General features: G+C 41.4%; 4 protein-coding genes across 16 annotated transcripts; 2 read left to right on the top strand and 2 right to left on the bottom strand.

The window, feature by feature from the left end:
* The first annotated feature begins 182,203 nt into the window (after nt 1-182,203).
* CELF4 (CUGBP Elav-like family member 4) lies at nt 182,204-893,083 on the top strand. Of its 10 annotated transcripts, XR_015261394.1 has the most exons (14): nt 182,204-182,571; nt 274,856-274,938; nt 585,185-585,233; nt 786,221-786,349; nt 791,178-791,257; nt 807,642-807,785; nt 820,186-820,333; nt 825,652-825,801; nt 837,472-837,537; nt 839,267-839,347; nt 844,936-845,079; nt 867,474-867,640; nt 888,955-889,042; nt 890,911-893,083. XR_015261394.1 is itself a non-coding variant. In XM_086769886.1 (13 exons), exons 1-12 carry the CDS (start codon nt 182,292-182,294, stop codon nt 867,599-867,601), a joined length of 1,482 nt encoding a protein of 493 aa, XP_086626012.1. In that variant the 5' UTR covers nt 182,204-182,291; the 3' UTR covers nt 867,602-867,640; nt 890,911-893,083. The 10 variants fall into 10 exon arrangements, 9 of the variants coding, with proteins under 9 accessions (XP_086626012.1, XP_086626013.1, XP_086626017.1 ...); XM_086769886.1 differs by lacking the exon at nt 888,955-889,042; XM_086769887.1 differs by lacking the exon at nt 888,955-889,042 and having other exon boundaries at nt 891,056-893,083.
* A 45,341-nt stretch (nt 893,084-938,424) lies between these two features.
* KIAA1328 (KIAA1328 ortholog) lies at nt 938,425-1,116,965 on the bottom strand. 3 transcript variants are annotated; one of them, XM_086771022.1, is made up of 11 exons: nt 1,116,892-1,116,965; nt 1,113,941-1,113,976; nt 1,112,137-1,112,276; nt 1,107,704-1,107,798; nt 1,099,068-1,099,183; nt 1,046,747-1,046,874; nt 1,001,397-1,002,082; nt 998,451-998,546; nt 976,214-976,398; nt 969,075-969,183; nt 938,425-941,771 (listed from the first exon to the last, which is right to left on the bottom strand). In XM_086771022.1, exons 1-11 carry the CDS (start codon nt 1,116,941-1,116,943, stop codon nt 941,558-941,560), a joined length of 1,857 nt encoding a protein of 618 aa, XP_086627148.1. In that variant the 5' UTR covers nt 1,116,944-1,116,965; the 3' UTR covers nt 938,425-941,557. The 3 variants fall into 3 exon arrangements, 2 of the variants coding, with proteins under 2 accessions (XP_086627148.1, XP_086627149.1); XR_015261477.1 differs by lacking the exon at nt 938,425-941,771 and adding an exon at nt 974,811-974,914 and having other exon boundaries at nt 969,115-969,183; XM_086771023.1 differs by lacking the exons at nt 1,113,941-1,113,976; nt 1,116,892-1,116,965 and adding an exon at nt 1,115,704-1,115,739.
* Nucleotides 1,116,966-1,117,126: 161 nt separating this feature from the next.
* TPGS2 (tubulin polyglutamylase complex subunit 2) lies at nt 1,117,127-1,138,684 on the top strand. Of its 2 annotated transcripts, XR_015261491.1 has the most exons (8): nt 1,117,127-1,117,426; nt 1,121,879-1,121,958; nt 1,129,761-1,129,848; nt 1,131,533-1,131,664; nt 1,133,322-1,133,435; nt 1,134,935-1,135,095; nt 1,137,062-1,138,184; nt 1,138,274-1,138,684. XR_015261491.1 is itself a non-coding variant. In XM_086771086.1 (7 exons), exons 1-7 carry the CDS (start codon nt 1,117,354-1,117,356, stop codon nt 1,137,287-1,137,289), a joined length of 876 nt encoding a protein of 291 aa, XP_086627212.1. In that variant the 5' UTR covers nt 1,117,127-1,117,353; the 3' UTR covers nt 1,137,290-1,138,684. The 2 variants fall into 2 exon arrangements, 1 of the variants encoding a protein (XP_086627212.1); XM_086771086.1 differs by having other exon boundaries at nt 1,137,062-1,138,684.
* Nucleotides 1,138,685-1,140,378: 1,694 nt separating this feature from the next.
* LOC104476371 (aquaporin-7) lies at nt 1,140,379-1,152,789 on the bottom strand. Its single transcript, XM_010116137.2, has 7 exons — nt 1,152,708-1,152,789; nt 1,149,146-1,149,272; nt 1,145,924-1,146,050; nt 1,143,748-1,143,885; nt 1,142,664-1,142,782; nt 1,141,489-1,141,706; nt 1,140,379-1,140,598 (listed from the first exon to the last, which is right to left on the bottom strand). The coding sequence occupies exons 2-7, from the start codon at nt 1,149,233-1,149,235 to the stop codon at nt 1,140,439-1,140,441; spliced, it is 852 nt and encodes a 283-aa protein (XP_010114439.2). The 5' UTR covers nt 1,149,236-1,149,272; nt 1,152,708-1,152,789; the 3' UTR covers nt 1,140,379-1,140,438.
* Nucleotides 1,152,790-1,153,433: the final 644 nt, after the last annotated feature.

The raw sequence follows: 1,153,433 nt of genomic DNA on the forward strand, positions 1-1,153,433 counted from the left end.
GTTCCTAGGACACAAAATGTGAATAAATAAGTTTGAGCGAGAATGCTGGTTTTGCTCTAAATGGACAGTTGCACCAGCAACTAAACTGTTGGGAACCACAAAAGACAGTTTTTATGGGGGAGTGGAAGCTGCCATTTGTGTCCTATCAAGAAGTGCAATGAGGTTTAAAAGTTGGATCTTTGACTGGCAAACACAGGAGCTAGTCTCGTGTTTACAAAGCATCTTAGCTGACCTTAGAGCAGTAATTTGGAGCAAAGCTCATTGTTTTATTCAATGTTTGCACAATGCCTATAACAAGACGGTCCTGGCCCATAAGTATTATTCCTTGAGTCTAGGTGATAATATACATACATCCCTTTAAAACTAGTCTACTCAGAAACTACATCTTCCCTTTTTACAAGCACAAATGGAAGAGCATGATGAAAGAAGAGCTATTCTCTTGCTTGAAAGACTAATCTCCATCTCAGACTGGTGGCAGTGATGAAGCTCTTTCTCCCCTGCTTCATCTGAGAGCAAATGACAAGTAGGTGTCAGGGTCCTGAGGCATCCACAAGCCTTACTACATGTCCCTAACTAGCCTCCCCTGGATGACCTAGAAAGAGTGATCTAGATTACTTCTGAAAGGTCAAATTATGGCAGAAGTTATGAACAACCATTCTTCTGCCACACTTCCAGCTCTTTTGCTTACATCACTCAGCGTGACTTGCTACAGCATTAATTTTATGCATGATTTAAGTCAGCATAAGCTACTGCTTCCATAAAGAAGACCCATTGCATGGTCACCCAGCCCCTCCTTGCATCTCCTGTAGCATATTCTCCCCATCCTGTGCTAAAACAAACCTTTGTGGGGCCACACTGGGAATCAAGTCAAGGAGCTGTTTGTTTGGTTGGTTTTTTTTTTGTGTAAGGTAAGCAAGCAATATATATATATTTCATCTAGCAGATCTATGTCTCCATAGCGCTATAGGAATGTTTTCTCCATAGCTAAAGAGGGGAAGACAAGGGCACAGGAAAGAAAATCTTAGAAGAACATGTCTGCTTTTTTTTCCATGTCAATGTTGTCCTGACAGTATCTTAAATTATATATGAACCTGCAGCTTAACTCAGCCCTGGTGTCCACATACAGCTAACAGCAGCTTCATGTGTGACCAAATAGACAACCACATTCCTATAGACCAGCGGTATGTCTGTCAAAGCTGTGGCCAACAAAAATTTGCTGAAGCCACCGGGGAAAACATAATCGTATTTGTCAGCTAGTTCCACCAGAAAAATAGAATGGCAAATGGCTGTACTGGATGCAGTATTTGGAGGTAGAAAGTGACAACAGATAATAAGATCCAATGCAAAGTTTACTAGAAATAATAAGGTGTCTTTCCACATGTCTCTGTTGGCTTTTTTGATTGTGAGCAAGCGTATCCCCTGTGTATTAACTGTTCTTTTCTAACTAGCACATAGCTGCACAGATCAGCTCACAGATGAGTTCATTTTCTGGGTCTTGGCAGCAGGTACAGTATTTCTGGGTACCAGTCACCTGGTTCCTGCAGACAAAGAGTTCAGATGTTAAGGCTGTAGAGGAAAATGTCATCAGTTTCAGGCTCCTCACGAGTTGCCACAAGTGCAAAAAAGAGAGACTCAGAAAAAAAAAAATACTTGCAGTGTGGGAGATTTCCTAGCATTGGTGGGAAAGCTCTCGCTTCGGGCCATTGTAGACCGATAAACAGTTCATTTTTTTCATTGTTCTAATTAATTTAATTAAGTTAACTTCCAAGGTGTGTTAAGAAGCAATACCTTGGGTGATTAACTGTTCCCATATCAAGGTGTTTTCACAAACACATTTACCTTGATTAGTGTACACATTATTATGTAATTAAATACCTCACACAGAGGAATTTATTAGTGCCTCCTTGTCTCCTAACAAATAAAGCAGCCCTTGAAATTCTCTCTGAAAAGAGCTCTCCTAAGCTAGGTGAGAAGGACAAGCAGAAATGTGTGGAGAGAAAGATAATCATGGATTCATCATGCAAGCAGGTCCCTCATTGTCTCAGCAAGACTCTGCATCTCTGTTGTTGCAAGGACTGTGAATGTCTGCCTGTATCTCCTGGCAACTTGCTGGCTAATTAAAATACTTTTACAGATCTAATGTACATTTCTTTGGCCAGCAGAACCTCCTAATCACTTGCCTATCATCGTTGTCCCAGTTCTGTGGGGCGAATTTTCTATTCGAAACTTAATTCAGTTAAATGGAAAACCTTGATTTAAAACATATACCTAAGAACATTTCAAATCTGAAAAACTTTCTCTGCAAGGGAGACTTAAACAGTGTTTAACAGCACTTGCTATCGGGCTTGGGAAAAGGACTGAACAGGGCCACCTTGTTCAGTTTCACTGAGAGTTTGTTCCTGCTTTCTTTCTTTTGTAGCTTGCAGTAACTCTAGCTACAGTTCTTGACTTAAGTATGTGCTTAAATATTTTGTTGAACTGAGGCCAAAGTTACTCCCATTGGCTTCAGCGAAGATTAGTGCATGAAGCTGAGATTAGTCTTTGCCCCTATCTGCAGACTGTACCTGCTATTTTATTAGGCGTGACCACAATATTTCAGCATTCTCTGCTGGGTTTGTCAGTAGATCATAAATTGCACTCACCATCTGATGAAGCAATAAGATTTGCTTTATGCCTCATTGGTCACTTTCCCAAGCATTAAAGCTTAGGATGAACAAAACTGGGATGGTTCGGAGGTTCAGTTTAGAGACTTGCCCAAAATTTACATAGATGTATTTCAAAACTTTTGTGTCTGTAAGGGTAAACCAGAGTTTTTCATTTAGTTTTGGTATTACTAATTATTAATTCCAGATCAGCAAAGCAGGTGGAACAAAAATTCTTCTAGACAAGTGAAATGTGATTACGAAGTTCCCTGTGGACCAGGAATTTAGTGCCAGAGTAACAAGGTGCAAATTAACCATCATTACACCAGTTTATCTGTGAGAAGGGAGTTTCAGGCCTATATGAACAGCCCACACAATTTTCCCATACTATGAAAGTGCCACTTGAGATAAATTTTGAAGGTTATGTTGCTGCCATTATATTCCTTAGATGAATTTCATGTAGAGTGAGTAAGATCTCTTTAGTCCTGGCCCTCTCTGCCTAAAAAAAAAATATAAATTCTAGCTCCATTTCAGTGTGTCTTACTCCAAGAAATGAAAGCAGTAAAATTTGGTTTTCTTCCAGTGCCTAAATGGTCGAATTGTTTATTATTAATTGGACTTATTCCCCATCTTTCCTTTAGATATTAAAGGAAAATAAAAGGAATTTCCACTTTGTGGCAAGTGGAAGAAATGGAAGAAACAAGGTTAAACATCTAGCCAACTGTTCGGTAAGTGAAGGAAAGAAGAGTTTGGATGACTGTCTATAAAAAAGCCATTGCTTTGCACTTGCAGCAGTGTTTTTCAAGTTGTTAAGACCTCTCACCCATCCCACATCCTCTTGCAAAATCCCCTTCTAAACACATGAATTTGTCAGTCTTGGTTACACAGTAACTCAACTGTGGGCACTGTCATTTCGTGATCCAACATAGGCTGTGCCTCAAATAAGTCATCCATCCTTCCTCTCCATCCCCATTTCTGACCTCATGTCAGATTTAGTACATTGGTGACTACAAGGTGAGATTCATCAGTTTGCTTCTTTGACTAAAAACCAAACATTTAGGTGTTGGGTTTTTTTTGTTTGTTTGATTGTTTTTTATTATTTATTGAATTCATTTTCAGCCAGAGCAGTGAACTGCATCATCTCACTCCACGGTTGCATGATTTCTAGAACTCATGTAAGATAGCAGCAGGAGATCACAGTCAGGAGCAGGGGCTGGTTGAGATAACTCTTGTAGCCTGTAGCACAAAGTTAGATCAGTTCAGGCCAAGTGGAAAGCCACATTTGAGGAGAGGAATGTAACCTCCTGAAGCACCGCGTGCACTGGTGATTGAGACTGGGTTTTGTGATGGAGGACATGCGAGTCTCTACTCCCCACAGCATGGCAGAAACACTGAAAAAAGTATTGCATTTTCTGGAAAAGTGCTCTCCTTAGCAGGTTTTGAGTACCAGCTCTGCTCCTAATGAGAAAAATATGATGCAAATTCCTAATTATTGCAGCATTTCTAAACTCCAAATACGACCTTTCAAGAGGTCCCAAATTATAGTAAGAACCTATGCAGAAGAGGGCACTGTAAATGCACTCCTCTCTTTCACATATAATTAGCTAGTTACATATTCTGGTGCTTGGGAGTTGTCTATTCTGACTCCCTGTCTAGGACTAAGAATAATTTAAGGGTTAAAAAAACCCCCACAAAACTAAACTTATTTTTTTTTCCTTTGTCCAACAAGTACAGAAACTACACTTCTGAGTCAGCACTCCAAATTCCTGTAATTCAGTGAGCTTACTTATCTTCATGTTTTTCAGAATATTTTGGCGCAGGGAAAAAAAAAAAAACATTGAATCGAAAAGTTGGAGTATAAGCTTCAAGCAGGTAAGGCCCAGCTTTCTTTTTGTCGTTAGCACAAGTCCCAGATCCAACGGTGTCATAGTCCAGAAGGATACCTTTGAGTTGCCGTTGGAATACAAATAATAAGGCTTACTGATTAACTTACCTGGTGACAAATACAAAAAGCCCGACTGAGTTAAAAATACTCAAAAGCTTTTAATAGCCCTCCCTGTGTGTCTACCATTCACTTTTTTTTCAAATCACAGGCAAAAAAAAAAGGCAATATGGGAACCAGGATCTTGTTTTCCATTCGGGTCTTAAAGTATAATATACTACTTGGTAAACAAGTATTAGGATACTCTGACATACAAACATCACCACCTGTTTTAGAGAGGATGAATTAGGTGACATTTTCTGGGAATCTGGAAAATACTCCTGAATGCCAAGTGAATCAATGTTAAAATAGGAACAAATACACTCCCTACAAATGGGACAAGAGCCATCAGGTCTGTGGCAGTGAGAGAGAATTATGTTTGCCTGGGACCAGCTCCTCAGAGAATGAAGATTGATTCTTTATGATTGATGATTCGGCACTTGAATGCCAAGTCATCAGTTCCCTGTGTTCATGGGATTGACTGCATCAAGATAACTTTTCCCTCATGCCTAAGCATGGATATTATGGTCCTTACCTGGAGTGTAGCCTAAGAAAACTCAGGTACAGGACTTGAATTAGTTGCTTTAAATAAGAGACAGACACAAACTCCAAGTGTCTGGCTACAAGGAACAGATAAGACTGAAAAATAAAGTGGGAATAGTCCATGGAAGGCTTGCTTTCCCCTTTGCTGTAACAGGTCCGGATGACATATCCTAAAATGAATGGGCTTACATTATGCAGTTATGTACTCTGAAATACAAAATAAGTATTTTTGATTTTGTTAATTGTATGTTGTCAAGCCTTTGTTTGGGAGAACTGGATGAGATCTCAACACTCACGTCGCTGTGTAAGGTGTGCAGCTTGAAGTGGCAATCAAAAATATGTACCTTAATATGTATGTCTGGTGGGGTGTTGTTTAAATGCACTTGTCATAGAATCATAGAATAGTTTGAGTTGGAAGGGACGTTTAAATGTCATCTAGTCCAACCCCCCTGCAAGAAGCAGGGACTTGTCCTGTGGGTCTTGACAAGTACTGACAGGATCTGAAAAATATACACAAAATAACCGATTGCTGATAAAGGAGAGACTTAATTTTATTGTCAAAAATAATATAAAAAAGAAACAGCATGAAAACCACACTTCACATCTGGAAGAAGTCCATTCCTTGTCCCATTTGCTCTGTCTCTAAAGCCCAAGCACATAAGTTAGGTTTTCCAAGCAAAACTTAGGACAGACTTGATTAACCCCTGTTTTCTAATTGCTCTAGCATTTTAAAGGATGTCTCCAGCTGCTTTAAACTGACCATTAAGGATTTCCCCATCAGGGAAGAATCCCCAATTGATGTGAAGCAGCCCCAGGCAGAACTACATGTCAATGGTGTAGAAGGGAGGAGGAATTTGAGCAGGACTGTGATGCCTTTCAGGTGACATCAGATCAACAGAAATATTCAATCAGCATACGTTAGAGGAACTAGGCGGCTGTTGTCTCACAGGCTGCAAAACGTTTAAGCACGGATAAGTCTCTAACAGTGGAAGGGAAAGCAGAATTCTGCTGTAAAGTCATCTCTCAATCTCTTTTCAGGAGGAACCATCTCACTTTTTTGCTGTTCGGTTTTTTTTGGGTTTTTTTTTCCTTGTTTGTTTTGGTTTGGTTTTTTTGACTTGCCTGCCTTTAATCCTGAAGAAACATAATGCGTTTTTACAAGGTGCATGGAAACTATTGTTTTTTTTTTAAATAACATAGAGAGTTTGCTGAACTCAGACTTTGAAAACACTTATTTCAAGTTCAATTTTAGTTCCACAAATGATAACATGAAAAAATAGGAAAACATCTTTATTCAGAACAGTCTTCCATCACTCTTCCATTCTGCACTTCTAGCAGGACTAATATATGAGGCCTTTAAAGAAGGTGTTAAAATTTTGCAAGAAATAGCTACGAACTTCTAATCCTCACAAATCTTACTAGTATTTTTTTTTTTAATTTTGCTCTAACAATGCAGAATTTAAGCAGAAAAGCAAATTCTCACTTCCACTTCCCCCAACTAAAATTAGGAAAAAAAGCTTCCAGAATGCCCAGTAATGCAAGCCGGTCAGAGAGGCAGAGAAATAGTAGTAATAATAGATAAAAATGGTGCAAATTCCAGCTCTAGCCACATGTGAGAACACGTTGTTCCTTCCCATGTTCACTAACACTCCATGATCACTATTGCTTAATGTTTATCTAGTGATTCCTCTTCCTTGATTAACATTTAACAATGCTGATGTCAAAACCAGTTACAAGGGAGCATTTGTAATGCCAGTTTATAAATGTTTTGGGACATACAATATTACAATCATCCTTTTAATCACATCACATTGCATTTGTCCTATTCAAAAGCAAGGAGTTATTTCACACCTCTTGCTAAAGTCTTTTTGACTCAGAGGTTATGTGTTGTAAGCAAAAAGGTCTATCTATAGAGATAGATGTGGGCTGTTTTCAGCCTTCCATCAAGCCTAGGCTGTTTGATTTCTTCTCCTTGCTTATAAATATATGATGTATCGTACGTTTAAGTTGCTTTCAAACTTGTTTTTAAGTCGCAAATACTTGAGGATGAAAGGATGAGAGTTACTCAACATGTTTCCCTCTACAGTGGAATAAAGGGGTGATACCTTTTGAAGGTTGTGAAACTGCTGCTAATGGTTTTCCATGAACTTTTGTTGATGTAATCATAGAAGGGAAAAAAATATAACATTGTACTAAGAAAAGATGACCTGGTTCAGAAGAACTGCAGCCAGAAAACCAAATCTCGTCTATAGTCATCCATAGCCTGGCCTTGCATACTAACCAAACCCTGTCCAATTCCTTATTAAATGTACTAATTCCATAGTTTCCATGGGTAGGACCACTGCTGCAAATAAATCACCACAGATTTTTTATTGAATTACACTATTTTACAGAGTCTCTAAAAGACTTTGAGATCTTGGGGTTCCACCAATCGAGCTGACCCTGCCCATCAGAACTTTTACATACTGTAGAAGGTGATAAAGAGGAAGCTAGGAGAAAGACAGACAGAATAATTGACCCAAACTGGCCAAAGAGAGTATTCCATGGGCAGCATATGAAGGAGTTCATGCCGCTTCAGAGGTGGTTGGTACTGAAGCACAGCTTCAGATTTTTTATTGAATTACACTATTTTAAAGAGCCTCTTAAAGACTTTGAGATCCCTTTTGCTACCATTGCATGAATGTAATTTCTATCTTATACATAACACAATGTTGATTTTACACATCAGGTCTTGTGTTTTCTGAAGTGAGCCATGTATATAACGAGCTTTGTGTGGGTAGACAGAGATATGGAGGTGTTTAGATATACACACATGCATTTCAAGCCCAGAGAAAGTTCAATTCCTTTGTAGGTATAAAAGTATCCAGAAGTTTTAGAAGCTTGGACACCTGCAAAAAGTCTTGATCAGCGAGTGCTGAAATTGTGTATTGCCAGGGGAAGCAAAGCAAAGAGGCAAAGCATCACTCTGTGCTTGCCTGACTTCTTATACACTTTCACAAAACAGATGGTGTTGGCCTGAGATAGATTTAATGTTTTAGGCTAACAGGACCTTTAGCTTGACCCAGTATATGGGAAATTTCCTAAGGAAAAGGTCGTCCTTGAAAGGAGGCAACACTTCAGCTAGTGGCCTTAGTGTATGCACAGATGTTCCCAGCTCCAGATTGCTAGCAGTTTTAGTACAAGTCACAAAGAGTCTTTGTCAATTTGTTGACAACTTTAATTACAACAAGACCTGATTATAACTACTTTGCAGACTCTATTCAGCGCTTCTCTTCATTAACATCTTATCAGCAGTATAATTGCAGGCAGGAGTGAACTCACATTACTTTTTACCTTCTTCAAAGCTTCATTCAAAATGTGGAGGCAAATTTCAGTTTGTACCCTTGTGATGCTAAAGGAAATATATTCCTTCAAATATTTCTTCAATCTGTTGTCAAAGCAACAAAATCAAAGCAAGCACCCTTTGAACTGCCAAGACTATATAAGAATTGTACTGGTGAAAGCACTGCCTTGATTTAAAGAATGAGAACTTTTCCAGCTCTTTAGCAACTGTATTTGCAAAGGGAAATGAGACTGGGTTCTCTGTTTCCTAAAAAATGACACAATTCAAAATTTTACTGTTCCAGTTAGGGTGGAGGCCAAATAGAGGAAAATTTTACAAATCAAAAAGTTCTCTTTTTTTTTTTCTGAAAATTAATAAGAATTTTTAAAAATACTAATTTTTATTACTATTTTAATGGACCAGTCTGCTCCTTTTTTTTTTCCATTTAAAATAAATTATTTCGTTCTTCATGACAATATGTATTACCCTGGTGTCCCTGGAGAAAACACCTCTTGTTCTTCTAAACTACATTGGACAATACCAAGCCTTGTTCCGAGTGCATAGGACAGGACTGAGTCTCACAAGCACAATCCTTCTCTGAATGCTGTGATGGTTAGTGAAAGAATAATCTGTAGCCCTTTTATGTAACTACTGTGGTGGAAACATCTTTTCTCCAGATGTCTGGAGTGGTGTGCTATCCTGAAGAATGTCAAAGAAGACAGTCCTTTTAGTTTCTATCAGCCGCATGGAAGGTCCCAGGGAGAGAAGGAAATAAGTGGATCTCCCCTGTCACAGCTTCGCTGAGAACAGATACACATTGATGAGTACCCAGATACTGTCTCAATAGAGTTCACCCTAGTTGACTAACAGGGAGATGCTGTGATAATGACAATTTAACAATAAATAGTGAAGTTATGACCTGGGATTCTTCTATTCAAATACAAAGAGTTCTAGTTAGAGCAGAAGAAGCCAAGCCACACTCTCCCTTTTCCTTCATTGTTTCAACCATTTTGTCTACCCAGGTCTGCTATTCCTTTACCAAGAAGTGAGGTTATGGTTCAGAATATTTATTCATCATATAGTAATTAAGTATATGCCTAGCTTACTGCACTTTAGGTCACTTATGAGCAATTTCATTACAAAAGAAAGTTAATCAGAATTACACAGGCTCTCCCAAGCTTTTTTTTACTTTTCTATTTTTTTTTTTACTGAAATCATTTTTCCTCTGTTGTCAAAATTAATTAGTGCTAGTAAAAAAGGCACTGGATTGACACCACAGTCTGTTATTCATCCTCTATTCATTGAAAAGACACAGGTATGAGCAAGGCAGACTTTTTCACCCAGGCATTCACTGTTTCCCACATTCTTTTTGGAAGTTTATTTGTAAAGATCTATTTTATGTGTGCATATTTTCAGGCCATTAGATGTTGTTGTGCTTATCCACACCGCTCCCAGATTCAGGACTATGAATACCAAAACTCAGCCCTTACTCCTGGAAAATAATGAAATACATTCAAAATTGTGAGGGTGCGCTGACAAACACGTTATTGGTTCTCTCTGGTTGACTTGAGGGTTGTTTAGGATTCTTCTCATTTCATGTCCATAATTTTAATTTGGAGGCCACAGAGACTGCTAATTACTTTCTTAAGAGATAGAAATAAAACCATACATCCTCCAGAAAGTAGATGTTTAAGAAAAAAAAAAAAATGAAAACAAACTGAAATCATGGGAGTTAGCAAACAATTTGCAAAGTACAGCCAGAGGAACTTCACCCAGTAATTCATGTACAACACCCAATAACCTGTGGTAAACATGTCTTCTGAGACAAATGCCTTATTCTGTCTGAACAGCGAGTTTGCCCAGAGATAAATCCGCTGGAATCCATAGCCCTGATTCACACCAGTACGGAATGAGGGGAACAGACCTTTCAGATCACTGCCATTTTTCACAGCTTCTGGGATTGTTGCTGAGGGTGCCAGTCAGGAAAGGATTTGTGTCTTGTTTCTGCTTGGGATGCCTTCTCCTGTGGAAGGACAGGCACTGGCACTCTGTTTTCACACAGGTGCCCCTTTTAAAGACAAAATTTCCCAGCAAGGTTCTTCTGTTTTCTGATTCGTACAGGAATTTTTGTTTATTTATTTTTTTTAACAGCTATCTTAAATTTATGCCAAATTTCACATGTTAATTCACAGACATTTAAATAACTTTTTGTTGTTGTTGTTGTTTTTATTTTTGTTTTGTTTTGTTTTGTTTTGTTTTGTTTTCCCCTGGATAGGAAGGATGTAAAAATACTGGTGAAAATCCGTGTAGAAAGTCTTTTTTCCCTCCTCCCCAGAAAGCTACTCTAAGTCTTTTCCTCCACTACAGAGCATTGCTTGTGAAGGTGAGAAAACACCACTTTTAAGTCAGCCCTCCAGGGCACTTTTGTCCTTTATATTCGAACAATAAAAACATAGAAGAAGCAAAATAGAGGAAAAGCAAAGATGAATAAGAAAAAAAAAAAAAAACGATACAGTGCACTTAGAAAACACTCTCTAAAAAGCCTTTAAATTGTATAAGGAACCTCTATTTGAGGTAAGCTGTTTTGACTGCACCGCAAAGTCACTGGTAGCTTTTGAACACCTCACCTTTCTGAAGCAGATAAATTGTTCTGGTCAATATTGTCAGACTTGTCAATTATTTGGGTAAGAAAATAACTGACCAGTTTTCGCATTTACATTTTTCACTAATACACAAGCTTCACCGGTTCTTGCTTCCCTATTAGTCAGATAATAGTATTGTAAACATCCTTAATAATTACACCATTATAGCAATTCTGAATACAATAGCTAAGGGAAAAAAAAAATCTAATAAAAGGAAGGACAAGGGAAAGGGAAATTTGAGGATGGTGAGCACTGGCACAGGTTGCCCAGAGAGGCAGTGGATGTCCCATCCCTGGAGATGTTCAAGGTCAGATTGGATGAGGCTCTGAGCAGCCTGATCTGGTTGGAGGTGTCCCTGCTCACTGCAGGGGTGTTGAACTAAATGACCTTTAAAGGTCTTTTCCAACCCAAACTATTCTATGATTCGATAACAAAAAAAAAAGACAGTTGCCAAATCCTGAACTATGACTGTGTGCTGCGCATTTGAAACTTCATCAAAAAGCAGCAGGCACAGATGCAGGAAAAAAAAAAAGTATAAAAGCTATAAGAAATACCTTTGTTGGTGGAAGATTTTTCATTGTATCTTGACATTACAGAAGGCAGGATGGTGATCAGTAAAAATGAGTACAAGTATGAAACAAATAGAAAAGTCAATGAACACATAGAATGCATCAGGTGTATTCAATAGATCATCAGCAAAGGAAATCAAAATGCGTTCCAGAGTATTTTCAACTCTCTGTCAGTCCATTTATGTATATGTCTATTTATCCAAATATTATTCAACCAGAACAGGGAGGTCAAGAAGCCCAATACATTTAAAATGAAACCTGTTGGATGTACAAGCTGCATTAGTCGTAGAATCATAGAATCATGGAGCAGGGACATCTCCAACCAGATCGGGTTGCTTAGAGCCCCATCCAACCTGGCCTTGGATGTTTCCAGGGATGGGGCATCCACCACCTCTCTGGGCAACCTGTTCCAGAGTTCCACCACCCTCATTGTAAAAAATTTTTTCCTAATGTCCAGTCTGAATCTGCTTCCTTCTATTTTAAAGCCATTACCCCTCATCCTATCACAACAGGCCCTGCTAAAGAGTTTCTTACCGGCGTTCCTGTAGTCACGTATATGTTGGCAATTGTGGACAGATAGACCCAATGACTCAGTTGGTCCCTTCATCAACTTTATCTTTGTTTCCCATGGCACATATAAGATCCTAAGGAATGCCTGGTAACACTAAACTCATTTTGCTCAAGACATCCAAATGCATTAGTCCATATCAGGATGCAGCATCCAATCACTACTAGCAATAATGAGTTTCTTAGACTATAGGCTCTTAAATGATCAAACACATCATTGATTGTAGAATTAACCAAAGGGGTAAAATCCCAATGAATTCCCAAATGTTTCAAAATAAAAATGTTTTGAAGTAGAAAAAAAAAAAAAAATTTCCGATTTATGGGAAAGCTGGAAAAACAGATCTGTACACTAAACAAAAGTCATCAGATCCCCAAAATTAAGGTTGATTTTTGGCAGACTAACTATTTTACATTGCGAAATGTTTCATTACAAGTCTTACAGTTTGCTCTTTTGTATGTGTACCACAGACAGCATAACAAATGGAATTGGGTCTTAACTGACAAACAAGGGGGAAAAAAATCTCCTGAGATAGCCATTCACTTCTGAAAGACATTCATAACGGTCAATGTCTGTGAAGTGCACTCTAAGGGGAAAATCACTCATTTAATCTCCAGCTCTGCTTTATTGATGGCAACAACAGAGAGATAGTAAGGAAAACTGAAACACATGGAGAACTTGAAAGTTCTTTGCAAGGTTCCTCAAATGTTTGTTACATTACTTTGTGTTATTCTTTGCTTATTACTACACAACTGGTAAAAAGGGAAAAGCATATTTTATTATATAGATTTCCCTTTCCACTATGAAAATGTCCTGTTCTTATGCTAGAGGAGATAACATGTAAGTATAATCTGCAGTAATAAATATATCAATTCAAGTCACCAATGAGGTTGAGTCTGTCCTTCACTGAAGAAGCGTCTTCACCTGTTTCTCTGCTGCCCTTGTTAACCATTTCTTTGTGTGGGCTTGAATTTTCTGCTACAGTTTCCTAGGTCAGTTAAATCCAAGTTGTCTGCATGGGATTTAAGAGTTCAAACCATTGTCCATGTACTCTTCTCCCCTTCTACTTGATGTCCCTTGCCTGGAAAGCCTTCATTTCCTTGATTCCCAATTGATATCAGAGCTGAAGCAGAACAATGTGTCTTCAGACACCGTCAGTCAGCCCTGGTTAAAGCTGCAATCTTGACATTACTGACCATGGGATTTTTTCCTTATTATCCTGTTAGCTTACTATAGAGAGTATGGCTTAAGCTTTTCTGCTGCTGGTTGCTTGTTTTTGTCCTCCTGCAACACCAGGGAGCTTTTCCTACCAACCTATCTCTCAAAAATGATTGCAAATAGAAAAGCATCAGGATACATATGACACAAAGAATGCCATACAGTGGTGTATGCTCTTCAAGCCATTCAGCATCCCAGTCAGAGATCATTGTGAGAGGGTGGGTATGCTAGTTATCATTGTTTCCAACAGCAAGGAATGAACCAAGTACCATCCAACCTGAGATTAAGGTGTCTTGACAGCTGGAGTAAAAGAAGCAGTCACTTGACATGGCGAGGCATACATAACACCTGCTGCAGAATAGGAAATCCAAGTAAAAGCCACAGTATGATGCTAGGGCATGAGAAAAAAAAAAAAAAAAGAAAAGAAAACAGGTTAAACAAACCAAGTTGTCTGATTTGATAAATCGTGAAAAAATGTTTTCTTTCCAAAGCTTTCCAAGTATATTTATCTAAGAGATCATTAATAATTTAATGAACTCTCCCATCTCACTGCTGACTCATGTCAAAATTTCAGGTTTTACAATCAGCATAGTTCTGGTCAGCTTAAAATTACCCATCAGTTGGAGAGTCTTACACCTCCAGACAAAAAACAGCATCACTTTATAGTCACCTTTAAAGAAACAAACCGCATACATACCAAGCTTTCCTCTTTCACTTTCCTGTGAATGAGCAGCAGCAAATTAATAATCTTCTTTAATTTTTAGACTACTCCAGCTTCAATCTAGTGATTTGTACCATTTTTTCCCAATATACCAAGACTTCCTTAGGAGACTCAGTAGTGATGTCTGTAACCAGAAACTTTATTGACCATGTCTGGACTGTATGAGAATTCACAAAACATTAAATAAACTACTCTAGATCTTTGCTAACACACATCGGTCAATGAAAAGTCTTGAATAGCTTTTGAAAAGTGGTCTTCTGGAAGGTTATTGTACTTCCAGTTTTGGCCAGAGACTTAGGAGAGTTATTTCGGTTATATTATTTTGAGAGTATTTGGTACCAATACTTAATATTGCTATTTTAATATATATTTTATTAGTGGATGTTGTATTCAGTTCGTTATAAGTGTTACAGAAAAATAAATCATGCTCCATCCAATAGCTGAAGAGACGTGCGGCTACTACAGATCCTCATCCCCTGCTCCAACCAGTAGCAAGGGTAAGGATGCTTTCCCAGTGGGCACACACTCATAGAGCTTACACATAGACCACATATACATATAGACATATGTGTCTGGCCACACAGATCACAGGCAGACACTCAGAGCACTCCCACAAACATAGACAGCACCAACAGCCTCATCCTCCTCTCCTCTGTGGCTGAGGAGAATGGAGGTCCACCAGTGAGGACATACTTACATGTATATGTACATAAGAAGGACATGGACCAGTTGAAGAAGGTCCAGAGGAGGGCCATGAAGATGATAAGAGGGCTGGAGCACCTTTCCTATGAGAACAGGCTGAGAGAGAAGGGGCTGTTCAGCCTGGAGAAGAGGAGGCTCTGGGGAGACCTGATAGCGATCTTCCAGTACCTCAAGGGGGCCTACAAGAAAGATGGGGAGAAGCTGTTCAGTATGGCCTGTTGTGACAGGACAAGAGGTAATGGTTTTAAAATAGAGGGAGGTAGATTTAGATTGGATATTAGGAAAAAAATTTTTACAATGCGAGTTGCAGAGCACTGGAACAGGTTTCCCAGAGAGGTGGTGGATTCCCCATCCCTGGAAACCTTCAAGGTCAGGCTAGATGAGGCTCTGAGAAACCTGATCTAGCCGGGGATGACCCTGCTTCTTGCAGGGGGGTTGGACTAGATGACCTTTGAAGGTCCCTTCCAACTCTAACCGTTCTATGATTTTATGTAGAGGGTGGATCTCTCCATCAATGGCCTCAGACACTCAATCTGCCCAGTAGTTGTTCCTGGATCCCAGTCTCCCCAATTGCTGGCACCTGGACCTATGAGCATCTGAGGCCACAGCCCTACTCAATATGCTGATGCAGACCATCACACACACAGAGCCGTCTGGGATTCACCTCGTCCCATATCCAACTCCCCTATGCAACTTCTTCTTCTCACTGTCCCATCCACTTTGATCCTCTCTGGCATTCACACCCTCACCCACACACCCACACTTCCTCCAGTTGCTGTCAAATGGACAGAGAAGCCCTCCCATGGTCTGACTCCAGTTGCTGAACTAAAATCGTATACACATGTGTCTACACAGAATAGACAGCCTTCACCCGGGAAAGATAAAATAATTTAACAGGAAGACAGGACAGATCCTACTGCAGGCACAGGGCACAGGCAGACAAGTGCACTGACCAGCAGATTATGTACATATGACAGACCATTTTTAGCCTCTTATCTATCTATTTTCCCACACTTTTTTCTTTCCAAATCACCTAGATCCTTCCCTTTTCTTTCCTTTGGTTCCTTCCCTAAATATCTCATTTTAAGTCCAGTGCAATTCCAGAATTATTTTCCTCTGCATCCTATAACATGTCCCATACTGCTGGGGAGGAACTCCCCATTCGCCCGAAAGGTGATCCCAAGAGCTGCTCCTCATAGCTTGGGGTGGTGGGTGTCACACCTGTATGGGGAGGTCAAGGTTTTGCTGGACACCTCAGGGTTGGAGAAGGCAGATAGGGTCTTGGTTTCTTGTAAGTTCTTGATTTGGGTCCCTGTCTGGCGTCATGCCCCTGCACTCCTCTGGGTTTGTGGATATTTGTCTTTGACTAGTTGATGGCCCTGACAATGGGCATGGAAGTAACTTGGTGGTGTATTATTTGGGCTTTCCCATCTGCTATTGTCTTTCTGTGCTCCTATGCGGGTGTACAAACAAGCTTTTATCATGTAACCTAACAATAACTGCTGAATTTAAGCTTCTGTAACTGAAATAGTTCCAGAGTGTCTGCCTCAAGTTGTGAGTGAGTTTTTTTTTCTGCATTTTTGAAGTCAGCCAACAGGGTTCGTTATTCCGTGAATGAAGACAAGAAACAAAAATACCACGTTGTGGTTTTTTTGTTTTGTTTTTTTTTCCCTAAATGATAAGTTGATCTATTTTGGAAACGATTAAATGCCTCCACGCTTTAGTAAAAGTCTGGCCAGAATTTGGTGGTCACAAAATATCCACGTAACACTGATGTGTCTTCTTCTGGACTGCAAAAACTTCCCCAATGTGGCAAATTCATATGCTTTTGAAAACATCGGTTTGTATGGCTTACATGGGAATAGATTCTCACTGCTAAATACCTTGATCATTTTCTTTTTCTGTTGGGCATAGTCTAGTCTGAACCTGAGATGCATTCTACTTTTTGTGGTCTGAAGTTAGGTTTGGATATGTGATCCAACCAGGGAAATAGTTTGTCGTTGCCTCTCAGTGACTTTATTGCTGTTTTCAAGCACTGCATAGAAATAGTTCAACTCTGGTTTAATTCAGAGTAAAGTAGACCCAGAAGTGGGTGATACATTTTGGTAAACAGAATGAATGGGATAAATTTGAACCAACTTTTGAATACGAGGTTGGTAGGGAGTGTGAACTGATAGGGCACAACATCCTTTTACATGGACTGGGACCAAGAATGAGGCAGATGAAGATTACAAAAGCTTTAGCATGGCTGAAGAAAACAAAGGAAACAAGTGATAGGTGATGTGAGTTGTAAAAAGATACAGCAGGAATGCAGATGAAACAGAAGAAAGGGCCACATACAAAAAAAAAATAGAGCTGCGGGGACATGGAAAACACAACTATACTGTCATTTCTACTTGTGTCTGAGTTTGTGCTGGATTCACCTCAGGTTTTTTCTTCTCAGAAACTTGCCCACCCTCAGCTGTGAGCTTCAGGATGGGACAGTTTGAGCCTGTGGGCAAAAGAGAAAACCAACGAGTTGACAGAATTGCAGGAGCCACAGATATGCTTATGCAATACCTGACAGAAGAAGGGAAGTTGACATTCTTTTTATCTTTTTTTTTTTTTTTTTTTTTTTTTTCAGTTTAAAAAGTCTGCATGGTCATCCTGCAAATGCCAAGGGAGAGAATTTCTCTTTGGTTTGAGGCCTTAGGAATCTCTGCTTCATTTTGTTCAGAAGGATGGATATATCCTCATGGTTAGACAGGATTGCGATATAAATAATAAAAAAAAACACCTGTCCTCATCTGCTGTAAAAGGATGTATGGAGTTAAAAGACAAGATGCTGACCTGTTCTGGAGATCAAGATAATACCTTGTGTGTGCTGTAAATGAAGATTTGAACTTCTCAGGTGTGGTCACTAATGACTTCTTCCTCATTTTCTGGTGCCTGACTTTGGGCCCTGGGGTCTGATTTGTGAGGGTGTGTGCTGGGTCATAGCAGTAATGAAAGGAAAGAAGGACTCTGCGCTCAGCATGTAAAGTGTTACCTGAAGTAGTCTAAAAAAGGAAGTCCTGGGTGAGAGAGTTATTTGGTTCACTCAACTTTAAGCACAGAATACATCCCCATACCCTCTCTCATGAGCCAGTGGAGAATTGTTCTCTGGAGAAGACTCCCCTTCCATTGATTATTGATGGCATGAGGTTAGATAGGCTCTGCTAGCAGACACTAGTATTGGAAGCTGGGTGATGTGAACACTCTTGCCTGCAGTGTGAATGTGGTACAGGAATCACTCAGATGGTGTTATAGGGACCATCAGTTTACCCATAGGGCTGATAATCTCTCTTTGTCTGGAACTTAAAGAGTATGTGCTAGATAACAGCTGGGGTCACATCCATTGGGATGCATCAACAGTGCAGAGGGCTCTGTCTGAGCTAGTCAAAGTCTCTTTATAGTCAAAGGAGAGGAGTGCTTCTCCTTAGGGGGTGATTCATTTGACTCTAAAACACACATTTAAAATGGGTCAGCTCTTAAAATGCCTCTTTCTTCCCCCTCTTTAGAGAGGGAGCCTGGAGCAGCTAGCTCAGCCATAAACGTCTACTTGTGGAATATCTGTAAGGAAGTGAGGGGAATCCCATGGTTGGTAATCAATGGTGGGAAAGCACGTACAGGATCATTATGTGCAAAATGAGGCCTGTTCAACCTGAGTGTTGAATGAGGCAGGACACCCATGGAGTGAACAACATGTCTTCATGTAATTAAAAGTGGCTTTATAATCAACAGCTGCAATGAAAAAAAAAGGCAAATAGCACTGGCAGCCTTATTTCTGATGTTTACTAATGCCTGAGTGCTTGACTTTACAAATTCAATAAGCAGTGTCTAGGTGTACATGTATATGTATGTAAATAGATGCAAATATTTGAAATTTTTGCTCAGCTTTTTCTCTGCATTTATCATGAGCCAGACCTTTCGCTGGTGTGAACAAGGGTAGTACTATTTTCTTCCATACATTTGTGATTGTTTCCCCTGACTGAAGATCTGGCCTAGTTTATGCTCTATGTCTTCCTTTTTTAAATACCACAGGCATATGAAGTGAATCAATATTTCCAGTTAGGCTGATGCACCTCTACTTATAATTGCTGACAAGATCCAAAACTACGTGGCAATCTCCTGGTGAATTAGATGTTTTTTATTTCTGGTTTGCCTAAGCTTCTCTTGCCTGTGTGGCTTAAAAATAAGCATAGACTGAGTATACTAAAACCAACTCTCACTTGTCTTGAAGAGCTGACTGACTAAGCAGTGCAACTTCTGGATAGGAGACATGGTAGTAATACTATTTTGGGAGGAAGGAAGGAATTTTCTTGCCAAAGGACTAAGAGAGTTGGATACCACTATGAAACAACTGTTTGGTACATCTGTCGTGCTGAGTTTTAGAAAGTAAAAAACTGAAAGTTCTTTAAAGCCCCCCAAAAATGAAGGAATGTTATTTAATGCTTCCAAGCAGCCTTAGGCAGAAAAGAGAGTTGAGCACTTAAATCTTTCCCTGGAGGACATTATGTGATGTATTTTACATGCTATTTCTCAGAGTCATTAATCTCATGGACCTAGGGACAGACTTTTTGGTTCCTATCTTTCATTAGACTTCTGCACTCAGAGGACTACACAGTACCAATATATATTACTTTTTGGTGGCTTCATTTAGTATGTTCTTGTACTTTTGAATGTGACAGGGAACAGGCCTTAGTCTAAAAGAGGGACACTATCCTGCCCTGCAGCTACAGATTGTGACTTTATGATCTTGTTCTTAATTTCATCTCCAATATTTTTTTTTAAAGAGGGGGTTAGAATCATAGAATCATAGAATGGTTAGGGTTGGAAGGGACCTTCAAAGGTCATCTAGTCCAACCCCCCTGCAAGGAGCAGGGACATCCCTGACTAGGTCAGGTTGCTCAGAGCCTCATCCAGCCTGGCCTTAAACGTTTCCAGGGATGGGGCCTCCACCACCTTTCTGGGCAACCTGTTCCAGGGTTCTATAACTCGCATCGTAAAAAATTTTTTCCTAATTTCCAATCTAAATCTACCCCCCTCTATTTTAAAACCATTACCTCTCGACCTATCGCAACAGGCCCTACTAAACAGCCTCTCCCCATCTTTCTTGTAGGCCCCCTTGAGGTACTGGAAGACCACTATCAGGTCTCCCCGGAGCCTCCTCTTCTGCAGGCTGAACAGCCCCAACTCTCTCAGCCTGTCCTCATAAGAGAGGTGCTACAGCCCTTTTATCATCCTCGTGGCCCTCCTCTGGACCTTCTCCAACTGGTCCATGTCCTTCTTGTGTTGGGGGCTCCAGAACTGGACACAGTACTCCAGGTGGGGTCTCATCAGGGCAGAGTAGAGGGGGAGAATCACCTCCCTCGACCTGCTGGCCACGCTTCTCTTGATGCAGCCCAGGATGCGGTTGGCCTTCTGGGCCGCAAGGGCGCATTGCCAGCTCATGTTAAGCTTCTCATCCACCAGCACTCCCAAGTCCTTCTCCTCAGGGCTGCTCTCAATCCATTCTCCTCCCAGCCTGTATTTGTGCCTGGGATTGCCGTGACCCAGGTGCAGGACCTGGGTTACTAATTTCAGCCCAAAGTCTAAACATTGTCATTGCTCAAGGGCGCTACACAAACAAATTAATACTGGAGATTTCTTTGAAAGCTTCTGGCTGTAGAAAAATAAAAGTGCTAGCAGAACTAGGTCATGCCACTGGTAACAGACACATCCTGACTTTGTGTGGGTGAATGTCTAAAAATGGACGAGAGAGACAGGGAATACTGTCTCCCTTTCACATCCCAAAGGTGGTTCCCAGCGAAAGGATAATGACAGACAGTGTTGCCAGTGACTAGATTAAAGAGCAAGCCTGACTCCCAGTGAAGCTCCGGTCTTCCATTTCCAATCACAAGGCAATACGCTTCATAAAGGATATGGTAAGAGGATGCTCAACTTGGAGCAGAATGGGGGCATAGTAGCAGTAATGGCAGTCAGGGAGTACTTTGCTTTCTCCAGTTCACACCAAGAAGGGAAGTCAAATGTTTAATAATACTTGAAATACACTGTCAACATTCATGAGCACTGTTTGTAGAAAACAGCAACAAGATGCTGTTGGAAATGGTACGTAACCTCACTCTGCCTCTTCCACATGTGAAACAGACCCTTGGAAGACAAAACCCCTTACAAGCCAGCCTGGCCATGCTGTTTTTAATCACTGAAGTATTCCAATCAATTCAGTTCAGAGAGCTTCCCTTTTGAAGAATCAGCGTGATTCTGTCCACCAGCATCACATCTGCTGCAATATGAAATTGCACTCCTCCAAGTACAGCCTTTAAAGGCAACTCTCAGCTCTCCTCCTGCTCAGAGATCCTGCTAGTGCTGTATAAGACAAAAACTCTTGTAGCTTCTTGGTCCAGTGCCAACATACTTCAAAGTGCCAGTTTATTTCTTACAATCATCCTGTCCATTCAGCAGGTCTTTGCCTTGTGTTCCAAACAATTTCTCCAAATCCTCTATTATGATTTATTTTCCATTTAAAAAACTCTAAAAAACAGAAAAAGAAAATACAAAAAAAAAAGCTTTCTCAGAGGCTCCATTGAAGTTATACTTCCAAACGCACTTTTCCTTTTTTTTTTTTTTCCCCTAACAAAAATAAGTTTTTTGGCTTTGATCTGAAGATTTAGCCCTTTTAGCTTCTCCTGGGAAACTTTCTGCTGTGCTGGGAAAGTGCTGAGAATTAATGATGAATTCTAGGTTCAGTTTTGTTAAATATCGTCACACCTAGGTCTGTCTTACTCTGTACAAGAAAGAATTGGAAAACAGGAAGTTTAGGGGCATTTGTAAAGGATGCTGTAATAGATCTGTGTTTCTTCGTCTGGACTCTTCCTTCTCTGACAAATGGTGGGTTATTTAGAGAAAGGGGCAAGAAAATCCGCAGTAGTAAGGCAAGGAAAGAAAAGTTCCCTAACAACCTTCAGAGTTTAAGTTTAAAAAAGATAGTCTGATCATTTGCTCTTCTTTCCACTTTCATTCTTGCTGGAATTGCTGGCAGTGTATATCTATGGTATCTCATTAATGGAAATGAAAAATGACAAGTTTTGATCCCCGTAAGGTCCAGGGGAAAACCATTCATCTAATTCAATTAGCTCAGGAATTCAAGTTACACCTTTTGAGTATGAAATCCAAAACTATCTTTTGCTCTGAATATAGAGTTCTTAACAAAGCACCATCTGGGTGAGTGAGGACAGGAGAAAATAAGCTTCACGCTGCCTATTTTGAAAGTGATAGGTTAAATCCTCAAAGATGCTGCACACCTACGACTCCCATTGAGGTCTCCATAGCAAAAAAGTTACCCTACTAAATGCTTAGCTTCTTCTAGTTTGCAGGGTTTGGACCTTTCCTTCTATTTTAGAGAAATCTGTGCTGGTAATGTTAGCTTTAATTCTATTGAAAGGAAGGAGGACACTGTTTAAGCCTAGAGTCCTGAATACAAGATGTTTTTCTATGCCCCTGTGTATGCAAAATAAGGGTGATAATATCTGTGAGATGATGTGAAGATGGGTGAATCTGAGATTGATGTATACAAATGTTATGAAATGGGATCAGTATACACTCAGATCCCTTTCATTTTGTCTAATTTGTTTATCATATGCATCTTTGTATGTTTTTAGCTACATCCAGTCTAATATACATTTACCAATGGATTTTTTTTTTTTAATTTCCACTGGGAGATTTAACATCAAGTGCTGTGTTGGATACATATTGGTATTATGGTTTTCACTGAAATTTTCTTAATTCTTACTGTGATCAGGTGTAGGCTTTGCCCAGAAAGAATTTATCTGAAGCACTTTTCAGTGATTCACTCTCATATTCTATATCAGCAGTTTATCCAGTTTCCAGAAATGTTGGGCAGAGAAGTGGAACCATGAAAATTCACTAGTGGACAATTTGTTGCTGTTGCTGTTGTTATTTTTGCCTAAGATCCTATTAGAGTTAAATTTGCTATGACAGCTGGAGGTCTAATCTTTCGGCTAGAAACTGCCAGATTTGAATATAACTACTGTAAAGAGGGAGAGGAAAATACAAATCTGAGGGTTAAATCTCTGATAGTATATCTTATCTCAGTGGCTGAATGCATCTATAGTAGCCTTGTGAAAATTGTTTCACTTTCCTTGTTAATCAAAAAACAAAGAAAAGAAAAACAGTGATGATGGGGAATTGAATGCTGAGATGATTACCGTATAAAATAATAATACAAAAAAATTACGGAAAAAGCTCCCAAGCTCCTATTAAAATCACAAGTTCAAAACAATACTAGGATTTCATCAAGACAATCATATCTGAAATTACAGTTTGTGACTGCCATGCTGATGTGAAAAACTCACTCTTGAATGGATCTTCCTATTCTTAAGTTCTACATGCTTAATTACAAAGGTCCACCCCAGTGCCTAAAGACTCTTGTTGATTTATAAAATATTTTCACTGATGAATGTCCAGTAGAGTTATTAAGTTCTTTCTCAGGAGAACTTAAAGCAGAGAATATAGTGTCAGCATCGCATGCTTTTCAAGGAATTTGCATTGCTGTTTTTAGATAGCCACCCTGGCTAAACACTGGCATTAAGTATGATAAGAGGAAAAAAGAAAGAAAAAAAAAAGTATTCTTTCCCTCTGTCCTTTTCCTTAAGGGTCTGGATAGACCACAGCAGTAACTTTCCCCCTCTACTTATTCATGACAGTGCAAGGATGGAGGGACCTTTAAATCCTTCAGCTCCTGGAAGAAAAGAAGATAGTCAAACAATAAGGTAAGTAGAAGCCACCTAAGCTAAAATGTGAACAGACTTATTTTTTTTTAATTAGACTTACCAAAGTTTATATTAGAAGGGTAACTGATGGATTGAAATTCGTAGTATTTTATACAACGATACATCAAACTATTTAGGATGTGTGAGGTCATTAAACATAACTAGTTTTAGTGAAGTCAATTGAACTCTTCAGATAGTCCTGCTAGTTCAGATAGTGCAAAATACGTGCCACATTGTTTTGTGAGACTGAGTGGTGCATGTCATGATAAATGGAAGAAAATGTCTAGAGAGAGGAAGACATCAAATAAGCCATAAATTGCAGATATATTAAAAAAAATAGAATATATATGTGTATTTTAATTCTATCTGAGTTCAAATCTTCCTCTGTGGTTTTAGGCAGTAATTTCATTTACCCTACCTTGCATGTGAAAAGAGGGATAATAATTTTCCTATAATCTTAAAATGTTATTAGGATAAAATCCCTTGAAGTCCAGATGTCATGTCAATAAGAGGCCACGTCTCTATTGTATTTGTGATTTTCTTTTCACCTGACAATGTTCTCTTTCATTTTGTTTTTCCATTTACAGTGAAACATTCCCAAAACAGTCAACATTACCTCATATATGTTTCATTTTGACATTTCTAAAGTTCTTTAAACTCTGAGTTTTGTATGACTCAAAAAAAAAAAATATTCGCTTCATTTTCTTTGTAAAATCCTTCCCTTTGCATCATGTTCCAAATATAATGAATGGTGCATTCTGAGTTTCAAAGGTTCTGCTTTTAAATGTAGTACTTTAGGTTAGTAATCAGAGTCTATTTTGAATATGTGGTGCCTACAGTACATATGAATATGCTAATCAGCTAAACTTAATAGTTCTCATTTGTATTAATGCAAATTAGGTGGCTGTACTTTCCACCAAATATTTTCCTCGGTATTTATTAGAGAAATCAAAATCTCTTTCCGTCCATAATAAGTTCTAATATTTCATCTTAACACTTTAAAGGGCGTGTTTTATTTTAGCTTAATCTAATTTCATTGAACAAAATTGCATCTAAAGGCAATATAAAGTTACAATTTGTTCCATGTCAAATAATAAAAATGGCTTTTAAATTTTACATGAATTTGACCTTTTGGTTTGTGCATTTCAATTAAACTTCCCTCATAATCCAAATGGTATAATGTACTTTGTGTGCATTTAGCCTTGTATAGAGGTAGCCAGCTGTATTCCTGTTGCCTCCTTCCATGTAGCCATTGACCTTTCTTGATCCTCAGTTTCATCTACTCTTGTTAAGAAAAGCTGGGAATTTTTCTGCTTACTAAAACAAGTCTGCTATGCATCTTGCACTAACTGGAGTCAGAAACAAAACTGTCTGGGATTGGATGTGTTCAGCTTTTCAAAAAGAGTAAGGAATAGCAAACACTCCAAAAAATCTGAGCTTGTTCTTTGCAAAGTGGCCTGTGGACCCTGAGTTCATAGCTGTTAATCCTTCGAGTTGAAGACCAGGAGAGCCCTAGAGTTGAGGTGAAGCCCAAAAAGGCAAATTCATAAGAACTGTGCAAGAGCAACCATGTCTTTTCTTCTGAGCACAGCAGCATGTCAGATAATGCCAAGATCTTCTATGATCTTTGGCCATACAAATTATATTTATTATTAATAGCAAAAATATTTTTGGGGTTAGTAACTTTCATTTCTTCATGGAAGAACTATAGGAAGCCATCTTACAATATCATCCTTCAGAATTATATTCATTTTATTTCAGGATCTCACCCCAGCCATTCTCTTCTGAAGCAGAAAAGTAAAAGGAACTTCACTATCCAATAAGCAGCATGTTTCCAGCATACTAATACCCTGTATGATGAAGGGGAGGACCTGAGTTGACAGTAGCTACCCCATCCTGAACACAGATGAGATACTTTGATGGGGATACCACCACTGCTACATCCGACTCCACATTTTCCAGCCACTCCCCACCCTCATACGTGACTTGTCTGATAAAACTAAAAGGCTTTCCAGTCCCACTGCCAGTGCCAGGATCAGCTAGTATTCGGTGTTTATTCAGTGCCTAATTGCACAGTGGACCCCCATACCTGATGGGCCCATAGACACTGTTGTAATTAACATGTTTAGTAATATACATTCTGTAGAGAAATAGCTGAGAGTAATTTCCAAGTCTTGAAGCCTTGAACTTCTTTTGCAGCTTTAAATGTACTTTCAGACTCAATAGCTTGAAAACTATGCATTCTGTGATCAGCAGAACTAATGAAGCCTGGTTTTTGCTGGCTTTGTGTCTCCTGGCTAGACTGTGCTGTGTCAAGGAGGTACAAACCTTGATCCTGTGGATGGGGTGTTCAAAACTGTGTTCTTCTGCCTAGGTTCTTTTGCGTCTCATGAGAGTGGGCTCATGCTGCTGCCGTGCTCATAAAGCGTTTCTCTGCTGCTCAGATGCCTCTTCTCTGAAGCTCGTGGTAATTTAATATCCTTGACACCTCCAACCCTCAGCTAAATTTGATTGAAATGAGCTGATCAGTCTGTAAAGTGAGACAGACAGACAGATAGGCAGAGGCGCATGTGCTCTTTGACCATGACAAGCCTCATTTCCTTCAGAAACCCAGGTGAAAAGGAATAAAATCCATGGTGCTTTTGGTTTAATTTTCCTTTGTTTTTCCCAGGGCAAACTAACCCCAGCATTAAAAGAGGAGCGACCCCCAAGTAAGACTTCAGGAAAAAGAGAGAGGCAAAGGTAAAAATAACGAAAGGGGATTTTGTTCTGGTTTCTTTTTCTTTTCTTTTTTATTTCTTTCCTTTTTTTTTTTTTAACTGTGGTAGATATCAAACTCCAGAGCTTTAATAGAAAAATCTTACATTTTTCTGGGAAGAAGGAGAAGATGGGAGAGAGGAGGGGAAAAAAAAAAAAATAATAAAAAAAGCTAAGCGACTGTCAGATCAGCTCAGGATCTCCATTAGAATGCAGAGTGCTCCAGAGTAATTACAAAACAGCTGTAATGGAAAATTGGTAGTCAAACCCATTTTCCACCAACTAGAACGGTGAATGGGCTCCATTATGTTCCTAATTCTCATTAACTTAATTTGCATAGGAAACAATGAAGGAATACCTAATGAGTCAGACTCGGCTAGCAGCAGATCGATACCCCTGTGAGCAGGGGTTCGACCCGTAATTACAGGACATGTGGCAAAGCCAGGATGTTTCTCCCCTTACATGGGGGAGATAGAAAGGTTGGCCTTGATGTTGTTATTTATTTAAAGGCTGGAAATACGATGCCTACAGAGGTGGGAATTTGTTGCTGTTTGGTGCTGGTGGGGGAGGGAGGGTTATTTTTTTTTAATTCCTTTCACACTTTGTTCTGTGGCTTTTAGGCAGAAATGCATTATTCGATTTTCTTTTCTACCTTAAAGAAGCACATTTTTAAGAGCTGTTCTCGTGGCCAATGTCTAAGATTCAGGATGTGCGGATGCTATCCGCTGAGGGCTGCAGCAGGTGCTATCACTGCATATATTCTGGGCCAACTAAACCCTGTATAAATAAAAACACGTCATGTGTCAGCCTGCCCCAGCCTTCCAGCCCAGCCAAGAGGCACAGCCTGTTCACCCGTGCTCAGCTCTGTGCAAACACAATCACATGGCATTAGAGGACCAAGAGATGTAAACATCTCTGGCTCAGAGTGCGCATGTCTTTCTTTGTGGTGTAATCCGGGGAAGGTCTGGGTTCAATTCCCCTTTTTGGCAGCAAGACTGTATTTGCAGGCTTGGACGTGTGCTTTTGGTTCTCCGGCCTTTAACTCCTGCGGAACAAGGCTAGTAAATCTCTGCTCTGGTTTAGACCCTAAGATTTCTTGGGAAGGGTCTGGATGATCAGAGAATTAAGGTAATCTGAGCAAGGAATGCTTTCCCTAACAAGCAAAGACTGTGAGCAAGGTAGGATGCCACTGCTTCTGTGAGTAAGGACAATTTTTTCAGTTTTTCCTGATTTGCCAATAGGGTACAGCTGTAGCTAGATCATGCATATAGATATCAATATAGTTACTTGAAGTGGTTGAATCTCTCCCAATGGTCTCGCAGTTTAATTTAGTCTCTGTTGTTCTTTCTAAGTGAAATTACCCCTGTGAAGAAGACTTCCAAAAAAAAAAAAAGAGAAAATCCAAAACCAGCATTATGTGAGTCCTCAAAAGAGTTTTAAATTAAAGTTACCATATTTTTGTATGTACTGCCACTGTGCAGTCCTCACAATGCCAAAGGGAGCATGCTGTGGCAGATTCTGTAAGAATTGCCTAACAAGAAATAGCGCCTGCCTTAATGACCTCTCAACCCACCCAGATCAGGCAAATAGAGGAAATATTCTTATCCCCCTTTTACAGATAGGGACCTGAGTGACTGCATCATCCAGTGACAAGCCCAATGTCACACGAGCAACCTGTGGCAAGGCTAGGCCATACAGAGGAGGTAGATCAAACCCAGGCTGATGCATTTATTACTGGAACATCATTCATACATTACATAAGCAACATTTAAAGGATGCCTAGATTTTGATGTCCCACTGTGCTAGTTTTTTTTTCCATATGACATAAGAAGAGATGATACTAGGAAGGTATGTCCTATCTGCGGAAAGCTCTAGCAGACATTGCGTTCATCGGAGCTAAAGAAATCTTTAAGCTCGTGTCAAGACAGTAAGTAGACGTTGGGTGTTGGAATAGGCTTTTAGATTAAAAGGCATTTGCAGCACAGAGCAGGTGAATGATTGTACAGTTGTGATGTCTTAGGGAAAGATGATAAGTGGGAATAACTGGGAAAACAGCTGCCTTAGGGAATATGTTACATTATGGGAGGGGTAACAGGTTTGCCCTCAACATGGTGGGGAGCATTTGCAGACCTAAAGGAACAATGAGGAGACCAGTGGGTTTTACTTTTTTTCCCATGGCAGGGGTCAGCAGATGGCACTCACACACAGCCTCAGGAGTTGACAACACCACTGGAGTAGTGGCAAGTTTCTCTTTTTAGAAACGCTGCATCATCCTCAGGTCTTTGCTGCAGTTCCTTTGTGGGGAGCTGTGGCAAGCAGCTCAGGAAGGTGGTTTGGTTTTTTTTTTTTCCATCATAGGGTTTCTAACTTAACACAGAACTGCACTCAGGGAAGTGGACTGAAGTTTCTGAAAGCGGGATTGTCCAAATTCTGCTTTGATGAGTTCTGTTAAACTACTAACATGTATAATATCAATACATTATACGAGCTCAATCTTTACATGGATGGAGGCATGGATTTCTCCTTCAGCAGAAGACTTATTGCAAGACCAAGATATCTGCCTGCAAGGAGAAAAGATGTGGCACTGTTCAATGTTAATCAATCCCTTTTAAAATTTCCTGTGAATTTTTTTTTGCAAATACATATTATTGTGCAATTTCTCAGCTATTTAAAAATAGAGAATCCTCTTGGAAGTCAACAGTATTTTTTTTTTCCCCAGTTGATTAGCTGATTATTTTAAGTTTTTAGCTTTGTCAAGAGGGTACAACACTACTCTAGGCATCTAGAGAACTGAGGTCCATCTCCTGTGTAACTGACTTAGTGACTCCTTGGCCAACTTATTCTGTCATTCTTTGCGCCCTTTCCTCTTTCATATTGTTTTTTTTCTTCTCTGTTCAGATATCTCTGCTTCATGTTTTCATTAAACCTTACTTCATCTGATTTCACCACTGCAAATAGAAAAATAATGATAATCTAAAATACATTATACTAGGTTTTAACTCAGGACAAAATCTTTTGTTCAGCTTCAGACTGTTATCTTTGATTTGAAGAAACTCCAAGCAATCACTTCTGCCAAAAAGTTTGTGGAAACAGAAAGACCAATCTTTCTGCAAAACTAAGCCTCAAATTCACCCTTCACTGGTTAAACTGAAGTCAGGATCAGTGGCCAGTACTTGAGAATTTTGTTCCAAATAAACATTGCTTTGTATGACTAGCTGCATTTGTTTAATTAAAGTAACACATCTGTACAGTAAATAGCCTATGATCGGGCAGTAACATAATACTGTACAAGCACAGCAGTAATTGGATAATGTAATGAAATGCATGGTGGGTTTTTTAAAGAAAACATAATGAGATTTCATCATTTTATACACACAGGTAATTAGTTCTTAGAAAGAGTGAATTATCTGCAGATTTGGACTATCAGCAAATATTTTAAATGACACAGCTGAAGAGGTAAAAATGTTCTAGTTTAAATCTCTTGAAATTCAAACCAAAATGAGACTGGTATGAAATTAAGGTACTAGTGAGAATTGAAAGAATTTTTGGAAGTTAAGATCACCAGACCATCTGCCATAATGAGTGCCAAGCTTACTGGTGAGTCTGTGCAGGTGAAAGTGTCTTTTCCACTGCCTGAGCAGCACTGACTAGGACTGCAATCCAGCGCCCATCCAGATCACTGTGTACAAGCTGTGCACAAGCTTCCTTTGCTTTAGACCTTCGAGATTATCCTCTTTTTAAGCCTATAAGCAGATTTTTCAAAACCTACAATACATGGCAATATGAACACAGTGGAAGAGTACAACTACCTAAAGTGCTTGTGTTACATGATCACAGGTTTACCTGTGTGTTATCTAACACATGACATCTAAGCAAAGCTGTGTAATTAGAGTAGGTAAACGGGAGAGCTCCTTATCACAGGGTGTCATGGAAGTCAGAAGTTCACATATGTTCTAGGAAAAACAAGTTCATGGAAAATAAATCTATTAAGAGTTACTAAATACATAGAAAACAATTTACTTTCGGGATGTCATTCAGAAGGCTAGGAGACTACAGAAGACATTTATATATGTATACACTTATTATTTTCTTACATTTACCTCTAGGCACCCATTATTGGCAGCACTTAGAATTCAGGGGTGAAGGATTTTAACTCTGATCCAGTAAGCTGTTATTTTTAAGACTAGTTAGGTAAAGTCTCCCAGTTCAGACTGATTAGAGTTTGCTTCCTGGCTTTGATACGGCTTTCCTTTGCCACACAGCAAAGGCAGGATCTTCAGCAACTGTCAGGCCATTTCATTTCTGCTCACTAAGACTTATTTTGTGTGTCTCCCTTCTCCTTTGTGCAAAACAGCTGACAGCTCAGGTGGAAACTGCAGAAGAAAGGTACCAGATTCTGGGGCTGGAGCTGCAGTCAACTCCAGTCCACTTCTGAAATAATACTGAATCCTGTTCCTCACTTTTGGAAAAATGAATGTTGTTCCCTTTATGTGTCACATTCATGTCCTCATAGGAAGGAAGGGAAGACACGTTAGCATGGGTCAACATGGGTTAACATTCAGAGGGCTAAGTAGCCAGCAACAGATATGCAACTGCCTGCATTGTGTCCTGAAAACAATCTGTCTCCCTGCTCAGACTCTCCTGATGTTTAATTGATATATATTTCCACCTTCCCCTTCATTGTTAGTATTTAAGCAGGTGAGCATAGTGGGCAATGGGCTGCTTGCAGTAGCCAGGTGGCCCTGCCAGCCAAACACCTCCCCTGAAATTTGCATCGCTTTTGTTCTTCTCCTCTGAATGTGCACAAACAGCCACAATTTGAAAATGCAAACAAAAAAACATACGTCTAAACTTTCTCTGAAGAAAGCCTAACCCCCTTGAAGAAAGTTCCCCAGAGCCATCACTAGCTTCTTTTATTCTTCATACTTTTTTTTTCCCGTCGTCTTTTTGTTTGGCTTTCCCTCTTATTCTCAGTGTTGCTTTCTTTCCTTTGTACTTTGATGTTTCTTTGGGGACTTGAGGAAGAAAAGCAACAACAAAACAAAAAACAGCAACAAAAATGAACAAACTCTAAGGCATTTACAGTTTATTTTTGCATGGACTAGACCTGCCAACAAGCACAGGGAAGTGTGGAAAATGAGGGGAAGAAATATAACCAAGAAATCTGGAGACAGGGAGACCGGGGCACAGGGAAGCATTATCCTTCCCTTGGGCCTCTGCCCTGGGAACACAGCTTTCCAGTTTATCCAGAGTGAAAGACTCCCTGCCTGATTTAGTGCTGGGATCATTTTCTTTCCCCTGTCCCACCCTGGCTCTCTTCCAGAGCAACAGCCAAGTTTGCAGGCAACTGATGTTTTTGCTCTTCTCTAAGGGATGGCTGGTTCAGGCTGAGAGCCTCCAGCTCCCAATGGTCAGCTGCTTGGTGCAGAGTTAGATTAACGAAAGGAGTTGGTGGTTAGTCTTTGTCCAGTTATCACTTAATTCTTCTGGGTCCAAATTTGCTGTTGTACGACACTTAGGCCCATAGGTTAAGAATCTGTCCTACGCTTATCTCCTAGGACTGTAGCCCAACCGCATGGCTTTGAGCACTCTGAACAGGCTTGAGCGCAAGTTCTCTGCTAGAATTTTTTTCATTTTGTGCAGATTTTATTTTTTTTTTAATATTCAAGGGACTAAGCAGGTACCAAAAATAGCAGTGGGACTACACTTTATCTAGGGAATTTCGTTGCTGTATCTTCTTTCCCACCCTAGAAAAAATAAAAACACTGGCCTGAAGCTTTCTCAGACCATTGAACTTTCTCAGCTCCGTCATGAACACCTCTGAGAAATTCTGGGCACAAATATAACATTTCCATGCATGAAACAGTGTATTGTCTTGAAGCTGGTGCAGTCATCCAGAGCTGAGGAGGTCTGAATTTAAATTACTGTAAACACAGAGGGAAGCTGAACTGTGATCCATCTACTGAGATGACGGTAAACTTATCGTTACCGACTAGGCTAGACTTGAAAGAGCATTGGTGGCTATGAATGCCAACTAGCAATTGGTAGTCATTCTGACAACCCAGAATTAGGCACCTGTCTTCATGAGAAGGACAACTTAGAGTCTACTGACTAGTTTACGTGTGTCCTGCTCTGAGAACATGAACTCAAATATTCATCTTTCTTCACATACTCATTTAAACTTCTTAAACTCCATAACCTCAATGTATGCTGCAGTTTCCAGTAAAAGCTGTGTCCTGCTGTGCTTATTGCTCCAGGATTCCAGGATTGTATTCTTTGAAAGTCCAGAGCACTGCAAAAAGCTAGAATTAGTTTTAAAGAGTCCTAGAGCCTGAAATCTCCTGGTATGAGGGCAAGGATCATCCAAAGACCAGAGGATACCCTTTGTTGCAGACAGCTAGGTCTATTTCCTGTTCTGCTGTGATATATCAAGTATCCTGGTGAGTTCTTACCCTGAATTGTCTGTTAATGTGAAAGTTGTTATCCTTACAAGTCTAGTGGTTGGAGTGGTTTTTTTTGTGATGGCATATGGCTTATTATTTAGCAAAACAGGTCTCAGTGTTCCTGTCCTTGTTCGATACAAGACACAGTTAGTGCCATATTGTTGTACCTAATTCTGAGAACCTACTAGGAAATAAAGGCAGTTACACTCACCCATTTCTTGTTTGTCATGATCTGCATGCCAGATCATGACAAAGATGTTCCCATGAGTGTATGAAAGTACACAAAGCTAGATCAACAAAAATGTGTGATGTTCTGTCTTGAAACAATATCAACTGGATAAATCCCAAGTTTTAATCCCTACAGAATTTCTCTGCTTTTTGACACAGAGCTCATACTGTTGAGAAGTTGGGCAGTACTAGCAGAGGCACCCTGACCTCTGTGGTTCCCTTGATGGAGTCACAGGTAGTTGAGAAGCAGATGGAAAGGGGCAGGAATTAGCAACCTCTTGGTGGGAGGGCGGACAGGAGTGGGATAAAGGAGTGTCCATCTGTGATGATGAGCTTGAGAAAGTAACTTTCAGAAAAGACAGTTGATCAACCCCTTTACACACAGCCCAATAGTTTTTGAATTTTCGTAAGAAAACTGGAAACATTTGGGATGAGAAATTGGAAACATTTCTATGAAAAGCAGACACCATCTAACTAAGAATGTCTACTGAACTGAACATTCCCAACCTTCTTACAAATTAGTCAGTGACGACAACTGCCTTTCAGGCCCTTCAGTACAACAATCATTATGATTTTAGGTGTTTGCTGTGCTTTTACCAAAGAGCTGCACACCCAAAACTGAAAACATGACTTTCACCACAGATCCAGTTTGCAAATCAAGCACTGGACAGTCAAAGGTTCATTTGCATTCACTTTGTTGCATCTTTTCCATTCTGTAGTTCTTTGTATGATGGCAATTTTGCCTGCACTGTGTGCTTTGTCTGCAATGAAACGTCTTCCCCCATTCTTATATTGGGCTACAGAAGGAGTTTTAATAGCCCCATTTCATCCACAAATGAAGAAAAGAAATAATAAGCAGCAAGTGATTTATTTATACAGACAAAATGATTTGATGTTGTTCCTTGCTGACAGACTGATCTGGCCAGAATTGCATTGTATTGATAAAACTGTGAAGGAATGCCATTCATCGACCACAAGAACTTAAGGGGTGGGGGAAAATGAATTTGTCCATAGAATTTTCTTTCCCAAGCTGTCAGTTGTTTCTAGAGATTTGAACAATCTCATGCTCACAGTTGCATTCACATCCATTTTATCTTTATTTATTTAACCATTTTGTTCTTGCTGGCACATATTTCTGTAAATGTAACAAAATTTGAACAGGTTTTTTTAGCAGTTAGCAACCAAGATCTAATATTTGAGATTTTTATCTCTGTGGGTCTCCAGAATATTTTGCACTTTCTCTGTTGATAAGTAGGTAAATATAGCAGTGATTTTTTAAAACTATACAAGCTTTCATTTTTCATACACTACAATATATACTTTAAAGACTTCTCCTGACCAGTTACTTCTACAATAGATTCCTTCCATGCATACCATCATTCTACATATCTCCTGTGATCCTTATAGTTACTTTTCTGTTCTTCAAAGTAGACTGAAAGGTAAAAGACATTCTCGTACAGAACAAAAGGGATAGATGCATTTCAAAATGGTAGGAAACTCAAACAAGGCTTAGTATCTGAAATCATTCACTACATCTGTCTGTTCCTTTTCCCTACTTTTCTCTTGGGCCTTGTTCATGATCCTTCAGTATCACCTTTAGTCTCACAAACACACACTCAGGGACCTGTCATCTTTAAATATGAAGTCCACAGGGAAAGGAAAGTAGTTTTAATTTAGATCTGTCTTAACCAGAATTAAACCAAGCTTTAGATCCCATGTGGTGGTGTAAGTTTGACATTTGCTTCTTGCTTTTTTTCCAAGCTAGTGAGCACAAATGTGCTTCCTCTATAAAGTGACAGAAAAACTAAGATTGAATATAATTAAAATAAAATACAACAATATTAAAATAATATTAAAGGAAGGAAATGTAGTGCATAAACTAGTCATTAACCCCAGCATCCTCAATAGATTTAAATTTAAGTAACTGCTCGTTGATTTGCCTGCTTATAATTCCCACTCTAGTTTTAGCTGGATATTATATTATTTTTCATTCATTAAGGCTTTGCAGCTGCTTCCCACTCCAGTGAGGGGTGCACTGTCATGCTGAAGGGAATGATTCCTAGACAGAAAGAAGTTTTCAGTCCTTTGGGAATTTCTACATTGATTCCAAAGGGGCCAGGATTTTACCCATAGGCTCATATCTATGCTATAGATTAACCTAGTATGTTGCATCTAAATTCTCCTGAATCCTAATGAAGTCAATTAAGTGAACTGTTAGTGTAAATAAGTCCACAGAGTATCAGAATACCCTGAAGCTGGATCTTTTACAGCTGTGACCCAAATTTGGATCCAAACACTTCGTTCCTGGACTTTCTTCTGTTTCTCACTGTGTTTGTAAATAAATGTATACACGTGTGTGTATGTATACATATTGCCCAGCAGGACATCCTAAAATGTTTTAGGGTTAAAGGTTCTGGATAACATGTAGTCATAAAATCTTATTTATGCAGTTTCCTTGGAGGAAGATTAATTGGGCTGAGGTACGTAAACTAATGCATGAGTCAGCTGTGGTACCATCACTGCAGATACATGGCTGATTCAGACGGTTTAAAATACACAGCAATACTACAAAGCAGCTCAGGACGGGAAGTTAAGAATGATATCAAAGCCAGCAGATATTGCAGGAGAAATCTGAACTGGTAGAATATAATTAACCCAGTCAGCATATGGTTCAGAAAAGTGAATGAATATTCTCCTTTGTTTGTGAGGGCCAGAGGCTTCTTTCAAATATCCATAACTCCAAGTTTAGACGTGATTATGAGGGTACTTTGGATTTAATATTGATTTATGGAGCACAAGATACTTGATGGAGTCCTGGAAAGTAAATCTAAGGATCTGAGAATCGTGGTGAATGCTCTAGTCACCTGAATGAGCTCAGAAATCTAGTCCTAAAGCTGCCCTCCTGGTTTGTAGGCTGTGCACCAGCAGCTATGGCATTTGCCACAGATACAGCACTTCCAGAAACAAATCTGTAGCCCATCAGTCTCCAGAGGCTCAAGGATAGGGCCCCATAAGACCTGTGAGACCCCACTATCTCTTACTATAAAAACTGTACAATGTAACAGACAAGGTGGAGAAGGAATTTGCTGCCCTGCCTTGAAGAACAAAGGTCGCACAAAGGGACCATACAGAGTTGTCTGCGACCTGGAAACATCTGGATTCATCAGCCACTGGTAGAGCAGAGAGACTCAGAGCTCCTGAGTCCCCAGTGGTTTAGTCTTAAAAATGTCCTTCTTCCCTGGCTTAATTGAGGAGTACATTTAATGAATCCAAGCTGAAAATCCCCTCACACAAGTTTACAGTTTGAATAGATAGGACAAACCACCATGGGAGAAGGAGGGACAGAGGCACAGGAAGAGAGGGTAGTTTGCACATGGGGGCAAAGTTTCTCAAGGACACCAAAGCCCAGCTGGAGGATCCAGTCCTCTCAGCTGCTTGACCTGTAAAGTTGTTGCATTCCTTTTATTTATTCCTTTAGTTAACGAGAAGGCATCCATACTCTTCTCCCTTCCCATCACACACATTGCTGCCAGCCCTTTCTTGCTTCATTTCGTACCCAATCAATATTATTTGACAACATACAGATCAGCAATGATGGCAGTTATATCAGCAGCATAGAAATTACAAAAGAAGCTATTGTTTATCTTGAAATTAAGGGCTACTGAAATCAATAGTACATTTGAAAATTGATATCGATCACTCTGAGTAGGTGTGTGTTTGTATGTGTGGTTTTTTGTGTGTGTGTGCACGTGTATTTGCATGTTTATGTACAAGAAGAATTTGAGGGGTTAAGTCCTCTTTCAGCTACATAATTTCTGTTTCTTTTTGACAAAGACAATGAAATCAACCTAAAAATTATATACATATGAATCTTTTTGAAGCAGTTGAAAGGAGAACAATATTGACATCTCATAATTGGATTTCCCCACTTACAACAGTAACAGCCACTGTTTTTGTGATTATTTTCCAGGGCTTGGATGTTGGTTTATTGTTCTCAAGGTTTGCTCTGGGTTTTGTTTTATTTATTTAAAGGTTTCTATTCAAGTCATATCAAGGAGAGGGGAGGAATAATGTCTGCAAATGCCATTTGGATCAAACAAGCCAAGAATCATAATAGTTATTGTTTGGCATGTTTGAGAGCTATTGTGTGACAAATAGATTTGGAGTCATCATTTGTTTAAAAAGGCAGTAAATGAAACTTTATGAGATGGGGACAGAGTAACGACAAAAAATTACCCATCCAGAACTTCTGATGGTGATCAGTAAAATGAAATAGATTAACTGTTTGTTTTTCCCCCCTCCAAGACACCAAGAAAATAAGATGCAATCAAAAATATTTGTTATACTTGACCCACAGTGAACCAAAAAATTGCATGGTAGTGGCTCATGACAGTGGAGTTTGATGGCTAATGACTAGATAACCAGAAGCAGATGACAATGTATCAAAAGTCTACCCAAGTATTGTCACAGTCGGAACAACAAGGGTTTTTTGGGGGTGAGAAAAATGATACTAGCAGAAGGTATGGCAGTTGTTTCCTGCCATGGAATCCAATGCTTCATGGTTTCTTCTCACTACCTGAACCGACAAGGATTTTTCCCTTCATCTTTTTCTCCACCCTTGCCTTGATTAATAATTTAGGCTGTCCACCTTCTGTGAACATCAGCTACAAATCACCCGTGAGCATTTTTATGAAGCTGGTGGAAGGTGCTGAAGTACCTCTTGGTTGGTTTACTCTTCTTACGACAGAGACAATGAACAGAACTTGTGTACTTTCACTAGTGCGTCAAATATTGCACTGTGTCATGCAAAGGATCTGGAGACAGATTCTTTACAGGGAAGATTATGGCAAATCAAGGAGTTGCCCCTTGTTTTTTTTTCAGTCCGTGTATTTTCTTTTTATTTTCTCTGCTTTGCGTATATTAATTTTCACAATTCAATGGAATTTCTAGAACTTGGTTATTTCTCCTGGAAATTCCACAAATGCCACTTTCTAACAGTTATCCTCTGCCCCCCCAAATAAAGCTACATTTTCATTAATACTGGTACAATTGATGTGTTAAACCTGACGTATGAGAAATGTGTCTACTTTTATCTTAATTACCAAGGCAATTCTTTTCACAGATGTTGTAAATATTGTTATTTATTGATTACATAGCATGTATTACCAAGAAGCACTTTTCCAGAGTTATAAACTACCTGGCCAAATTTTGATCTCTCTTACACCTTGATGTCACAGATTCCCAGATGGAAGACACTATAAAAAGAGTGCTAAGTTTGAAGAATATTCATTTGAACATTGACAGACAGCAAAAAGACTCTTTTCCAGGCCGTGGGCCAAACTATGCTATGAGACTTACTGCTCCAAATCTAGTGTAACTCCCCTGAGTCATCAGCACTCTCAACGTTTTGAGTCTGGAGTTTTTCCCTGCAGGTCTATCTGCTGCTTTTTGCCTAATGAATCCTTTTCTAGCTTTTCATTGCCTTCCTTGATAATCCCAAATCCTCATCCTTTCCCTTCAGGTTAAAAGAAAACCACAAAAAATATTATCTAATCTCAAGAAACATCCCCCTCCCCCTAAAGATTAGATCCTCATTTAGTTATATGATTCTAATAATTTCCTTTCACCAAAACTGGTGTAACTATACCAATTTGCACCAATAAGAAAACTAGCCCATAAATTAATTTAATAATGCTGAAAATCAGTTTTACTGAACCACCAAGGGAATAATGGTTTAGTTATCTACTTCAAATATGTTTATGTATCATATGGGCCTGCTTAATTTAGCAGTTCAGAGTTTGCATCTTTTTCTACTCCTATATATTTCTTTCTACAGAACAACTCGGTTCACCTTGAAATTACACATTTATTCTAAAATTTCTGTTGAAAGCCACGTGGACATTCCTAAACTCTTATTTTTAGATAAATTGTGATTGAAAAGCAAAGATATACCAATCATCATAAATTTTGAATATTAAGTAGGACATCAATTCTAAGAAAAAAAAATTGTAAGTCTTTATTTTTCCCCCCTATTTGCAACCTCCTTTTCTATTCAGGACCTGTTGGGCTGTTTGAAGAAGATTGAATCTACATCTTGGAATATGGGACCACAATATTCAACCTTTCCCCTCTCAAAGCCTTGACCTAGCAGATTTAGGAACCTGGCACTCCTGATGTGACTTAGGAATACATTTGTCTACTCCAACATTTGCAGTCTGAAAGTTGGACCTCTATTCTGAGCTTATTGTCTAAGTCCTCCTGGTTAACAGTGAGAAATGACAAGCTCTTCTTTTTTAGTGTCCTTCCTTTGGACCACACAGTGGAGGCAGGGATCTCCCAAGATGTGCTGTACAGTCAGAGTGATCAGCTGAGAACTGGTATCCACATACCACCCAGCTGGGCCAGCTGGATTAAGTAAATCCCACATCTAGGGCTTTCTATGGCATATAACAAGGGAATCCTGTCTTTTGGATTTGCAATCGTAACTTCTGACAGAAACATTTTCCTGCTGTATTCTGAAGAAATGTATTTTCCTTAATAGGAGATGCAACCTCCTTACATGAATTTAATATATATTTTGCCCTCTGGATTTTAATGTAAGTAAAAATTAATATTACATTAATGTTCATTATGACCCATTTCATTTAATATTGTATCCCAGACAGTGGCTTGGGGAAGGCTGATCACCTTAAAAAGTATATCTGAATAACATCTGGAAAAATCAAAAAGAAAGATCAAGACACATAATGGAGACAGTCTAGGATTTTTTGGTAGATTGTTCTTTTTTAAATAATTATTTTATTATTGTTACTATTTTATTTTCTTTCAGCTTGAAGAATTCAAGCTACAGAAAAATAGTGGAACATGATCCAATTTCCAAATAATAATAATAATGATAAAAATAAAAATTACGTGGGAGAAGTGGAGAACAAAACTGTTCAGCAGAAATGAGCGAGCAGCAGATTGAAAGTATGAACAAACCTGTCCAATGTTGTAGCATGCCAATTTCTTGAAGATGACAGATGGTAGAATTTTCTTTTACTGCACTCTACAGAAATACACAATAAAGCAAAACACACCTCCTTCTCCTCCATCCTCTAGCAGATCATTACCAGATTTCTTGAGACATTACACCCATCCTCCCTTAGTTTTCCTTGAATTATTTCGTTTTACATCATTTCTCTTATGAATGATTCTGTATTTCTTTTTTCTCCTCTTTCTTTTAATGCCAAAATGTAGATGTTTTTATTCTATTCCCTCTTGTTAGAGTTTTTTTTTCCAGTATTCCAAAAATATTAGTTTTTTAATTAAAACTTTCATGACAATGGTGAATGTCAACAGCTAAAGGAAAGTGTTTCAATTTTTAATGTGGTCCATACTAATATTTTCATATTCCAGAGGCTACAGATTCTTTGTGGAGATAACTACCTTAGTCACATCCCCATACTACCAATCTTTTATTATTTTTCTTCTCAGATGGTTTTACTCATATACATTTAATAAAACTCACCTCTGTGCTAATGCTCTTTCACTGGCCATCAAGCATCTCCTCTGAGGGGACAGATAGGGAACGACTACGTTAATGAATAAAACACTGTCTGGGAACATTCACGGGCACTAGAACATTATTACTGGCACTACGAAATAGTTAAACAAGTTCCTCATATGGTTTCAGCTTATGACAATTATCAATCTCCAAAGCTATTCCTTGGCATGGTTTGAGCACCTAGCATGAGTCAGGGACCATTCCTAATAGGCAATTAAAATCTTGTTTTGAAAGCTAAGGAAGTGCTATAGAATGGACGAGGGCCATCTCACGACATTCAGAGTATCAAGGAATGGACCAAAAAAAATGTTTTATTTCTTATATTGATATAGCCAGTCTTCTAATGTGATCGACTAAGAAGAGTTCTGGAGCACCTCTCACAGAAAGCTGTGTGATATACCTACAAACACACAGAAGCAAGAGCAGAGAACGAGGATACAGTTGCACGTGTGTTCAGAACCAGCTCGTATCTTCAAATGACTGATACTGATTGTGTTGAGTGGAAAAGACACTTTATTTTTGCTCTTCATGTATTTTCTCAATTTTGTCTATTTTCAACCTTCAAAAAGTAGGTTGTTCAGGTCAGGGGCTGTCTTTCACTATGTTTATGACTGACTCTTAGCACAAAGTATCATACCTCTACTGTGGTTAATGGAGCTGTGACAACTCCCATTAACTTACAGACCTTGATTTGATTTCTCATTGCCAAAATAATGCAAGTACTAATACAAATAAAATGATCCTTCTGAATATATTTATATAAATCTTTACATTAAGACTCATCTTATTATTCTTCAGTCTTTTTAGCAAGAAAACACAACACTTTTCTGTGGTGGTTTAGCGCGGATCACCTCATAGTTTCTTACTCACCCTCGCCCTACCCAGTGGGACGGGGGAGAGAAATTGGGAAGAAAGAAGAACTTGTGGGTTGAGAGGGGGTGCAAGCTAGCAAGGTAGAGGGAACGATGCCAGCAAGCAAGAGAGAACAAAAGGATGCCAAGGTGCCCACACAGACACCCGAAAAGAATGCCCGAAAAGAATGCCCGAAAAGAATGTCCGAAAAGAATGCTCCCTCCCATGGGCAACCTCCACTTATATACTGAGCATGACATTTATGGCATGGAATACTCTTTTTGACCAGTTTGGATCAATTATTCTGTCTGTCTTTTGCCCAGCTTCCCGCATCTGCACGTTAACGAGACTTTAACGAGACTTGGAAAGCCAGACAGTGTCCTTGGTCTCATTAACAACAACTCGTATCATCAGAATGTTTTTATCAACATTCTTCACACACGAAATCCAAAACACACTGGCTACTGAGAGGAAAATTAACTCCATCCCTGCTGAAACCAGGACACTCTCAAAAATATTTGTTGAATTATACACAATGACTAATTTGAAGAGCTCTGTAACTCCTAATAACGTAGTAGCTCTTAGAGATGGATTGCCAGTTGCGTCTTTCAGTTAAATAACAAGTGCCTAACAAAAATTCAGAGAAAAAGGAGAGAGAGAACACTTTTTGCTGAAGGATTTCCAAGAATATAATGCTGGTAAACTGGTATTGGGAGAACGAATGAAACATAGTGGTACAAAAAAAAAAAAACCACATTAAAAAGTTGTCACATAAACAGAGATATTTTTTATTTGTTTGTTTCTCTCCTTCTTGTGTCATCCATGGCCTGACTGGAGGCAAAGAGACTGACACTTGTAATATCCTCCCTCTCAAGCCGTCTGTCGGCTGGGAAATAATGAAGGGAATTGAGCTTGTTTCAGCAGAGATCAAGATTTCTAATGGGAAACTGGTGACGGAGATTGTCTGAGTGCTTGTGCCCTGAGCATGGAAGAGTTAGTCAGTGTCAAAACATAAACCATCGCTCAGGGAATGTGGATAAGCCTGTTTGGTTCCACAGCTGCATGCTGTGTTGGGAAAACTCCATCTTGCCCTATGTTTTTATTATTATTATTATTATTTATTTTTAAATGCACCATTTTCTTTTGTAAATGTGTAGTGAGAAAAAACTTTCATGCTAGGTATAGAAACCTTTGTCATATTTACTTTGAACTAGTGTTGCTGGGGGAGGGAGAGCACAGTTCAACCCTCTGCTGTCAGCATGGCACCAGTGCGAGCACCAAGTATCCAGAAGCCAGGGAAGGGTCGCAGGTATGTGCAAATGAACTTAAACTGCAGTGCAAAAGAACTCCTGTCGCTCCAGCCAGCAAGTTGTCTTTGCTCAGGGCCCAGCTGAAGTGTCTCTATACCAATGCACGCAGCATGGGAAATAAACAGGAAGAGGAAATAAACAGGAAGAGCTGAAGATGCGTGCACACAAGTAGGACTACAACTTTGTTGGCGTCACGGAGACATGGTGGGACGACTCATATGACTGGAGCGTCAACATGGAGGGGTACAGGCTTTTTAGAAAGGACAGGAAGGGGAGATGAGGAGGGGGTGTTGATCTCTACATCAGCAACCGGCGGGAGGGCATGGAGCTCCACCTGCGGATGGAGGAGGAGCTGACAGAGAGCTTATGGGTCAAGATTAGAGGATGGGGATGGACAGGGGACGTTGCGGTGGGGGTCTGTTACAGGCCGCCTGGCCAGGAGGACAGAGCAGACGAAGCGCGCTATAGCCAGATAGAAACAGCCTCACAGTCACAAGCCCTGGTCCTCATGGGGGATTTCAACCACCCTGCCGTCTGTTGGAGAGACAACAGGGCAGGGCACAGGCAGTCCAGGAGGTTCCTGGAATGCGTGGATGATAACTTCCTCCTGCAGGCGATAGAGGAGCCGACAAGGAGGGGTGCCATGCTCAACCTTGTGCTCACCAACAGGGAGGGGCTGGTGGGGGATGTGAAACTAAAGGACAGCCTTGGCTGCAGCGACCATGACATGGTGGAGTTTAAGATCCACGGGGCAGCGAGGAAACTACATGGAAAGCTCTCTGCCCTAGATTTCAGGAAGGCGGACTTGGGCCTCTTCAGGGACCTGATGGGCCAAGTGCCATGGGAGGCGGCCCTGGAGGGAAGAGGGGCCCAGGAAAGTTGGTCCACATTCAAGGAGCACCTCCTCCAAGCTCAGCAGAGGTGAATCCCAATGAAGAACAAGTCAGGCAAAAAAGGCCAGGAGGCCTGCATGGATGAGCAAGGAGCTCCTGGACCAACTGAAAGTGAAGAGGAAAGCCTATAGAGGGTGGAAGAGGAGTCAGGTAGCCTGGGAGGACTACAAAGAGGCTGTGTGAGTGGCCAGGGAACTAGTGGGGAAGGCTAAAGCCCTGGTGGAATTGAATCTGGCCAGGGATATAAAAAGCAACAAGAAAAGCTTCTATAGCTATGTAGGGGACAAAAGAAAGCCCAAGGAAAATGTAGGCCCCCTCCGGAAGGAAAGTGGTGTCCTGGTTACCTGGGACATGGCGAAGGCTGAGGTACGCAATTACTTTTTTGCCTCAGTCTTCACAGATAAGGGCTCTGTAGAAGGCACAAGCAGGGACTGCAAGGATGAAGAGCTGCCCACTGTACTCGAAGAGCAGGTTCGGGATCATCTGAGGAACCTGAAGGTGCACAAGTCCACGGGACCTGATGAGACCCATCTGGGGGTCCTCAGGCAACTGGCGGATGAAGTTGCCAAGCCACTGGCCATTGTATTTGAGAAGCCGTGGCGGTCTGGTGAGGTCCCCGATGACTGGAAGAGAGGGAACATAACCCCAATTTTAAAAAGGGGAACAAGGAGGACTCGGGCAACTACAGGCCGGTCAGGCTCACCTCTGTGCCTGGCAAGGTCATGGAGCAGATTCTCCTGGAAACCATGCTAAGGCACATGGAGAACAAGGAGGTGGTTGATGACAGCCAACATGGCTTCACCAAGGGCAGATCGTGCCTGACCCATTTGGTGGCCTTCTATGACGGGGTGACAGCATCGGTGGACAAGGGACGGGCAACTGATATCAGCTACCTGGACTTGTGCAAAACTTTTGATACTGTCCCCCACAACATCCTTCTCTCTAAACTAGGGAGACATGGGTTTGATGGACGGACCACTTGGTGGATAAGGAGTTGGCTGGATGGCCGCACTGAGAGAGTGGTTGTCAATGGCTCAATGTCCAAGTGGAGACTGGTCACAAGTAGCGTCCCTCAGGGGTCTATGTTGGGCCCGGCCCTGTTGAACATCTTGGTCAGCAATATGGACAGTGGGATACAGTGCACCCTCACCAAGTTCGCTAATGACAACACCAAGCTGTGTGGTGCCATCGACACGCTGGAAGTGAGGGATGCCATCCAGAGGGACCTTGACAGGCTGGAGAGGTGGGCCCGTGCCAACCTCATGAAGTTCAACCAGGCCAAGTGCAGCATCCTGCACCTGGGTCATGGCAATCCCAGGCACAAATACAGGCTGGGCGGGGAATGGATTGAGAGCAGCCCTGAGGAGAAGGACTTGGGAGTGATGGTCGACAAGAAACTCAACGTGAGCTGGCAATGCGCCCTCACGGCCCAGAAGGCCAACCGCATCCTGGGCTGCATCAAGAGAAGCGTTGCTAGCAGGTTGAGGGAGGTGATTCTGCCCCTCTACTCTGTCCTGGTGAGACACCACCTGGAGTACTGTGTCCAGTTCTGGAGCCCCCAACACAAGGAGGACATGGACCAGTTGGAGAAGGTCCAGAGGAGGACCACGAAGATAATAAGAGGGCTGGAGCACCTTTCCTATGATGACAGGCTGAGAGAGTTGGGGCTGTTCAGCTTGGAGAAGAGGAAGCTCCGGGTATACCTGATAGTGGTCTTCCAGTACCTCAAGGGGGCCTACAAGAAAGATGGGGAGAAGCTGTTCAGTAGGGCTTGTTGTGACAGGACGAGGGGTAATGGTTTTAAAATAGAGGTGGGTAGACTTAGATTGGATATTAGGAAAAAATTTTTTACAATGCGAGTTGTAGAACACTGGAACAGGTTGCCCAGAGAGGTGGTGGATGCCCCATCCCTGGAAACCTTCAAGGCCAGGCTGGATGAGGCTCTGAGCAACCTGATCTAGTCAGGGATGTCTCTGCTTCTTGCAGGGGGGTTGGACTAGATGACCTTTGAAGGTCCCTTCCAACTCTAACCATTCTATGATTCTATGATTCAATGATCTTTTTGAGATGTGAAATATCTGGTTTATAGAGGAGTCCCATAAAGGTTTTTTCTCTTTTCTACATATTCTTTGTGCAGTGTGTAGTGCCTTTTTCTTAACTCCACTTGTGGTCAACTGGAGGTTTCTTATCAGCTTTAAGAAAAGATGGATGACACTAATGCTAAAAAGTTGGAAATTCCATATGAAATAAGCATGACAGCATTTTTTTTTTCTCTTTCTCTTGTCTGCATTGTCTACTGAGACTAAAAACTGCTTGAAACTGGAATTGCTGCTTCTTAAGAGTTTTCACAGTGTCAGCAAGTGAGACTAATCTGACTTGTACTTTCCAGATTCTGGTGTAATATATGTAAGTACATGGTTTGCAATACATCACTGGTCATTACTGAGAACAAGAGATAGACAATCTTCTCTTGCAAATGGCTTAAGTAGTTGATCCTGCCTTGGGGAAAGAACTACATGGATTATACACCCTCTTAAGACCCTTTGCAATGCTGTTTTTCTGTGATTGTATCTAATACCTACTCTGCTGGCATTAAGCCTTTTGAAATCTAAAGTAGGTCTCCTTCAGCATACAGGGAAGTGATGCCTGGTCCATGTGAAAAACAAAACAAAACAAAACAAAACAAACCCACAAACCTCTGTTTCTAGATTGGTTTAATGACAACAAAAAAAAAAAAAAGAAAAGAAAAAAGAAAAAAAAAAGAAGAAGAAAAAAGTTCCTGAGTTGTTCAGAAGTAGCCTTTTGGATTCGTTTTGTTTCCAATTGTACATTCGTTGTTCTTTATTCCATAGAATATATTTCAGATACAAAACCCACTTGCTGTGCATTTGGGTAGGAAGGCATGTGTCAGAAAGAAAGGCACATGGGAAGCACACTCATGTTTTGAAGGGAGTAATAATGCCTAAAATATTCTGTAAGTCACTAACGTCACTGTCATAGTTACAGAGATGATTTTTGACTGTGTTCTCTGTCTGGTCTCCTCACACGCTTTGCTTAAGTGTACTGCACATGTTCTGTAGTTTCCAGGTGGCATTTTGTGTTTCTCCAGCTTCAGATCAAGCTGAAGACAGAATATTTGATCTAAAACAGCTACTCGTTGCTTTCCAGTTCTATGTGAAAGTCAATACGTTTTCTTTTAAATTATCTGATCAGAGTTATATAGTGATGAACAGACATCTTGTTAACAATCTGAAGGGAGAACTAGAAAAATAAATATAAGAACTTACAAGTATGTCTAAATCTACTTAAGCTTTAGATGATTTAAAGACCTCCACTTTTAAGTTATAGTAAAAAGAAACAGGTGTCTTTCTCTATTTCTTGGAAAAATACAGGAGATATTGTGTGCCAGCCTTCCAGAGAGCATGCTCCATCCTCAGCATCACACTCCTAGAAGATAATTTCTCTCAAAGCACCATCCACCATTTCTTAGCTTCCATTACCCTGCATAACAACAAAAGGCTTTGTTGCAAATCAAAGTTGTGAAATTTGCTTTTTGCCTAGGACATTGTGTTGTGCTGGTCAGATTATGCTATGACCTTGCATTGTCTTGGGTCATTACTCTGAGCTGTTTAGTATCTGAACTCCATCTCTCCTACTGGATAGTGAGCTCTGATTCTGCATCTGCAGATATAGCATCTCTCTTATCTTTGCTCTAGCTCAGAAAACTTGCATAACAGAGCACACTATGAACGATGGTTATTCATTCAGTACACCTGCATCTTTGTGACCAGGCACTTCTCTGTCCTCCAGAAGAGATAGAGGACACCTCCTATAGAAAACAGAAGTATACCTTGTGAAATTATCAGATGCTAATCATCTTCTCCAGATACTGATCTGTATTCTGGATTATTATACCAGCTACTATATTTATTTTTTTTTATCAGCCCTGCCCCGGTGCGACCTTTTCAGTAAAAAGTCCAGCAATGTATGAGGTCTTTATATTTATTTCTTTATTTTCCATGTCCATTTAGCAGACACTCTTCCTAAGTACAGTTCTTCTCTGTCAGGGACTTCTCACTGCACAGGGGTCTGAAAGTTCAACCACAACCCCTCCAGGATAAGGCTTACATCCTCTTCTGTGCTTTGTGAATTGCTGTAAACTCTCTCATCCTTCATCTAATAATAAATAATTGCAATAATTAGTATTATTAATAATGTAAGATCTCAGAGGGCATAAGCACTGGTAAAACAGAGCATCCAAAAGATTTCTGTGAGCATACAGATACCCCCCCAAGGAAATAAAATAATCAGAGGGAAATATCTTGAAACCAATGTAACTTCGGGAGAAATGTGGTGTTTCTAATACACTTTTGGTACTCTATGGAACAACAACAACAAAAAAAATTACCTTTAATTGTTATAATTATTGATTATTTGTTAGGCAATAAAACTACAGTCAGGGTAATTAATGATTTTTAATTTTCAAAGCTTTAGGATACCTAGGTGAAAAGAGTTTAGTGGATTTCAGTCAGCCTCAGACTGGAGAGGTCACAGACGCAGCACAGTGAACGCTTCGGTCACAGACGCAGCACAGTGAACGCTTCTTTCCACCGAGCTATCTATAAAATGTAGACCAAATAAGAATGAGCAATTAATTTTCTCTGTTTTGTTGCCTGCCAGGAATACTTCAGCATGGAACTCATTCTGTCCAGAATATCACTGTCCAGACTATTTTGAGCATCTAAGCATAATTGGCAAGTTTGGGGCATCTCTTCCTTGAATAGATTGCATTTCATCCAATAGAAATACATACAAAATTTTGCTTTCAAGGTCAAACCAACTATTTTCAGAAAACATTCCAGAAGAAAAATACCTTGTTGCTCTAGAGATTTCCATGAAGTTCGTGTTCATATGGCTGTGTAAGCCTTTCCAGTGGTCACAGCTCTTCACTACTGTTTGTAATCTTGTACATAGAATAAAACCTACCCCAAAGGGGAAAGCAGATATTAGACCTAAGTAGATATAACGGAGAGACTATAGGCTCACAAAGGACTACCACAGATTATCTTTAGTCTCATGAACACATGGGAAGACAGAGAGAGTCAGAGGCCCTGTGAACATCTTGGAGCATAAGATAGCACTGGAAGGAAGGGCAAGGGAAGCAGCAATCCTCTGGATTTTGGTGAGGAGCACAAGCTTGTTTCTTCTGTGGAAGAAGTTACCATCATGGCTGACAAATCAAGGCTGGAATCAGGAAATCTCCACAGCAAATGAAACTCCTGTCTTTTGAGGTATATATCCCAATTTCCTTAGGTACTTCTTGAAGCTAAGGGGGTGACTTTATTGTCACCTTTCAATACTTCAAGGGCCTTATAAGAAAGATAGGGACAAACTTTTTACTAGGGGCTGTTGTGATAGGACAAGAGTAATGGTTTTAAACTAAAAGAGTGTAGATATAGATTAGACATAAAGAAGAATTTTTTTTAAAATGAGGGTAGTGGAACACTGATACAGGTTGCCCAGAGAGGCAGTGGATGCCCCATCCCTGGAAACATTCAAGGCCAGGTTGGATGGGGTTCTGAGCAACCTGGTCTGGTTGGAGATGTCCCTGCTTCTTGCATGGACTGGATGGCCTTTAAAGATCCCTTCCAACCTAAGACATTCTATGATTTTACTCTATGATTCTATGATTCTAATTGCCTGCCACTCTCTTCTGAACAGCACAAGGAGAATATTTTCATACACAAACATGCATTTTCTGTTCAGTGAATAATTGTACCCTTAGTACCCTGGTCTCTTTATGCTTTGATCTCATGCTGCATCCATAAATCCTAATCCATGCTGCTTCTCCCCTCCTCTGGCCTCCTGAGAAGAGCTTTTTTACAGTATAAACTCCTGTTCCAACTGGCAAAGTGGTAACACTGGTCCTGATTGTCAGCCTTTATGGGCTGCTAAGGTTTTTATGAAATTAGACATATTTGTCTTGATGTTTAGTAGAGAGCATGAAATTCAAATCTGTGTGTTTGGCATTCCGCAGGCCAGCGCTTTAATATTCAATGACATAACTTCATTGCGGTTTTGACAACACTATATAGGAGTTGTGCTTACCATTGAAAATTAAAGCCACTGAAAGAGTTGACAACAGCAGAATTGTGAATGCTTCCAGGCTCCTGAAGTGATTGTTATTCCAGTTTGTCTAGAAGTGCTTATTGTGTTTGTAATACCGTCAGTTCCACTTAAGGGCTACCTGAAGTCAATGCAATACAGGTAGGTATTACAGAAATCTTTCCTTCTTCCTGAACATTTGTATCTCTGTGGCTCATTTGCATTTTCATTTGTCCATATATTTATTGATTAGATTATTTCTTAAAATCTTATCCACAGTTAGTGTTTATATCTGTCTATCCTATCTACCAAGATTCTTATCTGGTCTTTTTCTCCCTCATCCCTCATATTTTAGCACCTCAGAATCACTCACAGGCTTTTATCTTCAGCTCCGAGGGAGGGAAGTGCTGTCTGTGTTCCAGAAATTGGAGATTTGTATGCAAGCCGACGAATTATGAGAACTCTCTATCCTAATTTCCTGTACATGATAGTTACACAGACTGATCTTGCTATGGTTTCTGTAGTGAAAAGGGATTGTGTGCCACGCATCCAAGCTCTGGTCTAAAATGCATATCAGTTGAAAACATAAAAAAAATTCAACCTCCAAATCTTAATAAAGTCAAAGTAATGCAACTATAGAGCTACAAAATTGATATATGTAAAAGTCACGGAATTAAGAATTTTGCTTTTCTCAGTGACTTTAACATGCACATCACAACACAAAATTGTTTGCTCAGATCTACTTTGCTGATCTTATTTCTTCATATTGTATCATGTAAGGTCTCTGCATTCATATGTAGGACCAAGCTTAAATTTATTCTTAACCAATTTGAGGCATGTGAAACACCCCACCTTATGTCCATCATACCTTGGAGTTCAATGCAAAGCTTTCCTGATAGAGCTTATTTATTAAGAGTGGCATTAAGACATAACCCCTGATCCTTTGAGTCATACAAGGCCAAAACTTTTTAAAAATTAATCTGCAACCTGATTTTCTTATTTTCATTAAATCTTCCTCCTGCAGACCTGGAGATCCTCAAGGACAATGGTCAGATGGCCAGAGTAGGATAGTTATCCGGACCATGCTATTAGGAAAGGTGGGACTTCCTGTTGTCTTGATAGCCCCGATGGCTTGTACACACGGAGGCTCCTGACTTAGAATGCTGAAGTTCTCCTTAAATTCATTTAAACTCTGTAAAAACTCAGTGAAAATTTTTGCTTCAGTTAATGTAATATGGTACTCTGCCTGACTTGGTCACAGTTGTATAAACATTTAAACAGTGAAAAAAAACCAATATGTAACAAATATTCACACTAATGAAGAAAAAAAAAAAAAGGATTAATTCCCATAAGATGTGTGAAACACATTGAAATAAATTTATACGAACCAAATTCTGCTTGCACTATCATTGCCACAAGAAAGCAGGGACATTCTGGTTACAAAATACAGGCACTATCTCAGAAAACTGCTTTCATTATATATTGAATTGAAAGAGAATTAGGTTTCTTTTTCCTGATTCTCATATTACAAAGTTGGAAGATCCATGTTCTGAACATGAATTAAAAATATTTTTTTTTTTAAGTTAGGAGTTTTCTTGCCCTTTCCATCCCGTATTTACTTATTGCCAATTTACCTCCAAATACTCTTGTGTCAGCATCATCCCTTAACCTAATAACTTCTTCTTTCTCCCTGGTGCTTATTTCCCTTTCCTTTCACTTCCTGGCATTCCAGAAAGCAGCTAGAGTTCTTATCACCTTCCAATATGAAGTAACTCTTGGTTATACACTTACACAAGTTTTGGGGTAGATTTTATGTCACTAGTGATTTAGTCTGTGCTAATCACTTTAAGAAGTTGTGATATCCATGGAAGGAACAGGACAAGGGCAATAAAGTATTCTGTCTAGGCTGACACCGCTGTCCAGGATTGAAACTATAAGTCACTGCCTACATCCCTCTACTGAGTACTGGCAGAACCTAGGTGGGCCATCTTAGAGATGGTATTTAAATGTGAAAAGGCTAGATGACCTGAATCCAACTCTGAAAATATGCCCTATTCCACCTGTAGAACACAGTTGATTATACATGCTTTTCCATGCATTGACTTTATTTGGATGATCCATAACATATAATAGAGGAACACAGGACCCACTCTACCGGGTCAGAACAAGAATTAATGGGTTCAGTGTCCTGTCTCCTATAACAAGAAGCTTGCCTGCCTCAAAGAAAAAACTTGAACATCAATAAAAGACAGGAAAAAAAAACCAAACCCAACTAAACAAAAAACTGAACAAAAAGAAACCCAAACCCGAATAAAAAAGGCTGTTGCATGTTACTGAATAATGTGCCAGGAAGAAAATATTCTTTGTTAAACCCTCAAAGATAGTAGTTGGCAAATACTTATTATAATTCTTGGTATTCATCTTGTCGGAGTATGTGTCTCATCCTTTGAATCATGACATCCTCTAGGAGAAACAGGCTATCCAGCCCTGTGGTCTTAATATTTCCATTTTTGTTATTTCTAGTCCTTTTATTCCTTTCCTTAGGAAGCTAGTCTCTTTCTCCTCACCGCAGATGATCTGAATGCCAACTTTTTGCTTTCCCAAACATTGAATTATTTGTGCACAAGCAAAGCATCTGAAATGGTCTTCAGGCATGAAAAGCATTTGCAATTCCCCAACCACAGATAACTAAAATCTAGAGATTTTAAAGCATTTTGTGGGGAAAAAAAATCTATTCAGCTCAGAAAGTGAGATGCATTTCAGCCTAGAGAAATCTTTTCCATCCCTGAAAGTTTTTTAAATTACTAAAGGTGCTAAGGCTACCCTATAAGGGTCTTATTCAGAGTTTAGCCAGACAATACTCTTATAAAAGGCACCAGAGCTCTCTGCAGCAAATGATCAAACTCAGTGCAGCTGAACTCTAGGCTTACTACTCACGATCATTCCTCTGCAGACTTCAAAAATCTGGAAGCCTCAAAAATCTTGTGTTTTCAATCAACTTCCTTACAAAAACGTTATAACAGAAAGTGGACACTATTTCCCCTTGTTGTTGTAAGCTCACATGGCTTCCACTTTTTTTTTTCTCTCTCAGTCTCTTCGCAATGGTTCTACTGAATTATTATAAAACATCCTGATAAAAGCCTATGAAATCTTGCTCCACAGTTGGGTTTACTTTTTTTTTTTTAACGTTTTCAGAGACCTAATGTGGTTCTAGTGCAGAAGAAGGAAGAAGGCTCACATCTGGAGTGCTAAGTCCAGTTCTGGTAGAATCTTAAATCTTTTCAAAGACCTTGAAAATCATCAAGTCCAACCATCAACCTAACACCATCATACCTACTAAACCATAACCTGAGATATGGACGTACCGGAGCAAGTCTAGAAAAGGCCACAAAGGCCTTTTGATCAGGAGTCTGGCGCATTTGGTGTACGAAGAGAAGCTGAGAAAGCTGGGAATATTCAGCCTGGAGAAAGGGAATGCTCAGAGACAACTTAAATCAGTGTGTATAAATACCTTAGAAAGAGTAGTAAAGAATGCGCTGTGACAAGACAAGAGACAATGGGCACAAATGGAAACACAGGAAATTCTATTTAAACACAAGAAGACATTTTTTAACTGCAAGGGTAGTCATACACTGCAACAAGTTGTCTGGAGAGGTTGCAGTGTTTCCATCCTTGAAGATGCTCCAGTCCCAAATGGTCCAGACCATGGACATGGTCCTGAGCAACCTGCTCAAAATGACTCTGCTCTGAGCTGAGGGTTTGACTAGAGGAACTCCAGGGGTGCCTTCCAATCTCATCTGTTCTATGACTTTGTGATCCTTCTCTGCTTTGAATCTTTAACACAATGCAAAGTGGAAATATGTTTCAATCTACTTTTCTTTCCTGACATCATGCTATTATTGCTCCAGAATGTTTGATTTTGTCCTTGGACATTCATCCCTGTGCCCATACGGTTCAGAAATATGGTGGCTCCCAGCTGTCATATCCCAGCTATTTAACTTTTCCTTCTGTGACTTTGCTGACAGTTTTTCTTTCTCAAAATCAGTGTCAACACATCTTTCCTGGTTTTTTCTTTGGGTTTTTAATTTTTCTCTCCATCAGTTTTAGATCCTACTAATGCTATCAGGATTTTAGTCTTAGTACTTCTGTAGGGCTTGATCCTATCTGTTGCCTTTAATCCTGTGAGTCATTCTCTCAGCATTAATGATTCCTCCTCATTAGTTTATGCAAGGTATGTGGGATTCGGCTCAATTTGAAACTCAGAAATAACCCCTGAATTATTCAGGAAAAAGTCCTATGAATTAGCAGAATGTATTTCATGAGTAAAGGCTGAGTAAATGTTTAGTGAATATATGAGAAGTCTTCCAGGAATGTCTGAGTAGTCTTACTGGTTTCAGACTGTTCTCACAGGACCTACTTGTCATGAATTCTAGTCAGCAAGATTGCTTTTGTATTTCATGTTGGTACTTGCGTGGTGCTTATGGAAGAAAAAGATCCCTCTTCTGACACCAATCTCCAAGGCTTTGGTTTCCTGTCCAAATGCTGACATGTTGACAGATATAAAGCTCCCCATTTCTCAGGCAATATTGTTCTGATCATGATGGTTTTGATGAAATTCCAGCTTTATCCCCAATCCATTTTATTTTTTATCATGGCGATCGCTTCCTAGTTTCCCTCAGATTACTTAGTAGCTCAGCATCAATACACAGTGGTACTAAAGGGAATACACTTTAGTGCTTGTACAAAGACCATCCATCATGGAGAGATGGATTTGGGTGTTTTTATATGATTCTCCTCCATGGTTGGCTGAGTGCTGTTCTGCTGCTGTCTAACATGGAGGGATTATAGGTCTCTCACTGTTGTACCTGCTGCTTTCATATTGCAAAGCAGGGTGGTTATTAATAGCGGTTGTTTTCAGTCGGAGCTTTTAAAGCTTGTAATACCAAGACATAGGCTTGAAAGTTATTAAATGAACTGCCAGTTCTGCAGGAGAGATGACAGTGTCTAGCTCTGGGCACTTTTTTTTTTTTTTTTGCCTCAGTTTCTTCTTTTTTTTTTCCTGGGTAAGCAGACTTTATGTTGAATGTTTTTTCACCGTAGTGCTCTCCTTTAGCAGATTGCTTTCTAGACATATCATTCCAAACAATGCTAATCTTTCTTTAATTCCTTTTTTAACCTTTCTCCATCTTTTATTCTCTGACAATTTTTACTCTTGACATCAGACTCTTCATCATCTTTCAGCTCACTCAGCCTTTCTTGTAGATACCAGCTTTCTATGAGGGTTTTCACCCTGAACCTCTTGCCTACGATTGTTATCTGAAGGTATTACTATAATCTAGAACTCTTTGTCCCTTGTTTTCCTTTTTCCTCATATAAAGAACTCAGTCCTAGGTTTCACTGATGAACATGGGAACAGAAATCTTCACTTTATTTACACCATGGTAGGCCCAGAACTGTTTAGAAACAAGGTCTTGGGATGATAAAAGATAGTGCTAAGAAAATACCAGCATTTTCATAATTAAATTTAGGAATGTAAGAGAGAGAAAAGCACTGCAAGTCTGCAGTGCCCCTGCACAAAATGCTGTGTGCAGTTCTACCTTTCCTCATCTCTTAAAGAAAGTAAGAGAACTGAAGAAGATATAGAAAAAAGGAAACAAGAAATATCATAGGTATAAAATAGTATCTTTGCATGAAACTCTGAAGTCTAAAAAAAAGAGATGACTGAGAGACGATATGATAAAGGTCTATGAAAATATTGTTCACTGGATCTTTCAAAATATGAACTAAGGCATGAAATGAAAGTGGCGGATGGGAATTTATAAATTAACAAAAGGCAGTACTTCTTGGAACTCCTTGCCACAGGATGTTGTGTATGCTAAAATTCCTATGGGTTTAAAAAAGAGATGGAATGAAATAAAAATCCATTCAGAGTTATTATGCCCAAAGATACTTCCTTTAGACCAGTAACAGCCTGAAACAATAAATCCTTGGGGAATATTCTGGAGAAACAGCACTACATGCTTATCCTCTTCTCATGCAACATTTCTCACCCTCTAGCTCTTCAATGGAACTGGTCAGAAAAAATGTTTAAAACTGATTTCCATCAGAAATATTATTTCAATAAAAATAGTCTCTGTATGTATGTGTGTACATCTCTATGAAATACTGCTGAAGATTTTTGCTTGAAACACAGTAGGAGAAAGTTTGAGCATTATATGTTCTGTTTTATCATCTTAATGGAATATTTAAATTTAACATTTCAAGATATAGTTGAACAAAGAAAATTATTTCATATGAAATTCATAAATGTGCACATAAACAGAATTTTATAGGTATATATATTTTTAAAACAAAATGTTTTGACAGATTTGAAGAAAGTATATTTATGGATATTTGTAGGGGACACTCCTAAATGTTTTTTCATTGGTCTTGTATTTATATCTTATGGCAGTGTTTATCCGCTATGACATTTTGTACAGTAAAGACTTTGGCTTGTTTCTGCATCAAAAAATATTATTACCATATAATCTTAGCAGGCAGAGATCATAAGGACCTCACATTATTAAAATATTCCATTTCTCTCCCAGGGTAGGATTATTATGCACACTTACATTGTTTAGTGATTTTCTTCTATCTCTAGTTTTAAAAATCCAAGCAAATGGGTTTACTGAAAAAAAAAAATATAAGACATACAACTGCTCAAACTATTTTTGTGTAACTTTTTTTTTCTGCTTGAAAATGCCATTTAAGCAAAACAAAAATGTTTCTAGAATGTGCTAATTTTGATAAAATTCTCCATAGAAATTTTTCTAAACAGTTCCAGGTGGTAGTGATAGCTGTGTTTACTGTGCTTCTGACATTTCCCTCTGCTCTTCTGCATGAAATTCCAGGCTATGTTTTGTTCTAAATTAAAACTAAAAAAAAAAAAAAGAAGCTATTTAAGAATTTGAATCTTTCTGAAAACTCTCTTTTCTGGCCAGCTCTATATATCACTTAAAAAATAAAGGATATTTATTGGTGCTTTCCTTTTCCTTGATTATAAAGCCTGGTGAGAAGATGAAATGCTCAACTGGTACAAATATGGCTAGCATCTCCACTTGATATAATGAAAATTCCTTTCCAGAAGGTTTCATTCTTCTTATCATTTCCAACTCTGTGTAGAAGCCAAATTCTTTCTTATTTTATTTATATTTTTGTTCTTATTCTTTTGAAGCAGATCCATTCCACCATTGTCATTCACGCAATTTGCCATGGTGTGGTCCAAGTTTGCTGGGAGTGTGGGGCTGTGCTGAGCCAGAATCTACTGCAGGTTAGAGGACATTACTCGGTGGGGTTCCCAGCATCTCTCTGACCTCTGAGCCTTGAATATAAATATTCCTGTACTCAAGAGAGATCAGGAAGAAAAAATAGAGTGTCACAGATTATGTGGGTAGAAACTTATAGATTGTGCTAGGAGAGGGGATGCAGTCGTGGACTAAGACCCCAGAGTGCCTGGCTTGACATTGACTGTGCTGTGTGAGAGGGATACCTCCAGATGAACAGAGAATAAGCAAGCCTATAAAGCGAGGTGGCTCTTTCTCTGCTCCTCTGTGGAATTCCGTGGGAATTAAATCTCTCTCCTTTCAGGGTAGGGAAAAAAAGTTAAAAAAAAAAAAAAAAAAAGTACTGCAAGTTAAAGCTTAAACAAAGATGTAGCTGCAGCTACAGAATCAGAGAACGTAGACCTAGCTGCACCAAAGGGAGGATGAGCAATGCAGTCTGGCACTGGCACTGTCTAATCTCTTCTTAAAAAGCTCTAGAGCAACAAAGTTTCACAACATTACATCTCCATCACAATAAGTAATGACCTGACATTCACTGAATGATTGTATCCCCATTCCCTTTCCCTTCTGATCCTTCATGTGAGATGGGGAAATGCTGTTAGCCTTGCTCTAGAGGAGGCACTGAAAAAAATAAATGTCGTGGCCAACGTCACATAGGAAGGCAGAGCAGAAAGCAGAAGTCATTTTGCCTAAGTCCCACCCTCTGATCCCCTGGTCCCTTCACTGGTCTCTTTGCCTCTGAAACAAGACAATTATTATGATATTTTCTTCTTCCCTGCTGTTATCAGTCACTGCCATGAAAGTGGGCATTTCATTCTTTTCCATTTGGGCATCCTCACCACATCCTAATGTGAGAGCCCAATGCCATGGCCCAACGGGACCCAGCATTCCGGAGGCTCAGTCCTGTGATCATCTGAGAGGCACCAGCCACACAAAAACAGCATCAGGTCTCAGGCAACAGCTTCAGAATTGACTCTAATTCCTCTCCAACCTTCAGCTGAGGAATTCAAAAAGAGATGAAGTATTGGGGCAGAAGGAGGGGAAAGGTGAGGCATTTTGTCATTAACAATATAGCCCTACTTATCACTTACAACTGGAAGTGCAGATAGCAGTTATTAAAAGATGTAACATTAGTAGAAAAGCTCATTACCATGCTGTAATCCTTGTAAGCATTTGTGACTGATACCAATGGAATTGGCAGTGTGTAGAGCTTTCTCTTTTTCTTTTTTTTTCCCCCTCTTTTTTTTTTGTTAAATATATCTGAGACTGAAAAAGGAAGCAGAGATTCAGCAATTGAAATATGCTCAGAGAAAATCCCAGTTTCAATCTAATTAAAATGGATGTTTATGTGTCTATAAAAGGGCTGAAGAATCATGTGTGAACATTTTTCCTGATCCCCTAAAAAATGGGACTGAATTCCCCTTTCTAATAAGAGGTAGTATCACCTAGAATGGTGTTTGTCAGGGTTTTTTTTGTTTGTTTGTTTATATTTGACTTAATTTCTCCAATCACTTTTGTCTTTCCCTTAGGTCCAAATTCTTTTCTCTTCCTACCTGTTGCAATGACACTTTCCCTTCAGCCATTGCCCCACATTTTCTCTCCTCATCTGAAACAGAGATTTCTGGCTTGAAGAATAATTCCCAGTACAGAGTCACACAGTCTTCTAGACATTCAAGATAATACTGGAAACTGCTAGTCTACTATGTAGACCACTGAACCATTCCTCATCTGACCTATCATTTATTTCCAGTCACACCACTAACCCGCATTTTAGCTGTTGGCAAATTATTTTGTTTTTTTCTGTGTGTTTCAGTGCCTCAGGAAAGCCAAGATAAGAACCTTTCCTTTTTTTTTTTATGAAGTTCTCTAAGAAATATACAAGAAAAAGAGCTGTAAAAAGGTCAGTAGCACTACTGGTAGTAATAATAATAATAATAATAATAATCATAATGGAGCTAAAACTAGCCTGTGTTCCAAACTTTGAGGGTTTCTTTTTTTTTCCTTGAAAATATCATTACAGAAATAGAAGGAGAAATAACAACAGAAAGAAAGATGGGAAAACAGCATGGAAGTGCGTGATTCCCTCTCCTAATGCAGAAAAAAATAGATCTACATGAGATTGGCTGCCTAAGGTAATATTTTGTTCAGTCCAAGAGAGTGGCAGTTAGTAGGTGGTAGTTATGCTCAGTATTCAGATGCCCAGATTTAGGTGTTACAAAATAGGGTTTATATCTGAGCTGGGTGAATATGCTTCTATCCTTGCACTTAACAGACCCTAGAGAATGCTTCAGCTCACACCAAACTAACAAAAATTTGGCCAATTCAGTTTTCCAAATACAGGCACTGACTGCCATTTGAGATGCCATAGGGTATTCTGCGAGGCCTCCAGTAACCAATCCAAAATTGTACAGATTTCCAGTAAGTATGACATGATGATGTCCAAGCCAAACACACCTCTCAAACACCCTGAAGGTTCTCCACTGTCTCTAGACATCTATATTTAACCTGCTGGACTGAACCCTTGGCTGCATGTAATCTCCTGCACTGAGGAAATCTGCATCTAGGTGCTTCAACCCAGAGTCAAGAGCCGGCACCCTTGTCAGATTGCGGTCCAGCTGCCTCACAGCTTTATCAGGGCAGTTACCTATAATGACAAGCAATGACTGCAGTGTTTATGAACTCTCAGTGCCAATTCTCAGCTTGCTGAGAGGATGCAACTCTGCCAGGCACTGTGAAAAGAAGATCGCAAGGCTGCCTTGAAAGAAACATCTTACAGGCGAATTTTATCCACACATAAAGCAGAAAGAAAATAGAGACCTCTTGGTTTCAAGGATTCCTCTGCACTGCAATTTAAGATCAATGGGTCAATTGAGTAAAATCACCTTGACTCAGGATGAAAAAAATGCAGATTTTTTTCCATTGTGACGCCACAGATAGGACTGTATGTTGGATATACAATTGCTTGCTGCTGGTTTTTCTCCTGTCTTCATGGGAAAAAAAAAAAAAAAAAGCATTTTCTTGGTTATACACAAATCAACTCCAAGGGAATATTTAATTCATATAACCTTAATGGTTGAAACACTCTTTACGGGCTTGAATTTCAAACAAAGGGTCAAGAGTGCAAGGCTGCCAACACCTGACTGAAAGGCTGAAAGGCCACCACAGGTGAATTTTGGATGCAGATATAAATCCCATTAAATGTATTGATGTATTAAAGCTAATGCTTTGACCAAAAAATATCTGTCAGGCTCAGCAAAAAGAGGAAACAAGCTGTTCTTTGCAGTATAACACCTGGATTGTGTCAAAGCCCTGAAACTAGAGTACTTGGCAGGTTAGGAATATGTAAGATGGAGACTTCCCTGTAGGCAAAGTGTACCAAGAGATGCACTCTATGGCACTCCTGAAACAGAAAGAAATAAGCCAAGAGGCTGTGCAAGTAAGCCCAAGAACAGGCAGAAAAAAAAGGTGCTTTTTTGCACAGGGATCTTCCGAGAATGTTGGATATACAGTTTTCATTAAGGCAACTGACCTTTATTTTTGTCCCTATACTGCTCTAGGAAAGCCTGTGGGTATTGCATGTAAATAGTCTGCTCCAAGAGTTTCTCTGGCTTGGATCCCTGAGATCTCAGCTCAGCCTTGAAGGGCACTGCAAGGCCTCCAAGGCTTTCTCATCCTGGAGGCAGGGTATGAGAGGTGAGACATGTGCCCTGCTCTGATGTGGCCCTGACTGGCAGTAATGAGAGATTCACCATGGAGATGGACCCACCATGGGGAAAAGACTCCAGTGCTCCAATGACATCAGTCGTGGTCATCGCTGAAGGAAAATAAATGGCTTCACAAGAGACATCATTGAGCAAGGATTCAAATACCCTTTGACAGAGGGCAAAGCCCAGGGCCATTGTATGTCCCTCATCTCCCAGCCTGGTAGGTGCCCTCACAGATCCCCAAGAACTGTCATGTAGCATCCTACCTTCCCAATGGCTCAGCAGCTCTTTCTGCCTTATCATCAGATCCTGCAGCTCACACTTCCTATAATTCTTACGAGAATCCTTCTCTTTCCCTCCCCTCAGTCTTTCCCCTCCTCCCCTCATTCCTCTGAATGATTCATGTTGAAGTTAGAAGGATTAAACAATATGTTATCTCAAATGCTGGTAACAGCTTCAGGTTAAAACCATGCAGTCTGCAAGAGGCACTTTGTTGCTTAAGTTATGCAGAGACCAGAGGCTGCAGAGCAATAGAATCTTTTTGCAGACTTTTATCATGCCCACTCCTATAATGTATTATAAATCATTACCTTCCCACTCAGTATCCTGGAGCCACCAATATTCAACAGCATGCTTTGCGTTTCCCAAAAATGAATTAATATATATTAAAAAAAAAAAAAAAAAGCTGCGTGAATTTTCTCCTAAGAAAAGTGAGCATCTGAGAAATGGTGTGAATGAACGTTGTGTGAATTCACACACACAGCTCTGCTACCTGCTGCAGCCCAACTTCTTTACTGTTTCTTGCTGTTGGACTCTATGTCATTCACCCCAGTACTGCTTTTTTCTTTATTATTCTGCTCTTTTTCATCCTTTCCCTGCAGCCCCGTCAAAGCACTTGAACTCAAAGTCTGATTTGAAGCCCACTGAAGCTATTAGCAGTTTTTCCACTAACTTCAGTGGAGTTTTGATGAGGTCTTCAGTGCTGATTCCCCTAACTATCTTGCCAGAACCTTCTGTAACCTGTTTGCTTATACCTAAAGCTCCTTATCTCCTAGGAGCTACCACAGCTTTTGGAGTGGTAATGAAGCCTGTTCCCTATTGTTGTTTCCAGTTTTCATTTTTGTTAGTTCTTGATGAATCTACCACTCATGGAATCTGGACAACATCTATTTATGTTTTTGTTATTAACTTAAATACTTAATAATTTTGCAAAAAGCAAGAACTCTTTAGATTGATCTTTTTAAATAAGAAAAAGAAACCCCAAAATTTATTGTTTTTAATTCAATCTCATGATAATTTGAAGTTTACTGCCTAGCATTCCAATATAAAAGTTTACTAGTGGTTTTTGGTTTTTTTTTTTTGTCGTATAGGTCCAATTAGTTTTGAGATTTTTGGGTGCTTCAAATATATTAGGTCATATTAGGTCAAAGTTTCTTCTTTTTTTTTCCATACTTCTTTTGTCAGACCTGAAAGAGAAATAATGGTAACACACAAGGAAAATAAATCTTAAAAACATATATTCCTAGATAAATTTCAAAACTCTTGAAAATCTCATGAGGTAGTACTGTCATTAAACTGCCAAAATTCGGTCCAGGTAAAGACAGTTGAGCAAGTTTGGATACAGACTGCTTAATTAACCCAAACTGTGAGACATTTTGAGCACACACATACACACATAGAGTCTTTGATATTTTGACTAGCATTTAGTGGTCCACGATCAGTTTTTCTACCTGCAATGGTCAGAGATGAAAGACATTTGTAGTGGACACACTGAAAGTGCTTTACTAAGCGTTAGTGAAAGAGCCAGGAATTGGAGGTTTTCTGTCCACTGGTGTGTGGGCTATCACAAAAGTATTTTGGCTGTTGGGGCAGGTTAGAAGACTCTCTGAGCTGGTCCTGTTTATTCTAGACAAATTCAGCGTATAAGGACTGTTTAACAAGCCCCAGACAACACAAAGAACAGCATTTCTTAACAATTCCTCAGTGAAAATCAATTGTTTCCAATATGTAAGACAGGTGTCTATATGAGGCATAAACGTAGCTCTACCTGTTTTAAACTGCTTCAAGATTCCTTTACACAAAGAGGGTTTCCAGCCCCTTGCTATGTCCCAAGACCTAGTTACATTACTGGGTTTTATTATTTCTCAGTTACAACATAGAAGAGGAGAAAGTAAGAGGAGGCAAACAGATGTAACTGAAAAATGAATTAGGTTCTACTCCACTGACCCTATCCAGACTGATAAACTGTGCCATAATTTGAGGGTTATCACAGTTTTCCTTTTTAGTGTTAAATAATACCCTTAGGCCTACCTCATTCTGTTTAATTCTAGATCTTTATCTTCTTTAGGTGATTAACTACCCTATCTCTCCCCAAACCTAACACAGAGAGAAACCTCTTTGGCGTTTCTGCGGACCACCATTCTGTGGTCCCCAATGTTTGCTCCAGTGTTTTATATTTTTTTAAGTGCTGTTGCATGCAATGCTGAGAATGGATTATTCCTTGTTATGTATTTATACAGTGCCCTAAGGATCCCTTGATTTATACCGTAGAGCATCTCATGAATAGATCTCAGCTGAGACCTGAGAGCCATGAAGTGATACTGAGCAGCTCACTCTCTTCCAGATGAACTGTGAGCAGGAGACTCCAGTGATGCACAGAGAAGAAGGCTCACTGCTGAGGGAGAAGACTTGCAAGAGTCACTTCTTAAGAGACCAGTCAATAAAGTGTTCAAGTAATGATGTGCATTTCTAACCTTTTCCTTTGAGCAGGTAACACCCCCCAAAAATACATCATTCTCTGCAAATTAGCCTGTACATTTAAGGGAATAAAGACCTACTGCAGCAAGCTCAAATGATAGTCAGCCATTCCCATTCCATACATAGGTGCTCACCAGCATATAGCCAAGGAGTATGGCTGGGTAGGTGCCCTCACAGATCAGGAGATGAGGCAACAGTTGATAGCAGAGACTTAAATCTGCTTCCTGCCCATGTGACAAAAGAATAAACCCATTCTGCCTACTGACTGCAAGCTAGCAAACCCTGACAATAAAGATTATCTATTTGGTCTCTGTCACACAAAGCTGAAGCTCCACAGCTTCCGAATACAAACTACTGGAAGTTTATTCTCTGAAGACATGCCCTAAGTGCTATGTAGAAAAACAGTGTTGCACTGGCAAGTCAGGCGAGTGAGGAGTTCTTCTTACTGCGTCTGCTCTATGTGTAACATTCTGTCCTTATTTACTCTCTTCTCCACTGCCTAACCGGTCTCTCAACTCTTGAGGACACACGCTGTCTCTGCCTCACAGCTAAGTTCAGTTGTCTTCTTTGGATATTGATTTTCCTGGAGGCATTCCCTGCTCGCATCTCACAGAGAAATGGAGATGCAGAAGGCCAAAGCTGGTATAAAATCCCCTGGAAAATGACTTTTTAGTGAGACTGAAGTCATGCTTTCTTCGGCAGCTACTAGGTAGCAGAGGGAAGGCAGTGGCACCTCTCAGAGAAGTGTTCCTAGCTATGGATTTTATTACTTTAGAAAAACTGTGATGTAGGTGGACACACTGTAATCACCACTCCCGAGTGCAAAAAAACTTTGCTAGTAAAATGACCGGGTTAACCAGGACAGATAGTAGAATTTAGGGATTTTAAAATTTGTTTGTTTGATTTTTTGGCTGTTTGTTTACGTCATTTTTAATTATAGTAGCAGCTTCTGCCAGCACTTGGAGGGAGATCCTATTTCATCACACTGGTGGTCAGAGTGGCTGGAGTAGTCCAAGTTCCCTCCTTCTCCAGGGAGAAAGGGATTAACAAAGTAGGCTGGAGAAAAAGCAAGAAAATTATTTCAAGTATTTAATATTTCAGACGCCACCAGCCTATGCAATACCAATCCCACTGCATGGAAACGTAAATGGGAAGTGTCCCTCTAAAATATGGCAAAAGGGTAACCCAGGGATTCTGCTTCTGAAAGGGCTTTTGATTAATGCCAGGGAGCTTAAAAAGAAGGAGGGAAAAATCATCTCGGTGACACATTAGAATCAGAGTGTCAGGCCCATGTGTTGCATATATTCTGGCACAACTATTATCCTCACTAATGATGTTTCCATGAAAACATAAAGATCAAGGAAAGGAAAAGGAATAACAACAACATCTTTCATTGTGTTGCTGTGTGTCTGATAGAGTCATTAGGGAAAACAAGAAAATGGCTTTTTGATGTTGATGCTGCATAAACATCTTTTCTGAAGGAAAATGTTTTCACATTATCCTAAGAGGTGGGAAAAAAAAGGAGAGATTAAATACCCAGGCCTCCCACACTGAGGGGTGGTTTCCCTTAGCCCCATTGAAGAGGGGCAAATGGCTTGGTTAAATGACAACAGAGGTGGATAAAGGAGTGAAATAATCCTCTCTGTCTGATGTATGGAACAGGAAGGGAAATGACTCATGAAGGCTGGGGAAAAGCAGAGTTTGAGGAAGGAGCTACAGTGAATCTAGATAGCTGAGCATTTCACCTGGAGATTACTTGAACAAGAAAGATTGTCTTATTGTCCTGAGGCTACTACATCAGAGAACTTGCTTCCATTCCTGAGACTCACACAAAGATGCCTATAGTCCTCTGCTGGGAAAGGCTGGGTTCTAGTCCAGACTTTCTGTTTTCCATAGGACCTCCATGCAGACATGGGCTGAGGCCAAGGCCTGCAGTCCCCGTGTTAGCGAGCATCCAAGAATGTTTTGTGCTCTCAAACCGAGCTCTCAGAAGACACACTGGCTGAGCAGAAAAGATGCAGTCAGGACCAAGAATGGAGCCCATCCTTTCTGTGCATATCCTGATTGCAAACCTTTTCAGGCATGTTTTGTGCTTTGAGCTCCAGCTACAGACACAAACTAGTAGTGGGAAGACCAAGTGTCCCAGCAATCAGGGTGCTAAAGGACACTACTGAGACAACTGTTCTACGTGAGACCAATATTTAATGTTATATAGACTCCCTCTAGCTTTGTTTATCTGATCTTTTGCCGTTCTGTAGCAGAAACCAGTATCATGGCCTCTGGAATGTGGAATGAATTTGATGAACAGTTACTGTGTACAGTTTTTTTCTGTGGGACTGCTGTTTCCTCCATGTACTACAAAACGGTACCTTGACACAGCTCCATGCAATGTGGTCATCCCTGTTTTGACTCCATAGCTTGTGTATTCGATGTATGATAGACATAATAGTTGAATCCTGTAACACTGAAGCTGTCTTTTACATACAGGAATTAGATCATTCCATATTGGGAAACAGATATATTACTTCTCATTCTGTGTCTACTTTGCGAAGAGCTCCCTTGGAGAATCTTTGGACCTCACTAGGAATAATGGGAGTTCACACTAAGAAAGCTGATCGATTTAAAAGTTTTGCTATTTATAGACATTTATTACGAAACTTAAATTTTCAATAGCAATTAAAAAGCACATATGCCACTCCCTCCAAAATAAAACAAAAAAAAATGAATGAAAATTGGCCTTCATGTTTCAACAAGTTGGCCTAATTCTGCTGCAGTGAGTAACCCCAAGGGCAAAGAAAAAACCCTGGCTATCAAAGCATTGGTTGCCAATTAAACTCAACCAGACACTTTTTGTTTGGCTCCAAGAATGAGATGTGGATGGGGTGAGGTTGAAGGAACTCTTTTAGGGGATCCTAAAAGAGCTGATCTCATTAACTTTTCCATGGGGGACAGAAGTTTTCTGTGTTATGTTATCTGATGCCCACAGTCCATGCCAGAAGTAACCTCTTTGCCACCTGCAGGTAGCAGGCTGTTTAGATCTTTGAAGGCACAAATTAGCTCTGCCACATTATAGGGGGCTCTAGGAACAACTTTTCTTTAAAGGCATTTTACTTTTTACTTTTTTTTTCTTTTTTTTTTTCCCAAATCAAGCCTCACTTTCTTCTCTTCCTGTTTTTCCTTCATCTTTAACTCCTTTTCTTTGCTTCTTTTTTTTTTTTTTTCCTTCAACCTCATTTCGAAGGTCTGTCAGCTCAGATCTGTAATGGGTTTTCCTGCTGGACAGCTTTATAATTGGGACTGCAGAGTTCTGAAAGCATGCCAGATGTGTCGTCATCAAACAGCAAAGCCCTCATTAGAGCTCAAGTTGTAAGCGCATGTGTATGTTTTCAGAGGAATTTTCCCATTAATGGCTAGTAGGTGTCCAGGAGCAAAGATCATTGTCTCTTTTGTAGCTGTTCTTTAAATAAAGGATTTTTCCTAGTGAAGCGAAATATTTTCCTTTGTCCCACTGTTTTCCATTGTAATAGAGATTTTATATCATTTGGCTTCTGAAGTGGTGCTTGATACGACAAGAAACCACTCTCCAAATGCTAATTGTCCTTGGATTGCATTATTTATGCAGGAGAAGAAAAGTGGGATGTTCCATTTCATTTTTTTTTCCTCATAAGTGTTGCTTTAGTTTTTGTATGTGACAGAGTAACCACTCCCTTCATACTGCACATGGCTGAGCTGTAACATTTATCCACAAAATATGAATTTTCTCTTATTTTATTTTTTAAAAAGAGAAGGAGGGGTGCCTAAGAGTGTCTAATGTGGCAATATCTCAATCTGGATTCTGCATCAAACTCAAGTTTCATTTTTGCAAATAATTTAAAATCTCTATATCATAGCATGTGTGTGGGAAAATACAAACAGCTATATTAGACTACCCTTTTGAGCTGTTTTGAAAATAAAACTTCGTAAGTTAAAAATCCCTGTATGAAAAAATATTCTTTAGGTCAAAAGTAATTAAATCTTTCTGTGGAAGAATCATAGTAGATAAGTCCCTAAAGAGGACCCAAGTGAACTGATTAGCTACTTTTTTTTTGTAGGATTGGGGTTTTTTTTGTGTGTGTGAGGTTTTGTTTTGGTTTGGTTTGGTTTTTTTTGTCTCTTTCAATATAATACAGAGGTTTTAAAATAAAGCTAGCAGGATGTCCTCTACCAACCTTTTTTTTTCTTTCAGAAAATGCTTGTCAAAACTGCATGCTTGTCTGAAAATCTATCAATTCTAATAAAATTTCATTATGAAGAAACCTGAGAAGATTGTTCTGATGAGCTTGTAATGGAACAGAATGTTCAGATGTTTCCATTTCAGTACAACCTTTTTTTGTATCACTTTAAAGCTGCTTATAGTGTATAAAATCAAACATGAGCATTGAAATGAATCGTTTAACTTCCTTTGAAAAAGCAAGTTTCAAATATAAATCATTATTATTTTATTTCAGACTCTCATTCCTGAGTAAATTTCACATTTATTTTATTATTACTCTCTAGTTAAAAACAGTGAAAACCATGGAAATAATGCAATTTCCTGTGAAACAGAAAATACATTTGCAGCCAGGCTCTACTTTTAAAAGTAGAATCATAGAATCATAGAATGGTTAGGGTTGGAAGGGACCTTCAAAGGTCATCTAGTCCAACCCCCCTGCAAGGAGCAGGGACATCCCTGACTAGGTCAGGTTGCTCAGAGCCTCATCCAGCCTGGCCTTAAACGTTTCCAGAGATGGGGCCTCCACCACCTTTCTGGGCAACCTGTTCCAGGGTTCTATAACTCGCACAGTGAAAATTTTTTTTCCTAATTTCTAATCTAAATCTACCCCCCTCTATTTTAAAACCATTACCTCTCGTCCTAACCATTACCTCTCGTCCTAACCATTACCTCTCGTCCTAGAGTGGTAAATTGGTCAAAACATGAGTGGACAATTTTGCAGACACATGAAGTGGGATTCATGTCTTCTACTGTTAGGCATGTATTGTTGAAGAAAATATATAGACTATCTCTGTGATCCATGGAGACATATTTAATTTTACCATTTAATACATATTAAATACTAATGAAAATATCCTTCCTGTCCTCAGCCAACAGAGCAGTTAGAAAAAGAAAGTGTCTCAGTGTACAAAAAAAACGTGTATCATTCAGTCCTCCCACATGATCCAGATTCTGACAGCAGCTGTAATAATACAAAACTGCTTTGTAATGGATTTTGGATTCACACAATAGCAAACAGGATGAGAAAATAGTCTATATTTGTTACTAAAAGCATATGTATAATTTGCAACAGTGGAAGATATGGTCCATTGCTTTGGTTGTCATTGTTATTTCTCTCTTTTCTTCTCTCTTCTGTCCTTTCTCTCTCCTCTGTCTCTTCCTCAATCTAGTTGTGATTTACATCGTTATAATTACATGTTGTCTACTGGCTACTAATAATTCCAATAACCTGTCCAGTAATACAACAAAATTATTAGCTGTAAGATGTTGTTCAATACAAGGAGAAACATACTTTATTTTTGAATACTCTCTTGGTAATGACATCTTTGCCTCATCCCCTGAAGAAACTAACAAAAAAAAAAAAAGAAGAAAAAAAAATGTCGACACAAAGGAGGAATGAAAATACAGAGAGGAAATCTATACTGTGTATTAACTCACAAAAAGAGACAGTGAGTAAAGTGCTGGGCTTATCATTGACTGGAATGAAAAAAAGGTTACCCAACAAATCTATCCCTTCTGTTGATGCAGAGCTTTTAGTAGACTTGCATCAGAAATTAATTTGGACATACAAAATTATTTGTATAAAAGCAACACTAACAGGAAAACCAACAAAACATTAGACCTACGTAAATACCAAGATTAAACTTCTTGCATCATATATGTTATAAGAAGTAGCACTTTTTACCTTTCCGTTCTGTTGAGAAGTTCAGATTTTAATGATGGGAGAAGTGTCCAAAAAACACCCCAAATTTCATTATTCTTAGAAAAGCAGGTCCTTTTAGTAAGTAGGAAGTATTTTTGCAAATTAGGCCCATAGTGCCATAATGGATTGATCCACAGGTCTTTGGTTTGTAATATCAAAGTATGAGAAATTTTCTAAAATGACTGAGAGCTAAATCCCAACTCTATAAAAAATAATGGCAAATCTCCCAGTCATTTCAGATATATTGCCCGAAACACCTTAGAAGCTTGCATCAGAGCTCTGTGTGACAATATTTTGGCACATTGGAATTCACCAAACTAAGCATCCTCTCTCTAATACTGACAATTTGTGGATGCCCAGGTAAAGTAAACATGTAGTGGCATTTTGTCAGAATGCTCTTTTGGTCTCAAATGCTAACTGCAATTAGCAGTGCAGAAATTTCTAAGATAAAGGATGGCATTTTTGTATGTTACCCTTGATGACTTTTTCTTTCATAAAGGGCTTTTTATGAACCTATGCAGATATTTAATCTCTAAATTTTCTGGCAGCAAGGGGTTCAACAACTCATCAAGTTTTTAGTCTTTACAATCAGAAGAATACCCTAAATTTGTTAGATTTGTATTTGCCTTTTGCTGATTAAATTTGATGCCCTCTATTTTTTGTGTTGAAAAAAAAGGTCGTCAAATGTAATTCATAGAGCATAAGTCTGAAAATCTTCTTGTTGACCTCCATGTCCTTTGGATCAAGCTCACAATAATTTCTGCTATAGTATCTCAGAAGAGGTCCAGCATTAATATACAAGAGAAAGCTCAGTACTTGTCATTTATTGTTTCTAAGACTGACTCTTCAGTTAGGAAATGGTAGACACTAGCTGACAAATAGTACTATGGTTAAACAAGTGAAGCCTGGGGATAGACTGACTGTAATGACTATAAGATGGTGGAGTTCAGGACTGCGAGAGAAGGTAACAAAGCAACAAGTAGGATCACAAGCCTGGACTTCAGGTCAGCAGAATTTGACATGTTCAGGGACTTACTTAGAAGAATCCCACGGGATACAGCACTGGAGAGAATATAGATCAGGAGAGTTGGTGGATTTTTGGAAAACACCTCCTCCAAGCACTAGAATACTCCAATGGCAATTAGCAGGAAATCAATCAAAGGTGTCAGAAGGCCTGCATCGATGGACAAGAACCTTCTGACAAAAATCAAATATGAAAAGCAAGTATACAAGAGGTTGATGCAGGATCAGATGACCTGGAGTGAATATAGAGGCTGAGAGTGTAGTGATAATGGTAGGAAAGCTTACCTGGAGTTGATTTTGGCAAGAGACATGAAGGGCAACAAGGAGGCTTTTTTCATCAACAGAAGGAAAACTTATAGAAGATTAGGCCTGCTTCTGAATGAAGCAGGGGACTTACAACACGGTAAAGGCTGAGGTACTCAATGCTTTATTTGCCTTGGTCTTTACTGGTGAGATTTAACATCAGGAATCCCAAGTCTCTTGAGGAATCCCCAGGAGTAGTAGGAAAGTCTGGCCAAGAAAGATTTACTTGGCTGGTGGGACAATGCACCATCAGCAAGTTTGCACATGATAGGCAACGGGCACAAATGGAAATACAGGAAATGCTATTGAAACATAAGAAGAAACTTTTTAACTGTGAGGATGGTCAAACACTGTAATGGGTTGCCCAGAGAGGCTGCATAGTCTCCATCCATCGATATACTCAAAATCTCTCTGGACAGGTTTCTAAGAAACTTGCTATAGGAGACTCTCATTTGATCAGGGGGGTTAGACTGGGCAATTTCTAGAGATCCCTTCCAACCTCAGCTATTTTGTGATTCAGTTAAGTTTCCAAGTGAGTAGGGGCTTGTGCTACCAATTTTTTTTCTACGTATCTCAGACACAGGTTAAGGGGCTGGGCAGGGGATAAACAGGCCACATAATATGCTCTGGAGTGTTATTAATCCCCAGTTCATAAATGTTAATGACTTTCCTGCTCATGGCTAATCCAGACAGAGAAAAGTGATTCTGAGATTAGAAGATAAATCCTTACCTTCATGGCAAGCCCAAAGGACTCTGAAGCATTTGGGAAAATGACATGTTAGCATCAACACCAATTCTGCATCAGGATGCATCAGCACAGATTTATGTTCCTGAGAGGCATCCCATTTGTAACATTATCTGTACTGCAAGATCCCACTTTGGACAGGTTTTTCCACAAAAGTTCAAGCCATGTTAAGGTTGAGAATGTAAAGAGGAAATATATCAAGAGACACTCTGTAAGGTAAAATGGCAGACACCTCCTATATTTGTTCTCTCACCAACCATTTCAAGTCCTTTCACTTGTTACTTTGCCAATGGGGACTGCATTCTTGCAGTCCCTCAGACAGCCTTTCATATGGATCAGGGCGGTTTGGAAGACATCCAGGTTTTAGAGTCTTCCCTGAGCAATCTGAGAAGCATAAATAGTGCAAGTTCATTCAGAAAAACAGATGCTTATCTTTTCATATCTGAATATACAGTTAAGCAATAAGTAATTAGCAGTAATTTTAATCAAGAAAAGTTAAAATTTCCCAGTAGTTCAGGCAGAAAGAGGGAGAGAAAAAGAGAGATATCAGACTGACACACATTCAATCTGTACTTATTTATATGTATGTACATATTTTTGTGTATATCGAATCATAGAATGGTTAGAGTTGGAAGGGACCTTCAAAGGTCATCTAGTCCAACCCCCCTGCAAGGAGCAGGGACATCCATGACTAGATTAGGTTGCTCAGAGCCTCATCCAGCCTGGCCTTGAACGCATCCACCACCTCTCTGGGCAACCTGTTCCAGTATATATATATGTGTATATATATATATATGGATACATACAGATACTTATAAATATGCACATGTATGCACATAAGGAAAGAAGAAATACATTTATTTCATAAGGAAAGAAGAAATAACATTTCAAAGTATTATAATGAATGCCTGTTCTAACTACTACTTACGTGGTTTTGTGCACGTTTAAGTACAGTACTTTCGTATTTTACTTTCTCTCACCTCTGTCAAAAAGTTGAACTTTTCACTGGAACAAAGAAAGAAGTGTGAGAAATTACCACAGCAAAATAAAGACATCCCAAACACTTTAAATGCTGAGACCCAAGAACTAGTAACACAAGACAGGCTTTGGTTTGCCACACTGTAATTTTAGGGAAAGATATTGCGATAATAAGAGGGTTCAAGTTCTCGTGCAAGTGGCCATATCTTCAACATGTTTATCAATACAATGTTCATGCAATGTTCAGAGTTGTTTCTGCTTTTAGGCTGCTAGCTAATGCCAATATTTCCTTTTTTTTTCATTATTTATACATGAGCCTCAAGGGAAGCAGGGTTGATAATGAGTCAGGATCATGTAGGGATCTGGAGATGTTTCCTATTTAATCAAAATGACTTAGCATCTAGGATAGAAACTGAGACTAATTTCTGCAAAATGCCATGAGTAGGTTACAGGTTTCCAGATAGCCTTACAAATGGCTGTTTGCAGTAACCCAAGCACACTGCACCCCATCAGTAAATGTTAATTCCCCGAATCTTTTGTCTTAAGCAGGAAAAAAATGCCAGGTGAAAGGTTGATCAAAAGTAGAAATAAAAATAGGATTGCTAACCATAAAAAATCTATGCAATTTTTTTTTTATTTTAGAACATGTTTTGCATTATAGAAGCATCACAGTCAAAACCCCAACTATTTTCCATGTTACAACATTTATTCAAAGTGATATATTAGCAAATGAAAAGCTTGAAAGTGGTATGTCTAGAATGGCTCAGTCTTGGAGACATTCCCAGTGGTTGTAGAAAACTGAAGTTCGTGTGAACTAGGTACAGCTGACATTGACAGTATGTTAACTGAATATCCCAATTATCAGCATTCTGATTTGTCTGGAACAGAAAGTAAAATGTCAAGAAAATTTGTAAAGACCTCAAGGAAAATTTATGTTGTTTGCAGGGCTCAGAAAATAAAATAGATGATTTTTCAAGAGTAGTAGAGGTAAAAGAGATCCTAAGAGTGGAGTATTTCCATTCCTAAATGGTCATAGACAAAATGATAATAAGGAAGCACAAAAAAAAAAAGACATTTTCTGTGTGAAGTTATCTTTCATATTTGAAAAAGGCAATATGAAGCACTTGTAGCAGATTAGGTCAATGAAGTACTTTTCAGTCCAGTAGTAACTAATAAAGATAGAGAAATATTATTTCTAGGCACAGACATTTACGAATCAGGGGGGCTGAAATTCTCATTTCAAGAACTTGAGCATGGGCCTTAAGTGCCCATCTCCCTGTTAATGTGAATTTGAAATAGTTTTTTGTGGAAAAAAAAAAAGTATTCTAGAAAGATAACACTGTTGTTCTATTATTTAAAAAAAAAAAATATATATATATGTCAGTTCTAGGTAAGACAATGGAAAATTTTACAAAACACTCAGCAAATAGAAAATTAATGTAGGAGAATATAACCAATAATAATAATAATTTTTAAAAATGTTTTATGGAAAATAGGTCCCATAAAGCAGACCTTGTTTTATATTTGGAGTTGCTTACAAGTGGCTTGGTAAAAGTAGTTTTGCTATTATGCTATATGTTATAGTATTCCTAATTTTAGCACACCATTTTGATTAAAACTAAGTAGTTCTGAGTATCAGTAAAGCACAGAGTTTTTTCTACTAGCTTGAGAGAAGGTTGAGTGACAGCTGACAAAAAAAAATTTTATCAACAGAGAATCATCAGTGAATACTAGAAGTTTAGTGCTCATCAACATTTTAAACAGGGAGCTGAAAGGAAATATAAAATCATTACTGATAAAATTTGCAGATGACACAATATTTATCCTTCCATTAGCTAGTAGAGGGATAAATAATAACGATATCCAAGCAGCCATACAAAGATATCTGGGTTGCTCGGTGAACTGGTCTCTGCCACTCATGGTATTTAGTTTTGCTGTGTTTGGTTCTCTAAATGTGGTTATATATATATGTATGGGTACAACATATGCACTCCAGTCACAGAATGAAGCACAGGATGCTGGAAACTGAAGATGTTGAAAAGGATAAGTGTAATGATGGTTTTAAGAGACGCACTGATAGAATAAAAGCTTGTGTGATCCTGGGATGCATAAACAGAGAAGAAGGGGGAAGGAGTGAAGAAAATATTTTATTTCAGCATTCAGCATTCATAGGACTGATAGTAGAATATAATTGCGGCATCTGCATGGATAAAAATACGGAGTTTATTAAAAAAAAAAATTATCTGGGTGCAGAAAAGAGCCATGGAAATGATTTCAGGTCCAGAGAAAATGCTTCACAGAGAGAGACTTAGAGAGTTCAATCTGTTTAGCCTATTAAAATGAAGACTGAGAGGTGACTGCAGTACAGCGTATCAGTACCTTCACAGGGGAAGAACACTGGGTATTAATGGGCTCTTTAATCTAGCGGGGAAAGGCACATCAAGAACTAATGACTGGGAGCTGAAGCCAGACAAATTCAAATTAGAAATTACGCACAACGAAGGAGATGATTAACCAGTGGCACAAACTACTGAGGGAAACAGTGTTTTCTTCATCTCTTGATATCTTCAAAATCAGAAAAGACTTTTTTTTACAGATGTGTTTTGGCTGAAGGTTTGCTTCTTAAGGAAAAGGCATGGCTCAGGTTTGTGCATGGTCGAGGTGGTACGGGTGGGTGGGAAATCTCACTTGACATGCACTGAAGAGACCAGAAGCTGAGTAAATGCAGTTAGCACAGTGACAACCGAGCTAATGAATCTGGCCCTTTTATTACCGGTTCAGTCTCAATAGCCTCATTTTTGTGCTTTCCAGTTGGCACAAGGAAATGTAGCTTGTCTTTTTTTCCTGTGAAGCACCCTACAGAAATACTCTTTCCTGTAAATGAGGAGATTTTTATGCCCCTGAAGAGATACAGTATTAACATAACTTTGCCCTGATACAACATCAGAAATTTTGTTTCAGGATTTACAGTTCACAGAGCTCAGCCTGCCAATTTTACGGGGCAAATATTCTATTTTTAAGATATACATATATGTCCGTGGCATGAAGTAATTAAACTCTAGATCTCTTTTCCGAGGTTTTTTTGTTTGCTTTGTGTTGTTTTTCTTGGGTTTTTGTTGTTTTTTTTTTTTAATTAAATTCAGAAAAAAACTGGGAGACAAAACACAAAGGAACTAGAAAATGAAAGTGTTACAGGTGAATGTTTATTAAAATCCATCAAAGACCATAACAGACAGAACTGCCTCTTTTGTGAAAAGCTTGACTAGATGAATAAATGGTTAGCTGTGTTGCTAGAGTTTTGGATTTGTGAATCCTAGCATCATTTAGACATCCTGAATAAAAAGACTATCGTCATTGTCTCAACTAGTTGTTCTTTAGGAAACTAATATAGTCCCATGCACAAGCGTGGCATGAGTTTTAATACGCTGCGAAACACCTACTACATTTTTCTTAACAAGCAGACATTTTGTGGAAGCTAAGACATGTACTTAGCATACCAGCATGGAAGCTATCAGAGATGATGGTAACCTACAGACTATGTCAGATGTAAGGTTAACCAGGAGTTGAGGAGAACGTCAATTCAACATAAATGACATAGTGAACTCAGCAGTCACATCTGTTTATTGTTAACAAATGAACTGCAGATGCAGTTACTTCCTTTAAAATGAGGGTCTGTACGGCCTGCATCTTGTGAGGTTTTGTAGGTGCTGTAGTTATCCAATGTAATGTCTCCTCCTTCAAGTATTTGCAGGTGGTTGTTATTTTTTTTCTTAAAACGATTATGGTGATGAAGGTATTTATCATGCCAAATAAGTCCATGTACCAAGCACTGCATACCTGTCTTTTGGAAAAAGCCCCTTATTCCAGAAATCCTGCAACTGGTAGTGGAAAACAACAAGTTATTACAACAAAGTTAAATGCACAGAAGGACCCAAGATGATTATTTTTATTAATGTAACCAAAACTGGGAAAACATTGTTTGGCTTTTGTTTACACAATTGCAAATGTAGTATGTGTTTTTTCTTTTTTTCATTTCTTTTTTTTTTTTAAGCACAGCTCCCTTCCTAGTATTTGGATTTGATATTTCTAGAATTGATCACTGTGCTACATCTTCCAGTAGATTTGATTATTTTTAAAAAAAGACAATATAAAGAAGTAGAAATAAGCAAACATATTGTTCTGGTTTTGTTTAGCAAAAGAGGGGCTGCGGTGGCTGCTTCTGGAGGAAGCTGCTAGAAGTTGCTCCCCTTTGTTCAGTGGACTCAGCTGGGCCTAGGGCGGTCCCGCTGCTGGCCAAGGCCAAGCCAATTGGTAGCAGAATGTTCCGTGATAAGGCCTCTGTGATAACATATTTAAAGAGGGGAAAACAGAAAAAAAAAAACCAAAACAAAAAAGGAAGAGATGATGTGAAGAAGATGAGCAGGGGCAGAGAGGGGGTGCGAGCCTTGTGGGCCTTGCAGCCCAGCCCTCTTCCCTCTGGCCTCCCTCCTAGGCGGCCATCTCGGCCCAGCTCAGCTGCAAGAAGTGGAAAGGAGATGAGATGGATGATATGAAGAGATCCTGAGAGGTGTCTGCCTGCCTGTTGTGAAGAATTTCTTGAGAGGAATGGCTGCAGACACCAAGGTCAGTGAAGAAGGAGGGGGAGGAGTAATGCGGCTCCTGGCCAAGATTCCCCTGCAGCCTGTGGTGATGACCATGGTGGAGCAGGTTGTCCCCCTGCAGCCCATGGAGGCCCACGGAGCAGCAGAGATCCCCCTGCAACCCAGGGAGGACCCCACGTCGGGGCATGTGGATGCCTGAAGGAGGCTGTGGCCCGTGGAGGGCCCGCGCTAAGTCAGCTGTTCTGGAGGGACTGCACCCCGAAGAAGAGATGACCTACACTGGAGCAGTTCATGAAGGACTGCAGCCTGTGGGACGGACCCCATGCTGGAGCAGGGGAGGAATGTGAGGTGTTCTTCCCCTGACGATGAAACAACAGCATAAAATAACATGTGATGGACTGACTGTAACCCCCTTTCCCTCTTCCCCCCTATGCCGCTTGGGGAGGGGAAGGTAGTAGAGATAATGTTAAGCCTGGGAAGAGGGAGGGGTGGGGGAAGGTTATCTTGTTCTCTGTTTCACTGTCTACTGTGTTTTTAGCAATAAATGAATAGTTTTCCCCAAGTTGAGTCTGTTTTGCCCATTACAGTAACTTTAAGGATTTTCTCCCTGTTCTTATCTCAAACCTCAAGCCTTTTTTCTTATATTATCTCTCCCTGTTCTCTTGGAGGGTGGGAGAAGTGAGAGAGAGACTGCGTACTCTGGTCCCGATCGGGGCTGAACTACAACACATATACTTCAAGTTTACTTGTATTTCTCTGTGCAAATTTAAAGCGGAAAGGTACTCCAGTTTGAAAGTTGCTTAAGAATTCATCTGGTGTATTTGTGATTTAGTCCAGCTTTTAATTAGTTTTTTTAGAAGTGTTCACTGTTTATAGTTACTATTTCAATGGTAGTATTTATTACATTTCAGATTTGTGGACAACCAAAGTGTAAATGAATTTGACCTCTTCTTTCGACTCTCACTACATTAGAAGAGATCCTGTTTGCAGAATGGTCTTTTAAGATCAATAATGTGTTTTCCTCACTTTTTCTGGTATTCATGGTAAGCCATTTGAAAAAAAAAAATGATGTCAAGGTTATAAAGAAACAGTAAACATCAAATCATGATGGGAAAATGATTAAGTCTGGATTCCCCAGTTTGGTTTCAGTCTCCTCTGAGCTATACCCAGAAAAACACATAATGCAGTGGTGGCACCAAAGAGTTTACAGCTGAAACATAATTTACTATTGTTAGACCTTATCCAAAGGCCAGCAGTTTCTACAGGAACAAATCTTGGATATCAAAGTGTTTGGATGAGGATTTCAATAAGAATTTATAATTACAGGCTTTACTTTTGTGAAAAGAAAAGTCTTTGTGCTATGTGGAGCCTCAAGAACATATTTTCAGGGACTAAAGCTTAAATTGAAGAGTATGGGGGGAAAAAAAAGATCATAAATGTTATCAACATTTTTTTATTCATTTTCATATAGATGTCTAAGGATTTTCAGTAGCACTAGAAGACACTTGAATCAGTTTCTCCTTATTTCTAACCAGTTTCGCTTTATAAGACCTCAGGGGGTAAATTTTCCAAGGACTAAGGTGCATTGAATGTATTCCTGAAAAAAATGAACTACTGGTATAAATCTGAGAACTTCTTATTACCTGTGCTGCACCATCTGATGTAAAGCCCTTTGAATTGCCCTAAAGAGAAGGTGATGAAATAATATACACTTCAGTAAAAATTTGCCCAGAATGTTCATTTTTACATGCTTTCCGATCGCGTAAAATAAAGTCTTATAATAGTATTACTGTTTTACTTTTTATTTGTTTCATTTTATTTTAACACATCATTCACTGTGTAGAAAGCAAGAGCATCAAGAATAATCTGTATAGGGGATTGTGGAACTACTTAGGTTAACTTTAAATTTAATTTTTAAAAAATTAGAAGACATTAACAAAATAAATGAATTACATACAACATGTTGACAAACTTTCTTTTACAAAGATGGCCTTTTATTGTCAGTAGCAGATATTATAACACGCAGAACAGCTGCAAGGTGCATCCTGGGCAGTTCAGGCTGGACAACGGGAAAATGTCCCCTGCTGGGGATTGTGCAGACCTGGAGCAGATCACCCAGTCAATTGAAGGAGTCTCCATCTTTGGAGACCGTGTAGTTAAGTCATTGCCTGGCCTAATACATTAGTCATTGCCTGACCTAATACAATGATGGCAACTTTGAATAGGCAGCTGAATTAGAGACCTTAAAAGATGTCTCCCAACAAATATTTTTATGATTTTATAAGTAGCTAAGTTGTTACAACATGTAATGGATCACTTCTTTTATAAAACTAAATCTGTTAATCAAGGCCCACTAAGTGATCCAAAATGTTATGTAGGAACTCTATAATTTGTATATTAAAGACTTAAGTCCTTTCAGTTTAATACTCCACCTCTTCATACAAAGCTTCATAATTTTTCTGAACAATTACTGAAAAGTCTAGATGCATAAGGAATTTCCAAGACCAGTAAAAAAAACTTTTTACATGTCTTTGTTTTATTTTCTTTTGATTTTACAAAAAAAAAAACAACAACAAACAAATGTAGTCTGAATAAAAATAAAGTTTTAGTGTCAATTTTATTATGATACCACATTTTGACATATTTGAGAATGAAACGTTATAGCTTTCCATTTCCAAAATATCATTTTCTGTAATTCCCTCCAAAGATTAATCCTCTCCTTCCTGCTGTGTTTTCAAATGAACAAAAAAGTTTAACTTTTTTTTATTTGAATATTTTCTTCAGTCTTCAGTTTGTGGTTCTCTACATTTTGTGTATGTATATATGACTGAGAATAAATGAAAATAATGAAAACAGTTTCACACTAATACTTTATCCTCCTTTCCAATTCTGTAGTTTTCCATTTCGTCCTTCAAGTAAAAACAAATAAAGAATAATGGGTATTTTTGCTCTTTTACCAATCAGTTACTGATTGCATTAATCCAAAATACTACTATTTGACCTAGATTGCACAAAGGCGATTTTCTTTACCAGGCTAACTTGGAATGTGACCATAAAGCATCTGTATCCATCTTTAAAAAAAAAAAAAAAGCTGGTACTTTCCCAGCACAGTCTTTCAAAATTTATAGGTATAGAATGCTTAACAGTATATAGAGTTATTTCTAACTTATATCAGTAAGACTCTCCTAAACACAGTGCTTTTTTTTTTTTTTTTTTCCTGTGGTTTACACCACTGTTGCAGAGCTCAGAGCCACAACCATGTCTATATTTATGGTTTACACAGTCCCTGTGGATGTATGTAATTTTTACAGTTGAATAAAAATAGCAGATCCCTACTTAAAGGGTCTTATAATCACAGATCCTTAATTACAGCTATGTTAAAGTAACCTCCATGGTGGCCCATGAGCCAAAGTAACAATAAATAAAAGGGACTGTAAAGTGAGTAGCTCCTTCCAAAGGGAAATGTCAACCTGCACGTGGAAATGTCACCAGCCCAAGAACATTTCCTGCTGCAGCACAGGGCACTGAGCAGGAACCAAGGAGAAAGAAGAGCTGGTGTCTTTGTGAAGGATGTGCTTATGAGACGCTATGGACAGACAGAGCTGTCTGTCCTCTACGACAAGTAGGAGAAGCTGCCAGGGGTGGGGTTGATCAGAGATACTCGTGGAGGAACTGGACTTCCAGAATGAGAAAAAAACTGCAAACCCTGGGCTTGACTGCTGGAATAAGGCTATTGCACAGCTTTGACACCAATGGAGTTTCAGGAGCTGTTTATTTTAGTTTAGACCCTGCACACTCGTCTTTGGAAGCAGGAGAGCTTTCCTTTCCCCGGACGAGTTTCTGTTTCTGCAGCAGTTGCCTCAGTACTGTCAATCAAAAGCGAGTGGACTTGCAAGAACTTCACATCCCTCTGTCTTCTGGTTTAGGTGGTCTCAGGTGGTTTTGTCTGGTAGGATGAGAACACAGCAGCAGAAAACAGATATCCTGCAGTAGAAGCCTTGTATGGAAGAAAAAAAAAAAAAAAAGGAGCAGGAAACCTCATTTTCCTGCAGGCAGTGAGTGTATCTGCAGTAGTTTGTTTCTTTCCAAAACCCTGTTTGCATTCTCCTATAAACTCTAAACCATGGCTTTGATTTTGCTGTGGACCCAGTTTGATTTTGCCCAGCCTCCAGCCACACAACCCTTTGCTCCTGGGTTTGCAGTGGAAGAATCCCCTGGGCCAGCAAGCTGCCACCTTTTGCCTCTTATGCATCCACTTCTCTGGACTTTAGACCTCTAATCCCTTGTTACTTTCATTGCGGAAAGAGGTCTTCTTGCCTCATTTGTTGAATCTGAAAGACCATGCCTAATGTAGTGTCTGGCTTTAATGAACTTGGTGATTATCTTTGATCTGACAGCAGCTGTAAGAGCTCTTGGCATAGTAATACCAATGTACAGACCACTCAAACCTCGAAGAAGAAGGGAATCTGCTGATTCTAAGCATTTGTTTAACTTAGTACCAGTAAAAAGCAGTAATATGGCAGGTGAAATTTAGGGAAACGTGCTCAACTACAATCCTAGAAGTGTCTGTTTGTTTAGGCAGCATGGGTGAGTGGGGCTTAGGCAGGGATTTCCAGGCTGAAGATATGAATCTGCATAGTGAAACCTAACCGTATTGCATTATACACTACATGTAAATGACAAATAGCACACCCCAACCTCTGATCAACTGCATAAGGCATATGATTACCTCTGCAGATGGCTTTAGCAACAAGTGTGAAAAGGTTTGCAAGGCCTTTGTTTTTCCTCTTCCTCTTCCTCTTCCTCTTCCTCTTCCTCTTCCTCTCCCTCTCCCTCTCCCTCTCCCTGTCCCTCTGCCTCTCCCTCTCTGTTTCCCTCTCCCTTTCCCTATCCCTATCCCTATCCCTTTCCCTCCACATGCTGAACCATTTCAAAGGTGCAGTGAGAATCATCCCTGTGCTTAAGGGAAAATCAAAGGGGAAATCAAACCCAGCAAATGCCTCTGGCCCTACCCCTCCAGTCTGTGCCATGTCATATTACTAAAAGATCTCATGTTATATCTGAGAAGAACTAACCTTCTGATGTTTCTCACAGATGGTGTCTGCTACCAATGTCCATTACCAATTTTCCCTGCCAGAGTCCTAACCCAGAAAAAAAGGGGTTCATTTTCCCAGCAGAGGTGAATTTTTTTTCTTCTGCCTCCCCCCGCCCCCAAGCCACTTTGCATCTTTTCAATTTGCAAAATGCTTTGGGATCATTCTAGGAAGAAAAGCTCCATGCAGTATAACCATATCAGCTTGTAAAGCAAACACAGAAAAAAAAAAATGGCTTGTTGGTCATAAACAAGCTGTCTGCAGATTTGTCATATGCAATCTGTGCACTGGATCTTATTTGGGACTGCACGATGTGGTGGTTTGTTTTATTCCGATGGGCACTGTTGCCAGAGATTCTATCCCAATATTGATGTTTGTAATACATGTCGTGTGTCAGTCTCTTCAGTCAGTTGTTGGTAATAGAGTTTGAAAGGCATATAGTGAGAGTATAAATGCATATGGTATATCTGAGCATTTTGTTAGAAGGCTGATGGGTCCCGGCTGCTTAGGATGCTACATGGATTCCCAGGCAACCTGCGTTTGTACCAACACTGTCTCCCAAACTGGAAACAGAGACTAGCCGTACTGGTCTCCCTTTATTGTCAGCTGAGAGAAATCCAGAAGGCAATACATCTGACCTGGCTTTGACCTTTATCTTAGAATGAGATGAACTTCTCTCTGTATTTTTCTCCACTGACTGTGAAAACAAGCCACAGGCCATTAGCTTAAGACTTGGAGCTCAATTCAGTTGTTCAAACATAGGCCCAGGGCTATTCTGGCTGACCTCTAGCTTCTGGGTATAGCATCCCTTTGATCGTGTGTGGTATCTGCCAGCCATTTTTAACTGTCTCAGATAGTCTAGAACATCTCAAGTGGCACTAGATACTTCTGCATGGGCAGCTGAAAGTCCTAGGACTCATCTTGGCTAAGCTCAGTGGCTGGGAAACCTTTTCACTAGACCGTGAACAGGCAATTAGTGTCATTTGAACTGTGGTAGAGCATGACATCTGGCCTCCAGTGGCAGATGCAAAAAAAAACCAGGCATCTCCCTAAAGGCCTCTGCCACGTGAACCAGTTCTGAGTGGATATCTCCAAGACGCAAGGACACTTCAAGTGTTGTCAGACTTCTATTTTCAGACAACAGACTCAAGCCACTATATGTCTAAATTTAGATGTTTACATATGAGCTAGGTGTCTAAGCTTGGAGAGCTATTTGTTGACTAGATATAGACATTTGTTTCATCTCTTTCTAAACCACTAATTGTATTGACTTAGATCTCTGCTCTCTATAATGGGAACTTGGGCATTTATCTCACATGCGGGCATCTAAAATTAGATGTCTCAATCCCTGAGCCAAATCACACCACTAACTTTTAGATTACTAATTAGGATAAATTAATTGAAAACTACAGGACCTTTGTATCACTTCTGAGCCTTCTTACACTTTAATCTGCCCAAAGTTGGAACGAGTAGATCACCATACTGCTTTCTTCTGCCCAGAACTTTGGTGAATTGCAGGAACTATTAAAAAAAAAAAAAAAAATCAGGAGCTGTTTCTGGGCTTCCTTGGAAAAATAGCAGTTTCATGTACATGGAGATTTACTTTGTCGCTCTGAGTGGTCATGAAATACCAATCATAACTTCAAAAGGTAGATTGTTCTGTTTCCTCATCAACGGTGGCTAAATGACAGAAGTATTAAGAGATAACTGCAGAATAAGTAGCAATGGTGGCGCATTTGCTCCACCCAACTAACAGTACTGGCCAGATCTAGTTGAGTACTTGCATAACCTTACTACCAGAGGTTCATGCTAACACTTAGAAAGCCTGCTAAGCTTGAGCAATAGCATCTAAATCAGATCTGCTTTGGCTGATATGGCATGGAGGGTGAGCGACTGTAATTTTCAGCTCTCTGCAGTGACCTGTGTGGACTTCATCTTGTTGAAAATGTTTGGTAATGCTTTTTAGTTTTCGTGTTGTTTTTATTTTGGTTTGTTTTGGGGTTTGTTTGGTTGGTTGTTATTTTTTTTTTAAGAAATACTAGGACAAAACTATTTGTTTTCTTATTAAATAAAATAGAAGCAAAGAGCTTATTACCAGCTACAGATGTCTGGTGAAACTGAAAGACTGTAACCACAACATGAATACTATGTAATACTATGAATACTATAAATATACTGGAAGCAGAACATTCCTGGGACAAGATAGGATAGAAGTGGCAAAAAGTTTTCAAAAGATTGTATAAGAAATGAAAATGCTAATTCTTGCCTAATTTGAGGTAAATTCTGTGTCTCTCCAGAAAAAAAAGAAGTTATCTGAAAATATAGTGTTTATGTAGGTAATTGCTTATGTTCTCAAAAGTATGGGATTTGGTTTCTTCAAAGTGTCATATATTTTCCATTTCAGCAGCTATGGAAGGTAGTGAAAGTACGTCTGTTTCCATTTTACATTAAAGAAACTGAGACAGAGAGGGCCAAACCAAAAAGGCCTTTAACTTCTTACTTCCTTTTGAAATCATCATATAGCAATATCTTTGGAAAGATAGCTATAAAATTTAAAAGCAAGACTCAAAGTACTCACTTTCACATCATAATGGCCAAAAATCAATTTCATTGATTCTATACTGGTGGTTGAGCAGGGAGAGCTCCTTATTCTTATGTCACAGGCACTGTAGGAACTATTCAAGAGCCACCTGTAGATATTTTTGAGAATATGCCTGCATTGTAAAAATGGCTCACTCCTTGCACTGGGAGCTAACCCCCCATTCATCATACTGAGTATATGATAGCATGGTCCTGTCTGGAGAGGGATGAAAATTCTATCTCCAAGATGTCAAAACCATTGTTAAGAAGACAATCCTAGTTCTTGAAAGCATAGTGATGCTGAACCCTCTGAAACCTCTAGGTTTCATTTCAAGTGATAAACTTAATGGCCACAACCAGATCTCTCCAGAAAACACAGGCACAAGACAGTCTGTACCAATTAGTTGAGGGCCTGGTTTTGTTGCGTTTTTTTTTCCCTTGATATGGTTAATAACTACTTTGCATTGAATATTCATATTCAACTACATTCAATAATGAATAGATGAGAGATATTTCATGTTTCGAAGTTGTTGGATGAAGTCTATGTATGTGATGGGCCTGACTGTACTATAATGCCTCAGGCCAGGCAACTCATGATTGTCCTGTATTTTCTGAGCTCAGGCATCATGGAAATTTGCAGTGAGATTTGTGTGGCTCTAAGCTTAGACAATCCCTTGAAAACAGCTTCCTGAAATTTAAGGTTTTAAGTTCATTCAAAGCCCCATTTGGACACTGAAATAAACACTCTGGACCACATCTCAAGTGCTTTGCTCAAGGTCATCTGAGAAGAGTTCAGTGCAGCTTGGAAATAAGCCCAGATCTCTGCTTAACTCTAGCGATAGATCCATCCATTTTCTTTCAATAGCATAATAGGGATTTGGAAAACTATTCTAAAACCTTGAAAACTGAATAGATATCAAAATCCTTCCGTATATATTTGGAACCATCCCACAGATCTCAGTGGAAGAATGTATTATTTCTTATAACAAATTGAATTGTTAAAAACCTATAGAAATCTCTTATTACTTGTTAAAGTAAGCACAGCTTTCTCATAAATATTGTAGAGATACACACAGAAGGGTTAAAAGCGACAGCTCAGTGGTCTGGAATTAAATCTGTTGCAGGTGTATAATTTAGTGTGACATTAATTGGGTAGTGGGGAAGCATAAATGAGGAACACAATGCGTATACATTGGAATTTTTTGTTAAAGAAGGAACACTGCAAATGCTAACCTCAGCAACCCAAAACCAAAGAAGGCAGGGAGGAGGGGGAGGAAGGGGAAAAAAAAAAAAAAAAAACAACAACAAAAAACCTCCACAACAACACACAAAACAGAAGATAACCGAGCAACTATGTCTCATTTCTTCAGGAAGAAGTTTAAATTAGTTACCAGGGATTAAGATTTTCAGCTGAAAGGGATCAGCTTAGCTTTGGAGTTGTAGGTTTTCCTGGTTCTAAGTTGCTGCAGATCAGCTCGTCTTTATAACTCTGTGTGCTCTCCTGATCTGGGGAAAGTAGAAGGCATTTATGAAATTTATGTGCGTTGGTTGTGGGCTTCTGCTACTCACCAGCCAAAGTATGTGACTGTGGGAAAACGTGCAGACTGGTTGGTACTTGCATGAGGTAGGCAAGGGAGTCCACACAATCAGTATTCAGATAAATACTCCAGCCTATAGTGATGCTTCAAGGAACAAATAGTGACGCACTGTGTGTGGCCTATTGTCAGTGTGATTTTATTATCAAAAACTACACAATGTGCTAAAATATCTCATAATCTGTTACAAATAAGCAATGATACAGATTGCAAACACACAAGGTATGATTTTCATGCCATCTCAGGGGAGCCCAGACCCTCCTCTCCTTTACTGATTGCATACTGTATGTCATCCTTTGGGGATGTTAGGTCAGGGTCTTTATTTCCATTTCCATGCCCCTATTCCCATCAGGCATCCCTTATAGGCTATGGAATGCTAACTTGAGCTACTTCATTCCGTCCAGGCTTGATCAGGATTGCCCCAGACAGAAAGCCTTCATTTCATATTTCCTCTTTTTGTTGCAGTCTTCAAGTTTACTCAATTTTGGGTTTATTACCAATGAATTCGTTAAAATGCAAGTAACTATTTCTTGTGAAAAGATCAGTTTCTTTTTCTTAGCTTGTTGCCCACTATCTCTCTGTTCAGGCTGTTTTCTGGGCCCAGAAATGCCTCCCACTGGTTAGGCAAAGTCCATTGCAACACATGTTAAGCTGCAAAAATAGCACAGTGAAGCTCAGGTTTTTGTGCAAGACTGCATCGCTGATTCGTATCTACTTTCATTTGCTATACAGTAAGCTCACGTGGCAACAATCAGTTATTGAAGTTTAGACATCATGTGGTTAAGTCTTAGCATTTTGACCATGTGACTGAAACTACTGGTGCTCAACATCAGTTAACAGAGCTGTCTGTGCCAATTCACAGTCGCTGAGAGTCCAGATACACCTTATATGACTCAGTGAGTTTTGCTGGTGTGCCAGGAACATCTCTCATCATATTCAGCAATCAGTACTCTTGAGTTTTCCCATTCTCTGTTTCACATTCACTGGCCAACCAATATTATCTTGCAGTAAGTAAGTGATGCACAGCTAGCAGAATGGGTGAGATCTTATGGGAATTGGTCAGCGAGAACACAGTAACTGGGGAGCACAGGCCACAAGATGACCAGGAGAGACATATACTTCAGTCCCCTCTTGTCTCAGCAAACCTTGTTTTAGCCTCTTACATCACAAAAATTACAAAACATCTACTTCAGATGGAAAAAAAATGTACAAAAGCATTCCTGCCATTCTACAACATCCTTGTCTAGCTAACTGGATCCCTGCACCACAAGAAACCAACAGCTACAAACCGTGGAATTTGGCACTGGAAAAGAGCAGAAGATATTAAGAATATTGCCAGTGCCGTAAGTCTCTTCTTCCCTAATTGCATGTTATTCCCGGCTTAGGATAGGTCTTGCTGTGCTGTTTGTTTTCTCTCTCTCTCTTTCTCTCTTACTCTGTTTTTTTAAGGTGTAAGAAGGAGAATCATAGAATGGTTTGGGTTGGAAGGGACCTTCAAAGGTCATCTAGTCCAACCCCCCTGCAAGGAGCAGGGACATCTCCAACCAGATCAGGTTGCTCAGAGCCCCGTCCAACCTGGCCTTGAATGTTTCCAGGGATGGGGCCTCCACCACCTCTCTGGGCAACATGTGCCGATGTTTTTCCACTCCTGTCATAAAAATTCCTTCCTTACACCTAGTCTGTATCTACGCTCTTTTAGTTTAAAACCATTACCCCTTGTCCTATGACTACAGACTCTGCTAAGAAGTTTGTCCCTATCTTTCTTATAGGCCTCCTTCAAGTACTTTAAGTAAGAATGCTGTGGTTTGAGTATTCAGCCACCGACCTGGATAATTAAGTCATTACACCTGTCTGCTATGCCTCTGGGTTCTCTCTTGACTGTTATGTTTGGGGCAGGGTCTGTCTCATGCATGTAATAGCTACTGATATGGGGACCTTGGTCTCTGCTAGGGTTATTAAATACTGCTAGAATACAGGCATTAAATGTGCCTGCAGTTAGGCATGGATAATCTTACACTGAAAAGTAGGGAAAAGAATAAATTCAATGCCCTACCATATTAATTTGCACAGTTGCAGTTTTAGAGATTAGTCTTAAATTATTTTGAATTGCAATTCCAACTCTACTGTAATTATGATTATGACCTCTACTTTGTGGCACACAGTTCAATCTATACAACCCCAGTCTATGGTAAATCACTATAATGGTGCTGTAGATGATGCACCATAACACAGAGCCTTGCCCTATATCTGTAGACAAAGACATGCATGCACATACACATTTTGACTTGCAACAACCTCCTAATAATACAGGTTTGTTCTCCTTTAGTTTTGCTTTCTTTGGCTTCCCTTCTCTCTCCAGATCGGGTAGCAAGGACTCAGTGACTTGCTGGAAAAAAATCTGTAGAGTATGTTAATTTCTTTGGAACTTAGGCGGCCTCATAAGTCTTAGAGATTAATAAGAATCTGGGAAGTATCTATCTTCTGGTGATGCTCTCATTTGCGCAGTAATAAAGCTCGCCTTTCTTGTTTAATAAAAACAATGAGGAAACAAATGGGTGTGCAGGCATTGGAACTTTTGAAGAATTAATTCAAAAGCACGAAGGAAAGTTTTTTATCATGCTGTAAGCACCAGGAAGGTGAAAATTACTCTTCCTTGGAGCTTTTACCCTCTGTGTCCCTTATCTCTAAGTTACACCAAAGTTAAGGCAAAATCCTGAGAAGGTGCTAAGTGTCTCTTGGAAAGTGCTGATCATTATCCTGAAAGGTGATGGGCACATTTCACTGAGACCATCAGGAGCTTGGGAGAGTTCTGCATGATTCATTTTCTTCCTTGCCCATTGGAATGATTTCCTTGTTGAACATGCTCTCTTCATCCAAATGAAATTTCTGTGAAATTTTCAACTTCAGTGACAATTTTTATGGCTTTTCTTTCCTTTCTTTTAAAAAAAAAAATCTTTTTTTTTTTTGTTTGGAGACATGGCAGTGATTTTCTCTAGCTGTTCCCTTTACCCTCTCTCCCAGAAGATACTTGTTAATTTAACTTTCAGTGTGCAGACAGGCAATTGACAAAAGCGGCAGCCTCACAGCAGGCAGGGGGCCAGGGGCTGAGCACCCAGCTCCCACCCTGCTCACAGCCTCCCTACATCTCCAGCTGCCAGGGAGGCACAAGCCCAAGTTACTTAGCATCCCCACATCTCCTGCAGCTCTGGCTGCCAGAGAGCCGGAGCAGAGTGAGAACTTGTAAAAGCAATTTTTTTACCCCTAAAAAAAAAAGAACTTTAGTAGTTAGCACAGTTTGATTTCATTTAGGCATCAGAATTTAGAAAAAAAAAACCTATTTCTAAACTTTGTTTTCCCTAGATATACATTAATGCACTCATTATTTAAAAATGCCTTTTATTACTCAGTCTACAGAGAAGAGGAATGTGACACAGATCTTCATTCAATAGTAGAGTATCTTTATACCTAGCCATCTACAGGCTCCATTCTCAAATTTTTTGTCTTCAGTCGATGTGTTCCTATGGCTTGTAATAAGGACTGTACAGCTCTGACAGCTGGGGATGTGCATTAACAGACAGTCCTCTACCTGTGGCCAAGAATCACCCAAGTCTTCTCTCCAGCCACCAAGCTCAGTTTCAGGATGAACACAGTCGCCTATAGTGGCCACATACAGAGCCAACAATGAGGATATGGTGCAGCAGATGCCTCCTGAAGCTCCTGAGACTCCTTGTATTGCTGCAGTGATACTCGGTGGCCTCAGCAAATGCACTTGGTCTTGAGTTTCTGCAGGGCAATTTCTGCCAGAGAGTACTGACCAATCTGATATTTACCCTGCTTCAAGCAGTCCTTTGTTTTGACCTGTTACAATCCACATAGATGGGACTATAATATGCAGAAGGTTGTTGCTTGATTTGTGCTGTTGCTTGAAATTTGTGTAAGTGGCAGTATAAATTCCCATTTATCTTGCTGTGGGTAACACTTTGGCAACCTGAGAAATAAATTAATTGGGATGTTATTCTTTCCTGCCGCAGCTTCATCCAGCCTTGCTCTGTATACCTGCAAAGATTATCTGATGGCCAGGCCTGTCCTGCGAGTTGCTGAGGTTTGTTCTCATTTCTTTGTTTTTGCAGCTGGATCCTGTATTACTTGCAGTATTTATCCTCTGTGTAATTCCTGTTTAAGGATGATTCAGCTCTGTCTGGGTGGAGAACATGCAGAAGTCTTTACATTGATAGGAACACAATTCCTGCTTGCAATCACAAAGCGTCATCTTTGCTTCTGTTTTGGACTCGATACTACTGCACAGGTCTGGGTCAGGATATTATGTTTGTAAGCGTATTGCAGTGGGTCTGTTTTGGCCCTGACTTTAACCTTCGCTTAATAAAAATGTGTTCTAGCCACAGGCAATGAGTTCTCATGACTAGTAAAGGTAGGGACCTTTGCAATGCAATAAAAGAGTGAGGAAATATTGTGATAGATAGCACAGTTTCTACTCTCCCCCTCCCATCTTCTTGCACCCTGAAGTGAAACCCTTGTTTTAGAAATAAACACTCTGGAATTTAAATCAGTTTTTCTTTAATCAATGCCACTTTTTAAATATTTTTAAATAAAATACTACTTAAAATGGGTAATTTTATATGAAGTGGGAGAGAGATAGTGCAAGAACCTACAGTATATCAGACTGAATTGGTTTTTCATGCTACGAGATGTAAACAAATCTATTTAATTAGAACACCTTGTTCTTATTGCATCCAGAGTCATTTTTTATACAGGCAGAAAGGAGAAAAAAAAAAAAGTTTTGGCAGCAAATTTCCACAATACTACAAAAAAAAAAAAAAATCTGAACTCCATGTTTCCCTCAGTAAAATTGACCTTTTTTTTTTTTCTCAATTTTATTGGTTTTTGAATTGAGATCTCAAAATCAAGCCCTCCATCACAAAGATGATCCCTGAGCTAAGTACACACATTCCCAGAGATCAGCTTTGGTTTGAAACCCTTCCTTTCTACTTCATCAGTGGAGACAACAGATATGTAGTCATGCAGGGGGAGGCTGGTCCATGAAGTAACTTTTTGAGATCATGCATACCAAGAGGAGTACTCTACCCCCAGCATCTCTTGCCTACACCAAGGCCATGAGATCCCCATACTCGCTCACCTCTGGTGCAGTCTGTCAAAGTTTCACCATTGTCCCATATGTGTAACCCAGAGACATCAGTGAATTTCATCTCTTTGCTGTTGTTTTATCTCCTTTATAAGGTAAAATGAAATCTGGAGCAGCAACAGGAGGAAAAAGTGAGGCTGTGTGCTCAAGGGCTTTGTTCAGTCCCATAAACTCTAAGATCACCTTTCTCTTTCCTCTCTAGTAGCCGTGCAAGGAGCCCACTTGGCTGTACAGGCTCATTAGTCACAATAGAAAGGCAGCACAAGGTCCCACAGTGACAAGCTGCCACCTAAATCTAGGTAATGTGCCGTGCTAAAATGCTATACACTGGCTTGCAGCAAGATCTCAGCTCCTTGCTAAGGTGATGTTTCCATTTATTTCTGAATTCTAGACCTGGATTTACCACCTTTGTGGCTCATGCCTTCCTGGATTTGCATTTTAAAATGTATAGCTTCCTGGCCACACATACCCAAAACCTCAAATGGGCAGCAGAGGCACACAAACGGTATCTGAGGACATTATCTGTAGTGCCAGACCTCCAGATCCTGTTACCACACGGAGACCCTCAGGCCAATGTTCAGGCAGACTGAGCTATTAAACACCAGTGTGGGTGTCTTTCCTCTCTTCTGTACATAGTAACTAGTTCTGTCCTACCAGACTACTGTTAAGAGAAAGATTCCTTAACCATGCTGAACTGGAAAGGTCTTCAGATGGGATCTGGGCAAAGAAAAGGGAGAGATTCACTTCCTGAGAACAGGATCTCCAAAACAGTGTTTGTCTGAGAGTGTCCTTGAGCTGCATGAATGGCAGCTGTAAGCATGACTTTGGGCTGTTCCTGAGACAATCTTATGTTTTCTATGACAATTCAGCTGCCCAGTAAAGACCCCAGATGCTGCACACTGTCGCTCTGATTAGTGTCAGGCAGCATTAACATTTTTCAAGAGGGCAGATGATAATTCTGAATTCAGACAAGAGTTCTTGAGGTGGTGTCTCACCTTGGTAAATAAAGTGCAACCAGAACAGACCAGTGAAATAAACTTTTTCACTGGAACTGCCCAGGGCTACAGGAACTGTCTTGTCATTTTAATCAGATCCCTCAGGGCCTTCTTATGCCCTACATCTTCACACAAAGCATGCAATTTTTCCCAGTCCTACCCTCTCACATGAAGACAGTACAAACTTACCCACTACCAGAGGAGCCCGAAGAAAAGAAGTAATCTGACCGAGTGTCTGTATGGGGATGCACAATGCAGTGAAGGAAGCACGTCTTCATCCCATAATGCAGTCCTGACTTTTCCCTACTACTCTAGACAGTCGTGCTACAGCCTAATGCCAGAAGTCTGTGGAAGTACATTAAATGGCAGTTTAGCAATCAGGAGGTTTGCATATTGTTCCTCTCTTGGCCAGAGACCTGCTGTGCCTCCTGGAACAAATCTCTTCTCTGTGTTTCTTTTTTCTCCTCCCATCTTTCTTTTGCCCTGCCCATTTATATGACCAGCTCTTCAAGGCCGTCTGTTTTGTTCCATCCTGATCACCAATGGACCCCAATCTCATTTGAGCTGTCTAGACATAATCGTTGCCGAAATAATAATAATCACACTGAAAGCAAAATGCCAATATTTTTGTACCGATGCGATGCCTGTTTTGTATTCCTCTGGCTTTGTCGCCTGCATTAGTGATGCTTAGAGGAAAAACAAAAAGCTGATCATCTTACCACCATTAAATGTTATTAATGACTTTTAAACAATTGTCAGTGAACTTAAGTGCTTGTGTAAGTGAGGGATTAATAGTGCCGACCTAGTAAATATCTCAGATGCTGGCACACCACTTATGGGCAAACTGTCAGTGGCGCCTGGCCTCAGAAGTCTCCATCTGGAGAAGCAGCCAAGCAGCACACAATGACACTCCTGTCAGAGCCACCCTCCCCACTCCCGCCCAGGACCCACAGCTCACTTTGTCAGTCTTCCAGTCTACTCTCTGTAATGCAGCCTTCTCTCCTCCCCCATTCTGACCCTGCTAATGTTTTTCTCCTTGTTGCCTCATACGCCTCCTGAAATATGCTGTCTGTGTCCTGCCTAACACCTGCCCCTTTTTTCCTGTCTCCTCCATCAGATACATCTTCCAGGGAGCACAACCACAGTGCTGCTTTCATGGATCAAGGACAGAAGAGACTTACAGGATCAGCGTGGTATGGTCAAACAGCACATAATGCCCAACTACAGTCCTTATAGAAACAGAAAACAGTGTGAGCTTATGGTGAAATCTGGGGCATGAACAGCACACTCTTAATAAAGTGACCCAGCATAATAAGAAAATGACATCAGCAGAAAAATTATAAAATCATAGAATCATAGAATGGTTAGTGTTGGAAGGGACCTTTAAAGGTCATCTAGTCCAACCTCGCCCCTGCAAGAAGAAGGGACATCTCAACCAGATCAGGTTGCTCAGAGCCTCATCCAGCCTGGCCTTGAATGTTTCCAGGGATGGGGCATCCGTCACATCTCTGGGCAACCTGTTCCAGTGCTATGCAACCCTCAGTGTAAAAAATTTTTCCCTAATGTCTAATCTAAATCTACCTCCCTCTATTTTAAAACCATTACCCCTCGTCCTGTTGCAACAGGTCCTACTGAACAATCTCTCCCCATCCTCCCTGTAGGCCCCCTTGAGGTACTGGAAGACCACTATCAGGTCTCCCTGGAGCCTCCTCTTCTCCAGGCTGAACAGCCCCAACTCTCTCAGCCTGTCCTCATAAGAGAGGTGCTCCAGCCCTCTTATCATCTTTGTGGTCCTCCTCTGGACTCTCTACAACAGCTCCAGGTCCTTCTTATGTTGGGGGCTCCAGAACTGGACACAGTACTCCAGGTGGGGTCTCACCAGAGCAGAGTAGAGGGGGAGAATCAAAAGACACGGTTGGCCTTCTGGGCCGCAAGGGCGCATTGCCGGCTCACATTGAGCTTCTCGTCCACCAGCACTCCCAAGTCCTTCTCCTCAGGGCTGCTCCCGATCCATTCTCCACCCAGCCTGTATTTGTGCCTGGGATTGCCATGACCCAGGTGCAGGACCTTGCACTTGGCCTGGTTGAACTTCATGAGGTTGGCACGGACCCACCTCTCCAGCCTGTCAAGGTCCCTCTGGATGGCATCCCTCACTTCCAGTGTGTTGACAGCACCACACAGCTTGGTGTTGTTGGTGAACTTACTGAGGGTGCACTCTATCCCACTGTCCATGTCACTGACAAAGATGTTGAACAGGGCTGGGCCCAACACAGACCTCCAAGGGACACCACTTGTGATCAGTCTCCACTTGGACATTGAGCTGTTGACCACCACTCTCTGAGTCTGGCCATCCTGTCAACTCCTTATCCACCAAGTGGTCTGTCCATCAAACCCATGTCTCTCTAGTTTAGTGAGAAGGGTGTTGTGTGGGACAATGTCAAATGCTTTGCACAAGTCCAGGTAGATGATATCCATTCCTCGTCCCTTGTCCACCGATGCTGTCACCCTGTCATAGAAGGCCATCAAATTAGTCAGGCACGATCTGCCCTTGGTGAAGCCATGGTGGCTGTCACCAACAACCTCCTTGCTCTCCATATGCCTTAGCATGGTTTCCAGGAGAATCTGCTCCATGACCTTGCCAGGCACAGAGGTGAGGCTGACCAGCCTGTAGTTGCCCAGGTCCTCCTTGTTCCCCTTTTTAAAAATAGGGGTTATGTTCCCTCTCTTCCAGTCATCAGGGATCTCACCAGACCACCACGACTTCTCAAATACAGTAGCCAGTGGCTTGGCAACTTCATCCACCAGTTCCCTCAGGACCCGTGGATGGATCTCATCAGGTCCCATGAGCTTCTGCACCTTCAGGTTCCTCAGATGTTCCTGAACCTGCTCTTCGAGTACACTGGGCAGTTCTTCATCCTCCCAGTCCTTGCTTGTGTCTTTCACAGCTTGGGTGGTGAGACAAGATCCAATTATGCCCCTATATCAGATTCTTCATGTTTGTGTGCCCTTTCTAAGCCCTGGAAAGGTAAATGAGTGTTGTTGCATACATTTAATAGGTTTCCATCTGAGAAACTTTGGTGTAGGAAGGTTGAGCTATTTTATCCAGATTTATAAAAGATGCTTATAATAAAACAGAGACAGTAATTCAGGTCTTTTTGCATTTTGATAATTGGTCTTTATTTCCTCTCTCTCTGTGATTGCTAGTCTCTAAATTTTCATTAATTCCCAAGAGGTAAATTTTTTGTGAGATAAAAGCTCGGTGCCTTTACTGGCTGCGTGAGGAACATGGTTTAACCAGATATCTTCAAAACAAATCCCAAGTGCCTTCCAGAGACTTATTACCTTTTTTATGGTCTTATTTCTGAGTATTTACCTCAGAAGAGACACTCATTTACTTTTCTCACTAGTATCCTCAATCCTTGCTCCACACTGCCCTTTCTGCTTGGACAACATCTCTGAAACCTTCCTGTTGTCCCTGAACTATCTACCCATACAAACAATGAACTCACTTCTGCGTTACCCCCAAGGAAGAAAATTTCGTTTCTTATAAGCACAGCAAGAAATAAAACCTAAATCTGAACAAAAACAATGGCCCTTTCCTACTGTGATGTGCAAAATACTTTCCCGAGGCTGGTATCAGCTCCCCCCATTTAAGCGAAGCTCATTTGCAGGCACTCGTCTGGATGGGCAGCGAGCAGAGTCAGGGCTGCCGGTCAGGAAGATGAATAGACAGATGGCAACGGCAAAAATGGTCACATTTGGTCCGAGCCAGGGGTGCCATATTTAAGGTCAGGCCTTCATCTTGCAGTGGCCAGGAGGAGGCCTGTGATGATGGTGATGACAGTGCATTTGGAATGATACTGCTATTTGTTTATCATGGTTTTTGCACAGGAGGTACCAATTTTAGTAAACACAGGAGGAAAGCAATTGAGTTAGCCCTGCAGCAGCATCTGAGGATCTTCTTGTCTGCATGGATGACTCTTTTTTTACCCACTGCACATCAGAGTTTAGACAGTGAAACGAAAGCTGTTTTCTTTCCTGGGGAAACAATCAGTGCTTCTTAGTCATCACTGAATTTCTTTCCATCTCTCGTTAGAAAGAAGAGCTATCTGTAACTCCATCAGAGATTTACCTGCAAGTTTCAGCCATGCATTAATCAGAATGGCTGAATGCTTCCCTGGTGCTTATCCCAGTGTCACAGATTTTTCACGGAAGTTGATTTTTTTTTTTGGAAGTTTGGCAAGCATCACTATCCTTAGATGATTAGACTTAGTTTTCCCTGGTTAAGCTGAACACATAAAAAAATGGCCTCCTTCCTCTTCCCATTGGCTGTCTTGTGCAGACAGATGCTAGACCACTGACACATTCTTCAAGTGGTGAAAGTTGATGCATTCTCAAAACAGGAACATGATGTATTGGTTTACCTTGAGTTGAGACTCTGAGTGTAAACAAGTTTTAAACATCTCGAGCAAGTGCAAACACCAGAACATAAATAGATTTCACTTTATCAACAACCCTGGAACAGGGCATTGGTGTTCAATGCGTTTTCCTTACTAATTGGAGACTAAAACTTGACTTGAACCAGAAAAAAAAATATTTACAAGTTGGAAATATACTTTAAATAGGAAATTAAAAGCAGATAGCTGTACAATATTATTAGAATAAATGAAGGGGAAGGCTGATAAAAAAGAGAGAAATAAACATTTTTCTTGCAGCTGTGTTTCACATATGACCTCTTCAGAATGTGATTAAGAAATAAAAACAAACAAAAAACCTATCCTTCTGGTATATATAGTATACTTCTACCATAAATAAAGAATAATTTGGATTACTGCTACATTAACCCATTGCAAAATGCAATTCTGTGTGCATGTGTGTTTGGTTTTGAATATCAGAAGCCAAGTTCAGCAATGTGATGTCAGGAAAAGGGTCCCTTTCCAGAGTGGGAAATAGATCAAGTTGTTGTGGTTCTGATGTGATGGTGGTGCTATGGCAGCATAGAACTTGAGACTGGAAAGAATCAAAAGGTTGTGTGACCTGTTATACCTTGTAACACAGGGTAAAGGAAAATAAAACATACTGCCTCTACCTCATTGTCTGCATATGCATCCCAAGGACTTGTTTGACTAGGCAGGTACTACAGTCTCTCTGTTTGTTACAACTGAAACAGGAACACCAGCCTGCTGGGGTAATACTTCTTACTGTTCCAGGGCTCTTTTCTGGAGTTCGTAGGAAGTGCTTTACAAGGAAGGACACACTTACTGTGCCTTATGGGTGATCTGGGATTCATTTCCTCATTCCACTGCAGACACAAAGTGTAAAGAGGAGAGAAGACTGAGTCCATCTCTGCCTCTTGCACATGGAGCATGGAGATCCAATTCCTTTCCTCTAGCACACGTCTATTCTCTTTGGTTGCAAGCTCCTTCTCATGAGAACTCCCTTTACCTGCGCCATACTGTGTTGAGCCCAATGGACAGATGCTGATGGAAATCAAGAGTGACAGGGAGCAGGGGCGCCCCCTCATTGTTTAACTATTTTCTTCCCAAATCATTAGATGTTGCATTTCCTTCCTTTCACTCTTACTCTCTACTGAATGCCTTCTCTCAGTGAGTTCCACTACAGGTCTTGCTATGGTTTTGGGCTGCGTAGGGCATCACAACAGTTTCTCCAAGGCAGGATGAGACCCTCTGGCTGTGTGGTGCCATGATAATGGGTGGAACAACTCAAGGAGGCCATTGCCTCAGCCCTGGTTGCTAAGGAAAGGATGGTGTCACCAGCGAGGTCAGCCTCACCTGATTCCTGGTGGGACCCATCCCCATGTACATCTTGGCTACCACCTCCTGGTGCGAAAATGTTTTTATACGGAGCATAAACTGCTTCCTGGGGAGAGCATTATTGTCTTGTTGGACAGAGTCCAGTACCAGAGGAGGCTGCAGTTTATCAGCTCTGTCCTCACCACTCCACTCAAAGTGTCTGTGCCGTCAGGGGGATTGATGGAGTTGGGAAAGCCCCCAAAACCGTATAACTTGACATTAAAGAGAGGCTGTGAAGCTCTTACAACCAAGAGTACCTCTCAGGGAGACATGCAGAGAAAACGGCTCTGTCTCTTTGGTGGATGACTTTTGTCGTGAAGCTGCACAAAGCCATTATGGAAGAAAGGCACAAATTTGCTGAAGCTTGGAGGGGGAAGGAAAGGGAAAAGAACAAACAACAATAAAAATAAGACATGTGCTGCACTCTTTTCTCTTCAGAGGTTTTTGGAGAATCTCCTGAGGACCGGAGGCAGCTGCAGAGGTGTGAGAAAGGGACAGTCCAGAGGGCCCAGAGTGAGCACTCTAACGGTCAGTGCTCCTGGGGCAGGACTACACATCCCACTCTGATAAATTCACCTGAATGTCTCTTCCATGAGTTCCTATGTTAGAAAACAGTTTGTTCTGCAAGGCTTAGGACAGATAGCAAGGAGTGGGGACAGCTGGGATCTCATGGCAACTCAGCTGGTAAGCTCCAGCATGGACTCCCCTCCGGCCTTCAAAATTGTAAACAAAGCAGAGCAGTGAACAGCTCTCACTGCAAAGGTGACTGGAGTAGCATGGACAGAGCTGTACTGGTGGTCGAGGTTGTCGCTTGATGAGGTTGTTACTGATGCGGCTGGCTTGCTAACAGTGTTGGAGCTTGCAGCCTGCTCAAGTGTACCTACGTGGGATGGCTGCCGCTGTGGCAGGTGGGTCTGGTGGCTTTGTACAGCACCCTGCACCCTGGGCAGACTCAGATGGAAGCACTCACTGTCATTAACATTGTGGTGCAGTGGCGGAGATGAGTAAGGGGGACTGAAGGATTTCTTTCTTTTTTTTTTCTCAACCGCTGCATAAATAGAATCAAGGAAAATATAATGCAATATAAATAAAAACAAATGGCTCAGTCAACTCATCTTTAATGCTGTGCAGCATGACATCTATTTTGTCTAATGGAATACGACTTTCATACACCAACTGGAAATTTAACCTTGGCCAAAAGTTATGATGTACATTACAATACACTTTTATTATGTTACACTGTATTGTTGTTGTTTTTTTAATCTATTGCTAAGCCCCTAACAGTATGTCTGTGTCGATGAAACCCATCTGTCAAAAGCACAGTAGGGACATTATTATGTAAATGTAGCTTGGTCTTCCTTTTGTGGAATTGGGGGCGGGAATTTAATATACTGTCCTAATATTGCAACCAGAGGAAAAAAAAATGTTTCTGAAAAATCTTTTTTTTTAAGTATGGGGAAAAAAAGTCTAGCTGAATTTGGCTTTTTAAAAGTCAGATTTTTCTCCTCACCCTTCCTAGTAAGATCTTTTAGAGCTAACGATACAATTTCTAATAAAAAATATAATAAAATACATGAGAGACTTTTTTAAGTGCACCAGGACACAGACAGGTCATTAATATCAGCACTGCTATCTTTTCCATATTGCACTCATATTTCAATAACTTACAATTTGGGGTTATTCTTTTTTTTTAACAGGTGCCATTTTGCATTATTTCTTTATTAGGGTTTGTTATAAAATATGCATAAAGGTATGCAGATTTTGGGGAGAGGCGTGCTTGAGGAGATTATTTGTTACAGTTCTTAAACATCAGCCAAAATCTATCTATTTAAATTGTCTTACCTTTGATGTATCCTGCCATTATTTGTAAAATTAAGTCATGTATCCCTGTGCAGGAAAAGGGCTAAAACTGAAATAGCCATTGTGTGAAATGAAGTATCTACGTAGTCCTCCCTTGGGCAAACTCCCAACCTGAGGAACAGGCACCAGGAGGTTTGTCCCAATGTGATGCATGAAATGAAGTGTGTATAGCTCTCCAAATCCAGATTACCAGCTGATTTCCTCCCCTAAATTCCAAGGCACCATCTGTTGAAATTACAAAGGCCTCCACTATCAGGCTCTCTGAGATGGGAAAGTGGTGTCATCCCCATCTCTGCAGATGGGGTGCTGAGGAGCAGAACAGCTGAGGGTGTGTTTGCACAAAAAAAAATTAAGGTATATCCACAGCATAAGGAAAGGCACACACATGCTGGCTATGTTTCCTTAGCACAGGTAATGGCAACAAGGAACGTAAGACAGTGGAAAGTTTAGCATGGGCAACAGGTATCTACGGTCCCCTCACAGTCTGGATCATCCTTTGGATACTGAGTCTTTCCTGCTGTTTCAGTGAGGTTTGGTGAAAGCTCTACCTGTTTGGGAATCCTTTCTAATTTTTTTTTTTAAAAGGAAACCATGCAAATAGCATGGCTTGGTTGAGACACCTTACCAAAGCACATAGATATAATTGTGGGCCAGTAAGTTTCTAAGGAAGTAACAGCCAGTACCCATAACAGACCTGGGTATGTCCCATAGGACTTACAAGGAATTTGGATGTTTAATTCCAAAATTGCCACCAAAATAGCGTGACTCCACAGTATCTTTGTTGTGCAAACTGTTAGCTTGTTTGATGAGAAAGTTTTCAAAGTATGTGAGGAAAAGCCTTTTGTTTGGTGCATTCACATGGGTAGTGGGAAACACCAAGTTTTCTTCATCCAGAGGGGACTCAAGCTCTCAGCTACCACTCAAGGCAAAACTGCCCTTATCCCAAGGCAAACTCAGTGGAGAAAACATCCACTTCTGGTCCCATATGGGTCACTCCACAAAAAGGTGTGTAACATACACAGGAGATGTTAGTACCTATTGCCATCTTTGGCAGAAAAGGGAAAACATTTAACTTTGGAAACACTTCTCTCAGTCCTGGAGATCTTGGAGGTCTTGGAAGGATCCATTTTGCTGATATAAAGGGCCACTGGATACCTATATATGTTCCTAGACGTGGCCCAAACTGTCTAGGTCCCAAGGGTACTAAACAGCTGAGTGTCTGTTTCACATCTAAGTCACGTTCAGTAGAGATCCTCAAAACATTTGACAAATTCCCATGCTAGAGAAAGGTGTCTTTAATCCAGAAGTTCTGAAAAGAAAGTGTTCACACCTCTTTTTGAGGTGATTTGAAAAAATTTCTTTTCCTTCCCTGAAGCCTGCACTAGCACAGGGTAACTTGAGATAAACGGGATACCTGGTGTCCATGGTGGAAATATTCTGTACTCTAGGGACCAAGAAAATAATTGAGAAAAATAGAAACTCCACTTCATAGCTCCTGCCCCCATTTATTAAGTTATTGTATGGGCAGGGATTTTATCTCAGTATTTGCATATTGTGGTATGCAGAAATGGCAAATCCATTAAATCTGGTTGGCTATGCCCAGGTGTCAGGTCTTGAATGTACTTTTGGCCTTTCTCTGATTTAAAACGTGTTACGGTGAGGCAGCCTTCAGGTGAGTGGCAACTAACACCTAGTTTTCCCCATGTTGACCATGCTTGCTAGCCTGACTATCTGATAGAGAACATCAAAGTTCTGGTTTAGACATATGAGATCATAGAGTCATTGAATGGTTTGGGCTGGAAGAGGTTAAAGGTCCAACAAGATACCAGCAAGGTGTTTCCTACAGAATAGGTTTTCAAAGCATTATCAGCCAGTCCTCTCTGCTAGGCACTTCTGCTGCATGTCATACTCTGCCGAGGGAAAGTGAAGCATAGTGCTGAACTAGGATAAACATAATGACTGGGCTTAATTGGGCAGCATACAGTGGAGACAAACATAGTGACTTTTCCTCATCCGTAGCTAAGTCTCACTGCAGTCAGCCAGTAACATACTCTACTTGGTTTGTACATTAGCAGAGCTAATTTTCATTAGCTGATTGAGCAGACTTACTGCATCCTCCAGCTTCTACTTCTCCCAGCTCCCTGCTGAACGGCGTGCACTGTGTACAGGTCCCATCTGAGAAGGTTCAGCTCAGAGAGGAGCTGTGTCAAGAAAAGGGAAGACAACCAGTGTGTTTCTTGTGCATGCCTTTTTCTCCTGCTTTCCACAGACACTTGCTTCTGCAGATATTTCTTAATTTAATGTTTAATCAAAATTTCTTTTATCATCTAAGCCCTTATGTGACATTAATATCTCTAAAGAGTAAAATCCAGATCTGTAGATAGCTCCAAGTCTAAAAATACTTACCCATTGTTAGTCCAAAAAGTTAAGTAACTATTAATTCTCCTTCAGGGCCAAGTATTAAACAAGGCTGTAGAGATGCATTGCATGAAAGAGGATGTGAAACGCTGGCTCCTGCTACTAATGGGCATGGCACAAAAGAGACAAAATAAAGCACATTGTTTAGTAGTGGGAAGACTCCTGATGCACTCTCTCGGGAGGTATGCTGTCTCCCAGGGGCTCATATCAGGGATGTTGCCGAGAGAATACCTAGCCTCATATGGCCCGCAGATATTATCCGCTACTGGTGTTTCATGTGGGTGCCAGCGATACAGCCGGCAGCAGCCTGAGAAACATCAAAAGGGATTTCAGGGCCCTGGGTACAACAGTCAAAGACTCTGGGGTGCAGGTGGTTTTCTCGTCAATCCTCCCGGTCGAAGGGCAGGGACCTGAAAGGGCCAGACGTATCTGGCAGGTTAACTCGTGGCTCAGGGAGTGGTGCTACAGCCAGGGCTTTGGGTATCTAGACCACAGGGCGTGCTTTGAGAAGCCTGGTCTACGAGGGGCAGATGGTGTGCACCTAACTGAGAAAGGGAAGAGTGTGCTTGGACAAAGGCTTGCCAGACTTGTCCGGAGGGCTTTAAACTAGCTGGGGGGCGGGGAGCACAGTTTAGCCCACTGCTGTCAGCACGGCGCCAGTGCCAGCAGCGAGGGTCCAGAAGCTGAGGAAGGATCTCGGGTATGTGCAAATGAACTTAAACTGCGGTGCAAAAGAACTCCTGTAGCTCCAGCCAGCAAGTCGGCTTTGTCAGGGGCCCAGCTGAAGTGTCTCTATACCAACGCATGCAGCATGGGAAATAAACAGGAAGAGCTCGAGATGTGTGCACACGAGCAGGGCTATGACCTTGTTGGCATCACTGAGACGTGGTGGGATGATTTATACGACTGGAGGGGTTTAGGCTTCTTAGAAAGGACAGGAAGGGGAGACGAGGAGAGGGTATTGCTCTCTATGTCAGCAACCAGCTGGAGTGCTTGGAGCTCCACCTGGGGATGGAGGAGGAGCTGACAGAGAGCTTATGGGTCAAGATTAGAGGACGGGGATGGACAGGGGACGTTACGGTGGGGGTCTGTTACAGGCCGCCTGGCCAGGAGGACAGAGCAGACGAAGCGCTCTATAGCCGGATAGAAACAGCCTCACGGTCACAAGCCCTGGTCCTCATGGGGGACTTCAACCACCCTGACATCTGTTGGAGAGACAACACGGCATGGCACAGGCAGTCTAGGAGGTTCCTGGAATGCGTGGATGATAACTTCCTCCTGCAGGCGATAGAGGAGCTGACAAGGAGGGGTGCCATGCTCGACCTTGTGCTTACCAACAGGGAGGGGCTGCTGGGGGATGTGAAACTGAAGGACAGCCTTGGCTGCAGCAACCACGACATGGTGGAGTTCAAGATCCACGGGGCAGCAAGGAAACTACATGGAAAGCTCTCTGCCCTAGACTTCAGGAGGGCAGACTTGGGCCTCTTCAGGGACCTGATGGGCCAAGTGCCATGGGAGGCAGCCCTGGAGGGAAGAGGGGCCCAGGAAAGTTGGTCCACATTCAAGGAGCGCCTCCTCCAAGCTTAGCAGAGGTGCATCCCGATGAAGAACAAGTCAGGCAAAAAAGGCAGGAGGCCTGTATGGATGAGAAAGGAGCTCCTGGACGAACTGAAAATGAAGAGCAAAGCCTATAGAAGGTGGAAGCGGAGTCAGGTAGCCTGGGAGGACTACAAAGAGGCTGTGTGAGTGGCCAGGCATCAGGTGAGGAAGACCAAAGCTCTGACGGAATTGAAACTGGCCAGGGATATAAAAAGCAACAAGAAAAGCTTCTATAGCTATGCAGGGGACAAAAGAAAGTCCAGGGAAAATGTAGGCCCCATCCGGAAGGAAACCAGTGTGCTGGTTACCCGGGACATGGAGAAGACTGAGGTAATCAATGACTTTTTTGCCTCAGTCTTCACAGATAAGGGCTCTGTAGAAGGCACAAGCAGGGACTACGAGGATGAAAAACCGCCGACTGTACTCGAAGAGCAGGTTCAGGAACATCTGAGGAACTTGAAGGTGCACAAGTCCATGGGACCTGATGAGATCCATCTGGGGGTCCTCAGGGAACTGACGGATGAAGTTGCCAAGCTACTAGCCATTGTATTTGAGAAGACGTGGCAGTCCGGTGAGGTCCCCAATGACTGGAAGAGAGGGAACATAACCCCTATTTTTAAAAAGGGGAACAAGGAGGACCCGGACAACTACAGGCTGGTCAGCCTCACCTCTGTGCCTGGCAAGGTCATGGAGCAGATTCTCCTGGAAATCATACTAAGGCACATGGAGAGCAAGGAGGTTGTTGGTGACAGCCAACATGGCTTCACCAAGGGCAGATCGTGCTTGACCAATTTGGTGGCCTTCTATGACAGGGTGACAGCATTCGTGGACAAGGGACAAGCAATGGATATCATCTACCTGGACTTGTGCAAAGCTTTTGACACTGTCTCGCATGACATCCTTCTCTCTAAACTAGAGAGGCATGGGTTTGATGGACAGACCACTTGGTGGATAAGGAGTTGGCTCGGTGGCCGCACTCAGAAAGTGGTGGTCAATGGCTCAATGTCCAAGTGGAGATCGGTCACGAGTGGCGTCGCTCAGGGGTCCGTGCTGGGCCCGGCCCTGTTCAACGTCTTTGTCGGCGACGTGGACAGTGGGATAGAGTGCACCCTCAGCAAGTTCACCAACAACACCAAGCTGTGTGGTGCTGTCAACACATTGGAAGGGAGGGATGCCATGCAGAGGGACCTTGACAGGCTGGAGAGGTGGGCCCGTGCCAACCTCATGAAGTTCAACCAGGCCAAGTGCAAGGTCCTGCACCTGGGTCATGGCAATCCCAGGCACAAATACAGGCTGGGCGGGGAATGGATCGGGAGCAGCCCTGAGGAGAAGGACTTGGGAGTGCTGGTGGACGAGAAGCTCAATGTGAGCTGGCAATGCGCCCTTGCGGCCCAGAAGGCCAACCGCATCCTGGGCTGCATCAAGAGGAGCATGGCCAGCAGGTCGAGGGAGGTGATTCTCCCCCTCTACTCTGCCCTGCTGAGACCCCACCTGGAGTACTGTGTCCAGTTCTGGAGCCCCCAACATAAGAAGGGCATGGACCAGTTGGAGAAGGTCCAGAGGAGGGCCACGAAGATGATAAGAGGGCTGGAGCACCTTTCCTATGAGGACAGGGTGAGAGAGTTGGGGCTGTTCAGCCTGCAGAAGAGGAGGCTCCAGGGAGACCTGATAGTGGTCTTCCAGTACCTCAAGGGGGCCTACAAGAAAGATGGGGAGAGGCTGTTCGGTAGGGCCTGTTGTGATAGGACAAGGGGTAATGGTTTTAAAATAGAGGGAGGTAGATTTAGATTGGATATTAGGAAAAAAATTTTTGCAATGATGGTTGTATAGCACTGGAAGAAGTTCCCCAGAGATGTGATGGATGCCCCATCTCTGGAAACTTTCAATGCCAGGCTGGATGAGGCTCTGAGAAACCTGATCTGTTTGGAGATGTCCCTGCTTCTTGCAGAGGGTTTGGACTAGATGACCTTTGAAGGTCCCTTCCAACTCTATCCATTCTATGATTCTATAATTCTATGATTCTATGACTCTGAACATTGGCTTGTGCATCATTTTAAACTCCCTGATAAGCAATTGGGTCCCATTTCATAGGTGACAGTGAAAGAAATGGCAGAGATGGCAGGATCCCTTTGCTACCAAAGCTGGTAAGAAAAATACATTATATGCTGGGGTTTGTGGTTTTGTTTTGTTAGGGTTTTTTTTTTTCTGAAAAAGTTTTATAACTTTTTAAAAATAAAGATTTGATATATTTCGATTCAGAATGTCCCCTGGGTCTTTCATGGCAGGCACAGGTTTCATAGGTTCTATCGGACGTTTTTTGTGTTCACTGTTCTTCGTTGGCTGAATTATCTAGTTGAATTACATTTCCCAATGCACCTTAAAGTTTCTGCAAGTTGAAAGAGGAGATACTAGAGCAAAAGACTCTCTGAATACAGCTAACTATGGCAGACACAGTCCAATGCCATCCTATGGCAACTAGTGACGACTCCCCGGTAGCGATTGGTGGGGAGGGATCATAGAGAGGTTTCATCCTGCAGCGTAAGAAGTTTTCTGGGCTGCAAAGGGTGCCTCAAGCACTTTCATGTTTACACGTGCTGTTTCAATCTGGGAAGATGGGACAGCTGCTCTGGGTTGGCAGAGGAGAGATGGCAGATTGAGAGGCGGGTCAGTCTGTGGAGGAAGGAGTGCCTCTCCAGTGGTCCTGCATTTTGGGCCTTTGAAGACTTTGCCATACCTGAGTGAGCGGCAGCAGCCAGCCCCTGCTGAGCACCCCGGCAGCCTCCTGTCAGAGGAGATCCTGACGACAGCACTCACATGTCTTTTTAAGCACTTCTGAGGCACGTAGGCTGTAAGGAGGTGGTACAGGGACAGAGCTAGAAGCAGAGATCAGCTTTCATAAGGTCAGCTGTGCTCCATGATTGGCAGCCCAGCAGTTTCTGATCAATAGCTGCAAGGGGTTATTGATTCAGCCACCAATCTGAACTCTTAATTACTGATATTAAATGTCAGAAACTTTCAGAGTTTAAGCCATATGACTGTAATCTCTTATTCCAGAAGCTCTGCAGTGGCAAACTCTCATCAAACTTCATATGACAAGGGTCTGCTCTTGACTTGGCTGCTGTACACCAGGAATGATGTGGCTGGCTTTGGTCTGTCTACTCTGGATTTGCTTGGGGGAGAAAGATTGCAGTCCAGCTTGTTGCATCTTTCTCCTGCATGTCACTCAAAACTAAAGAAGAATAAAAAAAGAAGAGTCTTCCACTCCCATTAGCAGAAGCTGGAATTCTCTATAAACAGACAGGTACATGTGTGTCTTTGCATAAGTTAAATGCATATAAGTGCTCTGCAGACACGACTACAGTCTCTAGTAACACAACTTTACTAAATTGTGTTTCTGATGCTTAATAAAAGTTTGAATCTCTTTCCTGATCATATTTCTTACCCTCTAGGTCCAATACTCTGAGAAACACTGATGCCCGTTTTCCACTCTCCATCTGTACAGTGACTGCCTTATTAGAAGGCAGAAAACCAAAAGTTTTTCCACAGGTCTTACAATTTCTAGACACCCTTCTCTTTCCTTTTTCTATTTACTACATCCTTTCTTAGCCTGGAGTGGAGAGGAGGCAGAAATGTACTCAGAACATAGGTGCACTTTATATTGATAATAGCATGATGATGTTTTCTCTTTTAGTTACATTTCTTAACTCTGCTGAGCAATAGCCTGAGTTCTAGTTGTACTTTCTACTGTGCTTCCCCGAGATTGCTTTCCTGAGAGAAGATAGCCTAACACAGCATCTGTATTGTTAGGGATTTTCTCCCCTTTTTCACTACTTTGCCAATTTAATGGCATTGAATTTCACCTGCTATTTTGTTGCCTGACCATTCAGTATCATGAGATCTGTGCTTCTGGTTGTCAGATTTGTTTTTATGACCCTGACTACCTCAATGCCATCAATAGATTTTTGCCTCCATTGCAACAGAAAGGATCCCTGTGGGACTCCCATGGTCACCTCCCTCCAATAAGAAAATGGACCATTTTTTCCTAAACTTCACATCAAGTTCTTTAAGAAGTTATTAACTCAGGAAAAGTCTTTCTTATTTCTTTCCGCAACACCCTAGTTTCTTTACAAGACTTTAGTAAGGGACTTCTCAAAAATCCAAGTGCACTTTTATCCATATGCTTGCTGACTCTTTAAAAGCACTCTAATAAATTTTGTAAGGGATAACTACCTCCTATAAAAGTTGTGTTTCACATTACATTATATCCATCTACTTTTCTGCCAGTTCTGTTCTTGATTACAGTTCCTTCCAATTTGCTTGATATTGTGTCACACATGCTCGTTTGCAGCTCCCCGTTTCTCAGACTGAAAAGGAATCTGTGATAAAAAGAGCTCCTGTTTAGCAAGATACAATAATCAAATTAAAGATGAACATGAAGTACTTTTGATTACTAATAATACTGTAAGGCTAGAAGGAGTTATTTCAAGTTAATAATAATGCTATAAGGCTAGAAGGAGTTATTTCATGTTACTAAGTGCCATTTTATTTTATTTAAAAACTTGCAGGCTATTTATAATAGAAAGTATGAAAGGTGGAAGCTAAATCTTAATATCTGGTGCTCTGGATGGTGAATCAGGGTTGATTCTCTTCATTTAGTGTCTTGAACTGGGTTCTTTAGTACGTTATAATTAAAGGCAAAAAAAAAAAAAGAAGAAATTGATTATTCTTTGCTATGATCATCTTGTTCTCAGAAAATGGACCTAAATTAAAAGCAAAACAGGACACAAACAGTGAATACTTCGATCTCCTGCATATTTATCTGTAAAGAGATTTTGAAAGATATTACACCTTGGAGAGTCAGCTGACTCTTGAGGGAACCAAGTGCTCTATTCTCAAAATTAGTAGCAGATGAGTAATACTGTATTGCAGGTAATTAAAATAATTTCTAGATGGGCAAAATTCATTAAAGAGTTGGTGAATCCTATTTGGTATATCATGGATATTCTAAGCAATTTATAAGTGGGTAAATGTGACTAATCTTAAATAAATGCTATGAAACCAAAGAAAGCTTTTAAGTCAGTTAATCAAAAGAACTCAGTCAAGCAGTTGTCTTGAGACAGGCAAATCAATGAATATCAAGAACCTTAAGTCTGTATTAAATCCCATTACTTATCTTTGTTTACCAAATTTTAGCCTCAATGTCCTCTGCAGGAATATATATTCTGAAAAAGCTGCAGTTCAAGTGTAGAAGCCCTCAGCATTTACATGACAATACCACTTCAACAGTCTCGTAAAATTGCTTAAAGATAATTTAAATTGAGTTCTGTGGCAACGCTCCTCAGCTGCACATCACCTCTTCTAATGTCATCTCAATGATGTCATCATATGGTAGGAATAATACTGAGTTATTGAACACTGCTGTTTTATGTTAGTTTGTATTGTCTTTTGTTCTCGGTTCTTCATCTTAGGCCTCTGTTTGCTGCAGAGTCCCAGGAGTGAATTGGAAGAGCTATTGGCCGTACTATAAGTTGAGCAGAAGAAGAGATGCCTCTGTATTTCAGAGGATTTTTATAACCTTCTCTTTTACTTTAGGCAAGGAGGAATGTGCATCTCTTTCAGACCTTGCTGGATTCAAAGTTAGCTCTTCTCAATCTCTCCTTAACACATCCATGGCCTTAGAAATGTGGCTCAGGACTGTAGTTGATTTAATGTGCATGTAATACATTTCTAATTGACTTTTTTTTTTGTGTGTATGGGTATTTGGTAAGAATTACTCAGAGTTCCTTTCAAGACAAGGTTTTAAGGTTTTGCATTTATTAAGGCCACTTAGTTTCATAAGGCTTAATGCAAACTGAAATTCTGCTTCAAGTAAATTGCAGTGGACTTCCCCTTTGTCAAACAGGTAGCTGCAGAAGACTATGCTCTGGTTGGTTTCATTTGATATGCCACATATCTTAAATGACAAACATCACAAGGGATGAAAGCATCAGCATTCCTGTATTCACTACAGGAGGAGCCTATAAGGCTAGTTTAGATTAGACTCATTTCTGCTAGGTAATAAAATGTGATAAAAGAATCACACTTTTCTTTTACGACAACACCCTCAGTTACTGCTGCAGGTTAGGCTTGTATCATGTAAAAACTAAAATCTAATATTTACAGATAGATACCTCAGAAGAATTTTACTATTTCATGGTTATCAGGAGATCAAAACAAAAAGCAACTATAAGATTAACAGAAAACATGAGTAGTACAGGACTAATCATCTTCTCCTCTAGAGCATTTTTGAGCCATAAATATATGTTTCCTCCAGTTCAATAGCTTAGAGCACTTTTAGAATAAAATGTGTTCGATAAGAAATCATCAGGAAGTTTTGATTTTATTTCAACAAGAAGTTTTTTTTAGAGTGTGGAATGAGAGCTGTTTATAATATATTCTCTTAACATACCCCTACATTCCTCTTTGCTCTTTACATTTTTGAAAGTCAGGATTCTTTCTAAAGCATATTTTATAAAATCTGTTTTTGTGAGATTATGATAATGTCTATACCAGCTGGATGTCTAGTACAAGGAGTCTTGTTCTTTGAGGAGACATTCATGCTAGTTGCTTGATTTTTGACCAAATGGTTCCTAGCTTTACAATTGCATTGCATTTACAACTTTCCAATTACAAGCTATTATAAAATACTCTATACAAAGCACAAAAATGTAATAGTTATATCATTTCTAGTTTAAGCTCTAGTTTAAATCTACTAAAAAGATGTTAATGATTTTCTTATTGAAAATGTTTTCTTCCATAAGTGCTATAAAATATTCAATGTTTATAAATATATTACCAAGTATAGCTGAAGACAGTGAAAGCTAAAACATGTTATAATTACAAAAGCTGATTTTTAGACTTCTTATAATACTGGCTGTTCTATAGCCTGTGGTATTATCTACTTTAACATGTACAGCTGATTCTTGGATGAAAGAAATAGGACCAGTGTGGACTATTTTTAATTAGCTTGAATATTTGAGTAGCCTGAATATTTTAATAAAATACACACTCAGATACTTTTAAATTTTAAACATAGGAGATTTAAAACAATTACAAAGCTGTCTTAAAATTTCCCAGCAAGCTACTAACCACCCAGAGTAAATTCTGCCAGGAATATGTTCCAATGCTATCTACGGGCATCCAAGGATCAGCACTGATTGCACACCGCTCCTAGCACGATCCTCTAGGCTCATCTGTGTCAATGCTCTTTAGTATTGGTTTCAAATTCATTAGGCACAGCTGGAAAAACAAAATACAAGGAGAGAAATTACTTACCAAGTGGAAACCAGAGGTAAACCCAGAAATTTCCTGAAGGCTACCCCAATGTCTTGATGAAAAAGCTAGATGAAACAATTTGTACGGGATCACAAAAGAAGTTCACAGCGGCTATAGATGTTACAGTGCAGGTCTGTAGAAACACAGAAGCAGTAGTTCAACAACACAGCTGCCAGTTTCCCCAGCGCTGAGTAAGGAACTGGAAGAGTCCTTCAGGGTGGTGCAACAGCAATGAAACAATGTCTCCCAGAGTGTAGAATCTAGAAATTTACTTATTTAAATATCTATTAAAAGGCAAGAAAAAGTTACATTTTATATTTCCTAACAGTTCAAAATTTTCATGTATTCCTCCTTTTGAATGGAATTAAACATATACTAAAAGTAAGAGTACCTTGGACATGTAAAGGTGACGATTTTGTTTCTGGGGAGAAAGATGGAATTACGGTAGCTAGTGAGGAGGAAGAATTCTAAAACTTTTTGTTTGTTTGTTTAAAAAAAGATTGTCATTTCAAAAAATATGTATATTTTTAAATATTTTTAGTGTTGCCTCAATGAAAGAACCACCAGTGCATATGGAACTTAAACAGATATGCCACCAATAATGATATTCCTAGAAATACCTTTTCCTCTTGTGTATATGTACCTGATGTTATCTGAAGCATCCAAAAATGTGTTTGTGTACAGCAGCACTATAATAGGATTTTGTGAATTGTTCTTATCTAAGTGTTATATATGCATCCACAGGGAAAACTTTATTTTAACCAGGTACATTATCAGAAAATAACAATCTGGGGCATAAACATCCCAAGTGTGGACCTTTTTTATTATGTCAAACAGAGCAAACAACACACATATTTTCCCATTATTTTACGTTTGATTTTTTTCATTATTATTATTGTGTTAAGCTGCCTGTGTTGGATTTGTAAATGGGCTACGACTGTTACATTATGGCATCTGCTTATCCAAACAAGTCTTTCCTGATAATGGTGCCTGGCACTGCAGGCCAGGCAGTGGCGATGGGAGATGAAACAAAGGCTGTATCTCTGCCACTGCCCACAGATTTCACCTCTGACAGATTTACATGAATATAATAAGCAATTTAGGATAGAATATTTTTTTTATAAGCTGTTTCCAATAGAGACAAAGAATACAATCCCCTAAACTCTCCAAAATTAAGATCAGAGAGAAGATTTTAAAGGCAAGGGTTCCTTCTGTTAAGATTCACAGACCTGTGAGAGCAAGGCACTGGAAAAGAGAAGAAACAGGAATCAGTGATGAGAGTAGTCAAAGGTAACATTCTTCATATTCTTGCTATGTTCAGGAAATTATTTTTTTAACTCTGATTTCAGTGCTTCTTCACTGCAGTGTTACGTGTATATTCCCAGCTGTAGAAGACAAGCAGTTGAGACAAGCTGAGCAAATTTTCATCAAAAGATAGTTTGCAGGACTGCAGTTGCAAAGGACAGAAAAATGATTCTAACTACTAAGATGAGAGGGAAAGAGGGGTTTTTTTTTTGAGAATTTATAGATAAGCTATTACCATTTTCTTCAAAACAATGTCTGCATGTATCCACTTTCTATCTGATCTTGGATTAGAGGCAGACTAGTCAACAGTGTACCTTGAGAACTGTTTTAAAAAGTTATTTCTGTGAGTTCTAGTAACCAGATGCTGGAATCTACTTGATCCAGATGGTGACAGAAAAGAGATATAGAGAGTAGCGGATGGTTGAAAGTGGAAAGAAGTTCCTCAAGATCTTGATAAACATTGCTTTTCATTTAACACTCTTGCTACAAAAACCTTATGCTTGTCTTAAGCCATATCTGGCAGAGCCCCACTGTGGCATTTCTTCTCATTATTTGTACAAGCAAGTTCCCCACTTTTCAAACTGAACATAGGTTGAACCCTTGTGCAAATCCAAGGTGTAAATTAGGTGTAAGAAATAAAATAAAGATTTTTCATGTTTGAGAAAGCATCTTTTTTTTTTTTTCCAGCTAGCTGAAGCAAGAAGTACAGTAGAATAAGCAGAGACTCCATGTCACATCCTCAAAAAGTACCTGTTTCACTGCATGACAACAATGTTTCTAGTCATTCACTCTTTTTACTCATGAAAATTAACAAGTGTTGCTGGAAAATTCTGCAGTCCAGCCTCTTCTGAATTTGCAGAAAACCACACAAGATAAAGATTGGCTACTTGGATTGAATATTTTTTTTTCTCTGCCAAAGAATACTTCTGCATATGACTACCACTAGGTTAAGTGCATGGACATTTGCAGTGTAATGCTACGTGGGAAATGACTTAGGCAGTGTCATCAGCTATGAATAGCAACTTTATAATAGCCTGATTTTCAAAGATGTTGAGCTAACTTCACTTTTATTGAAGTTGATTTTCATTATGGCAATTAAAAACCTTCTAAAATCAGCTACAATAAGATATAAGCAGAAGATATAACCAACAGATTATTCCTAGAATCTAAGTATTGGTAAAACAATCATGATAATTAAAGTCTAGTTGATGAAGCTGCCATTTTTTTTCTATCTTTTCCTTTTATTGTTTGTTTTTGTTTGATTTATTTTTTTTTGTTAGTTTTTACTTCTGAAATACTCTAAAAATGAAGTCAGTTCATTAAGGCAACCTTTAATTTCTTGTCCAACTCGCTGTACAACCACAGTTGCAGCTGGTGTTTCCTTCAGAGTCCACTTAGCACAGCAAGTTCCTGGTAAACTCATCACCTTATCACAGCAGTTCGCATGCTAGGAAGCATCACTTGGGAGAAGATGCTTAGTATTCCTCCCCTCCCTTTCCAGTGAAACATTTGGGAAGCACCATGAAGCAGCTGCATATGGACCAGTGAGTAGTAATTTGCCACCTTCGCACAAAAACATGAAACACTATGCAAATGCAAAGGTAGCCTGGTTCTTCAAGCCCCCATGATTGTTCAGTCCTGAAGCTGATGAAAAACATGAAAGTAATTTATTATTTCTCACTGCTTACTTTTTCCTGTAGGGGAACTTTTACTCCCACGCACTACTTTTAGGTACCTACCACTTCTCACTGTCCAAAAGAGGAGTTAAAACTTATTGTGTGGTGCTATTCAAAAATGAAATCCTTTGCATCTGATGAGATGGACTGCAGTTGAACAGCACTCAAAGCATGATGATAATACCTGGCATGAATCATTAGCTCTGCAGAGTAGAACCACCTTGAGAGCTTCCACTGCATGTTAATAAGTCCTCTGGAGTCAGTAAAGTAGTTTGGCTACCACAGATTTTGATTCCACAACCCACATCCATGGCACGGTAGCATCGATGCCTCTGTCCATTGACTTCAGCAATGCTACTTTCCCAAGTAATTGTTATCCAAGCTGTATGAAATCTGCAGAATGTGATCAGTGGTTTGTGAAGCTACTAAGTGCTTTGCAGTGAAGTTTTAATATAGCTAAGACAAATGATGTAACAAAGATTTCTATTTATATTTAAAAGTGATACTGTAAATGCATTGCAAAGTTAGGTAACATGGAAAACAACCTGATAAAAGGCAGGCTTTCAGATCCATTAACTGTGTTTGAATACTGCATCCTAAATGTCCATCTCTATTACAGGATTTTATGTGATAGCACAAATATATAGGACTTAAAAAAACCCTACACTGAACAAAAATACAGTAATAAAATGGAAGCTTACTGAGTTTCTTCTTTGACTACTCTTTCTTCTTCCTTTTAATCTTTATTTGACACTTTATTAAAAGTCCAGAGCTCATAATTTGAACCCCTGGTTAATCACCACTTAATCACTTGGCATATGCTAAATACACATCTCTGCTGCATTGGTTTTCCCCCTATAATACTCTCCTGATTAAGCATCAGGCATTACTGATCATTAACATTGGATAAATTGGTTCTTTGAGAGCTGTCCCAATAAGGCATCTATCCTGACTTTAGAACATCTCAGTTAAGTGAAGAATAGTCCATTACAAAACCTGCTTTACAAAGAAGCCATAGGAAACTTCTTTGGGGGACAACAATTACTCCACAGTCCAGATACTGAAAAGAGCACTGCTTTATTTCCATCGTGAATGAGAACACTTTTTGTTTCTAAGTTCCTAGATCTTTTGATGTAAATCAGCATCTTTTCTACTTGATGTCTCTTCTGCTCTGCCTTTTCCCAATCATTCCTCTGACTTAGATGTGGTCAATCCACCTTCTAAAACAATGCCAAGCATAGAAAAAGAACATGGAAACATGAGTCACCCTTGAAACAGAAGTCACCCTAACCTCTTTTGTGTGCTCCAAAGCACAGCAAGGATCATGGACAACTCAGTGTCTAATCTTGCTCACAGCATCACTACATGGGTAAAAGGCTAACCTTTCAGGAGCTACTTGACTGGTGACTTAGCTGGAGAAACTGTGAAGCTGTGTGAGACTATGTAGTGTTTCAAAACCAGATAATTACCTCTTGGAGTAATTGTTCAGTGTTATGCACATACAGCACTGCAGAAGTAGTGCTGGAACTAGTTTTCCTTTCACCTCACTTTTATTGCCTTGTCTACACAGTACTTCTTCCTCCTGTGAATTACAGAATTAATCACAGCAGTGATATGCAGGCAGGCATGTACGAAATCTTTGAGCCAAGATGGATGCTTGACATAACGAGTCATACAGCGACACTGTGCAACTCGTCAACTGTGATCATCGCCTGGGCGCTGAGAGCAGCCTGAGAGTTTGGGATATTTTCTGTAAACACACACATCTTTATTTTTCCATGTGTTTTGCAAACCCGTATGGTGGAAGGCTTTTCACACTTTTAGCCTGCAGACTTTTATTGACTGTGGAAGCAGAGTTTATAAATAAGCCTTCTTCTCTTTTTTTTTTTTCCCTTTAATGCCATTTAGATCTCATTTTAGCAGAGTTTGTAAACAAGATACATTTGTTCTTTTTATTGGCTAAAGAGGGCAGCTGTCTATCAACTGTTCCTGTTTACACCATCTTCCATGGTAAGCCATGTTTAGAGACCTTCTGTGGGTTATCAGTAGCTGTTATATAAATAACAGAGTATTGGATAAAATCTGTGATATTATTTCATGTGCATTTTCTTTCCCTGCACTGAAGTTCTCTTGTAGGCAGTCATCCAGAACAAGATCCATTCACCTCTAAAATGTCTCCCAAGTCCTCTTTGAAGGCCCTATGTTAGATCCTGGCAGACAGTGCCCTGGGGTTACACAGATCATATGCTGGCAATCTGTAGAGCGCTACATTTCAGCCATAATGAATTAAGTTATTTCTTTCTTCAAAAAAACAGGAGACATTTGACAGAAAATCTAAGAAACATAGTGCCAAAGAGGGAGGTCTGTGCTGTCAAGAGGTGTCAAACTGACAGAGTTGAAGACCTAAACCTTCTGTTCCCCAACAGGGAAAAACAGATTTCAAACCACGTCACACACTAGAAGCACTGGCAGTGGAAGCATTTATGTATGTTAGCCACGGTATAGAGGCACCAGATGTAGAGACGTGAGGAGATTTTAGCTGCCATCCAAATTCCAGCCTCAACTTTAGAGGCCTGGAAATTAGTTCCCCAGAACTTTGTCCAAGACTTCACCATTTATTTGTGCAACACTCCACAACACTCATCCCCAGTGCTCATTCAAGTACAAAATTTTAGTTCTAAAGGAGTTGAAGATTCACCTTTCATTTGTCCAAACATCCCCCAGTTATGCAAATGAAGGAAAGCTTTCAGCACATGTTTAACTCCATCTTTCAGAAGCTATAAATGCTCAAGTTCTCATGCGCACAGTTCAGGTTAAGCATATGTTTAACCAATGTCCTGACTCAGTAGTTGTCCTGCACGTGGGTGCTCAATGGAAAATCAAAAAAAAAAAAAGAAATCTTGAATGTAATCCTGACTTTGGGCCAGGATTTTGTTGCAATATGTATAAATAAAGATGTGATGGCATTTAATTATTTAAGAAACAAACTGGTTGTGGAAATTTCACAGATAAGTAAGGTCCTTGGACTTCTACAAGAGATTAACTTGGCCACTTTCCTATGACTAATATATATAGTACAGTAAAAGAGAAGGGTGAAAGAAAATACATTTTCTTTCATAACAGGAACATACAATATTAAGGAAACTGAAAGCTACATTTCTAAAATTGTTTCCATTTCAGAGTCCTTCTGCCTATGGAGAATCAATATGCCAGAAGAGCATAGCCTTAAACGTTAATATTACAGAATAAAATTTGTTTTTGATGGATTGATGGGCACATTTTCTTAAGGCCAAGAAATAATGAATACAAACTTTTTTTTTTTTCCCTGATAGTCTATCTTTCTCCTTTCTCTGCACAGAGAATATAGAGAATAATAGGATACCACCTGACTGTATATAGAAACATCCATTATTAGGCACCAAGAGGTTTCACTAGGACATGTGTCCTCACCCCCATATATCCATTTCTAACAGGAAGGGGAAATTAGAATACAGGAAAATGCAGTTGTTTGCTCTGCTGCAGCCTAAGAAACTCAGTCAATTAAGAAAAGGTTGGCTGATGTGATGTTGGCTAATAATTCCCAGTGATTTTACTCTGCCCTAACTACACAGTCCCCAAGCATGCTGAGCTTAAAAGCAAACCCATGTACACCCTAATTTCAACATGCAGTTTTACATCATGTCACACTTGCTTTTCTTTCTAAATCAGCAATAACTAGTAAGTGCTTCCCCAGTAATTCTAATGTTAGATATGGATTGAGTTTGAAAAATAATAATTTAGTTATTGTCCTGACAGTCAATGATTCTTTGCAGGGAGGAAACATGGGTCAATTTTCTGAGGCATCTCTAAATTCCTATGGCTCTAAGAGAGGCTTCCAAGATCACAGGATAAGTATTTAAGGTGAATTTCAAATTGAGTGTGTTTCACTGTTAGATACTTTTTTATTCCCTTTTATACTTCCAGAGGGGTAATCCTGATTCTAGAAATTCCCCCTTTTCCTTCTGGGTCTCTTTCCACTTAACGACGATGTATTTGGTACCTGAAGTAAAATCTCAGTACCCTTTAGAGGGAGAAACCACCCAGGACCTACATAAAAAGAGTTTGTCTTGAGGTTGTTTTCCTATTAAAAATATTTGTAGAGAAGGGATTGGTTATGTGGAAAAACAGTTGTGCTCTATTTTGGATAAGCCAAGTATGTGAAAGACATGGTGTCTGTATGCTTGATCATACACAGTTTTACTCTGTCATGACACAGTTTATGTAGAATTTAGAGAAAAGATTGACTTTTCATTGAATGTCACATAGTCACAACTCACAGTTCAGCCTAACCAGATTTTTAAATGAGGGGCAGGGAAGACTGGTGGAGGGACTGCATGCATGCAGAAGACAATGAAACCTGACTTATAATTGTCTTGGGCAGAGTTAAAGATAGTGTTATGCTACTGCTGAAAAGCCCTAGCTTTTGGCGAACTCCAGTGCTCTGGCTTGTGCATACAGCAGGGAAAGAACTTACCCCTACATCGCAAAGAGCTTATGACCTAAAGCTTCCTTAAGGAGCCTACAAGCTAAAACTTCATGCTACAGTATTACATGTTGATTTGCAATAATATCAGTATTTGCACATTGTAATATGACTTAGGGATATGTTATTGATTTTCTATCCTAACCATCCAGTGATCAACATTTCTACTAAGACTCCTCCATCTTCCATATAATGTATGGCAAGGTATTGTGCCTCTATAGAACTAGTCCTTTCTTATTTATTTTTTAGGTTATTGCAGCCCTCAGACTGTGCCAGGTGCTTCCCAAAGAACAAAGCTTAGGAAATAGCTTTGAGATCTGTATAAAAGCTCATTATCATTATATTTTTTTCATTCTTCTTTATATTGAACTGAGTCTTTCAACTAGTGTGAATCAGCAGAGTTAGCATCTTACACCAAAGACTAGTCCTTTTCAAAACTTTTCAAGCTTTTTTTTTTCTACTTGTTTTGAGTGGAGGGGGATAGAAGTTCATTGGTTGATTGGTTAATGAAATTCTCTTCATTCTTCTTTTTTTTTCTTCCTCAAGAAGAAACACATGCCTTTGTAGCTAAAAATATAGTGTAACACACCTCTAGTCAAAGTCTTCTGAAACATACTTGTTCTTATTTATTTTTCTGTACAATGATAAAGATCCCAAATGCTTTACAGGAATCACAGCTCACTTACACTTGGAAAAAAGCAATGAAATTTAACTGGATGTCTTCATAGGTCTTTTTATTTCTATCTGTTTCAACTTTGAAGTCTTGAAACTCAAAACTGTCTCCTACTCTCTATGAGCTGCTTCCTTTGGGCCCTTTATTCCCAGATCTTTTAGCTAATGGCTATTTATGTTCATGAAAGAATAAATTTTGCTTTCAATTTGTCTTAGACCAAACAGTTTATCTATTTTCAGCAATTGTTCCTTTCCCGTCTGGTTCATCATATATTTCCTGCATCCTATAAGACCACTACACACCAAAATGCAGGTAACCATCAAAGTGGAGTTTCTTATTACCTTGAAAATTAATTGAAAGATAAATTATAATATTTTTCTTTCTTGTGCACAAACACAGAAGACCAGAGTACATCTTAATAAAAAATTTTTTTCAACTTGGTACATTCCCACTGTTAGCCAGTTAGCTTGGATGGGGTTAAAGCAGAAGAGAAGTTTCTACTTTGGAAACTCCAAGATCTTATATATCTATACATACGGTTATTTATGTATTCCTATATTTCTAAGATTCTTTGTATGCGCACATATTTCTTATGATGGAAAATGTTAATCTTACGTTTAAAAAAAAGGGCTAGAAATCATTTAATCTAGCTTCTGTGATCAGGATTTATTCTATGACATTTAATAAATCACTTCTTGATGGCTCAGTTTTCCTATCTGTGAGATTTTGATTAATAATGACCCTTCATAACACTTCTGTAGTTTAGAGAAGGGTGGTGAAAGTGAGGACCTAGTACTGACCACTTTTACTCCAGCAGGTAACACTTACTCCGGAGAGTAATTTTATCCACCTCAGTAGAATTACTCATTTGTGAAGTTTATATATTAAGGGTGACTTATTTAATATCTGTAAGGCTTTTCAATTCTTGAGGTTTAAGGTGACATTTAAGTGAAAATTGTTTTTTCTTTATGAAGGTCTCATTTTAGCCCAGACCGCTTCTTACCAACCCAAATAATTAAGCACCCTCTACAAGGACGGAAGAGCTGTGAAAGTTTGATACTACTTGGCTACAGCTTAGGTATTTTTTAATTTGTAGTTGGGATGAGGAAGGGCTTGTTGTATATATGTCATTTTTGCCAGCATGTGTTTACACCTTCAGGCAAAGACTCAAGTTGACTGATGACATTCTTACCTAAGGTGAACAGCAAAAGCCTCTCCAAAATCTAGCTCCTGTATAGTCAGATACACGCAATATGATTCATTCTTTATTGTAGCGGTGCAATATTGTAGTGCAATAATGTTACAAGGGCTATGGCAGCATCCCAAACAAAGAATATACTCCAAATGAATTCCTCAGTGAGTGCAAAACACAATTATGGCAAAAATCAAAAAGTCTGAGAAACATTCTTACCATCTCCTGACTGTCTTCAGGACTTCAGAAGATATTCCCTCTCACATCAGAAACCCAAGATGTCTGCTTTAATATCTGAACAATGACACACATTTCTGCTTTGAAAAAAGCATATTTGCTTTATCAAAATGCACAGAAGACAAATTTTGATGCAGGTTCCTTCTATGGATTAAGGACACCTCCTGTGGATAACTCTATTGGTAATTCAGAGAAAACTCTTGATTTACTAATGCCACAAATCTGTTTTTCTCTATCTTTGCATAGATACTGAAAGCTGTATTAGGTGTAATGCAGTGAGGATCCAAGCTATGAATCTCTCCACTACTTTCTTTTGACAAGCCCACAGCGCTTACTGTGCTCATAAAATTATCTAGAACTTGCCTAATTATTATTTTGTAGTACTTGGTCTATTATTTCAGTGTAATTTTCAGCTGGGTCTAGGAAGTGATAACTACCATGATAATTCTTTTTCTTTTTTTTTCTTTTAAAAAATCAATATTATACTCATTTTCCTCCCTTTCTGTTACGTCCTCACATTTTCAATTACTTTTCCAAAGTATTTTTAATGGATAAAATTAAACAAATTACTGCTGATCTTGACAAGTAATGACACATTTCCTATGAACTAGTGGTTCTTTTTGTGCTCTGAAAGCAGTCCTTCACGAGCAACTGTGTTTAATTCTTCTTTTAATACTTCTTTCTCCAGGAAATAGTAAACTTATCTACCATGCCTTTCGATATGCCAGAAACCTCTTATTCTGCCGAGCTTTCAGTATGACTTTCTATCAGATTGTGTTCATTACTATTAGAATATACTACTATATTTTTCAAATTCTGCAAAATTTGTTTTCCTAAAATTATTTATCCAGCAATAATCGTAAGCACTTCTTTAACTTAAATCATAGACATACTAGTAATACTATCTCACAGACTTTGTTTGTTTATTTGTTTTTTCTTTTTCAGTAAGGAAAAGAAAAATCTTTTGGGGTCTACAAGTCAAGTGAAAAATCAATTAGTTACACAGGTCTGTCTATTTTTTAGGATCAGCTATCCAACAATGCATGCATTTTGGTAGGTTTTTTTCCACTTAATAGGACATAACATGGGCTGCAATACCATTGGATTTTTTTTACAACTCTCCACTCAAGGTAGCATTTTTAGCACAACTCTTCAAGATGCAGCCAAAAAAAAAAAAAAAAAGAAAAGACAGGAAAAGAAAAAGTAAGTTAATCTACATTTAAAAAATATATGTATAGCTTTGGAGAGAAGAAAAAAAAAAAAGGTGATTTGAAGATAATCCTACAAAATTCAGGACACAGAGTTCTTTTTACATGAAAACTCAAAGTGAGATTCCATTTGACCCCCTCATTTAACGAAATTCCTTTTGGTCACTATCAAATTCAACTGCTCACATCTAAGTTGAAATGTTGTTTTTTTTTTTTTTTTCCCTGACAAGAAGCTAATTAGAGGCTAAGGAATATAATATTGTCTCTAGACAGGGCTTGGCTAAGCATTAAGTATGATCTTTTTCTGTCCTTCTTTTTCTAGTAGCTAAAAATTCCTTCTCAAAACTCATTTGTTTTTTTTTTCAAGATACTTCTAAACTGCAGCCTGTTAAATATTTTAGTGTCCATTCAAGTAACCACTAAACAAGGAATTAGTCTCACTTACATATATGAGTTTGCTAGGTGAAATAGTAATATCTTGTGGTCAAACCATCAGCTGTTTTGAAGTAGTACAGCTCCAATGAGTCCAGTGTGTTTCTGCTGATAATAGAGAAGATCCTGATCCAAAATCTTCCCTGTTGAAAGGCAATCAAGGGAAAAAAAAAAAAAAAAGATAAAAAAATGCATATTCAAGAGTAGCCTAAAGAAAACAGCTTATAGGTTTAAAAAAAATCATCTCACTACTGCCACCTGAGCTGTTCACTATGGAAAAATAACAACTGATGCACAGGGAAGTTAGTAAGGAAGATAGGAAAACACATCTTCTTATGAATGCAGCCTTGGACTAGTTAATATTCATCAGCAAAGGTCAAGGCTTTAAACAGAAAATGTATTTCAGGAAATTGTACGGAATACCAAGAAACAGAATAGCTCAGAAGTGCTGAACTTGGAATTCAAGGGTTGAGTTTTCCAACACCTGAAATTCTGTATGTGACTGGATGATCAGGTGTTAGATTGTTTTCTAATAGCTTTAAATTTTCTTTTTTTTTTTTTTTAATCTGTGCACATAATCCTAAGAAGTTGCATGTCTGAAATATTATTAATTACCAGGAATCCAATGTATTATTAATTTATTTAAAGCTAATTGTCTGAATTGTGTGATGGGTAAAGACAGTCAAATAGCAGAGATTGGCAGGAATAAACCAGCTTCCCTAACTAGGGACAGGAAGGATTTTACTCAAGAAAATGGCAGTGAAACCCATCCTAATAAATAACTGAGCTTAGTTGACTTAAGCACTTATAATGCCAGTGTCTGTGATAAGCAATGGAAACATTAATATAAAATGCTTCACCATAAATGAATACAGCAGAGTTCAGAATGATATATTGCAGCACAGCCATCCCTAGCATGGCATGCTTTTAAAGTGGTGTTTATAATCATTATTATTTTGGTAACAATAGGGGGAAAAAAAAAGAACAGAACAGCAAAAATTGTTATCTGCTAAAAAGGAACTGCAGTAGAAAAGTTTCCTGATAAGAACCTACATAAGGATTTAGCCACAGTGAGAGAACAACTGTGCTCAGATACAAATGTGGTAACTAAGAATGTGGTTGTAGTTTTTTCATTTCTAATTCTAGCTGTATGTTACAGTCAGATGGTGAAAGCAGTCATTTTATGAAATAACTGAAAATTCCAGACATTTTGTGAAATGACCAGCATTATGGCTGTTCTATTACCCTCTTTGACTGTTTCACTCCGTCATTAAGTTAAATGACTGGTGTTATTGTGAGAGTTACATTGATGCGATTTTTATCCCCCACATTTAGGCACCTGATCTTAGACATACAGGTCAGTTTAGGCTTCCACAGTCATTGAGGTAAAGATAGCATGTCCAGATGTCAATCCAGCTGATCTACCATAGCTACCTGGTTTTGGATGAGATGAACCATTCTTTGGACATACTGATATCTCTTTCCCTTAATAATAAAAGGAGTCTAAAGTGATAGGTTCAGATAAAGATGCTTACTCACTGATTAATCCTCTTGACTTTTACTTACTGCGTTGTTCACAATTGCTACGAAAATTATTTATATGATGACATACTCTTAGAGACATTCACCTTCTATGCTCTGGGCTCTTTGTCACAGGACACCTAAATACATTGGAGCCATTTGCTCCCTCCTTTTAGCTTACATTTCCCTTTCCCAGTGTGCCATGTGGCCTACAGGGTAGAATTAGTATTATATTAATTTTTTTTGTTTGTTTTGATCAAAACTAATAACTTGACACATCTTTCTTTGCCCAGTCTGGGACATTTATTAAACCTCTCCACAGTCAGAGCTTTCCTAAATTCCCTAGACATAAAAATTTGCCCATGCTGTGACAGTTAAATTCTAGTGACAGATGACCATGTTAAATGCCTTTACTGCCTTGAAGAAATTCTGTCTCATATTCTTGGTAAATGCAGCATTTGTTGGTCCTTCCCCTTCCAGGCCAGAAAAGACTAAGAGCCTGTCTTTATAACTGCCTCCCTGGGAAGTAAAAAGTTCTATCTTCAGACAGCCATGATAAAGTGGTATCATTCACAGGGAAGACAATATTAGTTGAAGTATGGATATGGTGAATGTCCATGAAGCTATATGACAGGTTCACTCTTTCCTAACGAGAATCCGAAAGGTGCCAAGGGATTCTGCACATCAGATTAGGATGTACCAATGCAGTTCTGATAGAACTGAAAGGCTGAAAACTACATCTCAAAACAAGTTCCCTGGCTGTGAGTACATATGATAGCAGGGGAGGTGCAGTTGTGGACTTTTCTGGGTCCTAGAAGGAAGGCAAAGCGGGCAGCTGCAAGACAAAGGAGATCGTGTATCTCCAAGAGACTTACCACACTCTCTGAAACTGTAAAAAAAAAAAAAAAGCTGTCCACATGTCAGGGAAAAGCATAATTTAAACGGATAGGCTTGAAGTTCTGCATGGGGTTAAAGATCATTTGCCAGTCTTAGTCTTTCAGCCTTTCTAGGCTGTGATATATGGATAGGGTAAACATTAGTTCCTACTTCATCTGCATATAAAACCCAGAGCAGGTCAAAAGACACTGACCTTCACATCTGTTCACATAACTGGATGCTCTGAATTTCTTAGAAACAAGCTTTTCAATATGTACTCCTTTCTGTTCTTTTGTCTCTAGGATATTACACAGAAGAACAGTTAAGATAAGCAGGACTCCATTGTTGAGATCTATTGCCCTCACTATATAAAATTTTATCATAAAGTCATAGTCCAGAGGGGAGTGGGGAAGAGCTGTAATGGCATAATGAAAGCCTAGATTATATTATTAGGGCAATTCGTGACTTCTTAATGGAAACTCTGGACACTGAAACCTAGGAAATACTGTTCACTGAGAGTCAATGCTTCCCATTCACCTTACTTCACATTCTGCTTTGCAAGCGGTAGGTTGTTATCATGAATATGTTCAGATGTCTCAGAACATTTTTGGACTGCTGGAGTATGTATCCATGTCAGCAAATGTTATACAAGCAGTAGAGATCAGCAACCAAATAGTCCCACTGAACACAGTGCCCACTAGAAGTGCAGAAACAATTCAAAAAGTCGCCTGACAGAAGTCATATAATTCTTAGGTAAAAAACACAACCCCTTTGTGCTCTTTCCTGATCCTGGTCCCATAAATCCTCAGAGGGTCCCCCTTTCCATGATCAAAGAAATGTAAAAAGAAATTTCCTTCTAATCTGGGTCTTTTTTTTTTTTTTAGAGTCTACCTTGAGACACAAATTATCAGCTGAAACATCCTTTACAGGCTGTGTAGCTATGAAGCTGTAGACAGACTTGCCCACAACTCCTGCAAAACTAGACACTAGAGAGAAGCTGAATTGCTGGAGAGGAAATAGAAATGTGGTCCCAGACATGAAAAACAAATTCTTTTCCTTGGTTTGCTCCTAAGGAGGTGAGAAACATTAGTTACTTGGGCTTGGTTTTGTTGTTGGTTTTGCTTTCAGATGTCATCCAGAGTTATTTTCAAAACATATATGCCTTCTAAGTCTTTTTTTTCACTTGAGTTTTCTACTATTTTTTTAAAAGCTCAATTAGTTTATTTACAAATCAGCTCATTTACAGATTAAACTGCAAATTGCATAGGCTGTTTTTTTATTTATTTAATGTAATATTTAAAATATTCTTCCTGAAAGGTTTGTTTGTTGGTTTGGTTTTTGTTTTAAAGGAAAAGTTATTTCATTATTTATTTTCTCTTTCATGTTGTTTGTTTGACTGTTGCTTTAATTTGTCTTCTGATGTGGACAGAATTTAATTATATGTGGTTTATGGTTATTTCTATGGTTATGTTTTTCAGGAGAGTACCTACAACTAGACCTTTGAGTCACTACCTGTGAGGCCAGATAACATGATTTCTGAGCTCCAGCTTCCCACATGCATGGTTGCAGAATCATAGAGTAACCTTGGTTGTGAGGGAGTCCTGGAGGGTCAGCATGGCTCAAAGCTAGACCTATTTAAGAGCCCATTCAGTTTAGCCCCTTGTTCATTCAAGTTTTGAGTGTCTCCAGGAACAGACATTGGAACTCCAATCTGGGACCTTACTTTAATGTTAAACCACCATGATTATGAGATATCTTTTTCCTAATTTCTAATCAGAATTTCACTTTCTCTAACCTGTGTCCATTTCATCTTACCCTTTCTTTATCTATCTCCAGCAACAGTCTGTCTCTTTAACTACCTAGTAAGTATTTAATTACATTTACTTAATCTACTTATCTTAAAACTGAATATACCAAACTCTCTCAGTTTCTCCCTGTATGTCTTATGCTCTTGTCACCCATAGATCTTGGTAGCTCTCTGTCAGACAAGCTTGAGTTTTTCAATATCTTTACCATACAGGGTAGATGCAATACTCCAAATCTGGTTTCACTGAAGTTGAATGGAGTATAATAATCACTTCCCTCAACCTCCTGCCAATGCATTTACCAATGTAGCCCAGTATGTGGTTAGCCATCATCTTCACAAGGGTGCATTGCTGGCTCATGTTCAACTTAGTGACCCCCAGGTAGTCAGTGCCCAGCTGGCAGGACAATGCAGAAGGGCCTGCACTTTCATTGTTAACAGTCACTAGGATCAGAAAGCTCTTGACCTACCCAAAACCACTAGTCTTGACAACATTCCATGTCCCCGTACATCAAAGTCCAGAAACACCATGCAAATATAAATGTGTACTCCTCTTTCAACCCAACAAGCCACGCACATCCACCAGATTGGGGACCAAGACAAGGCAGTGCAAGTTGTATTCCTTCAAGGTACAGCTGTCTCAGGATGAGATTAACTGAAGATGGAAATTTTCTATGCAAGAATTTAAGGCTTTTATATTGAGCTTCGCTTACAATGGGAGAGGCAGAGATTCAGTGAACTGGGATCTGGAGAGTGATTTGCCTCAAAATTGATTTGTCTGAAAGTCTGACAAAACAGTTGTGTATTTCCAGATGGTAATGAAATGCAATTATATGTTTGAACTGAACAGATGTATTATATAGGAGTTGTTTTAAAACTATTAGAAATGATTCAAAGTAGTAAGAGTATCTTAAGCTCCAGCTTGTTTTGCCCAAGTGCTCAATAGCAACATCACTAGAAACCTCAGCTATACTTAGATATATTCCTCAGTGAGTGGAAAAATAAATCTTCACTAGCAGGTAGTCAAATTGTCTTGGGTGATAATTCCAGAAGCAGGACATATCTGGTTTATGAATGTTGGCGTAATCTTGCCAATTTCTAAATAACCCAGGAGTTCTATGCTAACACTCTCTGCAGCTAAACTTATCACCTTCAATACTGATCCAAAACCAAAATAAATCACTAGAAATCTTTAAAACATGCGATAAGGATCTTGTATTCTTTGTAATAAAGCTTAAAGCCTAGACAAGGTTTTAAATTAGGAGACTAGATGGTCTAAGTTCCACCGAAAGTGAACACAGAGAGATCTGAAGAGATCTGACCCTCTCCAGAGGGGATCTAACCTTGTATCAGACCACTGAATAGTGGTCTTGGGCTTGCTCGAGCAGTTAGTGACAGACTCTCTAACTGAGACATGTAACTTAACACGCAGTAATGTCAACTGAAGTAAAATCTTAGCTTCTGTGGCTGGCAGAAACAGGACATATTGAGTATGCATTATGACTACATCTGGTCAGAAATATGTTGACAAATTGTATAAAGTGAGGGTACAGAGTTCCACTGAAATCGAAAAGCTTTAGGAAATAGGATGGATTTAATTTACAGTTCAATCAAATATGGGAAGAATTCTCATGACATTGTAATGGCTCTTTTCAGTATTTGTGGAACAAACACTTGATAAATGTGTTGTAATATGATTTTTATGTTGCTACAACATCTTGTCTTCTAATATATAGACAAGTCTTTAACTACTTCAATAAAGATGGAACTCCATTATTTTGTTAAAGTATTTTGAGATGAACATTATTTTCTTTTGATTAACTTAAACATTTTTTGGTATATTTTACCCAGTTCAGGAAAAAGCCAAACTTCATCATCTCAGAAAATGTTGATGAAATGGAATTTCCTTCTTTTTCACACCTTTATGTTATTATCCATTTATTGCACTATTTTTCACTCAGCATCTGGTACTCATTTTCAGTTGAAACTTTCATTGTTGCAATGGTTGAGTACTCATACCAATTATTGCTGTTATTCTGGTTGTATTCCATTTGAGAGAATAGGCATAGCAAGCAAATGCATTATTACCTATTACAAAATTTATTATGATAATTTATATGTATAGGGAATATATGCAGATCATTATTCATATAGTAGTTCTATGGTTCCAGAATCTTGAAATTTGGTATCTTTAATATCAGGCTACACCAGTTTCCTCATTTTATATATTAGAGATGGAAAGAAATAATGATTAAAAATCTTGCCCATGGTTAGGGAGAGAAAATGAGTTGGAGCAGGGACACAAAGTCTTCTGGCTGTAATTGTTTCTAGAGTGATATATTTCATTGGATTAACAAGACTAAACAGAACTAAGAGTAGTAGAAGAAAAAAAGTCCCAATGGTAGAAATTTGGCTTACTTCTGCAGCCATGTCACAAAAATAGATTGTTTTCCAGGTCACCAGAGTCAATTTAGGTAATATTTGTCTGAAATTCAGAAAGCCTGGATACAGCAATAAATACAGAATCAGCCAGCTCTCATGGAAGTCAACAGGAGCTTACTAAACAGTTTGTTTGGGTTGGAAGGTTGGTGATTGCTTTTTCTCTTCAACTAAATTAAAATGGTTGAAACTAAGGGCAATGAAAGAGACTTGCCATTATTGAAGATGAGGGGGAAAGATTGTGTAAACCATAGGAATGGTTTTCAGAAGAAACTTCTCGTATTATCTTAATAGTCTAGCATCCATATGTCACCATGAAAGCACAGGGGATTGATGGGATAGTCATGCCATCATATGTTAAACATTGGAGTGAAGTAAGGAGTGTAAGCTCCATCTGTAGCTGGTGCAAAGAGGAGTTACAACTCTCAGAATGTAAGAAAGACAACATCCTCCAGAATGTAACTCAGTCCATACAACTTAGGCTCCTTTTTGGTCCCTTGAAAGTGCTTCTGTCTCTTCTCTAAATCAAAGATTGGGTTTAACTTTTAACAGGTTAAGTTAAGAGAAATGGATCTTGCCCTACAGTTTAGTTCCAGGCCCCAAGGCTATAAACAGGTCACCAAAGGTGAAAGAAATTAAGACTTCGAGCCGGGTGAAATCAAGTTTAGGGACAGTAAAGACCAAATATCTAACATATGTAGAACATACTATGTATAGTAAACTGAGATGTAATATGAAGCTGCAAACAAAGAAGGAAGAGCAAGGTGCATAAGGATGTTAGAAAATACAAAAATAGCTCATGTCAATCGCCCCAAAAAGGAGGAAGAAAGAAGAAACCACATTAACATAATCCTTTTCCCACTGGAGAACTTGGAACACTGATGACTTGGTCCAAATATTACCTTGCTTGAGGAAGACTGGTGTCGTAGGATCCAGAGGGATAGTGGAAGGATGACTATAATGCTCTTAAAAGGGATAGGTACTACCATGTGTATAAAAATTATAACTGCTTTGCTATATTATTGAGATATTTTCTTGGTAAAAAAAAAAAGTATTCTTTATGTTCTTTTTCTGTAATACATAAATCTGAGCAAATAATATTTGTCTAGCTATACTGTTAAGATTTCAATTTTAGTAATAATAAATTCTTGACTTATCCAGGCACAAATACAGGCTGGGTGGAGAATGGATGGAGACCAGAGGAGAAAGACTTGGGAGTGCTGGTGGACGAGAAGCTCAACATGAGCAGGCAATGCGCCCTTGTGACCCAGAAGGCCAACCGCATCCTGGGCTGCATCAAGAGGAGCGTGGCCAGCAGGTCGAGGGAAGTGATTCTCCCCCTCTACTCTGCCCTGCTGGGACCCCACCTGGAGTACTGTGTCCAGTTCTGGAGCCCCCAACATAAGAAGGACATGGACCAGCTGGAGAAGGTCCAGAGGAGGGCCACAAGGATGATAGAGGGCTGGAGCACCTTTCCTATGAGGACAGGCTGAGAGAGTTGAGGCTGTTCAGCCTGGAGAAGAGGAGGCTCCAGGGAGACCTGATAGCAGTCTTCCAGTACCTACAAGAAAGATGGGGAGAGGCTGTTCAGTAGGGCCTGTTGTGATAGGACAAGGGGTAACGGTTTTAAAATAGAGGGAGGTAGATTTAGATTGGATATTAGGAAAAAATTTTTTACAATGCGAGTTGTAGAACACTGGAAGAGGTTGCCCAGAAAGGTGGTGGATACCCCATCCCTGGAAATTTTCAAGGCCAGGCTGGACGGGGCTCTGAGCAACCTGATCTAGTCAGGGATGTCCCTGCTTTTTGCAGGGGGGTTCGACTAGATGACCTTTGAATGTTCCTTCCAACTCTAACTATTTTATGATTCTATGATTCTATGATTCTATGACTTCATGTATTTGCTACATTTCCCTTTAGCTCTTAATAAGATTTAAGCATAATAAAAGGCTTAAAATTTTAACATAAAAGCAAGTTCCTGATTGACTAGCTTTCATACAAAAGCTTCAAGAATCAGCTACAACTAGTAATGTTTGTTTTGCCTCATTTTTATTTCTTAGTGGAATTTACGCTAGGTAGCAAGAAGAGTTTCTGATCGTAGTCAGTTACTCTGAAAAATATGTTTTATTACTTTAAAAAAACCCCTCCATTTAAATTAAGACAATTTTAAAATATTTTTTACAGTAGTCTTTGGATAATAAATAGCCAGGTCTTAAATACCAGCAGATACCTTAAATATAACCTGAGTTTATCTTGTTGAGATGGATCAGAATGCTGTAATCAACCAATCAGTTTACCCATAAAATGACTTAATCATACATATGTATTCTCTTCAAAATCAAGTTGTAACATTTGCACGTAACCTTGCAACTTACTGGGTTGCAAGGTTAGTCCAAGCCTGTGTTCAATATTATCTGACATTTTATTGGCTACTACACAAACCTTTTGCCTAATACAGTCATTTTACTTAGAAAAGTTAATTGAAAGGTTGCCTGTAATAAAGTATTTTTTTTTAATATAGAAAAAGTAATGTAAAAGTACCTGATGCAGAGACAGTAAAATGTGAGAGAGAGTGAAGGAAAAAAAAGGAAACACTCGGTTTAATGAGAAATGGAGTTGGAAGAGGAAGTTTCATAAGTGTGAATTCATTCCCTAAGGGAGCTCAGTTTGCATTGGGTGCCTGGATCAGTACATCTTTCTAGATGAAAAGTATAAATCATATAGTTATGCAATGGATAATGTTTATTTAGAATGAGGCTTGTTAAAGAGGTGCTTACCAGGAAACAGGCATCTTCTTTCAAGGAATGAGGTCTTGATGAAGCATTTAGAGAGCATAGAAGGGAATGCAGGAAGTCTTGGACTGGTAGGGGAAAAACTCAGCACAGTGGAAAAAGGGCCATCCTCAATTCATGAGTACCTGGGCTTTGACAGAGGAATATGACAGCTACAGAGAGGTCTCCACAAGAGGTTTCAGGCAGGAGGTAGATCTAGTTTACATGTGGAATATATATCGACCATTTCAAAGGAAATTTTACTTTCTGAAAACTAAAATAAAAGTTTTAGTCTGCCTGAAGCTGCTTAAAAATCGAATGATGTGCTGACTGCTGGACATGCAAGAAAGAACAATCTAAATAGAAAAATAATAACTGAAACCCATGTTTCCTTATGTATGTGCACTTCAAATTTTTTTTTCTTCTCATATCTTAAAGATCTATCACTCAATTGAAGAAACCTTTATAAAGACTTATTTTTAGAAAGATTTTTCTATCTATTCCCAGTTATACATCTAACATAGAAAGGAGCCACACTTGCTTCCTAGTTCTGAAAACAAAAAAAAACCCCGTTATCTGAATCTACCTCATATTTGACATTGAATGCATATGCTAATACATGTATATGCTAGTAAAATCTTGTGAAAAACAAACTAAAGAATGTATAAGCATTGAAAGTATTGTTAAAGTTAGATCCCTGTACCTCAGGTGACCCTTAAATTTATTATTAGGCAGCTAACATAGAGCAGTAATAAATTAAAACAAACAAAAAAAAAAAGAAAAAAAAAAAAGCCTGACATCTAGAAGTGCTGCATCCTCATTATTGCTCATTGGAAACTCCCTGAGGAATGTTATTCCCTCAAGAGGTGATTATTCATAGAAACATAAATGTTTTGTGACAGCTGTTGAATGTTGACAGAGTTCTGTTGGAACCTATGACTGAGTTCCATTTTAAAAAGTTGTCTTCTCTCTGGTCAGTGCCCGCCTCCATTTTCTCCACTAGTTGGCTATGGGGATTGCTGGGATCCCACTGTGCCTCTTTACATGGAAGGAGAGATGAAAGCTTGGAGCTTCAGTTGCTAAACACCCTGGCCCCTCTTCATTTTGCTCCTCATCAAAGTGGCTTCCCATTCTAATGAGCAGGATAAGAGAAACAGAAAATTTGTGGAACCTTTTTGCAGCCACCCTCCCAAGAGCTTCCAGTATTCACACCTTCAGGATGGCTCTTCTGGTAGGTTTCCCGAGGAACATGACATTTTTTCTTTTACACAAAGAATTTGAAATGTGAGGTTCTCCTTCAGTTCATAACAAAGTCAGCTATTCTGAAATATCAAAGCCCTTTGTGAATTGGAATGACCTTTCCCTGGTTAGCTCCTGCCCTTTAGCAATGGGTGTTGCTGGTTGCTCGAAATTCACATACATGGCCACTTTTTGCAAAAAAGCTATGAGAGGGCAAACTTTCTCCAAAAAGTCTTTAACCTAAAAAAGTCAACCCCAGGCATGAAAAAAAGAGAACAAGTTCTGCAGGCCATTCACCTCTTGGCCTCTTTACTGAAATTGCCAACAAGGAGAGGAGCTGCAATGAAGACTATTCATTTATCTCTGAAAATAATGTTGAATATCTGTCACTGCTTTGGGAAATGATTGACCTGATAATGATAGGTTTTATATCAGCAGGTCCTCAAGTGCCATTCTGAAAGTCACTATATGGTGTTTAAAAATTGACTTCTTAATGGTGACAATCCTATGGAACGGAAAGGAATTGCACTGCAGATAAATTTTGTGATGCAAGTGCATTGTTTTTCCTCTACTTAAACCAATGCCCATGTGCTAAGTATGTTGCCAAGAGAAAAACTTAAGGGAATTATAGTACTATGCCATTACATTGAGCCATGTACTTTCTGTGTCATGTTATAATTTACTCTTAAACTTTTTTTTTTATGATGGTGAATATGACTATCACTGCAAAAACCCTATGCTTACAGTAGAGTTATATTTAAACATATGAGTATATAGCTTGGCCTTAAGAGAAAAAACAACTTAATTTGGCCCTTGTTTTCAAGTTTCATTACAGTCAAAGTTTCCTTCCAGAGAAGCTTCTCACAAAGGTCAATAGAAATTATTGGAGATTAAGAATGGAATTTTCAAAAGTGATTACTGCTGGCCTAAGTCTGATTTCACGAGCTTCAATGAACTACCATTGACTTTAGTGAGAACAGAGCTAGTAAAATGTCAAGAGCTTTTTGGAAACTCAGTATGAGCAATGCAGTTATTCAACCGACAGTGAGACAAGAACAGGATACAGGACCTTCAAACTGGGTTATTTCCCTCTCTTGTCCTCTTTCCTTTCTATGAAGTGTAGATATTAATTTATTGGAAACATATAAATGAAATCGTACCAAACAAATAAGCAAATATGGAAGGAGGGGAAAAAACAAAATGAATGAAATTGAATGACTAAGAAAAAAAGGGGTTAACAAGGATAAATATAGATAAAAGTAAACAAATACAAATCCAATGAGATATTCCTTTGGAAAATTGCTACCTAATTTATTTCCTCATTAGCATTTTTGAAACTTAACTAGGCCCAATTTCATAGTAAACAAGAAAAATGAATTGCAGATCCCAACCCTGTTTATGTTCAATTTCTGTGCTGTGTTTTGTTCCCCCTGAATTAAAGAAAAAAAATCTCTTGTTTGTTCTTGGATTAATATTATAATTAATGCAACTTTCCATGGTGTTTGCAGTTTGTCACTATTATTTATTAGATACAGTATGATAACACCTAAAGAACAACCAAGAGAGGTATTCCATTATGACAGGCAAGACAGAGACACTACCCATTCCCAATTTTCCCTGTTTAAATAGATCATTTTTAATGAGCAAAGCAGGAAATAGACTTAGGTGAGAAGAATACCTATAACATGCAAGTTAAAAAATCAATGTTATTATTTGTAGACATCAAAATATTCTTACATTTTTTGGCAACTTTGAGAGATAGCTTCAGTTTTTCAGCAATTTTCTAAGGAATTCAGTGCTTATGATTACAAAGCCTAAGTGTCAGATTTTGAATCTCTGTGTCAGTAGTTTTTTAATCCATTCGCCAATTTCAACCAATTTTGCCAGAGGGATAGAACAAAAAGTACTAAGTTTCTGGACACTTAAATTGTTAGCCCAAATACAAGAAAGAGGCATTTCAAGTGAAAACTTAGTAACACCACCTCTCATTAAACACCAGCGAATGCACACGAGGCAAGATGCAGAAGCAGCAGCCCTTATCTTGAAACAGATTTAGTTGACCAATGTATTTGTTCAGTTATGGCAATTTAAAAAAATACAAACCTTTTCAGTCAATGACTTTATCACATATCACATATTGCATGGAGATTTAATAGAAATTAAGGTGTGACTTACCCATGGACGGGTAGATACCTTCATCTCTGTAGGTCACAGGACCTCACTACACTGTCAATGCGCAGATGCAGCACCTATAGGATGTTCCTAACATTTAAAATATGACAAAGCATTCACATCCTCAGCATTCTGCTCTCTATTGGCTATACAGCTGTTCAGATGAGTAGTTCAGATGAAGAAGCCTATATTGTAGACACTAGAAGTTCAGTGAAATAAATTGCATTTGCCCGTTTGGTTTTTTTTTTTTTTTTTGTCCTACAAAGCAGAGTTAGTATATGAACTTAATGGGACTGGTTATACTAATACATGGTGTTGTAAAAAAAAAAAAAAAAAGTATTATTTATTTTTAGCACGTATGCATTATGTTGGCAGAATGTGCAGTTGTCTTTGTGCAGTGAGCTGGGTAGAAGACTGACATCAGGAACTCCCTGCAAGAGAGAATCAACTCAGCAATCCAAATGGGAAAACTCAGGCCATGCTTTGTACATGTCCCAGATCTGTTTTGTTCCCGCATCAGCTGTATAGCCGTATACGTTTTTCATTTAGGTGGATACTTTACTTATGTGCTATGGGGTGCAAACTGAAGTTTGCATGATACAGGTGATCCTACCACAGCTGGACTTCATGTTCTAGTTAGGACAATATGTACGTATGAGCCTGTTCTTAAACAGATGCTTGAGTCTATTACACTTACTCGTGTTCTGGCTTTAGGTCACAGTCCTACATAGGTAAGTACATATCTATACATGTAAATTAGTAAATTAAGTTACATAGCCTGATTAAATCAGTTACATCAGCTCCTGATGCACAAACTCCAGCACCTATCACATCTTTTCAGTATCAAATCTTTGGGCTGAGATTCACCAGCTACGCTGCAAACAAGTCTCAGTAGGTGGCTGCTTTTCTCTGACAGCTGTGGATGTTTTCTAGGATAACTACACTGCTAGCATGGGTACCTTAGTGCCTAACACAGGACAGTGTGACACTGCTCTAGAGAGAATATTGTGTGTTAAATCAGTGTAGACTTCTGTGTATGTTTTGTTTGGTTCTTTGAGTCCAAGATATACTCCCCCTCCCCTACAGCTAATCTGTTTCTCCTGTCAAGATATATTTTTTCTCCAATCAAATCCACTAGACCAAACTTACTATAGGCACTGTAAAAATATGTTTCCTTTAAAAAAAAAAATCAAAATAGGTTCATAATCTTTTTGCTGAACTGTTGCACATTAAATGTAAAGTAAGTCATTTCCATAACAATGACTTTTACTAAATATAAATGAAATTCTGTTCCAGAGATTTCAAAGTAAATGCATTTGGTTGGAATTTTTTTTTGCATAACACAAACATTTATTCTCCCAAATATAGGACAGTGCTTACAAGCACTCATATCCTATATGATTCACTTACACTGGTATTAGCCTGTCTAGAGACTGTCATCCAAACATGCTAAAGTACTGAAAAATATCAGGTAATGACTTATAATTGCTACTGCTCACCAGCTATGGATTTTGTATGATTAATTTTGTTCCTCCTTACCAATCTCACCTCTTTATTAGGACACTTTTGTTATACATTTTCTTCCAGGCTGCAAATTCTGCAGAATAGAAATTGTACCATTTGATTTATTTTTACACCATCTAACATAATATAATTCTAAATATTTTTTGTATATAATCAGTGCTATATCAGCATTAATAATAAATAATAAAATCCCTGTGACATTATTATCAACTACTCAGGTAAAGAAACATTGAAATAAGTAAGAAAGCAACTACCTTAGGATCCTCTACCAATCAAGGCCAGAAACAACCTTCCAAACCAAAGTAGATTATGATTCACTTTCAAGGCATGACAGAAGGGATCTGTTTCTTTGAAAGCACTATTGAAAGGTTGACATCATTGCACATGTGCAACAGAGGGTGGGTTTCATAACAGATAACTTCAGTTGTCTGAAAAGTTAGGGGTATAATTTTCATTTATGGTGAAGATTGGGCAATATTGACCACCCAAAGAAACTTCCTCCCAGCTTTCTCTTCCTGCTGGCTCCAGAGGGAACCAAGACAGCTCAGATATTTCTGGACATTTAGGGCTCAGCTCAGTTACACATACTGGCAACTGGCTTTCGAAGGCATTGACACTGAGCTGACAGATAGCATACAGGACTGCCAAGTGCCTTCTGTCCTGCAAGATGAGCTTAGAACTTAGGATCCTTTTCCAGCTACAGATACTATATTTTGGAATAGATAGAATCATAGAATCATAGAATCATAGAATCATAGAATCATAGAATCATAGAATGTTGATCTGCCTGAAGGAGGCACAGCATTTGATCAGAGGAATCCCTCTGTAGAGTCCCACAATTGCAGCAACTAGAGCTCAGAAAACTCATATGTAGATGCTTACCCTGCAGATAACTAAAAGTTGGTGAGATTAGTCTGAAATTAATAATTTTAAAGGCCTATAGTTATTAAGTGCAAATGAGCCACTGAGCTGGGATCTGCAGTTAATTCCTGATCAAAGATTCCAGAGTTGGGCTGGAAGATGATTCCTGCTAAAGTTCAGGAACACAAGAGTTCAGGCTATAAGAGGAGACTGGGGACTTCACAGAGGACTTAAAATAATACAAGAAGACACTTCCAACAGATGTGCTTCGAATCTACGTGAAGGAAAATATTTGGGGAGAATGAAAACTTTATGCTAACACCAGGATTATGCAAACATGACTGGTTGATATTTTGCATATTTTCAGCTTTTTTTTTTTGAGAACTGTATATCAGATTTCCACCCTTGCAAACGCTTTTACTAATCGTAGAAAGGAACTCTCTGTACTTAAAAATCAGATATATTCGTTGCTCCAAAGAGCATAAGGCAGAGATCTGGATCAAGAAATACTTAAAGAGGTTATTTTTAAAGAAGACTGAGAAGACTGTCAGGCTGACAGGCCCTTGCATGTGTTCCATCTGTATGGAATAAAGTATTGAGCAGCAAAAAATATAATATGCATACATCAGAAAAAAAGGTACAAATAATAAAAAGACATAATGAGGAGCACTAGAAAGAGCCATGGTGCCATTCAGAATGCTAGTCTAATGCAAACAAAGAGGGGAGGAAGACAGCATTTGGATATGCCTCAAGGAAGAAAGATTTTTCTTTAAGCCAGTTGCCTGTCAGCAAAAATATTGTTTTCTGTTAAAGCTGGCTGAAAAATGCTTAAACACTGTTCACAAGTAATTTAAAATATTGGGAGGGAAGTTGTTTTTTTTTTTATTTTTTCACTTTAAGCAATATTAAGGTTAAATTGTTGAGTGTACATTTGCAAGTAATGAGTTTCAGCAAATTAAAAAAAATAAATAAACAAAACCGCAGACATTTCTGAAAAAAAAAAATCAAGGTCATTTTCATGCAAAAATATTTATGGGGTTTTCTTTTCCAAATAAAATTTGTCTAGATCTCCTAAGCACAAGAAATAGTGACTACCTGTAAATGACCTAGATTTCTGATTTCGACACAAAAAATAAGAACTCCTGTATTTCTCCTGTATTATTCACTCTGACCGTGAATACCTTGAAAAAGAACAATTACTTGTTCAGCAGCCTCACGGTCACAGGCCCTGGTCCTCATGGGGGACTTCAACCACCCTGACATCTGTTGGAGAGACAACACGGCAGGACACAGGCAGTCCAGGAGGTTCCTGGAATGCGTGGATGACAACTTCCTCCTGCAGGCGATAGAGGAGCTGACAAGGAGGGGTGCCATGCTCGACCTTGTGCTCACCAACAGGGAGGGGCTGCTGGGGGATGTGAAACTAAGGACAGCCTTGGCTGCAGCGACCATGACATGGTGGAGTTCAAGATCCACGGGGCAGCAAGGAAAATACACGGCAAGCTCTCTGCCCTAGACTTCAGGAAGGCGGACTTGGGCCTCTTCAGGGACCTGATGGGCCAAGTGCCATGGGAGGCGGCCCTGGAAGGAAGAGGGGCCCAGGAAAGTTGGTCCATATTCAAGGAGCACCTCCTCCAAGCTCAGCAGAGGTGCATCCCGATAAAAAACAAGTCAGGTAAAAAGGCCAGGAGGCCGGCGTGGATGAGCAAGGAACTCCTGGACCAACTGAAAGTGAAAAAGGAAGCCTATAGAGGGTGGAAGTGGGGACAGGTAGCCTGGGAGGACTACAAAGAGGCTGCGCGAGTGGCCAGGGATAAGGTAAGGGAGGCCAAAGCCCTGGCAGAACTGAATATGGCCAGGGATATAAAATGTAACAGGAAGAGCTTTTATAGGTATGTAGGGGACAAAAGAAAGTCCAGGGTAAATGTAGGCCCCCTCCAGAAGGGACCTGGTGTCCTGGTTACCCAGGACATGGAGAAGGCTAAGGTTTTCAATGACTTTTTTGCCTCAGTCTTCACCGACAAGAGTTCCTGTCCCACCACCCAAGCTGTAGAAGGTGCAAGCAGGGACTGCGAGAATGAAGAACTGCCCATTGTACTCAAAGAGCAGGTTTGGGATCATCTAAGGAACCTGAAGGTGCACAAGTCCATGGGTCCTGATGAGATCCATCCGCGGGTCCTGAGGGAACTGGCGGATGAAGTTGCCAAGCCACTGGCTATCGTATTTGAGAAGTCGTGGCAGTCTGGTGAGGTCCCCGATGACTGGAAGAGAGGGAACATAACCCCAATTTTTAAAAAGGGGAATAAGGAAGACCCAGGTAACTACAGGCCGGTCAGCCTCCCCTCTGTGCCTGGCAAGGTCATGGAGCAGATTCTCCTGGAAACCATGCTAAGGCACATGGAGAACAAGGAGGTGGTTGGTGACAGCCAACATGGCTTCACCTAGGGCAGATCATGCCTGACCAATTTGGTGGCCTTCTATGACAGGGTGACGGCATCGGTGGACAAGGGACAAGCAACTGACATCATCTACCTGGACTTGTGCAAAGCTTCTGACACTGTCCCGCACGACATCCTTCTCTCTAAACTAGGGACACATGGGTTTGATGGACGGACCACTCGGTGGATAAGGAGTTGGCTGGATGGCCGCACTGAGAGAGTGGTTGTCAACGGCTCAATGTCCATGTGGAGACCGGTCACGAGTGGTGTCCCTCAGGGGTCCGTGTTGGGCCCGGCCCTGTTCAACATCTTTGTCGGCGACATGGACAGTGGGATAGAGTGAACCCACAGCAAGTTCACCGACGACACCAAGTTGTGTGGTGCCATCGACACGCTGGAAGGGAGGGATGCCATCCAGAGGGACCTTGACAGGCTGGAGAGGTGGGCCCGTGCCAACCTCATGAAGTTCAACCAGGCCAAGTGCAAGGTCCTGCACCTGGGTCATGGCAATCCCAGGCACAAATACAGGCTGGGCGGGGAATGGATTAAGAGCAGCCCTGAGGAAAAGGACTTGGGAGTGCTGGTGGATGAGAAGCTTAACATGAGCCGGCAATGCGCCCTTGCGGCCCAGAAGGCCAACCGCATCCTGGGCTGCATCAAGAGGAGCGTGGCCAGCAGGTCGAGGGAGGTGATTCTCCCCCTCTACTCTGCCCTGCTGAGACCCCACCTGGAGTACTGTGTCCAGTTCTGGAGCCCCCAACACAAGAAGGACATGGACCAGTTGGAGGAGGTCCAGAGGAGGGCCACAAGGATGATAAAAGGGCTGGAGCACCTCTCTTATGAGGACAGGCTGAGAGAGTTGGGGCTGTTCAGCCTGGAGAAGAGGAGGCTCCGGGGAGACCTGATAGCGGTCTTCCAGTACCTCAAGGGGGCCTACAAGTAAGATGGGGAAAGGCTGTTTAATAGGGCCTGTTGCAATAGGACGAGAGGTAATGGTTTTAAAATAGAGCGGGGTAGGTTTAGATTAGAAATTAGGAAAAAATTTTTTACGATGCGAGTTACAGAACATTGGAACAGGTTGCCCAGAAAGGTGGTGGAGGCCCCATCTCTGGAAACGTTCAAGGCCAGGCTGGATGAGGCTCTGAACAACCCGACCTAGTCAGGGATGTCCCTGCTTCTTGCAGGGGGGTTGGACTAGATGACCTTTGAAGGTCCCTTCCAACCCTAACCATTCTATGATTCTATGATTCTACTTTCAAGAAAGCCATAAAAGCCACAGGTCTAGGCTTCTTACTTATGCAAATCACTGTGACACTTACTGACTGTAGTGGAATTATGGCAATCAATATCAGCTGAAGATTTGGCTAAACTGAATTTACAGTACATCTGCTTGGTAATCCAAAGATGTGTCTGTCTTTCTTGGCATGTAAAGTTAAACAGTTTTTTTTCTAAAAAGGATTACTAGAGGCTCTGAAACCTAGTCCAAACCTAGATAACTAAATATTTCAATGGATAGTCTACTGGAGACGTCTGCTCTTGTTATTCAACGTCAATAAAGTAGTTGCCTATAACTGGTAATGCTAAACTGACTAATATCATACCTTGGGGTTACAGAAAAAATATACATCTATAGGTAAACTTCTCCAGATATTTCCAAAATACAGACAGTAGGAAACTGCATTATATGCAATAACTACTACATTTGGCCCCGTGTGCTGTGACTGCTGCTATACATATTAAAAAAAAAAAAAGGCAAATGAGAGATGAGATGAAGTCATAAGAACAGATGTAGTCAAAAAAGGGAGACATTTCACAAGTCTTAATTATAGTTAAAAATATTTCTATCATCCCTGAGTGAAGAATTTCTGCATCACTAAGACATAATTTTAGTCATCTTATACCTACATTAACAGAATAGCAGTTCCTGACTATCTAAAGGTAGCAGAAGCCATGTTTTCCTAATCCCGGGGTTGTTTTTTCCCCCAACAAATGCAGTTGAAATAATAACAAAGCAGCCTCATTCCATCCCTACAACCCAACAGCAAATATAAATCCATCAGGGTGACAATAGGATTAAACTGTGGGCACTGTTTGCTTGTTAGTCTTCTCCCTTAAATAACTTCCATGTGAGATGGGAAATTAATGTTGCAGTAACTTGGTTCCTGTTGTGGACCCAACAATAGAGCCAGCAATCCTCTTACTGTGGAGCATTACTTTTGCCTGTATGTCGGCTGGCTAAACTGTTCAGTCACCTTTTTTCTCCATAGGAGTACAATGTGCTTGTTGATTTGCCAAGTCCTAAATCCTACATTTAATACAATGCCTTGATGTCATATGAAAAATAAAAAGTATGACTCTAGCTGAATACCATTAAGAAAATTGAAGCAGAGAGGGGGAAAAATAGGGGCTGAAGGTGTTGTACAGAGATTTCCACATGCAAATCCCAGACAAAGACCGAAGCTGTGAGGAAGGAGGCATGAACAAAAGTTAATGTATTAATTGCACCATCTCAGAGTAGGTCTAAGTTATCATGGCTCACCTTCTTCCACTGCTTTTTGCTTGCTTTAATGTAAGGCCATCTATTTGCTGCTGAGCTACATCAGGTCTGAAGGCCAGTGGAGAAAGAAGACAGAGTCAAGAATATATATTTTCCTAACTAAAAAGATATTCCTACACCTAAACCCAATTGTATGGGGTTTTACTTGTTCCTCGCTGTTGAATCCAAGCCTGAGTACATCCAACACATTGACTAAGGGCTGCCTATCCTAAGTCTTCACGAAGCAAAGGGCCATTACTGACAGAGTAGCCTAGAGTCTTCACTGTGACTTGTGCAACCATGTTGGTCTTCACTTGGTGGGCCAAACCAGTGGTAATTGTGGAGTTCACATGGGCTGCACGTGTCTACCAGATCTGACGGATGCCTGTGTGGCAACAGAAGCTTGTACTATTATAGATTTATTTCTGCCAGTGTGACCAGAGGAGACTGGAGAGTCAGAACTGAAGGTCCTCGATTGCTCTTTGGAGGTGTCTTTTTCTCTCTCTTTCTCACTGTTAACCACAGAAGCCCACAGTAACTGCACTCCTAGTTTAGATGCCTTGAATTGGGTAGAGCGTTTCAGAGCCAGAGTCACTGCCATTTAAAGCTATTCAAAGCAATGCTGTCAGCATGATTGCCTGGTGATGAAGATAATAATTTCAAAATGCCTAAAATTGCATTGTTTTCAAGCAAATTTTGTGTGAGGAAGAAAACAAATGAAACACCATGATGAGGACAAAGTATTCTGTAGCAACACTTTCCACATTGGATACTTCCTTTAAAATTTCAAAATAGCTTAAAAAATCATTGGTTTAGTGCATTAAAAAGTTGTATATAGTTTTATTCTGAGTGAAATGTTCTGAATTTATCACAGCAAAATATTTGGACTGACCTTCACCTCCTTCAACTTTTTTTTCCTCCAGGGAATTTCACTTTGCAGCAAGATGTTTATTTGTTTGTTCTCAGACCTTGTTTATATTTTACAAATGGACAAAGGAAAATCACAGCTTTAGACTTTCCTATAACACAGGAAAATCTGTGTCCTCTCTCTCCAGGTCTATCACCATCTCACAGCATTTTTGTAAGAAATTAATTTGGTACCCTCAGTTTGGTTCCCATAGGACAAAAGTAATGCTGAGAACTGTTCCAGCATGCAACAATGAGGAAAGGTGTCATTTTCAATTGTGTAATTGTGGGCCCTGCCTATGTACCAAAACAGTCCTTGAAATCCCTATAGCCATAACTGAGCTCCGTGGGTATGTTAGTGTTCACACAGGTTAGAAAAATTCCCCTGAATTTACAGCCTAGAGGCCAAACAGAAAAGAATAGGGCAGGTGTGCAAGGCAGGAGCAAGGGTAAGTGAGAAAAAAGTCACACTTAGCTGGAAAATGGTGAGCTTTTATTGATGATTGCATGACCAGTAGAGTTACAGATACTGCGTCCTCATCTGAGGACATCCCTTTAAGCTAGAGCTCATGGGACCGGAGGGAATCTTGGGCTTCCACTGCCTCATGCTAGAGATAAATACATGAGTTCAACTACCAGGGTTGTCAATCTGCTGCATCTCATCAACACTAAATTTACTTTAAAAAGAGAGAAAAAAAAAATTGCATGTGATTTATTATACAGAAGGGGTGAGGAATGTAAGTGGCATGAATTTCATCCCAAAGTGCAGGAGATAATTTCCAATGTGAATAAACAGAAGGTTTTTGAAGCGGAGGTGCATTCTCAAAGTGACTTTATAAAAGCTTTCTCCTCACTCCAGCCTTCTCCCCTGCTCAGCAGCCTCCTTGAGATCTCATGTATCATTGTTTTGTGCACACCGCTTTCCATGAGATGAGTTTAATAGCATTATAAAAGTCACATTGTGCACAAATTGGGAACTTCAGCGCCTCGGTAACTGCTCTGATGCATACACACTTGCAAAGTTTTCAAAGCAGAAATGTTGAAGGCACTTCAAGGCACAAAAACATCCTTGGGTAAATTACTTCCTATTAGTATGTCACATATATCTTATATATGACTCTGGTTTCATGAAGTGACAGCCGCGCTTGACAATAAAACTTTGCGCTCTTTTTTATTTATATTTTTCCTGATTTTTTTTTTATTTCTTCCAAGTATATGATGTCTGGTGCTAAACCACTCATCTTCCTGCTACCAGTGAGACCAATGCTGCCTTCTTTGCTTACCAATAAGCTAGAGCATTTCCACCCCACACCTCTGTCTAAAATATTAAGCAATTCTAATCACTGCTGGTTATCTGAGGCAACAGAAGGTAGCATGAATAGTTTTAAAAGGTGGGTAGGTTTTAAGACCTGTGACCTATTTAACATTAAAGGGTAAGAACATGAAAGTAAAGCTGAGTATCTGAAAAAGAGATGACTCCTTGTCTGGATAAATTCCACCTTAGATCACAGAATCTCAGCCTTTTTCCAATATTATGAAGCTATATAGCAAGAACAAAAATTATCAAGCCTTCTCTCTCACCTATAAAGAGGAAAGGATAAGCATAGCTTCCCCCTGTCTGAATCCCCCAAGCTGTCTGTAACCTTCCCCTTTTCCAGATAGTGACTCCAGTGTGAGTAATTTGCCTCTCAATTTTTTTTTAATGAAGAACCTGATCTGCTTTTTTGTTGTTGTTGTTGTTGTTGTGCTTTATTCTTCTACATAATGGAACATTGAAACTGGAAAACAAGTTTCAATTCAGGTTTACAATCTATTTCACTTCCCCAATTCCAATTACAATTTTGAAATATTTTGATGTTTGCATTTAAGACATCATATGGAGATATTTAACACTTTGGATCTAGTAGGTTAAATGACACTTTTCATGTACTGTTAGGAAAATTTAGAAATACATAAAAAACACAGAAAAAAAATCCATTTTTTTCCATTTTTCTGGCTCACACCCCATTTACATATCACTTTGAAATCACATCACCTAACAAGTTCTGATCATTTTGAGAGTTCTGTTTCACTTCTGCTAGAATCTATTTCTCAGATTTTACGGCTGAGACAAACCAGATTAGGTATATCTAAATTACAGAAAATGGCAAGTGTATCAAACCTACATATTAATCCTGAATTAAATTTACAGTGCCCAACTAACTGAGCTACAAACATTGTCTTTTACAACTACGGAAAAGGTTTTCTAAATGGATCTGTTTCCAGCTAAACTTCTAAAAATGGTCACATCTGGGCAGAGGAGAGTATGGGATGGGAAGCTCAGTACTTAGTAAGTTTTTTGAAAATATAGCTGTAAAAATCTTGTCTTTCAGATCTTCAGAAAAGCATTTGAGTTTGAATCTAGGACCGAACTTCACAATTATGTTTCACTTCTAACTGTACCTTTTCTATAAAAATCTGTAATCTTAATCTGGATCTCACTCAAAAACTCATACTAATTCACATTAATCCTAAAAAAAAAAAAAAAAAAATCACCACCTTCAATATAATGGAAATTGTAATGACATTTATTTTAGGCACAAAATGCTTCATGTTTATATAGGCCAAAGAATAAGTAAAGTATATTATTTATGTGTTTTATATTTTGAATGGACAGTTTTAATATTTTAAAATACTAACAAAATTAAAGACCATGAGTAGTCCTTCAAATAAATATTTCCATTTAGAATTAATGAGTTACAATGGTTTGAACTATTAGCTTATTTTATTTGTTTAAAAATATCTTCTTTTTTTTTTTTTTCAGGAAGTAGACAGCTATTCAGTTCCAGATCTTGACCTGTTGGAGTTTTATTTTTTCAAGATTACATGATATCATAAATCATATATAAACCAAATATCTGAAGCATAAAATCTCTTGTTAGACATACTGGACAATAAAAAGTCCTTCATTTAAGGTTTGAAGATTTAATCATTACTCTTTTACCAGAATTTTAATTCTCATTTAGATAGTGGCTGTCTGAACAAATCTTCCATAAATTGTTCGAAAAATCTTAGTTTGAAGGAAGGTAGGAAGAAAGAAAGGAAGAAAAGAAAGAAAGAAAGAGAGGGACAATAACAGAAAGAAAGAAGGAAAGAAGGAAAGAAGGAAGGAAGGAAGGAAGGAAGGAAGGAAGGAAAGAAAGAAGAAAAGAAAGAAAGAAAAAAAAAGAAGAAAAGAAAGAAAGAAAGAAGAAAAAAAGAAGAAAAGAAAGAAAGAATCTCAGAGTCAAGGCTGAATCCAGGGGGATTGCAGTGAACTATAAGGCTAAACCTCATTAGAGAAAGCTTTATTCCCAATGGGAATTGCATTGAAAGGGAATAATTGACTACAGAATAGAAAGAACAGATTCATATTCTTTGAAGACAAACCAAATTCCTCATCTTGAAAACTTCCTTTCACAGATTAAGGGCTAAGTTTTCTTCTGCATTCTGTGAAATATAATAAATTACCCCGGCATGAATGAGAGGAAAACCTGTCTACAGGCATTTAATTCTTAAATCAAGGAAGTGGAATATTTTTATATACATTGATTATTCTGCTCACCATTTCACTGTAGCAACTCTCTATACGGCAATTCTTAATACCTACTTTTCAGCATATTTATACTTACATCCCCTCAAAAGCATTTTTTCTCATTCCAGTAGCATCTCAATGAATGCAACCACTGGGGTTAGCTATGTCTAGGTCTTTCTTATTCTCTTCTGATAAGAAAATTCAATTTTTTTTTAAGTGGACTATCTTATGTAAAGGCAGTGCGAGTGGTTTGTAAGAACAGCAGAAGGAATCCGGACACTTGACACTCAGAGTGAAAAGTGTTATGATTTATACAATTACTCTTTCTTCTTACAGAAATTTGTTCCAAAATCACAGTGTGGTTTTGAAAAGAAAGTTCTGTCTTCAGTACTATAAACACCTCACAGTATGAAATTTCAGTCTTGACTAAGGACAGTTCCTTCTTTCACAAGGAGAGAAGCTTTTTCACTAAATGGATCAGGGTCTGTATTAGTCCCCAGTTTACCTTTCCATAATTTATGAAGTAAGGTTCAAGACTCTGAAGTTGACTCTAATGTGTGTAAGAAAGCAGAGTGAAGAAGAAAGGATGGAATAGATTTGGTTCCAGCAGCAAAGGGACAGATAGGGGCATGGTGATAATCCTTCTCTATGAATGAAGGTTGTAAATATCAGAAAGGAATTGGTTATATATTCTTGAAACAAGGTAGAGTATTGCCCAGTTTAATCTGGCACAATTTCCTGCACTGACTTCACTTAGGCATCCCATGATATGGGACATTGCTCTGTGCAAGCATGTCAAAATCTGGGCCAACACATCACAAGGAAAGACTTGGGAGGCCGTTGTCTTTGAGTAAAACCAGAACAACATTGCCAAGCTCCAGTCTTTAGGAAATTCAGTCCTTTTCCTACTGTTTGTGTGGCCTTTGATGATACAAGCTCACCTTTGCAAAAGACATTTTGCAGCAGACACTTCAGATCTCTGTCCTTTAAATCCAGACATTACAACCAGCTGGAAGTCTGCAGTGACCTCCTCCATGGCAGAGCAGAATAAATCAGTGACAAAGTGCTAGAATCATTGCAAGAACAAAAGCCATCCCTCCCTCCTGGAGCCTACGAGTATTTTAACCTCTTTAGAGGAGATTCTTGTTTCCTTATGTGATCCTTTAAAAGTTAGACATCTAAGTCTCAGCTAGCCATTCAGGATTCCTTAAGAGACCACAGAAAGAAACACACACCTCCAAAAGAGCAGTTCACCTCATCCTAAAATAGGCTTCTGGAATGACTCAGCGGTACTGTCCTCTGCATTACCCATATCTGTCCTTTGACTATAATGTACGGTTAGGGCATCTCATACCTTTGAATCTTAGACACTGAATATGAGGACTTCCCCTTTATTTATGGTATTCCAATTTTAATTCCTGCAAAATTGTGCATCAAAGAGAGGGAACGATGAAGGCCACATATTCAAGTCTTACCTCTTGTGAGTACTTGGCTAGGTAACATAATCACAACACAAGTTGAGGACTGATTTGAATGGAAAAAAAGACTTATGTTGGTCACCTTAGTTATTATGGAAAAAATATACCATAAACATAAAGCAATAATATCAATCTCACTTTTATGTTCACACACACACACACAGAGGAAGAAAAGGAAACAAGGTAAATTTGGTCTCAATTTACGTAGATGGATAATAAGACTTTCAATTATTGTTGCATTATTTGTTAGTATGTGGATGAAAGATTAGGTGACAATATGCGAAATATATTTTCTGCATATTATAATATTTAGTAATGTCATTTGATTTTTTATATGTTTCATTAAATTGTTTTGTGGCTTTATTATCTACCCAGATGCACAGCTCAGAAATACAATTATTCAGATTTAGAAGCAATAAAATTTGGCATGCATTTACTTGTATTCAGAATTCCTGCATGTTAAAGAGAAATTACTGCATTCTCCCCACATAGCTCTGTTCTCATGCCTTCGCTGAACCATTCATTAGACGGAGCACATTATAGAAAATACACCATTTATGTTAAGGAAACCTCTGATAACAGATGTGTTTGTACAAAGCAAATATTTCAATATATCATGGCCTTTTGATCATGACTATAATAGAACCAAACCTATACACATTTTCTGTAATGCATATCTCTGTTAGATGGTTATTGGGGGGGGAGGGGAATGAGTACTATAGATTATATGTTGTAAGAAAAGGTACCTGTAGACAGAGGTTGACAATCCTTTGAAAACATTATTGAATACAATACAAATTGTTCCATTTTTAATAAATGTTTTGAGGTTGCATTTAAATGCATGTCTCCTAGCTGAAGCCCAGGGAGTTTTCCTATGGACAAGTTGTTCCAGCTTTGGTTTGCCTTTGCTATGTTTCATAAATCAAGCACTCAAATATATGACACAATGTCCCAAAGTCATCCTCTGTCCCCTGTAGTTGTGACTGAGTCTGTTGCTGATGGATAGCAGAGCAGAGAGGAAGTCAGCGGTCATGTCCTAACAGGAGAGGTTTCAGCAACGATGTCTGCTGACCTCTGTGAGGCCACCCACAGGACCTTGGGTCTCTGTTTGGGCAACGATCCTGGGCAAAAGCATCCCAGATTGTGTAATACAGACCTACTGGGCTGAACTGACCCCTAAATACTTATGAATGTACAAGTAAATACACTAAGGGAAACACATTTTTGTTCCATATGCATCCCTTTCCTTTCACTCCACCTTCCTTCCTGCAGGAACTGCAATACCACTGTTAAGTGCTTTCCTTCACCAGTGCATTGCTCCTCACAACATTCCCAGAACCTGGCAAAAGAGCGTTAGTGATCTCTCATTTGCTGCCCAAGACTTGGCTTTTGGGATGCCTCTCCACTACCACAGTCCCTTACCATTAGCTCTACACTGGATCAGGTCACGCTGCCTGCTCTCTGCTCACTCTCAGTGGTCAGCTCCACCCTGAGGAGAAAAAAAAACATTTTGCATTTTAAGGATTCCTCAAAGGCACTCTTGCGGGCTACACTGAGGAGCCTCAGGTCTTTGGTCCTTTCCTTATTCTAGCAGTACTCTATCATGACTGGTGCTACTGCAGATTAATGCCTTGAAGTTTTGTGTCTCTCATGGATTCAGCTGTCTCCCATCTCTATGTACTCATTGCATACAAAGGCAAACTACATATACAAGGGTAGAGACAATGATAACCTGTGCAAGTGTAATTTCAGCTTCAGGCAACTGAGGCACAACATGGCCATCCCCAAGAGATTATCCTTAGTGACATAAGAAGCCTACAGAGCATCAGCAACTGAGGATACAGGAACTGTTCATTTTTCTACCACTTCTTCCTAAAAGAAGAAGGTCCTGCAAATAACAAAATTGGTCTGAATATCTCTGCTTTGCAAAAGTCACAGAGCTGGTCCTTCCTTTTCTTTTTCTGCTGGAATTATTAAAATGTAGAACAGCACTTTTTTTTTTTTAAATGAATAACGTCTGCTTCAAGGTTTCTGATTAGGGTACAAGAGCTTTACTACATGAATGAAATAAGTACAATCTTTTTTTGCCTAAATTTACACACATAATACAGATCACTTTAATTCCTATTTCTGCAGAGGTATAGAATTTTTATTCCTTTATCCTAATGGATAGAATTTCAGGCAATTATGTTGTTTATGTTTCATAGGCCAAACTCTGTTTATTTTTTTATGTTAATTTTGAATATCTCTATTGACTTCAACACAGTTATACTGCATTTACATTGCTACAAATGGCAGTACATATTGGTCCTTAAATTACTATGGGGATTTTGGATTACCCAATGGATTTGGAAAACCACACTCAATAATTCTGCTAAAAATGTCTTTATTCCTGAGGCCATTTAATATTTATGCACTTGTTTCAAGCTTGTTTCTTCGGAGTACAATGATTTATTATGAACCAACTCTTACACAATAAACTATAATAAAGAAGCTATTTAGGTTTGCTCATGTTTACCACAGAATCAGTTCAAGGCATCTGAGAATCTTCCTTGGTTAAAATCCAGTATGTCCAATGCAATGAAGAAATCTGACTTGATGTAACCCTCAGGCTTGCAGAACTGACAGCAAGTTGCCCTGGGTTGACAGATGCCAGTGGATATTCTTTGCCCATCATATTTTCCCTCCTTAGGACTTCCCCTTTCCTCTTCTCCCTCCAAATACATTATCTTTTGAAACTAGGGATAAGTCTTACCAACAGTGAAGGGGAAGTGATCTCTTTCTGTCTTCCTTGGCACACTGCTGAGTTACTTTACTGAAGAGGGAATGTTCTGGGCGTTTCTAAATTGTGAAAGAAACAGATGCCTGTCATTTTCATAAGCTTTTCAGTTTGTACATTATAGTCTTTTCTTTACTAATTAAAAAAGAAAAATTCTGAATAGCTCTCAACTTCTTCAAACCATGAATCACCTCTTTCAATGTCTCTGCAGCTTTTCTTGGGCAAGTACTTGGTCTCAAGAGAGAAGAAGCTTTGCTTTTCACACAGGCATTGACCCTCGCCTTACGTCATCAAACATTCTCCCATTTGCACTGGATGACTGAGTGAAGGTTGAGTGAGACTCTTAACATAGAGACTAGAAAGTTTTAGAAATCTTTTTATTTTATTTTATTTTTTAAAGAATACTCTGAACCTAAATTCTATAGAATCAGAAAAATATCATATTGATGCTTGACATTTAAACTGAAGACACTAAAATCCAAGAGCTCCCTAATTCACAATGTCTTTCCCTACTGATGAATGCTGTCTTTCAGTAACCACAGATGCCTTTGATTTAACTTTTCACTATGTTTTATCTGCCTTATTTTGTTCTCCATTAAGAAAGAAATGTTAGTCATCAGTCTATCAACAACAGAAAAAAAAAAGGGCTAAAATAAATAGAGGCCTTGATATATATCAACTGGTGTTGTTCTAGTTGCAAGTCAAAAGAATACCATTTCCACAAGTTTGCTCAGACTCATATTATAACATCTCATACTCAGAGATACAGCTGGGGTTTTCAAAGCCACATCATGGCATAAGCCCTGCCACTGCCACGAGAGGAGAAACAAAGCACAAATCATTGGCACCTGCATCATGTATACTCGCTTCCCTCTCCCTGGTTAAAACTGGTTCAACTTTCAGAAAGAAGTGGTGTAGTTCAGCTGTAAGTATTTGAGCCAGGTAGAGCAACCACAAGGAAAAACTCTCCAGCTTCAGGCTACGCAACAAGGCCACATGGCCAGAACCAAGTTTGTAGCTTATATACATAAAAATTACTATTTCTGGATTTCTATACTGCTGAGGGGGAAGAATTAGCAGGCACTTATATGTATGGTTAACCCACAGGGCTTGCAAGGTTCTTATTTCCCATTATTGATATATACCTGTGTGAACTACAGTTTTTGTTTTCCACCGTGTAAGCATTTAACAGAATCATAGAATGTTAAGGCTGGAAGAGATCATCAAGTCCAGCCATCAACCCAAACCACCATGCCTACTAAACCATGTCCTGAAGTGCCATGTCCACACGATCTTTGAACACCTTCAGGGATGGTGACTCCACCACTTCCTTGGGCAGCCTGTTCCAGTGCCTGAACACTCTTTCAGTAAAGAAATTCTTCCTAATATCCAATATAAACCTCCACTGGCACAACTTGAGGCCATTTCCTCTCATCCTTGGGAGAAGAGACCAACACCCGCTTCCCTACATCATCCTTTCAGGCAGTTGTAGAGAGCAATGAGGTCTCCCCTCAGCCTTTTCTTCTCCAGACAAAACAATCCCAGTTCCCTCAGCTGCTCTCCATAAGACTTGAGCTCCAGATCCCTCACCTTGCCCTTCTCTGGACACACTCCAGCAACCCAACGTCCTTCTTGTACTGAGGGGCCCAAAACTAAACACAGTATTCAAGGTGCAGCCCTCGCCAGTACCAAGTACAAGGGTACAGTCACTTCCCTACTCCTGCTGGCCACCGTGTTCCTAATTCAAGTAAGAATGCTGTTGGCCTTCTTTGCCACTTGGGCACACTCCTGGTTCACGTTCAGCCATCTGTCTACCAGCACTCCCAGGTCCCTTTCTGTCGGGCAGCTTTCTAGCCACTCTTTCCCAAGCCTGTAGCGTTGCATGGCATTGTTGTGACTGAAGTGTGGGACCTGGCACTGAGCCTTGTTGAACCTCACACAGTTCATCTCAGTCCATTGGTCTAGTGTGTCCATGTCCCTCTGATTTACAACAATCAAGTAGAAAAAAAAAAAAACTAAAAAAAATATTAATTGCTTTATCCTTTCTTCAAAGTTTTCTGCTTTCCATGAAGTCACACAAGCAATAGATTTATAATTTAGCAGAAATCCCTGATATATGGCAATTTTCATCTCCACAGGAAAAAAAAAAAAGTATTTGTTATTTGGCTTAAAATTCAACAAGACTTTAAAGTCATCAAGAAAGTACATACAGCACAGAAGTAGGGGACTGAAACGTCTTTGTAATTAAATGAAAGGACATATAAGTTTCCAGGACACAGCTGAACTTCGTGGCCACTATAGTCCTCAGAAAACAAAGCTTTTTGTTAAAGAGCAGGCTAAAAGAAGAGCTGAGGCAGCCTCATTGCCTTGAGACTTCTCAGGAGAGTAAAGGGTCAAATGGGGATACTGAGGAGAGCAAAATGTTTCCTATTTATCGGTCCTTCCAAACTGAACAGAAATGCAAAAACAAAATGTCTTCTACTGTCCATAAAGAGAAAAATAACAGTGGTTATTGTCGAAGTTTAATATTTTCTGCTTGAGTAGTCACAAGTTTGGTGTGTTCCTGCCATAAATCTCTGCATATGCAGGATATATTCTTGGAGGCATCATTCCCACAGTATTCCATTTAGGTTGGTTCCAACACCTGACCAAGCTCCTTACAAACAAGCCACACTATGGACAGCAGAGAGGTCTGCATAGCTGACAGTGGTAGCTCTGGGATGGGACACTAGAACAGCGTAACTAAAGAGTCTGGGCAGCCTCAAAAGATTGTGAATACACAAAAAAAAAAAAAACCCTCATATAATTTGATTCAACATGGTGTTTAAGTCAATCGTGTAAGCCATCACTACTCAATCTGCTGCAAAAGAAAGGGAAAAAGCATAGATGAGCAATACAGGAAAGTAGCTACCAGTCTAAATATCCAAACCAGTGACAGGCAGAGATGCCCCCTGGATGCAAATCTCTGTATACAGAACTGCAGACACAGCACATTCATTCAAAAGGGCCCAGCCATAAAGTGCTATTACAGTAACTGTAAAATGCTGTTGCTTAGGGAGGACACCTCTTAGTGCAAGCTAAAACCAAACTCCACAGACAGCTAAAATTTCAGTCCCTCTCTCTGGGACATCTACTGGAAGTGCAAAGGAGTACAGTGCAGAGTTTTTCTCTGAGTTTATTCTTTGATTTAGCACAAACAAATATCTGACAAAATTCTTACTGTACTCACTAAAGTAACAACTTAGAAAGAGAAGCTGCACATCAGGGGAGGTACATCAAAATATCCCAGTCCTGAGGATTCAGTACCAGGGTTACCAGGGTGGCTGAGATGCCTGGTGATGAGCATGCAGGATAAGATTAACCAGACCAGACTGCTTCCCATCCCTCCCAGTTCATGGCTGCACCCAGACATTGCAACTAATTCTGGGAATCTACTAAGGCCAGTTAAGGACTGAAAAATCTAAGAAAAAAAACCAAAGCACTGTAAAAAAAAGTGTGCTAGACAAATATAAATTGACATTTAAGAAATTGTCAAGGCTTGCTATACACGCCAAAAATATAAGCCCAGTCCAAGTTAAAAAAAATCCCAATGTCAGTGACTCAGGGAAAAAAAAAAAATAAAGGCTCTTTGGAGCAAAGCCGACATAGGTCTGATTATGCTGACAGGAAAAAAAATGTACTTGTTCTAGAATATTATTCTCACTTCTCTGAGAGCTTACTAGGAGACACTATGGCTAAACAGGTAATCAGGCATGCCAAATCTATTTTTGCTAAATATAGTACACCTGCCATCATAAAGTCTGACAGTGGGCTACACTTTAGTAATTTACTGATGGGGATTAGTTGTCTCAAACATTAAAGACGCTCCAAGCGTCCATCCTGTGGTTTAATGAAGCTGCCACCTTGGGAAGACTGAGCAGGAGACATTTTCAGACAAAGGGGACAGGGGCCGGGGTTGGAATAAAAGATAAAATTTTGACAAAGAAGGTACCACACAAGCACTAAGCAGCAAAGCAATGTGAACCCAAAGAAGGAAGCTTTCCCCAGGGAGCTGGATCAGATACCTCTCCGCAGCAACAGTACATGTTAAGGTAGTTAGTCCTAGACATGCGGGAGGCTGGCAAAAATAGCACTAGTGAACAAACACAATTTCTAACTCCTGATGAGAGTCCCAATAGCACTGGTATCTCAGGAGAAACTCAGTAATTTAAGTAACTAGAGAGGAATCAATTAATTTAAGATTGCTAATGAACTGAATATTATGGTTACAGATACTTGTGACTGCATGTCATGTGTGTACCTTTTATAAAGTTATTCTTATTTTTTTTGGCTCGGAAGGGAAAGCAGAACAAGTGCAGGGAGCTGTACCTTTCAATGGCATTCACGGGGATTGATTTCTAGCACCACAGTTGCCTAAAATTAGAGTAAAAATCTAAATGAGTCAAACAAGATCCCTTTCTTGTTACTAGAGAGAAAGAGCCACCTGCACAGGCTGCTTGGTCACACCTCTGTCAGGAACCTAAGCCTTGGCAAAGTTTTTTCCCTCCCTTGAGGTCTCTGTCTCCCCACAAGCTACACGGGGAATGCAGATGGGAAGTCGTACTTAGGTGTCTGACTATATGACATTTAGAGTCAGGGGCACTGAGTCCTGTCATCAGCTTCAAGGAGGAAGCTCCACTAACAGTACCCATAGTAGAGGGCTGCTTTCAGTGATCTTAGACCAGGCCTTCCATAAGAAAGCTTTTTATCACTTCACCAAGGACTCCTACAGGCTGCAGGAGTCTGCTCCATCACCCTCCTGCAATATTGGATCTATTTCCCTGACACTCTCTACTAAACTTAGTTTCAAGGTTCCAAGTTAGTTTTCTTGCTACTTTGATTCCCACAGCCCTTAGAGTCCTTCTTTGCAGCAAACCAAAACCGAGAGAACAAAAGCAGGAACAGGACATCTGCATTTCCCTTGGGTTTCATCTGTTCCCTCATGCATGTGGCTATTGGCTACAACTCTGTGCATATGAGATCAGATTGCTTTACATAGTGTCTACCTCAGCATTAACACTCAGATCTGCGGCTTTCATGTCCTCCGAAATGCTAACATCAGGGCATTCTTGAAAGGCAACTAGGTGGCTGCCAGGACTGGCAGTAACAGCCTTGATTTCTGCATCCAATTTTGAATCTAGTCCACTGTAGAGAGCAAACAAGCATTGCTACCATCTGATGGTTGCTTGGGGAAGTGAGTTTAGATGCTGCAAATGTTCATCTCAAAAAAAAACACCACTCCCATTGCATCAAGAAGCATCGTGCTGGCAGTTTTCTGGCTTGCAGCAGAGAAGCATCACAGGCTTAGATTTTATTTCTAGCTCCTCTCACATGATCTAAGGAAAACAGGCAATATATAGGAGTAGAACTGAAAACTGGAATCTTTTATATAATTAAATACTTGTGTGAAGGACAGGGGTGTATTTTTAACTTAGATATTTTTCTCCTAGAGAATAAAAAAAAAAAATTAAATTTTTTTTTAATAACAGAGTTAAAAGATTATTATTTTCATAAAGCATCTTAATTGGGAAAAAAAAACCTCACAAAAAAAATCCCATTTCTTTCTTTTAAAAAGTTTTTTAAAAATTACCTCCCTTTTCAGTGCACGGGTAGAACAGGATTTACTTTACAACTTTTCAGTGTTTTGATTGTGTGTCTTTCATAGTGAGAAACTGAGGCACTGAGATATTAAAACTGTAAAATCACAGGTATTGTATGGAGACAGCCAGTACCTGACCTTTCAGTATGGCTTACTTTATACTGCTTTATATATTGTTTAAAATCCAGCTATAGTGAGTTCATCTGTCACTGAAGACTCAGCATTTTCATCAATTAAAATAATTGCCCTCCTTGCATATATTCTCTGCCTGCAATGGTTTCTGCCCCCAGCATAGCATCCATCCTCACACTCCTGTTGTCCTCACATCCTATGCCTCTATTTTTTAAAAATAAGATTCATCTTCCTACTTCGTTCAACTGTCCAGTCCAGTTCATTTTCAGTTGCTGCTCTTTCCCTCCCATCAGCACGTAATAGCAATTTGTTTTTCCTTTTTCACTCCTCCTCCTCTCTTCCTCCTTCCTTAAAAATTCCTTGTCCTGAGCTGTTTCCAGCATTCTCAAGGTAAATCTTCTCTTTCCCACATTTGCACCAAGCAATTTCCTCATCTTCTCCTGTGAGACCCACCTGAAGAGAAAAGAGGGATACCAGGGAAAGGATAGAGGAGACATTGCATTCAGATACTGAAACAGTGGAAGTGTTGCAGCCCAGGAATCCGAACTGTAGTGGGAGCTAAAATTGAATTTAGCAGTTGAAATTTAAGATATCTCTCAGAGCTTGTGAATTTCAAAGGCCTGTACATCAGTCAAGTCCTGGTCACAGCAAAGGGCACATCTCCAAAGCAAAGACCACCTTCTGAGATCTTGAATCTTTACTGGAGCTTATCAGGACTTTATAGTAGAGCTTAATTGACAGTATTACCAGAAATCTGTTGATAGGACAAGCAATGTATTTTTTTCTCTAGTCTTGTTCTCCAGAAAAGCTAGTTGTTCAGGTTTTTGGGGTTTTATGTTGGCTTATGTTGGGATTTTTCTAACAAATACAAGCAACCACCCAAGATGACAAAGCTGTAAGAAACTGGATAGTGGGCCTTATAATGGGAAGTGTCATGAACCATAGGAGGAAACAGAACAATCAGAGCTGCTTATCTGGGAGGAAATGACCTATTTTTTAGAGGTGACAAGATCCAGTGACATCTAATTAATCCATTATCTGGGACTATTATCTGCTTTACAAAATGCCAAACTCTCCATTTAAGGAACACTTAAAGTTGCAAATTGCCATCGTTTGCATAGTTTATAAATCACATAGTTTAAAAATCGTGCCTATTGAAAGTGCTGAGACTTCCACACTGCCCACAAGATAGACAAATGCATGAGTCACGTTAGTTATCAAGAAATGGACATTTAAAGTGGTGCCACAACAACAACTCTTTTTTGTTTGTTTCTAATTCTGATTTTCATACCTAAGTATACTCTTTACAAAAAAAAAAAAAAAAAAAAATGTGTCCAGTATAAATTTATCATAAGATTAATATGTATGTGAAATCTCATTAAAGTAAACTGGCATGTATTTTTTATATATATAATGATTTGTTCCTGGAGCAAATGCATTTGTTTATGAGTTAAATTGTAAAAGGGATATTCCTTGTAATGTATTCCTTTCCTTTTGTATATCTAGATCTTTGTGCATAGTGTGAAAGGTGTCACTGCTTCACAGTTCGTTACAGACTGGTTGTTCTTGCCATAGTGATACTTACGCATCCTATAATTTTTTTAGTACCATTATACAGATATAAATTCTCTTCTTCTTATGAGATCAATAAACCTTTTCCCCCATGTTAAAGACAGAGGAAATGTAGATAAGAGAAAACTTAATGACTTACCCACAGTCATACAGGTCTCACAGAACCTAGACGAATAGGATTTTCTTCATAATGTCTTGATGATGACATGGACAATAGTTGTTCTCTGCTACGTAAATCCTAGAAATAAAATCTCTGTCCACTGCCAGGGCTCTACACTTTTCAGGGATGCAGAGATGTCCTCACTTACTGGATGTCATATCTTGGGTTCTTAGACTGCAGTTCTGTTATGGAAAGGCTCCAGTCACTTTGCTGAAACCTACAATTATTACACATAGACTAAAGCACAGCTCTTAAAGTCATTATATTTGCTAATACTGGAGTTACAGAAAGAGTCATCACTACACATGTCCTGTAGTGTCTTCTCTAAATGATGGTCAGATGGTAGAAAGTGATAGACAGAATTACAGGCAATCAAGGACAAATACAAAACCGTTCCTATTTACATTGATGTGTGAACAAGAACTAACAAAAATATGGTTGAACTGAGAAAACAACAGAATGAAGTATTAAAAACAGAGCCATGGACACAAATCTGTTGCTACATTGTTAAGCTATACCTGTCCTTTTTGTCTGCAAAAGAAAGACTGAAGGAACTGGTGCAGTTTGTCTAGAAAAGAGAAGACTGGTATGAGGCAAGGTAATGGTTCTTCAGTTCAAGAACTGCCAAGACAAGCATGATGAATTATTCCTCACTGTGGATAGGAAAAAAAGGCATGGACTTAAATTGCAGCAGAGGTTTAAATTAGACACCAGGAAAATGTTCTTCTGATGGAGAACAGCTAAGTGGCTGAGTAAACTGTTTGGAAAGTGTGTAACATTTCCACTGCTGGAGGTTTTTTAAAACACAGTGAATAACTATGAGGCCTGCAACAGGCAGAAAATCTGCCTTAGAAGGACAAAGGAACAGATTATTTAATGATTCTATATTCACCACACTTTAATCCTGAGTTACTCCCATGTATTACTAACTAAAGACAACTTTTTGGTTTTTCTTCAACAGAAACTCTCCATAACATATAAAAACGGGAGATAAATGTATTCCAGAAACGAGAAAGGCTGGCTGCTTTTCATCAAACAGTAGCTAGTTGCTTGATTGTTCTGCCTCCAAGCTGTTCTCCAAAGTAAGGACCAGCAAAAAGAATAAAACAGCCAGTTACGAGTAATAAAATGATCTAGTAAACTGAAGACCTAATTTGGAAAATATTCATAAGATATCAAGGCTAGGATATCTGAGGTAAAAATAGAACCATTCTCCTCAATGATTTATAAGATTGCTTTAGAGAGACAGAGTAGAACATACACAGTGATGTAGTGAGTGAACACATAAGTAATTGTTGACATGTTGCATTTTAAAGAGTAGTGGCACCATTTGCCCTTCTGAATTTTGTATCAGTACTTCCATGAGCACTTCTGATCAGCACAGATGTGACTTTGGTGGGCATGGAAAAGGCATGACCTCCGTTCTTCCCTTGACCTAGAAATGTCAGGGTTAATCTGATCTTCCACTTAATATCTAGGTTGCCTGCCCTCCTTCCTGGGAGAACAGCTTTGAAGACAAGCACTAAGCAACTGTGATCTAACCACTAAGCTTTCAATTCAAAACTCTCATCTGCTGCCTTATCCTCTATTTGCCAAACTCATGAGTTTTTTATGAATGTAAGTCTTACTTTGATTTTTGCCTACTGCATCAAGCCCCTCAAATTAAGGGTTACTATTTCATGAGACTAAAATAGCTCCACAGGAGATAGGTCTCCAGTAACATAGCACAATCAAAATGGCAACCCTTTTCCACATATCCAGAAGAAGAAACAGAGTTGCCTGGGTACATTACTGTAAGATGATTATGAACTAGTAGGTAATAAAATTATATAAGGCCTCATGCTACCTAAAGCAATTCTAAAAGTTTTGATATTTTTATCCGCAACTAATGATCCTAACTTCCACCTAAGATGCTCCTTTGTCATTTGAACAGTAGTTTGGTATTATCCCAGTTGAGAACACAAGTGTTACTGGAAGTCCATAGCCTTGTGTTTTGAAAGCAATTGGAACCATTTGAATATTCGAACAACTAGTAATTAAATTTCCTCATTATAGATGCACAGAGAAGACCTCTGAGATTTCTGAAACTCTTTGCTAAAGGAAGGAGTCCCCCTTTTTGGGAGGACTTTAGATGAGCTGTAAGTGGAATAATGTGGGAATATTTCTTCCATAGCTCCCAGTAACATTAAAAGAAGCAATATAGTCCCTGTTTCAAATTTAGGATCAAACAGGTCTTCTGCCTAATGTTACTTGCACTGGTTTGAAAAGCAAGACTGGAAGAACATGGTTTCTGCTAGTTCTACTTCCCAACATTTCACATTTCTTGTCCAGCTTATTTTCTCTACAAAAATCTACTTACTGACTTTCTAAGAGTCAGAACAGACATATTTCTAACTGGATGTTTGAAAGAATTGTTGGTGAGGACTAGGAAGGAGCGGAACATCAGGGGATGTTTGGTTACTTCTTATAAATGTTAAAATTCTGTACCAGCTGGGACTTTGCAGCACCCAGAGCCTCACATCCTTTGCCTATTTTTCTTCAGTGGCCAGTTAGCTGTGTTGTTCTTTTACCCTTCTTTATTATTCCCTGAACTTTGTCACTTGCCCTACATGACCCCTACAGTAGTATCCAGAACCTCAGACAGCTCAACAACTTTGGAAACTTTGTCTCATGCTCCCCCTCCAGCACTCACACACCTGTCTTTGGTCAGCAGTTCTCCACTATCTAATTCCATCTTTTCTCGTTTTCTACAACCTTATAATTCATCAAATAATTTTTATTCCTTTCACTGTTGTGGTAGGGTTCAACAAAGAGAAGAATTTCACTGAGCTCTGTGAATAGTGTAGGAGAGTTTCTGTTGCTGAAAAAGTTTATAGTCGACAAGAGACAAATAGTGGGGGAAACAGTATTTTGTCATATTTTACTGAGGTTGAGTGGGAACATCAAACTATTGCCTTCTGTTCACACACACACACAAAAATCTCTGGTATATTTAAAATACTCTGAGTCTCTGCCTAGACTCTAAAAGCACCTTCCATTTCATCAAGGTTTTGTATTATGCAAATTACACATATTTAGAAGACACTCATATTTTAGAAGTTCCATTTCATTCCCAACCTTTAACTTTAAACAGATTTAGTTGGGTGTTTTTTCCACTTTCCAAAATGGTTTGCTTTGATTTCATATTGTCAAAAAAAAAAAAAAAAAGAAAGAAAGAAAAAAAAATCCATAATCACCTTTGCATAACAATCGGCATGAGCTCTTAATTTGACTGTATTCTTTGAGCTTTGGCCACTAGAGGGTAGCACAAACAGCCTCCTGAAGAGAAGGTCCAAGTGCCCCCACACACCCCATAGCCTATGGGGGACAGATGAGGCATAGCAGGGTGGCAAAGCAGCCATGTGGGGCTGTGAATAAAAGATCAAAGTTCAGTCCTTACCTCTGCTCCACTCAACAGTGAAGCCACCTATGAACCGACGGGATGCAGATATGGATGATCACGCTCATTAGCCAGGCACAAGTGTGGTTTGGGGGTGGGGGGGGGCTAAAGAAGGTTACATATACGTTTACATTAATAATTTGCAGCAGAGGTTGGTTAAATGAGCAACTGTATGTGTTTAAACTTTTGAGCAGCATACATGTGGACCTGCATGAGAGTGCACAGAACCCCAGTGCTAATGTTTACAGAACTGACTCTGGATAAATTAAAAAGATGGTGGAATTACTCAATGGTATACTGAAAAACAAAACAAAACAAAACAAAAAACAACCACATGAAGAAAGTAAGTGTAATAAGACTGTGCCTCTGTAAATTCAGGTGTGCAATAGCCTGGATCCTCTGAATTGTTTAGCAATCTTACTCCCAGCGATAACCCTTTGGCTTATAAGTCACATAACTGCCACTTGACTTTGCCTTGAGAAATTTGTTATATTTCAGTCCAAGAGTTTCACTGTGAAAGGTTTACTAGCCTACCTAATCTAGGCCTGGAGTATAACCCAAGAATAAGAAGAAAGTCAGGAGATAGATGCTCTGTAGATAGAGTAACTTTCATGTGCAGATGCTAAGAAATAGGTCAGATGTGGTGTAATAATTCCCTACCTCCTAATGAAAATGAAAAGCAATAAACTGTAATATCCAAGCTAGGATTCTAGCTACATTGGCTTTCCAGAGCAGAAAAAAAAGGGTGGAGAAGCCAAGTCAAAGAGGGTGAAAACACAGCAGAGCTATTGTGCACACTGACTTCCAAGTAACACGTAAACTGTCACTGCTGTACAGAAGTACAGAAGGCAGTAGCAAAATAGTTAAGAAGTGATCCAGTACAGAACAGGATGTAAGAGCTGAGGAAGTCTTATTATAAAGCAATTTTCGTAAAGTCTCTACAGTAGGCCAAGGAACTGGAAAAAAAAAATAAGAACGACAGACGGGAAAATTATATAACAGGTTGTAGATCATCAGTGATTTTTTTTTTTTTTCTCAGCAGCAATGAATCTGGTAGTAAAATCAGCAGAAAAGCAGTGTACAGGTCCACTGATGGCAGGAATAAAGCAGACCCAGGGGAAAGCCTAAATGGACAATAATTGCAAGTTATTATATACTGTGCTACAGCACAGTAGAAAGTTGGTCAGCTATTAGTAAGGTTGGAAAGAATAATCAAGAGGGCAGAGAAGAAAGTTTGTAATCCTTCAGATACACCAAGGTAGAGGCAAGGGTCTGGAGCTAAGGGATGGCAAAATAAACCAATGAAATGGAGAGAGAATAATATTATACACCAGTGTTGTAACTCCACTGGCAAGGAAGGAATTTATTGAAGTTCCTAAACTTTTTTTTTTTAAGCCATTCTGGCCTGCACAGCTGTAACCGAGCTGGGGTACCTACTTTGGGTGAAGAGGTGTTCTAGGCTGATGGAGGCAGCACCTCAGGAGAGGAATTAGATCTGAATCGCTGACTGGGACTTTCTACCTCTCTCCATTGACTTTACAGGGAGCTCACAGCAACTAACCTATGAATTGAAATTCCTTAAGACCTGCAGTCATAGAATCATAGAATCATAGAATGGTTAGGGTTGGAAGGGACCTTCAAAGGTCATCTAGTCCAACCCCACTGCAAGGAGCAGGGACATTCCTGACTAGATCAGGTTGCTCAGAGCCTCGTCCAGCCTGGCCTTGAACGTTTCCAGGGATGGGGCCTCCACCACCTTTCTGGGCAACCTGTTCCAGTGTTCTAGAACTCGCATCGTAAAAAATTTTTTCCTAATTTCTAATCTAAATCTACCCACCTCTATTTTAAAACCATTACCTCTCGTCCTATTGCAACAGGGCCTACTAAACAGCCTTTCCCCATCTTTCTTGTAGGCCCCCTTGAGGTACTGGAAGATGAGGGAGATGTTCAAATCCTAGAGCAATGAGGGCCATGGATACACCTACAGGGAGACTAAGATGATGACATGCTCAGGAAATGTTGGTAAGTAGCACCTCCATGGCATTTCCAGGGATGATCTAGATTTTTGTACATGGTATCTTTGCTATCTATTAACAGAGCTGCAAGATCACCTGTACTTTCATCAGCATGGTAAAACCTGCTCAGGGACAAAGCTGACATGCACACCCAGAGCTGCCATCAGTCTGAGAACAGAGGTATAGAACACACTTCCTTCAAGGTTAGTCAGGAAATGTCACAGCCCTAACAGCCCATTAAAAAATCACATCACGTAACACAGTGTTACCCTTTTAATCTTTTACCTGCTCTTATTCCTAGATAAACTATAGTTAATAAACAGTCAGGTGAAACTGAAAGCTGAAAGAAGAGTAGAAACAGAACAGGAAAGGTCCCTTTGAGGCTCAACACACTTTTCAAGGTAGCCATGATATTCTCTCAGCAGAAGTCTTCAACTAGGTGTTTCTATATCTAATAGAGTTTCACTTTTTAACTCCTAAACAACTTTCACTGATGTTGTCCCGGAGGACAAATTTATTTACCTATATTAAACAGTTCAAGCAAAACTTCAGTTGTTTCAACACAGACTTCACCTGTCATGGAAGGAACTGTGGGACATCCCACTGTGTCCTGGAAGAGTTGTGTCACACCTGTCTACCCCAAGCACATGTCTTAGCTTCTGTAGGGCATTTGAGAGTTCACTGGATACCTGTGTTCAGACAACTGCATCCCATCCCTAGGAACATAGTTGCTATGGGTTCAACGGAAAATGATAAACAGTCCCTGAAGGTGACTCACATGTTCACCAGGCTGAATCACCTTCTGCAGATGTCCATCCTTCTGCTTCAACTTTTTATATCCTTGAATAACTAAACTTCTTGGTTTCTTCAGACAGATGTCAGAGTTAAGTGGGATGAATCTGGACGTGAATGTCTCTCAGTCCTCAACATATTTATCCTACCAACGTTCCTGTGAAGGAAAGAGATGCTATAATTCTTCCCTGACATATGGGCAACAGAAAGAGTCACACAGAGAGTTTGTGCTTGAGGAGGAAATTGACTCTCCATCTCCTAGATTGTAGTTGTTCAATTGTCCCCTCTTATGTTGTTAGAATTGCCTGCCTCCACAACAGCCAAAAGTTTAAAAACAATATTACTATTAATTTGATTCTGCTACATTCATTTAGTTTAGCACTGTAGCTTACTTGTAACTTTTTAAAATTGCATCTTTATCAAGTCCCTTATTTTTCCTTGGCATGTCTTGATTCAGTTATGACATTAGGGGAAAAATAAAAAAAGGGAGACAAGAGCTCAACTTTTCTGCTGATTATTTCAACTCCCACTACACAGCAGATGACTGAGAAATCCTAAAGATGAGTCAGAGGGTGAAATAGGAAGCTTGGAGAGATCGTCTTAAATAATAGAGTCACTGAAAATATATCAGAAAAAAAAATACATTCACAATTTTAGATAAATTGTCTTTAAAGGCTTCATCAGTAAAAGAATCAGTATATCTTAATGGCAATTAAAAAAAAAAGTTAGAAAGTGTTTTTTTCTTTGGATGAATTTGACCCCAAAATTGGAGAAATAATTCAACCACTAAAGAGGAATGCAGGATAAATTTACATTATAAGGTATCACAATTCAGTTTTAATTATGGCATTGCCAGCAATGCAACCTTAGAATAATGCTTAGTTGGAGACCTGCAAGGGAAACCCGAGTGACTCAGGAAATTGGAATGAGTCAGTAAAAGACCTCTTCCTTTTTCCACTTCATGCCAGTTACCAAGAAGGGCTCTGCTGAGGTCATGAAGGATATTGTGATCTTGCAGATGCCTTCCTTCAAACAAGATATCAAATCCAGTCCTGCCTACAGATAGCTATTGAAGGTCTCAAAGCCTGTTCTACCCAAAGTCCAAACAGAATAATCATGTTGATACTCTATGTATTGACACTGTGTTATCAGTGAAGGAGAGATTTTTCCTTCTTTGCGTGATTGCTAGGTGTTATTAAATAGACACTGTTCTCAACAATCTCTGGCCTCTTAGGACAACAATTTTATATCTCATCTGCGAAAGAAATGTCTAACATTGCAGGGCCATCTAACACACTTCTGGGCTATTGATTCAACAGAGAGAACGGTTGAGAAGATTTTTCCAAAGGGCCTGGCATGCGAAAGGTGGTGTTTTGCATACAAAATTCAAACATTTTATGATGTTCCTTTTAGGTAATCAGGAATAATAGTTGAGTCCAAAATTTTAGTCCAGACTCAGATGCACACAAAAATGGATGATGGTGGATAAGAAACATTATATTGTTCATGGGAAACAGGGATAAAGCAGGTAGTTTGCCAAAATGGTCTCTGCCAAGAGTGTTTTTCATCAGTGAGTACCTGGAAGAGTCTAGGAGAGACTATGAAGTGGGCAAGTATAGAAATACACTGCTGCCAGTTGTAGGAGTAGTGGAGGATTTTGTTGGCTATGTAGTGTGATGTTATAGAGTAAAGTCTCAGTGATCTTACTCCCAGGTGATTGCTTGTTCCGTGGCTTGGGAGGAATCATTTCGCCTACCTGGCCTCTGAGGAGAATCACTGTCCTGAGCTGTTTTACATGGATGTTTTCAAAGTCTTCTTTCAGAATTGCCTTGCCACATGCCTTGAGTTTTTTAATTATCCACTCCAAAGAAGACAGAAGCGCCTTTCTCTTGTCTGCTACTGGATTCAAAGGAGTTTTGCTTGGGTGAGAGATGGAAAGATAAGCTGATAAAAAGACTAGATAACTAGATTAGTGCAAATAGGATATAGCTGATAATGACAGTGAGTGAGAAGGCTGGCAACTGGGCAGGGATAACAGGATTTATTGGGGAAGTTAAATGTGCATTGGAATGTTTTTTGGCTACCAAATGAGCTGAAAAAATAAAACAAGGGACACCAAACTAGTCCTTCAGACAACCGAACTCCTGGGCCTGAGATTACAGAAGAGAGGAGAAAGAGAAGAAGAAACTATTGTAAACAGATGTAGCAAAACAGAGAAAAAAATAAAGGAAAAATTCAAACCAAAACAAACCTACACCTTAGCAGGGGAGCAGGAAGATGAGATGAAATGATGAATGCTGAGCAGGAAAGGAAGAAGTGGAGCAAATCCTTTTGCTTGGGTTTGAGGCCAGGCTGTGGGAAACAGGTAAACACCACATTGCTTAAACTGGTGATGCTTCATTATCTGCATTTTTTCTTGACCACAGCCATGTTGAAAGTGAGGGACGTGTGTCAGAATACTATTCATGTATTTGTTTAATGGAAACCCAAAGAGTAAAATCTAGCTTTCTTCTTCAGCTCTGCACAAGTGATTCTTCTTTGCAGGTCACCTGAGTCCACTAGCTCTGGAGCAAGAACAGCTGATGTCAGCTTCCCCAGCACAGAAGAAGAAGATGGCAGGCTGCAACATGTGCTTTGTATGTGTTTGTCATTTTGTAGGCTGAGAAAGGAAAAGCTCATTTTCTCATAGAGTGGTTTACAGAGGTGAGCATTGCTTGTTTCTTCTTCCAGAAGTGCAATACATTATGACAGTACTGTTTTTGTAATGAGAATGATTTAAGCACAGGAGTAAGGTGAGTTGGAGTAGAAAGCAGATAGATCTTTTTATTACTCCAGCCATATTGCTAAGGAAAACAAAACAAAATACCTAACAATAGATACTTCCTCACTCATCAGTTTTCTTCAAGGTCTTCTTCAAGCCCATGCAATTGAGTTTCTTCGTTTTGGGTTTTGGTGTTTGGTTTGTGTTTTTTTTCTTCCAGCTGCATCTGTTTGTCTAATATAACTTCCTCTGATTATAACGTTACAGGGAAGACCACAAAAGTGGAATCCAAAATGAGTCACCACATTCAGAGGGAGACTTTTCATACTCTATGTGGGGGCATAGGATCACAGTCTAGAGACAATTGATGATATTCCATGGGCAAGTATTGGGCCTTGAAAAAGACAATGGTTTTCCATTAAGTTTCTTTGAAAAACTCTGTGTCTGAGAACAAGCTAAGGGGGGGGGGGGGAAGCTATTCCAATTTTAGAGCTCATGAAACACAAAGCAAAGTGGCCACAGCAATGCCAGAGATCAGAACCAAGGAGTCAGTCCAAATCATCAGACTCCAGGTGTGAGACAACAGGCTGTATTGCCTTGTCCTTTTACTGAGACTGTTTCTCTGGCATCTGTCACCAGTGCTAAATGCATAAGGAGAAGGATAATAAAGAGCCTAAGAGGAGACAAATAATGAAGAGTTGTGAGGTTTTGTTCAGTTGTAACAATATCTCACATGTTTATTAATAGAAAGTCGCCATGTATAAATATATAATTTTAGTTGGATATGGGCAGCATCTCCTTAATTATCTGAAGAAAGAGGGTACTCATTATGTAGATAGTACAGGAACATCATTCAGCAGAAAAGCAATAGAAAATTTCAAGCAAAGAAAGACATGAACTGGTGTTTTTTCCCGCCTCCTCCTTTTCATTATGAGTCATTTCTGCAGAGTCTGTGTGTGCATGTATGTATGTGTGTGTATATATTTTTACACATAGACATATAATATCTGTATGACTTACATAAAATCATGTATGTGCTTCTTCAGTGACTCTGAAGGCAAGTGGGAGCTGTAAATTCTGAAAAAAAAAAAAAAAAGAAGTGAAATGAATATAGAGCTGACCCGGCTCAGTGTGCAGCAACTGAGGGTAGAATAGAATTTGGTTTCACAAATTGAACTTCCTTTCATAGCCAACGTGTCCCAAAGTGCTTTACATACAGTACAATGAGAGTGATGTCGGGAGTGGAGGCAAACACAGCAGTCATTGTAGGCACAAAAATAGCTCACATGTAGCCTTCTATATTAGAATCTGTTTCAGCAGGAGAATGCTGGCCTTGGGAACATTATTAACTCTATATTCATCTGTTTCTTTGTTGCCAAGGGATGCTGAACTTCCCTCTGGACAGCCTCTGAGAGGATGGTTTCAAGAGCAGTATACCTTCCATCCTGTTTAGAAAACCTTATTATTATCCTGTCCAAACTCTCATATTGCACAATACATTTCTGACTGTATCATTCTTTTCTTTCTTTTCCTCCATCTTGGACCTTGGCTGATTGAGTGTGTATTGAATTCCAGACTGTTTTTCAATCAGAAAACTGGATAAGGGCCAACAACAGCATTATGCTCAGCCCTTTCCACTTGTTGTATCTACAAGCATTGAGTCATATTGCAGAGGAGCGTATCATTGTTGCTAAGATTCCCCAGCACCTCAGCCTGTCATCATGCAAATTATCTCCCAGGAAATCATTTTGTCCAGAGAAACTACTACGTGTCATACGGTATTTATGCACCACAGTGACCTTTCCTTTTGCACTAATGGACCACTTATGAACATAGGACTAAAGCTTTCCCACCCAGTTTTAGGAGTTCACTTCAGTTAGCGACTAGTTGTGAGCCTTGCCATGTTACACTCTGCATTTGTTGAGTAGACAAAAGCATCTCCATCAGCTAATTTCAAGTAGTCAAGAATGAAAAAGTCATCCAGATTCAGTTGGAGGTTCACCTGTTGGAGGTTCCTGTTTTCTGGGGTCTTGGATAAGCCAAAGTCTAAATTTGTCAATATTAAAAACACAGAATAACTCTTCATGACTGAGTCCATTACTCAGGACAAATGGGAAACTGGAGGTCAGCATAGATACATGGTGTTCCTACTGAGAGCAGCGTTAGACTCAGGAGTGAAATTCAGTTCTCATCCCTCACTCAGTTCACACTCCTTACCTCCAGCACAATGCAAATGTGGGGAACCTTGGAAAGTCTACTGAGTGCTTTAGGGTTCAGATTAGGCCAACATACGTAAAGACTGTGTCCAAACTGACCAGCAAATCTTCATTGTTCTAATCCCCTGATTGCCCAAACCAAAAGGATCTGAAAAAAGCACTGGATAGTTCCCATCCAGATTGTATGTCTCACTTTTCTTTCCATGGAAACCATGGCACAGGAGCCTTGATACGATCCTGAATCTCATCTTGATATAAGCTCAGGGACACAGAAATACTGCTGGGACTACAAGCTGTTCTGCACTAAGTTTGGGAACTAACACTGCTCAGCCTGGCCTCAGCTCATGTGTAAATCCGTTGATCAGAGTGTTTTCCAGTTTACACAAGCTTAAGTACAGTAAGAATATGATCCTACTAATGTCACAATAGAAATTGGAAGTTGTATGTGGCAGACATGTCCCGGAATATTAAAGTCAATATTAGGGTGCATGGTGAGATTATTCAGATGATGAATTCGTTTATCAGAAGGTACCTTCTCCTCCCAAGCTCACCTGACATTATTGAGTTCTGACTTTCAAACTTTCAATATGCTGTATGGCAAGTAGAGCAAAATCAATGAGATATGATAACTGGGGATGATTCGGTACATAATCTGCTGCTGACCAATTTGAGTGTTTTGAAAGAAGGGAAAGGGGATATGACAGCTGAAAGAGTTCTTTAAAAATGTATACTTATATATTTGAAGTGTATATTTGAGAGGTAATAATAAAGAATTCCTTGCAACTTTCAAAGCTTAGAAAGACTTGAGATGAATCCTAATGTTTTGAAACAGAGGTGCATGCTGGGGGCTACGGTGGCTTTGGGTCTTATGTGCTTAGGCAGAGGTTTTCCCCTAACACTGTTCTTATTTTCATAAAAAATAGAATAGAGGAATCGAATAATAGCAATGTTTCTTACTGAATTGTTTGGCATGAAAGAGTAGATCCTTATCCAGTACAGACAAAGATATTTTATACCAGCCATTGAGACAGAATTCACATTTGCTTGAAAGAGCTCTTGCTTCCAGATTAAAAAGATGAGATTTTTCTGGGATGGGCTGTGAAACCTGATCTAGGTTTTCCATAAAGCTCAGGAGAGACAAAGATAGAGGGAACTGACTAACTTTGGACAGCAGCACTTGCTCCCTTGAGAAAAATATTCTCTGCAGAATATAGTCACCAAAAATTGTACCTACACCTTCAGTTAAGCATGAGCTCCTATGTGTTCTGAAACCAAGAGCAATCCACTTTCTGTAATGGAAACTAACAAGCCACCGTGAAGGCTCTTGCCTTAATTTGACCTCTTGAGGTGATTGTGAAGACAACCAAGCTTTCAGGCTTTTTACAATTTGACTGGATCACATGTTGGTAGGACAAACTTCCTCAGGCATGAGGCTCACAAGCCATATGGAGTTACAGAAGTTCAACTGATTCAGTTGTGTGGAAGGAAAAATGATCACCTAGACACAGACATCTCTTTGCTAAAAATGTTCAATTTCATAACAATTGAACCCCAAAGATACTGAATATGTTGATATGTGCAGGGGTGTAACCTCATTATATAATGTTTTTCAGCCATGTAAAACCTTTAAGCTAACTGATTTCCCCATGGCCTGATCCTGGTTGTTCAAGGGAGCAGAATTTTCTCTCTCAAGTGCATTGCTAAGGAAGCCTTTCTCCCCATTGATTACATAGGCAATAATAATAGCATGCGTGGCTGCCATTTGGTATGCACTTCTGTCTCTGATGGAAGAATGGTATAGCCTTACTTTCATGTCCCACTCTGTGGGGTCTTCCTTCTGTTCAAGTTGCATTGCAAGCAAATAGACACCGTGCACTCCTTTGATTAGTCAGCTGGACATTTCCTGCAGTTAAAACCAAGAAGAAAGATAATATTTTCTTTCCTCTGCACAGATTGCGAAGAAGACCAGGCTTTTCTGTTCAAAATCAATTGCCTCTGCAAAGCAAGGTCTGACTCTGTCAGTCTGGGACTTAGCAGGGTTCTCCTAGGTCTCTTCTTAGTGCTTCTCTGGCTGTGCACCAGCAGAAGCACAGCATGAGCCAACACATGGAAGAACTACAGGACAGGAACTCTGCTGTTTTGACCCTGAGCCTTAAACTGATCCTATTCTGAATACCAGTATTTCATTTGACTTCTTCCATGTGCTTGAGATGACTTGTTGTTTATATTGACAGATCTTCCAGTCAGTCCAGTGGGAGGATGTTTGAACTCATATTTAATCTTGCTCCACGATTTCACACACACACAAAAAGAAAGCTGACTTTCAACTGTATATGAAACTAATATGGGCATATCCTAAGTTTAAATGTTAAAATGTGTATGTAAATGCATGTACAAATTTGTCTGTTCATCTTATGTACTCTTTTTTTTTTTTTTTTTGGTGTATATAAATTCACAAAGGTCATGACATCTTTAGACTCATTGCATTATTTCCTGTCACAACAAGACAGCTGGTAGTGATAGAAGGTTTTCATGAGGAGCCACTGTGGATGGAGCTGGAATATTTTGTCAGTCTCCCAGACTGACAAGTATGGGAAGATTCAGAGACATCTTATTCCATTACAGGCTCTGGAAGAGCAATTTCTCTCTGTCCCCTTTTCCAGTCCCTTTTTTGATCTTCTCTAAGCATTTTCTCATCTGCTGCCACCTAGAGATATGGCACTTCTGCATTCTCAATTCGAATCTACCATTTCCTCTTCAGCTAAAGGTCTGGAGGGATGAACAGCCCTCGATAACACGTATCTCTAAGCATCAACTACAAAGGTAACTGGGGCTCCTAAATTAAATGGATACATGCAGAAATCACAAAGGGTGAAAAATTGTCTGTTCTCATTTCAAGCCCAGCACAACACACCGGTTGAAAATACAGGAAAAGACCTCTTCACCTTCCTATTGCAGTCAGTGGAATAAGTGGAGTCTGAATCTTTGTATTATGCTGTCACTTGTACTATAACTATTACTTTAAGATCACAGGGAGGTACATGCAATGCATAGTTTTTCTGAAATGCTGGAAGGGTGTCTGAGGTGAAAACAGCACCCAGGTGGAAAAGTCGTTATGGAGTGACCAATACCCTAAACTTTCCTAGACAAAGTATATTCCTAGAGAATACACACTTGTGTGCACGTACAGCCGCCAGACAATCACTCGCATTTGTTCCATAAGCTTATTAACGTCAGGTTGGCTAAACGGTTAACTAGAACCATGAGTATTCTTTCCCTTTACTGTTGAAGCCCTGGACAGTTTGTATATCCTTGCTCATTTCTTTCAGAGCCTTCATCTGCATGTCTGGCCCTTAGAAGAAAGACCATGGCATAGCTGATTTACTATCCTGGAGAGAAACAGACAAAAATAATAAGAAATACAAGCTTAAAAAGGTATAAGACCAGTTCTAAAGTTTATTACAGTCATAAATTCTAAGATGGATTTAGAAAATTGACCATTAAGGAAACAGCCTATTTGCCACACCAGTAACAAATAATGCAGGTAGAGAGATCATCTATCTGACAGCAAATAACTGATAGATTTGTAGATACATCGATAGATGGATAGAAAGACAGTGAAATAGGCAGGAAGATAGACAGATAGAGGAGGTAATAGAAAAAAAAAAGTTAGTTAAAGACACCCTGAAGTTCTAACAAAAAGGTGATAAGGAACATTTTTGCACATTTGGCTGTAGATTATTCTTCTCTGTCTACAGTATTTCCATACCTGTGTATGTGTGGATGCAAATATACATGCATGCACCCCCCGCACCTCCCCCCGCTGTCAACACTTGGTCATCTGCCATGCATCTGCACTAGAATGAGGTATGTGAAATCAGCAGCATTGATGCTGGACCCTGACTGACATTCCCTTCAGCTACTTGGAGAATAAAACAGGAGCAAGAATGGGTTTTGTAAAACAAGTATTCATTCATGCAAACAAATCCAATATTGAGACTATGCCTACAACATGCATCGTTCAACGTGAGACCGGGCACAGCTTCAGAAGTAAAACATGCCATGGGATATCAGGTTGTTCTGAATCTGAGCACTGACTTTGCCATTGTTTCCCCTGAGGCTGCAAAGCTCCACTTGAAAAGTGGCCACTGACTTGGGATGCTAACATCACACACCCAATCTCCATGCTTGGTTCTCTCTAAAGTTCAGCAAACAGCTGGGTGCCCAACTATGAATTAGCTGCTTAAAGTCCTTTTCAGAGTTAGACCTGATTTTCAAGAATATGTGCTGAATGTGACTACAGTTCTGGGGGGATAACACTCTAAAACAGCTGGTTTAAAATCCATCTTTAACCTAAATTAAGTTAAAGTCCCCACATCCTGAACTGGAGACACACACACACACAAAAAAAAAAAGTTAATTTTTTCCTTACAGCTCTTTGCCTCATGTTCATCTTAATTAATAAATATAATTGTAAATACACATACACACATACATGCATGCAAGCACACACACACACATACGCATGCATGCAAGCCCTAATTAAAAGGAAATTATTCTGGTTGCAGAGACAAGCACTTAAATATTAAGAGCCCCCAGAATTGAGGTTATTTGCACAACCTGGATTTTCCTTTGTGGTACAGATGCATTCTAATTCAGCCCTTAATTACATGATCACTCACAGCGGAGATGGCATGTGCAGTGCTGTTAGTTGACTGCAGAGGACCAGGGGATTCTGTCTCCCATTTCAAGCACATAGGACAGTCAGCTTTGTGGGGCAAAAATTCTCCTCCAGGCAAGACCTGTTCTTGTTCTTTCAACTTATCCCTGTCTCAGGTCTCTCCATTCCTACTCTATATTCCCCCTCCCAGTTCCAGTCCCTTATCTCATTTCACTTTTTTGTCTTTTTCTCAGTCTGTCTCTTTTTCCTGCCTTAGCTTTCCAGTGCCCTGTCCCTGAGTTTACCAGCCCCACAAGTTCTCAGATACTCTATGCTTTTCCACAGTTTATTTTCCAGTGTTTCCTTACATAGCATTCTGTATACTAATCCCTCCCTTTCCCTATTGTTCTACCACAGATGGTTCCCCATTAGATTTATCGCCCCTCCTATTTCTCTCTGTTTTCCCAGATTCTTCCTACTGAGCAGCAGACTGCTGTGTCTCAGCACAACCTTTCCTCCCAAGCTCTACACGGCTGACTGGGTGAACACAAACAAAGAATGGGAGAATTCTTTAACTCTAGGTGCAAGTGGCATGGCACCACATACCCATATGGCTGAACTCTCTTTCCTCAAAAAAACCCTGCATTATCCTTGTTTGTAGTGCCTATTGGAAACACCCAACTGGTCTGCAATGACCTCCCAACTGCACCCAGGTGTTCAGGAGGCCGATATGGGCCACACTCATGTCAAAGACTGTGCTAAGATTAAAGCAATTATTAAACATTTATTAAACCTGTGCTCTGGACATGGTTCATTTGCTACTACAGATACCACCTTTGAGTCTGAACCCCAGTCTGTTCCCCATTTGTGTGTCTTCTCGATCCATCCCAGTGTTCTCCAACCTCCTTTGTCTTCCCAGCTTTTCCCGAACTCCCCCCAGCTGTCTCTTTTCAGTTTCTGCTCAGAAACTGACTCAGGTATCCAGACTCCAATTTTTTGCGGCCTGTCCCAGGCCAGTGCTGTGATGACAGGAATGACTCTTGTCTCAGATGAGAGCTGAGTCACTGGGGAATCTGGTTTTGGAAATCTGCATCTCTAGTGAGCATGTGAGAACTGCTGTTTTCCCAAGGCTTTTAATTGGCCACTTTGGGGCAGATTTTTCCTGAGATAGCAAAAAGACTTGAGAAAGAGCTTCACCTCCTGTCAGCTCTTAGTACCATACTTGTAAAGCATAGGGACAGGAGAGTTTTACAAAGCGTCTCATTTGACTCAGTTCAAACCAGCCCAGTTCTCCTCTGGGTTGTTCTCAGGGACCAACAAGTAGCTCCGGCTGAAATTCTCCAGAAATTATTAAAGAATTCGAACAGAATGCAGGCGCCCAACTTAGGGTTTCAGTCAAAAAGTGTGCAGTTTATCAAAGCTAAACAGGATTTTATTATAGGAAGTCTCGAGCAACCTTTATAATTGGCGGTGCTACCGGATCCTATTAAACCGAAATCTCCCTTCCTCACAGGGGCGCTGTGAGCACTAATTTGTTAATGACTGCACAATGATTTAATGATGAAAAGGACTATAATAACATGAAGCATTATTGTTCCTACAATACAAGCTTGCCTGCTTCCATTACTCATTGTGTATAGGGACACACATCTTATGGAACGGGGATGGGGAGACAATAAACTTGATATTCTTTCCAAAGGACTGATACAACGTGTTCACACTGTTCACGGCATGGGTAATAGAAATATTCTGGAGAGCTCTATTTATGCAGCAGAATCCACTGCGTGGAGTGTAATGATGTGTATGTACGTGTCTGCACAAATCCTGTGTCTAAACGTATACGTGAACACACACATACATGTTCTCTTCTATTTTTCTGTCCTCTGTTAACCCTCGGTTTCTACGCTGCCTTCACTCTATCCTCTGAAACTCACCGGTGCTACTTTAATAACAAAAGGCCTCCATAAACAAAGCTCCCTTTTTACTACAGTGATACCTTTTGTTGCCTACATTGACTACAATCCTGTGCTAAGCTCCTTTGGATGCAAATAGTTTTTCATTTCTCTCCTCAATCAACATTCTTGATTCTAACTAAAGCAGAAGGGGAAAAAAAATTTCAAAAAAGGCAGAAAAAAAATCCAACCCACATTGATTCATGCATTAATTCAGGGACCAATCTTGCAAATGTTCACATGAGTAATCCTTCCTCAAATGAATAATCCCTCTGACCACAGCAGACTGATTAACAACAATGCAGATTAAGGTTTTCAGGATCGGGCCTGTATCCTGATGCTTGAGTTCTCACCCAGAGTTTAGCGGACCAGGGTCCCTCACCTTTTGTTAGAGGCATTCAAGGCCCACACGCAGCTCTCAATTATTTTTTTCCATAGCTACTAGTCCCTGATTCTGTCAGCGCTCCCTAGAAAGCCGCACAAGCTGAAGCAAACAATCCCAGCCGAGTTAGACGATTTGGCAGGATCAGGCCCTTTAATAGTAGCTGAAAGCTGTATCTTTGAATTGTGGTTGGAAAGTGTATTTTTGCTATTAACAGTCTCATGTTTTATTTGGAGAATCTCAACAAAATAAGCCAGCAGAGAGTATATGGGAGTATATGGGCTGATTTAGCTGCCTAGGTCTAAAGAAGGATAAATTATTGTTTAAAAACAAAATTCACACGTATTTTTTATTTATAGGGAACAAAACTTGCCTGCAATTTATTTTATCTATTTAAAAACAAAATGCACACATATTGTTTATTTATTTGGAACAAAACTCACCAGCGATTTATTCTATATCATTCAGTGAACGATGGTTCTGTGTGCTAGAGATCCAGGGTTTTGAAGTTCAGGGGAAGAATCCCCCTCCAGCAACCTTTTGGCCTATTCCTGCCTTTCTTCTTTACGTGCTCATTTCCTGGGGAATGAAGATATTCAGGACTGATGTATTGCTACTCCCCCCCCCCCGCTTCCCCTTCCCTGCACCAAACGCTGTTCATTAAAAACTTGCTGCTAGCGAGGGCCTGATCCAGTCCTCCTGGAAGTCATCGGAAAGCTGTCTGTTGACGTCATAGGGACGAGGAGCATACTAATGCATGCAAGTACCTTTACTAATGCGGGCAGTCCTGTTAACAACACTGAAGTTGTTCGCAGGATTAACAGCAATCAATCAAACCCTGCAAAAGGTCCGCTGAAAGCCAGAGCCTGGTGCTACAAACCCTTTCGCACACGAGGTGTGCCTGTACCTCTGCTCCTGGCCTAGCAGCATCCCCGCATTTTTCCAGCTGTACTGGTGTGGGGTGAAAATTGATGGCAGTCTACTCCAAAATAAACAGCGTTTTTGTTCCACACCCCCCCCCCCAAAAAAAAAAAGACATTAATTGGCGAGGAGTAGGAGCAAATGAGATTGTAAATAGGCTTGGAAGGGGCTTCCTTTTTTTTTTTTCCCCTGAAGGTAGACAAACAGGGAAAAAAAAAAAAAAAAAAAGGAGAAAAAAAGAGGAAAAAAATTTAAAGAGCTTTATTTTGGTTCCAAGTAGATAAATAATTTTTACTCTCTGGGAGAATCTGGCACCTGCTACAAAAGACCTTATTATAAAATTTCTGTGGACTCCCGTGCTTATGGATTGCTGAACTGGACCCACTGTGATTACATTGGGAACATTTCTCGCTTGGGAACTGTTCAGTGGAGGCTGGTTTATAGATAACAATTTCACTCCTCCTTTGCCTGAATCTGTTTAAAATCCAATGCAGCCCCTTGTACATGTGTAAAGGTGCTTATGGGGGTATAAACGTATTTCCATCCACAGCAGCAGCTGTGTTCATCCCGCAGCCCTCTTAGCAGTATTTGCATCCCTGTTATTTCATCCCGCCACCCCTCACAGGCTGTGCCTGTGCACCAGGGGGCTGCACTCGAACAGCATCCATTTCCGAAGGGCTCTACTCACAGCTCTGAGAAAACGGGGCGTGGGCCGGCTGGAAGTTTAAAAAAAAATACATGTTGTTATAAAAGGGACGCCCTCGCTGAGTGGTAAAAGGACTCTTTTCGCTGCCCCGTTCTTTTAATTGGATTTCATTTGGGATGAGCCGTGATTGCAGGCAGAGCGGCCTGCTCAGGGACAAGGTGTTGACAGAGCTGTCCCTGGGATGGATGCGAGCCGGGTGCTGTTTCACTTTTCCCTGTACCAGATATTCCTTCTCTAAAAAAGATTTAACAAGTCTTTCAGTGAGCCTTTCCAACTCTATCATGGGTGCGGTTTGAAGGTTCAGAAGGAGCACAGATATTAAGATTTTTCACGTGCTGGTTCAGGGCAGGGAGGCAGGGGGGTGCCAGAAGATTTTGTTTCATGCGGGTTTTGTTGTGGTTGTCATTCTTTTATGGCAGTTCGAGGCACAAGGCAGGGTTTGAAAGCAGGTGAGTCACGGGGCTGGGAATTTGGGAGAGGGGCTGTCTAAGGGTTTTACCCACCCGCAGCTCCTGCGCTGGCAGATCTCCATGCCTTCAGCCGTTCAGTGTGTCCTCGGAATAGGAAGACAGACAGATCCCCCCCCCTCCTTGGACCCCAATAAATAAATCCCTGGTCAGACAATGCCCGGTGCCCGCCACCAGCCCGGCTTCGGGCGTCTGACAGCCGCTACCCCCCCGTTACCGGCGGAGGAGATCTAAAGAGCCGCAAAAGGCACCGTGGTCTGGGGTCCCCAGGTGCGAGCCCCGGGGAAAAGGGAGTAGAGGGGGGGGAACCGGTGGCTCCCCGGAACCGGGCCGGTCCCCGCCCCACGCTCACCGCGCTCCCCTTCCCACTCCCCCCCCGTCCCCCCGGGAACCGGTGCTCGCCCAGGGGAGGGTCACAGCCCCTCGCGCCCCCCAGGAGCTCCCCGCCCATCCCCAGGATCGGGTCTCTCCGCGCTCGCCTGCTGGCAGGGGCGCTCGCCGGAGGCACCGGAGGACTTGCAGCCGCCGGAGTAGTTGTGATAGCTGAGCCACCTGCAGTGCTTTTTTGGTGGTGTTTTTTGTTGTTGTTGTTGTTTGGTTTTTTTTAATTATTTTTCTTTTTTAAGGCGGGAGGTGGGGGGGGCGGCGGAAGGGTAGGGCACCGCCTCGCTGCTCTGTGCTTAAAACAAAAGCCAAATAAAGTGAAAACTGCTACGAAGGTGTTGTGGTGCTGTTCCTTGTTTGTTTGTTTTTCAAACAGAAATAAAAATAAATTCCGGTCAATAAAACACTCAGGAACGTTGCAAATTTAAACTAATCACCTCCCTCCTCCGAGGCTGCCCCTTCCGTTCACAGCCACACGTGTTCCCGGCACTCCCAGGGGACGGTCAGCCCGGGGGGATGGGAGGGGGGGTCCCACTCCCAGCCCGTGCCCCCCCCCCCCCCCTCCGTGGCCGCCTCCGCCGCGGGGAGCAGCCGCCGGCGCCGGGAACAATGGCCGGGAGCCACCGCCGTGCCTGGGGGCGGCTTGGGCTGGGCACGGTGGGGCTGCGAGCCCCCCCCGCCTCCCCGGGGTAGGGTAGGTGGTGGTCGGGAGCCGTGTGGGTACAGCCCGGGGGGTTTTGGGGAGGGTTCAGGGCAGGTAACTCGCAGGCTGCTGCGAGCTCGCATGTTTCTCCCAGCTTCATCCTCGCACAGCTTGCCGGGGAACCGAAGAAAAGGGAAAAGGAAGAAAAATAATAATAAAAAAGGGGGAAAATTGCTCTGAGCACACGCAGAGCCATGTTTTGTTACTGTCCGGATTACAGTTATTATTATTTGGGGGAGAAGGGGGAGTTGTGTCCTTAATCCGCGGCTCCCTTCCCTCCCCACCCCCAGATGCTTCTGTGAAAGGAGAGCTGATTTCACTTCCACCATACAGTACACTTTGTCTAGAGAGCATTGTTCGGACAAGCAACTCCCGATCCCTGATGACTACAAAATACGATTTATGTTTCCATCAGAGAGAGACAGAATATCCTGATGGCTTGAAAGTCGGGCAAGAAAATCTTATCTAATCAATCCCTTTCCAATACGCACACACACCCCACACGCAGCTAGTATAGGAGATAACGCCCGCAGTGATTGCACGTAAAATGAATATCGGCAGCATGAAAATTACAATAGTCATCTCGATATTTTTCGTCTCCCTCCAAAGAGCTACGATAACAACAGTTTGCGCCTTTCCTAGCTTGATGTCATCATCAGCAGCATAATTTAAAAAAAAAAAGAGCTTAAAGAGCATGCATTTTCTTTAGATGCAACAAGAACAGATATAGTAGAGAGCTTGTAACATCACAAACACAACAACAGCAAAAGCAACCTCTGAGCCCGAGGATTCGTCCGTATCTGAACTGCTTTTATTATCAATTGAGAAATCATAATAAGAGTAAATAATAAATAAGAGACATCATCATTAATAGGAAGAAGTCAGAACACCTTGGGTTTTTTTTTTTCCCCTCTCAAATAAAAAGGCAGATTTCCCGATGATCACTGAAATTATAACGACAGCGATTGATCGAAGGGCTTGCAAAGGAAAATTAAAAAAAAAAAAAAGAAAGAAAATCATCATTGGTCCTAAAAACGCAACCGTTCCCCTTTGCTCACTTGGCACAATAGAAATTGACTGCCTCTCAAAGAGCCATGCGCCTAGTGCTATTTATAGCCAGGGGCTGTGTTGGAAGATACCATTGAGCTTTTCCCGGGCAGGCAGACAGGGGGGTGGTTGGATGGGAGGAGGGGGTTTAGCCAGAGTAGAGGCAAAAGCGATCCCCCACCCCCAGCCTCCCTTCCCCGCACACACACACATCCACACACTCACACCCCACCCCCTAGTCTGGCTGGGAATTTGAACCGATCCAGCCTGTTTAAACGGAAAGGACACAGATCTTCAATGTAAAAAAAAAAAATCAGATCAGACCAGAGAGAGAGAGAGAGAGAGAGGGAGGGGGGAGAGAGAGAGAGAGAGAGAGAGAGAGACGGAGAGGGAGGAGTGTGTGTGTGAGTGTGTGTGTGTGTGTGTGTGTGAAAGAGGGAGAGGGAGCGAGAGAGCGAGAGAGAGGGAGAGAGAGAGGAAGAGAGAGGGAGGGAGAGAGAAAAGAAGAGGGGGAAAAAAAGGAAAGAAGATTTTCTCTATGTATATAAAGATGGCCACGTTAGCAAACGGACAACCAGACAATACCAGCCTGAGTAGCAATCACAGCAACCCCAGCACCAACGGGCATATGAACGGATTAAACCATAGTCCCGGAAACCCATCCACCATCCCAATGAAGGACCACGATGCCATTAAGCTCTTTATTGGGCAGATCCCCCGTAACCTGGACGAGAAAGATCTCAAACCGCTCTTCGAGGAGTTCGGGAAGATCTACGAACTGACGGTGCTGAAGGACAGGTTCACTGGCATGCACAAAGGTGAGTTACCTCCTGAACTTTCCCGGGAGAGATCGGGAGAAGAAGGCAGGCTCTCTCTCCCTCCCTGGGTCTCTCTTTCTCTCTTTCCTTTCGATTTCATTTCGCTTTATTTCATTTTTGGTTGGCCCGGGGGTGGAGGCGGCAGGCTGAAGGGGGTGGTGGGGGGGGGTTAGGGAAAGAAATAATAGACCCTCCTGGAAAGAGAAGAGAGAGAGGCAAGGAAGAGAGTCAGCCCCGTTTCGTTTATTTATTAGTATTTTTATTTCCTTTCCCCCCCTTTTTTGAGGGGGTAGCCCCTCGCGAAAGCCGGGTGGGCAGGCAGCTGTCCGCGCGCCGTGGTGCTGAAACGAGGGAGCGGGTTTTTTTTATTTATCTTCGGGAGCCGAACATTTTCCACCCAGGGGTGGGTGTCTGTCCGTCTGTCTGTCTGTGTGCCTGCGCGGAGCTGAGAAACCCCTTTTTTTACAACTGTTGTGTAGCCGGCACCGGCGCCTTTTCTTTTTTTTTTTTCTTTTTTTCTTTTTTTTTTTTTTATTTTTATTTTTACTGCTGTTGCAATTATTTGTAGTCCGCTCCAAAGCCAGAGGCGGAGAAGAGTGAGTTGCCCCGGGGAGAGTATTTAATTTTGGTTTTGTTCAGCCAGGGAACAGCGTTATAAACAACAATAAAAAAGCCTATCTTTCTCAAGCGGGGCGGGGGGCAGGTGTACAAATTCACGATATGTGTGTGTGTGTTTCGGAGAGGGCAAGCCAGCAGGGACCGGTGGCAGTTTAGCTCCAGAAAGGAGAACTCTCCAAGCAGGCATATTCCAAGCACTACTTTAATGTGCCCAAAGTCCATCCCGGGAACTTTTTAGGTTTTCTTTAAAGGCAGTGAAAATATACTCCCCATGCAATACCTCTCTCGCTCCATCTCTGCCTGCTCTTTTCACTGCTTAGCTTAGGCTCTCCAGAGGTGCATTTCAGATTAGATGATGCTACGTTTTGGGGATGGAGAACAGTGTGTGTAGTTGGGGAGAGATGCTTGGATCCTCGGATAGGAAAGTAGGACTCGCAGGGAAGAAGTTGAAGATAATTTGCACGGTAGCCCCGCTTAGGAGCAGGATAGACCCAGGAGCAAAGCGAGCCACTTTATTAACTCAGTTTCTGTATATATGTGTATGTGTGTTTATTTCATTAGATACATAGTTATTAAAAAAAAAAAAAAAAGGGAAAAGAAAGAGATCAGACCAGAAGTGATTGGGGTGTGACTCCAGATCTAGTGCAGGAGAAGAAAGGCTTTTGCAGGGGACCACGGGGGTAGTGGACATTGCATCTGTTACAGGAGAGGTTCAGTAGCAGTGTCTACTCCAGCCTGGTGGACTCCTGGCAGGAATAGTCACTGGTAATGGCATTACTGGCTTCCCAGCTTTCCAGATGCCTTGGCAAGTTGTAAATCTTGAACTTAACAGCATGTTTAGCAGGCATCTCTTACCCCTTCCCACTCACTCTCCTCCTCTCTTCTACTGTCAGGAAATGCGAATGAAAATATACCCTGACAGTACAAAGTACTAGTTTCACACAGACTAGAGAAAATGTTCAGCGCTTGGAGACCAGAGACTCGGTCCAAGTTATACGATATTTCTTCCTTCCTTTCTTGCCGGTCGCTCCAAACACTCTGCTCATATTTACAATGATCAGTGTAGCCCCTTCGAACCTTGCTTTCTTTTCAGACTAGGTTCCTAGAAGCCACATCAAGGTCTGATGAGCATTATTTAAACATGACATTTGTACTATAATAATTATTAATAATAACAATAAAAATAATAGTAAGAAGCACAGGGGAAGAAAGGTCCTGGGAGGTTTCATCTAATAGATGAGGCATAGTGAGAGTAGCCGCTGAGCTTATGTGTGCGCGCATGTGTTGGCAAAAATTATCTGAGCTTTCAGTAAAATAAAAATAACAACAGTAAAAGCTACGCTAAACAAAATCACTCAGCATAGTATAGAGGAAATCTTTGAGCTAATACCTCGATAAAGGATTTTTGCAGTGGGAGGAGGCTATTTTGATTTGTTGATGAGATTTTATTCTTTTGTTATCTTCTATCTTAAACCTGTAACTAATCAATCTATGTGTTAATTTATATTTCATAGATGTGAATTCTTCCTCTTTCTGTTCAGTTTTGCTTTTACTGTATTCACAGAGACAAACTCAGGAGGGGGGGAGGGAGGGAGAGAGAGAGAGAGAGGGATCATTTATCTTGCTTGGATGTGTTTAACACATATTCCTGAATTAAGCAAGATACTAACTTCATTTCCCTTCATTTCATTTCTGTTCTAAAGCTGCAACCTAGGAAAAAAGCCAGGTGGAAAATCTTGTCACCTCATCAAACCAAATTGCATGAGTTCATCTTGAAAGAAACAGTCATTTTTAACCTCCTAGAAGTTTTGGACTTTGGAAGGAAAAATGATGATGATGATTGTTATTTCACAGGCTAGGGTTTGAGTGAAGCTTCAATAGACACCGAGTTGCCAGCGTTTCAGAGATCGGTTTTATTTAGTATATCTGAAAAGAGTTTGAACTCCTTTCTAGCGATGCCGCTGATTTATTAGCTAATCCTGATAAAAATGTGCCTCTGGCTACCTGAAAAAAAAATTACTTTCTTGCCAGTAGTGATTAATTACTATTAAGTCAAAAAGCATGATGGGGCTTTGAAGGATGAGGATTGTGTTTGGCTTTTTTTTTATTATTTTATTTAATTTTAGTTGTTTTTATATCTATTTTTCTCTTTTTCCTTCTCTAAATGCAGTCATGTGAAGCATAGTATTCAGTCATATCTCCTTATTTTGGCTTTGCTTTACAGGCATAGGTGAAGAATTGCATAAAGATAGACCAACTTGGCTCTGAGGGGTAGGATGGCAATACGAAACCCCAGGATGCTTTCCATAAGTGATGCATAATGCTTATACATTAATTGATCGATCACTCTCAGTTGATTTCATTCCTAATCCAGGGGATGAGGCTGTGGTAGTGGTATACCTTGAAGGGTTAATAGTCCGCTGTAGTTTATTTAAGTGTATAGAGGGCAAACCTTGGGTGTGGAGGGGAAGAATGTGGGTTTGTATTGGGAGGAGGAAAGAGACAGGAATTAACTTAAAGTAAAAGCGTAGAAATGGGAGTAATTTCAGGTGTAAATCCATTGAAATGAGAGCACAGGATGTGCATTCTTGAAAATAGTACTAAGAGATCCTATTGAGGTGCTCCTGTATAGCAGGAGGAAATTGAAAATTAAGAACCTGAAGATAAAGTACATGACTATGCCCATCTCCCCCCCCCCCCAAAAAAAAAACTATCACAAAAGGAGAGTGAAGTCCCAGGTTCTCTCACCATCAGCTCCAGCTAATACTAGGGAAGAAGCAGGGGAACACAATTCCCTTGCAGACATGTGAAGAGAGAAAAGAGTACGGGGGAAGCAGCGTGTGAGGGAAGGCGGGAAAATCTTGCCAGGTCCCCGAGAAAACAAGCTTTCATGGCATGAACGTGGCTGCTGCATATTTCCCCCCATCCTCACTTCTCTCACATGGGGCAGGAACAGGCTCCTACTGTAGTACTTTGCTCCAGGGTTGAGAAGAGGCTGTGTGCTGAGATCCTCGGGTAGAAATCTACCGGGACTGAGCTGACCCACCCACACGCCCGCACATACACACACGCGCGGAGTTAACTAATCACACTTGAACAATTTAGCAAGCCATTCATTCATAACTTCCCCCCTTCTTATCTAGCAGTGGAGTATGCTTAAGGGCTGAGTTACTGGGAGACATAAAGGTTAGTGCTCTCAGGACAGCCATATTATAATGCATTATCTTTGAAGTCATTTAAGGCCAATTTAAGTGGTATTTAGTATAATATTTATGAATTAATGTAATCTAAATATAGGACTGTCCCCATAGGTTTAAACAGCCTTTTCTATCGAAGCTTGCTTGTACCCAAGGCCTGAAATGTGTTTTAATTTAAAACACACAGGTCTCCATAATATTCTATTTAGGAAGTCAGAGGAAATCAGCATTCCACACTTAACTGAGATTTACTGAAATGCACGCTGGTGAATGCACTTAAAGAGTGGAGACAGTGTGCAGTGGGAAATCAAGAGTCTTGACTTGAGAGGTAGAAAATTCTTTCAAACCTTATCTAGAGGTGAAAAAAACCTACAAAACCCCCCAAACCTCCTTGAAATCCAGCATTGCAATCCTGTGGTTAGGGCAATGGTCCTACCTGACCCGAACCTCACTCAGTAAGCATTCAATGCAGCTAGAAATATGCAATATGAAAAAAATAGTTTTGTTCTTTTGCTGCTTTACCTTCACAAAAGTATAAATAATCTTGAAATTTAAGACACCTTGGAGATAGATAAACAAGGCTTCCATTCATTCTATTCTGTTCTGTTTGATTACAAAGATAGATGACAGAAAAATTAAAACCTTGTTAAGTCTAAGGATATTTATGAAGGTTTTGGATATCTCAGAAATTAAAAGGTGCAATGAAAATGAGCATTCAGTTAAGATTCTATATTTGTATATATGTATAAATGTATAGATTTGTGTGTGTGTGTACATACCGAAAAAAAAAAGACGTGTACACATTTATGCATATAGCCTTTGGGAAATGGAAATTTAGTTGAAAAGAAGCACAACGCAATACAGGTGCTGAATAAACTCCTCCATAATTGAAACATAAGGCTTGCCTGGCTGAAAGCAACACATATAGCATTTAGTACGGTAGTAAACCAAACAAGTTTTAGGGAGGTAAATGCACAAATAAACTGGAATGAAACAGGAGGCTTTACGCCTTAGGTCTAAAGAACAACCCCTTAAAACAATCAAAATGCAATTGGATAGCTTGATGGAAAAGAAAGGAAAAAAACAACCCCCTGGACATTATAATCTCCTGTACAGATGAGCGCATATGTTTTGATAATGTCAAATAGATAGCTCAGATTGCTTCATAAATTAGAAGGCTATATGTTAACTCTTTTTTCAGGGGTCTGGACATGGATTCTGGTTTCTAAAAGCAGCTGCAGCCAGTTATGATGCTGTTGTTACGGTTGTGTCAGCATTTCCAATACAAACTCCAATTTTCTGGGATCTCTCGCTTGGCTGTTAAGTTTTGCACTGAAAGCTGTTCTTCAGCTAGCCCCACTACCATATCAACTAATCATCCTTACAAGAATGGATTTGTTTTAAAGTTACATAATGTGGAGGAAAGAGAGAAATTAAAGTTTGTGTTTCTAGAGCTTTTCTTTCTTCTCTTACCTTTCTCCAGGTTAGACTTACATTTTCTACACATTTACGGATTACGAGTGGTGTCTATATATACTGGTGCCTTTGGGCGTTATAGGGAAGGAGAAAAAAGTACTTCTTTTTTTCTTTAAAAAAAATAGCAACAACAACCAAATTTCATGGTATTTACTTGGCCAAACCAAGGTTTTAATTAAAAAGTGAGTCAGGAACTTATTAATTTCTCAAATATAACGATAGAAATAGGGAACAGTTTGTTTTTGCTTGGTTTTGCTTTTTTTCCCCTTTTTCCTGTATTCAGCCAGAAGAGATTGGGCACATCAGCACTGAAATAGGGGGAAAAATTGAGGATCCTTGTCACCTTGGATGAAAAGCGTGGTTCATCTGGTCCGGCATCCTGCTTCGGCCAGTGACCAGTGCCACTGACAGGGCTTTCTTTAGCAGAGGATTCAAATTGCACAGTATAATAAAAGCCAGGCAGCTGATGGAATAGTCTTTTGAAGGAAGTTGTCAGAGAGTATCTGCAAATTTTGCCTGGGTAAAGAGTGAGTGAGACTGTGGAAAGTGTCTTGTGCTCAACCAAAAAGTAGATTGCACCTGCCAGGGAGGGCGGACAGAAGACCGTCGGTGCACGGTGGTCAAGAGCAAGGGGCAGCAGGGGCTGGATGATCGAGGAGGGCCACCTCTAGCCTTAAGAGCTGGAAACACACAGCCACATTTTTCAGCAGGACGTCAGGGTGTTTTTTATCATGCATACCCTGTGCGCATACATACCAGCCGCACTGACCCGACAGACCATAACGACACTAAAGGAGCTGTTACCGTCCCTCCCGTCAATCAAGTGTGAACTGAGGCGGGTTTATACGACAGGCAGTAATGGTTCCAAGGGAGAAAAAGTGGGGGAGATGATCTCAGCCGTTGATCTGCTTGCCTAAATTTAAAATAGAGAATAAGCATCAGATGCCCGAAGACTCACGTAGGTGCTGGCTATAGCCATAAAATAATCTTGCATAACAGCAGGAGGCTGCAGAGCTCAACACGACCTGTCCACTAAGAGCTGAGGGGTTTTTGCCCCGTAGGAGTTTGCACCAAGCAGGTGAGATATCGAGTGAGCTAAGTCGAATCCCAGCCTTAACAGATAGGCTGGTGTTTCATTAATCCCAGCATCATCCTTACTTAGGGAGCAAAGGGCTGTTGCCTGCTTGCTGGGCAGAAGTCAGTGAGATTTTTGCCATCACTTCAGTGGGTTCACATTTGGAAATCCTGCTGCAGGCTTGTGCTTACTCAGTGTTTCACATTCTTTTTAAAACTCTGGATTGTGGATTCATGTAGCAAACCACAACACTTGCACTTAACGTTACCAGCTCCTATGCTTGCTGGCTTGTCCCTTAACTTAGCTTTCCTTCTGTAAGTGAAACTAAAACTAGAACAAAGCTGAGGAACTGAAAAAAGCCTGACCCCTGCCACATTTCTCACTCACTTAACTGCTCCACCTGTGCCCATATGACTGTTGCTGGGGTTTGTCATGGCGGAGTGACCCTTATGTATTAAAATCTGCAGCTGAAAAAGAGAAAAATAATAACCATGGTGAGTTAAAGTTATGGCTTTTCTTCCACCGTCGCTTCACTGGTTCAGCTGTGGTATACATTATAGGGGCCTCTCTCTCCGTAACTCTTTGAAATGCATTGTCGCATTTTGGGGATTGCAGGATCTATTGAATCACTTTGTCCATGCTGCATCGCTTGGCGTGGGCTGGAGTCAGGATGTCACCGCAGATATTGCATTTGTTTGCTTTTGTCACCATGAGCCACAGCCTGAATGCACACACAGGTGAAGGCAGCTTTTAATGTGCATTCATTATATCCAACTGACATCCCCTTGAAGGAAGAGAGGGCTTATTATCGTCGCTCCTTAAAATAAAGATGGATGAGAGCTCTAAACCTCTCAAATAAAGTACCTGACCATACATAGCAGCTAAAAATAAATCATATATGGCCATCTATTCCATGTAAATGAATGGCAAGACATATAGATATAGACATTGTGTTAAGTTTGTCAAGCAGAAGCAGCCAAAAATATCGATTAAGGCGAGGGGGAAAAATTGATAATGAACTGGACTCCAAGAAGACTTTAATTGACAGTGACTTCTGTGAACCAGCTTTGGACAGTATATATAAACTGACCACGATGTAACTTTATTGCAACACACTCTCCTTTAATTAATTGTCACCTTTGTTAAGACTGGCTACAGATCAAAGGTTTAAAGATACTTAACAGGTTCTTAGTAACAAACCGTTCAAATGCATTAGAAATATCCGACAGCTCAGCCAATGAGGCATGCAGATTTCGATCTACCTCACTCTTATCTGTTTATTTCTCCCTCCTTTGTTGAACATGGACAACCATTGCTTAACATTAACTATTTCATAGATGGCTTTGTTGTCAATGTTGATGCCTCCAGAGAAATTCAGTTGCTGGTGAGAGAAGCCTTTGCCGTTAGGTTTGTCAAAGTATTTTGCCACCAGAAAGTTGCTTATGGTTTGATAGACCAAGATGCAGTATAGACACAGTCTATAACTCAGGCTATTCTTTCTTCTTAACATCACTGATGTCTGTAACTTCCTTATTTAAATATGAAAAATATGAAAAGACATAGTTTGATGAAAGGTGCAGCCAAGAATTAACTTTTACATGAAAAGTGAATGTGCAGAGAGATACAAGTGTGCCTGCCATGTCTGCATATTACACATATGTGCAACCATTTCTTAGATGTGCATGTTAATGAAAACATGCATTCAGTACAGACAGGCTGATATACGTCTGTAAATAATTCCTTTCTAAAAGACAGTGTAGACATCATACTCTTGCACTGAAAGTGGCAGGTGACTTAACAGGCTCTCTTGGAATTATATGCAGAGTTTAATATGATACATAGCTGTTTGTTCATTATACTAATTTAATGATACAGTCACACTTAATTAATCCATGTCTGGTTTATTTGTACATTTTGTCAGAGTCTCCAAAATATTTTAGAGGCAACTTGACTGACTTCCCAGTGCGCTGGGGCAGATAACTCTGGACGTGAAGCTTCTTCAAACAGAGTGAAAATGGAACTTTGCAGACAGAGTTGGTCTGATGAGATCTGACTGCATATTTGGCCTGTTTCTAATTCAAATGCCTGTGTATATAATACACAGAGACTGTATGCATGCACGTTTCGAAAGGGCAGACTTGCATTTCCACATAGTTGCTCTCCTTTTCAGTCCCTAAGGACAGATTCGCATCACATAATATGCATCATTCACTGCAAACGCACACAAATATCTTTGTCAGATTCGGTAGCTTCTTGCAGGTAGATGTATAAAGCAGCATCAGCCTAATAATATCCCTATAAAACAGTGCTTCCTTCCTAGGATCCAGAGGGATGAAGGTTGTCAGAAGATCAAAAGATATATCACAGTGTGCTTGTAGAAATCCCCTGATTATGTTTCCTCTCTATAATGCTCTAATTCACTATTTGATCAATTGTAAAAGGACCAATGCGTTAGGAGGGGGGAAAAAAAAGTATTAGGTTACTAGATGCTTGAGGGTGAGTGAAAATCACACCTAAAATTATATGTAGCAATCCAGTAATGAGCTTATCAATACTTCTTTAAGGAATCTGACAGCCCTATAGGAGAGATTCAGTTCTGTGAGCAAAGGTCACAATACAGATATTGCTTATTAAGACTATCGATAGCCTGGTTGACCAGTCTAACCAGAAACTGTATAATGTACCTGCCGTTAACAGGCAGGGAGGAGAACTATGAAGAATTTACAGAATTGCCCACATGTAATATTAATAATATTGATTGATTCTAATAATATAATAAGGTAAAGATGCACTTCTTTGAAATGGTGCAAGAGAGAGAGGAGGGGGGAGAGAGAGGAAACCTCTCAGCAAACCTGCCTTTGCTGAGTAGGTTGAACCGGCTTGCGCCTCTTTGAAAGCTAATCCAGAGAAAACTCAGTTTTCTTGCCTGTTACAGGTAGGGCTCTGTTTCTTGCCCATTGTTACACCTGACCCAGACAGAAATGAGACACTTCTTTCTCTACGATTGAGTCTTTCCCTAGCAGCCGCAGAGAAGTGAGGGGCCTGAGAAACTCAGAGCAACCAGGACCATTTTGGTCAGGCCGTTTAGCCCCTGTCAGAACAGGATTAATCCCAGGGAGCTTTTTCAACAGAGTAATGCAATGCAAGTGCTTGATTGATTTTATTTTTTTCACACCTTAAGAAGCATTTCAGAAATGGGGCGGGGGGGAAGAGGGTGGAAGTAACATATATTTTGTGATGTTCATAATCTATAACTGACGGGAAAGGACTTTGCAGAACAGCTACAGATCTGCTCCAAAGCCTGCTGAAGACTTCAGGAAAGCTCTACCTTGCCTGCAGCAGTGTCTGGATCGGGCCCTAAGTTACGGGCAGTTCTGCAAGATACGGTGGGTTGAAGCAGGAGTGACAGATAATATGCAATGCGATCGCCTTAAGGTTGTTACTCATCAAAATCCAGATACAGAGACCTAGTTGCTTCTGAATTTCTTCACTACTCCCTCTCTAGCAACAGACTGCCTTATCTAGGTAGGCTGGTTCACTCCTTTCGCTATACCATTCAGCTTGAAGTGTCTCGTTCCACTTTCTGTATGGCAGTTTGCATTTCATTATGTCTTCTCTCAGTTTACAGGGCAAGTGTTTTTCTCTTGTGAGCATTTAATTGCTTTTAAAAGCTATTTATTTGATCGTATTCCATCTTCAATAATACATGGAGAAGGATGCAATTTTTCACCCTCTTTTATAAAGATACATTGTTATCCAGTTATACTGCGGGTTTTGTTCTGTTTTGTGCATTTGAAGGGAGTCTGGTCATTTTTTTGCTTTGTTTTCCTTTTTTCCTATCTTTTTGACTAGGAATTTTTTTTTCATTTATTTTCTTTTAAGAAAAAGAAATCTCATTCAAGATACTGGCAATAAATTAGAAAAGTAGGAGTGGAACTGAGGAATGGGCAAGACAACCAACAAAAATCCTTTGGCAAAGTCTTTAAAAGCATACCACTGCTGCATGTTTATTTGCAAGAGTCTGGATCCAGCCAATTTTGATACCAAAGAAAAGAGTATCTTACAAATTATTTAACTCCAAGTTTAGTCATTGACAGAGAAGGAAAAAAAAAACAAACTAACCCATAGAAACACGCGAAGGAAATGCACATAAAAAGCTTGCAGGAGATAAAAGTGATAGAGCAGTGCTAGGTTTTACATTCTACTGTTAGTTAGCAAAAGTTAATAATACGTTGAACAAACAAATAAATAAGCAAGAAAAGGAAACATTGCCATTTCTTCTGGATGATTTTTTAGTGGCTAATACACCTCAGAGCTGCCTGTGCCTGCAGCTTCATTCAGAGGAAGGGCATTATCTGGTGGGTGAGGGCGAGCAGTGAGGATGCCTGGGTTCTAATCACTGCGTGGATAATTACTCACCAGCACTCTCTGATGGAGTCACTTAAGCTCAGTGCCTTCAGGCCTGATCTGAAACCTGTTGAATCAATGGAAAGATTCCCATTGGCTCCAGTGAGCTATTGATCTTTCATTTCCTCATCTGCAATATTAGTCCAGTCAGATTTTATTTTATTTTATTTTATTTTATTTTATTTTATTTTATTTTATTTTATTTGAGGGAGAAGTTAATAGCATAAATCTGACATTTCTTTTTTTTCTCAGTAAAGGTTGTGGTACATCTCTGATGACAAATGTGTTACATCAGAGCCCCTTTCAGTGCAGATCAGGAAAACATGCTTTCAAACAACACGCGGTGGGAGGTGGAAAATTATCTTTACTCATTTCACTTGTAAACACATATTTGTCCCTGCTTTGCCAACAAAGGGTCAATGGCAATTTTGCCAGGTTTTTTTTTTTGTGTGTGTGTAAGCAAGATTCAGCCTTCGTAATTTCTCTGTCTACAGGAATATCATCATTCACTGATTCAGGATCTTGATTTTTTTTCCTTTCTTTTAGTGAATCATATATATACTCTTCATTGTTATGGCAACTGAGGGAGCTGCAAAGCTCAAGGATCTGATGAAAGGCTGCATCCCACCTTTCTTCTCTAAGGGCCTGATCCAAACCTATTGTTTGCAATACAATTTGGATCAAGCCGGATGTATCTGCCTTCACCGGGTCAATAAAAAGAGCAAGTTCCCTCTAGACAAGTGTACTCCTGCCCTCAGTATGGGCAGATGGAATTGGCAGTCGTCGTCCATTTGCTGAGGACAGACCCCACACTCTCTGAAGTCAATAGTTAGACTCTGACCCAGCCTCACAAACAACAGACGGACACCATGTGAATCCCTAAGCAGAGATGTGAAAATCCCTGACTTTGTGAGAGCAAGGTAGTCCAGAAGAGTTTTCACTGCTGCTACTCAAGAAGTACCTTGTTGTGGGGAATAAACAAAATTCCAGTGACCTTGAGTATCCATCCACAACAAAATTAATTTAGAAACCTTTTCATTTAAAAGGAGGGTTTCAGGTGATCTCCTACAGTGAAGATCTGACAAGTAAATGACTCAGGTTCCTTGTTTTTTTAATTTTATTATTTCAATTGCAGCTTTAGTTAGTTCATCAATAGCAACATACATAGGGGTTTTTTTGTGTGTGTTTCCATCCCATCTGTGCTTATGTCTTTTACAAAACAAACGGAGGAGCTGAACTGTGTGTATGTGTGTGTGTGTGTGTGTGTGTGTGTAGAGTCGATTATCTAACCCCTAGTCTATTTGAAATCATCACAGTGCACTCAAGTCAATGTTATTCTGTCAAAGGTGGAGAGGAAGTGTGCGTGCAGTGTGAGTGTGTGAACGTGATGCTGTTTGATTGCCTGAAATCCAACTAAGTCTCAGTTTCAAAGGCCTGGGGGCAGCAGGGAAAGTATTTGTTTGTTTAATTATTTATATATTTACTCAGCTTTACTGACAGTGTTTGCAGACGGGGAAAAAAAATTGATGGAGGAATGTCGGGTTCTTGTTTGGAGGGGAACGTGTGTTGTATTAGCCTCAATATGTTCTCCTATATAATGGCTGCTTTGTGCTGTTAAATGATCATTTGTTACTGACTGGCTCATTGAAAAAGGCCAGAGAGGTGCTGGTAGAATTAGATTTTACAAGTTTATTCATAAAAGGAGTTGCACAATAGGTGTGTCATTCCCCTGTCGTCTCCTCTATGCTGATCCAGGGACAGGACTTCTGGCAGCAGCTTCTTAATGCAAAAAGAAATAGCTCATCCACCAGTGAACCCAGTGATGCTGCTCCGTGCTAGCTGGCAAAAGACACCAGTCGGATTGCTGGGCAAACAGCTCGCTCCCCAGGCTCAGCTCTCCACCCCTGGCCCCTGTGTTTGCTTTCCGAGTGCTGAACCTGGGCTCTTGCTGGCCGAGTTTATGTCTAAGACCAGTCCCTCATCCTCCCTTCCCAAGCTTCCTCCCCTGGTTGCAGGGGACCACAGGTGTAGACCTCTCCCTAGGGTCAGGTCCCTTCCCTAGGTGCCACTACAGGTTCACTGCCCGTTTCCCACCATGTCCTCCTCAGCTGACCTGTGCTCGTGGGCTGCTTAATTTCTGTAGCCAGCCTCTGCCACTACAGACCCGTTTCCCCGGCTCTCACCATTGCTGTTCACACTCCCCTTCCCTAGGTTCAGCTCCGCACCAGTGTTTTGCCCTCTTGCTGTTGCTGGCTCTCACCCCTGTAGAGCACTTCACCAGTTCATCTTGCGAGTCACCACTCTGATTCCCTCAGACTGTGTTAACTATCTCTTTTTTCCTTTCTCAGCTTTTCCCTGAACAGGGTTTGGGAAAAGGGAGCCACACTGACCAAGTATTTTCTAAAAGAAAAAAGCCACGGTAGTGACAGAAAGATCCACACCCACAAACCATGCATACATAGGTACACAAACGTACATATTTTGGTACGTAAACTACTGAGACAGCACAGAGAACAGGTGGGTTTTTTTTTCTTCTGAGGTTTGAAGCTTGATGTCATCTTTCAAAGATGAGAAAAAACCACAGTGCAGTAAGTCTATAATTTCACCAAGGCAATTGCACCTTTTTTTTTTTTAACTTTTCTTGTTTCATTAAATCAGCAGCAGATTTCTCACACCTGAACAAAAATCTTGCATACATTTTCCTTTCAATTTTTAAAATCGTGATCTTATTCCTCACTATTCCTGGCAGCTCCTTCTGGGACTACAGTTTCTTGCAAAAATATTTTTCCTTGCTGTTTTGAAACATAACTACCCCTCAGCTCCAGGACCCTTCTTTAGCAACCCTGAATTAAAGCAAGACGGCAAACCAAGCCTTTGGTGTAAAGCTGCATCAGGGTCTTCTTCATTCAGAGGGAGGTAGGAAGGAATTAGGAACCTATTTCTGGCCCGATCCTCTTCTGTGTCTTGCCAGATCCCGGTCCTAGACTTTGCTCTCGCTCAGTTTGCTATGCGTAAAGAGGAATTTACCATATCTAGCTTCGCAAAGCATTTTGTGCATATTTAAGGTAGAAGTCATGCTGTAGCTTTGGCAGTGATGGTCTAAGGTTATAAATGAGACAACATTTGTAAGGAGAGGTAATATCTTTTATTAGTCCAGCTGATATAGCTGAGAAGAAAATGACAGACTTCCTTTGGTGCCTGAAAGCTTGTCTATTTTTTTCCAACTATATCAGTTGGTCTAATAAAAGATATTACCTCTGATGGCAAGCCTTGTCTTATTTGAGGTGTAAAGCATGAAGGCTGATTATTTAGGCCGGGTTTTTGTCTGTGTTGAGGAATTAGGCATTTCCTCACCCAGGTGGCCAGGGGAAAAGCATCCCAGGTTGGTGTCCCCTTCTCTCACCTTCTGTGATCAGCAGCATTGTCCATCTCACAGGTGCAGAGAAACTCTGACAGCCTCTATTTTCCGATCCCGAAGATGTCCTTTCTTTTTTTGCCGTTCTGCTCCCGTACGAAGCACCGCATGCCCTCTCCTCACCCCTGTGACTGTGATTTATTTATAAAATTGCCACCCGTATGTGTGTGTGCGCGCATGTGTGGGCAACCACACAAACATCCCCAAGCTGCCAAGCAAGCTGATGAGCATTTTCTAATGTATTTAGCAAGCAATAACGCAAACCGCAGGCGAAAAGTACAGCGAGGAGAACGGGTGAAATACTTAAGCCAGGAAAGACTTTGGAAGGATGGGAATTTTTTCCTCAGCTGTAAATAAATTGCAGCCCCCATCATGTCTAGAAGAATCATTTTGGGGTGGGTTTTTTTTTTTTTTGTTTGGTTTCATAAAATGCGGCTGAAAGTACCAAGCAGCTGAAAAGAATCCAGAAGCAGGTAGCAGGTTTTCAGACATGGCAAAATCCTGCTTGTATGCATAAGGCAGCAGTAGTCAGAGGACAGCTATTACTTACGCCTGGCTTTACTACCAGGGAAAGTGTCGGATCATCTATTCAGATCAGGATAGTCAGCTATGCCAAAGGTTTAATCAAATATTAAACATGGTCAGTAAACTTAAACCAATGTTGGATGTGCAGGAGTTCTGCTCATTTTCAAGCAAGCACTCTAAGAGAAGAAAGTTTTCTCCTGTCTCTCTGTGATTGGGATTTTTGGGGGCTGGAGGGATCATTTTTTCAGACAGGGACCCACACTGGTGTATGTCTAGGTAAATATATGTGCGCGTGGGGGTTTGTATGTGTGTCTTTTACCCTGTCGGGTAGAGACAGAGTTGTTTTTTCCCTGCAAGTTTGCATCTTTCTTGTTCAGGTAATTTCCTGTACGCTTCTACTTGTTTACCCCATACGCTTCCCTGTGTCCATCTGTCCCTCTCCAAACACAATGCTTTCTTTCTTGTGCTCCATTTCATCACCTGTTCAACAGAGTTAGAAAGGTGCATGCATGTAGATGTGCATGTGTGTGCATTTGCAAACCCGCGCAGGTAGACGCGCATATCTGGCTGCTTATTGATAAATAACACTCGTACAAAGCCACATCTGCCTCCTTCCTACATCCGTTTGGGCTGTATTTACACCCTCCAGCCCTTATTTATTCTGACTAGGAGCACTCAGAGGTAGAACATTTTGCAGGGAGTTATGGTTTACGATGTTACCTCTCCCTTCTATTATTCATTCTCTCTGATTTTTATCTAATCTCTCTTTGATTGTCCCGGTGCAGCTTAAGAGACAAAGTGAATTTTTATTACATCATCAATATAATCTCCAGCTAATCAGCATCTGTGTGCATTACCATGCCCCCTTTGGCTTTTTGTCTGTGTCCATAAATAATAAGAATAATAATCGGGGCCTTTTTTGTGTATGTGCGTGTGTTTGTCTGTGTGTTGGTATCAGGCATAGTCACAGCTGCACTTTTTCATTTCAGCCTGCTTGTTTTAGCAACACTGGACCCAGCTTTCTGCAGATTGACTATTGCCCAGATTAATTTCCTGGTACCTAAGACTTAAATCATGGAAACAATTAAAGCGGATGAAACCATACAAATCTTTTCGCAGCGACTGAACTTTGCTGTTAACCTGCACACACATTTCCACGGTCTTACAGGTGACATGCTCAGCACCTCCCGTATGGGTTTTTAACCTCTAAATTTTCAGTGTGTACTTCCTACTCTTTCTTGGGTAGGAGGACAGTACATCTTTGAATGGGAAGCTCGGAGACCAGATTTTTGGCTTTTGACTGCTGATATTTTTTCACAGCTTGCGGTGTAGCACTTAGCCTGCCACTCAGGTCTGTAAATTTTGCAGAGTTGAGCTCCTATACATTTTTTCTGCTCCCTTTCCAGCTCTGGAAGAACAATGACAAGAATACTTCCCAATAAAGTAAGACTTCTGCCGTACCTTGAAATTCCCATCCTTTGTACAGATGTCTTGTGCATTTTAAACAGAATCATTTTGCTTTCTCTTTAAAATACCCTGATTTGGTAGAACAAGGCAATGGCAGTGCCTCTCTTTTAAGCAGGCAGACCTCAGATTGGCTTCCCAGTGACTTCAGGTGATACTCACATCTGACAAGCAAACTGTAACGCTCGTGTCCCATCCTGCAGTGCCAGGATTAGTCCTTTTCGAGTCGCCCAAGACTGATCACAGACAGTGTGCCAGAGTTCGATCAGTTATGACAAAAGCTTCAATAAAAAAGGCACATACACTCACGGACAAATTTTAGACCGATGTACCAAACAGTAGCGAACCCCTGGGGAAAGGGCCTGTATCTCTTCCAGATGAAATGTAGTTATGGTACAGAGCCGTCTGTCCAGCAAAGTGTGCGCTTAATTCATATTGTGGAAAGCCTCCCTGAAAGCAATAGGTTCTTAAAAGTTGAGCAGGTGCTTAAATGCTTTGCTGGATCTGTGGAAATCTGCAGTTCAGATGAAATAATTAAGCGTAGGGGTGTTACAGAAGCCAAGTGAAAAGCATAATTCTGTGACTCAGAAATAACACTCCTTCATAGCTATGGCAGAACACTGAAATAATGAAAGAAATACCGTGTACCTTGAGCACCTTGCAGCACGGATCGGCCTGAGACCCTTCCTATATTTCAAAATATTTCCTCCTGATCTTTTTTATTCTGATTAGGCCTGGGAAGGGGATTTGCTCTGAGCAAAGAGAAACACAGAATATTTTCAGTTCTCATCTTCAGTTTTCTTTTTTTATACCAAACCCTGGCCCCTACAGCTCCACTCCCTATTTTGACAAACCAGCTCATTTATCAGATGTGAAAAGAGGAAGGGGGGAATGAGAATATTTTTGGTTTCTTCTGTTTTGCATGATATAATCCCCCTCTCTGCTTAGCACTTCCGTAAATAGGAGCTCCGATCTGAAATTGGTCACAGCTTATCGCACTCAGGACTAGACCAGATTGGGTCCTGAGTCTCTGTCAACCATGTAATAGAGAGACCAGAGTTTTACACTTTACACAGATAAAGTTGACACTTTGTGTAGCATCTCTTTATTTCCCTGGATACATTTTTTTTTTTTTTGCATTTTAATTTTGGAAGTCTATTTGCATGTGTATTGCTAGGCCTCTCTTTATTGTTTCCACTTTTTATTTATGCCCTCTTGCCTCTCGCTACACCCCTTCTTGTCCAGCTTGCCCAAATCCAGCAGCTAAATCCCCTGGGCATGTATGAAACCAACATCATTCCCAGATAAAAATCTACCTTGAAGGATGAAGAGCATCCCCCGTTTGTAACTGGAAGGCATGAAAAAGAACACATCACTTATCTGAATTTGCTGTTCATCCAAGCACTGTTTATGGAGATTTACAGTACCTTGCCTATGCAAAGAGCTCTATTGCATGGTGCCTGCTGGAGGATTTTAGGTGGCGGTATTAGCTGCAGTATTAAAAATGCATCGGAAGGCACGGGGTGGGAGATTAGTTGGATAGAAAGACCCATGAATGAAGGGTTAATTACATTCAAAGAGGCCATCATATGGAGCAGAAGAGGCAATAGGTTTCTTTTCTTCAAAATTTACTAAATAGCTGGAAACACGATTTAATGAATTTTAATGGGATCTTTCTGAATCCTATGCATATTGCATCTGCTGACTGTAGGAAGTCAAAGTATTGTTGAAAGGGAGAGTATTGCCCTACTTTAGGTTTCACAGTTCAGTATTTAAAAAAATATTCTGCAACAAGCACTTTATTCAATATATATTTTTCTCCTTATTTAATTCCCCCCTCACCCCCCCACCTTGCAAGTGGAAAAGACTTTCAGGATCTGTAAGCCCTCAATACCATAGATTATTCTACTGTTATATAACATGTGCTTTACATTTATTGAGCCATCTTGCGCCGTCAAGATAAAGGAGGCCTTAGTAATTTTCTCTGCTTAAGAGCCATCTATGAAGGCGTGGTGATGAATTCTGCTCCCAGTTATACCCATGTAAATCCAGAGGAACTGACTCCCATGAATTTCTTCCAGGATTACTGAGATACAAATGAAATCAGGATGTGGCCCAGTCTGGTGGGAGGATGAAGGGAGAGAAAGAGTCAGAGTTCTCTTTTTTTCCTTTGCAGTGTGCATGGGCTGGGATGGGATCGTAGGCTGCATAACACCTTTCAGTGTGGGCTCGAGCAGGGGCAGCAGAAAAGCTGATCTATTTGTCTCTGATGCAACGCAAACGAGATATCTGCACTTTAGAGAGAGCAGGTCATTTAGCAGCACATCAGAAATCTTGACTGCAACATCTTCATCATGCTGATTTGTGGTGTGCCAGCATCATCTCCCACCTCGAAATCAAAGGGGAACTGAGGCAGGAAGGTTACATAGGGCAAGTATGAGCCTATATGTCTGTGTCTGGCTCCTGTCTGTGTTTTTAAATCTACCTTCATGATGTTGAGGTTGCCCATTGCCTTGATAACTTGAATTTTCTCTGTCGCTCTTTCTCAAAATGCCAGGTACCCTCTCAGACAGCTGATAGTAGAAGGCTGCCCTACTTTTCATCAACCTGGGGCCCAGTTCTCCTTCAGGGTGCAGAAAATGTTGCTGAGTCCCTGTTAAAAGAGGCTTTGAGGTTCCCTCGAAGCCTGCAGGAACTGACAGGGCTTAACACTTTGCAGGACTCTGTTTAGGTCTGTTGAAGGGGAAAAACTGCACTGTTTTAAGTTCAGCAGCATCAGGATGACAAAACTCAGAGGCATAACAATACCTGTATAGAAATGGTTACACTGACATAAATACACAAAAGTACACACAAACAGCAGAAGGAAAGTAAAAGCATACTGGCATCAGGTGTTTTTACACTGGCTGTGCACACCCTCCACGATCTGCTGGGACAATGCTTTCTGTAACAAGGTGATGTTAGGCTGGTGCAGGGCTGCAGACCCAGAGGGTGTCCCAGCGCAGGAGCTTCCTTAGAGCAGAGATAACCTGAGATCTGGGTCTGGAGCAAGACTATCCAGACTGAGAACAGCAGGACGACTTTGCACCTGGACTTTTGTACAGAAGACAGGTATTTAAATGCAGTTCTGCAGGACTCAAGTTTGCACCTCTCCGCATTGTGGAGTTGTCGTTGCTTTTCCCCCTTCTCTCCCCATTCCTCCCTTGTGTGTTTCGGATCTTTCTCTCCTTATGAGCTGACAATGTAATGTCTGCTTGAATGGCACAGATAAGTTAGCCATGCAACTCCGAGTGCCAGCCCTAAATCACCTAGTTTCTCTTTGATCTGAAATAAAAATAAGAGACGCTGGCATCGAAACAATCCTTTGCCAGGTAATGGTTACTTTGTGCGCTTTGCCTTAATTCAGCTGCAAGGAGCTCTCGTCTCTTTGTATCATGCCCAGATCTGCACTCATCTTAATACTTTATCAATGTGCCAGCAAGCTGCTTGTATCATGGATACAGCTGTGCAGAAGCTGTCAGTGTTTTTAAGTAAAGCGTTAAACAATACTTCAGGTGACAGCAAATTGTTATTTCCTTACCCCCCCTCCAATTCTCTTCCCCTCCCTCATCAAGCCCAGACGCTGAAGCTCTTATTTTTATGTCAGTTTCGTGCTCAAATTATACAACCCAAATGCATTTTCTGGTTGTTTTTTTTTTTTTTTTTCCCTGATGGGAGCCATTCTCTCTCCAAGGGGTGGAGAAAGAGAGGCACAGAAATCCTTTCGAGGAGCTGCAGATAAAAATGAACCTCGTGAGCAAGTGGCCTGTCTTGGTGGCTCATTCCCTCTCTGTTTCAGGTGAGCTGCTGGGATGAGCCCAGAAAAGACACCCACCTTGCCTGGGTCCTGCTAAGAGGACACTCTTTGATTCGCAGCCCTGTCTGGACTTTTAACGCACCATTACGGTGTTGTTGAGAGCTGGGAGTTAGGAGAGATGGCTTTTTTTTTTTTTTTTATCCTAGCTCAGCTGTGGGTTTACTCCATAGACGCTGAGCAAGTCATTTCTAGAGAAAAATTAAAACTGACTGTCACTTTTTTTAGTGCCTTTTGTATGCTCCTTGTGTACGTGCTTTGGGAAGGGGGTCCCTACTGCAATTGGCATTTCAAGCTGGATGCTTATAAAATAGGGATTGATTTTAAAAACTCAGATATTTAACATGTCAGTATTGTGTTTCTGATCCTTGCTCTACAAAACTGGATAAATAATTCTTCCCCATTAAGAACTTTGAGATCTTCCAGAAAGTTAACAAATTGACATTCACTTTGTATCAGGGATCAGACCTTGTTGGACTTGCACATCCTGTGTTAACAGATATTTCCTAACAGGCAGAGCTTTGCCAGATTCTTGCTCAAGGGAATCCAGCCTGTTTTGGTGAATAATAATCAAGCCACTTCAATTTATTTCTCCTTTTTCCTCTTCTCCAGAAAGGGATACTTACTGAGGCATCAGTACCTGAGAACAAACTTTACTCCTCGTGTGTCTCCTTCAACACTGACCCTCTCCTAATAAATCAGCTGGGATGTGATGTAGGCAGGACCAAGGTCAGCCTGGCTTGACTCTTGCTGTCTCTCCAACTCACCAGATACAATGCTGCCACATCGTGGCTCCTTCCCATCTCTTCTGCCTCGTACACTGGCCTAGTGCTCCGATCTTGCAAGAGAACATCCTGGCTTTCTCTCCAAGTAGGGCTCCTGGCACTCCAACTCACGTACTGGGCAGGTGGGGATCCCACCCAGCCTCACTTTCCTCCACAACAGGCAGAAATCAAAAAAGACCCCCTTGCCAGTGGCCATAAATTACTAGCCCCCTGCACATTCCCCTGTTTTGTCTTGTATGGCTGCCGGTGCTTCCTACAAAGACGTTCTGACTTGGAAGGGAGGGTGTAGCAATGCCAAACATAATTTCTCTGATAGACACCACCTGCTTTATGTTTTACCCTCCACTCCAGATCCTTATGAAAGTGGCTGATCCTTTTGATGGAAGGAAAAAATACTTACGGAAATGTGGGCATGATCAGGCTGCTCTTTTCCTAAACAATCCTTCTCTTTATTGGCTGTCAAGTTCTCGATTCTCTTTCTTTTTTCTCCCATTGCTTTTTTTTTCATTTCCTTCCTTTGGGGAAAAGAAAAACACACATACACAAAAACACAGCAGGGCAGGAAATTAAACCTTTCCACAAAGATGCTTGGGTAAGATGCTGGCTTTTCAATCATTTATTTTGTACTGATTATTTTTTATAGGGGAGAAAGGAAGGAGTGAGAGTGAGGGATGTGACAGAGAGGGCAACTGAGTAGAGGAAAGGAAGTCCTTCAGTTTCTTTGGAGTGCTCTGTCATTGGTTGTTGTTGTTTTTTCCCCACACACACAAGAAAACCAGAAGAACTTTAAACACATCGATAACACTCACAAGTTAAATGCCAGGTGGAACTGCTCCCATTTTCCTGGATACAATAAGGATAATGGCCTCCTCCTGGCATGATTCTCCTCATTTTGTCCTGGTTAGGCAAGTACTGCAACACCATTTGGCATTCAAAGACTCCTTTTAATTCAGGAAATGAATTAATTGCTTTACACTAAAAGATTTTTTCAAAGTAAGGCCATAACATCCCCTCAAAACCCTCTTCTCTTTTAGGATGATATGAACCATTACAGCCAGGCAGCACTGGATGTCTCTGGTTCTCCATCCGTCCTCAGTGTTCCCCAGATGGCGTGGTTTGCCTCCGTGCAGTGAACCCTGAGAGAGGATCTGGCTCTTGGGGATACTGAAATTCAAAGAGTAGGAAGGCAGTGTCGCAAGTTTAGGAACTTACACTTTAAAAAAAAAAAATGCAGGAATACCAAAGATAGTCACTATTTCTGGGGAAAACGTACCCAGACAAGAAGAATCTAGTGCTCATCTATGAAAGTGTCTTATCCTTCCAGGAAGCAGGCTTAGATTTTGAGGCTGGCTTTTCATGTTCAAGTGCGGTAACACACAGCTGTGCCTGAATGCCTGCAAACTCCAACTGCCAACTGCAGGCAGGGAATTTCCCCACACCTCATGCGCAGCATGGGGTAGCCCCAGAATAAGAATGGGGAAAAGTCTCGGTCATTTCTCCATCTCTTCGTGGTGGCTGTTCGTGAAGGACACACCTGCAGTCCTCATGCTGTGCAAACACTGCCAGACACCTAATGGTGTATCTGGTACAAGGTTTAAACAGCTTCTTATTCAGAAAGACTCCACAACCCAGAAAACAGTGTGCTCTCTGTAGTTGCTTACTTTTGTGTTCTTATTGACATAAAATCACATGAAGGACCACACATTGCCTGCTTATACTGAGGGAGAGGGACAAATTCAGAGTGTTGTTAGAAGAACAAACCCAGTGAGGAGCAAGAGGAGGTGGCAGAAAAGAGTAACCAGAGGAGTGGAACCAGGACTCCCATCCCCAGAGACCTAGTTAAAGTCAAAATACTTGTAACTCTGACTGAAACAAGGGGAGTGAGAGTCTGTTCCAGGGCAGCATTTATTGGGATATTTTGCTATTTCAAGACCTAAATGCTTATTTATGTATCTTTTGTTTAGAGCAAAATTATGTGACTCAGTTTTCCGAACTACAAAGTAAGCAAGTCAATAACACCATGTCTGGAAGGGTAGGATGCAAATCCTAAGTCACACTTGTGAAATACTTGAAATGTTTTGAGGAAGACTTGCTAGAAGGGCTGAATAATTTAAAAGGCCACAGGAGATCAATGCACAGCAAAAGACATGGGGTTTGCTAATAATTTTTAAAGCGCAAGAGAACATTCAAAAATAGACTGTAATATTAAGGTCCTTATATAATTTTCTTGCAGTTTAGATTTCAATATTGGTTTTGGAGTTGTTTTGGTTTTTTGTTTGGTTTTTTTTTTTGTAATTGTGATGACATTTGTATTACATTTTTCCAGCAACAGCTGAGATCAGAACCCCACTGTGCTAGATGCTGCACAGGCACATACAGACCTACCATACTCCAAACGGACACAAACAAGCACACATCCAGTGGGACAAGAGAAGTACCAGATCGTGATCTAATAGGTTAGGTTCCTAACCCTGAGCTGCACTGAGATTAAGACTCAGATCCTTAAAGGCACTTAGAGCCCAACTCCCATTGAAATCAATGGGTGTTAGATACCTAAACAGCTTTATGGATCTGAGCATAAGTGACTTATCCAAGGGCAAAGCAGCAATCTACAGCTGGGTTGGGAATTAAACACAGATTACACAAGTCCCAGCCTGATTTCTTAATCACAAAATCATCTTTCCTCTCCATATTTTGTGCAATAAATCCCTTGCATTCACATCACAACATGGATACATAATGCTTATCCCATAAAATCACTGGAAACCTGCAGTGACAAAAACGGTTTTCTTCAGACCAACTCCAGCTACAGACACACCAGTACACTTTGCACTTGGAGTTGGCCTCTGCTGTCCCTTACACCATGGAAACTGCTATAGGCTTCAGAGCTCCCTCCCTAGGTTTACATCCAGGTGACAGGGAGCAGAAGCCAACCCCAGTGCTACAAGTTCAAACATTTTTCACCTGGCTCTAGGGAGGGGATGGATTAGACAAACTGAACTTTCTGAAAAGATCAATATGGAACATCTCTTTCAATTACTCTCCAAGGTACTAAGCCTGTGAAGTTGGTTATGGTGCATTTATAAATCTTTCCAGGAGAGGCTGTCTGACATTCTCCTCTTCCACCTTTACTCCTTGCAATCCCTTATTGCCTGGGACGGTCTGGTAGGGCAGTGTTACAGCGACTGGCAGGGAATGATCAGGCCTGAGCTTCTTGGAATCAGGACAGATGGGGACCTTTTTGATCTGCCTTCCCTAGACACTAACATTCATGTAATCACGAGGTGCAGCTACAGAACAACAGGAAGGGCCAGATCCAAACCTTGTAAAAGCTACTGCAAAGTCACCAGGGCCAGAAGACATTTTAGAAGTTGAACATTTTTGTTATACACTCCAAACAACCACAGCCCTGATGAACATCTAGTTTAGATGCAGTTATACAGGGGTATGGGGTGGGGGAGCCCTTATGCCGATACAGCTCCTTCGATTCACAGAACAGATTTAAAGCCTACCCAAAAAATTATGCTGAATATGTTGATTTAAGTTCAGTCATCTCCTACAAGCCTGCTGGCTCCTCTCTGATACTGCGGGATTGAAGTGAGGATTTGGAGCACGCAGGGAGAGTTTTCTAGAGGAGCTATGTTTTTTTGTGCATTTACCCACCGGGACGATAGGAAATCTGCCAGTTAAAAGAGCACCAGGGACACCTGAGGTGTAATCTGTGCCCTTAACTCTCCCTGTCTGAACACCTTTGCTTAAGATCAGGATGTCCAAAGTTTTATTGTTTTATTTTGTTTTCTGTCTTGGTATCTGGTTAGGACCTTCTCCAGAGCCATTAGCTGAAAGGCTTGGGCAGCAAGGCTGTGAGTGTTTAATACACACAAGATATTTAGACGTTGCTTCAGCAAGGCTGCAGGATTAATGTGTGTTAATTCCCATCTTCCAAATCCTACTGAGGACCAGACCTAAAAACACCACTGCTGGGGGAAATGGCTCCACTTCTGCGAGGCTGTGTCTTTCCCACAGGGTGCAGTCAGCCAGATTTTGGGGTGCACCTCAATACCCAGGATGAGCCCACGGCTCCTCTTATGGTGACAGAAAATCCACCTGACAGTGTAAAGAGAACAAGTCAAGTCAGGGCAGTTCAGCCTCCTTTTTGCATTAAACGCACTCTCCTGCTTCACACTGAGCGGTTGCATCTTGCGGTTGCCTCGGCTCAGGGCTGGAGCTGTCCCCCGTGTCACCTCTGACAGGGCCATGAGCCCCCCTGTGCTATGTGCTGCACAGATGGGGGACAAAAAGACACCTTCCTTCCTCAAGGTTCTGGGATGCCGAGCAGGGGATGAGAGACGGCAGATGGATACTGGCAGACGGGGGAAGTGTGAGGAGACGCTGAGACGTTATTTGGCAATGTGGCTGGCAGCCATCTCAGCGGTCCAGCCTCTCCAGGTGCCCGGGCAAGAGCCAGGGGTGAGGGGGAGGCTCAGTGGCAGCTGGGGGAACGGCTTTTGGTCTTGGCTGATTAATTCAGCAAACGTGACAGCCATCCTCGGATGTGTCCCAGCAGGTCCCTTCATGCCCTTACCCCAACCTAAGAAAGGGCAGGAGGGAGGGATGTCCTTGTGCCTTGGCCATTCTGACAGGATCATCGGGGAGGGTCTGCTTTACCCATGTGTCTTCACGCAGCAAACCCCTTTGCAGCCCACTGCCCTTACTTTTAAGGAATCAGGAGCTGCAAATGTTCACTGACAGGACGGGGCAGGGAAGAAGAGGGAGCTGGCAGTCTGTGAGAAATGTTGCAAACACAGTTGGGGAAAGTGTTTTTCTCCATTTATTTGCTTTGAGATGACCAAACCCTCAGCAGGTAGAAGGGTGAAACTCTCGATTTTTCACCCACTGAGGATGTGGCCCCATGAGTGTGGCCAGAAAGGACATTTAGGAACTGGTGTGACATCCTTTCCCCACCAAGCCTGGAAGCTGTGGCAGCCCAGAAGACCTCAGTGCCGCCGGGTGGAAATGCTGCAGCAGGGCGGCAGAGGAGAAGACGCTTCAGGAGCAGCTGCTGATTACGGCGAGTATTACAGAGAGTAAAACTGCCCATAATGTGATCCTAACTGCAGGATCAGGCTGCAGCGAGGGCGAAAAAGATCTGGCATCCCCGGTGACAGCATTTGGCACAAGCACCAGCCATATTTTAACCCAAACTTTGCTATTAATGAGGGGATGGATAAGCACCCAGGAATATTTGCATGCAGTGAATGCATAAGGATTGAATCTTTTGGAGTGAAATTCCTAGTGTGAGACAGCCTTGGTATATGTTATGAAGAATTAATATTTATAGACAATCTTAGCTGGGAATTTCTGTACAGAGGTACATTTGCATTTTTGGAAAATAACTTTTTAAGAACTTTTTTGTTTCTCACTAAGTAGAAATAACTTGTTGATATACAGCATATAATATGAAGGGGTGATTACTGCCACATTTACAGATATTTGAGCAAAGTGCACATAATACATGTATTTTTACATTGTAGTGGTTATATTATCTGGGAAAAAACCAAACGTGCACATGACTACATTAAAGATTTAGGGCTCTATCCTGCACCTTTTAAGTCAATGGGAGTTTGTCACTGATTTTAATGGAACCTAGATAGGGGCTTATATGCCAATGTAATGCAGCTGCAAAGGAATAAATATCGACACAAATGGGTCAATATATTGGTGTCTTTTAAGTGCTAAAACTGTACTTTGTGACACCTATTGCAATTTTTTTCTGCATGTTCATTGTAACTGCAGTGCAGCCATCCTGCTGCTGAAGAGCTGGACGTGGTGGGTACCAGGATTCATTGTGTAGCAGTGACACCTTCAGGTCACTACCAAAACCAATCCCCTCTGTGCAGGGGACTCTCTTTAGTGAGAGATTTGATGACTTGACCAAGGACACAGGGCACATCAGTGATGGAGGTGGCAGTGGAAGCTAGTGACTGCAGCTCCAGGGAGAAATCAGAACTACAGACCTTCAAACAGTTAATGAAGTCTGACTTGGGAGATTTGGGATGTTTTTTAACAGTTGGAAAGAAAATTAAAAAAAAAAAAGAAAAAAAATGAATTTAGGTTAAGCTAAAAATTTAATTTGTTTTCTTTTCTAAGTCAAAGAAAAATATTCCAAAGTATTTTGCTTTTGAGCATTTTCATGTTGGGGCACCTTGCATCGATACTTTTCTTAAAAAATAATAAAAAGAACAGGCCCTGTCTATTTAGGAAGATAAATTATTCCCACACATAAACTTTTTTTTTTTTTTAGATAATCAAAGAAAATGTTTTGACTTTATCCTTTTTATGTCATGCTTGAAACAACTTGCCAAATTTCCTCCAAATCTGCGAACAGCTTTCCTTCCTGCTAAGCTATTTTTCCTCCACAAATATCAGCTGACAAAAAAACCATGCAAGTCTAGTCATCAAGCTAACGGTCTGCTCTCAGTCTCTCCAAACCAAGCAAAAAGTAGACAAAATAAAAAAGAAATCAGGAAAGAGCCAAGAGGGCCAGAACAAAAGCAAAAAAAATATTTCTTCTCTTAAAGCGGCAGCCTGGAGTATGGAGATATTACTCCGAGATGCACAAGAACCACTAGAAACAGCCACCTCCATATGAACAGAGAGAGTGCTGTACTCTGCCTCCATCTAATACGTGAGATTTATAAGTGCTTCAGCTCCCCAGAGGCACTCAGGCATATTGCTATATATAGGACTGTTCCCAGATTACAGAATGCCTTCCCTTGACTGTAGTGTTATCAGACCACAGGGATTTTTTTTTTCCTTCCTTTTTTTTTTTTTATAAACCAGCTCACTCCAAGCTATTTCCCTTTGTTTGCTCTGCCACCCGCGTTAATCATTGCATGGAAATGGGTTCAATGTCCAGTTCAAAAGCAATCCTAGGCAAATATAGATAAATAGCTCCTCCTGGGAAGCGGCAGTATTTGTGCGACACATAACGTGGACAATAGATTTGTTTTCTGAGTGAGTTAGCTGGGAAATCAGTTAAGGCCTTGCCTGGCATTGAGCTGTGGCTCCAGTGGGGACGCGGCTGGGCACCAGCAGGGGCTGTGGATGCCGAGCTTGGAGCTGATGGAGGTCCCCACGGATGGCCAGCATCACCCACGGCTTGGGATACACTGCATGTCATGTGTCCTGTCCACACTAGATTAGTGGACAACGTGAGTCTGTCATGGCTCCCAGATGCCACTCAGGCTGTTTAGCTCAGGAAGTCATTCTTTTAATCCAAAGCATTCCCCAGGACAGCAACCATCACCCCAGCAGGAACAGTGAAGAGGGGAAGTGAGCATGGCCTGCTACTGCTCACATATAGGATGCGGGTTTACACCTTCTGGGGAAGGCAAGGACAGATTCTGCAAGGGTGCTGAGTCCCCTTGGTGCAGAGCTGGTTTCACTTTCCCATTGACCTATTAGGAAATTAGGGTTTTTGCCCTCCCGCATCCTTAGACGGGTGAGTGATTTTGTATGTCTCTGCTTCAATGATCACTGGCCCCTCCTCCATTTCTTACATTTTTTTCATGCTTTCCTTCCCCGTCATTATTTTTGTCCAACAGCTATTTGTTCAGTAATCTCCCCCAAGAGATTAGCACACTAATAGGCAGTCAACAAAACAAGAAAGAAAGAAAGACACAGTACTTAAAGGATGAATACTTGGGAGAGAGCATCAGTCTTTTGATGTCCTGATTCCAGTCGGGGTTATTTGCTATATATATGTCTATAATAACTATACATCTTCATACAGCTGTCCTACCACTCAAACAGAGATATCTGACTGCCTTGCAAACCTTATACTTCTCCACTTGCGTTGAGGAGGAAAGCGACAGTGTTCCCAGCACCCAAAGGGGTACCCAAAGGGCACAGAGCAACCTGCATATTTTGGGCAGTAGGATGGCTTAGCTGCAGAGCCTGTCCACCCATTATGCATGTTTTCCTGCCCTCTATGCCAGCAGCCCCCACCCTGAAAACATCTCCACACCTTCCACTCCAACGTCAGGGTTGTTCCTGTTCAAGGCAACAGGAGTCTGCGTCTCCTGATGGCTGGATAAATAACAGTGCAGAACTGGGGCCCCATCTCCAAACAGAGATGCTGTATTTCGCTCAGTCACGGCTGGCTAAAAGAATATCATCCGATCTTTAGTGACCCTACTGCGCTGAGTGGATAACAGCCAGGCATTTAATACACAGGCAGAAAAAGGCAGGGGAACGCAAGGAGGAAAAGATGGCTGTAACTGCATCACATTTTGCAGCGTGGTCTGGCAATGGCTGCAAGTATGCTTTCTAAAGAAAGTTTGGTTTTGCAGGTATGCTCCTTCTTTGGTGGCAGCTTTTGCTTTGTTTTTCCTCAGACAAATTCTTCTTTTAAACTGGCAGCAAAGACTTACTTAGGACTGCATAGGGGCTCTTGAAAACACCCTTTTTCTTCTTCCCTGGAAATTGATACCACACACTTCGGCGATTTTATTTTTTTTAACAGATTGGTAGGCATTCTTTTCATTTCCCCCTTGTGATTTTATACAGAACACTTTTCAGGCAGATCTTTTCGCACCCCTCCAAAGCAGTAAATGAAACCATTCGCGTGCATACAATTAAGCACAAAGAAGGGGGAAAAAAAAAAAAAAAGCTACAACAGCCTAATAATTTAATCTGAAAATCCTCCAGATTGTTAATATTCTGAAGTAACAAATGCTTTTGAGCAGAATTTCAAAAAGTTGTGCATGCCTCTAACAGTCACTTTCAATACCCACAAATTTGGGAACATATGGAAGCTAATAACTTTAATAAGAACATCATGCATTCTGCCCCCAATTCGGTCCTGATCCCGCACAGTTGAAGCCGGTAGGAGCTTTCTGATTTACTTTGCTGAGCATATGATGAGGTACATAATGGGGTGCAGCTTCACTCAAGTGAAATGGATTGCATGCGTGTAGCAGAATTTGCCCTTGTATTTCTGATAATTTGTAGCACAAAAAATACGTAGTGGACTCCAATACCCAGCATCCATAGAGGGACAATAGGAGAACCTGTACTTGGGAAGTGAAAATGCAGGAGGGTGGATCAGCAGGAGTAAACCTCAAATCTTCACAGTAATACAGGTATCTTAGGTATCCAGCATCCTAGGACTCCTCCCAAAAGAACAGGGTAGCATTGTTATATCCTGTGATTCCCAGTGTACACAGAAGAGGGAGTTACTATTAGAGTTTTGAAGGCCGTGAAGTTGCTACTTTGGATCTCAAGGAAAACAAACAAAAAAAAGTAGTTTAAAGGTTAATAGCACTTTATTCCCAGCTCTACTGCATTCATAAAAATGGAAGAGACCCTCCAAATTACAATGTTGGATTAAAAATATTGAGATAAAAGACATTCAATCATTTTATCTGAAAACAGTACATTTTGAGATTTCTAATTGTTGTTTTGCCGTATTTCAATCTTTAAGATTCAGATTTTCTCAGTTAACACGCAGTCTGGAAAATATACTTAAAAAAAAAAAAAGTTGAGATTCTCATACGTTCTCATACATTCTGGAGCTGGTTGTGAGGAAGCACAGCAAAGCACACCAGGCTTGTAGAAACTGGAAGAGATTGCAATACCAAAAAAAAAGAAGGGCAAATTGGTATTTTGAGTATGCACAAAGTGTATTTAGTTATTTTGAGGTTCAGGTCTCAAAATTATCCTTTAAGTTTTGCTTTACTTGCTATTCATTCCCATTGACCTTCTTCTGGAGTCCAGTAAACACAGGTACCAGCTTTACAATCAAAGCTGACATCCTTGAGGGCTGCTTAGAGAAGCTTTTAAGCATTAAACATGAAAAGAGAAAAAGAAACAAAATGGGAAGAAAAAATATTGCTTTCTTAAGAATGTAAGTACAGCCATGCTGATACAGAGGTATGGAGTACACAAGGCCACTCTGCACCCAGCAGTGGCCATAAGCAGATGCCCAGGGAACTTTAAGAACAGGGCAAGTATATACAAAGCTATCCTCAAACATTCTCCTAGCCTCTCACCATTTTCAACCCAGGGGATTTCCAAAGTCTGATGTGGTTCATTTCTTCATGTAATAAAATGTAATGAACAATTTAATCATTGTGGGGATCTGATCCACAATTCTTGAAAACTTCGTACCATACGCGCACTGCATCTTCCACCTAAGTCCCTGCACCTGGTCAATAGAGAGGAGAAAAGTAATTCAGAGTGCACCACAAAGCCTTGAACAAAGTCTTTTGGAAGCACCCCCCAAAAAATACCAGTTCAGAGGCCTAGCTGTAAGATACAAAATTTGAATATGTCTTTTAGGACTGGCCATAAGGATATATACCCCTAGTACAAGAAAAAAACTATAGCCTAATTATTTGGAGAAAATACATCTGGAACCAGATCAAATGCCTGCAATAAAACCTGAATCCATGTAAAATTCACCCCCACTTTACATTTCACTCTAAGCTTCAGGCTCAGCTAGATTAGATTTAAAGTCCATCCAAGCTTTCAGATGAATCTGGAATTTGAGAGAAACAGAGAGGACTTTTGCTTCTGCAGCATTATTCTGTGGATGAAACATTGGTGAGTCTTTCACTTGGAAACAGCTATCAGTGCTCAAAATAAAGCTTGAGTAAGTGTGACCAGAGAGAAAGGAAAAATATTTATTTTGTTCATATTTTTATCATGTCTGTACTTTTCCCAAATGAAAGGTTGGGGTATAACAAGTAGTGACAAAATTTACCAGCACTTCTGTAACAAGATCTTTACACCATCCAGCATCCTACAAGGAAAGATGCATTTCTATTGTCACCTTCTACAAACTGCTTGTTTAAAAGTTTAATTCCCACTTTGTGCCTGTGAACGATGCAATAACGTCCCTTTGCTATTTGTGTTTTCTGGCCCAGGCCAACATCAAAGGCAGCAGCAGGAAACTAAGGAGTGCTTTGGATTTCTATTCAAACCGCTTTGTATTCCAAACCCAAGCCCCTACCTCTCCTTGTCCCAGGTAGACATTTGCATCCTTTAAATGATCTTGTTTATTCTATGTGTCGGAATATAGTTATCTGAATATTAATTATGGTTTTAGTGAAGTTCATCGGTTGAGTGCAGGAATTGAGAATTCTTCCTTCAGTCGCAGCCACCTGCTTAGATTTCTGTGTTTATCTGCTTCACTGAGTTTAAATCAGTTTCTGTAAGTGAAAGTCTGTTGCTTTGAGCAGATGTTAATGCTCAGAAATAGTGTACAGTCTGCCATTAGCATATGTAGCATAATGCTAATAAATAGAGGCATGTACCACCCTTGAAGGTGATTCTGGTTTCGATGGAAAATCTCCCCCCCACCCTTTCCTTAGGGAAGCCTCTGGCGTATACAGCTGTTGTAAGTGAGGGACCTTCCTCCCACCCCCGGCAAGACCTTAGCAAATGGTCCGTTCTGTTTATGCTACATTTGGATGATTAATGATATTGTATATTGTAACTAAATTGTACTGCTATTATCATCAGGTCACTGCTGGCAACTAGATATATCATCTCTGGGGTTCATATAAAGATAATAATTTTAACTATGTGTATAAGTAAAGGCTTGATGGTGTCCTAATGCTAATGCAAATATTACCACATATTGGGGATTGCATTACACAACAGCAGCCATCGGGTAACTGAAGCTGGTGTGATTGTTGCAACAGTGGTTTTCTACTTTATCCTCCTTGTTAATCTTTTTCCCCTCCCTAAGGATTCAGAATAATCCATCTGTAAAACACGACAACTATTTAGGCACAAAGGGACCCAGCAGCTTTCAAGCAAAACTCTAATCAAACTGATTTGGGATGTCTTGGGTGTTGGGAGGGGGGAGTTCAGTTGCTTCCGTGCTCTCCTGGCTCCCTGCTCAATGTGGTGCTCAAAGCTCTAGCACTAAACCAGAGTCACTGGAAGAAAAATTGTTGTTAGAGTGTGACCAGCTTAGCCAAGACCAGGAGAGCCGGAAATCTGAGAAAGCCAAGTTGTGTAAGTGTCTTCACTTTTTGTCTAGAGGGAAGCTCAGTGCTCCTAATCCTGACAGCTGCAGATAACAATTTGAGAGAGACATCACATTGAGTCAAGATGAAAAATTTGAGAAAGCACTTATTGCAGAAATGCAACATTACAGCACGTGGCTAAAGTTGAGAGTATATTGAAAAGGTTTGGAGCAGCAAGAATTCAAATTGAATGAAGGCTCTGCCCCTTTTACTATTTATGCATCGATAACTGGCACATGTCATGTTAGGGCTCAGATTAGAAATTAATTATTCTCGCTAATATTGAGGAATCCTACTGCACCAACACTTATCTTCGTAAATCTCAATATATAGCAAGAGCAAAGAACGTGGAAGTCATTGCAATAATACCAGCAGAAAACTGCAGCATGATAAGAATCAGCTTCACAGGCCTTGCATTTCCATGAGGCTGATTCCCATTTCTTAGGGGGGAAAACATAGCAATCTGCACTCAAAAAGAGAAGAGAATAGCTGGATCAAAGCCCCCAACTGATTTATACTCACAATTTCCTTCTGAGATAGCAGCGGCAAATGTGAAAAGCCAAGTCTACCAATAATTCTATTCTCCCACCAGTGTGCAAAGGGGAAGATTTTCCTAAAACCAAGAAATAACTACAGTCAGATTTCATTGGACAGTGCTTATTTTTAAGTGGTTTGAGCTCTCTATTTCTGTCATTTCAGGCAGGTGATGTTTTTTATTTTCCACAGAGAAAGGCGTTAAAAAGGAGAAAGTGTTTGCACAGAAATAAAGGTACAAGTTCTCAGCTCTGTAATTATAGGACACCTTGTCTGTCAATTAGATTTTGGTACAAAAAAAAAAAAAAAAAAGAAACAAAACCAAATGGAGCAATAAAAAAATGTAAGGCAATGGCAGTTCATCAGTTCATCTTCTTAGAGGTCTGAATTCATGCTGCAGGAGCAGATCTCTTGTTGGTAGATTTTTACAGATACTCAGAACCTGAAAAACAACCCAAAGCAGATCCCAAAGTACCCAGGACTGGGTAGTGGCAAATGGAGCCCTGTGAGATCAGCTCCTTGCTGATCATCACAGACCAGTGCACCATTTCACTTAACAGCCTGCACCTCCTGGGCAAGGGATTCATCTTCAAGACAGCATTTGTATCTCTGAGCAGCATCACCCAATACCTGTGGGTCTCAGAGTAAAAAAAAAAACAGAATTGCTCCCTCCACTCCCAGCACACCTCTGCTGTAAAATCAGCCCATTCAACTATTTAAGAGATGTAAAACAGGGACTGAGCCATATCAACTCATTTTTATTCCACTGATGTTCCCTTGCCCACTGTTTGCACTTATTGATCCGCAACTAAGGGAAAAGGCCAGAAACAGGAAAGGATAAAGGTAAGCCCGAAAAGTGCTGCTGTTCTAGAGCAACATAAAATACAACTTGAAGCTGGAGGGCAGAGGAGGGACAAGGAAGCAGAGCAGCAAGAGAAAAGGAGAATAGAGAAAGGAAGAGAGAATTAGAGACAGAGCAAACAAGATTAGGTTTCATCTGAGTTATTGGATGTACACTCAGAAAGCAAAAGGCAGGGAGAGGAAGGGCAGAGGGAGAGAACATGAACTGCAGCAAGTTCTGTCCTGAGGCTCCATGCAGTGGTTTTGTCAGAGACTCTCTGAGGCTGGTGCCACTTCATATGATGTGTAGCTTTAATGAAAGAAGGAGGGGGGCAGGAGTGGAGGGAAAAAGAAAAAGCGACTGAGACTCTCTGTCTCTTCTTCAGTCTCCGTTTGCAGAGACCTATTGGCCATAACTCTTGCAGGGCAAATAACAAGCGTTCCCCATCCAAATGTAAGCACATTGGCACTTAATCCTATTTTATAAAGGTTATAGTTTTACATAAATCACTCGCTTTAAATGCACTTTAGTCATTCTCCTCGTGTTAAGTTTCCCTTTAAGCCTAACTAGGCAAGGAGGATTTCTCCCACTGGCCCTCTGGACATGACGCCACCAAGATTGAACTATGCTCTCCATCTTTATTATCCCTGGAGGGATTCATCTATAATGATGTCAGGGGCTAAGCATATTCCCTTGCCAGGGCGGGGGAATTAAATCCGTCCTTCCCCTGTCTCACTCAGGTCCAGCAGAGCTAAAAACAAGTTGTTCGGAGAGCAGAGAAAACTGGTGATGCTTCACTTTTGAAGTCTTGCCCTCCATGCAGATTCCCTAATGTCTACTCAAGGGTGAGCTTAGTAGTCTTTTCTTCAGTGATTTCACTATCAGTCATCCCATTAATGAAGTTTATAATAGTCTCTGAGACCTCTCCTCTCTATCATATTGTGCTGAATTTGTCCAGTGAGTTTCAGGGTTACATGGGAAGGACAGACTGACATACAGAACCACTCCTAAGTAGGAAGACAGCATAAGTGCTTGAAAAAACATATTTCCTAAAGAAATCAACTTAAAAGGTACCCACTGGTATGATTGCTGCAGGGCATCTTTTGCCCTTTTTCATGCAGATGCATCCCTGATGAGGAAGGCACATTCCAGCTCCTGTACATTTGCTTAACGAGTTCAGTGGGTTTTTTTCCTAGCAAGGTATGGGAGACATTGAATTATCAAGCATCCAAGGAACTTCATGAGCTTGGACCAAGTTAGATACAATGGTTTCAGGAACCTCAGAGCAGAGGTACACTGCTCCAGCTGCTGCCTTTGCTTTTGTAGAGAGTCCATCAGGATGAAGTGCCCTGACAGACATGGGCGCTTCAGTTGGTAATCTGGAGTCAAAGGAAGATTTGAAAACAATAGTCATGAGAGAGTCACCCAAGAGCACCAAACTAGATCATTTCTTCTTCCTTGGTGCTCTTGGTATGAAATGCCTCACTAAAAGCATTCCTTCCACAGGTGCCACTTGAGACAGTCAAATGGGCTGGGAAACACAGAAAACCTGAAAGGTTTCTTTGATTAAATAGAACTTCAGTTCTTTCAGCTAATATGGTTGAGCCATCCCTGTGGTCTCTATCTAGGGTATCTTTAAGTGTCTCTTCTCTACTCAGACAATAATTTTCATAAAATTTCTTTGAGTTTCGTCACTAGATTTTTGACCTAGTCAAGTTATCTCAGGTTGGATAATAGGTTCTGAAATCACTGAAGCGGAGAAGTGGAGAGTTAGAGGCAGTGACAACACCATCACATAGGTCTTGTCTTCTGAAAACTAAGCTAAAAATACACTCTCCTTCCTCTTCTCACCATGGAGAGAAGGTGAGTAACACCAGCTGGAAGGCAGGTTTCCCCACTCAAGCTGTGTGATCCTTCTCCACAGAACAGTTTCTGGTAGTCTGCAAGCATACACAGTACCCTGATTTTCCTATGAGCAATCCAGAAAGCTTTTTTTAGTTTTGCACTAGCCCAGAGTTAATCTATTCTTTGGGTTTAAGACATGATTAGAGAGATCTGGGTCTAAATGAGTGCCTCCGTCTAGAATTAGAAGAGAAGCTGATATGCAAAGGGAAGCAGGTCTTTTGGTTTTTCTGGCCTTATAGCAGGCAGGAAACACTATGTGACTTCCAGTCAACTGATGCAAAACCAAGAGTCACTGAATTAAATTCCTAGTATCTGATTCAGGACGCTTCTGTAAATAGAAGATGCTCCACTGAAATCAATGTTGTTTAACTCTTCACACCAACCCTGATTCTAGCTCCAAAATCCAGATGATTTGAAGAGATGTCCAACATCACCAACACATACCCCATCTTAGAGGAAAGCTAACAGCAGATAGGAGATGAAAAGCTTGGACTCCTCTGTAGAGAGTAATTGCACACCTATGCAATCCTTAAGCCCTCTGCATCAGCCTCAGCTTAAATAGCTATATAAGCCTAAACAGAGAGGAATTAATTTCACCCACAAACAAGCACAAAGGAAAATTCTACTTTGCTAGTCAGTGACAATTCATGCATTAGCAAATTCAAGGGAAGTTCAAAGCTCCCTAGTTCTGTCACCAGCTTTGCACAGCTGGGAGAAACTCCATTTCCTTGCAATAGTAATGACATTCTACTACAAGAGTAAGAATAAATTTGTTTTCTATCAGACAACCAATAGAAATAATTCATAAGTTTGCCTTATGCGATATGGTTGTGTTTGGGAAGCTCAGCTGCAATCAGTGCCCCACAGTGTAAGATGCTGTTCATACTTTAACAAAAATGCAAACCAAAAGAGGCAGAAGAGAGGAAGTCATACACTCAAGGCCAAGTAGCATCCTAGCAGCCAAAGGAAAAGTGAACTTAAGTTTTTTGACAATCAGCCCAGTATCCTTATGCTGCACCATGCACTGTGCCATCAGTGAAGTCAGCAAGAGTTTTATATACTGATATGCTTTCCATCATCATGCAAGAGCACCCCACAACATATATTCTTATCTTGTCCCTAGAAAGTAAAAGCTACTTCTTTTCCCAGTTACATAAGAGGAATTGAGATATAGGAAAAAGCTGGAGCTACAGCCACAAATAAATAAATAAATAAAGATGGCTAGACCATAATTTGTGGTGCTTATGTCCCAGCCTCAAATGCCATGCTCAGTTTTTCTTCAACCTCAAAAGTACCTGTTCCATCAGCATAAATACGCCTTCTCTAACAAATCCATATTTTGGAACAGGGCCCAGATCTGAGGTCTCCTCTGAGGCAAATAAATGCCCTTACCAGAGCATCGTGCTCTCAAACTCTCTCTGGCCCAGAACTAAGATACAACAAGCAAAACATCTTTATCCCCTGCTAATGCAGCATCCCAAACACACCATCTTGATTCTTTTTCGTGCACACCAATTGCTTTGGGAACATGAGTAGCTGTCACGTCAAATCATTACCATGTACTCGGTGGCATACTCACTCACCTGTATCGGTCCAGAGAGCCATCTCCAGCACCAGCATCCCCTAATTAGGCTTAGCACACCCAGGTCAGCTGCCTGCCCTCCTCTGTACCCGAGATCCCCAACCAAAACCACTCTCTCTCCACATATGTACATGAGACAAACGTTCACCTGAAATATTTAGGGCATTGGGGTTTTTGAGGATTTTCTGTTAAAATCTCCTTAGCAGTAAAAACCAAGCTAGGTCATAGAAATACAAAGCTTGTAGTTTCTCTAACATTTGACAGAACAAACATTGCTTCTTTGCAGAGAAAAACAGGCTGGGGTCAAGGACAGAGAATCAAGGTGCTATTTTCTAAAACATTGATTTGAACCTGCCTTACAGTTAAAGCAAAAAAAAAAAAGACAATAAATCCTAAGAAGGAATCAGAAAAAAAAACCACATCCATCATCTTAAAACTTACAGACTTTTACAGGAAATCTAAACTGCTCACATTAATGTCCTCCTGCTGAACCAGCCTAGAAGAACTTTTCTCCTCAAGGACATGACAGAGTCACCAAGGTTAGTTTATCCCCCTCCTGCAAACATCTCTGGAAGACAGAGAGGGAAGGTTGACTTAGATTTGAGACAGACACACATGCTGGACTGCTCATGCAAGAGACCCCATGCAGTTATATTGACATGTCACACCTGCTTCATCTTTGCGTGCGCAAGTCCCAGGCTGCATCTGAGCCACATGGAGCCACTTCCATGTTCTGCTCCTCTGTTTGACTGCACAGCCATAGCTCAGAGCCATGAGGCAGGGCAAAGCAGTACATACGCTGTTTGGAAAACAAAGCAACAAAAACCCAGTGTCATCAGTGAAAAGCAGGAGATTCTTCAACACTGCTGAAAGGTGAGTGGCAAGAGTCTTCTTCTTCCTTCCCTCTGTACCACAACAGCACTGGTGCTCTCCACGGCCATCACAGCAACACAAGAACAGGGAATATCAGTTTTATGCAGTCTCAGAACAAACACCAGATTTTGAAAACATTGTCCACATGCTGTCAACAAATGTTTCATGTCCATGCTTTTTAACACTAAACACTTGCATAGGCCACTTCCATCAGATATCTCCATCAAGCCACGTTTACCCAACATTTAGAGTCAACTCCTTTCTTATATATTTCCCCCCCCTTTTTTTTTTTTTTTTTTTTTTTTTAATCTCCTGGTAAACTCATCTCACTTCTAGGAAGGTATTAGCTAGGCAATTGCTGTCATTTCTACCCAAGCACTTTCTACTGTTTCCCATAAAAACATCAAGTTATTTCCTGAAAATCAGGATTACCTAAAGAAAGAGTAGCAGTACAATGTTAGGACAAAAGGGATTTCTTACACATAGTTAGGAGAGGGGACACATGTTTTGCTCAGAAATGAAGGTGGACCTTGCCAGGCTCCTTTGCAAAGTTCTGCTGCTGCCTCTGATGCCTCTCCCTGCTGAGGTGGTCCCACCCAGGAGCAGGAGCTTGTTGCAAGATCAGAGCTGGCTCCCACTCACTACATTTGTTATGCAGGTTCCCAGCTGGTGTAAATTAGCACTACTTTACTGAAGTCAATAAAACTACACAGATGTCCTACAGCTGAGGGGTTAGTTTTAAGGCCATTTTCTTTTTCCTGGGCTTTTCTACATGAATGGGTAGAACACAAAATAAAAGAGATGTAGACTTGCATCTATAAATTTACATAGATTGTAAATCTGCTATTGAAATTTCTTTGGAGATATGTACCTGACTCTAGTTTTGGATTTAGCTCTTAGTCACCAAGAAGTGAGTACCTCCTGTGTCTTTGTTTCCAAGGTTGCCTTAGAAAGATAGAGCTATTAGGTAGTGTTCTTTTAACTGCTAAGGGATAAGCATAAGCTTTGAAATTCACTTTCCACAGAAGCAAACAAGACATCAGAAAAGTTAGCAAGTGGAAAATATATTTGCTATTTTACTGGCAGTAGTGTTTAAAAAGTCTGATTTCTAGAGTAGCCGCTACCTACTTATAATCCTTTAACTCTATGTAAGAAGCTAGTAAAAGTTTTAGAAAACCCTACCAAACAAGCTATTGTAGTAAGCCGTGCTCATAAGCTTAACAGTCTTGCTTGTTCTTTGAGTCTTTTTTAGCTTTGTCACTACTGAAGTATCTATTTGAATTTCACTGAAAAAAAATAAATTTTTAGCAAGGCCCAATTTGGAAAAAAAAAAACCAACCTCAAACCCTCTCCCTGCATTTATTTTATTAGAAATAATAGCAATCATAGCAAATGCCTACTGAGAACCCTTAAAAATAATCTTTCCAATACTTATTAATTGTTTATATTTAATTTCCCCTAAAGGCACTTGGAAAAGCAATTTGCTCAAAAAGCAGGAGCACACAAGTTCAGGACTACCCCAGAAGCATCACATAATAGCATCCAAACAAGCCCCCAATGTCCTCTCTTTTTATCATTTCCTTCCCTCAAGCTGTGTTTTGTTAGTTTTCCTTCAATGGGAGCACTTTCTAGTCTGCTTTTTTTTGGGGGGTATGACCCTTTAAAATGAGGGGCAGAAGCATTGCAAAGGCCCTAAAGGGTCCATTTTGCAGTAGGCAGAAGACTGCTAAATCTCTGTTCCAGATGGTGAGGATCCTTAATTCTTGTTTGTGAGCTTCGAGTTGGATTGTGTGTTCTCAAACAAAGCTAGTCATGTCTCTTTTCCCCCTTCTTTAAAGCTTAGAAGTTCTGTTTTTCTTTCCTAGAAGAATTTTTTTTTTCCTTGAAAATTGTTCCAACCCACCTCCCTAACAAATCATCTCTGAGCAGACTTCAAATGTGGAGATTTTTTTTTGTTTTCTGAGAGCTATAGATAGACGTGTTCTTGCACAGTCGCTTGAAAGTAATTCCCATTAATACAATATGTTAAATCCTGATCTTTGGAAGACTTTGATGTGTGGGCTTAGGAGCTCTTTGGGATGGGATCTATCCATTAAGAAGGGCCTGCCTGGGACAATGAGTCTGTGTATTAGGGCCCAGAACTGTTAGTTTAAACACAAGTAATTAGGTGAGGTTATTCCTGTAAGTCTAAATATAGGACCACATTTCCAGGCTTATGCTTTTACCTGTGTAACTGTTTTCCTCCCAAATCCCTATGCCCCACTCCAGCACAGTTCTGGGGCGCTGTTTTATCCCTCTAGGATGTTAATAAGCCTCACTGGAAAGGAACAGAGCATTAGTCTTTGATGGGTAGGTAGATTAAATATGCACGCATAATAGTAAATATTTATTTAGGTACCTGAGCTATTCTGATTAATGGCTGCATTTTTCTTTTAAACGATTTGAGTACTTTTTAATGGCAATTAATTAGTATTTATGGCATGATTATTTAATTTATTTCACTCTTCTGCTGCTACTACTGTCAGAGAAGCTGGAAACTCCAGGTTTTTACAGTTTTTTTCAGGTTGGTAAATATTAGAGTTTGCTTCTGTCTTCTGTGTGCCTGGGGATGCACAAACCAGCATGTCTCTGCTCTATTTCCTGGCACTTATTTACCAGCAGGAGAACTACCATCCAGGGAAATAGGACTCTGATCCTGCAAGCACTTCATGAAGTTTTTTAACTTTAAGTACACAAATAAACTTGTTGTGGTCAGCAGTGGCATCAGGATTACATGCATAAGTTTCCAGAATTGGGACCTCTAGGTCTCTCTAGTGACCTGCTTAGTTTGCAGGAATAACGGGGCAGCTCTCGATGGGCTACGCATAGAAACACCTAATGCCACAATCTGGCTTTGTAGGCCCTGTGTAAGTAGTGGCAATGAGACTTATTTTTGCCCCTAGTTGTTGAAGTGCAGGGAAATTAAACAAGACTTTCATGAAAAAGGAAACAAAAAAACCCCTCTGTATCAGCTGTGGTAGGTGTGTCCACTGCAGATAATATGGGCAAAGAGGATATAGCAATATATCCTTTATGATTCTATGATTCTATAATATATGTTCCTTTTTTTTTGGCCTGAAAAGTCAGCTGTGATGGCCGCAAGCCTTCCTCTCTTTGTCCTGCCATCATTGTGCAGGGATCTTGTCTTGACTGTTGGGCCTGAAAAGAATCTCTAGTGTTGTTATCCTCACAAAAAACTACTGAGTTCAAAAAACATTATCATTTCTACATTGGGTGGGGATCTGGAAGTCAGATGGGATTTGCTGTTAGTCACATCAGCAGTTTGAGTTCTCCCTTGGCTTGAGGCATGCCATGCATTGGCAGCCTGATTTTTCTTTTTTTTTTTTTTTTTTTTTTTTTTTTTCCCCTGAGGCATGTGGGTTTGTAAATGAGACCAATAGAGTAGGAAGTAAAAAATTTGGAGAGCCCAGTCCTGTTCCAGATTTGGCTGAGGTAACTTCAGAGATGTAGGGCTCCTGAGCTGATCTGGTTACAGAAACTGCTAGCAGCTGTCAGAAGACTTTCTCTCCCTATGAACAGTATGGAGGGGCGCAGCACCTCACCTGGATCAGGCAGAGTTGAAGGCTATCAACTGGAAATGAGTTGAAGGGAAAGGCCCTAATGAAGGAGTGGGCGAGACAATTAGTGCCACAGGATAAATCTTACACAGACAGATCTCTGATTCTCTCATCCCCTAAACTCCCCCTCCCTCAACAGCCCCGAGTCAAAGCAAAGCAAACAGATGGGGAAAAATACGATTAGTTGCAGAGCCACCAGAAATCCAAACAATATTCCATCACGGGTTCTAGGCCAGCACACTAATTTATCGAGTGCGCGGTGCTGTTGGACGTGGCCCGGTGTGCTAACTCGGCAATAGATCATGATAAAAAATGTAAGTGATCCGTTATCACCAGGTTAATGCGCTTTACTATGCAACTCTGCCAGCTCGACAGAAACATCATTACATAATGAGAATGATGCTCCACAAACAGAAGCCAGAGGAGGGGGAGGAGGGAATGAGACCTCAGGATCCAGGATATTGCAGAAATTCCCGGGCAAAAGGGGCTGAGATTTCATTCATTTAAAAATAAAAATAGGAAACTGAAGCAAGTCAAGTCTTGAAAAGCAAAGATGTTAAGGAATCATTAGTTCAAAGTAATGAATGTTTTGATTTTTTTTTTTCCAGTTCATCTGCCTGATTAGGAGTGTTGATAACCATGAAATTCACCAGATACTTGCTATTGTTTCATTTCTCAAGAGCTGACAGGGCTGTTCAGATCTGGATGCACTTTGCTGATAATGTGGATAAATCAAAAAAAACAGTCTTCCTGCCTGGCACATGGGCTCTTGCAAGCTTGGAAGAGACTGATGTCGGCAGGGAGGAGGAAGGGAGAGGAAAAGCAAATTGCACGCAGAGCTGAGGCCATGGATGTAGGGGGAATGCACCAGCATGTAGAGACGCGAGAGGCAGAGTCAGGCAGTGTGTTGGACACAGAGAGAGTGACAAAAATGAGGAGAGAGGCAAAAACGGAGTACGGGAGCATGGCACTGGTAGAGCTGAGGATGAGTGAGAACGCATAAGCAGTCCCTGGGGTGAGATGAAACACCTCTGCGCAGAGTCCCCATGAACAGGGATGAATACGTGTGTGACAACAAGCAAGCACACCACCTGCTCCAGGGGACCATGCAGGCATGGTGCAGCACGTGGCGTGGGTGATGCTCACATGAGAGGTGGCACAACTGTGGCGCTAGGGGAAGGGAGTGCGAAAAATAGTTGCATAAGCATAGGCCAAGAGGGAAATTCTCCTGCCTTCTCCTTTAATAGGCCCTGGGTGCAGGGTAGGGACCCAGGTCTCTCATAAACTGCATTGCTTTGCCCTTGTCTTGCTTTGCATCTTTCAGGTGTGACATGTTTGTCTCTGGCACTGTGGAAAGCTCTTGCAGTTGGTATGCTCGCCTGGGTATTTTTAGCAGGTGCTTTGCATTATAAATCCTGCCACCTTTAACATTGCTGGGTAGACGTGGTATAATTTACCTTTGGTTTAACAAGAAATAGGAGCTGACTCAGGGATTAAGGTGTGTCAAGTCAACACAAATAAAAAATAAAGCAGGGGAGGATTAGTCAGAGACGAATTCAACACAAGAGCTGAGTGTTAATTGTGAGAATGGTGGAGGGGAAGAAGAAACAAGACCTCCTTTATTTGCCTCTTCCTTCTCAGAAGACACAGCCTCTCTTGGGGTCAGCATTGGCAACATGTCCTGTTGATACCTCTCTGTATAGGGGTTGCAGCCCTTCCCACAGAGCTCACCTTCTTTATAGCTCAGGTTTTGGAGTTGCATCTTTTAGCTCAGGAAGTTCCTGCTTTGGTTCCTAGACGGCAGGCAAGGTGGCAGCCCTCAACCGCATCTCGCGGTGTGCAGCTGCTGTGCGGTGTGGCTGTGAAAAGAGGCTGGCTGCTGACAGGATGAATTGGGAGGTGCCTTATTTGACAGAGATTTCCCTCTCCAGCAGCAGGATTTCCCTAGCAGGCTCAAAGCAACTTTACCTGTACTGGGAAGTGGAGTTTCTGGAGCACTAAAACCCTCCATGCAAGCCTGTCGTGGGAGGGAGGATGCTGTTGAGTAAGCTTAGATGCTTTTTAAATATAAGCTCCTGTGACTTTAGTGAAAGGCAAGTAGTGGTTGCTGCAAGGCAATAGTGACATGGCAGCACTGAAAAATCTATGGAAAAATGGGCTGGTCTTCCCTAGCCAATCCCTACTCATTTTTTTGGGGGATTAAGAGACCCTGAAGGTTTCACCACCTGAACAAATTATAAATATTCTGTCTTCCCTGAGGTTGAAGGGGATTATTCTGTTCAAACTGCTAGTGTTCATGCTTTTGCTATATAGTAAAGGCTCAGCTTTTTAATCCTTCAATGAGTGGAGGGTAAGCTACCTTGCATTATTGCCTCCCGTTCAGCACAACTGTCCACACACACTCATGGACTCCATGGTGAAGTCCCTATCACACACTTCATGCTTTCATGTTGCCCTGTTCATACCCCACATTTCATGGACAGGGTCAGGCTTTGGCCAGAAGATAGCAGAAGCAAAGACGGCTCAGTGTTTTCTAATCTTTTTGTTCCTGCTCTACCTGTGCCCTGCCCTTGTCAGGAATAAACAGTTACAACAGGCCTTGAAACAATAAATTTCATAGCATCAGGTTGGTTTCTTTTGAGTTATTGTCCTCATTGAAAAACTCTTTATATTTCCCTTCAATTCCTTTTTTTTTCTACTGACAAGAAGATGCGAGGACTAATTTAGAAGGAGATAATGAGAGCAGTTGTATGTGCACATGGACATGTACACATTCTCTCTCAAGGTAGAGTAAAAATTGTGATTAGTTGTTTAGATTAGTTATGCTTCAAATTCCCAATCAAAATTAGATGTTTGTTGTGCTAGTCACAGCAATTTCACATAACAAACGCTGTTCCTGCCACTGTTGTCTGGCAGCAGCCTCTGATAAGGAGAGTGGAGGAAGGAAAGGGCTGAGGGGTGCAAAATGCATTAAAGTCAGCACAGGGCAGTTGGGTTGGACGCTTCACTGCAAGTGTTGTGCTGCAACCCAGGAATGGCATTGTCTCACACTGCACATGCAGAGTCCTAGTGAGCAACAGGGTGGAAATGAAGAAAGATCATGTTGCTGGACTTGTGAACTTCGGTGAATACAGAGGCATGAGATGCTGTGTACCAGGTTACATGATGGAGTGGGTATCTGTGGGTTGGTATTGTGTGCCTATAGGGCAGGAACAGGCAGGATACCACTCTGAAATACTGTTTCCATCAGAGCTGGGCTTCTGAATTCCCTGTGCTGTGTACCTAAGTGGGGTGACACTGTCCAGATCTGAGGTGCCCTCACAGCGTTAAGGACAGCTGGCATCCTGTCTATTCATTTAATTCTTCTCCTGGGTTAAATCCAACTCTACTGTGTTGAACCATCTCCTCTGGTAATATATGTGAGCCTAAGGGAAGGCATTGCTAAGATGCCTTCAGAGAGTATGTTTTTTAAAAAATTCATTTGCTGCAAGAAGAGCAAATAAAGAGTGGAAACACTTGAATTTTTTTTCCCCACCATAGTGTCATGAAGAGGAGATAGGAGGAGGGGTGATCCTGGTGTCAATGGAATATGAAGCCCCTATCATTGTGCTTGAAGACTAAACCAATGAAAATCTCAGTCATACAAAATGCTTTATATCTGATCTTTCACTGTAAATGTCATATAAAGAAAGGATCTCTCTGATATTTCAAGGAGCAGCAAAGTCTGTGATGACATGCTGGTATCAAGATTTGCATATTTATTATAGATAAGCTGTCAAAATGTATGTTGTCAATTTTACCTTACACTCGGAATTTAATGATGCACATAAAGGACAGAAAATCTTTAATATTAATATTAATATGATTTTAGATTATAAGACTTCATTGTGGATATCAATCACCTAACCCTTAAGGATATGTCACTCAAATTGATACAGTTTATAGAAAATTAATGTAATCCATTCTGTATGATCTACTGCAGGATCGGGGTGCTCAGGAGGTGGTAAGGGGGTGGGCCATTATTAGTTTGCAACAATTCCTTAGACACATTAAGTTCCTAGAGTAGATTAACTCTCACTGACCTGGGGCTTGTTTGCTGTCTTTCATGTAACTTGAGGCATTTTGCAACCTCTAACCTGAAGGAGAGTTTTCAGCTTTGCTGATGGCCCTGTGTTGTGCTAGCGTTTGCATAAGCAGATTATATTTTATCAACAAGACGTACTCTTGGATAAATATTTTGCTTCCTCTCCCTACTTAATAGCTTTAAAGGAGGTGGACGTTACCGCTTCCAAGTATCTACAGAGGAAGAGAATGCAGAAAAGTAACTATGATTGATAACGGCTGGAGGCAGCTTGCAGAGATGATAGCTGGAAAAAAAGAGGGCTGAGGCTATCAAGTTTCTTAAACTTGACTGTTGCTGTATTATGGAAAAATCACCCTGATATTTGGAGAAAAGCTTGAAAAAGCAGTTATAGGCCTTCTCTTTGTTCATATCTTCTTCCTCATGTTAAAAGACTTGTTCATTCAAAACAATAACAAATCAGCCTCCTTACCTCCTTTGCATGGGCAGAAGTTGCTAGGTAATATTCAGAGATGATGATCAAGGTTTGGATCTCTTACTAGTATGTGGAGTGTTTGCAGTCCATTACTGCAGTTGACACCAGCAGCTCCAGCGGAGTTCACATTTAGGACCCTTAGAAAAAGGGTCCTTAGAGAAAGAAAAACTTGGACCAGGCTGCAGCGACTAGATCTATTTTCCTTTGAGCAGGGAGACTGAACAGGGTCATAGCAAGATTTCCCTTGCAACTCTTCCGTAACTAGAAGAAATAATTTGTGGGAGAGCAGATGTAGGACCTGTTTCGAGCTCTGTCACAGACAGGGTAGAAGTCAAATACCGTAACAACAGTGTTCCTCCTTGTGAGCAGCTCTGCTGTTCTGCCCTTTCTTTTCAAGCCTTGTATTCAGACTGTGACTGTGCTGGGACAGGGCTATCTTTCATTGCAAGTGCACACAACACCTAGCTGTAGCCACTTGATCTTATTTTAACTTGCTAGTGATGTGTAGTATGTCTGATCATATCCCTGACCCTCATATCCCTTGACATTGGTTCACAGGGAGGAAAGTGTTAAGCCTGCCGATGAAGTAATGTCTTCAGCTTGTTTTAGTGCTGCTCAGTCAATTTTTCTATGGGCCAAGAAGAAGCCATCCAATATTAAAAATGTTTGGATTTCTGTTTTGAATTATGTAACTGATGTCAACTGTTTTTGCGACTTTAGGAAGCAAAATACCTACCACCTACCTTTTGCGTTATCTCATGAGCTGCAAGTTCTCTGAGGGACACCTACATTTGTAGAGGGCATCTGGGCTCTGACATCACAGTGGGATGGGGGAGAAAGAACTGGGAACTACCATGCTAATATTCCCACCAGCAGGGAATCACAATGTGAAAGTTCAAGCATGAAATGGAGAAGACGTGGATCTCTTTCCTTTTTCCACTTCATAATACCTGCAGCAGACAGGTAGGGGAGCTCTTATATTTAGCAGGTGAAAATACCATGAAACCCTGGCAATGAGGACTGGATCGATGTAGTTAGTTACTGCTGGAGTTTATACACGTACGTACTCCTCTTATCTCTGGAAAAGACAGTACGCACTGGCTCAATAAATAAAAAATTAAAAAAAGGGCAAGTGGGAATGAGGAGGGGGCAAGGATAGCCTGAAAGAACTGTAGTGGCAGTGCTTTAAAAACACCTTCCTTTCATCATGGCTTTTAATGGAGCTGAGTTTCCACAGATCTTGTGTTAGCAGCTTGGCTTCTGTCGATACTGGGGTGGGGATGGAGGGATTGCATTGCATCTTGTTTGTATAAATTAGTTGATGGATGAACACCCAGAGCATGTTTCCTTTTTTTTTAAATAGTACCAAAGCTTCAGCAGTACAACTTTCTCTGCAAGCTGGCAAAACGCTGAGTAGGGAGATCTTTCTCGACATGTACATGCCTCGAGAGCAACTGTGAAAACAAAAATTTCCAAATTCTGTCCTATTTTGACTGCTGTTTACCGCTTCTTTCTTTTTCTTTTTCCCCCCCTCCCCTTCCTTCTCCCTACCTCTTTCTCCTGCTTTCATATTTAGAACACTTACTCATCTGTCTAACTGTCTCATCTATTTCCTGCAGGCCTCCTGCATAGTAGTATAAGCAGTGAAATAACCTAATCAGCCAAACACGTGTGCTCTTTCTTGCCTTGTGCATTTTCTCCTAGTTGTATCTGTTTATCTACTTGTCTCCAATATCTGCTTTTATCTATTAGTATGTCTTCTTTCCCATGTTTTATCTGTTAATACCTCTTGTTCAGCTGAGGATAAACTCAGTAATAATTGCACTATAAAATGAAGAGTACACTACATGTCTCTTATTGCTCAGGGGTCTGTTAATTGGAATTTATAAAGTTCAATAAACAGTAATCCAATAAGACCTAAACTCTTATTCATTTATCTTAGAGGTAATATCCAGGCTGCCAGCAGCAAGCTGGAAGTGGCTGAGCCACAAGCCTCGGTCGCACACGCAGAGTGGATTTGTCTTTTTACCTCTCTGTAGTAGGTATCTGCAACTGTGAGTCTCCCAGCAACTATGTCACCTCGGTGGAGCCTGATAGTGGGAAATGTTTTTTTCTCCGTCTGGGAGGCTTTGAAGGAACATAGTAATAAGCAACCCATGCAAAGCAGAAGTTAATGTTTTCCCTTACGTCTGGGCCTAGCTAGCAGATCCACGCAGAGGCAGTCAGTCCTGTCACTCCTTGCGTTTTCCCTTTTTTTTCAGTTGGACACCGCTAACTTAGAGCTTATTTAAAACACTATTTTATTTCCCCTCTCTGAATTCTGCCTTTCAAATGTTAGCCATCCAGGAGCGGTATCTGCTCTCCTCCTTCACTCTGGCCTAAAGCACTGTTTATGAATCGCACTGGGCATCACTGTCTGGTTTTCATCTCGGCCTATGTTTTGATGAACAGTGAGGACATCGAGCAGCTCTGTGGTATTTTTTTCGGTACTGTGCCGTGAGCTCTGCACATACAAGTACCGGGTTTTCTGCAGTCCACTGCAGTTGCATCCAGTGCTGGAGTCCAGAAGACATTGATCAGGTACTGTCCCTAAAGCTGTCTGGGAAAGCTATTCCAATATGAGGTGAGATCAGGTCATGTTTCAAGGCCTCCTGTTGACTAGCATGAGGCAGATTGAATAGCCTTGCATTTGGTAGCAAACAATCAAGTGTTCTGTAACACAATCCCTGCGGATGTTGTACCAAATATATCTTGATGATGATGCAACTTAAATAGTAATGTATTGACTGGGCTGGCTAAACAGATAACATGATATCCGATTATTGGATCAGTGCACCAGTTTGAGAGCAAAAAGTGGTAGGACCTGAAAGTGTTTCACACAGGATGCTGGGAATTGTAGGCAGCATACAGAAGGTACCCAGCTGATTCACTATGAGCCTTTTGAAGAGTTCTACAACTGTGTGTTTGCTGCTAGCTGACAGACAGACTGCGGAAAAATTATTTGTCAAACAAGCTTTTCTGAAAGTATTCTGTGTGTGCTTGTTTTTTTGTTTTTCTTTTTTCCTTATAATAATTTTGGTCTTTTCAGCTGAGTTTACAAAGTTAAACATACTGCTTAGAAAACACCTTTGAAAACAGCATTTCAGTAACTCAAAGTGTTTCCCAGGAAGCCACACAGAAACCTTTCCAGCATTCAGCAGTGTCTTTGTTTCCAATAAAGAGTTGCTCTAGAACTGACAGAAGATGCCTGGGCTGGGTACTACACAGCTGAGCTGAGGGTCAGGATTCTCATTGTTTCCTAACTCTTCTGCAGCTTGAAGCAAGACATTTTGTCAGCCCCTCTCCACCAAAAGGAAACTGATGCTGCTGGCTTCTCTTATAAGAAGTACCTATAGTGCTTCTGCATTTTTGGGTTACCTGGATGCTCAAAAAGTGGATTGGTCTTGGTTCTCTGGCATTTCTACCTCTGCTTCCAGGGGCTGGAGTTCCCCTGGACTTTTCTACTGATGTCTACTTGTATCTTGCAATAGGATAAGAGCATGCTCCTGAATTTCTGAAGCAGTGATATTATGGCAGTGGTTTCTGCATGATTGCCTACGCACTGATGAAATTGGGACAAGCTCCCCAACTCAAAGTGACTAGGCAAATGTTTAGATAACTCCACTCAACAGTTTTTTAGTCTAAGGTTGCTACCTTGGGGTCAACAAGTCTTTGAGATGGGGACAGCAGAGGTTAAGAGCGTATACTAGGGAAAGAGCACACATATTTGTGCTGTTCTTGTGCTTTTTCACTTAATAGCCATTACTGACCACTACCAGAGGCAGGATACTAGGATAAATGGACACTGGGGCTGACCCAGCAGGCTGTGGTTATGAACAGCCCTCCTGAGACCTCCCTCTCTACATTCACTGGCTGCATAAATAACTTTGGGCCATCACACTCTATTCTGAGAATATCTAAAGTGAGGAGGGAGGAATCTCTGTCTCTGGGCCTATTCCAGTCAAGTAAAAACTAAAACCATAATGGTGAATGGCAAATGCTCTCCAAAGCCCAGAAGTGATGCTGGGCAATGGAATATATTTGGTGCTCTTTTTCTTTGCCCACTTTTGGTAATGAAAACCATTTCCTGAAGAAAACTGGACTTGTACAAACCGTTAGTTCATCAGCGTGGCAACTGCAGCAATGTATTTGATCCTTTCATATTTCAGTGTTGTAACAGCTTAATATTAGGTATTAGAACAACATATGTCCTTGATTTAAGGATTTTTTTTAGGGCTGTGGAAAAAATACAGGCTCTTTGGTGATGAGAGAAAAGGGACCTCAATTTTAGCAGCTTTAGTACAGAAATGGACAAAAATCCTACCCTTGATTCAAAACTTCAAAGGTGTAAAGTGAAGGCTCATTATGACCTGTTCTGTCAAATGAAGCACGGTAGTTGTTCAGAGGTAATATCCTCATATATTATCATGCTTAAAAACAGGCAATATCATAAACTTTTGAAAGCACTTAACATACTATAGAAGCTGTGCAGGCTGGTAAAGTCACTAGTTAACACCTCTAAGTCATGTAAAGCTGCCAGTGCTATATTCTTTTCTGATGTGTTCAAGGTGACCTGCCATTCTCAATATAAATTGGATTTATTTTTGGGTTGGGTTTTGGGGTTTTTTTTGTTTTTTTTGTTTTTTGTTTGTTTGTTTTTTTGTTTTTTTTTTTAAGAAAGGAAATGCATCTACTCTAGGTGGTGCATAACAGCTTTTTAACCATATTGGGGCACTGTTCCTTAGCTAGTAGCTAAGGACATGTGGCCTGACCAGACCAAAGGACTGAAGAACTTCTTGTTGACCATCATCACAATACTGACATCTTTTTTTTAGTAATCCAGGCAGTGGCCTTTGTTTCCACATCCCTTCATACCTATGAAACATTGGTTCAACCTGAACACAGGTAGGCCCACGGTATCCTCTTCCTGGAGAGTTTTTGCTACTCTTGTGGGGAGGGCAATAAGATCTGAAATGCCAGGGGCAACGCTTGGCCCCTTGTGGGCTTCACATCTTTTCTTATAGTGCTTCCAAGAACAGAGGATGAGATTTCTGTGACTTATTTTTAAATAGATGCCTAAAGTTAGACTTTTAAGGCTATATATAGGCACCTAAGTGTGTGGCCTAGCTTTCAGAGATATCAAATACACAGCGGATCCCACTGAAATCAATGGAGGCATCTCTGTGCTCAGCAGTTCTGAAAAATCATGCCATTGTTTTATAGTGGAAACATTGATTTCTAGTTCCCATAATGTATCATGGTAAGATATACCTAGGCCAGGGCTGTATAGAGCTCAGTGTTTTGAACAGGAGCGTCTTGCCTTCTTGTTTTACTCTGAACATGCTGTGGTTTGCACCAATCCATGCCCCAAACCTCCCTTCCTCCGTCCCTCTCTGGATTGCAGTACTGCTTTGCTGACCATGTCAAAGGTTCACTTTGTTCCTATAGAAGTCTTTTACAGCCTGGTTAATGTCATTCAGTGTTTGGCCACAGTGTTTGTTTTGAATCGGATTAATTAGGTTTTCCATGACTCATGTTTTAAGAGCTTCTTGATACATGTGTTCTGTATATTGTCTCCCAATGTGTTTTGTGGACAGTCTTTAGAAATGTTTGTGCTGTGGTGGTGTTTGTTGCTAATTGCCGTGATTTGTTGAGGCATAGGACAGCTGACTGATTTCACTGTGAGTTAGGGCAGGCAGGAAAATAGTAAATTTTATTCTGAGGGGAGGAAAAAAAACATAGGAAACAAATGCATTGCAAGTTCTAATGAGATTTTCTGTGTTAAGTAACAAATAATTATTTTGAAAGGCAACTAAATAAAAGGAACTTTTTGAAAACCAAACAAAAATCATGTCATGTTTTAGAAAAAAAATAAAAGAACTTACCAAAGAAACATCTTTGTTCAACATCTTTGTCGGCAACATGGGCAGTGGGATAGAGTGCACCCTCACCAAGTTTGCCAATGACATCAAGCTGTGTCGTGCGGTCGATAGGCTGGAGGGAAGGGATGCCATCCAGAGGGACCTTGACAGGCTGGAGAGGTGGGCCCGTGCCAACCTCATGAAGTTCAACCAGGCCAAGTGCAAGGTCCTGCACATGGTTCTGGGCAATCCCAGGCACAAATATAGGTTGACTGGAGAATGGATCAAGAGCAGCCCTGAGGAGAAGGAATTGGGTGTGCTAGTAGACGAGAAGCTCAACATGAGCTGGCAATGTGTGCTCACAGCCCACAAAGCCAACCGCATCCTGAGCTGCATAAAAAGAAGTGTAGCCAGCAAGTCGAAGGAGGTGATTCTGCCCCTCTACTCTGCTCTCGTGAGACCCCACCTACAGTACTGCATCCAATTTTGAAGCCCCCAACATAAGAAGGAGGTGGACCTGTTGGAGAGGGTCCAGAGGAGGCCACAAAAATGATCAGAGGGCTGGAGCACCTCTCCTATGAAGACAGGCTGAGACAGTTGGGGCTGTTCAGCCTGGAGAGGAAAAGGCTCCAGGGAGACCTTATAGTGGTCTTCCAGTACCTAAAGGGGGCTTATAAGAAAGATAAGGAGAAACATTTTAGGAGAACCTGTTGTTAAACTAGAAGGAGGTAGATTCAGACTGGATATAAGGAAGGTTTTTTTTACAATGAGTGTGGTGGAACACTGGAACAGGTTGCCCAGAGACGTGGTGGATGCCCCATCCCTGGAAACATTCAAGGCCAGGTTGGACAGGGCTCTGAGCAACCTGATCTGTTTGGAGATGTCCCCTACTCCCTGCAAGGGGATTGGACTAGATGGCATTTGAAGGTCCCTTCCAACCTGAACCATTCTATGATTCTATGAAACACAGTTGTTCCCTGCAGCTATGTTACAGATGAAGAGTGCCTTTACAGGGAACTTTGAATACTTAATATATGTGTCCAGTGTTTGACAATGCTATTGTCTTCCAAAATCCCTTAACAAAAAAAATCTTGTTGATAATTCATTTTTTACCAAGTGCCACATAATTTCTAAAAACCCTGTTTACTTCTAAAACTGTAGCTAAAAATACAGATTATGGCATCCCTGTTGTCCTCTGTTGAATTTAAACGAATCTGTGAGAAGTCGCCTTTTCTTTCTCCTACTGAGAATGTCTTTCCTTAAAGGTCCTACATGTGTTTAGTGATGACTTTTCCTTTTACTGATCAGACTGTCAAAACTGTGCTTGAAGCTGAGTTTTATCTACAAAACTGTTTATTTCTATCAGTGAGAGGGATCTGGTTCTCTGACATGTTTTCTCTCCATGGATCAGTATTCTCCTTAATATCTGAAATCTGATGGCTTCTTTCTGAGGATTTGGGATATAATCTGGATTATAATGCAGAGAAATTGGTAGGGAAAGTGCCATTTGTGGAGCACTGGGATAAAGAGTGAGGCTTTCTTCCAAATATCAAGGAAAGCAAGCCTTGTATGTTCCAGCTGCTGATAGTCATCGAGATCATGTTCATGATATAATAGATACAGACATGGAGTTGGATATCCAAAGAGTCCAGAATTTCAATTTGGTAGATTGCTATGTATTAGTAGCTTTTTAATTTTGGTCATATTGTTATCTGCTTGATGTATGTAAATTTGATAGCGTGCATCGTTCACACTCTCTGCTACCTCAGGGCTCATGCCAGTGTGGTCAGGGTGATATACTGCAGTGATGTTCTGGGATGGACGCTATTGTGGAGTTGGTGCTTTTTTAGCTCGTCAGCAATTCTTGGGGTTCTTGGTCTTGGCTCCTTGCCTAGGCTCTATCTTTTTGACTGCTGAAGTATCAGCTTTGTTCAGAGACATGTTCATACACCAGCCATTGTCTGGAGACTGTTTTTGTCTGAATTGTGTTGCATGAAAGCTGTTCAATTTTGAGCAAGCATAAACTGTTTTGTGGGTGTCACTTCTCACAATGTGAAAGAGGCTTTTCTCTTCCCTTTGGTGGCAAGAACAAAAGATGTTTAATGGTTAGGGACTTTCACATCAGCTAGTATGCATCAAGAGATGGAATCAGAAGCAGAAATCCTGTCTGTTACATGAACAGGCTTTTTGCCATATTGCAAAAGTTACACTAGCTTGCAGATTTACCACTTTCAACAAAAATGTAACTGCTCTTCCTCCTCCTCTTCTTCATGCTCCCTCTAGTGTTACCAGATACATATGGCATATACCGTCCACGGCTCAGGTAAGGGTTGTTACACTGGAATAAGAGGTAAATGTCACCAGTGCTTTGTGGGGTTTTGTCTCTGGAAGAAATTCCAATGGTGGGATTTGCAAGTGTGCTGGGAATACGGTGCCAGCCCCCTTTCCCTTGCCTTTGCTGCACACCTGCGTGAAACTCACCCTACCCATACCCAGATAATCTGCAACTCAAATCTCTTTTGTGTATCTGGAACAAATTGTGCTGGCCGTTTGCCATGCAGTGAAATCACACAGTTTTTCATTACACTCTCAGAAGCCTTAATTAGTGAATAAGGCAGCTGTATGCTCTCAAAAATACATCTATCAGTACAAACTGCTGCCTGATGGTCCAAAATAAAACGTGCCAAAATTTCTTTCATGCTTTCTGTTCCCTTAGAGCTCATGGACAGGTAATTGGAAGGGGAGGGAGAGCGACGAGGATTTTGTTACCTTTGTGATTTATGTTCATTACCAATAAAGAAGAAAAGACAAAATGCATCTTTAAATTGTCTGTCTGATTAGAATGATCTGTGTCTGTATGAAATTACACTCCTTTCTATCTCATCTAGTTATTCAACTGGTACCTTGGAACTCCTGGTTCCATGGGCCCTGCCTGTTTAAAGGAAAAGTTTTCTAGTCTTCACCCATAAGTTCCACAGTGCTATTTGTCAGTGAAGTGGAAAAAGAATGCTTGTCTTGAGATATGTCTGAAGACAGTGAGGCTCTAGGGTGTCTTAGGGAAAGAGAAAGTGCTGTTTTTCTAAAAAGGGACTTTTTTTTTTTTTTTAAGTGCTGGTATGTCTTCAGATGGCTCTTGGTCTTTTTTTTTTTAATTAATCGGCCTGGGAGGAGACACACAGGCAATAATGTCTCTTTGCTTGGGAAGCTAGCTGGAATTTTTCCTTCTCTTTTACAGCAACCTTAGAAATGAGCATGTGGAATTTTTCTACTACTTTTGGGGGTAAAATAACTCCCCTCCCCCTGTTCCAAAGTATGTATAATAGAAAATTTCTACCAGTTTTGAATCTGAGCCACTGAAACATCACTGGGGTTTCATCCTCCCAAATTCCTTGTGGAGTAATGAAATGCAAAGCTTGTTTTACAGAGGGAAAAATAAAACCCACCTGTCACCTCAGAAGCTTCTGGTGAAGACGGGAATTGAACCCATATCTTCCACATCAGCAGGCAGCATGGCATTGATCTTCTTGTGCAGCATTTGACTGGCACAGCTTCAAGGAGGCAGAGGATTGGTTTAGGATGGCATTAAGGGGATGCAAATTCACATCTATTCCTCTCATCTGCCTTTGCCAGGAAAACCACATAATGATATGAACTCACAGAAAGTGGCAGAAAACCCAAGGGAGAGGTCTGGAATTGGGAGAAATATTTCCAGGTTTTATATAAAGAACTGGAAGGGTGGGGAGACATCAGTCATATTATATTTTGTCTTGTTTGTTCTCTTTTCTCCAGCAAAGGCTGAAACATACTGCTTGAGAGGAAGGGGAGAATGTAGTTTCCTTGGGAAATGGAGTGATATGTGGTGGAATGATGGAGTCTGATCTTTCTGCCTGTCTGCATCTAGCATGTGCTTGTTCACTATCTTTCTTTCTCCCCTCTGCACCTTCAGGAAATTCATGTTTGTCTGCCTCCTTGCTCATCCAGATCATTTCTGATCCATCTTCAACAAAGTTCTGTTACAAATCTTGGCCTCCTGTGACAGTCTTGATGTAAGATTCAGGGACGAGGCTGAGATCCATCTGGACACTGTCTGGGTCATCTGGAGAAGACTCAGGGTTTAGCCTATGAGTCTTGCTAGCCTGAGCTAGTGGTATATCTCTTAGCTAGTCTACACTTCAAATTTCCTGCTCCTTTTGGAGATTTGTAGTTGGAAAAATGTTCACTGAGAGAGTGCTAATAACAAAAGAAAAGTCAGCCTTTTTTATTTATTTGCACCTGTATTAAGTGTATATTTCCAGCAACTTCTACCTCTCAGTTGCAGATCCTGCGAAATCTAATGTTCTCTCATAGTACAGTGCAGGTAGAAAGACATCAAATATTTTCAGGTGAACAATACAGCCAAACAAGACTAGACCTTGACTTTTAACTTTTTTTCCCCCCCTGTTTCATGTCTCATCTTTCTGCTTTCTGGCCAGTACTGTGAGGTTTTATCTGTGGTTGTACAATGTGAACAAAGAGCACAAAGAGCTTTGGTAGTCAACAGGGCTGATAGAGGACACTGCTAATTGTAATGTTCTTACCATTACATTAAATGAACTGAATAATTTGAACTTCTAACTGCAAAAGAAATACAGCCTTCTGCTCTGGTTTTCTGTCCCTTGACAGACTGGTAGCCTCTCTCAGATGTTATGTTCCTGCTCAGGGGTCCTCAGTGCTGCCAGGAGGAGATATGCAAGTAGACTTTTCAGACTTTAATTTTGTCTGCAAGTTTGATCCTCCTCATGCCTGAAAAAGAGGCAGTGTATAAAATCAGGGTTACTCACCATGGCAGTAATACTATTAATTACTGCCTTAATAGCCTAGGGTAAATGAGAGTGAGTTTGTATCTTACTATTTATGGTGAGCAGAGGGACACCTTGAAGAAGCCTTTGACAACTCCAGTGATTTCTACAGTTTGTGTTGTCCATAGTGTGTTCATCTGACCTCAAAATACACTTTGGCTGGGGTAAGAGCTGAAGGAAATGTGTTGCTTTTTATAATGGAGGTGATGGGTGGGCAAGCTGGACAGACAGCTGACCCTGAGGGAGGTGGATTGCATACACAGCTTTGATACACCTCTCTTGATTGCCCTTGAGCAAGTCACTCCACATTCCTTCAAGCCTCTGTCTTCTCATTGACAAATGGAGTAAAGGTACAGACCTTTTTACATGCTCTGAGATTTACCCGTGAAAAATCCTTCCAAGAGCACAGTAGGATTAACGTGGTAGGTGGAGAGCTGTGGCCTCTTGTACCCCTTTTCTGGATAAATAGGATGTCATTCTCTCAGGTTGTCAATCCAGTAGTTGTCACTTGTCAGAAGCACTAAATTCAGATGCAAAATGTATAATTGTAGAAAAAGTTAAATGTACCAGGGTCAAAAGAAGGGGGTGGTGGGAAAACGAGAGAAGTTGTTTACGTGGAGAGGGAAGGCGTGTGTGCGGGGAAAAGTGTTTGGTGAACTTCATAGTCCACTTCTTCCCTATTTCTCAGGGATGGAATTGCTTTGCATGAAGATTTCAACTGCTAGCTCCTAGCAAAAAGCATTAACAAGAGAAGAAAAAACATACATTATGGAGCAGCACTTTCTGTAATTTTTTTTTGAGGCATACATTTGTAAACACATCTAAAATTAGAGTTCAGCATCAGAACAATGAGTACTAGCTCTTCACATTCTCTGCTCTCAGAGATTTTGATGGTTTTTTTCCCCTCTCCGGATTATAATATAAGTATGTGTGTATATAATTTATTTATATTTTTAAAAGGAACTTTCTATATTTCCATCTGTTCCAATTAAACTGAATGGTACAGCTTTTGTAAGTAAATGGAGGGAGGGGAGAAAGAGAAGGGAGTAAAAAGGATCAAATGGCTTAAAACAAACCTTGAATGGAAGAGAAGGAAACATTTGTTGCTTAGCACCAACATGAAAAATATTATATTCTCTATACTAAAATCAGGAGGCAAAATTCTTTTTTCCTCCACCTTTCTTTCTCCCTTAAAGCACTTCCAACCATTAGCAAGGAATTTGAGTTAAGAGACCTGAGTACACAGTGTCATGTAGGACCTGAACATAGCATTGCTTCTGTGGCAGACCTCATTTTCCTAAATGGAGAATATCTTTGGAGCTAGAGCAGACCCTACATTGCCTCTCCATGTTTTCAGTGAGCTGATACAGACCAAAGAGAGGGTAGATCTTGGTCATCTCGGACAAGATGACCTGCAGAGATCCTTTCCAACCTCAAGTATCCTGTGATTCTGTGAAGATGGTCATCAGCATGCGCACTTCTTTGGTTTTGAGAGGGTTTAGTTTTGCTTCCTGTCTTGATGACTTGTTGAGTACCCTCTGCCCTGTGGAAATTCCTGGCCAGAAATTCTACTTTTATGGCGAAGCATCTAAAAATCAGTCAGTCCACTTGGCTTGCTAAGCGATGACGAGAGCAGGCTAACAGTACTCTGAAAGGAAGTCTGGTTTTTTTGTGATTTTTTTTTTTTTTCTAAATGAATGCTTTTGAGTAGTTCTGATTAGAAACCCTTCTTTGTCTCCAGGCCTTTGGGCTGCTTTGTAGCTCCACTTGCAGGTGAATTGAGGTTTCTAGAGCTGGTAGCAGCTGCTCTGCATTTGTCCCTCTTTACTCTTTGTTTGAGAGCCTCAACAGAAAGCTGAGCAATGAGCACGGGTGGAGATTGCTCTCATTCTGTTTCTTACCTGGGGTCCTGCCTGGCAGTGTGGCACTCCAAAGATGCACCCATGCTAGATCCATCATTCAACTAAGGGAGACGCTATTCAAGCCCTTGTCACTCCAGGAGAATGACCGGAGCCTCTTTAATGACTGGGAGTTGTATGTAGGTGGGAACCTGTGTGTTTTTCAGGTCCCTAACCCTCTCCTTCCTCTTCCCCTCCTCTTCCCATGTCAGTGTTTTGTTGCCATGGAGACAGTAATTACTCCAGGAGGTTTCTAGACTCTGCTGAAGCGCCCATCAGTCTCGCCTACCACCTGGGGAGCTTCTGACATTGAGTTAAAGGTCAAGTCCTCATGTAAATGTTTTCCTTTCCAAAATGAAATATTTTACCTATTTTGGATGACTGTGGCGGCAGTACAGAAAACAATTTGTCAAATCACTTACAAAGCCAGAGCTGGGACACTTAAATTCTATTCCCTTCAGGTACGTGGGAGTAGGGGTGGAAATGAACAGCCTCGTAAGTCGTATTTTAGTCCAAGTCAAACGCTTGCTTTCCCCGCACCAAACATCACGCGTGTGCTTTGTCGTTCTCTTCCATCCCGCCTCCTTCCAGCTTTTCAGAGCTGCTTGTTCTCATTAGTTTGTTGTTTGCTCTTCTGCCTACATGGAAAAGCTGGGATGAAATAATTTTTATTGATGTTAGTCATAGGCTGACACAGCCCTAGAAAGGACCTCCTGGGTCACTGAGTCTGCCCCCCTGCTGTTGCAGGGGACCACGTCATTTAATTCCTTTCATAAACTACCTGTTAAAAGCCAGAACAGTCTCTTTTTAAGTGATTGTAAAGAAGGAAAGGGAGGGAAAAAAACCCTCAACCCCTGGTATTTCTTTATACAGAGTGCAAAGAAATGGAGATGTGTTGTCAGAGCACTTAGAATAAGAAGCTGGAAGATGGGGCGCGCTCGATCTCCTTTCCTCAATTAACCTGTGCAGTCACCTGCTTGGACCTGTTATCCATGTGTGCTAGACCACACAGGATCAAACAGAGAACATCTGGTGCTGAAACACCAGTCCAAGAGAAGGCCAGTGTATACACTAAGATGGTGCACTGAGATTCATGTGACCAAGTTCTTCTTCTGGCTTTGTCCTGGGCTTTTCCTGAGTAACCCCAGACAAATAATTTTCTTGTCAAGGTCTACACTGTTGGTTTGTCTACACTGCAGATCACCTACAGCTTTTCAGGGAGGGTAAGGCAGAAAGCAGCGAGTTTGCAGTGACTCCTTCAGAAGGAAAAGTTTTGTCGAGCAGTCCTCCATCCAAGCTGCTGCCTGCGCTCTGCGCCACTGGCACGAGTGACACTGAGGTCAACTGTGTTCTCATCAGAGGCAGACTGGAAAGCAGCAAGTGTAATTTATGGAGGCTTGGCATGCGGTTAAGTGTAAAGTGATGGAAAGTGTGGTGGATCACTGCACTGGTGCACTTGACTTGTGCATCAGGCACATATCTATGCAAGTTCACGTCCAGTTCAAAGCCGGTCCTGAAAGCATAAAAAATGGCAGCACTCCCAGCTACAGCATTGTCAGTGTCAGATGATGCCATGGGGTTTTGCTCTTGATACCTTTCAAAGCTTCTCAGCAAAGCACACAACTGTAATTAGTTGACGAGCTGGATGTGAGGAAACTCCAGGCTTTTATACTACCCTTGTGTTTCACTGACACCTTTGATCCTGAAGTGCTTTACAAAACCGTTCAGGCACACAGAGGAAACCTTTAGAAACCTTTAGCCTTGGCACAGACACTCAGCTACTGCTGGGGCGATGTGTGGGAGGTGGGCAATCGAACAGCAGTGCTGCCCAGCAGTTGTAGTGGGTGCTGGGGAATGAAGCAGCGATGCACTGATGTAGCAGAAGGGTTTCAGGGAGGCAGCTCAGGTGAGTTTTCAGTGAATGCCCATCACGCAGAAAAACTGGAAGGGGCTCTCAAAGTGTTTTAGTGCATTGTTTCTAAACCAGTGTGTTGAGCTAGGAAGCTTATGATCAGGAAAGGTGATTCTGGAGGATCAAGTGTACTTGGCTAGTTTCTTTGAGACAGTGACTCAAAGAATGGAGAGATTTTGTTAACAACTAAAGCTTAGGATACTGTGTAAGCTCAGCTGGTGAAGCTGAGCTGCTGGAGAAAACAACAGTCTGCAAGTAGATTTAGGCTGGGATGTATAGACAGTCAGCACCTTTAGCACTGGCTGAGTTGAGACTGTGTAGGACTGGACCTCTGAAAGGGCAGCTGTTTAAGTTTATTTTTTTTTGTGAGACTATGCCCCATTTGCTGTCTCTTTTAGCATAAGGCCAAAACTGTGTTTGATAGGATTGTGTGGTAGAGTATGTTGAGTTTTTAATTTTCATTTTGGTTGCAGCTCACCTCTCTAAACAGAACCTCCTCATAGGGGAGTGTTTGCCCTGGAACACAGCAGCTTTCAAAATGGTTGTGACCAGTTTAGACTTATATTCATAGAATCATAGAATGGTTTGGGTTGGAAGGGACCCTTAAAAGCCATCCAGTTCAACCCCCCTGCAAGAAGCAGGGACACCTCCAACCAGATCAGGTGCTCAGAGTCCCATCCAACCTGGCCTTGAATGTTTCCAGGGATGGGGCATCCACCACCTCTCTGGGCAACCAGTTCCAGCGTTCCACCACCCTCAGTGTAAAAATTATTTTCCTTGTATCCACTCTAAATCTGCTTCCTTCTAGTTTAAAATCATTATCCCTAGTCGTGTCACAACAGGCCCTGCTAAAGAGTTTCTCCCCGTCTTTCCTGTAGGCCCCCTTTAGGTAGTGGAAGGCCTCTATAAGGTCTGTCTGGAGCCCCCCCTTCTCCAGGCTGAAGAACTCCAACTCTCTCAACCTGTCTTCTTAGAAGAGGTGCTCCATCTTTCTTATAATCTTCATGGCCTTCCTCTGATCTGGTCTACAGATAACCTGCTGTCAAGAAGAGGTTGTATTGCCAGACATCAGGGTTTGCTGGTCCAGTCAAGCAGCCTTCGTCCTTAGCAGTCAAGGACAAACTATCTGACCTCAGGCTTTTGATTTTCTCCCTAGTTTTTTAAGATCTTTGAGCTATCAAAGTAGGACATAGATGCAGTAGTTACAGATTCACATCCCCACAACCTCAGTCTCTTGTGTGATCTTCCGTGAACTTTCTGATGAACACCATACCTTGGTTTCCCCATTTAGTAAACTAAGATAACCTCTTGTCTTGCCAGCATGCTGTGCGGAAATAAAAAGGACCTTAGATATGAACAAATGTTTCCATTGATTTGTATTGCTGATGGAGAGCATCCTTTAGCTCTGTTGAGAAGGCCTGCATTTTGAAGCAGAGAGATGAGTTTAGTCCTTGAAAGCTGAGCCACAGCATTAGTTAAAGGCTGAGCAGTGCTGCTGCAGAGTAATTCCACTTATTCGTATGTAGATGTGCCCATTTTGGGGAGGTGGGCACTGAGGTAGACTGTAACTCTTCTGAATCTGGAGGATGTAATCAGCAGCATTGCTGGCTTAGAGATTTTTGCACTCTTGGTCTCTCCCTAAACACAGCATAAAGTCATTGGACTGGACACAATATTAAACTCTTCTGCTTCACAAACCGTGATCTTCTCTGTGGTGTGGAGCCACAGTGCACCACAGCAGCAGGCTGCTGTTTAGTAAATTCATTGTGTATTGTGCAAGGGACCATTAGTTAGCTTATTATTAATACATGTGTGGGCTTTAATATACCGGTACTGTATCTGTCAGCATCTCTACCAGGTTTGCTTTTGTCCTTTGTGTTTTCCCCAAACAAGCTTATACAATTAGTTTCTTCTTGTTTCCTAAATTATTTTTGCTGCTCCTAATTATTTCACACTCCATATAAAAGAATTATTGGGGTGGATAATGGGAGACGAGGGATCATGTCGCCATTGCACTGCAGGCAGTGTGACATTAAAGCAATTTGGATTTGTTTTTGTACTTGTTTATATTTGGTTGGCTGCTTAAGAAATAGAGGATATTTAGGATCTGATTTTGGAGGTCAAGGTGTGTGCTTTTCAGTAGAGAACTAGAATTCTATCAAGTTCCTATTGGTCTTTATGCCCAAGGAGGACATTAGTTGAAATAGACTTAGACTAAATAATTGGCAATTCATTCAGAGATTAGTGTTCTTACCTAAGAATATGGAGTTATTGGTTATTTCCCTAATTTCTAATTTCTATAGACCATCCTGCTCTCCTCCCATCTTTAGATATGTGTAAGTAGCTTCTCCAAACATCATCGGACAGATGATCAATTCATCACAGACAGAAGAAAAGATAGGCTTCTGTTGAAATTTATCTTCTTAGCCTCATGCAGATAGTTAGTGAAGAAGAAACCTGTGAGGAGTATGTGGGTAGGATGACATTCACAGCTGGGCAGTTAAAATGCATGTGTGTTCCTGGGTGCTGAGAAGACAGTCAGACCCTCAAATACTTGTTGACAGAATTTGTATGGGCCAAATATTTCTTAATTCTCAGATGCTGATGCATCCATCAGCTATCCTGGTTAGGATTCAGTGTGCAGACCAGCAATGGAGAGTGTCTGGAGAGCTTCTATACAGAGTGCACTGCTGAATTTGAGACAGTGTCTCTTGCCCATCTAAGACAGTAATCCCTGCCTTTCACCAGGCATACCTGTGCTTGGAGATTTCTACTAGAACTGGAGAAGCAGCTGCACTGTCCAAAGCTCTAGGGTAAACAAGGCCTCTAGTATATTCATTGCCAAGTCATGCTTGGATTGCGGTGGTTAAATGCTCAAACACCATCTGCTTATATACTCTTGCTGCCTTCCACAGAGCAGCACCCTTGCTAACGTTTGCTTTCTGCTAGAGATAAAGCTATGAAGTGCAGTATGTTTGCCTGTTCTTCCCGGGTTGAGCTAGATCAAATACATCCATTTCTTTTCCAACAGCCATTGCCATCACAAAGATCCTTGCTTAAAATTTGGAGGGTGGTTCTTCTCTCAGTGGACTCTTCCCTTCCAGTTATCACATCCTGTCTTCCTCCTGTCTAACCTTATGTAGCAAGACCTTTGATAAAATCTAGTTACTGAGAAGTGGGTTCTGAACTGGGGTTCATAAAGAACTGGGGATAAAACTAAACAGGGGATGTGATGAACATTATAGAGATCAGGGAGAACTTACTAATTAAATATAATAAATGTATTTATCTTAGGAAGAAAACATGGCAAGACTTTTTTTTTTTTTGTGGCTGTTGGGGAGGTCTTGAAAAGGGGGGATGTAGTTTAGCTGACTGTTCATACCCCAATTGAGGGTTGCGGGGAACAATTCCCCATGAGCAGGGAGGTGGTTTGTGCTGGGTGGCAGGCCTCTTCCTCAAATGTTAATAAAACTCTTGTGTCCCCAGTGTGAATGAGCCCTTGCTGAGGGGGAAGGGAACACCACAGCAAAAACAAGGGCATAAGCAGCCAAAAGCTCTCTAAATAGAATATTTGTCAGTTTTCCATGAGGCACTGGTGGGTTTTTAAGCTCTTCCAAGCTTTGAACAAATTAAGACTGAGTGTAAAGTGTAGATATATTTATATTTGTTCTATCTCTTTTGGGTAAGCTGAGGGGCTGGAGGAAGATTCATCAATTCAATGCGTGTTCCATTAGAAAGTTCTTGGGATTAGATCAGGTTAATGAAAGGAATAAATAGGGCTTTGACATGTTGTTTGGTTTTACAGGACTGTATTGTTTTATGATGTTTTATGAGAGGCGCTTACACTACTCTTCAAGTGAGAGATTATTGCACCTTTTATAAAAATTGAAAGAAACTCCACTTCTCTTTCTTTTTCTTTCTGTTGCTAAGTAGATGCCGTGTTTGTTTGCAGTTGTCATTTCCCAGTAGAAATGCTGTGTTCTGGAGCACTGCCTAGACAGAAATGGCTTCGGAGCACAGATTTCAGATGCAAAAGTGGTGATGGAGTGGGAGGTACCCAAATCATGAACACCCAACAAAATCTTGGAGTAAATAAGTTGTCTTGTAGAGGTAATGAATGAGCAGAGTTCTAGAGGAATACACCCAAACCCCCCCAAAAAAGGCCTCTCAGATCCCTTTCTGATATATTGCTCTGATAATACTTTCTGCTTCTTTAGAAGTCTAGTATCTCAACAAACAATTGAAAACGTTATTCTAGCACCAAACCTCTGGCCCTGCAAAGAACATCTGTAGTGATGTCAGTGTTAAATTTGAATAGGTTGAGCTTCAGCGCTGAAAGGTTATAATGCCCACTTTCAGAGCTGGTCCTTTAGTCTTTCAGTATCCTGGTTAAAGTAGTTCATCTTTTGATTTGTTTTAAGGATTTGGAGATTTTCATCCCAGATCAACAGGGGGTACTTTTTAAGCTGCTTTGCCTCTGACATCGTACTGTTCTGTTAGGGTTTTAATCTTTTCTGTTAGGATTTTAAATGAAAACACAGTAAAAGTGTAAAACAGCATCCTAAGCCCCATCCTTTCTTGCTACATTACTCTCCAGCTCAGCTGCTACATCCCAGTTTTCGTGCACAATGACACCAGCATTTTAGATAGTGTCATTTCCTCTTGTAACATACTTTCCCTTGCCCCATAATGACAATCCTCAAGCATTTGGTTTAACTTGCTAATCCTTCCAGCACTGTGGAGATGCACGGGAGTTACTACTCCCTTGCAAATGGGAGGCAGAGCTAAAGAAACAGAGCACACACAGCTTGGGGGATGCACAGAGCTGAACAGGGTCCTCTCATAATCTCAGCTTTATCTGAGGCTCTAGGTCGTACTTGCAGACTGGTTTTGTGATATGGACAAATGTCTGTTAGGCCTGTGTGACCCACTTATGCTTGTAACCTAATGAAGCTTTGAGTACAGACCTTTCCTCGGAGGCAAAAGGCCAATGCACTCGCCCATGAAGTCTCTTCTCATTCTCCCGTTCACCTTTAATATTTTGTTGTTAATGGATCATGCTAAAAAGGATTAGCCATTTCAATTTACATTCTGCTGCTTTCTGCATTTAACATTCTCATTGTAAGTGATGAATTATTGACTATTTAAATGTGACTACAAACAGCCTGAAAGAAAAGGTCTGCTTTACTGTCTGCAATGCTGATCTCATACAGCATAGGTCAAGGTTTTCCTTTCTCTTTTTAGTTACCTATTGAAGGGCTGCCTTCCTGGCTTTCACCTCCTATCCCAGCACCCTGGGCTGGTGTACTGCCTGGTGTTTAACGGCCCAAGAAGAGGCCCCAGGGTTAAATATTGTTAAGCATGTGAAATTTAACCTATATTATTGATATTGGGATCAGACCAAAGTGTCTGCAAAGTGGCTTAAAAGGAAGAGTTCATTATGGAATAAAGCACTTTGGCAGAAGACCAGATCCACATGCCCTTAAAATTGCTCTTGATTCCCCCGTCATATTTAAATGTACGTAATTACAGAATCTGCCACTATTTGGAAACCAAGATCTCTCTTCTGAAAATAAGTCAGAACAGATGTAGGTGCAAGACGGGGCACCATTATTTAGGACTTGACACACTGTCTCCTGAGCAGCTATAGTAATGCAGTAGGGCTCAGAGACAGTTGTTTCTCTGGGGCTAGAGTAGTCTTGTAGTCACACAGAGACTACTCATGAAAGCAATGGTGAGTGCACAGGCTTCAGGCAACGGTTTTTATAGACTAGAGAGGTTCCAGATTTCCCCTGGAGAAGCAAAGGAGTCATCCTTACCTTGCTCTCTGCAAATCTCCTGTATGAGACACAAGTTAACTCTCCGTGGCCACCTCAGACTTTAGAGGAGAATCATGCAACTCCAAGGTGGAAACTAGGACATTTGTTTCGGCTTGTGTGTTGGATTTTTTAAGGATGGGGAGGGATACCTGGATTTGGTTTCCAGGTTACCAGAGGCAAGAAACAGTAAAACTTCCTAATAACTGTCCTGTTCTTACCTGTAAATGGAGAGGATGGGCAACTTCGTCTTCTTGTGGATATATAATGTCTCTAACATGTGATAAACAGTTTTTCTTCAATGTGGGTAACTGTAGCATGTTTCTTCAGCGATGATGGGTAGAGAAGAGGGACAATCTTTCAAGTAATCAAATTGAGAAAGCTCTAAATTCTCTTTTATCAAGCTACTTGAAATAAAATTTTTGCCTTCCCCAGTTCTACTCCCATAATTGTCCTCTAGGCTCTGTACCATGGGAGACTGCCTGTATCTGGAAAGCAGCCACTGAGAGGAAGCCCCAACTCAGGCAGGCAAAAAAACTGAAACATTTTTATAAAATAAGCTGCAGAAGCCCCAAGGTAACAGTAAGAGGCAGGCATGTGTTGGTGGTGTAGGCAAGTTTTACCCTCCAGTGTATTTTGCCATTTAAAAGTAAAACAACTTTCCTGGAGCTAATCCCTGTGTCGCATTATGGCACTTGTGCATCTGCTGCTTTTGGAAGATCTGTGTAAGGGATGGGTAGAGCATGGAGAGAAAGCACACATCAGTATGTTAAATCAACTTGTTTTTTCACTTATTCACAGCCTCAGAAAAGGAGCACTGCATAAGTACATGCTTCAATTTTACATTGGTTTTATAAGGCCCCTTCTGACTGAATTGGGCAGGTTGGGGATGTGAAAATAGAGAGAAGGAGGAAAAATATTCATGTTGGTCAGAAGAGCACAAAATGGTTAGGTAATTGGTAAACTCTTTAAGTACTCACCCTTGTCTGTTCTCATCCTCACACATGTGCTTGAGAAACAAAAACGCCTGGTTAGAGAAAGTGGTGGCTGGTGACTGGTGTGGACACAAACATACTCGTCCTATGGTGGAATATGACCTAGCAGTTAGGACCAAGAATCGGACTTTTGGCTCCTCTTTCTGCCTCTGAGGCTTCCTTTAGCTTTGGAGAGTTTTTTGAAGTTTTTGACTAAAAGGCACTATGTAAGTGCTAAGCATTTAGCGGTTTTGTGCAATGTTGCATAAACGTGTTTCTGCACACATTCATATGCCTGGAGAGTCATGCTTATAAATTCACAAGCATACAATACTACATGGTACTGTTAATAATTACACAGGGTCTTTTGTCTAAGGAGATCAAAACACTTAAAGCTTCTCTCAGGCACATAGAAAAGTTGACATAGGAAGTTATAAAGGTGTTGTCAGAGTTTGAGATCACTGGATGGCATCTCTGGCAAGGTGTCTTTTAAAATAAAGAAATAATCTCCAATGCAAGCTAAGAACATTTCTTGAAACCCAGGTGAAATCAGGTGTACTGAATACATCAAATATAGGGGAAGATTTGAGAAAGTGTGCTTTTGTGTTTGGATTTTTTTTTAGTGTTTTAACTTATCACTTGATGTTTTAGTGCACTATCTGAAATCGGTGGGCCTATTGTACTAGCTACTAAACAAAATTCTATAAACAGAAGAGATGAGGAAAGATTGGTCAGAGACATTGCTCAAAATGTAAAGTTACATGAAAGTGCTTATGGTAATAGATTAATGGCAGAAACTTCTCTTGTTGCTGCACATTTGTGTTTCATCCCAACTGTAAGAAGCAATGGTTAAAAATGAGGGTGAGAATTGTCTACATGGATACACTTTCTTTCTATAAGAGGAAGTAGATCTGCAGGAGGAGGGAGATTATTTTCAAGAAACATGCTGGCAGAAATGACTCAGTTCTGTAAATTTCCCTTTATTTCTTGCTTTTGAAAAATCTAAGTTCTTTTAGTAATGGGGAACTTATTTTAAGAATTTTTACAGTTGTGAGAAAGGAAAAATGACAGACCTTCAAATCATTTTGGGCCTCTCAGAATATGAAGCGTGATTTTTTAGCATATGGCTACAGGAAGAGGGTCTGGATGTGCTCTGGAAAATAATTTTCCACGAGCGATTGCCAACTCTGCAGAAGGACTTCCTGAACGGAGACAGAAAAGATGCTTCTGATTCCACTCAGGGTGTTCTCTTTAATGGAAATGTCTAGCTTGCTGCAGAAAACCTTGAAGGCCTCATGAAAAAATCATGGAGGAGGGAGAAGATCTTAAGGACTTGCATAGTGCTGCAGGAAGAGACTGGCACTGAGGCTAGGTGACATGAGAAGTCCTGTGGTTCTGCCAGGTGGTGTCCTGGAAATAGCAAGGAGTCCAACTCCAGTTCTTGAGCACTGCTGAGTTGGGAGTGAAGTATTGCAGATGAGCCCAACCAGGCCTTGTAACTTAACTGCCTTCTATTTCTTTCAGCCTTGGCTACTGCCTTGCGCTAGTGATGAGGCAATGATGAGCGGAAGTCTGACCGCTGATGTGAATAGTTTCTTCACCTTTTGGAAGGAAGACAGACAAAATGAAGGCAGGCTGAAAGAGCTGGGGCTGTTCTGCCTGGAGAAGAGAAGGCTCTGGGGAGACCTTATAGTGGCTTTGCAGTACCTAAAGGGGGCCTACAGGAAAGCTGGAGAGGGACTTTTGACAAGGGCATGTAGTGATCGGACAAAGGATAATGGCTTCAAACCGACAAAGGGTAGATTTAGATTAGATGTAAGGAAGAAATCCTTTATTGTGAGGGTGATGAAGGATGGGAACAGGTTGCCCAGGGAAGTTGTGTATGCCCCATCCTTGGAAATGTTCAAGGCGAGGTTGGATGGGCATTTCAGCAATCTGATCTAGTGGAAGGTTTCCCTGCCCAGGGCAGGGGGTTGGAATGAGATGATCTTCAAGGTCCCTTCCAACCCAAAGCATTCCATGATTCTATGAAAGTACTTCCTGGCTTCTAACCACAGACAGTTCCTGTGCCTTGGAAGGGTACTTGTCTTCCCTCTCTTCTGGATGAAAACTCAGTTCTGGATGGGCATTCAGTGGACTTTACTCATTATGGAGGTGAAGGAGAGAGAGACCTTTCTATTGGAGGATAAGACAGGCAGTAGCTGGATGTAGCTGTCTTCTCCCCTATGCAGAGTGACTATAGGTTGCTCTTTTTCTTAGGAAGGGAGTCTTGAAAGCAAAGTAATGATGCTGCAAGGCTCACTGGGTAATGGTATGCAAATTACAATAAGTCAATAAAATTGCTAGGGTAGCAATTTGAGCAGTATGACCCTTACGTTAAGGAATTTACCTTTAAAACTTAACCTAAGGAAAATAAATTTAATTGTCAGAGGAGGAGTGGAGTGAGATTAGAAAATAAGTTTAAAATAAGTAAAATATTTGCCTTACATGTTCATTTACAGGCAGTTATGGGGGCTGTGTAGGGCTTGCTTAGCACCGACAGAGTTGGTGTGGACACTGGCATCCAGAAGCAGGAGGAGACAGGTTTCATTTGTGGTTCTGGAACATGAGAAGTTAAGAACATCCCTGAGGTCCAGTGACTGACATCATCAAATGCACTTGCTGTTCCTAAGCTCTTGTCTGTTTCAGGCCTGTTTGACAGCAAAGCCAAAGGTCAGAGAGAAATTAATCTGCTGTAAATGAAACTATATGGATTGCAGGGTGCTGTTTGTGACAAGAGCAAGTGGTGGAAGACTTCAGCATGCAAAGGGCTGCAATTTAGACCTTGCCAGTGGACTGGGTCATTCATCTTTCCCATGTAAAATGAGATGAACCTAATCCTTCCAAGAAAACAAGGATAACAAGCAAGAAGGGTGTTTTTAGCAGTTTAACCCTAGGGCAGCTACTGTCTAAATAACTAACTATTAATATGTCTCTCCTGCCCCCTACCAAAAGGAAGAAGACTAGTAATGCTCATATGAAAAACAAAAGAAAGTTAATTGTTGTCATTCTAGATGTCTCGGTTCTAACTGAACCCCTGGTAATCTATTCTTTGTTCTTTGAAAAGATTAGTGCTTGAGTGGCAGTAATGGCTGAGGGGTACTGTGGACCAGTGCTGGGTGATGGAAAATCCAGGTGCTCTTCCCTGATGGATGACTTTGGGTGAGGCATCCTGATTCTCTCATAGCATTACAGGACTTGGTGCAGGGACCCCTTAACTCTTTGGCCATGGTCTGAGGTCATATCCAGCTTGATTCCATCCTTCTGGAGTACCGAGTGCTTCTTACTTGCTGTTTCCCTCTTCAGTATTTTATTTGGTACTCTGAAAAGCCATTGAGACAGACATAGATATAAGAAAAATCTTTGTGTTCAGCTTGTCTGAATGTGGTCCTGGCTATGCATATGACTCTTAACATGAAGAAAGTATTGAATATGGTTGAGATTTCTAGGTATTAGAAGGTATAAGTAAGCTCCTCTTGCAATGAAGTGAAATAAATGGATGTACTTGTAGGAAAGCTGGCTCTCTATTGAGAAGCGTATAATGATCCTGGCTTCTGCGGCAGCTGAGCCAAAATGTGTGTGTATATAAATGAATGTATACCTCAGTGCTTAGATACTCGCATGATGGATGCTCAGGGAGAAGGTAAACTAGCCAGAAAGGTGTGAATAAATGTCTTGCTGGTGCCTATCAATAGGCAGCGAGTGCTGCTGACATGCTGTGTCTCAGTGGGCAAACTGTAAGGGCTTTAAGTAAAAACAATTATTGAATGTATGATGTCTAAGTCTATTAGTTGTATACTATTATTGACTGACGTTAGATTAAAAAGCATGTCCTTATTACTCTCTCCTGTCATTAACTTGCCAGGAAAGGTCAGTCAAGAAGTATATTATTACTAAATTGTAGACTCACACATTTGTAGCTGCAGGAGGAATAAAGCCATGGAGGAGCAGAGCCAAACTTTGAGCAGGCCCAGAGCCTAGTTTTCTTCTCTCTCCCCACACTTTGTAACAAGGCCAATTGCTCCCCATTCAGATCCATTGTTGCTTTGTCGGTATTTTGTGCTGGAAGCAAGGGGATTTGTCTTACTATAGCTTTTCCTCAAATGCCTCAGGATACTTCTGCACTGTGTAAGGAAGCTGGATCTAAGCCTGCACTCGAGTCCCAACCTGCTGGCCATCATACAAGGCATATGCAAGCCCACAGTGTGCTTGATCTAAGGGACAGAGGGAAAAGAGAGGGAATAAAGGCTTTGTGCTCTAAGTGCATATTTACCTGTGTCATGGAGGGGACCAGTCTGCTGTGTCTGGCCTGTCTCTTTCTGTTATTTAACGTTTCCCGCAGCCATGCTGGTTGATCAACACCAAAGAGCGGAGAAGATGCTGCCAAATCCTCCCTGAAAGAGCCCGACATCTGCTGCAAAGCAGACGGGATCTGTGAGCCACCTGTCCTAAAGCGAATCTCTGTCAGTGGACATCAGGAGTCAAAGCCCCAAGCAACACCATGGAAGAGAAGAGAGCAGGCAGGGCAGGAGTTGACTATCAACCTTTTTGCTGACCCAGACATCATCAAGACAAAACCATAATTTCAGTGATAGAAGATCCTTGTATCTTCACTGATTTCAGTGGGAGTAGTCTAAAAAGCTTAAATTTAAGTGCACAAACTCCTTTCACAGAAGCGGTGTTGGACTACATAGCACGCCACTGTGCAGTGACTGAAGTATTTTGGAAGTCTTTACTTGATGTTTCGTGTAATTGGCAGAAAATCATAAGATTGGGGGTGGGTTGGACTCCATTTATTCCTTTTGTAGAGGTTTCTTGGAATAGTCCTTCAGCTGTTCTAAACTTAACACTAAGATTTCAGCAGAAATCAAGACATGAAAATGGGAATTTTTCTTTGTCTCACCATTGCGGACTTACAGATGCAGCAGCAAGTTACTGACACAGACAGAAAAACAACTCACACTGAAATGAAGCTTTGTTTAGAGGATTTTAGTCCCTCTGCCTCCTACCTTGAACAAAAATATTCATCAGTCTTTTGATTCAGAACAAAACTCCTTATAAACTTCAAATTTGAGCCTTTTCTTTCAGGAATGATGTCATAGTTCTGGCCTTGCTCCTTCTTCCTTCTCTTTCCACATTCCCAAACAACCTCCCTGAAATTGTCTGGATTAGCATACATTTTTTATGCTTTGACCCTCACGTGCCTAAGGGAGTTGAGTCACAAATGGCTTATGTTCACAAAATTGGTGGAATAGAGCCCAAGCTTTAAAGATGCAACTTGGCAGCCTTTAAAAGGGGGTAAGTAAAGGAATAAAACATTGGGTGAAGTTTCCAGAGTGATTTGAAAAAGTGATTCCTAAGTGAGTTAGGAGAATTTAAAGAAGATTCTGACATTCATTGTTCATTTCTTAAAGATACAGAATGATGAACTGTTACGCAGACATTTAAGCAGCTTTTGTAAGTGTGCTTCAGAATATATGTTATTCTGCTCCTGCAAGAAGCAGGCGGGAGGAAAGTGTGATTCCGGAACAGGCTCATCTGTAAAGCGTATCTCAGGAGTATTGTGTGGCAGAAGTAAGAGGGAGCCGGGAAAAGACTTTGACATTGCAGTGGGAGGGAAGGAGGGAGCTGTTTGCCCTTCATGAAGAGATTTAAATGTTCAAGAACCATTTAGGTATTTAGAAGTATCAGCCCTGCTCCACAGGTCAAAATTAGCTCAATCAAGTCTCTCTGCTGAATGAGGGATGGTTGTACATCCTGAAAGTGAGCTGAAGGACAGGTTTTACAGAGGAACCCCTTCCTCTTAATGTATGATACCAAAGCAGAGGAGACAAGATGGGAAGATGTTCGTATCTGCCACTGGATCCTTCTAGCTCCATTGCATCCTTCCTGCTGCCTGTGCTTCTCTCCAACACATCTGTATTTCTTTCGGTCTCCAAACTGATCTTCCTAACAACTTTGGAAGAGTTAAGTTTTTGAAGCTGCTCTTAAGGATTTTTATCTCTTTTAAATATCCTATCTTTAGCCTGCTGTGTTTGGGAAGTGTCGCACCAAAACCTGAAGCGAAGAGTGAGAACACCAAGCCCTGCATAATGCAGGTGCCCAGGAGAGCAGTAGGCAGGCTGGTTGCTATAACAGCTTGTAGTTGTAGAACATCTTCCATTCCAGAAAAGATCCCAAATCTCTTTATGGACTAAGTTGAGAGAAGGTAAAATGCACTATGGACAAGTTGGGAAAAGCTGAAAGAGGCAAAATACTGGTTTTAACTTGGTATCTAGGATAAACAGCCCTGACCTACTAAGTACTTTGTATGCATAGGTGGGAAAGGTAGTCAGAGTTTTTCTGCTGTTCTTTTAAATATTTTTTCAACATCTGTGAAATAGGGATAGCAATTCCTCTCTGTTCTGTAGCAATAGTTCAGAAGGGAAATTAAAATTGCAAAAGACTCCTGCAACGTGACTAAAAAACCCTGTGGTTTAGGAAGTTTAGTACACTGTACTCATTGCATTTCTGTATAGAGGACAGTTATGCTAAGTGAAGGCAGAGATGAGAACTGATACCCTGGACCGTGTCTGTGCAGCCTGGTTTCCTTCTGGTAATGACAGAAATGGAGAGATCTGTCCCAGTGGCTTTAATAGCCACGATTGCAGTGGTCTAATTCAGGAAACATTTAAGTGTTAGAGTGGTCAGGCAAAAACCCACTGTGAATTGTTTGGCGAATCTAAGATACCCTTAAGATTTCTTAAGAGTCCAGAGGTACTTGCTCTATGTTCTTATCAGAAACAATTTACCTTGCAGTGTGAGACTGCTTTGCATATCAAGATTGAATCGTTCCTGGGAACTTTATCGATTATCTTAAGGAAAAAAATAATGGCTAATATCAAGACTACTCTTGGGGTAATCCTGGGACAGCTTTAACTTTGCAGAAGTACAGCATAAGGTTTTTTATTGAAAAAGGAAGAATGGTTATATTCTAAATCTCCTCCATCTGCGACCTTAATGCTCAATAGGATTCAGACTGAGGCAATGTGTATTACAGTATGATTCCAAAATATAGATTTTTTTTTTCTTTTAAATTTCTGAAAGTTTATAGGAATGGTTTGGACAAAAAAATCTTTAATGGTTCACATATGCTGTGCGTTTTGGTAGCTGGTTTGATGAGCTGACCTCCCAAGCTCCATTTCATAGTAATTGGTGTGAACTGACAGTTCTGTGATTCACCTACTACTGCTATGCAGCCAAGAGCACTGCTCTCAATTTGTAGAGTTGAACAGAAAATACGGTTTGCATGACTAATATGCTTATCTAGATATGCTATCTTTTGCAACAAAAATTACAAATATGTGGCCTGATTTTTACTAAATATCCAAATGGTTTTCTGCTTATATGATTATTTCTCAAAATAATGGAGTGCTTTGCCCAAGTTTTCAGTAGAAATAATCTTTCTCTTTTGCCCTCACCTTAATTTCTCATTTTGCACCTTCTATGAAGCTTTCTAGGGGCTTCTTCTCCCCTTCCTTTTTTTCTTTCATTTTCAGGCTAGTAGGAAATGTTCCTTTTCAGTGTAAGTTGAAACCTCTGCTTTTTGGAAAACAGAAGCCAGTCCTGTTTTAAAATAGGGTAGTCTCTGTGATGCCTGGTAAATCACTGTACTGCAGCTGAGAATTTAGGTTGACAGGATGCAGCCTGGAACACGGGACTAGGGGGAAATCCTGGATCATCAGGACCTGTTCCTTACAATTGCAGATAACTGCAACGTGTAATCCCTTTCATAAGTTTATCGAGCCTCATCTTTAAACTAATTAGGTCATTTGCTCTCACTATCCTTGTTGGAAAGCAGTTCCAGAGCATCACTCCTCTGATGGTTAGAAACCTTTTTCTAATTCCCAAATCAAATTTATTCATGGTCAATTTATACTTATTTGTCCTTGCACAACATTGTCCTTTATTTTAAATGCTTCTTCTTTTCTCCTTGATATTTACTGTGAAGATGTAGCTAGCAATCCTGTCTATGCTGAGATTTTCTTTCCGTTTTGCTAGGCAGACAGAGCAAGCTGTTAGTTCTTGCATAAAACACAAGCTTAGTAATATCCCTCTGGTTCGAGGTTTTGTATTCCACCTCTTGGAACACAGGTGTGGGGAATGGTACCCCCTTTTCATGCTGAGGCCTCACAACAGCCTTGTTAATAGCAGTACTACTCTTTTCCCTGATCTTAAATATCACTCTTGGCACAGGCTCTAGTTTAACTGCTGGAGGCAGCGTTAGAGCAACACACTGAGATGAAGCCACTGTCCTTTCCTTTTTGCACTTGAAGGAAAGGATGTTATGAGATCTTAGGCAACTAATTTGGCATAGTGACACCCCTGGATGTGCATTTCAACATGTCATAACATATCCTGTCATTTAATGCTCACTGGATGACCGCTGACTTGCTACATTTCCAGGCAGCCTCTGACCTTCCAGAGACCTACTTGGACCTTGAGTGCTGACCGAAATCAGAAAAACGAGTAGCTGCAAGTTGCTCTGGCTTGCTACTTGTTCACAAAGTAACATACAATGCAAAACCATGTGTGAGAGGAAAGACTGATAGCATGTAGTCCTACCTGATGTGGGGTGTGAGCTGCAAGTAAAGCCTTTACAAGTGGGGTTCTTCTGAGGACACAGAGTTGCATGAATTTTCTGGGGATGGTAGCCAAAGGGGCAGTGCTATGGCTGCAGGGCATTCACTCAAGAACTGTGAGAGTCTCAGACATGGTAATGCAGAGCAGATGGGAGACGGTGGGCACACCTGACTGTACTCCACACAGGGCAAAGGAAAGAGGTAGAATAACACAGTTATTACCTACAAAGATAAGCCCCCAGTCCAGTGTGTCTGTGAGCTGTCACTGGAGAATGCTTTTCGGTTGGACAGACCTGAGCAGGATTCATCACATACATCATGACGCATGGATATCAAACAATATGTTGATATTGCATGAGCTATAGATGCTAAATTATGTCTATTTAGCTGTTAAGTTTGGTAAGACATTTAAAACGGAAGCAAGCATCTGCAAAACATGTCCTCATCATCTTCGGGTGTGAAATTCTTACAGGATGTATCCTTGGTAATGTATCTCTGAAATCTCTTTGAAGAGAGAGGAGAGGGGAAAAAAATACTGCATGAGTGCAGTCTATGTGGTGTGAAGAAGGTATGCGTGTCAGGGGTTAGGAGGAAGAGATGGGCCTTTCAGAGACATCCAGTATTGGGGTTGTTTATTAATAGGTGGGACAAGAGATTTCTGCTTTTCACTCTTCTGCCTCTTCCCAAGGTATGGAATCCTGCCTTCTTAGCTGTAGCGTAGCATTCTACTTATACTGATAAACCTAATCTGTTGCAATTAAATCATATGGTGCTCATATCACAGGTTTCAATTCAGACAGTGAATTATTTCAGCTGTATTGGAGACAGTGGCTGCATGTACTTATTTTGATAAGGATGCTTATCTGTTAGGATCCGTATGAATACAGAACAAAGACAGTCCAGTGACAGAAGCTAGAATAGAGAGAATGGAAAAATAGTGTGTAATCATATAACTGACAACTCCTATAAAGCATACATATATTAATGTAATTTTGCTATAAGGGCAATTTAAATTCTAATATTTCCTGACTTCTGATTTGCATTAAAAAAAAAAAACTCAGAAAATGTTGTATTTTCACTCTTTAAAATGTAAGGACCATACAGAGATTTTATAGCTTTGGGACAGGGGGTATAATCTTTTTTTTTTTTTTCTTGAGGTTGGGGGAATATTATTTATTATTCCTGTGGGTATTTTCTTATTATCATGCAGAAGGTATCACCATGGAAAATTTGGTTTATCAGCTGAGGTAGAACTAGAGAAGAAATCCTGTGATAAATTAGTTCTGTATTGAGCAATGATGATTTACTGGAACCGAAATATTTAACAAATATTCTGATCTACTTGGGTCTTGAAAGGTTCCCTGACTGTCTGTAAATGGGTTGGTAAGATGCTGGGAACCCTGTCGGTCACACTTCTAAAGCTATAACCTCTTGATTCACCTTTTGGACTGCTCAGTGAGATCAGATTATAAGTGGTCCTGGAAGCAGGCTGTTATAGTGCGTGTTTTAAAGACTGAAACTTGCTAGGCAGGAGTCTACTAGTTTTCCTGGAAAAGTTATTCCCTATAAATCATAAAAAACTCCACAAAACAAGTGAACAAACCACCTTAAATCTGTTTACAGGAAAAACTGAAATGTTAAAATGTAACAAATGTCTGAGGAAAATGAGAGATTCGGTTTCATCAAGTTATTACTGTATACACCGAGATGGCATTTGGTCCAGAAGTCTCTGAGCCACAAGACTGGAGACAGAGAAGAATGCCCAGAGGAGGCATTATGCACATCTTCTCCTTCTAGTCTTCTGGGGGCATCTCCTTCTGGCCACGGTTAGAGACAGGATATTGCACAAGATGGGCTTTGTCTGACATAGTACCGTCATCCTTATATAATGTCCTAATCCATTCCTTTTAAAGACAACACTATTTGTTGTTTGGGTTTTTTTTTTTTAGACTCATTAAACTCTACTCTCCTTCTTTCTGACATCAGCAGGGATTCTCCAGTGGGTTTCAGCCTCCCAGAGATGCTCAGCAGCTGGCTCACTATTTTTAGCTTTCCTGATGGAAAAAATAATAAAGTGAAGCCATATCATTAATGTGTGTTTCCAGGCATCCACTAGCCAGTGATTCACAGACTAGTAACAGGGAAACTTTTGGTAGGCCACTGTTCAGGAGGTATCCTAGAAAGTTTCTTTCAGCTGTCTTTTAATGTCTTGGCCAAAATGGCTTCCACTAGTACTCTTTTGAGAGACTAGTATTCATACTCTACAGTATGCATACTTTCCCAATAGGAACTGTTTGCTGGTTCTGTGTTGGTACAGACATGCTTTTGTGTTCATTTTTGTTTTAGAGCTTCTCTCATCTGTATTAAATCAGTGAAGGAATAAATATCAAGAAAGTTGTCATGTTAAACTTTTAAAAACACCTTAGTGGAATTACTTTTTTTTTTTTAATAATTGTCTCTCATTTTTTTCCCTGAAACTGATCTTCATAAAATAAAAAAAAAACCACACCACTTAGAAAACTTTGGTGGCTGGCTGCTCAGCTCTGTCCAACCCCTTAAAGATTGTAGGCAGTTGCCCAGTTGACCATGGATGGGTTGTACTTTAATACAACTTTCTATCCCAGTCATTTGATATTCTGATTTGTTTTCATCCAGAAAGATTGTTGAAACTGGTTTCTTAAAAGAATGGGCTTTCTCTTGTGTTAGGCAATGTGTTAAACTTTTGGATAGAATGGCAAAAGTTAGAAATCAGGGAAAGGGGAGAAATGGAGGCCCTTTGAATGCATTTGCTCTTGGATCAATATTAACTTTTGTTTATGGTTTCAAGTGACTTGAGCAATAAAAGTTCCATGAACGACTGATTTACTCTAATGGCTGGGAGAGATAGTTAGTAATGTTTACTTTTACCTTCTGTAGGGTCATAAACTTCCATCTTATAACTTGCAATTGTCCTAAATCGAGTAAAAATGTGTGGTTATATTTCTGTTCTATGGTTGCAAGTGTTTCTCTCTCCTTATGATTCACAGTGGAATAGGGAGACAAAAAGCTTTCAGAACTGTCATATACAACAGTGATATGACAGATGCTGGAAAATCGCTGAGTTAAAAGTCTGCCCTGAGAGGCACCCCCCATGTTGATTTAACTCCTCTTTCTACCTTTTCCCTCACTGCCTTTTCTACACCCCTGCCTCCAAAACACACACACACATATAGACAACCCTCAAATGTGTTTTAAGGGATTTTACTATTGTCCCTGAACTTGTAGAATCTGGAAAACCTTAGGTTATGTGGTCATGCACTACACTCATGCATATAAACTTAAATTAAAATGAAATTACATGTATTCTTGATTAGCAGATTGGTTAGATGTGAAAGCCACCTTGGGCACTGTGCAAGGGGAGCAAACTGTTATTCCAAACAGTTCAGAAGCGTTCCTGATATTCAATCTAAATATTCTGTTGTTGAATTTTGTATTGTTACTCCTGGTTATTATTCTCTGGTATCACCCTGAACAACCTTTCTCCATAACTTTGTGTTTACACCTTCAAGGCTTGTAGCTGGTTATCATCTATCCCCCTGAGTCATCATTTACCCAAGTTATACATATTTAGTTCTCTTAATCTTCCCTTATAATTCAGTCCTCCTAGTCCGTTAAGAATTTCTGTTGCTTATCTCTAAATTCCATCTTTCCTTTTCCTTTTTTTTCCTTCCATGTGTTTCAGAACTCTTGCAGGTGATCGTAACTGTCAGGATCATTTTAGATGTGGATTTTCTATTAACACCAAAGGAAGGAGGTGTCTTTGATCTGGAAGTGATATACACATTATTGTATGTGATATTGTCCTCTATCATCTGAAAGTGTCTTTTGACATTACTGCCTTTCAATCTCATATGTCCTGTTGATCATTCAAACATTTGCCTCTGTGGCTATTCTCTATATGTATTTCAAGGGCTGAATCATGCAAGGTGCTAAGCACGGCTAATCCTCCCCAGCAGGGATTCAGGTAACTAGGCATGTTATTAAGGGGCTCAGCACCCTCTTGGATCTGTTGCAATTTATTCTTCATTCCTTTTCATGTGTGTAATTTTATTGCTGCAATGTTCAAATTTAAGAACAGATCTGGTTTGCTAGATAGCTCTTTCATCCTGATCCCAGTGATATTTATCATGCACATTCTTCCTGCCAGTCCTCAGTGCTTTCGGGGCTACACTGTTCATCCAATCCAATAGGAATACAATCCTCAAAGCAGAAACTTCTGCTAGAAGCTGTATCAAATGCTTAACTGAAACAATCTACTATATACTAACTGTTCACTAATTTTTAAGTTGATCAATAAAAAAAAATGATCAGAATTTCTCTCCAGTAGTAATTATTACACACTTTACTTTGTGTTCTCTCTTCATCAGGAAATTGTACTTCCTTCACTTCACATTGACAAGAGCCCTTTTAAACCCAGTGCACTGAAGCTTTGTAAATTACAGAGATCTTGTAATTAATTTCACTGTTTCTTTTTCAGTTCAAAGATTACATCCTTATACCTCTTGTAAAAATTGGAAGTTTTAGACTTAAATTCACATTGTTTATTTTTAACTTCTTACCAAGAAATCAGTCTCACAATAGTGGATGGGAAAGTCCACCTGGATGCAAGGGACAACAGTGTTTCCAATTTACTTTTTCGAGAGAATTTACTTTGGACATATAATGTATTTGGGAGTCTATGCAGGAATTTGTCCATATTTAAGAAAAGCAGACTGATATTCATAGCTCTAGGTAGAATCTTGGGAGGTTTTGGTTCAAGGCTGGCCTTTTACTACAAACTATTTGAGTGGATTTGGACAGGCGGTTAAATTTTCCAGCCTTTGCATGCCTTGCCTTGTTCCTAAATAATTTGTATTTGAGCCAGGCTCTTAAAGCAAGCTTGTATGATGCAACGGTGGCTCAACTTAGAGCTTTTTGCCAGAGAAGCAGTGGATGCCCTTGTTCTTGGGATCTACCTCTCTTCCTTTGTGCTATAAGAGACAGGGCCTTTGAGAAGCCTTTGCCATCTTTCTTCTGCTGTACTCCCAGGGCATCTCGTTTCACTTTGCTTTCTCTCTCATGCACAAATACAAAGTATGTGTCTTGTGGTTCTCTGACCTAAGTCAATAGAGCTTTTTTGATTAAGAAGATTGCTTCATCTCTGGCTGCTTGCAGGTGAACTTGATCCTACTTCATGCTATTCCACTGCCTGTAGTTAATGAACAAGTCAAATTGAGAAAGAATGGTAAGGAGAAAGAAACAGGAGATAAGAGACAATACTTGTTTGCTCCTAGCATCACTTAGAGGATAAAAGAAAGTATTCAAAGTCAAAACATATGGAAAACAGCATCTGGTTATGGGAGCCTCGATGTTTATTGTTCTGACAGCTGAAATTTGTCTCCAGAAATCTCATGAAGCCAGCTGGTATTGTGGAGTTTTCTCTGGCTCATATTGTGACTCTTACAAGTTTCTGGAGACTTCAGTCTCAGGATGATAATCTTGTAGGAACAGCTGTAGCTTAAAGATTTTCATTTCTGTATCAGCTGGAATCAGGAAATACATCATTTGTGAATTTAGATTTGATTCATAATGAAAAGGTCCTAAGGTGGCTTCAGATACACTGAATTTAAATGTAACAAAACCCTGTGGATCTTAACAAAGAGGCTCTAATGTTGTCCCATTTGCAGTTCTTGCATACAAGGTGAGGAGAAAAACTTGATCATAAGTAAAAGAAAGGTACTGAGTTTGATTTTGAGAGATGTCTTAAAGGTTCCACTCTGAATCTGAACTTCTTGAATTGGGAAACTGTAAGCTGACAGACTTAGCAAGAACAATAACTCTAGAGAGACAATTGCAATAGTCTGCTTCTGAATGGGCTAGAAGTTGTCTAATAATAACTCTTTCCTGCAGTTGTTTCAATTTCTTTTGCTTTCAACCTTGAGCTGTAAATGTCAGAAGTCTGTATTGACACATGTATTCTGTCTCAGAGAAGAAAGAATATGAGGCTGTTTGGAGCACATACTAGTTTGTATTTAGAACAAGATACTTACATGTTCCTGAGACAGAAGCATAAATAACTCATAATTTGATGGTTCTATCAACAAGACGTTCATTGCATGGCCCTGGCATTTTTTTTAAGGGTGAATTTTTTTTAAGTTTTTAAGTACATTTCTTGCACACAGAGTTGATGTTATTTTCTCACAGAGAAAAAAAAAAAAAGAAAAAAAACCCAAAATACCTGAAACAATCATAGAATCATAGAATCATAGAATCATAGAATGGTTAGGGTTGGAAGGGACCTTCAAAGGTCATCTAGTCCAACCCCCCTGCAAGGAGCAGGGACATCCCTGACTAGATCAGGTTGCTCAGAGCCTCATCCAGCCTGGCCTTGAACGTTTCCAGGGATGGGGCATCCACCACCTCTCTGGGCAACCTGTTCCAGGGTTCTATAAATCGCATTGTAAAAAATTTTTTCCTAATTTCCAATCTAAATCTACCCGCCTCTATTTTAAAACCATTACCTCTCGTCCTATTGCAACAGGCCCTACTAAACAGCCTCTCCCCATCTTTCTTGTAGGCCCCCTTGAGGTACTGGAAGACCGCTATCAGGTCTCCCCGGAGCCTCCTCTTCTTCAGGCTGAACAGCCCCAACTCTCTCAGCCTGTCCTCATAAGAGAGGTGCTCCAGCCCTTTTATCCTATGTGGATGCAGAAAGGCAAGACTTGGAAAAACTTCTATGCAGCAGAACAGACTAATTTGTTTAAAGATGGTTTTGTTTATGTTTATTTTCCTGAGATTCAAAGCATTGAAAGTTAATGTTGTTTAACAGTAGCATAACATCTGGAGACTAGTTGAGAATTCTTGAAGAAGTCTCCCCAAAAGAAGTGGGTCTGAAAATGAAAATAAAATGAAGAAGAAAGGGAAAAGTTTCTGGAAGCTAAGTGTTTTAGAAAATCCACTGAGTTATTCATATGCTGCTAACAATAGAAAGAACTAGAAGGCAGGACCCAGAACAGCAGGTACAGTCTAATTAATGCACATACTCTAAGGAGGTTTAGTGCATAACTGTCTGAATGAAAGCAGTAGTGTTTCAACAGCAGGATTGTTTCTGGTTATATTCCTGACTTTCCCTGGTGAATCACAAGGCAAAAAAAAAAAACCCACGTTCTATATTTCCTTTGTTTATCATCACACTGGAAACAAAAAATCTTTAAGACTTCATGACAATTTTTTTTTTTTTTCAGAGGCTGCAAAATAAAATGGACAAGACAAATATGCTGGATTTTTCTTTGACATAATAGGTAGATTGAAGTTAGCCAAGCTTAGAGATTATCAAGATTTTAACTTAAACATTCTGTTTCCTTACTGAATAGAAGCTGGAGCGTACTTATTCTCATCCTCACTTGAATGATCCCTAGACTTTGGCCATGACTTTCTCAGCAGTGACTCAGTTCTGAAATACTGAGGACACTGTTGCTTGATCCAGAAAAGCACTGAATCATGAGTTTCACTTTAAAGTCAGCTTTTTATACTTTAAAATCAAAAGCATGCCCTAATTGTTTGATGGTTAGGGCCTGAGGGCGTGCATCTCTCCTTACAACATGGAATCCACAATTATTAGGCAACAAATAAGAAGCTGAAGTAAGACTGGTCTGTTTAAAACTAAGCTTCCTACTGTAATTCAAAGCATCAAATCTTTGCAGGCCCTATTAGGCACACCAGCAATCTCTTTGGTAGAAAACTATCTTAACCAGTAATCTACATTCTTATTTCTCTAATGTGGAGTCTCTTCATCAATCCTTTGCTCTGTATATGGAAATTAGACACCTATTCTGGGAAGTAACATGTTCCAGATGGCAACACTTTCAGAAACTTGAGCAGTGAATCTTGGGTTGAGTTGAGCTCAGATGATCAAAAGAATCTCAGAAGTTTCAGGATAAAGTTTAAAGCTAAAGTGTGGGCAGTTGTGGGAAAATAGGACCTGGTATATGCTATGTCAAATGAGTGGTTCATTCTTATCTTGAGTATGCCAGTCAGCAAATGATGGTTCAAAACAATTTGCAAGAAACTTTAAAGACCGCAGAAGAAACTCATCCTTGTGTGAATCAGAGTGAGAGACTATTCTCTCATCCTAGGGAAAAAAAAGTTTGAGAGATCAAACGCCTTCCAGTTCTGCAGTTCTTAGAGACAAGGTAGCTGTGGAGGTACTTAAGAGAAAATAGAGATGGGCCCTCAGGGGTCTGTCAGTGACAGTGCACTCTGCTCTGATGTGTAGAAGCCCTGGGCTCAAGGCCCTGCTTGCCTGATTCAGATTAGAGTCTGGACTACTGACTGTCCTGGAACAAGTTTCTCTTGCTGTAGGCTTTGATCAGAAATGATATCATGGGGCTGAGAAACACTTCTTGGTGAAACATTTCATTGAAACTTCTTATGAGAAATTTTGGCTTTTTAAAACTGGAGTTTTCATAAAAACCTACTTGTTATCAAAAATAAAGATGAAACTATTGTCTGTGTTTTGTTGAAATGCTGACATCCACCAACAGCTACTCAAGTCTCTCAGCTCTCTGACTGGACACTGCTAAATGTGACTAAGCACTGCTTAGTCTGAGGAAGGACTGATTTGGATTGTGCATATCCATGTCTCATTTTGAAATATCGTAAGTGCATTTTAAGTGAGATAATAATAAGTAAATATTGTTAACTTCTGCATTTCCAGATTTGGACTCCTAATTTTTTTTTTTTTAAATGTTGGTTCATGGGTGTATATAGAATCATAGAATCATAGAATGATTATGGTTGAAAGGGACCTTCAAAGGTCATCTAGTCCAGTCCCCTGCAAGGATCTTTGACTAGATCAGGTTGCTCAGAGTCTCAAGCCTTATGTATGCTTTCACATACAGACCCCTAGCAAGTTATCTATAGTAGGAAAATGACAGCATCATAATAGTTAATGGAAAATAACATAAGAGGAAAAAGAAAATTAGCATTCCACACAGCAGGGCATTTCGGATGTTAATCTGCCTTGCAGTATAATTGACAGGGAAGCTGATATCTGGGAAGATTTTTATTCCTATCTTTTTCTCTGAACAGTTAGTGTTCAGTAGTTGTGCAGCAGGGGAGATGGAGAATAAGAAAGTTCTAGCCAAGTGAATGTTCTTTACCAGCAAAGATGTTAACTTTTGTCAGAAGGTAGTTAATCACTGAGAGAGAAACAGATGAAGAAATTGGATAAAACATTTCCAGTTCCAGAAGTCTTTATTGATTGTGTCCCCCTCAAGAAAATTCAGCTCAGTCTCTGAAACCCTCAAGTGATTAAACCTTGAGCAGTCCACTGTAGACAGAGCAAATGAGAATTGTTTCAAAACCAGACATATAGAGCCAGGATAGTTAAAGCAAAAAAAAAAAAAAGATTTCTTTTTCACTTTGAAACCCTAGCTGGGAGACGTAACCTGCAATGTTGATTTTAAGGCAAGAGTTTTCTTAAGTGTTACAATCTTTCTGTGTGTAACAAATCTCTGAATCTTGAAGCAAGGAACTGTTTTATTTTCAGAGGAAGAGCTCTCTTAAACACAAACCTAGAGCTTGGAAGATGGGAGACAGATCTCTGGTCCACCACAGATAACTTGCACACCTTGGTCTAAGTGTTTTAAAGGTAATTAGGGCACAGAGAGACTGAAGCATCACTAAATGAGATGCTCAGACCTGTGACCAGTTTTGAGTTCCTGTTTCCCAGCAACACAAGTTTTTGTTCTCAAATCAGGTCCTCTACAAGACTGTAGCTGTTCTGAAATTGAAGCATGACCACTAGCATGTGGTCTAACATATGCAATATCATTACTTTCCTCTGTTTTCCATGTATAGCATGAAGGTCTTGGAGAGCTGTGCTTGAACGGTAGTTGGCTTTCTTGAACTCCATAGTGTGCTGCTAGCGTAAAGCCCTTGGTTTCTTTGCCTTGGGATTTTGGGAAGTTAGGTAAATTAAAGGTGGTAGAGGAAAAGATTCTGCAGTATGAGACACCGTGAACTGATTTATTTGTTCTTTCTTGCATAACTGTTAACAGAATGGTATCTCATTCTCTAATTCACCCGCTATACAGGAGTCTAACATAAAACAACATAGGAAGGCCGATTTAGGACACCTCACTGTTAAAGTCAATGGCTATTATTTTTACTAAAAGCATGAAGCTAATTGACTTGAAGAAAAAAAAACCAAGAAAAATCTGACAGCCTCGTGATAGTTTTATCTTTTCTTGGGCAATGATTCTGATTTTAGTTATACATACAGGTATCAGAAGGACTGTGATTTTGGAAGTTATCACCTGTCAGCTGGGCTGTGAGAACTGGTTGAGTGCATACTCTACAGTCACAAATGTTTGTGAATCAAAAATCGGCTTAGACCACTTGAGTCAGTCTTCTCGAAACCTAGGCTTATCCTAACTGTTCTGGATTGTCACCAATTTAGCTGAAGTCAGTGTCTGAGCCAAAGATTCTTCCAAGAGAGGCAGTAGATTATGGGTCAAACCGTGAACCTAATTTTATGTTGGTGTAATTGCATAGTTCTGCTGAGTTACATGCAAGCTCTCCCCTTGACTGGATTTACACCTCTGAGCTCAGAATCTGCTTTAGCTCTTGGCTTGAAGCACCTAACAAACTTTTAAATTTTCCCTTATAGTGCCAAAGAATAAACATAGGCCCAGAAAGATTAAGGGGCCCTTCTCCAAAGCCTGTTGAAGTGTATAAATATTTTTTCATTAGATTTAGACTGGGCCTTTAATGCTTTGTTCGGACAGACAGCAAATACCTGGAAATGATGATGCTTATAGTCTAGCTCTTAGACAATGCCTCTGGACTTAGATATGTGAAAAAGCTAAAGGCATGCTTTGTGTGAGGTTATATAGTTCTAATAAAATCATAAGATGTCACAAAAACACATCACACAAAGAAGGGGTCGTAAGTCACTAAGTGCTTGTTCTATGATCTAAACAATGGGTAAAGAAGAGAAACTGTGCCAGGATACCTGTGGCTGTCTGCCAGAATAAAACAAGAAAGGGGGAAAAAGCCCTTAATTACACTTATTAATAGATCTCCAGTATGCATCATCTTCATCTCCCTCCATATATAACAAGGATTAATTAAGATACAGATAATGTATATACTTGAGGTAACTGGGAGGTTAGAGATGGCAGGTGGAATCTTAAGCTGTGAACATGCAACCTTGAAGCTAAAAGCCTGCACCTGAGATGGTTTTGCATGGTTCTTACCCCGCAGTGTAGAGAACAGGCCTCTCCAAAGGTTTACTGCTCTCCTGTATGCTAGGTCAAATGAATGTCTTGTAATTGATAGTAGACCCTAAGATAACTAATTTTAAATAGCTAAATTTAAGTGAGATGGCCAGTGCTTTTTAGCTGGTCAGAACTGCTTATCTGGTTTAAAGTGACTGAGAGTCAACTGATTCACTGAATTGATGAGATGTCAAGTGAAAAGTTTGTGTTTTCATTTGTCCCAGGGTGAACTGAGTACTGGTGGGGTGAAATAATTCTTTGTTTCCAGAATTATGCAGCTCAGAATGTGTCCTCTGACTGTTTTGCTTCCCAGGCTTGTGCAAAATCTTCAGGAAACTTACTGTGGGGTTGAAGTTGCCGTAAGTGCAATCATTATCTGTCCATATTCCATGCAATTATTATTTACGTTACTGAATTCCCTGGAGGTAAAATTAAAACAGAGCTTTTATTTTTTTGTCTTTTTTTTTGCCATCTCAAGCTCTTGTTTTTGTTTCCCCTTTCTCTTTAACAACCTTGTTTCCCAGGAGACCACTTGATACGTCCTCATGTTTCCAAGAGACTGCAGTTCAATAGGTTGAGAGTTAATTGCCAGCTGGGAGTTTCCAGATGTTTATGTGTTAGCCCAAAGAGCTGTCCACTGACACAAATGAACAGCTGGAAGGACAGAATTCAAACAAAGCATCTTTTAGCTGATTGACATATATCTGGAAAACATGGCATATTTGAGAGAAATGGAATTGAACTTAGGAATAGCTAGGAGCAAATCCTTCGTTATCAATAATTAGTCAATTAGATATTTTTTTGTTAAAATTCAGATATAATTCTGAAGCACTGTACTCACTCAGTCATTTTCACCCATATCTTTCCTTAAGAGATGTGTTCAGAAATATTCATTATACTGTTGGACATAGGGTGCTCCAGGTGACTGGATGGTGCAAAAGATTCATAATGGAATATGAAGTCTTTCACCCAGAAGTCAGGTTCACATCCTGCCCAAAAAACTGATGCAAGTGAGGTCTTAAGTTGAGCTACTTAAGAGTTTATTATAAAAATATTTGGTTTTGTGGTGTTTTTTTTTTTCCAGTGAAACAAGTGATTCTGTACACAGTCAAAAGTTTCAGTGAGGAATTGTCCTGAAACTGTTTTCCATTTGGGAAATCAAAATGAAAAAAAAAGAACTTTTTTCACCAGTTTGACTTTTCTCTGTAAAACTCAAGATAGCTGTTTCACATAACATTATTTCAAGACTCATTTTCTTAAGGTATTGTATCCTGTAGTGTAAACCTGAGTGTTCAGTGCTCTGTTTAAGCAACATTCTCCGGGAAGGAAAAATCCTTTGATGGGGTCACATGGATGCACACTGGAAGAGGTAGCCTAGGAAAAGTAACACCTGAAAAAGACGCTACTGTTATAATTCCATTAAGCATCACAATACACAGGACAGATCAAGTATTTTGATGTTTCTGGAGAGGAGGAGGCAAGAAATATTATTGATTTTCATCCTAATGCACAAGGAGCTGAAATACCTAAATTCTTGAAGGATGGAATAATATATATGTATCGTTTTATTTCAAGCAATATTTTTAAAAACTACTGTTGTAGCTGATGGCTGATGCTGGGTTTGTGCCATATAGAGCCATCTTGTGATAAAAGCAATCTCGTGTAAGAAGAAAAGAAAATCCCAGGAACTGGCCTTTACAAGTTCTGACTTGAGGCCTTTTATGAATATTAAGCTCTATTTTATTCCAACTGGCCATGGCTGAGATGGAACTTCTTACTGTCTCTAAGCAATCAAGATTTACTTCAAGTAAATGAGTTATTATTTTTCCTAAATAAATTACTTTAAAAAATAAATAAATACCTCCACAAAACATATTTTGTCCATGAAAAACATGTTTTTTCTTTATCTGACTATATGAGGAATTAGATTTATTCTTTTCCATTTCAAAGTCTTTCTGTCTTTAACACCCTGTTTGGGAAATCAGTGGTGTTTGAATGCATTCTACAAAGTACTGTCTCTAGGAATTTGGTACTTCTACCACTGGCACAAACATGTCTGGAGAGGATTTAATGGAGGTTTTTCCCTGATGAGAACTTGCCCACACACACACACTTTATGTGGATCCTGGAGGGAAACTTTGCTCCTTCAGAGAGGAGTAGTCTTCTGTATACTCAGTCTGAATTACAGTCATGATATGGTAGGAGTTGCAGGACATTGTTACCCTGAACTGTCATCATGGCCATCACAAAGAGGAGAAAAATATAGCTATCATTATGGGAGCTTTACACTGCATAGTTTATCTTTATAACAGTGCAGTATGATGTGCCTAATTAGACTGTATCAGATGCTCCACGTCTGCTACGAAAGGGACACTTTCTTATTTTGTCTAGTCAACAGAGGGCTTTCAGCCTGTGATTTAGTACTGAAATTAAATTTAAGCATAGTTTCCCATTTGATTATCAAGCTATGGGTGACTTTTAAGGATCTTTTGCATTCCATTACTTATACTTGCTGTAAACTCTCTGACACAGTTTCTTCCTCTTCTCTGCTAGATGCAGACTAACTGAAAGCTCATCCATTTAAAGTTAGAGAGCAACGAATCCAAATAATTCCAATTAGAGTATGCAAACTTTTGCTGTTGTTCAGTCTCCTTCCTTGATTGTCGACATCTGCTTCTGAGTCACAATTATTGAGACATAATAAATGTGATTGGTTTGAATAAACTCAAAGGAACAAGCCCTTCAGAAAGTAATATAGGGAAAGAAATAGGGCAAACCCAGGTTTTCTTTCCATGCCAAACTGGAACATTCATTCAGCTTGTAGCTTCATTGTGAAAGGAGTAGGGTGACTTCCTCAAGACAATCTTTAAGAAAATATATGTATATATTTATGTTTAAAAACCCCTCCCTAATCTCTTCTACATACTAATCTGTTAAAAACATTGTAAAGAAGAAAATAACAAATGCATATTTCAGTGGTCTAAGAAACCACTGTTGGATAAAACAGTGAACATTGGATGGACAAAGATCACAGTGGTGATCAGAGCTGAAAAAATGTTCATAGTCTACTGTTTACTAACCTGTTGCATATTTTTGTATTCCTGAGGTGGGTGGGTCAAGATGATATTATGGGACATGTTTGTTTCTTTGAGGTTGTGGAACATATCTGTGTACTTGTGCTGCTCTTGGAAGATGCCCACAGTTTGATGGACATGATGCCTGAACCTTGAAAGATGTGATACCTCCACTTCAAGGAGCTGGCGATGTTGCAGAATTCTGTAGCAACTTAAGAGAAAATGTCCTCTGCATAACAAGCACTTCTTTTGCTGCAGGAACTGGCAGGTTTTCAGTATCCTGCAGTAAGAAGGAATAATCTGATCACATCAGACACACACACAACTAGTGTAAGACATTGCAACATTGACCAGTTTTACCTGAAGGCAAGCATGGAAGTAGGGAGAAAAGGCAGAGTAGGGTTTTTGCTCTGCCCTACCATGACAGGGCTTTAGCTTTTGTAATTGAAAAGACAACTTTTTGGAAGAATCGAAGAAATGATCCATTGGAGCATCTCTGAAGTTCTAATGATCTTTAAAGCAACATGAATGTTTTGGATTGATTGTTTGGGCTTTGCTGTGATTGTCTTTGTATGCATGGCTGGAAGCCAATGAGCCCTTGCAGCAGCAACTGCAGGGTGGTGGCTTTCTGGTGTGATGCAAACAGGGAGACTACTTGTGGATGCAAGTCAGGCTAAACAATAGGCGTAGTCCTCTGCAGTAGGAAGTCCCAAGTCCTTGTATGCCCTTTACCTGAAGTACTTGGTACAAAAGAAGGGTATGAGGCCTTCAGCATGATATGGCAGTAAGGCACTTGTTCCCAGTGCTGCTAGTGGAGCAGGAGTGGGATCTCATGCCCCATCTTACCACCATGTGGGTTCTCTGAGATCCCTAATCCTGTACAGCCCTCTCTATCTGACACTTAATCATGTACTCAAACAAAAATAAGCACCTGTAGGCACACGGTTGCTCACGTTTCATCAGGGCTCAGAGGAAGTGATCATAGCTTCATTGCTTGACTCTTTACTGCTGACCTACTAAGGAGAGATTTTTACAATTGATTTGCTGGGAATGGGGTGATGATGGGAAAATGGTTTGCTCTATGCCTCAGTTTTAAACATATCCCCTCAGAAGCACTGCTTTTATTGAGGTTTTGCCTTTTTTTGCAGGCTGTGCCTTCCTAACATACTGCGAAAGGGAGTCTGCTCTAAAGGCCCAGAGCGCACTGCATGAGCAGAAGACTCTGCCAGGGGTGAGTCCAGATTGATAACTTTTTTTTTTCTTTCAATATAAAGTGAGTTACATATGCAGTTCCTGTCTTGGATTTGGAAGCATAATGTCTCCAGTTGCTTGGATGATTCACTATTTGCATTGTGCTAATAAAATCATGGTACCGCCAACCCACCCAAATGGTTTCCATGCACAAAACAAAAGCTTTTTGTTCTTATCAGGAGTCAGGAAAACAGTAATTAACTGATTATGGGCTGGACTCTACCAGCCTTACACAGCTGAGGAACAGCTTTAGGATTCTGACCACTACAACGAAACATTAGAAGTGCTCACCAGGTGCTATCTCTTACTATTTTTCTTCTCTGAAGCAAGGTGTGGCAGCGAGACATCAAGGAACGGATCACATTACTGGGTTATCTCAGAATGAAAACCTATTCCTGATGACAAAGTGGTTTGACTCAGTTACTTTAGTATTCAAGCAGCTGTAGCAGATTGGAAAGGCGGTGAGACAAGGAGAAAAGAGAGAGAGGAGAGACAAATACTAGATAATGAGGAAAATTATTCACATGAGCAAGATCTAAGGTTCAGACAACACAAGCAGAACTAAAAATAGAATCAGCATTTTATGGGGAAGACCTGCCCTGCTGGGTTGGGTTTCCAGTTTAGCAGTAACCAGGAGGAGGGAGAGAGAGAGAGAGAGAGAGATATTATTTATATTCAGACAGGGTACATGGTTTGGAAACAGCTGAGTGCAGTGCTCCTATGTCTAGAATAGGGCTGGTTTCACAACAACACAAAAGTCAGTGACCAGGTAGTTAAGAGTGGAATCCTAAAGGTTCCAGGTTGCATCTAAACTGAGAGGAAATTAATCCAAAAATTTGCCTTTATTAGTTGGTGTTAAATGACTGAGTCCTGTGTACCCATAACATACCTTTCCGCAAAAACCAAGAGACATCAGCTGCTCTATGTTGCTGAAGAAGTTGTTGATTCTGCTCTGCTTGTTTCCATCATTCTGGGTCTATTTACCTATTTCCATGCCACCTTGCCAGCATGGAGGTGCCCACGCACTTGCTCATCTACATCTATCTTTGCTTTAAAGGCCGTACCTTATGTAAATATATACACACTTCATTTCCTAAAAATACATTTCTGTCAGCTGACAACTCCCTCTGAATTATTTTTTTCTATAAATTTTTTAGCTGCAGATTGAAAGTAACTTGAGTCTTGTGGGGATCTAGGTTTTTCTTCTTTTTTTTTTTCCCCCTCTGTTTTCTCCTAACAGGTGATGTTTTCTTTTTACTTTTATGTCTTCTGAATGGTAGAACTGGATGTATAAAAAATAAAAATATTTTGAATAGGGCTGTTTCAGGTAAAATTTTACTCCAAAGTTTCTGAAATATGCTTGAAATCAAACACATATTTATCAAAACTAGAGATATACTTGTGATGAATAAGGTTTAGGGTGTTGAGTATATAAAAAATATTAACTGGAATTCCAATTGTTTTCACTAGGACAATTTGCTTACTTCATTAAGAGCCAGACCACTCACTCACATATGGAGCTCATATCTTCTCTATGAGGTTAAAATCTCATCCTGAAATTGTACGATGGGAATATCTTCAAGAAGACAGTGGGTCAGTGAGATTGAGGGCTCAGAGTTAGGGAGGGGAAGTGATGATTTAGGTTTTCATTTTTTTTTAATCTTTATATGTCCTCAGTTTTGAATCTTATTTTAGAGATTTCAAATCACAAAACACTTGAAGTCAAAACTGTTCTCTTGGAGAGAGGCAAAATTCAACAAGCTTTTACATTAGGATCAAGACTTCCTTCAGAGGTTATACTGACTGATTCTAGACTACAGGCAAAACATTTCTTCCTTGGTTTACATCATTTCTATCACATATAGTCCATACTGACCATGCTGACTTCAGAAGGCTTTTTTGTTCTCTTTCACACTTTGAGGTGACACATCAGGATCTGATCGACTTGGGAACGGTGAATCCTCTGTCTAAAATAGCAACCAGGTTTTTGAGAGTTCTGAGCACTGACTTCTCCCATCCCTTTCATTTCCAGTTCTGTTTGTCTCAGGATAAATGTTTACTTTCCACCAGCAAACCCTCTGCATACAGCTTGCTGCCAAGTTTCTGAACTCATCTTCTGAATGATGTCACTGTAGTTTATTTAAGGAAACCAGCCTTATCTCTTGATAAACTATCATGCCTGAATACTGTTTTATGGTTCCTATGTGAGTAGCAGAGAATTATTTATGACTTACCTGACTGTTCTTGATAACCAATGCACCAACAATATCAAGCATAGTTCATCATCATAAAATAAAAAAACACTCCTAAGGTCAGGGGTCTAAGTCCTCATTCACATGAGTTCACAAATGACACACATATAACACCTTCTTTTGACCCTCTACTGTCTGTGACATAAACAGCACTACTGAGGAGATATGAAAAAAAAATAATTAATAAATCCAGTATAGGAAAAAATAAAATAGTACTACAGTGAGCTGTTGAATCAAGACACTTCTTTCCCATCCCCCAGTAAACTGTGTATATTCCTGTTCTTGCAGTATTGCTGTTTGTGTTCTTTGTATTATAAAAGACAAAATTGAGTCATTTTTAATAATATGCACATGAATGCTAATGTATGGAAATGGTGAGGGATGAGGAGTTTGTGTCCATATTCAGACGCCTTGCCTCTTAGCTATGTATCACTTTGGCTTTAGTGGAGTGGCTACATGCACGTGTTTTACAGTAATTACTTTCTGGATATGCTTTGTAAGATGACAGAAATATGTTTCATGTATTTCTATGTTATATGTGGGACATAAAGTCATCTTGTCGAATAATCAAAATACTTCCAAGCAGTTATGTGTTGCTTAATAAAGTCCTTATGGCACTTTGTTTTTGGGTGGGAAGGAATCATGAGAGATGTTTGGAAGCAACTAGAGTGTAATGTAAAACATAAAATTATTAGTTCTTCATCTAAATGAATTAGACTCTTTTGGACAGTTTGAAATTGTCTTGCCTAAAATGGAAGGTTAACTTAGCAGAGTAAGTATGTGTAAAGAGCACTTTGCAAGCGTCGGACAATTCAAATTCTAGCGTTTACTTGTGATTGTTTATTTTACATATAATAGAGTAGCTGGATGATGAAGTATATTAGTTCTTTAATAATTTATAGAAATGCTTTGATGTTGCAGTAATTACATTAAAGGTCACATATCAAAGGTAATTTGGTAGAGCAGCTGTGATGGTTTCTCAGAAGCAATCAATATTGCTGTCCGTGGTGCTGATTTCACCGACGGGACTGCCAGATTAAAGGAGGCTTATTACCAGCCAGACAGACACGGGGGAAATCAAGAACAGATTGGAGAGATGCAGTATTCTCTTTCTCCACCTATAATTAACACTGTTCACCATAATCTGCGCTAATCCTTCATAGTGGGAAACCACTTCTCCCCCCCCACCCCAACATTATAAAAAACAAATTAAGCAAGAAAGAGTAATTTAGGGGAATAGAAGAGAGAGAAAATAGAGAAACTAAAAGTTTATTCACCCTTAGGTTTTCTGATGCTGATATATCTCCCAATGATAAAATGCAATATCAAAACCATAGCCCATAGTCTTGGGGAAAGCATGAGGAGGGAGGGAAAGTGATCTAGACAATGAAAGTGCAGGGGATGTGAGAATTATGTGCCTGCAGATTTGGTATAATATCATCTATTTGCCCCACAAAGCTCCACAGGAAATGAAATCAGGGAAATAAAATTATGTTTTAAGTGTAGTCATTTTGATTACAAATTATAGTGAAGCCAACTTTTTATCCCCTTTCTTTTTTTTTTTTTTTTTCTTTCTGGAGCGAATGGCAGAGGATAATGCTGAGAAATGTAATTACGCTATCAAGATCTACTTTTATTTATAGCACAAATAAACTGAGCTCATGTATGATAAGCACAGCAGCATTTTTTCCCTCTTGTTCTTTGTGGCTCTCTCAGGCAATGAGAGTGAATAGTCCATGTATACTTGGTTGGAGGCACTGCTTCTTTGCATAACGTTAAAACCTCCCTGTAACACTTGTAAAGAATAACTATGAAATTAAGTAGCTAAGAAACTGTTAACCTCAGCAATCTTTGGGGCTTATTCAGATTGGGAAATACACTGAATTTTCTTAATGTATCTATTCCTCTTGAAAGGGAGAGTGATACTACTGGTATGCTAAATTTCTCAGTCCATAACATATTAGTTTTCTTCCTAACTGTTCTGATATCCTTTGTCTCTTCTGTCATCTAGAAAAAAAAATGCATTCTACTTTATTCTTCATATGCAAAAATATGCATCTTTAACATCAGAAGACAGGTGAGCTCATACAACTCACATTAACTCACTAGTTTGTTTTTTTTTTAAATTCCTCCTCCTCTAATTAAACTAAAGATATGCTTATTCTAAAAAAAAAAAAAAAAAAAAAAAAAAAAGTTTTTCCATGTTATTACTCTTATCTGGCTCAAATTCTTAGGTATATGAGATGGGGGAGGGGAGGGATGTCTTGTAGTATCTAACCCCTCTTGAATCCTTGTAATAAAGCTTAAATGAGACATAAGTGTCATGTGGACTTCAGAATTCCTGTGCATGTAGCATAGATTTCACTGTTCAAGCAGACCTTGCTGTAATTGTAGAGTCTTATTGCCTTTTCTTAATATTTCAAAACTTTTTGCAAAAGCTTGTTAGAGAACCGTTAAACTACATATCACCCTGCACACTGTATTATGCCAAAAATGGTGTTATATTCCCACGTCTTCCCATTTCAAAAGTTTTCTCTACCAATGTAAATTGCAATTTGGTCAGCAGTGGCAGACTGGATGGGTTCCATTGATTAAAGTAGCCTGCTGAACACACAGCCCGCTCACCATGCCCTTTAGATTTTGAAAGAAAACACATTTAATTGTTCCCTTGGGAGAAACATGTCTGTTTTCTGAAGTTAAAAATGAAGATGAAAAGGAATAAAAACAGATTTGAGGTAAGAGACCTACAAAAAAAAACCAGTCCTGTAGAAATTCTCCAGTGCTTTAAATTCTTGGGGTGTCAATATCATGGTTAATTTTTTTTTTTTTCCCCCTTGTTTCCTCATTCTGACTGACCAGTAAAAAGGCTTTTGGCTCTTGCTTTTGGATCTTGCTTTTGGATCTAGGGAAAGGAGGGGACAAGAGAAGGAGAGGAAACCATATGCACTTTCCATTTCCTAAAAACCCCTGTAGTTTGACAGTGCTGTTCTGTTCACCAGATGAGATGAAACACCTGGGTCCTATCTGCTTGGTAAACATTAAAGTTCCATTTCACTAGTTAAAGATTGGCTTCTGTATCCTTATACAGCAGCCTCTAGAATACAAAGTAAACTCTCTCTCTGCCACCCGGTCCAAAGAGGTTTAGAGGAAAAGGATACAGTGTGAGCATTCTAATAGAACCAGTGTTGGATGGATGCTGTTATCTCAGCTGAGAGTGGTGTATTCATCACATATTTGGTGGCTAACCAAGCTTAGTTTGATATGCAAAATGGGAAAAAGGCTTCTCAGTTGTGTTTGAGATTTGGTGGCAACTGAAAAATGGTGTCCAAAAATAATTATAAAGGTAGCATTGTCTTGTCTTTCTAATTTGACACCTTTCAGCTCTCAAAGGATGATTTTCAAGTTATTCAACAAAAGCTTTTGCTGGACCTTCATTTGCTTTATGTGTTATTCAGTGACAACTTTTCTCTCTGACGTGTCTGCCATAGGAGGATCAATCTAATTTTATGTACAACTGTAAAGATGAATGATAAGTAGAAAGGATTCAGGCAAGTACAAGCTGAATAAATTATAAAGGGCAAATGATGACAGGACTGGGGGTCCCAAGAGGCAGTGATATGATAACAGAAACTAAAGACGAATTTATGATGGATGTAGTTAGCATGTACTGAGGCTGTTAATTCTTCAGGGTAGTTTTACAACTTCTTGTGATTGGAGCAATCAAAGTATTTCATTTTAAAGAGATGCTGTATATTTTCACTTGTCTGTTCTGCATATTTGTATGTATGGCCTCATTTATATGCATAGCAGTAAACTCCCATAGGCTAGTCAAGCTTACCTCCCATCAAAGGGCCCCTATTCTCCAAGCCATAATGCCACTGTTTATGCATAAATAAATAGATAATGTGTAACAATTTGAGGCCAAACCTGGATCTCAGAAGAAAAAAACAGAAGTTTCCATTTTCATAGAATACAGCAATCACACCTTTTCACATCCTGCAAGTAGCTGAGCACCTTCAGCTACCTTCACAACCAAGCCTAGGGATTGAGTTACTTCACAGATCTCTGATGAAAAATTATATATAACAAGTTTCAGGTAGGTCAAATTTTGGGCTTAAGCTACTTTAAGAGCAGCTGATGCAGCATCATAAAGTTAGAAGCAAATCTGATCTCGGAGCAGTTCTTGATTACATTTCATTCATACTCTTATTTCTATCTCTTGTTCCTTATTATTAAGGATATTTGCATGAAAATGATCTTTTTTTCCTTCCTCTGAAGGGTTGTCTCTTGTCTGTGAGTAATGCTTACTCTGGCCTACATTTGTGAATGCCATGGGTTTGATTCTGACTTCATTTACACAAGTGTAAATCAGCAGCGATTTGATTGAGGTCAAGGGATTTATATGGCGTAGGAAAGAGCAGACTCAGCTATATTTGTCACTGCTGAAATGATGTCATCGTGAACAGTACCATAGCTCTAAATGAGGAAATATATTTCTACCAAGAATCTTTGCATCCGAATATCTGATCTCACAATATGCTGAGCATCCCTGACACCTGCTGGGCCATTCAGTAGCTCCCACAGGCTTTTTGCTAGAGAGAGGTTCCAGCTCCAAACTATAGGAATTAAAGATGGTTGGTGTCTTGGTGCTTCGACAGTGTTAACCATTAGATACTAACAAACCCTAAACACAGGTTTCCAGTTGCATCACCCTACAGATTCAAGTGAAGATGGGATAAGCCCAGGAATAACTTGCAACCAGTAAACCTCCACTTCTCATCCCACGTTCTCAGTCACAGGGAGATAGAGGAAGAGAAGAACAGGCACCTATTCACAGTCAATTTACTTTTTATCTGTTCAGTCATATGGATGATATTGTATGGCATTACCTAGTTCAAGGGTCATTGTTCATAGGCTAACCTTTCCATAAATGCTCATTTCCCGTATTTGCACTGTATAGTAATGGAGAAGCATGTGCTGATTGTGGTCTGTAATGCAAGGCCAATGTAAGCTTTCAATAAAGTGCTTAGATGATGATGCTGTATAATTATGTGATTTGGACTTCTGCCTGTGGCAATATGCCCACTTATACTGTAGGTTTACCAGTGGCAGCTGTACTACTCATAGCTTACATTGGTGTAAGCTGCCTGCCCTGTGTTTCTTCATGCAGTGTGTACATGTCTTTAAATCCTGCAGACAATGAGACAAAAGTTGTTTGGTTGGGTTTTTTTTTTAAGTACAAATGTTGAAAACCAAACACAAGAATGATGAATCAAGTGTGTATGTCCACCACCAAAATTATTATCATTGAAAGCCATAGAGGTGTATCTTGGTCTAGTTTAATTTAAATAGCGTATATAAGAGCAATGAAAACACAAAACCACAGACTTGAAGCTATGGAGCAACTACATTCCATGACTGTTATCCCTGAGGGATCATTATACAATAAGGACTTGAATTTTGCCTGAAACATTATTTCTTTTAGTGGTACTTATGCTTTGTAGATTAGGAACATCTATGCATGTTGAAAACAGACTTTCAGTTGCAGTGTAGACAGACTGCAAGCCTTACCATGTGAAATCCAGCTACTGGCTGCAGATCTCTTAAAAAGAAATGTGTATACTGTATTAAATAGTCTAAGGGCATGATTTGTGCATTAAGCTTAAAGCTGTACTTAAAGTTCAGAACACCTTTTAAAGAACTAGCTGAGCTGGAATGCTTTTGGGAGTGGCAAAACCTGTCCCATCTCTCCACTTAGGAATAACTTTTGATAGGACTTGACATGGTGCAACCCATTTAGCTTCTGTGCTTCACTTCTGCTGCGCTTTTACTTTGGCAGGGAGAAAGTGGTGGGGAATGACTGACCATGAGATTGCACTATCAGTTCAGGCAAGTAGATATCTGAAGTGACTTTGCTCTGTTGAGTAGCAGCAGTGAGAGACTTACAGGGGCACTGCATGTACGAGCTGCTGCACTTGGCAGGTTCCCAGCAATGTCAAATCTCTCTGATTAGTTTCTGTAAGTACAAGGACAAAATTAAGCTTAACCTATTTTTCAAAGAAGAAATGTGCATTTCCCATTTTTCTCTTTAATGGGAACTTCTTATATCTTGTTTCCCATACTTTTTCTCCCCTCCCTTTCCCACCATTTCGTCTCTTTTTTTTTTAATGTATTTTTAACATACAATTCCTTTTAAAAACATATGCCTTCAAATTTCTTTGAGCTCTGTACCGTATTTTGACCTTGATATGTATGCATTTTCAGCACCATATGAATCCGATGGTGCTAGAATGCAGTTATTCCCTTCCTTTCCCCTTAGGCATGGTAAACTGAAATTCTCAAAGCCTGTGCTACTTCCTACTGCATATTTTCTTTGACATGTTGAAAAAAAAAAAAATTACCGTTTTGATCACTGGCTTTGTAGGTAGGTTTTGGCAGAGCAAGTCTTGTCCAGCTATAACTAATCCATTTTAAGCTCAGGTTGCTCCTTCAAACAGATGGAGTGAATTTATTTTTCTCTTGTTCTGTGAATGGCTCAGTCATTTCTGTGCTACTATAGTGACTTTGCATGGTAAATATGTAACTTATAAGACAGGCTGGCATGAGTTTCTGATTTCATTTATAGCTTTAATCAACGGAATAGCATTTTGTTTCCAGGGTGGTAAAACTGGAATCAGATTTTCTGAGTCTTGTTATTTATGGCTGACTTCCTGTCAAGATCTTCCTTGGTAAACATTCGAGATGTTACTTCTGTCTTTTGCATTACTTTGTGATGTCCTTTCTCAATAAAGTCACTTTAGTGCCTCTTGTCTGGCCGAGCAGCATTTTCTCCTTCTTTTCTCCTCTGTCCCATCTCACTCTGCACATGTGTCCTTGCCATCACTTATCTCCTTCGTAGATTTACTGGAAACATTACCCTGTGTTCACGTAATGCCTGCCTGGTGAAATGAGTTGAGATTACAGCTGCTGAGGAGGAACACCGTGCTTCCCAACTACTGCCTGCGAGATCATGCATTTTTTTCCAGACAAAGTGAGATATTTAGGTTACGGATCCTTTTCATGTTTTGTGACGCTACACATATATCCATAGCAGGATTGGCTTATTGTAAATTTGATATTTCTTCAAATTATGAGGCTTAGAGTAGGTGAGCTTTTCAGTGTATATTCGCATTGCCCAAGAGAAACAAGGCAGCCAGGAGAGGGTTGTTCATACGATGTTCTTGTTTGTTCTTCCTTAGAGAAACTGCGGAGTGACTAGGGATTGATTTTTTCATCCATGCACAGGGGAAGGGAGGTGGGATATGTGCAGGTGGGGACGAGCCTTGCAGACTAGCTGTTTCAGTGGTAGCAGCCTGCTACTCCCAACTTGCTGTTTTTTCTGCCACCAGGCCTCCACATTGCTTGGTGTTGCACACATTTTCACCTGGGAGGGAGGAGACTAAGACGCAATGGAAGGAAGCTGGGCGCAATGTGTCAGACTGCTGCTGAGGGAATCCTGAGAACATGCATGTGTTTGTGGGTTCTGTATGGGTTTTGGAAACTATAGTACAGGCTCTACAAATATGGATACACTACAAAGAGTAAAATACAGATGTGACACCCTTCACAGGCAGTGTCTCACGTCCCAGTGGAGATCCCAAATTTATCTGTATTGCTGTGTGTTTTTTTTTTTTAATTTTTATTCTATTAAGCCTTAAACCTTTTCCATCAGCACTCTGAACCCAAGCTGCCATAGCACAGTGGTAATGCCTCTAAAGGGAGCCTGTCCAAACTAATTTCATTGTCCTTGTTGAGTGAAGTGCAACAATTAAGCAGACAGCACAAATGGGTCCAGATAAATTGGGTATTTACAATTATTTCAGTTTGGATAATCTAATGTGATGTTCATTGTGCAGCTAAGAAATATGCTTCCCAGTGAAGAGGGGCTCTCATTCTGTACTCTTGTCTGCTGGGTGTAAATTCAGAGTAACTGCAGGGACTCTTGCAGAATTTAAGCTTCTTTACATCAGTGCAGCTCAAATGAGAATCTTATCCTCTTTCTTTAGATGCCCTATAAAGCTGCCTCCCTTCAGCTGTGCTTGCACTTTAGAGATACAGCCAGGGGAGCTGGAGGTCATTTCTTTTTTTTTTTTTTTTTTTTTTCCGGGCCAGGGTTGTGTTGTTGAACTTGTTCACTTTGGGGAATCCAGCTTTCTTTGAGCGCCTCTTTGCTTTCCAGCACTGAAACTCTGAGTGACAACTTGAGTTACTCTCCAGATCTGGCATTGCTGCTGACTTTCTGAATAGCATTGCGATCAGATCCCCTCATTACCGATGCCTTTCTTTCTTGGTGTTAGTACCTTGGGGCTGTATTCTGGCCTTCCACCAATTCCAGCTGAAAACTCATAGCAATCCCAGTTGAAAGGCAGAGGATTTACACCAGCAGATCGACCCTAAAAGGCAGATCATTGATACTTTCTGCTTCATTTCTTTGCAGGATACATTGCTTCTCCTCTCCTCCTGGTTATCGTGTGCCCCCCACCCCCTACTCAAGCAACACAATGTGTTGCTCAGCAATCTTCACAACTTAATCACATTTGGGCCCAGTGTTTTTCCTGCAAACCCTGGAGTGTGCGCTGCTTAGGCCTTGGTTATTAGTTTACACAATAAATGAAGCCCATTAGAAGAGGATAATCAGGGCTCGGAGAAGGCCACCTCACTCATTATCTGAGGAGGTTAAGTTAAGCCTCTCTAGTTATTAATCATACTTTCCCATTCAGATAGCTGAAGATTAAGAGTCACATTTATCCTCTTTGCTCCTCATTCTTTCACACTGATGTGCAAATGCTCTTTATTATCGTTCTTATTATGGTTATTCATAGCCCATCCAGTCATCCAGAACCACTCCTGAGATGTTGCTTGAAGTCTTGCACCTAACTATGGTGGCTTGATGATACAGATCAGAGCCACTGGAGGTCTCTCCATTTATGTTTCGGAAAACATCCTTGAGAGTCCTAGAAAGTCTCTGCTAGATGTTATTGAATTGCAGTATCTTGTCCAGAGGCCAAGAGAGTTCTGAACAGAAGCCGACACTATTGTAAGAGCCAAGTTTAACAGCAACCTTCTTGATTTCACTTGCTTTGCCTTTTAATACCAACTCTAACCTTGAACTTAAACTAAGATGACATGCTACCGCACGACTTTTTGAAATCTAACCTAATGCCCTTGTAATTAAAGTGAACGACCCTTTTTTACTTACCGCATTTTTAAAGCACTTAGGTCAACTGGGATAAAATCAGATCTGTAACAGGTAGACTTGACAGTTAAAAAAATGATAATAAAATTAAAGCATTTATTCCATCAGAGAAAATTTATCTTTTGAATTTTTTTTTCCCTAGAAATATTTCTGTTTTCTCTCATTCTTTTTCTAGTAGCACATGCACACACATACACACAAAAAGCAGCCCCCTAGGAAACGTTCATCAAAACCCAGGTACTTGGGCAAGACATTTGGAGACTTTTGTCCCCAGAAAGACTTTACTCATGGAGCATTTCCTTCAATAAAATTGTGATTAAAACAACAATTAGCAATTAACTTCATTCAGCATATAGTGACTGCACAACCATCCAGTCGCAATGTACAACTACTTTCATCTCCTTGCCCATCCATTCCTTTTCTTTGTGTCGACTATCAGCTTTCTAGAAGCTATGCTTCAGTTTTCTTCTTGTTCCACTTAAATAAAGCTGCTTTTCCATAAGTGGGTTTAGCTTCTGAAATAGGGACCAGGTCAGTGATATACAGAAATCCTAAACCAATAAGTTCATAGTATCTGTTATGGAAACTTAAAATCACCCATTCACCCAGTTGTTAAAACCTGGATTCAGTCTTTTGAACCTGGAGTTTGAGTTACCATATATGTCAGTTTGGCTCTTCCAAAATTACTTTTTGACCTGTGAAGAAAGGCACATTTCCAGAAAGAACAGTTCATACCATTTCTCATTTGATTGAAGCATATAAAACTCCTAACCCTGATTTCTCCTTAAGAAGTCTAAGTGCAAGTGGGTCTGTTTCCCATACATTTGCGATGATAACAGTAATATGCAATGCTTAAGTTTCCCAAATGATTTGCTTAGATATTGATTCTGCATATCTAGAAGAAATCTTGAACTTGGAGGTCTACTAGTCTCTGTTATCTCATTATCTGACTCCTCTTTTTTTTTTTTTTCTTTTTCCCCGCCCCGCCCCTAGCCTAGACAGTGTGCTTGGTAATGTGTAAAACTCTTACTGGGGCCTTATATTTGATTTTTTTTTCTTTTTAATAAAAGTATTTTCTCGAGAAAATGTCAATTCAAGACCTTTCCATTTGAGGGATCATGGTGTTTTTGGTCATGCATTTATTTGAGACTGATTTCTTGGATCTGTTAGAAAATTCTTGTTCAAATGAATGGGCCAGAAAAGCAGAAATCAACCCAAATAGGCAGGCGTGACATTTACTTGACATATGGAGCTTCCTCAGTACAAATCCCTGCCTTACCTAATTCAAACTAAGAAGTGAACAGACGCTGGCTTTCCTCTCCCCGCCCCAATTAAGTTTCCTACTCAACAGATTCTTGGCTATTTGAAGACAACATTTCCACATGAGCTTCCTTTATTTTCTACTCCCCTCTATTTTAACAGAAATCACTAAGTAATTTACCTGAAATACTAATTATTTTTTTGAGTGGATGAAGATTTTTTATGGGTCATTGAGTCACAATACCAGACTTCATTGATTTTAAGAAGAATATATAGGGTCTTGACATGCTGTAATGAGCTGGGACTAGGCATACAGACTGGGAGTTTACTGTAGCTGACCTCAGGTTTCATTAACATGTTGGCAGCTCCTCAGTTGTCTATCTCAAAAGTGGTCTCCTTTTCCTTCCTTTCGGTGGCAAAGTGAGGCCATAAGAAAGTACAGAGAGAAAATACCTATCATAAAGTGTGGTTTTGAGAACTGACACAGAATCAGGATTTAGGAAATCTAGATTCAATACTTGCCTATGTGACAGAAGTCAATGAATTCATCCTTGCCTTGATATCCTACCTACAAAATAGAGCTAATTAACCTTCCCTCACTGTTACCTCTTTGATTATTAGATATATAGAGTTCTCCAGTGTAGGATTTTTCCTTTTATATGCACCTGTATTTGTGTACTGTGCTTGGCAGTGACAGCTCCTGCTTTTGACTACAGTGTCCTAGACATTCCTGTGATGCTGATGAAGGATGATAACTGTTGGGAGGGAAAAGCTTTCTTCCAATATAAGGTGATGGCTCAGGATGATTCTTGCCTTTCAGAAAGGGGCTGTCTCACTCCTCTTTCTCAAGATTGACCTGAAAATAAACAAGAAAAGAGTGACATTCTTACTATTGCTTTTTTTTAAAAAAAAAAAAAAAAGTAAGGAGATTTTCTCTTAGACCCATGCTGTACTTGTCCATACTGTATTTGACATCTGTAATAAAATTTGTGTGAGATATATTTTTCAATAAAAAGAGGCATCTTACAAACATGCTTGTAGTAGGGTCATGTCAAGAATAATAGAGACTTGTCACTGCACTGAACCTCTACATTGTATTAAGTATTCCTCACTTCTGCCTTCTCTGCTTCTCTCCAAGATGCAATACAAGAAGTCTATCATTTTCCACCATATCTCACCAAAGGGCACAGAAAGGGAAGTTGTTTAGCAGGGAGCAAAGCTCCTCAAATTTACTCTAGCATCAGTGAGCTCGGGGAGGTGGAGCATTCACATTGTCTTGCTTGATCATAAGTGTCCTCTTCCTCTACCTGAGTGAGAATTGCAGGAGGGAAGGAGGGCTTTTGTCAAGGGGAACAGTTTTTTTTTTTCCTGCTATTACTTAATGGGGAGGTTTCATGTTGATTTTTTTGTTGTTTTTTTTTTTTTTCTTGTGAATGAACAGTGTCCTAGGGAGGAATGAAGAAAAGACATTGGCAGATGAAAGAGATGGTCCTAGGTAGCTTCCTTTCAGTGTTGTCTGCCCAAGGCCTCCCATGCTGCTCACAGGTGCACAAACTTTAGGCATCTGCCTGTATGCAGAATAGATCCTATCTGTATTCTCTTAACACTCAGTGAGATTCCTTGCCGTAGCTGTAGGCTGTCCACCCACACTAGAAAAATTCACGCTATGACAGACTTGCACCCATTTCTGACCTGTTCACATATAGGGATGGTTCTTGGCCTTGATGTGCTTATACATCTTGCCCTACCAGTGCTACATCAATGTCCACAGCAGTGTGGTGGCCCAGGAGTTCTGATCAGCCTTTTGTATATCAGCATCTATTTCTAGTCCTCAAAAATACTTTCAGCACTGAGACTTAATCAAACCTCGTTCATGTCTGGTAGGACAACTGGAAACAAGGAGGAGACATGGCTGAATTTCATTTAACTTGTGCTTCACAAAAGGCTTTGAACTCAGTTCATGTACGTAAAGGAATGATTTGCTTCAAATACCATGCCCATGAGATGCTTTCACTGAATCTTTTGGGGTAGATGGTGAAATCTAGTTGTCTCCAGGGGTGTCACACAGGCTCTCCTCTGTCCGAAACCTGATTTTATTTTACCAATGCATCAAAAATTCAGTGTCATCTGCTGGGTACCACACACCTGCACTTTCCTTCTTTTTTTGTCTCTCCTCTCCCTTCTTTTTCCAAAGCCTAGTGACATCCTTTGCTATATTTGAGGTGCTAACGTAGATCAAAGTCCTCACAGGATCAAACAATGTGCTGCATGCAATGCTTACGGTTACAAACAAGGTCTTTCACTGACAGAAACACGTTTCTGTGCTGCATTTTCAGCAGCCTATCAGACTTGGTTCAAGAGTAGCTTTTGATTTCACAAGGAAACTCTCTTTTGCCTTTCCCCCAGTTCTTCAGAAGCAGGAGGAGGGGAAAAAAAAGAAGCTAAGTTTGGCTGAAAGAAAAGGGAGAACATCTTTCTTGAAACTTTGGAGAGAAATTTAATATACCCATGGTGTTTTGGCATGGGAACACTGGAACACATTGCCCAGGTGGATGCCCCATCCCTGGAAATGTTTAAGGCCAGGTTGGATGAGGCTCTGAGCAACCTGACCTAGTCAGGAATGTCCCTGCTTCTTGCAGGGGGGTTGAACTAGATGACCTTTGAAGGTCCCTTCCAACTCTAAACATTCTATGGTTCTACGTTTTATTTGTTGTATCAAGTAAAAGGCAGAAAATTTTAATGGAGGATAAATGTATCTATCTAATGTAAAAAGCACGAAAGAGGGGACTGAGAAACTTGCCTGAGTGTTTGTTACATCATTCTGATGGTATTTTTAAATATCTTGTGTTCCTCATTTCCCTGCAAGATTCCTGCTGTTCAAATAGCCCTTCAATATAACCTTTGTTGTTTGAAGCAATAGGTAAGTCCAGAATATGTTTTTAAAGTTGAATAAATGGTTTTCAATACAGGATACTAGTTACTATGGGCAACTATTTTCTATGAGTCTTTTCTTCATACGGCTTCAAGCAAACCTTTAAAGGGGAAGCATTGAAAATGTAAGTTCTAATGTACAGTTTTCTGACTAGCTTGGGTCTTTTTTATTATGTTTCTTTGGGCTTCTAAAAGCTTTCTGAAAATTTAAGTGATGTAGACACTGAAAATTGAATGCAAATAATGATTTTGCAAATCCTAGTACTAGAGGTTCACATCAATTTCCAGTACTTTGAAAACACTATTTCCTGCACAGCTTGGGGGTTTGTTGTGTTTATTTTTCAGAACATTTGATACAAATATTTTTAAAATTATTTTGCAGAAGTCAAATCTCCTTGGACCTTGATTAAAAAGAAAAAACAAATATTTTTTTTTCTTTACCACTTCCTGTACAGTCAGGAAAAAGCAAAAGTAAGGAGTGTAAACAATAAGTAATGCCCCTCTCCACATTAATACAAGAAAAATCCATAATTTTACTAGGGAAAATAATTGATGATTAATATTTCTGAGCAAATAGTCCTCATACCCTGTAATTTGCATTCTATTATAAAAAAAAAATCAGTCAATAAGAGGCTCTTTTTAATAATTAAGTTCAAGGATGCTACTGTTTACTCATAGTGTTTCTGGATTTGGTACTGTTCTGGTTCATCCTGGTACGCAGAGATGGAAAGAAGCACTCACTTATAAGTGGCATACAGATGAAACATATTGCTTTGAAGAAGAAAATTAGAAATCCTCCCTTGATGCCCACTTCATCAGAGTCTGTTTATTTGCCAGAAGAGTTTTAGCTTCACTCCTAGCTGGTATTTCTTATCTAATTTTGAGTATCCACTCTGCTTGGAGTTGGCACACAGGTCCTCAGAAGATAGGAAAAAATGCAGATGATATACTCTGAAAAACTGATTGTCAGGAAGTAAAAGACACGAACCCATTTCAGTCTGTGATTACTCCTTACAGGATTGCACACTTGCTGGCTTGCCTCAATGGCCTCTTTTCTAGAGTGCATGCAGGGTAAACAACTGTTAATTTCCCAGTTGCATAAAGTGTATTTTCTATCTTGTCTTAAGTGAGGAGATGCTAGTCCCCTTCTGAAGAGTTGTTTTGTTTGGATGACACATTCAGGAGACAAAGTTCTCTGATCAGGACGTACTGGTGCCTTTCTCTCCCACAGTTAATTCCTTCCAATTCTTTCCTCATGTGCCTTGCAAAGTAAACTGTGCAAGGGTCTAAGCTTTTTTCACAAGAAAAAATCCCACTGGTCTTTACTTATAGCTGATGTAGTAACTCAGGTGCACAGCAGCTCAGGATAAAAATTGTTAAAATAATTCTGAATTCACATTCTTGACTGAAAGCCCAAAATTCCAGAAGGCATGAAATGGTTACACAAAACAAATAGTAGTGTATACATATGCAATTTAATATGAGGAAATGTGTGTAATACTTGGGAGGCATAGAGGGATTTCATGTGAACTCGAATAAATTTATCTAAATTTTAACAAATTTTGAAACCATTCTATGGATGACTGTCCACTTCTGGATCACAATCTCACCCCCTTGCCTATCTTTACAGAAATACAATCGACAGAAGATCTAGGAAAACAGTTTGATGGGAAATACAAAAGCTGGTATGGTTAAATGGAATTAAAATCTGACTTTTTTGAAAGGAATGCACTCATAGTTTTTCAAATTCTCTATGAAAATAAGCATTACAGAAGCTCCTTCAAAAATACACTGAAGCAATTTCATGAAATGAAAACAACTTAATTTAAATGAAAATACTGCTTGTAATTCTGAGTAAGATTTAAATTTCTGAAAAATAAGTAAAAAAAAATTATTTAAAAGCTATTTAAAAGAAAAGAGGGACCCTCACTAAACTGGAACACATCAAGAAGTGCTGAAAGATCTCTCAGTGAGGAAGAGGAAGACTCTAACAGGAAGAGATTGATAAAATCCTATTATATTATACTCTCTAGATTGTGACCTGGGCTGTCTGTACCAGCTCAGCATAGTCCTCGAAGGGCTGGTACAGGAAACACTGACAACTTTCCACCACACACTTATTCATCACCACAGGCAAATATTTCCACCCCTCAGACCTCAAACTGCTCTGCACAACTGAGGTTGCTGAGGCATCTTTCTCACTAGCTGCCAATTTCCCTGCTGAAGCTCAGGATGCTGGGCTGGGTGAACTCTTTCATAATGCCTGGCATTGGTCCCTGGGCTTTCTGCACAGGCTTCAGGTGACTCAGGGCTGAGATGGCTCTGCTTGGTCTGGTAGTGAAACCAGCCTTGGGTACAGCTGTAATTATGTGAGGGAACATTTCTGTCTGGGGTAGGCAGGTTGCTCCAAACGTTTTGGAGTCTCTGAGATCTACTACAGAAGGATGTTACATCCAGTAGCGTATGGCCTGTGTGTACACATAGTAGATCTGCTCAGTGCTGACTCACTGATGCCTCTGCAACCAATGCTCACGTGTCTAGGAGAGGTTGCCTCTCCATGTGGTGAAGTCCCACTTGTGTCCGTTTGATGTCATCTCGGGAGTCCACAGGATTAAGCAGTTGTGTAGAAAGACTAGAGGCTTTCTGAGGCTGGAATTAAAGCACTATTTTACTTTTCCAGAGGGAAGACAATGAGGAGGCTCTTCAGGATTTGTTTCTTGCTGGTTTTGATATCTCTCTGTGGATTCATCAATTACAAATTACTCACTTCTGTGCAGAGAACCCAACCTAGTACTGGGGGGAGGGATGAAGTAGATTCAGTTTTCTGGAAATAGGTGGGTAGATTTTTCTTAAATACATGTTCAGTATCTGCTTTGTTCTGCTCCCATTGGAACCAGTGAAAAACTTAATCTGGGTTCTGTGGAAGTAAACCTAAGTCTGACAAACCTCTCTTTTTGTGCGAGCTATCCATACTGTCCATTCTCAGTCTGTGTGGGAGGAAGTGGAATGGGGTTTAGTGAGCTTTCTCCAAGTCTCACTAACGATAGAGCTCTTTTATTTCAAAAGCAGCTGTTTTTCTTACACTGGGAATCTGGTGGGAGTTGTGCAGTGAGTAGGTATACAATTCTCAGAAGCTGGCTTGGTAGTGGCAGACATGCAAGTTAAACTGGAAGATGAAATCATGTGATTTGACTTTTAGATTAAGCTAAAGTGGGTGTGATATTCCGGCATTGCAGTGTTTTTGTGTGAGCTCACTGATCTCAGCCTCTTTATCCAGCTATTACCCTTCCGTCTCTCAAAACCTCTCTCCCTGGGATTTAGTGCTTTAACTCTAGGCTAGCTGGTTCAGCTGTCAAAGGCCAGAGAGAGTGCGAAGTAAATTATAGGCATCCTTATAGACATCCAAGGCCGTTCTACAGTTTCCTGGGTGTATTCAGCTTTGGTTTTTTTTTCCCATAGCTGCTGAGTGTTTCATAATGTCAAGAGCACTGATGTGTGATCCTATGGGCTATGAAGAGCTGTCCTCTGTTGGACTGGAGTGGAAAGAGTGAATAGCACTACTGCCCATTGGTTTTGAAGTCTCACCTGACTGTTCCCAAACTGGCTTTGTGCACAATTAGCTGGGTGGTTGGAGTAATTTGAATTGCTACTCTGGACAAACCTGATTCCTCTGGGCCTGAAAGCAAGAACACAGCCTCCCTGTACTGTAGAGAGACGCACAGGTGACTGTGGCATTGCTGTTGTAAGCTGGGTAGGGCTTTGTAGTCTTGATGCTCACCTGTAGCTGGACTGGCTGGATCCTGCTCAGGTACCGCAGATATCTGGGTAGCCTTTTATTATTTACATCTGCAGAACAAGTATTAACACTTTGAACTCCTATTCTCACACCTAATAATCCAGCTTGACAGATGACAGTGTTTCTTTTGTCAACACTTGTCTGTATTTCCTTGGTGGCCTTTTGCGGGGAGGGGAAAGCAGGGAATAACGTGGGTGTAGCATCCATTTCAAGCACCTATACACACGCTGCTTTACACTATCTGGAAGTGAGAAATTCAAGCCAGACTTTCAGGCAAGCACACCATGGGAGATAGAAATAAAGCACTAGGGCTTCAGCATTTCTCCTTGTGGTTAGGAAGTTAAAACTCTGACCGTTCCTGTTCTGCAGTAAGTAGAAGCAGTAAACCCATCCACTAATTTGGTTCCCAGTGATCCCAGGAGAAACTAAAACCCCATTCTGGGACTTGAGGTTTCAGGATTGTTCCTAGGTTAACTACTAGAAATAGGAACAATATTGGGCACTTTGCCTGTCAGAGGCTTGGGCATCCACATGTAGAAGGAAGACAAAGCTCTTGAACTCTTTTGTGAAGCGGCATAGAAAGATCAGATCTTTATTACCAGGTCCACTGCTCCCCCTGCACAGGCGAAATCATGTGTTCTTTCTTAACCATTTCACTATTGTCAGATGCTGACAAGAGTTGCTAAAACGACAATTCTTTCCCCACCTCTTGGCTTTTAAAAACTGTAAGCCCTCAAAATAATTTGAAAAACACCAACCAAGCAAAAAACTGAATTTATCATCACCTGGTAGGTCTGGAAAGGGCTATTCATAAGAACAATCCAAAGGCCTTCACCTTGACTTCCAAACAGAGTTTGATGTGATTTTAATCTGATTATTAGACTCTTGGTACATCTTGCAAGCTTGTAAAAGATACACTGCTGGCAGAAACATTTTCATTCCTAGGGAAACTTTTTGTTGTTGTTGATGCATGTGTTACTTGCCATAAATACTCATCGCAGAGGCAAAGGTCATTTGGTAGCTGCTTAGCAGCTTTACTTTCTGAAATGAAACTCATATGCCTTTGATCTGCAGCAGAACGCAGGGGCTGTAAAATACATGAGGGAAGATATGTTACTTAGCATGACAGCAGCCAGATTATTTTCCAACATTTTTTAATCTTGGTGTTGTGTTTTGTTGTTTTTCACTTTGTTTTGTTTTTTTACTCTTTATGTTCAAGTTCCAGTAAAAGGTGCAGAAGGTGCGTCAGTAAATAAGCTCCCTGTATTTATTTACGGGGCTGCATAGTACAGCCTGCGGCATTAAGGGATGCACTCCCAGTGCCATGACCTTCTCCTGGACCAGCCCAGGGGATTCATCTGCAGAGCAGCAGATGCAAATTTGGGCTTGTTTGCTAGGCTAACCAGAACAATTTGGTAACGAAGAGCAGTGGGTAATCAAGCCTTGACTTAGGAATTTCATTATGTGTATAGGAAAGAGCCTGAAGATCCAACTAAGATCTGGCATATGCCAATTTACTTCAGTATGTACCAGTTTCTGCTAGGGCTTGTAATATCTTTACAAATGTCACTGGCCCATACGACGTGGTAAGTCAGATTAGGTGATATAGCAGCAAATGCTCACTCTAAATTTCTTCACTTATTTTATTTAGGGCACCAGCTTATTTCTCTGTAGATCTCCTAAGTAGCCTCTGTATAGGATCATCTTGTTTCCAAATCTTCCACAAACTTGTTTTGGGGTCAATTTTGGGACAAAAATACTGCCACTGTTGTAGCCAACAGACCTGTTTTGTCCTTGGTGCTTGAATGGCATTCACTTCAACTGTATGGGGATTTATATATATATATATATATATATATAAACATCCCCAAACAAATAAACCACAATAATAATTTTTTTTTTTAATTTTTAAAAAGGGGAATAAGGAAGACCCAGGTAACTACAGGCCGGTCAGCCTCACCTCTGTGCTTGGCAAGGTCATGGAGCAGATTCTTCTGGAAACCATGCTAAGGCACATGGAGAGCAAGGAGGTGGTTGGTGACAGCCAACATGGCTTCACCAAGGGCAGATCGTGCCTGACCAATTTGGTGGCCTTCTATGACGGGGTGGCAGCATCGGTGGACAAGGGACGAGCAACAGGTATCATCTACCTGGACTTGTGCAAAACTTTTGACACTGTCCCACAGGACATCCTTCTCTCTAAACTAGAGAGACATGGGTTTGATGGACAGACCACTTGGTGGATAAGGAGTTGGCTGGATTGCCGCACTCAGAGAGTGGTGGTCAACGGCTCAATGTCCATGTGGAGACCGGTCACGAGTGGCGTCCCTCAGGGGTCCGTGCTGGGCCCGGCCCTGTTCAACATCTTTGTTGGCGACATGGACAGTGGGATAGAGTGCACCCTCAGCAAGTTCGCCGACGACACCAAGTTGTGTGGTGCCGTTGACACGCTGGAAGGGAGGGATGCCATCCAGAGGGACCTTGACAGGCTGGAGAGGTGGGCCCATGCCAACCTCATGAAGTTCAACCAGGCCAAGTGCAAGGTCCTGCACCTGGGTCATGGCAATCCCAGGCACAAATACAGGCTGGGAGGAGAATGGATTGAGAGCAGCCCTGAGGAGAAGGACTTGGGAGTGCTGGTGGATGAGAATCTTAACATGAGCAGTCAGTGCACCCTTGCGGCCCAGAAGCCCAACCGCATCCTGGGCTGCATCAAGAGAAGCGTGGCCAGCAGGTCGAGGGAGGTGATTCTCCCCCTCTACTCTGCCCTGGTGAGACCCCACCTGGAGTACTGTGTCCAGTTCTGGAGCCCCCAACACAAGAAGGACATGGACCAGTTGGAGGAGGTCCAGAGGAGGGCCACAAAGATGATAAAAGGGCTGGAGCACCTCTCTTATGAGGACAGGCTGAGAGAGTTGGGGCTGTTCAGCCTGGAGAAGAGGAGGCTCCGGGGAGACCTGATAGCGGTCTTCCAGTACCTCAAGGGGGCCTACAAGAAAGATGGGGAAAGGCTGTTCAGTAGGGCCTGTTGCAATAGGACGAGGGGTAATGGTTTTAAAATAGAGGGGGGTAGATTTAGATTAGAAATTAGGAAAAATTTTTTTATGATACGAGTTCTAGAACACTGGAACAGGTTGCCCAGAAAGGTGGTGGAGGCCCCATCCCTGGAAACGTTCAAGGCCAGGCTGGATGAGGCTCTGAGCAACCTGATCTCATTGGGGATGTCCCTGCTCCTTGCAGGGGGGTTGGACTAGATGACCTTTGAAGGTCCCTTCCAACCCTAACCATTCTATGATTCTATGATTCTATGATTCTAATAAAAAACCCTCAAAAACCAGAAAAGCCTTTTTACAAAACATTTTTGGGAAGCTAGCAGTTTTAGTCATGAGAACGGGTGCCATAGCAGCAGTGACAGAACTGAGAGTCATAGCAGCTCCTGACTATAGGACCAACCATCTCCCACCTTCCTGCACCGAGCAGCAAGCAGCCTGTGAGATGTGGTTATAGGAGCTATCTCTGTGTAGGGTCCATACTGCAGTCCAGTTCACTGCTAAAATTGTAACTGTTTCTTTTCCTGTTTAAAATTTAAGGTGCTGCCAAATTTTATGAGCAGAGATAATGGAAAAATAAGCAAACAAAACTTTTTCTTCTTCTGGAAATCACTGAAATGTTTTATAAAACAATATTGGTTTTAGCATATTTCTTATTTTGATGGTGTCTGAGATCCAGGATAGTATTTTGATGAAGATGTTTTGTTTATCCTGTTTTGATGACATTTGTGATTAAAAACCAGTAAGTAAACCTGCTCTGAAACTGGTAGTAAGCTCTCCTCTAAAATCACATCTCAGCAATGGATGATTTGCAGTGATATTTCTTCTCTTCTTCACAGGAGAGAAATATACTTAAAAGCTTGAAAAATTTGTTAAATGGAGTGGTGTTTTTCTGGCCAGCTCTGTCATGGGATGGTCACAGAGATGATCTCTAGCAGACTGATGCTGGTAGGCAGTTGTTGGCTCAGCTTGGGTGCTGCACACCTAAGCTGCTGACCACAAGGAAAAGTTATCTGCGTGTAGGTGATGTACCATGACCTAAGCTGGTACACTGAAGCTAATGGACAACTGGTGTCACCAAGCTGCTAGAGCAACTCTCAATCTGGACTTTTTTCTCTGTAGCATAACTAATGAGTTGTGCCTAGCTTTCTGGTTGTGTAAGGAGCTTTACCCAGCAGCAATTATTACTTTACAAAAAGGAAGTGGATACTTGAGCCATAAAGTGGAATTTTGTGACCATGGCTATGATTCATCTGCCCTAACTTCAGCCTTGTGAAGGTTAAATGTTCGGCTTTCTTCTACAGCCATGGGAGAGCAGTACTTGAATGTGGCCCGTCATCCCACCCATTCTTTTCCATTGAATAGAGGGTGACCCATGACCGATGGTTTAGGCTGCCTGAGTGATGTTAGGTGAGACTGCTCTGACAACGTGGCTTGTGAATTAAATCCGATCCTCTAGTCCTGTGCAAACCAGTAGCCACTTCTCAAAAATGAAGCTAGTCAGAAAGTGGGTTTTCATCCTATTAGCCCACATGCTTAGAAGATTTAGCATTATGCCGCTTGTATAAGCTCTTCACTGTCTTTATTAAACTATTTATCTGAGGCAACTTCATATTTTCTTTTAGGATAAACTAGAGATAATGCAATGTGCTTGTTTTAATTTGGAAGGTTAACTGATCTAATTATCTGTGCGTGTTTATTTAAATCCTTTCGAACACTAGGCAATTGCAGGTGGCTGCTTTGTATTCCACCAACAGGAAATCTCTTAAAATGAGATGATATAGCTCAGTGGGTCTTCTTGTATAAAGGATTTTCTAATAATGTATGAATTTATTAAAGACAAAGATAAATAGAGGGTTTATTTACATTAAACAAATTCACAAGGAACTATTTTTTCCTTAAACTGAGAAGGCCAAATGACATCTACTTTTACTATGTTAAAGGATTTTCATATTCTACAAAGATGTTAGACACCAGCATGTTGTGTTGGAGCTTTTTACAGACATTTCTGTTCTTGTGTCAGGCAAGTTTTTTAGTGTTTGTGAGTTAATATTTTTGCAAAGTCTCTGAATTGTGAAAACTTGGACACTTCAGTGGTGCAAGAAGCAGCATCACAGTATTAAACTTCTGCTTCTGGTTGAGTGAGTGCAACCTTTGTGCTGTTCTGTTGCTGTATGCCTAGTAATTTGAAAAGAAGAATCATGTGCTCCTGCAGATGTCTAGATAACATTTAAGCAAAATTGAAAGAGGGGGATATTTTTCCTCCTCCATTCCTTACTCACATAGTGATGACAACATCCTCTTCTATCTTTATGTGGTTTGATGCAACCACAAGCCTAGTGACTAAGTTCTCGTCTTGTTTTCTTGCCTTCCACACACCTGAGTTCTTCACACACCTGCTGAAGAGGCTCCTACAATAGTTAACCTCCGTGTTCTACTTACAAAAGCTGTTTTACTATCTGGTATTTACACCAGGTGGTTGCAAAACAGAATAGGATACAGAGATCCGGCTATCTGGCTGACGAACTTAAGCTGCATGGAGTGCTATCTGGGGACAAGGGGGGCTTGTTAGCTCAGGAGCTGCACTAATGTGGCCAGACTGCCTCCAGATCAGAGCTGGCTCACGTCCACGCCTCTGCCCCAGGATTCCCTGATATTCCAGCTCTGGGATTAGCTTGAACAGAGCTAGCTTGTGCCTGTCTGCTCCTGACATAGTAAAGTCACCCAGGTCCTCAGATTTTGCAGGGGCAGTAAATTTATTTTGTTTGTACTGCAGATGGCCTTCTCCTAGTAACTGTACACTGACACTTAGTACGCACCACGTTAATGAATTACCATGTTCCTCCTATCAGCTCACAAAGCCACCTTTGCTAAACAGACAGAGCCTCGTTTGCTCTTTTCCTGAGCCAGCTTTAGCGCAGTGGCCCAGCACATCCATCTTATCTTTTGGGAGCTTTGTTCACTTTAGCAGAGCCCTATCTTGCTTCACTTAAGCACCTGCCAGTGATAAACAGAAGAGAGACAGGTGCTAATCTCCCTGGGTCTGCCACTCCCCAGGGAAAGAGCCCATTCGATCATAGATATCAGCTGCTGATGGATCACTCTATTGATGCCACATCTCACCATAAAGTGGATTGGCAGAAGCCCTTCCCTCGTTTAGGATGTTTTTAAAGCTTAGCTGGCTGGGGCACTGTAGAATATGCTGCAGTGAACAGTCGTGTTTTGGCTAGCATGTAAAACAGCACTGGTTTCAGATGGAGTTGTGTATATGGAAGGGCTTACTTTTGCTGATCCCGCTTACGCTCCAGCCGGTCTTTTATAGGCTGTCAAAATGCACAGCCAAACTCTGAAGTCTTTCCTTGGATTATATGTGGTCTTTACTTGAGCAGAGCCTGCACTAAGTGAGCAAAATCTAAATAAGGCTGTCAGGGCTTTGACCTAGAGTATTTACTCACATGAGACCCAGTGAGAATTGCAGACTTAATACTACGCTGCAAATGTAAGCGTTTCGGCGCGTTCTCCTGTGCTCTGACAAAGTTAATTGTCTAATCTTGACACCAAATGCCCTGTACTTTTTAAAGAGGTTTATGCATGAGACAAATCACGTGCTGTTAATTTGGCTGCTAGCAGCTTTCTCCTTTTAACATCCGTTGGATTCAGGAACCGTACAGGGTGGCATTTTCATGTAACCAGTGCAAAGGCTGTGAACTGAATGCTAAAAGACAAAGACAGCAAATACCAGTGGAATACTCTGAAAGAGAAGGAAAGCCTTGATTCCCTCAACCTTTGTCCTGGGGACCAGAAATACCAGAATGCGTAATCCACAAGTGCACTGTGTAGAGAATTGTTGCCAGTGTGTAAATACTCTTTTCATGTAAATAGCATATACAAGTGAAGACTACACATTCTGGTAATAAAGGGTAAGTTCAAGAAGAGAGTACCTGGGTGTGAGGGAGGGGAAAGGAGGCATAGGTTGTGACAGGCTAGTCCCATCAGCACACCTGAGATGTCAGTTGTCTCTAATGCATTGGAGATACCTGTAAAATTACTGATATCTTGGCATTGAAGCTTTGAAGTGAGGCACACTTGTGCGTTATCTAAATTCTTGAGGACGTACTAGTCTGTCATAGCTAAAGATGCCTCAAAATCTGAGCAAAGCCCTTGCACATCTTCTGGAGATGCTCAGCTGTATTCTTCCCCTTCCTAGTTTTCACCAGACCTTGCAGTGCCTGCAACTGGCAGGGAGAAAAGGGGCTTTGCAGAGGCTGTGCTTTTTTTTTCCATCTAGAAAGTGCTCTGGTAAGCTAATGAACTTTGTACCAGAGGACCTTTACTGTGCTGTTTCCCCAAAGCAGGAATTTCTCAATGGTTTAATGAAGAAAGGACTGGGCACTTACCTGAATTTCCTGAGTTAGGAAAAAAAAAAAAAAAACCCAAGAGAGGGAGGAGGGGCAAACTGTGGTGGGAATCAGATTATCAAAATAGCTATTTGTAGGTATTTAAGGAGAGGGGATTGCCAGAAGTCCTGCTGTGTTAAGATCATGTTTATCATGTCATTCCTATCTTATGTTAAGGGTATGTCAAAGATTTTAAGACAACATTGAACTAATACAATGCTTCGTGAGCAGAGGAAGGTGGTTGATATGCTTTTATTTCAAAAGTGTTTAAGTAGATCAAAGTGTTGGTAATTGTGTATAAGTTGTAGCTGCACAAATATACATGAGGATTTCTCCAGGACAGTCTCTGATTTGTAGTTTGGGAACTGGCAGACATACCAGGACTGGCTGTCTCATCAACAGAACACTGATGGGATGTTAGATTCTGGCTTTGGGAATGACAAACCCCGATCTTGGGTTTCCAGCTAAAGTTCCCTGGAATTTGAAGTTCAGCTTTTAAACCAGCGTTCATCTCAGCGCGATGTAGCTCTGAGGTAGTCGGTCTTTGTTATCAACCTCAGACCTTCAGACAGCAGGCTAAGACCTTTCTGAAACCCAAAGCAACCAAAGGAAAGCAGACTCCTCTGCAAGGAAAAGCATAAAACAGATTTCTTAGGAGCTCCTCTAACACTGTAGATCTGATTGTTAGGAGGATCTGTGACTGTGGAGTCTCTGAAATGACTGCTCTTTATATGGCAGTTTCCCAGCTGGCTTAGAAATCAGGCTGTCAACAGACCTGTTTTGATTAGAAGAGGAAAAAAAAAAAAGAAAGAAATCCAGGTGCCATTGGTAAAGTATCAGGATTCCAGGTTTTTTATTAAAATCTAGGGGCTGACAGGTGAAGATTTCCCCCCCCCCCTCTGAGACACTGTAGACTCTGAAGTCTGATGAGTTATCAAGAAGCACCTGTGAGCTCTGTGGAGGCTGTAGGTGAAGGTTTACCTGAGAAAGGAGGTAAAATAAATGCATATGTTGATGGATGCATAGCCAGTGAGGTTTTTTTTTTTAAAGAAGCAGGTGCTGCATGAAGTTAGAAAGCAACAAAATGAGGAGGCTTGGTTTCTGAAGATAGCGCTGCTGGGCAGCCGAGCAGCCTGAGCAGGGGGGTGGTTGGTACCCCATGCAGAGAGGAAGAGCGGAGAGGAGACTCCGATGGGGACAGGGGAGTCACTGAGCCTGCTTGAGCTGAGCAGGAGACAGCAGGAGGAGGAAAGTTCATTGCCTGCTTGATTGCAGGGGGTGCCACAGTCCCACTGTGTACACAAAACCCTGTCAATAACACTGAGGCACTAGCGTGTTAATTAATGATTTACTTACACTGACCCTTGACCCTGAGGCAAATAAAAGGGATTTGTTTTGCTTCTATTAACTCCTTGGCTTGCTGAGCAGAGGCACTGTAGTCCCCAGCACCACGTGGCCACGCAGGAGCTGCATGTGTCCTTTGTTTTGCAAGGGTCCAGCCTGTGACCAAGGGGAAATAAATCCCCCTCACCAGCTTCTGCTCTGTTTCCTCACCCCTTTTCCCTGCATTTGGCAAGAATTGCTCCTCGGTTACCACAAGTAGGGAATTCAGCTTGTTCTTTGGTTACGATTTCAGGGAGGGTGGTTCCCTTGCTCCAACTGCCTCCTTGCACTCCTGCATATCCCTATGGGCTTCCGTCAGCCTGTATGTCTCCCTGCCCGTTTGCTCTGTATTAGATCAAAATTCGGCTCTTTGTTTCCATGTACCCTCAGTCATCTCCTGAACCTCTTCTGTTTACTGAATCTGAACTGCCCAGTACTGTCCAGAAGAGCAAGCCTGAATCCATTTGTGTGCCCGCTGTCCTGGACCTTTCTTTGAAATGGGCCCGGTGAGCACAAAGGCAGGGCTGTGGAGAGTGCAAGGAGGATGAAGAATGGGAGGAGGTCATCAGGGTTCCTCTCCAGGTATCTTTTGGAGGCAGAGACTCCTAGGTCTAAGCCTAAATGCTGGAGGAGGAGGAGAATGACAGTGGAAGTGACTTATCACAAGGTTCCACTTGAAAGCGGGGGGCTCTGGGCCCCCTTTCTCCCATGTCTAGCTCAAAAGTGCATGCTGCTGTGGCAGTGTAGGTGGTTGTAAGGGAAACGTGTACAACAGCATCTGTGGAGAGCTGGATGTCATTTCCTAGCAGCAGAAATGGAGACAGAAGTCCCAATGCATCTTCAGGGACACCTGCTGTAATTATCACACTCAGTTTGAACAAATGGCTTCTAGAAGAGCCTGAAGTCTGACCTGTGACTAGTGTCAAAGCCCACTCTCAGCCACAGCAATGTATTCCTGCATGTCCATGACCAAGCCTCTTAGCCTCAAGCCCACACCGATCTTGAGGTCTCCAACTTGCATGCAATAGAAAATGAAGATCTAAGTAAGCACTGGGAAAGCAAGAGGATCAGCATTGACCTCTCCTTCCCCACAGTAGCAGGAGGATAAATACATTACCAAATGTAAAGAGCTTGATACTATGGAAATAGGAACTCTATAAGTTACTTAGTTCACGCACATGCAACTCCCAGAGGGCGTAACTAGGGTTGTTCTGGTTTTTTAGTATTATTGCTTCAGGCATTACACCTGAAAATGCCAGATGTACTTAAATCAAGTGTGATGGTGTCACTGCATAGTAATAGTGCTTTATCAGGCAGATGGACTGGTCTGCTTTCTCTCTCAAGAGCGTTTGGAAGAGTATGATGCAGAGTGGATTGGAAGGCAGATGGGTTCCTCTCTACTGGAGGATTACATTTTTATTAAAGTAGCTGGTTGTTGCTTCAGTGGAGGGCCAGTGGCGGCTGCTGTGATCAATAGAACCGTGCTTTTTATGTAAGATTTACTCTTGCTCATCCCAGTTTTGCCGAGAATGTTCAGCTTGCAATCGATAACGAGCCGTGATGACAAAGTAGCTCGTTTCAATTGAATTTGGTATCATTAAAAATGTTTAAAAAACCATTGTCTCTTCTACCTTTTTATAGAGAAAAGCTTTTTGATGAGAAAATTTGGTGCTGCCCTGGCAACCCAGCAGGGTGAGAATAACCATTTGTCTCACCCCTGCCAACGCTAGTCTAGGGTTTGCCTGGCTGAATTCAGTATCTCATAGCACTGTGTTTAGGCTGGCTACCAGACTGGGTCATGGGTGTAATTTCCCAGGACCCGGTACATCCCAAGCACTGATCTGTGCAGCACCCGCCCTGTATTGTTCAGATTTCCCTCAAATTTCTCTCCCAGAAGAAAAAGTAATTTTATCTTCAAATGAAAAATATTTCTTCTGGTGAATGGAAAAAAAAAAAACAATTCAAAAATCTCTCCGTGGTTTCAGATATTCTTCCTTTGTCCACACAGATTTTGTAATTGAAAATTGTTTCCTGTAAGTTTTAAAATGTGTAAAAAATACTTTGTACTTTGAAAAAGGAGCCTTATAGTGAGGGAATAGGATTCCTGATGGTGGGCTGGGATGTGATACCAGGCAGTTTCCAAGTTCAGCTTACTTGATTCACACTACTCTTACCTCTGGAATCTGGCTCTTTTTGGCCCTTGCTCTTAAGAGTCTGATTTGCAATTAGAAGAATGGCATTATTATAACTTTAAGCTGTGGAAGGTAACTACTGCCATATGTCTCGTAATTTTCCATTTTCAAAGTCAGAACACACTAAGTAAATACCCCTCTGGTGCCTGAAATTGGTGATTATCTTCCATTCTGATTTGAGGCAACCCTGATGTAAGGACTAACTTGCTTCAACTTTTGGAGACTGGCCAGCCCTTCTGATGCTGACTGGAGCACAATTGTGTTTACTGGGCTTGTCCTGTGCGTTTCAGCTTGTTTAATTTCCTAATAAGTTCCTTTCTTGGGCAAGGAGGTGAAATGACTTCTTGCTCTTCCAGGAAGCAGTGTCATCCCTGGCCCATTGTGGTTCAAATCAGAGTGACACAGCGTGGCGGGATCCCAGCAATAACTTTCAGCATCAAAATAAATGCCTGCAGGATTTAATTTAACTGGGAAGTGTTCTGAGTTGTAGATTTGACTTTTTCTCTCCAGTCTGCAGAATTGTTTCTGCATTTACAGCACCTGATATATACCGAGGATAGCAGTCCTTAGAAATTACCTTCCAACTGTCTTTTTTTTCCCTTTGTCCCATATCCTGCTTTTAAAACATCCCTGCACCCAGAATGTGTTTCCATCAGCAGAAACGGACATTATAACATCACAGTCAGGCAGAAAGAGATGTGTGTGTGCTTGCAGGAGTGTCTGATGCTGCTTCTAGGTGAACCCTTTGGTTTAAGTATCTTCTCAGAACAGGTGGTCCCTTCTCTGAGAGCTTCCCAATGAGGGGCTGCAAAAGTAGCTTATGATGAAGGGGGATGGGATGAACGATCCAAAGGTGCAAACCATCATGCTACCTTTAGTCGGTACAGAAGTGGCGCATTCTTTGGATAGGTTTAGAGGTGAGTGGAGCTGAAGTCTGACAAATGAGCTTGGACACCCTGCACGGTGTGTAGAGCAGGGAAGGTGGGATGAAATGACTGTAGGCCAAGCTGACAGACGGACTTTGCATTGGTTGCTAGGCAAAGGAAACTTGCGCCTGAGCCAGCAATCCCCAGCCTCTCCTGAGGAGCACGAGGGCTGGAGATGAAGGTTGCTGCTATTCCAATGTCAAGGAGCGACACTTTCTTTTGTTATGAGCATGGTCCCACTTTATTTGTTTCCCCTCCAGCTGCTGCGCATCGGTGGCAATGTTAACTCTGCCATGCATGGAGAGAATTCCTTGCCAGGCCTTGTTCCTGCTTCACATCTTCTGTTTTCTTCTGTTGTAATTCCCTAACCTCAATAGCAAACTTCTCCCCCTCCTCTTTCCTTATTCCCCCTCTCTCCTCCTCCCTTTACTCCGGTGGTTTATGAGTTTTGTGCTCTGTGGCCTATTAAGGTTTAGTTCCCAGCCAGTAAAAATGAGGAATTGGTTCCTGCCATTCCACGTAAGGAGTTTTAATGCACTCAGTCGCCTGGAAGCCTAAATGCAATAGTTTTGTATCGGTGATAGTTGTGTAACATAAAGCCTTATAAAGGTTTATAAGGGAAGGGATATGAAATGGAGCATAAGGAGTTCAGCTCCGTGTGCAGCTCTGTTGAGGAGTTAAACAAGGGATAAAGTGTTTGCAGAGGAGCCTGGGGAACTGCAATATGCGGGAATACCCACTGCTGTAACCTCCCATCCCAGATGTATCGCCTCCTCCCTGTGAGAAAAAACTCCCTGTCCTCTGGAATCTGCACAAGGGAACCGCAAAGCACTGGCCCGAAGAGCAACAGCTGTGTTAGCTGGTTGGGTTTGCAGGGAGGATGCCTGTGCATCTCATCTCAAAGCTGGAGAACAGTCCTCTGTTGTTCATTTCTCCAGAGTACCCAGGGCAGCACTTTCTTCTGCAGGTTCTCCCCAAACCTATGTGTGCAGGGAAGGTGCCCATGGGTAGAGTTAGCAGCTAGAGAAGCACTGCCTCTCTCTACACCTTGCTCAAGGACTCCTTTGGGCTGAAAAGTTGGTTTTTGCTTCCACGTTATCTTTTGGCTACGATCCTTGAAAAGCCACTTACTGTCACCTCCTTTTACTATCTTATCTCTTTGGGTTGTAAGCTCTTAAAGATGCTGTCTGCCTCTGTGCAGCACCTAGCACAATCTTTCTTCAGTGGTCAGCGAGGCATTTAACACACGTATTTTATAGTCTTGTGGGACTCAGATGGGAAATACAGAGCCAGCCTGATACCTATCCCTTGTCCTTTCTCCTGTTTCAGGGATAGTGACGTATGCAGTTACAACTGGCCTGCCTCTCTTAACTGATACCATACAACATTTTTATGAGTTTTTCCATCAAAAGTCTTGAAAGTAGGTGCATGGGAATGCATATAATGGGGTCTGAGGGGTGCCTTCCTTATGTTATAAACACCTGGAGGTATTTTTTTGTGGGTTTGTTCTTCAGCAAAGTATAACATCTTTTCCTCTCAGTTTTATTGAAATGCCTCATAAACATGAGTATTTAAAGGAGTGGCGATGAGAGGGTTTTGACCTATAGAGGATTTTGGTTCCCCCTCCAGATCTTTAAACAAATAGAAACAAAAATAAGAGAATGTATTTCCTTGTCAGTCAGACTTCTGTTCTTAGTTTTTTTAAGTTTAGCTTGCCAGAGGACTTAATGGGGTGTGAAAAGACACAGAAATTTATTTTGCTATTTCTGTTGGGTTTTTTCACCTTCTGACCTCTAGACTCAGTCCCTGTTCCGGCATCCTCAAATTCCAAACTCAGTATGATTTTAGTTTTTCTGAAAAGGAGGAGACACAGGTAGCTTACTTCAAAGACAGATAGAAAAGGTTTTATGATTTTTGGAGAAAGTTTATTGTCTGATCCTAGGATTGCTTTCTTTTTTCCTCAAAACTGTTTTTGTGAACACTTCACAATTTCAGAAATTTAAATACAGATCTAATTACAACTACTTTTATTGCCAATTTTTAATATAAGCTTTTTCAGGGTTAGGTTGCAAAACCAATAAGGTTTAAATATATGTATAGTGATTTTATTTATTTATTTATTTATAACTAGATGGGTGAAATAAATATCTGAAAACTGTTCATAAGGAATCTTCACTATTTCCAATCTAATTCTTAATATTGCAAGAAAAATGCAGAAAGAGTTTAACCAAGAAACACAGCGAACTCCTCTGTGTGATTAGACATAGTGCTTCTGCAAGGTGTGAATTCCCCATAAATGTATTAAAGGATATTAACTATAAAGCCTAAAAATGATGGATGAATATTGCAATGAACTTTTTCATTGCTGATCAGGTTAACAGATGGGGTGACGAGGAAGGCTAGTATGAGGCCTTCTAAAGGTCCTCAGGAGTTATTGCAGAGGACAAAAAGTAGAGAGATGAAATAGCGAAAATAGATATGGATTATAACTGTGCTTCTGAACAGGTGCAGTTTTCTCTCTGCTACAGAGGTGACAGAGTAATAGCAAGTGATAACTAAATCGGTGTTTCAGTAATTGCAAACTCTTAGTCCATGCCTTAGCATCCCGCTGCTGTCCTTGAGTTGCTCTGATGAGAGGACAAAGTCGTCTTAAATTAATATACTTGTCTAATGATCAAATTCGTGAAAAGAACTTGTTGTTTGTTTTTTTGGTTTTTTTTTTTGTGAATGTTGATGTCCATCTGCAACCAGCACAGGACAGTTTTAGCTCATCTAGTTTCGTCTCCGAAGCTGTCTTAAGTTATGCAACATGTCTTACCACGCTTTTCATTATAGAGGCTGGTGTTCAAAAAAGTTTCAACTATTCATTGACCAGTTTTCTCTAATGGACGTACTTCTTTGTTTTGCCATAAACAATGCCTCCAGAGATAGCATACCATAGATTGGGATGTATTTTGGTAGAAATGGTGGTGACCTTAAATACTGTGCCCAAGTTCACTTCCACTCCTTCAGCAAACTTCCTGTTCGACCTTGAGTAAATCACTTAAGGTTACATTCAGGAGAGTATTTTAGCTGTGTAGCTCATATTGAAATCAATATGGATCAATTGTAGATATGAGCTCCAGTTCCCTCTCTGCTTCATTTCTGTGTATGTAAAATGGTGAGAATAGCAACCTTTACATCACAGAGCAGGAGGACAAAATATATTAAATACTGAAAAGAGCTCAAATGCCATAGTGATGGGAAGGTGCATAAGTACCAAGTTGCAAATGGTTCAGACTCAAATGCCAGCAGGAAGAACAACTTCAGCATTGGAAGTAAGTCATCAGGGTATCTGCAAAGGGAAAAAAAAATGCTTGAAAGAATCCCCTGAACAAATTAAATCTTGAGGCCTAAAGACAAAGGGAGAGAGAATTAATTTTTCTACAGATATGAAATGTTCTGAATCAGATAAGTCTTGTCATTAGAAAAGGCACTAAGCAGCAAACGTCTGGATAATACCGCCAGCTCCAAGCTTCTCTTGGAACCTCTAAATACATTAAATCCATAAAACTAAATGAAAGCAGCTGCAGTTTTATAGAAATAAAAGGCTCTCATATTAAAAAGCTGAAAGCTTATGAAATGAAAGAAAAAAATAATAATAAAATTAAAGGGGGGGGTGGAGGAGGAGAGGAGTGGAAGTTAGAAATGTGGGTTCCTCGGAAAGGATGATGCAAAAAGCTATTAGTTAATATGTGAGAAGCCCTCAGAGACAAAATAACAGACATTCAATGCTCAATAAAAAAAGAATAATAATTTTTTTTCTCAAAATATTTTTGATTTTAAAGAGAGATTTTAATGTAAAAATTTCATCTTGTAATAAAAACTTTTAGAGCATTGTGCCCTCTGAAATTTGGGGGAGGCCCAGAGGGATTATCCCTTTTCTCATTTCTGCTTCAGTTTTCTGAAATGCAGCCTTTAGACTTTCCACTTTGAAACAGTATTCTTTGCCTTTTTAAATTAAAAAAAAAAAAAGATAAGTCTTTTTGTCCCTCTTTTACTGAAACACATCAACGCATAGAAACAAACAACTATATTTTGTGAGAAATTTTACTGTTTCTTCTTTTTGTGGGAAATGGAAACAAGGTTTCTGTCCAGCAGTAATTCCTTGTGTCTCATGCATCCTTGAGGTTCTGAGATGAGAATGAAACTGGAGGGGGGGGAATAGTGCATACAAAAATAACTTTCATTTGTATGTAAATTTGCTTTCATTAGGATTTTCAGTTCTTCTTTCTTAGATGTATTGCAGTAGTGTTTGGAGGCCTGCTGTACAAACACACAGATTCTGCATTGCTAACATCCTTTTGTGCAAGAGCGAAGTAAAGTTGTTGAGCCACATCTACGTGATTTAAGCAGAGCTGCTAATGACACGCTCACTTGTTGTATGTTTCTTGGCTTTTGTAGAGCTGTTGGAGGAGTTTCATCTTGCCCAGTCTCCATTGTCCGAAAGTCTTGGGGCCATTTTATAGCCAGGAAAGGGACAGGCGCCTTCAGAGGCACATTCCTCTGTGCCTGTTGGTCTGCATTGCCTATGAAAGAAGTCTAGGTTGACTAACTAAAACCTGAAGTCACCATACCTTCAGAAGTCAAAGTTCAGATAATTGACTGCCACTCTGTGCTTTCTGAACTTGTTGAAACCACTCTCAACAACTGGATGCTTACCACTGAAACAGCACACCATGCTGTGGTGCTGCTTTTTTGCCAAATATTCAGGAAAATGTGCATGTGAGCCATATGAATTAAAGCAATCTTGACATATGGTGCTTTAGATATATGATATTTTCCCATTTGGGTTGAGGTTTTTTTTATTTTTCAGACATGGGAAGGAAGGAGAGGTTGAAGCTTGCTGAACATCTTATTCATAGGAATAATTAGTTTTGTGAAGTACTTGAAGGGAAAACAAAGAATGATTTGATCGTCCCAGAGAGAAAAGCAAAAGTCTTGTTTTGCTACTTCCTTTTCAGGTCTCTGCTTGAAAGGGTTTTGTCCTTACTATTTAGTATTTTCTTAGCAAACTACTACTAAAATAAACAGTCCAAGTGACTTCTTGTTTTGTTTTTGGGTTTTTTTTTTGGTTTTTTTTTTCTGAATCAGATAAATTACTGATTTTTTTTTTCTAGTTTCAAATGTTTTCTAAAGTTATTCCAGTGAAAGGCAGAATTTATTTATAAGTGTTGTGAGACATCAATGAATACATATTAAACCCGCTGCCCTTAAGCAGAGAGTACGGACTTGTAGTTAGAACAGAACTAAGTTCCCTTCCTGGCTGTGTCACTAATTTGATACCAGATGATGGCTGAAACAGCTAACATTCTTCTCATATCAGTCTTCTTACCTGAATAATAGCAATAAAAGCTCTGAGGTTACCACTGATATTTCAGATACCAGACTTATTGACATTAATGATGCCTAAGATATGTTAAAAAATGATGATGATAATGCTTTGAGATCTTAGAGTGGATGCTAGTTCTAAACAAAACAAAGTATTTTAAGTGCCAACATCCTTTAAATTCCTGTACCATTTTACACTTGCCTTATTCTGATGTGTCAGGCCTGTGAAGCAATACCATTTTCCAGCCCTTTTACCTTGGCAGGAAGACACAAAGGCCAGGGAAAGTTGTGTGATTTATTCTAATTTTCCTTAGAACCTCTCTCTTGGTACGCTGAAACTCCAAGAGGGCAAATGTTCCCATCCAGGAAGGCAAAGCTTGTCAGATGTTACCATGACAACCTGAGTGTAATTAAGGCCTGCTTCAGCTGCTAACAGCTGTGTGCATTTTATCTGTCTTGAAGATTTTATATATACATACATAGATAAATATATAACTATATGCAAGCATACTGTGAGGATATCTGCATCTATCTAGCCATACATAAACCCACACCTAAATTTCTGCCCCTATGCATGTCCATATTAATGGAGTTGGATATGGCAATTTGCAAAGCCCTTGCTGTTCTGAAGGATGCTGAAGCACCGGAGCTTCTCTGCTGCCTTTCCTTTCACAACCACCCATTCTAATGAAGTGTGAAAAAACAACCATAGCCAGAAAAAGAACCTCTGCTCCAGCGTTAGAGTTTCCAGCACCTTTTCATGTTACTATTAGAGACTGTAATTTTCTTTCCTATTAAGGAGGAAATAGGAGCTGTTTCCTAGCATTAAATTTCTCTTGCAAATGCATCAAGTTCTGAAATAAGTCCCTTAACCTTTACGTAACTCTTCCTGTCATCCTGCACACTGCTGTCCTCACGCACCCATTGCTCCTGGACTCAGATCAGTAAATGCGTGCTGAGGTGGATCGTGACACAGTGCTCCTTGGGAGTGTCACCTCTTCAGGCTGGATGTGGGCCTTCTGTGTCTGGGAAGAAAGTCAGTGCCGCTCTGCTTAGTAGAAAATCAGGGTCCTCAGTGCAGGGGACAGGAGCACTCATAAATTGCTGACTGGAGAGGGAATGGGAGCTGGGTGCGTGGATGCTTAGGCCACTTAAATAGAGGTGCCAGTCTGTGGTTGATGTCCTTTGGCAGTCAACAGAGACAGGACCCTTTTGAGAGTTATTTAGAGCAAATACATTCACTGTCAGCTTTGAAGTCACTCTTTTGAGCTAACTGGCTTTCTCTGCCTATGCAAGAAATTCCACCTGGGTGGTGTGAAGACCTTTCGTTGTGTTGGTGTGGGTTCTAGAATTATCACTTAATAAACAGTGCTTTGGTTTGGTTGGTTTTGCTGAAAGTAAACATGCTTGCTGCAAGTTTGACTCTTAAAGAGTGCAGGGTTTTTTTTGAGATACCATACGTAACTTGTCTGCAGCTGTGAATACACTAGACTCCCACACAAGTTTAGCTACACATCATTTCTAGCAAAGGTGTTTAACTCTTCATGAAGCCTGTAGCAATGCAGTGAAGCATGGAAAACATCATCATTAGTATGGTTTTTATATGATATCTGTATAAAATGCCACAGATGACACTAGTTTTGGGAGGCAACCAGTGCTCAGGGGCTTAAGCCTCCCAATCATGGAAAAAGAGGAAAGATGAGGAGGAAAAAATGAAGACCTGCTCTTGGAAAATATGATTCACAAAGTAAATTAAAAATAATGAAGGCAACAATGTTATTCAAAAGACACTAAGCTGTGGACATGTCTTCTAAAAGCTAGATTTTTATTTTTAATGGCCTCCAGGTTTTCACCTGCTGTAAACCATACAAATGTGGATGTCCAGAGAGTGTTTGGCTGGCCTTTGGTTTTTTTTTTTATTTGAAATTATAATAATCTGTACTGGTGAATACAGCTGTGTCCTCCTGCTCTTTCCCTTTGTGTGTGTAAAATTATAGGTGCCAGGGGACCCTGTGAACTTTCTGTTTTGGGAAGGAATCTCACTGTGATCTGCATTTTTGGGAATGCAAAATTTCCCCTGAGTAAGTGAATGGGGTTATGTCTCTGAAAATTTTTTTTTGCCTGAGGGACCGGGTAGATGGAGGCTGCAGGCGGAGAAACCAGCAGTGATTATGTCTGTAAGGTCCCATGTCTAAGGCATGGTTCTCAGAGGTCAGGTAACTCTCTGCAGCTCTGTTTCTGACTGCCTGGCTGCTGAAAGGTGTTATTTAGCCTGAAATTCATTATTTCAGCCCTGTGCTCTCTACTGGTCTCCTTGGTCATAGTGTTCCCTGTTTCTACTGTAAGAAATCATGTCAGGCAACCGCATACTTTCCATAGCAAGGTATTGTGAGGTGATCATAAGACTGCACAGAATAAGTTAGGAACTTTGATTAAAAGATGCTTGATAGTCTACTGAGAACATATTTTGTGTGCGTATATACATATGCATACACCCATGGGCATATGTAACATGGTATGGGTTCAGGCTTGTATACAATACTGCATACATCCTGGATATCCTACCCTGAGCATTGATAGGGGTCTAGCTAAAGATACAATATAAATTTTGGAATGGTGTGCCATGAATCCAGAGAAACTAAAACCACCCAAATGCCATGCTGTACCTTTAGCCACGGTCTGAAGGATTCCTCAGAGAAAAATCTATTCAGCACATTGTGGTATTTATGTGAGGGAAGTACTGTTCAGGGAGAGGGGTGAGATGAAGGTTTTGAAAAAAAATAAATGTCATTTAAGGAAAAAAAAAAGCAGAATAGTGGGAAGATTGGGGTGAGAGGGAATTGGAAATCTTTGTGTGAGATACTCCTCCTCCCCTCTCAAAAAAAAAAAAAAAACCTCAAAAAAACCAGACTATGAAAACTATGTTCAGTGTTCATTTTTGTTGAAAAAATTCCAAACCTAAGATGTCAAAGAATAATTTTCAGGTCTGCCTCTTACATGTGAATAGCTCCAATTCCTAATTTAAGATTGGTATATGCTTTATCAGACTGGAAAATCCAACTCTGAATGGAAGCGGAAGAAATAATAAACTGGTAATTGGGATGATATGATACCAAGATTAGGTTTGTATGTAGCTGCAATGCCTCGAGACATTTACTTGGGACAGTGATATACCCACTTATATCCAAGTTTAGTTTGTCTTGATATATATATATATGATGCACTTAAATCCCTCACTGATGTTTTTATAGCTGGGTAGCCATTTTGTGAACTGTAAAGTGAATACCCTTAGAGGAAAACATCAGCACTGCTACTTTTTGTGTTCAATTTTTGATTTTGAGCTGCCTTTCCCCTACTTCGCGATATAAGATGCTATCGGGAAGGTGTTTTGCTGGCAGTTTATGTGAGGAAACAGAGGAAGGTGAGGATGGGATGTGAAAGGGATAGGGAGGTCAAATATTTACAGAACTAGGTCACATTTTCCAAGCTCAACCTCAGGATAGCAATCACAAAGAAAAAACTTATTCCTTCAGAAACTGAGGTGTGCTCTGAATAAGGAGGAGTTGGTAAGAAAATGAAAAACATGCTCATCACACAGTCAAAGGATCTACTTAGGACTGGTAGATTCAGCAGTTTAAATGTGCCTTTGGACTGTAAATAGACCCAAAAACCTATCTACCAGTCAAACAGACTCCAGTCCTTTTTAACATAAGATTTGCTTTAATTAAGAAACCATATTATCATTAATCATCGCACTCTAATCCCTAACCATACACCTCCTTAGCCTCTCTGATCGCATAACTTTACTTAGCCTATTTTAACTGATATAAATCTACATCTACATATCAAACATATTCATGAATGTCTGTCAAAAAAAAAAAAAAAAAAAAAAGCAAGCAAACACTCCCACTCCCTCCCCTCAAGTGCAGGCTTAAGCTAGTAGCCCTATGCCTGTGCTTTTAATGCTCAGCCTTACTTCTGCTGCTGCAGCTACAGCTCACCAAAGGTGCCTCCGTCCCACAATAAGGGACAGTCTCCTTGTCAGTCTTGCACACTAGCCCATAAATCTCTTTTTTCAGCATGTAGGTGTTTGGTGTCATGGTGCTTTACGCATCTCCTCAGTTGCTGCTGAAGCTGCCTGAGGTCTGCCGCGATGGATCAGGGTTTTGATGTTGGCTTGCCTGTCTGTGCACTTTGCTAATTAGAATAACAAAACCGGTAGCAAATCTTCAGGCATCAGCCATGCATTGCATCAATTAAAAACATCAAAAACAAAGTCTCTTCTGGTTCCCCTCCTTTCCACTTGATCTCTTACTCCATGGGATGGTGTAACTGTTTCCCTAAGTCCTTCTCCTAATTACTGTGTGCCTTCTTTTCTCTGTGAGCTTCCTTGCAGCCCCAGTTCTCTCCTGATATTTTATTTGCTTGCCCTTTCTTTCACTGCTAGGAAACACTGCTACTCTAATAGGGGAAAACAAGCATTTGCTGAGCTTACGTGCTCTGGCAGATATGTAAGCTTATGATTTTTAACTGAATCTGTCTTCTTGTTTAATTTGATATTGACTTGTGAAATTTTATTTAAAGCACCAATTTTTACACCAAAGGATAGATAAGTATTGTTATCTTAGTTGCATGTGGGGTAATTAAGAAATAAGAGTTTGAGTTAAATGAGCTCATGTGTTCTATGGCATAAACCCTAAACCGCTGAGTAAGTAGGCTTACATCTTAGGTCATTGAGAAAATATGATTGTATAAAATTTGGATAAAAACCCCTGAATATGAATTTTGACAGAGCTTAGATTCAGTTTTTAGCAGTGTACATCTAAACACACTTCTCATGTTTAACTGATGCAGAAATATAAAATGCTTGCAGGAAGATAGAGACACTGCCCTAAATTTCTTCTTAGATGGTTTAGTATGTGCAAAACAGAAAGCAGAGGGAGACGTCTCACTCCAAAGATAATTCTGTGTGCAGAGTCTGAAAAATGAGATCATGATATAAAGAGGTTACTTCCATACTGATGTAATTTCCTTATACCCTTCTAATATAATTGTTTATTTTACTTAGATTAATGCAAAAATAGAAAGTGTGTACTGAATATTTCAGATGATCCATAATACACACCATGGCTATTTTGGTCTTGCCACCTCATTTTGTCCAGCTTGAATTATATTGTGACACACGGTTGGGGAAAAAAAAACCCCTCCGTGTGCAAGCGTGAATATAATCCCCCACACACTCCAATATGTAATGACCTGAAATTCAGACCATCGATATTTTGTCTTTTTTTCCTTCTCATTTAATCTCTCTTTTATTTTTACTTTTTGAATGAGTTTATGTTCTTGCCAATGCAAACTGGGATGAAAAATCTCATGACAGAGGCCACTGCCTCCCAGTCGTCGTCTCCTTTTTGCTGACTCAGGCAGTTCAGAGAAGCATCTCAAACACTGGGATACTTCTGAACCTGAACTCGTGCCTCCCTTTTTGGTCTCCTTGCTCTGCTTTCACAATGTTTGTTTGTTTGGCATTACTTTAAAACCTACTTTCAATGGGATTTCTTTTTAAATCTCCCTGCCCAATGATACCGATGTACTTGTTTGCATTTTCTGCTTCCTCTCCCTGTCTCTATTTGTGAAGACTCGAAGCTGCTGTTGGGGGAGTGACTTGTACCAGGGCAACCTGCATTTAATTCAAGTCACTTCTTACACCTACAGAGCTGCCTTCCTGCTGTTCAGCATATGTTATGCATCCCCTCTCCGTGCCTGGTCCATCCGCCTTGGCAATTTAATTCAAGTTGCACAGTGTCATGCTTAGCGTCTCGAGTTTATTCTCAAGTGTCAGGCAAGATGGCTGCTGTCATAGTCACTTAAAAATCCCATGTAGATGAGCCCTTCGTATGACAGAAGAAGGTATTTGGTGGGTCAAAACCAGCACAGACCAGGCGTTTCCTGTTTCTAACTGAGCTATCCTGACGTTTCTGACCAGGCTTCACAGGCCACGAAGGACTGACTGCAACACACTCTTCCATGATGAATGTCTCTCTTTTTAGTGAATTATTTCTCTTCAAAGAAGTTGTGGGGTTTTTGTATATTGACATGTGCTACTTGCAGTCAGCCCAAAGTAGAGCTCTGTCCTGAAAATTTTGGAGAATGCGTTATTCAAAATATCTGGAAGCAAAGCAAAAGCCCCAGAAGGTTGCAGGCCCCATAAACAAAGCACTAGGAGCTAGAAAAGGCCAAATGCGAGCAGCATTAGTGCATCCGACAATGTGTGGCAGGATGCTTGTTCTTGCACTCCTTTGGTTAAATCCACCCAAACTTACTGTCTAGAAGGGGAAGAAAAGAAGGGTAGGGGAGTGAGACAGAGGATGAAGGTGGATGGGGAACAGGGGGAAAGAAAGAAAAAGAAAAATCAATCAAAACTGAGTGAGATTTTGTTTGCCAAGTTTCCAGCTGCTGCTCAGAGTGAATTTTTATGGCTAAGTTATAAACCTTTGAAAACAGGAGTTTCTAATGGAAATGCTGACAGACCCTTTATACGGTGACATTAACACTGGCCGCTCTGTAATCGTCCTTGCCTGCTTTTATTTATTTATTTTCCTCTCTTTCTCCTTAAGATCCCGTCACACCTACTGTGATCCTGGTGAGGAAGCAAAGGGAGTGAGGTCAAAATTCCTTAGAAACAGGAACTCCTCCTAAGCTGATGAGGCAGCTTGGGAAAGGGTGGTTTGACTAGGGAGGGGCAGAAATGCTGAAAGGTACCCTTCCACTTCCAAGCCTGTGTTCAGGCTCTCAATATATATTACTTTATCTTCTTTTTTTTTTTTCTTTTTCCTAACCTCAGTGGCTAAATGTCTTGTGAGTACTGTTCCTCCTTGCAGCCAATTAATAAAGTAATTTTTTAAGCAAACAACAAAAGTTAGCTTGAGAGGAGGAAAAAGAAAAAAGTGAATTGTACATTGAGTTTTCCTTTTGGTGCTTTGTGTGCATTTCAAATATTCAAGTCTCTTTCTCAGCTGAAATAAAAGCAGTTTTGTAGGGGAAAAAACAGTCTTTCCTACCTATTTATTGAGATACTTGAATATACTCCTAAAGGCTTTGCATTTACTTGGGAGTTTTAAATTTCCTTGTGTCTGAAGGGCCTTAAAATGAATCTCAAGCTGTATTGCTGGAGAAGGCAGTGGCCTCTGGATTGCTGAAGTCGGAGTGGTCAGGAATATGACCTTGTCCATATTTGCTGCCACAAGTTCTTCCTTCGCATGTGCAGGTTGGGATGTGGAGAATCCAGTGACCTGCAGGAAACACACAGTGAGCTCTGCATGGAGCCAACAGAGGGGTTAACACACTGGGGGCACCTGGAGACCTGGAGACTCTGGGAAAGATGTGAAACTCCCCTGTAGGAAAGGGAGGAGGGAATGTGCAAGGAGGGAAATGAAAGAGTCAGTCTTGATCCTCTCATTGTCTCTTTCTGTCCCATTGATTTTCTGGTCAAAAAGAAAAGTTTCTACATCACCTGAGATTTAGCATGACCTTATATTTTTTAGAGAAGATAAGCACAAAAAAGGTTTTGATTAGAGAGGAGAAAAAAACCCATCTCTATTCTTACCTTTTAAATCCTGATACTTTTTCTGGGCTTTGCTGATTGCACTTCTCCATCCACAAGCTGTTGTATACATCAGTGCATTAAAGGCTATGAGAAACTGGGATGTCACATTTGTGAGGACAAGTTTCTTACAAACTTCAACTTTCTTTCCTGCAAAGACACTCTCCTGCTGTGCTGGATGGGATGTAGGCTTGTCTCAGAGTGACAGAGAGAAAAGTGTCTGGTTGAAGGATGAGCATCTCTAAGTATCCTCACTGAGAAAGGTTATGACACTTTCTCCCAAGAGATGATGGATAATTCTCTCCAGAGGAAAGAGAGGCAGTGTGCTTGCCTGGTGGGACAACCCTTCAAAATCTGTGTGTCTGAACTTCAGAGTTTATGCCCTGACTGGAGCTCTATGCACCTGTGGAGCGTTTGGCCATCACTGGATTTAATAGATCTCAGTCATGCTTCCATGCACTCCCCAGAAGGTGGAAATCAAATACATGCCACATGCTTCAGTGGTCCTCAAACACATGTTTAGCATCTTAACTTTATTTCTTGGTTTCCATTTTGATGGTACACAAAGGGTTTGATATTTTCATTGTTATACACTGTAGCTTAATTTTTTTCCTTGTAGCCTCTGGGCTGTTGCACCACTGTTAGGAGATCCCTCCTAGGAACAGCAGGGAAGAAATGTTCTTTATTACGTGCTTGAATTTTCCTTCCCCCCCCTCCCCAGCTTCCACTCCCTCCACAGTTTCTTTTGCCTCTCCGGTTTTAATTAGCCTTGCTTTTCCAATTAGCATCCTGGTCTGCTGCAGAGAGGCCAAAGGAGGGAATCAGAAAGGCATGGCAAGAACCTCTTTTTCTGAGAAAGACTCATGGCTGAGGCTTGGAGACTGATTTTTCCCAAGGTGGAGCTGCATTGACTGGTTCTTAATAAAAGCAGAATTCGGGGCCCAGCGGCACTGTGGGTTTGTAACGGGCATTGTTCCTTGAAAATATTAAGCTCGGTAGGAAGTACATTCCCCCTTGGCCTCTCCTAGTCTCAGGTAGTGATATGGAAACTATCATCACATTTGGACCCCTCGCAACCTGTCCCTAGGTGGTAATGCTTTATGAATAGCACTGAGCAAGCAAAAAGAAGAAAGGAAAAAGGCTAAAAAAAAAATATTAAAAGCAAAACCTTTTGGCTTGCCCCTCAGCACAATCATCTTGGCATTTCCAATAAACTTTAAAAAAAAAAAATTGGGGCTGAACAAATTCCTTAATTGGGGCTTAAAGATTTTTTTTTTCAGACAGGCACTAAAAGTGTTAGACTGCTTTTAGTGCATCATCTAGTGTGATACCTTTGTTCTCTCTAGTCTGGCACTGGCTTTGGATGAAGGGAGTTTGGATTCACATTCTTGGTGGCCCCTCTCTTGCACATGTCCAGGAAATGGTGGTGCACAGGCATTATGGAGTGCAGGTCATCTTGCCAAGCAGGCTTCCCAAATAACTGATTCTACTGGTCCCAGTGCTTCCATAATGGTCCCATCCTTCCATAATGGGCCTCAGCAGGTCACAGGTAAGGCAAAGGGAACCTGGATTGGGCCTGTTCCCTGGAATGAAGAGTAAGAAAAGACAGTGACAGTAACTTCCATCAGCTCATCTTCTGTCTACCTTTACTTTCTCTGTCCAGCCTACACTCCCTGGCTGTAACAGCACAGCTTTATCAGGAAAAAGGATAACCCAGGGCAGATCTGCAGTCACAAAGTCTTTGATCCTAGTGCAATTTACCAGGAATCACAGCTATTGGTGGTTGCTTTTCAGAAAATAATTGTGGGCAGAAATTACGTACGTGCATGTTTGTGTTCAGACTGAGTATGTTTGCATGGGTGTGCTACTTCTAGATCAGTACCATCTTGAAAGAGTGTCCCTTTCTAGAGAATGTTTTTGATCTGATACAACCAATATCTACTCATTGGCACAACCAAAGTAGTGAATAATGCCTTTGATCAGGATAGAAAATCTAAATAAGGACAAATTAACGTTGCGGAGAAATTTTTTCCACTGGTGTTCCTGGGCAGTCTAAACTATTGGAGCTTTAATTCTTTTTCTCTCTACCCTACCTCTGCTTGTTTTGCTAGCTGTCATCATGCATCCTTAATTCCATTCAGATTTTTTTCCTCCAAGAAGATGAGACATTAAAAAATATGTAGCCAATAGGTAAAGTACCTGGAGATTTAACACTTTACTGAAGAAATTAATAATTACAACAATGTGAATCTCATTGCTTTGCCCAGCCCACCAAGAAATTAACAAGTCTTTTCCCCTCTAGAGATAAAAATCTTATTTTGATCTGTCAGGAATATACTTCTGTTGCTCTTGCAATATCATTTTCAATGCGGGGTGGGGAGAACCTACTTAACTTAATGGATTTTGAATCTAAATCTTTGATCACATCATTCTCTGCTGGTTTTTTTCTTTTCTTTATGTTACTTGTAACAGTTTATTTTTCCCTCTTCCCACTAGGATGGCGTAGCTTTAGTTGCACTTCCAGAACACCTCTACATTAGACTCTGGATTCAGCCCTGGAAGGGTTATTATTAGTAGTGATGTTTCTCAGTAAACTTCCCTCCCAGGGTTGCTCTAGCCAAGATTGTTTAGAAAACTCCACTGGGATACTTGTAAGGGACACCTTGGGTCTAATGTACTAGCATTTAATGGACAAATCTATTTGGGTCCCTGTGTTAATATAAAACTGTTTTGTTAGTTGTGAAGCAGGCACAAAACACTGCTAATAAGAGCTGTGAAACAGAGCTAATTTGGGCATCAATGGCCACCTGAATACTGGAAATGCAGGACACTCTTAAAGCTTCTCTATTCTTGATGAGTAAAACTGGATTGATGTGCGTTTCATTATTAAAACAGAAATGCCAACTTCTCATGAAATTTCTTTTTTATTTCTTTGAAAGTAAAAATTATGTTTTCCTTGAGAGAAGAGCACAATTTGACAGGTGGGGAGAAGTATATTCTCCCTTTTCCATGACTTGTTTGAGAAGGCTGATCCCAGGCTGGTCTTGTAATTCAAAAGGGTTTGGAGCCTGTGCTAATGTGATGATAGCAACATTGGTGCTATTAATTTTGTGTTTCACTCTGTCTTGTCCTGCTATGTCCTGAATATAGGACTGTACAGACTTGGCTCCTGCTCTGCAGTGAGAAGAGGTCAGTGAGATGCTCTCCCCAGCTCATGGTGGTACTCATTTTCCCTAGCAAAGTGCTGCAGTGAGCAGAGCTGCAACAGAAGTGGGGAGTTAATGGAGGTCTCTGAGTTGAGAGAGGCATTTTGTACCTTCAGTTCTTGTAGCTCCCAGTGTGAGACAAAATATTCTCAAAGTGCAGACAAGTCCCCAGCTTGCCTTGACGCAACAGAGAGAAAGGAGGTTACAGAGAGCAAGGAGGAAGAGAAAAGACCCCAATCCATGGCCTAACCACTTCCTTCTCATCCCTAGTCCCCTGAGTTTATTTCCATCTATCCTACTCCTTTAAAAATCACCTTTTTCACAACAGGTCGCAAAGGTGGTCTTCGTGTCTATATTTTTCTTCCCACGTTGAACGATGTAGCAGTTCCAGATTTGCTGCTCACAAGACTAAAACCTCAAATGGTTTTAGTCGGTTCTGGCTCAGGATCTGGCCCAAGAGTTGGTTTGTGTTCGCTGTGGCAGAGGAAGTAATGACCCTATTTGGAAAGAAAGTGGAAAAAAAATATAGCCTTTTCCTGAAAAGTTTATAAAACAAACGTTTTAGGAGGGAAGCAAGTTTTAGAAGGTTTAGTATTTTTCTCTGGGACAACTGACTGGGGGAATGTTTTTGGGTAACAGGGAGCTAGAGACTATTAGGATGTTGATGGTATATAGGTGTTGGATAGCAATACAGCAAGAAACAACAAAAGGAGCAAAAGGTCAGTTGACCAGTGCATCTTCTGTCTCTGCACTGCTGTGCTTTTACATGATGCATTGCATTGTTTGTTCTTTCTGGGGTCTGTGGTGGATAATACCTATTGGTTGCGTGCTGCCCCAGTAACCTGTGCAAATCAGCGTAGCTCACTCTCACCATGACCCTGTGAATATCACTTTCAGCAGCACAGATCCATCCTGTTGCTTTTGCCTCCGTGCTGCCGTGTAGGCTCTCTTGTAACTGACAGCTGCATTTCTCCAGGGACCTATTTGTCAACCTGGAATTCCCCTTCCTGTGCTTTAGCAAAATATGTCGACATGATTAGCATGGGGACTGCTGATTCACCAAGTGGGAAACAAGAGGAGATTGTCTATTTGCTAATGTCAGACATCAGTTCAAGGTAATTGCTGACCCTTGGTCAGGACTCAGGAAATGAAGCTAAGTGATACCTCAGCCAGTTTACTTTGACAGAAGAAGAAAAAAAAATTATTATAAATGATACAGAGGGTTTTTTTTAGAAAAATAAATAAATATGGAAAATCCTCCCACCTAGGGACAGTTGGTAGGAAGGAATCTCCAGTGTATTATCTCTTTGAAAGGATCTTCATCCATCTTTGTGACTTTTCACTTGAAACACTAACCTAATCCAAACCTAATCCCTTTCAGTTTTCAAGGAGAATTGGAAGAGGATATAAAAAAACCCCACCACAAGGACAACAGAAAGCCTTAATGCTAACAGATGGGTAAAAATTATGTATAAATTACACTGCCAAAAGACCCTACTGATGGCAAGTTGGTATTTCCCTGACAAAATGATATGAAAGGTGTTTCATTTGTGGGAGAAATTAATTGTTGGCAGCATGAAAAATCCATACTGTACACAATATCCACCAACACTTTCCTCTGTTGGATTTGATATCACATATTGATAATGAACAAAAGTGTTATAGGCTTTTAACAGGGGCTAATGCAAAGCTTTTACTGAGCTGATTACACTTTTCATGATGTCTGCTCTTCACATAAACTGGATGAGACTGGATATATTCTAAAGTCTGAGACAGAAGATGAGTGAAGTATCTCCTTAAAACCCTCCGACTTTTGTGGATACATTAAATTATTTCCTAACATAAGTCGTTGGTGCAAATTCCTAGTGAGCATCTGCCAGCCTGATCCAAACCTCACTGATGTTAGCATGAATCTTTTTATCAGCTTCAGTGAGTTTGGATCCAGACCCCACCTTTTTTTCATCCTCAATGTTTTTGAAAGATCTGAACAGCTCCCTTCATGGTTTGTTGACAGTCTCCCAAGGAAGAACTTACTTGGCCCCAAAAGATCTTCTCAAAGTTTTTGAAATGTTGCTGGTCTCATGAGTTGTATTTTGCCTTCCACTGCCACTCTTATGTCCCTGACACCTACAAACAGCAACAGTCAAAGCTTCAAAAAACTGTAAATGGCGCACGAAAGCAAGTAGCCTGGGATTTTCCTTCCCAGCGTGAAATTCACGTGAAAGAGCTAGTGAAAAAGATCTCAGAGTGAATTTACAACAGAGGAGAGTGTTCCTATCTTAGAGAATGTTACTCCCATCTCATTTTTCATGTCTCTGGTCATCAATGTATACTACCGCCTTGTTGCTTTCCTGTGCTACCCATGAATGGGCAGCTCCTAAAGGAACCCCAGTCATGGTACTCTCAGAGCAGAATCTCGCACCATAGCAGGTGGCAATACAAAAGGTCTTGGGCAGAAACACAATGGCAGAACCTGAGATAAATGAATCCTTGTCCATTACAGTTCCCTCCTAAATTTCCTTACTAAGCATCCTGGTGAGATGAGTCTCCATTTCTGGTCTGATGGTAGAAACAGGTGATCTTTTAATAGTTCCGGTGGTGGTAATGCTTTTCCCTTGCCTTCCGATGAGGAATTCAGAAACCGACAGGTAATTAGCAGGAGCAGCTGTTCATGTGAATAGGCCTATGTCCAGGTTTCCCCTCTTCAACTGTTACGCTCTGTGAAAACAGGGAAAAACAATATATTGGTGCAAGGACAACTTCATTTCATGTTCTTTTTTCTCTCCTCCATTATTTACAGTAGTCCCAATTCCAGTGATACTGCTGATACATTTAAAGCTGAAACCTGCAAAAGAATGAGACCTTTGACATTTGTGTCAATGGATGCAGAATTTGCCATTTTGATGTACTATATGTCACCTAAATGCCTTTTAATTTATTACTTGAAATCTAGAATTACAAAGTTTTAGTTTCCAACGATGCTTCAGTTCAAAAAGTGCACCTAAATGGGTTAAAAAAATCTGTTGCATAGACAGCTCCAAATAGAAGATGAAACCAAATCTTTAAGAATTTTTTAGAGGGATTTTCTGCTTTGGTATCTTCTGTGTCAATGTTTTGTGCGGCGGGTGGGAGAGGAAAGAAATACACTAGAGGCTTCAGTGTAAATTAAGACATGCTTTCCAAATCATTAAGGGGAACTGTTAATATTCACAGACACTTCCAGGGGTCAATTCAGCCTACCTAGGATCTGAATTGCCATCTGGCTATGCCAATCTCTGCTCATTCAATACATAGTGAACTTAGGGACTGGGCTTCTAATACTAAGGTGCTGTTTCCAATTCTACATTAGTATTCCACTCAGATGTATAAGATTGTACTTCCATTAGAATCATCTAATTTGGAGGGTGGTGGTTTTGGTTTTTTTTTTTTTTAATGTGTACTGTTGCCTTGTCAAAATGAGTTCTGCTGGTGATGTAGTAATTCAGATTGCAAAATTATGCATCAATAATTGCTGCAGACCCCAGTGAAAGTCAGGACCCTACAGGGTTCAGTGTCTCACAAATGCACAGAGATGTCCTTTACCTCTGGGAGTTTTCCAGTCAAGAGAAGGAGCAGAGAGGGATGGCAGAGAGGTGGGGTAAAGGCAGGCTTGTTCACAAGTAGCCGACAACTACTACAAGTAGTTGTTCACAAGAGAACTAGTGATTCTGTCTCTTGTCTTTCACTGCTGGCCTCTGATTTACTCCAGCTTGAGATGTCAAGTTAGGAGCTAATCTCCTTCAGTTCACTCTGCAGTCAATGAAATCTCTTGAAGCATTTCTGAAGGACAGGTTACTTAAGAGCCTGAAGTTAATGAGATAAATTGAACAGCTAGTGCCCCTTTAAGTTGCTGGCAGTTTTGCCCATTGAAATCTCCAACATCTATTTGATGTACCTGCATGACAAATCCTAAGCAACGGTGATGATGAGTTTAGCCTCCCCAAAGCCAGCTAGCCAATAGAATATAAATGTATTAGTAGTATGGGCAGTATTTTGGGTTAGGTATCCTATTTCTCTAGCTGAGTGAAGTGCTTCATGCAGAGCCCCATCAATAGTTCTGGAAACCCTACTCAGCGTTACTAATTGGATCCTCTGCATTTTCAAAATTGAGAGAGATATACTGGAGCTGACAAAGAGGCTGGAGCACCTCTTTTCCCTATTCACTTCTGCAGCTGCACACCATTGTTTTTCCAAGTAATTTCCAGGAACCCAGACAAATGAGATTACGTGAGCAGTACAGTGGCCTCTCTGAAGAGACAGTGTGATTAAATGTGTTGATTAGAAATTTGCTGCTCACCTCTGATAGCACTTGCATGGACCAAAAAAAAAAAGAAAGTCATAGGTGAAAAAAGCTGCCTTTAAAGAAGAATTGTAAGTACATTTCTGTCAACTGCTTACAAGAATATAGTGTAATTTACAAGTAAAACAATGAGTTAATAAGTTGTCAGGAGAAGTTATTTAACATATAAAAAACATGTGTATGAATTTACATATTCTGTGTCTATCCTGTGCCTGGATGTTGTGGTAGCCGCTACCTACTGCGCTGCTGGCTACAGATACTTAGGTACATCAGCCATCCTAACCTTGACCAAATCTTTGACCTTGATCTGTTCTGCCCCATCTAGCAACATGATCATTCTGGCAAAGCGTAAAGTAGCTTCATTTTCTTTTGAAAAAGGAATGTCTTTTTTTACACTAAAGTGCATATTTAGGATTTCCTACTGTTTAATGCAGGAGATGGCTTAGGTGTGACAGAGAACTGAGACAAAGAAATAAAGGTCTCTGCAGCATCTACAGAACTAGTTGCCCAACACAGAAAGGCCACTGTCTTTGCAGCATATAAGAAATGGTGCTGTAGGAAGACTGGATGGTGTGTTTAAAGCTTGTACCTGTGCTCTTACAATGCATAATACTTTTTGTGTTTTCCAGAATTCGCAAAATCTAGAAACAGATACATATTTTCAAAGGCCTCATTGGTATGAGTTGAAATTATTGGTATTGCTTAGGTGTTGTGATCTGTTTGCTTGTGCTTGTGGCTCTGAAAGCATTCAGTGAGAGATAATGTCTACTCTGAAGCCTTTTTTCTTTTTTTTTTCCTAATATAGACAAAATCTACAGCAGCATGGGAAGGGAAATGTTTTATACATCATGTGCTCTTCTGGCATTGCCTCGTTGTTTTTCCTTCCTGTTTATCTTCTCCTGGTTTTTCTTCTTGGACTCAAATTGTAAACTGTTCAGGGTGAGTGTGTTTGCATAGAGGGGTTCCAGAATGAGCCGGAGAGCTGGACAAGCTAACATATGATGAATAGTAAAATTTCTCATGTTATTTACAGAAGACTTGTGGTAAAGTCAAGATTTCGAACCTTATTTTCCTATGTACCAGTGATTTAAAGGCAGAGTTAAATATTTTTGTTAAATCTTAAGCTTAACAAGTGCATGAGGACTTAACTAATTTGGGTCAAATTTGATAGCTATTTTGGATAGTAACAATGTGTGAAATATGATGAAAGGCTACACTTTGAAGGAGACAAAATTATTGCTTTCTTCCTTTCTAGAAAATTAAAATTATCATTTTCCTTTCAGAAAGATTGTTTTTATTTTTTTAAAAAAGGATTAAAATTACAAGATAACATGAGAATAAGTCAGTACTTTAGATTTCTGATTTAATCAAAATTCATTATTTTATTTCAACAGAAGGATCTAAAATAATCTTTTTATTTTTTATTATCAGCTGCTCTTCTTCCCACACTACCTGGGAGACCTCAGCCTGGTACTAGGACGTCCATCTTGCAGAATATCATACTTTTTGGCACTAGGTGGCCTCTGTCTCGACAGAAACTTTGCTGTTCAACTACCTGTGAATAAAAGAGCCTTCTCTAGGTCAGCAGCTCAGATCATGAGCTTTTGAACAAGACTAGACTAAGCTCGGTCTCTTCGGCTGCTGAATAATTGAGCAGACACAACATGTCAAAAAAAGTGACAAAACACAACTTTTGAGTCAGCTGTCATTTTTGTTACACTGCACAGGAAAATGGTGTTTTCTTTGAAGTGTTTGAGAGAAGTACAGCTTATTTTTATTTCTCCACATGCTACATTAGTGGTTTTTTTTGCTTCCAATTTTGTGTGAAACACCTATAAGCTCAATCCTTCCCCAACATGTCCCCACTGAAACTGGGAATTAAGCTCCCCTCCAGAAGTTAAACCCTGTTTGGCACGGCAGGTATGTACATAGCACTTTGAACTCACTGTGTATGGCCAGAGGCTCTTCTGTCTTGAAAGAAGCTGGATTTCTATCTTAGACATATAGAGTCATTTTTTTTTTTTTTTTTATCCTAGCAAGACTCAGACCTCCTTGCTTTAATGATGCCTTGACTTTTCGTGTTGCTCTGTGTCTGCACTCTTGATGCTGTTTCCTAGTGTTTCACAATCAAGGGCAGGAATAGCCATGGTTACCTATAATATTGCCGGTGGTTGAAACCAAGGCTCAAGAGCTTCAAAGATGTTTAGAAAGTATGCCAGACCTAGAAGATCAGTGTGCACCATAATAAAAGAGGTGGACAAATACACAAGAGAGTGTAGGAGACAGAAGGCTTCAGTGTCACAATTCAGGAGCTGACAATGCATGCAGCTTAACCAGTCAACCAATATAACCAGATTTTTTGTTTGAACATCTCATCCATTTTCATGCTTATGGTTTTAACCTATTTGCTATCTCTTTTTTTTTTTTTTTAATCAAGTGAACAAAATGAGAGACAATATTATTGGTAGTAAATAGGTCAAGAAGCTCCATCTTTAAAATTGCCAGAATAAGTTTTGATTCTGTCTTGAGCCTGAATTTCTGAGAACATAAGTTCTAAACTTTTGTGTTGTACCTCTATTTTCTATTCTTGTCCTTTTTTTCAGACTTTTGAACTGAATGGCAAATTTGCACTCTCTCTTTTTTTTTTTTTTTTTGTTGTCTGGAATAAGACTTCTCAAAGGTATTCAGTTCCTACAAAGTTAATGAAAATAGAACTGTGGACAGAAGAGGGAAAGCCTAACTACTGCTGAGTGAAAAGCCTCAGCTGAGATAAAGCATATTATTTCGACACCAGAGAATCCAAACTGGGCAGACGACTGGGAAAATTAATGTTCACTAGTTCCACCAATTGCGCACCTATTTACAGAATTCCTAGCAATCTGCTTCTTCAGAGAGGTAATATTATTTAAATAAATAATAATAGATTAAAAAAAAAAAATACCAAGGAGGAAGATGGTTAAAAGTACTTTATACTATTTATACTTTTCACCTGAATCCCAGTTTGGCCTAACAAACATCACGACAAAGCAGTTTTAAACCAGGATTTTATGCAAGCATTTCTACTAGCACAGGTCACGGCACCTTTCCTCAAAGCTCTCTGGGTCTCCATGAGACAAAGAGCAGGGATAAGCAATTTACTGGTACAGAAAAATACTACTCGAGTTTCATATTAAATGCTTTCCTCCTTTTCAAACAAAAGGGGGTTCTGTAGCTGACTTGAGAGTGGTTGCAAGGGTATTTCCCACAGGAGCTGGCTCTGCAGAGGAGTGTGGCAGCTGTGAGACTAGCACCCAGTAAATCTGCACAGAGGTGTAGGACAGAGGCCCAGGAACCCACTCAAAGCTGTGGGTGAGGGAACTCATGGGGACATGATGCACCTACCCATAAAGGGGATAAACTTGTATACATAGCATAAACACAGTTCAATGAGGTCCCATGCACCCAATGTGCCCTTCTCAACCAACCTCTATGCAAACAGAAAAAAAAAAAATAAAACCAGCTTTTCTGTAGGAGTTGCTTGGCCCTCTTTCATCCCAAACCTTCACAGAGAGCAAATCTGCTGAACCAATCTGAGTACAACATACCCTTAGCTGTTGCTGCAGCAGGGCTGCCAGATTATAGCTGCCTTCAACAGAGCCATCAATCCAATCCTTACTGGTAAATTGGAGCATGGTTTGCATGTTTTTTTCAGGCTAATGATGATATAAAGGAATACAATCCATGGGTTGCCACTGCAGCAGCTCCAGGCAAGCACAGCCTTTGCTATTCAAACAAGAGGGAGGAGGGAAGTTTCTAAACTCATCTAGTCTTTGCCCATTGCAAATGATCTGTCTCCTCCAGTGGCTTTGTATGTAATATCAGAGCCAGGTACCACTGCAGCTGAGACTTGGTAACCCTGGTGTAGCACAGCCTAGCTTTCGTTTAGTTACTTGGGACTCTCACTGGTATAGCAAAAGGTGGGAAACTGTCTCACATTACTCTGGGTGCCTCTTTGTCCCTCAGCTCTCTGTCCAATGTAGCATCAGGCTGTCCGGGCAGGGAAAAGACAATGCAAGATTTTGTGACAGGTTGGGAGAGAGGATACATTGCAAACTTGAGTCCCTCTTGTGCTGCTTTTGAACGGGATGGGAGTTTTGCCTTTAATTTCATGGAGAGACAATTGGGGCCCTCATTGATAGAAAATAAACTTTTTAAACAACAAAAAAAAAAAGGAGTAAAAAATGAAGAGGGATTTCTTTTTATCAATGTTCTTACAACTTGGAGGGAAAGCGTTTGAATTATGGAACAGAAACTCACCTTTTCAAAGAGTTCTCTAAATAGATTTGTGTTTTCTTTTCAAAAGATCATTACTGAAATTTAGGAAATCCCAAATAAACATTAAAATTTATTTACTAAGTTATAGGTCTTAATGTGAAGCATAAAATGAATACTTAATGTATGCAAGCCCTTGCTTAATGTATGTGCAATTGATTCTTTTTTTATTATTCTTGTCATACTGATCGTTGCTTATTTCGCATTGAAATGTGTTTCTGACAATTAGTTCTAAACAGACACTTTTTCTGCAATTAGCATAATTGGACGTCTCATTACAGCCAATCAAAGATTTTGATCTTAAGTACTTTTTGATAATTAATTTGACGTTTTATTGAGTGTTATTGGCAATGTGATAGATGCAGGAGACAAATTCTGCATTGTATGACAACGAGGGAAAATTTAGACTAAATGACGTTGTACGAAGAATATTTACCGTTCAGAAAAAAAAAAATCTGTCTTTAGAGCAAAAGTCTCTCTAACTAAAGGTTCTTCTGTAATGTGCAATTTAGGATTGACATGTCTTCTAATCTATAACAGTGGATTACACCACCTTCCGTAGTGCTGCATTCAAATATTGAACCTAGTTTGAAGTATTGATTCAGCTGCCTTCAGTCACTAGAAATATGACAGTTTATACCAGCTGTCTGGTTACTAATATCTTCATTAAGTGATACATGTAAAAAATACACACTTAAAAATACTACTTTAATTTTTGCTTGCTGCTTAAAAAGACCATCATAGTTGTCGTTAAATGAAAACAAAGTGCTCTATTCTGAAGGACAATGTTTATAATTTTTTTGCAGTGCAGTCGATTGGGTTAGATGTAGAGTCCTTGTGCAGCTCTTGTTAGAAAAAGCTTTGTGAACATCTTCATTTTATTTTGATTTTTAAACATTTTTGCTCAAGGAAGCTTTGCATAATTGGACCTGTATCCCATCACTGTGCTAGTTCAAATCTGAGCTCTCACATCCGAGGGGCTGATCTGTTTAAAAGCTCCTGTGTGTCAAAGCAGAGGAGAGAAATAGAACCGTTAGGAATTATTCATACAGCGACAATGAGATTTCAAGGCGAAAAAAAATCCTATCTTAATTTTTGCACTATGAGGTGGAGGCCAAGCTGACCTTCCCACCAACAGCGATGCTGTCTTGTTTCTGCAGCAGTTCTTCTGGCATGTCTTGCTTCAAGCTTCGCTCTATCCCACCCTGCAGAAGATAACCCAGAGGATATTCCAACACTGAAGGGAAAATCTCCTGGGGGTGACACTATGCTAATACCAAATAAATAACAAAATCAAACCCAAATTTGTTAGTGGGTAGGTCACCCAGCCAACCCTTTTAAGATGACTTCTTGATGCTAGAGAGAAAAGAATATGAATCAACAGGCAGGACAGAGACCTTGCTGCTGCTGAATGACTCATCCTGGGAGTAAATTGTCTTCATTAGCATAGTGTCACCCATTTATTTTCCTTTGTGGAGGGAAACAGCTCCAGTTTCATCTCTTCTTCACGTGACCTTCTTCAAAGTTATTGCAGAAAACCCCTTTTGGAAATCCAGCACCAACTCTGTTGCTTGGCTGCTTTTTTCTTTTTTTTCTTTCTTTTTTTTTTTTTTTTAGGGTGACACTAAATATTATTTCAAAGCAAAAGCTTTGTAGACTACTTACTCTATTCTATTTCGCTTTGTATATCAGGCCTACATTATGACATTCTAATCAGGTTCCCACATGACACCCATCACTGCTGAATCCAAGCGATTTTTATTTATTGTTTTTTCTCTTCTCTCTCGTGCCCTCCTTCTTAAGAAGGACGTAGGGGCTATCTGGGAAATGAAATGACTCACTCAGCGAGAAATCCATTTGTATTGTACAGGAAGGGCAAAACAGATTTGCTTAGTTCTTCACAGAACGTGAGGGCAAACCTTCTTGGTGATTTTACACTGTCTTCTCTTATGTTTCTAGGCTCGGAAACAAATAATCTCAGAAATTACCCTTTCTAACTCTGCTTAGGTGTTTTTTCTCACGTCGGTTTCTAGCAGGTTACTTCCTAGAGAGGGGGCAGAAAGAGAGGGAGGAAGGCAAGGGGGAGATGTAGAAGAGTAGGACATAGCCTTGGACAGAACCTGGTGATGTTACCCAGTCCATCTTTCTTATGCCAAAGAGGGATCAACTGTTCTTTTCTGACTAAAGAATTTGAATGGGAGGTTTTATTGAATTCTGTGGAGTTGAATTCTTGGTCTGATTTTTATCTAATCCCAACACATGAGATTAAAACTGATAGTTCCAAAGTTGAGAAATACATATGTGAGGAATGAAGCTTTTAGCTGTATTGATCAAACTACCAGTTTTATATGAGAATTAGTTGGTATTTAATCTATCTAACAGCATATATCAAAATTACAACCTAAGGTTTGTAATACTTACAAAAAATTGGGAGGGGAGGGTAGGGGAGAAATAAATCAATGGGATAAACTGTAATTAGCTTTTTTTTTCTGATAGATTACAGTTCCTTTCCCAAATGAAAGCTCAGTACAGTCACTATATATATTTAAATCGCATTAACTATCCTAAGAGCTGTAAAATACCTGGAGCATCAGAGATGTCTAATATAATAAAGTAAATAGTAAGTAACAATATATAACTAGAAGCTAGTGTTGAATTTTTATGGGTTGGGTTGTTTATGGGTTTATAACAGTGGCACTTGGTTGGAGCATGCACTAAGGAATACCTAACTAACAATCAAGGAAAGTATTGTGTCAGAAGATTTACATGAGTCCTTTTCTTTTATGAACTCTGTGTGTTAAGCATATACTAATATGGTACCGTGCTCACGGAATTTCAGGTAAAAAAAAATTTTGTCAAAATATGACTTCATTATGAAGTCATACAAAAAATTGAGAGAATTTCTTCAATACAAATGTCTTGGTTTTGGCAGGGATGGAGTTATTTTTCCTCTCTGTAGCCAGTGTGTTTTGGATTTCATATGTGAAGAATGTTGATAAACACCCTGATGATATGAGTTGTTGCTAGTGAGACCAAGGACCCTGTCCGGCGTTACAAGTGTTGCTAATGTGCAGGTGCAGGAAGCAGGGAAAAAGACAGACAGAATAATTGACCCAAACTGGCCAAAGAGACCCAAATTGGCCAAAGAGAGTTTTCCATGCTGTAAACGTCATGCTCAGTATATAAGTGGGGTTTGGCCAGGGTGGGTATTTGCCTTCCTGGCATCCCTCACTCTCTCTTTCTCACTGGCATCATTCCCTCTACCTTGCTGGCTCCCTTTTGCTCCTTCGCTTGCTGCTTGGTTTTGTTTCTGTGATCGCTGCTCAGGACGGGCTATATTGGTCATTGGGACATTGAGTGGTAAGAAATTGTACATTGTTCACTTTATATATTTTAATATACTTATATTCTGTTATTATTGTAGTTTTCCTTTACTATTTTAGTAAACTGTCTTCACCTCAACCCATGAGTTTTCCTTTCTTCCCAATTCTTTCCCCTATCCCACTGGTGACAGGGAGCAAGAAACTGTGGTGACAAAAAAAAAACCAACAACAAATTAAACATTCCAGAAACTTTGAATTTAAAATTTTCATGAATATTCTGCAGAACATGCACATTCTCACAGCTGAACTTTATTATAACAGACATGCATTTTACTGGCAACAGAAGTTATGCTCAAAGACCACCCAAATACAGGACTGGAAAATCAAGTTTTGAAGAAACTTTTCGGCATTAATCAGGCTGATAACTTTAGGATTTTTTCATACACCTTCCCCACCATTAACATTCTCGAGGCTGTGCTGGAGACATAGTAATACTGGTCAATAGCAATCACCTACAGCATATGCTGCACTGTGCTTGGTAGTTTTATGACTGGTGGTTGACGTACTGGGTTGTTCTGCCTCTTCATTGCCTTGTTTGTTTGGCTTCAGATCCTGAAATCCTTGTTCCCCAGTTCAAAGTGACTCAGTTATAGTACTTATATGTGACTTGGTCTCACACCTGGACCTATTTGAGGACCATTTAGTAACACCTCTTTAAATCCTAGTGTAGTCATAAAACCTTACAAGAAGATTGCAGTTAGCTCGTCACCTTCTAATGGATGTCTTATCCTGCTCCTGAAACAAAGAAAGTGCACATACTGTTCTGAAATACACCTTGACTTTGCTGTGCTTCTAGTCATCAAACATTAACAGCAAATGTTTGCAATTAGACTGCCTATTGTAGAAACTCAGGAGTTCTTTGAATATAGAGCAGCAAATTGCTCTGAGATGATGGTAGGCATTATCCTCCACAGGTGAGATCCTATTTTCAGTGACGCGCTAACTTAATTTTATTTTACAGCTGCTATATAGAAAAAAAAAATGTGCTAGGTTTTAGCAGAATGCTGGGCATTTAGCTTTTTGTCTGCACCATGGTAACGTTTTCTTTTTCCCCGTTGTTGCCTTCTTTTCTTATAACAATGCATCTAACAGGATTCTTTAGCTAATTTAGGGATCTGTCTGGTTACATGTTTGTTATGAGTCTCAATCAAGCCATCAAGTCCGCTTCAACTATAGAGAAAGCCTGGAACTATTTAGGATGTAATGAAAAGAAGCAGCTTTGTGACCACAAAGGAGGAGAGAAGGCGTGGATGTCAGAAAAGAATAGGCAGAGGGAAGTTTACATCTTTGTACTTTCCGTGCAGTCCAATGGACAGAACTTGAATCCCACAAAGGCTCGTCAACTCATCAGCTCTGTTGAATTCCCTGGCTACAGTAAACATCCTACATGACTTTAGAAGTTACTTAGCATCTCTTTGCCTCAGTTCCCCTTCCTTCTTACTTGCTTTTAGGCAGCACATTGCTGATAGATACTTATCACTAGTGTCATGGTGATGGAAATAGGTAGGAGTTAAACAGAGGAATGGTGACTTACCCCAGGACTATATGCCAAGCCATGGCCAGTGCAGGAATTGAATCCCAGTCCTGTGAAGGGTGGTGTCTTCCTAGTAAGCTTTCTACTGTTGATTGGCAGGAGAAAGGGGCTATATCAGTTTACATGGTTCTGAATCTCTCTCCTGGATTGGTTAGCTTACGTACATGTACTCATCTCCACAAAATAACTAATTTAAAATATGTCTTGGTTTTTTTTATCGCTTGGGTCTTGACCAATGAGTGGGTGAAGGCATTGATTAAAACATTGGATGAAGAGTGGTGGACCAGGATTTCTGATCTGAAAACTGACTTCAGTCTTGGAGACTAATTCTGTCTGACGCTGAGTGTGTTCACCTTCCCACCAACTTCACCAGGATCTGAGCAAACTGTGTATCTTGAAGGATCAGTCTCCTTTAGTTCTAATTTTAGCCTTTGGCAATGTATTAATTAAATTAAGATAATGCTTACGTTCCCCTTGAGGACATTGTGAGACTTGATGTAGAGAGGTATTTTGAGCCCTTCTCATGAAAGAAGCTACACAGAGTAAATACTAAGTGTTATACACCTCTTGGGAATCAAATGGTCTCCTACTGAAAACCAGGCTAAATTCCTATTGATTTTGATGAGAAGATAGGGAGGAGCCCAGAAAAACAATGCCAAGGGCATGGACTGATCCTTCTGGCCTGGTTGATGCTGGGCTCATGTAAGCTTCAATACATTCTGGAATTAAATAATTCACTTTTTCCTTAGTTTAATTGTCATTAATTTAGCCTGTCTTGAAGAGAAGCGATAGGTCACTTGGATGGGGGCATGGGGAAGACACATGGAATAGGTGAGGAGGAATTAATTAGGTATGCTGCTGGCAATGTGCTGCTACCCTCTGTGGAAACCACAACTCTTAGAGCTATGGAACGATCAGGCAATGAAAAATAAAATAAAATAAAAGGCTTTAGATTTACTATTCCTGCTCTTATATGTTCTTGCCATCGTTCATATGGATTAGGACTTAAGTTCAAACATTCCCTATGGAAGCTAGAACTTGCTGACTTAGAACAAACAGCATTAGAAATACAGGTTAGGCAAACCCAGAAATACTCACGTTCAACTTAAGTTTCAGCTGGAGCTGGGCGGGAGTGCTGTGTTTAACTTTTGACTCTAGTGCGGCAATATTTGTAGGACAAACAGAAATTGCATTATCTATACCAGCCAGTGCTTTTCAATGCTGTGTTAGGGGACAAATTTAAACTAGTCATAAGACTTTGAGTATTTGTGTAATCGCTTTTCCTTGCCTCTCTTTGTTTCCAGTTTATTCCAAGATCTTCCCTTTCTACTGTCTCCTTTTGGTGTTGATCACCTCCAGGTTATTTCATAATCACTCACTGGCCAGTATTAACATTGAGAAGTCCAGGTGTACCAGTGACTTAAGTGTACTTAAGTGATGTCTCCTTCCCCTTTTCACTCTGCCTTGCACTCATTCTGGCCATAAATTTTGGGCCAGTCTCAGCCTGTGTTGATACCAAGTCAGCAGCAGTCAATTTCTTTGTCTCCACATCAGGCAAAGCATTCACTGGTGTCATTAAACAGGGAGACCATTTCAACAGCTTTGCTCCTCTGGAAAGAGCCATCTGATTTCTGCTTTGGGGAATGCATTAATGATGCCGATAGGGAACTCACTTCCAGGTTTTTTTCTTGCAGTATGTCAGGATTTTACTCTATCAAAGAGTTTCTGGCTGTCTCTTAGGGCACAGACAGCACTGCTGCTCTAATTCCTGGGCCTGGTTTTCATCTACTTTTATACTGCTTCTACCCATGTGTGACTTCACTGACCTGCACAGTCTTTTCTCTGATTCATACTGGTGTAGCAGATTGTACTTAACTCAGAGGTCCAAAATCCACTCTTTCCCATTTAGTCATAATGGCCAGATCCTCATCTTAGTTTTGTCAACATCCATCTGAAATAACTCTGTTCTTGTGTGTTCTTGTACTTGGGGAGAAGCCACCTTGGAGCCTGCCTGTGTGAAACAGGTCAAACATCACCATCGAGCAGTTCTGGTTGGGAAGGCTCCTACAGAAATTTACAGTTGTGTTCTGTTTTCAATTTTACCACCTCAGATGCAAAAGTTTTCCTCTGTGGTCCTGGTTTAAAAGCTTCTGCTACAAAAGAATGGTAAAAGAGTGATTTGTGCATGTGTGCACCAGATTTTGGGTGAGAATTTTGATAACAGGAACATCACTTTGAATCAATTCCTGTTTTGTACAAGACTTCTAATGCCCCTCTTACCTGACCCAACACAGCCGACCTTTTTCTTCTAGTATGTGCTATTTGATGTGAGGAACTCCAGCCCAAGCACTTATTTGCTCAGATGCTGATTTAGAACTCGTAAGAGCTGTCACGAAATCCCACCTCCAGAATGCTGTCAGTTTTATCAGATTATTGGAACTCTGTGCCTCAGTTTCCCGGTTATAAAAGGGAAACAGTTACCATTTTCCTATGTAAAATACATTGAGGATTAGGCAAATTACATAAAACAAAACAACCCTGAAACAAAAATGCTATTAATAAGAGCTTATTCTGTGTGTTGTTTCAAAGTCTCAGAAGTTGAAGTAGTAGGTGTATTTGCATATGTGTTAAGAAAGGAAGTAGTAAAAACATTTATGAAAAAGATAAGCAGGCTTAAGGTGACTTTACCTGAAAGGCTGTTGTAAGCATAAGGGATGGCTTGAATTGAAGAACAGAACTGTGAGTAAGTTTATTTGTAGAAGTAAATGTAAAACATCTGTTGGACCCATGTATTTAATCCTCCTGGGAGCGGCTTTGAAGCTATATCCCTCTGTGTCTAAATATTTCCTTTTTTCCAGGTTGGTGACTAAAGATGAAAAGAAATCAAAATATGCCTAAAACAATCTCACATGCCTATCCGACTGTGGTGTTTCAGGCTTGTAGAGACTGTAAGACTTATTTATGGTTTACATTGTCACCAGTTATCTCCAATAAAAACTCTGGCCTTTTATCGTACATTTGGTACTTGTTATATCCTTGGTAATTAGACAGCAGATCCAGGTATTGAACACATATTCCTTCACTAGCTATCTAAAATTAAAGGTAATCATAAAGACATTACGGAACACATAGAGATTTCCTTTATTACGACATTAATGTGACATTATGCATCGCACCCTCTTTGATTAGCATATGGTGCCTCAGAGCAAGTCAGTTAACACTGATGCATCTATTAAAGTGTCCAAGCAATATTCTGCATCTCCTAAGTGATGCACAATAAATATTCTGCTGTGCAGCTGCCCTCACCCTGCCTCCTTCAGTCTGACACAGCTGTAAATCTCTCATGATGTGCCAACTGTGTTGCTGATGCAAAACTGTGATGCCATCACAGGGGTTGGAGGTCCCTTGCCAGAAAGAGAGGACAGAAACTTAGGGGCAGATTTAAAGCCTACGTGTCCTAGTTAAGCTCTATGGGTTGGCAGAGCAAGGCTCTTTTAAACTGTTTTGGAGTGATGAAGGCTTAGCCCCTCCAAAACACTGCTGTTAATTGCCTAATTCTGCTGCATCCCAATAACCATGTAAGTACAGTCCTCTCATGAAGTGAGCTATGTAGCTCGGTACCTTCCTCTGCTACTGTACAAGAGAACCAGTTCCTAACCAGTTAGGAAAGATGGCAGAGTTAAAAGTACCCATTTTGTCCTGACCCTTGTTGCAAGCTATATTGGTTGGAATAAACATATTCATTTTATGATTTAATAAACTTGAGTTTTGCTTTGTGGCTCAATGGTCAGGTTTCCATCTGAGATTTGGACTCACTTTTTCTCCTGCTCTTGGAGAAGAATTATTATTGCCTAATTTTGTCCTTTTACTTTTAAAATTATGCCTAAATTTAGAATTTATTTCTGTTTTGCAATTCAGAACTTCTATTATTAATTCTATGCAACATTGGAAACATATGCAGGAAGTAGTATACAAAATTCAATTTTCCTTTAAAATATACACTATTGTGGTAATAAAAGAAATTAGAAAACTAGTCTTTGTTTGTAGAGTTCAACACATGTAAAAATATTTAAGAATCAGAATAAAGGCTGGGTTTCTTTCAGAAACTCAGCCACAATTCTCAGTAAATTCTGGTGGATTCTGTCCACATAACTTTATTGTGAGACTAAAACAAAAATAAATATATTAGCCCTGTTTCCAGGATGGGAAAACTGCATCACAGGACAAGTTATATGACATAACAGAATTACAGCAATAGCCTGGATTTAAATATGTAGTCATGTTTTTCCTAGATAAGGTCCCTGTACATTTCTTAGATTATCTCTTACTGAGCAACCCCTATTATTCACAGGGATATTCTGCCTTCAAGACTTTAACATCTTGTCACTTACTCTAGATAGTAAAGTAGGAGCTAAATACTTAAAACGTTTCCTTTTTTGCTGTATGGGTCTGGCACTCCTGGAACCTGAAGAACCATTTATAAGTGGGGCACATCCCATTTTTTTTTTAAAAGAACAAATAAAAATCTCTTGTGCTCTTGAACTTTTCCAAATTTCACACTGCAGTTTCTTTACTTGATCTTTCCTACGCTGTGACAAGTTGGGAAAAGGTTGCCTGAGGTCAACGGAATCAGACAGCAGTAAGCAAAACTATTTTTTGGCCAGTCTATGGAGAGAGATCACCCCAATAAGAGAGTGTGTTAGTCGTGTGTGACCACTGGACTATTCCGTTCTGAGCTGACAACTGCCCATCTTCCTCTAAATCAGCTTGTATAGTTTTTTTGGTTTTGTTTTTGTTTTAAGCAATAACCTTTCCTGCAGTGCTAACATGTTTTTTTTTTTTAATGAAATCCTTATTGTCAAACAAGAAGGATTGTCTGGGAAAAGTCCAGTAAACTGTGAATGCTGTAAATACTAGAGATATCTATGAGTGTGGAGGCCACAGCCAGGTGGGGAAGAAAGAGGAAGATGAGAGAAGAGAACAGAGGAAGAAAAAGTAGATATTTCAGTTTGATGAGAAAGATCTGAGTTTCTCTTGATGTTCCTGCAGTTCTGCCTTCCACTGGTGTCTTTAATCTCTGAAGCTCCAAGTTGTGCCTCTCGTGCACTCCTTGAATTGCAGGCACGTACCAAAGTGTTTAGAGCAGGGACAGTCTCAGTATGTGGCACAGGCTGTACCTGCACTTTTCTTAAACCCAGTCTAAAACGCACATATTCAGACATACATACAGGCACCACATTCTCAGGCTTATCAAATTCCTTGTTGTTTTGCAACACAAAGCTTCTGTGTAGCTTGAAGAAAGATGGAGAAAAGAAAATATCTTTTTTTTTTTCTTATAGAAAGCTGTAAACAGCAAAGTATTTATTCAAGAGACAAGAGCTGTTCCCAGGAGCTATTCTAGTTGCTTTTAGAGCTCTCTCCATCTTTTTATTTGTGTGAAAACATTTTAATATTTGTCCCTTTATTTTTACTTTTAAATATAATGTACGTGAATCTGTATAGTTTGAACTCTCTGCTTACATTTTCCCTTACTGAAAGGATTGCAGGAAGATAGGATGAAATTTAGAGGCATGGGTCATGGTTTTGATAAGCACACTTCAAGAATTGCTGCTACAGGAATGCTTTTTGTTACAGCTGAGGTTTTCACAGCTAGTAAAATTTCAGATCAGATGTTTTAACTTGCTTTGTCCAATATGAAATACATCAAAACGGAGTGAGATCTTAGTTTAAAAAGAAGCAAAAAGAGATGACTGTCAGAAGTGGGTACACGATAGAGTTATTTCCCCACCTTTCCTGTAATGCCTTTAACATGAGACCAGGTGGGGCATCCCAGTTTGCCACTCCTCTCCCCTTCCAGTGCTGCTACCACATCATAGCCCTTCGTAAAGCTGTGTATTAATTCACTTGGACTCTTCAGGAATTTTATTCCTTTGCACATCACAAACCTTCAGGTCTTAAGATGTTTGCAACCCGTTGGCACCTTTTAGTTCTTTTCTAATGGTATTATGCATGACCAGCCCCGCAAACAGCAGCAAGCACCTGTTTTAGCATGTCCATTTAAACAGCTGGGGTCTCTTCTGATGAGGCAGTTTATGTTTGCATGTAATTACTCCAGCTACAGAGATTTCGCTGCCATCAAGGTTGCAAAATGCGCACTAATGGTGGGGAATAATACTCTAATGGTAGGGAATAGTAGCCAAGACTTTAGCCGCAGGGTGGTTTATTATACAGGATGCGAGTTTGGACATCTGATTCTTTGCTCTGGCACTGATTTCTCTGAAACAGAGCAATTTGTTTTACCTCTGAATCCTCCTTCCTCTGAATCACAGTGCTTACCTGCTTTGAGGTTTAATCAAGTGTTGTAGTTCAGGCCTGATCGGGACCAGACTGCACAGTCTCTCTCTCGCTCCCCCCACCTTCCGAGAGAATAGGAGGAGATGATATAAGGGAAACGGCTCGAGGTTTGAGATAAGGACAGGGAGAAATTCTTAAAGTTACCGTCACGGGCAAAACAGACTCGACTTGGGGAAAACTATTCATTTATTTCTAAAATTAGCAGGAGAATGAGACAGAGAACAAGATAACCTCCCCCCACCGCTCCCTTTTCCCAAGCTTAACATTATCTCTACTACCTTACCCTCCCTGAGCGGCACAGGGGGGAAGAGGGAATGGGGGTTGCAGTCAGTTCATTACATGTTGTTTCACACCGCTGCTTCATGGCTGGGGGAAGAACTCCTCACATTCCTCCCCTGCTCCGTTGTGGGGTCCCACCCCTACGCCACAGTCCTTCGTGGAACTGCTCCGGCGTGGGTCATCTCTTCCACAGAGTTCAGTCCCTTCAGAACAGCTGTCCCAGCGGGCCCTCCACGGGCCACAGCCGCCTTCAGGCATCCACCTCCCCCAGTGTGGGGTCCTTCACGGGCTCCAAGTAGATCTCTGCTTCTCCGTGGACCTCCGTGGGCTGCAGGGGGACAACCTGCTCCACCATGGTCGTCACCACAGGCTGCAGGGGAATCTTGGCCAGGAGCCGCTTACTCCTCCCCCTTACTTCTGAACTGACCTTGATGTCTGCAGCCGTTCCTCACAACAGACTGGTAGATGTCTCTCAGGATCTTTTTTTACATCTTATTCACTTCTCATCTCCTCTCCACTTCTTAAAGCCAGGCCGGACCGAGTCGGGCCCAGTTGGCTGCCTGGCGAGAGGCCAGAGGGTGAGGCCTGCAAGGCCCGTGAGGCCTGCGCCTCCCCCTCTGCGCCTCTGCCCCCACTCAGCTTCTTCACATCTTCTCTCCTCTCTTTTTTTTTTCCGGTTTTCCCCTTTTTAAATAAGTTATCGCAGAGGCGTTTTCACGGGACGTTCTGCTACCAATCGGCTCGGCCTTGGCCAGCAGCGGGTCTGCCCTAGGCCCGGCCAAGTCCGCTGAACAAAGGGGAGCGACTTCTAGCAGTTTCCTACAGAAGCTTCCACCTTAGACCCCCCCTCACTAACAAAACCACGACATCAAGGAAGCTGTGTGAGTGCCAGATACTATATAAAAGCAAGAGGCAATTATTAAAAGTGGGCTTTGACTTTTTAAAGGTAGAATAACAGATACTGGGTAATAAATCTCAATAATGATGATAGGGAAATCATCTTATTTTTGAACTCTGAAGGTATTTTTTTCCTAACTTTTGTAACTGTTTAATAGTTATTCGGTTTTTGTTGTTTGTTTTCCAAAAGTGCTGGAAACAACTGGATAACACAATGAGCTAGTTTTTTTTTCCCTAGGTCCCTCACATTTTCAGATCTGTGTTTATGTTTAGAAATTATTGAAGCATATTGCTTTGATATGGCTTTAAGCAAAATGCTTGGCTTTCAGATTTTAAACAACACTGAGATTTAAAACCTGTTCAATGTGTGAAGTTGCAGAGTTTTTAACACAATTTTATATTTTGAAATTTATATGAGAGATTTCACTGACCTAACGTATTTGTCATCATATATATATGTGTGTGTGCATGTCTACTGACATACAAATTGTTGACTTGGTAGATTCTGGTTTCTCTCTCTCCATTTGGGATGGGGAAAAAGTGTCTTCTGTTCATTCACAATGGTAAATCTTCTTCCTGTCCACTTGTATCAACAGCTCTGAATGAGGAGGTGTAAATCCGGTCTGAACTTGATTGTGGTCAGAAGTGTTTCTACAGTTAAGAAGCTGCAGTGTAGGACTTGATTCCACACAAGGAGAATCAGATGTGCTTTAGGGTTTACTTTGCGCTGCTGTTGAATTTGCCTCAATTCTGCAAGTTCAAAATGATGATATATTTAAAGTTAGCTGCTGCATTTTACTCACCTGCTGTTCTTCTTGGATGAAATCTGTCTTGCAACTAGCAAAGGCATAGAAAATAAAGATCTAAGTTTGGGTCATTACTTGGCTGGGATGATAGGTAAAGCATTCACATTGAGGTTTTGAAAGAAACAGAGCACAAAACTCTTGCTTATGTAGGAGGAGCCAAAAGTTTCAGTGATAAATTAAGCCTCTACCTCAGTTTCCCTTTCCTACATAATTATGGGAGTTTCATAGAAATGCCTTTATAACATGCTTGAAAGAAAGAAGACAACTCTGTACAAAAAGGAAATATCCTTATTAAGAGACATGAGAAATACTAATAATGAAAAATATTAAAGTCCAGTGAAACAGAGGTTTGGGAGGATCTTTTTTTTTTTTTTTTTGCAAACAGATGTTGTTATGTCTTGCAGAGGGAAAACTGTGATAAATATACGTGCAGGTGGTGTACTCGTGTAGTCTTGGGCTTGTTGGAGATGCTGACCCACCCAGATGTGGGCACATCTATCTATCACGCAGCTTCTCTCTGAGAAGCGTCCTGTGCTGATTCCCTGGCTCATATTGTAAAGAGAGAGAGAGACCAGCCTCGTGCTTAGGATTTTATGATGGAGCGTAAATCAGGTCTGCCTGTACTTGACCAAGGTTGAAACCCACAGTGCTGCATGGTAATTAGATTTTTAAAAGATTTTTTTTTTCCTCTGGTTTATTTATATAGCAGTAATTACCTCCAGCACACAGTCGGAGTGACTGCTTGTCTTTCATGACCATACTTTTACCCTTTCATTTGACTGTCCTGTGCTTCTGTGGCTAATATAGAGCTTCATTCATTATCCCTGAGCCCCTTCCCTTGCCAGCCCTTGCACAGTGGCACAGCGGGGAGCACAAGGTTATTCTGTGGCAGCTTAAGTGGGAGTGGACGTGAAGAGCTGAGCAGGAGATGCGTCCCTCAGAACTGAGCCGGCAAGATTGTTCCCACACCTTCCTCAGAGTCGCAGTGTATATGGGGGGAACAGGGCTTGCCTGGGGGCTTTGAGACAGTATTTCCTCTTCTCAATGTTTTTATCTTCTAGTGATTCTTCCATCCTTGACTTCTTTCAGTTGTGCAAAAATGCTCAGCAAACATCTCATTTTCCAGCACTCCTCATCTGTCTCTTTGCCTCTTCTCTCCTCCCATCACTTCCCACCTCCCCTTCCTAGGGGGAGGGGAGGTTATCTGGTTATCTAGTCTAAGTTAGTAATCTAGATTGCTCTGTTGTTTATGGGGAGAAATACTTGGAGTGCAGTCCATCCTGTCCAGAGTGGGGCAAAACATTTCTCGAGGTGGCTGGCTGTATTATCTTCTGAAAACAGCCAGATGACTGTGTTAAAGCAGAGCCTAACTTCTAGCTGGCTGCAGTTAGGGAAGGTGATTCCCAGGTAAATCTGTTTGCCTGAGGTCATACAAGGATCTTAAACCTGTAGTCACTTTGCTAGACCAGTGTTTGAGGTAGGAAGAGCTTAAGTGGATGCCTGCGGCAGTTCTCTATGGCCATGCTTAGCAGGACAGAGGGACACTGCCAGCTCTCTGGAGGCTCCCAAGAGCTCTGAATGCTCCCAGTCAGTAGTTGTTCGATGTACAACAGCCTGCTCCTGGACTACTAGAAGCATGAGGTTTCCAGGAGGTGTCTTTGTAGAGGATATCAGAAGGATTCAAGTAAAACAGCTGTGAAAGGGAGCATTTTCAGTACCCAGACAAAGGAGGAGCATGCTTAGCCACATGAAGTAGTGATGCTGGCTACACCAGGCAGCAACAACTGCAACACCCTTTACAGTGTGAAGAAAAATAGATTTTAAAGGCAACACCAGCCTCCCCAAAAGCAAACAATGTTGGTGAGTTAATAAATGGTGGAGTTCATAAAGCACCATTTACTTCCCCCTTCGTCTGCAGCAGTAAATTCATATCAGAGTCTCAGTAGCTGTCTGGGCTCTCAGGGGTCTTGCTTTCCTTTTGAAAACCATGGGTAACAGCCATTTCTCTTCCCCAAGTTGTTAAAAAAGAGTTGATATGACTGTCAGAGGCGCAGTGTACCTGATGTAAGTAGCAGTTCTGTTTCCGCCTCACAATTGTAGCCGTAGTTGCTGATGTTTGAATTCAATTAATTTCTATTTATTACAGTAACTCTGAGATGGCTTTCTCTTTTTATGGAAACTGCTGCTTATATTTAATAATTTACAGAATTTTCTGTCAGGATCTTGAATGAACAGGGTCTGTAGATATCACACAAGTACTAACTTCTGGTAGAGATGACCAATGAGAAGGAGAAGGAGAATTGATACTGGTGTTTTACATCTAGGCGTAGGAGGCAGAGAAGGCACTGCTACAGGCTGTTGGTGTCAGCATCTAGACCTGTCATCTTCAAAGATACTGCCCAACTGCTGCCAAATCTTAATGTCAGTTGTTTGACCCAGGAGCTCAGCTGCTTCAAAACCATCTCAGCAACCAACCTGGACCTTCCAAGGCTTGTGGCTCTTGTGTCTCTGCTGACTGAGTTACAGCACTCAGAGCTCGGGAGGAACCAGGTCTAATTCCTTCAATTTCTTACTCAAATTTCCCTCTTTCTTCACCTTGCCATGGGCCTGACCACCATCCTGCATGTGCACAGTGTGGTAGAGATTGATCCGGGTCTGAGCAGTGATATACAACTTCTAACCATGGTATCACCATCAGGTTATACAAGGACAAGAGGCATGGCTCTCAGCACATCACAGACCTGTGCCAATGCTACTTTCTGATGGTGATTATAGGCTGTGCTGGTTTTCTTGTTTTGCTTTGTTTTGTTTTTCAAGGTGCTAAAAGTACGTGCAGTTTGAGTTCCCAGTGTTATTTTTTTACTCTCTGTAAGATAGCACTTCACATTACCATTCATCTGCAAAAAGCCATCTTTAACAACTGCAGGTCAGGAGTCTGTTTTTCCTTTCCAGCTTCAGCCCATAGGGATTTTCATGATAACATTTTGTTTCAGAGCTGCGTGCTCTATGGAGAAATGTGATTCAACAGCTGCCCTTCACGAACCATGTCCTTAAAGCAGAAGCAAACCTTTTATAAAGCTAGGATGGAGGGGAACGGGTTTATGTATATGTGGATGGGTTTATGTGTATGTATAGGTGTCACACGTACAAACAAAGTTTTACTCTGTTTCCTCAGCCACCTTCTGATTTCCAAGTACCATACAAATCTTGATCACTGGCCTTTTTTTTTTCTGCAGAACCAAGCTGTAAGCAGAGAGGGGAAGCAATGACGCTTTGGTAGTTGGAGGCACTGAGAGTCAGGGTGTGGGTGAGGATGGAGGTGGAGCACATCCCGTTCTGTGTGAGACTGGAGGTCATTTCACATTCCCATGCCCCAGTGGACTGCTGCCTGTTTCAGTGCCAGAGTCAAACCTGATCCCTGCCCTGGCAAGGCTGTATAGGTGTGAAGGGGCTGAAGATAGAAAGCAGGTAACTCCTATATACGCTGAGGTACTGACCAAGTCATGCTACCTGGGCTGCTACTCAGGTAGCAGCTTTTTCAGTCCAAATGTGTGCTGTCCCTCTTCTGTTTGGGTTTATTTATTTATTTTTTGGTTGGTTGGTTGTTTTTTTTTATTGTTGTTTTTTTTCCTTAGCTTCTCCCTTTCCATAGATTTTCCTTGTATGTGTTCTTTTAAAGCTAATTTGTTTCCTATGCATCCTCCATCTGCCTACCCAGGGAGGAGTTGGACCTATTCCCTCTTCACCCATAGGCTCTACTTCCCCTCATCATTTGGTGTACGAGTGTGTTTTAGGGTTCTTTGAAGTTATCATTATTGTCCTGAAATGACCTGCATGCAAAAGCTACTTTGCATTCCTGAAGGATGACATGCAGTAATGCCTGGTCGGCTCTTCTTGGGCTGGGTGGGAGCTCCGTAACTGATCTCAGCTCAGCTCCTCGCCTCCCTCTCTGCCCTCCACCCGCATGCCTAGGGAACCCAATGCCGCCTTCCTCTGTCCCCCCACAGCTGATTGAAAACCTTGCTCCATGGACTAAGACACAAAGGTCTTAAGTGAATTAAATTGTTCGATCTCAGCTCTTTCCTTCGATGAGAGATTCTGGCGGACAAAAGCCTCTGTAGATTTTTTTTCACATGTTTCAGCACAATCGGGACATCTTGCTCTGAGCAGAAGAGACGTGAGGCTGAAGGGAGATTGCAGGGACAGTTGTTGGACCTTGTCTTTCACCCTCCCACCCTTTTTCCCAACCAAGTGCAATGAGCTGAGGTGCTCCAGCAGTAGAGGTGGTGTGGATCTGCGTGGTAGTCCTTTTTTCGTGCACCTTGACCTGAATTTACGGAGAAGCCAGAACTGCCCTGGCCCCACGTGTGTATTCCCTGTCCCTGCTGTCACTTGCATTAAAGATGGATGATTTTCACATCATTCCTGCCCTGGCAACGTTAATCTGATGTGGCTTTCACAGCTTTAGTTGCAAATCCAATCATTTGATGGATGGGAATGTTTACCCACCCCAAATCTCAACTTTCCTGCCTTCCCCGCCTCCTAGCTAGTGTCAGCCAAGTCAGCAAGATCTCTGTCTATAAAATATACCAAGCAAGCTGCAACTTTGCAGTCTTACTGAGATTTATGGGCAAGCTTAAATGATAGAGGATTTTTTTTTCTTTTTTTTTTTTTTTGTCCTTTTAGGCTTTTATAAACAAACATTTTCTATGAGTAGCTTTGTTTTCCTGAGGTCCATGTCAAGCCAGCTCAGCTGATGCAGAGACCTTGCCTGTCTTTCACAGCCACTTTAATTATAATGCGAATTGTGGAAAAACAGTTTCTGAAGCATGGAATAAAACTCTCTCAAACAACTTTCAAGACATATCTCTTTTTCCTTGCCAAAATCAGAGAGAACTGGAATATTGGAGAATATTGAGGCAGATATGGGGAGATCAAGTGTGAGACAAAACTTCAACAAAAAAATAACCAGCCAAATCTTGATCTGTTTTGGCTGGAATAGGACTGTATAGGTTGAGCATTATTCCTTCTACCATTGACTTCCTCATGTAACTGTAGCAAACAGCTCTTGATACAAGCAAAGCAAGCAGTGCAATGTGTTTTTGGGTTTGCATGTGTATGTTAATCTGTGTACCACCTTGCACTACTGCAGGATGTGCAGGGCAGAAGTCACCGGTTGTGACTGTGTGAGAAGATTGATGCTACACAGCTTAATTAATCAAGCCCCACCTTAACCTCTCCTAGTAGAGAGAATGGGACATATTGTCATGAATGGTCCCTTTCTCTGCCAGCTACAGTGACTTGATAGCATCCTCCCTGTGCTACATAATCATTAACCATAAACCTTTTGCTTTTCAATATGTTAGTATCCTCTTCATAATCTCTGTTCCTCTCTCTGACTTTCCTTGAAAGGACAACGCCAAGATAAAAATCAAATATTTACTCCTGCATATGTAGACAAATCCTTTCTGTGTTACTTGTAACGCTTCAGATTATGAAATCAGATATGATTTCAATCCTCTAATTGACCTGTCATCATTTAGGCTATTTACTTTAGCTCTTCTGGGGCTCCCAGCTTGGGCAGTGAAGTTGGAAGGAAGATCTGGGAAGAGAGGTTTTGCTCATAAGCTAGACACCTTTAGTCCTTTCATGGCAGTAGAAACCTTTATATCAGGTGATGGTACTCAAAGGAACAACCTGACAGACACCATCAGGTACCAGCCGTGAGGAAGCATGGTGTAGAATCCCCTCCCTAAAATGTTATCTTCTTTCTTCGGCCTCTCTTTAAAGAACTACAAAGCATAATTTGAGGGAAATTTTCACTTTAGAACTATCCTTACAAACCTAGTGAGTAAGGTTTAATATTGACCCTTGATGTACAATGTATTATGAGAGAAACATGATTTGGTAGTAAGAATTGTGGGTCTTGTGCCCTGAAAACTTCATTTGTGGTAGCAGGAAAGTAAACTGAAAGATCTCTGTTGATTTCAGTGTTATCTTTCTAGCTTTAGACTGATCTATGTTTCCAGGTAATTCTGTTAATCCAAAGATACAAGTCAGAATTGTTACTAATCAGAGATGGAGTCTCTCTGTGATAGATGCTGGAAAGCCCTCCATTTTCAGTCATCACTACTGGAAGATGGCCTTATGTTGATGTGCTTCGAAGGTGTGATATGCAAATCACCATTTTTTTACCTTCTGAAAACTACATTCTAGTAAACCTATCAAAATCCCTTTGAGAGATTTTGTCTTAGATTTTACACCAAATTTTTTCCTTGTCTTGAAACTTATTCAGTCCCACTGAAACTTTTTGAGGAGAGAATAAGAAGGGCAGAGTAAAGAAAAAAATAAAAAGCTTAATAATTTACAAACGTTTAGGAGGTGAAAGTCACTTTCCTATAAAAAAAACCCAGCGAGTTTCACAGCAAGTATGTTGGTGTGGAGTCCAGGGTTCTTGGTGATGATGCACATCATTTTTAGCACTATCTGCAGACTGTTCTGTTGCATAATGAGTATGGACAGACTCAAGCCTTCTGGGAGATCCAAGAACACGCTTGGGATCCTGCAACCTCTTCCTTTCCTTAGGGCTGGATATTGCTGCTTGTTACAAAGGACAGGTGGCTACATTTGCATCACTCTCACATATGACAGCGATTGCTTTGGTCAACACTAAGGACTGGCTGATTGCCACTCTGAGCTGACACAGTTAGATCTGGAAGATGAGGAGTGCAGCTAGAGGTGCACCTTGCCTGCATCAGGCAGAGATGAGCTGCCTACAGCTTGCTCCAGTGGAGTATAGGAGAAATTCAGATAACAAGTAGTCCTGGCCTGGAGCTGTGTAGCTTATATTCCTCTGTCACTGTACACATAGGGTTTAAGCACAGTTTAGAGCTTTTTCACAATATATTTCATTTACAGTAGTTACTGTTAAAATGGTTGGGTTTACCTTCTGCCTAATGACCATAGATAGGTAGGCTGTGCTTTGCACATGACAAGGAGTAAATAAATTGCTTGTAATGGATATTGTGAAGATTTTGGTATGTTCCCTTTTCTTTCTAGTGTTTTTTTTCAGGGGCAGTGGGGTGTCAAAATTCAGATGTGATTGTCACTGCCCATGGCATTAAATCAGGGACAGAGCCTTGATTACAATCCCGCTCATCAAATTTGTTGCCTGGTTCTCTAACTAGCTGACAGACAGAGCTATATTAGCTGCAAGTGTGAGATCGAGTGGTGTGAATATTACTTGTATCTTTGCTTCTGCTTTGGTTGATGGCCTTGATTGAGTCCATGGGCTTGTCTGTTCTTGTATCTTGCCATTGGAGTACAAAACCTGACATCTCCATATTTTGTTGTAAAATGCTTTTTAACCTAGTGACCAAACACCTCAAACCATATACAAGTCTTGCTCCTGCAACTTCAGTGCTGGGAACCTAAGAAGCTTTTGAGGGAAGATGTCTTCATTTGACTGATCTTTTAAACAGTTTCTTTCACAGATCAAGTCACACTCAACTGTTTTCTGAGACTGCCTCCTTGGCCATTTGGATACAAAGTTGGTGTGTCAAGAGAGGAACTTTGCAGGGGAGAGACTCACAATTAAAAGGAAATAAGTGGCTTTTGTCAAACGGATTTCTGAAATGGAAACCATCATTTTGTTTCAATATGGATGTGCAGGGAGGGTAAAGATAAGGAGGGTGATTGAAGGGGAGAGAAAATTTTTAAAAATTGCAATCAGTGTATAATGGGCATGGCCAGCTGAAGAGTTAAGTGACAGAGCCTTATTCACTCATATGAATTAATAATTGATTCAGTAACAAATCACTAATGTTGCAGTAGTCATGGTGAATAAGATAATAAATGTGTCCTGTCCAGGGAATGCAATGTTTTTAGAATTCAGCTGAAATTATTCATAAATGTGCTACTTTTCCTCATCTCCAACTACTGCTAGTTTAGCTTTTCTTTTTAATCTTCCTAAGCTGTCACATTAGATGGTGGAGCTAGTCACATTCTATATACAGTGGAATATTAAGGAGAACTGTGGAGACATTATGTCAAATTTCAATAGATAATAGACACAAATTGAGAAACAAAGTACCTCCATCCCTTTTTGCACTCCTCATCTAGCTTAATAAATAAATAAAGTAGAAGCCTGAAGGCTATTTAGTAGCATTCACATGTGACCTCTGCAGATTTTCTGCCCCCTCTCTCTCTTTCTGCTTGTACATGAGGCCTTGGAGTTGGGTGGGATACAAAAGGAGCTCCACAGACTTCTGTAGCCTTTTGGTAAGATGTGTAGGCTTCTGTGTGAGGGGGCCCTCAGGTGTCTGGTGTCTAGCCTGCGGAGAGGACATTCCAGTCTGAAAGGCCACCATGGGTCCTTATCTGTTGTAAAGTGCTCTTCAGAACAGCACCTGGGTGACAGGGCGGGGGGGGTGGAGCAAGCGAGGGCTTGTGGAGGTATCTGGGACATCAGGAAAAAGGTTAAGGATGGAGAATCACTCCCTGGGGCATAAAGGAGAAGGTGAGGCAGATGGAGCAGGCCTGAGTAAGATGGAAAATGCTTAAGAGTGTCATAACATAGTTGATGTGAACAATAAAATTTCTCCAGTTTATCAGGGAAAGTGACACAAAGAACTAACACCTGTGAAAGGAAACCAGGAAAAAAAATTATAAGTAAGGTATGCTTTTTTTTGTAATCAGTGAGTGTAATTGAACTTTGCCATAGTTTCAGATTGGTTAATCTTTCATTGCTTGAAGTTTTCAAATCAAGATTCGGATGCCTTCCTAGAAAAGGTGCTTTAGCCAAGAGCAAGGTGTTCAGTAAGTGAATAGAAATCGTGGTGTGTAATGTCAAGGAGGCAAAATAGAGAAATCTGGCCTTAAACTCTTTGAACAGAGTCTTGTGTGTTCATCTGGAAAATGACAACAGTAAGAAAAAAAAAAAAAAACATCACTGTCAGAATGAAAAATGCTGGGGAAATTGTCAAAGTAGTCAAAGATTGTGAAGATGGAAGATAGGAAAGGTAGTGCAGGACAGATGGCTAATGGTAAGCAGTCTAGTAGAAAGCATAGGAGGATAATTTGCAGGACAACAGAGGGAAAAGCTGTAGAGCATAGGAGATCTCACATTAAAATGAGGAAAACCTAGGAAATTCCTATTACTACAATGTTTAGTGCTTAGTTCGAATTTCAGTGGACATCTTTGAACAGGAATGTAGATCAGGAAGTCTTCAATCTTCTTTTGTTCAGGTTTTTGATGGGCAAACATGTCCCTCCAAGCCAGACAGATGACCATGGCTGAGCTACAGACCAGAGGCATCACCAGAGGACTGCTCAGTACTCCAGGAACACTGTGCTGAGAAAGTGAAGGGAGCGCAGGAGAAATGACTGAGCTCTTTGAAACAGATTTCAGCTCTCCCTTCTTAGACGGGCATACTTTGCTCATCTATAGCAATTTCATCCAAAGATCTCAAAGCTTGTTGCAAATTTATCTTTCCATGCTCCCCCCAAAAATGAGTAGTCTCAGCCTTTACCTCCTGCTGAGATGCAGTTTGCATCAAGAGTCTCTTGCTACCGCGCTGCAGTGCAGTGACTCATCTCCGCCTGGAGAAGCAGAAGCCGGCGCGGGTTTATCTGTGCAGCCTGTGATTTCCCAATCTGGATGACAGCCAAGATGACGTTGTCAGGTTGCCCGCTTTCAAAAACACACTGCCATGGGGTCCAGGGTGATCACACAATAAGAGGACCTCCCACATCCGCAATCCCCTTCTCTGGCTGCCTGGGTGCTAGCAGAGAACACTAAAGCCTAGCAGAACGAGCATCACTCCTCCGGTAATCACAGAGGAGAAGACACGCGATGTCCGCCTCCCCCTCGGGTTACCTAACCTGTGCAGCGGAAGAGGCCAGGGAGCCGTATGTGCCTCTCTGACTGAGAAGGACTTCAAGGCAAGTTGTAGGGGGCTGGGGTCAGCACTGCATGGCAAGTCATGTGCAGCATGGCTGTCTTCATGTCATAGAATCATAGAATCATAGAATGGTTAGAGTTGGAAGGGACCTTCAAAGGTCATCTAGTCCAACCCCCCTGCAAGGAGCAGGGACATCCCTGACTAGATCAGGTTGCTCAGAGCCTCATCCAGCCTGGCCTTGAATGTTTCCAGGGATGGGGCATCCATCACTTCTCTGGGCAACCTGTTCCAGTGTTCTATAACTCACATTGTAAAAAATTTTTTCCTAATTTCCAATCTAAATCTACCCCCCTCTATTTTAAAACCATTACCCCTCGTCCTATCACAACAGGCCCTACTGAACAGCCCCTCCCCATCTTTCCTGTAGGCCCCCTTGAGGTACTGGAAGACTGCTATCAGGTCTCCCCGTAGCCTCCTCTTCTCTAGGCTGAACAGCCCCAACTCTCTCAGCCTGTCCTCATAGGAAAGGTGCTCCAGCCCTCTTATCATCTTCGTGGGCCTCCTCTGGACCTTCTCCAACTGGTCCATGTCCTTCTTATGTTGGGGGCTCCAGAACTGGACACAGTACTCCAGGTGGGGTCTCAGCAGGGCAGAGTAGAGGGGGAGAATCACCTCCCTCGACCTGCTAGCCACGCTTCTCTTGATGCAGCCTAGGATGCGGTTGGCCTTCTGGGCCGCAAGGGCGCATTGCCTGCTCATGTTGAGCTTCTCATCCACCAGCACTCCCAAGTCCTTCTCCTCAGGGCTGCTCTCAATCCATTCCCCGCCCAGCCTGTATTTGTGCCTGGGATTGCCGTGACCCAGGTGCAGGACCTTGCACTTGGCCTGGTTGAACTTCATGAGGTTGGCACGGGCCCACCTCTCCAGCCTGTCAAGGTCCCTCTGGATGGCTTCCCTCCCTTCCAGCGTGTTGATGGCACCACACAGCTTGGTGTTGTTGGCGAACTTGCTGAGGGTGTACTCTATACCACTGTCCATGTTGTCGACAAAGATGTTGAACAGGGCCGGGCCCAACACGGACCCTTGAGGGACGCCACTCGTGACCGGTCTCCGCTTCAACATTGAGCCGTTGACCACCACTTTCTGAGTGCGGCCATCCAGCCAACTCCTTATCCACCGAGTGGTCCATCCATCAAACCCATGTCTCTCTAGTTTAGAGAGAAGGATGTCATGTGGGACAGTGTCAAAAGCTTTGCACAAGTCCAGGTAGGTGATATCTACTGCTTGTCCCTTGTCCACCGATGCTGTCCACCGTCATAGAAGGCCACCAAATTGGTCAAGCACGATCTGCCCTTGGTGAAGCCATGTTGGCTGTCACCAGCCACCTCCTTGTTCTCCATGTGCCTTAGCATGGTTTCCAGGAGAATCTGCTCCATGACCTTGCCAAGCACAGAGGTGAGGCTGACCGGCCTGTAGTTGCCTGGGTCCTCCTTGTTCCCCTTTTTAAAAATTGGGGTTATGTTCCCTCTCTTCCAGTCATCGGGGACCTCACCAGACCACGATGACTTCTCAAATACAATGGCCAGTGGCTTGGCAACTTCATCCGCCAGTTCTCTCAGGACCTGCGGATGGATCTCATCAGGTCCCATGGACTTGTGCACCTTCAGGTTCCTCAGATGATCCTGAACCTGCTCTTCGAGTACAGTGGACAGTTCTTCATCCTTGCAGTCCCTGCTTGTGCCTTCCACAGCTTGGGTGGTGGGACAAGAGCCCTTATCGGTGAAGACGGAGGCAAAATGTCATTGAGTACCTCAGCCTTCTCTATGTCCTGGGTAACCAGGACACTGGTTTCCTTCCGGATGGGGCCTACATTCTCCTTGGACTTTCTTTTGTCCCCTACATACCTATATAAGCTTTTCCTGTTGCTTTTTATATCCCTGGCCAGATTCAATTCCGTCAGGGTTTTAGCCTTCCTCACCTAATCCCTGGCCACTAACACAGCCTCTTTGTAGTCCTCCCAGGCCACCTGTCTCTGCTTCCACCCGCTATAGGCTTCCTCTGAAAGGCTCTGTGTTTACTCACATTCTTCAGCATGCTGCTTCTCTGTACAGATAAAACGTGTCTCACTGGGACACTCACGGACCAGGGCTTACACGTGTGTGTGCACGTGCCCGTGGATGAGTGTGTGTGTATGGATATGTACAGGCTGCATTAGAGCATGCTCTTCTCCCTCCCTTATTGTTTTAGTGTCAGATTATGGACATGCTCTGTTGCTGGGGCTATGAGGTCCCTTTAAGTGAAGCCTGGGCTTTTTTCTGTGCAGCAAGAGGGAGGAAAAAAGTGAGAATGGAGCTGGAGGGAAGTGGAGAGGACCAGAGTCCTTGGCTGGCTATTTGCCCTATCCACTCATCCTCCCTCTACTTCTACATTCCCTCTTTCTCCCACTGCCCAGCCCTCCCCCTTCCTCCATACATATACATTCCTTTTATTCTCAGTAAGTTATTAAAAATGTAGACATCACTGGCTCCCAGGGTCAATATGTTGTTTTTAAATTTAAACATGAATTTCCATTTCATTGAGCCTTCAGGCCTAATGAGATGTGCTTTGACAGGAGCAGCTAGCTGGAAAAGGCATGATTGAGGGGCGAGCCAATAATATTAACTCACCGCAGAGCGTGCACACGCAGCGCTGGAGCTACGAGCCTTGATTCGCTACTATCCTGGGCTCCGGCTACAGCAGGCAAGGATTTCTGCTGCAGGCCCTGCAGTTAAATGTCAAATGCATTTAACCATCTGCGAGCTCTGCTTGCTTGGGCTGGCCCAAGTCGGACAGCCTGAATGGAGTTTCTTTCCACTGGGATGACAGACGGGGCCAGGAGGGCTCTGGAAGTTGGGCTTGTCAGTGTAGAGGGCATCAGCTAAAACAAAGGGAAGAGCATAAAGATGTGGAGAAGGCCCTGGGATGGGACTTGGAAGATGTAGGCTTCCACTGACTTACTGCATGACCCAGGCATATCGCTTTGCCCTTCAGGGAGGACCAGGATGGGATGTTTGCACAGCCTGGTGTTGGGGGTCCCTCTTTTCCCTGTACAGTCAGTGGAGACTGAGGAGCTCTCCTAGGGGAAAGCTTTCAGTGCAGAAACTTGGTGATCTTTCCTGTGAAAAACACAATTTGTCCAACTGAGTTTGTATAAAGAGTATGTTGGAGTGTCTGTATTGCAGACTAGGAAAAGGCAGTGACCCCAACTGCTTGTCTGTAGGGAAGATGCACTCCTTGTTGATGTTAAATAGCCCGTCTCACCAGCATCTTCTGAGCACTGACAATGGAACGTAGGATCCCCAACCTGGCAGTGGCACCAGGCAAGTTTGTCACCGAAAATGGCATTTTCCCGAGTTTATGGAAGAAGGCTCATTTGAGAATACCTATTACAGACAGTACCCCTTACCCTCCAAAGAAACTGTGTTCTGCTGTTCCTAAGCTGTGTAAGGCCATAGATCAGCTGTAGCAGAGCAACAAGGCAAGCTTGAAACGATGGTGATCACCTGTGCAACGTAGGTGAGGTAAGTCCGATTTTCCCAGTTTCATACTAGAAAAGGCAGTAATTGGAAAGGGTGAGAAGCAGACCTCGAAAAGGAAGCAGAGAATTATTTGTAAGTTGTGTTCAAATAAAGATTAGTGATAATATTCTGTCAAAACTGTGTTTGGGAGTAATTAGATATTTGACATAGCTACATTTTTTTTAATTTTTTTTTTTTTCCTCCTGAAAATAATGACTTGGCATTGATAAATTAAAAGTGGAAGGTGAAGATGAAGATCAAGTTTTGGCAAAAAAAAAAATTCTTATTTTCAATTAAAAATTGATGTTTTCCCTAGACTGAATCCAATTAATATGTTATTTTTTTCAATCTTTCTTTTTCTTTATCTGAGTATATAGGAAAATCCATTTTCCAATCAGATCTAATTCAGACCTCTGGTGACTAAAAGCCTCTCAGAAGTTATCTCTCAGGTGTGATTTGTAGACCTTCCTGGCTTTTGTTCATCCAGAATTAAAATTGAGAAGAGTCTTACTCATGATAGTTTGTTGGGTTTGCTCTTGCTGAAATCCACAATGGCAGATGCTGATCTCTGTGTGCATGTTTATAAAATATGAAGAAGAAATGTGGCATGATATTAAATGAAAAGTAAATCAGAGTGCTAATTAATAATAAAGGCTGCTGAATATTCTGAATCTTTGAAAAGGGTTGCTTTTTTCCCCCCTGGATCCAGTGAGCACTCACTCGTATGAATAACATTATATGCATGAGTAATCCCTTTGAACTCAATGAAACCCAAGTTAAGTATGTGCAGGAAGCCCATACAGCACTGGGACCAGGAGCTTTAGCACTGAGCTAAGGGAAGCTGTAGTATTATGTTTGTACTGTTGCTTAATTGTAAAGTAGATGTAAATAGTAAGTCTTCCCTCTTCTAGTCTATCTGGGCTTGGCTGGAAGATAAACTCTCTTGGTGCCTAAACCCTTCTGGATTCATGCATTTCTAGCCTTTAAAATGTGATATTTAGCTTTACAGAAAGCAAATAACAACCATTGTACACTTTTTTACACCTTTCTCCTGAGATTCTTCCAAAGCACTTTTGACAACATTAACTGTTGAGACCTAACAACACTTCTATTGAGGTCAGGCTTTCGAATTTGCTGTTCCTCTTTCCCCTACTCTCTGGTTCTGTATATATTTTTCACCTGCATGATGATATTTGGACCTTCCATAAAGCTTCGCCTGCTGGAAACACGATTATATCAGAACCTGAGTTTCCATTTCACACCTTTTCTAGAAATAAATTTCTAACCTGTCTCAAAATTAAGAAAAAAATATAATTTATAAAAATGTTATGTTTTTTGAGGGAAGCAATTCAGTATGTCTTAATGTTTGTTTTTGAGAGTGCTGGGCACTCAATTCTTATTTTATAGACAACTGGGTAGATAAAAGGAAATTCTAATTTAGAGTACTGTCCTCAATATCACATATATCATCAGTGTTAGAAGCAAGAATAAGAAACCAGGAGTACCAAATCCCTTGCTTTATGTCCTAGCTGACACTTGCAGTAGGAGAGACATGAACTGCAGCAGCAGAGATGGTGTGAGGATTTGCTGCCTTAACATATAGAATGCTTTCCATAAGCTGAGTTTCATGAGTCAGCATTTCGGAGGGCAATAACTTACAGTAATAAACAGGGAAAGAACACCAGGTTTGTGTGGGTAAATTTGGTTCTAAAGTGAGTGATGTACTTCGTGGTAATCAGGTACAGTTGTGATTTGAACACTTTAAAGCCTCTGAAATATGTTCCCTGTTGGATGACTCCAGCTTTTTTCCTATCTTTTCTTTTCAGGGTTGTTTTTTGTTTTTTTTTTTCTTTCCCCCCTCCCCTTCCCTCTAGCTTTAGCTGTCTGTAAGGACAGGTATCTCAGTGGGTTATTTCATGTTGCCACTACAGAAAAAGAGAATAGGGAGTGCAGCATGGAGAGGAAGAATACAAATTTCCCTGTTCACTATTGATTTTTGTGAGCTGCAAAGGGAAGCTGCTGTGGCCTCTATATGGATGCTGTAGGTGGGGAAGAGGGGGAAAATCATAAAGCAGATTCAGGAACAGCAGTTCCATGTAAATTTTTTCCCATCCCTGTGTCTTTCTGCTCAGTGAAGTCTTGAAGCGGATTCAGGCTTTTCATGTTCACAGAGAATTGGAAGCTTAGATCTATGACCTTTTTAAAATCCATTTTGAGTCTCATCTTTCAGAGATTTAAACAAAAGATTTTGACCTGAAGGGCCATTGTTTTACACTTTCTGACAGGGGGGATAAGAAAGACTGAGAGGAAGGAGGGCAAAACCAGAGATTATCTGAAATGGGACCTGCTGATTCTGGCGGTAATTTTGCAAGCAGGAGAGGGAGGGAGAGACCTGTAAAGGATGCAGGCTGCTGCTTTAAACCTGTAGCAGGAAATGAGGCAAGAAGATCTGGAGTAGAGACAGAGCCACTGTTGGGATAATACTGCTTTTCTTACTGTAGTCAAGCTCAGTGTTAGAGGAAAAGGATCCTCCTGATTCATCATTGCCACCATAATCAGCTGGCTTTATTGCTTTCATATTTAGACCCCGAGGAAATGTCTCAGATAAAAAAAAAACTCAGAGAGGCACAAGTCCTGTGATCCTACCATTGGGCATGGTGGCAGCTGAGACCACTCAATATCTTAGCTTGAAATCTTCATTTTTGACAGTGACTTTTTTTTCTTGAAGTTCTTTCAACTTGAACATTAGTAATAGCTGTGAAAAGATCCCCTCCCTCCGTGATCCTTCTTTACTTTCCTTCTCTCTAATTTTTCTTTCAAATATGTCTGTTTCTGTTTGGAGCAGATTTTGTGTTGCTTTTTGGCAAACAGACAGGATTAAATTCTTCACACCCCTTCTTCTCCCTCCTGACCCACCCAAATATCGACCCACTCAAAGAATTAAAAATGGAAATGACATTGATAGGGAATCCCCCGTAGCTGGGAACGTTGGAAGGGGATGTGTCCTTTCCCTGCCCACTCTAATGGACCTCCGTGATAAGGAAATTTTGCTATCATTGAAGCTTCTTCTCTGCTCTTACTCTTCAGTAGGAAATGCCAGTGGGTGTAGAGACACACACCAGATGCGTAAAGAGGAGGAAAGATTTGCTCCTCAGTGAGGCCAAGTGTGAGAGGCTCACCCCAGGCTGCAGAAAAGTTTGGAGCTCTGCTGCCTCCTGCTCTCAGTGGCCCAGCTGCAGCTGCCTGTAACACATGAGTGCCTCCAATTGGCGTGGTCTGGTGGGAGGAATAGAGTGAGACAAACCTTCATTATGCTTGGATTTGAGAAATGTTTTTGGTCTTGTTTCCAACGGAAACACAGCTTATTCAGTCACATAGTCCACCCACATCTGTCTGTTCACCTGCTTCCGTGCTACCCCAGTTTCTGTCTACACTCCACCATGATATTTTTGAATCTATTGCTTAGTTTCAACCACATTTAAAAAACCCTGATGGTTTTGACGATAATTGCAGTTCCACTAGTTGTGCAAAACTTGGTGGAGACAAGGGATACAAATGCATTTCCCTATATGAGGAGGCGGTGGGCAGAGCTCAGCCAGGGCAGCAGATGTCCAGTCTGCACCCATGTACCAGCCAATGCAACTGGCAAGCATGGTACCCTGCATTAGCTGCAGAGCTTACAGTCTTTTGGCCATAGTGGAACTTGTGGAAGAGGCTGGATTATTGAGATGGGAGAGCATAGGAGGCCTAAGGTACAGATCTACCGCAGGCCAAGCTTCATTAGTTTGATTTAATATTTTGACAAAGCAATTGTTACTTCCAAAGTTTCTGAAGTATATGCCACTTAGCTTAGAAAAATGCCATGTCCCTGAAAAATACCAGTATCATTGAAAGACACAAGATATGTACAGTCAGTCCTGAGTGCATTGAGGCAAACAGAGGAAAAGTCAGCTAGGCTCCAGCAAAGCAGCATCTTTGTGATAGTTTGGAGTAAAGACATTAAGATTTAAACATAAGGCAGAAGTTGCTCTACTGTAAAGAAGAAATCTTCACCAAGCAATAATCAAAATGTGGAACTAGATGTTGCAGAACATTGTGAAGATCAAAAAGTATTGCTGGAATGGAAAGTTCAAATAAATAAATAAATAAATAGACAATAGTACTAGGCAAATTTGTATTAGGCAAATCTCCAGAGAAAGAATCTGTGGTGACTCTCAGACACAATTACCCACATAACCTATTTCTGAGAAATTTCCATAATTGCTGATATCCAGAGGATAAGAGGCTCTGGCTAGGAGGGATTGACGTATGCTCTTTCTTATCCTTCATCCATAAATATCTCCTGATTACTGTCTGAAATAGGTGCTGGGCTTGAGGAATCATTAGTTGGGTCTAGTACTGTTGTTTTCATTATTTCATCCTCATTTGTTGGGTGGTCTGAGTGCTGCTAAGGCAAGGAGTAAAGCTTGAACTAGGATTCATTGGGAAGGAGCCATGAAGACATTGACAAAGCTGTTATGGGATGAGAAACTGATAATTGCAGCAGATTTGTGATGACCTTTATAAATGGGCATTGGAACCCTGAGTTCAAGGAGGAAGCTATTAACCCTTTTGCAGAGATTAAAAATAGTGTCACAGTATTTTGAAGTATGCAAAAATTTTCCTCTCGGTGACATACTTTCCTTTGGGTCTCATCTAAAAAGCTGTGCATTCTCCCAGGGGCTAAGATTCAAATAATAGAGAAGTGTGCAGGGAAAGAAGCTGCTTTCACACTTCATAGAAGCAGGACAACTTTCCACCAGGGAGCCAGCAAGCATGGTCCCTGCAGGAGCTGCAAAGGTGTGTTTAAAACAAAAGTGAGGCAGGTTAAGAGCAAACTGCAGTGATTAAATCTAAAGGGCCAGGTGTTCTCTGTGTATAATAATCTGATTATTGCCACAGTGATATCAGCAGAGTTTTGCTGATTTATTCTGTCTGTGGTTCCACTCAGTCTTTTATTTGTGAAAACAAGAAAAACTCGGTAATAAGATATCCTTGCATCATAAAATATTTCAGTACTTCAAAGCTATCTGAAAATCTTGAAGTATTTGGAAAATATGGAGTATTTCGCTTATGAAGGGAAAAAATATGCAACTTGATGAGAACAACAGTAGATTTCTTTCGTGTTTAATGGCAATTGTAGTCTTCAATGTACAGAGGCTGCTAAGATTTTGAGGAGACAGGGGGTATTGTTACTTACCTAGTGTTCCCATGATGCAGCGTACTTCACCCTACCCTTCAGAATACTGTACTGGTGTGAAAAGTGCAGGTATTGCCTGGAAAATATGAAGGAAGCATGGTAAACCCTTTACCAAACAACATGGATTGTATGATCTACTGTAAGCAGTTTTCCTTCTTTCTAGGATCGAAAGATATATCTGCAATGAGGATCTGTCTTGATCAGATCATAGAATCATAGAATCATAGAATCATAGAATGGTTAGGGTTGGAAGGGACCTTCAAAGATCATCTAGTCCAACCCCCCTGCAAGGAGCAGGGACATCCCCGACCAGATCAGGTTGCTCAGAGCCTCATCCAGCCTGGCCTTGAACGTTTCCAGGGATGGGGCCTCCACCACCTTTCTGGGCAACCTGTTCCAGTGTTCCATAACTCGCATCGTAAAAAATTTTTTTCCTAATTTCTAATCTAAATCTACCCCCCTCTATTTTAAAACCATTACCTCTCGTCCTATTGCAACAGGCCCTACTAAACAGCCTTTCTGGCTCATCTCCGTTGCTATCCTGAGCAACAACTTCTGCTTGACTGCAATGGACCTAGTGTTCTCTCTGGTTTCGGAATCCAGGGCACAAAAAGTGCACTCAGCCCTTGCAGGCAGGAACAGGAGAGGTGGTTTTCCCTATTAAGGTTCCGGAGTCTGAATAACTGCTTTATTTTCCTCGCTTTCCCCAGATACCTCCTGAGGCACCTTGATGTAGCTGCTGGGACATGTGCAGAGGGATGGTGAGGTGTCCAAGCACAGAAGGGGCTCCCCCAGACCATGTCAGAGGAGCCACATCTTTTCTTATCCCAGTCTTAGATTCAAACTCAACTTATCCACAGTGAGCTGGGCATTCCAGTAAGGCTGTGGTTCTGGGGCAGAGGAGATTTTGACAACAGCACTTTTCCTGGGGTTAAAGTGAAAAAGAAGCCTGTGGTGTGGGACACTGGAGTTTGAAACAAGATCTTATAATGAACACAAAATGAAAGTGGATGACAGTTACTTTTATCTATTTGTCTTCATTTCAGTGGATTCCCCCTTCATCCACTCCCACCTTCATCCCATCCCGTTCTTTTGGGTGAATAGCAGTTTTTGAACAATCTTTTAGTAGTTGCCAGCTCAGCTTCTTTGCTTTTGAGCCATATTTATCACTGTTTCCTGATTTCTTGCAAAAGAGTTCTGGTGCCTTTGGGTTTCACAGAGAGAGAAGAAAAGAAGCGAGAAACACAGGGAAGCTGTTTGCTCAACATGTGGAAAAGGAAAGAGCTTTCTCTCACCTTGTTGCTCTCGCTGACCTTCTTCCTAGCTCTTACGCAAATTAAAATAGTTTTTTTTTCTGTCTGTCCATCCCTTCTTGCTCTATGTATCAGCTTCACATCACAGAAAATCATTATGAAGAAAATCCTGGTACAGTGCACTAGTTGGAAGGGATCTTGAAAGTGTGTCTGTTCAGCTGCAAGGCAGGCCCAGACGTATCTAATTGATGGGTAATTAGAATCCAGCAGTCTATGAGCGGATCCATCAGAAGATTTGGATTTCCAAACTGCTACTGATGATGATGAGCTATCCGTAAGGACTGGCTTCAGCTGCCGCAGCTGCCATCTCAGGAATGCCTTGCCCAGACCCACAGTCTCTCTGACTCAGGCTAATAGATGTTAACCCAATTGCTCTAGGTTTTATTTCCCAATCATGCCACGTTTGTTTTTGACAGTTTGCCTGCCCTGAGAGGGCTAGGCAGTGCCCGTTAGTGGAGCGAGCCCTGGAACTCAGGAGAGCACAGTGCACAGTGGACTTCTCCGCTGGCTGTTGTAGTACGGAAGCTTTTATCCACCCCAACACAAATGCTGGAACAGCAGTTCCCAAAGGACAAGTTTCAAGACCACACCTAAGGAGGGCATCAGTGGAAACGTGTGGGAACTTCTGATCTGAAGAGTGGCAAGAACAGGGGGTGTAAGCCCATGATGATCCCTTGGGAGAGGGCAGAAACATGCAGGCCTCAAAAGGGACCTAGCCATTCCTATCAGTGGGAAATTTAACCTAGCTGCAGAAATAAACCCTGTCCTTGTGGCATGTGTTTCTGAACACATCTGAACCCCTGTAAGGCCTCCACTTGGGCCAAGGAGGAAGAAAGAGAGGCAAAGAAACAGGTCTTTTATTTTCATTTCAACCAACCCAAAATTTGTCTGGAGGGAAGATTTGGCTTTTTAAGTGCAGAAGAGCTGAGTCCCAAATGTGATAAGTGACTTAATGTTATCACACAGTGACTGAGACATGACAAGAACCCAGATGTCCTGACTTTCCCCAACTTTTCATGCTTTTCACCCTTCCTCACCATTTCTGCAAAGTAGTTGTGCACTAAAGCTGAGTCCAGCTTTTAAATTTGGGCCTGGCTAGTAGACCTTCGTCTTGAGTCCCTGAAATTTAGTCTCTCCTTTCCACATTTAATTGTATTTGTACATAACCAGTATATCTTTTGATGAAAAAAATAAAAGTTCAGAGCATCTGTTACAGGATAGATTTGTACACTAAATCTTTCTTCCACAAAAAAAAAAAAAAAAAATTATAGAAGGGAGGAGTCCTTCAGTGTTTTATTTCCTGTACAATTAAAAAGGTCTCATACTGCTGTAAATAAAACTCCAGTAACCATAGTCAGATGCCACCATGCAGAAATCACTGATTTTCAGGCTGACCAAGACTGTCCTTCTGCACACCTCTGCCATTTATTGGCACCGAGCTGGAACAGAGTTTGAGTATGTTTGGGGTGGCAGCTGGCTGTTCCTTCTGTTCCCTGCCTGCACAGCACACATCACAGAGATTTTCTGATTCAAAAGGAATATTATGAGGACGTTGCAATTGTAAAAATATACAATTATGTATTGGGTGATAGGTCATTACTGCGCTGACTGCGTTTGTTCTTTAAGCAGCCGGAAAGAAGCCAGTATATCCCAATAGCTAAGAAAGGATTTGCACGCCTGGCTGGGGATCTCAGTGTTTTATCTGCTCTAGTGAACCAAGCCTCTAGCTCCTGCAAATGCAGAGAAATGTAGTCACTCAAGACCTTTTCCTTTGTTACCGAGTTGCACAGTCCTGGATCAAAAGTGAATTTAAGGGGAGAAGCGCAGAACAAAGCGTAGCTCCAGTTGTTCCCTGGGATAGCATGCACATTAGTTCCTCTTCCTAACACGCAATCACTTTTTTTTTTTCGTTAAGTCAGGTATTAATGGAAATATTATGTTCTCTGTTATATCAGTGTTTTCAGATTTTGAATATAAACCTGCAAAACACTTTTTTTTTCCAGCCAGTTTTTGTGGCTGAAAAACAGAAGAAAAGTAATGAAAAAAAAAAATCCATGACCGGTATGAGGCTAGGATATCTTTATTTTCACACATAGTTTCAGAGTGCCATTTCCAGTCAGCCAAATATCATGATGGAGGAACCAGCCTCCAGGATATCTGTCCCATGGGCTATGGAAGGATCATTGCACAGTGTCAGTAGCAAGTTTGTGATATGTATAGTGGAAAGTGGCTCATCCCATTTTTTTTCCATTCTGGCATCTTCTCACCAGCAAGATGCAAGCAAATTGGAGGGAGTTCAGACAAGAGTCACAAAAATGATGAAGGGCCTGTGGAGAGTTGACTTACGAGGAGAGATTAAAAGAACCAAATGCGTGTAGCTTGGCTAAGGGATGACTGAGGGGACAGGGAGGAAGGGAAGGCGATATTTATCTCCATATATTTGCAAGGATGTAAATTCCAAGGCAGGAGATGAACTGCTTATGATGGTACAAAGGGAGATTTACTCGAAGTTGTAGTAGGAAATTAAGCAAAGGAAATTTTCAGCTGAATGTCAGGAGAATTTTGTTAAGGGTAAGATAACAATGATAAATATTTTTGTAACATTTTGATTGTGAGAAGGGGCAAATGGTGGCAAGCTGATTCCTGCATTCAGTGTTTCTAGGCAATAGGGAAGAATTGCTTTCTACCCTGTCTTGCTATTTGAGAAAAGGCTTCGTGTAGAGAAGGAAAAGTTCTTCCTCTGATATGTGAAGTATAGATGGGTAAAAATCCTTGTCTAACTGGCTTTGGTACTCTAGCAGTAGCTTGGCTAGACCTTGGCCAAGTTGCCTGGTCAAGTGCTGCGTAAGTCAAGTTGTTGATCATCTATTACCGACATTTCTAAAGACAAACAGATTGGTAGAACTTTTTCCTAGGCAGCTCAATTGTAAGATGTGGCTGTCTTCTCATGACAAGGCTTTATATTCAGAATAACGTTAGAAAACTTGCCATTTAGTTGGTAAATAAAATGAAGCCAGCATGTCTGCTTTCCAGCCTAGGATCAATTCACTACATAACTTTACATTAATGCTCACTGAACTTAACAGGAATTTTCCATCACCAGCCCAAGAAAAGACATCTTCTCAGTATGGTGGTGGAAAGTCGGTAGTTGAGAACCTGGAGGCCTAAGGTGAGAATGCCACTGTTCTGGTGAGAATACCAGAATGTGCTTTGCAAGGGACAATCCCATATAAGTCTGATAGGAGTAAGTAAGATGGGAAGCACTGGTGTTTTCTGCCTCTTATATCAATTACGGTGACCCTCATGATGCCCATCAAAGCTAGACTGGAGTCTTTCACTTGACTTTCTGAAGTAATGGGGAATCCCAAAGGTCTTCTGATCTTTATGCACTCTGACAGAGAAATATTTCACATAACTCAAGACAAAAGCAGGGTGGGTTTCTCTTTATCTTTTTTTTTTTTTTTTAATGCAGTGTTCAGTGTCTGGGACAAAAAAAAAAGAAAAGTATTGTCAGATGTGTAAATGCAAATTTAATGAGTGCTTAAAAAAAATCCCTTCAAATCAATGCAAAAATATTCCACCGTGGAGTCATTTTGATTAAAAAAAAAAAGGGGGAGGGGGAGGAGGAGGTTGCCTGAAATAAGCAAAATTTCAAGCTAATGGGAATCTCATTCATTATTTAATCCACTCCTTATCTGAAATGTACAAAAAATGGAATCTAATATGGCGTATGTATGTTGTTGTCTTAGCGAAAAGACAGGGGCAAAGGCCTGCAATTTCACTTAATATATTAAATCCTACTGCAGGCTTTGAGCCAGATTAATAACTCTAGCAGGCTAGAAAATCCCAATATATATTTTTTCTAGCTCCGTGCATGATGCGGCTTGATTCATAAGCAGCTCTACCGCTGGGCTTTATTAAATACAAATAAAATATATTTTCTATTGCAAAAGCCCACAAGGTGACAGAAAGAGGAGAAGCAACTGTCCTTGCTAGTTAAAATGTATTTTCTTCGGTTTCCTCCTCCTTACTTCACATTCAAAGTCCCAGGTCCCTAGAATATTTATATAGATATAACCCTGTACATGGAAACCGGGGGACAGACTGAAAGGAAAGAATTTGTTCCCGATCACTGGGGCATGCTTGTGAAAAAGACCCTGCAGTATTTCTGTTCTCAAGTGGACGCGACTCAATTTTATCCCCGCTCAGGAGAAGAGTTTCCGCAGCCCAGCAACGCTCCCTTGCAGTTTGGGACAGCTGGTTTGTGGCTCATTTAAGTGTGCTACTGAACGGCTTGCTGGCAGCTCCGCCAAGAAGCCTGGGCTGGTGTTTTGTTTGCCAAGCAGCGTGTTTGAACCCCAGGCTTGGAAAGCAAGAACAGTGTCAGGGAACTCAAAATCACCAGGCTGGTTTAAAAATCATGAGATTGAGACTAGAAAGTACAGGAGAGAGAATCTATATATTTTTTAGGTTACTTTGCAAGCCATTCCTTGTACACGTAGTGACAGTAAAACAAAGGATTTAGGAGACTAAAAAAAATAAAAATTACATTGGCAATAGAGGTCCTGCCTGAAATTTGCAGCACTACTTTGGGGAATCAACCTTATTTCGGACAGCACTGAAACATGTGCTGTACGTCTAGCTAAGTATGTTCTTAAATCCTGTCCCGAAGAGGGAAGGATTTGTTCATGTACTTGCTACATTTTCCTAAATCTGGGCTTCTGTGTGTGTAATAGTCAAGGCCAAGTCTATAAAGGAGTAAGTGGACAAGGCTTCCTGGAGAGTCAAATTAGATCTGTTCAGCTTCTTATAATGCTGTAAAAAAAAAAAAAAAAAAAAAAAAAAGAATATGCCTTGTGTTTAACAGTGGTAAATCCCTGCGTGGGACACCCGAAAACATCTGGGAACACCAAACTTTTTCTTGGAGGTAGATCTGCTGAGGTATAGAAAGTACAAATATGTAGGAGAGGGTTCCTGCTGTGGAGGGGTTAGGATCAAAGCAGGCAAGTGAAATAGTGGAGAATGGTATTATCTGCTGTGCAGTGGCAAACAGATCTGACCTGGTGCAGAGCAGGAGAAAGGGTAGGAGTTAAAGCACTTTGGGGGAAGATGGTGCCCTCTTAAGGTCTGATTCAGGCCATCAGTTGATCTTTCTAAGGCAAACAGAAGAATTATATCTTATTTAATTTATTTCTCTGGAGATAATGGAGCCTTAAGTGAACTGGAACAGGATAAAATAGGCTCCCCAATGTAATTTCCCAACTATTATTTTTTTCTTTTTTGGTTTTGTTCTTTTAAATCATGGATGACCAAAGAGGCTTATTTTGTTTTCTTTTGTTTTAATTAAAGGAAGAAGAAAAATGGGGACTTAAGCTAGTGCTGCAGGTTATCAGATATCTGGCAGTGAAATAAGAAAGCAGTGGGTTTTATTGCTGCTGTTGTTTTTAGGGGGGGAAATATGTGTAAAGTTATTTTTAAGTCCACATTAGTAACTTGATGGATTTTTCCACTCACTCCTGGCACAGACCCAAGGATTCCAGTCCCAGCTGCACTGAGCTGATGGAAGCAGCATCCAAAGGGACCAAGGACGAGGGCACGGTGCAGGAGGAGGAACAGTTCTCTGTCTGTGTCTGTGAGGCACGTGTGATGCTTCTGGGTGGGGGCTACCTCTGAAATTGCTCTGGTGAGGAGCAACAAGTGAGGAGTGGATAAGCTGAAGGGGTTTGAGGGGTTTGATATAGACTATTGCAGTCCCACTAGATAGTTGGGCCAGTCCTCAGGACTGTTGTTGGCGGTGATTTATTACAGCGTGCAATGCCACAGGAGGGAGAGGTCCTGTTTGAGGGTAAAAGACCTGGAGTACTTAGTGCTTACCACATGCAAAATGAAAAGATGGTCCTTGACCCAAACTGCTCAGAGATGTGAATGCCTGAGAGAGGCCACAGCAAACAGATGGAGGGAGAGCAAGGTAATAGAGAGAGGGTTATGATTTGGTTGGGAAGTTGCAGTGATAGCACACCAGCTGCCTCGTGGGTGTTGAGTGGTTTGGAAGTGTCACCGCAAAGGTGAGTTTCAAGGAGGGATGGTGAAGCAGACTCTATAGTAGACGCCTCTGATGTTGGCAGGACTTTCACATCCCTGGTACACAAAGGTCTCTGGACAGTAGAAACAGCTGACATAGCTTTGGGGTTAAGCCAACACTATCGTGCTGTTAGGATGTTTATCTGAACCAACTGTCGCAAAAGGCTCTCCCATGCCTATCTCAATATTAAGGATTCAGAGGTTTTTGAGGACAGAAGGTATCATTTCTCCTGACCTTCTGGATATAATAGAGGCCACGGGATTACAGTGATTCCCCCATTACTTGGGCTGAATCACAGCAGCTCTCTCGGAAAGGCATGCAAGCCTAATAAAGAGGCTTCAAGGAAGCTGGTGTCCCACTTTTATAGGGCCTGTGTATGTGAAATATAGTAAGTAATGTATAATATAGTAAGTATATATTCTTGTATTAGTTTTCGATTGTTAAATTGGTATAAGGCCCTTTCTGAAAAGCTCAGGATTTTTGAGCACAATCATGTATACTGCAGAGGCAGCAACTGAAGGCTAATTTGAAAAATTCACGCTGGACATTGGGCTGAGATGTGCCCTTTAAATGATGGTCAGTGACCCAGGAAGAATTTCCTGAGTGCAGGAGGACCTCAGCGGAATTGTTTCATGTCTGCAAGTGTGTGGCTAAGCAGTTTAAATGGAAATAGAACTGACGGTATATTGCTTTCCTTTGGCTTGCATTTAAAGTGCTTATCCTGTGTTTCAAACGCTCATGATTTTACACAAACTTAAGTTCAGCAAAAGCATTTCTGAACTTTAAAAATAAAAAGTCAGTAAAATTCCAAATCCTTATTTTAATTTATGGTTTTGTCCTCTTTGTGCCTCAAGTGCCAGGTTACTTCCTTCTCTTTCATTTCCCTTGTCTAGTCCACTACTTTCAAAGGGTCCACAGATGTTAAAGTTGACTGGGAGCATAAGCAATGAGATTTTAGCTGAAGTAATAGGATCCAGGATCCGATTTTTGTCTGTGCCACAGAGTTGCTTTAGAAGCCCTGACTGGGAGATGAGAACTCTATGACAAGGTGGAGTAAAGGAGAGAAATGGTATTTGGTTTCACAAATTCATTAGCTATCTTGTCTACCTATACACTAGTGAATGGCAGGGAATATGTTTTTTTTCTGGGAACAGTGTTGAACACACCAGAGTCCTCATCATTTTTGGACAATCTAAATGGAACTGGGAAATAAAAGATAACTATAAATTATAGGAACATTTAAATTATCCTCAGAAATGATGGAAATAACTGAGCCTGATGTTGTTGTCAACATTCTTCTAAACTTCCCCCATCCATTACAGCCCCTTTTCTCTGTTGAGATCATGTCTGTCTACTTTTTAAGGTCTGAGTATGCAGTCCAAAACCGCACTGTTACAGGCACTGCTAAAAAATTGTGCTAGGAGTAGGACAGAAAATTGATTAGTCCGTTTTCTCTGTTCCAACTTAAGAGAAGAGTGAAGCAGTAAATAGCTTTAATGCTGAAAAGTGAATTAGATTTCTAACACTGTTTCTGCTTTAATAGTTTTTTCCATTTGCTAATAGACCAGATAATAGCAACTGCCCTTCAATAACATGTATTGTTTTGTTTGTATCTTTCTTCTGACAGCATGCTTTTAAAACAACATGTTACAGCTCATTCATGAAATAGTTATCAATTCTGTGCTTGTTTGTTTCTTTAGGCAAGCTAAGTATGCCCTTGTTAACACTAGCTGTCAGGCATTGTGTACCTGCAGGCTGTGCTTAGCTCCCTTCTTTTAAGGGTCTCTCGGTCAATTAAAGTTGCAGGTACAAATTTCAGTTGCTTTGGAATAGGGCTTTTGCATCCAGATGCTGATTTCATATTTGTTGGAAAGCAGAGCTGCACGGTGCCAGCAGCGGTGGTTGCTCTCTCCGTGGCAGGAACAGGAGGGTCCCTTGAACGCCAGGGATGCTGAGCCAGACTGGAGTCTGAGCTCTACAAGCAGGATTACTTTGGTATCACCTTTTCCAAAGCTACTATCTATCTTATTCATCTCACAAATTCTTCCTTAAGTACTTTTATCCTTCACACTGTTCTTGTCAGTTCTAGTTTTCTTATCTCCTCATTGCTGTATCTGAACACTTTCCAATAGTGTCCTAACCAGTGGGGCTATTGTGTCACCTGCAGCTAATTTTCTTTATCATCTCCCCAGCAGAGTGAGTGGGGTAGCGTTTCAATAAGTTTTCTTTTGTTTCTGCCTTTGCAATACATGTGAGCATTTGAGGCAGGAGCCTAAATTGGCAACAAGAAACTGGTGTGTCCAAAATGTTCCTTTGTTCCTGTGTTTTTTCCAAAAGACTGTATTTGTCTTGAAAATCATGATTCCCATTTAACTTATCCATATGGACAAAAAGTCTGTCGGGCTTTCAGAGCTTGTCAAATAGAGACCATAAAGTACAGCATTAGATCTCTTCTGCATGCATAGTCCATGCCTTTGAGGTGTATCTTGTGTGTCATTTGATGATTAAGTGACAATCTGTGATTTAGGATTGTCTAGCAAGTTCCTTTTCTTTCATTGTACCAGTCTTCCCAGCCGACCCCATTTTTCTGTTCTATCCAAGAATTTCAATACCTAAATTATTAGCAAACTAGGGCAGAGATCACTTACTTTGGGGTGTCTATTCAGTACTTTTCCCAAGTATTTAATCTCAGATTGGTGACTGTAAAGCTACAATAATTTGTAATTGCAATTACTGAGTGGTGACAGTTAAATGGTATGTAGTAAGAGCCTTTTAGCTACATACTGAGTTTTATCCTAGTTTATCACTGACATTTCATTCAAAGAATAAATCTCATAAAGTTTTAGTTTTGTAGATATAGTCAGCTAGACCCGAAATGTATGCAGAGGAGTGCTACTCAATTGTTTCTGATGTGGTATCCTTGACAAAATACATGTTTAATTATAATATGTTCTTTTAATGTATTTGGGTAGTTTGAAGACTTATGAACAGTTTTCTTAAATTCTCTAATTCATTTAAGATAAATGAATGTATCTTGGAATTGTTACTTATTTGGATGTCAGAATATCCACCTAGCTTTTTTGTTAAATGAAATGTCCTAGTTTGAATTTGTATCTCTAAAAAAAGAAACTTATTAAATTGACATGGAATAATTATTTGCTAAATGTGTCCTCAAATCCATTTGAATAGCCAAATTCCCCGTTCTGCAACATTGTGCAAAGCCTGCACCTGGGTGACAGAACTCACAGTTGCCTAGGTGGAAAAGACTCCTTGCCATATATCCCTGGGAAGCACTCGTCTCCCTTTGCTTAAGGACACCTGTGACCTTTCAGCATTTTGTAAGACTGCTTATGCTCACAGTACATATGATTCTCGCTAAACAGATGCTTTGACGAGCTGGTACTTTTACCCTTTTCATGTCTGTATCTCTTCCTTTGGTTCAAACTTTTCTGAGCTGAGAAGCAGCTGCCGGGATGACTCCATCCCCAAGCACCCTTCCATGTGCTGTAGTGATTCCTGCTGCCCCCATCCCCAACAAGCCATCCCTTCCATCTTCTGCAGGGAACAGAACAGAGCTTGGCAATGAGATGAGCATGGGAAAAAGTTTCTGGAGTACAAGTGGGATGTTTGATAAATTACTGGTGAATTTGTTGTACTGTGATTGTGATAAGTACAGACATCACCCTGTTTTTTTCTGAGGTTATTTCCTTGAGATTAAGCAAAGCATAATAGTATGATGGAGTTGAAGTTTATAGGGAAGGAGGTTAGAACATTCATTAAACTTTTCTGTTTAATCTGACTCTTCTTGCAAGACAATTTCTTTTAAAGCCAAAGCCAGATACTTGAATGAAAAATGACCCCTCTCCTTAGCTCTCCTATCTACCACATCTCATGAAAATTGACCTCTCCATTAGATCAGCTGATCAGTGGAGCATAACGCAGGTTTAATGGCCGTCAAAGAGAAAACCAATTTAGTTTCAGCTGCTTTGACAGGAGTGCGTCTGCAGGACTTTGCGCAGACCGATCAGATGGGGGTTTTTTTTGGTCGTTGTGCCAAGTCTTTGCTAAACTTCAAGTAATGATCTCTCACAACTGTCCCTATACTACTGGTTCTTTGTGCTAAAAATAAGTTACTGGGTGTTTCACAGGAGGTGCTGTCAAAGCCCGGACTTATGTGTATGCATGAGGACTATCATGTCACCCTTTTGTGGTACAAATAAGAGATCTATCCTTTCTTCAACTTTCTTAAAGCTGAAAGTCTTGCATTTCTTTTCAAGTGTCAGAGGCATCAAGCTGAAATACCGCAATTTTCTCAGACTATTGTCTTCTGTATATTCATTGCCATCATAGAGTGAGTTCTAGAGTTAAATAAGGTATTTCACATGCGGTTATCTTTTTTCAGCTAGCTCTGTGTGCTTCTGCTCCTTTCTGAAATTGATCTTCACTAATGGGATCCAGCCTTGATTACTGGAAGAGCTACAGTAGTATGTTAGAGTCAGTTGTTTGGTTGGTTTCTTTTTTGGTAGAGCAGAGTTAAATACTTAGATGTGGGTCCACAAAGAAGGTTTGGGAACCTCCAGACTCATATAATATGAATAGATTAAGCTGAGAAGGATTGCATTTTCCTGTGGAGTTTTGATCAGTATTCCTCATAAGTAGTCTGAATGTATCCTAACCTAGATCTCAATGCCAGTGTAAGCTTTCAGTGCAAAGTACTTGTTAATTCACATGGGTCTCAATTCATAAGAGCTCCTGGCTGGTTTTTTCCTCCTTTGTTCCTTCTATTGCTGCATGTCTTTCAATGTCAAGATGTAGTCTGTAACTTCCACGGCTTTAGGACAGGGTACAGGTTTAAAAAAAAAAAAAAATTACTATATTTCATTTGGGATCTAGCATAAACATTCCCCGTCCTTGTTCCAGGGATATTTGTGTCTCTCCAGACTGTGATCCAGTGGAACTCGTTGCCATATGAGCAGACTTAATGATAATAATTTTTATAGGCTTTAAACACAGAAAAGAAGAGAAAAACACGTGGAGAAACTAGTAAATAAAAGAAGGAAACATTTTAAGACAGACTAATGGAAAGCTTCCAAATGCATGACTTAAACCAACCTTTAGTGATTAGGCATTAGGAAGAAAGTTTCCATGGGAACATATTATCTCATCAGTCTCTACTTCAGTGTTCCTTGTGTCCTCAATTGAAACAGCTGGAACTAGCTAAATTATGCCATTTCATTTGTTTTTCATTGTATGAAACTTTATTTTTTTCTGTCTATGTTTCAACTGCAACACCAAAAAGTCAGTCTCTTTTACTCTTCTCCTCCCCCTTTCTTGGCCCAATGAGTGTTTAATTATTTATGCAAGTGGAACATCTCCAAAAGAAGAGAGGGAAAGAGGGAGGGAGGAAAATGGAGAGAAAACGGTTTAGCTTTGCTGGTGTGGAGTTGATCCCAGTCTTGAAATAAATATCGGCCTTTTTGTACTTGATTATTTACCAGTTAGGAAGGGGGAAAAAAAAAAAAAGAGAGAAAAATCATGAACCTCTGATAAATAATTCAGGCTCCTCCATCTGTGAAAATGTTGGATTTGGCCTAATTTTCGTTATAAACAAAGACCATCATCTGCTCCAGAAAATAAAATCTGCAGAATTTAGGTTCTGAAGGGGCATTTTTTCCCTGCCAAGATCTGATATATTTTTCCCTACATGCATGCAATTAAAAAGCCAAATCAGGAAATTATAGCAGAAAATCAGGCAAGCTACCTTTCATCCCTGTTTCTGTTAAAATGTCAGCCACTTAGGGCTATGTTGTTGAAACACAGATTGACAAGACAGGAGTTACTGAGTTTTGCCAAGTTCTACTATTCAGTGCCTAAATCCCTTTGGCAGCAAATGTTAGATACCTGATACTGGCCGAGGAAGGATCAAGGGTTGTGATGGAGCTTGAAGAAGGCCAAGTAACTCTGCTTTGGTCTGTATCCTGTGTTGCACAGAGTGGACATCTCTTTCAAATTTAAAATCCTTATGATGAATAGTTTTTAGCAATTCCACCCCTCCGTGGGGATTTTGTCTTCAGAACTGGAGAAGGTACCTGGGTGTCAGTATATGTTGTTATTTGCAGGTCTTCTGAAACTGACAAATTCATACAGACTACCTACAGCCCTGAGTATTTTCTGGGACAGAGGTTTCATGTGGTAAAGGGCTGAGGATTAGGACAGCCTGAGGTTCAGGCGAAATGGGATCTCACTATGGGTCAGTTTATGACCATGAAATGGCTAAAGTCTCGTCTTCTGTCTTCTACGTCTGAAGTAGAATTGGGAGGGAAATGACTTCTCAAGGTTTTAAGAGATTTATACACTAAAGAATGGTTAAATGCCATTGGAAAGAGCTGAGGGAATCTGAGGTGGGAATGGAAAGAAGGTGTGCCAGGCTATAGAGCTTGGTGTATAGTCTAGGAAATAGCATTCAAACCTAAATTTACAGACTTCAGGAGGACAGGAAAGTTACAAGGAAGGGAACCTTGATGCACAGCTTAGCAAAATGCAGCAAGAAAAAAATGGTTGAGGGAACTCTGAGAGACCTTGGGTAGAAAATGTAGTGTGATGCTAGTAAGCACATCAGACCCACAGAAGATGCTTCTTTGTGTTTGGCTTGTTTCTTTGATTTCACAGAGGTTCATGAAAAAAAAAAAAAAAAGAATTGATCACAGCTTGTTTGGCAATTATTATATTTGTGTATGTGTGAAATTCCTGATGGGAGCTTCTCAGCGGCAGTTTGTGACTACATTATCATCATTTCTTTCCTAAAACTCTAAAAATGTTAAAGGAGGTTGGTGCAAAAACTTGGTTTTATGTAACTTTGAAATTAACTTGTCCAATAGAAATTTTCTGAAAGTGAGGTCCTTCTGAAAAACAAACCAAAAATCTCATGAGAGCAGAATGTCAATTTGCCTTCAGTTACAGCGGGGAACTCAGCTTTGCAACATCTGAATCAAATCCAGTTATCTAGCTCTGTCTGACAGGTGGGATATCTATCTGGTTGTCACACATACACATGTTTCTACTCAATAGTAAACACAAAAGTTGTAGAGGAAGCATTCATCATAAAGTGTTTAGAAAAAAAAATCCAAAACAACCAGCCTTAGTGTTTCTCTTCTGGATTCAAAACCGAAAAATAGCCACATTATAAAATGAAATAGATGTGGACACTTGGAGTAATCCAGCTTGCTGGACACTGCTCACAATACTGTGCTGAGCTGTGACAGTACTTTGGAGGAAAAAAAAATAATTAAAAAGCATGTTACCATTTTTGACATGCCTTTGGTCTATTTATGAAGTGGCCTTTACAGTACAGGGTGGACATAAGCTGTGATGTCCAAAGGCCAGGCAGCATTTCCAAGGCTGCTGAGGTTGGATGGAGTAAAGTGGTTGTGACTGAGCACCAGGGTGCTGGAAGGCATGCATGTGTCATGATGGATATCTGCTCACCCAGAGGAGCAACGTCAGGGCTGAGGTGGATAAACTGAAGCCAAGAAGTGGAGATAGGGAAGGATAAACCGGATTTTTTAGTGGGGTTCAGCCAGGCCTGTGGTTTCAACAGCTCGTCCTAGCCGGCAGGTTAGCCTCTACGCTCCTCTCCTGCTCCGTGGATGTACGGTGAGCGCTGGCTGGAGCTGTTGTGCCACGAGAGGAAAGTGTTTGTATCATGTGGGTTAGCGCAACAAACCTGACCAAATTCCCCAAAGGGAACTGCACTTTCTGAGGCTTTCAGCACTCTGTTTGGAAGGGTTTTTTTTTTCCTCTTTCTCTTTCCTTCCAATGTTCCTCACAATCTGAACAGCATTTTAAAGACCACTGCACAAACTGCAGAGAAAAGAGGACAGCCTTTCCTCAGGGTGCACCTTCCACAGACCACAGCAGCCCCTGCCCTGGTTTCTTCGATGGGACAAAAGAATTGGATGGAGACCTACCTCTCTCCTTCCCTCAGACTGCCAGACCTAGTCTTGCATGGAAGAAAGAAAGAAAAAAATGAAACTCATTTTGGGGATCAGGGTAGTGAGATGGGAATAACTCCTCTTCACAGTTATTTCCAGCCCGAGATTAGCTAATTTCTGAGTGATGATGCTCCATTAGACATTGGGGAATCAGGCTTTCCAGCCCCGCATTACCAGAAAATCAGCCCTTTCACAAGGATCAACCTATTTTTATTTCATCAGCAGCCAAATCCTGGCCAACAGCTCTGTGTGTGCGTATATACGTGTGGGCAAGATAGTTATGAAAGACCCATCTTTGACCTCCTCACTTTCAGCAGAAGGTTATTGTCTTAAATACCATATCCAGCTCGCAATTCCCTTTGATCCTCTAAACTTCAGCTCAGCCACTTGATATAATTTTCATCCCCCTCTCCAACTCCTTGCAATCCCTCCTCCCCATCCACCTCCCCCCAAACATTCAAAGACATTATAGCAGGAACTAATTTTGTCTGGACTATTATTAGATCATGAGATCAGGGCAACATAGAGGTCGTAAAATGTTTCATTCTCTCTGAATGGCCATCGTGCCCCTATCAGGTACCATAACGTTAGGTTTGCTTATTGTGCAGATTGCTTGAGTTGCAAATTGCACATTATCCAGCTTAAACACCTGGCATTTACATTCATTATAACCCTGACACCCCCCCTTTATGGCCTCCCGCGAGGGCCTTCCAATTGGTCAGAAGCGAAAATGAATGTTTTATGATTATGATGAATAATGTGAGGGGCTGTGGAAGGGAAAAAAAAAGGAGAGAAAGGAAAAAACAAGAAATAGATTGAGACTGAGGGAGGACTTTATAGAGTGTTTTAACTTTGCAGAGGTTTTTGCTGGAGGAGTGTAGTGGTGTCTATGTCTGGAAAAGGACTCAACGTAGCTGAATGGAGCTAAATTGGAAAAAATAGCTTTCAGGAAGGGATAAAGATGCCTCCTGGTTGAAGGAAGGGGAAAGTGTGGGAGTCCAGGCACTGAACAAAGAGTTGAGGAGAGGGGTTAGGTTCCTGGTGTTTTCTCTTGTTTCTTGGTGATTTCAGGCCAACAACTGCATGCATTTCCATGCCTCTCTTTTCCCACAAGAATATATCAGGAATGGATTCAGCACCCACTGCTTCTTCTCTTCTGCCCCCTCTAGTTCAGGGCCTTTGCACTGGAACAATCTCTTCCCTCAGCCCTTCCAGACCTCACACTTTCCCCAAGATAAGGGACTTGCAGACCTACTGGTAACTTAAGGTAGAGCTACAGTCACTTGAGGGGCAAGTGACTGCAACATCCAAATCAAGATCTATTTTTTTTGTCATTTTCCTACCTTGTTTGCTGGCATGGAGAAGGGTCATAGCTTTGAATTAGGAAGCTGCAAACTAAACGTATGAAGCCATTTACTGCGCTGCTTCTTGGGTCTTTTGCTTTTTATTGGCTCTTTCGTTTCTACTATCAGTGGCTGCTGGGCCAACTCTATCTCAAGAAGTCACACTGTATTTTGAAGCTGGGTGTTATATTTTCTGTTTTATTTCTCAGGCAAGACAGAGTTCAACTACCCTAATGTTGTTATGCCTTAAGATTGTTTTTCAAGGGGCAGCAGAAGGTGGACAGAGTTTATCTCTCACTTCTGAGGCCATCTTCGAAGCTGAGGAGCCCTGACTATAATTTTGTTTTCAGAGAAGCTCTAGCTATTTTGCCATTGACTTCAGCATAGCCAGAACTTCAAGGTTTATTTCACAGGCTGTGGTCAGACAGAAAAGTTGAAAAGAACATGCTTTCTCTTGTGGATCTTTCCTGGCCTAACAAGAGCCTGAAAATTGCCTCTGGCTTTGCTACTGCCTTGTCTCCCCTCAGGAGGCATGCGAAAATCATTCCTGGATGTTCCAAGCAGTCAGGGAGGAAAGAAAAAAAAAAGTCTAAATGAGACTCCACATCTCCAGAGATTGTTTCCATGGCTTAAATGATTTTAATTAATAAATAAATAAATGGTATTGAAAGTTGCCCGGGAGAGAGGCTGAGGTTCTGAGATATTTTTAACCCCCCACTCCTCCCTCCCCTGATCTTATTTTGCTTCATCTCTGAGCAGGATCTGCTGGTTGCTGGGTGCTGTGGTGTACATCTTGTTCTGGACTGACGTGACTTTACTGTGATGGAAAACTCATGGCAAGGGCAGAAATTCATTTGGCTGTCACATTCAGAGCTTGTGGGTATTGTAGGGTACCAGTTGGGCAAGGGAGGGCGACTTTAAAGGTCAGTTTTGTTACAGCCTCACAATTTAGAAATAATCAAGTAGCATACTGATAACGTGAGTTTTTAAATACAGTCTTGGGGGCTGTGCAAAACTGAGCTGGTCAAATGGGGAATTGCTCTGTGTTGTTTTCTCTCATTTTGTGTGCTATGGTTCACATAATTACGATGTGCACCAAGCTCATGGAACTCACATACTCACAATGTTGGACCCTACCTAAATCCACAAAGAAAAAGCAAGTCAGTCTTAGAAGACCCAAACAGAAAAGATAGGAACATACACCAAAGACTAGTGTGACATGGATAGAAAAGACATTGCTGGGGAGTCTTCTGCCTGAGGTCTTTAAAGCAACATAGCAGAAAGCAACACTTAGGAGGACAATGGGATAGATATGGTCTATTGTTCCATACAAAGGATATATATTTGTCAGTAGTCTTGTAATCTACTGGTATGTAACCTAGGATCTCCCTATCTAAAAGCATAAATCTTGCTTGATTGTGGTGGAGGATTTATGTCATTAACAAGATGCGAAGTGAACTCGTAAGGCTAGTGGCTGGTCTCAAAGAAGAGAAGGTGGTTGAATCGGCAAGAATGCTCAGTGCAAAGTCTCAAATGTTTGTCAGCATATTGCAGCCTTCGAATCTGTGCATTGTTTAATGTTTTAGAAGAGTCCTTCAATTGAATTATCAGCCATTGATGAAAATATACCTTTTGCTTACCACAGGCATAATAAGACCAATTCAACAGTACTCTTGATATATCAGTTTCTTATGGCAAAGTCCTACAAAACTCAATAGGAATTAAAACATCAAGATTTTACAGAAACAACTCTGAGAGGACATATCATCTCTCTGAAAACGTTTTGATCCCATGGATAGATAGTTATGAATGTTTCGATACATCCTAAAGATTTTTCTAAGAGCATACTAAGTTCAATCCTAAAGATGTGTATACATCCAAGTTTCCTCTTTCACATAGCTGGAGACAGTATGGGTATCTGTTGTACATAAGATGACTATGTAAGTGAAAAAGATTAATCTAAGTGAGGAGGGGACCTTGTCTGCCCACCAGTGACTTGAAAATTATACTTGTATAATTGAATCTTGCTAGAACTCCTTAACCAACAGTCTGTTTCTACCTCCAGGTAATGCTCAGCCTTGGGTGTTACAGAACAAGTGCTAAAATCCATATAAGGGATAAGTACAGAATAAACTGAATTTCTTCTCAACTTTGTTCGTATGCAATTGACTTATGCCTAGAAGCATGAAGGTTATTTCTCTAGCATTTCGTATCTGAGACAGTGCAACTGTGGATGTTCTCATTATGCATATAAATGTCTAATCCTGCTTGGAATTATGGTAAGGTCTTGGCTTTCATGGAACCTTGTGGCAATTTGTTGCACAGGGTAATTATGCACTGTACTTAAAAAAATAAATATGTTTCATCTGTTTCAAATGCACTCTCAGTTTACTGAGACTCTCCCTCAAACTGCTAATATATGCTTATATATTTTCTGCAGGAATTCAACAGAAAGCCTGCTGATCAGGATAATGGTTTCCTGGAATAACAAGAACTGTGCTTTCTGATCTCAGGACTTTCTTTCTAGGCACCTGTTTCTACAAATTTTGAGCATATGTGTTTGCCTGAGTATTGCTACCACATGAAAAAAAAATAGATTTAGGAAGATGTTCATTTTGTGTAATATGCTTCTGGAGTTGCAGGTTGTGATTAGACCAAAGAAGGGGTTTGAAAGAATATGCAAAAAGGGATGCTGTTGGGCAGTGTATCTGGGAACATGATGAATTTTCCATCAGTAGGAGATCTTCACATGAAAATTGGCTTGTTTTTTTTTTTAAGATGTACTCTGTCCTAGACCTGGTGCAGAAACCATTGTGTGAGATTCTATAAGAAAGGTTTGTATATGAGGTCAGACTAAAAATCACACTGTCTCCTTGTATTCCTAGAGTCTGTGAACCTAGAAGAAATGGTGAAATATTTTTTTGTTGCTGTTGTTAATTAATTTTGTTAGACCGATTTTATGTTTATCTCTTGTTCCAAGTTGCTTTTGTCCCAGTTGATATTGGCTTAGAAATTTATTGGTTAGTTTGTGTCATATAATGGTATTTTAAATAAAAGTGTTGCAGAAGTTGTTGTTCAGAATAAATTCCCTTTGAACTGAGTAAGATGTTATCAAACTTTAAGTGTTCTATAGAAAATGAGTCAATAAACCTGATGCCGTAAAATAGAAAGTAAGATCTTCCCAGGGGGAATTTTCACTGTTCTTATAGGACATGAGAAACTGGGCGTGAATCTCTCTTGAATTTTACTACATGGTTCAAAATATGTAAAGATAGCTCATAGTTTCCTGTTAAATTCTAAAAGGCTGAGAAATAAGACAAAGATTAGGCCAGTAGAAGGAAGTGGGGGTCTATTGCCCTTACTGATTTATGGTAGCTGAAGTTTTGGCCTAGAGTCTTTAATTATAATTCGAATTTGCAATTTCCTCTTAATTGTTTTATAGAATCATTAACTTCAGAGTGCCTCTTGTATGGTTATGTATAGGGCAAATCTCTGATTTAAAACCTCTTTCTAAAGTTTTTTCTTCCTTAGCTATATTTTTCCCCTACTTTATCCAATTTCCCCTGGTGTCTGCAAGGGGCTAACATTACATGAATCTACAGGAACAGCACAAAGTTGCCACTCATAAAACGGTTTTCAAACATGAGAAACAGCATTCAGTTTCCCTGTCCAGAGCTGCATTGTTAAGTTGGCATTGATAAATCTGCTCTCTATTTGATGTCACAGAAGCCAAGTCAAGAAAGATTTCCTAGTGCTTCTGGATCTCTCCCTTTCCATCTGCATTGTGGCCAGATCCCTTCCTACTGTGAGCCATGAAGGGCTGCATCACAGGTGCTGGGGACTGGTGCTCAACTGGAGATGTAAAACAACTCAAGTTGGTGGAGCCATGCCACTTTATGTCAGTTGAGGGTCAGCAAGGAATGGTGGACCCTTGATGGGACTTGCACTTTGGAAGGCTCAGATCTTTTATCTCAGACTTTCTTGGCATCCTCTTATTTCCTTCTCCCTTCCAAAAAAAATATCCCAAACTACCAGACCGATGGTCCATCTCACCCCATCCTCCTCCTCCTTTCCCAACTAGATCATGCTGTGAGTCTGCAAAAGTTTGGCAATAATTAGTGCCGACCTCTAGCTGCTCACTGCTTGCTAGGAATCCAGGTTGTCAGCTCCGCCTGTCAGAGGGCTGCAAGAAAATGAAGCATTCAGAGGTACAGAGACGTGGGAAGGAGGAGGAGAGATGTCCCTGCGCTACAAAGCACATTGCTATTAAAGTGTCAGTTTTTTGGTTTACTGTTGCAGTTTGTGTGAAGAGTTTATGGATCAGCAGATAACAGTAATTATCACAGAGACTTTTCTGCTAAAGTCTAATCTAACCTTTTATAGTTTTGTACCACAGGGCCTCCTTCTCCTCACCCCCCCCCCTTATTTTTTAAGAGCTTATTGGGTGATTTTTTTTTTTTTTTTTTTTTTTATGGCCACTAAATCATCAAAGTTGACATCAGACACCTTCACACACAAAAAAAAAGGATGCATAGATTAATTGAATGAGGGGGTGGATGGTAGGGTTTTATTAATAATACTAATCTAGAGAGTTTATTGTAGCAAAACCCAGGAACAGATTAGCTGTATTCAAAGGAAAGGAAGCAGGGAGAAGGGAAGAGTAAAAAAATTCAGAAATATTAGCCAAGGTGAGATGTTGTCCTCAAATTTAAAGCACTTGAAAATTTATTGAATCACATTCAGGAAATCACATCACCAGGAAATACTGGTCCCAATCCAGAGTAATTCTGTCAAAGGAATGCCTTTACTCTTGGTTGGGGAACGGAATGGAAGGGCTTATCCAGTGGCGTGATTTAACCCCAACCAGTAACTAAAAGTACCACACAGCTGCGTGCTCACCATCTGCCCTCTCAGGAGGGGTGGGGGAGAGAATCAGAAAAAAAAGGAAAACTCATGAGTTGAGATAAAGACAATTTACTAGGATAGCAAAGGAAAATATAATAATAATTATTAATGTATTATTATTTTTAATAATAAAATATAATTATGATATAATATATAAAAGAAACTATGAACAATTTCTCACCGCCCAATGACTAACAGAGCCTGTCCCAAGCAGTGATCACGAAACAGAACTAAGAGTGATCTTGGAGCCATCTAAGAGAGAAATAGAGCACTACCCACTGACCAACCCCCACTTATATACTGAGCATGACATCTGTGGTGTGGAATACTTCCTTTGGCCAGTTTGGGTCCGCTGTACTGGCTATACCCCTCCCAGCTTCCTGCACCTGAACATTAGCAAAACCTGGGAAGCTGAAGAAAGTCCTTGATCTCTTTAGCAACAACTAATAACACGAGTGTAATATCAGCATTCTTCACATACCAAATCTCATATTAAATCCAAATCACAGCAGGTACTGGGAAGAAAATTAACTCCCTCCCGGCTGAAACCAGGACAGCCAGAAAGTGACAGAGTGAAGAAAAACTTAAAAAACATAATCACCATTACTGCTAGAAGGGCTGGAAAAAGTGTCACAAGGCAACTTTTTAACAGGGTGTTTTTTTTTTTTTCATAGAGGAACGTATTTGGGAGGGAAATGTTGCCAACCTTGTTGAAGTGTGTTTTACTTTTCTTTTGTTGAAATACACTTTTTCAATGAAAATGTTCAAAATGTTTATAAAACATGGTGTGTCATTTCAACAGAGAGACAAAGCCTTTCATTATTTTTATTGCTGCTGCCACAGAGTTTGCTGTGCAAGCATTATAAAGAGGTCCTGATGGGGTTAAACTCTCACTTTATAATACTTTTCCCCCCCGTCTCTTTCTCCTTCCTCCCATTACTCCTGCAAGAAAAAAAAAGGAGAATTATTAGAAACTAATAATGCAAGAGAGTAGTGGCACATTTTTCTTCCCCCTTGTGTTTTCCTTCAAAACACTTCAGAAGTGTCAGCACAGGATTTTATCTTCTTTGTTCACTATTTCAGAATATGGTAAAAATCATCCAAAAAAAAGCATATTTATTTCTATTTGTTTCGAGTATATGTGTATGGTTTTGACATTTTCTTGATTCACAACTGTCATGTGGTGGTTTGCAGAGAACATGCCAGTAATCAGAGCACCAGTACAGTAAGTGCTGTTCAGACAACTAGGATGAGCTGGAAACCACTCTAAAGAGCTCTCCAACTCAGTGAGAAAGGCTGGAAAAGCTTTGTTTCCAGGTGGAAAGTTAAGGCACAATGGGTGAGACATCTGATCAAGTGATGATCCTTGCAGCATGGATGGCACTGACCATCCTAAAGATGGTCAATGCATTGCATGGTTGTAACTATCTGAAGCTCTTCAGATGTCCAGATGCCCAGCTTCGCCAATTCTTTGGGACCCTTGAGTGGACTTTTGGAAAACCATCTCCCTCAGTTTTGTTTCTGATCACATTTCTAAACAGGCACTTGATGATCCTAAGGATGAGTGGAATAGTATTTGGAGTAGTATCTTTTGCATGTAGGATTTTAGGTTCTTCTGGTCATGTGTAAGTTTTTGTGCTGTGATGTTACCAACGTAGCCTACTTGTCCCTAGGGGCAATTGCTTTCTATTTCAGTGGGAAAAAGGAGAGATAATCCAATATGAGACACCCAGTTACCACCCCCCTATAAGAAGCTACAGTTAATGAATTATACAGAGGGAACTAAGAGTACAAGGGAGCTTGGTGTGACGGTAGTGAAGTCTTTGTTAGCTAACGCTTTCCACATGCAACAGAAATAAATAAATCTCTTAGCCGTCCCCATCCACCAGCACAAATACTGGGAGTGAGGTTGGTTAGAAGACGCTAAAGCCAAACCAAAGTGTTGTTAAGACATCTGTGTGTCTAATGAAAAGTTACTAGGCAGGAGAGACACACAAATCATTATGAATCAGTTTAACCTCAGCCAAAAATATGCAGTGTAATTCATACCAGAGTCTGAGTTAAACATGGGCATTTTAAATATAGTGGAGTGTCAGGGCTGTCTCCTCACTGGGCTAGCCTTTAAGGAGTTACAGTATTTCATCTCCCAGTCCAAGAAGCATTCATAGCAAAGGATGCTTGCAGTCTTTAGCTCTACATACTCACATTTACCCTGGATGACCAAAGCAGGGATAAGATATATAAATATTTTTTTTTTGTTTTCTCCTGAATCTGTGTTTCTGCTAGTGATGGAGGACATGGTTGGGTGAGCTCCTGTCTCTGCTGTGCCATGTGTTTTAACACAACTGACTTAATTTAGGGTTTTACCATTCTAAATCAAGTTCTAAGAGCTTTTCTCTATAGAAATGCTAAGACTCCCATGAGGATTAGATTGTTTTGTAGTTAAGGCACCAACCCGAGATTTGGGAGATCTTGTCCCACTTCACCTTTGTGCTTGATTCTTATTTTTAAAATGAGGGGATGTTTCACCACAGTCATACTTTGATGTTAATACACTAAGAGTCAGATTTGCTTGGACATAGTAAGTCCCTACAGTCAACTCATGCAGCTTTCTTATTTTGTGTTGTCTCCATGCTGGGCAGCTAGGATTTTGGGTCTCCAAAGCTGTTGAGATACAAAGTACCAGCTGAAGTGTAATTGCCTGCAAGGACATCAAAGAACAGTCATGAAAGGGAAAATGTGTTTAGGCAGTACTGAGACAAACTGTAGCCTCTGGAAAATCACATGGGGAAAAGAAATTTATTTATTTTTAAAGAAATACAATGGCATTGGAGAGCAGTCACTTTTCAGGGTATAAAACATGCCAGAGGGATGTGGTGGATGTTATTGTACCTGCTTGAGCAGCAGTGTGGGTACATACAGCCTTGGTGCAGAGACCCATCGCTGGTGTAATCCATCTGCCATGCCCTGCTCATAACCTAATTGAGGGGAAATGTCCTCGACGTACCTACTTCTGGTGCCCAGTACAGGCATGAACTCACCTTGGAGGAACATTAGATGCCCAAGTGTAATATCTTCATGGGTGCCAGGCATATTACTTCTTTTCTTGTTTTTACTGTATCATCCAGAAAGTTCTGGTTCAGTAAAAATGAAAACAAACAAACAAACAAACAAACAAACAAAAACATAAAACAAAACACCTCCTAAAATTTATCCTTCCTCCTTAAAGTATATGAGTCCAGCCCTCTTCAGTCTAAAATGACAGAGGAATGGCACAAACAGCGAACATGAAACGTAACAGTTCACTTAGCAGGAGAGCGAACTCCCGGTGTTTGAGGCCTCTGAGAAGCCTGTGTCAAATGGCAGATGTGGCACTGGTGATCAGGCTTTGCTCTTGCTGGATTTAGCACAGTTAGAGGATTTGGACTGTTCTAGTCAACTGTGACAGCAAAGGGTTTTTTTGTTTTGTTTTGTTTTCTGAATCTGAGATAGAGATAAAAATAAAATGCCCATCTTCTAGATACACTGAAGGGCAGTTTTATTTATATCATAATACAAAATATTTTTCATCTTGCAGAAAAAAAAAATTTAAAAAAGGTTTTGTCCTCTTCCTCAGACACTTAAAATTACTTCTCTTTTCCCTTCTCTGAGTGCCTCAAATTTTGACACTGTTTTTATAATCTCTGTCCCTTTTCTTTGTCCCTCAGCAATATTCGCTATTGTTTATCTAAGCTCTTCTTCACTCACCTGAATATATATTTTAAAGATTGAATTTATTCTGCAGAAGTAGCCCTATTCTATTTTCTCCAAAAGCTGGAAGGAAATTGTTTCCTAGAGGGTGTGTGGCAGCTTGGATTGCAAAGACTACCAGCATCTTCTTTCCCAAGCTCCACACCACATGGCCGGCAACACAGTTACTGCCACTGGTCTTTTCATTTCTGAAATTAACCATGTAACCAAAGGCAGCAGCTCATTTCATGGCTTTGCTGGAAAGCGAAGAAGCCAGGGACAGATATCCAGGACTTTTTACTTTGGCTGCAAATTGATTTCAGCTCTTGCTGCGGAGTTGCATCTGGCCGTTGGTGTCTGGAGCAGCACTTGCTGAGGAGCACACAAATTAAGGCCTGTAAAAACTTTACTTTGGCCACTCTCTTTGCAGGAGTGAATTTTACTCTCAGAGAGTACAAAGGGAGGGAGGTTGACTCCTCAGACCTCTTGGCACTTCCCCCAAAGCCCCTTGGAAGCTTCTCAGCTCCATGCAGTACCCTTTGGGGGTATGTACTTTCACCTCCTTTTAGAACTGGGGAAGACAAAGCTGCCTAGAGGTGATTATCAGAGATATGGCATAAATGCCTTTATTCATGGTTTGACACTCACAGGGTACCTAAAGGCCTTATGTTTGATGATTTCAGACCTCAGAAGACCTATGAAGGTGTCTGAGTTAAAGCACTCCAGTTTGAAAGTTTTGTCCTAAGAGATTTGACAGCAGTGGTGTTGCTGTGTTGGTGATGGAAGCAGTCACAAAAACCAGGAGTCTGCTCTGCAGATGCCTCCCTCAAACCTCACCTACATTCCCTCTTTTCTCCTATAGAACAGCAGAGTAAGGCAACCTACAGTGGAAAAGTGCAGGGATTTCTGCTGAATTTGGCTGAGAGGAATTACATTTGGAGAAATCAGGTATATTAAGTAGATCTTTTTTTTTCCCCTTTTAAAGATCATGATATCTACTAACATCAAAGAAATAAAAATAACTATTTTTTTCCCAAGGGAAACTGGTTTCTTTGAATGTCAAGATGGGACAGTGGAAAACGAGTGAAAAAAAGAATCAGTAAAAACCTGAAAGTCTGAAGACTTTGCCTCAGAAATATTTTTATATAAGAAAATTCATCACCAAAATGTCCACATCAGCTCTGTTTCCCTCTGCTCTGGGGAATCTGTGAAGTGAGCTCAGCTGGGTAATGTTAAAAGCAGGGAGATGTCAGCCCTGTAGCAGGCATCTCCCCTCTCATTGTGAACTCTCTTCTCTTGCAAAAGCAGAGAGCCATGCAGCATCTTTCTGGGGAGGAGAGAGTACAGTTTTCTATTTATAAACATCGTGTTTCAGGAACCTCCCTCTTCAGTGGCACATAGGAGCTGGAAGCCCCTTTAAATACCAGTGTCTCTGAGGACCGTTCAGTCAGTAAGCAGCAGACAAACTAGTTGACTCTGCTTTGTGTTCACAGGCATCCCATTTCACACCCTCTTTTGCACCTGCAGCAGGGAAAGCCCTGAGAAACCGTTACCTTCACCCTACTTTCTCTGCCGTTGCTTGTACACACATCATCCCTCCTAAATCTGGCATGAACCATACCTTAGTCACAGTGTCCCAAAGCTTATACTGTTCTCCAATACTGACCATTTCATTGACCCTGGAGCAAATTCATTGTGGCTTTTTTTACCTGATAAGGGTGCAGATTCAATGCTTCCAACCTGTCTGCACCTTACAGATTTTATCTAACTTGAGACTACCCTTCTGCAGCCATCTCCACTAGTTTCTCCTGCAAGTTTCCACTGAGAAACAGGATTCTTTCTGTTGATGTTATTTACTGTTGAGGCCAATAGGCTAGTTAGTTAACTTCTGGTTATAGTCTTGGAAAAGAACAGTACAGTTCCAGTTTGTTTAGATAAACAAAGTTTTAAAATCCTTTTCTATCACACTAAAATATTCTGGAAATATTTTTTCATTCAACAAAACAAAAAAAAAAGCAGGAATATTCTTGTTTGATTCATTCAAAAGTGTCTTTTGTAACAACAGTACACTGAGGAAAAAAAAAAAAAGCTTTTCCGTCTCTCCACACCTCTTGATTAGTTTCGATTATCAATACATGCTGATTATCTACATGGAATTGCTTCAAGAATTATCAGAGGTGACATTAAATTGATTCATCTAGTAAAGCTTTTCTTGCAATTAGATTCATCCTCTTTCCAATTGCCTAAGCGCTTGCCCACTCTTTTATCCTGTGGAAGAGGAATCACTGATGTTCTCATGTGCTGGGGGGACTTTCTCCCCCTTTGCAAAGGAGTTTATTTCAGAAATAGAAAATCACAATTCAGTGCTGTGTCTCCAACAGTGAGAGGTCATTGCTTCCAGACCTTTTAATTAGAGGGGCAGAGAGTTGGAAAAAAGTACCGGCTCCAAGTCAAAGTTGTAGAACACAGTCAAAGTTATCTTTTGACAAATCTGATTAAGTTACCTTGGTACAGCTGATCATTTTCTTATCTTGGCTGGGTTTGTTACTGGAGTATGTAGTTTGAAGACTTCTTTTTCAGAGAAATTTCCCTATGGTCCTTTTGGTAATTTCCTCTTGGAAAATGGACCAGGCTCTGTGCTTTCCAGAGCCCTGTTTGTGAGATGGTCACTGCCGCTTCATACCAGAGAGGTTCTGTGTTTGACTCACTGCTTTATGATACAGGAAATCTCTGGCTGCTCCCAGGACAGTGATTCCATGTCCATCACCCTTTTCTGACTCTGCTGTGCCATCTATAAACTAGGGATAACAACTTTTCCAATGTTTGCGTGCTTTAATGTGGTCCCCCTTGACAGTAAGTTCTTTGACTTCACAGGAGCTGTAATGATTTGCACCAACAGAAAGTCTGCCTTGGAAATGTTGTTGAACTGTTCTCCAACTCTGTGGGTGAAGAACATGTTAAGTTTCCCTGAAATTAGAGGTGAGGGTGACTACTTGTCTTGGTAAGAGTGGACTTCCTGTGAGATGCCCTTCTCTAAGGGAAAAGAGCAAGGTGTTTTGCCACAATCCCATGCTGTGTGTCTCATGTATAAAACAGGACCTGATAGAATGAGATGCTTATCAGTTGCAGTGAGAGAAGAAGAAGAGCAGTGAAGCAGTAGGAGGGAACCTTCACAACAGCTTTAAAGGAAACATGTTTGAAATATAACGAAAGGTCTCATTGGGCTGTAAAAAAAAAATAAAATAAAAAGGGGGAGAGAGAAGGAGAGAAAACAGCAACCAGCCCTGGTTGTTGTATTGTCTTGTTAACAGTGTGTTGCTGAATTTAGCAGAAGGAAGCTTCTCCCACACATCTTCCCTCGCACAAATGCAACTGTCACAACCTCCTGAGATCTGAAGCACAGCTTTGATCCTGCGCAGCTCTGCCCCAGTTCTGCAACACATATGAAGGAGAGGAAATGGGAATTACCTAGCAGATTTTCTAGGGGAACGAAGGACATCATTGCCAAAACAGGGTTAATTGCCATGATGACAGCACTTCTCCAGCATCTCTCCTCTGTCAGAAGGGTCCTCCCTCCTTGTCCTCCTCTCCTCACTGCATGTGTTGTGCTAATCTAACTTGGTCAGCTCAGTGGCTAAACAAACAAATGCAAACCCTGTGCTTATTCAGATGCACAGCAAAAGGGGGCAGCTCCCTGAAATGGTATTTACTTGGTTGTCTGATGATACATGAATTGTGTAAGAAAGGACAAGGCCTAGGAAAGGAGCAGATGAAGAGCAAGGTGAGGTAAAAGAGAAGGGATTCCCTAAGTGCTGTCTGATTTTTGACTGTGTCCTGCTGCAGTTGGGCAGATTGGATGGAGCGAAGTTGGTCACTGGAGCATGATGTGGAAAGGCTGTAGAGGAAATCTGCTTCCAGCAGTGACTGGCAAAATTGCTGGAGAAAAGGAGCACCATTTCCTGGGACCACTGGGTCCCGGAACAAGATCTTATAACAAAATCTGCTACAGGCAAGACCTGGGCCTCTGAGCAACTTTGTGAGATGTCTGACCTAATGAGGTGTTTGGCCTTTTCAATTTATTTCCTGTCTTAGTAATTCCACTTGTGCCCTTGAATCCTGTTTCCCTCTTTTTATGTGACTTTTGAGTTCTTGGAAATCCACAGGGATGCCCAGTTTTTCAAAGCTAGGTCATTTGATTGGCCTAAAGTCTGAGAATGAAATGAAAAAGGAATTTCTTCCCATGAAATGCTCTTTACCTTCATTTTCAGAGAACACATGCTCTTAGATTTAGCTCAGAAAATCAGAAGTAAGTTGTTGGAGCCCAGCCTACACATAGTCCAAACAATCTGTGGCCATACGCCTTCCCCTATGTGCACCATTTCTGAAGCGTTAATGTTGCCTTTTGGATATAGCAGATTTCTCCCAAGAAGTGAGGCAGAAAGAGTACATGGGGGGAGTGCTGGGCATGGAATGGGGCACCTGCACACGCAAGTTGTCTTGCAAGTTGCTGAGAACCTTGAACATCTGTTGCCAGTGTGGAGTGTGCAAGTAGCTCCTCATCTGTCAAAGTCACTTTTTTTGTATTTGTTGATACAAAGATTTTCCCAATGAACAGGAATTTCCTCATAGATTCAATAGCATCAGTTCTATTTCCAACCAGACAGATGAGCAATAATTGTAACCAACCCATCCTCAGCATTCAAATAAGTCTCCCAGTGGTTTATGCGCCCTGGATGCAGTGTAATCTGAGGGACGGGGCACAAAACACTGCGAGTGACCTACTGGACAATCTCAGCCTCCCCTGCTTGCATTTTCTGTGCATCTGTTTCTCCTTCCAGCAACGCCTGCTTGGCTGTTATGTTCACTGGGGTCCCAACAGGTGTTACAGCACTGTGTTATGTATTATTAGCAAAAAATAGCAGATCACTGGTGCAAAATGCTAAATATGCTTTGTTTCCCTTAGCTTTACTGAGCAGAAGGAACACCTATCAGCTCAGGACTGTTCAGATCTATAAGCAAGTAATTTCTTAATTTTATGTTAATGTGAAGTCTTCTCCCATTAAAAAATACTGGCTTGTTAGAAATATTGCACAGGCAAGTAAGATTCAGTGCCTCTCTGAGGACTAGCATGTCCACACAATTACACCAGTCTTAACATTTTAACAACAAGATAATCCTCTCTGTGTCATTTCAGAGATAAATTAACAAGCTGTGAAGTTTTTTTTTTGGCTTGGGATGGTTGGTTTTTAGTGCTTGTGGGTTTGGTTTTTTTTTTTCCTGCCAGAATTACAGCTCTACTCCTCGAGACCCTACTTTGTCTGGAACTAGGTCTCTTTTCTGGGGGAAGAACCCTGAGATGATACTTCAGCAGTCCTTCTTCCTTTCTTTCAGCTCTGTTTCATGTTGTGTTTTCATTCTCTCCTCTTCCAATGTTTCTCCAATTATGACATATTTTAGGAAGATACAAAAACTTCCTCTGCAAACCTCCTGCTCCCCTTCCTCCTTTGTAGCATGGGATTCTGCCTTCTCTGGCTTCCTATAGAGAGTGGTGACCAAAACATCAACATGCTAATCTCAGAACCCTGGGGCCATTTTTATTGCTGTTTCTACAGAACATAGCCCCACTGGCTGTGCCCTGAAGCTCTTATAGCGAGGAACTGAATTCTGACACTCTCTTTCCCTCTGTTGCCCGTTTTTTTCCTGTCTTATTTTATAATTATATTTATTTGAAATTGAATTTTAAAGGTTCAGTCCCTAAAGGCAGTGAGATGTAATTTCTGGTGGATATTAAAACTGTATAAAAGTGCACATATATACCCCCATGAAGAACAGCTGGTACTCAGAGACGAGGAGAGAGAAGGAGACTGAATCTAACCTCCTTGCTAGCTATGTAAAAAAACAAACAAACAAACAAACCAATAATAATAATAAATAAAAAGTTATTATTTTACTTGAAAAAAAAGTAAAGCTGATGTTACATGAAGCATAAATGTTTGCTGTGTAGATTATGAACAGGTATTCAACCATATAATTTAAAGTAGTGCCATTGACTTCAGTGTCATGACACTGCCTTGTGCTGGTAAAAGGTCCAGCATGGAACAGCTCAAACTGTAATAATCTGAGTGTGCAGACTGAGGGACGGCCATGAAGCCTGGGGCTTCACTGTATTTTGTACAGTGGAATCAAAGACCATATTTCTATCCAAGTTTGAGATTCTGATGCCTGTATTTTTAATTCATCTTCTTTCTCAGAGTACTGAAGCAAAAGGATGCAGATAAAACTGTACTGTGTTAGGCTGCATGGATGTGGCAATAAGGCCTGAGGATTTACATAGAGCCACAGAGACAGACTAGCCAAGAATATGAAAGACAGGGTGCCATTTGCACCTGAAGAACTGGGGCACAGATAAGTAAGTGATGGGATTAATTTGGTCTACCATTAGGTTTGTACAGTGTAGGCTTCCAATTCCCAGCTCCCTTTATAGCTAATGGCGAGGTAGGGAAGACAGATGGTGACTTTTAAGGCATGACTCATAGAGGCCTTCAGCAGATACCTGTGTTTAGTTGGATGCATTACACTTCAGACTAGAGGGGCTCTTGGTTCCTTCCCCAATGGCAGTGAAGAGAGCCATGGATGAGACCTGCACAGGCTGTACACTCTCATTGCTGACAGTTAATTACATCGACCAACACAGTCAATTATCTGTTCAGTGTTTCAGTGGCAGAGCCAAGAAAGGAGCTCAGGTCTCCTGAATTTGGGTCTTGTGCTTATCCTTCACCCACTTTGACAATAGGGACAATGTTTTTCTGTTTTGGAGAACTGGATATAACATTTATCCTATGCAAATGCACAGCTTTGGCTTTTTTTCCCCATTTCTGTTGCTTTCCACCAAAATTAATGAGGTTTAATTTGCAGGCAGGCACTGAGAAAGCAGTAGGAAAACAACAGTGGTCTCAGCAGCCAGGTACCCCATTACTGTAAGGGCTGAAACATCTCCACTGGCCCTACTGGGCTGGGGGGCCGTGAACATGACATGGAAAGGATGGATGCCTGAAAGGCTGTGCAGAGGGCAATAATTCATTAGGTACAATTTGTAAATAACTGAACGGAAAATATCCTTTATTTTCTTGTAATCACTCCAACTAATCTGCTGATCCAGAGAACAGACAGCTTGCCAGGGAATGTTATCTCACACTCCTCACAGGTAGGAAGAAGAGGTCAGGCTTCTTTTTCAAGTCTCATCTCATGGATTTTGGACCGATTTCAGTTCAGGAGGTGTTAGCTCAGCCATTAATTTGTCTCCAACCACAGCCTGATCTGCTTGACAAACTGCTCCCAAATCACTGTCCTGAGTATCGTGCATCTTTTTTTTTTATATCTCAGCTCTTGCGAGCCCTGAAGATACATCATATTCAACCTAATATGACCATGGGTGAGGTGTTACCACGTGGAAAATTCAAATATGGTGAAGGAACAGTCTATTTAGTGTAGTGGATGAGGGTGTACTCTGCCACCAATCCACTCTACAGCCATAGTCATATCTCTTAGCTCCTATTTCACCTTTCTCTTGCCTCATGTATTTCAGCTATGTGTTCTTGGGCAGCACAGCTCAGCTATTACTACTGGCATGATATTGAAAACACAATCTGCCCCATATTACCGAGAAATAGTACAAGTCCCATCCTCCTCCAGATATGTATGCATTTCCTGCTTAAAATGTCAATATTCTGCAGAAATCCATCTGTTTTCAGACCAGTCTTGTAGGATTTCATCACTGTAGGACAAAAGATAGGGAGGAAAAAAGGAACTTTTGACTCTTCAGCCAACAACTTCTTGAAGGAAGGTAGAGATGGGTATTTTGTAGCTCAGTGTTGAAGACAAATGCTCAGCTTCTGTCCATTAAGGTGGTAGTCCCAATTTAGATCAGAGGAGAGCAGTAGGATCTTCTGGGGAAGATGTAATTCATGACACTTATGTGACTACTTTTTGCCACAAAAGGTCTATAACAGAGCACAACCCAGTTTTTTGGCATGTCAGTACTTCTGGCCCACCAGTGTTACTTCTTGCCCTGCCTTATAAGGAGGGAGATGATTTAAGTTTGTGTGTGGTATTGTCTCTCTAACCTGACACACCCATAAAGAGCAGCCCATGACATCCTTCACTCCTTCCAAGTCCCCTGGGAAGGTTTCCCTCTCCATCATTGAGGTCAGACTGGGAGATGCAAGGCAGTGGGAAATCTCTTGTCTCATCCTCTGCTTCCAACCAGTAAGACTGACCAGTATATAATGTACTTGTGTTTAAGTATCTGTGTCTATTCCCAGACACGTGAGCAAGTGTATGGTGATACAGATGAGGCACCACTTGGCCTTTGGATTCTGGTCTCCTGAACTTCTTTTCCATTCCATTGACCTATAAACACATAATATTATTTAATTAGAAATACACAGGGAGAAGAACATTTTTAGCATCAACAATAATACTAACAATATCAACTTGCTTCTTTATTCCCTTTGTTTTCATGGAGAAGTTAAACTGCAAATTAAGCTTGATTTAGCTTTTCTGAGAAGTCTTGCTGTGATGAAGATCTTGCAGTGACCTAAAGCAGCTCACACTGGCTTGAACTCTGCAGGCCCCGGTAGAAAATGTTTAATTACCTTTATTTTGCCAAAAAAAAAGAGATCTGTTTAACTTGCAGTTCTTGGGGGTCTCTTGGACTCCCTCTGGTGGCTAATCTATCACAGTGTGAAAGGGAGGGGGGAAATAAGTTTACTCGGTGTGTTACATTTGGGTGCTGCTTGTGCTGCTGCTGTGGTTTGCATTAATCTCTCTATTTCCTAGGGCTGTGTCATCCTCTCTGCCTAGTGCTTTTCAGTAGAAACTCAGTAAGGGTATGATCAGCTCAAGGTATTTTAATGCCTGGTTAGTGGAAATAACAATCCTAATCCTCAATTCCCTGTGGCATTAAAAAATAAAGAAATAAATGTCAACATGCACACAAACACCCAGATGTTTGCATCCGTGCCTGGGGAAATCAGCTGGGCAGTAAAGCTGTAAGGTGGGACTCAAGGTTGGTCTTGCACTGCACAATCTCTCACACCCTGCAATTGTCTGCAGCAAGATACTCTGGTGGCTCTGTTGTTTAAACCTCAAACGGAGAGTGTTATCCAGGTATTCAAAGAAGCCGGGAATTCATCTTGAATAAGGATACAGATAAATACATTTTTGTTTTTCTTATTTTCTTGTTTTTATTTTATTTTGCTGAAAGAAATTTTCTGCATGAAAATGAAAAACACTGTGTGTTATTTGCAGCACAGTTGTTTTGTTTTGTTTGATGTTTTTCCTTCCTAATTTTTAAGTCAGCTTTTTGAGGTTGTTTTTTTTTTTTTTCATTTGTTTGCTTTATTTGCTATTTTTGTGATTTTTTTTCTTTGGGCTGGTTTCACATGAAACTAGATGCGTTTTTCTGTCAAACACATCGTGCGTTGTGTGGCTGCGCTCAAATGCTGGAGAACCTGGCTTAAACTTGGACTCAAAGCCAGTGTATTCAGAGAGAGACTAAAATATTCTGATGATAACTGCTTTTCTTCAGATATATGAATGCCAATTCAGTTTCATCCGTGATAGGAGCCTTTACACATCTCAGAAACTAGGATAAGTTTTCCTGGCTCAGACACCAATATAACAGTAAATCTGTTTGCGGTATGAGGATAGCCAAAGACTCTCTCCATGAGCACAGCAAGCTCTTGATCTGACTGGTGTAGCTTCATCTGCATCACGGTGAGGATCAGGGATCTTCTACTGGAGGTGTTGTTCACAAAGTCTGTAGCACAAATAAAGTTTTTGCCATTTGCAGTATATGGGTCCCCTATATACTGCACTTCAAGCTGCACTTCAGGGATGGGATTTACTGAAATGTCTAAACGATAGGTGTTTAAATCTGAGCCCATTATCTCCACCCCTTCTCTGGTCGATGAGGGGAATGAACAGCCTATCTGTCCTTAAAATAATAATCTTAAATACTTGGTTCAAATAAAAATTCATTCAAAATGAATTTTCTGTAGTGAAATTACTATCTCAAATTCAGCTGGTGAAGGTTTCATTGTCTACAGCAGAAGATCTCAGAGGGATGCAATGCTTGTATTTAGGAAGAAAGTTACTTTTGCTTTTTTATTGAGGATGAAGCAGAAAGTGTGAAATACTTTTTTCATTAAGTCTGCTCTATATTGCCAGAATTTGGCACTATGTCATCCATTCTTGCTCGATAGTATGAGCTGGTAAATAGCATGTGTTCCTGCATGACAGTGTGGAGGAAGGGACCTGCTCAGAATGCAACTTCCTCAATCGTCCGTTTAGGAAGTCTGTCATAACAGCTGAAATGCTGAGGAAGGATAGTAACCTGACATGAAGTACTGTCATACCCTACAGTGGACTTGGGTCTAGGCCCCAGAGTAACCCACTTGGTAACTGACACTTGCAGCACCTTTCTTTTTTCTTTTTCTTTTCCAAAGCAGAGAATAGGGACTCTGCAAGTGAAGTTCACGTGTATTTTAAGTTATCTCTTTTGAGACCAAAACTGCAGAAAGAACTTCATGGAAGGTGTTGGGACATATGGCAATGGCTCAGCAGAACTGAGCACTGTTGCTTTGTGGCGTTGTTATAGGCAATGTTGTTTTCTTCCATTAGTGGAGCTCCTGAAATAAGTCTCCATTAGTGTACTTTGGCTTCACTTTGTGGAAGTTGGTGCCATTGCACTGATTCAAGCCATCTAATGATCTGGTCTCCTGGCTGCGCTGGATATGACTCTTTACGGTCCTGACCCACAGCTCCTGTAGACAGAGGGAGTCTCTCCACTGGCCTCAGTGGGCCTTGAATCAGGCCCTCATTAAGGTCCAGCTCATGATAGGCAAAGCTGGAAACACCCAGCCAGGATCAGCCCTCACTTAACGTAAGCAGGAGCATGTGAAAGATGGGAGGTTGGGACAAGGGTTAAGGTTCGCGCCCTCGATTACTAACGCTGATGATCTGGTGTCCCTTCCTGCTAACACAGCAAACTCTACAACACGGTGTCTCTTCTCTGAGGGAATAACCTCCCTCAGGTCATGTTAAAAAAGTGCTGAAGGGAGCATGGAGAGGCAAGCCTCACGTCCATAATCTCTAGACAGAGAAATGTGTTTCTCTTTAACACATAGTGAACAATTAAAGAGTTGGAGTCAGCTGGAAATACTGCTTGCAGCGATTCCTGGTCGCTGGCCAGTTGGTGGATTACTAATAGCTGGCGCGGCCTGCTGTTTACCGCACACAAGGCTCCCTCCCTCGCAGAGGGAGAGCTGAGGAAGGCCAGGGAACAAACCCAGCTCCCTGTACTGAAGATCTGCATAACAATTGCCTAGATAGATGGAAATACCAAAATTGCACATGCAGACGCAATCCCTGGGAGCAGGCCTGGGGAGCAGAGGAAGCCATACAGAGCAGCCACCCTCTCCGCCCCACTGTCTGCTACACGGCAGACCTCGCCTGGTGTATTTTAAAGCATCTACTGCCTTCAGAGAGGGAGACGTGAGGGGATTCTTTTTCCCCATTTTCTTTTGCTTTTTGGTTTCTCTTGAAGGCACTGAAAAAGATTTGCCTTAATATTCACTGTCGAGGCATTCCCAGTGCATTTTTCCCATGGCATATGCCAGCATGTGAGGTGACTTTACATACCTCCCTATTAACACAATGCAGGGCATCTCCTTGGTGGCTGGGGCTAAATCGAAAATAAGAAGCCCAATCTTTTCCCACATAGTTGTTAGAAACAAGATGGTGGGCAAAATACCTCTATTTGCAGAGGCACTGGGTGGTGCTTGGCCTCTTCTGCTCAGTGAGGGATACAGATGACACTTGTACAGTCTGGGAATTATGGACTTAGATTCTGCTATCAAGGAGTCAAAATAATAATCAAAATGGTCCATTCTAGCTTGAAACACAGCACCCAAGATCCATAGCTTGCGGATATTAGAGATGTAAGATCACGGCGTACTTTCTGTGCAAGGCTCTTAAGATCATTCTTCTTCAGATTTTCTTTGTGTAGTTTTGCATCCTTACTCCAACTGAGGTTGAAATGATCCCTCTGTCCTTTCTCTTTTTGGTCACCAGAAGGCTTACATCTTCCCCAGACTGGTCAGATCTCACTGGAAATATTTGCCAGTCTTTAAACAGATCTGACTTAATTACAAATCTTTAAGAAACTCCCCCAAAGTGAGATGGTCATGGCCTTAATCCGTCTTGCACGTATTTCATTACATCTTCTATTATGGAGATAATTTCAAGGGTCTTTAGACACCTTTAGGATTACTGATACTGATTTAAGCATGTAATTAATGTGGGATATTTAGAAGTATTTAATTGTGTCTTTGGAGAACTATTTAAGTGTATTCCATATACTCCTAGCCAAAGCAGGCTTCACCAGCTCCAGCCAGTCTTCTTGTCCCTCTGGGTTGTGTCCAAGAGCCAGAAGCCATCCAGCACCTCAGATAATTTATGTGAATGGAAACTACAAGTGTGATTCAACCCCTGGAGACGGAAGACTCAGGAAGTTCCCAGGGATGCCCGTGCACTGGTAGATTATGGGCACAAGCTTGAGCACTGACACATAGGTGACTGTGCTTGAACAGAGGGATTGAACAAGATGATCTCCAGAGATCCCTTCTGACCTCAACTGTTCCGTTATTATTGTTGCAATGATCTGTCCGTACTATTTTACTGTTGGCCCCACCATATTTTGGGCCTATGTTAATTAGCACTCCGCCACAGTCCGCAGGTACAGTCTAGGGGACAGCACAGACTGTGTCAGGCAAGTGGCAGTCAGCCGACTCAGTTTTGAGGAGAAGGTAGAGAATTTAACTACATATGTGCAAGGCTTTCATGCGCTCAGGTCAAAGAATAGGCCATGGCCTGGTTTAGTTTATTAGCATAGATATATGGGAGCCCAGAAAAGTAGGTTTGAATGGTTTCTGCTGGCTCATTTCTTCTTAAAGCCAGGAATTCAGATTGCAAAGAGGTACAGGTTGAGGCAAGCCTCATGGTCAGGAGCATGAAGTGGCCCTTGACTTGCACAGGGGCTGTGCACCTCAAGGGGTAAAGAGAAAGTACAGCTCAAGACAGACAGTTTTTCACCATTGTTAACGCCCATTTCAGGGAATCTGGGGAAAAAATAAATTGTCTTGTAACATACCGTGCCAGGGCAGTGGGAAGCTGGAGATGTCCCATGTGCCTCTGCACAGGAGAGGGGGAAGGAGAGAGTTATCAGGTGCTTGTATTTCTGCTCCTGAAGAGTATCTCCAGACCTTGACTTCTCTCCCCTGTGCAGCTCTGTTACTCCATAAATGCAGATACAAGCCTGTTTATCCACTGTGTGCCTTTCTCTCCCTCTTTCTGGGGCATATGTGCATTTACATGCTCTGCTTTCCTGCATCCTCCTCACAGCCCCTGCCCTCTCTCACACCCACACAATGTAAAAAACTGCCTCTGATCCAGTTAGTAAAAGGTGACTTTTTCCTACCATCTGGGTGTTTGGTGGCACAGATTCTCTTGGCCTGCCTACACACACTCGTGGGCGCGTTACGCCCTCCTTCTTCCCTTTCCTCCTTCTCTCCCCTTCCTACAAGCTGGCAGCAAAAACAAAAGGGAAATCTTCAAAACCACAATGTCAGCTGCCTGTGTCAGTGTGGGTTGAGAAGACGGATCACAGCGCACTCATCTCCCAGTAGGCAAAGGGGACTGTATTTCAATAAATTTACATACTACAGAAGACTGTGTAAGAGATTGCTTTGGGGAGCTCTCTGCCGAGTTGCTTTGGGAACACTGAGCCCTTAACTTGCTCAGGAAGGGTTTGATGCCACCTGCTCTAAAACTCTCATCTTCTCCATATCCTTTTCATTTCAATACTGATGTCCGTTGTTTGCTTCACAGCATGGTTTTGTTTTCTCCCAGTTTGAACGAAGGGCTGCTGATTAGTAGATCTGGAAACACTGGCTGTGTGCTTACTCTCAGGGAAGGGGAATGCTAGCTTTCCTTTGTGTAGCTCCTGTACACACCTTGCTCCTTGGCCTGCTTGGGTCTCAGTCACAAATTGTGACCTGTCTTGAGTGGGTCGCTGAACCTCTCTGCCTTTCTTTAATCTTCTGCTTCTCTTCTGATTAAATCCAGTGGTGATATTCTAACTTAGAAAAACAATCTTTCAAAAATATAAGGTTTCACTGAAAACAGCATTTATGTGTTCATTTCACTTTTCTTGAACATTATGTATAATTTTGCCTGTGAAAGGATAATATTGAAACACTTTTTGCAACTGGCTGTTCAGTAGCCATTACATCTTTTAGTTCAGAAGAGAAGTAGAAATTTTCCTTAGACATTTCTACATTTAAATGTTTCTGAATTGCATATTTCCACAAGACATGAGTTGTTGTTGCTTTCTTTTTTTGGCTTCAGGAGAAGGGGCAGCTGTAGAAGTAGCAGAAATTCCTATGTTTTTTGAATCCTTATACCTTTGATAAAAGGTTGCTTCCACTAGGAACTTAGCCGGACTGATCGTTGGCCTAATTTAGGAAAAAAAATGTTTACAGTGAGGGTGGTAGAACACTGGAACAGGTTGTCCAGCGAGGTGGTTAATGCCCCATCCCTGGAAACATTTAAGGCCAGGTTGAACGGGGCTCTGAGCAACCTGATCTGGTTGGAGATGTCCCTGCTGCTTGCAGGGTGGTAGGACTAGATGACCTGTAAAGGTCCCTTCCAACCCTAACGATTCTATGATTCTGAATCCCTGCCCAAAAGCAATGCAAGGCATAGGGGCTACCTATGGCTACTGCTATTGCTTACTGGAGGGGATCAGTTTGGTTCCCAGAGCTATTGTGGTTAACACCTCCAGATAGCTCAGAATAGACCAGGACTACGCAGTCTGCTGGAGTGTAAGTCACCTCTAGGCATAAGATAGTCCTTCTCGGGTTTGCTATGAGGTCAGACTGATGTCATGGTAAAGTCATCCTGCCAATTTTTTCAAGCAGATGAAGAGATTTTTTTCAACTAGTGATTGTTGTGGAATTTAGAGCTGGGAGAAGAAGGTTGGTCTGAGGAACTGACCAAAGGAGAAAGGATCTAGTCAACATTTCATATGCCTGCTGTTGACATGAAAGAAGTGGCTTCAAACTCCCTCTTATTCCTGAGCTCCTTGTGTGACAAGTCAATTAGCTTTCCCGTGGCTCTGTTCCCAGTCTACACGATGGGGATATAGCAGAGCAGTGAAGCAAAAGCACATGAATGCTAGTGAGATGTGCCATGGGAAAGAAGAAGGATGGGTTGCTACAAGTAGGTAAACCAGAGGTGAGTGGCAAAGAACCACGTGAAATCCACCTTCAAATACAAGTAGCAACCTGCTGTTTTGACATTTATGTGGCTGTGGAAGTACATTTTGTGCCAAATCCATGGGAGGGCAAGACCCAGAGCAGGAGGCTCTGAACTGAGTCATTTTAACACTTCCTGACAGAGGAACTCTCATTTAATGCAGAGAGGGAACAACTGAGCAGCCACATTTAGAGAGAAACACCATAATCTATTACAGGGCTTGGGCCATCATTGATCAATATGGCAAAGTCAATAACAGCTTTTGATTCCAGCATATTAGACTGACTGTCAAATTCATGTTTATTGGAAGTTTTTACAAATAAGTCAGGCATATGACTTGAAGGGAAGAGGATATGAGTCAAAACTCCAGGTGGAAGGCTGATTTTTTTTTTTTCAGGGTTGTGTTTAAAGAACTGCACAGCTTTTCAAGGAGGAAAAAAACCCCCACCTTTCCATATATAGAAGCAAATACAAATAAAATTCATTAAATTTGGGTTTTTTTCAGTTAAGGAGAATGGGGATTATCTGAGACTTAAACTTCTAATGACCAAAGCCTCATAATATATATAATTTTTTCCCTTAAAATTCCATCTCTGTAAATCAGCTGATTCCATTAGTATCTCAAACTCTGCTTGAAAAGAAAGAGATACAAAATACTTTAGCCATTCCACATAACATCAAAGAAATATTGTAACTTTGACATGAATTTATTTTATATTTCCAGAAAACATGAGGACTGTTATATAAATAATAATCCAATTAAAACACTAAAATATTTTTTAAAAAAGAAATTTAGAATCCTTTTTAGATCCACCATGTAAGTTTCTATCTCTTAGTTTTAAAACAGTGAATTTAGAATATTTTGACTGAAAAAAAAATATTGCTAAAATTCCAGTGTATATAAATATTGCAGGTATTACAGATATTATACTGATGGGGGAAAGTTGAAGTACCAAGATAAAAATATAGAACTGCTTGGATTTAATCTCCTTTATCTTTTTTAATCAAGCATGTCCCAAAATACTTCCTGAGAGTTAAGCGACACCGGTACAGAGCCAGTGAATTAAAGAGAAAGGGGAATTAAAAGGTAAAAGTAAAGGGAAGAAAAAAGCTATAATAGAAACTAATTGAAGTAGGCAAAAAAAAAAAAAAGAGAGAGATTTTGCCTGATGTCAGGAAATATAGAATATAGAGACAAGGTCTGAACATAGCAGTGGCAACACTGTTTTGGAAACACACACAAAATGTCTGTCCTGGATGAAACTAGAGTAATAAGCGTGACCAGAAGCAAGTGAGATTTGTATGATTTGTGGAGAAATGCACACAGTAGCATTTTGATTTTTAGTTCTTATTTTTTAATAATCAGTGGAGTTCAGCAAAATGAAATCTCTTCATTAGAAGAGAAAGTCTCTTGAAAGAACAAAGAGGTGAGCAGACCTGTTGGAGAATTGGTGAGGCTGTGCGTCAAAGTTCAGCCTCAAAGGAGTGTGTAAGAAGAATTACTCGTGTCCTTATCTGAATCTCCTCTGAGATGTTAGTGCATCCAATGCATTTTAAAATTTGATGTATTTCTGTGGGCCTTATCGTCTTTGTTCCGCTGGTGCTTTGCCCTTCTGCTTTCCTTTGATCACTGCTTAGGATCAGTTTTGTGTAACGCTACTAGGGCAGAGTGCATTGGCTGCCTTGCTAGTCAATGACCCAGCGAGAGTCGTACAAGGACAATTACATGGACAAGAGTTTTTCAAGAGGTGTTGGACGAACAGGTTTATCATAATTTATGAATTTTCAGAGAGCCTTGAAATCTTCCTGCTCCAATACTATATCCATGCTTTCAGCATGTAGTTTACTAGGTTCATGGACTTTGGTGGACTGATGGACATGGAGTTTAAATGGCATCCCAGAGCAAAACTACTTTCTCTCCCTATATGCCAAAGGTGGTTTTATTCAAGGAACTAAGCCTATTTAGAGTAATATTATCAAGCTGTCCACTCTTCATTCATTCTTACAACAGAGAATGGTTTTCATTAGTACACATCAGCAATGCTTGAATTTATTGATAGGTTTTGTAACTTTTTACACGCAAACCTGCTGAAAGCTTCAGAAATAAAAACCTAGGAACTTTCTAAACTGCTGATTGCAGACATGAGAGCACAGCCAGGGGAAAGATCACTCTGTAATTGCCATGATTTTTATACAGCTTCCCCAGACATCTGTTTCAGGTCACTGTCAGAAACAGGTTACTTTGTTACAGACTTTTAGTTTGACCCAGGATGACAGTTTTTACATTCTGATTAATAGCATTAATCCAACATCACCCACACAACTCCTATAAATCCTCTTACCTGTTCAGCTCTTACCTACCAGAACCCCAAGAGTGGGGACATTACAAAGAAAATCCTCCTTTCTCTTGCAGTGGATATCTTCAAATCCAATCCAGTTTACCAGGTTTATCATTCATTCTCCTTTAAGCCTAGTCCTATCTGTTGTCTTTCCCATCTCTGATTCAGAGAGTTTTGCTGAAAAAATAGCTGGTTGAAATGTAGAGTAAGGGCCAAGGGTTGTCCTTCCATCAACAGAGGAGTACAGAGAGTCTTGCATAGCATCACAACACATAGAGTTTTCATCCCCATGTTGTAACCATAGCAATATTCAACAGAGGATAATTTTTTTATTTATTTTTTTTTAGGAAAATAGAGAAATATATTATTTTTTCAGCCTACCAAACTTGTACTGAAGAAAGGAAAGAGAACAGATTTATAACCCTATAATGCTTACACGGGTAAAATATGTATTTTCATGTTAGAATAAAAGTTAAGTTTGCATCCAAGGCTTATTGCTGAATCTCTGTAAGGATGTTTTGAAGCACATGTCCTATGGGCATAAAACTGTGTTCTGTAAAATTGGCGAGGCAAAGTGGTTTAGCATATTTTTTGTCTCCCGTGACAAAAAAAAAAAGTTGTTCTCTAACTTTGATGCACATGCATGAACTTGAAGCCAAATCCTTCCTGTGTTAGTCTTTCAAAATGATGAACAGGAATAGCCTGGATTCCACCCTGTGCTGTAAAATAAGATCTGGACTTCGGTTTTTTTTTTTTTTTAGTTGCAATGCTTTTCTATCTAATATTTGAGTAGAAACAAGGAATATAAAGTTTTCAACAGTTTTCTTCATGATCTCGATTGGTTTGATTGGTATATGTTGACATGTTCTTCCTTCTTTCCTCCAAGTTCTATAACTAACTACATGCAGAATGGCTTTTTTAGAGCATTTTTTTGTGTATTTAGCATAACCGAGTCTCTGCTTAATGTCCCCAACTACTACCCTCCAGGCAAGAATGAGAAAGAGAGTCCTTCTTTGTGGTAACTAACTCTCTACATAATGAGCCCCTTGCAAATTCTCCTTGCATACATACCAACACCCCCGCAGTTACTTAAGTGGGCATTATTGGTCACTGGGTCCCAAGGTCATCCAACAGAATGAGGTTGTTAAAGATAGGAATGAGGGTTCAAGGCATAGGGTCAAGAGAGATTAATTGAAAAATCTTCCACAGGCCTGACATCATCTGTGGAATGGCAGTGCCCAGACACCTCCAGCTGCTGTTGGGTTCCTTGAGAATGTAAATGAATGGCTTCCTTTGTGGCAGCAGGGTGGTTTCTAGGCTGTGTTATTGATTGTGTTTGTGTTCTGTTCCTTTTTTTTTTCCCCCCCTCCAGTTCATCTTCTTAAGAAATCTTTCGCTCAGTGTCTGTTAGTCTTCCTTTCTGTCTTGTCCCTAGCTGTAACCTTTGAACTTGCTGGATAATTTATATTAAATGTGAAGTTCTGGCCAGCTTTGTGAAACCAGGATCCCGAGTAGAAGAAATGGTATTTCTTTTACTACTCCACTTTGTGAAAGGAATGCCTTAGTAGTCTGTGGAATGGAGAATGCCCACCATTGCTCACACTTGAAAGAAGATTTCATAAGAAGTCAAAGTGCATTGCTTCCCTTGCAGACAGAATTACTCACAATTGGGCATGAGTGGGTGTTGCTTTCCTTTATCCTACAGGAGAAATTAAAAGTTTTTGCCTAAAAGGGTCCATAAATCTACTCCTGGTTACATCAGTAATCATTTATTCCTATTCTAATGTTCTCAGCTCTAGCAGACCGTGGCAAAATCTGGGCTTTCAGAGGAGTCTGCATAGGTCAGTAAGGATCCCACAGTTGAGTATCCACAAGCTAAATCACGGAAAGTCTAGATACTTTCAGGAGGATGTCTTCTGCAGAGGGTCACTACTTGGGATTCATTGATAACTGTGTATAATGGATATGCATTTGACCTAATTGCCTAGACTTTATACACAGTCAGTGGAGAGAAATAGGCAATTCCAAAGAGCGATTCTCCTGACATCTACATTTGAATTAAATGGATCGTGCTCTAGAATTGACTACTTCTCATGGACTGTGAAGGTGACCTAGATGACTATCTCAGATGTAAATGCCAATACTGTAGATGACTAAATCCGTACTGATGAATCTGCTCCCAGTGTTCTGATGAAGACATGCCAGTGCTGAATTGCTTCTGGCTATTTATGCTTTAGAAGAACCTGAGATCAAGGACTCACATGTTAGGAGAACCCCTCCCTTTCCAAAGTTGTTTTTATCTGAAGAAACAAGACAAGCAAAAGAACATGCTCATTCAACAAATGTAGCTTAAGTTATGCACCTTGCCCAGTGTGACTTTGAAATTTTGGTATAGAATTGATAATAAGACTGAAGTGTCCTGAATCTTATTCCAGTACCTTGCCCTTAAAATCAACTGTTTTCTGTAGTTCAGAACACATTATTTTAGGAATTTGAAGTCAGGATCATTTAAATTTTAGGTTATTCACAGAGCTGGGCATATTTTAGACTATGACGGCTTTAAGAGGTGCCTAATTTATTCTCTTCTCTAGTGAGAGGAGAGCTTTACCAGGGCAGAAGTCACATTGCAAATGCCAAGTTCCCATCTAATTAGGGTATGGTGCTGAATCTGCCAGTCACAACTTTTATCAGTCACCTCCTTGTGCTCCAGTCTCTTGTGGAGGATCACTTCTCTCTCTCTTTCATCTTTAAAGGAAAAACATTATCAGTCTTTGAGGGCCTAAAACTGTTGCTGCCTGTGCATCACTAAAAATAATACAAATCAGTGCTGAGGGACCACTTCTATTTTGGCTACATGAGGAAGTTTAGCAGCAAAAGAAAAAGGAGAAAACTCATCAGTGCATAGATCTCAAATACTAGGATGCTGTGTCTGCAGCCTGTTAGAAAGTTCAGAAACCCATTGCGAACTTTATTTTTTATTGTATTTTCTTTAGCTTTTTTTTTTTTTTCTGGTATGTTATTCTGCCTTAAGAGAGCTTTCATTCACACTTTTCACCAGGCTTGTAATATAGCAAACAGGACCACTTCATTCTGACTGCTCCTCTAGAAATAGCTATGAGAAAATTGTAGGAACAGCAACACAGGATTTTAACTCTTCTTTGAATTCTGATTTTACACACATAGTTTACAATCTTAGGTATAGACAGCGGTGGTACACCAGCCAGCAAAAGATGAGGGAGGAATAAGTTGTCGTTACCGACACTTAAAGAGGAATACAAGAGAGGCATGTTGAGGAGTGGTGAAGAGGTAGAAGGAAGTCAGGCAGCATCACCAGGACATGAAGAGTTAAACAGAGGTCCATTCATTTCAGAGCTGACCTCTTTAACTTTCTGCATTTTATCCATAGCTGATGTGGCCATTGAAATTCACCTGGAAGAGCTGAAAGGCTCTGAAAGGCTCTTCCAGGCATCTTCTTTATAGAATCATTTATAAACACACATTTAAAAATTTCATGCTGTTAATGGTTGCCTTGATGAGCGGCTTGCTGAGGCAGCAGAGGCTATTTAATGAAATAGAAATATGCCTCTGTCCAACTCTATCCTCATCATCAGATGAAATTATTGACATTCAGGACCAAATCTGATCCATGATCAGGATCTGTTAGAGTCAACAGTTGAACCAAGTTCTCCACTGCTGCCAAAGCAACTGAATGAAATAAATGAATGTTTAACATGTACACATGTATCTAGCCATTAAAGTGCAGAAGATGCTCTCTCACATACAAGCTGGAGATGCAGAAACTATGATACTGAAAAGCTAAATAATCTCTGAAGGTCAGATAGCCAAAAAATACAAGGAGTAAGAACAATACTCAGGCTGTCCCAACTCCCTGCCCTGTGTCTTACCTACAAGCTAGACCTACTGACTGGATTTAGAGAACAAAGCTACTGGTAGAGCTTCTTAGGGTTGTCTTAACCAAACTTCTACAATATCTTTTCTCATGGCTCCTTGAACATCCTCACTTCGTCCTTTTTTTTTTTTATTCAAATGCGCAGACCGTAAATCTGTTTAAGTAACATGATAATGGCAATGAAATGGTTATGATGTCACTAAAATGAGCTATATATAACCAACCCAGTGTATTACTGAGAGCAGACAAGACAAGGAGATGGGAGAAAAGACAGGGAGGAAAAGTGCTTGGAGTTAAATACAGATGTTTATTAGCTACTTGCTCAGAGGCATTACTTGAAAGATAGCTGATGCAGTTCTGCTACCCCTTCACCTTCTGGTGCTGATTTATTAGAAGTTTAATTTTGATAGCAGAAATATTCCCCCACCCCCATTTTTGGTTTACACTAAAGACCTGCTCTGTCTGATCTGTTTCACTGACACAGCACAACGGAGATGCTGCTAAGAGATATTAAAGTCAGGTATTATCAGCTCAGTAGTGTAATATTATTTCCATCTCATCCTCAATAGATTGTCTACGTAGTGACATGCTGCCAAAGTGAAATGAATGAATGAACCTGGAGAGGTTCATTGCACATTGAGCACAGGAAATTAAATAAATAAGGGAGAAAGAGATCCAGTGTCAAGTAGGAACAGGGACATGGGATTTGGGAGGATTGCCTTCTCTCTTGACTTGATAACTGCATGGGGTTGTTTTTTTATCTATAGGGCACAGGGCAGGAGTTGAAATTTTTCCCACATTGTTGAAGTGGACCTGCTATGTGGGTGAATTAATGAGAGAAAAATAATGCCCTGCTCCTGCTGTAAACCATCACTTGAAAGAACTTAATTTGGTTCAAGAGAAACAAAATCATACCAAACCCTAGGCACAACCCTCTAAGTACTGCAGGATTATACCAAATCACCAATGTTTAAAACGTGATAATCATTTAAAGTCCTAAGATGACATATAGGAGATAATAGTAGTTTTATGTCACAGCTTTTCTTCATTCCTTGAATAACTAGTGTAACACACTTTTCCCTTTTCCTTCAGTTCAGTTCCTTTCCTTCAGTGTTAAAACCCAGTGCCTTCCCTGGTAAGACTGAAATTTCTTAATATTTACCAGACACTTCCAAACATGACAGGGGACTACTTCCTTATACACATGGGAAGGATCTGACTGCGTGATGGGATCAGACCCCTGGAGGGGGGCAATTGTGAGTGAGGCACAGGCTAATCAGCTCAGCTGAGGAGCAGTCATGACAATTTTGTATCAACCCACTCACTGGACAAGTGGTATCATACTGCAGTGGAGATCCCTAAGCAGCTCTGACTTAATCTAAAATTATAAAACTATCTTCAAGGGAAAGGAAGACTATATGATCTCAGTCTATGTCTATCCTTCAACTTTTGAACTCTGAGCTGATTTTCAATAAATAAAGTAGTGGGGGTAAAAAGGCTCAAATATATTCTGTTTTAACATAAATTTTGGAAACAGGTAGAATGGTGGAAGAAAAGCACTATCAGTGCTTCCATTGAAGGAACAGCTAATTGATTTTGTCCTTTATTAGACATCAGAGAATCCAGTCACGAGCAAGCCATTGGCAAACAAGCCTCATTAATTTCACAAAGTCTGAAATTACTTGTCCCTGTTTAGGAACTAGGTTAAAATATTGAGGAAGAAGCTTCCAGCTCTGTCTGTCATACCGGTAAATGGAAGTACACTACAGAAAATTAACAGCATTAAAAGTCAACCTTTTGCTAATGACCAGCACTGTAGACAACAGATTTTATAGGCCTCTAGGCAGCACCTCAAGACTGTCTTTGCATATGTACTTGATTATGCTTTTTGATAGATTTAGGCTGAAGACTCTCACTTCAAAGCAATTCCAGCCTTTCCTTTGCCTGCCCCCCTCTTCATGACTCTCCGTACAACTCACACAGCCCATTAATGTGAGCTGTCCCTGGTTCAGATTGCTGCGGTCAGCCAAGATCAATGCAAGCCAGTCCCATTTCCCTCTTGTTTTTGCAGTCCAGTCTGTGCACCTGCTGTCCTCAGTTCGAAAAACTCCTTTATCTGCAGACCTTAGACTTGCTGCTTCAAGTGATAGCTGGCAGGAGTAACTTATTAAAGATGCATCTAGTAGAACCTGCACCCAGAGAGGTGCCAATTGGTGCTTCATCCATTGCCTACAGCTCTTGAACTTCATCAGCCAGGCAGGGAAACCAGCAGAGAAAGGACCCACTTATCTGATTAAGTCTTCATGAGCTGCTCTACAAGCCTCATACAACAAAGCCTTGCTCTTGTAACCCATCCAACCCAAAGTAAACAAACAACAAAGTATTCAGCTCCACACACACACACACACTTTTGCATCCTGGTTCCCCTTGAGAAAATTCAGATTCATATTTTCACTTTGTCACAGATGTAGAACAAGAGAATATCTCAGATGACTGCCCAGGTCCCATGAGAAACTGTTCTCTACTTCATTTTCATTTGATCGTTGGAGATGAAGCAGAGACAAAAGAAAAGCTTCCTGTGCTCTGTAACATCATTATGATGGTCCTGGGCTGCAAACATCTGAGCTTGTTAGAGGAGCTGTTAGATGTAAAATTTTCTTTTGTCTTACAGTGACCTCCTACAGTTACTTTCAAATTAAGTGTTTTTAGAAAGAAAAATGAGATTCCTTTTAAAAAGGAATCTGTAAACAGCTAGAGAATCTGTCAGAAGTCCCATATAGGTGTTTATTTCTTTCCTGGTCAGCTAATTCTCTATTTCTACAGCAGTTCAGGGTTTTTTCTTAAAGCCTAATTCTGACTGTAAAGAAAGAGTTCTACCTGATAGATTTTTGAGGATTCAACATGTTTTAACAATAGTTTAGAATAACACTAGGATCTCTCATATTTACTGGCCACTGGTGCGGGGGCGGGGGCAATAAATCTATGCACATGAGAGAGATTGAATATAGCCTAGTGGCTTACTGCGTTTGTCTAAATGATAGGAAAGATTTTTACCTGTTCTTTTTTTTTTTTCATTTGGTTAAGAAGGATTTGAATCTATGCCTTCAGTCTTCCTAAATGAATCCCCCAATGACAGAGCTTTCATGCCTGTACCCCCTTTCCCTACAAGTGTTTCATTATTTATACAAGATGAAACTCTTCCAATCGTAAGGACTGACAGGTTAAGGTACATAGGATGTTAAAGCCTCAGGCAAAAGTTTCTGTTTTGTCTGCTATCTCGGCTTGAACCCAGAGATCTCATGTGAGTACCTAAACCTTCTGTCTATTCAAGGTCTCACTGACTGCCATCCATTTATTCTGGAATGAATAAAAGCAAACTAGACATCAGACATCAAATACAAAAATCCCAGGGGACTTAAAAACAAAACAATACCTGACTGATTTTAGACATTCATGTTTTTCTTCTCTATGTTACTGAAGGGGATGGAAGGAGGAGCTGTTTGCTTTTTAATCAATCCTATTGACCATGACAGAAAATTAAAACTGTTGCTGAATTCTGTAACAAGGATTTTAAAATACATGCACAATAACTTGCCTGATATAATATACACTGACTTTAATAATTTATGTCTCTAGAATTGTTTTTATTTGTGTTGAACTCTCCAAACTCTGAAAGAACTTTTTTTAAAATCAAATGGTTGAAACTTTGTTAAAATTTATAGATATTTTCCATAAGGTTAAAGGACAGATTTCAGGGGTTTAAATTACTCAAGTCTATGGAGATTTGCCAATGGGAGCTATTTTTTTTTTTTTTTTGTGCTACTAGGGCTTGTCCTAGAATAAGAAGGATTAGAATAAGACTCAGTGACTTCGTTCATTTTTGTTGCCTGCTGCGTTATTGATGCAAGGCTGGGAAATAGTAAGGAAGAAGTGGGGAGTTAAATAGGGATGTATCACCTCATCCTGGTCACTTATAGTCTGTCTTTCTGTGTAGGACTTTCAGCATCAGTGACATACTTCCAAAGAGTTTCAGAGTTCTTTTCAAGGACACTCTACCATTGGATAATTTAAAAAAATATATACTACCACTATTCAGCACTTTTAGTAGACTTCTGGAGTCACAGTACTTCTAGGAAGTCATTGGATAAATTGAATTATGTTTCATCTTGCAGACGAAGCATATACATATTTGCATGCTGACAAAACCAGTTACAATTGGTGATCTGCTGGTGCCCAGAGAAGTATTTCTTTCTCCAGAGCAAGAACTCTTCTGAGGCTTGGGAACCTCAGAGGAGATAGTGATTGCAAGTACCTTGCCCTTGATCCCAGTAAAGTGAGATGTCCAGATAACCAGCTTCAGAAAATTGAGGATCATTACTTGGGGCCATGCTGAACAGAAGCAGGACAGATTCACACATTTCACAGAGTTTTAAGAATTCAAGTCCAATGTGACTCTAAAAGAAAACATAAACAGAGAAACAAATAATAATTTAAAACATGCAGAGAAAAAAAAAACACAAAAACCAGAACCCCCTCAAAAATAACTTCTCCAAAAATACTTTGTTGACAAGGTGAGTTGGTCATTGTTAGGCTAGATGAGGGTGGTTTGAAGAAGAGTCTGCTGCCAGTTGTTAATCATCTGATGAAGCTGATGGGAACATTGGCTGAGCCTCTGCCCTCATTGTGTTCATTAGCATTCACACCATTCACTGGCCACCCCCTTGTACCAAAGATATTTTCTGAGCTTGCTAATTTTCATGAAAGCAAGTGGGGTCACTTTCCACCTTTCTTCCTCATCTCGACAAGGCTTGTCCCCTAGAGAGCCGAGAAGAAAGGCACTTTCTTGTTGTCATCTGTGCAATTATCAGCTTTGAACATGATAGCAATTTGTTGTTGTTGTTGATTTCCTTTGTTATGCAAATGTACCAGCTCATTCTCTGAGTGCTTTTTTCCCCCACACAGCATAAAAAGGAATATTACACATTTAATTTCATGTTATCATTTGTTTCCCTCTGAGATTTCCTCCAGCCATTTTTTTGGTCTTCTTCAAGCTAGTGGGAGCTAAGCAGTGGCATTTTGAATTCTGACTTTGTCACTTCTATTTACTTTTTATCATAAAGGGGTATTGTCAATAGGTCTTATGTGGCTCCTGTAAAACCCATTTAGGAATTTAAATCTCCACTAAAACACAGAATTTATGCTTCCTTTTATGATTTATGAGTCTAGAAGCCTAAATTCTGCTTTTAATAGTCTACCCATTTATATTCAAAGCAATCAGCTTACATGCTGCACGAGCCTTAAAGTTGTTAGTGCACAACTAAAGAGAATAAAAGCAGGAGGATGTAGACAGAGGCCTAAGCCAGGAATTTCAGAATAGAATTCAAATGAGGACTTCTCTAGGGCTTTAAGATACCTTATCTCTGTGGCTTTTCCTGTGGTCCACCTCCTGTATATATCCTATATTTCACCCTCTGGGAAGAAAAGCAATATTTGAAATAAAGAAGGAATTTCTTTTTTTTAATGACATAACCAAACCTCAACTGGTTCACTCACAAGCCTGAATCACTCAGGAAGTCAAACACTTCTCTGACTGAATTATTCAAAACTCACCAGCCTGTACAGCTGAGTTGGAAACTGGTCAAAGCCGAACTTATTTGTGATTTATGTTCTTATCAATTTTCAGCCAAATTTAATGGTTGTAACATCTTATTTTTAAAAAAATCAAAATGAACAATAACACTGGTAAGACTTATCTGTAACAATGCTTAGGATAAATGAAAGATACTGATGAGTACTTAGGTGTTTTCCAGTTTTCTGATTCATTGCATCCCTTTCCTCTGAATTTTGAGAAAGAGAATGTGGAACAGGAGAAAACTCTTACCTTGTCTGGCCAATTACTGGTAATTTGTACCTGTCAATAACTGTAGATTCATATCTTTTGATTTATATGTTTGGAAGGCTATTTGTTGGATGTCAGTTTAATTTTTCTTCCTTTTGATCTCATTGGAATAAATTTAAAAGTCTTCAGATAAGTGAAAGACTCTGGAGTCTCACTATCATAACAAAAATTAGAATGTGCATAAGATATGCATAAAGTAACCCATAGCTCTAAAGGGTTAAAATATTAACTCAATTTTTTTCCACAACCTGACATCTTTTGCTCTGATGCTGTCATCATTGCCTGCAGAGGCAATCTCACAGATTGTATGTCAAAAATAGGACCCAGAAGTTGTCTATTTATTACAGAATACTTTTCACTGATGATCTCTGTTGCAAATGATTTTATGCCTGGTGGATTTTAAGGTTCTCACAGATCGTTACTGAGGTTCTGAGGAATGAATATGAGAAAAGATGCATCCGAACATGGCCAGTTTAAAAATATCTTCTACTATAAGTGTTAGTACTGTCTGTTGATGAGCATTGTAGTGTGTAGTGTATGGCAAATTTTATCCTCACTATAGCTTTAGAAACATGCTATGCTGGAGTTAAAATAAGCTTCTTGTGCAACTGAGTGTATTCAGTTGTCATACATAATAGTCTAGTCTGTGTCCTGGTCTTAAACATGTACAGTAGAAGCATATAACAAGCTAGTCCCCTAAGTTCCTTTCAAGCTCTCTGCATTTCAGACCCTTCTAAGAAACTTCAAAAACTGCACATGGAACTACTGTGTGGACAGTCAGATATGCTTGTGCTATTTATTGCCATTTGCACCATTCTATTTGTGATTTATTCTTACAAGTGAGCAATAAAGTCTATGGGGAAACAAAAGTATTGGTTCATTCACACCCTTTAATGACTCTATTTAAAGTGGTGGTATTTTGACTGTCTGCTTGCGAAGAGAAAATAGAATTCAGGGGTTTACCTATATCTTTTCATAAAGAACTGCCAGTGCTGTGAATGTGGACTGCAAGGGGCTTTGAGGTATTCTCACTCCTTAGATGTAGTAATGATGCATTAACCTGGTGAAAAGCTTGTAGTTCTGGAGAGACAAATGCAAGGCAAAAAGGGAGCACAGTGGTCAATCTAAATCCTTGAGGGGAGCTCGTAATGAAGTTGTCTTGTGAAAAGAGGGTAATGGGAAGACCACCTATAATTTGGCTAACACAAGCTCAGAGCAGTTCTTGTTTTCAGTGGATTATAAGACTGCAGCTGTAAACAGGCTTCCACTTGAGGGATAGGAGTCTTGGGCCACTGAACCTTTCATTAGCAGTAACACATGGCAGACTCTGTCCTCTTTCTGATTTAAAAGGGAGGTAGAGTTACTACATACAGCCAAATGGGCTGAATGTGTAATTCTGTTGTCTGCTGAATGCCCTTCACTGGGATCATGCCAAGGATGACATTCATCCAAGTGCAAAGCTTGAATAGGTCCTAACTTACTGTGTCTGTTGCTCTGCAAACCCTAACCAGGCCCTTCCCCACTCCTGCAATGGAACAAGGATGGGCCTCATATTTCCAGGATTCATGAAGGAGTGGGTGAGGTCAGGATTTTACCCATTGCTCATTCCCAGTCATCTGTTGCTTACCAAAAATAGGTCATAACTGCTACCGTATTTTTAGAAAGAAGATTTTTCTAACAGCATAGCCAGGACTTCCCTGGTGAATCCTTGCTTTGGATCTATATACTCACTCTTTCAATTATGAGTGCTGTGATAAAATGTCTTCACAAAGGACAAGTTATTTCCATAGCATCAGTCACTATCATTTAGACTCCAATGCCCTTGCTGACTAGGTTTATAAAAATGACAGCTACAGGTCATTCCAGACTTTTGGATCAGAAGACACAGCTGCCTCTGAGAAGGGTCATTTTTTTCTTATATTATGTTCAGAGTGATAAACAAAGCCTCTTTTGAAATATTCATACTACTGGCCCACCTGGGGTATAAAAGAACCAGAAGATAAATAATAAGCTAATGTTTCACAAAATATATCCTCAGTCAGAAGCTGGTATGGGTCATACTGATGTCTTACAAAGTCCCAGAAAAATAACTCCCTTTAACTTCCTCCTGCCATGGATAACAAGGTATTTGCAGGAGCAGGGGATTTGACTCTGTGTCCCAGGAGACAGTTGGTAGACCTTTGACCCTGAAGATAACAGATTACAATGAGATGTACCCGTGAACGATTTCCTTAGTTCCCACATTGCTTTGAGCTGGCCAACTGCAAGTCATCTCTAGGCTGGGTCATGCAGTTGTATTAGTATGGTACTGAGGTGGCCTTGCATTCCCTAATTTTCAGTATAGCTATTCAGCTTGTAGTAAACTCCTGATCAACTATTGCTACACGGCTTTTTATTCAGAACTGGCATGTAGGCCCTTAGAATATAGGCAGGAAAATCATGACTGCCATGAAAGTGACACATAGATGTAAGAAAATAAGAAATTCATATTGAATCAGACCAATTGTTCACTTATCCCAGTGATCAATATGCAGCAGAAGCAGTAAGAGATACTATTCAGGGAGAGCATGCAAAACCAACCACTTTTTGCATACTATTCCTTTTGTACTCCCATGCCTTACCTTATTGGTCTCCATTTTACAGACACACTGTCTACGAACATGTAGTCCCTTTATAAACGAGCTGATATTGTCCTTCCACAAAATATCCCATGGTAGCAAGTTCCAGAGGTTCACAACTAACTGCATAAAAAAAACCCTTCTTCTTTTGTCTGTCTTAAACCAACCTACTGCTACTTTCATTGTTCCCTTACTTCTTTCATTGCATGATGTGTTAGACAACATTCCCACATTCAGCTCATCTAGTGCTTTTACCTTTTGTAAATCTCAGTGATACTCGCCTGAGATTCCTGAATTGTCGCAGTCTTTCAATTTTCCCTCAGGAGGCAGCTGCCCCATCACTCTGATCATTATATTTGCCCTTCATTGCACCTTGCCTAACTTCATATGTCTGTCTCAAGGTGTAGAAGCTAGAAAAGCACACACTGCTCAAGACGTGGGTGCACCACACCTTTTAGGGAGAGGAAAACTGAGATATCCTCTCTCATTATCACGCCTTCATGATAGTCCCCAGTATCTCATTGGCTTTTTCAGCTACCACTGCATATCAAGCCAAACATTTCAGACACTTATCAACAAAAGGCCAAGATTTCTTACCTGAACTATAACTGCCAGGTTGCTGTTCAGCATTTAGAGCCATCAGTAATGGTTTAGGTATTTTTCTTCTTAGTTGCAGTAGCTTAGGTTTATCTACATCGGAGTTCATTTGTCAATCATTTGTACAGTTTTATGAAATCTATCTGCAATTCCTTGCCATGAGGAAAGCATTTTGACTTTCTAGAAGTGATTATCATATCTGCAAAACTGGATATTCCTCTGCTTCTTTCTTCTCCAGGTCATGGACAAAGACTTTAAACAGAATTGCTTCAAGGACCAACCCCTATTGACTTTTCTCTTGAAAAGCCTCTTATTTTGAATCTTTCTTGCCATTAATCCATGTGTTTACTGTCACCTTGATAGAAATCCAGCAGGTTACTGAGGTAGGGTTTCCCTTTGCAGCAGCCGTGCCAATTGTTTCCCAACAGAAAATCATATTCACGTACTGTATGATTTTATTGTTTATTATAGAGTCTCTCATCTTACCAGGGATGGAAGTCAATCTCACCAGTCTGTAGTTTCCAAGATGATCCCTAGAGTCCTATACAATCTGAGTGAGGTCAGTCTTTGATTACAAGTTATAGCCTGCTAGTATTGGTTTTGATGGCTGGGTTAGGAATCTCCTCCCATGGACTTTCTTGCACAGTTAGCAGCAGAAATAGAGCAAGAGAAATGTGCTTACATTTGGAGAAAATTGACATTTCACTCTTCCTCAATTTTTTGAATGAGTTAAATAATATACTAGCACTGATTTTATCATTAAAATAGAATGAAACAAACGTAGCTTTGTGCCATGCAAAAGGCATGGGAGGGGGACACTACAAAAAAATGTAAAAAATCCCCTCTCGTCCTACGGTAGAATATCATGAAGGATTGGCTCCTAAGGGTTTTTTTTTGGCTTTGTAAAATAAGGGCGTCATTCCTTATTCTCTTTCTACTCTAGAAATAGTATATCTAGGACTTTTGGACTCTTAACACCAAAACCATCTCTGTAATAAACAGACATGAAATATGACTAACTCTTTTGAATTGATTACTACTATAGGGATGAAAAGCTAGGACAGTCCAGCAAGACTGAGATGTAGCAGTTCCTTGCTAAGTATCTAATTTTGCTGATTCAAATGTCTCTGTAGTCAGGGTTGTTTGAACAGAATCAAATTTACTTGTAATGAGCCATATAGTGATTGTCTTGTCTTTTTTTTTTCTCTTTTCTTTTCCTCTTGTCTTCACATTAATTTCCACCAAAAAGCACATCTGATTTTGTAATGAGCTAAGCAACTGTTTCTCAATTACACCAAATTTTACTGCTCTTCAGTTGAAGTTTAAAGGCATGGCAACTTCAGTATTATCAAAGGTTCTCCTCACCATAAAATCTTCAGTAATTCTTCACCAGTTTCATAAAACTTTCAGTACTACTAAATTACTCAAGGAATACTTGAGTAAGGAATATTTTCTACCAAATTCTTAGAGTTGTTTCTAGAACATCATAGACCTATGGCAATGAAACCCAAATTGCACACAATGGTAAGCCACTGATTGCTGTACACATGTAAGTACAGTTTTATATGTCTGTGCTTTCTAATGTGTCTTTGTTAATGTATGCCTTGGAAAGTGTGCTACAACTAGCAAGTGGTGCATGCATCTTTGGACTTAACCAGATCAATAATAGGATATGGGAGGTCCAAGGACAAGAATGCTGAAAAAATTAACTACTTAATTTCAAAATATTAAGCAAAAAGAAAAAAAAATTCGTTTGTTCTTTCTTTTTGTTTTCCTGTAACCTGGGTCCTTTCTAAAGCAGCTGTTTTGGGTCTCTCCTTTTCTTAGCCCCTCTCTGTCTATCCATCACTCAGTATGTGTCTTTTCCAGTCAGCTCATTTCAGTTTCTAAATCTCATCTCCGTCTTGCCCTCAACTCCCTACCGTGATATTTCCATATGTATAAAGGACACAACTTTATTCCTATGGTTTCTCTCTTTCTTGTTCTTTTTGAGAATCTGGACTGAGAACTTTTTTCCTTTCTCAGGGACAAAGAAGTTTTTAAAGCACTGTGAGACGTTTATATATGAGCCAACAATTTTGTGCTCAAATACTTGAGAAATGCATATGTGAGGGAAGATGGGAGAAAATCCCACATGGTCATACACCAGAAAGGAAGTGTCATCATATGTGAAAAGTTCTCAACGTATCCTTGATTCATGTCAAGGTCTGTAGAGACAATTGATGTTATCTAGTTAGATTGCTGTTTATGACAGGCTATAGAGATTGACTTCCTGGTTCCTGCAGCAGGTGGACAATCCACATGGAGCAGTCTGTACGTTAGGAACTGTTTCATCATTGTACTGATGACCATAAATGGTAACAGTCAGATATTACTTTCTTCTTCTCTCACCAGAAGGTATCTCTATCCTGAGTAAAATGACTTTTTTTTTCTTGAAGTCAAAGTGTGAGATGTGTTACTTTTAGACAGGGTTGTCTTGCACCTTTGAATTTCCTATTTAAGCTGGAAGGGAACATTGCCAGCAACCCTGGCACCTTATGCTTGTAATTTTTCATAGCCACCCACCTTCAAACCTTACATGTTCCTTCCCTTCTGATTCTCCTAATATTAAAGCTCTCGTTGCTATGATAAAAAGAAGACGTATAAGAATCAGACATTCCCGTTATTGCTAGCAGTGTCACAAACAGTTCTCTGACACTCAAGATCAAGGCAATATGCTCTGGGCTGCAGAATCTTCCCAAATATCACCAGCCATTCATCATCTGTCCTATGGCAGAAGCACTGGCATGAATCCCCACAGTTGACTGAATGTGGTGCCGTATTCAGTTATGCTGGGTCTTAAATTGGTTTTCAATACATGTCTGTGAATCATGGGCAGCTGGAGAATCAAAGTTTCTGTTGGAAACACCAAGGCAAAGAAAACAGAGTTTCACATTATTTTTGTTTATTTATTGGAAGATTAAATTCAGCAGAAACCTGAGTTCTCTAAATTACAGACTAAGACATGTTTGGAAACAGTTTACACTACATCACTCCTGGCCTCTTCACTTTCTGGGACTAAAAGGGACTTGGTGGCCAACATCAGTACCTATTTTGCTCTGGGTGGAAATTAAAATCCTGTGAAGCTGCCATAGTGGGAGACATTTGTCAGTGGAAATACAGCATGAGAACATAGCATTTTGCTGTTCCTGGAAGCAACCGCACTCAGCTGTCACAGGAGTAACCAACGCAACAAGGTGAAATTCCTATCTTTCAGCATAAGCTGAATAATAAGAGAGCAGATTCCTGTGAATTCTTTACATTAACGGTTAGGTATGGTGTGTCAAAGCTCAGATGGTACTTCCAGTGCAGCTGAGTTCACCTGGCTTTTCAGTGCTGAAACACTTTCTAGAATATGACAGAAACTTTCACCATCACAGCCCGGCTTCAAACCTTCCCTGTGGATGTCTGTCAACTCCCTGTATGGCCACACAGGCTCTATTTAAGACCTTTGCAGTCATGACAGTGTTGAGATCATTTTGACCTTTCTTAAGTTATTCGTTCTTTCTTTGAGATTTTTTCTTTTCCAGTTTTGCTGAAGTGGTTGCTCTTTTGGTTTAATTCTATTAACATTGTGCAGTGCATCAATTGCCTAGAGATTAATCCTTTTGAGAACAACACAAGAAGAGTTTGCAGCAAATCTTTCATTGTAGAAATAGATACAGAATTCCAAACTTTGCCCAGAGGAACTGTCAATGTGACAATTGACACTTCCCCTACAACTCACGAAGAAGGTATCTTCTTGATGTAGTTGATGGCTAGAGGAGTTGTGATCTTTGTGTGCATTTTCTCTGCCAAATACATGGAGGGAAAAAGTCCTTACAGCAGAAAAGACAGTGTGGTTTGTAAGCAATGTGGAAAGGGAGGTGATTGGGAAGTGACAAGAGTGTGGACCTTTCTTAAGTTCCTGTCTGACTTGCCAAAATCTGAAAGAAGAAATGAAATGCAATTGTGGCTGAGCCTTGACTAACATAGGATTTAATGATGGTAGTACCTCCAAGCATTTTTAATTCTTTGGATTTTTACAGCTGGGATGGAGACTCAGGATGAAGTTTCTAAGGAGATTTTCAGCATTTTAAACTCCTTGTCAAGCTGAAAGCAGTGTGAAAGCACTAAATTCCCTTGGTGGTCTAGTGCTTGGATGCAAAGAACAGTCAGGAGAGGGAAAGTTGATCTCAAAAAATGATATATAATGGAAAGTAAGAGGAGAGATTGCGAAATCAGTGCTAGTAAATGGGCATCCAAGTTGAGTATGAAAATGCTTGTTGTGAGTGTGAAGAGAAGGTCTTCACTGATGTTTTTTAGGCTAAGACTTTTTCTTTTTTTAACCAGCTCTACTCTCTCCTCTATTTACTACTTTAAATTTCTCATTGGAAATCACTTCCTTGATTGTAGTGATGCCACGTCTGTGTAGCTGTGTGAGAAAGGATGGGAGGGCAGGAAGAGTGAAGGCAGTAATTTTCTGTCACCTCGCCTCTATATTCCTATAAGTATTTATTCAGGTCAAGTGATAGTTATTCTAGGGCTTATGTAAAACAGTCTCTTCAAAGTCAAATGGATGTTGCCCATTTACAGCAGTGCAAACACGATGAATGTCTGCTCCCATATGTGCAATTTTTCTAGGAGTTCAGGTTTTCTCTTAAGCTATTAACTTTTCAAGAGAAGTGTAGAAGTATACAGAAAGCATCTTCATGGGAGATGTGTCACAGAAAATACTGAGTTTCAGACTTCTCTGCCTCATATCCTAGTCCTGTGCAAAGCAAAGAGTAAATGATAAAAAGGTAATGATGATCAATTTGGATTGAGTTGTATCGGATGCAGAGTGGAACGAAAACTTCTGTTAATCTGAGGAAAAACTGCAAGGCCTCACCTAGCAAAGTTCCCATTTACTTCACTGACTCCAGGAGTTACCTCTCTATGTTCAAATCTTAGATCTTCTAAGCAGACCAGACACCTTTCAAGCCTTAAACCAATCTTCTTCATGTAGCAAAAAAAAATTATATGGCAACTTAAAGCATTTGCACGCACCCTGAGAGTGCCCCAATGTTTTCTGACAGCTGACAAACTAAAAAGGACGAGGCTGTCAAATGCAAAAAAAAATGGGTCCCCTTCTTTTGGCTGCTGTCCCTCTGGTCTATTCAATTAGGATTGATCAAGCTGTGTCAAAGGTCCCTCCTCTGTTTCAGTGGTCACCGAGAGCTTTCATGATGACTAATGATAGGCTATCCTTAAAAAGAAAGGGGGAAGAAATAGAAAGGATAATACAAGGGTTTCTTTTTTCCTTTCTTTCTTCTATCCTTACGTGACAATTAGGCACATTAACTTTATGACCTACTAAATGAAATTCATTTAATTGTTATTGCTCAATGATACATCAGCCCCCTCTGCCTTCCAACATCTGCCCCTCAAACAGGAAACACCACTTACTCAAGCAAAAAAAAAGATTTAATAATGTTTTGGTGAAAGACTAGATGGAGGAGAAATGTTTTTCTTCCTCTGGAAAGTATCTCAAATATTTGAATTCAAATACAGACAGTAAAGCGAAACTGGGTAGCAATGCTGATAAGAAACATATAAGTTTCTCCGGTATCTTGTGTAAATCTAAAAATTACTAGACTGTTCCATCTCTGGTACTAGAATTGAGCTAACAGTAGAAGATGATCCAATCATCCTCTAGAAGTTCACAGATCTGTTCATACTTCTCCTAAAGACAATACTTCTGCTATTATTTTCCTTGGAAGTACATGTCAAGATTTTGGACCATGGCAGCCATTTCCAGATTTTTGTCATCTGTCAATCCTAAAATTGGGTGTGAGTTGTAGCAGATATTTCCCAGATGTTAAATTAGACTAGCACTAGAAAAACAGAATGATCTGTGCCAAACAGTTTAGATTAAGGTAATGGGATGACACCATGAGCAGAATATAAATTTATGAAGATAATTATTATTATTGCAATAGCAATATAAAAATTGTATCTATCTCATTATCCTAGAAACTAGACAAGGACTGCCAAAGGCTTCAAGCAAACATCAGTTACATACAGAATTTAGACCTCTCTCTAGTTATAAATTCTTTATTTATTTTTAAGGGTTAATTTCTCCTGAAGCTAAAATACATGAAAGAGAGGAATGAGAAGATCTTGAGAGATTTAAAAAGCAAATAAAGCCTGTGAGCCAAAATCTGTTAGAGTAACACAGGTCCAGGGATTTTCCTTTCAAGATCACAGAGAATTTCCTGATTTTCCCAACCCCAGCTCCTGTCTAGAATAAATCCTTGGCAATTTCTGCTTGGTTTTAAGAATGAACTCAGCCTGGGTATCTGAGTTTCAGTTTCAGTCACAACACACCAGAAGTTAATCAGGAATGAGTATCACTGCTCTAAAGATGCCTAAGTTTATTTTTGCATCCTGCCACTTAAATTGTTCCTTAGGACTGGATAAACCAATGAATTTCTTAGTATCGTCATGTTTAAATGATGGTGACAGAAACTTTGTGAAATTCAGCTGTTTCATTTCAGAGAGGGTTATGACACTCAGTGTTAGGATTTTGTCCTTTCTCTGACCTGAAAGAAGGATCACTCATTTATTGCCAGAAAGTTTTATCTAATTTACCAGTCCTTTTGTAATACGTAATAGATTTCCAAAAGGACAAAATGTGATTGATTTTCCATCTTCCAATGAAACTCAGTGGGAACCCCCTTTCTGTCTTTCCTTGGAGCCATCAAAAATATGTTCCTAGATGCAAACAATCCAATAATGCTGGAAACATAAGTGAAATTAAAATAATGAGATTAGGCAGTATTCTCATTCTGTAATAAGACAACACTGCATTTATCCTGAGCCTTTTTGCTGAAAGATCCTAACACTAGATGCAAACACTAGAATGTTGGTCCTCATAGCCTTGAGAAACTGAGGCAGACACAGTCTGAATTCATCCAGGTTCACAGACAGTCAGGAAGGGTCCTGACAATTTTGATAATCAAAGGCTACATGGATCATGTGTAGAGAGGCCTCAGGAAGGTGAGGGGGAGAGACAGCTACCTAATTACTTACACAGCTCATCACTTAAATCACTTATTATAATTGTTACTAGGCCCCCAGAAGTCATAAGAACCATCATCAATGAGAAGATGTTATTATCCAGAGTAAAGGCCCTGTCTCACAGAGCTTGCAGTCTAAATCACTGGCTCCTGATGTTGAAATGCAGCTCACTGGCATTAAAATTAAGTTACAGAATCCAAGCTAATGAGATTTTCTGCCATTATTAACATTGAGTCCTCAAGGAAACAGAACTGCTAGCCCCACCAGCAGGAGCTGAGGAGGTGGTGTTGCCAGGCAAGCAGGTTTTGGGAGCAGCAAGAAGTCATGGAGTAAGGGAAAGGAGGAGGAGGAGAAGACAGTGGCAGGGAGGTCCAACTTAGAAAGAAAAAAAAAGTGGGGAACAACATGTCCAAATGCACAAACAGATGAGGAGTGGGAGGGGAAGCAGAGAGAGAGGGGAAGGAGTTGAGCACAATTACAGGATCACAAACAATATTTTTGCCACTGAAGAAGTCACCACCACCCTGATGAGACACAGCAGCCAGCCAGCCATGCTATTATTGCACAGCAGTCACCAAGTAAAAGGTCTGAGCTGAAGGCACGCGCACAACACAACGATGACTCGATACATAATGCACTGACTTGTTAGCTCATAACCATGTGGCTAGCTCTCAGAAGGAAGAAAACACTGAGTAATAAGAGACTCTTCAATCCAAGACAGCAAATATTGCAAAAAAACGAAAAACAGAAGTTAAAATTAGAGAAATACATTTTTTTTTTTAAAGCAGTGAGTATAACTGGCTATTGAAAAATAAGTGCTATATTTTCTATTAGTTTCTTCAAAAAAAAGTAGAGGGCTCTTTTGGAAGACAGATTTCTACTTAAGAAGTCATTATACTTAATAAATACCTAATGGGAAAATTTAGTGCCCTGTCCTATGTAGTGGGTCAGACAAAAGCAGTGATGGAGAACTGTTGGCATTGGTGCTGTGTCTGGCACTGATGGAGACCTGGGCTGACATAGTCTGTGCTGCTGTATTTTAAGTAAATTTGGCAAGAGGCACCTGAAAGATTTGCAATTGCAGTTGAAGGATCTGGAGATCTTCAGAATTTCTGAATGAATGCACCTACTTTCTGCAAACATAACTATGGTGATTTTGTAAGGGTTCTTTTGGAAGGGTGTGGGAAGAGCAGCAGGCCTTAATACCAGTCCAACATCTTGTAGACCACATATCCAAACCCAATTTTTTTTGCAATTATAGTGGAGACATCCCATATAAAGGTTTAAGTTATATTTATGTGTTTGTAGCATGACTGTCTAGAAAGATTTATTTCTAACTACAGCCACTATTGTGGGGTAACTGTAGTGTTCACCTTTAATAAATAAATAAATAAATAGATAGATAAATAAATAAATGAATGAATGAATGAATAAAGAACACACTAGGTTTTGTGGCAGCTAACATTTCTTGGTTAAGCTTAGCTTTCCATTTCTGTGTGGCACAGATTTGCACTCTGAATAATGTCAAATGCCTCTAAAATATACATCAGAAAACTGCAGATCTGTTAAGATTTCTAATCTTTACTGGTGAGAATAAACTTTTCATCACACACAGAGAAACCAATTCCAATCTCCCTTCCCTCCAGAAATTAGACTGTACAGTGGAAAGGCTCCAAGTTTCTGCTGTTTAATGGCAAATTGGCTTGGGGCACTGGCAGTACTAGTTCTAAAATCATTAAGTGAGCTGCCACCAATACATCTTTCACAGTCAAGCTGTAGATAAATGGATGGTGAGACTGTCAAAGATGGGATTCAAAGTTACCAATGAGTCCTATCCTCATCTTTTTTTTTTTTAAATAATATTATTGCCTTCAAGTATGAAGCATGTTTTCCAGGTGGAAAGCAAAGGGCTGTGATGGGAGAAAGCAGAGAATAATCATCATCTCTAAAACAATCAACTTCTCTCCCTACTCCCTCTTTTCCAAGACCAAACTCCATTAGGAGTTTGCATTGCTGGGGTGGGGTAAGATTTGTAAAAGCTTCTGGGATGAACAGGAAGGAGAATGGAAAGGAAGAAAAATGATGTGTGTTTTTGCTGAGGGGAGGGCAGGATGGCAAAGACATTAGTGGCACCAGCAATATTGATCCTGAGGCAAAGGTACCCCTCAGAATTCCCAGGTTACAAATGAACATGTCTTTCCCTATCGTCATACACCATTAATCGAAATAAGGTCTCTCCTTGAATCACAAGCTTGTTTCTGCTGCAGGTCAGTAAAAAACATTGACAATTGGGAAAAACAAACCTTCCAAGGGACATGTGGCATGCATTGACCTCTCTGTGGCTGCTGTAGATCACAATCTGAGTGAGAAAGATGAGCAGATTTTGTACATGAACCAATGAATCTCCATGTCTGATGGCATGGTTTGATGGCAGTGGCTGTTAGAGGGTTTTCATGCAAACTGTTTGCTTGATGTTGTGCAAATACGTGCAAAAGTAATTCCTGCCCTGAAGAGATTGTTCCTATGAGACATATAGTGGAATGAAAGAAGGAGGTTCTGGGAAAGCATGGCTATAGGTGCCTTTCTGTTTCCTGATGACAACTAAGTTAGATTTTCTCCTTACTAGAGAGACTAAGATTATCATGTTCTGACTACTTGCTCTGGATGCCTAACATAAATGCTGTAGCTTATGCAACATCTGACTTCAAAGGAGCATTGAATAGTTGAATCTTTGAACATTGGACTGTCAGATTCATGCTGCCTCTGCAGTTGATGGAAGATAGTAGATTCCTTCCAACTATCTGAAAGTTATACACCTGATATTACCTATATTTCTAAGATACTGCCATTTTAGGATGGAATGAGTGTCCTCTGTGGAGGGACAGATCACTGTTTCTTGATTACAGTGTCAGTTTAAATGACTAGCTTAGAGGCTAAGCTTAAAATCTGGATAGCTTAGATAAGATACTCTTCTCTGTCTTCTCTGAATCTTGTAAGAGAAAAAAACAACATCCTCAGTTTGTTTCTGCCCAGGGAAGTTCATAGCAAAAGAGCCATTGGTGATTTTATGTGAAAAATTACTCTACCTATGACATTTTGTTGCTCAATGAGGGAATTTCATAGCCGAACAAATGGATGAAATTGCCATTATGCATGAGTCACATGCGTAGAAGGTAAATATCTGAGACTGTCAACAGAGTGGTCATTTCATGTCCTTAGAGATATTAACTCCCATCATAGTTAAAGTCATTGCCTGTATAGAAACACTGTTTATTGACAGGAAGCGTGTGGAAAGTCTGAGTCACTGTACAGACTCAATGTATGTAGAGTCCATGAGGGATGACAGAGTTGTAAAAGATGATGTACCTCCAGCACAAGACACTTCTATAGTATGATTATTATTACTCCACATGGTTTTATTCTGTTTTATTTTATTGTTAATGATTGGACTCAATGATCTTAATGGTCTTTTCCAACTTAAATGATTCTATTATTTTAGTTTAATACTTCCTTTATGCTTAATTACAAAAGGATGTTGTTAAGAGTGCAGCTTCACCTCGTCCTTCTTTAGTCAACTCTATGCCAGGGCAACAAGTGACTTTTCTTTTACAAGAAAATAAAATTATGATGGATGGGATAGAAGCAATAATTGAATTAGTGTCATAATAGTAGTGTAAATTTCAATTAGAAAAAAAAATATTTCCATTGTAATAAAGTTCTGGCCATAAATTTGAGACATCCCACATTTTTGTAGCCTTATATTTCTTTGCTCATGGAATGTCTGTTACTGAGAACCTGAGTATAGCTGTAGAAATGAAAGGTCTCTGTTCGTAGAAGAGCAAAAGGAGGAAAAAAGCCTGTTCTGTAAATGGGATGCCATTTTTAGTGATCAAGTTAAAAGGTAAATGATACCCTGCTTCCCAAGCATGTAACTGTTAAGTCAAGGTGGTTAGTTTGACATGATGAAGAATAAAGCATAATTCTATAGGTCTGTCCTACCTGCAGTGCATCCATGCCATCCTAACCAGATTAAAGGATTTTCTCCCACAGTCCAAAGGACGAAAATGCCAGAGATTAACAAATTTTGAAGGGACCAGATAGTGTAAGATCTGAACTTGCTTAGATCATTGCTTAAAATGTAACAAAGCAGTGGGTATGGATTTGTGCTGAAGGTTATCAGCATCACATAGTACACTTTTCAGCAAGGTCCTTGTTATTTCCTGTTTTTTTCTATCTGAGAAATAAAAAGGGGAATGAGCTTTTCTGATGGCAACATGGTGTTCTACACATGACCTGAAGTCTAAGAGACATTGATATAACAGTGGACAAACCTGAAGTGAACCTGTTCAGTGAAGTCTTAAAAAACTTTTGCAAGTGTGTATGTGCACATATGTGTGCATTTTGGAATGAGACAGCCCCAGTGGTTAATTACAGTGTCGACTGACCATGGAAAATTAAATGTAATCAATAATGATTGACCCGAGTGGCAAAAAAAAAAAAAAAATCAAAACATTTTCTCTGTTATTGTTTCCCTTTCTTGTATGTACTAAAATGCATTTACAAACAGGAGAACAGCTTAAATTTGCCCAGGCAGCAGCCACGTCCATAGCTATTGGGATGGGCCAGTGTATTTCACAAAATTACTCAACAGCATTATTCCCCTTGTTTTCCATGTTCCTTTCCCAAATTCTTTCACTGCTAAAAAAACCAAAAAAACAAAAAAACCTCAAAAAAAACCCAAGGTACATTTATGATGTTTTGTTCCTGTTTCACTATCTCATCATCTGCTAGAGCAATTATTTACAGCGGTGTCACTTTCAGCTGCCAGACATGGAACTGATACTCAGGGTTGCTACTGAGAGAGGACCTGGAAGGACTGTACCCCCATTTTAATACAGTGTTCCCACTGTACGAGCACACCATACAGCCCTGGTATTGCTAGGAATAAGTGTCGCTAGTACCTCTTATTAGTGTTTATTATCATAACTGCTCATTGGATTGCCCATTATGTTAATGAATTAGAACAACAGACCTAAATGTTTGTTGTTGTATAAAGCTCATTAGTCTCTGAGAGGAACTCAATGCAACATGAAGGTTGAGGAGCTGGGTTGCAGGAATATTACCAATTAAGTCCTATATGAACATGCAATTAGGTAGGATGACATGCTTGATTTACGTTGCTTTATGGCTAAGCTGGATAAACAGTGTATCGCTGAAGACTAGCAACCTGCTCCCCCTTTGCTCATCCCCACCCTGCTGGAACCTGTTCTAATGTTCCCAGCGGGAGCACAGCACACAAGAACGGCTGAGCAAGGTTATTGGTGCCATCCCGGAAGACATTTAATTCTCCCCTGAGCCAGAAGGATGGAGGCAGCATGTGTTCATGTTATCACACTTGTTAGTTTAGTTGCTCACCCCTTTCTCACTGATTTTTGGTCTTCATGAGGCATCTTTCTTCAGTAACTCACGCAAATCCTTAGTGACAGTCAGTTTACAAAAGGCTTTACATTGCATCATGCTTCTTCAAATAGAGAATTGGAGTTAGTTTCAATTTCTCCATTGGTCCTTTTCTTCTCTGAGAACACATGCAATCACTATATTATGCTGCATATAATACAGTACACATCACTGTACATCAGCCTGCACCACTGGTTGTGATTCTTGTTTAACGTCACTCTTCCTTAACTTTTTTTTTTTCCTAAATATATGTTTACATCATTACATACATTTATCGCAACTGAGAGGAGATGCAATTGAAAGGCACTTTCAGAAGTCGTCACCTCCAGCATCTCAGCTATAAATTGTTACCTCCCAAGTGAGACTTGGTAACTGATCATATGAGCTCTCCTAATTGTTTCAGAGCAAGGTGAAACTTCAATAATGAATTAAACTATGGAATCAGCAACCATTAAATAGCAACATGTTGATTTTTTTTCTTTTTGTTTTTCTTTTTTCAGTGTAAAGCATTTTATTTCCAAAATTAGAGGTTACATGTACAGGTAGAAACCCAACAGGAGCCAGGAAACTGCCACTGAAAGACACACACAGCTGATCAGCAGTATCTTGCTTCTCTGTGAGGCACCTGTCTCTCACAAATGTGTCTTTCAAAAAGCCATGTCTCCCCACTCTTCTGCCTTATTCCATGCCATCTTTGGCACCCGCACAATCAGTTGTTGACCTCTGTTTTCAATGACGCTGGCTTGGCACTGAAATAAAGCAGGAAAGTTGGTGAGGTACAACTGATAGGCAGTGTAAGATGCTGTCTCTTACTGCCTGAAATGCTGCACACAGAAAGCCTAAAGAGTGAAACTATACAAAGAGCTTGAGTTTGCATCACTTTTTTCTAGCCGATCTAAGCAAATAAGGTGCTTGTTGTCTAAGCAAATACTAGGACATTTATTGTGTGGATACCCATTGCCTCAGAAATCTAGTTTTCTCTTGGCATTGTATTGACCAGAACAATATAAACATGCTAAGAGGCAGCTTTGGGTACAAGAGTAGGTGACTACACACTTTTTGCCCCTGACTGTTCCTGTGTACACACTAATACACCACTTGTTTCAGCTGTATGTCAAGCTTTTCCGTCCTATCTTTTTGTTAAAATTGAGATAGAGGAGTCCTGTCCTGTTCTGAATCGTTGATGAATTATTACAGTTCTCTCACCGTCTTTTCCCCTATTCAGCACAGAAAAACACACAGGTTCCCCCATTCCATTGTTTAAAAGTGCAAAGTTTTGACATTTCTGCTGACATAATAATACTTAACCACAACAACAAACTTAGATTCATAAATGAAGAAAAAAAAGTCTACTTTAGAAACAAAGTTAGTAACCAGCTTGGAAATGGAGTGAAGACTTCAAAAGAAACCTGAAAGACACAACATGTCAGTTTTGAATGGAAGGGAGAAGTGAGTGTTAAGGGGAGATCAGAAGTATATTTCATTTTTTAAAACAAACAATAAAGAAAAAAAAAAAATACAGAAACCCAACCAACACCTTAAAGGTAGAAGAGAGGGAAGGACCTGCAGTTGGAGTAAAGGCAAAAGAGTTGAAAAGAAACAGAGAGTGACAGGTAGCCCTGATGTGATGATGTGTTCAGAGAGTCCCTTCCAGCATCTTTGTGGCAACAGCCTGGAACCAGGGAAGGAGGGCCTGACAGGAGGGAGCTGTTCAGGCTTCATCTGTATATGACACCAAAAGTATTGCTGGGTGGATTTCTAAATAAGATTTTGTTACTATCTCATCTTTTACTTTCCAGAATATGCTACCTGAGCATGTCCCTGTTGATGAATGGCTTGGGATCATCAGTTTTGGACACTGATGCTCTCGCCAGGCTGGATTTCTCAGCCAGCCTCATCCAGGATGTCTCAGCCCCATCCTGAAGGAGCTATGGTTATCCATAGGAGCGCTATGGTTATCCATAGGATCATTATGGTTATCCAGTCATCTTCTCTCCCACAGTCTTCATGCAGTTATAACAGGAGTGCAAAGTGATGTGAATTGTTAGGAGTAGAGGTCACTGAAGAGTTTGCCCATTTTACTCTAGATAGATCACCTCAACATTCCTCTGGGTTCTGTTGGTCACTTCAAGCTGGATTCAAACGAGTAATCCATGATTGTAAGCCTCATAACAAGTGCGAAACATTCCAAGATCCCTTGCCCTTTTCTCCATTTTACAAAGAAGCTTTCTAATTCAAGAAGACAGGAATGGAAACAATATTCTCTGATGTTTCATGCAAAGCAGGTGATGAAAGGTGAGAGGGGGGGTTATTAGCAGGAACGAAGAAGGACTTCCTTTTTTTTTTTATTATAGTTTCCACCTCCACTGAGGCTCTGCCTGAAGGATTTTTCCAATCTGACTCTGTAGATGCTAGATCAACTGTCCCATTCCATCTACCTGCACTGTTTTCTCTTGATTGAATGGACTCAAGGTGAGAAACCTCTAATGTGGGCTGATGAAAGTGGAGGTGGCACTCCACAACGATGGGATAAAGCTGGCAGGTCTGATTTTTCAAACTCATTTGAGAACATAGTTCCACTTTGTCTCATTTTTAACCTTCAGTTTCAAAGATGGGGAAAAGGCAAAAAGGAAGGGGTAAAGATGCTTCAGGGATAATTCTGCGACAGTGATCTTCACAAGCATCAGCTCTGTCGAGGTCATTTACTGTTCAGCAAGTTTAAAAATCAACATTTATCTTCTACACTATTGCATGCAGATAAAGAAAGAGGAAATCTTAAAAAAAAAGTAATAATCTTGCACCTCTGGTGCTTCTGAAAGATACTACATCATGGCTTTCTAAAGGGACAGTTATTTACCCTTTCCAGCTCATCTGAGTTTGGGAACAGCATCTCTGTTGTGCTTCTTTGATTTCAGACATCCTTCAAGGGACCTTGCTGTGAAACATTTTGAACCTGGCTTTTGTAAACTGTAATTTTTTGTCATATTTTCTTTGAGGTTGTCAGTTGTTTGACACTTTTGCAAAGTTTAGGTCTTACTTTTTTTCGTAAGCTGATCCACAAGGACATCCCTGTTGAGAGAGCTGTACTCGGTTTTATAGTACAAGGGCTCCAAGGAAGGTGTGAATAAGACCAATTTGGAGACAACACAAGATATTTGCAAAGTCTGATTAATTATCAGGGGGAGGAGGAGCAAAGTGTAATCAATGCCATGTGCTTCCTGGCAAATTCGATGTGAAAAAGGAGTGAATGTGAAAAAGGAGTGAATGTACAGGAGTGTCAAAATGGTCCTGAATACTGAAACTGATGCTGCAGCCTTTGACCTCTAGGATTTCCTTTTTCCTGGAGATCAGGATCTTTTGACCTAAAGGTGGATCCCAAATGGATGTGGCTTAGATTCAACCCATCTAGCTTTAGTCAGTTACCTGAGGAACTTATACTGGTTGTCTAAAAACCAGTCTCCTAAAGGTAGGAGGTAGTAATTTCCAGAGGGAATAACACCACTTAATATTTGAATTGCCTTATTTTTGGTTTGGTTTTTTTTTTTTTTTTTCCTCCACTGACTACAGTGAGAGCTTAGGATGGCTGAACTCCGAGCTTTAGTACCTTAGTTAAGTACCTGAAGTTACATGGCAGGATCTTGGCCACTGTGTCCAAATAAATCACTCTTGAACCTAGATGGATTTTACCCTGATTGTAATTCTGAATCAAGACCATTTCCAAATCACAAATCTGTATGAACTGCATGGCAAAGCACAAGGTGTTATTTCTGAGCTGAGCTGAACAGCAGGATCTCCTGTGATATCTACCAGTGAGGTCAGAATACCTTTTAGTCACGGGACAAATACACTGGTGGTGAAGTAGAACAGCTTAGAAAGGAAAGGTCGTCTTCTTTAAAACCAAACTAACGGTGAACAAACTCACTGCCTTAATGCATACCGATTAAAAGGAAATCAGGATGGGTAATTAACTCCTCTCTCAAGTGTTTGTACAATTCACTTTCCCTCTGCTACATTTCCTGAGCACTCCTGGTGCTAAGCTCTGAAGATGTTGAATAATGACTTAGACCACTGAGTTAAAAGTTTATTTTCTTAAAAGATCTGTTCTCCCATTCAATCCATTTCACACACTGCCCTGCACCAAGCAGTACAATAAAATTAACTATAACCATAAATCCACAGGCATTTTGAGGTACCCCATTCATAGTTTCTCAGACTAACGATATGAGTCAGCCTGCAGCACCAGGGGAGATGTTAAATTTATGTTGTTAAATTTTCAGTCTTATGGCTTCTCTGAATCCTTCATTCTCTATATAATAAAGCCTGCTAATCTGTTTTCTGTTTATTTTTCAAACACGGGCCTTCTACCTCCTACACCATTCAGCATCCCGCCCACCTCCCTTCCTCATCTGACTTTCTCAAAGCAAACAGCGCGTTCAGATCGAACCAGATTGACAGGTGCATGACAGATGGATGGACAGAAAACTGGATTGGTCCAAACTCCTTGGCACTTGAAAAATTGACAACACAACCAAAGCAGCGTAACGGGGAGAGATAGATTGGCAAACGGAATAAATGGTCCCCGGAAAGTTTGTGATTAATCTTTGCCCTGTCAAGTAATGGCCTGATAATGCAGGAATTTAATGGGAACGACTTCTGCTAGTTCAGAGGCATCCATTAGTGTGGAGTAAAGAGGAGACAGTAATAGGCATTGTTCCTTTTCTTAGCCTTTGCAAATGAGAGGAGACTATTAAAGTCATATCATCTTCACCTCAATTCCATTCTCCCAAATGACAACTTCACACCTTTCTACTCTTCTTTTCATAAGGGATAACACTCATGAGTTTGCAGCTTCTTTCCTAGAAATACACAGTTTTGTTTGATCCATTGCATGCTTCTCCTCTCCAACATGAACTCTGAACTACCTAATGAAGTTAGTACTGGAAGAGAGAGAATGTGTTAACTAAAATGCGTACACTTTTCAGAAAGTTGTATGTTCTCACTCTTGCCTTCAAAAAGAAAGTAGATTTTATTAAGAAAAATAAAATAAAGTAGATTTTTATTAGGAAAAATTTTTTTACTGAAAGAGTGGTCAAGTACTGGAACAGGCTGCCCAGGGAAGTGGTGGAGTCACCATTCCTGGAGATGTTCAAAGAACATGTAGATGTGCGATTTCAGGACATGGTTTAATAGGCATGCTGGTGTTGGGTTGACGGTTGGACTCGATGATCTTGGGGGTCTGTTCCAACCTTAATGATTCTATTTTATTCTACTCCGAGCATCGTTTAGCTCTGCCTCATTTTCCCTATTTATAGTAAGGCTATTCTCCAGCAACAGGGCACAGTGAAGGATTCTACTACGCAAGTCCAGAAGGAACATTCTGGGGCAGAACAAATGGTGGTATTGTCTCAGGTCTACATTGTGGCTTTCATGCTATGAGTGTTGGTTTGTAGCATGCTAGCTTAAGAGTAGGTCTGATTCGGGTGAGATCACACTCAGTAGAGTATCCTACTATTTCATTTTTAAAAAGTTAGTTGTGTATGACTGGGGAGATAATATAAGAATAAGCAATGATTTTTCACATGGAATTAATGTTGTAAGGACTTCCTGCTCTGAAGTAATTGTGTTCAGTAGATAGTGATAGACCTGTCAACTTGTTTACTCTATCTTTCTGAAGTTTGTTTCTGCTGTGCATTGTCTCAGCATCTCCTGCAACAATTGACTGACTTCTGTACCACTTGAGGGAAAAAAAAAAAAAAAAAAAACAACCGTTACTTTCAACATGCTTGTATGCTTACTTCAGTAGCTTCAAGTATCCAGAGCATTCCTCCAATTCCAGACAGGGGCTTATTGCATAAGATGTCAAGATGGGAGGAAAAGGAGCTGTTGGGCAAAAGAGCCCAAGGAAAGGGCAGGCAGATGTGTTGCATCAGTGGGGTGGTGTTTACTCTCCAAGCAGTCTGGTCCAGACTGAGTTACCCCAGGCCCAATGACATGAATGACTGAGTCACCTTCACGTTGGCAAGGAGAAGACAGGCTGGGAAGCGGAAGGGGAGCCCAAGTGCTCAGTCACATCAGTGCAGCTGCAGCACTGGGGGAGGGAGAATGCAGGGGGGCGGAAGAAGCTCATTATGACTGATAAATAGAGGGCTCCTGTTGCCAGCGATGTCATTGTATTCACCTTTTTTTTACAGTCCCTTCCTTCCAGCTGTGTAATTAATTAATGGATTGGACGTGCTTAGTTTCCAGTGATCTACAGGTTGACCTTGCACCTTCCCCTGCATGTCTAGGATTATTGTCAATGGATCCAGCTTTCACCAAAGGCATCCTCTCTCTCTAACCATCTCTGCATCAGCCTTCATGATACCTATAATGGATTCTGTACTTTTCTCCATATGATTGTTTTCACAGTGCTAAATAAAAGCAAACACCATTCTTTTTTTGCTGGTATTTTTACACTCACTTTGCACTAGGATAAATATTGGCACAAGGTACTGGTCCCCATAAAGGTGAGCCCAGTTTGGGCCAAAGGCTAGAATTAAGATCACAGCCATTTTATTTCCCGGGAGAAGGGATTATCATGTCATCAGATTTCAGACTGCTCAAAATTGTGCATGTTATTTCAACCGTCTGTTCTGGTTCTTCTGCAGACGATGATGAGAAAGGTGCGTCCACTCTCATACCCACTGCAGGTAACTATCTCAAAATGGGACAAATCTACAGGAGAGATATCTCTCCTTATTTAAGGGGAAGGAGTGTGAACAAATAGTTTAAAGCAGATATTTCATGTTCAAGGTAGCTAAAATTGGGTAAGATGTGTTTCATCCTTCTTAAGTCTGCTTTGCACTTCTAGATGAGACGAGTAGATCCATTTCTCTAGCTCTCACTGACATCTTTATGCATATGTGTAAAATAAAGGTAGATAATGTTGCACCAGTTTACCAGAACATTACACTTGGTCATGAGGACTGAAGAACTCATACCAACAGCGACTTTATGGCTTGAGCCCATAACAGAACTCTTTCTTTTTGCAGTGTGTGAATGAAATATTATTAGCTTTACAATCAACATGATGAGTGAAAGTCTGCTTAAGTACAGTTGGTGACCTGGCTGGTAAATCTGCCTGACAATTTTGCAAAACAGACTTAGGCTATTGATCAAGTTGGCTGGAAATGATCCTTTTATCTCAGGGTCGCTGGAGTCTATTTGACTTAGGGCAGTCAGGAGCAAAAATGGCTGTTATCAAGTGATAAGAGCAAGTTGAAGGTCTCAACCTAGTCTCTAGAGAAAGAAGTACAGGGTTTGGAGATTTCAATCAATTTCAGTTATACTAGGGATAGCTGACTAGGTTCACATCACAAAACTGCTCTTCTTTTGGTTTTAGGCTGAATATGTAAGAATACAATTATTTCCTCTTGCAGCCTGACATAAGATCAGAAGGGAAAATTCTGAAAGACCGTTCAAAAATCTGCTGGTCTCTTGCTTCAATGTTTCAGTTTCCCTGTAAGAACAAATGGTTTTTTTACTAAACATTCCCCAACCCTACCGGTGTAAAGCATTTATCTGCCTTAATAAAGTATAGTACCTAACTCAAGACCCTATTCCCCAGTTTCACCTTCCCCAAGAGGAAATACACCATACATAGGAGCAAGATTTATCTAAGCAAGTTGCAAGAATGTGTCCAAAATGACAGTCAGCCACTTTATCACTCTAGTGTTCCGCTCCCATGATTACTTGCAGGTTTTGTTTCTTATTTAGTTGCCTAAGCAAAACCCAACCTTCGTAAGAAGAGCTTTACTAACTCAGATCAAAAATTCATCTAGCCTCTGCTCCAAAAGTGGCTGTATGGGGATGTGCAAATAAAGGTATAAGATGAAGGGAAAAACACTGTGCTAGGTCCTGACAGCATTCTTTCAACAAATTCAGTCTCAGACATTTTCTGAGGTGAGTTCTTTGCAGTTAGGAGAACTGTGTAGACTTTTCTTTCTTGAATTCTTTAATTTTGGACTTAAGCAGATCTTTTGTACCTGTATCTAGAAGTCATTTTTCTTCATAAGTATTGTGTGAAAAATCAACCGAATTTCTGTATTTTGAACCCACTGCATGCTAATTTCACATTATAGTCTCTGATCCCTATGCTGGAAGGACATTAATCAGTCCTTCACTGATCAGCTGCTCTGTATCATTCAGTTTCTCCATGTAACTCAGAGTTTTATGGACCTCCATTACCTCCTGCCTCAGCTATGTCTCTTCCAGGCTGGAGAGGGGATCATTCCGCTATAACAACATTTTAAAGGGAAAGCTAATTTTTAAGGAAGTTCCCTCTCCTCTCCTCTCTTCTCCTCTCTTCTCCTCTCCTCTCTTCTCCTCTCCTCTCCTCTCCTCTCCTCTCCTCTCCTCTCCTCTCCTCTCCTCTCCTCTCCTCTCCTCTCCTCTCCTCTCCTCTCCTCTCCTCTCCTCTCCTCTCCTCTCCTTTCCTCTCCGAACCTCTCCGAACCTCTCCGAACCTCTCCGAACCTCTCCGAACCTCTCTTCTCCTCTCCGAACCTCTCCGAACCTCTCCGAACCTCTCCTCTCCGAACCTCTCCGAACCTCTCCGAACCTCTCCGAACCTCTCCTCTCCGAACCTCTCCTCTCTGAACCTCTCCAAACCTCTCCTCTCCTCTCCTCTCCGAACCTCTCCTCTCTGAACCTCTCCTCTCCTCCTTTTTCTGTCTTTCTTTCCTTCTTTCTTTCTCTCATGCTCACCACCTCTCCCCACATCTATGAGCTACAATCTATAGGGAAGTCCAGCCTAGGAGGCAAACAGGCCAGAGAAAACACAAATCAGTCCACACGAAAAAACAATCAGAACTCCAAAGCCAGTTTCTGAGACCAATTTTATTATGGTGCTGCATTCTTTGCAGTCTGCAATTATACCGCAATTATGGGATTTGGGGGGAAAGCATCTGGCAGTGGTTTCTCTCATACCTGCTCCATTCTCTCTTTCTGCCCTGTCCTCTGCATCTGAGTTAGATGCTGTTTGTATTTCTCCTCTTCAAAAGTGCATCAGCATTTCAAATGAAACTTTGGACCACCGCTGCCGCAGCCTTTTAAAAGGATACAGCACGAGATTCCTCTGTCTCCTCTCCTCCGCTGGAGAGCAAAGGCAAACCAGAAGAGGGATATTAATGTGCAAATTAGAGCAACCTGACTGGCTCCAGATTGCTACTTAGAATTTGCATATTAATAAATGTTTTTGTGACAGCATTTAGCAGATCAAGAAGGGCAGAGATTAAAAAAAAGTCAACAAGATTTTTAAGCTTTTCCCTTATATTTCCTTCTCCTCACACTCCCAGCCTCCCATATGTATCTATATCTCCTTATACCATATCCATATGTGCTTAGGTTGCATATCTATAGGTCAATGCACGTAAATCTGCCCAGCTCTTGACAGATGCGAGATTTGCAGAACTGCCCTGCATGAAGATAGACAAACAGTCCTGTGCTTGTAGGAGTGCAGACAGCTTTGCTTGTGTGTGCATTTGAATGAGTGTGTTTTTTATACACACGCGCACACACACAGAGTTAGAAAGATAGATAGAGGTAGGAACTGGACAGTCTCCCTCCTCCACCCTCCCTTTCAAATCTTTTTCCAACAAGCGCTTTTATCCCATTCAGCTGAATAAATTGGGGCTCTTGAAACTGTGATCTTGACAGATGTGAGCTTTTTTTCTGAGCTGCATTGGAAAAAGATAGATAGTGAAAACCTCCAGGGCATTTGGGCTTAGTGGAGCCAGTGAAAAGGGTTATTTCCAAGAGTGCTGAATAATGTATCCCTCTGAATTCCTTAGTTCTCTCTTTCTGTCCTCCTTTCTGTCTTTCTCTCTCTTCCTTTAAATGCTTTGAGGATGAAATGCTGAATGCCCTCCCAGAGTTCTTCCACCACCGCAGGAAAGTTGCGATCAAAATCTTCACAAGCAATGGGCCTTTCAAAGTGTCTCGTGCAAGTAGTCCAGTGGTAAGAAAAAGACAGAGGAGGAAAGGAACAGGTACATAAACAGAACAACTTACACATAACCAGTGCATTAAAGATATATTCCCCATCTCAGTTAATTACTTGTCACATCAGTCTTAAGCAGAGGAACTGGCTGATAGCCAGACTATTTCATTTCAGAAATCTCTGTGTCAAGATTGTATGTTCAAAGAGACTCTCACCTCTATTAGATTTGTCTTCTTGGCTTACTTTTGTTTATCTGTGATTGAAAAAAACAACAGCAAAACAAGAAGCAACTTGAAATTATCTCATTGTTAGCTCTTTCCTTTGTTCTCCTCAATTTCCTTTACACATTTCTAGTTAGAGCTTCAATTTTGTGTTGGATGGTCAAAGCACAATTACAGTTTGGAGTTAAGAGAAACTGGCTTTCAGTCTGAGTTAACTCAAAATGTACAAATTTTCTGTGAAACAAAGTAAAAAATGTAATCTCTTTCAGGGGAAGCCTGAAATCCTTTACTCTTGCCTTGCTTAATATGGGGCAAATGATGGAAAGTTACATAATTATCCATTTATTTTTTAAAAATGCCCTCTTTTTGCCCCCTATTTTGAAGGTTCTTTTTTTTTTTTTAAACAAAGGCATTTTGAAAAGAAAAGCCCAATTTCCAAACAAAAATATTTTATTTTAGTTTTTGTTTTTCCTTTGGCATTTCCACCATGAAACACTTTGTCTCTGATTGTGTTGAAATGCAGTGTTTTGACATTTTCCTATGTGGATGTTGGGCTAAGCGTCTTGCCTCAAACCACAGAGGGAAATAAAACTACATCTCTTGAGACTTCGGTTAGCCCTTAACCACTGTACCATCTTTCCTTCTAGCAACCTTTAGGAGTTTTAGAGCAAAAATGAACCCACGGACAACAACATGGAGAGGGACATGTCCTTTTATCAGAGGCCCATGAGCAGAGAGAACCCTAAGCGAGCTGCAGAGGGGAAGGTGCTACCCCTCACCCTGGAGCTGGCATTGTCTGTCTTTTTGCTATGTCTTTACTAAAAAAACCCAAGATTTAAGAGAAGAACAACAGTGACACACACACCTTTGGGCCACACATCTGTGAGTTTGCTGGCAAGAGCAAAGCTGCCATGTCTATGCAATGTTTGTGTCAGGATTACCTGACTCCCAGTCAAGGCGCAAACAAACCTGAGGTCTTCTGTCAATAGCAAAGTGTGATCTGAGAATCTCAATGTCTTCTGAAAGAAAGTTTGGGAGCTCTTCCAGGAAAAAAAAAAAAGGAGGGAAAGGAAGCTGAGTTTCTACACCTACAGGTAAAATTTTCTAGGACAGTTGTAGTGAAGTGAGAACCATGTAAGAGTATCTCTTGATGTATATTTTCTAGTGTTTTACTTGGCTTGAGTTTTAACATGTCAAGTAAGGTAGCCTTCACCACTTCTCTCAGGAGCCTATTGCATCATCTTATTGCCATGAGTCTTCCCCCAGGTATTCAGCCTGCTATACTCCCTTTTTTAATGCCACCCTATTACTCCTTGCAATAATCCATCATTGGTGTAAATTACTTCAGAACATCCTGGCTCTAGGTCTCTTTCTGAGTGACATTTGTGTGGCTGGGCTCTACCATCCTAATGCTCCTCAACTCCAGTCCATAATCCCTCTCCATCTATCTCAGAGACAGTTACATGTTGTTTACACGTCCCCAGCTCCTGAAAGATCGGGAAATTGAACACCACACGTCCATACTAAACCTGTGACAGAACCGCAGCTGCAGATGTCCTGATGCAAGCCCTGATTTCACTGATCCTGGAGTCCATTTATTTGACCCAAACAGAATTCCCTTATCAGCTGTACCATTTTGTCCCTTCTTTATCAACTGTTTCTTGCTTCACTCCAATTTCTATCTCCCTTTCTACTTTTCCTCTTTCCAGACTATCCTGGAGTGTTTTGCTCCAGCGGCCCTTCATCAGCCCATCTTCTACAGCAACCCACAAAGAAACATTTACCATGAAATCTTCAGAGTAAAATCTTTGCTCTCAACACACGCATCTCCCTCGGGTGGGGGAGGTAGAACAGAGAGGGCACAAAATATATTTGACAGACATCAGTTATGTCACTTTATTTATAGTTGGAAGGCACTTAAGTGCTGGTGACAAAAACAACTTATATTTGTGCAGCAGAAGGAATGGAGCCCATTTCCAGTGTTATCCAGTCTCCTTCCTTTCTCTTATCACATCCTTTCTGTGGATTCTCCAATGTTTACTATTGGTGATATATTATAATATCACCTAATATTATAGGTGAGCATACTTCAGCTTTCTCTCAAAAGAGGTTTGTAAAGCTTTCCTTTGCTCAGCTGTCTAGTCTCATAAATGTCTATGGAAAGTAATGTCTTTTTTTGTCTTGAAGAATTTTCCTTCTTTCACTCTGTCAAATTTGGTTAAAAACGCCCAGTTGGTATAAGAAAAATCGACAGAGAAAGAATGGGACAAGGAGGTAGGTAGTAAATATAGCATGGCTCTATAAGCCCTGTCTCCTTAGGAAAACTGGTAGAACAGGATGTTCAAGATTCATCCTGGTCCTGTGGTGGTCTTGTTCACTGCCTCTGCTGATCCTTCGCGTGGAAGGCAGACGGCAGAGGCTGCCCTTGGACGTGATGGTGGTTGTTGTGTGTCCTGGACAGGTTCATTCTGCCTGAATCTGTTGAGGACAACAGCACAAACCATTGTAGCCTTTCTCTTCAAGTTCTTTCTTAAAGTCATAGCATGCAGCTGTACTGCTGAGAGTAAGGTCTTGCTGAGGAACAGCACTGCACTCACTTTATTGCTCTGATATCATATGGTGCATGCACATAGCAGGAGGGAGACCAGTCAGGGCCATCTATAAAAGGAACAGCTGTAAAATCTTTCCATTCCCACTTTTCCAAACACACTTTCACCTCTTTCTGTCTCCTTCCATTCCCACTCTGTCAGCTTCTCTTTCTCGCCTCTCTCTGGTGTTCGTCAATAAATATTCAATTAATGTTTTCCTACGATAAAGATCTGTGGGTGTCAGATAAGAACATCTTCACAGGATGAATGGTGCTGCTAAGTCTTGCGGCTAATTCTATGCAGATGCAGAAAGTCTGCTGGAAGTGACTTTACAAAATGGAGTGCTCAAGCATCTCTGTTTTATTTTTTAATGCAGATGAGAATTTAAAAGCCTGTGTTTTCAACAATTAATTTTATGTACTATTCTTTTCAATTATTTATGTTCCCTGAATGATAAATGAGTGTGTGGAGAGGGAAAGGAGACTAAAGGTAGTGGGAATCTGAAGAAAGAATCCTTTTTCCTCATCAGCCCTTTATTTATTTTAGACTGGAATATGAGCTGAGTAGATAATTAAAAGAATGCAGGCCCTTGATCAACTAGTGGTAGGAAATCAGTTTATCACCTAGCAAGCCTCAGAAGAAAAAAAAAAACAATAACAGAGGATGGAGGTTTAGTCGTAATTTTGCCACAGATTTATTTAATGCACTTTATTTAATTCGCAAATTCCTTAACTTGCCCATTTGCGAATAGGAAGATGTAGCTGCTTTTTGCAAAATAGTGATGGATAGCAAAAGTAGACCACAAATTCTGCAGCTGATGTAAAAGCAAAACTTTCTTGGATTGAGATAAACTTTTCTCACATATATCAATGTTGATCATGGCCTAGGTGAAAGCTGCGTTCATTAGAGTCATGTTCACCCAAAGCCAGAAAAGTAACCAAATTTTTAGTGTTGGAGGCAGGAAAGAAGTGTTGTATTTTATGCATTCATGCAACTTCTTGGGATAGCACTTAAGTAGAAATACGTATGTGCTGAGGAGAACAGCCTTCCTCAACAAAGCAATGCCTGTTTGAATGAGTGGGCATTTGAAACCTCTGGAGAGAGCGCCTGACCCTCTCTGGTTTCCAGTCCATTTCCAAGGGTTTTGGAGAAGCAACAGGATGGCATCTGGGGCCTTTAAGAAATTGATTCTAAAGATGTAAGGGGATTATTTTAGAGCAAAAGGGAGGAGACCCCATTAAAATAGCACTGAAAGGGAAAGGAAGCTGAACAAATGGAGATGTGTTAGGCTAACTGTTGTTTGAAGTGAGACATTTTCCTTGTGATATTGATTGGTTTTTATACCATACTTAACCTAAATCAGATCCTTAAAACCAAACAAAATCAACCCCTTGGAAAAAAAAATCCCACCAAATAAAAAATGCATAAAGGGTTATTTTAGGACTGAGAATAACAGGCAGGATTTTCCTTCTGCACATTCTGCTTCCCCAAAATAGTAGTGCTTGCTTGTAAGAGAGACATCTTGACAGTAATGGATATTATTTTCTTTCAAGTTCATTTATAAGGTTAAAACAAGAAGGTTTGGGAGTTTTGGATGGGGATTTTTTTCATACTTTCTAAATTTGTTTTAGCACAAAAGAGATAGGTGGGAAAGAAAACAATGGATGTAAAAATTACATGTTGGAAAAGTTTAGGGATGGAGCCACTTGAAAAATTGCCAACTTTCAGAGACAAATTCATATCCATTTTAGAAATGTCAAGCACTTACATAAACATATTTTTATTCACAGTCATCTCATTGTGCTTTCATGGTCCTCTAAGGAAGCAGGGCGGGGGGCTGGGAAGGTGGTGGATCAGAGATCTTCTCCCAGTTTCAGAAAAATAAGGTAATCTGGTAAATTTTGTAGAGAGTTTATGAAACTCACAGCTAGAAAATTCAGTTATCAGTTGAGAACCATAATGCAAATATAAACTTGCTAGTCCTTTCTAGGGAGATGTTTGTAGAGGGACATCTGGAGTAATCCTTTCTACTCCTCCAGAGGTGCAAGACCTCAACCGTGACCTTCAGAGCTGAGTGAAATGGTGGACATTGATACATCAGAACAGATTCTTCAGGAAAAAAGGACAGGAGAGAGTAACTAAAAAAATCCATCAGACTTAGAGAATAATTGTTTGTCTTTGTCATAGCGGCTGTTAGATTAGTTCAGCTTCCATAATCTATATAATTATTGTCTTTAATGGGACAGCTATTAAGCAAACCAGTTACTTTCTGTAAACATGATGAGAACAATCTGCATTGTTTGCACCAGCCTGCCACCTTCTGAACCAAAATCATGTACCCATCTCAGTAACACTCCTCTCTTTGTGGAAGAGATGCTGTTATGATGCTGCCAAATAACAATTTGGCAGAGTAGAATATTACCAAAAAGGAGCTGGTAAATGTAACCAACTTCTGAATCAAGATCTACATCCACAAAGCTCCTTTGAAACACTTTTTGCTCAGAATTGCTTTTTCAATAAATATTTTAATCTTTAAGGAAAGAGAGTTTCTAGATCTCAACAGAACTTGGGCCTGACCTAAAACCCAGTACACCACTCAAATGAGCTATGACTTCTGGCACTTATTTTTTTCCCCTCTCTCTCCAAGTGTTCTTTCTCCTTGTTTGTGTTCTTCTCTTATCCTGCAGATTTCTTTTGATTTACTTTGTTCCTGGAATTAGAAGGGATAAGAAAATGCTCAGTTCCTAGAAAAAGTTTTGACTCAGCGGTTGCTAGATGATTAGATATTTTGATGATGGGAAGTCATATAATCTGGTAGTGAAAGCAGTATCCAAAATACAGCACAAGCAGGTGTGAAAATATGTGGGTGATAAGCCTCTAATTTTATTCTCTTCATCTTTCCATGAGGCTGTGAGTTTACAGCTTGCATGGGTACTATCTAGACGCCTGTTGTATGAGGATGAAAGGTGCTGGAAAAACGCAAGACTATCTTCAAAAATAATTCCTTAAATTCCCCTTAGCTACCAGTTACAGTAAGAAACCAACCATTAAGGCTTCTAACGAGGGTGGTGAAAATTGGAGAAAATGAACTTCTTGAAATGATCCTCTGTGCCCCGAAGTGGTTTCAAACACACTAACAGAAAACAACTTTCCAGAAATCTCTCTCTTGTTTTCTCCACACATTATTTGTTCATCCTTAGTTCACCACATAGGAAGCAGGAAGCCATGAGGCAGAAGGAATACTACAATGCAAGTCTGCTGTTTCCTGCTGAGTAGCAACAGGCTGCAGAGTGGACATACAGCTTTTTCTGGATGTGGCAAAAGGTTTCTTTCAGCCCCTAATTTGCAGTGTCAGAGTAACCCATTATCAAGACGATTAAATTTAAAGAGACTGCAGTAAATGCTAGCATACAGAAGACATCAAGCATCATTAAAATGTAATTGGAAGCAAAGCTTAATGAGGTAAAAGGAAAAAAATACCCAGAATCCCTTTGGGTTTTCTGCCCCCCCTGCCCTTACTTGCTTTGCCTGAGCCAGCAACCACTGTATTGAAAATTATAATTTGCAAGCTGCATTATTATTTGGTGTTCCTTGCAGCAGCTAAAACTTTAGCTTTAGTGTAGCTTTGCAACGAGTGTATAAAGTTATACTTGCTGTAATTTTAGACTACAAGTGGGAATGCTTTTGCTTTCTCAAGGTCTAAAGTTTCTGGTAGGAGAAAAGCTGATCTGGTTTTGCTCATCCAGAGCAGACAATAAGGGCCAAATGGAAACTTGTGTCCACAGCTTTGCGCTGATCAGTAGACAGCAGTGAGCTCTGAAGCAGCAGTGTCCTGAGTTCCCTCCTTCCTGAGGACAGCAAGGACAATGAAGCAGGGAAGCGGAAAAAAAAGGAAAAGGATTGAGAGGGGAGCAGCAGCCATTGTGCCTAGCAAGCCAGGATGAAACCGCAGTGCCTCTGGTAGGGATGTAGATAGTAAATGTAATGTTTGCATAGGAGGTAATGGCTCAATAAGGCAGTGGGCTGGCTTCCCAGGTCCTTAAAGGCTACCTGCTACAAAGCATCTGCAGTTCAGTTGGTACCACTGTGATAGGCACTGGTAGAGCCCGTGGAGAGGGAGCTGCTCTGTTTATCTCTGTCTTGTGGAGAAGTTGAGGCCAAGCCTTTGCAAAGGCTGAGCTGCTGTGTGTCCAGCTTCCTTTCACTTTTTTTTTTTCCAAATTTCTTTTTTTTCTCTTCTCTTTTTTTTTCCTTTTCTTTTCTCTTCTCTCCAAGTCATCATGTCAACACTTTTTTTTTTTTCTGGAGGAGAAAATGAACCAGTTCAGTTCATTGCCTATCACCATACTGGGCTTGAGTTAGTAATTCCTCCCCTTGTAGACAGCTGCAGCTTCTCTGGAAGCATTATCATTCCAACTCAAGGCCCACACAGAAGTAGGCAAACAGCACAAATATTTTCCCCAAGCCATCTGATCGAGTTAAGGTGCCAGGATCTGGCCCTTAAACTAGCCAAATACATTAGTCTCAGTCAGACCCATGATAGATTTCTCTTTTGTTTTCGTAATTTAAAATCAAGAGTCTTTGGTCTCTAATGGTGACACTAGATCTGAATTCTGCACCTTTGCTAGAGAACAGAAAAACTTGACCGCTGGAGAAAGCTGCCTGAGCTACAAATACACCTCCAAACCTGCAGTGCAGGTTGCAGTTCAGCCCTGCCTAATACCATTCACCATCCACAGTTTTAGTGACAAAAATCACATTTTAAAAAACAATGATTTTAGAGGGATTTTCCTCCTTCTCTCTCCTCTGATGTGGACTTTGGCCCACTGTGTTGGAAATCTCCATTCTGATCCCAATTCTGACAGGATTTTGATAGCCAACCTTGTGTATTAATTTTTTAATAAAGCTTTTGAAAGCTACAAAGTGACCTAGGAGCTTCACAGTGATTTCCAAGCAATGGCTGCACCAGAGTGGGGCTCTGAGGTACAAATGCCTGAGCTCATTTGGAGCCAGGAGACTTGTCCACACAGCAGCAAACCCAGCTGTCCAGTCCCCTCATCCAGAATTGGTGTTTGCACCAGGCTCCACTGTATTCTGCTCGAGAATCAAAGGAACTGGGCTGTGAAAGCTTCCAGTGTCTGAATCTTCCCAGAAAATTATGCCCTTCGACTTTTGTCTTTGCTTTTGCTACTCTTCGTATTGTCTGTTATGTCTGTTTTAATTTAAGTCCTCTAGGGACCAGACACTGCTCCTTATTAGGGGCTTGTACAATGTACAGAGCAGCAGGGATCTTGTGCACTCTAGGATCAAGTAAACAACCTGAAGAAAGGAATTTTGTCACAACTTGTCAACAGAAGTTTGACTGAGTTGCACCTCTCCTTACTGTAAAAGTAGTGTGCCTGATACATGAGATTACAAATGCATCTTTGGTTGTTTTTGTCAAGTAAATTTATCTTGTTTCCTTGCTCTCTCCCATTTATTTTTAATTGCAGATACAGTGTAAATTTAATTCAATATCTGGAAGGATTACTAGAGTATAACCTGCAGTAACTGGACAGGTAGAGTTCTCTTAAGGATCATTAGCTAGGCTGCAGTTAAATGGAGGCTGAGGATTTGAATAAGCTTCAGATTGAATTTTTCTTTCACCTTTAGAGTTGTTCTCATTGGCAAACCAGTCTACAGTGTCTTAAAATGTAAATCTTCAGGTCTCCAGCTGCTCAAATAAAACCTTTCACTGATAGATTGAGAAAAATGCAAAGTTGCAGGATGCTGGTCATTGAATTTTTCATTTTCCTGGGTTTATGAGAATAATATTTCCCTTAAATATAGAAATACAGGGGGGAAAAAAAAGCAAAAATCTACATTGTTACATGGTTGTGTTTTAACAGTGAATATGATTTTTTTTTCTTGTATTCCAAAAACCTCTGAGTAAGATCTCCAACTTTTCTTCAGTGAAAATAAGTGAAGTGCCATTGTCTTTTTTAGACCCAACAGATTTGTGAGAGACTGAGTCAAGTTTTCTCTTATCTGACCCTTCTGTGACAATATAATCTAGATAACTACTGGGCAGTAGGGGTGTGGGGAAGGTAGAGCAATCATCTGTCTTATAGCACGGTGGAGAACAAAAGGAAATAGCTTGATTTTTCACTACGTTTTGGCCATACCTTTCGCCGAGGTTGTGGTTGTGCTGCCAACACTTAAAAAAAAGTTTGTCGTTTGGATGGTTTTGTTTTGGACAATATTAAAAAGTAAAAGAGGAAGAGTTGAGTTCTTTACTGCTTCTTTATTGCCTGCACAGGTTGAGGAAAATATTGTGTGCTACAGTCTTCAAATTGTATGTGCTTTTGATGCATGTAACCAAAGGAAACTTATCCTTTTTTATACAAATGAGATCCAAAGGATCTCTACAGATAATATGGCAAAGTTCTGTGTCTTGATATGCTGATCATTTTTACAAATCATGCTTAGCTTTGTAGGGCAATCCTCATTCTACTACACTTCTTGCTAAAAATAGGAATATTTTGTACTAGAAAACTGTAGCTAGTGTATGTACTTTTTTTTTCCTATCATAAATATTTGGCCTTTTAAAGGGGTAAACTGAGGGATAGAGCTGGGAGTTTGTTTTCTTTTGAGGGGCATATGAGACATTTTGGAAGACTTCAGCTTCTTGTTTCATGTTAATTTTTGAAACTTTAATCAGAAAGAGGAATGGAGGGAAAAAAAAATAATATACTTTTTGCCAAACCTGTGTGGCAGGGAAATGAGTAATAAATTTAACTATGTAAACATCTATTAAAATAGGTTTCCACATGGTACTACAACACATAGATGCCTCAAACACAGATGCTGGCAGTTTTGGATGGAGTCTGCAAAATTATTTGGTTTCATGTTGTAACATTTTATGGTTTTACAGGGTGAAACTCCAGATTTCAATTTCAATCACTGTGCATCTGTGGGAACTCTTGGAGGGTGAAATCATTTTACTCCCGGAATTCAAAACCAGAGGTTTTGCTGCAGTTTGAAAGCACTTTGGAACAGCTTGGGATTTTCATTATACCAGCCTAGTTCTTCATAAAGATTAACCGTTGGACACTCATGATTTTACAGTGGCAACACTGAGCCTTATACAACTCAGATATAGATAAAGTCTCAGTCCCTAACTGTGGCCTATCAAAATTGAAGTTGTGTAGTAACACCTGGGGCTCTGGGTAGACCCTCTGGAAACATTTAGGAGAAAGATCAGAGGTGAAGGAGAGGAAAGGGGATAACAGTTAAGCATCACTCTTCTTTTCCCCCCCAACCCCCCTGAAAAAAAAAGATAAAAGCTCTGTATACACATTATCATAGAAATAGGTTGCCCTGCAGCTGCTCCACTCCAGATATATTAACAGCTCTGGGATTCAAGAAACCATTGGACAAGCATAAGCTTAAAGCCAGCAGAATGACCGCAATGGACTTTTTCATTAACAACAGGATCACAGAGGAAGGATTTACTCAGGCGGAACAATTAAAAAGCATGGGGCTGCAATAAAAGGGAATGAGACTTCAACTCTTTCTCTGTCTCTGTCTTTAGAAGGACTCTTTCTCCCTTTCTATCTCTCTCTTTTTTCCTCCTTCTCTCTTTTGTGGTGGTGTTCTAATCCAGGGCTCCCAACGGGCTAGCATTACATCTTCCCTTGAATTAGCATTTCCATTCCCCAGGGAGGGCTGCTGTGGTGATGACTAAGGGAAGGGGTGATAAATGTTAACAGAAACACTTTTGCAGAGTGCTGATTTTTCTGTTTGTAAAGCACGCACCTGCACAAAAGATGCCGAGTGAGAGAAAATAGCTCCATCTCGATGGGAAACAAGCGCACCCGGAGACACACACTTACTTAACATACATTACAGGGATGCCCTGTAGTAGTATCACACTGCGAGTTGTATGGAGGAGCAGGAAGGGGGAGAGGGGAGGAGCTCTGTAGGGTAGATAGGATGTTTGATTTGGGGTTAGGGCTATAGATCATGCTTGGAAGCACTGGCACACAGGCTCATTATCACCTTCTTCACGACCTTGTGCATCTCACTTCCTTGTTTTGTGCCTCAGTTTGCCAGCATCGGTGTGATTCATCAAATGGGGATAGATGGCTGAGGCAAAAGGGATTTTGAGTGCCTGAGTATCAGTCACACTCCAGTGGTATGTTCACGTTTACGGAGCAGTTCAGCTCATTTCTGAATCCGCAGACTCTTAGATGTAAGGTACCCATAGGTGATAAAGTAGAGTGGTGCCACTGTTGTAGGGTCTGTATATGGAGATTAATACAAGCAAACTAGAACCGCTCAAAACTCCACAGGATGTTCTTGCCCCACACAGTGAACTCTAACACAGAAATTTATCAGGATATATGTATCCCCTTACATAGCCCAATTGAAGAAGGCAAGGAGAGTGAGATCTTGGCCTCACACAGAGGTGTCCTCATATTCAGGGAACTACTTTGCTGCAAGGACTTACTTTTTTAATAAATACAGTAGATTCTGCTTTGGTACTGGAATAAAAATGATAAATATGAGCAACACATCCACATTTGATGAATTGCAGGGCTAAATGTTCTCATGCATATGTCTGAACCACTTCCTGAGTCACCCATTCTTGGCAACATCAACTTTTGGGCTCTCTATTATTCATGGCCATACCGTATTTGCCACATTTTTAGCTGAATGGACAAAGTAAAGCCATGGACATTTTCTGGGAGAAAGGTCAGTGCACTCCCCATATTGTAGATTCAGAAAAGAGTAACAAATATGTTCATGCCAGTGATGGATGTGCAGAAACTTGGGAAAGGTCTAGTTTGCTTATGATTATAACTATGCTAAGTATTAGATCTAAGGATATTGCATCAGAAGAGTATACTGGGCTGCCACAAACTTTGTATTAGTTTGAAAACTTGTGACTGTTTTTTTGTTTTTTGTTTTTTTTTTTTTATGATGCTACTGAATTTTGGTCTGTTCCTGGAGTTACTATTGTAAACCAAAATATTATGTAATGGGGAAAATATTTGGGCTTTTTTGTGTGTGTGTGTGCGTGAGTCACTCACAGTAAGAACAAACCACGGAGGATAACAATGGGTTTACCAATTAAAATATTGCAAAAGGGGAAAAAGAGGAAAAGGCTAGATCTTCCCTTATTTAGTAGGACGTCCTCTGGGTTTATTTCTTCACTGTACTAAGGCAGGGTTGGAGAGGGTGGGTATGACCTGGTTCTGGTCTCCTTTCATGAGGCAGAGACTCAGCTCCTCAACATCGTTGTGTGTGCTTGGAGAATGAAGGAAAATATTTTTTAATCTGCTCCCACCTCTTCAAGCAACCAGACAGGCTAGTCCTTCAGTAGTGATGGGCACAGAGTAACAAGGAGAGAATAGGACTGCAAAGAGCCAATCTGCTGCTAACTAACAAGGCAAGCACATCACTCAGTTTGGGTTGTACAGTCTGAAGTTATGGCTGGTCTTCTAACTCTTCTTTATGTGAAAAGCTGGGGTGAAAGATTGTATTCAGAGCAAGGACTATATCATTGACATATCCCAGCCAGCAAATTTGCTTTAGGATCCATAATGGACATATACAGCACATTTCTTCAGAGGTTCTCGGAGAACTTTGCATTAGGTAGATGTTTGAGAGGGAATATCATACTTATATCATCAAAACATGTGTATGTTTTGATGATATAAGTATCTCTATGCCTGAGAATCAAGGAGTCCTTTGGTTTTTGAGGTGTCCTGAAAAAAGAAGCCAGGGTGCCAGTCTCTGGGCTTCAAACTGTAGGTCATCCTCTTCTAAGATGCTGGAAAAGGCATCTAAACACCCTGCTTAGAAGCAGTTTCAACCGTTGACAAATAGCAAGCACTCTGAGCCAGCAAAGCCACTGACTTCATCCAGAGAGGGGAGGGGAAGAGAGGCAAAGGCAATGTTTAATTAGGAAGCTAATTTCATGACATCATGCCTCCTGGCCTTTATTCCATTAATGAAGCTGAAAGTAGGCCACAAACTACAGGGATTTATTCTTCCCTGTTGGGACCATGTTATATCTGTCTGTCTGCTTGCATGGAAAACACAGCATCATTCCCGGTTGTTAAGTTATTCCATAAACATGTGCCATCCACTCTGCTCTTCCTGTAGCCTCATTTATACTGCATGCCTAATGCCCTGTATAAATTAGCTTTCTCTGCATACTAATGTGGTCATCTTTTTATTGTACTTTTTTTTTTTAAAGTAATGGGCATAGAAAGAGTAGGTACAGCCACCTCTGAGGATTTACCTGGGGGCTAAACTCAGAGTAAAAGGGCTGCATCCCAAAGTACCAAGAACTCCTGAAATAGAAATGGTGAGATTGGAGAGCAAAGAATTAATGTTGATTTTACCTGTACCAGGAGATGAATACTGAGGTCCTTATGTGGAGGGGGAGAAAGGAGACAGGGACCCTGAAAATCAGCAGGACCCATGCTGTAGATTAAAATGCCTGGAGACCTGGTTCCTGCTCTGGCTCAGGGCTCCTGGTGTTTTATGACAAGGAATCTGCAGTGGTGCCTGCCTCCCAAGCGTCTGCTGCTCCCCACAGACAGGGCGTTGGAGCAGAAGGCACGTCTGCTCCATGCTGTTACAGCTCAAAGCCCAGGGTCCTAAGGCAACGTGCAACAGATGCCAGCCCTCGTTCCTGCCGGAGCTGTCCTCTGCCAGGATGCTGGGAAAGGAGGTGGTTTTGGTTCTTCTGCCGTCACTGTTGAGGCACTTAGCTGCATTAGAGGGGAGCGATGTCTGAAGTCAGTCCCACGTAAATCACCAGAGCTCCTAAGCCAGGACAGCAAAGGACATGTTTTGATGATATAAGTAAATAGCTCCAATGGCGAGCTGCCACAAAAAGGGGCAGCATCTTCTCCTGCCCTTCGCTGCGTCTCCGTGCTCTCCCTGCTCTACCAGTGCTCCTCAGGCTGGGGGTGAAACAGCTCATGTAGCTGGGCTGACCAGGCCTGGTGTAGGACCTGTGTGGAGTCAGACAAGCACCAGTGCCACCCTGAGAAAAGGGTAGAAAAAGGGACGTAAACTCCTGCTGCCAAGAACAGCTGTCCTGTGGATCTGCAGTGACAGCCCAAGTTCCATATCCCTTTCCCAGACCACAGAGAAACAGAAGTGAAGGCTGAGAAAGGAAGTGAACTGGGATGTGAATCCAGCATCTCAGCACTAAAAATTGTGAGTTATAACTAAAAAATAGAGTCCTCTTAGCTCAGGCATGCACCCGCCCTCTGTGCCTGAACAGTATCAGCACATGTTACACCGAGCCGCTCCAAAGGCCTGCTCAGCAATCAGCTGGGTATATTCATAGATGTTAAAGCCCTGAGGACTACTGTGATAATCTGTTTTGACCTACATAGCATGGGCTGGAGAAATTCACCCAGTAATTCCTGGAGTGAAAGGAATTGTTCTTCCTGGAGTAATTCTATTCAAACTAGGACCGAGTTGATTGTGTGTGTATTTGTGTACGCTTGTGTTTAGCTATGCATTATGTTGTGACTCCTTTTAATTCTTTCTCCATCTCCCATTAGTGGCTTTTTCCCTTCTTCTGAACGCTTAAGCCCTTGAGGATTTAACAGTATTCAGAGAATGCAAAATTCAAAGCTGTGAGCATGACAGCTTGAAATATCACCACAAAAAATGTATTTCGTTCACCCCAGAAGACAGAACCATAATGGCATGTCATACTCTGACCAACCACAGCAAAAAGCAGTGGTTCAAATTTCAGATCTGCAACTTTTGAAACTGCTTGAGTAAACGTCACTGTTGTTTGTTGCTTGGCTGTTTAGAAACATCAGATAACACTGGTGAAATCAGCAGTGATGGTCCCTGGCATGGGTTCCCTTTATGCAGCAAAAAGGTACGGTCTCAGATAGCTTCTGAACACAGCCAGTGCAATCAGTTTTTTATCATGAGGTTCCCTTATGGTTGGCATCTACGTATCCAAAGCAAGGCACTTTCCTCCATCTGTCCTGCTCTGATTGTGGGATCAGCTGTCCCACATCTGCATGCAGGATGCAATCCAGTGGCCCCAGATTGGGGAAAACTGTGTCTTCCGAGCTGGCAGGCACCAAGGGATGTATTTAAGCTGCGATGAAAAATGCATCAGCTTATTCAGGCTCTGACCACAGAGACTGTGTGAGGGATGTTTGCAAATTGCACTTGGTATTCCTGTGGAGAAGGCTTCCTCCTTTTCACGGATTTATGTTGAGAGATGATAAGCTGGGCGGGTCTATCACTTGCTGCAGATAAAATCCCAATGGGATCGAAACCTCCAGGTAGAAGGAAGCTCCTCAGTACCAAGGCATCTCCTTGCATTGTCTGTTTTGGGGGAAAGTCCCTTCCCTCTTTATTCTGTAGCGTAGGGCTGTGTTGCTTTTTCTTGCACAAGGTCTAAGCTATCTTTTGGCTTATGCCTACAAACAATCCTCCATGTAGATACTGCCCTGCCACTTTGTGGACTGAGTATATCTGCAGGACAGTGCAGTTGTCTCTCCCTTGTCCCTAGACTTCCTCTACCAGATGGAGGTGTCTGAACAACATGTGGTCTGCTGAGCAGCTACTGAAGTCTCAAAACAGAAAAGATTATACAGTGTTGTGTAGGGTTTCAAGTGCAGGCTCTTGAGCTGACCTCATCCCTACATCACACCAGCCCTGAGTATCATAGAATCATAGAATCTTTAACGTTGGAAAATGCCACCAAGATTATCAAGTCCAACCATCGACCTAACACCACTATGCCTACTAAACCATGTCCTGAAGTGCCATGTCTACACATTCTTTGAACACCTCCAGGGATGGTGACTCCACCACTTCCTTGGGCAGCCTGTTCCAGTGCCTGACCACTCTTTCAGTAAAGAAGTGTTTCCTAATATCCAAGCTAAACCTCCCCTGAAAGTAGGAAGTAGGAGGAAGTAGTAGGACTTCCTACAGAGTACCCCAGGACCCAGTGACCCCAGGAATGCCCTCTGCCCCTGACAGGGTGTATAATTCAAAATGTAACTTTCATGCATCTCTATCCACTCTCCTTATAAACCTTAATCCCACAGCACATCCCCGACGCTGTTTGCCCCCCTCCCATCCCCAACTCCAAGCCCTGCAGCAGCCTCCTCCTCTCCTGCGCCTGTCTTTGGATGGAGCAGTGAGAACCAGGAACCCAGCACAGGCCCTTCTGCTTAGCAATGCAGAGTGTTACGGCGGGGTCAACCCGCCTGGCTCTTGTGTGTTGTTTTATAAATACATCCTCCAGTCACCGGGTCAGCCGCATAAAGGCTTCTTTCTGAAATACGGGAGCCTGACAAGTGCTTAGCAGACGGCCCGACATCCTGAATCCGGTCTCTGTGAGATTCTCCCCTCAGCAGCGCCGGCACACGCTGTTCTGATGGTGCGCTGCCAAGTGACTTCTGGGTCAGTGCTGATCTTTGGAAATAAGTCTCAGTGGGGGATTGATGACAGAGTTCTTCTGACCTGAGGGAAATCGGTAGGAGAAAGGCACCAGACGTGGAGATGGTCTGCGGGGTGGGGGGAGAGAGGGAAAGGGGGGGGGTAGGGGAGGATGGAAGACGAGCGACTTGCATATAAAATCCTCTTGAGCCAGGGAGCATGGTAAGGCAGCCGAGCCTTTAGTCCTCTTCCTCATGGGCTGTTTTCCGAGGAAGGAAAACAGCTTTAATCTGCTAGAAGAATCCCAATTTGTGTTTGAAAGCATATGTTTGCGCTGGGAATCCAGCAAACGGCACTGCAGTGCTTAACTAGTAGGTCAATGCTGTGGACTGGGAATTCAGCTCTGCCTTCAGCATGGAGAGTTTATCTACACAGATTTATGCTGCTATGGCAGTAACGAGGAGCAGCATTTGCACAGGGAAGGCTGAAGGATGCTGGCTGTCCACAAGGCCTACCTGGAACTGCCCCTCACTCTGAAAGTTGACAGGGTTTCACTCTGCCTCTCCCTGCATTTACTTGCCTGAAACAAGGGACTCTCCTTCTGTCTGGCCTAAGGACGCTGGCTGGATTCAGCTCTACCATTAAAGAGCTGTTGGTCGAACAAGAGAAAGGGAAGCAGCTCAATGGCAACGTTAGCAGCTGTACCCTCACACAGGAGCCTGCACCCCCTCCTCCCGAAACTACTGAGGGTATGGAGATTAAAGTCTCACGGGTCTTTTTCTTATGACAGATCTGGATCTTGCACAGTTAGTTCCTGAAGACCCGTGCTGTCCTCAGGAGGGAACAGCACACAATGCCTTCTAGGGTGGGACCCTGTGTGCTTATGCTATAGGTAAACAAATGTAATCATGGTGCACAGAACAAATTAATCCTTCATCCCGCTCCTGCTTCCCTGCCCCTGACACGGCCTCTGAAGAATTGCCCTTTTTCCTACAAACCAGAACAATTCTTTACTCCAATTTCTTGTTTGGATCAGAATGGCTCTAAAAATGGTTTCTGCAAATGGAGAAAGAAGAAATGTAAGGGTTTAATCTAAGGTATGAATTATGTTAGGCCAGCCAACAGTACAACCTCCATGTTGACCTTATTGTTTATTTTCAACTAGGCTCATTTTAGTTTAGTCACTTATGGACAGCCTCATTTGTGATGATGAGCAAATGTTTACACAGGATATTTTGAACAAGCAGGCAAAAATAGTTTTGTTTTGTTTTGTTTTTTTTTTAAAAAAAGAACACAAATTATCTCATTGCAGCTTTACTCTTGAAAAAAAAAAGCTGAAGTTATGCTTCCCCCCACATCCTATGTGGGAACACAGTACAGCACCGTATGCAGAAGCACAGTAAAGTAGTAACTCTTTATTACTCCTCTACTCTCCAATTATCCCTAACTTTGTCCCGTAATACCATCCTTTATATCTAAAAGTGTGGATACAGGAGCAGATTCTCAGCATTTCCATAAAAATTGTATAGGTAGCTACAATCTGCTGCAGGCAAGACAAGGAATAGGTTGTTCTCTCCTTTATCTGATTTGCCCGGCTACTTCTCTGCATAAGATGAGACAAGGCAAGAATTCCCTTTACCTCTCATAGACTGGAGCAAGCATACATCACCTAAATAAGTGTTTGTGACCATCTCCAGCTTTTCATCTCTTGAACACTCCCCGAGTATGTGCTGTGGAAGACTTCAGGGGGAAACACCATCCTCTGGCAGGACGGAGATTTGCACTGTTGCTTGGTTGCTTCAGCAGAGGCAGAAAGCAGGACATCAGAGATGGAGTAAGATGTTATGTCTGAAATCTAAAGTGATGCTGTTGCATCTCTCTTGGCAAGACCTCTCCACAGAGGTTGGGGCAGTTGTGTTACATTGGGATACCTGGAAGCCAAATCTGTAGCTTAGGCTCCAAGTAACTGAGTTCACATGTAGCATACTAAATCTCTTTAACTGCATGATGTGTTTTAAGGAGTCCAGGCCAAGTCCCATGATATCATGGGAATACATTAGTTGACAGCCAGGGAGAGAGAATTAATCCCAAGGCTTGAAGGCCTGGTGGTGTCTACTCCCAAACTTATTAATCAGACTTGGAGTTACTTGTGTTTGGCATTAGGAAAGGTGTACTGAGACCTAATCGGCTTCTTCTCACTCCATCCCATAATGGGAGAACAAGAGGTGACTTGGTGAAATTAATGGCTGGTAAATTTAGAATAAATAAAAAAGAACCACTATGCCGTGTGCTAGTCCCCTATGGGATTTACAGCCACAGGAGGTCATCGAGACAAATACTGTGGCTGTATTATTAAAACAGGCTAGATAATTTTATTACCATTAATAACGTTTACAGTTATGTAAGCTGAGATAATGAGGCTAATCAAATCTCATGCTTCAGGGCGTAAACTGATTGCCTGCAGGGGTCAGGAAGAAGTTTCTTTTTCCCCACATGCAGCACTGCACAATTGGCTAAATGCCATGTGCGAGGGGTTGGCTTTGCTGGGACACCAGTGTGTTGGCAACCGCTGAAGTGGGTGACTAAGTCCAGTGTCATGGCAGCCTCCCAATCCATGCCTTGCTGCCATCTCCTCTTCCTCCATGTGCTCTTGCTGCCTTGGCTGCTGACCCCATCTCTGCCCTGCATTCCCAGAGCACCCTGCACCCCAGAATCTGGTCACTGCCTCCATCTCCTCTTTCCACGCTATCTACAGTTCCCCACCTCCTGCATCACCCATACTTTGCACCCAAGCCCCTCTTCTGAGCCCTGCTGCAAGCTCCAACATGCTGGCTGGGAGCCCAGCCTAAAAAGCCTGGCTGAATTTGTCTGAGTCTTTCCAAACCTGACCCTTAGCGGACCAAGAAAATGCATTTTTGTGGGGTCTGGGGTTCATGGCACAGGTTATGAACCTGTGATATTTTCTGCAGTTTCTTTGCAACTTTATCCTAATGACTTAGTTCATTCCCTGATAACATTCTGCATTCTCTGCCAGAAAGTTTTTTATAAGCAACTGCAAGAAAACAAAGGCATATTTGCAGAATGTCCAGCAAAAAACATTTCTTTCTTGGTGAGCAGAGAATCTCTGAGGAGACGGGAGAGGTGATAAGCAGACAGGAAAGAGCTTTTGGAGGTCTCTTCTGGGGAACAGGTGAAAATAACAGTCGTGTTATTGTTATTTTGGGCAAGATGGCGAAAGGAGAAACGAGGGAGAAAGTGGCATCTAAGTCACGTGCAGTGTTTTGGATCTGCAGTGATTACTCATGCAGATATCTGGGCTGGCATCTGACAGGCAGATAAACGGGCTGTGGGCTTCCAGAGCTGTGAGTAGGTAAGATCAAACTTGAGGTGAAGAGGTTTGAGGTCTTCACTGTGCTGTTAGCAATTTTGCCAGAGCAGCTTGGTACGTAATAGCCCCAGGAGCAGCTCTTCCTTCCCTGTTGCAGGCAGAGAGGGGTACGATGGACTCGAGGGCTGGGGCTGGCTGTGACCACGGCTGCTTCTGCACCACAATAGTTCAAAGTCTTCAGCTGCCCAACACCAAGAGTAATTATCGGGCCTATCTTCTCACAAATTCAGCAGCAGCCACTTGATCTTCTGATTTCTACTTTAAATGTATAAACAGGCCAGATGAGAAAGACTGCCAGGAAAGGACTTTAATAAAGTATGTTTGCTCCTGCTCCCCGAGTTAAGCTAACTCCAGGGCGAATGCCAAAAGTTGCAGCTTCTTTTCTGTGAGCAGAGCTGGTGCACACTCGCTCTCCTCAGACAGAACCACAGTGATACATTTTCTCCCTTAAACATCCTTCCTAATTAACTCAATTTGGTGGGGAAGCCACCCCATGCTAAATCCCCCACCCAATTTTTGCCCCTGAAAGTCCGTGAGAGGTGTCAGTGAAAGGCACATTTCTCCCCCTCAGCCACGGGCACACCCCCACCCCCAATTCCAGAATTCGTATTCACCTCAAACAAATTGGGAAACTGCCAGGCTTCATGGAACCCTGTCCTTGACGTAGCAGAACAACCTGTCGTGTGCACTTTGAAAGAGTCTCTAATATAGGCACAACATGGGGGTGACCTCGTCACTGAGAAAGTCTCTTACGGAACCGCTATTTATTAATGTAGACAGATGCAGAATGCACCTTCCAATACCCCTTTCTAGCTGAATGCACTGAAAATTACTAGTGCTTTATGTAACTCCATTGGGGGCCACTGAGATTTCAGTTTTGCAATTAGCCGCTATAACATATATGAATAAAAATATATTATGGAGATGGATTAGCTTTCCCTCCTCCTCTTTTAATTAATCCTCATTCCCTTAGATTTCTCTTGCTCACCTGCTTCCACTGCTTCCATAGCACATTGCCTTCCTGTCTGGGCTCACCTGAGGTGTGTACCTCTCTGGAGTGGTACTGCCAGTCTCCAAAAATGTTAATTCCCAGAATAATTTGCTGGGACTGTAGATGTGAGACACCTTCTTCTGAAAGGGAGTGATGGACCTAGGTATTATTATCACTTGCCTGATAGCATGCTTTTCTTCCTCCTGTCCAGAAGTATCCTTAGGATAGAGATTGTTCTGACAGCTGGTATACCTTGGAGGATTTTGTGGAAGAACTCCCCGTGAGAAACAATTATTTCATTTTGTATCTAAACTTTCCCAATTAACAGAGATATGAGGTTCAATCTTGATGCAATGGGGCTAATTCTTAAGTATTTTAAAACTAAGTTTGGTTAGAAGAGGCCTTGATTTAAATTTATGATCCCCTTTCATGCATGAAATGGTGGATACAGGATTTTGTACACTAAAAATCAGGCTGAAAAGCACCAGAGCTTGCTGTAGAATTAGCAATTGAGAGCAAGCTGAAGGGGAAGGTTATCCTCTTGTAAAAACAAAACAAAACAAAACAAAACAAGTTGTTTCACACAGCCAGGGTAGACTGGAGATTTAGCGTGAGCAGCAGTAGGGTGTAATTGCTCCACTGCAACCCCTAGGTAGGCAGGCCAAACTGCTTTTCACAACTGTGGTGTTTACTCCAATTTTCAGCTCCACTGGTGCAAATACACTCAAGGTTGCACTGTTACAGCTATCCTGGTGGCTGCTGAACAGACAACCTTCCTCCCCCTGTCCTCCCCAGGACAGAAAATCCTCTTCACACCCAACCACAGTGAAAGCTCTTCCTTACAAAACTATCTTTTGAGAAGTTCACTGGAAGATTAAGTACCTCCTTCTGCTCCCACCCTCCGCTCTTTATATTTTTATCGCTCTGGATGGTCCAACCTTTCCCTCTTAAAGCTGTGCGCGGTGGTAATATAAAACCCAGACGAAAGCACAGAAGCACTGAAGACAGGAGCCAAGTTAGAATTTAGGTTGTGTCCTCTGAGCCCTTTCTCAGAATACTGCAGCCTTAATTTGTTGTTTGAGCATCTCCCATATTTATAATAATACCCTCTATTAAACAACATGCCGTTAGCCATAATTTCCTGTGTGATCTATGTATTTATTATTTTTATTTTTATATATATACAGAGGATGATTTTGTCTCTTAGAATCTACTGCTCTCAGATGTCTGTGGTTGTTGCATTATTATTTTTTTTCCATCCTTTACCAAGTAATTAGAGACAGATTACTTTTTTTTCATTGCTACTTTTTTTAATAGGGTGGCCTGGCTAAAGATGGGTAGAGTGAAAACGGGTGCAATGCAGTAAACCTGGAATCGACACAAGGAACCCAGAAGGTCTGCTAGGTTCTTGCCTCATTAAGAACTCCATATCTGCTCACTGACTAACCTTGCAAATGAGTTCACGCTCAGTAAAGGAAATTGATTACTTTCCATTGCAATTAACATCTGGTCCTGGGTCAGATCATTAGGATAATTTGTTATAGAAAAAACCAAAGAAGCTAGCTACAGGGTAATAAAGTTTCTTCTGGACCCAATTAAAGATGCATTCTCTGGTTATTTTGAGGGACATCAGCCATCTCTTGGGGGTATTACCATGGAAAGGGAAGCATACGGAGTGGACAATAGGTGGTGGAACGCCATATATGAAAAAGAGATGTCAGGGGAATCGTTTACTCCTGCCTCTAGGAAATGCACATTCTTAGCTCCCTTTTGCAGTCTGAGTTTCAGAAATGATGTATGACATCTATTTGGTGAGGTATGCAGGGCTGAAGGGTTAGCGGGGACTGTGAATCTCTAGGGATTCTGTTCAGTGGAGGCTATGCTCCAGTTTAGGACAGGTTCGTAGATGAAAAAAAACCAAAATCTTTCTTTGAATTTCATATCCCTGTTTACTCTAAGACTCATAAAGATGTTGGGTTTCACCATTAGAGTTTTCCCTATTTGCAATGAAACCCTGAATCTTACCCAAGAACTAATAAATGGCTTGCTTGGATCTGAGATCAGCTTTTTTTTATCGCAGTCAGAAGGCTTTAAACATACAAAAGACAAATTCCAGCCCCATGTGTTGATCAGGGGAAAAAAAAACCAACACCTAAAAAACCTAGTTTCCATTCATTTTCTTGCAACAACAGGTTTGCATGGCTCTAGGGAAAACATTTTAGGAACTGTGCTGCAGTTAGAAATAGAAACAATGCTGCTCATATTCCTAGGAGCAAATGCTTTTGTAACAGACTCATTGGTGTCTGTGATTTTATGGTGTTCCTTACACTTCTTTCTGTGGCCACTTAGAATTTCATGGTGACAGGAAGGCTTGAAAATAGGTCTTCTTGTGCACCAACACTAGTCCCTACCACTGACTTCAAGGAAAATCTTTGTCAGTAGTGTAATGGCTAAAAAATATTATTCTAATTCTATATCCAAAACTGGACAGTGGCACATCAGAGCTGGACAGGAATTGTTTCTTCCCATTGGAGAAGAGTTTTAGAGATTTTTTTTTTTATGATTGAAAGTAAAATTGGGAAAAATGTAGCAAATAAACATTTTAGAGAATCTAATTAGATCAGGTGAATATATTTTTATATCATTATTTTAAACTGCTTAATTTGCTTTTTATCTTACTATGTTTATTAGTCCTTTAGGTATGAACTGCAATTTCAAAGTAAAAAGTAATTTTCTAGTGATAGTTACCCAACACTTCCTGTCTCAAAATTATTGAGTCATGATTATTTGACTGGGGGTTTTGTTGGTTTTGTTGTTTGTTTGTTTGGTTTTTTCCCTTCAATTTCCCTTCAATTTTTCTCTGCATAGATTGGGAGATTTTCTTTTTAGCAGAATTTTCATGCAAGTATTTTCAGTTCTTTTTCACCAACAAAACCCCAAAAGTGATGGGAGGAAAAATCAGATCATTAGTCTAATAATTACCCAATGACAGAATGCAATGTTGAGGTATAAAACTGTTATATGCCACACTTTTATTTGCTTAGTTATCATAAGAAATAAACTCTCAATCATAAAATAAGAACCAATCTTCAAATTCTTCCTGCAAATTTGCGCCAGATATCGCTGATGGTTACAATAGTTTGAGATTATCTCATTGCAGCACAGGATATGAGAAAGCAGAGCACAGCTGAGTGCTTAGGTAGGACTCAAGTGATGCATAGACTTCATCATGGCTCTATGCAGGAGATGTGAATATTGGACTCCAGTGGCTTCGAAGCATCTTGCTGATAATTCATATGGCTACAGATCTATAAACCTGCTGGTTCTCATGCACCTTTGCCATAGCTATCCATGTTAATGGGAATGGGAAATGAAGCATATATTTTTCTAGTAATGGATAAACATCAGGAGGTCCAGGGAGTCTGAATGCTTATTAGAAGACTACTTGTGAAAAGCTCTTCCAGCTCTGGAGGAGTTTAGATCTAGATTCACAGAACTCTATAGCTGGTACCTATTTTTCTGGTGGGTTGGATCTCAGATTTCAGAGCCTGTGAAAGCTGGAAGAGGCTTGCATTTTTAAGACCTGTTTCTGGAACTCAATATTGCAGTCTGACATCAGCACTTCATGATTACTTTGTATTTCATGTATTGTGCTAAGATCAGCCTAAGCCTGTGATCATTCACGATGACAGTTCATTCTCAGCACAGTGAAATAGTTTAATAGAAGTAGTTTTCAAGCACATCAGATGTCCAATCTATTCCTTTAAAAAAACTGTGGAATTGGGGTAGATAGTAGCCAGACTATCTAGGCTGAGATTCTTCTGAGCAAACACAAAGATCACGTGGTATAACCACCTGTGTCTTGAAACAACTTCTGTGGTCCATGGAGAAGAGTTAGCACTTGCAAGATGATGATCATACTAAAGAAGATATCTAAAAGGTGGCACCCTTCCCATCCTGGAAGGTGCCTGTTTTCCTCTGTTGCCTCTGAAGGAAGTCTAATGCCATCAACACAGCAGAAAAAGTTTAGATACTGTAAAAGGGTGAAGTTGATTGCTATCCAAAAAGTAGTCTGCCTAGAATATGAGTGTCTTTATCTGAGCAAGTGACCTCAGGTTGCTTTTAGAGACAGTGGGTAGGTACACAGGTCAGTTACTGAAGTTTAGGCCACAGTTCATCTCACCTCAAAGTAGACACTCACATTCCATCGAGTGAATAGACTGAAGAGATTTCCACTGATTACAGGAGGACCCTAGACATCTACCTTCTAGATACCTGAACTCAAGTAACAGGAATCCTGCCCGAGATAATTAAAAAGCTTGACTAATTTTGAAGGAAAGTGAGCTAGGTTGCATTTAAATCACCTCTCAGCAGGAGGAGTGGGTGAAGTTTCTGTTTCAGAGGGATCTGAACGTGGGTGGGCTGAGGAGACTTGTAAATGAGTTTAGAACAGTTTTATCACTATCTTGGTAATTCTTCAATAAATAAAATTAATGATTTCCATTGTCATCCACATCCCTACTGAAGAGGATTCAGACAATTCTCCTATCTCTGGAACCGCTCTAGGAGTCTTGCTCTTCATCTGCTTTCTGATGATATTTTCTTTTAAAGAAAGGTCCATTTAATATGTTCCTCCCCAAAAACTATTTGCAATTAATTCTTATCAAGGGCAACAGCTGATTTGTAAGATTACTTCTAAATTGGTAATTAATTAACCTATTACCAAAGGAGGGAGGGGTGCCCTGATTGTCAAGAGGTTAGAGCTGATAAGTGATGAATTGTTGGGTTATATTAGGACCTTGGCTCCCCTCTCTGATCAGTTTGGATGTTACCTAACCATGCATTATATTTGAACATGAATCACAACTCCTCACTCTTTGTATTTCCTAAGCCAAAGCCTGACATACAGAACTGTGTGTAGAACTCATTTATTATTGCTTAATTAAAGGCTCAATGCACAAAGAGACGGCTCTCGCTTCACTTTAGCTAGCCAGCAAGATCATAATTGTACTGATGTCGAGGCCAGCTTTCTAAGTAGCTATTGGAAGTCACAGCGAGGAAGATCTGAGCTGTTCTGTAGGGAATTCTACACAACAAAAGTTACATTCATAATTTTTAATTAAGAAATTACTCTTTTTTTCATTGGGCTGCACCACTGATTCCTTCTTATTCTTCACATTTCCAAAGTGCAGTATTACAAGTAACAAGGAACAATTAGTTGTTTTTTCTTGGTTTTATTTTTTCTGACTAAACAAAAATGTTTTTAAAAACATTTTGATTGACCCAAAGAATATCTTTTAGCCCTGCTTACACAGCAACAAGATGTTCTCTCAGCACAATAAAATAAATGTTTCCATTTATCTATGATATATCCTTACGGTTTTCAGATTTAAGTATTTTTATATACTCCGTTAAAGAGATGTATATAATAAAAAAATTCAAAATGGCAGATTTATGTGACTCAACTGTAAAACAACTGAAAAAAATGCCAATTCTTCTGTTTCATTGTCTATCTTTTTAGTTAAAATAATTTTCCCCAGATGAAGAGTACTTCCAAATGAGTATTTGTTTATTTAGCCTCCTATTTTTCTCTGAAAGAAATTCCACAGTTTTGCAAGGCGAGAGACAAGGTATAAGGATGCAAATGATCAAACTGCCTTTTTTTTTTGGCAAAATCTTTCTCCTAAGATGATGTAAGAGCTTGATAATACATGACCCATCCTTAGGGGTGTGTGCCAGAGCTGAGAGTCAGAAGCTGAAAAACCCTATTTTTCCTTAACAAACTCAGCCTGGAAACATTATCAGAGAGAGAGAGAGAAAATAAAATATGGAAACCCCAGATGGCATTTTATACAGAGTCACTTTCCTGACTGTGAGTGTGTTTTAAGGAATTGCCCTGCACTCTGGGATGTCATAAATCCAGCTTGATATAGTGCTGCGCTGCTCGGCTGCTGTCTGAAAACTCGCATCCTAGGCTTTGTTTGGGGCTTGGGGTTTGTTTTCTACCGTAAAGAAATAGAAGTGTTTTGTGTGCGAGATGGGAAGAGTGCAGGCAGGAAGCATCATCTCCTTGCTTCCTCGGCTCTGCTGTGCTCCCCAACAAGTGAGATATCTCCGTAATGTGCAAATAATGAGAGGCCAATTATGCTAGAGGAAGGAGGGCAAGGATAGGGGACTGATGAATAGTAAGCAAGACTGACTTACATGGAAATCAAACCGAAAGCTTCCTTTCAGCTTTAGGAGTTATTCGCTGGCGCTGCCAAGTGTGGCCAGCCATCCCCGTGCAAGGCATTGTAAAACAGTGCCGTGGGAGACAGGCTCTGCTCAGCCAGGCAGACCAAGTAGGGAGGAAAGGTGCTTGTTCTCTGCAAACACAAGTGGAGAGCAGCATCACGATCCCAGAGTTTTCTTGCATTCTGCTGATATCTGTCCCTGATGGCTGTGTTTTGGTTTAGCAGATACCACAGGCAAATTTATCACCTGGGGTGTGAACCTGTCCACAACTCAGGAAGCTGCTGGGAGAAAAAGGTGGAGATATCCCATGTCCTTGCGCTTATCAGTTTTTTATTCTCCTCTCTACCACAGGGAAGGCTCTCACTAGCTACCATCAATTCTCCAGCCCACCAAAGCCTTTTCCTCAGACAGAAAATCATAGAAATGTGCTTTTTTCTGTGTGTGGGTGTGTATGTACGTGAGTGGATGAATATGGATGTATATACAGTTACAACTCCATACATTTGTACATACAAATATGTATAAATATATTGAGAGAAAAGAACTTAATTTCATGATTTCTCGTTTGCTATCCGAAGACATTAAGAAGAATACGTATTTTAAAATAATGATGTAGTGTATGAAAGAAAAGGTGGAAGCTGTCTATGAAACACTGCAAGTGCTTAGTCTTAAGCTGAGACATGAAACAGGAGTCCTAGTGAATGCCTAATAAAAGTAATAATAATTGTGGAAGGGAAATTAATGAAGTACATGGAAATGAAAGGTGGCCTGTTATATTTAAACATTATGACAGCTCTATCTGCAGTGTTGCAGAGGTCTCACAAAGATATAGCTGTGTCTCTGGAGAGGTGAGTCCCTGCCCTGTCTCAGGGTGCAAATGATCCTAGCTCTGCACATCCCTGTGCTAATTTGCAAGTCCTAGAGGATATGCTCCCAATTTTCACCAGCCTCTCTCTTACCCATACAAGGCCTGTGGCTCTGTGTGCTTGCTGTTGAACGAGATGCCATAAAACAACCCAACACCAGCTGTGTCAGCAGATTTTAAAGGTGTGCCTCACGGGATAGTGCACCAGAAGTGTAAGCACATCTTTTAATTTTATTTTTTATTATTTTAAAATTCACCTATTTTATTTCCCCCCACAAAATGCACAAGGATTTTTATTATTATTATTATTTATCAAGCCAGCAACCAGTGGAAGATTAAGACTTATGAGCATTCCCACGTTTAAGAAACTACTGTGCACCTCCAAAATAATGAACACCTTATCTGTGCTTTCAAGGTATTACCAGAGATAACCTGGGTAGCTTGAAGGCAGCAGCAGCAGCCAGTGCAACCAAACCAGATCTCTGCTTCTTTGATCAAATCTAGGGGCAAACAGGTATGCCAAACTTGTAGCAGGAGCTCAGCCTACAATAACAAATCACCTTGTGCATGGACATGGCAGACGGATTTGTTTATACTGAGGAAACAGGAAGGCAAAGGAAGCTGGAATGGGAATTAGAGGGAATGCAGTTGTATTCAAAAAATTGCAATTATTTTCTGAACTGTGTTTTATGTGAGCCAGCAGATCCTCGTGGGCCACACTGCCCAGCTTACTCTGGAAAGACTTTCCTGTGTAGACAAGCCCTAAGGAACAGGTGTTTTCAGTTTCTGATAACATCTCTGCAATATCAAACCATCGCACTTCTTCCTTTAACTAAAACTGAGCAAAGCGAACTGCATAACTGCTTGCCTCTGAATAACTACACAATGACAAATGGTTGTTTGCCTATATGCAAGTGAGATTTCAATTAAAAAAGAGTTTCTGTATGAAGGATTCTTTTGTAAGTTGCCACACATTCAAATGCCAACTAAAATTCCTTCAGTTCTTCCAAAAGCAATCCTAGTGAAGCACAGGAGGACAACAGCCTTCAGTTTCCCAGCGTGACTGCCCAGTGTTCCCCAGCAGTACACTGCACACTGACCTAGTACCTTAATTTAGTTTTAGTCAAAAGAATAAACTTTTAGCAAACTTAGTGTACTTAAACTGTGCCCATGGTTGCCAATATACTATCTGTTCCATTTTCTTAAACTTGGGATAACTAACTTTATGGTAGTGACGTTGAGTAGCCATTAATTCTCATTTCTTTCAGCTATTCCTCAACTCCATCTTATGAGTTCTTCAATAAAAATCTCCCAAAGTTACCTCAGCGGCTCATACGTTTGCCAAGCTGACAGATTTATGACAGATACATATATAAATATTTATATGCTGCTGCAATGCCATTTTTAAAGGCAGATATACACACTCTCATTGAGACTTTCAAACAAGGCAAAACACACTCACGCAATGTGACATAACCATATACAAGTCAGTGTGTGTCAATATGTGCCTGAATACACAGCTATGCACACTAATGATCATACGAACTTTCTGACAAGCACGTAGCCTTCGTACTCATAGGCAGCACTCAAAGACTTTTAAGCAAGTCAGAACATGCTAACATATGTGTAGCTGTAATATATATCCATATATTCTTCAGACACCAGAATAAAAACTCCTAGCACCTGCACATTGGTGGACAAGGCAACATCAAAACACACCTCGCATAGGAAGAGGCATGATGCTTTACAGATGCAGTTTATGCACTTGAATCAGACTTTGACATGCAGACACATAAATTCTTTTACAATAAATTTGTATATAAGACATCAAAGAATCTCCTACTCAACAAACTCAAATTCAGCTGTAAATATATGACATATACGTATATAGCCATATATCTTGTCATGATTACAGAAGGATTATAATTAGAAATAATTATCTTTATTTTTTCCCTGTCACACACTCTTGTACACATGCTACTTCCTTCTCTTTAGAACCGACTGAAACTCTTTGTGTTGCGTTGCCCTAGGCTGGTGACCAGAGCAAATCCTTAGCCTATAAATTCTGGTGATGAGTTCAGCTGCTTTATTATCAGGCAGAATAGATGGAGATGATACAAAGTCCAAAAGAAAAAAAACGAGGAGGGGGCTAAATAAAGGGGAGTCATTTATATGTAAACGACACAGCAATTTATAGGAGAAGCCAGGAATCTTTTATTTTTATAAGGCTGAGGTCTTGCATTATTAGCATCCCATTAACCCAAAACATACTCTGAAAGTGTTATTTTACTAGCTCCGTCTTCCTTTTCTTTGTCTGAAAGTCTAAATTTAAAATCACTTTCTTCCCCTTCTTCTCTTATTTTAAAAATAGAACTGAGTTGAAGTTTCCCCCCTCCCTTGCTTTTGATGGGGAAATCTCGGTGGCTGTTTAGATTTTGCTCATACATTAATAAAATATTACAGGGAAGTAGTAAGTCAGAGACCAAAAATCTTTCCTGGGACAACAAAATGCCTTTCTTTTCTGGAGTTTCCACTTGACTTCACTGCTGCTTCTTCTAATCTACAAAACTTTGGCTTAGCCTGGAATGTACAACAAAGGGAAAGGTTATATATGTGCATATATATAGGGTATGTGTTGTGTCTCTTGTCCCTTGCATACACTATGAGTGAAGTGGTGTGAGGAAGGATTCAGGAGAGCCTGTCCTCGTATCAGGTCTCATCATGCCACACCTGTCATATCTAGGTGGCTGTGGACAATAGAGCAACAAAAGTTGGCAAGTTCCTAATTCAAATCGCAGGCCTGGAGCCTGTGTCTATGGCAAACTTGAGACTTTGAACAGTATCTTTTAGGCTGGGCTCTGATTTTGTATAGTTTAAAGAGGGATGTTTGAAGTGAAAGAAGCAGAACATAAATCACTGCAGAGTAAAAACAATGTGAGATTCTGAGAAACAGCAGGAATCTGAGCTCAGAGAGGTCAGGACAACCAATGACTTTACTCTAGACGACTCAAATTAGGCATCCAAAACTGCAATCTCTTTGCAGAGCAAAAACTAGAAAACTAGCTCTCTTGGCCTCGTCTTCCCATTTGCAATCTCAAAAGCACACTTCTGAAATGCACTTACCTACCATACCTTTCATTCTGTGAGCATAAGCAGTGCTGGTAAAATGTGCTGCTCACTATCCTGACTGCTAACAATAGGCAAAGAGCCATGGCAGTCTCACTGTTAGCCCTCTTCAGGAGGGCCTGTTGTGATAGCACAAGGGGTAATGGTTTTAAAATAGAGGATTCAGACTTTTCCTTAGGAAAAAAAAATTTACAGTGGGTGTGGTGGAACACTGCCACAGGTCGCCCAGAGTGGTGGTGGATGCCCCATCTCTAGAAACAATCGAGGCCAGGTTGGACAGGGCTCTGAGCAACCTGATCCGGTTGGAGATGTCCCTGCTCCTTGCAGGGGGGTTGGGCTAGATGACCTTTTAAGGTCCCTTCCAACCCAAACTAATCTCTGATTCTATGATTCTGTGACTGCAAGTTCAGTTACCTGGCCTAATCCTCAACCTAAGCCAAATCACACGATGTAAGAGCTAGACAGTTCTGACATTAAATATTTGTGCCATTTCGTTCTCTCTTACATGTATCTTTCCAGATATTACAGTACTTACAAACGTTGTGGTTAAAACTATTGTTGCCCAATAATAATAACTTCTGTTATATTTTTAGCTTGCCTTTTTTTTAAATTCCTTTTATTTTTTAAGCATTCGGGCCTCAGATATGCCAAGTCAACTCCTCACTCTCAGTCTTTTGAAGGTCTGAGGTTCGGTCATCAGTCTTCCAACTTGTTTCCCAATTCTGCAGCCAAAGCTTTCCTTAGGATCTTGTCCAAAACCCTTTAATCCCAAGGAATAACTTCAATAGCCGTGGTTTGTATACTCTGTTCAGACATCTAAGTAAGCTCCCCAGTTTTCCTTCCTTACCTGTATAACATTAGGAAGTATAATCTCTATCTCTTGTTTCATTTTTGTCTTTTGTATCTAAGAGAAACCACATTCATCGCTTGTCTTTTCCATTACTGCAGTATTATATGACATATGTGCATATATATGGATATATATGGTCGTAGATTTACTGTTTAGCTACTAACTTTTCCTGTCTTCATGGCAAAGAATAGTTTTAAAAGTTTAATTCTACTTCATATTACATATAAAGCATCAGTAAGGCTACAAGCCTTAATAGAGTGTTTGAATCTAGGAACAGGGCCATGTTTGAACGGTTTGTTGGAAGTCATCATTACGAATGTTCCCAACTTAAATAACTTTCTAGGAATTAAAAATGATCATGTACTGTAAGTGCCCATTGTGCTTTTGAGGTTTGGAAATTAAGGGAGGACAATAAATATGCTGAATGGGGTCTACTGTTTTTTGTCTTCTTTTCTTCAGGGTAGTGAATCTTAAAATATACTGCCATGTTTGCTGAATCTGTTTGTGTGTGTGTGTGTATAGCCATTTTGAAGTAGGAACAGAAGTACAGAGAATCCTTTAGGAATTTACTGTAAGTCAGTAATGGATTTTGCTTGTTTTCAGGCCTGGTTTTAAAACGTCTTGTAAAAAAATAATATCCCCAATGCATATTGTACGGGAATTAATGTGGAACTAGAGCAAAATTACTCTGCCTCTTATGCATTAAAGAATCCCAGTGACACCAGGTTCAAAACATTGTAAAAATGTGTTTCTCCCTCCTTCTCTCTCTCTAATATTTTAGCAACTCATTATAATTCTTCATTATTGTGTTGTTAGATATATAGGAAAGGGGACCTTGAACATAGAATGAGTGCTTCTAGTATAGCTGTAAGATATGTGATCTGCAAAGCATAATATTATGTAAGCCTGATAAAGCAGAATTTTTTTAAGCCATTAGCTAAAGCGGGTTTTGTAATCATGGGGGTTTAACTCAGTGGTGTGCCATGAGTTTATACTGGTTTAGCACAACCATTCATATAAGGAAAAGCTGTAGATAAACCTCATGGTTGTAGTTAGACAAAGCCTTTAAAGCCTTTAATAGTTCACCTTTTGCTACAGCACAGTCACATTAAGAAAATAAGCATTCCATACTTACTGAAAACACATTTATCAAAGGATTGAAACTATATAAAATAATCTTTGTATTGTATAAATATATGAGGGACCCTGATCTAAGCTAGCACTGCTTCAAGGGGACCTTGGCCCAGAAGACCCTGTTCCAATCTAAATGCCTCTGTGATTTTGCAACCCTATTGTACTATTTCAAGGACTCCTGAATTCAGAGATCAGTCCACTGTTTCTGAGCACAGCCTAAGCTTGCAGTGACCTGCCAAGGTAGGTCCAGTTGAAGAACCAGGCCTTTGGATATGGGTGGTTTTTTTTGAAATCCTTCCACTCACTGAATTTTGTTGCTGGCCTTGGTCTCAGGAAATCTAGACTTTATCCTTGCTCAGTTACTGATTTATAGGGAGATCTCATGGAAGTTGCTTTCTCTCATCTGCCTTACTTTCTCCATCCATAGAATAGGACCTATCTGAGCCCAGCTTTGAGATGTACTGAGGAAAAGTGTATGATATTATTATACAAGGTCCAGTGAGTACCATTCAAGGTTTACTTTTACTAGGATGGGTCACTGCCAAGACTTGTCAAAATAGGACTTTTGTCACCCACAAGACCTGTAGAAGAGGATCCCCCTTCTATATCCATTGATCTCCTGTTTTCTTCGTACAGACATAACTCATTTTCTAGAAATATTGTAATTGAGTTCGGCAAACACAGCAGCCACTTTATGATTCTGTGGGAGATGGTGTTTAGAGTGGGAGGATGACTAGAGGAAATAAGATTAAGTTAAGTGAGTGAAAAATTTCACTGAACATCGGGAGAAATGTTTTTCCATGTTAAGCTTTGATAGGCTGTCATTGCGATTTTATAATCCAAGGGAAGTAGTGGCGGGGGAGGGGGGTGTTCATGGTGTCTTTGAATGACGTAGCATCTCAGAAAATATGTTTTTGTTTATATTTACTGGACTTCCAAGTACATTGTGATCTGATCTGGCTTGAATTACACAGTCTAATTAAAACAGACCCTGATTTAATGGGCTAGATACACAGAACATTTAGGTACACAAATGCTGGTGTAAGCTTTGCGTGCAGTTGCATTAATTTGCATGCCCAGTTACAAGAGTTCTGCGTAGAAATTGGTTAATTGCACCAATTGAATCGCTGATTGGGCATAATACTCTGCACAATAGCCTGATTTGCATAGGCATTGATGCAGACTTGCATGTGTAGTTATGTGTGCAATGGTGCTCATATTTTGTATATATAAAAATGCAGGTAAATTGCTTGAAAATATCTTCTATCTCTGCTTTAGATCATTCTGTTTGCTAAGTAGTAGATCATCCCACTCTGATACTAAAATGCATGAGCTCAGAGAGGGAATATCAATTAAATGAGTAAATAAAACGCTGCCAAAGGTGTATTTTTTTTTTCTCTTACGTAAAAACCTCCTTTTTTGTAGCTGTCATAACTGAAATTCTGGATTGTTTTAGGGTCCTTTTCTGGCTGTGAAAAGCAGCTTGTTCTTTCAGTAATTCTCTTATTTATTAGCCCCTATTCACTCAGATTTGTTTATTAAACTATAAGCCCGGTTGAAGTTCACTCCTGGTGAACTAGATCTTGGTTCACCAGTGACTCTCTTGATATCTCCTTGCCCTCTCCTGCTGCCAGACAACAGCCAGCTGGCCTTCTTGGTCTCTTCTGTTCAGCTCTCCGCTGGCGGCAGAAAGCAGTGAGCCCTCCTGTGGCTTTCTATCATTCTGTCTCATTCTTCTTTGGCAAACTAAAACATGCTGTCCAATAAAAAGGGATAGAAAGAGTTATCCAAAACTTTTAACTTAAAACAGTCAGTGTACAGGAAGGTCTAACAGGGCATATCGAAGCATTCATCCATTCATTCTCCTTTTTGATTAGGAGTATGGGGCTTTGGGACAGTCCTGAGGAAAATAGAGTTGATGCTTTTGGACAAGTGATTCCAAAAGTTTTGCTATTGTGCATGGGCTTTAGTCTCAGCACAAAAATTGAATTGGGTTCTGTTTCCCATACCTCCATCAGGAGCTGCATGAAGAAGAGCTGCATGGCCACACTACATTCTCCCGCATATCAGAGGGCTGAGGTATTTCTCCAGCAGGGATTTCCACCCGTTGTAAATATATTTCAGGCTGCCAGAGTGGATCAATAGGATCGGCAGGAGTTGGACCCGATGGACTTACTGCAGTAAAACAGGACTGCAGTCCTTAAGAGTAGAATGATCTCATTTAAGAGGCCTGATGCTCTTACAAGGGAAACATTAATCTGCACTTTAAAATACAAAACGCTTTGCAGAAAAACTTCCAAGCAATGATTGTCCCAGAATAGCTAAAAATTGTCACACTTCAGGTGAATGAAATATCAGCTCCCTCAAGATGAGGGCAGTGAGAAAGTGGAGCATCCTTAACAGACTAAGCATAAATTGAGTCTCAGGACTTCCAGGTGTATTCCCATTATTGAAGGGAAAAACAGAAATTCAAGCAGGATTTGAAGGGAATCCATAGGCAGAAAATAAGATTACATCTGCTATTCAGAGAACAAGAGCCAAAGAGAGAAAGGCTCCCTCACCAGTAGCGAAAACCAGTTAATGTTTGATAAATACACAACTGAAAAATTGAGAGGGGCCAGGTAAACTGATGTAAACTGGGGCCCAGACCTTGGCACATACTTAAAGCAAGAAAAGCTCTTTAAATGGAAAGCTGAGATCCAGGGACCATGGGGAAAAGAGCATCTGGCTAAGCACTGGTATCACAAAAATAAACAAAAGGAGATGCCTCCATTTTCTTTTCATTGGAGTTGATGTGTCTAAGGCAGGAAACACCAAACTAGAGTTTGTTATGCTTCCTGTCACAAAAAAAACCAAATCTACTCCAGCACTGGCGCTCTGTCCTATAAAATGTCGACTCCTGCCATTGCAGCACAAGTCTTTGAATAATGAATTCTGAGAGCAGCCAAGAAAGAATTCATAGCTTGCCTAGCTTTCCCAGATGCCAGGCTGCTAAGTTCAGATTTAGTCAAGAGTTTTGAGAAGCTCAGTTAAAGAAAAGAGAAGAGGAAATCTTCATCATTATTGCTTTCTGTGGCTAGAGGTAGAGAGAACTAGTCAGCTAGCAGCAGAAATCTGACAGCTTTTCAAATTCCCTCTAAAAAATTGAAGGTGCTTTGCAGGATTTTTTTGTTCATCCCAATGTTGTCTTCTCTGTTCCTCTGTGTGTTTTGCTATTTCCACTTTGGCTGTTGCTGCAGTAATAGAATTATTATTTTTGTAGGCCAAACCTTAAAATAATGGCAAAGTAGTGGAAAGAACATTTCCATTAAGAAAATAGGGAAAAAGGAAATACCTTCATCTCTCAAGATAATGCCATACATGATGAATGCAGCTCTTGATCATATTAAAGTGCTTAATTCATGTAAAATTACAAAGGCATGAAAATGAGCAGGATTCCTTTTGAAGTCAAGACAGTTGATGTCATCTTGGTGGTCATTTCTCAGGGAGGTAACTCTGGGATTATTAATAATGAAACTGAGAACTGGGGAGAGGGGATGATTTGTATTTTTGTGGGATTTTTTTTTTTTTCATTTCTTAGGAGAAACAATCTAATTCACTAGGAGTACAGAGTATTCTGGCATCTAAAAACACTGACATGCCTTGAAATAGCCTTAGAATTCCTATCTGTTCAAATAAAGTCTTGTCCCTGTCTTTTGCTGTAATCACCAGGATGATTTGCTCTCAGCCTACAACACTCTTTGATGAAGCAGGACATTATAACTCTGTCCCTGCTATGGTCCAGGAGTTTCTACATAACTTTTACCCACTCCCAGCAGCAGTAGTCATATACATCACTAAAAGTTTGAGTACCTCTGTTGTAGGCTATTCCAAGCTATTGAATTTTTTCTGAGAGAATATTGCAGCAATAGTAGGATGTGAGTGTCTGAGACACCAGATACTGACTGACATCTTGGTCTGTGCTCTACATGGCTACAGAAGAATGGTTTGACTTCAGTGTAGGACAGCTCAGTTTGACATGAGTGATATCAAGGTGAGATTTGCATTAAGAGAGATGACAGTTTATAGTATGAGAGATGACAGTATGTAGTATGCTGTTTAAAGACATGAAAGGTAAATAGGAAGATGTAATCATTCACTGAAAAGAGGACTCAAACATAGGGTTTACTTGGAACTTGGACATCTGTTCTCACCTTGCTTTACATAAAGCATACGTATCAGATCATGACATGTAGTTCAACAAATGTGAGATAGTACCCAACATACAGTTTAAAGGATACTCTTGCATTAGGACCAAATACCTTAAACTCAATTCCTCCATTAATAGTATAGTCACCTGAGCAGCAGTGGACTAGTGGTCAAATTAACGAAGCTTTTTCTCTGTAAGTCTTCAGTGACACTCAGCAGACCCTACTGGTAAAGTAGGAAATTGATGCATATATTTACAAATAACTCAATTATTTCAGTGCTTAATTTGAGTGAACAAGATGCTACAGCATTCTGATAAGTTTACAGAAGACCACTCCAGAACTTCATTAGAGAACTAGGAAGAAATTGCCAGAGTCCTTTGTCCCATACTCTCCTTTCCCCCCTGGATTAAAGATCCATAATCTTTCCCTGCTAAAGAAAAAATATAACCTGGGGTGAGATCCACCTGTGCTAACGTTGAAGGCCAAAAGACAGACATCTAAGTCTGGACTAGTTAGGCTAGACTCCCTTTACAGTCAGTGGAGAGAAATAGTCCTCTTTCGAGAATCATCCATCACATCCTGAGATACACATATCAGATAACTCAACTGCATGTTTCCAGAGCTTGCTTCTTACTTTCTATTGACTACAAATAAAAAGTCTTGATTGTCTGACTGCAGATGTTTAAGTACAGGTGAGATTCTTCTTATCTTGCACCCATCTGAGAAGTCCCAAAACTTGCCACCATGAGGTACTGTATCTCTTTAGCCATTTTAGTCTTCTCCACCGATCACCCATTCCAAATACTACCAGCATTTATGCTTAGTAAAAGCATTTGAGGGAGATAACCTATATGCAAGCTGAATTATATTTAAAAAGTCACACACCCACCAACACAGCACTTCTGAGGAGTCTGAGCAGCAGTTGTCCTTAGATGGAAGTTCACACTGGACAGCTAGGTTAAGTTAATTCTAATTTCTGTGTGTGTGTGTGAGTGAGTGTGTAACAGCACATATGACAACATAGTGTGTATGGGAAGAACAGGTGAACTTTACCATTTCATCCAAGCATTGTATGCTACAGTAAATATCAGAGATAATGATATTGACTTTAAGGTATTGCAGCTTCAAATGTCAGTTCTACTCTATCTAACACTCTGTTGGATTTGATTTACATCTCTTCCTCCCACTTCAAAAGCTGCAAAAAGAGGATGTTGGCAAGAGGGACTTGACACAGACACGCTTTGTCTGTGTTTCCTGCCTCCTTTTTTGATAATTTTTGTGTTGCAAATTTTTGGCCAGGGCTGAAGAACTAACTCAACAGCCCTTGTCTCATGCTTTAATTCTGATTGTAAGTAAATGTGCTTCAGGCTCAGGGGTAAATCAAATGGATGAAATACCAGCAGCCTTGAAAGGGATTTCTCTTGCCAAAGGTGCTGCAGCAGAATCAAAAGGTCAAGGGAGTATTAGTGGCAGTTTCAACAGAAATGAAACCAGCCCCCCAAAATGAAGAACTCATAAGAATAACATTTAAACAGCATTTCCTAGCCCTTTACAGACATTAACTAAGTAATCCTCATTGCACCCTGGTGATATAAGGAGAAGTACAACGGTGATACTGATACTGAAGTCTAGCACTGACATGCACTTTGCAACCAAACATACACCCTGTAACTGAATTGAGATCCTGTATTTTAGATCCTTAGAAATTGCAAAATATAGTCTTAAAACTCAAAGTGGATAGGAAATAGTTTTTTCCTCCAGCAAGACTTTTGCTTCTCTCTGAATCTATACAAGGGAAGTTTATGAACTGGTAATTTGCAGGAGGGAGCCAACATGGAAAGAGCTGAACTACATTATTCAATCAAGGTATTTTGCTTTCATACTCCTAAAATGTTGCATTTTCTTTTCAAGTCTTTGGTTTTATTTTATCTTTTATAAGAGTGTTGCAGTATATATATACAAGATAAAGTAAAGGTTACTAAGAAGGCCAATTCAATGTAGGTCACTTTTCCTAAGATCCCACAAGGAAACAGTACCAGATAACTCTGTTATGTTTTTAAGATTACTAGACAGATTTGGTCACTTTAGTGTAAATCCTTCTCTTTCAGCTTTTTCTTCTAACACTCTTACCCTTCCACTAGATGGTAAACATTATCCATTTTCTCTTTACTATCTTTTGTGTTTATATGCAGAGGAAATTATAGAATCATATAATAGTTTAGGTTGGAAGGGACTTTTAAAGGCCATCTAGTCCAACTCCCTGCAAGGAGCATCTCCAACCAGACCAGGTTGCTTAAAGTCCAGTCCAGCTTGATCTTGAATGTTTCCAGCGACGGGGTGTCTACCACCTCCCTGGGCAACCTGTTCCAGTGTTTCACCACCCTCATTGTAAAAAATGTCTTTCTTATATCCAGTCTGAATCTACCCTCTTTCAGTTTAAAACCATTACCCCTTGTCCTATCACAACAGGCCCTGCTGTGTCTGTCCCCATATTTATTATAAGCAACCTATAAGTTTTGAAAAGCTGCTATAAGATGGGCCCAGAGCCTTCTGTTCTCCAGCCTGAACAGCCCCAACTGTCTCAGCCTGCCCTCATAGCAGAGGTGTCCCATCCCTCTGATCATCTCCATGGCCCTCTTCTAGACTCACTCTAACAGGTCCATGTCTCTCCTGTGCTGAGTGCCCCAGAGCTAGACACAATACTTCAGCTGGGATCTCACCAGAGTGGACTAGAGGGAAAGAATCATCTCTCTTAATCTGCTGGCCATGCTTCTTCTACCTAGATATCTCTGTGATTTTCAGAACAGCAAGAATGACCTTAACTGGTCGAGGTAGAGACATCTCCTCTGTATCTCAAGGATGAAGGTGCTGAAAGATTGTGTTTTTCTTAAAGAGTGATTAACAGGACAAGAAATAAATGCACAAACTTGAAGGAGAAAGATGCCAATGACAGAAGGAATTATTTAAGATGGTCCATGGGGATATAACTAAGAGTAATGGGATACAATTAGGCAAAGAAAACCTCACAATAAATATCAGAAATAAAACACTTACTGGCAGTGAAGTACGTCCAGCCATGGTCTCCCAAAGGAAAGCCTGGAAAATCCTTTGCTGAGGAGACTCACAGGCACGTTAGGCAAAACGGAGGAACATATGCAGGAAGGAACATTCAGACACTGGCAAGGGAAATGGCTGGATGACCTACAGAAAAAAAAACCGCAGATCTTTTTCTGTTTCTTACTTGTGGTTCTGGCAATTACCATCCTATAAATCTAACTTCTCTTCTCATTAAAATAATGGAATGTAAAGGCAGAGAAAATATCATGAAACTTCTAGAGGACAATGGGATCGTGAGCCGTGAGCAAGATGGGGTTGAGAATTATGAACATCAGAGCATAAAGGGAAAGTAGAGAGAAGGTTGTGTGATAAGATTTTAGTAATAAGTTTGATCAGTGCATCTGAAAATCTGGAACACAAAATGTCATTTAGATGTCTAAGATACCACCACTTCCTTGTTAGGACTGTCTGTGAGGGAAGGTGGTGAGAAACAGCAGAGGTTCTAATGATGGAGACTGGTCTGAAAGTACATTGCAGTGCCTTTTCCTTTGTCATTTCTTCATTCCTGATGCAGAAAAGAACCAGCATGATAATGATATTTTTGACTAACAGGAAGTTAATCTTAGTCCTAAATGCCTGTCATGCAAAAAAAAAAAAAATGTTTCCAAGGGATGTACCCAGATTTACAATACCATTTGCTTGAAGGAATGTTTTTTCAAAATTGTTCATTTTCAGGCTTCTTACACTTTTGATTATTCTAGGCAGTGCTAGTCATAGCTGGTGGTAATATACTACTGTAATTTAGAGAAACATAGTTTTTCATGTTATTGTTATACTGTCTTCTATTTTTAATTAGAAACAGTGAAGAACAAAGAAGACATTTCACTTGAATATACTGTGGTTGATATAGTTTGGAACAGATAATCTAACTTTCAGGGCCCTAAAAGACCTTTGAGATCCCCTTATATCATTGCAACAATCTTCAATGGTCAGTGTGTAAATGAAGTTGGGGTGGGATTCCTCTCACTGATCCTTCTAAGTCTAAATGGTTGAAACCTCTACCCAGCCTAGTTGTCCAGGCTGGTCACTGTGGAATTTTCAGTTTCTCTCCTTTGACTATGTAATAAAACTAGAAGACTAGTTTGAATGTAGATATAGATGAATGAAAATAGATTAGTTTACTCTAGTCTTGTAACAACATCCTGTGCAACAGCTACTTTCTGTTGTAGTCCTTCCAGAAGAGTATTTGCAGCCTCCAAAGAATGTCTTTAGATACTTAGTATTGCTGTATCGTATTTTGTCTTCAAAGAACCTGTATTTCTAAACATATTCCTTATAGCACCATACAATTATATTTTTCCAAAGCTTCCTACAAGCAGAGGTCCCACATTTGGGCGAACTCCTACGGACTGAAGGAGGTTTTTTTAGATAATTCTTAGACACTTGAGCTGGCCTTCTGCCATCACCTTCATGACCTAAAGTAACTATACTGTCTGACAGATTACTAGATCAGGCCAGGCCAGCAACAACACAAGTAACCTTGTGAGGCCCCCACTCCTGTGAAGAGCCTCCATCCTTTCAAAGATTGTTGTTCAGATCAGGAGCTTCTTAGAGAAGGACCTAGTCTTCCTGCATACTTACTCAGTGTTTTGTCCATTGGATTCTCATCATGGCTGGGGCATGGAGTTATCTGGTACCCAAGGGGTAGCTGAAGCACCCTGGACGAGCAAAGCTGCCTTCCTGCTCTTCTGCCATGACTCCAGGTCCTGATTCAACATGGAGCATGCAGTGCAATGCAGGCTCCACTGGCCCAAGTGGAAGGAGAAGCAGCGATCGTGTTTTAATCTGAGCAGACATGCCTTGTTTTATTGTGCTGCACTCTGATACTAGCCGTTTCCCAGCCTTGGTGGTCTGTGCTGGATTCAATCTGAAAGGTCAGCCGGAGAGGGGAGGCCAGGCAGCCACAGAGACCTGGCATGTCGGAACACTATGTTTAATTACACACAAATTTACTGCAGCATGTCAGGAGGGAGGCAGGGAGCTTGTCCCATGGAAAGGTCAGGCATTGTGTGGTGGCTTTACCTAAATTACACTAGGAGGAATGGAAGTAAGACCCTGACCTTGTATAATGAATATACAGCCAGACCCCAGCGGGCACAGTGCATTCATGTGTTCAGTTCATCTTAACCTTAACTCCTTCTCTTGCTTCTCTAGACAAAGCAAAAGTAATTTTTTTTCCACAGTTACTGAAATGCCTTACATTTTGCTTTTCCCAAGAAGTTATAATATTTCAGGCTACAAGACACTACATAGATTCAGATGCTCAGAAAAAAACAAAAAAAAAACCAGGGTATTTTTTGGACACAGAAAGCAATATCTCTATGTATATGAAACGAGCATGTAAAAGAATCAGGAAATCAAGTTCAGAGAACAGCTTAAACAGTCAGGATGCAGAATCTCTTCTTTCAGGGTAATTTGATGAGTTTTATCTCTCTTTTATTTTATATTCTCCAACCTTAGTATCTGAAGAGCTCCCAAAATGGTTTTCTTGATTCTTTTCTTGGTGTAATAATCTGAACAAGGAATTAATTTTCTTTTTTTTTTTTTTCCTTATGCATTCATTTAGCATGGTTTGGTGTGTGTTTGATAGTTTATTTGCTTCTGGTGGAGGGGAAGATGGAATGAGGGCAGGAGGATAGTTTCCTTGACTGTTACAATTGACCTGTATTTCAGTAGCAACCAGTGGTCATCATCAAGATCAAGATCCCATTGTTCCAAGTGCCGTGCATGCACTTATTCAAGTATAGTCTGCACTGCAAAGACGGTCCTATTGCAAATAAAACTAGCAATGATTAAGACAGTGAATAAAAGCAGAAGCTGGGAGAAATGAAATTAGTTTCCCAGGAATTCAGTTGAATACTGACAAACTGGATGGGAACTTAGTTCTCCCAATTTCCAGTCTAGTTCTGGGTCTAGTCCTAGTCTTGACACAGACTTGTTTGAAGATATTATAGTGATGATAACACTTATCTGTAGAAGGTGCTGACTGCAAATTCTTGTAGGTAACTTACTGTCGTTAGGTTACAGATTACAGTAACAGCCTGACATAACTTAACTGCTTCTGTAACTAACAAAAACTCATGGAGCCTATAGATTTCCCTTTCTTCGGAATGGAAAATCAGACTGATCTCAATTTATTCAAAGCTGTTATTCTATTATGGCCTTAAACAATGAGTTTTATATTATTATTTGGCAGCTTGGCCTCCTGGGATATTCTTTTAGTTTCCTTGAGTGAGAAAGAAAAGATAGTAGTGGTGATACTTACTAGTGCCATATTTCTGTATCCTACCATCATACTGGTATTTACTCTGCAGAAAAAGATAAGTGGCTTGTCACTTATAAATGAATGTATTCAAGACCAGTAAGGAATTTATTTCTGTGTGTTTGAACTTACTCATTCCATGAACAAATGCAAAGATAACTAATTTCATCAATCTCTTTCTTGATTAACTGAGAATTTAGATAACTCCATAAAGAGAAGTGATGGTATAAGAAAGAAAAATTGCAAAAGGAATTCAGAGTTAAACACACAGTAAGGAAAAATAAAACAAATTGTAATAAATAAATAAATAAAATCCAATAATTTGGACTATATGTTCATAGAAAATTCTCCCTAAGCACCATCAAACAGGCCAGGAGCTACCAAAGTTGAGACTCAAAGCTTTTTGGTTGCTTTGAAATAACAGCAAATTAAGCAGTATATTTTTGGAGAACAGTATTACACTAGCTGAAGGTTGGACCACATGACTTTACAAGGTGGATCTGTTTCTTTTTCTTGTGATTCCTTCTGACTCAATTTTGTTTAGTGTTAGGGTTTTAGAATTCTCCTGCCCTGCAGATTTTAAGAGGCCTGGGAGATTGTCAGCAATTCAGTTCAATGCAGTTGCACCCCAGTTCAGTAAGAGAAAGTACATTTTGCAGTGTAATCACAAAAAGGGCATGTACTTGTGGAGATGGCATATGAATGAGCCAGCCATGTGTGTTATGGGGCTGTGAAATAAACACTACAGTTATCAAAACATCTAGAAGTCAAGATTACAGTTCAGAGGCCTCTTTGTTGAGGACTATGTATGTATATAATGCACAGATAGTTCCAGCACTATAACAATTTCTAATGTCCAGATTCATTCCACCGAACTGAGGAGTCTTGACACTCTTGGAGGTCAGTTCAGCCCCTGGCCTGAATAGCTCCCTGGAGAGGCCTAACTCTCACCCATTTCTCTTAATTTTCTATGAAGTCAAATGGTGGAGACTTGTTCTCTTCAATTAAATGGGGCAAACCCAGCCAAAATCCTTCACTCTTCAAGTACTGTCTCTAAACCAATTGTGTTACTTAATCTGAGCATCTCAACATCACTAAACATTCTGGTGAGTCAAGGAAAAGCAATGCATCTATTTTATAAGTGGGGAGGTGGGGAGTGGGAAATGAAAAAGAAAGACACTGGTCCACAAAGGCTTAGACAGTGCTAAGTATCCAGGTCCATGAATTCTGCACATACATATCCATACACCAACAATACATGTTCCAGCACAGCAGACATGACTCTCCAGTCTAAGCACAGGAAAGAGTAGAAGTTAGTTTCATTAACTGAAGAAAGGATGAAAGTAAATTCCTTTCCCCTATTCCTATCCATAGTTAGTGTGCAGTTCATTTCAGCTAACTTGGCAGTCTATGTGTCTGAGTTAGTTGAATGGAAGACCTTGTCAACAGAGAGGAAGAAGTAATTTTGAGTGACATTCATATGGACTCTTTCATTCATGAGATCCATGCATTCTTCTTCATATACCACTGCATGCACTGTACCCTAGAAACACTATTTATTTCCTGAATACAGAGTTTAACTTCACTCTCTTTCTATAGGACATCTGCAAAACTTTTGGTATCTCAGTGATTGCCTTGATCACCCACAGCCCTTCTCCTTCCCTTCCAACCTTGCTTCTCTAAGCAAGGAAATCAGCAGAAATAGCCCTTCTACCCTCTTACCTGGCTCAGATCACAAGCTGAGTCAGTGGCAATCTGAATTCATCAGCCCCTGCAAGGCTGCCTGGGAAATCTGACAGTCTGTCTTGTATCTGTGCAGCAGTGGTGAGAACTGCACCAGAGCGATGTTCACCCCACCCACTGCCAGGGGTAAATATGGTAAAGCCCTCTGGCTCTTTTTGGGGGCTGACATATTTGGAAAAAGAAGCAGGAAGAATCAGAGGTTCCTTATACTATTTAAAAGTTACACTCTGGTGTTAAAACAAAACAAAACAAAACCCCTCCCCAAACCTATCGAAGAATGTAAAGCACAGAAAAAACAAAACCAAACATGTGCACAGACTTACACACAAAATGTTCCTTCAGCACAGAGAGTCTAAGCTGAATTTAATATTGAGAACTTTTTTTTTTTCCTTTTAAACTGAAACCTCCAATAATTGCCTAGTGTTCATAGGAATGTAAATTACTCTTTTTGGTCTCTATGTGGGGAGCAACGAGATGAATGGGAGTCTAAATTGGTTTTGCTTCCTGTTCCCTGTAGTGGATGCAGGATTAGTCCACTGTGCCTCTTTGCCCTTCCATTTCCTTGAAGACATGGGAAACCTTCATTTTGCCAGGAGTTACTTACTCATTAAAATGAATCAAACAAGCCAGATTGTAGCAGGCATTTGAAAACCTGCTATCTGTCAAGAATTTTAAATTTAAAATTAACATTGAGTCCTCCTTTAAGACAAAAACCTTGACCTTAAGTTGCGTAGTGATTGGCAAGCACTCCCCATCCCCTGACTCGATTAACATTTAAATGCCATTTTGTGTGAATATGAGTGGCGCCTTTGGAACAAACAAATTACTAATGTCTTCCTGCAGGAATGGAGCATCAGAAGTGCCTTATTAATTTGATGTCTAATTGAAAATCCCTTCCTTATTCCACAGATGTCTATGGGACCTAGGGAAAGTAGCCAAGGGGTACCTCTTGGCCGCTACAGGTGATACCTTAGTTAGCCTATTCTTCCTTTATTTGTGTTTCTGGGCATACTCTGCAGTGGGAAAAAAAAAAGCAGAACACAGGGGAAAACTTGTCTTAAATGAGGAATTATATATATTTTTTTTTATTTGATTTTTCTAAGAATGAGCAATAAGGAACAATTTATGACCATTAAGCTTTATAGCCTGTAGTACAGTACACAACCGTCTTACCAATGAGTAAACAGAGCTATTGAAAAATTTAGATATTTCATGCAAATTAACAGAACAAGCTGGAAGCAGAACTCAGAAGTTCTGATTGAGCAGCTGGAGTGTTGATGTTGTAGGAGATAAACACTTTGCAGCCCTGGCCACTATCCATAAATAGTGTTTTCTGGACATCACACATCTCTTTGTAGCTCCTGCAGGCCACACGTCCATCTATTGCAGAGTACATATTAGAGGTACCCCACTTTACATGATTCACAGAGAATAGTTTCACGCTGGACTATGATTCCAAGTTTGCAGGTTAGCCTATCAGTGCTTTTGTGTTTCAAGAAAATATCTGAGGACCTGTGCACTTGGCAGGGGAGAGAATAGAAGAGAATGCTTCATCACCCAGCACATTTATCTGTCAGCACTAATTGTGCAAATGGGGAGAAATTTGTAAGATGCAAAGGTGCCGCTCAGAGAACAGCAGAATTTGCTGCTATATCGAATAAATAAATATGCATATGCAAATTACAAATGGGCTGCTTTTTCTTTTTTTTCTAAGATAATGCCCGCCATCTCCTTCAAATTATGTCAATTTGACATTGTAAATTTGCAAGGTGCACACAGGAATCCTGATACACCAAACCTGCCGCTCACTCTGTTTGGAGTGTTTTTCCCCCTGTCTCATTAACTCTGTCAGTTAATTGTTGTTCAGCCACTTTACCATATTCTATATTTAAATTTTGAATAAGAAACTATGAGATTTTATTTAATTGCTCCCTTGTCCCACTTTTTCTTACTAGAACTCCCATTACAGTCTGTATGTGCAGACATGCTACATATCATTTGTAGCTGCAGAGATTTTTAGGAACATACGTTTGAGCTAATCAGCATGGGCTTCTGTTACGGTCAGTAGAGAGAAGTACACTCTTATATGATGCAATTCCTCTCATCCTAATGTTGAAATCTAAAATCAGTCAAATGAATTGTGTCCCAAAAGCATCCACTTCTCTTTGTTGATTATACAGAAAATCAAAAGTGACTAGCTCAGATGGAGTCATCTACGCTCAGTGACCACGTCTGGCTGAATAAACTTAAACTCACTCTCACCTCCTGGAGGAAAAATGTCCTAGAGGTACCAAACCCAAACTATTATCTCCTGTTCCTCAGCAGGACTCCTTAGTTCACTGCAGCACTGTGATATCCATGGGGTTAAATGTTACAGATGTGCTTAGAGATTAGTGAAAGTGAAGTTGCATCTGCATATGAAAAATAATGTAGAGATGTGATAACAAAAAGTGTTTTTACAACTACATTAACAACAGAAAGAGAACCAAGGAGAATCTCCATCCTTTGTTGGATGTGGAGCAGGGGAACATTGCCACCAAGGCTGAGGAAAAGGCTGAAGTACTTAATGCCTTCTTTACCTCAGTCTTTAATAGCCAAACCAGTTATCCCCAGGGTGTTCAGCTCCCTGAGATGGTAGACGGTGATGGAGAGCAGAATGAACCCCCCACAATCCAGGAGGAAGCAGTGACCTGCTACGCCACGTGGACACATATAAGTCTATGGGGCCAGGTGAGATCTACTCAAGAAGACTGAGGAAGCTGATGGAGGAGCTTGCCAAGCCACTCTCCAACATTTATCAGTAGTCCTGGTTAACAAGAAAGGTCTAGGGTGACTGGAGGCTTGCCAGTGTGATGCCCATCTACAAGAAGGGCTGGAAGGTGGATCCAGAGAACTGCAGGCCTGTCAGCCTGACCTTGGTACCGGGGAAGATTATGGAGCAGTTCATCTTGAGTGCACTCACCTAGCATATGCTGGACAACTGTGGGTATTTCTCAAGCCAGTACGGCATCAGTGAACAGAAACCTTGGGAGAGGGATACAATCATGATCGTTGGAAAAAAAGCTATGGGACTGAGAAGAGAAACTTTAAGATATAAGACATTGTTAGCAGAATTTATGACTTGTTTGAACAGAGGTTTGCAAAAAAAAAAAATAGTCACTGGCCTTGTAGTTAAGAAGGTTGTTGGAGTTGTCATGTCTGTAATAGTAGAAGAGTGCTGTAGTGGAAAATTGCTAGAAAGTAGTAAAACATAGTTTTGCTTTGCAATCATGAATATGTATAACATGTGATCATATTTAGATTGGATATTAGGAAAAATTTATTTACTGAAAGAGTGATCACGCACTGGAACGGCTGCCCAGGGAAGTGGTGGAGTCACCATCCCTGGAGGTGTTAAAAAACCTGTAAATGTGACACTTCAGGACATGGTTTAATCGACATGATAGTATTGGGTTGACAGCTGGACTTGATGATCTTGGAGGTCTTTTCTAACTGTAATGATTCCATGATTCTATGTCCTAGGTGCTTTGCTGGCTTCAGCTTTACCAAAAGAGATTGGAGATGTTTTATTTGAGTGTGCCCTCCTCTTGGGAAGGTATAAATCAGACTATGCAGTGATAGCGTGATTGTCATGTTAGTGTTAAACCCCATATCCCCTGCCAGGTCAAGGATGCTTGCTCACAGAATATTTAGTCTCCAGCTATCTTCTTCATACCTTTATGCAGTAGTGTGACAAAAAGCTCCTCTTGATCTCATTGTTGTGTAAAAGACTTAGGGGAAATATGTTCTTACAAGGTTTCTAGCTCAGTCAGACCAAAATATTTATTTTTCTACAAAGTAAGCATTAGAACTTGAAGGTGTTCAGTCTTTCAAGCTGTTGAAGATTTCTACCCATGTTAAAAAATAAATAAAATAAAATCCTGAACTGTACGTATGTCAGTCTGTGTCCAGCCGGACCATCTGATGTTAGAGTGCAATATGAGTTCATCTGGCTGACTTTAGCATCTCTTTGAGGATTAAGTTGTCAGCAGTTCTACTGTTTTGTTGAAATCCTAGGTTTGTTTTTTTTTCACACAGATGTGATAAATCAGTGGACGGAGTGCAGGTGACCTAGTCAAAGGTGTGTGGCTAACGCAGTTAATCACCTGTTCTGCTCCTCATCATGCAGTTGTGCAATTTATAAGATCACTGTTGTAAATCTGTTGACAAACATGCATGCCATTTGGGCTAAAGTCCCATTAAATGTCAGCAACAAAAACCTAAAAAAAAATGTATTCCTATAAATTTGGGTTTTTATAAGCTCGACATACATTATATAGCTTATCACGCTAAAGGATGCTGACTTAACTTTTAAGTAAAATGTAAACATAAAGGGATTCCTTTATCTGGATGATCTGGAATAAAGGGACAGTTGTGTATAGAGGCTTATAATGAGTAATAATAACATGGCTGTGGACAGCCACATTCAGGAGATATCAGCAATCTCAGTGTTCCTGAAAAAGGAGCTGGGAGGACGGATTAAATTATGTAGTATGCGATTTTGCCAGTTGTTTTCTGTTATGTGTTTCCTCTTGATCTGTCTGATTGAGTATTCAAGATCTCAAATAAAAGGGCTGTCGTTATTTCCCATGATGGTAGCAACCTAATATACTTTTCATTTAAGAAAATTCTCCGTAGTATTCATCTACATCTTTCATTTTTCTTTCTATATTTGCATGTAAGTGTATCAGCAGATGTTCTGTTCAAAAGTGATGGCATTTTGGAACCTGGTGCAGCATTTCTTCCTGCAGCATGGTCAGCCACTAGTAAAAAGCTTTTGAACAGATCGCTGGCTTCCTTTAAGATTTTGCCTTTCATCACTTTCCAAAGGAAAGTGAGAGTAGGCCAGAAGTCTGAATGGGAAGTATCTTTATGGATTTGGACTCTGTGACTTCATCTGTCTGTAGAATAGCCCATTTTGAAGGATTGCCAGTATATGGGAAACAGCACAGGAAAATACAAAGCAGATCAGAAAACAGCACATACTGTTCTTTCAAGAAAAATATATTTTTCCCACACACACAAAAAAAAAAATTGATAACGATATTAAGGATTAAGCTTTACGAAAAAAAAGAGAGACAGAATTATCTCAAAATTGTCTTCTCTAAAATGGAAAAGTTTCCAAAAAATCTTTAAGTGATATTTAACTTTATTTTTTACAAAAGGTCTTGTACAAAAAGAAACCTGAGGAGAAAAAAAAAATCCTAAATTTTAAGGAAAATAAGGACACTACTCTGTTTCTGGCAGTTTATTTTAAAATAAATAAACTTACTGTAGTTTCTATCACATCTATTAGCATTCTGATGCTGGTTGTTCTTAGAAACAGCAGAAATTCTTTAGGTTTTCATAGAAGATGAAAATAAAAGAAAGCAGTGTTTTGTGCTATGAAATAGAGGGCAGAAGTCTAGGTGTGTGCACATCTACAGTGGGAAGAGGGAGAAAGATGAGGGAGCAGTTTTGAAATGAGTTTGCTTTTATTCAATCACTTGCCCAGCATCTTTCTTAGTGCTTCAGAAAGCTTTCAATAAAAAAACAAATAAAATGCATAATAAAATATGGACTCAAAACAAAAATTCAAATGACCATCTGGGTACAAGCCCATAAATAAAAGATTCAGATAGTGAGATACCCACAAAATACATTTTCAGAAGGCTTTTAAACTGATTAAGGAAGTTGACTTCATGTATATTGATAGTGGAGAGTACATTTGCCTACAAAGAGCAGACAGGCAAGGAATGGTATACTAACGGTAACCCAGACTGCAGTTTTGTGAGGCTGTAAAAAACCAACCTTCCCAACAGGTTGTTCTTAAAAGTAGACTGTCACTAAATCTTATAGAAAGATTTAGGTATGTGTTCTTTTTCTTTCTTTCTTGTCTATCTATTTTAATTCCAAAAAGTTTTACAGTCCTCCATGTAATAGCTCATCTATCAGCAAAATAAAATAAAATTTATTCTGTAAGCCATCCATGTGTGAATCTGGAATTCCTTTAACTTTGTGATTAGATTTTCAGATTTCTAAAAAGGTGCGTGCAGTGGCTGAATCTTTGCTTGTGGTCAAGGCGTTCATGATGACTCTCACTATTGTGGATTCTCTGGTGTTTAATAAGAGTGACAGTGCTAACATGATGCTTCCCCTCAGTGACAGTGCTAACTTGTTCGAGGCTTTATTTTTTTTTTTTTTTTGCCTATCCTGATATCCATTCAACTGAACCATGCAATAATGCAATTAGGAAACAGTCATAGACTAGCACACACACGACTTGATCACAACAGTTTCATTTTTTTAGAAAACCGAACTTACTAAAAAAAGGACTCTAGCACTCATTTCAAACTACAGTTGTGTCCAAGAACCAAATATTTTATTCTGTCTTGGCTTTAAATCTGTCTCATGTTTCAGGGAAGATTGATTAGACATTTTAAAATCCTTTAAAATGAAAATGTTGCATTTTTAATGAAGAATAAAGATAGCATTAGAGTATTTCTTGATACTATTATCAAAAAGTGTCACAATACCGCCAAACATAATATATTCATACCACCAGTGCAAGAGTATGACTTGTATATATAGTCAGGGACAGACTGGCTAAGCTGTTGGTCTCTGTCTTTATCTCCCTTGTTAAATTCTTGCTCGCATCCCATCTAGTCTTGCTGTAGCAACAAGTGTAGTGTCCATATTAAAAGTTAGATTTTTGGAAATCACGTGGCTATAGCATAAGGTGGAGGTGGCTTTCTTTTCTTGTTTTTCATGGGTCCGGCAAGCAAGATGGATGTGAGAATGCAATGAAAGTTACTCACTATGCAGGTATTACACTTTATGAATCCCCTAAACTGAAAGTTATTGGAGTTCAGGAGAGTATTCAGGGTAAGTATAATCTCCAATACTGACATTTGCCCTAAGCACCAACTATTGGGGAGAACTGATAAGATGAACTTTAGCTGGATGGACCTATTCTCTGATTCAGCAGAGCTTCTCTTATTTGGTAAAAATATCTAATAATGTTTAATATCATGAGTCTCCTGTGCTAGGAGAATGGCATCCATCACAATAGGAAATGAGCTGAAGGGAAACCTGAGGATGCTTCATGCCAAACACACACATACAGTAGAGTTGTGTGCAGTGGCTATGTTCAGGATTGCTGAATGGCTCAAAATAAATGCCCCAAGTCCTCCAATCCAATGTGTCTGCAACAATGCAGTAGAAACAGATGTATGCTAAAGATGTGATAGCCTTTCAAAAACTATTTACTTAATGGCTTTTGAGTATTCAATGGGAGAGTGTGGTTTTGCTATGTGATATAGCAAGGTCTAGCTCTTATCCAATTGCACACCACACACTTGTACCCCCAGACGCTCAGGATATGAAATAAGAGAGGCATGGAGTGGAGAATTTAAGCAAAGGAAGATTAAGTGACTTGCCCACAAGCATCCCAGGAGTCTGTAGCAGAGCCATGGATTAACCTCAGCTTTCTAGCCCTATCTTTTGCTTCGGTCCATCACTTGTTTTGTTTTCATGTTTTTATATGGCCCTTCTTTCCCTGAGGGTAGACAAATTTCCCAAGTCGCTGGATCATTTTGTCAAGGGAGATAGATAACTTTCCAGTTCCTCCTTCTCCCCACCCTCTTCCCCCATTAGCCAATCCAATTATAGAAAATCAAACATCTTGCTAGAGCCAGCCAAATTCAATTACACAGGTACTTCTGGGTAAATTTTGGCAGTGAATAGTTTGCTGGCTTTACTCAGACTTTTTCTCTTTAATAAAATGCTCCCAGTTAGTCAATACATGTTGTTATAAAATAAAACAAAACACACATATACATACAATCACAGATAAACAGAGATATATTCTTCAGACACTTTCTGGGTATAGATTTTTAATCTGTCTCCCAGGTCCTCTATACCACTTTGGATTGGAACTGTTAGATCCTGTCCATCTCCTCATGATTGGATGACAGGACAGGAAGTCCTGCCTTTCAAAGTTGGGACTCAGCAGGCAAGTACTAAAATTACATCTGCTCAAAATATGTTCCTCCTTCATCTGGAAAAAATATTACACTTCATGTACAAGTACATTTTAAAAATAAGATATTTCATCTGAAATTTGCAATTTTTTATTAAAGAATGTCAAAGCAACATCTGGTGGGTCTTGGAACGACTCATTCTCACTTACCTCTGTAGAGTCAACTTTGTCTTTAGATTGTGTCTCTTGTCTCCTCTGCTTTAAAAGAAGCAGTTCATCCCCAGGCATGAAGTCTATTTGGGGATCATTATCTACAGAAGAGAAAGGAGACTTCTGGTAATTGCCCACTAGCTCATGGAGCTACATGGGAACAGACCTTTGCTGCAATATTTGGGCTCTTTGGCAAAAACTCTGGAGCGCGAAAACAAAATAATGTTTTCCTTATGAGGCAAATTGCTGTTTATAAGGTTTTATAGATGATCAAATTAATGACTAGACAAGTTAAACGTCATACCACAATAACAAAGTGAACCAATCAAGAACGTAGTACCTCAAAGAACAGTGCCTCATATGATTGCTTTAGAGACCCCTACACCAATAATCAAACCTCCACACGTACTTCATAGATTTTGGGAAATGTAAACAGACAGCAGTGATGAAACAAACAAAACCTCCGCTATCTGGCAGTTACAAGATATTGTCTAAAATATGGTCTTTTTGTGTCTTTAAAGCTTTTTGAAGCTTCCTGCAGAAAAATACTACCAGTATCCTCTCTCACTGAGCCCTGTGGTTGTATTCTTGACCTTACACAACTCATCCAGTAAAATGAGACGCTGGGCTGGCATTTGAAATGAGGCAGAGCTGACATCTTTCCTTATTCTCTTGGACAATACTTCTTCCTCTTCCTCTCAGTAAAACCTTGTATTATTCAAATGGGATGTAAAGACACTGGCCCAGCCAAAAAAACATGCACTTAAGATGTCTATAATACAGGATGCTATCCATGTCCCCTGGATCCCTTCCAAGCTAGTTTAGTTACTAGACTTGTTTCATAAAGGAAATGGGTGCTAAATGTGAAAAGTGAAAATACATGCAAGGGCATTTTTCAGGCCGCTTTAACGATTACATTCAGAGAACACAAAATTGGTCATCTCTGATTTCAATGACTGAAGTAATTCTTCTCCCTTGTTTCTTCAAGGCTGGACAGAGCTGCTGTGAGCTGTTACATAGGTTTCTCAGTCCTGCCCAAGAAAAAGCTGCAGTTCAGGGTTTCTGATTTTTTAAAAATGTTGTTCCTAGTCTATGAAACCAAAATTTTTGGAGTTTATAAGGAGGAGGGGAAGGAGGAGAATGGGATTAGACTTCTATTAGGTAGCAAGAACATCCAGATTTACAACTATGAGGATTTAAAAAAAATAATAATAATCCCAGAGCTGCAGAGTGGATATAAGCTTTCCTGCTTCATTGCCTAAACCAACTTCTAATTAATGGGGTTTAGGAAGGTGTTGTCCTTAGGAGTATGTTATCCCATAGCTGCCCAGTGAAGGGTGGCCTGCCTGTTGCGGAGGAGCAGATGGTATTGACCACTGTCTGAGACAGGCTATTGAGCTAAGACGGACTGTTGATCTGGTCCACTATGTTTGTGCTGTATTAATCTAATCTAATCTAATCTAATCTAATCTAATCTAATCTAATCTAATCTAATCTAATCTAATCTAATCCTAATGCATTTTTCTTGTGTGTCTCAAAAACTTCTAGGAATATACATAAAATCTTTTTAAATAAATTCTTCAGTCTCATTTGAAAGTGGCCTTCTGGTTTGAGACACCCTCTCACCTTATCAATACAGCTCTGAAATCTTCACCCCAAACAGTCATGTCATCCATTACGGGTATGACATTCCCATTCAGGACAGCCAGCCGTCCAATGTAGGCATCAATTACAAATGCTTCAATCTGGGAGGAGACCCTCCTATGGGGTAGGGTCCAAAAGGGGCTATTTTGTCCAGGAAAGGTGCAGTGTGACACACAAGTGTGTTTCAACATTATAGAGCCAAGATGAGCCATCTGTGACAAGCTGTTTGAGGACACTGCAGATTGTAGATGAGCGATCATTCCTTGGACACAAGATATAGAGGAGAGTCTGTGACTCGTAGAGCTGGGTATAAATCACACCATGATTTTATTTTTTTTTCTCCCACCAGTCAAAGAGTCACTGTTTTAAAGAAGACTTTGTCATATTTAATAGTGCTGTCAACCTTGCAGTTTTGCTGGCCTGTTAATAAAAAATTCCAAAATGACACTATTAACCACTCTTCTCCCAGAGCTGAAAAGGCAGCCAGTACAAAGCCTTACTCAAGGAGGGATGAAAGCCTTCGTGGTGTGAAAATGATAAGCTAAAGTCACCCCCAGGGTAACTACAAGAGAATTGGGAAGCCACTCTACCACCTGCCTTGACAGCAGCAGTTACAGGGGAGTGAATTTTAACCCTTGTGAGCTGATATGGCTGTTGAGGCAAACACAGGTTGAAGTCCTTCTCAGAGTAAATCATTTATATTCTATATATTGCTGCTTTTTTCCCCCCCTGGGTGCCATCACTGTATGAAGATACACAGAACTGGCAGGAAATATCCTCTTGAAACAGCAAGAAAAGCCTTGAGGAACTTGATAGATAAAATTGTACTTATTTTTCCCCACACTGCTGAGAGGTTTACTCTGCAATAAAAGGTATGGCAAGATCTCAGACAGACAAGTCCCAACTCATGCTAAACTCCTGCCAGAACAACTAAGTGATCTGCATAGTCAGAATCTACTTCCCATTTTGTAAGAAATGGCTGCCCTAACAGATAACTTAGCTTTAATATTTGCTTTTAAGAAGCTATAGCAGTGAGGTGGTGGGTGTTTGCCCTGTGCAGTTCCTGTTGTTTCAGTTCCCATTGTGTTTGTGTATGCACTTTCACCCTGTTCACCAGGCCATCTCGCAACAGAGAAAAAAAAGGACAAATAAAAAAACTCTTTCTCTGTCTAGATGCACCAAAAAGCAACTCAGCTGGTTGGAGTAGGTTTTGTTAAACCATTCGCTCTCCAACACAGATTCCTCTCCTTCAAACTCTTCTAGTTCAGTCTTTTGATGCAGGTGATTTGACCTTACATAGGGGAAAAAAAAACAAAAAAAAACTGTCCGCTGAGAAATAAGGATATTTTGGAAGTCACAAGCACCTAAATAACTGATTTCAACTTCCATGGGGTTCTCCCTGATGCCAGCTTTACTTTTTATTCATCACGGTGTTGACCTGGTTAATTGTGCATTGAAAACAGTACCGTCTGCACCATTAACATTGGGCTCATCTGTTCTATCAGCAGAAGAACATAGCTCAAATGGATGTAAAACACCTTTCAGCTGAAGCTTGCCATGTGAGATCTACTTCCAAAATAGATTGTCCTCCTAGCAGTTTGAAGAATAAAGGAGTGAAAAAGAAAAGAATGGTTTCCCTTTTGTGAAAACAGAGCAACTCTCAATAACAATAATAAGTACGTGAAAGGGAGAGAGAAATTTTGCTAGTGTTCAGATAATTCAACAAATGTTTGATCCAGCATTCACTGAAGTCAGCAGGATTCTTTCCATTCCCTCTCTTGTCCAATTGCAGCATCATTAGAGACATTACTTCTAAAAATTGGGCATCTACATCTAGTATTGCCCTCTCAATTGCAGCAAATAAAAATAGAAAATTAGAGAATTCAGCTTTCCACAATCAGCACCTGAGGAAGGAGACTGAGTGAAATTTCCACCTCACTCATCCAATTATCTTCATGCCCAGATGCACAAGGTTTTGAGAACCTTTCCTTCAGTTTGGAAAGTATTATTTGCTGCACGGCATTTTCCAGGTGATGTTATGAATGGCAAACTCTCATAAGCAAGATTGCATGGCATGCTGTTCCTGAAGGTGAAACCTTTGTGTTTCCTGTCTTTTTGCCGCTTCACATTTGCAACATTAACATGACATTAACTGAGGGCCGGGGTGTTTAACATGGGGATGCCATAGTTTGCGAATCAGTTTGCAAAGCACTTTGGGATCCTTCTGGATGAAAGGTACTATATAAATGTCAGTCATTATTACTATCATTATTATCATTATAAGTTCACAAGGAGACAAACAGATGCATTAGGATAACACTGGGGGTAGATTTTTCAAAGCCACAAGGTAGATCTGAGCTACGTATGAGTGTCATGAATACAGAGTTAGTGGCAGTCCTAATGGATTACTCAACACGGAGCACTTTGGCCTTGTTCAAGCATGGGTAGTTTCAGAACTACACCTCCAGTCCTTAAACCAGTGTATCTAGGTACTGCCAGATAATTTCATCATCCTCCTTTCCTACAATGAAGGATGATTCATATCAGGGCACGTGGTGAGGAATCCTGGGGGAAGTGATGTGAGGAAGATTTGTGGAAGCCCTGGAAGGCTGCAGCTGCACCAGGATTTGCAGCAGGTTTTGACTCTGTTGCATGGCATGCATGTTGTAGGACAGTACTGGAGGTACTCACCTTCTCCATAATTCCATGCAAATTCCTCACAGGGCAAAACCTTTCCTCTGGATAGGTGAGAAAAGGAAATCAAGAAGGAATCTCTCTGGCATTTTGAGAGGGTGTATGTCAGCATAGACAATCTTTTAGTGCCCTCTCAGCAAGAAGTTGTAGACATGACCAGTCTTCTGTGCTCACCACTGCTGTACAAGGGGTTACTGCCCTTCTCATGTGTACAAACAAAACTGCTTGTTTGGATGAACTTTAAATCGAATCCATTGCTGGTGACATTCCTATTTAAGATTGAAGGTTTTGGAGGTGTGGGTTTTTGTTGTTTAAATTCTTTTTTTTTTTTTTTAGTATTTATTGTTTTGCCAATGGATTATTTCACAAACACTTAAGCTGAAATCTTTTCTGAGGGCTCTGTGATGGGAGGATATTTGTTGTGGAACTATACCCCAAGTTATGCATAGAAATAGAGCCCTGACTTGTGAGTACCTCTATAGATGGTACAGTTTTTGCTTTTAATATTGCAATTTCATGCCACAGTCCTTCTTTCTCTTGGCAATGCTAGAAGCCAACTGTTTGGCTCAAATCTCACATGACGTTTTAGACTATAATTATAAAGTAATTGACTGAAACCAGAAGTTATTATTAGGAGCTTGCATGGCTGAAGTGGAAATGACCATAAAGCTTACTTACCTACCGACCTGGATATACATGTTTCTAGGGCTCATTTTATGACATAACAGTCTGTAATGATATAACAGAACCAAATTTGGTATATCAGAACCTGATTTTCACAACAGTAATAGAAACAGCTACTGTCCTAGCCATATGTGTTAGTATTCAGGCACCTACTTCTAAACAAAATTAACCCTCGATCTGGATTTTAAAACACCTAATTTTAGTCCAGTTTCTTAAGAAAAAGGATTTATGCAATCAGCTTCTTTGTGTTCCTGGCCATCTGTTCCTCCTCCTCAGGAACTGTGGAACCACTGAAATTTGCCTGATCTGTGACATATTTGGGGTCTTCAGTTAGGTTTTGGATTTTGAAGTCAGTGGAGCTAAATCAGCATGAAATTTGGCCCTTCTGAGTGACTTGGCTTGCTTCTTAGTTTAAAGGAGAGACAGATCATGTTATATTCTATGTGCTAATGAAAAGGCAGATGCTACCAAGATCCTGCTGCTTTGCTGGGCTGGAGTATCCCAGACTACATTCCTCACAGCCTACTCTAAAGAGAGGCAAGCTGGGGTGAGTGGTGCCCGTGGCATTAGCTACATCAAAGTAAATCAAAGCTAAACCAAAGGCATACACTCATTTCCTCAGTTTACCAGGAAATTCCTGCAGAAAAATACTGCTATGGGATTAAGACTCACATAGATACCATGCAGTCAGAAGTGGAAAGAACAAAGTAACTTTTAATCTTGTTATTTTTTTTGTCATAATCCACCTGTCCATACGCTCTTGTCTTATAATTAGGGTGAAAGCCACTTGAGACAGAAATTCTCTTTTCTTTGTTTTCTTTACAGTGCTGATAATAAAGGGGTTTTGGTTCACGTTTGGAGCATTATGTTTTCTTTTGATACAAATAATTTAGACTTTTTTTTTTAACTAGGCTCAATTAATCCTCTGTCCCTTAGTTTCCCAATCTGTAAGGAAGAGCTAATAAATACCTCCTACTTACAGAACTGCTGTTCAAAATTAATGTTTGTACCACTACTTTGCAAAGAGAAAAGCCTTTTGCAAGTGCAAAGCAATTATTAAAGATGCATTTACAGATATATCATGATAGACAACTGTACATGAAAATCCAGCTGCAAATCCTAAACACAACTATTTAGCAATAGCATACTTCTTTAGTAAGATTTATGGATTAAGGGACCGAAAGGGATTTGGATTTGGGATGGATCCAGCCCCTCCAAAGTTCCTATTGGCCACATATTTCCAATGTAATCCCATTATCATTACTGTATTTTAATGTTCAACTTCAAAAATAACATTTGGTTTCCCATTTCTTCAAAGATTCCTGGACTGCAAAGTTGTTGATTATGATTCAGATGTTAACTGAGGAACTGGAGGATGCATGTGGATTTTTTTGCAGTGGAATTTTTTGCTGGGGAAAAGAGGTGGCAAAGGATGTTTTTGACAAATTTAATGCTGCTACGTACACTATTCCTACTCTCCCCTGCAGGGTCTTCCTTTTACAGTCCCACAATGTGCTAGTTTCCAGAGGCTATGCCTCTGATTATCTCAAAGTTGACAGCATTTCAAACAGTCAGCAGCACTGTTTTAAACTAAGCTGTGGTGATTCGTTGAAAAAGACAGCCTGAAGACCCCCTGATTCAGGAAGCCACTTACATGTATGACATCTTCCCCATACCTTCACTTCTTCCGATCTACTCAATACCAGTTTCTTCCATGATAGTGCCCTTGGGAAATCAAACAATTAGTAATGGCTGAGAAAAATGTGAAGTTAATTGATGCTTGTTTTATTATTCAATGAAAACTCTTGTTACTTATGAGAGATCTGCAATACTATTACTCTTCCTCTGTCTTCCCTTTTGGTACTGCAAAATCTTCGGGTCAGAGAAAGTGATTCAGTGTGTATCTGGTAAGTTCTGGACTAAATTAATACTTCTGTTGGGAAAACAAGAGCTTTCACCCTAATACATACTACTTTTTTTTTTTTTGCTTCATATCTTGAATGTGCCTTGTAGAAAACTAAAGTTGATTTAAAGATTTTAAGACCTAGAAAATTGACTCACAGTTAAAATAAACTGTACTGTGATTTTAGACTTAGTTTGTCTAAGTGGGATATTTTGTGGTGGTTTTGCCTCCTAAACTAAAATGCCCTCTCCCATCAGAAATAATAAAGAGCAATAGATTTTCCTAACTTCCCTTTGTGAAGCTACATAGATAGAATCCCTAAATCCATTCCTGAATAGGTGTTTCAAGTCCTTGACTAATTTTTTTTAACTCTTCTAGATCCATCACTTTTTAATAGTATTCAGTTTGGAAAAATAGGCAGTGGGAAAAAGCACTGTTTTGTTGTAACACCCTCAGTAAAACCATATGAATAAGTCACATTTGTTGCTTTTTCCTCATTGAGCCTTCGCTCCTGCCACTCACAATCCTCTTGGTTCAGGGAATCACAGAGGGAATTTGCCATGCTGGAAGTACAACTTGAATTCTTCCGGTGTGCTGCTTCTGTTGTGCTCTGGATAGACAGTCTTGCTTTCTTTCTGTTACATTTGTGAGATTGCACTTGGGGAAGGGAGGAGAGGTGAATGCAGGACCTTAAGGAAGAAAGGAGCATTTGAAGGAGTGGAACGTGGAGACAGGATGTTCCAAACGTAGCAGGGACATAAAAAGGAATTAAACATCATTTTGGACAAGCAGAAAGGGGGAGAGCAGACAAAAATGTTGAGTCGTTGGCAAGCACTAAATCAAGGAGGGGGGCCTTAAAGTCAAGGGCAATACCTTCCATTATATCAATACAATTAATGGCATCCTTATGTTCAGTTATTTGCATTAACAGCAAAGTTAATGCCGGCAGAGATCAATGCTGAGATTAGTGATGTCCAAATCAACATGCTTTTAAGCAAATTATTTCCACTGTCTGGGTCCCTCCCCTAGTTAGTAGCATGAATCTTTGGTAGTGTCTGCAGCTCCATCAGCAGATACCTCTTAAGGGCTGCTGTCTCTTAAATATAGTCCTCCTAACATTAGTAACACTTTCACAGTAAGCAGGAATATTAGGTCAATAGATCCACTCACTGTGTGTGTCTGGTACATCAGCAATGATGACCAGAAGCAAATTTTTCCTTTTGCATTTGTTATTAATGTTGTTATTATTATTGAGAATGCTTTAATTTCCTTTTTCTGCTTTCTTCTGTCGCACAATCAGATCTACTTATTTCTTCCTACCAAGATGAGACTGCTGTCTCATAGCATCAAGCCTAAATAAATAAATCACATGAAATCCCATGAGCAACCTCTATCATGTTGCAAAGGCAGAGCAATCATGCAGTCGTGGTCAGTAGTAGCTCCATATTATGATGGCAACGTGCTTCAGATGACAATGCACTTGCTGCCAACAGCAGGCCTGGGAGCTCAAGGTCTCCAGGAGCAACTTTAAAAAGATGCCTTTAGTGGGAAGCTGGCGAGAACAAAGCTAAATCTGGCTGTCTTAAAGTATCCCAGGAACTTCTTAGGACATTAGGGAAAATGTCCTTGACAGCAGTGACCCAAAGTGTTCTGCATCCAGCCCACAGTGAAAATTATTACTTAGTCCTATGTACCTGGCTGGGTATGGATCCCCATTCAGCCATTCCTATAAATTCTTCTTTGCCTTTGGGCCCTCTTATAGAACTTAGAAATTCTCTGGCTTTACTTCTGCCCCTACAAACATTTGGGCTTGAAGACATCGAGTGCCTTTTGGCATTTCAATCATGTGCAATCACCAGCAATGGTTCCTGCTACAGCTCCATGGAGACCACACCCAGATTACTGGATGTAGCCTCTGGCAGCTCTGGGCTGGAAAGATGTTGGCAAGGGCGTATCAAAGTAATTTTTACTTCTTTTTTTTTTTACTGAAAATTCATGTTTGCAAAAAAGAAAATGCATTGTTTTTCAGACAGAAACAATCAGGGAAGTCTTAGATTGAGTTTCTTTTGAAAATTGGTGACAGTGGGAAAGACAGAACTCTGGAACAGCAGGCTTTCAGGAAAGTATCCAAACAATTCCCTTTTTGCTGATCAATCAGCTATTCTCTAGTGTTTCCTTCTCTCTTTCTTCTTTAATCATTACAACAAATCTGTATACTTTGTGAACTAAATTTTCAGTTACTAGGAACTCTGAAGTTAGAAAATTGGAGAGGTTTCTTTAAGAAATACCTTCCTGAATATCGTTCTGCTGTAAGACATGAAAACAAATTAATCTGAAGTGCAGATCATCGGCAAGATAGTTTTGCTGGGAATAACAGAGTAAAGTTTCGGTGATATAGCAAAGATACCAAACAGATGTCCAGAGCCCTGGGCTTGCGTATGAATGGAGCAGCAGTGATGTCAGTACACTTTTTGATGACTGGATAGGCAGGTGGACCATGACATGTAGTATTCTTGGGTATCAGGTAGTATTGGATAAGCATTTCACAAAGAAATCTCTACTATAATTAAATACTGTGGCTTTGGCACCTTGAGGAACTATATAACCTACTTGGATTCTAGTTTCTCCAGTTTCTAGAGACTCTGTCACCTCCCTCACCACACAGCAAACTCCCCCCACCCCCCCGTATTTCATGATGCCAAGACATAGTGTCAGATAAGTAGAATGCATTCTTGCAACCCTTTTCTTTCCTGGTAGTCCCCCAATTCTTGCTAGACTATTAAGGAAAGCCAGAGGAAGGTGAAGAGAAAGTCTTTGGGTTCTTGTTTAATTCAGAGCACCTGCTGTCTTCCTGGGTGCCAGAATTGTATAGCTTTGTTGGGAGCCAGGATGTAATAGCCTTGTGTCTGATAAATAGCAGCACTAAACGTGCTACAGCAAAGGTTTTCTGTACTATAATAATTGTAGGTGCTGACTTAGTGCAATATATCTTTGCCAGTGTGTGGTGATAGAATAAATAGCTGTTTTTAACTGTAAGATCAGGACAAGCTAATGCAGTGATTGAGGGAAAGTATCCAGCTAAATGTAGTCTGTCTTCGATGTGCCGTCCTTCCAGCCAGTCCTACCTGTGCTGGGGGATGAGTGATGGACTCCTGCTGCATTAGCATCCAGCGCTCCTCCCGCACCCCTGTGGGGCAGGTTCGCGTTGCCAGGGCTATATCTGCCCCTGTGATGGCTCCTATGCAAAGAGGAGGAGGCAGAGAGGAGGCTGAAAAACTAAACGTTCCAGGGAGCTTTTGGAGGGGAAACAAATCAAGGTCGTGAGTTCACAGTCTTTGCAATCTGGTCAGTCTTAGTTGGCCAGCAGAAAATTAATGTGAGTCCAGCCCAGCTCCTGGCAGGATTTCCCTCCCACAGAAAAGTGCCAGAATGGTTGGTCACCATGTTGACAGTCCTGCAGAGGCCAGGATTGAGAGGCGTCTGATATCTAAGCTAATGTCAACCATTTTTTTTCCTACACACATCCTGGATATTTTATCTTGTGCAAGTGGTTGTAGGATATTTCACACAGTCACTTTCTTCCCTACTGTATTTTATTCTGAAAATAAAATAAGCACAACCCCAAAGAAGAGCTCACATTGATACTGTGCTTCAAGGGATAGCCATAAGGAAAAAAATAGGCTTTGAAAGCAGTGTAAGGGAAGAGGCTCCCTTTTGGGGGGTCTGCTTGGGATGTAAGAGATAAAGGTTTTCCTTCTTGGGCTCTGGAGTTTTATGTAACTCAATTTCTTAAGAAAGTCTTAAGTAAATTAACAAACTCTAGCAAGGGACCCTTGGACGACGGGACAGCATACAAGGGGAGAGTCCTTGCTTCAGCCTGGCTGTTACTGCAGCTGGGCAGAGTGAAGTGGGGGCCAAGAAAGGTGAAATCTTTTGCCTGCAGCCATGTTGCCAGCCAGGTGCTGACCCAGGATGAGGGTTTCCTCCCACTACTCCCCACGGCGTGTTGCATTTGCTCTGCCCTGCTTTGCAGACTACTTTTCCTTCTATCTTTCTCTTTCCTGTGGCTTCGTCAGCTCTTGCTGCTTGTACTGAGAGTATGCTTTGCATAATTTATCTCTTTCTTAATGAGGAGATGAAGGCCTAGCTGCAGCTAATGGCAATGAATTAGCTCACCTGCAGTCTGAGCACTGGATCTCATTTACCAAATCTGCTCTGAGTACATGGGAGCTCCTGCCAGCCTTTGAGGTATGCACATTGGAGATGTGGCTGGGCAGTCAAGAGCGTATTCGAGAGGCAAGAGACTTTCATCAGCGAAAGCCAGGGTGTTTGAATTTTAAGTTGATTCCTCCGCCACAGTGAATGCCATACTCTTCCGAGTCTGCCTCAGGTGGAGTTAAAAATAAATGACCCTCACTCAGGACCGGTAAACCTAGAGAGAAGAGGTCTTCTTGAACGGCAGATCTGGTGATCATTGTGTATGTGTCCTTTTCATGCGCTCAAGAAGTATATTTCAGGTAGGGCAAGGAAACCAGTACTTTGCTAGATCTTTGGTTGGTTTTAGGGACTTGTAAATATGTTTCTCATGCAGCAAGGAAAAAGAGGTAACAAAAAAAATCTCACTGAGAGGTGGGGTTCTGGAACTTTCACAGGGGAAAAAAATCCAACGAAACAAACCAAAACCAAACAAACAAAAAAAAAGTCCTAAAATGTAGCCAAATCCTTCCAACAGAGCTGCCTCTATAAGGTGTGAAAGCCTAAGAATGATCCTAGGAACATTTTAAAAGATAGAGAACAACTCTATGTCAGACTTGGGCACTGTTGCTTTACCCAAGATGTCAAACTTTTCATTAATTTGATCCGAAGAATGCAGGAATTGCAGGAATTTGCAGGGTATTTAAAATGTGGCTGTTGATTCTTAGATGTGAATTCCATCCTTACATGCTATCTGTGAGGCTAGAGATCTCAAATGACATATAGTTTCATGTTCATGCTGTACACACCCGTCCAAAGTAAATTCAGTGGTATTCTGGTAGGGCTTTTTATGTAAGAACATACGTACTATCCTGTGGAGTGAGATTAAAGATTCACAGACTGGTGTCCTGTCTAACTGTGGCAAGTGGTACATACTCAGGCAAAAGGCATCAAAAAGAAAGTGTAGCCTGCTATGATGGCCCTGATTCATGAAATATCTGTATTTTGGGCGGTGCTGTCACACCTGGAAAGAGTTCTCATCGTCACACTCAACAACTACGCACGTTGGCTAGGCTTGCTCCACAGGCAGTGGAAAGAAAGTGCATCTCAAGAAGACAGGAGCTATCTCACTCTAAGATACCTAACTTTTCCAGGCAAAAAGCATCTCATAGTTTAATTGAAACCTCTTCCTAACTGTTTTCTGAGAAAAAAATGTTTTACATACTCAAAGACTATTTTCCTATCTTTACTCCTTTTCTCCCATACTCTATGCACAATTCTTTTGACTGTTTCTCATGGCTGGTGTTTTCTCAGTCTCTAACCCTCCCTTCTCTGAATTCACTGATCAATCCACATATTTCTTCAAGTACAGTGCCCAAACCTTGGTTCAGTTGAGGCTTTTTTATCACAAAATGACTGCAAGAACTGTTCTCCACTTCTTGTCTCCCATAGTTGAGTTCTAGCCACTCACACTAAGAGGCATAGCGAACAGTGTTAATGCACTGCCCTGTGCTTAAAGACTGCCGGTGTCACTAGAGAATATTAAATATTTCATTGTTTGTTCTTGTTGTTTTTCTCATCATACTGTATGATTTCAGTATGTTTCAAAGCCTAACAGAGCTTACTTTACATAATAAAGACTGGTTAATGCAAGGCAGGAAACCTCTCGGGTTGTTCCGGTGGTCTTTTCTGGCCTCAGATTTTTTTAATCTTTTGATGTATTTGCTTGCCTTTGTAATCCATACATATGTGTCCACATATAGGATGCATGTTAATATACACACCCACTTGTATATTTATCCTTATAGCAATAATTACAGATGTTTATGTGATTGTACTTGCATATAAATCCATATATGTCTGGGTATATGAAAAAAATCTGTGGAGATAACACTTGGAAGCACACAAGTGTTTTCCAGTCCTAGGATGAGGGGCTTGGTTTTGCCAGGCTGCTTCTGTCACAGGAGGGAAGGAGTGAAGCTGTGGACAGAGCCCTGAAAATCTGATCTTCACCTTTGCAGTCAGCAGACAGAGAGTGGTGGCTGCAGGATGAGTACAACATCTCCTCAACAGACCCAACAATGGGGCAGAACCACTTTGCTGTCCCTAGCAATATCCTGCTCTGGGAAAGCGACCAGGCTTATGGCTAGAGCCATCCCTACATATACCTGTGAGGGTTTAGATATGAATTTCATCACACCATATCAGTGAGAACAATCCTCCAGGACAAACATGTGCAGGAGAGAGGCAGTCACAAAAGCAGCTTAAATAGCCACATACCAGCCATATGCTGAGAGCATTTGTAGCCCATAATGAGATCCATGAATCCCTGGGCTTCATTTACTTCCATGCCCCCCGTTCATATTCATGAGTTCAGTGGCTTTCAGTACAGGTCTAGTTCTCCCTCTTCTGTTCTCCTTTCCAAGTCTAGCTAACTGCAGGTGCTCTGAATTCACAGATTTCTGTTTATTCATGAGCTTGAAAGAAAATGTTGGGAAACAAAAGCTGTTTCTGGCTCTAGATGGTCTCTCTGGTTGCTTGTTTTTTTTGGATTCCCTATCACCACCTCCACTGTGCTACTCTCCTCCTCCCCGCCCCTGTTGGGAGTAAAATCTCTAAACACGGAGACAAAAAATATACTGAAAATCAGCAACTGGGCACTTTCTCTCTGAATTTCACATGCTGATGCAGTTCTGTGTTAGCCAAAAATAGCAACAAAACAACAACAACAAAAATTAAAAAAAAAAAATGTTTAATGCAAATCACTTGCCACTGATTCTTTTCCAAAGCAGTAGCATTTACTCTATAGTGTAGTGCAGCTGGCTGCTGGTCCCCTGTGGAGATGTCTGACTAAGGTACCATTTAGAAACAATTTGGCTGATCCATCATATATATTTCTGGCAGATCTTTTCCCTTATTTCTTCTTTACTAAGAAATTATGACAGATGAGCCTCAAACACAGAGATCTGCTGCTGGTAATGATCTCCTAGAGGATTATTTGAAGCCTAGACCACCTGTAGATGTCCTATTCATCCTTTCGATGCTTATCCCAAGCTCAGACAACCTGTGGCAGTCATATCTGTAAACAGAGCACCTCCTCTGGGCCTCTGCAATGTAGGCAAAATCCAAGCTCTGCTGAAATCAGTGGCGAAGCTCTGGCAACGCTTTATGCCCAGTGTCAAACCCTGCTCATCCACAAGATGATTCTCAAATTATCCAGATCCACGTTACGTGATTTGTTCATCCATTCATCTGATCTTTGCAGATAGCTTCTCCCCATCAAACTTGAGACACTGTATTTCTAAGTGTATTCATTATTAGGTTTCCTTACAGTCCGTGCATAGAAAGGGCACTCCAAGAGGCAACTCATTCCCTTGACAATTTAACTCATTCTCAAGTGGTGCCATTATTTTTTTCAGATGACTGCAGGGGGAACCTGATACAAATAACTTAGATACTTTGCCTAATGAAAACTGAGATTAAATTCCAATCCTTAGGGAAACACAACTCTTTGTCCAACACTCTCCTTTTCCTCTCCAGCTACCCATTGCTGTACTGTATCTATCTATACCTTCTTAGTACTGAGATGGAAAAATTGCTCATCTCAAGGAACGTGTGCTGATGACTTAGGAGCTAATGCTCTTCTCTTTTGAGGAGCTTTTCTTGTTCTAATTTTATGCTTGTGGCTTCACTCTGGATCTCAACCACAATCCAATACATTTTTTTTGGACTCTTGATCAAGCTTACATGTGTTTTGATGCCATTTCGCCTCACAATTCATATGTGAGGAACTGTCATTCCACATTAGGTACTTTAGCACAGTTTTAAAAGGGAAGAAGAGTTTTGCAGTTAGGTCTCTGAGCTGAGTCTCAAGTAATCCAGCTCCTATTCCTATCTTTTCCATAGACAAGATAGCTGTTTTGACCTTCAGGAAGTCACTTAATCTCAGTGCTAGAGTTCCTGTAACTTTCCATCCTTTCTTATCCATCATCTCTGCTTACACTGTAAAGTCTTTAGGCAGGTTAAGCTTCCTGGTAATCATAAATTCTAATCAGGTCATCTATGTTCTCCAATATTGCATTTAAACAAAAACACCTACGGTTTTTCAGCTGCTTTTCAGCCACTTGAGGCTGAAATGAGAGACCTTACTGGGTTGGATTCAACACATGCAACCTTTAGATGTCTGGAAGTCAGGTGCTGAGGCTAATCTGGTCATCTAGAACCTTTCTGTAGTCAATGGAGAAAGAGGACCATCACAAAAGAAAGTTTGTCTTCTATATCCTTGAGCTATGCCTAAGAACAAAAGAAATCTCTTTTTGGAGGTATGTGCTTCTCTTTATTTGATCATGGAAGGAACTGGAATGATTAGGTTAAACTAAATGCTATACTGGTAAAGTTAGGATTGACTGAGATGAAATGAATCATATGCTAAACACATATACTTTTTACTGTGTATACTTTCTACTTTTTATCCAATGCCATGGATAAGCATGATACTGTTAGCTTTTTTTCTGAATCAGTAGGATGTATTTTTCTTATTGATCGCCTTCTCTTTCCCATACAAGCACAGGACAGCATTGTTCAAAGTATCATTTTTTAAATGAGACTGTGTGAACAGATGTTGTCATAACAAATCTTAAGATACAAAATGCAGCAGTAAAGATGTCATGTAAGGGTGGAATTGCCAGTGATTGTGCGACCATGAAACATTTCTTCTCATCCTGAATCTACCATACATTTCCTAAAATTTCTTTGCTCTAACTTCCCTATTAAATGAAAACAGCCCGCTTGTACATCTCTGTTTCCTCCTTGAAGTTATTTTTGTTGATGTGTTTGAAACTTTAAGATTACATTCATCTTTCTGAAGGTTGAGAAATTAGCACTGCTGTACCAAAGTCAGTCTAAGGATATCTGCTATTTTTGCTTCATTTCACACATCATGTGGTGATTCTTGAAGGTGTAGTCTATGAAATACAGTGACATGATCATGCAAAGATTGCAGAATATGTTTTAGACAAAGATTCATTACCAAGAAGCTTGAATGGCCTTCCATGATAGAAAGTGAGATTAATTATTTCTAAGATTTTTATTTAAAATAATTATATTTTAAAAGTGGCTCCATATATAGATACACACATGGCATTTTATATACAACTCTTTCAATTAACTCAGAAAGAAGAACAAGTAATGTGGTATCCAAAACCCACTGACATTAAAGAGAAGCTATCTTACATGAAACCTACCTGCCTCAATGGGAATGAGCTCAGACGTGCCAATTCTACATGTTACTGTTCTGTTTTCTTTCTCTTCTTCTCACATGTGCTCTTTCCCTCTTATATTCTCGTTGAAAACAGTACAGTCTTACAAGATTTACAATGATGGTTTTTTTTTCTCCTGTTAACTTATTGGCTGGCTATAAACTCATGATAAATTTGAGACATAAAATGTGCCAAAGTCTACAAACCCAGTGGATCACCATATGGGACAAATAAAAAGCAGAGCTGCTATTTATCTGCCTTTGGAAATAATTAGTAACTGCAGCTCATGGCTTCCTTGTACTCTGGGAACTCAGGCACAATCAGAAGCCAGTTACATTTCAGGGTGTCTACTTATGTCTCACTTATTATTAATTTATTTCTAAAAAGCTTCTCTTTGCTCCTAACTGTAGATCAGAGTGATTCAGATGTCACTTGGATTCTCCTAAGCCCCAGACAGCTAACATGGGAAGAGTTAACCACATACTTATATAACATACAGACCAATCTTCTGCCCACCAGCAGAGAAAACACACATCTTTACCAGCTTAACTTCGGTTGATCCTGCCTTGTACTGGGGGAAACTGACCTATGTAGTTCCCTTCCAGCTCTGTTCTCTCTGATTTCCTTCAGGGAAAAGGAAGCTATCCAAACCAATTTAGGGTGGGGTCTCTGGAGAATCTGATATACTTTCTGCAAAGGGCAAAGCAGAGACTCCTCACTCTGCTAAAGTTATTCAATGCTATCCCCTGCCAACATTTACTTAATTATCTTTCTGTTCTATAATGGCAATTGAGTTACGGCTCCTTCCTGGAACTTCTATATCCTTCCCTAGTGAATGTGTTTGTGTGTGTGTGGTGTTTTAAAGAAGAATAAATTGAGTCCAATCAGTTCTGCTTTGCTCAAGGCAGAATTTATGATGGCCTTGTTGGAAAAAGAAGCCACGAGGCAGGACCGGACAGTACTGCTGCTATATTTCAGCTGTTAAATATGCATCATAAACTGAAGGGTCTTCTCTCCATACTCTTCAAAAATCTGTCTTGGGGATATTGTTGCCACTTGACAGGATCATGTGCTGCCTAAATGTGTTGTTCCTCTGTACTCACTCAGCTTTTCCAGATTCTCTTAGTGCTTGTGAACTGCATTCACCCAGACCTCAGGTGCGTAGATGCCATATTTCAACCCCATCCCCTTAACGCAGAGATGGTTTGATGGCCATACAAAAATGAAAGGTGATCCCCTGCCCAGCAGATATGCCTGCTGAACTGAAGACATAATTTACCATGCTATCCACTTTCTCTTGTGTTACTTTGGAGAAGACAGGTAGATGGGAATCTTCTTGGCTAATGTAAAAAAGAAGGTATGCAGTCTAAGCTACTATCCTTAGCTCTATAGTCAGTAGGGAGAGACAGGCACCTTTCTAAGGCAATGGATGCCACCTCTTGCAGCACAGGATGATTCATTGCAGGCGGCATCTGTCTCGCTCTTGATGATACAGCAAGTGGAGATGCCTGGAATGAACCTGATGTCCAGCTTTGGATGGTTAAATTTAAGTGAGATTAATTTATCTCTCAGCTTCACTTATGTACCCGGCAAATGAGAATAAGCTGACTGTGTTTCAAGGATCTGTACGCTCAGAGTTGTTGCTCAGTTGGTATTTCAATGGAACCGCAGTAGATGCTGAGGAATCAAACCGTTTTTCCCTCCAAGAGTTTTTCCCAAGACCTGCTAGTTAACAGTACGAGTTGCCATCAAAGTCAGTTTACTCCTCATTTTCATAGCCTAAACTGGTATAATTACAGAAACACTGCTCCTGCATCAACAGCAGGAAGTCCAGCAGCCACCAGCTGAATGTATGAGTAACAGAATAAAAGAACAAAAATTATAGGCTCTTTTCTTGCAAGAGATTTTTGCTATTTAGGACACATGGGCACCTTATGTTTCAAGATTTAGAGGGTTCTCCCTCTGCTAATTTTTCAGTCCAGTTTTCATATATTATTGTTACATCTCTCTGCAGCATGAGGAGACCCCAGGTGGGGATCAAAGTGTGCTGTGCTGCCCTTTACCGGAAAAGCATACAGTCATGGCAACATGATACAAGCAGAAAGAGAAAAGGTGATGAAATATTTTGCCACTGACTGATTATGTGACTAGGAAAAAAAAAAATGCCATTTAAAGAAACACTTGATAACTTTTCCTCCAACTTCCTGGTAGTGAATAGTTCCCAGCTCCAAAACAAGAAGAGACAGGACAGAGTGTGATTGAGTGGAGGTCCAAGGTGCCTTTGCACTAATCCTCTTGTCCTAGGGTTATTTGCCATTAGTTTTGTTTAGTGTCAAGTTTTACTTCTATTAGGATAAAAGAAAAAAAAAAAAGAGAAGAGGGAAAGAAAAAAAAAAAACAAGCTGATGAATTTTCCTCTTCCTACGGAATGAAATGCCAGCACTTGTTGAGTTGCATCTTCATCGCTGCCTTGGGGGTATTTGATTTCATGAATCTGATTAAATTATTCTGCTCTCAGTATTTCTTTAATATTGCTTTATAAAATATACTCCTAGTGGCTTCAGTGGTGAGAGCACTTGCTGTACTTTCTTTAAAGCTTGCACAGTCCCTCCTGAGGCTGGGGGAAAGAGCCCTTATTAAAGAGTTCAGTGATAAAAGCTTCTTCCTCTAGGAGAATTACTTTGAAACAACTGAAACCCACACACACTTTTTCATAATGATTATGGAAGCACCCATACCAATGCCTTTCAGTGCAAGATATGGCCATCTCTGATTTCATTGGCAGGAAACCTCTATCTGCAGAAATTTCAGAACATTGTCATCTCATCAGATATACTATCTGGTGGGAGCTGACAATAAGATTGTTCCCCCTCCCAGTGGTAAATCCCCGGAATTTGCTCTGTGGTGAAATGTTGTGTTTTTATGTAACAGGGGTTTCTGACACCCTGACCTTAAGCAGGGTAAAGTACTGCGTAAACATTCAGGCAGGGACTGTCCTTGTGGCAAGGACCACATAGACCTCATGAGCAGCGTGGATAAAATCAAAGAGGGTGGAGAAAAAGCAGAGAGGAGGTTAAGTAAGGCCACGCCAAAGGTGAGTGGCAGAGCTGAGGGAAAAAAAAAACCCCAGACCCGTCATTTCTCCCCTCTTTGCCCAGTCCTGCTCCACTGTCACTCATCAAGGGTCCTGTTGTAATAGGAAATTAGCTGCCCTGCTGCTGTACTGTGCCCCTTGATCTATTATCAGCTCTGGCCACGAGGGCTTAGGACACTGGGCTTTCAAAATCACATAAGAGTTTTAGGAGTATAAATCCCAAGGCAAGTCTTTGAAGCTGGAACTGAAGAATCTGGCTTTTTTTTTTTTCCCTGTGCATTACACACGGAGCACGTAAAGCGTGAGCAAAGGCACAGTATACCAGGCCAATATACTGACAGGCGTATGCAGACAGTAGACAAAAGTCAAAAAGGCAGACTTCAAGGCTTCTGACCAGGCTCCTTCCTCCTTACTGTGATCACACATTCTTAGAAATTTCTGATCATTATATCACTTGGATGCTTGCAGGGTGATGCGCAAGGAAACTTGGCCTTGTCCTCTACCAAGTTCCTAATTGGGAAATCGGCCGTCTTGTTGTAGCTAATGAAAGCTCTTTATTCCTATTAAATGTCTGCAAATAACTCCTAAGTTGCATTGCTTCTCTGAGAGTGACACATAATATATATAAACGTATATAATAATTGTTAGGAGCAACTCAGCCACCTACTGTTGGTTTGCAAGATAAATGACATTAATCAACAGGATGCCTACAGAACTTTTGGTGAGTCATTTGTTATGCTAATTGAGCCACTTAAAGTAAACTGTCAATGAATAGAAATTTTTGACAGCTGAGATGAGACATGGGGCTAATTAGTCAGCTGCCATAAATACCCCTGCCCGATTTTAATAATGTAGTATTAAGAGAGAAGATAATGTTAACCATCTGACCAGACCTCTCTCCCAAAGGATATAGTAGCAAAAGGCGTAGCCCGTCATGAAAATCAAGTTTCTCTAGGAAGAAAGCAAAACAAATGCCTGGCTGTGCAGACATGACAACCTTTGCAAGTAAGTTGATGTGTCCCATAGGTCACAGTGAACTTTTTAATTAATACACAAAAGCCTAACTTTTGTTCTAAATTACCTGTGTCCTTTTAGATCAATCCTCTTGTTTTCATTCAAAGTATTTTGCATTCACACTAGCAGCAATGAGATCATTGGGTCTGACTGTAAGACTTAGTCCTAACCTACAAATCAAACGGATTGATCAGATATACACACTGAGTGTCTAGAAGGCATGAGCTGCATTTTGGCAAGCTCTTTGGGTCTGGGTTGTAGAAGATGTAATGGTATGAAGTTATGACTCAGATCACGGAAGAAACTTAAGGATCTCTCTTTTCATAACAGTTTAAAGAGCTTGTGATTACTTCCATTGTTTCACAGTGCTGTCACTTTAACTTTTGAAATTGTGCGAGCCAGGGGGAATGAGCTTGGCCTTGGGATTGTCCAACACAGCAACAAAAGACTTCTGGAGCAGAAGCCATAATGTCTTAGAGCATAACAGGAACTTTCTAAGTCTAACAGACTTCAAAATACTTTAAAATAAATTACTGTTCCTCCTGTACTCAGCTGCTGTATACTGTAAGTAACTAATCTTGGTTCCGCCGAGAACATGCCGATATTCCTGTTGTCTTAAATGACAGGACTGGGACTTACAGCTGCTTGTGCATTCCACCTCAAGGTGGTTGCAATTCTGCAGCAGGTGAGCAACGATTTTAGTACTATAGCAAGCATCAGTAGCAATCACCAGTTACCAATTTCCCTCTGAATTTCTCCCTTTTATGCTTGCCAAAAACTTCCTCAAAACAATTTCCCTTCTATTGCAAATTTCCATTCTTCATGTCAGCCAGAAAGATTGTGTGGAATCAGACCTGCCTCATTTGCTCAGTACGAGCTTTGGAAGAAAAACACAATGAACAAACCTTCCACTCTTCTTAAATGTTGCCATCCAAATTTTGCTTAAAACAATAGGGTGAAATAAGGGCAGATTCTTAAATATGGTGATTAAAAACATTTCCATTGCTATTGGTAGTAATTCCTATCAAAACCAAGTGTCAACCAGAAACTTTAACTTTATTTTCTGTCAGTTTTTTCCTTTTCTTTTTTATTTTTTTTTTTTGAACTTACTAAACTTCATTAACCTCACTTGGAAGAAAATTGATTTTTGTAATTTTAAATTTTCAAGCTTTTAAGGGTAGCAGCATGGTACAGACACCTGAAGCTAATACTTATCAATAACCTAGGGAAAAATGTTCAAAGCAGCCTTTCAAGCCTTTCAAAGTGCTAAGAAACAAGAAAGATACCAGTTAATGTATTACTTAAAAATGTCAGCACTACTGGTCAATGGCCACATCTCTTTATCCTTCTTTTTCTTAGTCTGTATGTGTATATGCACCTATGTCTCTACCATGGTAGTACCTACATTTTCATCTGCCATAACAATATGAAAAAGTTAAAACACTCATTTCTATGAGTTGACTTTTACCTTTCTTTTTTCTGTCACTCTGACATTCACACACAAAGTTGTGCGCATGCATGTTATTAAATAGACTTTGAATAAAATCTCTACAATGAACTGCACTTCCAGGAGGACTAGAAACAACAACATCCATTTTTAACATCTACCCAGGTTAACCTGAAAGTCTGTGGCATGAATGTCACAAATGTCACAAGTTAGGAGCTGGTATTGTCAAAAGCCCAAAGTGCTGAGATGTTTTTTTTGCCGCTGCTTATAGGAGGAGCTAGGGTGATACAGACTTCATCATGAGGGAAAGCCAAGCATGGTAGGAAAGAAGTAGAAACAGGCTTTCCCTTTGGTAAAAGAGACTGTCCAGTGAGCTTCTCCCACACTAAGTAAGAAAGCGATGTCTCCATCTGCCAGCTAGCTCAAGGCAGGCTCAAGGCCCCCTTCTTGCTGGGGATGGGCTGAAAAACTCCCTTGTATGTCTTGTAAACACTACTAATAATTGGAGTGAGGGGAAGGATTCAGAAAGGCTGACCTAACCTGGTCCCAGCCAATTCCTTCCATCAACCACAGAGAAAGCTCAGCTTTCTCCAAGGCAATTCAGCTTAAGCAAGTATGAAGCACAAATGCCATCACCCAAACCTCCAGACCTGCTTAATCTGACAGGTCTGAAAGAGATCGGAATGCTCCCAGCTCTTTCCTTTCTTTCTGCTTTCTGCTGTCCTGACACTTACTGTCTTGCTCTGTCTGGAGCAGCGCCTGATTTGGAGAGGTTGATGTCCTGTAAATTGAAGGGTTAGTGAGGGCTGGGAAAGGTGAAGTGGACATGGCAACTGTTTAGATTGAGTTAACAAAGTGAACCATCTGTGAAGCAAGGAAAACCAAAAAAGTGATAGTTTTCAGAAGCACCGAAGCCTCTGTCTGAAGTTGTGAGCAGCTAGAATACCTATTTCCCCTCTGTGCCCAAGCTAAAGAGATGAGAGACCACCATTCAATGGGGCTCAGTCAGGTATTCAGACACAGGCTCAAAATCTGAGCCGGGCCCAGCTGATTTGTCGAGTGTGTCCTATGCTGGGGCTCGCTCAGAGCTCAGACATGGGTTTCGATTGCTTAGGACAGATTTGATACCCAGAATCCAGGTGATTTCTCAAGGACCTTTCAAATCCAATTTTACGTGATTCTGTGCAGAAGATTTATCTCAGTCAGGAGTCAGTGACACTCATATGTTCCCCTTTTAATCAACAGAGGATACAAATCTCTCAAGGCCTCCTCTGGCCATTTGTCTCTGGTTTTAGGAACATACATTTTCAGCTTTTTACATCTGCATTGTGCTTTTCCAAATGACTGTTATTGGAAGAACAAAGACAAAATGTGTGTCTGTTAAGCTCTCTTTAACTTCATGCAATATTGGTTCTTGAGTATTTTGTTGTTTTAGGGAGAGACTAAATTTCACACTTTTTCTTTTCCATCTAAAGAAAAAAAAAAAGACTTACCGTTTTGGTGTAGAATTTTTATTATGAAACCTACTAGTTTCTGTTAAAAAAGACCAATTTGTCTGATCCTTGTTCAGAACTGCAAACCCTAATTCCCATCTACAATTTCTGTTTCCTTGCTTTACCACTAATGTTGAGCAACTTTCAAAGAGATTCCTGAATAGAGAGTGCTGGGGAATAGGAAACCTAGGGCAGAAGGCAAAGGTGTTCATGTGTGGAGTAAGAAACAAGATTTCCTTCACCTTTACCAAGTACAAGGATTTTAAATCCAGAGGTTGTCATCTGCATGTGTTGGGAGGATCCTGCCTAAGAATATTCCCTTACAAAACTCCAAATACTTCTTTGACTGGACTTCAGACTGATTATGCATGCCTCAGAAGTGAGCCCGTGCCTCGAATTCTGGGTGGGGTTGAAATCCAAAGTCACAATTTGCCACTATCCTTGGTCTCTATAATGACCTAAACCCTCCCAGATTTTGCTGCGAAAAAAAAAGGCATGTGAAGAAAAGATCCAACTTTACAACCTTGACCTATTTCTAATCCTGTTCTGATTGCTAGTTACTGGGCACCCTTCCAAACATACTGTTTACTTTAGGGCTGATTTTTCTCCATCCAGACTAAAATTCCAGTGAGTTTCTTTCATTCCTTTAGACTGTAACCCCAAATGGGCCATGGTATTTTATTCAGAATACAGTAGCTGGATAATTATGCTCTCGGCAACCCACAAAAACCAGGCAGTTTGTGTATGAGGAGCTTGTATGCGTACAAACATGCAGGAGCTCATGCGTATGATTCTGCACATTGCCTCATATACACACATCCAGGTAAATGTGCTCCAGGAACGTGCTCGTGGCTACTTCTGCGCTATGCACATATGGACCAAACAATTACACTCACCTATGAGCCTGTCATAAGGCAACAGAAATGCCAGCTGCTTTTGAAGTTTCCTGAAGAGCAGGAAAACGAGTCAACAGTGCTGGCCAACATCGCATCATTAATCATCTATTAGCCGAGGTTGTGTGCTCCTGTCACCTGTCACTTTGTAATGCATGCAAATCACTCCAAAAGTAACATTTTCAGCCTGACATTTCCAGGGCCAGAGCTGGGATCAACCTGCTCTTTGTCTTTGAGATGAAAAGGAAGTAAAGAAACAAGCAGTGAAATTGTTGGAAGAAGACAGGGAAAAACTAAAGAAATAACAAAAGTAGTGAAAAATTGGTCAGGAGAGCTGATTTTAAAAAATAGTTAAAATTGTGAGGTTTTTCCTATTACCAGGAAATATTCAGTTTAAAATCATATCTCTGCTCCATAGTTCTTAACAAGAGGGAACCATAGAGATGATGCTATATTCCTGCTAAACCATGTAGAAAGGGAGAATATTGTATATAATTTTTTTTTTCTATTTGCAATTTAGAAATTACAAATCCCATCTACTTTTAGAAATTTATATCTTAACTGTATACTGTTCCTGTTATGGTCCTGGATGGAAATAAGGGTTTTTTGACACAGTCCTCTGATCTTTGGTTTATATATGCACCTTAGGAGGAAATGAATTGCTGAAGTGCATGGAAGTGTCTAATTCTCTCTTTTGATTAACTAGGGAGTCCAGGGTGACTGTCTCAGATGTACACAGCTACTGTAGGTATCTGTGTTTAGTGAGTTGAATCTCACCTCTATTAATTTATAACTCAGTTTGAATTCTGATGATTCAGAAGAGAGAGAAAGTGATATCAAAGTAATTTCCTCTATTATTTTTGTCATGACAATTGAAAGGGTAAGCTAATATAAACTCCTTGTAGTCTAGATCTGGCCAGTCTAAAAATGCAAAATTAAGTCTTTAATATCTTTATTATGCATTGTGTTCATTAACCAGACACCTTCTCAATAAATTAGTGTTGCATGACCAGCTTCTCCAGGAAGACACACTCTTCTACTTACAAGCCTTTCCTGCATGAGGGAAGGCTCAGCTCAAATTCTGTTTGGATAGGTTATATATGACCAAGTGTCAGTACTACAATGATCTCCATTTGAGCTGGTGCACAGTAGCTTGTGAAGAGAAAAAGATTACTTTAGGGTTAAATGTATCTCACTGTTAAATAAGTACCTGGAATAAATCAGGTGGAGATGTCCAGTAGCTCAGGTGGAGATGTTCACAATAGTCTCTCTTAAGATAGGTAAGAGCTTCCCATCCTTCCTATCTGTCTTTCATAAGACATTCCGGTTAGATTTCTGTCTGGCTTCCTCCTTCATTGTCATCTTTCCTTTCCTTTTCACTATTTTCACTTCTCCTCTTTGACCCACTTTGGCAAAACATGTCTGCCCTTTTCCATGCTCATCCTTACTTTGATGAACTTGCTTCAGTGTGAGCAAAGGACGCCCTCTGACTGACAGGAGGAGGAGTCACAGGCTTCTCTTTTGTGGCTCCCTTCCGGCAGGGATAGTGCTGCTCTGCGTGCACCACACCTCTTTACCCCAGGAAGGCAGCCAGAAATTAATCTTGCTTATACTGGAGGGGAGGCAGTACTGGGGAACCAGAAGACACCATCAGCAGCCCTCACCAAGATTCAGTTCCCTGCCTCTGTCTTCAGGGGAAGCCAAGTATAGAAATTTTCTTTCCCATTTAGAAGCTATATTTCCTTTATTTTCTCTACTGAGATACATAAGCTTTATTCTTTAATTCCTCTGCTATTAGAGGATGTGAAAGGGGCTGTATTTCTGCAGGGATCAGCAGGGAGACATCCCCTCTGTGGAGTCTAAATTAGGGTGCAAGACTGCAGAGACAAAGGGGCAATATCCTCAGGCAGACCACAGGATATGTATTTGCAGGAGATTTTGAGGCTTATTTCTTTGGATAGATAAACTGCAGATCATGAAGGCAATTAATCACGGACTCATGGACAAGTACATCTGGAAGGGACCTCAAGAGGTCATCTCGTCCATCCCCCAGCACGGAGGCAAGATAAATGTACACAGACCATCCCTGACAGGTGTGTGTCTGCTTCTCTCTGCTTCCACTCTGGATGCTCGCACACCATTATCCATCTAGTGAAGAAGCTGAACTGAGGTTATGAGGAGGAGCAGAAAATATCACTTTTTAAGCCAGAAGATTTCCCCCTTGCTGTCTCTCAGGGCCTGAATCCAGGTTTTGGCAAGTGGAAGATCCAATCCTCACTGTAAAATCTTATGAAGGGAAGGAAGTGTGAGCAATTTGTTCATTTTGTAGCCCAGGTTCTTTTCCGAGATGTAAGACCTTTTTGATTGCTTGTTCAGTAGTAAAGCTCAAAATTAAATCTTATCAGGATGTATGCATGTGTAAAAGATGAGAGTAAAAGAGGAGGAGGAAAAATTAACTAAAGAAGAGTGAAGAGAAAAAAGGCGAGAGAAGGGACAGAGAGGGAGATAAAATGTGTAAAATGAAGGGGGAAAGGCAGAGAAGGGCAGGGACTGACCTGAAAGGAGGAGTGAAGAAACAGGAAGAACGGAAGGAAGGAATACAAGTTCAAGTGAGAACATGAAAATCTGCTGTTTCTTAAGCTGGCCATTTCTAACAGAGAGATCAGAAAGACTTTCTGTTGTTGTTGTCCTTAAGTGACTTCTCCCACTGGCTAACATCTCATTTTATGGCAGGTAAATAAGCCTGCCTAATTGGTCCCTTGTTCAAGAATGGGAATATCGAGCTGAGCCTGCTCCTTCTGAAGTGGGATCTTGTCCAATTTACGGTCTTAGCAGATGTGATCTCTTCAGGGTTCCACTGTAATGATAAATTGAAACATTTGAATGCTGCGTTCCCAGGTCTGGGTATCCAGCTTTGTGAGCAGGGAGAAAGGATCTGATCAAGTTTCCTTGTGAAATGACAAATTGTGATTTCCAGAAACATGACTTAGTCCCATTTGCAAGCCTAACAGTTTTGGAGGCCTTGAGTGGGTTAGGCGAAGGATGTACCAAGGTCACTTGAGTGACTCAGGTCTGGGAGTCAAGATCTCCTTTAAGAATGAAAGTCTGGAAGTGCGCATTGAGTCAGAAGCACTTTCAATTAAGGTGACACTTACAAACACTTTATTAATCATTAATAAGTGATTAATGAAAATTACTTTTTAGCTGATAAATTGCTCGAAGACACATTAGAGCATGTTTCAGAAAGACGTGGATAAATATTTTTATGCATTCCCATTTATAAATGCTTAGTAATGGGCTCTCAACTTTCAGGTGCCTCAGCATAATTTATCCGCATCATCCTGGTGGCATGCTATAGAGACATCTTATAATCATTTATTTTCAGAATTTGCTCCTAATAAACATGTATTAATTATTATTAAGAAAACATTTGTGCACACTCCTCTTAATCTGAATTCTTGCTTGACTGGTTTTCCTAGGAGTGTGGAGGAGCACCCGGCTGACACAGCTCATCACATTACTCTAGAGCCAGGCAGATGGCATTCTGCCTGGTGCAAAATGGTAGTTTGTGAGAATACCTCAGTTTCCTTTAGCTAGGGATTGAGCCTAGCCTGCTCTGTCCTTGCTGAATTTTGTCCTACAGAGGAAAGAGAGGATCTACAAGGATACATGTGCATGTCTACTAGTGCCAAGTAGCCATTTCTGTAATGTCTGGGCACTACAGGATAGGAATCCATGACTGAAACCTGTCCTCCTATGAAACAGACCAGTGGGTTTTCCTCCAATCTAGTAGGTGGCAAACCAAGGCACAGAAGTGCAGAAGTCCGGATCTGGGAAATTTTTTAGGCACCTATGGAAATTAATAAGCTTGCAGCTGAAAACAGTTAATGACTTGTCAGCAGGTCAGTCCCATGCTGGTTCTTTACCCTCTGGGTCTTTTTGCTGCAAGGTCAGATTTTATCTGCCAGTGAAGGGTGTACAGAGATAGGGAGGAGATGGGCTGCGTAGATCCTTTACTCCAGGCTTTGGCTAAATCTGTTCCTCCATAAAAGTCAGAAGCATGAAGGCTACTGTTGTTTGTATTAGCCTTAAGGATTGACAAGACATAGAGAAGCCTAAGGAAATTGTGAGGATGGCTGCAAAACTGGCCCTAAATCACAGAATGAATTTCTGAAGCCAGACTGTTTTTTTTCCTCTGCCTACAATAGAGCAGTAGACCTGACTAGTGATTTTCAGATGAGTTTAGGCCAGCGATTCCTAAGCCTAAGCTCGGAGTCTGTTGCCTCTAAGACCCCTCAACATCAGTCTGAGCAATTAAAGGAGTAATTTCTTATGACCAAGAACTGGAGACAACACTTGCTCAATACTTTGGTCTTCCAGTAAGCAAAGGGCTGGGTGATCTCTGCCCTGTCCTATACAAACAAGGTAAAGCAGAGATAGCAGCTGCCTCAGCTTAGAAATTACTTCAGGTAAGGATCTCAATTTATTCACAACATTTCTAATGGTGAGAGAGGACGATATTCCCAAACACCTCCTCTTCTCCAGGAAAGTTTTTCAAAAACATGCATTCCTTGGAGACCAAAAAAATATCAGAGCCTGTTTCCCTACAGCATTTCATCTTAGGATTACTTCCTCTCGTATCTATCAAGCTGCAAATGAAACCTTCTGTGTCAACTGGTTCAAAGTTATTGAGAAGAGACGAAAAGAGAGAGAGAGAGAGAGATGTAAATAGACATTAAGATACAGAGTAATCACAAAATCCCTCTTTTCTTTAGGAAACCAAACTAAAAATAATTTCAAAATTGAGTCAGAGTTTACTATGTCTGTCCCTGGATCCTATGCAGAGGTCTGTAACAACAGAACATTGTGCAGGACACAATAGCCCTGTGACTCCCAAATTGAATTTGTTCTGCCTATTCATGGCCAGTTTGCGCTCAATTTTTATGCCTGTTGCAGCACACATGTTAACCAGAAGCATTTCTCACAGACAATGATTTCTCCATGAGCAGCTGTGGAATATGCACAGCACAGCGACTTGCTGAATTCATAATTATGAATGCTCCTACTGGAAACACACAACTGCAAAAGTTATGCTCTTCCAGGCAAAGAACAGAAACAATTTAGCTGGTCCTTGTACTCCCAGTGTCAGACCGCAGAGTGCCTCTCGATCGTTACTTGACTTACTGCCTCAAAAACTTTGGAAAAGCAGGAAAATACTAACTCAGTGACCTAGATGTAGGGAATTAGAGACAAGACAAGCAACTTGGCTGAGCTAGGAGTTGAACCAAGGTCTAAAATCAAGTATCCATCCTTCCAGCTAAACTCCTTGTCTGATCAAAACCATCCACTACCAATGGGTATTGAGTGTCTTGTCTTGCTGACTAACAGCTTCAATCCAGCTGTAGTGCAAGAAATGTCCTTCCCATGCACCTTTGTGAATAGCTCTTAAAAAAATTTACAGTAGCTACTCAAAAATAATTTGGCAAGAGCATATCTATCAGATGAAAAAATAAATCTCAGAAAACCTCTCAGTCCTTTTCTCAAGCCCACAGTTGTGACTGATTTTTAAAATTGTACCAGCATTATAGGACACAGTGTTGCCTACAGAACAGAGGAAAAATCTAAGAGGAAAGAAATCTGGGTTCTGTTCCTGTATTTTTTTCCACTGGGCATGCTGCATGACTTGGGTTATTCATTTCCCCTCTGCCTACCTATAAAATTAAGGCAATTTGGGGAAATTTCCTGAAAACTACTTCCCACAGAAGGTGTGTAAGGCCTATGAGTTGTTAATCACATACATATGTAGCTGTTATGAAAGGATAAGGGAAGGGCGGGTTCGCAGAGATAAAGAAAGGCACGTGGTGCGTACACGTGGAGAGCTTGGAAGGCACATGAGACCAGGGTTTGTCTCGGTGCAGGAGCTGTAGAGAGCAAGGGCAAGTGATGAGACAAGAGCTGGAGATTTAGAGGTCTCTTACCATCACACAGCTCAGTCAGACCAGGGCTGGTAACGCTATGAACCCTCTCGTAGAGCAGCTGTCTCACGTTCCCTCTCCAGGCAAATGCTGCAAGTGCCTGGTCTGAAATGATCTCTTCCCTCCTGCCTTATTGGGCCTGACGTGCCCCAGTCCAGCACCACCTGAATACTAGACACGGGAAAACCCTTACATTCTTTATAAGATGCTCCAGGAGTAGCTAACAGTATGTCATGTCTCTGCAGGTATTATGAGAAAAGAAGCACAGGCACAGGTGATTACAAGTAGATTCAGAGATATAACATTCCATCCAATTCCATCAGCCGTGGCCCTCTTTAATATTTAGGTATTTCTCAATAAACTAAAATGACAGCAGAATCTCTCCTGCTGAGTCTTTAAAATATATGTGTGTACATTATATACAGGTTGCTCCTTATCTCTTTCCCTCCTTATATCATTAAACTAGTGTTGTGTCTATTGCTCTGTAAATGTGTAAATGGCAGCTTCTCTTACCGATAGTGGAAAAGTTTGAATAGTGTGGTTTTGCTGTAGATGAAGGAAGGGAGAGGGAAGAGGAAGACTGTCTGCATGTCTCCTGGGTGATGAATGCGTGGTTGGTGGTGTTAAAGCAGAAACTATTTCCTCAGAGTCTTGGATGTATGTTCCTTGACAGACTCCTACACCCATGGAAATGTTTATGTGTTTAAATTCTGCTTCAGGACCCTAATCTTCCTTCCTTATATTGAGCATAGAACTTCTAAATAGGACTTAGGTACCTTGGTGTCTTCACAGATGACGCGTTTCTCCATTCCCAATGTGTTAATTTTTGTACATGGTTCTCTGGCATGTCACACAGACGCAGACACACACTCCAGGGTCCACCAAGCATGTGGCTACACCGAGCAGAAAAGTGTTTGTCGCACTTTAGTGTACAGGCATAACGTGGCATGCAACAGCAGAGCACCCCATTGCAAGTGAGATGGACGAGTCACCTGGGCTGTAATTGAGAATGGATTTTTCTACCCTTTGGGAGTCTGGGCATGGCTTTACTTTATAAAGACTGCAGGACCCTCCTAAATCAATGGGATATTGCCATTACATCTGGGATGCTGTAATTCCACAAGTGTAGATGTGTCTATCTAATGGACAGAAAATAGCATACAGATAAATGCTTCCCAAATAATTAAGTCCACAATGAGCTATCAGTCAATAAGAAAACCATACCTGTTCGGCCTCCTTGGGAGAGACATACCCAAGACCCATGTGTTCAATGATCTAAGAGCAAATGCTTAGAAGAAGCATTTAAGAAATAAATGTAGCACGGAGTGACGCTTGCCTGCATTAACCCACTCCAAGGCTCTGGCAATCACTAAACCAAAGGGCTTTCAAAATATTTTCTGTCTAAGGTGTCCCAGAAAGCAGAATGATTCTTGTGAGGTCATCAACAAACACTGCTTACACCTTGTAAGCTTCATAGCATTTGTTATTAAACCTTTGAGCATGAATTAAAGCTTATGTTTAAGATTGAACCTGAAGTAGGCTTGATTTGTCTGTGCAAGTATGTACTCAGGGTTATGACAGAGCTTCTCAGCTTCTATTAAAAGCCTATGGTGTGCAAAGAAAGTGGTGGTGGAAAGAGGTTTTGCAGAGGGAGATGCTCTACAGAGAAGCTGGAGAAAGCCACTCTGTTCTAGGGCCAAATTCTGAGGCTGAGGTGACCCTCGCTTTATCTGCACTCTGATGGTGTATTTCTGCTTCCAGGAGACTTTCCTAATATTCCACCTTTGCCTGTTCATTATGGTAGCTCTGGTTATAAATAAACTCTTCCTTTAATGAGATACCAAATCCAACCTGCAAGAAATGTTTGTCAAGGACTTCCATCTGTGCTACGGGACATTTCCATTCACTTTGGCTCCTGCCTTACCCCATCCTCTCTGGACAAGAGGTACCTTGCTGTAGCCTTCAGTGTATTCACAAGGAGCCTTCATATTTCTCCAGCTAGATGTACTTCTATCTTCATGGCAGCTGGGAACCATGACGATTGAAGGGTCTGGGGTTGTTTCTGGGACTGATGTTGAGGCAGAAGCCTGATGTTATCCAGAGAAGAGCTGTGTGCCAGGTGGTCTCTTGGTTTAACCCTTTCGTATGCTCAGTCATGAAGCGTTTGCAAAGCCTTTCAGACCAAGCAGCCACTGGCACCGCTCTTCTGAAATCTGGTTTTCTGCTGCAGGCAAAGCTGAGCGGCAGCCTTACTGACAGCAGTTTTCTAGGCATGGACTGCCTGGTTGCAGTTGGGAAGGTGTCCAGGGATGCTGGTGGAGTGCAGATAGCCCTTTCCCCTGGAAGCCAAATATGCTCATCCTTGTATTATCCTTGTCCATCATGTAGTCAGCAGTAATGCTCCCCAAGGCTTGCATTCAAAACACCTGATCCTCAGCTGGAGACAAAAAAAAAACCCAGAGATGACTCCAGTGGCTTAAACAGAGCCATGCCATTTTACTCCAGATAAGCGTGTACATCAAGGCATTTTAGGGTATCTTGAGAGGCTGGAAAATCACAAACTCTTGTATACATAGTTCACTGACCTAAGAGAGAGGTTGAATGTCATTGTCTTCAGAATCAGGATATTTACCCATTTCCAAGGATAAGCAGTGCTGTCAGCATCAGGACAAATGCATCGCACTGTACTGTGGCCATGCGTTGTAAGAGACATGGGTCTTACGGCTTTAGTCAGGGTGGGTTAGACGGTAGACTGTGTGCGAGTATCCCAGGCTGTACGATGGGTGTTATGCTCAATGCTCACGCTGTGTATTGTGCATGCCCGGGTTTCTGTGCATGCACAAGCTTCTTCTCTGAAAAGGGAGTGCTTCTCATACCCAGCAGAGAAAGGGAAACAAAGGTCCATGTAAACAAATTATGCTTCTAACTCCATTGTCGAATGGCTCTAAGACAGGCCTCGCTTCTTCTAGCAATCTGAGATTCCTTGCTCCTGCTTCATTGCCTTTAAAAGCAATTTTTACATGGTTTTCATAAATTTCTTAAGGTTTTCTTGGATCTATTTATAATTTTAATCCCCAGAGAGTCTGTGGCAAAGAGCTCCTCCAGTAAAATGCGCATTGCATAAACAGAGAAACAAAAATTCTTGCTTTGATTCAAACTTTTTCCCAGGTAGTTCAACTTTTTTTTTTTTCTTACTACAATAAATTACTGTTAACTGTCCATTCAAAAATCCCTTTCATTCACATTTTTTATATACATAAATTTGATTTCCACTTTCTTGTCTCATTTCATCTGGTGTATCTAGACCACTTCATCTTTCCCACCCTATGGAAATTTTTCCTTCCCTCTGAGCTTTACAGCTATACTTTGCCCTGCCCATTCTAGTTCTGCTTTATTCTTTTTCCAGCTTTCTGGTAATTCCATGAGCTTCATCATAGGAGACAGAGCCAAACTCATTTAAGAATTGTGACCTTGGAATATAATTTTTTTGCCTTTATAATTCTATAAAAGGACTGTACTCGTAGTTCACCTTCCAGAAGGAGTTAAAAAATAACAAAAATATTTGGGTTTGATTTTAGTTTTTAATTAATTATTTTAAATTAAAAAAAAAAAAAAGAAGAAAATAAAACCAAAACAAAATACAAACCCACCCAAAAAACTAACCCCAACTTCTGTCTTGGATGGATGGGTATTTTTGCTGTCAGGCTAAAGCTGAATGCACAGCTCCAGGGCAGCTCTCCAATATTTCAGTTCTTCAGCTAGGTGATACTTCTCAAGTGTTTGCACAAGAGATGCATCACAGAGTGGGGGAAGGAGGGGTGGAGAGGGAAGAGTCTGTCAGCAAGAGGCCCCATGCTAATCTTCTCCTTCAAGACGGGGCCCTTTTGGAAACCTGTTTTAATATTCATGGTCTTTAGGTAAATAGTCTCTGAGTCAGGCTGTCAGTTTCTGCAAATGTGGCTGTCTTGCTGAAGCTACTGCACATTTATCAGTGAGTAAACAGTGACAGGAGTAGGGGGATTAGAGAATTAAATTAGTGTGTAACCACTCTCCTTCTCAAGTTTTTGGCATTGCCTCGTGTGTGTTTTGTTCCAAGAAGATTTTTGTCTGTTTTTTTTTTTTCTTTCTAAATATCTCTCTCTTCCTCTGTTTCTTGCTCTCGCACACACCCATGTCACCTACTTATTTGAAATATCTGAGATTTTCCTCATTTTCCATTTTTTAAAATATTGTGGGGGGTTTAAATTTATTTTCCTACTGAAATGAGATCTTTAAAATAGCAACAAAGTAGGCTGTAGGAAAGGAGCAGGAGATGCTTGCTGACACTGACCAGCTCTGCTCTTTCCCTCCTGGTTCTTTGAAGTTTCTCTGGCTGGGTTTCCCAACTGAACAGCTCTGTTCCAGTGAGAAGAGCTGGCACTTCCCATCTGCACTGGTCTTATTTTTTCCTCCTTTCTTTCCCTTCCCTCCCTACTCCCCACAGGGCATGACATAGACTCTGCCACCTGCCTCACGCTCATCAGGTTATAAGCCAAATATGCAAGCGCCTTGGCAGCACCATGTTCTTGACATCCTTTGTTGCCATCCCCTGACACCGACACACAGACACGCAGTGGTCACCCCTTCCCCCATCCCATCTGTGAAAGGAGGAGACGGTTTACTCTTTTCTGGCAGCCGAAGCCAGACCAATTGCAGAGGATGCCAATTAGGCCTCAGAGATGCTAACCAGGTCACGTCCAGTGAATTTCCCACCGGCCATTGCAAGGATGTTGGTCCTGGTGTGGGTGCTGGGGGCTTCTGGGGAAAACACGCTCCTGATGTTTAAACAGCAAGAGTCCAATTAACCAGTGTCTTAAGGCACAGTGAACACTGGGGTGTTAGCATCGCAGGTAGCACTTACATCGGTCCCACAACATGTGTCTCCGTGTCACAGCACAAACACAGCGTATGTTGAGCATCGTCCTCTGTTTGCCCTATCAAAGCCAGTCTATTGGGAGCACTACGGCCATGGCACTGAGTTCCAGGCTCCCTTCCCAAATCAAAACAGAATAAAAGTGGGGAAGAAGGAGAAAAGCAACCACTTCCCTGTATATCTCCTTGCCTTGTGTTAGGCTGATATCCACTGGCATGTACACTGCTACAGATGGGACAACAGTACCTTGTTGTGTATCCGGCCCACAGAGTTTCACTCGTGTTTGCGTCTGCTGGGTTCAGCCGGGTGCGCTGAGGTGGGTGGCGGGGAGCCAGTGCTGTAGCTCTTCGGATTTATTATTAACACTAGGCTCAAATCAATGCAGTCTCCTCTTACAAACCCCATCGTAAGCTTTCTCAGGCAAAGCTTTCTTCATCAAGAAGAAACTCCTCCCTGTTCTTTGCAGCTCTTACTTAAAATTTGGGAACTGAGCATGCTAGGACTGCTCTTGCTTGCAAAACTGATTTGGACAAAACCCGTAAAAGCCACTGCATATGGTAGTTTGTGTATAATCTGTCCTTTAGCTCTAAGAGCTGGCCTCTTTTATGCTCTGTTGGAGGGCCGAGGTGGCAGATGGGGCAGTTAAATTTGCTGCTGATGGGCAGAGGAGAAAGGCTGCTGCAGGTCTCCATGTGGCCCCTGAAGTCCTTTACAAGGGGTAGGTTGGGATGAACTTCCCCATCTGCCCCCACTTACCCTATAAATATGAGCGTTTTAAAAATTGCTGGTGGATGTTTCTGCGGGGAAAGGGCATAGATGGAACAGAGAGAGTATAGGGCAAATAAATAGGGTTGCTTTGGCATTTCAATCCCCATGAACACCTACCAAAGTGTTAAGAGCTGCGTACAAGCCCGTGAACTAAACAGAAATCTCATTTTGGCAAATTTGCTCTTGACCATGTGGGCATCCTTGTGACATTTCCTACACCCCCTCCCCATTGCCATCAATCTCCTGCAGGGCAGGTCATCACTGAGGGGGAGTACAAGACAGTCCCACAAACGGCCGGAGTTCAGGAGGTCTGTAGGAGCGAGATGACCCTCATTTCCAGATGTCAGTGGAAGAAATAAAATAAAATAAATTAAAATAAAATAAGACAAAGTGGAAGTCGCCTCTGTAGCCCCTTCCCTCCACACCCTCCCTTGCACACACATTACCCTGATAATGACATCCACCCTTGGGGGCTTTACCATTTGGAAATTCCACAGTAGATGAAGAATGCAGCTGCTGCCCTCGAGCAAGTGCCCTTGCCAAACAAATGGACCCGCTGCCACGGTGTAAAGGCCTCTAAGCCGTTCTGCGCTCCCTGCCCGTGATACGCTCCTCCTTGTGACACATGGCACATCTCGCTAACAGCAAACACGCATAGATGCCATCCAGCTGGGATGGGAACAAGAGCAGATGCTCCTATTAAAAAGGCCATAAGACTCAGTGCCCCTGTGCCCTGTTCAAAGGGAAAGTCCAAAGTGGCTTGTACAAACAGAGGCTCTTCTCCTTCTGTCACCTCCTACTCCCTGGGGTTGAGTGCAATCATCAGCCATCCCCAAACGCATTTCAGCTTAGTTTCATGCTTTGTGGGACATCGTTTATTGTCACAGGTCTTGTCTATGTATTTGTGATGGTTGAAGCTGCTGCCAGGACTTCCCATGCTGGTTGTGGTTTTTTTATTCAGCTGTTGGATCTCTGAAAATGTCCTAGCTGGGGAAGGGCGGTATTTTTCAAGTGTAGGGTTTTTCCTTCTTTTACAGGAGATCAGTCATGAGTGCAAATTTGAACCTCAGCTATGGGCTAAAATGCAGAAGAAGAACTTCCACTGCTATCAGAAGGAAATCCTTTATTCCTTGGCACAGGGAAGTGTCTCCTGCGGGTGTTTTGGGAGAGGGAACAGAGATCAGGTGCATGGTGTGTCATCCCAGAAGACATCCGCATTTCTCATGTGCTCCCTTGGGTTTCCTAAGGAGGGACTGTGTCAACAAGACTGTTTTTTTTCTTTCTCCATCCACTCCCATCACAGCCCTAGGGAGGAATTACAGACTCCCAAAGCTCCAGATCTCCCAAGTGAGTATGATATGAGAGAGTCTGTTTTCCTCTTGTTAATGACCAGTCTTGCTACACTGGGAGGGAATGAGGCTGGGAGGATGCCCTGTCAGCTAGCACACACCTACTCAGGGTTGAACTGTGCCCTCAAAAAGGCACAGGCAGCGGTTGTCCCTGCGAAATGCCTATCTATCTTCAGATCAGGGTGGAAGAGGAGGGTAGAGGAGGAGAAAGACTGCACTGCTTCCATCCTGCACGTGACATTAGCTTTCACTCCCCTGCTTTCCGAGCGAGCAGCAAAGGAAGATTAGGAGCAAGGCTCTTCTTTGCAAATCAGTATTTCTCTTGGAGATGGGAGGTGATAAAATCCCATCTTCCTCTCCCCTCAAAAGCTTCCTTGGGTGCTTTTGTCTTTCTGAAGGTTAAGCACAGCCCTGCCAGTCAGCCACTAAAACAAAACCAGAACAAAAGAAGCCTTCGTGTAGGGCTGCAACCCGAAAAATAGCCTGGGACGGTGCTGTAGCCCAGGGATGGCTCTTAATGTGATGCACTTGAGAGAAAACAGACCTCTGGAGTAACCAGCAATATGATTAAGGAGTTTCTTTGCTTCCAGTAATGCAATATTCCAGCCTAACGCACGCAGGATTAATCAGCCCCTTCCTGTAGGCTGGGAGCGGGACATGTGTGAGAAGTTACAGCCCTCATTTAAACCCAACTGCAGAGGATTTTGCGGGATTTTTGGTCGTTCTTCTCATTCGCAAAATGCCACCTTGGTGGTTTATATCAGTTGTAACAACATCACATAATGTTTTCTGAGCCCAACTGGCCCTTATTTAGAGATCAGGAGGTAATGAAGGCGCAGTGGAATGATATCGACGCCACTGCTGAAAAATTTCAGCGCTGGATTGCAGTTTGCTCTGGGGAGGGGATAACGGTTGGGTTAACCCTTTCCTTCTCTTACCCGCCCCCCCTCCTCCAGCCAGACTCCAGTCCTCCAGTCGCCAGCACTCGGAGCGAGATGCTGAGAAGCTTGTTTGTGATAGTGCCAGGAGACTTTTGGGGTAAGGGGTGCCCTGACTTTTGGCTTCTCACTTTTTTTTGCCAGGTGGAACCAAAGCCAGTTTGCAGGCCATGCCCCTGCACTGAGGCTCAACTTGCTGGGTGCAAGGGGCCAGCTCGGCTTGCCCTTAGTCCTGGCTTAACTTCCTGGGATATTTGAGAGAGCAGAATGACCACCCTTGCAAAGCAACAACTCCAGCTACTCAGGCTGATTGGATTAGCAGGAGCGATTGGATTAGCTGCTAATGAGTAGTTGTCACTTGAGCTATTGCGTATCTCACCATATCCTTAAGCCAACATCACCTGCCCTCTGCACACCTTTCCCTGCGTAAGCACCATTTGCAGCCTAAGCACAGTTTAGCCAAAGCTAGTGATTTTTGAGGTGCAGGGTGGATAAAATTCGGATGCAAAAATCCCTGCAGCTTTAGAAGGGTGCAAAAGACTGTACAGAACTGCAGGCTGAATGAAAGCCGTAGCAAGAAAAGGTAAAGCAGAGCATGCCATGGCATATTGCTGTGTATTGGACATTAATATGTTAGGAAGGAAACAATGTAATACACAGGAACTAGCACATTTCCTGGAGTTCTGGGGTTTGGGGAATCCTTTGGATATTTTTATTGGATTTCTCAAAAGCTACATGAGCTGCCTAACCTCGTCTTTCCTGTAATTCAGCTCATTCTAGCGGTGATTCAATTGAAAAAAAAAAGGAAAGAAAAAAAAAAAGCCTGTCTTCTAGCTACAGGGGGAAATCAGCGGGTTGTATGTGTGAATTGTCAGAAGCCAGGCACATGTGGTTGCGCACACCCTCATCTTTGCATAACGTACAAACACCTAAATCTGGTAATTAGCGTGACAGATAAGATTAGGGGGAACTGTTAGGTAGATACAGTAGGTAGCTTTTTTCCTTCTATAATTTTTTTTTTTCTCTTTCCACATTTCTAACACTTTTTCTTTTCACAGTTTCAATATATTTTTCACTCTGCCTCATTTTTCACAGTGCTAGTTTTTACTCTTTTACCTCCTTCCCCCACACACTCTGCTCCTTTGTTCACTGCCTCTCTTAATCAGAACATGAACTCAATAGCTTTAGAGATTGAACCGGAATGTTCAAACCCATGATGTTTTAGTGGCTTTGAAATTAAACAAAACAAAACAAAAAATTGCCTCCACCTCCCCAGCTCATGAGCAGGTCTCGTAGATTCTAGAGCATAACAAGCCAAAGAGCTCTTTCCTAGCATCATTTAGAGTCAGTGTTTATTAGGAAAAAAAAGGGTTGCTTTTCTTTTATTGTTTCTGTTCTGGCTCCACCCATAGAACGGAAATTCTACTACCCTCTCATTTTCCCCATGATGAAAGTTGCACAGAGAATACTATTGGTTTTGTAGGTGCCCAGATGCCAAGTGATCAGAACAAATACTAAGATAGGCAAATGGAGAAAGATTCCATCATATTGCAGAAAAAATCCTGTCCTTTCACCTCCTTTCTGAAATGAAGGAGACTATAGCAAAGCATCTCCCAAGGCAAACAGGTGGCCAGTGTGTTGTCTGGACCAAAAAGGAGCGTAGGAAGTGTTGAAAGCCTGGTTATAGTTATTTCCTTCCTCTTTCCTGCTTACCCTGCTTCACTTACACATGGTTTAGTTTTCCAGCCCTCCCTTTACCTGCTCAGCCTTGCATATTTATTTAGACCTAAGATGCAGAGCGTGATAAGGCAAACCTACTCACAAACACACAGCCCCTGGAAAGTGCAGGAACTTCTCCCTGGGGATGTGGGTGCTCTGTGCATCTTGTGCCACTAATCCCTCCTGCTGCTTGTTAAACTAAAGGAACAAAGTCACATTTCAGTCACCTCTTTTCGTTATCGGATTCATGCACAGATTCCAAGTTTGCATGATTGCTGTGCTGAGGAAGAGACCTTTGGTGCAAACTGATAAGGGTTTGGCCCATATTGAGGGGAGCAAGGGATGCAAGATAAGGTCAGGAGGGGAAACTGAGCATAAACACCACGGTTACTGTTTCTGAAGCACTATTTGCCCAGATTAATACAATTTGTGAAATGACAATCCCAGCGGTGGCTTTGTCCCTGCAAACGTTTGCTTTTCGGATTAAGCCTCATTTGATTTTATTTTCTATTTCCATCCCTGAGAGCCCCATGCCCATCTCCGAGTCCTTCCGACAGACACAGGGACTCTTTGTGTTGCTTCTTCCTCACTGAGGTGGAACGGGAAGAATTGCATTTCTTTGCTTTTCCTCCTGCTGTCCTAGAAAAGAAGAGCAGGCAGAGGGGGCTGGGGACAGGCTTTTTCTTCCACAGACATCAGTGGCCTTTATGGTCCTCTCTAGGCTGTGGGAATGTGAAGAAAATACACTTATACCTATCAATTCTCTTTTTCCTTTGTACATACACATATATATACTCTCTCTATATATGTATTTAAATGAAGAATAGCTGTGAAAGATAAATATATAAATGCAAACACATTTTAATCTTAATCTGATAAAGTCAGATGTGGGAATTTCTTCATACAAAGCGGCAGTACGAATAAATTCTTTGAAATTGTAAAAATATTCCTATGCCCCGCTCACATATCACTCTCTTTGTGAGAGTTCTCTTTCCTTCTTCCTTCTCTATACAAATTTCCAACCTGGACATGCCCAGTCCTATGAAATGAGTCCATCCCTCTTCCTGTATGCCTCCCATCTATCCCTATCCATTTTATTCTGCTTCACCTTTCGGGTTTCCCGAGTGTGACGCACTATTTAAGACCAGTCCTTATCCCATCATTCCTACCTTATTCCCCTGGCTAGCTAGATTTGTCCTAACTTGGATCTCTTTCCATCAGGCTACCTTGCTTTCAGGCTGGAAGCCCTACAGCAGTAGATAGAAGATCAGAGAGGATGAGGGTGAAAGGAAAAGGGAGTTGCATCCCTAGGGAGGCTGTGCTGCTCGGTACAAATCAGGGGGGAAGAGATACATAATAAAACTTCTAATCCTTCCCCAAGTAGATCTTTTCCCTCCAGGAGGGACTTCAGGGACACCCATTCCTCTCGCCTTGGCTTTACCCATGCCTGGGAGCTGATGCCACTTCCCCGCAGCCAGGACTGCCTCTCAGAGCTCTCCTGGGGAGGGCATCACGCTGCTGTGCCAGCAGGGCTGCTCTGCCCAAACTTCTGCCCCAGCGAGGCCGTTGGGGGCTGGAGCACTGGGTTGGGAGGCAGGGAGGAGAAAGCCGGGCAGTGATTTCTGCCCCATTAACTCCTCTCTCCCCACAGCAACGATTTACGTAAGACGGGATGGCGTGTGCCTGCATGGGGCGCAGGATAGGGAGGACATCTGGACGGCTCTGCCTCTCGAGCGGTATTGTTTTGAACAGTGTAACCAGGTAAATGCCTTGATAGACTAGACCACATCGCCAAGATAGCATTGCTAATTTGATTATGTCGCTGCGACATTATTAACCCACTCAACCATCCTTTGGATGCTTCGCTGCATCCTGAACTTGCAGTACTTTTCCTTCCCAACGACAGGCTAAGGGTTCTTTCTCCCTAATCTATTGTTCTACACGACTACTGCTTTATACAATAATTTCTCATAATACTCAGCTTTCCTAAGAGCTAGCTAGCTCTCTGACTTTTTCTTTTGTATTTCTGCCCATCTGCTTCTTTCTATCTTTCTCTGCCTGTCTAATCATACTCCCTTCCATAATAATTCCATAAAACATTTCTTACTTATTATTGTAATCATATACATACTATATGTTCCTGAAGAATAGCCCAGCCTCTCTTTTACTCTTTTTTTTTTAAAAAAAAACCCACCAAACTTAATGTATTTTACATTAAATGCAAATGCATTAAGTTTCCACTCAAAGGTGTGCTCTGTAATCTCTCATCTGTGGAGATACACCCTTGATGCTCCCCTTTCTTCTGCTCTGTTTATTCTTTCAGTCTTTTCTCCCCAATTTCACCATGTTAGGGGGTAGAAGGTGCAACTCTCTCCTCTCCCTTTTAAGTGTAGCTTCTAGTCTGATGGCAAAGAACTTTCCCCAAGAGTAAAGTTTGAGTCCCTTTGAGCCGAGAAAGGGACTCAGCAGAAATCCCCCATACAAGGGCGATCACCTCATCCTCGTCATACCTAAGCTGTTCCAGCCCGAAGCAGAAGATACCCTACCCAAAAGGTCTCCCCACCTTTGCATAGCAGAGGGATAGCCACCACAGAGAAAGCTCTCAGGCAGCCTGAATCCACAGCCCTTGACTGTGTTGTGCCTACGTCTGCTTTCTCTTTGGGTGTAAGCTGTTATGTGCCTCGGTGCAGTTTTTGAAAGCCGTGGTGTACACACAGAAGCAAGCGTCACTCTAGATAGTGAGACTTAAATGCATTTTTAAGTCTGTGCTAAATCAGGACCTCCGAGTGTTCCTGGGAGGGGATTTCTTCTCTAAGGCGTTGTGCAGAGCTGTCTCTTCGTATCACATGAATAACCGTGATATTGGGCTCTTAGTGTTAGAGATGCCTTCCTCTTTTAGTTATGCCGAGGAATCATTTTACTGGGATCTCAGCTCCCCAGACATCTCCCTTTTGCTCTCTTTCTCTACTTCACATCTATTTTTTTGCCGCAGCAGCAGCAGTACTGTAGCAATAGTAGTAGCAGCACAGGGCCTGTAATCCTACATACAGACCTGCATCCTCCTGCATTTGGGGTACGGGCTTCAAGGACCAAACAAATCACCCCATCTCCAGTTCCCTATGGCTTTTTGCAATATAGCTTGGTCTTCTGGTATGTTTTCCCTGTGTTCGAGTATTGATCTTCTCTTGCCCATCCTGCCCTGACTCTCTAGTGCTGTCGTGCACGTGGCATGAGATCTCCGTCCCTTTCCCTTGACAAGGGACACTGACACGCTCCTTCTCCCCAACCTCAGCCACCTATTCTCACGACCCATTTCAGAAACCGATTTCCTGGAAGCTGGTCCCACTTAGCTTATGTTGAGCCATCTCTGTGTCTCAGAAGAAGCAAAACTGATTTAGGGGAGGGTGGCAGGACCACATGGAGATGGGGAGATTGGCAGGGGACAAGGACCATCCTTGCCGGGTGGGGAGCTGTGAGGCAGGCTGAGCCCCAGTGAACAGCTGCACTCTGAAGCAGAGGTTCAGGCACCAGAAGGAAAGCAGAGGAACAACATTGTGGCACAGGCTGCTGTGAAAAATAGCACCCCAGTACACAGAGAGCCTCATCCCTGCGCTCTTTTCTGACTTTAAGCTTTTGAGAGCTTTATGCGTAAGAAAAAGCAGCACTGAAATGATCCCAGACTGGGGCACAATGCGAATATGAAACAATGATGACTAATATTAAAATGAAGCTGGACAAAGCACTGAGAAAGTAATCCAAGTGGGAATAATCTCACATCAATTCCTTGGAGCCCCAATGTGGCAACATATTAGCTCTTTCATAGCTGGAGAAAAAAAAAAAAAAAGAAAAAAAGAAAAAAATCAAAGATTCCCCTAGCCAATTTGACTAAGAAATAATTTAATAATAGTAACAATTATAAACATAGTGGTAGGAGAAATAAAAATAACAATACTAAGGTGACTTCTAATAAAAGGGGAAATAGTTTCTTCACACACTCCTTCAAACAGCACCGCATATAAGACAGCAACATTTGTACCTTTGCATCTCTTTGTTCACTAGCAACCTCCAGGAAAAGTACCTGCTCTCACTGGCCGTAAGAAAGAGAAAGGAGATGCTGGAGAAGTCTGGTGATCCCAGCTTTTATTTCGAATTGCTGATTTCTGAAGCGTGTTCAGCCTGAGCTCTGTCTCATTTGCAGGATGCTCTGAGGAATCAGCCCTAATGCATTCCTTGGCCTGCTCCGTAACAATGCGCGATGTGAAATAAAGGGGATTTTATATTATTTACAAAAATAAACTACTCTGTGTCAGGTATTGGTGAGCAGCTCAGCTGTTTCTGTGAATGCTGCATTCTCTGCTGAGCTGCAGGGAAAGTCAGCAATGGGGCTGGACCTTTTTTTACCCTTATTTTTCCCCCTCAGTGCTGACGAGTGCTGCAGAATTGAGACTGAATGTCATCGGCTCCCCCTCCCCACTCTCACCACGGCAGTGGGCTGTGATTGTCCAAAACTAGCTGTACCTGCCCCCCACAATGCTCACGCACGTGTAAACCACACACCCCACAGAAACACGAAACACAGGGGTGCGGATGCACGCAGGCTGCCGGCTGCGCCGCAGAGCCGAGGTGGCATGGCTGTGTCCGGAATGGCCAGGCAGGCACTGCTTGCCAGAATAATTCACACCCCACCACAACACAGACTCCTGCTTCGTGCCACGGAGCCCGCGAGCCGCGAGAGATGCCCGCGCACTTGCAACGTGCTTTGGTAGCTGTGTAGCTCACCATAGCACCGCAAAAATAACACACGTCCCACCTACACCCATTTTCCAAGACAACTTTTCACAGAAAGCATTTGCTGTTTCACAGCCAGGCGGCCACAGGACAGACGTGCTGCTGCACCATGCACATGTGTCCTTCAGCCACATAACCTCCAGAGGTTCGTGTAACCTACATGTGTGCATACTACTGACGCAGCGTGCACATGTTTGCACATCCTGCACGCTATCTTTCTTACCTTTTCCTGTGGTCCATCTGGCCCCACTCTAACTCCCAACATGCCTGCACATTCTTATCCCTGCAGCAGACACTGTGGTCAAACAGTTTATATCATATCCACAGCCTCAAGGGACAGCAGACAGATTCACACCTCTCCAAACCCAACATGAGCACCTATGAATAAGGGGAGAAAAGAAAAAAAAAAGCAGGGCATTAAGAGAAAAATAACACTAACAAAGGCTGGATGAAGAGGCATGTGGTCTCCTTTGCTTCCTGAAGGGCTTTCATTTGAAATCTTGGAAATGTTAATAAGAGTTAACCAGGTGAGACCGTCAACAGAAGGGACAGGGGCTGTGTTGGAAGCTGTTCCGAAACACCTGTCCCCTCTGACAGCGAGCACCGTTCACCTGCTTAATTCCTCCTCCACCGGTGAGGGGAAAATACGAGATTCCAGCACAGATTTTCCGTTTAATTGCTCTATAATGCCATCTTGTGGCTTTTTGACTCATGAAGTCAGTTGTTTCGTTAATTCCCAAATGGGGCGATTAGCCTGTAAAGATAGAGATGGAGAGAGGGAATGGGAAAAGGAAAAGAAGTGAGTTATGAGCATCTACCCCTGTGTCAGGGGTGAGGGTGGCTGTGGGTGGTGGTTTCTCCCCATACAATACCTTAAATTGTGAATGGACCCAAGTAATGTTCTGAAACAACCTGCATCCAGCTGACCTCAGCAGACTTCTCCAAAACAGTTTTCACATCACTTGGAGTACCAGGTGATATGTTAAAAAATATATTCTTATTATTTAGCAGAAGATCAAGCTCAGATAATTCAGCTCTTTAGTGAGATGGGAGTGCAGAGAGTTCCCATTTCCAAAGAAGAAATGGAAGTGGTGGTGTTTGATTTTGTCTCGTACGTGGCAGGACCAGTGCTGTCGTGGGGGTTTCAAAACAGGCGGCAGTCGGAGAGAAGCTGCACTCAGAGTGTGCCGGTCACTGTTGTGAAGGATCAAAGAGCTGAGGGGGAGCCTGCAGGAGATTTGAAATGCTGGGCAAGCCAGACAGTGCACACAGATTTCTTTGTTAACACTAGATAAGCACAGAAGTGAGGGAAAAAATTATAGGTAACGGAACGAACATGGCAAGAAATCACACCGCTCCAGTCCCTGAATTCAGGATCTGTCCACCTGAGTGATGAGGCCAAACTATGAACAAAAGCACTCAGCTATAGGTTCAAACCTTGTGTCCTGGGGAGGTTTGTTCCAGTGGTCCTCTACATGTGATTGTGGCGTGTTTTGTGAATCAGGGTTAAGGCACCTTAGGATTACATTTCTCATGCTATTTCAAAAATCCACCCCTTCCATCCAAACTAAAAGCAAGAACTAGAGCCTGTTGTTGTCAGATTCAACACAAAGACACCAAAAGGAAAATATGCTTGTCAGATTTGAGACACTTCTTTATCCTAAAAAAATCCCACTACTGTCAGAAGTGTGATTTAATGCTGCTTACTTTTGGTCATAGCAGGAAGGCAGGACTTCATCCTGGGTTGGAGAAGGTACCAATACCTTTGGGATGATGTGTGCTGGCTTTATTTATGGCTTGGTTAACTTGTGCTTGTGCTGGGATACACTGCTGGGATCCACAACCATCTGCACCGTTGATCCAACCTATGCCAAAGTCACACATGGCTTTTTCTAAAAACAGTTGCTGTGCTTTTGTTAAAGAGAAGTACCCAGAACAAAAAAGCTTCTTCATCTTTCCTCTCTGTTGCCTACCACTATTTTCCATTAGTTTTGGCAAGTGAAACATCACATAAGCAATGTTTTTTTGATGAGATTTGAGGCAGCAATGGCACCAGAAATAACCACATTGAAAGTTGGCTTTATTCAATGGGAAAGGAGTCATAAAAGGTGGCATTTGAGACAAATTTGAGGAAAAGCATATCAAGTGAAACCTCAGTCCTGAGTAAGTATCTGCTTCTTCCTTATTTAAACCAACCCCTTGATAAATTTCTGTTAATTACAGGAATATTGGATGAAAATAGATTAATTCAAGAGAGAAGTGAAACCCTGTAGCCTTTAGACCTTAAATTCAAATTAACAGGAAAGATACAGTTCTTCACTATCCCAACATTAACCAATAAGCGCTGCATTAGTTTCAAAGGCAAGTATCTGGATTTTTATGGCAGTAGTTGTAAGCAGTTTCCACCAAGGTAGTTTTTTATTAACTGTTTGTTGCAAGAATTGTCTCATGTGACCTGCAGTGGACTCCTTGCATCACCTCATTCAGTCATATCCATTTGTGTCACATAATCTTCATACAAGTGTCCTGTTGCACCTAAAACAGGTAGGGTTTTGTTGTTGATTATATATATTTTTTTAATTTTATTTTATTTTTTAATTAATCTCACCTAACTTTAACCACCTACAGTGTAAATGTCTCTGTCTCAAATACTTACCTTGGGCGGTTACAGTGAGGGGAGAAAAACAGGTGTTTCTGGGCTGTGATTCATCTCGACTATTTTGAATGCCTTGTTAGGGTGAGATGATTCATAAGCGATGCTTAATTCTCTCCATTGAGTAGAAGGGGCCTGGCTCGGTTATAGGCATCTGCGTTTGCTCAGATCACTCCCATTCTTTGTTCTGTTTTGGAAAGCTTTCCCACATCTCCATTTCCTCTTCATTTCTAGCCTAAATTTAATCATGGCCAGCCTGTACCCGTTGGTTTAAACAGACACTCTCACTCATTTTGGACAGCCAAGGAGCTCCAGGCTGCTGTCAGCCTCTGTCAGCTTCTGGGCAGGTCAAGAGCAAAATGTTAGGAAGCATCTTGGGAGAGGCAATGGCAAAGGACAGGAGTGGTTCCCTGTGTGCTGCCTGCCAATGCAATATCACCTCACGCAATGCTTTATTGCCCAGGTTAGGTGTTTCACTGTAAAAAAAGACCACAGGGTTGGGGACGTCATCCGCTGTGTCTAAATGGGGAAAAAAATGTGATGAGCCTCCTACTGAAGCACTAACATGAGGACACAGTGATTTTTTTGGAACAGTTCTGTTTTCTCATTGGTGCAAATGTGGTTTTCCCTAACAAACTACCTGTGAATTACCTATGAACCAGCCAAAAAGCCTATTTACCACCTGTACCTAAACACAAGGCAGAGAGTTTGGCACATCTCCAGTGAGAACAAACATCAAGGACAAAATCATTTATAGGGTAGCTCTCCTCAGAGCTGTCTTGGTCTCTTTTTTGCAGCTGAGAGATTATACGGCGTTGAAACCAAACACAGGCTGGGAAGTAATAGGCCTTGTTATCAGCAGCAGCAGAAGAAAGGGTTTTGTTGTTGTTTTTGTTGTTCTTGTTGTTGTTGGGTTGGGGTTTTTTAAAGTGTATTTCTCATGTAGATCTTACTATAGGATTTATTGGGAAACTGCTCAATCCTTCAAATTAAATGCAAGATAAACCAAAACACTCTTAAAAGGGAATAAAATAAAACACTATCCATGAAATAGTCAGAATCTAGCTTACCATTTCTTTTCATTCAAAACCAGGCCCAGCATCACAGCCCAGCAAACTGGAGCTGTCTGGTACAGCCACAGTAACGATAAATGCTCCCTTGCACTAGGTTAATAAGTGCTCCCTTACAAGGTGGATGATGGGGTTGTTCTCTGTGCTTTATCTAATCCTTCTCCCTGTGGTGTGCATGCCAGCAGCAATATGGGTTGTTAGTAAATGTGAGAGTGACTTTGTTCTCTTATGTACCTTGTCCACGAGGTCCTAGGAACGGCTATCAAACTCCTGCCTTTGCCACTGCAGAGTTATCAGGCAATGCAAAAATTGTGCCTTTACTTTTAGTCAGTTTGTGGAGGCAGGGGAAGGAGAAATGTGCAGAAGCCCTGCTCAGGACGTGAAGCTTCTGAAAACTTGGATCCAGGCTCTTCTTGACTGCCTTAGGATAGTCATTCCTGGTACCTTCAGGTTTTGTCCCATGAAGACTAATTGTTGATTGCCTTTATGGCTGCTTTAGTTTGCACAGCTACAGCATCAGCTGTCATACAGTTCCCAGCTGCATTTTCTGCCTTGTTGAGCTCCTGTGTGGTCAATCTAATCCTTGAAAGGAGTCCTGCATTGTAATCTGTGCATTACTGCACTTAAATTCCACATTTCAGTTGTGGTTCCTCCTTTCCTGCAAAGAGCATGGTGAAAAAGGAGGCACACCACAGGTGAAAGGACACACATAAAGCCATTGCTGATTTTTTAAAACGGTGGGATTTTTTTAACTGCCCTATATGTTGGCCTCTTGTTACATTCTCAGAGAGTTTTGGACTTGGTTCTAGGAACATAGATTAAAAGTGGAGGTCTAATTTGGTTACCCAGCACCTCCAGGAAGCAGTTAGCCTTGAGGAATGAGGGAAAACAGCACAGATTTCTGATGGTCCTGGCTGCAGCAGCAGGATATCAGGTAGATTTTTATTGTAGAGTGCTGGTAGGATTGCCAAACAGTCTGATTAAGTCGGACTGATCCCAATTTGATTCATCCAGGTGAGCAAGTGAAATGGTTTAGTCCAATTTTAAGGACACAGCACCTGGCACCCTTAGCCCAGGATGCACTGTCTGTGCCAAACTCGGACTTGCAGCAGGGACATGGTAGGGCTGCTGGCTTTCCCAGATGAGTCATGTCTTCCAAAAGAGCACCTCTTTAGGGGCTGATATGAATAATAAAGACATGGACCCCTCAAAGGCAGCATCCTGAGGGTGTTTTCCTTTTTTTGAGACTGCTCTGGAAGTGCAGGATGTTCCCTTCCTACCCTGAAGAGCACTGACTGCTTCACCCCCTCCTTCTTCCCTCTTAAATTTGTTCTCCTCCCCACTTATGCATTTAGCATCCCTTGAAGTAGGCACTCCAGCACTGCCAATGAAATAAACTGCCTACCACCTGCCTACCTATCTGTATGTCCATTCCTTTTTTTTCTCTCCTCCCTGCTGTAATATGTTGGCCACAATCAGAGCTGGCCCCTACCATCTGCATCAAGTTGTATTTCAGCATTGCTCAGGCTTGTTGTAGTGAGAGCTTCTGGCTTAGGGAGGAGAAGAATAATAACTCTGAGCTTCAGAGGAACAGGAAATGTGAATCAGAATATCAGATATTCCTCTGGTCTTCTGGAACCTGGGGCATGAAGAAAAATATTTGCAGGAGGTAGCTGGTTTAACTGGACAGGATTAGTAAAGCAACAGCTACACAGGTAAATCAAACAGGCCAGGACCTCTCCTCTGGATACAAGAGCAAGTGGCACACAACAAAGCACATCTATGTGGCTAAACTCTCCACTCCCCAAAACAGAGTGGCCTCATCCAGACTTCATCTGGAACCATTCCCAGTCTGAGCTATTCCCCATATCAAAGCATTGTGTGGGAGAGCACTAGTTGGCATTGACTAAAATCATGCCAAGGATCATGCTAACAATAAAACCAGTTGGGTGCTCTCAGTGCAGTCCCTAAACCCATGCCCAGATCCATTTAGTCTACTGCTGGAGCTGTGGCATCAGATACCAGACACCTCGGGAGAGGCTTTGTCTTTGAGCCAGCATCACCAGCTTTGCTTCTGTTCTACTGAGAGTAAAGTCCAGACTACTCAAATCTCTGTGCAGACCCAGAATGCACAGACAAAAATCTTGTAAGTCTAACATTTCCCCTTAGCTCATTAGATAGTTTTGAAATGCTTGTGTGGGTTCAGAGCAAAGAGCTACTGGGATAAAATTTGAAGACCCATCAACTTGTCCAGGACTGAGACGTAAAGCCTGCAGGAAGATGTGACTCCACTTCTTTCTGGAGCTTAAGATTGTGGGCTCTGCTCTGTCCATTTCAGGAGAATTTAGCCCAGAGACTTGTCATGCTAAGTCAGCCTTTGTCTGTGAGATTGTGGCTCCTTTTAGAGCACAGCAAGGAATATCTTTAGCAAACCAGGTGGGATTCACTTTTTCTCCACCTTCATTTCATATTCCAGTACTGTGATTAAATTAATTTTCCTATGATAGACACCTCTTTGCTTCTTCTGTGTGGTATACCTATTTCATTATGCAATAGTATTATTTGCCAGCTCACATCATACTGAGGATGCTTATGTAAGCTGCACAAATACAGCGCGAGACTCTTGTCTCTTTGTAAGCAGCTGGACCAGTAAGAAGTAAGGTGCTCACCTGACTCAGATGCAGGCTGCTTTATCTAAGAGAGTCACCCCAGACTCTCTTCAGATCTAGTTGAGTGTTCATCTGACTGACTTAGCTGTCCACCATCAGATGAGATAAATCACAAGCTAGGAGTGCCTGTTTACCGCCACTGATCTAAAGAGAGTCTGGAGTGGCTCTGTCTGATGAAAACATCTATGTCACAGGTACTTGCTTTCATTCAGATGAATCCCACTGTCACAGTGCAAGCTAATGAGATGCAATTTTACTGTTCATGATGAACCAAGGGTATGAAACTGTTCTTCCTCTGCATATACATATGGTGGCAGGTGCTCAGCAGCTTCCTTAGAAAGTCTCACCTGGCAGGGCAAACCATGAGCAAAACAGAATAGGAATCAAGGTGTGCTTTTTTCCACGGGAGTGTCTGTGTGTGTCGGTGATTTCCCCAACTAGATCTCCTCAGAACCCCTCTGTTGCACTCACCCAGCCTGATTTCCAAGGGCTGTTTGCTGCTGAAGCAGACACCCCTGCCTGTGCTCCCTCATGGGGAAATTCACTCATTCACTAGAGTAACAAGCAAAAAAAGCCACAAAAACAGCTATGGTCTAGTGAATGTAAGGAGCAGAGCAGAGAGGGACCCAGCGGCCACAGATGGAGGGCAGGATTTACTGAGCCATGCTCCAAGTCAGAGATGGAGCATCAGTGAGGGGTGAGAGGTTACACAGAGTTACCCCGTAAGATGCCACAGTGACATGGCGAACTGCCTTCTTTTATAGTGGCCGAAGAACAAGTAAGTGATGTATTTGGCCTCCCTTAGCTGCTGTACTGGAGGTCATCATGCTTAGAATCTATACTCTGCTGAGCATGGGACACTATCCTTCAGGCCTGATTACACAAGCTGAATTCCCCTCAGACGAAAGCTGGAAGATTACCTGCTTTGCAGGAGCTTCAGAAAAATGAGAATAAGCTTAGACCAGCAAGACACCACCTGAGACAGAGGCCATATTACAGATACTAACACTGCATCAGTCTGAGCTCAGCTTCATCCTAGTGCATTGTGGAGAGAGCTGAGATTTTGCAGGACTATTACATTAGCCTCTCCAAGGCCCTTCTGAAATTATATGCCAGGAAATGGTCTTTCAAGAAGGCAGGGCTGAAATCTGAAGAACATAGCTGTGGATCCGCATGCTTGTGTGGCACTCCTTCTTGTCTGCAGGACCAGCTTTGCTCCTTCCCAGAGACACACACAGCTAGCAGTGGTCTTCCTAGTACTTTGCTGTGTGCATCATCTCATTTTTATCCTTATTTGCTTTCCCCCTTACTGTTCTATTTCTTCTTTCTCTTTTTTTTTTTGTTTTCTTCCTTTCTCCTTTTTTTCCCCTTTTCCTTCTTTCCTTTTTCTCCTCCTTCTGCTTGATTCTCCCTCTCCATTCCTTCATTCATTCTTTCCTCTCTTCTCTCTTTTATTTGTTTAGAGCAAATTTTCAAATCTATAAACTCATTACAGCAAAGAGACTGTGTTGAGGCAGTCTCTGAGCCTGCAGATGTGGTGGGTCCTGGATTCCAATAACAGAACTTATTTGGAAAAAAACATTATCTGTAATGTGGAAATGGTTTGGCTTGAGGGTAAAATTTATCATCATTACCCTAATATCATCTCAAGCCTCAACTCTGGCAGCAGCTAAAGAAAACACAAAGGCTTAATTCAGTCAGTGCAAGGAAAGAGAGACAGAGGATGGAAAATATGATTTATGATGGAAATCAATGCAATCATAATACTTTATGCTTGTAAAATTGGGCTGTTCCAACAGTGCTCACGGATTGCATAGGCAGCTTTCCACGGACAAAAATCATGGCAAGATGGAATGCGGTAATGTGGTGGTACAGCTGGCACGAAAGGACCGTATTCAGCTTTTGAGGTGTGAATGGGAACAGGGAATTTTTTGCTGGAGTTTTGTTTACCTTCCTTATGCAGGGATCAGACAACATAACTTACCAGAGGTCTGTCTCCATAGGACAATAGAAGGATGCTGTCCTGCTGTTCCCAGAGGGTGGAGGAAGGGGGAAAGGGAAAAAATGACAATCTTGAATACGAAAGGAGTGCTGACTAGTTTTCCAAGTAAATGGCAAGATCCTGGCAGGAGCAGTATCCCCAGTGTAAAAGTGAAAGCAACAATGTGACTCATTTCTCTGCAGTGCGGAGTACCTCTCAGAGACCAGCTGAAGTATATTTACAAAAATTCAGCTAAAGACAGTCAGAGGTGATAAAGCTTGAAAGGTTAGTTTCTAATGCAGAAAACTAAAAATCATCTGTACTTTCAAATTTGACCAAATCATTACTTGTTTCGTCCAATAAATAACATAAAGATTGCAGAGATCGTTAGCAAACTGCTGATGTAAAGTTGAGTTCATCTGTAGTGTAAAGAACATCTTTAGCTCCTGCAATACTCAGCTGCAGGTGGGCTTGCGTTCTCAGAAGCACCATCGCAACGAAAGGTGAGCAGTGCACAGATGTAATACAGTGCATCCTCCACTCCCAGGGCCAGAGCTAGGCTTACCGAGGGTATTGCTTCTGCTGTCAGAGACATCCCTATCTGTAACTTTAAGTGCTTAAATCTTCCAAGTACTGCACTCTTTGCAGGAATGGATAAAGAAATAAATGGACAAGGAACTCTATTCTTCTCATCGTACTGGTACCTACAAGGACATTGTCAGATGAGGCTCTGTGGTGCCAGAGAACTTGTGTCCTGCTCTGAGCTAAGGTTTTCAAATGAAACCAATAGAAGAAACCAACATCTGTTTAGGGCAGACGTTGTCTCTTACTCTTTTGGACCTCTGTTATATGCTGTCAGGACCTGTCTGTCATTTTCCTCACCTCCCACCTTGAAGTCTGCTGGCTAGTTCTTGTCTATATCCCCTGCCCTGCATCTACAGCTTTCCACCACTGCCTCACACATACACACACACAGAGTCCACACACCTATTTACCAGAAATCCATTTTGTGAAGCAGGGTGTTGTGTGATGGACTAATTTCCCTGATGGATTAGCAAATGACTCTACCACCTTCTGTAGTTCTATCACATTGTCCCCACATTCTTTCTTGCTTCTGGAAAAGTTTGACAGCGGTAGCAAGGGACTGGGGAGCAAAAGGTCCACTGAATGAGACCGAATTAAAAGTCTTGCACACCTGCGGTGTCAGTGTTGGACAGCCATCTGTCCCTCATTTGAAAGCGCCGTTACTGTCTGCCATACCTGATGTTGCTTGTCCCAGGCAAACGTGAGGAGGCTGCGTGGACAAGGCTGATGCACTGCCTGAAGTCCACAATCATCCAGACCATATAAGACAGTATTCCCTCTTCATGCATACATGCTCTCTCTAAAAATATATATATACATATGCATATGAAATTACTTAAAATATGCTAGACTGATACATTTGCATACCCTTACACATGCACACACATCCTTCACATGCATAAGTAAAGAAATTTTCCATGAGACCAATGTGCTGGAAGCAAAAAAAAAAAAAACAACAGGAAAATGCTTGTTTGATGCTAAGTTCTTAAGCATACTATGCATCCATGAGTAGAAGAAATAGGTCTTTAAGGACCTGATAGGTCTGAAAATTTCCTCTACTAACAATGAAATATCAACTTATCAAGATAAAATCTTCAAGGGCTAGCAAAGGAAGCACAAAGGGATTTCATTTAAGTTACCAAATACATTCCTTATTTAAAAAAAAAAAAACCCTGATTATTCACCTCCTCCCAGACTTATATTTCTGTATGATAGTTTTGACCTGAATTGGCAGAAGAACCACAGTTTTTGTGGAGAAGACATACAAAAGCAGATTCACTTTGCTGGTGTGCTTGAGAACTGTCTTCTGCTACTCAAACTGATAAACATTTCTTGGTCTATTTTGATACTGAAATGAAGAGATATCAAAAGCTAGGATAAACCGTTGTAATGAACCCAACTGGAAATACTGTAGGGCCCTTACTGGAAACTGGAAAATTAATTGAGTCAAGCCATATTCTTTCTTGGTAAATAAATACCCACATCATATAACCATCACTATATTCAGCCTTCAACAATGAGTTTTGTTTACTTCTAAGCACAATGGTTAAGATCGAATGTTCAGAGAATCTGTACATCCTTAGAGGTTAATGTTCGGTTATGCCATAAAGGGGAGGAACATGAAGGTCTCATTCGCCAATAGAAGACCACGGATGCTGTCAGTCTAACACCTTTTTCTACTGAAGTCATGAAAACAGAGCTGACCTGAGTGGTTAATATTTCATTTTATATCACTATGTGGCTTTAAACTTCAGTTTTCAAAATTATTTTGCAGTGGCTTAGGAATGGTTATCAGTAAAACCAGAGATAAGGTCACTTGCTGCCACCGCTGCTCTGGCAGGGACCTCTTGGGAAGGAAGCAGCAGCGACAGCATGGTTGAGCAAAGTGGGGAGTGACAATGTTCAGAGGAGGTTTTCTTGGGGTGGGAGGGGTGTGGGTTTTTTTTGTTGGTATAGACAGGAAGCTTAAGATGTTATCTGCAGGCTACATTGTGTGCCATTTTAAACACAGTGCTCTTAATAAATACCGACAGCAAATCAGGACAAGAACAGACGCACGTTGTTTCAGGCGACTTCTGTCAAGTGAACAGTAATGCGCCAGGATTAGTGGCAATCCTCTCCATATTGCAGAGAGCAAGTCGCCTGCAGATTAAGTGCTCCAGGCATTGCAGTGGGTTTATCAAAGGGTCCTTGTTATTCTGGAGCAGACATGCAGGCTGCAACATTATCAGTAGCTTTTAAATTCAGCCATCTCCTGCTGAAAATTGGGTGGTAGTAGCGGTGGGAGTTGGAGGCAGTTGATTTTGATTCCAGAAACATCCCAAGGAACCCACATCTTAGTCGTTCCCAGATTCTTCCCTTCACCCCTATGATGTTGCTAATGCAACTGGACTTGCCTTTAATAACCAAAATGTTAATAGCACAGTATCGTCAGGGCAAGTGTTTGAGACAGTGAACCATTAAGTTCCATTCCATTGGGTGCAATCAAAGTCAAAGGTCCGTGGGGCTCAAAAAGGCAATGGCAGCTATCCCCAGTGTCAGCATCCTCTCTTATGCCAGGTGCTCCTTGAAAATGCTAGCTCAGAGGATAGTAGTATCATTTTGTTAAATGAGTGCTAAGATCTTAAGGTACATTATTCTTCTCTCCATCCTGAGAAAGGGAATAAGTGTGTTATTGGGTGTGGCTTAGCAGGAAGAAATTTCTTGCATATTCTGAATAAGCATCCCTTTGGACTGACAGTGCCGAAGTGCTACCAGGACCATTGTTCCTTTACCTTTCAGCAGGTCTATGCCATCCCTGTAGTTTAAAACTGCCTAAAAGGTAGAATTAAGAAATATTATTGAGTTACCAAGTTCAGGGAACCCTGAACATAACAGAGCTCATAACAGAGCCAACTGTGGGGTTTTTTTCTAATAGTACCATCAAGGCTGGTTGCTAGAAGAACCTATCTGGTCACTGGCATCTGGTTTGAATTACTTTGAAAATTAGCACTGAGAGCTGACTCAGTCCCTGGGCACCTCAAAGGTTTGTTTCAGGCACAAAGTGAATTGCTTGCTAGATCCTTGTCCATAGCAGAGCATCTAAATTTGTTATTTCCAATTAAATTTAAAGGAATTTTTTTCCTGAGAAAAGTCTGTCCCTGTAAGACCTGTAGACTAGGAAATACTGAAAAGCCAGGAAATTAAGTTAAAAGCAGCATCTCACCTTCCATGGAAGACATTTCTAAAAAACTGTCACTACCTCTTCTGGGATTTAGCTGTGCAGCACTTCTTGCTAAGAGCCTTAAAAGCAGTAATTAGCAAAATATGTATTATGGTCTCTTTGAAGCTGCATGGTGAAGTCTTGCTCTGATAACTTTCACTGTGGAGCTCACATCTTGCCCCACCCCCACCTTGAGCTCAGGAAACATAAGTAAGGGGAAGTTGGTTTGGAAGTCCTCCCTAAATGAATTTCTAGCATATCAAAAGGGTTCATATGGACTTGTAAGATTTTCCGCTGAATTCTGAATTTATATCTTACAGAAACATTTCTTGCCTTTCTTTTTTTTTTTTTTTTTACCCCTTTTTTGGTCTCTTTACCTTACAGCAAAAATACTGCAGTACACATGATTCTCAAGCAGTCTGTATTCTCCATGCAGTTTTAATGTTGTATATAAAATAGAGTGATCAGACACATACCGAAAAAGGCATACACACACAGAGTGAGAGACAGCAGGCACACCTGAGACTGAAGTGCATCCTGTTCATAAAGGGAGATATAGTGCTGATGGCATTTCACACTGAGGTATCAAGGGACCATCACATGGCTTGATGAGACCAAGGAAGCTCAATAGACTTTCCAAACCTAATTAGTACTTAATGATCTGGAGAGACACGGATGTCCATCACCTCTGCTTCAGCCCCTCTGTTCTTCCTCAAATTCTTAATTAACCTTTAAGGAGATGATGTGCTGATGAGTTTCCTAGGATATTGCATTGATTTTTCTCACACACACATACATACACGCTCATGCACATGCTCACCCACACCACACACTCCAGCACACATATTAAAGAAGCTCTGGTACAAATTCTCAGCTCCAATGAACTCCATACAAGAGCTCTGCTGATCAATGTTTATTAATGAAGCACTGCCTCGAAAATTGTTAATTGATGGCAATGTACAGAACGTTGTCTGGAATTTAACCTTATTCATCATTTAAGCATGTTGGAAACTAGAGCATGGTGTTAATTAATAGCATAAGAACAAAGTTGGATCCTTCTGCTGTGGGTTTGAAAAACAAAATCATATGCGCAAAGAGAGAGAGAAAAAAGCTGTGATTAAATATAAAACCAGAGCAAAAATGTGAGAGAAAATGGAGCCAAAGCCAGTGTCATATTCAAGATGACTCACTTTGTGCCGATAATGAAATAAAAATTTTCTCATGTGCTTATGTAATATTTTACTGTTGTGTCATATTTAATCAACTCTGAGTTTTAACGAGCTAAGTACAAGGTGGGGGGAAGCTGCTACCAATGGAGTGAAAACAGATTAATAAGTTTTGAAAAGTTAATAGCCAAGTTTTCAGATTAAAAAAAAAAAAAAAAAAAGAAAGAAATCAATGTTGGTAGCTGAATTCACCAGGGGGAAAATGACAAATGGAGAATGCCTTACTTAAAGTTCACTTAATAACAATCTAAATATGTGGTGATAATGTAGTCTGGAATGCTAACAGCTGCACTCTTTCAGGCTTGTCTAGATGTTTTCGATGACTGTTTGTTCTCCAAGTCATATGCTTGATTAATGAAAACCCATCTACCCAGATATTAATTTAACTGACTTATTACCATGGGGTCAACGCACTGAGGTCCGAGTGTGTGAAGCCCCTAGGTGACATTGCCTGCTGCAGTACTTTGCTGAGCAGAAGCATAGGAGCCACTTGAGTGTGGGGTCAAAATTCAGCCAGTTGTATCCAGTTAGGTAGACTACTGCTATGGACCAGTCTTCCAGTCCATGCAGGAGCTTCTGTGCCTGGAAAGACATTTGGCTTGCCCCAGATCATACCCAGCACACAGGAGAACAGGCAGACAGTGTGGACATCCCTGGCTGTGCTGAAGAGCCATGGTCCTGTACCCATATAGTCTAAAACGCAGTTTCTGTACACAGGCACACAAAAAGTCTGTGTAGGGCAGGGACTGAAGCCATGCATCTCATTGGACCCGCCTTCTTGTGCAATTCCTGTGTTTACACAATGTGGATTCTTATCACTAAATAGATACTTCAGCGACTTCTAGGTTTGAAAATGCTGAGGATGGTGTGAACCCACAGTGTGCTCCCTGCTCCAGAAATCCTGTCATCTAAAGAGAGGTGATGGTCCGGGCAAGCAGAAAAAAATGAAAGACAAGTAACTTATCTTTTTTTTTTTTTTTTTTTTTTTTTTTTTTTAAGAGAAGAATATATTATGGGAGAATTTACCTGGAGTACTGTGTCCAGTTCTGGAGCCCCCAACATAAGAAGGACATGGACCAGTTGGAGAAGGTCCAGAGGAGGGCCACGAAGATGATAAAAGGGCTGGAGCACCTCTCTTATGAGGACAGGCTGAGAGAGTTGGGGCTGTCCAGCCTGGAGAAAAGGAGGGTCCGGGGAGACCTGATAGCGGTCTTCCAGTACCTCAAGGGGGCCTACAAGAAAGATGGGGAAAGGCTGTTTAGTAGGGCCTGTTGCGATAGGACGAGAGGTAATGGTTTTAAAATAGAGGGGGGTAGATTTAGATTAGAAATTAGGAAAAAATTTTTTACGATGCGAACAGAACACTGGAACAGGTTGCCCAGAAAGGTGGTGGAGGCCCCATCTCTGGAAGCGTTCAAGGCCAGGCTGGATGAGGCTCTGAGCAACCTGACCTAGTCAGGGATGTCCCTGCTTCTTGCAGGGGGGTTGGACTAGATGACCTTTGAAGGTCCCTTCCAACCCTAACCATTCTATGATTCTATGAGAAGGAGAGGCAGAAGTACTGCCAGGTTTTCCTGAGTTTCAGTGACGTGATCTTCAGGGGTTAGTCCAGTCCTCTCCTTTCAGTTTAACAGAACAAACAAGCCATTTTGACACAAGGAAAAATTCCATCCATTTTCTGTATTTCAAAAGCCCTTTTCTCTCTTGTTTTCACAGAAAGTATTCTAGGTGTTGACCAAATTTCTGACTTATTCAGATCTCCTGTCTCTGTTTTCTGTTTATTGGTAACATGTTCCTTAATTTCTGTTTGGGAGGATAAGGCATGAAATTATTAAATGTGGAGCCACTCAGAGGTTGACTAACCTATCTTCAGGACCCAAGGCAGGTTTAGTTCTGCCTATGTCATTCCTCAACCCTGTAACCCTTGAGTCACTCAGCTATTGTTGTGATGGAGCTGTTTAAACGTATAAAGCCCAGAGGAGAATGGGAAATGGACATTGTGGAAGGTACCGCTAAGAGAAGACAATTCAGACCATAGCATCAGAGAACATAGATTATGTCAGTGACTACCAGATGCCATGAGAAGGCAGAGATACTGACGTGCCTAGATCTCTGAGGATGAGAAGAAAGGACCTGGCATTGCACGTGCAATTTGAATTAAGCTCAGATTTGCTCTGATGCAATTAGTGACTGCTCAAGTGCAGCACACCTTAACAGTTGGTTGTGGAAAGATATTCAAAGGGCACAGAAAGTTTCTGAGGTATCTGGACTATGACAATATCAGGATGGTGTTTTGCAGAAAGCATAAGAGAAAATTTCCTGTTTTGCACATCATGGTCTTTAGCTGAGGTCTGGTTTTCCCGATATAACTCTGCTGTGTGGTTTCCCTAAAAGTTGATTCATGCTTCCTCCTCTCTTCTTCCATCACATGCTTGGCAGGGAAAGGGGAGTGTGAAGGATCCCCCACTAATCACGGAAGTTGACATGTAAATCAAGTCATATAAGAGCACATACTCCAACTCTCAGTCAGGAAAGACCTGCTGTGGGGTGCAAGAATGCTCTCTTGTTAGTGGTTATTAAGTGAATCATTTATTATTTTAAAGTCATATGACTTAATTGTTCTTCTGAGACCAAAAAGCAAGACAATGTCCAAGAGATCTCGCTCCTTTCATTTCCTGTATTATGGGAAACCCTGACTACGGAACCTGGCAGTATCTGGACAAGTAAGGGAGAACAGTTTTCTCCATCTCTCAATTCGCTTTCTTCTTCTACTTACTGAGAAGAAAGGTTTTTTCCAGGGCTGTAAAAATTTGTTTAGATGAGCAACAAAAGGGAAAACAAAATGCCTAAATCTAGGACAATAAGGGACTAACTAAAAAGAACAATAGTCTTATATTTAGGAGGACTACTCAATGGTAGTCCAGAGCAGGTTTTAGGTCTGGAAGATCAAATAAGCAAACAAACAAACAAACAAATATATAAATAAAAGAAATAAATCCGCCTCTCCACTCTCCAGAAGCTCAGGGTTATTATAGAGTCAGGGGTGGCCATCTAGATCACCAAACACAACCCAAAGCTAGCAGCTTAGTGACTGTGTTCTTAGCAGTGCTTACACCCAGCCCTGGACATTAGAATCTGTTTAACTGAGCAAAATAAACATGTTAATCGTGATCCTAGGGATTAGCTTACAGTCTGCTTGAAAATTACTGCAGCATTTTTGGCCACCAGAGTTGTTCTTTATCAGAGCTCATTTCACACAGAGATTAGGCATCAGCAGGGCTCTCCAAAGTGTACCCAGTGTACTCCCAAGGGCTTTTGGGATCAGCGGTGAAGTACCTTGCAAACAAGCTCCTGGCATGGGTCTCTCAAAGAGGCCCATGCTGATCTAGCAGGGAGAGTGTTAAATCGCAGATCACTGTCCTTGGTTCAGTTCCTTTCTTCACTCCAATGAGTGATACGACTTTGAAGAGTTCTGTTGTATTCCCCATGCTTCTTTCTCTACTCCCACCTATTGCCTATGTAGGTTACAGAATCTTTGCATCAATGTTTGTTTCTTGCATTTGACATACAGGCCTTGGCATGAAGAAGGTGGTGGGAGTTTATTCTTGGAGTACAAGCATAGTGCAGAGGCAGTCCACTATCTTACTTCCAGCATGACTCAACCCCACTAGAAAGGCCCTAGAGAAGACAATGCTCAGCATCTGCCAGGAGCCAGAAGGCTACAGGCTACCGCAGTGGGATATTCCTTGCTTTCTTAACTCCAAGAGAGCAGTCCTGCCTACCTGTCCTACTTAACTTCTGCACTACTAATCCTCACTTTCCATGGGGTAGAGCAAGAAGTGCATTTAGAGTCTGAAACCATGTGAACTATAAATGATGATGTCAGCATTCAGCTTGCAGCAGCTTGACTAAAGAACATGCCTTTACCTGGCATAAGGTCAGCATCCATTCCCAAGTGACTTGAAGTAAGCAGCTAGTCTTGGAAAGACAGGATACTGGAGGCTTTGTTTGTCTCCTAGACCGAGGAAAGCTGTGCACTGGGGCAATCAGAGTGGAATCATGAAGCAGACAATTGCAGATCCTGTTCTGTTTTGCTAAGAAATACACTTCAATCAGGTAGCACCAGTGGTGGAGAGTGTGGCACTAGCTGTTCCATGCACAGTAGGAGGCACTTAGCTCTCTCACATACTAGTTTGAGTAGCTCACTTGTCACTGGCAGGTACTGTTGGGAAAAAGGGCTTATTATACATATTTTAGTTACCTTTGCTAGAACAACGTCCCATGCATAAGACATTCACTCCATACTTCCTATTCCTTGGTGTCCCTCTAGTGACTAAACTTCTGCATGCCTATTAAAAAACAGCCTCAGAATCCCATTGTGCTACTTGAATGACACCCTCGTAAAAGAAAAAAAAAAAAGGCAAAAAAAAAGGTAATTAAAAGACCCAAATCTGAACAGGGAAATCTCTCTTTAGGAAACTTTTCTCAGTCCTTCTGCCTTGACATATAGTGTATTGATTTAATTCCCTTCCTCCTCCTGCCATTTCCATGTCTGCTTCCTCCTTTCTCCCTCCTTCCCTCCCAACTCATCCCTATAGGTATAAATAACAAAAAACCTTGTGTAGCTAACAGTTCTGTGTCAGTCTCTACTGTGCCAATTTCCCATCTGCTGCCTCCTTGACCCATGCTGCAGGTTGAATACTCACTTCTGTCATGCTGAGTTGAATAGGCTGTATGCCTGTGTTTGAAATTAAGCACATGCTGAATGTGGGACCAAGGCTGTGACATTGATGGTGTACAGGCAATTGCCCCTTTACAAGTGGGGACCAGAATCCACTTCACAATGCAAATGCTGAGTATTAATGAGACTAATAGACACAGCTATGAAAGTCATTGAAACAGCAATGTCAAGAGCTGGCTGGTGACAATGTAGAAAGGCGTCTCTGCTTGATCTTCCTGTAACCAAGCTAAAGGCTGCTGGATTGTATGAGCCGAAAATGCATGTTAATTCAATTCCTCATCCTTATCTTGGAGGCCCTTTGGAAACTGAGTATTTGCTGAAATGAAATAAAGGAGTCATTACAAATGCCATTCATTAATGGCGTGAACCTTCATATTCACCTGCCAAGACATCGGTAGCAACTCAGCAATGTCATTCCCTGAGCACTGACTATTGGGTTTTAATGACATTGTTCTATTAGAGCTGTTCAAAACAACCATTTGAGAGCTGTCTGGCTGCTATAGTAAAAAAAAAAACAAAAAATATTTGGTCTTGACATCCTCCTCCAGGTCTTTCTCCTAGTCCTCTTTGGAGGCAATTATTCGTATGGCATATATCTTCCATCTAGACTATCGGGCTTCCTCCTGCAGTTCTTGTGGGATCAATGTAACTTTCCTGGTTGTGCAGACTTGTTTACATCGCACTGACTAGTAACTTAGCACCTAAATACTGCCATTGTTACGGATGCTTTGTGAATGCTTACATGATGGTGGTTCCTACTGGGGCTCTACATCTGTGAGCACTGGGCCGTCATGTGTGTTACCTCCTTCATGCTTTATTAATTTGACTAGGTATGTCTTTTATAGCATGCAATTAACAACACTTAAAATCTTTCTACTCACCCATCTACTTGCGTGCAACCCAGTCTCCTAGTTACCAAATATAAAGAACTTCAGAAACGTCAGGATTAGTCCATCAGGACGGTGTAGCTCCCATATTATCAGAATAGGTCTGCTTTTCCCCTTTCCGTCGTTAAGTTAGGGCTAATGAAAGGCAGATGGATAGGTTTGAGAAGTCAAAAGACAAGTTCATACTGGTCTCTTATGGCAGACATCCCTGAGCAGTTACCATCTTCATCTTGGTAGACCATCATCTTGACAGATAATGATAGTGTTAAAGTTTTGAAAATGAAATTTAAGTGAACTGATCACCAAGCCCAAAAAGATTATTTTACAACTAGGCGTCAGTTCTGTCATCAGTCTTCCAATCTACTGCAACTGGAAATTAAGTTCAAGTAAATAAACAGCTTATTCCAACATTATCTCTTAACAAGGGCTTAAATACCACATCAGTAGAAAATTAGGCCTGTAATAAAAATGTAAACCATTCCATTTGTGCACCCTTTCCTCATTAAAAAAAAAAAAGTTGAAAAAAACCCAACTATATGAGGTCCTTAAAATTGTCCATGGAACATTTTGATTCCATGAACAAATAATAAGTGAATGCTTGAATAAATATTTATCCTTGAAAAGGCCACCATGCTGTGAATAGCAATTTGGGTAAGTCACGCTTATATCTTCTTCCATAAACTATAATCCTGAATTAGAGTACATGGGTATGGTACATATAATAGTCTGTAGTATTAGTGGAAAAAGATAGTTCATCATGAGAACTTTTGCTACAAATTTTCCTGAGAGGTTTGGTATGTCTGGGGAAGACATCTCAAACAAAGAATGATGGCAACATAGGAAATTAAAACACACTTCCTCTGGCAGCATCTCCAGACTGAAATCTTTGGGGTGTTCAGGATATGAAGGGGGAAAAAAAAAAAAAAGAAAAAAAAGGAAGAGTCTCCATAGACATCATATTTGTTTCATGAAAAAAAACATAGAGCTCAAATCCTAAATTTCTCTGAAAATACCACCTGATTTCACACTTAAAGGTGATTAAGATCCAAGAGGACAGGCTTTCTCCAGATTTCTTTAGTCAAAGAAGTCAAGATTTTCCTGACCTTGTGAAGAAGTCTCAGTGAGGTCCTCTTTCTGTTCATCTCCAAGTCGTATTCTGGAGCAGTATCTTCCAGTTTCTTCACCAGCCATACTCCCAAGGACCATCAGGGGGACCACAGGGAAAATGATCATTTTGTACAACTTCTGTTTATGTCCAGCATTCACACATGGCATCCCTTTGTTGCCAGAAAGGTGATCTATTTTTTCATTAATTACCAACTTGAATTTAATTCTGGGCAGTGCCCCTGAAAGGACACAAAAAAAACCAACCGAACAACAAAACCAGCTATGCCTCTCCCATCACTATAGCTTTAGTTATCCTGTCCCCTACTGCAGCAAGAGACCTGCCACTAGCAAATTCCTAAACCAGTCATTTATTTCCAGGGCTGTGCTGTGAGGCCTCATTGTTCAAACATAACAAATTCAGCAACTTCATGAGTTGAGCTATTGTGGATTTTTCCCTGTGACTGCAAATGGGAATGGTCTGTACAAATGAGAGCCCAGATCTCTGCTATTGCAAGTAAAAGGGTCTGGGTGAAATATCTACCGAGGAATATATTTTATGTGTTTTCTTTAACTGTCCATCCAAAAAGTGCTGGATGATAGTCAGGTGCTGTTAGAAGGCCCTGATAACGGCCTTGCATTTATAAAGTACCATCCGTCCAGATGGACCCCCAAAGTACTTTATAAACTTTACTAACTGGTTGTTCCAGCTCCACACATCACCTTATATCTATCCATCTGTTTACAGCTATAGCCATATAGAGAGCATTTCTCTCACCACTAAAGGGTGGCTATTTCGGATTTGGGATGTAACAGATGTTTAAGTGCTCACATCACTGTGGAATAACAACTTCATGGCTTAGCCCTGCTTCTCTCTTCAGTAGCTCTCTTGACTTCAGCATGAGTTAAAACTAAGGACCATCGAAAGAAGCTGCTAAGGAACCAGGTCAAAAAAAGACAAAGAGGTGATTTTCATGTAGCAAAGCAGAGTTAAGCATCTCATTGCCGCCAGCTGCTGTAGATGGTAGAAGTTTACACAGATATGTGGGGAAGTTCACAGGTTCATGGAAAATCTTGGTTCCACAAACATCTCTGCCACAGAGATTTGCAACACTGGGGAAATTACTTTTGGCAGACCTAGTCCCAGTTACAGCACAACTGGATTCTGGGTGTCTGTGGAATTTTTCCTATTGCAGCATCCACACAGAGGACCCAGCAGAAGCGCTTCTTGGTTGGGCAGTGACATGCAACCGGACATCCAGGGATGTCACCTCTGTAATCTCTCACTGGTTTATTACAAGGCTAATGTCCCCAGTTTTTAATCCCTCTTCACTGCTTGTAAAGTCCTGAGTTGAGCTACCATTGCACTGGTACAGAATCAGGAGACAGTAGTAGGGCTAACCAGTTTGCAGGTGAAATACCTAACCAGGGGCCAGTGAAGAGGAAGACATGCTGAAGGGAGAAGGAGGTGGCGAGGGGCGTGCTGTGAGCCCCAGGGGACAGGCGTTCTGCCCCTCTCCTCAAGTAAAATGGTTTACTCAGTGCTTCCTCGTCCCATAATTTTTTTCAACAAGAAGGATATGTGTGACTTTAAGCAGTCATTTGACAGTTTGGTTCACATTGTTTTGGGTTTTGATCAAAATTAGATTCTCTTAAGTTCCAGTTTGTATTTCGCTGTAGGAGGCATTGAGATTAGTCAGCCTCTGCTCCCCTGAAATATCCCAAAGATCTGATAAGGTTGTGTGCAGTCAGACTATGATTTTTGTTTTCTTTTTTTTTTTTTTTTATCCAGAGGATATGTCCAGACAGCAATCTATATTTGTGTGAAATCAGGTACTATAGTTGTGTGAAATTCAGCACCCTGTAAAAAATCTAAGCTAAAAGATTAATTGTTAGCCATGATTACCATATTATTTATTATTATTGTGTGATGTTGAGACTATGTTTGGAACAGATGGGAATCCAATTAGCTTAGTTCTGCCTTTGTCCGTTGGATGAGACATTAATTTCAGGGCCACTCTCCACCTTGTCTGAATAGCTACGAGAAAAGAAATATGCTCATGGAACTTCATGTTTTTGAGGCAGTTTGTCACATATATTTTGTTTTCTCATGAAAGGACACTACTGGCTGCTAAGCAACAGAGTAACTGTGTTTACGTGTACATTTATCTATATATATATATGCACATATACATATATACGCAGACACAGAGTATTTATTCAAGGACAAGAGACTGGTTTTCAATTGAGAGTAATTCTATTAATTAGGGCTGCAGTTACCATCCCCCTTCAACTTCCCCCACCTTACCCCTCCTCTTCTTTCTTCCGTTGCAACTATTACTATTTTTAATTAATGTGCCAAAATGTTCACTCCTAACAATAACAAGAAAAGAGAAAGACAAAAGGGCAGAAACGAGGAGAGGAGTGCTGGTGAGAAAGACAATTTGTTTGGCTAATCCTTTTAGAAAAAGGCAGGCTTGTCAACGATTTCTCTTCAGGATGGTGTCCCATAACCAGGGGAGGGAGCAGAAATGGTTTTTAATGGGGCTTTTCTCCTAGCTAGGAATAATTGTGCCTACAGAGAAGTCTTAGAGCAGCCTTCTGCTCGGAAACAATTCTGCTGGACATCTCAGTAGTATGTCTTTTTTTTTTCCTTTTTAATGTCTCCACTTTTTTTTTCTTTCTTTTATTTTCATTTTTTAAGGTGTTTTGAATCCTTAGATTATGAATTATCTCTCAAGCTGTCTTTGTTTGTACTGTATTGATCATTAGGTTATTTCTCAACCACAAGTCTCTGTCCCTGGATTTTAAATGTGATTTACAACATTGGATGTAATCCCCACCTTTCAAAACTGAGATCCAAACCCCAGCGTTAATAGATGTGAATATTCAGAGTTCAAGATTGCCTCTCTGTTCTTAATCTTTAAAGCAGTTTAAAATGAGTAATTGAATATTTGTGAAGGGGGAAGGTGAGTAAGGTGTTCATTATAGGGAAACTGAGGTATTTACTGGGGCTCAGATATAAACACATGAGCAGCACTGGCAAAAGTGTTGATTGAAATTGTGTACGTATGGATATGAAAACTGGCTTTTCAGCCAAAACAAACACTATGAAATACATGCATTTGTTGTTGCTGTTTTATTTAGGATGAAATTGTCTGGGTGTTGATGAAATACCAGGGGAGGGGAGTTTAGGAAAGAAAATCAGCTTTCAAATAAAAGAATAATGGCTTTGCATTTTCAAATGTCATTATTCTTTATGGATAATAATAAGCTACATGTTTACCAGAAACTGGAAAAAATAATTTGCACATTTTAGTTTTTTGTTGAATCCTTCTCTTCCTCAGCCTCCTCCTTGTCCCTTCCCAAAATGTGTGAGAGAAATTAAAAGCATCAGAAACTCATATATTATGAGCCCCATCCTGTCTGGCTCTGAGAAGATACAAGTTTTTAAAGCCTCCAGCTGGCATCTGCCAGCTTTGCAAGACAAGCTGCGGAGCTGGAGCCCAGTGCTCCAGAGGTCCCTGATTCAAACTCAGTGGCTTTGTCAAGAGGGTGGTGACTACTTTCGCACACCCACAAATTGGCAGTTTTCTGAACCACTCTGCGCAGAAATCCTTGACTCCCATTCACATGCGTCAGGCAGTGTCTCTCATTTCAAATGACATTGGCTTATTTGCCTTTCAAATGAGAAAACTAAGTATCGTGAACAGATGAAGAGATAATCAAAACATCTTTGTCCAGGTTTTTGGAAACAGGTTTTGAAAACTGAAACTCCTGAGCCGTTCTGCCAGTTCTCACAATATTTTTATAATTAAACAACAACAACAACAACATTTGCTAATCTGTTTCCTAAATCTCTTGCCTTTTGTCAATTGGTGCTGATTCACCTTAAGAATAATCAAATATAACTTACTTTTCTATCTACCAGTGTTTGTAGAAAAGCTTGAACAACATTTACTTTCAAATGAAGAAAAATGCAAAATCTGAGCATTTTCTAAGCCAAGACTCAGAGCTGATAACAGTATTGCAGGAGGCACCCTTGCTTTGATAGCATTGGCATAAAATAAAAAGTAAAATAATAAGGAGAAAACACGTGTCAGTGAAAAACATTCTGGATCAGCAAGTTTCATCATCTGCCACTGTATGAACTTGTCAAGTCCATTTTGAACTTGTGCTTTTACTTTGCTCCCCACTTTTCCTGCTGGGCTACCAGTCTAGGACTTCACACTGTTGATGGGAGATAATCCTTTTCCTAATTTCTAGGCTAAACGTATTCATAGCTGGCCGTTTAGTCCCTCATCCCAAAGAATTTATATTAATGACTAGCTAACTGTTAATCACTCTTTGTAATTATTCTTAACTATAAGTTGCATTTTCTCTCCCTTTTTGCATATTTTGATTGTTATCTATGCATATTCACTCTTCAGGCTGTGTTGGTGAGCTGTGATTGATCAGCAGAATCATATGGTGTTGTTCCATAGTCTTGATTAAACAAGCAGACACATATCTGTGTGAAAATGGAGCACTCGACTTCCTTTAATATTTGTATAAATGTCCTGGAAATTTAGAGGGGGAGCGTTGAATATTCATTGCTATACAACACAAATGTTTGTATGTTCATAGGAAACACACAAAACAGGTAAAGAAATAATGATAAGCAGTTTGTTCCTGTCCTTTGAAGAAGGAATTTACTTTCTCCCATTGCTTTTACTGTCTTGCACAGTTGAGTGGTGCATGGTTAAGTGGCATCTATGCTGCCTCCTGGAAATGGCTGCATTTCATCAGTGTCATGCAGGAATTTCCGTATCCATTCAGCATGCTATGAAGTACCAAAGGACATTCTGAGATGTGTTTGTGGGTGTAGTTTGGTTGTGTAGATGCTGATATTTTTTAAACAGACACTAGGGAACGGAATATCCCCAAGATAATGGCATTTCATAACGATGGGTGGATGTTGTCGAGATGAGAACGTCTAGCAGCATTTATAAGGGATTTCAGGGACTTACAGGAAATTTCAGAAATTCAGGCCTTGTTTGCTTATGTTTTTTGTTTAATTATTTGGCATGAAAGGACATCTTTGCTTTGTATTTGAACAGCATCTCATCACCTGCCCTCTCTAACCTCAGCTAACAGCATTATGTCCTCAGGTCAAGTGAGAAAGGCCAGTGCTCTTGTTGCTGTAGGTGACAGGTTCAAACTCTTATAATCATCCATGACAGCACTTATTTTACTTCTTTTTTATGAGACTTTTTCAATTTCTTACTTTCAGCTGCTTTATACTGCAGGCCTTTTGTTTTCCTCTTCATCACTTCCATTTGTTAGACCACTTCCCTCGTCCTCCACCAGCAATTTTGCATTTCTATTTGCTTGTCTGCCTTGAACAGTTTTCCGTAAGTATTCAGCTCACACATTCATGGTCAAACTTTCAAATCCATGGTGTTAATCTGGATTTGAAGTAAAGCCAGAAGTATGTTACAGTCAAGTGCAAGCACACACAGATCTCCCCTGCTTGGCCTCCTTTTCTCCAGCCTGGGAGCTGGAGAAACACACACATAAATACAGGCCCCCGGCCAGGGCACAGCTATATCCTATCCCTTCTGCTCAATATGTATCTTCACTATCAAAATTAACAAGAAGCCACCTTAATCCTGCTCCCTCATCACAAAGCCCTCTTCTTTCCTGCGGATCAGCAGCTGCTGGCCTCTTATCTTAGAGGGGAAGTAAAAAAAAAAAAGAAAGGAAAAAGGGAAAAAGACACCTTTCTCCTCTTGCATAAGCTGCACACCAACCTTCTTGTTATTGATACGTGGCTTAAAGTGCTGTCTGGCAATGAAGAACTCATAGTGATAATAAAATAAACCTCTGGCTTTGGCAGTTCCTGGCAAAATATTTTGTATCTCTGGCTGGACACAGCTTCTCTCACTTTCTGCTTAGACTGGGGCACGTTGACACTCTGCATCACACAGTGAGTTACCCCAGGGTAGTCCCTTGCCCTCACTAGTAGTGCTTTATGAACTAATATTGGACCTTCTCCCCCAGTTTTTCTCCTGCCATCACTTCTGCTTTGACTGGGGTTTGCACTGCAAGGAGCGGAGGGAGGCATGAGGAGGAATAATCATACACCGTAAGAGCTGACATTTTCTGGCCAGGGAAGAAGGGATACCATCAGGAGCTGCACCAGCTGGCAGAGAGCTCCACTTGCTGGTACCTGATCTGTGCTGCTGGGCAGAGGCACATCAGGGAGGATGGCAGTGCAGAAGAGACTGGTGATACTGGAGGGGAGGAGGGCAGTGGAGAGATGGAATTTTTTTTTGGAGGCAGGCTTTCCTTTGTTTGCATACACTCACATGCTCATTACGGTTCCGGCTCTAGCGTACATCAGTCATGTGCTTGCTACTGTACACTCGACAGTGTTTGGTCTCTCTGAGCAAACCAAACTCTTGCTCCTGTGAGGTGGATTAGGAAGAGGTGAGGACAAACGAGCAGCAGCACAGAGCACCAGGAGATACACGTGGTGGATCACCGCACATCAGCCCATGCAGGAGCCTTGTTTTTATCACACAGAAGTGCAGTCACAACTTCTGTGATCTGTCCCAAGCCACCTGGATATTTTGAAAAGCTCTGATATCATTTGATAAAGTCACGTATTAGCTCTTCCCAGGACAATGTGACAGGGCTGGTCCTCTTGGGAATGGATGTGATCCAGCCTTCTGGTGGAACGAGAAGCGTGGCCACCTGAATCAAGTTAAGTCTGCCACTTTGCAGTGGGTGATGAGATTTTGTTGCCTGTGCCACCACTTTGTTGTTTTTCTCAGGAGGCAGTTTGTTGCATTATTGTTGTTCCTGCTGCTGTTGTTTTAATCTTTCACGGGAGATTATATAAAACAGCCTCTCCATGAACCAGAACACATCTCTGGGGAATATGACAGCATCCATATCTTAAAAAGCCATAAAGTAGAGATACACTGTAGAAAGTAGTCGTTCTCAGTAATAAGTGCAGGATGACATCCAGGAAAGATACCCTGTTGTGACAAGCTTGCACACTAGTGCAAATCTGAAGAAAAGTACATTTAAACCCACGGATGTTGCCATGCTTGTTATTTTAAAGAATTTTGCTTCCCTAAATTACTTCTACAGCCAGAATAAAGCCCCTTAACCCTTGACAGACTGCAGCTGCTCCCCAGCTGTGAATTTTAAACCTATTTCTCTTGAAGTCTCCCTCACAGAGATCCTTCCCTAAAATAGCAGCTCCCCTGCATTTTGCAGGATTTGTACCCTAGTGTACTCCAGCTTGTGCGGACTCTGACCTTAGTGGCTGAACAAGCTGCTAAGGGGTTTTCTTCCTCCCTGATCTCACGCAGAGATTAGTTTCTGGAGTATATATAGTGGACGGGAGACCTGATAACAGGGTTTTTTTTCAGGTCTTGCAGGAGCTGAGGCAGGAAGGGAGGCTAACCAGAGCTCTGTGACTGCTCAGTCACACAGGGACAGAAACAATCTCCAACTGTGTATGTGCAAAGCATGCTGCACCACGGAGCAAGGCGCTCTTTAGAAATAGCTATATTTGTACCTGGAGCAAAGAGCACTGAGGACCATCCTGCTGCATCATCCATACTGTAGCCCAGGAGATGGAGCAGGAAAGAGTTTCCTTTCTGTGCTTCTCCACTAATCTGCTAGGAAAATTCAGGCCACTGAGCTGTAACCACCTTGGGCCACACTGAAAGAGCTGAAATGTCACCTACATCTGCAGCAGGTTAGTGAAAGAACAAGAGATTCCCAAGGGTGCTTGAGAGTGCCTAAGCAAGGGGATGTACAGGGTCCTGTTTAGAGACAGTGAATGGAAAGCCCTGGGTCAGCCTTTCCAAATATGGCTCCGTGTGCCTCAGTTTCCCTGCTCTGATCAGAGGGCAAACGATACCAGCAGCCACTGCCCTCAGCTAGGTTTTATTAATGAACTCCAGGACCATTAAGTCAATAGATCCCAGAGAAGTGTCATTATTACAACCATCCACAGTGAGAGAAAGGACATTCCCAAGCAGGGCCATTGTGGAAGCCCTAATGAACACTGAGCACTTGTGTCTGACTTTGTCACTGCTGGGCAGCCTTGCCCTGACGGAGCTCCTGTCCAACCAGGGACATACATCCATTCATCATTAGTCCTAACGTAAGCTTGGGAGTTTTAAAGCCAGGGCTAAATCAGACCATCTTAATTTGCAGGCTTAATGCATTGCATATTATCCATATCCTTCCTATGGGATTTTTCTCGATTAAGTGTAAATTTGTAACTGGTGATATACCCAGTGAAGTGACTGATGAGAAGGGTGCCTGGGCAGTGTCTGTGTTTGGGCAGCGGTGGAAACTGGGGATGGGAAGCCCTGTTCCCACTGCAGACACAAAGGCAGGCAGCACATTTTATGCACATCCACATCAGCCTCATAGATGAACTGTCCAGAAAGGTTTAGCTTGGGTTATTCTTCAGCTGCGATGGAAGGCAGAGGTCTACTGTGAGAGAGAGAGGACCAGACTTAGAAAGATTTTTAGCTGTACTTAAAAACGTCTACCCCCAAGCTGTTGTACAGCCCTGTCTGTGCAGAATAGCATAGGTCAGAAAAGGCATAGGTGCTTCAGATAACCAAGTGTAGGCACTTGCTTACACATCCCAGGTTGTACATCTTCTATTCCCTATTGAATCCCTCCTGTACCTGCCCATAGCTGAGCTGCCTGCCGCAGCCCCTGCAGTGACACCCAGCCCCTGCCTGGCCCCTCCCTCTGTCTCACTGCTTCCACCCTGTGACCACCAAGAACTCGCTGGGGTAAATGTTGAGTGTATGGGACCATTTTAGACATGATCACCATTCTAATTTGACCACAAAACAGCTGGCAGAGACTATCAATATGCAAAAGACTCTCTGAGATGGGCAGAGTTTTTCCAAGGAGCTAGGAAGGTGTATTTCAGGATACCTGCACTTTGCTGACCTTCACTTTGGAGTGAGAAACAAACCTTCCACTTCCACTGGACACACCAAATCTCAGATCAATCTACATCAACATGTAGATTTTACAGGGTTTGAGGAGAAGCGACCTTTAAAAAGAAATAGATTCTCAACTTTTGCTATCGCAGCTCTGGCATTTCACTAAAATAAAAGCCTTTATTTCAGCTGCTGCTTTGGTATCTGAAAATGTGTCTGGTTCTGTAACCACCTGTTCCCCACAATTCATAAAAGCACACTGAATATATGCATTAAACAAGTCTTACACCCAGAAGCACACACACACACAGAAGTCAGGTCAAGGTATTTCATAGTCCTGTTTCACAGAAGGTAGAAATAAAAGTTCACTCAACTTTCTCTGGCATGGTAGTAATAAACCCAAGGAAGGCATGCAAAAGTCTTAATTTGTCTTATGCTGCACAGAGGTGTTCTGTACTAGCAGCATTTCTCCCTTTGGCTGTTTTTCCTAACACTGGAAATAGTGGACATTTTCTCAGCTGATGGGTACCGCTTCCTTTTGCTTGGGTGACTAATGACAGCAGTTGAGGAGGAAGGGGGGTGTTGGGTAGAAGGAAGTTAATTAATTTCAGGGTTTTTAATCTCTTTTCTTTTGTACCAAACCATAAAACAAAAATTCTTCAGGAGCCAGAACATGTACCTCCAGTAATCGAAAGAGAGGCAAGGATCTGACTAATAGATATTACGTTCCATTATATGGTCTTGAAGTCAATAAACATTAGGTTACCTTCATGCAGTGAAAAAAGACCAGATTTATTAAAAAATCTTATCTGGAGGGTTTGCATTTCAATAGGATGTGAATTTGCATATTTTAACAATAACCTCCCATCATTCTGTCTGATCTGTGCTCAGTTGGCCATACAGATCACTTTATCTTGAATAGATTATCACCGGTTTAATAAACCCTTCATAATATGCAGGTATAACAATGGTACTTCATTGGATAAAGGAGGTATTAAAGTTCTTTTTCTCGAAATAGGGGTGGCCCAGCTAGTGATTAACTTTATACCTCCGTACATCCCTGTGCTGAATATGCGATTGAAGGAGAGTATTCCCATTATTCACATTAAAAACAGACCAGCTCCTCAGAGTTGCTGTTAACTCCTCATTGCCCATGGCAGCTGTGCAGACATGGGAGTCAACAAAGCCAAGGCTGCCACTGTTGTCTCCAGCAGTGGCCACTACCTGAGATGTCAGGAAAATGCAATGCGTTTTCTCCAAGCCGAGTCCCTCTCCATATACAAAGTGTGATCAGTGCCGAGCTGTTTCATAAAGGAGGCACCTTCTCAATGCTAGATGGAAGTAGGGTCAACACACTGCTCAGCTAAGATCCAAAAAGGCTTCTAGGCAGGTAGCTTAGATAATGTATTTTCAATGAAAAAGGAGAATTATTCTTCTTTGTCTCCTCTCCCAGGCTTTGACTTACTCTCTGCTTCCACTTTCCACACAGAAGCTAATTTTTCCACTGGTTGCACTTTACAAGAGATGAGTCCATGCCACAACTCCTGTGTCCTGTCTTGTCATCTCAAAACGTTTGGTTGCGAGCAGCATGCTCAGACCCTCCACAGGAGCAAAACAAGTCGCTGCCAAATCACAGCCTCCTGCAGTCTCCATGAGGACAGACTATTAGATGCCTGCTACTCGAGGCTCCTGACCACTTTTCTGATGAGACACAAGGCAGAGCATTAGTGCCAGTGCACTACTGATGGGTACAAATACAGTTTTCATGGTATCCTGCAATTTTTGATTTCTTCATTTTTGTTTCTTTATTGGTATTTGCACCTTGACTTGAAAAAAAACCGACACACTTCCTGTCTTGGGTACCCAATGCAGAGCAGACAGCTGTGAGCATTAACTGTCCACACACAAAATGTAGACAACCCGCAGGCTACTGTGGCATTAAGCCCAAGCTTGTAGACCTTAATGAGGGATAATGTTCATTCAGGACCAGCTCTATAGTCACGCAGCCCTGAGATCTGGACTGTTTCATATCTGACCAGCTGGGAGCACAGGAATAATGAATTTTAGGTCTGAGTGTGCATGCATGTATAAGAAAGAGAGAGTATGTCTCACTGACATTCCCCAAGATACTCTTGAGAGCAACGAGAACTTTTCACACTCTCTCCCTCCTCTGTTTTCTTTTTCTCGGCTCAAGCTGTGTTCGTGCTTGCTTTTCCAAAGCTCCCATCATGAACTTTTTGCTTCTCGAGAGCCGACATGCTGGTGTGCTGCCTGACAGTGGGAGCACAGCAAGGCTAGTGAATAATTGAAAGTTATTGACCTATAATAACCTGGCATTATTGACCATAAATGATTTAGTTAAAGCGCACACACACCATCTCACGTGAAGGACTTGAATTTTGAATTCCCTTTGTCCAGCACTGGCTCAATGGAGCTTGTCGCACCACAGAGGGGCATTTTGGCCTGGCATGAAATTAACATTAATCAAAACAACATTTCTGATGATGCTGTAATAAGCTTCGGGGGGGGGGGGGGGGAGGAGAAGAGCAAAATACCTGGAGGCACAAGCAAATTCTCTTGAGTCTTTACTCAAAGCTCTGTGAGAGCACAAACCTTTCCTGAACTTAGCGAAGTTCACAGATTTTAAGGCTGAGGACAATTATCATTAAGCAGCCTGACCCCTGCTGTAAGGTAGGCTAGAGACTAACGAATACCAGAACCAATAACCTGTCATCAAACTGGAGCAAAACACTTAAGGAGAAGGAAAAACATCCAGTTTTGATATCAGACGTCCCACTCTCCTATTACTTTTTGCTTCTGCTGAGCCAGCTCCAAAGCAGAAGTGCTGACATCACCTCCTTCGGAGACACAAAACGTTAGCTGTCCCACTGGAAAGCCTGCTCAGGGCTCATGCCTAGCCTCAGGTCCCCATTGTCTGGTTGGATCTGAGAGATCAGGCATCCTCATCTCCAATGAAACCCCAGCAGCTTACTGTGTCTGCATGGAGCCCTGCAGAAGTGCAGATGTCTTGGCTGGTGAGCTTGGCTGGGTCAGATAAAGATGTGAGTGAGTAACCATTTAATTGAGCCAGATTTCCGAACAAGATATAATCGCAGCCACTAGCACAACTGCCATATGCTGTCCTAAGCTGGCTGTCTTTGTGTCTGAATTTTGTGGCTGGTCCTCATTATGGAAAGTTTCTGCCTAGCTTTTGACAGATGAAACTTTGCACCTTGGACCTGTTCCTGATTATCTATCAGTGCTCAACAAACAGCCATAAAGGCTTCTCATTATCTTTGTGGGTGCTGTTCTTTATGTACAAAATAGCCAGGCTAGCTGTGCCTGGCTTACTTTGTTTTTCAGAGTCAGATGGACAAAATAAAAGATCACTTCAGTTTCAGACTTGCCTGACTTGGAGCTCTTGAGAGATAATGAAGGAGCAAAACTTTTAACTCTCAGTGACGCAGACCTGTGGTATGGAAGCAGCCATGAATTGGCATTTACAGCACAGAAAACTGTAAAGATGGAGGGATTCATTCCTTTGCTTTCTTAAGTTCACGGCAGATTTTTCCTACTGACTCCAGCAGGCAGTGGAAGCACTTGGAGTGGATCCCGCGGTCCAGAACCACGGCAGATAGGCAACTACTGGAGTTGAAGGTGTGATCCAGTCTGTGTACTGAAGTAACTAACTTTTGGGCACATTTTAAGAATCTATCGAAGCAGGCTTCCCGGAGTAAATCCTTAATTTCTCCGTCTAGGAAACTGGGTCTGTGCAATTTGGTTGTCTGCATTTAGGCAGCCAAGAGCTCCCTCTGGAGGCCTCCTGGCAGCCCGGTTCTCTGCATGGGCAAGGCCAGGTGCTTCCTTCAGGAAGGCATTTCATGAGATATCTGTGATTTAAGTACGAGCTAGGTCTTGTCATTAACCAAATAGGATCTCTCCCAAAATTTCCAGTTTTCCTTTCATTATGAAAGCCAAACTAGGGGATAAGGCCAGCTGGAAGGAAACAATTGAGTTTCTCTCTAAAGTCAGGTAAGGGTCTTGTTAACCTAGGATACAGCCTCCTTGTCTCTCAAAAATCACTGGGAGCAGTAGGAGAAGCGCCGTGTCTCATCTGTATGTGCACACCATCACTTACTTGTGCATACTCCTGAGACAAGCCCAAAATATCTGACGACAGCAGTACATGACACCGAGGTCCAAGATGGCTTCCAGCGCTGTCCTTCCTTCCTTCCTCTCCATGTAATTGAGTATTATACCAGCATTATCTGTACCTTGATACCTTGGATTTATGAAGCCTCTAACAAATATAAATTCCCCTTTGCACACACCCCATTTAATCAAAACCTTGCTGGTTTAAGCAGTCTGTTTTATTAAATTACCAACCTATGAAGCCATTAACTCAATTAGAAGCAGCAGTTCTGTAGTCTTGAACAACTAAGGAGTAATATTGCAACAGTATACGTTATGCAGAGTACGGCACATTATAATAACACTGAGAGCTTATATAGCATTTTAGAACTTTACAATTTTGTAGGAATAATATCTAATTAATCCTTACAATGAGCCCTGAAGGTAAAGATTACTTTCTAACCCCTTTATCCATGGAGGAAACTAAGTGGGGAAGAAGATGATAGGTAATATACTTCGAAAAAGAGTTCAAGGCCATATCTTTACACAGTCTGTGTTCGCAGTGAGTAGACTTCAGACTTTCCAAATTGCTTCTTTCCTTCTGAGAAAATCAACATAAAGTGACTACTATATCCCTTTCTTATCTCCATATTATAATGTGTAATGAGTTGAGTTTATTTTAAAACATCTCTTCCTTTTTTCAGGGAGTGGGAGAGGCAAAGGGAGACCCTAAAGGGACGTAGAAATCTTAGAGTAGGTTGCACCCATTACAAATAAGCACTGCCTTTAAGCAGTAAGGTAACTGCCTTTAGCACTAGCAATGGTTGACATCTTGTGCTTCTGGATGCTTTCAGGAATCAAACAGGCATGGTTTCAAAAGTCAGTGCCAATTCACACCCATTATTTCCCCCAATTGCATGAACCTAAGAAATTTTACTTTTCACTTTCGGGGTAGAAACACCCACAAGTTCACCTGTGTCACCTCAGTTATGTGATCTGACAGCAAATAACAAGGATGGTCACAGGAGTGCATCTAACCAGATGTGTGTACCTGTGATCTTTCGTGCAGAGACTGCAAAGATAAAAAGGTTCAGATGGGAAAAGGCATTGTATATAGGGCACAAGAATTATGTTTAGAAGTATTTTGAAAAAAAAAGAACATGGTAAAAATCTTCTTAGAGAGTGAAACAGACGTGTTGATCTCAAATGATTGTTACCATAAAGTATTATGTTTCCTTGCTAAGTAAGCTAAATGAAGTGCCAGGTCCATCATACAGAACTAACAATGAGCTCTGACAGTAAGAGCAGATCGTAAATGTAAGGATTTTGTTTAAAGATTTTGGTATGTACATTTTTGTTCTATAAGAATTAGACAAAGTATTTTTATTTTCTTTAGTTTTCAGCAGAAAAAGTTTTTTGGGACAGCTTACATATTTTTACTAGTTTTTGAAAAGCAAATAATGCAGAAGTAGAGACGATGAATAGGAGCAGGAACTGGACTTGATTTGAATTTGAAAAAGAAAATGACTGATTTAGAATCAGTATCTGCTTTAAGCAAAGTACAGAGAGGAAAGAAACTGCTTAAAACAGTGAAAAGCAAATAATGCTTCTAATAATTAACATTGTCTACTGTAAAGATGCATCCATCATAAATTATCTTAAGCAATCATGTATGATATGATAATGCAAATAAGAGAGATTTATTTTCACATATTCATTTTCTTTGAGTTATATTTTGAACATTAAGAATTTTCTTTTATTCTGGAATTAAAATTCTTGTTAAAAAGTCGCTCGGGTCCAGAAGTTGAGGATTTAAGGAAAGCACCGTATGTCAGGAGACTGATGGTGAAGCCCCAAAATCTAGAAACACCAGCAGTGCTTGTAAGCAGGGCTAGATCAGGGTTACCTTTAAATACAGAGAGGTTTGCATTATACCCTAATTCACAGAATTAATGAGTAGTTTATTTAAAGCAGATGGTTAAAAAAAAAAAAAACCCAGCATGATTGTTCTCAGTGGTCAGGGCTCAAATGTATCTCATTTCATATTTACACTATATAGCACCCAATTCACACTGCAGAGAGAGCAAGTACAATCTGGCCCAAAATTTCAAATATGCTCAGCACCCAGTGGACCAAAATATTTTAATTATCTTTCTGTGTGTTTGAGAACATCCTGCATTTGAAACAGAAGGTTCCTTAAGTAGTGTGATTTCTTGCTCGGTTTCCCTCTCTGTGTTTTTTTCACTCCCAGAGTTACATCTTGAGAATATTTCTCTGCTGTGATCTTGGAAGGACGCTGCTACAAAACAGCACGCTTTGCTCTCCTCCACCCTGGTTCAAACATGTCAGTGCTGCTTAGGCTTGCTACCGAGCCACACAGAGGAGTCAGACCCTGGGAGTTCAGACGCGTACTGTAAAAAGGTTAATGGCTAATACCGCCAGAAAGTTTATAGCTGAACTTCCAGTGGCTCTGATCAACGCTCTGTCTTTAATCAAATGCCGCAGCACAAGAAGGGGAAGGAGGGAGGAAATGCAGTTGGGTGAGCTCTCTCTTCTCGATGAGGCCTCTCCGCTTTGCCTCTTCCAAATTTATCCAAGCTGAGCACGCTATGCAAGCAAGTAAGGGAGTCAAGCTCGCAAGCAAGTGAAAAGTGACTGAGGGTGAGGAGGAAGGGAGTAAATAACTTGGAGCTATCGGCTGTGATGCCAGAGGTGGCAGGCTGTTTCCGGCCACTAACAGATGTGGACAGGTGCACCTTTACACCAAATCAATCATCATATTTATTCTAATTGTATCGTAATAGTCCCCCAGGAGCTCAGTTCAAATGAGCTTGACATTATTAAAATTTTAATGCCCAGTTTTCATAGCTGAATGAATATTTAAAGGGTATGTCCCAGGCTTAAGTTATGATGATGAAGAAATTAATGGAATGTCTTGTTTAATGCTTTGGTACATGTTGATGCAAAAAAAAAAAAAAAAAAAAAAGCAAAAGAAAAAAAAAGTGGTTGTTCAGGGAGGAAAAGAAAGAAAGGCAATGTTTAGGCATAATTAGAGGATGAAAGCATCAACAATGCATTAGTATCAGATATCGTTCTTGTTGGATAGCTCTCAGCGGAGAGGAAATATTTATCATTCGGGAGGGAGAAACCAGGGTGCGATCAGGGACCAGAATAGAAGCAGGTCCACATGAATGACAGATCAGAAACGTATCCCTGGGAGTCTCCAACCACATCCCTACATGATGGAATGAGATTGTTAGCCTTTGCTGGCGGGGACAGACATAGAAAATCACCTTTGTTACCCAGCCAGGGTGTTTGTTTATTTTAAGTACCCAGATCAACTTTGAAGGATGGCATAATTAATCAGAGATACTCATCAGACTGGTAATTATGTTACAGATAATTGTCAAAACATAGGACCAGATGATACCAGTTATACATAGATGGGGGAGAGGTGTAGCTCCTTTTGCATTGGGGAGCCTGATTCTGTATGGGCTGAAATCAGCACCAGGAATTGTATTGACTCTGAGGATCTGGAATCTGGAAAGACTGTGATGTTTTGTTCGGTTTTTTAAACCTTCCATGCGTCTCCCAGTTCGGGAAATGTTTGAGAAGCTAAGGATTTTTGTTTTCTCCTCTTTTTGAACATTGTACTAATATTTGCAAGGTTCCTGCCTGTGCTTGTTCATTTGCTATTAGGAACAGAGAACTACCTTAAGCAACTGGATGGGCTTAAAATCCCCCCCCCCCAATACACATTTTCTAGCTGTGAAAAAGGACTGAAGAAAAAGTTAATGCTCCAAGTCCTTTCACAGAAAATGTTCTTTAAAGGGCCACCATCAAGATTAAGATAGTCTTATTTTTTCCCTCAGTCTTTCTTCATTTGTTTATTTTTTAAAATTATTGTTTGTTATTTTCCTTTTTGCCAGCTTCTTCAGGAACTGCAGCGCTGATCCATTGAACAGCTAAGGAGTTTATCTTTAGACAAGCTTTTCAGATATCTAATTTGAGGTCTGATTTCAAATCAGTTTAGATAAAATAGTGGAGAAGGTGGCTTGGCTGCTTTTTTTTTTTTCTTTTTTCTGCTCAAATGGGGCTTATTTTGGGTTATCTTAAAATAATTAGACTACATTTGTTCAGTAATAGGACTGAAAGGAGAGCACAGCCATGCCACCTGTATCATAATAGGGATATACCTTGAGAAGGAAACTCCTATGTTTCAGAAATGCCACAGCATCCTTCTTGGAATAGGTTTAAGTCTACTCTTCCTGGGGTGCAGGACTGAGGTAAGGGACTACTATCTGTTATCCTGCAGCAGGCTTACCCCATAGATGACCTTAGCTCTTGGGAGAAGGGAAATTAGTGTGGGAGGAAGGGTGTGGAGACACATCACCATTGAAAGCAGGACCGGTGTTGGGGGAAAATCACCTTCTGGCTCAGAGTGGAGCTAATCCAGTACCAAGGAAAACCCTGCTTGCAACCTTAACCCTGTGATAGCCTCTTCAGTTCCTGGGGAGGCTATGCTTTAATTCAGGCCCTGAGGCTACCTGCACACTTACACCAGTGAGAGAGCCTTTATTTCGTTATTCTGGCAGTGGGTGAAAGCAGCTAGTTAATTTACACTGCTTACTCAGTTGTTCGTTAAATGGCAGTGCTGTGGAAAGCATTTCTCCATGGGCAAAAGGGCTGGCTGTGGTTCTTATCTTTGTGGCCAGGCATACAAAGCCACAAGCACAGAAGGTCTAATCTTCTTGGATGGATGGTGGCCAAGCTCCTTTTGCACTCAAAGCACTGAAGTCAATGGGAGCTTGGCCTTGCCTAAAGTCTGCAGAGTCAAGCCAAGCAACCATTAGTGCCAAAGGCAGCATTTGGGTCTTGCTTCAGAAGAAGAGATAAAGCTTAGAGAGGGAAGAGCACAGCAGTGGGGTGCCAACAGCCAGAGGTCATGGGCTCAGGATAAGGAAAAGACGAGAACAGATGTTCATCTCTAAGTGAGGGGGTAGGGGTTATGTCTATAATGCCTTGAGTAGTACATCTGTCTCTTTGGTCTGCTTGCCTGCCCTGCTTACATCCATGCTGAAGAGGCCTCTGGCCTTGGTGGAGTGTGCCCAACATGCACAAAATCATGATATGGCCCATGTGCAGAGAACACCCTACCTTCCGCCTTATCTGCGCTTCCTCACCAAGACAGCTCCTGAGCGCACTCCAAACTGTGCTTCTGCCCACATGAGCACCAGCTGCAGGCAGTGCTGGGCAATCTCAGAGCAGATCAACACAGAGAGCATCTGTGAGACTGCTCAGATGCAAGGTCTGAGAGCAGGCTTTAAACTCAGCAGTGCAGGCACCGATAAACCTACAACCGCAAACATCCCAACTGAGTCCACACTGCAAAACTGATCTAGGCCCTTGGCACATGTTCACATCACTCATCATTTAAGTTCTGTCTTGCCTCCTTGTTACAGTTGTTTGTTAGCCGTGCTGGGTAGTTTAAGGTTGCATCTGTATGAACTACCTTCATATGTGTGGATTATGCAGTTGCTTTGCCCTGAAAGAGTTTGGGATTACAAAGAGAATTTGGCTTTGGATTGGAAAGGTTTTATTTTGCTATTAACAAGATCAGCAGTTTCTTTAAACTAAAGCCCAAACTCTTTAGCGGGGAGAAAGTTTTGAATTTGAAACCATAGGCTTCTGCACGTGAACCTGGACTGAACTGAAGCCCCCTCTAGGTTCATCTATATACACGAGACAAGGGGAAAGATGAATGGATAGTTAGATGGATGGATTATAATGTGTTTTATGTGATATATAGAAAATACTGTCAGAGTGCAGGGATGGCCGGTAGCAATCACTCTCAGGGGTAGGCACTAGAGCATTGACTGATTTGTAAAGGTCAGACCCTTCAAGATTTTTTTTTCATATCCCGTACATTCCAATTTCAGGTCTTCTCATCTATTTGTGTACATGTCTATGACACGCATCTCGCTGGGTGGGGAAGAGGGTGGTAGGGAGGAATTAAGAGTTCACAAGCCAGATAAGATTTGGGATTGAGTCATTTAAGATGCGATGCATTACTAGCGAGTGCTTCCCACAAGGCAAGCCAATGTGATTTTTTTCCACCAAACTTTCTAAAACACTTCCTCTCCCTACTCCTTCATTAATTCGACATTGTATCAATTTGCACTGCCCACGCAAAAGTGTGCTTAATGTGTAATCACACAGCAATTCATGCAACCACAGCACTTAACCTCTGTACCCACAGGGGCAGGTTTTTGCTCTATGCCCTACAGCTGCAATATACAAATACAGAGGGCTGGTTGTGTAGCTAACGTGTTGAAGCAGCTTTCCTGATTCTGTAACATTCACAGAAATTTCCCTGAGCTGAGGATCTGGGCCCTGGCTTTGTTTTGTTTTCTTTTGTTTTTTTCTTCAGAGAGGAGATTGCTTTGGATTCACTCTTACGGCCATCTAGTTTAGATCACTGTAATTCAATTATGTCACTCAGAATCAGGTACAGAGTGATTTACTTGAACTTTGAAATTGCACACACACAATTCAATTGTAGGTGATTTTCTTGGCCTTTTCAACTTTGACACTAATATACTTTGCATTTCCTTAGGGCCTTCAATCATGGCAGATTTTGCTCAACGCTTTAAAAGTTGTGACCCACTCCTACAAACACATTCCTGCCAGTACCTTTACTTACGTAAACAGCTGTGTTAATTTCAGAGGAATTACCATTGTGTACATGGCAGACCCCCAAAAAGTTACCAGATATGGTAAAATGAAGTTCTTCTTAGTGCTTTGGGGGAAGATTTTAAACAGAAAAGCCTTTCCCACTGAAGAAATAAGCAGTAACCGTATTTTCTGGAAATTTCAGGGCAGTTATTCAACTATAGATATGTCCAATTAACATCTGAGCTATGTCATGAGATCACCAAGAACTACATGGCATCTTTAGGAAGCAAGTTGTTCTGGGATGGGGTTTTCTTCCGTGAGACTAGCCAGCATCTACAGAGATGCACTAGTGCCCAATAAACGTTTGCTAAGACCTGCTAACTCACATCATCCTCCTGTCCTTTGTGATTACATTACAGTAGTGTTTCATCATTGATTTAGAGGGCTGATACCCGAGCAATACCAAACACAAGAGAACATGACTGAGCAAGAAGGATTTGTTATTTGCCATTATTTCCACCTAGTTCAGGCATAGAAATGACTGGACATTTGTTTGTTTGTTTAACACCAGCATTTAGATACATTTCTTTTTGTCAGCCACCTTCATAGTACATTAGGGCGTCTTTATCTTCATTGTACAGAAGATAAAGCTGAGAAAGAGGCAGATGAGAAAGCTGAGAAAGAGACAGATGAAATGATATGTCCAAATTTATCCGGAAGGCCAGTGTAGAGCTGGAAACAGGCCTTGTCAGAGGTTAATACCTCTACTTTGTACACTGTACCAGACTTGCTCTTTCAGAACTTCGGGAAACATAGACAACATAATACCTTTCCTCGCAGTTTTTGATAAAAAGCCTTAATCAAACCCCCCAGTCTAAAATTTCTTAAGCCCGCTAGGGAGTGGTGGAAAGACTATTATTAGACAGATGATCACTGTGGTCATCTTCCATGGTCTTATAGATACAAGGTCTAGAATCACTTTTTGTCTCCTGAAGTGACTTCTTCCCTAAGCCCAACCAGCAGATTATCTCCAGCACAGCTCTCTTCTGCCTTGGACATGATCTTCCTAAGCATTTATGACCTTTCAGTGATATTCAGTAGTAGTGAGAAGTGTGAGTAGTCTCCTCCTCTTCTCACTTTCTTTCTTATCTTAGATCACATTTGAAGCTATTCAGGGTGTCTTTATCCTTTTTTTTTTTTTTAATTCCCCTTTCTTCTTCTTTTTTATCTCTGGATTTGTCCATTCTCAAGCCTAGTAGAGTCTTTGTCCTGGCTAGAAACACCAGGTATATTAAAGACTAAAGAAGAAGTGAGTCAGACAAGAAAGGAAAGAGTAGTAGGAACAGTGAGGAGAAGAAGAAATATGGAGACAATGAGAAATCAGCTGTCTCTGCTTCCTACTCTGCTTTCCCAGGTGATCCTTCTACCTGCTCTAAATTAATATGAAAGCCAGAGGGAGCAGAAAAAGGTTAGTGGGGAAGAAAATGACAACCTTAGGAAAAAAAATCATGATGCAGAAAAGCGTCTGTCCCCTGTCTAATTCCTGCAGTGGCCTGTAGCTGATGGTGCTGGGAAAAATACAGCAGCAAGCTCTGACATTTCATTTCTGAGGAGAATTGAAAAAGGGCTTGCTGTAATTCATCGCTTCTTGTAACTCAAAACCTTTTTTTGCCAGGAGTACCTGTGCTGCCTTTTAACAGTGGCACCACAGTGGCTGTAATTGGACATGAAAAATGATGTCGTGTTTCTACTTTCAGGCAGGATTGGGGTGGGGGTAGGTGGGGCAAGTGGCAAGTTGATATGAGAGGATGACATCTCATATGATTTGAATGGGTTGGTTTGAGGCAAAAGGAAGGAAAACCCAAAATGAAAGCTATGAAGTGTAACAAGTATGATCATCTTGTCCAAGGTGTGCAAAGGTGATAGTAAAGGTGTTTTTCAGAAGCGATGAACATACAAAGGATGAAATGAAAATGAGAAGTGTGATGCACCTGAAGTTCTAACTTCTCCATCAACCCAAGTGCTTATGGCATTTGTGGAAACGGACATGCAACCCCTCTTCCTGAAATGGGGACAATTCACAGTGTATTGGTATGGTACCCAGTGCCCGTATTTCCCAATATAGACAAGGAATCTGAGGCACAGGCTATGCCTGAGGCTACACTGTTGTGAATAAACTCTGATTTGCCATTCACTTGACACCCTTTTGAAAACTGAGTCTGTCGTATGTAACCAGAAACCCAAATTAAATTTTTTGTTCTTGCCTAAGTCCGTTAGTGCCTCTGTGGTCCTCAGCACACCTCTGTTATGGCATTGCTGCTGAATGAGGCACTTCAAATAAACTTTGGTTTCTTTGCATTAAACCCATGACAACTCCCAGCTGAAAAATAAGCAGAGAGCCTCAATTCCATTCTCCTCAAGATGGTGTTTCTCAGGATTGGGGAAGATACATCCTTCTGCCGTATTATTTCCCCGCTTAGCCCTTTTCAGCTCCCCATACAAGCTCCTTGCTCATAGAGTGTCTATGTAAAAAAAAAAAAGTTCCATAAATGGAGAGAGGAAACTTAATTATTTTCCTCTCAGTGTTTCTCCCTATAATTGGTGTCTTTCATGTCAAGACGATCTCAATTTGTATTATGGGCTCCATGCAGGCAGCACTTTCTCTTTGGTCTATAAAGAAATTGTCAAGTGTATAAATCATAGTGTATATTAAATTACACTAGCCTATTACTTATTAATTTCCCCAGTTTTTTCTTCCTCTGTTGGATACTCGTTCCCTCCCTCTTTTTTTTTTCCCTTTCTTGAGGATTGTCTTATTTTTTTTCATGCCCCACTCTCAAAAAAAAGAAAAAAACAACAAACCAACCAAAATTTCACAAATATTAGTCTTTTCTCATTTTTACTAAATGGTCTGATGATCTTCTCTGCCTTTTGCAAACTGATCACATCCAACTCAACAACAAGTGGGAAAAGCTCTGTCTAGTTATTCTGAAAGGGCTATATCCTCAAGGGCTTGAGCTCAGTAAGGGTTTTCATGGCCTTTAGCAGTTTTCAGATCAGTACCTCTGTTGGTAGATTTATGGAGTGTTCTCCATTGCAGGGCAGTGTCCATTTTGGACTCCAGACATTACCTCTCATGGCTGTATGCAGCACATCTATAAATTCCTGGCTACTGTGATTATTTATCTTACTAACTCCTTGGGATGCAGGCTCTGGCTGTCTTGGAGTGAACACCAAGGACCTCTGACCATCCTTCTCTGACCACTGGAGTTAGATTAGCCATTGTGTCCACATTAGGAATTCATAATACATAGCGTGTATGTATTAAGTTAAGGGCTCTCAAGACAGACCTTGGTACATGTATGGTGTCAACACTAATCTACTGTAACTGCAAACCAATCACAGGGGTTGAGCAGCTGGGATAAGTTAAAGCACAGTAACTGGGTAATTTGGCTTCATTATCCCATGCATGAGAACCAAGATGGGGTTTGTCTCACCTAACTCTAACTGAATAGACAACCTTTATGAACAATGGAGAGGAACTGGCACCACAGAAAACCAGTCATCCTTTTCATCTCAGACACCAATCTTAAAAGTGGCTTAAAATCACACTTTTTAGACATTTGGAGTTACATGACATAAATTACCCTACTCACCTGTGTGATGTCAGATCTTTAAATGTTGGTAACAGCTAGCTGCTCATCCTGTAGCTAGCTAAATGTCCATCCTGCTGCTGCTAAATACATTGCCTCCAGCCCTGCTAATGTCTTGCGGTATGTGTGTCAGAGACAGGTCTTTACAGCTGCAGAAACAGGGGCTGAAACAATGTTTATCCAGTACCAAATTCTTCGTTGGTTTTAGCACTTCAATTGCCTGGAGTTTTTTGGATGACACAAGCATGCAGAAATTGCTCAGTAGTGTCTGGAGCCATTGATCCTTCTCTTTCTGAGTGAGAGTTTAACTGTAGTCAGTTTATGGCTAAGTACATTTTCCTCTAGAGACAACAATGCAGCAGAATCTGCTAGGCTCTCCATCATCTTAACCTACTTGTCAGCCAGCTTGATAACTTTTTATTGCTAAATATGTGTGCAGAGCAATTAGAATAAATCTAAATGATTATGAACTACTAAAAAAAAAAAAAAGAGAAATTAGGAAAATAAGAAAAAAGAAAACTACCAGCCTTGCTAACTAACTGTGATTATCCACAAATAAGAGAGAGACCGTATAACCTGAAGGCACCCCGTGACACTCATCAGCCAATTTGTGGTCTGAATTTATTGGAAAGAAATATGTTGGGAGATTCCCATTGCCTTCTGACTTCCTGCTTCTTGTGATGCCTGTTTGAATTTGCACTTTCTTTGGTTGCCAAATGTAATGGATAATGTCATTCCACTCAAAGGTGGTCACACACAGAAAGATATTTTGAATAGTCCATCTCCATCGTGTGTGGACTGCTTTCAGTGACATGGAGGAAGAGGCAGGGAAGGGCTTTCAGATGAAAATTTCAGCTGGTTCTGATCCAATCTGCATCTCTGGCTATTAACAGAAGGGTTATATCCTCACCCTTGTTCATCAGACAGCCACATCATGTTAAGGACTACCAGCGAAGATGATCGTGGACATCTGTTGTCCTCTCTCCTGGGACTGAGGAGCTCTGGCGATAATGATGGTCCCAAATGCTTGTTTTGAGAGAGGGAGGGATAAGCTGGAGAACAGAAATCCTATTCACAGCACAATGGCAAGGTTTTACACTTGCTTGTGTTCTGCTGTTTGAAAAGAAAAAGATGTTTGAAAAAGCAAAAGAGGGAGATGTTTTGATTCGTATCCTACTCTCTCTCCCCAAAAAACCTCAACAGCCAGAACTCCTACAGCGTGTGGACAAACCAGTTCCAAATGCCATTCCCAAAGTATGAAATGGAGTCTGCTATGTTACAGGTGACTAACCTACTGAGGTAACAGTGGAGGTGGAATTCACTTTTCCATTTTCTTTTCACATGCCAATCTCAAGAAATCTTTGCAATTAAAGTTTCACGGATCCTGATGTTCTGACAAAGCACTTCTGCTCTGACACAGTACTGTTTCCAGAGGAAACTATTAGAAATTTTAAAAGTTATGTTTAAAATTTCATGACTTGTGTGAAATGAGTCAGATCCCACTCCCAATGTGATTCAACACAGCCCTTGTCAGGTAAATGGGGTGACACTGATTTACCTCAGATCACGAAGCAGTCTGTACTCTGCAGTTACTTATTTGCTTACTAATTGCTTCTTCCCCCTAATTGTGGAGTAAATTCTGGTGCTATGATGCATGGTAAAAAAAAAAACAACAAAGCAAGTTTCTGTATATGAATGTTTGATTCCACTATTAATTATGTATCTCTCTTTGCTCTTTCTTACAGATGAACAGACCGATCCAGGTGAAACCAGCGGACAGCGAAAGCCGAGGAGGTAGTTGACTGCATTGCTTTCAGCCACAGTGCTAAGTATAATTGTTGTCTCTGGCTTCTCTCAGGCAATGTGCTGATCAATTAGTAACGTAATCACTGCCAAAGAAATTCCCTCTGCAGCAAAGATTCTCTTTATTAAATCTCCTTTACTTCGTCTCGCTTTCCTCATATTCAATTATTATTTGATTTTAAAAGGCAGGCAGGTGCCAGCGATTGCCTGGGAAACAAATAACTGCCTCGTTAAGAAGTGAAGTATCAGGTGCTGACTTAACAAAGTTTAACAGCAGTGACGGCAACATAGGTTTTTCAGACCTTTGTTGGGCTGAGCTGCAGAGGTGTTTAATTTTGTTAGGTTAAAGCATATATTTTATGGTTTCTCTGACTGTTTTGTTTCTGCTTGGACAGAAGCAACTCTGCTTTTGGAAAAAGCAAATCCTGAGGTAGCAGGGTTTTCTGCACCTGTATCAGCTTATCTGGATAAATCTGTTGTGGAAACTGAAGACTTCTCTCAGTCCCAGGGAGTTATTCAGGATTTGCGCAGGTGTAGTTGAAATCAGGAGCTGGTCTTTTGCTTTTCCATCCTGCACAGTGGGTTTGGAAGGCTTTGCTAAGTGTCCATTCAATAGATCACCTGTGATAAGGTGTTTCCTGTAAAAGGTTTTCTACCAGAACTGATATGGTGATGCTTCACCATACTTTTCTAATAGGGGCCTGTCAGATCAAACACAGAGCTCCCTGATGAAGTGTGAGATGGTCCGTTATGCTGGATAAATAATGGTTCTGCTTTTTTTTTTTTATATCTGTACATTTATACATATACATGCATATATACATGATGCTTCCTTTCTCTCTATACTTACCTCTTTGCAGAAAAAAAGGAGAGGCTTTTGCCTATAAAACACTAGTGCTTATGTATCATATAAATGTGGGAGTAGATTTTGTCATTTACTAATGATGGGGCTCTTAGATGTGTGAAAACTCTAATTTCCACTGTGGACGTAAACTCTTGCTCATTTATGGGATGACTATCTTTGTGCTGGCATTAGTGGAAATCCCCAGCAACAACTGTTTAAAAGGAGTAAAATGCCTTGCAGACAAAAGGAATTGAAATTGTGTTCTTTTTTCAGTTGAAAGCTTTGTATTCCAGGGACTTTGACTGCGTCAGTGTGAGGCTGAAACTCTCCAGTGACTCAAGTCATTGGAAGACTTTGTACATAGCTTGTAGTTAAAGGGCTGGTGTTATGGAGTGGTGGAACCAGTAGGTCAACAGAGGCTCTGTAAGGAAGGGCTGTGGTGCGGTGTAATTGCAGAGCAGGAGAAGAGCTGAGTGCTGGAAAAATGCCAGAAAGCTTAGGGGTAAATATTGCACTTTTAGAGTCCTCCGTAAAGTAAATTCAGGAGAATTTGACCAACACAGGGCAGGAAGTATTTGATGGGCAAGTTCTGCTATCAAGGGCCATGGCACGTTTTTAACCTGCAACAAAGGCATGTCACATTATACAGCATTGTCCAGTGATTTTTAACACAACCAGATCAATTTACCCCCTTTCCCTTCCCATCTGACGATTTGGCTTTGTGTCTGAGTAGGAGTGGGTTAGCCATGGGCAGTTGTCAATGCCGAGCTCCTAGGGGAAAAGGGAAAGGCTCAGCTGCCTGGGCAAGCGAGGGGACATTATGCACATTCCAGTGGAGTTTGTGCCGACAGCGAGAGTGACGGGAGGGCCTTTTGTCTATTTAATTAGACATACCAAAAAATAATAATTAGGCTGGCCAATTTGCTTAGTGCGCCTACAGGGTATGTAGCTCCCAATCACTCTTTTTTTTTTTTTTTTTTTTTTTAAATGCAAATCACTAATAGAGAACACATGCCTGGCTTTCTGGGAAGGTTTTTCAAACTCTTTTGCTAAGAGCAGCTGCTTTCAGGAGGGGTAGTTTGAACTGCAAAGGGCTCTAGTGGCAGCTTGATTCTACATTATCTGTCACACCAGTGGTTCCCTCCCCATTGTACTTTAGGTAATTATCTCCCCAACAGACACAAACCTCATCTTTTCTTATCCCCTTCGCTCCCATATTGCTCCTATCATAATCAGGGGCCAAGTGGGTGTACTCATCATTGGTGTGAAAGACACGTTGTCCTAATTCCCCACTGACAAGCTGCTTCTGGGCTGGTGATGTTTCAGGACGGCATGACTCAAGGGCAACTATGGGAGAAAAGAACAATTGGCACCCAAGGGAGGCATTGTATGAAAACTTACATTCTTCACGAGCCCACCAGTTAAAGCAGGCACAGCAAACAGAATGCTAAAAAGGAGGCTGTGTATCTTAGGAGCACATCAAAAGACTTCATTAGGGCTGCAAGATAAAGGTCAACTTCAACCACAAAGAAACTTAAGTTGTAGCTTATTATACCCAGTCTGTGTATCTGGATGGGATGTGAGGGAGGAGGTGGGCTTGGAAGATGAAGCAGCTCTTCTGCATGGCACAAGTCTTCAGTCTGCCCAAAGTCCATGCTCTGAATACACCTCTATCTTCCATGTTTTATATAGGAATAAATAATAGCATTTTGCTAAAACACAAATATTTTCCAGTAAGTTCTCCCACAACCCAAAGCTGATGGGAGTCCATAATTTACTCTTCCCCCAATCAGATTCTGCTCCGCAGTTTTTCCTGTTGTTCTGGAGTCTGGATTTTGTTGATCTTTAACCCTTTCTGTGTCTTGATTCTTATTTGAACTGAAAGCGGATGTGTTAGCATTTAGTGTGTGCAAGGAAGAATTTAGACTATCAGACCATCTAGGTTTGAGGAACAATTCAAAATATTGCTTGTCACAAATTACACTCAACCCAACAAAATGGGAATGTTGAGTGCACCTTATTAGTTTTGCTGGTTTTATTATTTTGTTTGTTAATCCCCATATTGGACTAGGAGCAAGACAAAGAGTGCAATCCTTTTCAATAAAAACTGGCATTATTTACATTTGCCTAATCTCATAGGAACTAGAAATGAATGTATTCTCAGTACATTTCTCTAGGGAAATAGTCTAAATGAATGGGAAAATTTTGCATTTTGTATTCCTGCCTGTTTGTGCGTGCATGTATAGTCAAGCTGCAAAATGTTATATAGTGGTATTCCTTCTACAAACTGCTTCACGAAGCTTCAAATACTTGATTAGAAGGCCAGAACCCTTTCACATTTTATAGAGACTTTAGCAGTGATGGACTTGATAGAATATGATAAAAAGACAACTGTTCTATACTTTTTTAATGAAAAATCAGACTGTAACTCTAATTCTGTTAATGGTATCTTAAAAACTCACATTGGTCTTTCTGTTGTCCAAATTTATCTTGACTATACAGAAACTACTTCACCATAGATTAGGTGGTCCAGAATGTTTTTGTGGATGTAAGCTGTAACTCCACGTCAAGTTCTGAACATGACAAATCCCAACTAAACTGATAGAATTTTCTATTATTTTCATCTTGTTGTTTTTCTTGGTTTCTTGTTTCATATTCAGCTCTAAAAATAGTCTATAGATATCAGTAACTTAAAGTTTTGCAGACTTAGGGAAAGATTTCAAATCTGTTTTGTGGTTTGGGGCAAAAGTTTGGAGCCATTTCTTATTTTCCTACAGTATCTCTAGGTCTCGCTAGACAACTCTCACTGCAGCTGGCAGGGTTAACCTATGATAAACACAGCCCTGAGGTCCCACTAGGTTGTACAGGGAGTAACATTTTTTAAAAGGAAAGGACTCTTCTGCTACTCTAGTTGCACTCCGTTAGTGATGCTTAGATGCTTCATTGCTCCTGCATTCCTCTCAAAGGACAGAGGAAGGTCCATAAAGGAAGGCATGCAAAGATGTACACTGCGTGCTACCCAGGCTTAGTGTTGTGTCTACCAAGAAACACTTCATGGTGGTTTTGGGGTCATCCTGTATTTCATGAAAGATATACAGAAGGTTCCTGGACTAAAGAAAATAAAAAGGCAAAGTCCAAAGTGGTTTAGTAGTTGAAAGGATGCAATGTCCTGTGGAGAGGGTGTTGAGAGATTTATAGGAGAGTCTGCAGTTCATCACATTGCAGAGTTTTCTGTATGCAAGACTTCACAAATCTACTAAAACATCTGTCTGTGTTTGTGATTTCAGGCAAATTTGGTTTTGTATGTTTGGGGGATGCATGTGCAGTGTGTCTTTTTTTGTCTGCTGTTTGGGGGACATGATAGCAGCAACTGGAAGGTTTGGACTTCATATTTCAACTGACTCGCATCATTTCTCTACCCATAACTCAGTGTGCAGGCTCTGAAATTATGTGTTTGGTTATGGCACTCGTTTACAGTAAACAGCAAAACAGTGGTGGCTTGCTCATGCACTATGATCTCTTTCTTTTTATTCCCTTCCATTAGCTCAGAAATTATGATGAAGCCAGAACGGACTCTGCACAGTTTCTAAGCCCTATTTTCCTTTGGGACAAAAGTCTAGATCCATTTCTTATTTCATCCAGGCCTTTTCCAACTTTCACTAGCTGTCTGCTGCAGCTGGCAAGGTTTGTCTGTGACAAACACAACCCAGGGTCCCAGTAACTATTTGCCATTTAGATCTTTTTCTATTTAGCAGATCAGAATTCTGTGGCTTGTGCTGATGGCCAAAACTTTGCGGGAAGCTTTGGTACTAGGTACCAAAGGTACATCCAGGTACTAGCCAGATCCAGGCCTGTTTAGGTACTGAAATCAAGCAAGACTGGTTGCCTTCAGCTTGATTTGGCTTCACATGTAACAACGTCACGTGGATTTCCTTCTTTCTTGGAAGCACTTTGCAAAGAGTAGATTTCTCATTGCTCAGATCTTCAGATCAAAAAAGTCTGAAGAAGAGACCCTCTCCTAAACTACTGGAGGTTAGGCTATACCTTCGTGCAAGAAGTCTTAAGTCTGGGACTATGCACGCATCAGGGTTTTACCTTTGTAATTCTCATCTCTTCCTTATCTCTGAGCTGTATGTGTTGCTTGGCACATCAGGCTCTGTGGAAGCCACTTTACCTTATGCCTTTTGTGGTCTTCTTTAAAAGATTCCCAACTGCAGAAGCTGGAGAGCAGACTGAGGAAATGTCCTGTTTCCAGGTGCTGATCCATACAACCTAACTTTATGTGACCTGCCCCAACTTTTTGTTTATCTGCTCATCTCTTTTTTTTTTTTTTTTTTATGGTCCCCACACTCATTCAGCAGGAGAAGGCAGATGGCACTGGCAAATACCCAAGGGAGACAGATAATATTCTCCCTTCTCACTGTTGGGGGGAAAGATCCAAGCTTATTTCTCCATGAACACATCCCCTTTAATTCTTTCAGCATCTCCATGAGCCCAGTGTGACTCACCATAATCTTTTGTAGCTCAAGTAGAGCCAGGCACAGACAGGGACTTGCAAAGGTCACGCAACACAGGTATGCCAGCCTTTGCTGCGACCGTTGCACTTGTAGGGCAAAGACTATTGGTTGGACAGTAACAGCTTCTATCTTCACATTTCATGAGGTCTGTACTCAAGACCTCTAGATAAATCATTTACCACACCCAGGGCCTCACATATTCCCATTTCTTTCCCTTGGTGCCCACGACAGTTTAAACATCTCTCTCACTCTTTATCATCCTCTGCAGTTTGAAAGGAGATTTCCAATTCCATGCCAGATCCTCCTCCTAAGTCTCATATATCTCCTCTTCCTGATGTTTGCCCCAGATGCGATTAATTAGCTGGTTTTCACTTTTCTTAGAGGATGAGTTAAAAAAAAAATATACCTGTACCTAAATCTAATTATCTGTATTAATTACATATCCAATATGAAACAGCACACTGGTGCTGAGTTGCAATATGTCTATGTGAAAGGTAAAGAGAAGAAATGGCTGTTTAAATATAATCTAATCTTCTGATAAAAAAAAAATCCACTGGAAGAGGAGATGAGCTCCTGAGTCAAAGGAAAAAAGAAAATCAAGAACCTAACCAGAGGTTGGAAAAGTGTCAGGATGAACAGAAAAACTTGATGTCATCGACTAGGTGGGCTCCTGAGGAATGGCTGTTGGAAATCCTGTAGTATTGAGAGGGAGAGATATCAGTGCCTTGAAGTGCATTCACCTCTCTATCTGTCTAGTCAAGGGCTGGTGAAGGACCTGGGCTTAGGACCATGAAGGCCACCTTAGACATCCTACAGTCTTGAGTATCACGCTGGTCCCTTCTGGCCTATATGTCCTGGGTTTTTTCCCTGTGTGAACAAGGATCTATCAAGTCCAGGGCAGAATCAAGAAATTCACCCAGATTTGGACACTCTTCCTTTCTCTCAGTTCAGGTGAAGCCACAGTCTTTGAAAGGAAAAGCTGAGCTTTAGAGAGTGTTGTGCATGATGGAGCCTTCTACAGCAATATTCAAAGCCACTGGGTTCAAAGGGAAGATATGTCCATTGGATTTTGTTCCAGATCTGAATATCTGTTAAAATATGTATTGTTTTTCCTTAAATAAACCTGATCTAGAAAGAGCATTTGAATACTCATGGAAATCTTCTCTTTCTAGCTGTGGCTTGTTGTAGGACTGATTACAGTCAATGGGAAATGAAAATCTGGTTCATTATGGAAATTCAGGATTGTATGACCCCACTGGTAGCTGGTACTCTGTTGTCCTCACAGAGCAGGCAGAATGTACCAGCATGCAAATGAATTATTTAATTCAAAGTGGCTCTGGATGGCCCCATTCATGCTCTTCACTGTCTGGTAAAACTTAATTCTAGGGGAGAAAAAAGACTGGCAGATCCTCATGCGTAGTGCTTTATATTCAATAACTCTGCTGAAGGCTGATGTGCTCCATTCCACACTCACTTGCTGAAAGAATATAAAGGACATGAAACTTTTGTTCACGTCTGCCCTTTCCGTCGTGATTGAAATCGATGGAAGAGTGCCCATCAATAGGAACTGGAAAAGATCCACAGGACATTGTGTTCTAGCACATGTCCTAAGGACAACCTTTTAAAATCAAATATTAAGGGAATAAAAGGGAAAAAAAAACATATTGCACATTTTTCATAAAGCATCTGTAATGTAATAGTTTACTGACAAGAAGGAGCAGAGTCTAGAGCAGAGCCTGAGGAGAGGCTAGGGAGCTCATCGTCTTCAGGTTTTTGTATCGGTTCTTTTCTCTGCTACTATGCAACTTTTGATCAATTACGTAACTTCAGTTCCCTTCTTCTCACCCTTTCTGCGTTGCCTACTTAGATTGTGATATGCCTTTTTTTTCTCATTTCTTGTGGCTAGTGCCTTTGGTATTCATGCATGTCAGACTGTCAGTGTCATAGGGTTAAGACACCAATGGAAGTACATACTTATGCCCAAAATGATGCGTACAGGACCAAAAATCAAATATTGTGGGTGATCGAGGGCCCTCATGCTACAGGCTGATATTTGGAAGTTTTTCAACCACAGAGCCAAAATAGAAGAAGTGGTGGGAGGGGAAGAGTGGAGGAAATAAAAAATGTAATCCTGTAAGAAATTCCGCCTTTGTAAATACAGCTCAACCTCCTAGGTGAACTCGGGGACACATTACAATCCTAGTATCTTTTTTTTAATGTAAAGGTTGCTTGTCAATGGAGTTCTATACAGCATTAATAATACATTTATAGATACGCTCCACAATTAATTGCAAGGCATTTATGGCACTGAACAGTTAGAATGTATTATGATAATCACTCCTCGTGCATCGACTCTGTTGTAAAGGTTTTGCTGATCATTATAATTGGCTTGTTATTACACAGGGATATAATAACACCTCTCTGTATAGTAGTTTATAGCACATCAATAGCAAATACATTCCCTTTATTGGAAGCAATGTGCATTTTATTAGAATATAGCTGAATAAGTGCAGTCTGTGTAGACAAATGAAGTTTCTAATGAACTGTCTCACAAAAGAGTAGAAATAACAAGCCATTTGTTATGTATTTTTCTATTGACAAAGTTGTAGTTATGGTTACATGGACATTTTTTAAAAAAACTAGAGCTTGACTGTTCTTTCAGAGAAGCATTTAGGGGAAAGGGAACATATAGTCCATTTTTTTGCCTGTTGTTTAATAAAGTAAGGTTGACTGATGCTTGCACGTTACAGATTTAATTTGCTTGTTGAGATTTTCTAAGCTTCTTCCTTGTGCATTTGGTCTGACATTCACAAAGGATCAAAATGTTCTCACGCTGAGTCCAAACCCAGCTCCTGGAGCAGTGATGCACCAACATCCCCTATACAGTCAGCAGCAAATTAGGTATGAGGGGCTTGGCATTGTATTCACTCCTGTTTCTTAGTGACTGCCACTTTTTTATTGCATGCTTGCAAAGACCTTTGACCCTAGAGTAATTCAGTGTCTTTCTAGAAAGTGAGTTTTAGTGTCATGTAGGAGCTAAGAAACGTCTGGACTATAGTTAGCACCCTCAGCTCTTGGCATACAGAGGTTATAATTGAGTAATCTAAAATAAAACAGACTCAACCCTGCAGTTTTGATGCAGACTGAACTCTTCTCTGAGTGGGAATTTCAGTGAGAAGGGTTTTGCCCCTTGCCTGCTGATGTCTCAGATTATAGTATCACAGCTTGCAAGAAGTTTCAAGACTCAGGAGACACTGAAGGTCGAGAAAACTTTTCTCCAAGGCATACACAGCATTTTTCAGTTGCTGTATATATATTTTTAGTATGTATGTGAAATCAGTTTGGGAGGTAGAAAATCCCTATGTAAATAATTTAGCTCTCTGAGTAAATTGTATCTAGTGCTTTTAACAAGAAACTGGGCCTCTTAGGAGCCCCGGACTTAGGTACAGAAGAAATTTTAAATAGGGCTTCTATGCCACTGTCCTTAAAATGTTATTTCAGGAAGGATTCACTATGCCTAGCTTTAGCATCTAAGTATTAGGCATATAGTCTAAGTCTCTCCCTCTCTGGAGGCAGAGAGGTGCTTCCAAACTGTGATTCACCCCATCCTAAGGCAAATGGGATAAGTAATTCTCCAAAGTTTCCCTTCTCTCTCTCTCCACTGAATCTGGAATGAACCTATAGCAATTAACTCAGATTCAGATATCTCACTTTTAGACACCTGAAGAGATGTGAGATGAATTGCAAAGTTCACCTTTACATGCCACAATTTTCCATCTATATCATATGAATGATGATACTTGACTTTTCTGAAACTCTAGTTAAGATCTATGAATAAAAATTGCTATATAAAACCTATGGATTGTAGGAGATCCTGGGGTTTTGTCCTAAAAAGGGAAGGCATCTTTCTCCATTAATGTGTTTGCTTCATAATGTCAGAGGAAGAATAAGAGGGGTTACATCCCACTCAGCCCAAGCAACAGAGATAATCTGATCAATTTTGATTTTTCTTTAAAGTAAATTTCCATTTTCATTGTTGTATTTGGGTTTGCTACCACTCCCATTCTCATGACAGAAAGTGAAGTCAAAAAAAAAAAAGGCTTCAAATTAAAAGCAGTGCATAACATCAGTGTCTGTAAAATGTGTTTTCATAATTAAGAAGAAAATTTTTATCTTTAAAACCAGCTTGTTTCGGAATCTGTGATGGAAAATGAATATGGCCCCTTGTAATATCATTTGTAAGAGGTAATTTTCAAGGCAGCACAGCACTGAAACATTTTCCCCCAGGGAGGATAAACAGTTGGTTTCAATTAGTGAGGGACTGTTTCCTTTCTTTTCAATTTTAAGGGCAGTCTTGCAGCCTGATCCTGCACAGAGGAAGAGAAAGCTCTACACAGGACCATAGACTGCAGCTTGGAAAAGCTGAGGCTTAACTTCTTCCCTTACCACAGACTTTCTCCTTGACCTTGAAGAGGTTACTTAGGGTCAGGCTATTATTCTAGCTCCATTTCTATCTGGTGACTAATATTGTCTCTGACTGTCTGAGTATATACATAAAATTGTCCAAACATCTTTCTCTGATTCCAATTTCTTTCTATAAAATAGTGGTGCTGCAAGGATACATGCATTAAAGATTATTAGGTGCTCAGGTTCTCTAATCATTAGTTCCACAGAAGTAACTTGGTTAGATAAATAGAGATGTTAAAAAATGTCAAATTCTTTTCACTGCTCAAATCTCACATAAAGTCAATGGGCCTTGGGTGTCTAAATATTCCCTTTGAAAATCTCCCCAAATAATTATGTTCTTCCAAATAGTTGGAGCCATCATTGTGGGGCTGATTCCTTGCACTTTTACAGTGAAGTCAAATCAAACTAATTCCTGTAGGAGACTCTGCCTGCTCATGCTTCTGGGAACTGCAGCAGGACGTGTCCTATGCCAGGGTAGGTTTGTTTCATAACACAAGTTGAGATCGCCCAATGAACGGAACTAGAAGAGTGTTAAAAATAAGGGATAAGTAATTCAAATATATTAAGACTGGATTTAGTGGAGGGATGCTTTCCTGTAGCATCAAAACTAGTATGCAGGAATTCATAGCTAGTAAAATACTTCCTGCCATGAACTGCCATATGAATGATAATTAATTCCCCCAAATCTTTATTTTATCCATCTCTATCTCTTGGGCCACTGATGAATGGCCAGATGCATTGATTATAAACCACAAAATACCGACACTTCCAAGCAGCCATCCAATTAACATGAAATTATGTTGCTACAATGTAAGGTACATTGGATGAGTTGCTTTCTTGGATATTTTTTTCTCCCAAAATGACTATGACTATTATTATTATGAATAGCTAATGGAGAAGAGATGTGGGAGAATGGGCCAGAACCTCAGGCAAGGGGGAATGAAGATAGTATGAGTTTAATGACTTTAGAGATTGGACTGAACCAAAGCAGTCTCTCCACTCCCTAGATCAGAAATCTAATTACTTACTATCTATGTTACAGCAGTGCCTGGGAGACCAGTTATGGATCATGACACCAGGATCATTGTACAATACAGAACAAACAGAGGCCCTCTTTTCCTTAAGAGCTTACTCTCTAAAGATAAGACCAGATATAGTGTCTGGATGCAGACCTGTCACATAGGGTCTTCCCAGATGCAAGAAAAAGCATTGCACTGGGTTGCACAACTGGCAGTGAAACTAATACATCAGGTCAGGGGCTGTGGAGTTAGGGCCTGTCTAGGGAAATGAGACATTAAGGATGGCCATAAGCAAAGCTCCTTGTGGGGGCACATCCTCTGAGACAAAAAGTGACATCCTGAATAACGTACACAAGACCTTAATCTAACAGCATGGCCTCCTTCTTGGCAAGGACCCTTCTTGGCAAGGACCTTTCTCCTGCACACTCACACCTTGTGGTCCTGGTTGGCCTATTTGGTCACAGCTAAGGCCATGCAGCTGTCTTTGGTGTACAAGTTTGCTAGTGGAAAAGAAACTGAGGTTCAGCAGATGCCTGAGGGACACACCGCACTGACAGGAAGCCTGTTATGCCACTGGGCCAGTTGCTATAGGGGAGGCAGATCTGTGGGTACTGTGGGATAAACAAGAGTGCAGGGGGAAATGGGAATATAGCAAGCGCTGAATACCAACTGTCTCTTTACAGGGAACTCATCAAAGGGACTGGAGCCACTAGAACAAAATAGGGGTCAAATATCATATTTCATAACAGAAATTCAAATCCCAATGCAAGTATATTCTGCAATGTTTGCAATGAGCTGAATTTATCCCTGTCTCTCCTTGATCTCAGTGTGTGATCCAGCACTCTTCCCTGGTATTACAGGCAATGTGGTTTTTATTAGAGCCTGTAATGTTCCCTTATTGAAGTCTGGACTTTGAGAGGAAAGGCCAAAACACTGGAGCACTAGCCATTCTTCTGGTGTTTCTGGCTAGATTAAAAGGAAATGAATAGGTTTTAGATCTAGAAGGAATCATTAGATCTCATTTAACCTCTTGCATAAACTGACTGTAAAATTTCACCCGGATGTTCTGTGCTGAGACTTCTGACTTGCATTCCACTGAAGAATAAATAAATTCAGCCAGAGAATTACTCTTTTGAGGCTTCAGCACAACTTTGATATCAAACAGGTTGGAAATGCAGCGATGAACTTTCTGAAAAGCTTTTAATCATTTTGAAAATGGGTTAAATTAGTAACAATACATTTTTGTGATCAATTATGTGTAACAACTGGAGGTGGAAGGATATATTTTCCAATCAAAATAATTGGGATGGAAACTTGCTATTTGACCTAAATACACACGCCTCCCCCCACCTCCTGTACACAAAACCATGAGGGGCAATGTTTTCCTGGGGCAAAGTTTTCCAGTTTTTTTCTAAAGAGACCCTAGAAAAGGCACAGCAGGTTGATAATCCTGAAGCTGAACAGGTGAAAATCTTCATTGTGTCTGTGGACACAATGGAGTTCATTCAGAGCACTGAGAGGGAAGCTTCCTGGGAAGTGGATATTCAGATGCAAAAGAAGCAATTTGCATGACTCCTTCTACATGGTCCCAGATGAGCAATGCTGTCATTTTCCCCCTACCACATTTCCATACCAACACAAATGTTTCTTCTCCTTGAGTTTCTAGCTTTCTAGTCTCATCATGTGCTAAATAGATGAGATATTTTCAGTGCTTTTCAGAAAGTTATGCTGTCTCCATCTCAATAGGAATATCTCACCTGCCTTAGTCAGTCCCCACAGAAATGGGTCTTATTGCATGTCGACAGACATTGTAGAATGACAGAATTTCCATGGGCAAATAATCGGGGAAAAAAACATCCATTTTGCAGACATTAGTAACATGCTGACCTTTAACAACATCACAAGCCTTCACTCTCTCTTTAAAGTATTATATCCGTCCTTAGGCGAAAAAAACTTGTAGCTAAGGATTGAAATCAGCAGTGGATCATAATGCTGGCTGTGCTATTCAATTGCCCTGCTGTATTTAGGATCCATTTATTTCTAGCTATTTTTTTTCTGTCTTGAATCTAAAAAAAGAAGTGACCAGGCTGGCAGTGACATGTGATTAATAGATTGCACCTTTAGAAAAGAGTTAGCAGAAGGAGATTAGCATTGCAGCCTATTATTTATTAATTAAATGCAGACACCCTATTTATACCAATGCTGATGACATTAGTTCATGTCCATGCTTTGGGACTGCATTATCCATCCGGTCTCCTAGCATAGTAATGATTGTTATTAAGCCAGTGAATGTTGCTGGGCTCCTTCTGTCATTTGTTTCTGTTATGAGCAGAAAAGGACAGCCCAGAAGTTACAGGCCCAGAACGAACTTTTTGCTCAGGTGTCTGCTTTGTCACTGGCAGCCTGGGTTACCTTGACCATGTCTCTTTGCTTCTTTGGGCCATCACTGCTTGCTTTGGAGCAAGGGACATCTATACCTCTCTATAGCTCAGGGTGCAGTGAAGTTTAAGTGTGCAAGGCAGTATGCTGTGTGAGACCTTTTCCATTGCTTACAGGAGAAAGAATTACATTAGTGGGCATATATGTACCTGTTGCTGTCGTTTCAATTAGCAGAATGGGAAAGAGCTATCACAAGTGTTGTCATTTAGAAGTGCCAGGGTAGAATATTATACACCACATGACTCTTGTATTGATGAGTTTGTCCTCCCGCCTACAAAGTGTTCAAAGGAAAGTCCTGAAGCCAATCCAGCCCTGAGGTTTCCATTACTCCTTGTAGCTGTTTTCAAGATCCTGCCATTGAATGTGGGAAAACAAGCAAATTGGTTGCAGGACTCTGATCCCACCTCATAGACCACATACATTTTTCCTTCAGAGTAAAGATGGAAATCCAGGGAAATCCTCACATTCATCATTAACATCCTTGAGAAATTACAGTCTAGGTATCCACAATCCAATTGCTCCATTACCCCTGCAGAAACATGTCATAAATGCTTAGATTTGGTAGGGTTTCTTAGAATCATAGAATCATAGAATGGTTAGGGTTGGAAGGGACCTTCAAAGGTCATCTAGTCCACCCTTCTTGACAGGGTGTAATGCACGCCCCCTTCTGTGATTGTGTCTAGCTCTTTTTCCACCAATTAAAGTAAAGGTAAAATGCATGAACTAGTCTCTTAACGATATCTTCTCCATGTAAGCAACTGCTTTCAGTAGGACTTTCTGCAACCAAGGCAGGCAGATCCATGATCACGAGCCTGACAGTAGGACAGTGAAAGCACAATGACTCACTGTTCCTCAGTTTCCTTGTCCATACATTTAGCAAGGCGAAGGGGCTGATTTTGTCTGAAAGAGGCTTTGAGAGCTGCTGACAGAGCTGCAGTAGGGTTGAGTGTTATCTGTATCACCCAGCAGAGCAGTATCCATTTAAAAGCCATCTTTCTGCCCTTTTTCACTTTGTGGGTACAGGTGAGGAGCTTTACATTGCTGGTCTTGAATGGGCGTAAGTTTTTCTCTCTACTCTATGAAAATTCATAAGTCTCCAGAGGTATAGAGATGAGGTCTGAAAAAAACAATGTGTACTCATAAAATTATTTAGGATTTGATCCAAAGCCTACTCTGACTGCAGTGGCCTTTGGATCAAGTCCTCCATGGAAGGTTCCCTCAGGAACAGTCTGAGTAACTGAGCCTTAAACATCTTCTTACCGTGAATTTGATGTTTGCTTATTTGGATTTTCTTCAGCAATCACGTTCCATTTCTGAAAGCTGAACATTGTAATAGTCAACAATTAAAAGCGAATATGGAAGAGTCTTTCAGCATTACCAGGACAACACCATGATACAATCAGAATGCATAAAGAGACATTCAAAAGATGAATGAAGAGAATGAATGGGCTGATTTATCCTGGACTGTTTCTCACCATGTAAAGTCTGCCTTTCACAGCCTGATGAAGTGCAGAGACAGTCAGTGGATTTGCTACCAGGAAGGGCACACATTATTTTCCCCTCCTGCAAATGCATTAAGAGCTGAGATGTGAGCATAAGAAAAACTGCAGCCAAAAAAGTGACCACTGAAAATGCAAACTATAGCTTATTTTGGCAAGTTAGTGTTAAAAATAATAGGTTGAGGGTTGTAGAAAGTGGCATAGAAATTTTGCGGAAGGGTTTCTCCCTGTGTGTTTATGCTTCTGACTTTTTTTATCTTCTTTTCCTTTTTCTTTTTCTGTCCTCCCATTCTTGTAGCTTTCCAGAGTTAGACATTGGTTCCTACAGACATGCCTCAAATACTAAACCAGTTGTGAACACATCCACTCCTGACTATAGAAAAGAACAGAGTGGAACTGCAGTTCCTTTCTGTCCCCATTGCTGTACCAGCAATGTAAAGCTCCTCACCTGTACCCACAAAGTAAAAAAAGCGCAAAAAGATGGCTTTAAAATGGATACTGCTCTGCTGGGTGATGCAGATAACACTTAACCCTTCTGCAGCTCTGACAGCTGCTCTCAAAGCCTCTTTCAGACAAAATCAGCCCCTTTGCCTTGCTAAGTGTATGGACAAGGAAACTGAGGAACAGTGAGTCATTGTGCTTTGGGAGCAGCACCTGATTACACAGCTTGGAGCAGAAGTTATGTCTTCTAAATCCCATCCAGTGCCTTACTTAAATTTGGCCACCTTCTTTATTCGTTTTGTCCTCCTTCCCCTCCTCAGCTTTGCGTGAGTCTTCTCCCGGCTTTGGGAAGTGTGCTAGAAAGTGAATCAGAGGGAAAAGGGGTGCGTCTAAGGGAGTCTGAAAGGGAGTTCCCTCTGGGCCCAACCTGTCAGCACCTTAGCAAGTGAATCATCCCTGTGGATGGGGAACATCTTGCTGTTGGCATTGCAGGTGAAAAAGGAAAAGATGGTGCTGGCATACTGGAGAGGATGTAGTCCCATTCCTGACATCCCTGCCTCCTCTGTGCTGTAGGAATCCGTGATCACAAGCCTGTCACTCATATTATCTCCCGTGTGCAGCCGTGCAAACATGCAGTAAAACACATACAAATGTCTGGTCACAGAAGGCTCAGCAACAGCGCTGTCCAAATAAAATCCCCCAAACAGACAGCGGGTTGGGATATTGTCCTTTTGAAGCGCCTTTGAAGGTTTTATTTTTTTTCCCTCTTTTTACGTAAATCTATTCTACCTACACCACCCAAATGCCAGGAAATCTTAGAACAGTAAATACCTCAGCAGCACAAACACAATCATGCTTCAGAGAAATTGTTTGGCTTCGCAATGCCATGGCCTTGCCCTTTAAAATGAAGGGCATGCTTCTGAAAAGCTCTCCTTCTCTTCCAGACCTTTGCTTTCAGCACACTTGTGGCTGTAACACGTTCATCAATGATGGTATCATAGCTTCTCAAGCTTAGCAAGGACACTGAGCCTAGGGGGGCATTAAAGTGATGTCTTCAAAATGCAGAAGGTGCTTTGCCATTGAGTTATCATTAAAGCAACAGCTTAAGAACGCAATGGGAGGCAATAAGTTAGCCCATCTATTGGCTGCAACCAATAAAACCCCTGCTCCTTCTTTCCAAAGGAAATCAGACTTGTACAATCAAGCTCTTTGTAAGTGTGTGCCTGGGCCCGTCTATCAGTCAATCTGTCAAGGGCTCCTCCTTTGAGCTTTGAACCCACTGGGTAATTTAACCTAACGTTGATGGGGTGGAAGAGGTCCCAAAGCTATTGTGTTCCTATAAATTTCATGAAAACAGGCAGCCAGGCAGAGCAGAGAGTTCTCATTAGTGCTCATAAGCTCATCTTTCATTAGACGTCAACGAACTCATGGGGGTAGGGACATTGGAAGAGGGTTTACACATTCGGCTGCCCACGAAGTAACTTGTTTCAGTGTATGCACTCTGATACCCTGTCAAGAGGCCTCCTGTAGTAACAGTTTCTTAGTTCTAACAGGATGTCAGAGAGATTTCTTAGCTCCTTTCTGCTGATTTCAACAGTGCCTCACACAGCAGAAAAGTCAGCCTGCTTGTTGCATTTCCCTTCCCTCCCCAGCCAAAGCCAAGGGGGAGAGTTCCTGCACATTGTTTAACAACTAGCACAACATCAGAGGCGGCTGCTTTTCAGTGAAGGGTACCTGAAGGTAACAGGAAAAACAGTACAGGCTTACAAAGTGGTTCTGGTATATCAGCATTACAAGTACTGTTCAGACATAAGCTGATATCTCTTATTCAATCACATCTTCAGGCTGGCTAGACAGACTTCAGGGTTAAGAAAGGTGTGTGAACAAATCTTGTTTTCTTTTAATATCGTCCAGCCTGTATCAATTCTTTTTCCAAATCCTTTTGCATTAGTGGTGTTGAATCTTATCTTTCATGTGGAATAAACAAATCTGAGCTGTTACTCGAAGTGTATCGGTCTGTCACGAAGTGCAGGAAAGCACACTCTGAAGCAGACCTCCAAAGCCCCGGGTATGAAGCAGTATATCTAGCTTCAGGAGAGATGGTGCTTCAGCTTGAGTTCCAAAACCCCTGTGCTTTCCTGGAAGTCAAATCTCTGGGCATTACTCAAGCATACCTCTGAACACAGGCATGTAGATGGAACTGTTCACAGTATATAGTGTAATGTACTACAGGAAACCTAACGGTGAAGCTCTCTAGCAATTTTTTTTTTATATAGAGTTGTCCACAAATTGCAAGGAATCCATAGAATTAAAAAGTACACACATATATATGTATATGTATAAAACTTTTACGGCAAAGACAGCATTGAGCAACAACAGGAATATACCCCCAGCTGGTATCAGTCATATAGCAAACTTTATTTCAAAGAAAGATGACTTGACATCAACATCACATCACAGTAACTGCTTTTGATGAGCATCAGAAAATGCTCCCTCTCCCTATTTCATTAGATCAAGATTTTTAAAAATGTATACTTACATTATTTGTTCTCATTGTAGCATTCTGGGTAAAAGAAAAGTAAATTTAATTCCTCCTTTCAGAGAAAATCACATTAATTTGAATATGTGGATTTGCACATAACTAGGTACTATGTGGGCTGTGTGTGCACACGTATTGTTCAAGTCCTATGTCTTTTTAGATTTTTTTTAAAGTAAGTGGCAATTTTACAGAAAAATTATTGGGTTTTTTTTTCAGTTTGTCAAAGTATTTTATTTATTTTTTTTTAGAATTTGTTCCTATATTCTTTTTACTGGAAGTAGGAATGTCTTATTTTCTTTCTTTCTTAACTTTTTTATTTATTTCTTTTTTTCTTTATTCCTTTTTTTTTTTTTTTTGCCTGCCTGCCTGCCTTTTAGGTAATATCACCATAATTTCTAGAAGCTATAAGAGGCAGGTGAAAGAATAGGACCAGGTTTTCTTTTTTTTATATGGTGGTGACTAAGCAGTAACTCCACAAAAGTTCTTAAAAGTCAGTTAGATTTACTGTGGGGTACATTAGAGTAGGCTTTGGTATACATTATCCTGCCAGAGGAGTTGTTTATATGTATAGAAGACCAATAGGATGAAATTGGAAGAAAAGCTGGTTTCTATCCCTTCTCAATGAATGATAACAGAAAAGGGGGGAAGCGAGGAGACAGGGGGAGGCAGAAGGGAAATTCTACCTAGTGTCAAGGAGGGCATTTCTGGTGGCAAGGATTCTGCAGAGAGCTCCTGCATACCATCAGCCACCTAAACCTTATGATTATCCTTTTTAGCTTAGGCTCACTGGAGGGATTAAACCCTCAGAACAATATCCGAGCCAAGCAGGACTGGATTATAGCCTTTGCCATCTAGCAGCACAGCCAACACAAGGGAGAATGACCTTTGCACTCAGCTGATGTTAAAACAGTAATATTACTTGTCTTGTTCTTTGATATGCCGCAAGGATAATGTCCACCAACTCCTATGAGATGTTCTGTGGTAAAGGAACAGAACCATAAAGGCACCTGGATCCATACAGCAGATGAAATCTCTATGCTGTCCAGTATCTGGCAGAGCTCTCTGAAATCACAGGGAAAAAAAAATAGCTGGGAGGTTCGAAGAGTTTGTAGAGCTGCTTTCCACATTTCATGCAAGTTGCTCTTCCCAGTTCCCAGTCTTGCAGTGAGCCTTGGAACACACAGCTGAGCCAGGAATATAGAAGCAATACCCCAGCAACCAGATTCCCTCAGGCCATGCTTGGTGGTACCTGTTCTGGTGATGGATCAAGTACATCATTGTTTAGTGGCAATACATATTTTCCAAGATTGACTGTCCAGTAATTAAGAATAGATATCTACAAGTCAGACGTTAACTCAAACTGTTCATGGTCTTAGTTTCCAATAAGTATTATTGAGATGGTTTGAACAACTCCCCACAGTTTTCATTTTTCACTCCTGGGAGTAGCCCTCCAGAAGTGGTTTATTCTTTAACTTGAGGGGTGGAAGTCCTGGCTTGCAATCCTGGAATCTCCATACTCCTCCATGGTGACCTGTAACAGGCATCCTTCCACTTGAAGGTTATGCCCATCTCCAGGTGTCTTGCTTCATTACGGACAAAATTAATCTGATTCATCTAACCAGTTCTTCCTCTCACTCAACTTTTGTTCAGATTGCTCAGACTCGCTAGTAAGGTCTGGAACCAGTGAGTACTTTGAATCTGAGATGGGCAACATTTCTTGCTTTGGATGGCTCATTTACTTTTACCGTCTGGAGATTTAAACCAAGAGTTAAACAGACACAGAAATTTCTGGAGTGATATATCCTAGGGATTATTTATATTTCCTTATTTTTGAATGTGAAAAGCATAGTTCCCTCTCTCTCCCAACATGAACAATTTCTGTAATTCAGTAAAAAAATATTCCATCTGTGGACTGAGGATTTTTTCCACTTGCCAGAATCAGGCTTCAACGTTTGATATTCTTTTTTTTTTTCCCATGAGTGAGGATGTAAAAACAAACCTGAAGGTCTCATCCAACACTCAGTACAGTTCATATTATCACCACTGTAGATATCAGTGAGCTCTTTATCAAGCCCATAGATTTTTACAAAATATCTGAGTGGACACATGCTTGTTGGAGTTGAAGGATACTCCTGGGCAATTTTGATCCTGTTATTGATAAAATGCAATACAGTCTTATTACTGAAGTGGAACCCTCTCAACTGTCAGAGAAATTGTTAGTAAAGAGGTTGCTAAGGATTAATGTCTATGTGTGTGTGCGAGTGTGTATCAAGGTGAATAATAATAACCACTTTAGTCAGGTGCTTTTTTCAGTCCTTTTCTTTATGTCAGCTGTTCTGTAGGTTTTAATATTTTTTCCCCTTCAGGGGATATTTAAGTATGAAGCACTGTTAGCTGAAAAGAAGGAAAACAAATGCAAAAACAAATATAACTTGAAAACAGTATTCATTCCCAATGGGTTGTGGTGCTTGGAATTTACCTAGCTATTCTGTGTATTTTCAATTATTATTATTTTGTAGAATTTAAACAGGGATATTCACTCCAAGAAAAAAACAATAACAAACATGATCTTCTGACTCAGCTGTTTATAGGAAATATCTTGATCCTCGTTTCCTGCAAGTAGGAAATTAGGGTCTAAGAGCCACTGAGTTCAGATTATCTGGATCAACATACTGAATCCTTTCTTCTTCCATGCTGCTCTGCTACTTTTCCTGCTTCCCTTTCCACACACTTAACTACTGCAATCCATTAAAGAAACATTGGAAGTGTGACTGTCTGGGTTTTGAGCCACACTCATCCCTGAAACCATCTTAATCTTGCTGAGAGAACATCATCAGAACTGTATATCTTAATTTCCTGTGGACTTTCCCCCCTCCACGCCCCCAGTATCAATTTATTTTTATTTCAAACTAAGCAGCTACAAGGGAACTGCTTTCCCACAATGTGTATGCCAGTTTTATCTCCGTGGTTCACCAAAGTTGCATCCCAGATCTGGAAGTGTTGACTGGACACAGAACATACCCTATGGGCAAAATAGAGACTGTTGGTCAATATATGATTGATGGCTAGAGGGTTAGCTCATGCCCGAGGGAGCAGTCTGGTGCATGTTCTACAAGGGGAATGTTTCAGTTTCACCTCTTCCCCAAACAAATTTTATTATTTTGTGTATGGGTGGTAATCAGTCTGAGAGAGGGACATTAGTCAACGAAACAGCTTTGTGAAGGAATCTTCATTGTAAGAGTCATTTAAAAATTGGCTGGACAATATAGGGATTCATTTCACTCTGTCCAAGGAGAAGAGCGAGCATGTGGGATAAATGAATTAATATGTCTTTTCTGTTGCTAATCACTGTAATTCTGAGAAAGAAAATGGGATGAGACTACTGCAGTAGGAAAGCTGGGAGACTCCCAGACCGGAGGGGTTAACATTTGTCATTCTTAATCATACAGTTAGGGTCTCGTGACAGGAGGACTGCATAGGGTACGAACAGAGATGGCTCATGCAGCTCCATTTTCCCCACTGGCACCATCTTTTTATGACTTATTGTGCTAATTAGCTTGCCTGCTCCATTCCACAGCAGAGCTAAATGCAGTGATTGTCACCAGAGGAAGAGAGAGGGGACTTTGTGCCCAGCTCCAGCAACTTTGCTGTTCTGCAGAAGAGCAGCTTTCAAGCAGGCAGCTTTCTAATCATCCCCAGGGGAGCACAGTCTTCACGGATGGCAAATAGGAGGATCCTCCCCTTCCTTCTGGTTTTCTGGGGCTGTTCCTGGGGCTTGCTGGGCTCCACTGAAGACTGGAGGTCTGCAGTTCGGTCTGGGACCTTGTCCCTACAACCATCTGGGCTCTGGTTCCCCTGAGATAGTCATCAGCTTCAAAGGGATGTATAGCAGGCCTGGAGCGGGCAGATTGTTTCTTTATTTAATGTTTATTTTCTTGAAAATCAGTGTTTCCCCATTAAAATTAAAAAAAAAAAACACAACCTCTTTTTTTCCCCCTACTTTCCAAAAAAAAAACCCATCTCAGATTCAACCAAACTGAGTCCTGTCCTAAGCAGAGAGGTTGTGTCAGTCTAGAACAGGAATAAGCATGGCTCAGGGGAAGGAGTGTCCCAGCCAGAGGACTGAAGGTTGTTATACAAATTAATGTGGTAATTACAGTATCATCTGGAGAAAGCAACTGTGACTCTGTCCCTGTTCTGCTAAGTACTGTATGCACTAATAAAAGGGAAGTCAGGGCATGGTTATAGTCTCAGCAGACAACCCAGAGAAAATGGTCCATTATTCCTAGAGGAGCCAAGTCCCAGAGACATTTCAAAGGTGCAATAGCCGCCATCATCCCTGTTACTGTTTGGACATACTCTGTGCAAGAGTTAATTGAAATTCTTGACAGAGGAAAAGGACATCTACAAAGGTTGTCAATTGAAGCCAGAGAATTTTTATAAAAGCAAATTTCTTCAAAATTACTTTTATTTTAAAAAGTTTTTCTAATAATCAATGAAAAGGAAAAGGGGAAAAAAAAGCTCTACCTTCATTCATACTTTGCTTCAGAGAGGAGGGATTTTATCTAGAGTTTCAGGAGAGAGTGAGAATGGATGGGAAGGATTCTTTCTAAAAACAAATAAATATCACAAAGGAAAAATAATCAGAGCTAAGAAAAGACCAAAAGATTCATATTTTTTTGTTAATGAGCTATATGTGTTGGTCAGGTCCAAACACACCACTCCAAATCATCTGCCTAGAAATAATTGGCAGAAAGTCACAGAAAGAGGTCTTGTCGGAGTAGTCTTTTTAAGCTGTTTCAATAAAGGAAGTAATGTTAATAAGACAGCCATAAAAAAGTATAAGCACGGAGACAAAAAGTGTAAGTATGTGAGGAATGCAAGGATCAAAAGCAACTTCTGCCTATTCCAAAACAACACTATTACAGGCAAAAAGGACATTAAGCAGAGATTATTAAAAAATAATCCATTGTTCAGTAATGGCAAACATTTCACACCTCACATGGCAGAAGCAATAAATCCCATTGATTCCTCCAAGGCAATTTACAATTAAATACTGATTTGCAAATAAATATATAAATAAATAAATAAAGGCAGAATTCATTGTGGCACCTTACACCACAAAATCAAAGCAATTGGAGTGGAATTGAGAATAATTACCAGATGTGTTGCTTTGTGCTCAAAACGGCATCCGTTATTTACAACTACCAATGATGTTCTTTATTTATTCCTCCTGCTGGTCTAATGACTATTGCCATTCAGCATTCTTTTATTTAATCATCAACATCAAAAAAAAAAGAAGTATCTTTTTTTTATATATTTTTTTTTCCTTTGGCAGCAGCAGGGAGGGAAAAGTTTCCTAAACCCCAACAATAGCAAATTGCTCTGGAGGAATGCATAATTTTTTTTCAGCCTGGCCTGCAATGTAATTATGAGCATTGCCTTCAATTTATTGGCCTTTTACAGTTGTGCAGTCCAAATAGATGCTACTGTAACTCCTGGAGTAATGAATATTCGTTTTCTCTTTGCCTATTTCATGTCTTTTCTATGGAGGATATTTCTAGATGGAAATTGACTGGCGGTCATAAGCATTAAGAGAGTTTGAAGTTCCCCAGGGGAACCCAACATAGTAATAAAGTTGCAGTACCTGTAGCCATGCACATACAGAAACAAAAGTGTTTGCAGGTGAAGAGACTGCAGAGATGTGGATTCTTTTTTTCTTTATTCTGCTGTTTGTTTCAATCCCATTTACAGGCAGGGTGCTATCCAGGCTTGTTCTAGGTCAGGACAAAAAGGAAAACATTCCTTGAGGAATGAAAAGATGAAAAGACAGATATTAGTAGATTATTATATAATCTGGCCTTTCACATACTATGTCCTGAATTGGCCATTTCGTGGGTGTTCCCACACCTTTTCTAAGATGTATTTACATGGACCTCTCTACTGATGTAGAGAAGGATTTCTGAAGGGATAAATGAAACGGTGCTGAATTGTCCCAACCACAGGCTGTGCTATAAAATGTCCCTCTTTTACTGTCATCTTAGCATTTTTAGAGTTAAGACTTTTAGGACACTCCCCTCCCACCCCACAGTTTTCTGATTAAAAAGTATTTTGCACATTTACCTTTTTCTCTCTTTTTGACTATTCATAATGGATCCCAGCGATCATATAGAGGTTGACACATTTTCTTTCCACTTTCAGTGGAAAGTGGAAAGAGGATGAAGGGCATTTTGTAGGTACTAGGGATTCTAAGGCATCACAGAAGGGCCACAGAGAAGCACACAGTTGAGCACCATCCCCATTAGTGTCCAAATTCTGCATGATGTGTTCTCTGCAGAGCTAAGCGTGCAGACCATGAGATCTGTGCCCTTTAAGGGTCTGTTACATGTCTAAGTGGTGACAGAGGCAGGGCAGTCATGTCTAAGAGATGTACAGCAAGTTTCAGCATACACATACACACACACACACAAATTCCTGAATGGTTCCAAATTTCCTGTCAGTTGGGTACTCTCAGTGAAGACAGACATCTCTGCTTCTTGTTCTGTGCCTTTAATCTTCCGTTTTGCTCATTCTGCTCTTTAATCATCAGACGATTCATGACAGTAATTGTGAATGTCCCTGGATAGCTCAGTAATAAATGTATCCTGAACAAACATGCCTGTCAGACTCCATTTAGCCTAGACCATCAAGTTTATGACCTCATGAAAGAGAATCATTCGTAACTTCTCTAAACAACTCTCAAAGTTAGTCTCTACTTGTTATAAACCTTCACTATTTTTTGCTATTTTCCTCAAGAATTCGGGTTAAGACCCTGAAAATTACATAAGTGCCAAACTCTCTAGGTTTAAGTAGGACTTTGGACCCAGACAACACCTCTGAGTCCAGGTCTTAATGTCTGTATCATTGCATTCTGCCTCTTCAAATCTTCCTTTTGAACAGAGCAATAGCAGCAGAACAATATTGCAGGATATTGCTAATAAAAGCATACTTCTCTCCTCAAAGATTGCTGCAGTGATTGCTCCAGTGACATGAAGGACAAGCTCTATTTCTCTGTTCAGCTTTGCGCATAGCACATTTGCTATGAGAGTTTCCTGGAGTAAAGAAGTGGAGTGGGAGAAAGGTTTCTTTCATTGTTAATTTGTGCTTCCGGTCTAGTGACCTAAACTATATTTAGCTCCCCATCAAAACCAAAACCTGAAAATTAAATGGACTGGAATGGAAAGGTGGTCTCTGTGTCACTGTCTGGATTCTGTTTCACAAGATGCAATCTTTCTCGCTTTCCAAAACCAATTTTCTCCCATCATCTTAGGAAAGTAGAGGTCATCCTGTGAAATGTGATATCTCACCAGTTTTTATAAAGGAATGTGCCCTTCCCCACGAAAGGAGGGTTCATTAAATCATGCAGCTGATCAGATTGCTGAAGCCTTGATTGGCCGACAGCCAGAGTGAAGAAATCCATGGGGAAGAGGCTCATGGTACCATCAAAATAGGCTGGACCTGAACTAGGGTATTTTAATCACACTGTTATAGGGAGGCAGGGGGAATCTCACAAAAGGACAGTATAGGAGCTTTATTGACTTTTAGGGTCAAGAGAAGATGGGAAATAAGCAGCCAGCCATATCTGAATTCAACAGTTTAGCATTTATTCCCAGGCACCACTTTACTGCTAATTAGAGTTCAAAAATAATTCATAACCCACCTCTGCCCTTGTTGTATGCTTTGTCTCCACAGTGTCCTTACAGAAGTTGTCAGATTGCTGTTTGCAGCCAGTACCAAAAGGCAGCTGCTTCCAGAGTAGGTCAACGACACAAAACATTTGCTGCAGGACAGGAAACTCGATAAATTCTGAAAGAAGGTCCATGGTCTGAGACAAGCTTCAGGCAAAATGATGTCTTGGACTAGTAGATGAGACAAAAAACTTGTGTGTGCCGGGTAGCACATAAAAAAAAAAGCATCCAGGAACAAGTGCAATTAGGAAGTTACAGTGTTGAAGCTGAGCATCAGGTGTTTTTATAGACTTACAGTGAGTGTTGTCTGGAGTCATGGGGTTCACTCATTCCCCAAGCCCCACGTGGAATGAAAATGGACCAGATTCAGGCAATACCCTATTTTCCTTTGAAACATGGTCAGACTCTCCTGATAGTTATGCTTTCACAAGGTTTCAGGTTCTGGAAACATAGATAGCATGTTACCAAGGCAAACAGTTCACTGGGGACAAGCAAACTAACTTGGTGCAGCGCAAGCACAAACTACTTCAGATGCAACAGACTCACTGGGAGAGCTATAACCTTGCCTACATCACTGGGACTTTCTGATGAGTCTTGCACAGCAGATCTTACAAGAAATGGCTAGATTAATTTGTATCTCCCTTATCATCAATGCACATGTCCACCCCAGGCCTCATAGAAATAATGTGGTTGTAGAACTGCAGCTAATGTATTTCTAGTGGCAAAGATTTCCACCATAAGGTAACAAAAGTTCACTTTTGTACTTTATCTCAAAGTTGGTGAGACAGATCTGAAAGACCAGGTGGTAGGGACCACATCTGGTAAAACCTTGCGTCTGGTAAAACCTCTCAGTTTTGTGTATTTGGGGAAGTCAACACTTGGGTCTGTCTAACATCTAGTTAGGTGGATGTACACTTGGATGATGGTCCTTCCACACACAGTGGCAGAGCCATAGCTGGTGACCCAGAGTGCAGTCAGGTCTTAATCAAAAGCAAAGAGGCTACCTGTTTTGGACTTGCAAGATGTAGATAACTTGCGTCTAGGAAAGGATAAGGGGAGCATAAGAAATTGCCCCACTGCTCATCACAGCTGTGTAGGGCTCTGAGACAATGTATGCTGGGGATTTTCTTTATATTAGCCAAGAAAAGGGGAGTTGACAGGGCATCCTCGATTCAGGCACTCGTTTCTCAGGCTTGAGGGTTTCACATAGTTCAGATGGGTAACCTCACTTCTGGCTTTTTATCTGAGTGAAACCTTTTGATCTGAACGAATTCCCCTCTGGTCAGGCAGGCCTGCGCACTTTTCCTTTCCAGAGAGTTGTCAGAAACAGCCCCAGGCTGAGTGGGTTTGCAGGTCCCTCCAGCTTCCCCTGCCAGGAGTGGAGGAGGAGATAGCCCCTGCATGCTTAACTGGTGTTTGGAGATAGAGAGGTGCTTTGCATCTCAGCCACATTAAATCTCTCAGGAGAAAAACCTGCAGGATTGCCTCTCTCTTCAATGATTCCTAAACAAGCTGAACACCCTAAACCAACCTCAAAAGAGGGCAGCAAAAGCCTCTAGTGATGGCGGTTTCACGTCAGAGAAACATCTACTGCTGCAATGCAGTGGGTAACTCCTGGGTCTGAAGCAGTGCCCTGATGCTGAGGGCTCCAACCCCAACACTAAGTTTTGCAGGGAAGCTATTAAATACACTAGTAATGCTTTGGGGGTTTGCCATTGCTAGAAGGTGCTTCCCTTTGATTTCTTGGGACAAGTGGTTGTGTAGCTTCTCTGAAAATCATACCTTTTATTCTGAGACTTAAAATTTGAAAATATGTATAGTTTTATCAACTAACATCTATAACCAAGCAATGCATTTTTTTACATCCATCCTCTTTCACAAGTGGGAAACTGAGGCACAGAAAGGCATAGGATTTGGCCTAAGGTGTTCTATCGTAGTAGGACTTCAGAATAACACTATCAGAACTGACAAAAGTTTTCTTCTCACATTACTTTGGGGCACCAAGCTCTACCAAGGATGGGAGGAATGTTTCACCTCTTCCCAAAGGAAGCACTGAGCGATGTTTCTTGCTTGTCCTTGCTTTCTCAGCAGCTCCCAGGAACAGAGGTATCAGTCAACAGCAATGGGGTGACCAGAAAGTTGTGGTAGGAGCCAAAAAGAGTCTGAATTTGCAGGGGGATGGGCACACTGGGGCTCCCTCACAAGAATATTTCATAATTTCACAAATGCACCCTATGAGATGATAAAAGCAAATTCTGCCAAATGGTCCAACTAAGCAAGCTGAGAACCATAAATTCAGTACATGAGTAGCTAGCCCTTCATTCGTTGGAATCAGCACACCTCTACACTAGGGTGAATCATTCAAATACCACATGTCTCACTCACCAGCTATTGTGTGAGCAGTTTTTCAACTCTTTGGAGAATATTGATTCTGGAAAACAAGAGTTAATCTGGAGAGACAGACAAACACACACACAAATAAAGTGCATTTGAGTTTAAAGAAAAAAAGTTAGCGTCATACCATTGAACTATTGACAAGGCTGTCACAAATATCATCTTGTCTCTGTGTAAATAAACAAGCTTAGTGCTGTTATTTTAGAATAAAAGGCTGGAATAGGTTTTGTATTGACTTTCTAATACCCACTCAAGAGTTGGAAGAAGAAAATTAAAGATAATAAAGTAAAAGCGCAAACCATAAAAGTGGAGACAGCCGGTGCATAGTAAACTGTGAATCTGAGTCCTCTTCAGTGCAGGAAACCAGTTGTGTAACTCAGTAAAGGTCAGCAGCAAAGATAAGAAGTTGAGGTTGTCAGTGAATCCCCTTCTATATTTGGAAGGATGACGGCTGCAGGATGATACGATCTTGGTCTGCAGTGATTCAAAGGCTGATGTTCATGTCCTGCCCTTTCTGAATGCACTTGAGAGAGGTAGTGTTTCTGGGCCCTGTCACATTCATTTGAAGTTGACCTGCTTCTGGGTAGCTTATCCAGTCCACTGGGCAAGGATGGTAATGTAAACTGGTAAACCCATCTCAACTCTGTTCAGTGACAGGGACATTTATAACTCCCTACAACAGGTTCAGGCGTGATCCCAAGCTCTCTGCATTTGCCTTTCCTACAAAAAAAAAAAAAAAAAAAACAAAAACATGCATTGATGCTACAGAAATTACTTGGCATCTTTTCTGGGGCTGGTCCCTCTGTGTCTTGGCCAAATTTAGACCTTACTTTGAGTGATTTCCTAGACCACACCCACCATCCTTATCAGCCTCTTCTTAGAAGTCCTTTTCCTGGGAACTTTCCAAGCTTCTTTGGTACCTTTGCAGACTTCCTCACTACCTTTTATCATCTTAAGTGGAAAAGGTTAGAAAGATTAAAAAAGATGGGAAAGTGCTGGAAAGGCAAATCTGTTCCTCTTGGACCAGCAGCTCTTTCAGAAAGGACAACTGGTTTAGTCTTTGTCCCTTCTCAGCGTGCTTTGAGCCAACTGTGAATGAGATGTTAGACCTGCAAGCCCAAGATGTTTCCCTTAAGGACAGCAAATAATGTGTGAACCTGCACATCCCATTTGACAAGTAATGTACTCCAAATGAGCTGAGGTGCTTATAGAGTGGGTGTTACCAGATGCACGTGCAAGTTCAGAACCTCTTTTTAAAAAAATTAACAACATGTATGTGCACTGGACTAAACCTTGAGCAGCTGCAGATAAGAGGAAAAATACTTCATATGAAAAGATTGAGGGAGATTTTGAGAACTACGGAAAAACACGGACAGAGATGAGGAGCTAAAGGGAAGTTTCAAGCTGAGGGAAAGTAAGTTGATAGTGAAGCTAAAGAGAAGGAAGAGATAATAGTGGGACAGGAAAACAGACTACATGAGGGACTGACAAGACAATGAGGATTTTGACATTAAGTCCAAAGTTGGGGCAGGCAAGAGAGCCAGTGGAGAGATTTGTTCTGACTCCTTGCAAGCAGCAGATGTGGAAGATATTAACTGTAATCAAACAGCACTAATGACTGTAGATTGCTGCTTCAAGGGCATAAAATCCACCTCTGCCTGAATATCTCCTAATCTATGTGACCAAGAGATGAACAATGCTTTCCCTGAATCTGACTGCTATTCATGATTTTTAATCAAATCAAAACATCTTCTAGATCTGAAGTGTTTCAGACCTCAGGTTCTGCCTTGTTCAGCTCCATGAGTTTTCAATGACATTGCCTTATAACATCCAGCACGTCAAACTCATACAATTAGAGGGTGTAATGGCCCATGAGTTGTTAGATACATGCAAAGTGTTCATGCAGTCATTTCATTTTAATCAGATTGGTTACTGTGTCCAAATAATACCATTTAAATATGTTTCTTTGACGTTCCTTTGTGAATTCCTTTGGGATCGAGGAATGTCAAATGTGAGGCAAGCAGAGAGGAGTTATTTGTTTTGTTTTCTATTTTAAGGGAGAAATTTTGGATGGAAAACTCAGAAATTCCAGACCTATGTAGTAGCTGCAACTCCTTAGTCAGAGAAGAGATGGTGCTGCAATTGTATGGATAAGCTCTGGACTCTTGTATTGGGAGTATAAACCAATGGCACTTATTGATGACAACACTTCCAACTTTTGCACTTCTTCAGTGGAGGTTTGAATGCCAGGACTGTCTACAAGAAGACACCACTATCTGGTCTAATGCATACTGCAGAATCTCAGCCAGTGACTCTTGCATCTGTCCCACAGCCTCTGGCTCAGCCGGAGATACCTAATTGCCTTGAAATGTCTCAAAGCAGTAGAAAGGTTGCCATATCCCTGGTCTCAATGGTTAATTACACTCACGGGTTAATTATGCTCACTAATTCCCTTCAGTTACAACAAGATGGCTTTTTTTTCCTACTGACTTTAGTTTTTCTGGGCCTCAGTTTTACCTTTGTTAAAATGGAAGTAACAAACAAAGAGCCAGATAATCCACTGATGTAAATTAACACTACTGAGCACCAAAATTCCTTTCTTACCTGCTTCCGAACAGCCTTTGCTTAGTGAATTTAATTGTCTTCCTGGGATTTCCCACTCCTACATAAATCTATTTGTTTGGGGTTAGACTCCTTTGAAAACCTTGCCTGTGTCCCTCTGTACTTCTGGCAGATGGGATGCAAAAGTCCTGAACATGACATTGCCTGTGAAATGGTGCAAGCCCACAATCTCTGCAGCATTGTTCTTACAGGCATGTATCATATCAATAAAAGATTATCTGAGTGCAGGAATGAAAAAAAATAAAAATGAAGGAGAAAAGGATTGGGAATCATTCACAGCAGGTCATTTTGGTTAGGCTGCAATCAACATGCCGGGCTTGATAAGACAGGTATTTGAGAGAGTATTGATCACAGATCTTTTTTCGTTTTAATTTCATTTTTGTATTTGTTTCTACTTAATGCATAATAAGCTCCCAACATCTTGCTTGCTGGTTACACACAGCTTCTGGCTTGTGTATTTGCTGCTCCTTGAAAATTGTGTAAAATTTCTGCAGCAACTGGGCCACCCTCAATTTTCATATGTAAGGTAAGGGTTTAAATCTTCTAAGTTCCCCTTTCTCCCTCTTTCCAGTTTGTTTTGGCTTGATGAAGTAAGTCCTGGTGCTCGTGAGTAAGACTAGTGCAATTCCCTCACTGCATTGTCATTCTGAAATATTTTTGCAATGGGAAGCGTGCCTTGGTACTGTAGGTTCTCTGACAGTTTGTGTATGTGTGGGCTCAGCATCACCATTTGCCTTCTGGTAGCAACTCCAGGTGCCCTGTGTGAGTGGTCTGAAGGTCCCAGGTGACATATATGCACCTAATAAGATGCAGTAGTTCTTCACCTGCAGATTTTGCCAGGCCATACAGAGAATATAAGAGGGGACACAAAGGCAGAGAGGTGAAAATGACTTTTCCAAGGTCATATTGCTATCTATGTCAGAGCCTACCTGCACCCCAGCTCTCTTACCCCCTCTCTAGTGAGCTATCCTCCACACCAGAAAACCTTTCCAGGGTGATTTAAAAGGGTGTGATTTTAACCAAACTCAAAGCCCAGTCTTCTAATGAATCTTCTCCCAATGACTGGCATGCACATAATTCATCTCGTTCGTCAGGCTTTTGTGACTAATACAAGAGCTGTTCACCCTAACCTGCCTGCATGATTCATCTGTGCTCTGTACAGCCTTTGTTACTCAAATTGTAACTCTCAAGTGCAAGGGGTAAAAACAAAATTAAAGAGTGATATCTGACAGCAGATGGAGATTTAATAACATAAAGAGTAAATATTGCTCCAGGATCTTGTTACAAGTTGTGCTAGTGTTTAGGATAGTTAGAATTGGGCCAAAATAGCAAAAAGATTGAACTGTTAACTCAGATCTGAACATTATTTTTTTTGCTGGGTTGTTTTCCAGGATTTCTTTCCAGTCTCAGTCTCTATTAGGGTGGTAACATAGAAAGCACTTGGTTCATTAACACTGTGAGTTAAACCTTGTTTCATTTGCAAATTTGGTGTCTGTTCACAATAATGAGCTACAGGTGAGCTGGGAACCAGGTAGTCCAAAGAAAATACCTTATTAGAGCTGAAATTCCTTCTCTACCTGACTTCTGGCTTGGCATATGGCACCACGTGTGATCCTTGCACGCATTCAGTTTCCCTGTCACCTTCTTCCCTCAGTCAAATAAATTTCTACTGTCTTTGTTTATTTAATCAGCTTGATAGGATGATTAAACATTAAAATATACTACAAGTCTGTTCTGCTTTAATGTTTTGGTTTTTTTTTTCATTTACAGCCTGCTTCAGAAGGTGTTGGCTTAAAGGAATGTAGTAGCTCCTGCATAAAATTGAGTGCTTCCTTTTGTTAAGGAGATGCTCGTGAATGCTATTTCTTTTTTTCATTGTTATTACTATTAACCAAAGAAGGTCAGTTTGGTTTTGAATCAGCTGTTTCCCTCTAGAGGAGAGTTAAACTCTGATCAGGCTGCATACTAAGAGGTGTGGGAAAACAGGGTTTAAACATTCAGTTACTTTTTTTTTATTAGTAAGTACAAAGCTGTCCTTTCCAAACAGCAGCATTGAGCTCAGCTTTGCTATCCTCTACCAGCTGCCCTTTCCAATAATGACTCTATGACTGGTAGTTAGCAGGAGGAATTTTATGTAGGATTCATGTTTTGGTAAGATTTAAGACTATTTATAAAACCAAAATCCCAAATGACAAGCATTGCTAAGTAGGTGGTTAACCAATTGCAAAGCATAGATCTAAAGCAACACACATTTTCAGAGAAACTGCACAACGTAAGCCCTTGGGGGACAGGTTTGAGTAAAACGAAATGGGGTTTGCAAATTCATTGAAATTAGGTGAAGCATTCAAGAGCCATCACCATTTAAAGATATTGATGAGCCCCGGTCTGTATGTGCAAGGCCATGGTATTAATCATTGACAAAGACAGGAATGGACTGTGGTTTTCAAATAGGATTTGCTGAGAGTTGTTGGGTGGATTGGAAGATCTGTTGTTCTAGCTGATGTTGCACAGAGTTAGGAAAACTTGTAGGTATACAACTCTCACAGTTCTCCCTGCACCCAATTACTACAATGCATCTGTCTCATCCCTGGGCAGTCCTGTTTTCAGCTGACACTGACCAGCTCTGGAGACTTCAGTCAGTTCATCTGGCATCTTCTTGAGTCAAGGCTGAGGTTAAGATGCCAGTCTGAACCCAGGCTATCCAGAGAAGGTCATGTACCTCTCCTTCCTGCCAATGCCTCAGTTTCCTGATCTATGCAAAGTACAAGAGATATGTATAGATCTATCTTGTAGAGTTGTCACGAGAGAGAGGAAAAGAAACATTTGCAAGATGAAATGAATGAAAAGTCTGATTGGTTTTCATTTACTATTGGATTTGGGGAAAGTCCAGACTAGCTGCTATTTTTGTAGCTTTCAACTCCGGCATGCATTTCTTGGCTTCTTCCTCTCACACCATTAAGGTCTGATCCTGACACCTTTTACTGAGTAAATGTTGCCCTTGGAAACTGCGTCATTGAGTGCCATGTTAAAAACTCACATTACATAGGGTATTGGGAGAGAATAAAGATTTCAGGCTCAGATTTACAAAGGCTGCAGTTAACATGGCTCAGTGAGAGATGTCTGTTCCCAACCCTCAACTCTGGGCTGCTTCAAGGTACAGGGCTGCATTCTCAGGACTAGTGTCCTTCACATAAGCTGTTTACCGGAGCTCCCTCCTCCTGCCCATCTCTCATGGCTGCTGTCCAAAAAGAGCTTATAAAGATCCCAGTGTAACTTTCCCTGAAGAGATGTCACCTCGATGTCTTTGCTAATGTTTCCTTCTCCCTGTAACACAAGGCCTGTCTGTGAGCTGAGTGCATGATGACTTCCAGGGTTTGACGATGCAGGGCCAGACTGTGTCCTTGGTTTATGAGCTCTGCAGAGATAACACTCCCCACTGTCACCACTGCCGTCAAGTACCACTCCATGCAGTGTCTGTGTGGTGGTCCATGGGATGACGTCCACTCTCAAAGCCAGGCTCCTCTGACACCCATTTGCGGATCCTCTGAATTGAGTGTGCATTAAGATGTTGCCTGAGCCAGAGTTCTCCCAGCCCACAAAAAAAAAAAAAAGAAAGACAAATAGCATGCTGGAAAATACAACAGGTAACTCAGCATTGACCTAAGTCCTCACATCTGTGGCAGCTGTTCTGTTGCACTTGCTCCAGCCCAGGCTTCTGACTCATCCAACTCTTCCTCAGCATAGGTTAGTCTTGCAGCAGAAAGCAAAGGTTTGAGAGATCCCGTGCTCAGGTCTCTCCGTCACCGTGCAACACTGGTATAGACTGTCAGTACTGGAGATAGGCTACTAAATTTGCACCTTGATATGCCAGCTTTGGTGTAGCAGTTCTTTAGTATTGGTGAAAGGCAGGAGGGCATCTTAAAGACAGTCACCAATTCCTCCTATTCTTCCCCAAATTATAAGATCTTCTCTCTCCTCCTCCTCCTCCCTTATTCAAGGGGGAAACTGTCTGTCTCCACAACCACAGCAGTTGGCTCTTCATTCACAGAGTAACTGCTCCAGTTCCCTGCCTTATTGCTATTCAGATTCGTTTCCCCATCCCATCAGGCACTAATCCAGCAAAAGATGTCAGCTGGTTAGCAGAATCATCTGGGAAAAGTTGGGAGACCCTTAACAGACTTCTCCTTCCCATTGCCAGTCCCTTGCTACTAATTCAGGTAGTCCCCAACGCAGTGGGGGTTTATTTTAGTTTCTTTTCTCTTTGTCTGTTTTCTTGTGGGTTTGGGGTTTTTTTGTTGTCGTTTTTTTGTTTTGTTTTTTTTTCTCCCGGACCCAGCTGCATCTCTGCAAATTCGATCTCCAAAATGGAAGCTTGGCTGAGCTGGAAGCTGTCAGCACCGATGGTTAGTAGCTGGCTGCAGCCACTTGCCAGGGAAGGGGGAAGATGAGTCCCTAGGCATCAAGGCAGCATGAAAAGTGACTACATCTAAATACTTCAGCACATGATTTCTTTCCCATTACTTTAATTCAAATCTCCCTTAATCCTCAGCTGCTTTAATGCAGTTAGTAGGTTATGAGGGCCGCATGTGCTTGCCACTGGATTTGATTCCTTCACACAATTGGTTGGTAAATAATTTAGTACCAGTTTTGCCTGGAACGGGATCTGAAAATAGCCAGGCTGCTTATATCTTCTGCTTGCTTTCTTCCCGTGTTTTTTCCCCTTACAAGCACCAGAGGGTTGTTTGTGCAAGCATAGCCTGGCAGAGACTGCCATTTTATATGCCACAGCTTCCTCCTGCCCCTGCTCATCAGCATCTCTCTTAATTTATATATAGAAGAGAAGGGAGGGGAGGAGTGGGGTCAGGCCACAGAGTTGGAGCTACAGACAAGAAAGCACCTGAACACTACTGACTCGGAGTCTTCGAACAGTAAGAATTTGCCCCAAATTCTGCACCAAACTCAGTTTTTCCTTTACATCTGGTGCTTTCAGAATAGTGGTGTACTCCTTTATTTGAGATTCCTGCACTTTGTAAACTCTGTCTAAGCTAGATATGGCAAAGGCAGACAGAAAATGGTAATAACAAGGGAGGAATTTCCAAGTTTGGGAAAAAGTCCTGGGTGAGCAAGAAAAGAAGAAAGCCAACGAAATGTCCAGGATTATCTGGGCTGCCCCGAGTTTCAAGCATTGTCATTTTCTTTGCACACAGCCATAATGGTATCCCTAGTAATGTCCCTCGTTCCCCTGCATTTCTTGGCAGAAGCTTTCTGTTCTTACCCTCCACCGCTACTGTCATCTGCTGACCATAGTGCACCACACTGTCTCCTGCTTCCCACCGTACCACTCCATAACAGACAGCATGCTCCTCATCTGCACAGGACTGAGTTTCACCCACCAGCAATGTGCTGTGGAACAGACTGTGAATCCCCACGTCTTAGCACTGTCCCTAGTTCTGCTGAGGTCCCACTTGGTCATGGGGCACTTGGTCCACGGGGCATTTTCTCTCTCCTAACCCTATGAAATGCGTACAGAGACAGATGACCTTATAGGTGTTTTGTGAGACTCACTTGACTAATATCTATGAATGAAGTGGCAGGCAGAAGAAACCATGGATAAAATCTGCTACTGAATGTTCTTCTAAAGAGAGGCTCTGGTTCAAACAAGCAGCATGCAGAAGCTGATGGATGAAATACTTCAGTTTGGCGTATCCAGGAGACTGTCCTTATTCTTGGTTTTCTGGTGACTATTAAAGTGAGTGTTGTTGGGACCTCTTTCAAGCACTGAGGTCAACCAACATAGAGTGCCTTGTGTTATCAAGGTCTCTTAGCTTCCAAAATAGAGTGTTCACATCCACACTGCATGTTGAGCATAGTCTTTGGCCCATCTTAATGCCCTAACCATCCAGGACATTGTTTAGTCAAATTCTAGGTAATGTAGACAAAAATACACCTCATGGGCCATTGTAGCAGTATAAGCACACAAATTACCAAATTCCAGTGGCAAGGACATTTTCTGGTTATGATTTAATATACTGCAATAAGCCAGGACCTCTTTGATCCTGAGTCAGGTATTCAGGGTGCCAGACCAATGCACAGCCCTCGACTTGACCTGATACATCCCATATGAGCAGGCTAGGGGCCGCACTCTGCTCCTCAGACACAAGCTGTTCTAGCACATTGCATTTTGGCTGGTCTGCCAGCCAATCTGCAAATTGCCCAGCTGCAAATAAACCTGACTGTTAGACAGATCCCAGGACCAGGCTGTCCACCTTTGAACTAGATGTTTTTTTGGAGTCTCTCTGAACTTCACAACTGATTGCAAGTCCCCACCTCCCCACCTCAGCCCTCACACATCACTTTCCAAATACCTGTTATAGGACTCTGCACGGGCATATGAAGTTAGCAGAGCTTTGTCTGTGAGGAGTCATTTATTAATATGAGGATTTAATTATACAGCACAGCTGCAGAAAAAAAATGAAAGCTGCTTATGCCCTGCACCACCCCAATGCCACATCATTATGTATCAGGGCTTTCACTTGCTTTTATCTGCTTTGCCCTGCTGCTTTGCCCCTTTCCTGCTTGCAATTTCTTTCACAAAAGCAGTCTGAGGTGCTTTTCAGACACATTGCAGGAGAGATCCTCACACGCAGTGAGGTGCAACAACCATTTCATGGAAGGGAACACTGAGGCATGAAGAATTTAAGGTCAGAAAGCTCATCCCCACATTCTTAAACACAGCAACCTTCAGCATTAGGGACCAGAGGAGTGACCTGTTTGTTGGAGATGGTACCGCTGGGTGATGCAGAGCCTGTTGGGTCCGATGTAAGCAATGGTTGCTTAGCAACTTTGAGATGAAGGCCAAATATTTTGATGCCTGAATAAGGATTCAGGCATTTAATTTCAGGGACCCACATTTGAAAACACTGGCTAAGGACAGTAGATGAAGGTCTCATGCAGAGATGACAACTGAGTGGTAGGGACAGAACTACGCTTGGTTACCCATGGAGCATCCACTTATTCCTTCTCTAGAGATGTTTTGGACCTTTGGAGTGAGAATCGCCCTTTCTGTCCTGGCATGGCCAAAGTTGACTCCTGGGTACAGCGTTTCTGGGGAAATGGGTCAGGTACTTTCAAAAGAAATGTTTGAAATGGCTGTCCACCCCGAGTGCCTGCAGCCAAAGCGGGTTCCCACACTGATGCCTCTGGTGACATGGACAGCAGAGGGGCCCAAGGGCTGGTGGTGGTGGGGCACTGAGCTGCTCATTAGGAGTCTCCAGCTCGGCTCCTACACCCTTCCTGAGGGTCCCTCTTTTGCTCAGTCTGCAAAATGGGGACAGGGATGCTTCAACTGCCTTTGCCAAGTGCTTTGAGAGGCTTGTTTCCCTCCTACAAACGCTATGAGAGATCTAAACAGTGGTGTTATTTCTAGTGCATTATCTTGATATCGTGAGAAGCATAAACAAGATCCGCATTTGCTGATGGTGACTCACTGAGAGCCTTTGAGGGTTGTGTGGAAGGGCTTGCTCTGATGTTTTTGCTACTATGAGATAGATTATTGATTCTCTTTATCTGGTGTTCGTCTTACAAACCCAAGGTGATGAGCATCCTGTTATTTTCAGGAGCACTGGTGCTATTTTTCTACTGCTTCAAGGGACACAGAATATGATCCAAGTACCCTCAAATGGGTGAAAAAACAGGTCAACCTGGTTCATATCAATTAAACTGCCAATTCCAGAGGAAGGCTAAAAAGTAAGATTGGATAACAAAAGTAGACCTTGTCCAGTGAGAGGGTCGGGAATTTTCCAATAAATTGTGTTTTGCTTGGCTTGGATGGCTTCTTTTGTTGCTAAGTTTATTAGAAATGTCAGACCATTGAAAACAGTGCCTTTCACCTGAAAAAAAAAAATCCAGAGAGAAATCTCAGGAAATTGTCAAAATGTTATATTTTTATATTGCTGCCAAGAACAAATTCTCATCTTTCCAGTTACAAAAGAATTTGTTATTTTAGAAATGCAAGCTCATTCCAGGTAATTAATTTAAGAAAATATTTGGAATCTAACAGATCTATATATACAGCTATCAAGATACAAAAATAAGGATTTGGCTTTAACACACAATAGGGATTTCACCATTCTTCTCTATCCATAGCAGGAAAAGGTCTCTCCAGCAGCAGCTGCAACATCAACATTCCTCTCTTTGTAGCAAACCCTCCAGCCAACAAATGCTAGATGCAAAATTTACCACACCTCTTTACTAAAAGCCTGGCTCGGCTCTCCCCCTCCCCGCACCTTCTGCCTGTCTTGAAAACCATAAATACGAAGAAACCAGCTGAAGTTAACTGCAAAATACCCGCTTGCAAACAGGTGTAACAAAAAAGCAGGTCTGAAACGAACGCTACACAGAAAGGAGAGGGAGAAGGGAGGTGGGATGGGGGACGGGAAGGGGAAAAAGGGAAAGAAAAAACCCACATGATTGAAGGGCTTATAAATGTTAATGGCTTGGCAGAAAGAGTTTAGCAGCCCTGGGTAGAAGATTGCACTTGGTGTTCCAAGGTCCTTATTTTCAAAATCGCAGTGCTGGAGACCCTTCGAAGCTGGTCCCTGTGTTTACTTTTTCAATCAGTGAATATCAGGTTGTCTCTTTTTTTTTTTTTTTTTATCTCCACACTTGGATGTGCCAAGCTTAAATGAAACCTCAGAGAGAAAGAGAGAGAGAGAGAGTGTGAGGTGTGCTGTGGACCTTTGAAAGAGCTCATCCCCGCTGCCGTTATCGCTACTTGTTTATGAATCTCCCGCTCCCAACCTCCACTTCCTCACCAAGCCCTGTCTCTTGTTTTCCTGCAGCAAATCCCACCTTCCCTTTTGGATGTTTTTTTTTATTATTATTTTTTTCCTCTACATTTATCTATGTATTTTACAGTCAGTAAGTCAATCAATTTCAAATTATTGGTCCTTGAGACAGATGTTTGGTGAGTCACTTAGCTGCGCAAAGTTCTTCAGTTTGCTCTTCCACCTCCTGTTCACTTAAAGTATCTTTTGAGGCTGATTTTTCCTTTTCAAAATGTCTTTAACTGCTGAACGTTTGCTCCCACCAGGCAGTCTAATGATGTTGGACACAATATGTGTGAACATCTCTTTAGAGGCCATCTCCCCTAGGCTACATTCTTGCCTATAAAATCATTGTTTATTTAGTCCTTAGGCCTAGGAACCATCTGCAGTCCCCATGGCTCCCCTTGTTTTTAAAGTCCTATTAAGTTTCTGCACTTCTCCTCAGAGCATTATTTTATTTCTAAACAACCACAGACAACTTCCTGTCAACGCAGTTTCTGCCAGGCAAATTAGAGATGACAGTTTCATTCTTCTGACTATGGTGAGCTCTCATCTGATGTTATTTAATGTGAAAAACAATTGTTATATAGAGAGTGATTTAAAAACAACGAGGAGAAAAATAATAATAATAATAATAATAATAATTTAAAAAGAGAAGATGGAAGTGGGTGGCCAAGAGATTCTGAGTTAAGGTGCTCGTACAGTGTTTGCCAGTCAAGAAAATATAAGGGATTGGAAGGCTCTATATAATGGTCATAACAAAAGAGAATAAATGATTGTTGACTCAATGTCATTTCCAATCTTTCTTTTCCTGACAGAGGCTGAAAACATTTTTGTTTGGTTTAGTACGATTTATTTTTGCTTTCCCTCTTTCTTGCCTTTCCCCACTTCCCATTCCCCTCCTTTGCTGAGTAAGCACTCAGAGCCAGGGAGAGTGGCTGGCCCCTGTTCCCTGAGGCACTCAGCACCTGGGAGCTATGAGCTGGCATCCGGGCCACCAAAATCAACCATTGATCTTGACCAGCATCTCAGAAGCAGGATGTTCTCAGTAACCAGAGGCACCTCCCTTTGCAAAGCACTTTGCGTAGGACTTTGTTCTCTACCTTAGTAGAGATTCCTCACTTAAACAGCTCTGAGTAGAAAAAGGTGAAGGCACTGTGCAGGAGAGGGAAATCTGAGCAGCTACCTCTGGTCTAGCCCCAGACTTCCTCATGCTCGGCAGGGACGCGGACTAGTGTAATGCATGCCCACACATCTAGAAATACTCTTCTCCCTAAAACCAGATGGCATCACCCATTCTTCCTAATTTTTCGTCGATTTCATTATTTCTATTTACTACGGTAGTTTAGTATGTTGACTTTCTCTTTCAATGTAAAATATGAACATTTCCTGGCTTGTCGTACCTCCCAGACTGTGGCCAGGTATTGCCCGTGATAGTGCTAACTGGCCAGGGCTAGCACCGTGCCGGTCTGTGCACTAGTAGTGAAACAACAGAGATGACCAGAGCATAACATCTGAGCCCAAACTCACTCCTTGGATGATGAGGTGACCACAGTGTTTTGACCCTCCCAAGCTTCTAGAACTGCCCCTAAGAAGAGAAAGCTGCTGGCTATGGCTTCCTGCTGACTGTTGCTGATAGAAGTGTAATCAGGGAGAAAGGGAAAAATCAATAAGAAAAAGGGGCAGTCTGTGTGACCTCTGTGAACCAGCCAACATCTTACTATGTCAATTTTGCCACCTGCAGATCACCTGTGATGGCTGGGTAGGAAGGCTGCATTCAGCTGCATTCATAAGGCTCTTCAAGACATGCAGGGAGAGGACTGTAAATGAAGGCAGTTAGAAGAGGGTCATGTGTTTTGGGAGCAAACCACACTACAGTAATACTGTGGCTCTGCAGCTGCACCCTCGGATGTCAGGAAAGGAGGGTAAGGTTGCTTCTGTAATCTTAACTCTGCCGCCTTCTGAATGTGCATCGCAATAATCTTGCCAACCAAACCCTCACTTGGTGGAAGTCTGTGTAACTCCACTGAAGTTTAAAAAAGTGTGAAATTATATTGCATTATATTAGCAAAGAAACAGCACATTACACTACCGAGAAAAGAGGCTGACATCAATGGAGTTATGCTGATTGACATCAGACAAATAGCTGACTTTTTTTCCAGCAATCATAGTCTGGTTTTTTTTCAGGTAGTACAATACTGCTTCAGGTGAGCATTTCTGCAGCCTTGGCTGTAACATTGCCATATTTCCACAACCTGTTTGTCTCCTTGACTGCTCACACTGCCTTTGCCCTGCAAGAGCAGTCCATGCTATTCTTATCAATTTAGACTGTTTGTCTTCTCCCTATGGCTTGTATTCTAATCATCTGGCTCCTACCATCTAGTCTGAATTTGCTTTTGAAACAGCAGGGTAGCCTTACTGAGGTACAATTCAGGGGGATATGGCAATTCCATTACTATGAAGCTTATTTAGCTGCACACTTGGGTGGTCTATATACTTCAGTAAATTTTCACTGTTTATGCTGTGGCTGTGAATAGTCTCTTGAGTGCTGTTCCATTCCAGATAGATTTTCATGCCATCCTCAGTACCACCATAGTAGAGTGCCTTGCAGTTATGCATTAAGCAATATGACAAGTTTCTCTCCAGTGCAGCCTCTTCTTTCATTTTCTTCTCAGGGGGTCAAATTTAGGTACATGATCACTTTGGTTTTGTTGGTTTTGTTTTTGAAATCTGTCTCAATGTCCACACTTGAGGTATGCGGTTGAGAAGGCAGGCTGAAGAAGTGTCCTTACTACAACATAAAGATACTTGCAGTCTGTGATGGCCATAGTTTTTGTGGGAGCTCCTTCTGCAAAGCTCTTAAGAAACTTTTGTCTGTGCTGCAAGCCTTTGGTGCTTCTGTCATTCAGAGCTTCTTACTCCAGTGGGAAGTTATTGTTTGTAAGGTTCCAGGTGAATACGCAGGATGTTTAGAGAGGCCAAATGCACAGAGGCTAAGGAGTGTAATAACAGGGCTCTTCTCCAGTGCTCCTCAGAAGAGTTGGGGACTTCTGACCCGAGGGGACAAGCTCAGAAAAAGCTGGTCATTCCACAGGAAGACATAGTGGAGCGAATTTGCAGAACTGTCTGCATTCCTTGTTGCTCCATCCTAAGATACAGGAACCCATCACAGCTACAAGAATGGGCTCAATAACATTGGTTTCACCCCCTAAGGTGTACTGACATTCAATCCTTCTCTCTGCAACAACCTCCTCAAATGACCCTGGCAAGTCACTTAGGGTGGGGTTCATCTGGTTTAATTTAGTTATCACAGAAGTTCATTTATGAATGAAGTAGTGACCTATGGTTCCCTTTAGAGCCAGCAGAGAGGAAACGGTAATTCCAGATGGCAATTCATCTCCTCCTAAAAAAAGCAGGAGGGGGCAACTGACTTCTGGAGGAGCCTGTTTCATTCCACAGAGTCGTGAGACACCAGTTGTAATTTGGTGATGAAGGGCTGAATATCAGCAGTGTTTTTTCTTGTGGGATCTGCAACATGGAGAGCAGATCATGGGGTCCTACCTCACACAAGGTTAAGGAGGAGAAATCCTTTAGAGAGGAGTGGATTTCCATCTTGGGAAGAAACTGTGGAGGGGATTAATTAGTGTACCAGTATCCAAGAGAGATGGGATATGTTATGAGGATAGGGTGGGAATGCTGTGATGAGTACTCATAGAATCATAGAATCATAGAATCATAGAATGGTGTGTGTTGGAAAGGACCTTTCGTGGCCATCTAGTCCAACCCCCCTGCAAGAAACATGAACATCTCCAACCAGATCAGGTTGCTCAGAGCCCCATCCAGCCTGACCTTGAATGTTTCCAGGGATGGGGCATCCACCACCTCTCTGGCTCACCTGTTTCAGTGTTCCACAACACTCATTGTAACCAAAACTTTCCTGATGTCTAATCTGAATATACATCCTTCTATCTTAAAACCATTACCCCTCATTCTTTCACAACAACCCTGCTGAAGAGTTTCTCCCCGTCTTTCCCCTTTAGGCACTGTAAGATCACTACAAGGTCTCAGTAGAGCCTTCTCTTTTCCAGGCTGAACAGACTCAACTCTCTCAGCCTGTCCTCACAGGAGATGTGAATCTGTTCCACTGCACAGCCAAATGATGGGTGCATCCTCAAACAAGCTTCTCCAGTTATCAATGATGTCTCCACATATGACATCCAGTTGTTCCCTTTATACAGAGAAGAAAAAAGAGGGAAAGAAGATAAATGGGGAGGGAAGTAAGATAGTTTAGCCATTACAATTGAACTCAGACAGTATCTGGATGTAATTACAATTAATACGGAAGGTCTTTTAGACATAGGAAAGAAATCGTGGCTCATAGAGTCCGTGGAGAATGCAGTCTTCAGTAACCACCAAGGCAGGCATACATTATAAATACATCTGTAACTACTGGGATAGGTGTGAAAATGTAATTAACTGGAAACCTACTGAGTTTAAATGGACTTTTAGTTATTTCAGTTTTTTTCTTTTCTTCTTCTTTAGCCCTCCCCCCTCCCATTCTTGAGTTAAGCTTAGACTTGTGGGTCCTCTAACTCCCACTGGCACAGTGTAATTTAGCAAAGGTTGTTCTAGACGAATTTGAAATTAATAATTTCAAATAGGCAAATCAATGATGTTTAAAAGCTCCCTCCTGTGTGTTTGTACAATCTGCACAGGTATAAAAGCTAATCACATCTTGCTGGGGAAGAACATTTGTTACCGGTTTTAAGCAGAGCTTGGCAGTTTGGGGGAATCAAACACCATGTTTCTTTCCAAAGCGTGCATGTGCCTCTGTAATTTAATATTTCTCATTAACTTAGTGCTGGTGAAAGGTGTCAATGCCAACAGGGAGGAGCCAGCCAGTCCCCTGAGAGACCATCCATTTTGTATCACTGTGAGATTTGCAAATAGAAGGAAAGGGACATAGAAGGGATCGTGCAGGATCAGAAACAGACAGCTGAATACAGGGTTTCTGAGGGTATTGCTTGGTTAGATAGTGAAAGGCCAGGTTTAGCTCACCCAGCATCCATCCAGGAGGATGCCAAAACACAGACTTCCTTCAAGGATCCCTGCAAATGCCATGTTAGATCAGCACCAGCAGTCTGCAGTACTTGTCCTTTGTCGTGATCGTAGCACTTTCAAGTATCACGTACCTCATGAGAAATCATCAGAACAGTTGTGGACTCTACATTTTTCATAACAGCGTTTCTTTCTAACACCATTGATGTATTTTAGCTTCCACTCAGAAGTAAAATATTGTAAAACCACTATTCACACTTATTCTGTTTAATATCATTTTGAATAGTATTACTATCTGCAAATACTACCCCCTTTCTAAGTCCTTGAAGACCTTCAGCTGCAATAATTTCTTGCAGCAAGGAGTTCCATAGGTCAGCTTTGCAGGAGGCAAAATATATTCTATGTCTATGCCAACTCCAATGTATAATTTATTTTCTGGATTAGTATTTTGCCTGTGCCTCTACATGAAAAGATCCCATTCAACCCAGCGCTGTCTCATATGGAGAAGAAAAGCCAGCTGGCTGTGCTGAAACATTCTTTCAAAAAGTTCCAAGAAGGAGGAAGACTCTCACATTTGTATTCTCCTTGCAACATCTCTTAATAATTTAATTCCCATTAGAAGTGCCTGTGTTGTAGGGGGGGAAGATTTATAGAGAGATTTCACTCCAGGTTGGGTTTTTGTCTTTCTGTGTTTTCTTGGCATTTATCATGCATGTTTTAATTTGGATCTGAGTCTTGCTACCATCTGGTCATTATTGCAAAGAAATATTCATTTTCTCTGAGTGACATGGGCTTCATTCATCATGGAACTAGCTGATTGCCCCTCAGTTTTTTTTTTCCCATTACTTGGAATGAAGTCTGAAGATACTTAGCACCAGACATAGCAGCAGTCAATAAAGTTTGCAAAGTTAGTGGCAGCTGGTAACTGGAAAAATTAAGAGATACTCTTTAGGCCCTGATCTTTCCACTCTTTTCCGTGTCATGCATGGAAGTGCAGCATTGAAGGCCACAGCAGCATTGCTAAGGATGGGAAGTGAGCTAAGGACACCATTCCCCTTCTAATATCCAACTGTGAAGTGCTGTCATCCCTCAGAGTGAAACTTGGAGGTTTTTGCTCTCACCTAAATGCAGGGAAGACAAAAGGGAGACAATCTGCCCCAGAGGATATACAGGGCCCCAGAGGAATGTTGCAACAGCTATGCTGTTTCTCCCACAAAGGGAATAGAACTCCAAGCAAGACAGCCTCAGAAGCAATGGGAAATCTTCATGAAGAAATCTTGAAAGCCATATTTCAAGCTTTGGGGGGAAATTAGACAACATCACTTTTAACCTCCTACCATTCAAGAGCCTTCCCTGGATGCCTGTCATTACAGACAATAGCACAAGGCAGTGGGGAGCAAACAGAGGGACTCTTAACTAGTCTTTGGATTATCCACTGCGTGCAGTGACCCACAACTGCATCTGCACACCCTTTGCAAATAAATTGCTTGTGACTATTCTTTCCCTCCCCTGGTACTTCCCATGTCCTGTTGTGTAGTTCCCTAGACTAATCCATCTTTGGTTCCCTTTGTTTGCAAACAATCCTTTGCAGCACGCACTTACTGCAGAGAAAGAGGCTGCATGTCATGGGAGAGTGGAGTGAAGGGGGAGTGAGTCAAGAGGGTGTCCCTCAATCTCTGCATGCTGTGAAAGCCAGCTGTCGGTCAGACACTTGGACTAGACTAACAAACCTGAGCATCATCGTTTATGTACCTCTCTAAATGAAGTACAGCTGAAAAATACTGGCTAAGGGTACATGGCAACTTGGGATCAGTCAAGACAATGTGTGAGTGACTGGAAGATAGGTAATAACATGAGATTAGTTGGGAATGGATGAGAATTGTAAAATGGGACTAGCTGGGATTGTAAGTTTGTACACTCATTTGTAAAGCGCTGAAAATCAGACCCCCATTCTAGTTCCCTGGGCAGTCTTGGACCTACCTACCTTTTCAAGCAGTGCAGAACCACACAGATCTGTAAAAAGAAAAGTGACCTCCCAGGAATAAGATCTGGCCAACACGGTCTCACTACAACCTCTGGACTTAGTCCTAGATGTTGGCTTCTTTTTTGGAGAGAACAGGACCACTGGTAGCAAGCATTGTGGTTTAGTGTTTATCACCAGTTGTCACTGTGCCCAAGGAAATATGTTTAACAGTTTTTGGACACACAGCACATTCTGTTGCACCATGTCTAGGATGGTTTCAAATGAAGCAGCCAACAACTGGAGAAGATGAGAGAACAGCTTGCTTCAATTTGGAGCATCTGTGCCAGTGAGATTTTGGGGTTATGAATACCCAGCCTTTCTCCAACTCAACAAGGCTTAGAGAGAGAGAGAGAGAGAGAGAACACCTGTGAATTTGCTGGAAGGTAAAACAAAGCCCCATATTGAGTAAAGCAGCCTTGAAGTATTGAAATGACTAGAGGAATTTGTTCTGGATCAAAATCAATTTATACTCTTCCTAATAGGTGGCTTATTTGGAGGCTTTGCTGCTGCTCAAAGTGATTCGAAGTTGGTCAGATCGTATGACTCCCAGTGAAATCAGTTGTGATATATTGTAACATAAACAGGAGACAAAACAGATTATTTATTTATTCACTTGACATCTAAGAAGAAGAACAGCAGAATCATCCAGTGGCAGCAGTGGATGGGTATGAGAGAAAAAGGGGCGAGAGGGACAATAAAAATAGAAAGCAGTCCAGATGTTGACTGTGCACTAAAATACTGCCTTTCCTCTCTACTGATAGCACCGAATGTTATTTTGTTTCTTTGGAATTCATTTTCTGAAAGTGTCTGCATGAGGAACATCTGCTCCCTCAAATCCAGACCTACAATTTGAATAAATTATCAATATCTGGCAGCAGCCTGTTATTAATGGCTAGAGTTTTATAAGATTCTCCAGTATAATAATAGGAGAGCTAGTGGCTGGCGTTCCTCCCAGAGAGACTCGTATTTGTCCCATTTTATTCTGTTTTCTTCTCTTTTCTGTTTTTCTCTCTGAATCTGAGCATCATCAGTTGATTTTTTACCATGGCTGTTGGCTTAAAAAAAAAAAAAAAAAAGAAAAGAGAAAAGCCATTAGTATCCTATAAATCAAAAAGAAAAATGCCATCTTCAAACATAAAAGACTCCCTTGAGTGTTTTGCTATTATTACCTGTACAAGGTTGCACATGTGGCTTCAGAAACATCTTCTTCCATCAGGAATCATCAGGTAGTAAGATTTCTCACTTCCATGCAAGAGACGAGTTTTATTAACTTCCTTTTCACCATATAACCTGGTAATTAATGATGCAGTGCACCTTTGAGGTGTCCTAATGTAGGCCGTTTATCAAAAACTGCAACCGCGTAGAAAGAGGACTCTGTTCTTTCAATATGATAAATCCAAGCGCACGCTGGGATGTTCTACATCTCTCTTTTAAGTGCAGCCGCTCCCTCTAATTGCAGGCTTTGACTTTCATTGCAAGTTCTGACAAATCACCTTCTGGCAGAGAGCCACTCCCACGCACGTGCGAATGGCCATGCACCAAGGAAAAAGCTGATCGCTTCCCAGATTCAGCAGACCACATGCGTAAACCCATGGGAACATCATGCTAATTTTTGGTGCCATGTGAGGGAGCCTGTGGCAAAAGTCGTTTCTCTCCTAGCTTTCTGCATCGACGGAAGGAGGAGAAAGCAGTGGGGTGCCTGCATGGGCTTTCTGCCCTGTATTGTGCCCTCAAACTAATTTCTATTGGTTTGCTCTGTTTATTCCCCAGAGCTTGGCACTGGGAGATGCATGGTGGGAACTCTAGTGCAGGGTCAGGACCTGTGCCACTGAAGTTATCATTGCATGTCTGGGCTTTCGGCAGGATTAAAACAGTTCTCCCAAGCCATTTGCAGAGGAGAGATATCTCTATCTGGCCCGCAGATATGACCAGACCATTGATAAAAGGGCAGAAAAGCAACTTTCAAGGTGCTTTGGATCAGGTCCTGATGCAAATGTTCTGTCATCCCATAGGGAAAAGAAATATAGACGAACATATAGTGCTGAGCAAGGAGCCTCAAGCCAAGTCCGTAGAATGCCCCTTGTCATTGCTGTGATTTGCCTGGAAATGCTGATGCTGACCTAAACAGGAGGAAATGCAGGTTTCACAGGAGATTTCCTCACATGTCTGTTCTGCCAACAGACCTGGATGAAGCAGCACCCGGTGTCCACTGGCTCCCACTGGAGGCAGAGGATGGCTGTGATTGGATTTGTAGGTCCTGCAGGTGTGGAGGCACTGATGAGACCAGCAACCCACCCCCAGTGCCCTCCAAGTACCCAGAGGGCCAGAGAGTCACCAGGACACAGGGACAGCCCTGGACAGGGGAGTCACTAAGACCAGCTCTGCATAGAATCCCTCTCCACGTGGGTACACAGAGCTTTGTGTTGAGTATGGGGGAGACACATGCCAACATTTTCAAAGGAAATACTCCTTTAACACATATCCATGGACAACATCCTAAGGCAGTCCTGACCTTAGGAGAGATCACATGCATTTCACCCAAAAGTAGTCCCCTCTGGGTAGCCTGGTTGCTCTCTGAGCAGTGTCAGTCCTGAGTGCGTGAGCTCCTGTGCTACCTCGGTGACAAGCTCTATCTCATCCAGCGATGGTGAAGATGAATTAGCTAATTATGTAAAGTGCTTTGGAGATGAAAAGTGACAACTGAGTGCCAAGTATTAGTATTAATAACAAAACATATAGCACCTACCAGGTATTATTTCTTCTTTTTTCTCTAAATAATATAGTTCTGAAGTTCAGATAACACCAACACAAGTCAGTAGGAAAGCATAAGACTTCCAGCAAAGAAGAAGTATTTCAGTCTAAGCAGTCCAAAATTTCAGAGGAGCCCATTTTCTCCGTGTCTGCCTCTATTTTGCGACCTCTATACCACAGTGTCCTAGTGCCAACATTGAATCCTAAGAGACTGCAAGTCTTGCATAAAAATCTGGCTTTCCTTTCTTCTGGTCCCTTGTGTAGACACCTGAAGCATCTCTATTCAAAGTCAAAGTAGACATCTCTGTAAGGTTAACCATATGCTCAATTCTTCTTCAGCAAATCAGTTATGCACGTACTTAAATTAAACCACATCCTTTAGGCTCGAGAAAGCTGGGTGCCAAATTCTCAACAGAGCCCCAGTTTTACTGAAAGCCAGCAGGAATGAGAAGGAGAGTGAAAGGAGAAATTTTCTCCAAAAATTCAATCTCACAAGAAGTGTTGGATTGTAGCATACAAAATGAGAGGAAAAGACTACAAAATAGGAATTTTTATACTGTACTAAGCAGGATATAAACTAAACTGCCCATTGTACTCGAAGAGCAGATTCGGGATCATCTAAGGAACCTGAAGGTGCACAAGTCCATGGGTCCTGATGAGATCCATCCGCGGGTCCTGAGGGAACTGGCGGATGAAGTTGCCAAGCCACTGGCTATCGTATTTGAGAAGTCGTGGCGGTCTGGTGAGGTCCCCGATGACTGGAAGAGAGGGAACATAACCCCAATTTTTAAAAAGGGGAATAAGGAAGACCCAGGTAACTATAGGCCGGTCAGCCTCACCTCTGTGCCTGGCAAGGTCATGGACCAGATTCTTCTGGAAACCATGCTAAGGCACATGGAGAGCAAGGAGGTGGCTGGTGACAGCCAACATGGCTTCACCAAGGGCAGATCGTGCCTGACCAATTTGGTGGCCTTCTATGACGGGGTGACGGCATCGGTAGACAAGGCACGAGCAACTGACATCATCTACCTGGACTTGTGCAAAGCTTTTGACACTGTCCCACACGACATCCTTCTCTCTAAACTAGAGAGACATGGGTTTGATGGACGGACCACTCGGTGGATAAGGAGTTGGCTGGATGGCCGCGCTCAGAGAGTGGTGCTCAACGGCTCAATGTCCATTTGGAGACCGGTCACGAGTGGCGTCCCTCAGGGGCCCATGCTGGGCCCGGCCCTGTTCAACATCTTTGTCGGCGACATGGACAGTGGGATAGAGTGCACCCTCAGCAAGTTCGCCGATGACACCAAGTTGTGTGGTGCCGTCAACACGCTGGAAGGGAGGGATGCCATCCAGAGGGACCTTGACAGGCTGGAAAGGTGGGCCTGTGCCAACCTCATGAAGTTCAACCAGGCCAAGTGCAAGGTCCTGCACCTGGGTCATGGCAATCCCAAGCACAAATACAGGCTAGGCGGAGAATGGATTGAGAGCAGCCCTGAGGAGAAGGACTTGGGAGTGCTGGTGGATGAGAAGCTTAACATGAGAAGGCAATGCGCCCTTGCGGCCCAGAAGGCCAACCGCATCCTGGGCTGCATCAAGAGAAGCGTGGCCAGCAGGTCGAGGGGGGTGATTCTCCCCCTCTGTTCTGCCCTGGTGAGGCCCCACCTGGAGTACTGTGTCCAGTTCAGGAGCCCCCAGCACAAGAAGGACATGGACCAGTTGGAGAAGGTCCAGAGGAGGGCCACGAAGATGATAAAAGGGCTGGAGCACCTCTCTTATGAGGACAGGCTGAGAGAGTTGGGGCTGTTCAGCCTGGAGAAGAGGAGGCTCTGGGGAGACCTGATAGTACCCCAGTACCTCAAGGGGGCCTGGAGGCCCCCCAGTACCTCAAGGGGGCCTACAAGAAAGATGGGGAAAGGCTGTTTGGTAGGGCCTGTTGCGATAGGATGAGAGGTAATGGTTTTAAAATAGAGGGGGGTAGATTTAGATTGGAAATTAGGAAAAAATTTTTTACGATGCAAGTTATAGAACACTGGAACAGGTTGCCCAGAAAGGTGGTGGAGGCCCCATCTCTGGAAACGTTCAAGGCCAGGCTGGATGAGGCTCTGAGCAACCTGACCTAGTCAGGGATGTCCCTGCTCCTTGCAGGGGGGTTGGATTAGATGACCTTTGAAGGTCCCTTCCAACCCTAATCATTCTATGATTCTATGATTCTATGATTCTATGATTCTATGATTCTCTGATTCTATGATTTTAGACCTGTGTTAATATTTAAATCCATTCCGTATGTTCTTGCTGGGTCACTTAAAAGCTGGACCTCAGTGGCAAAAGGAGCTGGTCCTTTTTTATTTTGGCTTATTACAATATTTCAACAGAAAGGCTCCAAAAGTGTTTTGTGAAACAACAGATAAGTTACAAGTTCTGCTGTAACAATGTATTTTATTTAAAAAGGATGCAGATAATGCAGTCATATATGATAATCAAGGCCAATATTAATTAAACAGCTCCAAACAATACAGTATATTTCTGAAAAGGGGGAGGAATTTACGCTCTATGCACCATATAGCAAGCCAAATTTAATGTATTTTGAGAATTAAGCAATTTGTTGAATGCACATCTTCTCCTCTTCTTTCGCCCCCCCCCCACCTCTTTTCCTCTCTCTCCTTGCACAAAATTTGAAGGCATTCATGTAAAATGGCTCTTAGGAATATCACACACAGTTTTATTTATAGTAAATTTATTATAATAAGGATGTTCTCTGTCATTGTCTGAGAGATTTATTTATTGTATCACACTTTTGAAACTGCTGATATTGATTGTTTCAAGAGGTTGCCTTAAAGGAAGAAGGGGAGAAAAACAACAACAAAAAAGCCTCACAAATGAAAAGAAATGGCCATGTTGCTATCAATTATTTCGTAATGAGATATGAGGGGAGAATTTTAAACATTATCTCTAGCATTACAGTTGAACAAACAATATATTTACTGGAAATTATACTCTGATGATGAATGGCTTGTTTTAAAATAGAGGCTTCTCTAATGGGGGCCTTTCTGAGCAGCAGTGACACACAGTCCAACTCACAATTATTATTGCATTTTAATCGAAACTGAATTCCGTATTTCTGCCAGAGACTGAGAAAAGTGAATCCCATTTGCAAATATCTCTATCCTGATGGTCCCCAAACACTAAAAAATTCTGAGCTGTCCAAAAATATTCTAGCAATAATGCCGTTTGCTAGAAATTCGTCCTTTTCCTCCTGCTAAAACCCCTGTTTTGCTTTCTTCCTTGGTGTCTAGGAACATTTTCAATTGCAAGGATTCAATGAAAAGGAATGTAAAACTAGCTTTTCCCACCATCACCAAACGAATGCAGCCTCCCCCCACCCCACACACACCTCATCTTATGTAAAATAGGGAATTGGATATTAGTCACTGCAGTTTCTAGCTATGACAGACAGTAATTTACCATTTTATTGTGATTCAGTGCCTTGGACAGAAGCACACATTGCCTGTCATGCTGTGTTCATCACCAACTGTAGAGACAAGCGTTGCTTGTCAAATAGTAGAGCCCTTATAATGAGGACACCTAGGTGTAACATAAAAGATTCACAGGCAAAAGGACTTCTTATGGAGGGCTTAAAACCTCTAAAGCAGTGTGAGCTAGTTAGATAATACACAAACTTTAGAAGTGATACAGACAGATATTTCCCTCTAACATCTCTTAGGCATGCCAAAAACGTTATCAACAGAACAATATGTAAACCTTTGTGCAAATTAGGCAGAGCAATTTATTTGCGGTATCTCACCATCTCGTAGAAGGGATGAAGGAGAAGGGAGGGTGGCGGGGTGTGTGGATGACATGCACAACTACACCCCACAACCTTAAACAGGTGTGTGCGAGGGAAAGCAAAAACTGTCTACCTTTCAGGGAAGCTGTTGGACGGTCACTAATGAGATTTCCAATGATTTTCATTTGTCTTCATTTCTAGCGAGCTTGACTCTGCATGGCTTTTTTTCATAAAGGGAAAGGTAAGATGGACCAGCAGGTTACAGCATGCGTGTCATGCCATAAGCAGCTGTCAGGGGGCAGAAAACTGACACTTGAGATTGGATTAATCCTCCATCAAACCTAATTGGAAATAATGGACTGGATCCTCAGCTGGGGTAAACGGACACAAAACCAGTGTTTTCAATGAGACAGTTCCCTTTTACCTCTGACGAGGAGCTGCCCAACACATGCTTTGGCAATGTGATCACCTGCCTGTCGTTGCCCAGGTGCCTCCCAGGATTGGAGCTGGTCCTCCAAAACTGCATCCCTTTGGAGTGTTAACGTCCTCTCGGGCAGTTAGGAAAGTGTCTGGACAAAACATGAGGGAAGGTTTGCAGAATGTGCAGGCAATTCTTTGGCTCATCTGCCAGGTGCTGCTCAGGCCCGGTGCTTTGCTCAGGGATGCAGGCAGCTGTGCTGATGGGAAGGAGCTGAGACCCCTCAGGGGGCCTGAGAAGTTAAGATAAATCCAGAGTTATGCTCAGCTTCAGACACTCCCTTCCTAGACAGCATCCTTCCTCAGCAGCCCTTCCCCTGGATGCCCCAAACCAGGGCAGGGACACATGGTGGCAGGGGAGAGCTCCTCCAGGAGATGGGAGTTTCCTTCCCTCTCCTCCAGGCCCTCTGCCCTCTCTTTCTTGGGGGTAGGGAGATGGAAGGAATGAAGCTGAATGTAAATGCTGCTCAATGGAAGTAGTACCACGTGCTTTTATACTTTCTTATTTGTGACATAATGTGAGCACACACAAGTTCATCTGTGCATTGTAATATGCACATTTTCAGTCTTAGGTACTGCGTTACAGAAATTTGCCTCCATACACAGTTCAGCATCTCATTTGCAGGCAAGGTTATGTTTTCCTTTAAGGATTAGTTAGAAACACAACCAATTTTAAGTACTAATACAAATTTAGGAAAGTGCATGTTCTAATAAAGGTAGTTTAAATGTATTTAGAGGCTGAGGAGTACTTGAACTTTTATATTGCCAGTATCAGATACACATTTGAATATTAGTGAAGCTAAACTGATTGATTGAATTACTTTAGGGAAGGGTGAGACACAAATGCAACATTTTAGTTAGTCTTATTACATTTTCATTTACCTTAAGGGAAATCATAACTGCTTGAAGACTGGATATTAAAAATGCCCAGGTAAATTTTTGCAAGATTTTTTTTTATCACTACATGCATATGTTACATGCTGACATTCATTTGCTAATCCGCTTTCCCATCTTTTATCCTGCCTCTCATAAAAAAGAAAACAATATGTGAAATTGAAAAATGGTGCTCACTGAGGGGTTTAAAGACATTTGAAATTTGGAATATATTTTAAAGGTCAATTTCAGCAGTAATTATGTTATAATGGTGAAGCTTTTAGAGAATGCGAAACACAAGATTAATATGTTGCCAGACAGAAAGTGGCAGAAGACTCTATCTTGCATGTGTGTGTGTGTGAGCGAGTGAGTACATGTGTGCATGCACATGTTGCTTGTGTTGAATTTTACAGGCAGCCAGCAATACATCAGAACAGCTTTCACAAATACAGGGAACATTGGCACACTTTGCACATGGATAAAACTTTATTCAATCAAAAAAAAAGAAAACACCAAGCCATGACAATGTCAAACATCATATGAGTTTTGAGTTCTTCTAGAGTGACTTGTGTAAGATGTTTCAGATTGTCTGATGGAAATCACTGCATAAAGCTTGGTGAGAACTTAGTGAAAGTAGCCAACAAACATTTTTCTTACAAAAAAAAATGCACTGTTGGAGGTTATCTTACCACTCCATGAATGGCATTATTCTGAAAACTCAGTCTAGGCTTTTTGTTGGGGTCTGATACAGACGGAGGCTTTCATCCCATCCCTTTCTCAGTCCTCTGGCTCCTTTTTGGAAATCCAAACCTGACAGTACGTTTCTAGGATGGAAACAACCACAGGGATGGATCAGAGCCTGAGCACAGAGGGGAGTGTTGATACTGTCTAGATATAGCTATCTGAAGCAAATCCTATGAAATCTGTAGGATTCTCTGTGTCTCTATTCATTGTATAGGGATGGGATTCATCTCCTTTATTTTTAGCATTTAGAAGTCAAAGGAAGAAGTCTGAGTTTATTTTCTTTTAGGCCCAGGAGAGAAAAACGGGCAAGTAAAGAGTGTGGATCTAGGCAGATATCCAGGCTGTTGTTGTTCTCCCCTGAGTACACAGGGAGGCTGAGTGACAAGCTCAGGGTAGGCACCTAGCTCTTAGACAATGCTTAGGTGAACCTCAGATGCACCCCAGATGCTCCTATTTGCATTTAACTTAGATGCCTAAAGACCCAAAAAGATAGGAAGTTCTTGTCTCCCCAGCAAAGGAGGGAATGTGAAGGGAGAGCTCCCATAACAAAGGGTGTGATCGCTCAGGAACCCGCAAGGCACCTGGCCGCTGCCGCATGGCAAAGTAAAACAATAAACCAAAATGTGATATATACTGAGAGAACTAGTCATTTCCCAAAGCACAACATAAATAGTATATTTATAACATTAATTAAATGTCTGCAACTAAAATTATTTATAGTGGAGATGTGAGAGCTCAATAGACTATTAGTGAAGTCATCTTGTTTCATTCCAGAAGGGCCGGATAAAGACTTATTACCCTGTATCACAGAATCACAAAATCATAGAATGGTTAGGGTTGGAAGGGACCCTCAAGGGGCTGATCATTGTGTTTTCATACAGCAATCATTTACTTACAGATCCTCAGCTGAGCTAGCCAACGAACAACCAGGGAGAGAAAGAGGAGGTGATAAGAGCAGTTATTATTACGTGTTGGTTTTATGGTTTGGATCATAGTTTATGAACACCCACCAGCTAGTCAAAACTAATAATACAGCAGGTCACTGTCAAACTCCATTGTTACTATGTTTACTTTTTATTTTCTTTTCCTCTTCTTTTACCCTCCTTTCTGAGTTTTCTTTGAGGTGACTGTGCCCATCCCATGTTGCTTCTTTGTCCTCAAGGTCATATATCATGAAGATTTCTTTTCACCCAATAGACTGAAGGGTAAATAAATCAGGAAAAATCAAGTCCCTCAATTTCCCGTGAGTAAGGAATCTGCCCCCTGCAACTTCTCCTGGTCCTCTTAGTAGTTGTTGTCCATTTAATAAACATCATAGCAAGACAGCATCTCTTTATCATCTCCCTACAGATTCCAAGACTCTGTATTGTGCATTAAAGGTTTGGAGCCACAGGGTGTGCCAAAAGCTGGGTCATATGTTTTGCTATGATGTTCCTACTATTTCAGCTTTGTCTATAAAGGGCAAATGGTAAATCATCTTCCTGAGAGTTAATGGACCATTTCTGCAGCAAGAGGAAAAAGTGAAAAAGTTTTGAAAAAGTGGCTTATTATCTCAGTCAGCCAAAATTCACCTTGCTCGTCTTCTGCCTTAATTTTCCTTTCCTTATTCTTCCAGGTTTTTTTTTTTCCCTTAGTTTTTCTTCACTTTATAAGCTTTCCTGCAATTCTGTTGCTTCAGTTTCAGATCCACACCCCTTTTCAGCTCTCCAATTATAATATTTTGAACTTTAACATTGTAACCAGGGTACCTGTCTGGCATCTTTCCTGTGTAGGTTTCTAAGCTCTTTGAAGACAGTAATTAACTGAATCTGATAACAATCCTGGAAGTTAGGTTAGTGGAGGCACAGAGTGCCTGAATGGTCACAAATTTAATTAGTGGCAGAGCTAGAAATAGAGCCTATGAGTCCTGACTCCTCGTTGCTTGGTTTGACCATCTGATGTTGTCTCACAAAAAGCACGGGAAAATATGGATCAGGCTATCCCTCTCCCCGTCCTGCCTCATCTTATTGTAATTATCTGTCCATATTTAATCTACTTTACCAATGTCAGATACTCCATCAATCTTTTATGCTCAATGCTCGGTGATACTCTGATTACTCTGTAATACTCTGTCTTCTGGTCCTATCCTTTCCTTTGAGATATACATCCCTGCCTGCTGTGGCGTGGTGGAAAACAGGAGTGAGTTATTGATGATTATTAAAGGCTCACCTTCAGCTACCCCAACCAGTGGGTCCAGCCAAGTAACTCAATACTTTTCCTTTCCCCTATTTGAAGTTATTCATCAGCGGGGACACATTTGCCTGGTAGGTGGCTTGTTGAGCATTGCAGGACTCCTTGCTTGTGGTGAGGTTTACAAGCACATCTAAGCTGATTTTCCCTCCAACGCATGCCCAAAGTTTACACCATTCCTAAATCACTGCCAAGCACAGTCCTTTCTCAGGCATCTTGAGAAGCTTAAATTTATCTCTGACTTCAAGTAAGGACAATACCTAATGACAGGGAACTAGTACATCCCTTCCCTGTCTATCCCACATGCTTGTATGGCTTCTGATGTGTTGTTCTCTAGATTAAGCTCTTCTGCTTCATTTCATGTGCTTGGGATGGACTAGGGGCCAGCTGAAGGGATGGGGAGATGGTGCTGCAGTGATGGGAAGAGTATGGGTCAGCAGGCTCAGGACACTTGCACATTGTTCTTCACCTCTTCACACAGACACATTTCAAATTACTTTGTCCACAGCTGCAATGAAAAATGCGGCAGAGCTCATGACTGTTTCCCTGCTACTGCTTCACAAAGTGTCTCCTTACTGGTGGGGCAAGACTTCGCTGGCCCCATGTAGGCATCTCAGTACCCCTGAGGGCAAACAAGCCTTGCACATACTGGATCCGCTTGTCTCAGTTCCTGCACTGTTACTAGTGTTCATGATCCATCTCCGTGCTGCCATCTCCCCGACTAATTAATAAGTGAGTCATCTTCTCCCGTGGCCTCGAAATGCATTCAAACTGTCAGTGGGGCATTTGTTTATTTATTTTGTTGTGGTTAAAGTCCTACTCTTCTAAACAATGAAAGGATAAATAAAATCAACTCAGACAAGGTTATTTCACATTCCTAATTTCCAACATCTTTTTTTTTTTACAGAAGCCCCATGATGCTTGTTCATGTTCTCCCCCCTTCCCTCTCCCACCCGCTAACAAAAAACAAAATACATTTTCAAATCAAGATAAAGCCATCAAAGAACTAACTAAACATGATTAGAAAGGACCTCTCCTTAATGGGAAAAAAATCATGATTTAGACCTGGCTGCTTTCCAAATATCCCTGTGCAATCAACCAAAGAAACACATTTTAGAAAACAGAATTGTAAAAGTAACTTTGAAGAATCGGTTGCCATGGAAACAGATCTGTAAATACTTAACTGCAAACATTAAGTGACACAGTGATATTCCAGAGCCCAGGATGCCTTAAAAGGATAGCAAATTTCAGCCAGCTCTTTAAATAATCAACTCGGCTCTGCTTTGATTTTTCTTCTTTTTTTTTTCCCTCTTTCCTTTCTTTTTTTTCACACTATTCAGTGCAAATGCATCCCTGTTCTCAGGCATGTGTGATAATAGAAATGCCAGAACTATTTTATAAAAAGAGTCCTGATCTTTTACAACATGGAGGCAGAGAGGGAGGAGGGGGCACCAAATACAGAGTTAGAGCAACCTGTGGAGTCTGGAAATATAGCCCAGAGTCATTCTGTTTCCCTGTAACTGCAGGGTCAGAAGAAAGTGTGATTGATTGGAGCTTTTCACTGCAAGAAAAAAAACGCAAACGACTAGCAATTTCTTGTCATCTGCCAGGGAAGAATCAGATGCAAGGAAATAAAAGGATTATGGGCAATTTTAATTTAAACAAGTGTGTGCATTTATACTGTACCCTAGCCTTAAATCTTTGCTCAGAGTTAACTCACTCATGGGTTCCTCAATGCATTTCAGGGGACAACTCCTGTTGTCTTCGGTGGAGCAAGAGTGCCCTGCTCCCTTGGGGAGTCCAGGCCCCTCTCCTTTCTCGTCATGGAGCATCCGTGCCCCACAGGCTTCTCTGGTTCAGTCAAGAGGGTGGCTTCACCTGAAAGCCTCAGGTGTTTGGGGGCTAAAACCTCTCTCCCCATGCTAAGATCAGCAAAGTCAACAGCACTGGTCCTTCCTCCTGGCAGAACAGTGAGGGGTGGCTGCTGACAGACCTTTCCCTGGCTGCAGGCACCGATTACAGAAAACTGGAAGCCGGCTTTTTCCGAGATCTAGAATGTGTTGAATTTTCAGACATACTTCAAAAGGTCTACAAGTTCTCCCCAGTATAAAGAGAGGTGAGTGGGTTCATTAGTACTGCAGTGTGAAGGATAACTTAAGGGATGGCCATGACCCAGTGCGTGAGTGCACAGCAGACTGTGGTTAAATATCTAGTCCCATCAGTTGCCTCTTAATGGCCTTGCTTACCTGTTTGAAGTTTTGGCAATATAGGTTTTACTGCAGTTTTAAACCTAACACGGGCAGAAACTGACTGCAGATTAATTTAACTTGTAGAAATCTTTTGGGCAAAGTGATTCCTCTCTGGCTTCTGACAGATTAGGCTCAGAGCCTGTGAGCATCCCTATGCTGCTAAAATAGCATATGGCTTTTCCAGAGTAAGAAGCTAGGAGAAAGGAGAGGATTTTTTTCCCACTATAACCTTACTGTTGGCAAGCACTTGGATTTGAACCAGAGATCCTCACAGCTGAGCAACAGCCTGTGAGTATCTGCAAACACGAGTTTAGCTGTCGCTTTAGAAGGACCTTTAATAACCCGCTTGTTTTCATCGTTCTGGTTGGGTTTGAGGTTTTCTCTTCCCTGTGGGCTGGCTATGTTATCCTACTGAAAGCTGAGCAGTATTATCCCTTAAGCTGATTTTTCTGCCCAGCTTAGAAAAGAAGGGACAGGGAGAGGAAGAAAAAAAACATAGAGGCCAAGGATGCAAGAAAAAAGAGGAGCGGACAGAAAAATGCAGTTTGAAAGGACCCCTGATCGCCGGTGTGATCACCTTTTACTTACACATTTTATTTGCTGGAAGTCTGTACAACTCTAAGAGATTTGCCTCTTCTCCTCCTTGGGGGTTACTGGAATGAACAGCAATACACAGATAGAGGGATAAACCTAGATATAGATAAGTTAGCAATCGATTTATATGGATAGATATATATATTTTTTATTAAGAAGTGTCTCTATCTCAGATAGCTGAAAAGTTCCCACCTGGATCTCTCCTCTGCCCCGCCTGCCTATCTCTGTCTCTCACACACATGCCATCTGCCTGGGAACCTCTGAGAGAATTCTGCGTGATCTTCGTGGAAGGAAAGTGAGGAAAAGCATATTTTACTTTGCCTTCCTCCACTCCCACCTGCCCCCTCCTCTTCAAGGAAATGTGTGTGCGGCTGGAAGAGCCCAGCACAGGGCAGAGAGAGGAGAGGCAGCTCTCATTTGCAAAATCCACAATGTTTTCATCCTTGGCATGGTGGTGATGGGGTGGGGGAGAGGAAGAGGGTATGGCATGTCACTTCACTTTATCACTGCCTGGGCTCTCGCCTTGTCATTCGGCACTCGCCATGAATCTAAAGAGAGTTTGGCCTTAATAACTTCACACAAGTACTGCACTGCCAGTGACTTTAGAGATGGGTGACAGCAAGCAAGGAATTATAATGAATTGCTGCAAATGCCTTCTTCACACAAATTACAGTTATTTTCCTCTGAGCCTGCATGCTTTCCAACATCAGGATTTTGGTTCAGAAGATAGGGTTGGGTATTTATCTGTCTATAGAGACATACATTTTACCCCTTCACCCCTTTCTTTCCCCACTATCTCCCTGGGTTTTTTTTTTTGTTTGTTTGTTTACTTGTTTCAGACTTTTTTTCCTTATATGCAGTCAGAAAACTGATTTTCCTACTGAAAGCAATACACTTCTTACAAGCCATCCTGCACTTCCACAGGGAGTGGAAGGAAGTTTGGCCCTTGTTGTGACTGCCACAATTTAATTTGGGGTTAACATCTCTTCTTCCTTCACCATAGTTGTCCGGACTGGACTGTGAAAATCCCCTTCTCCACTGAGAACCATGCCATATGGTTGTTTGGCCATCCTGATAGACAAGTGCTGGTGAAGGTGCTCTGAAACATCATGACTGCCTTCACAAGGGCAGCTGGTTTGCTCTCAGAAGGGTGGGTGACTGTTCCTGTGAGCATAGCCCAGCTGCTCAGCACCCAGAGTGCCCGTGACTGGGGTCTCAGGAGAGCAGGTTCACGTCAACTATCACTGTCATCTGTAGGTAGAGTTAGCTGAGTCAGTCTGTGGTGCATTTGGGTTCTGGTTATTGCCAGGAAGAGGGTAAAGGTCTCTCAAATATAGCATGACTTCCTGGTGCTCATGGCCAGTACATGGGCAGTACATGGCTCCTGGCCATTTCTCACTTCTCCATTACAGTCTCCGTTGTTTTATTTGACAGATACTTTGAGAGGTAGTGAAACTGGTGTCTCTGGAGTCCTTGGTATCTCTAAGAAAGAAATCCCCAAAGTCTCCACAGATAAGTAAATTGCCCTAAAATCTCCTTGGTGATAACACATAGCCAAACTGACCATCTTAATGCCCATTCTGGCTCAGAAGAGATCTCTTTACTAGGGTTCAGTGCATAGATGTCCTTGTGTTGAGGGCAGGAGAGTGTCGTGCTTTGTTACACCCCATGCTGAACAGAAGACTGGAGGAGCCACTGTCTCGATCTCATCTTCTCTGTGCATGGGTTCAGGTGACTGTAATGGTGGTCTGCAGAGAGCAGAGGATAGATGCCACACGAAATCGAGACTTACCTTCAGTGAGGTGTGAAAGGAGAACTGTTAGGCAGTCAGTTTGTGCAGTTCTGCAAAGGTCACTTCTGTTCTTGCTGAGCATCTTCCAAAAGCACTGGAGCAAATGGGAACATTTGTTTTGACTGCCCTGTTTTTGTTGCAGTTTGGGAACATAAGCTAATTTCTGCATGTAAGTAAGAAGCATAACTCTAAGTGCACATTAATGTCATCAACTTTAGGTATTTAAAAGAATCGTTGAAGAGTTTTGATTGAGACCACAGCTCAGCTGAGCTTGTGAACAGTTCAGGCAGCTCCTACCATATTCACTCTGCTTCAGTGTAATCATCCATACAGTGAGGACTTGCTTCAACTGTTCAATTCCTAGATTGGTTTTAAAAGACATTATTTGTGTTATTGCCCGTATTACTTGTTTAGTTAGCAGCTGTCATATGCCAGGATCAACTAAGCGATGATAATGCATGGCAGAATTATTTAAATTATAGATGGAGTTGTTCTTAAGTGGTTACAAAAAAGGATGTGTCTGTCATTCAAGCCCATGTTGTCCCAGAGGTGTACACCTGCTGCTGCTGGGTCTCCAGTGCATTCAGGACAGGCACTTGATCTCTTCCTGCTTTCACTCCTCCGCATGGAAATGGGTTAGTTTGTGGTGAGACCAGACAAAGTGTAGTTACAAAGTGCCCCGAGAAAAGGGAGGTTGAAGAGGAATAATATTAGAGAATGAGGTGTTTCAGTAAAGGCACTGAAAGCAGCACACTTGCATTCGCCGTGGTCCGGCATGTCTTTGAATCACCACCGACTTGGTTACAGGCAGGAGAATCTGTTGCTGCTGCCGGCTCTGCGGTGTCAATGCAGTTAAAGGGACACTGCCAACACGTGCTACTTCCTCAGGAACAAAATGTGAATTACAAGTAGTTTCAGGTGCTGTGTTTGCCCTTGAGTATCCCTTGCTGACTTCTGTTGTCTTGCAAACACATTTTGAAATGCCTTTTCTTCCTTTGCTGCAATGTGAAAGACCAACAACGGACTGTCAGTCACCGAATAAGTGTTGCAAAGTCCATCGCTGGTAGAAGGCTGATAGTTTCACTTTGGCAGTCTTCCTGTAAGAAAGTGCAAGATGATGATATTCTGCATCCTGCACCTTGTCAACAAATTTATCAATTAAGTTTCAAGGCAAGGAAGACATCCTCAGGCAGTATCAGTGCGTGCTCTCACAGAGCTTTCCCACACATCCACTGCTGGCCTTTGTCAGAGATGAGATGTGCCAGCCTAGATCCGTGGTCTGTCCCTGTGTAGCCATTTGCAGGCTATGAAATATGGCATCTTCATTTCTTTGCAGTTATGTCAAAAGCTGCACTGGATACCTTAGTGTTCAGATCACAATTGGATTGGGCAGGGTTAGCAGTTAAGAAAAATCTATATTTATCTTCGAGGTGACTAAACATTAATGGTGCCGTCTCATAGGTATATAATATTGCAGTTACTTTTGTCTATGGCTCTAAAATCAGAAACTAACCTAAATTTTCATCTGCAGCTGGCTTGTACTAGTGTAATCAAACTGGACTGGACCATGGGCACTTGCTCTAGAGTTAGTGAGCTAACAATGCTCATGAGTTACCATCCACCTTTTGGGGTTCTCGTGGGTTTTTTTTCCATGCAGGAGTGGCAGAGCTATATCAGATCAGCTGGCAGAGAGAGAGAGATCACGTAGGCACCAAAATCTCTGACAGAGAGCTATGCACTAAGCACTGAAGTGTTAATTTATCTGTATTATGTGTGAGCACACAGTCGCATTTACATTGTGAGCAAGCTAACCTTGCTACAGATTTCAAGTTTCAACATTAATTTTATGTAGAAGAATAGGAAATAGATCTTCTACAACTGGACATTAATCACAGATTCTAGCCAAACCTTAGATTCAATCAAAATTTTTGAAACACAGTTAAAGCATCAAAGACATTTGAACCAGCAGTATATAAGAACATCACTTTGTTTCATGTGCCCCATGCTTCTGTAATCCTTCATCTGATGCCATATACCTAAATTACTGTACCACTTAAGCAGGGTCTTACTTAAACTAGTTAAACTAATCTCTGTTATTCCTTTAAGAGGGCAACAGATTCCACCCTATTTTAAAACTTCCTTAAATGAACTAAGCAGAAGTAGAAATGTCCTCACAGTCTTCTGCCTTGCTCTAACAAAACGAACCCAAATAGGAAAGCTGACTTAAGCAATTATAGTTTTGTCAACATTTGGTTTTGTCCTGGAGTGGAATTAAAAGGCAGAATATCAAAACTCATCTTGGCACAAGGACTTCCAGAAATGCTGAAACTTTTTAGTCTGACATCTTTGATTGAAGAAGAACATTTAGACTTTTCTCAAATTGAAATTCAATTTCCAGGCGGCCAGACCTGAGCTGTTGCAGTGCCTCAGGCAAATACTGTGGATGGGGGGCACTGTGGGATTTGTAGCCTGGCAGGGGAGCCTAGCCCTGTGAAGGATGGGGATGTGAGACAGCTAAACTATTGCTCTCACAAGAAATGGCTCTCAGCACTACTATTTGAATTGTGGGAAAATTCCACTTTCATCAGAAGTCCTTCAATTATCTTTTTTTTTTAAAACAATAGAAAATTATCTCCATTTAAAGGAGAAAGTGATCTGTGGGTTTAGCAGAGAAAAAGGGACATTTGACCTACAACACATTCTTGAAAGGTAGAATTAAGTGTATTGTGCATAATTCTGAAGAAGGAAAAAAAAAGAAAAAAAACACACAAAAAAATATGTTTGCTATATTTGATGTGCTATTTGTGTTGTCAGTCGGTTTGACCAGTGCTCTTCCATAAAGCATCTTGTCTATTAGATTTTGAGACATTAATGGCAGGGAATAGATTTTATTTTCTGTTGCATAATTTACAATGATGTGTTATTACTAATTAAAGTCACTAATAATAATGAATGCAGTCCTCAGGCTTGAGCAAACTTGGTGACTTGAGCAATTCAGGTTGCTTTGTTTAGACTCCACATGTAAGTCTTTGTCTTAAAAAAAAAAAATACCCTGATGATTTGCAGATTTTTTTTTCCAGAGTGTTTTGATTTACATCTCACCAGTAAGGATGGCAGGAGTCGTCCAGGAAAGGGTTCCAGAGAGGGCTCACATTTTCCCCAGTCTTCCTTTTGTCTCCTACATACCTACAGAAGATTTTCTTTGTTGCCCTTGATGTCCCTGGCAACATTTAATTCTATCAGGACTCTAGCTTATCTAACCTGATCCCTGGCTGCTCAGACAATATCTCTTTATTCCTCCCAAGCTACCCATCCTTGCTTCCATCCTCTGTAGGCTTTTTGTGTCTGAATTTGTCCGGGATCTACTTGTTCATCTATGCAGGCCTCCTGGCATTTTTGCTTGGCTTCCTCTTTGATGGAATGCATCACTTCTGAGATTAGAGGAGATGTTCCTTGAATATTAACCAGTTTTCTTGGGCCTTTCTTCCTTCTACGGCTTTATCCCATGGTACCCTACCAAGAAGACCTCTGAGGAGGACAAAGTCTGCTCTCCTGAAGTCCAGGATAAAGAACTTACTTGCTGCACTTGCTTCTCATTGCCCTAAGGATCTTGAACTCCACCATTACATGGTCATTGCAGCCAAGGCTGCCCTTGAGCTCCACATTCCCCACCAGCTCCTCCCTGTTGGTGAGAACAAGGTCCAGCATAGCACCTCTCCTCATTGGCTCCTCTGCCACTTGAAGGATATCACTATATCCTATATATATATATATAGGGGGAAAAAAAAGACTGTGTGAAGGGATTTTAAGGAAATTGGAAAGGCAAGTAGGCAAAGGGCTGCATGGGTTGGAAAACATTTTTTAGTATTTGTGGAAATGTAGATCGGCAAAAAAAAGTGAGAGGTATATTGTGTGGTGCCATGTATATTTTCAAGAGTGACACATGCATACGATCTTCTTCCCCTCCATCTTCTCTTCCCACTGTTTTGCTGAAGTCCCATTGTCAGTGAGGAATGGGAAAAGCTGAGCCTGCTGTTGGGAGGGCAAAGCAGGCATGCACAGTCCTAGATGGAAATTGGGCAGAGGGAATGCTTGGTCAGCTTACCTTTGAATGAGAAATAGAGAAGCTAAGAGGCAGAGGGAGGGGAGGAGAGAGAATCTTGGATGCTTTTTTAATTTAAAAGTGCAGTAGCACAGCGGACCCTGTACTTGATGCCACCAATATGAATTTCAGGCCTTTCCTTCTCAGAGTGTAACAGGGAAAGAAACAAGAAAGGCAGAGGTAACATTTAACCTTTCCCTCCCTAAAGAGCAGAGGGAAAGGACTGTCAGATGCAAGGAGGTCAAAGGAGCTCTGACCGTTACCACCCATCACTGGGAGAAAGGCTCATCCCTGCTTGTGTTTTGAACAAGACAAAGATATCTTGATGGAGAGAAGACTCATTACGTATCTTACTGTAATGGATTTTAAATGCCTTTATTTACCAGCAGTGGCAATAACTTCCTGTTGGTATGAAGGCATCACCAGCTAATGATAAATGAATGTCTCAACTGATGGTGCATGGGGTCAGGAAATATTTCTTCTCCTGTCTCTATCTAGCTTTGCACAATTGACCCAGTGAATTATGGGGGTGAAATGGGGAGATCACCATCTTCCAAGAGAGCAAGCACCATCTGGGCAGAAGAGAAGGGCCAACACTGTACAGTTCAGTACAGCAAATGTTGTTGTTTCTTTTAATATCCATAATATTTCTGCTGCAGAATCATCAACCAAACTCCAAAATACTTAACGTTAATGTAGATAAGTTAACTATTCTGAGCCAGGCTTTATGTCATCCTTGGCTAAGCTAAATTCTGATCAGTAATGTAAATCCAGACTCTGTCTTGAAAATGCTTGCAGACAAATTGGAAAAGAAATTAACTCAACTGGATAAGTTTTATCTAGCAATCTTTATATGCTGAAATGCTATGAGACGTACCTAGCATGGCCAGTCCCTGGTTGTCCCCCTTTCCCCCTTCTTAGTTTCTAAAGTTAGTTCAGCTAGGTTCAGTTTATCACTGAGTAGCTGGGCTTGGAAGTGATCCCTGCATACCATCTAGTTCAGCACCAGGAAAGGCCGGAGCAATTTTTGATGTGTAAGATAAACAACTAGAACTAAGAGATGGAGCCAGCTACACTTTCATGCTTTTGTTTGTGGTTAGTAAAGAGTAGGCTTCCTTGTCACAGATCCCACAGTTTGTTTAGAAAAGAAAAAAGCTGACTGTACCAAAACAAAATTTCTGCCTTCCTGTTTCTTTAAATGTGAGATTATGAAACTCAGTGGCAGATGGCAGTGGAATGACTGCTTTGGATATTGAAGTAAATCAAGCAAAGGGTAGGAGGTTCAGTGAGAAAGATCAGATGTGGACTACAAGACCACATCTCTGCTTAATTTTGTTTTGCTTCAGTCAAGTATTGACTGAGATAAAAGAAGATGCACATCTTGGCAATTAGCAAAACCTGGTCCCAGAGACTATGACCCCAACTTCCCGAAATATTTCCTACTTTTAGGAATGCAATTAGGTCCTTCACCTGAGGTAGCTATTCTCAAGACCAGGTCTTGTGTACTTGTATGATGTTTCCCAAGTCCATGTGTGGGGCACAAAGAAAGTCTGGGCTCCCTTTGTCTTCCTTGGCAATCTAGGGAGGAGGGTAACCTCTGGACTTCTTCACATTAAGATTTTGTCTTTGAGCTCCTTAGGATCCTGGAAAGCCCCTGAAACAAGTTCTGTGCGACATTATCAGTATTTTTTTTTCACTGGGCATGTGAATTCACTAACTTGTACAACTGATGAGAGGAAATGATACAAATCTCAGCATTTTACAGGGAAAAGCTCCAAAGCCTTTCACATTTCACAACTGTGTCAGTCTGCAGATGTTCAAAAGTTATGAATAAGACCCCCTGAAAATCGTAACACTCATCAGCTTAAAAATCATTACTATTTTTTCTTTTCCAGTGGTAAAATTTGTGGCTTCTTTCCACTTCTCTAGTGGTTTTCAAATCTTCAGGGCTCAGGACTTGGTTCACATTTTAAAACTTTTGTTGTTCACAGCAATTCATGTCTGGAAAGGGATTTAATTTTTAACTGAAAGTTGTGATTTGCACATATAACAGCAGAAGTCTGGGAGGAATCACGGATCAACACAAAATATCTTGGCACTTAAATAAATTGCTAGAGTTGGTAATATGGATTCATTACTGCTGTTCTAGTGACTTCTTTGAAACCAGTAAGTGTATTTTTCAGGATGTTAGAAATTAAAACAGAAACAAAAAAAACCAAAACAACTTGGTAAAGGTGCCAGTAGCAAATAACTGGTCTACTACAACAAAGATGGTTCTTAAACTGTGTGAGGATTTGTGGAAAATTACTTTTCATGAGGTATGTGCTAGTGATCTCTTTGGTGCCTGCATCCGTGAGGAGGCTATGTGCATCCTCTAAAGTGTTCCTGGAGATATTAGCTGTGAATTCATGCAAGAATTTACAAAGTTTAGCATCAGTCTTCTTTGGCTCCAAGCAACCTCTCAGATGTATTTCACTTGCATTATAAGTGCAAAAGGCAGTGGCTACTCAATGAACCTGGAGGATAGAGGCTTAGATTTTTTTTTCTTTTTTCCCCCACTACTAAAGAGAAGAGCTTTCTCATGTAATACAGCCAAAAAACAACTGAAGAAGAAAAGACAAAGCCTATGGGACATTCTGCAAAGAGTCCTCTGAGAGGACCCTGTGGCTTAAGAAAGACCCTTTGAATGATCAATTCCCTTATGTTGTTCATTGATTTTTTACTAGTTTTCCCTTATCTTTCCTTTCCTGTTGATATCTCTTTAATTGATTCCTGATTACAGATTACACAGTTACAAACTGTTATTTGTCAAACAATGGAGTGAGGCTTCTCTCTGTGGCTTGAGGAAACACATGTAGCTCTTGATAATTTCAGGAGGTTCAAACTGAATAAGCTGTAGAGAACATAAGATGATTGGGTGGTAATTGGTAAAGAAGGAGTCTGTACAGACTCTTCTTCAAGCAACTACCTTGTTTACACTCCCTGGCCTTCATACTGCTAGGAAATCCTGTATCCTGCAAGAATTACAATGCACCAGAATCTGCAACTGAGTTCAAATGTGCTTCTCGGACTCATTATCAACTCCAGCTCTGTTTGCAATGCTTAGCATATAAATTATTTAAATTAAACTAACTACATAAATTATTCAAGTTCCCCCGCCCTTATCTTTAACAGACACTGCGGAAAGTTCAGTGCTAGTGGTGTTACACTTTGCTACCAATCAGATAGGAGTGCTAAAGGTATCTCACAACATTGGCAGTGCCCAAATGACCATGGGACTCTCAGGGGGCAACTACCAAAAGCTGAATGATAGTGACTCTGGAACAGTTCATCACTGATAATACAAGCTAATCCTGTTACACGCTTTCTATTTTGCCTACGGGTGCACCCAGGGCTTGTTGCTCCTGCTATAGGGAACCTGAGGTGGTCAACAGCCATGCTGTGAGCAAGCCTAGTGCAGTGTCAAGGGACTCTCTCCTTATGAGGCTGCTGACCTGAGTCCCTCTCCCCTGGTGAAGTACTTATAAGGATGAACAGGAATGTGGTCTTGATCTCTACTGTCTTCTCCTTTCCTGTCACCTGCTGTATCAACTTCATAACCAAAGTCCAGAGCTAGAATGAAGCTCAAACTTGAACGCATCTGCAAGCAGGTTCTTTCTTTAGGATCTCAGCCAGACATCTGGTTTAAGTGCCTGGAGTAGACAGGTATGGCTCCCAGCTCCAAGAAAGCAATAAAGTAGAGAGCCTATGTTAGAGGGGGAGCTGTCAAAGGCAGGCTTCTAGGCAGTCACCAGAGAGAGGCAGCAATGGAGTGTAATTATAATAGAAAACCTGAACAGAGCTCTTAGTTTCAGTGGAAACTGTTTGAATTATTCTTTATACACAGATCTTTTCTTTCAGGCTTTATTCTTGCTATTCTCTTAATTTCATATTTCAAATATGATTTAAGAAAGCAGCCTCCATCAGGTCTCCTGATTTTGCTCTGATTGATTTGTAAATCTGTGAGGACATGGTTGAGTTATATTTCTGACTATGCGCAGACATTGTGATAGACCACAGCTGTAGAGTTTGTTGGGTCCATGTTTCAGCTGCAGGGAAATAAATTAATTATTTTCTTCATCACAGTCCCCATGTCCCATCCATGTGAGAGTTCAATACTAGTCTAAACAATACAAGACAAAATCCAAGATATTGATGGCTACCTGTTTAGTCTTGACTTAGTGTAGCTATCAAGGACTGAACCAACACAAGGTGCACAGGAGTAAGATAGAGAAATATATAATGAACATATTAACTCATTTGAAGAATATATGGATGGCCATGGCGTGATCCTTGTTGAAGGGAGAAGGGAGTACAGCTCATATGGCAGGACAATGTGATGTTAAGAGAGAGCTGCTAAGACATGTTGTGAAGTATCAGAGAAGTATCCCCTCCACTGCATGGCTCGAAGCATCCTACAGACTAAGAGATGGTACCGCAGGGAAAGTGATATGGCCTGTTTTGCCACTTCAATGAATTGGAACCTGCTAGCAAGGCAGGCCCACAGCTCAAATGATTGGAGCGTGATGAAGGGAGCAGACTGCCACCCTTGTGATTTCACAGTGAGTCACATGATATTTGGTGTTTTCCAGTTACCCCGCAGTCTTTGTAAGTATTTGCACATATAACAGACTGTTTTGGTTTTTTTGTTTGTTTGTTTTAAAAGAGTAAAAGATTACATCTTGATCGCAGAGTTGTGGAGAATGGCTGGCAAACCTGAACCCTCAAAGCACAGACCAGTAGGAAGAAAACAAAATTGCCCAAAGTAATCCTTAAAAAAACCAAAGCAGAATAAAAATAATTTTAATCCATCCTCATGATTCAGGGCAAATGGGGAGAACATACTCTCCTATCTCATTTTTCAGCTGTTTGGGGTTGCTGAAATACAAGCAGGTGAGAGATGTGTCATATTCATTAAAGATGGATGTGGCATGCTTCTTTCTTTCTAGGCCACCAAGAGATGACATTCTGTGTGTGGTGATAACTAAGAGGATAAGACTGTGTTTCTATTGGTTTCATGCTTGCCTGTATTGCACTAGATAGACGTAATCACCTTGGAGATACTGTATTTACTTCTCCTTCCTTATTTACTTTGTTTCTTTTATTTTTCTTTAGGGGACTAGGCTGGAATTGACATTTCTTTCTCTTCAGCAGCCGCCTCCTCTCTCAATGCCAGGTCTCTGGGCACTGAGTTAAGCCAGACAGTGGAATGGACCTGCTGTAAATAGTGTTGATAAATTGGGTAGATAACACAGCGTGGCCTGGTTTACCCCAGTGCACAGAGTAATAAAAAGGAGCTTCTGCCTCTGAAAGGTCATCGTATCGACAAGGGGAACGATTGTAGGAAAGGCAGTTGTGAGACGCTTGGTGCTAAAGCCAGTTTTCCACAGGAGATGCTGAAGGGATTACGTCTAGGCCTTTTCCTCCCTGCCCTCACCCCTGAGGCTGTCTGATTTAACAGCGCTGAGCATGACCATGGAGCTGAGGATCCCTGGTGCAAAACAGGTCTGAGCAGCAAGGATCCCAAAAACTCTCATTAACCAGCTAAGCCTAAAATGGACAACTACATGAGAACTTTTCCAACATGGCCAAATGAGGTAGAGCCCCCAGGACTACCCCAGTGGTCCTTAAATGCTTTGTCACCTAATTTTGTGTAGCCAGAAGGCCTTAGTGAGAGGGATGAGATGGGGGCCACAATCGTCCCTAACAGTTCAGTGTTTTCATGTGATAATTCAAAAATGGTCCCTTTTTATTCTGTGTTTCCTTGTCTCAATTCATGCAAGGGAGACAGGTGTAATAGCCAACAGACAATCCACCCAATAAACATCACTGCAACATCATTTTGAAAGTACCAGAAGAGTTGTGGGTCACAAACATCGAGAAGAACTTGTGTCATGTGCATCCATCACACAGCAGGCATAACAGACATCAGCTGAAGGCATAGCTCAAATGGCTAATTAGGAGCCTCAGACCACTTTGAGGAAACCTACCTCCAAAAGGGTGATCCTGAAAAAAAACATGTCTTCTCCTTTGAGCAGTCAGAGTAAATGCTGTGTAATCAGAAGCACCAAATCAGAGGCAGTAGAACAGATAGCACAATGGGATTGACATGTGTACACAAACAGCAGCAAATGAAATAATCTCTGAGCCCTTGCTTAGACTTGCAGTCCTCTTCACGCCACAACACTTTGAAACAGCTTCCCAATTAACATACCCAATATCAAGACTGGAAATTCAAGGCATACCACCTACTGACTGCATGTAATGGACCATGCCAATTGGCACCAGGTTGTGATATGATTATATAAGAACTGCCATTCTGTGTCATACCAAAGGTCCATGTAGTCCAACAGCCTTCCCTGACATTGGCCAGTGGAGCATGCTTGGGAAAAACTATTAGAACAAAGTGCCTGTGCAATGATTTTTGCCTCAGTTGCTCTTACAGCCTCCAGCACTTCAGAGCTTATGGGGTTCTTAAACTAAATTTTTACATAGGACACTTTGTACATCAATAAAAAGGTATCCATAAAGTGAAGGCATTGCTACTTTGTGGGGAAAAACATTTGTTCTCCCCAAAGAAGCTAAACAAGTCTGATGAAATATTAATTCTATCATTTTATTTCAAGAGTGATGTCCATGGCGTATTAGGAAAGTGAGCATTTCTATAGTAGACTTTATTAGGTCTACAATGTATTGTGCTGCCTTAATGACATTAGACCAGAGGTGGTTTTCTGAATGGAGAGAGCAATGGGTTTTGCCACTTTCTCTGTCTTTTGACTGTTTACTTGGCTACAATGTTGACTTAATAGTGGATTCCAGCAGTATTCATGGCCTGCTCCCAGCTAAATGTTGAACTCTCTGTTGAGTTTTCTGTAAATGAGAATGAGCTTTTGAGGACATTACTATTTTGCATTGAGGATTGGCCCATACAGAGGACTGGAGTTTGATGGATCATCAATTTAATACCATTTGATGGATCACCCTTTTCTACCGTTCCAAATGCAAGGTGACATGGATTTGGAAACCTCAGCTAGATGGGGAAATGTGGGGAAAGGGCTGAGTTTGGCCAGAGTGGAACATTGTAATGCCTTGGGAAGGTGACAGCAAACTGGCTCAGGGGATGTCTAAGCAAGACCCAAACGATGCCCTTTGAAAAGGCCATCTAATGATTTAATGCCCCTGTTCCTGGACAGCGGTGTTGTGAAGCCCAGAATGGCAATCCTTGCTTTGGCCACACAGCACAGTCTTCCTGGGAGCCAAGACCAGCTCATTAGACGGCAAGAGTTGCGCTCCTTGCAAGAAGCTGGTCCTCGTCCAGTTCTGACAGTCGCAGCCAGCCTGTGCCATCTGGCTGGGACAGCTCCCCAAACACACAGCAAAGCCTTTCGCACAGTCCCAGGCACATGGAGGGAATATTGCAGACAACTGGAAACGGTGGTCACTATAAAGTGTAGTAGCTTTTAGCTGAGGTCCGTTGTGATTTCCAGGCACTTCTGGAAAGCAGAAAACTATTCAGAAATTGCAAAATAAGAGCGAAAACAAAAAACTGAAATTGATAACCACTCCCCTAATTATCAATGTTCTCCCCCTCCCCTGCCCCTGAATGCAAAACACTCCCCTATATCTGCAGGATGACCTGGACCTGAGCTCCTCTGAAGTGAAGTTAGTTTGGTTCAGTCTTGCACCAGGCTCTGGGCTCCAACTGGCTATGGGAAGCAAGATAATAGGGCCCTCAGCAACTCACCCTCACCTTAGCCTCGTCCACTGGGCAGGTATGGGCTAATGCATTCAGCTGCTACTGCTAAGCAAGTTGGGGTTATAAACATGATTTTCATAATTGGGTTTTCACATACATAGAAACCACCCAGCAGCGATAATAGCTTTGCACGAGAAGAGCCTTAAGACAGAGGAGAACAGCTTCTCTGAAGTGTTAAGAATCCCAGCACATTTATCTTAATAAGTTTTATTACAGCCTGCCAGTTTAAACCTAATGACTAATTTATCGTATAAAATACCAGCAATATATTTTTTGATTTTGCTAATTAATTATCTCAAACAAAGGTGATATTTATAAAACTGTCCAGAAATGGTATGTGCATTAAAATTGCCTTGCAGCAGGAGATGAAATTATTACTAATATGGGATCAAATTATTACTGTATTGACTTAGTTACTTTATTACCTCATAATGGATTTCTTCATTATTTTCCCCGGGATTGTAGCATTCATGATTGCATTAAAGTCTGTTAATCTATGCAAATATCATTAGGAGCTACTAATAACCACGGCAACTTTCTTCAATTTCAAGGAATGTGGTAAGTACTCTCAACACATTGTTATGTTCTGTTAGTGTGATGGGATTAACTCAGCCCTTGAGTCCTTGGGACAGTAGGTGGGCAGCAGATCGCTTTGAGCTTTCTCTTCCTTAGTTAGATGAGGTGGAAGGTGGTAATTTGTTCTACTTAGGAGGCAGGACAAGGGCCACCATTCTCAGCTCCAGGACTCTAACCCTGCCTGATGTCAACCAAGTCACCTGTTAGTTTGCAGAAGTGCCATGTTATATACCTTCTCCCTTTTTAAAGCCTTGAATGTTTCCCTTTCCAACAGCACTAAAAACTGAAAGATGCACGCTAAGCAGAAGAATGGGTAAGGGAAGTTAGGCATGCAGCAATAGGTACACATCTGTTGAAGGGTATAATTATTTATCTCTATTACAGATTAGTCCAATTTCACATTTCCCATGCTTAGATAATAAGGTTATAGGCACCTTTGTAGTAAGGAACAGAAAATTAAATTGAAGAAAATTGGGTTAAAGGGTATCGCTGAGTGGCAAGGGCGGAATTTCAGCTTCTTATCCATATCCATCTGTCTGTCTATTTATCTGTCTAGATCCGTAGCCAACACGCAAGCAAGACAAGCCCAACAGCAACTTTCTAGCAATGATTTCTAACTGATCAGTGCTATATTATTCCTGAAATATTAGGGCTTACACTGGGCTCTCCTGTCATTTCTGAATGGCACCTGAAGCCTCCTCTTCAAGTTGACCTTAGACTGAAATCAGTTTAGGTCCAATTATAAGAGCTACTGAACTCTAGGTGCCCTTGTTTTGCTCCATCAGCATGTGCACCACAGCTGAGAGGAAGGCAGGTTTTGAAAATGTTAAAGGCTTCAGTTTTTGACAGAAAAGCTGCATTCTGAACTATAAACAAGCGAAACAGGCTTGAGGTGGTGTTGAGCAATCCCACAGCCCCAGGGGTTCCTAGAATCCCTCTCTTCTCCCTTAAACAGTAACTAAAGTCTCCCTCCCAAAAATCTCTGTTTGTTGGCTTGTTTGTTTGTTTTTTAAAAAAAGAAAACCCCACAACATTGCTGTGGTGACAGAGCAAACCCGTGTTGGATTAGGCATTTGCACCTCTGTAAATGGATTAACAAAATGTGATTGTTTGGAGTTTGGCTGTCAATCTGCATTTGGCTCAGAGGGGATAATTTTAACTCAGAATGTGTTAAAAAGTAATTCCGTAGATGGAAGCAGTCTTGGACCCTGTGAAACTTTCAGCTTTTGTGCTGATGAGCTGACCTTGTTTTGTTAAATAAAAGAGTCCCCAGACAGTGTTCAGGAAGGGAAAAAGCAGGGTGAATCCAGAAAAGAAAAAAAAAAAACCACAGTACTTCTTTTGTATTCTTTCCTTTTTTTTTTCCCCTTTTTTTTTTTTTTTTTTTTTTAAGATGAGTGGCTATCCTTCACGGTGAGAGGGAAAAATAAAGGGGGAAACAAGCCCAGGAGAAATGCTGGCGGTAAATTAGATGGATTGGTTGAAGCTGTTATACATTAATTGCATTTCAGGATCACCTGGGCCCCCTCTCCACCAGGCAGCAGAGTCCCTCTCTGCTGGGCCCTATACGTGCGCTGAACAAAGGATGGTAACAAAGCAACGTTAACAGTCATATTGAGGGTCTCTCCGGCTGGTTTTCTTTCCCAGCCTGTTGCAGAATACAAGCTCATTAATTCTCTGAGTTTATACAGCTTCTATCAGTCAACAATCCTTCACAAAAACACTGAGCGAACCTCCCAACTCGAACTGGTTGGGAATTTGGAGACTAGAAACAAAGGGGGTTTGTTTGTCTGTTTTTTTCACCAGACAAGGGTCTTAACTCAACAAAAACATTAGGTCAGCCCTACTAAGTGGTTACAGTAGTTTCAGACATGAGGAGTCAGACATGGTTGGTGGGTAAATATCCACCAATTGCTACCTGAAACAATTTGGAAGGAGATGGGTCCCACCAGAGAGTAGCTTGGCTCTCCTGTATTCAACATGCCTTTTATGCCCGGCACAGAGTGCATTGGTTTAACTCAAAATAGGATATAAAAGCACCTGCCTTGGACTGATGGTAAAGTGGGAGGCAAGGCTTTCTCCTTATTGCTTAAATGGGGTTTATTTTGAGTGGCTGACATTGGTTTTGAATAGTTTAATACCTGCTAATAAAAAAGTTGCTTGGGTGTCTAGCACTTAGTTTAACTGGATGGCTTTAATGTAATTTGGAACTTAGAAAAAGTCTGTATTCTAGTGATGATTGTAACGCTGTCATCTTAAGCCCATCTCAAATAGCAGTGGGAGGATATAATTATCTGGTGTAAATCAGAGCAGTTCCATTGATGGTGCTGATTTACACCTTCCAAGGACCTGGCTTAGCAATGTTACGGCAGTGATCTGCGCTGTCTAACCTCCCTTGCATGGATTGTACACATCAGTTAACTTCAGGCAAGACTTTCTCACATTGTCTGAATGCTAATTGCACTTCTATGCCTCAGCTTATATTAAAATTAAAATATAATTCAAAAAAAATAGAGATAATTGAACTGACCCAAAATATAACCCCTTTCTTTAATTCTTAAGCACTTGAGTTTTAGCACAAATCTCTTTTACTGCAGGGGCTTATGTTGTGCCATCAGCAAATGCAAAGAGCAATTAAACATTTAATATGATCACAAGGAGAAGAGAAAAGCTGCTGTTTAAATGCATCAAGGGAAAAAAAAAAACAACAAAAAAGCCCAAGAAAACAACCCATTGGCTCTAATGTAAGACTAAGAAAAAATTGCACTACGGTCAGTTCAATTCAAGAGCTTTGTTTTTAGAAATCTAATTCTTAAAAGAAAAATACCTACTTTACTGAGCTCCTTAGAAGAAATTTCAAACAATTCTCATGTCACAAAGATGCCAGGTAGCTGTAAATGCTTTCTAGAGAGTAAGCATTATGATTTTTCCCTTCTCTTTGTTGTCCTTACTTGAGAGGGTTACGTGGAGCTTGGAGGATATCTGCTTCTGGAAAAGCCTGTACTGCATTTCCTCAAGAGGAAAAAAAGGAACAACAAACTTCAAAACTCTGCATCCCTACTGACATTCTTCATTTTTCTGTTTCACATATTTTCCTATTCTGCTAAAAGCACATAATCCAACCTATGAGTCATCTCGGTTAGCGTTGCTGCCTATACTCAAAGTATTAATATGAGGAATTAGTCCTGTTTGTCAGTCTGTCTGTGAATGAGAGATGTGGGATTAAGTGGCTAGATGATATTTGTTTTCCGTAGCTTATAGAGAATGTTTATTCAGTTGCCATAAGGACATCGAGGTCGTGCAGCCCAGTATGCAGCTTGAGCAGACACTGCATTATACAATTCTATTCATGAAGGCATTGAGTCCCTATCACAAAAAGGGATCCTGTTTTGACATTCTGGTTGTCCTAGAAGCCTGCCTTAAAAATGCCCTCGGAGTCTTCTTCACTGGTACAAAGGCGTGGAAAGCAACACAAGATCAAAGAGGTCTCAATCCCTCATCAGGGGTGGATGGGGAGAACAGGTCAGTGATGGGAATCCAGGACTGATGTCAATCTGACAAAGTCTTAACAAAGGTACAGAGGAATTTTGAGGGCCTTAATTTAATAGGATTTTTCAGGTCTTCTCATGGGACACTACTGTTTTCAATTAAGCTTTTATCAGGACAGTCTCCTCAATTCTGCTGGGAGGTATAGAAAGTGACCCAATGACAGAAAACCAGACAAACAGGTAGTCAGGTCGCTCATCCAGATTGTGGGATATTGGGATACAAGCTGCTGAAATAATCTTTTTGGTAGTGTCCGACATAGGGGAGCTCTGTAAGGGAGTTCTGGTCAGCATGGAGGCCACCCGGTCCCTGGAGGAGGCACTCCCCAGGATGAGAAATGATGGGAGAGCAATGATCTGAACTCAGTTCCCTACATTTTAGGAGGGCATCTAAATGCCAGAAAAGGGACTCTTTTTCCTCCTGCTCTGAGATTCTTGAGGGTTTAGGATTGCAATTTTTAATATTTTAATGGAAACAGCTTGAAAAGTTTTTAGGTTGAATTCAGAGAAAGTGGGAAAACTGCTCAATTATCAACCACTTTCTGCCTGCAAAAGCATTTTCTTCTCAGCTTTTGCATTAACACCTAGACTCAGGCATGCCTGTGACACAGAGAGGCTCTCTATTTGCCATCTCAATTTTTTCTTGGATTGCAGTATCAGACACAAGGCAACATTTTCTCTAGTAGATTGTGCTACTAATACAATAAGGGTCTAATATATTAATGAATAAGAAGCTGTAATATGCTAATATTTCTGCACCATATTAATATTCTATTAGACTAATGCATTATTATGCTAATAATTCTATTAAAAATGCAAAATATAATTATATGTTCTGTATGGCTCCACTGTGGAAATTTGATTCCTGCCCTAGACACACTTGTGTGTGTATTTCTAGAAATTGTATTACCTGCTGTGAAAAGTTAACTTGATCTCTACACCTAATACACTTCATCACACACACCAAACAGCCCAGCCAGGATTTCCATTCCTCCAACACCACTGCCACGTGAAACAGATTAAGTGCTTTAGCAGGTCTGCATTTCAGCTGTGGGAGAGACAGGCTTACAGGCATGCTTTACACATGGTACTTACCTTTCCTTTCACAGAGCAGCTGGTTGAGAAGGGATCCTCCTCTGGGTGGGCATGTTAAGTGAGAAGTGTCTCAGGCACCTAAATCCTGGCAAGTTTGTCCCCTAATGAAGGGTTATATGTGAGACCTTTTGAGGGATGGGGCTAAAGAGATCCCTTTCTCTGTAGTGTTTCATTTTGGCAAGTTTAGGCAGCTCCCTATTCAGTGTGCTGTTTATACTGCTTATTCTTTAATGCCTAATTTCCCCTGACACCATCAAGGGAGCCTAAGCCACAGGTATATCTGGCTGTGACTTCCCCCGGACAGCTAGTCCGGCACTGGGGCACTGTGATGTCTACATCCCCCTGTGGTCCCAGCCTGGGGTACCCTTGTGCTCCTCTGGCACCACTGAAAGAATTTGCAGCGTGCTTCTCACTCTCCATAAACATATCCACACTCCTGTGCACTCCTGAATAATGACATTTGGAGGAGAGGTCTCCTGCAGTTCTTTCTACCACAGCTAAATGTTCACTTGATTGCTTTTAGATGGGCCAATTAAGAATGAAAAGGGAAAGTGAACAGCATGGTTTTGTTTTGTTTTAAAAATGTCAGGTTTGCCAAGTTTATTAAGCAGGAGCTCAGAATGAATATTGAATTTTCAAAGACTGGCTCTGATGAAGTTTGGAAAAAGAAAGTGGAAGGACATGTCCTTCCCCGTGTTCCTGTCAGGATAACTTGTTGCCCTGTATCCATGCCTGCTTCTTATGGCACCAGTCATCTAATGGATGTTGCAATGGACATCTTTAATGAGAGAACCATGTTTCTGCTGTTTGTCTGAAGGCCTATTCACTTCCATATTGCCACTGGAAAGAGGCAGGAAATTGAATGGAGAAGGATTCTGACTCAAATAAATCCTTTCTAATGATGTTGAAAGAAAAGGTGTAGAACTGGCTGTTTATGGAGGCTGAGGCTCTCCGTCACTAGAGGCAGATTAAACATGAGAGAAAAGAAACTGTCAGTAACAGCATAGTCAGGCCTTGTCCTGCATTGTGCTAGATGAGCTAGACAGCTTCTCCGGGGTCCTGCCAACCCTTTGCTATCACTCTGACCCTCCTTTCAGAGGCAACAGACCCAAGGCTTTGGGAAGAGTTACTTAACCTCGTAGCCCTCAGGGTTTGCTTGGTATCTAAAGAGCAAAGAGGTCGGAATGGCATGAAATGCCATTCCCTTAAAGGAAGTGAAAAAGAGGACGAATAGTTTACAAGTGCTTTGCAATACTGGGATGTGTGCTCAATTTCACAAGATTTAAGGTACGATAATCATCTACATGCTTCATGCAACCCACTAGTATTGCATTGCCGTGTGCATGAGTAACCTTGTTCTGTGGTGGCAGTCCTTCCTTTGCAATAAAGATCCTACTGGCGTTAACAGTGACAGAATTTCTCTTTTAAGGCAAGGGGAAGAAATCCAGGTCTAGGGAAGTGAAAATCCAACCATTTCAGCATTGTTTTCTGGGCATGTTCAGTATGATATATATGTATGACTGATACTTTACATATGTGATTCCCTGACTTGAATTTTTCATAGCAGACTACATGGTGAATGAGTAAAGGACTCAGTTACACAAGATTTGAAATAGTTTTATTTTCACTCTGTCATCTGACTGATCTTACTTCCAAATTTCACCATTTTCAAAACAGCAGTGGAATGATTAGTTACTCAGTGAAGATACACAAAGCATTGAATTCCGAAGTTTCATCTAGAGAACAGGAAGCTCATATTCCAACATTTACGCTGTTCATATTTTTTTTACTTGCTGTTGGTGTTCCAGAGGCCCCATAGCAAATTCCATTTATGTCATTGTCATTATTACCATTATTATTTTAATACATAACCTGTGAGACCAACATCTCCTGTGGATTCTCCAAGACAAACATCAGGTGATTTCAAGCTGCTTCATCAACTTGAAGTTCAGTGGAGCTACACTGATTTACGTCAGCTGAGAGTTTAGCCCGAAGTCCCTATTGAAAGTGAGAGAAAGCTTTTTTGCTGGCCTGTCTCTCCCTTAGAAAGATAAAGCTTTTCACAGCAAAGCTGTTATTTGCTATGTTCCCTTATGTAACAGCAGTGTTAGCAAACCAGAAAGACCAGAAAAGATGAGAACACTAATGCACACAGAAAGGTTCAGGGTGCTGAAGTGAGCAACTTCTCCGCAGCATGATGTTGTGCTGTTATTGAACAAGTCCACTCAAATAATGGGTTTTTAGGGAAATCTGTTCTTCAGTTTCTGCAGTTATCTTCAATCTCTGTTTGTCTGGAATGCAGGTTTGAATGTAAATCAGCACCCCTTTTGATAGCTTTTTGAGTATACCTGTGTTAATCTACCTAGCAAATACCTCTCTATCCTTTCCCTGCCCCATATTTCTGTTTCAATACATACCTGAAATATTCCTTTTTCTTCTCTAATCACAACCAGATTAGAAGTTAGTCAAGTTGATTGTCTTCCTGTTAAAGTGGCATGTTGGAATTTTTATGCCTTCCCTTCACCTCTAGTTGGTGCCTCCACAAACTGGCATTCAGATTTTCCTCATATTTTAGAAAATAGCTCCTCTGACATGTGCATGACTGGAAATCTAGAGCTCAGCTCACTCTTGGAGATTAAGGCACATGAAATCTAAACTGTAACTGTGTTTCACGTCTCTGCTGATCCCAGGAACTCCTGCCTAGACACTTCAATTAAGACAGTGGCTCCCCTTTTTCTAGCCTCTGATTTGCAGTGATGTGCTACTTCTGCACTGCCAGTACCTTGTGAAGTATCTTGGCCATCCTGCTACCTTAGGATCTCTCCTGACATTGTGGGTATTTTCTCATGCTGTCTTGTCACAGGGCATAAGCACAGATGGACAAAATTACTCCTATTTGCTTCAGATGTAACCATAGATCTGTTGAATTAGTTCACAACTCTTTCAGTGTTGGTATTTGATGAACGATTGTCATCTTTAAGAAGTGTGTGGACTAAAGAGGAAGAAAAGCCTCTGCAGGGGGAGTAAAGGATGGGAGGGGAGGGATGGGTGATGTTACACAACTCTGTCTTAAAGCCCAGGCCAGGGGTTCCTGTGCAAACCTCTGAAATGACAGTTTGCTGCAGGAATCCTGAGCTGCGGAAGCCTGGTAGCTTACTATCAATCTGTGAGTGGTTTTGTCCTCTTGGGCTTGCTTCACACCAGGATTAATAAGCAAAGATTGGCCTGTAAAGCTTACACAGATTGCAATTCCCTCTTCTTATAATGCTCTTCCTTTTGACAGGGAAGCATTTTTTTCCCCTTTAACTTTGTCAGTTTTTCTCTCTCTAGATCTAACTTTTCTGCAGTCTGAATGCAGGCATGTGTAAAAAATCAGGGTGAAAGGATTTGCTCTCTAGGCAAAGAAAACACCGGAGGTTAATTAAAAACAAAAGGAAGCATACCAAACAACCCCCATTCTCTCCTCCTCTCTACCCACACGGACCCGTCAAACCCAGGGGCTCAGCAGGAGTGGAGTTAGCCAGGACTAAGATGGAGGCAGGAGCCCTGGAGGAGAAAAAGGGTTTGTAATCTTTGAACGAAGGAAAGGGTGGGAGGAGACCATCCCATCAGTGTAATCCCAGTGGTAATTTCATGTAGGCCTGTTGTTTTTTAATGAGTTTTTATCCATCTTTAATTTGACGTGTCTTCTTTCGCAAATGAGGGCTAGGATGGCAAGGGGGATGGGAAAAAGAATAGTAGGGCAGAGAGCCAGCCCTCTGGCAAGGTTTGGGGTTTTTTTCTTTATTTCTTTCTCTCTTAACTGATTGCTAAAACTCTCTTTCCCATACTTTTCTCTATCCTTTTACTAACATGTTTTTGTTTCAAAATACATGTTCTACATGAACATAGGGAAATAAGAACAACTGCATCAAGCCAGGCTGTCTAGCCCAGTGCCACCTACCCGCAGAAGCCAACAGTGGTTAGGAGTGTAAGAAGGAGAAAGGTGCACTGCGCTACTTTCCCCATGAGGTAGGCTCAGGATTTCCTTGCAGTTAGTTTCTCAGGGTGGATTTGTCACCCATTAATTTCTCCAGTTATTTTTTGGCATCCATGTAAATTTTTAGCAATTGCAATTCCCTGCAGCAGGCAGTTCCATGGATTAACTACACTTTGGGTGCACAGTGTCTGCCAGGTATTTGTTAGTACACCCACATACTGCCAGCCATTCGAGGGTTAATTTAGAGATTACTTCAGTTAGTAGGCAACAAGCAATTGTGGATATGTTTTGAGCATGGAAAGGTGAATTTATAACTATTTTTATGTCACATTGCCATTTTCTATTCTTTCATCTTTTCCTTCTGGAGTTGTTTTGAGGTGGTATTTCTCTGTTTCCCTGTCTCCCTCATTTGTGTTTGACCTCTCGGACACGGAAGCAGCAGAGTAGGGTCTGGAATAGGAAGGGACTATTTAGCAGAAGTCTCCAAATACCAAATGAAATTAAGAAAGCAGATTACAACTATTTGATACAGTGCCCAAAGTCATGTTTTGTGTGTCAGAAAGGCAGGAAGCCCAGAGCTCACCAGTACAACCCAGGGAGCAAGCAACTCGTTTAAGTAAAGAAAAGACCACTCGTTTAAGTAAAAAGATTAGGAGAAAAAGAAAGAAAGGAATCCATTCTTTCTTTTCTTTTTTTTTTTTTTTTTAATTTCTGGGAGCTGGGGAACTCAGCATGAACTGAAATATATCTTCTTTTTCTGGCTTATATCTCTTGGACCCATCTCACTGGTTACATCGCTCCAAAATAAGGGCTTCCCATTTAAAGGAAAAAGTCACAGAGTTGTTTGGTCAAGGAACAGGCATGTCAAGGGCAGGGTGATCTTCGAGGATACCCAGTCCTAGTGGCATGGTTTGCCTGTGCTTAGACAAGATCTAGTCCTTATGATAAAGAATGGGTGCATCTCTCCAGCAAAGTGTTCATCACAGATAGAAGTCCAGGCCAAGCTGCAGAGCAGGCTTGTCCATTTGCTTGCTGCGTTTTCACACCTCTCCTCTGCTCCCTCTTTCAACCATACAGATGCCTCCCACTGGAAGAGTAAACTTTGAATGAAATATTTTGCACATCTCGAACACTGCATTACATCCTGCTGGCCATGTCTTGACAGGCTGCATCAGTCAATAATGACGCAATATTAAAGGGTAATGACACAGCCATGCAGAGTAATGACAGAAAGCAATTTCTCTCACTATTTAGCCATTTACCGATCAATTTAATTCAAAACCATGAAGTTAAAAACATGGGGAGTGGGCTAAGTCTGAGAGAGGCTGACATGCATCCCTGTAATGTAGTGGTTCTGGTCAGCTGCCTAACAAAAAAAAAATGTCTAAGCAAACATATTGAGTTAAATTCTGCTCAAGGTGTGAGGACAGAGCAGATTAGAGGAAACAAACCTGGATATGGACCTAAAGAGTAAAAAAATATATGAGTAACGAGTAAGGAGATGGAAGAAGGTAAGAGAGTGGTGTTTGGGCCCACACAGGGAGCATCAGTTGAGGCATGTGTTTTGTTTCAACAGAGGAATTAATACATGTGCATCTATTTCTATAGACTTTGTCTCAAGAGTGCAACTCCGCTTTGCAGTCCTTCCTCTGGGAATCTCTACAGGCTCAGAAAACATCTGTGCTTCTCATAACCTCCCGCCAGAGAAGATTAGGATGGACAAACTTCACTTACAATCAGGCAGAAAGTGAAGCCTAGACAAATTCTTAGATTAAGCAGAAGAATGAGAACCTGTATTTGCTCCTTGTGAAACAGAGGAGGGGCTTGGATCTGCCACAGACAAAGCCTGAAGACCAGATGTGGCCAGGAAAAAGAAATTTAGAAAAAGTGGGACACAGATTTTGTCTGTTCTTTTAAAATTGGAAATGAGGATGAAATCTCCAAATTACTGCTCAAAAAGCAGGAGGAGAAAGTTGGTGAGGACTTGGCAGGACTGAGAGGCTCCCAGCAGTGGGGTTTACTCTTTTGGCTTCTACCAGGAAACTTTAGGCTTGTGTGACAGGACTCGTCTGCACCTTCATTGCTTCTTATTTCCAATGGAGGTATCAATATGCTCTCCTCTAAAAAGCAATGAGGATGTCCTTTTCTGAAACAACTCCTAAGATCTTCCATTTTCTCAAAGACACTTACAAAATGAACCCTGCAAAAGGTATATAGACCTTGGAGCAGCCCATCCTAAAGGTGGCAAGCTCTGTCTGACTGATTGTCACAAGGTGAAGTGTTTGGCTTTGCTAAACCACACGTGTCCTGCACAAGCTGCATCCATGGAGGGAAAAGGCAGATACACGCCATATCCCAAAAGCAGTCCTGTGTGAGGTGCTGCCCTAAAACACTGCCCTCAAGTAGCTGAGCAATTCTGTGGGGGAAGGACAAGCTGGAGAGAGGAAGGAAAATCACCGAGACTCCAGGATGAGTGGTCACAGGTCCTGGGACTGAGAGGTGTGGAAAGCAGAACATGGAGAAAGGAGAAGGATGAGGAGATGGTGAAGTATTTTTTCTTTCAATTTTCTTTTCTTAGTGATGTTTATAGGTGTAATGCTACAATTGCAGAGCATAAATCCTGCACAAGCTGTAGCAATTATTGCAGCTGGAGGGCACTGGCTGGTTTTGTAACCTCTCTGTTCTGCTTCAGCTGCTGAAAATCAGGAGGGGAAGGAAGAGGGGAGAGCTGGCCTCTAGCAAAAATCCTGATCCAAAAGCCCAAAGATTTTCCCAGCATTTTGTGCCTCCTGAGCGCTGCCCAAAATGAGGGGGAAGGAGGCACTGGCTTCCTCCAAAACTGCTTTTATCTCCTGGTGTGCCCCTGTACTCTGTGTGCATAGGGGGATGAGGTGTGCTGTGATCCAGCACCCAAAGCTGGTGTACTGGCCCAGGCTGCTGCGAGCAGTAGCTGGCTACAGCTTTTAACTCCAGCTGTCCCAGCACACAAGCAGACCCGCCTGGCACATCGCAGCACCCTTGCCTGCAGCATGGCAGCCACAGGAACATGTAGGACCAGCTTGTGCCCTGCCTTGCCATGCAGCTCTAAATAGTTTGGTGAATTGTTTTAGGGCTCACATGGGGTCTGCCCAGGGAGACTGACCAGTCTGCCAGATACAGGAGGCCACATTCCAGGGTCAAATGGTTCTTTCTGACCGGATAGTTCAAACCTCAGTAGAACTCCAAACGGTCATATGCATTAAAAAAAATATTTTCTTTCAGTTTTCCTTTTTTTTTTTTTTCCCACTGAGATCAATTAGTGATGGAAGAGCATGGCAATCTGTCACTTCATTTTGGAGTTTGGGACTTGCTCATAGAATGTCCCCAGATGCTTGACTCCACTAGAGCACCTCTGCTGCTCTCTCTGGCTGCTTTGGTGGAGCATCCAAAAGGAGATATGTATTATGTGAGCAGAGGGAGGGCATTTTTTAGCCAGTAGAGTGTGATTATTTCTTCAAGTGATGCAAATGAAGAACACAGAACCAGTCTTCTGCCAGCATTGCTGGGCATGGTTTTGCCCATGGAGGGGTGCCAGCTCAGAGAGAAGGGGACATGAGCGCATATCTGCTAAATGGGCTGCTCATGCCTTGGGATGCATCTGTGCAGCACCTAACCCAACAGGGCTTCTAACTGCAACCATAATAGAAATAACATATAGTAATAAAGTAAATAGACAGTAAAACTGTCTTCTGTAATGTTATTCTCCAGGCTAAATGAGATGCCAAAAATGAACAAACAGCCTCCAAGTGATATTAAAATGTCTTTCACTTTTAATAATTTAAGGGACATACTAGTGAGAGAGATAAGGAAACTTTAAAATGTATTATTTTTCACTCTGATGGTCTTTTCCTCAGACTCTCTCCTGTCTGATCCACTGAGGACTCATAGATATATCCTGGGCTGAAGCGGTGCATTTTAATAAGTTATTAGGACAAAAAAGTTTTCTATTTTATGTTATTTTATTTTGTAAGTTTATCTTTGGAAAAACTGGTTTAGTTTGGGGTTTTTTCTTCTGTAAATAAATTTCCTTTCTCCCTGCTTCCTTTCTTTATCCTGCCTTCCCATCCCTTCCTTCACTGCCTTCCCTCCTTCCCCTCCCTACTTCCATCTCTCCCCCTCTCTCTCTTTCTTTATTTCTCTCATTCTTTTTCCTGGTTTGAAAACCCCTAGACTGTCTCCTTGAGTGTTAAGGACAAACTGGCAATAATTTATGTTATAGTGTGATATGAAAAAAATTACATTACACTATAAATTATAATATGAAGGGTGAAATGCCAGGAAGGATGCCAAATGCCGGTGGAAGTCCCATTAGACAACAGAGTTCTATTGCCTACCGCTCCCCACAGAAATCTTAGAAGGTTTGTATGAAACTGTTTGCTGTGAGGGGGGAGAGGCTCGGAGGGGGAAGAAGAGATATAATATAACAGATAAAGTGTATAATCAGTCAACTGGAGATAGGAAATTTTTACTAATGCCTACAAAGAAAGGTGACCTGGATAGAGCTATAGCAATTTTGAATTTGTCCACCTGGGATAGTGTCCTGCTGCCTCAAGCTTGGACATGGCCTGTGGGGAGGAAGATGTGTTGTGTGTGTGTAGAGCTGTTATTTGAGTGGCTCCTGGATTTTATCCTCCCAGAGACATCCCTGTGGGAGTCACAGAGCCCTCTCCGGGTTTAACGTAGCCCTGCTCATTGCTGTAGCCCAGGGGGGCTGTTTGAGGCTGTGCCAGGGGCTGTCTGAAGCCATGCCATGCTCTGCTGGTTCTTCTCCTGGAACAGGACTAGTTAGAGGTGGAAATCAAGAAGGGCTCTCTGAGGAAAACGGCACTGAGGGACAGATGGGAGTCTGGAGCCTACCTCTAACATTGTGGTGTGGACTGTTGTTCATGAAGTCAGGTGGGTGGAGAGGAACGGGAGAAGGGTCATTTCGTACTTACTGCCCCACGCTTCTCTAAACGCTTCTCACCAGCCAGCACCTGAGAAGATCTTGGGGACTCATGGGCCACGAGGCAGACCTGTGCAGTCATCCTCATCTACCAGTACAGGGTCAGATACGTTTGTGTTATCTGTCCTCTGGCTATTATTTAATTCAGGATGTCCAAACATCTTCACATGCTGTCCCTTCCACCTGATCTCAGCCTATGTGTTAATCTCTTCCTTAGATACGATGACATTAAAAATAGAAGTTGGGACAAATGAACTATTTTGTGCAAGGGGGTTGTTGATACAGAGAGGGTCAATTTACCCTGCGGTGGGACAGTTGGCAAAGCTGCTGTTTCACTCCTATCTCATGTCTGGTGAAGTAACTGTTTGAATCCAAACTATGAGCCAAATTTTATAATACTGCAATATTAGTGAAGAAGCTAGAGTCCTTTCTGGACATCAAGTAATTAAATGGGATAAGTTCATTGGAAGAAAAAGAGTATTTTTGTGATGGACCAAGAGTGAGAATATGTCTATTTTCCTTTAAAGATAAAAGCAATAAAAGGCAGAAAAGTGGATTATTATTTTCCTTTCAAAAAAACTAGAAAATCCAAAACCATACCCAACATCTCAATCAATGGAGAGAAAAGCAGCTTTGAGTGCCTTATTGAATTGACCTACAGAAAAAGCTTCAGAACTTCAAGCCCAAACAAGTCCCTGATAAGATGTGAAATGCAATGGAAAAATCATTTAGAAAGAACAACAGAGAAGCTGATTTTGCTCTAGTTTTACAGGTTGGTTCAATAAGGGTTCCTGAACTCTCTTTTCTGTGTAATTCTAAAGAAGGGTCGTTTAATTAATATATTTATCTGGCAGAAGAAAAAAAGAGGAGCAAGGAAGGAAGAAAACAAACTTAAAACAAAGATTGTATTTCACATTGAGCGTTGCAGATCTTGGTCGAGTCTGTCTAGCGCATGAGCTCTCTGGGTACCCACAACTCTTTCTTCTACACCGTTGCTCTCTTAGCTTCTTCCTTTAATTTGTTGTATAAATTATCACAGAAGATGATGGAATCCAGAGAGGAAAAACACGTCTAAGTACATTTCTTACTCTTGTTTTCCTTCTTTAGCTCTTTGTGATACATTTACTGCCTTTTCAACCAGCCCTTCTGGTTTTATGAGAAGTTGAAAGACAGTGCAAACATTTTATTATCTCGTTGCCAGCCTCCAGAAGAGTATCTGGCAGTGTTCAGGATACCTCCTATGGTCGGACTTGTGGATGTAAAACTGTGGGGCTCATTCCTCAACTACAGCATCACTCATTCCCGCTTCTTCCTGCCCTTGCTGTGCATCCCCCCTGGCATGGCACAGCTGTGCAAACCTCAGTGTGCTGCAGACTCCCGAGTCCGAAGCATCTCCACAGCCTCTGATGGAGAGACCTCAGGCTAAGCTGTGTCTCCATTTCTTGACAGCTCTGTTTCTCATGTAGGCAGGGCTGCTAAGGGGACATGCAAGAAAACAGTTCATCTGCCCCTAAGTTTGAGCAGGGGAGACTATGGCCATGTCCCAGTGCCCACCCGGACACTGAACGGGTGAGTTTGGTGATAACAAACTGGTGTCTCTGCAAGACCCTGCTTAACCTGGGCACTAAAGCCTTTTCACACCACTGTAGGTCTAGCCCTGCCTCAAAGAGACAAAAACTTTCTACATCCCCAAGTAACCTGCAAGGGTCCCCTGTGCAGTGCACTGTGAGCTATCTAGACTTCTGTTTAGGAACTACAGTAATAAGCATAATAATAAAGTTTTGTGCCCAACAATAGGGTAAAACCACTTTAAATAGCATGTGGGCCCTCTGGAGGTGCTCCCCATTTAAAAGCCATCCTGAGGAAGGCAGCAGTGCGTCTGGAGCTGGGCCTGCCATGTTTGCGTACATGTTATAAATGGAGTTATTGGTGCCATCTGTGTTCCTATGGCTTTTTTATTTTTGTATCACTGAATGATGGAGAGCATTTCCCCCTGCCCCCTTCCTAACAACACATTTATAAGAAGGGTGTTCTGCGCAGAGGGAGGAGAAGGGTTAACAGAAAAACTTTTCAAAGTGAGAGGGAGCGCTAAGCCTTCATACTCTTGGGGAAACTGAACTGTGGAGAAGTGGGGAAAAAGGTTTTCTTCCCCCGCCCTGCCACAATGTGGTCTGTCTCGAAAAAAGCTGAAAGACTTTTTTTTTTCATGTTCTTCCAAATATCACTTCTGCTTGTCACAATATTTATAAAAAACCTCTTGCTATCTCAAGCTGCACAGCCTTTGGCTCAGGTTCCTGCTTATGCAAAACAGGGTCATAAACATGTCACTGTGTATTTGATAAATCCATCTTCCTCTTGTCATTGTCACCAAGAAGCTGAGATGACGGGAGATTACTCCGTCAAATCGCCGTGGAAACGCCTGCAGAGTTTATGAATTTTCATAGGATGTAAGTCCTCTTTAATCGGAAGTGTGGCCCAGTGAAGCTTACTATTTTAAAGGAAAAGCGTGTGCATCTGTGTGTCTGCATCTGTGAGTGTGAATGTACTGTATGACCGAATCTTTACCTAACATACATTAGGAGTAACACCAGTGTATCCTAGTTGAGAGCATCGCTGTAAGTTTGTGCCCATTTCCTTGTATTATTTCTCTCTCTATGACTCCAGTTCACATTTATATTAAGGCTCCCTGAAGCTGTACTGGATGTGTAAAAGGGATGTTAAGTAAGTGCAAATGCCATTAAACTGTATTTACTGATCTCACACTTTTCCTGTGAGCAGTTTCATTACCACATTTTGCAACACTTGTCTCTGCCTTCCCCCCACCCCCCCTTTTTCTGTAATCTAGTGAAGGTACTTACCCATCTTCAGTGAGAATTGCCTCTGTGTCAGGTTTCAAAGGCCAGTTGGCTTTCTCTTTCTGTAGCAAAGCCTAAAAGCAAAGACATTTCACAGTTTTCCAAATAGGAAAAGTATCCTTTTCTTGCTCCTCACTGGAGTAAAAAATGGCTGAAGCGATTATGCTCAAACTTTAGCAAAATAAGAGAAAACAGATAAATGTGGATGTTCACCTTCAGGTATGGAACTCAATTGTGCCAGGTGCTGAACTAAGAAACTGAGAGGTTCTTTGTTGTGGCAGCATGACGCTCAGTACAGGACCGAGCTCCTCTCTGGAGGATGTCTGTCCATCATGGTGAATGGCCAGCTCATGGAGACAAACCAGAGCAGATCTGGCCACCACTTTGCAGGATAAGGACATGTCAGCTAAAATATTGTAGGGAAATCACTAGAGTCTTGGTGGGAAGGGACCTCCAAAGGTCTTTGGTCGAGCTTCACCCTCAAAGCAGGACTGCCACGCACAAGTGGTCAAGTTAGCACTTTCCACTACCATCCATGCCGCTGCAATTGTACAGCTAACACCGAACCTGGGGAGCTTAGAGCTAATTCTGCTATGTAGACTCATCTTTTGGAGTTTATTTTCTACGATTCTATGATCTGTGGTAATGTGTCCTATGACCCTACAGCCTTCTCTTCTCATTAAAATTGTGTTGCCATCGCTTTCCAGCCTATTCAAGTAGTGCAGCCTCCTACTGAGGTAAGAGCACGAAAGGCTTTTAAGCCAGTACCTCTGTGTTACACTGCTGTTATTGCAGCACTAACAAAATCAGAACCCTCGCCAAATAGCTGCCCAAGCATGCAACTGCAGAAAGCTGAAGTCATAGCTGTTTCTTAGCATCTCAAGGCTTAAAGGGAACTAACCATACACTTTCAACCCTCATTGCAGCAGTTACTGCAGTACCTATGGTGTGTACTCCGCTGCGCACATTGACTGTGATCCTTTCCCTGGTATCTTAAGGCAGTGTTGTGTATTTCAAGGGTCCTCAAAGTGTTTTAGAGATTGTGCACACTGAACTACATTAACAAGCCATTAGGAAGTGGAGCAAGACTAAAAGGAAAAGAATAAAACTCTGACAAATCATTCCCTAATATTATAATTCCATATATTTCCTAGAAGATGCTGACAGACTTATATTTTTAATTTGGGGTGAGGGCATACAGCAAAAGGAAGTCCAACAAAAGCAGGAATATAATCTTGCTTTGGTACTTTAAAAAAAAAAACCTACATTGCAATGAAGGCTGGGATCCCATTTCTTTGTTTTGCAAGCGAGCAGCAGCTTATCCTTCTCAAACTGAGCATTCTTGCTTTTGGAGGATGGAAGTAATTTTCAGAGAGTTTACAAGAGAAAACTATTCATTAGCTTATAAGTTAAAATTAATTAAAAATTGAATTCTTTAAGAAATGTAACATCTGTGCTCATATTCTCTTCATCCAAATTATGTCAATAAAAGAATAGCTCAGATTTAAAACTTTCTGTATAGTTGCAGTTAATTGAATTCTTATGCTTGGAGTATTCTTGAAAAAAATAGGAAGTAATTAGGCTATACTATTACAATTATATCTAATTTATCTGGTGGTATAGCCAACAAAGAGGCGGAGGTCAACGGCTTATTCAGCTCTTAAGCTTGGTGTGATCTGAGATGATGCAATGGACCCTGTTCCTTACTCTGTTGTGAATTTTCTTCCCGGAGTTCTGCTGACCATACTGGAAGTTATGTCCCTTTCTTTAGGCCAAATCTACCTTCTAGCATACAAAGTCCACCAGTACATGCCAGGTTAGGCATCTGTGCTTAATTAACTTTGTATGGCCTTGCTCCTCACATCACCAGGCAGCACTGTGGCAGCTTCTCAGCTCTCCTCACAGCAGGGTATCCTACAGCCCCTTTGGGTGGCTCTGAACCGGGTCTCTACATGTAGGGCTAAACCAAGTGGGCAACCCTCAAAGCATAAACCAACTGCATGAGTGGAAAGGGGATGTCCTAGACCTTCGCCTGCCACTAATCCAAGTTGCTCAGTCACTAAAAAGGCAGTCAAAAAGTAAAGGCTACGTTCAGCAGTGCAGTTTTGCTGCTCACACAGCTGTAGCTCTGAGCAGCGGTTACAAATCCAGTTTAACAGGCCAACGCTCTGACTCTTTGCATTGATCCAGCACACCAGTGGATTTGTTCTTAAAGAATGAAGTCAAAACTCCCTTTGGCTTTGCCAGGATCTGGCTTTCACCCTGCAGAGTTACAAATCAATAGAAGCATTGGAAGACAGAACTCACTGTAAATGCCTCTGAAGGGGGAGGTATGGAAAATGCAATTACTTAGAGAAGGAAATAACAGGACAAGCTTTTTTAATTTGCACTTTTTTTTTCCCCTTTTCCTCTCCTGGTGAAGAGTAGTATCCCAGGCATAGACCAGAAAAAGCATCTGGAGCATTTTGTAATTCTTCCAAACTGAAGTATTAAGAATGCAGGAAATTTTCTTATAGAAAGAATTACAAAGATACCGATGTGTGACACCTTAGTATTTTTCAGTTGGTTCAGCAATGCCATCATTAGAAAAAAATGCAGATCTGTAAAAACTGGCATAATGTGGGATTATAAGAACATGGCTCTGTTACTTTATGAATGTCACTGATAATCAAGCATCAGCATTAGTGATGTTAGTAGTGAGTACGGCACAATAGTTGTCTTCAGGTGCCTTAAAAATGAATTGCTGTTACAATTATGATGGAAGCCCTTCAAGAATATTGATGTTAAGTTTCTGGTATATGTTGTTAACTTTTAACATCGTTTTAGTAGGGAGCTTGGTAGGGAGCTTTGTTCTGTTTTGTCTTTGTACAGACGCTGCAGTGAGCTGCTTTGGTGTTGCTGCTCTTCACTCAGAGATAGCCCTACGTTGGTGCCTCTGGAAAGATCCTGGGACATGGTTTTCTGTAGATACATAGCTCAGTTCCTGTGTTTTAAATGCAGCTATATGTGAGGTTAAACACGACAGCTTTTTAACAACTTTCAGTAGTGAAGGATAGCTCCTGCAAATCAAACTGATTGAAGGCTATCTGACAAGGGGAAGAGGGAAGCAAATACCATGAATTATCTATGCTAATCCGTCTGTTTTACCATTGCATATCCACAGTTGGAGCAGATTCATTCCTTTTACACTTCCCATTATGCAGTCATGCCTATTGTACATTCATTTCCATTGTTTCGCCTTCCATGTATTGTACATTCAGATCCTGTCTCAACTGTACATTCAGGCTCCGTTTGCAGGAGATCCATCCATGGGCTCAGCTGTTTCACAAACAGATCTAATAGCTGTAGTGTGCTCAGATGAGCATGATGGGTAATAGCAGAGCAGATTGAACTATATTGTCCCAGGAGTTCATATATTTTTATACACTTGTAGGATACACATCATCTTGCTATGACAATGAGGCTAAGTCAAGCATCTCGGGAATGCAATAAAGCAGATTACAATGCCGTTCTTTCACTCATTTTCAGTACACTTCCCCTCCCACTTTCTTTCGGCAACGTTAATCAATGCTAGGCTACTTTATTCTCAAATCCCAGACCATGGTTTGCTCTATGCTCTCCCGCCACCCCCCTCAGACATTTAGCTCTTATCCCTGTCCCTTCTGAAACAGGCTTCCATGGAGATAAAACTAGGAACTTGTTAAATATCAAAGAAAGTTAAGGGCATGAATTTAAGCAGAAAAACTCCCAGTAATTCAGGCTTGAAAATGGCAAGGTTAATAATTTTTTCCGTCCCCAAGCCATGTCACATTATTAAGTGAAATAAAGCTGACAAAGGATGTTATATTCAAATAGCCAGCTTTCTCATTTGCTGCATTATTATTACCATACACCTTTCTCATGCAGCCATGTTAGACAATTAAGGGCCTAATTCTCCCCTTAGACAGAGGTGAGGGGTTCCCAAGCATCCCAGTGTGAGCTATGAGTGTTCCTCCAGAGACTGGAGATGAGACCCCAGGTGGGTAAATCACAGACGTATCCAAAACCTGGAAGAGAGCACTTGTGTCCTCTCCCCAGTCAGTTCCAAGTTAACCAAGTGACTGCAGCATTCATCTCTTGTCATCTGATGCTTTGTGCAACTTGTCTGGTTCCAGTTCGGGCAGAGTAATACTCAGTGCTGTGTGCATCAAGCAGGTAAATGGTGCCATGCTTTTCTTTGCTGGTTTCCACTGTAATATTGCCAATCCCAAACACTTAAAATCAGGATTCAAGCTTTACAGGAGCATGAAAGGCGCTTAAGATCTTTAGGTGTTTTTTAGCAGATACGTATGACATTCTTGCTTTATTTTTTGTTTTTTTTTTTTTTTTATTATTATTATTCCTCCAAGAGCTGAGGAAAGGAGGGAGAGGGGAGTTCAGTGATTATCATGCTTTTAAACTTACTGTAAAAATAAGGCTATAACACTCACTTCATTACAGGATTGCAGGTGCTAGTTTTAAAAAAAAATTCAATAAAAGTTGTAAAATTTATGATAAGTTAAAATTTACTGCCACAAATGACACACTGTACAATGGCAAAGTCAATAAAAAGCTGAAATCCTTTGTTCATGCAGGGCATAGAATCTCCAGGACTACACCTACAAGAGCAGGATAGACAAACTTTTGCCCAGTATAACACAGATCTAGCTGATCCTGTCTTCTCACAAGAAAAATGAGCTCTTTCTAGGTGTCTTCTAGCCCAACAGTTGTGACAGTCTGTGCACTCAATTCCACTTTGCATTCAGATAGTCTTTCCCACCTTGAAAGAGCCCACTGAGTGCAGCAAACCATATATAAGGAAACACATCTTCCCAGCACTGACATCTGCCTGTCCCGAGGTAGCCACAAGCATCTATCTTAATGACCCGCAACACCATCAGACAACAAATATCAGAGAGAGTCTGAGATGATGGGCTGGTGTAAAATGAGCTGGAGCAGGCTCTGTATAGATTTACACCAGCGGAAAGTCAGGACCAGGGACAGAAAATCGTTACTACGTGCGATGGAAAGTAAATGTGTACCTTGGAAGGCCAAATACTGGATTGGAATTGGAGATTAATTGTAACATAGATGGAGCTCTAGAAAATGTATCGTAACGTACAATCATCCTTAATGATATTGACTCCTCTCACAAGGGTGCTGTGAAGCTTCGTGCGATCGTATCAGTGAGGCACTCAGAGGTGCTCTTTTGGCAGGAGCTGTAGAAGTGCAACTCAGAAAGGACACTGCCTTCATCTTAATGTCCCTAGTAATAAAGAAAAAGAGAGAAAAAGATAAATCTGGGAATGATGGAGAAATAGGCTAGTTTGACAATTTGGCCATGATTTCTTCTCTTTCTTTTCCTCTCTCCAATCCACAACTCTTTTCTGTTCTGGACCCAACAGGACAAACAGAAATATCAATTCCCCTGTTACATCTGTCTTTTCGTCCCATTATTAAAAAAAGGTTGTTATGCTCAGGTTAAAACACGTGTGAAATTGACACCAACTAGGAATTAAACCATATCCAGATTCAGGAGCACTCAGGGTCAAAGCTGAGCCTGAACTTTGCAAATATATACCTGAGAAGGACATCACATTGCCAAAATCTTATAAATTGGGCTTCAAAGTGGCAGAAACTTCCCAACGTCATGATGGCAGTCAGATGAGGTTAGCATGTGAGACTTTTACCTGATATGGGGCAAGTGGATACAAATCAACAGACCATTGCTCCTCTGCACATCTCTGGTTCACGCAGCATATTTTTAACACTCACATTGGACTTGGAGCGCTTCTTTATTCCAACTCCAAAGTGAGCCACTTTTAAAATAATATATACTTAAATAAATGCAAATATTTTCAGTCTCATTTTCCTCTGCTTCCCTTCCTTTACTGAATGCTCCCCACATGTTATTATAGTTTATTTCATTAGCAAATAAGAGATTCATTGGAGTTCTGGAAAAAAAGATCTTGATTCATTAAGTAGTAAATTAAGTGTATGCTCAAGAAGACCTGCATTTCCTAATCCCTTGCGCCTCGCTCAGCTAAGCCAGTCCTGAATCCCAGCCCCTGGTCAGAGCTGCCTTCCTCACACTCTATACACCGGATTTATGACCCCAGTTCTGTGCTTCACCAGCTGCCCTGTAATCAGGCTGAGTCTTTCTTACCAACACGGAGGTACTTACACGTCTTGTGTCTATTGGCCATGGACTTCCATTCGGCCTGATGTGCCTAAGATGGATATGCTCGTGCACTGCTTCAGTACTGTCCTCTGATTGTTCATGTTTCAGTTCCCACACAAAAGCACTGCTTATGCTTATTTTTATTATTTTGTTTTTTAAGACCTTCTGATTCTTTGCTAAATCGGATGTGACAGGCAGAGATTGCATCATGGTTTTACAACTGCTCATTCATTCACTCACTGTGCTGTTGAACGTTTAGTTAGGCTGGAGCAGAGGCAGCACTGGATACATTTAAGTTCCACAGTTCCTCTAAGCAAAGAACCCGGCTCTTTTCAAACCCATTTCCAGGCATACAGTAAGAAATGACATCATGTATGTCGGCTGGTTTCTGGGAAGGAGGGAAGATAGGGGAAAGAAATAAGAAAATGAACTGTAAGATATAGAAGAGTCATAGTGAGCTGTTAGTGAGACTGAGGAAGATACCGTTATCTTTAAACTTTCATGTCTCGCTGTCCTGTTATCATTACCGCATGATGCAATCTTAAAACATATATCTACACTAGTAAATTAAACCAGTCAAGGCTCATTTTCTGGCCCAAGGAACAAGTGACACTGCACAGCTTTTATCCACCTACCTAAAATCTCTTCCACTCAGAACAGGGTGAGTGAATCTAAATTTCTTCCTGGATAGGATGCCTGGCCCATAACAGTCTGTATGGCCACAGCACAGTGACTGAGTCCGTGCCTTGGCTTGGTTTAGCAGACATAGATATAGACAAAAGTCAAAGTGTTCAGGAATTTTTACACATCAAAGTCTTTGTCCTCATTTCAAAATTTGGGGAAGGAGGAAAAGCCCCTTTCACTACCTTTCATGTCTGCAAACTCCTCTCCAACTTATACTCCAGTACCTAGCTGTAAATTCAAGAAAAACCTGAACTTCATAAGAAGACAGTTCCAAGAAAATGAGATTGTTATCGAAGGAATTTGTGTTGTGTTTGAATCCTGGTTATTAAAAGCAGAGAGGACCCTAAGTCATATCCAGATAGAGATTTGAAGTCCCTGCATATGGGTTTCCTGGGCTTTATGGGTTTTCCTGTTATAAAGAACTGAGAGCAGGATGGAACTGCAGCCCAGAAATATGTGTATTTAGTGAAGATCAAAGATGTCTGAGCCTGAAAAACAACTCCAGATTCATCTCTTATCGAGATCACACTGTATAAAACACTGTATGTTAATATCAGACTATGTCTCACTCCTGGGCAGCAGAGTGTTACAAACAGGGCAGATACCTGAAAATCTGTCAGTGGGCAGGAAAGAATGAATGGTGGTGAGGGACTGAGGTAACTGTAAATTCAGAACAAAGGAAAATGCTATTATGGTAAAAGCCATTCAGGCAATGGAGTGAAGTGCATGGGAGTGGGGAAAACTTTTGGCAGCGGTGCTGCTCAAGGCTGGCCAAGACAGCAGTTTAGCAGCAGGGACTGGTGATGTCAATGTCAATCCTGCCACTGCAGAGAAGCCAGGTGCTCTGCTACCACCTAACCCTGCACATCCCAAACTTTGCCTAAGCACCTCCCGTCTACTAGATTTTTGCATCTTTGTGAGGCTGCCCATTTCCCAAAAAAGTGCAGAATTTACTACAGGGAGAAAAAAATGGAGCCCAAGTGCCATTAATAGGATCTATGGCAGCATTCTGTAATACATCAGTCCTACTTATAACATAATAGCTGTATAACTCATACAGGGTTCTGGCTCTTGTGAGGCATGGAGGTCTACATTACACAGGGGAGGAATAAGCAACCCAGTCACATATCCTGTAGCTGGGTAAGATTACAACACAAGCAGCAAGTTTTCCAGACCTTAAGTGCTGCAGGAAAGGACAAGGCGTAGGAACGGTTTGATCTCTGATTTTTATGAAAGCTGGAGCATTTTCTTTGCAGGACAACTGCAGTGATTGTCTGCAAAGCTCTGTGTGTATGTGTGTGTGACCAGCAATAATTATTAGTTGCCTTAGCGGTGAAAGCAAGGAATGAATTGGCAATGGGAGTTAAATTTGCCTTTTTCTTCTCTCAAGAGGTGATGCCATCAGCGAACAGAGAGGTGAAATGAGACACATTCTCAGATGTGCTAAATTGCTACAGCTCAGCTGAAGTTAAGGGAGCTCTGTTCCTTTAAAACAACTGAGGATATATTAAAGAATAAAAACATGAGGAAAATTTTATTGTTATGGACTAGGCTTCTTTAAGGAAATAATGAGTTCCGAACTTGCAGTATGACAGCTTTTTCGCAGCCCTCAATTCACATGGTTAGGCAGAGAGGGGTGACCAACTTCAGATCAGCCACAAAACAAGTACAGTTTGAATCCAGACCTTGATTTATTTTTTTTTATTTAAGACCTGAACTCAAAGCTTTGGGCTTCCACTACAGCAGGTGATGAACATTACAAGTAGCTACAAGTGAACCTTTAAAGGCTTGAGCCTTTCAGAGAAAGCAACCTTTGCCATGGAGACTCAGTATCAGACCTCAATAATTCATGCATTTTAAGCCCAGAAGAGACTGGTGTGACAATCTAAGCTAGGCTGCTACATAAAACAGGCCTTCAGACTTCTCTGAATTATTTCCCATTTCAAGTCCAAGAGCTATTGTCAAAGTAAAATATATGTTTTAGAAAAATATCTGATCCCATTTTAAAGTAGCTAGTGACAGGTTACCTTATATAGTCCTTGGTAAAGACTTCTAACAAATAATTATCCGTAAAAAGAGGCACCTTATTTCCTCTCTACATGTTAGGCTTTGTCCTCTTGTATTTGGTTCTTTCTACATCTCCATCTGCTAAAATAAAGAGCCCTGTATTCTCACATTTCTGTTCCACAGAAAATGATTAAATCAACTTTTAGTTTTTTCTTTGAGGAGCTAACTGGTGCCTTTAGTCTCTCATTATAAAACTGGTGTATGACAGATGTGTGTAAAACTGAGTGTCTCAGGGAAGATGAACAAAGAATAGTCTTTCACTTCTTCTCCTAGTGCAAAAACTGGGGCCACGGAACAAAATTGTCAGGCAGCACACTCAAAATGGATCCAGGGATGTTCATTTTTAATGGGACTTAGTCAGGTAGTGAAACTCATTTCTGCAAAACATATAAATAGGCCCAAAAAGTCATTAGATGTGTTTTCCTTGCCCTGATTTCTTCCCTTTCCCTAAATATCTGTTCCTGTCAGTCCCATGGCAGTGTCTCCTGTGCCTCCATTTATACGTAGTTTTAGACGTTTTGTGGGTCAGATCCAAGCTTCAAGTTGGGAAATGCTTCAATGGTAGATAATGAAGAGAAGGGTATGTGTCTTTAACAGGATTAGTTTTAGTATTTGCCAAACATTCGAAGTAGCACAAATAGCAATGAGGAGGCTCCTTTCCATGCTCAAAATTTCGTGGCTCATGTCCAGCCCCCAAGATCTGAGTAGAGGCTGTAGCTTCAGTGGTAAGTTGGAGGTCCTGAGTAGGAGGTGAGAATTATATGCTTTCGTGAACGTGAGCTGCAGAGCCTATTCAAAAAGACAGTGCTCATGTATCATCTTCTGCAGCACAGAGCTTCCCCTGAGTGTCCTCGCTGGCAGCCTGGATCAGTGCATGTGGAAGCAGGTGTGAATACACCTACATTGCAGCTGGCCAGAGTGAACATGCAGAAGAGGAGGAGAATTAGGCTTATCATTCTCCATCCCCAGCCTGAATCATGAGAAGGGTGACTTAGAGCAACAAAGGTTAAAAACTAAAAAACCTAGCCTGGAATTAAGCCATAAGGTCTGGCTGGACAGGGAGAGGAAGAGGGGGGTGTGGATAATTGCACCCATAGGGCAATTAGAGTTACAAGGCGCAGTGGAGCTCCTCTTCAGTCCCAAGAGTGTGATTAATTGGCAATAACAACTCCCTTGGATTTGCCTTATTGCTATTATGAAGCCAAGTCTTTATTTTTTATTTTATTATTTTTTATTTATAAATGAAATATTTAAGTGCATTACTTTGATCGCCAAGATCTGCTAGTTAGTGCTGGCTTCAGCCACAAGGTGCCAAGATTAAAGATTCATCAAAGGCAAAGGATTAACCCACCCTACTGGAATGCCAAGTAGCTGATCGGAAAGAGGATGCTGCACTAAAGGCCTGAGTGAGTCCTTCTTTGCTTAGCTTGTTCTCTAGGGCTGTGGATTTGTTGTCTCCCCCTTCACTCCACCACTGCTTAGCTCATTTACCCTTCTGTACCTGTAACTTGCCTAGGAGGAAGAGGCTGATACCAACATTAAAAAATACAAATACTCTTCTAAGATCACCATACATACACATTTTCCCTTAGAAATCTCCTTTATTTCTGTGTGGAAATAGAATTTGAGGCTACTGAATGTTTGTCTGAGATTTCTGGGTGCACGGTATTATGGACATGTGGTGTTATGTGGTCACATCAGTTGTCCCTGTATGGATCAATGCTGAGGTTAACACCCAAGCTCAATGGTTGCCCAGCAATCCATGACAAGGGAATTATGATCTATTCACCAGTCTAAATTTCTTTGAAATCCCTCTTCCTAACTTAGGACTGATGGTTTACACAACACTCATTCACATGCCAAGATTTGCAAAAGTCATCAGTAACATTTTAGTCCTTCTTATTATTCTCAGGTATATTAAAGTGGCATTGCTATTAGGAGGGTGTGTTTTGTGGCTTCTGGAAGTGCAAAACCATCACCCAGGTCTAATCTGAAATTGTTCTCCCTCTTTTAAATCTCCACCTGCTAAATCCTTGCAACCACTAAATTGTTTCAGGAACTCCCCTTCCCCAGAAGAGACCACAGCAAAGCAGAGCTGTGTAAGCATCCACTCCCTTGCAACAGCCCACAGGGCTCTGTGAACCAGTTAGCTCAGTTCAGCTTAATGGGATCTGTCAAGAGATGGAACAAATGGAGTACGAGAGGAGCTGCTTTGGACGTACATGAGTTCATTCCAATAAGCTCTGTCTGTCTGACTAGTGCCTGCCTGTCCCACTGTACAACTGAGGCTCATTCCAGGAGGAAGATAAATACATCTACTCCTTGCTTCTCACATGACAGTGCTTTTCCTTTTCTTTCTCTTTTCTTTTCCTTCTCTTTCTCTTTTCTTTTCTCATTCTCTTTCTCTTTCTCTTTTCTTTCTCTTCTCTTCTCTTCTCTTCACTTCTCTTCTCTTCTCTTCTCTTCTCTTCTCTTCTCTTCTCTTCTCTTCTCTTCTCTTCTCTTCTCTTCTCTTCTCTTCTCTTCTCTTCTCTTCTCTTCTCTTCTCTTTTCTTCTCTGTTTTTTTTTGTTTATTGTTGCCAAAATAAAATAATTGGCAGGGGTTTGGGAAGACTTGAAATTTTACTGGCATCTGGTTAGATAAGGTTTCTTTCTATAATGTGCTTCCCATCTCTTTCCTATAATGTAGCTAAGGAGCCCAAATATCTGCCTTCCCTGCCAGATACCATCATGCAATGGGAAATACTGTTGTTTTCTTTAGGCAGATGGTGATTCTCATCCTTTGATCCTTTCACTAAACTCATTAGAAAACCTGGCCTCAGATCAAACCTTAAAAAGAAGAAAAAATCAGAGAGAGAAATAAATGCCATGGTGATGAAGATAGTATGTAAGATGCTGTATAGAACAGAGTAGAAGCACCTATTTTCTCTCTGCTTTTGTAGCAGAGTGTTTTACTCTCTGAGGTCTTCAACTTTTTCCATTACTAATCAGATTGCACTGGTCTTCATACACACACAGAGAAACATATATATGTGCATGGGAATCTGTGTGTGCATTTGTGTGTGTAAAAGTAATCAAAGGCATTTCCACTTCCTTCAGCCCAAGCGTGGAACAGAAGAGCCTGGTATGAGACCCGCTGCACTGAAGTGTGTGCTGCTCTGGTACGCTTTGCTGTATGTTGATAAGGGCTGAACTATAATTCTGGTTTTGAAAATAAAGAATATTTTCAGTGGTTTGGGCTGTAAGAAGTAGGATGAATCGCAGCAAAGTGACGGCTGACATGATCTCTGTGCTTATCAACATGAGTCCAACCCCTCCACACTTGGCAATGCAAAATGAGCACAAAGAGTGTGCCCAGCCATGAGTTGTCAGGATAGCTCAATGCCTCTCCCTTGTGTAGAGGCAGATTTATCAAGTTGTGCAGGGAAGAGGTCTCAGGTGTGTATCTGAGAGAGGAGGTTGCAGGCAGGAGGAAGTCGAGCAGCACACTCCTACTTTCCATTTTGTGTGCTGGAACAAACCCAAGGAATCACCTATAAAACAGGACCACTGTGAGGTGACAGCAAGGCACAACATTCTTCCTTTAGTGATCCAGTTAAGGTGGCATAAAGGGCCACAGGTATGTCCAAGCAAGATATTTTGCGACAGCCTGCTTTGAACAGAGTACACCGGCACAAAGTTGGAGTGGATTTGTGTCACTTAAAACATTTGAGGTGTGTGAGTGTGGTACATTTGAGGTGTGTGAGTGTGGTGGTCTCCACACTCTCTCTTTTCTACTGGAGCAGGGAGAGGAATGTGAAGGAACATCCTCAGATCCTCTAAGAGCAAATGAAATCATCCAACCCGAAGGTATGGATGAGCAGCTGCTTGTATGGTACTCCATCTCCCAGGCTGAATTAGGAGGTACTGGATACCCCCAGATCCCATCAGTGGGGACACAGCTGAGTCTTTCATCCCAAATACAAATGTAGTGGGGTTTTCTCTGTAGCAGAGGGCTGGAGTCAAATACTGTGGCTGGGTGCTTTTTTTTTTTTTAATGGATTGTATAATTTTATGACTGTCAAGATGAACAAATAATTTGCAATGAATAATTTATCCAACAGATTTTGATTCTTTTGCAGCTTACTGAATATCCATGAGCAGACCTCGATTTCAGCTGGCTTATTTATTGTTTGAATTTATTTGACGTGTTCCCCTTTCTTTTCTTTTAAAAAACAAAACAAAACAAAACAAAACAAAACACTATCAACTGATCAGAGACAGCTTCTGAAAAAGTTTGATAGTCTGCAGCTGAAATTAGTTGTAGCAGCCTTGAATCACAGGGTGGACAGTCCAACATGTAGAAATTTCACTTGAGCAATTTGGAATTAATTCTCAGACCTTTTACAGACTTTCAATGTGACCTTGTTCAAGAAAGTTGGGAACAATATTGCCACTAACAAGTTGTCCCTAAGTGACTAATCCAAGGTCTGAGATAGAGAGGAACACAAGAATGGCAAGGCTGGGGCAGCCCAAGCATCTGCCTTGCCTGGTATCCTGCCTTTGATTATGGCCATGAATATATGCCTAAGAAAAAATATAAAATCAGGGCAAGTAGGTAGTGATTCTTCCCTAAAATATTAATCTCATCTCATGATTTGTAGTTCAAAAGATCCCTGAGCCAAAGGTGGTGTCTTTTTATTTGGTAGCCCTTGATGTGTTTTTATTTCACATTAGGGGCATGAACCTGAGGCTGGGGAGGACATTGTCCTGTGGTGTAAATTCTATGTATTGTTCTGTCACAGACTGCCTGGGTTACCTTGATCCAGTCAATTAGGATGAGATTTATTTACCTTACTTAATATTAGCTATTTAAAAGACAGTGTGAATTAGCTGGCTAGCTAAAGATGGGGAGGTGTTCGGATGCTGTGGTTAGGGGACCACCACAAGCCCGTTAGCAGGATGAGACTGATGACTGCCTAGAAGCACCAGGGTGGAGGGAGAGCTCCACTCATTACAGCAGGGAGGATGCTCCCCTCCTCCAGAGATTTTTATTATCCTTATGTCAGGGGTACACAACAAGTAAGTAGAACAAACAAAGAATGCGAGATAACAAACTGAACAGCACCGAGAGGGAACACTGAATCCAGGATTGTGTCTGGCTTTGCCCATGAGAGGCAGCAGTGTTTTGAAGGCACCAAAGCAAAAGGTAGATTTTAATTCAGGTCCTTTGCTTACGCAGGCTCTCTGCTGAGATGAAGGAGGTATTTTAATCCTCTGGGAGCAGAGCTATCAAATTGGCTGGATGTCTCTCTCTGTCACAAACAGCATATTTTCCTATGTACCCATGCTCTGATCTGTTATGGTAAATCAGCTTTTCCTTTTCTGGTGCTGTGTGTGGCTTTGCATAGATAGGTGGAGGGAAGGAGAGAGGAATGACCCAGGTGGACACAGATGCGAAACGCTTTCTTGTCCAAAAGAGGGGAAGAACTGCTTGTGAACAGGTGGAATTGAGTAATGCTTGATGTTAGATGTCTACACTGGCTGTTAAGGGTGGCCCAGAGAGCTCAAGACCAGGAAATCACCCTCTGTGCAGATAATGAGCCTGCAAGAATGGCCTAAGGTGTGTCAAGTATTTTCCGCTCACACTGCAGAAGATGCAGGGATACCTGGAGGGTTAGTGTGCTACCAGGCAGGCCCAAACAAACTCTCCGCAGGCAGGCAGCCCGCAGGAGGTGGAGTATGCCATGTGTCCTGCTGCTTCAGATGGTGCCCTTTCAGAGTAATGTAGATGTAGCCACCGAGGTCCTGCCGAGAGACAGCCCTTTCCTGCTGGGCAGCTGTACATAAGATCGGCAGCGCTTTCCAAAGAACTTGCACGCTGGCAAGTCTGTCCTCACTCTGGTCAGGAGGGATTGTTATCAACCCTCTCCCAGGGAGCAGGATCAGGTCAGCACAACGTGTTTTGGGAAAAGAAAATGGCCCTGTAGGTCTCAAAGCAGGGGATCCTCTCCTTCAGGGGTCTGTTTTCACAAGGTCACTCCTCCCCGTCTGCTATTTTATTCTGCAATAAAATAGCAGATTTTATGGTTGTCTTGGGGCAGGAGGGTTGGGTTTGTTTTTTTTTTTTTTTTCTGAGGAGTAAATGGAGGGGTGGAAATAGCAGCCATTATTTTTTCTGTCCTTTCCTCACTGATGGCAAGGGGGAACATCTGTGCCAGAGTCACAGCTGGAGATCCTCAGCCTGAGGTCATTTTCAGACTCACTGCAGGCCGAGCTGAGACTGAGATCAGAAATGCTAGACTCACTGTGTTTTCTACTCTCTTCCCTCATCTTTCTGGACTCACTGTTAGTTTTCGCTTAAGATTTCAACAGGCCAGAGTAATTCAAGTCTCCTCAGCACTTCCCTCTACACCCTTCTCGTTCCTAGACCACGTAAGATCTCCCTTGTTATCCTTCCTCTTATGTTTTTCTGTCTATAATGAGTACTGCTATGCTCAATGACCCAATCATCCCTCCAGTACAAGAAGTCTCTCTTCTTCCAGGCTGGTGTATTTGTTGTGGAAGTTGTCTTGATTCAGGTGAAAGTGTTTGTGGCCTGAATCTATCAGCTACTCAGTGTTGCTCAAATTACTTTCAAAAAGTAATTTGTTGCTGATTCCCGCATCCAAAAACTTATTGTCAATCTCGTGTTCTTGGTGACCGTCTCAGTAAAAGATAGTCACGTATCCAAAATTAGAACCCGGCTGTTGCAAACTCTGGGGAAATAAACCTGAAGTGCAAATGAAAAAAGAGGTTTTTAGCGAAAAATGTAGCCTATTTCCAACGCTCTTTGATGACTTGGTAGAAAGCAGCGTCCAAACTTTCTGGCCCCTTCAGCAGCACTTCTAAGCAAGCTATGCATTGCGGGTGACATCCTGTGTTTTTCTCCTCACTGCTCTCAGATAAAGACACGGCCTCATTTGCCCATGAACAACGTCCAGGAGTCAGCAGATACCAGGAGATCTGACACAAGGATGATCATAAGTGTGCCAATAACAGGGCTTGGGGGCAATTTCTGCCAATCCCGTTGGGAGAAGGTTCATCTTCCCTCATTTAGGCCTCCTACAAGCCAGGTATCTGATCTGGGTTACTCATGCCAGGCTTTCCTTATAACCCATACAGAAGATCAGGTGCCTCCAGAGGTCATTTCATTGCAGCCAAAGATAAGTGTATAAGGAAAGACAGATTAATTATCCACAGGAGGTGTTTATACATCCAAAATAACAATCAAGGAACCCTAGGATGACCAGCTTAGGGATCTAAATTTTAAACATCCTCAGCTGGAGAAGATGAATCCCACACTTATTGGAAAAGATAGTTGTTAAAACCAAAACAGTTCAAGGCAAAGTGTTGCTTTCAACAAGAAAGTGCAAGAGATAGCAGGTGGAAATTAAGCAAATTTCTTGTTTCAGTGTTAAAAAACATATGTATGTTTATGTCTGAATTGGCTTTGGTTGTTGAAGAAAGCATGGGCTATTGTGTTAGAAATGTACTAGAAGTGTGTGAAATGCAAACAAAACTGCAGGGAAGAAAGGGTTACCGTAAAAAGGGTAAAATATGTAAAAGGTTAAAATCATAGCACAGCTTTCTAGTATTCAGATAATTATGGAGCTGGAAAATCTCAGTGAGCCTAAACTGAGAAAAAGTTCTTCTCTATTTCTCAGTTTTGTTCTTAGAGGACCAACTTAGGAAAAATATTACAAGTTTGACTCCAATTCAGAAAAGGGAAAAAATTTTGAAATTTCTAGAATTTACCCCATTCTTACTTTTCCTGATTTTCTTCAAAAGTTACATGTATTCACACAGGGTAGCAGACTCCTGCCTTATAGAACGTACCTGAATAGATAGCTTAGATGAGCATTACAGATAGATTATGAGTATTACACTTTCCATTGGTGATACAAGTTTTCAATTAAATCAAGGTCCTTTTGACAGCACAAGATTAAAGAGTTTTTCTGAAGATCACATTTTTTTGAGGAAGGTAAATGTCTCTTCAACAATATTTAGGCACTTTGCTAGAAAAACTTTCCCATTAAAAGGCTAGGCTTCGATTGAAAAAACATGAGTGAAAAGGGCAAAGACATGTACATCGAGTCTGAACTGAGGGAATTGCAATAGTGAACTGTAGAGCTGAAGCAATGTAGGCTCAAGGTCCATCACTTATGCTTCGCTTGTGATGCTGGCATGCTGGAGGTATTTAAATATATCACAGGAGCCAATATGGAGGTGGGGGAAAATGCTTTCCCTTCTTCTTTCATCTTAAAATCCAGCAAATTGTTATTGCTCCTGCTGACATCAGTGCTGGGAGGAGGCAGATTGAAAATCCTGCTCAAGGGCCCTGCTCAACACTCTCTGACACAGCCAAAGTCCAGCTCTGTCTGTCCTCTCAGCAAGGATCCTCCTCGTTATTTAAAAATCACAAGTACTAAAATGCACCAGTGGCATTTACACTGCTATATCCACCCATTGTAGGGAGTTGGGGCCATTGATAGTACTGATTGGCTTAATTCCACTGCTAATGCACAGTAGAGCTGTGAGCTGCTACCAAAAATAAAGACAGTTCTCATTTACAGAGAAGCAGTTAAGTTTGCAGGGTGGAAAAGTCTATCTGCTGGGTGAAAAGCGGAACATACCCCTCTGTTGAGGAATCGTCCAGTTTGTTGTCAGCTACATCTGCTCTTTCACAGGTGAAGGAGGTGCTGAGATGGATGGAGATCTCCATTAGCAGTTGCACACCTGTATCTCCTGTAAACGTCAGTGCACCCTGCAGAAAACAGCGACAGGATGAGGTCCTCAGGGAGACATATCAACAGATCTCCTTGCCCCGCAGGTCAAGATACTGAATATAGGCAAAATATGCAATGATTTTTGGCCTGATCCAATATACTGACCCAAACTTACTGTTGCTTTTTTCATTTGCTGTGGCTTCTTGCCCCAGAAGAAGCCCCACTTTCCCTGTCCTGTGGTTGCACATTTCTGCTGCCAGCCTATGTTCGACAAGCAAGCAGGGAGGTATAGCATTTGGGAGGGAACCAAAGCAGCTTTGAGGCTAAACAGGATTTATGTGAGTCAAATTAAAGAGTAGTAGGAGACTGGACCCCCTCCTCACCCCTTACAAATGCTTTTACAGCACAAACTGCCCTTGCTTTTTTTTTCTTACTGATCAGAAAACATGGCATCTTTCTCAGACAGATCAGTTTTGTCAGCCTCACAAGAAAACCACCCTCCTCTGACTTGTACTTTACTTGCACACTTAAGAAAATGTGCCGTTTATGTTTCCAAAAATGTGGAAGTGTGTACATACATGTACCTTGAGCAGTATCTTCTCTCCTGTATAGCAAGAAGCATAAGATTGGCCTTGTTCCAAATCATGTTGAACACACCACCTGGAAGGAACAGAGACATCTGGAAAATCATTCCACAATCTCTGAGGAAATTACAGGAGAAATACTGGATGATTGGAAGAACAGCCCTTTGTGGGATTCTTACTTTATCAGCCAATTTCACTTAGTTCTTTTTTTTTCCTAAGTAGCATATGTTCAGAACTTTAATAAGAAATTTTTGAGTTCTGGAGGTTTATTTATTTGTTTATTTAATTTTCCTCGAAAATGAAGAAAGTTTTGGAAATTTCACAGGTGGCAGGGCAGGGGGTGAGGAAAGGAAGAGAAAAGAAATATCTGATAGTTCAGATGTTGCAGTGCAATAGAGGGAAGGATTGCTCCCTCGCCTGGCGCACAGAGCAGATTCACTGAGCCCACAACAAGGCACAACATGCCTGGACTGCAGCAGATCTGGCTGCAGAAGGAAGACTGCTTGGTCAGTGTTTCCCAAAGTCCTCCTGCAAACAAGAAGGCTTGTTTCAAAAACCAAGAAGAGCTACCTCTGGTAGGAGTAAAGGTGTAGTTAAAGCTGAGTCTCTGTGTGCGCGTGCAGAGCGTTGACTGTGGTGTTCTCCAGATATGGGGGAATGAGGGGAAGAGACCATCACTACTTGAACTGTACTTCAGTTACCCCTTGAAATGCCTCTAATCCAAAGCCATTCTATCCTCTTCTGTTGTGTTGTAGTTCTTATACTTTGGGTTATAACCCAGGTATTAGAGTTACATACTCCTACTGGCTCCATTTCCCCTCTAAATCACTTTCTAAAACACAAGAAGTGACACAAAGTACACATGGACAGAACAGGAGGAGACCCCAGACTATATCAGCCCAAACTGCTCTCTCATATCACTAGATTTGACAGCATAGCAAGAGATGAGGAGAATCCAGCTTCATCTGAATGCATTTTTTATTCAGTGTTTTGGTTTTTTGTAATTACAGGAGGTGTGCAGGAGTTTGGAGGATGGAGGATGACAAGAGATAGATCCCCAGTTCATAGACATCTTGAGCATTTGGAAGCTTTTAAGCAGCTGCTATGCTGGCAAAGTATTTCTGAACCAGCCACCTGCATATGTTTTCTGTTTTTATTAAACTAAGCTCCAAAGATGAGAAGATACAGGTGGAAGCTTTGAGCTCCATCCTTTTCCCCACCTCCCCTTGTGTGTTTTAATCCTAATCTGTATCAACAAAGACAAGTTGCTTCTTTAACACATGCAGAAATTACATTGAGGCCCATTGAGGACAGACGACAAGCTTTGATTCCATAATCAATTGCTAAGAAATTCATTAGTGCCAGCACAGATCTTTCATGCGGGAGGAGCTCTCCCGATGGACCTGCCTGCATCAGAAGAGCTTGTGAGCAGCCGTTCTCTTCCATTACAGTGGGCTCATTCCCGTGTCGGGGAATAACCCCTTCCCCGCCTTAATCTCAAGTAAGAAAAGCTCAGGAGCTTGAAGACTGAAAACTTGTCTTCACTACTCACTGCCCTTCACAGCCCCTCTCTCTCTTGCTGTCTTTCAGCTAAAATGTGAACAGACATCCCAGCTGAGCTGGGGTCATTAGAGACTTGTAAAACAAGTGTAAGGATGATGCTCAGGGATAAGTGCCCTTACGGACAAAGTATTCAAAAATAAGTACCCACTTTTCTCAATTTGTGTTTAAGGCCAAAAGAAATTACCAAATTTTTGAAGTGTGGTAAGCATCTGTTTCCAGGGATTTCTTTGAAAATAGATGGGAATGCAGCACTGTTAAAAATCAGGGACAAGCCTTTTAGAAATACTTCGAATTTAAATGTATTCACCCTGGGTTAATCTGTAAGATTTATGTTATTTCTTTGTTTGCAATCCTCCTTTGGTTGTGTGGATTTTATATTAAGAAGAAACCAAACAAGCCAAAAAGAGAAAGAGTGAGCGAGCACATATCCCACCAAAACTCACCCAGTACTTATCTACTTACATCACTTAAGCACTTCATCCTAAATATCTGTAATGGAAGTAGGTATCCTCTTTGTTAAAAATATTGGTAAAGATAGATGTGTTATCCCTCCCCAGTCTCTTAGTTAAATATAGGGAATTGCACAGTGTTTACCTTAAATGCCCCCTGGCAGTAACAATTAAACTCTACTACTTCCCATTGCTGTTTTGTGGTGAGGAAACATTAACTGGGGTCATGGAGACATCTGAGGAAGCCAAGCCATATAAAATGTGAGAAGTTCACAGGGATCTCCGCCTGAGAGGCCTTAATTTTAGATTTCATTCTGCATTTAACAGTAAGACTTACAATTTGGCAGACTTTCTGCATTATGTATATTCCACATGCCTTAAGATTTACCTGAGTATTCTGCTATCTACTGGTCCTGTTCCTATAGACCCACACTGTTGCTGTGGTTTGTGCATTTTTCCACCAGTAATAATTTCTGGCATGAAGCTCATGTGTACCTCCATGTTTGGAGCAGGAGTCACCCTCTGGAGTGAGGAGTCTAGATCTTTCCATTGGTAATAGGGGAAGCCTGCATGGTTCAATTTGCCTTTACTCCAGATTTTCAGATATTTGGTGTCAGGCAAAATGGGTGCTAGAGATTCTCGCCTAAAGAGTTTAGAGACTTCTTTAAAGCCCAATGAGGATGAGGGAAAGACTCTTTTAACTACATCAGACTTTGATCTAAGCCCTCAGAAAATTCAGGCTTCAATTTCTGTCTCAAAATTGTCCATCACCCTCACAAACACCTCTTCAAAACTGAACCATGTTCATGGTACAACAAAGCAACCAGATGCCATATCCAGCCCCCGTGTTTTCAGGGAACAGGTTTGTACCAGCAGCAAGCACAGACAGCTACTCCAAGAGAAGAGAGGATCCCTTGGTTTGCAGCTCTGCTCACTGGTGTGCCCATGTGTTCCTTGTAAACTCTGAAACCTAGAAGAGCAGGGTGTAGATTGGGTCAAATGCTGATCTTTATGTACCGTATAGCAGCCCACACACAGAGAGGGGAATCTGCTGTGCAGAGCTAGGGAATGACAGCATAGTGCTAGGATTAAATCCTTTGGACAAGGAAAATGCACTGGGATCATTTATCCTCTTTCAGGAAAGCCAAGAGAAGCAAGAGAAAGAATGATAGCTGAACAACTCATCCAAAGGACGGGCTTTCTCGGTGTGCAGGGACTCCCCAGCGCTGTAGCTGTGAGCCCATTTAAGATAATCCTGGCCACTGAGGTACACACTCCTTTTGACAAAGCTCTTTTCTTCCTTTCCTCTTCCTTGACCTTGTCATTCAGTTCCTTGTGAAGTAATGTGAAAGCATCTGTTGTCTCTTTCGTTTAATTTGTAAATACACTCCCAAAGGGCTGGCACAGCACATGCAAGCCTGAGAGGCTACCATGGTGTCAGTCATTGCTACCAGAGGCAGGAATGCAGACTTCTGTCCTCCGGGAGATGCCCTCCATCCTCACAGGAGCCTGCCCACTGTACATCTGCCAGAAAGACATTTAAAAAGGGGCTTGGAAGGGTTCTCCGTGTCCCTAGTATGTGTAGAGGTGGCCGAGGGGCAGTGGGGAGCTGTATGGATGGCTCAAATACCCCTTGCATAGCTGGACACGGTGGTTAAAGTGTATCTCTACTGTGCTGAAATGTATTACATCAGAGACATATTTGTCCAGACAAGCTTTTATGTTTTCGATAAAGTGCAGTCATACCTGTGTTTTATACAAAGTTAGGAAGCAAAAAACCCCACCCGTCTATTTTTACTGTACTGCATGCTAAAGATTGCTACATATGAAGGGAGAGGAGAAGACAAAATCTGAGTGTACAAAAGCCCTTCCTCAGGTGTATTAGCTAAAGCAAGGAGAGTCTTTCCATTCCTCTTGCCGTATTATTACTGAGATAGTCCTTGGGATGCCGTTCAGTCATTTACTTAGTCCTTGAGACAGCAAACTTGTCACCAGCTTATGTGGTTGTTCTGCCCCACAAAAGACTGTTAAAGGCCTCAAGGTTTCAGCCGTGATTGTTATGATTACTATAAATTATCTTTTTACTGCACATTGAAATCCTCAGACACCGAGCACCTACAAAATCATGTTTCTTTCAGCAGCAGATGCAGGCTTTCAGTTCCTGAACTGCATCTTACGGCTGCGGAGACAGCTGAGACAGCCTTCCGGAGACGTGGGAAGGAGCGTACCTGGTTTCCCAGCTCCTCGGCTCTCTCTCTGCCTTCACGCCTGACAGAAACAAGTCTTTTCTCTGCCTGGCAGCACACAGACTTTGTGGGTGACGTGGCTTGTTCTGCTGGGTGCATCTCCCACTAGAAATCCAGAGGCAGCATCCTTCCCGCATGCACTGAACTGACCAAAAATGGGGCCAGAAGTCTGGTTTCTCAGTCTTACACTGACAAGTAGGTAACACTAATTAGCAAACACTTGGAACATGTGCCTCTTTCTTTGGAAGTAGGGGAAATATCAAATCAGTATAGACTCTGTCAGTTAGCTCTTGATCATTTTTCCTGGCTATAATTGCATTTAATTGAGAGTATGTAGTGCTGATAGGGCATTTTAAAAGAACCATGTTCATCCCCTATGTGACAATGTTGCAACATGTTTCACATCATCTTGATGTGTTTGGTCTGCTCTGGGATTAATCTTCATTCCTCAGTCCTAGCACTGCCTTCTCCTCCCGGTTTTACAATGAGGGAGACTGAGGCACAGAAGCATGGGGCAACTTGCCCAAGCTGAGCCTGCAAGAAGGTGGCAGAGACGGTTTTAAAAGTCGGGAGTTCAAACCCCTCAACTTAGTCAAGCACTTCGATCCACCCAGGTGTCATTTTGCCTTTTTTTTTATTTTAGCCTCTCTCCAGATGCAGCCTGCCTGCCTGTCCCACCAAGGCCAGAAGCCTGGTGGGGTTAGGAGGAAACTTTTGTAGGCAGCAATGTGTTCACTGCCCTCTCCCTCCTTGCACCCACTAAACGTATTGTAATAAATACATAGAGACAATTAGCACCTTTATAGATGGACCTCCATAACAAAAGGGATTTCATCCTTTCCTGCTGCTGTAGATTGGACTGATTGTCAAAGTCAGGTAAATCCATATCCTTTGTTTAACAAGACAGTAGAATGATGTGGAAGGCAAGAAATGCCCACAGCCCTCCTAGGTACGAATGTTCAGGCTGATTCAAGTCCTTTCAAATGGTCTTGTCGGCAGCGATTTGCACTTTCCTGCCTCCCAGCCCTTCCCCACATTCCCGTTCCTGCCCCCAACTCTGTCTTGCCAAGTCCTTCCACCACTGTTATTATTTGTGAAGCGTGAGGAGAATTATGACAAGGGAGGGATGTCATTAAACCACGCCGGGAGGAGATGTCAGCCGCCATGCAAACATCTTCCTGACACTCCACTTTCAAACGATTTCAGAAACTGCACTCAGATGATTTCAGGTTGGGTAGGCCTGTCAACTCGGATGGACGCCACGCGTTGCTTTGGTGCCGGAGACAGCTCCGGAGCCTCTCAGACGGCTGTTGCACACATGCGTACGCAGCCCCATCCCCACACACACACAACTGCACATCATTATTTTTATGCCACTCCAAGACAGATATCCTTGAATGCCGTTAGAAGCGTCAAACTTTCTCTGCAAGTGAAAGCTTTAACATTTAGAGGGTTCTTGTGTAATGCAAATGAACTGGAAAGGTAGGAAGGCATCCCAAATGCCACTCAATGCATTTATAAAAAGATAAGGTGACTGTGTCCTACCCTAGCATATCACTTCATTACCAAGTGTCAGCGAAGAGTTTGGCAGCTTGATTGGTTGATGAAATCACATGACCTAAGTGTTATCTTGCAAAAACACATGAAATTATTAAGCTTGAAGAGCAAAGAAGTATAAATATCCCCACAGTTTATTCTCATCAGCCAATCAAAGACTATGTATCTCTTTATTTCCTTTCATTTTTTTCCTCCCAGTGGGGAAAAAAAAAATAATTTCCCCATCTAATTTATAATTGAAGATATTTTGCTATCTAATATATTTGTATTATTTTCTTCAATATCTAACTGAAGTGCTTTGTTTATGCATTATTCATTTGATCTTTGTTTTCCACCCTCATTGTTAACTTCCAATGCAATTTTAATAGGCTTATGGTCAGAGATCAGGGTGGCAGACACTTTGACGCCATGTTAATTCACTGACAAAAGGGCAGGAAGAAAGTGTGAGTAAGGAAGCCTTTAAAGCCATTGCTTCTGATCCATATCTGAACTGTCCCATGGTGGTATGTGCCTAATTTTACACAGGCAGATTTCCTGGCTTTGTTGTGGTACTCGGTTAGGTGTTTGGGTGTCATACTAACGGCAAGCGTTAAGAAAAATGTTATTGCCTGAGCTTCTGCAGATGTGGGACATTAGCCAGTGCCTGCTGAGGTCTGTGGAAATAACACTCTGCTGCTCTTCATCCTTTCAATGCCTTTGATGAACTGCTTACACAAGTAAACAGAGGTGAAGGTGATGGATGTGGCATGTTAGACAGGAAAATGGGTTGGTGTTCAAGATTTTCTAGTACGTGGGGCAGTGTGGCATAACCAGGAGTGTATACTAGACTCCAGTAACAAACTGATCTGTAGGCTGTGACTCAGCCAGTAGACGAGACAGTCTGCTGTGTGCCTAACCAGTCTTTTAACTCAAGGCACTGGGATCCCAAATGGGTCTCGACCTCTTGAGTATCTCATAGACATGAATTTTGTTATGCAGTCATTCATTGAGTCACTGCTAAGCTGTCTTCCAAGTGAAAAAATTCAGAACTTTTCTTTTAGCTGAAATATTGCTGCCCAGCCCACTTGAGATATGAAAGACGCAGGTTCAGTGTGCACTCCAGCCAAAAGCTCACTTTCGATGCTATTATTTTCTTCCCAGCTGATCTCAATAACCACATTTTGCAGTAGCCAAAGAGTTAATAACAGTGTAGGAAATACAATTCAGCCTAGGAAAATCATTTATGGATATTCTTGGCATTTCTGGATATCAGCACAGCTGTAGCTCTGTCTTACCAATGAACAAACATTCTTGGCCAAGGCAACAGCTCACACAGCCCGTTAAAGGCAGCTTCTGTAGGAAGGAGTGCACGCAGCAAGCAAAGCTAACCTGAGTTTACAACTGCTGCCCACTGAAAGTTGGCATGGACAGGTAGTGGAAGTATTAAGTGATAAAAGGCACAGAGCATTGAAAGTGACAGGCAGCAGATGTAAATAAAGGTAATTTTGTGCAATAACCCATCAAATTCCATTTTAATGAACTTAGCTCTCCAGTATCCATGAGATGAGACATTGCTAGACAAGAGAGAGGGAGAGGGAGGTCCAAAAATAGCATCATGAAGAAAGAGACTGCTAAGAAGTTGCAGCAGCAATCCCACAGAGTGCACACTCATGTAAGTAAACCCACCAGCCAGCTTCAGTTTGCACCAGTGACAGGAATGGCAGTAACACCAAGGATGCCCATGGAAGAATCTGTACTCACAGGATGATGAAAGGAAAGACATGAGGAGTAAATTATGCATTGCACATTCTAACAAGAAACCTGGCAGCGGATGGTGGAAATAAGAGAGATTTGTGGGAGCGGTGTTTGTCTGGTACCAGTGTGCCTTTGCCTTCCTTCTTTCCTTTGTTTTGCACATTTATTCCCTTTGAATTAGCTCATGGAAGAGAAATAGATGCCATCAGGATTTAAAACAACATTTTCAGTAGCTTGAAACTAGTGCTTGAATGGAGGATTTCAGCATTTCCTCTGAATTGTACAAATCAATGGCATTGTAACAGGGCTATTGTTTATAGATTAAGCTTTTTTATTAGAGATTCTTCAGGTCAGTTGCGTACAAATATTTTTCAGAAAAATCTGGGACTGTTTTTAAAAATTCTCATTGTCTACTCATACATCTTTTTCAGAGTTGGAAATAAGATATTTCAGGTGTTCTGGAGTTTCTCACCGAGATTAAACTTTATATTTTCTGAAGCAGAAATTCCCAACTTTGATGCTTTTTTCCTCATATGTGACTGACAGCCATTGACATACAGTTGTGAATGAAGATTCACTGTCTATTTGAACTCAGTCACCTCAGATTTTCCCCTAAATGAATATTCAAATGATCAGAAATCTGTATATCTCAGAATGGAAAAGTGCAGAAATGGCATCTTCGTTATTCTTCTTGTTCTTTTTTTTTTTTTATCAAGGAGATAAGTCTCAGATTTTCTTATGTAGTTGCTATTTCAGACTCAGCATTCTCATCCTCAGCATTTGAAATTATGTCTTTGCATGTAGTTAGAAGAGATGACCACGAAATCTCTGTTAGAAATTGGTTTTGTACAAAATGCATCAAATGCACATAAAACATTCTCATATAAGCTATTGCTAGATACTTCAGAACCATGTTGGCAAGTCTGGTTCTGAACACATAAAGGAAGCGCAGTATAGCTGATGGACTTACCATGGGGAAAAAAAAAAAGAAAGAAAATGAAAACATCATGGAAAATATTACCCTTCTCTGTGGAAAATGTAGTTTTTACTCAACTCCCCTCATCATTTGTAAAATCAACTGCTTTAATAAAGCTGTGTTCTTCCAATACCTAGATACCACTGGAAATTTAATTTTCTATGTTAAAAAAGTTTTGGTGGAAATCTTCCTACCTGCCCTGAAACAGCAAGTGCAGTGCAATAGTTGTCTTAGTCAAGCCCCTGGTTGTGCTTGCTCATTCTTAAATGCTGTTAATGGGAATGCAAAGCAGACATATGCCTGATGTGTAAAAAGGGAAAAATCATCAGAAACTTCATGTGTGAACAGAAAGGGGATTGTCAGCCTTTCTCCATGGATCTGGCCCTTTCCCAGGGTTCAAAAGGATTTGGCTGCATGGTGGGGAACTATCTTTCTAGCATGAGAGAAGGAGTAAAATGAGGAACAAAAAGAGAAAGAAAAGGAAAAGAAAATTCCACTTGATTAGCTTCTTAGCATCAGTTGGATGTGACAACTCTTTGAATATGGATGAAGTCTACAAGAGGGATCATCTGCCAGCAGTAGTTGTTACCAAGGAAGTAAGTGATGCTGGAGGTCGGAGGGCACCTGTCTCGCCAGCTAATGAAAGAATTGTGGGAGACAGAGCTTTTCTATCTGATTAATATAAAGGCTGTAATTCCTGCCCTTCCCACCCCCATACCTTCTCTGCTCTCTCTTTTAAAATGATACCAAGGCTATTGTTGTTATTGTAAGTGGGATGTGAAAGAGATTGTCCTAGGAAGAGCTTTGCCACTCAGAAGTGATATTTTGGCCAACAGCTTGTGCCAATCTCATCCTCCCACACAGATTCTGGAAGGGAAAAGCAACCCTTTGCTTTATTCTCTGCCAGACTTTTTTTTCCAATCATGCTGGGAGCTGAAAGTCACCCTTGATTTCCAAGGGGGAGAAATGCATTTATTAAAATGGGCTGATTAAGCAAGTGGGAATGTGTATACGAGGGTGGGACAGTTAGAAGAAATAACTCAGGAATGCTTTATCCTTAAAGGTAATAAAGACATTCAGAAGAGCAGGGGCCAACACTGTGCTAACAACAACAGGTTTTTGACAACCATGAGACATTTCCTCTGTCCATCTTCTGGACCAATTTACAACAGAGATAACCTGTATAATCATATAGGTCATCCTCCTAGTTGCCCTGAGCCCTCCATCCTTATCCCTGTGAAATCCACAGAGGCACAAGGAGAGCTTTAGGCAGCACTATGAACACAGGCCCAGAACTAAAGTCTCTGAAAGTCTGACTCGAAAGCAGATTTAGGCATGTAGCATTGTACACCACCCAATGCATGGTAAACACTGCCACAAGAAGGGAGAACACAAACAGACCTAGGACTCATAGGGATCCATCCATGTTTTTCAAAGTAAGGCCAGAGCCTTCTGGTCCCCAAGCAGACAATCCCTCTGGTTACCTCCACAGCAGTCACTCTCTGGCTCAGACTTTCTCTCAGCTGAAAATCCTTTACAGGAGCTCCTCTTTTCACAGCGTAAATCAGTAGGCTTCAGTACACCTCTGGTGGTTTTCAAGAGCCAATGACTTGGCCCGTGTATTTCACAGACAGATCACAGATTTTGCTTGACCTCTCCTGAGTAGTGCTAGGTTGATCCTCTTATTTATTTACGTAGTAAATGCCAGTCAGTGAATTTAAGATGTTGTCAGAAAGTCTGAATCTACACACAGGTCTGACATAGCAGGATCAGGTTTCACAGAGTTTAATTAAAGCTGAGGATAACGCATTTTCCCCTCCACTGGCAGAGGAAGAGAGAGAGGGAGTCTGGAACTTCTCCATTGTTGAGCTATCACTCAAAAACTTTGTTACACCGTCAATCGATACTGTGCAATTGAGAAAAGATGCATATAGCAAGGCAGCTACTCCCATGATAACACCCAAACATGGATAGTTATAAGGAGCTGTAGTGAAAGACACATGTACCCCAAGGTGCTGTGAAGAAAGTCTCCTTCTGCAGCTCCCTTTGAAAGGTAGAGAGAGATACTCAAAAACCCCTTACCCAAGCCTAGGTCCACCAAAAAGATGTCACTGCTATTCTACTGAGGCTGGATGCAGTTTAATCTCCAGGTATAACATTTTATTGGCTCACACTTCCAAAGATATTGTAGCAGAATTTATTAATGGAATTTACTCTCCACTGGTGGGAAAGTCTTCATTTGCCACCTGATAAAGGCAAAAGCTGGAGCAGGGTTACAGACTGCGTTTTTAAATGGATTTTACATTTTGCATATAGATATATATATGTATATAGTTCACCTCTTTTGAATGTGTGTGCTTTTGTAAGTGTGGGTGGTGGGGGAAGGGGAGTTGTTTGTTTCTTACTACTTCTGACTTTTCTGTGCATTTTAAGGTCTTGATAATATTGAGAAAAAGAAGAAGGGTTCAGTAGAGAAGGGATACAGCTAATAGTGTTTCCTCTACAGAGTGAATATTTGCACTTTCAAATACCAAATTGTGCACTGTTGTGCATGTTTGGTGCCTCTGCCCATAGGCATTCAGTCTGAAATTAGAAGCATTTATTTCCATGTGCTGTTGCAAAGCTAGCTTTAGGGAAACCACAGCCCTGTTAGGTTCTGCATAATCCTGTTAGTGTCCTGAACAGCTTTAAAGAAGGAACTCACTTTTAAACTAGTTGGGCAGGTTTAACATTCCCTAAATTTACCCACATCTAAGACAGCTAATTAAAATGTAGATCCTTCCATCTGAGCAAGTCAGTCAAGACTTGCAATGTAGAATGCAGAGAGAAAAGTGCTTTTTAGGGGAAATGTGATGTGGCTGAAAGTAGATGCCTGTCTTCGGATGAGAGTTGTGCCCTCGACTTTGCAGACCAGATCCCTGTTGGCTACAGAAGAAAGCTGAGGGTGATTATTTCAGGTGGAGGCATGGCTTGTTGTAAATATGTAAGTTTCTCCAAATGGATCCCACCCTTTCAAAAGCAAATCTCTAAATCTGCAGATTCTTCAAGTCAATATTTAGTTTTCTTTGTAGCCGTAAGGGAAGACGCTATTCTGGTTTACAAGTGAGGAAGGATTTTGGTCAAATATTTTATTCATTGTGAAAATAGAGTAGTTAAGCATTGAATGGAAATGTATGCATGCTCCTATCAAATAATGAGATTGCATAATCAATTCACTTGAGTGAAAATGGGAAACTTCTTTTTTGCTGATGAGGCATTATTTAAACAAAGCTTTTTCTTTTTCTGAATTTCTTTTATTAATCTGCTTGCTTTTAATGAAACAGGAACAAAACATAACAAAATTTTAAAAAAAAGTTTCATTTTGGGTTGGGAGAGTCACTCTTGCAAACTAGAAAACAATTTTTTAAAAATTATTTTATCAACGTGTATTTTGGCCAGTGAAGTAATCAGTTATGTATTCAGACACATTTCTCAATCCATGCGTACAGCTGCCAGCACCGACCCACACATCTGGGAAAGAGCTGCATGCCCAGGGCAGCCTTTAAGATCAGCAAAAGTCAGGGGTACACAGAGCCTGGAATGTGGGGCTCAAACAGATATAAGGATGCTGCGTGTATATGTATAAGATGAAACAAAAAAAAAACATTCCCAGGGCAGTTTTAACTATCAGTTTCCTTCCACATACTCAGGTATAGTTTGGCATAGCAGATAGGACCAGCAATCCATCTGGCCGGGTACCATGCTTCCATCAGTGGTCTGTGCTCAGTGCATGTGAAGCCCTGCCCCTCAGCAGCACCTGACCAACAGTGTGGTGGGGGACAGAAAGGACAAATGTCTCCTGAGGCCCTGCAGTACTGATCCTATGTCCTATTGACACATAAAGACAGATGCTTTGACCAAATCTTCAGCTGATGCAGCTCACCTTTGTGCCTGGAGAGTCAAGAGAGACCCTTAGGTTATGTCTAGGCAGGCAGGGAGGCCCGTAGGCAAAAGGTATCTGCGGGGACTGAAATATGGCCTTCAGGAAAGGCCTGTTGCAGAAGACAGCCCAGGCACAGGACATGTCCCTCCATCATGGCATAGCAAAAGCTCTTGAAATGGAGGATGAACCTGTTTAGATTCTCTGAGGCTTCACCTCTCTGCTTTAGATTTCAGGGTGATTGAAACAGCCAGTCATTTTCAGCAGATGAACCCCCACCTCTATGCACCTGCATGAATTTGAAGAGCAAAAGACATCAGGGAGGGCACCAATGAGTGAGGGGAGATGAACCACGTGCTTGGTCCTGCCCAGCCTCACAAAGTCCAGTGCTAGGTCCAAACTGCAACACTCTTGGAGCAAACATGTTTTTCCTAGACATTCATTATGAAAGCCTCATTGGGAATCTTTCAATCTCACATGTAACGGGACCCATTGGGGAAGGGTTTGAAGGAGAGAGGAAGGAATCTGCTGAGTGTGGAAGAAGGGCGAACGCTTTAGGAGTTGACTTTCTTGATCATTTTATCGGAGCCCTAAATTGGTGAGTTTTTTTTCTGGGGAAAAATATAAAAGAGGCATTTTAAAAAAGGAAAGAAAAGACAGGCATTCAGCGGTTCAGCCCCAGATCTCCATGACACTTTCAAATGAAAGCGTTTCCACAGAGCACATTTTATTCCCAGAGACACTGGAGCTTGAGCAGAGGGGATTCGCATCTGTAAAAAGGACGGAGAGAAAGAGACAGCAAGGCTTAGCCTTTGTATCCATCGCCAGAGCTGGAGGAGGGGGAAAGCCCCAGGAAGGGGGTGTTTGACCCTCACCTGAGTAACAAAGTGATTGGAGAAAAAGACAAAAAACCATTTTCATCTGACAGGCCCACCTCCCTGTTGTTCCCCCAAGTCTAGCAGGGAAATCAGAGCTACAATCTCCTGTTGTCAGGGGCTACTAAATAAATAAATAAAGGCCCAGATTAGATAACTACAGCTACAACAATGACAAAACATGCAGCAGCATCAGGGGCAGGAAGGATCAGCCTCTGCTTTAATTAAAAAATCTGCCTCCATTGATTTTTTTTTAAAAGGAACACGTTTGTAGGGAGATGAAGAAAATGTTTCCTCCCCACCATCTTAGTTCAATGAATGGTGTATGTCCGCTCTTAGCTACAAATAAGCCTTTGATCATTTTATTGCTGTCTGTAAAACTAAAAGAGTTTGCTGTGTATTTTCTTTTTTTTTTTTTCTTTAAATTGGGAGCATTACAAGGAGAGTGGTGATAGACAAATCTACTTGGGAAACATCCGAATGAGGGTAGAGGAGAGTCCAGGGAGAAGAGAAATGAGAATAAATACACAGTACTGCAGCTAACGAGATGGTATCAGACTGCCAGCGCCTGGGGGCTGAAACAACCCGGCTAAGAAAACCCGAAATATTGCACCCACTGCTCCCCGCTGCCTACACTCCCCTCCAATCACTTACAACAATTAGAAGCATGTCAGTGTATTAAAATTGCAGGAAAGCACACATTTGAGCCCAAATTCAGCTGGAGTGTTTCATCGTGTTCATCCTCACCGGATGACCAGGGGATGAAGGAGGTGGTGTGGAAATCGCTGGCCCCTGAGGAGAGGGGACAGGGAGGACAGAGTTATCCTCGCACAAGATGGCACCTGGCAGTGCAAAGCCAAGCACGCAAAGATGGAGGCGGGAGGCAGAGAGCTGCCCTCCTGCCCAGAGCAAGAGCCTAGGTAGATGCAATGCAAGTCCCACCTCTAGTGCCAGCTCACTCAGTATTTGTATGGAAATCACTTGTGTTTCCTGCTGTAAAATGAGCTTAACACCACTTTGCCTGCCTCCCAGGGCCTCCTGAGGGTAAGCAGATTAAAGGTTTGGAAGCGTGTGGGCGCAGCGGCAGTGGGGACCAGAGGCCGGCGCAGAGCAGCCTGGGCTCCGGGGGACGTGGAGCTTATTGCAGCCATGCAGGGCTGGGTCCTGCTGCCTCCAAAGTGCCCACGTTTCACAGCAGCCTGAGAAGAGCATTGCAGGTGGTGGCACTGAGGCAAAGTAGGTTTGTTGCCTGGCCAAGAAGGAGATTTTAACGCAGCCTTCATCCACCTCTCTCCTCCCGCCCCAGCAACAGCAGCTGGCTGGGCATTGCGAGGCTATCGCTGCTACTCTGTGCAAAATCCTTCCCCGTCCTCCTGATGGCATCAGTGACCCGTGCTAGGACTGCCCTTACCTTAAGAGGAGGTCAGAAAAAAAAAAAACAGTTTGTCCTACAGTGCTGAGGAGTCTGGAGCTGGCCTTAGTGGGAAGGCACGGGGAGCAGTGGGGAGGCAGGAGGGACTGAATGGGGACACCCCTGCTGGGGGCTGAGAGGTGGCACAAGCAGCTCCAGGATCCCCAGGAGTAAATGTCTTGTGCCCTTTTTGGCTGTAGGTGTCTTTTTGGACAGCCTCTGAGAGGCTATGTTCCATGAAAGTACAACATCATAGCTGTTAGTTCACAACTTCCCAGGGACTTGGGAGATGCAGAGAGTAGAGCATGGTGTGCCACCAAACAATTACAGCTTCCTAACTCAAAATGCCAACCAAGACCATCTGTGCATTTCAGAACACAGGTTTTCCTAGTGATTCCTGCCAGGGAAAGGAGCAGGGATGTTTTTCTTTCCCCAGGACACCATGGCATGGGACGCACAACACAGGGTCAGAGCACTGGAGCTTGGTCCTACGTGGCCTCATCTCCATTGGCTCCGTATCTCCCATTCATAGGCAGCAAGGACAGCACGAGAGAGTGCGTGCATGTGCATGTGTACCCACTATATTAATACATATGTATGTGTATTTTTACATATCAGTTCTATAGGGCTCAGTAACATCAAAAGGAACCTGGATAATCAGAGCAGAAGATATAAAAGATCAAACAGAATATCTTTTAAACAGATCTGAGAAGCTTAATTTTCATCCAATGTTACTGCAGGAGCTTTTCCTTCTCTTTTTTTTTTTTTTTTATTCCTCTCTCTGTTTTTTTCCCACTTCCATGAGTTTCTTTGATCTGTTTTGATGTCTTTTTCAGTTCCTCTTTCAAAAAAAAATTCTTTTAAAATCTTTTTTTTTTTCTTTTCCTTTCCCCCAAAGTCATGAAGGCTTCTAAGAGTAAGAAACTAGCTACATGCAGCATCTCCCCATACACATTCCTCCCCACAATGCACATGCACTCCACAGTCCCTGTTCTGCTCAGAAACCTCTGACTCCAGGGCAGAGGGATAAAATTAAAACTGCACCGAGTGAAATGTTATTTCCTTCATGTCAAGGGTTTTCAACTCGGTCAGTTTTGAGTCCTGTTCAGGGTTTGAATTGGACTACATTTGTGGCAAAAGCTGTTCCCTCAGTTGTACGTCTAGCAAAAGGCCAACTTCACAGAGAGAAACCCGGCAGGCTTCATTTCAGACCTGTGCTATCAGTTCGCATTGACAAGGATGTGAGCGTAGGGTCAGGTCACCTGGGTTTTTCCTTTGATTTCCTTAAGGCCTGGACAAAGTTACTTAACTTCCCAGTTTAACTGCTGAAGAAGTTACTAACTTCTCTAAAATCTGCTATGCCTATAGGCAACAAGGAAAAATTAAATTTCATCCATGGATGAAAGTCAGCAGAGAGGAAATGCTTTTTCTCCACATCTCTGTGGCACAATTTCTGCTCTGGTTGGGGGCACCCCAGAAATTCCTCCCCTGGTTCTCCCAAGTAGTTTGAGCTCCAGAGTATCTCTTAACTCACATCCCGCCAGCACCGTGCAGTACCAAGCTCTCATGCATGGCATTGCCCCATGCCACGCTCAGATGTTCCGCTTCAACCTTGATGCCCCAGCATTGCTTCCCAGCATTTCTCTACACATCCCTCTCCCACATGTTGGGGAGCTGGCACTCCCCACAGCCTCCTCTCTCCTGGCTGCCTTTCCCATTGCTGATTTTGCTTCCCTCGCTGTAGCAGACATGCTTGCAAAAAGCCCTGCTCCAACAAAGGGAGCGCTCACCAGCATTTCGGAGCAGGCTTTCTGCAGCGCGCACCAAGCACAGGCAAAGAGCTCAACAACATCAGTGGTGTGAAGCCACACTGAATTTATGTGGCAGGGCACTGTAAGGGATAGTCGTCTGCTGGAGACAGGGCAGATAAAGCCAAAACCCTTTTACACTGGCCCCAAGCAGGCTGCGAGCAAAGTCTCCTGGATGCCAAGGCTCGCGCTTCCTGAATTAAGGCTCTCCCTCCCTCAACAGATAGTGCCAGAGCAGTAGGAGTGGTGGTCCTGTGCTTCTAATTACTACAATTTCAGTCTCCCAGAGAGTCCTCAGAGCCCAGATAAATGTAGGAAGTGTAAATACTGTACACAGACATACAGACTCACCAGACTGCCTCATCTTTCAAGCTGAGTTAGTCTTTCTTGCAGCAAGCAGATGAGCTCAGAGGAACTGGAAAAAAAAAGACTGAGTTATTACAGCCCAAGTTTTGTGTGAAACCAAAACTGCCCTGCAGATTGGAAATCTATTTTCAGTCATTCCAGTTCCTTCCAAAATACTACTAATAATAATTGAAGTTCTGGGGCTTTTCAAGTAATTTTTATCCACCAGCCTCCTCTGAAGTACAAAGCCAGCTCATGGCTGTCAGGCCAGCTGGGCTGAGCTCAATCTGAGACACAGGGTGCCAGAAATTTAATCCTGAATTTCCCAAATCTAATCAAAACGACACAAGCCGTGATTAATAATTCACTACTTTATTACTGATACGATGCCTTGGACTATCACAGCGTCTGAATAATTGATTTGCCAAGAGGGGCGACATGTCCTTTCCTAAAGCAGAGAAAGTTTGGCCGAAGAGTTGCCGTGTAAAGCTGGCTAAATGCTTTTAAATAGTTTGAGTCTAGATCTCTGACATTCACTTCGTGTCTAAGGACAAGCTGAGAAGAGGCAGCAGGGGAAGTTTTATACCATCAGTATAAACTGCAGTACAGTTCATATGTCTAGAAACATGGCCAAAGAGATAGTGTATAAAGCGCTGCTGTATAAATGGGGAAAAAAATATGAGAAAAGACTAGAAGAGAAAGAAATGAAGTTATCAGAAGGAAAAAACCTTACTTTTACAAGCCTATGCATAGTAGGAATATTAACTACCTTTAGACTTAATTCATTAGGTCTGTGTCCCCTTCCTCCCACACTGATCCCTGCTTTGACTCGCGCTGGCTCAGCTTTGATTCACGCTGAGTCTAATGGATGGTGAATGCCAGTAGAAGAGCTGAGCAAAACTTCGTGCAAGAGAGCCAGACTTTGTATTTTCTCAGCCTGGAAAGTTGACAAAAAAAAATCTGGGTAACAGGCCTACTGTGCCTTAGGATTAGAGGCAAATTTGGGCTAGAAATGGTGTTTCAAAGTTCTCCAGAACTGACAGCCTCAGATCTGAGCCTTGAGAAACCCTAGAGGTGAACAGTTAATATTTCACCTTGAACAGTGAACAAAACTGGGCCTCAGTTTTGACAGGTTTCCCCGTTTGTAAAATAGAGATATTGAAAGCTGGTGCACTGATTTCCACCCATTCCTCTGGATGAAGACCTCAGAGTATTTTAAACCACTGCTGTTGTCTCAGTTCATATGAAATGATGACAAAACCATGGAGGCAGATTTCTGAAGCATCACAGGGATCTTGGTGAGGGCCCCATCAGGGGCCACCGTGGCCCTGCGTTGAGAAAGGTAGGATTCTAACTGTTCATCTCCTTCCAAATGTGCGTGATAGCTTTAGTAGGAACCAGTACCAATTCAATGCAATTTTAATGACATTTTCAGAGCAAAATGGCAGCCTCTGACACTTTCAGGGAGCAAAACACAACAAAACAAAGCATTTTAGCTGCTAGCTGAAAAAAAACCACTCCTCTGCCTTTCTACTCAGTTTGTTTTAACACAGAATTGTGTACCTACAAAGCAAGTCACCTACTGAGCTAGCAGCAAAGGGGTTAACATAATTGGGGCTGTTTTCTCCCCCTGTCCACTTTGCCTTTGGTAGTTAAATCAAAAGCAAGTGGTACTGCCTTATTACTATCATTGTGCTGAGATACTGCGTTAAAGGAGTTTAGGGTTTCAAATTGAATGTCAAATATAATATCACAGTGGAAACTTGAAGTGCGCAGCTGAGCTGCTCCGCTCCGGAGGGTTAACGCCGCCAGCCTATCTGCCCAATAGCACGTGATCTCCATTTCAGCCCACCGAGCTATCTTCAGATGCTCACCAGGACTTGCAGGCAAGAGAAGGGGGCCCTGATGGATGTCAGGCAGCTGCAGATGGAGGGAAAGAGAGTTCGGCGTAACAAATTGATTGCTGGGGAATTGATTGGAGTTCTGTATCACCTCAGCTGTAGCAGCCGATCATAACTAATCAACCCTTTGTCACTTCAAACTGGAGCAGCGTCATGTGTGGACCAGGGACAGAGAGAGTGTCTTTCATTTTCCTCGGTAGAAAAGTTCCTTGTTGGAAAAGAACCATGGCCATTGCTGTGTGATTTTTCTACCTCAGTGCTCAGAAACCAAATAGTTTCAGGTTTACAGAAATTTTCTAGGGGCATAGACACAATGTTGTCAACACCTTTCTGCAGTTCTTAATTTTTTTCCTTTCTTGTTCTGATTTACCCTTTTTCTGCAGGGAACATTAATGGCATATGCCAGATGATGGAAAAAAGTGCATAGTACCACATGCAGATTTAATACTGCACACATGTTTTTACCCTCTTGTAAATGTGGACTAAAATACATTAAATTAAATCACTGAGAAAAGCAGATTAGGTCTGTTCAAATTTTGGAGAAATCTGTATGTAGCTCAGAGAACAAATTCCCATTGAAGCAAATTTTCATTCAGTGTAATGAGTTGTCACAGTAAAGAGTTCCTGGGCTAAATCCTTTATTCTGGTACCTTTTCTTAAGTGGTTGGAGGGCTGCCAGTTTTGTTCATCTTCCCCAGGCTCACTCACATCAGTGCAGTTGTGTCCTCCTTATACCAAAACCAGAGTTGTTTAGAAAACTCACCTGACACAGCAAAACTGTCCTTCAAGTGCTGTGATAATCCTAGGCTTAGCCTATGCTTTCAGTCTGCTGAAATCATTTGAAAGTGCCCTGGAAATGTTGTTCATAGTCGGTGGGCATGATCAATCTGAGGATCAAGAAAACTCTCTTCTCACCTCCTTCTCTCCCTTCTTTCCTCGTAAATCCTTCCTAAATATAGTCCATGTAGGACTAAAAGGTGCCTCTCCTTCCCCATTCTCTAAAGGACTTTGTCCTGGGGTGTCAGGGCCAGTCTCAAACTGCCATCTCAGACTGCCCAGAGGGACTGGTCCACCATTTAGTGTAGGTTGGAGCTCATCAGCTACCTTGTCCTGATAGTGAGACAATTACACAGAACACACCCCACAAAGCATGTTCATCTACCAGGTAATTCTGGTGTACAAAAACTGCATAACTGCCTGCTGTGCCTGGCCACTAATTTGCAAACAGCTCAGGGGAGACTTAATCTCTCCAGATTCACTGTTCAGCAAAGAAGTTGTATGTGCCCCTAAGACCATCTCTGCTCCATGGAGAACTTTAACACACGCTGGACATAAAATGTATGCTACTTCACACTTGACTTCAAGACAGTCTTCAAGTTGCCCATGTGTCTCAACGCTTTGCTTGACAGGAATGGACCAAGTCAGGCTTCCCCTGAGAAGAAACACCGTTAGTTAGTAAAGAGTGCTTTTGCACTTGGCATCATCTTTTGATTACAAAAAGATCTATAACAAGCAATTATCAAAATAAAGTCAACTCGTCACATGAATTGCAGTATACACATTATTAATCAATTGCAAATGAAAATAAATTTTTATTAATGCAAATGTCTTAAAGAGATATACCATAGCCATAGCAGAGGGAAATGTATAGCTACAGCTATAGTGCAAGTCTACTGAGAGTGAGGACCCCTCATACAGGAAAGTCTTGGATCAATTCCACAAGTGTGATAGTGTTTTTTCCTTTTACTACTGCGTGTCCTTGGAGTACAATGAAGAAAGATGGCAACTTTAGCTGATGCTGTGTCTTTGTGTTTGTTTACTGTGTTGCACATTATATTGCAAAAGATTAAAAACAAAAGAAACCTAAAAACCTGTGAGGTTAAGTTGGAATTTTATAGCCCTGTTGGGAAATAACATGGCAGGAGCAGCAGGCTCATCCTACAGATGCATTATATTTTGTGACAAACTCTGGTGCATGCAGAACATCCATCAATCATTGAGATAATTTTCCATCTCATCAATTATGCAAATTAAACCACAAAAACTATGTTCAAATAACGCTAAGGGCCTGACATAAACCCAGGAAAGCGAGGCAACTTGGAGCGAAGGTTGAAATCCTACCCTCCCTTTACCCTGCCATGCATTGGCTTTTCAGGAGACACGCTGCGCACGACTGCTGTGGTGAAGCAGTCTTTTTGCTCATGCCAGCAGCTCAAGTATCAGCAAACCATGGTATGACTACTAACAGGAGCCTGAGGGACAGAGCTTGGGATTTCTTTGACTGGTATTCAATGTCCACTCTTTCCAGCCTGATTAAGGCCAGGACTTACCTCGTGTTTGTGAGGATGCACCTTGGCCTTTAACACCATGAGCCTTTAGCACAATGACCCTGAAGCAGATGGACAGACTGAGCCATGACCCACTCTCTGGATGTGTGGGGTAGGAGTGTGGGAGGAGAAGCCTCAGCTCTCAGTGGCTGAGTTTATCACCCAGACAAGCCTCATTAGAATAAAACTCCTCCTAGTATGGTGGTCCCTCACATCCCATATGACTTACTCCTGCTTTTCTTCTTTTCCTCTACCATGACATGACTTACTGAATGGAGCCACATCTGGGGAGAGGAAATTAATCCATTTTGAAACAGTGGTGCAGGTTTCTCACAGGTGACAGCCGTTGCCCGTGTGAAGATACTGCCATTCTTCTAGCAAATCTGCAAAGGCAGAACAGCATAGTGGGAGTTAAATGTCTCAGAGCACAAAGCTCAAAGTGACAAGAATGACAGTGGATAAGACATTTGTTAGCTTTTCAGGGCTTTGGAGCAATCTTACAATCAAATCTGCTGTCTTCTCCCTGATGCCGTGTTGTCACCATGAGGAGCAGAAGAACTACAAACACCAACAAGGACACTGTAAAGTAACTTCTGAGTCAAGGAATAAGGAATACTCCCCAGTATGCTAGTTATTGGAAAAAAAAAAAAAGCTAATAATAATTGCATAGTAAGGCTTCATCATCCTCAGTTTTGTTTATCTCAGGATCAGAGTGGTGATTCATTTCACTGACTATGCGTGTCCACAACGTCTCATCTGTATTTGAGCAAATCTCTCTTGGCTGCCTCTGTAGTCAACAATGAGTTAGGTAATATGGTCAGTGGAGTTTGATCAAGATTCATTTCAGCTCAAAGTAGATTCCATTATTTGACCACAAGAATTGTATCCTAAATAATACTGACTGTATTGATGAGGTATTTGGACACCTGGCTCGAACTTCCATACCTACACTGTAAAATCTACTATTAGCTGGGAACGATTTCATGATTTTCCCATGTTTGGAGTGTATAGTTGACACGCTTGAGGGACAGGATGCCATCCAGAGGGACCTGGACGAGCTCGAGAAGAGGGCCCATGCAAACCTCATGAAGTTCAACAAGGCCAAGTGCAAGGTCTTGCACCTGGGTCAGGGTAACCCCCGATATCAATACAGGCTAGGAGATGAAGGAATTGAAAGCAGCCCTGCTGGGAAGGACTTAGGGTGCTGGTGGAGGAAGACATGAGCCAGCAATGTGCACTTGCAGCCTGGAAAGCCAACCACATCCTAGGCTGCATCAGAAGCGTGGCCAGCAGGTCAAGGGAGGTGATTCTGCCCCTCTACTCTGCTCTGCTGAGACCCAGCCTATAGTATTGTGTCCAGCTTTGAAAAGATATGAACCTGTTAGAATGTGTCCAGAGGAGGGGCACAAACATGATCAGAGGGTGGGAAGCTCCTATGAAGAAAGGCTGAGAGAGTTGTTGTTGTTCAGCCTAAAGAAGAGAAGGCTCCAGGGAGACCTTATTGTGGACCTTCAGTACTTAGAGGAGGCTTATAGGAAAGATGGGAACAAATGTTTTGGGAGGGCCTGTTGCAATAGGACCAGAGGTAATAGTTTTACTCTGAAAGAGGTAGATTTAAGCTAGATAGAAGGAACAAATCTTTTACCATGAGGGTGGTGAAACAATAGAACAGGTTGCCCAGAGAGCTGGTAGATGCCCCATCCCTGAAAACACTCAAGATCAAATTGGATGGGGGTCTAGGTAACCTGATCTGGTTGGAGATGTCCCTGCTTCTTGCAGGGGGCTTAGACTAGACAACCTTTAAAGCTTCCTTCCAACTCACTTCCAACTGTGATTCTATGATCTAGATTTTAACACTCTCAGACATTTCAAACTACAGAGAGAGGAAGTCAGTGATTGCAGGTTTTCTTTGTTTCTGCAGGACTCTGCTCTTGGAATTTTGAAATTTCTTCTAGTTTCCAGAGAACTTAACAGTTTTCTTCAACAGTAGAATGATACCATTTCAGTCGGTATATAAAGCAGTTTCACTGCAAGAGTAGTGCAAACAAAAAGTACAGAGAATGAAATGTTACCCAGTCAAAAAGAAAAGGTTTGTAGACAGAAGGAAAAAACCAATGTGCTTTTCTTGCCAAAGGACAAGGTGTTTTTTTCAGTTACAAATGCAACCATCATAAGACAAAAATCCCATTAAAAAATACATCCATCTATCTATCTATCAATCCACCAAGAAGTTTGGGAAAAAATATAGACATTCAGAAAGACTGCCTTTATCAGTACACCCACACTATAAAACTGATTTTCCCCTCAAAATTATTACTAGTGAAGCTGTTTTGTTGTTTTTCTTTCTGCCTCTGGAGTTCTGATCACAAATGCATTGCTTGTACTCTCTGTTGGTCAAACTCCACATTTGGTATGAGACCACCAGCTCTCAAATCTAAGTGAAGAACTATACTCCACTGATTTTTGTCAGTGAAGCTGTATTCGGTAGATAATTGTTCACTGGTTTTATTTATTACAGTCACTCTCACAGGATCTGCATCACACTATGGTCACAGCATGTCTCTGGAAATAAAGCAAAATGAATTGTATAAATAAATCGGGTACATTAACTCAACACAAGCTTTGCAAGCGGCAATATAGTCAATAGAACATACTAGTGAAAGTGACAGGGCATTATATATTCAATGCCACGTATTAACGAAGGTAACAAGAAGCATTTATTATGTAAAGCGTACAAATATCATGTAGAGACAGAGGAAGTTTGAGTCATATCCAACTAAAACGGCTTGTTTCTGGCAAGTGAACTGCACTTGACAGATGTCCTCATATACAGCGGCACCTTGCAATGATCTTTGTACCCAGCCCAACTCAACTCTCATTAGCAAGACATTTCATTACCAGTCTGTGGGACCATCCTCCCAGCATTTCTGATTTCTATCTGCCCAGCAGAAATACTGTCTTAGCCAAGAGCTTCCTGTAGGTGACTGTCTAGCCAGAGAGGGAACTTGGCACTCAGTGAAATCCACCAACTCAGGAGGCACCTGAGGCACTTGCAGTCATGTTTCCTGAATATTACTCACTACACTCTTTTCTGAGAAGACAACTCTATGCTCTGTGTGCTTTGTAAGAGAATAATTTTTCTTATCTATTCTTCACTTTTTGTTCCTCTTTCCCCTGCTCTTTACCTCAGGGAAACATCCTAGTGACACTCTGAGAACTATTCCTCCTTGTGGAGAATATGCACCGATAGTGAGGTCTTCCAGGCTGACTGGAGAGCCTGGGAATAGGGAGAGGAAGATACTGTAAAACTTCTGCTGCTTCCTCTGGGAAACAATCCCTCCAACAACAGACTCCAACATTACCACAAGCCAGTTGGAAGTGTCCTCTTCAGAACACTGCAACATGCAGAACAGATCTACTTGTGAAGGAGTTTGATGAGGCTCAGTCAAGGAAGGAGTTAGATGAGGTCCACAACTTAAAGAACATAATGCACTGATGCTTGTTTCTGTCTCAGGAAAGATATTAACATCTTAACGGTTATGGAGAAAGATGACATTTCTTCATATTCATGTTCTTACATACCAATAACAGAACTGTCAATTTATTTACCTCTCTCTGCCTTCTGTTTTTCTTACCAACCTCTAGTCTATGTTCATGCACTAAGTCTGACACTGTGGCATACTGAGGTGGTTCTCTGCCTACAGGACTTATTCAAAGAACTTAGTCCTGGGAGAGCTGCCAGTGACCCCAGTAACATCCCCACATGCACCAGTAAGTCAAATAAGAAAAGAGCTGATTTGTGCATTGATTTTTCCAGAATGCTGGAGGGATGGTGTAGTTTAACTAGTAGACCATAAAAGGTACTTTACAATTCTTTCATTCCCTTTCTTCATACTAAGCTTGATTCTCTTAGCCACAGGTTTTAATTAGACAAAATCTTTGTTTTGACTGTTTTCAAGCCATGAAAATCTTGTAGAACAGAAGGGATTATGGATTCAGTGAAGGAGTGTATGATTGTACAAAGAAGGGAGGGTGTGTGTGCGTGGACATGTGTACTAATCTAGTTGACATAACTCAGATGGAAATAAAAGCATCAGAAATATCCTACTGCAGCTCCAGCCTACCAGGAAAAAAAAGCATAATTTTATGTCTTTGAGTAAACAAACAAATTATGTATAGCATGGTTTAATAGCACTAATCTCCCTTCCCTTTTCTCATACCTAGTATTCCTTTTAAGAAGTGATTTATCTTTGAACCTTTTTCTCTTCAAGATCCACAGACTGATGAACAAAGACAAGAGTTCAGTGGTTACATGTCCATTGTTACCTAATGCAAACCATAAAATTAAGCCCAGGGAAATCTTTATCCTATCAGTTATTGAATGGCTTGGTCAGGCACTTTTTAAGTAGATTTCCATGTTTGTACTAGAGGCAGTTCAGCTTATTCCACTCAAAACAGACTGAAATCCTTGCATTCAAAGCTCTCAAAATCAAAGGCAGTTCCTAATTCTCTTATTACAGCTTGCCTTTGTCCTGTTCTGTCCCATATCCCTGCAACCCTTGCTCCTCAGCTCAGCACATTCTCCATTCAGCGTGACTGTTACCTCCGTCACCCTTTCCTCACCCATCCACTCCACCTAAGACCACAGGCACCTGCTCTTCAGCACACCGTGAAGGGAGAAGGTTGATTCCTGTTTCTATGTCCACTGAACCAGATGATACCAAAAGTGCAGCACATCCCTTTAGCTAATGAAAACCCTCCCAGAACCACTACTGTTCGTCAAATTGCCCTGTGATTTATGTTCATTAACATCATGAACATTACAGTGAAATTTTTCACCCTGACACTGTCTTCTTCAAGTAATAAAAACTGAATGAATTCCACCAAAAACTCTTTTGTCACAGCAACAGGAAAGCCATTTTCTGAAAATGTGGTTACTCTGCCTCATCTTGGAGCAGAAGTCAATGAGTGCAGCTCTCTAGATTTATAAACATTTCTTAGAATTAATTTATCTGTGAAGTCCAGCATCTTCTGTGTAGTTGTACCTGTCAGATACAAATGATTCAGCTATGTAAGATGAAATCCCAATATGTCGATATGATTTACTGTAGAAACAGGTTATTTTTCTTTTCCCTTCTTCCAATATTAGATAACTAAGTCTCCATCGAGAAACAAAGAAACAAAATAAACCACACAATATACCCAATAGCATTCAAATGCAATGTTTAATAGTAGCCTAACCAATGGGATGACAAATCATTGATGAAAGCAGTGCTGGTTTATAGCATCTCAGCTCTGCATGTTTTTCCAGACACCCATAAATTTCTTCGTTTCTGCGATGGTTTGTTTGGTTTTTTTTTTTTTGGCAGAGATTATTGTCCTGGTGATGTTTATATCTCTCTGGCCCAAACAAAGATAAGTTTATCCTGGGGTTCTGTACCTTTGTCACAGTTTTCACTTGGGGATTTTTTGTGCAGTGCAGCTGTGGTTACTGGAAGATTATAGCGGATATGGCTTGATCTTATAGGGCTTTTTTATCAATTTACAGCAGCCAAGTTAAGATCTCATATTCTGATTTGTGGGAGGTAATCTTCAGAAATGAAATTTGTTGAACGTTCGTTTTGTATCCCTGTTATGTCCGATGCAAGAAGGAGATGAAGCGCCTTTTTTCCACTTCTGTAAGAGTCTAAGATCAGAAGGAAAAGATACTGCTCATATTTCATTTTCATGTCGTCCAGCCTTTGAGGTCAGCTTGTCTTCCTTCATTCCAGAAACACATCAGCTGTGAACCACGGAGCTATGAAATAGCTTTGAAAAACCTGTCCCCCAGATTTTAACATCTCCGTAATAAATATGTGGCATATGCAGAACAAAGGTCCAGCTATATGTAGCTGCGATATTACTCAGTGTGTAGAATATTTTCTTCTTTTGGGGGGCCAAAAAACAGAAGGATAACTGAATAGAGAAAGGCATAGCAAAAATATTCAAGGAGAGTTACTTGTCATTTCAAGCAGTGAAGACATGATAACTCTATGGGGGTAGACTGAAACTATGGCATTCTTGTGAGGTCCAAACAAATTGCAATTAAGAGAAGGCTGAAAATGAAGAAAACCTCAGAGAGAGTATGAGAATGGTGTGATTTTTTTGATGGTGGAAATATGGTCCTTCCAGTGAAGTGGCAGAGGCTCTTCTGATTATGTTGTCTAATTTGAAATCAGATTGGACAAAGTAGCGAATTTCCAATAACAACAAGCTGTGCTGAAACTTGAGGTGAGTTAAATTATTCTAATGGGCTTTGGGAACAGAAGGAGGGAAGAGTCTACTGCAATGATCAAAGAGTTTTAGTTTGTGCATCACCGTTCAACAAATTGTTCATTAAAACAGTAATAACTTCTGTCTAATGATTACACTCAAACATTTCTGAGCACCAGCAAGAAAAAGTTCTGTTGGCAGCATTGACCTACCTCTATCCTTTGCATTTTACACCCAAGGCACCTAAAATGGAAAGTGAACTCTGATCTCAATAGCTACATTATCCATCTTAAAATTAGCCCTTACCACTCCCTCTCGGTATTTACACAGTCATACCCTGTCTGAGGAAAGTCCTGTGCCATCAGCAGCCCATCACTTACTGTGTAAATAATTAGGGAAGTGAGGGAAAAACACATGGTTATTGGAGTTGAAGCCGTAATAATAATGTCAATTCGCTCACACATTTTTTTTTTAAGATCAAAAACTACTTTAGAAACATTCAACTATTAAAGACTGCACAGTCTTTGATAACATGTGTTCCCAGGATTTGCATTCTGTACTGCTTATTGCTAACATTATTAATAATACTGTTTCACATTAAAGCAGCAAATAGAGATCTTAATCAAGGCCTGGAGGCTTCTTTTACTAGAGCCCACAAACCTATAAAATTAAAACAATGACTAGTTTCAGACCTAAATCTTTACGGGGTTTGGGTGGGATTGATCTCTCCTTTCACTTTCAGAAAGCAGGGATCGCAAGCTTGCACAATGAGCATGACTGGCACAGTTAGCAGCAGGCAAGGTGTATTTCAGTCAGCCACAACTTACTGGGCTTCTGCAAGAATATGTGCATGTGGTAGTTTGGGATATCCAGGGAGTGAGATAATATCATCTTACGTGTCTACGGATTTTAAATGTTGCAAATCCTTGAAATGCAGCAGTATGATTTGTGTGTGTGTGTGCACTTGAAATGGTTTGTGTGTCCATCTGCACACAGAGAGAAATACATACACAGATAGATGCATATTTTTATATGACTCATTCCTATATTGCCATTGCTTAATGGATGCTATTTGCTTTTTCTGAAACCATCCCTGACTAGCGTATCAATCCATATTAGGTAGACATCATTGAGAGAGGCATAACAAGAAGCAATGGCTTGAATCCTAAAAAGGAAACATTTAGCTTAGACATTAGTTAAAAAAAAAAATCTTAATGATAAGGCCAATTAGGAACCAGAATGAGGCACTAGAGGTGTTTTCAGAGGAGGTTAAAAAAAAGACTTGCATCAGGGGTAAGGAAGAAAATTATGCTTGTAACACAAGTCTCTCAGAGGCAGATAGACAGGCAGACTCACAGACATGTTTGTGTGTGCATATATATATGTAACATGCATAAACATTATTCCGTACTTTGAATATGTGTTTACATGCAGATGCGTATATATGATAGGCTCTGTGTGTGTGTGTATGTATTTAGAAAGGCATAAATGTGTCTATATGTAGGCATTACAGACATGAATTGGCCCACTAAGTATTTATAAAATGTAACCTATAAAATCAAGTAAAGTAGATTTTATTTGTCTGTTAATCTGACTGTTCCAGAGGTTTTTTTATACTCGATGAAAAGCGAAGTGTATGGAGTTTGAATGAAGTATGGTGAAGCAGTTCCTGTAGCTCTCTGGTCCCAGACAATGGTGTCTTCAGCAGTTAATGTTGTCTATAAGGCCACTCATAGTCCATATGTACCAAGCAACTATGTTAGAAATCCCTCAGCTTGACCTTCAGCAGTTGTCCACATCGATCCTGTAAGCCCTGCTTGGTTTCCATCTCTGAGATAGCCCTCTGTTATCTGATTTCCTATTCCAGATTCTCTCTGTGTTTGCCCTCTTCGAGAACAGGATAATCTTCAAGAACTGGATTCTCTGTCTTCTCTTCTCTCTTTCCTCTATCTGAGATAGAGTCAAGTATAGACAGAGAAATATTTTATCTGCAATTCAGAAGCACTTATTGCATGACTAGCTCAGGAATGTGATGAACACCACACTGCTTGAGTTTACAGCAGAAGCAATATTCATGTAAATTTTATATATCTATGAAGATCATGACCATTTGGATTCAATTTTCACTGTGGTCTTTAGGAAACAATTTTTTTAATCTTGGCATGTTTAGTGATGCCAAGATGGGGAAGGAAGGTGTTGCAAGGTGTGAAGGAGATGCTTTTGTGCATCCATTTCAGCACAACTTCCATCTGAAACAGTTACACTCAAATGGGACCTACTCCAAAATCATCTTCTTTTAGCTTAGCTTCAAGGCTACAGGGTGCCTAACAGTCTCCCCTGGTTTAGCCAAGCATGTACGCACATGCTTCATTTCAGAGCTGGAGAAAATCCTGTTGATTTCCGAGGAAAAGTAGACAAAGCTGGTCACAAAAAAAAAGCTATTGCTGAAGAAAAAAGTGGCTTACCTCAGGGCACAGAAATTTGTGGCAGATCCAGATACTAATTCCAGACCTCCCAAACCCCAAAATATTGCCATAACTGCTGGAAAGCATAAATTATGCAATAGGAAAGTATTGTGCTCTTTGACATGTGACCATGTCCAAAAGTCCCAGCCTGCCATAGCATAGGGGGAAGGTAGAGGAGGAAAGTTATGTTCTACTCACTCTAAATCAACCCCTTTCCCTGCATACAACATAGGCTATGTAGATGCTCATGGCATTCCTAGATATCTTTCCCAAAGAGCCAGCCCTTCCGTGCCAGGGGAATCTGACGCCCGGCACTGGCACACCACTTCAATCTGATTTCCTTGGAAAGAGAGAGCCAAAAGAAATCTCTGGATGTCAGCCTCTGGCGCTCAACTCTTCATATTTCCCTCACTTACTCTTCCCATCTCTCTTTTCTCTTTTTTATTTCTTTAGGACTGTAAGTTTCATTCCAGCTAGAAAAGATCAAAATGTAACAGTTAGATATGCACAGAAAAAGGCATCTTTGTGGAGGAAAAAAAGATGTATAGAAATAGAGACATACCTTTGGACTCTGTCAAACTAAACACTGGGGATGTTTCTGTATGCATTTGCATACATAACATGTACACGTGTGCATGTGTGCAGAGATGTCATTTAATTTTCCAAAGCAGAAGCAAAGAGTCTTCAAATTGCCCTTCCATGTTGTGCAGAAAAGCCAGGCTGCAAACACCCAGCCCCAGCAGACTGGTGTCCTCCATCAACACATTGAAAAAGCAGTGACAGAGTGGCTCGTTTACACTATTTCCCACCAACTTCACTGCACTTCTTGGTGGTGCAGAGGAATAAGAAGGGAGATGGTCATAGCCAAATCTTAGCTCTTGACCTCTGTGCTGGGACTGACAAACAGGATGCTAAGATGCTAGGGAAGTTTTGGGAATACAATTCTTCTGAAAGTTAAATGTTTGAAGTTATAGGTATGCAAGCCTAGTGCCACCTTTGGGTTAACACTAGTTCTCCATTAGGCCAGTGCTTTGTGCCACCTAGTCTATGAGGTGGGTGCTCTACCAGGGGACAGAGCTGTGCGGTCTTGGTCCCTCAGCCATGGGATATGAAATTCAGGATGGGCTTCATATAGTGTATGGGTAGCCTAGGAAGCCTTAGAAAGGTCAGATTGACAGGTTTATCTGTACCTGTTCCTTTCCTGTATTTCCCAGACAACAAATACATTTCAGAAGGAAGCAGTGGGATTAAATTCATTACCACATTTTCTGTAATTCCCTGACAGGGGCTGAACAGTTCTATGTATTTTTTGAATAAAGTGGTGGAGACAAGTGACTTTGGGGCAGTGTGAAGGCTAGGAGCAGAGGTATGATACACCTTTGCCTGATGAGACCATGGCATGGTTTGCTTCTGCAAACCACCCTACTGGTTCAAGAAGTCCCAGCTTGCAAGGCACTAGCTCTGCTGCAGTCACACTCTAATCCACAGGAGATCAGCTCCGGCACGAGACTTCTTTTTCTCCTTCTCAAAAAATCACATAGTGAAAAACCCATGAGAAACCACGCTGAAAGTTGCAAAACTGCCCAGTGCTTTGCTATACAGGCAGCTGTTCACCTTAAAGTCTTTCTTTTCAGCACAAAGAGAAACTTAGCCACTTAAATCTAAAATTACCCCCAAAATATTCTCTTCCTCTCCTTGCCCATTTCTGTTTCCATGAGCTCAAGAGGAGCACTTCTCTCTGATGAAGATTTGCCATTAACTAATTACAACCCACCACTCAGCACTTTAGCTGTTCTGGTACAGGTCTATTCTCCGTAGTGGAGATTAATAGGCAAACCCTGTCTCAGCTGGGCTCTTTGCTTTGGCTTTCTTTCTTTCTGGCTTTAATGTTATTTTCTATAATAGATATTTTAAATGAATTGGGGACTTGGTAAATTAGCTTCATTTCTAGTGCCAGTTAAAATAACTAAATAAATCTGCTTAAGATTACTTAAGAAAGAGCTAGACCATGCCTTCCCAAACTCTGACAGTGCTAAGCTCTGGGAAACTCAGATGAGCTCGTGTTTTAGTTAATGGCAGAGCTGGGGTTTCTGCACAGAGATTTTTTTCAAATCATAGTTATGATACCCTACATTTGTCTAGTCCTTTCCACTCCAGCATTCCCCATAGCACATCCCAAATGTCTCGTGAACCTCCAAAGCACAGATTCTTTATTCCTATCCAGCTCAATCTTTCTTCTCCACCATGGGCTTTTGCTTGAGTTAGGACTTCAAACCATGCTCCTTTGTATATTCTGGTTTTGCTTTGTAAGGCGCTCAAAGGTAGTTTCCTCTGGGATGAAATACATCAGCTGTTTCAGCAAGGGAAAACCATATATCTGCCCAGGGATCTGTTCTCCAGCTGCTATAAGTCAATGGAGATGCTCCACTGGGCAGAAGAGGAATCCCTTAAACATGGCGTGAAGAATAAAGCAGGGAAGCCTTTGGAGCCTGCATAGTAAGGGGATTTTCATGTTACTTTTTTTTTTATTTCCTGGCCAACGAGTCACCTGCCTACCAGATCAGCCAAAAGGCCTGAGGGGATTTATGTGATTCAGTTTGAACGGTATCTTCCACCATGGCTAGAACTGGTAGGAAAACTTTCACATTTTTGATTAATTTTTCCCCTCTCAAAAGCTTGTGTTCCAATTAGAAATTGTAGAAACATTCACACAGAAGTTCTCGCAGACATAAGCTTGGTTTGTTTTTTGATGTCTGTGCTCGCAGCCTGAGAAAGAGTATCCCTCGGCCAGCTTAAGACCCTTTGTTTAAGGGCAAGTGTCCTTCAAGGAGGGAGTGCAAAACCCGAGAAGACTGACGAGCAGTATTTGGGTGTTTGCAGAGCATTGTCAGGCATCAATAGGATCTACAAGGGGGAACAAGGAAGAGAGGTGCTGAAGGAAGCCTGCTTTATGTCTCTCTTCAATGCCTATCTCCTCTCTCTCCAGCTTTCACCCATCTCTCAGTAAAACCTCTCTTTTAACACAAATTAATTGCTACTGCAGAAAGCACTGATGGAGACAGTCGACCCTAGTCTGCAAATCAGCCTCAGTGGGATGGAAATGGAATTTAAAAATAAAAGCCTTGGAAGGATGATTTTACACAGCACCTGCCAGCAAGTCCCTGGGACAAGGGCTTTTTGGCACATCCCTGTTGCACCAAGGGCCTGCACCAATTTGGAAAGGCAGGCAGGCTCCGCTGCACCCACATCTGCACAGCCAGTTGGTGAGGATGTGACACTCTAGGCGGAAGAACACAATAAAATTCTGTTTCTTGTCTTCCCCTTCCTATCCTCAGTCTCACAGACAACAAGGAAACCTTGTGACAGGTCCAGTAGAAAAGCTGCACTGCATCTTACTCAGGTGTTAGGATGGGCATCCTCTTCTGGAAATATCCCCTCGAACGGGTCTGTCCATCGGCCCAATAAGAGATGTCACATTGCCTGTCCTGTCCCCAGTTTCTTAAGGGTCGATAAGGCTACAAACATTTCCTGCTGTCATGTCACCTCAAATTGTCACTCTGCTCAGCTCAGAAATGCAAATCACTGCAAACCCAAGTGCTGACCTGTCATTCCCCTGATATACTGGGGAGCAAATGACATGGACATCTGCATTCTTGTCTGCTGCCGCCTCTGCCACAGTTTGCTGCAGAGGGGAAAAGAAAAATAGATATATATCTTGTTTATAGCCCTCCTTCTAACCCTCCTTTCATCTTGCAGCTTGGGTGAATCTGGAGCCTTTCAGAAGCTCTCTGGTTACTAACCGAACTGAGCAAACTTCAGAGGGAATAAAAGGGGTCATGCAGGATTTCAAGAGTTTTTCCACACCTTTACTGAAGCAAAGATCACCCCTCCCACTGTCCCTTGGATCTTGGGTTTTGATGAAGCTTTGCACAGACAGCCAAGCAATTTAATCTCAGATTCAAAGTTTAGGGCATTTCTGAGGCTGTAAGAAACCAGTAGAAACTTAAATACACAGACAGATAGACCCTTGTGCGAATAAAACTAGCTTACAGCTAGTGAAATAATACTTTCAACTGCCTGTGCTTCCCTTAGGTTTCCTTTGTGCTGCTGGGAATATGTAACATATTAGTTATGTTCTCATTAACGTAGCTCGGAGATGTGTTTGTGTTCTGCGTTTAGCTCAGTCTTTTTTGTCCGCTCCTCTGAAGCTCCACACTCACACTGAGCAGGCTCAAACCTTTCATTGTTGGATAGGAATGGGGGAGAGGAATTACAACTGCCTTTTGCAGGAGTACGGCTGTTCTCATCAGGAATCCCCATGCTGAGGAAGCGAATGAAAGGACAGGGTATATGCTCCACTTGAATATTTCTGTGCCCTCGTTTGCCCTTTCCCATGCTCTGATGTGCTACTTGCTGTCTCAATGGGCTTTGGAAAAGGAGTCAGGGGACAAGTGATGTGAGCAGATACTCAGTATGCTGAAAGCTAAGGAATGCATTTTTTGTCATTATTGTTATTTTCATATTTTTTAAATGAGAGTTGAGTTGGGAATCCAGCAATGCTTGTTTCTAATTCAGGGCCCGACAGATGCGTCCAAGTCCAGTTTCTCCAAGATATAGCTTGACACTTCTGATCTGTTCACATCTCATCAGCAAAGCAGTGTTAAATCTGGCCAAGGCGGGACTGGGAGAGCTCCAGGGGGAGAATCAGAGTTGGGGAATGACTGTACACCGCTTTCCTGGCACACTCCTTCAGTGCCCTGCTGGGAACATTGCTGGAGTATAACACAGAAGTCGTGGGTAGTTCTTCAAAGGCTTCTCTTTTTACATGTACAGGCTATTCTTTATGATCTGAGCTGTATTCCAGCTTGGGCTATTGCGTTTTGTTAATCATAGGTGCAGTGGGATTGAATATTTTTCTTTTCTTTCCTGCAAAACCAGACAGAACTGCAATACTGTTTAGTGAATCCCCTGATGTTGTGCCATGGAAGCAGACACATCTTGCAGGTGCTGGTAAACCAGGTCCTCTGAGTGAGGGGCTATAGTCTGAAGGAGAGAAAAAGTTCAGGGACTGCCTCGACCCAGGTAATACATGAATGCAGCCATCAGGATCTCCCGCACCTCAGAAATGCTGCAGGCTGGATCCATGCCAGGAGTGCATGCTTCTGTCTCTACTAACAAATATTTTGCAGTTTGCGTGTTTATTTCTGCTCCAAAGATGTTTCCTCACAGCTCCATGCAGACAACATGAGCACCACTCAAGCCATAACACCATGCACCCATGCACAGGGAAAAAGAGAAGTCAAAACTGGAGGTCAACAGGACAAAATGACCTGTTTCCTTCCCTTTTCCAAGCACTTGGCAGCCTCATACACCACCCTAAGCTTGCCCATTGTTATCTTGAGACCAGGCTGAGTGAGTGCTCCAGTTTCTCCTATGCAGTGAAGAAAACAGTGAGAAGTGATGCCCAAGCGTAAGTTTCTCTTCTTAATGCAGGAGTGGCAGAAGGACTTTCCCAGACTTGCTTCTTCTGAGCCTTGTGAAAAAAAACCATCCACACTATGAAACATAAACTTCTTTTTCTCCAACATCAAGGTGGGAAGATCTAAGCATTTATTTATCAGAATCACTATAGATATTTTCTTCACTGGAAGGCTCAGTACTTTAGGCTGAAATCATTCATCACAACAGGGGAAAGAGAAAAAAAAAGGCTCTTCACCTTCATGGATTTTCCCCCTCCCTTCATTTCACCTTATTCATGTTTAAATGGGTAGAAATTCATCTTTTTCTCCAAAGATCCAGCTGGCTGCAACACGCTCTGTGCTTAAACAAGCCGCCTGCGTTGGAAGCATTTTTCAGGCTCTCTGTCTCCCCCTCCCCATCCCCCTGGGCCCCGATTGACGTCTCATCTCATTTTTATGTTTGACACCTCAAAAAACAGCTTAAATGAATAGCCCCTATTTGTAAAAGAAAAGCAACTTTTCTCAAAGACAAAACAGGCTCCTCACTAGGAGGTATGCAAGCTCCTCGGAAAGTGGTCTTTGCCACCGGTATTGTCAGGGTGGACTGTGTGCGTGTATGTGCCAGTGTGTAGAGCTATTTTTGCATGCAGTGTGTATGTGTTTGACCACGCTTTCCTTTGCAGCTTGCGCAATGTTTATTTTTTGCCTTTCCTTGGAGCTGATATGGAAAAGCAAACATGCAGCAACGTCAGATGACAGACTGCTCTGCGGCTTAGGGAGTGGAATGTCTCTCTTATGGTGACAGCTTTGATGGAGCTGCCAGCAGCTTCTCCTGTAGTGACCATGAACGCACTGGTGTGCTTAGAGCAGGACGCATTGATTTCAGGACAGGTCATCCCAAATATGCTCAGATTGTCTGGCAAAACCATTCTGAAATGGGAAACATGAGTATTTCTTAGCTTGTTTCAGTTATACAGTGAGCAGAAACCACTGAGGTATGTGGTTTTATGCTGACAAGCCTGATGGTGTGATGAGACCATGGAGACTTCGTCTGTCTCTGTGGGGAGAGTGGGGCAGAGTAATGCCACTGTTTTTACTTCAGCAGTCATGAAATAGAGCCTGTAGACTTGATTGGTTATGAAAGGTGATTGCATCCACATTTATTGCACTAGGAGGGAAATTATCACTCAGCAAGGGAAAAGAAGAAAAGGATTGACATCCTTCTCCTGGGGAACATGGGATGTGAGTTCAGAAATGGGGCTGTTGTAAAGCATCTGCTCCCACCTTTCCCCATGCCTGCTTCTGTTTTGAAGGGTTAGTCAGCTTGGGGTGAGGTTGTCTTCCTCATGTTTGTAAAGGTCCTAGGGAAAAGAGTCCTGGGAGCCTCACAGCTTCTCCCAAAAAAACAAGTTCTTCCTTAAGGATCTGTGAGCAGCTGATTTTTAAAGCTCCCCTGGAGCAGGGAGGCATTGATTCCCATGGATCCACATAAACAAGTGTATCTCATCTTCCATCCCCAATACACTATCTGTGAAAGAGGTGATGGTGCTGGAATAGTGATATTCAGACACGTTTGGCCTTCCCATGCTGCCGGAAGTTCCCTGTATCACCCTTTCATTCATTTACACAGTGTAGTACCAGTTCTGATGAGTTGTTTACACATGTCACCAGAGACAGACAAATCAGCCTATCTGAATAAAATGTCAGGACTCTCCAAGACACCAAGAAGCAACAACAAATTCATCTTCTCTGTCTTTGATCTCAGATGGTTACAGGCAGTGAAGATTCCAACTTTTTAGAAAGTAGTTTGCATAGCTCCAGTGAAACAGCTCAGTGCCTAATTCCTTGGCACAGCCTACAGCCTATAAACATAAGAGTGTGGCCATTATAGATAACATGGCACTTTGGGGAAGGCTGCAGTAGTTAACGCCTTTTCCAGAGCCAAATTCCAATTTGAAGGCTCTGTTATGCCTGTCTCCATACTCATTCGGCACCACGCAACCACAGTAACTGGCTACAAAACCGTGCTTTGTATCCTGCCCTGAACACTTGGTTATGCTGGTGCAAAGCGTTGACACAACTCCCCCAGAAGAACTGAGTTTTGAAGCAAAAGCAACTAATCCTGAAAGAAGAATAGGGCATCCACTGGATAGACAGCAAAACTACCTACAGCTTTTTGGGACAGAGACATCTTCTCTGCTTTCCTCCAGAACAATTTTGCACAAATTCATGTGATCTCAGCAGCCCGTATGGGGAACATCACATTGGATGGAGCTAATAACGAGGAGAGGAGGTGGAACCTCAGACATCCATATACTAATCGCTATCAAATGTGTAGTCTTTAATGGGGCCTTTCAGGGGATTTTACACTTTTCTTTGAGGCATTGATCTCTGCTGGATACATAATAATGCTGGATCAGAAGGCCTGAAAGTCTTTGTGGTTTACATCTCTCTGCTTATTTCTGCTAAAATGATATGAATCCCGTGAACATTAGAGAGTGCTCTCTAGAGCAAGTCTGTCCTTTTCTTTTATTTTTTTTTTAATTTTGGGTCAACCCAAAATGTACTTTTTACATGAGAGATACATTTGTGTTTAATGTGGGGGTTATTTAACTCATTTATGCCCTTTTAGAAACCAGGTCAAGCTTTAGATAAAAATTTAAATATTACTGTGACACAAGAATTCACCAACTACTGCGCTTTCACTTAGGATCAAACATTTGCTCCAAGAAGGGCAATATTTTTAGCTAAGACTAGTCAGTGTTCCTTGATCCAAAATCATATGTAATTTAAATTTTCACACAAAGTTCTCCTCTCCATTGAATGCAGTAACTGACAAAAAAAAACTCCACAAACTCTCAGCCAGCTGTGTTCCACGTATCCTGGGGTGTGCATATCTTATTAAAGAGCTCTTATTGTACCATGACTACCAAAAGGCAATCGAGTTCAACTTCATATTGTTCTCAGATCCAGGTTTTCTCCCACATCTGAATGTTCTGGTAAACCATGTGCACCAAGGTGTACTGGCTGTTTTGCATGAAGATCTGATGACATACGCAGCAATCATGGTGAACGCTTCACAGTAACTCAGTTTAATATTAGGGTGTAATTCCTTGTGTAACCTTTAAGCGTGCAATATTTCTACCCGACAATCTTGACTCTGAAAATGGTTTAACTTCTTGGTCATTAAATTAGGAGCTTTCCAACCTGGATGCAACTTGTATATGCAGTACTAATCCTTAGTCATTCATATAGGCCATCCAAACTCTCTGACTTCAAAAGGATCCTCATGCAAACAGCACTGTGAAATGCCAAAATTGCACTATCTAAATGCGTAAACTGAGAGCAAATGTCTTTGTTAAGTCTGTGAGGAAGTGCAAGAAAATCCTATTCGCTGATGTGCAAAGGCTTTGTAAGGCAGAGCCCCCAGCCTGAAATCACTTGGTTTGTGGATCCTTGCAATTAAATTGAACTGAATGACATGCAAAGCTGGAAATTGAGATAAATAATCACTCCAGGCCAGGGAATGGAGGCAGCTAAGATCTGAAAACAAAGGCTGTTAATCTCATGCTCATCATCTTTAAACAGCACACATTAAAAGTGCAGGTAAGATTCAGTTGATGCCTTGAGATTACTGGACGGAATGTTGTCTTTTGTCTTCGCAAAACTCATTTTGATTCAGATGATGACAACTCGCCCGCCCCTCCTTTCCTCCTCCACTTCCATCCCCTCAGGAGGAACATCCCATCCCAGCGGGGCCTTTGCCTCAGCCCCTCTCACCGGCTCACAGGCAAGAGAGGAATCCTAACCGCATCACAGAAAGTTTTCTCACAGTTCCCAGCCTCTCCTAGGAGTGATGCTTCTTTGTCTTTCTTGCCCCTTCCATTTGCCACCACATTGTCTGCCTGGGCTCAGGGGGTCCTGTCCAGACAGCAGTTCTCAGACAAACATGACACCTTGCTGTAGGACATGTGGCTAATCTGTCTATCAAAACCTGGAGGCAGTTGCATAAAACCAAAGTAGATGTGCACAGGGTGGAGCTGAATTCCATTCCCAGAGTTAGGTAAGTCTTACTTCTGAAAGTCAAAGACCTGAAACTGTGTTGCAGACTCGTTCTTCAGCATCCCTATCACATACCCGGGATCTCAGGGTTCAGCACTTAGCATAGGTTGGCACAGGTGGTCCCAGAAGTCTGCAGATAACAAGTATTGCCTTTGTGCAAATTAACACCATTAGCAGGCTTTGGCAGCATCCAACCACAGCAGGGCAGTCGGCAAAGGGAGACGCATTTAAGCAATATTGGAAACATTAGAAACATTTCAGCACTGCAGGTTAAAAACTGCTCCAGGATTGCAAGTTCGGCATTTTAGGGATCAGTGGGAGATTTCTCTGGAGATTAAGAGCAATTGAAAAGATCGACTTCCTCTCTATAGAGAAGTTTTAATAAGGCTGAAAATAAAATGCTCTCTCCCCCAGCCTTCCTGGCAGAAGAGATCCAAAGCTCCCCCCTGTTGTTTCAATAACTCAAACTTCAGCTCTAGCCAGCCAAATAAGCCTGAAATTCACCTGTGAAAGTTCACCAGGCTAAGTGGGATTCAGAACAAACTCCTCTTGTTTCCAAGCTCATGTATAATGCAGTGAGGAACTCTGCTCAAAACCAGCTCTGGCTTGCTCTTATATTTACTGTGCTCCAAGAAAAAAAAACAGGAGGCAAACTGATAACACCACATCAGAGGCAGCAGAGTGGGAGGGGGAGGAAAGAGCACGGCTACCAACTTATTATAAGTTGAAATTCCTCTGCAGCTGAGCAGCACCTAAATCTGCCTCTTCTCCCTCCTCAAATTGAGATAGCAGCATTGCCCGAATACAGAGAAGAGGTCCCTGTTCCCCAGCAGAGAACAAAAGAAATATATAAGGTAGACACCAAAGGAAGAAGCAACACAATAAGGAGGGTTGTCTCATTAGCCAGTTGCAAGACGAAACTGAAGCTGAACATGAGCATTACAAGCCTATAATTTTTGTTTGAAACATTTTTGTTTACACAGCTGTAGACTCAAAGGTGTGCTGAAGTAAAGCTTTCCATCTGTCAGTGCTATCGATCTGCTGGCGAGTCCCAGGGCTGTCTTTGGGTGACCCAGCTACCCCTGTCAGAAGGCAATTGCTGAGTGTGCCCATAGAGCACCACTGCCAGATGGTTCTGGGCTGGCAATGCCACTGGATGCCCAGACAAGGTGGAAATTTCAGCTTCAGCAAGCTCCGTTGGTTTGTTTCACAAAGAGTGATTTCAGATAGTCCAACATGTACCCTACTGCTTTTTTTCTGCCACAAACCCCATGCAGTAGACTATGAGCAGGAGCTCTGCCAACTCTCAAGACCAACCAGTTGGCCACCATGCTCTAGGGATCACCCAAGTTCACTGGAGACTTTGAAAGCTTTTCTGTTGACATCAGCATCCATGTATTCAGGGCTGTCACATTTTAAAATGTTCACAGCAGGTTGCTGCAGCTACCTACCTTAGAAAAGCAGCTTTCTTACAACATTAGCTATGCTTTGCATCTTTGCACAAAAAGGTCACATCTAAATTCACTTCTCTGTTGGCTAGCATGGGTCTCTCACCCAGTTTGTTTTAAAATCCTATCCTCAGATTGTAAATAGATTTCTGGAAACCTACAGCTACTGCTTTATAGACGGAATCGGTGTTTAAGTTTTAGAACAGCGGGTGTTAAGTGAGCTAAATCCACAAGAGTGTTAGGAGTCAGATTCACAGATCTATTTGGGTTATCATTGTTCAGCTGAGGAAATACATAAAATGATTATGTCTAATAACGAATTCTAGTGCTGAATCAAGGTCTTTCTTCTTTCCTTCCTTCTCTTCTCTCTTTAATTACCTCACTAATGTAATAAGATGTTTGTTGTTGTTTTCTTTCAAGTATGATTTTTGCAGTTTTCTGGGACTGGATTAACTGAAGTGCAATGGGTGATTCATTTGAAATAGTAAATATTTAGCAACTAAATGACACCCTTTTTTTTTCCTAGACTCCTAGGTTCTTTCTAGCTCTATTCATACATGTGTAATACTCTACTCTCTTTATGTATATACTATACCCTATATATGCTGGACAGTATATTTATATTTGTCTTAGAAGTACAAAGTTACATTAAAAGAAGGTAAATACTACAAAATTGTCTCTGAAGATATTTAACAGTGCCAATATTAGACTCACTCAGGCAAATTTAATTCTGCTCAATTGTATTTCTGTTTCATGACTCACTTTTTAATTGCATAATTGCATGAGGTTTTTTTGAGGGCTATTAGACATGAGTACAAAAGCCAAAGCTAGGGTGAATCAACTTGATGCACTCATTCTGAATAGCACAGGCATTTCGGATTGTGCTGGACATCCTTTCCCAAATAATAATAGCAATCAGTTCAAAATTACACTATTATTGGTGCCTCGTGGGCTGCAGTACATCAGCGTAACAGCCTCTGCAGGTCTAGGGACCATGAGCAGCTGGATAGGACTGCGGATATATTTGCCTCTTTTGCACCACGCTGTTTGTTGCTACTTAAGGATTTGGCTGGGTGTTTTGAATGCTGATCATATTTGCAGGTTTGTTGAGTGTATCAGGGAAAGGGAGTGAAAAACTATGCTTCACAATATATAGGAGCTAAAAGCTGAAGACATAAAGCAGAATTAGTTTTGGTGCAAACTTGTGAGAAGTAGGAATGTTGCATTTGTGTTTCTTGATGAAACTCTGTTTCCTGCAACATTTGCTGCATTACAGTTAATGGAATTTATGAGAATGGCTTGTAATTCTCTAAAACTGCCTGATGCGGTCATTTCAGCCAGCGCAATGTGAATTATGCAATAAGCCATCGCCTTAATTAAAACAAATTGCGTTTACTGTATCAGTCCGTACTATAAATCATTCCCTAGGGCCCTTCTTCAAGGTTTGCGCTTGGCCTGTTCTTGAGAAATGTTGACAGCAGCCTCCATTACCAAAAACATTTTTGAGCATTTTGTTCTAATATCCTTCTCCAGGACCCAGCCTTTGAGCTTACTGCCCTGATATACAAAACAAATCTTCTCTGAAAAGCAAGACAGAAATCATATGAAAAAGATAGAATACCTCATTTCCTTTTTCTCTCCTAGTTTGCAGTGCACACTTCGGTAGACTGTGGTAGTGGAAGATGAAGTTTATTAATTGCAATAATGATAATAATAAAAGCCAAAAAGGGAAACCTGCAGACTAATTGTTTTCATCCAAAGTTAGGAGGCACATGGGATTCCTCACACTCCCTACTATAATTAGACAGAGCAACAAGACAACCAGATTATTAATCCTTTGGTGTAGCTTCAGTTTAATAAAGAGAATGACCATTGGGTATTTATATTCATTTGAGCTGAAAGCAGCTTAAAATGAAGTGTTAAATACAGCATATCACACTGCAGGACGAAGTAACTCACCTTTTAAGGAGAAACCGGCATCTTATTTGTGACCTTTGCTGTGGGGGAAAAGATTTTTGCTTCATTCTGTTCGGATCAAGCTGTTGAGACCTTTCATCTCTATCTAATATTTAAGTGAGTGTGTTTGCTCAGGTTTTCTTGCATTGAAAATTAAAATAAAGTAGTAAGTACTTTGCTCAAAAGGGGTATAGTTAAGAGTTCCCTGAATTAGAATATTAGACTCAAAGTGGTGATTTCCAGCTTTAGTCGTATTAGAGAGATACTGGTGCAAGTCTGGAGGAGATGTTGTTTAAGACAGTCCTGCGCAGGTTAAAATGCACAGGGGAATCCTAACAGAAGGTTAATGCAAATTTAAAAAGCTCAAGCAAGCCTTCATAGCCCCTTTTGCGTAAGTTGCTTAACTCTCCCTAATCTTGAGGATCCTGTAGGTGGAGCTGCTTTTGCAAAATTTATGAGGGAAGTGAACCATTTAAGTCTAAAACTGTTTGGCAACTCCAGTTACTTTGAAATTGCTGAAACCTCATCATGAACAACTGGGTCATTGAACGTAAAATCAGACCCCAGAGCCTGATTGGAAAGCCACTAAAGCCAATGAAAAGGGACCCACTGGTGGAAGCCAACATTGGAGCGGATTTGTGGAGAATCATCTAAACTGAATCTGTCTCCATATTTATTTTCCTCTTGATATATAGCTGAAAGAAGCCCAGGTAGATTTGCAGTGGCCATAATATCTACCTGTTTGTTGTTAAGATTATCTTACTTTACCTCAAAGCAGATGTCCATCTCACCCATCAGCCTCACTCTGATGGTGTTTAGGTCTTCAGATGAAAGCCTCTGTCACACAAACAAGCAAACATATCCAAAGAACAGGTTTAAGCACCAAGAAGGGAACAAGACAACATGTATTTTCTTTGCCTGAAAAAAGAAAATAGACACAATATGCTCAAACTGTGACTACTATTCTTCAGCCAAAATAAAATCTGAAAATAATTGTTATCAACAAACATTGTCAAGGACCAGCTGGAACACACATGTACTGAAAAGTGAGCAAATACCTTCAGTGGATAAATACCTTAGCTGCATTTGCCTAGATATTTGTTGAGTGGCTATGACTGTCCGGCTTATTAATTCAAAAGGCTTTTATTGATGCTGTAGTAAGGGCCCACTGCACAGAGCTCAGGAAACTCAAAATGCTGAAGCCAGCAAAAAGGTCCTTCAACCTCCAGTAGCCATAAATACATTTTCCATCTCTTACTATTAGAATTGCACTATATCTGAGTGGTTTACAAGTTCTCATTGTGTTTGATTTTTTTTCCTTCGCTCAAATTTAATGACAATAAATAGATGTCTCATGGAGCCTGCATCCACTGTAGCTTTTGTCGTACAGGAGGCTGAAAGTACATACCTACTCTTTCTTTTGAATTAGAACAAATAGGATTTTTAAAAATTTTTCTTTGGTTTTTTTGCCCTAAGTTTTGATAAAAATAAAAAATGACTGCAAAGATAATCTTCCAACTTTCTAAATAAATTCACTGTCGGCCTGTGAACAAGAAAGCGTGAGAAAATTTCAACCCTCAAAGGTAATTTTGGGGGAAAGTTATAAACCACTGAAAACAGCAGCTTATAATGAAAGTGTCATCTCAACCATAAAAGGTACCTCAATGCACTGAACAGGCACCGTAAAACATGATTGAAAGGGAGTTTAGAGATACTGCTAATGGCTCCGACATAAGGAGTGTAGCTATAAAAGATGAAAAGATGCATGGCTAAAACTGCCCACTGCAAATCTTTGAAGAGTGTCTAACTACCCAGGCGTGCCAAAGATGCGCGATTGCTAACAGAACTGGTCATGCAAATCTGCTCAGATAGAGAGACCTTCAAACACTTTATGCTTTTACTTCCTCTGAAAGTAATGCAATTGTTCAACAGAGAGACAGCTCATGTCCCCAGGCTCATGTTGGGGGCACTGTCTGGCATTTGAATGATGGGGATGGCCGACAGTGAGGCAAGACTATGGCACTCAGAGTCTAGCTCTTGAGGAATAACGTGGCCTGTGGTTAGAAATTTCCTATGTCTCTTTCTATCTCAGCAATCAACTTTCCAGGTTACAACAGTTTTGTGCTGCTTTCATGAAATTGTGTCATTTTTGTTGGAATGGACCTCTGGAGGACATGCAGTCCAGCCTCCTACTCACAGCAGGCAAACTTCAAAGTTAGTTTTGAAGTAGTTCTGCTATTCTGATTTAAGCCAGGTGATCTAAAGTTTAATTAATACGTGCAAAATACTTCAACAAGCTGAAAGTCGTTTCATGGACTTTCAGAGTTTGCATTTGACCATGATTACCTTACAACATGGTTCTTACAGTACCTGTAGTGAAACAGGTGTTGGTCTGTGTTGAGATTCAGGTGAGAGAACTACTTGGTTAAACTTATCCTGCCCTTCAGGGAGTAAATTCTGACTCGGAGTTATGTTTTGAATATCTGTAGGTCAAGGTTATATATGACCATGACTATGCATTTTATTTAGGCCATTTCAAAAAGTGGATCTCAAGGCAAAGCAGTTTTGAAGACTGTTAGGAAGAATTTATTTTTCTTTTAATCACTGGTCAACAGCTGAAATAATGAGATCTGTGTCTTGGAGAAAAGCTCCTCCCATGCTTCAATGCAAACCTGCCTAAGACTCTGTTTCTCTTTCTGACTGACTCCATGTTAGAAATACGAAAAATAGTAAGTGCATCTAAGCTTGTGTGGTGGGCTGCCCCTGACTGGATACTAACTGCTCAAGCCACTCTGTCACTCCCCCTCCCCAGCTGGATAAAGGCGGGGAAGAAGTACAGCCAAAGGGCTGTGACTCAAGATAAAGACAAGGAGAGGTCACCCATCGATTGCTGCAGGGGAATCTTGGCCAGGAGCACCTCCTCTCTCTCCTTCTTCACTGGCCTTGGTCTGCAGAGTTTTTTCTCTCACATATTCTCACTCCTCTCATCTGGCTGCTGTTGCACAACATGTTTCCCTTTCTTAAATACATTATCACAGAGGTGTTACCACCGTCGCTGACGGACTCAGCTCTGGCCAGCAGCAGGCCCATCTTGGAGCCAGCTGACATTGGCTCCGTCAGACGTGAAGGAAGATTCTGGCAGCTTCTCACAGAAGCCACCTCTGTAGTCCCCCTGCTACCAAACTTGCTGCACAAACACAGTAAAGTCTGACTTTGCAAAACACTTCCTGTACACAAGCTTGCCCAAACTTGAAAATGTGGAGAATTGTCCAAAGTCTTCAAGTCTTCAATACCCTTGTTGACAAGGATATTTCTGAGTATTTTCCGAAGTATTATCAGAGCTGAGGATCAAAGTTCCAGCAATTTGCTTGGTGTTTATTAGCAGCTTCAAGGACTGAGAAAATGTTAGTCAGACCTAAAGATGTCATGAGGTTTTACTTATTTAATAATAGATTTGAGGGTCCTTTATTTGTCTCCTGCTGAGCCTTTAGCTTGAACATGGGTCACTTTCAAACTTTGATACACTCCTGAGGTCGAGAAAACCAGGGATTTATTGAACAAGAAAGAAAAAAAGTCTCAAGTGTGCACATGACAGCAGAGGGCAAGGCCTCAAACAGCTTGAGATTGCTGTGAAAATTCTGATTGGTTTCTAAGCCCTATCATTGCCGCAGCCCTCTAGCAGGCATTACCCCTCACAGACAGTTACATTCCTCATGGAAGGCTGCAAGGCACGCAGACTTTCCCCAGGGCCAAGTGGCAAGTGTCTCAGGGAAGATACTATCTTTACTTTTTTTAGAACAATCTCATATAAATTCTTTAAAGACAGAAAGAAATAAAGAAGACCAAATAAACACAAAAGTAATTCTCTCTACTTTTCAAATAATTTCTGAGTTTACCTTAGCTCCCTATCTTTGCCATTAGCATCTCCTCCCCTTCCTCTCTCTCCTGGGTGAGGATGGTGCTTATCATGGAAGGTGATCCGCACTATTTTGCTCCAGCCTAGTGAGGAAGATGGACAAGTAGGGCAGGGAGAAGACTCTTGCTTCAGTAACAAGACCACCTCTGAAAAACTGTGGTAGTGGTTTGATTTTCTTAGGTGATGGTGTGCTTCTCAGATTGTGCTGGGTGCTTCTCAGAGACCTTCCAGAATACAAGGTTCTCTTAAGGCTGAGTATGCCCTGGTATGAGCATGCCCATTAAGGGGTGACAGCTGTCAGACGTCACCTACTGCCCGCCCAGGTATTTCCCGTCTCCTCTGCAGCAGCAGGAGGTGTTTAGGGGACCATATTAGCTTCTACCTAGCTCTACATCAGGAGCCTGATGTCCCTGGGCTGGGAAAGTGTTGCCTAGGGGATAACTGGAGCAGGATAACTGTGAGATGTTAGTTTCCTGCAGAGCTCAGGAGAAAGTTCTTCACTGACCTCCCCAGCTCCAGGGCTGAGCTGTTCACAGAGGTGACCTCGTCATTACAACAGCTGTAATGTTATCGAGTTATCCACAGTCACCAGGGTGGGTAACATGGAGGTGAGAAGCACTCTGCTTTTCCAACATCACTTACTTGTTGTTGTCCCCAAGTCATTCTGCTGGGACAACTCACTGCAAAGGTGTGGGGATGGACTTTGCCAGTATGCAACACTTGTGTCAGTACGACCAGTGTGAAGGAGTACTGATGCACTTTGAGTGCACTCTGTGCTCCCCCATCAGACAAGGAAGGGTAGCAGAACCAGTGACTGCTTGCCAGGTCCTTGGAGGTGCTCAAGAGAAACAGGTGGCTCAGTGCAACTCTCTTTCTACGTGTTAAGACTCAAAAGGAAACCCACACATCCTCCTTGAAGGCCTCCTCTGCAAACGTATGTGTCTCTCTAATTGAAACAGGGCAGGGTCTGAAACCATAGGAGTCCACAGCTGCTGTTGCTGTTGTGCATGTCTGAGTCAAGGTGAAGAGAAAAGTCAGCAAAGTATCCCACAGGGTGAATCCACCATGTGCCAAGAAAGCTGACTTCACATTAAAGGTGAGAGCCAGAGCTTGCAAAGCAGTGATGGCCTGGGAAGACAGAGCCCTTGATTCCCTCCAGCAGCCTCCAAGTGTTATTCCCATTAACACTGACAATAGCCATCACCCGGAATACCCCGTGCACGAAAGGACGAGTTAGAGAGAGCAGGAGGGAGGAAGGTGATAAAGTTGTCAGGCTGTAGGCAAGGCTATGGCTGCTGAGAATGGACAGGGACTGCGTCATTTAGAGATACATCCTGAGATGTATTTTAAGGGCAGATCTGAGAAACTCAGGATAGGGTGGGTTTGCTGGTCTTGCAGAGACTTCATCTTGGATCGGTCTTCAGTTCACAGTGCTAGATAATCAGGGCTCTGCATTTCTCTTCCCCTTCATCTGCATTACTAGGGGAAGAAAAGTGGTGGCACAAATACTTTTGAAATAACAGAGCCACTTACATTAACTTCCGACACAAATTTCAGCACTCGGTGATTGCTGATAACCCTGCAGCTGATGTCTGCTTCATAAGACATCTGCCCTACATGCCATCATGTGTGAAAAATGTCTTCAGGTCCCTCCAGCAAACAAAATCTGTTCTTAAAGAGCACCACCCCCAGTCAGACCATGCCGTGGGGAGACAGAGGAGAGCATTACTTTTGCACGGGACTCCTGCTTTGGCATTGAACAGCAGCACTTATACAAACCCTAGAGCAGCAGACAGGACTGTGTTTTGGGTCTGCAAGCCACACAGAAATCAAAGGGATCCTTGTTACCAAAGACAAGACCCAACTTATTTTAAGAGCAGTGTGGCCTTCCTGCGGAAAGTTTAGCAACTGGTGCAGAATCAACAAGTGAGTCATTCCTACTTTCCTTCTTTTTCTCCTCTTCCTCCTGCCCCAGCACCAAAGTGCATTAAGAAAGTGAGATATTTGGAGGATGTCTCCTGGATCACTGCTACTCCTGCAGCATCTTTTCTGCCTTCAGACTCTGGCATCAAGGAGTGATCAGCCTCTTTCCTCCAGCCCCTTGCCCTGGAGTAGCAGTTTTTAGACATGACTTTCCACCTCTTCAGGGCTCCCCGTGTCTCTGAAATGTCCAGAGGTCAGCCCCTCACCACCTCTGCAAGGAGACCTATTATGAGATTCCTGCCTTGCATGAGCCCTGTCTCATGTCCCTCTCATCCCCCATCATGTTACCAAACTGAATCATAGAATCACAGAAAGGTTTGGGTTGGAAGGGACCTTCAAAGGTCGTCTAGTCCAACCCCCCTGCAAGAAGCTGAAGGGGGTACCAGGAATTTAGATGATCTCCTCTGTGACATGGACTCATCATTTCACCATTTGTTGGAAATGGCAGCAGTGCACTGCTCGTGGAAAGGTAGCCTTGACTGACTAGCTAAAAATCAGAGGTGACCTAGCCGTACAACTTACTGCTCAGGAACAATGTGACGAACTTCATCTTTCTTCACTGCTAGCCTCTAAGGTTAGAGAGGGCCGTTACCTGTCATGGTGGGGAGGAGAAAGACAGGTCTACGGATATGTCTGTCTGTGTACGTGGAGGTAGGGAGATGAGTGGCTATGCTCTTCTTCTTTCTTTCTTACTTCGTTGTATTGATTTTCAGTGTCTTGCACGCTTGGAATGCAATGAGGGAGCAATACCCTTCTATGCTGGCTAGTAAACATTGCATGTAACTTTATTCTGGGTCAGGAAAGTCAGCACTTAAAATTAAAAGTGGTTTCAGAGGAGAAAAGCCATATTTTAGGAAATTCCAGCTGGGGGTTCCTTGCTACTGTACTTAATTTTAGAATCCAGTGTGTCGTGTCATGTCATATATGCCTTTAAAAAATCATTTAACTGATATATATTTTCATCTGCTCTTTACTTGCGATATTTCAAGCAGAAAGTATTTTTTAAAAATCAGTTCCCTGGCTCTCTGAATTTACAGCAGAGGCTACAGACTATAAAGCGGAAGGAGCTGAAATTAAGCCCAAGGGAGAGAGAAGTGCACTAGAGAGAAAGGTTCGTATACCAGGTGCTTAAACACACGCATAGTTTAAATCCTGTACCATCTCCCCAAAGCCAATGGAGCTGCTCTTGTATTTAAGACTAACACACCTGGCTTAAGTGCTGGGACCTTAATCTCTAAAAAAAAAGGTGTATAATGCGGGGGCACAGACTGTGATGCCTGTAAGCTGCTCCGGGTCCAGGGTCCAATCTGCTATGGCATTTCCTTTTCCCTGTGCAGAGCTCCTGTGCCCAGGTCTTGCAAAGCCAAAAGGGTTCCCTGAGACAGGAAAACATCCATCCCAGACCATCAGTTTGGGGAATATATGCCCTTGCTGACATGTGGCTTCCAGATGCAGATCCAAGCTGGAGTCCGGGTGCTTGGGATGAGCCTTTTACTGATGAAGTTTCACCCGTAAAGGCTCATTTCTTGAGTGCTGGGGATTTTAGCTTGAGAGTTTTTCCTTCTGGTGGAGCAGGCACTCACAGCAGGTGTTTCACATGCAGTTAGACATCAGCACTGAAAACACGGTGCATTACTTTTCAGATGAATAGACAGGTATTTTATAGAGCTCTGCTCCTGCCAGTGTGAAAGCAAAGTGCTGCTGGAAAACATCCAGTAGTAAAGTGCTACTGGAAAACGAGGTGCCACCTGCTTTGCCAAAGCAAGCCCACGTTGGCACCCCAGCCCCCTATTTCAATCCTGTCCCGCTGCGGAAACATCCCTGCAAATTCCCTCTCCGCTCTGCCGTGTGTCCGTCCCCCCTGCAGTAGGGCTGTCACCGCTTTGTCAGGTCTCAGGGATGTCTGTGGCTGAAAACCCTGCTGAGGAGATGAAGGAAGCATGGACAGTTTACAAGATGGTGGGAGGTAAAGCACACATCTCCCTGGCCCTGAACTCTGGCGCGTGGCCTCCCTGCTGCCCACTTGACACCTACAAACCCTGACAAGCCCTGCCACCTGCCACCTGACGGGACCACCCCAAAAGCTGGGAAAGCCAGACATGCTGTTAACAGCCCCAGCTTCCCAAAAGAAAGCCCTCAGAGACTTATGACAAGGAACTGCCTTGACTCAGGCCAAATGCATTCCTGTTAGCAAACCTCCGCAGCTGGCTGCCTGAGTGAAAGAGCCTGATGAAAGGAGAGCAGAAAGGCAAGCAGACAGACAAAGGGACAGACGGTGCTGGTGTCTCATCCCAGCTCTCCTCCTTCTCTCTTCTCTTCCTATGAGAGGAGAAATCCCTGGCTGAGAGCAGCATGAGCCACTGCAGCTCCCTGCATTGTCCCGGGCCGCGGCTCCCTGCATGTTGCTTTCCTGGCGTTTCCCCGGGCTGTCTCCTGGAACCATAACAAGGGCGCATGGAAGCACAGGCGTCAGCGCAAGGAGACCATCTGAGACCCTCTGCAGGGCCCCAGCCTGCTGGGTCTCCTTTGCCCTCAGTACCCAAATTGCTTTTTCCTGCTGATAAATCACCAACGGGAAATCTAGGGGCTGGAGAAGGTTGGGTGTTGCCTTCTCTAGGAGAGCAAGTATATAGATTTGCAAAAATCTTTGCCATCAGCAAAAGACCTTCTAGATTTCCTAGATTTAATGATTTCCAAATGATTCTCACAGAGTAGTTACTTTCAGGACACAATATTTTTCAGGCTGCTACTGCTACCCAGGTCTCCATCTAAGCAACAAGCAACATTTTCAAACAGTGGTCTATTGATTACTTGCTTCGTTAACAATGATGCAATTCACTGGAGAGGTTTATTACTCTTGTTTTGTATTATTTTGTGCCTCATGATTTGGTCATTAGTGGGCATGCTCGCATTTAATTTCATTGGGACTGACTTTCCTGGGAGGGATCCTCTATGCAGTCCAAAAATGTTCGTGAATAAATGTTTACTGCCTGATGATGCAGCAGTAAATCAATTAAAAAACATGATTGACTGTAAAACGGGGGCAAACTTGCTTTTGCCTCTGGTTTTCACATTGCCTAAGTTGGGCTGTATAAACCTAACAATATATTTCTCATGCCATGATTGTTCTGCTGGTATCTACAGTGAGAACTGCTGTGCACACAGCTAAGGCAAGAGCAAGGGCTCAGCCCGGCCCTGGCAGATCCTGCAGCTCTGCTCCCACTCAGAGCAGAGATCCCTCGTCCCACTGGTGATTTAACTCCATGTGGCAACATTTGACTAGAATTCCCTTTATCAGAGGATAAAATAAATCGAAAGGGCTCTCTACACAGATACGCTTGTTCAGATTAAGGTATAGTGTAGCTTTTGTTAATTAATTCCCTGTCTGGGTGCTTTTTTTTTCAGTCAGACTGCTGTAGCCCAAATTAGATTAATCGACTTTGGATATTCTTCCTAGCTATTACTTTCTCTTATTATTAAGCATTATTAATATAAGTTATTAGAAATTAATGATTCCAGAATAACTCTCTACATTGAGTCATATCCCAAAGTCTCTAGTGGCATATGATGGCCAGTGTGCTCTGACTTCAAAGTCCCCACGCTCCAAGTTTAAAGAGTTTGCCAGCAGCACTGGGTTGTGTCTGCTGAGCAGAGGTAATTTCAGTTTTAAAATCAGTTTTAAAATCTTCTGTCTTAATCTTCTGTCAGTTTAAAAATCTTCTGCAGTGAAAGTAAACATCTTTGTAACAAGCCCATATCCAGAAGCCATAACAATGCACGGGAAATGTGGTGCAAAGAATTAGAGAGCCTGAAAAGACACAAACTAAGGACAGAAAATCACATCTTATCTGTCTCCCACATACCCATCCAGGGCTTCATCCAAAACCCAGAAATGTCAATGTAACTCCTTCTGTGGGCTCTGAGTGCAGACCTGGAGAACTGCACTGTGTCATCTCAAGGATCCTGCTGCATCTCTATCCATGCAACTCTGCACATACAGGCAGAAAAAAAAATATACGTGACTGTGTGCTTGAATATAGATTTTCAGAGACAGTGTGCATAAATCTGGATAATTTATACAGTGCCACAAATACAAACAACTGCCAGCCCTCTCCCTTCACAAACTCATATACACAAATGCACCTCAAGTATGAATAATGCGATGACAAAGTGAGCTGCATTTGTATGGACATCATTGATATCAGCAGTTAGGAATAATAGTTGTCTAATTGTAGACTTTCATTGTGTGCTATGTCAAAGCGTGGGCGAGTAATTGCAATCATCAAAACCCTTTCAGAGCGTGTGCGCGAAGCCCCGACCCCCATCACCTGCCGTCAAGCCTATCTGATCCACCACACACATGCACTTACTGGGCAGATGAATTAGCTAGATGGGCTGTTCTTTTTTTTATTATTATTATTTTGTCTTTTGTTTTGTGTTTTCCTTCCCTCAAGGTTGTGTCTGGGTTGTGGAAGAGTTGTTAGGCTTTTTTATTATTATTATCATTATTCTTATTTTTCTATGTGTGTGATCCCTTTTTGGGTGAGATAATTTAGACGACAGACATCAACAATTATACAAAATAATACGGTAACCAGCAACTGAAAAAAAAAATATTCTTATGGGTTGCTGAGGTTACAATTTGAATGTCTTTCTATTAAAATCCTTGTAATAGACACAGGGAGAAAGCAGGGAGAAGAGGTGAGAGAGAGAGGGAAGGGGAAATAAGTATTTTTTCAAATATTACTCATAAGACGGAAGAGAAGATATTTTCAGAATGCAAGTGGGGCTGTTTTCCATTAAAATAATCCTATTTCTAGTATTGTTTTATTAATATAAACATCTTGGCTCTGGGAATGCCTCCTGGATCATATGTAACTAGTGTATTTTGCATTTGGTTTAGGGGAAAATCAAGGAAAGTGCTAAAAAAAAAAATGAACCTATTTTTTATATTAATTCTGATACAAAACCTGAGTGGAGCAGCAGATTTGATTATCAAATACAATTAAGGCCTGGTTTTGTCAATGCCGAGTACCATCTAAGTGCATATTGTAAATATCTGTCAAGAAGACACCAACAGCGCAATCACATGGGCCACATACTCTGTCTTGCTGCTGGAGAGGACTTGCAGTGATTTTCTCTGGTTCAGCCTCCCACAGTAAGGCAACCATCTCAGTGCTGTAACAACAACTATTAGAGAGACCACATCTTGTTCAAGGAGCACACAGGTTCGTGGGTAGGTATCTGCTTTAAACCTTTAGAGGGTCTCAGCTCTGCGTTTTCTTGTGTCTGCCTTCGTGTGATAGGTCATATCTATTTAATAGCAGTATATAGTACTTTCAGAGACTCAGCAGGTTATGTCCCTTTTGCTACAAGCATTTTTTATTGCTTAAGGACATATGTGGCTGCCATGGCTGGCAAACATGAGATTGGATGGGATGTGTGTGTACACTCAAACATCTACAACAAGACAATTTAGACAACTGTAATTGAACTTTTCCAGGAAGTGATACAAGCGCTATTATGTGCACAAAATTCAAGGGGAATTTCGGAGAATAATAGAATCATTTAGGTTGGAAAAGACCTTTAAGATCATCAAGTCCAACTGTATTTAAACAATTTATTCAAGGTTCAAGGCAGAAAGTCCTCATTGTGAATTTTCTTAGTGTCTAGATGACAACCCAAGGGGAAAAGATGTAACTTGCTATTTGGACTACTTAAAATGAGACTAGGCAAAATGTTTTTGAATGTTCAGTGGGGAGACGTCCCCCATAACCTAAGAAGTCTTTTTAATTTCTGGTTACTGAAAGTAATCTTCACAGTGTTGTCTGACACTACTGTCCTCACTCTGCTCACTTTGAACTTGCTGCTATCTCTGGACGAAATAAATTCAGATGTGCCAAAATACACATATTTTATAAGACCTCAAAGCAATCAGAAAAAGTGATGGTATTGAAGAGAAGAATCTGCGAAATATATGATTGGAAAAGTTATTGACTATTCTATGATTCTATGGGGTTTTTGTCAGGGAAAAGTAGTGCTATTGCAGAGGTCACTGCTGATCAGACAGCAGAACATGTCTGGAAATCAGAAGACCAGAATTCTGGTCTTATTCTTGCTGTACTGTTTGGGGCAAGTCATTTGGGGGGAGTGTATTCTTCTCCAATAAATTCTGTCATATGAAGGTTAGGCAGTTATTCTTAGCTGTTCATCTGAGATCCTCCAACAATCACTAAAGAAGGAAAGGGGTACTCTCACAGGGTCATTCATTTGCTCCTAAAATTGCTAGATGACAAACATTACAGGAGAATGACACTTCCCTTAATATCTATTTTCACTCCATGTTGAAGAAATTGATAAATTCCTTTTAATGGAAAGGTTGAATTTGAAGAGCTATAACTAGATTTTTCTCATCTGTAAATGTTTAGAATTATGCTTCCTGCCACAAGAAATGGGTTCATCTCTTTTGATGGAGTTTCATAATGACCTTAGAGTAAGGATTTGTTTCTCCTTATTATAATCCTTCTTAAAAGTTAACTGGACTACACCTTCATCTTGACAAAGAAGGAAATGTTTTTTTTTTCTTAATCTGAAAGAGCTGGTACTGATTTCCTGTTCCATTACCCACTGTCTTCTGCCAGCAAAATTTGGTCTGGATGTGTTGAAGTATCCTGCTAGAAAGCTACTTCCTTAAATACTTATTATTCTCATGACAATTAGTGCTGAGGGAGATAATTTTTCAGGCAAAAATCTCAATTGCTTGTGATTCAGACTTTGGGGATAAAAAGAGTGGATTTGATAAATCTTATATTGGCCAAGTTTTTGAGGTCCAGGGTGGACTTTTTGCAGTAGCAAGTCCTCCAGCGTGTAAGCGGTACTCCGATGGCGTGGGAGACATCTATGAGGTATCCTAATGTCTGTACTCATGGGTGTTTTGGGGGGAAGAGTGATGATGTCAGACCAAGTATTTTTTAAAGGTCATGGTCCGGGAAAAAAAAATTATATATGAAAACTTGACATTTTCTGCTAAATGGAATTCTTGTTTTCCACCTCACACTAATTAAGATAGTGCTGAGAAATGCTTGTCATGAGGAAGGACTTTACTTTCCTAGTGCCTTTACGGAGACCGGTAAAAAGCACACTCAACTCCAAACTTTCTGACACAAGAATAGTGAGAGAGAAGATAGAGACAAAATCAGAAAACAGAGAAAAGAACAAGTTTCATAGCAAGAAGAGAAGTGATTTCAACAAACTCATGGTCTTACTGTTATGAAAGTCACATGTGAGCATCATAGCAAGGGGGACAGGTTTTTGGAGAAATTTCAGGAAACATCCTGAGATGGGATTGCAGCTCTCTTTAAGGAGCTCCTACCATGCATGAAGGCCCAGCATGGGAGAAGACAATGAGATACTTGTCTGAAAAATTAAATTACTGAGTGATAGAGGATGTTATTACAGGACAACCAAAGATGGGAACTGGCATTTCAACAGCAAATAAGAAATGTTAGTCAGGGGGGAAGATAGGCTGTGAAGAGCCTTTCAGAGGTCCCTGTATGGACATTGAACCATAACAGCCACTCATCACTGTTATAAAACTACCAGGAGCAGTATCCCCAGGCTGGGAAAGACTCTTCTTGGCAAGCTTGTGTACCACACTGTGCTGTTGGATAGAGCCCGTCCTATTGAAAACTGAATCCCTTCGAGTTCCCTGGAACAGCAGCAGCTGGAGGGGAAATAACAGTAAAATTCTATGGCCATAATAAAACGCATTAGCCATCTGAACACTCATTTCAATCAAATAATGCAGACTATTCATATTTAAACAGGAAATATTGTTTAATGTTTATGGTAATGATCAAATCAAATTTTAAAAATTAAACAGGAAATTAAACATTAAAGTGAGGTTCCAACATTTAGCACTTGGGACACCATTTCCAACCCACAGCTGATGGCTGCCATCAGTAGGGTCTACCTTCTCACCTTCACTTAGTGAAACTTCTTGAGGAGGATCCAAGAAGGAGGCTTTGGTGTCACACGAAAGACCACAGCTGGTGTAGGGTAGCTGAGTTGGGGTAGAGGGTTCCAGCCTCCCCTTCCATCCATTTGGCTTTCCATTGAAAATGAGAGTTAATGGGTGTTGAGGGGGAAGTGGAAACCCAAAGGAAAAGTACTTTCATCTGGAAGAAGCTAAATCTGAATTGTTTTTTATCCAAGTGGAAGGCAGTCATGTGTTCCTATTGTAATATTTTTGACTCTTAACTTTTTCGCAGAAAGAACAGGGAGAAGAAAAGTGGCAGAGGTCTTTCCAAAGCACCATTGAAACAGGAGTAGAAAATGCCGCTGGGAAACAGCAAGTCCTCAGATGTACATAACGGTCATAGTCGATAAAAATGCAAAATAACATCTAGTTGTTCTTTAAATACTGTCTCTTTGGAGTAGAGCACAGCAACTGTTACACACCAGTAACACGCAGACATTTCTGTAGTGGTAGTAACTGGTGAAATAAAAAAAGCTACTTTACACCAGCGCAGGCATAAGCTCAAATTATTAATTAAAGGTTCTGACAGAGATGGCGAAGACTGTGTTTAAGGAAGACCTTAGGTTGGTGGCTAGCAGTTAGAGTATTGCTTTAAGAACATATCTTGTGTTACAGTAAACTCAGAGCCAGGAAACAACTTTGTCCTGCACCAAATCTGGAGCAATTTTGTTGATACTAAGCCCAGCAGTTCTTTCCCAACTCTCTCCACATGAAGTCAGCAGAAAAGCAAAGTTTGACAAAAACAAAATATTTGAAACAAACCCATTGTCTCTAATATCCCTATACATTTCAGACCATGGATCTCATCTATGCTGTGAGCCTGTGCTTCATTTTCTTGAGCTGTGCAGTGAGGTTAACCTTTTGCTCTAACAGTTGCATCTTTCAAGGGAGTATATCCTCAATGTAAATTAATATCAAATTAGTATAAATTAGTATCAAATTAGCAATGCTTTGGACTACCAGTGAATTGTATGTTGTTCCTTAGAGTAAAAAAATCTCATCACAAAAGGCAGATTCAATCTGTCAATCCCCATTCTTGTGTTGACTGCTTGCCCAAATTTATTACTGAAGGAGCATGCACAGAAATTTCCATAGGATGAAAAAATAAATAAAAAGACTGAATAAATTATCTGGGAAAGTACAGCAAAATGGCAAGATTTATCTTAACCCGTGTCTACTGCTCTCATCCCTGTACCATGCACTTTAAATTGGATTGGTATCCTATAAAAGACTGTCAAGGATTTCATTTGTTCTGCTTGACATACAGATGTACAATTGGAAAAACTGCATCTTATCTTAGTAATTGTCTACAGTGCTAAGTTTGTACCTAGTTATTGACTTCAAAAGTCAGGTTTCATCTGTGCAGTTCCCTGATCCAACATCAGTCCAACCACCTGCAGCTCTATCAGTTCATCTTGCGGCTCACCTTCCTGAATTAAACCACCTTCCTCTTTGCAAATGCTAGGTTTTGGCTTTTTGAAATCAATCAAGACTGGGTTCTGGGGGTAGAGTAAAGAGGCTAGTTGCTTGTTTCTGGTAGCATCCTTGTATCCAGTGCATCTAAAAAAAAATCCATTGTGAGCTGGTACTTGGTGAGTATTTTGAGCGCTTTTAAAACATGAAGGGTTTTTCTAGGGTTTGGATGGGGTTGTTTACTAGCTCTAATAATATTCCTCTTTACTAATGGAATTGTGGAGTTAAGTGATCACACAGAGAAATTTCTGTCTGCCTGATGATCTTTGAGCACATTCTAGTACAAATCCAGATTAGAATGCTGACACTCTACTGGTTCAACAAAGTGCTTTTACAGACTTGCAGCAACCTTTCCTGTTCACAGACACATGCTGCAAATAGACCTACTTGTAAAACGGGATATTTTTTCCTGCGCACTCAAAGAATTCCTCTAAAACTAGTTATTTGTTTTTCACTTGCAGATGAAAAGAGCTTTGGCTTTTGAGTTTTTATTTTTTTAAAACCCGGTAAACCTCCAGGTTTTTTTTTCTTGGAAGCAGACACTTCTGTGCCGTATTGTGTGTTAGTCTAAATGCCTGGTGCTTTCTTTGCAAATGTTCTTCATGGAAACTTTTTGAGCCACTGTTGGGAGGAGAAGGTCAGAAAGAAAATATTATTTTCTTCCACTTCTCCCCACTCTTCCACCCCGGATACCTACTAGTGCGATCCTGAGGACTGGCCTTGTCTTGCCCCTGAGTTAGCCCAACAAGTGGATGGCTCATTCCCGTTCCCTGTTCCTGGCAATGTGCAAAATGACAGTTGTAGGAGGTGGCTACAAATTTGCCACGGTGAAATACTCTGCTGGGGATAGTTCATCACGGGGTGCTGCAGTAATCTCCCATTCCCAACAGCGCCAATTCACTCTTCCTAGGGAACACAGGAATATAATATGAGAACAAAAGAACAATTATAGTTGGTCAGACCAAAAGTCATTCTCACACATATCCCATCTCCTAGAATAGTCAGTCATAAAGCGAAGGGAAAATTACAAGAACTATACTTTCCTAGCTTCCTGCAACTGGCAGCTCAGGGATTTCCTGAGCCAGAGGTACTTTCTCTGTACCAGCAATTTTCAATGGATTTTTCCTCCGCGAGTTTCTCTGTTGTTTTTGAGTTCATGGGGATGTTTTAGATGCTGGTTTTGCATCATTGGCATTTCTCACTGTTTAAGCAGGACCATTTGTCCCATTTGGAGAAGGCAGAAAGTCAAAGAAACCTGAGACTGGTGACTTGTACAATCATAAAATAATGCACTGAAATCTCTTCAGTTTCCCTTGCTAAAGGGTAGATGTATAGCATGCCAGTTTCAGAGAGAAGAGCCATGGGTTCTGGTTGCACAGGGGGATGATGCTTACCAGTTGTCATTACCCAAGGTGGAATTCCAAATCAGTGGTGGTTTAAACTTTGTAGGAGAGCTATAAACCTCAGGAGTTCAGCAGCTGTCATATGAACAACTGTAATAGCCCTGCAGCAGTGGGGAACCTCCAAGGCAAGGTTGGGTAGATGTATAGGTCAACCAATTTAATCCTCCAGAGTTAAAGCCACCTCCAGTCACAAATTAGAGCCAGAAGACAAAGAGCTCGAGGTTTTTGGAAGGTCTTGCGACACCTTTGCCATGTGCAAGTGATCCAGAAGCAGTGTTTTCTACTGAGCAATGCCAGTTACACAGATCACAGGCTGCACCCATGCCTCCCAAACAACGTGCCAGCTCACAGCAAGGAAATTGCTCTGCTTTTAAGAAGGGGTTAGATAGTTGTCATGTTTTGCTGGGAGATGAGGTGTTTTTTTCCCTATTTCTGTTCCCTTGTTCAGTTTTCAAGCTGCTTTAGACGGTCGGTATTTGCACTAAAATGAAACAATGGTAAGGCAGTTGGAAGGATTCGCACAAGCAGATACATTTGTAAACAAAGATGGTAATCAGAATAGGATGCAGATCTGGGGTTGTCTGTTACATCAAGAGCTGTGTTAATGTGTCAGTTTTACTCCTGTGCCTCCTCTCTGAGGCATCGCTATTTCAGAGCTTCCTGGGAAATGCAATACGGCTTTTGTTGTTTGCAATTTTTTTACATTTTTGTTTTTATTATTATTCTTTGCTTTTCTTTAGGGACTCCCCAGGTGCCCATAACAATGTGGCAATCCACAGGGATTGCACACTAGCAGAGTTTTCCCTTTACAAGTAAATCTATGCAGATATGGCAACCTACCTCAGGGCATCTTTCAAATTTGGGGAAGAAATGCCAGGGAAGGAATCAGATGATGCTTCAGACAGAGCTTGCAGACATCTCTCACCTGACTTTGGAGGCTTCTCTTCCTCTTTCTCTGTCTTTTCTCTCTTACCCCCACCCCTAAATAAACTTTCAGAAAGATAAATGAGTAAAAATACCATGTGCTGTCTTCAGGGAGCCTGTGTGGTGCCCAGCAGCCGAGGTCTGTACCCAGAGGGATGGTGTATGGGAGGGAGCTCAGGGACATGGCTTGCTTTCAGATGTGCCCACACATCTGCTACTAGCCTCAGTTGGGAGCTCCCTGCAGGCGCAGCTGAGAGGTGGATTTGAAACTAAGTCTATATTAAAATAAAAAAGGAAGCATAGCATCTTTGGAAGAATAGAGAGTCTGGGACTGCACATGTTCAAGAGGGCAGCATGGCGCAGAGCCCAAGGCAGGACTTGACTTTGAGTGATTCTCACAACCTTCTGTCCTCAGGGCTTGCCACCCCACAATCGATTTCGTCAGCCAAGAATTTGGAAGGGAGGAGGACATATCCTAATCTTCACAGGAAAACGGAGCATCTCCTCAGCTAGACTTAGATGCCCAGGAGGAAATGCAGGCAGACAGGTTCTGCCCCACTGACTTCCACAATAAAGGCCAAGTGTCTGCATGGGGACGAGGGCAAGGGGTCATCACAGACCCTTGCAGAAGTGGCCTCAGGGAACATCTGGCATCCAGCTGTCTCTGAGCTGCAGGAGATGCCTTCATGGAGTGAAGTAGAAACTAGCTGTGGCCTTTGAAGTCAGACAAAAATGCCCCTATGGGATGACCCATACAAGATCCCATTACCTCCTCGGTGGCTTGAGGGTTGCTTTGTTTTTTTTTTTCCCTTGTTTTCTACCATATCAGAAAGGAGAACATTAAAACTTTCTTATGGAGGTTGACCTACCATGTACTGAGGGAAATGGATGAAGTCTAGTACCATTTGACATTAATATACTGGGAATAGTGTGGAAGAGTGTAAACCTTCAGGATTGCCAGATAGATGTCCAGATCCGGCACAGCTCTGCAGGGACACAGCTGAGATGGTGTCAAGTGAAAATACCATTCCAAATCCCAGGGCAGTAGAACATAATATTATAATAGACAGATGCAGATAATTTTCACCAAAAGTAAAAATCTAGGCACACTGTTGGAGCACAGATTGCCATAAACAAAAGTAGCCCATGGAGATGGGCTTCATGTAAGGAACAGAGCAGAATCGAATGGAGTAATCTGAAGGAATTTAGTCTAGATGAAAACAGTAAAGCAATTTATCTTCAAATGCTTTCAAAAGGAATCACCCACCCTATGAAGTACCTTCATTACTTTAAGGAGAAAGGAGATTATCAGATGCCCCTGCAGAAGCCCCTCGATTTTGACAGCCTGTGTGCCTCCACCATACACACAAGTGTTACCACTGAAAACCGCCTGTGTTTGCCATATGTCATCCCTTTTTGTTCACTGCCATTTACACGCTGGCAGGTTGACTTTTTATTAAGGTAAGAGTAGGCTGAAGATTTCAGATGTGGGCGCTTGCCCCTCCATGGCAAGCTCAGCTTTCTCAGTTTCAGCTCAGGCTGACATTATATCAAATGTGTTTATCCCCAGTAGAGACAACCACAGATTGTTTACAAGATACAGCAAGAATGTCACACTAAATGAAGACGAAAGATGTGCAGGAAGCGTGATTGCTATCCGAGCCTTCTTAAGAACTGCTTATTAAGGAAATCATCCTTTTAAGCAGCAAGCAGCCACCAAAATTGGCCATGTTCGATACTGGGCATGGGATCTGACCTGCTAACCAACACTGTCTATTGACAACACTGCTCCAGTGGTAATGATGCGGATGCTAATGAGCGTATTAATAATAAATAACACTGTGCATTTATCATGTCCTCTTTTCAAAGGGTGGAAAATGCTTTACCAACAAGAAAGTGTGAGGTCTCAGAGCAGCTCTTTTCCCCGTGTGGAGTCTATTGTTACTGTAAGCAAAGGGACTTTTGTCACCTGGGTTAGCAAAGAGAAGTGGCAGTGGAACCGCTGGATTCCAGTCACTACCACGCTGCTGAGTCACAGTGTGAACTTGGGGGAGTTATTTCAGTGTTCTGAGTCTCAGGTTCACCATCTGTAAAATCAAGATAATTATATTTACAGTGCTTACCTCATAGAGCTGCTGTGAAGATTAATTAACGCATATATATTTACAAAGTGCTTTGAGATCATCAGGTGAAACTTGCTGCATATGTGCAAAATATTATTTCTCTGAATTATATTGAAACCGCAGGAGCTGCAGAGACTTGCTGGCTATTACTGCATTTTTGTGTTCTTTGTCTAAGGAAGTTGTTTCGCAGGTAGCAGCTATATATTGTATTAATGGTGGAATAGTGATTAATTAATGGTGGTTAATGGTGATTATTTGCAAATAATAGTTTTTCCCAATTAGTTTTGACTTGTTTTTCTCCCCATGCACTATATGCAAGCAGATTATGGGTTCATCAGGCAGTAGTTTTAGATTGTTATTAAGACACATATTTTGAGCATTTTTTTTTACTTTTGTAGATTTTATCACAAATAAAATCCCCATGTTTATTTGATACCGGCTATTCCAGCTGTGTTTGTTGTTTGTCATCAGTCAGATAAGCTATGATAAGTATCTGTACCATTTCCAGCAAGAACATACCTGGAGGCACAGTTAGGAACCGAAGATTATGTGTGCTTAATTTATGTGCTACCGGCAGGATTGATCTTGCCTAAATTTAGTCATGTGAATATTAACTATTAAGTCTAAGTCATTGTTTGAACTTACTCCATACTTAGTCAAAAGAGATGGGCGCTTGCCCAGGGCAATTTGCCCAGCCTTTCTTAGATGACAGTGTTGATAGGATGAATCAGCCTTTGGAGGTACAAATGCGTCTGTTGACTGTGAAGGGATGTGGGAAGAATGTACTCAGATGTAGATGTCTGATGTGCTATTAAAAGGCTGTATCGTGTTCTATGGACCCTAGCGACACTCCTTGCCCCAGCAGGCGAGGCAGCAGTACACTGAAATAGAGGATGGCTTGTGTGAGCAGTAAAACAGCTCCAGGTTGAGACACTTAACCTGTTGGTTTGCAGATGTGGGTGTCTACATGACGATGAGGAGATGAGTTCCTATTGCAGACAATTAACATCTTGACAGTGCAGCATAGGGTCTAGAGACTGATGAAGCTGACCAAATATAGGTGTCTACCACAGTGGAATAGGGTACTGATATCCCCTAACTATACAACTGTCTCTCTACTGGCTATGGTAATCTAAATGGCCAGCCTATCTGTAGTTACAAAATGTGGGTATTTTAACCTGCAATTTAAATCTCACCCCAGAAGTATGGCTTCATTAAAAGGATGAATATTGAGTTATTTGATGCAGGCAGATATGCTGAAGGTGCTACGTTTCTAACAGCTAAACAATGAGAGTTTCTGCAATACTGAGTAGTCTGTAAGCATCTCAGTGTTTGTAAATCGACTTCAAAGAACAGCAGGATTTGATAATATGAAGGCCATATACATTTACCAGTTCTTATCTCTGCCTATTTCAGCTGTTTCATAATTGTGTGTGTTAGTTGTGTTGTATCTAAAGTACTCAGACTGCAGTATTTCCACCTCCTTTCTTTTAAGGTAATTTTTCACTTTTAGGAATTCAATGCCAAGAAACTATTTGGTGGAAGTTTTCTTCCTTAATTTCTCTCTCTTACATGCAGTCAAAGCCCTGTGAATCACATCATTCAATTCTTCCACCTCTTGATGCTTATAGATAAGTCTCCAGATAGCTGCCACATCCATGCACACAAGCTTCTTTCCTAATCTTTGCCCATTCTAGCCACCTTTGAGAAATTTCTGTATCCGTGATCTGTGAGCGAGTGAAAAGAATATTTACACATGCACACAGCTATGTACATAGATGACTTGTAGTCAACGTGTTCAACTCATATGTGCAGGAAGCAAACAGGGAACCAATGTCTAAGCATTTTCATGTACCTTCCCTACTTCTGTGGACCTTTACTATTGAGTACTAGCTGAGAATCTGCCTTTAGGTGCACATGCACACACAGATGTAGGTATGTATGTTTAGATATAGATATATAAATTCACATTGGAGTCTTTGGGAGGAGAATTCTTTTGATTTTCTCTGGACATCTGATGTTCCTTAAGGCAGTTGTCATCCTGCATAATTTGTCTTGTTCTGCTTCAGCTCACTGTTTTTTGTCTTAAATGCCATATTAGAAAATGTTACAAGCCCCCTGCCTCCATTGGCATACCCACAATCCACCTGGGCATGTAGGGAAGCATGTCGTGATCCTTCCTGACACATGTCAGCAAACATCTCATCAGGGGCTCAGCTGTGTCACCCCCAATGATATTGCGTGGCAAGATCAGTCCTTGGCTATATTACACCCTATCCTGCCCTCAGGGGAGGTACGAAGGACTATGCTAATTGGTTCTGACCCTCCAAGACTGAGGGGGGAAATTGCCTTGATCCGGTGCAACGTACCAGATCTGTTCAATAGAAACGAGGGTGCCTCAATGCACATAAAACCTTCCAGTGCCTTGACAAGATAGCAGGAGCCCACATCTCTTTGCACGTGGTGAGATGATATGGTGAGTTACATGAGCAACTCACCTGAATTTGTTCCCAATAAATACAAGAGCATCTTCCCACTCACAGCACTGGAGCATTTCGCAGGCTGGCTGTGGGGCTATAAAGCCATGTGCTTGGATCCTGCTGCATAGCTCTTGCCTCTGTGCTCTTCAAGGCCCTCTCAAAAGGCCTGGCTTCTCTGCAGACTCTGGCTTCCCAGGGACCCCAGGTGTCAGTAAGGAGGGACTATGAAATTCAGGAAAAATACAGAAAATCGGTATGTTTCAAAATACCCTGCCTATTCTTTACTTTCTTGAAAGAAGGGAGGTTTTCTGGGTTGCTAGAAGATAATACCTATTCTGCAAAGCCAAAAGAATAACAGATGTAGGGACACCCAGGAGTTCCTCCCCTTGCCCAGGACTCGCCCTCAGCCTCTGCACAGCCTGATCTTGAATCAGTGGACCAGTAGATCAGCAAGGAGATTAAAGAACAAGTTGTTCCCCAACCTGGCCCTGTATGTGCACACAGACACCTTCACAACACTTCTCACTGTCCTAAAAGAGAAATGTAGGACTGAGTGCTGCAAGCTTTACCCCCTCACATTCATTCTTTTCTTTTTTCCTCTCTCTCTTGCCTTCTTTCTTTCCACCACTCCTTTTCTTGCTTATATCATGCCTCACTAAACTCTGTGCTTTTGTGCATCTGATGCCAGACGATATGCTCAGGTTTGTGGCTTTATGTTTCCTGAGGATTTCTGGCCCTGTCGTTTGCTGGGCCAGAACTCCGCAGTCATCATCTCAAACAGAACCAGACCCTTTTCAGGTCATGCATGCTTAGATAGGTTGCAGGAACGTCTTGGAGGAGAAATTAAGGTGGGCACATTATGTGAAATAGTTAAAGCAACACTGGATAAAGAAGACAGAAATTTAATCTGGTAGCTTGTTTTTGACCAAGATTTCAGAAGCACCAGGTGCTCTAGAAGAAGCAGAAGGCAGTTTTAAGACAGCCTTACACGAAACCAGTTCCTTGCCAGTTTTCCTGAATTAGATGTTGGCTTCCATCCTGTGCAATAGATATTTTGTCTCTTCCCAGGTCTCAGAAACAGTCAGTCCTTGTGGAAAAAAATCTAGCAGAGAAAACTCCTTTGCACTGCGTGCCAAGGCAAATAACTTGTTCTGCAATGCAGGGTGGGGAAGCAGGGGGTTGGTAGGACCTTAAGATGAGTTGGGGTGGCTGTTGGGGTTTTTTTATAAGGATATCAAAGGGATGCTGTGTAGGTGGTGCCAGATTTTGATTGAACTGCTTGGGTTTAAACTCACACACGCACAAACACAAGCAATCGGGTGCTTCCATGCTGGAGGAGTGCGGAGCTGTCAGGACTGTGTCATGCCAAAGGCATCCCATCAGTTAGAAGGGGAGATTTTCTGGGCCTTGGTTTGAGAAACAGACAGATGACTGACAGGGGTTAAAAGCTTCCTGCTTTCTTTTCTACATCGCCTCCTTGGTAGTAAAGAGTTCCCTGCCCCTCATGCAGAAGGTGCTCTATGATTTCAAAGCACTTTGCTGGAAATACTGTACAGACTATAATAAGCTATTGTAGCCCTTGGCAGAGATGCCCAGCTGAGCCTAATTCCCCGTATCCTTAACTCATCAGCCTCTGATCATAATGCAGGTTCAGTGTCCTAGGGGACCATTAAATAAAAAAATACACACACAAAAACCCAATTAGTACATTTCATGATGGTAAGAGATGTCAGACTGAGTGCCCTCAGCATAGCAGGCCTCTGCTTAGTCACGAGACAGGCAGTGTAATCTACCCCCCAGTCACCTGTGGGCCTGACCCAGAGGACCTGAAACCGAAGGGTAAAAAAGTTTGGGCTCCTTCACTCTTTCACTTTCCAGCTGCTTGGCTGAGGCCATCTCTGGCGAACATGGTCAGTTGCGACACTCAGGGCATTGTAACACACGCTTGTGGGCAAGGAACTGAGTACAGCCACCACGACCTCAAACACTGGCAGCAAGAAAGGGAAAATATGCTAATGGTGTAGGTTACGAAGGGAAATCAGGAGAAGGATATCCAGACAAAAAGAATGAGAAACAGGATTCTAAGTGGTTGTGGAGCTCCTGAAGATCATTGGAGTCAGTGAAAAAAGTGGTGGCACTTGGCTCTGAGACTGCGATCAATATTACACAAGAATAATAATAAAAAGCATCTGAGATTTCCCACACAGCCCAAGAGAGTCTGATATTCAGCTATTCCTGAAATAGTCCTCATTCCCTACAGGCTCCTTTGTAAATACTCTACAGGGAAATTAATTGTCTGTTTTGAGTTTAACCAGTTCCCTCTCCAGAAGAGGTGTGGGCTTGCTCCATCCATGCCTCATTCTAGCACAGAGCTGTAACACCTAATGAGAAGAAGATGAGACCTATGGTCCTGTTGTCCAGCATCACTTTCATTAGAAGAGAGTGCATCAAACTTTACAGAAGAAGATGCAGGAAACCTCACAGATTTCACAGACATGGCAGAGTATGACCTCTTAAAGGTCTCATTGGTTCATTGAGCCTGAAGCTGAGACATCATCATGACATATGCGCTGTAAACACCTAAATAGATGAGATCTCAGCTCAAAAATCACGCCTTCTGAGCTTCATTATTTAAATGTTTCTATGTCTGAAAATAATTATGCCAGACAACTATCATGAAAACAACTTCTCCTTAGCCAAGAGACAGTCTAATGGGCAGCAGTAAATTAGCAGCCATGACTTCTTTGCTCCCAAGTCTAGCTGTAAGGCTCCTGCCTAGTTGTTGCTTTAACTGTCGCCATTTCCAAGTGAGGGTGGGATGGTTCATACATGCCTCTTGGTCTTCAGCAACATCAGGATGAGCTTTGTCAGCTAAGTACACCTTTGCCAGGGGATTACAGGTATAGCTCTACAGTGCATGGCTTAATGTAGACTCTGGCCCCTTGAGTGTGGTTAAATGGGTCTCACTTGGCTACAGCACAATATTAGACCCATTTTTTTTCACTTTGCAAAGCAAAATATTCAATCAAGAAAAAAAAAAGAAATAGGAAATGAATAAACATTTTATTTCTGTGTTTTTCTTCTATTAGTTCATTCAATTGGCTCTTCCTCATAAACAAGATCCACCCAGGATCAACAGGTCTCAGGACTGATTTTCTCTTATTTTCATCAAGGGGAGTCAGCTTTGTTCTTAACCTTTCCATTTATTAAAAATGTCCTGGATTTCATATTCAATTTTTATGCTCCCTGTTTCTGATTGTTTCCTTGAAATGGGAACTTCAAGGACTTTGATAAATGGATTGAAAGGTTGCCTTATTTCTCTGTCACTTCTGCCTTCGTGTCCTCTGCAGAATGCTGCTTTGCAAATCATAAAGCTGGGGATTGCAGTAAGTATTCATCAGAGTAAGGCACAGAGGGCTGTAAGGGCATAACAGATTAGACAGTCCCAGTGAGGGGCCAGGAGCAAGAGCTGATGGGAAGAGGTTGTGAACCAAAATTAAGACAAAAGGATACAGGCTTGATATCAGTGCACTCTTTTTGGTGGTGTGGTATCTATCAGCTGAAAGCAGTTTTCCATTGCTGTGGTCTGTGGTGGTCTGGAAGCCATGGAAAAGGGCCTTCAGTGTGCTTGTGAAACTCTACTGAGGAATTAATTTACTTATTTGTAACTCATTTACATTTTTTTTCTAGTAACTCCTACTGAAATAGTACTGATACAGGTACATGTGAGGCTGTGAAGAGGCTGATAGTTATTCATTGCTGCACAAACTGTCATCTAAAATGCAAATGACAACACCCACCGCCCCAGCCCCCTTGAGATAGGATCACCATTCCTGGGGTATTCAGTACTCCTTTGAATGATGCCTCGCAAATAAGTGTTTTCCTCAGAACAGGTTTTCATTAAATGAGTCGCAGCTAATGGATTTCAGCACCTAGTCCCAATACTTTCCCTCATTCATAGCACACCCAAACAGCACTTGCCTCTAAACAGTCAAATTTAGGGCTTAGGTAACTGGACAATGGCAAGTGCTAAATAGGTTATTTCCCTCCTGAATGAGAGGAAATTGGGTTTCCACCCCTGCTGTGTCATTCCGCTCATTGCAGCGGAGCCCACACCAGGAGTACCCATAGATCTTGTCGAATGCCTCAGTGGCTGCCCATTTCCTAGTGGAACTGGTCAATGAGAAACATCCTTGTGTCACTGCAGAGAAGGCCTCCTTCCTGGGACTGCTGCCTCTCCTGCCTTTCCCATGCTCAGCTTGAGCAAGACCGCCAGAGCCCCTCACTCCCCTTTCTGAGCTCACCCAGCCCCACCACAAAGGGCATCTCATGGGGACCGCTAAGCCAAGAGGTGACTCAGTCCACAGCCCATGGCGCTTCACAAGGAGCTGCCTTCTCAGAGGGACGTGACTGCCCTTCAGCACCAACGCTAACACAGCCGGTAGTGAAAGCACAAAGATCTTTCCGATGATTCAAATGTGTGATTGTCACACTTGTCCCTTCACACACCTCTGTAAGGGCAGCCAGAACCCATATTCCTTCTGCCTCTGCACTTTTCACTCCCTTTTGCTGTGTCACTATGGCAAACGAGGGAAACATTCAGCTCCCAGCTCTGAGTCATTGCTGCCCTCCCAAAAACAAATGTGTTCTGGGCTGCTCTTTCACAGGAGCTGCCAAGCACGCAGCCCAGTATGCACCCTAGCTTCTCAGGTGGCTATGGACTACAACTTGTAGCAGGAACCATTAATACTATTAATAACCCCTTTTTACATGATACCTTTTCAAACTGCAGGACCCAAAAGCACTTGACGCATTTTACTACCTATGTGTTGCAAATCCACATCCTCCTGGGAATTTCACAGCCATCACTGGTGCAGGCTGAGCTCCTTGTAACTGCAGAGCAACAGCACAGACAGACCTCAGGTTGTCCTGCCCGAAACTCGTAAATGCGTCACCATACAAAAGAACGATAGCTCTTCTCCAGCACCCCAGCTACCTACCGTGCTTTAAAGCACCACCAAACAGCTGCAGGCATGTGCAGACAGGGCAGTGCTGAGCATTCATCTTCAGCAAGAGCATTGCAAGTGGTGTGCAAACTTCCATCTTAGAATCAAGGAATCATAGAATCATTAGGATTGGAAGGGACCTTTAAAGGCCATCTAGTCCAAGCCGCCTGCAAGGAGCAGGGACATCTCCAACCAGGTCAGGTTGCTCAGAGCCTCGTCCTGCCTGGCCTTGGATGTTTCCAGGGATGGGGCCTCCACCACCTCTCTGGGCAACCTGTTCCAGTGTTACACTACCCTCATTGTAAAAAAAAATTTCCGTATATCCAGTCTTCCCAGATCATTTCTCCTAGCAGCAAAATGCTGGTAGCTGTTCAGCTGAGACTGGCAGACTTACCATGCAGGCTAACATTGCATCCAAATGGAAGTATCTGCAAGAGATTTCAGGCAGACAGAGTGTAATCCCTTTAAGAACATGACTACTTTCTGGAGCTATGATCTCCTGTCTAGTCTATTTACCATTATATGCAACTGTCTGTCTACCCATCTACCCATCCATCCATTCACATAGCCACCTTTACTCTGACTCTACATGAGCACCTACAGTTAGATGGGAAGGGCGAAGTACATTTGTTCGTTGATGGCCTTTTAATCTCATTTTGATTTATTCAGAACACAAGCCTATTCTTTTTGCTTACTTTCACTTCGAATGCTGCAGCCATCACTGACTTACCTGAGCATCTCTGACCTTTGCTGCCTGTGACCATTTTCCATCAAATATCTCCTCTGAAAGCGTTTGATTTTGGAAGGACACCATTTGCCATAGGGAACAGTTAATTTCTTTGCCTTTTCTTTCCCCACATGTGTGCTGAGGAGAAGCAGTGTCGGGAGGACGGCTCTGCCACACCCTGGGGTTCAGGAGTGAGTTGAGCTATTCTGCACTGGGACAAGACTGCTTGTAAGGGTGGGAGGGAGGGAAGGGTGAGACAGAGACGAGAGAAACTGCGTCACTTCCACAACTGCTACTGCTCAGGAGAAAGGAGCAAAAGAAATATATATCTGCCTGCCTATTAATTTAAATCTAGACCCAGGAAGAAGTCAACGAACTGTAATTTATGAGCTGTCAAAGCCTGAAAAATTCCTTTTGACACTGTATTTTCAGTTATTACATGCTTTCCTGCAAGACGACAGCGTAATTCTGTAGGGAGCCTTCTAGTGAACAGCACAAAGGCAGAGGGCAGTGGGGGCTTTCTTATTATCTTTTCTTCCCTCTTTCTTCTTCTCTCCCCACTCCTTTCAATCATCCCCCCTTTCCTACCTTGCCACTTGCCCAAACAGTAGTGAGGAAGTAAATCAGCAGCAGTCCCCATCCTACCAGCCCTTCAGCACCTCCAAGGCAGCACTCAGTGCCAGGCTGGATCTGGCACTGCGCAGAGATTTCTGAGGGTGATGGGAACAGAGATGAGGCAGTAACCTCAACTGCATCAAAGACAAGGAAAAATTATTCTCTCACACCCTCTGGCATTTTAAATACTTCAATTGGTTTCCGTCTCCCCATGCTAGGACCCACCACTCTTGCTGGTCCACCTTTCAGTTGGGTCTGTCTCACTTGTATTAGCATTGATTGACAACGGTCTGCTCCCTCAGATCCTCAGAAATGGGCAGCACTGCCTGCCTGGCTTCTTGTTCCTCCATACAGTGAACCAGAGCAGTGGAGAGTCCTGGCAGAGTCCTGAGTCACACGCCCTCTCCTAGGGGGAGCAATTTCTCCTCTCCCCCAAGCCCTTCTGCAGGTTTGCTCCCTGGAAAGCAGTGCCAGGCCCTGGGGATGGAGATGTCATCATACACCAGGACCTCATGTAAAGCAGAGGGTGGGGTGGCATTTTGGTGGTAGCATTTGCTGGAGGGGAAACCTTGAAGGGGCTACCTGCCTATGGGCACGTGCCCACATCTCCCTCGAGCTGCTGTGGGAACAAGCTGTTGGAGAGTGATGGTAGTTGTTCTGTGCCAGTTAATGGGGAACTCAAGCTAAAACCAAATGAAGCTTGACCTGAAAATATTTCTGTTGCCTGAATCCAACCTGAAGTTCCCCTGGCATCCAGCTCATTTCCTTATCACTTGGGGACAGGAGTGGGGGAGGCATTTCACAACAAATGTCATTTATCCCTGTATTTCCAAAGCTTTATTTTTCTCACACACACACACAATTGCTTTTTAATTTGAGTTGCTGGTGGTGGTGGGAAGGTTGTCTTTTTGCTTTATTTTTTTTTTCCCAGCTTTGGTTTCTCACTTACAGCTCAGAAACCCCTTTTAAGGTCTATTCTCTGTGATAGGCACTTCGCCTTGTATTTAGGGAATCACACCCACACGCTGCACGTATCCATATGCAAACACATAGACATACACATGCATTTTCTGAGTGAACTGAATTCCAAATTTTGTGCTTTAATATAATTTAAGCATCCTGTGCAGAGCTCTCTGGAGTCAGGATTATGGACGAGTGCTCTAAAAGCACCATAGAAAAGTATTTACCCAGAGGAAAGGTCCATAATTTCTACTGAGTTGTGCTGCAAGGCAAATAATCACAATTCCCAGAGTCTTTTTCAGGCTATGTTCCTCTTTAGCTTCACTGTGCCTCAGTTTCCCCAAATATTAATTGAGGCCAACACCACCATCTACTATTACTTGGGCAATATTTGAATACGTTAGAGCAGTATTATGGCTGTGCTGTTATTCCTGTGATAACATGTTCTTTCAGAATTGGATCTCAAGACAACCAAGGCTAAAATTCCCCTGGATTGCAGTTAGAGAGATGAAAAAAAAATGAAAACAAAGAGATTTGCCCACAACTACTCTCACATTTAATAGCAGAAACAGGGAGATAAAGGCCTTCTCTTGAATGTAAGGCCACTACCTAGGGAGCTGGGACAAACTATTGTATCTTACTCGTGAGTAGATTATTGATGGGCAAACTTTCAATATTTTTATTAAAATTCAGGAAAGCCTGCACCAAATCCTTCAAGCCCCTTTTCTCTGAGTCTCATCTTCCACTGAGACAAGGTGTATGCTGCTACCTGAAAGAAAGACAAGGCCAGCAGCTGCCTGTAAGATCAAGAACCGTATCACCTAGGGCTAGAGCTTCTCAGTCTGGGTCAAAGTGGCTGAAACAGGCCAAAAATGAGTAAGAGCAAGCCAACAGTTAAACAGTGGAAGGGTCAAAGCAGGGTTCCCTGACTTTCTTTTGGTTAACATTACATATGCTAAATAAATGTCATCCCACTTGGGACTGGGCTTTGTTTCTAGCTCACAGAAATGTTCAGGGAAGCTGAATGATAAGAATCCTATTGTTTTACATTGGTTCACTGTGCAGGGAAATTTATAAGTGCATTCAATACAATTACTTCTGCTCCCAGGAAAAAGATGTCAAGGTGGGGAAAGGAAAAAGCTATCCTATGTTTCCCCTTGCATGAAACACTCTTCAAAATTGTGACTTAGTTTTGCTTTAGTTGCTGTAGAGGCTATTCATCACAGGGTCCTGCAGACATAATAATGGTAAGGACATGATGAAGAAGAACAGGATTCTTCTTGTGGTAATTGAGTCACTGTATGTGCAGAGATAATGTCTACACCTGCATAGCAAACAAAACCTCTAAATGAACCAGCCAGTAGCAATAAACTGTAATAACCGAGTGCAAAGAACAGACATACCTGAGGACCATGCCCAGCTTTTATGACAGTATGTGGAGAACATGGCCCATACTTAGGAAAATACAATATTCCTTAAATATCAGTGTTAGAGAACCATGCTGCATCAGCAGTGAAGGCCTGCTGTTCAAGCCCGTGAAAATGAACTATACCAGAGGCAAGGGAAGGAAGAAGAGGGGCTATGTGTCTTTGAGATCTTATCTTCCCCTTGGCAAAACTGACTGATTGAGTTTTCCTTATCAGTAGAAGCTATCTTGAGCTGCAAAGGCTGGATCTCAAGAATTGGAACTTCCTTGTAGTTCCTGCTGAGTACAGCATTCAGGATGGTGGACATTAAATGGATTAAGAAGTGGGTAATGGACAAATCTCAAAATGCAGTTGTCAAAGAGAAGGCATGATAAAGTAAGGGTATTTGTAGCAGAGTTCTGCACGGATCAGTACCAGCTCTGATGCTAGTCAGCGTTGTCATGAATGATGTGGAATTAAATATCCTGGCTGATAAAATCTGTGGATTACACAAAATGGAAAATTGTAAGGACAGGACTCTGATATAGAGTCATCTGAGACACGTAGGTCACTCTGAACGAGCTTTGTCTGGCTGAGGCGTTATGTGCATGTTACTGCAGAACCAAATCTAAGCTGACTCATGGAGGAATAAAGCTAAAAAATGGGCCTAAAGAATGAGAGGTTATATTTCATAAGATAGTGACCTAGAAAAGTACCTAGGCAATGACCTAGAAAAGTGGTTAGCACGGCTGAGGAAGTCAACATTATCTCCCAGCATGGTGGTGGGCAAAACCATCTAATGGCACCTTTCACTGTATAAACGAGGGAAGTGGAGACAAAGATTATTTTTTAGTAGGTAGTGTTGATGAGGGAGTACACTGGCAAACTGATCCCAGACTGGCATTCACCTTTTAAACTCTGTAAAAGATTTTGAAAAGATCTGTGTAAATGAAACAGATGCCTCAAAGTGTCAAGCTTAAAGAGCTGTGCTCATCCATGCCTGAGAGAGCTCCAAGAGGCTTGGGTCTTTATGACACTATCTTTTCTGAGAAAAAAAAAGCCTATATACTAAAGAGTGATTTAATCAGCTGAAGAGAGGCCGAACTTTTCTCTAAAACTTCTAATCTGAACGCGATGCCAAACACATTGAAGTGAGAAGTCGAAGATGAACTTGTCACCAGAGAATACGCATCAAAGCAGACTATAATGCTGATGGTTGGTCTAGCTGGTGTCCTCGTAGTAAGACTTGACCCCTCTCCAGGACACACATTTGAGCCAAAACACAAGCTATGGGGATAGCTGTGGGCACCAGCAGAATGGCATAGGCGTTGTGGTTTGGTCATGGGAGGGGAAGTTCCTGTGGGCAGCTCTGTTGGTGTGTCCAGTACAGAGTGGAAGAGATCAGATCATTGAAAATCCCTTTTTGACTACAAGCCCTGTGAGTGTCTGTCTAGCCTGGGATTAAGGGGGTTTTGGGAGGAAGAAGGGGTCTTTGCTGCTAGTTTTTTCCTGCACGATGCCCATCTTTGCTTCCTGACTGATGCAGCAGATCACTAGAGAGGGTCTTTAGCATAGGGAGCATGCTGAGACTACGCGCTGGCTCTCTGTGTCAATGTTATCGCTCGCTGTCACATTTCGAAAGAGGAAGCGAGTCTGTGCCATGCACGCAGAGAACAAAGCCCTTGCGGAGCCGAGTGAGAGTTACAACTTGTCAGCACGTCTCTCAGCCTGCCGAGGGCCAAACATGAAACACAAAAAAGGCCTGAAATGAGGGAAAAAAGTGGGAAATAATAGCACAGTGAGCTCTCAAGCTCAGAAAAGGCTTGCTATAAAACAGCACCTTCGCTCCCTGTCTCTCTCTGTGTCTCTGAGTCCTTGCTACTGATGAAGGGAAGAGATGACTCCTCTTAGCACAGTTACAGTGCTGTTGCAGTAATAGCGACCAGAATCAGGTTCAGACCTGGCTTGCACAGCCCTGCTTTCTCCACACACCCCAAAAAGCATTGTTAGCTAGAAAGCATTATTAGTGGTGATGAAATCTGAGGTGGAAAGAGCCTAATGAGTGTGATGTTTTCACATGGACAGTGAAGCTCTAGTAGCTGGAAATTCACCTTTCTGAGACTAGGATTTTACTCTAATCAGGGAATTAACTTCTTCAGGTACTAACCTCGGGTAGGAAAGGGATAACTACTTTTTATATTTTTGATCTTGCCATAGCTGTGTTGGTGGGATAAATAATTCTATCATTGCACAACGTATGTCTGTATTGTTGATTTAGACCTGCTAAAGACCTTCTTTCAGGAAGCTTTTTAGTTTTATGTTTACAGATCATCTGGTCTAGGTGTAAAAATTTCTCTTTCCAGTATTTTTGGCATGGATAATATGTCATAACCAGAGAAAGACAATAGTATGGTCAGCACTGTGTGGGGGTAAGACAAAGGACCAACCTCAGTCCACTTCTGTAAAAACAAAGATGCAGTTATATAAAGTGAGTGGAGAAAATTGACTGAAAACTGGAGACCAATATCCCCTCTTCATATGGACTCAGTCTTATACTAGCAGTGGTTGTTAACATAGTTAGTAGTATATGCATCCTTCAGGCTCTCTGGTCTAATTAAAATCAGATGAAGCAGAGCACTAACAACAGAAAATTACTCAACAAATATTTGTCTTGTTCCCATCATGGCATTGTGCTGCATCTTATTCTTCTGGTACCCAAATTGGTAAGGTATTGAGTTCCCTCCTGTAAGACTCGCTTGCTGTTAGTCTTCTGTGTAGACTAAGAGGTGCCCCTCCTCTTGCAGTTATCATATGGAAGAGCACAGTCTTTGGTCTCCAGCTCTCACCATTCGCTCTCCTTCATGAGTTACATAGCACAGGGTCTCAGGGTTGAGCTCGGGAATGTCACGTGCAGGATCAAGTTGTGGATCAAAGCCAAGATTTTATCTGACTCTTGGATGAGCAAGAAGACAAGTTCATTAAACCTGAAGGAAAACAAAAGGACAATAATGGTCTTTCAGAGAGTACAGGACCACCCAGGAATACTACTGGAACGGAAGCAGAGTCCTAAATCAGTCAGTAAGAGTTAATACGTAGTGTTGGGCAGACCACTGGAAAGAAGAAACTCAACAAGGAGACAGGCAAGGCAGGATTTGGCCCTGAGCACTCCCATCTTCCTGCATGTTAGGGAAGAAAATGGTGGAGAAAAGCTCTTCTGGTGCAAACCACTGATATGTCTTACACATCCACTACAGCCTGTGCAGGTTTGCTGTGAGTTCAGACAAGAGCATCCAGGATCAGAGTTGCAGGACTTTCCCCACAGCCAGACAAGGGCTGTCTGAATCCTGTGAGTGAAGAGGTCCTGTGCCTTCTCCTGGCCAGGCTCACCTCTGAAACCCACCTGCAAACAGAGCCTCCAGCAATGCCAGCCCCTGGAGTAAACTGCCTCTGCAGCAGGATGCTGTTTATGAACTGTTCTTTACCGCTGGCATAGCACCCGGCTCATTTTCACCTTTCTTAAAGGTTAACCTCATTTCCCTCTATTAGTTGGTTTTAGAGAATGCCATTCGGAGCGGCAGTTAAAGAGCTCTGTCAGCGGACGGAAACGACAATGGCATTTAAAGCCAGTCAGGGTCGAGAGCTGGGAGGGTGGGAGGGTGGGTGGAAGAAATAATCTTCAGTAAAATGTTTGCAGGGGGATGCTAAGTGACATGAAAGGAGTCTCACTTTCCCCAGTGAGAGGAGAGATCTTCAGCTCAATGCGCCAAGTGGGACAGATCTCCCTTGAATTTGAAATCAGCCCAAATCCAGGGAAACAAAGTGCCTGAAGGGCTCCAGACCAGGGCATGGGACATCCCACGTCTGTGGGCAACTTCTTGCAGTCTTTTCTTCTAGCCAAGTGTGTACTGAATATTGCTTTCACTAAAAGAAGGTTTCTTTGGGTGTTGGTTAAAAATTTTATTGCAACCCCTCTGTCACATGCTGCTATTGTTGCCTGGCCTTTCAGGCCACACTGTCTGGTTGCAGTTTTCCTGCGTTCCCTCACTGGTCTGCAGTTCCATTTTAAAACTTGGGGTCGGCCTTGTAGGAAAGTCTTCCACTCAGAGGAAGAATGAGTTTTGCCTGTGCTGGAGCTTTCATAGAGTTTTGTTTTTCTTTTCCTTTTTGCAACAGAGTGGTGATAGGAGACTAAGAAATTGGGCTGAATGAGGGAAACACGTACAGACTCCCAAACTCTAGCAGACCAAATGTGTGATCGGCATCATTCAGGCTCTGCTGTCCTTCTGCTTCATCCTCGCCAGACCTCCTCTGGCACCGGTGCAACACATTATTCTGCACCAGGAGGAATCTGCAATACACAGCAGCAGCAGCAGGGACATGCTGAGCAGCAGTTCAGGAAACCAAAGGTCTGAACCAAAGCCTGCAAGGCTCTGTGGCACTCTTTTTCATTAACTTCAATAAGCTTCAGCTCTAACCCTGAATCCCCGATGTTTATTTCAAGTGCTGGTATAACATCACTAGAATATTATGTTCCTTTGCATAGACACCTTAAGGTAACGGTCTAAATGAGTATGCGGATGAGTCGAGCCAGAACCTGCCAGGCAGCATCCTGAAGCAGATCCATTCATTTCCTGGGTCATGTTGAGCTGGCCAAAGCATTTCAAAGGAACGGTTATCTAGTCAAACGTGTAGTTATGTAAAGCACAAAGCGTTCCCCTGGAACAGTTCCATTTCAATGAGATTTTTGCAAGGGGACATTTTTTTGTTTTTAATTAATGCATCAAGTTTTCATTTCAGGAGGTACAAACCTGTCATTTTAGCAGGATCTTTTTGTTTAATTTTGTTTCAGGTCTGTATTGTATTAAACTACCAAGAAGATAAGAGCTTACATTTGGGGTTAGAACAAGGGTTTGTCTGATCTCGAATCCTCTGCTCCAGCAGTGCCCATTAGGAAGAGTAAGAACAGGGTTTTATAAAGAGTGACCCTTCCCTTAATATCCTCCAGCTTCCAGCAGACAGAGATTTAGTGACTAAAATAGATTTTGCATCTGGATTTTCATGTTTAATAGCAGTGAGTGGACACAACCACCACTAATCCATCTCATTCTCGTTGGAGTAAATTTATTACTTTTGCGTTGAGCAACATCCCGTGGCAGAAACGTCTTTCATTTATTCATATAGTGTGTGAAAATGTACTCTCTTCTGGCTGAAAACCACAGCCATTCTACTTTATAGATTTTATGTTTTGAGGTTATTAAGACAAAGTCATTTTATTCCTCTGTAACATTTCTCAATCGAAGAATTTCCATTTTCCAAGAACTTTGGCCTCTCCAATTCAAAGTGGAAGAACATTTTTTGAGACATAAGTATTTCCCATAGAAAGAAAATTCCATTTTTCATCCAGTTTCAGTCATTTCATTATATCAGTGTAATTGGGGGTGACAGCAACAAAAATAATAACAAAAAAAAAAAAACCAACAAAAAAACCCCTACTTAGGTGCCCTGGGAAGAACTGGCGAGAATGAATGAAAGTTTCACAACAGCATCTTCTTCCTCCCAGCGGGGCTACGAGAGTCACAAGGACAGGTTAGGGGGATCAGCCAGCTCACCTCATCACACCGGCACTATGGCATGCCCCAACTTTATAGTTTAAATGCTTGCAAGGCAGATGGAGAGGAGTCCAGTTCATTCATTTTTATCTATAAAATCCCCAGACTGGGACCTCCACCTAGATAGAGTGGGACTGGTTTAAGCAAAGATACACCTTCTTTTTAGGTGATCTGCCTTGTGGGGAAAAAACATCACTTTTAAGGTCTCCTTGCAGTCAGTGGTATGTCTGACAGATTAAATGGGTAGATCTCACTTGAGTTCAGATCTTGAAGTAATCACCCATAACTGGGCAGATGTACTGCATGCCCAGCCCTACTGCTCACATCCATAGGCAAATCCTTACAGGATTTCAGCTCTAGCTCTGTAAAAGCAGGGTGAAATTATACTTCTATTTCCAACCTCCTTATTTTTCTGCTTACAGTTAGCGGCAGGACTGTCTCTCTGCACGCTTATGTACACAGCCTGGCATATTTGACTTTTGATTTTATCTGCAGATTCCAGGTACAAGCGTCAAACAAATAATACACAAAACTTCTGCGTGAAATATGGCTTCATAACTGAAGTGAGCATTAGGCCTGGAGCTGTATGATGTAGGAAAGGTGTTATTGAGACCTACGAGACATGCTGCTTGGATTCCTGTATTATTATTGTATTCTTTTGCCTCTCCTTCATTTTCTTTGTTTGTAGACGAGGGGATGGAGAGGAGGAAAGCCAGCAAGTTTATAAAAGCGAGAGAAAAAGGAGTTGAGGCATTTTTGTGGAGATCTTTAATGACATTCTGTATAATTTGAAAGTGGGAAGGAAAAGGGGAAGAGAAAAAGGGAATTAGCAAAAAAAAAACTGGCAAAAGAAAAGTGGAATGTGGAGAGAAGCGTGTGGATGAATTTTAATGCAATCAGAAAGCTGTAATAATGGTAATAAAGGAATATATTCAGACGTCAAGAGAGGGAGAAGGGAACAGGACCCGCGACGCCAGAATTTAAATTAGACATAGGCGTATAATTCTCTTTTCTTCGCCCCCCACCCCCCCTTCTTCAAATGAAGGAAATGGAATTTTTAAGCACAGCGAAAGAGGGATTAACAACTGGCAGGTTTTCAGCCCTTTGTCTTTTGGTGAATCCCATTTAATCACCGTCTTTAATATTAAGGAGGCTGTGGCCGTGCAGGGCTGTCTCAGGCTTGGGGGAAAAGGAATGATATACAGAGGAAAAGAGAGATAACACTTAGGTTCAGGCAATTGTGAGGAAGTGTTTCAATTACCTCCACTGAAGTCTTTAAAAACTGAAGTTTAATTTGATCTGAAATGTCGTCACAGCTCCTGCAAGAGAAAATATGTCCTTCCTACCCCCCTTCCTGCCCATGCCTTTGCTGTTCCAATAGTCCTCAGTGCTCAGGGCTTGAGTGCTACCACGGATTAATGTCCTGGCCTTCTAGGCTTCTGGAAAGGGTTTCAAAGCCCTGACAAGTCACCAGTGAGATGAGTTTAGGAACTGAAACTTATTTTCCTGACATACCAGCCTTGACACCACTGACCCTGCGGAGTTTGTCAAGAAGCTTCTAAGCTTTGCTCTGAATGAGCGTGAAAACCGAACAGCCCTTCAGGCTCAGCCTCAGCCTTGTGTGGCCACAGAGTGAAAAGGGGATGTTACACATAGGAATTAAGATGTGTTAAATTCCCCAGAATCAAAGCCTGTAGGAGTTGCATTCAAATCTGAGCTGCCTCTGAACGATGAGTGTAAAAGCACCATTCAGTGTTCACTTGAGGTGTCATTTGATAATATGAGACAGTCTTCTCCTTCACCTTCTTCTTCAGGAAATTCATCAATTCTTGGCCAGGGAAATATCCGTAGATTCGCAGGAGGAAGAAAGCCAAACAGTCATGGAAAATCTTGCAAAGTTTATTTACAGCACAGCTGTAACACCTCCACACTTCAATGCTGGGTCTCCTTAGGTGCTTTTCTCCTATGAACATTTCCAGGGGTGTTCCGGGGAAATGGGAACTGTAAGTACAGGCTGCTAACATCTAGGGAAAAATTCATAGCTTTATTTTGTTCATGGTAGGAAGGTCGATTTGAATTCATATGCTCTTCCTAATATGGAGGAATGGTGAAGAGAAAGTAGGTATTTAGGCTATATGTTGAATTTAGAAAGATCATGTTTTGACTCCTGAGTATTTTCTTAAAAAGCATTGCCACATGAATCATTCTCAGAAATATTCTAGTTGAATGTTTCAGATAATGAATAAACTTGGAAGAATTATGATCTGCCAGGCAAAAATCAGGCAGAGTCTTTGTGCTTTGCATGACACCAGGTTTTAGACTGCTCTCACCACCAGCTTTCCTAAGCAAGGGCTACTAATAAAGTGGGTCGTTGCGAGTTGTTTTCCCAGCTCAATATCAAACACCATAAAACCTGTCATTTAAGATCTGCACAGGGAATAGTATCTCTTGGCAATGGACAGTTGTGACAGCGCTGTTCAGCAAGTCAGAACTACTGATGTTTGTCTTGGGATTATAATATTCTCAGCTGTACAAGAAGAGTCTGCTGTTAAAAGAATCGTTTAGGCTATATCTTCATGGCAGAGTTTGCTTGGGCTGTTGCCCAAGTTTTGTCCATAACTTGTCTGCACAGGGGATGTCTGAATTTGCTTTCATCTGAACTGTCTAGATGAGGCTGTAGGTTTAAGATTGAATTTCACTTCAGTGCAGGTAGACAGCAGGTCTTGCCACAGGAGCACAGGCTAGTCAAGCCCCCACAGCATTCATCCTCCTAGTCTGAACTGTCTTCTCCATTTCCTTCCATTTTGTCCTAGCTTAGCACTTTATCCATCCTGCTCATATGCTTGCTCTCCCAGACAACTTCTGGGCGTGGTTTAGCAGCTGATGCAGCCCAGGGATCTCTTTCAGTTCCCTGTCAAACAGGTGTAAAAGCATAATTCAGTGTGGTCTCTTAGCTCAGGGGGATAGAACTGTAGTATGGATGAGGACCCTGAAAGCAGAAAATAGGCCCAGACACATTTAATTTAAAAATATAATCTTAGAGTTTGGGTTCACCAGTTAGTAACATTTTAAATTTCTTTCCAGTTGCTCATAGGGTCAACAGCAGCCGACAAGTGTGTTCTCTTGAACACATGCACTGAGATCACTGTGGCACTGTTTTTAGGGATCACACCACTGCAGGACATGAAAATCTCTCCCTGGAAGATGACTCCAAGATCCACAGTTGTCATTTGCAAAAGCAAACCTTTCCATTTAGAACTAAACCCTGCCTTGACCTACCCACACCATGGACTCCTCTTGCATGAAAAAGGAGTTGGAGAAACTCTAGCCACTTAAATTTAATAGAATCATAGATTAGCTTGGGTGGGAAGGGACCTTTAAAGATCACCTAGTCCAACTCCCCTGCAAGGAGCAGGAACATCTCCAACCAGATCAGGTTGCTCAGAGCCCCTTCCAACCTGACCTTGAATGTCTGCACGGATGGGGCATCAACCAGCTCTCTGGGCAACCTGTTCCAGTGTTCCACCACCCTCATTGTAAAAAATGTTTTCCTTATGTCCAGTCTGAATCTACCTCCCTCTGTTTTAAAACCATTACCTCTTGTCCTATCAAAACAGGCCCTGCTGAGGAGTTTCTCCACGTCTTTCTTATAAGCACCCTTTCGGTACTGGAAGGCCGCTATAAGGTCTCCCTGGAGCCTTCTCTTCTCCAGACTGAACAGCCGCAACTCTCTCAGCCTGTCCTCATAGGAGAGGTGCTCCAGCCCTCTGATCATCTTCATGGCCCTCCTCTGGATTCACTCCAACAAGTCTATGATATTCTAAATCTGATAGAAACCATCAGAAGGTTCAGCCATAGGTCTGACCACCAGCCTGCCAGGTGCCTTTCTTTATTACTGACAGAGCTCCTCCAATTCATGGCTTGTGGCAAATACCAAGGAACCTCAGCAATGTCCAGTTTTGCCTGGTGCAAGCACCAATTATTCTTTTGCAGATGGGGAAACTGAGGCTGCCTTTTGCACTGGGTAATTTATGTAGCCCATATTTCCACTGAGGCTGCTGTCCTTGACAGAGATGTATTGTAAGTATTTAGTAACAGTAACTACAGACTCATCCATCTTTCTGGTACCAGGAATAACAAATCATTCTGAGGGAAAAGTGATTTTGCCTTTCACAATATCCAGAGCATGGCTTGAGATGGGACCCAGGAGGACTCCCAAATAGCAGTCTGAAATGTACGGACTGAAGCTTTGGCCGAGCTCTTGCATATGCTCATGGGTTCACTCTTCCATAACTGGATCTGGAGTGATTTCCACTCTTTTCCAAAAAAAAATCTAAGGTCTTTCTGTTGAAAATAGTTTATGGCATGTTCAAAATAAATAAAAGGAAAAGGTTCCTAACACAAGGTGTTATTAAGCTGCAAAACATCTTACTGCAGGATGTGGTGGCTGCTCACAGTTTGCATGGGTTCAAAAGCCCACTGAACAATTACACCAAGACACTCAAAAAACTACTACATATGAAAAAAACCAAACACTGCAAACTCTGGAGGTCCCTAAACTGCAAAGCACTGGAGTCTAGGAGAGTTTGTGGGGGGATTAGCAAAATTGCTTGCCCTGTCCTTGTGCTCTTTCCTAGGCATTCACAACTGGCTACTGCCAGAGGCAGTACATGGAGTCAGACTGACCTACTGTCTCTCATACAGCTGTTCTTTCACTCTGTATAGAGCATCCATGTCCAAGTCAAGGCTCAGAGTACAACCAAGCAATTAAACAAGAGAAATCCTTCAAACGAAGTTTTTCAGATGCAATAGTGGGAAGTAACGCACCTGTGGGATGAAGCTTCCTCCTTCATGCTGGAGAATTACGCTCCCACACCTGGGCTCATATTCATTTGCGCTTGTCCCCATCACACAGCTGTTCAGATTAGCTGTTATTCTCTCTAGCCTGGGTGTCTCAAAGCCTCCGTCTCCAGCAGCCGGAGACCAGCAGCTGTGCAATCATATCTGCTAACGTATGGGATATAAAGAATCTGTTAAGTAAAACCAAACCAGGGAGGGAGGAGGGGAAGAGATCTGCACAAAGAAATCACTCCCGCTAAGATGTGATTAGAGATGCTCCGCAACACCCAGCTGCAAGGAACAGGTGAACTCAGCAAACATTTCAAAGCCTGCAGCAGAATTAGCCCCTTGTGGGTGTTGTTTGATAAGGGGAGGAGGAGTGGAAAGGGGGGAAAGAGGAGCCCATGAAGGTGGAGGAGGGTTTGGTTGCTATTGTCTGGAATTAGGTAGCAGTATGCTTCTGTTGTTTCCAGAGTGGTTTGGGCTTTTGGTTGTTGTTGTTGTTTTTTTCCCCCATCCTAATTTTTGAAACACCTCCATTTTACAAGGTTCATGTATTTTCCAGCAAGGTACCATGGAGAAGATAATTAGCTAATTTACAATTAGCTACAACAGAATCCGTAATCGCTTCCCCTGTGGAAAGGGCTGTAATCATCATCATGGAGCTGTAGGACTGCTGTGAAAATGGCAATGGGAGTGTGCAGCCCGGGCCCCAGGAAATGCCCTGCTTTTAGCCTATTGATCCGCCTGATTAGCACAAGTTGAGGGGAGCGGTGGGGCACTGCAGCTCGAGAGGGGAGCTGGCTTGAGCTCGCAGATTTGAGCTCAGAGCTCAACTCAAACTTTCATAATGTTCAGGGCACCTGTGGCTCACCCCTCTGCTCTGTAACTCTTCCTCTCTTCTTTGGCATGAGGAGGATACCTAGTCCACGATTGTCTGAAAAAGCAGAGTTTTATAGCTCTTTCCTCATCCCACTGCATAGACCTGGGGGTGCTGGTGGATGAGAAACTCAACGTGAGCTAGAAATGTCCGCTCACAGCCCAAAAAACAAATCGTACCCTGGGCTGCACAAAAGAAGTGTGGCCAGCAGGACAAGGGAGGTGATTCTTCCTCTCTACTCCACTCTGGTGAGACCCCACCTGCAGTACTACATCCAGCTCTGCAGTCCTCAGCACAGGAAAGACCTGTTGGAGCAAGTCCAGAAGAGGGCCACGAAAATGATCAGGGTGCTGAAGCACCTCTCCTATGAGGACAAGCTGAGAGAGTTGGGGCTGTTCAGCCTGGAAAAGAGGAAGCTCCGAGGAGACCTTATAGCAGCCTTCCAGTACCTCAAGGGGGCCTACAGGAAAGATGGGGAGAAACTTTTTAACAGGATCTGTAGTGATAGGACAAGGGGTAATTGTTTTAAACTAAAAGAAGGCAAATCCAGACTAGATATAAGGAAAAAAACCATTTGTGATGAGGGTGCTGAAGCACTGGAAAAGGTTACCCGGAGAGGTGGTGGATGCCCCATCCCTGGACACATTCCAGGCCAGGTTGGAGGGGGCTCTGAGCAACCTGATCTGGTTGGAGACACCCCTGCTCCTTGCAGGGGAGTTGGACTCAATGGCCTTTAAAGGTCCCTTCCAAGCCTAACTATTCTGTGACTTCTGTATGATTCTGTGATAGACACCCTTAGCACCGTGTCCTCTCCCCTCTCTGCCGAGGATCAGTCAGTAGAACGGGTAAGGAAGATCTGCTCTGCCTCTTCCATCCTTTCTGATAGATGTGCCACGTGGTCCTATGCACCCGCATTTTCTTCTTACCCACACCTGCACAGAAGACTTCTCTAGGCTGCTCATTTGTTCTGTTGTGGTGCCAAGGAAATAAGCTTAAAGGCTTCCCAATGCCTGGACCAAGGCACAGCAGCTGGTCCCTCACTGTGTGTGCAAGCAATGTTTGGGGAGGAGGGGAATAGCAGCAAGGACAAATAATTATTAGCTATATAAATAATGGAATTAATTAGCATCCGGTTTCTGAAATGAAGCCATACAGCAACCTGTTCCTGGTGCTTAGAAAGCCAAAGGCATTGAGTAACGTCAGAGAGCTGCTCTGCTGAATACCCTGCGCGTACAGAAGATGCTTGTTCCCATGCAGAAATATGCAAACACCAGTTTTGTTCTTGCACAAAGAAACACACACACAATCCATGTGTGATGCCCCGGCAATGAACTTGACATGAAATAGAAAGGCTGATAGGTTTTTGAATAAGGGGTTTCGTGGCTAGAAGGGACCGTAGTGATCTTCTGGTTCATCCTCCTGATTATCCTGGGCCACAAAGGTGGTAGATCTGTCCCTCTTTATTTCCAAAGCCTTGGATGCTGTGGTCTAGATGGTAAAGCTGGCTTACACTTTCCTGATACAAGGATTCAACCTCTTTGTTTTGCATGAGGAATACGAGAACACAAGTGTATTTATATCCTCTTATCTAAATGTACCCCCACGCACACACATACATTAGTGAGCGCTATCTGGATAAACACAAACCTGTGTCATGTCTCTCTGTGAGTGACCCTAATTTTCTCCCAGTCCCTCCACAATTGCTGTGATTCTTGTTCTTGTCCTCTTGCTCCACAGAGGGTCAAACATCCTGCATCTCATTGTCCCTTCTGTCTCTTTAATTAGTGCCCGTCCTCCCCCTTCTCCTCCTCACTCCTATCCCCCCTTCCCATCTCCTCTCAGCACTTGGTTTGCAACGCTCTATTATTTCACCTTTCACGCGTGTCGTCTCCTTCGCCCGGGCCTGTCTGACACCTCTGCCTTACGCTTATCATAGAAACATAACATTTAAATACAAATAGAACAGAGAATAATTTAACCCCTATTTGCACTAGGGAAGGTGCCGAGGCTTCGTATAAACACAGCCAGAGAGATTTATAGACGCTGTGTATCTATCTGACAAATTACATTTCTTCACCAGTGCGCCTTGCAGCCAGCTTTTCCTGACAGGCACAAGCATCCATCGCTAGCAGAGTGGTCAAAAAGAGGGAAGCCTAGTTTCATGGGGATATTGGAAATGTCACCAAGGGGACATCTCTGGGAACTCTGCTTTGCCATTACTGTGGCCTTTCTCTCCCTACCTGTCCTCCTGGGAGGAAGAGGGGATGCTGCCTCCTGTCGTTGCTGTGGGTTGTTTAAGGCACAATCAGGCAGACTTGGGTTGAACTTAATTTGCAGTATTATCAGAGTGCATCAGGTCACTCATGATGAGGGCCTTATGGTGCACCAGCAAAAACCTCCTCAACTTTCCTGGGCACCATGGCATGGAGAAACAGCCATCCATGGTTATTTTCATGGGCCAAGCAGGCATGATAGACTCAGGTTGTGGGGGAAGACAGATAATGGGGTAAACACTAATGAGGGAAAACAAAAACATGGGGAGAAGAGGCTTACACAGACATCACATCCAGCCCCCAGGCTGCAGGGCAGTGTCACTGTTCAGACAGCTGCTGCTAAGGGTTGCCTCAACAGCGAGGTGAGCAAGGTTTCTTCACTAAACATGTACCATTTGGGCATGAGATAGAAACTGAAATTGTCACTCTGGTGTGTGTAATAGAAAGAAATTTGGACAGGCCCTTCCTGAAAAAAGCAAAGAGGAGATGCTCAGATGTGCATCAGTACTGGATGTATGGCTGTGTGTGGTCTTGAGGCAGCTGCGTAGAAGAGGTTTTCATCACAGTTTAGACATGTTAACTAAGCTCACTCTCTTGATTTCACTCATAGGGAGGAGATAGAGGCTGCTTCTCATAGCTGCCCACCTCCATTGCATAAGACAGGATGGTACTGCAAGGTACCACTCCCTCTCCCAAGGCCATGGGCCAACTTAGTCTGGAGCACATGGTCATGCCCACAGCTCATGTTGGGGGCATCTCAGATCATGGGCTCCTGCCCAGCCTCTTTTTGTCTTTCTCTTCTGCCCCTGGACAGTGGTATTTCTGTTCCCTTTGCCTATGTGTTCACTTTGCCCTGTGGTCCATATCTTAGGGGACCTGGTCTGAAGGTTTTTTACACTTCAGTTCCACAATCTGAAATGAGTCCCACAATGTAAAATGAGGATGATTGATAGCATCAAGCTTGGCAATGGAGGTCATGAGTCTGCCCAGGGCTCTGAAATTCAGATGTGAGTCCCAAGATGCATAGATTTGGGATAGTGTCTTGCTGAAAGAATAGGAAGCATGGGACTCAGCAGGGTGGTATGGGTCAACCATGGGAGGTAGAGATGGATCCCACAGGCAGGCAGAGCTCAGAAACAGTTTGATCCGGGAACTGCTCCAGGTTATGTGCAGCCTAAACCTTTCATTTCTTTAGGATGTAGAGTGACCTGGGCAATGTTACAGCAAGTAAGTTTCTGCCCTTCATTCTCAGTTGAGGACAGAATGAGACTTTTCTCTAGAAAAGAGACTAGTGGGGAGCACTTTTCTCTAGAGAAAAGTCTAGTGGGGAGCACCGGTGGTGTGCACACATGCTCAGACACCTCCCACTGGCACCAGTACATCCTCTCTTCATTTTATTCTGGCAGTCTTATGGCCTTATTCAGACATATTTCCAAAGCAGAAGTAGTTGCCCTGGTGCAAGGCACATCAGCTTTTTGTTTGGGACCTGGAAGACCAGCATATGGGGACACTCAGGGTGTAAAAGGGTCATACAAGCCCATTAGGGGATAAACTCATTAACCAAGACCTGGAACCTGATGAATGGTCCCATTGCTGGACCCATCCCTCTCTCTTCCCACTGGACATGTGTGAGGCCAGTTGTTAAAACACACTGGTGAGCTCCATGGCAAGGCTGGGATGTGAAAGGTAAATGCAGCACTTTGTTAGAAGAATCTCTCAGAGAAAAAAAGCTTGTTAAACTGACTCATTTTTTATCAGCCAAGTGTGTGATTGTGTAGATTTCTGAGATGGCAGCTGTGACAAATGATTCCCCTGTCAACTCAAGCCACAGTTTTTCAGGAGGGAGACAGGGTGCTGATTTGGAGAGACGGGGCTGGAGGTGATGTCCAGGCAGCACTGAGCTCTGGCTGGCCAGGGGGGCCCCTTCATGTCACCTCCCCTGGCGTGGCTGGACCAGCAGCCCCTGGGGAATGTGGTCCTCACCTTTGGCAGAGCTTGTTCCTGGTGGTCTGATGGGCATCTTATGGGCAGCTCACCAAAGCACTCCGTTTTCTGCCAGACAGCTCTGGGGACAGGCTTCACCACTCCTAGTGTCCTGCAGAGATGCAGAGAAAGGGGCTCTTTTAAAAAAAAAAAAAAAAAAAAAAAAAAAAGAGAGAGAGATATAAAAAATTAAGTGGTTTCTAAAACACCTGGGTTTAGCTTTACATAAACTAAACCAGACAAGGCAGTTTCAGGCCAGTTCCATGTTAGAGAGTTTTGCTGACAGAGAAGGGATGTGATTTTTTTTTTTAATGATACATTTATATTAGCAAAAAGCCTGGTGAAAATACAGTTATACAGCTGTAGAAGTGCTTTTGCTGATATAGCTTATTTGAAACAGGGGAAACTGTATAAAGTACAACAGTTACTTCCTCTGTGCTGGAAGTATCGACTAGAGACGAACGTTCTAGGCAAAGCCTTTTGCTGGTGGTGTTCCCAGTTTGTTCCCACTGCTCTTCCCCCCTCCTAAAATATCTCCCGTCTTCCAGGATAGCTGGTCTCGTTCACTGGGTGAGGTTTTTTCCAGTATCTGGACAGTGACTGGAGTTTGGACTGGACTCTTTCTCCAAGGCTTTGTCTAGCCCTGGACTGAAAGATGCCCCATGGAGCACACACTCAGCTTCAGTAGCTGCCTCTCTAAGGCTTAGACCTCACCTCTGAGAGTCTCCTTCGCAGGTCAGTTTTGCCATCAAGAAAACAAACCTTTTGGCTGTCCAAAGCACCTTCTCTTGAAGGGGGACAACCTACACAGTGTTACTTAAGGCTTTGTGTAACATTAAAGCCTAAACTTTGTGTTGCCAGCAACGACCTCAAAAAATCCCTTTGCTTAATCAATTCCAACATAAAGTAGGCATATTTCTTGCTTTATTGTGTCTATCAGAAGGCTATTCCTGTTTTCCTCCCCCATCAGAAATGCATATGTACCATCCTCAACCTATTTTTCCTACCATTTCAGCAACCTAACTGAAAGCAACATAACTCCTTGTTTTCTGTGGGCAGAACACTTTCCGCTCACATGGATAACTCAACTGTAGCTCCTAATATCCTCACTCGATATCCACTGCATGAAAAATTATCCTCATCCAAGGCTATAAAGTAATTTGCCAATTTGCAGGTGCATCTTGGAGAGGGGAATTTTGATCAAACACTGGTTGAAGCAGAACAGATTGCTTACACCAATGATTTCTTGGTGAACAAAAGTGACATAAATCGCCCAATTAGTTAGCCAGTAAAGGGTTGTTGCAAATCAATGTTTTGTTCAGCTTTAGGTTAACATGTGCATTAAAAATAAATAAATTAAAAAATCAAACTATTTATTTATTTATTTACATATATTTATTCAAATTGGTTACATCTGCTCTGTAAACTGCTTTAAAAAAAACCCTCTTGGTTCACGCATTTACATAGTGTTTAATGAATGATAAATAAGACATCTATGAATCATGTGCAAATGGCCTGTTTACATACACGATGTAAACTATGTAAATTTGTTTTTTCTTAGTGTAATGGTACTAGTTACCGAACATAAACCTGATCTAGAGGCATCACTCAGTTCCCTCTCAGATCTTTCCACCATCTCAGCAATCATTAGTTTGGTCTGTTTTCACCAATATTTTCTGAAGGTGTTTAATTCTGGACTTGGTATAAGTTCAAGTATAAATACCCTTCCTTATTCAAAATAAAATTATCTACTAGCAGACCACATCATGTCTTGACATGAAATACCACCTGCCTGGGCTACCTCACATATCAGTATTCATATAGGCTAACTTTATGTTTCAAAAAACAATATCTATTTCAAAAACTTTTTGCTTATTTCAAATAACTTTAAAATATATTTAAAAACTCATCCAAACTTTAGGTATGTGTCTGTGAGTGGGTATGAATGACAAATCTCCATTTACAGGCTGTGGTTTCCATGCTAAACATTTTTTTCCTGCAACTTATTTGGTATTGCGAGGGCTACTAACTTATGTTATTTTTCATTTGGGACTTTATTTCTATATGCTATCTTTATCCACATTCCTCTTGGATCACAGCCTGAGCAATGTTGCCATTTCAGTTACTGGAAGCTGACTGCAAAAATTGATCAGAAAAAGCTCATTTGTAAGACTTCTGTGCCTAGATTTTGAGAAGCAGTTAAAGATTTTATGTATAACCAAATCTTTTTTGTTTGCTTTTTGTTTTGTTCTGTTTTGTTTTTTTTTTAAATTGCCAAATTATTTTCAAGTCCTCACTGGAAGTCAGATACTATTAAGGTTTTTCAGGTCAGCCACCTGAAAAGACTAGCAGCTTCTGAAATATGTCATCTCAATGAAATCACTGTTTATTTTGCATGTGATACTGAGCCATCCTGGCTTTCACATCCCTCCCAAAATATGGTAAGCATCTCTTTATTTTGTTCCAGAAGATAGAAAACTCTTTGTGGGCATGCTCAACAAGCAGCAGTCAGAAGATGACGTGCGCAGGCTATTTGAGGCATTTGGCAACATTGAGGAATGCACAATCCTTCGGGGACCCGATGGCAACAGCAAAGGTAAGGTGATGGCTTGTGTCAAGCTAGACTGGGCTTCACTCTATATATAACCTTCTGGTGTGATAAAGTCGCTACGTAGTCAGTAGGACAGCATCTCTTACATTAGGAGAGGCCAGATTTGGCAAGGGAGGCCATTGGTGGCTGTCTGCTTGTGCACAAGAGGAAAAAGCAGGTTGCACATAAAAACACATGTCCCTGATGAGCTACATCTTGCCACATGCAAACTGACAGCTATTATCGTTTGCTTGCAGCGCAGAGCCTCCCATCTGAACACAGGGCCTTTACCTTCTCTTAAGATGTGCTCTCCCACCCCTTTGAATGGGCCAATTCTTCCTTTAAAGAAAGCCAAAGTTGCCACTTTACGTCTTGACTCACTGGCTCCACCATCATCTCTGCTTATTTCTCACACACCATCCCCAGGTCTTCCCCTTCTTCACTAGGTCTTCGCATAGATACACCCTGGCCAGTGATCACAATTGCAAGGGTACAGGTGCTGATTGAAAGATTACCCTCAGTAGATATTTACTGTTTGAAACATGCAAGTACTTCACTGCAAACTAGGTGTTTTACCTCCTGGCAGTTTTTGGTATCATTTGTTACCTGGATAGCACAAAGGATCCTTTGCTTAAGCCCAGGTGTAAGAATGAGACTTCTCACTTGGATAGGAGGGTCGTTTATTTCCCCATCAGTCTCCAGACAAAGTAACTTCAATTTGAATAGGAAGCCCTCTTCGCTTGAAAGTATAATGTGTCCGTTAAATATTGATCTGCCTATAAGATATCATAAACTGTGCTGGAGTGTGCAGCACCAGGGAAGAGACCAGTCTTGCTGAGGCAGTTCATATCTCACTGGATATTTTGACATGTGACAACATTAAACCAGCATATTTTTGCAACAGGAAGGCAAAAAATCCAAATCATAGTGATACACTGGAGAAAGATATTACTGTTCCATAAAATCACTGACGGCCAGAAAAGACTTCGCACCAGCATTATAGGGCAGCTCTTTGATATAAGTCAGCAAAGCTCAGCCTTCTTGATATGAATGCCTGAAAATAAACTGTGGGCACCTTTCTTCTATTTTATGGCTACTTTAGTAGCAGGGGCTGCCCCAGTGGAAGAGAGAAGGCCAGATTGGTCCAGAAGAGCTCCAACCATCATAACAGCAGGCGGTTAAGCACCACGTTCACTGAACTAAACTGGAGAAAAGCGGGGGAAAAAAAAAAAAAGTCTGTCTGCCTCCACCTGGAATTGTACAGAACAAATCTAATGACAAAGGAGTTAAATAGAGTAATAATAAAGGCAATAACATCTGATATCTGTAAGAAACAGATTCCAAAGGAGATCCAAGCCACAGACTTGAATCCATACTTGCTCTATCTTTTTTTTTTTCCTTCAACAATTTCATTATAAGTCTGAATCTGAGTGGCAGCTCCATATTGCTAACTAGTTTAATTATTAGTGCTGGTGGGCTGCAGTCTCAGGCTTGCGTTTCACTGAGCTGTTCAGGATCAATACTGAGCCTTGACAGAGTTAATATTACCAGCTTCCATTTGCTGGTGCTATTTACTGAGCATGTGAAGCTCCTAATTTACACACACAGTGTTACATACACGCTCACAAGCACGCAGTGCAGTCAATCCAACAGAAAACTTAAGGCTAGTGCCCTTCTCTTAGGAGACAGTCAGGCGAGCCACAACTCCCACAAAGTTGTTCCCAGTCTGTAATGTTTTCCATCTGCTGGAAACCAATATGTGACACACATTGCTTGTGAACTACTTATTTTGGGTAAAACCCATAAGGCTTCATTTCTAGCTGAACTGAGATTTAAGCAGATTGCTCAAGTGCCAGATAGCAATGAGATCCCATAGATTTCAATCCTACCCAACGCACTACATGAAGCCCTACCAGGCGTCCCTCTGGTAAGCCTCTAAGTCCTCCTGCGAGCAATGCTCTCAGAAGGTGTGTCCCAGCTTCCCACTTTAATGCCACCACAGCCCAGTCACAGCCAGAAAGCTGTCTGAATCTCACCTGAAGCCACAGGTGATGTCCAGAGCCATGAGGCATGCCCTTCAGCAGGCTGCAGAAACACCTCTGGTGTCAGTCTCTCGGGGCACAGTGGCTGGAGCACATAACCAGCTGGCAGAAAAGCTAGGACTGAGGCATTTCTCTGCCTGAAAGGGAGTGTAGAGCCTGTCTCTCCTGGGAGAGGTGGGAAGAAGTGCTTCTGGGTGGAGCTCACCTGTGTGCAGCCTGGAGTGCAGGACTCCTCAGCAGGAGACCTCAGGTGAAGAAGCTGACGGGGATCCGGTTCAGCAAGCCAGCAGGACCCACAGGGTCTGCATTGCTGCTCTCTGGACAGCCTCTTTTTTTTTTTTTTCCCCTCCTTTTTTTTTTTTCCCTCCATTCAGCAGTTGTCTACTTCAGTAACTCAGAAAGCAAAGATTTCCCAAGGCACCAGAAGTTCCACAAGAGGAGTCATAACACCCTGTGCAATTATAACCTTAGGTCCTGACTCCACACTCTTCTGCAAGCTGACAAGACAGTAAGAGCAGGCCTTCTAGATCTATAATCTGGAAGTGAGGAAAATAAAAAAAAAAAAAATTCAAGCACATGTATCTCCCTGTTCAGCACAGGTTATATATCTCTCTGTGTGTCCAAATCCTTTCAAACTCCAGATCTGCTCCTGTCAAAGGAACACCATTGTTCTGAGGAGAGCAGTATGACTCACGTTCTCAGCTCATGAGGTCCTGGAGTCAGTTCTGGTAGAAATGGGAGGGAAGAAGATTATGTGTACATTTGATTCTGTATATGGAAGCCATCCCATTGAACACACAAACTGAAGGGCCAAAATGTTGAGATCTCTGCTATTGCCTCACTACCACACAATAGTGAAAGCTGAGTTTTCATTTGTCCTGCTCCCTCAAAACCTGCTGGAAGCAGTAGGAGAGACCCCATTAGCATCTTGGGCATTAAAGAAGATAAATGCCTGCGGGTCCCTTCATTCCCACCTTTACCCAGCTCCACTGATCCATCAAGTTCCTCAGCACAGGGGTGAATTTCACCTGAAGAGACTGAAGCCTTTCACATGACAGCAAGACTGCAGCCAAAAATCCTGCTCTAAAAGCAATGGGTGACTGGAGCTGGAAAGCTTTTGTATATTTGCTAATCAGCATCTTCTTTTTAGAGGCAGAAAGTACAAAAGAATCTCTGCAAATAATTAAACACTCTAATTCTGGATTATCTCTGATTAATGAAGAGGAAGGCACAGTATCTCAGGAGCCCTGGAATGCTGGGCTGCGATTATGTCATAATTGATCCCTATTGTTTCCAGCTGAAGTTTATCTATCTCATTTTCTCATGATTGTCTCCTCTCAGCTCCTTATAAATTAGATCCAACTATTAGCAACAATCTTTGTGCTTTTCCTGAAATACAGTCTGAGCATGGTGCTGAGGGAGTAATGTAAAGTGAAGGGCTCCTAACTGTAAGCTTATTTCTTATGTGTGTATTATTTTTAGAAAAAAAAAAAGAAAATACTTTATTCAGTTTCACTTCTCTCAGTCTGCAGTGATGATTTGGGGGACCTTTGGGGCTCATTCTTCTAGTTTGCAAGTGGGGTGTTCTAATGCTGGAATTCTCAGCCTGCACTGTATGGATCCATAGGGGCCCTTCTAAAGATTCTGCAAAGGAAATAAAGGAGAGTTGTCCCATTGTCAGGACTGGCATCGCCTGCACAGTGATCTGCGGTCCTTCAGGGAAAGAGCTAGGGCTTCACAAATTGATTAGAAGCTCAAAAGTCTCTGGTAGTAATAGAAGGGAATGGAAGCCAGAACTTCTCAGATCTCCCCCAGTCTGTTCCAAAAACCGCCTTAGCATATGGAAATTACTCTTCCTCTCTCTGAGTCAGTTTGCTTGTAGCTAAGAGTGTTAGCAATACTTTCCCCAATTCTAGTGGTGCATGTGACCTTTTGAAGTGTTGATCATTTCTGCTCTCTAGCACATATTCATAAATGTACCCTTCTGCCCTAAAACCTTACGTAAGAGTTCAGTGTGAGATTTCTCACATGACAATGCAGGCCGGAAAAGCACTGCCTACACTTCTTTAATGTCCAGAGGAGAACATCTGTACAGGCATTGGCTTTGCCCCTATGAAAGACCAAGACTCAAATTTTGGTGGTGGCAAGATGGCAATCATCACATCTGGGTCTCTCTCATTACAGCTTTTTCATCAGAAGCTATTATCTTATGCTTTCTCAGAACAAGGCTGCTTAGAGCCAAGACAACCTCTGAGCAGTCTGTTAAGGAGCTCTACCAGACAGTGATATGATAAGGTACCTTGTGGCTTGGAGTAACCTGAATGCTTTCTGTACAGTTGGCCTGTGGTTGCTTATAATAAGCAAGTACATCTTAAAACTTTTACAGATTTCCTTACGGTTTCTCATAACATCAAAGGGAGGAGCATTCAGCGTTAAGCTTAATATAAATAAAAGGAACTTATTTTTCACTCAATAAATTGTAAAATTGTGCAACATTCTGCTATGGGATGCTGTGGAGGTCAAAAAAGTAAGTGAATTCAAAATGTACTTGCTAAGTTTGGGTCCATCAGTGCTCATAACAAGTACTGTGGGAACTCTGGATGCAGCTTTGCTTTAAGAGGTCCTCAAGGTGCTGATGACTGGACTTTGGGAAGAAATAACAAGGAGCACATTTTCTTGTTATATTCTCTCCACAAGCGTCTTTATTGGCCAATTTTGAGGACATCATACTCAGCTAGATGGACTTTCATGATACCTATGCAACCTTTCTCTTGTTCTTTTTTCTCTTCCAGGGTGTGCATTTGTGAAGTACTCTTCACATGCGGAGGCCCAAGCAGCCATCAACGCCCTGCATGGCAGCCAGACAATGCCGGTGAGTAGCTCTGTGACACAGACAAGTCAGGATCAGTCCAGCCTTTTCTACTCTGTGCCCTGGTTGAGGAGGAGGGATGATTTATCTATGATCTGCAACTCATCTTCCAGGAAGGATGGATAACAGCTCAGGCATGCAAGGCCTTTTTGCGCTTAACTCATCAGTGTGGCCAGGGTGACACTGTCATTTCACACAGGTGCAAAACCCCATGGGGTCCTATGTTCTGTGGCCAGCAGTTTTGCCAATTTGAAAAAGAGACATATTGTTCACAGAAGTCAAAAATATTGGGTCAAACTCACCATGACTGCAACCTTTCAAGTTTCAGATGGATGAATAAAGCAGAAACTTGTGTCTAAGGGCTTCTTTGTTTTGCCTACCCAAGGAGTCCCTGCTTCTAGGAGAACGATAAAGAACATTTTGCCAGCATTCAGCGGAGAGCAGCATGTTCATGTGATCACACTAGAAGCTAGAGACAAATCACACGAAACATGGACATCTCTCTGCTACTATGAAAGTGCTTACCTCGGCATAAATGTGGTCCCCTACATCCAGCTTTTGAAAGATAGTCAGACCAACTGCTGAATCTTCCAGGAAACACTTGAGGGATTGTTCCACTTGGACAAGTATGTAGTAATATGGGGGTTTGAACCTGATAGTTCAGGAAAGTAGAAATATAAATTTATTTTCTGTGCAAATTGTATTTGTACACCATCACACAGACCCAGAGTAATGTAAGGCATTCCACTGTCAGCAAGGAAAGACAATCTGGTCCAACATGTTTTGGTTTATTATAACAGTATATTATTTTTATTACTAATTATTCACAGTGTAAATCATGAAAGGCTAAGAAGCGTGCTGACATCTTGGAAAGGATACAGGAAAGCTCAATAAAATATATTTAAGAGTGTAAAATCTCCCTTTCAGTAAGAGACTCTAATGTAAATTCATGAATTTATCCAAATAACTTCAAAGTAGGCCTGGCAGATTGTCTCTAGGCCTTTGAAGGGATGAAAATGGAAAATTCTTTATAGGGGAAAAGGTTTCTAAAAGTAGCAAATCATCAAGATCTCATTTTTTGGAACTCCATCTTAGACAAATCAGATTAAAAATAGTTTACCAATGATACTATTGGAAAAAAAAAAAGCTCCTTACAGACAAAGGTCTCAGTTTTTTGAAGTATTACAATACTTCTAGGGGTCTCTTACTGAAATATTCCTTCTAACAAAACCAGATGCTGCGCTTGATGCTGACATCTTGTAATGAAATACTATGGATGTCTTTCCTGAGACAGCTCATACACATACTTTTAATGACTTTCTTTCCAACTTTGACCCAAAGTGATAATGCATATAAACTGACATCAGGAATTGCAGTTCCACAGGGTGTGGTACCATAAAAAGGTGTCATTAAAAGCTACTTCCTGTCCCCAAAATCTTGCACATTCAGGTGACAGAAGTGGGAGGAAGATGGGAGAAAACAGAAAACTCAAGGAGGGGAGTTGAAGACTTTATCTAGATCTACTATACCCAAAATATCCTTATCCTTCCTCAGCCCTCAGCCTTCCTATTTTCAGCACACTTTAGATAGAAAATAACACTCATCTCTTGACCACTTGGGAGCAAATTGCTCTTCCATCTTGCTGATGTCAAGTGAACTTAGGATTTGCAAAACAGTTAAGAATTTGGCCATTTCATCAGTCAATTTTTCATGGGACCATTTTTACTATTGACTTATTTGACTCAAGTACTTGTTCTAGAAATATTATTGAATAACCAAATCTGGGCATCTGAAAAAGCATCACAATTTAAACCTTACTAGATGCACATCCCAGCTTTACAGTTGAGTTTCCATGGCTTTACAGGTTTCCATGAACTGGCTGAACATCAACAACAGTCCACAAACCTGCTCTTAGTTCACAGGAAAAGCAAGTAGAAAATCATGGCTGTAACCCTCTTCATTATAAGCTAAGTTACGCGGCATTGCCTTGTTCCCACGAGCTACGAGCAGGCACACGGGCAGTTACCACGGCTCAGCAGAATAGCGAGGACCCGTCGAGCAACTTCAACTTGACCAAGCCATGGAGCACACACTGTTATTTCCAGAGGGCCTCAAAACAGTTAAGGCGCTTTGAATGAGATAGGCCAAATCCTGCAAGTGCGTCCTGTTCCCATCCTCATTTTCATGGTGCTTCAGGGTGTGAAGCTTCTTTCAGGGCTTGGATGTTCACAGAGAAATGCAGCCACCTCGTGGTGAGATGGAGGTGCAGCTCTCGTCCTTGGAAAGGAGTGCATTGCTGCCATCTTCCTTCAGTCCCCCCTCCCATTTCTCTCACCATTAGGACTGCCCTCATTTGTCCAGCTGTGATGCCAACTCAAAGTTGTTCCTGTGGTTCAGCCAATTTAAACGTCTCTTGCCTTGTCCTCATGTACTACCAACGGGGCATCCATCATCATTCTTGTCAGGTCTCGAGCCGTTCATTCCTGCGGCAGACTCCTGTTTCTCCACAGCTGTCAGGATTATTGCTCTACTGTGACTTTCTGTTCACACAACATATGTTGCCTAATAGTTTCAAAAGGCAACTTTCTTTTATTAAAGTTTTTTCCTTTTTTTAATTTATTTTTTATTAACCTTTCCTTGGACAGGTGCCTGACCGTCATCCGTCACAAGCTTGCTTCTCTATGCAAGGCACTTTTTTCTCCTAAGGGCCCAACAAACAGGTCTACAACTTTCCAATTTTCACACAATCATTGTCTTTGAGAAATAAATTTTGCAAAATCCCTTACTTTTGAGAAGGCCAAAAGTTCCTTCTGTATCTACCTGCCAAGAGAGCTTTTTTGAGTCTTCTTAAACCGTGTTTCCTATCAACTCATCAGCTTTGCAATAGTATTTTACTTGACTTCCATATCCTCCTTTATGAGAGATCATAATTCTCATGTACTTTTACAGATATTTATAATGTATTTATAACTATTATATGCCCTGCACCTTCAGCTTTAGTTACTCTATTCTCTCCGGTCTCTTTGCCACATTCATATAGGGACATAAACAGGTCTCATCTCTTGATTCTCTCCCCTTCTTCATCCCTAGCAGCCTTATCCACTGACACAAATTCAGCTACTATTTCTACAATGACAGCTTGCAGATCTAACTTCTCTACTGCAGGACTGACTCCTGTCCAAATTAGAATCTTGACCACTCTTTCCAGAACCTTCTAGTGGATATCTAGCTGTCAGATCAAGCTCATTATGTATAGAAGAGAGCTCTTGAACTTCTCCCAAACCCTATCTCCTCTCTCCTCCACCTCCATTCTCAGTCACCGTGGACAACATTATCATCCTACCTGTCAGTCATGCTCCTACCTAGGCATCATCTTCAGCTTCATTTTCTCCTTCTCTCCATGCCTTTATATCCAGGCAACAATCAGATGTTGAAGAGTCATTCTGCACAACACATCTAACACATCCAAGGTACGGCCTTGTCCATCCACCCACGCAGAATAAACTCTCCTCCACACTTTATCACACATACCTAAATCACAGTAGCTTTTATTCTACCCAGAAAGTACACAGGGTTAAAAACTATACTACTGTTGCATCTTTTTCACCATCTCACCCACCAATGCACCTCAGAATTTATTCTGTTATGAATTAATTCCTGGAAGGGGTAAAATAGTCCTGTTATCTACGTTTTCTGCATAGAAGTGAGAAGTGAAGAGTGTGATTAATTTGATTTAGCTTTAACAGTCTAAACATTTGTAATCTATTCTAAACATCTTCTAGGATTCCTAGAGAAAGGAGAGAGACATTTCTAGAGATTTGTGCATTCTTCCCTTTATCTGTGCTAGGATAGGATAAATCACCTTCTGGGCATGCCTGTCCCTTTTATTAGTTATAAAGGAGATCTCCATAGTGGTATTAGACTGAATACTTGAGGTGGGACTCATCTAACTTGAGAAGTCCAGAAGCTAAGGAACTATGTCTGAGGATGTCATCTAAGTGTTTTTCATCTAAGTTTCTATTATAATCAATAGAAAGAAATAGATACCTCTGGAGGATTTTTATTTTACAGAAACAGATTTTTAAACCTGTAAAACCAAAACCCACACAGAAGTGTGCTTTTTAGCTAATTTTAGGTGTCCGATTCCTATGGTCTGCTAGATCCAAAATAGTAGTTCATCACCTGAAGTGCAACTTAGAATGAAAAAGGACCCACACTGCTTAAAAACAAAAGCTAAGAACACTTGCTTCCTGCAGATATCGCGGAGTCTACAATTGCCTTTCCTCTCCAGTTATACGCTCTTGCCACCCTGAAGTCCTTCTGCTGTCCTTGTCTCTGCCACAGTAATCTTGCTGGAGCTAAAGTTCTAGAGTGACTTTAGCCTAGCTGACATTAGCTACCCACAAGTCAGATACTAAAGCTATTCATTTGACCTTTTTTCGGTGTTGATTCCTCCTACATACCTCAGACATGTACTTTAAGATTGCCTGACTGAGCCATGGAGACATCTGCCTCCCCACTAAGCATGCAAGGAGTAACAAGCTTAGAGTGGACATTTAACTTCACATCCAATGCAAGGGAAGCTGAATCCCATTCTGTGTCTTTGCTGCCCAACTAAAGCAATTTGGGATTCAGAAACCAGGCATCCCACATGTGAGTTCTCTGACTCCTGATCCATTTAGGCATACTGTGAACTTGCCTATCACACTGATTGTCAGCACTACATTCATTCTATATCTTTCATTAATTAATGAAATTTAAGGCCATTAAGATTCCCAGAACCCTGTAAGATGGCTTCCCTCATCACATGGGCCAAGTCCTTTTTTGTTTTACTATAGAAGTCTGCATCAGCTTGGTCAAACCACATTTCTTCTGCACCAGGCAATAGTATCTCAAGTCTATCTATGCCTGGCTGAACATCTTCCTTGAAAAATAGTTTTTCAGATGGAATCCTTGGTTTTGTGAAAAGAAAAGAAAATGTGAGACTTGGATACAAGCACTGAACAGATGTCAGCCTTTCAGAGAAAGATTCAACTTAGTTGAACTTCAAAAAAACCCCAAAAGTTCTGCAACCCAAGACTTTGTTAACTTGGGGGCTTTAATTTCAACATTTTTCCGTGCAGGTCTTACCACGACAAATGGCAAAAATAACTTCAAATCTCTGCTCAGGGAAGACCTATGTAAAAATATGCATTTATTGCTCAGTATTGTTAGGCAACAGACCAATTAGATCTCTAATTGTTGTATTTACTATTTTTTTATTAATCAAGAAAATATGAATGACACAACACCTTGAGCAAGATTAACGTTCAACCTCCACCTACCATGTTCCTTGGAAGTCCACCCATGCACCAAAATTTCCAACCAAACATAAGTAGTAGTCAGATCAAGGGATTCTCTTCTTGCATTACACAATGTACTTTCTATCCTCTCATACCACAAGAGATCACGACTAATTTAGCTACAGGAATTTTTAGCCTATTTAGTTTAGCAGGTGAGAATGACTTAAATGTGAGATTATAAAAGTTTGCCCCGAGAAACAAGTGTCATTGTCAGCACATCATGTGAAGTGGCTCTCTTTGAAACTCATGGCAAATGGGGCACCAGTTCTCATCTTCCTGGGTTTGGATGCTTAGGCACCTCATCAAAGAAACCAACCCTGGCTCGTGTTTATGACTGCTATTATTATTGCTGTGCATCCTACAGCGCAGTTACGACTTTGCAAAGCACTGTGAAGTTGCCTTCAGACACAGTCTAAAGCTGGCCGAGCAGCTGTTCTCGCCCCCTGTCAACACAGCAGAGGAATATTTAGGTGAATTAGGGATGGGAGGGAAAGCAGCGAGAGTCTGCAGAAGAAGTCTGAGCAGGTGGAGGAAAGAAGGAAAATAGGCCTTCGTGGGTGTGATGAAGTTGTAGCTCGGGTGCCTTGCTTGCAGAGCGGCAGGGAAGCGGCTGTTATTATGCGTGCACGCTGGCACCAAAGCGCTGAATCGGCAGAAACTCCCTGGCAAGAGCAGCGTGGCGGCTCCGGTGAGTGGGGGGCCACAATGCCGTAGATCAGCTGAGGTATTTTTAACAATTATTTTGATATAAACAGCTCTGAACTTGAGGAGCTCCATGTAAATGGGAAGCAGTGGGGCTTGTAATTAGATTTGTGTACACTTTCATAAATTGCTGGAAAACATCAAAGCCGTGATAGAAGGTTGTGGTGCACTTTATTTCCTTCTTCTGTTCTTCTGTTAATTGAATGGTTGATGTGTGGATAGGAAGTGTTGGCTTCGCGGCGTACTATTTACAGACCCGCTGACAGCTGCACTGTGAAAATTAACAGGAACAGAGCAGCCTCTGTCACAGCTCTTCCCATGAGGGACTTGCTTCAAATTGGATCATTTCTTTCATAGGAGAAACTTTCTTTGTCTCTCCTCCCTTTTTCGCAAATATGCACGCATATCCAGCTGCATATTCCCCTTCTCCCCTCAGGTTCATGCCAGCCTTTAGTGCTTGGAGGATTTGTCATTTCCACAAAGTTGGGGGAGTTTGACTGCATTTCAAAACTTGTAGCATATTCCACTTCCACAGAGACACATCTTCAGGAAGTCAACCAAATCTGTGAGCTGGGTGTGTGGAGCCACAGCTTCCTGTTTGCCGGTCTCACCTCAACATAAACATACTCTCCACCCTCTTAGAAACCGTAGCAGATTTCTTCTCAGATTACTACTGTTGGAAATGTGGTTATTGTTGATCTTGCATGGAATTGCTGTGTGCTAAGTAAGCATCATACAAAACTCTTAACAGGAAAGTTTCCACACTCAGCCTCTTACCAACTAAAGTCCAGAGTTCACCTGGCTGAGTTACATTAAAGTGTTGGTCAAAGTACAAAACTTCGAGGTAATAAGTAATCTCTTATCATCTACACTTCTCTTACAGTTGATGGAGAGAGAAATCTGTCTGTCTTAAGTAATTGATGGTTGTTGTGGCTTAATGCCAGCCAGCAACTAAGGACCACAGAGCTGCTCGCTCACCTTCCTCTGATGGGATGGGGGAGAGAATAGAAGAGGTGAAGTAAGAAAACTCATGAGTTGAGATAAAGACAGTTTGATAAGTAAAGTAAAAGCTGTGTGCACAAGCAAAGCAAAAAAAAAAAGGAATTTTCATTCACTACTTCCCATCAGTGGGCAGGTGTTCAGCCATCTGCAGGAAAGCAGGGCTCCATCACATGTAAGGGTTACTTGGGAAGACAAAACACCGTAACTTGGAATGTCCTCTCCTTCCTCCTTCTTCCCCCAGCTTTATATGCTGAGCTTTATACGCTGATGTCATATGGTATGGAATATCCCTCTGGTCACTTGAGGTCAGCTGTCCTATCTGTGTCCCCTCCTAACTTCTTGTGCACCCCCAGCCTACTCACTGGTAGGCTGGGGTGAGAAGTAGAAAAGGCCTTGACTCTGTGTAAGCACTGCTCAGCAATAAATAATACATCCCTGTATTATCAACACAGCACATACTAGCTGCTATGAAGAAAATTAACTCTATGCCAGCCAAAAACAGAATAGATGCCCAAAATGGCTGCAATTTGGTCATCTGAATGTCCCTTTAAGGGACAAGACACAAGAGATAAGCTAAAGAAGAAACAATACAATGTCTGGGAACGAACAGGTTTTACAGTATATTTACATTACTCAGTATATTTAACCAGTGCGTAGCCAAAATCACAGCAACTCTTGTTCCTGGTCTCAGTAGAAAAGTAATAACCAGTGACTACTTGAGCATCTGAATCTAAATATTTACTTAAATCTGGAAAACATAGAATTAAGAAAGACAAAGTTGAAATCATCAGTCCACCACCTCACTTCCCACAGATGTCTTCAAAATATCCGAATAACATAAACAGAATCTTAGACAAACTCTTAATACAAAGAGATAACAATTAAACAGACCGTGATTCAGAGTGTCAATTAACCAACAAAATTTACTCTCATTTAGATTCCAGCATGGGCTCAAGTCCTCAGTTAATAAAAGCCAACTTGTCACAGTCAGTAGAGAGCTAGGGAGTCGCTGACTCCCTCAGGCTGTCAGGGTAAATAAGAAATGGGGAAGTCATTATACTTTAGTTTTGCGTGACCACAGAAGCATAAAGGAGGGATTTTTCAAAGGTAATTCCAGGTGAAAGTTGATGAGAGTCCAATATCTAAGTGCCCTTCATGCCTCACAGCTGAATTTGCCCTAAAGTTACTTGCCCAAAGTCACAAAGTCTAGGGCAGAGTGGGGTATCATCAAAGCAAGTCTATCTGCTCAGCTTTATGCAGAAGGCTGAGGTTTCATTTTATGTTGTTGGTGTTGGAGAAGCTGATAGAAGAGAATGGAGATGCCATCTCAGACCCATTTTTTTCTCTTCGTTGTCAGTCTTCTGCTCTCTAAAGAACACCCACTCCATGCAATGTCTTTGAGTAACACACACACTGGCTTGTTTAACTCAGGACAAGACACAGCACAACTGTTCCTTCTGTTAAAAAATAACAATACATTAGGAAGCCATTCATAACTCACCGTCACCTTTCTGAATATGCTACCTAAACACCATTTATAAAGTCACGTGTTGTCCTTTGGGATGAAAAAAGAAAAGCAAAGAAAGTATAATACCTAGATATTAATTTGCAGTCATTTCTTCCATTAAAATGCAACGGCTCTTGATAGCTAAGGTTCGCTCTCCTTTGGGCAGGAGGTTCTGGCTGGAGGGAGACTAACGTCCATGGATCATCCCACCTCACTGCTGCCATCAAGACAGTTGATTCTACAACCTTTGGGCCAGCAGTTTTTTAGTGTTACCATAATTTCCCTTAATTCTTTCTATAAAAAATAAAATCGTAGGACCTTGTTCCCTGCCTCCTCCTTGTTCCATAAATGAACTAATAAATCACATGTTTCTGGGTCCCAGAATAGAAATCCAGGCAGCCCGGCTGCCTGACAAGGGGTGTGAATCATACTGGCACCAAAGATGGCCTTTACGTTTCCAGTCACATTTCTGTAGCCGCACAGGCATCTGGCAAGACAACAAGGAGACCCATGGAATGTGACAGGCTTCACTCACCGCCCTCCCCAGGCTTTGTCTTTCTCTCCAAACCACAGCATTCATTTCCTCCAAGTAGGGTAAGAGGGATACCTGCTCATGAGTTGCATGGTCTTCCTCTAGACAAAAGGATTTAATCGGCACCATAAAGTCTCTTTACATGTCCAAGGGGAGTTGGGAACTAAATCAGCTGTGGAGGCAGTCAGGGGAAAGTGGAAGTGGGACCATGCCACTGCCAAGCATTGCCCAAGTCCTGGCATCAGCCGCAGCCTCTGCAAGGCTCTCTGCACTCCGTATTTTCCTGGATGAGATTAGGACCTGGGAGGGCCAAAATAATTCTGAAGCACTGACCTTTCTGGGAGATCAGAGACATTGATAAGCCTGGGAGAAAGAAAATGCTCCCTGCCTGGCAGGGGTGTTCCCAGCCTACTGGAGGGAGCTCCACAGGGCATCATCACCTTCCTGTAATAAGGATGTGCTGTCCCCACCGTGGAGAGTGGAAGATGTCAGCATTAGGTCTTTACCTCTGTGCTTGCTTTGTGGGACCTTCTTTCTTCCCCACTTTTCCCTTCCCCTTTCTTTTGCTCCAAAACTCATTTACAGCAGTGGGACCTTACCTTTGATTTCAGTGGGCTCTGGATTAACATTAAATCACTCTGGGTGCTTCTGCTTGTTTCCCTTTAATCCACTCCTTCCAGGCCCTGCTCTGGTGTGTGGTCTAGATTGATAACATACATTATTGTAAGGAAAACAGAAAGAACTTAGTAATTGCTAGATTGCTATCCCTATTAAAAACATAGCCGGCATTAAGTAATGCCATAGCTATGACCCAAATGGGTTTTGCAAATATGAAAATTAATTTTTAAAGGGCAAAGATGTATTTATTTAGATAAAAAAAAAAATAACTTTCATATAAGACCCTCAACTGAAGTCCACCCAAATTCACAAATGTGAAGCATCCTAGCAGGCACTGATGACTTTGCCTCAGATGCTCTCAGACAAGTAAAATCAGATAGAGGAATACGCTTTACTTCTCATCCCAAAGGTCTATGTGGTACTCACTGGAATAGTGGTTATGAAGTCTCACCCAGCAGCAAGGAGACACAGTTCAGTCTTGGTGGAGTGGAATGCAGCAAGGGCAGACCCTTCAGCATAAACCAACTTCTTGTTCCACCAAAACCAGCAGAGCTTCACTGAATTTACACTATGTCATAGCTTCACTTGACCACCTGTTTCACCGTACTGAAGCATGGGTGATACCTCCCTAAAAGCAGAATTATTTATCAATTAATGACCTCATAGTTTTACAGTGGTTAGAGATCATCATTTTAAATATGCTGCAAAAATATGATTACTACTTTACTAAATACCAGTCAAGCAATGTGCTTTACACCATGATAGCCTAGAGTCATACAGCATGACAGTGATCTGGGATGCCCAGTCATGTGCAGCATGTTTCCAACTCAGTGCCACTGAAATGTTCCTTTATGTCACATGCACAGTTGAAATGTATCTGCACAGCTTGCCAGCCTTTCCTCAACATCATTTTCTTTCAAAGTCATCTTAGGCTGCTCATGCCTTCATCCTGAACTGCCAAGAAAGAGTGGAGCTCACGCGAGCAGTGTTCCGAAGCATCAGGGGCTCCATACCTGGTTGTATCACTGCCTTGCTGTGACAATAGACAATTCACTTTATGGTTCTGGAATTATTCCACTTCTCTTGTTTTCATCCTTGCCTACTTAGCTAGAAGGAGAAATTATTCAGATAGCAGCTTTCATAAGGCTCTATGCTGCAGCTACCAAATATTTTCTTAATAGTAATAATAATTTTTTAAAAATTACATCGACATCATTTATTGCTGTAAGAATATTTTCAGGGAAAGTAAATTTTTAGTAAATACAGAACTAAACATACCTTATCTTCCAAAACATGTTACTCTTATAGGGAAAGGGAAACCTGTAACATTTTCTTTTGAATTCTGGATTTTAAGTTTTCCTTCAAACAGACAAAAAAGAATTATTTATTGCTTTCGTATGCCTAAATAGCAGGTAAGAATTTCCAGTCTACCGCTATAACAACACTTTCCACTCCATAATGCATTAAGGAAGGATTCTGTGAGGACTTTTATCATCCATAGACCGAGCTGAAAAACACAGAGCTGCTTGAAGAACTCTGCTTTGAAGTACAAGTTGTTTGGATATCTGGCTTTCATTCGAGGGGCATATTAATACCGGGGTTATATATTGAGTTCTTTCTAATTAGAATTGGGTACAGTGCCACCAGGAGTCAATGATTCTGTTGCCTCGCAGAAAACAATGACTTTAGCTCAGAGAGACACTTGCTAAGTAGTGTATGGGCAAGTAAAACTTAAATCAAACTTCCACTCCACGCAAATTACAGCTCCAGAGATCTGTGAAGGGAAGTACCTGCAGCGGATCTCTCTGCTTAGATATTGCACAAAGAATCCCCTCTATGAGGGAGCAGCTTTCTCAAAGGGTCTGTCACTCCAGCCCTGGATGAACGCCTCCTTTCCCCACCCTGACTCTGTCGCTCTCATCTCAAGCGTGTCTAAACCAGCTCACAGGACCATACAGTGGAAATCACTCCTAGTGACTGCCATGCTACTCATCTTTCAGATGAGACATGAAATTGAAGCCCTGAGTACAGAAAAACATAGCATATTTCACAAGAAGGGAGAGATGTTAGCACTGGTCTTCTGGCTGCCTTCCAGCATGGGTAATTACATTTCCACCTAGCTAAAATTCCCTCTGCTCTACAGTTTTAATTGGACAATAGTTTCTTTCTTGCTTGTCTAAAATCGCAGGTTGGGGTCAAGCCCTTACTGGCTAATTCAACAGCCCTATTTTCAGTAGAGCTACATAGGCTTTTTTTTTTAAATTTAAAAAAAAAAAAAAAAGTTATTTTGTTTTCAAACTTGGGAAGCCTCATACCAAACAGCCTGATCTGCCAGAGCCCAAAGTAAAGAAATCCTCCTTTGGCTTTCAGATACTAATGTCAAAAATTCTTGGATCAACATCCTCCCAGCTCTGCTTTGCAGTAATGAAATTTCCAATACAAGCAACCCCATTCACACAGTGGCACTTGGGAAGGCAGTCTGATTGCCCAAATGAGGAGTACGCAGCAGCACCTACTCATTTAAGCATCTTGGCTGGTGTGCATGGCTGTCATTTTGGAAGGTACTTAGTAGGATCTGCACATTCAGATCTCTTGTACTCAAGATAATTAGTCACTGGAACTTTAATGTAACAAGCTTTTTTTTTTTTCAGTTTTTTTGGTGCAGAACTTCTGATTGGCTCCATTTGACCTAACCAAGACGTAAAAGTCCACCTTTATGAGAGAGACACTCTTGCAGTAAAGTACTTAACTGTATGCTTACCTCCAATGGGACATTTGTTAAGCTTAAAGTAAAAGATTATTTAATGGCTTTTGCAAATTAGGTCCAAATTAATCAGTTTTTCAACAAAAAGGTGTCTAACCATCTGTAGAAGTCAGTAACCTACTGAGTCAGAGGAGACTTATAGGGCTGATAGGAAAAGAAAATTCAGGCATCTATTCTGAAAGGAAACATCTTCACAGAACTTTTTCTATAAATGATGTTCTAGGGGAAAGCAGCTTTCCCTGATTCTGTGCAGTATTATTTGGTCTTCTGAAAAGCTTTTGCTTAATTTGTAACTAATGGAAAATGCTCCCAGCAATCAGGCAAAAGATTTGTTTTCCTTTGCCTTTAAATGAAATATCAATGGATGGATATTTTATTTTTAGTTGAATATGAAATTTCACAAGTGACCTGTCAAGCTCCTGTTTTCAAGAATGACTTTATTTCACACGTCGAGACAGGCTGGGAAATTAGTTTTTCCCACAGAGGACTCTGATTAGGGGTTACAAAGTGAGGGTGGCGCAGGGTGATTTTTCCCCCATCTTTTCCCTCGCCCCGCCAGCCTAGAGAGCATCTGACTCTGCTGACTAAGGGGAGCAATTCATTACCGCTCACGGGAAGGGGACAGGAAGGAAGATAGTCATATTAAGTAGACTTGCTGGCCCAAGAGAGAATAGGGAAAGCATAATAATACTTAGCCCTTATATTATTCTTTTCATCAGTAGATATCAAAGCACTTGAAAAAGGAGGTTGATGTGATGGGAAAGGAGATAAATGCCAATTCCAAGTACCCTATTGCAGAAGCACCAGCAGGAATGCTCCCTTTCATGATAGCCTCTTTTTTTTTTTTTTTTTTTTTGACTGTGGATCTGCAGGGTAGAGGAATAAACAGGTCTGTCCCCCCGGCAAAATGCAGAATTAACACACAGATCTCAAAGTACATTTCAAACATTATTGACTTACCCACTGTAACTCTCTTGGGGGCTGAGGAAATAGAAGGTCCAGTCCAGGAACCAGAGAGAGCAAGAGGGAGATTATGTATTACTAATAAATGACCGAGCAGACAGGACCTATTGCCTTTGTCAGCAGACAACGGCTGATTTACATCGTAGTTTAACTGCTTGTGGAAGCAATAAATAGTCCAGATGAAGGGCTCCGCTCATTTTACCCCATGGAAAATCTGGCCCGTTCTGGGGCATTTCTAATGCTATCTAGTGGATTAGTGAGAGTCGCTGGAGCAGAAAGCAGCCTTGTGCTGCTGTAGATGAACAGCACTGTTTGGCTCCTCTGCTAAAATCCCTGCACTGGATTATCTGATATCCAGAGTTTACTGCCTGATTTCCTTTGGGCCATGGGAAAGGGCTGCACATGAGGAACCCCATACAGAAAGCATCAATCCCAAGGTCAATCTTCATATTCAAGAGCAATGCAGCATCTCCGCTGGCTACATATCTTTAACTGCTTACAGGCACATCTGATTGCGCAAGCACTCTTAAAAACCCCTGCTTTTTCTCCTCTTTCTTTGTAGTGTGTGCTCTAACTTGCTTCTATCTGCCAATGGCCTTTCTGCCCTGTGTATATGATAGTGATGTTCAAAGAGACCCAAAGTCCTGCTGTGACAGGCAACCCAGAAAAACATCTCATAAGAGGCAGTCTTAGATTCCATTGGGTCAAACGGCTGCTGTGCAGTCACTATGACTCACATCAGGAGGGAAGAACACTCCAGGGGAAAGAGCTTCATGTGGAGGTTACCCATGTTTTCATGATGCCAGCTACAATAATAGTTTGGTTTTCAACAGTGTAAGGCATCAGCAGTTTCCTGAGGCAGTTCTCTGGCCCTAAGATTTCCAGGGCAAATAGAAAGAAAAGGGGAAGGCAGAAGACACCAACCTGTTTACACTTCTTTGTCCTGCTAACTAGAGCAGGTCACATCTCAAAAACCCATTTGCAGAGATGAATACTCATTTATCTTACTCAGTTTCAAAATCCTCTGTGCTGCATTGTGCCCCACCATGCTGCAGCTTCTGCTCTGCAAATCACGACAGCAGCTCTGAACGGCCCAATCTGCTGTGGACCAGTGCCTCCCTCCAATGCAGCTGCAAATAGGTTTAAATCATTAGATTCAGGTTACCAAACAGTCTCTTGGATCAGGGTTAATTAAATGAGTGTTGAAATCTAATTAAGGACTGGTCCAGGTGATAATTAGCAGGAAATGTATGCATTAAAATATTCATTTGTCGATGAGCTCCAATTAAGAGTGTGATTTGGGGAAGGATCAATAACTACATCATGTGATTTAAAAAAAATGAAAAGTCACCCAGCCTTGAGCAGAAATGCAGGGGAATTTTGGCTAGATTTTTTTTTTAATTCTCCCCCTCCATTTCTGTTTTACTTTCCTAATAGCTTCTGAAGAATGCTCTCCACCCTTGAATAGCGCATTCATCTCTCCGTCCCTTTGTTTTCCTGAAGCACTTCTTTCAACTCCTTGCTCTTCAACACATTGTTCGTGTAGGTTATGGATTTATTAGAGAGAGACTAACAGGGCAAAAAGAAAGATTCTTTGCCAACGAAAATCACTTCCTCCCAGGACAGGCTACTAGTCCAGGGGAACATCACTCATTGTGTGGCCTTAGATTGTTAGGGTTTTTTAGCAGGTTAATTCTTCAAGTCTTTATTCATAACTGAGGATCTGGAGAGGCTACTGAACATGCACAGCTTGGCCATATATATACATCCATTGTTGTGGTTTACTGTGCTGCTCCCAATTTGCAGCAGGGCAAACCTGCTTTCACCAAGACTATTTTTTTCCTGCTTATGTGCACAGGGCGATATGTGTAAGCCGGTTAGCTACAATCCCCCTGTGCAATCCCACTGCTGCTAGGAAAACAAGAGCCCTGCAACAGTCTGGCTCCTCTGGCACGGCACTGGTGTTCCTCTACCACCGTGGCCAGAGGCTGAGCTGGCAGTTTCCCCACTGACTGTATTTCCATCAGCAAATACCCGTGTGTCAAAAGGGAAGCGTACCATGGGACCGTGATGATTTCAGCTGCTCTTTGTCAGTCTCCTGACAGCTCACCTGCCCACCTCCCCAGGCTCGGCAGCAGCCCAGCTCCCAAAGCAACTCTATGCCTGCTGTCAGGGGCTGCTGCCGCATCCCCCCTCTCCTGCACCCCTCTTCCCCCAGGGAGACAGTGCTGTGGGGAATCAACCAACCCATGAAGTAAGCACATCCTTGGAGCCAGCCAAAAAAAAAAATCAGTGCCTTCCTTCCTAAGCAGATCTGTTTCTTCCCATCTCTTCTCCTATCAGAAATTTAAGAATCACAGTTACCGACCTTTCATCTCGTTTTGGGAAGGAGAGGGATTTCTTCCATTCCCAAAAGCTCTGCATTTTTCACAGACTTCTGCAGCCAGCTCTGATGATCATCTGTAGCTCTGCACCAGTGCAGACTGCAGACATAACCCAAACACTGTAAGAGTTGCCCAGAAAAGTGTAATATTAAATGTTCATGAAGAGGAAACTGAGGTCCATCGGGTACTATTTTTGCTCCCCTAATTTAACAGTGCTGAAGAGATGCTGCTGTTGATGAGACCTACACCCTGCCTAGAGTAATGAATCCTGTCTCCAAGGCTGGGCAGGGAATTCTCGCTGCACATGGGGATCACAAAACATGGCAGAGTGAAAGGGTGATCCAGCTCAGGGGGTCAGGCAAGCACAGAGCTAACACATTTCATCAAAATAAAACAGTTCACAAAATCCCACCACATTCATCCAGCAAAAGCTTCTACATTTTGCTGCACTGGGTCCAGATCTTTGTCCTCTGATGATGACAACCTCCTGGGCCAGAAGTTGTACGGATTGCACGAACCTGTGTGTACTCAGCCAATTAACTTGTGTGTCTCCTTTTGTCTCCTGTCCTGCAGGGAGCCTCTTCAAGCCTGGTGGTGAAGTTTGCAGATACAGACAAGGAGCGTACAATGAGACGCATGCAGCAAATGGCAGGACAAATGGGCATGTTCAACCCCATGGCCATCCAGTTTGGAGCATACGGAGCCTATGCACAGGCAGTAAGTATAGACACTGGCTCTATGCATGTTTGTGGGGACAGGGGTAGCACCTAGAGTGGCACAAAGCACACATGAGCAGAAGAACAACTGAGCAGAGGAGGAACCTGTGATTTCTCCATTAAACTGGCTAAACAATGGGAGTAAACTGAGCCATGCCATCTCCAGTAGGAGAGGACATCTCCCTCAGAGGTGCAAATACCTGCTTCTAGCAGTAACCAAACCGTGGGTATGAGTGTACCCATGCCAGACACTTACAGTGGGGTTTAGGCTGTTGCTGCAAACAGAACTAGCATTTTGGATAAAATAGGCCCTGAATTCAGTTCATCTAGTTCTCTGTCCCATGTCAGCACCATCTGGTGCTAGAGAAGGTTTGTGAGGGCACAGATCCTTTCTAGTCCTCCCCTGCTAGAGGCTGTGCAGACTGAGTGGCGCAGAGGAGACGGCTCCCTGCTCCATTTGCCAGGCCCCTGCTGCCCCATGCATCGTTGTGGGTGTCTTCAGAGTGGTCACCAGATAAAATGGCAGCTGTTGACAGAAGTGCTTTTAGGTTCATGAAAGGATGCTGGGTAATGTTAAAACGGACAAGCAGACATACGCAGACATACAATCCCAGCTCCCCAAAACAGTACGATTTAAGCACACTGGGAAAATGCATCAGCTATTTAAAGCCGCATTGCACTGTCTAACTTCAAGTATCCTACTCACATATCTAACTTGGACCCTGGGCCCCTGAGAAAATGTGACAATACAGGGAGCTTGGCTCCTGACGAAGCCATGAAATAGATGCCTCTGGCAAAACTACCTCTCCTTAGGGTACAATTAACAAAGACCTACAAGACAAGAACAGGTTCAGGTAACTTAGTCTCTGCCAGATATTTCAGAGGAAGGTAGAGGTGATCCCTGCAGCAGGCTGACACAATACTGCTAGATGACTTTGTCTGCCTTCTCTGGAGCAAATGAAATGGGAACATTTGCAGGCAGTGACAGCGCATCTGGAAGTTTAATCCATTTGGTGGTAAAATGTGTCCCTCTTGTAGTTTGTGCTGGATTTGTGTGGAGGAGACAAGTACCATTAATCTCCTTTTCCAGAGTAATATCTGAATAACAGAGACCAAATAACTTGCCTTAGGTAACAGAGGGCCAACTCAGGAATCACATTCCAGCGTGCCCATACACCCTTCAGCACACTGACCGCAAGTCTCTGCTTTGTTCCCTGCCTATTTTCTTCTCTTGTGTCGGCACCATGGACTTCCCATCACATCCATATGATTTTTTTTTTTAACTTGAGGATCTACAAATTTCTGACTGACTGTCCTATGCCACACTGAGCACTTTGGTACAACTCAGCTCGCCCTTTCCATAGACCGTGTAGAGTCAAGATTGTAGAATCATAGAATGATTTGGGTTGGAAGGGACCTTTAGGGACCATCTAGTCCAACCCCCCTGCAAGAAGCAGGGACGTCTCCAACCAGATCAGGTTGCTCAGAGCCTACTCCAAGCTGGCCTTGAATTTTCCACGGATGGGGCATCAAACACTTCGCTGGGCAACCTGTTCCAGTGTTTCATCGCCTTCATTGTTAAAAATTTTTTGCTTGTACCTAGTCTGAATTAACACTCTTTTAGTTTAAAATGATTACCCCTTGTCTTATCCCTACAGGCCCTGTTAAAAAATCTGTCCCCATCTTTCTTATAGGCTCCCTTTAAGTACTGGAAGGCCGCAATCTCCAGGCTGAACAATCCCAACTCTCTCAGCCTCTCTTCATAGGAGAGGTGCTACAGCTCTCTGATCATCTTTGTGGCCCTCCTCTGGACGTGCTCCAACATGTCCACATCCTCCTTATGTTGGGGGCTCCAGAGCTGGACACAGGTGGGGTCTTGGGAGAGTGGAATAGAGGAGAAGAATGACCTCCCTCGACCTGCTGGCCACGCTTCTTTTGATGCAGCCCAGGAAGCGGTTGGCCTTCTTGGCTGTGAGCTCACATTGCCAGCTTATGCTGAGCTTTTCATCCGCTAGTACCCCCGAATCTTTCTTGGCAGGGCTGCACTCAATCCCTTCATCCCCCCCCTAGCCTTTATTGATACTAGGGGTTGCCCCAACCCATGTGCAGGACCTTGCACTTGGTCTTATTGAGCCTCATGAGGTTCACATGGGCCCACTTCTCAAGCTTGTCCAGATCCCTCTGGATGGCATTCCTTCCCTCAGGGGCATCAACCACACCACTCAGCTTGATGTCACCTGCAAACTTGCTGAGGGTGCACTCAGTCCCATTATCCCTGTAATTGATAAAGATGTTACACAGTACTGGTCCCAGTATGGACCCCTGAGGGATACCACTTGTGACCGACCTCTGTCTGGACATTGAGCCATTGACCACTACCCTCTGGATGCAACCATCCAACCAATTTCTCTTCCACTGAAGAATCCACCCATCAAATCTGTATCTCTCCAACTTAGAGAGAAGGATGTTGTAAGGGACCTTGTCAAAAGCCTTACAGAAGTCCCAATAGACAACATCTGTAGCTCTTCCCTCATCCACCAATGTAGTAACCCCATCATAGAAAGCCACTAGGTTGGTCAGAAGGACTTGCCCTTGGTGAAGCCATGCTGGCTGTCTTGAATCAGCTCCGTCTCCTCCAAATGCCTTAGTGTATCTTCTAGGAGGATCTGTTCCATGATCTTCCTGGGCAGAGAGGAGAGGCTGACAGGTCGGTAGTTTCCAGGATCCTCCTTTTTGTCCTTTTTAAAAATGCATGCAATGTTTCCCTTTTTCCAGTCAGCAGAGAGCTCACCTGACCGATGTACCCTCTGGTGCTATTCTGAACTTTTTAAATTCCCTTTTTCCACTAGACAAATTACATTTCCCTTTCATTTTCCCTATTAACTTAAATTCCAAATCAAAGAAAATCTTTACCTCTTCCTTTGTCCCCTGCTCCCCTCCTCACACAACAGAAGAGCTGTCCCCTCCCCAGCCTGGCTGTATTTAACTGTTCTCCTGGCTGGGGAAGGCTGCAGGAAGGGGAAAAGAAACAGTAAATCACAGCTGAGCCCAGGCCAGTGGCCAACAGCCTGGCAGGAGAATGCAGCATCTGTGCCCCTGTGTACCAGAGGAATTAACAGGAGGAAACCCATGGGCAGCTGAGGACAAACATCTGCAGAGGCTGTCAGGCAGGAGATGAGGTTCCAGAGTTATGCTACAGGCATTCATCAGGCAGCTGGAGAGGTGGTAAAGACACCACTGTCCTGATGCTCTGGGCTGAAAAGTCTTCTTGCACTGATATTAATCTAGAGTAATTCTTCTAATTGCCATGATAATAGAGTCCTCCCAGATTTATACTGATACAAAAGAGGATGAGGTCTGCACATTTACACCACAAAAGTTCCCTCCATCTATTTCTCACCAGATAATACAGAACATTATGATGGTAGCTGCTTGAGTAAGGATTTATTTCTGAAGGAAGAGTGAAAACAATTCCTGAGTCTGCTCCCGCTCCACTTGAAACTAATGAATATTTTTACCTATTGATTCCTGTGAAAACAGAATTGGACCCATTTTTTTTTTCTGATAAATATGCTAATAAGGAGGAAAGAATAAGTTTTAGATCTTGACCCATTGGATATGACAAGCTGGTGACACCAATTACCCTGGGGACTTCAGAGCTGTCTAAACGATGGGATCACATTTCCGTGTGGCGTCTGTACACCCAGAGCGTGCTCAGATGCTGTCTCTCAATCAGCCTCCCCATCTGTGTCTCTCCCTATCTGCTTCATCTCACAGTCTCACACAAAAGGAAAGGAAGGGAGCGCTGAGGCTTAGTGACGTTCCTTTCGTCCTGATTAATCCACCTTGGACTGCTGGCTCTTAGATATCAGGGTGATTGGCACCTCACAAATGCCAGCGGGAGATGGAGGGATCGATAGGGGAGAGGGAAAAGGGGGGCAGTTTTATTCAGCCTGAACTGAAGTTGAAGAGCTAAGGCAAGTCAAGAGGAAGGAGGCTGAAACAGTGAAAATGCAAGAGCAGTGACAGCTGATGCCACTGCCACCAGCAACTTGTGTGACCTTGGGTGAATCGTTTGACCCATTTCCCCATGTACAAATAAAGCTGGTGATCAGACTTACTTATTTTCCCTTCTCCCTCAGGGACACAGCTCTCTCTTATGTGGTCTTTCCATGGGTTTTGATGCAAGGGTATGATGGTAACACAAGTTTAAAAACTGCCTCAGTGCTTAGTAGTAAGGCCAGGACTAGCATGAGATACTCAGCTCTGTGATTTTTGCTCGTAACCTGTCCTTCCAGCTATCCCTGGAATAAGAGTCTGGGCTTGACTGATGTCTCCATATAAGAGTTCCTAAGCAATCCCATAAGAGCTTGTTAATCAATAGTTTCTAATGGTCCATCCCCATAGGGGAGGTTGTCACATCCCCTAGGCAGCGGTTTCTTGCTGAATCTCCCCCAGAGAGGTATCATACACATCACTGGGATGGGATTAGCTCCTGCAAAAAGGTGTCCGTGCACCAAGGTGCACTGCAGCAGAAACCCACATGGTGCAACTGTTTCAGAGACGAGTGGGCAGCCGTGGATTTGCAAACCCCACAGCACCACTGAGGAGAGGCGACAAGGGTCTCAGTCCATCAGTGACTGACAGCCATTAGCGTTGCCACCAGGACTGCTTTGGGCCCCAGCTCCTCTTTGAGTTCCCTCCTCTGCAGCTCAGCAAATGGCCGTGTCACAGTTCACTCCCCGCTGCTGCTTGCTGCCAAGCCACTCAACCTCAGCTTGAGAAACTTTAACCTTGACAGCAGCCACAGCCTCATATCGGCTAAGCAACTGGTCCTCGAGTTCAGCAGCCATATGGCCTCAGATCCAGAGGTAAAAATACCAGGAAGCAAAGGCGGTTCTCCTCTGTGTGTGGTTTTTGCCTCCCCTCTTCATGTGCCACCTGCAAGCAGACCAGACAAAGCTTGGCACTAGCTCTGTCTGCTGTTTCAGTGACACAGAAAGTCACATCAGACCCACCTCACCTCTTTTGTATGCAGCTCAAGGCAAGTCAGGTTTCACAGCTCCCTAAAGCTCCCAGAGCCCCTATACTAATCTGTTTCAGGGGTTTTTTTTCATTGTTTTAGGTTTTTTCTTTTCAGCAATATCTTCCCGTACTATAATTCCTCCTTTTATGGGGCAATTCTTTATTTTAGTTCACACATATATAGGGAAACAGTCCTTTTTGTTGCCAGCTTACTGCGGATTTACATCAGCTGGGTATTGATAGTGGTTTCTGCAGTCTCAGTTGAGGCCAGCTTAAGGTAAAGATCTGGGCTCAGCATGGAGAGAAGGAGACTCATGCTCAGTGGCCAAGAACCAACTCACAGGCGCACACTGCAGCCCAGAGCAGCACCACTGCAGCCCAGAGCAGCACCACACACCTTCCTAGTCCCTGGGAAGCGATGGAGTGGCCAAGTCCAAAGCCATGAGCAGTAAAAATCAAACCAGGTTATGAATGGTGGTAGTATAGTCCTGACCCATATAAGCAACAGTGACAAAAGTTCCTGCAGATCTTCCGTCTATGAAGAAAGCAGCAAGTAGTTAGCAGCTGTCTGATGTCAGTGCTGCCCCACCAAGCAGATAAGGAAACGTGCCCAGACCTAAAAGGATTGGGAAGATGGGAAAATGCAGAAGAGAAAAAAAAAGAACAAAGGAAGGAGCCTTGGAAAATGACAGATACTGTATAAATTATTTAATTTTTAAATTATTTAAAATAAGATCAAAGTCATAAATCAAGTTTGCATAAAAAATGGGGTGGGAGTGTTAGCCACGGTCTCCTGGCCAAATTCCAGCCATGGGACTGATTGCATCCTGCAGCAGGGGACGGGCACAGAGTTAGTGAGTAAAAACAGACAGATGGGGATAGGGGCAACATAGGCAACCATAACATTTGCTCTGCATCCTGGAGCAAGTCCTTTCCTATCAGTAAATCCCAGCTCCATTCACTCTGAAAAAGTACAAATGGCTGCAGCTCCTGAACCACAAACAAAATCTGCAACAAATATGGGAACATTCAGCGCTGTGTAGCACCCAGACATCTCAAGTGGTCATCTTGAGAAGTCAGGGCAGCAGTCCCTACCATGCTGACCGTAAAAGCCGTGGTGCTCCTCTCTGCCTCCCCATCCCAGCTCCTGTGGAGATGAAAGGCTATTTCTGCTAAATGATATGAGGTAGCACTGAAGGGAAGAATTGGTTCTTCCAATATTTATTCAGTTCATACTCTGAAATTATTTTGGATGGATACTTTAAAAAATTCAGTGAACCCTATGAAATCAGGGAAAATTTACTGAATATAGACTGTCTTCTGCATATACTATTTATTACATTTAAATGACCAAAAATGGGACAGTATATTTGGTAAATACTACCTGTTATGCAAATCACTGCTTCTGATCTATTCCAGAAGAGGAAGCTATTTTGAAGACACAATACTTTGTAGCAGGGGTAATACCATATTTCTGATCATCACCTCCATGGTAATTCAGAAATAATGAACACTCGTCAGATTTGGGCTCTATATACTTTTTTTGTAAGGGTTGTTTTTTTTTTTCCCCACAGTTCTCAGGAATTTATAAATCCAAATTATTGTATATCAGGATTCAGAAATACACATCCCAATTTTGCACATTAGTTTAGGGGTTTTTTTTTAATCTTAATTAAATTAAAATTTTATTTTCAAAGCAGAAATTTCTGTTTCCAAGAAGGGATTTAAAATGTCTGAAGGACTATTGTGATTTTTTACAGAATACCTTCTGTTTGTTTGAGGGTTTGGGAGATATTTTTGGTTTTATTTCCCAATGGCCAGTTAGGCAAAACAGACGTGAATTTGTCAATTCTATGATTTTACCAAATACGAGTCCTCTTACTGCTTGATTGATCACTCTACTTACCTCTTTCTATCACAGGGATACCATGAGGATTAATTAGCTAAGTGTTTGTATAGATCGTTAGAAGTGGGAAGCGTGGGATGCTGTTATTACTTTTATTATTATTACTGAATGAAGAATTTGAAAAGTCAAACAACACATCATGTGGTTCGGAGACAAGGATAGAAAATAACTATGAAAAAATGAGGAGGTCATCAAATTGTTCAGAGTAAGCCGTCTCCAAGGGCAATGATCATGCTATGTCAAAAAGAGCGCATCAGAAATAATCCTTCTCTCTCCTCTTCCCCTTCTTCAGTTTCACACATATTTCTTTGAGGGGCTGAGGAAGGCAGGCTGTAGCATCCTTGTCCTATTTCTAGCAGGAGGTTTTGGCCCTGAGTAAGTCACCTCATCTGTCCATGTACCTGTTCCTCCTTTTAGAAAAGGATAATATTTCCTTTTGCTGAGTGCAGTTGCACGACCCTGCTGTCTAATAGCAACTTGATGCCAGAGGTGGCCATCCCATTCCCAGTGCTATCTACACCACTACACTGACAATGACCACACAGGGAACCACTTTTGGGAGCAAAACCGAGAGTAAGCACCATGTTTTTGTGCTGTGTGGTTAACGCTCTGCTGGTGTTGCTCCTGAGCTGGTGCTTGGCAGCATCGAACATGCATCTGTCCTGGTGCAAATGTAGCAGCAAGATATGGAGAGGGAGATGTGAACTGACAAGCTCTTGCTTTGACACAGCTGTGCTACATCCTTTACTGGTTTTTATCTTAGTCTCCTATGATAGGATAGGGTGGATAAGCCTGTGGAGATGCCTATCCATCCACTGATGACAGAGCTGGCTATACTTGAGGTACCAAAAAGGTGTGTGAAATGAATCCTCCCACCTCTCTGTTGACCAGCCATGACTACCACCTCTTCCCCTACTTTGGATGGCCTTATCAGTGCCTCTCCAACTGCTCCATCAGTTTTCAAGCCCTGGGATGAGGTCTCCAGGCTTATAGCTCTTGAGGTGCTCCCACGAGTATGAACCAGTTTGGCAGCATCTCCTGGTCTCCTCAGAAGATAAATATTTGAGCAACAGTAAAGGTTAGGTTGGACGGGAAAAAGCTCTAAATGCTGAGGGAAAGATCATGCCAAGGAAGTAAGAGAAGCAAAAGGAAATATGTCCTTTCAGCCGAGGAAGGGAAAAGCTCCTCTCCATCCCCTTGGATCAGCCTAAGATAATAAGGCTGCTGCCTTTCTGATTAGTGCTCTGTGGCCCCAACCCAGGCAGGGGAAATCTGCATTTCAAATGGCATATTTTAAAGTACACAATACCCAGGAGCCCTGCTGCTATTGATTTTCCTCTGGTGGGGTCACTGCCTCACTTTCTACAGCTTTATTAACTGGGACCATACACTGGGCCTCTTTCAAAGTGAAAGGAGAGTTGATGGGACATTTGTCTTCAGGAGGAGCTGGGGAAGGAGTGGAGTGACTTTTATTTGAGCTCATTTGGGAATGTCCCAAAGGTTTTATAAGGGAGACTGGTGACCCTTACAGGACTTGCCCTTCTTTTGCAAATTTCCCTAGAGCCATCCTAGGGGGAAGGAAGTAAGTCTGTGCCGTCAGCTTCTTTCAAGGTGACAGAGTTCCCATCCTCCCAGCCCTGCGATGCCGCTGCACTCAGCCAGGCTGTGGCCATCAGCAACTGGGAAGGATTGCCCTCCTCTTCCCCTTTAACATTTAACCTTGAGCACCTCCAACCAGAGAGGGAAGGGCATGAACTGGGAACATGACAGCAGATGGATGACAGGAGTGTTGCCAAGGGCTGTGATGTCCAGATGTGGCTGAGACGTGACTGGGTTCCTCTCTTTAGTCAAGGAAGCAAAGCCAGTTAGCTGGGGTGCATGGCTGTGTTCAAGAATGGGATGCTATACTCCTTCCAGCTCTGGAGGAGACCCTGCTTTAACCCACTGGCTGGCTCTGAAGGCTGCAGCGATGTGTATGTCCTCTGGGTCATAAGGTACAGGGCTCCAGCTCATTTCACCGTGCCAGGGGAGTTTCCAGGTCTCCAGGGCATCTTGGGTATCTTCACAGCACTGACCATAACAGAAATGGGGTGATCACTCCATGCAGGATGCCTGCTTTAGCAGGAACAACCCAACCTAGTTTCCTAAATCACAGGTTACTGCATTAGCTTTTTAACCTTAAGCTCAATTTAACTTCTTTGTTCCTCAAGCTCTTAATTCAGTTTCTGTGGGAGTATGGCCAGTTTTAAGTGTTTCATTGAAACCCACCAGGCTGAAGACCCTGCACCTTCAGCATCGGTGAGCAGATTAGGATCATCAAGTTCTTCTCCTAAGGAGAGAGAAAATACCTTCTTCTTTCTGAAGGTCTGTGTAAGAAATGTGTGAATGACATTACACTGCAAAAAGGAGGAAACATGTCGCCAAGGGGTATTCTACAAGCATGCATCTTCCAGTGCAAATTTATCGGCCCTCTGAACGCACACAAAGCCACAAAGTCAGGCTACCTGGTTTGCAAACCAGGAGGAGCACCTGCCTCTGTAGAGTTAAGTCTGAATAGCTTAGAGATATCCATAAGCAGGAGAAGAAGTTGCATAAGCCATAAATAATATCACAAGTGTTTGCCTGGCTCTGCTGAGTGCAAAATGGAGGTTGGCTTTGGAGCAGCACAATCATTTGTACCACCATTGGCAGCGCGGTATCTTTTAGGTAGAGCTCTGATTCTCTTGCAGCACAGGTGAAATGGAAAAAGGATTAACACTTGTCTTTTAGATGGTTAGGAACTGAGGTCCGAAAATATCTGCCAAGGGCCAGCTAAGGGGTGCAATGATTTCATCTGTCTGTGTTGGTACGTGCAGCTGGACTGATCACCTGGGGCTACAGTCACGGTCAGTAGGGAGAAACAAAGCTGCAGTTCATCTGCTCACAGGCATTTGGGTACAGAAAGGAGAGATGAATCTTGGCCTAGACTCCTCTGCCTGTTATCACATCAACTGCAATAGGTGACTAGCTCAGAGGAAACCCCATCTGTATTTAGTTTACTGAATGTGACAACACGAAATGTGAAAACATAGACCCCTGCCTGCCCTAGAAGGTCTCCGGTACAAATACCAGGCTGTTATCTGCCAGCCAGACGAACCCGGGCACACACATGACCAGCCATACATCACTCCATGTTTTGAGGTGGGTTTGTTCATGCAGTTCTGGACAGCTTTGGAGAAACAAAGAGAAAATTCAGCAAAGGCCAGACTAGGCCTGTCCCCAGCCCTTGCAACTCCGTCCATCTCAGAAAGATGCTACTTTGATCAGCAGAGCTGAACAGATCCTGTAGGCACAGATCTTGGCCATCATTTTTGCAACTGGCCAGTTATATCCTCAGCTGTCCGCAGGTGGAAATACCCAGCACAGAAAATGAGATAGGGGTCAGCACTCCTAGTGCTGGAGCCAATCCAGTGTTGAAGATGGATAGATTCCCACTTCCTCACTCATTTTGTTGTGATACTTACTAAATTCACCTGCTCAATGCCTCCTCTGGAGAATAAACTCAAATGATGCCCAGAAACAGATGTACTCCTTAAATGGGAATCAGCATTGTGCTAGAATAGAAAAGATTGTTTAATCACTCAATCAGTAATTACAAAGAACAGGATATCACTAATTAAATTGTGAAAGTGTCTTATGCAGGGTATAATAAAAAGAGGTAATTAACTATCAAAGGGAAAGCCACCAACTTGCCACCAATCTGCATTAGGCTACAAAAAATAATAGTACTCAACTCTAGTACAGCACTTTTCCTCTATAGATCTGAAGGCACTCCTACGTGGGGACACAGGTGCCCCATGTCCCATTTTATCACTGGAGAAACCACAGCTAGTTTACACAACTTATGCAGGGTGATACAGCAGGTCAGTGGCAAAGCATGATTCACTTAGGTCTCTTCGCAGATGGTGACAAGGAAAGTTTCAGCATTTGAATGAGCACAGTGATCTCAAGGATTTGTTTTAGTGTGTATGTGTATGAACAGCTAATTTAGTCAATATTTCAATATTAAACCAAACAGTAGGGAACAGTCTGTTCCTTGCCATGACTTTTGAGGTCTGTTTAATGCTGAGAAACGTGTCCCATGTGCTTAAACAACAGCATCAGAGGGTAATTTCCTGATGAAAGAGAGAGTGAAATCACAGAGAGCAGTAAAACACAGGTACTCCAATTCTGGAGACAGCAAAGACACGACTCACTTCTAAAATCACTGCAGAAAAACAGTTTAATTCTCCACTATTATCATCAAGTCACACATTACCAGAGGTTGGGGATTGAACAGAGTGAGGTTTCGCTCTCTGCCCATCTTCTTTCCTCTACACTTTCACTCAGCATCCACCACTGGTCCCTTGTGGGGCCTGGATGTGGAATCAGATGTACCTCATCTGGCTTTTCGTGCAGCTCCAGGGAAGGGGACAAGAGGCAGTTTCATCCAAGCTGCCTTCTTCACACCAGGAGCATTTTATAAGCTCATTGCAGCCGTACTGCACACATGAACTGCAATGACTGTGTGCTAGGTTCAGAGTGTAAAATAATGATAGCAAAGTCCGATTTTAATGTAAGAAGCATTTCCAGCATACGTAACCATTCACCACCACTCTTTTCCAAAACTTGTACTCCCAAATGCTTGAAAATACAGACCAAATTCCTCATTTCGGCCTTTTTTAGGTACTCTAAAAGAAGGAGCATTTTGATCACTTTCTGGAAAAAAAAATAAAATTAATGAAATAATCTCAGATCAAACCACAGGGAAGGGTTTTTTCCTCTATGCAGTGTTAATCTTGCTGAAGTAGGGGAGCTCCCTTCTCTTGTATAGCTCTTCTGGGAGTCTCTGCTTGGTTGTGTTGGAAATAGGTGCTGTAATCTGGTTTGAAGTTCTGGTCACGGTTTTGCTCAGTGCCTACGAGAGGCCTCGCAGCAGCATAAAAAAAAAAAAAAATATTTTTGCAACTGACACAGGGAAAGAAATCTAGTTATTCCCAGAGAACTAGCTAAGCTTGGTGCTCTGGAGAAGAGATACCCTCTCCCCACCACTTGACGTATGCTGTCTCCCATCAGCAGCCACCAGTGCTTTCCCAGAGCTTTGCTACAAGCAACATAAACAATGATACCTCTCTGCTCAGGAGCGAATAAAGTCTTTTCTCTGCCTTTCTCATCAGGGAAGGGCCAGGGAGTCAGAGGGCTCAGTCCAGCTCATTGTTGGACTCCACACTGGGAAACACATAATGGGGGTGGGGACCACAAAGACCCCAAGATGCAAAGATGTATTTTGCCTCTTGCCCCTATAGTGAGGAGGAAGGCCGGGCTGGGGGGTACCACAGGCATCCCAAAATAGAGCGTTGCCTCCCACCCCAGTCCACGGTCCCCATCCTGGTACTGTGGGCTGCCTCGGTGGTGACTGCGTGATATTTTTTCCCTGCTCTCTTTGTTCCAGCTGATGCAGCAGCAAGCCGCGATCATGGCCTCGGTGGCGCAGGGTGGCTACCTGAACCCCATGGCAGCCTTTGCCGCGGCCCAGATGCAGCAGATGGCGGCTCTGAACATGAACGGGCTGGCAGCTGCCCCCATGACACCAACCTCAGGTAAGGGGCAAGGAGGGTGGAGAGGGTGAAAGGCAGGAAAATCTGGCCACATCCCAAAGGAAACTTGGCAGGACATGTTAGCTGGCAGGTTCGACCCCAATACTGAAATCTTGGTCTCACTGGTGAAGGTTGCCAGAAGTGAGGAGTGGAGTTAACCAGATCTTTTTGTGGTCTGAGAGAGGGGGAAAGCGGCAGAGAAAGGCTGTTACTGCCTTTTCCAGGGCTGAGGCCAACGGAACATCGGCTTCCGTATCGTGAAATAGTTGTAGGGGCAAAGCCAAACGGCTTGCCAGCAGTGGGTGGTTGGGCTAGCTATGCCCTGTCCCAAGTGGCACTCACTGGTGGGTGAAGAGAGCAAGAGGAGTGAGACCTACTACAGCTGGGGTGCAACAGACTTGTTGGAGAGGAGGAGAGGGTGCTGGCAGGGAAGTCACTGGAAAGGGATCTCAGCCATGAGCCTTCCCTCTCAGCTTTATATCCCTTACACAACTTTCCTTTAGCCCTGAGCACCGTCCAAATGGCACAAAACATTCCCCAGTGACCTACACTGGTTTATTGGTGGTGCATATAGATGAGCAAGGGTGTGCTGGTGTTGTCACAGCCAGGCTGGTCCAAAGAAAAACAAAATAAGGTTTGTGGTAGGATGCAATATCACTAATGAGATGAGCTCTGCTTTCGGGACATGTAAGTCTTTCTTCTGCTGTGAAATAGGACAGGAGATACTGAGGGAAGACTTCTGGTGCTACCTGGAATGTGTTTGGTAAGGTTTCTGGCTGCTGGAGCAGAGATAGGTAGTCAATGAAGGGCTGTCAGGATCTGGCTAGGCTGTGAGGTGTCACAAGAAGCCCGTGCTAGGAGCTCCAGAATATGGATCAGTGGGCAGAGAATTAAGCTGAGATGGAAACAGGACCAACTTTCCCGGGGCTTGAAGCACAGAGAAATCATTTGGGCAGGAACAAGTCAAGAAACCAGCAGGACTGGTAGTCATGGAGTGGCATGTGGCCTAACAGTAGGGAAATAGAGCAGCAGGGAAAGTGAGGCCAAACCATGACAGGAAAGAAGTGAGAATTTGGAGAGCTTTGCGATATACCACTGAGTCTGGTATGGGGGCAGAGTACTCAAAGGTGCATCTTCAGAGGACCATTTCTAAGGGACAGATTGGGATAGAAGGGTCTCCAGGGTGACGCAGTTTGTTTCTGTGAGAGGCACTAGGGATGGGATTGTGTTCAGAAAGATGTGGCATACCAATACCTTTGTGTGAACCTTGAAGCATCAAGCTGGCCTGGAGGGGACCAGCTCAACAAAGGTTTGGGTTGAGACATGGGAGGAGTGAGCCATGCCTGAGCCAGCTGTGGTACAGGCAGCGGTGGGCAGAGTGGGATCCGGAACTCTGGAGCAGAGCTGTAAGAGAGGAAAGGGGCAGCTTCATTGGCAAACATGAAGAGGTCTATACCAGACTTGCAGCAGGAAAGGGCCATCTAACAAAGCAGCCAGGAAAGGTGCCTCATGGCTGAGAAACACAGGATGGCAGGGAGACAAGGCACCACAGCAGTGCAGGCCTGGGGGCGGTTCCTAATGAACTGAGCTCTGCTAACCCCTCTCTGCCAAAGAAAACCTCCCCGTTCACACACAGCTTAGCATCTCTTTGCAATCTGTAGCTGGGAAGAATGTCAGCAGCTATTGGATCAGATATGTGTCTTTTCCTTTGCTTGTATTAGAACATGATGGGGGGGGAAAGGGAGAGAAAGAAAGGCGGGTCTTATTCCATGTGAACATAAGGAGAGCCAAGGAAAAGCGCTTGACTCAAAAATTTTATACCACACATTTTGAAATATATGTTTACACAACGATAAATGTATAAACAACAAGTCGATGGAGCTACTGCAAATCCAAATAGAAAAGTGGCTTAATTATATGTGCACCCTTTAAACCCGCTGCTGAAAAGATTATCATATTTGCATTAGCTAGATTTGTTTTGTGTTGGTGGGAGCAGAGAGAACGTCAAACAAAGACTGCCTGGAATTCAAATGCTCTCATGGCCTGGAAAGCTGACTCCAGGCAGTGGTTTGTGATGGCCCCACCACAAAAGAGCACAAGCTCCTTTGCATATAAATAAGTCTGAAGAATAAGCGAGTTCTGTGACATAGGTGTGTAAATACCAGTACAACAGCCAAATTCTGTGCCTGCTATGATACCCAGCACATGAAAAATAGCCCAGCCTTTCTTCTGTGTAAGCTTTGCTCCTCTTCCGATATGCTTTTTGGGGACTCTTAAACTCCTATTGTCAGAATATAGGAGAGGAAAGCTCATGTTTTTTACATGTTTTCTAGAGCACCCATGACTAGTCATTATCAAAAATGAGATGCTGGTTTAGATAGTCCCTTGTTCTGTTTCATGGTGGCAGATTTTGCGTTCTCCTTATGGCATCTTTTCAATCATGGGGCCTACGCACTTTGGCATTATTGCAGACTTACCTTGAGTGGGTAGCTTCCTTCACGAAAAAACCTCTGTAACAGGCTGTGGAAATGTCCATTGACAATTATTCCTTGGGTGAAAAGTTTAGACTTTGAAATGACTTCTTGTATTACTACAACACTCACAAAGCTTGTGATAAGACCCACAGGAAATGTTTCACACAACCTCTGAGCAAGCAAGCCTACAACACGAGTAGCGATTTCTGAGTAGCCAGGAGATGTCTGAAGCCTAACGTGAATTCTCCTGCTGGCTTTTGTTAGCATTCAGAAAGCCAAATGGAAAATGATCATTCTGCTTCATAGCAGGATTTCCAGTCATTGAAGTATATCTTTGTTCTGACTTGGAATGAAAATGAAACATTTCAAAGTTCTCTGAAAAACAGGCGTTAGAAGAAGTGTTTGGAACACTGAAAAAAAAAAAAAAAAAAAAAAAGAAGCGTTTTGATCTTTCCTAAGCAAAAGAAAAATTGTGCTAGAAAAAGGATACTGGTAACCCAGAAGTCCTAGAGGCTTTGGAGGTATTGGATGAGCACAGTGCCTCTGTGCTGGTATCTTCAGGCTTCCTCATCCAGCTGGTTTTCTGTGCATCCTGCTTCTAGGGAAATGGGTTCCTTGGGATGTGGCCATGAGTTCTTTCAGGCTTACAAGTTCCCATGGGACCTAGGAGCTTAAAGAATTTTGGATGCAGGCAAATCTAACAGACTAGAGACAGGATCCATCTCACTTGGCTTTAACATACAGAAGTTAGACATCTAGTTAAAACTGATCACCTGGCTTGCCTACAGTCTGTGGGGTGGAGTAGGCAGTCCCGGTGGGTAATTCAGACCACAAAAATTTCATGCTGTTTGCTGCCATTTTGACGGTTCTCATCAAGAGTCAGATTTATCTCACACAGCAGTCTGTAAGTGTGAGGCAATTAAACTGACATCTCTGAAAGTTCGGGTCAAGTTTTTTATTTCTCCCATCATTGGTATAATCTGGGTGAACAGTGGGTCTGCAATGGGTCTGCCACTCTGTTAACTGCATGGAGGGTCTAGAAATGAAATTTTGTTTAGGCTTCCTTCCTTCTCTTCTCCCTCCTTCCCTCCATGTTGTAAATCTGCACCTGGTGTAGCTGCAGCAAGAGATCTCAAACCAGGGATGAAATCCACAACTGGCATGCACCACCTCCATTTGTTCTCTGCAGTGGCATTATGCCAGTTTTACTCCAACTACAGAACTGACCTCTCCAGAGGTGTTCTTTATAAGAAGAAAATTAAAGAATTGCAATGAATATGCCTAAACTTCCTTAGACATGCACAAAATAGCAAGCACAAATCCCTTGCTGCAGTTTTAGAAAAAAATTACTTATATTGTCTATGCAAATAAAGGAGAGATCCAGAAAAGCAACAGAAATTTTAAGTAGCTTTTGTGATTTGCAAGCTGATGGCATATTCTAAGAGCATTGCCTTTGGACTCCAGTTGCCACTGCTGGCTCCCTGTACCTCTACAGAGGAAATTTTTAAAGGCCAACACCATTTAAATATGCAAAGAGGAAGCAACAGCTTGTCTAGGCAGGGTATAAGAAAACAGCTGAAATTTTGCCTGGTTTTTGGGCTACTTGAATCAGAATATATTAAAATATCTCATGCATCTGTATTGGCTTTCTCAAAGCATGAACACAGATTTAAGCAGTTGTTAAAGTGTGTTATTGGACTAACTCATCATGGAATGCTGCTATGGTGAAGAAAATGTCTTTTTTTAAAAAGAGGTTGCTGCAAAAATGGTGCTTGCAACCAGTATCATGCCCTAACACTGAAAGATACTGTTGAAGGTAAGATAGTTTAACTTCCCACTCGCAGCTTGCAAGAGAAAAATACAATTTCATACTTATTGAAAACTCATTTTGGTCCCCTAAAACATCCTGAATATTTTGCAAGAAGCACAGACAGCCCAGTTGTTTTGAACATACCTAGGAGCAGATAATGGGGTAGCAGACGGATTTAAGTCTCCCCTCATAAATTTAAGAATTCTCTACCAGCGAGTGACAGGATCCCACCCAAAACATAAAGACTAAATTGTTCTGCTGAAATGGCAGCATTACAGTCCCCTACATGATGCATATAGGAAGAAGGGGAGGATTCCATGAAAGAAACAAATCTAGCCCAAATTTTGTCCCTGTTGAGTGGGAGACTTCCGTTAAAGCTCTACAAAATCAAGTTTGGGATGAAAAGTGACACTAAAAAAAAAGTATCCCTGGTTGCCTTTAGGCTACAAATCAACTTGTGAAACCTTTCAAGGATCCTTGGTGCTGAGAAAGTTCAGAATGAATTTGTACATGGAATGTATATTCATGAGAAAGTGCAGACAGAGTAGCCCTGGAAATCTGTACATCTGCAAAGCTGACATCTCCAAAGAGAAACTGAGAGGAACTGCTGTAGAAAGGTGGGACGCAGAATTTGCTTCAGGTGCTAAATGAAATCTAGGAAAGAAACATCTGCTTATTTAGCGATTCAAACAGGTAATACTCCAGGGAAAATGTTGAGGAGGAGAATATTTCTGTGTTTTTCTATTGCTTGATGTTAGCCCTGAGTCTAGTCTGGAGACCATGATCACCAAGCAAAAGCTTCATTCTGTTCAAGAAAGTTTTGCAAATCTTTCTTAAGGGCTTTCCAAACAGAGAAGCAATGACAAGCAATCTCTTTTTTTTTTTTTTTTTGCACAACAGCTTGTGAGATTTTTCATTGCTTGGGTTATCAGAAGGCTTCTGTGTGGTGGTCACAACTGTTGTATCAGCAATTTTCTTCCTGCAGTTATTGCTTCCAGTACTCACCAGCTCTGATTTTGTGTCCTCCCTACTTGCAGGTGGAAGCACGCCTCCTGGCATAACTGCACCAGCTGTGCCTAGCATCCCATCTCCAATTGGGGTGAATGGTTTCACTGGCCTCCCGCCGCAGGCTAACGGGCAGCCCGCTGCAGAAGCTGTGTTTGCTAATGGCATCCACCCTTACCCAGGTAAGCCAGACCAATGCTGTGCCCACAACCTGCTCCTTCAGTCTTAGGGAGATTGTCTACATCCACAGGCTTTGTCTAGCATGAGCCACCTCGGAAGGAGCATACTCCACACCATCAGGTCTCGCTCTAGCATTGGTGTAGTTAGGTTCTATGCAGCTACAGTTGTTACACACTTAAATATGGGTGATAGACATCAAGGGTGTGCTGGAGGTGGAAAATTTTTGTGCTGAAGAATTGAGTGCTCATATACTGGATGACTTGTCTGGTTGATACAATCAGGATACCCAGCATGTTTTACTTCAGCTGAAATTTGATCTGAGGCTGGCCCGGCTCATGCTGGCAGATCTCTTAGCAGTACTGACAATGATCTTGCTCCTGGCTAGCCTTGAAGGAGCTGTGCTAGGCCTGTTTGCATCACCATCACCATTGGTATCTTCTGCTGAGATTCCCTTGCTGCTGGATGGCTCTGGCAGGATGAATCCAGAGAGTCCACATGGCTGCTGACCCAAACTTCTCCATGCCTCAGACCATGTGCGCAGGCGATGGGTGTTGGGCTTTGAAACGCTCGCTGCATCCAAACCCTGTTGCCTTACCAGGCCTGGAGACTGAAGCTCCTTTAATATAGACACAGAGTGGGCTCAGCTTCACCCTTTTGTGACACATCACCAGAGAACTCCTGCTGGGATTCAGACTGTGACTACCTCAAAAGATGCAAGCACTGAAGGAGTGATTTTGCAAGCCCTGGTAGTCAGGGATGAATGAGGGAGGTTAAAGCATACACAACTGCCTCTATACCTGTACTTGAAATATATGGACACTCCGAGGCTGTAATCACCAAGGCCTCAGGAGTTTATAAGTCCTTGATATGCACCTACATTTTTTCAGCATCCTCAAGATTTGACGTAGCCCTCTCCTCCAAGCTGTACTTCCGCTAGGAAGGCATTCCTTACCATTGCTGGCTGTACACATACTAATAATAACAGTCATAACAATAAAAAATTAAGTAAATGTTACTAATTGGTCCTAGCTACCAGCTGGCAAAGGAGTATTTTACCCTGGGGCACTCATAGATTGATCTAGTCTGTTAGGAAATCAGACACTGAGTCAGATGCTCTAGCCAAAAAGCCCACAAAACCCCTAAGAAAAAAAAAAATTCTTTCGATCTCAGCCAGTCCCGAAAACTCAGAAGATTCAAAATCACAGGGGACTTTTTGAGCTACAAGGAAAAATATTACATAACGTAGAAATACAAAAGCCTTACCTAGTTGCAGTTCAGACAATGTCACTGAAAAAAGCCACTCTGCAAATGCAGCAAAGGAAAGCTCAGAAATGCCAAGAGTATTGAAAAATAATTATCATCCTCCGCACATACACTTTGTAAACATTTAGCCATGAGTTCAACTTTAAGCAGAATTGAAATCAAGGGACTTACTGTGCTAAAAGTTAGACATGTGTATACATGTTTGCAGCAGCTTAGAGGGATGGGGAGCTCTCGGAGGCTTACAGAGGCATCAGAAGATTGCAGGGAGCCCTTAGCATGCTCGATGAGCTCAACTACAGCACCAAGAAAGCACTCTGTCTTTAAGGTTATATAAATACAGCCATCTGTTCTATCCATCTAACTAAGTATCTACCTGTTTGCCAGTGTATCATCTTTCTGTTTATTCATCCATTTCTGTCTATCTTTTTTTCTGGGTTATCTAGCTCCTTTTAGCTAATCTTCCATGATCCATTACTGCAGATATCAGAGAAAATATGATCTTTCTAGATGAATCTTAATGACTTGAGCTTTTGTTACTATCTCCAACTACTCACATAATTAAGGAAAGCTTTCAGTTAGGTATTTCATCCATGATTATATAAAAGTAAATGGCCTTAATCTGTTTCTCTCTGAGTTTTGGAGAGACTTGCTCAACCAGCAATTCGCAGTAAGTCCCTGCACAAACATCAACAGCCTGGCACACTGAAAGGTGAAAGTCATCCTTGCTCCACTTTGCTGCAGGTAAAGCTGACATCCAAATAGTCTGCTTTGTGTAAAGTTTGGATTTATCTCGGTGTGTCTTTAGCAATATATCGGTCTCTCTTGGTGCTGAGCTTCCCGATAACTTAGTGACATCTTAAGTTATAGCAGAGGTGTAAAGGGAACAGCTCTTACCTCTGCCTGTCCCTACTAGCAATGAAACCCTCAAAGCAAGACCCTTCGTAGCAGAGTGGGTGTAGGACACATCATGTGTTTGCTTCATCTTATTCTCTCCCTTCTCACAAGCATTTATGCACTCTCCAAAACTTTATTCCTTGCCACAGGCTTTGTTGAGACCTGGAGCTTAGCAGTATTAAAAATAAAATAAAAAAAAAAAGGATTAGACATTTATATGTGTAATGAGAACATCCACAGCCATATTAGACTGGATAAGAATGTAGAAAGGACACAAACCTTCATGCTTTATGATATAAGCCAGACACTAATTGCTTGGGGTTAGAAGGAAATTTTCATCACTGGGCAGCTTATTCCATCATTGTTCATTATGGGATTTTTCACACTTTCCTCTGTGACATTTGTTACTGGCACTGCCCTGTGGTTTTGCATGTCTGTGTTTCTAAATGCAAGGTTAGAAATAAAATACTAAAGCTAAGCATGCAATTTCTTATTATACAGAAGAAAAGAACTTGCCTATCCCCATCCAAAGTCAGCATCTTCCAAACAAGATGGTCCATCTTTCTTTTATGGTATATCTCTCATTCTGAAAGTGGCTTAGAGTGCTGCAGTATTATGTACATAACTGTAGTCCTGCTATGATTATGTCTTGCCATATATTGTTTAAAGCCTGAATTTTGCTCTCAGATACTCTTTCATACTCAAAAAAAAAAAAAAAACAAACTGAAATGTGGGTTCACACTATTATATCCTGTAGCAGAATGTTCTTTGTTGCCTGAAAATAGCAAAACAGGACAATCAAAACTTGTAGAGGCATGACATCCACATCATTCAGACCCAGATAAATCCCATTAATTGTGCAGTTTGTCTACGTGTTCACCTCTGTGTCTAGCTATAATATTTCTGATGCCGCTTCTAAAGGACTTCAGAACTCCATAGTCTTTGCACTATAAAAACAGGTCCATATCATGTAATTGTATTTACTCTGTAGTTTCACTCTTTTTTTTCCTGTGCTCTTTTTTTTTTTTTAAGATTCCCTTTGTTTGGAGTAGGGACACACACAATATCTTTTAAGTCAGACCACTGAACCACCCATGACGCTGGGGCAAAGGCAAGAGTACATCAGATGTCCCTACTCACCAGGTCTCTGACTACAGCCGCAGTCCCTGCAGGAATCTGCTTTTTCTGTGGCTCTGGCCAGGCTATGGATCCATGCAGTAGCACTGGAAAACCATTCCTTACAGGCATACTCTTTGCAAGCCTTGTTCTCACCTCCTTCAGGCTCAGCCAGTACATAACGTGTTGCGGTGCACTTTTGGCATGGACAGAATAAGAAGGGAGTAAATATTTCCCATTCCACTAATCTGAGCCCCTTTGGCGATCTGAGCTTTTTGTGTATTAATGCCTGCCCTTTAGTCTTTCAGCTTGCAGAGCTATTGAACATGGCAATGTGTCACAACATATAGTGGGGACAAAGAACATAATCTGCTGTGCCGTGAGTCACTTTGCAGCAGCGCAAGAGTGTTTGCCATTTGCACATTAGCCATAGCAAAAGGGATTGCGCTCTTCTGCCAAAGCTTCTTAGCCACCCAGAGCCCAGTGACTCCCTCGTAGCAGTGTGTAATGTACAATAACAGTGGAGACCATCTGCACTGGTTTCTGCTGTGTCTCACACCATCAGCACTCTGCTCTTTGGTAACAGGTCCTGCACTGCTGGATTACATTGTGAGGAAAGCTTGCTCCAAAAATAAAGCCTCCTTTGGAAAAGAAGGGGAGGGAGAGATGAGAAAATAAGAGCAAAGGGCAGCAAACAAGAGAGAGAAGGGACTGCTGTTAAAGGATCAGTGAAATGAAGGAACTGGAAGGAGGCACAGAGCAGAGCCCCCAGAAATTAATGAGGACTGCTGTGTGGTCTTCTGCCTGGTGATGTGCCCAGGAAGAAGCAGAGATACACCTCATAGCATCCAACAGCTCTCAAACAAACTTATTTCTCCTGGGACAAGCTTGACTACAGCCAGGGATGGATCCAGTGGTATGGCAGCTGTGTGGAGTCTTAGATGGGGAATGGCTTCCAGGATGCCGAGTTCTTCAGTACATTTCCTCTCAGCTTTGGTTGCTGAGGAAAGCAAAAGCAAAGTTCCCTTGGTTGCTCATAATACATTAAAACGTGTTGTCTCATTTACTGGTTTCAGGCACACAGTTGTTCTGTTCCTCACTGCCCACCACTGCCAGGACTAGCTCTACCTCTCCTTTCTGCAGACACAGCAAAGCTCCCCCGACTTTGGTTACACGGTGGCTATGTCTGGGTTAGCAAGACAGCAAGCTCTACTTCATACCCTGTTTGGGGTCCAGCCTTCTCCAGTGAGGACTAGCTGTCAGCACAAATGGGCGGCCAAGCCTTTATGCCCACGTGTTTCCAAGCTACCTCTGAGACTGGAAGTAAAGGTGTCCCTCACGGGTGAATTCCTGTGCTATAAGAATTCATGTCTCAGGAACTGAACTGGGACTGTCGATTCATTTTCCTTGGCCTAACAAAGAGCTATCAGACAGTAACCAATTTCACCCACTGCCAGCAGAGACAGGATTCAAACTCCATCTGTAGTTATTACCATTACCCAAGCTAATTTTGTAGGGGTGGGGGGAGTTGCAGCGTGCTAATATGACAGCCTTATCTATTAGCTTTTCAATTAGCTAGGAGTGCTGCTGATGGGCAGGCTGCTGCTCTCAGTCCTGGATCAGTCCTGATCATGACAGACACCGTCCAGTGGCACTGGGCAAGAACAAGCCTTCACTTCTGCAGAAGGAGAAAAGGTCTAACTTCCCTCAAGCCCAGTGCGCATCCTGACATTTCAGTCCTCAAACATGTCAGACAAGAGGAGTTTAGGGAGGAGGTGAATCAGGAGAATAGACAAGGAGTGACCTGCCTGCACCTCTAGAAGGTCCAGGATGAAAACCAAGCCCCAGAGCATTCAGTCCAGACATACACCGTGCCTTAGCAATGGGCCTGGCTCAGCAGCCCTTAGGCTACGTTACTCACTACGGGCAATCTTTGGCTGTGTTGTGTTTGTCCACCCTAAATCTCCAGTGAGAGCTTTCCTGTTCGTATTTTGTATCAGCAGTTCTAAAACTGCAACAGTGAGCACCTGAAACACCATTACGACTAGGAAGCATTTATTTGACCCATTTGTAACAATCTGCCATGTGCCATAAACCATGCTTTACTGGTAAAATAAATAAGTGAAGGAATGCACTCATTAAAAATATAATAACAGGTTGCCATCTTCAATTGTAGCCTAAGCTACTTTAATGATGCCGTGTACTTCCAGTGATCGTGCTGCAGCCATAATGAATGAAGTTGTTTAAGGCAGTTGTGGGAGCCTTTCCAGAGCCAAAATGTTTTCCCCCTGATCTGGAAGAAGGTGTAAATACAAATCAGGCTCTGTGCTGATGTTTTCAGAGGCACCTAAGTGAGTTAAGACCTCAAGCTTTATTTTTAAAAGTGAGTCAAACTGATCTCCCCAAAAATATGGAGTTAAGTGCCTTAATAGCTTTTAAAACCTGACCTTGACTTATGGTTTATGGCCTCTGGCAAAAGCAGGGAAGTCTGATCCTGACTCTGCTGTTGAATTAGTTTGCCACCTTGGCTAGCCGCCTCCATCTCTCTGCATTTCTGAGTCTTCTGTCTTTCTTGCTTTGTCCACTGGAAGCTTTTCATTGCCAGACATGACTCGTACCATGTTTTTGCATGGCACCCGTCTCAGCAGGGGCCTGATTAGGGATGGGTCTTGGAGGTGGGGCTATTAGGAAAATAATAATTATCCTTTCCAGGGATGAACTATATTAATTTTATAGTAGGCCCATATGTTGTCCCAAGCAAGCATCTACGATACCTGAGGATGCTACCAAAAGGACTTTTCCAACTAGGAGGATGGAGCAAAGGGTGCAAACGCCCTGGATTTCTTGGCTCCTTTGACATGTAGGGGAACAGACAGCGGAACAAGGTGGCTTTGACTGAGTGGTGTCCGGCCCTTAAATGGCAAAATGAGACTATAAAACACAGGATCAGTCTCTGTTTTCTGCCAGATCAGCACATTCTTTCTGTTATTGCAGTTATTGTTGTGTCTGAATACCTAATTAATTACAACAGTAAATGCCGGCTTCTTTAATCACAGCATCAGCTGTCCTAATCAATCTTAATAATATGGAATCTGTACTATTGCACCCATGAATTTTAATCTACATAAATTTCTTAAGACCTCTCGCAAGCTTGTTGTACGAAATGATATAATTATGGATATAGATTAGGGCTGTAGAGAGTGATTTAAATTGGATTTAAGGAGAAGGTGAATAGAGCCCTCCCACTCATTTATTTATTTATTTATTTTAATCCTGGCCTTCACATAGATTTTTTTTTTTTTGCTATCATTATTTTATTTGCCCCTTCACTCTTTGATTGCCTCCTCCCCCACCCACCATCCAGAGGTGACAGTGGCCAAGCTGCAGCTCCTGGGAGAGATGTAAAATACCTCTGGGACAGTGAGAGGAATGAATAGATGGGGTAGAGCACAAAGCTGTGGATCCAGGTGATAACACGCTTTTGTAGACCTATGCAGGAAGCAGCACTGCAAAACAGGGTGAAATAGATGGAATAAAGCACGCCTGTCAGGGAATGCATAGACAAGTAGAAGCAGGGGGTGAAGAGGATATCACACAGGTATAAGGTTTGCTGACTTCTTCCACCAAAGTGAAATCGCAAGGTGTCAGGGGACCAAAATGTGCCAGAGCCTGCATTTGTCTCTCAGAAGCGCTGTGCGCCTCTGATTTTAGAGAGCAGATTTCCTTGGCTTACTCTTGCCCTGAGCTGGGACAGGGACAACGTCCCATATCCCACTGAGAGGGATGGAGGGCCCTCTTTTGACAACTCAGCAGCAACCATCATCCTTTCTTCTCACCAACCCCACTGGCTTCAGTGCATCTTCTCCTGATTTACAGCCCTGACCATCACAGCAGACTCTAGCCCTATGTCCCCTACAATCGTTTTCACCTGGGGCACCCATATAGCAGCTTATCTTTGCCAGACACTGAAGCTAGGTTACTGACATCTCAGGAGGGATTCTTTATAGAATTCTTTTGGGTTTTAATAGAATTTTATTTATTTTTAACAACATGCTTCATTCTGCCACCTCCATCCTTTCATTCTCTGACAAAAGCTAGATGTCAGGCATGACACTAGCTGAATGCCCCTTTAAAAAGTCGGATCTCAATCTAGAGATGTATCAGTAGTAAGAAAGCTTCCTGGTGTTAATTTTAAAGCAACTTTTCATGCTGACTTGGAAAATCATCCTTGGTTTTTGGCATCAGGCAGAGGATTTGGAAAGTGACATTAACGGATCCACTTTCTTTGAAGGACTTGGGAGTCGTTTCTTGACTTCTGCCTAATGAGTAAGTGCTGCCTTCGTTAAATTTATATTTATGGCCATATAGTAGGTCATTGGCTTGTTTTATGTCTCCAGGTTTATGGAAGGTTATGTGCCATGGTCACCTTGTGGCATCTCGGCCAGGTTTGTCTTGCAAGAGACAGTTGTATCTGAGCAGGATTTTTCCTGTGGAGAAATGGAAATGACCAAATTAATACAGAGGCAACGTCCGGGGATAAGGCTCTTGCCCTGAGCTGCCAAATGAAGTTACTGTTAGCATCTGTTTTTGCAGTACACCTTTAGTTTTCCCCGGCAAGGCCAGATCCTCAGCTTCTGCACAGCAACAAGGCTACATGGACTGATGTGATTGATAGTTGTCCTCTGGCCTCTTGGGATCCTCTCTGCTTCTTTCATCTCCACAGCTGATCCTCAGTGTGTACATTACATCCCATTTATTTTCTTAAATGTCTGTATGTTTGACGTAAGATCTCCAAGAGTCTGACCACAAGGCAAGTTATTTCAAATGTTATTTATGGGCACATTTGCACAGGTAGTCACCAGGACTTCCAAGGTTTTTTGATGATATTACAACTTAAAGACATGCTAGTTCTCTTTCAAAAGCCCCTTCAAGGTGTTTTATGATATCCATGTCCCTCATCTAGTGTCTCCTATATCCCTGTAGCTCTTACCAACTCTTACTCAGCTGTTTACCTTCTGGACCACAGTGGACTTACACCCTGGCACAGAAAGCATGCAGAGGAGCTGAGGTGTGCTCCCAGCCCTGCATGCCCATGTTCAACTAAGATTTGCAGTAACAGAGCAAGCTGGCCAGCTGGATGGGGAGAAAAAGTGTCTGAGACAGGGTAACTGTCCTACCTTAGAAGAGCCTGATCTGTGTGAAGGCCACAGGGTTGCACATCCTATTAAGTTATGTGTATCTTATGGAGGAATATAGCAACCTTCCCTCATTGGCTCTTTGTGCTGAGACACACAAATTATTCATGTCTCCTCATCACTTCGAATTTTAGCATGTGATGTGCTCCAGCCTACAGTCACACATAACCCCTGGGGCAGGTTGACTCTGGATCATGAGCCCCTTGTACCTCTGAGCCCTTGCTGAACTTCCCATGAGTCATTATGGTCAGTACATAGGAGGGCTGTTGCTTTACTGAACACAGTATGGACACAACTTCCTCAAATGTCTAATCTGTGTCTTGAGATTTCTGGATCCATACCAGCTGTTGGCTTCATCCACAATACAGCTGGGAGCACAGGCAGTTATGCCCTTCACTAGGTTTAATTCATCTGGCAGAGTGAGCAGCAGCATGAAGATATCCTCATGGCTGCCCAAGCTACCTTGGCTTCATGCCGGGGTACCCAGCCATCCCTGGAGTCTGCGTCCCTGCATTTTCATAGGCTGTGTTGGGCAGTACAGACACATCCACTGTACGGAAGTCACATCTTCATTTGCTGAGCAAGCACGCTCTTTGAGCTAGGGAAGACGAGATCTTTAGAGAGCAAAGGACCTCACTTTTGAGTGATGTTTTTAAGAGCTGGTAGGTCAAGTTCCTGAGAGTGGTGACTCATCCAACTGCTCTTCCCAAACAGCTAAGCTGAGGTATGGGACAAGTAAAATACAGAGCCCCAAGCCAGAGGTTGCTGCCTCCCCATACTGTCTAGTCCTACAGCCCAGGAATGCTGTTGACTCACTCCCTTTCAAGAGCATCCAGGGATAGCTGGGTCAGTGTTAGGGTCCTGTGTATTAGACCACCCACGTTACATCTTTTTTACCTATGAGTAAGTGATTCCCAGCTTGAAGCAAAGCTGACTGAAACCAGGGAAGAGCCTTCCCACTAGCTTGCATGTGCTATGAGCCAGGAGAAAATGCCCTGCATGACCTGGGGCACAAGGCAACCTCCTGAGAAAGAAACACCTGGTTAGATACTACCCTTGCTGACAAGTCATTAAGACTCAGGAAAATAATGAACTCTTATGTCAGAGGGAAAAAGGCTGCGTTTAAAGGCACCTTGTCCCAAACTCTTTAAATAAAGCATTTTTCCAGTTTTAATATTTAATCTTAAAGGTGAACCGTGATTTTCAGTGTGTATTTCCTAAGCAGAATGGTTTAGTTATGATAGGCAGAGTATGGCTCCCAAGGTAGGTGAGATATCAATAGACGGGGCAAGGAGAGCAGCTCTGCAGTGAGCCAGGTGGTCCTGCTCAGGACAGAGACTCAGTTGTAGCCGGGAGAGCGGGCAGGTCCCATGTGAGCCCAGCTAAAGCAAGGAATAAAGGAAAGGACCACAGTCGGACAGGTACTCCTCAGTGACTTCTCCCGTATCAACAAAGAGGCAGTCATTGCTAATTGTCAGCATGTCAGAGAGAGATCAAGCATGCCTGAAAAAAAACCTCAGCTGGAGAAGGAGGAAATGCTGTAAGTGTATCTCCTGAGCAGTAGAGACAATTTCTTCTTCTAGCTCTATAAACAGAGGAGTGCAACCAAGGAAGGGCAGTTGCTCTTGGGGCAGACACTGTAGATCATCTCCTTTACCGCAGACTGCAAAACCATAGTTACCTTATAAAGATTTGCTCCCTTTACCACATGTCCCCTCACCTTCCTCAGGAGATACCTCGTACTTGACAAGACTTGGTCATTTTGCAGGGTCCAAGTTATTATGATACATTCTCCCAAAGGGGTGTGGGAACTGGTGTATCAACCTTTCATAGACATTGAGTTTTCTTCTTGAGCAATATGCTCAAAATTCTGTTTTTAGAGGAAAATAGTTTTGAGCAGAGATTAAAAAAAAAATAGATTTTATTTGCTTTCTTCAAGACCTTGCAAGCTTCCATCATGATTAACAATGATCTTGAAGTTAAGGTTCAAGCTAGTATTTGCATCTGTAAGAAAACACTTTGTCGGTTTTCCTTGGGTCCATAACACTCACATCTGCCAGCCTCCCCCACACTTTGGCACGCGGTCAGTGTATCTCCTCAGGTAGGTCAGTGGCACCAGATTTCCCTCTAAGAGGCCCATACCTTCACATCCTCCAAGCCATTGCCTCCAGCCATGCCTCTACACTTGTAGGAAGAAAGAAGGTGGGATGGAGGGGGGAAGGCAGCAGCTCCCTAAGGGATCGTCCTACAAGTAAGAAGCTGGAGGAACTGTGTAAATGTAGAACTGTGCAGCACCAATAAATACAAATTAAACTCATAACAAGAAGTGAAATATTAGGGCCAAGGTGACATTTGGACTGGAGGTTCAGCCAAGCTTTGCTTTAAATATTTTATTGCTGCAGATAAAGAAAGAGCTTAGCCAACACGTTTCTCTCTCTCTCTTTTTCTCTCCCTATCAACCAAAGGGGAAAAAGAAAAAAAAAATCTTAACTGGCTTTGGTTGTATTTGAGCTAGACTTCAAAGTTTCACAAAAATAAACAGTTTTAGAGGGGAGTAATGCACACTTGTAAAGAGAGAAAACACACTTTGAAGCCAGCAAGGGACTGCATGCCTTACGCAGAGATTCACAGCATCCTCCCTGGAGCAGACAAGTGGTGTCCCCCTCCCCTCCAAGCAGCATCTCCTCTCTCACAGGGGGCTGCCTGGCAGCAACACAGTCCTTCAAACGGATGTTGGGATGGCAGGAGCTGCTGCTTTGTTCTCTTCTCCTTCCTCCTGCTATATCCCTGTTGTTTTCTGCTCTGATTTAAAGTTTCATGCGACTGTAGCTGTCACTGAGATCTGAGTTTGCACAGCATCTAACACAGTGTCAGTCCTGGCTTAAGAAGAGGACTCTTTGGGGTTGATTACTTCAGTGCCAAAAATCCACATGATAAGAGGTGGGCTCCATAATTTAAGCTTGAGAAAGGAGGGGAGAGGTTTTCTTGCCCTCTGCTCTGAAGTCTCACAGAGTGATGGCTCAGGGACGGAGCCCTCCTGGCTATCATGGGGGGCTGTCGTAGGGTGAGTGAGCTGCTCCTCTTCTGGGAGCTTCATCTCCTGGGTCTGTCGGTCTCATACCACATACTGATAAGGGAAGAGAAAGGGATGGTGCCTGTCATGTTTTAATCCCTTGATTCCTTCTCTCTCTTGTGTCTCCACAGCACAGAGCCCCACTGCAGCAGACCCCTTGCAGCAAGCCTACGCTGGAGTGCAGCAGTACGCAGGTCGTTAGTATTAACACTTTCTCCCAATAAATCTTTCTCTTCTCTAAAGCCTTTAATCTCTGAACACAGCTGAGGGGGCTGGGGGAAGGGAGGTGTTTGCTGATACAGGGGCAAACCGGGGGCCACAGACTCTCAGACTAAATTTGCACTTCTTGTGAAAACAAAGATAAAGCCCAGAGTCTTCTCTCCCCAAGGAGGCAACCTCCTCCCTTTCCCCAGGGAAAGGCTCCCACTGACCTGTACCTTGGTGCAGCTTCTTCAGGAGGTCTGCTTAGCACTGTGCACAAGTGCAAAATCAGGCCGTGGGTGTGGAGGCTGCTTTCTATAACAGCTCTCCTGAGTGCTGCAGTGAGTAGACCCTATAGAGCCACAGCTGCTGTGCCTGGCAGGGTATGGTATGTCTGCACGTGTCTGTATTTTAGGATATGTCTACCCAGGACATACCCCAGCTAGTTAGTTTGAGGCTTGCTTAGGAGCTACACAGACATACTCCTAGCTTCCCAGCAACTTTCTCCATGGGTCCCAATGGGTCAGCCCCCTCTCAGGTCGCCCTGTATGCTGAGCAGCTCCTTTGCAGTTGATGGACTGACACCAGCCAAAGTGACCCGGTGCAGACCACGACCCTGCCGTGTTCAGCCTCCCCTCGTGAGGTGTCCATGGCCAACGTTGCGAGGAAGCTGCCACCCCAAAGTCATTATTTCCTGTGGTAACTGGAGCAATCATGGGCTCCCGCTGAGGAATGGCTATTATCTCATGTCAGCACTGTATCTGGAAACTTAATTTAATTCTCCATGTAGGGCTTCATTTGCCGGTGTTTTAGTTATTGTCATTTATTGCTTGTGAGGTTTGATAGATGGGAAGCAGCTCAACCCTTTGAGCTGTTAATTAACCCCTCTGCACACACATGGCCCCTGTCCCCTCTCTCTGGGCTCGCAGGCGACCCGTACTCTGTATTTTTAGCAGCAAGGCACATCATCTACCATCTGTGGTACTGAATGTCTCCCCTTGTCAGCTTGGTGGGGGAGCTGAGGTGGGGAAAATTGTTTAATTGCTGCATACTGTTTCCACTGTGTTTGTGTGAGAGGGAGGACGTCTCTATGGACAGGAAAGAAAATGTATATCCAAGAGAGTATGTGCAACTGTGCCCGTACGGCGTGTGGGCATACGAAGGTTAGCGTAAGGGAGGAAACACACATGTGAACTGTTTTTATAAGCCCATGAATTAATCAGGGTGCAAGAGAATTACACAGAGAAATGTGTGCATGCACTCTGCACGTGGATGTCAGCATGGGCATCAGTGTGCTGAGCTCCTGAATGAATGTGTTTATGGTACCATCTGGGATGGTTACGCATTTCTCCTGGGAGACATCTCAGCAGAGACCCCCATTTACAGCGTGTGGCTGTCCCCAGTGTTACTGCTGATGAAGCTGAAGGGAGGGTCGTTACACATCTCTACTGGGAGAGATCTCAGCAGGGACTCCCTGTTTACAATGCATGGCATTCCTCAGTGTTACTGCTGAGGAAGCTGAAGGGAAGCTGGGTGCTCAGGGCCATGCAGCACCACCATGGTGCTTCTGCCATATGTCAGGCTGCACAAGATGGCCCTTTGCAGAGCCAAAGTGCTGGGGGAAACCCCACCTCTAGCTTGGTATGATGGTTTGGAGTGACAGCTCCTTGCTTCCCAGAACTGAAATCTGTCCCTCTTTCTTCTCTCCCTTTCTCTCTCTTATAGCTGCTTATCCTGCTGCTTATGGCCAGATTAGCCAAGCGTTCCCACAGCCACCTCCCATGATACCACAGCAACAGAGAGAAGGTGAGTAAATGGGCTGTCTTCCTTCCTGGCCCCAGCACATCATCTCCACCAAGCTGATTCCCCTCGTCATACACCTGGAGACTATACATTATGTGCCCAATTGCTTTGAATAGCTGGTTCACTAAGTCTTTTCCCCATTTCCATGTGTGGCACGGCATCATTGGCACAAGCAGGGTGCAGGAACATCCTCATGCAGAATTGCTGCTGAGATCTCCTCAGTCCCCAGGAAGGGGACCATGCTGTTGCGCACAGGCCATGGAAAGACCTGCTAACAACATAGGCAATTATGTTCAGTGGGGGTCTGTGTTCAAGACAAGTAACAAGAATGTGGGCAAAAATCCAATTGCATTGGAATAAAGAATTTAATAGGAAACAAAGCACTGGTGGCCCTTCATTAGAAGCCAGTAACATGATTTCAGACACCTGCTATTTAGAGAACGAGCACCTACTATTTAGAGGAGCTGATCAAGTTCTTTCAGCTCCTTTTAAAAATCTGAAAACAGAAATCAGCTCTTTTAGAGCACGATCTCTGTATCAGGATGAGACGAATCGTATAGTGAAAGTACCTACTTCTTTATATTGACTATGAGAGGAGCTTGGGTTATCTAATCTGCAAAACTGGATGGCTTCACTGGACACAGGAAAAGTAAGGAGAGATGGATCTCCCACTATTGCATGTAAAGGTTTTGGGAGGAAACCATGCCATGTAATGTTCCCTTTACCGCCACGGGAAGCAGTGCGCTCCTCAGAGGCAACCCACTCAGGTAGTCCCAATTGTCCTCCAGGGAGTCCACTGCTCGCTTTTGACATGGAGAGGGGACTGCTTGCCTAAGTGAGGCCTTTAGAGTCAGGTGCTTCAGCTCAGCTCAGTGGAGACCCTCATTTTAAATAATTACATTTAAACTTTTATTCTCTATTAGGTCACTAATTCAGATATATTCTATGTTATATGTGTTATTATATATATATATATAATGACATTAAATATTTTAATATAGTGTAACACTCAGAATGAAATGAATCAAGATTACACTATCAAACTGAAACAATCTGATGGCCTAGAACTACTTTGGGGAAGAAATCTCATTTTGTAAGAAAATTAGAAATGTTGGCATTTTTATCTAATTTGGAATTAATTTTTTTCCAATGTCAGAATTTCCTGGGGAACACAACTTCCAGCTCCTGATTAGCTCTAGTACATGTCCCTGCTGTGAGAACAGATGCACAGACCTAACGTATCATTACAGAGATGTTTCCCCCATGCTGAAGGACTTTGCTCTTTATTACTTACTGGGGCTAGATTAAGCACAGGACAAAATGGCGAGCAGATCATTGCTCAGTATAACATTGTGCCAGGGACCATCAGAAGCAAGGGATAGCTGTTGTGCACACTTTGAAGACCCACTGGCCAAAGACCCCTGTGTTCACAAGGCATGGCGTGTCTCTGCGGGTTGAGGGTCACCAAGTAGACAAATTATCTCATAATGCCCTGCCCCTTCCTGTAAGCACCTGGTATTGAGGATGGTTGCAGGGCAGATATATGGGATGAACCAGCAGTCCAATGCAGGTTGCCGTTCCCAGTGTCCTCCAGTTTCCTGCAGTGTTTACATGTTGTATTTTTCTGTTGATTCAGGCCATGTCAACCAGGCAAAACTTGGGGATAATTTTAAATTTGTATTGTATTACTTATCTAGACACAGTTTCTGAAACTCAGAAGTACACTTGGATATTAAAATAAAGTGGTGCATGCTTGTGACTCTCATCTGTCCTGTGCTCAAACATTCTGAGGAGTGAATAGCAAATGGATGCAGAAGAGGCAATGAAATTTCAGCCTCTGAGTGTTTGCTGTAGAAGTGAGGTGTGCAGCTGACCAAAAGGCTGTAGGATAACTTCACACAACCTTATGAGACTAATAATAGTCTAGTCATGGCCTTTCCTTGTGACACTGATTCTCAGTCTTGGGGATGCAATGATGGATAGCCGATGTCAGCACAGGTATACGGGGTTTACTGATGTCAAGAGTGGACATCCAAGGATAGGCTGGGTCTGCAGCTGTCTCCGTGCTAAAAAAAAAAAAATAAGAATGAGCTGAAGGGTGAGGAGCATAGGCAGAGCAATGGCTTAGCAGCTCAGGCCAAATTAAGCCAAATAAACACAGACCCACCACAAAGTTTTCTACCATGTGCTTCTCCGCCCTCAGCCACAGGTTTTTCCATTATCCAGCATGGTTTGCCTGTAATTTACAAACCATTCATAAACTATGTGTTCCTTAAAACTTTCTTGTGTATTAATGAACAGAGACATCTATAACTTAAAGCTATAAAACCAAGAGCCATGGCAGATGTCAGGGTAGAAATGAACCTTGATTCTCTTCTCATAATGTGTCACGAGAGTTAGATTTCAAGGAGACTTACAGCCCTTTTGAAAAACAAAGTAAAGTGTGTGGTAAATAACTCTAGTACCATATTCAGCCCTGAACTGCTAAGTATACTGATCTCTGATAATTCCTTAACTCAGTCCAGAACAAGACCTTTCTCTCCAACAAGATAGTTGGAGTCTTCACTGAGGTTTTGCCATACCAGCTATGATCTTACTTTTGTGCCAGTGATCCTGACCAAGTCCTTTAAAATTTGTTGCTTGTCCACACTGAGAAATAACTTAGCTCTTCATATCATTCTGAGCTAAATAATTAATGTCTTTGGTTTCTTAAAAATACACATATATATACAGAGGCAGGCATACACATAAACACATAGTCTTCCATGGAGTGCCCAGACTAATTTGCCTCAGAGGGGGAAAAAAAAACAAACAAACAAAAAACAACCAAAAAACCCCACAAACAAACAAACAAACCAACAAAGGCAGAAGGATGAGGCAGGCAGATCTTGTTTTGTGAACCCTCTACCAAGGAGTCTAACTGTGATAGGTGACTTACAGATGGATGGATTTAACAAGAAATTGCTTGTTAAATTCTAATGGCAGAATTTTCATATGTGAGGATGGTAAAACGAATAAAACTACCTCAGGTTGTTTCTCAGTAGCAGGTGGAGTTATCAGTATTGGACAACAGCAAAAAATTTCTGTAGCCGAGAACAGAGTGAGCTTGGCCTTGAATGTCTGAGTTGCTGTGGGTTTCCCAGCCATGTTTCAGAGCTGAACCAGGCCTTGAGGATGCTCTCTGCTTTTTCACATCCTCCCTGGTCTCTTCCTTTTGTTCTCCAAGCAGTGTGAGGCAAAGCTTTTTTCAAGGTGAACTAAGGATTGTTCTCTCCTTGAGCCCAACCTCTAAACCTGGGGTAGATGAAGTCGTGTGCTTCCTGGTCTGCCTTATGCCTTAGTGGGTGTTTCTCAGCACATGCAGGCAGAATCCCTGCTCATGCACAACACATCCAAGACCCCAGGAAGTGCAGCTGGTATTTTCAAAAGAATTTGCCAGTTTTACAGAGCAAACTGCTGGCTCTGGTGATGTCAGTGGGAATTTTGCCACTAAGGCAGCAAAGCCAAGATTTTACCCATTCTATTATTATGTGGATCTCAAATCCTACAGCAGAAGTGCTCTGGGGCATGTTCAGATGAAGGAATGAATTTTTCCCTGCTATTCTGGACTGTGGTCCTCTCCTGGGCAGGATTTTCTCAATTCTAACAGACACCTAAGGGAGTGGTTGTTTGTTTAACACTTTCAGACTGTTTCCTATCTAGTTTGCCATGCCAATAACTCCACATTGTGTGGAAATTAACTGCGGCAAGGACCAGAGAATGCATAGATGCTCAGTGAGGAGACTAAGGAAGAGGCAGACAGGAGGTGGGGGAAAGATGGAAAAGCTTGGCATGAAATAGGGGAGCCTGATTGTGGGCCACTGAGGTTCAAAAGTAATTTAGCTAAGCAGATGACCGTGTGCCTAATTAGTTAATTATTCCACCGTACCACTATCCCCCCCATTTGGAAGAAACCCTGTTATCATCCTCATGACCTCTAGGAAATGCAAAAGATGCAAAGGATCAGCTGTTCCTCCGTGACAGTCCTTTTAGCAAATTAGTGGGGAAAATTGTGCTTAGCAAATATTCATTAGGGCTTCATTTTCCATTAATCCAAAAGGAAATGTGGAGAGCCTGTGACTTCAATCACGCTGAGGCCCAGGAATTTTAATGAGCTTTAAATGGGCATCTGTCAGAATCCTGACTTTGCCGTACTTCTCCTGCCAGCCAGGGGGATGAGTAATGGCTAATAAAAGGTGGGAGCATCTAGGCGAACTCCTCTCCCTAACAGGAAAGGCAAAGTTGTAATTTGCTGTGTTATGACACTGTAATTATGCCCTGATGAAGAAAACGAGAGTATTAAAAAAAACCCCTTTCCTTCCCCACACTGTGGCCCAGATGTAAATGCGGGAAAGTTGGTTGAGTCAGGTCAGAGGGTTGTAGGCTCATGGGCTGGGGGGAAAGGAGGAAACCCTCCTCCTCCCTGTCCTCTTACCCTTGCAGCAAGGAGCACGCACTGTATCCCACTCATCTTGACCCCCCTGTGCAAAGCAGAGCTGGAGTTACCTATCGAGATTACTGCAGAGCAGGACAGCGGCTGGAAGTACCTTTGGAAATAAGACCACAAATAAAACAGTCCCTTCCTCCTCAAACTACACAGTTTTCTCCTAATGAACACTGCAAGGGGTTTAGATGTTGATTAAAAAAAAAAAAAACACTTGGACACACCCATTGCCTTTTGACTTTTGCTCAAATACAGCATGCTTAAAAATAAAAGTCAGATTGAAAAGTTTCATTCTAGGCTTTTCTGTCCCAAAATACAATTTCAACAGAATATTTTCTGAGGGTCTCTACTTTAACAAAACTGCATATTCCAACTAAAGACTCATCTCTGGATATTTTTCCATGCACCCTCAGAAGTCTGTAAGAGTGTACGCTACAGCACTCAGGCAAAAAAAAAGGCAATTCCTTTTATCCAGCAATTTGGGTTTGTAATCAGTTGTAAGCAATTTGGGTTTGTAATCTCTCTTGCAGAACTCTCAACAATGGGAGACATGGCCAAACAGTCCAGACCTGGGGGAGTCTTCAGGCTGAGTTGAGCTGGGGTGTTAAATGTAAAATTCTACAAAACAAAATAAACCTGTGGCTTTGTGCATATCTTTCTACTTGTTACCACAGTCCCCACACAGACACAAGAAGGGTAATGAAACTCCTGCACGTAGACACTAAGAAGAGGCACAGATTAGTGTGGGTCACTCAAACTACAGATTAAATGAGATTATGAGGAGTAAAGAAAAACTATGAACCACATTCTTTCATTCTTTTTGCTCATATTCTTCTGTTCTGTCTTTCAATGGCCACACGTGCTGCTGCATTCCTCTGTCTCCAGATTTTATCCTCATGTCTGTCCTGGGAAGGTTAATGAAGTTAGCATAGCTTCTAGGTGACTTTCTGAGTTCCTGGTCTTCTGCTTTGTTCCTCTGAGAGTCTACAGACTGCTTCCTAGAGGTGACCCCTCACCAGTCAGAGAGGGGATGCAGAGTAAATCTCCACCGTGTGTTTTCTCATACCCTATTTCTCTCCATTCATGGGTCTTCTTTTTCTCTTGATAGGACCAGAGGGCTGTAACCTGTTTATCTACCATCTGCCCCAGGAGTTTGGGGATGCTGAGCTGATGCAGATGTTCCTGCCTTTCGGTAATGTCATCTCCTCGAAAGTGTTTGTGGATCGGGCGACAAACCAAAGTAAATGCTTTGGTGGGTAAAGATAACAAAACAATTAGATTCATCCAGGAAAGGGCTTTCTCTAAATACTTTACCTTTCAAACTGCTTTCTTTCTGCTTAAGCTTTATGATTTCTCTCAATTTACTCCTGTCAATACTTTCTCCCTTCCCTCTTTCTCTCCTAATTGTCTCATGCTCAGAGTTGTGTGCGCTGCTTAGGGGTCAAGGTTTGGCATCTCACCAGCAGCAGGGCACTGCGGCTGCTGGTGGTGGGGTGGAAAATACTGCCACCCCAGAAAGGGGCGTGGGGAGGGTACAGAAAAGACTAAAGCACCTGGAGGAAAATGGAGGGGGCTGGGAAGGTAGGTGCAATGCTGATGGGGTCAGCAGCGGGAGCATGTGGCAGAAAGGGAATTTCTGAACCTAAGGAAAACGAAAAACAGGTCATTGGGTTGAAGGGGAGATAGAGCTATAAGGGCAGCTTTCCAGCAGCTGTCTAAGCATTAGACTGCAAGGGGACAAGGGCTGAACATCAGCTGAAAGCCTGGTCTTCTAGGAGAATGGCTGCTCGATGGACCGCAGACAGCTACGCATTGGTCCTGAGCCAGCACCACAGCAGACACAGATAGACAGAACTAGCCCTGTCCCTCAGGCCTCAGGCCACGCTAAGAGGCTCGGTTTGAAAGCTGTGCTGTGCTCACACAGCTCTGGCCTCGCTGCTGGCTCAACCCCAGCAGCTGGAGCAATGGGAAGAGAGCACAACTTCAGCTGCCCATGAGCCACCAGCTACAGGGACACCCTGAGCTGCACCCACGACGGGAGGGCTCAGCCAGCCAGCAGCCGTGTGGTGATGTGCATGTGGTGTCTGAGTGGGATCCTGCTGTTTGTAAAGGTGCTGCTGTGAAGAGTCCCTTCTGACAGTACAGCAGCATGGGGGCTCTGCCACATTAGGTCCCATCTCACCTGATGGACACAGGATCTCCCTCGTCCATGTGCCCAGCCCTGGGATGTGTAATTTCTGGTTCCCCGCCATCCTGCACTCTTTGTTGAGAAGCGCAACAGGACAAACCATTGCTTTTCTTTTCCTATTCCTTGCAGCTGATTTGGACTCTGTCTCTCAGGCAAACTTCCAGAGTTAAGATTTACTGGAGTTTCATTTTATTTTAAAGCCGCTCTCAATCTCCACACTATGCTTCCCTTCCATGCTGCCTTCCCCTTTCCCCTTCTGGATAGCCCACCTCCCAAAACTCTTACCTTATTCTTTGCTAGCTATGGTGCATGTCAGACAGTACTTGCAAGAGTTTTGCTCTCCTTCTCTATGCACAGTTCCTCCCTGTGCATCCACAGAGGGTCTGAACAGGCTATTTTCCCCTTTGATTGAAGGAACTCCATCCCCTGATGTGAGGGGACACAGTGTTCCCCTTCACCAGTAGTCATTGAGTTGCTGCACTCACAAGCACTAGGGAAATGAAGGACAAAGAGTTTGGTGTGAAGAGGCAATTGGGAAATTCAAATGAGAAATTATGAATTAGCCCAGTTCTCTCCAGAGCCTACCTGCTTTTTAGAGCTTTACCCGCATAAAAGCTTATAACAAGATGAGCAGACCAGCATAGCTCCAGGTGACACTGACAACTAATGCTTCAAGGACATCCACAGGTTAGAAATGGACCTTTAGTAATGAAATCACTGTTCCTGTCATAAATATTTAGAGAACTGCTGGGCCTGGTTCTCCACATATTGACAAGTGGGAAGACCAAAGGTAAATGGAGAAATGAAGTGAGAGCCAAGTCTGATATGGGAGCATACTTCTGGACAAGTATTCCTAGACCTCCTTTTAGCTCAAAGACTTTCTGGCTACAAGGCTTCATGAGGACAGCAACATGTACCTAGCTTGTAGGGCAGGGTTGTGGGGCTGGCATTATTGCTGCTTCCAAGGTACTGTGAGATCATTCTTGATAGCTGAGCAGGAATTGAGAGATCTTAGCAGGAATTTGTCTTAACATTAAGTCTTATTGGGAGAAATTAAACATCAGCTTGTTTGATGAAGTAACATCCAAAACTAATGGTGGGATATTCCAGCGCAAAGGCAGGAGGGTGCCCTTTGGTTGTATAGACCCAAGTGCATAGGCAAGCAAAAACAGGAATTAGAGACTGCTAATGGATCTTGGTCACCTTACATTAGCTTCTGAGACACAAATATCCAAGTCCAGTCAGTTTTGGGTCCCAGGAGTCAAGCCCCAGCTTTCTCTGGCTTTAGCTTACTCTCCCATAGAGCTGAGTGCCTGCTGTGACTGTTGGTCTCAGAGAAACATGTTGACTGTGCTGCCGTGTGCACCACCTCCAGAAGGACAGAAATAGCAGAAGTACAGGTAGCTAGTTATCACAAGTGTGTCACGCTGCTCTTCAGAACCTCCCACCCTGCTGACCTTCAACTTTAAAGCAATGTAAAAATGTAGAGTGTATTACAGAAAATCAGATCTTTCATTTGTTTTCTTAAGTCCACTCAAGCTGGTGCAGATTATATTTTTTTGTTCAGAAAGATTATTTTAAAAATGCTTTTTCCTAAAGGAAAAGAAGGAATTTTGTTAACTTTGAAAGTAAGAAAACTCTTTCCTTTTCTGCTTAAACATTTCCCAAAACTCAACGTGTGAAAACATAGCATTTGCATTCTGTTTTGCTTTTTTTTAAACCCAGCTAGAGCTCTCCAACTGGTAGCCTGGGGGGACAATTCTGTCTGGCCTCAGAAAGATATTCCACCATTATATGACCTTTTAAAATGTATCTGCTATGTAGATCCCAAGTAAATTGCTGTAACAGAGTCTACCCCCAGGATGTCGAGAAATTGTCAAGAAGTCCTGCTTTAGACAAACTTGAAAAATTCTCTGGAGAAAAATGTCACTATGTTTTTTTTCCACAGGAACAGAAAATACTTCATTCGCTGCTCATGTCTCACTGTTGAACTACCTGTAAGCACCTGGTTCAAACTGAGTGAGTCAGTAGAGTAGCACCTCAAAATAGGACTTCTATTCCTTCCCATTTGGCTCTGGATTCTCCCCTGCATTTCCAGCACAGTTATCTCCTTTGGCCACTACTGGCAGGGCAGCGTAGGAATAGCCACGGGAGTGTCAGGAAGAAAGCACAATCAGCCACAAGCCTATCTCCTGGTTTCTGGAGTCCATGACCCTGCAGAGAACCGTTAGCACCCGCATGCACTGAAGAAACCGCGCTGTGGTTATGAAGCCTTTGACTTTCCTAATTCAGAGGCCACTACCTCCTGGCTGACACAGAGCCAATCTCATATATGAAATGTGACAGTGCTCAAAATGTGTCTCTTGTTTTCCATAGCAGGACTGCTTGCTGTGGTGTGTAAGACTGCCTGAGAAACAACTCTGACTTCTCACTGAAAAAAAAAAGTCATTTAAATTGGGAGGCTTCTTTGCCTTCAACCTTTCTTCTGCTGTATACATCCAGGCTAGAACCAAATCTTTCATTTTCTCTTATAATTTTCCAGACCTCTGCCTTTTATTTCCCTCCCTATCCTGATGCAGCTGTAATAAGTTTAGATTCCCAAGCGCCATCCACACTTCTGCCTCTCATTCACCAACACCCTGTCTTATCACATGGCCTGAGCCTCTATCACACCAACCATATCAGCATCTCCTTGGGTTTCTCCTCAGGTGCTACCCTGTCCACCCTCTTGTATTCAGATTTACTGATTTCACCTTCACAGCTCTTCACCGTTCTGCCCTTCTCTCTCCTCTCTCTCTAGTCCTTCACTCAATGCCCAGCTGATACCTGCAGCCTCCTCCCATGCATTTCTTTTACAGCCAGCATGTTTCTCCTAATGGGCCATGCTGTCCATTCCCAGTGAAATGGCAAGGCCACAGCAGGAATCACTGTCCCACTCTGGGAAAAATTATACTTAGTTAGACACTCCTTGAAGATAGTGACTCCCATTCTTGCAGCAGGCTGATCTAGGAAGCCTTGCACAGAGGTACAGTGTGCCACAACATGAAAGTCAGCTTCTGCAGGACCCTGGTACTTGTCTCCGTGCAAGGCAGAGACTGCACTGGGTATCTCACCTTCTCACTGCATGAGTGTAAGTTCTTCCATGTGTAGGTATGCTAAATGTCAGAGGACATGAAATACGTTTATGTGCTGGTCTCAAGAGTTCTGGTGATAATTCCCCTCTCAGTTATGCAGACAATTTAAATGTGACCACTTTCTGTACAAGGCAAAAAGAAAACTCCAGTAAAATGACACTATTTAGGCTTTTAAGGCAAGTAGTCAATGTGAGAAGAGCCATTCTTCAAGCTGCTCACACATGGCTAACTCTACCTCTGTTGTGGGGTGACGCTAAAATAGAGTCCTGATTTCAGGAGCATTCTTGTGTTGTCACACAAGATACATTTTAAGAAGGCACTTGAAGATGTTAAACTAGTGAAATACAGAGTCAGACGTGTTCTAGGAAAATGTTTTAACAGAGAAGAGAGAGAAAAGGATAGGTCTGGGCAATATTAATTAGGAAGACATGACAGAAATTAGAAAAACGAGGACTTGGATGGAGCAGCAGAGGCCAAATGATTACCCCACGGTGTCAAATAAGATGTAGATAAATTAAAGCTGGAGGAATTGCTTTACTGGTGCACTTGGAAATTCTTTCCTCCACTCACCTCTTTCTGAGAGCAGTGAGCATCTGGATCTGCCTGCTCTTTGCACCCCATCATGCAGCAGACACTGTTAGGCCAGTTCTTCTCCGTGTCCCCACCTTGTTCCCCACGTGTGTCTCCTTGGCATTATAGGTGTTCCCCATACCCACCAACGGAGCACCTTCAGTTTCTCCCTATGGGGCAATGACTCCAGGAGGCTGGGAAGAACCTCTCTGATGCCCACAGAGACATTGTGGTTTCCCTCCACTCAGCACGACATGGTGTGACACCCCAGATGTCAGCAACCACAACTGCTGGATGTTTTTCTCCTTTCCTATGCATTCCAGATGGACTTTCACACTGGCAGAAGGGATGTCCTCCCCTTTTGAAGTATCCCGCATTAAACATAGCAAGGTGCATTCTAGCTTTGACTGCAAGGGCTTCTTAGGACCATGGATTTATATGTCTTAAAGAAAACAACTTGCTTGATTCTTGGTGTAGCATGGAGATTGAATTTCATTCCGGATTCCTGCAGGGAGCCCACTTGAAATTTGCTAGTGGGCCGCTCCATTTGGCAAAATATCCAGTCTTCTCCAAAGATGCCAAAAGAGACAAAATAACATCACTTGATGAGGGCCATAGTAGTTAATTACCTTTGCTGTTAAATATTTCTATTCCCTACTAAACTTCTGGCTCCTAGCTTATGAAAAGAAACAAGGAAGCCAAAGGAGAGTGATTAAAGGTGAGAAAACCAGTGAGGAATGAGGACTGAACACAGGAGAGGGTGAAGCTCAGGAGAAGGGCTGAGGGATGGGTAGAGCTTGTATCATGTTATTAAAAACACACTGTGGCAGCTCAAGACTGTAGTGGGATAGCAGAAGGGTGGAGTGGGAGATGCAAGGCAGCAGGCAGGTCGTGACAGTCTGGAGAGTTTCAACCTGGAAGCTGAAACAGAAAGAGGAAAGAAGTGTCAAGAGACTAGGACACCGGCAAAGCTATGTAGGGCCCTGGGACCAGGGGCGTTGCAGATGAGGTCTAAAGTGCATTGGCAGTGCTCCATGAGACGTAGGAGTGGAACAACAGACCCTGAGGTACATCAGAAAAATATTGTTCAGCACCTGCTCACAATGTGCCTCCAACATGCCCTGCCAAATCTGGCAGTTTCTCATTTAATAAAAAAATCCCAACAACTCTCCTTATGTTCACCCAGAGAAATAAGAAAATCCAGGAGTAAGGTGGTAAGAAATTCAAGTCACGTGTGCCTGCCCCATGTGTGCGGTCATGGGCCAACCTAGCTGGGTGCCTTGGGTTCGCCTTCTTGTAGCAGGACACTTACTCATTTTCATAGGGCTTTAGGATCCATGAATGAGGAGAGTTTCAGTATCAGCTCAAAGCTTTTTGGGGTTTATTTTCTGATTCTTCTTTTTGTAAATAGGAATATTCTCACCAGATGAAGGAATTATTAGAAAGCAGCTGGGAGAGAGGTGGAGCTCTGCTTGCTGCTATTACCAGTACTATGATTAATTTGTTTTTCTTTTTACTTTTAACCTGATTTCAAATTTCCTAAGAAAAGTCTCTAGCTGAGCCTTTCTCCCTGTAACCCATGGAATTAGGCTATGTCCTTTGCTTTGCATGATCCAGTGGCAATACATTTTGTTTCAAGTCCCTGGACAATATCAGATTGTCATTTCTGTATAGCTACAGGCTGTGGACCAAAGCTCAGAGTGTAATGGAAGAAGCCACTAATTTGAGTGCCTGAGTTGAGACCATATGGGAATGATTTTCCAAAGGTGTTAAGCATGCCTGACCCTTGGGATATTTTGTTTCAGATCAGCACTGGTTTGTTGTGGTCCTCTCTGCTCTGAAGGACCTAGCAGAGCCAGCCAGTCAAGGAGAGATTCATGAGGTGTCCAGCTTAGTTGGAAAGTAAGCCAAGAAGAGGAGGATACCATTAGAGGATGCTTAGGGCTCACAAAGGAACAGGGAAGGAGGCACAAAAATTTGTTATTTCCTAGCTGCTCTCTGTTATACTCCAAAGCAGGCAGGCTCTGAGACTTCAGATATGCAGAGTAAGAATGGGACTCCTCTCCAGCTGGTGAGGAAAGAGTTGCATGAGTAAGAAAGAGAAGGAGCTGTTCATCAAACTCACTGTGCAGCACCTCCAGCCATTGCAGTTGGTTGGGGGAAGCTTCAGGGGGAGGAGGAGGAGCGGGAGAAGTATTAGGGCTGTGAGCCACTATTCATTTACAAACTATAATTAATTTGATGTTTAGATTAATTTCTGATGCACTCTCAAAGGTGCACTGAAAGCATTTTTCCTTTATTATAATGTTGATTGCTTATTGGGGAGATAAATCTAACTGTCAGTTATGCACTGACTTACCAAAACTTTCAGACCGAGCAAGCATGTATGCATAAGGAACAGCTGTTTGCAGCAATCCAGTTAAAGGGACAGCTCTGTCTGTTCCCAATAACTCACATTAAAGAAAATCTATACACTGTACACAGGGACTTCTGCTTTCTTTTGTAGCTTAACAATTTATTAGACAAGAATATTTTAGCAGAATCTATCTTCTATTTATCTGTCTGTCCATGTGTCTATCATTGTTCTATCCATCTCTCTGCACAAGTGACAGGCAGAGTCCATCCAGAATATTTCAAGTTATGGATGTGTTTGTACATACTCACATGCACACTTACACAGTCATTTAAAATGTTTTTTCTCATGGGGTAATTAGATGGAGGAACTCATTACTGCAAGGTCTTTGTGGCTACTCATTTAATGACCTTCAAAGGAAAAGCAGCTATTGATGTGACTAATAGAAATGACCGATGTTAAGAGTTAACACCAGAAGAAAGAAGAGAGGAAAAAGAAAAAGACCTTTTAAAGAGATTAAAAATTTAATGCTCTGAGCTTCAAATCAGTCCGTCAGCACTGGGACCTAGGAAGAGAACCTGACTGGGCTCTCATTTGCCTGCACTGCATGCTATCTGCTGCCACCTCCTCTAAAAACCCTTTGACATTACACAGAGTAGATGAACCCTAATTGTATATGGCTAGTTCTACATATGCTCGCAGGATATTATAGTTTCAAATGCAAACATCCCCATGCGTAGAAATGTCAAAGGAGGGTGTCTAGTGCTACTTTCATTCAGGCCAGAAGTTTCTGTTCAGAAGTTGGAAATAATGACCTTCTCAACGGGCAGGCTTATTTCTGAATTCAAGGTCATTAATCTGCAGAGCGTAGACTTACCACATCCCGCTGTTGTGAGATTGCAGACCCACCACAGTGTTTTGGCTACCCATTACATGTGGGGTTTTTTTTCGTTTTCCCAAGACCTCTCTGATGCAAGGCAAATTCAAGCTGTAGAATGGACGAGTCTCTATCAATCCATCCAACCATCCATACATCCCCACATATATCTACCTTCAACTTCTTTATATCCGTCTGTCTTGTCTCATTCACTGCACAGGACTACTCTTCAGCATTTCAAAGTCTGTCAGCTAGCTACTTACTGAGCAGCTGTTCAATAGATCCTCACAGCTCTGTGCTTGGCCTCAGGCCTTCCTTCCCGCAAAATATTCAGACCCTGCTATGAATATGAATTTATTATTATTTCCTCATCTGTTTTCCTAAGGCCCTTCCCAGCAGAGCATTTGAGAGTTTCACAGAGCTAAGGAGCAGCGTTTTCACAGTGCTCATAATGTCTTCATTTCACCAAGGGGATGATGAGTCAAAGAAAGATATTCAAAACTATTTATTAATCTTGGATGCATAATCTGAGATGCCATGAGCCTGATCAGTCTGTTTGCTTGTTTTCTCAAAGTATTTAGCATGATGCAGGGAACACTATGTTTTTGTTCACTTTAGATGCAGGTACAGACAGCAACCTTTCTGCCGGTGAGATCTGAGGTCATGCACCAAACACCAAGAAAAGAGGAACACACAGAAAAGCTTCATCTTCACTGGCAAAGTAAAGAGGTCTCACATATCTGCTCAAACACCATGCCATAACTATACATACCTTTTTAACGTTTGTGTGCCATTGGCTCTATTTGGGCCATGGCAATTAACTCACGGCTGGACGTTGCTTGGGCATGGCTCAGCAGTGACAACGGCCAGGGACAACAGTATAGACAAGGCCACCCTCTTCTGAAGGACAAGAGTTTAATCATGTAGATAGAAGCCATGATGTACCATTTGCACTCAGAGCCTGCCCTATTTTATTTACTAGTTAAAAAGTAGCCTAGGAGATCTTATTAAAGGAATTTTGTGATGCATGATATACCCAGCAAAACTGGGATGTCATGGCAGAAATAGGGATCAATTCCAATTCTCTAAGCAGCATTTGGTACTACAACTACAAAACCATCCTTTCCCTGCCTTGTTTACTGTCTACATTCCAACACTTGCAATAATGAGTCTGATACATTGCCATTTTCCTCACCTTGTTATGTTATTCATTCTCTACAGTAATTAAAACAAGGATGCCATGAAAAAGAAAAATACAGAAATGTGTGTTTAGAAGCAATGCCTTAATGCATATACAAAACAATACAGAATTAAAATTTTATAGGCATCATAATTTCTTGCATTTCTAACTCGAATGCTTCATTTGCAACCCTATCACTGTTATAATGTACTGGTTCATGTGATATCTTCCTTTTTCAACTAAGTAAACCAAAATTTAAAAAAAAAAAAACAAAAAAAAAAACAGATGAGATTAGCATCTTCAAATAGTATATATTGACTTCTTCAAAGGCTGTCATCAGGGTAACAATTTGCACATCCCCATAAAAATAGGTATACCTTTCTTAGCCATTTATCAAATCCCCAACCAAATTCAACATCATCTCCACTCTCTCCATGCTTGATCTGTAGTATAACACATCTGTAGATATGTACATTTTATATGTACTATATATATTTGTGCAATAGCAAATATGTCTGCAAGTTATTAAAAACAATGAAAACCACTGAACAAGTGGTTTGGATTTGGGCAACCTGCTCCAGTGTTTGCTGGCCTTCAAGTTGAAAAAGCTTTTCCTTGTACCCAGTCTGGACCTCACTTGTTTCAATTTATGTCTCTTGTTTCTCATTCTCCCACCATGCACTGCTCTGAATCATAGAATCATAGAATATCTCAAGTTGGAAGACATCCATAAGGATCATTGACTCCAACTCCCTGCTCCTTGCAGGACTAGCTAAAACCAATCCGTGTGACTAAGAGTGTAGTCCAGATGTTCCTTGAGCTCTGATAGTCTTGGTGCTATGACTACTTCTCTGGGGAGTTTGTTCCATGGACCGGCCACCCTCTCAGTGAAGAACTTTTTCCTAATGTCCAATCTGATATTCCCTGATGTGAAGAGACTTTCTCTGTGTTCTTGCACTCATGGGGCAAGTACTCCAGCCCTTGTCCATCCTGATGACCCTATGAGGAACTCATTCCACTTTGTCACTGTCTTTCATATACTGGGGGAAAGGGGTACCCAAAAGTAGATGTCCAGGTGTGATCTAATGAACACTGAGAAGGGTCATTCTTTCCCTAATTGACTGACTGCTCTCTTGTTAGTAGAGCTCAGGATGTTGTTAGTTGTCCTTTTGCAGGCCAGGGCACATCTCTACTGAGATCCTCAGTGATGTAACCCATGGAAAATCTAGAGACAGTGGGACTATGCCCTTTTCACCAGCTGAGCCTCAGTGTCCTTGATATTTAGCCAGGCATGTTTATTGTTATAAAAGGGAAGAGGTGCTTCTAACATCTAAGAGCAGCTGCTGTCTTTGGCTGCTTCACAAGCAACAGATTTTTTCCCTTTTTGGCAATATGACCTACAAATCTGATTATATTCTGACCATTTAAAGGTGAAATTTTATGATTGTTCTAAAGGTAGGTCTCTAATGACCCTTTGAAATCCTTCTCTAGAAAGGTTTCCAGAAATTGTAAAGTATTTACCCTGGTCATTGTGCATCTCCTGACACAGCTGAACAGGCTCCAGAAAAGTTATTGTGTTACTCATCTTTTAAAAATGCTCATGAGACAAGAATTTTTGCTACCTGATATTAGCAGTCAATGCAAGAGCCAGGTTTTTAGGGGCGACTCAAATTTTTACCTCATCCCTTCAAATTAAGATCCCTGTCCAGATTTTCAGGAACTATCCTGCTTTTCTCAGATCTTCAGTTTTTCTAATCAAAAGCATTTTCATAAATGTGTTTTCCAGCAACATTTCCACTCTCTTTATGTCAGTAATTAAAACACACTCTTATCCTCCTATCTCTCACCCAATGGTGGATCAAGAGTTTGGATGAGTCATTGGGCAAGGCCCCGGAAGCCAGAATTACATGATGCTTTAGTCAATCTGTGATATGATTCGAGTCCTGTAGACTGACTGTAGCTCTTCTGAGGGACTGCAGAAGGCTCTTCACAGAGATCTCTAGGATCCAGGATACTCCTTTGCAGGCCATTAATGGTGAATGCCCTGCTAGCAGATCCACAGGAATTTATCAACCTCTACGCTATAATATGAAGGTGTTTCATTCCCATTGATGTTGATGACAGAAGAAACCAGCTGATCATTTCTTTGTTCATTGTGGGTAGTTGAAAACACAGAGGTCTTACATTGACACTGAAAGAACTACAGATGGAACAGCTAGTTGGATCTGGAACAGTATGTTTTCTTCCAGCTTAAAATGTACATTTCTTTCTCCTCTTGGTACCCAGCATAGTTCAGTGCCAGTTCACAACCTCAGGGTACAGATATTAAAAAACTTTCTCTTTTCTTTTTCTTTCCCAATAACTCGCCGCATATAAGAAGGTTTTTTCCTGTTGATTTCACTTTTAGTTTTGTTAGCTAGTTTTCACACAGTGGCCTCCATAGAAAGTAAAGTATTGATTTGAAAAGCATGGCCAAAAACTGTTCATCACTACTTCTGTCTTCTGAACAGAAACTTCCAGACTTTCCCACAAGAGAAGCTTCAAGTCTTTCTGTATCTGTATCTGTATATTGGGTTGCCCTAACCTACTCATAACATGGTATTAGGCGTGCAACAACATAAAGCAGGGAAGAGATAGTTACTTGTCCATCTAAGTAATGATCAGCAGGAGTAAGTTGGGGAGATTCTATGCATTGCTAAATCAAGAATGAATCTATTTCACAGACCCTCTGGGACATGAGAGAACTGACAAAAAGTAATCACTATCAATTCACAGTGTGGTTCACAGTGCACCTTCCTGATTGGTTTTCCTGATTGTTTTGGTGTTTTTTTCTTGATTAGTACAGGAGGGAATTACTTCCCCACTATGGAATATTATGAAAAAAAAGGTCAACTTTTTAATAGTCTCTTATAGCCCAAGAAAGATGACGGGTGATTTCAGGATGCAGTTGGCTTTCTGGGCTGCAAGTATATATTGCCAGCTTATGTTGAACTTCTTATCAAACAACACCCTCAAGTCCTTCTCCTCAGGGCTGCTCTCAACCCATTCTCCGCCCAGCCTGTATTTGTGTTTAGGATTGCCCAGACTCATGTGCAGAACCTTGCACCTGGCTTTGTTGAACTTCATGAGGTTTGTGTGGGCTCACCTCTCTAGCCTGTCAAGGTCTTTCTAGATGGCATCCCTTCCCTCGAACATATCGATCACACCACACAGCTTGGTGTTGTCAGCAAACTTGCTGAGGGTACACTCTATCCCACTGTCCATGTGGCTGACAAAAAAATGTTAAGCAGTGCCAGTCCCAATATCGACCTCTGAGGAATACCCCTTGTCACTGATATCCACTTGGACATAGAGCTTTGAGTGCCACCATCCAGACAATTCCTTATTCACAGAGTGATCCAATTCATGAAATCTGTGTCTCTCTAGTTTAGAGACAAGGATGTTGTGTGGAACAGTGTCCAATGCTTTCACAAGTCCGGGTAGAATATGTCAGTTGCTCTTCTCTTATCCACCAGTATGATAACCTTGTCCTAGAAGGCCACCAATTTTGTGGGTTTTGCTCTATCATTTTCCCAGGCACAGAGGTGAGATTGCTTGGCCTGTAGTTTCCCAGGTCTTCCTTGTTCCCTTTTTAAAAATTGGGGTTATGTTTCCCCTTTTCCAATCAGTGGGAACTTCACCATACTACCATGACTTCTCAAATATGATGGACAGTAGCTTGTCAACTTCATTCACCAGTTCCCTCAGGACCCTTGGATGCATGTCATCAGGCCCCATGGACTTGAGCACTTCAGGTTCCTTAGACAGTCTGGCACCTGATCTTCTCCTACAGTGGGCAATTATTCTTTCTCCCAGTCCATGCCTTTGCCTTCTGTGACTTGCAGCAGTGTGGCTAGAGCACTTGCCCATGAAGACTGAGGCAAAAGAGTCGTTGAGTATCTCCGCCTTCTCCATATCTCGGACAACTAGCTCCTATTTATTTCTGGAGAGGGTCCACATTTTCCCTAGTCTTCCTTTTAGACCAAACGTATCTAAAGGAGCTCTTCTTGTTGCCCTTGACATCCCTTATTATTGTATATAAAAAAAAAAAACAACAAAAACCAAATACTATTCGCTTATCTATGAATAATTCCTCACTGGTAAGTTTGTTCCTTGTGAGGAAGATCCCCATCATAATCTGGGTTGGAACATCATGCTTCTTTTAGAAGAACCACAATGCTTATTGTCCGTAGCAGACATGTATGTATACTGGTCTAATATTTGATTCTTGAGGGGTCTCCAAAGAAGCCTGAATCCTTCACTTCCTCCATCCATTTATTGGATGACTTCAACTCCTACTTAGCAGAATGGGTAGAACCACACTCCATAGCATCAGACAAATAGTTTTCAGTGTTAAGTGTCTCTCTCTTATGATGAGAAATATTTTGTCGTTTTCGATATGAGATTTTTACTTCTTTTTCTCTTTCTAGAAAAAGTTGGTCCTGACCAGATGCCCTGGTTCTAGATGTATGTATAAGTCAAAACCTGCGATCTGACCATGCAGTAATTTAAACTGTCTAAATTCTAGTCTAATATTGAATCTTAACCTTGTGCTTTCCATGTGAGTCATTACAGTAATTTCTGTACTAAAACAAAAAAAAAAAAAACAAACAGAATGTGAATGAAAAGACTCACAGGAAGAAAAGCTCTTCTTGGTTTGAACCACCATATTCAGGGTCAGCATCTATAGCCCTCAACCTTCTTCAGAGAAGATACTGCTTCTTTGGAACACTATCTGGAGAACATTCAGCTGCCAATGCAGTACTCAGTTCTCTGCACATTCCAGCTCACACTGCCTCAATGTATAGAAGTAGTTTCATGCACAGGAAGACAGGAAGGTGACATAAGGAAGATACTTGTGTATTTCAAGCTACCTCAATGTATAGAAGTAGTTTCATGCACAGGAAGACAGGAAGGTGACATAAGGAAGATACTTGTGTATTTCAAGCTACCTTCTGCACTGGGTGTTCTGACCTTTAGAGAAAGTTAATCATGCCATCTACTTTCACTCTTCATTTAATCTCCCCTTCCCATCTGTTCACTTTCTCTCAGCTGGAAGCAAGATGAAGAACGAGTACCAGTCAGCTGTCTCAGTGGTCCGCAGCCCACACTTTGGGGCCATTTATTATAAGACATTAACATCAATTGTCACCTCTATCATGACTGTTACCGCAGTCCATGCCAGATTAGTAGGCAAGAACTGATTTTCTAAATATCTGAAATGTGAAATGAACAATAGACAGACAGACAGACAGACAGATAAGCACTATCAGAAGGCTCTGATCCTTTGAACTGAACTCTGAAATGACACATACCAGATACATCAGCTCATGTGACAGATTCAAACCTTCTGCTTGAATCATAGCATTCCTTTCAGAAAATCTCTTAATCAAGATTTCATTTGATAGATACTCCACCCCTATTGCTAAACAAGATGTTCCAAAATAGTTAATTACCTTCACTATTTTTAAAAAATGCATACTCAGTGTCTTATTTCCATTTTAAATTTGTGAAAGGTCTTCTTCCATCCAAAAGAAATCATCAAGCTCTTTTTTTCTTCTGTATTAAAAAGAAGACGTTCTATTAGAAATTATAGACTGTGGTCAGAAGACAGTTTAACCTTCTCTTTGATAAACTGTGGCAACTCTCATTACTTTTTCAGAACTAGAATCATTCTTGTAGTTCTGAATATTTCTTAGAACTTATTTTTTGTACAGAAATCACCAGAACTAAATGCAGAATTCCAGTAAGGATCTTTCCTGAGTCATACTCAGAAGCAACATCACCTTGCTACTTCTAGAGGATATTCTCCAGAGACTGGCTTCATCTCAAGACTGTAAAGAGTCTTGGGACTTCCCATATTTCAACATAATCCTGAGAGCTCATATATTTGGCTGTTATCGTAATATCCATGTTCTTCTTAGAATCACTGCTTTCTAGTGAAGATTTCCCATTTTTATGAGTGACCCACTTGCTTTTTCCTGTGGATACTTAGTTTTACATTTGGTTGGGTTAAAATGAACATTCTTTAACTAAGTCCAGCCTACACAGTGACCCAGGTCAACATGACTTACTTCTGTTGTTACTTACCACTTCACAATTTTGTATGATTGGCAAATTTTACGAGTAATTACATTAGATGTCTTCCAGGTAATGTTAGAGAAACTGAATAGTGCAGAGCTTTCAGCATGCTCCTGGAGACGCCTGCTAGAAACTCCTCAATATTTTAAGTCACAATTTAAATTTTTTTTATTATCCCGTGTTTAAGAATTTTGATATGGGCTGCTTTCATTTTCTATAAAGAAGAGCTCTTACAAATATTCTATAAAAGTTTAAGTGTACTGTATGAAAACTTTGTTTATTAACCAAACTTGCAATTTTGTGCAATCAGGTTCATTTGATAGATGCTATTTTCTATTAAACCATGATGATTGGTGTTAATTATACACCTTTTAGTTCTTTGCCATATCATGTCATATCAAACTTTTCATAATTTAACTTAGGCTTATGAAAGATTAACTAAGTTTACCAGGTCATCTAGTTTACATTCTTAAAAATTAATAATAAGGTTTTTTTTTTCTGGAACACTTTGAAGCTTTTCTAATATTCCATAAATTTCTAAAATGAACATTCATGGTTCAAGATATTTCTAAGCCAACTCTTGGAATATTCTGAGGTTCCAATTATCTCACCCTGCAGACGTGAAATATTTAAGAGTAGTTGTTTAGCATATTTGCCAGTTACTGTCTGTTCATACATTAAAAAAAATGGGTGGATGGATGGATGGGATGGATGGGATGGATAACTGGATAGACGGATCTCACTTGGACATAATTAAACATCAGTGGAAGGTTAAGTGTTCCAAAAAGTCATTCAGCCCTGTTAGACACTGGAAAACAGCTGAAGTGCTATGCCCTTGATCTGCAGACATACTCTTTTATTGAGTATTCCAGTGCCCATAAATCACCTTACAATACAATATCTTCCAATGCACACATATATTATAGAGCTACTTACATACAGATTGTATTCTGAAATTCTTTACAGCACTAAAAAATTGCAAGACAGCAGCTAGTACATCGTGTAAAGAACATAGCAAAGTAAAGACCTTACAAGGCAATTAAAGGAAAATCTCCATTCTCTGATAAGACTAATAAACATGAAGAAAGAGAAACTGAGCAGTCGTAGGAGCGAAATGGACTGAAGTAGCAGGGAAGTGCTGAGGTGCAGACAGTCAGCTCCCGATGCAGGGAGAAGGGCAGGAGATCCTCCCCAGCACCTTTCCCTCAGAGAAGACTCCTGTTATTTGAACACCTTATCATTGCCTTCCAAGCAGAAAATTACTCCTTGGCGTTCCTAGATCTCACCCTTCCCTGGTTAGTAACAAAAGCAAGGAAGACATGTGCTAAGGAGACAGTTATATTAATAACCAATCATATTAATAACTAATTCTTTAATTACTAACTCACATGCTTGGAGGAAGGAAATAAGCCAGGCCTTCAGTGCTTTCTGCAGGTTGCTTCACCTTAGTGGTCTGGCAAATGTCCCCTCTGATGTCCTAGGTAGTAGCACTTTGGACACAAGGGAAGCAGCGGGCATGGACTTCTCCTACACGAGTACCCAGCCCACATGTGTGACGTTTCTTCTCTTTCACCACACAGGAATTCCCCTTCCATAGGCTGAGGGGCAGATCCTTGCTCTTCTGTTGTTCTCATTTCCCTCCAGTGAGACGAATATGGGTTGAACGACAAGAGGGAAGAGTTCAGAAGAAAGATCCCCTGCTTAACTAGTGACTTTCATAACTGAAGGATCACGAAGTGCCAAAAAAGATCCCTCATGGCAGTCAGACAAATACATTGACAGTCAGAATGAGAAAAAGGTATCTCTGGCCTAAAATAGCTAATAAGCACCAATGTCTATTTGTTTCTGTTGGAATCTCTTGCAAAGTGCGTCTCTGAGATGGTAGTTTTGTGTAGCAAGCATGTGGAACACAGATCAAATAACTCTTCTTTATTTTAAGATAAGTTAAATATTTGTTTCTTTGAGGTTCCTCCCTTCCTTTCCATTGCCTGAAACCAGCCGGGTTACATGAGTGGACCTGCTGTAGGACCATCTGCCCCCAGTTCAGGAGTCTGGATCAAAAGCTTGCATCTAGACCTGTCATTTACTGTGGTCTTGACTTCTGGTTTAGGGGATGCTTAGTGTAGTTAGCAAGCACTGGGCTTCATCCAAAGGAAAGCTCCAGCTGAAGAGAGGCAACATGTTGTTCCAACCTGGTAGCACATCATCAAAAGGCTGGTTTGCACATTAACCGCTAATTCTCCTTGCAGCATGCAAAGAGAAACAGAAAACTCAGGAAGACCAATTAGGGAACCATGGGAACCTAACAATGTGCTCATTCAGGACTGCACTTACTGCACAAACTAATTCATGGCCATGCAGAGACACTACGCACTGTGAATGAAAAGTTTACAGTTGCAAAGCAGTCTTCAGATGCACTCTGAGATAGATTGCTAATTCCCTTCTTTATCGTCTCAGCCGATTAAAACAGAAAAACAGCCCTCAAGTAATAGCAATTACATCAAGCCATTGGTGAACATGCTGGCGTCATGAGAAAGGCATGAAGATCCCTCAGCATGCCTCACTACCAAGACTTCCTGTGGAAGAAATGGGGAGAAACCAAAGCACTCTCCAAGATGAAACCCCATTTTCTCCTTGATAATCACTTACACAGTCACGCAGGAAAGGAGCATGTCAAGAGAAGTCATGGACTCCCAACATCAGTACCTTCCTGGAAGGTGCTGTGCAGAGTCAGGAAGATTATATGCCCTGAGCTGCAGTCCTAGCAGTTTTCTTCTTTCTTTGCTGCTTTGATAAATCATTTATTAGAACAGCCTTTTTACATAATCCCTAGGAAAAAAAAAAAAAAAAGAAAGAAAAAAACAACATCTCCCTATAAAATAGATTTATCACAAAATCCTGTCCTCCTACCAACCATCTTCAGACCAGAACATATATTTCTCTGATTATTAATTAACTGATGCACAGAAACAGCTTCAAGCTTTTTAACCTCTCCCTTTCTCTTTTGTCCTTCAAGAGTGTAGGTGACAATGCAGGGCTGGTGTTCAAAACACAGATAGCGTCTTGAGCGATTGTAGTACTACCATCATGCTTTGAGCCCTATAGTCATGGACTCAAACATTAAAGCCATTCAGAAAGCAAGTATTTTCCCAGCACATGTATTCTGTTCCTAGTCATACATGTTTAAATCTGGCACAACACCATTAACACTGCTGACATTGACATGGAGAAACAAAGACGTTTAACTGCCAATAGTGCACATAACAACAACAAAAAAAGTGATACAATCTCCCAGTAGGTATCTGACCTGAAAAGAGAAAGGTATATGATATTGCTAACATAGCTTGTCAGGTATTTGACCCGAAAAGAGAAAGGAATGTGGTATTATTAGCACAGCTTCTCTGTCTGTCTATCCTCCTATCCCTTACCACTGTGACATCTCAACTCTCAGGATAAGCCGTAGGTTTTCTTCTTTTTGGAGTCCATCCAAATAACTTCAACAGTATGAAATACAACTCCACATAAATAACAGGAAGGGAGAGAGCCGAATGCACCAACAACTTCTGAGCATATCAAGCCCCCTGAATCTAAAAGAGTCAAATGAAGCCAGAGGAATTAGCTGCTCTGTCCCTAGGATGTGCTCACAAGGAAAATACACAATTATTGCTATTTACCCTCCTCCTTCTCTCTCCCCAGCCCTCCCACCCCAAACCTTCCGCCCTCAGCAGCCAGTTAGTGCAGATTTTGTATTGCAGCAGTGGATAACAGGACACCTAAGGAGAAAAAACTAAACAACCCAAATCTAGTCCAAATCTGTAGGCAACTAATACCAACAGCATCAGAGTACAACTCCCAGCTTCATTATCTGGTCTAAATGAAATATAGTGAGCAAATGCACTTCTGATCTCTCTTATTAGTCCCATTTGTTAAAATCCTATATTATTTACAGCTTCGCACAGAATGAGGAAATGGCCTTAGAATTCCATCTCAAAAGCAAAGTGATAATAAAAACTAGTGTAGCTTTGTGAGTTTCTCTAAAGACAAGGTTCTTGCAGAGGTGCAACTGTATCAGCATCCCAGCACCAGGGCTTATCACTCAATTGAAGGTCTAGTCTTGACAAAAGCAGACAAATAGAAGATTTCCATCATATTTGACATCATTTCTGGTGGGGTTTGCATGCATCAGCGGTTTGATTCAGCAATTAAAATCACTTTGGGAAGTGACTCTCCCAGGCATTAGCCAGTTAACAACATTGTACCTTGAGATATCCATCCCAGCTGCAGAATCAGGTAAATACCACAACAGAGGTACCTCGATTTAAGCTAGGTGCCTACCTTCATTGCAATCAGCACTGGTCCCTGCTACACAGCCAGTGGAACTTGATTCATTTGAGCACAGCTAGGAGTGTCCTGAGAAAAAGAGAGAAATCATGTCCTGCTCTCCACTAACTGTACTGGCTAGACCTCCACTGGATGATTTAGGATCCCAAGGTGATCTGCTCAGAAATGCATGCGTGTCTAGACATACTCTAGATGTGCACGTTTAGTCAGTAAGAGGTAGATCGCAACAGGACCAGGTCCCTTCCAACCCAAACTATTCTACGATAAATCAAAGTTCACAGGCAAGCTAGGTGCTCTAAAGACATGATATAAGCAATTATCCAGCTACAGCCAACTCAGCTTTCATGTTTGGTAGCTGTGTGTATTAGTAAAGTAAACATACCTGGCACTTTCCCCTAGCACTGGGGCCAGCTGGCACAGAATGACCCACACCCAAAATATTAAATTCTCTTACTTTCCAGAACATCACAGCCACATCCAAACTAACTACTGAAAAGAGCCTCTGTTCTGTGCTAATACTCAGACTTTGTCCAGGAATTGTTTAGAGTTAGGCACAACCCAAAACTATCACAAGGACCTTTCTAAAAATTCAGTGGTACAGATGATTGGGTTCCAGTTTCTTTGAACTTACCTGGCACTATTTTAGTTTACTGTTATAGATACAGCTGATGGGTATTGGACAGGAGTAGTAGCAATTCAGAGGTAATTTTAAAAAGAGCCGAGTTTTGCTACATCCTATGTTCAAAGATATGAGGTAGCTAGACAGCAAATTTTAAGTTGAAATTTACTTGAACTTGAAGTTCAAGTAAAGCATTTCCAAGAGACTTTCCAGCAGTATTTAAAGACTGAATCAAGTAAGGTGAAATCAAGAGGTGTTTAGTTTGTTCCTTTGCTGAGATCAAATTATGTAGGACTTTGTTGACTGATAGATTATTCAACTAGTCAAATGTAAACTGTGAACATTACCAGGTGATTACTGGCTAACAAGTGATTGCAAAAGCAGCTTCCTTGCCATTGAATAATACCCCAGCTGATTACTCACCACAGCTCTCCAGTTTTCTGTCTAGAGATTGATGACTGCTGTGAGGCTTGAGCAACAATTTTGCTCTCATCTTCAGAGCCACGGTGCTGGTACCTCATCATCCAGGCAGTTGGCAGCAAAACTGCATGGACAGCCAGTTACTTGGAGCCTTGGCTTCAAAAGGGGAGGACAAACAGGGATGTCTGTTTATTCCGTAGACCTCCCTCTTAAAACCACATCTGCCATACCCAGTAAACCTGTTGTCTCACTTAGAGGCTAAGATCATAGGTTTTGTGACCTCTCATAAACTTATGTTATTAGCCAAAGGAAGGGATTACAGCTTTAATGCAAGAACGAGAAGGGGTTCTTGCATATATGTGCACGTGTATGCACGTCTTTTTCAAATGCAAGCTACCCTGTGTCTCACCCTGTGAGACTTGCTTTTGAGGAGGAACTAGGCCAGGGAGGAGGTGCTGCTGAATGCATCCACAGTACAACCCAAGGCTGTAAGCCATGCCTGGTGCCGTTGTCAGGAGCAGCTGTATACCTGGCAGCAAGTGCTTAGCATTAGCTTTTTGAGGGGCTCTCAAACTGTCTCTTTATTTCAGCCTCTCTATTGAGAGGCACTGGGTTCCTAGGGTTGATTTGTGCTGCCAGAGCTTTGCAGGGGTGGGAAAACAGATGGCTTTGTCTGAAGTGCAGGCTGGTCCAGGTTAGTCTTATCCAGGGTTTGTGCTCAGAAATGTTGTTGGCACACAGGGACTTTTCTCATAATGGTAGCAGGTTATACAATGTGATGGCCCCTTCTCTCACTAACATCTCAGACCCATAATTAGTCCAGCTAAAGTTACATACAGTCTGGGCAAGTGAGGCCTTTTCCTGGAGCTAACATAAAAAAAAAAAAAAAAAAAAAAACAAAGAAGGAAAAAAAAAGAAGCTCCGCATCAAAAACCCTCCCCAAAGATTAATGCATTAGATACATTGCATCCTGTGTGGTTCTAACCCATCTTAGCTCTCCTGATCCCTAGAAATCAAGTCTTCCATTGAGACAAAGAATGTCATTTTAGGTGGCCATTAGATACAATATTCAGTCACTATAGGTATTTTTACTGCTGGATGCGCTCCCTGCCTGATTGGATGATTTGCTGGCAAGGTATGAAACTACTTACAGAAACCATGTTAGGAAAGCACTAGCGTTCATCTTTCTCAACTGCAGAGTCAACGTAAAGTCTACAGTAATTGTCAGTTAATAAAGCTCCTCATATTGCTTAAGCAGCCAACAATCAAACTATTCGTGCCAATGAATACCATAATGGAGAACTTATTAAATTCACATTTTACTTATATTGCCATAATAAGGAAGTAGCAGTAGGTATATCAGATTTCTTTCATTGTGAATATTGGAAGGCAAAGGAAAGGTTATGTTAAGTGAGTGAAGGAGGGTCTAGAGATTTATCCTAGTCATGATGGAGGGAAAAAGAGCAAGATAGTGTGCCTTGAGACCATGTGTCACATCTGCTGACACCCAGCTCAGAGGTGACCCAAATCTTGTGTGTGCTGGTACTATGGCACCAGCATTTGGATCCCCATGCTTTACATAGTCTTTTGTCCAAAGTGGCTCTCAGACCAGGCACTGCATCCTGGGACACTGATCTGTAACAAGCCCTCCTACCCTTTTTCCCCCATTGGCAACCATCCTCTCCTCACTCTCCTGCCCACCTGCCCACCCTCCTACCTGCTTACTCCCTCCCTTCCACCACCCTCACCCTCTTCCCCATGTTCATTCTCAGTGGTCGTTGCATGTACGTGCCGTGGCCCGCTTCAGCTCATTAAGCCACCTGCCTTGCCTCGTGTTTTGACAGGTTTTGTGAGTTTTGACAATCCTGCCAGTGCTCAAGCTGCTATCCAGGCTATGAATGGCTTTCAGATTGGCATGAAGAGGCTGAAGGTGCAGCTGAAGAGGCCAAAGGATGCTAATCGTCCTTACTGAAGAGTTATGGGAACCAATGGATACAAAGCACTAGCACAGGTAACTGCATGGGGAGGAGGGTGTCAGCTGTGGTCGTAGCCTCTCTTTGTGTTGTAAACCCTCAAAAAGATTCAGCTCTGTGACTCTCTAGCTTCTGCCTTTTTCACTTAGGCCCCTGGCTAGAGCCACACTGCACAGACATGCACTCACACATAAACCAGGAACCATTTGTGTGTGTGAAGGATGCTTAACAAGGGATGAGACACTTTCCCCACCCCAGAGGCATCCTGCATCTCTAGAAAGTCTTCCTGGTCACTTAGAGGAGAGCCATCAGCTGTCCTGATTCCCCTTGCTCAGCCAAAGGGAGCATTTCTGGTGGCTGAAGAAAATCTGCAATTAAGAGATGGGACTGGGCTGCAGTTTAATCCCAGGTGACTGGACTGGGACAGTGTCTGTCTCAATAGCTCTGTGTTGCAAACGTTTCAAAGCATTCTTCATCCTTCATGCAGTATAGAATGTACCCAATTTCATCCCAGCATAGTAACTTTATGTAAATATGCCTCCCTGACAGTTAAATAACCCCTAATTTATTTCTTCCCAAACTCAGTAAATTAATAGAAGGATCCATGCTCACTTCTTGCTCAGTTACTGTTACCTTCTGTGTATAAATAAAACCCAACCAAAGTTAAGGAAGCTTTGCTTGAGTAAGGACCTAGACAGATCTGAATGAGGGTCTCATTGTTGGACTCATGTACTTCATGTTGTTGGAAAGGAGCCAGTTTAGTGTTCCAAGGGAACTTCTAATGCATGTAAGACTGTCAAAAATATCAGAAACAGCACGCTGTTTCATTGGGATCCCAACCTATCAGGAACAACAGAAACAGAGATGTTTCCAAAAATGGAAATATTTTCCACCACAGGCTAGCTTTTCCATTAGATAATTCTTTGAGAAACAGAAATATAAAACTATATGTGTTTGTTACAGAGATAAGAAGTCTCCCAATTGTTAAGGCTGTTCCACACCAGAGATTCCCCAATAAACTCAGGGTGGCCCTAACCTGCAACAAGCACTTTTCAATCCCGAATTAGTGACAGATAGACGGGTTGGGTGACCTTTCCAGGGCATTATAGCTGTAATGTCTAAGACAGATTGATTTTGATTCAGGCCTTTTTTGATCCAAGGTACAGGCAGGAAATCCCTATCTTCAATCTTTCTAAAGAACTATGAAGTGTTCTGGTTTTTCACTAGTATCTCTAATATCTTTGACAAATGTATTGTTCCAGTCTTCAGAGCAGTATCCTTTCCACTGAGAATTAAGGAACGGGATCAAAATGCCTTTGAAAGAGGTGCTGCACTGAAGACAACATGAAGTGGATTAAGAAACCTTTCAGTAAACTTATTAGGTACACGTGCAAGATACAGCCTCCATAGTTTAGAATCTCCTTTATATGTGACTGTATGAAGTATAACTATCAATGCATTTTCCCTCTTCAAATACCTCTTTTCTTTTCCTTGCTTATGACAAGGCCTCTTGGAAGCTTGAAACCAAAAGATGTTTCCATGTCCAAATGCTTTTTGCTTCATCACACTGGCTTTTTACTGCAGGTTTTGCTGGGGGAGAGCGGGAGATGCATGCATGCATTTTTTTTTTTTTTTTAAAGCAGGGACTGTCTTTGAAGGTGAGATTTTATGTAACACTTGCAAAGGGACTGAGGAACCCAGGTGCCTCCCTAGTTGGGCACCAAGCAATAGCTTTATGTTGCAGCATAGCTGCGATCAGTGAGGATATGCGTTTTTCTTATGATCGTGTGAGAAAGTGCTGGGCTGTAGACATCTATGTTGTTAAAGATTGACTGGTATGAGTCTCTGGTGTTTTCATTATCATGGATCATCATGAAGTGCTCTGCACCTACCTTTTCATGATCAGGCTGATGTTGAGGTCTCAGCTTGTTTCCTATAAAAATATTACTCAGTAGTAGCACTAAGATGTGTCACTTGGGGTTTTTTTCCCCAATAAATTATATAAAAAGAAATCAGTTGCTAAAATGGCAATAATGGCTCTCTCTTAGAGCAATTTTTTCTTTCCTTTGCTTCTGCAAAAAGGAGAACAGTCTTGAATTGTCACCTCTAAATAGAAAGTCCTTTAGTCTTCCTGGCTTTTACTTTGATTTTAACGTTCTGCTGTACAGCAAAATCAGTTCAGTTGTTACCATCAGATCACTGCCATCTCCTGCTTATGGAGCTTTTGTTAGAGAACAGACAGTCTCTATCAAAATGGAGTAAATGCAGCTCTGAAGTCCTTATTCTTTTGTAGTCTCTCACCTTGGTGAGCTCATTGAAGGAGCTGAAGATGTACTTGTCTTTTAGCAGGAGAGAGTTATCCACGAAAAAGAAAAAAAAGTTTTGTGTGTGTTTTTTTTCACCTAACACAAGGGATTGGCCAAGTGCATTTGGCCCCAGGAGGACACTGAGGGAGCGTACCCTAGGGAAGGATCCGATTTAGCACAGAGACTACCATGCCAGGTTAGACTGGAAAGGATACTTGGTGACAGGGAGGATATCCAGAAGCTCAGAAGGGCTTAGATCCAGCTCTTTCTTCAGCTCAACTGCTTTCCAGTGCTCAGAAACATCCACACCAGCACCCTAGAAGCGGATAGAGGATTTTTAGTCATGATAGCCAAAGTCAACTTCTAGCCAGGGCTGTGCGATGGCAGCCAGCACAGGGCTAAGCTCTCAGTAACAAGCCTTACTTAGAGATAGGTCAGTTGTTCTTGGCTCAGCACAGTGTTATTGTACCCCCATGGCTTATTTGATGTGCAGCTTCCAGTCAGCCTCTGAAATACCACTGGAATTCTCTGACTTGCCCACTCAGTAAGCAGCATCGTTACTGCAGCAAGAAGTTTCTTAAAAGCACCAGGACAAAAGTCAGCTAGGCTGATGGGTACAGCGCAGACAGCTATTGCAAAGCTGGAGAGCAGGCAGCTCCCTTAACTGGCAGAAACACAATAACTCCTGTATGGTTTTTTATCTAATTTTACTTTGGTTTTGGCTCTTCAGGGTCCTTAATTCCAATCTGAAGCATGTGCATAACCATATTGACATCAGGGCAATTACTCATGCGCTTCAAGAGGGTGCTCAAGAAACTTTTTAATTGGGATTTTTCTAAGGAAAAGCTTTGTTTTACTGAACTGCTTTCCAAAAATAAGAAGCTGCCAACAAAAAACACAAGCAGCACCCAGTTTGATGTAATCCACCAGAGTGTTTTTTCCTAACCAAGAAAGATCTTCACTCAATTTTAATTCTGGATACATTTTTTTTTTTTTAACTTATAAATCTCCCTTTTGGGACACAGGCAGTCTGGGCCACAATGATTTGAAGTCCTTTGTTTTCCTTACAAGTGCTCTAAAGTTACTGTTAAACACTGAAAGGGTCTCTGTGATGTGGCAGATAAGCCCACAAGCTGTGGCAAGTAAAGCCCTGAAGAATTCAAACAGCAAAATGTTTCCAAAATGGCTACCTCTCTTATCTTTTTCTTTTTTTTTTTTTTTTTTTTTGTAATTAAAGTGTTGGTTGTAGAAAGAAAAAGAAAAAGAAAAAAAAAAGGAGGAGAGGATGGAGGGGAAGCAAAAGTAAGAGAGAAGGATCATTTGAGGCAACTCTCACAAAATCAATATATTCTATTACAAATCCCCCTCAGGACTTGGAAGCAAGTATTCAGAGGCACTTCATGTGTCTTTCAAATAGTAAATGCACAAAATAATGAAGAAAAAACCACTCTGAAATCCATAGCACACTTGGGTGGCAGTCCCTAAGAGCCCTTAAGTACCCTCTGATATGGCAAAGTTGCAGGTACAACCTGCTGTGCCTGGGGATGGGTGTGAGCCCTCTGCACCATGGAAGACTCCTAGGGCAGGCAGAAAGTTGAGCTCCTCTGATCGTCCCCATGGGAGCAGAAGTGGTCAGTGTGATTCCAGCCCTCCGCACTGGGTCTCAAAGCTAGTTGCCCAGTGCCCCACCCATGCTCAGTCAGTAGCAGCCATGATAGGACAATATTGTCTAAGAAAACCCCATAATTCACAGCTCTTCAAGTATTAAGAACTTCACAGAGCAGCACAGAAGCATCCAATTGACAGATCAATAAAAGACACTGTACTGAAGAGCAGTGAAAATCCTATCCATTTCCCTTCTGTGGCTTCATTGTAGTGATTGATCATTAGCAAAGTGTTATTTACCACCTCAGATAGATACTGTGCTGTTGAAGTTTTATTTAAAGCTAAAGATGGAGAGACATTTGGGTGAGAGCAACCTGGACCGCTGATTGGCATGAAACTCAGTGAGACAGAGTGTGAGATAAACTGAGTGAGGCAAAAGTGAAGCAGAAGAGAGAAAAAAAAAGTAGTTAATAGTAAGTGGGGTTTTTTTCAACTGTGCTCCTAAGAGTAGTAGGAAAATATTAAAAGAATGTATTGTCCAGGCAACCTGCTTCTCCAAAATGTCAGGGGAAATAACATATGCCAAAGGTCAAATAAAAAAAAAAATGTTCTTCTTGAACATGTGGTTTATTGTAGAAAAGTGAGACACTTGTTTTTGCAGCTGGCTGGAATAGGTGATATTTTTTCCCAGAGAAAATATATACGTTTTTTTTCTTTCATTGGAACATATAGGTTGCCAAACTGGAAAACTTTGCATTTTTCTGTGCTCTGATAAGAGAATAAAAATGCAAAACACCCTCATTTTAAAATAAGGAGACATTGTCAGACAAAAATAAAACAAACAACCAAAATTCCAAATGCCCATAAACAAAAAGAAATTAATGGAAAATTTCTGTCTGTCTCTTGCCATTTTGGATCACTGCAATGCAAAGTCTAATGAAAGTCTATTTTTTACTGAATTTTGAGTTGCTTGTCCCTCTCAGATAGGCTTGTATTACCTCCAGTGAGAGGCTATTCTGCAGTTGCATTGATCTCACTGTTGTCTATTAAGCTGTTCATCTTGAGATTCAGACTAAATATCCTTTATCAGGGTCTAATCCCATTTCTTGTACTTATGCCTCCTACAATCATGGTAACCAATTCTTCTTCCTCTTGCACAGATTATTGTCATTTTCCTCCTTTAATCATCACTCAGATCATTTAGGACCTGCTTACATTATGGAAATTTGCACTACTATAATTAAATCAAAACAGTACTCCAGCACAAGCTTTAATATGAGTGAATAAAGTGAGACCAAAATCCTCACAGCTTCATTTGGAAAGTCTATCAGTCTATTTAGGTACTGGAAAAAACATCAGCTCAACAAATATATATATATATTTATTTTTTCCTTTGGGTTACTTTTGCTTTTAATTTCCACTGACAACTGTGATTAAATTAAATGTCCCTCACTGTGTTTGTAACCCAAACTTTGCGCTGTTCTGCTCATACATGAGAGAATGGAAGTCAGCGTTACTAGGGGAGACTGAAACAGAACTGCTGAAGGTGTCTGCAAAACTGATAAACTTTTTATTATCTGGCCGATCACTTTTAACCTATCTGCCCATTTGAATTACTAATAAATTTATTATGGTAAAATTCTCATGTCTGTTCTGCAAACCACAGTTTCGATACCAGAGCATGCAAAATCCCATTTGCTAATTATTGTAGTTATTCTAAGATTGGCACACAATATAATGCACTGATGGAAAACGACAATAATTAATTACTGCATTTACTCCAAAATTACAATCAGTAATTACTGCTCTGAGACTGAATTCCATTCAGCAATATTTGGAACTTGTTCTTCCTCAAAGCAGGGCAGCTTTTCAGGAGTATTGCTGTGTTTGCATCTAAATGAGTCCATGTAGGTCACTAACGGATCTGCACTATTTGTCATGGGAGTGATAGAGCAGCACAATGCAATACCATAACACTTTCCTTCAGTTCAGAGCATGAATTCTTCATTAAAACCCATGTCCTCATTTTTTTAAATGTTAGACAATGCAATTATTTCAGAATTAAATAATAGATACGAAAGCAGCCTCCCATTTCTCATCCCACTGTGATGCAGTTGGTCCTGACGGTCCAAATCAAACTCTCAGAGGCTTGTGAGAACTTTTCCCAATGACTCAACCAGCAAAGAGCCTCCTGAGCTGTCCCTACCATGAAAAGACCAGGAGCTTGCTATGGTTATGCCACCTTTAAAGGCTTCCAAGAGCAAAATCCCGCCAAAGCCCCAGGGTTGACTGGATGGTGGTAGTGTTATATTCAGCCACTTGACCACAAGATCACTATGGGCTTTCATATGGACAATGTCATGCAAATTAATGGAGTAGATCAGATTTAGAGCATTTCTGAGCTAAACAGTGTGAGCTTTGATTGCTCCAGTTAAGGGGCAGCTGCAGTAACCTGAAGGCAGTAGTGTCTGAAGGAACATTTTTATTCGGTTTATGCAGTACAGATACTCTCTGGGCCTGTGCATGAGGGACTGCAACTTGAAGAAAAACTGGAAAATATAAGCAAAGGAAATGATAGATGCTTTAAGCAGCAGTGGTTTGAAATAAGAACCAAAGAGATGGCAAAACACAGGAGACATCCATAGCCAAAATGTGTTTCAGTAGTAGTAAACATTGACAGGATGCAATCCTCTGCTAAATAAAATAGGTACAAAGAGAATGAGAGAAGGGAAAGACCAAGAATGAAAGAGACTTGTGAAAATCCAGGATGAAGTTTAAAAACAAGTGTGGTCATTTTCCCACAGGCCCTTCAAATAAGTGACAAGTCAGCAAAATCTTTTGATACTGCGGCACTGGAGAGAGCAGTATCCACTAGTGAGTGAACAGTAAAGAAGCATGTTATCAATTTGCAAATACGAGTACTTGGGAAGAGAGCAAAGGGCAAGTCGTTTGAAGCTCAGTGTATGAGAACATAAAGGTCTAGGACTGCAGGCGAGATATGTTCTTCTTAGGTGGCCCCATGTCTGATACGCTCAAAGACTCAGTCTTGACTTGACTCTTCTTCAATAGATCTGGCTCTGGTGTGTTTATTCAAAATAAAACATCAGCATTACAAACATGCTTTTTTGTCCAGTCAGAGACGATATGGGCAGTATAGAACATAGGCAGGTCAGAGCCCTCTAGCCCTAAGAAAACTGAATTAGCAGAGAAGGTTAATGTGGGAAACTGCAAACTCCCAACAAAGTGAAAGTTACAAGTCAGCTCCAACATGCGGTTCATGGGATTCAGGTCACCTGTGTAGCATTGATCAGTAGGCTGAAAATGATCTGATCTTTTTGCCACTGACCTTTGAGAACTACTGCAGAACCATGATTTGAAGCTGTATAGGGTAGTTTGGCACTTCCACTGTAGGTATAAAGAAAAGGGAGGCTAAAAAACTCCATGAAATTTACTCTGCAGGGGAAAACTGCTGCAGGAGTTGGCAAGAATCTTAATAAGGGGTTGCAGAGTGCTCCATCAATGTGAGCACCTTAAATTGATGTCCTTATGGTTTGGAAGGCATATACAATCAGCTGCACTAGAACACTGTTTCTCATTCCCACAGTTATACCCAGTGATATATCAAATGCAATAATTGCATATTTGAATAATTCATAGATACGGTAACTTTGGCCAGATACAAGTGAATATCAAAACTCTGGTCTCTGAAGTGTTTGATTCAGCTGTAGCAGAGAATTGAAGGTTTACGGTGCAAACTCTGTTTCTCAGATGTCTTTTGTCCTGCTCTGTGACTGCTGTTAGAGAAAAGGAGGTTTTTATTTCAAACGGGTCATTTTTCCACTTAGCTGAGCTTCATCCAACTTTTCTAAAACATCGAGTAGAAGGCTGAGCTGGAGAGGAAAGAAGAACAGCAGTCAAGTCATTTCCCAGCCAAGAAGCACAGTGAACAAAAACTCAGTGCTCTGCCTGGAAAGGTGCTAACCACAACTGTGATCAGGGGAAGTTCTCAGGCAGCATCAATCACCAACTCCTCTGAAGTCAGTGAAGGGACACTGACTTATGGCAGCAAAGGATTCAGACCCACGATTACTTATTTAACTCTAAATGTTCTCCTAGAAGAGGTGCTTCAATTATTTGCAATTCTAGAGGGAGAGACAATGTCACCATTCTGGCTGCTCTGGCCTTTTTAGATCAGAGAGAGACTACGGAATGAATATTTCTCCAAACACATCCCTATGGCTTATTTTAAAAATCATTTTATGCAACAATGACTTACAAACAGAAGAAATTCTCTTGCATCCCCGGAAAGCTGCAGTTGCACATTCAAGTGATCCTCTTTAGAAAGCAGATTTTTCCCCTTATTGGGAGAGATATTCTCCATCCCTGCCTCTTCAGATGTCCCCTTTTTCCTCTGTAGGACACGGGCCTGTCTGAAGGACTGGTTATAGGCAAAGCAGGGTAACTCTTTAAAATCCTCACATCAGTGAGATGTCTACCTTTGAGATTTCTGGCTATATGAAGCCCAGTCCTTGAAGCCAACGGACATCTTTTGTTTGACTTGGGTGTGCTGTGGACCAGGGCTCTGGTTGTCATGGTAGAGTGCTGTAATACAATATTTGTCTTAAAAAGCAGGTCATTCCAAAGGAGAATAGGTGTTCATTACTTTGATTTCTAAGGATTTGGAAATTATAGGGCATGAAACCCACAGGCTGTACAGTCAGCTACAAATTTGTCTTTGCTGGATGAGATTCTCTTTTTGTCTCCCCTCTTGAAGCATCTCCACTCATCAGTAGAGGCTGCATCCCATCTCCTGTGACATATGACAAATGAATCCTCTTCCTGGTCTTTATTTTCCTCTGTACATTCTCTACGCATGGCACACATTGCTACACCATGGCAGACTGGGCGCCGAGAAAGGGAACCAGGCAGGCAGCCCAACAACTGCCTGCCTGGAAACTGAGCTTTTACATGCCAATTTTTAAGAGATTAGGTGCTTTCAGAAAGGATGTATTAGAGGGTTTTCTGTCTTCTGCTCTTAGCTTACAAGGGCATTATTTGGTACAGACCGTACAGACTTTGTTAGACAAAATCCCACTGGGAATTCCTATATGTGTTTTTCCTGTTCCCCATAAAGATCAGTGAAGTGCAACTTGGAGAAAAGTGCACAGATCCTGACCAGGAGTGAAGGAATTCCTTGCTCCTGGAGAAGCATTCCTAAACTTAAACCTGAATGTAGGAATTAACTTATCAGTAAATTACTTTGTTGAGGAACGTGCTCAGGAGCTGTTGGTAAAGGCGCATGAACTAGACAAAGCTTCTTCACATCTTTTTTTTTTTTTTTTTTCCTATTTTCCCCTTTCTTAAATATGTTACCACAGAGGCGTTATCACTGAACATTCTGTCACAAATTGGGTCGGTCTTGGCCAGCAGAGGGTCCGCCGTAGGTCCGGTCAAGTCCACTGGACAAAGGAGAAACTTCCAGCGGCTTCTTACAGAAGCTGCCACCGTAGCCCCCTCTCACTAAACAAAACAAGACCAACCAGTGATTTCTGGAAGTAACTCTGGGGTGCTGCTTAAGATAAAAAGAAAATAATTTCTTCCTTCAGAAACGCTCTAGAATGAGTTGTCCTGAGGCTCACAGGTATCTGGAGGAGTGCTGGGCCTGCCCTTCACTCGGGAAAAAAAAACTTGGCTTTAATGAAGCAATGATGATTTGTGCCAGCCAAAAACTTGTTGTGGGATTTGGCCACTTACACTCAGGGAGCAGAAATCTTCTACTTTTTCTCTTCTGATCTTTCAAATTGCCTCTGCAATTTTTCTGCAAGTTATGTGTGCTCAGTGTGTTCTGTCAATGTGAGAAGTGGTAATGTCACTCTGCTAGGAGTTTTATGGTTCACAGAAGGTAGGATTTGTATTGAGACAGACAGATAGATGGATGTCTGGTGCCTGAAGACAATGTATTACAGAGATTGACCCAAAATTTTCAGCACTAAAGTCTCAAACGATAGACTGAGAGGATCTCTGTGAGATTTCAGATGGATTTTATTTCTTTTCTCTGATTAATACGAGACTTTAAAAGGATATCACCCCTCTCCCTTTGCCCAAATAACTGGAGAAGATCAGAGTAAAGAAGGATCAATAGTAAATAAGTAGTCTACATTTTCTCAGCTGTGAATGTAAAGGAAGTCAGATGTGGCACACTGGGAAGGGAAGAATGTACATTTAGGGGGGTCTGGTTTGCATTCAGATAAGGGCCATTCGTCATGAAAAAAAGGAGAAGATGAATCCTGTTGCCCATGCAGCTGGTAAATACAGGAAATGTAGCAGTGATGCTCATGATCCACCAACAAGCCAGGCTCAGGGCCATACTGAAATCTGGGCTATCTCTGTACGTGAGTGGGAAATGGAGAGGAGCAGAAGCACCGGCTGACGGGAGCGGTAGGGACACCACCCTGCCAAGCTGCCTGCAGAGCCTGGAGCTGCCTCCTAATGAACGCGAGCGGCTGGTCGCAACTGGAGGCGAGCTGTTCCCCATTTGTTTGTGCTCCTCGGAGTGGCAGGGATCCGCTCTCCATCAGAATAATCCAATTGAACAAAACGATTCATATTAGCAGGCACATCTGTCTGAGGCCAGAGCAGAACCCTGGTGCTAGTTTAATAAATGGCGTTCATTAAACTCAGCTGAAAATATAATCTGGAGAGACTGATGGGGTGAACAGAGCAAAGAATAAGCAAAAGGAGTTAGCAATTATCAGATGTCATTTGTTCTACTGGTACCGAGGAACTGGAGCTTGTTTGCTGAAATCTTAATTTCATTTTGCTGAGGCAGAATCCACCAGAGAAGCTTATGCTGCAGCTATGATTCCTGTTTGTCAGACTTTGGGAAGGAATGGGACATTTTTCTCGTCCCCTTTTCTACCAAATAGAGCAGCCGTATGCACTGAAGGAGCAGAGAGCCCAAGGATAGGAAAGATGGAGGGAGCAGCCTTGCCTTTACCACAAAAAGACTGCTGAGTAAGGTTCCCTGTGCTGCGGTGCAGAGAGCACGGGCAGCACCTTAGGACAGGGAGCCTCGACATTTCCAGTGCAGCACCAGCCGTAGCTGTCCCCAGATCCTCCACCATTCTCCCTCCTTACCAAGAAGGTTTATGAACACTCCTCATTTGTCTTCAGGAGCATTTTACACTCTATAGCTGCCAGTGGAAAGGACTTTACAAAGGCTGGGATCTTCTTGGTGGCCAGGTCAGGGAAACTCCTAGCAGCTGTGCAGTGATGGCTACCCACGACGGCTCAGCAGCCTTTCATGGAGCACAGGGCAGGAGGCACAGACACTGAGGAGCTCCAGGCAGCCCTCACATTCAGAGCTCAGCCCTGATGGACCGGGCTGCCTCCTTCAAGCACAGCTCACATTTCACTGCCAGCTCTGACAGTTACTTGCCATTAGCATCCCTGGCTGTAAGTCTTCACATGAAAGAAAGAATCCACAGGGCCTGCTCTTAGGAAGGAGAGCTGCCTTTCCCATTTTGCGATGAGCAGAGACAAGCATCTTGGGCCTGACTTACAGCAATTTGTGGTCAGCACTTGAAGACAGTCTGGACAAGTTGTTTTTTGCATGTTGCCTTGGTTAGATTCAGTTTTAACTTCTTCCCACCGGTATTCAAACGGTCTTTGGTGTGCTCCAGAGGAAGGAAGGAAAGGCTTTTATATTTATAGACTTCCTAGGGCAGTGCTCAAGTCCCAGCCAGTCAGAAAAAAATCAAAAGAATAATAGAGGAGAAGGGAAACCTTGACCTCATAAGCTTTCAGCGTTGATTAGTTTGTTGGTGTCGGGAACCTTTTCTTGTTCGGGGCAGACTAGCTGTGAAATGATTTTTTTTTTCTCCTTCTCTTTAACCTGTCTCCTGTATTCCCGTGGGGAAGGAGGAGGCAGTACCTACCTTCCTGGACTTCTGCTTCAGAGCAAGCAACTGAATGAGCTCACACACCAGCAGCAAGTGGCTGGTTTTGTTGTTTTTTTTTTCTGAGACTCATCTTCTCAATGTGCCCTTTGGCAAGAGGCTGAGCACCTTCAATTTCCCTGAAATTGTGTAAGAATCATTTGCAGATATGAGCTGCTTTGGAGATGGTGAGAGGTTTTTCTTGCCCTGGAGAGTGCAAAAGAGGGAGAGAGACTGCAGAGATGGGCAGCATCTTTCTGACATTTGCCATGGACTCCACCATCACTAGCAGGCTTCATCCACAGCCATGGAAGCTGGTGAGACATGCGGTCAATCCCACCTCTACCCCACCATCATTCCTCACTCAGGTAAATCCCCTGCCCTTAGGCACAGGGAGGAGTATAAAGGCTTAGGCTAAATGAGCCTGTCATTTGTGCAAGACTGGTGAGAAACTTGCTGAATTCATTGCAGCACAGAAAGCCTCCTCTGACATCTCATTGATGGCCTGTGTGAAACAGGCTCTTGGGTCCCACGTTGGTTCCTTCTAAACATATCTCTGTAACAAACAAGCCATGACTGCTACCCAAGTTGGCAAGTGCATTTGAGAGCTGAGGGCTAGAAAAGGGAAGAGAGCTGAGAACCTGTTGCACCCCTGGGTATTGCCTCTCTAGGCACATTGAGCAGCTCACTACCAAAGTCTGTTCGTGGTCGCATGTCACAATGTCTTTGTCATGTTAGTACTAAAAATGTAAAACAAAACAAAATTAAACAAATCAAATTCAGATACATAGATTATACCATTAGAAGTAATGACCATAGGTATTAATCCTTTCTGCAGTTCTTTTTGAGGTCCTTTGACAAAATTTCAGGATATCAGATGACTGCAGTATTTTTCTAAATCTCAAACAAATGAGTCCATCAATATCAGCATTAGGGAATTAAATTAGGGGGCTAGGATATTCAGCCGGAACATCAGACATCCCTCTACAGCTTATAGTCATAGCCACACTTCAACTGTTAGCTGCAGCCAGATCAGCTGGCTTCCATTTCCAGCTGCTCAGTGTCTCCCCTACCACCTCACTTATGCCAGCTGAATAGTGCGTGTGGTAGCTTCCTGACACATCTAAAGTCAGCTAGATCCGCAGCGACCTGCTGTCTTAGTCATTTAAGGTGCACAGGTTGCTTTAGAGTAAAATACGTTACAAAGCAAAGCTCAGCGGTGGAGCCAAGGGGGTCCAGCCTTGGTGCCCAGTTCTGTGGGATCCGGGGATGACAGCACTCCCAGCTGCAGGCACAAGGGGACATGCTTCATAAGCACAGGCTCTCCGAGGTGACAGTGAACCAGAAACCCAAAGGACTGAGACTGATCAGACTCTTCACTGGATGTAAATGGAATTTGGGGGTTATTTTCGACACATTTTTCAAAGTACATTGAAGTAATCTTATGAACCAGCCACCCTGGGAATGAAGAAAATGGCACATTGGTGTTCAGTGCTTTTAAAAAAAAAATTCCTTTTTTTTTTGGATTTCTTTTAAAACAAGAAAGACAAAAAGTTTTGATTATTTTTTAAGCAATCATAATGTTTGACTGATAACCTGTGTTTTCCACTAAATACGACTTTGAACAAAAATGTGATCCAGCTCTGAATTAGAACCATATCAATACCTCAGCTATGGCAGTGAAATGAGTCACATACATAAGTCACACACACAAGTGTTTTCAGAATCAGATTCTGAGATACTAAACTTTGCCAAGAGCTGTGAATTCTTCAGATGGAAATCGCTTCAACTACATGGAGGAATTCTTGTCATAGCTTTCTCAGACTCCAAAGGAGTTAGCACCTCCTTGGCAAAAGTACCTTGTTTCAGAAAGATCATACAGAACGTGGCTTCAGGAAGGGGTTTTTTTCAAACAAAAAATTAATAACATTTAATAATTAATAGAACTATGTAAGCTTATTGAGTCATCCTGGGCTTTAATCAATTTGAAATATTTGGGGCACCAATTTCCACCTTACTGCTCCTCGCTGGAGGTACATTAGAGTTTTAGTGCAATTAAAACGAAGCAGGAAATATTTTTAGCTAATTGCACTGTGCACCTTGAAGGTAATTTGAAGCTGCAGGCAAAAAAAATAAAATATCAGAAGGAGTAATTGAGTGTTGCAGGCTGGGAGTATGTGTTCCTGGCTGCATTCTGATTTAGCGGGATATAGAGTTTAGGCAAAGTGCTGAACAGGCTTGGCAAAAGAAGGGTGAAGTCTCATCCTTGGTGAATGGTCCCATTATATACCACAGGGAAGCAGATCCACAAGTGTGAGGCTTCACGTGGGAGATGCTGCAAGATGCAAATCCTGACATGCAGGGCAGTAATGCGCATGCATGAGTATTTGCTGCACTTGGGAAGTCTTGCATGATCACGGGGCGCACGGTGCCCCCAGCACCCCAACCATGGGCAGGCCAGGTAGCTCCTGAGTCCAGCCCTGCCTTCTGCCTCTGGCACAGGACCAGGCTTGGGGGAGTCACTGGGGACCCTTGCCACAGATTTCAGCTGGGAGGAGGGCTGGGGTCTCCTTCTTTCCTGGATGTAACCCCACACAAACACCACCCGAACAACTCCTTCCTGCTCCTGATGAGCAATTACAGACCAAATTCCTTCATCCGCAGCCTGGTAGACAGCTGTGGGCTATCGTGTCTCATTGCAGGCACTTGAGCCCTAGGTAGGGTGTATCAGACAACCTGCTTGGAGGTCACCGGCAGCGTAACCCTGCCTGCTGAGATCCATGAGCTGGTCTTGATTAGAAGTCCTGAGGTCATCCTAGGAGGTGCCAGCATCTGATGGGGAAAAGGAAGGAGGGAATGGGTATAGCATCTGTACCCAACCCTCAGCAACAAGAACAGGAGAGTGAAGCATTGGGTTCATCAGCATTTTGAAAAGCTCTACTCAATCTACGGAAGGGAAAAAAAGCAGAACCAGCAGAGACTGGGCACAGAGGCTTGCTTACAGCTTCCCAATTAGGCTTGGTTCTCAACCATGTACATTTTTTTAATTAAACTGTTGGTACAATGCTCAGGAGATAGCAAACTCCTTGAGGCCCCCTTGTAATAAAGAACCTTTCATTATGTGTAGAAAGGTAGCTACCACAGCTTAATTTCATCTCCCACCTAACGTTCTGCAGCAGCAAATGCAGGAGTGAGCACTCTGTATGAGGCAGGACAAATGCTCCTCAGAGCACAGGACCCACTGAGCTGGCCAGTGGGAGTGGAAAAATCTACAGACTTTGCTGGAAAAATAGCCACAGAATGTACATTTGACCTTTAACATCACTACCGCCCTGCTTCCCAAAATGGCCTAAGTTTATTGCACTAATCTTTGCTTGCAAAGCTCTTGGTTGGTCAAACACAGCTGAGAGAGGAATAGGGAGCCATGGCTATGTTTGCATGAGCAAGGAAATTCTGGATGTTGCTGAGGAGAGCAACCACATCTGTGACTGCTCAACCTTTACCCATTGCTCCTGCACCACAACCCTGGTGCCGGGCAGTCCAGAGCTCCCTCCTGCACCAGCCCACCCTACATCCCTGCTCTATCCCACCCCAGTCCTGCTTCTCCTCCTACCACACACCTCAACATCTCGTTCAGGGTGTCTCCACCGCCCCATGATCCCCATCACGCTATGTCCACCTCTCCTGTCACTGCTCCGGGACAGGGCAAGAAAAGGCAACAGCGCACAGGGAACCAGTGACATTTTCTGACTCTCCAGGAGTTGTGGTGCTTTTTCATCCCCTGCTTGAGACTAATGGCTCTAGAAAAATAGATAAATCAGAGGTGACATAGCTATTGCTGCTTGACATTTTTTCATCAAACTGGCTGGGGGAGGAGGGGGTGACCAAAAAGTGACATTTTGACCAAACTGGATCTTTCTGCAGCAAATTTTCATTCTAGTAGATTAAAAGAGAAATGCCAACAGCACAAAAAACAAAACTGTCTTGATTAAAAATGTTGGCCTTCAAAACACTAAATTCCTGTTAAAAATGGAGTGGTTTCCAGATTGATTAAAAAAAGACAAAAATTAATCTATTCTTCTGGCCACCTCCCCCACCCTAGATTTGTTTTGTTTTTTAACTAAAATATTCACAGGAAAGAAAGCCAAAATAATGACAATTTTCCCCTGGAAAATAATTGTAATTTTTCAACCAGCTCTTAGTGTAATGTAGTTAAATGAGAACAATCCTAGTAACAACACTGCAGAGCAAGTAAGTCATACAATTATTTGAAAGAAGGACATTACAATTTAAGAGCTAATTTTTATTGTCACCTTTAATTTATAAATGGGAAAAATGAGGCAGGGCCATCAAGCATTTTTAAAAATCCGCCATAGAAAACATTCGACATGCTAATTCGACTCCCATCTTCCTATTAGATCACATTATCTTCTCTGTCTGTATATGTGTAATTGTTGATATGTATGTATATATAGTACCTTTGTACGTATACATATGTATGATATGTATGTGTGCATATTCATGTATATAAAGATCCATATAAACTCTCTCCTTTTTAACCTTCAGATGTTAGAACTGAAGCATCTGACAAAAACTTTTTTTTTCTTTTCTTTTTATTTTTTTCTTCCTAAAAATAGCACCCCAAGAGTCCAGGTAAATGCATTGATTTCTAGTGTAAATGATCAGGCTTCATTTAATCCCAGCATGGATGCAAAGTCCCCTTCACCGCACTGCCCTTCCTGCTCTAAGATATTTGGGCTCTTAATCTAGGACTCTCCACCACAGCCTTTGCAGTGGTTGTCCCAGGGATGGAGCCCATTTTGGAGAGCTCTCCCTCCTTCTAGTGATCCTTCTCCCATTGAATCTGTGGCAGTTTGCTGTTAGCACCAGCAAGAGACAGGACAGAATCCTGCTGTGCACAGACCTGGATTCAGGCTGTAACTACCAACTAGGCTGGTGGTGTAAATGGGACTAAAGTTGCCTGGGCTTCTTTTTCTTGGTTGTCTGGTAAATTCATCCTTCAGAAATGGTCCAGTGGCCTTGGCAGTACAGCCTAGTCTATCTCCAGAGCCCCTTGTTTATGTCTGTCAGGTCTCAGCCCTATGTGATGAAAAGAAATGTAGATGAAGAGCTGAAAAGTTAGAATCAGATGCAACGGACATCATTGCTCTTTAGCAGGACCATATGCATTGAAAGTAGAGATGGAAGGTATGAACAGATTGCCATCTTCTGGGGTAACCACACATGCAGTTACTCCTGCAGAAAAAGTGAAAGAAAGCAGCCAGGGAGAAGCTTTCCATGAGTTGCTCACTTGGCCTAAATGACTTACTAAGTAAGTCTTTGGAGAGTAAAAGAGACACCTTCAAGTCCCATTCATATCTTAGCCAAGTAGAATTATTTTTCCTCTTCACCTCCATGGATTTTACAGAGTTTAGGGTAAATGGACTCCTAAGTTTAGTGCTTATATCTGGATAGGATGAGTTCAAGCCAAAGACTTCTGAGGGAAGTAAATCTTTCTCTGACTTAAACATGGGCAATAAATGGCTCCCACAATGCAGAGCTGATTCTTATAGTCTGGTCAGAAGCTGCTGTTGAAAGCTTTCCTGTGACAGAGATGTTTGTAGCATTAGCACTGCTGTGCTGACAGGACAGGTTACAAGGACATGACTAAAGTTATGTTTGCGCTAACCAAGGCTTTGACTGAGATTAATTTATCCTGATGTTATAGACCTACACTGTAACTATCTCCTTCACAGCTAGTAATCCAAGGTCCTCATTATAACCACAAGAGAGATATAGGTTCTTTTTGGACATGGTTCACAGTCTCATCTGGAACAATCCCTTAAGACAAGTTAATTGGGACCTACAAGTCCTGTCTGTCTTCAGTAAAACCGGCGTAAAGTGATTTGCTCAGATGGAGGTGTCTGCACCTTGAATCCCATTAGAACTTTAAGCCATTACCTCTATCAAATATTCAAGGAAAACAGCCTCAGGGTCCATGTAGATGCTTCAAAGAAGAAGCTGAGTTGAAGGAATACTGTCGTTTACCAGATGTATTTGGCTGTGGTTTGCTCAGTGGAGCAAGCTCTTGGTCAGTGTCACCTGCAGTGAACATACTTTGCATATTCTGTCCTAGTGCACTGGCCCTAACTCCTCAGCAAGTTAAAGTTCCTTTTTTATCTCGAAGGCACCACTTCTGAACTACGGTGTATATACTTGCCTTCATAACCTTAACACTGTTACTCACAAATTTACTTCAGCAATATCCAAAGTTTATACCCATTCCCAGCAAAGTGAATTGCTTTTCTTAAACAGATGAGTTTGGCCAGTGTCCAGCCTATCTAATGCAGATGCCTAACTTGCCTCTCAATTTCAGGCCGCTGATGAAGCAGTCCTCGTAAGATAGGTATCTTAACTCCTCTGCCTAGTTAACAGAGGCATTTGCCTCTGCAGCCTTCCAGAAGGAAAGTCTGTCTGCCCAAGTTTAAAACCTGGGAAAGGGATTGTGCACTTGAAAGCCTGTTTCATCTAACTCAATCAGTCTAGATGTATCACTGTTTATTAAAAACCTTACCTAAACTCAGGTACATCAGCTGTGTGGGCAGGATATGTGCCTAGACACTATCAAAGGGTCTTCTCCTCTCCACTGACTAGGTAGGTGCTGCTTTGGAAGGACAGCTTCATTTGGTGCTTGAAATCCAGACCCAAGTTAGGCAGACAGGATGACCACATGTGACTTTCATATGAAAGTACATTTTATGGGTTTGTTGTTTTTTTCTTTTCTTTTCTTTTCTTTTCTTTTCTTTTCTTTTTTCTTTTCTTTTCTTTTCTTTTCTTTTCTTTTCTTTTCTTTTCTTTTCTTTTCTTTTCTTTTCTTTTCTTTTCTTTTTTTTCTTTTCTTTTCTTTTCTTTTCTTTTTTCTTTTCTTTTCTTTTCTTTTCTTTTCTTTTCTTTTCTTTTCTTTTCTTTTCTTTTCTTTTCTTTTCTTTTCTTTTCTTTTCTTTTCTTTTCTTTTCTTTTCTTTTCTTTTCTTTTCTTTTCTTTTCTTTTCTTTTCTTTTCTTCTTTAGCCTCAGCAAGTCCTAATCCTTCACCTGTACATACATATATATGTGTATATACATGGGTTTTTTGTGTGTCTATGTGTCATATCCATAGTTCCTGAGAGTGTGTGTGGAGGACAGGCAGAGGGATAGCAGTACCCGCTCCAAAGCCAATAGTCACTGGCAGACCAGCCTCGTCCTTCCTGCTCCACCCATAAGGAAAAATGTTTTCCCCAGTCAAGGTTATGTCAAAGAACCTCTCCTCAGCTTGAGAGTTGCCTGGGGCTAGCATATGAATGTATGCCCACAGTGCTGCCACCCCGACCCTGCAGCCACTGTCATCCCATATTCCAACCCAACAGAAGATGTGTGTTGCTGCCACTTCCCAGGGACAGAGCAGGGTATTATTTCTTCCACCAGATCTCTCCCATTCCCACCACCCCCTTGTTCCATTCAGGGGAGCAAAGCCTGTTAGCCCTTTTCCTTTTAAAGCCTAACCCATGCTGCTGGCATGGCTGAGGTAAGGAAAGAGCCAGGTCTTGCTATGATGGTGCTGCCAGCTGTTCTTCCTCCCTCACCTGATCTTTTTCTTGTGGTATGACATAGCCAGAAAGTCCTGAGAAGTCAAGGCAACAGCTTTACCCTGGGCCATCTTCAAAACGACCATTTTCTGCGTCTTGATGTGTGAAATAGCTGTAGACCTAGACCTTGCATCTGCCTTAGGGGTGCTGGTCTATTGCCTTCACACAAACTCCAGGAAGCTCAGGTTAACACTTCCAGCTCATCAGAGGGCAGGACATTGGGGCCAGGCCATCAAGGAGTCAGCTCCAACCAAGACAGCAGCCAGCTGTAGGAAATGTGGGGCGCTGAAGCCAGTTCTTAAATCAGGGGCTTAGTTCAGCTTCATCTCTTGTCAGCTGAGCATAACTGCTGTAGCCAGAAAGCATGTTTCAGCTCAGAAAAAAAAAAAAAAGAATAAAAAGTAAAAAAAAAAAAAAAAAAAAAAAAATTTTTCTAGCTAGCATGCATGACTTCAGGATGAGAACTGCCAACAATATTCTTGTGACACTCAAATGCAAGGTGAAATTTCGGTTGCGTGCAGTGACTTTTCAGAAATAGGCTTGGAGGAGAGATATGAGCCCTCCCAAGGGGATAGAAAGGCAATACCTGAAGAACAGGGTGCAAAGCTGCTGACTGAGACAAGTGTATCGGGTGCAGTGATTTTTGGTGTTTACCGAGGCAAAACTCCCCTGGCCAATAAAGGGACATCTTCCTTTCTAGGAAAGGAACAGGGTGTTTCTGAAGATTGTAGCAACCAGCCCCTGGCAGCTTCTTTTTTTCTTTTTCTTTTTCTTTTTCTTTTTCTTTTTCTTTTTCTTTTTCTTTTTCTTTTTCTTTTTCTTTTTCTTTTTCTTTTTCTTTTTCTTTTTCTTTTTCTTTTCCTTTTCCTTTCTCTATTTTTTTTCTCCTTCTCCTTCTCCTTCTCCTTCTCCTTCTCCTTCTCCTTCTCCTCTTTCTCTTTCTTTTTCTCTTTCTTTCTCTTTCTATTTCACTTTCTTTCTCTCCTTTTTTTCCATTATTTTTTAAACTCAGGCCAGAGCCAAACACCAAAGGAATAAAAGTTCTTTTAATGATGCTGATTTAGGGATCATTGTATCATCCAAGTCCTCCTGCAAGTCTGCTTTCCACACCATACCAGCATTGCTGTGTTTTGGAGCCCGCCGTCCTTCCTGTGAACCGCTAAATGGACATGCAGCAACCAGTAGCAGTTGCCTTTCTTTTTTTTTTTTTTTTTTTGACAATAGCCAAAGCAGCTCTTGGTCTATTACTCCCCCATGATTTTAAACTTGGGATGTAATCGAATAAGAACAGTACCTGCCTCGGAGCCCACCCGAGCAAATGGAAAGGCTCCCGAGGACTTTGGCTAGCCGTCCAGTGAAGCCCAGGATGCTGGGGGTCGTGCGGGAAAGGCCAGTGCTAACAAAAGCATTCTGGTTGGCAGCGAATGTATTTATTTTCCAGACTTTGCAAACCAATCTGCGTCTGCGCTCATTCATTCAGTGCATGCTCTCCTTAACAGCTGCTGCATAACGTTCTGTTACTGTTCATTGTTGACCGTGTGTCTACATTCAAGTGTGTGTTTTACGTGTGTGTCTCTGGCTAGGCCTCCTCCATCCTTTTTTTTCTTCCTTTTTTTTTTCCCTTCTTCCTTTCTTTCTTTTCTTTCTGCTCAGTTATTTTGTTTTGCTCTCCTTCTCATTTCATTTTCTATAGTTTAATGGCAAGTATTTCCATTAGATCTTTTTGACTGATGCTGTGTTTGTAACTTTTTTTAATTATTATTTTTATATATATCTTCTTTCCCCACCTTTCCCTTTTTCCACACTATATATAAATATATATATATAAAAAAATCTTTTCTTCTTTTGTCATTCAATCAAATTCCAACAAAACCAACCAAGAGCCAGTCAAATCCACCACAGTCTCGCGCTGAGCTAGGAAAAAAGTTCACGTAATGACATGAAAGTGGAGAATACAGTCCCCCAGGCCGTAAGTTCAAATCAACTCGAAGTTGAAAGTGTGACATGATGGCGTCATGTAACAAGCTAAGAATTGGTTGCATGACATGCCGTCAAGTTTCGTGCAGGTGCCGTGATTGAAGCATTTTTCTTGGATGTTGTATCAGTTGATGATTGGCCAGTCATGATCACATGTGCCTTTTTTGACTTTGTGCTGCCACAATTTTTTGCTGTGCTCATTTTCGTTTCGTTTTTGGTGCTTGCAGTGGTTTCTTTATTTGTTGTTTGATTTCTCGTCAGCGTTTTATGCTTCTTTAGATGTCACATAGAAGGAAAAAAAAAAAGATGGATTCCTAATTCTTTAGAAAAAGTGGGATTGTTATAACTACAGATAATTTGGAAAAAAAAAAAAAGAGAAAGCAAAAAAAATGCGTAGTTAATTTTTTTGCACTGAAAATCTTGTGATATTTTTTTTCTGGAGACTTGGGGGCCTTTTTCAATTGACACCTTTTTTTCCCCTTAGGATATTTCAAATCACTCTCTGAAAATTAAAAAAAAAAGCAAAACAAAACCATAAACCAAAAAGAGTAATGATAGTAACAGTAGTTTGAAAACTATAGCAATCCAAAAAAAAAAACCAGCCCCAAGAAAATCTTCTTTGTATGTCTTTTCAAGAATTCCTAATTCTAAGGTTCTGTATTACAGCAACTCCAGACAAAATTAATTGCGCAGGGGGAGGGAGGGGTTGTTTTGAGTGGGAAAAAAACTCATCCAGATCAAAAAGCAAAATGCATCTTTTTGTTTACAACTGAAAAAGGGTCCTTGACTAGTGTTTTTTATTTTTTTTATTCTATTATTATTTTTGGTGTTGTAATTGTTTAGACTGCTGTGTACGGTTTGCTGTTTGTTGAACCAACAGTGTGAAAACCTGCCAGCATGGATTGATATTCCGCATGACACTTTTCCACCAGAGTGGACCTTTTGCAGTTTCTAAGTTTCTTGATGTAATAAATCACCGAGTGTATAAGAAGAACCTGCTTGCTAGAAAGAGATAAGAGCTAATCCTTAATGATTAAGCATCCTCCTTAAATGTCAAGCCTAGTCGGATCATGATTATATTTTTTAAATAACTTTTTTTATTTAAGAAATGTTAGCTTTACATTTTTTTTTCAAAAAAAAGAAGTTTATTGCAAGTCTTTTTTTTTCATTTAACCTCCTGTAAATTGCCTGTTCAAAATCCTACTTTCTGACACTCACAAAGGAGTAGATGTTATTGGCAGCTATGTCTCCATAGAAAGCTCATACACTCTCATAGGTGGCACCCCATTAAAATGTAGAGCAATTCTTTCTGCATGCCTTTCACACTACAAAAGCCCGCCAAGTAAGATTGTGATGTGGCATTGTAAAGTGGCACTTTAAAATAATTAAAATGCAGCTATCTGCACATACATACTGATACAGATTTACATGGACATACCTTACTATTAATTTGATTTTTATATTATTATTATTATTATTACTACTAGTACTACTACTATTAGGAACAATTGTATTTTTCTCTATCATGATCGTGACTACCTTGCTCACTTTGGATTTGATCCAGTTCTCACTGAAGTCAAGGAGAATCTTTCTGTTGACGTTGAGTGGGAGCAGAATCAGAGCCAATGCCTCCAAAAACAAAACACTAAACCAGAAGCCCCATCCTGTCCCAATTGAAGGGAGAAGAAAACACCCATTACTTTCAACAGGAGCAGGATTGGGCCCAAAAGAACAGGCTTGTTTTAAATTTAGTTTTCATTTTTTAGGTCTTTTTTCCCCCCATCCCAAATACTCCTCCACCTTCCCTATTCCCTCTCCTCTTTTTGATTTAATTTGCAACGATCTTCTTCATTTTTTTAGGGCAGCAGCTGAATGGGCCACATTTAGAAAAAAAAAATATATATATTAAAAAAAAAAACAGGAACTGTTGGATGACACCTTTGGCATATCAGCAAATATCAATCAAGCTGAAGACTTCAGACTTATTCTCTCTTTGATTGTTTAGACTGTAACATTTCTTCAAGAAAGGTATCACATCTGCTGACTTCGAAGGACATGCGCTTGAAAACAAACAAACAAACACATAAGTAAAATCAGAACAGGAACAAGATCAACCAGGATTTCTGAAGAGACACTGATATCACCACAGCGGCTTTTCTTCAAACAGGAGATGCAAACCTGGATACTGACAAAGGAGTGCCTGTTTGCCACCAAGGATGCGGTTACCATGCCTGAACCATGGTAACAGTCACTGAGCATCTTTATCTGTCATTCCTTAGCTATATAGGGACCAAAGGACAAAACTTTTTACCGCAGACTTGTAGCTGTATGTAAAATACGGAAGTTCTTTCCTTTTCTCTGAGCTGTTCCTAAAACAGTTTTTGAGAGCAATTATATGAAATATGTAAAATTAAAAAAAAATGCTTAAATGCTTTTAAAACGGCAAGATAATAGTTCTTTGATACTTTGGGAGGTTCTTTGGTTATACATTAATTAGAGTCTATGAAGCTTTCATATGGTTTTCTGTATAATACGTAAGGATTGCGCTGTTAAGGCAGGTAAGATGGATATCTATGAAAAGCAAAAAAAAAAGTAAATAAATAAATACATAAATAAATACATAAAAAGGCATAGAGAAGAGAAAGGAAAGATGGTTGATATTAAGTGGAAAACAAAAAAGGTTTGTAAATGCTTCTAACTCTCCCGATTTAAAATCCTAATAGTTGTACAGAATTTAAAAAAAAAAAAAGAAAGTTTAAAATACCTATATAATAGAAAAAATTAGACAACATAAAAGAAAAAAAAAGAAAAAAAAGAAAAAAAAAATACTACATAGAAGTTAGCGTTAATGCTAAAAACAAAGATGTTGTAGAACTGTAATTTTTGTAGAGTTTAGATTGAGCATAAATTCCTACTCTTTGCCAATTGCTGTTTGATGCTGTTATATATTAAGGAGAAAAAGGAGATAAATGGCTACTCTGGCAGCTTTTTTAACTGCAAGCATTCCAGCTATTACAAAAAATAAACAAAACAAAACTGGATTCTGTAGACAATGCAAATGGGAAACAAAACTGCTGTCTTTTTATCAGACGTTAGTTCTAACTTGAACAACAAAACACAGCTAAACGCTTCATGTCTTCATGATCTGCTGTCTGCAAAATTCCCATCATCCTATGCTTCAGTAGCTTCCATATTTGCTCTAGAAACCTTCAGGGCAAGGAGTTAGCCAACAACTTTAATCTTAAAAAAGAAAAAAAAAAACATAAAAAAATAAAAAAAAAACAAAAAAAAAAAACAATCTCTTTGAAGAATTTCTGAAACTGTTTACAAGGAATTTTGAAAAACAGGGGGGTATTTCAAAAAAAAGATGCTGGCTCTGTTTTTCTGTAAATAAATTTGCATATTTTGTAGGACTTTTAATTGTAATGATAGAGAAAAACAAGGAAAACTATTTAATGAAAGCACGATATTTATCTTTGGTAAATGACTTTAGAGCAGTTAAAAATAAGACATTGCTTTAAAAAATCTGACTCAGAAAAAACAATGAATTATTTAAGAACACATATATTTTAAAGTATATCATATTTATTATAATTTATTTTCACAGTCTTAAAACTTGATTTACAGCGTTCACACTTGTTTGCATTGATTGAACAATGTGATAATTGTTTCTGATTCTTTATTTGGTTTTACTCTGTTTTAATGTTCTTGTTTGTTTTTCTTAGTATTTTTTATCTCAATCTCAAACTTTGTTCCTTTCTCTTTTTTTTTGTTTTAAGTTTTATTTTAATTTTGTTTCCGTATTGGGCCTCATCTCACAGTCTTTACTCTGTCAGAACTCCCATGGGGATGTATCGGGTATTTTGTCTGAGTAAGGACAGCCAGACTGAGACCACAGCCAGGAAGTACAGATGTGTAATGCAGCTGCAGTTCCATACAACTGCTCTTTCACTCTCAATTCCCTAAAACTCCTTGTAACCTTCTGTAATTATTGAATGACGCTTTCCAGCTTAGCCCTAAATAAAGCACAGTTTAAAAAAAAAATGGCGTGTTCTTTACTTCTTGACGGCTTTCCTTAATGTGTTTGCTTTGAGAACAAAATGAATCTATTTCAACTCTTTCATTAATATACATTGTTTGAGTATCAGAACAAATCCCTTTGTTATATAAAACATATCTCGTTGGATTGAAATAATGACACTGTTTCATTTAATGTCTGCTTGATATTCTACTGTGGTTTACCTTAAACCTAGTAGGTTAGAAGATCAAATAATGGTACATACGAATTAGAGTCGTTGCAGCTCCCATTTGAAGACTGTTGTTTGATTTCACACTCATGGTTTTTTCATGCTGATAAGTATAGAGGCCAAAGCTCGAGACATTGCTCCTTTTGCTGCATTGGGAAAACCTTGTGAAATTCAACAGTCTCCAGAGATGAGGTTCAATTTCTTCCTAAGCATCCCTCACATCTTGTCTTTTGAATGATTATATTTTTTCCCGTTGAAATGGCTGTGCCCGATCAGGTGAGCTGAGACTGGGGCTGAAATCAGGTGCCTTTGCATTTTCTTCCTGATTCTTGCAGCCACATCTGCATTTGGACAAGTTACACGAGCTAAATTCATCTCTAAATGGGACTAATGGTGCTTGTCCATAATTTGAACTCCACAGATGGAAGGAGTTCTATCAGTAGAAACTCCTGTTATTGCTATTACGAGTTACTAATGTCTGTTCAGGGCTATAGAAATAAATGAAATGTAAATCAGGTGATGAATACAAGGAGGGAATATGGTCAGTATTTTCTTTTCAACTGAAGGTAAAGGCAAACACAGACGAGCATATACACCAATCCCATGTCTGCCTTTGTGGCAGAGAAGATGCTCTGTAGAGGGCTGAGTAGGCCAAAGATGTGGGAATTGGCCTCAAATGTCACAGAGGTACAAAATATGGAGTAGGTCTCCAGTAAGAAGAGGTTTCACCTCCAAAGGCCATTCAGTGTTCTCTCCTGAGCTGAGACCATGAAGAGAACAAAGAGAAAACACATCCTCTGACCTGGGCCAGTTGGGGAATTAAGGTGGGGCTGGTAAAGATAAGTCTTTGAAGAAGGAAAACCCCTCAACAAGTAGGGAAGGCTCAATTTTCCACCGTAGGCACAGCAAAGGTAGCACTAAAAGGCATTGCCTGATTACCTCCCCATTTCTCAGGCTACCTGCCCCATTCTCCCTTGTGACCCTCGAGGTCCCCAGAGCTCTTCCTTACCCGCCCTGAGGTAGATGCTATGTCCCTGCAGTGGATTTGGGACTGTGAGGTACGTCCTGAAGTATCTGAAAGGACATGGTCATATGATCTGAATAGGTTGGGCTGCATCCCTGGGGCATCCAGCTGGGGACACCTCTGGCCACTAAGGCACAGTTAGGGGCTGTTGGCTGATGACTGTGAGACAAGATTTCAGAATCTTGCCCCAGGTACCCAGCAATACACAGAAGATATAATATCCAGTGCTGGAGAGAAACCAGCTGCCAAGGGGAGGCCAGAAAATGCCATTAAAGCTGCCTCTATGGCGCAAGTCAGTACCCCTGAAAGTATTTGACTTTGAGGAGACTCCATTGGGGTTACTGAATTGGGGAATCTGGCTCTGAGGACCAGCAGGTACAATCAGTGAAACAGGAGGGACCATGTGTGCTCCTCACCTTTCTCCCAGCTCTTCCCCATGCATTGTACTACAAGCTCAAAGAGCGGGCAAGCCTCCAAGTTCAGTTCCCAGAAAGAAGGGAGGCATCACAACACCCACAGGAGGTCCACTTACACTAGTGTGCTGGGGAATAAAGCAATGCTGTCACCACACCGCTGTGACCGCACTGCTGCCTGAACTCAGTGACGTTCACTTGCCATGCTCTACTCTCTGTTTACGGTGAAAATGCAGACTAAAACAAGATGAACTGAAGCACAAATATAGGTATGGCCTTATTGCTGATTTAAACACCCTTCTCTGGGCTATCCAAACATACCAGCCCTGTTTTAAGGTTTAACTGTGTGTCATATGGAGACTTCATGCTTCTTTCCAAACGAAGTTCGCCCCTTTACATTGTAGGTGCTATAAAGCCAAACAAATAAAGCTTTGCAGTGTGGGCTTGTTTTGGCATGGGACTGTATTCTTGGGGCTGGAAAACAGCCAAAGCCAAACCCCAGCATGAAAGAATAAAAATGAAGAGAGAGGCCACGCCAACCTGAAAGCCTGCCCACCTGCACCAGGATACAGCAGATCGGGAGCACTCTATTAGAGAGGTTCAAAGGCCACTGGCTGTTTGATGCTGACTACTTTCTCTTATTTGTAGCTGCTAAATCACAGTACGTGAAACTAAAGGTTTATTAAAGGTCAAACATCCATCCTTCACCAAGGTGCTCCATGGAACCAGTGTGATTACAGTAAACTGCAGTCCCATCTTCATGAGTAGCCAGAGGGCAACCTTTGGTACAAGTACAAGGCATGCTCCTCAGTCATTCTTTCTGGAGTCCCATGGAGACACCTCAATCACTAATCACATTTCTGTGTCTCTAAGAAAGCAGTAAATCCCTTCCTGGAGTCACTTTTCCATATCAGCCTTCCCTGGCCTAGCTACAGAAGCCACTCTTCCTTTGAACACACAAGCAGAAATGATTCCTCTCCCCACTTCCACCCCATTCCCACTCCAGGCAGATGTCCCTTAGACAACTTTATTTTATTAAGATATGATCTGGACTTTAAATGAGCCTGTTTTCCCTTCATGTAACTAACATTGTAATACCATTTGGAAATGTCTTTGCAAAGCAACGTGAGGACTTTTCCACCTTGAATATTCCAGTTTCCAACGGCACATTTTCCCAAGTCCCAAATACACCAGGGTATCTACCACCACATGGGTCTAGAAGAATGTGAGGTGTTCGTGTTTGTGGTCTAAGGAAGAACTCAGACATCATAGGGGTTTGGCAGATGGGGAAACATATATCAGTAGGTATTTCACTGCAATGTGCAAACGCTATGCAATCAGCTTGCACAACCCTGTGCAGAGCATCACTTAAAGAATGAACCCGCTGATGCCATTGCCTAGGAAAGTCCCTTAGCACACTTCTTTTGAAACTACCTGGCTTGTCCTACCCCTCCAGAGCTAATGAAATAGGAATAGGCAATAGCCTTAAGTTAGCCAGCTGTGGAGTCCAAAACCACTTCTTGGAATGGCATTACTGTCCTAACTATTGAGGAAATCAGCCCTTAAAACAGGTTTCAATCCCATAGCTCCCTCTCACTAGAGTAAGCACTCACAAGGGAGAAACACATCCCCAAAAAACATTTGGAAGGTACCAAATCAAAGCCCTTGTGCTTCCTTTATTTAGGGAATTAGGTTGTTCTGCTGTCTCATAGAGTCATAGAATGGTTTGGGTTGGAAGGGACCTTTGAAGGTTGCCTAGTTCAACTCCCCTGCGGTGAGCAGGGACATCTTCAACCAGATCAGTCCTGTCTCTTTGCACACTTGCATTCACCACTGGTATCACACAAGCTTTTGTTAGTGCCCACCCAACCTTAAACACTCCCACATTGCTGCTGAGGAACCTTTATAGCTCTATGATTGGTAAACACACAATGGGTTTTAGTGGCAGGAAACGCTTTGGTAGCAAACATCCTCTCACCAGAGCACTCAGAAACCATCTTGAATTCTGGGTCTCGATCTGGTAAGTTCTGAACTTGGCAAGGACTACCTCAAGTGAGCGCAGACTAGGGAAGGAGGTCCCTTGCAGACATACAGGTAAGCATGCCCTTTTCCTGTAAGCAGAGCCTTGTGTTGTGCAGTGCATTCACATGAGATACAGTAAGCACAGGTTCAGATTCTTCCTCTGTCCAGCTGGAAGCTGAAGTTTGTCCCCTGAGACTTCCATGTTGCAGAAGATAGACCTGACTGTACGATTGTAGAGCAGTCCAGGGAGTTATTTACAACTCTTCTCATTGATCTGCCTCGTTTCATTTAAAAGGGAGAAATAGAAGTAGAAACAGGGAGCAAGTGGCTCCATAACCTCTCCTAGGAGACCCAGGCTGCTAACACTGCTCCCATGCATGTGATGTACAGGACACAGGACACTGGGAGAAAGGGACACAGAGTCCGCCCTTGGTACTCCTTGGTCTGCTGCTCACGGCACTCTGCTGGGGTGTATTCATTGCCGGGTTACAGCTATTGCTTTCACTCTTAAAAAGAAGAGACACGAACACACAAGTTGGCAGGCAGCTGGTGAGTGGGTGGGTTAACTCTCCCTGGTGGGGAGCCACAGCGTGATGTCCCAAAAATGGATGCTTCTCCTCCTCAGAGAGGCAGAGGCCCTAAACTTCTCCTCACCCTTTGAGGCAGATTGGATCATGTGTTTTACTTTTTCCATACACAGCACAGAAAATTAAATTACTTAATTCAGTGTTCTGAGTCCTACCAAAGCACCCACAAACTGGGCATCATGACTGTGACGCCTCCTTTGTGAATCCCTCCTCCAGAGGGAAAGGGAGACGATTCCACTTCAGTGAGCTACAGAACAGACTCTGAAACTGGAACAGTTTTCAGAAGGCACATTGCACACAGATCCTCCCACCAGCTCCTACAAGAAAAGATTATCTTCTTTCAGTCAGAACAAAGAGCTGTTAAGCAAGACAATGGGCCTAGCAGTACTGGTGAACCATCTCTCATAATGTGTTAGACATTAGCAATATCTTTTTTAAGGCAAGCCAATAGAAGCCCCCAGACACAGTTACAATGGCATATCAGCACAGATGAAAAGCACTAGCCCAATTTTTCCTTGTTTTAACTCCTTCCACTCCGTCTGTTTTGTTATCACCCCCATTGCCAGGGCACACTAATGTTGCATGTCACACAATAATCATCAGACTAACACTATCCATCACATTTCACACAAGGGCACAAGAGTTTGCTCTGGGAAGCAGCCTGGTTTGGTTTGAGGGCAGGCAACCAGGAGACTGGTGACAAAGAGATAGTTGCCCCTCTGGGCCCAACTCTCCCAGTCCGAAGGGCCAGGTATCCAGACCTATGCCAAAAATGCCAAAAACAAAGTGAGTCTGAGTCTCTGATAAGCAGCAAGCAGCCAAGTTTCGGATACGAGAAGAAATGTGAGATCAGACTGAGAAACAGAGCAGCCTGAGAAAGGCAGGCTGGCCCTGTGTGGTACCAGTTACCAGCCTCCCCTGCCCAGTCAGAGCACCCCACTCAGGAGATGGCTTGGTGGGTGAATCTCAAAACATTCTGCTCTGATGACTGGGGTTGCATAGAGCAGTCCAAGTCAAAATAGTATGGAGAACAAGACAACTACCTGGCTCTGCAGATTAAGCTTTGCAGTTTAAGCAGGAGTTGTCCTGTATCTGGCTTATTTATATCTTTCAGTTTCCAGCCCAAAAGCCTGATCTTAAAGTTTTACTAAGTAAATATTTCCTCACTTTGACTGCTAAGCTTTTGCAGTGCTGGGAGAGAGCGGAGTTTGGGTGAAATACTGGACATTTAAGGAGGTTTATTTTCCTGGAGGTAGGGAATCCACATAAAGCAACATACTTGCCTGAAAGACTTACAGTCCAGATCCAGTTTAATCGGAGACTGGGGAACTTTTCCTTCCGTGAAAAGACTGATACCGTCAAACGCCAAGTTTTAGGAAGGGTTTTCATGCATCAGATTTAAAGGAATGCTTCCACCCCACTAACTGCAAATGGTGTGGAAAAGTGGTTAGAGGTCTGTGCAGCTGGGGGCCTTGCTTTGCCTCTATACCAGATCACTAGTGATAGCTACTTGCCATCCAGCTGGTCAGTAAGCCTTCCTATATGAAATCTTTTGACCGTCCCAGATCAGAGGGGTCTATATCACTGCTTATCAGCCCATCTGGTGCTTTTGTTGCATTTTTAGCAGAGAAGCCAAGAGAAGAGTGAGATCTCACTTCTCAGGGATTAGTCCTCCATGGCTTGCGTGCACAGATTCATATTGTCTGTCCCACAGGTGATGGACAGATGGTCATTACCAAGGATTACACCTGGCTGAATTAGGAAACACTTCACTTCGGTGAAGGTGGAAACCACTAAATCTCAGCTGGGAGGTAGTAACTGGGAGAAGTCAAGTGCAGTGGGAAGTAAAACAGATTAGCCACGGTTTGTACTTACTGTTTGAAATAGCCTCAGAGAACACACACATGGTCAGGTTCTCTCCACTGAAAAGAAGTGATGGAGTTTCTGTGCACCTCTTCCCTCAGCTGAGCAGTAGAAACTTCCAGCCAAGAGGACTGATTTGCTTTAAGACAGAGATCGTAGGTTCACTGAAAACAGGTTTCAGGGCTGTCAGTCTGGCTTCTCTCCCTGTCCTGAAAAGTTATTTCAAAGACAAAGACAAATATAGACCTGTTCAATTAAACAAAACTGCAATACGAGCCAGAGGGGCAGTTATTGCTCATTCTTACCTGGCAGGAACACAAATGATACGGAACAGGGACTTTGAGAACTTCAGCCATTTGACTGCAAGACTAAACTGTACAAAGTGACTGATGTGGAGACTGAGTAGGTGTGACAGTGGCACAGATAATTGTGCGTGCAAAATAGATAACCAAGTTCTTATATGACCTGCCCTGGTCACTGTGAAGTTGTGTAATTTTCATGGTAACTAGAAATGCAAATGAAGAAGGCACTCTGCTCCTCAAATTTTTCCAATGGCCAGTTCTTTGTGAAGCTCCTCCTGGCCTTTTGCAAGTGGTGTTGTCAAAAGCATTCAGCAATGGCCTCTTTCAGCAAAAAAAAAGTTAATAGGAACATTTACAACTGCTTTCAATGAACACCTTACAAAAGTCAACAAGAGCCCGCAATTTCTTTCCAACGTAAAGGTCATTTAGCTTTGGACACAGGAATTTTAGTATGTCAAAGAATATCCTGTCCCAACATGCCCATCTTTTACCCAGGAAAAACCATGACTGGCATGACAAGCTGTAGTAGACAAACAGCTATACTCTGCCATTCTTTTGTGTGAAAAACCCCTTTAGCCCCTTACTTTATCAGCCCTAAAGTCATTCCTTTGGCAATAAGATCAACACAAAACTCTGCATTTTTCTTCCAACAGTTAAATTATTTATGAGCTTTGAAAATAATCCCACTTTGTCTTCTAACCCTACTTTTGCATATATACATGTCTTTTTCCGTGTCGACCCCTGTGAATTCTTCAGCTAAAATATGCATTCATTAGAAAAACATTTCAGGGTATTTTTTTTCTCTCCTCTTTATCTACTTGTTTGAATACATTGTAAACTTGATTAATGTTGCCTTCTAATCTCCTTTTTTCTAGAGAGAACACCTGGAGCTCTTTTAACCTGCCTGAAATAAAAAAAAAATAATACTCAACAGCCAAACAACCCAAGTTGCAATGTCACACCTTCACAACTCTTTCCTTTCCCTGACCATCCACTACTCGTCTTCTAAGATGGTGGAAACATGGGCAAAACTTATGTCAATGAACCTACAGAGTCATGGGTTTCTTCTGAAGCCCCCTTCCTTACGCTCCCAGTAACACGCTTAGTTTTTAGCCTCTCTCTGACTGGAATAGTTTGGGGAGATTTATGACAGCAATTCTACCGGTTCCTTTCACAATGTGTTTTCCACTGTTCTCATCTATCGCTCTGCCAACATGCATCATTTATTTAATGCCAGTCAGCAGGCACATTAAACTTTTTTTTTTTGAGGACATTTCCTCCAGTACCTGGGGAAATTGTGCAGGTAAATAAAGTCTGAGCCAACATTCTTGGACCTGCCTTTTCTGCCTCCATCCAAAGCTTTCCATGGGCATCAATCATCCTTGAACTAGGATTCTTCTCATTTTAATTATGCTAATATCACCATCATTTCATTCTCGTTAACAGCAGTTGAGTTTCAGTGTCTGCAGATGGTGGAGCTGGACAGTTACCAAGCCACATGCCATCTTGAGAGGAGTGTATGGACCAGTGCTTAGCCTGTGGCAGTTTTACTCATCACCATCTCTGGGTTGGATCACTTCACTTTACACATTTGTGAAATGACATATGCCTTTGATTCATATTGGCTTTGAGGTTTACAAAGGAGGTTTTTAAGAACACAAGAGAGTGTCCATTGCCCAACTATCTCGTTCTTGTTCAAATATTACCTTCCCTGCTTTGATAACTTCAGGTGAAGGCTACAGAGGAAATACATTATCAATTTAAAGTGTGGCTACAAAGAAGATGGCGTTTCTCTCTTCGTGAGGAGCCGCATGGAGAGGACAAGGGACAAAGACTACAAGTTGCACTGGGAGAGGTTTCACCTTGATATAAGAAATAATTTTTTTACAGTGGGAACAATCAATCACTGGAAAAACCTCCTCAGGGATATGGTAGAGTCCCCATCACTGGAGTTTTTCAAGATGCAGTTGAACAAGGTGCTAGATAATCTCATCTAGATTCTCTTTGCGATGAGAGGTTGGACTAGGTGATCTTTCGAGATACCTTCCAACCTGAGATGCTCCATTATTCTGTGATTGTTATAGATGTGCATATGTTGCTACTATGAACACCACCCCTCTGAAGAGAGGGTATAGAAAGCAGGTACAGAACAGCAGACATAGAGCAAAGGTGATACAGGTAGATTTGCACAACCTCAATTATACCTACATTGTGGGACAGGCACGCAATGCAGCCTCACTGTGATCCAGTCTGGCAGATCTACCAGGATTTACTGCATCTCCTTTCTAGAATGAGTCTCTTTTCAGGAAAACCAATGTGGAAAGGGAGGGTGCTGAGCACAAAAGCATTTACCCAAAGAAAAGTTGGGGTGTGCAGAGGTGCAACAACTTCAGCGCACTCTGTGGGGAACTACTTTGCTCCACATGGTAGTTCCAGTTCCAATCAGTGGAGAAGAAATGGTTTTCCACACACAGTAGATAGCTTATCACTGGCTGCCCTCATCAGGCCAAGCCCAGCCTTACTACCTGTGAGCTGAAGCCAGGACCTGATGCATGCACAGCTCTGATACTAGAATTCATCTCTAAACTCAGAGAAGGGTGACTTGAGGAACAGTCACTACCCATTGGCTGATATGCACAGGACGCTTCAACTTAGACTTGGCTACAGGTCAAAAATCCGTGCAGTGTAGACCAAACGGCACCAGTCCTGCAGAAAGGGCTTGACATTGTGACTGCAAGCGTGAAGAGTGATATTACATGGATTCCGTGTTTTTTTTATGATGAGTACAAAGTCTAGTACAGCTGATAGAAATTATGATGGACTATTGAAGCCTTCTGGGCTGAAGAATGCATTAAAATCTCATCAAGAGATTATGTCTGACCAGCTCCTGGTGCAACTGTTGCGTCTTCCTACTCCATTCAAGGTTCCTACTGACCTCCCTGATAAGACACAGCCGAGGTAAACACGAAACAACCTCTGACAGCCCAGAATAGCCACTGTTTTCCCATTCCTTTATGCTTAGAACACCCTAAATCAGATGTCAGTCTAGGATCCCAGTCAGACCTGACTCCCCCAGGCATTCAAAGCGTGCAAGGAAGGAAAAGGCACTGTAGTTGAAAGGCTGGTAAAGTTTCACTCAGATTTTGTGTTGCAGGAGGTCTTCTGCAGACACCTTTAGGATATATTTTTAATCCATGTTGAGGACTTTGATTTACTTTAACTATTTCATATATTCTGGAAACAGAAAGAACTAATTCAGATACAACCACACGCAATAATAGTGAATAAATTATCTACTAGTGCTCAAAAGCTGTCAGAGGTGCGACATGAAAGGCAGCACACATCCAACCATCGGTGTGTCAGGTATAAGCCAGTGGAATGTGTGTCTGCACTTTGAAGTAGCTAATTTGGAGGGAAATGAATTAAAACATAAGAGAGTGTCACCTTTTAAGGGTAAAAGGTCTTGAATTCTGCTTGCTGAATAGGATGACACCAATACTTATGCTGACGGCCAATAAGGGCATTTCTGACTCCAGTTTGATTTCCAGAAAACAGTAACATTACCTCACGGTGCATTATTTGAATCATTGCATGTCGCCAGAGGTTGAATAAGACGGTTTCTCCACACTCTGCGACAGAGTACCAACACTTCCTAAATTATGCTGTTAAATACTGTAGTAAGGCTATAAAATACAGTGAAGGCCCATGGAAAGATGCCAGCCCTTTTCTGAGAAAGAGAGAGCACTTTTTGGAACCTTGCCTGTGGCCCGTAATTTTCACTTCCTCCCACTACAGTGTGAAGTGACATAAAAGGACTTGTAAAGTCAAGTCCAAGAGAGTGGTGGAGATCTGAAGGAGCACAGCTAAAGTTAGATCATCAACGGTAACATTTGACCTACTTGAACTTTCTGGGGAAAGAAGGGAGACAAATCTACCACACATCTCCTAAGCAGACCTCACTGGAAAAAAAAATAAATTGAATTACAGCCTGAAAAAAAGGTACATTTTTCAGCCCAGATGGGACCAAAACTTTCAAAATACAGAAACTTTTAATGGAGAAAACTATTGATTCACAAGCAGTAAAATTTTCCAGAAAAGATGGGAGCTAGCAAGATACTTCAATACTTCATAGGAAATAGTGTTCAGTGAAAGGGAAGGACCTGTGGCAGAGGACGGAAGCACGGCTTACACTAGCTGAGGCTCCTGCCAGAGAGTGCAGCCATCCATGTGGACCCTGACACAGGCAACCAACAGCTAAGTCCTTTAAGTCCAGTAAGCTCAAAATGAAGGGTTTTTTTCTGATTAGTTATTACCAAGGAGGTGAAGGATGGAGGAGGAGTCAAGATTGACCTTTCTTAGTGGAAAATATTTCAGCAGGAAAAATTTGTCCTTCTTCAGTGGCCATAGTCTGACTTGCCACTCTGTATGGGTGCTTAAAACCCTTCATTGCAGGCACACAGACCAAATGACAGTTCCTGATCCACAAAGCTTAAAATCTAACTGAGGCACGACAACAAAAACAACAGATGCCAACTATTCAGGTCAACAGAGAAAAACCCCATGACAGTGCCTGACAAAATACAGATACCATACGCTGCCCACCCGTTTGCTAGCACAGAGGATGATTAGTTTATCAGACGAAGGATGAATCAGAGATACAGAATTATGAGATGGAGATGGGCAAACAAAATTCCATGGGACTTGTCTTCTTAGGTTCATACATTTTCTTCATGTATTTCTGATATTCCTGCACCTATAAATTTATAGACAAATCCAGCATCGAGTCAATCTCTGGAAGCAGAACAACCATTCAGTTTAAAATGTATATCCATAGTTGTCTTGGCTATAGCCTTCTTCCAGATGGTTAAAACTGGAGAGCAGCAGAATTTTCTTAGTGACAATGTTTAAACAGAGGAGATCTTGGACTTACCCAAAATGTCCTACATTCATTTGCTGTGGCTGGTGTTAGCTGGAGTTGAGTCTCTACAGCAGACTGAGCTTGAGGCATGATTTTCAAATTCATCACAAATTCAGAACGGTTCTGGTGGCTGCAGAAAGTCTTCACAGGGTTCCTGGGGATAACTGTCAGTAGAGCTCAGAGCTACCTTATTCCTGCCAACCTACTTCTTAAAACTCTGTCCAGCCCAGGCACATGCGGACACTGATTGCCAGAAGTACTTCTTAGGAAAAGGATTTGAAAGGAGTTATTAAGGTTACTGATACAGGGCAGCATGGAGAGCTCATGCCCAGCCCCTCCTGCCATGGCAATGGAGGAAAATAGCACGAGAAAGCTTTTTGCCTTGTGCCAGGATCCCTGAGACATTCACAAAACATGAACATATCAGATGGAGAAACACCACCATCTTCCAGAGAGTGTGGGCTCTGATGAGTGGACCTGAAATGCAGCAAATTACATCAAGGAAGGCGTTAAGCCTTGTCACCCAAAATAAAGGTTATACCAAACATAATTCCCCATGCTAGCAGTATAGGAGTCACTTTCCTTTCCTGTCTTTAGCCTTTTCTTCATCTCCACTGCACTCGTGAAGCAAAATTTTCAGTGCAATTGGTCATGGCAGTTCAACTGGGGACAGAGATAAGTATCAGATGAGTAGTGAAGTGTGCAGGAGGGTCCCTTTTACATTTTAAGAGACACAGACTGTATTTTCCCCTCTCCTTCAGGCTCTGTCACTTCACTTTCGACTCCTACAAGCAGCACTTGGAGAGCAAAGAAAGTGGAGGAGAGGTGTGAGAAAGCTGAATCGTGTGCCTGGAGGAGAGCAGGGATTTGGGGCACTGGCAGAGGAGCTCTGCAAACATTGCCATGGTCTCCTCATGTCCTGACAAGTGCTCCTGCATCCTCAGCCCCTGTCACTTGTTCCCTCACACATCAAGGGTGGTGGAGGAGGGTCCTTCCGTGCTGACCAAGGCAAATTGATAAGATGCTAGACTGCCAGAAAAAGGCAGAGGTTTCCCCCTCCGCTGCAGGAATGAAGGGTTGGTAATAAACCACCGGGGATAAATGGCAGCACCTTCCATCACCACGGCTTCCTACTCCATGGGCAGCTGTTGGACTGTGACAGCAAGGGCAGAGAGAGGGATTTAGTGAACAGCTACGGCCTCCTGACAGCATGCATCAAAAACACTTCCCTACATCAGCCATCTGCAGACAGGACTGGTCGTGGTCCGTAGTTTGTCTGGCTGTAGAATGTCATTTATTTCTCTACCTCGCACTTCCCAACTCGACAATTTCCTTTTAGCACGAATCTCTTTCCTCCACCTCCTTCTCCCCATTATAAATATATGAGTATGTGTGTTTCTTATTTTTTATGTGATCTCTCATAAGTGCCAAAAAAGAATAAATCTCTTGACATAAATCCTTTTGGCTCGGGTTTCTTGACAAATATGTGCTGTTTTTCTCTTTAGTCACTCACACCTCTTTCCTCTCCACAAACTCTCACACAGAGTTTCGGCAAACTCTCAGCTCTCAAGCCCTCTTCATGAAGCACTTAGGAGAAGTCACTGTGCTGAAGCTGGAGCAGAAGAACGTTTCCTCTGCCTGTGGAGAGTGTATAGGATAGGGAGTGGGTATCTGTCTCTGTATGTACTGCAGTGTACTCTGTCTCTGCAGATATGCTGATTTCCTTCATTGCACATATCCCTCCAAGCACAGCTGTGGTGAAAATGGTCCCATCTAGCTTCCAGTGCCTACATCTGAACCTGAGGTCTAGACTAGCATTTGGGTCAGCAGATCTCTCCAGGTCAGCAGATCTCTCCAGTCAGCCTAGCTGCCTCATCCAATGGCACACATAAAATGTGTGTCAAAGAGCAGAACTGAGCCCCAAAGCTTTGCTTTCGAGTGCTGCAGCCATGAGGCTGCTCCCTTCTGCTCTTTGTGGCTGCAGGTTAAGATGCAATGTCGAACCATCCATCTGAACTGACACTTGCTCGGAGGATTCAGCACCAAGCTGGCCCATGCAGCGTAAGTCTGCATCCAAGCGCTTCCCTCTGTGTGCTGGAGTTGGCAGTAAAGCAGAGGGGAGACAGAACAAGTACAGCATACAGGGAGAGAGAAGGAGGTCCTCGCCCCTGACGTCGGGGGCTTAATGGAATTGCTCTGGGTCCAAGTGGATCCAGTAAACAGTTTCAAATCCCCTACGGAAATTTAGACTGAATAGAAACCTCACTGGTGTAGAGGAAAGAAGCAGAGGGAGGGTTTGCTGGGACTCACCTGTAGCTAAATTCTGGGCAGTGAATGAAGGAAATTCCTAAATTTCCCATCTAGTCAATGGGGAGGGACAGCTGTTTTCTGTGCTTCAGAGAGACTTCTGTTACTTAAGCTGGCAGATAAGAACTTGAAAAAACACTCTCTCAGATGGCTGGCTAGCAAATGCCAATGCCACCACATGTGCAATGGCTTCAGTCGCTTCCTAAAATACAGACATAAGCCTGATGCCTAAGCTAGGCAGACCTGTTAACACTCAGCTTTTGTATGTTAACCTCACCAGAAGCTCCTGTTAGGGTGACATATATGGGGCAGAAGAGCACGGCAGCAGAGCTGAAGCTCATAGATCACGGAGTTAAATATCCTACTGTGGGCTAAAAGTGAGTGCACACAGTTTCAGGCCACGTGTTGGCTGAAGTTATGAGCATGCAAGAAAAGGGGATTTATAATAAGAATGGCAATTCAACCTCAATTATAGTGCGCGACTGTCTGCACACTATAAACTGGAGGTTTAATAATGAGGCAACTAGGCTGAAGGAGAGAATTTCATTGTGTCTGTTTCACAGCCTGGAATTCTTACTAAATTCATCAGATCACTTGAGTTCTCCTGACAACTGCAGTAGTATAACTAATTTTAAAGGGGTTTATTGTACATTAAGACTGCAACAAAAGATACAGGCAGAGAAAACCTCATAGCAAAAGCGAACTCCATATTGAGGACTATAATGTGTATGAGATTTGAAAGAAGTAAGTGCTAAAAGATGTAGACAGCAGTTTTTCAGGGTCCTTAACCCTGATGAATAAATGAATAAAATCCCTTAAAAAATTGCAGTGTTTCTTTCAAGTGATTTCCAGCATGTTAATGATCAAGAGAAGCTGAGAAAATTGCTGGGAAAGGAGATGACTTTCCTCAGCATGCTCTTACCACAGAGACTATAAGACAGACCTGAATTGTTAGCAAATAATATGCAATGCAAAATATGACAGAGGAAGTGAAGAACAGACGTTCTTTAGCTGTTCGTAACGCATTTGCATACAGGTGTGTTGGCTGCAGGACTTTGTGATATTGCGAAGTCAAAGCTTTAATGGAGACTTGGAGCATTCCTGTTCTTCCATATCCAGGTACTTCAACAGGGCTCTCCTCTGTTGTCTTTGCTTACCTGATGACCCCAAAAGAAAGACAATAGGACTCAAATTGAAAGGGGGCACAGAGAATACACAGAAGCCTTTATCTGATACTGTAAGCTATGTATAACCCCAACTGTATACTATGTATAACCCCCACTGTATACTATGTATAACCCCCTACCAGCTATTACTGAATGCCAAAGAGGCCCAAGTTGCCCATCTCCCTCATTTCTATCAGCAAAGTCTCCTAGGTATTGTCAGAGAAGTTAAAGACACACCAACGAAAAGCACAGCATCCCACCCCTCAATAGAGTCCATAAAGGAGGCACCTCACCACCTTCTGCAAGAAGGGAAAGGAATGTCTTGCTGGTGTCCCAGCATGGCCTTGCCCCAGGAGGCACTGAGGACTGGAGGAAGTGCAGCTGGGACCGAGAGCATCAGGCACTGATAGGCACCTTTGCTGCTGAAAATGTGGGTGCTCCCAGATTGAACAAGCTGTGAAAGGAAATGGAAAAGGAGAAAGGGGTGCAGAAGATTGACATTTTGACGGTATCATCTCCAGCAATGTTTTCACCTCTCAATTTTACTGGCTGACAGTGCTTGCAGACAACGCTCTTATCTCTTCCTGTCTTTGAATCCTCCCCACCACCCACACACCCCTTTTCTCTCCTGGCCCCACCAACCTCAGGCTAATAATGTAGCTGATTAGATCTTTCATCATTTTTATTGTTATCCACCCGCAGATTAATAAAACAGCTCTCCGGCTGTTTCTGGCTGACCACATTCCCTAATTTATCATAAAGGCTTCGCCTGAAATACTTCTGTGTGACATGTGGGGAGAGCTGCAGTCCCTCCCAGCCAAGCATATCTGTGAGAGTGTGCAGCACAGTGGTCCTCAGCGATACAGCCCATATTCTCATCACACAGAGCAGAAGTTAACGCTCCACAGCCGAGTCGCTAAAGCAAAATTACCAGAGATTGGTACCAGGGGCACAGAGGTGGAAAAACGGCGAGTTAACTCCAGCTCACTGGAGCACACGGCTTCATACCTGTACCATCTCTTAATACAAGGGAATCTGCTTTTAAAGCACTCCAAATTTTCTTTTTAGGGACAGTAATTACAAGGGTGACTTAACATGGCCTCAGGGACTGTCCTGCAACAACTGGAAGACTCGATCCCTTAAAAGTCAAGAAGCTGGAGGAATCAGAAGACTGGCAATGGATATTTTTTTTCCTAACCTCCTCCTTCTCCTCTCCTCTCCCTTCCTCTTGCCTTGTCCTCCTCTTCCCTCCTCTCCTGTCCCTTCCCCTTTCCTTGCCCTTCCCTTCCCTCTTCTCCTCTCCTTTCCCCTTCCCCTTGCCTTTCCCTCCCCCTTGCCCTTCCTTTCCCACTTTTCCGGATACTGATTTAAAGAAATGCAAAGCTCAAATGTCTTGCAGTCCAAAGGAGGATTTAAGCCCACAAATTCAAAAACAGTCCTCTCAAAATCACACAGAGCTCTACTGAACTAATGATGTAACCCATTTACTTTGAGCACATGACATTCGTCAGATGAAGATGAGTTCATCTTTGCATGGCCAATGTTATACTGGAGACCTGTTCACTACTTTCCAACCCAAGGGAAGGAAAATGTGAAAAACTTGTATCAGCTAGATATTTTGGTAGGATTTTTCCTGTTTTAAACTGCACAACATAAACAATTTTCAAAATACCAACAGAGGAAACAAAACCAAAAAGGTAAACAACTTTTTATTAAATAAAAAACAGAAAACATTGACAGAACTGATAATGTTTTATAGAAAGATTCCATTTAATGAAAAAGTCCATTTTCTGCTGAGAAATATTTTCAGGGGATACATTTCAGTCAGGACTGTCAGCTGTTACTTGCCTTTCAATCACTGACTGATGCCCTAGATGCTGTGTAAAGAAGCTATAAGCAATCTTTGGCTTGCAGAGCTGGGATCTCATTTTGGGAAGAGCTGAGTGTAACAAGAAATGTGGTGGAGGTGCAATAACGAGATCCCAAGGATACAGCAGCCAACATGTGACAACAGCTCAAGGGTAGAGTAGTTTGAAAAAAAAAGTAGCTGCCTCCCAGCCAGTTATGCCTTGGCTCACTCCATGCAGGTCACCTCAAAGATGTCTGGCGCAGTCTTCAGTGGGATCTTAAGAGAAGATTGAACTGAGAAAGAGTCTGTGACCTTTCAAGGCAGTGCAGTGTCAGTGATGTACAGAAGGGCATGCAATGAGGATGGAGCAGGAACAAAAAGACTCCGAAACCCTGGTAGCAGCCATTGAATTTGCCTAGTGGGCAGACAGGGGAGACGTGTGCTTCCTCCTCCTCACAGACACACATCCAGTTGACTTGCACTGCTCCTTGGTAAAGTAAAGTATCCTTATCCCCTATAACACAAGGCCATGGAGCACTGCTGTGATTGCTGGTCTCATCAGGAAAAGGTGAATGTACCTTTGTGTAAGCTGAGAACAAGCAGGAAAAGCACAGAGCTGTCAGTGCTTTCCAAAAAAAAAAAAAAAAAAGAACATTTTTCCTACTCCTCCAATATTCAAAATATTGACCTCAGTTGGATTAGCTGTTAGTGCAGTTACACAGTTCTCCCTTCTTTCTTTCATTTTTTCCTATTCCTATGCCTCCTCCTCATTTTCATCTGAATTATCCAAGATAAGATTTTCTGTGAACTGAAGAACCAAGACCGATTTCTCATAATTTCATGACTCAAGGCAGTCTTTGTGTGCGTGTGTGTGTTTGTGTGTGTGTGTGCCCTTCATTGTCTTACAGGAATTCTATGCCTACCATGATCTATCCGTCAGCAGGAGAAGACAGAGTTGATACTACTTGTGAACATCAGTAGCAGCTTAGAGGAGACCTTTCCTCCGCCTACCTTCACAAAATGTGCAGGAGCTTAGTAACTTCCAGATTTTTTTCTCCTCTAGGTAAAACTTCTTCAAAGGGTTAAACAGTAAAATGAGAGGGGCACCTAGGAACAGACCAGAACATGCAGTACAATTGCGTTAACCCTTCCATCCTTAGGAAGCCAGACCTTGGTGACACACATCCCTTCCTTTGTCTGCCTGACAGTCAGTCCATGCATCCTGCCTGCTTGCCTCCAGACCCAGGTTCTCTTACATTCTCCATCAGCCTCACTTCTTCCTCCCTTCCCCTCTACCCATCCAAAAGCCACCTGAGATAGAAAATAGCAGTTTAAAAGATTATCAGGAGATAGTTTCTGGAAGAGAGACCTAAGAAACAAGTCCCTCATGACGAAGTGATACTCTGCCCAACCAAGACCAAAGGAAACCCTGACAAAGTCAGCCTGCAATGAACAAAATACAGCTTCGCTTAGCTTCCCCAGGCCAGGGAGAATACGAGTCTAATTTGCAGCTCACAGCCCAGCTCTGCAGTGACAGATGCTGCCTGGAACTGAAGGAGAAGTGATGATGCAGGGCCATTTCCTTCGAGACGCCATTCTGTCACCATGGAGGCAGACAGCGCACTCTCAACAAGTTTATCTGCAAAGTAACATGAAAATTCCTCACAGCGGGAGAGATTTGAACAGACGTGCCTAGCACAGCTTTATAAAAAGGTTTCTTCAAATGCTTCCAGATCCCATGCATCTTTTTCTTGCTTTATCATCCTTTTCAACATCCTTCTTTCTCTCGCTTTTTCTTTTTTTCTAACGCCTCCACAAGGCACGTTTATCGACATCAAAGCACATTCTCATACAGCTCAATTTTTTTCCTCTGAATCTAGTCTTGCAAAGTCCAAACCTACTAGTAGTCTCCACACCCAGCAACTTCACCAGGAGCAAAACTTGCCTCTGTGCACGAAATCTCCTTTGAAATCTGGGCAGTACCAATGTCCTAATGCAGGGACCGAGATCTTTTACACCCAGGAGAATTCTAGCTCTGTGCTGTTATCACCAGAGAGATAACTACGGCTTGGTCGTATGGCCACCACACTGCCCTGTAGGCAGCCTGAGCTCGGGTAGCCTGCAAGGCCCCTCTGCCATAATGGCAATCGATGGTCAAGTCCCTCCAGATCAGTTTCATGACCAAGCACAACACACTCAGCCTACCCACACACCATGGTTAAGTGGATGGTGAAGGTGTTGCAACCATGCATTTCCTTTCCATGTGGTCTTCAGGTTTCCTTAGGTGACAGTTACTCTAGGAATCTGTCTGTACAGAGCTGATGTGATGGCAAACTGGGACCCAAAGACAGCTCTAAGTTTCTAGTGTTGTGTCCTCAAAGGTAAGTGTCTGCTGTTAAAACTACTCTTCCTCTCCCTGATTTCTTCCATTTTAAGGAAGAGCTCAGCCATGCTCCATCAAGCTCTAGAAGCATGAGTGTGCTTGCATGGCATAGGTAGGAAGATTTCTGAAGCCCAGCACTGATCTGCAAATATATTCCAGGTGCAGGTCTGCTTTCTTAGAGTGTTGTATCACTAAAAACACCAAGGCAAGAGCTGTAGGATCTTTTCACTGTCTTTAAAATCCAAACCTAGGTCCCCCTGATGGTAGGAGAGCCATCATCCCCAAATCCTTCTCCTCTGTCCTGCTTACAGCACACGATATGGCTTTGTCACTCTAACATGTCCATCCCAGGAAAATAGGTTTCTCTTCCTACCATGCTCACCTAGCAGAGCTTCTCCTTGGCACTGGCACTGTTTTGGGAACAGACTGGGCAGAGGACCAGCCTCAACGCAGCTCTCTCCTTCTTTTGGCAAATTCTAATTGGCAATTGGCCATGGGAAAGATGGAAAATGGGCTAAAGGATGTACATTCACTTTCCTCAGGGTGTAAAGGGCTCTGTGTGTTGGGATGGCAATGGGAGAAGAGAATGTGAAAGGGGAGTTGAAACTGTGAAGTTTGAAGGTGAAAAAAGTCTTTATATCTGGATTAGTGGAGTCCTGGGGCCTTCAAAAATAGTTAAAATTCCCTTTTTTGAGTAATGGAGAAGTAGTTTGCATTGATCTTAAGAATTTGCTTATAGTTTTCCCTGGAGTTCAATGTACTGGGGAGTGCAAAGCTGACACAGCTCAAAAGTTTTATGAACCTCAGGTAAAAGCGTGAAAGGAAATTTTAATAAATATTACATTTATTTAAATTTAATTTTTTTTCCTTGTTAATAATAAAAGCCAACCTTAGTCTTCTGGGTTTTCTCATATGCCTGCTTAATACAGCAGCCGAATCGTGGATTTATTTATATTTTAACTTCGTTTTCAGTAAATCGTCAATCATTCACCTTTCAAAAGCATTAAATTCAGAGATGAACAGCAGGGGAGAGGGAGCCTGAAAAACAAATATTGACTTTCAGGGGTTTGTTTTGTTTTTTTTTAAACACAGGGTTAGAAATAGAAGCTGTTGTGGGTGATGAGTAAAAGCAGAGAAAAAAAGAAAATACATTTGTGCCTATAGATTTCTTCCCATTGTAGAGCTGCAGCTCTATTTCTGCTTCCCTCGCAGGAAGCCACAGCCGTACCAAAGGGTAGTGGCGCTTGCTGGCTTAAAGAGGCACTTTGCTGAAAATCTGGGGTCTGGTCATCGTTGGATGGATGGTCTTCCTTACAGAGGACACTTGCTACTGGCCATGGATACTGGTATTGTGAGCAATAGGTGAGATCCCAAGGAACACCCAAGCAAAAGAGGCATGATAGAGCTGAGAAATCCATCAGGATTGTCATACAGTGACCCTTATGTTATCCAAAGGCTCCAAAGATTCTTCCTTTTAAATTTAGCAGCCCAATCAATGCCTAAAGACAATGATAGACTCTTGCTACTGGTCTCTCCTGTTTCCTGGGACAGAAGGACTACAGGCAGCCAGCTGTCCCCTTGCATGCTCTAGAAGCCTTCTGTGGGGTTCTTGCCTTCCTGTGAATAAAGGCAGCTCTTCAGTCCCCAAGTAACATCTGCAACATTCACCCTCCAGATGAATTTCCCCTGTTACTCCACCCTCTGACCTACCTAAACTCCTAGCCCAAGCAGGCTAAAATGCATCAAGAGAGGCTACCCACAGCCTGCCAGCTAAGTGGAGAGCAGGCCAATGCTATACATCATGTGTTGTGCTCATAAGCACTTCAGGGACCACTTTAGTCAGAACTAAAGACTACAGCTAGCAGAGCCCAGCCTGCAATCTTGGACATCACAGGTTACAACACTACAGTGAGTCACCTGAAAAGTTGGGTTCAACTACAGTTACAGTCTTGATTCAAAGACATCAAGAGAGGAAATCTCTAGCAAGATCTTCAGCAATTTGTTCCCAGACATAATGACCAACAAAACAGGCATCTGGATTCCTGCTCAGGTTTATTTGGGTTCAGTTTGCAGGCACTGGTCTGTCTTGTGCCTTTCTTTCTATTTTATGTTAAGGAGTCCTTTCATAGCAGGTGCATACACACAGCAAGCCACCACTTGAGCTTGCTGATGAGCTGAACAAATTACTCTCTTGGAAGCATTTTCTCTAGCCCAGATTTGTGTGGGCTTCTGCCTCCTCTTCTATTTCTCATTGTCCATAACAAGGCACATGTCCTCAGACTGGAGATGGGTGTCTGTTATCTGTCCCTTTGTGACTTACACTGAGCTAAAATTAGTCCTGTCCTTTCACCAGCCTCCTTCAAAGTGGCATTAGTTTGTCCCATGACCGTTCTTAGAATAAGGTTCAGATGACGGACCTTCCTTTAGGACCTCTCAATCTTCTTTGGAGTCATTGCCTTCCAGAGGGACTCCCACACACCACAGCGCACTGGGGGCTGGCCAGCCGGAAAGCAGCTTTGCAGAGAAGGACCTGAGGGTCCTGGTGGACATCAAGTTTACCGTAAGCTAGCAATGTGGACTTGTCACAGACAAGGCCCATAGCCTCCTGGGCTGTAGATCATTGCCAGCAGGTGGAGGGAGGTCATCATTCTCCTCTGCTCAGCACTGATGAGACACATCTGGAATGCTGTGTCCAGTTCTGGGTTTCCTAGTACAAGACAGTACAAGACACATCAGAGCAAGTCCAGCAAAGGGCCACAAAGGCAATGAATGATCTGGAGCATCTGATGTGAGGAAAGACAGAGAGCTGTGACTGGCAAGCGTGTTGAAGGAAAGGCTCAAGGGGATCTGATCAATATGTATAAATATCTAGTCAGGGCAAGTAAAGAAGACAGATCCAAACACAGAGATGCCAGTGAAAGCACAAGAGGCATAAAATGAAATAGAGAAATTCACTTTAAATGTAAGAAAAAGGTGGGGTTTTTTTACTGTGAGGGTGCTAAAACACTGCAACAATTTGCCCAGAGAGGTTGTGGAGTCACCATCCTTAGAAATATTCAAAACACAACTGGACAAGGTCCTGAGCAACCTGCTCTGGCTGACCCTGTTCCGAGCAGACAGGATTGGAGCAGATGATCTCTAGAGATGCCTTCCGACTTCAGCTGTTCTGTGCCTCTGCTGTTCACCACTACATAGCTTCAACTTCTCCTCCTGGTTCCTATTCTGTCTCCCAATTTGATGCTGTGAAAATGTATGCTCTACATGCCTGGACTACTGATGGACCCCAAGTACTTTCCACACGTTCTTGAGCCACATTAAGCACTCTTCCAAATTTTAGATTATCTGTACATTTTAGCCAGCAGCGTTGTTTTTATTTATTTCCAGGCCATTGATGGAAACATTAAATTGCATCAAAGCTATGACTGCCTTCTCAGGAATGCCATAGAAAACTGCTCATTAAACAGATTTCCTGTTCATAACTTCTGTCCAAGATCTGTCAACTACCCATTACTTAATCTATTGAATATTAGCACATAAAAACCCCATAGATTTCCAGTCCATATAGTCTCTATGTCCTTTTTCTACCCATTAACAGCAACAGACGCCTAGGAAATGACTGCAAGAATTGCAACGCGTCCACCCACCTGCCACATATTCTCCCAGCTTCTCACAGTCGGAGGTTTAGGAGTTCTTGGAGCAGTGGTAGCAATGAAACCATTGTGTCCTATGGCCAGCAACGGACCTAAGTTAGTCTACCTCTTTTTAACTTGTTAGCACTTCAGTTGTGCACTGTCGTGATGAATTCTCTAACAGGATTGTATGTCCTGAGGAAAACTACTTTCCATCCTTCATTTTAAACTTGTATGATATTTTGGCTGGATGTCTTCTCTCTGTGGTATAGGAAGAAGTGAGTCATCTTGCCTTCCTCATGTAACATCTAGCACTCAAGATGTCATAGCCTTCCATTCCGGCCACCCTGCTGAGACTTGTCAATCAGCTTGTGATACATTTTTTCCCAGGGAAGACAGTTTGTCCTTCCCACTGCTTCTTCAAAGCAGGCGTTACACCTCTGCAGGTACCCAAGCAGGGCTTTGTCCTTGGCAGCCAGGGCTGCCACGCCACCCCACTGTCTTTCCAGATTCAGCTGGCCTGAAACCGCCTTTCTCTGGGTTGCATCACATTGGGACAACACATTTCCTTCGGAAGCGGAACAAGGAACCTCTCTGGTTCAAAAGGAAACAAGGGCTGAAGCCTTTACAAGCTTCTGCCCTTTGCCACAAAAAAAGCATTCTTCCCTGCTGCCCTGCCCAGGCAGGCAGGCAGCTGCTCACCGTGTGAGCAAGCAAGCAAAGGGGGAAAAAAAGTTAAACAGAGGTTAAAGGAATAGGAGAAGAAAAACAGACGACCCCCCCGGAGTTTGGGGCCAAGCAGCACAAGCGGTGGGAGCCCCTGGAAGCCATCTCATCCATGCACGCTGCCCTTGCTGCCTTCCAGTTCCCGGGAGGGGGCCTAATAAATTTTACAAAAGAGCGAACAGCTGAAAAATGCTCGTATTTAAAAATATATTGAGAGAATTTGCATGTTGTTCCCTTTTGTGTGGGGATGGCATTTATACACCCAGCGTTTCAGCAGCACCACGTCTCAGAGCACTTTACATAGCAATTAATTACACACTGGTAGTGGAGTGACTGTCTACAGGCAACCTCATCAGCCATTATCCACTCAGCAACATCCAGCATACAGCTGTGAACATTTGCATTAGCAGAAAGTCGTCTCAGCTGCCATTAGCAGGGTGTGGGAATGTCAGGGAGGATGCTAGGGGTCAGCTCATCCCCCACTCCTTCCCGAAAAAGCTTTAAGAGCTACCGTCACAGCTTTCACAGTCGAGCTTGTGACCCTTCCCTCGTTTCAGTCCAGCTTTGGACAAGGGAGATGTCATCAGCTTACAGCACAGTGCAGTCCAGAATCCTGCACCATGATGCCATATTTTCCTATAATAAGGGAAACACTCACGGAAGGAAAACTTCTGACATAGTACATGAAAGTGTAAAAACCAAATCTGTACAAGGTGTGAACTTTGTCCATAGCCTGTGCAAGTTTCTGCTTCATATTTTTGGTACAGCTAGCCACAGTGCAGCCCTTGTGCCCCAGGATTACTCTCATCACTCCCTGGGTCTCTCCATAAATCATCCTGGAAAGACACTGCACGCCTGAACTACCAGCTTTTGGCAACTTCCATAGCCTCAATGCTACTGTGAAGTACTTTGCAATGCCAGATTCTCTCATGAGTACCTCTTTGCCTCTGCTTTGCCCATCCCACCACAAAACCACATTTGTGACTATTATCAGGAGAGTAGAAGAAGCCTGTGGGAGATGGGCAGTGGGCAGTGGGAAGAATCCCAGCAGTGCACTGACCTTCAGAGTGGACCTGAGGGCAAGAGACCGATCAGCAGTACTCACAAAGGACCTGGGGATATTCTTGCTAGAGCTATAACATGAATTCCCAGACTACATCTTTACCACCAGAATGAACAGCTGCAAAATGTCCCTGGACATTAGAACTTGATCTTCTGTATTGTAAGTTGTTAAAACACTACCTGGCATGTTTTTGGCACTGCCTAACTAGCATTTTCCCAAATGACGCCTGGGCACAGCCTGGGAATTAGCACAGACTAGTGCCCATTCTCAGTAGGCCATTTGGATGCAACCCCTCTTTTTTTTGGAGGGTGAGAGAATTTAATAGTACAGATGCAGGATATCCTGTGCCAGCTGGCCTCTGCGCAAGAGAGCGGACTCAGCTACAGTTAATTTACAGGTACAGACGCAGCCTCAGCGTCCTGGACAACATCCAGCCGATGATTGCATCCTCCTCTTTTCAATTCCACCAACCTGAAATGCAAAACAAAGCCACAATGCTTCTAATCTTTAATTGCTGCTGTATACCGTAGACAAGTTTCTGTCTTTTGATCCTGGGTAAGGTGATTCAATTTCTGCAAGTGAAGCAGCATATGAAATCTTTAGAGTTCTTTTGAAGGGCCACAGGAGACAATTGCAGCACAAACCACTTGGGTCTCTTTCTGTCTTGTTTTCATTTCATATGCGCTAAAAGATTTGAAACCATACTTTACTTTGCAAGACTGGCATGTCTTTCTTGCTGAGCCCACCAAGCCAGCTCTGGTCACCAGAAGACTACGGAGAACCAACAATCAGAATCATTATTGTCATTTGGCAGATGACAAATCTTATCCAAGCTGGAGATATAAAAACAGTCTACAAGCCTGTGTCATGGTAGCACAGATCTCTCTCCAGTTTATGATTTATAAGAACACAAATTGGATGGATATGAAAAAAAAGAAAACAATTTACTTATGAGGATAAATACAGTCTTCCTGCAAGTGCTGTCTTCAGTGTGCAAACTCAGCTCTCCAGCTTTGAGCTTCCTCTCACCAAAAGGCCGATAAATCAGGGTGCCGGCGGCATGGGACCACTGCCTGAATGCAGAACAGTTCTCCCTGCTCAGCTCTCCTGCCTGACCAGCCCACAGCCTGCACTTGCTGTCCAGGACTGCAGGACCTGTGACACTAAAGATGAGCAGACACAAACTCATCCCAGATCCTTTTGCAAAGAGGAGAAGGGAATCAATATTTCAGTGACTGGAGAGGGGGAAATTCTTCCAAGTAACTGGTTTACAGTAAAAGCACAAAGTCTCTCCAGGGTTCCCTTTATCTTGTCTTTTCTGCTAGAGGTAATTTCTTGATTTCTAACCCCTCCTTGAAATATGCACAGACACATTTTAATGAGCTTTTGGGAGACAGGGTGCTTATCCAACTCTTTAGGGCAGGCTGGATCCCATTCTGCGCTTGCCTGCCATTAAGTTTGTCTGCCTTTAATCGCTCACTGGTTTCCTGTGTGACTTCCCTATTTCTTCCCCAAACACATCCCAAATCCTAAACTCCTTCAAAACCCTGGCAATCCACAGAAATTGCTAACCGTCACTTGAGGTTTCAGTGGTGTGTCACTGCTTAGGGACTTCACTGCAAGCAGTGAAACCAGTCAGGAAAATAAAAAGGAATTTCCTGAAGAGATGGGGGAAATGGGAACAGTAAATCCCACAGCTATTTGTCCTCAAATCAGATGTCCATGCAGATTTCCCCTGAGCAACCAGCCACCAAGCCTGGCTTGGCAGAACTCACCTTGGTTTGGGATGGCTCACTTCCCACAGGCTCCTGGAAGAGTTTCTACAGCCAAAGCAACTTTCTTTCACATTAGCACTATAGGAGCTGCTATTAGCTCCTATATTGTATGTTTTCCCGCAGAAGCATTTCGATGAGAATAGCTGTAGGGAAGGGTGGCTGATCCCCTGGCCCTTACCTGCTGGTGGTAGCCCTTTCCACAGTTGTTTTCCAGAAAGAGGAGGAGAGCTGAAGCTGCATTTTCTGTGATGCACGGCCATGTATGGAGAAGTAGAGCTGAAAACCACCAGGCAATTTCACAGATCTCACTAGAGACCGTTTCAGACAAGTCACTGGGCTTGATAATGTTGATTTACACAGCGGTAAAGCTTTCCCCCGCCACAGGAATTGCTGGGTGGCATTCTCTGGCCTGCATGATGCCGGAGGTCAGGCTGCTGATCAGAACGGTCTCATCTGGCCTGAAAATCTATAAATTCAGATCTGGATGAAATTGGGCAATTTTGGATTTGGATAAGCATTCATGAATTTAAATGAATAAATAATAATATAATAATAAATCATTCATCTCGCTGTCTAGCACGCGAGTCCCCTCGAAGACCTGCAGTTCAGATGCAGCCAAAGTTTGACTACCGCTGCAATTAGAGCCAATGAATTTCAAATGAGGGGGAGGGAGGGGGCAAAGCCAAGAGAAATGAAATGTTTCGAGGGAACATTTATTCAAAGGAAATTCCCCCTCCCTGCAGCCCGCACAAGGACTGGATGTTAACAAAGTCGTCCACCGCTGGCTCAGGGTAGTGGCAGCAGGGAAAGCTTCCATCTCCCACTACCCGTACTCAAGATGAGCAGGACCCATAAACCCAGCCAGTTCCAGCTGTACTCAAGAGTCCCTGGTTCACTCCCAGGCAATGATGTTGGGCAAGTACAGGTCCTTTTGGTTGGTTATTGTCAAAAAGAGTTTTGGGCAGTGATTTGCGCTACTGCAGAAGCTGTAACAAAAGGCTCTCCTCACCAGGCTAAAGCAATGCTATGTGCTGCTCCAATTCAGGTTCTTTCCTGTGAGCCAGAAGTAAATTTATGGGACACAACAAAGAGGAGAGGAGACAGCAAGCTGGGCTACGCTTAACACGAGCAAACTCTACACTTGATCTCTCTCTACCAGGAGCTGTCTCTTCATTCCTAGTGATGAGCCTTTGCCAGCCACTCGCTGCAGTCCAAACACCTGTCACTGTTTTATCCTCCTCTTCCTCACCCTACCCCCCCCCCCATCGTTATATCCCCTGGAATCATCCCCAAATTCTGTCCTGACTCTCCCTGGTGTGTTTCTGCTCTCCCCAGACCTTTGTCTTTTATTTTCTCTGCCAACCAGCTCTTGCAACTTTCCCCCAGTTTAGCCTCCTCCACTCATTTCATTAACATGCTGTTTACTTCTACTTGTAGATCATTAGCAGCAATATTAAACAACTGGCAATTTGCCCAGGAGGCTGCTATCTCTGGGGTTGATGACTTGTTTTATTTTCCCTCCCTGAGAGAGCAGCAAAAGTGGCAGAGATGGGTGGGCATGTAAAGGCCTGAGCCACAAGCAGAGATGAGAGAGGCGTCTTGCTTGCCTTTACAAGTAAATCTGCTGCTCTGCTTTGTCTTTAAACTCCTGAGTCAGGTCCTCCTCTCACGGACGTGCTTCTGATACCTTTATGTGGACCTTTTGCTTGAAAAAAGCTCCTACCACCCGTTCAGCCCCATAAAATCCCTTGGTTTGGAGTCAGTTAGTCCACCAGCCAACCGCATCCTGGGCTGCATCAAGAGAAGCGTGGCCAGCAGGTCGAGGGAGGTGATTCTCCCCCTCTACTCTGCCCTGGTGAGACCCCACCTGGAGTACTGTGTCCAGTTCTGGAGCCCCCAGCACAAGAAGGACATGGACCAGTTGGAGAAGGTCCAGAGGAGGGCCACAAAGATGATAAAAGGGCTGGAGCACCTCTCTTATGAGGACAGGCTGAGAGAGCTGGAGCTGTTCAGCCTGGAGAAGAGGAGGCTCTGGGGAGACCTGATAGCAGTCTTCCAGTACCTCAAGGGGGCCTACAAGGAAGATGGGGAGAGGCTGTTTAGTAGGGCCTGTTGCGATAGGACAAGAGGTAATGGTTTTAAAATAGAGGGGGGTAGATTTAGATTAGAAATTAGGAAAAAATTTTTTACGATGCGAGTTATAGAACACTGGCACAGGTTGCCCAGAAAGGTGGTGGAGGCCCCATCTCTGGAAACGTTCAAGGCCAGGCTGGATGAGGCTCTGAGCAACCTGACCTAGTCAGGGATGTCCCTGCTCCTTGCAGGGGGGTTGGACTAGATGACCTTTGAAGGTCCCTTCCAACCCTAACCATTCTATGATTCTATGATTCTATATCTAGGACTAAATTTTAGGACAATCTCTTTCCAGGCTCCTTGTATCACAAATCCCTCCTGCTTTCCAGAAAGCTGAGCCAACAAACCCATTGACTAATTTCAGCCCACCGTCTAACCTGCTCTGGCTCCAGAATTTAACTCCTTGCAGGAAAACCCACCTCCACACTCAAACTCTTGAGGTTTTCGTATCCATCTCTCAGGCAAATTCCTCCAAGGAACTTTGCAGAGATGCAGGAAAAGTTTAGGTTCAACTTGGGAACTCAGAAAATCTTTTAAATAACCCAGATCGAGTATAAAAAGAACCCAAGGCAATCTGTGGAGCAAGGCTGAACCTCAGACAAGGGTGAGGGGTCTTGGTTCCCTGCAATGGCTCTTCTGTTGTGAACAGAGCAGAGAACTGACTGCAAATTTTTATTAAATATTCATCTCTTTTCTTTCCAATATGATTTTTATTGGGGATGGGGGCCAGGAGAAGCTGGAGGCAAGGAGTGGTGAAAGGAAGTTGACACATTCAAATTCTTCCAATATCTGGCAACAGAAAGTCATTAGAAAACTCGAATTCAGATTATTTTTACCATCTCTGATCATGATATTTCCAGTGCTGCCACACTGGTCCCTTGAGCTGTTGGCTATCTTCTCTTTGCACACCTAGACTAAAAGTAATACCCACATGGACTTACAGGGACCTGCTGTTGAAACCATTCAGCCCCTGTTATCACTGTAATAATTTCCAATGCTAGTTCTAAACCATCTTCAGAACATGCTCCTTCTTTGCTTCTTCTCGGTTCAAGATGAGGCTGTTGCCAGCCATCACCACAAAAGCGCTGGAAAACTACTAAGTTCCTCACTCACCTCAAGACCAGTTTACACCAGCTTATTTCTGCTCCAGCATTGCCATAAACATTTCCTCCTCCCCTCTGCCCACAAGGGTCTTAGGGTGAACCACTGGATCCCCTCTTGGCCCCTAGTTAGCTAGGTTAAGCAAGCTAAACTCTTTAGACCCTCTCTGCCTGAAGTACCGTGACTCTCCTAGCAGTCCACGGTTCAGCAGATCCTGGAACCGACATGCTGCATTCAAGTGAAACGTTTTCTTTCCCAATTTTGTGCAGCTTCCTCTAAATGTCCCTCTTATGTTCAGGTAACTCTCCCTCTGAGCGTTGCAATTTCAACCATGCTTGCTAGTGTTTTTCACTTAAAGGCCTTCCATCAAAGGCCACTCATGTAGGGCATAGACCTCTTTTGCTGTGTTTTTTTTTCATTACTTCTGATTTTTCTTCTCCTCCACCTCGCTGCCAGCCTTCCCAACACCTTCCTGGCCAAAGGCATCACACTACTACTCCAGATGTGTGCTCCTGTGTCCGTCACCCTATGGACACAAACTGCTGTGTCCCAACTTTCAGCAGTTTATCGCTGAGCTGTATGACAAATAGAAGTTGAATTTGCTCTTCAAGGCCACCCCCAGGTACCTAAATGTCCTAAAATGGGCTTTTATCTCTGCTCCCCTACCCACTTGTATTCTTTCAAATTATTCCCAAGACAAATGTTAAGCTGGAATTCCCTTCTTGTCTTTCTAACCTCCCCAGATTATTTTCTCTGTCCAAACCGGCTCCTCTAACTCCACCCAGTTTACCTTCACCCACACATTTCATTAACACACTCTCTACTTCCACTTCTAGATGATTAGCAAAGATATTAAATGACTGGCAACCTGCCCAGAGAGGCCATTACCTTTGGAGTTGATGACTTGTTTTACGGTTCTTCTCTCAGAGTGGTGAAGGCAGCAGAGATCAGCGGGTTTGGAGGCTCCTGAGTCGGTCAGGGGGAATATCCACATCTCTACGTGTTCACGTGTTCATTGGTGGGTTGGTGCTCTCACCCCACCACCATGCAAAGGCGCCGCATGCCCTGGAAAAGCCCCAGGCAGTGGCCTCTTAACCAGGAGCAAGGAGAGATGAAGAAGAAAGATGGAAGATAGTGCTCCTGCTCTCCAAAGCAGGGGGAAAAAGGGAAAAGGCAGCCAAACAGAGGCACACGGAACATCCTCTGGTGCCGGCACACAGCACTCTTCACACCCCTAACAGGTGGGAAGCGACAGCCTGATGCTTGTAAAACCAGTAAAACTCTACATTTCCTTCTGGCCACACTAAAGGTTCCTGCAGGCTGTGAGCAAGGTGAGTATGTTTTAACTCTGAGCTGAAAGTGGTTCTCCTGACAAAATACCAACAGGGCACCAGTGTCTACCCGAGAACTGGGGAGTTGGGTAGAATCCCTTCACAGAGCCTCTCAGCCTTCAAGAGTCCAAATTTCAGCGGGACTGAGAGCTGACACTTCTGTTTTGTGTAGGGGACGGTTTTACCAAGCACCCCGGTGAGTCCTAGGACAAATGTGGGAGCTGAAGCCTTGATCCCTTCCAAACTGCAACCTGAGATCTCTGCTTCCAGGCCACTTCTCCTACAGAGGGAAAGATATTTTCCTCTGGAAGAGTTCACCTTCCCAAAGCATTGAAGCATTGCCCAGCACAGAATATCCTCCAGAAGACAACTTACATCTGCGAAGCCTGTTTTCTGATGGTCACCTCACTTGATTCATTGGTCTTTGGAGCCTCTCAGCCTGCAAGATTAGTCTGGATTGTCACCAGTGAGTCTCAGAGCAACGATTTTGATCAGCAGCTCTTGAGTACAACAGTGGTTCCAAGCCAGAGCCCTTCCACACATGAGAAGTCACTTTTCCACCAGCCAGGCTGCTTCAGTGCAAGGAAGATGCTGGTCATCCTTCCAGAAAAGCGCTCTCTTTGGGGGCTTTTAGAAAGACAGATCTTACCTGCCTTTTACACTTCTTTAAAGAACGAGCTGCAAAGCGATCTCTTCCCCAATGAATAAAATCACTGAATTGAGAAAGGAAATGTACCAGGTGGCTCCCACTCTTTCCTGCCTTAAAAAAAAAAAAAAATTAAAAAAAAAAAAAAGAAAGAAAGAAAAAAGGCTTTGAGCTGTTCTTCAAAGGCTGTCTGATTTGCTTTGAATAATATAAAATGATGATGGAGGGAAAAAAGAGAATATTAAACTCAAGGTTGTAAAAGCTCTCTGCTCAGCCTCAGCCACTGGAAAAGATCCATGTACACTTTTCATAAAATAACCACAATGATCCCCTCTTTTCTCTGTAACAGCGAGGGGATCAGCAGCAACACAGAGCTGGGTCCAAACACAGCATGAATAACAAAAGCCAGGGTACTTCTTCCCAGCAGATGTTTCCTCTCCTGATTACATCCAGATGCCGCACACCTCGCTGTGGGTTTCTCCACCAGCTTCCCCACCATGGGCCCTTCCTGGAGCAGAGCTCCCAGTGATGGGAGGCCAGGTTCAGAGAAGAGGGAAAGGAGAGACACACAGAAAGAAGGGGAAAATGAACGAAAACAAAACAAAAAAAAGGTATTTTCTTCTGAGCTCCCCCGAGAAAATTAGTGTAAAGCAGGAATGAGCTGATTGCTGTCACGGCCTGCCGGAGCCCAGATAGCCGGCTGCAGTCCCCAGGCATAAATGTGATAATAGCCAACAAGCTAAAATCATTAGCAGTAACAATTGCCTCTGAAAAGACCCCAACACCTAGGAGGAAAAAAAAATAGTGACAGGAGAGGAAGAGAAATAAATAAATAAAAAGGGAAGGGAACAATTTTAATTCCGTCTTAGCATTTCTGCGCTCTGCTTTCCACAGCTCTCCGATCCCAGTAGATACTGCCTCACCCAGTTACGGCTCAATCCAGCTCTCCTCAGCCACCTCTCCTAGGAGCATTTCTTTTCCTTTCACTTGCTGGTGGGAGAGCTGAGGGAATAACGGTGAGGGGGAAGATGGAAATATTTAGTGAAAACAGCCATCACCTTTAGCTGGCTCTTAATGATGCCAACTGAAGGGAGCCTACAGGAAAGATGGGGAGAAACTTCAGCAGGGCCTGTTGTGACAGAACAAGGGGTAATGGTTTCAAAATAGAGGGAGGCAGATTTAGATGAGATAAAAATCTAAATCCACAGTATCCAAGGCTACATTTACTGTGTTCTCTTTGGAGCTATTTGCCTTTTTGCAAAACAACAATTCTCTGCAAAGCCATGGCCAACATTCAGGGAAGAGCGATGAAGTGGAGCACCAGGAGCCTTTTTTGCAGCAGCCGCTGAGCCCCTTGCTAAGCTGCTTTGTGCAGAAGTTGTAGGAATCGCATCCCACACTGACGCTCACCTTCTCGGGGAGCTGGCGGGGAGCACTGGGTTCCCTTCCAAAGATTGTCAGAGCTCGGAAAAGCATTTAGTAAAGCCACACTTAATCTGTTTGGATGCAGTTGGAGTTGGTAAAACGGGGAACCCTTCTCCCAGAATTAGTTCCTGACTTTTGATTTGCCTGATGTAAAAAGTGTAATTTTCCAGCTCAGAAAACTCCATGCTGTCCCTCTAGCAAAGCAACAGGGAAGGTCCCCAGTCTCCCTGCCCAGAACCAGCAAAACCACGAGTTCCTAGGCTGTTCCTGGGTGGTTTCCTCTTGCAGCTCATGTGCTCCATAGGGCATCTCCAAGTGTCCTTCAATACAAAGTCCCAGGCTCAGCCTTGTGCTAGGACAACATTGCACCAGCAGCCACAGGAAAAATCAAGTGAGAGGCAGCATGATCTGGTAGCAGGGAAAACAGGCAATGACCTCCTCCATGACTTGCTAAATGACTTAGCACATCACATTGGATGACCTCTGTCCTTACCACCCTGGGCTTGTCAGTGCAACACAGTCCACTCAAGGCTTTCAGAGACCCTGCAAGCCCTCACAATCCACATAGCTCCCTGGTAGCCTTGGTGCAGCCCACCTCAAGTGTCCAGATTCTTTGAAGGTCCACAAAGGCTGGCCTAGACGTGCGCTTGGCATTTTCCAGGGGCTCCACAAGGGGCTTGGGCAGCTCTTCCACAAGACACCCTGCATAGTGTCTTTCTTACACTGGCTTCTTGACTATTGATCAGGAGATGTGTGAGTGAGTTTTGGGGTGGCATGGTGCTTCGTGGAATCTATCCTTCCTCAGCTGGACTTTATATGGAAATCTTCAAGGCCTACTAGCAGGCTCGTGACAGAGGTGGAGCTTGAGCTCCAAGCCACAGGATATTCCTCAGATAGTCTACATGCACTTAAACTCATGAACTTAATAGCTTTGTTTGGAAATTAGGAAAATCCTACATGAATATGCATTGGAACAAGGCTTGAAGGAACAATCTCATGAGCTTCCCCTACTCTGAAACCCTCTGCTGCAGAAAGGCGAGGAGTTGTCCAGTTTTCCTCTTAAAAGCAAGGGTCCATGGATACTTTACAGATTATCTCCAAGACATTGAGTCACTCATGTCAGATCCCCGGTTCGAAGTGATCTAATTTCCAGAAGAAAATGGAAAGGGGGAACTAAAAAGATAAAAGTAAAGAGAAAACTTCTTGTATCTTGAAATGGGAATAAAAAGATGGAGAAATCCCACACCACCAACTCCATTCAGAAATCTTGGCAAGCGTTGAGACAGACTTCACTGCCAAGTAACTGATGGCAAGGATAAGAATAAGAATCTGTCAGAAATGTAGATAGTGCACACCTCACCTTGGTATCTACTTAGCTAAATAAGTCTGAGAATTCATCCAAAAGTAAACTTTTCCCAATGTTCAAAAAAGCTGATTAAACTTAAAAACTAAAAAAACCCACCACCCAAGAGATGCCAATCATAAAAGCATAGAGTCATACACTAGTTTAGATTGGAAGGGATGTTAACGGTTATCTAGTCCAACCCCCCTGCAGGGAGCAGGGACATCTTCAACCAGATCATGTTGCCCAAAGCCCCATTCAACCTTGAAAATTTCCAGGGATGGGATATCCATGGCTTCTCTGGGCAACCTATTCCATTGCCTCACCACTCTCGTAGTAAAGATTTTTTCCTTACATCTAATCTAAATCTACCATCTTCCAGTTTAATGCCATTGCTCCTTGTCCTATCACTACATGTCCTCGTCAAAAGTCCCTCTGCATCTTTCCTGTAGGTCCCCTTTAGCTTCTGGAAGGCCGCTATAAGGTCTCCCCAGAGCCTTCTCTTCTCCAGGCTGAACAACCCCAACTCTCTCAGCCTGTCCTCATAAGAGAGGTGCTCCAGCCCTCTGATCATCTTCGTGGCCTCCTCTGGACCCTCTCCAACAGGTCCATGTCCTTCTTATGTTGGGGGCTCCACAGCCGGACACAGTACTGCAGGCGGGATCTCACGAGAGCAGGAATCACCTCCTTCGACCTGCTGGCCACGCTTCTTTTGATGCAGCCCAGGCTGCAGTTGTCCTTCTGGGCTGCAAGGGCACATTGTCGGCTCATGTTGAGCCTTTAATTAACCAGCACTCCCAAGTCCTTCTCCTCAGGGCTGCTGTCAAGCCATTCTCCGCCCAGCCTGTATTTGTGCTTGGGATTGCCCCGACCCATGTGTAGGACCTTGCACTTTGGCTTGTAGAACTTCATGGGGTTTGCAGGGTCGCACCTCTCCAGTCTGTGAAGGTCCCCCTGGATGGCATCCCTCCCCTTCAGTGTGTTGACAGCACTACACAGCTTGGTGTGGTCAGGAAACTTGCTGAGTGTGCACTCGATCCCACTGTCCATGTTGCTGACAAAAATGTTAAACAGTAACAATAACAGCTCCTGAGGAACGCCACTCATCACCGGTCTCCACTGCTACATGGAGATGCTGATCGCAATTTTTTGAGTGCATCCATCCAGCCAATTCCTTGTCTACCGAGTGGTCCATGCGTCAAATCCATGTCTCTCCAATTTAGAGACAAGGATGTCTTCTGGGACAGTGTCAAATGCCTTCCACAAGTCCAGGTGGATGACGCCAGTTGCTCGTCCCTTATCCACCAATGCTGTAAGCTCATCATAAAAGGCCACCAATTTTGTAAGGCACAATTTGCCCTTAGTGAAGCCATGTTGGCTGTCACCAATCACCTGCTTATTTTCCTTGTGCATGGTTTCCAGGAGGATCTGCTCCATGATCTTCCCAGGCACAGAGGTGAGACTGACCAGCCTGTAGTTCACCACATCTTCCTTCTTTCCCTTTTTAAAAATGGGAGTTATGTTTCCCTTTTTCCTGTCAGTGGGAACTTCACTGGACTGCCACGATCTCATATCAAGGTGATACGGGACAAAGCTTGGTCACAAAAGCAAACGTTTTGGGGCTATTATCTCCAGTTTACCTTCTATATTGAGATTTCCCATCCCAGATGAAAAGACTTGCAATTTTTATTTTTTTAAGAGTATGACTGGGCATGTGCTCAACCTGTGAAAACTCCGCAGCATCACTGTGGCTTTGTACAGACCAAGATTGACTGTCCCATTTTATAGTCCATCCTGCTTCTTACACACCTTCTATCCCATCAGAACAGCTGGGAAGGCAGATATTCCCAGTACAATCATACCCAGTCTCAACATCTCAGTGCTTGTCTACATTAGGTCATTTCGTCTGAATTAAATAAGGTATAATGTAAAACGGATTAGTCAAACCACACCAGCAGCTCTTTGGACATCTTCATTTGATGTCAAAGAGGTCTCTCATCTCTTTCAGTTCATTCCCTAAAATGTAAATTAAAGGGGTCTTACTTCAACTTATCTTAATTCTGAGTGCTGAAATAGGGTCCTGATGAAGTTTAATTAATCCCCTTTAAAAGTGAATTTGAGTTAATTCTCCCATGGGTCTCAAAGTAGACAAGTGCCCAGACACCACTACATGGCTTAATGTTTAGCAGGAGATGAAATACTTTCAAGGTGAGCTACTAAGCTCTACCTGAAGATTTCATTTTCCTTATTGCTGGATGCTGGAGGAAATGTTTTAATTCAGAGAGCAACTGGAGGCAGTACTGTCATGCTTACGGTTTGATTGTAAGCTTGGTGATGAAATGGAAGTGTCACAGTTCTTGCAGTCAAGTAAGATGATATTCCCACCTGCCCCATAAGCTTATGGCTCTAACAAACATTGAAAGAAGCTTTGAAGTGTGATCATAAAAGCAAAAACACGACCTCAAATGTATTACTATTTTTCTAAATCACACATTTTTTTCATACTTGTGGTTGGCAATATAACCTACAATAGCATTTGCAAAACACTAAGTACTAGTTGAATACACCAAATGCTTAGGAAGGGAGCCAGAAAAAAAAGTTCATCGCAAAATCTACCAGCCCTTGAATTTAATTACAAATCCGGAACTAAAACTGTGATCAATGAAAATTTCACTCTGGCTGGTATAGTAGAGATGGGCTTGAGCCAAAAGGTAGCAACAAAGCAAATTCAGACCTCAGAGACACATCTCAGGCTGCACGCCTGGAGTTTGCTCTGAACTTCATAACTACAACAAGACTGAAAAACACAAACCTGAGCACTTCTTGGTTTGGAGAACTCAAAAACCGTGTCAGGTCCTCAGCTGAATAAACCTAACTTGCTTTTGCGTGAAGAGGGGCCACACTATGAGAAAGTCAGATGAGACTCATCAGCTTTGGCTGCATTTCACAGTATCTCTCTGCTTTCCAGAAGAATCAGTTAAATAGCAAAAGCTATTCTCTCACCCAAATTCATGATACATCACATCCATTAGTCATGTCGGTTGACATGGGTCCATATCATAATATATTGACTCACCTCTAACTTTGATGAGAAAAGTGTTATTTTTTTGTATGCCTGGTGGAAGTTAATACGCGTTCCAGTTTTGCCTGTGTTTGGTCACCAAGGGTGGTCAGAGCCGAGGGACCCACTGCAAGCCCTGCTTCAGGACTTGGCTTAGTAGGCATGGTGGTGTTGGGTTGACAGTTGGACTTGATGATCTGGGGGTCTTTTCCAGCCTTAATGATTCTATAATTCTACCATTCTAAGCCCAGGCATGCTGCCTGCACCCTGCCTCCCTCCCACAGGCGCCACCACAAGCTTCGATGGGGATTGCCAGGGCCAGTGCAAATTTGAAATTCGTCAGCACCACATGTACAGAGTGGGCAGAGAAGTGAGATCTGGCACATATCAACAAATTGACAGTGATAAACATTTTTGAACCAGACCTTGCCAACAAAAATCTGACTTTTTCTTGCTCTTTCTTTTTCCATCTCTCCAATACCTGCCCACCTCCCACCCAGTGGCCAAGTCCACAATGCCTTCAGTGACTTTAACAAGAAGATTATTTTTCTTTTTTAAATTATTTCTCCCTCTACCAGATCTCATGGGGGTTTGGCTGCCCAGTATCTCTGTTCAGGGAAATTAAGTCAAGAAAATGAAAAATCAGAGGCAGGCCTCTCCGCCCATGGCAGCCTGAGAGCCTCAGCTATAGATAACACCGGGCGCTGGGTCACGTGCAGGCCTGTTGTGCAGAAACTGTCTAGCAGAATAGATGGTCTCGTAGCTCCGCAAGACTGTCTACATTTATTAAGTGAAATCACTGCCTGTTTTCTGCAGCATTAAAAGTGTGCTGGAGTACAATATATTTATCGATCACTACTAAACACACCCTGCACCTTTCTCCAGCTCCCCCTCTCCTGTTTATTCAAGCAGAGCCCAGGGCCCACATAGACACCTGCCTCCCCAGGATGGGCTGTCCCCTGTCCATGGAGCAGGGGACCCAAAACTGCTGCCCAAACCTCTGCACTTCATCTCTCAGGCGTGGTGGACTTCCACAGTCTTCCAGGGAGACAGAGTCACAAGGCAGGAGAGGGAGGGATGAGCTGGCGGTGGGGCTGATGGGCAGGCAGGACAACATCTGGAACTGGCAAGGAGAAGGCAATGGGTGTTAGGCCCCTGGGGTTAAAAGGAGAAGCACAAATGAGGAGGAACCAGTAGAGAGGCTGATGGAGGTCTCTCCACAGCTTTCCCTTGGCTGAGTATCAGCAAGCAAGATCAGGGCCAAGCCAGCGGCAGAAACAGATGCCAGGAAGGGCAGCCAGCATTGCACAGGGTGAAGGGGACAGAGAAGCCCAGATCCAGGCAGCGCTCAGAAGCCCTGGATTAGGCCGGCAGTGACTCCCGCTTTGTTACGGCTCCCTGACACCCTGGGGACCCACAGCAGAGAAACGAGCCCCTGGATTTATCCCCCTTTTCCAATTAGCCTCCTTCCCCCTCCTCCTCTCCCTCCGCCCCGCTGGAATCAATCCTCGTCCTGGCGTTTTAAAGGGCAATGTGCACGTTTTATGGCCGTCCCCTATAAAACCATTCTACATGATAACACATCCAGCCCTTTATTAGGGACGTTTGGCAAGTTTATTGGCCAGACATTTTTCTGCGCTGACAGATGAGGTCCTGCCATCACTTCTGTGAGCACGTGGGACCCTCTCCCATCCCCTCCTCCCCTCTCCCGAGCTGTCCAGCCTGGTGAGGCAGGCAGCTCACGGCCATCCTCTGTGCACTGCCAGTCCCATCCCTGGGCAGCTGAAGTCCTCGGGTGTCCTTCATCTCACCTGCAGCCAGGCAGGGCCATCCCCCAGCACTGGAGAACCAGCAGCATTCGATTACGCCCTGTTGCAGACACATCTACCAAAGACCGACTAACTCTTTAGAGGCAGGGAAATGCTCTTGTCTCTCTACACAGGCATCCTGAGGGACAGATTTTCATATTAGGGCAGGATGGCTCTGCACAACTCCTCATTTCTCTACAGCAAGGCTGTGCACCGGGGAGCTGGAAGGCTTTTGGGTATCTCAGGAGAGAAATCGCTTCCATTAGATACTAGGGAACAAATTGGCCTTTGCCATTTTGGGCACTGTGATGCTTTGCCCCACTCAACCCTGATTCCAAAATCCCCCCAAACATGAGACCCCATTCCTAGAATCATTGAGGTTGGAAAAGATCTCCAAGATCATCAAGTCCTGCAGCACTCCATGAAGACATGAAGCAGGCTGGGACACAAGTGCTCAGCAGACATTTACATGCTACAGAGGGGCTCCAATTTCCAAGAAAGCCACAACCATGCTGCCAAAGCAGATTTGTCTCAGATCTTGGATGCTGGCATCAGCCAAGGGTGTCTCTGAGCCCAACTCCTTCTCCACCCACCCATGAGGACCCCATGAAGCCGGGAGGATGTGATATAAAGCCAGATGAAGGTTTTACCGTCTTGTGTTCTTCCCAACCGTCCAGGTGCGTAACAGCACGTTGCATGGCCAGTAGAGGTTTAGCAAGAGGTCAGGGATTAATGATCTTGACTGAAATTTATCTAAGTGCTTACCTGGTGCCTCCTCACCACACTTCAGGCATGCTGGTGGCCGCTGAAGGACCTGCTCCCCATGGACCATCATGGCCAGGATGGACTAGGTCCCTGGGAAAAGGTTACAGCGGGTGCCTGAGCTCTGGAAGGGGAGGGTGACCCCAGGCTGGGAACCAAAACTCTGGCTCAGGTCCCAGTCCGGTGAGGCAGCAGTTTGGCAGCCACCCTCCCAGGCCACGGCAGATGATCCACCTCACCTTTTGGGTGTTTCAATCATTGCATGGTACAACGGAGGTGAACATAAGGCTGTGTTGTGATTCCCACCCTGCAGGGAACTTTCAGCCCAGCTATCGGTTTTGCTTGCTGATCTTGACCGGTTGTCACTCGTTTAACTCTCAGCCGTGCTGCTGGGAGCGGTGGTGGGCTCCTCGCACTCGTCAGCCCCCTGCCCCGTGTTGGTTCACGTGTCACATTCCCAGGCTGTGTTATTCTTAAGTACTGTAAATCTCTCACTATTCTTCTCCCACTTGATATAGTGAGCCATGTCATTTTGAAAGGAAATACATAACAGTATATTAAAGAAATCATGGATCTCCTCATTCATGTTTAAAACAAATTTTTTACAATGTAAGAAACCCTGAATAGTATGAATTTATTATAATGATTTAAGGCTCCTGGCACTTGAGTTAAAAATGTCTCTCAATAAATAACTTTCCCTTGAAAACACAGCAAATTAATATAGTTTACCATTTCCAAAGTTATATAAATCCAAGAGGCTTAAATCAACAGTATCCTGGATAAGATTACCGTTACTCAGCCAGAACCTGGTATCACAGCTCGTAAGAATGGAGAAAGTAGTGAAAAATGGATGACTTTTTTTTTTTTTTTTTGTCATCTTTCTCTCCCTTCCATCACCCTAGGCTATGTCTGTTCTGTGAAAGTCAGACTAATGTGAAATGGATGAAAGCAGCTGTGGCCTTTGCACACAGGTATCATTAAAACAGAGCGGCTACTCCGCCATCAGACTCAACAAACGCCGCTCTGATATTTCCCTAAAGTCCCTCTAACACGCACGGCCCCGCTGCTTTCAGTAGTGGCGTTTAAATTTGACTGCAAACCCAGGAACCGAGATGTCTCCAGCGTGGCTGCCTCCACGCCTGCCATGGTCTCTCAAGTCCAGAGCAGACCCAGGGTCTCTCCTCTGCATCACTGGGGAGCGCGCGAGACAGTCATGGTCTAGGTCAAGGTTTTAAATAATCCTCATTGTAAGGCTGCTCTGTAATTAATCAGAAGGGTGACCATGCCACCTCCCTTCTTCTCAGAAGCCTCCAACTCAGCAAAACCAGAATGCAATGGGTGCTCATCTTTGGTAGGATATGTGTAAAAATACATATTTAGTGGGTTTGTGCAAAGCTATAGGGGAACTATACGCACGGAAAAGCTATATGCACAAACATCCACCCCCGGGCAGGCGCAGGGATCCCCACGGGTGAAGCAGCAAGTTGGGCCAAGTCAAGGGGAGAGCCCACCTGTCCCCTAGGGCTGGATCCTGCTGTGTAGGGGCAGCAGGAAGGGAAGTGAAAGCCCACATGTGAGCACAACCGTTGGTGGGACCGGCAGCATTTTGGCTGGCACAGAGCTTACCCCAAGAGCCATCTGTGGAGCCCAGCAGCTCTCGGGGACAACAGCCCGCGCACATTGGTGCGTACCAGGAAGCAGCGGTTTTGCTGAGCTGTGTGAACAACTGGGTGCCAGAGGCACCGACCTCGCACAGTGCTCACACGGGCTCTTCTCACTTGACAGGTCAGCTTACGGGCAGCAAGAAGGGCTCGGCATCACTGGCTGAACAACCGGGGAGCCCTTCTCAGTCCGCTCTGCTCTCAGGAAGGTCTTCAATGGCTTTTCATTTTATGAAGGTCTAATTTTCTTCCCTTTACTGTCAGTGTGTCAATTTTTTTTCCACAGCATAGCTGATGACTATTTTTTTTTTAAACAAAGTACAGTACCGGTGACATTCTGACAGTGTCAATACAGCCAGAGTACACCCACCTGAGCTTTTCAACGTGGGAAGTTAGGGCTGTTAAGAGTCAGACTGACAGCCTTGGCAAATTCAAGTCCTCTGTACAGCAGATGACAAGAAGTTATTAGATACAGACAAGGCTTTCAGGTCACCCAGTCCATCTCCCACCCCACCTTTTAATTGTCTCTCTCACCCAAGCTATAAATATCTGACTCTTTCTCATCTTGTTTCCTCATTATGTCAATTCTAGCAGTCCCTGATCATTTTTATTACTCCTCACTGAAATCTCTCCAATCTGCCAGTAAACTCTCTGGTAATGAGATCCCTGTGCTGAAGGTACTCGTGCAAATAGAGGAGCACCAGACCCACTGACAAGGAGTCATTTCGTCTGCAATTTGGAGATGTCATCGCCTCCTCACCTGCAGCTCAAAAGTCTTCTCGACTGTTTTTGTTGCTATCAGATATCATCGACTCATGCTTTGTTCACTTTTCCTCTTCTGAGGGTTTCTGCTGTCTGAGTCTCCCCCATCCCATCACGCGTGTGACTTCCAGATTGTTTGCAAAGTGGCTGAGTTCATAGACGCTGCACTCCCAAGTTCACGCTCCATCCCAAATTGATTTTTTTTTTTTTCTGCTTGGTATTTCTACTTCACATTATTTCTTTCTCCCCAACTCTTCTAAATTTAGCAGAGTCTTCTGCTTTCACTCACAGACTTTCTACTTCCAAGAAACAGAGCCATGATCTGATGTGCAATGAGATCAGGTACCCAGCCCAACACCTCCAAACAAGGCTCCTGAAAGTGTAAAAAGGGAAATACTGTGCAGGTGAGGCCACAGTGTCATCACTCACAGCAACAGCACCTGTGTAAACCCTTCAAGATGCATAAATGCTGGAAAAGTTCAAAAACAGGCCCCCCAAATCATCCAGGGGGTGGAAAACAGGCATTGGGACACAAGGCATAAAGGACCTCTTCTTGTCAAAGGGAAGGCTGAACCTTAAAGGGAGTTTAACACCGTGTGTTGGGGGTGTTTACCGTCTGGTAACAGGAGAACTTTGCAAACTTGCATCCAAAGGCATAATTAAGTCCAGCAGCTGGAAATCAAAGTTAGACAAACTCAACCTCAAAATAAGGCAGTTTCATAGCAGCAAGGATAATTAAACATTGGAAGATTCTGACAAGGTGTTTTAAAAAATTCAATGCAACTTCCAGTCAGCTCTAGGCTGAGAAAGAACCAGTTTTTGTGTCTGCGAATTCATCTTGTCCTTTCCCTCCTTACCAGGCCTAGCAAAGGGGAGGAGTTCCCACATTGTCCTTAATGCTCACGACACTCAACACTTTATGTTTGGACAATGCCTTTAACCAAATCCACACTTCAAGGTTTTAAGGTAGTTGCCAGTAAGCAACCAGGAAAGATAACTTTTTCCACTTTTTCACTCTTGCAGACAGGAGGCTAGAAAGAATGAACTTACACTCTACGACTGGTTATTGAATGCTATGAGCGAATAAAGAGTTTTTTCACATAATCAGAATGATACCTGAATTACGGAAACTAGGAATTTATGGCTCTTGCTGCAGCTTGTGGATTGGTTTGTCTGCTGGGACCATCTGGGTATCTCTCACCTTGCATATGTCAGGGTCTCACCTGTCAGCGACATCTGAATTTCTCCAGTTTAGTTCCCCAGTGCCTGAAATGACCTCTGCAAGTCTCAAAATATACAAAGTCTAAGAACTTCGGCTTCTCTTAGATAGGAATGACTGGCTGATACACTTCTGCTGTAACAGCTCACAGTTCACAGACATTGTTAGTGGGTATGTCCAGCATCTTCTGCCTCGGGCACAAATGTAAGTCACGGCCACTCCGATATGTGGTAGTAAACACACTAGGCTAGCAGAATCTAAAGCATGCTACGGAAGAAGGCAAAGCGGCTTCCCCAGAGCTGGGAATCAAATCCAGTTCCCCCACATTCCCATTCTCTTGCTGCAGTTGAGATGCAGTAGCATCCTCTATGAACAACTGTGGGAGTCATCAAGCATCAACACTGACCAGACCAAGCTGGGTTTCTTGCTCTCTTTTAGCTGACACCTGCTTCCAAACACCTTCCCCAAGGATCAAAGGATCACAGTGAAAGCTTTGCTACACAACCACACCCAAGATGCTCAAGGTAACCTCCTCTCTCACAGCTACAAGGAGCCACAATATTGTAAAATGTTTATTGCCACTGAGAGTAGATAGGCTTTCAAGAGATGCAGGGAGCAGCTATGGATTGGGAGAGGCCTCTTCCAGAGGAGAGCCACCCAGGCAGCACAGACTTCTCTGTTTCTGCCAGTTTAAATCACCTCATTCAATATTCTGTGTTGTCTTACGTAGCATGTAGTTATGTAAATTTATAAATCATACACTAATTAGCACACAGTTTCATAAATTCAGTAACAGTGAAAAAGGAGGTTTCTAACTAACAAGGCTGTGCTCTCTACCTCTCAGACGGTACAAATTCAAACACCGCCTGGAGGTCGTATTTCAGAAAATCTCTGCTGCAACTTTTAGAGTTTAACCCTGGGCTCATGTGTGCTTTCAAGGGATATCTTTCAGACATCTCAGGCTCAATCTTTCTCAAGCACAGCTAAGCTCTTTCCTCTCCTTCCTTAACACCAAATCTCCACAGCTGGTTGGATCACTGCAGATTTTGTTTTACTTGTTTCTCCCTTATTCAGATTCTGGCCATATCCAGCCTCACATTCTTCTGTCATCTAAGTTCACAAGACCATGCCTTGTTAACAATTAAATTCATTCCATGCCTGGGTTACACCTGGGTTCTATCCTATTACCCTCCTTGTGCTCTGGCCTCGCTGTCTAACTGCTCTAAATGGGAGCAGCTAAAGTTAGGTCCTTTCCTTCTTTCCCTGATTTACCAAGTCTCCTTTGGCCAGCAGCTCCTCAAATGCAGGAAAATTATTTGGAAAAGGAGTAGGGAGTCATAAGGCTCGTCTGGGAACCAGTGCTTGAAGCCATTTCTTACTCCAGGATATAAGCACAAAATTCACCTTCATCAAGTCACTATATTTTAACAACTTGTCTCTACCTTCTGGCTCAGCTCCACTTAACTTATACCTTCTGTCATCCTTTGGTCCAGTTCACTGCCTTGCATTTTTGTCCCTTCTTGCCTTTATCTCCATCCTGTCTTCCTTACTCTTTAATTCCAACTTTTTGTCCTAAAACATGGTGCTGGCTCTCCTCTTTTATATTCCAAGACTTCTCCTCCACTTCATGCTCCCAAAGAGGTCTTGCTCCTTCTCACAGCAAAATGCATGACCTGGAGAGTTAGAGAAGGCTTAAAACGAGTTCCTTGTCTATCTTAGCAAACTGGAGATTCAAAATATATATGACATGATGATGTGTAAAGTGGAACATATTGTCAATGGCAGAACTGACATCTGAGTTGGACAAAACGAACCAGTAGACAAGTCAAATAAACAAAAGTCTGGAAGATTAAGTGAAAATCCCAGATAATTTATTAGATTAAAACCTCACATACATATATAAATATATGCTCAAGATGGGATTCAACAGCAAGTTTACAGAGCCCAGAAGTGGAAAGGGTGTGATTGGTACAGGTCCATGGCGTGCAAGGTGTACAAAAGCAATGACTACACTCAAACACTTGGCAAGTATGTGTGTACAAGCCACTTGAGAAGAACACAAGTGAAGGTATGGGTAGCAGTCTTAGTTGAAGTCATGTTATTCCACAAAGCCTCATGAAAAACACAGCCCAATGTGTAGCTGAACTATATTAACTGGGAACACTCTGGACAAACAATCTAAGGCTTGACTAACTCCCCAGCGGCAGCTTCCTAATGTAGGAGCTTAAACCTAAAAGGACACTGTCAAGTGATTGCTTTTGCTAGTTTAATTTTTGCATTTCCTCTACTGTTTTAGCAGATGGAAAACAATTCCCCTCCCAGCCCCAACTACTGATTTTGTCCTTTCCTATTTGACAGTCATTGATTTTTTTTTTCTAAGGCTATAAATGTTTTAATAACTTCAACTTTGTAGTGCCTCATGGCAAAATATCTTTGCTTGCATTGACTGCTAAACACTATTCCTAATGTACTGCTGATAACTAGAGCAAGAACCAGCATTATAAAAAATGATTTTTCACAGAGCCTACCAAATTAATAGCTTTTGTTTCTTTGTCCACATCTCACAGACAGCTAAAACAAGCAGGTCTTCACCCATCAGACATTTCAAGCACCTTAATTCTTGAACATTTGGCTTTGTAAAGTTATGTCTCCCTTGTAGACTGATGGACAGCACCTTAAGCCTGGAGCCCACCAACCACAACAATGTCCTTTTAAAAAAAGGTACTACCAAAATACAGATTCAAGTCAAAAGTAATCATCAGATTAGAACTGTTAATGAACAAAACGGATCATAAGGAACCCTAAAGTAGTTAAATATTGGCACCCCTACAGAACCAAAGAACAGAATGCTCCTACACAGTGTTCTTGACTGGGTACACAGGCACCTTTCAAGAGATATACACGTATTTTTCTGTTTCTAAAGGTCAGTTAGCACTTATTAGAAAAGGCAATTAAAGTTTCAGTCAAACTGGAAAAGAGAAGAGAAGCAACTAGACTGAAGTCAGAGAACTGTTTCTTTATAAATGCCAAAATTTAACAAAATAAAGCCCAACAAAGTTAAAAAACACCAAAAACCAACCCAAACCCCTAAGATCTATGTGATGGTCATTTCTTCATTGTTTTCCTGCTGCTTCTTGTACATTTTTCTCTTCCTTCCCCTCCCTTTCCCCATCCTCTTAAGAAAGCAGACTACTCAGACAGCAGAATGAGAACATTTCCCCACCTGCTATACTTGGGTCAGGGCACCGAATGCATCTTTGGGGCTTTAAGCAGAAACTTGTGCCTTCACAGGCTCAGGGAGCCTGAACAAGAGGGACATTCAACAGCAGATAGACACACTGGAAAGAAATACACTAGTTCACTGACAGCAGAACAGACTAAGCAGGGCCTTCCACAGTAGTCATTTTCTGGTCCAGTAATGCTGCTCCCCTCCTTTAAACTCCTCCAAGCAGCTTTTAAAATTCAGCTGGGACGCAAGAAAAGGGTACCACCTAATTTGTGATTAAGACTGGGCCTGAATGAAACAGCTCAGAGTAACTTGAGGCTCATCATCCCCTTCATTCTCCTTTTGTTTCACTGCTGTAAGAACACGGTGGTGCCAGGGGCACATGCTAGATATCACTGCGGGGCTCATTGCTGAGTCTTCCTAGCTCCTTGCAGAGCACCAAACATTGCATAGGAGCTAGCACACAGGAGGCAGGCAGCAGTGATACCTCAAGGATCAGTACAGCAACTCGCTGCCATTAAGATACGCAGGGCTGCCTAAAGAGACCGTCGGAAAAGCTGTACTGGCCCACGAAGTGGTGTTGGGAGCAAATGGCCTAGAACTTGCCCACGCTGGCTCAATTTTACCTTTCCCTCACTGCAATTTTACTGTGCAAAATGAGTATTTTAGCCTCATATTTCTAGGAACACATGCCGGTGGCTACCGTTACAATAAAATATGAACACTGCATTGTGGAGAAAATGACCATTAATCCTGTAATCTGCAGTCATTTTTACCAATTCGGCACATTTCTTTAAATAACCAAGTACATGCAGTAGATGGAAGTGCATTTAAATAAACTGAAATAGATAGAGCATGAATAATTAAAGCCAGCAGGGAAATGTGCATTGTGAGTCGCTAGTGGAAATAATTACTGATTTGTCTTATTTACAATGGAGCATGGAAACAGGATTAAAATAGTGCAAGTTAGTGAAAATGTCTTAAGACTGTTCTTATACTACCACTACTGTATATTTCATTTTGAAAGGTTTTGGACCACTGCAATGTCTGACTGTGTTCTGCTATTTCAGGGTTAGGTTACACAGCACATTAACTCTGTCAAATAGCACTGATTTAAAGAGGAATATATTTCAAACAGATGGTTAGTATATCAACCTGCAACATTATCTATTAATGTTATTAGACACAGTATAACTGAGCTTACAATATACCCCTAAAAACCCAGCGTGTTAAATATCAGAATGTTGAATGAAAAAGTAGATCATAAAATCACTGCAAAAAGTACTAAAGTGCTTGTACCTTTATAATATGCCAGGTTTTAAACAGACTTGTTTAATTAGAAAATAATCTACTTTGAACGCAGTGGTTCTTGAATGTTAGGCAGTTCTTGCAAACTGCTTTAGAGCTAAAAATCAATAATGAAATATACTTCTGATATGAGGCTGGCAAAACGGTAACTTCAATCTATTAGAAAATGTTGTAGATTAAAAAAAATTCCATTTTAGAATGATTACTTGGCACATGAAAGGTTTAGAAAAAAAAAGTTAATGCATTCTGATTGGTCTACCCCAACAGCACTCTTGCACCATAATTGTTAAATCCAAAATGAAACTGGATGCTAATTAGCTATGTTTTAGAAGAGGGAAGACAAGTAGTTGTCACTCAAATAATTTAAAAATGGTACTTTAACAGAAACAAATCAGCAATAAAAAGGTTCTAAAAATTCTACAGAAGGGCTGTAGACCAACGAGGCATGTCAAATGAAGAAAACCTCCTCGAGGAGCCGGCTTTCCTCTAGCTCATCTGCTCTGCTTCTTGAGCTGCAAGGGGTCTGGTACCAAGACATCGGCCTGTGGCTCACACGATGAGGAGTATGCATTTTGTTCCTGTCATAAGATTGTCTGCAGAGGTGTCCTGGGGCAGATATCGGACTCATAGCTTCAATCATGTCAAGAAGACCAGCTTCATACCTACAGAAACACAGGAAGAAAAAGGAGCTCCATTAAGCATTACAGCAGCATGCAGGAATCAAATGTAGTCTTCCTGCCTTCACAATTCAGACTAGATCTAGATTTGCCTGATGGGAGCCACCAGCACAGAACAAATTTTGCTGTATGTGTTCCTATGAGAAATACCAACACAGAGGTAGCGAAAAAGAGGTGAGCAAAGCATGGGTGCTCAGGTTATTTTAAGCTGTTTCATCAGCTTCACATTTGAGGTGTGTAATGTCTTAGTCGCGCTCCGGAGACTGAGGACGGACTTCAGAGATATGACAGCCAAGTACACCAAACGGGTACACGGCATACGCACACAGGTAACGGCAAAGTGACTTTATAGGCATACTGCACTTCTTTGAATAGACTTCTACACTTGATTTAGTTTCCCAGGGATTAGAAAACAGCAGGAAACTTTATTATTATTGCCACAAACTACACGTGCTTCCTGTAAATCTCTGTGCACTATACAGAGCCTGTCTGGTGGAAGCACTGAAGGAATATAATCTAAGCAAGGCAATATAAAATCAACACTTCAGGCACCAAGAGAGAAGGCAAAGGTGCTCAACATTACTCAGGCTGTCCTTTAAGTGTGAGTACAGATGTGGGGGGAGGTTGCAAGCCAATGTTGGCTGGTAACACACACTGAATAATGGCAGTTACTTCAGACAGAGGCTTCCTATCAATATTCTCATAAGACAAGACCTGATCTAAATACCAGCACAGGATTGATCATTACAATATATTTTCTCCTGTCCAATTTTAAATGTCTTAAACAATACCGTTTCCACTGCTTCCCCAAGGAGGCTGTTCTCCAATCTAAGAGACATCACTCCAGCATTTTACCCAGAAGTCCTCTTTGTTCTATCCTGTTGTTAGCACCAACTTGCCTGATGCTCCCAACACTGAAATAATTCACATATTCCATGACTTACACACTCAGAACATTATGCACAACATCCAACCTAAGGTAGCAGTGTAGCTGGTTGGTTTCCATACAGTCTCTCTCTTGTAAGCAGAAAGAGTTCATCCACAGGGTGAGGAAACATCTCAAGCTGCTTCCTACTTTGAGTCCTGGTGGAAAAGCCTCTGGTTTTCCTTTCAGGACAGTGGGAGCTTAGGAAGACTAAGCAACTAAGTCAGACAGTTAGTTTTCCTCAACTCAAGTTGAAAAACTGTTAAGTACAAATATTCACAACAGTTTATTGACGGGAGATTAGCAGTGGTGAATGTCTTTCCCAGAGGCAGGCTACCATATGTGCTGGCCAATATGCAGCAGCAGCATCAGGTAAAGTGATGCTTCCTTCCCTAAACTAGCAGTGCCATGCAAAATATCCTTCCTTAACTCCAGCAGTGAGTGTTGTGTCAAACATCATCACAAAACTAACCATGACAAAGTAACTTATAGTTATGCCTGAGACACAGAAATACTTCCCCACCTCAGAGGAGTTAACTGGGGTACCAATGGGTTAATACTGATCTTAATGGCAAGCACTGGAGTTATGCTATGATTGCCTGGAAAAGTCACCTCTTGTATTTCCTTCAATTTTCATTGTTTCTTCCAGTCTGATGGTCGCCATCATTTCTAACACAGTTCAACTCAACGTTGCTGCCTCACAGGGCTCTCTTTTCCACTTGACCACCTATAGATCGTCTTATTTTCCTTCAGATGCACTAGCTTGCATTTCACCCAATCAGAATCCCATTTTGCAAATTTCTTTTTCACATTTTAAGCTTGTCTACACGTCTCTCTATTATCTGTCTGTTTAAAACAACCCTAATAGCCAAAAAAATGAGCAACTCAAAACAAAAAAAAATACATCTTTAGTTTTGTTTCAACTTGACCATGTAAGTGGCTAACCCTAATCAAATGTGATGTCTTACAGTTACCCTAACCAAAAATTTCAAAAGGACATGGGAGTTTTGGGTAGCCCATCAAGACCATTTTAGAGGGGTCTGCCGTTTATATTAGCATTCAGAAAGTACCCTATAAACACTGAGGCTCCTTAAAGATATCTCCAACATAGGGTGGAATAAGCCGCAGGGATAGTAAGAACTAGCGCACAGCTATATTAGACTTTTCACATAGAGAAAGTTTTGGACTAGACTCTATATAGATATACACAGATGCTTTGAACCCTGAAGAAACCCGTTTAACACATACACTGGTTTCATTAGCCACACCTAAAACTTCTTTTTTAGATTAATCTAGTCTAGCATACAAATGCTTATCTCCTCTGACTGTAGTGCTATCATAAAATTTCAATTTCTCCAGCAGCCACATTCAATCACAGATTAGGCAGGGAGAAACCAAGCCAGCCAGTGCATTTACAGCAAACGTGCAGGCCCTAGATTTCAGCAGTACCTTCGAGTTCATTTCTTCTGCAAGTTTATCTAAGTTTTACAGCATTTCTGCTATCAGGAAGCCTAAATGATTTGGCAGATTACAAGCGCAGCAAATAGCAAAGATTATGTAAAAGACTAGGTGTTGTAAATCAGTCTATTTGACACCACAGTTATATATGCAATAAACTGAATGAATTCTGCTAACAGAGCGCTATCTGATAAAGAGAATGCTCCTTGCAGGTATTTAGTGTTTAATCCCATGATAATAGTTTGCCCTGGTTTGTCTAGGCAACATCAGACAGCATTTGGCTAGAGGCAACAGAGTAGACCCAGAATAGTTTGAAGCTTGCAAAGATAATTTTCTCACGATTTACTTGTATCCAAATATTTAAAGAGACATAGTCAGAACACTCAGATCCTGAAATGCAACTTTCTTTAAAACCAGAATATGTATTCCTCGCACGATCTGAATAAATGCATAAGTGAAACTCTGCTTCATTATTATTATTATTAATACGACACTTAATGGCTTCAGTGAAGTCAAAGCTGCAGGATCAGGCACCCAAGAGTCAAAACATTTCAAATAGGAAAACTGATCTGGCAAACTTGGCTTGTGAATACTGAATGCTCTTTCAATGCAAATTAACAGCCAAGAGTGCCCTTGTATTGTTTATGCTTCCCAAGGAGAAAAAAAATTCCCAAATGTTCTGGGGAAGTACCAGCACTGTGCACTAAGCCTCATACAGAAATTCCCCATGTACAGACGTTCAACCACACAACCGAATGTCCCATCAGTGCTAGATGCTTACACACATTTTCTTTCATGGGTTTTCCCCTCTCAAGAGAAGGAAAATGAGGTGGGCAACTCTCCCTTTAAGGTTGGTGACAATTCAGTCTGTCTTCACCTTTTTTGTACATTTGTCAGTGTGTTGGAAAGTCAATGAGCACCTACAAAACAGACTGGAAAACAGTCTCTTTTCTAAGTCTGGTTTTGACATTTCCTCCATGTATTTTTTTTTCATCTAACCTTCATGAGCTTGGAAGTCTGCATGTTTCATCAAGGAGAAGAAAATTTGTAAAGTCTACTCTGCAAGTTTGGATTAGAAGTGTAACAATTTAGACACCTAAAGTTTGGTGGAAGCAATCTTATCATACAGTCTTCCATCAGGAGAGGGAACATAAAGAATTAGGGTACAAAGCATGAAGAAGGCACAGCCACGTGCATAAGGACAGAAATGGAAGTAGAAAGAACAGATCAAAGTAAGCTCTGAAGCTCTTCCTTCAATTAAGAAATTTGACCTTTGAAGAAGGTAAAACCGTAAATACGGCTCAGAGAGCAGCATGGAGATACCCGAACTACCTGAGAGGCGGGTACCACTGGGATCAAGCCAAGACAGCTGGGTAAGCACAGACCTGTGACCCGGGTGGCTAAGTCTGTCCTGGTCAGGCATTGTACAGTGCCGTGAGAATTAACACAAGTTGCTGGAAATTTAGCTTCTCAGCCACAGAAGTGCTTTTGGAAATTTTATTAGAAACTTTCAGCTTTGGCTCCTCATTAAATTGTAGAGTTTATAAACTCTTAATGTAAAAGAGTTTTGTAGTCCATCACTAAGGTAACAGGAAGCATCATAAAGCATTACGATTCACAACAGCTCATTAAACACTCACATTTTAAAGAGGAAAACAGCACAAAAATAAACACAGGTTGGCACAGAGCCCAATACCTCCTTCCACAGTATTTCCGTTTCACTGCCTGTGCAAGCAGGAATACAACTCTCTGAACATCTACAGGTGCATCTTACTTTGCACGGTGTTTCCAAATTGAATGGGAAGGAAGGCTTTCGCATTTTTCTGACAAACATGCAAATGTGGCTGTTGCTCTGGGAAGCATAAGACCATGTATTCCCAGGATGGTTGGTGAAAAATCACCTGAAACCACTTGGTATTCTGTCTAATAAAACCTGCTGGGCAATCAGAGTTCAGACAGTCCCACAACATCCAGTACCTAAAAAATGGTCAGATTATGCAAAAGTGAGGCACAGAACTCATTACTGCGCAGGATATTAGAGAAAATGGTGCTCTTGAAGGTAAGCACAGAGTATCCTTGCATCAATTGGCTGACTAGTGATGCTTGTTTATTTATTTATTTAGACAGTTGTGATGTGTCACTGAATTTTTAATGTTTGTCTATTTCCCATTGCTGGTAAAATATATTATATTTCTTATACACTGTTCAATTTTTAAACCACACTATTGTATTTTCATATTGCGCAGTCCCATTTAACTAATAATATCATTTGTTCCTTACTGAAAAAACAGCACAACCTCAAACAAGTTTGGTATTTGGAGGAGCAGGAATTTCCCCAAGAGGCAAAATAACTAAACTTATTAGAGTCATAAATACTCTGGCAGTGAGATATATGTATATTTCTTTAAACAAGTAGTGTCAGATATTATTTGATCACTATGTTCAGAGATATATTTTCATTTACAGTCTCTGAAAATTTATTCTTCAACTATAAATGTGTACAAAACATACAGAATGTCTCTTCTGCAAGGTGATGGCATTTCAACAAAGCACACTAGCAATACAGATTTGGAGATTAGTAGCTGTATAGGCCTACTTTATTTAACTGTATATACCAGAGGAAATAAAAAGGTTTATTTTTATACTACTGCTTACATTTTCAGCATAAAGTTCAAAGTGATTTACTAATGCTACATGAATTGCCTTTGAATTACGGTACAGTATTGTGCCTAAGTACAAAGCCTAACACTGTTTTGTATTCATAAGACACCACCTGCCTTCAAGCACTTTACAAACGCTAAATACAGCTAAAAACACATTCAGGGGATAGGGAACTGACTCATTTTACAGAAAAGGAAACTGAGCTTATTGTTATTATAAAGCAAATATCAAATCCCTATTTGACTGGAACAAACAGGGCAAACAAAAGCAGAGAAAAAGCAGATGCAGATTGGAAGCGGCCTCAGCAGTCAAACTACCCCAAACCTGAAGACACAACACTAGTGATACAACCTGAGGTTATCTGGAAAAACTGGCTGTAACGACTGATCACCCACCCCCGAGTTAAACGAGGCTCTATGAGCAAAGGGCAGAACTCTACCCTAATTAAAGAGTCCTAGCCACTTTCTGCCATCCTTATTCTTCCATCCACAATTGTTGCATTAGGGATGCTGGAGGTGTGTCCCTGGCTTGTCCTGTCAACATCCATGTACCAACCTGTTGTCCACAAATCCACCTAATTCCTTTTTCAACCTGCTCAGGAAGTTAATTGCTATTGAAAGATACGCTTTTGTTTATCTGTTTTAATCTGATACCCTGCTAGTGTCATCAGGCTTTTTAAGGATTGACTGCAGTTAGCCTCTTTCACGTCGTGGGATCTGGTGAACAAGAGCTGCACCTTCAACTCACCCACCACCTTCACAACGTTGCAAACCTTGATCATCTTTTCATGCAGACTTTTCCTATCCAAAGTCATAACTTTTTGGTCTCTCCTTGTATGGCAGCTGCTTCATCCTTTTGATCATTTTAATCATCCTGTGCACCTTTTCTAGCTTCCACTATGTCTCTCTTGAGAGGCGGAGACCAAAAGTACACATAGGAATCAAAATGTGGGTACATCAAGGCTTGTGTATCCACAAGCTTTTGTGAAGCTCTGGGAAGCTTTTAACTTCACAAATTGCCACCATCTGCTCCCAGTTCAGTATCATACAGGCATGGTGTTGATGACTCTTCTCTAGGTAAATTTCCTTTTTGTCCACCCATTTTTGATGCCTTTTTGGAGTTCATTGCTACTGACATGGCATTTTACTATCTGAAAGAACTTAGGATCACTCACAAACTTATTAGGTCACCCAGAAGATTTTGCAGTTCACTTCTTGCTCCAGGTCACTGATGAAGAGCTAGCCCAGTCGGTTCCTGGGGGATCCGAATGCTGATTCTTCTGCATCATGAAAAATTAACATTAAGTTCCTTTGTCTGCTATCACTTAATCAGCAGTGCATCCATAGAAGGACTTTTCCTCCAATCCTGCAGTAACACGATTTCTTTAACAACCTTTGGTGTGGAACTCTGGCAAAGGCCTTTTGAAAACCCAAATGTATTATGTTCACTGGATCCTCTTTGTGTCACCAGAATTCCAGGTTCAGGATCCATAGGTCTGAGGTGATGTCTCAGATTCCTTCTTCTCTCCCTCCCTGCTGTATAAGCCAGGTTTTAACCAGCATGCTATTTGTCCCAGTAAGCCTGAGATGAACATGCTAGTGAACACCTGAGACTGGTTGGACAGGAAACGAAAGCTGATAAAGAGAAGCAGACTTTGCAGTCATTCTCTGAAAGGCTGCAAGTCAGAATAGGGGACCTTGCCTTTGATGTGTGAACTGTATCCTCAGTGACCAAAAACCACCACTGGGGAATATTCCCATGTACCTACTCTCAAGATGCGTGTCCCCCCCCCGCCCTCCCCCCCCCCCCCCCCCGCCCTCCCCCCCCCCCCCCCCCCCCCAAAAAAAAAGAACACAGAGAAGTGCAATTCTTGAGAATTCTTGAGGCTGAAACATCAAGAGAAAAACAAGATCAAATCGAAAATCAGAGACAAATGGACTGTGCCATTTAGCCTGAGATTCCCATTTTACTTTCATACAGGCTGGGACTCAAAGCAGACACTTCACTGTGCGATACAGGAGGCAAATTCAACAGTGCTATACATCTACTAAACCAGCTCCAGGTTGGGATGTATTTCTTGCCTGTAACGAGTCTGTATTTTCCAAAAGCATCTCAAAGTTTCTTAATTCTTAAATAAAAAAGATCAGACTGGAGAATATTTCAAAGCAATTAAAAAAAGATACGAGTCTTTTATTTAAAATACATCACACAATGTAAAACAGAATATATTTACACAGTGTCCTCTGCAAAGAGCCTCCTGGAGTGCTGTAAAATCCACACCCACATAATAGAGAGCTTACAGTATCAGAGACTTTTAGAAAAGTCTCTGAGGCAGTATTCACAGAATCATAGCCTAGAGAAGGAAAAGACTTATTAGATCATCCAGCCATCTCCCTGCTGACGGAAAACCATTCCCTACAGTGTGCTTCCTCACAATTTTTTCTAACAATCAGCCTCTCGCTATTGTCCTTGGGAAGTCATTCCACAGCCAAATACATCTCATACTATCATTACCGTTATTACTTATTTATAGGCTATAGTACAACCTAAAGGGCCTTGATCAGGGGGACCCAGTCTACAATCACTTGTAAGAGCAATCCTCTCTCCAAAAGAGTACACAGTCCAAACAGATAAGTCAAAGTCCAGGGGGCAAGACGTACAATTAAGGAGATTAGAATAGCATGGAAAGTGCCACGAGTGTTCCATGAATTTTCGCTTCAGAGTTTGGTAGGAGGAAAAGGTATGCATCAGAAACAAGAACATGTTTCTGATAGTCAGCTACAGATAAACAAAGAGGATTTTCTTCCTTCCAGTTTCATATTATTAGTTATAGCTAAATATCCAGCACAGTACTGAGAAATCCATCTCCTTTTTTTGGTGTAAATACTCCTTAAGTATTCGAACAATATTACATTTCTCCTTTCTGCTCCAGTCTCAGTCAACATTTATCTAAGCCACACGTATTTTAATCTTCTCTCATAAATCAATACCTCCTAGCATAGCAACAGATTTTGCCACTCTCCTCTGATCTTTGACAATACCTTTCCAGTAAGCGATCACCCAGAAATGAGCACCACATTCCCCTGGTGGGGTTACACAGAAGCAGAGAGATCAGCTCCCTCTAGCACTCACATGACACTTGTCTGTGCAGACTTGGATGACAACGGCCTTTTTGCTGCCCTTCATCGCTCCGCACGTCCCTCCCTCATGTGTATGTATTGATACATCACACTGCAACACATCCCTGGATGCTGCAAGACCTATGACACCAATGAACTCAATGCCTCGTTTTGTAGGGCTGTTAACAATTATCACTAAATCTTGTTGAAAATGGAATCAGAGATTACAGCCTCTGCACAGGAGAACTGGGAGAGAAGCAGCAGAATTGACTAGCAACACCTTTGCTAAGCGAAACGTGCTGTGCTTTGCAGTGTTACGGGACAACCCTCCCTCCCCAGTGTGATAAACAGCACCAAAGAGCTAAAGAGTACTTGGTCTTGAAAGGGGCTGAGCGCTGCTGGTTTGCCCCTGGCCTTTTGTATGCCAAGCAGAGCCAGTGCACTAAAGGACACTGGATCCAGCAACCGCATCTCAGAACACTTGTGCCCTAAGGCAGGGCTGATAAGAGATTTTTCTTCCTCAGTTTTCACCCTGGCTTCACCTATAGCATCCAACTGGTTGTCATTACTGAAATAAGAGTTACTGCTGCTCTCATTCCTCCTTGTACACAAACAGACCATTTTCATGTACCAGGTAGTCAGAGACCAACACCTGCTTTCCTCACTCTTCTGCATTCCTGCCTCAGTGCTCCCAGTCCTCAGTTATCCCTACCTCTTTGCTCCTGGTAATTCAGCCTTTTCTATTATTTCCTCATCGGACTTTCACTTAAGACGCTGCTGTCTTGTTACCAGATTGTCAAATACAATTGAAAGGGCTTCTTCATTGTTTTTGTCTCTGTGTGCTTTTAGTAGCTAGAAAACAACAACAACAAAAAAAACTCAGATCGTTTCTTTTAAGGTATGGCTGCAGGCAGTTGAATTGGCATAACTGAAGTTGTAATAATTCTGGAAGGAGGAGGGTGAACAAAACCGCGAGTGCTGGGAAGTAAAGCAGCCTTTTAAATCAGATCTGCCAGTGACAGAAGAATAATTTAGAATTAAGTTTTAGTATAAAAGAAAGAAATTACAGAACCACAGAACTACCATGGAGTTTAACAACCACCTCTTTGTATTGTCCTTCTCTCCCCTCCCACACACCTGTTTCTGTCTCATCAAGTCTGAAAGCCCTTCAGATCAGAAAATGAACCTCAGTATATGTACAGCACCTGGGGCCTTGATTCTGCTGTGATATTACATAATAACTTTGCACTTCGGAGCATGCTTAGCTTTTATTCCCTTTAAGCACTCTGTCATCACAACATATCTTCAGCAAGACCTTCACCCTTTATTGTTCTGGGCCCAAACTAAGCTGTCATCATCTTCTCTGCCATACCTCATCCCCCTACTTCTCCTGCCTTAACAGCCTTTCTTCTCAATTCTTTGCTCTTACAAGTTTGTCCCCAAGCATCTTTCCCCTCAAAGCAAACTCTAATTCAATGAATCACCTTTCAAATTATGCTTTTTCTTTTATAATGCACTAAAGCCTCTGACAAAGGGCTGCATATGTAAGTCACAGTGCAATTCTGCACCTCCTCTCTGCCAGTCTCAGCACTGTCCCTTAGTTTGGATTTATTTTCCACATTTCACCTCTTTTCTCCTAGTGGGCTCTCGGCAAAGCTAAGACTACTTTACAGTCTTACTGCCTAGAACTTTGCGGGTGCTAAATAAGTACTAAACAATTTTAAGGGGTGTGGCTTAGGGGAAAGAAAACCGCACCACATACAGCTTGCAAAGTCCATCACCATTTACATGGATTAGCAATTTGTCTTATTTTTCACAAGCTCGGTCCAAATTCCCAGCCTGCCAGATAATAAATCAGCTTTTTGTTTCAATTGTACAGTCACTGGGAGATCTGCATAGTTTTAGGTCAAGCACTTATAACCATTTTATGATTCCAAAGTTTCTTACGTTGTAATTTAGCTACTGAACTGTGAGCTTTCATTGACTTTCTAACCACTGTGGCAAGAACTGCTACTAGCTGCGCAAGATTTCAAACCTCATTGAGCAGAGGAGCAAAATCGGACTGCAGCAGTTTTCAGTACATATTGGGGTGGAATCATGACCCTATGGAAGCCAATGGAAGTTCTGCTCCTGGTTCACTGTGGCTGGGTTTCTTCCCTGCCTGGTGCCACTTGTTGTGTCAGGGTGTATAAGTATTGCAAGCTTTCTATTTTACACCCTGGAAATAAGATGCCTCAGTGAATGCTTGGAAATTATTTATTTCACCATTTTCTTTTCCTTTTTTTTTTTCTATCCTTGTGAAATATTTTACATACAGTCAATTGCTGTACCTAAATATCAGCTCTTCCTGTGGATCTATGTGATCCTACTCTCCTGCTTGTCAGCTTAATTTCTTCTGCTACAGCATGGAGTGTTCAAGAGCAAAATCTAGCGCTCACATTCTTGTGTTTCTTAATTATCTCTGCCCTGTCAGCTATATCAGTGAAAACAAGTTACCATTAGACAATACAGATACCAGTAAACACCAAGTTGTGATAATATAGAGTCCTGCATTATTGTCATTAGAGAAAAAGCTGTTTCAGGGAGGTTTAAAAAAATCAAATAATCCCAGCACTTCTAAAGGGTGAAAAACCTAAAGATATCTTAGTTATTCTTCAATATCTTAATCATTCTGTAGAATCATGATCTTGTATAATGGCCATTTTAAATGAAAGGTTTGCTGCTCTGCACAGTTGCCATTTCCTCCTAATTGTGAATTAAAGCATAATTCAGCATGGCTCCATGCCAGCATGACTAGAAAAATTTACAGACACTAACTCTGATTGAAATAGGAGGGGGGAAAGCAGTTAGATTTCTTTAAGCAATAGAAAATCACTCACCAAGTTGTTCTTTAAAACAAAACACTAGAGCTTTAAGTTGGCAAACTGACTTGAATTAAACCATATAAAAAAGTGCTTGCACTGTAAATCTTACAGGGCAAAAGTGACGGTAGGTTATCGTTCTGTTTATTAGCATGCACTTTGGAGAGTTCAGGGCAAGTATGGATACGCATTCATTCCATTTTATGCTGCACATTACTGAAAACACATTCGCCATAAATAATTCATAAATGCATTGTCTGAAATTTCAGATTCCAAAAATACAACACGGTTTTCAACTTTATGGTTGCTTGGTCTTCAAAACAGAAATAGACAATTGGATGGATGGACTTGGCAAACCTGATAAGAACCCATCAGTCAGAATTACACTTCAGAGGTAAATGCAAACATCTCCCAGCCCGTGATCCCTGGAACAGCAAGGCCACGACGATAGCCCCTATGCTTCTGTTGGCCATCCCTTGGTATGGAAGAGGGTGAAAAACAGAAAGGGAAGAAGTAACCAAGTAGTGAGAAGAAAGTGTTCAGTCAGATGCTTGACTTTAAAAAGAACATTTATTAAGAAAAAAAACAATGCCTTGCTGTTCTCTGTTCCTGAGCTGTGTGAGTAACAGGAGAGTTAAAGAAAAGGATGTTCTACAGGATGGTGCGGTGGGGAGCTGATAGGTTGAAACTGCCTAGAAATCCAGAGGAATTTAAATTTAAGGTATAGTAACAGCCAAAATACAGAGAATAGACATACTTTGCCTTGCAAAAAGCCCAGATTTCTGGCCAGACTGCACCACAAACTTGAGCTCTGCTTGTTGCTCTCAGCTTTTAATTGGTATCACTTCATTAATGCTAATGACATAGTAACTGGCATCATCTTTTATGATAGCTATGCCAGCATAAGAGAGGTGAGTAGGGTTTTGCAGTTCATCTAAAGTCTAATTTCTGCAGGGAGCAGAGTGACCACAACACCCACTGAAGAAACTGAAGTACGCTTCATAGGCTAGAGCGCTTTAGCTTTATACGCCTTGTGATTCTGTATCTTGCTGACATTATACAAGTAGTTTATGCTCAGTTGCTCCTTTTGCCTTCATAACATACTTAGAATGCTCACATCAGATGGCAACTGCTTTTCAGCCAGATTTGCATTCACTTGCTCTGTTCTCCTCACCTCCCAGTGAGAGGCACACATAATTTTGGGTGTCTTACCTAGTGACACCCTTGGTGCCTAGCCCTAACAGAACAGACTACGATCTCCCTACTTGCCAGCTCTTTATTTGAACCTATTCACACCAATTTGCCTGAGAACAAAGGTTGCAACAGAGCTCAAATACCTGGTATCCCAGTGTATTGATTGCTTGGGCAAAGACCATACACGAAGAAACAATGCTACTATAAAAACTGTATTCCAGTACCCAACTGCTGTAAAACTTCCCACTCGGCACTCGGTGTGGAAGGGTTGGAACTATCTGTTGCTCCACTCGTTTCCAGGTGTGCTGAATTCTCTGGGGTAATCTTTAAATCAGCTGAGATTTAATACATCAAAGATGAGGATACATAATTCAAGAGAAGCCACTGAGATAAAACAGTAGCTGTAAAAAACACAGCGCGTTGGTGGTGCCTGGTTTAGCATGTCAAAGAGGGGAGACTGCTGGCGAGGAGTTGCAGGCAGTCAGCACAAGAGCACGCCGTTGTACGCCAAGCAGGTAGAGCCGTTGTAAGCTTCATAGGGACACAGGTACTGAATAGGCTTGATACTGTGCAAGTACCAAGTTAGAAGGCACCCTACGGAAAAAAAACAGCAGCAAAGCACAGAGTACAAGGCGCTCAGGCCTGGTGTCCCTTGGCTGTAGTCATCACACGCTAACAACCTCTTTCAAAAACTTCACACAGGTGGTAGGTGTCCCACTGAGATAAATTACCTACTTTCAGTTGCTGAACAGATGGGCAGGGAAGTGAAATTTTAGTTTGTTCATTCCCAGCAGTTACTAGCAAAGACGATCTCTGGCTCTGCAGGATTACTTTTCGATAACCATACACCTGCAGATAGCCCACGTTTCTGTCAGAAACCACATACAGTCACTGATACGCTACAAAATAAGGCATGGCATTTAACAGCTCAAGTGACTGATAATTCCCATATTCCTCTGAAATAGTCTAGGCTCAGAGGGGCAAGAAATTAGGAAATATTACTTCTCGGAAAGGGTAGTCAGGCACTGGAATGCACTGCCCAGGAAGGTGGTGGAGTCACCGACCATGGGGGTGTTCAAGAAACGTTTGGATGTTGTGTTGAGAGATATGATTTAGCTGAGAAGTATTGGTGATGGTTGGACTGGATGATCTTTTAGGTCTTTTCCAATCTTGATAATTCTGTGATTCTGTGAAAGTGTACGAAAAGGGACTACAACAGGCAAGACAAATGGGCCCACAGGAAACTCACAACATTCAACAATGGGAAACATGAAGTCCTGCACTTGGGGAGGAATAACCCCAGGCACCAGGACATGCCAGGTTTGACTGGCTGGAAAGCAGCTTTGCAGAGAACTTGGACACTCACTGTCCTGGTAGACAAAAAACTGAGCATAAACCAGCAAAGGCCAGCACTGTCAGCAGGATGAGGGAGGTGATCCTTCCTCTCAACTCAGCCCTGGTGGGATACAGCTGTGTCCAGTGCTGGACTCACCAGTACAACGGAGACATGGATGCACTCAGGTGGGTCCACTGAAGGGCAATGAAGATGATTAAGGAATTGAAGTATCTGTCATGAGAGAGACAGATCTGAGAGAGCTGGGACTGTTCAGCCTGGAGCAAAGGTGGCTCACGATGATCTTATAAATAGTTGATTAGGGAAGGAAAGAAGATGGAGGTAGGCACCCAATGGTGCCCAGCAAAAGGACAAGAAGTAACGGACATAAACTGCAATACAAGAAATTCCATTCAAATGGAAAAATAAAAGCTTTCTTTCTACATAGGTGGTTGAATACTGGCACAGGTTGCCCAGAGAGGTTGTAGAGTCTCCATCCTTGGAGATATTCAAAACTTGACAGACATAGTCCGGAGTAGCCTGCTGTAGCTGACCCTGCTCTAAGTAGGAACTTGGAGTAGATGACCTCCAGAGGTGCCTTCCAATCTCAGCTATTCTGTGACTTCATAGTTGGCTATTTCTCTTCATAAATACATAAAACCTCACACAGTATATGACAAAAGGGCTAAGACTGACCAGCAAGGACTAGACCCTGACTTACCCATACATGGTGCAACCAGGGAAGCTTAAAATGCCTATGCCTGCAAACCAGGAAGCCCCATAAATCAATTCAAACATTAATGAAGGGCTTCTGCTCAGAAAGGTTTGCAACTCACTAAAACCAGATTGGATGTATGGGAAACCTGACGATGTATTTAAACAAGGGTTTTCCCTCCCTTCCCCACACACTTTACCAAACCACTTGCATCTGTTCATGTACAAAGTGTACCACACAACCCCACACACATTTTTTCTTTTCAAATAAGAAGATCATACACACACTTCAAGAAATTTAGTAAAAATATTTCTAGTATCCTCACTTTAAGTTTGCAAATATTATTCTGGCAGAAACCCCCAGCTAACTTTACAGCAAGACCTCTCAAAGGAAACAGAACTCTTACTTAAAAACAAAAAAAAAAAAACAAAAAAACTCACACTACAAAATGAATGTGACCCAGGGACTTACCCTTCTATGCAACAACACGAGCAGAGTGCACAGAGACAGTGAAGTCCACAGGGCGTGAAATTAAAACTTTCACACAGATACAATGAAGTAATGATACAATGTTACAACCTTGGCACAAAAATCCTCTGGTTTGAGTAAAGTCGATGTCGTGTGATGTTACGGTTTGTGCACTGGTAGAAATGGTCTGCTGCTAAAAAGTTCTTAACAAAACAGAAGGAGTGAAAGCAAGAAAATTGTGCTGATAATTACAATAGGCACATACATTCTAGTGATCTAGACGTTCCTTAAAATGCTCATCACAGTAGTATCCAGCTGCTACTGCAGGCTGAGTTAAGAAAGCATGCTTTGCTTTCACGTCTACAAATCTAAGAGCTGAGATGTCATTAGGAGATAAGGAAAAAGAAGATTGAAAGAGATCTGAACTTGGCAAGGAAGGGGGAGGGAGAGGACATCTCTTTATGGGTTGGTTTGTTGCCTATGAACAAGGTGGATATGCAGGTTCCAAATTCCAAGCATATGGATAAGAACAGGGATGCACAGAGCAATTAACAGAGTCAAGCAGAAGCTGGGATGAGCAGCAGCTGGAGCATTGCTGAAGTCCTTCTAGGAATTGCTTCACCTGTTACAGTAAAAAGAGAAAGCAGTGCCAGAAAAACATGGGCTCCTCAGCAAGGACAAGTTCATCGGAACAAATGTGGAGCTTGAAAAATTCCCGGCACATCCATGTACAGGGACACAGACACACAAGAACCTGTCATGTCAGACTTGAGACTTGTAAAGCAAGTTACAAACAGCACCCTTTGTACTACAACTGTACCCACACAGTGCAACGTTGAATTACCAGATAATCTGAAGAGAGCAGGAAGCATTTTATTTCTAAGAGCATGAAAAAGTCTGCAAAGTCATAAATCACAAAGCTGCCTGTACATTACAATGTTTTGCAGATACCTGACAGAGCGACAGAAGTGCACATATTCTACAAAATCTGTAGGTCTGAATTATGGAGGGGGGAGGAAATGGGAATTCAGTACCACTGCTCACCTCAAAGCACAACTTCGTGATCACAGGCACAGAAGTTAGCACACAAGTACTATCGGTAATGCGTTTCCAGTAACCATTCTGGAAACGTAACAGGAAAAGTCAGTCTACAGAGCAAACGTCGCTCCGTACAAGGCCTGTTTCTCACCTATGATCCAAGACGGTACACACAGAGAGACACATCGCCAAATGTGACTGAATAAAATCTTCTAGCCTTCAGCTTATTACTTTTTAAAAAAATTTCTCATTTCATTCCAGTGATTTCATTAGGTTAGACTTCTTCATCTTTATTAAAAAATAATCAGAACTGAAATGTTTCAATAAACCCAATTTCTCTACTAAGTAGTAAAAGATGATTCAATGCAGATGAAGCAAAAATGAAAGTTAAAAGTACAGTCACATTAGAGGCTTTGAGAATCTCCTTTCAAAGATCTTAAATACCTTAAATTTTAAGTAAATTATATATTAGTACTCTGGAATGTCCTTGTTTTTTAGAGAAAAAAAAAAAGAACTTTAAAAGGAATTTTTTCACTGTGTTCTCCAGCTGTATGTATCAAAACATCCTTTAAAACTTACAGGTGGGAAGGACCAAAGAAGAAAACCAACACTTAAGGCACCACTATTGAAACAGACAGAGATAACTTTGTACAGAGTAAAAAACAAAGATAGAACATTATTTTCAATAAAAGGCTCAATTTTCCATTATGTTTTCAAATTATTTCCCTCCCAACACATTCAGACCAAAAGAAACAATTTAACTTTCTTTCTCCTCCCTCGCCCCCCAAGACGGCCACAAATGGAGAACCACCTCATAAACATCATGAAATGGATCAAAATTACCATATGTGACCCCAAATTATTTGGGAGCTAGCAGCATGTTGCACTGAGAAATTTAAATGCTAAATACAATCACTATCTACAATTAAATAAAAGGCAAAAAACCTCTAAGATCCTGTTTTCCTTTAAGATTACCTAAATTTTAAATTCAGACTGGACATAAGGAAAAATTTTTTTACAATGAGGGTGGTGGAACACTGGCACAGGTTGCCCAGAGAGGTGGTGGAGGCCCCATCCCTCGAAACATTCAAGGCCAGGTCGGATGGGGCTCTGAGCAACCTGATCTGGTTGGAGATGTCCCTGCTCCTTGCAGGGGGGGTTGGACTGGATGACCTTTAAAGGTCCCTTCCAACCCAAACCATTCTATGATTCTATCATTATAAATTGCTGCATAAGGGACAACCAACTGATGTCATTTATCTGGACTTGTGGAAAGATTTTGACACTGTCCCGCACGACATCATTGTCTCTAAATTAAAGAGACATGGATTTGACAGATAGAACACTCCGTGTATAAGGAATTGGCTGGATGGCCACACTCAAATTTTTGTGGTCAACAGCTCGATGTCCCAGTGGAGACCAACGACAAGTGGTGTTCCTCAGGGATCAGTATTGCGACTGGCCCTGTTTAACATCTTTGTTGGCAACATGGACAGTGAGATAGAGTGCACCCACAGCAAGTTTGCCAACAACACCAAGCTGTGTGGTGCGGTCGACACGCTGCAGGGAAGGGATGCCATCCAGAGGGACCTTCACAGGCTGAAGAGGTGGGCCCATGCCAACCTCGTGAAGTTCAACAAACTTCACATGAATCGGGACAGTCCCAGGCACAAATACAGGCTGGGCAGGGAATGGATTGAGAGCAGCCCTGAGGAGAAGGACTTGGGAGTCGTGGTGGACGAGAAGCTCAACATGAGTCAGCAATGCATGCCCACAGCCAAGGCGGCCAACCACATCCTGGGCTGCATCAAAAGAAGCGTGGCCAGCAGGTCAAGGGAGGTGATTCTGTCACTCTGCTCCGCTCTGGTGAGACCCTACCTGCAGTACTGCGTCCAGTTCTGGAGCCCCCAACATAAGAAGGACATGGACCCGTTGGAGAGGGTCCAGAGGAGGGCCATGAAGATTATCAGTGGGCTGGAGCACCTCTCTTATGAGGACAGGCTGAGAGAGTTGGGGCTGCTCAACCTGGAAAAGCAAAGGCTCCAAGAAGACCTTATAGCAGCCTTCCAGTACCTAAAGGGGGCCTACAGGAGAGATGAGGAGAAACTCTTCAGCAGGGCCTGTTGCAATAGGACGAGGGATAATGGTTTTAAAATAGAGAGAGGTAGATTTAGACTGGCTAGAAAGCTGCATGAGATAGCAAAAACCACAATGACAACCTTGGAGTATGTGGACTTAAGAACACAATAACAACAAGAAGTCAGGATACAAGCTAACTGGACCTCTGGTTTCTCTCTAAGTGTTTTACACTTTGAATGAGCCATCTCACACTTCTGTCTGACATCCACCAGTTTCTCCAGTAAACAAGCCAAAAAATAATTGTTTCCTATTAATTTTCTGCATGCCACTTTTGATTTTGCACACTTCTAAGAGCATCCTAAACTTAGCCACCTCTTTACCAAGCTGAAGAGTCCTACTCTGTTGTGTTGTTTGTTCCACAAAATCTGTCTCACATCTGGGAGTAGTCCATTGCACAGCTCAGATGTGACAACCAAACACATACTCAGATTCAACACGTCCATGGAGTAGAAATTTGCTATAGCAGTCTTTCACTTCAGAAGTGGAAACAATATAAAAAAGAGAAAGCTTGTTACAAAGAAATTAAAAGGGGCGTTAAAAGGGTAAAAATATTTGCTAATGGCACACATTTTTCTAATAGTTCTACGAGGGCTCCAAAAAAAGGACAGACAACCTATGGACAAAGACTTCAGATAGATTAGAGTCATACCAGTTAAATGGAACAGTAAAGGACACAGTTATGTCCAGTCAGGTTCAAATAAAGAAAAAAAGAAAACAACAAACGGATAGATTAACCAAAAAAAAAAAAAACCACCTAATAAAAAAGCTCAAAAAACCTCCCAAAACTAAACACCACAACAAATCACAGACAAAAATTAAGGGTTATCCTGCTAAAAGCATAAGGTCAACGATAACAAATAACACAGTAAATATATCAAAAATAGGAAGTTTGAGTATCTGTGAAAGCCAAGAGGAGATAAAGTTAAAAAGGAGCCCCTAAGTTGGATAAGGCTACAGCAGAAATTCTTGATGAGCTGACACATATTCACTATAGAGGAACTTAGGAAGTTTCTGAAGCCGTGGAGGACACAGTAGGAAGACCTATCTCAAGTTCAAGTGGCATATAAATACATTATAGAACAAATCAACAGAATGAAAAATAAAAAAATGCTGGGGATCAGCTGGTACTTGCTCAAACTTCTGAAGAAACTCAAGTACGAAACAGACAAACTATTAACTAATTGCCTAAAACTGCATCAGTTCCAGGGCACCAAAAGTTGGCAAATGTAGGGGTTTTTTAAAGGGATCTGGAACGATGTAGAAATCTACAAACGAAGAGGCTGATGTTTAGAACAAGCAGATTAATGGAAACCATAATAAAGAATCAATACATTTGATGTATTGGTGAAGAGTCTTTATATTAAGGAGTAATTCACTGGAGACATCTACTAGATTTCTAGATTCTCTATGCATCCAAAAAAGGAAAATACAGTTTATATAGTCTATCTGGAGTTCCAAAAGCTTTCCAGCGAATCTATCACCAAAGACTTAAAAGTTGTCATAAACTAAGAGGAAAATCCATTAATGGATAGATAACTGGTTAAAAGATAGGAAATAACATTAAAATCAGTCTGCTATAAAGTGGCCAGAGAGGTCACCAGCGGTGCCTCACAGAAATCTGTTAGGGCCTGAACTCTTTAATGCATTCATAAGTGGCCTAGAGAAAGGACAAATAATGATATTACATTTGCCTGATACTGTGCTATTCATGGCAGTAAAAACAAAAGCTAGAGGTCTTTATTGAGGCAGAGAATTACAATATCACGAAGGAAAAAAAAAGTGCATATATAACTGGAAATGGGGCAAATCAAATAGTATAAAGCACTAGTTAATGTCCTTAAGTGACAGAGAGACAAGAATTTATTTTGTAAGTAGGCAATTCATCAGCTGGAAATAATTGAGAAGACAGAGCTGTGTCTGTCTGCTGAGACCATTTCCTGATGCACACTATGTTTGACTAGCAGAAGTGGGAAGCAACTGGTGCAAGGCCCTACTCAGACCTCAGGAACACTGCAGTATCCTGGTCACCTACGTTCAAGTTACAGGATGTCACCACTTCACATCACTTCTAAAAAGGATTTGTCAAAGCAGTGACAACTTTCATCTTTCCCAGCTTTCCATAACCACAATTTTTATTAAACATTTACTGCGTCACAAGCTCAGCTTCCACTGAGGAAGACGCTGTATCGTCACCACCACAGATACCCACTCCCTCTCCCAGAGTGTCCAGTACCTACACCTTTGATTCACGAGGCAAGCACTAAAACTGTGTTAATAATCAAGGCACTGACCGTGCAGCACATAGGTTAACCCTGCATTTGCCTCCAATCCATAATCAAAATATGAATGACAAACAACTTATTTTTAATTCCACACATTCAGCTACAAGAGGGATGAGATATTAGTGCGCGTTCCTTCAGGCTTATTTTACAGACCACTAGAAGACAGGTATCACCAAAAGGTGATCTAGCTGATCCTAAAACAAGTCATCGACCATTAAAAGAGCTGAGGGTAACTAGCTCAGTTGTCTCAAGATAAGCAAGATGAATTCCACCCTAACTACACTAGCATCACAGTTAATCATCGCTATTACGTGGACCAATCAAGCACGGAGATGTACTGTGTCAGGATCCTGCCCTGAAGAGTTTACAGCCTGAAAAGTCCAGGCAGGTGAAGGAGAGAGAAAAAGGAGAATACATTAACACATAAGCAATCTGGTGGAAGTACGACAGAGTTTTATTTTGGGAGAATGGCTTCTTAGAGTTAAGACGCAAATATTCTGTACATATTACTCAATTCCTGCCGTGTCTGAAAAAAAAACCCAACAAACAACAAGAGGGAACTGCTCTGAAGGAAAAGTAGCAGAGAAGTGACTACAGTGCTAGAAAGAGAACCCTGCAGAACAGTTCCTTAGAGAACCATGAAGACAGGAATCAAGACTTGTCTTCTTTTGACAAGCTCTGTAGAAATTGCCATCACAGTAATTCCAATAAAATGTTTAAAAGCTACAACAGAGAGCATTCAGAGTATCAGTGGAGGAAGACAAGACAGTCAAATCAAGTTTTTTGACAATGGGGTAAAACAAAGCACAGAAGGAACTCAAAAATACTTTTTCAAATCATATTTTTTCAAAAAAATATTGTGAAACTAAGTTTTCATTGCTCTGATTACAAATGCAAACAGGAATCGCATCCAGTGAACCAAAATTCACTTAAGATTTAACTTGGTATTTGAGAACCTGAAAAAGCACAAGGGGGAAAAATTTACAAAACGTCATTAAGATAACAATGATGGTAAGAAGCAGAATTAAAGAGTTAAGTCAGCTTCATAATATGATTTGTACTCTATTTTCCTTTGCTTTCAAACTACAATCAAGTTATTGTCATACCACTGCATGATGGAAACCTTGCCAACTCCTTCAAAACTGACACATTTTCTGTTGCACTGAGCATTCCCAGAAGATATTACCCCTCATTTTAATACAAAATACTGTCAGATCCACAGAGCTGAATAAAAAAAAAATGTGTAAAGGATATGTATCTGTAATAGACCTCCCCCAACCAGTCAACTTTGGAATAAAAGACGATCAAAAAAGACTCAAAGATCCAGTGCTAGATTAATGCAAATATCTGCCTGTTTGCAAGTGTACTTTTTGATTAAACTGGCATACATCAACTACAATTAGAAAGGTTATTTATAACTAAGAAATACATAATTCTGCATTTTAATGAGGGTGACAATTACAGCCAACAGTTGCTAATTAACATTAATCCTTTTGCGCTGCAAGTCAGAGTTTCGCAATATGATTTTCATTGTCATCAATGGACACACCAAAACTGTTATCGCAAAGCAGCTATTAGGTAGGCTGCTTTGACAGAAATAGGTGTTCCTGTTACACACAGTAAAGAGAAAGAAGCTGATGATGTGTTAAATTTGATAACCTCAGATGTAAATACAGAATGTCATTTCAAAATTCACTTGATGTCTACAACACAAAATATGATCAAGGCTTATCATTTTCACGGCTGAACCCAATTCCAAGTTTCCCAAGAGCCAGGCTTCACACGTGAAATCTGATTTCAACACAAGCTTGAAATCTCCCATCGTTAAAGTCAGTTTTGATCCCAGCCCTGCTTTCACATCTGCATTTCACCCCTGAGACTTCAAAGCTTTTAGTGGTCGTAACCGAACAGTGTAGATAAGTAGTGTTCGCCCAGTCTGTATCAGTTTCTGAAGCAAAACTCTGGAGCAAGTACTGAAGATAGGAATGATTACTACTGATTGATTTCCTACCATAGCACAGCCTTATTGCACATTTTTTTATTTCCTAGAGTACCAAGAAAATTACGGTTCTCAAAACCATTGAATTTTAAATCCTAACTTTGCAAAATTCCTCTAATGTATTTCTATTCATAGATTTAAAAATTTCTGTAAAATAAATGCCACCTATAATAACAACTGTTGACCTAGTTAAACACTTCTATTTCTGATAGCCACAATCCTCTAAAAGAGTGATTATTTAGATTTGCTGTGCATGTCTTTCCAAAAGAGAAGTTATCTCTGATTTAGCCTCCTGGCTATCGTGTTTTCAGACAGAAGCATGAGAAAACTATCTAACAGCCTCTTTCACACTGGTCTTTAACAGGAAAAGAGACCTGGTGCAAACACCGGCGGCACAAGATCATAATGCAGCCAGTAAACAAGGTCTCTAGAAGAGTGCTGAGGTGCTCACCATCTGGGTCAGGCAATTGGAGTGGGATCAATGTCAGATATAAGTAAATGAGAAGGCAGAAAAGGAGAATTGTGAGCACTAAGCAAAGAAACCTATAATGCACTTCTTACAAAGCGCTGTAAAATTCACATTTATTTTGTAAGTATGAGATAGATGGGTTATTTCTACATACAGAGGTGCCCAACTAAAATCAAGATAAGTGATATTAATGTCCTATGGTCAGTATTATTGAACCTCGAAAGCAATAAACTATGAGTCGATAAATATTACATTTGCAACATAGTTAACATTCTTCTACTGTCTCTGGCACTTATTACACATTGTAACCGCAAGTCTACAATACATTATTCATATTTGGGGTGTCACTGAGTGATGGATTGCTGTAAGAGAGGCTGTCCTTTAAATAAATCAACAAATAAAAATGCAAATGTTAACATTTTCAGCCACAACTTTTTCCATCTTGAATGGGGAATGAAAATTTCACATTATATCGACAGCCAGCAGAGAGAACAATTAACAGCCTACACTGTGAATAAGAGAGATTAATTTGCTAACGTCTAGTTTTATCACTTGCATATGGAACTATATTGGACTCTTCGTGCTGCTGTCTTTCTCAGGAAGCAGGCAGAACTTGTGTCTCCTACCATGTTCAGCACCTAACTCATCACCTCACTCCAAACACATTTTTTATTCCTTTAAATGTTCTTAAGTTAGATGTGGAATGAAAGTTCCAGAGTCCTCGTCCTCCTTTTGAAACTCGACTGGTGTCTGATCCTAAGAGGGAGAGGAAAAAAAAAAAAAAAAAAAAAAAAATCTATTTCTTTGGTAGTGCTTGCTTAGACTCTACTGGAGAAGGAACCTCACAGTATTGTCTTAAGAGCAGAACCATATTTAAGCATTCAACACGCGGAGATCTGAAAGGCAACTATCACATAAGTAAGGCAAAAGCTTAAATCTCATCACTGTCGTATTTCCTAACACTCAGCATAACAGATCTACCCTAGACTATTCCAGTGTGCGTTATTAAGTATACAACTCTGCACATTATATTTTACATCAGATATTAATTTGCTTAAAAGTCCCTGAATACACATTCACCTGAGATGTGCTGCGCAACTGGGTAAATAGTTCTGTTTTTAAAATGTCCCTAAACACAAATTTACACAATACAATCTGTTTATAAAAACTCCAACAGGCCACTGTAGTCTAATATAGCTTGAACATGGTATTCATATTGCAGGAACTTCTAAATCACTTATTTTAATGGCTACAAGAAACTTCACTCTCGGACAATGTATTCAGATAGCATTAAAGCCCTGATTTAAAACTGCAACAATAAAACACAGGCTTAATGCTGAAATCCCAGACTATCACTCAACTCCTTAATTTACCTAACTGTTCTTAAATTCACTTCTTAGATGCACAAAGTGAAAAATGTTACAGGAGAATTATCTGTTTCCATGGTAAGCAGAACAACCTCTGCCTGTGTCTTTTTAAGTGCTTGATTATCTGCAGTGTTATAGGACTTACTGTGCCAAACTCAACACTACAACTGTTTTTGCGTGGGGAGAGCCTGACAATTGCACAAGGGCTGTAATCAAATTAAATGGTCCTTCACAAGGCACAATTTACAACAGTTTGGGTTTTTTTTTTTAAATAGCTTAATACTTTGATTCAAAGCAGTTTCATTTCTGTTTTGTGACACAACACTTGTTTTGTTGAAATCAGTACCTGATTATACCTAAGGTAAGATCTAGTTTACGTAAAAACTTCTTCACTACTAAATGAAAGCATACAAATGCCACTACCTCCCCTTCCCAGCACTCTTACAGATCACAGCCAAAACCCAAAGTCATCCTTCTAGGCAAACAATAGTGATGAAAAAGATGTCCCTGATCACCAAAAAGGTAATGCTTAAGATAATCAGAGGAACTACGCTTTAGGGGTAAGGAACACACTTACTTTTCCAAATTTGCCCAGACCTAACCTTGCCTGTGATTTTTTTTTACAAATATGTCAGCTTTGGTCTAGATAAATAAGCACATGGAGTAGAAAAGCTTTCCAGACCTGCTGTGAACGTAATTTCAAGGGGCTCATGCAGGTGTAGACACTTGGCTTAAGAACATTGGATAACCAAGCATCCAATGCTTGGCTGCATTATGAAAACCAGCGACAGGCATGCATAGAAGCATGACGGGCAAACAAATCCACTATTAGCCCAACTCAGGATGCCAGATAAAGAAATGTTATTTTTCTTTCAGAGATATCACTGAAACCACCTTATGCACATTCATTCTCCAAGACTGGTCCTTCTACAGGTCTAGCACTAAGGCTCTCAAAGCACACACCTTTACCTTCTAGGGACATGTATTTCTTGTCTCAGACATGATTCATTCTAAGAGAGAGAAGAAAGTAGGACTGGAGCGATCCTTCCTCAAGCAGGAGGTAGCTGTAACACGCGGAAGACTCCAGTTGAGCCCTGCCAAGACAGGCTATCAAGCCAACGCATCTCCTACCTGCCATGCCTGCTTATCCAGCCAGCCCTCCCCAGAAGCTGTGCTAGCACCCCGATGCCTCACGCTGGCAGGGAGCTTCTGTCGCTTTCCAACACCTTCTCCCTGGCAGGCTTTGCGTTGCTGCTACTGCCGGGTGCCAGGGTTTGTGCCAGTTAAAGCTGGCACAAATATGAGCTGAATCTAGTCCTATAAATTTAAATAGTCAAAAGTAATTAGGCTTACACATACTGCCGAATAAATAAATTTGTTCTTAGGCTAGAGCTTTGTGCTGCAAGTTTCAGGCCCGTGCCAACTGTTGTGGTTAAGCTGCTAACCCTCCCCAAACCACAGATTATAGCGAACATGCTGACAAACCCTAACTTTAGTGGTACAAAAGCAGCAATAATTCTCAATATTGATTAATTTAGTTAGTTAAACCTGCAGTCTAAGCTTATAACCATTCAGTGATAAATTGAGACTGACCTGCTGCCCAAGCAGGTTTTTTGATGAAGGATAGGATCAGCTTTAGGTCTCTGCAGAAATACTTGTCCATTTACCATTTTCAATTAGAGAAGGCCATGAGTAAGGGAAAGCACAACATGGCTGCTTCAACTGGTCAATTATGCTTACAGCACCAACAGAGAGAAAAGAAAGTGAGGAAGCGTGGGAGGGAGCACCCCAGAAATACAAGATTTGTCAAAATTTGTCATCAACTGGTAAAACAAACCTTTAAGGATGACAGCTAATCAGACTCCTTCTACTGATCACTTTATCTGATACGATTTCTTAACAGCATATTTCAACAACTATTTCACTCCTCTCTGTGGAAAAGAATGGACCGCCAATCCTCTTGAATAATTTTTTTTTTTCTGAGCAATTGTTGTATGAAGTGAATAATTATACCTGCTCCTCACTGCTTGAATGGTATCTCAACTTATCACTATTAGATGGTAGCAAATGATACCTTTGCACACTGTTTATCTGATATTACCCGCTTGCAAAGGTAACCCTTGCTTCTAAGAGAAATGCTTAGGCAATCTTGTGGCTTGTTTGTTTAAACACACAGTTACTTGTGGGAAACAGAGCCCAATCTGTCTCAGTTCTTAACCCTCCCAGAATCATCATCCCTTCCTTCAGAAGAAAAAAAAAAGTGTTTCCATAGCAAGTAAATACAAATTTGTCAATATTGATGGTGGTTTTTCACCTATTATATATCGCAAGTTCTCTCAGAAGATACAAATAAACTGCCAGCTGCTGCCAAGAAAACAGGGATGATATCAAGCATACATTCTCCTAGTCCACTGGGCCAAGAGAAGATTAAATCTGACTGAAGTCCTCTCATTCTCCCAGAAACATTTAACTCTTCTCATGAACAGTCATACATCCTTGTCATCTCACTGCACAAAGACATCTAATTAGTGGTGTACAATACAGAAAATTCATATTTAAATTTGCATTTACTTTGTTGCTTAACTAAAGATTTGTGGGATCTGATAAAGAAAAGCAAGGATTTTATGCTGTTTTTCAAAGCGCTTACCACTAGAATTGTAACCCCGTCTAAAGAAGACATGTTGTTTTTAGACTCGTAAGCATAACAACAACACTGCTTTCTGTTTCTTCATTGGAGCAGAAGTGATAATGCTGCTTTTCCAGTGCATTTAGTGGAGATATATAGTATAATCAGGAACTGCTGACTTAATGTGATTTTGTTGCTTGTCATTAAACATAAAATAACTCTGGTACAAAACATTTTAAAAGAAATGCCATTTGATAAAATATGGGGGAGGAGGGAGAGGAACACAGTGGGATTAAAACCTTCAAGTGGATGTAAAACCTAACAGGGGTTAACAGCATCCATTCAAATTATTTACAAATGTATCTAATGTGTCAGGACTTGGAACATAAAATACTTTCTGTTAAAAATCTAAGTAAAATTAAAATGTTAGAACTTGGCATATTCCTGCTTTTCTTATTCTAACAAGCAATTTAAGGCTTACTATAAATGTCAAAAGGATATAGCAGTTTTTAGTTTATATTATCCAGCTCGTGCTAACATAAAATATCACAGAAATTCAGCCACTTCCCGCATCTAGGAGAATTTGACAGTTGTGTTTGCAGAATCTGAAACCAGAGATTACCTAGTGGCTTACCGTGAAGTGTCATGCTGCACTGCTGATGTGGCTGCGGATACAAGCTCTTTGCTGCTACCTATCAGCACAGGAAGTGTGACTGCATCCTTCCTAGATCCTGAAGTTCTCCCTGTGGAATGAAGTGAAAACAAAGTAGACATCAGAGACCAGTAAGTTTCAGACAGATGTTTCATGATTCTCCATTCTTACAGAACACTGAGACTAACAGTTGCAACATTTTTGGAGGGTCATAGATACAGTAAAATGGCAATCAAAGGACTCATCAGCTGGCAGTACCGTGCACAGCATGCATTTCAGGTTCATACAGAATCAAATCTGTAGAATAAGTCACACTCTACAGCTTCCATCCTACTGCCCAAAGTTTGACAGACTTGCACTGTTGTCATTTCTTGTAGCGGTGCACAGGATTCAGCTTGTTTCACAGACGCAGTTCTCATAACATGATACAAGATGCTAGTTTTCCAAGTGTAAATATCATCATAACAGTATTTTGTTTTCGATAAAACAGAACTGTTAATCCATTCCTTCTTCCCTCCTCCCAATAATTCCTGAATTAGAAAATAATCTAGGCTGAAAGGTGAAGTCTGGAGGTCATGTGTTCCAACCTTCCATTCAAAGCAGGGCCAACAAGATCAGGTTTAAAGTACTTGTCCACTTAGGTTTTGAATATCTCCACTGATAGTGAACCAGCCTCTCTGAGCAACTTCTCTGATTCCAGTGTTTGGCCACCCTCACAGTGAAAAATGTTTTCTGTAAAGCTAATCCGAGTTTCCTGAGTTGTAACTTTTTCCTGTTGTCTCTTGCTTTGTTGCTAATAATTTCCAAGGACAGTCTCATTCCTTCTTCTCTACACTTTCTCTTTAGGTAGCTGAAGAAAGCAGGACAATCTGTGCCGGATCATCCCTTCTTAAGGCTGAATGCACCCAGCTTTTCAGGGTCTCCCAGATGCTGTAGCCCCCCGACTGTCCTGGTTGCCTCTGCTAGACTTCCTACAGTTTGTCAGTGTTCTCCTTGCACTGTGGAGCCCCAAACTGGACACAGCACTGAACAGATACAATCTCACCAGAGCTGATCAGAGGGGAAGTGTCACTTCATCAACCTGATGACCACAGTTTTGCTATTATGGCCCAGTATGAGGTTGGGTTACTTCATCACACAGGCACACTGCTGACTCATGTTGAACTTGCTGTTCAGCAAGAAACTCAGTTCTTTTCCAGCAAAACTGCTTTCTAGGTTGTCAGCACACAGTTAGTCCTGTTACATGAGATCGGTTGAACCCAGCTGAAGGAACTGGCATTTCCCTTTGTTGAACCTAAACAGACTTCTCCCAGCCTGTTAAGGTCCCTGGAATACTGAGCTTCCAGCGTATTGACTGCTTCCCTAGCTGGTACGGTCTGCAAACTTGCTGAAGGTGCATCCTGTGCCGCTGTCCAAGTTGTTAATATTAAGCAGTTAACCACGAGCAACTGTCTGTCAGCTGGACTGATGACAACCCTTTGAGGCTGGTGGTCCAGCCAATTTTCCACCCATCTTCCACCTGTCACCCACCCATCTGAGAACTGGGTTTTATAGATAGGATTTAGTTAGACAGCTTGCATAAGTCAGAGGTAAGTGGAATAGGCAAATGAGGAGTTTTCTGATCTACTACGCAAAAGCCTGTGGGTTTGGGCTTTTTAAATCTAGCCTAATTAGCTCTATCCAACCAATATCACTTAACTAAATAGTAAATATAGGGAAAACTACGAGTCTCAGCAAAAATTAAATTCAAACCAGTATTCAGCTCTTCAAGCAATTCTGTTATGCCTAAATATTTCTCGGCTCTGTGAACAGCAACATTATCTACCATCCGTGCTGAAACACAAAGCAACACAACAAAGCTGTAATTCTTCAGCTTCAGTGCAAAATTTACAGATGTCCAAGGGATTAAGATTATTTAAAATATTGCACTGACTTAAGATGTATAAAAATATATACAATCTAGTAAAATCACATGTTTTAAGTTGTATTCTAGAGAGGCTAATACGAAAAAAAAAAAAAAAAAGGGTTCTTACTGCCCTGCTGAAATGCATTGTGCTTTAGTATCATGCCGTGAAGAAACCTTGCCTAATTACTAGTGAAGAAACTCTCGGAAATATCATGGGGATATACGTTGATTGTGTGTCCCTGGTAACCTGATAGTTTGCCAATCCATGATGAGAAGAGTGGGTGTGCATAAAAAGACTGGAAGCCTCTTGCTTAGACTTTTGGCTTTATGACGGAATATGAGATATTTAGAAATCATTTCACGTGATAGTGGAATGAGGCAGCTGGATTTTAAGAAACTAATACAGAAGTAACAAAAACCTGGTGAGCCTGGGAGAATACATTCAATCCTTAATACAAGAAAAGGCTGGCACACTGTCAAAATACTACACTCACAGCAAAGGAGATGTATTTTTCCAAAAAAAAGAAAATATATGGACTTGGAAGTGGCCAATACAGCCTCAAGGGGACTGTTCAAAGACCCAAGTTTGAAAATATTACCAGGGCTAGAAATGGAAAACAAGAAAAGGAACCAAGTAGGAATATACTGATGCTGTTAGGTTGCACAGATATAAAACAGAGGTAGCAAGAAATCCTGAATAAGTGCATATATAAACAAAAAATGTTTAAAAACAAATCTTGGAAAAGGCATGCAAGTCGACTGAGTAGAAAGAAACCGAAGAGTAACCAGGTCTATGAATATACAAACGAGATTAAAGCAATAATGAGCCTAAAATAGCTAAGCTACTAATAATTTTAAAATATACTATGAGAAAAAATAAAGAAAGGGAATATTGGCAAGTAGGAGATAATGTAGACCATGTTGATGTATAATACCAGCCTATATAAAGCTGATGAAAATAAATTATCAGGGGGGAAAAAAAGACACAAATTCTTTAGTTTGAAGGATATATATTTCAGGGCTAAAGGGAATTAGTTAATGAATTTATGAAGTGACTGGTAATTATTTATGAAAAGTCATAGAGAACTGAGGTGATACAAATGACAGCAAATTAATTAGATTTGCAGGTGCTGGAAGACAGTATGAGACTGGAGACCTTGCAGATGATCTAGAGAAGCAAGAAACATGGAAAATAATAGACACATTCACCCATGGAAAAAAAAAATGCTGGGCTAATCTGAATCCTGCCACCAACGGAGAGAACTTGGAGTAGCAAAGAATAGCAAAAAAACCAAACCTGATGTAAGCTTGCAAGGCAAGCTACCCCCAAAGCAATTATAGATGTCCTCTAAATGGTAATGTTAAGAATACTATTTTCAATCTGGTTAACTTGGTTTAAGAATTATTTAAAGTAGATTAAAGACTCATTTGAGAAAATTCAAATAGCTGTACATTTCTGCTTGAGAAACTGATAACTGAAACACAAAGAAAGCTGAGAAATACAACAGTCTATATTTTGAAATTGCAAACACTAAGAATGAAGAAATATAGTTGAGGCTGGTTCACGCAGTAATGGGATGAAATCTAGGTTGATAATCATGAAAGAAATCTGTATGAATTGAATAATACTAATATTCATAATACTTAACATTTATACAGTACTTCACATCTTCAAAGTGCTTCACTAATATTAACTAATTGCTCTATTCGATTGTAGGGAAGAGTCTTCCCTCAAGGGAAGAAGTTCCAGATCCTGAACCCCTAAGAAGCTACATTAGAAAACCTATTGCAAAACAAACACTATACAGAAAAATCAGCCCCTGGAAAAGTACAGATTCTATGAGCTTAAATAATTTTCCTTCTCTGGCTTTTTCTTTTAAATATGGAAAGGAAACCTAGGCATGCTAGACAATATCATGCAAATGCTATGTCCCCCAAAAGAGATACAAAGGGAAAAAAGTCCTTTCTTTGTTTCAAGGCAGAGATACTTCAGGTACAGTGTGAAGAAGACGACTTTAAACAGAAATGTAGAGAAGTAAAGTGCTCAATATTGCAGAATGCAATGGATAGAATCTACTTTAGGTTCAGAGTCAAAAAGCAAAATTTTTCAGGGCAGAAAGGAAGAGAAACACACATTTCTGTACTCCAGTGCTTTTTAACTAGACAAGTTGTTAGATTTCAGTACAAATTGACATAGCTGCTGGTGACACCAATAAAAACAATTTACTGCTGAAAAGATCTCAGGCTTGAGGATTGCTTCGTCTGCTTAAAGTTTTACTAGTAAAACTAAAAAAGTTTGGCTACAAGACACAGACACCTGCTAAAGCACAGGAATAAAAATTAAGGAGCAAATAGAAATAGGAGACAAAAAGCAACAGTGGGAGAATAAAAGCTGATTGATTAAGCTGATCCAGTAAGCTTCTACCCGGCAAAGAGAGCCAAAGTGCTCCTTTCACTCTACGAGGTGATGCGACTAGGTTCACAATGCTCTTCTCCCCATTACTAAACACCTGCAGAGAGAAAGGGAAAGTCGTTTTTTTAGAAAATCACCCTTTCCAAACTCACTGCAGTCACAGTAAGTGAGCAGTCCTGTGGCCAGTAAAGCCTTCCACCGTTCCAGCATGGGACTGGTTTCTGATTAATCATTTCATCTTCTATTAAAATAAAAAAAAAAAAAAAAAAAATCGAAGATGACAAAGGTAGTTGAACAAGACAACACTAAAATCTTGCATGACTGCCTGTGAAGGGCAGTTGCTGTGAAGGGCCACTATCATGAGTTGTACCGTCCCCCAGATACAAGATACATCCACCGTTCCCCAGGGGTACAAGGAGATTGTGTAGTGAGCCCAAAGGCCCACATCAGCACTGGCACTGCAGTAAGGTGTGCTTGGAGAGAGTTCCCATCCTGAAGAATACACAACTTAAATAAACAAGACAGGAAAAGGTGTGAGAAAAAATAAACCCCATTAGCAACAGCATAACAGCTGACTGTTGAGAAGTCTTCAGTGGACATGTTTCTGTACACAACATCTAGCACTGCTGTTTCCCGAACAAAAGGCCCTTAAGGTATATGGCTAAATAACATCAAGTTTCATGTCTCCAGATGTCATCTGGTTGACTTCATTCCCCTTTCCCAGATCGCGTGGCTTAGTTAGAACTGAGGTAAACGCACAGCAACAGAGGGATCACTTTGTACTGACACAACAGTTACCGAACACTGCCCAAGATAAAGTCCTAGGCTTGCTGGCTCACTACTCTGATGCAGTAAGGCAAATATAATATTTTTATAAATTTCATCACAGCAAACAATGTTAGCATCTCTCATTTTATTTTTGTGAGATGCTACATAATTGCTTCCTAATAAAAAAACTAATTCTGAAGCAGAAATCCCAGGTCAGCAACAGATGAGAAGATACAGCAGAAGCGAGGACAGAGACAGCGAAGTCCAGAGCTAACTAGAATTAAGAAACTTGACACTGTGCCCTGGTGATCCCTAAAGACAGAAAAACACTTTACAAGTATGTGTGTGTGCTTGTTAAAGGAGTTCAAACATATAACAGAGGGAAGCCAATTAAAAAGGTACTAAATACAGAAGACTTCAACTTCAGTGATTAGTGCTAGGTAATTTGCCTTGTGATAAACAAGCCATTCAAATCAGTAATAGACCTGAGGTTGTTCCACAGCTTGAAAGCATTTCTCTGAACTTCATCTGGTATCACAGTAAGTGCCAACGTTTATAAGTTAAATTTTGCCATGCAGCTCTACATCTTCAAAGCTAGCAAACCCAGTAAGTGCTTGTGAAAGATAACCACCATCTTCAGACGTTATGCTGACCACTACGGTCACTAAACCAGCATAGGTGCAGCTCAGTTACTATGTGCAATAGGCAGGTGCAGCTTGTAACTTCTCCTAAGTACTACAAAATGAAACAAATGAATGAAGGAGAGGCCATCTTGGACTTTTTTCCCCTGAATCTATGGAAAATAAATTACTTTTTGGGGACTATCCCTATCCAAGGAACAAAACCCATCATCCAACTGTGAAAAATCTCAATTTCATCACTACAGTATTGAGAAGGAGGGGGAAGAAGAAAGAGGAAAAGAGAAGAAAAAAAAATAATGATAGCTGAAAAAAAAAATAAAAGAAAACCATCAGTGAAAATTGCCCCTGAAACTTTGCAGAATTGTAACGGCTTTCTCTTGCTTAAATTGATTGGTGTAGCAATGTTATAAAATGACTATTAGGATTCATTGTGCACAACAGAAAGTGTGAAATGTCAGCAGACTATACAGCAAAAGTAATGGGTCCTGAACCCCTGTTAGTCAAAAATGATTTTGTTTCAAATTAGAAATTGATTTTTTTGGACACAAGCCCTTTACAGGCTTCCAACTTCTGTAGCTGTGCCTTGGAAGAGATTAACCTCAGCCACCGTTTGGGTCCAGGCTGATGATACCCTTTTGAAAGTTTCTTCACAGGGACTGCTTTTTAATGTTGGTACGGTCTTAACCAATAACAGAAGTTATTTGTTCCTTTGAGAACTGCACCACATTTCTTCTCATTTTGCCATTTTCTTTATTTTTATGCTGACATATACGGCAAACTGGTTGACAAGTTAAAATAAAATAAAAAAGCTAGCTCATAATTGAACCAAGGATTGTGTTCAAGGCTCAGTACTGAAACATCCAAGCTGCTTTTTTTTTCCCCAACCCTTTCTCTTCCTAAGAAAGATGCCTTCTCTGCCTCTTAAGTGGAGGTATTAAGCAAAGAGCAGGATAGATTTTAGCTGTGCAGACAGATTCTAGCTGTACATAGACATCCCTGTGTGGCAAAATATCAGGTTGTGATGGCGGAGCCATTACTTGGGGAGGAAAAGAATATGAAGGAGATTACACTTCAAGAGCAAGCCCCACTGCACTTATTCTCTCTATGCTGGGAAAAGGAAAAGAATTGTTGAAGTAGCTTTCTGAGATTAAAGGGCTATTTTTTTTCCCCTTCCATCAGGAACACCAACCAAGAAGATCACTTGTTATTTCCAACTCTTTCTATGTTTTTTATTACTTTAAATGTAGCTACCTTCTCTTGGCTTTTTTAAAGCAACTTGCAATCCTCTCTCTTTAATTGTGCATTTTACTGACATGCTCGTGAACACATATTTACAATTTCTAAATGTCATCAGCACAGTCATGGCCCTGCAATACAGTATGCTTCCCCTTACCTTTTCTTGACTTGGTGCCTTCCCTTTTGGTTTGCATCAGAAGAGCTCGCCCGTCTTTCGTGTTTGCACCAAAACCAACCATTTTCTTTCCTGAACTGCTCCCACCACTGCTCCCTGGTGTTCTGGAAGTTTTGTTCACTGGTGGTATCCTCAGAAAATAATCTTCATGTTTCGACACTGGTACACTGGGAGGAAAGAAAGGTCACAATATTACATGATGCATTCAGCCCTTTTAACACTGCATCCAACCCTCTCCCCTACTTTCACTCTTCAGAACCGTAACCGTGATGCTTCTGGTTGAGCTCTTGCTGAATCAGTTACAATGTCTGAAAGCAGGATGCCTAAGCGTTACCAACCTAACTCAGCAGGAGTCTTTGGTTATCTGCAGCTGGCAGCACTCTGACAATTACATTTGAAGTTTCGTGGCATTTGGCACATTCCCTAAAGCACGAGGTCCTGGATTACCTGAATGGTTAGGACAGGGTAAGTGGGATGGAGATACAGAAAGTATTTTGTCAAGCACAGTGAGGCAAGGTTGGAAGAAAGAGTAAATAAGAAAAAAGCTTACTTTGCTACGATAAGGGGGAAAGAGAAGAATATGAAGAGAAAACTGGAGTCATGCTTTGCAAAAGGGAAGCAGATGATTCATTGGTTCAAGAAGAAAAGAGATGAGAGGAGATGAGACAAAAATAAGTGAGATGAATGAACAGAGGTACTTTTAAGCAGGATAGATAATGTATAAGCAAACTGGTGGAAGAGTATCTGGTGCAGCAAATACAGCAGTTTGAGTAGAGTAAGAAAAGAGAAAGTTAACCAGAAACATTACGGTTCAAGACGAACCCCTGCAGAAGATGATAAACACTGTACAGATAAAGCCAGTAGGCAAATCTGGTGACATGGAGGCAAGCATGACTTCAGTCTCTGCAGACACAGGCAATGACAAAATATTTTGGGAAGACAGGAGGTTCCATCTTTCTCTCAGTACCTGCTGCTTTCAAATTCTTCTCTCTGGGAAAGAACTACTGTTTTGAATGAGGATTCCCAACACATGTCATTAGCCCTGTCACTGCTATAAAAAAAAAAAAGCAATTAAAAGCACACAAAAAAATCTTTGGATTATCCACATGAAGGAATACAATTCATTCCAAGACTAGATTGCTCTACTTGCAAGTATGAGAGTGATACACCAGTTTCGTAAGTCAACAGAAGACTGAACTCATCTTCTTCCTGTTCAAGCATCAGTTTTACACAGACAACCCAAAGACTGCCACTGAGCTTTTACTATTTGGGATGTAGCTTTGTGGAGGCTGATTCATAAGAATCTTCTACCTAAAAGCTTACACTCCTGAAGTTACGGTACATCTGAGGAAAAAAGCAGATATCTGATGTTCCCATCAGAAAATGATAGCTAAATTAAAAGTTTCAAATCAGTGTGCTGTATAAGGCCTTGTTTAATAGGGCCCACTGAGCCTGTTGGACAATTAGTATTACTCCTGTATTATTAATGCAGAACATTACATAATGGCTTATGACCTGTAATAACTGGCTGAAGTGTTGGATAAAACTTCTCTGAATAACCTCCGTTTACTTCAGGGCTTCAAACTGTGTGGCCACTAATAATATTGCAAAATGTTATTAAAATTTATGGTGGACTAAATTAGTATCTTATTTGAATTACATGAAATTATTAACCTACTAATTCCTGCAACCCAGAGTACAGCAAGAGGTGGGTTTGGACCCTGATAACTGTTTAAAGAGGTTTAAAGGTGTAATACTTGACCAGATTTATCTGATAATACAGGACTTGATATTCCATTTGCCTGTACTTGGATGATTAGCAGCATTTAAGAACATTGAGGTTGTAATTATTTGGATGCTTTCTGAGTTTTTAAAGTACATTTAATTACAGTCTACAGCTCTTCTGTGTAGACAGCGACCTTTGGCTTGTAGATGAGGAGGCGGTTACTCGACTGGTTCACTGCAATACCTTTTACACGGTGTGGTTACCTCTAGAATATCGAGTTCTGGTTTAAATAATGCTATTGCAGAGGCACTTCAAACAGAAATAGACACTAAGAAGAAGTTACAGAAGCTAATTTATGAGGAAACAACAAAAGCAAGTGTATTTGCACTTACAGCTCACTAAACAATTATATAGACCCTGGTTCTTTAATATTTAATAAAAGAAAGCTCACACTAAAATTTCGTTCAAGTAAGGATAGAGAGTCCAATCTTCAAATGACGAACACTTAATCTGAGAGGTCTGCAGGCCAAGGAGGGAAAAGGATAATGCAGAGAGATACAGAAATCCAGTAATTAACAACGTACCAAAATTAAGCAAGACAATGTAAGGGGAAAAAAAAATAAATCTGTTTCAGAACATAGTTACTCATTCACCTATGGAATAATTAGTAAGACGAATCATGTCACCATTGCAGCCTTAAAAATCTGAAACTAACATACGGTCCAAATGGATCAGTTATGTACAGCTGGAAAGATTAAGTGACAAAACAGGTCCTTCTCTAATTTCAAATCCAGCAGTCCACCTTGGTTAGGACTTCCTGCAAGGCACCACCATATCCAATGAATTTTCATGCTATTCCCTGAAACTACACAACAGAGAAGATTGTCTAAAGACCTTATTAACCTACATAACCTACATACTAAAGCAGGAGTTGCAGAGTAGCATTGCCAGCAAAGAAGTGAGTCTCAGCACTGCTGCCTCATTATGTATATCGAAGTGCATCACCCACAAAGGAAAACACACCTTGAACGTTCTTTCCATTTTGTTTGAGCCTCATATCGCGATATCCCTGCTGAGTGTGAATAGCAAATTTTAAATGTCATTCAGGACCGATTGAATGCTGCTAGTATTTGCATTCCTTAAAAAGTAGAAAAACATTAACCTTTTGTTTTATTGAATTAAAATGCCATGGAAATGCTGATGTAGTCTTCAGAGACTGAAATACTTTTACAAAGAAGAATAGCTGTCATTTATTAGACACAAAGAACAATTACTTGATAGGATGCTTTCTGACAAAAAGCAGATTGGTATTCTCATCATAGAAAAGGCATTGTAAAAAAACCCAGCACAGACCTCTGAGACTTGAATAATTTAAAGCTGCATTTGGTGCAATTTGAATTTTTCTTTAGGGAGGCAAAGTTAAATACCTTTAATTTGTTCTAATTATTTCAAATTTGCAAGTTAATTATGGCTGATCATTAAATAACAAAAAGGACTATCGTCTCCATAGAGTTTTACCTCCTACCCTCTGCATTACTTAAGCTAGATTTTAGTATGCATGAATTAACTTTCTAAATAATCACACGGTTTGACTAAATGGTTCAGTAAAATGAGCTCTGATCCCCAGAATAAGCATTAATGGACATTAGAAAGGCTATTGGGACCCATGTTACTTACATTATAAGTATTTTTAATGGGGTCTTATTTACTAATCTTTATGTACTGTTCAAGTTAGGGCACCATATAGATACATTATTCTGCTTTAATAGAAGAAAGTCAGTTCTTCAAGATACTAAAACAAATGTTCATTTAGAGCCAACTAAATTCATTTTTAAATGAATGCAGGAAAACTCTGATAGAATTTAACTTCTTTTAGCTGCTTATCCTGATGAATCAATCCAACATAATGGTAGCCTTGGTCTGCAAATGGAGTTTTACAGATCTATTGAATCGCTAAGCAAGTCAAGCAGCTACGACTCTTGCCACAGAGTAGCATTTACTATCAGTATGTGTACACTCACGAGGTTTCAACTCTTCCATGCTCCATACCTAGTGCTCATCTGATGGGTTCCCCATCATCAATTCCAAATTTGGATGCTCACCTTTCACTGAACTCTGATCTTCCCATGCATTTTTCACTGCAGATCAATGGCTTCCAGAGAACATTACTACATTATAACTAGTCAGAAACCCAAAACATGAGGCAATTCATGCCTCCAGTATACATTCAACAGATGGCCTCCTTAATGGTACCCTGCTGCACCCTGTTGAGGCAAGGGCTTGAGAGCTTCACCATTATCAAACTAACAGATTGCCATGGCAGGCCAGCTCCAAAAGAAAACATGCTGGAATGTTATTTTCCTGTTCCGCAATTTCTGTTTTAAAAATAAAATAATTAACAGTTCATGTGTGCAATCTGCTGCAATTATATCAGGCCAAGAATGCATAACACTTAATGATGCAAAACTGGTGATAAGTAGACAACCCAAGCAATACGTTTTTGTAGCTGGAACCTGAATTCCCATTCCAGATGCAGTTTGACAAACAGGCTGAAAATTGCTTCCCCCTCAACTTTGGCTGGGAGAGCTTTCAGGCAGATCCACTTCCAGAGTCAGCTCAGTATAAGGCAGCAGTACCACAAGTGCTGGGACAAAGAAGAAGGTGACAGTATGTCACAGCATCTTCTTTTCAGCAGGGGTCCAAATTTAGATCAATTTAAATCAACTTATCAAACCACACTTTTGGAAACCACCCATTTCAAAGTGGGACTGTTCAGGAAGTTCATTGTCTGCAAAACAAACAAAAATATATTCACAAGGAGAAAAGGAGGACAGCAAACTTCGTATGAGTGGATCTAGGAAGCAACAACAGTGGTCTCCTGAACAACCACAACTCTTTCAGTACTCTCAAGTGTATTGTGTACTCTCTGTAAGCCACTACTTACAGAACTACCAAGTATTTTCTTCCAACATGTGTCAGGTAGGGCAGTGTGGTTACCCTAATCCACAAGGCAAAGAAGATAAGAAACTGATGCAGTAAAGAACCTGGGCCCCTGGACAGCAAGCAGGTCAGCAGAGGCGGAAGAGAACTGGAGCCAGCTCCCAAAGACTTGACTGACTGAAAAAGGGAGACATGTGAAATTAGTGCATACACCTTGTGTGTTTGCTTCCAGCTAATAACAAGAAAAACTCTGAGAGCAGACGTAGAGCTTATGGCCCCTCCTTAGCATATCTCCATCTGCAACCTGGAGTCCTCTTCTGAGGGAACACATCCTGCCTCTTCTTTCCAGTGGAGCTGGGCAGAAGCACGTCAAGATGTACAAGCCAGTAGAGCAGCACGTGAGCAAGAGAAGGGAGACTGGTCCACTGGCTCCTGCTTTGTGTGGAGTGTGCAAATCTACAGGATGGTTGAGCAGAGTCGGAAGAGAGGTAAGAGTGTTGCAGGTGAGGAGAAGCAGCACAGCAAGAACTTCAGGGTAATCTCTCATCCCTGAATGCCATCACCCCTGCATTCCTTGACATAACACAAATTTGCTCATATCAGCAGATCAACAACCCTAAAAACACACTGTTAAAAATCCAAAGCCTATCATAATGAAACCTAGAGTGCTTGAAAAAAATCTAAGCTTACATTTTCCACTTCCTTTAAAAAGCAGGAAAAATATCCTATTCTAACACAGATTTTGAAGGCCACACTCAAGCCTAGAGTGAGATTTTGTGTCCCAATTATGAAACCTGGCATTTTGAAGCTTATGTTAGATGCATCAGCATGTTAATGACACTGCTGGGATCCACTGCATGTTAATAAGAAACAGCTGGTTTTCTTTCTAGAGAGCATGTTCATTTACAGTTTTGAGATCACAAGATCATAGAATGGTTTTGGTTGGAAGGGACCTTTAAGGGCCATCTAGTCCAATGCCCCGCAAGGAGCAGGGACATGTCCAACCAGATCAGAGCCCCGTCCAGCCTGGCCTTGAATGTTTCGAGGGATGGGGCATCCACTGCTTCTCTGGGCAACCTGTGTCAGTTCTTTACAACACTCATTGTAAGAAATGTCTTCCTTATATCTAAACTAAATCTACCCTCTTTTAGCCAAAAACCATTACCCCTAGTCCTATCACAACAGGCTCTGCTAAAAAGTTTGTCCTCATCTTGTAAGCCCCAACCCTCTTACAAGTTCCAACCCTCTGATCATTTTTGTGGCCTCCTCTGGACCTGTTCCAACAGTAACCCATTCCTTGATCTTCAGGACACAGTCCATCTCCTTTCTCATATATTTTCCTAGGCAAAAGGCAGGAGGGCAGGGACAGGTACGGTAACCTCAGCAGCCAGCAAATTCTGGAACTGAAATACAAATACTATCAAACCTGCTTGTAACAAAAGGATTTTTCATTACAGAAAATACGCAGTGATTGCCTACAATCTACATGTTACTGCACACAATATATTGCTGGGGAGTGATGCAAAGCTCTCATCTCTTACGGTCCTCTTCAGGGTCAGCGTCCCCAAATCCAGTAATGCCTGTGGCTGTATCAGGTTTCTGCTGTTTTTTTTTTTTTTTTTCTGTTGAACTGTCTCTCTTAGATCTACTGTGTTTGGTTTACTTTTCTCTCATCCTGGAGGAGTTACACTGGCCACTATGCTAAAAATTTTTCCATATATCAAGCTGTACCAGCGTACAGTAATCCATAGCACAGCTTCACCAGACCACTCTTTCAGAGACCAGTTCCTTCCCCATTCCCTCAGGGACTGGTGCTCAGATATTTAATTCCACCAGCAAGAACTAAGGCCACATATGCTCTTAATTAGCAATGACCTATTAGATCATACCAGCCATAGGTGAAACCCTGGCCTCATTGAATCAATCAAAATACTGCCTTTATCTTCAATGAAGTCAGGACTTCACTTAATATACACAATTAGAGGTCCATTTGTAGAAAGTACTAAGCTAAATTCCACCTAAAATTACATCTATGGCTTCCCTTTGAAGCCCTGTCCTCATTCTGCATTGTTAGCTATATTTCAACTCCCAACCAGCACCTTTCCCACATATCTTAGTTTTCCTAATAAACAGCAAAATGAGCTCCGATTACTGTTCACTGTTCTCTTCTGAATCCAAAGAAAATTTCAACATAAAGGTTTTCACACAGTCACAGAGAAACGGCCACAGAAAACAGACTGGCAAAGCCTTAGCAGGACAAAATGCTGGGATTGTGTGTTTGGCCTTTTTTATAGAGCAGAGCAGCTGTCGTTCCAGCAAGCAGTGCTGTCAGCCTTCACAAAAGAAAGTCATGTAAATGTCAAGCCACAGGTATAAAAACAATCCTTCAAAACAGCCTCTGTATATCTGAAAAGCCTGCCTAGCTGTCACCATCGAAAGTACCATAAGGAATGATGCAAAAGCCTGTTTAGGACAAAAAAAGTTTTTGAACTAAATCCACACTTCTCCAGTAGATCAAGCTGCGTCACTGTCTCCTTCAGAAGGAGAATCACATGCTCTTCAGCAAAGTGAATGCCTTAGTGCCTTCTCCAGAACCACTATTGTCTGGCTGAGAGCCAGCCACATTCACAAGGTGCCCATCGAAATGCCATATGCAAGCTAGCTCCTGAACAAACATCTCCCGAATTAGATTGCAATTTGGTTGTGATAAAGGCATAGAAGAACAATGCACCATCCCTTCTCAACTTGGCTCACCCAGAACAAAAGACTTTATTGTAGATGGGCTGCGCTGTAAAACAGGCTGTCACTGCGGTGTTGCTGCAGAGATCGGTCTGAGTATTCATGTGCAAGAGTCATAGAATCATAGAAGAGTTTGGGTTGGAAGGGACCTTTAAAGGTCATCCAGTCCTTCTGTTTTCCTTCACTAAGACTACCGGGTAGGTACATAAGCACTCTCTCCTCCATAGGAGCTTCCAGACAAGCTCATAGGTGTTGATAACAGGAGCTTTCAGTAAGTGAGCAGCAATTGCAAAAGACCTTTTTCTGATCATGGATCACATCATGGAGCAATCATTTGCTAAAAGTAAGTGACAATACAGCAAAAGACACAATAAGAGTTGGAAAGTAGGTACTCACAGGGTTTCCAGTGTGCCCTACTAACAAGGCATTTTGAAGAGATGCCTAATTAGAGCAACAGATGACATTGGACTCTTGTGTGCAGGTATTATGAAGAGTCATATGCAGAGAAAATAAGAGTTTTGGAAGATCCTGTAGTGCCTATATGTGGACAGAGGAGTTCTAAAAGACATAACATCTACAGCTCTTCTGCTCATTGACAAAGTTGCACTTGATAGATAAGTTTTACTATTCAGGATACTGGTATGATAAATTGTCATCCCTAGTTTATAAGTAAGGACACAAAGGAATATAATGTTACAAACTGGTCTCACTGATAGCAATGAAAATTAATAACCACTAAACTGGGCAAATACACGTACTCCTAAGAATCCTGAGGTGACCTTCCAGGTCACTGACAGCTCACCTCGTCGCAGCGTGGGGTCACCTCCCACAGCAGCAGTCCTTCGTGAAACTGCTCCGGGGGTCATCTCTTCCACGGGGTGCAGTCCCTCCAGAACGGCTGCCCCAGCGGGCCCTCCATGGGCCACAGCTGCCTTCAGGCATCCGCCTGCCCCCGCGTGGGGTCCTCCCCCGGCTGCAGGTGGATCTCTGCCCCTCCGTGGGCCTCCATGGGCTGCAGGGGGACAACCTGCTCCTGTCGTCACCACGGGCTGCAGGGGAATCTTGGCCAGGAGCCGCATTACTCCTCCCCCTCCTTCTGCACTGACCTTGGCGTCTGCAGCCGTTCCTCACAACAGGCTGGCAGACGCCTCTCAGGATCCTTTTTACATCTTATTCACTTCTCATCTCCTCTCCACTTCTTGCAGCCAGGCCAGGCCGAGTTGGGCCCAGTCGGCCGCCCGGCGGGAGGCCAGAGGGTGAGGGCTGCAAGGCCCACAAGGCTCGTGCCTCCTCCTCTCTGCCCCTGCTCAGCTTCTTCACATCTTCTCCCCTTTTTTCTGTTTTCCTCTTCTTAAATACGTTATCGCAGAGGTGTTATCACGGGACATTCTGCTACCAATTGGCTCGGCCTTGGCCAGCAGCGGGTCCGCTGTGGGCCTGCCCGAGTCCACTGAACAAAGGGGAGCAACTTCTAGCAGTTTCCTACAGAAGCTGCCACCTTAGGCCCCCCCTCACTAAACAAAAACGGAACAACACAATTAGAGGTTTTATCTTTCCTGTTCTTCTGAGGCTGCTGTCCTTGAATCTAACTTCTCTAATGATTAGGAAACATTACTACTGAAATCAACATGGGAGTTCGCTTACAGGACTCATCTTTTTCCATGAAAAGTCTGTCCTCTTATTTTAATTATCTTTATCTGTATCACATGATGATTGAATCAAGCATTTTAAACATAGATTACTATTGGGTTTTAGGGTGTTTATAGGCACGTTACTGTTGAAGGCTTACAAGTCTTGGGACTAGTGAATCTGGAGACTGTAATGCTTTTCTTATTCCAAAAAGCCATCAGAGGCTCAGTGTGTTGCACAGGCTCAGTCCAGGTGGAGAAGAGTTCTAACATGATGTCAACATGACTCGTCGCACCACACTAGCTCCCCAGCCAAATACAAACCTGAAGTGTTTTTTGATTATTGTTTTATAGTGATCAAAACCAATGACATGTTAGAAGATAGCCAAGTCTGCAAATATAAATGTACATGGGATCCTAAATGCTCTCATACTAGGATCTTTTAAAATGGTGTCATAAACTATCTGTAAACACTTCTGCTGGAAACACCTCTCCTGATGTATCTTTACACTTCATTGGCCTTTTTGCCATGATTAAATGACATCTGTGGGACGTGGTCAGTCTATGATTAAGGAGTACATTAATGATTCACTACTACACTAGTACTCATCTATATTATATTGCTTAGTAAAATGAAAACACTGAGATTGTTTATTGATCTGCTTTTAAAAAAATCTTATAGCCCAAAAATAAGTAAACAGAGAAGTTAGACTTTGGACTTTACTCAGATTAGTGGATTACCATGCCCAACAGATACTGATTTGACAAACGTAGCTCTTGGTAAAGATTTAAAATATCACTTCTGGCCACTTCAATTGCCTGGAATCCACTGAAGTTACACATTTCATAGAGCATGTTTGATGGCTAGTGACTGAAATATCAGGTATTTATTGCAAGTGCAATAGAGACTTAGATGCCTAACTTATGACATACAACTCTAAAAAACCATGGCCTGGGCCCCACAAGAAAACAACACAATAAAGATTTCCTTTGAGTACACAGATTTCATGTGAATGTGACAGCATCACTGAATATTGACTCAACCAAGAAGATTTAACACTTTTTTGTACTCTTATATTCAGGAAATAGGGAGACATAATAGAATTGAAACCACACAGAAACCATTGCCTCGCTAAGAGGCACATATCAGTGAGATATGTATTGGCACACTCTGATACGCAGTACCAAGGGAAGGAATGAAGGGAAGAGATTCTGGCACAAGGCTGTGTGCAGTGAAGCTGTGGGCTCTGTCCAGGCTCTGGGCTGCCAGTTCCCTGCCCCTAGAAACCGAACACAAATACACCATGTCCTTTTGTTAGTCCAGATATAAGTGATTCTTGCCATCTTACAGCTACTGCTATTGATCTTAGGTCTACCTTTGCACAAGTTTCTCATAACTTGTTTGGAAGTGTCTGTGCAGAGCTGCTGCCACCAGCACCACTCTGACACTGTGATGGGGATTTAGAGGCTTGCATTATTTCTGTTGCTGAAACACCTCAGCCCGACTGAGCCTACAGCCAGTATATACATTTAGCCCGTGTCTCAGATAAATTATTTTCTCAAAAAAGATGCAAGATGTAGATGGCGATTAAGGGAGCACAAATTTAAAAAGAAAAAAGGATCAGCTATGGATCAATCAAACAGAAGAGCATATAGTTACACAAAGAGGTGAAGCCTGGCACTACTGACAGAAGCCTGAAGCTACATGTATATATTGTTTTGTTTCAAACTCTTGCATGTGCTAGCAGCCATATGTAAACTTCTACACTGAAGAGCTGATTTGAAGTATTATAACAGTTGAGTTATAATACTTCTTTCCCTAAGTCATCAGTGGTACCTTTTGAGCTCGAGTCAGGTTTTATGTGGACTTACCAGGCAGAGAGCATCCTTGCAGTCAGAAGAAAGAGATCAATTAGTTTGAAACTCATCAAATTAGGATTGAAGGTGGGGAGGAAAAAAAAGCATTCAAACTCTGAAAAATCTCTGGAAAAAAACACCACTCAAAGAGGTAATATGTGAAAGAGGAAAGATATAGTCAGAACAGACAAAGACAGAAGTCACTATGACATGACTCAGCCAGAAAGAATTTGGGAATGTGGTAGGAGCACACCGCCGAAAGTTCATGCAACACCCAACAAAACGTTGAGTCCCACTTAACTGAAGGAGTAAAGAAGAGAAGGTGGCAGAGAAAATAAAATAAGAAACAGTTTTGTGACTTTCTGCAGAGCTCTGCAGACCAATCCTGTAGACAACTGGCCTTCGAAGGAGGGTTTCAGAGAAGCCACAGTGACAAGATCTAAATAAGCAGCCAAGATACCCTTTTGGAAAACATATTTGGAAGAAGGGGAATGAATATTGACCAGTAAAAGAAGTCTTTAGAGTAGCCAGGTGGCAAAATAAAGGATGAGAGCAAGGTGTGGCATTTTAACAGTTGACGCACTGAAGGCATGGTTTTGCTGCAAAGGAGCAGGAAGCTGCAATAGCTGTCAGCAGCCCAAATGCGTATGGAGGGGGAGAGTGACCCTGAGGTTACAAGTCCGAGTGATAGAGAGGATGTGGTGTTATCAAAATCAGAAGCGAAGAGATATTTGGAAGAAAAAGTAAGGAGTTCTGTTTTGGCCAGATTAGGAATGATTTGAAGGCAAAACAACTAGGATTATGTGTCAGGGAGGCAGTGAGATATGCAAGACTAGATAGAACAGAGCAGAACATTTAGGAGTAACTGGCAGAGAGATGATAGCCAAATCCGTGTAACTGGATGTTGTCATCCAAGGACATGGGGAAAAAATCTCCAGACAAATCACGAAGTCACTAAATCCCTTCCTTGGCACATCACAGAGGTTCCTACCTAGCTCCAAAATAAATTATCTAAAATAGTGCTGCAAAAACATGCATAAAAAAACCTGTCTCTCCATAAAATCTAAAGATCATACTGTTTCTAAAATTAGGGCAACTGCTAAATGAAAGTTAACCTGAACAATAACTTTAGCTAAACTTCAGGTCACATGCATTTAATATAATGAGATGAAGAATATGAAAAGGCCATTCATAATGGAATTCATCGAGTTAGGAATGCCATGCTTAGCTGCCTTATAACATATAATTAATGATCCTATAAAAATCCAGCAGTACGAACTCTCCCGGCTGCCCGCAGAACTGTTCTTTATGCTGGGTAGGGCAAGCAAGCATCTGCTTCCACAAATACTGCCCTTTGAGAAGCTGAAAAGCCTTTTTTTTCCCCGGCTCCATCAGGGACCACACTGCCATTTCCATGACACGCTGAGCTTTGAACCGTTACCCAAATCAGACTACAGCATTTGGCAACCCAGTACACATCTGTCATGATAGACTGGTTATTGGTGAAATGTTAAAGAAAAAGTCATTAACTCTTTTCCATTGCTTCTAATACCCCACCTTCCTTTAGATTATTTATAATCCCCACTAAACCCACCCTCTGTTTATAGTCTTTTAACACAACAGAGAAATATATACTATCTGGAGAGCTGTCTTGCCTTATACCACTCTCAACCATTTGGTACAACAAAAGATGTTCTCTCTCCATCAAAAGACCTGATCCCTCCTGAAGCCTTGATGCTCAGACTCAAGGTTAAAGGATTAAGGCCTGAAGCATTGAGTACCAGAGGAAAGGAAGCCAAATATCAAAAGAAACACAAAAATCAATCCTCTTCACCGCAGGAGCAGTGTGAAGAACAAATCAGCTGGGCTGAATCTAAAATTTTCTCTGCATGGCTCTAAAAAATTAGCACTGTTATAAACATAATGGGTAGTTCTGCAAAGCCTCAGCACCCATGCAAAGCCACAGAGTTCAGCTCAACACACCAGCACAGCCTGGAAAGTTTTATGTCAGAATAATTCAGTGGCAAATACACAGAGTCCACTTCAGAGAAAGTGAGAGCTGGAGAGTGAGCAAGAGCGTGCGTGCCGTTATCTTTATATGTAGTCTGTATATCTGCAAGTGGCAGAATCTAATATTTACTAGAGTTTGCCTTTTGCTTCAATTCTCTGTGTGCTGAAGCGCAGCCAAGGTCACAGGAGGGGTGGGGGAGTGGGTTTAGCTTGGTGCAGCTGTAATCATGGCCAGAACAGCAGGGTACAGAGGATTTCTTGCTTAACTTTGTAATACCAATAGCTTTTGTTCTTAGTCCTGCCCCATCAGTTCTGATATAAGCTTTTAAATGGCATGAAAGTTGTGCGGGTGGGTTTAAAATCTTCTAATTTAAAACTACCTTCCAGAACATTTTGTTTTATAAGTTTTTTCTCAACTTTTCCAACTCACAAATTTCTGGGACATATGAATATCTAGATTAAACATAATTTTCTCTTCATCCAAGATTACATACAAAAATAAAAAGTTACAAAAAGATATGTCTGAAAAAGTAATCTGCTTCAATTTATAAAAATAGAATTCAGGTTTTCAAAATTCGATTCATGCAGTAAACTAACAGTGTCTACATTTTCCTGTAAAGGAGGCATCTGCAAATGACTTGCAAAAACGTCTCTCACTGTCTGTAAGTGTTGGCAAGAAAACTTCTTCAGGAGATGCATAAATTTTAAATATTTCAACCCAAAGAAAAAAAAAAATTGCTGGGCATTTTCAGTTCTGATACACGATATTACAGAACCATACCCATGCAGAAGACCAGCACGAAACGCAAGTTCTGTGAAAATAGCAAAGCACTCCTGTTTTAGCAAGCCTGTTTTCACTGATTGCCATCCTATGCTTAGCAGTGTTTCTAACACCAGTGCTCCTATGCTTTTTGAAGACCTCACCTGCAGGCTGGCTCCATCTGCCTAAGGAAACTACCGCAGGTACTTCCTACTTACGTCTTATACCTCAAGTCTATCAGTAGGCTTCCTGCTCAAGGTTACTTTGGACTGTAATGGAAATGACTGCGGCATGCAGCATACGTGATCATGAGAACAGAATTAGCATCATTCAAGTAAATGGAAGACAGGCAGTTTTCAAACTCTGTCACAGCTGAAAGTAAACCTGAAAACGAGATTAGTGAAGCAACCAGGTCAGCAGAAATGAACTCCTCGCTCCCTAGTCTGATACGGATCATTTTTAAAGAATTATTTTTTGTTAAAAATAATATATATATACACATATGCATGCATAGATATATGTAGAAAATCGCCCCACACCCCTCCATTCAGCAACAAGCTTTTAGTAACCGCATCAGAACAGAAGCCTTCACCCTACACAAGAAAACCTTCAGACACCTTCAGAGTCTGCACGTGGCACTTATGAAGCAAAAACGTGCATCTAACTCCAACTATACTCTGCCGTTACGTCATAACAGACTCCAGCAGCCATCTGTTAGAGAGATGCTGTGCCTATATATAGACAGACAACACCATGAGAGAAAGAAAAACTCATATCTGCACCTAATTCAGCATTTGGACTATTGGCAGATCTGCAAGGCCTTTTTTTTACCGGCCAAACAAGTGTTCGCTCCACAAATATCCTATCTAAAAATGATACAAACTTCAATGTAAAGTTATCTGGAACAAGAATTAACTGGAGTGTTAAAAGCAGCACTAACGAGTGGGTAAACTGCTTCCAGACACACAGATTTTATGGGCCATTTGCAAGCACAGTTGATTTCAGCCCAATTTAATGTGTCAGTGTGGCAAAACAGCAAAGAGATTAAAAAAAAAAAACAAAACAACAAACTGTATTCTATACATTCCTAAAAGTTGGCCAAGTACTATATAGAAGCTCCTCAAGAGACCAAGGACAACTTGTAGAAGAGCTGAAGCCTAGGAGGGCTTAGGCAACAAGCCAGTTGTGGCACTGGTGACAGTTTCTTCTCCAGAGGCTCAGGACAAGAGTAACGGGAGGCGACGTGCGCCAGCGTGGAGAAGACCTGATAAGAAAATTCCAGATAGGAAACAAAATGGGTGCTACCATTGCCATCGGTTTTTACATATCAGTTCCCTTCAAAACCAGGAGTCAGTGCAAGTCAGGTCAGAGGTGTGACTGCATGTGATTTTTATTGTATTTTTAAACGAGTTGGAGGGGGACTGTGTGAACAATCCAGGATATGTCTGGGACAGCAGGGGGAGCTGTGAGTCTGCGATCCTCTGCATGTCTATTTAATTGCATTTTTGGACAAAAACACATAAGTATGCTTGCACATCACTAGAGAAAGATGCCTGCATGTCTAACAAGGTGCAAAAAAAAAAATCAAGTTCATAACAAAGCATTAAACAAGGAGGAAGACATAATTGTCACCTTCTCTCACAAGATAATAAAAATAGTTACATCATAAACATAAAAATCTTTTAAAAGACCCCTGACAGCTCTCCCTCCTGGAACTATCACCATAGCAATGAGCATTCAAACTGGGGGAAAGTACTGCTGAATTCTGCACTTGATATTTTCAACTAACTAAAAATACAAACTGGAAAAAATACACATGGGTGATATAGAATGAAGCACACAAACATAAAAAGCCTTCAACGAAATTAAAGGTGGCAAATTCCACCTACAAATCTTTAATACCCCAGGAAAGAAATCCTTTAACTAAGTAGCATACACTGAAAGAGTGTCTGCAGATGAGTGTAAACCCATGCAATAGCTGCTGTATCCAACAATTCCTATTTATAACATTTTGCACAGGTCAGTGTAGAGGTGCAGTGGCAGTATTGTGTGAAATCTGAGGAAAAGACGCATGTTAGAGAGAAGGCAGTAGAAAGCTGTGCTGCCAGTGCCGCACAGGAAATCCAAGAATTGGAAAAGCAGGGAACCTTGAATGTTAAGATTTAGGCACACAGCACAACTCCGGGGAAGGGTACTTGCAAAGTAGAAAACAGGACTTTCTCTAGTTGGTGCTATTAAATTGGTCTTGTTTCCATGACATTCAGAGCCAAAGTTAAGATTACATAAAGGAGAAAAGAGTGGATTGTTTTAAAATTCCTCTCCCAGATGCAGACGTCAGAAGCACACACAAAAGCAGGTGCCGGGTGTATTGATCCTACTGAATACGCATGGAGTGGGTACTTGAGCATGTACCAAGCACCTGCGTCTGGGAGACGGAAAGTGCTTTGTAAAAGGCTGTTTTATGCTAAACAAATGCATCAGGTTATGTTTTTATTTTGAATACGTTAAAGCATCTTGCACAATGGGGCAGACTTGAAAAGAAATTATACAGACCTACAGACAACTTGCCATTAATTGTACAAGTTATTACCTCCACAGCTGAAAATTGTCTGTGGGCTCACTTCGGAGCACTCCAAGCTACTGAAAACCATCCTCAATAAAAACGGCTCTGACTGCTGCACCTTAGAGAACTGCAGAATCAGCATCTGAAGTCTCTTCAGGTCCCATGCGCCAGCCCAGCTGCAAACAGGCAAAGGGACAGGGACATTTCTTCCTAACAGCTCCTCAACGTACCCAGCAGGGAAGTGACAAATTCAACACTGCAAATTCATACCGGGACCATCCAAAGAGGCTGAGATGGACAACACTTGCTGACTTTGATAACGAAAAAAAAACTATAATGGCACATTTAGAAGAGAAATTGAAACAGGCATCCATGAGAAAATTTGGTTTAGTTTGCAGTAGTCTCCAAGGTAAAAGTTGTTTGTTTTTTTTTCCACAGTCAGACTATGACCAAAATTTGTATCAGAAATCAAACTCTGTACTGTATTTGCTCGTGGAATCTTTTTTTCCTTTTTCAAGGAGGCCAAAAATTAAACCCTACAGGAGATGACAAGATGCCTTTTAAAGTACATACCTCATTTCTGACTACAATTACCTTTCAATAGCCTGGCACAGCTGCATGTTCCTATTTGCTTTTTGTTTTTCATTAAGGGCTCTTCTATTATTTGTACCCATCCTATAGCTTTTATGCCTGGCAGTGATGCACATTCCCTTGCCTACAATTCTTCCTACCGATAGCAGAGAATAAATTGCAATTAGATTTTCGTAATTGTAGATAATTAACTCAAAATGAGCTGTTAATTATAAAAAAACCTATGTTTTTCAGTTCTTGATTATATTATTTATTTTACTTCTAAACGCCAAAACCTCATTTCAACAAGGTTAGTATTTTAAAGGACTTTCACCATTTCCTTTAAAATTCCAGGATATTTTTAAGCTAAGTTTTGCTTATTTGGAGATGGAAATCAAGTTTCATGCTGTGAGGTTTGCTAGAGGACCTCTCATATATGAACTGGAAGTCAGAGAGGGCTGGTTTCCCATTAGGGTTCTGATAGCATGTGCTGTAACAAGGACCATTTGGCAGGTCAATTAAAAACAAATAATAATTTAAAAAACCCCACAACATCCCTCTTTCAAACAAAAAAAAAAAAACCAAACCAAAAAACACAAAAAAAAAACAACCAAAAAAGAGACTGTTAAAAAAAGAATGTATTCCTAACAGCTCTTCATCCTTTCTAAGCTCTAGCCACACTTGCACACTCTCTCTAGATACTGAGGAATAAACATCACTTACATATTCAAATGCATAAAAGAGACAAATGGACTTGTCTTCTGTAGCCTCTTTCAGCTTTACATTAGAGTAAATTATTTAGGGAGCATTCATCTGGTAACCTTTGCGAAACTGAAGATGGCATATAGGAAGAAAAACTTCCAAGTGTTTTGCTGGCAAACTTTAGAACCAGCTGGCATGGCAACTTGAGACTGCACAAACACATATTAACTTTGAAAAATTACAGTAAATTAAAACAGGGGAATGAAGAGCGGGTGGGGAACCTTTTGAAATCTGGAACTCTCATTTTGTTAATGGTACAGGTTTTCCTCATTTTCCCTGCTAGGCTATGCAGATTTTTGCAGGTTTTTGATGAACTCTTGCCAAGATGCCCTACAGATGTTCTAGGTTACGTTTTTCCTCCAAGGGGCTTAATGCTACTGCATTTTAAACATATCATGACTCTCTATCTCTTTTGTCACAGTTATCACACTTTGATCACCTCAGTCTGTGTGAAAACGAAACAAAAAAGCATCAGAATACAATGAGGATATGCCAGTAACTCACAGCAGCCAAACACCTGGTTAAGCAATGAAATATTCCAAGGAAGCTAATCACTCCTGTTGTTCTGGAGAGAGAAGTCTTATCCCTTTTCAGCGAAGAGGGATCTCAAAAAATAAAATAAAATCAGTATCACCAAATTTAAAAAAAAAGAAAGTAAGTATTGGACTTTTAGAATCATAGAATCATAGAATGGTTAGGGTTGGAAGGGACCTTCAAAGGTCATCTAGTCCAACCCCCCTGCAAGGAGCAGGAACATCCCCAATTAGATCAGGTTGCTCAGAGCCTCATCCAGCCTGGCCTTGAACGCTTCCAGAGATGGGGCTTCCACCACCTTTCTGGGCAACCTGTGCCAGTGTTCTATAACCCGCATCGTAAAAAATTTTTTCCTCATTTCTAATCTAAATCTACCCCCCTCTATTTTAAAACCAGTACCTCTCGTCCTATCGCAACAGGCCCTACTAAACAGCCTATCCCCATCTTTCTTGTAGGCCCCCTTGAGCTACTGGAAGACCGCTATCAGGTCTCCCCAGAGCCTCCTCTTCTGCAGGCTGAACAGCCCCAACTCTCTCAGCCTGTCCTCATAAGAGAGGTGCTCCAGCCCTTTTATCATCTTCGTGGCCCTCCTCTGGACCTTCTCCAACTGGTCCATGTTCTTCTTGTGTTGGGGGCTCCAGAACTGGACACAGGACTCCAGGTGGGGTCTCACCAGGGCAGAGTAGAGGGGGAGAATCACCTCCCTCCACCCGCTGGCCACGCTTCTCTTGATGCAGCCCAGGATGCGGTCGGCCTTCTGGGCCGCAAGGGCACATTGCCTGCTCATGTTAAGCTTCTCATCCACCAGCACTCCCAAGTCCTTCTCCTCAGGGCTGCTCTCCATCCATTCCCCGCCCAGCCTGTATTTGTGCCTGGGATTGCCATGACCCAGGTGCAGGACCTTGCACTTGGCCTGGTTGAACTTCATGAGGATGGCACAGGCCCACCTTTCCAGCCTGTCAAGGTCCCTCTGCATGGCATCCCTCCCTTCCAGCGTGTCAACGGCACCACACAGCTTGGTGTCGTCGGCGAACTTGCTGAGGGTGCACTCTATCCCACTGTCCATGTCGCTGACAAAGATGTTGAACAGGGCCGGGCCCAGCACAGACCCCTGAGGGACGCCACTCGTGACCGGTCTCCACATGAACATTGAGCCGTTGACCACCTCTCTCTGAGTGCGGCCATCCAGCCAAATCCTTATCCACCGAGTGGTCCGTCCATCAAACCCATGTCTCTCTAGTTTAGAGAGAAGGATGTCGTGCGGGACAGTGTCAAAAGCTTTGCACAAGTCCAGGTAGATGATGTCAGTTGCTCGTCCCTTGTCCACCGATGCCGTCACCCCGTCATAGAAGGCTACCAAATTGGTCAGGCACAATCTGCCCTTGGTGAAGCCATGCTGGCTGTCACCAACCACCTCCTTGCTCTTCATGTGCCTTAGCATGGTTTCCGGAACAATCTGCTCCATGACCTTGCCAGGCACAGAGGTGAGGCTGACCGGCCTGTAGTTACCTGGGTCTTCCTTATTCCCCTTTTTAAAAATTGGGGTTATGTTCCCCCTCTTCCAGTCATCAGGGACCTCACCAGACCGCCACGACTTCTCAAATATGATGGCCAGTGGCTTGGCAACTTCATCCGCCAGTTCCCTCAGGACCCGCGGATGGATCTCATCAGGACCCATTGACTTGTGCACCTTCAGGTTCCTCAGATGATCCCGAACCTGCTCTTCGAGTACAATGGGCAGTTCTTCATCCTCGCAGTCCCTGCTTGCACCTTCTACAGCTTGGGCGGTGGGACAGGAACTCTTGTCGGTGAAGACTGAGGCAAAAAAGTCATTGAGTACCTCAGCCTTCTCCATGTCCTGGGTAACCAGGACACCAGTTCCCTTCTGGAGGGGGCCTACATTTTCCCTGGACTTTCTTTTGTCCCCTACGTACCTATAAAAGCTCTTCCTGTTACATTTTATATCCCTGGCTAGATTCAGTTCTGCCAGGGCTTTGGCCTTCCTTACCTTATCCCTGGTCACTCGCGCAGCCTCTTTGTAGTCCTCCCAGGCTACCTGTCCCCACTTCCACCCTCTATAGGCTTCCTTTTTCACTTTCAGTTGGTCCAGGAGCTCCTTGCTCATCCACGCCGGCTTCCTGGCCTTTTTGCCCGACTTGTTTTTCATTGGGATGCACTTCTGCTGAGCTTGGAGGAGGTGCTCCTTGAATATGGACCAACTTTCCTGGGCCCCTCTTCCCTCCAGGGCCGCCTCCCATGGCACTTGGCCCATCAGGTCCCTGAAGAGGCCGAAGTCCACCTTCCTGAAGTCTAGGGCAGAGAGCTTGCCGTGTATTTTCCTTGCTGCCCCGTGGATCTTGAACTCCACCATGTCATGGTAGCTGCAGCCAAGGCTGTCCTTTAGTTTCACATCCCCCACCAGTCCCTCCCTGTTGGTGAGCACAAGGTCGAGCATGGCACCCCTCCCTGTCGGCTCCTCTATCGCCTGCAGGAGGAAGTTGTCGTCCACGCATTCCAGGAACCTCCTGGACTGCCTGTGCCCTGCCGTGTTGTCTCTCCAACAGATGTCAGGGTGGCTGAAGTCCCCCATGAGGACCAGGGCCTGTGACCGTGAGGCTGCTCCTATCTGCCTATAGAGCACTTCGTCCGCTCTATCCTCCTGGCCAGGCGGCCTGTAACAGACCCCTACCGTGACGTCCCCTGTCTGTCCCCATCCTCTAATCTTGACCCATAAGCTCTCTGTCAGCTCCTCCTCCATCCCCAGGCGGAGGTCCACACACTCCAGCCGGTTGCTGACGTAGAGAGCGACACCCCCTCCTCGTCTCCCCTTCCTGTCTTTTCTAAAAAGCCTATACCCCTCCATGTTGACACTCCAGTCGTATGTGTCATCCCACCACGTCTCCGTGATGCCAATGAGGTCGTAGCCCTGCTCGTGTGCAAGCATCTCCAGCTCTTCCTGTTTATTCCCCATGCTGCGTGCATTGGTATAGAGACACTTCAGCTGGGCCCCCGACAAAGCCGACTTGCTGGCTGGAGCGACAGGGGTGCTATTGGACCGCAGTTTAGGTTTATTTGCACTTATCTGTGATCCCTCCTCAGCTTCTGGACCCTCGGTGCTGGCACTGGCGCCATGCTGACCGCAGTGGGCTGAACTGTGCTCCCCCTCCCCCAGCAACACTAGTTTAAAGCCCTCCAGACGAGCCTGGCAAGCACACTCTTCCACACTCTTAGTTTATAAACAAACTAACATTTCTTCTGATATTCTCTTAATCGAAAGAAAAGTTTATTATTTTAAAATCTTTTCTTGTCAGTAAAGAAGAGGCCATTCAAAAGACAGTTGCTTTTCTTGTCCACCAAACAGGGGATACTTTGGACAAAATAACATCTATAGTTAAAGCACAGAACAAGAAGCTGTTACTTTATAAGAAAGGGAGAAAAACCCTGTCAAATCTACAGTTTTTATGTGTTGCTTTTCTAATAAGCCTGAATCTTCTTCCAGTGACGACAGGAAATGCGACAGGGTGCAACAGAAATAAAACACAACAACGTATTGAATAAAGTTTTAAAAAGCATGCAAAATTGAAATAAACAGCTAAAAATTGGCTTAACTCTGCTTCCAGTTATTTCTGTGGTAGTTTGCTCGGATCACACTGAAGCAGAGGTGCAAAATAGCATTGTTTTAAAAACAAGTAACTGTCACCAATTGTAAAAGATTATTTCTATCTAGGAGTTAAAGGCTAATGTATTTTTTTATATCAGATCCAAATCAAGACTAAAGAGATGTTCTGATCTTAAATGAAAAAAAAAAAATAGCAAGTAGTACCTAGAACAAAAGCTATGATTTTGCAGAACTCCATTTTGCACTGAGCTAGGTTAGTGTCCTTAAGATACGACACACAAAACCCGAGACCTCTACAGGAAGTCAACCTCTAAACCTTGCGTAATAACAGATAGCATAAACATTGATTTGACTCACAAAACTCAACAGCCAATGAATTTTACCTTTCTTGCAGAAAGCAAGCTCTTAATCTGAAACAAACACATGAACAAATACACTTGGCAGCCAACAGCACACTGTCAAGAAGATATACCGACACCATGAAGTACTTAGAAGTGAAGAGATAAATTACCTTAGCCCCATGCTGTTGCCATTCATCATCAGAGCAAGTTCTCCAGGTGCTTCATCAATGGGCACATCTTTTGAACCTGGTACATGGCCTCTAAACCTGGAAAAGCAGAGATAGCTGGTTTTGCAGCTGGTCAAATCATCACACCAGGAACTTGCCACAAAAAGGTGAGCGGTGTGTCTACAAACAGGACACTTAATCACATTAAGTGCAGAAGCTTTCACAACTGTTTTCACACTTTCAGCTATACTTCTGTATTGGAAAGCTGACTTAGGCCCAGTGCCTTTGCTTCTAAGAGTTTCCATTGGGAAAAAGATTAGAAAAATTTCATTTACTGGTTTCTAAGGACCCGCTCCCTTAAGAAAATGGTCACAGTATCCAATAACAAACATCTCTGTTGGGTTCAGATTACAGCTCCAGCAGCACGAGAGCTCAAAGCCATTGTGTGTAAACTGCATAAACTACATAAAATGTGGAATTTGTCTGAGATCATTCTGTTTCCTGAAACTTTGGGCCCACAGATGATGCTCCACTTTTAATAGATCACCCCACATTTTCCTTTCTCTCCAACAGACACAGAAAAGTCAACCATAGAGGTATTTCTCCCTTTTTATTTGAATAAAATTCCTGTTTCCAGGATTTACTCATATTTGTCTATTCTGGTGTGGCTGGCATCAGGAGGAATCACGGAACTGCCCCTTTCCCTACCACCACACACCAGTGTTGACAGCAGAGCAACTATTTCACATAGGGAGAAACTGCAAACTGAAAGTATTATGCTCACTTGAGGCTAAAAAGGGAAATGTGGGATATTAAAATGCAGTTGTGATGCAGTGTGGCCAAAAAAGGGATCAATTCATACCTTCGCTAAAAAAGCAGAGGAGTTAATAGCCAGTAATTACAAATTGTCAGACCTTTTACTTGTCATTCAATGACAATGCTTTCAGCAGCTCAGAATGGACCTTAACCAGCACTCCACCCATGCAGAAGGACAGACAAAAATAAACGCTATCTGGAAATGGATTTTTGTTGCATTGTTTTTTTTAAACTGTCATGATGTTAAGAGATGAACTAGGTTAGAGCCTCTTGACAATGAAGCAAAGGATATTTGAGCTTAGCTAAACAAATTTTTATTGTTTGTAGTATATAAAATAACCCTGTTATCAACTGCAAAGGTGAATTATACACCTAGAACTGAATCCGAACTGTGATGCCTAAAAGGTTTACTTGTAAATATCAAACATGTAAATCTAAAGAGACTGAGTATTTTTAAGAGCAAGCATGCTATATTCTAGTTCCTTTTCTTAGAGAGAATATGGCAAATGTGCTTTCACCTGTACCTCTGAAAAGAGATCACAAAAATACTGAGTCCTCATATAGTCATATATTATTTTCACATCTTATTGTCATATATTATTTTATTTCATAGAATTCTTTTGGGTAACTAGAGCTCTGAAAGCCATGAAGTTTATTTCAGAAAAAGAATAGGTAAAATAGGCATAATGGCATTAACAAGCACATCATTATAGATGTATTTAAGGTACATTTTTTTCTGGGCTTATGATGCCTCAAAAGCTGAAAAATATCCATTATAAACAAAAACACCAAACAACTCAGTCTGTACGTCCTTCATATTCTACTTGTTTTTCATTACAGCGATGTACACATAGAATTAAGGTATTTGATGATTAAGAATACATCTGTTCCTACTTAATTCTCACCTGAAGTCATCCTTTGTTTGTGACCTCAGTCATTTTCAACACACATAAATGTGCTTGCCTTTAAGACAGGCATTTTTAAAGCCATATTAACACATTGTTTTCAGTGTGAGTCACAATCCAAGACAACAAACAAAAGACCACCTAAATTACAGTATTCTATTTTAGACTTTGAAAAGTAACCAGGGGGCTGGGATTAAGAAGAGAAAGTGATATACTCCTCCGTGGTGGTTATAACACATGAATGTAGGAAGTGGATCATGTAACACAGCCGCTCATGGGATGCTGTCAGCAGTTGCCATATCAAAACAGTACTGAAATAAGCATCCTTGTGAAACCCTCCTATTGCTTCTTCCAAAAGACTGCTAGATTTTTCTCCATTGCTTTCCCTTCCTAATGCTGAAATGTTAGTACTCAGCTGAGTTACACTGGTAATTCAACTTGCTTTAACTTGCTCTCTTTCACTGTTCATCTCCACTCCAGTAACATAACATCAATAAACCAGTTTCTCTCTCTTTTCCAGAGTCCCTATTGACATTCTCAGGAAGATATCCTACCACTTCCTGCAACAAGCTCATGGGTCTTCCAAGCCACATTTTGTATTTCTATGGTTATTGCCTTCCCCTTTTTCTAGTTTTTAAGCACATCTTCTGCCTCAGTCTTAGCACTCTCCCTTCCACAAACATCACTGGAAAGAAAATGTTCTTGCTACACAGGGCTCCCTTCCTTTTCCATACATACATATGGAAAAAAAAATATATATTCCATATATATATATATAAAATGATCCCCACCTTTTCTGTAAAACATACTTCTTCCAGCGTCTACCTAGGAAGGGGCAATACTTCAAAACTGACCTCTCAAAGGGAAGAAGGGGGAATGCCACATCTATGTCATCCATGCTGACGCTGCTCTCTTGCCAAATGCCTATTCCTTGAAATGCCCAAGATCAACCTCTCATTTTCTTCTACTGCTGCTCTTTTCCCATCTAGTCTTTTAGCACTGCCTTTCTTTCTACCACATACTGTTCTCCTCTGCTGTTTTCCACAGCTATCATGCTGTTTCCCAACAGTATATGCTAATACACTAAAAAGTCTCCTCTAAATCACTGTTAGAGAGAATTTGTGCCACAGGTATTGCCTATCTTATCAGTTCCATTCTCTCACTTTAACTATTGCCCATATCTTAGAAATTTTAGATTTTTTTTTTAAACTGTAAGTCTCAAAATCACCTGTTATAATCCATACGGGACTGGTGGAGTTGCTGCTGTTTTAGGAGCAGTTTTGCTTCTTGCTTAGCCAACAAATGTTGGAGTCGTTCCTTTTCAATTTCCAGCTCCATTTTCTGCAGAAGCAGCTTCTGCCTTCTTTCTTCGTACAACCTTTTAGCCTGCTCTGTTTCTTTAGGTCCTGAGTCGATGCTGTCATTCAGCCCAGAAACAAGAGAGCACCTAGAATAATCACAGGTTTTGTGAACTGTCCTAGCGTGTCTCCTAGGTACCTGGCTGACATGGTGGCTCTCTTGCACGCCCCCTGAACTCCCTACATGCCTGCAGGCACAACAGTGACTCACTTGCTCAGGGCATGTGCTCTGAAACTCATTTGCTTTCTGGTCCATCTCCTGAGCTGGTTTTACACAGTGAGGGCTCCTCTGCTTGGCTGGGGAAATCATATTGTTACACTTTCTGTGCAAGCCATTTTCTACCGGATATTCCTTCAGACACTCCTGATGGTTGTACAGGATTCCAGTCCCATAATTGTGATTATTCCTGCAAGGCTGAGGCAATGCAGCACGGGCTGGGCTTCCAGCCTTTGATGTTCTACTGTTCTTATAAAAAGTTTGAGGTCCCCCAACACCCAAGTAGGAACCATCTAGCTCCAAAGATGGTTGTTGGCATGAGCTCTTCTTACTGGATATCTGCAACAAGAGAAACAATTTCCTGTGAATTACAAAAATTACAACAATCTTTGCTCATTAATTTCACTTGGTAAATGTGTTCTTTTAGAAATAGACTTGCTGCATCATGCTGATGGACATACAGCCAAACTTGAGGAAATGTTTATCAGAAGGCAGGCACGAATCTGCTATCAAATCTACATTTCATTCCATCTACACAAGTGTAATAAATGTAAAACTACTGCCTGCAGGATCCTCAGCATAAAATGAGTCACTTCAGAGTATCAAGTAGTTGTGAGCATCTAGGGTTACATAAAATCAACTTGAAGAGTGGCAAAAAACCATTAAATGTTAATGTTAGAAAATGTTTAATTTTGAATACTGAGCCAAAAAATCCATTCAGCCACTATAAATACTCTTTGATTGGCCATTACACAGCAGGAGATTTGATGTAAAACATTTCACCTTGCACTGAATGGGATATTACTTACCACTGGAAATTTGATGAGAGTTTTCGAAATATCTTTACAGAAACACAGATAAAAACCAACTACTTTCTGTAAAAAATGGTTGTACATCAAAAGCTGTCATTTAAATACAAAACATGTTTAAATTCAGCTATAAACCTAAGTGATTTTTCAATTAAGCTGGGCAAGTGATTATACTCTGATAAAACTCTGAAGAAAGAAAGCAACTGTAATTCACATTTGTCAACCCAGTGCAAGCAAATTCTAGTGGTTTTGTTATACTCATGGCTATTATGTAACAGACATCAAAATCCTACTTACATCCTGGAGTATCTTTGCACTATGGTTCATCTAGGCAGTTAAGCATTTGAGTTTTTATCAACATCAGAACCACAGTGAATCAGGTACTCACATTTCTTTTGCTAGACTTGTGCATTAATTTCAATAACGTACAGAATATAAACTCCTCCAGCCTTTGAGACCTTTCACAAAGATCTAGTTTTTTTAATTACAGAAGCTAGCTTTGTTAAAGATAACAAAGCCACTGCAGTGAAGGTGGTTTAGCAGGGAAATTTACTATCCACTGATGGAAAGAAAAGTTTTATTTGCACTCTGGCAACGCTTACAATAGATGGGCATTGTCCACAGAGTGGAAGACAGTCAGCAAGCCCCAAAACACAAGAACTTAGGAATGCAAAGCAAGCATCCAGCGATGATTAGAAGAGAGAAATAATCCAAATCTATGCAGTGTTTATATGTATAATTTAAATTCGTTTTTATAAATAAACAAAATACCAAACATATTCTTCTGCCCTTCAAGACAACCAATTACAAGTTTCTTGTAGACTTCACAGAATGTAAATTAATGTGGATTAGCACCTGAATACTGATATTTTATTACTTCCAGTTTTGTGGATACAAATATATCCTCTCTGCCATGTGATTGAAGGCCAAGGATGTCATGTTTTGCCCCAAAGGGCCCAGTGAGTTGGAGGCATTTGCATTAATGTCAGTGCTAAATGTCTGAGGAAAGTCTCGTGCTTGGACTGGGTGAAAAGTGCAGGACATTAATATATTTTAAAGTCAGAGGGGCTGGCAGGACAACTCAGCAGAAATGCAACATGCTGCCAAAAAGACGGAGTTTTGTTATTTATTATTTGTAACATGCCATGTTTGTCTGCAGTATTTTCTAGACAAATAAAGGCTGCAAAGCCCTTTTAATCTAAATTAAACAATAGATAAAAAGATGACGAGCAACAGGAAGAAATATTACAGAAAAGGGAAAGTAAGAGAATCCCGTGGCTACACGCTGTCTCTCGTTTCCCACCTCACCTGCTGCTGTTCACATAGCATTCAGGGCACCAACAGTAAGAGGTTTCCAAGGTGGCCAGTTTTCCAGCCCCCTAGGACAGCAGAAGGTGGCAGACCTGAAGGTATTCTTAGAGGATCCTATCAGAGCTGGCAGCTTAGGGTGGTCTGCAGAAAACATACACCTGCCCTTCTGCAGCCCATAAACAGAGGTAAAAAGGAAGAAAAAAAGAAGACTCAAAAGATTAAATAATTGAGAATTTCTTTATTTTAGCAGTTTGTTTTATTGACTGAATAGACACGAGAATGTTAAGAAATCTAAGCACACGAATGAAGATGGTACAAAATAATCATTAGGAGCAGGTTTCGGAATAAAGGCCCACATTGCAAATTAACTTCATGGCTGAGACTCTATTAAGAGTCCCTGAAGGCCCTAAAAGACAGGTACCAGTTAGCATTTGTTGACCTTGGCCGCCATTAAATCTGCCCTGATGGTCTCAGAAATGGCATTGACATTTAAAGACTTCATAACAAGGCAGAGAAACTTTAATGTTATTTCACAGTTACAATATGTTTGCAGGGGGGAAAATTCTCATTAATGTCGTTGAAGGTGAGTGGTTTTTTTTTTTTTATTCCTGTAGAAGAAAGAGGTCATGTTAGGCAGAAGACTGAGTTCCAACAAGCCTTTGACAGCTACTCAGTACTTTGCAGGGTCTAACCCCAAAGAAAAATTAACCCTTGGGAGTCAGAAGCTAGTCAACAACTTTTTTAGCAATTTATGTTTTTCTGTTCATGCTTTAATTGAAAACTACAGCTCGATAGGAGAGGCTGCATGTAAAATGGACTTTTACACTTATGAGGGATCAGATGAGACATGATGGATCTGCAAGATGCAGGCCAGATGAAGGGTAAAAGTGGGGAAAAAAAAAAAATTACAAAGACCCACCTACTGCCGTGAGTCTAAAGATGCACAAGCATAAGGAACTGGGTAATTTTACAAGATGAGTTTAAGAAAGATTTTGCCAATGGGACACATGGAAACCATGACGGACCATGATGGAACAGCTGTGCTTTCCTCTCTGTGGAGCTCTTCCAGGCTTGCTGTACGGTATTTAAAGATACAACTTCCTTTAACTGAGGCTTAAACAAACAAACAAACCCAGACTGCTCCTTGCAACATATGGAGTTAATAAGACTTGATCAGATGTGAAAGTCTTGCACAGAAACAAGGAGATATTAAAAATAGTTCAAATAATCTTTCAAAGAGTTTAAAGAGGAAGAAGACATGTGAGGAGCTCTACAAAATCATCACTGAAATCCCAGCAATTTTTGCCCAGGGATTCAGAGTAGAGCTTAAACAAACATTCAGTCCTTAAAACTTTCTATAAACAGACAAATAGCACACCAGTTTTATGCACGCAGTGTTATGATCTCTGCAAATTCTTCTTAAATGCAACTTGTGTGCTCCACAGTGTTAATTCGCAGGGCTGGCAGAGGAGCCGCATTTACAGAACGACTCCAGCACACAGGGCTTTGTACGGCAAGGGATGAACGAGTAAGTGATCAGATCTTACAATCTCAACATAGGCAAGGTCCTGACAGATTTCACTGGTAGCTCTGCATGTACAAAACGTGTTTAAGGAACGGCCCAAAATCTTACCTTGAGAACAGTGCTGTTACGGTGACCAGCAGAATTCCTACAGGGTCAGAGTTTAACCCATAGTACCTGGGTTTGTAGCTGAAATATTTGCTTATTTATAAAAAAGAAAATGAGAAAATGAATCAAATTGTTCTCAATTGTAGAGAACATTTCTCTAACCTGGATTTTCAGCTCTGGGGTTTCTTTTGGTGGGGTAGAAACAGAGAGAGGAACTTGGAGGTTCTGAACTAGTCCATTGTGCTGATCTGTGCATGGACCCTGGACAAAGCCAAGAAGAATGGACAGAAGCAGCAAGCAGAAGAGAAATACAAAGATCTAAAATATTTTAAAATTAAGCAAAATTTTCTAAAAGGACAAATTAGAGGCTGTCATACACAGGGACATCTTAAAGAGCACCAAGGGCACATATTAGTGACCTAGCTGATACACTCACTGAGGTACACAACCTAAACCAGGAACCCAGTCACCACTGTGCTTTGTTGATGTATGGGTCTCATCTGAATAAGTTTGCAGTTTTATCGAGAGTATATGCACTTGCTCTTGTCAGTAGAATGAGGAGAATATATTATAAATAAGCTTAGGTAGGATATCAGGGCAACAGAAATGCCATTTTAAGAACAATTATTTCAAATGATAGGACTATTTGAAGTGCATTACTAGTGATTAAGGAGCTATTCTTTCCAAGAGTCTGTAAGAATTTATCAAGGAGAATGTAAAAATGTAAAAATTTTAAAGTAAATTAGCAGGATCTACTGAAGCCTATCAGTTTTTTTTCTTTAAATCATATAATCCTTTTTTAAAATCTCTACCATAAGTAACCTAATACCAGTCATTACAAAGTGCCCACATAATAGTTCAGCAACTATCTCTGTCAGTACCTAAGATAAATACAGTAGATAACTCAGAAGGTAAGTTGACCATTTTTCAAGCAGGAAATAAAGCACCATTTTCTGTAGTAATTATGTATAGCTATGATTGCCATATTCTGCTGAATAAAACAAGCATTCTCAAATCAAAGAAGCTATGTGAATGACAGTCATAAGCCTGTATTTTTCCTGTAAAAATCTACTGAACTCAATGTACTGAACAGGTGTAGCAAAAAAAAAAAAACCGGCAGGATCATACCACAAAAAAGTGAATCTATAGCTGCTAGCTGACAGCAGAGGACCACCTCCTATGTTTGTGTTGCCTTCAATTTTTTTTTCTCCTCTTTGTTAAGAAGGTTTGAGCTGAGATGCCAGGTGCACAAAAAACCTGCATTCAAAGCAGCATGTTAGCATTTGCTGGCACTCAGCTTTAAGTGTATATTTTGCATTCATAAACATGCCACCCTTCTTCTCCAGCTACACAAATATTGTAGATAATCTCTAACAAACGCTTCCATTTCAGATCAGCAAACTGGTTTTATGCTGGCTGATAAGGCAGTCATTAATAATACAATGCTCCAAGAAAGCTAAAGCGAAGTGCCTGTACGCTGAGTCGTGGAAGTCACTGTGAGCAGAATGCCCGTTAAGCCCAAACGGTACTTACATATGGCAGTTCAATACCTGACCACTAAAATTAAGCAAACATGTTTGCTTTCTGAAACAAAACTGTACTGTTGCTGTTTGCACTATAGGAAAATGCCACTATACTAATCTTGACAGTACCAGGTCTAACTATTAACATTCAATGAATTGCCAACATTATAAAAATGAAAAATCACAATCTTCTGACTTCAATTTTTTACTTCTGCCCTTTATTTTACCAAAGAATCAGCAGTTCAAGACCTAGATAAATATTTCAAAAACTATACTATTTGTGAGCAGAACAGGTCACTACCATTTCCCAGTGCATTTGGAGTTCATGTGAAATAAGGGCAGAAGAGTGATGAGCTGCATTTTTAACATGGGCATACACAGAATAGTTGTCTAGCTGATAGAGAATGCGTAATGCAACATCTGCACGGTACGCCTTGCCAAAGCCCATCCCAAATAAATGTAGTGCATTCTCCCTAGTGCAATTAACTCTCATACTCTGGCAGGTTTTGCTAGAAGATCATCAAGGTAGATTACCTTCCAGCATATGAACTAAATACTTACAGGTGTTATATCATCAGTTATTACTTACAAACTTCTGCATTTAACAAGACATCCAGGCAAATGAATGATCTAATTTATGAATTATTTATAAGAATTTCACAGCATGCTCCTGGCGTCATCCATGGCCTTTTCCAGGTCATATGACACCAATTAGAGCTGAATTTTAAATTATTCAATAACCTGAACTCTCTTGTCATTTAACATATAGATATCAATGCAGTAAACAAGTTAAGTCTAATGGGCCCTGGAGGTTTGCGTTTCTCCGCCCATCAGCAGCCGAGGCTGTATGCTACCACTGGAATAGAAAATAATAGAATGCAGCAGTCAAAAACATTTGCAAGGTTTTAATAAGTTATTTTGGCTCCCTTAGGGATTTTAGTATAACTTACAAGCACTGAATCTAAAACATATTAAAGTCCTTAGCTATGTGCTTTTAAAACAAAATTAGGACATAGCAAAAGAGCAAGTCTGACACTAACCCTAATTTAGGCCCTTAATTTGAAATGTAGTGGAAATTATGGAGTAAGCAAGATTTACTATGCACAACTCATTACCTTCAGGCTCTCCTACAGTATTGCCAAAAATAGCCCCTCTCCCAACACATATACACCTGTCTGTAAAGATAAGGCTACACACAGGGAAATGGAAATGTTAATTTAACAGTTATCAGTTGGCAGGTATACCTCACACTCCTTGGCAATTGGGTGAAGAAGGGATCTCAACAATTCTTCTATCCTAGATTCTATCCATAGAATAGAATGGGGAGACCAGTGCTCTAGGAATCCATCCAGATTTGGGTTTCAGCTTCAAGATGTACAAGTTCAGAGGAAAGCTTTAAGGACCTTTGCAGCACATTATTAAAAAAAAAAAAAGAGAGGGAATATAACAGCCTCTGAAGCACAAATCATAGAATCATAGAATAGTCTGGGTTGGAAGGGACTGTTAAAGGTCATCTAGTCCAACCAGCCTGCAAGAAGCAGGAACATCTTCAACCAGATCAGGTTGCTCAGAGCCCCATCCAAACTGGCCTTGAATATTTCCACGGATGGGGCATCCACCACCTCTCTGGGCAACCTGTGCCAGTGTTCCACCACCTTCATGGTAAAAATTTTTTTCCTTATATCTAGTCTGAATTTACCTCCTACCATTTTAAAACCACTACCCCTCAATCTTAGCACAACAGGCCCTGCTAAAGAGTTTCTCCCCATCTTTCCTATAAACCCCCTTTAGATACTGGAAGACCTCTATAAGGTCTCCCTGGAGCCTTCTCTTCCGCAGGCTGAACAGACTCAACTCTCTCAGCCTGTCCTCATAGGAGAGGTGCTCTCCAGCCCTCTGATCATTTTTGTGGCCTCCTCTGGACCTTCTCCAACAAGTCTGTGTCTTTCTTATGTTGGGGGCTCTAGAGCCGGACGCAGTACTGCAGGTGGGGTCTCACGAGAGCAGAGGGGCAGAATCACCTCCCTCGACCTGCTGACCATGTTTCTTTTGATGCAGCCCAGGATGTAGTTGGCTTTCTGGGCTGCGAGCACAGATTGACAGCTCATGTTGAGCTTCTCATTCACTAGTATCCCCAAGTCCTTCTCCTCAGGGCTGCTCACAATCCAATATGCAATAAAAGACATCTTAAAACCATTGTTTTCCAGTGGACGACTGCAAGAAAAGCAAGAAAATATCAACAGCAAAGGTACCTCAGATTAACAGCACAATTAAGTATCTGCATAAAGTCTGCAAGAAAGACACAGCAAGCATGCCACATCCTGGCTCCAAATCAGTTGCCCTCTGGCATCTCATGAACCTGTAAGCATGGCTTCATGACTGAAAAGAGGCATACAGACCCCCTGTCTACTGCTGATCTAGCCTAAGAAGTCCAAGACATATGGTGGAAAACTTTTGAGACTGGGTGCAGCTCAGTACAAGCCTAAGCTGTGCCTAGCACCAACTGACTTCTTTTTACAGTACCTGTACATCAGCTTTCTGAAAGCTGTTGTAATAAATCCCAGACCCTCTGCCGCAGATGGTCGCTTGCAGACCCCTGTCTTGGAGGACCCAGCAACCCCACTCATCCACACACGTTTCCTTTGCACTCCCACAGTTTTGCAAGGATTAAAAAATTGCCTGAGCTCTATCCAACAGCAAGAGAAAGAGATGGAAAGAGAGATGTTCAGTTTATCCTTTTAAACACTAGCAAGATGTTCTCTAGCTACTGCTGTCAAGATGAATGCCAAAAAAAACCCACTGATTTTGAGAAAATGTGATGCCAAATAAGTAAAAACACACCTATCCAAAGCGTCTAACCACATTAGCAAGAATACAGATTTAGATAAAAGAACATAATATTGGATTTCTGCACCCCAAACCTTATCATAGCAGGGGGCTGCAAAAGACCGTTTATTTTTTTAAACTTTTTAAGAAAAATAGCAGGGAGGGGAAAAAAAAGACAACTGCCTAATCTCACAGCACACATTTTAAGAATATACAAAAATAGCTGTAAGGGATTTTATTTTGGTTACCAGCCAGATTGAGTTTCATTCCTACGCTGGGCAGCATTTGATTATTTCACATTAAGGGTAGTAACATGTTGGATGATAAGAGGGAAGTTCATATTGGTTTTCATTAAAGAGTAATATCCACCCTGTATTTGGTCCTCCAAGTTAACTTTTTCAAAGTTATTTTTAAAAGCAAACAGTTTTCTACTTGAAGTCACAAGTTTAGCATATCAGGGGCTACACATGTTCCCCGCTACTGCCAGCCTTTTTAAAATTCAATCAACATTTGCTCCGAAGTCATGCTTTGATAGCTCCAGACACAAGACAAAAGGGTAAATATATCCTGACCCTTCTAAATAGCCCTGATTACTGTGATCAAACAGGAGCCAGATACTTATGTGGATAAGAATGTGTAGAGTTTGATGTGTGAAGATTACCACAGGAGTAGACGTTGAATCAGCATTTGCCAACATGTACCTCACCATTACAGCCGATATCACCCTTCTTCTGTATTTACAGTAGGGATAACTGTAGTACCCGTTGGCCAGCAATTAATTTTAAGTAACAGCTACTGTTCACTCAGAAAGATTACTAGAAAGTTTTACTTCCTTCAGAAGGTAACTGTCTTCTGCAAAGTCTCTGGGGTATGGACATAGACTTTGAAATATCTTTCCTGCACAAAGAAAGAAAAAAAAAAAAAAAGGACGATATCTAAGAATTAAACGCATGTTCACAAGTAGGCACAGTGTTTTGGGGAAAAACAACTAGAAAGTTATTTAAATAATACAGAAATCCACACAAGAAAAACCAGAGAATCTTTTGACTTTAAAAGAGTGGAAAGGTACGCCCAAGCGAGCGCATTCAGTCAGGAGTGTCCTTGCACTAAGAGCCAGCTGGCATTGAGATTCTGCTAATGATCTCATCTCTGGGAAATAATTCATATAAAGTAAACAGTAATTTTCATGTGCCTGCCCTTTTGATCTTAAATTTGTAGGGAGTATCCCGAGGCTAGCTGTGGGCGCCCTCGTGGCTCTGGCTGATTGACCTCTAATCTGCCCCTCAAGTAACGATCATGCCAAGGAATGACAACAGGAGTTGCATGTAAGCAGACATTTCAATGCAATCCCATTAAAGACAGGCTGACTCACTTCATCTTGTCAAAGAAGTTTCACATAAGAAGAAATAAAAGCTTTTTAGAAAGACTCTTTTATTTTGTAGCGATGCTCTTCTTCAGAACAAAGACTGGAACAAGACTAGCACACCAGTATCTGGCCGGTACATACCCTTCCATTAACTGGCCGAATGCTAATGCAACACAGAATAACACACAGCCCCGTAATTATGTGTTAAATAGTCTTGATAGGAGAAAATTAAGAAACTCCTGGAGAAGGGGCAAGTCAGAAACATGGTACTTGACCCCTCCACAATTTAAAAAAGTATATATGCCCTTTATTAGAAAGCAGTTATCTAAAAGCTTAGATGCTAACTGCTTACAGTCTGATCAGCTTTGAGATCATAGCTTGCATTGCATGCTTTTACCTGACACTAACCCACAGTAAAAGCAAGAGGTAGCTTATGTCTCTGTGAATAGGAATGAAGCTAAGAGATAACATGGCCAGTCCAGACCAGTTGACATGCAGAAACTTGCTGACATGCCAACATGACAAAGTCACCAGGAGCAACTTCTTTAAGTAAGGGAGTGAGGAAACTACAAATTAATTTGCTAGAGTAGATAGAAATGGGAGCACAGACTATTTCTATTTTACAGTAATACTGAAAAAAACCATGTATAAACTCCCAATGAACTGAAAAGTACAATGCAACATAAGATGGATGAACAGGTAGATCGGTAGCATTGGAATTGCTACCATGCTGCTTGAAAAGCTGCGTCTTCTCTGAGTGGTGGCAGAACTTCATCACAGGCAAATATTACATATATGTTATGCTTCCAGTTCCTCCTTCAGTCTTTCAACAATTAGTTGGTATACCTGTTTAATGAGACTTTTGTCATATTCACTTGCACTAGAAAGCACTCAATTTCCTATCAGAAGTCAACATGTTAGTCTACAGTCACCTAGGAAGCCCATGAAAGTGCAGATGACACTCAACGAATGGAAAGGACATGAACATTTTTGACTAAGAACACATCCAATTTTAGAGCAGATTTAGAGCATGATATCTCATAATCTGTTACCTAGTTTGACAGTCTCCACATCGGACAGGTGTCCCCTGAGACCTCTGGGCAACAGAGGCAAATTATCTCACCAGAGTCTGGAAGGCTTGGCTCCCTGAACATAAAAATTCAAGGTTTTCTTGGCACACAGGCTGTGATTTCAGTAAGAAATGAAATGTTTTCCATTTTGCAGATTTGCAGTATCTCAAACAGGTACATAAATTAACTAATGAAAGATTGCAGGAAAAGTTGAATCAAGGAGCAGGCACGGAGCAAACAGCAATCTCTTATTTACCAGGGGTAAGCCAGCTGTTTCCCTTTGAAGCCCACCGTGAAGATGCTAACTTCAGAATACTCTCGCTGCACTTGATATGCCACTGAGGGTGTCCCAGCAGACCTTTCGTCTATGGTTGAGACTCCTTAAGAGCCGAGGTTGTTCTGCAGTGGCAATGACCTCCGATATATCAAGCTACAAAGATCAACTTCCTCTTGACCCATGGAAATGATCTTTTATAGTCCTGCTTGACACCATAAAGTATAGCAATGGTATCACAGCTATTATTTGCATAAAATGGTCCTAGATGTGGTGTAGAGCAGTTTGACAGTTCATCCTGATGGCTCTCAGCTGAAGAATATTGATATAAAGGCTCTTCTATAGTTACCGTAGGCCATTAGGTTGTCTGAATGGACATCCATCACTACCAGCTTGTGTGAAGGAGAACATTAAGTTAAAAGGGCATGACCAAGCATAAATTGAAAGGCCTTCCACTACTCCAGGGCAGTGGTGACCTTGTGAGATAATCACCTTCACTCTGAGATGCTGCAGTCTGGACAGACAGACCAAGTAAAGCCAACCCACAGGTTTATCAAAGGGAGTTTAGTTTAGAAAAGCTCACAAGTGCCAGCATTTGCAACAATGCAAATCTTGCACAAAGCTGGGCCTTTGTCATAAGCACATAAAAATACAAAAAAAAAAAATATATGTCTTTCTAGTCTTACATTTTAGCTAGCAAAACACTATACCTTGCTTACAAGCTGAAAGACAGGGGACAGGAAGGGACAGTTTCCAACTATGAACCCCTACAGTACAGTCTCTCTCCAAGTTAGAATGGAAACAAAGACCTTCCTTTCAGCAGAGAACCATTATTTTATTGTGCTGTGCCAGTCTGAGAGCACTGGCTCTATAGCTCTCAGTAAACATTAGGTATCTCTTTTGCTTTCTTTACAACCAATACCCTAACAGCTGATCATTTAAAAATTAAAAAAAAAATTAAAAAAATCTGATAATAATTAATGTAGCAGATATATGACATCCAAAATTTGACATTAATTATTCTCAAGGAGAGAACAAATTTTTGAATGGAAGTTTTTTCCTAGGGAAAACTGTAGAACTTTTTATTGTTGTATTTCACCTTTTCTCTGGTTTATCATTCTCCAATTTTCGAACGCAATTGGTACGATAACTCTGCACAAATGCAGAAAGCAGAAACAGCCCATGATGGAGAAACAGCCCATGATGCCAAAAAGGTATGAATTTTGGAAGTTCTGACAGAATTCTAATGCAGAATGGAAGGTTCCTCTATCTGGGTTCCCAGACCACTTCTTTGGACAGAGTTAGTTAATAAATGTATTCTGAGTACCAGGCTTAAGCCTTCCTTATTCCATCTCAAAGAGCTGCACTTCAGGTCTCCTTCTTAAACTCTGGATTCAACAAAGAAGAGTAATGCTTTGAGGCTGAAAATCTCTAAAAGCACTCAGTGCCAACTTTAACAGGAGCAGAATTAGGTCAACAGTAAAATTCACTTCCTCCAGAGTTGAACAATCCAGTTGAGCATAGTAGAAATTCTCACCACGTGTTTCCACATCTGTAAAGTCTCTTAGGATTTGTAAATAGTTTAAAAAAAAATCCAAATATTGTTGCAGAGCAGAAAGCTCTATGCAACTGGAGAAGTAGAGTCTGAGCCTCCCTCACAGTTACATATTAAATGAGTGCATCTTTTCAAGTGCCACAAACCTGATGCGAGAGAAGATACAAAGTTGCAAGTATTCACAAGAATTCAGTGGGAGGAGAAAAAAAAAAAAAAAAAAAGGAAGAAGGGGCAAGAATAAAGAAGAGAAGAAAGCCAAATCACATTGGTTCAGTCAAGTATTTAAAATGGGTTTTCTTTAATTAGCTGAACTGTAATACAAATTAAAACTGAATTTCTTGTTCACAATATATTCATTGGAGAGGAGGGGATGCAGCTGGCTATTTCCAGAGCAGTTCAAGCTCACACAGACTCAGTTCTGCAGGACTGAACAGGAGCCAGTTTCCATCCTTCTCAAAAGACCGAAAAGTAGCTTGGCAGCAGAGTCTGACTGCAAGCTCCCTCTCAGAAATACTTATGAAGGAAGACAAACCTGTGGCAATTGTGACTAAACTCATTAAAATCACTGCAGATTATTTAAAGCCCTCATGCCTGACATTCAGGTTCTTTATTATGCTTTAAATTCCTGTGAAAAGAAGCTGTAGTCATAGGGCAGAAATGAGGGCTTTAAAACCGCAGCTGATCGCTAAGTGACCAGTAAAAAGATTTTGGTGCCACACGGTATTTTTGGCATGAAGTGTTAAATGGGATTGATTGTAGAATTTCACTTTGTTTTTTAAATCTTTTGCTTTCTGATGACAGAACTGTTGATGATACAAACGCCCAAGCCCAGCTTTCAGTCCGGATAATGACCAGAAGCAAAGTAATCAGATCTCTTGGATCAGTGTCTGTTTCATGATATGAGATAAGACTAATAGTTTCATGCTGATTTGCCATTTCCTAGAGTGGTGTTAAATTACAAATTTATGGGAGGGAGGGGGAATGTGTACTGCATGAAACTCTTAGAAAAGGGCAAAACCAAAGCACAGTTATCATAAGATAAAACCATAAAACAATCACAGCCCTTGGGGGACCAGAAGCTCTGTGCAGCCTCTCATGTGTCAGATCATCATAGGGTGCCTGGTTATTTTATGATAAGATTATCTAATGTTAATCTCACCACTAGAATTGCCCGCAATAAAAATGTTACCAACTTTCTAATTTTAATTACTGGGTTCCTGAAGATAACTACTTCAATTCTGTTTATTAAAAAAAAAAAAAACCACTCCCCATGGTTTCTCTGAAGCTGGGAGTACTTCAAATATCAAATTTCTGGATTGGATGAGTTTCAATGTCTTTAATTCTGTGATTATTAACTCCTCTCTTTCCTCCTGTTTTCACCTAGTGATTCTGACACAGGACAGTATTACATGCATACAGGATAACACAATTCTGTCCATTTCATTTCACAAATTACACCCAAAAAATAGCCAATATCTCAAAAGAAATCCATAATGCATGTATAAGTAGGAATTCCTGAAATAATGCAGAAGGCAAAAAATTATTTCCTAAAACAAAACTGTCAATATAATGACCTTCGGATTAGCTAGCAGAAGTGGCAAACACCCTGTAACAACTTCCACAGCAAAAGCCCATAAGCTGATTCTCCGGATGAGGTTTCTGTTGAGCAGTCTCTTCAGAACCCACCACTAACTTACTGAAGAGATAATGTCAGATGTTGGTTGCATCAGCTGGTGTTACAACAGAGGAATAGAGAAAAAGTCTCTGACAAGAGTTTTAACATGGTAAAAACCAAATAACTATTTCCTAATCACACTGTCATTGCATATTCTCCTGCTATTGTAATTTTCTGTAGATAAAACTAAAGAATAAGAAGAGTTGAAGACAATTTAAAGGATAGATTTGTCATGTTACTCACTAGTACGATATGCATACGTAATCTATTGTCTGCATTTCTCCTGTGCTTTTAGCATAAAAATGGATAGAGAAAAATCTAGATGTGTATTTCTCCTGAGTTCACCAGTTCCTGCTGTTTGTTTCTCACCTGAAGTCATAATCCTGTCTTTGACATCATAATCATTTCCACAGCCACCAATTGAGATGTCACAAATGGAGGATTTTGGCCAGGTGGGGAATAAGCAGCAGGAGCAGATGAACTCATAAGAAACAAAAATCTTGTTTTCATGCAAATGTCCTTCATAATAGAGAACAAAAGAACAAAGGACGAAAAATACAATGGAGAGAAAATACTGGAAGCTGGATTGTTTCTAAATACATGATCTCCCTGAAGTTTCCTCTGAGGAGTCAGCTGCTGATTAACAACTGCATAAATCATTACAAAAATAAAACAAAACTTGACATCTGATGATTGAACCCTCCCCACCACCACCATCACATATACACACAGTTTTCTACTTAACATGGAATTAGCACAAATACAAGGCACGTTGAGAGAACTTGTAACCTTTAGAGGGATTTATATATATTATGGCTGAATATGCCTGGCAGTATCTAAGCCCTGTTATCCTTGTTCTGTGGACAAAGACATTGAGCTCAAGGAATACACAGGACCTCCCTGAACTTCAGTCAAAATCAGATTACTCAAGACACAGGTATTAAAAAATTCAAAGCTGAAATGGCCCAAATTTTGGAGGAACAGAAAACCCGTAGTTCTGGTTACATTCCTACAGGAGCTTGGTACAGAAGGGCTACTTTGGGTTAGCAGCTCAAAAGAGTTAAGAGAATTATCAACAATTTTTAGATTTAAAAAAATCTTTAATAAATTAATCTCTCAGAAATTCATTCTAGCTATCAATCTGAATGCCAATATGCAGTCACTGAAAAAAAATAAATTAAAAAATCAAACCTGCAATCCAGATCCAAAACAACAGAATCTTTATATGGAAAGAGAAATCCAATCAGCTACACTGATATTGCTCACACTATGATGTTGCTGCTAAAAAATATCTACCAGAAATTCTTCTGGTTCCATTTCTAGTCTCTTCTTTTATTCAGCCTTGAGAAAGAAGTGCTAAATTGTAAATTGGTTAAATTGTCATGTTCTTGGCACTGCTGCTATACCGACATCAGCAAAATTGGTGTTTCTGCACCAGTCTAATTAATAAAAATAAGACATTCATTTTTGGAAAGAATAAAAAAGTGGTGCTTCACATATTTGTGTTCTGCCTCACTATTGCCTGTGATGATGCTGAACGTATGCCATTAAATGTGACAGCATAGATAGCCTACAGCTCAAACAATTCCATCATCTGCCTGTATTCCAGTTCCCATACAGTCTTATGGACATATCCTGTCCAGATCTTGTCACAGCACAGCAGATGTGGCAGCTCATTTCCTCAGCAGTAAAGCAGAGGAGGAACCTTAGCATGAAAATTGTGCCGTCTGTCCTCTTATTTTCCCTTCTCCAATTTTCGGTGCTGAAGTATCAGGACTATTTCAAGTTCATTTGAATTGTCCAAATAGCCTCTCTGTAAATAAATGTGCCATTTGACAAAGGAGTTAATTCAGTGGAAAGAACTTCCTGGCTTTGCTAATAATCACCTTGGTATTGTGGAAGTAACCCTCTCTTTCCTCCAAATCTGAAACAAATACAAGCAGTGTTATAAACAGCATTCTAGTTTTTAAACACTAACAGGCATGAGAGCAGACTGCTAACAACACCTTATAGTCTGGATATCTGTACAACACAATTACACTTGAAAAAAACCTAAGTACTATGTCTGATATTTATTTATGACTTCAAGTAAATGAGTTGCTGAATAACTCAAGGCTAACCTAGGATTTTATACTTGATGGATAAACACCTAAATATCCTAACAAGATATTAACCAAATTGTAATTGCTCTCAAGTTGTATTTAGCTTTGAAATATGCTGTTTCCATTTCAGACTCAAAAAAAGTTTGGCTGCCCAGAACCTTATTAATTTTCCCAGGCATATGAGTCCAGTTTAATACAAGATATTATGTCTACCTAGAAATCTTGCCCAGCATTTGCTTTTATATACCTACGTTGTATTTTTTTTTGTAGAAGCCTTATTCATCCACGTGTTTCTGAGCATCTTCTTTAAACCTTTCAGTGTCAGAGTCCAGCTAGTAAAAGCTGTTTCGCTCTTGTACAAATTTATGTATTATGTATTAATAAGGCTGAAATTCTGTATTCAGAAAGCAGCTATGGATATTTATGAATAACCTGAAGAAAACTACTTTACAGAAAATACATCTAAATTCCTCCCTCCATTTTTTATAAAGAATGATAGGCAGTTTGTTACACTGCTAACCACTCTGAACGTGCAAAGTCATGTTTAAATGCGTTCATGTGTTTCATTGGTGGCACTTACGACACTCACGAAACTTTTTCTATTCATACCAAAAGCGACAGACATACAAGAACATGGTCAAGTTAAGAGCAGGTAGCATAGTTTTATCCCACTTGTGCTGAAGCTTCTCAATTAATGGGAAAACACTGATACTTTTAACTTTTCCAAGAATTTACAAATCTGTACTGAAAGAAAAAGTTCCATCACTCTGGAAAGAGCAACGTTGTGTTCCTATTGAATCTTTACTTTTAGGTGGAGGGAACACAGGGTGGAATCAATTCTACACTAAATATACATCCAAAACCTGTATTTCCTTAACACCTTTGTGAGGTGAACAGCACCCGTGCTGAGAATTACCCACTGAGAATTCTGAGACACAGCCTCCAGATAACATAGTGCAGCAATGGATAATGGATACTCTAGGAAGCGGCTGACAGAAAAATGCTAGTTAAAATATTTCAACACTAAGGAGACCTTTAAGAATGAAAAAAGCTCTAGTTACAAACATAAGTGACCAACTACATTGTACATTGCTTAAGGTAAAAAAGAATAGAGGATGCAAAACCATACTTGTGAAACCAAGGACAGAAGGCCAGTCCAATCACACCTGTACATAGTCTGAAGTACGAGCATTTCGTTCCTAGAGGCCATTGGTGTCTGGTGTTAAAGGGAAGAAGTCTGCTAGGTAACAGTATAACCGATGTGCCTCAGAGCCAAAAATCCTTACTATTATAAAACTGATTGCTAAGCAGAGCTTTAAATAAAGTTGGGAAGTGAAATGCTCTCAAATGTTAGCCTGTGATTTCTGAAATTAGAGGTCAACTCTATTACCCCTTGATGCTTGACTTCTGAAATTCCTTAAAATATGGCACTTGCTTCCCATTTTCAGGAACACACCTCATGCAGTCAAGCATATGGAGTCAATAAAGGTGTCACTTCATCTGCCATCTGAATCTTTATTTTTCTCACTTATAAATTACAACTGGTTTTAGTAATAGCAATCCCTGCACACATTTGAAATGCACTTCCATTTACCACGTTGCAGAGCTATATGGCTTAGTAAATACATGCAATTTAGGTTCAAAACCATAGCTCCAGGCACTACATATTGAGAATTTTACATTACTGAAAATTAATACCTTTTTTGCATATGCTTGAGCAATAAATTAAAAAGCTATGTCTTATATGTATCAATTGGGATTTTCTTAGCCTTCATTTTAAAAAAGAATCATGCACAGAGTTGCATTTCAGTCTCTTCTCTGAGCTTTTAATAAGAGAATATGAATTTATTTCAGTTCATCAAAAGTAACTAACTAGAACTTTAGGAGTCTCGTATTTTGTACTGAAATTTGTATGTATACAACTGCATCAATATCTACCTCTGAACTGAATTCTCCAACTGAAAAAAAAACTGGCACCTGGGTGGACTGCACTCATGGCAGTATCCAAGCAAAATAATCAAAGTAGAGGTCATAATTTCTTTAGCACAGAAAACTACAGTGCCCATATCAGAGCTGGGTGGAAAATAAATGTGGTTATGACAATGGCTGGAAGGGAGGGCACAAGAGCTAAACAATGTTTTGAAGCTCTTCTCTCTCGGACAGCTCTATTCCATCTCAAAATCTCCATTCTCCCATGTATGTAGAATGGAAACACTTCTCTCCTGGCACTGCCTGCTCAAGGCAGGAGGAGACTAAGCAGGTATGCCAAATATTTTTAGGCCACATGAAGAGGGAACTCGGAACAGATAACTGGAATTGAGCTTTCCCTTCAAAGTTTGCAGATCCATAGCTGTTTGTGACTTGAACCTTTGGACAAGCCAAGGATAATCTGGCTCAACAGCTTGTTCAGGAATATAAACCTGTCATACTGGGTCAGAGCAAGCATCAGGTTAGTTGAGTAGCTCATCTCTAGCCCGGTGCCTCTCAGCAGCCCCAATGACGACAACAAGGAGGAACTGCTCTTGGCATAGAGGTGCCACCACCCAGGGGACGACGCGCAGTTCCTGTGTGACCTGTCAGCCACCCCAGAAGTGTGCTGCTGGGATGAACCATGAGGCCTTGCAAATACCATGTATTCTATGTAACTGAAGAGAAAAAAACAAACAAACAAACAAACAAAAAAACCAAAACCCTAAACTCAGTGGGCCTTGGGACTCTGGTGAACTATAGCTACATTTCCTGCCCAAATGACAGACTGCACATGGGGTCTTAGGCAAGTCATTTAATCTCATCAATTTCATTTTTGTTTTACACAAAACTATGGCTATTACTGAATGCATATTGAAGGTTCATAAGAAACAGGACAAGAGTTTTGCTCTCTGCTTGCTAACATAACCTCACAGCTTCTGTAGCTTTCTCTTTCCAACCCCCAGCTGAACAGTTACCAAGGTTTGAATGCTGCAGCAAGCCATAGCTTAGGAGCCTCTTAAAATCAAGGTTACAGTGGAAGTAGCCCAACAGACGGCTCAGGAGAGAGCTTTGAAACAGCTGGTGGCTGTTACTCCTCTCCCATCCCCTTAGACAACACACACAGTCCCCCACAACGCAGGTGGGGGAGCCTAGAGGCAGTTTAACACAGCTAGCTGGGATGCCAGGCCAGGTCATAGAAAACCCAGGGACAGAAAGGCTTCATCCTGAAATCAGCAAGGCATCTCAAAAATCACTTGAAATAAACAGCTCAAACAGACCTATTTCATTTTTGCCATACATTAACCATAAAGAAGACAGACTTGGAAATTAAGCTTTTCCTTCTCCTGTATCTCACTTGCTGCACTCAGAATATGTCTCTGCTCCAAATTCAGATTTAAACATGGGGACATTATGTTTCAGAAAGTAAAACTAATGTGGAAAAGATAAAAAAAACCCTGTCAACATGCTATCTAATACAACAGTTTTTGCCTCCCAAGCAGAGACTGAAGTTATTTAATAAGCCAGTGGTAAGGGGAATCTATTAGCTTATTTTCCTGTGAATTTCAGGAGTTCATATGCATGATTTCAGGAAAATCACGTGATTTCAGGAAATATCACTAATTTTAAAATGTCTTATTTCACAAAAGCTACAAAAATAATTACACAAATGGGAAGAATTTGAAAATATAATCACCTTCCACTTCATAAGGGTACTGAGTGAGCCAGGCTGTCTGTTTGTAAAAGAGAGACCAAAAAATTACAAATATTTTTAGAAAGGAAAATTTAATCCGCTGACGTTTGAAAGGAGCATACACAATTTGTATAAAAGCCAAGTTCAAATTAAAGTTTTTGGTTTGGTTTGTTTGTTTGTTTTTTTAAACCTTCAGACTACAAAACCCACATAGATGTTTTTTGCTTGTATTTTTCCAGCAGTGGAATGTCCCTGGAACTCCAGCAGTGCCAAAACCCTCCATTCCCACAAGGCTTCATCTCAGCAATGGAAGGCTTCCTGCAGTCACCTTTTTGAAGGTAACTTTCAAAGTCTTTCCTACATTACAAATATACTAAATTCACTAAAATAAAATTTTCTCTAAATTAAATGGTATTCATCAAATCTTCAGCCCATTACCGTACATTCTCTTTTGGAACAGACATGTCAATAGAACAGCATCATCAATCAATCTGATAGATTTTGAGTGTATCCACAATGAATCTACACTGCGATAAATTGGCTTGAGTCATTTAAAAACTCATCTCTTAATGTTAGGAGAAGAAAAAATATTATTTTGATCTATTCCTTCTCCCCTTAAAGCATATTGGGCAAGAGCTAAGCATTAAAAAGAAAAGTAACCAACAGTTGTACTACAGCAATCAAGCCTAAATAAAAACGACTGATGAATCCAGAAGAGAAAATATAAAAGACATTATTCCATATAAAATACACACAAAGTTTTTAACTCAAAAGTTTTCAACTCTGTCAAATGTGTTACAGTAATTAAACAAGCAGATAGGATGCCAAAACCGTAGGTAGTTAGAACACCACATTTTGTCCCTTTTCAGTCTTTCTCTCTAGATTACCAAAGCATTTAAAATTGCATCCTTTTACAAACACTATTAAGGTACTTAGCAAGAGCACCATAGGAAATGATGACCCAGAAACCAGTATGTGGAATTGTCTGCTAGTATCAACAGCACCACAAGGAGAGAGCCCAGGATTCTCTCTTCCCTCCTTTTATTAGGCAGGAATTTACAATTCCTTTTCAGAAACTACTCCCATTACACTTCCTCTTCAATGCATATCACATTACTTCTCTTGGAAGAATCCCAACTATGTTGTACTACAACTCAGACTCCTATCAGCTCATTTCAAAAGCTTGTTTCCCTTCATGAAATGGTTGCGCCTGAAAATACAGTTGCCAATTAAAAATATCATAATTCACTACAATTTGATCAAATGGCACTGAGCAATTGCTTAGCTCAAATTGTAAGGAAAGAACAAGGTTCACCAAGAGACAGCTTCTGCTAGCCATATAAAATGCATGTCTGACATTAAAGCAACTTTTGAAAGGTGCTGAGGAGCTAAGTGCTCTCAGCTGTCACCAATTTCAAAGAGTCAAGAACACTCAGCATCACCAGTATTAGTTCAAGCCCATGTCAAATCACTTTAACTGAATATGTATTTAAACATGTAAAGTAAGCTACAAATATAACTGAAAACGGCAATGTGCTTAGAAGAGAACTAAGAGGGTCATTTTCCCAAGGCAGAGAATCACCTGCGAGGGAGTAGCAAATCATTCTTCCAAGGACTAACCAAGAAGTCCTTCAGAAGAATATCAAGCCAGTATTCCCTTACACATGAAGGCACACAAACCTGCCTCTAACCTTTCTAATACTGTAAGATCACCCTAAGAAGTTTCCCCAAAGTAATTTTCAGACTACAACTATAATTCCATTCAGATTAATTCTCTTCAAAGCATTGCACTAAGGAAGACTGGCTGAGATACGGCTGGCATCAATGACAACACCATGAAAACTAAAAAATTACCTCTAAAAGGGTCTGAGAAGAAAAAGCTCAACACAGTATTTCATATCACTGAGCCTGAAACAGAGCATGCTGTTCTATAATGGTCCTTCAAAGCACTACTATTAAAAAAAAATTAAGATGTATTAATGATAGACACTAATTTACAACACCAGTGAGCCGGTGAACAGACAAACACATCAGAAGCAAAATATCACAGTATGCACTAACAGGTTAACACCAAACAGTATGCAACAGTTATACAGGATACTAAAAATCGGTGTAATATAATGAAACAGGAAATAATGTCTATAAAAATGCTTTCTGATAGCAAACCGCAAAAGAAGTCTTCCATGGGAAGCAATGGAAGCCAATTTTCATGCTATTCAGGCTGCACAAAAATGTTTAAAAAAAGATCTAGAAGGAGAAAAATACTACAGTGGGAGCAAGGAGGGAAAGATGAAAGTTTACGCAGACACATAGATTAAGAATGCAAGGATTAGATGAGTTACCACAAGTAAAAACAGAAGCCCAGAAAATTAGGAGGAGGGTACAAAGAAGTATAAGGGCAGGGAAGTTTTGTCTCTAACATCTCTGATTTTTATATCATTTCCTCAATTTGATTAAAGTAACAGTCTTCAAGTCAAATTAACAACCACACAAAGAGGCAATAAATCTGGATTCAATGTGGAACATCTAATAAGAAAAGAAAGTCTCTCTCTTTTCTGCAAATGGAGGATGATCATGATTCAAACAAAAAAAAATAGCAAACAATATTCATAATATACAATTTCTGCAAGCTACAGAAATCATTGCGAAGTGCTGTATACTGCAGAGTTTTATGACATTTTTTGGCTGAGTTCATGATTAGGAGATTACATAAGCTGTTTATTACTTGCTGCAGCCTCCGGAGCGCAAAAAATGAACCAGTCATTTAATTTACACTAAATTTGTACCAGATAGCAGAAAAAAGCAAAGCAACTCACTGAAGACAGAGCAAGCATTAAAATGCTGCAACTGAGAAAACAGCATCATTTTCCAATATCGTGTTGTATAGAGAAAAGAAATAGTTTGGTAAAATACAATTAGTATAAAAAAGCCCTTGAACTCTGCCTGGACCCATGGATTAATGCCTAGCAACAGAAATGTCTGCATGTGTATTCACATGCATGCACGCATGAGCACAGCAGTTGTGGACAGACATGGAAAGAGCTTGAGAACAACATGGGGGAAGGGAGGAAAAGAATGGCAATTCAGTTTTCATGTTTCCCCAAAGTCTCAACTACAACTAATCAAAGTGAATTCATCTGAACGTCTGTGATGGCCAAAAATTTACTCACACACAGTCTGGCTGTCCAAATGAATGGTGAGGAAAGGGCTCACATCAATCAGCTTCATCTAAGAAGATTGGCACAACTTCCATAGGGATTGACAGAGTTCAGTGGCTGCCAGACTGATGAGCCAAGCACCAAGCTGAAAATGTTCTGACTATTCATAACGACATTGCAGACTAGGGCCTTTAATTAATTAATTCAGGAACTAAAGCCTTCAGTTACTGTAAGAATACTTGAGGTAGCTGTTTCTCACCCTTTACACTATATGAAATCCCCATCCCACCGCTACGCTCTCAAGCCTGCACTGACACCATTACCAGAACGCCTTTGACTGCTGCTATGCAAGGTCTAATGTACGCTCCAGTTCCTCTCTCAAACAATTTACTTTCCTACAAAATAAATAAAACAATGTAAGTGTTCAGTGTCTTGCCTTTGAGAGGTTTTGTTAAATGAGCCTTCTTCAAGCCACAAAAGAAACATTTGTCTTAATTGTTACTAATAATGTTATCTTTCAGCATTCTCCAAAAATCTCTGACCAACAGCAGGGCCCTTGCACAGCACTGCTAGAAATGTTGTTAGGTAGCATTACACACGCAGACAATTAAGAGCTTAAAAAAAGAAGGTTGATCATTTTATTGCATTATTGTTCAGACAGAAGAAAATTCATTTTCATTAAGATAAGACCTTTCCACTCATTCTCAGCCCTAAATCTGTTTAGAGGAAGGCAAGGTGTCTGCTATATTAATGTATTCCAATTAAACAAAATTGGGTAACACAAATAGTAAGCTTGAAGAAGTTGCACTAAAGTTGAGGGGTTGCTGCTACACTTTCTTGGGAATGCAGTCAGTCACAGTGACTACATTTAACAGAAAACCCAAAGAATGAACGACATTACACAGAAAAAAAAAAAAATCACTGTTCTAAGCTCTCCTCAACCTAAGTTATCTCACCAATATTGTCCGTATATCTGAACACAGTACCCAATACAGACTCGGTCCCAAAGCAGTTGCCTTTTCTTTCTTCCAGGGCACGTCATTTTTCTGTTTAGTAATGCTGCTTTCTGTAGCATGATACTTTACTAAAGCTGCATGGAAAAGCATTTTAAAGGGAAGAAACAAGACTGACATGAATAGTAGAAGCGAAATCCTATATAAACAGCAGCATGGAAAAAACGATGTTCAAAGTTGGGAGAGGTTATTAAGTTACCTTACTTCTCCAGTACCCACTTTGCACCCAGTGAGCATTTGTTTTTTTAAATTCCTCTTGTTCAGAAATAAAGACTTACATGCTTCTTGCTATAACAAAGTCAATCATCAACCAGATTGTTGATGTAAAAGAAGAAATTTAGCTGGAGTCAGACCTGTGCTGCTTTGATAAGAAAGTGAAGAGGCATTTCATTACTTTTCATGGCCTCTTAAGCAGTCTTTTTGTTTTACAGTAAGTCTCACCTGGCAAAAGAGCATTAAGCCCCAAAGCACAGAGGATTCTCAGTGCAGTGGCATGAAGGGCCCCTACAGGTGACATACAACCAACGCCTAATGGAAACACACCTGGCAACAGAGGATGCTGACTGGATTCACAAATTACACGATTCTCCAAATTACAATCCATTTGTAAGGGACGCATAAAGACTACAAGGCCTATTATAATCCAAAAGGCTTACTTATAGGCTTGTGGCTGTTCACAGCTTTCAGCTTAGATTCAGAAAGTTTCAGTTTCACTCCTGTTGTGAATAAAATATTCCATATAGAGACTATTTTCTTCTCCTTAGCACTGGAAGTATGACCTTTAGGAAATTCTGTCTTAGTTCGAGTGATTTGGCTGTACTCCCTTCCCCTCGTTCCTTCTCAATTGAAGATTATATAATTCATCCTTATCTGCAAAGCCTAGCGAAGCCTACAGGTAGGAAAAAAAAAACAGTGTACTAATCTATTACAAAGCAACAAAGGGAAATGAACTATTTTTTTTTCCTTTTAAATATATACTTTCTAAAAAGTGGCTTGCAGCAGTTTCTTGTAGGAAACAAGAGGGTCTGTAATTCCAGTACCTAATTCAGAAATCAGCTTTAAAAAATCAGAGCAACAGTTATGCTAGCGTAGAAGGATATGGACAAGACGCTCAAGGAAACAAAAAGACTGCTAATTTAAACCGAGTTACTGAGATCGAGCAAATGAGACCATCAATGACTAAAGCAAAGTCATCCCATCAAAAATATCTATACACAAATCTGTACTCATTTCATTTCGACCATACATAGGTGACATCTTCCATTAAACTGTGAATAGCTGACATGGAGAGGAGACTTTTAAAATCTTCACTCCCTTCTACGCTGCTGTCACTGCTGTGCACTTCAGCCTCCCTGCCTCTTGGCACAGTCACCTCTATGAAAGCTACAGAAGTATTCCAAATTGACTAACAAGATTAGCAAATCTGCGCTTGAATTGTTCAATAAGGTGTTGATGCATGCAGATATATTTGCCGAAATGACTTCATCCAAGAGGCATCAAATCTCACCGGAGCCCCTTCTATTTCTAGTCCTTAATCCCTAAACCTTTCTAACCTGCATATAACAAAAAAAAAAAAAAAAAAAAAAAAAAAAAAAAAGGCTGAAAAGGAAGGAGAGGAGATAATGATGCCCGCCGCGAAGGCAGCCGATCAGGCAGTGCCTCCCCCAGCCTCTACACACACAATCAGCGCCAGCTGTAGGCCAATTAAACCCAGCCGCTCACAGGTGTTCGCAGAAATGACTAACACAAAAGAAATTCACACTTCAAAACTGCAATATTTAAAAGCTTTGAGGTGGAACCAAGAAAGATAAAAGCCCGAATTAAGTTTATTGCCACCTTGTGCTTCACTCTAATGCAGGTTTTGAACAGGGCCTCCCATTGGTATTAAAAGTTGGATGAACATCTGCATTTAAAATACAGGAAACCAAGCACGTGAAGTGCTTTTAAAACGCCAGTTGCCATAGTAGATAGGGGGCTTTAGTATATGTTCATTTATTATTATAGTTGTACGGCAATATGGTAAAATATATTTGCCAAGTGGGCAATACAAGCTCAACTCTAAGTCAACATAATATGCTAGATTGCTTAGATTTTCATAAATATTTTTGGTGCTTATTTTCCCTAAACATAACTTTCATTTCCCAAAATAACAATTTCTTTAATTTTTAATGAGAACAAAACCATGGTAAGATCTTATCATGCTCTCTTACACTCAGATTAAAAACCACAAGAGGGGAGAAAAAGGAAAAGAGAGGCAGCCCCCTGACAACTCTCCATGTTCTCTTAAGTGGTCGAATGACAGGAACTATCCAGTGAGTGACTTCTTTCCCTCTCTCTGCAGAGCAGCAAACAAAGTATCTGTAAAATGAATTTCTCTTTATGGTCCTATACCAAAAATATGTATACAAATTAACATCCAAATGTCTTTAATTCCCATGATATGTCTATTAAGCAGCAATTCTCCATAAGGCTGTTTAGCTATCCAAATAGCAGCCTAAAATTATTATCTCTATAAGCTTTCCATAACTTATCACTCAGTTCCTATGAAAAGCCATTAATTTTGGCCTCTCTCTATCTTGGTCTCACAGGAAATATTCTGCAAAGGGATGTAATAAAAATGTGATTTCTGCCATCATTTCATTAAAATTCCCTGTTAAATTTCTATCTGAACAGTGTACATAATATAAAAAAAAAACTCAAGGCTCTTATTAATGGTGCTGTTCCTTATGATACGGACTTTAAAAAATAATGAAGACCATTTCTTACTTGTAAGAATATTGTTCATTTTTCATTCCTATTAAAATTTAATCTGGAAGTTGTTTAAAAATGTTTAAGTTTCATTACATTTCAAGATCTTAAGAAGGGGAAAGAGCTAGCAAGTTCATGAGCAGCAATGCTGTCACTCATCTGTCTCTTCCACCAATATCTCAACATTAAATCACTCAACCTATCAAGATACTCATTTGCAACAGTTTACTACTTACCCGTTTCATGAAAGTGCTGTGAGACAATGTTTTCTGAAGAGCTTCAGCTCCATGGGTAGAGGATGACAGAGAACAAAGAACCAAATTACTTCCTCTACTTCACAGTATCTTTGAAGTTTCAGGAGAGGGTTTTTGGAGGCTTTGTTTGGAGTTGGGGTTCTTGGGGTTCTTGGTGTGCGGGTACTTTTATTATTACTTGGTTTTTTGAGGGGTAGAGATTATTTTACAGGATTTAAGCAATCTGAAATCAATGCAGAAAATTGTGGTTAATACTCCACAAAAACATAGCCACTGAGTCTTCAATGCGAGAGCATTCTTAGCAACCACTCTCCTGAGAGAGAAACTGGAATTGTCTTTTTGAAATTGGAGAGCCAAGTTGTGTAGAAGTGTAGCCTAGTTTTCAAAAGTGGAAACCAGGCAGGCTCTCCTCATAGCCCTTCATAGCAATATCAGATTATTTCACATTCTAAGAGCTTTTTAGATGGTACTAGAGGTCTAATTTTAAACAGCCTTCTCTCTGCTTCCTCACCCCTAAATACTCAGTGGTGAGACAAAGGTCCACACGTGTACCGTGGAGTCCCACCTACCTCATTGGCTCTGCTGCAAGGGCACATCGCGCAGGGCACATTCCTGCACTCACTTCAGTCACGCTCAACGCACTTAAGTCAAGAGAATTAGACATTTTGTGGCAACACCGAGTTAAACGAACTGACAGTAACCCACCAAGAAAACTAAAATTAAACTACCAGAACTAGGACATGCATCTCTCTACAAACATTGTGCTTAAGCACTTTCTACAATCAGGTCTTTTATTCAGGGGTCTAATTTTAGACATCTAAGTATAAAAATTCTGGCCCATACATTTAATGGAAGCGCGCAATTGCCAAGCTGAGAATGTTAAATCTAATTTTAGTTTTTCTTTGCGTACTTGTTTTTTCACACAATTTCAGCAACTGAATAGAAAAATATCTGTGATATTTTCTGGACCATATTCACAATACTCATTTTAGTCGTTGCATTTTGAGTAGTCATAAAGCCTGTTCCAATGAATTGGAGCTTTTTCATTATTCCCAGTGAGACCAAAATTTCATTCTCTGCAATCAAAGTACTTTCTGTTAAATTTTTTTAGTCCTGAAAATATTTCTATTAAAATTAATGTTAATACATTGTGATCTGCACACATCCTAAATTAGAAACTTAAACTTCCCTGAAAGTCTTCCTTTTAGATTTTTTTATGCAATTATCATCTGGTTATTGTGCTACAGGCAAATTTTAGAATTTTCTTCCTCACACAGGCGGTTTCATAACAGGGATATATTGATTTAAACTAGTTTCATTACTACTAAAGCTCTGCTAAATTTTAAAGACAACACGATATTGAACAGAATAATGTGTTCTATTAATAAGCAGGCTATTGAAAGACTGAGATTTATTGCATTTGGATGTTCAAATAAACACTAAGATCATTTTCTATAAATCATCTCCTGCCTAAAAAGATGACTAAAATGAGATTTGATTTTTTTTAAAAAAAGTAATAAAAACAGTGAAAACTCATTTGAAAAATTAACCAATGGATTTTAATCAAAAAGAGTATTCTCTAATCAGACATGTTTGAGCCTTGTTTAAAGCAGTACCTTCTACCACAGGTACAAAGGACATTTAAAGGCACTGGTTGTAGCAACAGTTTGAGGAAAGAAGTTTAAAAAGAGACTGCAGCTCTGTTTTGTAAACAAAATAAAGCAGAGATGGCAAAACTTCAAGTCCATACTGCACAGCGCTTGGCTCTTGCACGCATACTTAAGCTGGCTCGGGAACCAGGAGCTAAGTATCCATGTCAGTGCAGTATCTGCTTGAGCCTGCTAATTAAGCTTGCTGAGAAGAACTAATTACTGATGCAGCTCTACTGCTTCTGGGAGCCGAGTATGCGGTACAACGTATCAGCCCATCTGGAGCAGGCTCAGGTACCTGACCAAAGCAGGGCACAAGCATGCCCTTAAGTAATTCATTTCTAATATCAAACAACAAATAAAGATTCTGTTTCTTCAGCAGTGACCCAGCATGTGACCTCCCACAGGCCCCTCCTTTGTGCCTCCTCTGTCACATAACTCTCGCAAGACTGCCTGAGCAGGCAAGGACTTTCTGAAAGACAGGAGAATAAGCACCTTCTGATCGCTAGCGTAACTGCAACCAAGGGTTTGCACACGCTGAAATCTTCTTCATTAACTCTGCAACAAAGCATCCTCATTTCCTGCATTTTTGATTGCCACAAATATCGTACCAAGTCCTCAGGTTAACAGAGAATGCTTTAAGCCATTTTCCAGCACGGATTTCAGCTGCCATAAAACATTCACTTCCTATCTTGCTGTACCAGTTCTCCATAAGAATACTGCTAAAATTACATGGGAGTCTAAGCTGAGGGAAAAAAGCAAGATTGTAATCAGAATAGCAAGCCCTGCTCGGCTAACAACAACTGCTGGTTACTACTGCTAGAAGATAACAGAGAGGCAGGCATAGAGCACTGCTGTGCACTCAGCAAGCACATATGGCAACAGGCTTCTGTGGTCACCCTGTCTTTCCATCTCTGCCACCATCACTACATATTTTCCTTCCTTTCTCTGTTGCCTGTACCCCAAACTGTAAGCTTTACAGGAGAGGAACAGGTTTATTTACATGTGCAGCATCTGCTTAAATGACTCCAGGACTGACAACTGTGGTCCCGCCATTTCCCAGCATCTCTGCAGTGACACAAATAAACTAGAACGTCTCTGAATTTTGTTTCCAGCTTATAACAACAGTTCGCAAACTCTGGCAGTTCTCTAGGCAGTTTGTACATATTTCCAGGCTCAGGATGCTGCTTTGCCAAAGTGCTAGATGCCACTGCCTGACTGCCCAGTACAGCACCTACATGCTGGTGCAAGCATCACACTGTGCTTCTGCAAAATTGCAGCATGGGCCAGAAGTCTCTATCTTCCTTTAGTATTCATGCTATACCTGAAAGAACAGAGCTTGAGCTTCTAAGCATTATCACAATACAAACAACTACAATAATTTTTTACGGCGTGCCATTTTTGCTTGCACACGCTGCATGGCCTACAAAAGGTTATGCATATAAAATTGTTAGGTTACAGTTGTTATCGCGTTAGAAAGAGCACTTTAAGAGTGTTTGAGAAATGAAAGGACTTCTTTTTACTAATATTTCAGTAAAACTATGAGTGTGTACTACTTGCTTCTGATGTAGGAAAAACTAATTTAAACTCAATAATCCAGCATAACTACATCCTCAAATCCCAGCATGCCTCCAAAATCTTAAAGATGCAAAATTGGGCCATGGTCAAACTCTAACCCAACCTTCGCTACTTAAGCAGAGATCTGCCACTGCCTAAACCAGCTCTCTAATTACAGCTGTGTGGAAATCTCTGCCTGTCAGATATTTAATCTTTATAATCCGAGTACTGATTAAGTGTATTTTAAAACGTTTCTAATAATTATTGTCATTATGCAGCACCTCTCATTGACCTGTGCTGCAAACTTTCTGCTGTTCTTCCAGTCATTTTACTCCCTACCACATACCCTCTACAGCCTACCACTAAAGCATAAAAGCCTTTTTTTTGTTTTTATTAAATGTGCTCATCTTCAATGGGCAGCTGAGTTTGGCAAACTCATGACACTCACTGTGTAGGAAAGGCACATACTTACCCTGACTTAAAAAGTAAGTGTCAGAGTTTCTTCCAAGTTTGAGAGAAATATCAACCTGAATCTCTGCAAAGCCCTCTTACCAACATTACATGCACTTACAGATAATCTTCACAATGCCTCTCAAAGAAGATTACCCTCTCAAGAAACAATAACCTGGATGAATTCTTCTTCTCCTGGGAGGTTCTACTGAGATAGCATTATCATAGTCCATAAATATCATCAACGGAGCATGGCTACATCATCTCCCTGCTCCTCTGCTTGAACACATCTCCCTGTTTCTACTCTTTGTCTTTTCCTCATTCTAGTCTTATATTCCCATTTCGTCCATTTACTGTTAATCTCCAGATAATGACTTCTGTAACAAACAAGTTACAAGGAGTGCTATAGGTAAACATTATGTAAATGTCAGAGGTCTTCTGCTTATCTTCAATCATTCTCTATCTATATTGGCTTATCGAGTAAATTATTTGCAGACAGCTATTAGCCCTCTTCTCAGTTATGTCCTAAAACAAGCTTTAAAAATTAGGTTAATAAAAGAAATGAGGATTAAGCACATCAGGTCTCACTAACATACTGAGTCTTTAGCAAGTCACTCAAGATCATTTAATGCACTGTTCTTTAAGGGGGAGAGCCTTAGGATTGCTTCCCCTGCTCCTACCCTCTCTGAACAAATGGTTGGAACAACGGGCTGGACCTGACCAAGTACTCACTGGTCATTAGCTCACTACCTAGCCAGCACCACTGCCTGCTGCTAACACTTTGATTTCCATGAACAGGCACAATTCAGGCACATCACTGCACAATCAGTTTGCCGAGATGTGAAAACTCAGGTTCTGACCCAAGGTTGTTGGGCTTATTTCTGACCAAAAGGAAAAGCAGCACTCAAAAGCAGCAATCTGAGGAGACTAACGACCCTGCTGGCATTTAAATGGTTTGCCATTTTGCATGAGTGCTTCTTATGGCTATTTTATATCTCATAAGTAGAAAAAAATTAACGGACTCAATTCACCACTCTTACTCCAGCACAACTGTGCTCATTTCAATAGAGGGCTTTGGTGCAAAGGAGTAGTGCCATTAGAAATCATGACAATGTTCTGTACTTGTGGTTTTCATGCACAGAACTTGAAAAGCTTTACAAGCATTGGTGGGAAGCACTGTTAACCTCACTGTAGAAACAGTGAACTTAGGCACAGAAAGCTGAAGTAATTATCCAAAGGTCACAGAGTGAGTCAGTAGTAAATGCAGGGCAAGAAATCACTTACATTCACTCCCAAAATCTCTAATGGAGCACACCCTCCTTACTGCAATTAAGTGTAAATCAATAATTGAGGTCACTGAAAACTTTTTGCATGTAGATTGTAGTGAAGTCACCCTCTAGGAAAGCACTGACAAAAAGGGAGGTGCTTAATGAATTTTTCAGTGGTCCTTACGTAAGGATACAGCATTCCAGGAGGAGGTGAGAGGAGAGGACACTTGCTCAGGAAGGCCTGTAACTGGGCTGCAGTGCCAAATCATTACTCCCAGAACACTGCTCAAGGAAATGTAATGCTGCCGTTTTCCAAATGCTGGGTTATAAAACCTTTCACACATACAATATTTAAAACCATGAATTACCTTTGAGAATGTATCCAAACATCTAACAGTATCAAGTCATGCTAACGGTTATCTGTTTATAGGTCAGAAGGGCAGTAAATTATTGCGATGGGAAGTAGTAAAGCCTGCATTGTATCTAGTTGTGCTGTTTAACAGGTGATAGTGAAAATAGGTGATGCATGGAAACTTCAAGTTTTTACAGCTCCTGCCTCAATCTGTATTCACTTATATAAAGATGTCACATTTTTAAACATTTAAAAGTCAAATTGTCTGGAGAATAGTTTCATATAAAATTTATTTTCAGAAACCGATATTTAGCCTACTGCTATCAGAGTTGATTGCTCTTACGTATAAGCTTTAGTCAAGTTTCTACAGGTTTGAAAATACAAAGAGTGACATTTCAGATCCCATACTCAAGTGTGTCATTAACCAGAAATTGAAATGGGAACATTTCCACTTTCTCAGAAATACTCTGTTTGTTAGGGTGATAACTGCACTAACTGCTTTTGAGTTTTTGTGAAGCTACTAAATATGAGTCTACTTCAACAGACAGGAAGGAGGAGTCACAATGGCTAAAGAAAAATCCTGAATTGGTGCCTTGCACAATATGGCCTGAGAATTGAATAGTTTCAAAGCTCTGCCAAAATAGCTATTTGTAAGTGGTTAATGGCAAAAATGTTTTATTCTGTTTATGTTAAAGACATGTTTGTCAGGCGCTGGACAGCCAGACAAATCAAGGTCTAATTAGTTCAGTCAATTCCCTCAGTTTTATCCTTTCAGTCTACATTGAGTTATTAAAGCATCAGAAATAAAACGCTACTGAGACAGCAATAAGGGAAATAAGATGTCAGAACTCTATTAACAATGGCATTTTCAGGAAGCAATGTAAATAGAAAATCAAATTTATGCAAGAAATATATATCAGTAAGTAATACTCAATGTAATCATCCGACATTTATCTTTAAAGCAGCTTTCATTTCCAACTGATTTTTAAAAAAAAAAAGCTTCAATGAATAGAAATTGTGACTTCTTTGCAACAGTGACCATCATTCAGATTCCAATGCCTACCTAGAACAAGAGGATAATAATTTGGGTCCCCAACCCAAATACTACAGTTGTACAAATAACAGTATGGGAGTAATAATTTATTCTACCCTTGACATTTAGCCAGCTCAGAGAGAATGTGTGACAGTTAAGTAGTTGCAAGATAAAAAGAACCGGAAAATGCCACATTCAACTGAAATGACAGGAAATATTTAGGTAGACAGAATGTAATAAATTTGGCAGACTTATGGGAGTTTTAATTGCCCCTTTGTGAAAAGGGATAAATACATGTAAAAACCGTAACTATGAAGATCAGTTTCTGGGAGGAACAGCTTTCTGTTAGGGGTTTCTAAATCTTCATTACTTGAATATGACCATCACAGAAAGGAATTTTTTTTGTCCCATGGTGGTGATGCCAGCATCTCCCAGCTCTGCGCCAGACTTCATGCAGGCACCAAGAGGACAGTGGCCTCTGGCCCCAGAGGGGCTGTCACATGTACCACAACTTTCTGCTCTTATATTGTCTCACATTTGCTAGCACAGACACTGAGATGTTTCCTACTTCAGGCAGCATCTGCCACCCAAATAACTGAACCTCATTTCCTCCCAGAAGACACTAGGATGCACTTTTTTCCTACCCCTACTTCTGTGACATAGTTCATCTCTGATGAAGTCTGGAAAGTCCCACTTTAGCTCTCACTCAAGTGTCTCAAGTCATCCTGTCCATTGAACTATGATACAGAAAGATTCCTTCATGAACACAGAGCAAAAAATTTGGTGATTTTACAAGCACCTTCACTGCATAAGGAGAGATTTTTCCTGGGCTTTTGTTTGTTTAAAAAATGACCAGCTCTCCATTTTACAATGTTTCTCACATTTCCATAATATCCTTAAATCTTTCTTACTAGTTTATTATAACAGAAAATTCATCTCTTATTTCAATCTATTAACTTTTTCCTATTAGGAAAAAAAAAAAAAATTTAAAAGAGCATAACAAAAATCCCTGGTTTTGCCAGGTCTGTTTGGCAGCCTGCCACTTGGAATATGCTCCCACACAGTTTAGACTCTTGGGTCCAAAAGGTAAAGAAAAATTAAAAGGAATACTTACAATATTTACTAATTTTAACACAAGGTATTAGTTCAACATGTAAACAGCTTTAATGATATCTCGGAAAATCAACAAGTCACACCAAGAAAAACATGGTCTTACGTATTACTTAGGATTGTACACTTTGTGTTCAGTGTTGATCATCTTAGTGATTATGCCATTTAATCACTCATGAAAAAGTTAAAGGAGTATCTTGATATTTGACAAAATAATAAGGATTGCAGAAAAAATATGTCCACATTCTTCTAAACTGAATTATCAGCTGGATTTGAGTCAGCTTCTGGAGATGTCTCGCACTTTCACTCTTGCTTTCTACAGAGGGACCTAAGAGTAACTGACGTTCCTATGACACACATCGTTAGGAAGAAGGAATCAAGGAGTAATTTTCTAATATGCTAGTTTTCACTGAGTTACTTAGCATGACTGACAAAGAAAAGGAAAGAAAGAAAATCTGTAGTCTCCTACATTTATTTCTATAGCTATAAATAAGCATGTTGTTACAATAACTATTTTGGATAAACCGTTATAATAGAATAAAGAAACAGATAATAAGAACGCATAGGTGTGTGTCTAGCTAATAGAGGATTCCAGTGTTTTTCTTCTTGCATTTTACTTGCAGAAGTGCAGTCTCTCCATTTCAGATGATGTGATCCTTTTTACCTCTGATGAATAAACACACTCGTGAAATGAATCACATAATATGTGTATCTGTCTTGTGTCATACAGCACCAGAGTGTTTTTCTCCATGTTGAGTACTTGTTTTTTCTAACCCAGTACAGGCAAAAAGACAACCTTTTTACAAGAATTAAGTTATGTTTGGGAAAGTCTCAGACCAACGGAGCTCTGCTTATAGTATCTGAAACTCATAACTATACCAACAATTTATCTTTGCATTTACACAGCATTTTAAATTCACTGAGCTTACATGTTCTAACAAACAGTGGGCATCATCGTCTATTTAAAGTGCAAGTACTCAGCCAGAAAGCAATTAAATAACATGACAGTAACAGAACAGAATTAGATCACAATTCATCTGCTTGCCAGCCCTCACCTACCTGGTAGACCACAGCAGCAGTCCCAGTAGCACATGGTATGCAGAATTTTCATGGTCAGCACAAGTAATGAAAAATATTAATCAAAACTTCTCATGTCCGTTTAATGACATTCCCATGACAAAATGAAAAACAAAGGTCTAAATATTTAAAGACTTTCCTGCATGTGTGCCTGAACTCTCATTTCCTCAAGCAAAAAGGACTTCCTCCAGACACATCACTGGCTCTGAATTTACCTGAAGCTTCAGAATCTACACAAAGGACCTAAGATCATGTTTCAAAAGGCTGACATCTGATGCCTAACTTGAATATTCAAGTTAAAAATAAATAAACAAAACAAAACAAAAAAATCAAACTGGCACTTATTTCTGTGGTAAGATTTAGAAAAAGTAAAAAGAATTCAGTTTCACAACCAGTATTATATTCAAAGCTTGCTTACATGTACATCAATTCATGTTTGAATGCTTAACTTGTGCTGTTGTTCCAGCCACAGGTTTGTGTCTTCACTAGGTGCTACATACTGGTTTAAAAACCAAAAAGTTACTTACAAGTCAGTCTGTCTACAGGTTCACATGACGGTTCTACATGCTGCCAGGCACACAGAACAGGAGGATTTTTGCATTAGCAGTGGTGGTCAGAAGCAAGTCCTTCCCACATATACGGACACATATCCTGCTACCTGAACAATACTGTGCATCCCAGGTCCTCTGTTCCTCTCAGCGTCAAAATCTCTAGGAATTTCAAGGCAGGCTACTGCACTTCATGCAAAAGTTACAGATCAAAATAACTGTTCTGCCTCCTTCAACCCCATGCCTAAATGTACACACTCACTACAAGGGGCAAGGGACACTATCCGACACTCCAAAACTACAAATCACCAGGAGTCCCAGAGTACCTAACTGAAAGAGCACTGAAGGATATGTAACCGAAAGGAAAAGTTTTGCCAATAAGTGGTATTAACAGTGCAGTGTGGCGCTTTATGTGATGAATGTATAGATCTCGGGAAAAGAAGTGCTCTCTACAGCTGTCACTTGAAATCCAGAAGAATGATCTCAGTTGCTCACGCACTGTTTTACCTTTGCAGTCTCATGAACTTATTTAATGAGACAAGTTCTCTATTAAAATCTTCTCTCTTATTTTCTGCAACCATGAACATAAATGGCTCCTGACTCAAATGATGTTCTCGATATGACTGTGCATAAAAGCTTTTCAGTTGAGGTTTAAAAGTGACGTTAGCCTGCAGGAGGCTGTCCTTGACCTAGCCATAGAAGGCACCAAAGTCCTTACTTCTTTGTGAAAAGTACTCTGAACTTTTAGAGCAGAGACATTAATAAGATGCACTGTAAACTGACAGTCTTTAACTAAGGTACTGATGTTCATGATGCAACTCCAGAGAGTATGAGGAGTTTTTGAAATTACACACCAGAAAACAGAAGAAAAAACATCCTGAAAATTTATTTGGCCTGCTCCAGCCAACAGGATTGCTGCTGCTTACAGAGAGCAGAACAGATGGGGAAAGATGTAACAAGGAATCAAATGCGTCTACTACAGATTGACTAGAAATTGACTTTATTTCAAGGCAAAGACCAACTCCAAGGTAATCCAGACCTCTAGGACAGGTTAGAGGACATCATTTGCTTTCCCCTACTCTAAATCTTAGGAAGTAGCTCAGGCAGTCTGAGAAACCATTTATCTGCATGTTTAGCTTTGACTACTTCAGTTTCAGATTGCCAGTTCTCTTGCATAGATAAGAGAAACTCATGTATTCCTCTTTGTGTTGATGGTACTATGAATCATCATTGGCACATGACGGTCCTGAATGTCTGTATGGTCTGTTTCTACCCACATCCCCAGCTCTGAAATCACAAGAGTGAATTTCCAAAATGAAGAGAAATTTGTATTACTATGCATCTGAAAGTGGACTATTTCAGACATTTTCTGGCATTTGCCACAAATAGATGGCAAACAGAAATTCTTATACAATGATATTTAACACATTCACTGGAACAGAGATAGGTAATCAGGCTGTTCTAAACCATAATCACATGCAACACGTATGCAGTCTTGCAATAAATGCCATAGATGCGCAGTCTGTGCTGATGCCATCTCATCAGATATATTCTGCTTATAAAGGGAAATTTGTCCAGCTATCTCAAAAACTTTATGGATTTGTGGATAAAATGGTGGACAAAATACCAGGAGGAGAGTCCTTATAAACTTCAAATGGCAAACTGTGCATCAAAAAAAAACTTTAAGTTTGAACTTTCTGCAGCTCAAAATGAAAAACTGAAGCTAAATCTTAGGGTATTCAGAACTAACTCGAAGAGATATTTCTGCAGGCAATCATCCTGGTACAGACAGATAACGAATTCCCACCTTCTTAGCTGAAAGAAAATTACAGCCTTGGCTCTCATGAAAAATCTTTCTGACATACAAAGACCAACATACAGTGCCCTGAACTGATAATCACCTGGCTTTCATTAAAGACGTTACTAATTAAAAAATTTGATCAACGCACAAAAATGTGTACTTTGCAGGCAAGAAATGGTAAGCAATTTATCTTTCAATATAACAGTCACTAATATCATGCTATCTGGAATTTAAACTGCTTAATAAAGGTATTTAGGTTATGAAGTCCTGTATTAGTCTACAGCTTCTATTCATTTCAATAGCAAGAAATAGCAACTCTAATAATTTCCACTTTAAGAAATAAAGGTCCAGTTGTTGGACTATTGCTACTGGCCCAGAAACATTTTCACTTTTGACCAAAACAAGTTCTCATTCTTGGATGATCTCTCTCTTCATTAGGGTTGGGGAAGAGAGAATACTGAATAGAGTCATAGAAAAAGTCACATTGGAAGGGAACTCTGCTAGTTATCTGCTCCAAATCTCACCAAAACAAGGCCACCTTCAAAGTTACACTAGGGTGCTTGTTCAGTTAGGCTTTGAAAGTCTCCGGTACTGGTTTTCAACAAGTCAGGAACTTCAAGAATGTAATCTTGATCAAAACACACAGGACCTGCCACACTTAGAGGAATCTCAGAAGTCTGTTACTAGGAACTGGTAAATCAAGGAGGTTGGAAGTACATGAGAAACAGATTTTAAAGAGTCTCAACTTTTGAAAAAGGTCAGAGATAGCAGAACCAAAGGGCATATTCGTAGGTCAAACAGACTACACAACCAAAAGTGCCAAGATATGGGTGGGTAGCTAAGATGTTTGCACTCCTAATGGCTGTCAGGTAAACAGGTAACTCCACAAAGTGAAGAGTAGAACAGTTTTCTTCCCCAAGGCCTGTAGCATAATACAAAATCTTTGACTGCAAGTGCAGTCTTACGAAGCCTTGCATTCACTAAAGAAGCCTTACTCTCACTTCAAAGGGAGATTGAGAGGATTCAGATGAGTATGGTCACAATGGTCTCTCACAAGAGTCACTTAAGGGTTATAATGAAGGAACTGCAATATCTGATCTAAGAGTTTGTAAAGTGCTTCTCAAGGACAGGTAGTCCTTCTACAAATTTCTTAGATTCTCATAAAAATCCGGAGATATCATTTTACAATAGTAACAGTATAATCAGAAGTCTACAAGGCCAAGAGAATGTTTTGCTGGAAGGGAAGACACTGTCTTCTTTCCAGTTTTATCCCCCAACAGAAAAATACATACCAGAGAAGAGTGTCCACCTAAGGAAAAATTTCCACAGGAGGGACAGTTTTTCAAGTCAAGTGGATGAAACCAAAAGAGGCATTTTTAAAGAAAGGAAAAAGAAAATCAAAAGACCCTAAAGAGACTAGAGACAGGGCTGATTAAAGACAATAGAACAAAGTGACGGTGAACTGGCATAGATCTCAGTTAAGCAGTGAACTGCTCAGACCTCCCTTAAGCAGTGAGCTGAGAGTGAAGTGCTTATCACCACGAATACAGCATCATTCACAGCATGCACATAGATTGGGCTTTTATGCAAGCCACACGGTTCTACTATGACACACATTTCCAGAAGACTGAGTGCAGGTGGAGAACTACTGTGATTGTTAGCAATACGCAGATATTTCAATACTACTGTTTCCTTTTTGTTTAAGCATTTATGTCCATCTGCATTGCTGTTTGATGTTAGTATTTTTTAGAAAAGACAGGTAAATTATGACTTTGTAACCTAGAGGTGAAAAGAAAAAACATGATTTTTCTTCATCCTATTACAAGATAGTCTAGTCCAGATCACCCTGAGTTTGAAATACCATCACTAATAACTTTGAATACCACAAAGAAGCACCCAAAACCTGACATTCTCAGTAGAACACAAAAAGAATGAGGACAAAAACATTATCTCCCTTTTGCAGATAAGAGAGGCACAGAAAGAGATCAGAGGATTTGCCAGAAGTAATACAGGTAAGGCAAGGCTATTCCCAATATTTACTCATGCTAAAACTCTGTCTCTGTCTGGTCTCGTAAAATTATTCCAATACCCTTGGGTTTACAGTCAAATTAGTTCTTTATTTATTATCCCAGTTCTCAAGTATCTTTCAAATGGGCTCATCCATTGTTACCGTACAGCTGGGTAAACAGACAAAAGTCAATTCTATCATGCAGGTTTACCTTATAGCATTCAAAACCCTTTGCATATCTGGGTTTTTTTTTCTTTAAGCAAGCTAAGAACGTGTTTAAAGGTGACCTGTGTTGAGAAAAAGAGGCAAGTTTGGGGACAATCAGAAAGTAAGGGCTTCTGGAGATCAGGTTGTTTCAATAACCTTTTCAAAGGAAAAAAATAATAAATCAAATAACATATGTTTGAAGCTTTAGTATGTAATCACCCTTATTAAGGCAAAAAATTACAATGATATGGAAAAGAATTTTAGTCACTGACATGAAAAGAAAACAAAGGTTTCTAGTCCTTGCAAGAAAAAGCTTCCTTTGGACTTTACTGTGAAATGATACCACAACTGTGTCAACAATTTTTAAGATGAACAAGTAATTAAAGAGAAATAGTAACATTAAAAACAAAAAAAAAAAGTAAAAAAAATTATCGTTCCTACAAAAGTTAATCTTCTTAAGATTTTACAATCTTCCCAAAACAGACCATGTCTTCAGCGTGCTTGCACAGTGCTCAGTACACAATGGTACCTCGTTCCTGATGAGGGCCTCTGGCATTACTGAAATATAAACACCAAGCAGGAGGCCAACAACGTAATACACAAGAAAGGGGGAGAGCAGATATCCCACTGAAAATAAATTATTGATATTCCTTTCTGTCTACAATCCCACCCTATATCTGTGCATTTCTACACAGAGGGAAGAACTGAAACTTAAAACACATACACAACAAAAATCTATGTAAATCAAGAGAATTAGCAGATGTGTTGGTAATCTTCCACAAATAAGAAACAAAAGCTGCCACCTGTACTTGTAAATTCAAAGATTAACATTAATAGGCAATGCTGAGATTACAGGTATTATCTTTCTTTTATGTGAAGTTGCTCAAGAATCCCACTCCTGCAGAAACTAAGCCACCTGTCCAACTTTCATGACTTAAGTCCTACCCTAAGCTGCAGGACATCTACACATTCATGAGACAGAGACATGCCAAAGTAAACTGGATTCTTGCCACTGTTTGAAATGGCAGAGAAGCAGTGACTATATAACTAGGTCAGACTTCATTACCTAGAACAAGGGCAATTTTCTTTACATCTCTGTGTAAAGCTTCTGAAAATGGCAAAGACTGAACATTTGAGAGCTGCAGAAAGAATATCCAAAAAATCATTTTTGATAGAAGAACTTTAACTACATTTTAATATGCATGGTATTTTCTATTAACATTAGGGTAGAAGCCTACTGTTCGGTAGAGCTCTTCACTTCCTTTACACATGAGCTATCTCTTTGAATCTGTCTGAGTCAACTTTAGTGACCACTTTAATATTCACTTTGCAATTAATGCTTCTTTTTATGGGTTGGTAGAAGGTAAACCAATTTCAGTTCGGCTTCTAGGTATTGAATTTATTATAAAAAGTTATGTACTTAAAACTCCTATAATGAAACCAGAGGCATCATGAGATATTAACCTAGAGTTAATGCTGAGAAGGCCAGTTTGAATAATTCAATTCATGTCACCTTAAGTATCTTTTCAAATGGAATTAACTTTATCTCACAAAAAAGGAAGCTCCATGTTCCTGTTACTGATTACTGACTCCATGAGAGTTCTGTCTTAAATCATCTTATTACCATCCTCCCAGCAATTTTATTTCACTACTATCAGAATGCTTCTTTAAATTTTGAGGGCTGACTTTCGTTATAAAGAAGCAATATCAGGTAAGAGGAAAACGTGATTTCAGAATTATTACTACCGTTAGGTGATGTTAAAACAGACAAAAATAGAAGTTAACACCAAAGTAGCTGCATTAGTTCTATCTAGCTACAAGCCAGGGCTGTGTTTCAGCCACAAGCACGTAACTACAGCAGTCCTTTGCCTCCAGTGCAACTCCACCTCTTTTTGCAACAATGCCATAGAGCTTTGGTAAGATGCAGTTCCCTTGACCTGTTAATTGTCTCTTTCTTACACAAAGCCCAGCATTTAAAGACTGAAAGGAGATGCCTTCAAATACTTGTCTAAGCCCAGGGGAAAGTGACAGTTCATGGTCAGCATTATCGTACAGTAGGAATGAGGGAGCCAGACAGATGAAAAGCAGGTGATGGTAAGATACAGGTGTAGCATTAGAAAAGAATCAAAACAAACAAGTAGGAAAAATAATGGGAAATTAACAAACGAGAAAGAACAGTTCAGAGGCAGAACAAAGAACTGGTTCAGTACAAAGTATAACTGTGCAGTCCCATGTTTCTGGAAGACACAGGAAAATCACAATGACATTTTACATTGAAGCACAGATGCCCTGGTAACATCAGCAGTCACCTGAAATAGAAAACGCCGATTACCTCTCCCAGACAGCTCAAAGAAGTGAAAACTAGGTAGCAAGCTAGTATATACTGATTTAAAGCCAGATATATCCAGGATTTCCTTAGCAGAGTCAAAAACAAACAATAGGGAAAAGATTCCCAATGGATCAGGATTCAAACAAAACTCAGGAAGACTTCCTTTAGCCTAATATTTTAACGAGGTGGCTTTTTTCAAAGCCCAGCTTAAAACAAAAAGAGGGAGAGCATAAAAACTTCAGCAGGGCACAGAAAGCTGGCATGGGCAGCACTCAGAGCATGAAGAAAGTTTTCCCCCACTCTCAGTTCTTATCGCCCAAAAATCCCTCCCTGCTGTGTTCCCCCTGTGGTACTCCCCATGGAAGGAGACACTAGAATGCAAGCCTTATGTCTGCCAGAACTTCTGTGTTAAGACAACACTCAAACAGAACAAAAAGAGCCCAACTACAACCTGACCAACTAATACCTAAGCTCGAAGCTCAGGTATTAAGGCAAGAGACAAAAAGACAGCAACAAAAAAGGTGTGTGAATACAACACACTAGTCCAAAAAGAAGCAGCCCAGTGACTTTTCTTCGGTTTTGATAGCTATCAGACAAAGAAGTGTGTTAGCAAAAGAAACAACGCAATGAGGCACTCCTGCCAATCTCTGCAGAGTTTCTAAGCTGTGAGAAGAAACATAACGTGAAGTGCTTGTTTGGAAAAAAAGGGTTACCGTTTATAAAGCCAAATGCATTCAAGATATAAACAGCTCTATGCCTACCAGAACTGCATAGAAAGAGAAAATTGAAGAGGACGGCTAGAAACATTATAAATATTTTGCATGCTATAAGAAAAATGAGTTGAAACATACTTTGACAGGTTTTTATCTATGCCTACAAAGCTTTGCACAGGGCAAGAGGGCTAGGGTAATTTCAGACCTGCTAGGCTGGAGCTGTAGACTAGGTAACCGTAAATGAAATGTCAAGGCAAACCTCGATACAATATCTGAATTTGCATTTGTGGACTAAAGTATCTGTAAGTGTAGAGAAAAGAAATAATGAGATCAAAATACAAGCTTGATAGAACTTTGCACATGAAATGAGAAAACAAGTTCAGAGAAGTCCCTGTGTATATACATTGACAGAGTGATTAGGAAGACAGAAGAACAAGAGGAGATGAACACGGATTGCTGTACCATCAGATGCTGATTTGAGAGTTAATGGGCTGAAGGTTTCCTATTATCTGCTTTAGCACTGTGGATGTTATTACACCGGATACCTCTATACTAGGTGCCAACCAAGTACAAGATATGTGTATTTAAAGTTGAAAGCCTAAAGGTGAAAGGTTAGGCATGGCAAAACTTGAGGAAAGTATTTGCATTGTCCCAAACAGCTGCCACACTGCTGCTGGTCTAGACTGTTTTCCGTGGAGATGTCTAGCAAGTTGCATATCACAGGCAAGAACACAAGCACCATCCATTCTCAGAGAAAAAGGTTCTTGTTTTGAATGGAATTCTATCACAAAATGGATGGCAGATAAAAATAGAAAAAAGAATGAAAATGAAATGTTTTTAAGGGCTAAAAGCCTGGCCACATAGCTCAGTGTCCAACAATGTATTTAAAAAAAAAAAAAAAAAAAATCTGCAGGAAAAAAAATTATTCCTGATGCCAATGAAGTCTGAAGTATTGCTACCTGCTTCCTGAACAGAATTAAAAACGCACCCCTTCCTTAATAGGCTCCTGAGATTAAGAATCTGTCTGCAATTTTGTTAACAGGGAACCACTAAGAAGCCAGAGTCAGATCACTTTCTGGATACTCTGTGCTGATGATACTTGTAGCCCTATTATAAACCTTTAAGACTCTTCCACCAAAAAAAAGGATAAAGGGCCCAACCTGTAAAAACAGGCATAGTCTTAGGGAGGGTAGACTCTGGAGATCTGCAGATGAAAGCGACTCAAAGAGAATAGCAGGTAAGAACATCAGGTAGAGCACTTGCATAAGTAGCCTTCATTTCCAGCGTATAATCTGCTATCAGCAGGGATGCAAGTCAAGTACCTCACTAGCAGAAAAAAATCTCAAGCAACCATGTTTTCAAGTCTTTGGGCATATGCAACTGAGAAACATTTTGCCACTTAATTTAACACGTCCCTGTAGTCAACATTATCTGGTTTTAAACTGCATATATAATTACAGGTCTTCTATAAACAGCTCAAATCAGATGGGCTGCCTTACAGAGCTGGGAAAGCTCTTATTGACCAAATACATCATCTGTAATGTCCTTTTCAGTCCTCAGAAGCCACAGTGAAAATTTCAAGGGCTGTATCTATAATGACTGCAATTATTTTACTGTTTAAGAAACATGATAGAAAACAGAAGAGCATCTTAACTTTTTCCTTAGCAAAGGCATAGGTTCCTATGATTCCTGCTCCATTAAGACATGGTCAATTAACTTCACCCATTTTATTGACCCAAAACTTGGGTTTTTTTTTTGTTTTCGTGCAATCCATGTATTAAGGGAAGGACTTATAAGAGGCCAATCACAAAACAGTATTCAACAATGTATAATACAAGAGAATGCACTTAAAGTTACAGTTCTACTAAAAGAGGAAATATGTTTCAAAGATGTCATTAAAAAAGGAGATAGGAAAAAAGAGCTTACCTTCTGCTCCTTTTCCTTGGCAGCACTGAGTTCAGAAAGAGAGCGTGATAGTTTTTCCTGCTGCTCAGCTAGGTACTTCTGATAAAGGCTCAAAAGTTCCTGGCATTCTCTGTACTGCTGCTGCAGAGGTGAGACATCAGAAGTTAAGGGAAAAATACTTTAGCAAATAGTTAGAGTTAAATATATACCGAGTTACTCTGCGTAAATCTGATTTAGATTCATAACAGTTCAATTTAAAAACAGATACTGTGTGTTTGAATACTGCTTAATGATGATAAATCTGCCTAGAGATGAATGTTCAAGTACAACCATCTTTCTACTCAGAGAGTTGAAAAAGAAGAATTGCACCAAATTCTTTTATCACAGGGAAAGGGACAGCAGCAGGAGGTAGGTGATGACATTGTTTCAGCTGGAACAATTACAAGCCTCTGATTTGTATTCAGCAAAGCCAAACCCTACCAGTGTTTATTTATAAATAAATAAATAGCCAGCCAAGTAAGTAAATAGCCCATTTTTAAGCACAGACATGGATTCACAAGCCCACATACCCAAATCCAATCTCTTTGCCTGAGCACCAACGACTCCAAAACCCACAGCCACATTTGCAGTGTTAGAGGCCTTTCAGAGACCAGCAATGATTTTTGGACACTAATGTGGAGACGCAGCAACTGTGGTGTTTGCAAGGATATTAGCAAGCAACAGTGTCCTGCCTTGCTTGCAGCATTGAAATTCCAACAGGAGATAAATCTGCTCTTCACCTGTCATTGTGTAATTCCCTCCCTTGCTCATGTAGCATGGTAAACCATTTATGCTCCCCTCTCTCCCCCCTCACTTTTAATTATGCATGCAGATAGGATAAGGGCTCGCTGTCCAAAGAGATTACTCTGAATAAATACTTTAATAACAAGTCACCACAATTAAGGTAGGGAACAAAAACTTCTTCAATCTATAAAATGGTGTTGAGTTACAGATTTCCTTAACATTTTTATGATCTAATCATTGCTTCTGGGCAAATTCATGTTACAATCATTTTTGCCAATCATGGCTGCATAAATAACTCACTGCTTTGTTATTCCCTGTTATGACCCTGAGGTTCTTTCAGTTTTTTTCCCTTTTTCTTTTTTTTTTTTTTTTTTTTGGGGGGTGGGCTTGCCAGGTTTTTGTTTGTCTGCTTTTCTTTCCTTTAAATAAAAGGCTACACAGAGAATAAGCAAAATATTTTAGGAAGGATTTGGAGGTTATTAAACCCCAATGCTTAAATCAATCAGGAGAGCTCCTAGAACACCTTTTCTCAGCACCTGGAAATATGGGAGGGTACAAACAATGGTCTAAACAAGCTAATTGCTTTCCAGAGCCAGCCTGCCTGAAGCCTGAGCTGTTTTACATTTCAGTTCATTTTGTCAGAGAGTACCAAAAGGCTGAAGTGATTTGTGGTGGTCTCAGGAGTCTCTGCCAGTTATGATGTATATAAAAGGAATTTTTTATTCCGGTTGTAACCATAGGCAGTAATGTTTATAGAAGGTGAACATATTAGCCTGGACGCAGGGCATGAATTTTACTCTAGAAAAAGCCAGTTCATTTATACAGCCTAAGAGTTAAATGTCGGTATTTGAAGACAAATTACAGGGAAATTCATTTAAACCCATGTTATGTGGCAGAATATAAAAACAGACAGTCCTATCTTTATCAATTTTTTACAGCCCTCTTAATTCACTTTGCTTCCAGCAACCCCTTCCCCACAAAACAGATTCTACCCTCTTCTCCCTCCAGCTAGCACATTGCTGGCACAAGGAATGAGTACCCTAAATAGCCCTGGGGCACACGACTGATGGCCACGCACCTACCCTCACTCTCACTACAGTGTTGGTATCAGTCCTGCTGGAAAACTAGGCAAGATTGCCCTCACTCCCAAGCTTAGTATGTACATGGTGCAAGTGTACCACAACAGAGATGCCCAAATTGTGTTTTACAGGCTGCAGAGCCCTTGCCCTGCATGGGATGCCACCACTCCTTGTTTGCAGGTGCCAAATTTATTTAAAATACAGCTTAAAACATGGCATGCAAAATCAGCATTAGGAAAGCAAGCAAGCAAATCCTGCTTGTCCAAGGGTCAGTTATGTGCTCATAAGTGGGAAGGGTTAATAGTTAACGTGAGTTTGACTGGTAGCTAATATAGCTCTGAAATTCTTCTAAGACTGGGTCAGCACTGTAACTGTTAAAACTTCCTGTATTGGAAGATTAAAACATTGTTCATTCACACAATCGCTCTACATTAAGCAATGTATTTTTACAGCCACCATAGTCTAAGAGTCCAAAGCTCTGCTTTGCTTACTAAAAGTAAGTAAACATGAAGCTTCAAATAGGAAAAAAAAAATAAAAATGTTCACTTGTTTAAGACACATGCAGAATAGCTCTAAGTATGATAATTCTCCATAATGTGCTGGTACATTTACTGCAGAATATGTTCTTAAGGAAAAAAAAAAAAGCTTTAATTCTAAATTTACTCTTCTATTCTAAAGATCTTTTTGCTAAAGGCAGCAAGATTATCTCTTTTTTTCCCCCTATACAAATTAGCCAGGCAATATACAACAGTGCCAGAAAAATATTTAAGTCATTCAGATATAACAAGGGCACACATGTACTATGGCAAAACAGCCTCTAGATAAATACATAGGTAACAACAAATATTTTCATAATCTGCTTTTAAAAAATATGTTAAGAGTGAAAAAAACCTATAGGACAACAAATCCTAAGATTTGTGTTCCACAAAAAAAAGTAATGTGCCTAAATACTCACCTCAGATATTTCTTTATGTGTTCAGGAGCACAAATATTGGATTTACAAGATATTAGTTAGCTAAGAGAAGTGGTACTTGGCATTTCACTAAACTGTAGTTTTATGTCCAAGAAATATTCATTTGAATGTATCCCAGTAATATATTTTATGCAGTTTGTTAGTAAAGTATTAAGGTTATACTGGAGGAAGGGAACAACAAAAAAAATTCTCTGATTCTATGAAATGTTGCTGTTAAAATCTTAACCTTTGCATTTCTGATTTTTTGTGTGTGTGTTTTTTACATGTCATACTGCAAGTACCATACATTTTATAGAATAAATCAAGTTAATTTCTTCACTGAATGTAAATCATAGAATTAAGAGTTCATTTATGGCTCTTAAAGATAACAGCCTCAGTGGAGACAGAGTTGGCTTTGAGAAGAGGGACTGCTAGCATGCAGCGATGTCACGCTTACAGAGGCCAGAAACAGATTTCCAGGGAGAGGGACGTTAGGCAGGGAACAAAGAGTTTTTTCTCAGGGGTGAGGTTTCATGAAGAGGCATAGCCAATCTAATACTCAACTGCTGCCAAAGACATGCTTCAGCTCACCCCACGGAGTCTCCTCCTTCCATCTGCATCAGCTCTGCAGCTCTCCCACATCTCTCACTCGCTCCAAGGGCTCAGCAAACCAACCCAGCAACGCCAAGGGTCAGTTAAGCCCAAGAGCTGGCACGAAGCGAGCAGAGGGAACAGGCTGCTGGGAGAGGGGGACACCTCTTCCAGCAGCAGCAACCTGTCTGCCAGGGTCCACTCACCTTACAAAGTCTCAACCCCACTCTCTCTCCAGCTCCATTTTCAAGCCTCAGGCTTTTAAGTCTACTCCCAGCTTACTCATTGCTGAAATATTTCTAGCCCTCTCAAGCTGAAGCAGGACAGACAGCTACAGTTCCTTGCTTCCCCAGAATCTGGGGGAAAAAAATGTGGGAGAAAAAGTGCCAATCTCTAGCATACCCACTGACCTCCTGAACTGTTCCCAGTACACTGTTTCCACTGCCTCTTTGACTACAAGTCAAGTCCAGCTTAACATCTGAAGTGTTTTGGTTTATAGCATCCAGCGATTTCCCAGAAAGCTTCTGAGTTCTACAGCTTCTGTGTTCTTCTATCCTTCTGTGAGCAATATTCACAGTTCAAATTGCAGAACAATTGTTCAGAGCAATATTCAGAGCAGTTCAAACACCCACTAGTCTCTTCATCTAGAGTCAAGGTTTTAAAAGTAGTTGCCAATACCCGGACATTCTGCAAGGGCTATTTGCTGAAGTTCTGCTTCTTTCAAATCACTTCTTGTAAGGAGGCAGGGGGAAAGCATAGAGGACTTTTTCTTTAGACATAAAGATTTTAAAATAGAGGGGGATATATTTAGATTAGATATTAGGAAAAATTTTTTTTACACTGACGGTGGTGGAACACTGTCCCAGGTTGCCCAGAGAGATGGTGGATGCCCCATCCCTGGAAACATTCCAGGCCAGGTTGGATGGGGCTCTGAGCAACCTGATCTGTTTGGAGATGTCCCTGCTCCTTGCAGGGGGGTTGGACGGGATGACTTTTGAAGGTCCCATCCAACCCAAACCATTCTATGATTCTATTATAAGATTTTTTAGCCTGTATCATTGAAGGAGAATTGTTTAGTTTTACCTCCCTTTATTTTAAAGAAACAAAAAAAAATTAAAGCAGCCTCTGATCACAGGAATTTGAGGCTAGAAAAAAGTTTTATAGAAACTATTATCAAGGGAGGAAAACACAACTAATGAGATTTTTTGTGGCAATCAAACTAATAACAAAGGCCTTGTTGTATTTTCAGAGCAGTTCTGAGAACTACTCGCCTAGTGACTCCTTCCTCAATGGCTTGTCACAAGCATTTCTGGGACAGGCATAAGCTCTAGTGTTCCCTGTCTTTTCACTCAAGGCTGCATACTCTGCTTCATGACCAGAAGAGAACACAAGAGCCAAAACTTCATCTTCTGCAACAAGATGCTCCAGCTCCATCAGCCCCCATATCCAATGGAAGGTTCCCCAGAGACTCAGAGCTATTACCAAAATATGCAAAGATGAATAAAGCAAGAAAAGGAAGGAAAAAGTCCAACAGGCACAAGTTAGATTTAAATTTAAATAAGATAGGAATAACTCACACTTTGTGGTAGAGATACAAGAATCCTTCAGGGATATGATTTCAGCATATGATGAAGAAAGCTTTTTGACATCCGCAATCATGATCTAGTAGCCACAAAACACTTTTTAAAAAAAAAAATCCTTCCTTAAAGATACGCATCTAGAAAGCTGACTAGTTACCATCATATTGGCAGTTTCAGCAGAGATCGAAGGCTTTTCCCTGCCTCAGGTAGTCCCTTCAGGACAAAGACTGAAAAAACTAGACTGAGAAGGAAATGCTGAGGAAGTACCACTGACACTAAGGTGCTGTAGGCTGAGTGCTGAAAGAGAGGTCTTCACTCTCCAAAGAAAAATCTATTCAGATATGTTGCAGGCAGACCTAGGCTTGTCTGCCTGCCCTCCAAATGTGCGTGTGTAAGTCAGACCAATTCAAGGAGCCGTGCGCAGCCACAGTACACAGCATCAAGCACTTCATGCCTGATCTAATTTACCTTGCTTTGAAGTTTTTGTGGGTTTTGTTGGGTTTTTTTTAGTTTGGCTGCCACATCAACACTACACCATTTCCAGAATGCAGCTGGACTGTGTCTGGCAACTTGAACAATGTCAAAGCAAGCTCACATCAGTTTAATAGAGATACCTTTGCATCTATAACGTTGGCACCTTGTACTACGGCATCCCACTGCACTGTTACTCAGCAGTCCAAAACCGCCTTAAAATGCTGCTGCAAGAAATGCTGTAAGAAAGCATTTCACCAAACTCAAGCAAAGGTTAAGATCCAACCTAGCTAGGTCTCCAAATACTACTATACCTGTGTCTACAACAAGGGCTCAAGCTAATTTAAATGCTTATAATGCAAGGGAACCGAATGTGCAGTCTGCAGAGCCCCAAAGGCCCACAAGAGCCTTGTGGCAAACTACAAGTGTGCTCAGTTTGAAGTGGGCCCATATTTTTCCATGCATCAACCAAGCATATATTTTTCAGTATTTTGACACATGAGGCAATGAGGTTTATTTTCTACCTTAATATTTTGCATATCAATAGGAGAAAGATACCGTGCCTTTTGGGAAAGAAGCAATATGTATGTCATTCTGATTTCCACCTGCGGGCTCTCTTCTTCCTAACCAAAGAAAGGATTAAAATAATGCAGCTTCAACTACTTACATATGAAAAGTCATATGAATAAAAATAAACTGCTGGTATTAATGAATTAACATCTAAAAGGAACGCTTTAAAATATAAACCAAGATATTCTAAGCTCTTTCCTTTAGCATTAAAAAATTACATACTTAATTGGAAGCTGACCCATATTTAATTTTAAAATACAACTTGTGTTTAATACATGTACAGTCCTGTGCTTCGACAGTATCATCTCAGAAAAGCAACAACAGGACTGCATTACAGAAATCAAACTATCCAGGCACAGATCAAAGTCAACCCTAACACATTTCTTCTGCCTTTAAAATTAAGAGAAATAAAATAAGTGGCTTGAACCTATGTGAATCATTGTTCTGTGAAAGGGTAAAGACTAGTAACTTCTATGAAGGTTTATTATCTAAACTCTGAAGATGCTACAAAGACTGAAGGTAATAAAATGTTTTATGAACAACTTCACTTCGCTCGTTTTTATATAACTGAGTTTATGTGGACTCCTTGGCACAGTGATGCTAAGAACCTGTAGGGAACTTTCTGCACATCCACTTTTCAACATATTAAAGAAATAATCTGGTGCAGGTCTGAACCTTATGAGCCTTCAACTCAAAAAACAATCTCTTTCTGATCCAAAATCCTCAGGAAGCACATTTCTGAAAACACTACAGAGAAGCAAGTCACATACAATAAGATAGAATGATCTCCAATCTGAAGCCCAACAGTTACATTTTAATTTACACTTGAATATTTTAATGTTGTTATCCAGTCAGTAAATTAACTCAAGATACAAGAATAAAAAGGGAGGATGCATAGGGGAAAAGGTCACAAGGTCCTGAAAAGTTAAGTTCTTAACTTCTGTTTGAAGCATCAGCATTATGTGTTGTTGAATGCCACAGCTCTCATACAAAGAAATTGCTTAATACATTCCCATTCTGTTTGAAGGGAAATTAAATTTACATTCTTTGGGAATATGGTATTGTAATTAGTTCATGACTTGATTACACTTTGAAGTGAGCCAAGACAGCATATGGCGCATACAAATTAGTTAAGTTATGGTTACCTACCTAAAGAAAAGCTACAGAGTTAAGAACAAAGTTAGGGACAAAGCCAGGGCAGTCCTTTGGAGCTTTCAGGAAGCATATGTATCAAATTCAAATCTAGTCTCTGGACTTACTGATGTCAAGTGGGAACAGAAATAAAACATGCAGTTTCCTAAGCAGCTGAATGAGTTCTTTTCAAAAAATAATCTTTTCATCTCCACCCATACCACCTATAGGGGAACTATTAAAATTGATCCTAAAAAAAAAAAAAGCAATAAAAGATACAAAATTTCCTACTCTGGTTAAATTTGCCAGTATGATTTATTCGTAGTACTTGTAATTTTTTAAATTTCTTTTATAGAGAGCCTGAGTTTTATATCATCTACCACGATGCTCTGTTCCACCCAGATGATGAAGTTCCCCAAGTTCACTTTAAAGATGCTGAAAATATTGAATTGCGCAATATAAATATAGTGCATCTAAAACTGGTCAAACAAAAAGATAGCCAGTATGATTTAAAGGGAGTAAGGAATGCATTTAAACCTAAAACTAATTCCCAACGTACCACATGAACTCAGAGAAGTCTTTATCATGCTTTCAAAATGCAAAAGCTGTTTAGGGTACTGGATTGGATCCTATGTATTGAAAATCCTTTCCACAGGATATGCCAATCAAACTGGACAGCTTATCTGCCATGTTCTCTGGTTCAAAGGTGGGTAAGGACAAAAATATCACACGCCATCATATGCCAGCAGATGTGCCTGGATCAATAAATGCAAATATCATCTCAGAGCTTGCACTTTCTGTTCCAAGTGGAAAACACATCTCCACCTTCTCTTCATTAATAGAAACAAAAGGATACTTACAAGGAAAGAAAAAAAAAAAAAAAGAAAATAAAGGTTTACTCTGCAGCCTGGCTGTGCTAACAACTTTCTCCTAGTGAAAAGGAGGGAAGAATGCAACACACAAAAGGCAAGCTATGCCACTACACACACTGGTGAAAACATGCATTTTCATAATAATGAACATAAGGAATCTGATGACAGAAAAAATAAGAACCTGAATACACAAAATACAGACCCCACAGATCTTCGTAACAGGCTACTGGTCATGGCATGGGCCATAAAAATTTTTTACTTTTGGCTTAAGAACTGTGATGGCAGAAGATTTTCCTTCACTGGCAAGAGTGAGTTTGTTCAGAACATACTCACTCCTTTCAGGGGAGCTCTGCCAACATCTATAGCGACTTTCAGGATTTAAAGATTTCCTTTGGCATTTGCTTAGACACCACAGCTATCCAGGCTCTTCCACTGGAAACTGTTAAGGAACTTGTTACTTAATGTATTTGTCTATCAGCCAGTAAATGTATGATTCTTTTTTATGGAAAAAAGGAGCCTGGAGATTCAGCCATATACAATTTCTGTGCAAAACAGTCCCAGCATCTGAGAACAACACCACACATTTCATCACGTACGACAGAAAATAATCTCAACCTGCGCTCTGTAAGAATATGATGCCAAAAGAAGGTATTGCACCTATCACCATACACACAAAAAGAGTCCTATTTTTTCCCTTCACATATTTAGAGTGCAAAATTAAACAAATAAAAGGAACACTGCATAATTTAGCTTTCATTTTCTATCAAATTGCTCATAATTGTAACCATAAAATGATAATATTCTACCATATGTGCGCCTGCAAAGCCGACAAAAGCACTGGTCAGCCTCTGCGACAAGAAAAATGGACCTGTCGCTCCACCTAGTGACCTTGCTGGATATTACCGCTCTCCTAAAAACTCGCACGAGTACTTGTCAAATTTTGGGGTTAATTTTGTTACAGAGAGGGATCTAACACATCACTTTGAAACATGAAAATCCACCGTGCAATCCTCCTGACACCGTTCCTCCTCAAATTACGCTCCCCACCATCCACACAGGCAGTCACAGCTTTACAGAAAATACCCATCACTGCAAATACTTGCTGTTTTAGTTGCAGGCCTTTGTGAGAATTAAAATATCTTTCACAGTAGCCGCAGCTACTGTTTACACAAAGCCATTTGTCATATCAGTACTACTCGATATTAAAACAGCCATGTTCTTTACTCTAATTCGACAACAGAGCTCCTGGCAGAAGCCCGCGGAGAGATAAGGTGCTTTTAGCCAATATGGGAATTGAGGTATCTGAAAAAGGATGCTCCTCAGCCTGTTATGTTTAGACACAGTACGAGGAGTTATTTAACAGGATAAATGTGAGCTCGGAGTCAGATGCGTGGAGGGAAGGGGATGAAGAGGCAAGAGAGAAATGGAATGTAAAACCTGAACTTACCGAGAGCAGAGCTACAGCACCTCCATCTCAATTAAAGAACATGCATAGTAAATCAAAAAGGTGTCTGCTTTGCAGGGAATGAGAATGTAAGATCACAAAACATCAACTCGTTTTATAACAAAGTTAATCAGGTTTGGTCTCGGTTACTATCAGAACGGGGATCACCTGAGAATACACAGTGGTGTCTGTCTTGTTGCTTCCTTGCAGAAAACAATCAATCATCGCTCTTAATTTTATATAGTTCATGTCTCTCACTGAACCTTTTCCTCACAACCCTCAAATGGCAAAAATGCTGACGGAGAAAAGCAGACTCTCCTTCAGCCAAGCTCCCACCACTCTCAGAATGAGATTCTTCATTCGGGTCTGTACAGGAAAGGAAACCTGGCCGATACAGGGAATTCTTTCGTTTGCCACTTCCTCACATGGTTGCTTCTCTGTATCAGTCCGCATCAGGCTTGGGTATTTCAACTTTCTTTTTTCACCTTTTTAAACTAGAACATACAGATTTTAACATGACTATCTGCAAATGGTGCAAGTGGTAGGATGAAAATCTGTAAATGATGCTGGACCAAAATAGAAAGAAAATAAATACCAGTGATCCAAGAAATCTTGCCCTTCTTATGGAACTGCCGTCAGTGTTATAGCTAGAAAAGCACAGAATGTAAAAATCACAAACCATTCTAGATAATTTATTTTTTTCCTTTAAAACTATTGCTATTTTGACAGTCTTTCTAACCTTGCTAGAACACAATCTGTTTGCATGCTGTTGATGAGAGAAATGAAAAGCTCCTTTTCCTAAAAGGCTGCTGAGGTCAAATAAAACTCCATACAAGCGCACTAGTACTAATTTTAAAGGAGGTGTCCCCAAACCCAAAAAAGGAAAATATTCCACATTAGAATGCTCCAAAGGTTTTCTTGACATCACGTGCTAATCTAATCACACATCTCTAATTAGATAAGTATTTCAGAATGACATCAAAGGCCTCAGAAAGTTGGTCCTTTCTTGTAAAAGCTGGCCTTAAACATGGCAAACTGAAAAGCACTGGTTTCACTGAAATGAAGCCAGTGAAGAAAAGATTTAATAACAGCCTCATTATAAGGTTCATTGTTGTAGGACTATTTAATATACAAGATTAAAACATCTTATCTCCCACTTTCACTGAAACCTATTATACCCCTCATTAATACATGCACATTTCTACATCATTTACACACTGAAGTCTCAAATAGTATTGTTTGAAACAGGGTGTGTTCTGCTGCTCTTCCTGCTGGTAGGCTTTTTTTTTTATTTTTTGCAATAACAGTACTCTACAATAAGCCTCATAGCTCAAAATTGAAGATGTGGCTAGGTAAACTAAACCAGGCTGTTTAAAACTGAGATAAATTAAAAATTATTTGTTTTGTCAGCACTCTGGATTTCATTTCTTGACTTCAGTTCCCTCACACCCAGACCAAAAGGTGACACATCCACATATTGTAAGACAGGCAACTTCTACCTTCCCAACCTAACAAATAATGATATTCTTTCTTCCTGACAATTTGAGATTTAGAAGTAGGTAAAGTGAACCACAGCTTCCCAAATTACCAGGCATTTTAAAATTCTTCAGATCTGGATCATCGGAGAAGAAAAGGAAGCAGTACGGTACAAACAGTACCACACTTCCCCAGATTACATACATTTGTGTGTCTACATATACCAGGACAGACCAGAACAATGTACCTTAATATTATCTGAAGGAGAGGGAATCAGATAAGGAAAAATATACATTTTTCTGTTCTCAGTAGACCAAAGGGACCAGGTTGGCCCTTATTCTTGCACAAACAGGAGAACTGTTTTGAGCCAGATAAACATAGGACTCAGTAAGACAGAAAATTTCTGTTGGAAGCATTTCAGGACAGGGAATACGCATATGTCCAGCCACGGAACAAACAGATTCAGGTGTTTATAAGCTCTTCTACCCATCAGGTTCCAGAGAAAGAAACGGAGGTGATTTTTCACAGAGTTCCCCTAAGCTGTGTAACTACTCTCCGCAGGAGGCTGTAAGCATTTAAAGTTTACATGGACTCTTTAGAGTTTACATGGACAGCTAAGCAAATTCATAAGAACAAAAAAAAAAATCCATCCAGTGCTATCAAGCACAGAGAAACATTCTGACTGCATTTTTCAATCATAAGTTTCTGGACATTGGGAGACTTTAGGGGTCAAGTATTACTATTTGCTTATCCTATCTCTATACCTTGTCGCATGCTTGTGGCCACTGTCAGTGTTAAAACACCAAAATTGGTCATTTGACACAGTACAGACATTTTATGTTCCCAGCATACCACAATTATTAGGTTAAACGTATTAAAACTTTTCAAGTATAGTGAAGATACCTCTTCTCCAACCATCTGAAGAGAATTGCTACCACACGTAAATTGTGAAAAAACATGTTAAAATTCCCTTTCCCTCACACTTGACTTTCCAAAGCCACCCATGCCAACAAGCAGGTTTCTAAATCAGATGGTTAATATTTATTGAAAAGGAAGAAAATTAATGACCTGGAATGAGTCTATTGGGAAGTATTGATAGCAAAGACACAACTTCCCGGAGCCAAACGTACAGCTCCTGGGATTCTTCTACTGTTCTTGGAGACAAAGATGCTTAGTTTGGCTGACTCGTTTTGTGTTAGAAAAAGGGTCTTGCCAGGACATGTCTACTCCCAGAGTGACACTGGCCTATTCACATTTACTTCTGTCTTTCTGGAAGTTTACATGCCTTCAGGTAAAAACATGACGCTCTGGAAGTGCTATCTCCTGCAAGAAAAACACTCCTCTCATCTCTATATCCTCACATTTATTACTACAGAAGAACAGCTGGCATTCTGGAGGTTTTCTTGGCTTCTTACATGGATCATACCAAGATATCCAGCTGGATGTGCATAAACCAAGGAAGTCTAACGTATTGGTGGGGAAGACAGAGCACCTCTTCTCCATAGCTATGACTTTTTTTTCCCCATTATAGTTCTCCAGTCCTCTTAAGAGAAATATTGGTAAGTGTTAGCCTTGAGGATATCAGTGCTGGAGGGCTGTTACTCCAGAAGACAGGAGTTCCAAAATCTAAACTGAGACGCATTCATCAGAAGAAAAAAAATAGCTGAAAAGAGTTTGCATAAAGACAGTAACTGGCAGCAAAAAAAAAAAAAGATACTTTCAGATATCCTCCTCTCACAGGATTAATATTTGAGCAAGCAAATAGTTCTCTTGCATATTCTTTACTTATTGGAATACAGTCAGAATCACAGTCAGATGCCTCCGTGCATACAGACACTCTTTATAAAAAGAAAACCAAAAAAAATCTATGATCTACTGGGTCTGCAGATAATGCAGGGCCCACCATGGATGCTTAAAAGACCATAGTCAAGTCAGGTACTGAAAACGCCTTCTTATAAAACACATTCCCATGATTATAATAAATTTCTGAGCCATCAAACCAAAGACGCTATAAGGAAATGGGGGAAAATATTCAACACTAAAAGATTTTATATAACAGGGGGCCTATAAAAATCAGAGGAATTAGGGTTATTTTCCAGACCAGTCATTAAAGTAACCTGCACACCAAGCTATATGGGAATGCTTATTTCTTGCCAACAAGTAGGAAAGGAAAATTAGTGTATGTGAGCACCTTGCAAGGGCTCTAGACTAGAAGTAACTGGCTTTCAAAAAGAGGACCATAAATAAAAAAAAAATTAATTAATCAATCTAGGGAACTACTTTGCTTGTACAAGTTCAAAACACAAGACAGAAAACTCTTCAGTGAACAGTTCAGTGACCCAGAACACAAGATCCTACAGGTCTCATGTGATAGTTCTGCCAAGCCCAAGGCACAAAAGCGTGAACATCAGTGAGCGGTGCAGTGATAGCCCCCAAAGAATTAACTGTTGTAGTGCAGGATTAATTTAGAAGCCAACACTGCAGCAGAGCTGCTCAGTATCTCTCCTTAATTTCAACAGATCAAAGGAAAATCCCTACCTTTTCTATCTCAAATGAAAACTTACTCCTGTGCTAATAGCTAGAAAGCTTCATCATTGCAGCATCTGAATAGCTTTCAGGTATTAATGGACTAACTGTCATCATCCTTGTGTGTTCACTCTACAAGGATGGTCACATTTCATAAAAGAGAAGGCAAGCTACAGAGAAGGTACATAATTTACATAATTTCGCAGACACAAGTCTGCACAAGTAAGAGAATTCACGTGTCTCAGATCTCAGAGTGCTTCCACAACAGCTTGCAATCCTGTTACTTCAGGGCAATTTTCTGAACTGTTGTGCCCTGTACTGGCAACATAGCTTTGTGGTCAGTCTCCCTAACAGTCTGATCTCTAGCTAAACCAGGAAAAAAAAAGGAACCTGCACTTTTCTCTTTTCTTTGACAGTTTTCACCAGTAAGACATTTCATATATTCTTGCCTTGCCCTTCCAAGGATTAAGGTGAGAGAGAACTGAAGCAAGATAGGGGCAAAAATTAAAGCAGTAACTGTATCATAACACATCTGCCTCTGAACTGAGAAGGAACAGACAGCACCAAAACATCTTCAGATCTGACAGGTTGCTCTGCTACCAATCTGCACTAGCAGGTGAGACATGTCAGTCCATGACAAGTATCAGAAATAACGGAGCTTAATGCAACTGCAAGTGTTTCAAATGATTTCTCTCTATCGTGCAACAGGAGACGACAAGCAGTTCTAACAAAACATGGAGATTTTTCTCCCCTGAGCTGCAAAGCTTTAAAATTAGCACTTTGCATGTGCTTGTTCTTTTAATGTCTGCATTTATTAAGGAGCAAAACAACCATGCATCTGAAATGCCAGAGAAATATGGATCCATAAATAATGCCACATTCCTATTCGCACCTAATCTAAATATTTATGTAGTAATTTACCAGGAAAGATGCAAACTATTCTTTAAATGTTACATTGTATTAAAGGTTAACCACATGACACGTTTATTATGAGGTTCTGAATTATGTTTAAGGCAAGTTTTTATTTTCAATGTAAATTCTGGTCTTGAAATGGATGGACAGAGGCAAGGAAGTCTAGTCACCTCTCAAAGATGAATGCTGAAGTTCAGACTTCTTCAATATTTTTTCAGTCTACATAGCCATAGGCCATGCAACTCTGCAGCATACTGATTGAGAGAGGAAGGGCCACCTTCTACACAACTCGAAGAGCTAGAAATAGATCTATTAGTGAGGCTTGTTTCTTATAGCAAGAATGATGATGCTGAATTTCACTTAGAAAAGCAGCCTTTACTGAAATCAGCACATCAAAAAGGCTGTGTACACACCTCTAAGAAATGTTAACTGTAACAGCAGAACTGCCCTCAGAATAAATACATGCCCTTGGATTTCACAAAATTAAGTACTAGATGTAGCCTCACCTCATCAGTGATGTAACGCTTTTCTCCCCAGAGATGGGGAGATTCATGATCCACTCCTTCCTCAGTCCTACAAAATCCAGCTTATCTTCTACTTCATATCCTGCTACACTCATCATCACAAATTTATGATCTTAACTGTTCCTTTTGGTTTCCCCTTGAGCTCTCACCTTCATGCCTTCTGTTCCTAAAATCTTTAATATTAGACATAGATTCCAATTTATCTTCTATTTTCTCTCTTATACAAGGCTTTCTTTAGAAATATTACTTAGCTGACTTCGTTTCCAATTCCCTTGATCTCTACATGATCTTCCACACTGAATACTTTCTTCATGTCATCACTTTCCTCAGACGCAAGACCTTTGAAGCTCACTGCAGCCTCAGCCATGTAGGAACTGATTTTCTTGTGTTTTGCTTTTTCACTAACGAAGTCACTTCCATTTACACTACATTGAGTAAGATCCACTCTTGTGTGACTGTTTTGAGCCTACCAGTCTGCCAGAGTTTCCCAGGCTGTAAAATGGATGTGGGGAAAAAAACCACACTTAAACTTAAGTGATGTTCTTGGAGGTAAGTATTTTTCAGTTTGGAGGATAAGAACAAATTGAGCAAATTATGACTTTTTTAAAATGTACTCAAATAAGAATATAAACAATAGGAACGGTTAGAAAATACTGTCCAACTTCTTCACATTTCCTTTGTGACTGTTAAAGCGCATACCTCTAACTCACCCGCAGGAAAGGCTAATTTTTTTCCAGATATAGCTAATCAGACAGAGTAACATGAGGAGATTTGTTAATGTTCCCTGCTTCAGTGAGACATGACGTGCAGACTTACTGATGGAATCTGCATTTTTGGTTCTCATTTGTTCTGCTTGAATAAGCTTACCAATCTGAAACAAAATTTTCAGATACTGGTGTTCTGAACATCATTGGTCTCTGGGACTACCCTTTTTCTCCACCTCACCATATCCAGATCAAAGAAACCTTGAAAATAAATGTGAGAAGCTGGAAGCATAAATGTTCATTCCTAAGATGTAATAAAATCTTTCATTTCAATGATATACAGAAGTACTCAGAATGTATTACAGCTGATCAATGCGGAAGAGGTATAGAAGACTACTGAAAATAGACCTTATTTGTATGCATGCCACACAAATATGTTAAAATATGTAGTTAAATATGTTGTTGGAGTTAAGTAGCTTTCAAGAACAGCATCACTGCAATTATCAGTGGTAATAGCAAATCCTCTCTGATACAGATGCTTACTTCCTGTTCCAAGAACTATAGCAGGAAGCAGCCCTGTTAAAATATTTGTCTAGCACAAGCCATAGTGTTCCTATTTGTTACCCTTAAGTGTACAATCTGTAACAAAAACAGGTAGCTTTTTTCCTGCCCACAGCCTAACTCAATGTATTTAAAACATTTAGTCAACAACCAAATGCCTGCTCCCATATTTTGTTACAAGCCTTCTCTGACTGCAGAGACAGGAGAACTATCTCCTCAATTTACAACTGGAACACAGAACCAGCCATTTCTAGGAAACAGATAGTACTAGCTTTTCATCACAAAAAAAAAGCTCAATTAAAACACATTTGAGAGAAGCCAAATCACTACTTTACAGTAGCTTTCCTTTGCCTGTGTCTTGCTAGCTAGGCTGAACCCAAATATCATTAACTGCTATGAACACTAATATGCAAAGCTTATGTGCAGACCTATCTATAGCAACTGCATCTATCAGTTCTGCTGCGTGGGGAAAAAGAAGAGAAAAAAAAAATTGATACAGAGACACAATTTTTTCCCCAATGCCCACACATTTACTTCTTGCCAATTTCTTTAGGAAAACGGTAGAGGTGGAACTGTCTATTCAATTTCTTAGATTTCACTGTGCACCTTCTATTTCTTAGAACATGGCAAATACTGTCTCTACACAATATCCCTAGTACTTATAATGCAAAACACTTTATGACACTTCTAGCTCTGGGAGAAGAGAAAATGAAGCATGAAATAAGAAATATACTAGCAGAACAATATTCATTGACACTAGTAAGTCTGTATACTGCTGCACTGGGAAAGTATTAGTATTTGGGGTTTTAGGCTTTTTTTAATATAAGTTTGCCCAGCTTTTCCCATGTCAATGGTATCTCAGTCCTTGCAGCTTTTTTCACGTAACATGCAACCCAGAAGCCAAATTCATCAAATCATGTTCAAATCCAGAAGATTTATATGTTCTCATTCAAATAACAAATATATTTTTGGCTATCTGAAGTACGAAATTCTCTCCACAGTTATTCATAAATCTCCTGCCCTTGCAAAAGATTTTCACGTTTTTGGAAGAGTCTGAGCCCAAACACAGAACTACCAATAATCTTTTATTTCCCAGCAAGAGTCAAGAACTAGCAATAATATTTTCTTTCCTAGCAAGAGTCAAGATAACGGATTCACAAACAATAAAGCCATAAACACAGAACAAAACCCATAAAAGAACATCTTGACTGACCAAAGATTGACCTTAGCTGAAAAAGTTTTTTAAAATTATTCTTAGTTTCTTGTAGCCTGTATGAAAATTGAAAGAAAATATCACAAAAAACATATTCTTAAAGTCCAGTATATGCAGGCAATATACAATTTAACTTGTGCTAACTTGGTCAACCTTACACTGATAATGGATAATATGCTTTCACACTGGTTTTAATGTACAATGCTGAAAATCCAGCAGAAACATATACAGGCAATGACAGAACTCTCAAAATGGTCACATCTAACAAGTAGGAGTTGGGCTAACTACAATTAAAAGAAAATGCATTGCAGACACGGAATAAATGCTTTTCAGGGCAGACTTCTGAACCTCGGTCCCAAACAGGGAGTGATCCAATTCACCTTTTACAGCACATCCTGACTCGGTGTTTGGCAGGAAAGTTATGGGGGACTCCACACTACCATACCAGAGAAAACTGATGAAGTCTGGCACTTCTGCAGCAGAAAGCAGAAGCAGATTTACTTATATCAGCTGATCAAGACTGGATCGTGTATGGCCACTTACTGCCCTACGCCACAAATTCCAATAAGTTTGAAAACCACAACTTGCTTTTCTTTTGTACTATAACCACCAGTACAAACCCCTCAGATTCCACTTGTATGACTGCCACCTTCCTAACAACTCAAGGAAGATATTCCTCTTGTTTTCTTTTTCATAGGAAAACCCTTCCATATATTAGAGGAAGGGACAAGATGGATCAGCACATCATTGGGTGAACTACAGTTAGAGCTTTGGCTAGAAGTTGTTACAGCTAACTGACAAAGGCTTAAATCTTTTATTACTGATTTGCTTGAATAAAATACATCAGACTCACACTAATGTAATAGGCAACTTGGAATACACAGCCCTGATTTACCAAGGATTCTCTCATCAGGAATTATTTAAAGTAAAAAAGATATACAGTAAGTAACAAAAAAGCAAAGATAAATGTTACAACACTCATCACCACTAGGCCCAGTACTATACTGACAGTGTCACAGATACAGCACTGGGAATTTACACTGTGAACAGGTAATAAACATTTAAAAATTACTCCATTTTTCTCTGCTTTTTTGTTTTCTTTCACTGGCTTGAGGAAGGATCATTCACACCTACAGTTTTACCCTCTTTTAAATCCACCTGGACTTTTTGTGAAAGGAAAAGTTGGTATTTCACAGCTTCTACACCATCTCCAAAGCCTTTGGTCCCGAAATATTTCCAAAGTACAAAATGAACTACCCCAACTACCCTTTACATGCTAAAAAATATAACTACACAACTTAGTACATCAAAATAATTTTCTTATACTTTGCAGCAACTTTATTTACAGCCTGCCACAAATGGACAACAGTATTTTATTCAGTTTCCTTAGGGCAGGAGGGATGGGATACTGCTGGGGAGGCAGCAAAACCAAAAGACAACTTTGAACATCCAATGTAGGTAATGCTACATAGATGCACTTTTCATTTTGCTCCCCCCAAAAAATGATGGGGTCTTATTCATAAGAAGCAGTATTGAAAAAAAGATGCTTAATGCATTCTTTGCATTAAGGATAGTATACATTTGGTACAAGTGTCTTGCATTTCTTGCTACATTAATGAAGACATTGACCAACCACCCTAAAATAATCTCATGCCACAAACACCACACACTGCTCATCACAGCTGAGATACTGATATTTGCTGCAGGGCTAGTACTGCTGCACTGAACTTAGGCACAGAATCCACCTATTTTCTAATTTAACTAGAATCTATTCTAGTCTGTAGAAGAACTGCAATCTTAACTGCACAATATGTATATTTTTCCCTTGATTGCGCCTACTTGTTCTTTCAAGGGCATTCCCATTAGGAACAAACACTTCTCCATCCTCTCTCTCCCTTAAAGCAGAGTGAAAATAATCATATCAAGGGAAACTTATTACTGTTTCCAAATTGCGTCTGGCTCTCAGCAGGCACACTCTCCAGGCAACAGTTTTGCCGCTACATTATGACTAATTTTTTTTTTTTCCAGATGACATTTTGTACTGTAAGTAGGTAGAGGAAGGACAGATATATGTGACTTGGGATAAGACAGAATCTCCTGAGCCAAGTGAAATAGCAGTGTCTCCCCTCACTCTGCTCCTTTCTGAAAAGAAATTTTGGTTTCACTCTAGAAAACAATTTTCTTAGCACACTGCACCATGCACAAACACAATACTTTCACAAATTAATTTTTTAAGAGAAAGATGAAACCCATAGTTTAGTCAAATTTGGAGCTCCTGGTTACTTTGTATAACAAAAAAAAAAAAAAAAAAAAAAAGAAAAAGAAAGAAAAAAGGGAAAGGCAGAGAACAAAAGAATCCCAAAAAGCAATCATTTGATTTCTGGCTACCTGGACAAAGCATACGTTGTCTAATGCTGCCATCTGCTGTCTACATGGAACAGCAATGCAGCTCTGGCTGTACAAAACAATTTTCAAGAGTATTATCCAGACTGTTCTCTTCCACAACTAGTATCTCCTGGATCACCATTTTGAAAAAGACAAAACCTCTCCGGTTCCTTTTCAATTTATATTTATGGCTTTCCACAATCTTTACAAATAGATGTACCAGAGTATTTTAAATAAACTGTTTCTACTAAGGAAAAAAATAAAACAAAACTAAACCAAGCTTCATTCAACAGAATAAAATGGTGCACATGTGATTTTTAGGGAGTAGATAAAAAGTCATTTTAAAATTAATTTAAATTAAAGCCACTGAATCTGCTTCAAGATCAATTAACAAAGATATCTCAAAGTCACGGGTAATACCGCTGCACAAAGAGAAGCTTATCCAAATACATACCAAGGAATTTAGGTATAATGTCTAGCTATTTAAAGAGAACATACACAAACACACAAGCCTTACCTACAGAGTCACATGAAATTTAGCAGGATGAAACAACCATTTGAATCAACAGAAAGAGCTTCATCTCCTAACAAATTATTCTGAGTAAAATAAGCAGGCGAAATGGATACTTCTTTGGGGACAGAGAACCCAAGAAGAACTGTACATTAGGAACAGAGAGCTATCTATGTCAGAACAGCGCTTCAAAAACAGATCGAAGCCGGATTGCTAGCCAGGTTCCAGCCTTTAATCTGTAAATATAAGAACAGCAACTCCCAACCTACCTACAAGAAAGGTTATACATTGCCATTCTATCTACTGGTAACCCCTATAGCCCAGCTCCTACTTGGAAGAGTCCTGGCCTAAGGGCAGGTTCAGAGGTATTATTTAGCCACATCACACTTAACTGAGCACTACGCTATTCTGCATTTCATCAGCCTCCCAAAGGAATTTATCTAGCCACATCAATGTCCTTTCCTAACAAGTGCTCTTATGTTTTTAACCTGAACAATGTACTTGCTCCACATCTCCCCAGGCACCAGTAGTATCCCCTTCCGCATGCAGAGGTATTTCTGAAAATCTGGACTGCTCCTCTTGATTCCACAATTCGGGCATGCAAACCTCCCAGATTCACAGCATCCATGCCCTTCCTGTTCACAGAAGTGAGAAACAAAAGCCTACAAAACCCACAGCTTGTTAAAGTTTTAGGAAAATGTACTACAGTCTTGATATGAAATAAGGACTTAGTTAAAAGACAGCTAAGCAGCATCCAAGGCCTATTCTCCAGACAATGCTTAGATCCAACTTCCCACTTTCTGCACAGCACCTTTTCATGTCAAATACAACATAGTTAATAAGATAGTTGCTTAAAAATCCTTTTTGCCAACAGAGAATAACACTTTAGAATAAGAGTCAGAAGAAGAAAGTAGTAAGAACCGTACCATAGCTGAAGTATCAAATTTTAAAAATTACTGATGCAGTCATTTTTACAGTGGTGGTGCCACAAAGATTGTCAGGAATGACAAAACTTTGAAGTTACAAAATCCTTTTCGAAGCTTGGCTCCAAGCAACTATCACTTTTAAGTTTCAGCTATTCTGTACTGCAATTTTAAGTGAAAGGGCCTGGCAAGCCCGAAGCACTTTGAATAAAAAAAAAAAATAAATTAAAAATAATAAAAATGGAGATCCTGTGATTTAACTCCAGCTTCAAAAAATACAAATAAGATGAGTTATGCCAGGCTTATTTCTTTAACTGTACGGAGGAAAGGACTTTGTAAAGCACATGCAGATTTTTCTAAGTTATTTAAATAGTGCCGCTATGAAAGGCCATACTGGTGCACTACAGGCCTTTCTGGTTCTGATTTCTGTTTCTTTCAACTAGCAGGTATAATTAAGTAGATTTACTTATTTCTTCTTCTAACTCTCCAAAAATAGACTCACTTTGGTCACTAAAATCCTTCCTCCAGTTAAGTAAAATAGAACACTTTTTTCCTTATGAACTCACTGCATCCTTCAATACAGCATGCAGTCCCTGTATTCTTCGTTTCCAAAAATGTCACAAGTCAGGAGGACAATCAAAATCAAATCACTTTTCCCTCAGCATGTCTCCACAGCACATTCAGCTTGCTGTGTTTTCCATTGTTTTAAATCTGTAATGTCCTCTTCAATTTGTAAGTTTTTAATTGGAACCACAAGGCAAGCAATTGTTCTCCCATTTCTGTAACTCTTGGGGACCCTGTACTGCTATGCTCTTGTTATTGAGCATTTTACTCCACAGGGTCTGCCAGTTTGATGCAACTGGTTTCACCACTGGCCTTTTTTTGTCACAATTACTGAACCAGATTTCTACCCCCCGTCCACTTTTACTAGAGTCAGACTCAAGTAAACTTTTATCTCTGTTCACTGCCTGTATCACTCTGCCTAAGTACTTACTGCCTTAGAAATCCAGATACAAAATGGAAGGATCGTACTTGCTCCAAATAATTTACACTTAAATGTAAGCACTACAGTAAACCCTCCACCTTGTGTCTCTCCTCGTCATGATCATAAAGACAAATGCTGAAGTTTGTATCTTCTCTGAGAAAGATTCCTCAACTCTGCTCCGAATTAAGTCATCTAGATGAATCCATTACCTTAGTTTGATCTAATGTTCAATCTTGATTGTCTGTGTCTCAGCTGTCACTTCTTGGCTTCTCCACCTCTTCCTGTCACTTCAGTGCTTTGCTTCTGTACCTTGCTATCCACATAGTTTTCAGCCTTTACTCCCATTGCTCTCTGGACTTCAAAGAGAACCTACATCTGCTTTCAAAGATGTTCTGAATAGGAATTAACATCTGCTGCCCTCTTCATTAATGGTTACTCTACAATCTCATCTCTTAAGTTGCCATATTTAATTATCTTGATTTGCAAGATCTTTGGACGGCAAATTTACTTGTAAAACACTGTAAATATGCATGATTAACACAAAAGCAGAAATGTAGTTCCAAGCAAGTCACATTTGAACCAGAAAATATAAGGCTGCAGAAGTAAAACACCAGTACTTTGAATTAAATTTTGGGTGAAACAAGGCAGTAGATCAGAGATCTCCAGTGTGCCATGCTCAATATAGCTCACATTGCTAAAATAAGCAGCAAGCAGTGTTCAGACAGAATATTCCAATTGGCTTTCAAAATAAATCTCAAGTAGAGGGTGTAATAATCAAGTTGGTAAACTCAATTTGAACATGAAACATATTGATTTCTTCTGTGGCTAATCACCATCATGATTCTAAATTATAAAGATCAGAAATTCTCTTCTCCCTCGATGCATACAGTAAATTGCAAACCAACAACAGCCCATAGAGCTGTAATTGCTATCCTGATAGGATAAAAATGCCTACTTGTCCTATTGTTTTTGTCAGTCCATCTCCTCTCTACCCTTTTCCTCTGCTTGTTTATTTTATCTGTTTGTTCACCACAAATGTGAACTTTGGGGCTATAAAAATGAAGAGGCTTTTCCAGATGCCGCCACCGAGCAACAGTGAGGACCACCTTCTCACTCCACAAATAGGGTAATTCCTCAGATACCAAAAAAATCTGCTCTTTCCTGCAGTAATACATTGCACATTCTCAGCTTAGTCAATAACCAAGATTAATGACTAATGTATCCCACATATTCCAGTATTACTTCTTTATATGTTGCACTATTTCAACTGAGTACCTTCATGCGTTCTGCTAAGCATATCCCTCTATTTTTTTTCAAGCAGAGTCATCCCATTTCAAGTCACTCCTAAAATACAAATCTCCCAAGTGTCCTGCAACACTTAACTTAGCCAGGAAGATAAGCATCACCAGAGGTATTCAATGAAACTCAGAACTAACAAGAACTATCATAAACATCACTACTCAGTTTGGGGTATTTTGTCACATTTCAGCCCCCAAATTTCACCTCTAATATCTATTTAAATTCTAAGCCTTCACAATTATTACCAGTCTGAAGTGTCGAACACTTCTGATACCATTACTACATACCTACTATGCAACTTGGATTATTTTTTCCCAACTGTATTAGTCTGTGTTTTTTCCAAATTGCATACTATTTCTTGGTTTTTAAAAGAGGAACTCTGTTTCATAAAGGTAATGTTTCATGGAGGTAATGTTTGTATTATTTGATGTAGAAAGACACAGATAATCTTAACTAAGCATGGCTGACAACACCCACCAAAGAAAACCTTACACATCGTTGTTGGGATTACTGCAATAGAAAGCTAAAATCTGTCTGAAGACAGTGTCTTTGAGTGGAGTACACACAGGACCCAGCTTTGAGGTGGGAAGAACGGCAGAGCTTTCGTTTTGCTTTTCTAATAGATATCACCGTGCAAAGCAATAATATTGGAGCTGTTCGTTCTGAAAAGAAGCTGCCACATTCAGAGATAAGGATGCACAATAAGGGAAATTAGGCTTCAGTAAATAACTGAGATTTGGCTCAAAGTAAGGATAGATGTAAATGAAATTATGACAGGTGGAGTTTATTAGATGGTCCTGAATTATGACTGTCCTCTTAGACAAAGAATGATAAAGACGGTAAAGAATTGTCTTGAAAATTATAGGAGGAGTAAGTATTAAATATTCTGCCTTCACTCATTTTCTTAACAGCTATCTGCAAAGGGAAGGCAAGGTTGGAAAGTACAGATTGTCTTTTTTAAGAGGGATAAAATACTCCTCAGTTGGTGCTTATTCTCAACATCGACCACAAGATAGCTTACATCTTCCCATATTAACCTCAAAACTAATTTTTCAGCATAACTGACTACTTTAAACAAAACAAAAAAAAAAGCTGCTCCTTTGAAGAGAACATCCTGCCTCTAGCATACAACACAGCATTCTTGTTCAACCAGTGTAGATGATACTTTTGGGGAAAGAACTATACTTTTAACCAGGAGCATTTCCCCTCCTCAAGTAATCTCTCACTTCTGGGGCTTTCCAGTTTCAATAAAAATAATCTACACAGAAAGGCTGAGGGCACAGGGACTATCTACTTTCTTGCGTCTCTCACTGTTCAGAGAACACCCAGTCATCCTCACCATTTTTACTCTACTGATATTCAGGTGTCACTTCCCCTTCCAAAACAAGGCTGGTTGCAACTTTAGCAACTCCAAAGTCTTCAGCAGCTAGATACAGCTTTAGAATTAAAAAACACAGGGATGCCATTACTTGAAAGGAGTCTGTTAGATGTCACTGTGCCCAGCATTTGCACAGATGAACTGCTTACAAAAACTCAGACATATTTTAATTTGAACTGTAAAACACCCCCAAAAGCTCCGATTCTGTGCCAGAACTTTCATCCTCATGGGCTTAAGCAAACACAAAGAGGAATTCATTTGCATTCTCCATACAAAAAAGTCCTAACAAACTGAAGAAAATAAGGCGCTTCCCTGATGTCAAGGAAAGAGGAATATTGTTCAGATCACTTTTTATCCACAAGTTGCTCCCTGCTCACCTGAGTGCTAGGGCAACTTAATTATTCTTAACTTTTGATATTGTGAAGAAGTCCTGCTGAGAATTTGTTTCCAATTCTAAGAAAATCCAAATTTTTCATAACTTTCACTGTCTACATACCCCAAAACCACTACATCTCTCCATCTGCCAAACTGAGACTTTTGCATTTTAGAAGTGCTCCATTAGATCCCTACAATTTAGGTCTTCTGTTAGGCCTGGATCTCACCCAAATCTGCCTGCCAGTGGTAGTTCCCCTTTGAGAGCTAAGTAAGGAAGAATGCCCTAGCATTATCCACTTGGTCAATTCTCCCACTACATAATTACAGCTCGAATAGAAATCCTGTCAACCAAGCAGGCTGAGTCGTAAACCTCTCCCCACTGATAGGCAAGTCTTTTTTTCCTTCCCTTGGCAGAAAGGAAGGAAGCAATGCTGCTTAATCATCACAGGAATACAAAATTGTATATACAAAGAAAAATTACAAAAGCATACTCCAAATATTTGGAAGAGGGAAGGCGGAGGGTCCTCTCAATAGAGTCGTCGTAATCCTTAGCAACAAGCCAATCATTTTACATAGATAATTTTCCTATAGAATTAGGAATACCATCTTTCTAAAAAAAAAAAAAAAAAAAAAAAACCAACAAACTATCAAACTCCAACTACAGAAAAACAACAAGAGAAAACTAGGTTTTTTCTTAATTGATCAAAATTTTAAGGACAGCTATACTGTTCCACGAAAGTCTTTGGACACAGCTCATATGCAGCTTCATGATACAGACTGGAATCAATCAACAAAAACCACCTCTTAACAGAGAGAACAAAAAAGTAATGTTTGAAATAAAAAGAAAGTTGACTCTTGCAGACATGTTCTTGGACACTCTGAAGTAACTTCATTTAAAGAAAGTTACTAAAGATCACTAGACAGAAACCAACAAAGATGTCCCTCAGCTTCCTCTGTGCATTAAAATTATTTTCCTGGGAAAGGAAAGTTTCATCATACAGGTATTAAGACATTTTCTCTGATGCAAATACCTACACCTACGAAAAAAGACCACATTGCCAAAGGTGACAGATACCATATCGCACTTACTGTATCTCAGCTAGATAACAAATCAAGTCTGCAATATAATGCTGTTCAAGAACAAGATAAAATATCAGCATCCGCACATCCAAGCAGATACTTAACATGGAAATGGCAAAAGACACTGCTTCAATTTTCACCATTTGATTTTGTAGAAAACCTAAAGCTGTCTAAGGAATTTATGTCCATGTGCAGGCAAATGGAAAATGCCTAAATGTTCCACAAGGAGATTAAGGCTGAGTCTGACATGAAAATACAGGAAAAGAAAAGCAGTAGTAACTCACAAGAACCATTGTCAGAATGTTCTTGCAAGTAGCAAAAAGATACAGTTTGACACAAGCAGGTTTAATATAACTAAAGCATCTTTAGAACTTCAGGACTTGGAAAAAAAAAAAAACAGGGAAAAGGGAATCTGAAGTTCACTCTTTTTGGGAGAAAAAGGGTATTTTTTTTACAGACTACTGATGGTCCCCCTAATTGGCAATAAAATTCATCTTCCAGTGTTTTTAAATGAAGTCCTAGCCCTTTTGCCTTCAGTAAAGGCAATTGTCACTCAAAGTCCATATTGTGTAAGCTCAGAAAGTAGACAAAAACCAAAGGAAAACATAAGTGTCAGAATAAAGATATCAGAGTTTTAAACATATTTCTGCTACAGCCTTCCTTTAATATGTTGACCAAATTGTTAAATTTCTACTTCGCTGTCTTCATTTTTATGAAGATGAGATGGCAGCAATACATTTTAACTCTTAGGATAAGGACAGAATTATGAGCATTTGCAAACCACTCTGATCTTGAACAAAAGGACCTAGATTAGCAGAACACATTGTATCAGTCCTTAGAATGAGCTGATTTTAAGTAAGCAGCAGCATTATGTAAATTAGTTACAATAAAGTAGAAATTAGAAGATGATTCAAATACAGTTGAAAGATTGAGTAAAGACAGTATACAGAGTTTAGTACAGATACACACCCATTGGCTCCATATACACATTTTCTGTTTGCCTACATAAAAAACAGCAGTTATTGCATCTCCTAATTATATTTCAAAAGAAGCTGACCATTCAAGGAAGTTTCAACATTATTTCAATTCAGTAACTCTGTATGTTCCCATAAAGCGTGAAACATTTATATAGACACACACATACACATCATTCTAATTTTATAACCACCGAAGGGAAAAACCACGATGTATTTAAACCAAAGTTTCGTACTGTTTTTTTCATCAATTGCAAACTACAAAAAAGGCCAGAGATTTCCCATCTCCTCGACAACATTCCTCCTCTTCCTCAAAATATTGAGTGTAATTTTGCATTTAACAACACATGCAATTTCCCAGTTCATGTAGAGTTCTATACAACATTATCACAACCTGAACAAATCTTAGAATTACCGAAGTTTCTATACTCATAAGCTACATTGCATAGTGCTGACTATGTCCAGAAAGTAAAGTAAAGTTATGCATCAGGTTGTTTTATGGTTCGTCCTCTGAAAAAGGAAGAAGTTGCATGGGAAAGAACATAAAATGCTAGGTACAGTTTAATATCCACAATTTCATGTTTATGTATGCTTATCCAGATCACAAAAAAAAAAGTGATAGCAAAAAATAAATCAATTTGACCTGCATAACCAGGATATAACTGAGAAAAGATCTATTTTCAGGATGGTCCCAGGGAAATTATTAAAACTAGTTACAGAAATTAAAGATGTGTGAAGGTGCCTTTCTATTATGACAAGCTTAGAATTATTGCCTAGACAAGCAATAATGACAAGACTGGAATTATAGTTTTAGAATATAAATTCTTGTATATTCTGAAGCATTTCAGTGAGATACACTAAAGTGGTCTCTTTCAAGACATTGAATCTTCTTCTGTGGCTCTAAGAGCAATAATGTAAGGGTTGTCAACTTCACTGAAATACATCAAAACCTAAGGCAAGATAAATGCAAAAAATCTAATCCACTGCTGAGGTTCACAGTAAGAAAGTAACAAGCAGTGAGGCACAGAAAAATTCAGATTTCAGTACAAACATTACTACCATCATGCTGCATATTCTGTATATTTTATAACATATACTTCACTAAAAACAATAAAATAAACTCCTGTATAACTGAAAAAGAAAACGCATCAAAAATATACAATCAAGGTATTAACATCGCAATCAAAAAAACCTCCACTGTAAACAGGTCTAAAATTTGAAGAGCGGTTTCACTAACGAACCCCTCCATTTGGGGCATTTTGGATCATATTACTGCATATTAAGGTAAACAATCAACTACTTACGCTCAGTCTCATATCTGTCATTAGCTGTTGCTAACATCTCACACTTCATGTATGCTGTCCCAAACTTTCTCTTAAAAGCAATTGAGCATCTCAATTCCAATGGCCTCTAACAAAAGTCATGTCAACCTGGGAAACATTAACCACAATTTTTCTGCTGCCCTACACGCCTTCACAATCAGGAGATTGGCTGAATTCTTAAATTGGGAACCTCAACTTAAATAAGGAGATGTATGCAGTGGAGCAGTATAAATCAAGGCCACCTCCATTCCTGCACGTATGCCATACCCATAAATGAATGCAGCACACTTTCTGAGAGCATAGAAATCTTTCAAAAGCCATTGGAAACAATTCAAATCTAACCTTTGCACTATTCAACAGAAACAGTTGCAAATATGCTTCACATTGGCATTTAAGGGCAAACTTAAAATGACAAGTTGAAATGTGGCTTTTCTTTTTCCCCAATTTTTTTTTTTTTTTCAAAAAACTCCAGCAAATTTAGCTTTTAAGACAGATTATGTGTGCCCATCGCTCACATATTCACTCCCACTTACTGATCTCTACAGCTCCTCTCCATCCCTCTGCAAAACCCAAACTCCCATTTGTGATCCGCAGCAATTCAAGCTTGGGAATTCATGAGGCTGACTACCAGCCTAGAGAAAGGATGTCTTTAAAGAGAGATACAGTTATGCTTGGCATAACAGATCCTCAGCCCATGACTGTTGGTTTCACCTTACTATCATGAATTGCTAATACAGTGCAAATAATAATACACACACCACTGCAACCTGACAATATTTGGTTCACACATGCACACAATTAAACAGAAAGAACACAGTTACTAGAACATGAGCTTCTGTCACAAGATTGATGTTATTATTTTAGAAGACAATTCTCAGTTTTTATTATAACAGTAGTCCTGTAATATGACTTGAAACAGATCCTTATATGCCTATTAGCAACTGAATGGAAATTTCTTCTATGCCCCTAATGTTTATTACAGGATCTCAGTTCTGTTCGAACAAAAGCTTTAGACTCTGAATTTTTTGCCTAATTAGGAAAAGATAAAGCTACTTTGCTTATAAAAGATAGATTTGCCATTTGGATGTATGTCTGTTAGACAGGAATGGAAGCTAGAGAAAAATAAAATAGTATGAGAATTGCATTACATTCACATAAAGGGTAGTTTAATAATTCAAGGTTTATTTGGTTTATTGTTTGCAACTGTAGAAAAGGTCAGACCTTATATGAATAAGGTATTAAAGTTTGCACATAAAATCTAAGGTAAAGATAAGTAACAAGGCTTGTTTACCATCCAGTTGCTCAGAGCGTGCAGAGAGTTAAGATTTTTAAATCAATGCAGTGATAACAATACCGATTACTGAAAAGATTCTGCATAGAGATGAGCACACATGCATCAAGAGTTCAACTGGAAATCACAAAATCCGATAACACATGGATTGTGTGAGGGAAGTTTTATTGTTTTAAGAGATGTTTGTCTTTGAATTACACTTAGCGTTCTTATCTTAAATTTCTCATTGTTCTTCTTTGCACTTCTTGGATTTAATATTTTACCAGGCAGACTCCCAGGCTTTTGCATTAAACATTTCCCATACTGTTTAGTGGCAGTCAGATAAAACAAATTGGTAAGTTTGGACCTGGCCTGTGGTGTTCAGAAAAATCCTCATTACATCAACATGTATTTACTTTGGGCATCCATAACTGGGTGCAGAGCTAGTTATATCCAAGAGGATGCAGAGATACAGATATCCTACTACTCTGGGACTGGTAGCTAAGTATTTGAACACATACCTGCACATGCCCAAATATATGCACATTTTCAAGTCCAGCTAGATTCAACCCAAGTCTTACCAAAACACTGTCTCAAACAAGACAGTGGAACACTAAAAATAAATGCTCAGAGTCTGGAATAAGCAGAAACTCAGAGATCACTTACTAGTAGCCAACAGAAAACAGAAGTATTCATTCCACAGCTGCAGAAAACACAATAAACATGTTTCACAAAAAGCAAACTTTGGGAACATTCAGAAATGCTTCCACATAATCTACTCTACCTTGAAAACGGAAATTTATAAGCCTTCTGGAAGAATTATTTCTGTTCTTCTAACATAAGCTCCACAGATCAAATTCACAGGGGTCTTAATAGCATAAGTTTAATTTCATTAAACTTTAAACTTTCTGCCTCTTGATCTAACAAATAGAAGTGACTGCTTCTCCTGCAAACACCTACAACCTATCCATACCATCCTCTCGAGTGTCTTCTGGTAGGAAAGACAGCACCACAAGAGTTCATACACTAACAGAAGGGGCCACAGTAGTAGACTGCATCTAGAGAGTTCACCTGCTGGGAGGAATACTTTGACCACTCTCAGTATCTCTACCTCTCTTTCAGGTCTAAAGCAACAGCAGAGGACCCTGCACACTGGTTCAGCTAACTGCCAGGCTGCTGACCAGATGCATTCAGAACATGGAGTAACCAAGCCCGAGCTTTGCTACGTCAGTGCAGTGCAAATACAAAAGAGGTACCTTTAACTGTGCAGAAACACAGTAGGCATCATCTATGCAAGCCTCATTTTCATCATGAACAATTTAACAAGTCTGTACCTATTTTAACCAAGAATCTGCAATAATTTTACCCTATGCTTCCCTTTACTTACTTGAACCGTCACATCAACGTGATTTTGTTCTGTAGGTTAAGCATGATTTATACTCTCAATTTCACTTTGATTCATAGTTTCTAATAACGTCAGTCCACTGTCCAAACACTGCAAGGAGATATTATACAAGTTTAGATGGTGTGGGGAATCTTCCCACCAATATTAAACACAGAATAAGTGGTTGCCATAATCTTGGTTTACATAACTGTTTCAGATAAGCAAAATTTAACCATAATGTGCTCTGCTCTGAACCAAAAAAAAAATTCAGAAACTGTAAGACAATATTGCAAAAACTTGTATTATTAAAACACATAAGAGGTTATAGGCTATTCCGAAGAACTGTTACCCAACTGCAAATTATATAAGAGTAGAAAAACAATCTCAAATAAAAATTTTAAGTTTTACAAGTGGATACTGTCCACAGCTCAGCATGAAGCTCTATTGTCTTTGTCCGGACTCCAGCTTGGTTACTTGATGTTAATTGCAAACTGTCACCCTCAGGAGCTTATGTTAAATTGTTAGTGTTTTGAAAATGTAGGCAGCTATACACACACGCACACATATATATGTTTTGGGTTTGCACAGCAAGGTTTTGATAGCAGGGGGACTACAGGGGTGGCTTCTGTGAGAAGCTGCCAGAAGTTTCCTCCATGTCCAACAGAGCCAATGTCAGCCGGCTCCAAAATGGACCCGCGGTTGGCCACAGCTGAGCCCACCAGTGACGGCGGTAGTGCCTCTGTGATAATGTATTTAAGAAGAGGGAGGAAAAAAAAAACTACTGCAGAGCAACAGCCAGATGAAAGGAGGGAGAGTATGTGAAAGAAACAGCTCTGCAGACACTAAGGTCAGTGCAGAAGGAGGGACAGCAGTAACGCTGCTCCCAGCAGAGATTCCCCTGCAGCCCGTGGTGCAGCCCATGGTGAGGCCGGCTGTGCCCCTGCAGCCCATGGAGGCCCACGGAGGAGCAGAGATCCCCCTGCAGCCCGGGGAGGACCCCACGCCGGGGCAGGCGGATGCCCAAAGGAGGCTGTGATCCCGTGGGAGGCCCGCACTGGAGCAAGCTCCTGGCAGGACCTCTGGACCCGTGGAGAGAGGACCCATGCTGGAGCAGGTTCATTGGCAAGACTTGTGTCCCCATGGGGACCCACGCTGGAGCAGCTTGTGAAAAACTGTGGCCTGTGGGAAGGACTCACACTGGAGAAGTTTGTGGAGGACTGTCTCCCATGGGAAGGACAACACACTGGAGCAGCCAAAGAGTGAGAGGAGGGAGGAGCAGCAGAGATGTGTGATGAACTGACCAGAACCTCCACTCCCCATCCCCCTGCACCACTCAAGGAGAGGAGATAGAGAAAATCAAGATTGAATTTGAGCACAGGGAGAAGAGAGGGGTGGGGGGAAAGTGTTTTCAGATTTAGTGTTTATTTCTTATTATCCTACTCCAATTTGATTGGTAACAAATTAATTTTCCCCAAGCTTAGTGTGTTTTGCCTGTGACAATAATTGGAGAGTGATCTCTCCCCATCCTTATCTTGACCCACAAGCCTTTTGTTATATTTTTTCTCTCCTGTCCAGCTAAAGAGAAGTGATAGAGTGGCTTTGGTGCACACCTGGCATCCAGTCACAGTCAATCCACCACAATATATAAAAATAGAAAATTAGCATCAAGCCTAATAAGTACACAAGTTGGTTTTGAACTCTCCTTATTAATGGCTACACTTCTCTGTAGAATAAAGAACGCCCTAAAAATGAAGTGTCGAACAGATGGCTTTTTTAAAGTGTGATTTAAATATGTGGCACATGCGTGACATGTGCCTTTCCTTGATTCACCAGATGCTAATTGTTAAAAAAGACTTCTGATGTACTCATAAATGCATGGAATTCAATAATCAGTCAAGTATTTAGACACAAAAGAAAAGTCAGCAGAATTTTCTGGATAGACAAAAATCAACTTACCAAAACTAGACTGTGTTCTGTACTAAATAGTCATTGTTATGAGAAAAGGTTAGAATAACATAAGTGCTTGTGCACATACACAGAGACACAAAGGAAACTGTTTGCATTTCACACCTAAAGAGTATCTTTTAAAATTGCACTATTTCACTTATAAAATCTAAATATTAATAAGCAATTTATGAGAAATCTACTATTTTTCCCTTTAATAGGGGATATAGTTCTTTGTCCCAGCAGTAAGGAGTGGTTTTGAATATTCAGTTGTTTGTCATCTACTTCTGATTCTTGGGTTTGCAAGTCAGTTCTCCTTTTCTTTGCCCAGTACTCCTTATTGTAAGAACACTCCTCAACATAGTTTCATCAATATTTTGTGAAAATACATCCCTGCACACACTGACTCCAAAGACAGCAAGCATATATACTCCATACTTGCACATATTCAGTTAGGAGACTTTTGGGATCTTATTATGTCAAACCATATTAAAGTGACATTTTTAAGACTGACATTCCATTTTCTCTAAGCTTGTTTTGAGTAGACATTTAGTAGAAAGCTCACCTCATTCAGGATTTTAATCAAGAGAGAAAATTAAGAAAAAGTTAGATCTGCTATCTAGGAAAAAGATCTATTAGGTGTTATCTGGACTAGAGAAGCGTATTCTTCTGAGAATCAATTTAGTCTTTGCAATGCAGTTGTAAAATGTCACACGTTCACACACAGAAAGCATTGCAGATACTGTTAAAACTAGTTTCATTAACTCTAAATGCTATTTCAGTCAAGTTGCATTAATGCCAGCTAAGTTAAAGGTTTACTGGCATTGTAGTTCATGCTGATCAAACAGCCTATCCATCACTTTTCCCACAAGATGCTCACACCCCTTTGAAATCTGCCCAGCTTCTCCATTTCTGAGAACTCTGCCAGAAAACTGTGAGATGGGTACCCAAACTGCAATGCCTTTCACAAAGCACAAGTGAAGACAGAGCAAACCTGTGACAGCTTGGAAGGTTTATCAGGAGTGGACACTGCAGAGCTTAATTTGTTGAGTGAGAAACAATTCAAATTCTTAGCGTAGACGAAGGCTTATGGCTATGGCAAAGCCTCCAAATTTGAATGACAATCTAAACTTCAAATTCAGGTTACCTGGGCAAAGAACTAGAAGCCAGAGAGAAAGGCAGGCTGTGATCCATCCTCTGTCAGGAAAGAAAAAGATGCCTAAAGATCTCTTTCTAACACAACACCGAACTTTTGTCAAAACCACTTTTCCACCAGAAAGAATAAAAATTCAACCTGCTCAAGTTTAAGAAAATCCTCTATTTCAGAGAGGAGAGTATTTTCATTTTGCATCAGGTGTTCAGTTGCTTGCTGAGATTTTGTATCATCACATATGGAAATTGTCATGTTTTGCTCATTATAAAAAAAAAGTCATAATGATATGGCAGTAGCAGAAAGTCTAAAAAGATGACTGACATTCAGTATTGACATACTATGTATGCTGCCATGAAAGACTGACACACTTAAAAAAAAAATCACTGCCATTATGTCAGAGCACAATCACCAGGATAACAGGATCACAACATGCATCTCACAATGTCATGAGAGAACATAAAACTGAAACATGGCATCACAAAAAGTCTTTGAATTAGTTTGAAATACATTTTAGTGGAACAAAATTGACTTTCAAAGTATGAACAATGCCTGCCAATTAGAAATTTGAAATTTTGATCAGCTCTAAATGAAAAATAGTTGCTTGCCTTTATTTTATTTTCATTGGCTGCTCAAGAAGTAATACTGCATAACCAAGAAGGCTAACAGAACAGTTTTCTATTCCTGACTGAAAGTCAAATAATACAATCTACAAGATATCACAAGTTGTTTTCGTTTCTGCTCAAGATGCATCATAACACAATGTTAGGATCAGTTAACAACAATTTGCAAGCACTGCACCAAGACTGTCTAACCACTATAAATTCTGCTGTAATTTTTGCATATAACACTTTATCTCACCAAAACGTTATTGGTTCAAGACCATAAAAACTGTGGGAAACTCCTTCTGAAAATGAATCTCAATTAAAATCTGTCTTCTTTCTAGCATTGCTGAAGCATTTTCAAGACTCCTAATGCATCCTTTTCACAGAGTGAGGCACACAGCTTCAACATTACGCATGATAAAACTACAGCAAAATTGACATTGTGGCAATGGAGACTACATCTCTATTAAACTTACAGAACAAGGAGCCAACTGAGTTTTAAATAAAAGATAAAGCATCACATGGTTATACCAGGAGTCTCATGTCTGTCAGCAAGTCTGTTCCCAGCTGACCAGGATTCTGACAGATGATTTGGTATGAAAGTTCATTACAGAGTCTATCCACACTCTGTACCTTTCGTACTGGAGTTCTGTCAGGCCAATGAAAACAACCAGACAAACATCTTGCAGTGTGACACCATCCCCTCTATGTATCCGTTTTAGTAATGTGCATCCAACGCAGCTTAACACATGAAAATGTTAGAGTTAATTACTCTCCTGTTATCATAGACTTATTTCGGCACTAGGCTTGATAGTACAATTGATTCTCAAACTTGCTTTGTAAACATGAAACTCTTACATTTATAGTCCTTTAAAAGAAAAAAAAAATGTTTTGATGACAATAGTTCTGATTTGAAAGACTGCAAGCATGGAATAACTACTGCCTGTTAGCCACAAATCCAGACAAACTCTAGAAGCCTCAGTCTGCCTGAGATAAAATTGAGATCAAGAACGCAAATCCCAAAGGGGAGTAAGAAACTTCAACAAATTCTAGGGGAAATATACTTACTGCTAATAGAATCATAGAATAGGTTAGGTTGGAAGGGACCTTTAAAGGCCATCTAGTCCAACTCCCCTGCAAGGAGCAGGGACATCTCCAACCAGATCAGGTTGCTCAGAGCCCTGCCAAACCTGGCCTTGAATGTTTCCAGGGATGAGGCATCCATCACCTCTCTGGGCAACCTGTGCCAGTGTTCTACCACCCTCACTGTAAAAAGTTTTTTATGTCCAGTCTGAATCTAACTCACTCTATTCAAAAACCATTACCCCTTGTCCTACCACAACAAACCCTGCTAAAGAGTTTCTCCCTCTCTTTCCCATAGGCCTCCTTTAGGTACTGGAAGGCCGCTACAAGGTCTCCCTGGAGCCTTCTCTTCTCCAGGCTGAACAGCCCCAACTCTCAGCCTGTCCTCACAGGAGAGGGGGTCCAGCCCTCTGATCATCTTCGTGGCCCTCCTCTGGACTCGCTCCAACAGGTCCACATCCTTCTTACATTGGGGGCTCCAGAGCTGGATGCAGGTGGCGGTCTCACCAGAGTGGAGTAGAGGGACAGAATCACCTCCCTTGAACTGCAGACCATGCTTCTTTTGATGCAGCCCAGGAAGCAGTCGGATTTCTGAGCTGCAAGCATGCATTGCCAACACAGACTAGTACTAACTCATAGTTTCTCAATTCTTTGCATATTCAACACATCATTGACAAAACATGGGAGAGGAGCAGGAAAAAAGAAATACTGTGTGTATTCACATCGATATATAGGTGACTCCTCAGTAGAGAAGAATTATTCCATGTGCTGCACTCATGATTTGTGCTGTGACTGGTAACCGCACAACTTCTGGACATCTCTACATTACAGGCGCAGAAGGTATTCTCTGAACACACTGACTGCAGGCGCATCCATAGCACTGGATCGTTGACATGGCCAGAGCAAGGTGGGCAAGGCAAAAAGTACCAAGGGCGAAGGGGAGGAATGAGCAAATCAGGCTCCAATCATCTCTCCAGTGAGTTCAGCACAGCTTAGACTGCAGAGACAGTCATAGGTTATCTTTATTATTTAGCAGGGCCATCAGGAAGTCCCAAAGATGTATGTCCTGAGGCATGATGTTGACAAAATGAGAAACTCCACCTTTCTTCATGTGAGGTAACAGCATACTTGCAGTTTGCAAGGGAGAGGGCTGCTTATGCTCATCCATGCAGTTGCACAAAGAAACTCCAGGAAGTCTTGTGCTGAACTCCTCCTGCAGGGTTCACAAAAGAGGTGACAAGAAAAGCCGTTATGTGGCTTCAAAAGAGTCTCTTGAAACTTCCTGCTCCCTCCTACAGCCGTACTTCTCCTGACTAAAAACCTTCTTCACTCCAATGACAAGCAGCCAGCTTTAATAAACTAGATGTTAAATTCACAAATATACAAATACAGATAAATGACACAAATATAGTGATTTATACATGTGCCTTACTGAATCAACCTACAGCAAATACACAACATTACCCTTTCAAACAAGCATCTAGCACCAAAATATAGATCCACATTAGGCAACACACTTCAAAATGGTTAGACTAATTATCTTCCAGGACAATTCAGAGAATATGTCTATCATACCGTCTTCCTGAAAAAAAAAAAAAAAAAACCAAACCAAAAAAAAACAAAAAAAAAACCAAAAAAAAAACCCCAAAAAAAAACCCCAAAAAAAAACCCCAAAAAAAGCACCAAAATCTCTCCTTCTCTCCTAGGGAATCAAGTTTCACATCATCTAGTAAGCAGATCCAAATAGTGAAGAGAAGTTTAACTTTATATATAATCTCAAATATTCTTCATGAGTGTTCTAAATATAAACTTCTAGCAGATATACTAATCTTCCTCAAGTCTCCATATTTCACAAGTCCTATTAAAATAAAATTATTGACATTAAGTAGAGGAACACCTTAAGTAGTGTAGTATTATAAAAAGAGGGGAAGAGAATGAACCACCCTTTATTACAGCTCACAAACACATTTTGTGTCACTCTTCAGGCCAAAAGATTTACAGGAGACAACATACCCTAATTCAGCATGCCCACAATAATTTTATGTCAAAACTGTGAACTACAAAGCAAGGCTCCTGCAATGCAAGACTTCCCACACTTTATCTATTTTCAAGCAGCAGCAGAAAATAATGACTCTTTCATTAAGATATAAATTGCAGAACTTTCCTTTCCTATATTTTTAATGAAATATTAGCTGAGAATCTATTTTAGTGTCTACAAAGAGAAATAGACATGCTAATAAAAAAAAGGCTGCAAATCATCTCCAAGAGGGATAGATGTAGACAAAGACTGAGCCCAACCAAACACCCAAGGACAGCATTTAGCAACTTTGAATTAATAGCCAATTTTCCTGTTTTTAGTTTCAAAATGGTTTCAGTCACATCTTTATTTCCTCATGCACAGTGAAGAAAACTCACAATGTGAAAAGCAAATATGTGACTCGCTAGTTGTCATGAAATATAAATCTGTAGCAGATCAAGATCTCAGACTTCTGACTACTTTATTATTGGTATTTAAAAGCAAAAAAAAAAATCATGATGCTGGGGAGTAAATCTTGACTTTGTTGTAGGCACCACCATTAACAAATTTGACACACCAGTAGCTACACACTAATGCAGATCCAGCAACATGATGCTTTTTCTCTCCAAATTTAAACCATTCACAACAGCTTGATGTCCTTTAACAACTACCAAAAGAACACCTGCAGTGGTGTCCCACATTCTCTCTGGCTGATGATAAAGCAAGCCTGAATGAGAAGAATTGACAAGACACCTTTGCCACAGTGGAGTTCGAGAGGTCCATTTAAAGTCACACCATAATTTGCCTGCTCATTCGTCTCAGTTACTTAACCAACTTTTAATCGCAGCATATAGGTACATTTAAGTTTGACCTTTGGGGACTTTCCGTAACACCAACCACAAGTTTGACTATAAAGCTGAAATTTAACAAGACAACTTCCAGATCCAAGAAAAAACAAACATATCCCAATTAGTACACATTACTGTTCTGACTTTGCCAAGCTCCCTGACCTTTCATTCATACAATTCTTCTCACCTTTGTACCATTTCACCAAGATTTCTAGCCTGTTCTAATCCAGAAGTAGTTCCCATCACTCATACAACATGCATCCAAGTGAGAAACTCCTCTCACCTTGTCCTCTCTTGTCCCTTTGAGAGAGGGAATGTGTATTGCTCTAATCCCTTCTCCATAAACATTAAATAGCAGAAAGATCTACTTAAGCAACATCCTGTCACAAGAATAAGCATGTTTAAACTAGCTGTGACTGTGTCTAGCTTGGAAATTAAGAGGTATAAAAAAAACCAGTAGAGGATCTTCTAAAACACAGATCCTTCAAAGAATGGCTGAGTGGAGAAAAGTAAAAAGTGAACCAAGGTAGATATTTGTAGCTTTATGAACAAGAAATGTGGTACAAGGATCGTTTGAGAACCAGGAGGCTCCTGATGGTCATCTGTCCCCTGTAGATGGGCCAGGAGAATCTCCGATGCATTCCCTGTCCAGTCAGAACAATGCAATTATATTTTTGTTAAATTCTTTGGACTCTCCGTGGCTGTTTGCAGAAAGAGGAGTGTAATATACAACATGAACCTTGCCAACATGAGACAATTTAAATATAAACACGTCATTAAAATCAACTAGGATTCCCAGGCTGCGCAGAGATCCCCAGACATCACAGCAGATGTACTTAAGGCAGTGTATCAAGATGGCTTTCTGGGGAAACCAAGAGGCTTTCAGAGTAACTAAATGCAGTCTCACGCTACCAGAGATAATACCATCCAATTCTTTCCATAGTTAAACTCTGTCCTGAAGGTAAGTTTATATTACTTGTTCCCATAACTTCTCTCTGTAGACAATGAGAAACATATTTCTAATTTTTCATTTCCCTCTACTCATAGGACAAATTTATTCAGTAGATTTATTGGAAGGTTAAAGCAAAGAGCATTGGTAAGTTAAATATGGTTATTTGCATTGAAAGAGAGCAGTAAGGCCTCACAGGACTTGTCCAGTTACCTGAAGTGACAGCTGGATGTTAAGAGCTATGCTCACTTGAGCCTTATTCTACATTGTTAAGAGATTATGAGTAACATCTTTAAAAGGATCTAAGGCTCTTTCATCAATGTGGGTAACAATATTTATAGCAACCAAAAAAATTATTCCTGAAGATAAGGAAATATGAAGAAATCCACACAAGCATCTGAGCAGTGTAACTGGAAGAGTTCACGTACCATGAAGGCTGTGAAGTGCTTTGCTCGCATTTTTACATAATTACTGAAGTTCTGCTCTCTGAAGTAACTACATGAAAGCAACACCCTCTTACTTCCGTATCCTATTCCCTGAACATAAACAAAATTAGACCTGCCAATTATTGTGGCCAGAGTACATTTTACTTACCACTTCTTTTATTTTTGCATTTTAGAACATGAATCATATTCCACTCTTTCTCTTGATGCTTCATAAACAATTTCAAGGTGTCATAGCTTAATATGCACAAATCTGCTGAAAATAACGTCTACAAGAAGATTACTAAATACCCAAACTGCACTCAAAAACTTCATTTACAGGACTTCTGAAGACAAAAAGGTGCCACTTTACTGTCAAATTCCAAGCTGAGTTTATGGAACTACTAGTCAGGGGAAAAAAAAAATCATTTTTACTAAGAAGGACTTAAAATATACAGAAGTCAAATGACAGACCTTCACAGTGGCATTTTCAGATTTCCGAACAGTAATGCTAAGTAGTTCAGATGTAAACACGTGGTTTCATGTATCAAGATATGTGCCAATGTACCAGAAATGAAACTGTGCAGCAATAAGAAGAAGCCTGGCTGACAGCAAACTGCTGAAAGAAAAGACACTTTGCTAGATCAATAATATTTGAACCTTGCTGGAATCCAGAAGCAGTAGCTTTGGCCTGGCAATTAAATTTAAACGTAATCATCATCTGCCAGGCTTAAAAACATAGTTTAGTATGCTGTACAGCATGCTGACCACTCCCTCACTACACCTGCATTGGCATTGGGCAAGACAGAGTCACTGTAAACAAGACTACTTTTGGATTTCCTGGTTCCTTCAGCCAGGAGGATTTGAGAAAGTTTTGATAGCCACAATTGTTCCACTCCATCTTATTCTCAATACTTGGGATATACATCCTTCAGTTGGCTCATTTTCAAATCACTTCAGTACTTAAACTGTCACACTTGATGCATAATCTGACACCACAGAGTCATAGTTTGAATATTTCAGTTCTATTACTTTTAATTCTGTACCAGTTAATCATATTTTATTTAAAGGTAAAATGTTAATCTTCTGATGTTAAAAATCATCATACTTTACCTTTTTATGGCCGCATATTAAAATAAGGATACTTGCCAATTACCTAGAGCCTTTTGTTCAAAATTCAAATAAGAAGTTGACAAGAGGTCAGCTCAGAATCTCTGCAGTACAACAGTCTGCTCTGCATACCAAAGGTGCCTGCTCTAAATTTCCCACTACTTAACAGCTGAAATGAGTACATCTCACCAATTGCTACCCCACTTTGGTGCATCTTATTTTAATCCCAAGTAAAAGGCTTACCAAAAAGCTATAAATTGTTTCCTGCATGCACTCTTGCAAGCTCAAAACTGTGACAGAAATACTTTTAAAAGCCAATGGTTCTCTCCAAGATAATGAAAGCAAATTTTTTGTTGTTGTTTTAATATTGCAATTTCTCATTACTTAAAATACAGCTCAACTGTTGAAGTGCACACACACCACCAGAATGAGGTCTTAGACCACAAGCATTTCCCAGCAGGCATTTTTGTCTCTAAACTTGTCTGCAAAGCAACTAGCAAATTGTTAATCATATATAATTAAAGACACCATAAGCCCAGAACCCATCAGAGTATATCTCCAGTTTGCTCACGTGGCCCTTTGTGCATAAAATATGCTTTTTCATTTCAGTCCAAGTACCCTTTTCTAAATGGGTGCCTCCTTCAAACCTTCTTCTTTGACTTACTCAAGAACAGAGGCATTTTTAAACACTTATTTTTATGTATAAAACAGAATGAAAATGACAAATCTGTGTGACAGACTTTCTCAGCCTTTTGCTTAACCATTTTTGGTTTTTTTTAAGATTTTCAGAGATACACTATGTTTATTTTGCTCAAGGCTGAGGGTGTCCATGAAATGCCGTAAGTAATCAACACGCATATATTTAACCTTTCGCATCACACAAAGGCAAGTACCCCAAATTTTGAAATAGTAAGTAGGAGAGAAGGCAGCAGAGTTGTCCAATGCCACATACAGTAAGTCAGTAAAAGCACAGGACTGAGCTTGAGAGTCACTGGGTTTCCATACTCGTTCACATGGGTCATGACTGGCCCTTTAGCCACTATGCATTTTGATATTTACTTTTTCCTGTAACCACAACTGTGCACTGCAGGTTGCACTCATCTGCTCTACCTTTGGCACTCTACTTACAACAGCAAGCAAGTCATGCAAGTCATACTAAGATAAAGTTCATGCAGGAGAAGATAATGACACATTGATTTCATTTTTCAAAGGGAAAAAAAGCAGTGTGGTTTTGGTGGTGGTGATTTCGTTATTTATTTATTTTTATTCTGTAATTTCCACATTCAGAACTGCAATTACTGACACTGTCTCTTAGGTTTTTGATGCTCTGCTTCCACTGTTAACTTCAGTCCAAGTATCAAAGCTCATACATACATATAAAGAATCAAATCAACACTGATCATACAACAACCATCACCTCCACTTAGTTAGTGAAGGCTCATATACCTCTGCCTGTCTGCAGAATTACAAAACAAAAAAAAAAATCTATTTTAAATGTAAAACTAAAAACATGACAATGTACAATTCCAAATGCACTTCTGCTGACCAGCATGGAGTCTAGCAGCTGAAACTTCTCCCTTCCTGAACCTTCTCTACAGTGATAGTCTACTACCAGGAAAGCTAGTCTGTGGACCACTGCCTCGGTAGGCAACTTGCTATAAAAGGCTCTATGCCTTACCGATGAGGCAATCTCAAGGTTACCATCTTTATTTTAACACATCATTACCTTGAATTTTAGAAGACACTTCCTCCTTCATGCGGAGGATAGTCTCCTACCCTTCATAAAGAAGGTATCTCTTACAACATTTGGAAGTGACTAGTAGGGGTGAAAGCTAAGTTTCATTTCTTACAGATTCTTTAGAATGAAACAAACTATATCTAAAAAGTGCAGATATGCTTTTTTATTTATTTTGCAGTTCAGGGGAGGGGGGAGGGAAAAGCATCTCTGATTTGTATATTAAAGCGCAAGCATCTGTCCTACTGATGATATTCTAGGGAAGCACATTAGCATAAAATTTAACGATGTCAAATAAGTGGATGTGAAATAGGGACTGCGTAAAGACACTATTTCCAAGCCTGACAGAAACATCACTGTTTAGAAATGCAAATGAAACCATTATGTTCAATAATTATATGAAAATATGAACAGTTCAGCATGTTTTCCAGCCCTGATGGCGGTTAATGGGATGTACGCTTATGTAAATAACTACTATTAAAGCTAATGCTGAAAAAAACTAATAAATTCATACTAAAGCAACTGATTTAGTACGCTTTTAAACCCCACCAGTGCTCACTTATTAGAAAGGAGTGCATTCTTATGTTTAGAACTCATTACTGTTACAAGTCACTGCAACTCCATCAATTACCATGCATTAATGAAAATGGGACACATACAAAAAAAATTATTGCCTCTCAGCAGTTTTCTTTAAAGACAAAATATAGGGGTATTACCATCATGGGGCCTTGAGGGGAACTTATCAGAAACATAATCTTTATTACTACAACTGTACTCCCTGTGCTATAACCCTGGGGTATTTTTTGTCCCAAGAAGGGACCAACCTTTATGAAAAACTCCTGACATATACGCAATGAAAGTGACCATACTGCGATCATTAAAAAAACAATAATTTTCAGAATTAAAAATGCATTTAAACAAACATATACACACTAGTATGAGAACTGAAAAATGTAGATGTGGAATGAAAAACTAGAGTTCCTGAAACTACAGCAAGGAGGTGTAAAGCGAATAGAATTAAGGATAAAAGGTATAGACGGAAGTCTTCTATCAAGTTCCTGTACCTGGATAAACTCCATCTAGTTCTACACTTACACTTTTAATGATCTCCTAGAGCGCTATGGAATTAAGACTTCAAGGACGCTATTCATTCCCCTTTGGATATTTTCTCCAGCATTACTCAAAAAATTCTTAGCCCCTGTTAAACATCACAATTGATAGAGAAAACAAAACCAACACAACAGTGCTGTTACAGCAATGAATCCCTACAGAAATTAAAAGATTTATTGCATGTCTATAACTCCATAACTAACTCACTTTCATTTTCTAAGCAGTCTCTGAACATGAGATATAATGTGACATCCACTAGATTCTAAGAAGTTCAGCAAGGCTGAAAATGCTTTTATATTAGTTTGCATTGACTGGCAGTTTAAAATTAGGATGGGTTTGAACAACCTTGCAAGAGACTATGGACAAAGAACTGATGCCAAATGGAGAAGATTCATATTGGACAGTTAACTGTCCTATTACAGTCTCAGCTGCTGTAAAACTTCATCCCAAGATGGCACTCTGCTACTAAAATCACAGCACAGACTCACAGCTCATCTGACTACAAAGGCCCTGTCAAAAGAACTATGAAAACCCATAACAACAGAAAAGAGGAAAGAAATAGTTTTCATCAAGCACGAAAAGTGACAAAGTTCATATAGGCCAATGTCCACTATAACAGCCAATGTTAAATCAATGCTATGTTTAAGTGCAATTTATTCTCCACAGCATAAGGCAAAAATAAAGACTACTCTAGCCTGAAAAAATTACAATCTAAAGCAGGTAGCAAAACTAGGCTTTCAGAGGGCCGGCAGCTGACAGCATACAACAGCAAACACACACATGATGAAAGTCACAGTGACAAACGTTTGATGGGGGGGGCGGTGGAAGAAAAAACACAAAACTATCTGATTGCTTTCAGTAAATCTCTCTTGAAAGAGAGGTATGAAGTGTTTTGCTATCTAGACCATTAAAACTATTTCATGAGCGAAGGCCACTCTAAGGTTAAAAACGGTAAGACAAATTTGCTACTGATTAATAATAAAGCCATTCATTTTATTCTTCAAATCTAAAGTAATTACAAGCTAGAGCATGGCAAATGGATTTAGCAGAAGCCATTACGTCAGAAGAATCCTTTAAAGAAGAACAGTAATTTAAAAGACTAAACTGAATAATGAACTCTCCTGAACAACAATTATTATGAGATTGATTTATTGAAAGTGTATTTAATCATGCAAGAAATGTTTAAACTTTCCAAAATAGTTCAGGAAGACAGAGAAACCAATAGTAGAGTCAGTTCAACGTCCTCATTATAGCTGAGAAGCTGAAGCAGATGGAGAATCATTTAGTTTGGAAGGATGAAGTACATCAATTTCTCTGAATCCACATTTCTAGTCAATTTGTAACAGTACCAGCTTCAACAATTAATGATCTCATTTTCCCATTTGTGCCTCCTTTTAAGAGATTTCAGTCTTTGTTTCCAAATGAGCCAAATGTCATACAGGAAAATTTAAGTCAAAAAAAACCATCACTTTGAAAGCTTACATGAGTAAAGCCAAATGTTTCAGCCACAGCCACAAAAACAGGGGCCAAATTCAGTCAGGTAAGCCTGGTCAGTTTAAGTGCCTGAAAAAAGAAAGATCTGCCTTTCACCTGAGACATAGCCCTTCTCACAAGCCTGACTGCTACAGAGAAATAACCTTTTACCTGACCTACTTCAGGACTTTTCATTATGGTAATGGATGTTGACATATGAGACTGCCATGGCTGAAGCTGCATTTCTAATGACAAGTCTCTCCTGTTCAGTTCTGACAGGGGCAGCTCATCATCATATCCAGTTCGAGATCAAGACCAGATAGTTAGTATTGATAATATCATGTCTGTGCTTAAGACATCACTCATCCTCCAGCGCTAGAAGACAGGTTGTCTGTGAAAAATACACCTACCAGTGGCTATCAACAAGCTCGCAGAGCAGAATTCTAGCTCTTTAGCCAGTAAGACTGTGGCTCGAAAACATCAAGTCTCTAGTACCAGAACAGATCACCATAGTATAAAAATGCCATGAAACAAAGGAGATGGGAGAATGCTACTAGCCCTCAACGCTCACCTCAGTAGGACTCCAAAATTCTACACCAGTCTTCTCCTCTTCAGTCAAGCACACACAGAACAACATCATTCCACAACTTAAAGTATAAATTACAAAGCAACTCTGCTTCTCTTATCCCACAGCTATACTTGTGTATTGACAGCACCATCTCCCATACAGTCCTGTACCGTTGAGTGTGAACTTTTAGTCCATCTAGCTCATATTCTACAGAGGCTGATGCAGTTTAGATGCTGCCTGTCAATTCTGGATAATTTCATAACATGGACAATGTGGCTAGCTTGTGCTCTAAGACACTAGCTAGGATTAAACATACAAATCTGAGCTTTAAATAAATCTTCAGGCATTGATCCATTTCAGCACTCAACATTACAATATGTTTCACCTTGTTTTAGTTTAAAAGTTCATGAAAAATTAAAAATATCTTATTTACCCAATAGTCCTTGACTGATTCTTCTACATTTAGGAAGTTCTTAAATACATATATTATTTAGCCAATACTGCCGTTACAGAATAGCATATAAATATTCAGGGACTTTTTAATAAGTTCAGCTTTTATCCAATAGACCATAATGGTTGCTTAGAAACGTTGACTAGTAGGACACCTGTAACAACAGTAAGGGAAACACCTTCAAAGAGTGAAGCAGTTGGATGAAGTGGAAGAAAGGAGCAAAATCCTAATTTTTCATTCTCCTCGCGTGCCTTCTAACAAATTATGATGCACAGAAAGATACATAGTATGTATTCACATATGAAAAATAGGAAGGGAAAAAAATAAAACTATAAGCTGAGGGAACCAAATTGAGAAATAAATGAAAACAATGATGGTCATTCCAATCCCTCACTTTATAACTTGTCAGAAACTATACTACAGAAACTATAACAAAAGCAAAAAATCACCCTTAGACTTAGCCAAAGTTAAACTCTAAAATTGTTACTGAGTTTTAAATAAATAGCCTGTCTTTCAAAAGCACTAGGCATGAGTTTCCTGCAAACAGCAAATTTTTCACTGAATAAAAATTTTCTTCTTGCCTTTTATTATTTTGCACAAAGCAACACAGCAGGGATTCAGCTGTCATGTATACATACTTAACTACACTGTTAACTTCCACACCCCATTTCGCTATGACACTCTGTGTCATCACTGTGAGTTCAGACTGTCCTTTTGCAAACGGCAGCCCTAGAGAGGCACAGACACATGTATCTGTTAAACAGGACACAGGGACCACACATTCAACAAAGTACATTGCCAAAGGCTTTCTATGCAAGACCTTTTGTTTTGTTTCTTCACCTGTCATGACAACTCCATGGGTCAGATTAAAAAAGGAAAGGAAACAGAAGAAGTGCCTATTTCTCTCCTCATTTTCAGAAAAAGCAAGTTCAACATTATAGAGAAAAGTATGACGGAATAAATAAGTTCTGTACTCTAATACTTGCTTTTCTATCATTTTGTTCTTTGGCATTAAGTCAGCAACTATTTTTCTTCTGAAAAATAATACCAATTCTACATCAACACAGAAAGACAGGAAAAGGACAAAATATGTAAATAGCGCTAATTTATGGGTATATGCAAGAGTAATGTAATGAACAGTACTATGGCAAAACTAAAAGCGTTTTATTAAAGACTCTGGATAATGCTTATAAGAAGCCCATTATTCTTCCAGCAAATTAATATTCTACGTCTCACTACCAATATCAGCAAATGAACTGTTTTATTTAAATTAATATTCATGTTAACTGCATGCAAAATCAACTAATTAAGTAGTCCTAAGTTACAATATTAAGGACATATGTAAACAGAGGCTATGATAATTTTTTTAAGACTAGCCAAGTAAATCATACGGTATTAGTTATGTGAACTTGGCTGGGTCTTCAAATGAAGAGATCATGTTCAGTCAGAAATTAATTCCAACAAAAAACTTAAGTAATCCAGGTACATTCTAAATATAAACCAAAACAACGGTTTAGTAGGGCTGATGAATTTAAATTTACAAAAAGAAAAAAAAGTTTGCAATAAACAGAATCTTTTCTTCCTTTTACCTCCTTATTCCTTGTCTCCAAAATTATAACGTCAGTTTAGCTTAGAATTCAATTACCTTTTTTTTTTCTTTTTTTAAAGTTTCCTCTTCCCCAATTAACAAATCTTCACAGAAATGTTGAGGCTGTTTTTGCTTCTTCATTTATGCATCACCATCAAATTTAGATGAAAAAATCCCTAATGGTGACAACAAGAAAAGCTAAAAACCATAACATAATTTTTGGGGGCTTTGAAATAACAGTAGCATTTGTTTCTTAATAAACTCATTATTATCATTTTTTTTCTAAGACATCTATCATGACAGTACTGGGGCATCTTACAAAAGATATTTCCCTGTTTCTTAAATCATATTTTCGACCTAAATTAATAATAGGTGCTTGAAAATATGCCAGGGGAAAAAAAAAAAAATGAAAGCCAGAAGCTTTTCTCTTAACAGCTCCTAGCAGAAGGGGAAGAAGGGGCAGCACAAGTAGCCTAAGAGGATAACGTGATGCATGCTGCTCATCCCTTATTCTGAAAATGCAAACGAAACAACAAAAATAAGGACATTGAAGTTGGGACTCAAATACTCCAAAGGCAATGCCAGAATTTAGATTGCTGGCAGAAGCACCATTCAGCCACTCTCTAAGTATCCATCATAATCTGGGAATACAGAAGCAAAAGAGAAGATGAATACTAAAAGTGGATGCTGAGGAAGACACGCAGAGAGGTGAAACATGGTGAGCCTTCACACATGAGCTTAGTCCCAAATTCTATTTCAAAGTTTGGAGGGTGCTGGAATACACTGAACAGACACATCCCTGCTTTCATCAGCTGTCTCACAATCTTCTGATTGATCCTAGGCCATCTGCCTTCATCCTGGCTCTTCCTTAACCCTGACTGCTTATCCCAAACACTTTTGAACTCATTAATCACAGGCTTTACTTCTTCCACATCAGCCATGCCTAGCCCGACCTCCTTTTCAAGTCCTTCCTTCCAGCCAGGTTAGAGTTCTCCCTTCCCCACTACAGCCTCCTCTTAGGTTTTCCCCTCTACCTCCTGCTTAATCTTCCCTTCCAGATTATTTTTTCCACCACTTTCTCAGTCTTATAGCTGTAAAAGGCTTTCATTGTGGAAGGCATGAAAAGAATGGGAGCACCTGTTACTCGATTTTCCAGTTTGGCCCAGTTGGGTGGATTTTAGTAACAACAGCAAAAGATGTCTTGACAGGACACATTCCTTACACCACTAAGCATCACATGTCCAAAGAACAGCAGCAGTAGAACTTTTTAGAAAAAAGGCCATAAGAGTTTATTATAGACAAAATAAAGGTTTCACCTCTTTCGGTTTTGGAACTGGCTGAAACACTTTAGATCAAGTTTATTTTGAAAGAAGTCTGTTTCAAGCAGGAACGCCCTGTGAAAAACTAAGCCAAAATACCCACTTTTGATGAAGTTATAACATGACAGGTCTAACGATACTGCTTTAGGGATAAAGAGTAGACCAGATGACTAATTGAAATCCCTAATTTTCCTTAATTCTGTAATAAAAAATATTTGCAATCCTGACAACAGACCGGCCTATTTCTGATTCACAGCATACTCATCAGGGTTGTCCTCCATTAACTGCATACCCTAGTAAGAACTACTAAAATTTCTAAGTTGCAACTGCAATGGAAGGATAGAATTGACTTTAAGCATGAAATTTTGGTTGTTGTTCCCTACCCAGATAGCACTGATCAATTCCAAAGCAAATGAAAGCTTAGGCTGCAGATAGATATTGTTTTTTCAATACTGGTAAGTTACTCAAAGTTTTGCAGTGAGATCACTGCACACCACCTAGTCCCCCTCAAAGCTTTTGTCATAGTTCATCAGCAATTAATTCAAATGGATGGGTCCACATAGCTCCTCAAAAAAAAATTTTAAAAAATCAAAAAAATCAACCATAAAACCAGGAAAATCTGCCTTTGAAGCAGGGATTTCAAGCACACAAAGCACAACTTTGCTGCAAAAGTCTTAAGAAAAAAAACAAACAACAGAACACATGTTGCTGAGGAAAACCTACACTCCTCATTCTATTGAAATTAAACCTTTACCAAGTTGAAGTTACACTTCACTGGATAGCTGCAGTTATATCAGAAGCACAGATTTGTTATTGTAGGTTAATTTTAAATACTGAGCTAGATAAAGTAATTTTATAGAAAATAAATTAGCTTTGGTGAAGGGGGAGAAAAAAATAAATAAAATTGATTTTTCAGACTTGAAGGTTTTTTTTCTTATGGTATTATATCTCTGTATCATATTTGCAAGTGAACGCTGTACATTTCAGAAGAACTTGAAGAATTTCAAGTTGCTGTACTTTAAAACAGCCAGAATCTGTATTCAAATTTGGCAAGTCATTTCTACAATTTCTTGTCTCTGCAACAAGCTTTATGATAAAAAATTAACTGCTCAGAGGTGCATTGAGGATCTTGAATCATTCATGTATGATAGGCAAGTATTGCAGTAGTTAAAATTATATTGTTTTAAATTATAACCTTGTTTTATATTTCTAGGTTTTACAGAGTTTTATGAAGTGTAAAATTGCATGCATTAACCTTCTTCTATGTTTGCCAGACTTCTGAAAAATTATTCATGCTTGTGCAATCTATTTCTAGTAAAGGAAAAAAAAAAAAAACAAACAAACAAAAAAACCAAACAAACAAAACAATAAAAAAACCACCAAAAAAACCAAGCAAACATGCCTGCTTCTCAGTAGTCAAATAAACATCAGATGAATTAGTGAAAGCTTTATGTGCATAAATCAAAAATATTAATCAGGAACATACATCCCACCCACATTCATGAGCTGATTGAATACACAAGACAATATAAAACAAAATACTGACTTCAGTGAAATCAATGTAAAAGAGTTGTAGGCACATCTAATGGCTCTTAAATACATCAGATTTAATATTTTCCAGGAATTGTTCCATGGCTAGCTAAGCTTTTGATGTGTATATTATTTAGCACAAATACAACAAATTCTTTCTATCTATATAAGTGCCACTGTGCTACAGGGCATCTTCTGGGTCATCAAGGGCAATCCTCTGCTGACAGAGACAATGTATCACTGAATTCCTTTCATAAGCCAACCAAGATCCATCACAAAAAAAAAAAAAAAAAAGCTTTTTTTTTTTTTGTTAAGCCTTCCAGGGCTATACTGTGAAATATGATTGCTGGAATTTTCAAGCAATCCTCTACCTTATTAAGTTTGTGGACTGTTTATCTGCATTTATTTCTATTCCAGCACCAGCCTATACTATTTGCTTTTGCTGTAGCTGCAGTGCTGCCTCTTCCATATCCCACTGTAGTCAACCGTTAGCCTTCTGAGGAGTTAAACAAGAAAGCGTCACTATCAAAGATTTGGAAGAGAAATGAACAAGATAACTTTGTAAAGGACTATCACATCACACTGAAGGAAAACTGTAATACCTGCAGCATCGACTTTGTATGTGATATTCCAAGACTGGGACTATGCATACGCAGCTTAAAAATGGAAGTCACAGTCTGCAAGAAAAAAGAATCAGCTAACTTTTATAGAAAAAACAAACAAACAAAAGCTACACCAAAGTAAGTCTGAACTGGCTAAAGCTCCTAGTACATATATACTGTTTAAATGCCTTCAGTGTAACTTGTCTTTCTCTGGACATGGAGAGCACTGGAATATCATGCAAGTTTCAGGCCTCAATTGCAACAATCTAACAGGATTAATTAAAAAAAAAAAACTGTAACCATATTTCAATCCATAAATTCCTTACTGTTGTTTTTAGTTGACAAATATCTATTTCATAGCAAAACAACATCATAGGAACAGCTGGATGGCAGTTTTAAGCTCAAATGAAGCAGCATCACATGCTGACAAGTCATCTCTCTGATTGCTTTTGAATGGCAGCACATGCAGATTTATTCTCTGCCATAAATTAGGACAATTATTTCTCTGTAGTTCACTTTTTATTTCAGACAGTGAGCCCCTGCACACATTTTTTAAAGGATATCTTCCCTTTCCTTGATGATAAGTTCGTTCTGTTCCTCTAGCTGTCTGATCTTCTTCTCAAATGACTCCTGCTCAGCTTTCAGCCGTTCTTCTGTCACCTCCTTTTCTTCACTTACCCTGAAAAGAATTTGAGAGAAATAAAATACATGCCCATAACCACAGTGTCTGACTTCCAACTCCTCCGCTTTCCAGATAAATAAGTATCACTCCCTCCATTCTTAATCAGGTTAGTTTCTCATAATATTTATTTTACTATATTACATTGGAAGATGCATATAACTGTATGCAATGCGCTATTTTATCAAAGATACCAGTCTTTGTAGAGTACATGCACATTAATGGGCAGCATGGAACAATAAAGTAAGGACCTGAGCCCACAATTAGATTTGTACAGTCTGATTCCCTACAGCCATAATGAAGACATACTGGAATCCTTAAAAGCCTAGGACATGTAGACAGAAAACTCAAATGGGAGAGCTTAGCTGCCAAGAAAGAAGGAAATTTTAAAAAACTTTTCTGTATCTTAATCTATAAACTAATTCTTCTTTCACATTTACTGGTCAAATAGAAGTCCAGAAAAGGAATAATTGTTCTTTTTAGTTTTCTCCAAACAAAACACTTTGTCCTCTTCTGCGGATTTTAAAATATCAAGCCGCAGGAGTTAATTTTCCTTTCCATCTGGGCCATCACACCCTGTATCTTGCTGCTCAGTGTAAATAATTGGATCAAGATTAAAAGATGACAATGTGAGAAAGCTTTACAATGATCATTTATTCTGCACCTCAAGAGCAGGCTGTAAAGACAATTATTCTGGTATCACGTAGGCAAGAAGATCATTATGCACAGATGATCCTATAACTATGCTAAAAAACATGGCTCAGAAATCATGGTTCTATAAAAGCTCTACAAAAATATTAAGTAATGAGCTTAGACTAATAAATATTATTGCTCTGCACTTTGGCAATTTCTGTTGCTGAAGGCTCTTAAAGTTCAGTCTTTTATGATGATGAAACAGCTGCCACAACACAAGTGACAGGAGACCAAAGCCGTACAACTTCTAGAAAACTCCAATTTTAACTTATTTCAAATGGAACAATCCTATAGAAGGAGAAAAGGGGGTAAAAATAAATAAATATATATATATAGGCATTGGACTAAGCCTTCCACTCGTCCCATCAGACTCACTGACATTCTTAACAGAGAACTCCACTCAGGGACTGAGCCATCCATTTGACATCATGATGTTTCCCTTAAGAAGGCACAGATTTGTTTTGACATTCCAGTGGAAAAGCCATAAATATCACAACTGGGTCACCCCCCTGGGGTGAACTATAGACAGGCAGCATTCCCCAGCTCTAAGATCAACCCATAGCCCTTCCCACAACAGCTCAAGCAGACTGCATGAAGTTGGAAATAATAATACTGAAACTCACACCTTTTCTCTACAAACTTGGAGGGAGAAAAATAACATATAGCATACAATCAAATTATGTAAATTAGGGCAGTTTGAAAGCTTGGAACAAACTATTAATTGGAAAGTTTCTAAATTACACAAAAAGGATATGGATTTAGGGTAAAAACGTTCCACTATTCATATTCCCATGGTCTCATTTACAATCCCGTTCCTAGCAGTGTTTATCAGCTTATTCCTAGGCCCCTTTCCCTCCATGCAAAGGCTGTCAAAAGGGGTGTATAGGCATCAGAAAATAAACAATGAAAAGGGAACCAGCTCTGGATCCATCCAGATCCAACACCTATGTACTCCTCAGTTAAGCAGGCAACAAACTTTTGAAAACCATTTACCATGCATCCTTGCTCCCAGATACAGTTACAACTGCGGTACTATGAACCACAGGCTGCAGACCCAGGCTTTTGCATCTAACCAAATCAGTTTGTTTTCTCTCAACATAGAGTAATCAGATTAGTGACTACAGCATATATGACCTTCCTTCACGTAATCCATATATGTATCCATCCTTCATGTGATCAGTGAAAGACGCAAGAATGCTTTCTGTTTCTTAGGGGAGGAAAAAAAAAAAAGAAAAAAAAAACAGAGAACAGTGAATGAAAACCTTCGATTAGAAAAAGACAAGGAAGACAGCAATGACCATGTAGATGAAAGGCAGGAAGGAAACAAGAACGGGGAAAACAAAGATCAGAAGGGAAAGAGAACACAAGTATCTGCAGGGCTCTATACAAGGAAGCATGCTTGCTTGTTAGCTGCAGGAGTGATGTTGCTTTAGAAAAAGGTCGGGACAACTGAAACACCGGGCCATGTTGACACCTAAGAATATTAAAATCAAACAACAGTTTAAGAAAATAAGGTAAGAAAGAACAGAGCACTAGAGAAATTAGACTAAATCTAGTAGGTTTTACCCATCTCTAGATTCTGTGATTTGCTGCTTATATCAGTCTGCATCACATTCACGTGCTGTTTGGATTTAACACAGATCACAGCAAGCTGTCATACTCCCAGACCCATGAATGCATTGTGCCACATATCTTATGCAGTAAATGACTGAACAGTGAGTGATCTTAGAAGAAACATGGCAGTATGTGTTTATGTATCACAAAGCAGGAGACAGCCCATAAAGGGCAGGCGAGATATAGAAGACAGTTACTCACAGGAGGTGGCAAAAGGAAGTTAGAGAAAAGGAACACAAGAACGTTAACAGATTATGCTGTGTTTATGTCACATTCTATATATAGCACAGTGAGATTTTTTTATATACTTCTTTCTTTGCCTTCTAGCAGTAAAGAATAGATGATTTTTAGCAGAACTAAGAGGGATTTCACTGATGCGAAACAGAAACATTACAAGGCTCATAATGCTCCTCAAAAGGATTTTCACTTGCTTTTCATCCACTCTCGGTCAGAAAAGAGCAGTGAAAGAATGAAGGCACCACAACTACAAAGGGCACAACAGCTCCGTTGGGCAACACACTGATGTCCAGCTCCGTTATCATTGTTTCCACGAACAAATAAGACTACTGACTGCTGAGAGCAAAGATGACTTATCAGTAGAACTATCCCTGCTGTTCAGTGTCTACAACATTTCCTTGAATGCAATTTACATTCACCTATTTTGTGTCATAGGATACACGCCACCTTTGTTCAAGATTTGTTTTAAATTCAACACTTCAAAGCTTACGTAATTCTAGGCACATCTAAATAAAGATCTTAATTTTACTTTGCAGGAACCTCTGTAGGAAAATAAAAATTCATAATGCAGATATATTGCCAAAAAACCCTCCTCATCAACCTTAGGGTTCAAATTAATTCCTAATTCACCAGTTCCAATCCTTATGGTGCGCTCCTAAGTCCACTGCTGATACTAGCAGTTTTGACTGCCTGATCTGAAGAAGGAACTGATCAACAAGTTTGCTGATGACACTGACTCATTCCACTGAGTAAGGAGGATTGACGATCTCCAGGTGGAATTTTTGAAGCACTGCACAGGTCAACTGCATTTGAAGTTTTGTATACTGAAAAAAAATTGGCATACAGAAAGAAGAGTCATGATAATACTCACATCAACACTACACTAGGGACAAAACTCAAAAGTAATTCTTCCTGACTGAAGTCATTTACAGTCTTTAGAAAGAAAGGAAGAGCTGAAAAAGCAAACTAAAAATAGCCTTTTCTATTTATTTAAACTGTTAGAAAAAAATTGACCTTTTACCAAGAGAAATCTGAACGTGTTAAGAACTGTGGCTGAGTAAGTTAAGTCAGAACACAAAAACAAAAAGCAGAAACAGACCCTAGAAACTTCACTGATCAGTCGTATACTCATTGGGAACATCTAGTTTTTAGGGAACACTCATCAGATGCTAGTCTGCCAGCTAGCTAACAAACCTGAAAATATTTTGGTGACCATTCTCAAAAACTACAAGTTTTACATACGAAGCAAAGAATGGCATCTGGAACAGGCAAGACCACAGTGGGAGGAAAAATGGAGCAAGGACCAAGGTAATGGCATCACGCAGAGCCTGGCACACACAGGATCCAGGGAAAGAAATAAGGTATTCCAAGTGAAAGATGTGCTCCAAAAAGATTAAACTAGAAGTTTTCATGCCAGAATTGATCACAACATGCCTCTGGCAGAACTGGGCAGCAAAGTGACTTTTAATACCAGCACTGCAGGGAGAGAGAATGGCAGCATTTTTTGTCTAAGGACACTGTTCACAGTGTACTTTTACTGAAGTATGATGGGCAGTTTGTAAACATTAAAAAAAAAATCTCATAACAATTTAAATTGCTGCACAAAGGATAAATTTTATGATATGCAACTTGCAAAATAATACAAAACTAGATCTCACAGCATGAATTTACAACTACAAATTACTTTTTAAGCACAAAAGGTAAGTGTGATTGGTGATACAATAATCCTAGGCATGCTTTACCTATCAACAAGAAGCAATTTGCAGACAAGCTTAGGGATATCTCATTTGCAGTTTCACTGCTTCACCAATTAAGAGAACTGCAGCAGAATACTGTCTCCTAAAGTAGCACACGCGGGAAAAAAAAAAAAAAAGAAGAAAATATCTTGACATTAAAGTTAAAGCCAGGTAACAATTTGGTTAAATATGAGGCAGCATAACCCAAGAGAGAAGTCAACCCAAGAGGCCAAACACTGCAGATTTGTAATACGGGCTTCCACAGCCAAGATGCCCTTCAAAGATCCTAAGTGCTGGAAGAAAAACACTTAAACAGCAGATATACGCTACAGTAGTTTTACTGTCCTCCTTCGTAATGGTTTCCAGTTCTGTAACCAAATTAACCTTCTGGGTTGATTCCCATTTTCACCTTTTGTTGGAAAATTTCAATTTTAGTTGGTCAATTTCTTCTTTGTATCAGGATAAAAAGTTTACATAAAGCAATGCCAGTAGACAAGACCAGCATCCCAGACTGCTGGTACTCTACAAAGGGTTTAGGAATCCAAGGTCTTGGGAAGGAGGAAGCATTTCCTCAATAAGCAACAAAAGGCTGTCTAAAAGTTGTATTACTAGGTGCCAGGCACAAGTAATTCTGGGCATGCCATTGGTCTTTGCCAGAAAGACAGTAATCTGATAGCAAAAGCCATCCTGTATCTCATTTGAAAAGGGTAGTCACTCCCTCCCTTGGGTGGATAAGGACATTATGATACCTTTCTACCTAAATTGCTTTCAAAGATTTGTTTGCAAAGACAACAGGGAGCCAGCTTTCTCCATGTTTAACTTACCTGAAGAAAAAAAGAATACAAAGTAGTTAGATACCAATTCTCACCACTAAAAGCAAAAACTAAACTTTCATGAACCATTCTATGTTACTTAGTCAATACCTCTGTTTCTTCAAAAGTAAGTTGCATATGTGAGCTGTACAGGCAGAGAAGTAGTATTTATGATGTACATGTCATAGTAGGAGACAAAGGCACAGTAATATGGCTATATATCAGTTAGGAGTGAGGCGAATGCTAGCAAGCACATACATGCTCACTCTCTCTGCAAATGCTGAATGGAGAGGGTCGTAAAGACAAAGACAGCTCTCAAAATCTGCATATCACTTAAAATATTTCACACTAGAACACTTTGTAATCTTTCCTGGTATGGTGTCTAGCAAGTCCTTAATGCTCAACACTCAACTAGCTAGGTCTCAGAGGACCTTGCGCTGCTCACTCTTGGAAGAGGCTAATGTGGTCTGACAATGGTGCAGAGTACAAGGGTAGGAATCTTTCAGTGTCTTCACCATGTCACTGCCCATTGCATTACATAAGCTGATGACTGCTTCAGGAGTAGCCTGCAGTAATGAAAGCTCAGAGAAAGTCTTTTTTTGCCTCTTAAAAGGACTCTGCTTGTAGGGAGAGCTAAAATTTGCTCTTACTGTGCCTGCCACTTTCACCACCACGCCAGCAGCACCTTGCTGCAAACACAAAGGTGCCATGCTGATTATTTTTTAAAATAATGGCTGATCACACTCAAGAATTTCCCATTTACTCACAAAACACTTTGGCATTCATGGGCATGACTCATTCTACTCAGAAATTCCCATAGAAAAAAAAAATGAAAAGAATATGCCAACACAATCAAAAGAGTTCAAATTCACAACATTCAAATCTTTTAAACCTTGGATCCTCTCTTTCACCTGAAGAGGGAGGACAGACTGGATATGTTCAAAGAAAGGCAAAATAATGGTTAGATTTACAAGTGGCAGCACAGAGCAAAAACTAAGATTATTTAGTCTAGAAAGGAGGATTTAGAAAGGACAGAGTTGAGTCCTTTCTTTCAACCCTGTCTCAAAACTCAATTTCATAAAGTCTCTAACAGCTAAAGTGATGTCAGCCACTGGAATCCCCGGCAGCAGACCATTACAGCCCAGTAACTGATCTTCTCAAAGTAAAGGATAATAATATAGCCAGCATTAGAATTTACTCACACCAAGACAAAGTCTCTCCCCACAGCATATTAGCTGATGCACAGGCACACACCTTCCCAAAGACCAAAAGTGCATTGGGAATAAGAGTTAGAGGAAGAAAATTAAGAAAAGGAAAAGAAAGAAAAGTATGTTAGCTCTCCTTCAGCAGTAGCAAAAGTCAAGGGAAAGACCAATATCCTGAACTGCTCAAACAAGTCTTGGTTGAAATTCAGGCCTCAGGAGTTAATAATATTTTGCTACTGGTTTCGACCCAGACAGAATTTTACCACCTTAAAACTGTCTTCATGCAGATGGTTATTGACCAATCTATTTCTGTCCACCATCCCGCAATAAATGCACAAGGATTAGTCCCAGCTACCATCATTTTCATTCATAAATAGTGGCAAAATAAAGAACAGTGAAGTATAGCTCTGGTCAAGTGAAATCTTTATTATTCCAATTATTTACTGCAGGACAATCTTCCCGGAAAACTTTCAGCACTCTGCTAGTTCTTTTTCTTCTCAGAAATAGCAAAGAGTGTTCTACTGCATGTAAAAACCCTCCATCATTGCACAACTAGGGATGAAAATTATGGAGAGTTTTAAAAAAGTGACGAGGTGAGCGGAATTAAAGTTCAACTTCCCTATTACTCTGCAAAGGACTTTTAATTACATCCAATAAAAATATGATTAGGTTTAAAAATAAAAGAGAACTAAGTATAAAATAATAGTGTTCCACTAATTTTACTTTTCAAAATTAATGTTGCTGCACCTTCTATTTTTCTTCGAAGAAATGTCAGGCAGAAATATCAAAATGTCCTCAGGGAAAAATCACAGCATCTGAGATTTAAGAAGAATCCCATGCTCAAATGAGTTAGTGTACTACTATTCACTAGGGAGCAGTGTATTATGAGGAACAATGTAATAAAAGGCTTTTTTTAATATTAGAATATACCTCTATATATCAACAGTGGCAACAGTGTCCGAATAGCTCCAACATCTGACAATTTGTAACCAGGCTTCCCAGCAATCTACTCTTTATGACAGTCTTAACTAGACATTTCTAACACATGAGATAGGATAAAATGGAGTTGCAAGCATGAAGAACTTCAGAAATTACTGAAATACTGTATAGCAAGAAATCCTATATTGGTACAAATTATTAGCAGGCAAAATGGTTCACTGGATAAGGATAATCATAGAAAAAATATTCCTAGCTACACCAGAAACTTACTGCATGACCTTGAGCAAGTAACTTTATTTCTCTGCCCAAATTCTCCTGTATAAAAAGGACAGTAATGCTTGACAGTTATTGCACAGACATATTAAATCTATGGCAAAAAGCATTTCATTAATACCTGAGAACTTGCATTTTGTTCTAGAAAAACTTTGCCTTTAGAAATTCTTAGCATGGACTTTTAGCCCAAATGACCTGAGACGATCCCATGAGACTTCCCCCTCTGATGTTGTGCGAAAGCCTGCCAAAGTCACTCCTCCTCACTTTTACAGCCACTATGGAAGAAGCAGATTCCCAGAGATTCTGAAGTGTTAGGGACACAGATGGGGAGAAAAATCTTCTCGCTCAAATTCAACCTATTTTTCCCATCATTTACCTTTGTGAATGCAACTAGCATTGGAATGACACTTAGAAAAAACCTTTTGCTAAAGCTGAGGAACTTGCACTGTTTCCGCCTCATCTTCCAAAAAATAGGGAGAACTTGAAGAGATTAATCAAAGCAAAAGAAAGTTCGGCTAGATAAGTTAAAATAACACTGGACTCTCTATTGCTCTACATGTGCAAACATGGGTAAATACTGATTAACATGTTTCAGCCACAAGATCACCAATCCAGCTTTAATGTGGCATTCCATATAACAGCACACCCCTGACGAAAAAGCACTACAAAGCTTCATATGAACAAAGTCTGTCATTTCCAAAAGACAACATGTATTTATATTTAAAGCATACAATACAAGCAGCAAACAAAACCCTAGCCCTGTGACTACATTTATATAGATGAACTACTGCAGGTCAGAAAACTCCGGCTCTTGTTTTCAGTACATTTAGGGGATTTTGGGTCAGGAAGCAAGGAAAAACCCATCAGGCTGCTTCACAATTCATATCTCTTCCAGTAAGAAAAGTTACCTTATGCAAATATTCAGTTCCATAACGCAGTTCTACGTTGCTTGATGTTAGAAGAATGACTCTCCCTAAACATGATGTATTTTCAGGTGATGATTATTCTTACCTGGCAAGTTCTTTAATTAAGTTTGCAATGCGTCTCTTGTCCTCAGGACACAAATCCTTTAAAGAAGCACTCTTCATTCCTCCTTCATTAGTGACCTGAAAATTTAAAGTAACATTTTAGAAAGTACACTTTAAAGGAGAATAAATATTTCATAAGATATTAAACGCACTCCAAGGCTTAATAATTAGAAGTTGAAAGCAGACAAATTCCAACTGGAAATAATATATCTATTTTTTAAAATGTAAGTGCAGTTCAGTGAAACAAATTACCAAACAGTGGAGAATTCTTTTAAGAGACTTGTAATTCAAATGCAAGCTGCTAGCTTCGATACTAAACACGTTGGTTAAAGTTTTAAGACATACACTATTCATGGATTCATACTGGACAAAGGGCAGTAGGTTCTCATAACTTGGAAATCTAGTGTAGCAATATCCAAGTCCAAGTTCAAACTTTATTACATTAAGATCCTAAAATAAAGACTAATAAAAAATTCTGCTTTAGGATTTATGACCAAAGCATACAAACAGAAAAAAGGTACGCAATATATCATTAGCAGATGGTCAGTCCTTATTTAATTTTTTTTTTCATACACAGAAAGGTACACGCTCTTTCACATGTCACTATTGATCGTTTTTAATCACTTATTTGCTACCTTCGTACTTACTACTCCTTCTCAAAACAAACCTTTAAAGTATGCCAGTACTTCAGTTCTTTTCATGCACTCCTTCATCACACTGAAAACCGGAGTATTTGCTACCAGTGTCCACCAGAGAGCACACTGCTGTTGCTGTTTGCAGCAGTCCTTTGTATTATTGAGGCTACTGGCATTACCTATTTTAGGTGTTTCCAAGCAGGAAATGGATCTAAGTTCTTAGTTGTTTTTCTTTATCAAAAAGTTCTGTCTTTGGTGACTCAGTTCTCCAGAGTTAGTGATAAGCATAAAATAAGAATCCCAAGATGAAACGGCAATAAGAGCTACGCTAGTCTATTCAAGATTTTGGCAAGTTTAAATATTTCCACTTAATCTGACTTACATATTTTCAGTTTAGACTTTTACAAAACTACAAATATTACAAACCTCCCTGAGCGCACACAGTGCTTAACATGAGATACAAGAATGCTACCAAATGCCTTGCAGTTTGGCCAAGTTAACACAATACAGCACAGAAAAACCTGTGAGCATACAAAGCAAACACTGGGCTTCTCTCCCCTCATTAGCAGTAATGGTAGCTGCTCTACACACATCAGAGAGGAAGGGCCCCCTTCCATTCCTAGCTAATTGCTTCTTGAGCAGTAGTTTGAAACAATCACAGAACTACGCCACTTTTGAAACAGGTGATGATTTTACACAGAGTCATGCTATACCCACCTGACCTGACCCTTCAGTGCACTCTTATTTTAACTTCAATATATTTTCCTCGGGCGGAGGGAAAGAGTTCCACAAGGCAAATACGACTTCAGGGCTTTTTAAGGAGACATTTGATTTCAGTTTCCTTCCCAAGCATATGCTATTTACAGTAATACAACTGAAGGCAGAATGTCTTTAACTTAACAGAATTTAACTTCAACTAAACATATGGTCGAAGGATTTTCATTTCCCATGCTCAAAATGTCTGAAAATTACTTATTTTTAGCAGCTAGATGATGGAACTTCAAGAAAAAAAAAAAACATTACAGGACATTTTTCACTCAAAGAAAAAAAACAGACAGCAGCTTGATCACATGAGTGAAGGAGATTTTAACAGAAGGTACCTCAAGCTAGTACCCAGACCCGTGTACATACTCTCAGACAAACATTTGTGGGATGAAGAGGAAAATCTAAAAAGTTAGTCTGTGCTTTTTTGTATCACCCACAGGTATGGATAGAGGGCACACAAAAAATTCTCAAATGCAGGCTTCAACCATAACACATCAAAATGGAACTATGGAATTATGCACAGCAACAGCTCTGCCAACACTCCGCCATCAAAACAAGATGACAAACGAGATAGTACAGTCTTGACCTCTATCTCCTTTTTCCAGATTTCTGTCCTTTCTACGCAGCTCAGGGTAGAACACTGTTTCGTAACTCAGTATTTTCTGGATGAAACATACCGCGTAAATGGAAGATTCTATCACTTTGTAAACCACACCTCAGAAGACAATAATTTACATGAGAGAAGCAGACAACCTCTGTCAGATGCAAAGGAGGAAGATGGGAAATTTAGGTGAAGACCAGTATAGTAAACCATTGATTTATTAAAAGTACCAGAAAACCTCCAGAGCTAAGACGACATTTTGAGGTCTTCTCCAAAACTTTCATCCTCCTTTGTGGTACTCAGGTCTATCTGAATTAAGAAAAAGTAAATCAGTTCTGCTAAGGTTCATAAAACAGCAAAACTCTATCCATTCTCTTCAAAAGAGGATTCTGGTAAATCATAATGGTGCGATACCTACCAGCGCAACAATGTAAAGTATGTTAAAGCAAAGCAGTCAGCTCTCACTGTCATGCACACAACACCTTGAAGAAAATGAGTTGTGTTGGTGATGAAAACTCCTTGCAAAAAAAAACTTTGTGAAACTTTCCTCTTCCATAACAAGTGCAATGTATTCGTTCTATTTGTTTCAAGTAACTCAGAGCTTATCTTCAAAGTCAGAGTACAAAGTTTCCACGAGGATTTGGCAAGGTAAGAGAAAAAGAGAAGGTTAAAAAAAGACAGAAACGAGAGAAAGTTTTGAACACATTTGTCAATATTATAACAGCACATTTGAGTCTCAAATCAAGTTTTCGTGTAGTAGGCATTATATAAAAAAAACAAAGACCCTTTCTACCCCAAAGGCTCTCACAGGCAAAAAAGGAGTAAAAATTCTCTAAACAATGAGTAATGCAAACAACACACAATACAAGAAGAGATTTTAATGTGACGCATTAAGGCATCTAGGAGGCAGCAGGCTTGTAGATACTTATGAGGAGATGCTTCTACATAAAGATTCTGCATAATAGGGGCTATCTGTGAAATTTCTCTGCGTGTCACTTAACAGCATCATTTGCAAAGTGGAGGTACATACTAGCCTCCTAGAAGCAAGTACTGATAAACAGAGAATGGAAAGGGACGAGTCCAGGAGGGGCCCTAAAAATGAATATTCTTTATTAGAGTGTCATGCTGAAGGATTCGAAGGGCAATGACACTGTCAAAACCATGAGGATTGAGTGGTCTGTCTTCACATCCGTTTTGAACGTACATGTGAGGCACACAGCATTTACTCAGCACATGGAAGATACAGAGAAGGACATCTTAGCCCAGATGAAGAACAAGATTTAACTGCATGATAATACAACAGTGATTCAGAAGCAATCAGAAGTTTTAGATCCTGTCTGTAAGTCCTGCACATGGGTCAGGGCAACCCCTGGTATCAATACAGGCTAAGGGATGAAGGGTTTGAGAGCAGCCCTGAGGAGAAGGACGTGGGGGTGCTGCTGGATAAAAAGCTCAACTTGAGCTGACAATGTGCCCTTGGAGCCCAGAAAGCCAACCACATCCCGGGCTGCATCAAAACAAGCGTGGCCAGCAGGTCGAGGGAGGTGATTCTACCCCTCTAACTCCACTCTCTTGAGGCCCCGCCTACAGTACTGCGTCCAGCTCTGGAGCCCTCAGCACAGGAAAGACCTGTTGGAGCAAGTCCAGAGGAGGGCCATCAAAATGATCAGAGGGCTGGAGCACCTCTCCTATGAGGAAAGGCTGAGAGAGTTGGGGCTGTTCAGCCTGAAGAAGAGAAAGCTCCAGGGAGACCTGATAGCAGCCTTCCAGTACCTAAAGGGCGCTTATAAGAAAGATAAGAACAAATTTTTTACCTGAGCCTGTTGTGGTAGGACAAGGGGTAATGGCTTTAAACCAAAAGAAGGTAGATTTAGACTAGAGGCAAGAAAGAAATTTTTTACAATGAGGGTAGTGAACACTGGAACAGGTTGCCGACAAAGGTGATGGATGCCCCATCCCTGGAAACATTCAAGGCCAGGCTGGACAGGGCTCTGAGCAACCTGATCTGGTTGGAGATGTCCCTGCTCCTTGCAGCGAGGTTGGACTGGATGGCCTTTAAAGGTCCCTTCCAACCCAAACTATTCTATGATTCTATACACATTAGGGGCTACTCAAAGCTACACTCACTCTCTCTCTGTACACGTAGACATAGAAACATACATAATCTGTTTTACATAGTCCCAGTTACATAGCACTTACATAAATTAGCACACCTTTGTTCTCTTTAGGCAGGCAAGCGATCTCAGTGGAAAAGTAATTTTTGCCAGCAATCCACCACATAATTGAGCAAAAAGTGTAAGAGATTGCAAAAATAACAGTACTCTAAAATTGTTTAGAAGTTTTCAATCTAAAGGTTTTCTGCCATTTTTCTACTATGTGCACTCTTAAGAGCAATAAAAATTTGCCTTTACTGACCTGCTGCCCTGTGAGATCTGCTGTACTTCTAACAGGATCCATGGAAACAGAAGCAACTGCTACAGGCACCTTTAGCTCAGTTTCACTTTTTTGATATTTTGGCAAACACTTTGTTCTTAAATTTCCTTTTGTAGACACTCCTGTAGATAAAAGACAAGCAGAACACACAGATTATAAATTCAAAAGGGACCCTTCTCTTGCCTTCTACAACAGGACTTCCACAAGTGCACTCTTGCCTTAGCAGCTCTTTTTGAAAAGAATGAGCATTTCAAGTATACGTTTGCAGTTCCCCTTAACCTTTCACTCAATACAAAATTTTACTGATGAACATATCAGCAGAAAAAGAGGTGCGTGGCACTGAAGTGCACCCAGCCACAATAAGCATCAAAGTAAATTCTGCAACACTCATGTCTTCTCACTGAGGTTCAATGCAAAAACCTGTGTTTTTTTAAGATGCAAAAGCATAAAATTGAGCTTCTGCTTTGACACTCAAAGACAATTAGGAACTGAGCAGCAGTAATGCTGTTAAAGGTACCACTCCTATAATAAAATCTGACTTTTTTTCTGTTATACAGCCAACGTACTGATTGTTCAGGCTAATTGTTTGTTCCATTCAGGATCAGGCATATGAGTAAGGTAAACAGTGCAGTGCACGCTCCACAGATCGTCTGCAAAAATCTTCCTGCCATAATTAGAATTAATTCACCCCACCAATGGTAACAACATTAAAGCATTGAAAATCCTGGTGCTGCAATTATAAAGTGCCAACACTGACACAAAAGCCAATAGCTTCTTGGTACTGCCTCAAGGTTTGAGTTTTGACTGTTCAGAAGTGCAAAAATGTTTGAACAAAAAATATTGATTTTATACTTCCAGATAGGTTACATTTATTTGGGTAATGAATTTCAGAAGTGTGCCAGCAATTCAAGTGAAAGAACTAAATTGTAAGCTTTAACGTCTCCATGCTGGTACACAAGGGCATTTGTGTTTCTGAAATTTTCTTCCACAGAAGTGGAAGAATACTTCCTAGAGTGAATTCACTTCCATCATTTAGGACCACTGCTTTCTTTCCAGGGCACAGAGTACAGTGATCTGACATCACCTGGCTTGAACTATGCTAGCTACAAAACACACACAGAAATTTCTGATAGAGCTGTTTGGCCAGTAGTTTTGAAGGGTAAGCATGCTACTCCAAACCTAGAGGGCAGGATTCCTCAAACTTTGGTCATACTCTGGACATATATGCAATTTTACTGGAGTTAATCATGCCCAGTTATGTTTTCAGGACTTGATGTAACTGTAAAAGCTGTGTTGGAAAACAATTACAAAATTCTGAAGGGGGACATCTTTTCCCCAGGAATGTACAAAAGCATGCACTCAGTAAATCAAGGTCAAGAGAACTAAAAAAAAATATATATATATATATATATATTTTTTTTTTTTTTTATTAAACATTGAATCTTCATTTTAATTGTTCTCTTCAAAATTTCCAAAAGACTTGAACATCTCTAATGCTTCAGCATTCTTTGGAGACCACATTTAAAATTCAGCTTACCTTATAAATTGGATAAAACTATGCTGTACCTGCAATGGAAACAACTCCCCTGAAACTGTTCATCTTATACCAGATGCTTATCTCAGCAGCAGAGCATAAATCCTCTGCCATAACCCCGTATGTCCCATTACAACTTGTGATGACTCTGTACCTTACACACTTAAGCCACAAACCATGTACCTGAAGAGACATTGCAAAGTTTAGCATCCACAGGAAAAACCTCTGTTTACGGCTTTTAAAAGGTCATACCTGAAACAGATACCACTGGCGATTCTTCATCAGAAACTGCATGTGGCTTTGTTAAAGGTAATAAACAAAGAGAACAAACTTGGCCCTTTAAAAAGAACTATAAAAATAAGTAATTTGGCTTTTTATTTTAAAAGATTGTTGATAAGAAAACAAACTGGCAACACTTTGGGAGCACCAAAAGCAAGAAAAACTTGACTAGAACAAACAAACAATGGACAGATTGCTAAAACGGAAAGCATTATTCCTTCTTCACTGTGCATTAACTCTCAGCCTGTAAAAACTATTTTAGAGGTCACCTTCAAAAAAGATCCTAGGAACCACAGCCCCAGTTGCAAGAGCAATTACTAAGACAATGAAGTAATAATATTTATTTAAATTAGAGTAGGTTATCATTATATAAGGAACCTCTTAATATGTAGGGAAAACAAATTCCAAAATAGTGTACATTCATACTGTGATTAAATATATTTTGTACAATATATTCTAAAAAACATGAATGAGAATAAATGCAAAAGGTTTCAAAGGAAGTTGGTCATTCTCATCTGATCATCACATGATGAGTAACATGAAAGCCTGAGGTCTGATCTTCTTTAAGAAGATCAAAATTTGTTCTGAAGTAGTTTCAAAAAAAAAAGAAAAAAAGGAAAAAAAAAGCTATTTAAAGAAATTTCAAATTACCCAGGGCTTCAACTATTAAAGTATCTGGCTGCAGAAAACATTTAAAAGTCATAAAGGACTGGGCATCATATTATTTGTGCTATATTAGCAGTCACTGAACTTGAAACCTAGCCTCCTAGAAGTCACTAAAAATAAGACTCAACACAGTTCAGGGAACTGTGTAAAATATACTCTTTTCCTTAAAGTGGCAGTTTCATTTAGCTGAATGTAAAGATCTTTAAGGATAATGTTAGTTACTTATGTGGGAATAAAGTGAAAAACAAACATACAAGGCACTAAGTTCTTCTCCACTATCTTTTGTTTATAATCCTCTACTTTCCTCAACCTTCTAAGGTTGGCCAGCTAACTCAATTATCTCATTTCTGTACTTTTTACAGACAAATGCATTTAAGGTTTTGCAGTTATCTTCATACAATAAAGTCAAATTGTGGCAATAGCTCAATTAACCTATACAACTCTTGCCTTAACTAAGATTTGATTTTGATAGTAACATCTCAAAAACTTAATTTAATAAATTGCCACACAGTGAAGAAAATTAGCAACAGCCTAGAAACTTCCCCTGAAAATAGCAACTCCAAATTCAATCAATACCCACTATCCATCACACAACTGGTACCAGGCACACTGGAAGGGCTGGAGCACCTCTCCTGTGAGGACAGGCTGAGAGAGTTGGGGCTGTTCAGCCTGGAGAAGAGGAGGCTCCAGGGAGACCTTATAGCAGCCTTCCAGTACCTCAAGGGGGCTACAGGAAAGCTGGAGAGGGTCTTTTGACAAGGGCATGTAGTGACAGGACAAGGAGTAATGGCTTCAAACTGGAAGAGGGTAGATTTAGATTAGACGTAGAGAGGAAATTCTTCAGTATGAGGGTGGAGAGGCATTGGAACAGGTTACCCAGAGAAGCTGTGGAATATCACAAGGCATGAGGCCACTGCTGAGCTCAAGAGACCATATTTGGTCATGGGAAGCAACCTGTCGTCCCGGTAGCTAATTGATAAAAATACACTGTCATTACAACCACATCAACATTTCCACAACTGAACAAAGTAGATGCAGTGTGGCAACAATTCTGATACGTGACTACCAACCTTCAGTCTATCACATCAGAGAAAGTTGTAGGCATTTTTGCTTCTCTCTTTTCATACAAATAGGGATTGTTGGTCCATTTAATTTGTGCATTGTTTTGCAGTGGGTGTGCAACCAAACATAAACACGAGAGTACACACACATACTTCTTTTCAATCGCTTCTAGCTCGTGCTGGAATCCCACTCTCAGTGCGAGCAACAGCAATGCCTCAAGTCCCTTACACCTACAGCTAAATTGTCAGCTCCTAAATTTCCACCAGGCCAGACTGCCAGTTCCACCCTACTGTCTTCAAGTAGCTGAGCCTCTAATTCAGCCATGTAAGCCCAGACATCAGTGCCAACCCTTTCTGGTTCTCCGAACCATGCAAGTGCATCTCTCTCTAGCCAGGCTTTTATAGGCTGAATCTTCAACACCACAACCACCACCAACTCTCTCTAGGTGCCCAGCCCCATAGTCTCCCAAACTGGAGCATGAATGTCTTCTGTAGACGAAGCCACCACGGCCTCCCACTTGTCCCTCACAGACAGTGCCCTCCAGCCTCCAGGTCCTCCACAGGCTCACCCTAAATGTTATGCTCACAGTCAAGCTTAGATGCTAGTCACAAAAGTCAGATCTTTTTCTTGCCTCCTGTTCAGCCTCTAGACTTAGCTTCTCTCTGTTGATTCCCTTTCAAGCTTCTGTAAGCTGAACCCACTTTCTCCATTTCGTATACATTTATTTCCTCCAAGACTTCATAGCTAGGTCATACAGAAGACAGGTGGCCAATTCCCCCTCCTCTTGCAAGCAACTTTTGTTTTTAAATCCCACGTAACTCTCCACTCCCTGCACACAGGCACGTGCCCAACCTCTCTCCCCAGGCCGAGCTCCCCTACACTCACGAGCAGAGCCCCCAGACCCCCTTGTACCACAGCCACAAAACCCCACCCGTCCCACAGCCCCGCATCGGCTCCTCCATCGACACTAACACCCTAAAGGAGAGCTCCCGTCACCCTACCCTGCCCTGCCCTGGCCTGGCCTGACAGGCCAAGCCCTCGCCTCAACTTCCTCACCGCGCCGCCTCCCCACAGCTCGCAGCCTTCCCCACCAGCAGCCTCCCGGCTCCGCACCCATCCACACCGACCCCCGGCACGGCGCAGCCCCGGGCCCGGCCCCCTCCACGAGGAGCCGCCGGCGCCCCGCGGAAGGATACTGTCCCGACTCCAGTAAACGTCTCCACCCGTCCCGGCGGCCACCTCCGCCATCTTGAAACAACCGCCACTCCCAGAGTGCCCCCCGCCACCCCCCCAGCGCTCGCCACCCATTGGCTGCCCGCGCCGGCTTCTCCCCGCCACTGCCGGGGGCCGCCGGGCGCTGCCGGCGGGCGGAAGAGAGGGGCATGCTGGGAGTCGTAGTCCTCCGAGAGCAGGCTGACGAGGGTACTGCGCCCCTGCCGAACTACTACTCCCGTCAGGCCGCCTCATGCTTCCCGCCCGCCATAGGCTGACTGAGGCACTGGCTAGAAGAACTACTACTCCCAGCGCACCTCGCGGCTCAGCGGTGGCTACAGGGTGGGAGAAAGGACAAACGGGGTTATGCCACACACGCCCTCGTCGGTCTCGCCTGCATACCGGGGCGTTGGCGGGGAGGGGAGCCGTGCAGGGGCCTGCGGAGGATGGAGGAGAAGCCCTCCGCCAGCATCAAGCCCTACCTGGACAAACTCACCCTGGGGGTCACACGGATATTGGGTGAGTGGGGTAGGGCGGGGGTGAGGGGGAGTGGTCACTCCGTTGTCATGGAAACCGCCCGAGGGCGGGAAGAGGCGCTTCCCTCAGGGTGAGGATCCCGGTGGGCCCGGCCCCTGCCACGGCCCCGAGGTCCTTGCAGCGGCGGTGGGGCCAGGCCTGGCGGGGCAGGGCCCGGCCGTGGCTGCCCGTTCCAGCCGTGCGGCCGGGAAGGGCCGAGAACCACGGTGCTGCTGGTTGAACCCCGGTGAGGCCGTGTCTGGTAAATTTTGTCAAGATCTGCCCTCTAAAATCGCATACTTGTCCTTACACACGCACATACAAAAACCCTGTTTGTAGCATTTGAGTTAACGGCAAAAATCCTGAATCTCTCAACTTAAGAGAGCTTTAAAAATAATTAAAAAAAAAAAAACAAACAAAGAAAGAGACAACAGTGTTTTGTTAAAAAAAAAAAAAACAAAAAAACTCAGCCTCTGTTGTCATGTAGGGTCAGCTGGTGCCTGATGGAAGGAGCTCAGTGTGTTGCAGTGTTCTGGCAGAAGACTGATCCGTGAATCTGCTCAGGATCAGATCCCCACCAACAGTCACCCTGCAGCTTATTCCCACACCCTGGGACCTTTTCCACAACACGCCCGGCTTGCCATCTCTGGTTTTTGCTCAGATCCTGAGCCTTCTTGCATCCCTGCAGTTCTCTTTGTAGTTCAGCAGGAGTGCGAAGCGTTCAACATGGATAAGTAAGGCTTCTCAGACAAAACTTTGCTTGTGGCAGTAGAATCACAAGAACTGATGAAAGTATTTGCATGTGTAAAGGATTTTAGCATCAAACCTTTCATCTGTCAGCAGCTTGGGGCACAGAACTGTCATATTTGTATGGCTGGAAAGCAATACATCTATCCCAAGCCTTGCATTCAACAGCATCACAAATTGCAGTTCTCTAAGTTCTTCCTATGAATCTTAAAGCCAAAAGGGACCACTGTGATTACCTCACCCACCCGCTGTGTTTCAGGACAGTGAGTTTTTTCTGGTAACCTAAGCGTATCACTAATGCATGTATTTTTAGATAGCTGCTCAGACAGATGAGATTAAAAGATCAGGGCAAAATTCTTGCTCTCTGCTTCAGTGAGGACAGAATTTCATCCTCAATCTTTGTTCAGCATTCTCCTTCTTATTATTGGACTTCTTGGGGGGGGGGTTTGTTCTGTTTTTTTTTTATTTTCCAGTTGTGAGTTCAGGATAACATTATCACTCTAATCTGTGAGAGCACTAGAAAGGTGAAACTGCTGATGATGAACCATCATGGGAAATGCTTCTTTGAAGTAGCTCTTATTAAAAACTTGCTAGCCCTGGCCACATTTTCACTACCCAAGCTCAGATGTATGAGATCTACATGATGTTAACTATGTCCAAAAATAGTGTTGCCATATAAACTGTTTTGGGTAGGTGTGTTATTTACAGCAGCAAGACATGACAGTGCAGGTTTGGCTCTGAAAGTCCTGTACCATCACTTTCCCATGGAAGGTGTTTCCTGCTTTGTGTCTGGGTTTTTTTGTTTTGCTGTCTGTATCTCTGATTACTTGTATTATGTGATACGGCAGTGCACACCCCGGTCCATTGCAGTGATGTTTTACTCTGGTTCTTTTCTCCGTCTCCCCACTCGTTCTGGGAAGTCGTGCATTTTTTTCCCAGTGAGGTAGTCCAAAGCATGTGAATTGTGCGACCATATTAATTAGAGTTGCTGAACTAATTGGGAAACATTACCAATCTGTTCAGTATTCATTTCTTTCAAAAGACAAAGGCTATCTCGTTCAGAAAGATGTCTTCCTTGGTTGTTAGCAGCACTTGAAACTGTCTTATTTTAAATCTTCTTTTGGGAAGTCTCATGAAGCCAGTAGGAACTTTTCTGCTTGCCATCACATAAAAGCAGCAATAGGCTTTTAACTTTGTTGAGTTTCTGCAACATTTTTTTCAGGAGATGGAAAGGATCATGTAATGAAACTCAACATACCCCTTGTAAGCAAGAAAATTTTGCACATACAGTATAAGGGAGCTTGAGGCCCAACTTTCCAAGACCTTTACGAACAAATGTTCACGGCGACATTTCAAAAACTGTCCTTTAAACAAATTCTATATATGAGGTTGGCGGGGGAGGGAGTTGTTTTGGTTTTTTTAACTTGTCTCTGTGGAAGTCCCTATAAGCTGGGAGATTTCCAACAAGCATTATGGAGATTATAACTTGAGGAAAAAAAAAGAGAGGCATCTTTCCCATTGCCAGTATGATTCACTTTGCTGAAGTTCTGTGACTAACAGCAAATTCCAGGAAGGCTGATTACTCACAACTAAATCCGAATGGGAGGTGCTAGCTGTTCTGGACTGCCCAGAGCAGGACCTTACTTCACTATTTACTGTCTGTATTAGATAAGAATTTAACAATAATTTTTAAAAAGATGCTGAGAGTTTATGCAACTTACAGGCAGTATTAGCAGTACTATTCCTGCTTCAGCTTTGTGTCAGACTGCAAAGCATTTTTGGAAGCTTTCAGATTAAACGTCCTAAAAATAGGGCAGAGTTTACTGTGATCTTGATTCAGAATAGTTAGTAGGGAGGAGTCTCCTGAACTAGTTAGCTTTTTCCTGTATCTTTTCTCTAACTTAGGTGGCTCCTTTATTTCTTCCATCTGGAAGAGAAAGCAATCCTGGCAGACTTGTTCTTTTTGTCATTAATGTTTAATGGAGTTCCCGTCCATACCTAGACACATCTGTTAAAACATGGTCTTCAGTTTACCCACAGGATATTTTAATGATAACATTCAGGCTTTTAAGATGGGATTTGTCTTTCTTTTGATCTTGGATTTGGTTCAGACCTCTTTAGAAGTTGCAGTTCTCTCGTTCCTAGACATCTTCTTTCACTGATACGATATTTAATCTTCCTTCATCCCAGCCGAGCCATTGTACACTATGAATTAAACATCTCTGCTGTTTTCTTTGATCACAGAAATAACAATTACTCTGTTATTATAATCTCTTAACTTGTCATAAGGCTTGCATAGCTTAGATGGAAAAGGCCAGTTAGATAATTGATTCCACACGTTCTTTAGAAGCAGAATACATACCGACAGCTTATATTTGAGTGAGAGACAGATCCCCTGGCCTTCCACGCACCTATTTGAAGTGAAACTTGGCGAAACATCAGAGTCTTCTGTACATTGGGGCCCGACATTGTCCAGAAAGATTGCCTGGATGACCTACTATGATTTTATTGTTTTTCTTTTTTCTATCTTGAACTTGGAGTTTGGTTTTCTGGTGCTGTGTTTTGTCTTCTAAGTTATGTGACACTGTACAATCAATATTTCCAAATCAAGTAAAGTTTCAACTTCCTGAAACTGAGTGCTGCTCTTCCACCAGCAAGAACAGACAAGGGCAACACCATTACTGGAATTAAAAGCCTGGTACTGAAGATAAAAAAAAAATGCTCTATGGTGCCTGTCTTTCTTGTGTAGCGCACTGTGTATGTTTTACCAGAAAGCAATTACAATATGTGTGATTGCTTTGGGAGCCAATACTTTCACAGCAGAGCCATTCTTGAAAGCCCTGCATAGCGATCACTTCTATGCCACAGTCCTGTGTGCTGGGCTTGCAGTTCCTGCAGCAACAAGTTAGTTGTCCTCCTGGACCTGATCCAAAGTGAATGAAGTCACTGGGAACTATTTCAGTTGGCTGTAGATGAAGTAAAACCTTGTAAAATAGTAAGCACAAGGGAGACTCTTCTGCCATCATACACCTGCAAGAATAGCACCATGTAGATTAGTATCTTGCATTTATATATCATTCTTTCCCACAAAATACTCAGATGTTTTTTATAAATGATGAGCTCATTGCACATAACAGATTTGCATGCGTCCAGCTGGGATTCCAGAGAACTGATGTTTGCTATTGCAGGTCCCTTCAGCAGGATCAGACTCTGTGTCTGGCCACACCCACTGAATCCAGTGCTGAAGTGTGCCCATCTTTGTGGAATACGGTTGCTAGTAATTCACAGGAACACTGCACAACGTCTTGTGTCAAGCTATGAATGTCCTACCCAACGGAAATCATAGGGTGTGCCTACAAAGGAAGATTCATCTCTCTTTTACAGTTTGCCCAGGAACTCATGGTTGATTTTTCCATGAATCCTCTGCAAAAGATCACACCTTGAATACAAAATGTGTGTGTATGTATATACGTATATATGTATCTGTTAAAGCCATCAAAAGATGGCACCATGTGCAGCACTAGGCATCCTTATGCTGAGTACAGTCACACACAAAAAAGAAAGCAACTGCTCAGACACCAGCGCAATGCTTCCAGTCATTAATGCCTTTTCCCCAGCTATCAGTCAGGTTAACCTTGAAAATTGTCTGGCTCTCAGTGCTTGGTATCACCCATCCCAGCTGCAAACGTGCTCTTCTTTTCCTTTTAGAGACTTCTCCAGGAGTTGCTGAGGTGACGTTTGTGGAAAAGGAACCAGCTGAACGTCACACAATCATTTCATGGGAGCAAGTGAGTATGTTCATGATAATACTGTGGTGGGGTCGGTTTGAGTCCACACAGCAGCCCATGGAGAATGTAAAATGCAGGGACTACCTTGTGTTTGTTTGCGAGACAGCCTGTTACCAAATTTTATGTGCAGTGGAGCCTAAACAGATGAGAGTTATTTTTCTTTTTAAATAGGGTATTACTCTGTCTTTTAGGCTAGCACATGCACCTGATCTGTTAGAGAAACTTTGTCAGTGTGGGTATATTCAGAATGACAACTCTAAGAAGACATCCCATAACTCTAGTAGGCAGCAACAGTGGTGACTCAGTGGAGAACAAACATTGCCCTGAGTCGGGTCTGCAACCATTTTCCAACTCCCTTTCAAACAAAATGAAGAAGCTTTTTATTGCTCATGGCCATTAAATCTAAAGCCCTCAAGGTGGAAAATACCACTGAGCCACCCAGTTCATTCCAGTTATCTATTTAGCTTTTCAGTCACAGCTATTCACTTCCATTTCTCATAGCCCCTCCTTCTAGCTCCTTTTTGGCTAACCAACCCAGTCTTTTGTTCAAGGCATGTCCCATTGCTTGTTCTAGAAGACTGTGAAGAACACTTGCTACCTTGACTGCACTGACCTCACTGCATCAGGCTGCATGACCAGAGGGCTCCTGAATACTGTCATGTTACTCTGGTAGGCAGAGAATACACATGAATATACATGTGTTTATCAATCCCATGACCATGGGGGGCATAACTGCTTTCTAGTTACTGCTCATTTGTAGAGAAGGGACAGTAGAAGTTGACGGACCTTTCAAAAGCGGCATGGCAGAGGTTGGAGTGAATCATCCTCCCTCTGCTCCAACCCTGGCTATGGCGTAATGCACACACTCCCAGAGATGGCACTTGTTACCACAACATAAAATAACTTCACCTTTGATAACGCCTTGCCATGTAGAGTTTTTCCTAAGCAGCAGGGAAAAATCTTGCACTGGTTTTGATAGTACCCTATCCCAATTAGTGATATTTATCAAGAATGTATAAATCCAGGTCAGAATGTATATGCTGTAAACCTGCGTTATTTACTGAAACTTGTACAGTAGCCAGCAGCTGTGGTCAGGCAGAAGTGTCCGGTTTTTCAGGTTCATGTGAACTGATTCCTGATTTCCCATAGCTGTTGTTCAGGTGTCAGATTAACTGGGCTGGAAAATCTGAGGCACCCTGACTGTGAGCCAGCTCAGATCTGGGAGCAGCAGAGTGACATTCGCTCAGTCTTCTGTTGAGTGCTGCTCCTCCTCCAAACTAAGCTGGGTTTGTTTCAAAATTGAGCTATTCTTTTAAGCCAAACTTTGAAATGCTGTAGCCAAAGCACTTTTGCTCCAAAACCAAAACTTCTTTAGCTCCCCCCAACCTGCATGATGGAGACTAAGTTAATTGTGGAAGTGAATGGTGAAAATTAAGTAGATACAGTTGTGCTAGACTGCTAATGGTTTGCTATGTATTTCTTTGCTTTTGGTTCCAGTTGCTTTGACAAAACCCGAAATCTCCCTTCTGAAATTGAAAGATAACTGGGTTTTTTTCCTTAATTTCCCTTGAGCTTTGGGGATGAAGTCTGTTATCTAACACAGTCCACACAACTGCAGTGTGTCCTGCAGTGATGGTTAAGGGCACAGCACTCGGCGCCTCACAAAGCTCTTCCAAGATGTGCTTGTACCTAGCTTTTCCTCAAACTCACCCTGCTTGAGTTTGAATACAAGTTTATCCGTACCCGATGTTCACTTTTATCAGGTTTTTTTTGTAGCCACTAGGTGGCAATACTTACGTGCTTAATAATTCTCCAGAGTTGAGATTTTAACAAGATCTTTTCACAGTCTATGCTTTTAACTCTCCTCTTTGTCTTTGGTTATAGAAGTATTTGCGGGGCTTTTTGTGTGATGTAGCGAAAACATTAAGCCATTCCCAAAATTACATTGCCAAAAAAGCCCTCTCTTTTTGTTGAGACTCCCTAAATAAAAGCTCTATTCTCAAGATAGTTTTTTTGCCTTTTTTTTTCCCTAGGAGCAATGTTTCTAGTCCTATTTCAGTTTTGCAATGGAAAGATATTTCTGCTGAGAGAAGATCTGTAGTATTCAGAAACTCTTAGAAGAAAATCAACCTTTTTAAATTATGAATTATTAAAATTATATTCTAATAGTGCTGGAAATATGCATTATTTTTTAATCTCCATCAGCTGTGTTTGTTAAATTCTGCCCGGTTTGGGCTAGCAGTTAGCTGAATACTACAATGGAAGTTTAAAATCTTATATCTGCTTGTTGAAAGTCCGTTATCTGCCATGAGGCTTTGCAGGGGAAGGTGAGCTTCATGACTGGAGAGAGTGCAGTAAGACAGTAGGAGAGCAGAAGAGACCTTTTCCAAGGCTTTCTGTAGAGGTCAAAAGAGCTGTTAAGTCTTACACTTCAGGAAATGAAACCTGAAATCATTCCTTAATATTTTATTGGAAATGAGCACACTCACAAAAATATTTAAGGTATATAGTTGTCAAGTGTTTTACATGGATAATATTGTTTCCTCAAAACTTTCAAGCAGTTCAAAATATTTTAATAAAAAACTATACTATTTTTTCACCTTTCCTGATATTTTGATGTACCGTGATGTTTTCTTTTCCTCAAGAAAGAGAGACTAGCAACAGAAGGAGGAGCAGAGACAGAGTTACTAGGTCACTGGAACATCAGTGCTAGTAACTGTGTATTGCCCTATGAACCTGTTCCCACTCCTAAAATTAGGCTGGCAACTGCCCTGCTCCCCTCCATGTGCAGTTTTTGAAAGTAGGTGTTACACTAAAATATTGCTAGGAGGCACTCTGGTGTCTGCAGTGACAATGTCTGAAACACATTTTATTTTTGCCTTAGCTGGAAGAGAAATAACTCACTCATATCGTTGTTTTGATTTTCAAAAAATAGGAATTGCATTCTGTTAAGGGGAGCTGGAGGTCCCAGAGCTCAGTACCACAGCAGGCCAAGCAAAATGAAGGGGGTCATTTTACCAGTTCCTCTAATTAGCTTGTTAGCAGTGTCTAAACTGCTAACTGGCAGCCTGTGAGTGACACCTGCCTGTCACATTGCTGGAGCTTTGATATTCTACAACTCTACATGGAAAATTTGTTGTTTCTCCTTATGCACTTTGTCTACAAAGATTTATTTTTCTGTTATAAAACCATAAAAAAGCCCTCAAGCAGTCTAGTATTTTCGTGTTGTGGACTGTATTAGGGAGCCAGAAAATTTAGAAACTCTCTCTGCATGTAAATCTCAGTGGGAACTGTGGTGGTGGTTCCTGGCTATTCTAGAAGTCTTCCTCGTTGCTTCTACCATATCTCTTTTTGGCTCAGAAGTACACATGCAGGTGTGCACATCCACAAGGGTCCTTCTTGCTGTCCTCTTTGTAATGTTCTCCCTCAGCATTAGGCATGCCTGCCATCTCTGATCCCCAGGAGCACAGGAACTGCCCATCTTGAACCTGCCTTGTGGCCCTGGCCCTGAGAGAGGCAGTGAAGTGGATCCAGCAGAACCAGTGCATGAGGGAAAGGTCTATTTCTTGAAGCTGCACAACAGGGGAGAGGCTTGAGGACTTTTGGGAGACAGATAGTGTTTCTGACACAGTGTTCCACTCTTGTGGGGCCTTATAATATTCTGATTAAAAAACTGGCTACACAATACCATCCTCAAGAGAATTGCTAAATGCTGTTCTCTGCAGCAAGGGATCAGGTCTCCCCCAGCCCCATGCCTTTCAGGGCAGGAAATCCAAGCCAGGTGATCTTCTGGGAGCACCCCCGTATCAGATTTGTAAAAGCTGCAACAAGATTGTCTCAGTATGTTACATAAATTAACTTCTGCATTCACTGGTAGCTAGGGCAGACCAGTCATGAAACAGCATGACATTAGGGAGAGAGAAAGGTGGCTCCTGATGTGCTCTGCTACTTGGAAGCCCTGAGAAGTGACATAAATCCCTTCCTTCTCTCCTCAGAAGTTGGATAAGACTCATTCAGTTTTTTAGAGAAGTCTCTAGAGTCGTATGTTTTGATTGCTGCCCATTTCTTTAGGATATTTACTTGGAAGGCAGTGTTTCAACAGTGCTTTAAGTGAATTGCCATATGTCAGTGTTTCAGCTCTGGATCTAGTGCTGATCTAGGTCTTGGCAGCAAAACTACTCTGGTTCTAATATTCTTCTCTATCCTCAATGGACTGTGCTTTCTTGGGAGACTATTTGGGCATATTATGGACAATAAACAAAAGAAATGGACCTCACACACCATATTGGTGCACTTGGGATATTTTATTTTATGAGCTGATGAGTGTAACCAGATGACTGGAGTGAAAACAGCTGCTTGTCAGGGCTGTGGTTAGGCCACTTCTGGCACGTTATTAGGAATATTGTATTTTATGGGGTTGGATATCACAACCCTGGAAACTACCAGTTGAGCAGGAGGAGTACAGAGCTTGAGAAACCATTTTTAGTGTATAGTAGTGGCTTTTTCTCTGACTCTGCTGTCAGAAAACCACTGTTTGGACATGGTAGGGTCGTGTGGCTGAGCATAAGATGACAGATCAATCAATCCTTTGCATCAGATGGGAGAGATGGGATTAATGCAGCTTTCTATATTAAGGTCTTTTCCTGCAGACCCCAGATCTCCTCTGGTAAGGCATTTTCCACCCATGTGTTTTGCACCATCATTTGGAAAGTCATGGAAAGGGACATGATTAGGAGAATCCTAAAATAAAGTGGAGAGGGCTGCCACGTGTGGAAACATGCATATGTTAATCTTTCCATCCAGAAAAAAAAAAGGATTCAGAGCAGGAGGCCTATCCAGATGTGACTTTTTTCCTTGTCTTAATCAGCTATGTTTGTTAAATTGGGCTGTATCCGGTCTATGATAGTACGTATGTGGAACTACAGTGGAAGTTTTAAAATCTTAGGTTTTATTATCCCAATGGATCTGGTTCTCCTGCTTAAAGGAGAACACCCACTGAAGTCAAGAGATCTGTTCACATATGTGTTTTTACTGGTGAGGTAGATTAGTTAAAATTGGGGGATTTGAAATGGACTGAAAGTGCTGTGTAAACATTTTTACTCTTCTGAGGCTGTGTACCAGATCTGTCATATTTTCTTTCCTCATAGTTTTAAGCCTAGTCATTGTGCTTACGGCTACAGTTTGAAATTGGAAGTGATGAAAGCATAGCATGAAATTATAAATATTTAGGACTGAGAAGAACCCACAGAAGAAGGTGTGTTTGTTAAAGGCATTTAAAGAACTTCAGATACGTCCATGAGGTTTAGTAATCTCTTGAAACTTACCACCAGGGCCTCAGCCATCAGCAGGCTCTTATCAAATGACAGTAAATTCTGCTTAAAACAAAGTTTCTATAGTATCAGATTCTCTGCTTTAATACCTGTTGCTCTGAAGGTTTTCCCTAGCTGGGTTAGGAAAGCACCGTGCTAGCGACCAGGCTGCTGACGGGGTAAGTAAAGTGACCAGCCCTTTTGCAAGCTGCAAAGCCGTTAATATCTGGCACTCATCAGTAGCAGTCTGTCAGCATAAGTGAATACACCTAGAAAGTAAGTTAACACGCAGGAGTGAAGGTTGTGGGTGGTTTGGAGGGTCCTGCACAGCATATAGCCACAGTTTATGGGACAGGGACTGTAACAGCTCAAAGCAAGTGACTGTGAATAGGGCTTTAACAGGCAGAAGGGCTGCCCTGGTCCTACAGGAGGAAGGAGATGTGCACAGGAGGAGGCCAGCACCTTCCCTTGTGTATGCCAGTCACTGATGACCAGAGGCCAGCATTGCAGCTGGATGCACAGCTGGCAGGTAGCTCCTGCTGGATAGATGCATTAAGGCAACATTAGGCCAGATAACTGTATATGCACTGGTTGCAGGCATGGGGAAGAATCTGGTCAACATCTCTTGAGATGTTACAAATTTGTGCCCCGAGTGAAGCAGAGCTACATGAACTACATGTGCACGTTTCTTTTCCTTAGCAACTGGTTATTCTTCCTTTATTTTATGAGGCTTTAAATGTTACATTTTCTAGTAGCTGTGAGAAAGTAATCCCAGCAGAGGCACAATATTGGAAAGCCGTTAACATCTGACTCCTCTGCTTTATCCAAAGCAATTCTGTAATTGCTCCAAAACCGACCCAGACCTCTAAAGCCAAGCTGTGAATACCTACCTGAATAACATTTTGATCTGTGGTAGGGTAAGCCTGTATGAGGGAAAGCACCACTGACCTTAAATGTTCTTAAAGTTTGTAGTTCTGTCTTTTCTTGATTTGAGTGTCAAACTCACTGCACATTGAGCAGGCCATATCCAACAGCATGTCTTCAAAACTGGCTGAATGAAATACATACACCTTTTCTAGATGTGAAAATCCAGAGATACTACATCACAAATTATTTTTCTGTTTTCCCTGTAAAATGTAGCACCCGGGATCCTGTGATTATAAACAGGTCTCAGATCAACGTTTTAAAGAAGTAGTTGTCTATCCTCCTGGTTTAATGACAAAACCTGACCCTCAAGTGGCTTATTTGTGTCTTTGTTCCTGAGCTGCTTTAAAAGCACATGAGATTGAAAAAGGAGAATGACCACAAGTTGCAATTTGGGGGTTCAGACTGCAGTTAGGAAAACTTTTTCATGAGGAAGTTGGTGCAGCTCTTGGACAAGTCAACACAGAGATTGTGAAACCTGTACCATCAGAGACTATCCTGAGTTTTGAGGTCTGATTCTTGTGGAGTCTTGAGTTTGACGATACTTGAAATGTGAACTCACTTCAACCTTTCTCAATCTGTTTTTTCTTTAAAACAATTACAGACAAAACAACAGATAACTCCTTTAGTCATACGTGTTACTTGTTTTCTTAACACTGACAGGCTTCTGTTCTCTTTTGTTTCGTGTACTTGACACATCAAGTGACTGGTTTGCAGCCAGTCCTGTCACCAGGATCAGTGCCTGCAGTTGCCTGTAGGTCTTTGAGTTTCTTGTTGTTCTGAGGATTAAGCCTTTATCGTTCCTTCCTCATATTTGTTGCTTAGCTGAAGAGTCTGAGTTAAGATAGGCTCCTTCCACAAGCAAGATGGGTATAGGAGAAGGGTCCTGGTTCTTAGAAGCACTCTCACCAGCTCACTGGAGTTGCTGCTTTCACTGTTGGCTCAGAAGGAAGCAGGCTTAGGAGCCCCAGCCAAGCACTGAAGTTTGGTGGGATGGAGCCAGAACGGCAGGTTGGTGAGACTGACTCTATGTGTACTTGCACACATACTGTTTGTTAAGTGAAATGTCAAACCTACTTGATTGTGTGCAACTGTTGAGTCTATGCTTCTCTCTTAAATCCCACAAAAGAAGAGAGTCGTTGTGCTAATATTATACATGCTTTAGTCGAACAGGTTTAGTTTGATTTCACTTAAACCAAAACTCTACTCTTGTAAGCTGTACGTATAAAAAAGCCAATTGATCTTATATATGTGATCTTGGAGTGGCTGTTAGTGTCAAAGGATAATATGTCATCTCAGCTGGGGAACAATCCTGTATTAATCTTGTGGTGACGGACTGTTCATTGTGAAATTTTCCTAAGTCATCTTTTTTTTTAATACAGTATCACAAACCCAAGAAATATGACATTTTCTCTCAAGGTTTTAGGGTGAGATATTTGAGCTGATTTGAGTCATCTTGGAATTGAGCAAAACATTTGGTGGCAAATATTTCTATATCAATATGCACTCATCCTTTGGGTTTGAGGCATGTTCTGCATTTTCCCATTATACTTTGATTGTGATTTGCAGAAAAACTCCTGCATATTGCCAGAGGATTTAAAGAACTTCTATCTGATGACCGATGGCTTCCAGATGACCTGGAGTGTGAAGACTGATGGTGAGCCCGTGTATTCCTCTCCACTGATACCCTCATTTCATTGCAGCCAATCTTTTCTTTGCAGAATCTCTTCAATTTCAAACATACTTTCTTCACAGTCAATACACATCTGTCAGCATCCTGCATTAGTCTGAGCAAAAGCACGTGCACCAAGTCATTTTGAATAAAAAATTAGCAAAATTTCGTAACTCGCAAAAAAAAATGAAGGAGTTTGTTTCTGCTAGGTAGCTTGATCAGTGACTACAGAAAACTGACCTCTGAACTAATGAGTGCAGTTCTGCATGGGACTGTAGACTATTTTAAAGATGTCCTGGTAAGGAAAAAAAAATGACTGCACATCAGAGATCCCTTCTTGATGCAACGGGACAAAGCCTGTTGCTTGCATGTACTGGACTTCCACAGAATAGACATGTGTGCTGAACAGTGGCTATAAACCAAACAACTCTTCATGAGATAAATACCATTCTGTAATACACTGGCCATCTGTTGACACTCAGATTTAGGTATGTAGTTTGAATCTCGTACCTAGGCTCCCTCTGTAGTTCATGGAGAGTGAAGCAGCTGTAGCACATCATCCTGTCATAAGGGAGTAGGAAGAGGCACCCTCTTTCTCATTAAAAAGCTCATGTACATGCTGAAGCCTGATTCTGCTTTCCACCAGCTAAACTCTGTTCACTGGAGTTATTTCTGGAGTCAGTGGTGGAAGTGAGAACAGGACAAAGCTTTATTGTCCGTTCTTGTTTGGCAAGTATCAGGCAGTTCATTCACTCTGCACTGGTGCCCTATTATCCTGGCTCTCGTTGCCTTCAAGTGGAGTTGTCACATTGGGCTATGGACCTTGCTTGCTTCTGGAGGTGGATGTCAAATACAGAGTTTTCCTCAGGAAGTGAAATTTCATGTCAGAGACAGCTGACATCAGGGCTCTAGGACCTGCACTGAGTTCCACTGTGTTTCAGGTGGAATTTAGTGTGTTGTGACCTCTGAATAGTTTTGTTTTCAGGGCACACAAGTGTACAGAAACCAAGGCAGCTTACATAACTGTCCTGTTTGTGCAAGCATCCATTAGTGACTTCTGAGGCCCTTCACACTGGCACGTGGCTGAACAGGGTGTTTGTTGACCACATGTCTGGTAGCAGTACTGATCCTCCGAAGGAGAGACAAGTGACAAGTCCTCAAGCTTTCATTCAGGAACACCCACATGTTGACACACTGATAAAATCCTATGTTGGAGTGGGAACTAAGAGGATGCACCCTGGGCAGGTACGTGGGGTGAAAGAGAATAAGCTGCCCAATCCGTTGTGAATGGGTGGAGTGGTTTCTGGTAGGAAGGACACCAGCAGGGAAAAGTTTGGAGGATGTGGCTGTAGCTAGCCAGGATTTTTAATAGCCAGTTTCACAGGAATAGGTTAACACCTGCTGCACAGGCTTAGCCAACAGTGTAATTCTGATGCCTGCACAACTCTGAGATGGTGTCACATCACCTATAAGTGTAATTCTGTGTCTAAACAAGCCTAATTTTTGCTTGTGTGGAGCCTGACTTCGTTAACTGTCCAGGCCTACTGGGTATGCCCATCTCTTCTTCTCCTCTGTGTTTTAGAAGAGGTTGAGTAGATATGTGGAGGAAAATAAATACCTCCTATGCTTTCCTGACACTGGAGGTGAATAATGATCAATCTTATTCCAGATGCCCCAATGCCCCTAGGCTCCATGGTGATTAATAGTGTCTCGAAGCTGTGTCGGCTGGGGGGTTCCTCTATGTACAGTCTGCCTAATGCACCAACTCTTGCTGACCTGGAAGATGACACGGACGAGGAAGGTAAGGTCTTGTTAACAGTCTAGAAAATGTGCTCTATCTCATCCCGTTTGCTCTGTTAGGGTAATGTTAGGATGTAGCACATGGATATAGCAACAGAAAAGGTCACTCCAAGTAGATGGGGGTTTTCTTTGTCTCCTGGGCTGGAGACAAAGGACATCTACTGTGTGTCCTGTTAGTCCCCTACAGACAAGTAGATCTGTATGCTGTAAATCTTACGGGGATTCTTAAAGCTGCCAGTCGCTAGTATTATCTGCATACTCTTGTAACAGCCTGGCGGCCCTCCTGTTCTGCCTTTTCCCTACTTACATTTTTAACTGAGGCTTTCTCCAGTGTTTCAACTTTTAAAGTCTTTGCGTGCTTATGGTGTTACATGAACAAAAGATAACAGTTTTTATTTTAGTAGTGAAAAGACAGCTGGATGTGCCTTTTGGAATTGGAAAAATAATCTGGTAAATACATGTAAGTGTGAGGTGGCACTGGAAAATGTGTCTTTCCACACTGCTGGGGATCCTACAGTTTGGAGAGAAAAAGAAGGAAAAAGCCCACTCTTTTTTTCTCAGAGCTCTTACAGTCTAACAAGACTAGAAGAATTAAGAGCATAAGATCAGAGCCAGGTGTCATGCTGACTCCTTAAAAAATTGCTATTTGATTTCAGTCTTATCTCTAAATCTCCATAGCTCTTGTAGCTTCTAAATGTGGCTGAAAGTGTCATTTTGCACATTCCAGCTTGGCTGCAGTCCTGATCTTCTAGCCATTGTAATGAAATGGGCCAAAATCTCCTTCCATTTAGCCACTCAAACGTCCACTGATGCACTTATAAGGTACACTGAGAACAAGTTACATCCCAAGAGTTCTCACCCTGGCTTTAATGGAGAATTCTTCTGAAGAGTATGGCTCTTATCTCACCCTTCTTCCCCAGCAGCTTTAGAAATCAAAATCATGTTCTCCAAGAACTTGCAGCTAACACAATCCGAAAATGGTCTTGTAGAAATGTTCTGTCGTGTTGTGGGTCACAAGTTGAATATGAGTCAGACTGTGTGGCTGCTGAGGGCACTGATGTCACACTGGAATGTATGAAGAAATGTATGTGTCTCCAAGTTCATCAAAGTATTCTGTCAAGAGAAAAAGAATAAACTGTTCTCCCTGACTTCCTTAGAAAAAAAATAAAGTAGGGCAAAAAAAGGGATGGTTGGATACAGAAGTAATAGGCTTCAATTGCAGCAAGGAAGATATAGGATCCACATGAGGAAAACTTGTAAGTGATAATGTTGGATTTGGGTTGACTGCCTGGAGATTGTGGCATCTCCAACCCTGGAGAACTTTAAGAAAAGATTAGACAAACACCTCTCAGGGATGACATCTGTAAAGTTGATCTTGCTTTATACCAGGGAAGGACTAGAGGGCAGCTTGATGTCTTTTTTCAGCCATCTGATGTTGACTCTGTCGTTTGTTTTCCTACTGGGGATTAAAATTTTTCTCACTTTTTTTTTTTTAAACACAGGGGAACTTAATCCTTTCCAAGAAGTATAAATACAACAGTTTGATTTAGTTCTTCCTGATCTGATTTATTAATAAATATCAAATAGATTGACTCTTTGCAGCTGAGTCACAGTCAGTTTTCCAAACTTGTTTCATGAAGATTTTTTTATGTTTTCAGGTGATGGAGACAAACTAGAGAAGCCACACTTTGATTCTCGTAGTCTTATCTTTGAATTAGACCCATGCAATGGGAATGGGAAAGTTTGTCTTGTTTACAAGCATGCTAAACCAGGTAAGACTGAAAAGTGCAAAGTTAGCCATCTCGTGTCGTGGGCTGTGTCTGTAGGCCACATGTGCAGAATCATCTTACATTCCTGATCTTCTTTGCGATTTGTAGATGAATATTTACTGCGGTGTCCTGTCTCCGCTGAAGTCAGGGGCTAAACCTTACGGAGACTTAACTAGAGCTAACATTGTCCCTCCTTTTAATGCTGGAATCTGAGTTAATGTTTTGTTTTCTACATGCATGGAAACAGGAAAGCATTCACATGTGACCTACAGACAATCACATTGAAATAATAGAGCTAAAACTCAACCACTAACATATCTCTGGTTACTTGCATGTCTCGGAGCAATTCCCCTACATTTTGATGAGAAAGGCTGTAACTCTTCTTAGAAGGAAAGGGTAGATGGTAAAAAAGGTCCTTAGCTGATTGACACAGACTTAGACTGATTCTTCCACTTTGTGTGTGGATGCAGAGCCTCCAGATCCTAACTAGGTCAAAATTTGGCAGAAAGAATTGAATGGGAGAGTGAAAGATGTAAGCTGAGCTTTTTCTTCTGGCAGATACACAGAAAACTGTTATCAGTCAGCAATTAGTGAAACACCCAAGTCACTTTTTAAATAGTTGTCATCTCACATAGTGCACAAGTCACTAGGTGTATGTGTAGACATGTACGTTTACTGTGTAGGGGCGTGCAATTGTGATATACCTGTTCCTAAGAAAACACTTTGGTTGTGATCTTGTGTCTTTCATTGAGTGCGACTGCAGCTCCCAAAGCAGGAACTTCTTACTTGTCCGCTTGCCTTCCAGTGTTAGTGATTTCAGCAAATGCAGCGGAAAACTTGAGCAAGAGGAGGAAGAGTTGTTTACAGGTGTTGATGTCAACACAGGGGACAGTGTGTTTAATTGACAATGTTCAGTATCTCAATTTCCCAAGTAAAATAACTTTTTTGTTTTTTTTAATGCTACAGAGGATGTCATCTCCAGATAAATATTTGATTGCTGTGTAAAGATTTTACAAAACGTATTTTTGTTGGCAGTACACACTCCCATGATTTCCAGACTCTGGACTCTAGTCAGTAATCCAGACGACTGACAATTGAGTTAGTTGCTTTTAGCTTTGTGGAGCAGATAAATGTTTGCCATCGTTGTACTTTGAACTTACACTACAAAGTTGCTGATGTCCACGCATGTTCCATGTAAGGCATCAGTCCCAAGTTGGGAAAGAATAGTATTGCATCCATTTTGCAGTGGGGAAAGTGAGTGTAATGGCTATTGTACAAGTATTTTTGTTAAGGCTGGGAGCAGAATCACCTCCTTTTCAGTCACCGTGTTCTAACCACTGAAGCACATTGCCTCTGGATAATCATGTATGTTAGTCAGGGATGCTCTGTTTTAGAAGCTGCAGACTTTCTGATAAGTATGTTGTGTCTCCCACCTGACAATGGTCAGGGGTTGATCTTTTCACTTCAAAACAACAGTGTGATTTTTGTTTGTTTTGTTCTAGTTGTTTCCCCAGAAACAGAGATATGGTTCCTGGACAGAGCTTTGTATTGGCACTTCCTCACCAAAACCTTCACAGCCTACTACCGCCTGCTCATTACCCACCTGGGTCTCCCACAGTGGCAGTATGCCTTCACCAGCTACGGGGTCAGCCCTCAGGCCAAGGTAGGACAGCAGGATCCAGTTCATCTGCATTTTGCATAAGTATACACTGGAAATGCATCTTCCCACCTTTTGACAAGTAGTCTCTAGGCTCAAGTGGGCCTCCCTAGTCAGCCATGGAAGGGGCCATGAGTCTTTCTGCTGTAGCGTTTTAACAGTCATTTGTTAACGCTAGTGAATTTGCTAACATGCTATTAACCCTGCTTTTCTCACTCGAGCTGGGCTCTACCTTTGACCTCTAATAGCAGGTGGTGGAACCTCAATTATTTCTTTGCTTTTTTGACTCTAAAGCAAACCTCCACTTCCGTGACGCTGGCAAGTGAGGAGATGTAAGCTTTACCCCTACACCTATGTAAGATTTATCTAGATCAGTTTTCTGGGTATAGCACCAAACAAGAGCCTACTGCTCTCTTGAGTGGAAAGGAAATTCCAGGTACACATTATACAGAAGCCCAGAGGAAGACTATGAGCTTGAGCCTTGCCAAGAATATTAGTTCCTATGCATTCTCTTCTGTCTTGAAGGGATGCCTTGATAAAAATGATGCCTAAAAGGGGGCAATTTAAATGCCAGCAGTGCTAGAAGTAGTTATAGGAGAGCTCCAGGTACAGTCCTGCCAGAACCCTGCTATTAGAGGCTCCTGTCATTCCTCTGTGCTTGGCTGGGCCTTCAGCCCTCACCCTGCTTCTGCCTTGTAAGAGGTCAGAGGATGGATCTGACAATACTACCAAGCACAGCATACACATAAGCCTGTGCAGTGTCTGTGCATATTGGCAAGGTCTGGCAGGTCTCAGTGAGTGTCCTGCACTTCACCCAGACGTGACAGCTGTCTCACCAGCATGGCATTCCTTAGTCCTGCCTCAGCCCTGTGCGTACATCAGAACTACTCACTAAAATCACTGCTGACTTCCCATCTATCAATGGCTGTAGAATTTGGTTCTTTGCATTTGTGGTGTCTTCCCTATTATACTGTGCTGTCCTTTATCAGCCAAGCCTGTGTACATGGTACTCTAGCAGATGCCTGTGCTCTGCCTTTCTGTAACTTTCCTGCTAGAATATTTTATTATGTTCAGTATATTCACAAACCTTAGTGAAATCAGTCATGTATTCCCTAATTGCAGCCTTTGTTAGTTAAAATCCTCCTAGCATGTTAGCCATTATAATTTTTAAAGGTCTTCAAGGGTGGTATATTAAAGCTGTTTCCCATTAAGCAGTACATTAATAGATTGCCATCCACATTTTGGTATTGATCTTTGTTTGTCTTGTTCAACACTTTGCTGGTTTCAGTGGGATTTGTAATAATCATAACCCCTACAGTTTTATTTCCTGACTTCCTCAAAGGAAAACTGATAGGAAAAATACTAAGAGATGAGAACTGCAGGGAATAACATTGCAGTGGCATCTGGGAACCGAAAAAAAAAAATTGTTGTGGTCACTTCTAGATGTAAAATGAGGCCGAAGAGAAGCAAACACAAAATCCTTTGTGTAAAGAGTTACAAAACCTGCATTATTGTATGTATGAAGAGAGGGAGGGAGGCTGTGTTTTGAGAAGTTCAACTAGTTTGGTTCCAATTTATAAGCACTTTTAAATGCCAAAGTTTTTTAATCTTTTCTGCTTCTCTGAATGTAAATAAATGTGGTTTAGTTTCATCCCCGCCCTTTGTTTTTCCTCCTGTGGTTTATATCAGGAGTTGCTCCTTAGAGGAGTTGCACTGCAGGAAAGGTAGTGTTAGGTTTATGTCTGGTTCTCCTCTTCCCTGTCTGGAATGTGGGGCAGTTCCAGGACTGTACGTGTAGCTGTGCCTTGTGTATCCTTATCACAAGGCACTCCATCTGTGCAGTCCTGTAAACTGCAACTGATAAGTGGTGTATGACTAAAATCATGTGTCAGGTGTGAGCATGAACAGAGTGGAAATATCTAATAGCAGTTTGATTTTTAACCTCTTCCTTCCCCACTATCCTGCCTTTCAGCAATGGTTTAACATGTATAAACCCATAACCATCAACACAGCTCTCCTCTCTGAAGAAGCCGATTCCTTTGTGAACAAGCTAGACCCTAACAAGGTATTTAAAACCAAGAACAAAACTCCAGTGATCAAAAAGAAATCATCCTCCCAGCCAGCAGGCTCTCAAAAGAGTCACACGAGCATGACCTCCTACAAGACATCCTCATTAGCTGGGAATTCTTCAAGAAAGTGAGACCTCCAGATCTGACCCTGGGCAGCATTTGCAGTAAGCTTCGATGTTTTCTGATGCAGCATCTCAGTGGTTCAGACCGAGTTCCTGGTGCATGAATGGAAAACACATTGCAGCATTTGCATGAAATATAGCCACGATGTACTTTGACATGGGAGGGATGTAATTCCTGGAGACTGAGAAAAAAAATCTCGAGACATTGATTTTATTCCTTTCTGCTGCTTGCAGCATGTACTTTTTAGAGGGCATGAAGAAGCCCTTGATGTCACTGCTGTATAGGGAAGCTTTTGTACCTATGCAACTACAGCAGTGAAGTGAAAGCAAGTGTAAGTCATCGTTACTTTAATAGACCCATGCTGAAATAAAGCATATGAAGATATTTCTGCTGTCTCCTTTGGAAGTAACCTGTCATGACCTTGCATGCTATGGGAGCAGGCTGGAACCCACTGAACAAAGAAGTATCTTCTGCTTCAGACAGAATCAAACTCTACACTTCCCTGTGCTCCTTCCAACTTCTGCTCTGAGATTCATGGTGCACAGGGACCTGGGGCTTCCATGACTCTGCATTGGCCTAGTTGCTTGCTCTACAGCCCAGACCACTTTTTGGCCTTTGTGCTGTATCTTTTTAGATAGCAACGTCTGTGTGATGTCCTTTCCAATAAGCCTGAAGGCAGCAAGAAGCTGCAAGATCCGTCATTGCCTCTGCTTTCTCCTCCTGTAGGAACTGCTGAGTCCCATAAGCCAGGAGGACGCCTTGGTTTGTCACACAGTCAGTTGTGAAGTTGACCATACAAACAGCCTTTGTCACTTTTCAATTGAGCAGGATCTGACCAGGGGTCACTGAGATCCTACAACCTTAGAAGCCCCCAATGCTGTTTTCTAGACTGTAAATTTTCAGGTTAGAACTGCACTTTAACCCATTCACTGCTGATTTTCAGTTATATCTGATTGTTTCCATTAATTTTCTGTGCCATTCTGTCTTCTTAGATGTGCTGGAAACACATGGTAGCAATCAAGCAGGAAAATCAAAGTCATCATCTTCAAATAAGCATTGATTGTTTAAACGGCATCATAGAATCATAGAATGGTTTGGGATGGAAGGAACCTTAACGATCATCCAGTTCCAACTCCCCTGCCCTGAGCAGGGACACCTTCCACTAGACCGGGTCGCTCAAAGCCCCACCCAACCTGACCTTGAACACTTCCAGGTGTGGGATGTCCACAACTTCTCTGTGCATCATCTTTTATTTATGAAAGAGCCACATAATTACGTAAGATAAACCTACCTCACAGGGATGTTGTGAGGCTTTCACGAGTATTTATATGGTCTTCAGAAAGATGAAGCCACCCTGTAAGTGCTTAATAGTATTTTAATAAAGATTTGAAAATTTTCCTTCACAGTGACTGGGTATTTGAACATGCTTTTGGGAGCATATGCACAAGCTTCTGTGGTAAGTGCAGGGTGCAGGCTGGGTTGTTTGTTGTTTGGGTGTTTTTTAATACAGTGGAGAATCTCTCACTGGGAAGGGTTATAGTGTCTTGTAGCTAATCCCATCTCGAGCTACCTGAAGTTCCCAGTCTAGTTCACATAGATGAAAAGATGCAGCTTTGTGACAGCTGTTCCACTTCTGTCCTGCACTCACTGTTCAACATCTCTGCAGCCACCAGCCCCACCTCAGGCATGCTTTACTGGCTTCCAGCACTGCTGAGGGCCCACCCTCAAGTGCAGTTGCTACGTTGCATGACAGCTGCCCTCTGCCACCCCCAAATGAGAGAAAATCCTCTAATGCTCCTCAACCCTCTTAAGCCAGTGTGTATCTTGTGCCAGGTGAAGATCTGCTGCAGCTGCTCTATTAATATAAGGTCAGCTCTAATGGGGAAGCAGAGATGTGAGTACGTACCACCCCACCCTAGTCCACAGTAATACATTGGTAATCCTTTCAACAGGAGATGTGAATGCTCGTTAAAAGCAGTAAATACTCATTTCGGCAACTGTGCAGTAGCGATGTTCTGTCATTTCCTGCCCTTGGAGATCCATGTTATGTGTTCATGGTACCCAACCCTGGGACTGCAGTTACCTGCTTAACAGACACACCATACTTGCTTAAACACTCTCTAGAAAAGTTAGGAAGACTGTTGTCACCCAGCCTGAGGACAGGGAGCTTCTGATACTGTTTGACTTTTAATCCGATCATGCCTCAAACTTGTAAGGCTGTTGCAGGCCCACTTCCTCATTCAGATGGAGGTGGCAGAATTCATGTAGGAGCACAACAGCCTCTTGCCATTTTTCTCATGCTTTCAGAATGGAGTAAAGGGTGGGGTATTTTTTGTTTAAGTGTTTGGGATGCTGCCACATAAATTGCCTGAATCCTTTCATGTGGTGGTAGTTAAATTCTAGCCTGTCAGTAACGCACATGGTTCCATGACACCAGCATGTTCCAGTAGAGCTGTGTCGACATTCAGGAGACCTTGTAGTTTAGCTTACTAAGTTTTTGGTGCTTCAGATCAAAAGGGAAAAAAAAAAAAAAACACCAAAAAAAAAATTAAAATCAGGTTCAGGTTTCTATTTCAGACTGTCCTTGCTCTTCTCTTCTCTGTACAGTGCCAAACTAGGTGTTTGTTAGAGTGGCAGATTAGCAAATGGAACAAGTCTATGCCTCTGATCCATCAATGTAGTGTTTACCTCTTACCAAAGAATATTCTAGATCAAAATTTCTTTAATTAAGTTAATTATTTCTGCCACTGTGTAGGTGTTCCCTGGTTTTCACTCATGCCCCCCTGACTAAGTCTTATTTCAGCCCTATTGGATCTTGTATTTTGATTGCTGTGAACGAATGCGTAACTGGAGTCTTGTGACTCTGCTTTGCTTTTCTCCAGAATGTGAAGATTTTTTTCTTTCATACAGGGAAATTGAATTTCTTCAGGTCACAGATGGGTTTGGCCCTACTGAGATCTGTCCAGCGTCTTAGAGACCCAGTTTGTCTGGTTAGGTAGAGTAGGTTTATTGAATACTGGTCCCTCCTTTCTCCACCTGCAGAGTGGAGAAATGATGTGCTCTGGCAGCACCATTTCACATCCCCTTATCCACTGGGTTACCCTTTGGCTGTCAGTCCGTACATCCACATAGGCCCTTTCCTCAGAGTGTGTGGCCATCACAGCGTAGAACTCTCCAGGACTGGATGTCCTTTCTCATTTCCCCTTTCCAGGACAGGTTGGTTGTGAAAATCAATTAAGAGTTTGTGGATTAAAGTACCAACAAGACTTCCCAGAGTCGGAGCTGTGATTGGGACCCACCACCAGTGATGTCCAGCCCTAAGATGAAACACAGAAGAGGCAGCCAGTGAGTCAGACGAAACGCTGCCCTGCCGCCACATGGCACAGGGTGAGGTGAGCTGGGTCTGCTGGAGCACGAGTGAGCTGTGTGAGCAGAGGTGTCTAGTCCCACTTCACATGCTGGGCCTTACAACTGACTTAGACAAATTCTCTATCCACCAGCATAATTGCTGGAGGGAGGGTCATTTTCCCCATCAACCTGGGAAGGTGGCACTGCACTGTCTGCAGATTTCTACAGAAATAGTCTGTGATCCTGATGACTGTATCTGTCAGACAGACACACACCCACCCCACCCACACACACATCTTTTTCCTCCCCTTTTCCAATAACATCTGCACCTCCTCTACCAAGCTCTCAAAGATATTTTCTGGAAATTTAATGAAAATGGGCAGGCAGGACAGAAGACCCTGCTAATGCCCTCACCATGGGAAAAGCTATAGCATGGCATGGCCTTACTAAATTGGGAAAGGCAGGGTTTCATCTCCAGGTTCAGACATCTAAATTTAGGAGAGCTCTTCAGTACTCCAGCTGTAAGTACCTATTTTCAGGTGAGCTGAATTGCTTTCTGGCTCTCTAGTCACTGCAATGGCCAGCTACATCTCTAGCTAAGAGGTAGCCAATTTGGTGCCCAAATTGAGGTATCTGAATGTCAAGACAAATCCCATGCTGAAGAATTAGTGTACTCCAAGCTATATGGACATAATGCATGGGGCATCTCCATGCACAACTCTTGCTGTCTGAAAACAGAGAACACACTCTGCAACAATAGCTTGACTTGGTCCAAAGAAAACAACTTATGACCATTTTATCTTGTGTTTGTCTGTCTCCTTGTGAGATGAGCAGTGTAAGAGCAAAACTTGTCACTCACGTGAAGACATCCATTCCCCAGCCAGCAATTGCTGTGAAGACCCTGGGAGGCAGGTCTCGGGAGGGGTTTATGGCGTAGCCTGTGTTCATCCCCATCCCCAGGCCAATGCCCAGGACCAGGATACCCGTTAACAGGGCCTGTGTGCCTTTCAGGGCTTCGTTATTTTTCTCGTCATGGATGATCAGAATGCCCAGGATCAGCATCACCGTCGCCGTAAACTGCAGGAGCAGGAAAGGGAGAACAGGTCAGGAGAGTGAATGGGGAAGTCAGAAGGATCCTGCTCAGCAGAGAGGAAGGGATTCTCAGAATGGAAGAGCAGGTGGGGTTCATGGTCTAATCAAGTCAGGGAGGATCACAATGTTATTCCCTCCTCACAGGTGGACTGAAGAAAAGTCTTGACCCACTTCCCAGCACAAATGTCTCCACCTCATCACCAAAAATGCACTAGGACTGATATGAGCTTCTCAGCACTGCCATCTCCCTTCACCTTTCAAGAGGAGGACGTGGGTTACTTTAAGCACATTTTGTCCAGCAAGGGCAGAGCCGTAATGAGCTAATGAGACAAATCTGATCCTCCCTAGACGGAGTGATGTCTTATATAGCCTATTGCATTAGCCCTTTCGGGACTCAAAGCAGATACAGATGTTCATCTGGGAAACTGAATCTCCCGTCTGTGACAATTTATAGCTGACATTTGTAGATCTGCAGTGCCCAGGAAGTCTCAAACTGTGGTTTGAATAGAGATGATGACTCCTGCTTCTTTCTACTTCAGAAAATACAGCTGGAGAGCCTTGAACTGCTTGCAGAGATGCCAGCAAAAGCAGAAACCTACAGTTTTTGGCAGCAGACTGTCACTGTCATTTGCTTTCTTGTGCAGCAAGGACACAGGACATCCAGCTTGTGCAGCTCCACAGGAGGCCAAGTGATCAGCTTCCCACCTGTAGGCTCTCCAGCTCTCACCACCCTCCTCATCACACAAGTTTTGTCAGCTCAGATATAGGCTTCCTCAGATTTGAATTGGAAGTGAATCTTCCTTCTCCAGTGTCCCAGTGCTCTACAGCCCTTGAAGCGTCTCCTTCCTATTTCAGCGTAGTGCCGAGTCCCCTGTAGCAGACCTGCACTAGTGCCCGTTTCCACCCACCTTCTCCTAGTACACCACAGCAGTCCCCACTGACCTCTGAGAAGAAGGCCCCCACCAAGGATATGTAGGGAGCAGGGTAAGTGGAGAAGATGGACGCCGTGGCAGTTGGTCCCGTCACTGTAAAGTTCCCCTTGGTGTAGTCGTACAAAGCATCTAGGAGGAGCAGGAATTATGGGAGTTAGCACAGAGTTTGTCCCACCGTACACATACACAAGTCCATCCATTGCAGCCAGCAGGGACACCAGGGGGAAGAGAGGCAATGGGAGAGATGATGGAGGTGACACACCCCTCACAGGGCATAATCTCGCCAATATCTGTTGCCAGCAGACTTTGGTCTGCAGTTGCTTCCTTATGCCTACCAGCTCCCTATCTGTGCTCCAGAAGCCTGGGGCAGACTGAACACTCTGGATGCACTGGAGGCCTCCATACCTCAGACGTTCAGATTCTGAGACATGCTAGAGCCAATGGGTAGTGAGTTCTCTGCTCACAACTCAAAACCACAGGTGGAAAAACTGCAGTCCTGTTTTCCACAGACCAGCAGAGTCTCTCAGAGCTCCAGCTGTCTCTAATACATGGTAGTCCATCTAACTCAAGCCCTTGCAGGTGCTGGAAACAAAATGCTGATAAAATGCAGCTACTGGCCTTAAGTTGAGGTTTTGGCAGTGGGAATACCCTGGGCAAAAGAAAATGTGTTCTCCAGGAACTGCACATCCTTCCCAGAGATATCTGTCCTTGAGCTATGAAGGTCTGTCCCACAAGCCAGGAGCTCGCCCTCCTCACCCAGACATCATGCTGGGTACTGTAAAAGGAAGTATTTTTGACCAACTGTGAGTTAAGACCAACTGCGAGTATTTTTGACCAACTGCACGTTATAGAACACTGGAACAGGTTGCCCAGAAAGGTGGTGGAGGCCCCATCTCTGGAAACGTTCAAGGCCAGGCTGGATGAGGCTCTGAGCAACCTGACCTCGTCAGGGATGTCCCTGCTCCTTGGAGGGGGGTTGGACTAGATGACCTTTGAAGGTCCCTTCCAACCCTAACCATTCTATGATTCTATGATTCTAAGATTGAAATGGTGCCCACAGCAACCCCTGTGATAGGTTAAAGACACAATCATACCATAGTAGATGCCAAAGACAGTGGCTGCTGCCGTAAAGGAGCCCAGGAACTGGCCGATCAGATAAGCTGGCAGCTTTCTCCAGGGGAGGTTTCCTAAAATGCAGTGTGTGAGGGTGATGGCAGCATTCAGATGAGCTCCTGCAAGATCACAGCAAAAGAAAGTGGCCTCAGCTCTGATGCAGCTGTTTCAGAGCATGCCCCACAGTAACCACCCAGACCTTGTTCCAGAGCACCAAGACTCTCCCAGGGCAGGGTCTCCCTCCTGCACAGACATGAAACTGACTCTTTTTCCCTGGGCAGCTGAATGATGCAGGGCAGAGAGCTCCTAGCTTTAGTCTTCTGAGAATTCTGTAGACCATGAATTGCCTCCGGAGAGTGGGTCACCTGTCAGACACCTTTTTTGACACAGCAAGAGTTTTGTTCTGTATGGGCTTCTCCGTGTTCATCTTAAAGGGAGCCCAGAATTTAGAGTCATCACCCGTCTTTTATATGGCTACAGGTAGATGAGGCAAATCTTATCCCAAACAACCACAAGATGTTCTGAAAACATCTGGTAGAAAAGGAGGGCCTGATCCTGGCAGAGCTGAGCACCCCAGCTGATGGGAGCTGTGGGTCCTTAGCACATCTGGCAGGCAAGGCACAGGACACTGGGGAAACAAACTGCAAAATCAGTAATATGTAATCTCAGACTGCATTTCCTTACATTTTTTAGTACGTGGCTTTCGTACAGTGCAAGACGAGGTTTCCCTTTTTTGAGGGGACACTTTCTATGGAGGAGGTTGCTATCACAAAGGTGCTTTTGGAGAAAGACTAAGCGGATCCAGGTTTCCCAAAGGAAATATTTCCACCTACTGCCTAGTAGGTGTAAATTTTGGGGGTCAATAAGTGTTCCAACTTTAGTGGCCATCTCCTACTCCAGACTCAGAAGGGGGTACGATGCAGAGACACTTCTCATTGGCGTGCAGAGTGGAGTGAAAGTGCATATACCACCTGCTATAGTCCCACATAACCATAACTGAAATGGAGGAGATCTCTTCTTCTTTGATCCTCTGATCCTTTGCAGGTATGACCAGTCATTTCAGAGATCACAAGAAGCATCTTGTGACACAAATGAAGCCAAATTACAGTGCCAGGAAGCCCTGAAGCTGGATCTGGGAGCAAACTTGCTAGCTGAGCTGAGACTGCTTCTCCCATCTCCCAGCCCTCAGCAGATCAGCTCTATCTCAAATGTCACCTGGGACTGCAGGAACCTACTTGCCTCAGCCCATTTTCCTCAGGCTGTCTCCACCAGCTCCAAAAGGACAGGGAGACCAAGAGCTGACTGCTCTTGTGAAAACGTTTTCCTTTCCATGCCAGCCCCAGCCTTGGACATCTCTCTGCTCCAACAGTTCAAGAGCAAGGACTTGCTTTAATTTTCTGGTCACTAGAGCCCTTAATCTCTTCCCTTGGTGCAAATGAATGCAGAAATTGCACAAGGCAAAGGTAATGTTCTGTCATGTGAGAGATACCAACCACCCCATGGCCCTGAAACACCACCTCCTGAGTTTGCGTGGGGTGTGTGTGCATGGGTGTGGATGATAAGGAGAAAATTTGCATACCATTCCTTGTTGCAACATCAGCAGTAAGCTCTCCTTGGCAATAAATTATTTACTTCCCCATGGGTCATATTGGCAGCATGTTTTCAGAGCTCCTTGTCTCCTTGGGCCATGATGGCATATTCCCAGCGCCTAACGGGGACACTGCTGAAGCCTGGCTCCACTGACCGCAACAAGAGAGGATGGGTGAGCCTCTGCCGCTCTCTCTGTCCCACTTGCCCCTCTCTCAGCTCAGGACGTGCATTTGGGGTCAGCATACTGTAGGTATGCTATGCCTGCCTTGTCCCCTGCTTCTCCTGACCTTGCCGTGCCATTGCGACTCCTTGGCTTGGCCTCAAACCTGCCTCCCCCCTGCAGACTTGGCTGTGATCACTGGGTCATAAGTCTGACCCTGGTTATGGTCACCAGACCTGCTCAGCTCTTCCTGCCTGGGGACCCTAGGACTACCTTTTTTTCTCATAAGGGCACTATCCTACCTTGCCATGCCATCACCTGCCCCTGTGCAGCCCACTCCTGCTGTCCCCAACACATATGGCCTTTATGGGACATAGAGAGGTCCTATGCTCAAGTGTCTTGCTCACCAGAGATTCCTCCGGCCGCGTGGATGCCCAAGGTAACACCAATGCCAAATCCCAAATTGATGCTCATATACTGCCCAAAGTCTCCTCTTCCTAATACCACTTGTGCCACCGAGGACAGGCCAAAGACCTAGTGCACAGAAAAGGAAAGAGAGAAAGGAGTGTTGAAAGTGTGTTCTTGCTGTGGAGGACTGAGCTTCTTTGCTACTTTTTCCGTAATACTAATAAACTCCCAAAGACAGGAAGACTCTAAGGTGCCCATGGTCAGGAGATGAAGAAAGAATGACTCTCCCCTGCAAAAACTGAAGCAGTACCTGGTTTGTTGCTCACTGGTGCCCATCACACCAAACCATGCACTCTAGTCATGGTTGAGTACAGGGGGACAACCCCAGACACCCTCACTGAGGTCCAGGGCTTGACTGGGATCACTCACACAGCCGTGGTAAGGGTGTCTGCGCCTGAAGCCCGGGGAGCATCACGACAGACAGCCCGGAGATGATGCCCAAGGCAGATGGAAGGAGGGTGGTGAATTCTTGTTGTCTCTCCTCTCCTGGTGTGCAATTTATTGACTAAAAATATAGTTTGGGCAGCACACAGCTATTTGCCAAACTCAGCTCTAATTTTGGTGACTTATTCTGGCAAAAAGCAAGGAAGGAAATTCTGGTTTGACTTTTCCTTTCAAGACATATACTTTCAGTTTGAAAATAGCCAAAGTTTCAATATTTTTTTAGTGACTAAAGGGGAAATGGGAAAAAAAAAATGACAAGGAAAAGTAAACACTCTCCAGCAGGAAAAGACATATCCAAGAATTTGCTCTGGCCTGAAAATGAATTCATTCTTTCACGCTTTTAATGTGGTCAGAGGGTGGAAAAATCAGTTATTTGCACAGCTCTTACACTGAAATCTGGAGAAGGACAAAGCTTCTCTTGAGGTCTCTGCCTCACAAACCACGTAGGGCTTGCAAAGTGTATCCTGCTCCTTGGACTACATCGGTGTTTATCCAGGGTGGCATGTTCCTCCAAGACAAAAAAAGGTCTGTTGTTCTGCAGCATCTAAACTTCTGCTCTGGGCTGTCCTGTTCTGACTTGGATCTTTACTGGCTGCTCTGCCTGGATCCAAATTTTATCTCATGCATAACATCACCGAAATCCCCTGTTCCCCAGAGATACTGTTCTTATCTCTCTCGTGTACACAGACCACACTCTGTGCTCTGCACGGAGCTGCAGCCTCCGTGCTGTGAGCCCTTCTCCCAGCCCGCCTCAGCAAAAGCCCCAGAAAGCAGTGTCTGGGATGTCACTCAGCGTCTGCAAAGCCCTGCCTGTTCATCTCTGACTTTTCCAAAGCCACAACCAAGAGAAGCCAAATGCATAAGGCACAGGTTTTGCAGGACAGCACGCAGGTAGGGGCATGGAACAGGAGACATGACTGTTGCAGCTGAACACTGCTATCCTGAGAAAACCACAGAACAGACCACAGAATCTATTTTCCAGCACAAATCCAAGCTCTCTTCCACTATTATCACACTCCCAAAACCGTTTTTTTTTCCCCTACCTCCCTATTCCTCGTGAGGTTAACTTCCACTGCCTGGTTCTTTCCTTTATGAACGTTGCTTGTCCATTAAAGCCTTGGGCTGAATGCTGTCACCCAAATAACAACCACCCAGGCATTGTGGAGATGCATCCAGCACATTCTCAGCTGCAGCAAAGGCCAGGCAGCTGCTGAAGAGTTGGCTACTGGATGCTGTGTTTGGATGCTTGACGCTGGTTGTCTCCAGCTCTTAATGGGGTACATGTGCAGTGTCCCTCCTTCTACTCTATTTGCTCGCAGGGCTCAGCGAGGAAAAAGCCAATGTGAACTGCAGGCTCCAAAATCTGCCTTGGACTGTCAGATTACTGAGTGCAGAGAAAAGTCTCCTGATGCTGCTTCCCAGAAACAGCCCTGGCGGGACAACCCTGACCTTGTTCTTTTTCACCTGGGAACTTCCACTGCGAAAAAAGAAACGGGATGGAAAAGGAAAACGTTTTTCTCAGCTCCTGCTGAGGAGTCACACATCTGTATTCTGGCTTCCAATGAGTGCAAAACTACCTGTGTAGTAGGACTGAACCTCAACGAGCTGGATGTGCGATGTGATAAAAAGCAAGCATCCTTTGCACGTGCAGTGGTTGCCCTTGAAAATAAGTACCTTTATCTGTACAGACAGCTGTGTCTAAAGGTCCCCATGCTTACACAAATCTTATCTTCCTCCTGTGCAGATCTCCAAGTACAAGTTACTTGGGTTATCCTCAACTCTACCATGCCAGCTTCTGTCCAGCCCAAAGTGTCTCAGCCCAGGCCAAGCCTAGGAGTAGTAAGTTGGCGTAGGCAGCTGCTGGACCTTTTTGGAGGGAGGACCTCATTTTGCTGTGTTGGTCCAACACACAAAGGCTCTGGTCCCAGTGGGCACCTCACCCCCACCAGGGATCAAGTCTGACTACAAAGCCTTCCTCATCCTCTCTCTAAACACCTCCAAAGTAGCCCAAGCACTCAAAATCTCTTCACTTTTTCTGCATGACACAGATCCCTCAGGCAAGGGGGGGGGTGGCACTTTCTGTATCATTTAGATAAGGACAAAACAAAAAGCGAAATCCTGACATGCTTTACACCCAGTAATTACGTTTCCTAATGGTGAGTTGTGGCTCCAGAGAGTTTCACAGGTGTTTATTACCCTGGCAACTCCAAGAGGAAGACGGATGAATACTGTTCTCATTTCACAGAGGCTGTCAGTGGCAGAGGAGTTGGGGTCAGCTCCCCAAACCAGTGCAGGACCCCTTAATCACACCATTGCCTCTGACACATGGGATCTTTCAGGGGGTTTGGCACAAGTGTTGCATTGCACATCTGACTAGACACTGCCCTTTGGTTTCCTTCCCAGACTCTTCCTCATTTTTCTCCTGGAAGAGAATTGAAACAGCGGCTCATCTCCACCTGCTTCACCCTCTCCGAGCATCCACCTCCCACCCTCTGCATTGCTTTTTTTCCGCCAGAAGGTTTTTGACAGATGGTCAACCTGATGGGAATCCACCACCCCACCAGAGCAGAGGGGTGAGCAGTAGCGTCCAGCTGCTGAGCAACCCTGAGGATGTGGTAGAAAACCACTGACTTTACAAGTTGCTGCTGTGAACGCTTACCCTCTCCCCCACCCTGCACACACACAGACACGCATATCTGGGCCCATCTCCTCCTTACCATGAGGATGAACATCCCCAGCGCTTCTGCCAGCAGCTCCCTGACGGTGCTGCTGCGAATCGTGAGTGCCTTCTGAATCTTCTCCAGCATTTCGCTCTCCGGCTCCAGCCTGCCGCTGCGGGAGCTCCTGTTGTGACAGCACACTTCATTGCGCTGAGCTAAGTTACCCTTTGAAACTTGGCACCCTCCCTTCACCCTCAGACACCTTAATGCATTTGGTTAACGATGAACAAGCCAATAAAGTAGCACTTAGCTTTTAAGTCTTCCCACGCACACATGCCATCCTTTTAAAACTACGTGGTACGGATGCAATATTTCTGCTACCAGAGCATTGCAAGCTCTGTGCCTCTGTCCAGGAGCAGCCTATCTCCAGAGCTGTAAATGGCCTCAGTGTGCTCCTAAAGCCTCTGTCTTTCTCCATAACCTTTTACGTAGGCACTGAACAGGAATTTTGGCTATGCTTTGCATTGTAATCACTAGCTGGTAGTTTGGTGCCTTCTTTTTTTTTTTATTGTTAGCAGGTGGGATTAGGACCATTTGTGCTTTGCAGGACTATTTGGATGCCCAGCCCGCAGTGAAGGTGCTCTGTGGGGAGCTGGTGTGCTCTGCTGTCTGCAGCCAGGAAGAGAGCAATGCCCTTGAGCGTTGCTTCAGGTTGAATATTTGCTTTTGCTGTACCCACAATCCCCATCACACTAGCAGAGTGCCCCCCTACCAACACCGCAGTCTGTCCTCTTGTGCGGGGCAAGGAGAGACCTGTCGCAGCAGTGGTCCCCAGAGACCTCCAATCCCATCTGGCTGCCAGAGCAGAGCTCTCACTGTCCTGATTCCTCCTCCCTCTCCTGATTCCCTCTGCTTTTCTCCCTCCTCACCAGATGCTCTTACCTTTCCACTGTGAAAAGGTTTTAATACCTTTGCTTAATCACTGAAAGACCACTGAACACTCCAGACCTTTTTCTGTGAGCCTTGTTTGGTTCTTTGCTGGTTTTCTTCGCCTTCCTCTCAACCTGTTGCAGCTTCTCAGTGTGGCTCTGGAGGGGACACGGCAAACAGATCTGGAGGGTTTACCAGCAGCTTCTTCGGTGGCGATGGAGTACTCTGCTCATGCTGCCCTGCTGTTGCCTTCCTCTCCTCTACAGTGTTGCAAAAGTTCATGAGATTTCTTTTGCCCACAGGACACTGAGCAGCTGCATGGAAGAACCTGGGAAGCCGATTCTTCTCTCTGCACCATAGGTGATTGTCTACATTGTGGCAGGGAAGGATTTTATGAACTGGGGTAAGCCCTCCTCCAGCGACAGATTAGCTATTGACCTCTGTGAACGCCTGGCTAAATATACAGTAATTTACTAATTTGTCTCTGATACTGAGGACTATCTAATCATGACAGAGGATAGTCACACTGCTGGTGAGGGTGTTCCTACAGCGTATTTCTAGGTGGGAAGGGTTTTTTTTCCCTATGAGTCTGGGAGCCATGCTGTGGCGCAGAAAAAGTGGCCGATAAATTTTTCCAGGTCACTTCAATCTCTGTCATGCAAATGTTCATGGGTGGAGCACACAAACACGGGTTCTGGAGCACCAAGTCAGGGTGGTGACAAGAGCCTGGAGTTTCTTCTGCACATGGTAATTTCCAGCTGGCATGTACCTGAGGTCCTGGTGTCAGTGTGTGCTGGAGATCTGAGATGGACAAGGTGTGAGTGGGTCAGTATCCCCCACAACAGGACCTACAACTTTGTTTTCAACTCCTAGATCTCAGGGAGCCTTCCAAGTGGATCCCTCCCCTCTGGGCAAACAAGAAAGCTGCTGTGTCTCTGAAAGGCTATGTCTCCTGCATTCAAGCATTAACTATAGGCTTCTTTATATTCTGATTTGGGCTGAAAAATGGACAGGTATTTTCTGGGAACACCAAGATCCTATGGACTTGCAGTCTTCTCAGGGAAGAAGGGAATCCCAGTTTGCAAAAGAAGTATCTGGTTTGGTGATAATATTTGCAGCACAATCCCCAATATTACCACTAAATTCCCTAAAACTGCAGCACTCTTCTAGGATGGCATCATAGCTTGCTGGATGTGCCTCTCGCCACTGCTCGTCCTTTTACAGCAATCGTTCCACAAGATGGCACTGAGACATTAATTTCTCCCTTAAAAGTGTTTAGAAAGGTTCCTCTGTTGTCTGCTGAAAATGTGAGAACTCTTTAGTTTCAGGGTTTCTCTGGCCATTTTTAGACATGAAAGAAAAGTGATCAAGGAGATTTCAAGGAGTGTAACAAGGAATGATAAAACCAAACACCTTTCTATGGGTCCTGTAGGGCAGAGCACCTCTGTTTCCCTCCAGTGTCTGCACCCAGGATGTGGATCGATCGGCTCCACGTGGAGGTATCTGCTGCCGGGTGAGCTGGACTGCCCTTCCTCCCTGCATCCAGATGTGATGATCTTGAGTGAGCGCAAGCAGCCATGTGAGTCAGCCAAGGGCTGGAGTGTGAAGACCTGTCTGTTGCCCAATGTGACCTGTTCGTACTTGTGTGGTTTCTCTCACCTGCAGGGCTGACGAGGGTGTGTGGGGTCAACAAGTCCGCTACTACCATAGGCACCCACACCACGTCTTCCCTTTCGTCATGAGGCCAATCTCCATTTTAGGGTTGAGTGGTTTTTTGCCCCAACTGCTTCTGGTAGAAGCCTGTTACCAGAACTTGTTGGTCTGGAGATTAGAGACTTTCTTCTAATTTCCAGCCAAATTCTTGAAGCCATTTGTTCATGTGCCAGCATTACTCCATCACAGTAATCAACTCATTTCTTACAGGTGCTATCCCACAAATTTTTCCTATGAAGTTTATTAGAAGAGCATTAGCTGCCCATACTTAGCTCTGCACTGCCTCCTGATGTTTGCCTTGACTTGCTCACATGTTGAACACTCAGCATTGACCTTACAACTATTTTACTCTTTTCCACCACACATTAAGCCACCACCTGCTAAACCAAACCCATTTTCTTCCCTAAAAAAGGTGCACTTTCAGCACTAGGAAGAAAGGCCTCAGTTTCCAGAGGAAAATTCTGGCACAGTCTGGGTCCACTAACTGTGCTGGTATTCATACCTATGGCACTGAAGAGCTGGGGAACAACCACCCTGGCTCCTGCTAGAGCAGCCCTGTGAAGCATGAGCACCCAGGGACTGCAGGGCAGTCGTGCTTCTCCAAGGAATAACTTCTCTCGCTCAGTTTGACAGTGCACGTGTCTCCTCTGCACCCAGGAGCTCATTTACCTTCTAATAGCGCTAATCAACAGCTGGAACGTCGCCACTCCGTTCGCTCCAGCCCTGCTGGTGGAGCATTAACTTCTCCCCAGAGGCTGAGAGGAGCGTGAGCTCACAGCACAGCAGAGGAGCTCCTCACCGTGGATGGGGACAGCTTGCTCTTGCATCAGAACAAATGAACATGGCTCCCCCTTCCCAGGACACCATCCTCCATGGCCTTTCAGCTCACCCTGCACACCATTGCCCCGCCCTGAAGCTGGCCAGAGGTGCATCACTTGCACCTGCTCCTTTCCAGTCAAACCGCGCTAGCTCTTACCGTGGTGGGTGGAAGTGGGAGCTGGAGGGACCAACGTAGAGGGGTGGTAGCACGATGGTGGGATCCTGCGCCAGTCCGTAGCCCTCTGCTTTGCTCCCTGCGGGCATGGTGCCTCCCCACCTCAGACTGCTAAAGCTCGCTCAGCTGGAGGTAATCCCTGAGGCAGTAGTGTCAGCAGGAGGGGAATTAGATGGCTTTTGTTTGTTATTAGGGGGAGAGCAGAGCTGTCCAGGAAGGGGTTGCCTAGGGCGGCGCTGGCCCCATTGTTGGGCAACAAAGCAGAGGGCACCGGGGCTTCCCTGGCCAGAGACCTGCTCATCCCACATTGGGCCACTGTCCTGCCCTGCCCTCCTTCTGGCTTTACAGACAAAATTTGATCATTTTTATGTGCAGCAAAGCATGCTGGTTTTTGAAGCATTTTGCTGGTTTTCATCTGGGCAAAGCCCTGGAAAGTCTCCCCCATGCGAGTATATAGGGCATTAAACAGAGGAAGAAACAGGGGACCTCAAGAGATCCGGGGTATCTGGGACTTCCAACAAGGTCCTGCCAGCTCCTCATCTGCTGTCATCCCCCATTTCCTGCCCCATCCCTGATGTGTGAGGGTCTTGTTCTCCTGACCTGCTCAGGGCCAGGCTCCCACTGTACCTCTGTGTGTGGGAGCGTTCCCTGCCTGCCCTAGGACCCCACTGCGGGGTCCCCCAGACCCAGTTAGAGAGCAGTGGGCTC

Source organism: Chlamydotis macqueenii, chromosome Z (genome assembly GCF_036417535.1).
Source record: "Chlamydotis macqueenii isolate bChlMac1 chromosome Z, bChlMac1.mat, whole genome shotgun sequence".
NCBI classification, from domain to species: domain Eukaryota; kingdom Metazoa; phylum Chordata; class Aves; order Otidiformes; family Otididae; genus Chlamydotis; species Chlamydotis macqueenii.

Coding starts and splice junctions, on each gene's coding strand:
- KIAA1328 (XM_086771022.1), bottom strand. CDS start 1,116,943: ATGGCGGAGGTGGCCGCCGGGACGGGTGGAGACGTTTACTGGAGTCGG. Junction 1,107,799..1,112,136: donor CAGATCTCACAGGGCAGCAG/GTCAGTAAAGGC, acceptor TTAAATTTTCAG/GTCACTAATGAAGGAGGAAT. Junction 1,099,184..1,107,703: donor TTAATTAAAGAACTTGCCAG/GTAAGAATAATC, acceptor AATTCTTTTCAG/GGTAAGTGAAGAAAAGGAGG.
- CELF4 (XM_086769886.1), top strand. CDS start 182,292: ATGTATATAAAGATGGCCACGTTAGCAAACGGACAACCAGACAATACC. Junction 791,258..807,641: donor ATGGCAGCCAGACAATGCCG/GTGAGTAGCTCT, acceptor CCTGTCCTGCAG/GGAGCCTCTTCAAGCCTGGT. Junction 825,802..837,471: donor TGGCATCCACCCTTACCCAG/GTAAGCCAGACC, acceptor GTGTCTCCACAG/CACAGAGCCCCACTGCAGCA.
- LOC104476371 (XM_010116137.2), bottom strand. CDS start 1,149,235: ATGCTGGAGAAGATTCAGAAGGCACTCACGATTCGCAGCAGCACCGTC. Junction 1,146,051..1,149,145: donor TGGGGATGTTCATCCTCATG/GTAAGGAGGAGA, acceptor TCTGTGCACTAG/GTCTTTGGCCTGTCCTCGGT. Junction 1,142,783..1,143,747: donor TGTCTTTGGCATCTACTATG/GTATGATTGTGT, acceptor TGCTCCTCCTAG/ATGCTTTGTACGACTACACC.
- TPGS2 (XM_086771086.1), top strand. CDS start 1,117,354: ATGGAGGAGAAGCCCTCCGCCAGCATCAAGCCCTACCTGGACAAACTC. Junction 1,133,436..1,134,934: donor TTACAAGCATGCTAAACCAG/GTAAGACTGAAA, acceptor GTTTTGTTCTAG/TTGTTTCCCCAGAAACAGAG. Junction 1,135,096..1,137,061: donor GGGTCAGCCCTCAGGCCAAG/GTAGGACAGCAG, acceptor CCTGCCTTTCAG/CAATGGTTTAACATGTATAA.